The 1,153,433-nt window shown below is 41.0% G+C and overlaps 1 protein-coding gene, 1 non-coding gene and 1 pseudogene across 8 annotated transcripts; 2 read left to right on the top strand and 1 right to left on the bottom strand.

Moving 5' to 3' along the window:
* Nucleotides 1-235,330: 235,330 nt before the first annotated feature.
* On the bottom strand, nucleotides 235,331-721,940 carry LDB2 (LIM domain binding 2). Of its 7 annotated transcripts, none has more exons than XM_010591377.3 (9): nucleotides 721,666-721,940; nucleotides 538,308-538,410; nucleotides 334,062-334,234; nucleotides 327,549-327,671; nucleotides 323,227-323,310; nucleotides 247,008-247,131; nucleotides 242,457-242,608; nucleotides 239,675-239,817; nucleotides 236,530-236,617 (listed from the first exon to the last, which is right to left on the bottom strand). In XM_010591377.3, the coding sequence occupies exons 1-8, from the start codon at nucleotides 721,795-721,797 to the stop codon at nucleotides 239,713-239,715; spliced, it is 996 nt and encodes a 331-aa protein (XP_010589679.1). In that variant the 5' UTR covers nucleotides 721,798-721,940; the 3' UTR covers nucleotides 236,530-236,617; nucleotides 239,675-239,712. The 7 variants fall into 7 exon arrangements, with proteins under 7 accessions (XP_010589674.1, XP_010589676.1, XP_010589675.1 ...); XM_023549741.2 differs by having other exon boundaries at nucleotides 242,463-242,608; XM_010591378.2 differs by having other exon boundaries at nucleotides 242,457-242,605.
* Nucleotides 721,941-935,637: 213,697 nt separating this feature from the next.
* On the top strand, nucleotides 935,638-935,708 carry TRNAG-UCC (transfer RNA glycine (anticodon UCC)). The gene has a single exon. It is a non-coding gene; the product is annotated as a tRNA-Gly (tRNA).
* A 155,265-nt stretch (nucleotides 935,709-1,090,973) lies between these two features.
* On the top strand, nucleotides 1,090,974-1,092,552 carry LOC104846023 (protein dispatched homolog 1-like; annotated as a pseudogene).
* Nucleotides 1,092,553-1,153,433: the final 60,881 nt, after the last annotated feature.

The following is a 1,153,433-nucleotide window of genomic DNA, read 5'->3' as shown; positions in this document are numbered from 1 at the left end:
GAAGGAATACACAGTCACTATACCAGAAAGAATTGGTCTGTTTTCAACCGTTTCAGGAGAAAACATATGATCAGGAACCGATGGTACTGAAGGAAGAAGTCCAAGCTATACTGAAGGAAGAAGTCCAAGCTGCAGTGAAGGCACTGGCAAAAAACAAGGCTCTGAGGATTGACAGAATATCAATTGAGATGTTTCAATAAATGGATGCAGTGCTGGAAATGCCTACTTGTCTATGCCAGAAATTTGAAAGACAGCTACCTGGCCAACTGACTGGAAGAGATCTATATTTATGCCTATTCCCAAGAAGGGTGACCCAACCAAATGCGTAAGTTATCAAACAATATCATTAATATCGCATGCAAGCAAAATTTTGCTGAAGATCTTTTAAAAGCAGCTGTAGCAGTACATCGACAGGAAACTGCCAGAAATTCAAGCTGTAGTTAGACAAGAACATGGAACCAGAGATATTACTGCTGAGGTCAAATGGATCCTGGCTGAAAGCAGAGAATACCAGAAAGATGTTTCCCTGTGTTTGATTGACTATGCTAAGGCACTCGACTGTGTAGATCATAACAAATTATGGATAACACTGCAGAGAATGGGAATTCCAGAACGCTTAAATGCGTTCATGAGAAATGCGTACATGGATCAAGAGGCAATCATTCAAACAGAATAAGGGATACTGTACGGTTTAAAGTCAGGAAAGGTGTGTGCCAGGGTTGTATCCTTTCACCATACCTATTCAATCTGTATGCTGAGCAAATAATCCAAGAAGTTGGACTATATGGAGAACAGAGCATCAGGACTGGAGGAAGAGTCAACAACCTGCATTATGCAGATGACACAACCTTGCTTGCTGAAAGTAAAGAGGACTTGAAGCACTTACTGATGAAGATCAAAAACCACAGCCTTCAGTATGGATTATACCTCAACATAATGGAAACAAAAATCCTCATGACTGGACCAGTAAGCAACATCATGATAAACAGGGAAAAGATTGAGGTTGTCAAGGATTTCATTTTACTGGGATCCACAATCAATACCCATGGAAGCAGCAGTCAAGAAATCAAAAGACACATTGCATTGGGCCAAATGGCTGCAAGAGATCTCTTTGAAGTGTTAAAAAGCAAAGATGTTGCCTTGAGGACTAAGGTGTGGCTGATTCAAGACATGGTGTTTTCAATTGCCTCACATGCATGTGAAAGCTGGACAACGAATAAGGAAGACCAAAGAAGAACTGACGTCTTTGAATTATCGTATTGGCAAAGAATATTGGGTATAGCATCAACTGCCAAAAGAATGAACAAATCTGTCTTGGAAGAAGTACAACCAAAATGCTCCTTGGAAGCAAGGATGGCGAGACTGCGTCTCACATACTTTGGACATGTTATCAGGCGGTATCAGTCCCTGGAGAAGGACATCATGCTTGGTAAAGTAGAGGGTCAGCGAAAAAGAGGAAGACTCTCTATGAGATGGGCTGACTCTGAGGCTGCAACAATGGGCTCAAGCATAGCGACAATTGTGAGGATGGCACAGGGCCGGGCAGTGTTTTTTCTGTTGTGCATAGGGCCGTTATGAGTCAAAACCAACTCGATAGTACCTAACAACAACAACAAGGACTATCACTGATAAATACAAAAAAACATTGCTTTTGAGTCTATTCCGACTCATAGCAACCCTGTGGACAGAGCAGAACTATACCACAGATTTTCCAAGGAGCACCTGGTAGATTCGAACTGCCAACCTTTTGGTTAGCTGCTGAACTCTTAACCACTATGCCCCCAGAGTTTCTGATTAATTTGATTGTCCATGAATCCTTCAAATCAGAGCAGTATTATAGATAGCTAAGATCATGGTCTTTGGAGTCAGAAATGTTTGCAAATCCTGGCTCTGGAACCTTCTGACCACATGACTTTAGGCAAATGCGTTAGCATCTCTGAGTCTCATTTCCCTATGTGTATATATATATATATATATATATAAGGGAGATAATTACCACTTGTCTCATAAAATTGTTGTTAGAATTAAATGACAGAATGCATGTAATTTGCTTAGGAAATATAGAATATTGAACACTTATTGACATTTTCTTTGGGGAAACCTCTATACAATCAGGGTGTCAATAACTAGTGGTTTTCTCTGGAGCAATTTTATTTCTCCAAAAAAGAACCTTCTGATCTCCTGTGTGTATGTGTGTGTGTGTGTGTGTTGGTGGTGGTAGGACGAAGACAGAATATCCCTGAATAATGAGATTTTGGAAGCGAGTTCTTTGCTCCCTTCTGGACCTCCACTAAAATGAAAGTAAAGGAATAAAACAAGAAAGGGAGAAGTGGGAGAGGAGAAATCAGTACATAAGAAATAGCAACACAGTGTTAGCAGATGGAATGTGCTTGGAAGAGTTTAATATCCAGCTAACAGGAATTCCAGAGAGTGAAGAAAAGAAAAATGGGAGGAAGTTATCAAAGAAATAGTACAGAGAAATTTTTCAGAACAAAAAGATATTACCCTTCAGATTGAGGGGGTCCACCCAATAACTCTCACATTAAGTGGAAAAAAAAAAAAAAGACCCATGGAAAGGCACATAATTAAGAAATTTTAGACTACCAGTGAAAATGAAAAGAATGAAAATTTTTAGATGAAAAAGCAAATTGATACAAAGAAGTGAGATACAGAATAGTATTAGAAAATTGAATAGGGACATTATATGCTAGAAGGCAAGAGCAATGGCTTCAAAATCCTGAGGGAAAATTCTTTTTAAGATATGATTCTGTGTTAATTCACCTTTCAATGAAACATGAGTGTAAACTCAAGCCATTTTCAGATGGGAGAGGACTTAAAATTTTTATGTCCCATACATCCATTCTTACAAAACTATTGGAAGATGTACCTCCACCAAAGAAGAGAGTAAACCAAGAAATAGGAATGTATTGGATCCAGAAAGCAGGGAATTCAACAGAGAGGCCATGAAAAGAAGTCCCAGATTACAGCTATAGAACAGGCCTAAAGGTAGAGTGGACTTTCAATCTGTAGGGACAAATGTTACCAGTTCAGTGATCCTAAATGGTTGGCTCATTACCTTGTCATGAGTAAATCCCTTTTCCAAATTTATTTTTGGCATGTTTTTAACCTTTTGTGCTACAGACCAGAAAGTCTAATGGGAAAGTTTTGTTATCTGGAGGCCTGGTTTTCAATAACATTCAATAAATATTGACTGAATGTGTGCTGTGTTGCAGGCATGGTGTGAAGTGCTGGGGACACAGTGATGAATAAGACATAACACTTGCCTTTATGATATTCAAAATCCTGTGGCAGGAGGCTGACAAGGAAACTTGCAATTGCAATACAGCATGACAAGGCTATGATGGAGAAGGAGAAGGTGTTAATGGGAACACATTGGAAGGCATCTCTGCAGAGCTGTAAGCCACAGAAGACTTGCTGGAGGAACTGAGCTGTCCTACTGCACTTGTAAAGAAGCCCTGGTGGTACAATGCTTAAAGCACTTGGCTGCTAACCGAAAAGCTTGAGGTTGGACCCCATCAGCTCTGCTCCTTGAGAAAAAAGACTTGGCAATCTGTTCCTGTAAAGATTACAGCCTAGGAAACTCTATGGGGCAGTTCCACTTTGTCTTACAGGGTCACTGTGAGTTGGAACTGACTCCACGGTGCACAACAATAATGGGACCTGGAAGATGAGCAGAGGTTTACTCAGTGAAGAGCTAGAGGAAGATGATTCCTGGGAGAGGAAAAGGAAAAAGGCCTAGAGATTAAAAAAAAAAAAAAAAAAAAGGTGTCTTTGTGAAATTGCAAATAATTTTGCATGGCTAGAAAGTTTGTGGCTGGACTGATGAGTGATGAGCCTGGGGAGGTTTAGTTTGGACTTTGTCCTGAGGAAAAAGGGAGCCACTACAGGGATTTAGATTGTGACCAAAACTGAAAAACCAAACCCGCTGCCGTCGAGTCGATTCCGACTTATAGAGACCCTATAGGACAGAGTAGAACTGCTCCATAGTGTTTCCAAGGAGCATCTGGCAGATTTGAACTGCCAACCTCTTGGTTAGCAGCTGTAGCACTTACATTTACTTTTTAAAATGATGACTCAGAATCTAGTGTGAGAGTACAAGAGAGGACTATCACAATATAGTCCAGGTGAGATGTGATATGAGCCTGAATTTGGGCAATGGCTCTAAGTATGGAGAGAAATAAGGAGCCCTGGTGGAACAATGGTTAAGTGTTCGACTGCCAACCAAAAGGTCAGCAGCTTGAACCCACCATCAGCTCTGCAGGAGAAAAGACCTGGCAATCTGCTCCTGTAAAGATTCCAAAGCCAAACCCAAACCATTGCCATCAAATAGGACAGACTAGAACTGCTCCATAGGGTTTCCAAGGTTGTAATCTGTAGGGAAGCGCACTTTCTTTCTCCCACATCTTTCTCCCACTGAGTGCCTGGTGGATTCAAAGTGACAACGAGCTTTTAACCAGGAAACCTACGGGGCAGTTCTATTCTGTCCTATAGGGTCTCTATGAGCCGGAATTGACGCAGTGGCACAAAACAACATGGACAGAAATGGACACTTTAAATAGAAATTTAGGAACTGGATTCAACAGAACGGAGTGATTGGTGAATTATGGGGGTCAAGAGAGAGGGAGGAGCCACAGGTTATTTTTTGCTTTAACAACAGGTTGGCAGAGCCTCTGTAACCCCAGCCCTGGATCAATGGAACCAGCTTTCTTCCCTGAATGCCTGTCTGGCTTCTGGGAACTCCTGGGTGAAGTTCCCTACTGGTGTGACTGGTACCTATTTGACCTTCTGCTCTTTGTGCTCTCCTGGGCTTCCATGTTGCCTAGTAACACCTGAGCATTTCTTGAGTCAGCTCTCTTTCCACTTCTCCCGAGTTTTTCAAAACTTTCTCCTTTCCTTAAGTCTCCCACCCAATTATCTCTACCTTTTCAGCTCACAGACTTCCCTCCTGAATTGCTAAAAAAAAAAAAAAAAAAAATCAAAGCCATCCAACTGAATTGATGTTCCTTAGTGCTTTTTGTCCTGTATGCTAATTTATCTTCACAGTTTTGCCTTCTGGCTCAGAGATAGCTACTCAGTTCCTTTGCAAGGTCAGTACCTCTACCTGTACATCAGATCTCCTTCCCTCACTTCCTCAGTCACCTTACTTCATGGTGCCACTAATTATCTCCACCCTCTTCAGCTTTTCTTTCTCCTCTGTCTCTTTCCCATCAGCATCTAAATATGCCCAAGTGTCCACCATCTTGGAAAATCTTTGATTCTTTCCCACTTGCTGTAACACGCTCTTTCCTTTTACAGCTTGCCTCCAAGACCTAGCTACCCTTTCTCTCACCACTTCTGACTTCCTTTTGGTTCCTCAGCCTTATGAGACCACTAATACCTTCTGTGGGCTAAACCCAATGGATATTTTATTAGCCTTTGTCTTACTCTTCATACTGCAATAACATTCTTAACATAGTTGAAGCTTCTGGACACGTTCTTAAAATTCTCTCCTCCTTGCTGTTCTTTCAAGTTGCTTTTGTCCATCGTCTTTCTTTGCTGGAATATAAAAAATGCTCAGGCTAGTTCCTTCACTCTTTAAAAGATTTTTTTTTTTTTAATTTGACTTACACAACCAATGCGTGAATATCTCTTTATAAACTATTCATTGTTTACAGATAAAGCCAATTTCCTCTTAAAAACCATCTTTAGTCCCTCTATGCACTAAAGGGAAACCTGGTGTCATAGTGGTTAAGAGCTATGGCTGCTAACCAAAAGGTCGGCCACCAGGTGCACTTTGGAAACCCCATGGGACAGTTCTACCCGGTCCTATAGGGTCGCTATGAGTCAGATTCAACTCGATGGCAATGGATTTTTTTTTTTTTTTAATCCACTGAAGAGGGGACTGAGATTATCTGTTGGTGAGATGTGGAGATTTACAGCCTAGGAAACCCTATGAGGCAGCTCTACTCTGTCCTATAGGGTTGCTATGAGTCAGAATTGACTTGATGGCACATGACAACAACAGAAATCCACAAATATATAGTTTGGCTTTATGCAAGTGCTTTTCATCTTTCGTAAGTATATTTGCGTAACCTGTTTTTATAAATTAACAGTATGTCTTGAGACTTTTTCCTTGTTAGCACAGATTTTTTTTTTAACATACCACACAGTGCTCCATGTATTATTTTCCTATTGCTACTGTAACAAATTATCACAAATTGAGTGGCTTTAAACAACACAAATTTATTATCTTACAGTTCTGGGAGTCAGAAGTCTAAACTGGGTCTAACTGGCCTAAAATCATGGTGTTGGCAGGGCTGCATTCCTCCTGGAAGCTCTCAGGGAGAATACATTTCTTTGCTTTTCCAGCTTCTAGAGGCTGCCTCTATTTCTTGACTCATGGCCCTTTCCTCCATCTTCAAAGCCAGCAGTGTAGCATCTTCAAATATCTCTCTCACTCTCAGCCTCATGCCACACTCTTCCATTCATAAGTACCCTTGTGATTACATTGGGCCCATCCAGATAATCCAAAATAATTTCCCCATCTCCAGATCCTTAAATTAAACATACCTGCAAAGCCCTGTTTGCGATGAAAGGTAACATATTCACAGGTTCTGGACATTAGGATGTGGAAGTCTTTGAAGGGTCATTTTCTGCTATCATAGAGCCCATAGTCTGTAGTTGTTTTTCTCTTCTCCCTGGTGATCTTTCTCACTGAAAAGATCACATGTACCTACATGTGAATGTCGCCACATTTCTTTCTCCCACTGTTAACCAAACATCTCTCCTGTGATGTCTCATGGACCCTTAAACCCATGCTGTTTCTCATCTTTACATCTTTGCACACTTTGTTGTCTTGGTTTGAACACCCTTCTTTGTTTTCCTCAAGTTACACATTTTATTTATCCTTTAAGACTCAATGCATATATACCCTTCTCTGTTGTTGGTGTTGGGTGTTGTTGAGTCAGTTTTCGACTTATAGCAATCCCATGTGACAGAATAACCCACAGAGTTTTCTTAGCTGTGATCTTTACAGGAACAGTTCACCAGATCTTGCTCCCATGGAGCTGCTAAGTGGTTTCAAACCAACAACCTTTCGGTTAGCAGCTGAGCACTTAAGCCATTGTGCCATCAGGGCTCTTTACATGTTTCCAGAACTATGCCTATAGCAATTTTCATTCTGTATTGTAAATGCCTCTATTTACTGTTCAATTTTTTGGGGTTTGATCATTGCTCTTTGTAATTCCAGGGTCTGACTGATACTGTTACACAGTAGAAACTCAATAAATGTTGAATATATGAAATCAGAGAGAGCAGTCCTAAGAAAAAAAAAAAGGGCTAGCATTTATTTTTAAGCCTGCCCTCAAATCTACAGCTGTCTCTAGGTGTCCAACCCATGAACTTCTGACATTACCTCACTGATGTATTTTAGCAAGAGGTCGTTGCAAGTTCGACTTCATGCCAACTCTCTGGGGGTTACCTAAAGATGTCAACAATGCCAGTAAGATGTCCTTCACCATGTATCGACTCCTTTCATGTTCTGGTGACCTCCCACCCCTTTTGCCTTCAGAAAGATGGGTATACTGCTCCCCACTGTTACTAAGCTCCGGGCCCTGCATTATTCCATTTTGATTCCTCAAATCCTGCCCACCTCTGTGCAAATATTTCCTTTATTATCCTCTCCTCAACTTTCCAACTTGGGCGTGCTCTGTTTCCTGTGAGGAACCTGATTAATAGGAGAAGTGGTCATATCTGATCTGTAAGTGTATCCTTGATATTTAGCCTGTGTCCCAGCACTTGATTAATGTCTATGGAATATACTTTTATGAAATATTACCAAAGTTGTTTACTTTTGTAATGGCATAGGGTACATGGAATGTTATAATTAGACCTGCTCTTAGACAGGGCCAATCATTTTATCTAGGAGGAATTTTAGTGTGACTGTGATAGAGATGAGAGAGAGAAATAGTTGGTAGAGTAAAGACATATAGACTGGGGTTTGGATCCTAGAGGCACCACTTACTGGCATGGTGACTTGGGTATACTCGATTTTGTCAACTGAAAAATGAAGAAAATATTAATTATGTCGCTGGGTTGTAGTGAAGGTTAAATTAGCTGATGTATCTGTATTTCCTGGCATAGAATTTAGCACTTAGCAATTGCCTACAACTATTATTACATAACCTAGATGTCCTGACTTCCAATCCAGGATGTATTCCATCTGCCATTTGACCAGTCAAACTTAGGTGAACATGGGAGAGCTCAGTGGTAAGAATGGTTTGATCTGGCTCAGCTTCCGGGATGAACTTCCTTGCTGTGAGACTGGTCGTAAGAGAAGAAGCTCAATTGTCTCTCAACCAATTCTTTTCTAGACCCTGATTGACATTTGTGGTTTTTTCTCTTTCATCCTGTCCTTACATTTGTATTTGTAACTACAAAATTCTATAGTCAAAATCATACTCATAGGAGGTAGAAACAGAGAAAAAAAAAAATGGTGGTTCAAGGGAACTCGACACAGCTCCCACTGGTTTTCCTAAATAAATTGTCTTTCCTAATCCCAAGATCTCTTCCTGCAAAGGTTCCTCCCAGGTGGGCCCTCAATGAAACAAGCTTCTTATTGGGTGAAGGCACCAGCAAGCTCTTACCCCTTATCTTAAGGGTTATATTTTGTGAATCTGTAATGCTAATCCAGCAAATCTTTTGATACAGCAAACATTTTCTGAAGTGCTATTTCCTTCCCAAGTATTTTGGAGCTTGCAAACTCAGATATAATGAATGGAGCTGTTAGCGTGAACAATCACTCAACAGCATAAGTTATTTTAATGGGCCCATCACTTGAAACTAAACTTCCACCATCTGTTCTATCCTTTAACTGCAAATGCAAAAAGAGCACCATTCCCTATGGCATCATAAAAAGTTAGATATAAGTGACTTAAATGCATGTTTTGGTTCTGTATTCAGTGCAACATACATCTAAAGGAAGGTTTATATTGGATTTTTTTTTTTTTATGGGAAAATAAAAATTCAGAGTGGGAGAGTTTTCCTGTTCACAAAAGAGTGGCTTTTTAGTTGGCATGGAAAATGTTCTATTATGTTATTTATTCATTACCCAGTATTTTTTCCTACAAATATTAATGGAATGCCACCATATGCCTGGCACTGTACTAGACACTGGGGATATAGAAGATAACAGCGATAATTGGCAGGTCCCCTGGAACGACCAAGGAAGATAAAATGAAACATTTCATATAAATACACATAAAAGTCATATAAAAACCAAAACATAAATTGTGTGTTCTGCTTCAGAATGGTAATGTGATGGAGTGGGAAGAAGTTTGCAATCAGTTGGATCTTGGTTTAAAATTCAAATTTGTTTCCTTTGAGTGGATTCCAACTCATGATGACCCCATGTGTTACAGAGCAGAGCTGCTTCAAATGGTTTTCTCGGCTGTAATCTTTTTGTTGTTATTGTTATTGTTGAGAACATACACAGGAAAACATTCACCAATTCAACTGTCTCTACGTGGACGATTCAGTGACATTGATTATATTTTTCGAGTTGTGCAACCATTCTCACCCTCCTTTTCGGAGTTGTCCCTCCCCCTTTAACATAAACTCACTATCCCCGAAGGTTTTCTACCTAATCTTTTGCAGATTGCTTGGCCTTTCTTTCATGGTGCCTCTGGGTGAGTTTGAGCTGCCAACCTTTAGGTTAGTAAAAACTCATTGCTGTTGAGTTAATTTTGACTCACAGCGACCCTATAGAACAGAGTAGAATTGCCCTGTACGGTTTCCAAGGAGCAGCTGGTGGATTTGAACTGCTGACCTTTTGGTTAGCAGCCTCAACTCTTAACCACTGTGCTGCCAGGGCTCCTTTAGATCTTTCCTGAAATACAACACTGTCAGTGATAAGATAATATCCATATGCCTACAAAGAAGACCAGTTAACATGACTATTATTGAAATTTACACACCAACCACTAAGGCCAAAGATGAAGAAATTGAAAAATTTACCAACTTCTGCAGCCTGAAATTGATCCAACATGCAGTTAGGATGCATTGGTAATTACTGGTGATTGGAATGCAAAAGTTGGAAACAAAGAAGAAGGATCAGTAGTTAGAAAATATGACCTTGGTGATAGAAACAATTCCAGGGATCGCATGATAGAATTTTGCAAGACCAGTGACTTCTTCATTGCAAATATCTTTTTATCACCAACATAAACAGCGAGTATACACATGGACATCACTGTATGGAATACACAGGAATCAAATTGACTACATCTGTGGAAAGAGATGATGGGAAAGCTCAATATCATCAATCAGAACAAGGCCAGGGGATGACTACGGAACAGACAATCAACTGCTCATATGCAAGTTCAGGCTGAAGCTGAAGAAAATTAGAACAAGTCCACAAGAGCCAAAGTATGACCTTGAGTATATCCCACTTGAATTTAGAGACCACCTCAAGAATAGATTTGACACGGACACTAATGACCAAAGGCCAGAAAAATTACAGAACGACATCAAGTATATCATACATGAAGAAAGCAAGAGATCATTAAAAAGGCAGAAAAGATAGAAAAAAACAAAATGGATGTCAGAAGAGACTCTGAAACTTGCTCTTGAATGTAGAGTAGCAAAAGAAATAAATGATGAAGTAAAAGAGCCAAACAGAAACTTTCAAATGGCAGCTCGAGAAGACAAAGTATTATTATGACATATGCAAAGACTTGGAGATAGAAATCCAAGAGGGAAGAACACACTCAGTGTTTCAAAAGCTGAAAGAACTGAAGAAAATACTCAAACCTCAAGTTGGAATATTGAAGGATTTAATAGGGAAAATATTAAATGACACAGAGAGCATCAAACGAAGTTGGAAGGAATGTACAGAGCCACTGTATCAAAAAGATTTGGTCAGTGTTCAACCATTTCAGGAGGTAGCATATGATCAGGAATGATGGCTCTGAAAGAAGTCCAAGCTGCACTGAAGGCATTGGTGAAAAACAAGGCTCCAGGAATTGATGGAATATCAGTTGAGATGTTTCAACAAACAGATGCAGCATTGGAGTTGCTCACTTGTCTGTGCTAAGAAATTTGGAGGACAGCTACCTGACCAATTGACTGAAAGAGATCCATGTTTATGCCTATTCCCAAGAAAGGTGATCCAACCGAATGTGGAATTTATCAAACACTATCATTAATATCACACACAAGTAAAATTTTGCTGAAGATCATTCAAAAATGGTTGCAGCAATATATTGATGGGGAACTGCTAGAAATTCAAGCTGGATTCCGAAGAGGATGTGGAAACAGGAATATCATTGCTGATGTCATTTGTATACTGGCTAAAAGCAGACAATACCAAAAAGATGTTTACCTGTGTTTTGTTGACTATGCTAGGGTACTGGACTGTGTGGATCATAGCAAATTATGGATAACATTGCGAAGAATGAAAATTTCAGAACACCTAGTTTTGCTCATGAGGAACTTGTACATAGATCAAGAAGGAGTTGTTGGAATAGAACAAGGGGATGCTATACGGTTTAAAGTCCGGAAAGGTGTGTGTCAGGGTGGTATCCTTTCACCATACTCATTCAATCTGTATGCTGAGCAAGTAATCTGAGAAGCTAGACTATATGAAGAAGAACAGGGCATCAGGATTGGAGGAAGACCTATTAATGACCTGCATTATGCAGATGACACAACCTTGCTTGCTGAGAGTGAAGAGGACTTGAAGCACTTACTTACTGATGAAGATCAAAGACCACAGCCTTCAGTATGGATTACACCTCAACATAAAGAAAACAAAAACCCTCACAACTGGACCAAGAAGCAACATCATGATAAATGGAGAAAAGATTGAGGTTGTCAAGGATTTCATTTTACGGGGATCCACGATCAACACCCCAGAAAGCAGCAGTCAAGAAATCAAAAGACACGTTGTACTGGGCAAATGTGCTGCAAAAGACCTCTCTGAAGCGTGGAAAAACGAAGATTTGACCTTGAAGACTAAGGTGCCTCTGACCCAAGCCCTGGTGTTTTTAATTGCCTCATATGCATGTGCAATTTGGACAATGAATAAGGAAGACCAAAGAAGAATTGATGCCTTTGAATTGTGGTGTTGGCAAAGAATATTGAATATACCTGTTGTTGTTCTTGCTAGGTGCCGTTGAGTCGGTTCTGACTCATAGCGACCCTATGCACAACAGGATGAAACACTGTCCGGTCCTGCGCCATCCTTACAGTCGTTGTTATGCTTGAGCTCATTGTTGAAGCCACTGTGTCAATCCACCTCATTGAGCGTCTTACAGTTTTCTGCTGACCCTGTACTTTGCCAAGCATGATGTCCTTCTCCAGGGACTGATCCCTCCTGACAACATGTCCAAAGTATCTAAGACACAGTCTCGCCATCCTTGCTTCTAAGGCGCATTCTGGTTGAATATACTATGGATTGCCAAAAGAAAGAAAAAATCTGTCTTGGAGGAATTACAACCAGAATGTTCCTTAGAAGCAAGAATGGTGAGAGTACATCTCACATGCTTTGGACGTGTTATCAGGTGGGATCAGTTCCTGGAGAAGGACATCATGCTTGGTAAAGTAGAGGGTCATTGAAAAAGAGAAAAACCCTCAATGAGATGGATTGACACAGTGGCTGCAATAATGAGCTCAAGCATAAAAATGATTGTGAGGACAGCGGAGGATCGTGCAGTTTTTCCTTCTGTGGTACATAGGGTCACTATGAGTTGGAACCAACTCAATGGCATCTAACAACAACAACATGTATCAACTAACCAGTTGCCGTTGAGTTGATTCTGACTCATGGTACATGTGCAGAGAGAGTAGAACTGCTCCACAGGGTTTTCAAGGATGTGACCTTTTGAAAGCAGATCACAAGGCCTTTATTCAAGGTTCCCATGAGTGGGATCAAACTGCCAGTCTTGTGGTTAATAGTCAAGAGCTTAAATGTTTGCACCACCCAGGGACCAAAAAATGAGGCAATAACAAAAGAACAATATTTGTCATGTCTCACTAGTTGTGATAGCGCCGTAGTATCCTTAAGGCATGTATACTAGTCTCTGAAGACATGCTATACACTTAGGATAAAGTTGGTCATTAACATGAATATATCATTCACCTAGGCCAACATTTAAAAAATGTGTTTGAGGAATTTTGAACTGACCACTTGTTAGATCTGATTAGAATATTATTATTTCTCTCTTGTGTTGGACTGACCAAGAGTTCATATCAGGAGGAATGTCAGCTCTGCCATTTTTTTTTCACTTGTATTTGTTTTATGCTCAATGGATGGCTTCTTTGTAGGAGGAATGTTTTTAGCCTCTTTTCCTTTTCATGTTGATTAGTTGGTTAAAACTTGACCAAAAAAATGCACAAGTTTACTCAACCAGGTTCATATTAATATGCTGACAGTGAATGAATGTATAAGGGAACCATTGCCAGCTCTTCCCCGTCACGGCCTTGTGCTTGTGGACACCCTGTAGTCAGTATGTGGCATGTGACCCTCTGTCATAAGGGCCAAGTGACGGTGAAGTACCAATCTGTATATCAAGTACTAAAAAACCTTTTCTTATTTTTTTAAGGATAAATAAATTATTGTTCCATTTTTTTCTCCATCTATCCCAAATCATGATCTTGTTCACCTCCCTCTGGAGACCACTAAATTCATGAAAGAGGAAGGAGTAGAGTCTGAGTCTACTGGTTCCAAATCTAGTGTTTTTTCCTTAAAAAATATAAAGAAGCAATGAATGCATTTTTATTTTATCGTGGTATAACATATCTACAGAAAAGTGTACATATCATAAGTGTGTCTACCGTTAAGTGTACACCATCAGGAGTTTTCCGAGAGTGAACCCACCCACATAACCACCATGCACAGCAAGCACTAGAGCTTCCCAACACCTCAGAGTGTTCTTACGCTTCCTCTTTTCCCTAACTCCTATCCTGACTCCTAAGACCACAGATTAATTTTGCCTGTTTTTGCATTTTACATGTATGGAATCATTATTTTTGGATCTGGCTTTCTTTTGTTTGACATTATCTTTGTGAGATTTATCTGTGTTGGAAAGTGTAGAGTTTATTCATTTTTCTTTGCTATATAATATTTTATTGTCTGAGTGAACTACTACTTATTCATCCAATCTAGAGTTGATGGAAATTTGAGTTGTTTCCAGTTTTGGGCTATTATGAATAATGCTCTAATGAGCATTATTATTCACTTGGTGCATGCTTGGTTTGCATATATATGCCTTTCTGTTGGATATGTAATTCAGGAGATGTATTTAGCACTGGAATTGCTGGATCATAGACTAGATGTAGGTTCAGATTTAGTAGGTATAGCATGTATTAGTCAACTATTGCCATAATATTGTTATGAAATTAACCACATCGGAATGAGTAACAAACAAACTTAGCATTTATTAACCACACATCTGTGGGTTGGCTGGGGTTCTGTTGATATCAGCTGGGCTCAGCTGGGCTTGGCTCCAAGCTGGGAGTTGGGTCCAGGTCTATTTCATGTGTCTTTGAACCTTCTTGGACCAGTGGATCCTTAAGGTATATTTTTCTCATGGTCAAAGGCTAGAACCAAGATGGCATGCCCAACTGCAAAAGCACATTTCAAGCCTCTGCTCGCATTATGTCTATGACCACCCCATTAACCAAAGCAAGTCACAGGGCCAAAATCCAGGGATAAAGGAAATTCACTTTACCCACTATGAGGCCATTCTAGTGTGTGGATACATAACTCTTTTACAGAGAAATGAAGAAAGAGGAACAATAGTTCAACCAATCAGATAGTTTCTGTGACGTACCTATTTACACTGCCACCACCAGTTTCTGAAAGTTCCCGTGACTCCCCATCCTCAACACTTGGCATTTCAGTCTTTGTAATGCTGGTCACCCAATGTTGTGGTTTCAATTTGTATCTCCCTTATGGTGACTGAGTTTGAGCATCTTTTCATATGTTTATTGGTCTTTTCTAAAGTGCCTGCTCAAGTCTTTTACCCATTAAAAAAATTAGGTTGCCAGTCTTTTCCTTACTGATTCATAAGATTTATTCTGAATATGAATCTTGGATGGTTTTGTCTTCTCCAACTCTGCATCTTGCCTTTTCACTTTCTTAATTGTGTGTTTGCCTCAATAAAGCATTTTTAATTTGAACATAGTCAAATTTATCTACCTCTTCCTTTATTATTAATGAATATTATATTACATTTAAGAAATCTTTACCTACGTCAGGGTGATGAAGTTATTCTCCTATGTTTTCTTCTAAAAGTTTTAGTTGTTCTACTTTTCATGTGTAGGTCTACAATCTCTCTGAAATCGATATTTATGTACTTTACGAGGTAGTGGTCCACATTCATACAGATATCTACTTGACCCAGCACCATTTATTGAAAGATTATCTTTTCCCCACTACACTGCAGTGCCACTCTTATCTATCAATCGTTCATTTACATGTTGTCCAATTCTGGACTGTTTGTTCTATTCCATTGATTTATTGGTCTGTCTTTGTGCCAATACTATACTGTCTTAATTACTGTAGCTTCCTAATAAGTCTCGATGTCTGATAGTGTAAATTCTCAAACTTTTTTCTTCTTCAAGAATGCTTTGACTTTTCCTTAACCTGTGTTTCAATTAACAGCGTTGAAAACAGCTTGCCTAATTTTACAACAATTCTACAGGACTATTGGTTAAAATTACAATAATTAACTTGTGGAGAATTGATTATTACAAAATATTTTCAATCTGTGAACATGATATAGCCCTTCATTTATTTATTTTTAAATGTTTTACTCAGTAGATTTCTGTGTAGAGATCTTGTATCTCTTTTTCTCTTTCTGTTTCTTTCAATATTATTCCTAGGTACTTGATATTTTTTTGATGCTACTGTAAAAGGTCTCTTTTAGAATTTCATTTTCTTACACTTTCTTGTTTTTATATAGTATTTATTTTTATGTAATGCTCTTATCTAGTGACCTTGCTAAATTTGCTTATAAATCTTAATAGCTTATCAGTGTATTTTTTAGATTTTATACATATGAAACATCATCTACAAATAATGACAATTGTTTCTTTTTTTCCAACCCTTATATTTTTTTCTTTATCTTGCATTATTGCTTTAATATATCACCTTTAAATAAGGTATTTTTTGATGTTCTTTTTTTGTAAATGCTCACAATCAAATTTAAGATGTTACTTTCTAGTACTAGTTGGCTAATGTTTTTTTTTTAAATATTTTTATTGTGCATTAAGTGAAAGTTTACAGAGTAAATTAATTCCTCATTCAACAATTTATACACAAATTGTTTTGTGACATTGGTTGAAATCATTGCGATGTGTGGATAATAGTATTTAATGTTGAATTTTATCAAATTTTTGCATCATTAATATGTTTGTATAATTTTATTATTTTACTTCATTAATACTGTGAGTTACATTCACTGATGTTTGGTAGCACATGTTTGTGAGTGAGGCATTGGTGGCTCAGTGGTAGAATTCTCACCTTTCATGTGGGAGGCCCAGGTGTGATCCCTGGCCAGTGTGTTTACATGCTTATTTCCACCTGTCTGTCAGTGGAGGTTTGCGTGTTGCTATGATACTGAAACCCCACACATCTGTCAATTTGTTGTACTGTGGGGTCTTGCACGTTACTATGATGCTGGAAGCTATGCCACTAGTATTCAGATACCAGCAGGGTCACCTATGGTGGACAGGTTTCAGCTGAGCTTCCAGACTAAGACATTCTAGGAGGTAGGACCTGGCAGTCTACATATGAAAAGAATTAGCCAGTGAAAACCTTATGAATAGCAGTGAAACACTGATACAGTGCTGGAAAATGAGCCCCTCACATTGGAAGACACTCAAAATATGACTGAGGAAGAGCTGCCTCCTCCAAGTAGAGTCAACCTTAATGATATGGTTGGAGTCAAACTTTTGGGACCTTCATTTACTGATGTAGCATGACTTAAAATGAGAAGAAACAGCTGTACACATCCATTAATAATCAGAATATAGAATGTACAAAGTATAAATTAAGGTAAGTTGGAAGTTGTGAAAAATGAAATGGAATGCTTGATGATCGATATCTTAGGCATTAGTGAGTTGAAATGGACTGGTATTGGACATTTTGAATCAGACAATCATATGGTCTACTATGCTGTAAATGAAAAATTGAATAGGAATGGCATTGCATTCATCTTCAAAAAGAACATTTTAAGACATATCCTGAAGCACAATGCTGTCAGTGATAGGATAATATCCATATGCCTACAAAGAAGACCAGTTAATATGACTATTATTCAAATTTACACACCAACCACTAACACCAAAGATGAAGAAATTGAAGATTTTTACAAACTTCTGCAGTCTGAAATTGATCCAACATGCAGTCAGGTTGCATTGATAATTACCAGTGATTGGAACGAAAAGTTGGAAACAAAAAAGAAGGCTCAGTAGTTGCGAATTTGGCCTTGGTGATAGAATGATGTCTGAGATCCCCTGAGAGAATTTTCAACGACTTCTTCATTGCAAATACCTTTATACACCAACATAAACGGCGACTATACACGTGGACCTCACTGGATAGAATACACAAGAATCAAATTGACTACATCTATGGAAAGAGACAAAGGAAAAGCTCAACATTGTCAGTCAGAACAAGGCTAGGGGCCAACTGCAGACCAGACCATTGCTTATATGCAAGTTCAAGTTGAAGCTGAAGAAAATTAGAACAAGTCCACAACAGCCAAAGTGTGATGTTGAGTATATCCCACCTGAACTTAGAGGTCATCTCAAGAATAGATTCGACCCACTGAACACTAATGACCGAAGACCAGACAAGTTGTGGAATGACATCAAGGGCATCATACATGAAGAAAGCAAGAGGTCAATAAAAATACAGAAGAGAAAGAAATGACCAAAAAGGATGTCAGAAGAGACTCTGAAACTTGCTCTTGAACATCAAGTAGCTAAAATGAATGGAAGAAATGGTGCAGTTAAAGAGCTAAACAGAAGATTTCAAAGGGCACCTTGAGAAGACAAAGTATTATAATGACATGTGCAAAGACCTGGAGTTAGAAAACCAAAAGGGAAGAACATGCTCAGCGTTTCTCAAGCTGAAAGAACTGAAGAAAAAAATTCAGACCTTAAGTTGCAATGGTGAAAGATTCCGTGGACAAAATACTGAATGATGCAGGAAGCATCAAAAGAAGATGGAAGGAATACAGAGTCACTACACCAAAAAGAACTGGTTGATGTTCAGTCATTTCAGGAGGTAGCACATGATCAAGAAGACTGATGGTACTGAAGGAAGAAGTCTAAGTTGTATCAAAGACATTGGCAAAAAACAAGGCTCCAGGAATTGACAGAATACCAATTGAGATGTTTCAACAAACATATGCAGTGCTGGAAGTGCTCACTAATCTATGCCAGGAAATTTGGAAGACAGCTACCTGGCCACCTAACTGGAAGAGAACCACATTTATGCCTATTCCCAAGAAAGGTGATCCCACCGAATGTGGGAATTATCAAACAATATCACGGATATCACACATAAGTAAAATTTTACTAAAGATCATTCAAAAATGGTTGCAGCAGTACATTGACATGGAACCATCAGAAATTCAAACCAATTCAAAAGAGGATGTGGAACGAGGGATACCATTACTGATGTTACATGGATCCTGACTGAAAGCAGAGAATACGAGAAAGATGTTTACCTGTGTTTTATTGACTATGCTAAGGGGTAACAAATTATGGGTAACATTGCGAAGAATAGGAATACCAAAACACTTAATTGTGCTCATGAGAAATCTGTACATAGATTGAGAGGCGCCGTTCGAACACAACAAGGGGATATTGGGTGGTTTAAAGTCAGGAATAGTGTGCATCAAGATTGTATCCTTTCACTATATTTATTCAATGTGTGTGTTGACCAAATAATCTGAGAAGCTGGACTATATGAAGAACGTGGCTTAAGGATTGAAGGAAGACTCATTAACAACCTGCACTATGCAGATGACACAACCTTGCTTGCTCAAAGTGAAGAGGACTTGAAGCACTTACTGATGAAGATCAATCACTACAGCCTTCAGTATGGTTTACATTTCAACATCAAGAAAATGAAAATCCTCACAACTAGACTAATAAGCAACATCATGATAAATGGAGAAAAGATTGAAGTTGTCAAGGATTTCATTTTCCTTGGATTCACAATCAACATCCATGGAAGCAGCAGTCAAGAAATCAAAAGATGCATTGAATTGGGCAAATCTGCTGCAAAAGACCTCTTTAAAGTGTTAAAAAGCAAAGATGTCACTTTAAGGACTAAGGTGTGTCAGACCCAAGCCATGGTGTTTTCAATTTTCTTATTTAAAAGCTGGGCAATGAATAAGGAAGACTGAAGAAGAATTGATGGCTTTGAATCAAGGTGTTGGCGAAGAATATTGAAAATACCATGGACTGCTAGAAGAAGGAACAAATCTGTCTTGAAAGAAGTATAGCCAGAATGCTGTTTAGAGGCAAAGATGGTGAGGCTTCGACTCACATACTTTGGACATGTTATCAGGAGGGACCAGTCTCTGGAGAAGGACATCATGGTTGGCAAATTAGAGGGTCAGTGAAAAAGAGGAAGGCCAAGGACATGGATTGACACAGTGACTGCAACAATGGGCTCAAGCATAACAATGATTGTGAGGATGGCACAGGACTAGGCAGTGTTTTGTTCTGTTGTACATAGGGTTGCTATGAGTTGAAACCAACCCAAGGGAACCTAATAACATGATACTGAACAGATTTCAGTGGAGCTTCCAGCCTAGCATGGACTAGGAAGAAAGGCCTGGCTACCTACTTCTGAAAATCAGCCAATGAAAGCCCTATGGATCAAATGGTCTGATCCACAACAGATCATGGGGATGGCACAGAACAGAGCAGCATTTTGTTCCATTGTGAGTGAGGTCACCATGAGTTGGGGCTGACTCCAGGGCAGCTAACGACAAGAGCACTTGTGTGCAGCTATTGGAGTTGAATGTTCTATCAGCTGGTTTCTTGCCTGTAGCATTTTGGGAGTTAGATAACCTTCTTTTATTTTGTGTTTTCTCCTTGCCTTTCAGTGCAGGTCGACAGTGTTTCTGCTGGTCTAAAATTCCCAAGAGTCTTTGGGTCCTGTGTATGTCACGGCTATTCATTCCATTTAGACAAGAGACTCCACAGAACTTTCCTGGAGAATCTCATCTCTATTCCTGGCTTCTGCTAAAATGGTTTAGGGAATCCATGAGTAATGCTCCTAATCTCTTCAAAGAACTTTCCATTTACTGAGTATTTTAATCTTTTGATCCTATTAAAGCAGGATTGTTGCTGTTAGCTGTCCTTGAGTTGGACCCCCATGATAGTGACCCCATGTACAACCGAAGGAAGGGTTGCCTGGTTCTGTGCCATCCACATGATTGATTGGAGTTCAGACCATTGTTCTCCATAGGATTTTCACTGACTCATTTTCAGAAGCAGATTTCCAGGCCTTTCTTCCTAGTCCATATTACTCTGAAAGCGCTGCTGAAACCTGTTCAGCATCATTGCAATGCGAAAGCCTCCATTGCCAAAGGGGTGGCTGTGCATGAGGTGCATTGGCCGGGAACCGAACCCAGGTCTCCTTTATGGATGGCGAGAGTTCTACCGCTGAACCACAACTGCTTTGTCCAAAGTGCTAACAAAGGGCTTGTCCAGCCACACCCTTACTCTTGGCTTTTTCTCCAGAGAACATGTTCTGACACTGAATTTCCTAATTTTAGCATCTTCTGCAATTCAGGATAGGCTGAGAATTTCCTGAATCATCTAGCTCTTGTTTCTTTTGCTTAACAATTCTTTGGTCTATTTCCTCTCATATTTTACTAAAAACTGAAAAAAGAAACCAGCTACTCTTTCAACATCTTGACAGCAAAATTTCCTCAGTTAAACATCCAACCTCATTGTTTGGACATTTTGGTTTCCCGGTAACTGCAGGACACAATCCACTAAGCTTTCTGTCACTACATAACAAGGATCTCCTTTCTGTTTTCAATAACACTTTTCTCATTTCCATCTGAGTCCTTACTGACAGTACCTTTGGTGTTCATATTTATACCAATAATCTGTTCATAACGATTTAGGTATTCTCTAATATGACATAGATTTTCTCTACCACACTCCCCACTTTCTTCTAAGTTCTCACTAGCAGAATTGTTAACATTAAAATTTCTACTAATCTGTTCATGGCAATCAATCTTGCTCCTCCATGTTCTTTCAGACTCTGCCCATTGCCGAATTCCACAGCAACTTCTACACTTTTATTTTTTAAATTGTGTTTTAGATGAAGGTTTACGGAGCAAATTAGATTCTCATTGAAAAATTAATACACATATTAGTTGCCAACTACATGACATGTGAACACTCTCCCCTTCTCGACGTTGGGTTCCCCATTACCAGCTTTCCTGTCCTCTCCTGCCTTCTCATCCTTGCCCCTGTGCAGGTGTACACCTGCACCTTTAGCCTTCTCTTATTTTATGTGTCTGTCTAATCTTTGGCTAAAGGGTGAACCTCAGGAGTGACTTCAGTACTGAGTTACAAGGTAGTCTGGGGGACCACACTCAGGGTTTATCTAGTCTCTGTCAGGCCAGTAAGTCTGGTCTTTTTTTGTGTGTGTGTGAGTTAGAATTTTGTTCTACGTTTTTCTCCACCTCTGCCCAGGACCCTCTATCGATCCCTGTCAGAGCAGTCATTGGTGGTAGCTGGGCACCATCTAGCTGTGCTGGACTCAGTCTTGTGGAGGCTGTGGTACTTTTGGTTCATTAGTCCTTTGAACTAATGTTTCACTTATGTCTTTGGTCTTCTTCATTCTCTCTTGTTCCACACGGGGTGAGGCCAGTGGAATATCTTAGATGGCCACTCCCGAGATATTTAGACCCCAGACACTACTCACCAAAGTAGAATGTAGAACATTCTTTTTTTAAACTATGTTATGCCAATTGAGCAAGATGTTCCTAAGACCTGGTCCCCACAGCCCTCAGCCCAGCAATTTGGTCACTCAGGGACTTTGGATGCATCTATAGAGTTTCCGTGACCTTGTCTTGGTCAAGATGTGCTGGCTTCCCCAGTATTGTGTACTGTCTTACCCTTCAGCATGTCTATTTTTTTTTTCTTCACCACCCTTCCCCTCCCTTGTAACCATCAAAGATTGTTTCTTTTTGTGTAAACCTTTTCATGAGTTTTTATAAGAGGGTCTCACATGATATTTGTCCTTTTGTGATTGACTTATTTCACTCAGAATAATGCCTTACAGATTCATCCATGTTGTGAGATATTTCCCAGATTCATCAATGTTCTTTACTGTTGCATAGTATTCCATAGTGTGCGTGTACTATAGTTCATTTATTCATTCATCTTTGGTGGACACTTAGGTTGTTTCTATCTTTTTGCTATAGTGAATAAAGCTGCAATGAATATGGAATATGGGTGTGCATGTCTATTCGTGTGATGGCTCTTATTTCTCTAGGATATATTCCTAGCAGTGAAATTGCTGGATTGTATAGTATTTCATTGTCCAAAATCATTGTATCACTTTACATTCCCACCAGCAGTACATAAGAGTTCCGATCTCTTCGCAGACTCTCCAACATTTGTTATTTCCTGTTTTTTTAATTCTTGTCAGTAACGGCGGGGTGAGATGGTATCTCATTGTGGTTTTGATTTGCATTTCTCTAATGGCTTTTTTTTTTTTAATGGCTAGTGATGGTGAGGATTTCCCCATGTGTCTATTGGCCGCTTGCGTGTCTTCTTTGGTGAAGTGTCTATTCATTTCCTTTGCCCATTTTTTAATTGGATCATTTGTCTTTTTTGTTGCAGAGGTGTTGGATTTTCTTGTAGATTTTAGAGATTAGACCTTTGTCTGATTTGTAATAGCTAAAATTTTTTTCCCAGTCTATGGGTTCTCTTTTTACTCTTTTAGTGAAGTCTTTTGACAAGCATAAATGTTTAATTTTTAGAAGATCCCAGTTATCTAGCTTATCTTCTGGAGTTTGTGTATTCTTGGTTGTGGTTTGTATCCTGTTAATGCCATGTCCTAGGGCCTGTAGCATTGACCCTATTTTTTCTTCTGTGATCTTTATAGCTTTTTGCTTTATATTTAGGTGTTCGATTCATTTTGAATTAGTTTTTGTGTATGGTGTATATGTCCTCTTTCACTTTTTTTACAGATGGACATCCAGTTTTGCCAGAATCTTTTCCCCATTTAATGGACTTTGGGTCTTTGTTGAAGATCAGGTGGCCACAGGTGGATGAATTTACATCTGGGTTCTCAATTCTATTCCATTGGTCAGAGTAACTATCGTTGTACTAGTACAAGGCTGTTTTGACTACCGTAGCTGTATAATAGGTTCTATAATCAGGCAGTATGAGTCCTCCTACTTAATTTTTTTTTCTTCAATAGTGCTTTACTTATTCGGGACTTCTTCCCTTTCCACATAGAGTTAATGATTAGTTTTTCCATCTTGTTAAAGAATTCTGTTGGTATTTGGATCGGGATTGCATTGTATTTGTAGACTGCAAAAAATAAATAAATAAATAAAATTTTTTTTACAAAAAAAATCTTTTTTTTTTGGGTAGAATTGTCATTTTTACAATGTTGAGTCTACCTATCCATGAGCATGGGATGTTTTCCATTTTTGTGGGTCTCTATTGGTTTCTTGCAGTAGTGTTTTGTAGTTTTGTTTGTATAGGTCTCTTATTCCTAAGTATTTGATTTTATTTTTTAGGAGCTATTATAAATGGTATTGTTTTCCTGATTTCCTTTTCATCATTCTCTCTATTGGTGTATAGGAATCCAACTGATTTTTGTATGTTTATCTTGTATCCTGCAACTCTGCTGAATCTGTTAGTTCCACTAGTTGTCTTTTGGAGTCTTTTGGGTTTTCTTTTTATGCACGGTATCATATCATCTGCAAATAGGGACAGTTTAACTTCTTCATTACCAGTTTGGATGCCCTTTATTTCTTTTTCTTGCCTTATTGCTCTAGCTAGGACTTCCAGCACAATGTTAAATAGGAGTGGTGATAAAGGCATCCTTGTCTTGTTCTTATTCTCAAGGGGAATATTTTCAGGCTCTTTCCAATAAGAATGACGTCGACTGTTGGTTTTGCATAGACACCCTTTGTTATGTTGAGGAATTTCCCTTCTATACCTATTTTATTGAGAATTTTTATCAGGAATGGATTTTGGACTTTGTCAAATGCCTTTTCTGTTTTGATTGAGATGATCATGTGATTCTTTTATTTATGTGGTGGGTTATGTTAGTTTATTTTCTAATATTGAACCATCCTTGCTTAGCTGGTATGAACCCCTCTTGGTCATGGTGTATTATTTTTCTGATATGATGCTGAATTCTATTGGCTAGAATTTTGTTGAGAATTTTTGAATCTATATGCATGAGAGATATTGGTCTGCAATTTTCTTTTTTTGTGATGTCTTTGCCTGGTTTTGATGTTAGGGTTACACCAGCTTCATAGAATGAATCCCGAAGTATCCCTTCCTTTTCTGTGTTCTGAAATAGTTTGAGTAGTAATGGTGTAAGATTTTCTCCGAATGTTTGTTTGAATTCCCCAGTGACGCCATCTGGGCCAGGGCTTTTTTTTGTTGGGAGTTTTTTTTTTTTTTTTAATTACCTTTTCAATCTCTTCTCTTATTATGGGCCTGTTCAAATTTTCAACTTCAGTTAGTGTTAGTTTGGGTAGGTAGTGTGTTTTAAGAAATTTGTTTATTTCTCCTAGGTTTTCAAATTTGTTGGAGTATAGTTTTTCCTAGTACTCTGTTATGATTCTTTTTATTTTAGTCGAGTCTGTTGTAATGTTCCTTGTTTCATTTCTTATTTGGGTTATATGGATCCTCTCCTGTTTTTCTTTCGTCAGTTTGGCCAGTGGTTTGTTGATTTTGTTGTTTCTTTCTGGAGCCAACTTATGGTTTTGTTGATTCTATTGTTTTTTTATTCTCTATTTCATTTATTTCTGCTTTGATCTTTATTATTCCCTTTCTTCTGATGGCTGTGGGCTTTTTTTTTTTTGTTGTTCTCTTTCTATATTTTCAAGTTGTGTAGCTAATGTTTTGATTTAGTCCCTTTCTTCTTTTTTGATGCGTGCATCTGTTGCTGTAAATTGATCTCTGGGGCCTGCTTTTGCTGTGTCCAAAGGTTTTGGCATGATGTGTTTTCATTCTTTTTTATTCTAAGAATTTTTTGATTCCATCTCTGATTTCTGCTATTACTCAGTGGTGGTTTTTAAGCAGGGTATTATTCAGTTTCCATGTAATTGATTTTTTTCCTTGTTCTTCCTGTTATTAATTTCTACTTCCATGGCACTGAAATCAGAGAATATAAATTTCTTTGTGGTTACCTTGATATTTACCCCTATATCCCTAAGTCTGAACCAGCCTTTCATTGCTTGATATCACCTTGATTTTCCCTTCATTTGAAAGTTCTATACCTACACTGTTTATTCCCTCTTTTATTGTTCTGATGTTGTTGTCATTTAGAGATTAACCTATCTGGTTCCCTGCTGTAATTTTTTTAGTTTTGTTTTATCCCTGAGAGTTCATTACCTAGGTTGGTATGTGGCTGATGTGGTCTTGCACCCTAGATTCAGTGTGATATATGATGTTGTTGGTGCTCTTATTGAAGGACTTCCTTTCATGATTCTTCTAAGTTTGATTTGATTTTTACATATTCCTTTAAATTCTGTTTATCTGGAATGTCCTAAATTTGCCATCATATTTGAGTGGGAGTTTTGTGGGGCATATTATTCTTGTTTGGCAATTTTTTTTCTTTCAAGGTTTTATATATGTCATCCCATTGCTTTCTTGTCTACATGATTTCTACCAAGTAATCAGAACTTAGTTTTATTGTTTCTCCTCTGTATGTGACTTTCAGTTTTTCTCAAGCTGCTCTCAGGATTCTTTGTCTTTGGTTTTAGCTAGTGTGATTATGTCTTCGTAATTTTTTGGGGGGGTCTATTGTATATGGGGTTCATGGAGCTTCTTGGGTGGTCAGCTTTTCATCTTTCATGATATTAGGGAAGTTTCCTTTCAGCAAATCTTCAGTGATCCTCTCTGTGTTTTCTGTTTTCTCCCCCTGTTCTAGAACTCTGAACACTTGCAAATTTTTGCTTTTGATTGTATCCCAGATCATTCTCAGGGCTTTTTCATTTTTCTTCATTCTTTTCTCTGGTTGTTCCTCAAACAAGCATTTGTCTTCAATTTCACTGATCCTGTCTTCTACTGTTTCACATTTGCTCCTAAAACCTTCTATGGGACTGTCCTATTTCTGAAATCTCCTTACTAATCTTATAGATTTCTAATTGCTGTTTTTGTATGATTTCTAGTGCTTATTTTGACATTTTGTTCCTGTATTCTTTTCTTGAATTGTTCCATTGTTCTGTCTTTTCGATAATTTCTTTTGTATTTTCCATGATGTTGTCTATTTTTTCCTTATTTTTGTACCATCCTGTCTTTTTTCTTTTTTTTAAATATATGTTTTGATATTGTCTGCTGTCTTTGGGATGTTCAGGAGTTATTTTCTTTGTTTATTGATTGTAGATTTTTTTGTTTCATCCTGCTTTTTTGTTTAATTTGGTTATGTCCGTGCTGGAGGGCTGGGCGTTCTTTGTAGTTTGCTCAACTGTGGGTGTGATACTTCTCTCCACCTTGTTCAGGTGGGCAGGGTTGATCGCTCAGGTGTGCTTCAGCATGGCAAGTTCAGTGGTGGGGGAGGGATGGATGGGTCATTTGTGGCACATACTGGGGCTTACATGGAAGGCTGAGGGGTGGCGCATGGTGGGGTCTGGTGGTCCATGCCTGTGCTACTTGGGGTTGCAGCACTCAGCACACAGTGCAATTAGGAAGGAGGGAAGGGACAGTATGTGATGTGTGGAGCTAAGTGGGTGTGGAAGAGAAGAGAGAAAGAGAAGCCAAAAACAAAAACACTAACAGCAAAACAAAACAATAGAAAAAGCAAACAAACAAAAAATAATGCTGAGGGAGCCTGCTGGTTGAGTGGTGAGGACCCAAGGAAGCCATGTGCTTCTGGCTTCTTAGCTGAGCAGTGTGGCACAGCCCATGAAGAAGGGACAGAAATGTCACAAGTGGCTAGGTGGGCAAAGGAAAGGAAGGAAGGCAGAGAGAGATAAGAACCTGAAAGAAGAAGAAGAAGGGGAAGAAGAACAAGGAGAAGAAGAAGAGGAGGAGGAGGAGGAAGAGGAGAAGAAGAAGAAAGGCACACATGGTCAAGTGTTTGGGAGAAAGGAAAGGAAGGAATGTAGAGATAGATAAGAAACCAAGGGAAAAAAAGTTCCCCAAGGGAGCCCACCAGCATGGTGTCACAGACTGGGGAAGCTGTGTGCTGGTAGTTCCCTAGCCAAGCGGTGTGACTCAGCCTGTCAAAAAGTTGTAGAGATGGCACCTGGAGAAAGGAAAGGAAGTAAGGTAGAGAGGGTCAAGTAACTGAGAAAAAAAAAAAATGTCCAGAGGCAGCCCACCAGTGTGGCAATGCAGACTGGGGAAGCAGTTCCCCAGTTGAGTGGTGCAGCACAGCCCTTCAAGAAGGAGTGGACATGGCATACTGTACCAATTAGGTGGGAGAAAAGAAAGGAAAGAGGTGAGAGAGAGAGAAAAAAGAAAAAGAAGCTAAAAAAAAAAATAACGCCATAAAAATGGCACTGAAGGAACTGGTCAGTGGAGGTGGCAGCAAGGAGCCAGTGTCTCTCTGACCAAGCAACCACAGCGCACTGGAAAGCAAGAGAGGCCAAGTAGAGCAAAGAATGGTGAGGGCTGGGAAAGTGTGTATTCCTGGTTACCAGGTTCTCTCTCTCCTGCTGGGAACTCCACGAAATTGCCTTCCTGTACTCCCTATCTGCTGTTCTTGGTGGCTGAGGGGCCCGAGACGGTGTGTCCATGCCATGTTAGCTGGTAGGGGATCCTCACTCCATAGCTGTCCTTGTTCTCTGTTCTCTGTGAACTTCTTATTCCATTCGGTGCTTGGTTGAGTTCTTTATCCCTTCATTTGATGCTTAAGTTTCCAGGATTGATGACTGTATTTGTTTTGCTTCGTTTTTCAGGTCTTTGCTGTAGAGGGACGGCATGGTGCTTCTGTGTATAGCACCATGTTGGCTCTGCCTCCCTTACGCTTCCACATTTTTAGGTATTTGTTATATCAATATCCAACTTCCAAGCACAACATCTGCATTAGCTTCCTAATGCTCCTGTAACAAGTACCACAAACTTCATGGCTTAAAACAACACAAATTGATTATCTTATACTTTTGGAGGTCAGAAACCCAAAATGGGTCTCACTGGGGTAAAATCAAGGTGCTGGTAGGGCTGCAATTCTGGAGCCTCAAGATTAGAATTCATTTTCTTGTCCTTTCCAGCCTGTAGCACTTGCCCACATTTCTTGGCTCATGGCTCCCTTTCACCATCAAGCCAGCAATGGCTGGTTGAGTCTTTCTCACATCCTATCACTCTAACTATAACTCTTGCCTCACTGTACCACATTTAAGGAATTATGGTGGCACAGTGGTTAAAGCATTCAGCTGCTAACCAAAAAGGTCAGTGGTTTGAACCCACAGCAGTTCCATGGGAGAAATAAGTAGCAGTCTGTTTCCACAAAGATTATAGCCTTAGAAACCCTATGGGGTAATTCTAATCTGTCCTGTAAGGTTGCTGCGAACCAAATTAACTAGATGGCAAAGGGCATCCGCATTTAAGAACCATCATGATTACATTTGGCTCACCCAGATAATCTAGGATAATCTCTTTATTTTAAGATCATCTGCTTAGCAGCCTTAATTCCCCTTTGCCATGTAACATAACTTATTCTGTAGATTAAGATTTTAGGGATTAAGACATGGGCATATTTAATAACCAAACCAAACCGGTTGCCATTGATTTGATTCCACCTTATGGTGACCCCATGTGTTACAGAGAAGAACTGCTCCATTGGGTTTTCTAGGCTGTAAAGTTTATGGAAGCGCATTACCTGGCCTTTCTTCTGCAGCACTGCCGTGGGGGTTCAGGCTGCCAACCTTTAGGTTTGTGGTCAAGGGCAAATGGTTTGCTCCACCCAGGGACCTTGTGGGCATATGGGGGGGGAGCATTATTATGCCAGCCACTGGTGACACAGTGGTTAATCATTCATCTACTAACCAAAAGGTTGGCAGTTCAAACTTACCCAGCATCTCCACCAGAGAAAGTCCTGGTGATCTGTTCCTATGAACAAACTGAGTTCCTTGAGGGCAGAAAATGAAAATAATAGTAACAGCTGACACTTTCTATGATGTATAATATATGCAGGTAATATTTCAAGGCTGTTGAGTCCCTGGGTGGTGCTAATGGTTTGTGCTTGGCTCCTAACCAAAAGCTTAGCAGTTCAAACACACCCAGGGGCACCATGGAAGAAAGGCCTGGCAACCCACTTTCAAAAGATCATAGCCAAGAAAACCCTATGGGGCAGTTCTACTCTGTCACATGGGTCACTATGAGTTGAAAATTGACTGGAAGGCACTAACAAAAAACAACTCATTTTCTATAGACTGTTGTGAATGTCTTTTAACAAATAGACTTTTATAAATATCTTTTATCAAATAAGGAAGTAACACCGAAATTTCAGGAAAGACAGCTACATATTCATTTACTCACTCATTCATTTGTTCTGAAAATATTTTCGAATACCAGTGTTTTGGGTATTCTGGTGGACATTATTAAAGTGGAAACTGTCTCTGACAGGCAGTAGAGCGTTAAACTCACAGATTCTAGAGCCTAACTGCCTGGGTTTGAATCCACTGCTTGAGCAGTGACAGTACATATGATTCTGTGATCCTGGGATATTTACTTATCCCTCTATGCCTTGGTTTCCTTATCTACCTCTCTAAACTATTGTGAGGATTATTGCTGTTAGCTGCCATTAGTAGATTCTGACTCATGGTGACCTGATATACGCAGAATAGAGCTGCCCCATAGGGTGTTCAAGGCTGTGACCTTTTAGAAGCAGATCACCAGGACTTTCTTCCATGGCACCCCTAGGTGGGTTTGAACTGCCAACCTTTTGGTTAGTGTTGTTGTTAGGTGCTGTTGAGTTGGTTCTGACTCAAAGACACCCTGTACAACAGAATGAAACACTGCCCAGTACTGCACCATTCTCACAATTCTTGTTATGCTTTAGTCCATTGTTGCAAGCACTGTGCCAACACATCTTGTTGAGGGTCTTCCTCTATTTCGCTGACCCTCTACTTTACCAAGCATGATGTCCTTCTTCAGGGACTGATTCCTCCTGATAACATGTCTAAAATATGTGAGACATAGTTGCCATCCTTGCTTCTAAGGAGCATTCTAATTGTACTTCTTCCAAGGCAGATTTGTTTGTTCTTCTGGCAGTCCATGGTATACTCAATATTCTTCACCAACACAATTCAAATCATCAGTTTTTCTTTGGTCTTCATCATTCATCGTCCAGGTTTTCCATGCATATGAGGCTTAGGTCAGGTTCACCTTAGTCTTCAAGGTGACATCTTTGCTTTTGAACACTTTAAAGAGGTCTTTTGCAGCATATCTGCCCAATGCAATGTGTCATTTGATTTCTTGACTGCTGCTTCCATGGGTGTTGATTGTGGATTCAGGTAAAACAAAATCCTTGACAACATCAATCTTTTCTCCGTTTATCATGATGTTGCTTATTGGTCCAGTTTTGACGATTTTTGTTTTCTTTACGTTGAGGTGTAATCCATACTGAAGGCTGTGGTCTTTTGATCTTCATTAGTAAGAGCTTCAAGTCCTCTTCACTTTCAGCAAGCAAAGTTGTGTCATCTGCATATCGCAGGTTGTTCATGAGTCTTCCTCCAATCCTGATGCCCTGTTCTTCTTCATATAGTCTGGCTTCTTGGATTACTTGCTCAGTAAAGTAGCTGAATGCAAACCGTTAACACCACCTTGGGACTCAACAGACTTGAAATAGTACCTGCATATATTAAACATCATAGAAGTGTCAGCTCGTGCTATTATTTCATTTACTGCCCTCAAGGAGCTCAGGATTTTTTTTTGTGAATTCAGAGAAGTAAACGAAGTATGATCATTTCTATGATTGAGGCACATTTTAGATACAATGAGGCTAAATTAATTCTGATTACACTATGAATTCAATTTATCTGAAATTAAATGAATTATTTTCTCCTCCTCACATTTAATTTGTTCTTTCTCTTGTGTCCCCTCAGGGAAGGTTACCATTCTTTAGCATTCATACATGCTAGAAACCTCAGACCTTTCCTGCTCTTCCAAGTCCTTCATCCCTTACGTCTAATCGGTATCTGAGTTCCATCAATTCTACTCCTTAGTATCTAACTTTTCTATTCCCTACTTTTCATTCCTCTTGCTATCTCTTCTTTCAGGCTTTTATCACCACAAACCTTAACTACCACCACCCATGTGTCAGTTTGTTGTACTGTGGTGGTTTGCATGTTGCTGTGATGCTAGAAATTTTGCCACCAGTATTTCAAATATTGGCAGGGTCACCAGAGTGGACAGGTTTCAGTGACAGACTAGGAAGAAAGGCTTACCTATCGACTTGTGAAAATTAAACTATGAAAATCCTATGGATCACAGCAGAATATTTTCCAATACAGTGCTTGAAGGTGAGCCCCTTAGGTTGGAAGGCAATCAAAACATGCAGTGGCTGCAGACAATGGACTTAACATGCCAACAGTCGTGAAGACTGCATAGGACTAGGTAATGTTTCATTGTGTTGTATATGGGATTGCCAAGAGCTGGGGTTGATTTGATGGCAGCTAACAGCAACAAACCTTGACTATTATACCAGCCTATCCGTTGGGCTTCTTGCCTCTTTCATCTCATTCTTTATTCTATCCTTCATAAACTTTTCAGGATGATTTTTCCATAATAAAGATTTTTCCCTCTGTTCAAAACATTTTGTTGCCTGTGGAAAAAATATCTGAACTTTTTAGCATGACATAGTCATCAATTAATATGCTTTTGTCCACAAGTAACATAAAATCTAATGAGTAATAACTGGTATGTGAGCAATAAGTACTTCTTATATAATAAGAAGTCTGAAATCAAATGATGGTGGTATTGGTTCAAAGCCTCAGTATTGCCGTTAAGGACTCAGGGTTTGTCTATGTTTATGCTCTGTTATCTTTAGCATGCTCATTTTTAACTCTCGTGTGTATCAACTCATGAGCATAGGATGGCTGCCACTGCTCCAGGCATGACATCCATGTTTAAGGTAGGAAGAAAAATAAGAGGCAAAAGACTTTACATCTTACTGGCCAGAACTGAATACATATCTACTCCTCGACCAATCGTTGGAGGCGGAGGGGGGGATGGTATTACCTGACTGGTTTAAACCAATCATCATTCACTCCATAGGTTGAGTTGGGGAACTGTCTGCCTTTCCTGAGATCAAGAGATTTCTGTCCTGTCTAAATCATGTTCTCTTAGGGGGGAAGAATTGGCTGTTGGTGTTGGGTCAGCCACAGGCGGGGTCTGCCATAGGTACCATTCCTGATCTGGCCTCTATGTAGCTCTCCAAACTCATTTCTAACCATTGCTGCACTGTCGATTTCTCCCCATCCTCACCAGGGCTCCTCACCCACAACCTAGCTCCAGTTAGAAGTAATTTTTCAAAGTGCTGTTGTTGCATCGTGCTTCTGTGCCTTCCCCTACTCTTGCCTCTGGCTGGTGACCCTCTCTGTCTTGTCTGCCTGGAAAACATGTTCTCACCTTTCAAGAAAAGTAGAGTATCAGTCCCTTTATGAAGCCTGTTTGTGCTCCCACTACAACCTGTAAACATGTCTATCCCAGCTGTTATAGATTGAATTGTGTCCCCTACAAGACATGTGGAAACCCTGGTGGTATAGTGGTTAAGTGCTACAGCTGCTAACCAAAAGGTTGGCAGTCTGAATCCACCAGGTGCTCCTTGGAAACTATGGGGCAGTTCTACTCTGTTCTATTGGGTTGCTGTGAGTCGGAATCGACTTGATGGCAATGGGTACAAAATATGTTGAATTCTTTTTTTTTTAATTGTACTTTAGATGAAGGTTTACAGAATAAACTATTCTCATTAAACAGTTAGTACACATATCATTTTACGACATTGGTTAACAACCCCACATGTCAACACTCTCTCTTCTCGACCTTGGGTTCCTTATTACCAGCTTTCCTGTCCCTCCTGCCTTTTAATCCTTGCCCCTGGCCTGTGGTGCTCCTTTAGTCTCATTTTGTTTTATGGGCCTGTCTAATCTTTGGCTGAAGGGTGAACTTTGGGGGTGACTTCATTACTGAGCTAAAATGGTGTCCAGGGGCCATACCCTTGGGGTTTCTCCAGTGTCTGTCAGGCCAGTAAGTCTGGTCTTTTTTTTTTTGAGTTAGAATTTTGTTCTGCGTTTTTCTCCAGCTCTATCCGGGACCCTCTATTGTGATCCCTGTCAGAGCAGTCAGTGGTGGTAGCTGAACACCATATGGCTGTACTGAACTAGGTCTGGTGGAGGACATGGTAGATGAGGAGCATTAGTCCTTTGGACTAATCTTTCCCTTGTATCTTAAGTTTTCTTCATTCTTCCTTACTCCCAAAGGGGTGAGATGAGTGGAGTATCCTAGATGACCGGTCACAGGCTTTTAAGACCCCAGACGCTACTCACCAAAGCAGAACGTAGAACATTTCCTTTATAAACAATGTTATGCTAATTGAGCTAGATGTTCCCTGAGACCATGGTCCCCACAGCCCTCAGCCCAGCAATTCAGCTCTTCAGGGGGTTTGGATGTGTCTATGGAGTTTCCATGACCTTGCCTTGCACAGTTGTACCAGTTTCCCCAGTGTTGTGTACTGTCTTACCCTTTACCATTGTTACCACTTACCTGTTGTCTATTTAGTGTATTTCCATCTCCATCCATTCCTTCCTTCGTAACCATCAAAGATTGTTTCTTTTTGTGCAGTCTCATACAATATTTGTCCTTTGTGATTGACTTATTTCACTCAGCATAATGGTCTCCAGGTTCCTTCATGTTATGAGATGCTTCGCAGATTCATCATCGTTCTTTATCATTGTGTAATACTCCATTGTGCATATGTACCATAGTTTGTTTATCCGTTCATCTATTGATGGGCATCTAGGTTGTTTCCATCTTTTTGGTGTAGTGAACAATGTTGCAACGAACATGGGTGTGTATATGTTATTTCTGTGACCATTCTTATTTCTCTAGGATATATTCCTAGGAGTGGGATTGCTGGATCATATGGTATTTCTATTTCTAGCTTTCTAAGGAAGTGCCATATTGTTTTCCAAAATGGTTGTATCATTTTGCAGTCCCACCAGCAGTTCATAAGAGTCCCAATCTCCCCGAAGCCTCTCCAACATTCGTTATTTCCTGTTTTTTTGTTTGTGCAAGTAGCGTTAGGGTGAGATGGTATTTCATTGTGCTTTTGGTTTGCATTTCTCTAAAGGCTAGTGATTATGCGCATTTCTTCATGTGTCTGTTGGCCGCCTGAATGTATTCTTTGGTGAAGTGTCTGTTCATAGCCTTTGTTCATTTTTTAATTGGATTTTGTTTTTGTTGTAGAGGTGTTGGATTTTCTTGTAGATTTTAGAGATTAGACCTTTGTCTGATTTGTAATGGCCAAAAAATTTTTTTCCCATGTCTGTAGGTTCTCTTTTCACTCTTTGGTGAATTCTTTCAATGAGCATAGATGTTTAATTTTTAGAAGATTCCAGTTATCTAGCTTATCTTCTGGAGTTTGTATGTTGTTGGTTATGGTTTCTATGCTGTTAATGCCCTGTATTTGGGTCTCTAGTGTTGATCCCACTTTTTCTTCTATGAACTTTATAATTGTTGGCTTTATATTTAGGTGTTTGATACATTTTGAATTAGTTTTTGTATATGGTGTGAGATATGGGTCCTGTTTCATTTTTTTGCTTATGAATATCCAGCTTTGCCAGCACCATTTGTTAAAAAGACTATCTTTTCCCCACTCGTTGGACTTTTAGGCCCTTGTCAAAGATCAGGCGTCTGTAGGTTGATGGATTTACATCTGGGTTCTTGATTCTGTTCCATTGGTCAATGTATCTGTCATTGTACCAGTATGAGGCTGTTTTGACTAACTTAGCTATATAGTAGGTTCTGACGTCAGGTAGTGTGAGTCCTCCTACTTTATTCCTCTTCTTCAATACTGCTTTACTTATCAGAAGCTCCTTCCTTTTCCGTATAAAGTTAATGATTACTTTTTTTTGTTGGTATTTGGATCGGGATTGCATCGTATTTGTAAACTGTTCTGGGTAGAATTGTCACTTTCACAATGTTGAGTCTACCTATCCATGACCATAGTATGTTCTTCCATTCATGTAGATCTCTTTTGGTTTCTTGTGGCACAGTTTTGGAGTTTTCTTTGTATAGGTCTTTCGTATCCCTGGTTAGATTTATTCCTAAGTTTTTTTTTTTTTTTTTTTAGGGGCTATTATAAATGGTATTGTTTTCCTAATTTCCTTTTCATCGTCCTCTTTATTGGTGTATTGGAATCCAACTGATTTTTGTATGTTTGTCTTGTATTATGCAACTCTGCTGAATCTTTCTATTAGCTCCAGTAGTTGTCCTCACAGAGTCTTTTGTGTTTTCTATGTATAGTAGCATATCATCTGCAAAGAGGCACAGTTTAACTTCCTCATTACCTAGTTGGATGCCCTTTATTTCTTTTTCTTGCCTTATTGCTCTAGCTAGGACTTCAAGCACGATGTTAAATAAGAGTGGTGATAAAGGGCATCTTTGTCCTATTCCTGTTCTCAAGGGGAATGTTTTCAGCCTCTCTCCATTAAGAATGATGTTGGCTGTTGGTTTTGCATATAGATGCCCTTTATTATGTTGAGAAATTTCCTTTTGACACCTATTTTATTCAGAGTTTTTATCAGGAATGGATGTTGGACTTCATCAAATCTCAGAGTGTCTATTGAGATTCTTTTCTTTCCTTTTATTTATGTGGTGGAATATGCTGATTGATCTTCTAATGTTGAAGTATCCTTGCATACCTGGTATGACTCCTACTTGGTCGTTGTGTATTATTTTTTTGATATGGTGCTGAATTCTTTTGGGTAGAATTGTGTTGAGAATTTTTGCAGCTGTATTCATGAGAGATAGTGGTCTATAATTTTCTTTTTTTTTTTGTGGTGTCTTTGCCTGGTTTTTGTATCAAGGCTATGTTGGCTTCATAGAATGAATTCAAAAGTTCACTTCCTTTTCTATGTTCGGAAATAATTTGAATAGTACTGGTGTAAACTTTTCTCTGAAAGTGTGGTAGAATTCTTCAGTGAAGCCATCTGCGTCAGTGTTTTCTTTGTTGTTGTTGTTGGAAGTTCTTTTTTTTTTTTTAATTGTCTTTTCAATGTCTTCTCTTGCTATGGGTCTTCAGATTTTCAACATCATTTTGTGTTAGTTTGGGTAGGTAGTGTGTTTTTAGAAATTTGCCCATTTCCTCTGGGTTTTCAAATTTGCTGGAGTGGTTTTTCATAATACTTTGTTATGATCCTTTTTATTTCAGTTGGGTCTGTTATAATGTCCCCTATTTCTTTACTTATTTGGGTTATTTGCATCCTCTTCTGTTTTTCTTTTGTTAATTTGTGCAGTGTGTTGATTTTGTTGATCCTTTCAAAGAACCAACTTTTGGTTTTGTTGATTCTTTCTATTGTTTTTCTAACCTCTATTTCATTCTTTTCTGCTCTGATCTTTATTATTTCCTTTATTCTGGTGGCTGTGGGCTTTTTTGCTGTTCTCTTTCTATCTGTTCTAGTTGTGTAGCTAATGTTTTGTTTTTGTCCCTTTTTTCTTTATTGATGTGTGTGTTTATTGCTATAAATTGACCTTTGAGGATTTCCTTTGCTGTGTTCCAAAGGTTTTGGTATTATGTGGTATTATGTGTTCTCATTCTCATTTGATTCTAGGAATCTTTTGATTCCATCCTGGATTTCTTCTATTTCCCAATGGTTTTTAAGCAAGGTGTTATTCAGTTTCCATGTAATCCTTTTTTTTTCCTTGCTCTCCCTGTTGTTAATTTCTACCTTGATGGCATTGCTATCAGAGGAGACACTTTCCATTAGGTCAATGTTTTGGATATTGTTGTCAGTTGCTCTGTGGCCTAAGATGTGATCTATTCTGGAGACTGTTCCATATGCCTTGGAAAAGAATGTGTACTTTGCAGCTGTTGGGTGGAGTGTTCTGTATATGTCTATGAGGTCAAGTTGGCTGATTGTGCCCTTTAGCTCTTCTGTATCTTTGTTGAGTTTCTTTCTGGATGTTCTGTCCTTTATCGAGTGTGGTATGTTGAAGTCTCCTGCCATTATTGTAGAGTTGTCAATTTCTCTTTTAGTGACGTTACAGTTTGTTTTATGTGTTTTGGAGCCCTCTCATTGGGTGAGTAGATGTTTATTGTGGTTGTGTCTTCATGATGGATTATCCCTTTAATCATTATATACTGCCCCTCTTTTTCTTTTATGGTAGATTTTGTTTTAACATCTTTTTTATCTGAGATTAGTATAGCCACTCCTGCTCTTTTTTGGTAGCTGTTTGCTTGATATATTTTTTCCATCCTTTGATTTTTAGTAAATTTACATCTTTGTTTCTAAGGTGTGTCTCTTGTAGACAGCTTATTGGTGAATCCTGTTTTTTTTTTTTTTTTTTAATCCATTCTGTCACTCTGTGTCTGTTTATGGGTGCATTTAGGCCATTTACATTCTACGTAATTATCGATAGGTGTGAGCTGATTGCTGTCATTTTGTAGTTCTTTTGTGTGTGTGTGTGTTGCTGATGTTTTCTTTTTTCCTCTTACTCTCCTGTGTTGAATTCCTTTTGTTTGTGGATTTTTTTTGTTTTTACTGAAACTTTATGTTTTTCTTCTTTATTTTGACGAGTAGCTTTGTCAACTTTCTTTATAGTTACCTTGAAATTTACCCTTATCTTCCTAGGTTTGAACCAGTCTGTTATTACTTGGTATTGCCTTGCCTTTCTCTCCATCAGAAAGTTCTATACCTACACTATTTTTTCCCTTTTTTATTGTTCTGACATTGTTGTCATTTACAGATTATCCTCTCTGGTTCCCTATTGTAATTCTTTTGGTTTTGGATAGTCTCCGAGAGTTCATTTCCTAGGTTGGTATCTGGTTAGTATGATTTTGTGTCCTAGATTCAGGCTATGATCTGATGTTGTTTGTTCTCAGACCAATGGACTCCCTTTAATAATTCTTGTAAGTTTGATTTGTTTTTTGTGATGGTTAAGATTGTGTGTCAACTTGGCTGGGCCATGATTTTCAGTGTTTTGGCAGTTATATAATGTTGTGATCAGTTCCCCGTTGAAATTTGATATGTAATCACCCCCATGATGGAATCTGCTGAGTGGTGCCGGCAGGGGTGGAGCCTGTGGTGGCTCACTGCCCCCTGAGCCTTCATCTCTCTCCCTTCCGCCACCTACTTCTTTTCTGCTTGCCTTGCAAAAGTTTTTGGCTGGTTCTGGATCCAGCAGCTGTCTCTTGTCTGACCTTTGGTTCTTGGGACTTGAGCTAGCCGGCTTACCTCTCCATCTTGGAATTTGCTGATCTTCATGGCCTGTGAGCAAGAGTCTTTCTCCCCGACCTGCCTATCTTGGGTTCGCCAGCCTCTGCAGCTACGTGACTCAGGAGAAACTTTGCAGTTTTACCTGCAGACCTCAGGGATTCCACAACTGTCACAGCCTATGAGCAGGTGCCCTGCTCCCTGACCTGCTCATCTCGTGTTCACCAGCTTCTGTGGCTGTGTGAATTGGAAGAGGCCTCTATCCTGATGCAAGGACTTGAGATGTTCCAAGCCCTAAAATTGCATGAGCTGTTTCCTTGATATAAATCTCTTTATGTATATTTATACACATTAATGGTTTTGCTTCTCTAGAGAACCCAGCCTAAGACAGTCTTTACATAACCCCTTGATTTCTGTTTATCTGGAAATGTCCTAATTTCACCATCATATTTGAGTGAGAGTTTTGCTGGATGTATTAGTCTTGGTTGGCAATTTTTCCTTTCAAGGTTTTATATATTTCATCCCATTGCGTTCTTGCCTGCATGGTTTCTGCCAAATAATCAGAGCTTAGTCTTATTATTGCTTTTCTGTATCTAACTTCATTTTTCTCAAACTGCTTTCAGGATTCTTTCTTTGTCTTTGGTTTTAGCAAGTGTGTTTGTGATATGCCTTGGTGATTCTTTTGGGGTCCATCCTATATGGGATTTGTTGAACTTCTTGGATGGTCAGCTTTTCATCTTTCATAATATTAGGAAGTTTTCGGTTAGCAATTCTTCAATGATCTCTGTGTATTTTGTTTCCCCCCCCTTTCTGTAACTCTGATCACTTGCACATTTTTTCGTTTTGATTGTACCCACATAATTCTCAGGGTTTCTTCATTCTTTTTTTGATTTTTCCTCAAACATAGTTGTACCCAAGTGTTTTCTTCAATTTTGCTGATACTATCTTCCATCATTTCAAACCTGCTCTTCAGACCTTCTATGTCCATTTCGGAAATCTTGTTGTTTATCTTTTGGATGATTTTTGGATGATTTCTAGTGGTGAATCTATTTTGGCATTTTGTTTCTGTGTTATTTTCCTGAATTCTTCCATTTTTTTGTCTGTATTTTCTATGAATTTGTCTGCGTTTTCCATGAATTTGTTTATTTTTTTCTCATTTTTGTCTGCTTATTTCTTCAACTCTTGGATAGCTCTGAATGCTAGAGACTTGAATTCCCTGTTGGGTCATTCTAGTGCCTTTTCTTCTACCAGAAAGTCATCTGGTGTTTCATTTTGGACACCTACTAGAACGGTCCTGCCCTTTTTTAAAAAAAAAAAAATATGTTTTGATATTGTCTGGTGTCTTTGGGACACTCAGTAGTTATTTTCTTTATTTATTGATTGTAGGTTTGTTTGTTTCACCCTGCTTTTTTGTTTTATTTGGTTATGTCTGAGCAGGCTGGCTGTGCATTCTTTGTTGTTTGCTAGTCTGTGGGCATGATATTTTTTACTTCCTTGTCCAATGAGCATGTCCAGTTGCTCAGATATGGTGCAGCAGGGCAGGTCCAGGTGAAGGGGAGGGGCTTGGATGGGTTCTTTGTGGCACATACTAGGGCTGAAATGCCAGGCCAGGAATCAGTGCAGGGCAGGTTTTGGTAGGCCATTCCTGTGCTGCTCAGTGGTGTGATGTTCAGTGCAGAGTGCAGGTAGGCAAGAAAGAGGGGGGAGGTTGTGATGTGTGGAGCTAAGATCTGTATGGGAAAGACCAGAGAAAGGAGAAACAGGAGCCAAAAACAAACAAACAAAACAAAGTGCTAAGGGAGCTTGCCATTGGAGTAGAGAGTTAAGAAACAAAGGAATGGAGAAAAACAAAAAAGAAAAAAAATTAAAAGGGGAAAAAAAAGAATTAGAAAAAGAAAAGTCCCTAGGAATTTCACCAGTGTTGCTGTGAAGACCAGGGAAGTGGCTCCGAGGCCACGCAGTACAGCCTGCCTAGAAGAGGTAGCAGTTTTGCACAGTGCCAGGTGTTCAGGAGACAGGAAAAGGAGGTAGTTGTAGAGAGACAAGAAACTGAGAAATGAAGAAAGACAAAATGGAAAAAAGAAAAAAAGAAATGCCTCCAGGGATCCCACCAGCATGCCTATGCAGATCAGGGAAGTGGTCTCAGTGCTGCTCAAAGCAGCCCGTCTAGAAAGGACTCCCAAGCTGCGAAAAGAAAAAGAAAACAAACAAACAGAACAAAACAAAAAACAACCCAAAAAGCCCCCCAAAGTAACCCCCAGGGATCCCACCAGCATGGTGGTGCTGCCCAGAGAAGCAGTTCCCCAGTTGAGTGCTGCTTCACAGCCTTTCAAGAAGAAGCAAAGGTGGCGCACAGAGCCAGGTGTTCGAGAGAAAGAGGGGGAGGTGGTGAGAGGCTAAGAAGAAGCCAAAAAAGTGGAAAAAAGCAACACCAGCAACAAACAAAAGGCACTCAGGGATCTGGCCAGTGTAGGCAGGGCAAATCCAAATGGCAGGGTACCGAAGCCAGTGCCTCCCACCCAAGAGACTGTGGCCAGTGGGAAGCAGAGAAGGCCAAGTGGGGAGGGGCAGGGAAGAAGGGTGGGAGGTGGGAAAACATATATCGCTGGTTACCGGATGCTCTGTTTCCTGCTGGGAGCTCAGTGAAGCTGCTTTCCTGTTCTCCCTGTCCACCGATCTCTGATTTGGGTGGGGTGAATCCAAGTGGCTCAGGTCCTGCACTTCCTGGCTGACCAAGGTACTGTAGCCAGCTAGGAAGTGGTAGAGGTAGAGCAGTGGGGGAGAAAAATGGGGATGGGAAAGCATACATCGCTGGATACCAGGTACTCTGTGTCCTGCTGGGAGCTCTGTGAGGCTGCCTTCTCATGCTCCTTGTAAGCCAATCTGCGATGAGAGTCCAAGATGGTGAATCCATGCTGCATTAGCTGCTAGGGGACCTCTACACATATCTCTTCTTGCTCTCTGTTCTCTGTCAGTTTCTTATTCCATTCTGTGCTTGGCTCAGTTCTTTGTCTCTTCATTTGATGCTTAGGGTTCCAGGATTGACATTTTCTTTGTTTTACTTAGTTTTTCGGGTCTTTGCTGTGGAGGGATGGCATCGTGCTTCCACCTATAGTGCCATGTTGGCTCTGCCTCCTCAGTATGTTGAATTATTAAGTCCTCCACCCCACCCTGTACCTGTGAATGTGACTTTGTTTGGAAATAGGGTTTTTCTTTTGTTATCAGTTAAATGAGGTCATACTGGAGTAGGGTGGGCCCTAATCCTAATTTATCCTGTTGTTTTTAATTGCAGTCAGGTTGATTCTTACTCATGGCATCCCCACATGTGCAGAGTAAAACTGCTCCTTAGGGTTTTCAAGGCTGTGATCTTTTGGAAGCAAATCATCAGTCCTGTCCTTTGAGGTGTCTCTGGGTGGGTTTGAATTGTCAATCTTTAGCTAGAAGTTAAGCACTTAATCGTTTATGCCACCCAGGTGGTGTCTTACAAGGGAGAGGCATGCAGGGGGAAGAGATGCCATGTGATGATGAAGGCAAATGTACCTATAATCAACAAAGGAAGGCCAAAGATTGCCAGTAGTCTCCATAAATTAAAGGAGAGTACTGGAACAGTTTCTCTCTCAAAGCCCTCAGAAGGAATCAACATGGCCGATACCCTGATTTAGGCTTCTAGCTTCTAGAACTGTGAAAAAAAATGAATTTTCTTTAAAGCCACCCACTGTATGCTATCTTGTTATGGAAACACTAGGTGACTAAGACACCAGCACATATTGAATTTGTTTGTTATGTGCCCCTTGCCTCACTAGATAGTAAAGTCCTTGAAGTTGGATCAATGTCTTACTGTCTTTGTATCCTCAGAATCCTGCATAGTGCCCATCACAAAGCTGCTCATTGACCACATTCAGCCTTTTGGAAAGTTTCTTAGGGGAGGAGATACATGAGCTGAATTTTGAAGGATGAAGAGGCTTGGCCAAGAGGTTGTAAAAACGGGTGTTCAAGGAAGAGGAAATAGTTTTGCTTATGTTTCCTAAGTGAGCTTTAAGTGCTACGTTAAAAGTCACACACATGGTAGTTTTTCATTAACGCTGAATTCTAAATACACACACACACACACACACACACACACACACACATGCACAGGCACACAAGGGCAACCACTGCCATCAGAAGGAAATCCAGACTCCTTTCCCCATCCTATTGGGCAGACATGACCTGCTGAAACATGATCTTGTTCCTGTCTCTCTCTGACCCAACCTCTAACCTTGCTCCTTTTCCCTTATGAGACTCCTCCCTTAGTGTGGGTTTCTTCCTGCAGGACTCCTCGAAGCACCTGGCAAAAGCCTCTTGGGCTTACCCCACTTGCCCTCCAGGTGGCCCCTAATATTTCTGCATTTGCAGCCAGCACTCAGCTATGTTTTTCTCTAGGGTCCCCAGTCTAATGCATGCTTCAAGCTCCTCCTCAAATCCATTTCTGTACTTTCAGTCATTTCACATGCTACCTAGCACCTGTCTCCAGCCCCCTCTGCCCTTCCCCTGCTCCTTATACAACCTCCATGCCAAGGGAGTTTAGTGCCATGCTGTTTGGTTACAAAGGGAATTTTAGGGGCATTATCAATAATGTTAACATACTGCCCTAGCCTTCTTGTTTCTCTGTGTCCTCTCTACATGGATTATAATCAATAACTCACATTGACAGGGTACACAATTCCAATTTTTATTTTTAAAAAAATATTATTACTTTACTTCTGGGCAAGCCCCTAACTTGGGAGGTAGACAACTAAATCATTGTGATTTTACATTCTTACAGAGAGATAAAATGATATAATGTGATAATAATTAAAAAGCTATTATGCCAGTTAATTATAATTTAATACAATTTATTGTTTTGAAGAAATAATAAATAGATGGGAATATAGAGAAATTATGGCACACTACACAAATATTTCCTTGGTAGCCACTCAGTAAAACAAAACTCATTGCCATCCAGTCATTTCGGACTTAACAGTGACCCTACAGGACAGAGTAGAACTACCCCATAGGGTTTCCAAGGCTGAAATCTTTACAGAAGCAGACTGCCACATCTATCTCCAGCAGAGCAGCTGATGGGTTTGAACTGTTGACCTTTTGGTTAGCGGTCCAGAGCTTAACCATTGTGCCACCAGGGCTCCTTCTTTGATAGCGATTATGTGTAAATACAATCCTTCTAAAAATAAGATTTTGCATACACTTGGAATTTCACTCCTGGTCCCAGCTTAATAATGATAGAAAAATATTCCTTTGCTTTTAACACGTTGCTGTGACACAGAGCTTGTTTATCGTTTTGGAATGCTTAGGGCCAAACTGGAATGGTGAGAGCATTAAACCAGTTCTTAAAATACATAAATAAAACTGGGATAAAATAATTAAGTACCCTTTGCCTTCTAATGTGCTGGCATGCAACTGTATCCAATTTCCCGTCTGCTTTTCCTCTGATATCTGTAAGCTCTCCACTGGTCAAACCTCTTCTGTTTGAATTGCACTAATTTATAATTCGGCACCTTCCATCTAGGGACACAGATTTGTGCAGACCCGTTCCACATTGGGCAGAATTTCCTCAGCACCTGGCTGAACATATTGGTTTCGGCATATTTACCCAAATTGTTAGTAAAACATCAGAAACATTCAGCTCTGGCGCATGAAATCGCAAGCAGCATCCCTGTCACTTAACGTTAATGAATTTGGACTTGAACTTCGCTCACAGAAGCACCTCGTTTCCATTCAGATCATGACAGTTCCTGGAACCCCAGATGTGACATTTAAAAAATCCATGGAAATAGGGGACTTGAGGGAGGTAGTTCAGCTAGTTTCAGCCTCATGTTTTGTACCTATTCAGAGGATAATTTCTAGACTCTTCCTTTTCATCTTGTTTTAACTTCCCCAAGTCCTTTGGCTGGAACTGTGTCCAGAAAAAAAAAAAAATCTCATTTCCTGTGGACCTATCGAATCCAGTGTTTTTAGCTTCTTCTGTTAGGTTGAGGGATTAGAGTTTCTCAGCCTTAAAGTGAGTTTTGGAATGCAGGTTAAGGGTCAATGAGGAAGAAACTGTTTGCCCCTTCCAGTTTTGCCTTTACATGTCTGGAAACCAACAAAAGCCTTCTTATTGTTCTCGTAGCTGGAAAACGCCCCGTTCTAGCCCAGTCCTTTGTAGCAAAGAGCTCCTTCCCTGCTCCTGCCTTTGCTGTAGAATTCATTATTGCAATGCCTTGTTTGCTTACATTTCTATCTCCTGGTAATAGGCTTTTCAGCCTTTAGGATTCAAGGTCCCTACCCTCAGAGGGAGCCCTGATAATGCAGTGCTTAAAGTATTCAACTGCTAACCAAAATGTCGATGGTTCAAACCTTCCAGTCACTCCACAGGAGAAGGATGTGGCAGTCTGCCTCCATAAGGATTTATAGCCTTGGAAACCCTATGAGGCAGTTCTGCTCTGTCATATAGGGTCACTGTGAATCAAAATTTACTTAATGGCAGTGGCAGTGGGTAGCCTCACAGGGGGAGTGAGAAAAACAGAAAACAATGGGAGGGGAAAGGATTTAGCTCTGGGAGTAGCTTCTCTGTGTTGATTCTAAACACGTCATTAACCCTTTGTGTTTGCCCTCTCCCCCTTACGAAAATCAGTTTTTGTGAGTGAACTACCTATTCTAGTTCTGTATCTGGCCGGTGTCCCAGAGTTGTGGATGAAGTATTATAGTTGTTGTTAGATGCCCTCTGGGCGACTGACTCATGGTGATCTTATGTTTAATAGAAGGAAGCGTTGTCCTGTTTTGTGCCAACTTTGTGATCATTGGTATGTTTGAGCCCATTGTCGTGCCTATCGAGTCAATCCATCCTCATGGAGGGTTTCCCTCATTTTTACTGACCCTCTCCTTTACCAAACATGATGTCCTTTTCTGCTGATTGACCTTTCCTGATAATGCTTCCAAAGTAAGCAAATCAAAGTCTTGCCATCCTCACTTTTAAGGAGCGTTCTGGTTGTATTTCTTCTAAGACTGATTCGTTTATTCTTCTGGCAGTTCATGGAATATTCAATATTCTTCACCAACTCCATCATTTAGATACATAATTTTTTCTTCTTTTTCATTGCCCAACATTTGCATGCATATGCAATGATTGAAAAGAATGTGGCTTGGGTCAGGGGCACCCTAGTCATCGAACTGACATATTTCTTCACTTTTGAAAAATTTAAAGAGGGCTTTTATAGCCGATTTACCCAATGCAATACATCATGTGATTTCCTGACCACTGCTTCCCTCAGTGTTGATTGCTGAACCAAGAAGAATGAAACTGACAACTTCAATTTCTTCTTCACTTATCATGGTGTTGTATATCAGTCCAGTTTATCGAATTTTCATTTACTTTGAGTTCAAGCATAATCCATACTGAAAGCTGTAGCCTTTTTCTTTCGTCAGTAAGCATTTCGAGTCCTCTTCACTTTTGGCAAGCAAAGTTATGTTATCTACATATCACAGGTTATTCATGAGTCTTCCTTCAATCCTGATGCCCTGCTCTTCTTCAAAATAGCCCAGTTTCCCAGAATATTTGTTCAGCATACAGTTTGAATAAGTAAGGTGAAAGGATACAATCATGCTGCTCAGACTTGCTAGTCCTTCTAAGAGGAGTGTCACAAGATGGAGAGTTGCTACTTGGTGCTGCTGTAGGAGGGAGCTCTTCAGCTGACCCTGATTCTTCATAGCAGAAAGGAGACCCTTTTCTCATTACGTTCAGGAATAAAGTACAGCCCACTCCTTTTGCCCCACTTTCTGCCAGATCCAGCACCCTTAAGCTAAGTGAGCAATATAAATGGAGTAATGAAGACAGGGGAAAACAGGGTAACCAAGACAGGCATCAATATATCCTTTGGGGAACACAATTCAACTCATAACAATAGTGACGAAGATGGAGAGATGTCAGAGCTAGTGTTTTGGCAAGTGCCTTAGATTCGGCTAATCAGATATATATGCTTTGGACTTTGGATGATATCTTGGTTATTCAGTGCTGCTGTAACACATGTGCCACAAATGGATGGCTTTAAAGAACAGAAATTCATTTTCCCACAATTCTGGAGGCTATAAGTCCAAATCAGGGTCTCAGCCGTATCTAGTCCTTCCTTGTTGGTAGCTCCAGGCATTCCTTGGTTTATAGACGATCCTCCCACGACATCTGCCTACCCCCCATATATGTGTCTCTATGTCTTTTCTGGCTTTTTATAACTTAGAAATGATTAGGTTTAGGACTCACCCTATACAGGTATGACCTCATTAACATTAAAAAAAGGAAAGCTCTAGTTCCTTATAGAGTCATAGGGTCATATTTACAGGTGTAAGTGTCAGGAATTCAACACATATTTTGGGGAGACACAATTCAATCCATAACAGATGGTCAGTTATTGACGTAAAGAACAGAGACAGTAGAGAAACCATTCCGAGTCAAGTGGCAACAACTATGACAGCAACATCCAACTTCCAGAGTCCAGCGCCAGTGGTGCCCATGGTACACACTGGCACACCTCAGCTCAGGCAAGGCAGCAATGTTGTCCTCCTTGGAAGGGTTCTGCAGTTTGATTTTCAGCATTTTCTTCTGGAAGCATAGCCTAAAAATTTTGTTTTCTCACCTTGCTTTGTCTCTGAACTCCTCAGTATTCTTCCAGTAGATCAGTTTTTTTTTTTTTTGTTTTTGCTAACTTAATCAAGATTTTTTTTTGGTTGTGATATTTTGTTGCTCAAGTTTTAATTCTCTTTGAAGAAGACACATCCAAGTTCATGAGTCCATCCCAAATTATATTTTTCATCTTATTCTATTTTTTACCTAAACTTTTTGTTTAAAAAAAAAAGGGAAAGTTGCAAGACTATTATTCTGAATGTACTCTTCACCTTGATTCATCCACTGTTAATATTTTTGCCATGCTTTTGCTTTTCTTTTCTCTCTTTCTATACACAGGTGTATGCACACATTCTTATTCTTTTCCCCATTATTAGTATTATTTTGCTGCGTCATTTGCAGAGATCTGACACCTCACCCCTAAATACATACGTCAGTGTGGCTCTCCTAAAAACAGCGTTATTCTCTTATATAACCTCAGTGCAATTTTCAAACTCAAGAATTTTAAATTGAATACAAACTGTTATTCAATGGAAGGTCCTTGGGTGCTGTAAATGGTTTGCACTGCATTACTAACCAAAAGGTTGGTGGTTTGAACCCACCCAGCAGCACTGTGAAAGAAGGGCCTGGTTACCTGCTTCCATAAGAATGACAGCCAAGAGAACCCTATGGAGCACAGTTCTGCTCTGTAACACATGAGGTAACCATGAGTTGCAATCAACTCAATGGCATCAGGTATTATTCAATGGAGTCCCTGGATGGTGCAAACAGTAAAAGTGTTTACTGCTAACTGAAAGATTGGAAGTTTGGATCCACCTAGAAGTGCTTCAGAAGATAGGCCTGGTGATCTACTTCCAAGATATCAGCCATTGAAAACCCTATGGAGCACAGTTTTATTCTGACATACATAAGATTGCCATAAATTAGAATTGACTCAACAGCAACTTTTTTTTTTTATCTAATATGCAGCACATATTCAAATTTTGTTAGTTGTCCCAATACTGTTCTTTATGGTACCATATTCCTCCTCAATCTAGGATCCAATCCAAGGACATGTATTACATTCAGTTATGTCTATTTGGTCTTTCTTGTGTGTCTGTCTTCTAATATTGAAATTTTTTTAGGAGCACAAGTCTATCGTTTTGAGATATGTCTCTAATTTGAGCTTTTCTGATTGTTTCCTTATAATTTGGATTAGGTTGTGCAGTCCCAAATCTTTGACCAATTCCTTGAACTTTAACTATGGTCTTCAATCTCTGACAACCTTGAATGTACAAGAAGAGTTGCTGTAGTAGGCCTGTGATGACAATTCTGTTTTCAGTTGGATAAGAGACCTTGCAGCCCTAAAGATGTAAAACAGAATTTTATAGATGATGAAAAAATAAATTTAGTATTTAAACCATGCAAATTGTGATTAAGCTGAGCCCTGGTAGTGCAATGGTTAACCACTTAGGTGCTAACCAAAATGTTAGCAATTTGAACCCACTCAGCAACTCCATGGGATAAAGACCTGGTGATCTGCTCCTGTAAAGATTGCAGTTTAGAGAAGCCTCTGGGGCAGTTCTACTCTGCCACGTTGGCTCCCTAGGAGTCAAAATTGACTCAACGGCACCTAACAACGACAATGTATTGTGATTATACAAACGTAATAATAGTTTTTTATTCATTGTGCTGTTTGGGTATACTTGGATCTTTGAAACATTTAAAAGAATTGGACTTTGTAGAGAATCTAGATGAGATTTTAATTGAATTTGTTAGGAGGTTTTGTCTAACTGATTTGCTTAAAAGCTTAAGAGAATCTAAGTTACTAAATTTATACATTGCTTTTGAAGATGTTGAAATGCTTAACAGTATCTCATCTACTAGTTTTATGAATTCATATTTATTAGAGTTAGAAGTGTTGGTTGAACACTTAGGGAGATTTTTGTTAGGCTTGTAAGTCTGCCTTGCTGGGTGTTTGAGAAAATAAAATACATTTAATTTGTGATCATAATTTGAAATATTTAAAGTAATTTAATCAATCAAGTTTTAGATAGCATGGGAGATTTTAGTTTGTTAAGTTTATAAGTTTTTTGTGACTAATTTGATATATTTGAGAAAATTTGATGAACTTTGAAAATAATTTTCAAATCCTTAGGGAAAATTAATCTGTGAAATTTATGAGTTAAATTAGCAGAAATCAAAGAACAGAAAAAATGAGAATGCTTTTAATTTTCACACAAAATTTACTAAATTTATAAGCAGATATACTGGATTTGAAAGTTGAATTTAAAGGTTGAAGGAAAACTAGATTCTAAATGAAAATTTTTGAGAAATATCTGTCAACTAAAATGCAAGCCATGGTAAATATTCCTTTTCAAAAACAAATTCTCCCTTGGACGTTAAAAAATTCAATTGACTGTCTCTGGCTTATAGGAGAGACAGACCCTTGGTAGAAAATGCTAGGTACAATAGAAAATGCTGGCACGTTACAGAAGGGCACATCAGGTCTCAGGGTGGAGTACGGGCAGGGAATGCTACGAAGAAGGTGAGGCCAGGACTAAGTCTTAAATGGTAAACAGGACTTAGCCAGTCAAAGACGAGAGGAATGGCTTTCCCAACATGAACAGGAGCATGGAGGATGGAAACAGACTGGCGGATAGGGAGAACTATAGGCAGTTCTGAGTTGTTGGGATATAATAGATACTGTGCATAACAAGACCTCAGCAGGTCTCTCTCATTTCGTAAGGCTCTAAGAGATTACTTCAGGTTATTCATTTATTTATTGACTGCTTACTGAAAGATCTCTGCCACCCATCTGTCAGTGTGTCATACTGTGAGGGCTTCCTTGTTGCTATGATGTTGGAAAGTATGCCACTAAGTATTTTAAATACCAGTAGACTTATTCATGATGGGTAGGTTTCAGCCGAGATTACAGACTAATACACACTAGGAAGAAATGCTTGAGGATGGACTTCTGAAAATTAGCCGATGAAAGCCTTATGGATTATAACAGAATACTGTCCAATATAATCCTGGAAGATGAGCCATCTATGTCGGAAGGCACTATGCAATAGCTATAACCATCGACTCAATATACCAGCAATCATAAAGATGGTGCAGGACCAGGCAGTATTTTGTTCCGTTATACACAAGGCTGTTATGAGTAGGAGCTGACTTGGTGGCAACTGACGACAACAAGTGGAAGATCTAGGCTTCTCTGTAACCTAACACTTATTGCATTGTGCTCCAGTCAGTTGGTTTATTGACATGCCTACTTGAAAGGCTGAGAGTGTCTTCAAGACAGGGATATTACTTATATTTTTCTGTATTTCCAACACTTAGCATAGGGCTTAGAACAGAGGGGTCATTGGGTAAAGGCCTGTTAAACAAATAAAATGAATTACCAAATGAATAAAAGGATGGCAAGTAAGCTCAGCATGACAATTCTTAAGGATTATACATCTATTCAACAAGTATCATCTAAGTGCTTATTGTGCCCTATGTATTTTTCTAGGCACTTTGATACGCAGTGAGAGGAACTGACAAAAATCCCTGTGTCTTAGATAAGATTCCCTAGAAGCAGAGCCTAAAACAGACATCCTTGTTCAAGTGATTTATTGGTGAAGTCCTAATAGGAGAAGTGGAATGAGAGAATCAGGATAAAAACCAAACTGAACCGATTTCCACTGAGTTGATTCCAACTCATTGTGACACCAAAGGACAGAGTAGAACTGCCCCATAGAGTTTCCTAGGCTGTAATCTTGATGAATTTTGAGCCCTGGTGGAGTAGTGGTTAAAACACTGAACTGCTAACTGAAAAGTCGGCAGTTTGAAACTACCAGTGGCTCTGCAGGAATAAGATGTGGCAGTCTGCTTCTGTATAGATTTACAGCCTTGCAAACCCTATGGGGATGCTACAAGTTGAAATTGACTCCACAGCAGTGGGTTTGGGTTTTTTAAGAATCAGACTGCCATATCTTTCTCTCATGGAGCCTCTGGTAGGTTCAATCGCCGACCTCTTGGTTAGCAACCAAGTGCTTAACCACTGCTCCACCAGGGCTCCTTGAGAAGCAGGATACCAAAAAACCCATTGCCATCAAGTCGATCCCGACTCATAGGGTTTCCAAGGCTGTAAATTATTATGGATGCGGAATGCCACATCTTTCTCCAGCAGAGCGGCTGGTGGGTTGGAACTGCTGACAATTGGTTAGTAGCTGAGAGCTTAACCACTGCAGCACCACGGCTTTTTGAGAAGCAGGATAGAGAGGGAAAAAAGGTAAGCCAGAATATAGTCTCAACTGGACACTACCACTAAACAAAAAAAACTAACTCATTGCTGTCAAGCTGATTCCAACTCATGGCAACCCCATGTGTTACAGAGTATGCCTGCTCCATATGGTTTTCTTGGCTGTAACCTTAATGGAAGTAGATTACCAGGCCTTTTTTCCATGGTGCTGCTAGGTGAGTCAAATCAACAACTTTTAGGTTAGTAGTCAAGCGTAAACTGTACCACCCAGAGCCCTTGGCACAAGGAACAAAAATGTCCTAAGTGGGTTGCCTGTACTTCTATCCCTTAGTTCTCTGACCTGTGTGTTCTACCTTTTGGAGACACATCATCATATAATGGCCATTGTTTTAAAGTGTATACCACATCATAAAAAATTGCACCCTGTCTTCATAGGATGTCATCTTCAAGCTAACCCTTAAGTATGGCTTCGAAAAGTTCTTCCATCACTCTACCAGGCCGATTGCTTCTGTATGGTGTGCTATGTGATAGGACCAATGGATCCCACAGTCATGTGCCCACTAATATCTTCAGGATGTTCAGATGGTCAGGATCCTTTTGGACTATATTTACATAACCCTGTAATGTAACGGGAAAATTTATATAGCCCTGTAGCAAGACTGTGATTGTAAACTATTGTTCATACCATGAGAACATAAACTGCTTCTGATCTTCCTCTTTGATAAGTATGGAAAAGAACACATTCTTTAGATCAACAAACATATACTATGTAACTCAGGCTGTTAATCTCCTCTAATAAAGACACCATATCTGGCACAGCAACCGCAATTGAGATTACCACTTGATTAAGTTTGTGATAGTCTACTAACATCTATTATGATCCATCCAGTTTTTGCAAGCACTAAAGTAGGGAAGTAAATAGGGATATGATAGAGTCTATTACTCTTGCCTTCTTTGAGTATTTGAAGGTGGCACTAATATCTGCTATATCTTCTGGTGTTATGGATTGAATTATGTCCCCCTTGTGCCCCCTCCCCAAAAGATATATATCTATGAATTTGACCTTGTTTGGTAATAGGGTATTTGAAGATGTTATCTTTTAGCATGAGGTCATACTGAAGTAAGTTGGGTCCTAATCCTGTAGAAGTGATGTCCTTATAATAGAGGAGAAGATACGTAGAGATAGAAGAAGGATACCATGTGATGCTGCAGTTGCAAGCCAAGGAATGGGAGGAGCTACCAGAGCAAGGAGAGAAGTATGGAACAGATTTTTCCATAAAGTCTCAGAAGAAATCAACGTGGCCAACACTCTGATCTTGGTCTCCCAGTATCCAGAACTGTGAGACAAATTTCTGTTTTATAAGCCATCCAGTTTGTGGTATTTTGTTACTGCAATCTTAGAGAAATAATACACCCAGGATGAGACATTGTTTTTGATTTACTATTTTGGAGGGAGAAAGTTTCAGGGGCTTCCGCTTGGCCTTTCATACTGTCATAGCTCTTACTCTGCAAGCCAATGGGAGGAGTCTGCCAACTGCTAAGTTTGTCCATTTCAATAATACATCCAGGAATCAGGGTAATGACAGTGGGTGAGTAGTGAATTCAGTGGACCCACTGTGAGGTGTTCCTGACCAGGACTCCACTTCTTTCTATGATTTCTATTGTTCCTACTACAACAGGGTACAATAATGGTACTATGGGTCCCTGGATATTATTGCCTGGGAACTGCCAGAAATTCAGGCCAGTTTCAGAAGAGGACGTGGAACCAGGGATGTCATTGCTGATGTCAAATGCATCCTGGCTGAAAGCAGAGAATACCAGAAGGGTGTTTCCCTGTGTTTTATTGACTATGCAAAGGCATTCGACTGTGTGGATCATAATAAATTATGGATAACATTGCGAAGAATGGGAATTCCAGAACACTTAGTTGCGCTCCTGAGGAACCTTTACATAGATCAAGAGGCAGTTATTCGGACAGAACAAGGGGATACTGATTGGTTTGAAGTCAGGAAATGTGTGTGTCAGGGTTATATTCTCTCATCATACCTATTCAATCTGTATGCTGAGCAAATAATATGAGAAGCTGGACTATATGAAGAAGAACAGGGAATCAGGATTGGAGGAAGACTCATTAACAACCTGCGTTATGCAGATGACAAAACCTTGCTTGCTGAAAGTGAAGAGGACTTGAAGCACTTACTAATGAAGATCAAAGACCACAGCCTTCAGTATGGACTGCACTTCAACATAAAGAAAACAAAAATCCTCACAACTGGACCAATGAGCAACATCATGATAAACAGAGAAAAGATTGAAGTTGTCAAGGATTTCGTTTTACTTGGATCCATAGTCACCGCCCATGGAAGCAGCAGTCAAGAAATCAAAAGATGCATTGGATTGGGTAAATCTGCTGCAAAGGACCTCTTTCAAGTGTTGAAGAGCAAAGATGTCACCTTGAAAACTAAGGTGCGCCTGACCCAAGCCATGTTATTTTCAATCGCATCATATGCATGTGAAAGCTGGACAATGAATAAGGAAGACCGAAGAAGAATTGATGCCTTTGAATTGTGGTGTTGGCAAAGAATATTGAATACGCCATGGACTGCCAAAAGAACGAACAAATCTGTCTTAGAAGAAGTGCAAACAGAATGCTCCTTAGAAGCAAGGATGGTGAGACTGCATCTTACATATTTTGGACATGTTGTCAGGAGGGATCAGTCCCTGGAGAAGGACATCGTGCTTGGCAGAGTACAGGGTCAGCAGAAAAGAAGACCCTCAACAAGGTGGATTGACACAGTGGCTGCAACAATGAGCTCAAGCATAACGATTGTGAGGATGACTCAGGACCGGGCAGTGTTTCGTTCTGTTGTGCGTAGGGTAGCTATGAGTCAGAACCGACGTGAAGGCACCTAACAACAACAACAACTCAGCCCTTGTATCTGATGAGTACACGTAATCGCCCCAGTGTACAATTATTTGAGTAAATGGACTTAATTCTTTCGTTGTTGCTGCTGTTTGCTTATTTTTGAGGAAAGATTGGGAAAACCACTACTGTGTTAACTTGCTATGGTGTTACAAGGTGTTTTTTTTCATGGTGATCTGGTATTTCCTTCAGTGGGCTCTGGCTCAGAACTCCTCAGGTCTGTAAACTGATCAGTAATGAATTTCCACTGGGACATCTGACCTCAGCCGTCTGATCATCCCTTCTAGATATTTTTTGATTTTGTATTTTAAGCAGTACACTTGCTGGTTATCTGTTTACTTTGCCCATAAGAATACCATGTTCTATGAGCCATTTCCAAAATCCCTGTGGGCCAGGCCTTCTGGCTGCTTCCAACCTTGCTGTTTGTCATGGATTGAATTGTGTCACCCAAAAATGTATATCAACTTGGCTGGCCATGATTCCCAGTATTGTGTGGTTGTCCTCCATTTTGTGATTGTAATTTTATGTTGAGAGGATTGGGGGGGATTGTAACTCCACCCTCACTCAGGTCTCCTCCCTGATCCAAGGTAAAGGGAGTTTCCCTGGGGTGTGGCCTGCACCACCTTTTATTTCTCAAGAGAAAAAAGGAAAGGGAAGCAAGCAGAGAGTTGGGGACCTCATACCACCAAGAAAGCAACACCAGGAGCAGAGTGTGTCCTTTGGACCTGGAGTCCCTACGCCTGATAAGCTCCCCAACCAGGTGAAGATTGAAGACAAGGACCTTGCTCCAGAGCCAACAGAGAAAGAAAGCCTTCCCCTGGAGCTGACACCCTAAATTTGGACTTGTAACCTACCAGACTATGAGAGAATAAATTTCTCTTTGTTAATAAATCCACTTGTGGTATTTCTGTTATGGCAGCACTAGATGACTAACAAACTTGGGAAAGTAGAAGGTCAGTGAAAATGAGGGAAACCTTCAATGAGATGGATTGACACAATAGCCACACAATGGACTCAAACATATCAAAGATCGTGAAGATAGTGTAGAATTGGGCAATGTTTTGTTCTGTCACACATATCATGAGTTGGAGCTAACTCGCCCGCAGCTAACATTTCATGTATGAATTTTGCATTTCTTCACTTGTGTTTAGTTGGTTGTATCATTTTCCCTCTGCCTTTCAGTGTCTGCCTTGGTGGGTGCATTCTCTGGTGGCCAATGCCATATCTGCATCATGTTCTGTAATCTTGGACTTAACAACACCCTACCTGGTCACCTATTATATCCAGAGAACCAAAGTAATTGGGAGGAAAATGTTGATGATGATGTTAATGATGGTGAGACTGAGAGTCTGTGGGACAAAGAATTAGGTTTCAACATTTGTCTCCGGTTTCTGAAAATAGTCAGAGCAATTAAGGTGCTTTTCATTTTATAAAACAGTGAAAAAAAGGCAGCACTTAAACATACATGAAGGAATTAGGAGCACCCAACTCATCACCTTGGCAACAGGCTTCAGGAAGGGGGGTGGGGACATGATGTGACCTTGGAAAAAATCAATGCCCCCAACCACCAGATCTGATGTTTGTCCATGTAGCATGTCATATAGGGTGTAAAAAAAAAAAAAAGCGATATAAAAATAGCCAGGCAGGGGACCTTGGGGTCTCCTCAGTTATAGTGCTAGTGGGAAGTACATGTAGCAAAAACTCTCAGTCCATCTAACTAAGCCTACCTGGCAAGCAGGGGGACCTAGCAGAAGGCAGGCCACCTTTTAAGTCCCTCACCTATGGCACAAAATGGGGTACATGTGGAAGAGTCATCACCTCTGCCTGGACAGCCTTCTCAAGTCAATGGGACACATTTTTTTTTCTGGTGTGCTGTCTGCTTCTTGTTGTAATAAAAACTACTTTGCATGTGCTAACGCTCTGGGAGCACCTAATGTGTTCAGGCTCTGATCAGAAAGATGTAATATCCATGGAGGAATTGCTATTAGCAATTGGTCCCATATTTCTAATGGCCTACTGGTTATTTAGAAATCTGGGACAAAATATGAGTATCTTGCAGGGTCATTGTGTGTGTTCTTAAAGCCTACAACAGTGTTCAGATAATTTGCTGGTTGCATGGATGAATGAAAGGATGGATAGACGGATGAAGGGTGAATGCATGAATTAATGGGTAACATTAAACTAGACTCAACTACTGTACTCCTGACCTGGATACGCTTTTTTATATGTGGTAGAACCAAGATGACACTGACTGGTATTCATTCAAGAGTGAATGTCAATCTATTAGTCAGCTGTTGTTAGTCAAGTTTTTCTTTGTCTTTCTTTACAGGTAATTATGTTGTCAAGGGCTAAATTTACTGTCCCTGTTAGGAGAAGCATTGTGGAGTGGAAAGAATATGGATTTAGAATTTTAGCACCAGTGTTAAAGCATAATTCAGTTACTTCTTAGCTATGCTATCTTGGGCAAGTCACTTAACCGTTCTCGGTCTTTCTCCACATCTGTGAAAAGCAGAAGAATAACATATCCTATTGCACAGGATCACATGAGATAATGCATTGGAAATGTCTTTGTGTGCTAAAAGCAACACAGAAATGGGAGCTATTCTCTTCTTTGATGCAGGCAGTATCAGCTAGCCTCTCTTCATGAATTAATGGGAGCTTAGATTTTCAGATATGTTATCTTTTCATTTCTTCCTACAAAAGATAATGTAAAGGCCACTCATCTACAGGGAAATAAGCAGAATAACGGCAACCCTTCACCTTTGTAGAAACTTAACAGCTCGCATAGCGCATTCTTACACACTCTTGCATTTAGTCCTCATAACAGGCCCAGGCAGTTCAAGTTTGAGTGTCCTCATAACTGCAGTGGGGCTGTGCCCCTGACTGCCTTTCCCTCTAGAGGGGAGGGCACTGAGGGAGCAGAGAGAACCCTGAAGCTGAATTTCCTGTGCAGAAGGTGGAACAGAGAACGAATTCCCAGCTGCTGGGGTGTGAGTTACAATGGCAAAGAGGCTATAGTCTACTGTTCTACTGTCTGGGTGATGCTTGACCCCCGAAGAGGCAAATCATATACTGGAGACAATTTCTTAAAAAAGAATATCCTCAAGTAGTTCTGTTTTTGACAACATGGAAGACTAGATGTTAAGTTAAAATCCTCCCAGTATGTTAGGTGCCCTCGAGCTGATTCTGACTCATAGTGACCCCATGTGATAGAGTAGAACTGCCCCATAGGGTTTTCTAGACTGTAATTCTTACGGGAGCAGATCACCAGGTCTTTCTCAATGGGCGAGCAGTTAGCAGCAAAATGCTTAATTGTTGTGCCAACAGAGCTCCTCCTCCCAGTATAGCACACATAAAAATATTATTTTAAAGTATTTTTAAATAAACTTTATTTTTAAAAGAGTTTCAGATTTATAGAAAAATTGCAAAGATAGCACAGAGTGTTCCCATATACCTTGCACCCAGTTTCCTCTATTATTAACCACTTACGCTAGTATAGTGCATTTGTTACAGCTAGTGAAATAATTCTGATATATTCTTGTTAAGTAAAGCCCATAATTTATTCAGACTACCTTAGTTTTTACCTAATGTCGTTTTTTCTTTCAGGAACCTGTAGTGGGCTAAATGGTGACTCTGCAAAAGATATGCTCACATCCTAATTCCTGGAATTTATGAGCATTGATTTACATGGCCTTATGGATTAGACTGTGTCCCACAAAATATGTGTTGGAATGCTAAAACCCATGTGTCTGTGAAAAGGAGCCCTGGTGCACAGTGGTTAAGTGCTCAGCTACTAACTGAAATGTTGGTGGTTTGAATCCACCAGTGGCTCCATGGGAGAAAGATGTGGCAGTCTGCTTCCATAAAGATTATAGCCTTGGAAACCTTATAGTTCTACTCTGTCCTATAGGGTTCCTATGGGTTGAAATAGATTCATTGGCATACAACAACATATCTGTGGATACGGCTGCTGGCCAAAAGGTCGGCAGTTTGAATCCACCAGGTGCTCCTTGGAAACCCTATGGGGCAGCTCTGCTCTGTCCTATAGGGTCTCTATGAGTTGGAATTACTTGACGGCGATGGTTTTTTTGTTGTTGTTGTTAATGTAACATAATCACTTTCCAAAATGCAATCTAATGTAGTTTAATCAATCCATCAGTTGAGGTCATACCAGCCTAGGGTTGATCCTAAACCTAGTCAGTTCTTAGTTATGTAAAGAGCAGCATAGACACAGAGATAAAAACACAAACTGGGGACAACACATGCCATGTGAGGATCCTCTACAAGCTAAAGGACCAGGAAATCTGCGAGTCTACTTGCAAGGAAGGAATTGACATGGCCAAGACCCCGATTTGGACTTTCGGTCTCCAGAACTGTGAAAAAATAATTCCTGCTCTTGAAAGCCACCCACTTGTGGTACTTCTGTTACAGCAGCACGAGATAACTAAGACATTTGTCAAAAAAGTAAATATTACCTCATGTGGCAGAAGGTGTGATTAAGTTAAGGTTCTTGAGAAGAGGAGCTTATTCTGGAATATCCGGGTGGGCCTAAAGACCATCACAACTGTCCTTATAAGAAAGAGGCAGTGAGAAATTAGACACATACAGACAAATGGAGGAGAAGACACAGCAAAGAGGAGGAGGCAATGTGACCACAAAGGGCAAGAGTAGGGCGATGTGGGCAAAAGTTGAGGAATACCTGCAGCTAGCAGAAGCTGGAAGAAGCTAGGAGTGGATTCTCCCCTAAAGCCTCTGAAAGGAGCATGGCCCTGTTGGCACCTTGATTTTGAACTTCTGGCCTCCAGACTGTGGAAGAATAAAGTTCTATTGTTTTAAGCCACTCAGATGCAGTAATTTTCCATAGAAGGGAACTGCCTTAAACTGGTAAAATCAATCTATAAAAAACTGAAAACAAACATCATCAAAAAAAAAAAAAAACCAAAAAACAAACCTGTTGCCGTAGAGTCAATTCTGACTCACAGTGAATGGTAAAACATTCTCTTTAACATGAAGAACAAGACCAGAATGCTTCTTGTAACCTTTCTTATTCAACGCTCTACTTGAAGTCATAGTTCATGCAATAAAACAAGAATTACAAATGAGTTTCAAGGATTAGAAAGGAAGAAACACAGCTATCACATTTCACGGGTAATACTGTCTACTAAGAAATTCTAAATGATCGTATGGACAAATAATAAGATTTAATAAGAGTGTTTAGTGAGGCTTCTGGATCTAAGATACAAAAGTTAAGACATTTCTTTACATTAGCAACGAACAGTTCAAAAAGTCAAAAAAGAACATTTAAACATATCTTTATAGTCCCAGACAAAATTACAAAGTACAAAGAAACATATTTTTCACAAAAATACACAAATTATTTTTGCAACAAATTGAAAGCTTTGTCGAAATACATTAATGAGACCTAAATAAGTAGACATAGTATGTTTATGTATAAAAAGAATTCATAACATGAAGGTGTTAATTCTCCCCAAAACTGAACAAGAGTTTTAATGCAATTCCAATCTATATTCCAGGTTTTTCTGGTAAAACACATGATAATTCTAAAATGTGCATGGGTAGGTTCATTAGTTGATGTCTTAGTTAGCTAGTGGTGCTGTAACAGAAATACCACAAATGGGTGACTTTAAAGAACAGGAATTTATTTTCTCACACTCCAGGAGACTAGAAGTCCAAATTCAGGGTGTGGCTTAGGGACAGGTCTTTTTTTTGCCTCTTCTCAGATTCTAGTAGTCAGCAATTCTTGGGGCTCCTGGGCTTGTAGATGCATCTGCCATGTGTGTCTGTCTTCATATGGCCTCTTTCCCCTGTATATGTCTCTGTGTCTATTCTGTTCTTTTTACAACTCAAAAGTTATTAGGTTTAGTACTCAGCCTACATTCGTATGACCTCATTAATACAAAAAGAAGAAATACCTCAGGGTTATATTTACAGACATAAGGGTTAGGATTTATGGGGGAGACATAATTCAATCCACAAAAGTTGGGTTCTCTGGGGAGCAGACGCTAAGATAGAGGCGCAGGAAACTTATTGAGTGTAATACCTATAAAAGATAAAGGGAAAACGAAGCAGGAGTGGCAGGTAAAGCCTTCAGACCATTATGTTGGTCTGACACCTGTGAAAGGAGAGGAAGAAGAGGATTAGGCAGAAAAATCCTCAGTTTGTGGTTTAGCTATGAGAAGTCTCTGCTAGTCCAATGGGAGTTTTGTGAAATGATTGCACATAGAGGAGTCCCACTCTGGTCATAGGTGCCCTCATTATACCTTCATTGTGCTTAGTCACCAGCTGGAAACTGTGAAGCTCATGGCCTCAGGCTCAAAGCTGAAGCTGATTCTCAAGGCACTTCAGCTGGAGAATGACAGCTGACTGCATTCACCACGGCAGATCCTCTCTTGATAGGGAATCTAAAAAGTGTACTTCTATGGCTGCCACAAGTGGCAAAATGCCAAGATCAGTTAAGACACTTTCGATGAAGATGTCTCTGCTCATGTGGCATGGGGACTTACTATAAAGCTATAGTTAAGGGACTCCCTGGGTGGTGCAAATGGTTAGTATGCTTGGCTGCTAACCAGAAGGTCAGAAATTGGAGTCTACCTGGAGACACCTTAGAATTAAGGCCTGGTAATCTAATTTCAAAAAACCAGCCATTGGAAACTCTGTGGAGCACAGTTCTACTCTCACACACAGGGAGTTACCCTGAATTGGAGTAGACTTGATGGCAACTAGTGGTGGTGGTACAGTTATTAAGATACTATGAGTTTGATACAGGAATATTTGGGCAAATCCATAGAACAAAACACTGAGCCCATTCTCAGATCTACACATACAGGGAAATATGTTAGATCACTGAGCTTGCCCTGCAGATCAGTGGAAAAAGGATGGAGAATTCTGTTAATGGCCCTAAGACAATTTATTATCCAAATGGTAAGAAATGAAAATGGATCCTTACTCTATCTCAGACACAAAAATCAGTTGCAGGTGGATTGAGTACTTAATGAAAGTGACAAAACTTTAAGAATAAAATATAGAAGAATGTCTTTATGGTCTTGAGATGTGAAGACCTTTTTAAGACAGAAAAAGCACAAACCATAAAGAAAAATATTGGTAAATTCAACTACTTAAAAATAGAAAAATTCTGTTCATTAAATTATATCATAAACAGACTGAAAATGTAAGCCACAAACCAGGAGAAGATGATTTTAATGCATACAATTGACAAAATACTAGTGTACACAATATGTTAAAAAAACAAGACAAAAGTTCTTGAGGTCCAACAATTAAAAAGCCAAATGACCTCAAGGGAAAAATGAATAAAATATGTGAGTGGGAACTTCACAGAAGGGGAAATATAAATGGCCAATAAACATGGAAAAAAAAATGCTCAATCTCATTAGAAATGCTAACTGAAATAAAACTTTTCACCACAGTTACACTGGCAAACAAAAAGTTTGACAATACCAATTCTTGACAAGAATGTAGAGTAACGGGAATACTTAAACAATGCAGATGGGAGTATAAATTGGTATAACCATTGGGGAAGCAGTTTTCTAATATCTACTGAAGTTGATGGGGCAGTGGTCATTCACTGGGTGAATTCTCACCTTTCCTGTGGGGAGTCCTGGGTTTGATGCCAGGCCAATGCATCTCATGCTCAATCACCACCTGTTTGTCAGTGCCGGCTTGTGTGTTGTTATGATGCTGAACAAGTTTCAGTGGAGGCTCCAGACTAAGATGGACTGGGAAGAAAGGCCTGGTGGTCTACTTCCAAAAATCAGCCAATGAAAACCCTGTGGATCACAATACTCCGATCCACAACCTATCACGGAGATTGCCCAGGAACGGGCTGCATTTTGTTCCATTGTGCATGGGGTCACCATGAGTCGAGAGCTGACTTGTGGGCAGCTAATAATAACCAGTGAGGTTGAATATGCACAAGTCTGGTGGATCTCCATTCTAAGAATACAGTTTTTTGGCAGCAGTCTTCAAACTGGAGTTCATCTATCCCCTGGGACTACTTGAAGATTTTCCAGGGGGATCTAAAGGCAGAGATGGTTTTAAGTGAATTAAATTCTAGCCCCTCAATTTCTATATATATTCTTTTCTTAAAATTGTTCTGATAACATGTTTAAGACAAAGACATCTTGCAGGTTCTCCTTTCTGCAAGCCCCCAATCCCCTTTTCATAATCACCCTTATCGTTAACATGGATGGAGTAAAGCTTTCTAAACCTTCATTTGCTGATGTGGCATGACTCAAAATGAGAAGAAACAGCTGGAAACGTATTAATAATCGCAGTATGGAATGTACAAAGTATGAACCTAGGAAATTTGGAAGTCATAAAAATGAAAAGAAATGCATAAAGATCAATAACCTAGGTATTGTTGCCATTGAGCCAATTCTGACTCATAACGACCATATGTACAACAGAACAAAACACTGCCCGGTCCTGAGCCATCCTCACAACAATTGTTATGCTTGAGCCCATTGTTGCAGCCACTGCATCAATTCACTTTTTTGAGGGTCTTTCTCTTTTTCACTTACCTTCTACTTTACCAAACATAATATTCTTATCCAGGGAAGGATTCCTCCTGATAACATGTCCAAAGTATGTGAGATGTAGTCTTGTTATTCTTGCTTCGAGAGAGCATTTTGGCTGTACTACTTCTAAGACAGATCTGTTCCTTCTTTTGGCAGTTCATAGTATATTCAGTGTTGTTCCCCAACACCATAATTCAAAGGTGTCAATTCTTCTTCGGTCTTTTTATTTATTGTCCAACTTTCCCATGCATACGAGGCAATCATATGCACCTTAGTCTTCAAGGTGACATCTTTGCTTTTTAAAACTTTAAAATGGTCTTTTCCAGCAGATTTGCACAATGCAATGTGTTGTTTTATTTCTTGACTGCTGCTTCCATGAGTGTTGATTGTGGATTAAAGTAAAATGAAATCCTTGAAAACTTTAATCTTTTGTCCATTTATCACACCTTTCTTGACTTTAAACCATGCAGTATCCCTTGTTTTGTTCCAGTGACTGCCTCTTGGTCTATGTATAGGTTCTTCATGAGCGCAATTAAGCATTCTGTAATTCCTATTCTTCTCAGTGTTATCCATAATTTCCTATGACCCACACAGTCAAACGCCTTTGCATAGTCAATAAAATGCAGGTAAACAGCTTTCTGATATTCTCTGATCTCAGCGATGATATCCCACTTTCCACATCTTCTTCTGAATCCAACTTGAATTTCTGGTAGTTCTTTGTCGATGTACTATTGCACCCGCTTTTGAATGATCATAGGCAAAATTTTACTTGTATGTAATATTAATGATATCATTCAATAATTTCTGCATTCTGTTGCATCACCTTTCTTTGGAATAGGCATAAACATGAATCTCTTTCAGTCAGTTGGCCAGGTAGCTGTCCTCCAAATTTTTGGGCATAGACAAGTGAGCATTAGGCATTAGTGAGCTGAAATGGACTGGTATTGAATTGGACAATCATATGGTTTACTATGCCAGGAATGATAAATTGAAGAGGTATGGAATTGCATTCATTCTCAAAAAAGAAAATTTCAAGATCTATTTGGAAATATAACACTGTTATTGATAGGATAATATCCATATGCCTACAAGGAAGATCAGCTAATATGATTATTATTCAAATTTAAGATTTTTGCTAACTTTTAGAGTCTAAAATTGATTAAACATGCAATCAAGGTGCATAGATAATTACTGGTGATTAAAATGTGAAAGAAACAAAGATGAAGAATTTGTAGTTGGAAAATATGGCCTTGGTGGTAGAAATGATGCCAGAGAATGCATGATAGAATTTTGTAAAACCAATGACTTCTTCATTGCAAATACCTTTTTACAACAGCATAAAGAGCTACTATACACTTGGACCTCACTAGATGGATACACAGGAATTGAATCAACTACATCTGTGGAAAGAGATATTGGAGAAGCTCAATATTATCAGTTAGAACAAGGCCAGGGACCAACTGCAGAACGGACCATCAATTGCTCCTATGCAAGTTCAAGTTGAAGATGAAGAAAATAAGAACAAGTCTGTGAGAGCCAAAATTCAACCTTGAGTATATCCACCCTGAATTTAGAAACCATCTCAAGAATAGATTTGACACTTTGAACACTAATGACCAAAGGCCAGACAAGTTGTGGAATGATGTCAAGGACATCATACATGAAGAAAACAAGAGGTCATTAAAAAGACAGGAAAGAAAGAAAAGACCAAAATGGATGATAGAAGAGACTCTGAAACTCTGCTCTCGAATGCAGATTAGCTAATGCAAATGAAAGTAATTATGAAGTAAAAGAGCTGAACAGAAGATTTCAAAGGGCAGCTCAAATAGACAAAGTAAAGTATTATAATGAAATGTGCAAAGACATGGAGTTAGAAAATCAAAGGGAAGAATACACTCAGCATTCCTCAAGCTATAAGAACCAAAGAAAAAATTCAAGCCTAGAGTTGCATTATTGAAGGATTCTGCAGCCAAAATATTGAAATATGCAGGAACCATCAAAACAAGATGGAAGGAATACACAGAGTCACTGTACCAAAAAGAATTTGTCAACATTTAACCATTTCAGGAGGTAGCATATGATCAAGAACTGATGGTAGTGAAGGAAGAAGTCCAAGCTGCACTGAAGGCAGTGGCAAAAAACAAGGCTCCAGAAATTGATGGAATATTAATCGAGGTGTTTCAACAAAGGCATGTTGTGCTGGAAGTGTTCGCTCATCTATGCCAAGAGATTTCGAGTACAGCTACCTGGCCAACCGACTGGGAGAGATTCATATTCTTGTCCATTTCAAAGAAAAACAATCCAACAAAATGTGGAAGTTATTGAACAATATCATTAATATCACATGCTAGTAAAATTTTGCTGAAGATCATTCAAAGATGGTTGCAGCAGTACATCTACAGGGAACTGAGAAATCCAAGCCAGATTCAGAAGAGGACATGGAAGGAGGGATAGCATTGCTGATGTCAGATAGATCTTGACTGAAAGCAGAGCATATCAAAAGGTGTTTAGCTGTGTTTTTTGGACTATGCAAAAGCATTCGACTGTGTAGATCGTAGGAAATTATAGATAACATTGTGAAGAATGGGAATTCCAGAACACTTAATTGTTCTCATGCAGAACCTGTACATAGACCAAGAGGCAGTTATTCAAACTGAAAAAAAAAAAGGGCATGCTGTGTGTTTTAAATCAGAAAATGAGTGCCTCAGGGTTGTATTCTTTCACCATACCTATTCAATCTGTAGACTGGGCAAATAACCCCAGAAACTGGACTATATGAAGAAGAACAGGGCATCAGGATTGGAGGAAGACTCATTAACAACCTGCATTATGCAGATGACACAACCTTGCTTGCTGAAGGTGAAGTGGACTTGAAGCACTTACTGATGAAGATCAAAGGCCACAGCCTTCAGTATGGATTACACCTTAACATAAAGAAAACAAAAATCCTCATAACTGGACCAATAAGCAACATTATGATAAACGAAGAAAAGACTGAAGTTATCAAGGGTTTCATTTTACCTAGATTCACAAGTAACACCAGTGGAAGTAGCATTCAAAAAATCAAGTGATGTATTAAAAAAAAGAGGCAAATCTGTTGCAAATGACCTCTTCAAAGTATTAAAAAGCAAAGATGTCACTTTGAGGACTAAGGTGTGCCTGACCCAAGTCATAGTATTTTCAATCACCTCATGTGCATGTGAAAGCTGGACAATGAATAAGGAAGACCGAAGAAGAATTGATGCCTTTAAATTATGGTATTAGTGAAGAATATTGAATATACCATGGACTGCCAGAGTAACAAAAAAATCTATCTTGGAAGAAGTACAGCTAGAATACTCCTTAGAAGCAAGCATGGCAAGACTTTGTCTCACATACTTTGAATATGTTATCAGGAGGTACCATTCCCTGGAAAAGAACATCATGCTAGGTAAAGTAGAGGGTCAGTGAAAAAGAGGAAGACCCTCAACAAGGTGGGTTGACACAGTGGCTGCAACAATGAATTCAAAGATAGCAATGATTATGATGATGGCACTGGACCTGGCAATATTTTGCTCTGTTGTACATACATAGGGTCACTATGAGTTGGAACTGACTTGAAGGTACCTAACAACAAGAACAACAAGTGTTCTGTTGTTATAAAAGAAAGCCAGACCTCTCATCCACCTTCTTTTACTCTGGTGCATTGCTTTTGTTGTAAATATTTTTGGGGATACCAAACAGAGGCAATTTTAGATATCATTGCTCTGAAGCCTCCTTCAATCAAATTCCTCCCAAATACATGGTAGGGCTTTATGATTTTCCTGTTCTTAAACATTTTTTTGTCAAAAGCAAATCATTCTGGTATAAAGGAAATATTTTGCTTCACTTTAGAATGTTCTGAATTTAGCAGGATAATTTTCATTTAACAAGCTTACCTCTTGAAATCATTGACTGCTATCCAAAATGCATCACTCCTGTGAACTTTATAGGTGGCAGTGCCATATTTCTTCCAGGTACCAAATTCTGGGCAAGGCTATATATCTATGATCTATCTTTCTCTCCATCTCCCCTTTTGCAGCCATTGTGTCAATTCATTTGATTGAGGGTTTCCTTTGCCTTAGCTGGCCCTCCACTTTACCAAGCACGATGCCTTCTTCAGCCATTGGCACTTTCTGATGATGCATCTGAGCAAGCAAAGTCAATGTTTTGGACAATATTCTGTGATTCATAGGATTTTCATTGACTAATTTTTTGAAAATAGTTCACCAGACCTTTCTTCCCTGTCTGTCTTAGTCTGGAAGCTCTGTGGAAACCTGTCCACCATGGTGACCCTGCTGGTGTTTGAAATATCAGTGACATGGCTTCCAGCATCATAACACACAAGCCACCACAGTATGGCAAGTTGACTGACGGGTGGTGGACATATGCAATGTTGTTGTTAGGGGCCATGTAGTCAGTTCTGACTCATAGTGACCCTGTGTACAACAGAATGAAACACTGCCCAGTCTTGCACCATCCTCATAGTCGTTATGCTTGAGCCCATTGTTGCAGCCACTGTGTCAATCCATTTTGTTGAGGGTTTACCTCTTTTTCTCTGACCCTCTACCAATCATGACATATGCAATAGGAATCATGTATGAGAATATTTTTTGTTCATAATAGCAAAATGGTCAAAATAATCAGATGTCCATTTATGATAGAATTGATAAATATGTACGTTACATTAAAAGAATGGAATACCATTCAGTAGTTAAATTTGAGAATCAACAGTTATATTTATCATTATGATTCTCAAAGTTGTGTGAAAAAAGAAATTATAAGAGAATACATACTTTATGATTTCTCTTATCCAAAGTTCAAAAACAATATAAACTATAAACATTATATTGTTTGCATATAACCATGGAAAAATCATTAAAAAAAGCAAGAGGTTGATTAATGTAAGTTTCAGGAGAGCAGTTTGTATGGAGGAAGGTTATAAGGATAATGCTATCCATTAGACACACACATGGGGTTTCACAGGCCCTGGCAACATTCTATTTGTTAAACTTCACAGTGGATAATTTTTTTTTAAATCTTATTATTTTAATTATAAATATGCCTTATATCTTATGCAGGCAGTCCCCCACTTATGTGGGGGGTTCCTTTTCAACAACTCCATCATAAGTCAGTTCTGATATAAGTCAAAAACCTCATTTTTTTTTCAGTCTTTTCATTATTATTATCTTTTATTATCAGTATCTTTATAAATCTGATCTTTATTTTCTTTGGGGGTTGGGAACATTATATATAAAGTTACAGATACATTTTAATACATGCATAGAAAATACACAGTTCATAAAAATTTACTTCAATGATGAAGAAAAGTTGGATGACGCTGACATTTTGTCAGTTGTGGTAATAACTGACTTTTGAAAGGTTTTGGATCATCTGAATTACCCCTGGGAATGGGAACAGGGCTTCTAGTCAGAAAATTAGTGACAGTTGTCAATATGGTCCTTTTCTTCATATATTTTGTGGTAGCATCTCACTGCTCCCTGAATCTATTGGCTTTAGCAAAGACATCAGTGTTTGGATCCACGTTTTCAAGCAACTGAAGCCCCTGAAGTTTAGAAAAAATTTCAGCTAATCCTTTCACTGTAAAATTTTTTAACTTCTTTCTTCTTCATCATTCCTTCTTCAAAACCCATTAAGCCTGAGTTATCAATTTCCCTTCTTTATGATTGTGATCATTAAGGTTGTCTGTCAGATTGGCTGGGTCATGATTCTCAGTGGTTTGACAGTTATGATGTAGTTTGGCAGTTGTATAATAATGTGATCACTTCTATAATGAGATTTGTTATAATGTGATCACCTCCATGATAGGATCTGCTGTGAGTAGCCAATCAGTTGAAGAGGACTTTCTTTGGGGGTGTAGCTTTCATCCAATATAGGTGGATTTTCTGGCAAGGCTAATGGGCTTTTGCTTGTTCTGAATTCTGTAGCTGGCCCTTGTTCATCTGACTGCCTCTTCTTGGGACTTGAGCTAGCAGCTTGCCTACAGTTTTGCCTGCTGATCTTGGGATTTGCTGGTCTTCATAACCTGGGAACCAGATCCTGATGTCTGACTTACTGATCTTGGGTTCACCAGCCCCTGTGGCTATGTGAATCAGGAGAAGCCTCCAGCCTGACCCATGCACTTGGGACATTCCAGCCTTTACAACTGTGTGAGCTATTTCCTTGATATAAATTTCTCTCTCTCTCTCTATATATTTATACACTTTTCTATTTTGCTTCTTGGAGTACCCAGCCTAAAACAGTGATCTATGAGTACCACATCACAATATAAAAATATATGCTGCAAAATTGCATGTAGTATGTATTACTAACAATAAAACAAAAAACAAAAAACCAAACCCAGTGCCGTTGAGTTGGTTCCAACTCATAGTGACGCTGTAGGTTTGGTTTACTAACAATAAGATGTAAAAAAAACAAAAACCAAAAATGGATGCTTGTAAGTGTAGTTCATTGTAATTCAAACATGTTGTAAGAAGACTACCTGTATAAGTAAACTACTCTCCAGTAGGTATAATATTTTATAAGTATTTTTAAAATGAAAAGGAAGTGAAACAGTTGTTGTCATTAATTCTGTTGTTTCCATTGCTGTCAAGTCAATTCTGACTCGTAGTAACCCTACAGAACAGAATAGAACTGCTCCAGAGGGTTTCTGGGGCTGTAATCTTTATGAAAGCAGATTGCCACTTCTTTTCCACCAGAGCGGCTGGTGGGTGGAATCTTCAAACTGGCCCCTGACTCATGGCAACCCCGTGCACTACAGAACAAAATGCTGTCTTTTGCTGCACCATCCACATGATCAGTTGAGGATCAGACCACTGTCATTCACAGCATTTTCGCTGACTGATTTTCAGAAGTTGATCACTAGGTCTTTCTTCCTAGTTGGGCTTAGCCTGGAAACCCTGTTAAAACCTGTTTAGCATCATAATGTGTGAGAACATTAAAGCTGAGGCACTTCACATCTAACTTAACTGGTATAACATAGTTTATTAAAAAAATGTTCTACTTCCTACTTTGGTGAGTAGCATCTGGGATTTTAAAAGCTTGTGGGGGGCCATCTAAGATACTCCCCTGGTCCCACCTCATCTGGAGCAAGGGAGAAGAAAACAAAAGACATGAGGGAAATATTAGTCCAAAGGACTAATGGACCACAGCTGCCACAGCCTCTACCAGACTGAGTCTAGTACAACTAGATAGTTCTTAGCTACCACCACTGACTGCCCTGACAGGGATCACAATACAGGGACCTGGACAATTAACGCAGAATAAGATTTAACTCACAAGGAAAGACCAGATTTACTGGCCTGATAGAGACTGAAGAAACCCTGAGAGTACGGCCCTCAAAACACACTTTTAACTCAGTATCTTCAGCCAAAGATTAGACAGGCCCATAAAAAAAAAAAAAAAGAGAGAGAGACTAAATGGGCACACCAACCCAGGGGCAAGGGCGAGAAGGCAGGAGGGGGCAGGAAAGATGGTAATGGAGAATCCAAGGTTGAAAGGGGAGAGTGTTGGCACATCATGCGTTTGGCAAACAATGTCACAAAACAATATGAGTATTGGTTGTTTAATGAGAAACTAATTTGTTCTGTAAACCTTCTAAAGCACAATTAAAAAAAAAAAACTTAGGCACTTGACAAAACTAAATTGCTAGCCCAAATTTGAGTTCAGACTCCATCCTACACAGACCTGTCACTTCTGCTTGTAGCTTAGTAATTTTTAACCTTTGTACAGACAATCATGCCTCTAAGGAAATGTTTTTCTTAGTCAAGGATTTAAAAACAATGTTTCTGAAGAAAGACCTTGGGGCTGACCCTTATCTAAGTCTACGTAAATACCCACAGGAAAGATTTTGCGTTAGCAGGCTGTTTCTAAGGAAAGGATGTCCTGTAATTGTCTTTAGACCACCTTGTAACCCTCCTTCAGTCACATACTTTTGCCATGATCATGCTGTAACCAATCTAAGAAGGACACACATGTACTTTAAACCATTCCTTTCAACTCCCCGCTTCAAGTAATCTGCCTTATGATGATATGGTTGTAACACTCAATTAAAAATAGGATACCTTAAGTTCTTTGTTCTTGTTCTATAAGTATGCCTTTGTAACTGCAGTACTAGAAGGAGTGTTTGGTTTCATTCTGTCGACCTTGTGTTTTCCCCAGTTGAAACCTATTTGAATCTTCAATAAATCTCTTTGTTTTTGCTTTAATGGAATACAAACTCATACTCTTTGACATTTCTTGGTGTCAGAAATGTGAGATTCAAAGGAACACTATCACTGATAGCCCTGGAATATTGAGGACCTGGAAGGCTTCGGCACCAGCACAGGCCCCTTGAGTCATTTCTGTCTCCATGGAATGCTGGGAGTCATCCCAGGTAAAAAGTCCTCTAGAGTTGAGACCCCACTTTCTTGCTTTGAGGCTTCTCTAGAGTTATTGCTGAATTTTCTTTTCTTTTGTACTTTCATTTTCTGTTCTCACGCTGAACGTTTTGCAGTTTGTTGCCAAATTTGGTTTGACAAGACTGATATCTATTGGCAAAGCCTTGGTAAAACTCCAGTCTAATGTAGGGAAAGCCAGGTGTTTTAGCCATTAAGTTTGAACTTGCTTTGTTTTCTTAAGTGCAATTTCAGGTTTCAGTGTGCATTTAAGTTCAGTGTACATTAAGAGTTTTAGTGCACGTTCAAGTTTTACTAATATGTATAGTTTACTGGCTTAGTGGAAATGGGATATGCCGGCTCTAAAGATTCATTAGGGCTGCCTTCAGGCACACCGGCTGCTCATGTGAACAAACATTTCGGCTTCTGTACCTGCCTGTTTCTGGAACGCTGGCATGATTTCTGTAAGGACAGTTTACAATATCAATGGCCCACATGGGGTTCTTTTGACCTAGGTAAGTTAGTTTTTCTGTGCAGTACTTTAGAAGAAAAGGCTCTCACATTCAGCAAACACAATGAGACTCTTTTTTTGATTGGTTCATAAAAGCTTCCAAAAGGCACCAGGAAAGCAGGCTAACTTCTATGCAAGATACAATCTCCAAATTGACTAAAAGGCTAAAAGAACTGGAATGTCAGGCTCCTGATCCACTCCTTAGTAAGTCCTGGAGATGCTCAGCTGTGGTTAGAATATGCCAAATGGAAAGACCCTCAGGCCAGGCTTGCTTTAGATACTAGCAAAATGGCTGAAGATATGCTCTGGGAGTCTTGAAAAAAAAAGGAGAAGGGATTTCTTGATGTCCTTAACAAAGATTTCCCTCTGGTAGTTGATTGGACACAGATTCATTCCTATTCTCAAAAGAAAGATGAGAGCATTTATGGCTATTGATATAGATTATCTCTGAAATTTGTTGTCCATTCAGGGTTAGACCTGATGACTCCAGGAACCTCAGGTGCTTTTAATGCAGCATTTATATCTGATCTTAATCCTGAACTTTCAGTCTTAGTGAAAAGGCATTGGCTTGATTGGAAGTAGCTCCTATTGCTGCTCAATATGGAGATTAAACAGACTGCTAAATGAAATAAGTTGATGGCATGATTACAACAGCTGAAGTTCACTCATTATAATAAATTTGAAACCTATTCGGGGGGCACTAAACCAGGGTTTTATCATTATTGCAAGAAACCACCACATTTCAAGAAGAATTATATAAAGTTAAAGAATAAATTGGGCAATTTATCCTCAGACACCAGTCAGGTAAAAAGAATCAAGGGGCTCCAGGTACAAAGTTGGGGCTCTTTCAATAATGGCCTCAGACTCACAGGGACCCAGTGCTGTCGAGTTGATTCCAACTCATAGTGACCCAGAAACTATAATTCAGGTTAATGGAAAACCTAGTAAGTTTTTAATAGACACAGCTGTCATCATTTCAGGCATTAACCCCTTGCCCTGGAGTACCAAAACCTCTGAAATTATGAGGGTTTTTAATCAAGAAAAAAGATTTAACCCGTTATAAACCTATTCCAATATCTCTATAGTAGATTTATATTCCGTTTTACTTAGTAACGATACATATCAGAAGGATACGTATCAGAAGAAGCCATTTGTTATTTACAGGCCTTAAGTCTACCATTAATGTAAGACAATGACTCTGTTTACAGTATTTCTTTAGACAATCTCTCATTTGTGCCCACAACTTTTTGGCCACAGCTTCCATAGATGTTGGTCAAGTACTGTCAGCAGACCCAACTAATATCCAAATTGACACCTCCAAACATCTACCCCAACTTTCCAAATATCCTTTAAAACAAGAAGCCAAAGAGGGGCTTGCATCAATAATTCAAGATTTTCTTACTAAAGATTTGATTATACCCTGCACCTACCCCTGCAACATCCCTATTTTGATGGTTAAAACGTACGTGCTATTAACTGCATTGTAATTCCTAGGTTCCCTGTGGTTCCTAATCCACAAACAGAAACTATGTTTGAACCTAAGCTTCAATTAAACTTTTGGGGTACAAAATTTCAGTCAAAGGGGTCTTCATCAATCCCAAATGGGAAAAAAAAAAGCTCTTATAGCCTTCCTTGTCCCCACTACAAAAAAAACAGCTAAGGGGATTTTTGGGAATTTATGAATACTGCCAAACCTGGATGTTAAATTTTTCTCTGCTGGCACAACCATTATATCAATACCTCAAGACTTCAGAACCTGATCATTTTCAGTTCTCAGAGAATGGCAAAGAAGTCATATTAAAACTAAAAGAATCACTCATCAACACACCAGCCTTAGGTTTCCAAGGTTATAATTTAGACTTTTCACTTTCGTTCATGAGATACTGGGGAATACCTTAGGGGTACTCACTCAAAAACGCAGAGGACAATAGAAACCAGTTGGCTACTATAGCCTCCAACTAGATTCAGTTGCCAAGGGTTATCCTCTTTGCCTTGGAGCAATCACTACCACTGCCTGATTAATAGAAGCAATGGCAGATATAATTTTACAAAACTCTCTTAATGTTTATGTTCCTCAGGCACTAGCTGCTATTTTAAACTCCACTTTAACACAACATCTGTCAGCTAGAGTGATGGCCTCTTATAAGATCCTCCTCCTGGCTGCCTCTAATATTCAGCTACGTACTGTAGCCTGTTTAGATCTCGCCACTCTTTTCCTCCTCCCTAATGATGATGATAAACATTACTCTCATGGCTGTTTAGATTTAACAGAACAAATTTTGTCCCCCAGGAGGGATTACACAAAACTCCTCTTATTAACCCAGACCTTTTTATTCTTCTTTGTAGATGGATCATATTTAAGACCTGACCCTAAAAAAAAAAAACAAAACACTGCCATCAAGTCAATTCTGACTCATAACAACCCTATAGGACAGAGTAGAACTGCTCCATAGAGTTTCTAAGGAGCACCTGGTGGATTCAAACTGCCAACCTTATGGTTAGCAGCCATAGCACTTTAGCCACTATGCCACCAGGGTTTCCAAGACCCTAGTAATTCTAATTACCAGGGAGGATATGCTGTTACTACCTCCACTGAAATCCTTGAGAGTGACATCCTCCCTGAAGTCACTTTGACTCAACAAGCACAACTGATCACACTCATGAAGGCTTGAAAATTGGCTTTGGGACCAGAAAACCAAACCAAAATCATTGCTGTTGAGTCAATTCTGACTCATAGTGACCCTATAAGACAGAGTAGAGCTGCCCCATAGGGTTTCTAAGAAGCAGCTGGTGGATTTAAACTGCTGACCTTTTGGTTTGCAGCTGTAGCTCTTAACCACTACACCACCAGGGTTTTGGGACAGTCAGTAAATATTTACATGGATTTGATGTATGGATTCAGTGTTACCCATGACTTTGGCATGTTATGGAAATAGAGGGGGTTCCTAACCTCTTCCTGGACCTGGATTAAGAATGGTCCTTTACTGGAAGACCTCTTAGAAGTGGTCTTGCTCCCTTCTAAGGTTACAGTCGTCAAGATACCAGGCTACCAACTTAAATGAATACCCCAGACAGAAGAAATTAAAGGAAATAATTTGGCAGATAGCACAGCCAAACAGACTGCTTCCTGATGACTCCTTACCTTAAAGGTGCCCAACAATGTCTCCATCCATGATTGTGATAATTCTGTTCTCAATCATGATGACAAGGAGGGACATAATTCAGGTAATTCCCCAAACATGGTTGGATACAATCATGACATTCATGCTACTTTTTAGGCACCAGCAAATAGCCTATATATATATATATATTTTAAATAGCCCATAAGGATGAAATTAAGATTTGGGAAAAACCTAGTTTCTATCAACACCCAATAACTAGGCTATGGGTGGGAACTGACAGTACTATTGTCCTACCAAAATTTTTAGTTTCCCATGGTTCAAAACTTGCATGAACATGGACCTTCAGGGCATGATGAAATGATTACTATATTACAAAAGTGTTGCTGGGAAGATTTTTCTGGAGCCATAGAGCATGCTGTTTCACATTTTCCTACCTTCTCTCAACATAAAATTCTGGTTCCTATAATTTAGGTAATTTTGAACCAAGATCACGATGACAGTCCGTATTATCCTTCTAACTTAGAAATTGAGGACTGTTCCCTTGGTGGGGTATCTTCTGAGGACCTCTTTGAACATCAAAGAATGGTTCCAACTAATGAAATAGTCATGTGGAAAAAGCATGACTTCTCCCAGGAATCTACTTCAGGAATATGCATGGGACCCAGTCATATGCCCGTCCTCCCAAAGTCTCTCCAAATCCCCATGATGAGGGCTTTACACATGAATTCCCACTTATGGAGAGAAAAATGATGGATATTCTAAGAAAATATTGTTGCAGTCATTTCTTTGATGCAGCTATGTTACCTCACACTGTTCTATCTGTTCTCATTTTAACTCAGGCAAACTTATAAAGTTCCACCTGGGAGATACCCCAGCATTCAGGTCCTATGCTTGAATGGCAAATGTATTTTATTCAACTTCCACCCTTCAATAGCTATACATTTATATTAGTATAATATTTATTATATTTATATTAGTAATGATTTTCAGATTCTTCTCATGGGGTGGAAGTTTTTCCAAGCCTCCAAGCTACTGACACTTTTGTAGCCAAAAATTTTTAGAAAATGTTATATCCCCACCTGGTATGCCCCAAAGACTCTGGATTGATTGAGACACTCATTTTACTTGCCAAGTGATGAAAGAGTTCTGTAAAATTTTTCCTAATTTTCAAAGACTTCACTTCCCTCACCACACACATTAGTCCTTGGTGGAAAGGACTAATAGAATTATAAAAACAAAGTTGGCCAAGCTTACTGCCTCACTGCATTTATTGTGTGTTCAAGAGCTTCCGCTTGTTTTATAAAACTTAAGATCATTAACTCCACATGAAATTATTACTGGGTGGTCCATGGCCCTGCCTTTTTGGTCAGCTTGGACTGACTCCAATTTAACTCAAACTAAAAAAAACTAGTTTACTCAAATATTCTCAGTTCTTGACTGAGTATTCCTAGGAATACTCCTTGCAAGCAAAAGCAGGCTTTGATAATCAGAAATCACCTTTATCCCAATTGCCTCCCATTTGAGCTGGAGATTATGTTTATTGGAGAATATATCAATTAAAAGACTCCCTGGAGCCTTGATGGAAAGGGCTATATATAGTCCTTCTCACTACAGTATTTTAAAACAAATAATGCACGCCTTCTACTTTTGTTTGCCAACTACTCCTCCCCCTCTCAAAGTATTTTCATAAGTGCCACTATACCATTTTTTTTTTTTACATGTTGCTGTAAAAAATCAGCATGGTGAGCCTCCAAAAAATGTCTCACTGGGGGAAGGAGTGGTTGGCAAACAAACATAGAAGGCATGCACTATTTGCATAAAAATATGGGGATCTTTGTCCCACTAAATTGCAGGGAGTTAAAACTTGGATCCATCTGTCCTAACTAAAGAAAGCCAAAGCTGCCTCTACCTGGACTACTCAGCTTACTGAAGGACTGGTATTGAAGCTCAACCACTTTCGTGGCCTGAAGCAGATGATTCCAGAAGTAGGCAGTTCTCTCCAAGATCATGGAACAAGACATCTTACAGACTCTTGAAATAGTTGGACTTTGCCCAATATTTGTTGCTTTTGAAATTGCCCTGTTTTACCAATTGAGTTTCATTGATTGGTAAAGTATAATTGCCACTGTTTCTCCTACTAATGGTATTTTTTCTTACCTTAGTAATTCTTATTACTGTTGTATTCTTAGTAATCCTGTTGTCTTGTTATGACTAAATTCTCATGCCTCTTTAGGCTGAAATCCTTGGAGTTATAATGTTTGCCACTGTTTTCCTAATTTCTGTGTTACGTCATTTTAGCATCATCCCTTATTTTGATATTCTATTTTTTCCATGCAAATAAACGTAGGAGAAATTTGCTTTATCATAATTGTTATTTTTATGATATTTGCTTTACTATATTATTTTTGGTTGGTGTTCTTACCTGGTGAAGCTTTTCTTAAGTATTCTCTTACTGCATCTGGTAACCTTTAGTAACCTTTGGGAAGAAGATGCTTTTATTAGATTAGCTTGGCCAGTAGCTAGTGCCAGTAATTTGAACGATTGCTGGATCCATCAAATTCCAAAAGCTGGACACAATAATTCTGATCCATTAGCTTTACCCACTTTTAACTGCAGTTTCATACTGCTGTTATAAACACCAGTGTTATTGCTAAACAAGTCATTTGTGTTAGACTAAGGCATCCATCTAATTCTCTTGTTTACCCTTTAGTGCCCTGCTTTTATCTCTCCTGTGTTTGGACATAACCTAAAATCACTTATGCTGATGCACACCCAATTTTTTTTATTGATAATAACCAGTTTTATAGAACATCGGCAAACTTTTGTAATACTAACAACCAACAGGCTTCAATCTGCCCTCATCTTAGAGGAAAACAACCAGAATTAGGGGGACAATCCATTTGCAACAAGAAAGGTGGCTTGAAGAAACAAATCAGACTAGCCCTTTCCCTAATAATCAGACTGGAGCAGGAGTTATTTGAGAAGCACTTGGTTATGTTATGCATTTTTATGTGCAAGATCAGAATATCTGAGGGTAAGCACCAATGATGAGCTCTTTACTTGGGCTTTGGCCCCTAGAAGGTTGGAGCACGGATGGCCAATGCACCCTGGGAACTCCTGAATTCCTCTGAATCTCCATGCCTGTGATGAAAGTACACATTTGACCAATGATTTGAAAATTCTTGCTAGATACAAAAAAGAACCTGTAAAATCTAATGCTGACCCTATATTAGTCAGATCAGGAGATAGATGGGCATTCCTCTGAGGTCTTTTCCCCCTTGTTGGTATGCTTGAACTTGAGAAATCCCTTAACAATTTATCTGCCACTACAATAGAAATAACTAATGAACTTGCTGATAGTATGAAGTCCAACAAAATCCTTAATTAAACTCTCTTGTCAAAGTGGTATTAGATGATAGAATTGCTCTCAATTTTATGTTAGCCCAGCAAGGGGGACTATGTGCAGTTGCCAATACTTCTTGTTGTACTTGGGTGAATACACTGGGAGAAAAGGAATAAGACATCAGACATGTCCTCCAAAAGGCTGCCCAGCTTCAAATACCTCCTATGCATAGTTTCCCCTTCCAAGATATTTTTAGTTGGCTGCATTCTGGAAAAGGATCCTGAATTAGATCTACATTACTAACAGGATTGCTGATACTTATTATTGTTGTAATTGTTGTTGGAACAATCAAATGTTGTCTGAAAATCAGGAAACCAACCTAATGCCAATGAGAAGAATTATGTTCATAGATAAAAGCTATCTATCTGATGACCTCGACTTCACACTTTAGACCAGCATTCTCAGTTGTTAAGTAGTTCCTCTGGTGTGATCCCACACCACACCATCCTCATAGTTGATCACTGAAACAAAATGCTCAGCTATGGCATGATGAAGATACCAAATACTGCCCCACTAATTGAACAGTAGCGTCTGGGGTCTTAAAGGCTTACCATAGAAAGTGGCAGTTTGTCCAGATAGTGCCCAGCCACTTAAGCTGTCAGATCCAGGGTCTTAAAAGCTTACTTAAGTGGACATTTGAAATAATAATCATCAATAAAGCTCATGAAGGAAAAAAGCATTCTTTTAAGAGTGATCAAAGAATTTCTACCAGAATCCTTGATCAAAAGGGGGAAAATGTGTGAGAGCATTAAAACTGAGGTACTTGACAAAAGTAAAATGGCTGCCCTGAATTTGAGTTCAGACTCCATCCTACACAGACCTCTCATTTCTGCTTGTAGCCTAGCAACTGTTAACCTTTGTATAGACTTGATCATCCATCTAAGTAAATGTTTTTCTAAGTTTAAGGATGTAGAAACAATATTTCTGAAGGAAGATCTTGGCACCAGCCCTTATCCAAATCTACACAAACACCCACAGGAAAGATTTTGCTTAAGCAAGCAGTTTCTAAGGAAAGAATGCCCTGTAAATATCTTGTGACCACCTTGTAACCCTCCTTCAGCCATGTACTTTTGCCATTATCACACTGTAACCAATCTAAGAAGGACATGTATATACTCTCCACTTTGAGTAGTCCTGCCTTACACTGATCTAAGTTTGTAACATTCAATTAAAATAGTCTACCTTAAGTTCTTTGTTTTTGCTCTGTAAATATGCCTTTGTAACTGCAGCACCAGGGGGAGGATTTAGTTTTATTCTGTGGACCTTATGTTTTCCACAGTTCGAACTGCTTTGAATCCAATAAATCTCTTTGTTTTCATTAAATCTTTTTGTTTTCCTTTAACAGACTACACGCTCATACTTTTTCGAAGTAGCAAAATGCATGAGGTGCACTGGCCCGGAATTAAGTCAGGTTTCCTGCATAGAAGGCAATAATTCTATCAATGAACCACCATTGCTCCATAAGGGAAACATGAAAAAAAAAAAAAAACTAGTTGTGTCAAGTTGATTCTGACTCATAATGATCCCATGCGTTACAGAGTAAAACTGCTCTATAGGGTTTTATTGGCTGTAATCTTTACAGAAGCAGATCACTATGCCTTCTGTGGCATCACTGGGTGGGTTTAAACCACCAAACTTTATATAAGTAGTTGAGCTCAAACCATTTGTGGGACCTAAGGGAAACATGGGACTGCCTTAATTCAGTCCCAAATATTACTGCCAGGGAACAAATATGGAAGGTGAGATGAGCAAGAATCAGCTGAAAACTCAGAGACTATTTTACTTTTATTTTTTTAATTGAACTTTAGATGAAGGTTTACAGAACAGACTAGTTTCTTATCAAACAATTAGTACACATGTTGTTTTATGACATTGGTAAACAACCCCATGACATGTCAACACTCTCCCTTCTCAACCGTGAGTTCCCTATTACCAGCTTTCCTGATCCCTCCTGCCTTCCAGTCCCTGCCCCAGGGCTGGTGTGCCCCTTTAGTATTGTTTTTTTTCCCATGGGCCTGTTCAATCTTTGGCTAAAGGGTGAACCTCGGGAGTGACCTCATTACTGAGCTGAAAGGGTGTCTGGGGGCCCTACTCTGAGTTTCTCCAGTCTCAGAGAGACTCTTGCAGGTTGTATCTTGGTTTTCTTGATGGGGTCTTTTCCTCCCCACCACTTTCTGGAACCTCTATCCAGCAGGCATGCTGAAATCAGGAAAGGAGGCAATATTCTTGGTTTTGTTTTGCATAATCTTTCTATTTTGACATAGGACTTTTTCTGTAGCTGAGGCAGAAGCAAAGTCTTGATTAATAAGAGGGCCTGGCTGAAAGGAGGCACGTTGTGAGCCTCTGGTCTTGGGGGTGGGGGGGGGCGGGAATGAAGTCCTTCTCAGGAGCCAACTGGATATTAAGGCAGTGAGTGAGAGGGGAAGCTTCTGTTCAGTGGGCTTGCAGGGGCAAAGGACTCATGGCAGACTCATTGGCTTCCACAGCTACGATAGCAAGAGCAATTCCAGACTCCACCAACCTGAGTCTGGGCTTCCTGGCATCACTAAAGTGGTGTGGTGGGTTCAGACCACACCCCCCAACACTGTCAGAGGGGGTGACACTAAAATGACCCCAGGGTCTGCACAGCTTTGTGGTGGCAGTGGGTGGGCTGGTGCTGTCAGGGAGGGACCGCCAAGATAGTGGCATCACTAGGGTTGATGTCACCCATCACTCAGTATGGTAAATTGTCATCAACCCTCCAAATCCTCACCCCCATCACTCACCAGTCAGTCACTATGTCCCCCAGGTCCACTCTCAGCCATTGGGTGGAGAGGACGGTCTCTGCTTTGACCAGAAGGAAAGGGGAGGGGCTGTGGGGAGCCCTGGGTGGTGGGGCCGGGAGGGGTGGGGCTGGGAAGGGTGGGGGCCTTGCTGCACGACACTCAGCCCTGGATGGGAGCAGGGTGGGGTGCCCCCCCCAGGGGATGACACCATGAGTTATGATACTGGGTGACAGCCAACCCTGGGCCACTGGCTTCCCCATATACTTTCTGCTTGTTTAGAAGCACCTCTGGGTCTTGGCTCTCAGCTTGCTCCCTGGGCTTTTGAAGCGGGCTGACTCCCTCATTCACTATGGTCCATTCTCAGCAATTCCTTGAACCCATGCCCTTTCTCCCAGAATTCCTTTTATTCTTGTCCCTTATTTATCTTTAGTGGCCATATGGGTTAGGAATTAGATTTTTCTCCTGTTTCTCCTTCTTGGAGTTGCTATCTGATGCCTGCATTAGACACCTAAGTTTAACCTTGGCCCTGCCTAAAGATGGGGCTTATAACATCACTCCAGTTCTTCCTCTATTTAGGAGTTCCAACTGAGAGCCGAAGGCTAGAATCAACTTTCTGCAGTGTCCTGAAAGGTCACTCCATGCTGGGTGTTGACAGTCACTGAGGAATCAGTGGCAATAAGTCCACATTGTGTAGCATTTTTCTTGCAATACCAAAAGCGTTTACTGCGAAGAGAGTTGAGGGCTTTGCTGGAGACTGAACTGAAAGCATTGACTTGAGTCATGTTCAATGAGAAAGGAAAGAAGGGCTAAAATATTTTATCAAGTATTCCCCCAAGGAATTTCTTTCTTGGAATATCAATCTTTCCAGTATACCATGAAAATAGAGTGCTGAACTCTGAACATCCAATCCCCTACTTGGAAAGTCACAATGCAGAGTTAATTTTTAAAGGCTCTGAGAAGTCTTTTAGTAAGCTTTGTTTAATTCTCTCTTAGTAGTGGGTAAGAAGGGAAGCTTCTATTCAGTGAGTTTGCACGGGGAAAAAGGCTTACTGCAGACTGATTGGCTTCCAGGACTAAGATAGGGAGAGCAATTCCAGACTCATGGGTCATGGAAGGACCATGGAAGTTTCTTTTTTCCTCTTCTTCCTTTCCCTCTCTCTCTTTCCTTTCCTCTTTCTCACTTCTCTCTCTTTTTCCCTCTCTCTCTTTCTCTCTGTCTCCCTCTCTTTCCTTCCTTTATTTCTTCATTTCTCTTAACATCCCATAGAACCAGACTTCTTTAGAAATACTTTGTTTAATGTGGCTGTAGTGACAAGACTCAGTCCACAATCACGCATCAGAGGTGAGCCTCATGGCTATTGTGTGCTGATCAGCCAGCTGACCTTGACCCCTGGCACACTAGAGGAGGCACAAATCAACAAGCTCTGTGACATTACTGAAAAGAGCACTTTGGAAGGTCACCCTGACAGATGTTCCACATTTACTAGTTGAGTTGAATGAACTCATTATGCCTAATGAGAATGAATGGATGCCATCTTATTGACATAAATTTTCCAGTAAAAATATAGATCTAAATAATAGAATGGTCCCTTTGCACATAGTTCTAGAATCTTTCAACTTGTTTCTATGATAAATTATTTAATTGGCACCTTCTGTCATTTTGGTGACATTTTGTCTACTGATCATATAACTAGTTCTTGATTACTGATGCTCTACAACTGAATCATAAGGAAGACATTCCAAAACATTGTACCGTGTTTAAATCATTTATATGTCACCTTGGAGCATATTCATTCCTTCTATAAATATTAAGAACATACTAAGGCCATTGTTCCATGTTAAGTCAGAGAAATAAAGGAGGGAAAAAACCAATTTCATTTCCTCAACAGAAATTTTTAAAAGTGTGAGTCACCTGCTAGTAAAGTGTTGTGATGTGCTTTTTCTCATTCCTTTGAGCATTCATTCTAGAAGTATTATTATCTCCATTTTGCAAATGAGAAACCTGAGACTTAGAGACATTAAATTTTTCCAGGTCATTTATGCTGTGTGATTAGGTTTTGGGTTCAAAAGAAAAATCCAAGATACTTGATACAGGCTATACATTTAAGCAAGGAGATGTTAAGCTTCTTAAATTACCAAACCTTACAAATATTGGTCATGCCAAATGGCGAGGTTTATGAATCACTGACAATTTCCTTCTCAGAAGTTCTATGATTTGAGGCTTCTATGATCTTGGTCAAATACTCTTTGTAGCCAAATTTGGTCTTTTGTGGGAAGTCCAGGGCAGTGGTTTTATTTTATTTTATTGTGATGAAATTTATGCAAGATAAAATATGCTATATTAACCACTTTCAAGTGTACAATTCAGTGGCATTAATCATATTCACTATGTTATGCAATCATCAGTGCTATTTGTTTCCAGAGCTTTTTCATCACCCCAAATAGAAACTAAATCAGTTAAGAAACAATTCCCCATTCTCCTCAGCCCATGGAAACTACTACTTTACTTTTTGTCTCTATGTATTTGTCTATTCTAGATATCTCATATAAATGGGATCATGTAATGTTTATCCTTTTGTGTCTAGCTTATTTCACTTAGCATAATGTTTTCAAGGTTCATCTGTGCTGTAGCATGTACAAGAAGGTCATTACTCTTTAAGGAGGAATAACATTTCATCGCATATATATATCACCTTTCGTTTATCTATTCATCTGTTGACGGACACTTGGGTTGTTCCCACCTTTTGGCTATCGTGAATAAATGCTGCAATGAACACTGTCGTTGTTGTTAAACCAAACCCATTGCTGTTGAGTCAATTCTGACTCATAGAGACCCTATAGGACAGAGTAGAACTGCCCCATAGGGTTTCCAAGGAGTGCCTGGTGGATTTGAATAGCTGTAGCTCTTAACCACTACACCACCAGTGTTTCCATTGTTGTCGTTAGGTGCCATCAAACTGGCTCCAACTCACAATATCCTTATGGTACACCAGAAGGAAAAGTTTCCTTGTCCTTCACCATCTTAGTGATTGTTGGTCTGTCTGAGTCTATAGTTTTAGTGATCGTGTCAGCCCATCTCATTGAGGGTTTCCCTCATTTTTGCTGATCTTCTGCTTAACCAAACATGATGTCCTTTTCTAGCGATTGATCTTTCCTGATGACGTGTCCAAAGTAAGTGAGTTGAAGCGTCACCATCCTTGCTTCTAAGGATCACCCTGGTTCAATTTCTTCTAAGACTGATTTGTTCATTCTTCTAGCAGTCCACGATACAGTCAATATTTTTCTGCAGCACGTACCATCTTTTTTAAAAGCAGTACTTGAACCTTTTCTTCATATGAAGTAATGCACAGAGCCTAATACATAAACAGCTATAGAAGGGCCCTCCAAGTCCCTTCTTTTTAGTTCTTCTTGCCCTTGCCAGCATCGGTTCCAGAGTTTCCTTGTGAGAGATTAGGGCATTAATCTGATTAAAAAGAGGGGTCAGAAGCCTCACTTTAAACTATAATTGAATAACAACATCTGGTTTTTATTAGATTATAGATTATTTGGGGGTACTTGCATCTGGGAGGCCTGGCGATCCAGTGGTTAAGCGTTCAGCTGCTATCCAAAATATCAGCAGTTTGAATCCACCAGCCACTCCTTGGAAACCCTATGGTGTAATTCTACTTTGTCCTATAGGGTCACCATGAGTTGAAATCAACTGAATGGCAATGGGTTTTGCATCTGGGGAGGAGTCTCTGGATGGTACAAACAGTTAATGCGGTTGGCTGCTAACTGAAAGCTTGGAGGTTCAAGCCCACAGAACTGCCTATAAAGGAAGGACTAGTGATCTGCTCCAAAAAATCAGCCATTAAAAATCCTTTGGAGCACAGTTCTACTCTGATACACATGGAGTCACCATGAGTCAGAGGTTACTCAGTGGCAAATGGTTTGACTTGATTTGGTGTCTGGAGTAAATGGTTGGGAATATGGTTGGATTAATGTTCCCTCCACCAAGGAACTACTTAGAACCACCACCACTCCCTGAGCCCCTCTGCAGAACCTTTGAACCTTTTGCAGTCTGATAGGCAGTTTGAAAAGTGCTGGTCTAAGGCTGGAGCCTGGGTGTCAGCATTTGGAAAACAGACATCATGTGACCTGCCAAGATAATTCTCTCCCTGGACACAGTATCCCCAGGCATAGAGGATTTATCGCCTTGCCCCCAACCATCTTCAGGATTTTCTGAAGATTAATGAAATCAAGTCCACAAGCCTTAGCTACTCCTCAGGAAGCAGGTAGATGAGGGGAAGAGAAGAAGAAAGATGTTAAACGATCAGGCCTAGCCACTCCAGGTCAGCATTCCTGAATCTGACCTGTCCTATTTGAGGTATCTGTTCACTTATTACAGATGGACTTATAGCCCCCAGCCCCCCACAACATTTTCCTGCATCAAGAATTTGAAAGTGACAGTTTTGCCTTCCTTCTGGCAGCTTGTATATTCTCCATCTGCACTAAACCCAACTGAGCTCCTTTGTCAGATGGGAAAAATGGAGGCAAAAGAGGTGGACTCATGAGACCCACAGTTAAACACTCATTCTTGACACAGGCTTAGGCAGTGATCCGGTCTGAGACCAGGATTGGTGAGTGACTGCAAAGAGAAAACCTCCTCTAAATGCTCTTGTGGTGGAACTCAAGAATTTGACTATGGGCACTTCTGGAATCTTCTCCTCCTTGTTCTCAACTAACCATTGACATGACAAGGTGCATTCCAGGGAGAGGAGGTCCTCATTCTGCTACAACCAGAGAAAATAGAAAGAGATATTAGGGGTTGTCCTAAAATTTTGCTTGATTGATTTATTGACTCATTCATTCTTGTGTCAGGCATTGTGCAAAGCAATGGAGATACAGAGATTAAAAAAAAGCACAATCAGCATAATAATTCCTCAGTGGTCCTTTACCTGGGCTTTAGAGGTCTGTAAACAAAAACTGGGAGCCCTGGCGGTGCAGTGGTTAAGCATTCAGCTGCTAACCAAAAGGATTCCAAGAATCCACCAGCTGCTCCTTGGAAAGTCTATGAAGCATTTCTACCTCTGTCCTATAGGATCGCTATGAGTCCGGATGGATTCAATGGTAATGGGTAACCAAAAACTGAGTCCCTGGGTGGTGCAAATTGTTAAGACAGGCCTGGTGATTTGCTTCTGAAAGGTCACTGCCTTGAAAACCATATGGAGCAGTTTTACTCTGCGTATGTGGGGTTACCATGATTTGCAATTGACTCAACGGCAGGTAACAACAAGAACCACCCAAAACCAAACCAAACTTGCTGCCATCAAGCTGATTCCAACTCATGGCAACCCCATGTATTACAGAGTAGAACTACTCTGTAGGTTTTTCTTGGCTGTAATATTTATGGACGCAGATCACCAAGCCTTTCTTCTGTGGCATTGGTGAGTGGGTTCAAACTGACAGCCTTCAGGTTAGTAGCGCAGTGCAAACTGTTTGTGCCACCCACGGACTTTTTAGAGGTCTATGGACCCCTGAAATTATAAGCAAAAAACGTTTGTAAGCTTAAGTGCATTTTTCTAGAGAAAGGATGCATAACTTTGATCAGATTCTCAGAAGTTTAGGAGAAGCTAGTGAGTGGGAGAGCTCTGTTGTAAGAGCCTTTGTGGTAAAATGTGGGAAATATTCATTAAACTGAGTGGGACAAGGTAGTAGTGGGATGTGTTTGTGAAAATGTGAGTTTCTGAGGATGGCTGGAGATGACCAAATGTGACAGCAGCTGGCCTCACGAAGCAGCATTTTTCTCCTGGTGTGTGTTTACCCATTTTGGGGGATGAAAGAATGACAACCCTGTGGAGAGAGAAGGCTAAAAGGATATTATACATCTTGAAGGTTTCGATTGGTGGTTCAGTGGTAGAATTCTTGCCTTCCATGCAGGAGACCATGCACCTCATGCGCGACCACCACCTGTCTGTCAACCAAGGCTTGTCTGCTGCCATGATGTTGAACAGGTTTTAGTGGAGCTTCCAAGCTAAGATGAACCAGAACGGACGGTGTGATGATCTATTTTTGAAAATCAGCCAGTGAAAACCCTATGAATCACAACAGTTTGATCTGCAACCGATCATGGGGATGGTTCAGGACTGGATAGCATTTTGTTCTGTTGTACATGGGGTTGCCATGAGTTGGGGGCTAACTCAATGGCAGCTAACAACAGCAACGAAGGTTCTGAGGAGTCTGCAAATGTTCTGAAAAGACAGAGCAAATGTTCTCTCTCCCTACATCACTCCTTCATTAGCAGAGAAAATCATAGTATTCTTTTATGAAGGTACTTCATAAAGCCTTGACTCAGGGCTGAATTAGGTGCCCAAATTAATTTAACATTTAGAAATTGTCTACTAATGCATTTATTGTCTCCTTAACTTGAGCTCCTTGAGGAGAACTATGTCTTATTCGCCAGTACATTCCCAGGACCCTAAAGGCTGCTTGGATGTCATAGGCCCTTATCTAACAATCCCGATGAATGAAGCTTCCCTACACTCCACCTTCATCTACCACTGAGAGATGGTGAATATTTTTTCACTTCTTGAATGTGGTCTCTCTTTGTGACTTGTTTTTACCAACAGAATGAGGTGGAAGGGTGAATGTGCAAGTATTAGAGTTTAGGTCTTGCAGCTTCTGCCTTCACTGCTTGGAACAGTGTCCAGGCTAACCTACTGGAGCAACCACACATAGAGCCAGAGCCCAGAGAGAGAGGGAAGGTGGGAGAGAGTCCCAGACAGATTCCAGCCTTTCCAGCACCCGAGCCGAGGCACCAGGCATGGTTGTGAAGTGATCTTGTATCATCTAGACCTGGATAAGCTTGAGCTGCCTCAGCCAACACCATGTGGGACAGACACCAGCTGTCCTCCCCAAGTCCCATCCACATTGTAGAACAGTCATCAAATAAATGCTTGGTGTTTTAAGCCTCTAATTTTTTTGTCTGATTTTCAGTCTTCTAAGATTTGTTATAAAGTAATAGATGATGACTATGGAGGCACATGAAATTCATTAAATATATATTGATGAAAAAAATGAATGAACCTGGTCTTTCAACTAAAGAGGACAGATAATCTGTTGGGGATGCAAGGTCAGTCAGTGTGTACTTGGTAACTTCCCATCTGAGTATACCAGGCTAACATAAACACTTACATCGACCTATACAATGCTAACCGTTTTTATGTCAGTGCTGGTAAATGTCAGGAAAATTTGAAAATAAACACACAATTGAGGGAGTGGCGGTTCATTGGTAAAATTCTCACCTTCTGTGCAGGAGACCTGGGTTTGGTTCCTGGTCAATGTACCTCATGTGCAGCCACCACCTATCCATCAGTGGAAGCTTGCATGTTGCTATGATGCTGAACAGGTTTCAGTTGACCTTCCAGACTAAGATGGACTAAGAAGAAAATCCTAGTGATCTACTTCTGAAAATCAGCCAGTGAAAACCTAATGGATCACAGCAGTCTGATTCTGTTGAGCATGAACTGGCCATGAGTCGGGGCTGACTCAACAGTAGCTGTCAGTGGAGGCTTGCATGTTCCTATGATGCTGAACAGGTTTCAGCAGAGCTTCCACAGGAGAGCTAACAACAACAACAAACACAGAGTTATGGGGAAATGAAGGAAGTTCTATGGACAAAGGCTGAACAGGGCTCCCAGGAGGGGGAAGATATATAGCATGGTCAAGGAGGACTTCACAGAGAGTGTGACTTCTCTCTGTGCCTATTCCAAAGAAAAGTGACTTCAACAGAATGTGGAAATTATTGAACAATATCATTAACATCACACACAAATAAAATTTTGCTGAAGATCATTCAAAAGCAGTTGCAGCTGTACATCAACAGGGAACTGCCAGAAATTCAAGCCGGATTCGGAAGAGGACGCCGGACCAGGTATATCTTAGCTGATGTCAGATGAATCCTGGCTGGAAGCAGAGAATACCAGAAAGATGTTTACCTGTATTTTATTGACTATGCAAAGGCATTCTACTGTGTGGATCAAGACAAACTATGGATAACATTGCAAAGAATGGGAATTCTAGAACACTTAATTATGCTCATGAGGAGCCTGTTCATAGATCAAGAGGCAGTCATATGAACAGAACAAAGGGATATTGCGTGGTTTAAGGTCAGAAAAGGTGTGCATCAAGGTTGTATCCTTTCATTATACCTATTCAATTTGTATGCTCAGCAAATAATCCAAGGAGCTGGAGTATACAAAGAAGAACAGATTGGAGGAAGACTCATTAACAACCTGTATTATGCAGATGACACAACCTTGCTTGGTGAAAGTGAAGAGGACATGGAGCACTTACTGAGGAAGATCAAAGACCACAGCCTTCAGTATGAATTACACTTCAACATAAAGAAACAAAAATCCTCACAACTGAACAAATAAGCAACATCATGATAAATGGAGAAAAATTGAGGTTGTCAAGGATTTCATTTTACTTTGATCCACAATCAACACCCATGGAAGCAGCAGTCAAGAAATCAAAAGACACATTGCATTGGGCAAATCTGCTGCAAAAGACCTCTTCAAGGTGTTGAAAAGGAAAGATGTCACCTTGAAGCCTAAGGTGTGCTTAACCTAAGCCATGATGTTTTCAATTGCCTCATATGCATGTGAAAACTGGACAATGAATAAGGAAGACAGAAGAATTGACACCTTTGAGTTGTAGTGTTTGCAAAGAATATTGAATGTACCATGGACTGCCAAAAGAATGAACAAATCTGTCTCAGAAGGAGTACAACCAGAATGCTCCTTGGAAGCAAGGATGGTAAGACTTCTCACATAATTTGGCAATGTTATCAGGAGCGATCAGTCCCTGGAGAAGGACATCATGCTTGGTATAGTAGAGGGTCAGGAAAAAAGAGCAAGACCCTCAACAACATGGATTGACACAGTGGCTGCAACAATCGGCTCAAGCATAACAACAATTATGACGATGGCACCGGTGTGGTGTGTTTTGTTCTGTTGTACATAGGGTCACTATGAGTCAGAACCAACTCGACGGCACTTAACAACAACAATAACAATTTGACTTCTGAGATGAGGGGCATTTCCTCCCCCACCAGGAGAGCCAGAGAGAGCCTTCCAAGCAGCAGAAACAAAATGTGCAAAGACATGTAAACTGGAGAGGTTTGGCAGAATGCAGAGAACCTTGAGTAGCTTTGGGGACTGTTTTCTTTCACTAAACTTGACTCATCATTCTGAGATTTCATGTGTATGGGAGGAGAATATGGCTGGGGTGTGGTGAAGGGAAATGATGCTGGGGGGAGGGGCAGGTAGGGACCTGAGCATGGATAATCTTGGTCGTCAGTAGAAGCAGGACATTGCCCTAAGTACACAGGAAGCCATTGTAAGCAGAGTTTGACATGACTTGACCTGTAAGGACGGTATGCAGGTTTTGAGGCTTCTAAGGACAAGTCGTTGTGCTCAACTACTAACCAAGGGGTTGGTGGTTTGAACCCACTCAGTGGCACCATGGAAGAAACACCTGGAAACCTGCTTTCATGAATATTACAGCCAAGAAAACCCTTTGGAGCAGTTCTACTTGTAACACATGGGGTCCTCATGAGCTGGAATCAACTTGGCAGTAACAGGCTTGGTGTTTTGGTTTTTAAGGACCAGTTTAGCTTTCAAAGTCTCTGGCCCTGACCCTGTGTACCAGGCTCTGTTTCTATTTGATGGATGACTTGCATAAAAAAAAAAAGAAAAAGAATAGAAGATCATTCCTCAGAGACTACCACTTGTCCTCAGTCCATCCTTTTTTCATCAAGCTTAAAAATCTTCAAAGTTTGTGCCAAGATTAGGACAACTGCTGGTTCATGAATTCATTAACTTGTTCTTCAGGCGTTGAGGTGGATAACAAACTCCTGGGATAGCATTTTCCTCATAAGATTAGGAAAAAACAAAACAAAAACTATAGTGCCTTGAGTCTCTGTAAATACCTGCTTACATTGATACTGAAGACAAAAAATAGAGTCTTAAGAACGTGTTTTCAGAAATCATTTGGAAAACATTTCTGAATTAGGAAGTTGTGATTTTCTGTGATAAGTTTCTGAGGTCTTGCAACAAAATTTTAGGGGACTTTGATGAGTGGGGTAGATGTTGTTCTGGAATGTATTAAACTTCAGAAGCTTAAGAAAGTCTGGTTATCCCTCCAATCCCTAAGATTTATGACATTCTTAATCAGGAAGAAGTATCTGCAAGAATTCTTCCAATTTCAAATGAAGGCAAAATTTATGTGTGGTTAGGTGAAATGACCTTCTCTTTCTAGAGATCGTTTCATTTCCAGCCTCATTTAGAGGTTGAGAATGATTTATCCCCTTGGGTAAGTGCCACACAGTTGGACCTTAACAAAGGTGCGTGTGAGATGTTTGTAAGGCTGTAATACAAGCATGATGCTTCTTCCTCACCCATGGTGCTCCATCGTCCAGTCTACTCACGCCACTGCTGGGCTGCAGAGTTGGATTTAAGGAAACACTAGCCCCAAATCCAAGACAAAGTGCAAAGCAATTTAAATCTCTACAAGAGTCTCTCCAAGAACTCCAAAGAGGATCTCCATCTCATTCCCAGGAAAACTTTTTACAAATCTACTTTCTCCACCTTTTTTGATACAGATTTTGTGGGCATAGTCTATCCTCAACTTCTGCTTCTCTCCAAACTCCTCATAAAACTCTCTCCAAATGGGAGCACATCAGGCTCTAAGTCTTTTGCCTTTTTCCCCTTTTCTTTCTCAGCTCATCTCTTTATCATGTCAACAAAATTGTCCCACCCCTTATTATCTTAATTTAGCCAGAAAAAATGTCAGAAGTGAACCCAGCTAGAATTTTCCCTCCTTATACAAGCAGGGGAGACCCTGGGTGGTATAAAGTGTTAATGTGTTTGACTGCTAACCAAAATGATGGAGTTTGGAGTCCACTCAGAGGTTTCTTGGAAGAAAGGCCTGGTGATCTATTTCTGGAAAAATAAATAAATAAAACCAGCCATTGGACACCCTATGGGGCATAGTTCTCCTCTGACACACATAGAGTCACCACTCGACCTCATCTGGTTTTTAAACAAGAGGGTGAGGGTTGGGTCAGGAGGAATTCTGAGTTCTGAGCCCAGGCCTCATGCTTCTGCACTCTCTGAGAACTCATCACTGACAAGTCTGCTGGAGAATGAGAGACCATGTGAAGCAGAGAGAAGCCATCTCAGCTGAGATCATCCTAGATCAGCCAGACCCCAGCCAACACACAAGCTGACCACAGATGCATAAGCAAGCCCAGGAAAGATCAGCCCAGACCAATGCAGAACAGCAGAACTATCCAGCTGTCCCACAGACTCCTGAGAATTGGCTATGTATAGTCCCTGTGTGGTGCAAATGATTTGCACTTTACTTTTACTAACCTAAAGGTTTGCAATTTGAAACCATGCAGTGGCACCATGGAAGAAAGATTATAAAGATTATAGCCAAGAAAGCCCTATGAAGCAATTCTGCTCCATAACACATGGGGTCCCAATGAGTTGGAATTGACTGCACCACAATGGGTTTTATTATTTTAAACTACTGAATTTTGGGGTGTTTTTTTTTTGTTACACAGTGTTATTGGGGCAATACAAAACCAAACCAAACCCATTGCCATCAAGTCAGTTCTGACTCATAGCAACCCTATAGGACAGAGTAGAATTGCCCCATAGGGTTTCCAAAGGGTTGCTGATGGATTCAAACTGCCAACCTTTTGGTTAGCAGCTGAGCTCTTAACCACTCTGCCACCAGGACTCCATTGGGGAAATATATAGCCAATGACAACCCTGAGTGAAGTAAACAGTTAACCACTCAGCTACTAACCAAAAGGTTGGTGATTTGAATCCACCCAGAGGTGACTTGGAAGAAAGGCCTGGTGATCTACTTCCAAAAGATCATAGCCATTAAAAACCCTGTAGAGCACAGTTCTACTCTGAAACACATGGCGTCACCATAAGTCAGAGCCAGTTTGAGGGCAATTTTTTTTTTTTTTTTTTAATTATCTTAAATCCACCATGATTCAGGTCAAGGGCTAACTTCAATTTCAGGTCGTCCCAAGGAGATATCTTGACTACTCCATTCTACCATGATTTTCCTCTCAGCTGAATTTCTTTGCAATCAGTCTTAGTTTTGTCTTGTGATTTTCCCATTTTTCCCTTGTACATAAGAGGGTCACTGTGTTGTCGCTTCATCTTATCCCCACCAAAACAATGTCCCACCGTCATGTCTCACTCAGTGTCATCAGAGTGGTCCTCAAGAAAAAAGGACTTCTTAACAGTCTGCATAAAATCAAGATATCAGTTGTTAAGCCTAATTCATGCAGTTTGTTCTATGACAATGTGAAGTTGTCCTTTTTTTTTTCATCAAGAGAGAAAGAAAAAAGTTGAACATTACCCGGGAGGATTAACTAATCCCTCTCTCCTTGCCCCACATACATCGTCAGCCTCTGCCTCTGAGAAATCTGCCTTCTCTACTACATTGCAAGCTTTCTGAGGTCAGCACCCATATCCTTTCTTTCTTCTGCGCCCCTCCCAAGACCTTATCAAATACCAAGAACCCAAAGCCAAAACAAAACCCATGGCCGTCGAGTCAATTCCAACTCATAGCGACCCTTTAGGACAGAGTAGAACTGCTCCATAGGATTTCTAAGGAGCAGCTGGTGGATTTGAAATACCGACCTTTCCGGTTGGCAGTCGAACTTTTAACCACTGCGCCTCCAGGGCTCCACCAAGAAGAACTCAGGCAACCGTAAATAACTACTGATGAATTGAATAGCTGACGGATCCTTTAAAAGGGGTAGAAGTAACCAGTTAGTGCCCGCATCCTTCCTAATCAATGGATATTTTGCCATCATTGCTTGCTCTCTTCCCCTCATTTCTCCTCGATTACTGCCAGGAAAGATTTCTCAATCCCAACCCCAGGGAGTCTATTTCATTTCCTAATTACTTTCCCTGCTGAGAACATTCTTGTCTTGTTGTATCTAAACCAAATTTCTCCTTCTGTAGCTTCAGGCCATTGCTCCTTAGTTTAAATCTTTTGATAGGAAGAATAATTCCCTTAATTAATTTATATTGTAATCTCAAAGCTGTTTATACATCATGGTTTCTACTGCCCCTGGAGTCTCTTTTTGCTAGATTAGGGGAATAAAATTTTTCTCACCATTTCTCTGGACCTAAATTTTTGGTTCACAAATCTGTAGTTAGTTATTTTTCTTCCTGGGCTGATGTATAATAATTGCTTGCTTTTATTGAATATTTACTCTGTGTACCAGGCACTGGGTTAAGCGTTTTACACATATTATTTTACTTGACTCTCAGAATGTGGTGAGTACTGCTAATAACCCTATTTAATAAAGGAAGAAACTGAACCCTAAAGAGGTTAAGGAATGTCCACAAGCTCACATAGCCAGTTAGTGGCAGAATTGGGGCTTGAAGTCCAGTCATTCAACTCTGAGTGTGAGTCTTCAACTGTTGCCCTATACTCTCTCCAAATAAGGCCATTGCACATGGTTTTTGCAATGATTCTCATCAGGCCATCTAAATAACGCTATGTTGTCCTCTTGGTTATTTTGTTTTGACATGCTTAGAGAAATATGTGCTTTTCAAGAGTCAAAGGGTATAGGTTTTAGTATCAGTTTGAGTACACATTGGCTCTGTGACCTAGGTTATTTTCCAATCTGTGAAATGGGAGGATAATCATGCTTCTTGCACCATTCAGATGAGATAATGTACGTGAAGGTTCAGCGTAAACCACGCATCACTGCATCCATAAGAAGAAACAACTTGTCTTAGCACTCTGAATGGCTTATTTTCATTAATATTAATTGCTTATTTTTATTATAATCATCACTAATTTTGAGAGCGAGAAATTGAGGAGTGGGGAGCTTGACAAATTCAAGACTAAAAAATAGCCTATTGTTTATTTTATTTTATTTTTATTATAGGCTGCAGCAGCCTAGTCTGGACTTGGAATTTCATCCTTGAGTTTTCTGTCTCTTACATGAGCTTGGGCCAAACACTGATGGTGGTATGGTCACTGATTGACTTCTTGGTGTTACGCCCTAATCTGTCTTCATTGTTGGTGAAGGGGTGTGGTGAAATGAGTTTCTTTATGTGTCTTTTGCCTTGGTTCTGTATAAAAAGTTTTTCTCCATAAGCCCTGAGGAGTTGTCACAGTGACCTTGTTACAGTAGCTCTAGTTCTTTGGAGAAGCTTGTTACTTTTGCCCACGGAAGAAGCCAGTCCCTTCCTGCAGAAAATGTCAGTTATTATTCAAATAGATGGAGCCATTTGGAGTCCAGAGAGGAGGATGGTTAGTTTAGTTTAGTGAGGCGATTGGTCCATTATTGTTCAAATAGTGGCTTGAAAACCCACCCAATAGGATTGATCCACTTGCCTACATAAGAAACCAACACCACAAAGATGGTCAGAGGCAAGAAGAGGCAAGGAAAGAAGAGAAGAGAAGAGAGAGAGAGAGAGAGAGAGCTGAGCACCTTTGGCCAGAAGGCATGCCAGTGGAGCTAAAAGTGCTGTAACACGGATCAAGGGCTGGAACACTGAAGATGGCTAGAGGCCACAGAGAGGGAAAGAGAGCCCAGTGGTGTGCACTGCTGAGAGGGGACATGCACAGCCAAGAGAGGGTTTGCAGAGTAGGCTGAGAGAAAGCTGAGAGCTGTCCTACACTGAAGAAGGGAAAGATGAGCTTTTTACTCTAGAGGAGCCTTCCAGACCTTGCCTGTGTGCTTCCTGATGCCGATCCTGAGTTGTAGCCTGTTACTTCCAGATTGATCCTGTTCCTGTTATTCCCAAGTTGATCCTGATCCCAAGCTGTAGTCGGTTACTTTCCTAATAAACCTTATAACTGTAAGTACAATTTGTGAGTTTTGTATGATGTTATAGCAAATTACTGAACCCAAAAGACAGAAGGGAACTGAGGGGAGGGAGATTGGTCGATGTCAGAGATGATGGAGTGGTACAGCAGCTTGGGGAAGTTGGATATGTTTAATCTTCATCTCATAGGAACCAACTTTGTGCTGATTCTTTTTTTTTTTTTAAATAATTTTTATTGTGCTTTAAGTGAAAGTTTACAAATCAAATCAGTCTGTCACATATAAGCTTATATACACCTTACTCCATACTCCCACTTACTCTCCTCCTAATGAGTCAGCCCACTCCCTCCTTCCAGTCTCTCCTTTCGTCACGGTTTTGCCAGTTTCTAACCCTCTCTACCCTCCCATCTCCCCTCCAGACAGGAGATGCCAACATAGTCTCAAGTGTCCACCTGATACAAGTAGCTCACTCTTCATCAGCATCTCTCTCCAAACCAAAGTCCAGTCCCTTCCATGTCTGATGAGTTGTCTTCGGGAATGCTTCCTATTCTGGGCCAACAGAAGGTTTGGGGGCCATGACCGCCGGGATTCCTCTAGTCTCAGTCAGACCATTAAGTCTGGTCTTTTTATGAGAATTTGGGGTCTGCATCCCACTGTTCTCCTGCTCCCTCAGGGGTTCTCTGTTGTGCACCCTGTCAGGGCAGTCATCGGTTGTGGCCGGGCACCAACTAGTTCTTCTGGTCTCAGGATGATGTAAGTCACAGGTTCATGTGGCCCTTTCTGTCTCTTGGGCTCATGGTTATTGCGTGACCTTGGTGATCTTCATTCTCCTTTGATCCAGGTGGGTTGAGACCAATTGATGCATCTTAGTTGGCCACTTGTTAGCATTAAAGACCCCAGACGCCACACTTCAAAGTGGGATGCAGAATGTTTTCATAATAGAATTATTTTGCCAACTGACTTAGAAGTCCCCTTAAGCCATAGTCCCCAAACCCCCCGCCCTTGCTCCACCGACCTTTGAAGCATTCAGTTTATCCCGGAAACTTCTTTGCTTTTGGTCCAGTCCAGTTGAGCTGACCTTCCGTGTATTGAGTATTGTCCTTCCCTTCACCTAAAGTAGTTCTTATCTACTATCTAATCAGTAAATAACCCTCCCCCACCCTCCCTGCCTCCCCTCCCATAACCACAAAAGTGTGTGTTCTTCTCAGTTTATACTATTTCTCAAGATCTTATAATAGTGGTCTTATACAATATTTGTCCTTTTGCCTCTGACTCATTTCGCTCAGCATAATGCCTTCCAGGCTCCTCCATGTTATGAAATGTCTCACAGATTCGTCACTGTTCTTCATCGATGTGCAGTATGATTCTTAGTAACGAACTAATATGTTTAAGGGGTAAACTCCATTTGCAGAGGATGTTTCTCTGGTTTTCAAGTTTTCCCTTTGCAAGCGAGAACAGTGGTGAAATCACCTTGATTGAGTCACCTCTGGAATGACCATCTCTCAAAACAAATTCTCCCTTCAGAGTGCAGGGCCACCTCCAGCCTACCGTCCCCATAGGGTGATTCTCTGCCTTCCGTCAATCTTGGAGGATCAGGTTACTTTTGTTGTTTCTTTCTTTCTTTTTTTTTTTTCATTTTAGGACAGTCAGTGAGTTTGTTTAAAGCACTGCAGTTCTCTCATCTTTCAGGTAACAATAAAATTACATACCTGTTTCTTAAGTCCTGGGTGGTACAAATGGTCAATGTGTTTGACGGCTAACAGAAAGGTTGGAGTCTTGAGTTCACCCGGAGTTGCCTTGGAAGAAAACCCTGGCAATGTACTTCAGAAAAATCCATCATTGAAAACTATGTGGAGCATAGTTCTACTGTAGCATACACGGGGTCACCATGAGTTGGAATCAGCCCAATGGCAACTGGTTTACCTATTTCTCAGGCATGATAATATAAATGACTGAGTATTGTACTAGCTGTGCTGACCCTTTATATGCCTGTTTTCTTCTTCCGTAAAAACAGATCACTGGACTAGATGAGAGGTTGGTGACTCAAATGCCTGTGACAGCTGCACGGATACCATCAATGATTGCAGCAGGCTGGGTCTGAGGTCTTAGGCTAAGTGAACTGGAGTCCATATGCCCCATCTAAGGAGTAGTTGCTGCTCACCTCCATCCAATTGTTGCCATGTGGTAGAATACACACACACCTGGGTAGTCTTGACATCTTAACTATATTAAGCCTTCCATTCCATGAACAAAACTGTCCTTTCGTTTATTGAGGTCATCTTTAATTTCTTTTAGTAATGCTTTATAGTTTTGTGTGTGCAAGTCTTACATCTCCCTGGTTAAACTTACTCCTAGGTATTTTATCCTTTTAGATGCTATTGTGAATTGTAATGTTTCCTTAATTTCCTTTTCCCACTTGCTCATTGCTGATGTTTAGAAACCTGACTGATATTTGTGTGTTGACCCTGTGTCCTGCCACTTCGTTGAATTCATTTCTTAGTTCTAATAGCTCTTTCTTGTGGAATTGTCGGAGTTTTCTATGCACAGGATCATGTCATCTGTGAAAAGGGGTTATTTTATTTACTCCTTCCCGATTTCTGATTTGGATACTTTTTTTTCCCCCTAGCCTAATCTATCTGGCCAGTACTTCCAGAATGATGTTGTGCAGCAATGGTGAGAAAAGAATGGGCATTCCTGTCTTGCTCCTGATCTTAATGGGCAAGTTCTCAGTCTTTCTTCAGTATGATGTTAGCTGTGGGTTCTTCATGAGTGACCTTTATTTAGAGGAATTTGCCTTCTTTTCCTATCTTGTTGAGTGTTGTTTTCATAAAAGGTGTTGATCTTGTGGTTCCTTTCCTTGATGTTGGAATTCTTAAACCTCACTAGGTCAACCTACACCAGATTTCATCTTAAAGTCTGTATGCTATCAACCTTGACCTCTGTCCCTCTTTTCTGTCTTTCTGCATCACACCCCTAACACATTAGCTTTCTAAATTTCCTCTTGTCATTAAGTAATTATAGCCTTACCCGGTGATTTGGATGCTTGCTATTTGCAGGATATTGCAAATGACACATACTGACATAAGATTTATGAGTCCATTCTGACTCATAGCGATCCCATAGGACAGAGTAGTATTGCCCCATAGGGTTTCCAAGTTTGTAATCTTTTTGGAAGCAGGCAGTGGAGTGGTTGATGGGTTCAAACTGCCTACATTTTGGTTAGCAACTAAGTGCTTAACCACTGTACCACCAGGGGTCCCTGATATAAGAGCGTCCCAGAATTTTCCAGAATGTTTGCATGGGGGTCTTCATAAGATGCTAAGAGTCCATGAGAAGATATGAACTCACTAGATGAAAACTCTGAAATCTGTGAATAGGAGATAAGGGTCACAATTTCAGCCTCAAGTTTTTGGGCTCTCCTGATAATGGTCCCATAATGTGGGCTATTCAGTGATAGGAGGCAGAGAATTACTTATTGTTCCATTTAATAAATACTTATTTTTTGTCTACTCTGTGCCAGGCAGTATTTTCAGGGACTTGAGATTTCACAGTGAGCGAGGCAAAATTACCTGCTCTAAGGAATCTACACTCCAATGAGAAAAACATGTAAGGCACTAGTAACCAACCAAATAAATAATATCGTGTCAGGCAGTAATAAGTGCTGTGAGGAAAAAATTATCAGGGTTAGGATGTAAAGACAGCTGGGAGAGTGGTGGGGCTATTTTAGACAGAGTGGTCAGAGCAGGTGTCTCTCAGGGGTGACATTTGAGCAGAAACATGACTGATGCAAAGGAGGGTGCCATGGAACTTTCTGGGGGAAGAGCATTCTGAGCAGGGGGAATAGCTAGTGCTGAGCTCCTAAAGTGGGAATAACCTTGGAGTATCCAAGAAGCAGCAGAAGGCCAGTGTAGCTGAAATGAAGGTAACAAGGAGTGAAGTGGCAGAAGATGAAATCAGAAAGGGAGGCAGGGACTACTCAGAGCCTTGCAGAGTTCGAGAAGGTTGGGTTCTGTTCTGAGTGTGATGGGAGGACATGGGGAGGGCTTTGAGCAGGTGATGTATCAGCTCTGATTTGTGCTTTTTATGAGATACCATGGTGCTGTGTGAGGACTGGAAGAGGGCTAGGAAAGAACTCACCAGGTGGTGCACATCAAAGTGGGGATGTCTCAGTTCATTCTCTCAAGGTGGCCAAGAGTTGGCTGTGAAACCAGACAGGACTGGATTGGAGCCTTGGCTCTGCCACACAGTTACTCTAATCTTTTGTTACTTCATTTATAATAGAAGGAATAATAATGGCAATAGACAATAATAATGATAGATAATAATGTAATACCAAAACCAAAACCCATTGAGTTGATTCCGACTCATAGTGACCCTATAGGACAGAGTAGAACTGCCCCATAAGGTTTCCAAGGCTATAAATCTTTATAGACGCAGACTGATACATTTTTCTCCTGAGGAGCTGCTGCTGGGTTCAAACTGCCAGATGAGCACTTAACCACTGCACCACCAGGGCTCCTTAATAGTGTAATAGGAGGGATAATAATAATAGGCAGTGGTGGTTCAGTGGTAAAATTCTTGTCTTCTTTGCTGGAGACCTGGGTTCTATTCCCAGTCAATGCACTTCATGTATATCCATCACCCATCTGTTGGTAGAGGCTTGAGTGTTGCTATCATGCTGAACGAGTTCAGTGGAGCTTCCAAAGACAGCTTAGGAAGAAAGGCCTGGCAGTCTACTTCCAAATATCAACCAGTGAAAATCCTATGGATCACAATGGCCCTATCTGCAATAAATCACGGGGATGGTCCAAAACTGGGCAGCATTTAGTTCTGTTGTCTGTGGGGTCACCAAGGATAGTATGGTCCTGTGTGTCACAAGTGGTTTGTAATTGACTGCTAACCTAAAGTTCGGCAGTTCAAACACACCCTGCAGTGTCATGAAAGAAAGGTCTGGTGATCTACTTCCATAAAGATTTCAGCAAGAATATCCTATGGAGCAGTTCTATTCTGTAACATATCCAGTCTCCATAAGTCAGAATCAACTCAATGCCAACAGGTTTGGGTTTTTTGGTCGAGCATATAATAAGTACTCAATAAATATTACCTGTTATGGTGGCAATGGTGATGACGATAATTTATATTCTCATTGTACTGGATGATGATAATTTATATTCTCATTGTGCTGGAAGGAATTTCCAGGTAAACAAAATCTCGCAAGGATCTGTAAGTCAGTCTGCAAAGTATTATTGTAAATAAAGCTTTATTGGCATATAGACATGCTGATTTATTTACATATTGTCTATGCTCCTTTTGAACTACAAAGGTAGGTGCTTGGCTTGTTGTGAGAGACTGTGGTCCACAAAGCCCTCTTTGCCAGTCCATCCTCTACATGGGCACCAGAGGGAGCTGCCTAAAATGCAAGTCTGATGATGGCAGCCCTGTCTCACCTCTATCAGTGGCTCTCCACCATCTACAGGTTATATCCAAGCTTCTATTCATGCTATCCAAATTCTTTGTGATCTGGCTCCCACCAAACTCTCCAACCTCACCTTCTGCTTTCTACCATAGAGTGCACGATTCAAGTATGTTGACCCTCATACTGTTTCCCATCCCCAGGGGTTTTTGTCTGACTGTTTTATCTATCTGAAATAGTCTCCTTCCCTAGCCCCTACCCTCATCTAGTTGTCGCCTTCTCATCCTTTAAGGCTCAGCTTGGACATCACTTCCCCAAGAGCACTCCCTGACCTGCCCACTGCCACCTCTGCCCCTACTGGGATGTATTAGTGCCCCTCTTCAGTTATCCTTTAATACCTTCTGCATATATTTAACAATAAGCTCATTTGTCTGTCTTAATTGGAATGAGACCAACTCAGGCTTGCTTAAGTAATGAGGAGATACATAGGCTCTTGCCCTTGGGAATGCAGGGGCAGATTGGGCTTCAGGGCTGGTCTTACCTGGAAGCATCTGCCCAATTTCTCTGTGATTCTCTTGGCTCTGTTGACTTCCATGTGCTGGCTTCATCCTCAAGTTGAATGTGAGATGGCTGTAATGCTTTCCCTATGTCCATGAATAATAATGTCCAGAGAAAACCAGCAAACTTTCCTTCTTTTCTCATTGACCTCTTTGAGGTTATGTGTCTGCTTCTGAATCAGTTCTGTTAATGGGGAAGGCCATGGGCTGACTGACTTAGGCATGGATTCCTGCACTAATCACTTCCTGGCAAGGTTAAGGGGAGAACCATCATGCCCGGCCCTTGAGCCAGGAATGAGGTCAGCTTGTCCAGTGGCCCGTGGGTGGAATGAAACAGATAACTAAATAATAGTGGGTTTCTGTTAAGAAGAAGGAAGGGGCTGCTGATGCTAAATAAGCGCTCAACAACGTCTTCTGCTATGCTTGCATTTCTCATTAGATGGGACTCCTTGAGGACGGCGATGTTGTCTATTTTATCCTCCTACGCCCAGAACTTGACATTCTCGTATAGTAGGCATTTAGCAAAAATCTGTTGAATGACTGAATTATGATGACATTCAAATATAATTTAATTAGCAAGAAAATGACCTTCAATGAAAAGCCACATTTTGGTCAAATGCAGAAAGTCAATGTATACCTGCTACCACTTTGTTTACTACCTTCATAGCCAGCCTTGCACTTTTGTTATTCCAGATGATTTATATCCTTAATTATAGAAATTCCATTGACAAAAAATAAAATTAAGTAGGTATCTAGTTGAAAAAGGTTAAAGAACAATGGGTACCACTGAAAAATGCAGACTGATGGGCAGCTAACGAAGAACATATGAAGCTGTGGCCTCCACCTTTTGGTGGGTGCTGCTGAGGGCAATGGATCTACTTAAATTCTGAAGGCAGAAATTCAATGAACTAAATTAATGTCTGAATGTTCTGAAGTTGTTGAGTGAATGATTCCTAGGAACTTTAATCACCGTATTCAAAGTCCCTCAGGGGACAAAAGCATTTAGACTTAATTAGCATGACTTTCGACACTCGACATCACTCCCTGGGCCTGCAAGATCCTGGTGGAAAGCTGTGCTGACCTCTTCTAGTCACAACCTTTGGTTTCAAGGGACTTGAACCCAACTGGAACCAGCTTAGGATTTTGGAGTTGCTCTCAGAGTCAAAGGAGGAACTGAATCCAGGCCTTGAGACCAGTTACCATTGAGTCAACTCTGATTCATGGCAACCTCGTGTGTGTTGCAAATGGTTAACATGCTTGCCTGCTCACCAAAACGTTGATGGTTGAGTCCACCTACAGGCACCTCAGAAGAAAGGTCTGGTGGCCTACTTCTGAAAGATTAGCTGTTAAAAACCCTGTGGAACACAGTTCTACTTTTAAATATATGGGTCTCCAAGACCTAGGAAGGGCAAATCTGGCCCTTCAGGATCCTGACTAAGGGCTCTGCACTCCACCAGGCTTCACTCCTTTTCCCTCTCATTTTTATTCTCTTTGCATTTGGCCATCATTCTCGCCTACTGTTTTCTGTACAAGGCTGACATTAATGCATCAGCAACTCTTTGCTTCGTCTCAGCTTGGTCTCTGGAGGGGCAAAAACTTACATGGAAGATTCTGATTGGCTCAAACTTGTCTGACATCCATGAAATCTAGACAAATTAGTGGCCATGAGCTGAAGTCTACTTATTGGGCCAGCTTGGGTTAGAGATCTAACCTCAGACCAATTTCTGTGTCTAGTATGTTAAGTTTATGCACCTCCCATTTGGAATATCTGTTAGAGAGGCCATGTGGCACAGGGATTAAGACTACAGACCCTGGAGTCACTTATTTTATGTATGATCTTGAGCAAGTTATTTAGCTCTTTGTGTCCAAGGTTGCTGTTGTTATTCTTGCTGTTAGCTACTATCGAGTTGGCCCCAACACATGGTAACCCCATGCACAATGGAATGAGACCCTTCCCAGGCCTGTACCATCTCCATTATTGGTTGTGGACCAGGTTCCCTCACTCCTGGGCCACTATGCCTCTGTCCTAATTGCATTGGGGACCAGGTACCCAACAAGTAGGGGCAGTGTCTATGTCCAATGAGCCTACAGAATTATTTAAAATACTCAGTCCCCAGGAAGCCCATGAAATGTAGCTAATCCCACCCTACTTGCCATACATAAGCTCTGTCCTACAATTCCACCTTGTTGTTACCTTGTTGAGGAGCCCTGGTGGCATAGTGGTTAAACACTTGGCTGCTAACCAAAAGGTCAGTAGTTCGAACCCACCAGCTGCTCCGCAGGAGAAAGATGTAGCAATCTTCTTTTGTAAAGATTTATAGCCTTGGAAACCCTGTGGGGTGGTTCTGCTCTGTCCTATAGAGTTGCTACAAGTCAGAATCAACTTGACAGTAATGGGTATGGTTTTGCTTTGTTAACTTGTCCCTGAGTGCAACCTACTGTGTGGCCCTGGGTGATACTGTGCTGTGCCTTTCTGTTTCTGGGAACTGTGAGCATAATAAACTTTGTTATTATTTGCTACTTTTTTATGGACTCCCTGCCTTCTCTCTCCAGTATCACACCTGATTTACCTTCCCAGGTAGGTACTTATTAGAACACCTTGCGAGTGAGCCATCAGGCTCCACGATGTAATTTTTAAAATCCTACATGGGAATGTGGCAACTCCTGAGGTTACAAAAGCTTCAGCGGTTCCCACTGCTCTTAGAATAAAATTTGTGGTCCTTTCAGGGCTTATAATGCTCCTTATCTCACCGTCCAGTATGGTAGCCACTAACCACTTGTGGCTATTAAATTCAGATTTAATCAACACTAAATAAAATTAAAAATGTAGTTCCCTAGTCATACTAGCCTTGTATTAAGTTCTGAGTAGCCACATCTGTATTGAACAGCACAGATACAGAACATTAACCATCATTCCAGAAAGTTCTATTGGACAGAGCTGCTGTACATAATCTGGCCCTGCCTACTTCACAGCCTTGTCATGGGACACTTTCCTTTTCCTTCCCACATATCAGGCCAACTTTTATTTTCTCCAGTGCACCCAACTCTTTCCCAATTTCATTCCCACTTCTCTACTCTCTCCCTCTCTACCTCCTCAGGTTTCAGCCATCAGATTTCAGGTTAAATGTCACTCACCTGCAATCTAAATTATATAAATACCAGTTGTTGAGTGGAACTTAAAGACTCCATGTAGGTCAAAATAGAAGTGTGCTCCCTAGAATTTTCAACGGCTGATTTTTCAGAAGTAGATCACCAGGGCTTTCTTCCGAGGCATCTCTGGGTGTACTCAAACCACCAACCTTTCAATTAGCAGACCAGCATGCTAACCATCTGTACCAACGAGAGATTCCAATCCAAGTTATGTTCCCTGCAAATTCTTCCCATAGCAGCCTGCCCTTTCCTTTCATAGTACTTAGATTTACGCAGTTATTTAGGTATTTTTATGCATAATGTCTGAACTCCCCTTTAAGCAGTAAGCTCATGAAGGCAGTCATCTGTCACTACTTTGACTCTAGTGTACAACAAACAGTAGGTGCTCAATAAATATTTGTTGAATGAATGTATGGTTGAATGAGTTCTTCCATGTCCCACCTCTGTATGACACAGCCTTTTAGTTTCTGGATGACACAAAGACTTTAATTTTTCTCTTCTCATATCCACCTGCTTCTACCCCTGCCTATGAAAAGGGCCACTGTCTTAGTTTGTTAGTGCTGCTGTAACAAAAGTACCACAAGTGGGTGGCTTTAATAAATAGAAATTTATTTTCTCACAGCTTAGGAGCCTAGAAGTCCTAATTCAGGGCACCCATGCTAGAGGAGGCTCTCTTTCTCTGTGTTGGCTCTAGGGGAAGGTCCCTGTCTCTTCTCAGCTTCTGTTCTTTGGTTCCTTGGTGATCCTCATGTAACCTGGCGTCTATCTTCCCCCATCTGTTCTTTCTAGCTTCTGTGCTTAATCTACTCTTCTATATCTTAAAAGTGATTGGCTTAAGAGATACCCTACACTGGTATGGCCTCGTTGACATAAAAAGAAAAACTATTCCTAAATGGGACTACATCCACAGTTGTTGTTGTTGTTAGGTGCTGTCGAGTTGGTTCTGACTCCCAGTGACCCTATGTACAACAGAACAAAACACTGCCTGGTCCTGTGCCTTGCTCACAATTGTTGTTATGCTTGAGCCCATTGTTACAGCCACTGTGTCAATCCATCTCGTTGAGGGTCTTCCTTTTTTCTGCTGACCCTGTACTTTACCAAGCATGATGTCCTTCTCCAGGGGAGACTCCCTCCTGACCACATATCCAAAGTATGGGAGACACAGGCTCTCCAACCTTGCTTTTAAGGAGCATTCTGGTTGTACTTCTTCCAAGGCAGATTTGTTCGTTCTTTTAGCAGTCCATGGTATATTCAATATTCTTCGCCAACACCACAATTCAAAGGTGTCAATTCTTCTTCAGTCTGTCTTATTCATTGTCCAGCTTTCCAATGCATGTGATGTGATTGAAAATACCATGGCTTAGATCAAGAGCATCTTAGTCTTCAAGGTGACATCGTTGCTTTTCAACACTTTAAAGAGGTCCTTTGCAGCAGATTTGCCCAATGCAGTGTGTCTGTTGATTTCTTGACTGTTGCTTCCATGAGGGTTGATTGTGGATCCAAGTAAAACGAAATCCTTGACAACTTCAATCTTTTCTCCGTTTATCACTATGTGGCTTACTGGTCCAGTTGTGAGAGTTTTTGTTTTCTTTATGCTGAGGTGTAATCCATACTGAAGGCTGTGGTCTTTTGATCTTCATTTGTAAGTGCTTCCTTTTTACTTTCAGCAAGCAAGGATGTGTCATCTGCGTATCTCAGGTTGTTAATGAGTCTTCCTCCAGTCCTGATGCCCCATTCTTCTTCATATAGTCTAGCTTCTCAGATTATTTGCTCAGCATAGAGATTGAATAGGTATGGTGAAAGGGTACAACCTTGACGAACACCTTTCCTGACTTTAAACCATGCGGTATCCCCTTGTTCTCTCTGAACAACTGCCTCTTGATCTGTGCACAGCTTCCTCATGATCACAATCAAGTGTTCTGGAATTCTCATTCTTCGCATCTCAAGAATAGATTAGACCCATTGAACACTAATGATGGAAGACCAGACGAGTTGTGGAATGACATCAAGGACATCATACGTCCACAGTTATGTTATTTTTGTATGCTGTCAAATCATAGCCACTGTGTGGGATAGAGTAGAACTGCCCCATAGGGTTTTATTGGCTGTAATCTTTATGGGAAGAGATTGCCCAGTCTTTTCTCCTGAGGAACCACTGGGTGAGTTTGAACTGATAACCTTTTGGTTAGCAGCAAGCAATTAACCATTGTGCCACAAGGGCTCCTTATCCACAGATATAGGGGTTAGTATTCCAACACACAATCTGGGAGGACACAATTCAATCAATAACAGCCACTTCTGGTTTTCTTTGGGATTTGCTCTTCCAAGCCAGCCTGTCTCAGGTCTGTCTCTGTGATATGCATGTGCATAACAACATTTTGGGATTGTGCGGTTTCCCTGGGAAGTGTAAATGTAAGTTGGTACAGAGTAAGCTAACTTCCGTGTCTATGGCCTGTGGTTTGTTTATTTTTCATAACAATAATTGGCAGGGTAAAATATTTTAATTTTATCTATGTAATTAATGTGTCCACATTAGAAATCAATTATCCTTGATAATTACCATAGGTGCTATGGCTCATAAACTGAACACCAATCTTGCTAACGAACTGAATGAGACATAATTTCTTGTTGTTCAAAGAGATGATCAACTGTAATCAGCAGCAAATTCAATCAGAACTTACTGACATCAATTGAAATCATATTAGAGTTTGTAAAAAATAGGATAATTATGTTCATCTTGTAAGTTGCAGGTATTGTAACAACTGTAAAATGTGGGCCCATTTGAATAAATGCTTATGTCTGATGGTGGCATGCTAGTGGGTGCAGAACATATAATCTGCATGAATAAATTAGTAGCTTTTTTTTTTTTTTTGCTCATAGGTCTTTAGTTCTGTGGGATTCAATCAATTCAACTTAAAAAAAAAGCACTCGGGGTAGCAGGCTGAGCAGGTGCTAGTGTTTGGGGCCACAGAGGCAGGGTAGCCCATGCAGCAGAGTTGTCACTTAGTTATTTTTTCCTCTTTCCTTCTTCAAAGATAATTTAACAGTGGTTAAGATAATGGACTCACCACCCATCTGTCACTTTGTCATACTGTGGTGGACCCAAGCCATGGTATTTTCAATCACCTTATGTGCATGTGAAAGTTAGACAATGAATAAGGAAGGCGGAAGAAGAGTTGGTGGATTTGAATTACATTGTTAGCAAAGAATATTGAATATACCATGGACTGCCAGAAGAATGAACAAATCTGTTTTGTAAGAAGTATAACCATAATGCTCCTTAGAAACTAGCATAGTGAGACTTCATTTTACTTACTTTTGACATGTTGTCAGGAGGCACCAGTCCCTGGAGAAGGACATCATGGTTGGTAAGGTAGAGAGTCAGGGAAAAAGAGGAACACCTTCAACAAGATGAATTGACACAAGGGCTGCAACAATGGGCTCAAACATAGCAACGATGGTGAGGATAGCACAGGACTGGGTAATATTTCATTCTGTTGTGCATGGGGTGGCTGTGAGTAGGAACCGACTTGACAGCACCTAACAACATAATGCTGGAAGCTGTGCCAACGGTATTTCAAATGCCAGCAAGGTCACCCATGGTGGACAGACATCAGTAGAACTTCCATACTAAGACAGGTTAGCAAGAAAGGCCTGATGACCTACTTCCAAAAATTGGCTAACACAACCTTATGGATCACAATAGAATATTGCCCAATGTAGTAGTAGAAAATGAGGCCAAACACATCAACAATCATGGACATGGTGCAGGACTGGGCAACATTTCATTCTGTTATGCAGAAGGTTGCCATGAGTTGAAGACAACTGAACAGCAACTACCAATAACAACCTAATGTGCCCTGGACCCAAACTGTTTGGATTCAAATCTTGATTGTACTAGTCAGAGCTGGGTGTCCTGGATGAGTGTAGGGCGACTGTTGGCTCTCTGCCCTCATCCCCTGGACTCCCTGTGTTGTGGGTGGCCTGGGGTGACCTTTAACTGAAGGCTACAGAGTATAGATGTGTGGAAACCTCAGCTGTCTTGTCTTGGCTTGGGACAAATCTGAGCCAACTTTCACTCTAGACCTCCTCTGTGGGATTAGGCTGAAGCTATTCTCTGCAGGACTTTGCCTCATTTTTTACCTTTTGCTTCTCTTCCTCCCCTTCCCTGGCCTACTTTCCCCACACGTGTTCTGGCTTTCTCAGAGGCATTTCCTTAATAAATCGCTTGCACGTGAATCCTCATCACAGGGTCTGCTGTTGGGGAGCCTGGCTGAAAATGTTTCTTAAACTTCTGTGCTTCAGTTTCTTCTTCTGTCAAATGGGGATAATAATAGAGTCTTCTCCATTAGTTTGGCGTGAAGATCACATGAGTTAATTTGTATGAAGTACATAAAACTGTGCCTGCCTGGCAGGTAGTAAGTCCTATATAGAAGCTAGGTGTTTTGACAGTAAGATAGTAGGATTACAGCTTTATGATATAATGATAATGTTCAGTGCTGTTTAGTGAAGTCATGGGCTTGGATTTAAGTTTTGGCTTAAATTGTCCGAGAATAGACTTTCTTTACCCTCTCTGAACCTCTATTTCCTCATCTGTAAATGTAATGTGTATACCTAAGTTGGTGGTTGTGAGGTATACATACTGTCAACTGCCAAAAGAACAAACAGATCAGTCTTAGAAGAAATTCCGCTAAAATGTCCTTTAGAAGCAAGATCAGTGAGACTTCAACTTGTGTATTTTGGACATGCCATCAGAAAAGACCAGTCACTTTAAAAAGACATAATGTTTATAAAGAAGAAGGCCAATGAAAACAAGAGAAACCCTCAATGAGATGGATTGACACAACAGCCACAACAATGGACTCAAACTTGCCACCAACGATCATGAAGATGACACAAGACTGGGGGACATTTCATTCTGTTATACATCAGGTCGCCATGAGTCACAGCCGGCTAGATGACAGCTAACAACAACAAGGCACTGTTAACTCTCATTTTTATTAACATGCCTTTTAAAACAACTTTCTTCAGATTGAGCTAACATTTATTCCTAAGAATAATATACTAGGAATATTTGCCAACACTTCCTCTTCATTATGATGCATGCGGGGACCTTCTGAATATCGATATGGTAGGCATCACTGTGCTAATTTGACAGATAAGACAACTAAAGCTCAGAGTGAGTTAGAGTTGCAGGAGAATTAAAACAGCTTATGTGAGGCAAAAATAGAACAAAACCAAATGTTTAGTCCACGTTTCTCTTCTGTGCTATACCATGCTTCCCTGTGCTCAAAAGAAATGTGGAAATTTATAGGGGAGGAGGGAGTGAGCATACGAAGCCATGCCCAGATATCTGAAGGTGAGAGGCAGTGTGTCATAGTGGTTACAACTGGGGCTTTGGGGGCCAGATTGACTGGCTTTGAATCTAGCTCCACTACTTACAATGTGACTTGGGTCAGGAAACAACCTCTCTGTGCTCTATTTCTTCACCTGTAAAATGAGGGCATGAACAGAACTTTCCACATAGGAGTTATTGAGAAGATTAGATAGGGATGAATGTGTTTGAAGCAGGGCTGACTTACCCATTACACACAGAAGGCATATGCCTACAGCCCACAATAATTTTAGAGTCCCAGAAAAATGTTTTAATTTCTTTTAAAATCAGAAGGGAAAAAAAGAACTTTTAGGTTGAAGAAACATTCTAGAGGGTCAGAGAAAATGAAGGAAAGCCTCAATGGGATGGACTGACACAGAAGCCACAACAATGGACTGAAACATATCATAAAACATATCACAACGATGGACTGAAACTGATCATAAAGATGATGCAGGACCGAGCAACATTTCATTCTGTTATATATGGGGTCACCATGAGTCAGAGCCAACTCAATAGCAATTAACAGCAACAACAACATTAATATTTTTGTCTTTACACCAATGCAGTCATAAAATACGGTTTTTAATTCTTTCTCCACAATTTGTCTGTCAGTTTGTTGTACTGCGATGGCTTGTGTGTTTCTGTGATGCAGAAAGCTATTCCACCCATGGTGGACAGGTTTCAGGAGACCTTCCAGACTAAGACAGAGTGGGAAGAAGATCTTGGCAAACTACTTTTGAAAAAAAATGGCCAGTGAAAACTTCATGAATAACAGTGGAACATTGTGCGATATAGGGCCAGAAGATGAGCCCCTCGGGTTGGAAGACACTCAAAACATGACTGAGGAAGAGCTGCCTCCTCAAAGTAGAGTCAACCTTAATGATGTGGTGGATGGAATAAAGCTTTTGGGACACTCATTCGCTGGTGTGGAAGGACTTAAAATGAGAAGAAACAGCTGCAGTCATCCATTAGTAATTGGAACATGGAATGCACCAAGCGTGAATCTAGGAAAACTGGAAGTTGTCAAAAATGAAATGAAATGCCCAAGGATGCAGTAGGCAAGAAATGAAACGATGCATTGCATTGGATAAATCTGCTGCAAAAGACCTCTTTAAAGTGTTAAAAGGAAAGATGTCACTTTGAGGATTAAGGAGCACCTGACCCAAGGCATGGCATTCTCAAACACCTCACATGCATGTGAAAGCTGGACAGTGAATAAATAAGACAGAAAAAGAACTGATACCTTTGAATTATGGTGTTGGTAAAGAATATTGAATTTACCATGGACTGCAAGAAGAATAAACGTATCTGTCTTGGAAGAAGTAAAGCTAGAATGCTCCTTAGAAGTGATGATGGTGAGACTTTGTCTCACATAGTTTGGACATGTTATCAGGAGGGACCAGCCTCTGGAGAAAGACATCATGCTTGGTGAAGTACAGGGTCAGTGAAAAAGAGGAAGACCCTCAAGGAGATGGATTGACACAGTGGCTGCAACAATGAGCTCAAGCATAACAACAATTGTGAGGATAGAGCCAGGCAGGGCAGCGTTTTGTTCTGTTGTACATAGGGTCGCTATGAGTCATAACTGATATGATGGCACCTAACAACAACAATTCTTAATTTCTTTCTTTCTCCCTCTCTCTCCTTCTTTCTTTTATTCCTTCAGTCTTACCTTCCTTCCTTTTTTCTTTTTTGTGAGGGAAAGGGCTCATGAAAGCAAATTGTCTAAAGTCCATGAAAATCATAATGTAGCCCTGGTTTGAAACACTTAGACCAGAGTCTGGCACCACACAGAGTACGTATTAACCATTACTCTATTGAACAGGAAATCTTCATATGGTCTCTTTGCCCTGCATGTGTCTCTGTCTATTCCGCTCTTTTTATAACCTGGAAGTGATTAGTTTTAGTACCCATCCTACTCAGGTATGGCCTAATTAACATAACAAAAAATCCTATTTCCAAAAAGGATCACATTCACAGGTATAGGGGCCGAGACTTCAATACAGATTTTGGATGGACATAATTCAATCCATAACATTCTTAATCTCCTCTTTCATTTTACAGATGAGGCACTGAGGCCTATAGAGGGCAAGCGACTTACCTCAAGTCACACACCGTGCATTACAAGAGGGAGAGTACCTTGCCACTACCCCAGAAAATCTACTCGCATCTTACAATGGCCAGAGAAAGCAGCAAGGAGAGTCAGAGAGGAAATAAGGTGCCCACTGGAAGGGGTGACCACACAACCCTGACTTTGGAAGGTGCTTCTGGGGTGACTGCAGTGGGTTTTATGGTGAATGTTTTCAGTTCAATGCCCCTTCTCCCTCATTTTGAATTCTTCTAACTTATATTTTTCTTGGTCCTTCATTTTCAGTTCTTATTTATATAGAAGCTATTTAGGTGGTAGAAACTTTTATTTTAATTAATTAATTAATATATGTGTATATATATATGTATTTACCACAAGCTGCTTCCAATCCCTTATAAAACAAGGTGGCATGCAAACAAACAAAACACAAATCACAATACTTTCTGTGGTGTCACCTTGCCTGATGAAGGAGCTCCAAAGGAAGAAGGCTGAGGAGGGCTTCGGCTTCTCACACAGCACAAGCTGGGTATCGCTGGGAGAGTGATCTTCCTCAAGAGAGTGGATACATTTCATTTAATAAAACACAGACTAGCCTCAGGTGGAAAGGTTGTGAGAGCCCTCAGTAGGGCTGGAGACATGTTGAAAGACAGAGGATCAAGTTAAATTCCCTCCCAGCTCCCATTATAACTTCAGTTTCTTCCCCTGTCTCCCACTCCTTAGGGAATAGGGCTGCTTATCTGTACGAGAAACTCTAGAAGATGAGGATTGTGTTTCTTGTTGGAGTTTCATGAGGTCTTGGGCCCAATTTTACCCTTGCCCTTATCTGCAAGCAGCAACAATAGAGATTTTGCATGCAGCCCAGGATTTCTTTTCTAATCGTGGTAGAAATTCATGAAAGCTCCAGCTTGTTTAACTACTTCCTCACCACCTCAGTACAGGGAGAATGAGAAGAGTCCTGAGGTTCAAAGACCTACTCACTTGGGATCTCTCACATAGAGAACTCCATAATGGAATAGTTTGTTTTGAGGGACTTGGTTTTTACTGTATCAGCCCCTTCATTAGAACACATCTTTAAGGAGATTTTTTCAGAAACAACAGGTTGAATGTGTTCATTGAAAGACAGATTAATGATCTAATAGGACTCAGTTATCTTTTAAAAGGTCATAGCAACATAGCGGTGGCTGCCATCTTTTTTTTTTTTAGTACCTACTTTGTGCCAGGACCTGGGCTAAGCTCTTGACATACATTATCTCATGGAATCCTCATGGTACCCTGTGGATTGGCAGTATTGTTCTCATTTCAAAAATGAGGAACTAAGGCTCAAGGAGGTGATGACTTGCCTCAGGTCACATGGCTAACGGTGGGAGCATAAGTTCCAAACCAGGCCTACCCGTCTCCAAAGTCAGATTAGGACAGAGAGTTGGACCAGATGCTTGCTGAGTCACCATCCAGTTATAAAATCAAGGCCACTGTTTATGGGTGTTTGCAACTGTTTCTTCTGTTTTCCTAGTTTAATTCTGCTAACATTTTAATATTGGGTAAACTAGTAATCTGACTTTAAAAGATTTTTAAGGAGAGCAGTTCTTTACTTGCACTGGCTTGATTTGAAGCATTCAGGCTGTTATTGGCCTTTAAACTTCTAGATACCTTTGTCAAGGTCCTGGTTAAGAAATTGGAATCAATAATCTCATCCCTAGCTTTCAAAGCTATAGATACCAGAGAAATAGCTGGCACGCCACTGACAGAATAGCCTAAAACTTGTGCCTGAACCATGTTTCTTAGAGTCGGTTACATTAAAATCTTATCTTTTTAAAGCCAGTAAGCAGGCTTTTCCATTCCTGGTGTGTGATATGCCCGACAACTGTCAGCGAGAAAGAATACAAAACTTTCCAGAAGTGTGATGGAGTTTCAGAAAGCACTGGTGGACTCTCAGCTTCTGCTTCCCGAGTACTGAGCTGATAACAGCTTTCTCGAACCACCGGAGAGAATGCATGTTCACCCCGTCTGGCTGTACCCCGCTGGGGATAGATGGAGGAACTTTCTAGATACTTTAGAGCTAAGACCTGTGCATGGACAAAGACAGCCTATTCCTGCTTGATTTGCTTTTAGAAACCCTGGCCACCATGTGTTCTTTTGTCAGGGTCAGTGAATCATCTGATAACATCTGAGCCTGGTTCTACTCCTAACTGACTGTGTGACTGGGCATAAGTCTCTTTCCATTTACAGATATCAAATTTTCATCTTCAAAATAAGGTTGTTGAAAGGAAAAACATGAGCCTCTAAAAACTAAAAAAAGAAAATAATCTTATGATACTTTCCTTCTCTTGCCAATGTATGTGGAATGCATGAAGTATGAATTCAGGGAATGTATGAAGTATGAATCTTAGAAAATTAGAAGTTGTCAAAAATGAAATGGAATACTTGAAGCTAGGTATCCAAGCCATTAGCAAGCTGAAATGGACTGGTATTGGCCATTCTGAATCAGACAATCATATGACCTACTATGCCAGGAATCACAAATTGAAGAGGAATCGTGTCACATTCATCATCAAAAAGGATATTTCCAGGTCTGTCCTGAAGTACAACACTGTCAGTGATAGGATAATATCCATATCCCTACAAGGAATATCTGTTAATGTGACTATTATTCAAATTTACGCCCCAACTGCTAATGCCAAAGTTGAAGAAATTGAAGATTTTTACCGACTTCTGCAGTCTGAAATGTATCAAATGTGCAATCAAGGTGCATTGATAATTACTGGTGATAAGAATGTGAAATTTGGAAATAAAGAAGAAGGATCCATAGTTGGAAAATATGGTCTTGGTGATAGAAATTATGCCAGAAATCTCATGATAGAATTTTGCAAGACCAATGACTTGATCATTGCAAATGGCTTTTACAAACATGAATGGTGACTATACATGTGGACCTCGCTGGATAGAATATACAGTAATCAAATTGACTACATCTGTGGAAAGAGACGATAGAGAAGCTCAATATCATCTGTCAGAACAAGGTCAGGGGCTTACTGCAGAACAGACCATCAACTGCTCATATGTAAGTTCAAGTTGAAGCTGAAGAAAATTAAAACAAGTCTATGAGAGCCAAAGTAAAACCTTGAGCATATCCCACCTGAATTTAGAGACCATCTCAAGAATAGATTAGACACATTGAACACTAATGACTGAAAACCAGATGAGCTACGGGATGACATCAAGGACATCACACAGGAAGAAAGCAAAAGGTCATTAAAAAGATGGGGGGAAAAAAAAAAGACCAAAATGTATGTCAGAAGAGGCTCTGAAACTTGCATTTGAACATAGGGTAGCTAAAGCAAGCAGAAGAAATGATGAAGTCAAAGAGCTGAACAGAAGATTTCAAAGAGCAGCTGCAGAAGACAAAGTAAAGTATTATTACAAAATGTGCAAAGACCTGGAGTTAGAAAACCAAAAGGGAAGAACATGCTCAGGATTTCTCAAGCTGAAAGAACTAAAGAAAAAATTCAAGCCTGGAGTTGCAATATTGAAGACTTTTACTGAGAAAATATTGAATGATGCAGGAAGCATCAAAAGAAGATGGGAGGATAGATCAATTGGCATAACATAGTTTATAAAGAAAACATTTTACATTCTACTTTAGTGAGCAGTGTCTGGGGTCTTAAAAGGCTGTGAGCAGCCAACTAGGATACTCCACTGGTCTCACTCCTTCCGGAGCAAGGAAGAATGAAGCAAACTAAAGATACAAGGGAAAGATTAGCCCAAAGGACTAATGGATCACACCTACCACGGCCTCCACCAGACCAAGTCCAGTATAACTAGAGGGTGCCCAGCTGCCACCACTGACTGCCCTGACAGGGAACATAATAGATGGTCCCGGACCAAGCTGGAGAAAAATGTAGAACAAAATTCTAACTGAAAAAGAAAGACCAGACTTGCTGGCTTGACAGAGACTGGAGAAACCCTGAGAGTATGGCCCCAGGACACTCTTTCAGCTCAGTAATGAAGATCATTCCTGAGGTTCATCCTTCAGCTGAAGATTGAACAGGCCCGTAAAACAAAAGGAGACAGTCATGGATTGAATTATGTCCCCCCAAAAATGTGTGTATCAATTGGACTGAGCCATGATTCCCAGTATTGTGTGACTTTTGTATATGTTGTAAATTGTGCCTCTATGATGTTAATGAGGGAGGATGGGTGGCAGTTGTGTTAGTGAGGCAGGACTCAACCTACAAAATTGGTTTGTGTCTTGAGGCAGTCTCTTGAGCTACAAAGGAAAGAACCGTGCAGAGAGACAGGGGGACCTCATACCACCAAGAAAGCAGCACCAGGAGCAGAGTGCACCCTTTGGACCCAGGGTCCCTGGGCCTGAGAAGCTCATCAACCACAGAAAGATTGAGGACAAGGACCTTCCTCCAGAGCCCACAGAGAGAGAAAGTTTTCCCCTGGAGCTGATGCCTTGAGTTTGGACTTTTAGCCTACTTTTTTTTTTTTTTTTTACAGTGAAGAAATAAATTTCTCTTCGTTAAAGCCATCCATTTGTAGTATTACTGTTATAGCAGCACTAGATGACTAAGACAGAGACTAAAGGGGCACCCCAGCCCTAGGGTAAGGACTAGAAGGCAGGAGGGGACAAGAAAGCTAGTAATAGGTAACCCAAGTTTGAGAAGGGGAGAGTGTTGACACGTTTTGGAGTTGTTATCTAATGTCATAAAACAATACGTGTACTAACTGTTTAATGAGAAACTAGTTTGTTCTGTAAATCTTCATCTAGGGTACAATAAAAAAAGAAAAAAGATGGAAGGAATACACAGAGTCATTGTGCCAAAAAGAATTGGTCAATGTTCAGCCATTTCAGGAGGCAGCATACGATCAAGAACTGATGGTACTGAAGGACGAAGTTTCAGCTGCACAGAAGCATTGCAACAAACAAGTTTCCAAGAATTGACAGAATACCAATTGAAATGTTTCAACAAACAGATGCAACGCTGGAAATGCTTATTTGTCTATGCCAAGAAATTTGGAAGAGAGCTAAATGGCTAACCTGCTGGAAGAGGTCCATATTGGCACCCATTTCAAAGAAAGGTGATCCAACAGAATGCAGAAATTATTGAACAATATCATTAACATCACACCCAAGAAAATCTTTGCTGAAGATAATTAAAAAACAGTGGCAGAGTACATCAACAGAAAACTGCCTGAAATTCAAGCCAGATTCAGAAGAGGGCATTGGACAAGGGATATCACTGCTGATGTCAGGTGGATCTTGGCTGAAACAGAGGATACCAGAAGATATTTACCTGTGTTTTATTGACTACGCAAAGACATTCGACTGTGTGGATAATAACAAATTATGGATAACATTGTGAAAAGTGGCAATTCCAGAACTGGTAATTGTGCTCATGAGCAACCTGTCCTTAGACCAAGAGGCAGTCATTCGAACAGAACAAGGGAATACTGCATAGTTTAAAGTCAGGAAAGGTGTGCGTCAGTATTTCATCCTTTCACCATACTTATTCAATCTGTATACTGAGCAAATAATTCAAGAACCTGGACTGTTTGAAGAAGAATGGGGCTCAGGATTGCAAGAAAGTGTCATTAACAACCTGTGATATTCAGCTGATATAACTTTGCTTGCTGAAAGTGAAGGTGGCTTGAAGCATTTATTGATGAAAATTGCAGCCTTCAGTGTGGATTACACCTCAACATAAAGAAAACAAAAATCCTCACAATTGGACCAATAAGCAACATCATGACAAATGGAGAAAATATTGAAGTTGTCAAGAATTTCATTTTACTTGGATCCATAATCAGCGCTCATGGAAGCAGCAGTCATTGAAATCCAAAACGTATTGCATTGGTCAAATCTACTACAGAAAAAAAAGACCTCTTTAAAGTGTTAAAAAGCAAAGATGTCACTTTGAGGACTAAGGTGTGCCTGACCCAAATCATGGTATTTTAAATCATGTCATATGCATTTGAAAGCCTGACAATGAATAAAGAAGACTGAAGAAGAATTGACACCTCTGAATTGCGGTGTTGGTGAAGAATATTGAATATACCATGGACTGCCAGAAGAATGAACGCATATGTCTTGGAAGAAGTACAGCCAGAATGCTTCTTAGAAGGATGGCAAGACTTCATTTCATGTACTTTGGACATGTTATCAGGAGGAACCAGTCCCTGAAGAAAGTCATCATGCTTGGTAAAGCAGAGGGTCAGCAAAAGAGCAGAAGACCCTGAACAAGATGGATTGACACAGTGGCTGCGACCAATGGACTCAAGCATAACAATTGTTGTGAGAATGGCACAGGACCAGACAGTGTTTCATTCTTTTGTACACAGTGTCACTATGAGTCGGAACTGACTGGAGGGCACCTAACAACATCAAAAGTGGCAAGGAGTGGTGTGAGAAGAGTGGAGTCAATAAGCATCTCAGAATGGGGTAAAGTAAGCATTCGAAATTTCCATGATGCTGAAATGAAGGATATTTTGAAAACAAAAATGTTTTAATGTTCAGTTTAAAGTTGTTTGTTTTTTCTACAGTGTAAACCCATTCTCCGTATTTCCCTAGCTCCCCTCCAAATATTCAAAAAAATTTACTATTTTTATGCGCTCATAAATATTTTGTGAGAGCTGTTTTGTTGGTGTTGTTATCACAGTTGTTGAAATTGAGGAAGGGCTCGAATTTTCCATCTGAGTTAGGATGATGCAGAGCACTCTTAGCAGAAGCAAAAACTTAGAGCTGACCATGGAATGGAATTGTCCTCCAATTTTTGAAAAGGGAAAGCTTTGGATTTTTATAGGTCATGAAACAAAGATTTCAATCTTATCAAGATTTCAAGAGCCTGGGAGACTCTAACAAATATTTTTTGGTGGCATGCTATTGGATTTCCTTCCTCCTTTCCTTTCTTCTTCCCCTTCTTCCCTTCCCCGCTTTCTCCTTTCCTCCCTCCCTTCCTCCCTTCCTTCCTTCATTACTTTCTTCTTTCCTTTCTCCTTTCCTCCCTTTCTCTCTCTCTGTCTTTCTTTTACGTTAAGCCTGTATACAGGAATCCACATGTAAAGGGATAGGCGGGTTAAGAAAGATTTTTAAAGACCCCCCCCTCCCCGGGATTGCTGCCTGCCAAGAAAATGATAGGGGATAGGGGAGAAGTGGGGAGTATGCACCCTGTTGGTTCCTTTCATGAGGAAAATCCTCTTGCATTTTCTATTATGTCCTCTATTTAGGGCAGGAAAACTTGATATGAGATATAGTGTCATATAAATTAATAGGTATAAGGCCTGCAGTTTGAATCTGCCAAGCACTCCTTGGAAACTCTATAGGGCAGTTCTACTCTGTTCTTTAGGGTCACTATGGGTCGGAATCGACTCAGCGGCAGTGGGTTTGGTTTGGGTGTATGAAATATACATACAATTATGGAGCAATTCTACTCTGTAACACATGGGGTCGCCATGAGTTGGGATCAACTCAAAGGCAATGAGTTTGATTTTTTAAAAAATTTTATCTTAATTTGCAAAAAAAAAAAAAAAATCACTCTTAGACTGTGGCCAGCAAGTATTTGAATATTATACTTCAGCTCAGGATAAGTCATATAAATCTTCCAACAAATCCTTCTATCATATCTCATGCCAAGGATTAGTCAGTGTCTTTTACTGCTGATACAAATTGTCTTTACCAATATTTTCCTTCAATTCAGCTCTGTTAACCCCTGGGTGCCTATAGCATTCTGCTGTGTTCAAGCTTTTGGAAATACGCAATTATCTTTATGGCCAAGTTCATATCTAATCTAGCCGTATATATTCCAGGCTTTCCTAGCTGTGTTTGAGTGATCTGGGGTCTACCAGAAGCTTCCTGAGAAAATACTGCCTTGTCCAGCATAGTAGGCTTACAGTTTACTTTTTAAACAACTCACTTGAAATTTAATGGGAAGTTTTAAAACCAGATCTGATTTAAGCCTTTTAGATATAGTTTTTAAGGATACTCTTGGCACACTAACCTTGGGGTTTGTTGAACTGTGGAGAGGAAATAAAAACCCACCCTTGTATTGTTGCCTTATTCACTATATAGATAAAAACAAAAACAAGCAAAAAAAAAGAAAAGACTCAGAACTGGGGAGAGCCTGTTAACAAGCCAATCGACACCTAATAAACAACTGGAGAAAATAAAAAATTGGGGACAAAATCTTTCTCTTTACAGATGAAGTGTTGGAATGGCACTCTAAGCAAGAGAAGAGAAAGAATAAGCAAATCCTTTAAGATACTAGTTTATTGTAGTCAGCGGTTTGAAAAATCAAAGAAATCACAGGATCAATGATAGTTATTTTCTAACCCCTGGTGTAAAAGAACAACAAATAAAGCTTCAGTTTTTCTTTTTCTGCAAATCTGAACAATCTTGAGGAGGGAAAAGAAAAGGGCTAAACAATTCTTAACCCTCCCGAGTAAATCCCTGAGCAAGAAGCCTTCACAGACGTTCCCTCTTTTATGTTTCAAAACAATCCTGTAAGGAAGGTATTAGTAATCCCGTATTGTTGTTGTAGTTAGGTGCTATCAAGTTGACTCCGACTCATAGCGACCCTACGTGACAGAAGAGAACTGCCACTCAAGGTTTTCTAGTCTATAATCTTTATGGGAGCAGATTGCCAGGTCTTTCTCCTGCAGGGTCACGGGGTGGATTCGAACCACCAATCTTTTGGTTAGCAGCCAAACACTTAACCATTACACCACTAGGACTCCCATTTTACAGATGGCAAAATTGAGGATCAGGAGGCACAAGTAGAACATATTACAATACACCTAAATCTCTCTGGTTCTCAAACTTGTCCTCTTGCCACTCTGCCAGGCTCCCTGTGAACTTTCCTGGTACTTACTGCTCAACCTTTGTAGGCTTTTCTGGACACCCCTTGAAAATTCAGGGCACACCCAAGCAATAGTTTTCTCAATACAGTAGCGCATTCGCATTCTTATCTCATTAAGTAGCCTTTGATCCCTGATTTAAAAAAACAAACCCATTGCTGTCGAGTCGATTCTGACTCATAGCGACCCTATAGGACAGGATAGAACTGCCACATAGGGTTTCCAAGGAGCAGCTGGTGGATTCCAACTGTTGACCTTTTGGTTAGCAGCCAAATGCTTAACCACTGTACCACCAGGGCTCCTTGATCCCTGATTAGGGCTTGCCAACTGCTTGTCTTAAGACACAAAGAATAACTATCTCCTCTTCAGTCTTCTCTACAGAACAGGATTTGTTTTCTGCCCATCGTTGATTTCATAGCAATTCCTTAAGTCCTTCTGGCTGTTCACATAATTCTTCCTACTGCTTTTCTCTTTGTTTCCTTCCACGGAGAAAGGCCTTGCTTTTAGAAACCCAGACCCAGTGCTGTTGAGTCGATTCCGACTCATAGCGACCATAGAGCTTTTAGAGATATAGGAAAAATACTCCCTAGTCTAGTATCACCTTAATTTTAAAATAAGAGGACTAATTAGCAAGTCTTATGCTAGTGAGCTTGGAGAGGGACAATCCTCTCACGCTCTGCTTGTGGGTATGTTTACTTTTGGAAAGTAATTGTGAAGGACCTTTGGAATTTGCCATTAATCATACTTCCAGAAATCTGTCTTAAAAACACCAGTCTCAAAGGTAAAAAGAACTTCATGCACAAAGAGATTTCCTACTGTGTGTTTTTAGTGGTTGTTATGGATTGTATTGTATCCTCCCAAAATATGTGTTGGAGTCCTAACCCCTATACCTGTGGTTGAGAGCTCAGCTATTCTGTCCTATAGCTTCACTATGAGTTAGAATTGATTCAAAGGCAACAGGTTTCAGATTTGGTATACCTGTGGATGTAATCCCATTTAGGAATAGGATTTCGTGTTATGTTAATGAGGCCATAGCAGAGTGGGGTGTGTCTTAAGCCTAATCGCTTTAGAGATACAAAAAGACCAGTTGAGGCACAGAAGCAAGCACAAAAGGGGGAAAGATAGATGCCATGTGGAGATCTCCAAGGAACGGAGAGACACCAGGGCTAGAGAAGTTGAGACAAGGGTTGTCCCTGTGAGTCAACACAGAGAGAGCCATCCCCTAGAGTCAGTGCCCTGAATTCAGATTTCTAGCCTCTTAAACCGTGAGAAAATACCACATGCCACCCACTCGTGGTATTGCTGGTACAGCAGCACCAGCAAACTAAGACAGTGGTGAAATATGGGCAGCCATTTAACTGTCCAGCAATTGGGGAATGATTAAGTAAACATAATATCTACTGATGAATATGTGGAATGATTAAAAAAATGACATTTATGGGGGTTTCAACATTAATGTGATAAATCAAACACATGTGTTTACGTTGTTTCTTCCCTAAATCTCACTAAGTGACAGTAAAGGGATTAAAAAAAAGGCATAAAACCATAGTGTCCAGAAGGATGCAAGAGGAGACTAAAGCACATGAGAGCTGAAAAGCATTTACTGCTGGTAACTGAGTTATGTGGCCTGAGAGAGCTGAACCAAGTGCCCATTGGGGTGGGAGGGGAAAATAAGAAGAAAGTCAATTCCTATCACAGACCCCCCCAGCATGGCTCAGGGACTGAAGACCAGCGCCTGTCACCAAAGGCAGAGAATGCATGGGGCTGAAAGCAAGAAGGGTGATTCAAAGTTCATACAGAAACAGAACTCTAGATCTTTTTCCCAACTAGACAACTCTTTTGCCCCATCTCTGAGAATGAGTGGAGGTTTATTTTGGAGAGTTTTAAGCAGACAGAGTCTGGGCTCTGGGACCTTAGACAGAAGATAGGCAAAGGTTGCTGCTGTTGTCATAAATTGCCATCAAGTGGGCCTCTGACTCAGGCAACCCCATGCACGATGGAACAAAATACTGCACAGTTCCATGCCATCGCCCTGTGTAAATCAGCCCCTTGTGATGCATAGGGTTTTAGTGGCTGATTTTTGGAAGAAGATTGCCACGCTTTTCTTCCTAGTCTGTCTGAGTCTGGAAGCCCTCCTGAAAGAAACCTATTTGACATCATAGTAACATGCAAGCTTCCACTGACAAACCGATGGTGGCTGCACATGAGGTGCATTGGCTGGGAATCAAACTTGGGTCTCCCACATGGAAGGTGGGAATTCTACCATTGAACCACCAATGACCTCAGAGGCAAAGACAGGAGGGCCATAATAATAATAATAATAATAATAATGATAATAATAACAATAACAAAAAAAAAAAAAGGAAGAGTAAGAGTTTACATATTAAACTGTGAAATTCCCAGCCTCCTTTTTACAGCTGTATTAAGAATGGTAGCTGCCAGGCTTATGGCCCTTGACGTATGGAAGGATTTTTTTTTTTGTTTTTTTCTGGGTAGGAACTGTTGCTATTAGGTGCTGTTGAGTTGTTTCTGATTCATAGCGACCCTATGTACAAAAGAACAAAACACCGCACAGTCCTGTGCCATCCTCACAATGGTTGAGATGTTTAAGGCCATTGCAGTAGTCACTGTGTCAACCCATCTCTCCGAGGGTCTTCCTCTTGAAGCCTAAAATAAAATTCTGCAGATATGGATAGTCGGTGGAGGGGTCCCCTATAATGGTCAGGTCTAAGTCCCATCCCTCCATGGTGAAGCCCATTGCTTGGTAAGCCCTGTCTATGCACAGGGGTCCTAGGCAATTTCGAATGCCTCATTGTCAAATGAGAACAGATGTCCAACAGTCACCTGTCATTGGCAGAAAGCATCTAACATGAAAGACAGGCACCAAAATAAGCCCTCAACAAAAGGAAACACAGAGAAAACCAAAACAATCAAGTTGTAGTTGTTAGGTGCTGTCGAGTAGGTTCTGACTCATTGCGACCCTATGCACAACAGAATGAAACACTGCTTGGTCCTGTGCCATCCTTAAAATCGTTGTTATGCTCGAGCCCACTGTTGCAGTCATTGTGTCAATCCACCTTGCTGAGGGTCTTACTCTTTCCTGGTGACCCTGTACTTTACCAAGCATGATGTCCTTCTCCAGGGACTGATCCCTTTTGACAACATGTCCAAAGTACGTAAGATGCAGTCTTGACATCCTTGCTTCCAAGGAGCATTCTGGCTGTATTTTTTCCAAGACAGATTTGTTCGTTCTTTTGGCACTCCATGGTATATTCAATATTCTTCGCCAACACCACAATTCAAAGGTGTTGATTCTTCCTTGGTCTTCGGTATTCATTGTCCAGCTTTCACATGCATATGATGTGGTTGGAAATACCATGGCTGGGGGTAGGTGCACCTTAGTCTTCAAGGTGACATCTTTGCTTTTCAACACTTTGCAGCAGATTTGCCCAATGCAATGCATCCTTTGATTTCTTGACTGCTGCTTCCGTGGGTGTTGATTGTGGATCCAAATAAAACGAAATCCTTGACAACTTCAATATTTTCCCCACTCATCATGATGTTGCTTATTGGTCCAGTTGTGCAGATTTTTGTTTTCTTTATGTTGAGGTGTAATCCACACTGAAGGCTGTGGTCTTTGATCTGCATCAGCAAGTGCTTCAAGTCTTCTTCACTTTCAGCAAGCAAAAGTTGTATCATCTGCATAATGCCGGTTGTTAATCAGTCTTCCTCCAATCCTGATGCCCCATTCTTCTTCATATAGTCCAGCTTCTTTGGTTATTTTCTCTGTGTTTTATTGCCTATGCAAAGGCATTCGACTGTGTGGATCATAACAAATTGTGGATAACATTGCTAAGAGTGGGAATTCCCGAACACTTAATTGTGCTCATGAGGAATCTGTACATAGATCAAGAGGCAGCTGTTTGGACAGAACAAGGGGATACTGAGTGGTTTAAAGTCAGGAAAGGTGTGCATCAGGGTTGTATCCTTTCATCATACCTATTCAATCTGTATACTGAGCAAATAAAAAACAATGTAAGGGTTAGACGAAAATTAACAGCAACCATAATAAGTGCTTATAATGGTAAAGCAGGATATTACATCCATGAAATGAATTCTAAATGATAATTCAGAAAATTGAAAAAAGAATTCCTGAGGAAAAAAAAATATGAAAGTCAAGGTGTTAAAAATTCAATAGAACAGTCAGAAGCCAAAAAAATTTTCCAGAACAAAGAAGTTGAAAAACCAGACATAAGGCAAGACACAAGAAAATCACTCCAGGAGGTTCAGCATCTAAGTGAGGCAAGTTTCAGAAAGAGGGAACAGAGAAGAAAGAGGGGAGGAAATAATAGAAATAAAGTAAGGACATTTCCCATATTTTAAAGGGCCAATATGAAGAATAACCCCCCACATGTCTGTCAGTTTGTTGTACTGTGGGGGCTTGCGTGTTGCTGTGATGCTGGAAGCTATGCCACCAGTATTCAAATACCAGCAGGGTCACCCATGGTGGACAGGTTTCAGCTGAACTTCCAGACTAAGACAGACTAGGAAGAAGGACCTGGCAGTGTACTTCTGAAAAGAATTAGCCAGTGAAAACCTTATGAATAGCAGTGCAACTTTGTTTGATACAATGCCAGAAGCTGAGCCCCTCAGGTTGGAAGGCACTCAAAAGATGACTGGGAAAGAGCTGCCTCCTCAAAGTAGAGTTGACCTTAATGGAGTGGATGGAGTCAAGCTTTCAGGACCTACATTTGCTGATGTGGCATGACTCAAAATGAAAAGAAACAGCTGCAAACATCCATTAATAACCGGAATGTAGAATATACGAAGTATGAATCTAGGAAAATTGGAAGTCATCAAAGTGAAGTGGAAAGCATAAATATTAATATCCTAGGCATTAGTGAGCTGAAATCGACTGCTATTGGCCATTTTGAATAAGACAATCATATGGTCTGCTATGCCTGGAATGACAAGTTGAAGACGATTGGTGTCACATTCATCATCAAAAAGAACATTTCAAGATCTATCCTGAAGTAAAATGCTGTAAGTGATAGGATAATATCCATATGCCTACAAGGAAAAAAAAAAAAAAAAACAAACCCAGTGCCGTCGAATCGATTCCGACTCATAGCGACCCTATAGGACAGAGTAGAACTGCCCCATAGAGTTTCCAAGGAGTACATGGCAGATTTGAACTGCTGACCCTTTGGTTAGCAGCAGTAGCACTTAACCACTACACCACCAGGATTTCTGTCTACAAGAAAGACAAGTTAATATGACTATTATTCAAATTTACCCACCACTAAGGACAAGGATGAAGAATTTGAAGATTTTTACCAACTTCTGCAGTCTGAAACTGATCAAACTTGCAACCAGGATGCATTGATAATTACTGGGGATTGGCATGCGAAAGTTGGAAATAAAGAAGAGGAATTGGTAGTTGGAAAACATGGCCTTGGTGATAGAAATGATGCCGGAGATCACGTAATAGAATTTCCCAAGACCAATGACTTCTTCATTGCAAATACCTTTTTTTGCCAAAATAAAAGTTGACTATACAGGTGAACCTCACCAGATGGAAACACAGGAATCAAATTGACTACATCTGTGGGAAGAGACAGTGGAAAAGCTCAATATTATCAGTCAGAACAAGGTCGGGGCCAACAGTGAAATAGTTCATCAATTGCTCATATGCAAGTTCAAGTTGAAACTGAAGAAATTAGAACAAGCCGACAAGAGCCAAAGTATGACCTTGAGTATATCCCACCCAAATTTAGAGAACATCTCAAGAATAGATATGACGCGTTGAACACGAATGATCAAATACCAGACAAGTTGTGGGATGACATTATACATCAAGAAAGCAAGAGGTCATTACAGACAAAAGAAACTAAAGACCAAATAGATGTCGGAAGAGACTCTGAAGCTTGCTGTTGAACATTGAGTAGGTAAAGCAAAAGGAAGAAATTATGAAGTAAAAGAGTTGAGCCGAAGATTTCAAAGGGCAGCTCGAGAAGACAAAGTAAAGTATTACAATGAAATGTGCAAAGACCTGGATATGGAAAACCAAAAGGGAAGAAAACACTCAGCATTTCTTGAGCCGAAAGAACTGAAGAAAAATTCAAGCCTCAAGTTGCAATAGTGAAGGATTCTATGGGGAAAGTATTAAACAACGCAGGAAGCATCAAAAGAAGATGGAAGGACTATACAAGTCACTACAGCAAAAAAAATTGGTTGACATTCGACAATTTCAGGAGGTACCATATGACCAGGAACCAATGGTACCAAAGGAAGAAGTTCAAGCTGCACTGAAGGCATTGGCGAAAAACAAGGCTCCAGAAATTGATGGAATACCAATTGAGATGTTTAAACAAATGGATGCAGCACTGGGATTACTCACTCATCTATGCCAAGAAATTTGGAAGACAGCTACCTGGAAAACTGACTGGAAGAGATCTATATTTATTCTTATTCCCAAGAAAGGTGATCCAACCTAATGTGGAAATTATCTAACAATATTGTTAATATCACACACAAGTAAAATTTTGCTGAAGCTCATTCAAAAGCAACTGTAGCAATATATCAACAGGGAAATGCCAGAAATTCAAGCCCGATTCAGAAGTGGTTGCAGAACCAGGGATATCATTGCTGATGTCAAATGGATCCTGGCTGAAAGCAGAGAATACCAGAAAGATGTTTATCTGCGTTTTATTAACTATGCAAAGGCACTTGACTGTGTGGATCATAACAAATTGTGGATAACATTCTGAAGGATGGCATTCCAGAACAGTTAACTGTTTTCATGAGGAACCTGTACATAGATCAAGAGGCAGTCATTTGAACAGAACAAGGGGGTATTGTGTGGTTTAAAGTCAGGAAAGTTGTGTGTCAGGGTTGTATCCTTTCAACCTATTCAATCTGCGTGCTGAGCAAATAATCTGAGAAACTGGACTATATGAAGAAGAAAGGACATCAGGAATGGCCGAAGACTCAATAACAACCTGCATTATGCAGATGACACAACCTTGCTTGCTGACAGTGAAGAGGACTTGAAGTGCTTGCTAATGAAGATCAAAGACCATAGCCTTCAGTATGAATTACACCTAAACAAAAAAAAAAAAAAAAAAATTCTCACAAATGGACCAATAAGCAACATCACGAAAAACAGGGAAAAGATTGAGGTTGTCAAGGATTGCATTTTACTTGGATCCACAATCAACACCCATGGAAGCAGCAGTCAAGAAATCAAAAGACTGATTGCATTGGGCAAATCTGCTACAAAAGATCTCTTTAAAGTGTTGAAAAGCAAGAACGTCACCTTGAAGACTAAGGTGAGCCTGAACCAAACCATGGTGTTTTCAATCGCATATGCACGTGAGAGTTGGACAATGAATAAAGAAGACAAAAGAGGAATTGACACCTTTGAATTGTGGTGTTGGAAAAGAATTTTGAATACACCGTGGACTGCATAAAGAATGAACAAATCTTTCTTGGAAGAAGTACAACCAGAATGCTCCTTGAAAGCAAGGATGGCGAGACTGTGTCTCACATACTTTGGACAGGTTGTCAGGAGGAATCAGTCCCTGGAGAAGGACATCATGCTTGGTAAAGTGGAGGGTCAGTGAAAAAGAGGAAGACCCTCAATGAGATGGATTGACACAGTGGCTGCAACGATGGGTTTAAGCATAACAATGATTGTGAGGATGCCACAGGACTAGGCAGTGTTTCGTTCTGTTGTACACAGGGTCGCTATGAATTGGAACTGACTCTACGGCACCTCACAAGAACAACATGAAGAGTAAAAAATTGAAAAAGACCCTTATCAAAGCATGTCACAATGAAATTTCATAATACTGGAGATAAAGAGAGGTGCTTAAGATCTTCCAAGGGCGGGGGGAGGGGGTGGGGGCAGAAACAGTACACACACAGAGGAATAGGAATCAGAGCAGTATGGGGCTTCTGAACAGCTATACTAGAAGCTGGGTGACAAAAGTACCACTTTATAATGTGGAGGCAAAATTATTTCTACTACAGAATTCTATATGCAGCAGATGATTAATCAAATGTGGCACAAGAATAAAGATACTGGAATGCAATCAAGGTCTTAAATATCTTACTTCCCATGCACCTTTTCTCAGAAGGATGTGGTTCACAACAACAATGGAATAAGAGGTCTTGAAAGGAAGACTTGACAATGGCTCAAACTCAGTGGAAGTCCAAGGTCGACAGCAGTGGGCAAAGACTCAGCCAACGCCTCTGGCAGGGCCTCGTCTTCGGAGAGCGTCAGAGCCAAGAGTGTGAAACTGTCTCTGCATCCTCTCAGTGAATGAGCAGAAATCCGGATTTTAAATATGGACTCCTCACCTTGGCTTCACATGGTAAGGGGTAGCGTGCTGTCAAAGCCTAGTATGTTCTCTCTTCAGAGTTGGTGATTAGCCGAATATGCCATCTTTTCTTTAAGGTTAGAGATTAGGGAGGTTGTTTAGATTTATGTCTCAAGGCTAGTTCACAAAGATTAACTATGTTGTGTTCTCTTTTGTCACAGCGTGCCAGGGGCAAGGTCAAGTTCAAGGCTGTTTACCTGCTTCACATAAGTCACACACTTCCATTTTTCTATGTCTAAGTTCAGAAATTTTCTACTTCTAAGTTGCACTATAAGTATTTTATGGATGTGTGGCTTAAGATCATTACAGAAGGAACAATGCCTTATACATATCACAGAATCATATACGGTTTTAGAGATTTACTGAATCATATGTGACCTGAGAACGTTAAAAAAGTACAGATAGCATTCATCTACTTGCTTTGGGTTTGTTTTGCTCTTCTTTTTCTAAGTTTTTAAGGTGGGAGCTCAGGCACACATATGTACTCCACTGACTCTGTGGGAGGAGGCATCATTACTGCCAAGCAGAGATGAAAGTTCATTTCCCTATTTAGCCTTCTCTGACACCAGCCTGGTGGTGGTGATGGCTGGGAGGGGGGGCGCTGAGATATCCCATTACGTGCTGGTGAAGGTAGAAGTCTAGGTTCCATCTCAACCTTTGCTGGCATGAGCGGCACCATAGATTTTTCTGTGGTGTTTGGCTGGAGTAGAGCGGTTATTACTTAAATGATTTCTGTCTTGCTAGGCTGCTTCTTTCCTGGTCCTTTGGGTAGAGGGAGAGGTAGTTATAGGGATCAAGCTTTGTTGGAGATTTTTTTTCTTTCTTCTTTTTTTTTTTGCATGAAACTGTTGGCATTTTTTTGTGTTTCTGTCTTCTTTAGATGATTCCCTGGGTGACTCCAACAGTTAACATGCTCAGTTGCTAACTGAAAGGTTGGAAATTCAAGTTCCCCAAAAGGTACCTCAGAATAGAGTCCTGGTGAACTACTTCTGAAAAATCAGCCATTGAAAACTATATGGAGCACAGTACTATTCCGACACACATGCGGTCGCCATGAGTCAGAATCAACTTGATAGCAATTTTTTAAAAATCTTTAGCATGCAGTCTGGGATATAAATCCAAAACAAAACCCACTTCCGTTGAGTCCATTTCAACTCATAGTTACCCTGTAAGACAGAGTAGAACTGCCCCACGGGGTTTCCAAGGCTGTGATCTTTATGGAATCAGACTGTCACATCTTTCTCCTGTGGAGCTGCTGGTGGGTTCCAGCCATCAACCTTTTGGTTAGCAGCTGAGCACTTAACAACTTTACCACCAGCGCTTCTTGTCTGGGATATATAAGGAAAAATGAAAACCCAAGAACTCACCACTGTACCATTCCTTGGATTCTGAGGTCCCTAGAAAGTCTACCTTCTCTCCAACTTTTCTGTATCTTTTTATCTTTGTTTTATATACAATGCTGGGGGTTTTAGTTGAACTTAGGAGGAAGAACAGGGAATAGTATGTCTACCACCTCTTCCAGGAACTGAAAGTTCCTTGTGAGTTATTTTTAAAAGTTCTATTGTTTGAAGTACTAAATTTTCATTTATCCAGAAACTTGACTATCCAGGTTGGCTTGTCAAGGGCATCTGTAAAAAATTTGTTTCACCCCTGATTGTATGCTATTGGACCATAGTATTTTCCTCAAAGAGAGACACTTACTCTGCTTTGTTGTTGTTGCAGTTAGGTACTATAGAGTTGACTCTATGCACAATAGAAAGAGACAGTGCCTGGTGATCCACCATCCTCACAATTGTTGCTATGCTTGAGCCCTTTTTGCAGCCAATGTGTCAGTTGATTTCCTTGAGGATCTTCCTTTTTCCCTGACCCTCTACCAAGCATGATGTTCTTCTTTAGGGACTGATTCCTCCTGACGTGTCCAAATTATGTGGGACGTAGTCTCGCCATCCTTGCTTCTAAGGAGCATTCTGGTTGTACTTCTTCCAAGACATTTGCTCATTCTTTTTGGCAGTCCATGGTATAGTCAATATTCTTCACCAACACCACAACTCAAAGGTGTCAATTCTTCTTCAGTCTTCTGTACTCACTGTCCAGCTTTCACATGCTTATGAGGCCATTGAAAACATGATGGCTTGGGTCAAGCCTACCTTAGTCTTCAAGGTGACATCTTTGCTTTTGAAAACTTTAAAGAGATCTCTTGCAGTTGATTTGCCCAATGCAGTGCGTCTTTTGATTTCTTGACTGCTGCTTCCATGGCTGTTGATCGTGGATAAAAGTAAGATGCGATCCTTGACAACCTCAATCTTTTCTCCATTTATCATGAAGTGGCTTATTGGTCTAATTGTGAGGATTTTTGTTTTCTTTATGTTGACATGTAATCCACACTGAAGGCTGTGGTCTTTGATCTTCATCAGTAAGTGCTTTAAGTTCTCTGCACTTTCAGCAAGCAAGGTTGTGTCATCTGCATAACACAGGTTATTAATGAGTCTTCCTCCAATTCTGATGCCACATCCTTCATATAGTTCAGCTTCTCGAAATATTTGCTCAGCACACAGATTGCATAGGTATGGTGAAATGATACAACCCTGACACACACTGTTTCTGACTTTAAACCAGTCAGTACCCTCGTGTTCTCTTAGAACTACTGCCTCTTGGTCCATGTAGAGATTCCTCATGAGCACAATTAAGTTTTCCAGAATTCTCCTTCTCTGCAATGTTATCCATAATTTGCTATAATCCACACAGTCCAAAGCCTTAGCATAGTCAATAAAGCACAGGTAAATATCTTTCCAGTGTTCTCTGCTTTTAGCCAGGATCTATATGACATTAGCAATGATATTCCTCATTGCACGTCCTCTTCTAAATCCAGCTTGAATTTCTGGCAGTTCCCTGTCAATATACTGCTGCAGCTGCTTTTGAATGATCTCCAGCAAAATTTTGCTTGTGTGTGATATTAAAGATATTGATAGATAATTTCTGCATATGGTTGGATCACCTTTGTTTGGAATGGGCACAAATATGGATCTCTTCCAGTTGGTTGGCCAGGTAGCTGTCTTCCAAATTTCTTGGCATAGATGAGTGAGCCCTTCCAGCGCTGCATTCCTTTGCTGAAACATCTCAATTGATATTCTGTCAATTCCCAAAGCCTTGTTTTTCACCAATGCCTTCAGTGCAGCCTGGACTTCCTCCTTCAGTACCATCAGTTCCCGATTATATATTGCCTCCTGAAATGGTTGAACATCTACCAATTCTTTTTGGTGTAGTGACTCTGTGTATTCCTTCCATCTTCTTTTGAGGGTTCCTGTGTCCTTTTTTTATTTCCCCCATAGAATCCTTCAATATTGCAACTTGAGCATTGATTTTTCCTTCAGTTCTTTCAGCTTGAGAAATGCCATGTGTGTTCTTCCATTTTAGTTTTCTATCTCCAGGTCTTTGCACATTTCTTTGTAATACTTTACTTTGTCTTCTTGAGCTACACTTTGAAATCTTCTGTTCAGCTCTTTTACTTCATCATGTCTTCCTTTCCCTTTAGCTACTCTACGTTCAAGAGCAATTTTCAGAGTCTCTTCTGACATCCGCTTAGTTCTTTTCTTTCTTTCCTGTCTTTTAATACCCTCTTGCTTTCTTCATGTATGATATCCTTGATGTAATTCCACAACTCATCTGGTCTTTTGTCATTAGTGTTCAAAGCATCAAATCTATTCTTGAGATGGTCTCTAAATTCAGGTAGGATATACTCAAGGTCTTACTTTGGCTCTGGTCAGCTTGTTCTAATTTTCTTCACTTTCAACTTGAACTTGCATGTGAGTAATTGGCCTTGTTCTGACTAATGATATTGAGCTTCTCCATCATCTTTTTCCACAGATGTAGCTGATTTGATTCCTAGGTATTCCATCTGGTAAGGTCCATGTGTATAGTTGCAGTTTATGTTGGTGAAAAAAGGTACTTGCAATGAAGAAGTTGTTGGTCTTGCAAAATTCAATTATGTAATCTCCGACATAGTTTCTATTACCAAGGCCATGTTTTCCAACTAACAATCCTTCTTCTTTGTTACCAACTTTCACATTCCAATCACCAGTAGTTATTAGTGCATCCTGATTACCACCACAACCACACATTTGATCAATTTCAGACTGCAGAAGTTGGTAAAAATCTTCAATTTCTTCGTCCTTCTTCTTAGTGGTTGGTGCGTAAATTTGAGTAATAGTCATATTAAGTGGTCTTCCTTGTAGGCGTGTGGATATTATCCTGTCACTGACTGGTTGTACTTCAGTATAGATCTCGAAATGTTCTTTTCAATGAAAAATGCAACGGCATTCCTCTTCAAGTTGTCATTCCCAACATAGTAGACCATATGATTGTCTGATTCAAAATGGTCATTACCAGTCCATTTCAGCTCACTAATGCCTAGGGTATCCATGTTTATGCATTCCGTTTCATTTTTGATGATTTCCAATTTTCCTAGATTTATACTTCATACATTCCATGTTCCAATTATTAATGGATGTTTGTAGCTATTTCTTCTCATTTTGAGCCATGCCACATCAGCAAATGAAGGTCCAGAAAGTTTTACTCCGTCCATGTCATTAAGATCAACTACTTTGAGGAGGCAGCTCCTTCCCAGTTATCTTTTGAGTGTCTTCCAACCTGAGGGACTATTCTTCCAGCACTATATCAAACAATGTTCTGCTGCTGTTCATAAGGTTTTCGCTGGCTAGATGTTTTCAGAAGTAGACTGCCAGATCCTTCTTCCTGGTCTGTCTTAGTCTGGAAGTTCAGCTGAAGCTTGTCCACCACAGGCGACCCTGTGGGTATTTGAATACTGGTGGCATAGCTTCCAGCATCACAGCAATACATAAGCCCCCACAGTGCAACAAACTGACAGACATGTGGGAGTTACTTCGCTTAGCATCCTGTTATAAATAACAGATACGGAAGGCTATTAGATTACCTGTTTACCATAGCCATAGGGGTTGAAACAACTAATGAGGTATAAAACCGAATGATCTTAGTCCTGTAGCCGAGGGGTAACTACAGGTCTATGAAGCAGGAGAGAAAATGGAAATTGTTAAATCCACATGTCTGGTTCCTTGCATCTGCTGAGGATGGATATCTGAATTAGCAAAGCAACAGTATGGAGTAGTGTTTGAAGGTGTAGGCTTTGGTATAAAGTAGGATGAGTTTGATTTATACTCTTGTTTTCACAAACTGTATGGCTTTAGGCAAGTTACTTGACTTTTTTATGCCTCAGTTTTGTTGGTGGTAAAATGAGCATTAGAGTTGTACTTATTTCAGGGGTTTGCTGTGGGTTAAATAAGTTAATATATATGAAACACCGATAACCGTTTTTGGCAATACAATAACCATTTAATAAATATTACCTATCATTATTACTAAGGAGCCCTGGTGGTGCGGTGGTTAAGGGCTCATCGGCTAACAGAAAGTTTGACAGTTTGAACCCACCAGCTGCTCTGTGAGAGAAAGATGTGGCAGTCAGCTTCTGTAAAGATTATAACCTTGGAAACCATATGGGGCACTTCTACTCTGTCCTATAAGGTCGATATGAGTTGGAATCGATTTGAGGGCAATGGACAATGGGGTACCGTTATCACTCATATGTTGTGATTTAGAGACAAAGGGAAAGCCCCTGTTATGGATTGAATTGTATCTCCCGCAAAGTATGTATTGAACTCCTGACCACTATACCTGTAAATGTGACCCTGTTTGGAAATAGGGCTTTTCTTTTGTTGTGTTAAATAGGTCATGCCAGAGTAGGGTGCGTCCAAAACCTAATCACTTTTAAGTTATTTTTTAAAAAAGCAGAACAGACACAGAGACGCACACAGGAGGAAGACAATTGTTATGTGAGAACCCATCTGCAAGCAAAGGAATGCTAAGGATTGCCCATAGAAACAGAGAGGCCTACAGAAGGAATCCACATGGCTGAAACCCTGATTTGGACTTTGAGCCTCCAGAACTGTGAGAAATACTAGGAAACTAAAACTGCCTCTTTTCACATACTCCCCTACGCATTCTTTATAGGTGGTTGTACTCAATCATTGAATAATTGGTTGGGTTAAGGTATTAAAAAAAAAAACAAAAACCTATTGCCATCGAGTCAATTCCAACACATAAGAATCCTATAGGATGGAGTAGAACTGCCCCATAGGGTTTTCAAGGAGCTGCTGTTGAATTCAAACTGCCAACTTTTGTGTTAGCAGCCGAACTCTTAACCACTGTGCCACCAGGGCTCCAGGGTTAAGATATGTTGTTGTTAGGTGCAGTCAAGTTGATTCTAAATCATAGCAACCCTATGTACAACAGAACGAAACACTGCCTGGTCCTCCACCACACTCAAAATCATTGTAATGCTTGAGCATGTTGTTGAAGCCACTGTGTCAACCCCTCTCGTTGAAGGTCTTCCTCTTTTTTTGCTGAACCTCTGCTTTACCAAGCATGATGTCCTTCTCCAGAAACGGGTCCCTCCTGAAGACATGCCCAAAGTATGTAAGACAAAGTCTTGCCATCCTCCCTTCCAAGGAGCAGTCTGGCTGTACTTCTTCCAAGACAAATTTGTTTGTTCATCTGGCAGTCCATGGCGTATTCAATATTCTTCTCCAACACCATAATTCAAAGGCATCATTCTTCTTCAGTCTTCCTTAATCATTGTCCAACTTTCATATGCATAGGAGGCAATTGAAAATATCATGGCTTGGGTCAGGTGTAACTTAGTTCTCAGAGTGAGTATAAGCTCATCTAAAAATCTGCTACTATGAAAGGAGAGTTTGCGCTTCACTATAAAAAATTTTTTTTTTTTATAATGTGGATCAGTGTATGTCCTACTATCTAACTTAAGAGCTGTGAGGAATCCTCCTTATTCAAGCCCTCTACACTTCCCTTAGATATCTTAGGCATTAGTGAGCTGAAATGGACTGGTATTGGCCATTTTGAATCAGACAATCATATCCTCTACTATGCTGAGAATGACAAATTGAAGAGGAATGGTGTCTCATTCATCATCAAAAAGAACGTCAGCGATAGAATAGTAACCATACACCTACAAAGACGATCAGTTATTCAAATTTACACACTAAGCACTAAGGCCAAAGATGAAGAAATTAAAGATTTTTAACAACTTCTGCAGTCCAAAATTGATCAAACATGCAATCAAGACACATTGCTAATTACTGGCGATTGGAATGTGAAAGTTGGAAACAGAGAAGAAGGATTGGTAGCTGGAGATTATGGTCTTGGTGAAGGAAATGATGCCAGAGATTGCATGATAGAATCTTGCAAGACCAATGACTTCTTCATTGCAAATACCTTCTTTCACCAACGTAAACAGCAGCTATAAATGTGAATCTCACCAGATGGAATACACAGGAATCAAATCAACTACGTCTGTGGAAAGAGATGATAGAAAAGCTCAATATCATCAGTCAGAACAAGGCCACGGGTCGACTGTAGAACAGACCATCAATTGCTCATATGCAAGTCCAAACTGAAGCTGAAGAAAATTAGAACAAGTCATGAGAGCCCAAGTACAACCTTGAGTATATCCCACCTGAATTTAGAGGCCATCTCAAGAACAGATTTTACACATTGAACACTAATGATCGAAGACCAGACAAGTTGTGGAATTGCATCAAGGACATCATGCATGAAGAAAGCAAGAGGTCATTAAAAGACAGGAAAGAAAAGACCTAAGTGGATGTCAGAAGAGACTCTGAAAGTTGCTCTTTAACGTAGAGTAGCTGAAGGGAAAGGAAGACATGATGAAGTAAAAGAGCTGAACAGAAGATTTCAAAGTGCAGCTCAAAAAGACAAAGTAAAGTATTACAATGAAATGTGCAAAGACCTGGAGACAGAAAATCAAAAGGGAATAACACACACAGCATTTCTTAAGCTGAAAGAACTGAAGAAAAAATTCAAGCCTCGAGTTGCAATATTGAAGGATTCTATGGGGAAAATAGTAAAGGACGCAGGAAGCATCAAAAGAAGATGGAAGGAGGGGGGCCAAGATGGCGGACTAGGTGGACGCTCCCGCGGATCCCTCTTGCAACAAAGACTGGGAAAAACAAGGGAATCGATCACATACATAACAATCTATGAACTCTGAACAACAAGCACAGACTTAGAGACGGAGGACGAACAAATACGGGCAGACAGCGACTGTTTTCAGAACTAGGAGCCAGCGCACCAGGCAGGTGACCTTCGGAGCTCGATCTGGGGCAGAGCCCAGGGGGGCAGACGGCACAGAAAGGGGGCCCACCCCTTCCCCCCCGAACCCATCCCGGGAGGAAGCCTAGCAGGTTGGCGCGGGCGGCGTAGGGGCGCAGCCGGAGGGAGAAACACCCGGGAGGCAGTGACTGATCTGAGAGGGGGGAGAACAGCGTCCCAGCTGGGGTGCCGTGCCGTCCGCCGGGAGTTAGGCGAGAAGCCGACGGGGCGCGCGCGGGGGGGGGGCAGCTGTGTTTCCCTGGAGTGACCCCAGGGCGGGGCCCACGCGTTCGTGCGGGAGGACGCGGACCCAGTCCGCGCGTGTGGCACGGCACACCAGAGGGAGAAATCCCCGGAGGTGTCTGGTCTCAAAACAGGGAAAGCAGCATCCCAGACGGGGAGCCATTCCGCTGCGATCTGGGCACGCGCGCGCGCGCGCGCGCGGGCGGGGCATGAGCGCGGGGTCCATTTTTATTACCCTGAATTGACCCAGAGGGCGGGAACACCTGGTCGTGCAAGTGACGCCCTCCCAGTTTGCGCGAGAGGTGCGGCACACTGGAAGGAGAAGTCCCCGGGAGGAACTGATTGGTCCCAAAGCGCAGAAAGTAGCGTCCCAGACAGAGTGCCGCCCTGCTGGGGCTTGGGCGCGCGCACGAGCGGGCCGTGAGCGCGGAGTCCATTTTTATTGCCCTGAATTGACCCAGGGGGCGGGCCCACCTGGCCGTGCGGAGGAACTGATTGGTCCCGAAGCGCAGAAAGTAGCGTCCCAGATGGGGTTCCGTCCTGCTGGGGCTTGGGCGCGCGCACGAGCGGGGCGTGAGCATGGAGTCCATTTTTATTGCCCTGAATTGACCCAGGGGGCGGGCCCACCTGGCCGTGCAGGTGACGCCAACCCAGTTCGCGCGAGAGGTGTGGCGCTCCGGAAGGAGAAGTCCCGGGGAGGAAGTGACTGGTTCCTGAACAGGGAAAGCAGCGTCTCAACCCGGAAGTCATCCCGCTGGGATTTGGGCGCGCGCACAGGCGGGGCGTGACCGCGGGATCTAATTATAATCGCCTGAATAGACCCTGGGGGCGGGCCCACCCGTTCGTGCGGGAAACGCCCACCCAGTGCCCACGAGCGGTGCCGCGCACCGGAGGAAGTCCCCAGGAGGAAGGGACTGGTTTCCGAGCAAGGAAAGCAGTGTCCTAGCCAGGGACCCGTCCAGCCCGGATTTTGGCGAACGGGGGCGGAGCGTGAACGTGGTGTTCAGCTCTATATTCTGTGGTGCTACACTCCTAGCTCTCAGATCCCTCCCCCACCCTCCCCAGGCGACCCCATTAACATCCGAATACCCGGAGCCAGAGAGAGAATTCAGATAGGGATCTGACTGCATTTTTTTTAGCTGACTACTTGGAAAATCTAGTTTCCCAGTGATGGCTCGGAGACAGCAGTCCATATCAAACCACATAAAGAAACAGACCATGACAGCTTCTCCAACCCCCCAAACAAAAGAATCAAAATCTTTCCCAAATGAAGATACAATCCTGGAATTATCAGATACAGAATATAAAAAACTAATTTACAGAATGCTTAAAGATATCACGAATGAAATTAGGATAAATGCAGAAAAAGCCAAGGAACACACTGATAAAACTGTTGAAGAACTCAAAAAGATTATTCAAGAACATAGTGGAAAAATTAACAAGTTGCAAGAATCCATAGAGAGACAGCATGTAGAAATCCAAAAGATTAACAATAAAATTACAGAATTTGACAACGCAATAGAAAGTCAGAGGAGCAGACTCGAGCAATTAGAATGTAGACTGGGACTTCTGGAGGACCAGGGAAACAACACCAACATAGCTGGAAAAAAATCAGATAAAAGAATTAAAAAAAATGAAGAAACCCTAAGAATCATGTGGGACTCTATCAAGAAGGATAACTTGCGAGTGATTGGAGTCCCAGAACAGGGAGGGGGGACAGAAAACACAGAGAAAATAGTTGAAGAACTCCTGACACAAAACTTCCCTGACATCATGAAAGAAGAAAGGATATCTATCCAAGATGCTCATCGAACCCCATTTAAGATTGATCCAAAAAGAAAAACACCAAGACATATCATCATCAAACTTGCCAAAACCAAAGACAAACAGAAAATTTTAAAAGCAGCCAGGGAGAAAAGAAAGGTTTCCTTCAAGGGAGAATCAATAAGAATAAGTTCAGACTACTCAGCAGAAACCATGCAGGCAAGAAGGGAATGGGACGACATATACAGAGCACTAAACGAGAAAAACTGCCAACCAAGGATCATATATCCAGCAAAACTCTCTCTGAAATATGAAGGAGAAATTAAGATATTTACAGATAAACACAAGTTTAGAGAATTTGCAAAAACTAAACCAAGACTGCAAGAAATGCCAAAGGAGATTGTTTGGCCTGATGACCAATAATATCAGGTACCAGCACAATACACGGTCACAAAACAGAACGTCCTGATATCAACGCAACTCAAACAGGGAAAGCACAAAAACAAACAAATTAAGACTAATTCTAAAAAATAAATAAATAAACAAAATAATACACACAACAGGAAATCATGGAAATCAATAGCTAAACGATCAAAATAATCAAAAAGAGGGACTAAATATAGGAGGCATTGAACTGCCAGATGGAGAGTGATACAAGGCGAAATAGAAGGATACAAGTTAGGGTTTTACTTAGAAAAATAGGGGTAAATAAAAAGGTAACCACAAAAAGGAATATCAATTCCATAACTCAAGAAAAAAGCCAAGAAAAACGTAACGACTCAATAAACACAAAGTTAAACATTATGAAAATGAGGATCTCACAAGCTACTAAGAAAAACGTCTCAGCACAAAAAAGCATGTGGAAAAATGAAATGGCCAACAACACACATAAAAAGGCATCAAAATGACAGCACTAAAAACTTACTTATCTATAATTACGCTGAATGTAAATGGACTAAATGCACCAATAAAGAGACAGAGAGTCACGGACTGGATAAAAAAACACGATCCATCTATATGCTGCCTACAAGAGACACACCTTAGACTTAGAGACACAAACAAACTAAAACTCAAAGGATGGAAAAAAGTATATCAAGCAAACAATAAGCAAAAAAGAAGAGGAGTAGCAATATTAATTTCTGACAAAATAGACTTTAGACTTAAATCCGCCACAAAGGATAAAGAAGGACACTATATAATGATAAAAGGGACAATTGATCAGGAAGACATAACCATATTAAATATTTACGCACCTAATGACAGGGCTGCAAGATACATAAATCAAATTTTAACAGAATTGAAAAGTGAGATAGACACCTCCACATATATAGTAGGAGACTTCAACACACCACTTTCGGAGAAGGACAGGACATCCAGTAAGAAGCTCAACAGAGACACGGAAGACCTACTTACAACAATCAACCAACTTGACCTCATTGACTTATACAGAACTCTCCACCCAACTGCTGCAAAATATACTTTTTTTTCTAGCGCACATGGAACATTCTCTAGAATAGACCACATATTAGGGCATAAAACAAATCTTTGCAGAATCCAAAACATCGAAATATTACAAAGCATCTTCTCAGACCACAAGGCAATGAAGCTAGAAATCAATAACAGAAAAACTAGGGAAAAGAAATCAAATACTTGGAAAATGAACAATACCCTCCTGAAAAAAGACTGGGTTATAGAAGACATCAAGGAGGGAATAAGGAAATTCTTAGAAAGCAACGAGAATGAAAATACTTCCTATCAAAACCTCTGGGACACAGCAAAAGCAGTGCTCAGAGGCCAATTTATATCGATAAATGCACACATACAAAAAGAAGAAAGAGACAAAATCAGAGAACTGTCCCGACAACTTGAGCAAATAGAAAGTGAGCAACAAAAGAATCCATCAGGCACCCGAAGAAAACAAATAATAAAAATTAGAGCTGAACTAAATGAATTAGAGAACAGAAAAACAATTGAAAGAATTAACAAAGCCAAAAGCTGGTTCTTTGAAAAAATTAACAAAATTGATAAACCATTGGCTAGACTGACTAAAGAAAAACAGGAAAGGAAACAAATAACCCGAATAAGAAACGAGAAGGACCACATCACAACAGAACCAAATGAAATCAAAAGAATCATATCAGATTACTACATAAAATTGTACTCTAACAAATTTGAAAACCTAGAAGAAATGGATAAATTCTTGGAACAACACTACTTACCTAAACTAACACATACAGAAGTAGAACAACTAAATAGACCCATAACAAAAAAAGAGATTGAAATGGTAATCAAAAAACTCCCAACAAAAAAAAGTCCTGGCCCAGATGGCTTCACTGCAGAGTTCTACCAAACCTTCAGAGAAGACTTAACACCATTACTATTGAAGGTATTTCAAAGTATAGAAAAAGACGGAATACTACCCAACTCATTCTATGAAGCCACCATCTCCCTGATACCAAAACCAGGTAAAGACATTACAAAAAAAGAAAATTTTAGACCTATATCCCTCATGAACATAGATGCAAAAATCCTTAATAAAATTCTAGCCAATAGAATCCAACAACACATCAAAAAAATAATTCACCCTGACCAAGTGGGATTTATACCAGGTATGCAAGGCTGGTTTAATATCAGAAAAACCATTAATGTAATCCATCACATAAATAAAACAAAAGACAAAAACCACATGATCTTATCAATTGATGCAGAAAAGGCATTTGACAAAGTCCAACACCCATTTATGATAAAAACTCTCACCAAAATAGGAATTGAAGGAAAATTCCTCAACATAATAAAGGGCATATATGCAAAGCCAACGGCCAATATCACTCTAAATGGAGAGAACCTGAAAGCATTTCCCTTGAGAACGGGAACCAGACAAGGATGCCCTTTATCACCGCTCTTATTCAACATCGTACTTGAAGTCCTAGCCAGGGCAATTAGGCTAGACAAAGAAATAAAGGGTATTCAGATTGGTAAGGAGGAAGTAAAGCTATCACTATTTGCAGATGACATGATCGTATACATGGAAAACCCTAAGAAATCCTCCAGAAAACTACTGAAACTAATAGAAGAGTTTGGAAGAGTCTCAGGATATAAAATAAACATACAAAAATCACTTGGATTCCTCTACATCAACAAAAAGAACACCGAAGAGGAAATAACCAAATCAATACCATTCACAGTAGCCCCCAAGAAGATAAAATACTTAGGAATAAATCTTACCAAGGATGTAAAAGACCTATACAAAGAAAACTATAAAACTCTGCTACAAGAAATTCAAAAGGACACGCTTAAATGGAAAAACATACCCTGCTCATGGATAGGAAGACTCAACATAGTAAAAATGTCTATTCTACCAAAAGCCATTTATACATACAACGCACTTCCAATCCAAATACCAATGTCATACTTTAAGGGAATAGAGAAACAAATCACTAATTTCATATGGAAAGGAAAGAATCCCCGGATAAGCAAAACATTACTGAAAAAGAAGAAGAAAGTGGGAGGCCTCACCCTACCTGATTTCAGAACCTATTATATAGCTACAGTAGTCAAAACAGCCTGGTACTGGTACAACAACAGGCACATAGACCAATGGAACAGAATTGAGAATCCAGATATAAATCCATCCACGTATGAGCAGCTGATATTTGACAAAGGACCAGTGTCAGTCAATTGGGGAAATAATAGTCTTTTTAACAAATGGTGCTGGCATACCTGGATATCCATTTGCAAAAAAATGAAACAGGACCCATACCTCACACCATGCACAAAAACTAACTCCAAGTGGATCAAAGACCTAAACATAAAGACTAAAACGATAAAAATCTTGGAAGAAAAAATAGGATCTACCCTAGGAGCCCTAATACAGGGCATAAACAGAATACAAAACATTACCAAAAATGATGAAGAGAAACCCGATAACTGGGAGCTCCTAAAAATCAAACACCTATGCTCATCTAAAGACTTCACCAAAAGAGTAAAAAGACCACCTACAGACTGGGAAAGAATATTCAGCTATGACATCTCAGACCAGCGCCTGATCTCTAAAATCTACATGATTCTGTCAAAACTCAACCACAAAAAGACAAACAACCCAATCAAGAAGTGGGCAAAGGATATGAACACACATTTCACTAAAGAAGATATTCAGGCAGCCAACAGATACATGAGAAAATGCTCTCGATCATTAGTCATTAGAGAAATGCAAATTAAAACTACGATGAGATTCCATCTGACACCAACTAGACTGGCATTAATTCAAAAATCACAAAATAATAAATGTTGGAGAGGCTGCGGAGAGACTGGAACCCTCATACACTGCTGGTGGGATTGTAAAATGGTACAACCACTGTGGAAATCCATCTGGCGTTATCTTAAACAGTTAGAAATAGAACTACCATACAAACCAGAAATCCCACTCCTCGGAATATACCCTAAAAATACAAGACCCTTCACACAAACAGATATATGCACACCCATGTTTATTGCAGCTCTGTTTACAATAGCAAAAAGCTGGAAGCAACCAAGATGTCCATCAACGGACGAATGGGTAAATAAATTGTGGTATATTCACACAATGGAATACTACGCATCGATAAAGAACAGTGACGAATCTCTGAAACATTTCATAACATGGAGGAATCTGGAAGGCATTATGCTGAGCGAAATGAGTCAGTTGCAAAAGGACAAATATTGTATAAGACCACTATTATAAGATCTTGAGGAATAGAAAAAACGGAAAAGAACACATACTTTTGTGGTTACAAAGGGGGGAGGGAGGGAGGGAGGGAGGGAGGGAGAGGGCTTTTTATTGATCAATCTGTAGATGGGAACTGCTTTGGGTGAAGGGAAAGACAACACTCAAAACAAGGAAGGTCAGCCTAATTGGACAGGATTAAAAGTAAAGAGGTTTCCGAGATAAAATGAAAGCTTCAAAGGATAGCGAAGCAGGGGCTGGGGTCTGGGGAACTTGGTTTGAGAGGACTTCTAAATCAATGGGCAAAACAATTCTATTATGAAAACACTCTGCATCCCACTTTGAATTGTGGCACCTGGGGTCCTAAATGCCAACAAGCAGCCATCTAAAATACATTAATTGGTCTCAACCCACCGGGAGCAAAGGCAAAGGAAGAACACCAAGGTCACACGACAACTAAGAACCCAAGAGACAGAAAGGGCCACTTGAACCAGAGACCTACAATATCCTGAGACCAGAAGAACAAGTTGGTGCCCGGCCACAATCGATGTCTGCCCTGTCAGGGAGCACAAGAGACAACTCCTGAGGGAGCAGGAGACCAATGGGATACAGACCCCAAATTCTCATTAAAAGACCACACCTAATGGTATGATTGCGACTAGAGGAATCCCGGAGACAATGCTCCCCAGAACTTCTGATGGCACAGGACAGGAACCAACCCCGAAGACAAATCATCAGGCATGAAAAGGACTGGTCAGTGGGGGGGAGAGAGATACTGATGAAGAGTGAGCTAATTAAATCAGGTGAACACGGGAGAGTGTGTTGGCAACTCTTGACTGGAGGGGGGATGGGAAGACAGAGAGAGAGGGAAGAAGGTAAAATTGGCACGAAACGAGAGACTGTAAGGGCTGACTCAATAGGGGGAGAGCAAGTGGGAGAAGGGAGTAAGATGTATGTAAACCTACATGTGACAGACTGATTGGAATGGTAAATGTTCACTTGAAGCTTAATAAAAATTAAAAAAAAAAAAAAAAGAAGATGGAAGGGATACACAGAGTCACTGTACCAAAAAGAATTGGTCAAAGTTTAACCATTTCAGGAGGTAGCACATGATCAAGAACTGATGGTATTGAAGGAAGAAGTTTAAGCTGCACTGAAGGCATTGGTGAAAACCAAGGCTCCAGGAATTGATGGAATATCGACTGAGATGTTTCAACAAACAAATGCAGCACTGGAAGTGCTCGCTTGTCTACGACAAGAAATTTGGAAGAGAGTTACCTGGCCAACCAACTGGAAGAGATCCATATTTGTGCCCATTCCAAAGAAAGGTGATTCAACAGAATGTGGAAATTATCTAACAAGTAAAGAAAAATTTGTTTGTTTTCCAGCTTCTCTTTCTTTCTTTTTTATTGTGCTTTAGATGAAGGTTTACAGAGAAAATTAGTTTCTCATTAAAAAATTAATACACATATTATTTTGTGACATTGGTTGCCAACCCCATGAGACGTCAACACTCTCCCCTTCCACCTTGGGTTCTCCATTACAAGTTTCCCTGTCCCCTACTGCCTTCTCCTTTCTTGCCTCTGGGTTGGTTTGCCCATTTAGTCTCATTTTGTTTTATGGGCCTGTCTAATGTTTTGCTGAAGGGTGAACCTCAGAAGTGCCTTCAGTAATGAGTTGAAAGGGTGTCTGTGGGCCATATTCTTTGGGTTTTTCTAGTCTTTGTCAGATGAGTAACTCTTTTTTTTTTTTTTTTTGACATACAAATAAAATTTTGCTGAAGATCATTCAAAAGAAGTTGCATCAGTACATCAACAGGGAACTGCCAGAAATTCAAGCCAGACTCAGAAGAGGACATGAAACAAGGGATATCGTTGCTGATGTCAGATGGATTATGGCTGAAAGCAGAGAATGCTAGAGAGATGTTTACCTGAGTTCTATTGACTATGCAAGGGCATTTGACTGTGTGAATCTTAGCAAATTATGAGCAACATTTTGAAGAATGGGAATTCCGGAACACTTAATTGCGCTCCTGAGGAATCTGTACTTAGATTAAGAGGCAGTCATTTCAACAAAACAAGGGAATGATGGGTGGTTTAAAGTCAAGAAAGGTATACATCAAGGTTGTATCCTTTCACCATACTTATTGCATCTGTATGCTGAGCAAATAATCTGAGACACTGGACTATATAAAGAAGAATGGGGCATCAGTATTGGAGGATGACTTATTAACAACCTGCGTTATGCAGATGACACAACCTTGCTTGCTGAAAGTGAAGAGGACTTGAAACACTTACTGATGGAGATCAAAGACCACAGCCTTCAGTATATGGATTATACCTCAATATTAAGAAAACAAAAATCTTCACAGCTGGACTAATAAGCAACATCATGACAAACAGAGAAAAGGTTGAAGTTGTCAAGGATTTCATTTTACTTGGATCCACAATCAATGCCCATGGAAGCAGCAGTCAAGAAATCAAAAGACACATTGCATTAGGCAAATCTGGTGGAAAAGACCTCTTTAAGGTGTTGAAAAACAATGATGTCACTTTGAGGACTGAGGTGGGCCTGACTCAAGCCATGGTGTTTTCAATCACCTCATAGGCTTGTGAAAGCTGGACAATTAGAAAGACTGAAAAAGAATTGGTGCCTTTGAATTGTGTGTAGGCAAAGAATATTGAATATTCTGTGGACTGCCAGGAGAGCTAACAAATCTGTCTTGAAAGTACAGCCAGAATGCTCATGAGAAGCAAGGATGGCAAGACTTTGTCTCACATACTTTGCACATGTTATAAGGAGGAACCAGTTCCTGGAGAAGTGCATCATGCTGGTAGAGTAGTGGGTCAGTGAAAAAGAGGAAGCCCCTCAAGGAGATGGATTGTCACACTGGCTGCAACAACGAGCTCAAGCATAACAATGACTATGAGGATGGCGGTGAACCGGGCAGGGTTTCATTGTGTTGTACATGGGGTTGTTATGAGTCAGAATGGACTCGATGGCACCTAACAACAAAAAACAAAAATCCTTCCCTCATTTTGCCCTCTGATTTGATTCAGTTATAAAGAACCATCCCTGCTGCTCTTGTCAAAATTTAGCTTTATGTGGGCAACAAGGAGAAAAGCCAGTTGTCTCTACCGTAGTGTAAATGCTTGCCTTCTCTATCACTCTGGTGAATAATACCCACCTGGGTTTTGAAACCCTGTGTCGTATTGGCTTTGTGATCTTGGACTAGTAACTTAATCTGTCTAAACCAGTGGTTCTCAGTCAGGGATGATTTTGTCATCCCGGGGCATGTTTGTCAATGTCTGAAGATGTATTTGGTTACCTATTTGGGTAGTAGTGCTCCTGGAATCTAGTAGATAGAAGCCAGGGGTGCTGCTAAACACCCTGCAATGGCGCAGGACAACACCACACAACAAAGAATTATCTAGTCCAAAATGTCAATAGTGCAGAGGTTGAGAAGCCCTGTTCTAAGCTTTAGGTTCTTTCTAGAAAACTGGGACAATGAAGGTACCTGATTCACAGAGTGTAGGCGAGGATTCACTGGGCTAGTGGTTGTAAGGCTTAGCAGAGTGCCTGGTCCGTGGTAGTAGCCAGGCAATCTCTGTCCACAGGGACACTTTATCCTCTCTTTACTTTGCCTGACTTCTCTAGACTTGCCTTCCTGTGATTTTTGAGTACACATGTATTTGGGGAAGGGAAAATGAGAGAAATACAGGAACTGAATTCATTGAGGAACTGGCACATACTAGAATTGTAACGTAAGTCATAACTGATAAAAGCTACACCACTTTTAAAACTTATTAAAAGAAATTAAAACTCTGTCTTAGTTTCCTAAGGCTGCTATAACAAAAACGCTGCAAAGTAGATGGCTTTAAAGACAGAAATTTATTTTCTCGTTGTCCTGGAGGCTAGAAGTCTGAATTCAGGGCATCAGCAGGGCTATGCTCTCTCTTTCTCTCTGTGTCAGCTCTAGGGGAATATCCTTCCTTGTCTTTTAGCTGCTATAGTCCTTGGCATTTCTTGGGGATCCTTGACTTGTATACAAATTTTCACATGATGTCTTCTCCCCATGTGTGACTTTGTTTCCATGTCTGTCCTTTTCTTTTATAAAATACCACTTCAGAAGGATTAGGATTATGAACAACTTTATTCTTGTGCAACCTCCTCAATTTAGCAGGTAACATCTGCAAAGAAAAACCCTATTTCTCCAGACAGGGTCACATTCACTGGTACAGGTTTAGGACTTCAGCATATCTTTTGGTGGGGGACACAATTTAATCCATATTAAGCCCATTCTAATCCAGTGGCATCTTTGGGTTTTCAAGAGAGCTGAAAGAACACTTTCAGAATCCTGGCAATGCTGCTTCTTCTGCAAGAGAGAGGGCTACCACCACATCACCCCACCAAGCCTCTTCCTTGAAGGGGAGGATGTTGGAGGTTGGGGAAGGGATATTACATGAAAGCAATGTAAGTGAAAATTTTTTTTTGGCCTTCCTTATTACTTTTTTAAAGTTATAGAATAGAAAATGCATACTAGGGTGAGAATTCTGTAATTTTTGGAGGCAATATGAGAGGAGAAGCACTATCTAGCTTCTGATCTTTATATGGTACATTGGATCAGAAAGTCTTAATTATCCTCACCAAGGTGACATCCTTTTACAATGAACTATGTATTATATTTTTCTGTGCAAGACAAAGAAGAACATTTATGCAATTAAAAGAGGCTGATTGAAAAAATCCGTGTCAGGCATAAGCTTGGATTTTATACTTTCGGGCTCCCGTGACTGGGGGACATTTAAAAAAAACTGCAGAACTGTGCAAAAGTGGTCTTTTTTTTTAGCAGCACATATTGGGAGCAGGAATGAGGCGCTTGCTTTCCCCCTGTGCTCGGCAGCAGTGCCCCTCCTCATTAGTTCAGTGTGCAGCCAGGGCTGTTCCCTCCGGTCCTCATCAGCTCACTCAAACATGCTGCAAGATTGATCTGACGGCCCATGAAAGGGAGTCTGGAGGCAGAGGAAAGCGCTGGAGAGGGCTAAGCCTTCAGTAACATGGGATTCTGTATTTTCAAGGATATCAGCATGTTTGCCTAACATTAAGGACTGTGATGTTAGCAGACCCTCTGGCTTCTTGGCCACGAAATAGTTGTGACAAGGGCCCTGCAGTGTCTGTCTCTCTGGTTCCTATTCTCGCTCCGTATGTGTGTGTGTGCATGTACAGAGGTGTCTTTTGAGTCCTGAGCTTGAAAATACTTATTTGAAGTTGTTATTTACTTTTGAGTAGGCTCTGACTTGTGGAGACCCATGTACAACAGAACAAAATATTGCCCAGTCCTGCACCTTCTTTACCATCGCTGATATGCTCAGGTCCATTGTTGCTGCCACTGTGTATTTTGAGTGCCTTCCAACCTAGGGGGTTCATCTTCCAGCACTATATAGAACAATATTCTGTTGTAATCCATAGGGTTTCCATTGGCTGATTTTTGGAAGTACACTTGCCAGGCCTTTCATCCTAGCCTGTCTTAGTCTAGAGGCTCTGCTAAAATCCATCCACCAGGTCCCTGCTGGTATTTAAAATATTGGTGGCATAGCTTCCAGCATCGTAGCAACACACAAGCCACCAAAGTAAGTAAAACTGATTGAAGTGCTGGGAAGAAATCTCTCTGACTTAAGCCTGAATCCCTCTGACAAGAAGAGTAAAACAATTAGCATTTGTGGATTGCTTACTAAATGTCAGGCACTTTTTGTTAGCACTATGATCTCATTGTAGAGATTAGGACGAAGAGGCTTGAGAGTAAGAGTGATATTCAAAATGTTTAACAATCAGAAATGTAAAGGTATAGACCATTAAGCAGAGGACAGCAGGTATCCAATGACAGATTTCTCACCTTCCATGTGGGGGCCCAATTTCCATTGCTGGCCAATGTACTCCATGCACAGCCACCACCCATCTGTCAGCAGAGGCTTGCATGTTTCTATGATGCTGAACAGGTTTTAAAGGAGCTTCCAGATTTAGACAGGAAGGGCTAAAGATCTACTTGTGAAAATTTGCCAACGAAAATCCTATGGACAACAATATCTGATCCGTAACAAATGATGGGGATGGCACAGGATTGGGCAGCATTTCCTTCCATTGTAGATGGGGTCACCATGAGTCAGTGACTGACTCCATGACAGCTAACAGGGCCATTTAACAGCTTGCTGGCCGTGGTCCTGAAGTTCCCCAGGAAAGGATTAGGATGGCTGGGACCATGGAGAGATGTATCAAGGAAGCTTGGGATAGTGGTTGTCATGGATTGAATTATGTTCCCCCTAAAATATGTCTATCAGCTTGGTTAGGCCATGATTCCCAGGGTTATGTGGTTGTCATCCATTTTCTGATTGTAGTTTTATGTTAAGAGGATTAGGGTGGGATTGTAATGCCAGCCTTACTCAGGTCACCTCCCTGATCCAATATAAAGGGAGATTCCCTTGGGTGTGGTCTGTACTACCTTTTATCTCTCAAGAGATAAAAAGGAAAGGGAAACAGCAGAGAGTGGGGGACCTCATAGCACCAAGAAAGCAGCACCAGGAGCAGAGTGCATCCTTTGGACCTGGGGTCCCTGTGCCTGAGAATCTTCTCTACCAGGGGAAGATTGAGGACAAGGACCTTCCTCCAGAGCCAACAGAAAGACAGAAAGCCTTCCCCCAGAGCTGATGCCCTGAATTTGGACTTCTAGCCTACTAGACTGTGAGGAAATAAATTTCTCTTTGTTATAGTCTTCCACTTGTGCTACTTCTGTTATGGCAGCACTAGATGACTGAGACAGTGGCTATTTACAAGCAGCACAAATAGTTCATGAACCATCAGAGCATACCAGGTAAATTGGCTCTGTTTGGGAGGAAAGCTAGTTTCCCCAAAGACAAAGAGCTAACAAGTAACTTGGGATTTGCACCCTGTTCTCTTGACTCCAAAGATCACACTCTTTCCAGTGTGCCATACCCCGGCTAACTCTACCCTTTTTATTAGGGAAGAGCCTGCAGAAATTCCTGGAGGAAGAAAAGTTGGCAAAAATTCTTATGAGGCGTAAATGATGCCAGAACTTTTGCTGTGAATAATTTCGTCCAAGGTGGCAGAGGAAGCTTCCAACAGACTCAGGGATGTGTAAGGTGCATCTCAAGGCTGCAGGTAATATTTCAAAACAGAAAAGGCCATTAAAAATCAGAGTTGGATAACTGAAAACAAATATTACCAATGTCCATAATATTTCCCAGAGGTGATGCCCCTGTATGGTGTGGTGAGAATCAAAACCTGACGTAGATACTCGTCTGAAGATAGGTGGGAGTTCTGATGCAAGGCTTTGAGAAAACACCATTTATGATGACAGTGGACGCACTAAGAGTATTTTGAAAACTCCAGTTGAGATTTTGGTATACACACACACACTAGAGTTTGTAGTTTAGCAAATTACTCAAGTTTCCATGGCTTTTTCTTTTTGGCTTGATTCAGGTTGCTCAAACTATAAAAATGGTATCACTCATACACTACGAGCATCATTGCTTTCAGTGGGAAGTCTAAAACTACAAATGAAAATGTTTTATGGGAATTAAAGGAAAATGCCCTCTCTGTTTTGAGAATGGTTGAAACAGAGGGGCATATAAAATCCTCTTTCTTTCTTTCCTTTCTTGCTTCTTTTTTCAAGCTAGGGAAATCCCAATATTCTCTAAACACAAACAGAAATTTACTCACTGGCTCTGAAAACCCTGACCCAGAATGGGCCCGTTTTCCTCTCCAGGGATCAGCTGAGCTCTTTTATCTCTAAAAACCTTTGAATTTATGCCTCCTGCTGTTATCTTGCATTTTCTAATCCCACCTATCTTGCTAGGCTGTTTTTTCTTTACCAAGCTAGTATCACCTCTCCCTTCATTTCTGCAGATTTAAACCTCTTCTGTGATAACCAAAGAACTGTAGCATTGAAAGACAATTTCCAAAGTGTGGCCTGAATATCCTTGGTGGTGAGCAAGATGGTTGTAAGTGGTAGAGAGGCAATTACCTTTTTTCTTAGTCATTTAGTGTTGCCTTAACAGAAATACCACAAGTGGATGGCTTTAACAAAGAGAAATTTATTTCCTCACAGTCTAGTAGGCTAGAAGTCCAAATTCAGGGCATCGGCTCTGGGGGAAGGCTTTCTGTCTTTCTGTTGGTTCTGGAGGAAGGTCCTTGTCCTCAATCTTCCCCTGGTCGAGGCGCTTCTCAGGTGCAGAGACCTCCTGTCCAAAGATGTGCTCTGCTCCTGGTGCTGCTTTCTTGGTGCTATGAGGTCCCCCACTCTCTGCTTGCTTTCCTTTCCTTTTATCTCTTGAGAGACAAAAGGTGGTGCAGGCCACACCCCAGGGAAACTCCCTTTACTTTGGATCTGGGAAGTGACCTGAGTAAGGGTGGTGTTACAATCCCACCCTAATCCTCTTAACATAAAATTACAATCAGAAAATGGAGGACAACCACACAATACTGGGAATCATGGCCTAACCAAGTTGACACATATTTTAGGGGGGACACAATTCAATCCATGACATCTTTTGTTATTTTAACAACAATGTATTTGTTTTAATGTATATCAAAATATAGAATTGAAACCTCAAACTGTGATTATGTGGATATTATTGCCTATGGCAATGCTGAGCTTCAAAAGTGCGTCTACTTATGGCTGGTTAAGATATGTTAAGAAAATAACAGTACAGGTGATATGTGGATATAGCAAAGGACACACGTTAAATGGGTGATAATTCCATCAAGGTCAGAAATAGCATTCTCAAACACCCACTGTCTTGATAAACATCATGGTAAATCGTGAAGGAATTGAAGTTGTCAAGGATTTCATTCTACTTAGATCAACAATCAATGCCCATGGAAGCAGCAGTCAAGAAACCAAATGAGGTATTTCATTGAGAAAGTCTACTGCAAAATATCTCTTTAAAGTGTTAGAAAGTAAAGGTATCACTTCGAGGACTAAGGTGCACTGGACCCAAATCATGGTTTTTTTTCAATCACCTCATATGCATGGGAAAGATGGATAAAAACAACAAAAAAAGACAGAAGAAGGATTGATGCGTTTGAATTGTGGTGTTGATGAAGAATATTGAATATACCATGGACAGCAAGAAGAATGAACAAATCTGTTTTGGAGGAAGTACAGCCAGAATGCTCCTTAGAAGGGAGAATGGCAAGACTTTGTCTTGCTTATTTAGATATGTCAGAGTAAAAACCAGTCGCTAGAAAAGTAATATCATGTTTGGTAAAATACAGGGTCATTGAAAATGAGGGAGACCCCCATGAGGTGGGCTGACACATTAGCAGCAACAATGGATTCAAACATACCGTAACGCTTTTGTGAGGATGGTGCAGGGCCAGGCAGTGTTCTGTTCTTCTATACATAAGGTCCCCTGAGTTGGAGCCAACTCCATGGCAACTAACAACAACTGTATTCTCAGCAGGTGTGCAGGGCCTTCTGCTCATGAGGAGAAGAGGTAACCACAGAAGCACTGTCTGAGGAAGTGAGAGGCAAATAGATCCAGAGTACAAATAGAGAGCATGAGCGTTAGAAGAGCGAACATCTCTTTTCCTTAAATTTGGTCAGCCTGATATGCAGGTCTCAAAGTGAACTCAACAGCCAGCTCCATCTACTGTCCAGCAAAAGCCCAAATCTCAGACAAAGATCCTACCGCTCCAATTTGAGAATGAGCTGCGTTCATCTTGGAGAAGCAACGGAGCACGCAAGAGGCCTAGCAAGACAGGAAGAGCCCTAGAGCAACCCAAGCGAGGGCTTGTGCTAGATCTTTCTGCACTTGGGCATGTCTGGGTGGAAGAGAAGGCCATGAGAGCTGATCTCAGACAGACCAGTGCTACCTGCATGTAGAAGAAGAGGTATGAAGGAGGTACAGGGACAAGAGAAGATGTGGAGCTAGCCATAAATCAGCTGCAGTACTCAATGCTGGGTTTATTAATGTAAATTGGGTGCATCCTTATCTCAACTGTGCCTTTGAGGAAAGGGAGAAGTATTTTTCCTAAGGAGTGAATTTACACTGAACACTAGTGTCATGGATTGAAGTGTGTCTCCCAAAAATATATGCTGAAATCCTAATCCCCATACTTGTGGATGTAATTCCATTTGGAAATAGGGTTCTCTTTGTTATGCTAATGAGGCCTTATCAGTGTAGGGTGTGTCTTAAACCGAATCACTTTTGAGATATAAAAAGGGCATATTAGGCATCTAATTGAGCAAGCACAAATGGGAGAAAGGTAGATGCCAGGTGGAGATCAACAAGGAATGGAAGAACACTGGGGCTAGAGAAGTTGGGACAAGAATTTTTCCTCAGAGCGGACAGAGGGAATGTTCTGCTAGAGCCAGTGCTCTGAATTTGGACTTCTAGCCTCCTAAACTGTGAGAAAACAGACTTTTGTTTGGTAAAGCCATCCACTTGCTGTATTTCTGTTATAGCAGCCCTAAGGAACCAAATGAATACTTAAACTAAACTAATACTTTAACAAGGTATTTTTAAGATTGATTAATTTAGACTTCGAAAAACGTACAGTGGATTATTATGCTTGCTTTGGCTTAACCATGAAGTCTACCCTCAGGGCTAGACAGATAGTGGAGAGGAGGCTGGAATGGATTTATTTAGGTGGACAGAGTCTGGGCTCGGCATATGGCTGATGGGCTGTCTTATTCCCAAGGTTGTGTCTTTGGGAATAAGAGTTGGGTAAGGCATATTAGACATCTAATATTATCTCCTCAATGAATCTTTCCTGATCACATCTTACCCTTCTCTTCCTTCTTTTATTCCTTGTATCACTTTATCTGTACAACTCTTAAAGTAAGCCTGTTGCTAGTTATGTTTTTATCTAATTCCACTTTGGTAGCATGTAAGTGCTGGAGGACAGAGAAATCTTTATGTTTATCTTTGCGCTCTGCACAGGGTCCAACACAGTGCTTTGCATACAATAGTAACTCAAAGAAATAGAAATGGAATTGAAGAAAGAGAAGATGTAGGGAGATGGTGCCAAACTCAGCAGGATGGGACCATGTGGTCACAGAACTGCCCAGGAAACTAATGTGGCCAGCTAGCTTGGAGACATTTGTTGAGCAGTTGGCAGACAATGATTACTGCTGGCTGAGCAGGGAGCGAGAGCCCAATGTGAATTCAGCTGTTCTAGGTCTAAGATTAGAGGAGCCTGGTGACTCAGTGGTTAAGCACTCGACTGCTAACCAAAAGATTGGTGGTTCAAACCCACCAGCTGCTCCACAGGAGAAAGACCTGGTGATCTGCTCTAGTGAAGATCACATCCAAGAAAACCCTATGGGGCAGTTCTACTCTGTCACATGAGGTGGCTATGAGTCAGAATCTACTTGACAGCAATGGGTTTGGTTTCCAGTTTAGGTTTAAGATTGGCCCAGCTCCTCCCTGATGATGATTGTAAGTGCTGATTAGTCTGTGGCCAGTTAAATCAGTTCCAAAGATATGTCCAGCTATACCTTAACTTCCAGGTGTTGACATGTCCTTGTCTCTTTGAAACAGGATCATCGATGATAAGTTTTCATGCTTTGTGGCTTTTGTAAAATCTAGAGAGTTAGTTTACAATGTAATAAATGGTTAAATGAGATAGATGCTCAGGTGTGTGTTTCTTGGGCACTGAGAAAAGAAACAGATGACAAGGTCCTTATAGCTTGTGGCCTGGGGAATTGGATGCAGGTGTGGTGTCGGTCCCATGCTATGAAGCATAATATGCAGTCAACAGAGTGAAGTTCGAATCCTGTCTCTGCACTTAACACCTGGATTGCCTTGGCTCTCCTACACTCAGTGTTTTCCTTTGGAAAATGGATTTTAAAACACTTGGCCCAGTGCTCAATAAATAGTAACCGTTTTTGTCATTAGCCCCAAACCAAAAACCAAACCAAACCCATTGCCACTGAGTCAATTCCAACTTATAGTGACCCTATAGGACAGAGTAGAACTGCCCCATAGGGTTTCCAAGGAGCGGCTGGTGGATTCGAACTGCCGACCTTTTGATTAGCAGCCATAGCTCTTAACCACTGCACCACCAGGGTGCAAAAGGTTAACGTGCTCAACTGTTAGCCAAATGGTAGCAGTTCATGTCCACCCAGGGGTGCCTCAGAAGAAGGGTCTGGCCACTTACGTCCAAAAAATTAGTCATTAAAAATCCTATAGAGCACAGTTCTACTCTGGCACAACTGGATGGCAACTGTTTTTTGTTTGTTATTTTAATGTAAAATTTCATTTAATCCTAAAAGATTTATGAAAGCTGTATTAATATTCCCACTATATAGATGAGGATAACAAGGCAACTAAGGTTCAGAGAGCATATGTAACTGGTTTCTGTTTGTTTGTTATTTTATCATGAAATCTCACTTAATCTTCAAAACTTTATGAGGGCTATATTAATATCCCCATTTTATTGATGAGGAAAGCAAGACAACTCAGGCTCAGAGAGCGTACGTAACTTTTCATGGCCCCTAAGAGGCAGAGGTGAATTTTGAATGCTAGTCCCAAGGCCAGTGACTCATCCCACTAACACTGCTAACTTAAAACTATTGCTTTGGTAAATTATATTCCATAACTAGCTCAAGCATGGAAGACATGCCCATTCGGGAAGTTGCTAGCTTCCATTTTCCTCCAAGATGGTGGAGAGACTTGCAAATTGAATTTAAGATGTATCTCTGTCTTTATTTGTGTTGTTCCATGTTGTTGTTGTTAGGTGCCATCAAGTCAGCTCTGACTCACCATGACCTTATGTGAAACAGAATGAAACATTGCCTAGTCCTGCGCCATCTTCACAACTGTAGCTATGTTTCAACCCACTGTTGCAGCCACTGAGTCAGTTCATCTCATGGAGGGTCTCCCCTCTTTTTCACTAACCCTCTACTTTACCAAGCATGATGTCCTTCTCAAGCAATTGGTCCCTCCTGATAATGTGTGCATGGCAAATGAGACAAAGTCTCTCCATCCTTGCATCACAGGAGCTTTCTGGTTGTACCTCCCCCAAGCCTGATCTGTTCATTTTTGTCCTTCTGGCAGTCCACAGTGTGCCATACTAGGTCAAAACCTGACAACCACTTTAGCAGTTGTCTGGGGCAGACCAATCACTTCTTTTCTCCCTGAGAAATGAGAAAGTTGAACTCTGAAGAACCATTGCCCCCTATGCCAACATTCAATGGAACACAAAGGGCAGAGGTGTTCAGTTGGAAAAAATGCTTTGTTGGGTCAATAAAAACAAGTGACAAAAATGAGAAAACAACAAGAGCTTGATAGATGAGGAAGCCTAAGGTATAATGTGAGTGGGGAGGAAGAGGAAGAGGAAGAAGAAGGCCCAGGTGAGTAGAGAAGATGGGCAAGATCTGCACGTGTTGGGGACCTTATCTAGAAAATTCACCATAATTCTCAGAAAGCTTAAATGATTTTTGAAGGCAGAGGAGTGAAATTATTTGGCTGGGAAGTGTGGAAAGGATACTCCTGGTCTGTGTTTGTGACAGTGTAAGTGGATAGATGAAATTACAAGCAGGAATGAGTCAGAAAGGTATAACTGGTTGTTATAATTGCTAAGAAGCACACGAGTCCATTTTGGTTTTAGGATTCCGGAATACAAATGGGATTTGCTTTTGGGTCCGAGGGTGGGAGTGAGAACTGGTAAGAATATAAGGGGTAGCTTGTGTTTATAGGGCCTGATATGAGTAGTTTAAGCTGTAAAAGCAAGATATAGTCATTCTCATTTTCTGGGCTTCTTCCAGCTGCCCCTAGAGGGAAGAAGCAATGATTGGGAACATCCAATCTAATAAATAAATAAACACACACACATTTTGCAATGATTGCTTTCTGCCAATACTTAATATACCTCCCAAGTTGGGAAAATAGCTTATATTCTCTCACCATGTTACCTGCTCTCTCTCTTCCCTTACCCCTCTCCTCCTCCAGGGCTGAAGGCTCTGTGAGTTGGCTGAGACACTGCTTCCCACATTACACAACTATCTTCTTGTGCTCTGAAGGAGCCTATTCCGATTGTGCTAAGCAGGGCCTCCGCGTTTTGATGGAGACAATTTCTTTTGTTTACATGTTGATAGTCCTGCAGATATTGAAGAATCAGTGAGGTGCTGAGAGGAAGAGTGAGAAAGAGGAACCTTCTTTCCCTATCTACATGAAATTGGGTGGGAAGCTACGAAGAAAGTAAAAAATGAAGAGAACCCCCTAAATTTCTAAAAACTCTCAATTGGAATGAAAGTGGAAGAGTGTCCTTTGTAAAGCATGCAAACACGTTTCTGTTACTATTGAGTGTTTGGATGAAAACAGGGTCTTGGCTTCGATTCCCCCCATCTGCCCTGGGAGAAGTGAACACTCTCATCAGATGCAGAGGGGGAAAATCTGGCAGCTTGCCTAGAATGAAGATTCTACGTTTTATAACAACGATTTAGGAAGGACGTCCTGCAAGAAGCTGTTGATCAGTTAAATGAGTATTTGCTCAAAGCTCACTTTCCCAGCTGAGCCCCAGCCCTTGGTTCCAAACCTTACTGGCTGCTTCTCATTGGCACCCCATAGCCTTGCATAGAACTGTTTCTAGGGGCTCTTACGGTGAAGAGTTTCAAAGTAATTCTGGTATTGCAGGTGGTTCTCTGATTTTATGGACCAGAAGGCATTTGAAATCAGTCCTATAGCACAAGATAAGATTTTAAGTAATAGCTTCAGAAAGACTAACCTTTTTTTTTTTTAAATAACTTACTATATGCCAAACCCATTCTAAGTACTTTATAAATATTAACACATTTAATTCTCACAACAGATAGCCCTTTGAGGTGTGTATATTTATCTTATTATCCTCATTTTATAAATGAGAAGATTCACACACAAAAATATTGAGAAAATTGCCCAAGCCAATACCAAAGCAAACCCATTGCCTTCGAGTCAACTGTGACTCATAGCAACTCTACAGGACAGAGTAAAATAGCCCAAAAGAGTTTTCATGGCTGTAATCTCTGTGGAAGCAGACTACCATATCTTTCTGTTGTGGAGGGGCTGGTGTGCTTGGACCACCAACCTTATGGTTAGCAGCCTAGCGCTTAACCACTGCACTGTCAGGACTCCATTGCCCGAGCACGCATGGCTAATTAATGATGCAGCGAGCATTTAATCCCAAACTGTTTGACTCCTGAACCCTCATTTTTAAGGAAAATACTAAAAAAAAACCTAAACTCTTTGCTGTCAAATCGGACTCATGGTGATTCCATCTGTTATAGAGTAGAATTGCTCCATCGGGTTTTCTTGACTGTAATCTTCACAGTCCTTTCTTCCGAGACACCACTAAGTGAGACTGAACCCACAAGCTTTAGGTTAGTAGTCAGTCACAAATTGTGCCACCCAGGGACCATATAGCACAATGCTGCTTAAAGAATAATACCTACTTCTTAAGAGTCCTTCTGATGGTCACATGGGATAATCAATAGGGTGGTGTTGTTAGGTGCCATCAAGTCGGTTCCAACTCATCATGACACTATGTACAACAGCAAGAAACACTGTCTGGTACTGTACCATCCTTACAATTGTTGTTAACTTTGAGTCTATTGTTACAGCCACTGTGTCAATCCATCTCGTTGAGGGTCTTCCTCTTTTTCACTGATCCTCTACTTTACCAAGCACGATGTCCTTCTCCAGGGACTAGTCCATCCTAATAACATGTCCAAAATATGTGAGATGAAGTCTCACTATCCTCACTTCTAAGGAGCTTTCTGGCTCTACTTCTTCCAAGACAGATTTGTTTGTTCTTCTGACAGTCCAGAGTATATTCAAAATTCCTCACCAACACAATAATTCAAAGGCATCAATTCTTTCTTTATGTAAGTTCACATGCATATGAGGTGATAGAAAATCCCACAGCTTGGGTCAGGCACACCTTAATTCTTAAAGTGACATCTTTGCTTTTTAACACTTTAAAGATGTCTTTTGCAGAAGATTTGCCCAATTCAATGCGTTGTTTGATTTCTTGACTGACTGCTACTTCCATGGGTGTTGATTGTGGATTCAACGGAAATGACATCCTTGACAATTTCAATTTTTTCTCTGTTTATCATGATGTTGCTTATAGGTCCAGTTGTGAGGACTTTTGTTTTCTTTATTCCAAGGTATAATCCATACTGAAGGCTGCGGTCTTTCATGTTCATCAGTTAGTGCTTCAAGTCCTTTTCACTTCCAGCAAGCAAAGTTGTGTCATCTGCATAATGCAGGTTGTTAATGAGTCTTCCTCCAATCCTGATGTCTCATTCTTCTTCAGATAGTTCGGCTTCTCAGATTATTTGCTCGACAAACAGACTGAATAAGTACGGTGAAAGGATACAAACTTTACACACACATCTTTCTGGTAGTCTCTGCTGTCAGCCAAGATCCATATGTTATCAGCAAAGATATCCCTTGTTCCAAGTCCTCTTCTGAATCCAGCTTGAATTTTTGGCTGTTGATATGCTGCTGCAACTGCTTTTGAATAATGTTCAGCAAAATTCTACTTGTCTGTGATACTAATGATATTGTTAAATAATTTCCGCATTCCATTGGATCACTTTGGTTTGGAATGGGCACAAATATGGATCTCCTCCAGTCAGTTGGCTAGGTAGCTGTCTTCCAAATACTTGGCATAGGCTAGTGTGCACTTCCAGCTTTGCATCTGTTTGTTGAAACATCTCAGTTGGTATTCTGTCAATTCCTGGAGTCTTGTTGGTCACCAATGTCTTCAGTGCAGCTTGGGCTTCTTCCTTTAACACCATTGGTCTTAATTATTTGCTATCCCCTGAAATGATTGAACATCCACCAATTCTTTTTGGTACAATGACTATATTTCTTCCATCTTCTTTTGATGCTTCCTGCATTGTTCAGTAGTTTGCCCATACCTTCAATATAGCAACTCGAGGCTTGAATTTTTTCTTCAGTTCTTTCAGCTTGAGAAATGCTGAGCATGTTCTTCCCTTTTGGTTTTCTAACTTCAGGTCTTTGCACATGTCATTATAATACTTTTTTGCCTTCTCAAGCTGCCCTTTGAAATATTCTGTTCAGCTGTTTTATTTCATCATTTCTTCCATTTGCTTTAGCTATTCTACAATTAAGAGTAAGTTTCAGAGTCATTTCTGACATCTGTTTTGGTCTTTTCTTTCTTTTTTGTCTTTTGAATGATTTTTTTCTTTCTTCACGTATGATGTCTTAATGGCATCCCACAATTCATCTGGTCTTCAGTCATTAGTGTTCAGTGTGTCAAATCTATTCTGGAGATGGTCTCTAAATTCAGGTGGGATATACTCAAGGTAGTACTTTGGGTCTTATTTAAAAAAAAAAAAACTAAAAAACTAAACTCATTGCAATCAAGTCAATTCTGGCTCATAGCAACCCTACAGAGCTGAGTAGAACTGTCCCATAAGGTTTCCATGGAGCTGCTGGTGGATTCAAACTGCCAACATTTTGGTAAGCAGCCGAACACTTAGCCACTGCCCCACCAGAGCTCTTTGGTTCTCAAGGACTTGTTTTAGTTCTCTTCAACTTCAGCTTGACCTTGTATATGAGCAATTGATGGTCTGTTCCACAGTCGGCCTCTGGCCTTGTTCTGACTGATGATATTGAGCCTCTCCACAGTCTCTTTCCACAGAGTAGTCGATTTGATTCCTGCATATTCCATCCGGGAAAGTCCAGGTGTATAATCACTATTCATGTTGTTGAAAAACATATTTGCAATTAATAGGTCCTTGGTCTTGCAAAATTCTATCATGCAATCTTTGGCATTGTTTCTATCACTAAGGCCATATTTTCCAACTACCAATCCTTTTCCTTTTTACCAATCACCAATAATTATCAATGCATTTTGATTGTATATCCATTCAATTTCAGAGTGCAGAAGTTGGTAAAAATCTTCAATTTCTCCTTCTTTGGCATTAGTCTGTTGGTTTATCATGCTCTGGTTGCTTGCATGTTGCTGTGATGCTGGAAGATATGCCACCAGTATTTCAAACATCAGCAGGGTCACCTATGGTGGATAGGTTTCAGTGGAGTTCCCAGACTAAGACAGAATAGGAAGCAAGACCTGGCGATCTACTTCTAAAAAAGTTGACCAGTGAAAACCTTATGAATAGCAACAGAACGTTGTCTGACATAGTGCTGGAAGATGAGCCCCCCAGGTTGGAAGGCACTCAAAAGATGACGGGGGAAGAGCTCAAAGTATAGTCAACCTTACTAACATGGATGGAGTCAAGCTTTTGGGACCTTTGCTGATGTAGCATGACTCAAAATGAGAAGAACAGCTGCAAACATCCATTAATAATCATAACATAGAATGTACGAAGTATAAATCAAGGAAAATTGGAAGTTGTCAACAATGAAATGGAATGCTTGAAGATCGATACCCTAGGTATTAGTGGATGAAAATAGACTGGTATTGGCCATTTTGAATTTGACAATCATATGGTCTACTATACCAAAAATGATAAATTGAAGAGGATTTTTTTTTTTTTTTGGCATTATATTCATGGTCAAAAAGAACATTTTAAGATCCATCCTGAAATACAATGCTGGCAGTTACCGGGTAATAGCCATATGCCTACAAGGAATATCAGTTAAATCGACAGGGTTTAACTATAATAATTCAACATAAGAGAACTAGAAATATTAGAGTTGTTCTTCTATTTGTAAGTTGGTACCAAATGTGACAATTACCAGGGTCTTGTATTTCTTCCTCCTTCCTTTCATCCTTCTGTATCTCAAAAGACTTCTCAGTGGGATCAATCATTCAGTCCCCTGTGGTATGCAAAGGAAAATGGAAGGCAGGCAGGAAAGAAGGAGAGCAGGGAGGGAGGAAGGGATTCCCTCCCTCCTGTCATTTCTTCCAGGACAGGAGAGAGGAAAGAAGAGAGGGAAGAAAGGAGGGAAAGAGCAAAAGAAAAGAGTCTTAGACTTGGTTCTTCTAAGAGCAGACTGAGAGGCTTATGGGTGAGAAGTTTATGGAAGCATGAGTTTGGGGACAGAAGCGAGGGAAAACAGGAAAACTTTTCTTCCTGATCCTCTTCTTTTTCTTTTAGTAAAACTGATTGGTTTTTCCAGACAAATGAATACTTTGGTCTTAATGAAGCCTTCTAATTAGAAGACCAAGTTCAAATGTGAGAGCTTTGAGGGAAAGCACCTGTTCGTATTGTGCATTACCATAAGTTTCTAAGGAGCAGTCTGGCTGTACTTCTTCCAACACATTTTTTCATTCTTCTGGCAGTCCATAGTATATTCAGTATTCTTCACCAACACCATGATTCAAAGTTGGCAGTTCTTCTTCGGTCTTCCTTATTCATTGTCCAGCTTTTGCATGCATATGAGGCAATTGAAAACACCTTGGCTTGAGTCAAGCACACCTTAGTCCTTAAAGTAACGTCTTTGCTTTTTAACACTTTAAAGAGATCTTTTGCAGCAGATTTGCCCAATCCCATGCATCATTAAAGTAGAGGACCAGCGAAAAAGAGGAAGACCCTCAACAAGATGGATTGACACAGTGGCTACAACAATGGGCTCAAGCATGACAATGATTATGAGTATGGCACAGGACTGGGTAGTGTATAGTTCTGTTATAGGTAGGGTCGCTATGAGTAGGAACCAGCTTGACTGCACCTAACAATAACAACCCAAATTCATTGTTACTACTGAGATAACCATTAATTCAATGGCAGGGCACAACATTGGTATCACACAAATTGACCACCTAAAAGCCAATCCTGAGATAATGCACAAACTCACTTCAGTATTTGATAAACCAAACACTAGAAAATTCCCTATAGCTCTTCCTTTTATAACTATGATTTAGTTCAATCAGTCACAGAAAGTAGGCTTGTATAATCCCGTGGTTTATAGTCACAATTCAATTGGTTGTTTCCTGATATATCTGTTGATTTAGGCATGTGTTCATTCAATTCTTATTTCTTGAACCCTTACCATATGCCCAATATTGGGTTAGGAGTTTGGTAATACAGCATGACAAGAGAACACAATTTCAGCCTGGAAAGATCCTATGGAAACAGACATTAAACAAACCATGTCACATAACATATGATTACAACTGTGATTAAGTGAGACAAGGTCCTTCTTCCTAGTCTGTCTTAGTCTGGAAGCTCAGCTGAAACCTGTCCACCGTGGGTGACTAGTGGCATTGCTTCCAGCATCACAGCAACACAAAAGCCACCACAGTATGACAAACTGATTGATTAACTGATTATTATTTGTTGAGTGCCTACTATGGGGCAGACACTCTGCCAAGGGCCTTTATGTTTATTATCTCAATTAATTGTAATCGAGAGTTGTGGTCTATGGGCTTCTTAAATGTATAGATGTCTTATTTTTAATTTATATACCTATTTTTTCATTGCCAACCAATCTAAGCATCGTGATTTTAAAGCATTCCCTTCAAACTTTTTAGCTGCCTTTCCATGTCTGAGGATTTTTCTGCATTATTAGTTCATTCCTTCCCAAGGTAGAAGGCAGAAACTCATTTTCCTAACTTCCCTTGCTGGCATCAGAAAACCTGTGTGATTTCTATTCAGAATCTCCTTTCCCTCACATCCAAGGCTATAAGGGGTTGTAGTTGGGTATTTCCCTTCCCCCACATCAAAGGTAAGAAGGAGGTTGGAGATGGGTAATTCCTTTCCCCCACATGGAAGACTAGAGAAGGCTAGAGTTGGGTATCTCCCTCTCTCCGTGTTGATTCACCCATTGCCATTGAGTCAGTGCTGACTCATAGTGACCCTGTAGGATAGAGTAGAACTGCCCCATAAGGTTTACTGGGCTGTAATCTTTACTGAAGCAGACTGCCACATCTTTCTCCCATGGAGTAGCTGGTAGATTCAAATGCCTGGCCTTTAGGTTAGCAGCCGAGCACTTAACCACTGTGCTGCCAGGGTCCTCCCATGTTGATTGCACTCTGATAAAACCTAATTTGGTTCGGCTGTGGTAAAGTAGTTTCCCTTATGGGCAGGCTGTTGTTAAGGAGAACAGAGCACCGTTTCAAAATGGTTACTTTTCCCCTCCCCACCAGACACATGAAGGGATTTTTCTCTAAGGAACTTGATGGGGCTCCTAGAGGTGAAACTCAGGAAAGTGTGGATGCCCCTCTAATGCTGCACCTCCAGGAGTTATCTCTCAAGCTAGTTGATGTTCAGTCTCCAGCAATTAGTCAACTACCCTGTATTTCTTCTCAATGCTGGGCCCAGTAGTGGCAGTTTCTGCTCCCAATGAGTGATGATTCTCTGTGTCAGCCTACCTGTCTCTCCAGTTTTAGGGGTGGTCGTTTGCCCTGTGACCTCAAGTCTCTGGTGGATCTAAGAAGAGTTGTTGATTTTCAGTTTTGTAACTTTCTTCTTATTGTGAGGACATGAGCGATGACTTCCAACATCTTTACATGTTGGACCAGAAACTGGGAGTGATCTGTCATTTACTCCTGCCCCTCCACAATTCTTTTCCCACAATTCTTTCCTCCTTACTGTTGAGGAACAGTTTAACCTCATCTTAAATATGTCATGCAATCTCTGGCATCATTTCTATCATCAAGGTCATATTTTGCAACTACCAATCCTTCTTTGTTTCCAAATTTCAATCACCAGAAATTATCAGTGCATCCTGATTGCATGTTTGATCAATTTCAGACTCCAGAAATTGGTAAAAATCTTCAATTTCTTCATCTTTGGCCTTAGTGGTTGGTGTGTAAATTTGAATAATAGTCATATTAACTGGTATTCCTTGTAGGCATAGGGATATTATGCTATCACTGACAGCGCTGTACTTTAGGATAGATCTCGAAATGTTCTTTTTGATGATGAATGCAATGCCATTCCTCTTCAAGTTGTTTTTCCAGCATAGTAGACCATATGACTGTCTGATGCAAAGTGACCAATACCAGTCCATTTCGGCTAGCTCACTAATACATAGGATATTGATCTTTATGCATTCCATTTCGTTTTCGACAATTTCTAATTTTCCTAGGTTCATACATTCCAGGTTTCAATTTTTAATGGATGTTTGCAGCTGTTTCTTTTCATTTTGAGTTATGCCACATCAGCAAATGAAGGCCCTAAAAGCTTGACTCCATCCACGTCATTAAGGTCAACTCTACTTTGAGGAGGCAGCTCTTCCCCAGTTGTATTTTGAGTGCCTTCCAACCTGAGGGGCTCATCTTCTGGCACTATATCAAACAATGGTCCGCTGCTATTCATAAGGTTTTCATTGGCTAACTATTTTCAGAAGTAGACTTCCAGGTCTTTCTTCCTACTCTGTCTTAGTCCAAAAGCTCAGCTGAAACCTGTCTGCCATTGGTGACCCTGCTGGTATGTGAATACCGGTGGCATAGCTTCTAGCATCACAGCAACATGCAAGCCCCCAGAGTACAACAGACTGACAGATGTGTGGGGTTCCTTGTTAATAGACACCTAATTTTGTTCAGACCCTCCAACTGCATGGCCAAGAGCCTATGGGATACAGCTCCAGTCCCAGTCCTAGTGATAAGTCTTGATTAGCTCAACTAGCCATGATAATTAATTATGAATTCACTTCTGTTAAGGAAAATTGAGGACTCTGGAGAAATGGAAAACATACTGATGCTCCACTGTGCAAATGCAACCACCACTCTTAATATTTTGCTGAAATTCCCTCCAGTCTTTTTCTATGCCCTGTGATATGTTTTAGCAAATTGTATACATGTATTATAATAAATATAATACATATTTATTTTTTTATACATGTATTATATATACTTTCAAAGCCTGCCTGCTTACTTATATTTTAATTCTTTTTCTAGGTTATTACATAGTTTTAATTTATTTTCAATGGCTGAATATTCCACTGAGAAATTTTGTATAGAATCTATGTTTTAATTTTTCACTGTTATGTGTATCACAGATTTAACAACTTCAAGCACAGCTTGTTTTCTCTATCTGGAATTATTTACTTAGGATAGATTCTCAGAAGTGGAGTTACTGGGTTAAAGTATACAAATGAGCATTTTTAAGTTCTTCCACAAATTACTATGCTTCTTTCCAAAACTACCGATTAACATTTTCATTAGTAACATATGAGGGTGTCTGTTTCATCTTACTATTGTTGGTACTGGCTTTTCTAGATTAAAAAAAGAAAGAAAAGTAAAAGGCATTAAAAAAAATAAACAACAACAACAAAATAAACCCATTGCCATCAAGTTGATTCTGACTCATAGTGACCCTATAGGACAGAGTAGAACTGCCCCATAGGGTTCCTGAGATTTGAACTGCCAACACTTTGATTAGCAGCTGAGCTCTTAACCATACTCACACATATAAGGTGGATTGATCAGCAAAAAACAGTATCTCATAATACGCATTGAGGTTGAACATTTTCCTTACTTTATTTGATAATTGCATTTCCTTTTTGGTGACTTTTCTGGTTCTTTCCTTTGCTGATTTATCTAGAGGAGTCTTCATACTGTTATCTGTTTCTCATATTTATTGAATTACTTGTCCTAGTCTGTTGGTGGAAACCCTAGTGGCGTAGTGGGTAAGTGCTATGGCTACTAACCAAAAGGTTGTCAGTTCAAATCTACCAACTGCCCTTGAAGCTCTATGGGGCATTTCTACTCTATCTTATAGGGTCGCTATGAGTTGGAATCAACTCAATGGCAATGGGTTAGTCTGTTGGTTATCATTATTTTTGTTGTTGTTGTTTCTACCCTGAAACAAATTTTCATTGGTATGTAATTGCATGCAAGGGTGATTTTCAAGATGTAAATAACAAGTATATGCAAGCGCTGATCCATCAGAATGAATTAGCTAGGCTACACTAGGCTCAGTCTCTTCACCTTACTCTTCATGAAATCGTTTATCATCCCTATGAATAGAAAGTCTTCCTCCCTCCAAAAGGAAGGAATTAAATGGAATCTTTTCTTTTCCGTTGTTACTTATATACACTATATTCTTAATTTAATCAGAAATGTCTTTTGACATGCAAAATGAGCTATTTAAATGTATTATGTTCCAAATTTTTAGCTGATTGCTCCAACCTCGTTTATTGAATAACTCTGGCTTTTCGGGGAATTGACTTGTGATGAATTCTTTATCACATATTAAAATATGATAAATAATAGGATCATTTTCTCGGTTATTGTCCCTGATGCTATTTTTGCACCAGTGTCACATTATTTAAATTTTTATAGCTTTATAAAATACAGTGTACTTCCCCTTTAAGGATTTCTTCAATACTTTGGTCATTTTTATAGGAGAGAGTGCGCATCTGAAGAGCTAATCAACGTCACTGAATCGTACATGTAGAAATTGTTGAATGGGTATATGCTTTGCTGTGTATGTTTTCAAAAACAGTAAAGAAAGAAAAAAAAACTCAGGTTGGGATTTTTATTAAAAGTGTATCAAGCCATACATGAGTTTGAGAAGAACATACACCTTTGCAATACTCAGCATCACAGTGTGGTGTGCTTGTCTTCCTGTGTGTGATGCTTCTTTGAAATCTCTCCTTCAGATCTTGCAGCTTTCTTTATACAGGTCACACAGTTTTCATTAGAAGTATTTCATGCTATCTTATTTATTTATTTATTATTTTGGCTGCTATTGTAAATAGAAGTTTCAAAATTATTTTATGCATTACTTTTTATAATCTTTATCTTCCATTCAAATGCTTAAATTATATTAAATTTTAATAGTTTCTCCTGCATTTCTTTGCATTTTCTAGATAAATAAGTGTATGATCTATAAATAATATTTTTCCTCTCCCTGATATTTATCTATATTTTTGTTTTATTTATTTTTCCTTTGGCCAGATTTGTAAATAGTGTAAAACGTAATGATAAAAAGCTTACTTGCTTTGTTCTTAATTTTGATATTTTACCTTTAAGTGACTACAAGCTATTACTGTGAAATATATTTTCTTTTCATCTTAAGCAGCCTTTCTTACATTTCTACTCAAATTCTTAAAATAGAAAAGGGTAGTAAATTTTTTAAGATACTTTTGCACTGTTCATTCAAATGATATACTTTTTGTTGCCTTTGACCTATGTATGGTAATAACAGCTTTATTATTTGTAAACCATCTTTGAAGTCTGTATTATATTCTGTATGACCCTAGTCCTGGTGGACTTTAAAAACCATACAGTTGATTTACACTTATTAGTATTTCATTTTAATAATTATTAAAAATAGATTTGCTTATTATTAATTAATTGTAAAGCAGTAGCAACTGTTTGTTATATAAACCAAAAAAAACCCATTGCTGTTAAGTCAATTTGAACTCATAAGAGACTGTATAGGACAGAGTAGAACTGCCCCATAAAGTTTCCAAGGAGTGGCTGGTGGATTCGAACTGCAGACCTTTTGGTTACAGCCAAGCTCTTAACCACTACACCACCAGGACTCCTTTTGCATGGACTTTACAGTAAAAAATAATTTTATGACACAGAGAGTAAGTCTAACACAAGAACCTGAGGCTACCCCATGATGAAGGTATCATTCATTAATTTTTTCATAGTTTGGGCATTCATTTACCCTTTCCATGTAAATTCATAAACATTTCCTGAGCAGCATCTACGCCGAGCAGAAACAGAAGTTCCAAACTCAGACCCTATAGTCAGAAAGACTTGAGTTCACACATCCTAGCTCTGCTGTTTTCTATGTGAATTTGGGCAAGTTACCTAATATCTAATCCCATAGAACCTCAAGTTTCTTCATTTGCAAAACAGGAATAATGAATAGGAATAATAAACAGCTTGTCATTGTTAATCACCACATTAAGTCAGTCCCTGACTCATGCGACCCCATGTGTGCAGAGTAGAACAGCTACATCAGGTTTTCTTGGCTGTAATCTTTATGGAAGCAGTTTGCCAGGCCTTTTCTTCTTCAGAGCCTCCGGGTGGGTTCAGGGGTGGGTTCAGACCGCCAACCTATGAGTTAGCAGCTGGCCACAAATCACTTGCGCTGCCCGGGCTCCTACTGATGTTAGTTGCCATTGAGTTGATTCTGACTCATGGAGACTCCAACTGTGCAGAATAGAACGGCTCCACAGGGTTTTCCAAGGCCGTGGCCTTTTGGAAATAGATTACCAGGCCTCTCTTCCAAGGCCTCTCTGGGTGGGTTGAAATCACCACCTTTTCAGCAAGTAGTTGAATGCTTAACTGTCTGTGCCACCCAGGGACTCTGAAAATAGGGTCTATCTTAACAGTGCCTGCAAACGGAATATTCAAAACATGTCAGTTATTATGATGTTTCTGATGGTTAATTTTGTGTGTCAGCTTGACTAGGCTGAAGCGCCCACTTGTTTGGTCTAACATTAGTCTAGATGCTGTTATGAAGTAGTTACCTATAACTAAATTAGTTGGCTTTTTAGGTAAAGCAGATTACCCTTCATAATGTGGCTTGGTCTCGTTCAGTTAGTTGAAGGCCTAAGGAGCAAAAAAGGAAATTTTTTCTCCAGCCTATAAATAGGCATTTTGCCAGAACTCCTGACTCTTCTTTTGCCTGACTATGGATTTGGGAATCTAAGACTGCAGGCAATATGTCTGACCTACAGATTTGGTGCTTGTCAACACCCACAATCACGTGAGCCAATTCCTTAAAATATTCTCTCTCTCACTCTCTCTCTATACACACACACACACACACACATACATACATACACACACACGTACATATATGTACAGACATAGACACACAGTTCAGTGGTAAAATTCTCACCTTACATGCGGGAGATCTGGGTTTGATTCCTGGCCAGTGCACCACATGCGCAGCCACTATCAGTCTATCAGTGGTGATCTATTTCTGAAAATCAGCCAATGAAAACCCTATGGATCACAATGGTCTTGAGATAGCGAAGGAAAAGGGATTGAGCCCCTAAGCAAGGAACCCTGCAACACCTGCAACTTGCAACTTACTTAGAAAAATTATGTGCTTGCCTAATGACACAAAACCTCCATCCCAGAATGTGCAATAAGGAAAGAACAAACAATGCACTCCTTTGTAAGATGTTTTTCAGAAGGACCCACCCGATCTGGTCCCTGGAGCATGTGCAGACATCCACAAGGTGACCTACGGATGACTTCCGCCTGAAGCAAGTACCTGCGACAGAAATTGAACTGGCACCACAGGAGGGACTGCTCAGGGGTGACACCCCATGATAAGTCCTGTCTCCCTGTCCCAGGACCCTTTGCTACAGGTCCCATCTTGGATTCCATATGCACGTGCAACCTAATTTAGTATGCCCTGCCATTCTGAGAAGTACCTGCCCCTTGTAAGAAACCTATTAAATATACATTACTCTATTATCCTCACCAAACCCATATAAGCCCCAGAAAAACCTTTGTTTGGGGGGACAAAGGCTAGCGTTTCCTGGTCCCTCTCTGTTCTTGGCTCACAAGCCTCTGCTTTCTTTCTGCCAGTAATAGGCCTTTGTTTGCATGGAACCTCTGAGCCTCTCCTGGTCATTCTTTGTCAGTAGAAGGCAAGAACCGAGGCAGGGCTTAGTGCCAAGCTGGAGAGCCTTGGCCTGCAACAGTCTGATTCTGTTGTGTATGGGGTCATCATGAGTTGGGGGCTGACTAGACAGCAACTAATAACTATATATCTATTCTTCTACCTCTACTTATACATATATATATCTCTATATCAGTGGTTCCTTTTCTCTAGAATGCTCTAAGACATTATTATTATTACATCCTGGGATGCAAAGGTAGAGAGGTCCGGACCTTGTACTAGATAGCAGAGGTTGTGTGCTAACTGTCGATCATCCAGTCCTTCCCAGCCTCTACTGGTAGAGGTTTGGGCACTTTCTCAACTTAACTATTCTCAGGATCTCTGGAATTAGGTTCCTTTTCCCTTTCTTATTTCTCAAATCCACACATACGCCCCTCATGGCCCACTCCTCTCCCCCAGCCCCATGTCAAGGCTCCTGGGTAACAACTAGGCTAATTTGAAGATTGTAAATAAAGCATAAACCACATGAAGTCTCTGGGTGGTGCAAACAGTTCATACACTCAGCTGCTAATGAAAGGTTGGTGGTTCGAGTCCACCCAGAGGTGCCTCAGAAGAAAGGCCTGGCAATCTGCTTCCTTAAAAATCAGCCGTTGAAAACCCTATGGAGCACAGTTCTACTCTGACTTGCATGGGGTATCCAGAAGTCAGAATCAACTCAGCGGCAACTGGTTTTTTATAAGCCACATAACCAGGTCATCCTTATATGATAGCTGGTGATCTCTTGGTCAGGAAATTTTGGGGTGAATGTACTTATGGCAGCTTTCTGTTAAGTGCAATGTCAGGTCAGCACCCCAAAAACTTTTACTTCCAAGGGTGGTTTCACCTCACTTTTTGGCATGAATCCGTAGCCACAGTTGCAGCAAAGATTCAGGGCATTGATATCCCTTCCTTCCCCTAGTGCTGTCCTGATGCACAAGCTCAGCTTCAGAGGACTTGACCTTGATGGTCTTTTAACAAGTGCCCTTTGTGTTGGCTGTGCCAAAGGATGGCTGCCTGTTCCTTTGCTGGTGATGGGGATGATTTGTTTTATTTTGCAAAATGAGTTGTTTTCCTGGCCTCCTCACCTCTGAAGAAGCTTAGCTAAGTTGTTGTCTTGTCTCCTTGCCCTCTGCCCTCAACCATTTAAAAGAAGTTGCATCTGAGAAGGCCTCCCCTTATTTCTCCTCCTCTCACATGAGTAATGGGCTTTCTGCAAAGGAAGGCTCTTTAGGTCTCTGCATTGTGTCAGCCTGGGAAAGAAGAGGTTTGCTATGCACATCGTATCAGCTGCTGCGGACATCATTCATTGACCACCCCAGATACAGGATGTCACCAAGTGCCACTTCAATTTACAACCTCCCAGAGCCCTGTTAACAAACAGTCCTGGATGGGAACTGGGGGGTTCTCAAAGGCCTGGGGCCATGTTTTCCAGCCCCTCGGTTCCCCTCCTCCATCCCTCCTCCATCTCCTCCTTTCTTTCTTGGTCACGCTGTGTGCCCACAAGATTTCTGAGGCCAATTAGCAGGTTAGCAACTGTCAAGACATATTGACCTACGAGATCACAGTATTTATTCTCGTCATAATTTCTCTTGATGCTGAAGCTCATACTGGCCCTCTCCAAGGCTTCGTTTAAAGCCTGCTGGCAAGGCAGCCATTTAGATACTGTAATCAGAATTCTTGAGCGGAACCAGTTTTTAATTACGGCTTAGGTAGCGGGAGTTGTGTAGTTTTGGAAAGGAGGCCAGCTGGGAGTGAACATCTCTTTGATCACAAGGCTGAATGATTTGCTTTGATCATGGAGACAATAGTTCATAAAGGAGCCTGGTCTCTTCCTGAAATTTCCAGGTAAACAGAGAGATCATTTGAGCCGATTGTGGAATGAGCAATTTGGATCTCAGACAATGGCCTTCTTTGAACTGGATTTAGGGGCCTATTGATTAACATAGCAAGGGGGATTTGATGGATGGAAAAAGGTGACTTCAGTCCCCAGGCAGGTTCATCAAGGGGTCACCTGCTGGCCTCTGTGGTTGGGCTTGCAGGTCCTGGTTGGACCCTTCTATTGGGCTTGTGTGGTATTTGGGGAAAATCTACACAAAAATGAACATTTCAGGTAACCTGGAAGGGAAGAACTCCTTAAAAGGGAGGCAGTTGGGGTGGCAGGAAACTTGTAGGCTTCGGGGCCAGGGAAACCTTGGATAAATTCTTGCATCTCCATTTATTACGGGGGGGGGGGGGGGGACTTGGGGCTTGCTCCTTTAACTCTTCTGTGCCCAAATTTCTTTATCTGTAAAAATTGGAAATAAATACTTCAAGGCCTATTTTTACAGGTTAACGGTGTGCCATTTGAGAAAGGTGCCCAGCTAGGTGCCAGATGAATTTGGGAAGAAGAAAACATGGGGGTGTCAAAGAGTCATACTGGAGTATCCTTCTGCTGTATTCTACAAAGAGTCTCCCAGGTGGTGCAGATAGTTAAGTGCTCAGCTCCTAAAAAAAGATTAGCTGTGTGAATTTCCTCAGAGGTGCCTTGGAAGAATGACCTATCAATCTACTTCCTAAAGTTCACAGCTACTGAAAACCCTATACAGTAAAGTTCTCCTGTGAAACAACACGTGGGGTCTCTGTGAGTTGGAACTGACTCGACAACAACTGGTTTGGCTTTTTTGGTTCTGTTATCTCTGTACTTCTGAAAGAAAACTTCATAATATTTTCTCTACTTACAGTGATCTCTTCATTAGGATACTTGATTTTCCTGAGCAAATTGTTTTAAGGTGATATTTTAAATTGTGTTCTGATGGGATGGGTTTGAACATTTATCTGTAAGGAGTTCCGTTGGTTTAAATGAAAGTATTTGAGGTTTTGAGAGGCTGTAGGGGGTGCTGCTACATGAGGGAACCATATAGCCACTGGTATTAGGTTTTAGAAATATTAACTGGGCAGGGATTATTTAACTTTTGGAGTATTTAAATTCTGTTAGTTGTGAATCTGAGTGGGTGAATTCAGTTGGTTCCCCATAATTCTACACACTTGCCATCTGGCTGCCATATGAATAAGTCACCGTTGTTAGTTGCTGTTGAGTTGATTCCGACTCATGGTGATCCCGTATGTGCAGAGCAGAATTGCTCCGTAGGGTTTTCAATGGCTATGATCTTTCAGAAGCAGAGAGCCAGGCCTGTCTTCCAAGGTGCATCTGGGTGGACTTGAACCACCAACCTTTCAGCTAGTAGTTGATCACTGACATTGGACATGAGTAATTCAACCAGTCACTTTGAAAAGAAAGGCAAACCCTCAATTTCCCCTATTCCCTGAGACTTGTCAGATACTTGGCAACTAAAGAGGAAGTAAAGGCCCCTGGGTGGCACAAGTGGTTTGTGCTCAGCTACTAGCCTAAAGGTGGGTGGTTCAAACCCACCCAGCAGTGCTGCTGAAGAAAGGCCTGGAGATCTGGCCTTGGACTCCATGGAAGGCGAGAATTCTATCCCTGAACCACCACTGCCTCTACAACTACTGGCAGCTCCACAGTTGGCTGCTTACATTCCTATGCCCTAGCCAAAGCTCTTTCATGGGGTGTCACAGGAGGAAAAGTGGCTAAGTGCGGAGAAGAAACCTAAAAATTTCTGCTACGCCAAAACCAGGTCATTCAGGAGAGTGAGGTGTGAGACCCCAGGCCACTAAGGACACTAGGACTGCAACAGTATTCCATGCCATTTCAATGAGTTGTAATTGAACACCTACTATGTGCCGGGTGCTGTGTTAGCACTTGGGGTACAGTAATGACCAGACCAGTCGCTGCCCTCAAGGACTCAGTCTCGGTCAATCTGTGAGACTGTTTTCTTAAGCTCAGCCTGGTGACTGTTGCGTAACCCACCAGCCACCTTAACTTGATGCCACACTCCAGGGAAACTCCGTTTACATTGGATCAGGGATGTGACCTGAGTGAGGGTGTTACTTCCCACCCTAATCCTTTTTAACATAACCCAATTTTGCCTCATTAACCACAGGCAGAGATTAAGGTTTACAACACATAGGGAAATTGTATCAATCACGAAATGGAGGACAACCACACAATACTGGGAACCAAGTTGACACTTATTTTGGGGGGACACAATTCAATCCATAACACTAAATATTTCTTATCTCTGTCTTCCCCCTTTTTAATCCACCTGCCCTTGTTGTTGCTGTTAGTTGCCATCAGGTTGGCTCTGACTCATGGTGACCTCATGCATAACGGAATGAAACATTGCCCAGTGTTATGCTGTCTTTACAATTGGTATGCTGAGTTCACTGTTGTGGCCACTGTATATTTTGAATGTCTTCTAACTGAGGGGTCCCGTTTCTAGTACTATATCAGATAATGTTCTGTTGTGATCCATAGGGTTTCTATTGGCTGATTTTTAGAAGTAGATCACCAGGCCTTTCTTTCTAGTCTGTCTAAGTCTGGGTGCTCCGCTGAAATCTGTCCACCATGGGTAATCCTGCTGATAATTGGAATACCACTGGCATAGCTTCCAACATCCCAGTAACACACAGGCCACTGTGATATAACCAACTGACAGACAGGTGATGGGCACCTTTCCTAGTCCAGGTTTTATCCTCTACCATCTGGACTAGTAAAAGAGACTCCTAATAGATTTATAGGTTGGCAGCTTTGTCTTCTTACACAGCAGTCGCCTCTGCCTTCCTTTGTTCCTTGGCAACACTCATGCCTTCTTCAGGACTCAGCTCAGTAATCCTCTCCAGGGACCACTTCCTGGCCCTATACTCCCCAGAAATTTTTTGCTTTGTGTTTCCTCTGTAACTCTGCGCCACAGTTTTCTCACCTGCAAAATGGGATGAGAAGAATTATTTTAAGGAATAAGCGAGTTAACGTATAGAAAGCTCATGGAGCGGTGCCTGACACAGAGGACAAGCTCCGTAAGTGTTAGCTGTTCTTTTAGTAACTCTTTCAACTTCCTGAGATGTTGTTTTGAATTGTCTTTCCCTCTCCGTAGACCAGGGTTTCTCAAAACTTGCGTGGTCAGGTGACCACCCACATCAGAGTCAGCACTGGAACTTGGGCACTATCAGGTCTGAGAAGCCCTGCCCTGGGCCATGAAAAGTCTTAGGAGCAGGGACTGTGTCTGAACCACCTGCGAACCCCACACCTACCCTGGCCTGGGGCCCATCCCAAGTGCTCCAAGAATATGTACTACCTCAAAGGATAACTGGAGGTTTCAGGCAGGATTTTGGCGGGAAAGGAGGGAGCTATCACTCAGGGTATGGAATTAAAAATAAGAAGAAAAGAAGATGCTACAATGACTTTATGGGCATTTCCCAAATGAGGAAGCCAAGGAGAATGTCATAAGCTTGGCCGATTTATAGTTTTGAATTTGCGCCCAGAATCTGTTTAGCAGAGAGGGTATTTTTAGAAATGAGAATAAATACAATTAAATTAGAGGGTTGTGTCAAGTATTTTTTCCTTGTTTTAAGACTGTCCTCTGACCATTACAGCATAGGTAATGACAACTCTTTGAATAATGATTCCGTATTTTCTAATTAAGCAATCAAGCCTCTTCCATCATCACATTAGTGAAGATCGGGGTCAAAAGCCTAGAACCTAAAAGGAAGTCAATTTTAATGGACAGAAATGGCATTGAAAATGGAAACATTTTTCTCCTACTCTTTTATTTGATTAACTCTTCATGGTCCGAGTCCGTGTCTCTTCTCACATTTAAAGAGCTCTTTGCCACTTGATGTACAAGTCAGCCAGAAGATAGAGAAAACACTCCTGTTGGAATTAGGCAAGCTTGTGTTTAAATCCTGGCTTAACTTGAAGTGTGGCCTGAATGCAGGTCTCTTAACCTCTCAGAACCTCAGTTTTCTCATCTACAGAATGGGACAGAGGGGCCTTGATGGCAGCTACCCCAAATGGGGGCAGTGGTAGAATTCTTACCTTCCATGTGTAAGACCTGGTTTCAGCTCCCAGCCAATGCACCTCATATGCAGCCACCACCCATCTGTCAGTGGAGGCTTGCACATTGCCATGATGCTGAACAGGTTTCAATGGAGTAGGAAGAAAGGCCTGGCAACTTCCAAAAGTCAGTCAATGAATACTCTATGGATAGCAATGGTCCAATACCCAACAGATCATGGGACATATTACAATGGCTAAAATCATAAACACTGCCAATATCAAATGCTGGCAAGGATGTGGAGCAACAGGAGCTCTCATTCATTGCTGGAGGGTTCTCCTGATTGACGTAGTTGCAGGGGGCTGGTGAACTCAAGACCAGGAAGTCAGACAGAAGGGCTCTAGCTCACAGGCTGCAAAGACTGACAAATCCCAAGATTGGCAGGCAAAACGGCAGGTAAGGTGCTAGCTCTAGTCCCAAGAACAGGAGGTCAGGTGAACAGGAGCCAGCTGCAGGACCCTGAGCAAGCAAAAGCCCACAAGCCTTGCCAGAAAGTCCACCTATACCGCATGCACCCACACCCCCAAGGAAACTCTCTTTCAACTGATTGGCTACTCAGCCTGACCTATGGGCTTAGGATGCTCCAACCTCTACAACCACTTGAGCCATTTCCTTGATATAATTCTCTCTTTATTCATATTCATATGCTTTACTGGTTTTGCTTCTCTAGAGAAACCAACCTACGTCACTTGGAAGCATTGTGGGACAGTTCTACTCTGTTCTATGTGGTCTCTATGAGTCAAAATTGACTCAGAGACAACAGGTTTGGTTTTTATGGATGTACCACAGTTTGTTTATCCAATCACTTATTGAAAAGCATATTAGTTGCTTCCAATTTTGGGGGGTTAGGAATGTAGTTTCTACAAACATTTGTGAATGGCTTTTTGTGTGGACGTAAGTTTTCAAGTGACTTGAGTAAATACTTATGAATGTGATTGCTGAAGTCTATGGTAAGCCGACATTTAACTTTGTAAGAAAGTGCCAAACTGTGTATGATTTTGCATTCCTACCAGCAATGAATCCCAAGATTGGCAGGCAAAACGGCAGGTAAGGTGCTAGCTCTAGTTCCAAGAACAGGAGGCCAGGTGAACAGGAGCCAGCTGCAGGACCCAGAGCAAGCAAAAGCCCACAAGCCTTGCCAAAAAGTCCCCCTGTACTGGATGCACCTACACCCCCAAGGAAACTCTCTTTCAGCTGATTGGCTACTCACAGCAGATCCCATCATGGAGGCGATCACATTATGTCAGATCTCATCATGGAGGTGATCGCATTATATACGATTGCCAAACTACACCATAACTGCCAAAACACTGAGAATAAAGGCCCAGCCAATTTGACATAAAACCTTAATGATCACATCATGGCTGTAAACTTTTGTAGACTAAAGATAATAGACTGCCACATCTTTCTCCCTCAGTGGTTGGTGGGTTCGAACCACTGACTTTGGTTAGCAGCAGAGAGCTTAACCACTGCACCACCAGAGTTCCTCAGTACATCCATAAAATAGAGTATTTTTCTGCAATAAAAAGAAATGAACTATCAAGCTACAAAATAACATGGAGGAAATGTAAATGCGTATTGCTAAGGGAAAGAAGCCAGTCTGAAAAATTTACTTATGGAATGATTCCAACTGTATGACATTCTAGAAATGAAGAACTATACAGACAGTAAAAAGAAAAGTGGCTGCCAGGGGTTGGGGGGCGGGTTGAGTGAGGTAGGAGGAAGAGATGAATAGGTGAAGCACAGAAGTTTCTAAGGGCAGGGAAACGATTCTGCATGATACTGTAATGGTGGATGCATGACATATGAAACCCATGAAACTACAATACAAAGCATGAGCACTAATGTGCCGTTGGACTTTAGTTGATAATAACACATCAATATTGGCTCATCAATTGTAGCAAATGTATCACACTAATGCAAGATCGAGAAGACGAAGTAAAGTGTTACAATGACATGAGCAAAGACCTGGAGATAGAAAACCAAAAGGGAAGAACACGCTCAGCATTTGTCAAGCTGAAAGAACAAAAGAAAAAATTCAAGCCTCGAGTTGCAATAGTGAAGGATTCTATGGAGAAAATAGTAAACGACACAGGAAGCATCAAAAGAAGATGGAAGGAATACACAGTCACTATACCAAAAAGAATTGGTTGATGTTCAGCCATTTCAGGAGGTAGCATATGATCAGGAACCGATGGTGCTGAAGGAAGAAGTCCAAGCTGCACTGAAGGCAATGGTGAAAAACAAGGCTCCAGGAATTGACAGAATACCAATTGAGATGTTTCAAGAAACAGATGCAGCACTGGAAGTGCTCACTCGCCTACGCCAAGAAATTTAGAAGACAGCTACTTGGCCAATGGACTGGAAGAGATCCATATTTATGCCTATTCCCAAGAAAGGTGATCCAACCAAAAGTAAATTATAGAACAATATCATTAATATCACAAGCAAGCAAAATTTTGCTGAAGATCAATCAAAAACAGCTACAGCAATATATCGACAGGGAACTGCCAGAAATTCGGGCCGGTTTCAGAAGAGGACGTGGAACCAGGGATATCATTGCTGATGTCAGATGGATCCTGGCTGAAAGCAGAGAATGCCAGAAAGATGTTTGCCTCTGTTTTCTTGACTATGCAAAGGCATTCGATTGTGTGGATTATAACAAATTACGGGTAACATTGCGATGAATGGGAATTCCAAAACACTTAATTGTGTTCTTGAGGAACCTGTACATAGTTTAAGAGGCAGTCATTCAAACAAATAAAGGGATACTGTGTGGCTTAAACTCAGGAAAGGACTGCATCAGAACTGTATCCTTTCGCCATACCTATTCAAGCTATCTGCTGAGCAAATAATCTGAGAAGCTGGATTATATGAAGAACAGTGCATTGAGATTGAAGGAAGACCCTTTAACAACCTGTGTTATGCAGATGACACAACCTTGCTTGTTGAAAGTGAAGAGGATGTGAAGCACTTACTGATGAAGATCAAAGCCCACAGCCTTCAGTACAGATTACACCTCAACATAAAGAAAACAAAAATCCTCACAACTGGACCAATAAGCAACATCATGGTAAACAGAGAAAAGATTGAAGTTTTCAAAGATTTCATTTTACTTGCATCCACAATCAACACCCATGGAAGTAGCAGTCAAGAAATCAAAAGACACATTGCATTGGGCAAATCTGCTACAAACGACCTACTTAAAGTGTTGAAAAGCAAAGATGTCGCCTTGAAAATTAAGGTGTGTCTGACCCAAGCCATGGTGTTTTCAATTGCTTCTTATACATGGGAAAGCTGGATGATGAATAAGGAAGACCAAAGAAGAATCGATGCCTTTGAATTATTGTGTTGGACTGCCAAAAGAATGAACACATATGTCTTGGAAGAAGTACAACCAGAATGCTTCTTAGAAGTAAGGATGCCGAGACTATGTCTCACATACTTTTCACATGTTATCAGGAGAGATGAGTCCCTGGAGAAGGACATCATACTTGGTAAAGTAGAGGGTCAGCAAAAAAGAGGAAGACCCTCAATGAGATAGATTGACACAGTGGCTGCAACAATGGGCTCAAGCATAACAATGATTGTGAGGATGGTGCAGGACCGGGCAGTGTCTCATTCTGTTGTACCTGGGGTCACTATGAGTCAGGATTGACTTGACGGCATCTAAAAACAACAACGACAATGCGAGATGTTAATAACAGGAGAAATTGTGTGCAGGGGAGAGAGGGGCAGATGGAAATTCTTCTTTTTTGCACGATTTTTCTATAAACCTAAAACTGCTCTGAAAATTAAAGTTTATTAGGAAAGGAAAGAAAAGGAATGCAAATGGCACCTAACACATACTGGAAAAATGTTACTTTCTATCTTAGTCACCTAGTGCTGCTCTAACAGAAATATTGCAAGTGGGTGGTTTTAACGAACAAACGTTTATTTTCTCACAGACTAGCAGGCAAGAAGTCCAAATTCAGGGCAACAGCTCCAGGGGAAGGCTTTCTCTGTTAGCCCTGGAGGAACGTTCTTGTAATCAATCTTCCCTGGGACTAGATGATCTCTGCTCCCGGCACTGCTGTCTTGATGGCATGAGGCCCCCCACTCTCTGATCACTTCCCTTTCCTTTTCTCTCACAAGATAAAAGGTGATGCAAGCCACACCCCAGGGAAACTCCCTTTACATTGGATCAGGGATGTGACCTGGGTAAGGGTGTTACATTCCACCCTAATCCTCTTTAAAGTAACCTAATCTTGCCTCATTAACCACAGGCGGAGATTAGGATTTACAACACATAGGAAAATTACATCTATCACAAAATAGAGGACAACCACACAACACTTGGAATCATGACCTAACCAAGTTGACACGTATTTTAGGGGGACGCAATTCAACCCATGACACTTTCCTTCCCTTCCTCCTCTCCCAAGACTTTACAAGAATTCCCTGAAGGCACCAGTGCGGGCAGAACAGAGCTACACTTAAATGTATAAACCATTCTACTGAACTGGAAAAAAAAAAAAAAAGCTTAAAATTAGTAAAATGATTAAGATTGTTTTGTGAATTAACATGACAACAAAATAGGAACTGGGCAGACTTTTTCATTTTCCAGACAATTATCAGTGTATTTGGTGAACATCAATCTTAAAGGAAGGACTGGGTTATAAGCTTTTCAGCAGACATAACATAACTGCTCCCAGCCCCACCTCCAGCTCTGTAAACTATAGAACATCTTATCTTCGTCAGCCTTTTACAAGCACGTAGTTCTATACATTATTTCATATGAACCTCAGAGAGGCTTTGGGTGAATTAGCTTGGAGAGAGATTATTGTCTGCATTTTGCAAACGGGGAACCCAAGACACAGAACATTTGGGTATAAGAAGAGACACAGCAGAAAGCAGAATTCAAGTGCCAGTCTGGTGCTTTTTCCACTCTGCCATTTTAGCAGGCACTGTTGGTTGACTATCCAATGTCCACGCTCTCTCATCGTCCTGCATGTTGCTGTGTGCCACTGAGTCAATTCCAACTCATAGTGACATATGACAGACTAGAACTGCCACACTGGACTTCCTAGCTGTAATTTTTACGGGAGCAGATCGCCATGTCTTTCTCCTGTGACTGGTGGGCTCAAATCACTAATTTTTTGTTTAGTGGCTGAGCACTTAACAATTGCGCAACCAGGGCTCTTTTTATCCTTCATAACAGTATACACATTTTGTTCACATATATTCATCTTCCTCTACTTGGCCATGTGTTTCCTATCTGGGTCCTGGATCATGAGTTTAGCAAGTGAGAACCTCATATCCCCACACCCAAAGCCAGGTGTGGCAAACTGGGAATGAAAAGGGCAGCTGAGACAAGCTGTGTGAGTGGGGGCTCTTGGAAGCACACAGATGTGATGTTCAGGGGTTCCTGCCCTGTGTCTCACAGCAGCCATGACTCAGAGCCCAAGGGGCTGGTGGAAGGATTGTCTTGGTTTAGGGGGTGGTTCTCAAATTTGAGTGTGCATCAGAATCACCTGGAGGACTTGTTAAAACTCAGCTATCTGAGCCCCATGCCCAGAATTTCTGATTCCATAGACCTAGGGTGGGGCCCAAGAATTTGCATTTCCAACAAGTTCTTAGGTGACATTGGCACTGCTGGTCTGGAAACCACACTTTGAGAACCATTTGTCTTTGGTAGTGGTAACCTTGGCTGCACATGAGGAACACCTGGAGAACTTTCAAAGTGTCCAAAGCTGAGGCTGCATCTGAAATCAGTTTAATCTGAGTCTCTAGGGGTGGGAGGCAGTCTCAAACCAAAAAAACCAAACCTGCTGCCGTTAAGTTGATTCCGACTCATAGCAACCGTATAGGACTGAGTAGAACTGCCCTACGTGGTTTCCAAGGAGCACCTGGTGGATTAGTAGTTTTTAAAACTCCCTGGGTGATTACAATGCACGACCAAATTTGAGACCAACCCTAGGGAGTATAGAGGGCTGGGGTTCAAAGATCACATGTGATTGAGGAGTGACAGTGGATTAAATCAGTGATTCCCAAATGTGTAAGGTGAGGTGTTGTAAGATTATACAGGTCTTTGCAAGCAGACATCAGACTTGCTCTCAACATACTGAATTTTTATACAAATAATGCATGGGTTCTTCAGCAACATGTAAAAAAATCAGCATAGTGCACTTATGACAATACCTGGGTGGGGTGGGGGGAGGGCACAGTTGGCAAAAAACATACAAGGTGTGAGTTACTTGTGTAAAAATATGATAGCTGTAATAATTAGTCCGTTGTGAACTTTCGACAATTAAATAAGGGGGCTTTATGATTCTCCTAAGGGGGGAAAGAGTTAACATAGCAGGCCTGACATTGCTCCTTAGATGGCACTGTTTGTAGGGTTGCCCTTGCCTGGCTTCTGGGAACTTGGGTTTTGGAGTATCCCCGATGCTACCAGCTGATAAGGCTCTTTTATCTGCCTATGGCACTGAATCCTGCTGTACCAGCTTGCCTACACTGTTTGTACAAACTGTGAGAGATGAAAACCTGCTCTCCTTTGGAGAATGACCACATGCCCGTGTGACAAGCACCCCAATTAAAACTCTGGACTCTTAGTCTTCAGTGTGCTTCATCGTGTATGGGTTGTGGCAATTCAGTGCTGGTAGAAGGAGTGTGTTCTGTGTGACCATCCCCTTGGATGGGACAACTTTAGAAGCCCGTGCCTGGGCTCCTCCAAACTCCACCTGATGTGTCTTTTTCCCATGCTGATCCTGCTGCGGATCCTTCCACTGTAATTGTTAATTGCTGCCATGCTGGCTCCAACTCATGGAGGCCTTATGTATAATAGAACGAAATGTTGCCCAACCTTGCACCACGCACCATCTTCAGAATCATTTGCATGCTTGATCCCATTGTTGCAGCTATTGTATCAATGCATTTCATTGAGTGTTTCTCTCATTTTCTCTGACCCTCTGCTTTACCAACCATAATGTCCTTTTCTAGTGACTGGTCTTTCCTGATGACATGTCCAAAGTAAGGGAGCCAGAATCTTGCCATTCTTGTTTCTAAGGAGCATTCCAGTTAGAGATATTCTGCATATAAAACAGAATGCAGGAAATTAATAGGATTAGACAAAAGAGACTATGCAAATTTGACACTCCTAAAACCACAGGCAGAAGAAACAAGATGGAGTCTGGAAGGAGTCTGGGCAGATGCCGGAGAATAACATTATCACCTGCAAGATTCAACGGTGGATGAAATGGCTTTGCTGAAAGCCTGTGAGCTTGTTGCCCACACTGGCATGGCCCTGATCAGGTAAATAAACCAATGCCTCCTGAATCCTCACTGCTGCCTTGCCCTGCTCTTCACTGTCCTGCATCTGAGTGTGATGGGTCGCCAGCCACTAAGGCAGCTGGTCTTTTGATTTTCTCTGACAGCCTCTCATTGTCATCAAAGAGGGACCAACCACCCCCACCCATTCCCCACCAAGAAGGAGTAGAATTGCAGAAGGGGTTGTGAAGAAAGGGATTTAGAAGGTCAAGAATTACTCACCTAGACATTCTCTAAAGATCCTATGACCCCAAGAATCTATGATTTTGAGTCCCAAGCATTCTGAGTCTTTCTCACCTCATCTGTACGATGGCCACAATGTCTGTTGTCCACCTCACATAATTCTTGGGAAGATCAGCAGATTGTTTCAAAGAGCAATAGATCATCAGAACCAGAGGGTGTCACTGACTCCAAACCACCCATTGTACAGAGGAGGAAAAAGGGCAAGAACAGGAGCCATGACATGGCTTCTTCCTTCAGATAAAATCAGAGGCAGGACTGGAATGCAGGTCTCTGAACCCCTTGTCCTTTGTGTGTCCTAGATGCTTTATGCGTATCATCTCATTTACTCCCACAGCAATTAAAGATGAGGATGCTCAGAGACACAAATGAGTTGTCTACAGTCACTAAGTGACAGTCTAGAGTTTTAAACCCAGATTGGTTTCTTACTCCTCCTGTCTCACATACTGTTTATTAAGTAATACTAAGCCCAGGCAAGCAAAACATGCAAGCCCCCACAGTATGACAAACTGACAGACATGTGTTGCTTGCATGTTGCTGTGATGCTGGAAGCTATGCCACCAGTATTCAGAAACCAGCAGGGTTACCCATGGCAGAGAGGCTTCAGCTGAGCTTCCAGGCAAAGACCAGGAAGAAGGACCGGGGAGTCTACTTCTGAAAAGCATTAGCCAGTGAAAACTTTATGAATAGCAGTGGAACATTATCTGATGCAGTGCCGGAAGATGAGCCCCCCAGGCTGGAAGGCACTCAAAAGACGACTGGGGAAGAGCTGCCTCCTCAAACTAGAGTCAACCTTAATGACGTGGATGGAGTCAAGCTTTCAGGACCTTCATCTGCTGATGTGGCACAACTCGAAATGAGAAGAAACAGCTGCAAACATCCATTAATAATTGGAACCTGGAATCTATGAAGTATGAATCTAGGAAAATTGAAAATTGTCAAAAATGAAATAAAACGTGTAAACATCGATATCCTAGGCATTAGTGAACTGAAATGGACTGGTATGGGCCATTTTGAATCAGACAATGATATGGTCTACTCTACCAGGAATGACAACTTGAAGAGGAATAGCGTTGCATTCATCATCAAAAAGAATATTTCAAGAACTAACCTGAAGTACAATGTAGTAAGTGATAGGATAATATCCATATGCCTACAAGGAAGACCACTTAATACAACTGTTATTCAAATTTACACACCAATAACTAAAGCCAAATATGAAGATATTGAAGATTTACATCAACTTCTACAGTCTGAAATTGATCAAACATGCAATCAGGATGCATTGATAATTACCGGTGATTGGAACGCGAAAGCTGGAAATAAAGAAGAAGGATAGGTAGCTGGAAATATGGCCTTGGTGATAGAAACGATGCTGGAGATCACACGAATGAATTTTGCAAGACCAACAACTTCTTCATTACAAATACCTTTTGTCACCAACATAAACGGCAACTATACACATGGAATTTCAAGAGGCAGCATATCATCAGGAACCGATGGTGCTGGAGGAAGAAGTCCAAGCTGAACTGAAGGCACTGGTGAAAAACAAGGCTCCAGAAACTAACAGATTATCAGTTGATATGTTTCAACAAACAGATGCAGCACTGGAAGAGCTCACTCATCTTTGCCAAGAAATTTGGGAAACAGCTACCTGGCCAACCGACTGGAAGAGATGAGTATTTATGCTTATTCCCAAGAAGGGTGATCCAACCGACTGTGGAAATTATCTAACAATATCATTAATATCAGGCACAAGCAAAATTTTGCTGAAGATCGTTCAAAAGTGGCCACAGCAGTATATCGACAGGGAACTGCCAGAAATTCAGGCCAGATTGAGAAGAGGACCTGGAACCAGGGATATCATTGCTGATGTCAGATGGATCCTGGCTGAAAGCAGAGAATACCAGAAGGATGTTTGCCTGTGTTTGATTGACTATGCAAACGCATTCAATTGTGTGAATGATAACAAATTATGGATAAGATTGTGAAGAATGGGAATTCCAGAACATTTGATTGTGCTTATGAGGAAACTGTACATAGATCGAGAGGCAGTTGTTTGGACAGAACAAGAGGATACTGAGTGGTTTAAAGTTAGGAAAAGTGTGTGTCAGGGTTGTATCCTTTCACCGTACTTATTCAACTATATGCTGAGCAAATAATCCAAGAAGCTGGACTACATGAAGAAGAATGGAGCATCAAGATTGCAAGAAGACTCATTAACAACCTGAGTTATGCAGATGACACAGCCTTCCTTGCTGAAAGTGAAGAAGACTTGAAGTACTTACTGATGAAGATCAAAGAACACAGCCTTCGGTATGGATTCCACCTCAACATAAAGAAAACAAAAACCCTCACAACTGGTCCAATAAGCAATATCATGATAAATGCAGAAAAGATTGAAGTTGTCAAGCATTTCATTTTACTTGGATCCATAGTCAACACCCGTGGAAGTAGCAGTCAAGAAATCAAAAGACATATTGCACTGGGCAAGTCTGCGGCAAACGACCTCTTTAAAGTGTTGAAAAGCAAAGATGTTACCTTGGGGACTAAGATGCACCTGACCCAAGCCATGGTATATTCGATCACATCATATGCATGTGAAACTGGACAGTGAATAAGGAAGACGGAAGAAGAATTGACACCTTTGAATTGTGGTGTTGGTGAAGAATACTGAATACACCATGGACTGTCAAAAGAATGAACAAATCTGTCTTGGAAGAAGTACAACCAGAATGCTCCTTAGAATGGTGAGACTGTGTCTTGCATAGTTTGGACATGTTGGATGGATCAGTCCCTGGAGAAGGGCGTTATGCTTGGTAAAGTACAGCATCAGCGGAAAAGAGGAAGACCCTCAACAAGATGGATTGACACAGTGCCTGTAACAATGGGCTCAAATATACAGACCATTGTGTGTACGGGGCAGGACCGGGTTCTGTGGTACTTTAGGCCGCTATGAATTGAAACTGACTCCACGGCACCTAACAACAATAACAACAAGCTCCGACAGCATTTCCTGAGTGCTGACCTTGTGCCAGGAGTCATGCTAATCCCTTTACAGGCATTATTGCATTTAATGATCATAACAATGCCAAGAATGACTCTTGGTTTCAGCATCTAATTTCATCCACTCCTAAAGCAGCAGGGTCTCTATCAAATGAGCACTGAGTATGCAGTAAATTATTAAATCTAAATGCTAGCCCTGGGATTCTGAGACCAGGCCAAAGGCCAGTGATTGAGATTAAAACGTCAATATAGGGCAACATTGAGGCCAAATTCCTTTTCTGATTGGACAGTCAAGTCCTTGTGGACCGAAATCAGCCTCTGCCCTGAACACACTTGGAAATAATCGTTTCCATCTGCCTCCCAAACTGCCAAGCAAACTGCAAAGGTGAAGAGTTTGGTAGTCACATTGGCCTGGACTTGAATCCTAGCACTGATTCCTCCAGGATTCATGACCCTCAGCTTCTTATTTAGTCTCTCTAAGCCAGTTTCCTCATTTCAAAAATGGGGATATATACAATAGAAACTGATCTATTAAATGTTCAAATTATTTAGCGAAGACACCAAAGAACAAATACAGACCCTCCCACAAGTGCCTCCCCCCCCCACCACCCATTTTGTCACTGAATAACTGGATGGGGGAGATGTTAGGGGAAAGGTCTGGGCAATGCTCCCAAATCAGCCTTTCCTCTCCATTTTTGAGTTTCCCCACAGATGGATGTGGCTGTAAACTTTGAGTAAGTAGGGAGTGTTTTGGAGGATGCGACAAAAATGAAAGAAAGTTGGATAGTTGGTGGGAACCCAGGAAACCCAGAAATTGGGAAACTCTTTCCTTAAATAACTAAGGGGAGATTGCAGTTGAAACCACATAACTCCAGGGAGGGGAGGAAACCAACCCTACTAAGTAGCCACTAGATGCCAGGCACATGTTAGAAGGTAGTGGTTAAGTGGCCTGTCTCTGGAGGTAGATGGCCTGGGTGTAATCCTGGCTCCATTATTTACTACGTGTGATCTTGAGAAAGTTTCCTAGCTTCTGTGTGACTTACTTTTCCATCTATAAAATGGATAATGATATTTACCATATTTTGATGTTGTGAGAAATAAATTCATCTGGATTAAGTGCTAAAAACCAAAAAAACAAAACTAAACCCATTGCCATTGAGTCAATTCTGACTCATAACAATTGTATAGTACAGAGTAGAACTGCCCCATAGGGTTTCCAAGGAGTGGCTGGTAGGTTGGAACTGCCAACCTTTTGGTTAGTAGCCAAACTCTTAACCACTGTGCCACCAGGACTCCGCTAAATATCTGGCAAAAATTAAGCACTCAATAAGTGCTGGCTACAAATACCATTGTTATTATTTGTTATGGATTGGATTGTGTCCCCCAAAATTGTGTATCCATTTGGCTAGGCCATGATTCCCAGTATTGTGTGATTGTCCACCATTTTGTCATCTGACGTGATTTTCCTATGTGTTGTAAATCCTACCTCTACGATGTTAATGAGGCAGGGTTAGAGAAAAAAAAAATTTTTTTTTTGGGTTAGAGGGAGTTATGTTAACGAGTCAGGACTCAATCTACAAGATTAGGTTGAGACTTAAATCAATCTTTTTTAAGATATAAGAGAGAGGTGAGCAGAGAACAAGGGGGACCTCATACCACCAAGAAAGCAGCACTGGAAACAGAGTGTGTCCTTTGGATGGGAAGTTCCTGCACTGAGAAGCTCCCAGACCAAGGGAAGACTGATGACAAGGACCTTCCTGCAGAGCCATCAGAGAGAGAAAGTCTTCTCCTGGAACTGACAACCAGAATTTGGACTTGTAGACTACTGGACTGTGAAAGAATAAACTTTTGTTTGTTAAGCCATCCACTTGTGGTATTTCTGTCATAGCAGCACTAAATGACTAAGACAACCTCTTTGTGCTTTCAAGGGTTTCATCCTTGAGTTTTAAAGTGCAGATGTCTCTCATCTGGGTGGATATGTTTGGGCATATGGCCCCATGGTTTAATGTAATTAGCACCGCACAGGAAGTTCAAATCTCAAATCTGCTGCTCACTGGCCAGTCACTAAACTACTCCAAGCCTCAGCTTCATCCCCTTTCAACTGGGTCCACAATGGTGATTGTGAAGATGGAGTGATATTATGTGTCTCCTACTCAGCGCCTAAGGAGCCCTGGTGGCACAATGGTCAAGCATTCGGCTCCTAATCGAAATGTCAGCAGTTTGAATCCACCACCAACTCTGTGGGAGGAAAGACCTGGCAATCTGCTCCCATAAAGTTTACAGCCTAGGAAACGCTATGGGGCAGTTCTACTCTGTCACATTGGGTCACTATGAGTTGAAATCGACCTGAGGGTACACAACAACAACTCAGCATCTATTCGGTGCTGACACTCCTCTGGTCCTTGCCAATGTTAACTTCCTTCCTTCCCCAATTAACAGAAAAAACCAAGGTGGAAACTCAGAACTGGAACAGGAAGGAGAGAGAAGGGGGTGGCAGTCTCTGTGAAAGAGCCAAGTTTCTTTATCCGAATATTTTTTAAGAGGAACAGCCCTGCACTGAGACCTGTCAATGCAAATCACACAGCTTGTAAACTGCTTTGTATTTCTCTTTCTCCTTCTAACTGCTACTCAGCATCAATAAAATCAGCTGAAGTAATTTTTAAAATATATTTTAACATGCTGCACAAGGGTTGGCCTGAGTGATAATCATCCAGGGTATTGCAGAATTCACCCTGACTTTACTCTGGGTATTTGACCTTGGAGAGGAAAACCAGAAAAATGGAATTAACAATGCTCCTCTCACCTGAAGGCAGCAGAGGGGTTAATTCACTAAGCAATGATTTCAAAATACTACCTGAGTTATTTCAGAGCCATTTTCCTAAAGAGCTACTGAAACGACATTCTTAAAAGCTTTTCCAGTCCTCTAACCCCCTTGAGATCATTCAAGGAGAAAGATAAGACTTTACGTGATGAAATGAGAACTGGGAGAGGATATGATAAGTGTTAAATGACTGCATCAAATTGTGCGTTTGATAAACGTCTCTTAAATCCTTTAACAAAAGAGACACCATGGGACTCCATGTAGCCATTCCAGAGAGGGCGCCCAGGCTAGGTTAGATGCCTGCAAAGTTTTGGGGACCACATGTTTAATTAAAGCAGTGCAAGAGAAATGGTATCTCCCAGAAAAGCTATTGCTGGTCCTTCAACGATCTGATAGTTATTCATTCTTCCCTACCTATGCCACAGTGTCTTGATCTATAAAATGGGAGCAATAATAGTATCTACCTCAAAGGGCTGTTATGAGGACTAAATGAAAATATTAATTAAAAGTTCTTAAAATGGTACCTGGCACATAGTATTGTTGTTGTTGTTAGCTGCCATGGAGTTGACTCCAACTAATGGTGGCCTAATGTACAACAGAGGGAAACATTGCCTGGTCCTGAGCCATCCTCCCAATCACCAGCATGTTCGAGTCCATTGTTGCAGTTCTTATGCCAATTTATCTCACCAAGGGACTTCCTCGCCCTCACTGGCCCTCTACTTCACCAAATATGATGTCCTCCACTGGCAACTGATCCTTCCTGATGATGTATCCAAAGCAAGCAAATTTGACAATGTTTTGTTGTCATCCATAAGGCTTTCACTGGCTAATTTTTGGAGGTAGGTTGTCAGGCCCTTTTTCCTAGTCTGTTTTAGTCAGGAAGCTCCACAGAAACCTGTCCACCACAGGTGACCCTGCTGGTATTTGACATACTTGGAGCATAGCTTGCAGCATTACCGCAACATGTAGGCTAACACAGTATGACAAACTGAAGAGGATTGGTGGAGCATATAGCAAGAACTCAATAAATTCTAGCTACTCTTATTCTTGTTAATTACTTTCTTTGAGCAAACCTGGAGCACCCACCAAATGCTAGGCACCTGCGGTAGACACTGGGAATACAACGATGGTTAAGACATAGTGTATCAGTTAAGCTCATAGTTGCAAACAACAGAATCTACTGTAGCCAGTTTAGACAGAAAAGGGATTTATCAGAGTATTTGGTAACTCATAAAATCTCCAGGAGGGCCAGTTATTAGCGAACATTTCCAGCCACCATGTCCACCGTGCCAGTGGACCTTCTGCTGCTGTCACTCGGGACAAGCTCTTCATCCTGCACTGCCACTGCTGAAAGTTAGATGTCTGTCTGTCTTTCTGCAATGCTTTCCTCTTGGATCTCCCCTTCTGTAGGATTGTCGTTGTTGTTGTTAGTTGCTGTGGCGTCAGCTTCCACTCACGGTGACCTTGTGTGTAACAGAATGAAACATTTCTTGGTCCTGTGTTATCTTTGTGGTCATTGCTATGTTGGAATCCATTGTTTCAGCACTGTGTCAACATGTCTAACTGAGGTTTCCCTCATTTTCATTGGCCCCCTGCTTGACCAAACATGATGTCCTTTTCTAGCATTTGGTCTTTCCTGATGATGTGTGTTTTAATAATGATGGTGTTTTCGATCACCTCCTATGCATGTGAAAGCTGGACAATAAAGAAGACTGAAGAATTAATGCCTTTGAATTGTCGTGTTGGAGAAGAATATTGAATATACCATGGACTGCTAAAAGAACGAACAAATCTGTCTTGGAAGAAGTACAACTAGAATGTGCTCTTTAGAAGCAAGGATGGCGAGACTGCATCTTACATACTTTGGACTTGTTGTCAGGAAGGATCAGTCCCTGCTTGGTAAAGTAGAGGGTCAGCGAAAAAGACAAAGACGTTCAACGAGATACATTGACACGCTGGCTGCAACAATGGGCTTAAGCATAATGATTGTGAGGATGGCATGGGACCAAGTAGTGTTTCGTTCTGTTGCACATAGGGTCACAATGAGTCAGAACTGAAGTCATCTTCACTTCTAAAGAGCATTTTGGTTATATTTCTTCTAATCCTAATTCGTTCATTCTTTTGAGAGTCCACAGTAAATATTCTTCGATAACACCACAATTGTTTTTTTAATTGAACTTTAGATGAAGGTTTCCAGAACAAACTAGTTTCTCATCAAACAGTTAGTACACACATTGTTATATGACATTGGCTAACAACCCCATGACATGTCAACACTCTCCCTTCTCAACCCCGGGTTCCCTATTACCAGCTTTCCTATTCCCTCCCGCTTTCCAGTCCCTGCCCCAGGGCTGGTGCGCCCCTTTAGAGTAGTTTTTTCCATTGGCCTGTTCAATCTTTGGCTGAAGGGTGAACCTCAGGTGTGGCCTCATTACAGAGCTGAAAGGGTGTCCAGGGGCTATACTCTCAGGGTTTCTCCAGTCTCTGTCAGGCCAACAAGTCTGGTCTTTCTTTTTGAGTTAGAATTTTGTCCTACATTTTTCTCCAGCTCTGTCCAGGATCCTCTATTGTGATCCCTGTCAGAGCAGTCAGTGGTGATAGCTGAGCACTATCTAGTTGTACTGGACTCAGTCTGGTGGAGGCTGTGGTAGATGTGGTCCGCTAGTCCTTTGAATTAATCTTTCCCTTGGCCAACTCCACAATTTAAAAGTATCAATTCTTCTTCTGTCTTCACTTTTCATTGTCCACCTTTCACATGCATTTCTTTAGGACACTACATCTGAACTGAAGTCCCCATGAATTCATCTGATTGGAGGAGCCTAGGTTACAAGCCTAACTGCCTTAGCTGCAGGTAATCTGGTAACGTGAGCTTCTTCTGGATTTTAACTTGGGGTAGAATTCGCCAAAGGTCATGATAAATGTCCACTACACATGGTTCTTGCCTTTCAAGAGTTCAGTCTACTAACAAAGATGGGGGTATAGAAAAATCATTTCAAAATCAGGAGTATGGAAGATTGTATCATTATTCAGCAAATATTCACTTTTACCCTCCAGTGGAGGGAGCCTACTTGAGTTTACTTGACATTAAGCTTGGCTACATGATTTGCTTTAGTCTACGGAATTATCTAAGGGAGCCCTGGTATAGTGGTTAAAAGCAAAAGTTCAGCAGTTTGAATCCACTGGCCTCTCCTTGGTAACCCTGTGGGGCAGTTCTACTCTGTCCTGTAGGGTCGCTATGAGTCGGAATCAACTCGAGAGGACCTAACAACAACGACATGGAATTATGGATGGTAATGGTGGTTGACCAGAACCAAGCAGAGGTTTTAAGAGGTATTGCAAATTTTCTCCAATTTTTTTCTTGTGTTTCCATCCCTTATCATGAGAACTTCACATACCTGATTGAGGGGTACCTCCTTCAGCCGAGGTATTTGAATGAGAAAACATATGGATCAGACCCAAGCTCAACCACAGCCTCACAGAGCCCCAGCCTTCATCCCACAGCTGCTGACATGTGAAATGAGCAAGAAATAAATATTTGCATTTGTAAGCCTTTGAGACTTGGAGATAGTTTGTTATGCAGCGTTACTGCAGACAAGGCTGACTGATATAAGAAGATAAGGTCAAATACAGACCTATACTAAGTTTTGGAGGCAATGCAGAGAAAGGACTAAGTAGCTGGGAGTCTCAGGGAAGGTATCACAAGGGAGGTGATGTTGGAAAGAGTTTAGAAGGCATTTAGAATTTGTCCACAGAGAAAAGCATTTTGTGTTGTTTTTGTTCAATGCCGTTGAGTTGGTTCCAATGCATAGCGACCCTATGTACAGCAGAAAGAAACACTGCCTGGTCCTGCACCATCCTCACAATCATTGTTATGTTTGAGCCCATTGTTGCAGCCACTGTGTAAACCATCTCATTGAGGGTCTTCATAAGGAAGGGTATTTCAGGAGGAAACATGTATGCAAAGGACAAAAAAGTGACATAGCTGTGCATGTTCTGGGAAATCCGAGGGATTCATTCCAGCATTTCCCAAATTATGGTAATTTAAGTATCATGTGTTATATCTACAAACCACCAGTACGATTGTATTTAACATTTTTATTTAAGTCAATTGATCTTTTTTGACTTTCTGCTTCCCTCAGTATCATTATAAACAAAAATGCATGTAAAATCACAAGCTTAATATACTAGCCATTTTTGTAAGAGGTATTAAAATAAATGCATAACTATTAAGAGCTAAAAGAAAAACAATACTTTTTTATATGCCACGAATATTCTGTGCCCTGTGTTGCATTCAATATTATAGCCTACAAAAATTCCTCAACCCTTATTTATTATTAACAAAATCCCTGTTTTGTTTGAGGCAGCACTGTGCCCAATTGAAAATGCTCACTTCTCCAGACTCCTTTGCAGACATTGCTTGGGTGCCCTTAGGTGCCCATGTGATCCAGTTTTGGCTAAAAAAGTGTTAAGTCCACTAGAAAGTGCTTTGGGAAAAAGGAGCCCTGGTGGCGAAATTGTTAAGAGCTTGGCTGCTCACCGAAAGGTTGGCCGTTTGAACATACCGAGGCGTTCTGTAGGAGAAAGACCAGATGATCTGCTCCCGGAAAGATTGTCTTTGTTGCTGTCGTTAGATGCCATCAACTGCTAGCGACCCTATCTACAACAGAATGAAAACACAGCCTGGTCCTGCACCATCTTACCAATCATTGTTATGCTTGAGCCTGTTGTTGCAGGCACTGTGTCAATCCATCTAATTGAGGGTCTTTCACTTTTTCTCTGACCCTCTACTTTACCAAGCATGATGTCCTTCACCAGGGACTGGTCCCTTCTAATAACATGTCCAAAGTATGTGAGATGAAGTCTCACCATCTTTGTTTCTAAGGCATGTTCTGGCTGTACTTCTTCCAAGCATATGAGGCGACTGAAAACATCCTGGCTTAGATCAGGTGCACCTTAGTCTTCAAGGTGACATCTTTGCTTTTTAACACTTCAAAGAGATCTTTTGCAGCAGATTTACCCAGTGCAATGTGTCTTTTTATTTCTTGACTGCTGCTTCCATGGCTGTTGATTGTGGATCCAAGTAAAATGAAATCCTTGACACCTTCAATCTTTTCGCCGTTTATCATGATGTTGCTCATTGGTCCAGTTGTAAGGGTTTTTGTTTTCTTTATGTTGAGGTGTAATCCATACTGAAGACTGAGGTCTTTGATCTCCATCAGTAAGTGCTTCACATCCTCTTCACTTTCAGCAAGCAAGGTTGCGTCATCTGCATAACGCAGGTTGTTAATGAGTCTTCCTCCAATCCTGATGCCCTGTTCTTCTTCATATAGTCCAGCTTCTCGGATTATTTGCTCAGCATACAGATTGAATAAGTATGGTGAAAGGATACAACCTGACACACACCTTTCCTGACTTTAAACCACACGGCATCCTCTTGTTCTGTTCGAATGACTATCTCTTGATCTATGTAAAGGTTCCTCATGAGCAGAATTAAGTGTTCTGGAATTTCCATTCTTTGCAATGTTATCCATAACTTGTTATAATCCACACAGTCAAATGTCTTTGCATAGTCCATAAAACACAAGGAAACTTCTTTCTGGTATTCTCTGCTTTCAGCCAGGATCCATCTGACATCAGCAATGATATCCCTGGTTCTACATTCCCTTCTGAATCCGGCTGGAATTTCTGGCAGTTCCCTGTGGATGTATTGCTGCAACCCCTTTTGAATGATCTTCAACAAAATTTTACTTGCGTGTGATATTATTTGATAATTTCCACAGTCAGTTGTAAAGATCGCAGTCTAGGATCTTTTCTATGGGGCAGTTCTATTCTGTCACTTGGGGTCGCTATGAGTTAAAATTGACTTGAGAGCACCCAACAATAACAACAACAACAACATTGTTTTCCTGGTAAAAAGAGATAGGTTTAGTTGACAAGTGATTTTTACTTTTTAGTATACTTTTCCTTTTCCCCTTCTTCTTTTCTGGAATGTAGATTCAGTGCCTGGAACCATCGTAGCCATATTGAACTTACGGGGATGAAAGGCACATGATAAGGAGGCAAATCTCCTGCAAAAGACTTCTTTAAATTGTTAAAAAGCAAAGATGTCACTTTGAGGACTAAGATGCGCCTGACCAAAGGCATGGTATTTTCAATCTCCAGCATGCAAGGATGTTGAGACTTCGTCTTATGTGCTTTGAATATGTTATCGAGAGGGACCAGTCCCTAAAGAAGGACATCATGCTTGGTAAAGTAGAGAGTCAGCAAAAATGAGGAAGATCTTCAACAAGATGGGTTGACACAGTGGCTGCAACAATGGGCTCAAACATAGAAATGATTGTGAGGATGGTGCAGGACCAGGCAGTGTTTTGTTCACTTGTGCATAGGGTCACTATGAGTTGGAACTGACTCAACTGAACCTAACAACAACAACAGGGAGAGTGGAGCAGGAAAGAAACCTGGGCACTTGTTGCCTTCCTTTAACAGCTACTCCAACCCTGGCTCTATCTTTGGTTAAGCCATTGTAGATAAATGTCTGTCACATGCAGCCAAACACAATCCTAACTGACTCAGACGTTCTGGAAAACCCTGGGCAAACAGATAAACAGATGCAGGCTTCTCCTCCCATTGCCATAGAACTCATCCAGAAGCTGAAAACTCATTGCCATGAAGTCAATTCTGTGACCCTATAGGGCAGAGTAAAACTGCCCCATTACGTTTCCAAGGAGTGGCTGTTGGATTTGAACTGCTGACTTTTTGGTTAATGGCCAAGCCTTTTTTTTTTTTCATTAAGTAACTTTATTTATTTACATATATATGTTTTTATTGTGCTTTAGGTGGAAGTTTATAGAGCAAATTAGTTTCTCATTAAACTATTAATACACATATTGTTTTGCAACCTTGGTTGCCAACCCCACATTGTGTTAACACTCTCCCCTTCTCTACCTCAGATTCCTCATTTCCATTCGTCCAGTTTTCCTGTCCCTTCCTGCCTCCTCGTCTTTGTTTTTGGGCTGGTGTGCTCATTAAGTCTCAGATATGTCGTTGAACTACATGTGTTATTGTTTGTTTTATAGACCTGTCTAATCTTTGGCTAAAGTGTGAACCTCAGAAGTGAATTCAGTACTGAGTTAAGAGTGTCCGGGGGCTATACTCTCAGGACTTCTCCAGTCTCTGTCAGACCAGTAAGTCTGATCTTTTTTTATGAATTTGAATTTTGTTCTACATTTTTCTCCCCCTCTATCTGGGACCCTCTATTGTGATCCTTGTCAGAGCAGTTGATGGCAGCTGGGCACCATCTAGTTTTTCTGGACTCAGTCTGATGAAGGCTGTGGTAGTTCTGGTTCATTAAGTCCTTTGGACTAATCTTTTCCTTGTGTTTTTGTTCTCTGCATTCTCCTTTGCTCCAGATGGGGTGGGACCAGTAGATATATCTTAGACTGCTACTCGCAAACTTTTAAGACCCTAAGTGCTGCTCACCAAAGTAGAATATAGTATATTTTCTTTATAAACTATGTTATGCCAATTGAGCTAGATGTCTCCAGAGACCATGGTCTCCAGTCCTCAGTCCAGTAACTTGGTCCCTCAGGGAGTATGGATATGTCTATGAAGCTTCTATGACTTTGCCTTGGTCAAGTTGTGCTGACTTCCCCAGTATTGTGTCTTACGCTTCACAAAGTTATCATATATCTATTGTCTACTCAGTGTTTTTTCCTCCTCACCCCTTCTCTCTCGTAACCATCAAAGATTGTTTCTTTCTGTGTATAAACCTTTTCATGAGTTTCTATAGTAATGGTTTTATACAGTATTTGTCCTTTTGTGATCGACTTATTTCACTCAGCATAACGCTCCCTAGATTCATCCACGTTGTGAGATGTTTCTCAGACTCATCATTGGTCTTTATCTTTGCGTAGTATTCCATTGTGTGTATGTACCATGGTTTTTTATCCATTTGTCTGTTGATGGGCCCTTCAGTTGTTTCCATCTTTTTAGCAGCTGAGCTCTTAACCACTGTGCCACCAGAGCTCCATCTAGAAGCTAGAAGCTGGAAGACCTTATTTATAACCATGAGCTAGAAAAATCACAACAGGTCTGAATTTCAGTTTCTTCATCAGCAAAATGCCATAGGTGCCTCATTCACAGAGTTGTTAATGTCACACGTCATGTATTGGCATGAACTAGAAAGCAAGGAGTTGTAAGAGGCTGAAGAATTGTAAGGCATATGTATTGGTATGTTGATAGAAGACAATACAACAACCTGAAGAAGTAGAGTGGGAGAGGATGATCACTGGGCCATGAGTCAAGTCACCGTCACTCTCCACCTGGTGACCCTGGGCAAACCACTTCCTTGCTTTCAGCTCAGTTCCCTTGACCGTCTAATAGAAAACCTTAAAGGGTCCCTCATCTACCTTGTGATGTCATCGGAAGTTTTGGGCTTGCCACCTGAACTTTCATTGAAATCTTTTCTTCCCTAGAGTTTTCTGACCTTTAGAACTGACCTTAGTCAGATGGGCTTTTTCTGAGGTTCTGGCTGGTACAATGGTGGTAATGAAAATAACAAGCTTATAATGACAATAAAGCCAATTGGGCTGTTCTTAAAAAGGTCCAAAATATTATTTGTCTAGCTGATGAGAGGATTAGTTTGAGCTGAGAGGGTTTCTGTAGAGCGTGGCAGTTGATTAACTTGGATGCTGGAGAATCCTCTACGGCATGAACTCTGTTTATTGAGGGAAAATACGTGAGTAAACAAGTGGTGAAAATGCAGGACAAGCAATATCATCCTTTTTCCTGGAAAATGTATCCTATTTCTTGTTCAGCTTCTTTAATTTCTTTATGAGGATGATTTTTTTTTCCCCAGAGTAAAATGTTTTAAGCATTGCCTGGATTTAAAATTGGTTAAGGAGGTCAGCACTGCTTGACTCAGCCTAAATTTCCGAAGTGCCAGTCATGGGTACATTGAGCTGCACAGCTGGCTGCTGGCTTAGGTGGCTGCACAGCGGGGATTTTATTTCCAAGGTGACTGTTTAATTTCAGCCCATTTTACCCACTTTGAGAAGGAGTGAGGGTTTCCTATGAAATTAACCACTCACCATTTCTCATTTCTTCCTTATTTTTCTAAGGACTCAGGTTTATGGCTGCCCTTCCAGCCAGGTTTCACTTCGCACTGGTAGACTCAGTTGTTTGGGAAGTCGAACTTGGGCTTTGGAATCCAACATTCCTGGGTTCAAGTCCAGGTTCTACCACTTACAAGAACTGTGACTTTGAGAAACTTACTTCATTTCTGGGCTTCAGCTGTAAAATGGGGACAATACCTTCATCTTGGGTTGAGGTGGTAATTAAATAAAATAGCAAGTTCAGATTGCCGTGAGGAGTAAATGCCCAATACATTTTTATTTCCATTAGTTTCCATCTACTGAATCTTCCTCCCAGTTCAACCGGCCCAGATGTAGCTGCTGTATTTAGTCATCTATCTGCTTATCTGTCTTTCTGTCCATCTATCCATCTGTCTATTCACCTGTCCATCCATCCACCCTTCCACACGTCCACCCACCCACCCAGCATCCCCCCATCCCCCCACCCATCAATTCATACTTTGGACATTCCTTCTTCCCTTTTTGTATCACTCAAATTTATTCTTCCTGTGTTCTGTCCCATCAGAGGATACCTGGACACCTCAAAGTTATCTAATAAACTGACTCATGGGAATGTTTATAGGATTAGGGAAGGAAACATTTTAAAGCTAAAAAGGACTTTTAGGACTCTAGTCTAAATTTCTTAAACTACTTATGAAGAGAGGGCTAATAATGAACAATACCTTATGATTCAGTGGGAATACCACACTGATTTGTGTATCTAATGAATCTAAATAGATATAATATTTTTTCATACTTGTATTTCACCATAGGGAAAGATAATGATGATTATGATGATGGTGGTGATGATACTGATGGTCATAACCATTTTTTAAGCCCTTACTTGTACCCAGTACTATATTTTATATATTACCTCATTTCATCCTTCAAAAAACCCTTTGAGTCATAAATTGTGATTTTATAAACGAGAAAACTGACATTCAGAGGGTTAAGTAACTTCCCAAGGGTAACACAGCTAAGTGAAAGAGCTAAGGCTCAAAAATTCAAAAACTGCTATGTTTGAATTCAAAATTACGCTCTAAATCTCTACCTTCCTCAGGTGGACTAGTAAGGCCAGAAAGGCCTGAGGGGCCTAGAAGCCAAGGAACCAGGAAGCAGAAGGTGAAGAGACAAGGAACACAAGAAGCAGAGCTGCCTCAGTCTCAAAGGGTAGGGCCACGACCTCTGGGGTCTCAAAGGGTGGAGTCATGGCCTTTTGGGGCTTCAGAGGGTGAAGCCACATCATCCTGGATTTCAAAGAGTTGGATCTTGACCAGCTCGGTTCTGGAGTGTGGGGCTGTCATCCATGAGTGCCAAAGGGATGGGGCCAGACACTTCGCCCAAAACTGAGGGGGCAGAGCTGCCACGCCCAAGGTGTAATTCATACTGAAGGTTGTAGTTTCTTGTCTTCATTAGTAGGTGCTTCAAGTCCTCTTCACTTTCTGCAAGCAAGGTTGTGTCATCTGCACATCACAGGTTTTTAATGAGTCTTCTTCCTCCAGTCCTGATGCTGTGTTCGTCTTAATATAGTCCAGCTTCTTGGACTACTTACTCAGCATACAAATTGAACAAATATAGTGAAATAATACAACCCTGACACACAACTTTCCTGATTTTAAACCATGTAGTATCCCCCTTGTTCTGTTCAAATGACTGCCTCTTGGTCTATGTACAGGTTCTGCATGAGCACAATTAAGTGTTCTGGAATTCCCATTCTTAGAAATGTTATCCATAACCTGTTATGAGTCACGCAGTCGAATGCGTTTGCATAGTCAATAAAACACAGGTAAACATCTTTCTGGTATTCTCTGCATTCAGCCAAGATCCATCTGACATCAGCAATGATAGCCTTCATTCCACATCCTCTTCTGAATCTGGCTTGAATTTCTTGCAGTTCCCTGTCAATGTACTGACAGCCATTTTTTTTTTTTTATTATCTTCAGCATAATTTTACTTGCGCATGATATTAATGATATTGTTTGACAATTTCTGCATTCTATTGGATCACCTTTCTTTGCAATAGGCATGTATATGGACATCTTCCAATAGGCTGGTCAAGTAGCTGTCTTTCAAATTTCTTGGCATAGACGAGTGAGTGCTTCCAGAGTCACATCCATTTGTTGAAACATCTCAGTTGGTGCTCTGTCAATTCTGGAACCCTTGTTTTTCACCAATGCCTTCAGTGCACTTTGGACTTCTTTCAATACCATTGGTTTTTGATCATTTGCTACTTCCTGAAATCATTGAACGTCACCAATTCTTTTTGGTACAGTGATTCTGTGTATTCTTTCCATCTTCATTTGATGACTCCTGCATCATTCTTTATGTTGTCCATACCAAAAAAACCAAACGCATTCCAGTTGAATCAAACTGCTGATCTTTCGTTTAGCAGTCACAGCATTTAACCAGTATGCCACCAGGGCTCCGATATTACAACTCAAGTCTTGAGTTTTTTCTTCAGTTCTTTCAGCTTGAGAAATGTTGAACATGTTCTTCCCTTTTGGTTTTCCAGGTATTTGCACATTTCATTATTATACTTTTCTTTGTCTTCTCGAGCTGCCCTTTGAAATCTGTTCAGCTCTTTTATGTGACCATTTCTTCCTTTTGCTTTAGCTACTTGATGTTCAAAGGCAAGTTTCAGACTCTCTTCTGAGATCCATATTGGTCTTTTTTTTTTTTTTCTGTCTCTTTAATGACATTTTGCTTTCTTCACATATGATCGGTTTCCTTGATGTCATCCCACAGCTTGTCTGGTCTTCCTTTTATTAGTATTCAACGCATCAAATCTATTCTTGAGATGGACTCTAATTTGAGTGGAATATGCTTGAGTTTGTACTTTGCCTTGTGGATTGTTTTAATTTTCTTCGGCTTTAACTTAAAGTTTCATATGAGCAATTGATGGTCTGTTTTGCATTTGGCCCTGGCCTTGTTCTGACTGGTGATACTGAGTTTCTGCATCATCTCTTTCCACACGTATAGTGGATTTGGTTCCTGTGTATTCCATCTGGAGAGGTCCATGTGTATAGTCAGCATTTATTTTGTTGAAAAAGTATTTCCAATGAATATATTTCATTGGTCTTCCAACACTGACACATTATTAACTAAAGTCTACAGCTTACATTAGACTTACGATAGATTCACAATTTGTGTTGTACAGTCCTATGAGTTTTGGTAAATGCATACTGTCGTGTGTCCACCATTACAGTACCGTACGGAACAATGACCTGTATGCCACTTATTCATCCTTCTCTCCTCCAAACTCCTAGCTACCACTAATCTTTTCACCCTCTCTATAATTTTTACTTTTCCTGAAGGTCATATAGATAGAATTATACAGTATATAGTGTTTTCACACTAGCTTCTTTTACTCAACACTATTCTTTTAAGGTTCCACCATGTCGTCTCATCTCTTGGTAGCTTATTTCTTTTTATTGTTCAATAATGCTATGACAAATTGTTTTTCCATTATATCCTCCTATTGAAAGACATCTTGGTTGCTTCCAATTTGGGGCAATTATGAATAAAGCTGCTGTAAATGTTTGTGTGCAAGTTTTTAGGTGGACTTAAGTTATCACCTCCTTTGGATAAATACCTAGGAATGTGGTTGATGAATCTATATGGTATGTCTTCCAAAGTGGGTGTATCATTTTGCATTCCCACCAGCAGTGAATGATCCGTATCCTCACCAGCATGTGTTTTGGATTTTAGTCATAAAAAAAAAAAAAAAAAATTTTTTTTTAAATAGGTGTGTAGTGGTATCTTGTTGTTTTAATTTGCAATTCCCTAATGACATCTGATGTCGAACATCTTTTCATATGCTTATTTGCCATCTGTACATGTTCTTTGGTAGGGTTTCTGTTCAGATATTTTGCCTATTTTGTAATTGGATTGTTTTCTTATTGTTGAGTTTTACGAGTTCTTTGCAGATTTTTTTTATGTGAAAATTTCCTAGTTCTAGATGCTAGCAACTAACTAAATATTTTCCCAAATATTACACAGCCTAAGCAAAATACATCTGCAGGTCACATATGTCTGTGGTCAATAATCTAGGAACCATGGTCTAGACATCCTGGAATTCCTTTCAACTCTGATAGTCTATGGCTTTCTGAGCATTTAATTGTGTGTAACAAATCCCTAGGTGGCACAAATGGCTAAGGATTTGGCTATTAACCAAAAGGCTGGAAGTTCAAATGCATTCGGGGTGCCTTGAAAGAAAGATCTGGCAATCTACTTTAGGAAGATTGTCATACAAAAAAAAAAAAAATGCTATGGAGCACAGTTCTACTCTGAAACACATGGGATCATCATGAGTTGGAATCTATTTTTGTTTTTAATACAGGTAGTTGAGATCCCCTGGGTGAGACCTCTGTGAGTATAGTAGTCCAGAAAGGATTCCTGGAGGAGGGGAGGCCTAAGTTGAGGCCTTGGATATTCTTTCTTGTTAGCAGACCTCATACAATGTCCCCAGTCAATCATTTGCAACTCTTTCATCTGCTTACCCCCTTTTGTCTGTAACTGCTTATCTTAGAGAACTGCTGGTCCTTTATGCGAAAGGGTGGGGTTTATTTACTGTGTCTCAAGCCAAGATCCTGATCCCAAACAAGGAGGCTCATTGACACTCTCACTCAGAATGTCTCAGAGCCAAGCAAGGACTTTCAGACAAGGGAGGAGCGGGGAGTCTTGAAACTGCTCTTCAGGAACAATGGCTCTTTGTTGAGGCTTTTTTGTTGTCCTTCCTATCAAAAGGGATGAATCTCAAAAGTAGGAGTGTTTCTATTTCCAACTGTTCAGTATTTGTTTACTGATAAGGGAGGGATAATATCATGTAATAAATCTCTCAGAAATGAAAATGCTAATGCCAAATCTTAAAAGTTTAATAAGGAGAACCCTTTAAGTATGCTTATGAAAATCTAATACAGAATCATTACTAGCATTTTGAAACCCTGAAAATTACAGCCTGGATTGTAATGTTATCCAGGCCAAGCCTTTCTCTAAGGAAAAACAATGTGCAATCCATTATTTATAAATCAAAAAATATATATTGCTGCTGAGATACTGCCAGATCGATCTACCTCCAACTCTAGCTCTCAGTCTTGGAGGAGTTTTCCCTCCTGGAGCTTCACCCTGTCCAGGCATCTTCCATTGGAGCCCACTTAAGGTGCCAATATAAGGAATCCCTGCAGCCCTGAAGGGCAAGGGGCTTGTCAACCTTCTCTGAGTGTGTGTTTTAATTTCAGCCCTGGGACTGAACAGTTGGTTGGAGGCTACTTCTGTGTTCGGATGGGATGAACTGGTGGTGGAGTCTACAAGACTCTACATTCATAGACCTCACTCAGAAAAGTGCTTCTAGACACTTCTCTTTTGAATAAGCTGCTAAAACTGAGCTTTTGAGGTGAAAACAGGCCAACTGGCAGAGCTCCAACTGTGGACAATGATCAGCATATGACAAAGGTGATTGACCCTAAAGATTGATCGTGGGGTGGCCAGGGTGATTTGGAGTGACCTCTAGCCAACAGAGGGTGCTCCATGCTGCATAGTGGAAACAGCAGTTGACCAATTCTGATATTTGAAGAAATGTAGATTCAAGAAGAATAAAGAGAAGGTACCTCATTCAAGATTTCTTTCTTAAGCCATGATGAGCTGCTTCTCAGATTTCCTGTTGATCCTACCTATTTCCTGACAATTCCAGGGTCAAAGGGGCTGCAACTCAACTGTATGGTTACTTAGTTCTTTCAATCATGTTGTCTTAGGCTGATTTCTCTAGAAAAGCAAAACCAATAAAGAGTATAAATGTATATAGAGATAGATTTATATTAAGGAAATGGCTTACGCAGTTGTGGAGGTTGGAACATGGATCAGGCTGAAGGCTTCTCCTGATTCACATACTGCAGGGGCTGGTAGACCCAAGATCGGCAAGTCAGGCAGTAGGGCTCTGGCCCATAGAGTACAAAGACCGATGAATCCTAAGATAGTCAGGAAAGATGCTAGGTAAGCTGCTAACTCAAGTCCCAAGAACCGGAGATCAGATGAACAGGAGCCAGTTGAAAGATTCAGAGCGAGGAAAAGCTGCTGAGCCTTGCCAGAAAGTCCACTTATATTCATTTCAGGCCTTGCACCCAAGAAAACTCCCTTCCAACTGGTGGCTACTCACAGCAGATTCCATTATGGAGGTGATCACATCATATCAAATCTCATCATGGAAGTGATCACAACATCATCATACAACTGCCAGAGTACATCATACCTGCCAGACCACTGAGAAGCATGGCCCAGCCAAGGTGACATACAACCTTAACGACCACACATGTATTTGTTAAAACACCTAATATGGCACAATCACTCTGCCAGACACTGAGGATACGACCATCCACAAAACAGTCTTTACCTTCAAACAACATACTCACTCTAGTGGGAGAGGAAGACAAGTAAAAAGAAAATTACCTGGTGGCATGATAAGTTCTGGGTTAGAGATAAGTACTGGGTGATATGGAAGCACACAGAAGGGGGAACCAGCAGGTCAGGAGGTAGCAGGGAAGCTGATGGCCGACGACCTCAATTCTATTCAATTCCTGCCCTTGTGTCAAGGCTTAATTCAAAACTCGTCTCTTCTCCAGGCAGAATAAGCATCTCTTTACCCCTGTACTTCCATAGTACATTCTCTGTTCTCCAATATAGTCTGCACTTCTCTGAGGCAGGACCTGTTTTATTTTCAAGGTGTTGCACATAGTAGGATTTCTAAAAAATAATTTTTGAGATGAATCGTTGAGTTGAATTTGACTTAAAACACAGTCACCATCTTCTGAACAAATAACTTGGCTTAAGAGCACTTTTCATGCTTGCTAGTCTTTGGCTGGGAAGGTATCTACAGATGAACAGAATATTGGAGAGAATTTGAAATGTTAAAGGGTTCAACACACAATTCCTCAAAACTCTTCTGGGGACCTACATGCCACTTTGTGGGGTAAAGGACCTAATTTTACCCCAAGTAAAGTGGGCTTTGTCTTTGGATTCAGAGATAAAACCCTTAAAGTAATTGGGGTATGTTGGCCTAGGACTTTCAGGCCATATCTAAGGATTTGTGCTGGCAAGTGGGGCTGGCCAGACCAGAATAGATTTACCTGGGAGGCGGATATCATGCAGCTCCACGCTGAGAACCTTCCCATACTTCCTGCCCCTCTTCCTTATAATGATCCTGATTTATATCCTTTTACTGTAACAAAATAGATAATCGTAAGTAAAATATCTTACGACTTAGGAGTTCTGTGAGTCATTTTAGCAAACTAATGAATCCCAAGATGATGGCTTCTTAACTTGTAAGTTCTGACCTAGCCTCGTGTGGCTGGTGGCAAGATAGACTGCCGTGTGGGTGGCTGGTGTCAGAAATGATGGAGAAGTGGGAAAGTGGGGATATGATTGATCCCTGCCTTCTGGGATTTGGCTTTATGCCGATTCTCATCCACAAAGCTGTCATCGTGCACTTATTGCCAACGACTTGGGCTTTGGGAAGGTTAAACTCTGTTCTGCTCTGTAATGTCTGTCCCCTGATCCAATACTGTACAAAGGGCTACTTTCCTGGGTCAGTGTCTTAGACGTGCTCTTCTAAGAAAAAAAGCCCACTTGCTGTCGAGTCGATTCTGACTCGTGGAAACTCCATGTGCATCACAGTAGAACTGTGTTCCATAGGGCTTACAATGGCTGACTTTTCAGAAGTAGATCACCAAGTATTTCTTTTGAAGTGTCTCAGGGTAGACTCAAACCTCCAATCTTTCAGTTAGCAGCCACTTATATTAACCATTTGTACCACAAGTCTGAAGAATTAGAATATCATAGGTGAGTGCCAAGGGCAGATTACAACATGGCTTTGAGCTTCTCCTTTGCTCCTCCTTTCTATTCCTTCCCGATACCATACACTTCCAACACTTTCACCATTAGTAGCTCATTCCTTTGTAACTCGCATGCTGTGTTATTAGGTACTGTTGAGTCAATTCCAACTGACCGCGACTCCATGTGATAGAGTAGAACATCCCCAAAGGGTTTCTTAGTCTATAATCTTTATGTTCTCCCATGGAGCTGCTGCATGGGTTTAAACCACTGATCTTTCAGTTAGCAGCCAAGCACTTAACTGTTGTGCCACTCAGGGTCCTTTGTAACTAGCAGTGTCCTGTATTTAGAGATATATGCTCTCCCCTGCAGGGAGTAATCGCTCAAATTCTATGAATGAACCTTAGAAATTAGTTTTTTCTTTGGTTAGTATGAGGGCATTGGACTTGAAGGGCATGGATGGGGTACGTTGCTTTGAAAAGGTTAGTTCATATTTTAGCATTAGGAACTCAAGTCTTAGTACTAGGAAAACTGGCTTTCTAAGAAACTAGTTTATTTTTATCTTTGAATCCTAATGGAGGGCGGGGGGTATGGGATGTGTCCTTGCTGAAGGAGATCCACTAGCCTAGCCCTCCTGACCTCTCTCCACACTTCTCTTTGGTCAGTGGGGTGTCTAGCTGGGTTGATGAATTTGGGAAGGGGAACTGGATGCAGTTCTTTTCCCTCCAGCTTCTCTTGCCAAGAGTCTGCCTGCAGAAAGTATACATTCTACTCAACTTGCTGTCACATGGTGAAACTCCAGGGCCACCTCTGACTGGCTGGGTAAGTTTCTCTAACTCAGTTTGGGAAGCCCCCAGGTCTGCAGATATAAGCCACTTTCTCTAATATCAGCATCGTCAATAATAAGGTGATATTTCCATAGCCATATGACTTACCTCACATCTAACTCTAAATCAGTTCAAAACTTGGCCAGGAAAGTGGTTCCTTTTATTGGTTGGGTTTTCTTCATATTGAAATCATCAGTCATGACTTTCCCTTTGCTTTAAGCACCAGGAAATCCAAATCCAGAATGGTGATGTGGTGTACTCAAGTGCAATAATACAAAGCAAAAGGTAAATAAAATACAAAGGGAATTTGGCACGGATTTTCTACTTTTCCTAAATAAAGAACGGTTGCAATCACTTGGCCAGGCTTAAGTAAAAGAACAGTCTTGGTTTTCCCAACTTCCCTTCATTTGCTGCCCACGTTTTGCTTATTCTTGCTAGTTTGTTCTCTCTTATTTTTGTCTTAGGCTAGCCACCAAAATATGTGCTTTTCCTTGACTGTTGATCTTATATGAGATTGCAGGCCAATGTCTTAGTTTCTGCATACTATTGTTCAAACATCAGATCTTAAATAAAGTCACTTTATAAAAAATATTTCTGGAAAGACACTACCCCAGGAATGGATTTCCTTTGCTTTCAACTGGCCCTGTCCATCCCTGGCTCTGTAAATGTCCTGTCTGTTGCTTCTTCATTTTCAGTAGGTTTATATCCCATCCTCTCAGCAATAAGAACAACATTTTGATTAGGTCTGATCTGAAAATGGAGTCAATCTTTGAGCAGAAACTGAGACGCTGTTTCATCACCTGTAAAAGTGATTAAACATGGTTCCCCCTTCCTCAACCACAGCACCTAGAATTCTATTGTTTTACCACTTTGTGCTCACTTTAATGGGGTTTACAGTTTCACCTCCTTGGGCCTCAGATTTTCCATCCATGAGGAATTTAATATAGGTTATTCGTCCTTTGAGTCCCTTATTTCTCTTTATTTCCTTTCTAATGGAATCAAGTATCCATGGAAACAACTGAAGATTAATGCTCAAAATCGACATTCATTTCCCTCTGAACAAAAGGAAAAAATAAAGATTGTTTTAGGAATAACCTAAATTCTTGCAACCAGTTGTGAGGTCCACTGGCAGAATATAGGTGGAAGGGAAGAGGCCATCCCTCTGAACTTTTCCTTGAACATCTAAATGTAAAAGCCACTGAAGGCCAGAGACACGGCATTATCGAACATGGAAACATCATCTTTCATGAACCCTGAATCTTGTCCTTCTGGGCATACCTGCTAGGATGGGTCCTGCTGGACTCCAGCGGAACTAGGGTGCTGTCCATATCACTGAACAGTGGTGACCCAGCTCTCCAAGTCTGTCCTACTGTGACCTGGGCCCCATAGTGAGGCACCTTACCTTGTTTTGCATTTTTCATGGCCCACATCACCATCTTATTTTATCTTATTTTTGTATTTCCTCTGTCTCCAACTAGATTCCCCGGGAATAATATTCCTGATGGTCTATCTGGATCACAAGCCAAGCCCTTGGCTATAGATGAGCAAAACACTTAATTTGTAGTCCCACCAAAAAACCAGAAAACCAAATCCATTGCCATCAAGTCAATTGGGACACATAGGAACTGTATAGGACAGAGTAGAACTACCCCATATGGTTTCCAAGAAGCGGCTGGTGGGTTCAAACTGCAGACATTTTGGTTAGCACCTGAAGGCTTAACCACTGTGCCACCACGGCTCCTTCAGTCCCACCAATATTCCTATAAAGACAGTGTAATTCCTCAAGGAGGCACTGGTGGTTCAGTGGTAGATTTCTAGACCTCCACGTGGAAGACTCGGGTTCTATCTCTGGCCAATGCACCTCATGTGCAGCCACCACCTGTCTGAGGAGGCTCACATGTTGCTATAATACTAACAGGCTCAGCAGAGTCCAGACTAAGACTGACTAGGAAGAAAGGCCTGGAAATCTACTTCCAAAAATCAGCCAACAAAAACCCTACGGATCACAACAGTTCAATCCATTCCGTTTTGGGTCTTCTAAGTTGGGGGCTGACCTGACTGCAGCTAACGACAAAAATCTCCCACAGAAAATAGGCTGTTGCTACTAGAAGAAACAGGAATGAATGCTGTGAGTGTCAGACACTACTTGTCAGCGACAGAGTGAGAGCGAGAGAGAGCAGACGCAGATACAGAAGAGACGGCACTGAACCACAGAACAGGGAGTCAGTGGGTTCATAGAAACAGAGGGAGTGCACTGGAATTCCTCAGGCTCTAAAGCTGGGAGTTTAGCTTAGTGACTGAAGCTGACATCTAAAACACAGGGGGATGGTTGTTGTCAGAATTTATATTTCTTTGCTGCCAGTGGAGTGGACCATTTCTCATTAAATTTACTAATGATCTGTAGTTTTATACATTGTGTCTTTGGGTTCTTTGCCTATTTTTCTCTTGAAGTTTTATGCAATTAATTAAAGCTCTTTATTTTAATAAAGATGGTAATTGTCTGCCTGGTAGATCTGTGATGCTCAGTTTTCCCAGTTAATGATTTCCTGGGTTTAATGATTTCCTTTTCATTTTGATGTTATAAACAAGTTTTACATCTTTACAAAATGAAATCAAATGATTTTTTTTCCCCCATGAAATTCTCTCTATTGCATTTACACGTTGGAAATCATTCCACAATTGGCGATCAGATAGGTAATAAGCCCTATTTTCTTCTTGTTTTAGGCAATTAGCTACTTGTCCTATCTGCAATTTATTTTGTTTGGTGAGTGCTGAGCATTTAAAATTATGTGCTGTTTTTATATTTAGCTACTTGTCTAAACATCACTTAGCAAATAATTCCTTCTCTCTTGTGGGTTTGTGATGCCATTTATATCATGAATGAAATTCTAAAATATACTAGAGTTTGTTTCTAGGCTATCTAGTCTGGATCAACAATTTTTCAGTTGTCATAATATATTTTAAATTATTGATGCTTTATAATGCATTCAAATAGGGGGAAACCCTCCTCATCAATTGCTTTCATTTTTTCAAAAAACTTCTTAGCAATTCGGATAGACTGCATGTCTTAAAGAAATTTAGAGTGATACCTGTCACAAAGATTTCCTTTGGGATTTCAATTGAATGTCTACATTAATATGAGATGAACTTATGTCTTCATAGAAACATAATCTTAATAGTAGCTGGTGTTTACTGAATGTTTTTAATGTACCAAAATCGTATTAATTGCTACATAGATTTTTTTTCTCATTTAATTCTCAAAACAACCTTATGGGATAGGTAGTATTATGGCACTCATTTCACAAATAAGACCTAGAGAAATTATGCGTCTCTTCAAAAGTCACACAGCCGATTGGAGGCAGAGCTAGAATTTAAGCTCTGGTCTGAGTCTAGTATCCTGACTTTCCAATTTGTGTTCCTTTTCTATATCCGAGAGCAACCAAAACCAAACCCAGTGACGTCGAGTCGATTCCAACTTATAGGGACCCTATAGGATGGAGTAAAACTGCTCCAAAGAGTTTCCAAGGAGCACCTGGTGGATTTGAACTGCCGACCCTTTGGTTAGCAGCTGTGGCACTTAACCACTATACCACCAGGGTTTCTGTGTCAGAGTAGAGTTTTATTACTTTGTGCATATAGATATTGTACTTTTAAAATTAAGATTAATCGTAGGTATTTTATATGTATTTTTGCTTTTGTTGATTTTCTTTCTCTTTGGTTATATTTGACATGCATAGAAGGTACTAGTGTTTATATCTGTAGTGTACCTGACCAACTTAGTGACCCTGTTAAAAATTTTCCTTGATTTGCACTACAAAAAAAAAAAAAAAAGATAATTGATAATATTGTTAAGATGACGATATGCCCCAAACTGATCAGCAAAATCAATACAATCCCCATCAAAATTTTATCTGGCTTCATTGCAGAAATTGACAAGCTGATCCTAAAATTCATATGAAAATACAAGGGACTCAGAATAGCCAAAAACAATCTTGAAAAAGAAAAACAAAATTGGAGGACTCACACTTCTCAGTTTCAAAATTTACTACAAAACTATAGTAATCAAGACCGTAGTAATGGCATAAAGACAGACATATAGGATGGAATTAAGAGTCCAGATAGACTTTCACTTTATGGTCAACTGATTTCCAATAAGAATGCCAAGACAATTTCATGAGAAGGAATAGTCTTTTCAACAAAATGGTGCTGGCACAACAGTATATCCATATGTAAGAAAATGAATTGGACCCCTACCTCGCACCGTATACAAAAATAAACTCAAAATGGATCATAGACCTAAATAAAAGAGCTAAAAGTATAAAGCTCTTTGAAGAAATGTAGTTATAAATCTTTGTGATCCTGGATCAGGTAATGACATCTTAGATTCAACAACAAAAGCACAAATGGCCAAAAAAAAAAAAGGCAAATTAGTCTACATCAAAATAAAAAAAAAACTTTTGGGCTCCAAAGGCATTATAAAAAAGTGAAAAGATAACCTATGGTATGAAAGAAAATTTTTACAAATCGTGTGCCTGATAAGAGACGTGTATCTAGAATATACAAATAACTCTTATAATTCGACATAAAAATTCAAACAGCCCAATTAAGAAATGGGCAAGAAATTTGAAGAAGCATTTCTTCAAAAAAGCTATACAAGTGATCAATAAGCACATGAAAAGATGCTCAGTATCATTAGCCATCAGGAAAATGAAAATCAAAACCACAATGAGATGTTAGTTTACAGCCACTGAGATGACTATAATAAAAATGACAGAAAATAACAAGTATTAACAAAGATGTGGAGAATAGGAAACACTCATACAGTGCTGATTGGAATATAAAATGGTGCAGCTGCTTTGGAAAACAGTATGGAAGTTCTGAAAAAGATTAAACATAGAGTTACAATATGACCCATCAATTCTACTCCTAAGTGTACATATACCCAAGAGAAATGAAAACATATACAAAAACTTGTACACAAATGTTCATATCAGCATTATTCATAATAGTAAAAAAGTGGAAACAACCCAAATGTCCAAATAGATTAATAAAATATGGTATATACAGTCAATGGAATATTATTAGCACTAAAAAGGAATGAAATACTGATACATGCTACAGCATGAGTGAACCTTGAGAATATTATACTAAGCAAAAGAAACCAGTCACTAAAGACCACATTGTGTGATTCCATTTATATAAAACGTCCAGAAAAGGCAAATCTACAGAAATAGAGAGTAGATTAGTGGTTGCCTAGTGCTGGAGGTGGGGTGGTAGGGAGAAAAAGGGAGTAACTGCTAATGGGTCCGGATTTTTTTTTGAGGGGGGAGTGATGAAAATGTTCCAAAACTGATTGTGTGGTTGTTGTTAGATGATGTAGAAAGTTGGTCCCAAATCATAGCAATCTTATGAATAACATAACAAAATGTTGGTCAGTCCTGCACCATTAACACAAATGTTTGAGGCCATTGTTGTAGGCTCGCAGCCACTGTGTCAGTTCATCTCAATAACTGTGATTATGCTGCACAAGGAAACCCTGGTGGTATAGTGGTTAAGTGTTATGCTGCTAACCGTAAGGTTGGCAGTTCAAATCCACCAGGGGCTCCTTGGAAACTCTCTGGGGCAGTTCTATTCTGTCCTATAGGGTCACTATGAGTCGAACTTGACAGCAACGGGTGTGTGTTATGTTGCACAATTCTTATCACATTTTGTAAAGATGTAAATGTACTAAAAATCATTGAATTGCACACTTTAAACAGGTACATTGTATAGCATGTGAGTATCTCAGTAAACTGTTATAAAAACTGGTGATTCTGTATACTTTCTAGTAGTTAAACCTCTTACTGGGTTATTTATAAAAAAAAATTTAAACCTTGTTTTTATTAGTCAAAACTTGGTGATTATGATGATGGCTAAATTTATTACATTCTCTGTGCCTCTCTAAGTATTTTCCTTTACTTGTACTAATAAATTTAATTTTCCCCATTTTAATATATATGCAAATAAAGAATATTGTATAAAAATGGTGGGAAAAATAACTATAGTAATGTCGATCCTTGTCAAAAGTTGAGGATCCTGCAAACTCTGTAATTAGATGGAAATTCTTTGTTTCAAATTGCATCATTATTAAGCAACAAAGAATAAAAATTAACAAGCCAAGCTAACCTCAATAAATTCCAAAAAGCACAGCAAAAAAAGATAAGAAAAACAAATAGAAAATACTAAAGATAAAATCAGAAATTAATTTTAAATGAACTTACGTCTTATAATAAAAATTATACTTCAGGTTTGTAAAGTTATACCTGAACTAATTCTTTCTGACATTTCCAGTATTATAACAGCATTTTATAAACTGTTACAGAACCGAGAAAATATTGAACACTTACAAGCTCATTCTGTGCACACAGCATAATTCTGATGGCAGAATAAGACAAAAATAGAAGAAAAGAGGAAAATCATGCCCAGTTCTATTCTGAACAGAGACGTCTGCAGCATAAATAAACTAATAGCAAATATAATGTAATAGTATATTAAGGGAATAATTTACCATGGCCAAGTAGAGTTTAACCTAGCAAAGTTAGGAAAGAAATAAAACATTTCTCGCTAATAGCACAAAAGGGAAAAGTACATTTGATCACCTTCTTAGTTAACAAAATGACATTTACAAAAATCTAAATTTCATTGGTGATTAAATACAAAATATTGTTGCTATTCGATGCCGTTGAGTCAATCCTGACTCAGAGAAACCGTATCTACAACGGAAGGAAACACTACCAGGTCCAGGGCCATCGTCATGATTGTTATACTTGAGCCCATTGTATCAGTCCATCTCATTGAGGGATTTCCTCTTCACTGACCATCTGCTTTACCAAGCATGATGTCCTTTTTCAGGGACTCGTCCCTCCTGACAATATGCCCAAAGTATGTGAGACAATGTCTTGCCATCCTTGCCTCTAAGGAGCAATTTGGTTGTACTTCCTCCAAGGCAGATTTTTTCATTCTTCTGGCAGTCCATGGTATATTCAATATTCTTCACCAACACCGTAATTCAAAGGTGTCAATTCTTCTTTGGTCTTCCTTATCCATTGCCTAGCTTTCACATGCATATAAGGTGATTGAAAACATCCTGGTCAGGCCCGCCTTAATCCTCAAAGTGACATCTTTGCTTTTTAACACTTTTAAGAGGTCTTCTGCAGCAGATTGACCCAATGCAAAGTGTCCTTTGATTTCTTGACTGCTGCTTCCATGGGCGTTGATTGTGGATCCAAGTAAAATGATATCCTTCACAACATCAATCTTTTCTCCATTTATCATAATGTTGCTTATTGGTCCAGTTGTTAGGATTTTTATTCTCTTTATGTAGAGAGGTGGAGTCCATACTAAAGGCTGTAGTCTTTGATCTTCATCAGTAAGTGCTTCAAGTCTTCTTCACTTTCAGCAACCAAGGTTGTGTCATCTGTGTAACACAGGTGGTGAATGAGTCTTGCTCCAATCCTGATGGTGTATTCTTCTTCATATAGTACAGCTTCTTGGATTATTTGCTCAGCCTACAGATTGAATAAGTATGGTGAAAGGATACAACCCTGACGTACACCTTTCCTGACTTTAAGCCACGCAGTATTCACTTGTAGGGTTAGAAGAACTGCCTCTTGGTCTATGTACAGATTCCTTATAAGCAACATTAAGTGTTCTGGAATTCCCATTCTTCGAAATATTACCCATAATTTGTTATGATCCACACGGTCAAATGCCTTTGCTAACCAATGAAACACAGGTAAACATCTTTCTAGCATTCTCTGCTTTCAGCCAGGATCCATTTGACATCAGCAATGATATCTCTCATTTCACGCCCTGTTCTGAATCTGGTTTGAATTTCTGGCAGTTCTCTGTCAGTGAACTGCTACAACTGCTTTTGAGTGATCTTCATCAAAATTTTACTTGTCTGTGATATTAATGATATCATTCAATAATTTACACAATCTGTTGGATCTCCTTTCTTTGGAACAGGCATAAATATGGGTCTCTTTTCCAGTCAGTTGGCCAGGTAGCTGTCTTGCAAATTTCTTGGCATAGATAAGTGAGCACTTCCAGTGCTGCCTCAGTTTGTTGAAACATCTCAGTTGGTATCTTGTCAATTTCTGAAGCCTCATTTTTCACCAATGTCTTCAATACAGCTTGGACTTCTTCCGTCAGTACCATCGATTCTTGATCATATGCTACTTCTTGAAATGACTGAGTGTCAATTGATTCTGTTTGGTACAGTGGCTGCGTATTCTTTCTACCTTCTTTTGATACTTCCTGAGTCGTTCAGCATTTTGCCCATACAAGTCTTGAATTTTTTCTTCAGTTCTTTCCAGCAACAAAAATGCCAAGTGTGTTCTTCCATTTTGATTATTCTAACTCTAGGCTTTTGCGCATGTCGTTATAATACTTTATTATGTCTTCTTGAACCACCCTTTGAAATCTTCTGTTCAACTCTTTTACTTCATCATTTCTTCCATTCACTTTAGCTACTGGATGTTCAAGAGCAAGTTTCAGAGCTCTTCTGACATTCTTTTGGTCTTTCTTTCCTGTCTTTTTAATGACCTCTTGCTTTTTTCATGTATGATGCCCTTCATGTCATTCAACAACTCGTTTGGTCTTCAGTCATTAGTGTCCAATGTGTCAAATCTATTCTTGAGATGGTCTCTAAATTCAGGTGGGATATACTCAAGGTCATACTTTGGCTCTCATGAACTTTTTCTAATTTTCTTCAGCTTCAACTTGAACTTGCATATAAGCAATTGGTGGTTTGTTCTGTAGTCAGCCCCTGGCCTTGTTCTGACTGATGATATTGAACTTTTCCCTTGTCTCTTTTCAGAGATATAGTCAATTTGATTCCTGGTGGTCTACTTCTGAAAAAAATTAGTCAGTAAAAACCTTATGAATAGCAGCAGAATATGTCTGACATAGTTTCAGAAGATGAGCCCCTCAGGTTAGAAGGCAGTCAAAAGACGTTTAGGAAAGAACTGTCCCCTCAAAGTAGAGTCAACCTTAATGATGTGGATGGAGTCAAGTTTTCAGGACCTTCATTTGCTGATGTGGCATGACTCAAAATGAAAAGAAACGGCTGCAAATATTAATAACTGGAATGTGGAACATGCAAAGTATGAATCTAGAAAAATTGGAAAGTGTCAAAAGTGAAATGGAACGCATACACGTAGATATCCTAAGCGTTAACCCATTGCCATTGAATTGATTCCAATTCATATTGACCTTATAGGACAGAGTAGAACTGCCCCATAGAGTTTCTAAGTAGTGCCTGGTAAATTTGAACTGCCAGCCTTTTGTCAGCAGCTGTAGCACTTAATGACTATGCCACCTGGGTTTCATCCTAGGCATTAGGGAGCTGAAATGGACTGGTATTGGCCATTTTGAATCAGACAATCATATGTTCTATGCCGGGAACGACAACTTTAAGAGGATTGGCATTGCATTCATTGTCAAAAAGAACACTTTAATATCTATCCTGAAGTACAATGCTGTCAGTGATAGGATAATATCCATATGCCTAGAAGGAAGACCAGTTAAAACCACTAGTATTCAAATTTATGCACCAACCACTAAAGCTAAAGACAAAGAAATTGAAGATTTTTACCAAGTTCTGCAGTCTGAAATTGATCGAGCATGCAATTAGTATGCACTGATAATTACTGGTGGTTGGAATGTGAAAGTTGGAAACAAAGAAGAAGGATTGGTGGTTGGAAAAAATAGCCTGGGTGATAAAAACAATGCTGGAGATCACACAATAGAATTTTCCAAGACCAAAGACTTCCTTATTGCAAACACCTTTTTTTTTTAACAAGATAAACATGAACTATACAAGTGGATATGGCTGGATGGAATACAAAAGAATCAAATCAACAAAATATTAGAAAATTTTTAAAGATTGCTTTCTTTACATGTAATAGAATTCACAATATCATATTAAATTAATACATTAGAATCAATTTCATTTAAAGCAGGAATAATACAAAGATGTAACTATCAATATTTAATGTAGTTTAAGTTTTAGCCAGTGCATTAAGCCAAGAAATGAATGCAAAGCTGTATCTATTGGAAAGAGAGGGAAAAGCATCAATATTTACAAAGGAGTCATTATGTACTTCACAAAAACACAAGAGAGTGGAATAAAAAACCACTAGAATTAATGAGAAAATTTAGTAAAACTTGTCTGTTTAAGATATCAGTGTACACAAATCAAAACAATAGCCATAGAATAGAATGGGAACACTAATGAACATGCATAGAACACTAATGACCAAAGACCAGATGAGTAGTGGAATGGCACCCAGTACATCATACTTGAAGAAAGCAAGGGGTCATTAAAAAGACAGGAAAGAGAGAAAAGACTAAAATGGATGTCAGAAGAGACTCTTAAACTTGCTCTTGAACATTCAGTAGCTAACGTGAAAGGAAGAAATAATGAAGTAAAAGAGCTGAACAGAAGATTTCAAAGGGTGGCTCAAAGTATTATGACATGTACAAAGACCTAGAGTTAGAAAACCAAAAGGAAAGAACGTACACAGCATTTCTCAAACTGAAAGAACTGAAGAAAAAATTCAAGCCTTAAGTTACAATATTAAAAGATTATATTGGCAAAATACTGAAAAACACAGAATGCATCAAAAGAAGATGGAAGGAATACACAGAGTCACTGTACCAAAAAGAATTGGTTGACATTCAGTCCTTTCAGGAGGTAGCATATGATCAAGAATCAATGGTACCAAACGAAGAAGTCAAAGGCTCCAGAAATTGAAGGGATACCAATTGAGATGTTTAACAAAAGGGCACAGCACTGGAAGTGCTCACTGGTCTATGCAAAGGAATTTGGAAGACAGCTACCTGGCCAACTGACTAGAACAGATCCATATTTATGCCTATTCCCAAGAGAGGTGATCAAACTGAATGCGGAAATAATGAACAATATCATTAACATCACAGGCAAGCAAAATTTTGCAGAAGATCATTCAAAAGTGGCTACAGCAGTATGTCAATAAAGAACTGTCAGAAATTCAAGCCAAATTTAGAAGAGGACGTGGTACCAGGGATATTATTGTTGATGTCAGATGGATCCTGGCTGAAAGCAGAGAATACCAGAAGGATGTTTACCTGTGATTTACTTATTGAATATGCTAAGGCATTCGACTGTGTGGATCATAACAAATTAGGGATAACATTTCTGAGAGTGGGAATTCTGGAACCCTTAATTGTGCTTGTGAGGAATGTGTACATGGATCAAGAGGCAGTTGTTCAAACAGAGCAAGGGGATACTGCATGGTTTAAAGTCAGGAAAGGTGCGTGTCAGGGTTGTATCATTTCACCACACCTATTCAATCTGTATGCTGAGCAAATAATCGGAGAAGCTGGACCATATGAAGAAGAACAGGGCATCAGGATTGGAGGAAGACTCATTAACAACCTGTGTTATGCAGATGACACAACCTTGGTTGCTGAAAGTGAAGAGGACTTGAAGCACTTACTGATGAAGATCAAAGACCACAGCCTTCAGTATGCATTATACCTCAACATAAAGAAAACAAAAATCCTCACAACTGGACCAATAAGCAACATCATGATAAACAGAGAGGAGACCGAGGTTGTCAAGGATTTCATTTTACTTGGATCCACAATCAACAGCCACAGAAGCAGCAGTCAAGAAATAAAAAGACACATTGCACTGGGCAAATCTGCTGCAAAAGATCTCTTTAAAGTGTTGAAAAGCAAAGGTGACACCTTGAGGACTAAGGTGCACCTGATCCAAACTATGGTGTTTTCAATCTCCTCATATGCATGTGAAAGCTGGACAATGAATAAGGGAGACTGAAGAATTGACCCTTTTGAATTATGATGTTGGCAAACAGTAGTGAATATACCATGGACTGCCAAAAGAATGAACAAATCTGTCTTGGAAGAAGTACGACCAGAATGCTCCTTAGAAGCAAGGATGACAAAATCGCATCTCACATACTTTGGACATGTCGTCAGGAGGAGTCAGTCCATGCAGAAGGATATCATGCTTGGTAAATTAGAGGGTCAGTGAAAAAGGAAGACCCTCAACAAGATGGATTGGCACAGGGGCTGCAACGATGGGTTCAAGCATAGCAACAATTGTGAGGATGGCACAGTTCCGGACAGCATTTCGTTTTATTGTGGATAGGGTCGCTATGAGTTAGAACAGACTGGATGGCACCTAACAACAACAACAACCAAAAGAACAAACAAATCTGTCTTGGAAGAAGAATAGGAGAATGTTCCTTAGAAGCAAGGATGGTGAGACTTCTCATGTACTTTGAACATGTTGTCAGGAGGAACCAGTGTCTGGAGAAGGACATCATGCTCGGTAAAGTAGAGGGTCAGCAAAAAAGAGGAAGACCTTCCGTGAGATTGATAAACATAATGGCTGCAAGAATGGACTCAAGCACATGATTGTGAGGATGGCCCAAGATTGGGCGATGTTTCATTCTGTTGTACATAGGCTTGCTGTGAGTTGGAATCGACTGGATGGCACCTAACAACAACGAAATGGGAAAAAAAGATTCCATAGGTTTTATCAGCAGTGTTTTCGTTTTTCTTACTTTATAAATGTTGAGTGTCCTGGGGATGATCCCGACTCGTAGCAACCGTTGTGTGACAGAGTAGAACTGCTCAATAGTGTTTTCTTGACTGTAATCTTTACGGAAGGAGCCCTGGTGGTTCAGCTGTTAGCCACTCTCCTACCAACTGAAACGTCAGTGATGTGAACTTAGCAGGCACTCTGCACGAGAAAGACGTGGCAATCTACTTCTGTAGAGATCACAGCCTTAGAGGCCCTATGGGGCAGATCTGCACTGTCCTGTAGGGTCACTATGAGTCAGAATCAACTTGATGGCAAGGAGTTTTTTAGTCTTTAGAAGAGCAGATTGCCAGGTCTTTTCTTCCACAGAGCCACTGGTGGGTTTGAACTACAGACCTTTTGGTCAGCAGAACAGTGTTTAACCATTGCACCGTCAGGACTTGTACTTTATAAATAGCATGCACATATTATTTTTATTTTTTCTTTGGCCTGATAGTTATATAGGAGAATATTTCAAATATCGAACTGGTTATGAATATTTTGTTTACATTTCTTTAAAATTTTTTTCTTATTATTGCATTGTGATCAAAGTGTGCAGCCTGTAAATTATTGCATTGGGGAAATTTTTCTAGGCTTTTTTTTCAACCTATCATTTGGAACTTTTTGTATATATTACATCAAAATGTGGTATAATTAATCTGTATAAAGATAAACATGTATGCATTATTTTAATCTAATCAATTACATTATGTAATTTCCCACATCCTCATTTTTTTCTTGCTTAATCTGTGAAAGACTAAAAGAATGTGTTACCTTTAACAATTGTGCTTTCGTGAAATTATTTTGCTTCATATTTGGATGCCATATTATTATGGTGGCTTGTGTGTTGCTGTGATGCTGGAAGCTATGCTACATGGATTTTAAATACCAGCAGGATCACCCATGATGGAAAGGTTTCAGTGGAGTTTCCAGACTAGGAACAAAGGCCTGGTAATCTACTTCTGAAAATTAGCCAATGAAAATTGTATGAATTACAACAGAATATCGTCCAGTATAACACTGGAAGAGGAGCCCCCTATCCTGGAAGGCACTACACGTTAGCTGCAACAGTGGACTGAAACATACCAAGATCATGAAGATGGTGCAGGACTGAGCAATGTTTCATTCTATTGTATATAAGTTCACCATGAATTAAAGTCAACTCGATGACAGCTCTCTCTCTTTAGTCAATATAGAATTTAATGGTTTTTTGCCACATATTTTAACTTGTCTGAAATTAATGTTTTTACTCTTGATTAGTTTTATGTGTACCTGATATGTACTCCCATTGTTTTCAGTTTTGATTGTGTGTCATTTTTGTTTCGACATTTTTGATTAGTTGCTGCATTTATTTCTTCTGTCTCAGTCTCCTTTGTGTTTTGTCTTTTAATAAGGGAGTTTAACAGATAAGCTTGTCATAGCTCTTGCTCTTTGACCTTAGTTCTGTTATCTTGTTTTGTGTTTTATATTCTTCAGTTGTTCTTAAGAATTACTTTATATCTTTTGTTACAAATATATTAATATTAATTCCTAATGTTAATTGATTTCCTACTATGTGCCAGATATTTTACATATATATACCACTTTTAAGTTATAATACTATTGACGTGTTCATTTGACCTATAAGGCAATAGAGGCTCAGGAAGGTTAAATAATCTGTCCAAGGCCACACAGCTAGTATGTGCCAAAGTCAGGATATGGAACCAGGTCTGACTCTTTGGAGCTCAAAAGTTTAACCACAATTCCATGTCGTCTTCCAAATATGCCTATTTTTCTGATGGTTTCTGGTCTTGGAGTTTTGCAAAGAAAAATCTTTTTTAGGCCCTAATTCTAATAGTATTTTTCTATTTTCTTAGTGAATTTTGGGTTTAATTTTAATTCATCTGAAAATTTTGAATAAGGGCTAAGGTAAAGATGAAAGGTAATGGCTTTGAAATGTATAGTTGATTGTTTAAACACTATTTCTTTTCATCTTTTCCTCATAAGTGTAGAACATCCTAAATTGAAATGCATATGTAGGTATGTTTCTGGATACTTCCCTTGATTTGTCTATTTCTCTGCCAGTACCGCACCATTTTACTTACTGTAACTTCACACTCTTGTGCGAGAGTTCCAAAAATGAAGTCTTTGACCTTAGTAGAATGGCAAGTTTGGGTCTATGCCCGGACTCCATCTTGATGCCTGCTTAAGTCTCTAACGAACACTAATCTTTGTACAGACTTGAACCTAAAGTTAAGTAAATGTTTTCTTTGTGTTTAAACAAAAGGATGTCTTCACAGCATTCTAATGGAGGTCCTAATGCAGATGGTTTATCAGAAATCTCACCTACAAGCAGCCCTCAGGAAATGTTTTGCCCAAGGAGCTATTTTTAACAGAACATTCTTACCATAGAATGCCTTGTAATCATTTTGGGGCCACACTTTCTACACGCCTTTAGTCACATACTTCTGCAATTTAAGAATATAACCTATCAAAATAGTCTACCTGTGTACTTTACACCAATCCCTATTGATTCCCCTCTTGAAGATGTCCTGCCTCTCGTGTCTACAAAATCACTGAGCACCAATCAGAAATATTGTATTGTTGGTTCCTGAAAGTACCATATAGAGGTACCTGTTTTCCTTCTGGATCTTGGAGCATTTGGTCTTCATTCTGTGAGAATGGGTGTGTCCCCAGTTCGAACTGTTTGAACCTCCAATAATCCCTTTGCTTTTATTTGAACAGAGCACGTATTGATACTCTAAGACATCAAAAATACCTTGGGATCAGGAGCCTCTCGTTATTGTTCATTTTCAAAAATGTTCCGGGCTGTGTCTTTCATGGTTTGTCTTGGTGGGGGCAATGCCGGTAGTTCTTCTCTTACATCTTCTGGCTTTATTTTTAAAATTAATTTGGGAGGGCTGTTTTAGAGGTGGTATCCCCGGTGGTAGAAATGGTTAGCACGTTCTGCTGCTAATTGAAAAGATGGAGGTTTGAGTCTACTTACAGATGCCTCAGAAGAAAAGCCTGGTGATCTACTTCCAAAAAGTCAGAACTACAGGAAGCAGTTCTACTCTGAAGCACATGGGGTTGCCATGAGTCAGAATCTCCTTGTGGCAACTGTTTTTTGCTTGTTATAGGTGAAGCAGTAAAAATGTTTTTTTCTTTAGTGTTTTAATATTAGGGAGAATATATTTTCTCATTTGTTTTAATACAGCTGTATAAGCTGTGATTAATCTCTAGTCCTTGGAAAATGGTGCAGGCTCTGTTCAAAATATAACTGAGCAGCCTGTTCCACTCTTAAGCATAACGAACCCCCTAATACCTTACAACATATTTTCCCTTATTCGAAATAGGCGATGGAGAGCTTGACATGGCTAACGCCATAATGATGCTCTAAGTAATCTCTAAACATTTTTTAATTGCACCGGCTGTACCGGTCTCCTCCGAAGGGGTACGGAGCTATCTCAGCTCCTGTGGCTTTGATGTCTCCTTTCTTTGTTGTCTTGAGAAACGGCCTTCAGCCTGCAAACCGACAAGAAGGTTTGCTTTCTTGCTCCCTATCTCAGCCACAGTGGACTTGGCAAAACAGCCCCACTAGCTGAGAGATTCTTATGAGAGTTTTTCAGCCCGTTATAAATATACTGATTAGAGTCCAGGTGCCTGACATGTTTATCTTTAGTTTAATAAAGAGTTTTTGTAGTTTTTTTGTGATGTATAACACCACCTGTGGACTATGTGCTCAAAACATTAGGTAACTGTAATCTTTTCCGTATAAAACCCTCCCATCAACCCTTTGGGGCAGACAGAATTTGAGAGAAATTTAACCCCCTCTGTCTCTTGAATACCGGTATTCAATAAGGCCTTCTTACTGCTTTCCTCCTCCTGTCTCAGTATTGGCTTTGCGGCAGGCAGCTCGAACCCGCAATTTGTGGTAACAGAGAGAGAGGCAGTAGCTAGAGACCATTTTAAACTGGAGCTTGTCTATCAGTCTCTTAGGAATATGAAACAATAGTTCATCTGGCTATTTAAATTGTGGAGTCAACTTTGAGTATGTATTTGAAAAAAAGAGAGGATTGAGGATGTCCATAGTTTCAACAACTGGCTAGATTAATTTGCTTATCCTGCTTTGAACAAATACTTTTTCCTTCCTTAAAACAAAAAGAACCCCTGCCCCCTACCGGAAACAGTCTTGGGGCTTTATTACCTCATTATCTGAGTTCTGCAGTGAGAAGCAAACACCATTCTGACACTCTTGGGCAGGTGTAGAAGTATGGACCCAGTAGTGGTGGACCTACAGAAGCACCACCCTGGGATTCCTCTCCTCACCCGGGGACAGCAACATTCCTCCTTAATTACTTGGAAAGCGTCTCACAAGGTGCACTTGGCAAACCGCAAACTCCCAGAAACAAATTGCAGAGGCAACTGGACTGAAGTGCAAAGTAGCCACAGATGTTTTTAATTGCTCTCTCTCCTTGAGCAAAACCGCAGGCGAGGCATTAGGACAGGCTGGGTTCGCCTCCATTACCATGGGAAGAAAGGTTTCCACTGGTCCAAATGGAATCATTCTTCGCTGCCTGGGGTATGTTCCTGCCCTTTATCTGGACAGTTTGTATTCATCCAAATTCAATAGTGTGTCGTGATGCTTTTAATCTTTAGCACAAATAAGCTGAGTTTTCCCTTAACTGAAGGAGTGGTGTGGGAGGCAGGTGCCTGCTCACCTGCACAGCCGGAACCCTGCTTCCTCAGGAACTGTTTTAGGACTGATGGTTTCAGAGGCTTGATTGCTCTTCTTTAGCTAACTTTAGATATTGGGTTTAAGAACCTAAACCAGTTGCCGTCAAGTTGGTTCTGACTCAGAATCAAGTGATTCTGACTCATGATACAATCTTAAGTGTGTCAAAGTAGAACTGTGTTTCCCAAGGTTGACACACTTAAGATTTTCTGCAAGGAAACTGCCAGGGCTTTCTTCCCAGGCACCTCTAGGTGGACTCAAACTTCCAACCTCTTGGTTAGCAGCCAAATGCACTGTTTACACTCTCCAGAGACTCCATATTGGACTTAACTTTGTCTTATTTAGAATAAAATTTAAACACCATTGGTGCAGTAGAGAAGCACAGGGATTCAACTAGTAACACCTAGGTTTAGCTCTCAGCTCTGCTACTTACTAGTTGGCAGTCCTTGAGCATCTTAACCTTTGCCTCAGTTCTCTCACCTGTAAAATGACGACATTAGTGCCTTCCCCCAAGCTGGGCCTGAGGATGAAAATAAACGTGTGCAAAGTGCCTTGAATGCAAAAGACCTCAACAAGTAGCAGTGATTATAATTACGCATAAGGCTGTTTTTGCTAATGTCTGAGCAGGTTTGTCTGAGACTAAAGAGTTTCCTGGGACTTTCCGTGATAAAACTGGGACGGTCATGGGCGAACCTGGATGCTAGTCACCGGTCTTGGTTTCCTAGTGCTGCTGTAACAGAAATACCACAGTGGGTGCTTTAAAGAACAGACATTTACTTTTTCACAGTTTGGGACAGTAAAAATCTGAATTCAGGGCACTGGCTCTAAGGCAAGGCTCGCTTTCAGCTCTGGGGACAAAATTGGATTACCCAATAAGCAAGGCACGCAAGGGCTTACTTATGTTTACTTAATAATCTGTAGTGCACAATTTCACATGGGTTTCACTACAGATTAGTAAGTAACACAAGTAAACTCATGTGGACCTTGCTTAATGTGAACCCATGTGTACCTTGCTTACTGGTTAATCTGCCTTCCCACCTCCACCCTCAATGGGTGTTCCTCAGTTCCTTGGAGATCTCCACATGGCATCTAAGCAAAACAAAACAATAAAAATACAAAATGCCGCAGAGTTGATTCTCACTCAGAGTCACCCTGTAGGACAGAGTAGAACTGCCCCAGAGGATTTCCAAGGAGTGGCTGGTGGAGTCAAACTGCTGACCTTTTGGTTAACAGCCGAGCTCTTAACCCTGTGTCACCAGGGCTCCACATTGCATCTGTCTTTCCCCGATTTGTGCTTGCTTCTCTCTGTGTCTAATCTGCTCTTTTTATATCTTGAGTCATTAGGTTTAAGTCACAGATACGGCCTCAATAACATAATAACCCAAAAACCCCAGTGCCATTGAGTCAACTCACAGCAACCCCATATGGCAGAATGGAACTGTCCCGAAGGGTTTCTTAGGCTGTAATTTAAGCATTACACCACCAGGGCTCCTGTCCAAGGTGTAGGGATTAGGATTCCAACATGTGTTTTGGGGAGATACAATTCAATTCATAACATCTTCCTACCATGGGCGTGCGGAAACAACCGAGATGAATCCCATAGGCCTCCGCTTTGAAAACGCCTGTGATTTAGCATGGAGATGGTAAAAGCCACTGCTCTTGGCTCCTTTGCCAATGGCAGGCATTGCTAACACTTCACAGCATTCTTGAGCCAGCTATTACCATGAGCCCAGCTACAGAAGCTTTCCCAGCACAGGCTCCTGTGAAGTCACCACCAGTCAGAGCTGGCGGGGGAAATGAAACATGCAATTGCTCAGCTAGTGCCCAGGTTTCCCAAAATTACCTCTTTCTACAGAACGAACATTTTAATTTTTGCGACAATGGACTGAAGCTAGGCCTCAGGAAGACATTCTATTAAAATAAGTTCACATCCCTTTATGAATTTTTGAGAATCTCTGTTAAGGCATTATCCCTTTCATTAGAACATGAAAGTAGAGTTTGCAAACCCCAAAAGAGTGCGTAAGTACTTTAAACCAATGAAGAATTAGAAGAGAGAGAATGACTCATTATCACTGGACTGATCTAACCCCAGAATCGGGGGCTCAAGGTACAGCATGTCAGCTCTAAAGGAGATACAAAGAACTTCCTTATGAATAGGTTTGCTTAACTCAGGAATGAACATCTCTCCGAAGGCCATTGGAAAATGACATTGGAGCCCTGGTGATGCAGTGGTTAAGAGCTCGGCTACTAACACAAAAGGTCGGCAGTTCGAATCCACCAGCCTTGGAAACCCTATGGTGTAGTTCTACTCTGTCCTATAGGGTCACTATGAGTCAGAGTCGACTCGACGGCAAAGAGGTTGATTTTTTGTTTTTTTGGAATATGACAAACATTCTTTTTGTCAAGGATGGTGAGGTTCTGGAATGAATAACAGAAAAAGTGGAGTTGGGTATAGCCATATCATTGTTTTACCAATTCCCTTTATAGTTTTAATAACCTTTTCATGTCTTTTCCAGCTCAATGGCTTCAAGTTTGAAAAGTCATTATATAAACACCAACATCTCTGAGGTATTAGGTGTTGTTTAAAACTCCTCAGTAGTACCAGTGATTGAAGAAACCTTCTTGACTATGCTGATGGATAAAAGGAGATGATGACAAAGAGAAAATCCAGAGAAGGAACCAGCCACTCAATGTGTGGACATCTCCCAATAGGGTGTCCCCCCCTTTTTCTGTCCTGAAGTTATTCCTGACAACACTGAATCACTGCATTTGCCTTCCCTGGGAAGACTGAATAAGAATTGATGCCTTTGAATTCTGGTATTGACAAAGAATATTCAATATACCATGGAGTGCCAGAAAAATGAACAAATCTGTCTTGGAAGAAGCACAACCAGAATGCTCCTTAGAAGCAAGGATGATGAGGCTTTTGTCTCTTGTGCTCTGGACACGTTATCAGGAGGAATCAGTTGCTGGAGAAAAGACACCATGCTTAATAAAGTAGAGGGTAAGCAAAAAAGAAGACCCTCAACAAGATGGATCTACACAGTAGGTGCAACAATGGGCTCAAACATAGCAACGATTGCGAAGACGGCTCAGAATCAGGTAGTATTTCGTTCTCTTATACATGGGGTTGCTATGAGTTGGGACTGACTTGATGGCATCTAACAATGCAGAAAGAGCAGGCTTTTTTTTTTAGCTGATTAAATTTTGACCTTGCTGTTTTTCTGTGTAACCATGTATTAGTGGTGGTATAGTGGTTAGGTGCTCTGCTTCTAACCGAAAGGTGGAACCCACCAGCCACTCCGTGGGAGAAAGATGTGACAGTCTGCCTTTGTAAAGATCACTGCCTTGGAAACCCTATGGGCAGTTCAACTCTGTCCTATAGTGTGCGTCATTATAAGTCTAGATGGCAATGTGTTTTTTTTTTTTTTTTTTGAGGGAGGGGTAGTAAATCACCCTCTCTGAGCTTCACAAATACAAAACACCTGGACTCTCATGCTGTGAAGATTAAATGAGATACAAAGCACTACACAGTAAGAGCACAATAAATGTGAGATCCAGGCCTTTAGATCCCTAAAGGTTTTGTTCTCTCTGCTTCATTGACACTTTGAGGACATTCAGCCTTCTGCGCTTGGTTAGCATTTCATGCCTTTGCCCTCTATTCAAAGGGAGTTGTAAGCACCTGGAGGGTGTGGAGCAGACTTGACTTTACAGCAGTTCCTTGTGATACTCAGCATGGTGCTGGGTGTTATGAATTGAGTTGTGCCTACCCCCCCCCCCATATGTCCTGAAGTCCTAGCCCTGTACTTGTGAATGCAATTCTGTTTGGAAATAGGGTTTTCATTTAGTTATGTTAATGAGGTCATACCAGAGTAGGGTGGGCCCTAAAACTAATCATGTATGAGTTATTAAAAGAGCAGAATAGAAAGAGACATACACAGGGAGAGGACAGACCCCAAGGAATGTTGAGGAACACAAAGGAACTTCAAAGGACTCCTGAGGCTCCCAAAAAGAAAGGACGCCCCACTAGAGCTGATGCCCTGATTTGGACTTCTAGCATCTAAAACCGTGAGACAATAAATTCCTATTCATTAAAGCCATCCACTTGTGGTATTTGTGTTACAGCAGCAATAGGTTACTAAGACACTGGGTGTCATGGATTGAATAGGGTCCCCAAAAAATATGTGTCAACTTGGTTGGGCCATAATTCCTGCATTGTGTGGTTGTCCTCCATTTTGTGATTTTCCTGCATGTTATAAATCATAATCTCTGCCTGTGGTTAAAGGGAATTAGGGTGCAATGTAACACCTTTGCACCACCTTTTATCTTACAAGAGATGAAAGGAAAGGGAAGCAAGCAGAGTTGAGGACATCATACCACCAAGCAAGAAGCACTGGAAGCAGAGTGTGTCCTTTGGACCCAGGGTTCCTACACTGAGAATCTCCTCTACCAGGGGAAGATTGGTGACAAGGCCCTTCTTCAGAGCCGACTGAGAAAGCCTTCACCCCAGAGCTGATGCCCTGAATTAGGACCTCTAGCCTACTAGACTGTGAGAGAATAAACTTCTGTTTGTTAAAGCCATTCACTCGTGGTATTTGTTATAGCAGCTCTAGATGGCTAAGACACTGGGCATATGGCAAATTCCCAATAAATGAATTTTGATTTAACAATCAACTTTGACCAACTTATTAATGATGAGTAAAATGCTAATGAGATACAAAAAAGGACACTGACCGGCCATAAATAAATGGCCTAATATATCATGGTATATTCTATTAGTGGACCATTATACAAAAATTAAGATCATGTTTTTAAAGAATAGTTAACAAGGTGGCTCATGATATATCGTTAAATGAAAAGGGCAGCTTATATTACTGATGTCATGTAAATGAGCCTAGAAGAATTACTTCACTTTCTTTTTGTTCATGTTTGTTCAAATGATCTACAATAAGCATGTATAACTTGAAAATCCACACACACACACACACACACACACACAAAAAGCCTAGCAATTTTTTCTTATAGAGGATGGAAAGCATATTCCATTATAAAACGAATTTCCCAAGGATGTTGCAAATCCTGCTTTAGGGAAATTGGTCTTGATGGCCATGTTTCCCTCACCCCTCAAGGTTAAACGGAAATGGAGAGGGAAAGAATTGCCCTCAGGGACAGGGCCACTTCTTCTTTTTTTTTTTTTTTTTGATTGTGCTTTAAGTGAAAGTTTACAACTCAAGTCAGTCTGTCATACAAAAACTTACATACACCTTGCTACGTACTCCTAGTTGTTCTCCCCCTTAATGAGGCAGCACACTCCTCCTCTCCACCCTGTATTCCCCTTGTCCATTCAGCCAGCTCCTGTCCCCATTTGCCTTCTCATCTCGCCTCCAGACAGGAGTTTCAGGGCCCCTTCTTTATAAATCCCTTGTCAGCTGCCTTTGGCAATTTTAATATCCTAAACCAGGGCCACCTTGCTGCATTCCATCACCGGGTGAGTTGACAGATCTTGATCTCTGACACCTTCTTGGACAACCCAAAAGAATAAAAGAATAATAGTGAAGGGCAGAAAGGTGGTTACCAGGACCCCACCCAGGCCAGAGAACACCTCCAAACACCCCTGCCTGCAGACTGTGGCCCTGATAGTAAGTCTGGAAAAGTAAGTCAGCATCGGGGTGATTTGTTTTCATTTGTTATCACTGTGATCTTGGGCCAACTGTTTAACTGGTTTGAGTCCCATGTGCAAGATGGGGGATAATAACCATACCTACCCCACAGGGATATTACAATTAGGCAATGCCATTGTTCTTGTAAGGATCTGACACCTAAACCACAGCAAAAGACAAAACAAAGCAAAAAAAAAAAAAAAAACAGTGTCGTTCATTTGATTCCAACTCATGGTGACTCCATGTGTTACAAGGTGGAACTGTGTTCCTTAGGGTTTTCTTGGCTGTAATCTTTACGAAAGCAAATCACCAGGGCTTTCTTTTGAGAGACACCTCTAGATGGAGTCAAACTTCCAATCTTTCTGTTAGTAGTCCAGTGGGTTAACTATTTACACTATTCAGGACCCCTAATCCACAGAGCATGGCTGGTATATCAACTACTGTTAGTCCAATGAGGTCCCTGGGTGGTGTCAATGGTTTGCACTTGACTACCTACCAAAAGATGAGCAGTTCGAACCCACCCAACCATGCTGACAAACAAAAGTCTGGCAATCTGCTTCTGTAAAGATTACAGCCAAGAAAACCCTACAGGGCTCAGTTCTACTCAGTTCTACTTTGTAACACATAGGGTCACCATGGGGTCAACTCCACGGCAAAGGGTGTTAGGTCAATGTGGTTTAGTGGATGAAGCACAGATTTTGGGGTTTGAGGACCCATGTTCAAAGCCCACTTTACCATTTACTAGCTGTGTGACAAAGGATGCCACTTAACTTGCCTTAGCGTCAGTCTTTACATCTGTAAAATGGGCCTCTCAGTGCCTCCAAATATGGATTTAAGGATTAGAGAGCATGTATGTACAGAATATAGTAACCCACAGAAGCCAAGAAGGTAAAGTTAGTGAGTGTAATGGATTGAGTGTGACGAGCTGGAAAGCATCTAAGAGAAGGAGTTGCAACTCAGAGCCTGCCAGCTGTTGCCATCCATGAATTCAGAAGTATGGGTCTATTGTTGCCTGATCTGATATTTTAAGAACATTTAATTTTTATAGAAGATTCATCAGTGTTTAAAAACGTAGGCAAAAAGTTAGAAAATTTTAAGGCAATGTTGTGTGGGCCACCTTGGTAGATTGGATCCCAAATGTTTGCTCACACCTTTTGCCATGCAACTTTGCAGTAGGCAGAGTATATTTTCCCACCCAACTGAGGTTGGGCTTGACCTTGTGACTTGCTTTGGCCAATGGGTGCAATATGAGCTGCTATATATGTGTGATTTGCCCAGCTTCTTCCACTTCTACCATCTGCCAGGAGAGGAGCCTGCTCTGGGTAGCAACTGTCCCAGAATGAGACATAAGGGCAGGGCCAAAGTAGGGTGGTCCCAGCTGACTCACAGTCCCATGAGTGAGGAAAATGAGATGTTGTCAAAGGCCACTGAGATTTTGGTTTCTTTATACAGCAAAACCCAACTCATATGGCATCTTTGGGTCACCAGTTTGAAAACACCAAGATAAAGCACCTATTATGTAAATGTGAAGTAAAACCAGTTGCCATCAAGTTGATTTCACCTCATGGTGACCCCAGTATGTCAGAGTAGAACTGCACTCTATAGGGTTTTCAATGGTTGATTTTTTGGAAGTAGATTGCCAGGCCTTTCTTCTGAGGCATCTCTGGGTGGACTCAAACCTCCAACCTTTCAGTTAGCAGCCTAGTGTGTTAACTCTTTGCAGAATTTATGGAGATAATAAATTAAAATTCCTTGGCACATAATCAATAATCAATGCTAATAGATATCTTTTCTCATCTTCCTCTTTAGTGTGTTGCTGGTAGCTGCTATTGAGTCAGCCCCTGGCTCATGGCGGCCTCATGCACAATGGAACGAAATGCTGCCTGGTCCCACACCATCTCCATGATGGCTTGTGGTTCAGACAATCATGACCCAAAGAGTTTTCATTGATTGATTTGTGGAAGTAGATTGTTAGGCGTTTCGTCTTTGTCTGTTTTAGTCTGGAAGGTCTGCTAAAACCTGTTCAGCATAATAGCAACACTCAGGCCTCCACTGACAGATGGGTGATGGCTGCACTTGAGTTGCACTGGTAGGAAATCAAACCTGAGTCTCTCACGTGGAAGGTGAGAAGTCTACCACTGAACTTCTGCTATCCTCATCCTCATTAGTACAAAGTAGAAAAATATGAGGAAATGTTTTAAATAAAAAAGTCCACAAGTTCCCAGGCTCTTTATATAGCAAATCTCTTAGAAAAAAAGGCAAGTAACCAAGGCGACATTGGTTTCTTAAATGGGATAGCAATGTCTGCTTTGTGTAGCTGTTGTGAGGATTAACTGAAGTCATGTCTGTGAGCATTAAGAAAGTTTAGAGCTGACTGGTGCAGAGGAAGCACTCAGTGAACGGGACCACCCAGTTGCCATGAGTCACCTCCAACTCATGGTGACCCCATGTATGTCAGAGTAGAACTGTGTACCATAGGGTTTTCAATGGCTGAGTTTTTGGAAGTGGATCTCCAAGTCTTTCTTCCAAGGTGCCTCTGGGTGAACTCAACCTCCAACCTCTCAGTTAGCAGCCGAGCACGTTAACCATCTGTACTGCCCATGGGAGCCGCTGTCATTCCTACTGATAGCAAGCTCCAGGAGCACAAAGCCAGTTCCTCCTTTCTCATCATTGTATCCTCAGCCGGCACAGTGCCCGGCACAGAGAATGCGCCCCTATGTCTGCATAGGAACGAAATTGTAGTAAATGGGGAGGGGACCATGTTTTAAAAGAGAAGGCACAGGTTTACCAATTCTTCCCCATTTGGAGTCTGGACCATAAATCCAAGCTCACCCTTTCTCATAATCTGTGGGTAGATTTCTACCCCTGTACTTATAAACAGCCAGGTTCATTTGCTTTTGTTGTTAACACAGTTTATTATTGGCACACTTATCAGGAAAGCATACATAAAATACAGCTGTTTGATAACACACGGAGCCACTGTGTCTTTACATTTGTGGAGGAACATATTAATATGCAAATGGAAAATTAGTTCTCTTATAAAGTTTCACATAAATACACTGGAATTGCCCCAAAAAGAAAAGTCCCCATAAAAGAACCAGCTGAGGGCTTTACAAAGTATTATACAAGAAATGTACTATGAAAAGAAAGAACAGTCAACTCAGATACAATAAAAAAAAAAAGTTTCAGATTTATTAAACTGCCCACGAAATTAATGGATTACATGGCTTGAAAATATTTGGATCAACAGCAATTTTACAAACGCATAAATTCTCCGGGGCCAAGTGTCTTTCTTCACATAAAAATCTGCCTTTGTGTCTTGGACGACAAAAAGACGTTTCTTGTTTCAGCTCTCGGGCTAAATTACTCAAGAACCAATTGACAACAGCTTGACCATAAATCTCCTCACTGGGCCCTTTTAGCTGTTACCCAATGAAAGCAAATGTGAAAGAAAAGAAAGAAAAGTACATGGCAACCCAAAAGTGGATTTTTTTTTTCTTTTCATTTTTTACTGAAACAAGAACCCTTCAGATGCAAGTCAAAAAGCAGAAGATATTTTACAATATTAAAAAGTCATCGGCAGAATGAATGAGATCCTGAGCACTGAGGACTTAGGGACTCTATGGCCGTCGCTGGATGGGTGAAAAGGAAAATCAACACAAACGTGGTATTAAAAACCTGCCAGGAGCTGCGCTAGCGTTTACTGGCTTTAATTACAATCAGTGCCAGTATCTGCAGGACCTGCGAAAGCCTCCAAGGTACGGTCACAGAAGCTTATTTGGAATGATCCTTTCAATTAAAAAAAAAATAGTGGAAGAGAATCAGATCATTGTGGTTTAGAAATAGGTATTTGCGTGGAAAAGTTTGTACATTTCTCCTCTTTTCTCTCCTGTGAGTAAAGACCCGGAACAGTAATTCTGACCCACTGGCCTATTGAGAATGGATGTAGGTGCAGACATTCTTATTGGGAAGCCTGGGGTGGGGGGTTTTCTGATTTGGTCTCTTGAGTGGCAGGCGGTTTACTGCTCCAGGGGCTGTTGTTCCCCAGGGCGGGGGAATTGTTGAAGTCCTCCTCGTCGTCCATGCCGTTGGCCGCATCATACTGCGTGTTTTCTAATCTAGTGATTAGCCTTTCGTCCTCGTCCCCAAACTCTCCTCCCATCAGAGTTGGCTCTCCTACCACCATCACGTCCTGTGAACAGCAGCTGACATTATTACAGGGGAACCTTGGGAGAGAGAAGTGCAGCGTAAAACAATCGTGGGAGGAGTCGGGGAAGCTAGGACAGACACTCGTGTAATGTACAATGGGGTCAAGTGTCCAGGTTGGGGGGCGGGGGGCCGAGACGCGTATCTGATTTCTACAGGAAATAAACATCGCCTCCTGCTGTGTAACAACCGCGCGAGTTTATGTCCTTAGTGTGCAGCCTGACACCGGAGAGGGCAATGCTAGCAATCTGCAGAAATAAAAAAATGGATTTTCCAAAATTAAAAAAAAAAAAAAAAAAAAAGCCACACTTTTAACTGGCTGACCTGGGGGACTTTTTAGCGGGCTGTGTGGAACCTTCTGTGGGGTGCTTTGCCATACCTCCAAAAATCCGCCACTCTTACTTGGGCCTGTGAGTGGCTTTGGAAACTAGTGGCGAACAGAGGCATCTGTGAGCCACCAGTCTTTAATACTCAGGCCACTCTTTCCAAACAGTATTTTCTCTGTCCCGAGGACGGTATACGTTTTAACTGGAGACAGAATCTCTCCTTTCTCTACTCAGCCAGGCCCTTTTATGCAGCCAATATCCTTGACATTCTGCTACTTAATTATGGTAATTAATTTAGGTAAAGTTTTTGATAAAAACAATGTTCACACTGATTTGACAATTTGCATAGCTAATTAAGTCATTAGCAAAAACCTGCTGATTGCCAACAAGCCCTGAATTTACCATCTGTTATTTTACGGTGCCTGTCACCTATCCCCACACAGGCAGCCCTGCCACCAGTCTGGGCAGCAAAGAGGACCAGTGTGTCCAGCTGGTGCCGTAAAAGGAAGATGAAGAGCACTCATTATAATTACACTGATGAAGCTGGTCGTCATCAAAATGGGGAACGTGCAAGAAGAATTCATCTCATCACTCCTTTAAGCACAAATTGTCCTTCCATGCAAACAAGGAAGCCACCTACTGTAGCTGGGAGCATCTTGGAGGCCACGCCTGGAGAGGCACAGGGACGGGGGAGAAAGATGCATACACAGGGCACAGCTCCGGCCTCTTTGTTCAAAGGGGACCAAATGGGGTTGATGGGTGACCTGGGCATGGGACAGGACACCTGTCAGATGGACACTTCTGGGCAGGCTCTGAGCAATATTCCACTTAAAAGTGCAGTGACTCCATGAGAGTGACCAACCGCTAGGAGCCTCCACAGAGGCCAGGAAAAGCAGGGCCACAGCGCTTTTGGAGATGTAATGGTGGGCTTTCTGCTAAGAAGGCAAATTCCATAAAGCACCGTGACAACTGGGCAAAAATGCTCGTCATTGAGGCTTTGTCAAGAGGGCTTTCCTGGGGTAGTAGAATAGAAGACTGCCCATGGTCAGGAGAAGATCCAGGAGGCTCTCAAATCCCCTCTTGAATTTTGAAGGTGCCCATTGAACAAATCCCTCACTTATCACCTGGTCAATTTTGGCATCGACAATGTTGTTTTAGTTGTTCTTTTTTTCCCACCCAGTGGTAGAACTAGAATCTCTAGAATTAGAGAAGATCATCAACAGGTTTTAAAATGTGTTTCTGACTAATCCTTCTTGGGAATTGATCAAAATGACTCAAAACAAATGTCCCAGATAAAGTTAATGCCTAGAGTATGACCTTGGTACACCCAGCCATGAAGGTATTGGTAAACGTACTGGTAGGATATGCCAATGTGTGCACTCAAGAACATCTTTATTATGCAATAAGAACCAAGCATGACACTGACACGTAAGCAGACTCATGAGGCTTCTCGAAGGTGAGATGTAAAATAGGTACAATGCTTCTGAGTGGCAGGAATTCTAATAGGATTTCAGCTGGAACTTGGCCACCATGGAGATGTGAACATTATTGGGTTAGCTGGGGCAGCTGCCATTCTACTCATTGGGGGTGTCTGGTATAAGAAAGTGTCACTTAGTTACAGGCAATTAGAAGACCACACTAATGATGAAGAACAATGCTAAGTGAAAAGACTACGGCAAGTTTGGCCAGAGGATGACATGGAGGGTTAATCTCATTTGATGATTTGTGTGCAGCACACCTTGAAAGGGTTGGAACATTCATGCATAAGGTCTCATGGGGGCAGGAGAAGGATGTTAGAAGCTCCCACATGGATCTGCATTAGTATCATGACTATAAGGTCATTGAGAGAGGCTGGGAGAGCTTGAGAAGGTAAGCATCATTTCAGAGAAGAGGATAGAAACAAGAAGAAGCCATATTAAGCATGGTATTAGAAGGAAAGTTCTCAACCTTCCAGGTGCATTGTATTAGAAAACAATAGTTATTCAAGAAAAGTGCTGTAAAGATAGTGGTTCGAATCACTGCAAGCGAAGCTAATCTACATTTGTACTATGTTGGCTACATCTCTGTGTTATGAACTGCTGTCAAAGATGACCGGGCATAGGTACTTTTAAGCATCCTATATTTCAGATATGCCACATTTGCTTTACTGCTTACAGAAAATATCCTTAGCCAGATACCTAATCCTGTGTGTGTGTTTGTGTGTGTGTGTGTGTGCACTTGACTGAGTGACTGTTAGAAGGTGAGCTACAAGAGACATGTGAGTTTGCACTGAGGACTTCATATGCACCTAGGTACTTGAGACCACTTACGTAAGTATGTTTACACGTCTCTAAGTGGCTCTTCTAAACCTCTAGACCAGGGTAGGTTAGGATAGGCTAGGAGAATACAGTGGTTCTCTGCTCTGGCAGTCTCACATAAAGTATATGGGACACGATACGCATTCCGAACTGCCTCTAGTTACGGGATGTTGTCAGTATCTCCCCCAACCCCGCGTCTTTCAAAAACCCCCCAACGTCGGCAGTGAGAGTACATTGCCTTCCCGTCTCTGCTCTCTAGTGTATCCCACAGGAGGCAATATGGATCCCTTTGCAAGTAGTCCATATGCCCTTGGCTCCCCAGGAGGCAGACCTCTGCTCCTCGGCTGGAGGCCTGGAGCTGCCGCCAGCTCTTGCCCCTATCACATCTTCTTACTAATTCCCCGTGCAAGGACCACCAACCTCTGAGGAGGACTGGAAGTGACTCCTTTCAGGGCCCCTCAATGCTTCTCCTTAAATTGGCCAGAAGGGGTCACTGCTGTTGAATGACACAGGTCTCCATCCCTCCCAGGGTTGAGGCTGCAGTTCGGGATCGCTCCTAGCCCCTGCTCATGGAGTGAGAAGCAGAATCCAAGGATTAAACCCTAGTCCTCACCAGGCGCACACCTTGCTGCCTCGGCAGCTTAGTGGACCACAACTGTGGTCGCAGTTGCTCACTCAATCTGTTCGTGCCTTTGGAGCAGACAGGGAATACCTACAGATGGCATTTCTATTTGAACAGTAAAATATAGTTGGTCATTCAGTAGATAGGGTTAAATGATGTGGTCAGTACAAGCCACCCAAATGCTCATCATTTAAAGCTCGTTCGAATATGGTACACATAAAAATTTTCGTATCTCCTAACCTGGTTGCCTTCCTTGCCGATCTTGGCCAGCTGTACGTTTTACTTAATTAAAATGTTTTTAATTGCTCAGTATGGGGATAGTGTTGAAATTCAACTCTCACTTTCTAACCGTGTCTTGTCTTCAAAAAGTCCAAAGGGTCTTACTCGTTAAAAACCCTCTTGATACAAGTATCTTCCACTAAAATGCAGTTGTTGATTTGGAGGAAAGGAGCATTACGGAGTAGAAAAAAAACATGTGCTCTTAAAGTAAGGAAACCCTAGTGGCATAGTGGTTAAGTGCTACAGCTGCTAACCAAAAGGTCAGCAGTTTGAATCTGCCAGGCGCTCCTTGGAAACCCTGTGGGGCAGCTCTACCCTGTCTTGTAGGGTCGCTATGAGTCAGAATTGACTCGAAGGCAGTGGGTTTGGTTTTTTTTTTTTGGTTTCTTAAAGAAAAATCATTCCAACTAAAACATCTTCTCCATCCATGGCAGACATCACTAATGGATGGCATGGCAGACATCACTAATGGATGGCATGGCAGACATCACTAATGGATGGCACAGCAGACATCACTAACGGATGGCACACCAAACCCAGTCTGGGACCCAGAATCCTCAATACTGTACTCTGTGCAGCTGACACCAGGGATGGAACTGGTAGGAGAGAGGAAACCTCTTTGCCATCCTTAGATTAGACATTGAAGTCTTCAATGACGGGGTCTTTTTTTTTTTTTTTTTTTAAATCTTACTATTGTCAGTGTTCTCTGGAATGCATTTTCTTCATTTGTTAGATGAAACTAACAAATGTTAGTTTCTAAAACTCCAGGATTAGTTGACTAACTGGGTGGCTTGCATGTTCTTTTTCAGAAGTGGGTATAACTTATTGGTACATTCAGAGAGAGACTCAGTTTTTCTCATTTGACAATTTTTTTTTTTTTTTTTCGGCCTGGCTCTCAGGGGTGATATGTGTGAGGCCCAGTTCAGAGAACAGAAGGGACCTTGGAATTGTTTGAGAACTACAATTCCTAATAGTCTTATAATTAAAATGGTGCCTCTCCCAGCAGGCTGGTCACTCTTTCCATGACTCCTTCTTTCTCATTCATACGATGGGAATAGAAACCATATTCCCTGTCCACAGAAGATAGGAGAAGATTCCCAATGGCTCAGGTAATTCTCAGGTTGCCTATGGGGTGGTTTTGGCCAAAGAGAACTGACCAAACGAAAATGGCTAAATGTGGTGGGGGCAGATTTGAAAGGCATATCTGAAAGTAAATTAGAAATCCCTTGTAAAAGCTTCACTCACATGGAGAGATGGGGCAGGATTGGGATGAGAAGGGGAGGCCAACAGACCAACAGAGACAAAAGTGAAAGTAGAGGGAAAGGCTCCAGCTGTACTGGCTGAGAGAAGTAACGAGAAGCAGGGAACACTTCCAAAGGCAGAGTAGCTACAGGATATCCACAAAGCACCAGGAAACAGTCAGGTTTCAAAGGACAGTTAAACGTCTAGTGACAGAGTGAGGTGATCACGGCAGCAAAGAAGGAAAGAAGGTATCGTGGAAGGGAGATGAGAAAACAGATGCTTAAGGAAGCACTAACATTTAAAAGCAATAAACAGTGCAATACTGGGTCCAGGAATGAGTCAGAAGTCATGAAAGAACTAGACAGAAACGGCAGAGTTTGAGAAGAAGTCATAGGAGATGAAGAATAATTACATTGAGGGATGGAAAGTTCTAGCACATTTTGGGGGTTACCCTCGGATGTCAGCTTTGGGGTTCAAAGGTGGCCCATTTGCAGTGGCCAGTTTCCTTTGCCAAGACCCAGAAATAAAAGAAAGGGGTCAAGAGGTCAAGAGAGACCAAATTTTCATGCCCTGGTCTTGATCCTCCCCTGAGCTAATGAAACGGGCAAAGCAAAATCCATTGGGCAGCACTTTTAGTGGCTGTGAGTTAATTACCTGTGTCTTTTAAAATAGGAGGGGACACCCATGTTGGGAAGGCCCAAGTCAAATTATGATACGGAGCCTAAGCTCCCGGAGCTCGTTTCCGGTGGAGCTCAGGGTCTCTGATGAGCATGCTGCTAAGTGATATTTTAATTAAACCTTAAGTGACATATCTCCTGTCTGTGACTCTGACGGCTTTTTAATTCAGGTCCCATTGCAGCATAGACTTTTATTATTTCTTTCTAACTCCCCGTTTGCAGGGGAAGCTTTCCAAGGCAGACTTCCTCCTATCCCAGCCCCTCCCTCACCTCCAACCTGCCCAGAATGGCTCTGCAGCTAAAAGAGACTTTCACATGGGCCCCTTTAATAGGAAAATGGGCAAAGGCGGGAGGTCAGGCCTAAAAGGAAAGTGAGACTTACAGGTACCTGACTGGACAGACTCAGGTTTGCGGCCGGGGTCTTCTTCTTGCTGCCAGTGCTATTGGCGTTGTTCCCGGCGCTGCTGTTGGAAGTGCTGCTGGTGGAGTTTTTTCTTTTTCTCCGTTTAGTGGTCGGTTGCCTTGTGGGTTCTGCTGCAATATGAGGAAGGGAAGAGGGATCAGTTCTAGGCTAAAAGCATTGGGGCAACCAACCACCAGAATCCTGTCCCTTCAATGAAGCTGTGTTAGTAAATTACAAAAGAATAGACTCTTCATTTTTTCCATTTCTTTGAACTTTACACATACACACACAAAAGGAAAAAAAAAAAAAGAGAGAGGAGAAAAATGTTGATTTATTTTTGGCATTAAAATGTGTGGAGCTCTTTTGTACAGAAATAAAATTTTTATCGTTCTTTCTAATTTTATATATCTGACTGCAATCTATTAATATATTTTAGGGGTAGGTGAGCTATGAATAATTCTTGCTGCCAATGCTTTCTTAGTTGAATTAAAAATATTATCACTGTTATAAAACTTTGAAAAAATATATTTTTTACTTGTTCTACCTTCTCCTTCCACCTTCCGTCTGTCGGTTTGTCTTATTGTGATGTCTTTAGTGTTACTATGATGCTAGAAGTTATGCTATTGGTATTTCAAATACTAGCAGGGTTACCCATAGGGGACAGGTTTCAAGAGAACTTTCAGACTAAGGCAGACTAGGAAAAAAGGTCTGGAGATCTACTTCCAAAAATTAGTCAGTGAAAACCCTATGGATCACAACAGAATATTATCTGATACAGTGCTGGAAGAAGATGAGCTTCCTAGGTTGGAAGGTACCTGAAATAGAAAGTGGCCACTACCATGGACTCTGGGATATCAATGATTGTAAAGATGTCACAGGTAATGTTTTGTTCTGTTATACATGGGTTGCCATGAGTTGGAGCTGACAACTAACAACAACTTTTTATTTATAACAAAGGGAGGGCTTCTGGGCTCCCTAGGAAGCCTCTAAGGTACTAAAGAAAGTATAAACTTTGCACAGTGTAATAGCATCTACTGGCTAAGTGTCGTATTGCAACCTAGTTCTATTATACCTTGAAATTCTCAAGTAAAAGGAAGAGGAAGCAGCAGTTCTATTAGCTGTGGATATGGAACTTAGGGATTCCCAAGCTCAGTAGAAATAGCTATGTTCTGACCCAGCAGTTTAAAAATGCCACTAATTTCAAAATCACTGGAAATGATGTATGCTGTAGCCAGCATTATTACTGGAGGAAAGCTAAGCCTATCAAAGGCTTGTTTGGCAGTTGAGACACACATTTTGTATCTGAAGGAAGGAATGAAGCCTTAATGGAAATTCAGAGACCCATGGTAATGTGTTATAAGAGGAATGTTTTGAATTATTTAATATATATGTATTGAGCAAGGCTTACTGTGTGGCAGGCACTATTTTTAACATTTTAAAATGTATTAAATGTTTTATTTTCATAACAATCCTATTAATTGCTTGCTATGACTATAATCTTTATTTTATGACTAAGAAAACTAAGGCACAGAAAAGTTCAGTAACTTGCCAAAATTTATGTACCTAGTAAGTATTGGAGCTCAGATCTATACTACCTCTCATCTCCCTAAGCCTGGCCATAGCTTCAGAAGCCTTGTATACAGCAAGTAAAAGCATCTCTTTCTAATCCTATTCTAGACTCAACCCTGATGGAAAGAAGGTAACCCAGGGCCATAGTGAAACTAAGTGAGAGGACTTGGTAACATTTATTAAAACACCTAGGCTGCCTCTGATGGACAATGAGGGAGCGTCTCCTTTAAGGTTCAGTTCAAAGACCACATAAACCAAAAAAAACAAAAAAAAACAAACCCATTGCCATCGAGTGGCTTCTAACTCATAGCGACCCTATAGGACAGAGCAGAACTGCCCCATAGAGTTTCCAAGGAGTGCCTAGTGGGTTCCAACTGCTGACCTTTTGGTTAGCAGCTGTAGCTCTTAACCACTACGTCACCAGGGTTTCCACTTAGTTTACTAAATTACCTCTGGCTTTTGATGAAAATATGGAGATTATGTTCCTACTTATACACCATTTTTTATTTCATAAACAATTTCTTCCTTTTGTCAGTCTGTCATACTGTGGTGGCTTGCATGTTGCTGTGATGCTGGAAGCTATGCCACCAATATTTCTAATACCAACAGAGTCACCCACAGTGAAGAGGTTTCAGTGGAGCTTCCAGACTAAGAAGACACTAGGAAGAAAGGCCTGGAAATCTACTTTAAAAAATTAGCCAACAAAAACCTTATCTATCACAACAGAATATCGTTGACTTGCTTGCTTTGGTCACATCATCAGGAGAGATTAGTTACTAAAAGAGGACATTATGTTTGGTGAAGTGGAAGGCCAATGAGTGCATAGGAGACCCTTGGTAAGGTGGATTGGAACAATAGCTAAACAAGGCACTCAGACATGCTGGTGACTGTGAGGGTGATGCTGAACCAGGCAACGTTTCCTTCTGTTGTACATAAGGTCGCCATGAGCCAGAGTCGACTTGGCAGCATCTAACAACAGCAACAATGCTCAAAGATTTTTATCAAAGGGTCAACCGTGTCCTTTAATAGAGTTATGGCATTCAATCTGAAGGTAAGGGGGACAGAGCTGGAATTATTTCAGGTCATGAAGCTGGAAGAAGAGTGGCGCTGGACATTCTAAAGACAAGCAAATACTTGTCTGCCCCTGACAAGCATCTTCTTCCTTAAAAACAAAAAAGCCTTTGTTGTCAAGTTGATTTTGACCCATAGCAACCCTACAGGACAGAGTAGAACTGGCCCATAGGGTTTCCAAGGCTGTAAATCTTTACGGAAGTAGACTACTACATCTTTCTCCAGCAGAGTGGAGACCAACCACTGGCCATTCAGTTAGCAGTTTAACTACTATGCCACCAGGGCTCCTCTTCTTTCTTAGATCTAAAAAATGTAAATCTGCTATATATATAGGAATCTGTTCATTATTTACAGAATTTGGGATATATAGAATCAACTTGACAACAATGGGTTTATACTAAACTGCACATTCCTGGATTATTTCCATCAACTGCAGGAAGCTTCAAGAGAAAAGACATGGACTTTGGAGACAAAAAAAAAAAAAAAAAAAAAACCAAAACACCCTGGCTGTTACACATACCTCCTTCATTTACTAGCTATGAGACCAAGCTTGGCAAACTCCTTCTTTAAGCCTCAGGACCCACTACACAAAATGAGGATGATAGTCAATATCTTATAAGGTTGTTGTGAGGATTCAATAAGACGAAAGGGAGCTTCGTGAAGGCTGCCAGTTTGGGCCATTTCATTGTAGCCGCCCCCTGTGGCTAGAACAGGCATCTTTCAGGAGATCAAGAAATAACTGTTGAACAAATGGATGAATTAACAAATAATATATGAACTATATATGTATATATTGGAAAATGTAGGTGCTCAAAGCTTTTGTTGAATGGAGTATTTTTTTCCCCGTAAAGGCTTATTGATATTGAAAGAGAAAACAAGGCCAATTTAAGCACTTTTCACATATTTGAAAAATAATGTTCTAAAAGTCTAAAAATTCCCCTTAAGATAGGGGTGCAACTATTCAATGGAAATAAAGCTCACATTCTCAGCTTTCTAAATACGTACTTGGTTAAATGCTCTATATTCATTTTACATAACACCCCAGGCCAATTACCAGCAGAAGGTGACCATTATATTTTGTGATTCAGAAAGCTATGTGACTCATGTTCATAATTACTCTTTATAAAAATAACTTTTAGCGAATGGATATGTTTTGCTTTTATGATCAACGAGACTCCACACACACCTGGGAGTGAAAATGTATTAGAGAGAAAGACAATTAATGATGACTCGAAGCGGTAATTTCTGAACCCCAGCAGGAGACTACGGTATCTACACTGCATTCTAAGGAAGTGAGAAAAATGGAATCTTTTATGCATTCTTTTCGTGATCAGAGTATCTTCTGATATGAAATATCTTAAAAAGTAGAGCAAAATTTATTTTAGTTTCCTTCGTTCCTTACTTTATTCTTTCTTTCCGCCCTTCCTTTCTTCCTGCCTCCCTCCCTCCCTTCCCTTCATCCTTCCTTTTCTTTTCACCCTCTTTTGCCCCCCCCCCTTCTTTTTCATTATTCCTAACATTTAAAACAAAACAGCTACAACACAACCCAAAACACTAGGCCGTGAGAAGTCCGCTGTCTGGTCTAGTGGACTGGGAAAGAGGAGAACCTGGTTCTGATCTAGGCTTTGTCAACAACCTTCTTGGTAACTTTGAACAAGTCCTTTTACTTCTCTGGGCTTCAGGTCCTGATCAGCAAATGAGGAAACAGTATTAGAGGATCTTTAAGGATGCTTGCTCTTCACAAATTCAATATCTCTAAGTCCAAAATCATGGTCAGAATATCAATAAGCTACTTTTCCTGATAAAATGAATGATCACCTTCTTCTTTTTCATATCATTTTACCCCCCATAGAAGACGCGTTCTAAGGAGGGTGAAGAACGAGAGGGTACCTGGGGGCGCCACCATCCGCTGCCACTTCTGGAACAAGCAGGTCTTCAGGCAGTCGCGTGGACTGAGGTTGTAGGTTTTATGTCTCGACATCAGCTCCTGCATTGGCTCCAGTATTACACACAACTGCAAGGAGTTCAAAGACATTGGTGTTTCACGACTTGATGATATTAATTGCGACAAATACTGTTAACAGCTGGAATCAATTAGAAAGCTGAGGGATACTGTCCTTTTTTCCCCTGGTTTTGATTTGCACTCTACAGGTTTGGAGGAAAAGAAATATTACCAACACTTGAGTATAGCCACTTAATGTAGTATCTTTGTAATGTGGCATTATAACTGATCTATACACACACATGCATGCGCATACACGCACACACACACACGCAAGACACTTTCTGTACAGACGCTTCCTATGGTTCCGTGGAGCATAGCATGTTCTGATTCTGTCCTGGTTTCTGGCTGTCACTCCTGTTTGTAGAGCAACATGCTGGGACTTACAATGCTAGCTTATGCAGATTATCAAACTTTAAAATCTATCTTTTAAACTTTGGAGAACAACTGACAACTACAGGTACTTTTTGATCTTATTTCTTACAAAGACAGATGGTGAACCCTATTTTACTTTTATTCATGTACCCATTTGTGTTTTACACACGATAAAGATGTAAATAACATATGCTGACGTTTGTCCGGTATGGGAGGTTTTTCTGTGTCTCTGCACAGCGTCACCTTGTTCCCTGCTTTGGTTATATTTTTCAGCTTTATTTTGGTCCAAGGCAACTGATGACAAAGACTAATGAGTGAAACAAGAAGGTAAAACCATTTGGTATTGCCTTGGACTTTTCTGAATTCCTTCTCGGTTGGAAGCCTATCAGAATACCACTGCATTGAAAGTACTATATCAAAGAGGATGAAGACCACGATACAGAATAATACATTAACTGCTGTGGCAGTTGTTGCTATTGTGATCTGTCTAGTCAATTCCAACTCATATTGACCCTATAAACCAAAAATCCAAACCTGTTGCCATTAAGTCAATTCTGACTCACAGCGACCCTATAGGACAGAGTAGAACTGTCCCATAGGGTTTCCAAGGAGCTGCTGGTGGATTCGAACTGCCAACCTTTTAGTTAGCTGCCATAGCTCTTAAACACTGTGCCACCAGGGCTTCAGTGACCCTATAGGACAGAATAAAACTGTCCCATAGTGTTTCCAAGGCTGTCATGTTTATGGAAGCAGACTGCCACATCTTTCTCCCACAGAGCAGCTTGTGGGTTCAAATCGCTGACCTTTTGGTTAGCACCCAAGCACTTAACCACTGCACCACCAGGGCTCCTGTGCTGTTGCAATTACAGTGATGCAAATATTGGCAACACACCTTCCCAGGTGAAAAAAAAAAATCATTTTATTATGAAAGAAAGATGTACTATCTTGCTTCCTTGTAACCCCCTTCCCTTCGGCCAGCAATTACCTTGAACACTTCCCAAAAGAGACCACATTGCCTGTGTCCATGGGCTTCCTCTACCTGGAATTCTTCTTACCCTCTTCCTGGCTAAGGCCCACCCATGGTTGACAACCTAGTTCCTTCTTCTGCCAAGGCTCCCTGCCCTGACTGTGTACTTCTCCCCACACAGGATGAGTTGGGGGCCTCTTTTATAGTACGTACTCCCAGAGCGTCCAGCTCTTTCACTCTACAGATGAACTTATATTTGTAACCACTGCTTCCAAGTCTGTCTACTCCACTAGACCATGAACTCTTTGTCTTTTATGTGTGTTCCCAGCCTTGGCTCAGATGAATGGATGCATTGAAGGACTAATTCTTAGAAAGACCTGAGAATCTTTCTGTACCAATGTTCCTCAAAGTGGGGTCTGAGAACACTTCCATCAGGACCAAATGGGTTGCTTATTAAAAATGCAGGCTCCCAGGCTCTGCCCCTTCTGTTTCACTGGGATCTGAAGGCAGGGCCCTGAATCTCCATTTTTAAAAACCATAAACCAAAAAAAAACCCAACTACCATCGAGTTGATTATCACTCATGGTGACCTCACATGTGTCAGAGTAAAACAGTGATTCATAGAGATTTCAGTGGCTGATTTTCCAGTACATAGCCAGGCCTTTATTCTGAGTGCCTCTGGATGGATTTGAATGGCCAAAATTTCAGTTAGTAGCCAAGTGCTTATTCAAAACCATATCATCATGTAATTCTGAGAAATACTACTGAAGTTTGATGCCCACTGCCCTACATATTCTGGATTTTAGGAAGGATAACAGAGACGCAAGGTATGTGCATATTCCCAATGGTTTCCAGCTCTGATCCCACTCCTTCTCACTTTTCCCCACTCTTTTGTGCCCCCTTCCTTCCTTCTCATGTCTAAGCATGATAAGCTTCATTGAGAAAAAATAATACTCAGCCCTTTTTACCTATGACAGGTTTAAATCTTTGCCAAAACCACTAACTCCGTTTAAGGACCAACTGTAATCTCCTTCCATTTGCAGTTTCTGTGGACAGAAAAGGCAAGATTTCTAAGCCTGCACAACACAAGGATGTTGAGTCAAACCCATCCAATACTGTGTGAATGGGGTTGGAAATTAATGAAACCTGGATTAGGTATGCTGGATCTTAAATCTTGTGAATTTTCTTGCCTACTTGGGAGCCCTTTTTGCAATCTAAAATATTTGTAAAGAAAGATCTTTAAAAAAAAGAGTTGGGGGTTGTTTTACAATTAACTCCATATTCCAACACTGTGAAGATCCTATGTGTTCATTCCTGTGTTAAGAATTCATTGCCAGAAATCCAACTCTGTGCAAGCTACAGACAACCTCACTGCCTCCTCCAGCCACTGATGCTCACAAGACTGTTTGGAGTCTACGATCATCTCTACAAATAGAGCTAAGGATGGATTATCCATCAAAGAAGAACCACTGCTAAATTCAGACAGGGTCAGAAGATGTTTGCATCTATTATTAAACCAGGACAGTGGGAATAGCAAATAGCTTTCAGAGAAATTCTAAGGGCTGGGAAACTTTCTTTCTTTCTTTTTTTTTAACTAACAACAACAACAAAAAAAAAGTTAAAAAGATTTTCAAACCATTCCCTTTTGACCCATTTCCCATCCTTGAGAATGAGCTTACGATGATGGAAAACTCATGGGTGGAATGGAACAGGCGTGGACTCAGAAGCCAAAGAGGCCGAGGTATGGATGTGGGCTCTGTCACTGGGTTCATAACCCTGGGGAACCTCTTAATAAATCTGGGTATCAATTTCACCTGTAGGACAATACTCACTTTATACATTGTTGTGAGAATTTTAGATAATATGCCTGATACATAACAGATGCTCAACAAACAGTGAATATGGTGATTATATATTAACAAATACCACCTAGATTGCAAAACAACCTACTTAGGTGCTTAGGTGCTGGGTCACAAAGATGAGGGTGGCACTATCTCTGTCCTTCGAGAATATTCAGCCTCCTTAAAAATGATTTAAGCATATTAAGAAAACCACCCTGTGTTTACTGCTCAAGCATCTCAGGAAATCACGTTTTTCTGAATTAAGTGACAAGTTAGCAGATATGACCTGTTTGGACCTAGGAAGGGCTATCAGTATTGAACACGCTTCAAAATAGGAGGACTGTATTTACTACGGGAACCGATGGGCTCCTTACCTTTTCTTTTCCACGGTGCCTTTCCTGTCTGGGTTTTGGGCAACACTCTTTACAGGTGCTAATCCTCGGAATTTCTCTCTTCCCTTTTAATGCAAAAATATCTCCTCATCACTGTAACCCACCCCAAAGGAGTTTGCATCTCCGAATGCTAATCAGGAGTCCCCAAAGCCATTTTTCTTCCTGTGGAGGGTTTCTGGGCTCTCCCCTTATTCATGTATGCAAATGAGTCTCCCAATGTCTGCAGCAGAGCCTCAGTGTCTTTGCTGGGCTGCATGCTGTAGGTGGCAGAGCTCACTCAGATAAGAGCCTGCCTTCCCGGCATCAAGCCAGTGCATCTTGGCAGCAGCCAAGGCCTGGAGCTTTATGAAATGAAATCAGGAAGAAGGCTGGGGGAGTGGTTTCCCGCAGCAACTAGCTAAATCCTTTTGGAGCCAGGATTCCTGCTTTCCCTGAGGTCTCAGATCTTCTTGAGAATCTGGGGAAAGCTATGCAGTCTGTCTTTTAAATTTTGTTCAAAATTTCTCAATGTTTATGAAGTCTCTAATTAAACCCATTGCCATTGAGTCAATTCCGACTCACAGTGACCCTGTAACAGGACAGAGTAATGCTACCCCCTAGGTTTTCCAAGGCTGACATCTTTATGGAAGCAGACTGTCACATCTTTCTCCTGCGGAGTGGCTGGTGGGTCCAAACCACAGATCTTTCCATTAGCAGCCGAGTGCTTTAACCACTGCGCCACCAGCGCTCCTTATGAAGCCTTGATAGCCCCATCCACTGACAGCAGGTAAAGAGCCCCTTGTCTATGCTAAGTGTGAACCAGGCCACACTGCGCATGCCTTTTCCCCACCCTGCACACACTCACGCAGACACAGACACAAACACCACTCTCAGGCGTACTAACAGAACTGAGCATAACAACACGGGCGCCTTGAAGAGCCGTGTTGTTATATCTGTGAAGTCAGGCCTGCTAGAAAGTTCCCAACGGACCACTTTCTTTGCCTGAAAAGAAAGGCCTCGGCAAGCATGTCAGCCGCATCTGCAGCAGACCGCACACTGGGTTGCAGCTTTGTTTAGTTTCTCCCTGCAGCAGTGCTGGAGGATACCAGGAGGAACTCCAGGACACAGTGGAAGCGGGGCGGCACCCAGCTTGAGAGATTGTTTTGAATATGAAGTCCCTAAAAATGTGGTCCCTGAAAGACCCAGTCAGGTCCCCAATTCTGGAAAAGCTCCAGAGACACCCTTTGTAGATTTATTGGGGGTTTTAGGTAGGGCTTGGTGCAAACAAGTGCTCAGCTACTAACTGGAAGTTGGCAGTTCAAACCTACCCAGAGATGCCTCAAAAGAAAGGCCCAGTCATGTACATCCAAGAGGTCACAGCCACTGAAAACTCTGTGGAGCACCGTTCTACTCTGACATACGTAGGTTTGCCATGAGTTGGAATCAACTCGACAGCGATAGTTTCTGTTTGTTTGTTTTATTTGCTTCCCCAATACTTCTAATGGAGCCCTGATGGCACAGTGGTTAGAAGTTTGGCTGCTAACCAAAAGGTTGGCAGTTCGAATCTACCAGCAGCTCCCTGGAAACCCTATGGGGCAGGTCTACTCTGTCCTATAGGGTTGCCATGAATTGGAATCCACTCAACAGCAACGGGTTTTGTTTTATGCTTCTAACTTCATTTTCTGGGATTCTCGCCCCAGCACTGACTTTTCAGTGTGAAATTCTGTAACCACAAGAGGGATCTAATGAGTAGGTAAATAGATGGATGGAAAGATGGATAACAGAGAGCTTGGCCAGATTCATAGCAAGGAGTTATCTGTTAAAATGACAGACAAACCAGACATTGTCCTGCAGGCTTCAACCAAAACTTAAACCCGTTGTGGTCCAGTCGATTCTGACTCATAGCAACCCTACAGGACAGCAGAACTGTTGCCATCAAGTCGAGTCTGAGTAGATTCAAAGTAGAACTGTCTCACAGGGCTTCCAAGGAGTGGCTGGTGGATTCATACTGCCGACCTTTTGGTTAGCAGCCACTCTCTTAACCATTGTGCTTGCAGGCTTAGAGGTAAAGAATTTGTCCATTTGATAAAAAATGGTCGCGTCCTCTGTGTAGAATTCTTTCTACAGATTCACAGGTGTTCACCCAATTACTGCATGCCCTGTGGTAGGAAGGGAGATCTGAGTTTAGTTCCAGGATTCCTGCCTTTTTCATAATCACAGAGGACCTAGCACATGCAGACAGTATGGTGTTTTTGTTTGTTTTGTTTTGATCTGACAGCTGTCCAGGAGAATTCAAATTCTCCCTAGCTACACACTCAAACTCACTCCTGTGGCTCATCTCATTGGTTGGACCCCAAGAATAGGTAGTGCTTGTCACCTGCCCAAAGCTGATACCTTGTGGTAGGCATTCCGTAATCTCCCAAACCTAGGTTCTATCTAATGCTAACATTTTAGTTCAATCTTTTCTGAATGACATACTCTGAGCCTGAACCATCTACTCTTTATACATAGGTCTGCCAGGATCGCTAGGCCAGCACCTTGCTCAGTTCTTTGCACATGTTTTTCTTGCTTAGAAGACCTTCTCCCCTTTTTTCCCAGTCATCTAAGAAAGGGATTGGCAAACTACAATCTGTGGCTCAAATTTGGCCATGCTTACATATTTTCTTCCTTTACATATTGTCTATAATTGCTTTTGTGCTATAACAGTAGAACCGAGTAGTTACAACAGAGTCTTTATGGCCCAGAAACCTGAAAATATTTACTATCTTGCTCTTTACAGAAGGAGCCCTGGCGGCACACTGGTTAAGTGCTCTGCTTCTAACCTAAAGCTCAGCAGTTTGAAACCATCAGCCACTTGGAGGGAGAAAGACGTGGCAAAGATTTCGGCCTTGGAAATCCTATGAGGCAGTTCTATTCTACCCTACAGGGTCACTGTGAGTTGGAATTGACTTCATAGCCATGGGTTTGGGTTTTGGTTTTTTTGTCCTTTACAGAAAGTTTGGTAAGCCCTGATCTAAACCAGGGCTACTCAAAGGAGGTGGTCTGCAAATTATTTGTTACATAACCATGACAAGATAAGGAGCTTGAGTCAGAATGTAATTTAATGTGCTGCTTCCTTTGTTGAGAAAATCTTGCTTCCAAAAAAAAAAAGATGAAATAAAAAATGTGCCCAGTAATGTAGTTGATTTGCACTCCAAAGTAAGCCCCTTATCTTGTTGTGGTACAGTAAGAGTGTGCAGTCTGGCACTGGTCAGCAGATAACACTTGAGTCACATCAGTCAAAACGATTAAGGTCTTTCAAGGTCCAGCTCAAATCCCACATCTGTCTCTAACCATCCTAGCCCACAGAGGACTCTATCACTTCTGTGGCACTCATTACTAGTATATATATATATATATACATTCCAGTGTTTATATTTGAATTGAGAAATTTCCTTTCTTGTGGACTTGACTCATCTTCTTATCTGTAGCAAGCTGTATTTTACTTTTCTCCCTCCTTTTATTTAGCATAGTATTAAAAACCAAACCCATGCCCATCGAATCAATTCCAATTTGTAGTGATCCTTTAAGACAGAGTAGAGCTATCCCATAGGGTTTCCAAGGAGCAGCTGGTAGATTTGAGCTGCTGGCCTTTTGATTAGCAGTCATAGCTCTTAACCACTGCACCACCAGGGCTCCAGCATAGTATTAGGTATAATGAAATATTCGTTGAATCGTAATAGCTGTGGAGTGCCTACCCTGTGTCTGTCCTAGAGTATGTACTTTACATATATCTTTAATCCTTACCACCTCCCTGTCCACTTTTACAGGTGAGGAAACACAGGTGCAAAACCGTTCAGTCAAGCAGACTTGATATTAAAGAATTCTTATTATATACCCAAGGTAGTACAGCTATTTGAAGAGCCAAAAACAGATTTACAGTCAAGTCCGACTGATCACATCTCTGTGCTCTTAACTTCTAACTGCTGTGTTGTCTGTCTCCCTGAATATGAGTGGGATACATTGCTTTAAGATACCAGGTTCAAGGGATTTCACTGTATTGCTTCCTGCACCCGGTATTGATCTGCGCATAGAAAAGTCGCTGATGCACAAGGGGCTGCGGGCTTGTTAACCGGATTCATTTGAGTTCAATCCCAAGTCTGCAATTTACTAGCTGCATGTTCTTGGCCAATATCTGTCTCTCTGAGTCTCAGTTTCTTCATCTGTAAAATGGGGATGATGAGACCCATCTCTGATGACTTGAAACAATGTATGTAAGCCACTAAACAACATCACAGTAAATGAAGAAGAAACTGAAGTTGTCAACAATTCCGTTCTACTTGGATCAACAGTCAACCTCCACGGAAGCACCAGTCAGGAAATCAAACAGTGCAATGCAGCGGGTGAACCCTCTGCAAGGGAATTCTTTAAAGTTTTAAAAAACAAAAAATGTCACTTTGATGACTAAGGTGGGTCTGATCCAAGTCATATCTTTATTGCCTTATATGCACGTGAAATCTGGACAATGAAAAAGGAAAGTAGAAAAATTGATTTACTCGAATTGTGGTGTTGGCAAAGAATATTGAAAACGCTGTGGGCTATCAAAAGAACTAACAAATTGGTCTTAGAAGTACAACTAGAATCCTTCTTAGAAGCAAAGATAGCAAGGCTTCGGCTCACTTTGGAAACGTCATCAGGAAAGACCAATAGCTAAAAAAAAGACCATGTTAGGTAAAGTAGAGGGTCAATGAAAACAAGGGAAACCGTTCATGAGATGCATTAACACAACAGCCACAACAATGGACTCAAACATACCAACAACCTTGAAGACGGCACAGGACCAGGCAAATTTAGTTGTATTACACATAAGGTGGGCACGAGTCAGAGGTGACTTGACGGTAACTAACAACAGCAACAATCGCAACGACATGTAGACCTTAACGCAATGCTTGGAACAACTGAGAGAAAAAAAAAAAACCCAAACCTGTTGCCATCAAGTTAATTCCAGCTCCTGGCAACCCTACAGGACAGAGCAGAACTGCCCATTGGGTTTCCAAGGCCGTACTCTTTATGGAAGTAGACTGTCACATCTTTCTCTCAAGGAGCAGATGGTAGGTTCTAACCTTGGGGTTAACAGCTGAGTGCTTAGCCACTGCACCACCAGGCTCCTTTTGCCTGTAACAATATCAGTGTTCAAAATATGAAAATTCTTAATATGATCAATACTGTTGCACCAGTGCTCTCTCCCTCCATCCATAATATCAATGTGTGACAAGGATACATTGTAGTGTGTTGGCTACTTTGCAAAATAAATCACATGGTCTCCCCGGGACTTAAGGGGTCGCTAGGGTAGCTATGAGTTGGCACTGGGAAGAGATAGTATGTTGCAAAAGACGGTAATCAGGCCAGTGGTACTTAGCACTGAGTAACTGATGTCTCTGATAATGACCTATTTTTAGAATTCAGTGATAAATCCAAAATGTTCAAATACGCAAACCACAGTCTTCCCCCCGCCCCCCAGTAATTTACTTCTGTAGCTAAATTTGAATTAGAAAGATATCGAAGGGTAGGGGGATAATTAAGAAACAAACTCTTATCTAAGGATGAGTGGATCTCTCCTAATTAAGAAACACATCACAAAAAGAGACGTTATATGAAGACAGTGGAAGAAGATAACATATGAAATCTCAAAGAAAAACAAAAAGCAAACCAAATAAATCCCAGCTAGAAACACAAAAGAATGGATAGCAGGCATCCACATGACTAAAACCCACTCTGTTAGAGGCTGAAAAACAAGAGTGGAAAACCCTGCTTTCCAGTAGAAGCGATGCAAAATCAAAACATCAGATTATGATTGGGTTTATCTCGTGATAGGATTAAAGGTAGATTGGTTGTCAAATTCAAAACATCCTCTTTTTTTATGTGAAGATTCAACCAGGGGAGCCTTTTCCCTTTCTCAATTGTTTTGCAAATTGATTACTCCTGAAAGTTATCTCTTTCCACCTTGGAGACTGGGATTGTAGTTCTGCTCCAGCAGAGGAGGGCTGAGGAGGAGGAGGAGTATAGCGGTAGGGTGGTGAGAGCTGGCCTCACCACTCAGCAGCTGCCACTCTGGTCTTAGAGGGACCATCATTGCCCCAGAGCAAGGGAAGTCACATTTCAATATCTATTCCCTGATCTCAATTTTGCGGTTGCCAAGAAGGACACTGATCAACGGCTACTGAAGGTCACTGGCTGTTTTCTGACCCACCAAAGAGGACGGTGTTTTCCTGAGCTATGGCAGCCCCATCAGAGCAGCCACGTTGACATTTCTGCCTCCACGCATCAGGCCAAAGAAGAGACAACTAAAGGCCCTGCCGTGCATTCTCTTTCTTCCTGACCCTGCAGACATACTTTCTCTGCCAGGTCCCTGGGCACAGCACCCCCTTCTCTGGTGTTCCAGTTTTGCCTGTTTGCTCTCAGAAACGCCCCCTTCCTTCCAGCTCGTTTTGTGCTGCCGGGGACTGACCCCTGCACACTGTTATATCCCAGATGTCCTTGCCAGCTCACTTGAGGTGGAGTTTGCCCCATGGGAGGCATTGGGGGGATTGGAGGGAAGCAGGTTAGGGAATAAGTAAGGGTATTTCTTACTCTTTCTGTGCTTCAGGTGGCCTCTCCATCAAAGGTGGTGTCTCCACTGTATCTCCAGCTGTCACTAGACAGGTGCACCAGGGTCCTGATTCACCAAACGACCCTGTAACACCACCCCTTGCTTTTGTTCCTCTAGCTTAGTGGTCAAAGACGCTCATCCAGGACTGCCTCAGCTTCCTCTGGTTGCTTTTCCAACTCCACCACTTGTTATAACTAATTTGCCAGGTTGTTGTTGTTTCTAGTTGCTGTTGAGTCAACTCCCAGCTCATGGGGACCCCATGCACAGTGGGATGAGATGCTTCCCAGCTCTGCACCATACTCATGATTGACTGGGGATCAAACTGTTGTGATCCGTAGGGTTTTCACTGGATAACAATAGTACCTAACTGAGTTGTTTGAAGAAACAAGAACATCTATTTAAAGTGCTAGTATATAGAAAGGTCCCTAGGTGGCACAAAGAGTTTGTGCATGACTACTGACCTAAAGGTTGGTGGTTCAAACCCACCAAGTGGTACCACAGAAGGTCTGGTGGTCTGTTTTTGTAATGACTAAAGCCAAGAAAACCCTAAGGAGCAGTTCTACTCTGAAACATGAGTCAGAACCTGTTTGACAATAATGTGCTTGTTTGTTCTTTTTTTGGAGCATATAGAGAGTTGTCTATAAATGTTTAGAATGATCAGGGTATAACCAAGCTGGAGGGGAGGGATTTCATGGACGAGATTTTGAAACTTGTCAGGACATATCTGATAAAACTTCATAGAGGTTTCCTGCCCTATGTATACATGGAGATACATGTACACATACACCTGAATGTTAGATCTTGATGATACAATGGACAGCCAAAAAGTTTAATCAAAAAACCTTTCCTACAAATGGTTGTTCTGACCATTGCCTCAGATACCCCATCCGTGGTTTCTACCATCTCCAAGTTCTAGGGCACAGCTGCCAGAATGTTCCCAAAGGAAAGACTCGTTGGTGGAAACATCTGCCTGGAAATACCCAGGATCATTGCCAAGCATCTAGGGAGTCCTGTCTGTTGTCTAGAGGGGCTATGAGCAAATTTCAGGTAAATTAAAAAAATACATATTATTGATCAGTTGTGACTTTGGATGAGCCAGACACTGAACATAAGGGCCAGAGGTCTCAGATGGACTCTAACTAAACCTGCCTTGGGCAGAAACTGTCTCCTTCTCATCTGCTTCCTGCTGCCTAGCCTTAAAGTCACCATGCATTGGAATTGACTTGATGGCAATGGGTTAAAGAAGTGGTGAGCTGGGTTAGGTCTTATTCTTTTTTTTAAAATATTATTCAGTATCAAGCTATGAGTCTAATGTTTGTAGAATGAGTGAGGACTTGAATCCATGAATATGATAGAATGGAAACCAAAAACAAGTAAAGGTATTAGTGTCAGAAAATAGGTCAGATCTTTCTTCGTCTGCTCTTTATTGCAGTGAAAAAAAAAAAAAACTTTATTGCAGTATTGGGGGACGAATTGTGAAAGCATGCAGCACAAACTATTTATCAAGGGTCCCTTATGTGCTCAGAGAGACCACAGCAGATATAGCCTTCTTCCCTTGAAATTTACCATCTAGAAGGGGAAAACCAAAGCCAAACCAGTTGCTGGATTCCAACTCACGGTGATCCTGTGTGTGTGTCAGAGTACAACTGTGCTCCACAGGGTTTTCATGGCCATTACCTTTCAGAAGCAGATTGCCAGGCCTTTCTTCCAAGTTGGCTCTGGATCTGTTCAAACAGCCAACCTTTTTGTTAGTAGCCCAGTGCTTAACTGTTTATGCCACCTAGGACTTCCTAGAGGAGGATGCAGGTGGTAAACGAAAATTCCAAATGGACATCTCTATTATAAACAAGAAGGCAAGGCACATATACAGAGGTTTTAGGAAAGGCTGCCAGAAGTAACTGATAGTTAAGTTGAGATCTAGGAAATAATGAATTAGGAGGGATCTAGATGATATAGAAGATAGCCAGGGAAGACCATTTCAGACCAGAGGTGGCCATTTCAGGCAGAGGGAGTACAGGTGTGAATACCAGAAGGAACATGGGGCTGCAAACCACCACCTAAAGGGATTAGCGAGAGCCAGGGAGGGACCGGCTCCTGTGAGGTACAGGGAGAAGGCAGGTGGGGTCAGATGAGTCAAGGCCCAAGTCCCCACCTCGTGGAAGAACTCTAGGATGCAAAAGATGAGGACAAAAACATTCTGTGCAGGATGCGCCCTCGGCAAATGCCACTAGGAGGAGGACTAAATTCCAATATGGTAAATGTCATACTGTGTTTCTTTTCCATGTTTCCTGAGCATGAGAAAAGCATTAGCGTTTTGATATTCAGGGGTCCATTATCCCAAAAGGCAAACACTAACTGCTTAGGGTCTCCAGCAATGGTTACAGACCCCCAAGTCGAGCACTCTTGATCACAGCAGAGGGGGTGTTTGAGCTCACCCATGCGGTTTCTCATTAGACACAGGTAGCTATTGGAGCATGTTGGTTATTTTCCCTAGGGAACTAGCAGTCTGTATACTTGCAGTGAGGTACGTTTAAAGACTAACATTTATACATGGGCGCTTATAATCTTAATACTGCAAGTAAGAGAATTTGGATGTGGTCTTTGGGAGCCGTCAGGAACAGTTTCTAAGGAAAATGGCTCTCTTGTTCACGCAGTTATAATACCCGCTGAACATTAACTGAGTGTTACATCTTCCTCTTGCCCTGGTGTCAATATCCAGAAGACTGTCACAGATAACAGGACTTTCTGGGGCAGCATCCCTAAGCTGCTGTGTGGGAGGGCTTCTGGGCTGCTGGTCAGTGTGGGAATCAGGTCTTCTTTCTCTTGGAGATTGGCATCCAGAATGTGGCTGCGTTTAGAATGCCTGCCTGTCTGCCTTTTTGAGAGCTTGTGCAAGGCAACAGCCCTCCAGCTCCGCTCTGGCACAAAGGAGAGAAGCGATTTCTCAATAATGTAGCGCTCAGCTGCTCGATTGCTCCCCAGCCGCCCTGATCATTGCGTGCCTGTGGAGTCTCATAGCAGCAGCCATGTACCTCCCAGTGATAATCGTGCAATTGACAAAAGGCAGGATTCCTGTCGGTGATGACAGCATTTTATGAAAAAGGAGTTGGAGGAGACTGGAGTTCATTCATTCATTCATTCATTCAGTGCATATTTATTGAATGCATACTATGTGCCCAGTATTCGTTTTAGGTACTGGGGATACTGTCAACAGAAAAAAAAAAAAATACTGCTCTTATGGAACTAGATTCTAGTGAAAGATACAGAAAACAAATAAATAAGTACAGGTTACACTATTTTAGTTAGCAGTAAGTACCAAGGAGAAAAAGAAAGCAGGGAAGACAGATGTAAAATGTTGGAGTTGACTAACAGACCCCAAGTACCACAGCCTCCACCAGATTAAGTCCAGTACAACTAGATGGTGCCTCCTACCATCACCGACTACTCTGACAAGGATCACAATAAAGGGTCCTGGACAGAACTGAGAAAATGTAGAATAAAATTCTAACTCACAAAAAAGACCAGACTTACTAGTCTGACAGAGACTTGAGAAACAGAGAGAGTTTGGCCTCTGGACACCCTTTTAACTCAGTACTGAAGTCATTCCTGAGATTCACCCTTCAGCCAAAGATTAGACAGGCACATAAAACAAAACAGGACTAAGCAGGCACACCAGCCCAGGGGCAAGGATGAGAAGTCAGGAAGGGGACAGGGAAGGTGGTAATGGGGAACTCAAGGTTGAGAAGGGGAGAGTGTTGACATGCTGTGGGGTTGGCAACCAATGTCACAAAACAATATGTGTGTTAATTGTTTAATGAGAAACTAATTTGCTCTATAAACCTTCATCTAAAGCACACACACACACACAAAAGATTCTATAGAAGAATCCTGATCACAAAGGGGAAAACGCAGAACAGAATTTAAAATTTCCACGGGCGTCAGACTTTCTGGAGCCATGGAGGCCGGATGAACCTCTCAAACTATTGCCCTGAGGTTATGTTTAACCTTAAACTAAAAATATCCTTTGAAGTGTTCTTAAAAACAAACAATAGCTTAGCTTAACTAGTAAAAAAAATGTCTGCTTTGAGTATTATGCCCTTTTAAGAGCTATCTATATGGGATCAAATTGACAACAGTAACTCAGAAGATTAGATAGGGACCGTGGGGGCAGGAGGTATATGTCAATAGGTGAAGAACAACTCAGAAAAAGAGGATGAGAATGGTTGCACAACTTGAACAATGTAATCAATGTCACTGAATTGTACACAGAGAAACTGTGTGTTTTGCTCTGTATATTCTCAACAACAACAATAAAATAATAATAATAAAAAAAGAAAACGTTGGCATTGAGAGAGCTGGGACATAGGCTAAAGTTTTTGTGGCAGGAAGAATAATGGCCCCCAAAGATGTCCATGTTGTATTCCCTGGAATCTGTGAATATATGTGGTTACAGGGCAGAGGGAATTAAGGTTGTTATTCAGCTGACCTTGAGATGGGGAGATCATCCTGGATTTTCCAGGTGCACCCAGTATAACCACAAGGGTCCTTAAAAGTGGAAAAGAGAGAATCAGAAAGATGCAGCCTGAGAAGGACTTGGCTTCCTATTGCTGGCTTTTAAGATGGAGGAAGGCGACCATGAACCAAGGAAAGTGGGTGGCCCCTAGAGGCTGGAAAAGTCAAAGGAAACAGATCCTCTAGAGCCTCCAGAAAGAAATGCAGCCCCCACCAGCATCTTGATCTTACCCCAATGAGATCTGTGCCAGACATCTGATCTACTATAGGATAACGAATTTGTGTTGTTTTAAGCCACTAAGTTTGGGCAATTTGTTACAAGAGTAACGGAAGGCTGATACAGTCACTGAGTACTTGACTTTTGAGTAAAGACCTTTGATAAGGTTGTCATACTTAACAAGTTAAATACGAAATGCCATTACATTTGAATTTATGATAATAATTTTTAGATAGCTTTATTGAGATATAATTCATATGTCATCCAATTCACCCATTTAAAATATACAATTTAATGTTTTCAATATAGTCACAGATATGTGTGACCATCACTACAGTCAATTCGAGAACACTGTCATCACTCCCGTCCTGTGCTTATTTGTTGTTTATCTGAAATTCAAATTTGACTAGGCACCATGGATTTAATCTGGCAATGCTAATCTCAGAGGAGGTTAGGAAGTGAGATATTTGGGGGAAAACATTCCATACATTCTAAAAAGAGGGAACAGGAAGGACAAAGATCTGAGGGCTCTGAGAAATGTCTAAGGGAGTGGTTTGGTGGAATGGAGAGAATCAGACAAACTGTAGTATAAAGATGAATTTAGAGAGGTTGTGAAAAACTGGATCATGAAGGCCATTCTGAGGACTTTGGCTGGGGTGTGAGAGAGATGGGAAGACACTGGCAGATTTGGAGCTGAAGGGTGCCAATGGTTGGGGCCTCCTGAGAAGGGAGAGATGCTGACTGAACAACCCGAGCACAGTGAACTTATCCACTTCTGGATTTCTCTGGACTTACACACACAGCAGGTACCCAACCAGTTTTGTTGAAGAAAGCACACATATGCTGGGAAGGCAGAAGACCTCCTAGTTGGTAGAACTTGTGCTGTGTCATCCTCAAGGAACGTCTGCCCCTCAGAACCAGGAAAGTGCACAGTGGGAGGGGAGGGGATTTGAAGAGGTAAAAAGTGTTCACGTGGAGACATCTGACGGCTGTGAGGTGATTTGTGCAGGGCAGGGGAGAAGAACTTCTGCCTGGCAACATCATGAAGGCAAAGAGATTATTTACAGAGCCAACTTTTACTCTGGAACTCAGGTGTTAGGGAACTTGGGGGAAGTGTCATGACTACTGTCAATGCTGTTAAATTCAGAGCAACAGAGTCTAAACCAAGATCAGAGGAAGCCATATTTCATCTCGTCAAGCACATCCAGGTTTTTGAGAAAAAGTTGCAGTGGGGAAGAAAACAATTGTTAGAAAACCTTTTTAGAACCTTGCTAATAAACCACTCATTACCATTGTTATGGATTGAATTGTGTCCTCCAGAAAGATATGTTGAGGCTCTTGATCCCTGTACCTGTAAATGCGACCCAGTGTGGAAGACGTTACCAGTTAGGTTAATGTGAGGTCCTAGTGGAGCTCAATGGGTCCTAATCCAATATTACTGGTGTCTTTTTGTAAAGGAAGAGACCCAGAGACAGACACAGAGGAAGGGTGCCAAGTGATGCTCAGCTGCAAGCCACAGAACACCTGGAGCTACCAGAAACTGGGAGAGAGCATGGAACAGTTTCTCTCTCAGCGCCCTCGGAAGAAATCACCATGACCAATACCCTGATTTGGACTTGTAGCCTCCAGAACTATAAGACAATAAATTTCTGTTCCTCTAAGCCAGCAGTTTATATTTTATTATGGCAACCCCAGGATGCTAAGACGATCACCAATCATGACTAACACTTGATGAGTGTTTGCTGGGTACTGGGCGCTGGGATTGGTATCTGCTATAGATACAATTGTGTCACCCCAAAATATGTTATCAGGAGGGACCAGGCCCTGGAGAAGGACATCATGCTTGGTAAAGTAGAGGGTTAGCGAAGGAGAGGAAGACCGTCAATGACATGAATTGACACAGTGACTGAAACAGTGAGTTTAGGCATAACAACGATTGTGAGGGTGGTGCAGGATTGGGCAGTGTTTTGTTCTGTTGTACATAGGGTCACTATGAGTTGGAATTGACTGGACTGGGCATCTAGCAACAACAACAACAACAACAATATACGTGTTGTGAATTCTATCCCCTGTACCTGTGGTTTAATTTCATTTGAGAATGGGTTTTCTTTGTTATGTGAATGAAGCCATATCAGTGTAGGGTGTGTCTTAAACCAATCTCTTTTGAGATATAAAAAAGCAGATTAACTCTTTCATAACCCAATTATTTTCCACTTTGAATTTTTTTGTTGATACCCTGTGTTTTCATTAATGGAAGCATGCTGAATCATTGAGTGTGTCTGAATTTTTGGTAGGTAGATTTTTTTTCTTGCCCCCTCCCACTAGCCTACCTTCAGACTTCAGTGGGACATACATTGTCCCAATAATAATACCCCAGAGTCTCTCCCCACAGAGTGCTTTGGAACATACGTGTTCCAAATAAAATTTTTTTCAAAATTCTCATACGATACCGTGTAAAAAGAGTAATTTGCATTACATGCCCCTTCCTTCAGTTTCAAACAGTCATAAAGGCTCCCACCTTGTAGCAGCACTCACTGTAAGTGGGAAAGCAGCTTCCCAAAAAACTTGACAATCCAAAAATGTTTGTGGGAGCATTCTGTCCCAATGTGTATGAAAGTGTTAAGTAAGCAAGCAGAAATGAGGAAGATTCAAGCCATACGATCACCAAGGATCCTAGGAATAGGAGCTGAAAAGAAAGAAGGACCTTCCCCCAGAGCTGGCAGAGAGAGCCTTCTCCTACAGTCAGCACCCTGAATTCGTATTCCTACCCTCCTAACCTGTGAGAAAATAAATTTCTGTGTGTAAAAGCCTCCTACTTGTGGTATTTCTGTTATAGTAGCACTAGATAACTACAACAGTACCTCACATGGGTTTTCTCACTTCATTCTTCAGTGCTATTAACTATACTGATATGTAGGTGAGGAAATGCAGGCCAGAGAGATTGGGTATCTTTTCCAAGGTCACACAGCTTCCAGGGTCTCCATAGCTTAAACCTTCTTGCCCTTAGCCCCCAGGTTGAGTACGTTATCTCCCTCTTAATTTTCATGCCCATGCTTGTGAACATGTCTCTATCACACTGTATTATAATGAGCTGAATATACGTTTGCTTTTCTGGTGAGACTGGGATCCTGGTGGCAAGGAAAATCCACCACCTTTATGTCATCAGAAATCTGCACTTAATAGGCAAGTAAAAAAAAAAAAAAAACTAACAAATGAATGTTGAATGAATGAATGAGGGAAATTCCCTCTCTGAGTCCCAACTGCAGACGTTTTAGCATAAAAGGACTGATGAGGCCAGGCCACAGCTACAGTAGGTCCATGCGCCTGCATCCTCAGTAGAACCCTGCCTTTTTGCGGTTCTTTCTCTGGGGATTACTTGAAAGCTTGAATATGCATCACTTCTAATTTCATCATGCTTTTTTCCCACAGGGAGTATTAAAAGCCTTGAGAGGATCACAGATTGTAGTTATTTTTCATTTTTCCTCCATCCACCTACAGTTACTCATGTTGGCAGCTACCCTTCCTTGTCTTCCCCTCCATTTGCCCCCATTCGTTTTCCTTTAGTTTTCTGTGCTTTGAGAGCATCCCTGGTCCTCATGCCCTTTCCTGGGGATCTGTACATGGTGCTTGGAAATCCGCTCCTGATCTAGTCATTAAACTGACCCAGTATTCTGAGACTTCAAGATACTGGTGTGTGTGTGTACATATAAATGTCATAAGTGTGTGTGTGAGTGTGTATGTGTGGCCACATGTCTGGAGTGTCAAATGAGCGTGTGAGTGTGTGCATATGAGCACATGTGTGTGTGGAGGACTGCATGAGTGTGCGTATGAATGTGCATGTGAGCATATGTGTGAATGTATGTGGTGTGCGAAGGTGTGCTCAAGAGTTTTTATAGTTGACACCTGCATAACCCCGTCTTCTTCTGGCATTGAATCCCTACAAGTGGAAAACAGTGGGTTCCCCAGACTGTCTGGGACCAGCAAAGGGTTAGGGATGAGCATCTTTTGTTGGAGATGGCTGGTCCAGGTGGCAGAAATAACCCAGGTGCCTTCCTGCAACAGAGGCAGGAAAACATAACCACAAAGTCATTCTAAGCTTCTGTATTTGGATGGAGTCTCAGATCCCCAAAATATTTATAAATCAATGAAAAGATATCACAGGACTCCTAAAGTTATAGAAATTTGAAACCTAGAATGCTCTTGCACATTTTCCAACAGTGGAGGCTAAGCTCACGGAGTTTCAGAGACTCGGCATACTTGCACACTGCTGCGTTGGGTCACCCCTGGAAGTGTGGTCTTCTTGTTCCTGGCCCCCAGTCTTTTCCTTTCCATCATATCGTGCCTTTTGATCAGGTTTTCATCTTCCCAAGCTGGACATTCACTTTCAGCTGGGTCCAGTCTCAGTTCTCTTAGGTAATTCTTGGGAACATTTTTGCAACTGGTAAGTTCTATGGCATTCAGGACTTTCTGTATGGCAATGCTGTTATGTGTGGGCAAATCTTAGTTAGCTCCCTAGTAGGAGATATGTAAGGAGCCGTGGTGGCAAACTGGTTAAGTGTTTGGCTGCTAACCAAAAGTTGGGGCCTGGAACCCACCAACCACTCTGCGGGAGAAGAGACCTGGTGATCTGCTCCTGTAAAGACGACAGCCTAGGAAGCCCTATGAGCAGTTCTACTCTGTCCTAGAGGGTTGCTATGAGTCGGAATTAACTCAATGGGAATGGGTTAGAAGGTATGTTCCTCAATAGTCCATCTCCATATCCCTCGTCTTCCAAGGTAGAATCTCCTGCCCTAAATGCTAGCTTAAAACACAGATTGGTATGAACACAGATGAAACTGGGGTCAAAATATAGGCCATTTCCTTGTGAATCCATGGATACACTTTTTTTGCATTATCAAGAATTCCTTTGAAGGCCCAGAGAACCTTCCCAAAATTACAAGTTTCCATGTATCCTTACAGAAATTCTCTTGATATTTGTTCTTTCTTGATTTTATTAATGTAAGCTAACATGAGTAATCATAAAAATGCTATCTCTTATTTTGGGGAGCTACTGTGTCACCCCTTTTAAGCACCACAATAGCTGTATGAGTTAGGCATTTTTTTTTTTTTTTTTCCTGAGGAGCAATCTAAGGCTTAAAAGGATTTAAGTGGTAAACCATTTGCAAATTATCTCATTTTATCTTCACAACAACCTTATAGGTTAGGTGCTATTATCCCCATTTTCAAAGGCTTTAATAAGGTTAAGTGATTTGTCCACAGACCCATAGCTAGAAAGTAATGGAATTTCTGTGTTTTTTTGCTGGCATTACTCCTTTAGACCCCACATCCAGAAAGCTGCTCAGTAAATAGTTGGGGTTGGTGCTGTTAGCTGTCATTGACTCATGGCAACCCCATGCACAATGGAACAAAATGCTGCCTGGTCCTTCACTGTCCCCCAAGACAGGGTTGCAGATTGGACCATTGTGCTCCATAGGGTTTTCATTGGCTGATTTTTGGCAGTAGATTGCCAGGTCTTTTTTCATCGTGCATCTTAGTCTGAAACTGCTGTCGAAAGAATAAATCATTCCAAAGCCCATATTCTTTCCACGGCCCTCTACTATTTCAAAGGAGCTCTGGTGGTACAATGATCAAGCACTCAGCTGATAACAAAATGTCAGAGGTTCAAACACACCAGTGTCTCTGATGGAGAAAGACCTGGTGGTTTGCTCCCGTAAAGATTATAGCCTAAGAAACCCTATGAGGGCAGTTCTACTCTGTCTCATTGGGTCACTATGAGTCAGAATCAACTTGATGGCACATAACAATTACTATTGCAAAATTATCTTTCCCTCTGGCACATAGCTTTGAAATCGAGGGTGATTAGAAAGCATTTGGTCAAACTCTCTTTTTTTCAGGCCAGCTTTGGCTGCCACGGTCCCTCCGTTACCTTCTTATAACCCTTGCTCCCAACAGTAACTTTCAGAAGCTAGGAAGTGACAGCGTCCCCATCTACAATCTCTCTTCGCTAACATGTGTAAAGTTGCAGAATGACATTTCTTCCCTCTTAATTTCTCCAAAAGGCAAACGGCACATTATTCAGGAGTTCTGAGTCAAGTCCTCACACTGGTACATCCGATATGCAAACTGCTCGCTTTTTCTATTCTTGCAGCATTGAGACCTTATCGTGCTCCCTGCTCTTTGTTTCTGTGATGAAATATGCATCCTCTATCGTTCTTCACCTGTATCCTTGGCAGCTCCCTCTGGTTCAGACAGCTTCTCACACACTATTTTTTCTTGCTCGAGTTCTTCTGGGTCCAAAATAAATCAGGGGCTTAGAAAAATGATCACTGTGTCATTCATATGTGAGTGCCAACAGGGCCAAGTAGACAGGCAGACATATTCAAAACTAGGGATGCAGTTTAGGAAAATCTTCCTATTGGAAGCATTTTTACCCAGGAATGTTCTGTCCAAAAGCACCCCAAAGAGTATAATTTTACAAGGCATCATACAAGGAACCGTGCCAACCAACAGTTTTTCCACTAATACTTCGCAGTGCAAACCGGTGGGAGAAAGCCAAATAGCATCTAAGATGAGTGCACCACAGTTTTTATTTTGGACTAAAAAGCCTTCTATTAAAAGGCTGTTTCTGAGGTTTCAATCTAGCTTAGCACGTTCATTTTGTGCACTAAAAATGGAGAGAAATTATGCAGAGATAGGATTTTGCAAAAAAAAAAAGTCACCTCTCTCTTTGCCCTTCTCTCCTCACTTTCCCCTTTAAAAAAAAAAGAACAAGGTTTTCAGAAACATAACAAATAATCGGTTTCAGGCACCTCAATGTTTTCTCCAGGTATACGTGCATACACAGACACACACTCCACATGAACACACACACCCAGGCGCACACACACCCAGGCGCACACACACCGCTCCATGTTTCTGTTCTCTGGCTAAGGCACAAATGCCGTGTTTTTCACAGAACTGGTGCTATTTTTAGACAGGATGGTAAAAAGTCTGCAGCATTAATAAATGGGCAAGAAGCACAGAGCCAGAGCTCACGGTAATATGCCAACGCGAAAGTTAGCTCGGCCTTCAGCCAATGAACTGTGGTTAGACGGTGCAGCGATGAAAGTGAAAACACCACTTGCAAAGAAATGATTAATAAGCTGACAAGCTTCCAGGCATTTATTTCCTATTCTTTAGAGCCAACGATATTCATATTAGCATATTTTCAGCTTTATTAGTAAAATCTCCCAGCCTGGCACTCTAGGTAAGTTCACTGAGGGTTTCTTAAATCAGCTGCCGGTTATCTGGGGAGGCAAGCATTTAGTAAACATTGCATTTTCCCGTCCTGTCGCCCTAGCAGACCACATCTGTTTATTTGTCTTGATGGCACCTTGAAGTGCATAAGAACCAATACATTTCCCAACCCAAGGCTGGAGGAAATCTTCCTGACAGTGGGATTGCCATCTTGTGGTAACTGATTGGTGGGCCATGTAGTGCGACTTCCTGGGTTGTATTTGTTTCCAGGAAGTTTTCTCCCAGCTCCCCCTATGTGTCAGTTTGGCTGTCATTGGATGCCAACCACCTTCTAGGGAGGGAACCAGCCAATAGACTCCAATTCCCTCACTGGGATAAACTCATGATTTTAGTCAACAGGGAAGGTGGAATTATGGGATGGGGCTAGTGGTCAACTTGTCTGATTTGCCTGGGTTTGTCCTAGATTTTAAAACTGGAAATCCCATTTCCTGGGAAACTCCTTATTAAAAAGAAAAACCATTGCCATCAAGTCAATTCCAACTCGTAGCGACCTTATAGGACAGAGTAGAACTGCCCCATAGAGTTTCCAAGGAGCACCTGGTGGATTTGAACAGCTGACATTTTGGTTAGAGGCCGTAGTTCTTAACCACTACGCCACTCCTTAGTGCCATTCAAATGGGAGAGCTGGTCACCCTAGATGGAAAAGTCACCAATTGCAGCCAGAAGGAGATCAGGAAAGGGCCTGGACTTTGGAGTCAGACTCAGGTTCAAATTCCAGCTGAGCCCTGCCAACTATGTGACCCTGTACCTGTTGCCATCGAGTCGATTCCGATTCATAGCGGCCCTATAGGACGGGGTAGTACTGCCCCATAGGGTTTCCAAGAGTGGCTGGTGGATTCAAACTGCCAATCTTTTGATTAGCAACCATAGCTCTTAATTACTGTACCACTGGGGCTCCATGTGATCCTGGATGAGGCTTAAACTCCTCAAGTCTCCATATTATCAAGATCAGGTAGCAATGTCTAGTCTCTGTTGTGAGGTTTAAACAAGAGACAGTATTTAAGTTGTACAACACAGTGCCCCCACCCAACATACCATTTCTGAAGTTAAAAAAGGAATGAATAGGCGAAGCACGGGACATTTTTAGGACAGTGAAAATGTTCTATTTGATATGGTAATGGCAGACACATGGCATAATGTATTTGTCAAAACCTGTAGGACAGTACAACACAAAGAGTGAACCCTAATGTAAACTGCGGGCTTCAATTAATGGGTTGCTATTGGTTTCATCAGTTGTAAGAAATGTGACAATCGTAAGAAATGCAACATGTTAACAGGAGAAATAATGTGCCTGGGGAAGGGGATCTATAGGAACTCTGTATGATTTTCATTTAAGCCTAAATCTAATCTAAAAAAGAAAATCTATTTAAAAAAAAAAAAACTCATATCTGCAAAAATGGGAATAACAACAGCTACCTTATAAATGGGAACCCTAGTGGCATAGTGGTTAAGTGCTATGACTGCTAACCAAAAGGTCAGCAGTTCAAATCTGCCAGGTGCTCCTTGGAAACTCTATGGGGCAGTTCTACCCTGTCCTATAGGGTCGCTATGAGTCGGAATTGACTCGACAGTGTTAGGTGGTAGTAGTAGCACCTTATAGCTCTGAGGACATGAGGCAAAACCACATGCATGAAAGCACTTGCACATCCAAGAAATAGTAAACTTCAAAGCCCTGGCCATCAGGCTCCCAGATGGTTTGAGACGGGTTCTCAGAAGTGAGCTCTGAAAAGATGACAATAAATGACACAATCAAATCATATCCTCTATGGAGTGCAGTGGTGGCTCTGTGGTAGAATTCTTGCCTTCCATGTGGAAGACCCGGGTTTGACTCTCGGCCAATGCATGCCATGTGCAGCCACCAAGTCTGTCACTGGAGACTCTCATGTTGCTGTGATGCTGAACAGGTTTCAACAGAGCTTCCAGACTAAGATGAACTAGGAAGAAAGGCCTGGTGAGCTACTTCCAAAAATCAGACAATGAAAACTCTATGGATCATGTTCGTTCAGTCTCCTTGTGCATGGAGTTGCCATGAGTTGGGGGCTGACTTGGCAGCAGCTAACAACAGCAATATAACGTTCCTCTCCTTTTGACAATGAACATGATTTTATGCCTGTACATAAAGCTGAAACTTTTCCCAGGAGGGGGAAACTCTGATACAGAAGACCAGCCTCTTTCACCATCTCCCTAGTATCACCAGTGCCTTGTCAGAGAGATCATTACCCTGGCTGACCAGATGGGTGCTTAATAAAAGACCTTGCCCTCCGATAAAATTCCATTTTGGGGTTACAAAAAAACAGCAATTACAGAGAAGCTGATGTTTTTAATTAAATATATTTGAAGGAAGTACAGATTAATGCCTCTAAAGCAAGAGAGTGTTTAATGCTTACAGGCAGGCTCATGCCTGCTGGAGCAGAAATCTCAGTGCCAATGAAGCTTTTAAGTATTGATATTTCCTGCATTAATAATACTCTAAACCACATTCATAACAATATAATTAGCAACATAATTCATATCACACAGCACGCAAGGACTCTGCATTATTAATTACGCCAGCTTGGCCTTTGTGTCGAGCGCCATGCTTCATTTTAGCTTCCAAGGTAAAGGATCATAAACTCGGGCACGGCGAAAACTTGCAGAAGTGCTGCACCCTGCACAGTCCCTGTGTCTCTGGTGGTCACTAAACGACAACCAGTGCTTCATCCACTGTGCCTGCAGGGATGACACTGGCTTTAAAGCCCGAGCTTGAGTGAATTTGGTATGCTCCCGAATTTTGTATGTGGCCAAATATGATTAACGTCCTTGAAGCGCCTATTCTACCTTGGTCTCCATCTTAAAACCCATAGGACATCACGATACTTTTATGTTCTGAACTAGTGTGAAGAGGTGTGCCTTAGTTAGTGCCTTAAAACCGAGTTTCAACCCAAAGAGACTTGCCCCATGACTTTCCAGCCCCCTTCCTTGAACACTCCAGCCCGGCTTTGCAGGAATTCTCAGCTCTAGTACTGGAGAGGAAATCTTGGTGGCGTAGTGGTTAAGCGCTACCACTGCTAACCAAAAAGGTCAGCAGTTCAAATCCACCAGGAGCTCCTTGGAAACTCTACTGGGACAGTTCTACTCTGTTCTATAGGGTCACTATGAGTCAGAATCAACTCAAGAGCAGTGGGTTTGGTTTTTGGTTAGTACTGGAGAGGTGATGCAGTGATTAAGCTTTTTGCTGCTAACGAAAAGGTTGGCAGTTCAAATCCACCAGCCACTCCTTGGAAACCCTATGGGACAGTTCTGCACTGTCCTATAGGGTCGCTATGAGTCAGAATTGGCTCTATGGCAATTTTTTTTTAGTACTGGAAAGTGATGGGATAAGGGAAGCACACATTTTCACATTGATGGTTTTCCTAAAGGCCTACAAAGATAGTGAGTAATGTGGGGGAGGGGGGATTGAAACATAGTTGTGCTAATTTATATCCCTCAAGTAGTTTAAAAGGGTTTTCCTGCATTTTTACAAACACTACGTATTATCAACTAAAAAAAAAAAAATAACCGCAAATTTGATAGATGAAAAACGGTATGGAATTGCTATTTTAATTTTCCAGCATGAATTCAGAAGAGCACAATTCAACTGAGATCCCAGCAAGGAGGATGGTAGGGCCCAGAATGGATTAAGACAGACTCAAAAGAACCTTCTATAGGGATGCCTCTTGCTATTCATCTTCCCTCCTAAAGACCTTCCTGAGACTCCCATTTGTCTTGAGATCTCTCAGCTCAGAACACCCGTTACAGTTGCTCTTTACCAGAATCTGCTGATGGTGTGTGCTGTTGAGTTGATTCTAACTCATAGTGACCCTATAGGACACAGTAGAACAGCTTTCCTTGCCTGTAAAGCTTTATGGGAGCAGATTACCGGGTCTTTTCTCCCATGGATCGGCCAGCAAGTTCAAACCTTGGACCTTCTGATTATCAGCTGAACACTTAACCATTGGCCCAGCAGAGCTCTGGTGTTATACAGCTGATCTCTGAGCCTTGGGAAAAATACTTGGGAAGAGGCATGGAAGGAGCGCATGTAAAGGCACGCGAAGCAGAACAACATGAAAACTCCATCCCAAGAATGCTAAGGGAATAAAGAAAGTTGGCAAGAGCACCAGGCTACAAAGCTTTGGTTGCACATTAGTTGCTGTTGTGTGCTGCTGAGTCGATTCGGACTCATAACTACACTACATGACAGAATAGAACCGCCCCATAGGGTTACTAGGCTGTAATCTTTATGCGAGCAGATCACCAAGTCTTTTCTACCGTGGGTGGGTTTGAACCGCCGACCTTCTGGTTAGCAGCCCAGCACCACCAGGGCTCCTTACGTTAGCCCTTAGAGAATAGCATGCTTTCTCCCCAGCTCTGCCTCTGCTTCCTATGACACCAGGAGAAGCGTAGAGGATGTAGAGGGCACCAGTGTGGACTGAATTGTGTTCCCTCCAAATACAGTATGTGTTGGAATCTTCAACCTTATACTCGTGGATGCAATCCCATTTGGGCATAGGGTTTTCTTTGCTACATTAATGGGCCCTATCAGTATAGGGTGTGTCTTAAACCTAATTACTTGTAAGATATAAAAAAAAAAAAAAGCATATTAGGCACAGAGAGTAGCAGGCACAAATAAAATTGGGGAAAGATGGAAGCCATGTGGAGATCACCAAAAACCATGGAACCCCAGAAGAATGCTAGAGAACCTGCGACAAGCGTTCTCCCCCAGAGCCGACAGAGAAATAGCCTTTCCCTAGAGCCAATGGCCTGAATCTAGACTTCTAGCTTCCTGAACTATGAGAAAATGAATATCTGTTCTTTAAAACTATCCATTTGTGGTATTTCTTTTACAGCAGCCCTAGCAAACTAAGACAGATTCTCACGGGTTTTGTTTATGTGTTGCTGGAGGTGTCATCAAGTCGGTTCTGACTCATAGCAACCCAAGTGACAGAGGAGAACTACCTCATAGAGTTTTCTTGGTTATAATGTTTATAGAAGCAGATTGCCAGGTTTTTCTCCCACAGAGCCACTAGGTGGGTTTGAACCTCCAACCTTTCACTTAGCAGGCGATTGCTTAACCTTTGCGTCACCAGGAGCAGAAATAATAAGCATCAGCATTTTCCCTCCCCCACTGGACCTGACCATGTTGATAGAGCTGCTTTAAAGGGCATCTGATGTCTGTGGCTTCCCAAGCTGCCTGTGGTCTACCCAGGCAGGTTGTTTTTCTAGGCTGCCGTCATGTACGTGCTGCTGGTCCAATGCCCAGAGGGCTTTCACCACTGCCGAGAGAAGGCAGTGCTAGTCTCAGGATGTCTATGCTTTGGTGTCTCAGTTTCCCTACAGTTACCTTGACAAAATATCACAATGGGGGTGACTTTAGAGAACAGAAATTTATTTTCTCACAGTTTCGGAGGCTGGAAATTCAAAATTCAGGGTGTTGGTATGTTCTTTCTTTGACCTTTCTAGGGGAAGTTCCTTCCTTGTCTCCTCCAGCTTCTGGTAGCCCTGGATGTTTCTAGGTGTTATGGATTGAATTTTTTCCCCCAAAATGTTGAAGTCCTAACCCCTGTACCTGTACATATGACCCCATTTGGAAATAAGGGTTTTCTTTTGTTCTGTTAATGAGGTCATACCAGAGTAGGGTGGGTCCGAAATCTAATCACTTTTAAGTGGTGTCTTATAAAAAGAGCAGAATTGACACAGAGAAACACACTCATGGGGAAGACAGATACCAAGGAACTTCAAGGAACTTCCAGGGCTATCCACAAGGAAGGACCTTCCCTTGAGCTAATATCCCGATTCGGACTTTTAACCTCCCAAACTATGAGACAATAAATGAGTTTGTTCTTTAAAACCACCCACTCATGGTAGTTTTTGTTATAGTAGACTAGATAGGAGCTCTGATGGCACAGTGATTAAGAGCTCAGTCTGCTAACCAAAAGATTGGCAGCTCAAATCCACCAGCTGTTCCTTGGAAACACTATGGGGCAGTTCTACTCTGTCCTATAGGGTCGCTATGAGTCAAAATTGACTCGATGGCATCTAGCAACAAGGACAACAAGCACTAGGTAACCAAGGTCTTGATATTTCTTGGCTTTTAGCTGTATCTCCACATGGCATCTGTCATCCCCCTCTGTGTGTCTCTGTTTCCTTGTCTGTCTTCCTCTTTATAAGATGCCGGTCATATAGGATTAGGACCTACCCTACTCCAGTATGACCTTGTTAACTTGACTGATAATATCTGTAAAGAAAAAACCCTATTTCTCCAAACAAGGTCACAGTCATAGGTGCAGGATTAGGAGTTCAGCATATCTTTTTAGGGGCACATTCAACCTATAACAGTAGGGTAAGACAACAAATCTGACAGCTGGATGAGAAGAGCGAGCCAGCTATATGAAGATCAGGTATTTGTGATCATTTGAGTTGGTCCAGGTCATTAAGACATTTGCTCTCACTTAACAGGATGTCACAGAGTAAAGTAACCCCAGTCATGTCATTCTTGGGAATCATACCTGAGATGGGTCACGTTATAGAGAATGCCTGGAGAAGGAGGTGGCAGGGCTGTTGAAGGCCTTCCTGGGGATATGACATTTGAGTGGATGGGTAGGAAGGCCTAGAGAGATGAGTGCAGGTTTGAAGTCAAACATGCCAGGTAGTTTACCAGCTACCCCATTTATTGGCTGTGTGGCCTTAGGTCGGTTACCCAGCCTCTCTGTCCCTAAAATAAAGTACTAGAAATCATATTTATCTATTGCATCCTTGGAGATTTTCGAAAAATTATATATCTTGATGGTTAGCATATGCAAGAATGTGTGACTGTGTGTCTACATTCTGTTCTGGAAACAGGGATTTTCTTTATCCTTAGATTCTTCCTTATTCACAGGGAGAGATTGTTTCAAGAACTCAGGTTCTTGAAACACCCAGGTTTTTTTTTTTTTTTTTTTTAACAAAATGACAAAGGAAGAAAACTATGGGCAAGTTTGATAGGAAAAGGGAAAATATAGTTTAGTGTTTCCTAAAAAACAATGAGGTTTCCTTAATCTTCCTTCTTTAAAAGGGAATAAGTTGATTTCTCTAGTTCATTCTTTCTATGTGAGAACCTAGGTACAAATACACTGCTTCCCAGATGTAAGTGTGAAATAATAGGTAATTCAGAGAAAAACACTTTTTTAATCACTAACAGCCTAACTTTTCCATTCTTTCCTTTTCTGAGAATTTAATTTTTGAATAAGAGCACATGGGCCAGGTAAAGCCCAGGGTCAGAAGCTGACACTTCCCTCTTTTAGAGTTTTATGTGGGTACAGAATGTAACGATTTACAAAGAGTTTTCATGGAGGGCAGTTTAGTGCTCCTGGTCTCCTTCTAATTATTTGTGAGGTGAGTCAACAAGGGGACCTCATTCTCCTTTTGTTGTTAGCTGGAATCAAGTCAGACCCCACTCATGGCGACCCCATGCACAATGGAACAAAATGCTGCCTGGTCCTGTGCCATTTTCGTGATCTGTTACAGATGGGACCATTGTGCTCCATAGAATTTTCATTGGCTGATTTTCAGAAGTAGGCCACCAGGCCTTTCTTCCTAGTCTGTCTTAGTCTGGAAGCTCTGCTCGAACCTGTTTAGCATCATACAACATGCAAGCCTCCACTGACAGATGGGTGGTAGCTGCATGTGAGGTGCATTGGCCGGGAATCGAATCTATGTCTTCTGCATGGAAGGTGGGAATTCTACCAACGAACCACCAAAGACTTCTATTCTCCTTTTACAGGCATGGAGACTGTGGTGCTGAGAAGTTCTGGACAATGCTTCAGGCCTCCCAGTTGGTCAATGCTGAAACGGGACCAGTCTTCTTCTGTTTGGCCCTGGCTGCACTGGTTTTCAAAAAGCCCAGTCAGCTTAGTTGCCTATGATATGGGAAGGGCAGTGGACAGTAGAACTTCTTACTGTTGAAGGTAAAGAAGACAGCCAACTAGTCGAGAGTGCAAGCTCTTTTTAATTTATATCACATCACTTTGTCCCATAAAGCATCAGGGCTTAGGCTGAGAGACTTGGATGCAGTTTATCTGGCTTTGAGTGACGAAAGAGCTGGCTTACGAAAGTCACTCTGAGACTTACGGAGGGGATGCCCAGGGTCTCTGACCATCCTTCAGAGTCCAACCCAAACCACGTACTTGTTTGGCTTGTGTAGTGGGACTACCTGAGTCTCCCTTTAATGAAGCAGCAGAGAAAAGGATAATTACTCTCTGATGGGCCTGGGTTGAATTTCTAAACAACAAACACTGGTCTTCTTTCTCCCAGCATTAAGGAGGCATTAAGAATAAAGCCTGACTTTGTGAGCTGGGCTGCTGAGGGTTGGGTATGACCTGTGAAATGAAAAATCCCTGCTTTGTGCCCAGAGGCTTCCCATCCTGCTGCCTGGCTGTTTTCCTTTTATATCTGCTGGAAGGGAACCAGAAAAATCCAACAAGAAAAAATCACAATAGCGAGGATTCAGCAGGAGATGCGAAGGGCCCTCCTGAGGTTTCAACCTGCTGTTTCCCTTCCCATGATTCTGAGCTGGGTTCATCGATCCTGGTGCTTACTGCACCCATTCGCTGAGCACCTGCAGTTAAAGGATGGGCTTCAGACTCAGCCAAACTAGGTCTGAGATGCAGCTTAAGCCAGTAAAAAAAAATGAACAAACCAAAATAACTCCAACAACAACAAAAACTCCCCTAAATTTAGTTTCTTCATCAATGAAATACCCATCTCATGAGATTGAGTCACTTAATCACTCATTCACTCACCAATTCACTCCTTTAGTCATCATATATTTATCGAGCACCTACTACGTGCCTCCTGTGTTATGCAGATGACACAATCTTGTTTGCTGAAAGTGAAGAGGACTTGAAACACAGGTGAAGATCAAAGACTACAGCTTTCAGTATGGGTTACATCTTAACATAAAGGAAACAAAAGTCCTCACAACTGGACCAATAAACCACATCATGATAAACAGAGAAAAGATTAAAGTTATAAATGATTTCATTTTATTTGGATTCACAATCAACACCCATGGAAGCAGCAGTCAAAAAATCAAAAGACACATTGCATTGGGTAAATCTGCTGCAAAGGGCCTCTTTAAAGTGTTGAAAAGCAAAGATGTCACCTTGAAGACTAAGGTGTGCCTGACCCAAGCCATGGTATTTTCAATTGCATCATATGCATGTGAAGGAAGACTGAAGAAGAATTGACGCCTTTGAATTGTGGTGCTGGCAAAGAGTATTGAATACACCACGGACGGACTGCCAAAAGAAAGAACAAAGCTGTTTTGGAAGAAGTATAGCCAGAAGCAAAGATGGCAAGAGTGCGTCTTACATACTTTGGACATGTTGTCAGGAGGGATCAGTCCCTGGAGAAGGACATAATACTGAAGTACAGGGTCAGCAGAAAAGAGGAAGACTGCAACGAGATGGACTGACACAGTGACTGCAACAATGGCCTCAAGCGTAACAACGAGCGTGAGCATGGTGCAGGACCAGGCAGTATTTCGTTTGGTGGTACATAGGGTTGCTATGAGTCTATATGACACCTAACAAGAACAACTCTGTGCCTCCACCATCCGTTATTGTTATCAAACATTGTCATTAATATCACATGGTGGCAAAATTTTGCTGAAAAGAATTAAAAAATGACTGCAGCTATACATGGACAAGGAACTGTCAGAAATTCAAGCTAGGTGTGGAACAATGGATATAATTGCTGATGTCAGATGGATCTCGGCTGAAAGCAGAGAATATCAGAAAGATGTTTACCAGTGTTTTATTGACTATGCAAAGGTATTCAGCTGTGTGGATCATAACAAATTACAGATAACATTGTGAAGAATGGAATTCCAGAACATTTAATTTTGTTCATGAGGAATCTGTACATAGACCAAGAGGCAGTTGTTCGAACAGAACAAGGGGATACGGTGTGGTTTAAAGTCAGGAAAGGTGTGCATCAGGGTCCTATCCTTTTACCATGCTTATTTAATCTGTATGCCCAGCAATTAATCCAAGAAGCTGGACTATATGAAGAAGAATAGGGCATCAGGTTTGGAGGAAGACTTATTAACAACCTGTGATATGCAGATGACACACGACAGCAACGGATTTAATTTTGGTTTTAAAGTAAAGTGGACTTGAAGCACTTACTGGTGAAAATCAAAGACTACAGCCTTCAGTATGGATTACCGAAGGGACAAATTTCTGGATAAGGACATTATGCTTCATAAAGTAGAGGGCCAGTGAAAAAGAGGGAGACCTTCAATGAGATGGATTGACACAGTGCCTGCAACAGTGGGCTCAAGCCTAGCAATGATTGAGAGGATGTCTCAGGACTGGCAACATTTTTTTTATTATACTTAAGTTTCCTATGAGTTGGAGCTGACTTGACGGCACCGAACAGCAACAACTATGTGCTTGGGTGGCACAAACAGCTAAGCACTCAGCTGCTAACCAAAAGGCTGGAGGTTTGATTCCACCCAGAGGCACCTGAGGAGAGAAAGCCTAGTGAGGCACTTCTGGTAATTGAAAACCCTATGGAGCACAGCTCTATTCTGACACACATGGGGTCATCACGAGTCAGAATAATTCGACGACGAATGGTTTGTTTTCTTTTTCTTTTTTTTTCGCTATTTGCCAGGCACTATTTTTTAGCACTCTGCATGTATATTTTATATACTTATCACAATAATCCTGATTATTTTCTTCATGATACAGATGAGGAAATGGAGGCACAAATTGGGGAGCTCATTTTCTAAGGTCACATCACCAGTAAGCAGTTGAGCTGGGGTTAGAATCCAGGCAGTCTCAGTCCAGAGCCTGTGCTGGTGAAACAAATGTAGGACTCAGTTTCTGATCTTAAGATGCTCACAGCCTCATGGAGGAGACAGGTATGTAGGTGATTAAGTGATATGTAGGTGGCATTGCGTAACAGAGATACGTTCATAAGGAGGAACCCCCAACTAAGAGTTGGGGATCAAGGAAGGCTTTCTAGATAGGGTGACGTTGAGTGCTGCCTTGAGGGACACATGCATATTTTCTGGTGGAAGGAAGATAGAGAAGGAGGGGAAAGGTATTCCAAGCAGAGGGAGCAGGCCTACAGATGAGGGAAAAGGGCGAGGAATGTTTGAGAGATGGCCAAGAGCCGAGCAAGCTTGGGAGTACAGCGTACTTGGAGGAAAGAGGGAAGCTCTGACACTAGGGGGGCAAGGAGGGGCTTTAGTTCTCTCTGGCTACATACCCAAACCAAGGCAGTATCCACTCCACCCTCCACTTTGGTAACCACCGTGATGATAACAGTACCGATGATAATAGATTAGATTTGCACAACACCTAGCAGTGTACGAACACATTCACGGACATTGTAGTATTTCATTTGATCCTGCAAAGTAGTCACGATAGGAAGTATTCTTATGCCCAGGCTATACAAAGTAATTTAACTTCCAGTGAGTTATACGCATTTGTGCTAGATTTACTTGACCACTCCAAACTGTGGTAAACTGTGGTCTTTTTATTTGGAGTCTGCTGGTCTTTCATTTAGCCGGTTAAAAAGAAAAAAATCATATTCACTAAAAGCACACCATTACTGTGGCAGAGTTAGCGTTCACCAAATATCCATGTGCTCCCCTGCGTTTCCCAGCATTCCTTGCAGTTAAGTTGGAGCCACGTGACTAGCTCTGGCCAACGGGCTGGTGGGGGGTTGTGGGGGAGTAAGGCATCACTTTCTGGCTAAGGGTAGTTAAGTGCTTTCTCCTGAAAGTTCTTCCCCTGACACAGCGACCTTAGAGGCTGTATGTTCTAGATGGAGGAGGGTAGCCAATCTAAGTTGGACTTTACAAAGCAAGAAAGAGATCCTTATTGGGTTACGGTGTGATTTTGGATCTTATCTTTACTCCAGCCAAAGCCTATCCTTTCTTGACTTCTACAGCTCTCAAAGTCCTGGTGCTTCTTCCTTCCTTCTCTCAGTCTTTATCTCAGGTTGACATGTGCCTGAGAAAGAATAGAGAGAAATACGAATATCCTAGAAAGCACTGCAGAGAACATAGGAACGCTAATGTAATATTTCTGAAGACCAGATGAGATGACTTCTCTTTCTTGTTGAAGAGAATTCATCCCCTCCTTCATCAGATTATATCTGAATGTTTGAGCTTGACATTTCAGGTGGTTAGTGATCCACCTGTCTTTATATTTGATTTCCCACTAACTCTGCCTCTGTATTTTATTACTTCGCCTCATAGGGCCACCTAGAGTTCTCTGGGCATGTCCTTTGAGAGTTATTTATAGACAGTCTCCTCCCTTTTACTTGATTGTAAGTTCCTTGAGGGCAGAGGTGTGACAATCATTTGGCAAAAGTCTGGCACAAAAGAAATGTGCACAGGGTTGAAAAAAGGAACTGTAAGAAAGGATAATTTTGCTTAAGACACTTTTAGATGCCCTAAGGGAGACCTGGCGGTGCAACAGGTAAGAGCTTGTCTGCTAACCAAAATGCTGGCAGTTTGAATCCACCAACTGTTCCTTGAAAATCCTATGGGGCAGTTCCACTCTGTCCTGTATGGTTCCTATGTGTCAGAATGATGGTTTTAAGGCAATTTAGCTGATTTTAGTAATTATGTGTTTTAATGTCAGATGATTTTTTTAACTTCGTTTTTCACTTTGTCAAGTTTTGCGACTTTACCCAAAATTATGAAAGAGCAAAAGTTGACAAAGGAGTGTCTTATCTCTGCTCCACAAGCATCCTATGCTTTACAGGAGAGACTTGGTAAGATACAGAGCAAAAGAGAGTAATGTCCACCAAATCAGTAGCAGGTGGATTAAAATGCTGATGAGCCTTTAAACATTAGAAATGTGCTTACTGGCCAGTAGAACCTAAGTACTTGCATATTTATGTGTGGACCTGGAGGTGTTGAAATAAAACAATTGTCATGATCGAGGTCCTGAACCTTTTCTTCCTCTACTGTGATGGAAATGGTGGATGGCAATCAAATGGGTGACATCCCGTCTGGTTCATCCTGGATAAGGGCTGGGTGGTAGGCAAGAAAGTCTGTGCCTTATTTGCAATTCCTAGAATACCAGTTACCATTTCATCCCTCAGCCCCACAAGAAAGCATATTAGAATCCAATGAAAGAGAAGGATGCTACAAGGGCGACCTTAAATCTCCCCTGATTTATAAGACAAAAGTAAATCAGATGTGAAGTTTGGTAATTTGGCTACCATGCATGGCACCATTCACAACTGCTTGTAATGCACAAGAGTTGGGAACTGTCATGTTGGTGTTAGGTGCCATCAGGTTGGTTCTGACTCACAGTGAGCCTATATACAACAGAAGGAAACACTGCCTGGTGCTGCGCCATCCTCACAGTCGTTGTTATGCTTGAGCCCATTGTTGTAGCCACTGTATCATCCATCTCCTTGAGGGTCTTCTTCTTTTATGCTGACCCTCTAACAAGCATGATGTCCTTCTCCAGTGACTGCTCCCTCCTGATAAAATGTCCAAAGTACATGAGATGATGTCTCACCATCCTCACTTCTAATGAGCATTCTGGTTGTAATTTTTCCAAGACAGATTTGTTCATTTATCTGGCAGTACATGGTATATTCAATATTCTTCGTCAACACCATAATTTGAATGCATCAATTCTTCTTTGGTCTTTGTTTTCATTGTCCAGCTTTCACATGCACATGAGGTAATTGGCTTGGGTCAGGCACGCCTCAGTCCTTAAAGCGACATCTTTGCTTTTTAAAACTTTAGAACTGCTGTGGGAAGCCTCTATTTAAAATGTTTTGTCTAAAGGAATGAAGTTCACCTAGTCAGGTTTGACATGGGTTTTTCCTTTCCAAATTGTTTTATTCCTCAGTTATGCACACTGCCGTGCACATAATAGCCAATCCATAAATATTCTTAATCTGTGATGATATCAAGGGAAGGCAGGAGAACAAAAGGAAGGTTAATTCCCTAGAAGGTAGCCTTGTTTACTCATTCATTGGCCAAATCATTACCGAATGCTTACCATGTGCCAGCCAGAGGTCCAGGCACTTGGCATACAGCAGTCAACTAGACAAATGGAGATGGCCCCTGCCTTCATGAAGGTCATATTATGAATATAAAGGGTGGAGATACCTTCATGAATAGAAAGGGTGGAGATAGATAAGAGTAAATACATAAACAATGACCTTTTAGATACTGATAAATGTCATGAATATAATAAAAGAGGGTTACGTGATAGAAAATGGCTAGAGAAGGGGATAACAGGGTTGGCAAAGGTCTTTCTGAGATGATATTTGAGCTGACAACTGGATAACAGGAAGGAGCCAGCCATACGATAATCTGAGACAAGAGCCTTCCAAGTTGGCTTGAGTTTATTTGATGAAGACTGGGTGTGACTGCGGTAGAGTAAGGAAGGGAAGAGAGGTAGGGGCTAGATGAGGGTAAGCCTCATAGTCTTTGAAAGGAAGTTCGGATCTTACTATAAATGCAAAGAGAAGCCATCTGAGGGTTCCTTTGAACGTCACAGAAACCCTGGTGGCATAGTGGTTAAGTGCTACAGCTGCTGACCAAAAGGTCAGCAGTTCAAATCCACCAGGTGCTCCTTGGAAACTCTATGGGGCAGTTCTACTCTGTTTTATAGGGTTGCTATGAGTCGGAATCGACTCGACGGCAATGAGTTTTTTTTTGTTTGTTTGTTTTGAACATTACAATATTGAAAAAAAAAAAGCCATCCTATTCATTGATCTATACTTGTTACTGAACATTAGCAAGTCTCATGAATAGATTTATTTTTCCCCCCCTCCCTCTCTCTTAATCATTCTCCCTGTTTTCCTCTTATGGATTGTATTGTGTTTCCCCCTAAAATACGTGTTGAAATTCTAACCACTGTATCTGTGGCCATGATCCTGTTTGGAAATTGGGATTTCTTTGTTACATGAATTAGATCACACCCAAGTAGCGTGGGTTCTAAATCTAATCGGTTCTGAGTTATAAAAAGAGCAGATTAGATAGAGAGATATTTGTACACACAAGGGAAGATAGATGCCAGGTGAGGATTCTCAAGGAACCTAGAAATGCCCAGGGCTGCTGGCAAGGAAGGAAATTGACATGGCCAAGACCCTGATTGGGGCTTTCAGCCTCCAGAACTCTGAGAAAATAAATTTTTGTTTTTTAAAGCAATGCTACTTCTGGTATTCCTATTATAGAAGCACTAGGTCACTAGGACACTTTTTCTAATATTGACTCAGCACCCACTCGTATCAGGGCCTGGGCAAGATTTGGAGACGCAGTTACCTACTACCATTGCTGTCCAGTTGATTCTGACTCAGAGCGACCCTGTAGGACAGATTAGAACTGCCCCGTAGGGTTTCCAAGGCTGTAAATCTTTATAGAAGTAAACTGTCACGTCTTTCTCCCACAGAGGGGCTGGTGGGTTCAAACCACCAACTTTTCAGTTAACAGCAGAGTGCTTAACTGCTACTCCACTGGGGCTCCTTCATCCCAATACTAAAACAGGACAAAAAATACAGCATACACATGCACACAATCACACACACACACACACACACCTCTTCAACCAAACTTACCTATGAGCATAAATAGAAAAATCCTAAATAAAATGTCAGCAAATCTAATCTTGTAATGTATTTTTTTATAGTGTTAGGAAAAAATGTCAGGAATGGGCCCATGTTAGAAAATGTATTGACGAAATTCACTATCTTAACAGATAAGAGGAAAAAAAAAAAAAAGATGTATAATCATAGGATAGACACAGCAATGTATGAAAATTACATTTCTGGAGTCATGGATCTTATAATTTAGTAGAGAGATGGATAATAAACAAGCAAATACCTATGTTGGGTAATGTCAAGTGTTACAAAGGACAGATGGAGGAGCGTAATGGGACAGAGTATCAGGTGTGTGTGTAGGTGCATGCATGATATTTTTATAGTTGATCAGGGAAGGCTTCTTTGATGAGGTAACTGAAGGAAGAACTGGAAAGGAGAGAACCATATGTACACCCTGGGAGAAGCAATCAAAGACTTGGGGATTGCAAGTTCAAAGGCCTGTGGCAGGGTTCACACTTGTGGTCTTTGACCTTCATTAGTAAGTGCTTCAAGTCCTCTTCACTTTCAGCAAGCAAGGTTGTGTCATCTGCATAACGCAGGTTGTTAATGAGTCTTCCTCCAATCCCGATGCCCTGTTCTTCTTCATATAGTCCAGCTTCTCGGGTTATATGCTCAGCACACAGACTAAGTATCCTGAAAGGATGCAACCCTGACTTACACTTTTTCTGACTTTAAACCATGCGATATCTCCTTGTTCTGTTTGAACAACTGCCTCTTGATCTATGTATAGGTTCCTCATGAGCACAATTAATCATTCTGGAATTCTCACTCTCTGCAATGTTATCCATAATTTGTTATGATCCACACAGTTGAATGCCTTTGCATAGTCAATCAAGCACAGGTAAACATCTTTCTGGTATTCTCTGCTTTCAGCCAGAATCCATCTGACATCAGCCATGATATCCCTGGTCCTGAGTCCTCTTCTGAATTTGGCTTGAATTTCTGGCAGTTCCCTGCCCTTATACTGCTGCAGCTGCTTTTGAATGATCTTCAGCAATTGCATGTGACTGGAACACCTTTCTTGGGAATAGACATAAATATGGATCTCTACCAGGTGGTTGGCCAGGTAGCTGTCTTCCAAATTTCTTGGCATAGAGGAGTGAACACCTCCAGTGCTGCATCCGTTTGTTGAAACATTTTAACTGGTATTCCGTGAATTCCTGGAGTCTTGTTTTTTGACAATGCCTTCAGTGCAGCTTGGACCTCTTCCTTCAATACCATTGGTTCCTGATCATATGCTACGTCCTGAAATGGTTGAACACCTACGAATTCTTTTTGGTATAGTGACTCTGTGTATTCCTTCCATCTTCTTTTGATGGTTCCCACGTCGTTTAATGTTTTCCCCATAGAATTCTTCAATATTTCAACTTGAGGCTTGAATTTTCTCTTCAGTTCCTTCAGCTTGAAAAATGCTGAGCGTGTTCTTCCCTTTTGGTGTTCTATCTCCAGGTCTTTGCACGTGTCGTAATAATATTTTATTTTGCCTTCTCAAGCCACCCTTTGAAATCTTCTGCTCAGCTCTTTTACTTCATCATTTCTTCCTTTTGCACCAAGAAAGCATGGTGCTCACTAACCAAAAGAAGAAAGGTTTCAAGAAGAAACGTGATTGTGTCAAAGGCAAGGACTACTGGATTTTGCTTTCTTCCCTTCTTTCTTTCCTTCCTGCCCTCCTTCCTTTCCTTTCTCTGTCTCCTATTAGTCTAAAGATTCATCAGGCTGGATATTTCTTGTACTCTTTAGAGACCTAAGGACCCGGTTTCTTCCCTTGGTTTCCTCCTGATACCCTACAATGCATGCAAAGACATAGCAGATAAACAGATAATCATATCTAACTACAAAATGCATCCCTTGCCCTCCATTATTATATTAATAGTACTGCTGAATACTTTCCTTCCAATTTTTACCCAGGGAGAATTGAAAAGACACTCCCAGTGGAGGCTCAGAATCATCGAAATGTGTACATGATCAGCATGAATGTCTTATTCTGGATGAATCCTCTTCAATTATATATTTAATTCAGCTGAGAGTACCCCAGAGATGGGTTATTCTGTATTCACCAGCAAAGGCATTGGAAATACCTCCTGGGGACAATGATTTGCCAAAAATTCATGCAACCTTTTTTATATTAATGCAAAAAAACTTGGAGGTTATTAAGTCCATACTTCTGACAGCCCCTGCAGTTACAAATAAAGTAGCTAATGAGAAGAAAAACTGCCCCTACCACCTTTTTCCCAAAGCCCCAGCCATCTTTACGCAAGAACACTGTGACGAATGATACTTATCACCTTTCTAACATGCCCCTTCTCCAATTACAAATTTAGATGGATAACATGACCACAAGAGTTAGGCCCTGAAGCTGGTGACTGCCTCTGGCACCAGCCATATGCAATTTGGGTGAAATTTCCAAGAGACAAATGAAATAATTGCAACAGGGTAAGTCTAACTCCACAAGTGAATTTATAAAAATTAAAAGGTCTGAGAAGTATTGCTCATAGACCCATTTGTCTCATTTTTTCTCATTAAGATTTCATTGAAATGAACTCTGGCAACTGTAAGAACAGTTACTTCTTACTTTAGACCAGGAGACAAGAGAAGGTAATTTTTTATGCATCCAAATTCTTTTGGGATCAGCTTGATACACTGCTATTTCACAATGGACAAGAGTGCAAACATCCTAGTGAAATTCAAAATATAAGACACGTCATTTCATCCCACACAAATGGAACCAAGTTTTGACATTTAAGGAGGATGAGTATCTATACTTGAAGGTACAATTAAAATAGCTTTCAAACAAGCTTTAAAATGTGAATTGGCCCCCTACCACGTAAAACTAATTTAAAGGAAATGGAAAGTCAAAATATTGTCATCTAAAATAATTACCTTATATAAACAAAGTCATTCATTTATCTGTACTTCGGTACATTGCGCCTGAGAGAATTAATGTAAAACACACTCTTAGGTATGCATAAGAGGACTTGGGGATGTAAGGATATAAGAGTGTCCTCATTTGGGTTTTTCTAGGCCGCTAATGTGTTTATCGGAAACCCTGGTGGCCTAGTGGTTAAGTGATACTGCTGCGGACCAAAGGGTCGGCAGTTTGAATCCACCAGGTGCTCCTTGGAAACTCTATGGGGCAGTTCTACTCTGTCCTATAGGGTAATATGAGTTGGAATCGACTCGAAGGCACTGGGCTTGGGCTTGGAATGTGTTTATCATTTAACAGCTTGCAAATGGCATGACAGCGCTGGCTACCTGGAAATCCTGCTCCTGGCTGTGGTTTTTCTGTTCCCTTTTCCTATCAGGATTGCTAAACTAGAAACACCCATGGCAGCTGGACCACCTCAACACACCTTCCAATCTACTCCTGACAAAGTCGTCAACACCTTCCTCCTTGCTAACCTACTAGATATTTTCAGTACTATTAAGTGGTGCTTGACATTGTCATGCTCCCTCCTATTTATATATAATACTGTTTCCTCCTTCCTAGATTTCCAGGTCTCTCTCCTGGTGACCACATTGTACCTCTTATGTCTTCTTTTTGGCTTCCTCTCAGAGTTCTTAATTTGTCTGTCACACTCTCACCGCCTGTCATGGATTGAATCGTGTCCCCCGAAATATCTGTCAGCTTGGCTAAGTCATGATTCCCAGTATTGTATGATTGTCTACCATTTTGTCATCTGATGTGTTTCCCTATCTATCTTATCATTATGATGTTAATGAGATGAATTAGCAGCAGTTATATTGATGAGATCTACAAGACTAGATAGTGTCTCAAGCCAAACTCTTTTGAGATATAAAAGAGAAATAAGCAGAGAGACAGGGGGATCTATCTAAACCACCAAGAAAACTGTCAGGAGCAACGTGCATCCTTTGGACCCAGGGTTCCTACATGGGGAAGATGCTAGTTCAGGGGGAGATTGATATGAAGGACCTTCCTATTAGATTGTCAGCTCTTTGAAAACAGGAGTTGTGTTTCATTCCTACCTGCACCTCAAACACTTGGAAAGCTGCCTCACATATAGTGAAGATACAGGGAATCTTTGTAAAATGAATAACCATTTGTTAGCAGCTTTTGCTTTCCTCCCAGGCAATGAATGTCAGGGTCAGCCTGAAAAGGGATCGTAGCTACCAAATTATAGCCCGAACATCCTCCCTGTTAACATTTAGCTGAACGAAAGCCTTTGGGAAGTATAATCATCACTGATTATTTGGATTCTGAGAAAGCACAACACCCTACAGTCTGACTGATTATACGTACATTACATTTCACAAAGAAAACAACTATGTTTGCCAGTGGCAGGGATGTGATGCTATGGAGATGAAGGAAAAGGAAGAGGATTTCTAGAAGATTCAGGGCATCAAGAAAGACCCAAAGACATATGCCTGAAAGCAAATGAAGAAAGTAGGAGCATGATATCCTATATGATTAGGGGTATTAGAGTATCGAGGTTTTCTGGGGTGCTGGAATCAACTTTATTCAGTTGTAAGGAATAAACTAGTGATACAGGAACTTGGTATAAACCATTGTCCTGTTCAGAGCTTTCTAAAAATCATGGTGCTAACAAGAAAACACTTTCTAAAAGTATCTTGCAACCTTAATGTCTTTTCAATTTTTTTTTTCTAGTTTCACTTAAATGTCCAGTCCACAGCTTCTAGGGAAGTTCAGTTGTTTCTTGCTGGGAACAAATCAACAGTGCAGGGCAAAGCTAGTGTCTTCAAATAGGAGCGAGTTACCATTAGGAGTTGTACCAGTATTGGGTGTGTCTACTCTTAATAAGACCCACTTCACTGGTCCTTTCAGCAATTTCTTGAGGAATGAGTAGGAAAACAGGAAGGGACTCTCTCTCTCTTACATCCCACATCCAGTCTGCCAGGAAATCCTGTTGATACAACCTTTACAATAGACTCAGGGGAACCATCTCCATTGCTATCACCCTGGTCCAAAGGATCATGCAGAAGGCACAGGACTGGACAACATTTCATTTAGCTGTATATGGGGTCGCCATGAATTGGGGCTGACTGGACCACAGCTAACAATAACAACAACTGTAAGAAAAGGAACCACCGTGGTATGAAGACAGAAGAAAAACAACCATGAGATAGCATTTCATATTTATAAGATCGGAAAAATTCCCATACAATGTACTGACAGGGATCAGCGAGTAAATTGGTATAATCCTTTTAGAAAAAAAAGTTTCAGATGCACAGAGCAGTTTATCCAGAAATTCTGCTCCTGGGTATATGCCCTTGAGAAATTTTGCACACCTAAACAAGGGCACTTATACAGGGATGTTCAAAGCAATGTATTTTGTAATAGCAATAAAATGGGAAACTACCTAAATGTCTACCAACAGGAAATAGATATATAAATTGTAGCATATTCATACAATTCAACTCCTTACAGCAGTTAAAATAAATGAATGAGAACTATACAGATTAACATAAATAAATCTCTGAGTCATACCGCTGAGAGAAAAATAAAGCAAGTTGCAAAAGGATATGTACTGTATGGCATGATACCATTTATATTAAATTTTAAAATGGAAAATCAAGCCATATATTATTTCTGGACATATACATATATAACAGAATATAAAATTCCTGTACCCAGTACCCTGTAATGACAATCATCAAATTCTCGATGGTGGTTGCTCAGCGAGATGGGAAGATTGCCATGGGACCAAGGAAGAGTCTTCTACTGCATCTGTACTGTGGTTATTTTTCAAACAAAAAGACTCAGAGAAAATATGGAAGAATCCTAGAATTTTAAAATATTGTGTGGGAGATATATGATTGTGAATGATATCATCTTAAAATATTTCATACTTTTTTTTTTTTTAAAGAGTTAAGGACAAGTTTATCTTAGCTGTGAAAATCGAATGTCAGCTAACTCTATTTTCACAGCACCTGTATGAGATAGTCTTCTTAAGTTTATTTAGTGTATAAATTCCCTTGGGCAAGTCCCAATATAGACCAGATCCATGCTGAAGTTCTCGGCATCTATTTGTTCTTTCACTTCTACTGCTTAATTTTTTCTTATATTTTTAGTAATGGAAATATTTTTGTGGGGCATGGTACATTTGAGTGTCCTAAAAAAAAAAAAATTTATAAAGTATGTGATTTCCAAATACCCATTCTTCATTCTTGTTATGTAATTATTTCCTTTTTCTACATATTTTTAAGTCTTGTTGTAGTTTGGTCATTCATTCATTCCTCCACCAAGTATTTACAGACCCTTTTCTATATGTAGGCTGTCTTTCAGCTCCTGGAGTGGTGGTGTTTTGTTGTTAGGTGCTATCAAGTCAGCTACGACTCATGGCATCCTCATTTATAACTGAATGAAATGCTGCCTGGTCCTGCACCATCCTCACAATCATTGATACGTTTGAGCCTGTTGTTTTAGCCACTATGTCAGTCTACCTCATTGAGGGTCTCCCTGTTTTTCACCGACCGTTCAACTTACCCAAACATGTCTTTCTTCAGAGATTGGTCTCTCCCGATGACGTGCCGCAAGTAAGTGAGACAATATCTCTCCATCCTAGCTTTTAAGGAGCAGTCTGGTTGTTATTTCTTCTAAAACTCATTTGTTTGTTCTTCTGGCAGTCCACGGTATATTCAATATTCTTCAATGACACCATAATTTGAGTGCATCAACTTTTCTTTGGTCTTTCTCTTTCATTGCCCAGCTTTCATATGCGTATGAGGCAATTGAAAATACTATGGCTTGGATCAGGCATATCTTAGTGCTCAAAGAGACATCTTTCCTTTTAACACTTTAAAGAGGTCTTCTGCCACAGATTTGCCCAAGGCAAATTTAATTTCTTGATGGCTGCTTCAATGGTAATTGATTGTCAAGCCAATAAGAGTGAAATCCTTAAGAACGTCAATCTCTTCAATTTCTTTAGCCATTTACTGGTCTACTATATATATATATATATATATACACACATATACACATATATACATAATATACATATATACATAATATACATATATACATAATATACATATATACATAATATACATAATATACATATATACATATATACATATATATATATATATATATATGCCTCTTCTTTGTCCTGGGGTAGGTTGGTGAAAAAGAGATCTTCCATTTGAATTTGTCTTTGTTCTTACTAGCTAGTATTATGGGCTTCTGTATCTGCTTCAGCAACAGTTGTTCCATGAAGGCAGGGATAGGTAACTTTTCGCTGTTGCTTGTGCCTGACACATAGATGTTGTTAGTTGCCATCAAGTTGACTTTGACTCATGGTGACCTTATGTGTAACAGAACAAAACATTGCCCAGTCTTGCACCATCTTCATGATCATTGGCTTGTTGGAATCCATTGTTGTGCCTATTGTGTTAATCTATCTCATTGAAGGTTTCCCTCATTTTCACTGACCCTATTCTTTACCAAATATGATGTCCTTTTCTAGCAACTGGTCTTTTCTGATGACTTGTGCAAAGCTAAATTCTCACCATTCCTGCTTCTAAGGAATGTTCTGATTGTGTTCTTCTAAGTCGGATTTGTTCATTCTTCTGGCAGACTATGGTATATTCAATATTCTTTGCCAACACCACAATTCAACTGCACCCATTCTTCTTATCTCTTCCTTTTGAGACATAGTAGATGGTTAGTAAACTTATATTAGTTCAGTGCATCGATGAACTAATCAATGTATTTCAGATGATGCCTATTTAGGAGTGCGTTAAGCATTAAAAAAAAAAAAATCCATTCTTTATTTTCCTAATTCCTTCAAATGTTATTTTACTGAGAATTTTCCAACTTCTTAACTAATGCTCTCAATAATTTTAGTAATCAGAGGTTTTTGTTAAAAAAAAAAAAACTAACTTAAAAAAATGTACAAGTTTCCCTTCCTTTTAGCATTCAAACATCCCAACCACTTAGGATTCAACCTTCTTTCCTATCATCTACTTGGACTACCTGTGAAACAAAGGATATCCATTGAATGAAAAATAGTCTGCTTTGAACATGGTTTAAAATGATGGTTGTTGCTCTTCTCCCCTCCTAGCCCCAGCCCTGTTCACCCAAGTATCACAAGTTCTTCTGTTCCAGAGGTGACAATATCCAAAGCACAAAGTTCCCAGCAGCAAACTGCTTTAATACCCAATCCAAGCAATGATTCTTATCTTAGGGAAGGCAAAGTTACCACTCTCAACACTCCTCTGTATCGCAGCTCAACAAACATTGCTTCAAGTGTCTCTTTTTGACACTTTTTGACTTGGATGACTGCGAACAAACAAGCTAAAGCCAAAGGATGGACAGTTACAAGGACAGGCTTTTCCGAGGCAGGTATTCTGTCAGGCTGAGAAGGGACCTGTCCAAATTATCACAGCCTGAGAGATAAGACAAGGCTGGTCGGGGGGGCCAGGAGGTGGAGGGCATCAACTCCACCCTAGGCAGGCTCCATTCACTGGCCCAAAGTGTGCTCAGTCCCCAGACTATCAATCACTCTCACACATCCAGGGACCCCAAAGTGCCAAGCGCTCCGAGAACATGTCAAAGCAGGGATAGTCCTTCTCAGGCAGTAGGTAGACCAAGAGGACTTTTTCTTTGGCAGATTAAGGTCTCTAGGTGGCGCAAACAGCTTGACTTGGCTGGTAACTGAAAAACAGGCAGTTCAAACACACTCAGCGGCACCATGGAAGAAAAGGCCTGGTCATCTGCTTCCTTAAAGATTACAGCCAAGAAAACTCCTTGGGGCTCAGTTCCATTCTGTAACGCATGAGGTCACCATGAGTTGGAATCAACTCAAAGGTACAAGACAACAACAAAAAATCCCAAAAGAAGGTGTTCTTATTATATCCATATTACTGGTGAGGAAACAGAGGCACAGAAGGTTTTTTAAAAAATTTGATATTGACCATGATTGCACAGTCAAAAAGTACTAGTGAACCTAGTGCTTCTGAACCTGAGCTTATAAGAAGCCTCTTTTTCCTAACAGTTGCCGTAGGTTTAGGTTCTTTTTTCTTGAAATATGTCCTGCCCTGCCCTTGCCTTACCTGCAATTAACAGTACAGAGCTGAAGAGGGTATGTCTGATGCCTCAGTTCTGTTTTAAGCCCTTTGCATGGAAAAATTCATTTATTTCTCACAAGACAGGTATTGTTATTATTCCTATTTTATACCTGAGCAAACTGAGGCCTGAGGGACTTAGCAATCTGCCTAAGGTCACCCGACTAGCTAGCAAGCTGGTCAACTAGAGATTCCTATCCAAACCCTTTATCCCTTGGCCACCTGTCTCTAGGCTATGGCACCACCACTAAAAACTGGGAGTCAGTCCTTCATGCTTCCTTCTCCCTCAAATCTAATTGTTGTTGTTATTGCTAGTTGCCTTCTAGTCAACCCCAACTCATGGTGACCTCTGTAAAACAACACAACATTGCCTGGTCCTGTGCCATTTTCATGATCGTTGGTATGTTTGAGTCCATTGTTGTAGCTTTTGAGTCAGTCCATCTCATTGAGGGTTTCCCTCATTTTAGCTGACCCTTTACTTTACCAAACGTGAGATCCTTTTCTAGAGAAATGGTCTTTCAATGATGTGTCCAGAGTAAGCAAGCTGAAGTCTCTCCACCCTCACTTCTAAGAAGCATCCTTGTTGTATTCTTTCTAAGACTGATTTGTTCATTCTCTGGCAGTCCACAAAACATTCAATATTCTTTGTCAACATCATGATACAAATGCATTAATTCTTCTGTCTTTCTTTTCCATTGTCCAGATTATTATTATTATTTTAATTCAATGGTCCAAGTGTCTCTTGAGACCCATCCCCTCCTTTCCATTCCCATCGTTTTGTCCTTCCTCAGGACTTCACCCTTTCTCCCCTGTAGAATTCTCCTGGTCTCCTCCCCGGCTTCTAATCTTCACCATGCAGTTGGAAAGTCTCTCTAAACCACTGCTTCTCAAGGCTGCATACATATTGGAATGACCTGGAAAGCTTTAAAATGTACTGATGTATATGGATCCACCCCAGAAATTCCCATTCAGTTGATCTGGGGTAAGCACCATTAGTTTTAAAAACTCCCCCAGGTGGTTCTAATATATGATAGAATTTGAGAAACATTGTTCTAAATCACACATATAGGCTTAGAACAGGCTCCTTACTTTTTAGAAGACCTTCCATGACAATGGGACAGTCCAAATTCATTAGCATGACAGATGGTGCTGCCTTGCTAAAACCCCAGCCTGGATTTTCAAACTCATCTTTTAACAGTCTTGAACACACACACACACTCTCCACACTCCAGCCACACCTAAGTATTTCATGCTTTCTGAACACACCATGCTTTTTTGTGTTTTCAGGCCTTTGCATATTCTGTTCCCTCTGCCTGGAATGCTGATTCTTTCTTTCTTCACTGCCAAGATTCCACTCATTTTCAAAAACTTGCTTCAATGTCCCTCTGCTGGGAAGCTTTCTCTGAACTCCAGGAGCATCGGTGGTTCTCTAACCCCTGCTCATGAAACACTTGGCATTCAATTTCAATGTACCACTTGTCCCACTGTGTAAGCAGTAGTTTAGATTCTGACCTCCTCCTTTACCCTGAGGTGTTCCCTAAACAGGCCTTCCAAGGTCTCCACCCCTGCCACCTTTCTGATCTAATCTCACGTCACTCTTCCCCTCATTCTATACTCCAACCTTTCCTTTTCCTACCTTGAAGTCTTTGCTGGGATTGCTCCTTGAGGCTACAACTCTCTCTCTCTCTCTTTTTTTTTTTGAACATTTTATTGCGGTTTAGATGAAAATTTACAGAGCAAATTAGTTTTCCAATCAACAATTTATACACAGCTTGTTTCTGGAGTTTTTTTGGTTTGTTTGTTTCATGATATTGATTTCAACTTGAATGCATTAACACTCTCCCCACTTCTTCCTCGGGTCCCCCATGTTCATTTTCCCAGGTTCCCTGCCATTACCTTCCTTTTGAACTTTACTTTTGGACAAATGCTGCCCTTTAGGTCTCCTATATTTGGTTATTCTGAGGTGTACGTTCCTCACTGGTGTCATTGTTCATTTTATAGGATTGTCTATTGTATGGCTATAATGTGTGATCTCTGGGAGTGATTTCAGTTCCAAATTTGAAGGACGTCTAAGGGCCATAGTCTCGGGGGTTCAGTCTATAACTCTTACCCTGCCCTCCCCTACTGTCTTAGGCATCTAGTGCTGCTACAACCGAAATACCACAAGTGGAGCTATAACAGAAATACTACAAGTAGATGGTTTTAACAAAGAGAAGCTTATTTGCTCACAGTCCAATAAGCTAGAAGTCCGAATTCAGGGCACTAGCTCCAAGAGAAGGCTTACTTTTTCTGTTGGCTCTAGAGGAAGGTCCTCGTCAACAGTCTTCCCTTCATCTGGGAGCATCTTAGTGCAGGAATCTCAGGTCCAAAGGAAGCACTCTGCTCCTGGCACTGCGTTTTTGGTGGTATGAGGTGCCCATGTCTCTCTGCTTGCTTCTCTCTTTTATATCTCAAAAGAGTTTGGCTTAAGACACTACTTAATCTTGTAGGCCTCATCAATATAACTGCCACTAATCCTTCTTACTACATTATAGTGATAGGATTTACAATGCATAGGGAAATCACATCAGATGATAAAATGGTAGAAAACCGTACAATCATACAAGGGAATCGTAACCTAGCCAAGTTGACAGATATTTTTCGGGGACACAGTTCAATCCATGACACCTTCTTAAAACCAATTCATCCTTTAAAACTCAGCAAGATAGCCTTCTCAGGGAAGTCTTCTGAGATTTCCCACTAGACTAGAGGTTAGTATCCTTTTTATATTCACTCCCAGAATTATGTTCCTTTCCAAGGTGGTATTGACGTCATTCGAAATTATACACACATTTGTGTGGTGTTATTTGGTCAATGCCTCCCCACTAGACTACAACCATCTGAAAGCAAAACTGATAACTATTTCTGGTCACATTTCCAGCATGGCAGCATCTAGTACAGTGCCTGGAACCTAGTAGAACCAACTGCAGTCAAGTCAACTCATGGCGACCCCAACTCATGGTGATACCACGTGTGTCAAAATGAAACTATGCTCATAAGGTTCTCGATGGTTGATTTTTCAGAAGTAGATCACCAGGCTTTTGCTCAGAGGTGTGTCTAGGTGGACTCAAATCTCCAACCTTTCAGTTAGCAGCCAAGCACATTAACAGTTTGCACCAACCAGGGACTCCTTAGCACCTAGTAGGCATTCTATAAAAACTTATTACATTAATGAATGAATACCCATCATGTAGTAGGGGCTAAATATAATTTTGTTTTTGTTGTTAAGCTTGGTGAGAGCAAGGAATTATTCATAGTTTTTAAAATCCCCGGGCTTTGGCATATAGTAGGAACCTAATTGTTTTGAGTATTATCAAAACTAATGAGTATTCCTTCGACTTCATCTAGTAATCAGCATTTTAAGTATATCAAAAGTATTTTTCTCCTTCATAAAACCATGAACAATAAAGACTGTTTATTCACATAGTCATTGCCACAGTTAGAAATTGCCTAAAGCCACTGGGAAATTAATAAGGAAATAATAGTTTTCAGAGAGGTGAAGACCGCTAATAAGAGAAAACCTGGGTAAACATATGTAGTTAAAAGTTGAATCAATATGTAAATATAGTAAAGGAAAACATGACTATAGCTACTTGTATTTAAACTAGCCAGTCTCCTTGCTCATTATGAGTTGTACATAATAAAGGCAGCCTACCACACACTTTTAAGAAGGAAGAAGTAACATAAGAACACTACTTAGACTCAGATTTTGGGGAAGGCAGATTCTGGAGTTTTTTGGAAAACTCTATGACCAGAAAGCCTAAGTTAACTTTTATTAAAGGGATTTCAAAAAAAAAAGAAAGAAACTCTAGGTGTGAATATTATCATATGCAGAGATGATTCCAGAGAGCCATATTAAAACAGTGGCAACATTTCCCTTCAATAATGAATTTGCGGAATTTTCATAAGCAGACGAATTTCCCTCAGGATTAAAGGCATTGGTCCCTGTATGTGCCTCTGAGCATTAGAACATTTTTTGGTATTAAAAACCTATATGCCATGTTTCAAGAGGCTCTTTGGGTCCATACACCAAATTACAAACCACAATGTTATTAAAAAAAAAAAAAAAGACTTTCATTTAGAGATTCTAAAACAGTATAACAGAAATAGAAGGTGGTCGCATCACCTTAGTCCTGATTCTGGGTACCCTGTGGAGAGATACCCACAGATTCCAAGCTGTACCCAAAATAGGGTTGCTCTTTTGGAGGATTTCCTGGTTGTTCCCTTAGAATCTGTAGAAGACCTGACATCAAAGGATCGCAATGGGGAGCAAAGTAGAATAAACACGGAATCTTAAGGACCATCTGAGGGTGAATGGTAGCTATCGCCAGTCTTGCAGTGTTGTGGCTGGTTCCCAGGCTCTCTTCTCCAACCTCTTCATCCTTTCTTCCTGGGCTTTGACCTTCATAATTATCCTCAAGGGCTTATTTACCAGATACTCATAAGATTTGCAACTCATATCCAACTGCCTTTTTGTCAACTCTACTTGGATGGCAAAAATGCCCTCAAATCCAAAGTATCAAAGACAAACAAACAAAAAAGAAAACCCAGTGTTCCCCACACTCAACTACCCCATGCGCATCTCAGATGAAGTATTCTGTCTTCACCTACTCAGTGAAGGGAACCAGCACCCAGCCTCTTGTACAAGTTAAAATCTAGAGGACGTAGTTGACAGCTCCATCTACCTCACACTCCTTATCCAACCTAAGGACCGTGTGCTAACTTTTCTCTCCTAAATGCATCTACTTCTCTCACTTAGACCTCAGTAGCCTTATAAGTAGTCTTCCCTTCAACAGCTTCCCATTGCTTTAGGATAATCTCTTAACATTGTATGGTACCTGCCCATATCCCCAGGATCAGGGTGAAATTTGCTTCTCAATTAGCTGTATGGGTACCAGTTAAACTAACTGTCTTTTAGATTGCTCAGCATGTAAAGCTCCCTGTCTTCACAGGCTTGCGTTCCTTTCCAGGATGGTTTCCCTTCTATCTCCCTTCACTCTCCTTCACCTAGTTAAGAGCCACTTCCTTTGATCTCTGTGACTATGCCAAATGCCCTTTTATTTTCTTTTATACAACATGTGCCTCTACTTCTTAGCACTTCTTTTGATTATAATTTACATTCATAAGTTTTATTCATTTAATGTATATAAGTTCCATATATGTTAAGCCATATTGAAGGCAGGACCATCTAAATAGGCCAAATGCCTAAAAAAATAAAGTATCAGGAAGGGACGCTCCACAAAACAAACAAACAAACAAACAAACAAGCCCAGGTCCAGTTAGTTTCATGGGGGAATTAAAATTAGTCCTAGTTGGTATCATAGGAGAATTATACAAAACTTTTAAAATGCGGATAACGTCAATGTCATTCAAATTGTTCTGGAAAATGCATAGAAGGGCGATTTCCAAAATGTTCATGAGGCTAGGTTAACATTAATACTCTATACTGACAAGGACATCACAAAAAGGGGAATTTTAGTTGAATTTTTCTTTTGAATATTGATGCAGAAATTATAATAAAGATTAGCAAACAGAATTTGTGGCACATTAAAAAGACAATACATACTGAACAAAAAGGGATTTGTTCTAGGAATGAACTGAAGATTCATTATCAAGTTCACCTTTCAGCCAAAGATTAGGCAGGCCTATAAAATCAACAACACCACAGGTGTATACGTGACCAAACGGGTGCCCAAAAGCAAAGATGAGAAGGCAGGAAGTGACAGGAAAACTGGCTGAATTGAACCTGAGAATCCAGGGAGGAAAGAGAAAGGGGGGAGAGTGCTGACCCAACGCAGGGATTGCAACCAATGTCATAAAACAATTTGCGTATAATTATTTGAATGAGAAACTAATTTCCTCTGTAAATGTTCACCTAAAAAAGAAAAGTAAAAAAAAAAAAAAAAAATGGCATGAATATATTTCTGTAAGTCACAAAATGATGCTGAAACTTTTCAAAATAAAAGTCACCAACATGGAAAAAAAAAAAGATAAATCTATCAAGATGAAACATTTCACAGTGTTTATATGCAAGGATTCGACTTGCATTCAAATCTCGGCTCTGACATTTATTAGTTGTGTGATCTTGTTCAAGTTATTTAATCTCTGTGAATCTGTGTTTTCTTAATTTTGCAGTGAGAATAGTAACAATACCTAGTTCTATAGTTGGGCAAGGATTAAATGAGTTGATACACGTAAAGAACTTAGAACACTGCCTTGGATATCAATTGTACCAAATAAGTTTCAACTATTCTTATTAATATAATTAATCATAATAATATTAATATTAAATAGAAAACATCTCTGCAGATACCAAAATATATTTGATAAAATTCAACATCCACTTTTTTACATTAAACAGCTCTTAATAAAATAAGAATTGATACGTATTACCTTAACATGGGAAATATGTGTCTATATCAAACCATCGGCCATCCTGCTTAATGAAAAAATTGAGATGCGTTTCCATTAAAGTCAGAGACAGTGTAAGGAAGTCTGTGATTTTTGTTCTTATTTATCACTTTTCTGGTGGTACTAGCCAATATAATTAGGCAAAAGAAAGAAACAAGATATAGAAATTGGGAAAGGCGTGGTAAGATCATCGTTATTTGCAGATGGTGTAATAACTTAGCTGGAACCCTCAAGGGGATCAACTAAAAAAAAAAGCTATTATAAATATTAAGAAGATTCTGTAAGGTGACTGGGAAGAAAATTAATATGCCGAAATCGGTAACTTTTATAAATTAAAAAAAAAAAAAAACAATTGCAGTACAATATGGAATAAAATACCATACGTTTTATTGTAAACAACAAAGGTAGATTATCTTGGTGCAAAGGTATCAAGAAATTAAAACACACATACACACGCACATATGTATATACACAAGTACAAAGACAACTTCAAATATTACCAAGAGACACAAAAAGGACCTCAACATTGAAAAGTCTATCCAAGGTTTTGCATTAAAAAAACCCATCATAATGATAGCAATTCCCTCAATATTAATTTGCATATTTAACAGGATTTCAATAAGAGCACCAACAAATTAATTTTTTAATTACATTCCCTAATTTTAAAATTTAGAGGAAAAAATAAACCAAAAAAAAAAAAAAGAACCCATTGCTGCCTGGAAAAAGAGAACTCTAAAAATCTGGAAAATGAAAGTAATGATATAATGCCAACTAAACCAAATATTAGAGTATATTATAAAGCAACAATAAATAAAGAAGTGTGGTTCCGGACTAAGAATATAAATGTAAATTAGCAGAACAGAAATTGGAGTTTAAGAATAGATTAATATACTTGTCAATTTAGATTGCTAAAGATGGCATTTAGCCTGAGACCAGAAGAACTAGATGGTGTCCAGCCACCATCAATGACCGCCCTGACAGGGAACACAACAGCGAATCCCCGATAGGGCAGAAGAAGAGTGGGATGCAGACCTCGAATTCTAATAAAAAGACCAGACATAACGGTATGACTGAGACTGAGACAAAGATTAGATTGGACTATAAGACATAAAATGATACCAGTGAGGAGTGTGCTTCTTAGCTCAAGTAGACACATGAGACTATGTGGGCAGCTCCTGTCTGGAGGCGAGATAAGGCAGGGGGGAAGAGAAGCTGGTTGAAGAGACGCAGGAATACAGGTTAGAGAGGAGGGATGTGCTGTCACACTGTGGGGAGAGCAACTAGGGTCACATAACCATGTGTGTATAAGTTTTTGTATGAGAAACTGACTTGAATTGTAAACTTTCACTTAAAACCACAATTAAAAAATGAAAATCAAAGATGGCATTTAAAATCAGTGAGGACAATATGTCTTAATCAAAAAGTGGTGTTTGAACAATTGAGTAATACCTAAATACACCACAGTTTATATCCCTCACAATTCCAGGTAGATCAAACATTTAAACATAAACAAACTCCTGAAATTTAAAAGCATTATTACAACACAACAACACACAACACCCGCTGCGGTTGCGTTGATTCCAACACATAGCAACCCTGTAGGACAGAGCAGAACTGTCCCATAGAGTATCCAAGCAGTGCCTGGTGGATTCCAACTGCCCACTTTTGGTTAGCAGCCATAGCTCTTAACCACTACGCCTCCAGGGTTTCCTTAGAAATCATAGAATTGTTTTTATTATTATTAGCTGAGAGAGGACCAGGACTAAGTATGAAACAAAAAGAAGACATAAGAGGAGATACTGCCTCATTTAACACAAAAAACAAACAAAAGTTCACCTCCTATTTCCATTTTTGTGATGTCTTTGTTAGTTTTGAGTATTAATGGTAACTTAGCCTCACAAATACTTTAGAAAGGTCCCTTCTATTACTTTTCCAGAACAATTTGAATGACACTGAAATTATCTGCCTTTTAAAAGTTTGTATAATGGATAAAACCTTAAAGTTAAAAACAAAACAAACAAAAAAACCAACCCACAAACTTGTAACATAAGTTCAAAAAATTGTTGCTTTTTTAAATTATAAAGCCCCATCTATAAGAAAGGAGGCCCTGGTGGTACAATGGTTAAGCTCTCAGCTGCTAACTGAAAGGTTGGTAGTTCAAATCCACCCAGTGGCTCTACAAGAGAAAGGCCTGGTGATCTGCTCTCATAAATATTACAGCCTAGAAAGTTCTTTAGGGCAGGTCTACTCTGTCACATGAGGTTGTTATGAAAATTGACTCAATAGCACCCAACAACAATATCTATTAAAAAAAAAAAAACCCAATAGGAAAGTGGGTAAGGTATATGAGCAAATAATTCACAAGAAAGGAAATACAAATGCTTTTAAGGACAATTTTGTTATGTGCCGTTTGAGTCTGTCCTGACTCATAGCAGTCCTATGAACAACAGAACAAAACGCTGCCCAGTCCTGCTCCATTCTTACAGTCCTTCTTTTGTTTGAACCCATTGTTGCAACCACTATGTCAATCCATGTCATCGAGGGTCTTCCTCTTTTTCGATAACCCTCTACTTTACCAAGCATGATATCCTTCTCCAGGGACTGATCCCTCCGGATAACATGTGAGACTTAGTCTCGCCATCCTTGCTTCTAAGGAGCGTTCTGGTGTACTTCTTCCAAGACAGATTTGTTCATTCTTTTGGCAGTTCATGTTGTATTTAATATTCTTCCCCAACACCACAATTCAAAGGCGTCAATTCTTCTTCCACCTTCCCTATTCATCCTCCAGTTCCCGCTTGCATATGAGGCAATTGAAAACACCATGGCTTGGGTCAGGAGCACCTTAGTCTTCAAGGTGACATCTTTCCTTTTCAACACTTGAAAGAGGTCTTTTGCAGCAGATTTGCCCAATGCAATGCGTCTTTTGATTTCTTGACTTCTGCTTCCATGGGTGTTGATTGTGGATCCAAGTAAAATGAAATCCTCGATAACTTCAATCTTTTCTCCATTTATCATGTTGCTTATGGGTCCAGTTGCGAGGGTTTTTATTTTCTTTATGTTGAGGTGTAAGCCATATTGAAGGCTGTGGACTTTGATCTTCATCAGTAAGTGCCTTAAGTCCTCAACTTTCATCAAGCAAGTCTGTGTCATCTGCATAATACAGGTTGTTAATGTGTCTTCCTTCAATCCTGATGCCTTGTTCTTCTTCATATAGTCCAGCTTCTCGAATTATGTGCTCAGCATACAAATTGAATAGGTATGGTGAAAGGATACATCCCCGAGGCACAACTTTGCTGTCTTTAAACCATGCAGTATCCCCTTGTTCTGTTCAAACAACTGCCTCTTGATCTATGTACCTGCTCCTCATGAGCACAATTAAGTGTTCTGGAATCCTCGTTCTTCTCTGTGTTATCTATAATTTGTTATGATCCACACAGTTGAATGATTTTCGTAGTAAATAAAATACAAGTAAACATCTTTCTGGTATTCTCTGCTTTCAGCCAGGATCCATCTGACATCAGCTATGATATCGCTGGTTCTTTGTCCTCTTCTGAATATGGTTTGAATTCCTGACAGTTTCCTGTCAATATAATGCTGCAGTCACTTTGGAATGATCTTCAACAAAATTTTGCTTGCATGTGTTATTAATGGTATTGTTTGATATTTTCTGCATTTAGTTGGATCACCTTTCTTGGGAATAGATGTAAGTGTGGATCTCTTCCCGTTGGTTGGCTAGGTAGCTGTCTTCTAAATTTCTTGGCATAGATGAGTGAGCACTTCCAGAACTGCATCAGTTTGTTGAAACTTCTCAATTGGTATTCCATCAATTCCTGGAGCCTTGTTTTCTGCCAATGCCTTCAGTGCAGCTTGGACTTCTTCCTTCAGTACCGTTGGTTCCTGATCACTTGCTGCCTCCTGAAATGTTTGAATGTTGACCAATTCTCTTTGGCACAGTGCTTCTCTGTGTTTCTTCATCTTCTTTTGATGCTTCTTATGTTGTTTGATATTTGCCATAGAATCCTTCAACACTGCAACTCGAGGCTTGAATTTTTTCTTCATTCTTTCAGCTTGAGAAATGCTAAGCATGTTCTTCTCTTTGGGCTTTCTATTTCCAGGTCTTTGCACATGTCGTTATAATACTTTACTTTGTCTTCTTGAGCTGCCTTTTGAAATCTTCTGTTCTGCTCTTTTACTTCATCATTTCTTCCTTTCACTTTAGCTACCTGACATTCAAGAACAAGTTTCACAGTCTCTTCTGACATCCATTTTGGTCTTTTCTTTCTTTCCTGCCTTTTTAATGACCTCTTGCTTTCTTCATGTATGATGTTCTTGATGTCATTCCGCAACTCATATGCTTTTCAGTCATTGGAGTTCAGCGTGTCAAGTGTCAAATCTATTCTTGACATGGTCTCTAAATTCAGGTGGGATATACTTAAGGTCATACATTGGCTCTCAAGGACTTCTAATTTTCTTTAGCTTCAATTTGAACTTGCATATGAGCAATTTATGGTCTGTTCCACAGTCAGCCCCTGGCCTCATTCTTAACGATGATATTGAGCTTTTCCATTGTCTCTTTCCACAGATGTAGTGGATTTGATTCCCGTGTATTCCATCTGGTGAGATCCACATGTATAGTCACCTTTTATGTTGTTGAAAAAAGGTATTTGCAATGAAGAAGTCTTCGATCTTGCAAAATTCTATCATGCGATCTCCAGCATCGTTTCTATCACTGAGGCCATATATTTCAACTACCAATCCTTCTTCTTTTTTCCAACTTGATGGAACATGGAATTGGGATGCATAAGGACACTAGTCATTGGATTTATGACACACCATAGCCCAGGATGATCTTCTCTTGAGATCCTTATCTTAATTATATCTGCAAAGACCTCTATTCCAAGTAAGGCCAGATTCAGAGTTTCTGCATGGACAAGAATTTTGGGTGGACACTATTCAATTGGTATGTGCTCACATATGCATAGAATATGCCTGAAGGAAACACAAGAAACTGGCAAGAGTTCTGCTCTTAGGCATAATATTGTGCCTGATGATCTTTGACACTATTTAACTATTTCTGAAAGAAGTCGCGCTTTTCTACCTTACTTCACAAAACTTGAAAATTAAGCTCAAAAGGAAGAGAACAGGAATAGCTGCCTTCTTGGGAAGACTTCCAGTCTTAGAGTGCTCTGGCCAAGAGGAAATCTTAACGAGATCATAGGAAACTGTGTGAGATTCTCGTGAGCCTGGAAGTAAGTAGTTTCAAACAGGGACTCTGCTAGCTAGAGACCAGGGTAGACCCAGCCACACCAAAGGTGTTCAATAAATATTTGAGTCCTGCAAACTGGAATAACAAAACCAAAACCAAAAACCATTCCATGCTAGCAGGCAGGAAGACTTGAATTGGTCTTCATCTAGCTGTTGAACCTCTTGCTTTCAGTTTCTTTATTTCCAATGTGGTATTTGTTAATATTTTACTTGTGGTATTTATTAGCATTTCTTTCTATTTTGCATTCCTTCTTTTTGGATTGCTTAAGCTAAAAAGTCCTTAGAGGTCTGTTTATCTCCCTTGTTTTACAGATGAGGGATGTTTGACAACTAAAGTTAATGACATTATGCGGCTACCCTCACAGAAAAGATTGTTTATGAATTGTAAATGAGGATATTATATCCTGGGAAGAAAATGCTGCAGACATTCAGCCTACTACATCAAGGAGGGCTAACAGCTTCACCTAAGTCTACTCAGGTATTCCAAAGCAACACTTGGCTACTAGGTCTTATAAATGGTTTGTTTCAGGTTTTATACATGGTTTGCTCCTTAAAACTTCCAACTTTCAAATTCTTATGGAATCTAGACTTTCTGGAGCCATGGAGGCTGCATGAACCCCCAAAACTATTGCCCTGAAATAATCTTTAACCTTAAACCAAAAATAAAATTAAAATAGTTTAGCTAAATAAGTAAAGAGTGTTTGCCTTGGACATTGTACTCTTTTAAAGACCTATCTATGTGGGATCAAATTGACAACAGCAACTGGAAAGGCTAACTAGGAAGCTTAGGGGGCAGTGAGTCTGTATCAATGGGGGAGGAACAATTTGGCAAAGGAAGGTGAGAATGGCTGCACAACTTGAAGAATATAATCACTGTCAGTAAATTGTGCGTGTAGTTGTTGAATCGGTGTATATTCTGCAGTGTGCATTTTCAACAACAACAAAAATGAAATTAATTATTTTAAAAAAGCAAACAACTTCCAACTTCTCAATCTTGGAAGACTTACAGTTATTGGTCCTCTATTTACTGTGTTACCAGGTGGTGTTTTAGCCACTAGTGAAAAAGAAACAAGATGCCTGCTTTCACAATGTTTACATTTTAGTGACAAACACAGGACACAGAGAAATGAAAAGTAAACATAATTACGTGAGATAAGTCAGCTGATGAAAAGTGCTACAAGGAAAACGAGACGTGCTGAGATGGGTTAGAGAACTGGGGTGGGGGAAGTCACTTCAGATAGGCTGATCAGAAAAGACCTCTTGGAGGAGTTGACATTTGTCCTTAGATCTGAATAACAGGGAGAAAGCCAGGCAAAAATCTGGCCAGGGTGTATCAGGCACTGGGGACAACAATGATGATGAAACCAGGACAAAATCGTTAATAACACTGATAAAATAGTAAGTATTTATTGAGCACTTACTATGTGTTTCTTCTCAGCATTTTACTCGTACTATTCCATCTAACTCTTTTATTAAGTCTTTTGAGGTAAGGGACTATCATTGTCTCCATTTTTATTGATGAGGAAATTGAAGCACAGGAAGGGTAGACCATTGCCCAAGGTTCCATAGGTAGCTAAATGTTCTGATACAGCATGTATGAAGGCCCTGTGGAAATGGATGTGTTGGAAAAGGAAATATCAGGCTGAGTGGACAGAAGTGGAACCAGGTCAGTGGACAGAAGAACGCTATGAGGGGAAGAAGGAGAGGCCAGATGCTGTAAGTACCCGCAAACCTAGCTCAGGAGTTTGGATTTTTATGTGAGGGCAGTGGACAGATTTATAGATGGTTTTAAGGTCCATTCAGAAGAGAGCATGGTCTGATCTATATTTTAAAACAATTATATGGTACAGGAACTAGTGTGAGGATAGTAGTTTGAGTGATGAAGGGTGGCCTTGAGGCCTGAGTTTCTGGAGAAGCTTGAGATAAACAGGGGTGGGGGCATGTCTTAGTTATCTAGTGTTGCTATAATAGAAATGCCACAGGTGGATGGCTTTGACAAAGAGAAAATTTATTCCCTTACAGTCTAGGAGGCTAGAAGTCCAAACTTGGGGTGGCAGCTCCAGGGGAAGACTTTTGCTCTCTGCCAGCTCTGTTGGAAGGTCCTTGTCATCAGTCTTCCCCTAGTCCTGGAGCATCTTAACGCAGGGACCTTGGGTCGAAAGGACGCACTCTGCTCCTGGCACTACTTTCTTGGTGGTATGAAGTTCCCCTGTCTATCTGCTCATTTTCCTCTTTAGTATCTCGAAAGAGACTGACTCAAGACACAATTTAATCTTGTAGATTGAGCCCTGCCTCATTAACACAACAGCCACTAATTCTACCTCATTAAAATCACAGAGGTAGGATTTACAACACATAGGCAAATCATATCAGATGATGAAATGGTGGACAATCACACTGGGAATCATGGCCTAGCCAAATTAATACACATTTTGGGGGGGCGCAATTCAATCCATAATAGGACATCATGGAATTTGTCCAGTCCAGAGCATTCGACCCAAGGTACTTATACTCTGTTCTGCAGTCAGTCCCTGGCTTTGTTCTGACTGATGATATTGAGCTTTTCCACCACCTCTTTTACTACAGATGTCAAAATAGGAATAAATTTCATGTGTTGAACACTAATGACTGAAGACCAGACTAGTTGTTGAGTGAAATCAAGGACATCACAATGAAGAAAGTAAGAGATCATTAAAAAGACACGAAAGAAAGAAAAGACCAAAACAGATGTCAGAAGAGACTCTGAAATTTGCTCTTGAACATTGAGTAGCTAAAGCAAAAGGAAGAAATGATGAAGTAAAAGAGCTGAACAGAAGATTTCAAAGGGCGGCTCGAGAGGACAAAGTATTATCACTACATGTGCAAAGACCTGGAGATAGAAAGCCAAACGGGAAGAACACACTCAGCATTTCTCAAGCTGAAAGAACTGAAGAGAAAATTCAAGCCTCATGGTGAAATATTGAAGGTTTCTATGGGGAAAATATTAAACGATGCAGGAAACATCAAAAGAAAATGGAAGGAATATACAGAGTCACTATACCAAAAAGAATTGGTGGACGTGCAACCATTTCAGGAGGCAGTACATGATCAGGAACCAACGGTGCTGAAGGAAGATGTCCAAGCCACACTGAAGGGATCGGTGGAAAATAGGGCTTCAGGAATTAACAGAATACCAACTGAGATGTTTCAACAAACGGATGCAGTGCTGGAAGCGCTCACTCGTCTATGCCAGGAAATTTGGAAGACAACTACTTTGCCAACTAACTAGAAAAAACTAGAAGAGATCCATATTTATCCTTATTCCAAAGGAAGGTGATCCAACCAAATGCGGAAATTATCACACAATATCATTAATATCACATGTGAGTAAAATTTTGCTGAAAATCATTCAAAAGCAGGGAAACGCCAGAAATTCAAGCCAGGATTGAATTTCTCGAGTCATTATGTCTTGATGCAGTTGTTGACAATTTGGCAAAAAAGCCTGATCATCTCAGTGGAAATAGCTGGCTTTATCTAGTTCTTCAACTCTTATTATTTATTGCCGTCAAATTGCCTTCGACTGATGCAACCTTACGTATAACAGAATAAAGTGCTGTCCTGTCCTGTACTGTCTTTGTGATTGTTGGCATATTTGAGCCCAGTGGTGTGGCTGCTGTGCCAATTCATCTCATTGAGGGATTCCCTTATTTTCTCTGGCCCTCTGCTTTGCCAGACAATGTCCTTTTCTAACGATTGATATTTCCTGATGATATGTCCAAAGGAAGCGAGCAAAAATCTCACCATCCTCACTTCTAAGGAGTGCTGGTTTTGTTTCTTCTAAGACTGATTTGTTTGTTCTTCTGGCAGGCCATGGTATATTCAATATTCTTCACCAGCACCACAATTCAGATGCCTCTACTTTTCTCCTGTCTTCTTTTCTCAGTGTCTTGCTTTCGCATGTATATGAGGCATTTGAAAAGACCATGGTTTCAGTCAGGCACATCTTGGTCATCATTTCTGCACCATGCTCCGCTGGTAAGAGAGTCAGATCAATGTGGGGTGAAATTCCTGCCTGGCTATTTGCCAGCTGAGTGACATCATATGAGCTTCAGTTTCTTCTGTAGAACTGTGGCATTTATATCTCCCAAACTTGATGAGAGTATTAAATAAAATCAAGTTCATGTCTTGCCCCAGTGTCTTGGCACTCAACAATACCAGTTCACTGCCCTCCCTTCCCCTTTGGTAGGTGTATGTTGGACATATTAAATTTTTCTTTTATTTCCTCTTATTTACGGTACACATTTAAAGCTATTCCAAATCTCATTGTTTAGATCAAGACTGGAGACTTTAACCTCATCTGTCCTCCCCCTTTACACATATTTGCTTATTGTCTACCTGTTATGTTTCTCAAAAGGTCTCGGGGTGGCACAAACAGTTCACGTTCAAATACTAACCTAAAGGCTGGCTGTTTGAACTCACCTAGCGGCGCCATGGAAGAAAGGCCTGGTGATCTCCCATAAAGATTACCAAAAAAACCCTTGCCATTGAGTCAATTCTGACTAATAGCTACCCTATTTTTTTTATAGGACAGCGTAGAACTGCTCCATAGGGTTTCTAAGGCTATAATCTTTACAGAAGCAGACTGAAACATCTTTCTCCCGTGGAGTGGCCGGTGAGTTCGACCTGCCGATCTTTTGGTTAGCAGCCAAGTGCTTAACCTCTGTGCCACCAGGATCCTTTTTCATTAAGATTACAGCCAAGAAAACTCTATGGAGTAGTTCTACTCTGTAACACATGGGGTTGTCATGAGTTTGAATCAACTTGAAAGCAGCGGGTTGTTGTTGTTTTTATGTTTCTTAAACTCTGCTACGGACAGGGGATGAGGCCATACAATCCAATAGAAATTGCCATCTCTAAAGAATTTGAATCTTTTTTGTACAGCATGATAGGGCCTGTTCAAAGTTAAAGAGTAGCCAGAAGCCAACTGGGCACAGAGAAAGATTTTGAGTCTCAAAACTAAGCAGTGAAATTACTAGCCCAGTCCTGATTCTGAATTCCAGGCTCATTCCCTGCATACGCTCTTAAATTAAAATAAATTCAAACGGCTCTCCCCTGCACCCTCCTCCTGACCTTCTTTTCCCTCATACACATTTTTTTTTTTTTACCCACTCTAGACAATTAAGAAGGCTATTTCCAAGGAGAATTTAACTCTGGGCTCTATCTTGCCCTTAACTTTGCAATCCCTCAGCTTGTTTCCCACGACGGCCAATTTCCCGCCTCACCATCTCCCTTGATTTTCAGTGTCTTGTTAAACAACCATTTCCTTCTCTTTTTCTGGCGACTGAGACTGGGAAATTACTTTCTTTAATCCAGGCCCTATTTGTACTTTCAAGGCCAAGAATTCTGGAAGCATCCATGGGTCCAAAATTGTTTTCAGTGAGGGCTGCTCTGCTAAAATACTGTTTTTGTTGGTTTGGATATATAAAAAAAGAGTTTATGTCTGGATATATATGTGTATATAAAGCCAGTAGCCAGTTGCTGTTGAGTTCACTCCGACTCATAGGGACCCCACGTGTGACAAGGTCGAGCTGTGCTTCACAGGGTTTCCAATGGTTGGTTTTTCAGAAGTAAGTCATCAGGCCTTTCTTCTGAGGTGACACTGGGTGGGCTCCAGTCTCCAATCTTTTAGTTGGCAAGCAGCCGAGCTGGTTAACTGTTTGTGTGTGTGTGAGTGTGTGTGTATATATATACATATATGTGTGTGTGTGTATACATATATATATGGAAACTCTGGTGACCTAGTACTTAAGAGCTATGGTTGCTAACCAAAAAGGTAGGCAGTTCTAATCCACTAGGCGCTCCTTGGAAACCCTATGGGGCAGTTCTCCTCTGTCCTGTAGGGTCACTGAGTCAGAGTTGACTTGATGGCAATGGGTTTTATATACATATGTGTATGTATATGGAGTCTACTACATATATATGTATTTATATGTATGTCCACTCTGTCCTACAGGGTCCCTATGAGTCACAATCGACTGGATGGCAATGGATTTTGGATTTATCTATGTATATATACTACACACACACACACACACACACACATGCATACATATAAATGCTCTGGTAACCATTCTATCTGGCCTGATTTCTAGGCACTGGATATCTGTAAGGAGCTTTGGTGGCATAGTGGTTAAGCACTTGGCTGCTAACTGAAAGGTCAGTAGTTCGAATCCAACAACAGCTCCATAGGAGAAAAGACTTGGCAATTTGCTTCTGTAAAGGTTTCAGTCCAGGGAACTCTATGTCATTTTACTGTCACGTGGGCTCACTATGAGTTGAAATTGACTCGATGGGAAGAAATTTTTTTTTTTTTTGCAATGACTGTATGTTATGTGAGAACCTTGATGGCATAGTGGTTAAGAGCTATGGATGCTAACCAAGAGGTCAGCAGTTCAAATCTGCCGGCTGCTCCTTGGAAGCCCTATGGGGCAATTCTACTCTGTCCTATAAGGTCGTTATGTGTCGGAATCGACTCGATAGCAACGGGTAGGGATTTACAGGTATGTTCTTTTCCCTTCTTTAATAGTTAACTGCTTTAATTTCCTTATCATGTAGTCATATGTTCTAGTTTTCTATGTCCAAATGCAATTAAAAGCACCCTTCGGGTGTTCTGGTTTTAATCATTCTGTGTGTGAGCATTCCCATGGCTCAGAAGAGCCCTCTGCCTCCTCTCAGATGGGGCCTTTCTCTGAGAAAGAACAGAAAAGCCAGCATGAGCTCTGAGAGCGATCCCCACTTCCTGCAAAGCACCACCCCACTCCCCAGACTTATGCCAAGGAACCAGCTGTCCTCCCAACAGTGGGATGGTGCAGTGGCTTCAGCCACACCTGAGTTAGGGAAAACACTGCTGCCCTGGACTGGCTTTGGGACCTTAGGGACTGACGGATTTTTGTCTGTTAATGGGGATACTGATAACTATCTTATCATTAGGACTGGGAACATATACAGCTTCCTTAAAAAATTAATGGTGTTATGATAATCATTATTCTGGAAAGTTTCCGGAGAAGCCATACGTTCCTTCTGAATCAGATTCCTGCCACAGCGCATTATGCCAGCGCTCTTCCAACTATCTGTGACGAGTGTTCCTCCCACATTTGACTAGGGGGCGGGTCATACCCCATGTAACTCACCATGCCAGTTCCATTACTCCTGAACTGCTCTGTATCACAGTCACAAGGATGTGCTCACTGGTCACACCCTTGGAAGTCCTAGCAATGCCCAATTGCTGTAAAAGTTTTAAAGTTCTTATTCTCATTTTCTGACTTATCACAGACTAGTAGCAAATAGTTTGCAAGCTTGCAATGATCCTCGAGCCACAGTTTAAATAACATACTTTATGCTGTAAGCCTTTTGCGGTCTAGCATGTGCTGGGCACTTGTGAGGCACCGGAGGTTGGCTGATGTACTTTCTGCTTCCCCAGAACATCAGTGCTTAATAAGGATTTGTTAACTGCCTTCCTTTGTGAACTCGTGAAGGGTCTGTCCTGATCCCAGCCCAGCTCACCACAATAACTGTGACCACTGGTTCATCTCGATGGCTGAGTAGGGACTTTTGTTCCACCCTCAGGCTTGACTTGGCATTTAGGTGGGAAAGGGGATTTGATAGGAATCCTTCCTCTTGTCATTAGGCCAAGGAAAATATCTGGGCTGGGAGTCCAAGCCTGACAAAAATCAAAACTAAAAACCTTGGCAGACTTCCAAATGCTGATGCAGCTTCACACTCACTTTGTGTCATTCTGCTGGGGGTCATTTTCTGAAGCTAACTGCCCGATTCTTCCAGGCACTGGACTACGCTCATGTTGTTATCAGTGGAGGCTACATGCAGGGACCAATGTTCTTTAAAGCACAGCAACAACAACAACAAAAATCTCCATTCAGTTGGGAAATTAAAGGTATGGTTTCAAATCCCGTTACTGTGAAACCCAAATGCTTATTTGAAGAGTTAGACATACATAACACAGAAACAAACAAAAGCCTGTAGATAGTATCGAAAATTTGTTTTTATCATTATCTGCCATTGAGTCAGCCCCCAACTCATGGCAACCCCATGAACAAGGAATGATTGATTGCGGATAGGATCCTTGGGATCCACAGGGTTTTCACTGGCTGATTGTCAGAAGTAGACTTCCAGGCCTTTCTTCCTAGTTCATCTTAGCCTGGAAGCTTCTCTGCAACCTGTTCAGTACCACAGCAACACGCAAGCCTCCACTGATAGATGGGTGGTGCTGCACATGAGGTGCGTTGGCTGGGAATCGAACCTGGTTCCCCTGCATAGCCAAAACCAAACCCATTGCTGTAGAGTCGATTCCAACTCATAGCAACGCTATAGGTCAAAGTAGAACTGCCCATAAGGTTTCCAAGGAGCACCTGGTGGATTTGAACCACCAACCTTTAGGTTAGCAGACATAGCTCTTAACCACTATGCCACCAGGGTTCTCCTGCATAGAAGGCAAGGATTCTACCACTGAAGCATCATTGCTTCAGTATTGAAAATATTGGAGGATAATGATTATACATTTGCAGTAACATTTGTGTTCGAGCACAGGTGACAAATTTATACCCAAATTCCCTCCTGTTACTCCTTGACTGACAGTATTAATCAATCATCCCACCTCTTTTCTGATCTTACATATGGCTTCAGAATCTCAGCATAGAATTCAAAGGCACGGCCAGTCTGTGGGAGATGATAAACGGGATGAGAGGTACTTGGCTTCCTGATGTAGTAGAGTTTATAAAGTGCTCTTCACAGGCATTACCATTTTAATCCTCACCTGTGATGTAGTAGCTTCAATTAACAATGCACATAATTATTCACCCAGGAGAAATGGAAGCACTCAGAAATTAAGGCGTTTGTTCAATGTTTAAAAAGTAAGTGGCGGAAGTAGAGGTTGGGCCCTGCTCCACCGCTCTTGCGTGGTCCAGGGGAAGGCAGGATTTATTACGTTCCTTTTTTTTTTTTTTTTTTTTGGTGCACCAGACTCTTAGTAACTGTAGCTCATTGAACCCTCCAGTCAACCTTGTGAGCGGTATTATTATTTCTAATTTTTGGATGAGGACAGTGGGGTTCAGAAGGGCTCATGCTCAAGGCCATAAAGGTAGTAAAGGAAGAGTTAAGATTTGAAGCCTCATTTCTCTGAATCTGAAGCATGTTTCTTTTTCTGCCCATGTGGTCTCCACCTTCCAGCCTTCCATTGGCAGGGAACACTGCTAAGAGTGAGACATGACAAAGGTGTTTGTCATTGTTGTAGCTGCTGTCGAGTCAGCCCCCCACTTGAGGTGGACCCATGCACAACAGCATCAGATGGCTGTGATCCAGGAGATTTTCACTGGCTGATTTTCAAAAGCTGATCGTCAGGCCTTTCTTTCTCGTCTGACTTAGTCTAACAGCTCCACTGAAACCTGTTCTGCATCATAGCAACACTCAAGCCTCCACTGACGGATGGGTGGTGGCTGCACTTAAGGTGCACAGGCTGGAGATGAAGCCGGGGTCTCCCGTGTGGAAGGCGAGAATCCTACCTCTGAACCACCATTGCTGCCACCAAGGTGTTTACCAGAGTATTAAGGACAGTGGAAACTTGAACATGACTTTGATGCTCAACCTTAGAGAAATGATTAAACCTTGTCGTATCGCTGCACTGGAATGAATACTTGCAGCTATTAGAAACGGTTCATATGATGACTATGTAGAAACACGTGAATGTGTTTACCAAATAACATTAAGGACTTGTATGTGTATTGATTACATCTATAGGGAAATTATGCATATGTATGGATGATGAGTAAAAGACAAAGAAAATATCTTTTGGCTGGGATACAGGATGATAAGATGCTTTAAAGTTGTGTTCAACGTAATGATTTAAAAAAGGTTTATGTGTCCCTGCATCAAGAAAATCTGGCTAAAGGAAACAGGTAAAAATAATCGCTGATTAAAAATTTTACCCTTAAGACTTGCAAGAATGCATTTCCGAAATAATGAAAAGGGCTAATGACATTTCGGGTAAAAATTAAATACTGTACTGATTGAAAGCAAGTGGAAGTAGTGGTATTAGAATGAAAATTTGACATTGGAAACTTTGAGTATTTAAGTGGCAGTTTGCATAGTAGAGAGATCTAGAGGCCCACACTGTGTTTTGTTTCATATCCTCCATGCATTCAACTCTTCTGCCTCTTAGATGTCACGGTGAGGTTCTAGGCAGTGACTTTGAAAATGAATCCCACATATATTTTTTTTTTTTCCTGGATGCTGTAGGGCATGTGAATTGATCTTAGCTCTATTTGAGTTCTTTGTCTCATTCAAAAGGTAGTCTTCCATTTAACAAATCTCCAACCACCTCTCCATCCATTCAAGAGACATTTACTGAGTGCTAACCGAAATCCATCAGCCACTCCTTGGAAACCTATGGGGCAGTTCTACTCTGTCTTATAGGGGGTTGCTATGAGTCGGAATCAACTTGATGGCAATGGATTTTATAGTGATCTAGGCCTTGTGAGGGAACACTGGTGGTGTCGTGGTTAGGTGCGATGGCTCCTAACCAAGAGGTCAGCAGTTCGAATCCGCCAGGTGCTCCTCGGAAACTCTGTGGGGCAGTTCTACTCCGTCCTATAGGGTCGCTATGAGTCGGAATCGACTTGACGGCAGTGGGTTGTTAGGCCTTGTGAGGAATCCCTGGTGGCATAGTGGTTAAGAGCTACAGCTGCTAACCAAAAAGTTGTCAGTTTCAGTCCACCAGGTGCTCCTTGGAAACTCTATGGGGGCAGTTCTACTCTGTCCTATAGAGTTGCTATAAGCTGGAGTAGACTTGATGGCAATGGTTTTTATTTTTTTGGTTTTAGGCATTGTGAGGCTTTCAGAATATAAGAAAATGGATCTGTCTTCAGGTTGCTGACAGTCTAGTGCAGGAGAGAGACAAAGTGGAGAGACAACTGTACATAGAGCTGTATTGGTCTCCTAAGGCTGCCATGACAAAATGCTGCGGACTGGGTGGCTTAAAACAACAGCATTTATTCTCCCACAGTTCTGGAGGCTGGAAGTCCGAAATCAAGGTGTCTGCAGGGTCATGGTCTCTCAAAAGGCTCCAGGGAAGGAATCCTTCCTTGTTTCTTCTGGCTTCTGGTGGTTGTCAGCAATCCTTGGCTTATAGATGCATCATTCCCATTTCTGGCTCAGTCTTCACACAGCCTTCCCCCTATGCCTCATCTGTCTTTGCGTCTCTCCTCTTTTTTATAAGGACATCAGACATGTTGGAGTAGGGCCCATCCTACTCTGGTATAACCTCATGTTAACTAACCTCATGTTAACTAATCACACCTGCAAAGACTATTTTACTGGTACTGGGGATTAGTAATTGAACATATCTTTTTTGGGGACACAAAACCCATAACAAGCGTCTATCAAGAGCTAAGCAGGAGACCATGTCTGGAGAGCTCTAAGACCACTGGGCAGTGGCATCTAGCTTCACCAAGAGTCAGAGAAAGCTTTTCAGAGGAGGTGATGAACAAATGAGCCCTGAAGAATGAGAAAAATTTAGCCTTGTAAAATTGGGTGGGGAAGAGAAGGGCACTAATAGTGTTCCAGGCAGTGAGTCGTACTGGGAAAAGGTATGGAGGTAAGAGAGCATGGCCAATTTGGGAAGCTTCAAGTGGTTCGTGTGGCTACAGAACAGGGTGCAAGATGGGAAATGATATATAGAAAATCAGACAGAGGCTAGATCATGAGGGGCCTCGAGTGCCCAGACAAGAAGGCAAGATAAAGCAGAGCGATTGACTAGCATACCAAGTCAAATCAAAGTCACCTGCTGCTGAAACTAAAAAGAATCAGGGCAGCCTCAGAGTATGAGGACAGCAGAGAGAGTCTGGGATGACTTGAGGTCCCCAGCTGAGGGTTATTGTTGTGGGCTGCCATCGAGTCGGCCCCCAACTCGTGGTGATCTCGTGCACGATGAAACAAAATGCTGCCCAGTCTTGGACTATCCCCATGATGGGTTCTTTGCAGATTAAGACTGTTGTAATTTATAGGGTTTTCACTGGTTGGTTTTTGAAAGTACATCATCACCAGGCCTTTCCTCCCGGTCCATCTTAGACTGGAAGTTCTGCTGAAATTCATTGAGCATCAATAGCAACACACAAGCCTCCAATGACAGACGGGTGGTGGCTGTGCATGAGGTACACTGGCTGGGAATTGAACCTGGGTCTTCCGCAAAGAAGGCAAGGATTCTACCACTGAACCACCAGTGCCCCCTGACACATAGTAAGTGCTTGGTAAGTGTTTGTGAGTATTCTGTTTGTCACTGTACCCAGTACAGATTCCTCTCCCAACCCCTACTTGCTTTTCTTTGTCACCTTGAGGGTGGAGACTTGGCACAAAGGAAGGGTGTAATCAATGCTAGTGAAATGAAGTATGAATAAAAGGGGAAGTGAATCTAGTGGGAATTGACAAGGCACCACAGTCAAGTGACATTCAAGTGTCATTGTCTTGGATGACTGAATGCCAGTCAAACCCTGCTTACTGGTGTAGTTTGGCATCATGAAATGCCAGAGAGTCAACAAAGCAGCTGCTTTCCAACACATATGGAAAAGAAGAACACAGTCCTGAATTCCTAGGACCTCCTGCCATTCTAAGTAGCCCTTATGGAGCAATAGATAAGTGCTCGGCTGCTAATCCAAAGGTTGGCAGTTCGAACCCACGCAGCTGCTCTACAGGAGAAAGACCTGGGGGTCCACTCTCGTAAAAGTTACAGCCAAGAAAATCCGATGGGACATTTCTACTCTGTCACATGGGGTCGCTGTGCGTTGGAACCAACTCAATGGCACCTAAGAACGACATAAAAACAACACACCATTCTCAGCCTCTGGCTCCATCACCAGACTGTACCAAGAGTGGGCAGGAAGCACACCATTCTGCACCATAAAACAGCCCCTATAAAACAGCCCCCACGTGTGGTGAAACACGCCACTCAATTTCTGGAAAAGCTTCTTGGTGTTGTTAGTTGCTGTCAAGTTGATTGCGACTCACGGTGATCCCATGGGTGCAGAGCAGAATGGCAACATAGGGTTTTCAAGGCTGTGGCCTTTCAGAAGTAGATCGCCAGGTCTGTCTTCCGAGGTGCCTCTGAGTGTGTTCAAATCACTGATCTTTCAGCTATTAGTTGAGTGCTTAGCCATTTTTGCCACCCAACCATGATGTAATGACTTCCTTGCTCTCTAGGCTTGCTCCAAGCCCAGCCCACATAGCTACAAGCAGCATGACTCAATCAGCAAGCCCTGGTACCCCACAGGTCACTGAGATGGCCGCTGAAGGAAGTGAGATGGCACCTCGTCAGAGCATGATCCTCACTTAGTGACTCCAGCCACACCTCCCCTGGGAAGGGCCAGTCACCCATTATTGTAGTCGGACACATTTTCACCTCTCGGCATAGTGTACCTCCAATCTTGTTATGCCGCAAGGCAGCAGGAGGGAATGCGGGTAATTTGACAAAGCAAGTCAAATGACAACAGCGGTTCTTATCGTCACTTGAAATGCATCGGGTCACAGAGCTTCCGCCAAAGTGCTAGCAGGCAAGCACCCGAGTTGAGCTGCATCCGCTGCATTCGATGATAACATCCAAAGCCCGGCTGGCTGCTGTGTCTCACCTGGTCCTCCCTTCGATGTGGACAGCTGCCTTAGGTCAACTCTGCATATCCTCTGATGACTCAGAATTTCAGGGGAATAAATGAACTCGTTTTGACACTGCTAGATGACTGTAATTGCTTACTTTCTGAATTAATATTTTGCAACAGACCTGTCTGACTTCTTTTCTGGTACTGGGAGTGGTTATGGAAGCTTCTCATGAACTCTATTGGAACAATGCCAAGATGATGACCTTCTGAGGCTCAAGGCAAAGGCTGGCTCCTCAGATGGATGGGGAGCTTCAGGTTAAGGCAATTTTAGTAGTGAACATATCTTGTGATTGCTCAACTGTCATGCAAACACTAGATGACAAGATTCCTGGGGGACTCTGAAATCCCAGCTCTAAACTGAAGGACTCATCTTTGTTGGTTATTTTTAGTGATCACTCATCAGGTGAGGTTGGAGCATGGGAGCCCTTGTGCACTGGCTTGGGGCACTGAGTTTGAGATTCTGCTCAACTATGACCTGTCAAGTGGCCCATGGCTGTCTCAAGGAGCTACTGCTGGGAAGTGTCACTTTTATCCTGACCCCATTACCTGAGTTCCAAGGGTCCTGCCCTAGGCTCTCCTGGGCCTTATGTGTCCCTCCATTTCAGCACACCTCACTGGAATTGCAGCTAACTAGAAACCCTGGTGGTGCTGTGGTTAAGAGCTACGGCTGCTAACCAAAAGGTCTGCAGTTCGAATCCACCAGACGCTCCTTGGAAACTCTATGGAGCAGTTCTACTCTGTCCGGTAGGGTCGCTATGAGTCAGAATCAACTCAATGGCAGTGGGCTTGGTTTTGGTTGGGCACCCCACCTGACATCCCTGGGTGGCACAAACAGTTTGTGCCTGGCTACTAACTTAAAGGTTGGCAGTTTGAACCCATCCAATGATGCAGCAGAAGAATAGCCTGGCAATCTGCTTCCATAAAGATTGTTGTCGTAGGTACTGTCGAGTCAATTTTGACTCGTAGCGACTCCATGTGACTGAGTAGAACTGCCCCATAGGGCTTTCTGGACTGTGATGCTTACTGGTGCAGACCTTCAGGTCTTTTTCCTGTGGTGCCGCTAGGAGGCTGAAACTGCTGACCTTTCGGTTAGGAGCTGAGTGCTTAACAACTGTGCAACCAGGTCTCCTTTGTAAAGACTACAGCCAAGAAAACCCTATGGAGTAGTTCTACCTTAACACACGGGGTCATCATGAGTTCAAATTGACTCAACGGCCATGGATTTAGCTTTTTTTATACCTCACGTGTCTCGAAAACCTGCTTATGAGTGCCACCCTGAGGATGAGGCCTCATCTCCATGAGGAGGGCCCGGCATCTGGCGCATTGCCAGGAATATGATTGTGGCATGGCATAGCACTGATTGCTACTCACGGTGACCCTTTATGACAGAGGAGAACTGCCCCATAAGGTTTCCTAGGCTATAATCTTTACGGAAGCAGATCCCTAGGTCTTTTCTTCTGTGGAACAGCTGGTGGGTTTGAACCGCTGACCTTTCAGTTGATAGCCCAGCGTTTAACCATTTCGCTACCGGGGCTCACATTGCCAGGAGTATAGACTGGGCTCAATTAAAGTGTCATAAACTAGTCAATAGATGAATAAGTGAATGAATGAGTGAACAAAGGAAGAAATGGAGGCAAGAAAGTCAACCTGCTGCTGAACCAGGTTGGGAAATAAAGTAGGGTAGAGCAGACCCAGACTGAAAGAAGAGAACCAAACTCCATCCTGCTCAAAGCGGCACATAGAGCAACAATTGGCACGTAATAGATGTGCAATAAACTATGACAACAAACATTTACTAGGCACTTTCTCTCTCCAGGCACTGTGCTATGCCCCTTACGTGGATTGCCTCATCTAATCTGTGCACTTAAACCCCGCAAGGAGCTGATATTACTTTTGGCAATGCGAATGCAGGAGCCAGTGACTTATACTGACTGCCTAATACATGGCAAGCAGGAACAACGTGACATCTGATGGAAACTTCCTTCTTGCCCTCTTCCTCTGGTTTGCTTTTGTCCATTCCTTAACACTCAATTCAAGCACGTTCTCCTCCACGAAGCCTATTGTCTTAGCTATCTAATTCTGCTGTAACAGAAATACCACAAGTGGGTGGCCTTAATGAACAGCAATTTATTCTCTCACAGTCTAGGAAACTCGAAGTCTAAATTCATGGTGCCTACTCCTGGGGAATGTTTTCTCTGTCAGTTCTGGGGGAAGGTCATTGTCATCAATCTTCTCTTGGTCTAGGAGTCTCAGCACAAGAACCCTGGGTCCGAAGGACTCCTGCCTTGTGCTGCTTTCTTGGTGATATGCGGTCCCTTTCCCCTCCGCCAGCTTCTCTCTTTTTTATCTCAAAAGAAATTGACTCAAGATACAATCTAATCCTGTAGATTGAGTCCTGTCTCATTAACATAACTGCCTCTAATCCTACCTCATTAACATCATAGAGGTTAGAATTTACAACACAAAGGAAAATCACAGCAGATGACAAAATGGTGGGGAGCAATACAATACTAGGAATCATGGCCTAGCCAAGTTGATACACATTGTGGGGGGACACAACATAATCCACAACACCTTCTGTGACTGATTCCTGTGAGGTGTCTCTGTGTTGTTCTCCCATGATTCCTTCTGGAAACCTCTATCATGGTATGCATTATTCTGTATATAATTAGTTCTTTGTGCATCTGCCCCTCATAGGAGGGGGTTTCTTGATGTCAGGTCCTGTGACTGATGTCTTTAAATCCCCAGCGTTCAGTCCAATGCTTTGCACATTGCATCAGCTCAGGATTCACTGTTGAATGATTGAATGACATGGAAGAACCTGCCTGAATCATTCTTAATTCATAAAGAGCAAGCTTGGCTAAAGCAGTTCGGCATTTCAACATGTGCAAAAGGGCTACACATAGAGAACTGTGAATATAAAACAAAATCCACAATCCTGGGCCGCACTAAAGGATAAAGACGCGATAGGATAAACCTTAAGATGGGGAAAAGAGGCCCCGGGGAAGTGAGGTGCCATATACTGAAGGAACTCAGCGTCTCAGAGGCAAAGGAATACGGAATGTGGCCACTGCCTTCTTGTTAATTCTGGGGCGCGATGCTTGCTTTATGAATAAAGCCATGTCCTCCACTTGCATCTCAACTACTGCAATTCCATTCTAAAAACCCATGGGATACACAAGATCCTTTTAGACCAAATACGGAGGCTACGACTATTACATAGGTCGGAAATTTTGCCTAAAACTCTTACTTTTTAAAAATGAAATCTGACTATATCCAAACCAGAAAATTCCATTTTATGCTAACAGAGAGTCCTTAAGGAGCCTTAGCAGTGTTGCAGCTCTGGGGTGGAATTCCTCGAGGAGGCTCTATAGTCATGGCTGTTTCTAGGGGGCACACAAGTTCTCCTCAGGGGTCACAGGTCCCTGGGTGAAGATCCAGAGGCAGTGAAGTCAATAAGGCCAACTTACGAACTTACCGCCACCAGAAAGGAAGTAGTGCCGAAGTATTTTACGAAACAGGGACATTTCTAGCCTTTGAATACTTAATTCTGAGAGTCATATCAATGTAGAGAGAATGCTCAGCCTGACAAAGTCTATGTTTGAAGTTTTGCTAATGAAACTCCATCTTCGTTGAATGTGCATATACACGCACGTGCACACACAGCCACACCCACCCTAGTAGAGTACATACGTATTGTGCTATATCACCCCATTTTAACTTCTTGGTTCAAGAGGCAGAGAAACCACTCAAATATTTTTCCAACTCACCAGGAAAGATAATCATTCAACTTGGTCTTACCCTGAGGTAGTTGAGGGTAAAATTTGTTAGCCCCATCCTGGTGATGTTTTTGGACAGCTGATCCAGGACCTGAGGATCTTGTGCCTAAAGAGAAGGGGAAAAAAAATCACCTATTTACCCCAGTAAGACGGTCCCAAGAAAATCTCAGACTGTGTTCCAGCTGCTGAGAAATGCAATCACATCATTGCCAACTATTGGCCGAGGGCTGGTTGCTTCAGATGAATTAATTTATGTTTTGAAGACACTCATATGTAACACTCGAGGAAATGTTCAAACAATTGTGTAAGGCCCATTGTCCAGAAAAACCAAACTGACTCAGCTGTGGTCTCAGTTCTGGGGAAAAATGGCTTCATTTTCTCTCTCAGATGCTCTGGGACTATGTCTTCAGGGTCATTAAGTCAAACCCAGAGACATTGGGCTCAGATGTCACTCACGAAAGAGGGCAGGAATGTGCTTTAGAGCTGGCTTTGGTTTCCTGTCCTGATGATGTTGTCATTAGGTGCTGCAGAGTCGATTCTGACTCACAGCAACCCTACGCACAACAGAACGAAACTCTGTCCAGTCCTGCACCATCCTCACACCCATTGCTGTGCTTGAGCCCATCGTTGCAGCCACTGTGTCAAGCCATCTCATTGAGAATCTTCCTCTTTTTCAGTGATACTGATAGTACTGTTGTTTTTAACAGCTTGGAGTTGAGGATTGTATTTGAAAACTTTGCAAGTGCTATGAAAATATACGTATAAACCCAACCAAACACATTGCTGTTGAGTCAATTGACTCATAGTGACCCTTCGGGACAGAGTAGAACTGCCCCACAGGGTTTCCAAGAAGTACCTGGTGGATTCGAACTGCCAACCTCTGGTTAGCAGCCATAGCACTTAACCAGTATGCCACCAGGATTTCCATGTATATGTATGTGTATACGTATATGCATATGTATATGTGTGTGTATATATATATACATATATATATACTTTTTGAGAATTCTAACTCTTCTCCCCATTAACTGTGACTAGATATTGATGTCCTTGGTGGTTTTCTCCAGCAGGACAGTAAGGGTAAGCATCACAATTTCCAGAATATCAGCTACATTTAAGAAAGGGGTGCTCAGCTCCATGGACCACCCTAAATGTTCTGTACGGCAAGAAAAAATGAAAACCGTTTCTGGATTCCATTTTAAAATGAGCCTCTTGGTTGATGGTCCTTCTTTCTGTTTCCCTTTCTGTCTTTGTCAGTTGGTGTAAGCAAGTTGGAGTCCCTGGGTGGGGCAAATGGTTAAGAGTTGGACTGCTAACTGAAAGGTTGGTTGTTCAAACCCACCCTGAGGCACCCTGGAAGACAGGCCTCGAGATCTGCTTTTGAAAGGTCACAGCCTTGAAAACCCTATGAAGCAGCTCTGCCCTGCACATGTGGGGTCACCAGGAGTCAGAATTGATGTGATGGCAACTAACAACAACAACAGAGGCAAATTGGTGCTAAATAGAGGGAAACATAAGTAAATATCCCTTTCTCTCCATTTCTGCATTCATGTTCATGAGACTATCTTAGTGATACTAGCACACTTTTATTTATTCTTTTCTATACTTAATTTTTCTCAAGGATCCCTGGTGGCACAGTGGTTAAGTGCTCAGCTGTTAACTGGAAGGTCGGTGGTTCAAACCCACCAGCCGCTTTACGCGAGAAGGATGTGGCAATCTGCTTCTGTAAAGATTTACAGCATAGGAAATCATATGGGACATTTCTACTCTGTCCTACGGGCTTGCTATCAGTGGGAATCAATTCGACAGCAATGGCTTTGATTTTTTTATACTCAGTTTTTCTCACGGTGATACTACCAACTAGCTTTGTGTGTGTACACTTATACGTAACCAAACAAAAACCAAACCCATTGCTGTCGACTCTGACTCATAGAGACTTACACACATACATACGTACAGGCAGTAGTAGCCAGTTGCTTTTGAGTTGATTCTGACTCATGGCAACCCCACGTGTGTCATTGTAAAACTGCTCCATAGGGTTTCAATGGCTGATTTTTCAGAAGCAGATCACCAGGCTTTTCTTCCAAAGTGCCACTGGATGACCTCAATCCTCCAACCTTTTGGTTAGCAACCAAGCATGTTAACCACGTGTACCAGCCAGTATGTATACTTTGAATATACACATACACACATATAATATAGGAGAGAACAGCCATATTGTATCAGTTTTCACGTCAATTTCTTGAAAAGAGGTCTTTGGTGGACATGGAACCAATACTTATTGAACTCCATGTGCCGGGAAGAGTTGGTCCTAGAGAGATTGATCAAGCAGACACGGCTGAGTTCAAGGAGCTTGCATTTCACTTGGAAGATGTGATGATAATAAATAAATAGAAAGACGGTGCTGCTACTGCAGCTGCTGCTGCCCAATAGCTATACCTGCTGAGGGCCTACTATGTGCCAGCCACTTTTCTAAATGCTTTATGTACTTTAACTGCTTTCATTCTCAAACCAATTCTCTGAGGCAGGCTCTATTATCGTGCCCACTTTATAGATGAGGGACTGGAGGCACAGAGATGCCACGTCATTTGCCCAAAGTCACATAGGATCCAGGATACAAATCTAAGCAGTCTTACCCTACTGTCCAAGGCCCCAGCCACTGCCCTCTGCTGCCTCTCAGTCTATTAGGAGTATCATGAGAGTGGATACTCCAGGCCACTCCAAGGAGAGCAGAGGACTTGAACTGAGCTTTGGAAACTGAGAAGGACTTGAGTATGAGTGGTTAGAAACAAGAAAGCAGAATGTATGGGTGCTACAGCAGAAAGCACAAGGTCAATGGTAAGGGTGAAGACTGGGTTAGCTGGTCCAAATGAGAGGGTTGAGGACAAAAGCCTGCCGAGAGAGCCTGGAGTTGGTTAGTTGGGAGGCTGTTGGCTTAATAGCCTGGGTTTTGGAGTCAGGACCAACTGGGTTGAAATCTTGATTCTGCCACTATGAGGCTGGAAAATATTGGGCAACTTAATGAACCTCTCTGACACTCAATTTCCCACCTCTGGAATAATAATAACCTATCTATTTGAGTTACTGTGAAGATTAAATATAATAACGTATATGAAATACGTAGCACCAGGCCTGGCATAGTAAGTGCCCAGTAATTGCTAGTTTTTGTTATTTCAGAGAGTGCTGGCTGCCCATGAGGTGTATTGGCTGGTCTCCCGCATGGAAGGGGAGAATCCTACAACTAAACAACCATGTGCCATATTGTTGTTAGTTGCCATTAAGTCAGCTCCAACTCATGGTGACCTTCTGTATAACAAAACTAAGCATGGCCCAGTCCTGTGCCTTCTTCATGATCACTTGTATGCTTGAGTCCATTTTGGCTATTGTGTGAACCCATCTTATTGAGGGTTTCCCTCCTTTTCATTGGCCCTCTACTTTACCAAACATGTCTTTTTCTAGCAAATGATGATGTGTTCAAAGTTATCGAGTTGAAGTCTTGCCATCCTTGTTTCTAAGGAACATTCTGGTTGTATTTTTTCTAAGGCTGATATGTTCATTCTTTTGGCAGTCCACAGTGTATTCAGTATTCTTTGCCAACACCACAGTTTGAAACATCAGTTCTTCTCTATCTTCCTTTTTCACTATCCAACTTCTGAATGCATATAAGGTGACCAAAAGATCATGGTGTGGTTTAGACACACCTCAGTAAGTCAATGCCTTTTGGCTCTTTCTTCAGGTATTGTACCTCACTGGTTCCTATCAGATCTGACCTTTAAAACATATATCCAAATTGACATCAAATCAGACCTTGTACCTAGCTGGTGTTCAATAAATTTGATGTGATTAATGGCTAAATGAAACCAAGAGAACCCAAAATATTCCACTTAAATTCCAGCCCCAAGGTCAGATCTAAGGTACATAAGTCCCAATTCTCATCAGATGGTTCTAATCAAAACTGGAAACTGTTTTTCTTACTTGTTTTATTTCCTTCCACAGTTATACATAACAGGTTTATTAGCCTAGGCAGAGCAGTACTTGATAATGGCTGAATGGAATTTAAGGAAAGTACAAACTGTTTATTGAGGTAACCTCAATTTTGAGTTTAAAATAATAAAGTATCAAAAAACAGTCTCACAATGCACCAAACTTGAAAACAAATAAAAGCAAAAAAAAAAAAAAGAGCCTGTAGATTAAAATGGTTGAGGGTAAAACTCAGTAATATAGAGTTAATTACCTCAAGCATGAAAACTACTAGAGTTCTTTCACCAAGAGAGAACTGGGCTTTTCCCCTTGAGTAAAACAGGAAAAAAAAAAGAAAAGTGAAATAGAAATTAAATTACTTACATGCATGGCTAGAATGCTTCTTGGGACTAACTCTCTGTATTGTCTAATGGTAAAGTGCCATGTTTTTATTCTCATGAGATCATCAAAGGTGAACTCCAAGATCAGTCTGCCTTCTGTACATACCTGGAAGTGACAAACAACACACTCATTTGTGATCCACACCGTGAACACCACATTTTGCTGTACCTTTGGTTTTTAGGGGTTCATGATAGGCATCTCAGGGGCTCTGCTGGGAGGAAGCTGGGTCTCTACCTGGACTCTGAGCTCCTAAACATTTCCTAAATCCAACCACAGCATACTCAATTTTAAGGAGCCCTGTTGGTGCAGTGGTTAAGCGCTTGGCTGCTAACCCAAAGGTTGGTGGTTCAAACTCATCAGCTGCTTCAGGAGAGAAAGATGTGGCAGTCTGCTTCTGTAAGGCTTACAATCGTGAAAGCCCTATGAGGCAGCTCTACTCTGTCCTATAGGATCTCTGTGAGTCGCAATCAACTGGATGGCAATGGGTTTTGTTTGTTTTTTTGGATCTTCAATTTTATGTTTTAACCTATTGGGCTTCTGGCTAGGCTGTAGTATAAAATTAAGCATACAAAAGTCTGAAAATCACTGCACTGCAAATAAAAAAAATACATAAATGGCAATTAACTAAATTGGAGGATATGCTCATTTCTAAAGATGTGGTTCATCAAGACGATTAACAATATCAAACTTCTATGAAATCTTCCTAACCTTTTTTTTTTTTTTGTAAATTCAATACAAATGTCCACAGTTTTTTTGAGTTCCAACTATGTTCTAGATACTGGTTCAGTGCTTTCTATGTAGTCAATCTAATTTAAGATAATATTTTCTTTAAACAAACCAAAACCAGGAGAAGAGAATTACTAGCAAGGGTGATAAGGTGCTACTCAAGAAAGATGCTGCTAACGTTCCCCATCTTTGCTTTATCAAAGGTCTTAGAAGCACTGTAAGATAATTATTGATAATCTGGGTGAAGACCTCTACCTCTGATCCAATTAACAGAATCTGTGGGTAATCTCAGGCATTTGGACACCTTGCCCCAATACTCCTGGTTGAGTGGTCTTCAGAGTCTTTTTTTTGGCATCTTGGCTATGAGCATTGAGCACACTGAATGGCGGAAGTCTTCAGTGTCAGTGAACCACTCCCTCCAGCACACCCTCATATTGGAATTAATTTACCAAGGTTTTCAAAAGGATTGCATGGAAATTAAGCCACACAGTCCCCCCTGGGGTGTTAGTGTAACAGAAGCCACCTGTGGTGAAGGCTTCCACAAAAGGAGGCAACCACAGCCAGCCGATGACAGTGAAATATCCTGACACTATAGGACAGGGGCGTTTGGATGCTATTATCCTCTTTTTTAAAGAGAGGGAATTATTGGATATTTAAGCAAATATTAGCCCAGTTACATGTCATGCTTCTTTATTATCTAATCTATCTGTTTTGTGTTTATGAACCGCAAACCCAGGGTGGGCGGAATCTCTGGTTTACTTCTCCTGGAGTAGAATTTCGTAATGGGAAGACATGTGTGTAGCCATTCTGTTGAATTACTCCATTGGAGCACCTGTAAGGTCAAGTGAAATTGTGTTCTTTGTTCATTGCAACATTGCAAACCAGTTGGGGACCCTCCTTGTAGTCAAACTGTCACAGCCCTACAAAATATAGAAGCTTGCAACAAATATTGGACTCCTTCTGCAGTCATAACCAAGGACTCAGCTTTATCCAGGGCATATCATGTGCAAGACAGCAATTCTTAGAACTGAATCTGAGTTGACCGTGTTGGATGTTTCCTTTAAGGAAAATAGAATGACTTCCTCGAAAGAATGAATTGAAGAGGATTCTGGTCATGGATGGTCTTCTTCAAGTAATTACTCCTGCAGCCTTCTCCCAAGCCCTATGCAACCTCTCTGCCCCCTTCTGCCCCACCTTGGAAGTTAAAGGAAACCAAAGGCTTTGCAATTTATTTTAGATGTAACAATTAGCAAATGGAATAGAGGTGCATGAGAAAAAAATACATATATTCCTTGTTCTGAAATGGGGGGAAAAATGGGCATAGCCTATAATGTTTTCTCTTTTCAGAAAAATTCTGTGCTTTCCTCTTAATCAATACAATTAATGCTGCTTTATCTAAAGTTTGTCTTTTTTTTTTTTTTTTAAAGCCGCCTTTCACCTGGAATCCAAAATCAAAAGGGTCCCCAATTAAGAAAACATTTTCTGTTGTGCTGAATTCATGTTACCATGCTGTGAGCTCTGACATTTTGTTTCTGTGGTAACCAAAATCAGCTGATTAGTTGGCATGGCAACAGAAAAGATGTAATCCCAGCAGACACACTCTAATCAATGCCCCCAGCACAGATGGTCTCCGGAGGATCAACAAGAAAGAGGCTGGCAGGCATTCAGCGGATCACGTGCTAGCTTGAGACTAGGCCAGGAACAAGAGAACTAAAAAAGAACATTTCTTAAACTAACTGGTTGCTTTTTAACCCTTCTCTTTCTTTGACTAATTGTAAAGAAATATTGACTGTGCAGTTGTAATACATCGACTCTCAACTGGCCTTTATGAAATAAAGCACACTTTGTAAGTGGAGGGTGTTCAATTTCCTTGGTCTTTCTGTTTGGAACAGCATATATGGCACAGTGCTTTTAGATGGACATTTGCATAAAGCTCATTGCATTTTACATATATATACATAAATGCATATATACTGGAGCCCTGGTGGCACAGTGGTTAAGAACTCAGCTGCTAACCCAAATGTTGGCAGTTCAAATTCACCAGCTGCTCCTTGGAAACCCTATGGGGCAGTTCTACTCTGTCTTATAGGGTCACTGTGAGTCAGAATCGACCCAATGGCCATGGTTTTGTTTTGGCTTTTATAAATATACATATATATATATATATATGGGCAATATGATCGCTAATATTATAATTGGCTAGAGCTGGGGTAAGAGCATAAACCCCATGAGTATAACGTGGTATACATGCTAAGGTAAGAGTGAGGAAATAACTGTCAAAGACAGAAATGAGTATTCGTATAGGGAAAGTTCTTGGTGTACGTCCATGGTATTTTTCCATGGTAGTAAATGATTCCATAATAAATAACGGAGCACAGAAAAAACATAACCTATGTTTTTTTATGTTTACAGAGGTGAGAAGAGGGTCTAGTAACAGCTACAACTATTTTTCCAGTTTGTAAAACCAACGAGTACCTCCTATAACCTACCCTGGAGAGTACTTCTCTTAGTATTCTCCAGTGCTCGCACCCCCAAATCTAACTCGGGGGTCTTTGATTCAGAAAACCTTGAAGCATGTGCTACGGATTATGAAGGCTTGTTTTCTATTTGACTCAAAATTGAAAACCCCAAAGAAAGGCTTTCTAATGTGTGTTTTAAAACTCTAATTACATATTTATCCATAATCTATACTGTTCCTGGAATCAGGAAATTGCAAACTGTGAACTATACTCCTGAGGAATATTAAATATTACTGTTGATTAGGACTGCGGCTGATTTTTGATGCACTAGTTGACCAATTTTTCATAAAAGCAACTCAGAACCACTGGGTCAAATGTTACTTGTGGAATTCGGGATTATTGATGGTCTAAATTAGAACAATGGGATGCTGCCTGTACACAACCTGCTAAGTAATGCCGTGTGCTAATAGCAGGCCCCCCTTTAAAAATAAAACATGGTCTTCCGAGCTATCTTTCTTTGTGATACTGATAGGTCATTAGTCTACTCTTTCATACTAAATAGTCATAGTAGTTTGTTACACGGAGATGAGTTATTTTTAATTAATATAAGAACAAAAGAAAAATTTGAAAGATTCTGTGGGTAGTGTAATAACCACTAAGAAGCAAAAAGAAAAAAAAAATGAATCCTTTCAAAGTTTCTAAAAATAAATGTGCATAATTAGCTTCTGGAGTAACTGCACATAACTAAGCTCCATTTCCCAGAAAGTGATATTTTTCATCACGGTATGGAAATAGTCATTACAGGAGTCAGCAGATATATTGCCATGGAGCAGAGTAAGTCTCCAACAATTGAGACTTGGGGCAAAGGATGTTGTGTTCAAGATGGTACTCAGGGCTTCCTGGTGGCCACCCCATATGCCTGAGCAAAACACCTATCTCAGAGAGGTGAGCTTCTGGGATAAGAAAGATTCCAAAAAAAAAAAAAAGCCCAGAAACCCAAACCCGTTACCATTGAGTTGATTCTGTCTCATGGTGACCTCATGTGTTAGAGAGCAGAACTATGCTCCTTAGGGTTTTCTTGGCTGTAAACTTTATGAAAGCATATCACCAGACCGTTCTTCTGAGGTACCACTGGGTGGGTACAAACCACCAACTTCTCAGTTAGTAGTTGAGCACAAGCCATTTCCATCACCCAGGGACCCCTTTAGAAAGGATACAATAGAGGAAAATCTTAGTATCTTGATTTGGATAAAGAAGCATTTTCTCCGTTCATCAGAAAAATGGGATTCTTGTTGATCTGTCCCAAATGGGCAGCACTATATTTCCAGAGCAACTGACTATGCCGAGTTACCTTAATTTATGAAAAAAAAAGTTTCAGTCTGAGAAAGAAGAAATTGAGTAAATACGTAAAGGGCTACTCCCAAAGCATTTTTTTTTTTTGGAAGTAGCTCCTTAATTATGACAAAGCTTTATTTGTTATGGATATTTTTTCTATGAAGCATAAGGAATTGGTGTTTTCCTTGGATTACCTAAAAGTAATGCTAAGCCCAGAGAAAAATAATAATGAAGCTGCAGAGAAGGGCTATGTCTGCAATATTTAGAATTAGTGACGGCACTGGGTTTTTTTTTTTTTTTTTTAGTAAGGGTTGTATCCATCTGATCTATCAGTTTATAGAAATGTTCTGCGTCTCCAAAATGAAGTGAGACAAATTAAAGTCATCCAGGTGATCGCTTCTTTCCATATGGCAAAACTACCTTCCCCCCATGGGCCTTCCTCTGCATTCAATGGGAAGTTCCTTTGTCCTTGACCGACAGAAAAACAAAAACAAAAGCAAAAAACAGGCCAACTGTTTAAATGGGGAAAGAAAAACACTACGCCTGCCTCCTATTTAAAATGTCTATTGATAAAATCAAGATACCGTAATAAAAATGGCATTTGGTGATTTGTGTCTGTGTTTTGTAACTAATACTTTTGCCTTTGGTTTCTTACACCAGCATAGGACACCAGAGAGATTAAGCAGGACCAACAAGATGGATGAATACTTTTTAAAAAGAAGCATGTAATTTTTATTGTTGCAGCAAAACTGTAAATAAGTAACAAACACGTCTTTGGTTTTATAATTTGGGCTTTTGCAATTAACCCTGACAATTCAACTTCTTTTAACCACAAAGAGAGGGTCATCATTTATGTTTTGAACTAAAAGACATAGATAGTTGCTATCATTAATATTCCAAATTAGTTTCATATTGAGTCTTCGCCAAAATGCAATGAACTCATCCTCATTAAAGTAAACTTCCATTTGCCAGAATTTAGGACTGAATATTTGTTCTTATTAATTTTTCTACACTGTCTGTGGACAGTGTAGAAAAATGTGTTTGGATCATAGGTGAAGAATAAATAGAAGGTGGGGTTGAATTTCTAGTTCTTCCCTTTTTCATTTGCCTCCTTCACAGGGCCTTAAATTCTGCCTCAAAAGTTGTATTGCCTGATGCCTGACACCTATCCTCCCCTTCTGTTTTCCTTTTTCCTTGTTTGACAATCAGTATATGCTCCTACTGTGCTCAGTTGGTACAGTGGTTGCTAACCAAAAGGTCGGCAGTTCAAATCCAGCAGCCACTCTTTGGAAACCCTATGGAGCAGTTCTACTCTGTCCTATAGGGTCGCTATAGTGTTGCTATGGGTCAGAATCAACTCTATGGCAACGGTTTAATTGTGTGTGTGTGTGTGTGTGCACGCGTGTGCGTGTATGTACTCACTGAGTTGCTTGTTTGATACTCTAACAAATCACAGAACTTCTTAGAATTTGGGGGACATCATTTAAACTTTGAATTCCCTAACTCTGTTTATATTTTTAGTTCTCAAGTTCCTTAAAGATTATAGCTAGTTGGGTGCTATTTGATTTTTTCTTTGGATGTGAAAATTTGAATTTTGGTTTATTTATTTTTAATTTTACTAATGAAACACAAATACTGACCACACAATAGAAGGATATTGTTTTAATTGTAGAAGCCCTTTTGTATAAAAACTAAAATGTTAACTTAGCAACTGAAGTCTAATAGGCAGATAGACCATTCTTTTGAGGCTCTATCATGTTTTGACCTTCCTGGGCTCCATGTCACATGTACACATCTTAGAAGCACCCACCAAAAAAGTCTAGCTTTGTCACATACAAAAAAGATTATCTCACAGTGCTGGATGTGTCAGAGGTAGGAGAAATCAGCTCAACGTTCCAGAAGAAAACCAGAATTATCATCCTTCAATATACCCACAGAAGGAAAAGCTAGGCATGTTAGTGAGCCTGTCCTGTACCTTGGTAAACATGGGCTTCCCGTGCTGGGTGACCATGGCACACTGGTCGCAGTCCACCGTGATGGACGAGTTGTGGTATGACTCTTTTGAGTGTTTGAGGATGTAATACAGGTCAGTCACCCCTCCTTCAAACACAGTGCTAAAGTAACGGGGGATGAGGGTCCTGCCGATAGCTAGGAGAGAAACACAGAGAAACAAACCATTAACACAGGGATTAGACTCCTCCCACTCACCCCACACCATCGCCAAACCTCCTACATGGCATGCAAGTCTTCTCAAGGAACCACTTGTTGTTTGCCTTACAGTCAGCTCCGGCACAGGGTGACCCCATATGTAACAGAATGAAACACTGCCCAGTCCTGTGCCACCTTCATGAGAGCTGGTATGTTTTTGTCCAGCTGTTGTGTCAATCCATCTCATGGAGGGTTTCCCTCATTTTCGCTGACCTTCTACTTTACCAAACATGATGGCCTTTACTGGGAAGCCAATTTCTCTTGACAAACAGCCATGACCCTTGTGGGTCACGGTAAAATAAAATCCCCAATTTTTCAGGAAAATTTTGTGCATTCATCCTCCCAGATTTTCTCTCCATTGAAAGTCATTAATATTTGGGGAAAAATGCATTAACTATTTGGATCACATCTATACTCTCTAAATGAACATGTTTTCAAGAAAGAAAACACATTAAACCGACTTGAGTTTTTCCATGGATCATTTATAAACCAGCTTATACAATTATGTTTTATTATTATTAGTAGTAGTAGTAATAATAATAATGGTGTTGGTGAAGAATATTGAATATACCGTGGACTTCCAGCAGAACGAACAAATCTGCCTTGTAAGAAGTACAGCTGGAGTGCTCCTTGGTAGCAAGGATAGAGAGACTTTGTCTCACTTACTTTGGACATGTTATCAGGAGGGACCAGTCCCTGGAGAAGAACATCATGCTTGGTAAAGAAGAGAGTCAGCAAAAAAGAGGAAGATCCCCAAAGAGATGGACTAATGCAGTGGCTGCAACAATGGGCTCAAACATAGCAATGACTGTGAAGATAGTGCAGGACCGGGCAGTGTCCCCTTCTGTTGTATATAGGGTCGCTATGAGTTGGAACTGACTCAGTGGCGACTGACAATAACAAGAGAAGTAATAATCTAAGTTTAATAATATAATGCTTTGTAGTGTGCGAAGTATTTTGGCATTCTATTTTTGGATCTTCAGAGCAATCCCAAGAGAGTGACGGACTAGTTTGGGTCTTTTTTGGAGACCCTAAAAAGTAATTACGAAAAAAAAAAGAAAAGGTTATCACAGATGTTTCAAAGTCACTTGACTTAGAAGTAACTGATTGGGGTCTCTGTGAACACCAAAACCTGCTCTTTCCAACACTAGGTCTTAAACTGCTTTAAAGACTGGTTCTCCTTAAAAAAGTGGTCTGAGTCTCCACTTACAAAAAGACCCATACCTATATAACTGCTGATTTTCCTGTCTACCTCTGGATCTGGTAAGAGGTCTCTCCAGAATATACGGCCCATTTTAAGAGAACTCGATACCTTCTACTAGGTCTACACTGGTCCTTTTCGTACCGTGTGTCCTGCCCTGCCCCATTTTAGTTTGAACAATCGCGTAAGTAGCTGGGTCTTTCCAATATATGAAGCTTAGAAACATGTAACAGGCCTTTGCTTCAGCAGTGATTTTAAATCCTCTTACAATGAAAATCCCAATTCATAATATGAGGAATTTTGCTTATGTGCAGATTTGAAGGCAAAGTCCTAAAGTACTCTCAAGCAATTCAAGGTTTTAATAAATCTCTCACATTCACTGTCTAATGCCCCCTGAAAGACAAAAAATAATATTTAAGATAAATAAACTATCCAAGAGAGCTTTAGCTAGGAAAGATCATCCAATCTTCACCTGAATGTTTTATGACATTTAATTTCATCTAAAAAGAATCAGCGTTAATCCGTTCCATATGGATCTATATCTCTTGTACATGGACTTGGAAAAAATGAATATAGGAAGAATACCTTGCCAAACTGTTTTCTGAAGTAGCCTCTAAAGAATCCCGATGTGAATGACTCGTCCCTGCATAATTTATATAGTTGTTATTGATTCACTTTTACTGCAGGTAAAATCGATCAACAAGTGTGTGCGGAATATTCCAGGATATTTGGCAATCTCATCTTAAATAATTTTTACATCTACATTTCCTGAATACTGCCTAATCCACAAAAGTGTAAGTTCATTCACTGAAAATAAAAATTCAAACGAGAGTAATTTGAATCCACCATTCCCTTAAACGTATGCATAGCCAATATTATAAGGACAATTTTGTAATGCTAGAACCCTTATTGTGCTTTGCTAAACAGATAAAATGAATTTAATGTGTTTCAAATGTTTTGTCTTAGAGCTGATTACCATAAATCAGCTCAAGGAATTTGACAATTTGGAATCTGTACTGCCGAACATAAATATAAACCGTAAAAATGTAGACACAGGGTGAAAATATTTCACTATGCTGGCCAGGGAATTTTTGCATTATAAAGGTCCCCACAAATAAACACGACTGGATTAGGTACATTATAGTTATTCATCACTAATTCAACACTATCTAATTCCTTTGTTGCACTGTCTGCTCTATGTTGTCAACATTTTTTGTTCATAGTACAGTAATACCTGTGAAAGCAGGAACCTGGGTAAGGTGGAAACCTGTCAGAGAAGGGAAAGGTAGTCCTGTTGCGTTCTGGCTCTCATAGGTTTCACTGTATAAGAAAAGTTGACTTGGAAAAAGATTTCAGATTTCTTAACTTTAAACCTAAATCTTTAATTACATTTCCAACTCCAGAACATGTACAAACTAGATACTAAATATACTTAGAAGGAAAAGGAGTTTTACCTCTTTAGGAAATGAATGTTCTGGATATTTGAGATTCATTTTCAGTCCTGTTTCCTTTAGGCAACTGCCCCTACCGCTTTCTATGTGGTCCGGTCTGGACCATCATTCACAGAATTTCAACATCCACCTTGGTAGACTGCTACTCAGGTGGCCTCCGATGAACCAAGACAATGGTATCCATTCCTCTCTGTAAGTAGTTTCCTCTTGTTAAATCTGGGTTTGGTCCTGTGATCTGCTTTAATCAATAGAATGTGGCACAAGTGACCTCTGTCAGTTTTGAGTTGTTGCTGTCGTTACGTGCCGTCGAGTCGATTCTGACTCACAGCGACCCTACGCACAACAGAACGAAACACTGCCTGGTCCTGCACCATCCTCACGCCTGTTGTTACATTTGAGCCCATTGTTGCAGCCAGTGTGTCAATCCATCTCGTTGACGGTCTTCTTCCCTTTTGCTACCTTCTATTTTACCACGCATGATGTCCTTCTCCAGAGACCGATCCCTCCTGATAACGTGTCCAAAGTGTGTGAGACGAAGTCTTTTCATCCTTGCTTCTAATGAGGATTCTGGGAATACTTCATCCAAGACGGACTTGTTCATTCTTTTGGCAGTCGGTGGTATATTCAATATACACCTTGTGCTAAACTTCTAAAATCCCTAGAAGCTTTCATTTTTGTGCTCAGGGTGTAATCAGTTACCATGAACCAAATCTACCTACTCTAATACCACCATGCTGTGACTACCCCAGTACAACCGTATGGAGCCCAATACAGCCATATGGATCACATGAAGGAGGACTGAGTCTTCCAGCCAACAGCCCTAGCTGATCTTCCATTCAACAGCCAGCACTAACTTGCCGGTCATGTGAGTGAGGCCAACTTGGAAGTAGATTCACCAATCCTAGCTGAGTTGCCTCAAGCTGGACTTACATGGAGTAGATATGGCATCACCACTAAGCCTTCCCCAAATTGCAGAAACATGAGTAAATACCTTAGTTTCTTAGCACTGCTGTAACAGAAATACCACAAATGGGTGGCTTTAAAGAACAGAAATTTTTTTTTTCAGAAGTTCTTGAGGCTTAAAGTCCAAATAAGTCTCTTAGTAGCCCCAGGTTTTTCTTGGTTCCCTGGCGATGCTCACATGGCATCTGTCTTCCCCTGTGTGTGCATGCCTCTGTGTCTAATCTGCTCTTTTTCTAACTCAGAAGTGATTAGATCTAGAACCCGCCCTACTCCAGTATGATCAATTAACATAAAAAAGAATACTTTCCAAATAGTATTACATCCACAGGTATAGGAATTAGGATTTCAACACATATTTTGGGGGATACAATTTAATCTATAAAAGTAAATAAATGTTTGTATTTTAAGCCAATATGTTCTGGAGTGTCTTTTAATGCAGTAATGGATGACCATAACACCTTTTCAACCTCCTAGATCACAGTCATGTAATACCAGAATCCTTCCTTGAAAGAAAGAGGCAGTTTGCCACTGAAAACCTGTGTCATAGCAATATTGAAGTCCAGAAACAGAGGAAAGCACAGCAAAGAAACAGATTCTTTGTGGACTGACTTGGGCCCATGTGTCAGCTGGGCCTGAAGCCAGTTCCAACCCCTGAAGGTCCCAGGTATGTGAAACGCACCCCTCCCCTCTTCATTTTTGCTTAAGCAAGGTTGGGCTTGGTTTCTGTCATTTTCAAACAGAAGAATCCTGATTAATTCTGTCCTGTTGCACCTTGGAATGGGGCAGTGAACACTGAGGTAGATAAAGAAATGATGACAATAATCAACTGCAACAGATATCCAAATTCCCCTTCGGGCAACACGCTATTAGGAGTTTCAGGAGACAAAAAGGTACATTAGAGACTGTGTTAGTTTCCTGTTGCTGCTGTAACAAATTACTACAAACTTAGTGGCTTCAAACAATAAAAATTCACTGCCTCACAGTTCCAAGAGTCCAACACGGGTCTCACTGGATGAAAATCAAAATGTTCACTAAGCCACATTCCTTTCTAGACATTCTAGGGGGAGAGTCCATTTTCTTGCTTTTTGCAACTTTCAGAGGCTACTCGTACTCCCTGGGTTGTGAGCTCTTCCTCGAGCTTCAAAGCCAACAGTGGGTTGCGCTCCTGTCTAATTGCATCACTCTGACTTTCTCTCCTGCTTCCTTCTTCCGCTTTTAAGGACACTTGTGATTACACTGGACCCACCCAAATAATGTAGCATAACATCCTCATCTGAAAGTCCTTAATCAGATCTCCAAAGTGTCTTTTACCACATAAGGTACCATATTCACAGGTACCAGGGATTAGGTAGTGGACACCACTGGGAGTCAATGCTCTGCCTACTACAGAGACTATCTCTGCCAAAGAACTTCTATTCTGCAAGGGAGAAAAGTTAAAAATGTAACACACACACATACACACTCACACTCATGCAATGTACAATATATAAATAATGTGCAGTGAAAGGGATAGGTAACCAGAGAAAAGTCACATGTAGTTGAAGAAACCATTCTATTGCTCGTTGACTGAGTTCTTCTGCAACGGTTGGAGTAGGCGCGAAGCCCTATAGTAGGTGCCAGAAACACGAAGATAGACTGCTGTGCCTGTCTTTCAAACTCATTTCTAGCAAGAAAGTTAAAAAGCCATCCAAGTATCTGTAAAACAATGTGATCACTGATCACTGATCACTAAAAACATGGATTTGTGATTTTGAACCCTTTGTCCACTTGTTTTGAATTGTAAATTCAAAGTACAATTTTGGCTTTGTACTATTATTGAAGTACTGAAAAGATGAAAATGTCCTTTTAATTTAGTAAACTGTAGCCACAATGCACAGTGTAATATATACGTATATGTATATGTGTGTATATATACATTTATATACACACATATACAAATATACACATATAAATATAAATACTTTGATTCAGTGAACATTTCAGATAGATTTGCTGGCCCCTAATAGAGTTGCTTGGAAACCCTGGTGGCGTAGCGGTTAAGTGCTACAGCTGCTCACCAAAGGGTCAGCAGTTCGAATCCGCCAGGTGCTTCTTGGAAACTCTATGGGGCAGTTCTACTCTGTCCTACGGGGTCGCTATGAGTCGGAATCGACTCGACAGCACTCCAGTTCTGAACCCCTTTGAATTCTATACTGTCACATGTGTATGCTACACTTACACTTGACATTTATACTTTAATTTCCAGAATTAAAATATTTTGCATATTCACTGGGATGGTTAATGTTATATGTCAACTCGGCTAGGCTGTGGTTTTTAGTGGTTTGGCAGTCATCATATAATCGTCCTCCATTCTGTGACCTGATGTGAGTAGCCAAACAGTTGGAAGGGGAGTTTCCTTGGGAGTGTGGCTTGCGTCCAACATACATGTATGTTCTGGCAACGCTTGCACTCTCTCTCGACTCTGTATTCTTCTCATCATCCTCTGATCTTTGGTTCTTGGGATGTGAGAAAATCTCAGCCTGCTGCCTGACCTGCAGATTTTGGGTTTGCCAGCTTCCACAACGCTGTGAGCCATCAGCCTACCACCTGACCTGCAGATTTTGGGTTCATCAGTCCCTGCAGCCACGTGACTCAGGAGAAGTTTCCAGCCTGCTGCTTGAGCCTTGGATTTGGGACTTGCCAGCCTCCACATTTGAGTGAACCATTTCCTTGAAATAAGTCTCTCTCGCTATGTTTAGATATACCCTTCACTGGTTTTCCTTCTCTAGAGAATCCAACCTAAGACACTGACATACATAAATCTACATTATGCTCGCATTAAAAGGATTACAATTTCAAATATTCCTGGACAGAGATTGAGGGTATAGTAGATTATAAAAGAGTATCCACTTTTATAACACATTTAGGTCAAAATCCCCAAAGTTGAGAAGTACAGAGAGTAAGATTGCACAGGAAGATCTTCCGAGATGTGAGGTGACTGGAATACACTATGTATTATTTATCTCTGTAAGTAGAAAGGAAATCACAGATTACATTATTCAGAAGCCTGGATTGTAAATAAAGTATGTTTAAATAATACCCTTTCTTGTACATAAACATTATTAGCCCAGAAGTAGCTAAGAATTTATCCATAGCTAATTCAGATGTTGAGTTCTGCCTTCCAATTCCTTGGAAAGTTCTTTGTTGTCGTCTCGTTGTTTTGTTTTGTCCCTCCCCCGCTCACCCCAAAAGGTCTTGCTCTGAAAGGTGGTAGGCCGATGGTGCTGTGGAAGTAGTGTCTAGTTTCTATCCTTTCGATTAAAAATAATCCCTAACCCTTCAAGATACCAGGTGAAATTTTTCCCCATTCAGAAACCAAATAGCACAAGATATAAACTACTATGCATTTTCCCCAAAGTGGAAAGTGTGTTTTTTAGAGCATCTCATCTCTGTTAATAATTACGAAAGACTTTTCTTATACTTAAGGATGCTTATAGGTAATTAATGTAAGAGAAATTACAATTAGATATTGAAAGTACAATTACATATGGGCAAATGTTCAAACTAGCAATAAAGTGGGAAATTAAAATAATAAAACAATTAAAACGTAAACCCGGTGGGGTTGTGGTGAAACAGGCATGCTCAAATATTTCTAGGGAAATCCACGAAGCAATTACTCTTTATCTTGAGAACCTCTCCTTCTATGATAGTTTATTAGGTGGGAATCTAAGCTCTTGGCAAACACCCTTGCCAAACTATAATTCTAATGTTCACATACATCTTAAGTGCTCTGAAATCCTTCAAGTCCTTAGAGAAATTGCTATCTAACATAAGACCTTTTTATTTGGGGCGATCATTTTCTATTTTAAATCTCTGCAATTGCTACCTTTCAAAGACAATCCACTCTAAAAAAAGATAGAAAGAAAGAGGTTGAGAACCCTAATTAAAATGTTGAATAAGAGGAAGATTGAGAACTAAAAATGTATTGTTTTTGTTGTATGCCATTGAGTTGATTGCAACTCATACCGATCCTATAGGACAGAGTAGAAATGCCCCACAGGGTTTCTTAGGTTGTAATCTTTACAAAAGCAGATCACTAGGTCTTTCTCATAGAGCATCTAGTGAGTTCGAAATGCCAATGTTTTGATTAGCAGGTGAGCACTTATCCATTGCACCACCCAGGCTCCTTGGAACAATGCATTAGTGCTGTTGCTGTTGTGTGCCATGAGGTCGATTAGCACTGTTCAAGTCCCTGAATGATATAAGCAGTTAATATGTTTGGCTGCTAACCAAAAGGTTGGAGGTTCGAGTCCTCCCAGAGACACCACAGAAGAAAGGATTGGAAATCTACTTCCAAAAAATCAGTCATTCAAAACCCCATGGAGCAGTTCTACCTAACACACATGGATGGGGTCGCCATGAGTTGGAATTGACTAGACAACAACTGGTAGCAGTAGTACAGCCTAACACTTGGCAGATGTTTAACTGTTGGTTTTCCAACTCATTGGAAAGCAATAACCACACATTTGTGTGTTTAATTACCCATTGCCATCAAGTAGATTCCGACTCATAGCGACTTTATAGGACAGAGTAGTACTGCCCCACAGAGTTTCCAAGGAGTGCCTGGTGGATTCAAACTGCCGACCTTTTGGTTAGCAGCCGTAGTTCTTAACCATTGTGCCACCAGGGTTTCCGTGTTTTTAACTAGGAGAGTTAATTGTAATAAAATAATTATTATGTTTTTTAAATTGCTCTGGACATGATAACTCATATATCGGTTTTCAAATATGGGCAGTTTTATGCAATTCCGCTAATGCTGCAGTACCTTAGAAATCCAAATGGAAATTCGACTCCCGAGGTACATAATAAACACAGAGATTCATTAAACTCTAGACTTAGCTATATTCGTAAATCAATGAATGCATTATGTTAACCCGTAAATGGAAATGCTCCTACTAGTGAAATAAACAGTACTGATGACTTCACTTATGGTAAATAACCATTTTAAATAGCAAAAACTATGGAAATAAAACATGCTAAACTTTGATAGGGGTGAAATCGGTTGAAGGAAGATTCCTTTGTCTTGGTGAAGGGAAAGCAATTCGAGCTAACTTTACTCATACAAATTGACATCACTGCATTCCTGCATACCTTTTACTTCTTTTCTCAAACAAAACCATTTGACTCTAATATCTTCTCACTGATTAGCTCCCTTGCCATTTCAAAGGTTCATTCACTTCCTATATGCTTATTAAGTCCCTACTGGGGACTAACCAAAAAAGATTGTCAGTCAGAATCTACCAGCCGCTCCTTGGAACCCTTATGGGTCAGTTCCATTCTGTCCTATAGGGTCAGTATGAGTCAGAATTGGCTCGACAGCAATGAGTTTTTTTTTTTTTTTTGTATGGGCTAGACGATGGGAAAAAAAAGATTCAAGAACTGATGCATTCACATTGTGGTGTTGGTGGAGAATATTGAACGTACTCTGGACCATTTGAAGAACAAACAAATCAGTCTTAGAACAAATACAATCAGAATGCTCCCTAGAAGAGAGAGTAGCGAGACTTCACCTTGCTTATTTTGGACATGTTATCAGGAAAGACCAATCACTAGAAAAAGACAACATACTTGGTAAAGTAAAGGGTCATCAAAAATGAGGGAAACCTTCAATGAGATGGATTGGCGCAATACCTGCAAAAATGGGCTCAAACATACCAATGACCACGAGGATGGCGGAGGATCTGGGAATGTTTCATAATGCTATACCTAAGGTTACCATGATTTGGAGCTGACTTGACGGCAACTAACAACAACAACATGGACCATCTGTTGTTCTAGATACTGGGGATATTCTTTTCATTATTGAAATTTATAATGTAGTTTACACCTGGCAGAATTATTTCTGCCATCTGTATTACCTGTTTTATTTCAACATTTTCATAAGCAGGGTCTCCTTTTTAAGATGAACGTTGAGAAAATTTTATCAAATTTTCCCCCCTCCAAAAAAAAAAAAAAAAATTTAGAGAGAGGATGATTAAAATTAGATTAAATTTACTAAGAAGAAATTGACACCTTCAAAATATCCAATCTTTCTGTATAGGAAAACGTCCATTAGCTTAAGTCTTTATTTCCAGTTCCAAAGAATTTTGTAGTTTTCTATATATAGATATCCAACATTTTTGTTAAGAAGATTCTTGAGTATTTTATTTACGCTGGATGGTTAATGTAATTTTTTTCATTGTGTTTTTATTTAGCACCCAGATAACCCAGATACTTAACAATAATTAATTTTGGGAGTTTTTTAGAAGATAATTTTGTTTGTTTTCTAGGTAAAGAAATCAATCATTCTGAAACAGTAATATTTCTGTTACTTTCCTCTTTCCAATATATTTATATAATTTATATAATTTATTTCCGGTCTTATGGAAATAGTTAGAACGGAATTTTCAGAAAAACTTAAATAATGAAGGAAGTAGTAGGTATTCTTTTCTTTTCCCCTGATTTTTATTTTTATTTTTTTAGGGAATGACTCTAAGGGAGGTATTACATGTTGATTGGAGACAATACTACTTGTTATGACAAGAAAAACAGATTATTCTCCTAATCCCTTTTTTTTCCCTCTTTTTTAATTCTGTTGGATATTTGATCAAGTCTTTTGAGTAATTATCGAAGTTAATTTTTGTCTTTAAAAAGTATTAATATATTTTCAATTACTGAACAGTTTTTGTACTCTTAGTATAAACCTTGTACACACACACAATTTTTGTTTAAATTCAACTCATTTCCTTCATTCCTTGAACAGCTGTGGGGGAAGGAATGCAGTCTCCAGTATGAAGGACCATGCTAGGCAGTGTATTAGAGAATGATAGAGCCAGAAAGGATCCCAAGTTTAGTTCAGTGGTTCTCAACAGCATTTTCTAATTCAATGGGTTTATAAAGATTTTGAAATTTACCCCTAGCTAGTTTCATATATATATTTTTTTAAATTGTTAAAAAAAAAAAAAATGTTTAGCAAGGTTTCTCTGATTCAAGTAGGGATGATCTCAACTCATGGAAATTCTGCTTAGCTCTTGATTAGCGATTATGAATGGCACTTAACATATGTGGAAAGAATAAAATATAAAATGCTAACAATTATTTAATAAATGTAATTAGGTTATCCATGATTACATTCCACACCCTCATTTTACAGAAGAACCCGACAGCCAGAGAAGTACAACCGCACAGCTACTTAGAGTTAGGATAGGATAAAAGAAAACTCTTATTATTTCTAAGCAAGTAATATTGGTTTATTTTTATGTCAGAAATTCATTTTATTAATTTTTAATTGGAGCTCTGGTGGCATAGTGGCTAAGACCTAGCCTGCTAACCAAAGGTCGGCAGTTGGAGCCCACCAGTTACTCCTTGGAAACCCTATGGGGGAATTCTACTCTGTCTTATAGGGTTTCTATGAGTCGGAATTGACTCGATGGCTTAATGACATGAGCAATTCTTGTGCAAAATATGAACACATTACTGTGGCAGAGACTTACTGCTGTTCCCCAGTCCTGATTCCTTTCCTTCCCTGGTACAGAGCTAGACCTCACTTCCCAAATTCCCTTTCAGTTGGCACTGCCATGTGACAAAGTTGTAGCCAGTGTCCAATGGCCATGTACAGTGTTTTCCTTTCTCAATTGAATAGACACCAAGAAGGGAAATTCCACTTCCAGACCTGGGAGCAAAATCATTCTATGGGTGATTCTCATGCTTTTCCCACCTCTGACGTCCAGATGTTGAAGACCCAGCAGGGGATTCCGCAACCTAAATGATGGCGGAGCCACAAGGTGGAAGGATCCTGGGTCTTTGAATTACAACCAGGAGGAGAGCTGCCACATATCAGAAAAATCCATTTGGACTTTGGAGCAAAAAATACCTTTCTATTGTGTTAAACACTGAAATATTGAGGTGTGTTTGGTTAAGTAGCTAGGGTTAACATACAATTACTAATAAGTCTAAAGTTTCCCTGCCCACAGGATGGCCACCAACCTCAGGCCTCTACCCCTCCTTAGATCACCTTTGTTATCAGTATGTAGCCTTCTAGAATTCTTTTATTATACATTTATATCCCTATTAATGCCTCCACAAAAAAGTATATCATTTAGTATGAGTGGCTTTTTTTATTTACATATGTTAGCATACTGAATGTACCTATAAGGAAGTTATTTTTTATCACTCAAGAATACATTTTTGAGCTATAAACATGTTAGCAAACATAGGGTTAATTCATTCACTTTAATCACTTCATTATATTCTAGAATATGGCTGGTTCGCAGGTTATTTAGACAGTCCTACTTTTACTTTGAACATGGAAACCCTGGTGGCGTAGTGGTTAAGTGCTACCTGTGGCTGCTAACCAAAACATTGGCAGTTCAAATCTACCAGGCGCTCCTTGGAAACCTGGTGGGGCAGTTCTACTCTGTCCTGTAGGGTTGCTATGAGTCAGAATTGACTCGACTGCAGTGGGTTTTGAGTGACTTTGAACATGTCATCATGAAAGATCAAGTGCGAGAAAAAGGCGTTGTGTTTGGTAAAGTAGAGGGTCAGTGAAAGTGAAAGAAACCCTCAAAAACATGGATTAACATAATAACTTCAACAGTGGACTCAAACACAGCAAGGATCCTGTTGATGGTAAAGGACCGGGCCAACTTTCATTCTGTTATAAATAAGGTCATCATGAGTCAGAGTTGACTCCATGGCAACTATCAACAACAATGGCAGCAATGTTTAAGGACACACAGGTTCTTTTTTAAAACTTTCCCACAGAGTAGGCACTAAGAAAGGGAAATACAGGTTTTGTTTTCCTAGGTAGCAGTAACTTGACTTCCAAGGTGATGTTACCAATTTGATCCCTCATCTGCTCTGATAGTACTTGTTTTACCCACAATTTCACTAACCCTTACTATTGCCAAAATTTTAATTTTTGCCACTTAGATCACAAAGTTTGTCCCTCACAAAGTGGCAGCCCTCAAGGACCTGAAGTTTTGCTACATGCAGATGACAAAATTAAGTAATTAGCTGTAGACATCCAGCCCCTGTGGTTATTGCTTTATGTAAATTATCTACATTTCAGGTGGTTTGCAGTTTTTTACCCAAACCCATTCACTTGGCTAAAGGGAAAAACTACTCCAGACTAGAGAAGTGAGAAAATTTCACTCCTTGATTTTTTAAAGGTGCTGAACTTCCAGAATGCTAATGAAATTATTTCAGTATGATTTATTGGATCTTCTCAAGCTAACCAATGGGGAGGCCGTAACTCATTCAATTTTGTGTTTTAATATCAGCACAATTCAACTGGGTTAGAGACATGCTACCAGAGAAACAGACGTGTGTATGATTTCAAACTTAATCTATACCAGAAATCAATAGCAATGCTGAGTGGTGAAAGAAGAGATAATTTCCGTGGAGACAGGGTCCAGTGCCATCGAGTCGCAGACTTGGGCAAAACTGGACTCTAAGATCCCTCCTTAGAGCTGGGTACTACACAAGATGTTCCCTCTACGGTGTTAAGTGGTCAGTAAAATGTTAACTAGTAAAACACAACCCTTTAAAGTGGTTTTTGAAGTCAAAGAAAAGGGTTTTAAATAAAAATAATAAGCTGACTCTGCCCACCGTCTTTTCCCAACTCCATCTCAATCCCACCCACTTCCTAAGTGGTGCCTGAGCACTGCATTTACTCATGCAGCGTCCTCTGCCTGGAGTGTCCTAGGCCCACCTCTCCTGCTTCTACCCAGCTCTCAGGTATCTTCAAGCTCAGCTACAGCGCCAAGTCCTCTGCTTGATAATCGCCCTTTTCCTTCAGGTTTCCCACTTCTCTCCCCTTTTCTCTTAAGGTGGTATAAAATTGGGTGCTGCAGTGAAACTTGCAGATTCGTATATTGGCTGTGCACTTACTCACTTTGCAACCTTGAGCAAAGGATTTATGCTTTTTAGGCCTCAGTTTCTTTATCTGTCAAATGGGAATAAAATAATAAGTAGTTCAGTGGGCTGTTATAAATATTAAAAAGATCATGCTGGCAAAGTGCTTAGCACAGAGCCTGATGTTGTTAAGCACTTAATATGTATTAGTTCTTATTATTACTTCCATAATAGCACAGTTCTACTCTGACACACAGGGTTTGCCCTGAGTCAGAACGGAACCGATGGCAACTGGTTAGTTAATAAAAAAAAATTAAAAAAAATAAATTTTTTTTTTTTTTTTTTTTATATTCATGGTGGTGTAGTGGCTAAGAGCTATGGCTGCTAGCCCAAAGGTTGACCATTCAAATCTACCAGCTGTTCCTTGCAAACCCTATGGGGCAGTTCTACTGTGTCCTATAGGATCACTATGAGTTGGAATCCACTTGAGAGCGATGGGTTTGGTTTTATTGAAAAAAAAACCAAAAACTCATTCTTGATTCAACATAGGAGTTCTCAAAAACTATGTGCATCACTTAGGGACTTCAAATCAAACTTGTTGCCGTTGAGTGGATTCCAATTCATGGCAACCCCATGTGTTACAGAGTAGGACTGTGCTCCATAGGGTTTTCTTGGCTGCAATCTTTACAGAAACAGATAGCCAGGCTTTCTCTTGCAGTGCTGCTGGGTACACTTAAACTGCCAACCTATAGGTTAGTAGTCAAGGGCAAAGGTTAGCAGTTTGAACCCACTTGGTGGTACTGTGGAAGACAGGTCTGTCAATCCGCTTCCATTAAGATTACAGCCAAGAAAATCCCATGGATCAGTTCTACTCTGTAACACATGGGGTAGCCATAGTTGGAACTGACTTACCAGGAATGAGTTTGGTTTGGTTTTGGTTGTGCAAACAGTTAAGCACTCAGCTACTAACCAAAAGGCTGGTGGTATGAATTTACCCAGGAGTGCCACGGAAGAAAGGCCTGGTGATCTACTTCCAAAAGATCACAGCCATTGAAGACCCTGTGTAGTGCAGTTCTACTCTGAAATACATGGGTCATCATGAGTTGCAACCGACTGTTACATCCACATACTGTGTGATCTACCCTGTTTTATTGTAATCATTCATTTTATTGCATTTCCTTCAGTGACAGTAGTTCCCTGAAGACAGGGAGCATGTCTTGATCACTTCAATGTCACTTGCACAGTCATGATGTAAATAGCTCCTTAAGACATGTTTGGCAAATGGAGGAGTGTGGACTTAGCATGTCTCTTTGGATAGTCTGCCAACCTGGTAAGCACACACATGGGTTTCTAAAGCAGAGGTAAGGCCACTTTCATAGTTGAGGGCCTGACAGCCAAAACCATAAGAAGAAGAAAATAAGATTTTATGGCCCCATGTCTGGAATTTTCATGTCTGAATGTTCTAGTCTAGATAATTATGGATTAGGGACCAATCATTTTAAAAGGCGCATTTTGGGATTAAAGTTAATTTTGAGTTTTGCAAGTAAAAGAAGTCTCTCATCTGAGACTACTTAGTTTAGATGGGCTTTTTCCTTAATGTAGTTATGCGCACAACCCATAAGCATCCAGATTTCATAAGCTAAAGCACACTTTTAAAAAATAAAAATAAAGAGGGTCTCCATTTGCATGCCGAGTCAGCATTCCAAGGGCATTTTAAAGAGAAGAGTCCTTGGAAACGAGAGGCAGTAAAAGGGACCGGATTCACATTCCACACAAGTCCATTGGGGGCTGTGCTTCTGACCCTTAGGTTGTGTCTACAAGAAAAGGAACAACCCATCTGACAGCACATTAAATGTTGCATAGGTTTTGTGGCAGCGTGACTTAACAGCCCCACTGCTTCCACCCAACTTTATAAAAACTGTGTGGGCGTCAGCCTTTGGGCTCTGCCATTTTGTGTGCAGGTTTTCAGCACAACCTAAGGATTTAGATGACAGAAGGCAGCTTCTAGGATTCCAGGGGTTCTGGAATCGTCTCTGATTGGACTGAGCCTTGGCAGCTAGTTACCAGTGCTTGCACACACCCACCCATGTCCTTCATGGGTTTAACAACATGGACAACCACCTGACTTGCTACCACTACTCAACAATCCCTTTCCGGAAGCTATCTTTCTATGATGGGATGGAGCTGTCATTCCCTAAGAGGGTTCCCAAGTGAAATGACACTTCTGGCCTATCTCTACTCCATCACCTCCAGGAGGAGAGGTGACCTACTGATGGGGAGATGGGGTGCACCAGACACGCACTGGTCTACATGAACCTGGAGCAGAGCAGATGCATAGGAATGGGCCCAGCTCTGGCCTCTCTCAGGTTCCAATCTCTCTCTTCTCTTCTTTGTCTGTGCCATGAACTAAATAAGGTCTGGGGACCTCCCTGGACTGCCTCCTTTCAGGCCTCACAAGGCCTGGCCACCTCTCAGGAGTGGGGCATGGGGTTAGTAGGATGGACTCTGGAGCCACCCTGCCTAGACTTGAATTCTATGTAGTTAGTAGCTGTGTGAACTTGGGTAAGTTACTTAATCACTCTGGCCACAGATTTCTCAGCTGTAAAATGGGGATGAGAACAGTACCTACCTCATAGGTATATTGTAAAGATTACATGAACTTATTCATCAAACACTCACACCTCAGGCCAACTCCAATGGTGAGACTATGTCTCACATAATTTGAACATGTAACCAGGAGGGAGCAATCCCAAGAGAAGGTAAAGTACAAAAAAAAAACAAAAAAACAGGGCCAGTGAAAAAAGGAAGGCCCTCAATGAGATGGATTGACACAGCAGTTGCAACAATGGGCTCAATCATAACAACAATTGTGAGGATGGTGCAGGATTGGGCAATTTCCTTCTGTTGTACGTTGGGTCACCATGAGTCAGGGCCAACTAGACAGAACTAAACTCTATCCTCTTACCCTAATTTTTTCATAACATTTATCCCTGGTTATAAGCTGTATTTATATATATGTATGTACAAGTCAGGAGCCCTGATGGCACAATGGTTAAGAGCTAAGGCTGCTAACCAAAATGCTGGCAGCTCAAATCCACCATCTGCCCCTTGGAAGAACTATGGGGTAGTTCTGCTGTGTCCCACAGAGTCTCTATGAGTTGGAATTGACTAGACAGCAAAACGTTTGGGTTTGGATGTAGTCAATCATCATTACTCATGGATCCCATTCATGCAAATTTGTTGACACAGAAAATTTATTTGAAACTCCAAAATCAATACTTTCAGCATTTTTGTGGTCATTTGTTGACGTATACAGAGTGGCAAAGAATTTGAGTCTCTTAATGCCCATGTGCCCAGCAGAGGTGGAATGAGACGACAGTGCCTTCTTGTTTCACCCCTCACACTGTACACAAGCCTCCTTTCGATGGCCTACTTAGTACCATGGTTTTTATGCTTTTTATTGGTCATTTTTTAAATCGTGCTTTAGACGAAGGTTTACAAAGCAAATTAGTTTCTCATTAGACAATTAATACACATATTGTTTTATGGCATTGGTTACCAACCCCACAAATGTCAACATGCACCCCTTCTTGACCTTGGGTTCCCCGTTACCAGCTTTCCTGTCCCCTCCTGCCTTCTCATCCTTGCCTCTGGGCTAGTGTGCCCATTTAGTCTTGTTTTGTTTTATGGGCCTGTCTAATCTTTGGCTGAAGGGTCAACCTCAGTTTTATTGGTTATTTTGCTGTTTAAAATGGTCCCCAGTACAGGACTGAAGTGTTGTCTAGTGTTCCTAAAGCAAAAAGGCCATGTTGTACCTTTTAGAGGAAATATACAAGTTAGATAAACGTCACTCAGGCATGAGTTCGGTGCTGTTGGCCATGAGTTCAGTGTTAATAAATCAGCAGTATATATTAAATAAGGTGTCTTTAAACAGAAACACACATAAAACAAGGTTATGTATTGGTCAGTTGATGAAAATGTTGTGACCAGAGGCTCACAGGAACCTAATTCGGCATTTCCCCTAAAAGTAACGGCTCAGTATTTGTTAATTCAATCTTTGCAGCAGCTTTATAGAACAGAACCACTCCAAAAGACGAGGACTAGCTGCATTTGTATTTGTTTACAAGCTCTCAGAAGGGAGTAACCATGTCATTTTGCTCCTGGCTACACTCAGAACAAAGAGTAGTGTGATGCACATGGTGCCATTGAATAAATATTTGTTGACTGACTGAACTTTGCATTGGTGCATGCTGAGATATTGATAACTGTTACTTATTTTATTATTTTATCATTCATATTACCAGCTTGCCATGAGGGTTAAATAAAAGAGAAACGAATGGCACCCAGTCCATTCTCAGTACATGGTGAATAAGTGCTGTTGTTGTTAGGTGCTGTCGAGTCAGTTCTGACTCATAGCAACCCTATGCACAACAGGACAAAACACTGTCCGGTCCTGCGCCACCCTTGCAATCATTGTTATGCTTGAGCTCATTGTTGCAGCCACTGTGTCAATCCACCTCGTTGAGGGTCTTCCTCTTTTCCACTGACCCTGTACTTTGCCAAGCATAATGTCCTTCTCCAGGGACTGATCCCTCCTGACAACATGTCCAAAGTATGTAAGATGCAGTCTGGCCACCCTTGCTTCTAAGGAGCATTCTGGTTGTACTTCTTCCAAGACAGATTTGTTCGTTCTTTTGGCAGTTCATGGCATATTCAAAATTGTTCGCCAACACCACAATTCAAAGGCATCAAGTCTTCTTCGATCTCCCTTATTCATTGCCCAGCTTTCACATGCATAGGATGTGATTGAAAATACCATGGGTTGGATCAGGCGCACCTTAGTCTTCAAGGTGACATCTTTGCTTTTCACCACTTTACAGAGGTCCTTTGCAGCAGATTTGCCCAATGCAATGTGTCTTTTGATTTCTTGACTGCTGCTTCCATGGGTGTTGATTGTTGATCTAAGTTCAATGAAATCCTTGACAACTTCAAACTTTTCTCTGTTTATCATGATGTTGCTCATTGGTCCAGTTGTGAGGATTTTTGTTTTCTTTATGTTGAAATGCAATCCATACTGAAGGCTGTGATCTTTGACCTTCATTAGAAAGTACTTCAAGTCCTCTTCACTTTCAGCAAACAAGGTTGTGTCATCTGCATAACGCAGGTTGTTAATGAGTCTTCCTCCAATCCTGATGCCCCGTTCTTATTCATATAGTCCAGCTTCTCGTATTATTTGTTCAGTGTACAGATTAAATAGGTATGGTGTCTGTCAGTTTGTCGTACTGTGGGGGCTTGTGTGTTGCTGTGATGATGGAAGCTATCCCACCGGTATTCAGATACCAGCAGGGTCACTCATGGAGGATAGGTTTCAGCTGAGCTTCCAGATTAAGACAGACTAGGAAGAAGGACCCGGCAGTCTAGTTCTGAAAAGCATTAGCCAGTGAAAACCTTATGAGTAAGTGCTAGAAAGAGATAAAAGGAGAGAGAAGGAGAGTACATGGAAGGAAAGAAAGGAAAGAAGGGCAGAGACTTTCACAGGCTGCTGGGAAAAGAATTAGCTTAATGTTCGGGTAGACAGTGGGAAAAAAAGGAGTGGTTAGTGTTACGAGAGGGAGGGGATGGGGCCCAGGCCACACAAAGCCTTGTACAAATGCCACACATCAGTGAAGCTTGCAGCTCAGGCAGACAAGGCCACCAAGAGAGACCGTGTTTGATGTGAGTGACTCAGTGCTACACTGGCGCTGCGTTACTGCTGCTGCCATAGTCATCTGGGGAAATGTCCTGTGTCAGACACCACTCCTTTTGCTATTTCCTAGGGCTAGGGAAATAGGGACACAGACTGTAGCTTCCTGCTCATGTTGGAGTTCCTCAGACCCTCTTATAAAGTGACAGGCTGTGCTGCTCTTCCTTCTTTTCCTCACTCACTAGGTGGTTAGAGAAGAATCTGCCTGAGCTAGTGTAAGAGACACTGGCCATGAAATCAGGCAGGGTGGGGCCAGACTCCTGTTGCTGCTGCTACACAGAGCCATGGTTTAGCACAGTCAGTTACCAGAACGAGCCTATTCTTTCTAGCTGCCGCCTGCCCATATCAACAGGAGTCCCTCAGTGGCACAAATGGTTAAGTGCTGGGTTACTAACTGAAAGGTTGGCAGTTCAGACTCACCCAGAGGCACCTTGGAAGAAAGGCCTGGTAATCTGCTTCTAAAAGGTCACAGCCTTGAAAACTCTATGGAGTATAGTTCCACTCAGCACACATGGGGTTGCCATGAGTCAGAATGGACTTGACAACAACAAACTACAACAACAGTCCATATCAAAACACTTGTATTATGCACTTAGGTGGCTGGCCATAAGCTACTTACATAAGGATGATACACTTTTTTTTTTCCTAGATGCTTGTGAGGATTAATTGAAATGGACACTGTTCCTAGAATGCTTCGCAGAGCTCCCAGGACACAGCAGCGCTCAGCAGACAGCACAGTGAAGAGGCACAGTTAGCACCTGTCTGTCAGTTTCTCATACTTGCTGGAAGCTGTGCAATTGGTATCTCAAATACCAGAAGGGTCACCCATGGTAGGCAGGGTTCAGTGGAGCTTCCAGACGAAGATAGACTAAGAAAAAAGGCTTGGAGATCTACTTCCAAAAATTAGCCAGTGAAAACCCTATGAATCACCACAGAGTGTTGTTCAGTATAATAGTGGAAGATACGCCCCCTAAGTTGGAAGCCACTCAGATACACAGTGGCCACTATGGACTTGAGTCTACCAATGATTTTGAAGATGTTAAGGGACAGGACAATGTTTTGTTCTGTTGTACGTGGGGTCACCATGAGTTGGAGCCAACTTGATGACAACTAAGAACAGCAAAACAAATACAAGTACTGAACAATTACTTACTGAAAGAAAGAACAAAGGTTGAAATACAGAAACCACATCAAGGATTCCACCTTCTACAAAGAAAAACAAGATAATTCTAAGCCTTTTTATAAATGAATTTGCAAAATGGCACTTTAGAGAATTTAGAACAAGCAATGCATGTACCCACCCCATTCTCTCTCTCCTTCCAGCAAACCTGGGACTAGCTTCATTCACTAGTCTGTATTTCCCAACTTATCCAAGATTCCAAAGATTAAAACCATCATGTCAGTGTAATCTAGGTACCTTTCTCCTGCTTGTCTGAGATAACTTCTCACATCTTGGGAAATGATGTTTTCTTTTTGTAGTTTGCATTTGAACGACTGCTGGTATGAGCTTTGCTGTGTTAATAACATCTCTTCAAAATTCCGTTTCTCTCTCTCTTTCCTTCTTCTCTGTCTCACCCTTCTCGTCCCCCAAGGCGTTTTTTACCAGAATTCCTCTCTCTCCTCAGAGAGAAAATTTTAGCAGTATGAGTTTATGGCTACTGTAAAGAAGAAGGCTTGAAAGGCAAAGGCAGAGACGTGATTCCCAGTGTTATAACAAACTCCTGTCAAAACATAACAAACCACAGCCAGACATGAGTCTCTGTGGCAGAATGCAAGACCATAAAGATGATGGAGATCAGACGAGGCAGGTACTTTATAGAAGCAAACACCTTCCTTGCAGACAGATAGGGCTTACGGAACACTGAAAACCCTCACCGTGAAAAAAGAAGAAAAAAAAATGGTCAGAAGAAATAAGGACAAAAACATAAAATTCAAATGACAGCCTAGCCCAAGGAGATAAACCCAAGGCAGACAAAGAATCCAATTTTACTAAATCAAGCTGGCATCCCCTCCTGACTTTAATTGACCTCAGTAAGCTGGATCCTGAACAAACATAATATTAAGAAGAGGGTAAAACTCAGTGGAGAAATGGACCATCAGTATGTAGGTGTTTGAAGTTTCACTCTTTCAGTCCATACTTCATCCTATATGTTGCTGGCAGTTGTCGCTGAGTTAATTCCGATTCATGGGGACCCCACGTACAAAAGAACAAAACAATGCCTGGTTCTAAGCCATCCTCATCGGTGTGCTTGAGTCCAGTCGGACAATATTCTGTTCTGCTCCATAGGCATAAGATAGGCAAAGATTGTTGCTGTTAGCTGCCGTCAACTTGGCCCCTAACTCACGGTGACACCACACACAACGAAATGCTGCCTGGTCCTGTGCCAATCCCAAGATCTGTTATGGGTTGGACCATTGTGAACCACAGGATTTCCACTGGTTAATTTTTGGAAGTAGATCTCTATGCCTGTCTTAGAAGTCTGATTTAGTAAGTTCTGATGAAACATGTTCAGCATCATAGCAACATGTAAGCCACCACAGTATGACAAACTGAGAGATGGATGGTGGTGGTTCTATATAAGAAATGTAAAATCATCTATTTTACTGGTGACAGCAACCAAGAATCCAGGGTACCTGGCATGAGGTTGGGGATTCAGTGATAACAGCCCTGGTGGCACAATGGTAAGTGGTCAGTTGTTAATCAGAAGGTTAGTGGTTTGAACCCACCCAGCAACTCTGTGGGAGAGAAGACCCAGTAGTTTGCTTCCATGATGATTACAGCCTTGGAAACTCTATGGGGCAGTTTTACTCTGTCCTATAGGGTCACTATGCGTCAGAATTGACTCAGTGGCACACAATAATAACAAAAAGAGTTACACGTGGAAGGCTCTAGATTCAAGGTCTAGATCTTGTAAAAAATAGATCCAAAGACCAATTTATTGTCATTGTCATTCAGTATTGTCATCACTGGAAAGAGTAGGCACAGGAAGAGTAAGTGAACTAATGTATACAGTTTATCAGGTTGCCAAGATCTACAGGAAAACGTTTCTGCTCTTGAATTAGAAGAGCTGCCAATGGAGGAAGCACTACATTGGTCTGTATTTGATGAAGCCATTGAGTAACTTAGAGTGGTGTGTTTTCAAAAATCTCACCATAGTCTCTCCTCGTCTGCTGGACACTCTTCCTGAGCCCTCTTTACTCTTTTATTTATCTAGCTAACTCCTTTCTTTCCTTTAGCTCCCAACTTAGGAACTAAGGGATTCTTTCTCTGATTTCCATAGATCAAGTTGGTTAGGTATACCTCCTACAATTCCACTGCCAATCTATAGTTCTCTGGTATAGTACTTGTTACATTACATTAGTTCTCAGACTTAGACTACAGCTGAGGAAGTGTTGATTTCCAAGACTCACTCCCCAAAACACCTGTTCCAGTAGGACTGGGAGGATGCCAAGTTCTGGCATTTTAACGTTCTTTGGATTCAGGTGGTCTCTAGACCACATTCAGACACTTTCTTCCATTTGAATTGTCTCTATGTCCTCTAAGTCTATTGGCCCCATGAGGATAAAAAAGCACCATATATTCCTCCTTCATAGTTGCATCCTGATCAGAGCACGCAACACGTGATAAGAACCATCTCTACGCTCTTTATCTACCTACATCTCTATCCATGTATATGCACATGTATAAGAATATACCTTTCTATATCTACACCTATGTATATACCTATTCCTTTACTTCTATCCCATAGCAACCTATGAGTTGGAATCAACTCGATGGCACACAACTACAACATCTATATCAGGAGCCCCGGGGTGGTGAAAACCGTTAAGCACTCAGCTACTAACCAGAAGAGTGGTGGTTTGCACCCACCCAGAGGAACCTTGAAAGAAAGGCCTTGCGATCTGCTCCCAAAAGGTCAAAGCCATGAAAACCCTATGGAGCACAGTTCTCTGCAACACATGGGGTCACCAAGAGTCAGAATCAACTGGACAGCAATTGGTTTGGTGTTTTTTTTTTTTATATCTATGTCATTGTTGTTAGGTGCAGTCAAGTTGGTTCTGACTCATAGTCACCCTATGTACAACAGAACAAAACACTGCCCAGTCCTGCACTAGCCTCAAAATTGATGCTATGTTTGAGCTCACTGTTACAGGCACCACTGTGTATATCAACATCTATATCTATAAAAAATCCATTTGTCATTGAGTTGGCTATGATTCACGACTCTATGTGTGTCAGAGTAGAACTGTGTTCCACAGGGTTTTTAATGGGTGATTTTTCAGAAGTAGATCACCAGGCCTTTCAAGGCATCTCTGAGTGGACCTGAACCTCAAACCCTTTGGTCAGCGTGCGTTGACTGTTTGCACCATGCAGGGACTCCTACCTATACCTGTAACTACATTTTTTCAATAGATATTCTATATATGCATGTATTCTGTGTCTATACATATATATTCTATATCTATATGGATTCTATCCTTCTCTATCTCTGTCTATCAAAAATGACTGAATTGTGTTTGGTAGGTTAGAGCCTGCTCTGTTCAACAGAGATGAGAATGCAGCTGGTCATGACCCAGAGTCCTGGGGTACAGCATTTGTATACCTTCCAGGTGTCACTATAGATTTACTCCATGATATGTTGCTGAGATGAAATTCTCAGAAAACAAAACAAACAAAACTTCCTACTGTTGCCAACAACTAGGTAGCATGCTGGCTGCCTTTATCCTGCCAGAAGCTCCAGAAAGCTTACCCTGTTGTGTGCTCCAGTGTGCAGTGCTGGATTAGGAGAGCTTGCTACCACCAAACAAGAACCTCTCCTAGTGGCACTTTCTGCTGAAAGGACAAATACGTCCATCTCAAACAACCCAAAGGATGATGGGGCCACTGGTGAGGTAGTTTTGGGTAACAGATTTGAAAGGCGAAGTCTCTTTTCTAGCATTCTCACTGTTATGTTTCTGAGACTACCCACACTCCAGTTAACATGTTAAAATACAATTGAGTACCGAGCTTTACCCAAGGTTCATTATAGTGGGGACTTTGCATGATGAATTCGTGGGAGATGAGGGATTTGCAGCAATCCAAGAAGGTAATTCCCAGAGCCATCAGACCATTGTGAGAGTGTATGAATTGATAACCAGGGTGATCATTTGTGCAATTTCAGACTGTGGAGATATGAACAATATCTCGCTAGTGGATAATATCAGTTGTCAAGCATATGTTTTATAACCCTCAGAACTCCCTCTTGTTTTTGCAAGCTGCTGGTGGTTATCTTTGATTTTTTTTTTTTTCTGGAAGCACAGAACTTTGCTGTTTTATTCTTTTTCTCTTCTTTTGCCAGAGAAGTTAATGGTAGAGAAAATTAAAAAAAAAAAAAAAAAAAGACAGTGGATAAAAACATTAAGGATAACCATTCCAGCTGCTCTTGAAGCACCATTGAAAGGATCCTAAATTCATATTTTAATATCTGTAGACAGTACAGGAAAGCTGTTTTATATGTCAAGTGCACTGCTTTCTCTGCCTGAATAATTATCAGGATTGTGATGTAGTTGTCTGCTACATCTTTCCAGCCCCTGGTTGTCTAAGAGTTCCATGAGAAAAGGACCACATCTATCTTCTTCATCTCTACATCTTGAGTGTGCAAAATAGTGCCTGGCTGAACCAATTTCAACCCAATTCAATTCTACCAATGTTTCTCACACACCTACTAGGTGCACAGCACTGTGCTGGATTTTACAGTGATCACAGCAACAATCAAAACAGATTTCAGGCTAGGGTGCCTATACAATGCTCTAGATTTAAGACAGACGTGCATATCTCTGACGTCATGACAACTGATTCAAAGACAAAAGCCAAATGCTCAGTGATGAGGTTTATATACATAAACTCCTTAGTTGGGCTGGGATTTCTGCAGCCCAAATACATCATGTAATCTGACTTCCTTGAGAATAAGAATTCTGCCTTAGTCTTATCCTTGGATCCAGTGTCTGGAACAAGTGTTAGCCTAGAGCATCATTACTGGATGGTTGGATGGATGGATGGATGGATGGATGGATGGATGGATGGATGGATGGATGGATGGATGGATGGATGGATAATGCTATTTATGAGAAGTGTGTTGAGCAGAAGATAAAAATTAGCTTCAAGTGATAATAATGGCAATTTAGAGACAGAACTCTCCTAACAATTCCACTTTAAATAAATTTTGTCACCTTAGAAAATTTTTTCAAAAATGATACAGTGGGGATTTTTCTTTGATGAAGAACCATACTGCAACATTATAAGATGAGGTGTTTTGAAATACAGACAGTGAGATGATGGCTGCTAGGTCGGCAGATAAGAAACCTACACAGAGGTTACTGACTGTTCTTTCAATAAATGACTTTTGTTCATACAGCCGGTGAGTAATCACAATTTCCTATGTTGTCTACAACAACGGAACCTGCTTTTTAGCAGAAAAGGCCACTTTGATTTTCTAGATGGGTAGGCCAGGTACCAGTTGGAGAACCAGGAGTGAGTGCTTATTTAGATCTGGAGAAGCCACACATTAGATTCTATAATTCGAGAGGAACAAATACAGAGAAAAAAACTTAAAAACTCTAAATGCATGGCATGTAACAGGCATTCAAGAACTATTGGTTGAATGATAAAAATGAACCAGACACATGCTTAAAAAAAGAAAGCCAAGATAGGCACATATCAGAAATCACTAAGATGAGTCATTACTTGGAGCTATGGCCAATGGCTGTGGTAAAATCTACCCCTAAAGTTCCTTCAGCCTTCAGGTTGTCTAGGGGATTAAAAGCAAGATATCAACAAGAAACACAGCTTCTTAGGGAGGTTTTAAATGAAAAGTATATTATAGTTCAGCTTCTACTCTGCAAGCAGTTATAAGTCATTAAATGGGTTTGAGCAAGACAGGAGCAGATTTGGATTTAAATTTTCCCAGTTTTAAATTTCTATGACTTTTTGGTAACAGCCCAGCAATGCTCGGTTTTCTCTGTTAACATTCACATCAAATCACTGTGGAACTAAGAAGGAATTTTATGAATCTGGTATGGGATGAAAGCACTTGTTAATGGGAAAAAACATCCAAATTTCTATAACTATGCAAAAACAGTCATTCATATAATTTTAGACACTCAATCAAACACTCTGCACAATGTCACAAAAAGGCTATTATACTAAGATTTGCAGTCCCATATAATGATGTAAGTTCTTATTAACTTACCACTCTATAAAAAAACCTAGTGCCATCGAGTCGATTCTGACTCATATCACTTTATAGATATCCAGTTTTTCCATGTTTATTTTTCTAGACTGACCTCTAGGTAAGCCAGAACACTTTTAACCACCAACTCCCAAAGATTTCACTGTTTTATCCCAAAGCCAAATCTATCAGTAAGATGTAAGTTCCAAGAGAGAGGGAGGGAGTTCTTGTCTTTTGATTCTCTCCTGTATCTCCAGCATCCAGCCCATTTACTGGCACAGAGCTGACACTCAATAAGTTCTTGTTGAATTAGTAAACGATGGCTGCTATGAATTTAGGAGCCCTGGTGGCGCAGTGGTTAAGCCCTTGGCTGACAACTGAAAGGCTGGTGGTTTCAATCCACTAGACACTCCACTGGAGAAAGATGTAGCCATCTGCTGTCTTAAGGATTACAGTCTTGGAAACCGTCTGGGGCAGATCTATTCTGTTGTACAGGGTCACGATTTGTTGGAATCAACCCGATGGTGATGGGTACTAGGTTGTTAGGTGCCATCAAGTCAGTTCCAATATATAGCGACCCTATGTAAAACAGAGTGAAACACTGCCATCTGCACAATTGTTATGCTTGAACCCATTGTTGCAGCCACTGTGCCAATCCATCTCATTGAGGGTCTTCCTCTTTTTGCTGACCCTCTACTTTACCAAGCATGATGTCCTTCTCCAGGGAACGATCCTTCCTGATAACATGTCCAAACTATGTAAGACGTAGTCTTGCCATCTTTGCTTCTCAGGAGCATTCTGGTTGTACTTCTTCCAAGACACATCTGTTCATTCTTTTGGCAGTCCATGGTATAGTCATTATTCTTCTTCAATACCACAATTCAAAGGTGTCAATTCTTCTTCAGTCTTCCTTATTCATTGTCCAGCTTTTGAATGCATATGAGGTGGTTGAAAACACCATGGCTTGGATCAGGCGCACCTTACTCTTCAAAGTGACATCTTTGCTTCTTGATGCTTTAAAGAGGTCTTTTGCAGGAGGTTTGCCCAGTGCAATAAGTTGTTTGATTTCTTGACTACTGCTTCCATGGGCCTTGACTGTAGATCCAAGTAAAATGAAATCCTTGACAACTTCAATCTTTTCTTCATTTATCATGACGTGGCTTATTGGTCCAGTGGTGAGGATTTTGTTTTTCTTTAGGTTGAGGAGTAATTCATACAGAAGGCTATAGCCTTTGGTATTTACCAGTAAGTGCTTCAAGTCCTCTTTACTTTCAGCAAGCAAGGCTGTGTCATCTACATAACGCAGGTTGTTAATGAGTCGTCAATCCTGATGCCCATCCTTCTTCATATAGTCCAGCTTTTCAGATTATTTGTTCAGCATACAGATTGAATAGGTATGGTGAATGGATGCAACCCTGATGCACATCTTTCCTGACTTTAAACCACGCAGTATCCCCTTATTCTGTTTGAACAACCTCCTATTGATCTATGTACAGGTTCCTCATAAGCACAACTGAGTGTTCTGGAATTTCCATTTTTTGCAATTCTATCCATAATTTGTTATGATCCACACAGTCAAATGCCTTTGCGTAGTGAATAAAACACAGGTAAACATCTTCCTGGTATTCTCTGCTTTCAGCCAAGATTCATATGACATGAGCTATGATAATTCCTAATTCCACATCCTCTTCTGAATTTGGCTTGAATTTCTGGCAGTTTCCTGTTGATATACTGCTGCAGCCTCTTTTAAATGATCTCCAACAAAATTATACTTGCTTGTGATATTAACGATATTGTTGGATAATTTCCGCATTCGGTCGGGTCACCTTTCTTCGGAATAAGCATAAATATGGATCTCTTCCAGTCAGGTGACCAGGTAGCCGTATTCCAAATTTCTCGGCATAGGTGAGTAAGCACTTCAAGTGCTGCATCCATTTGTTGAAATATCTCATTTGGTATTCCATCAATTCCTGGAGCCTTGTTTGTCATCAATGCCTTCAGGGCAGCTTGGACTTCTTTCTTCAGTATCATCAGTTCCTGATCATATGCTACCCTCTTGAAATGGTTGAACATCGACCAATTCTTTTTGGTATAGTGACTCTGTGTGTTCCTTCCTCCTTATTTTGATGCTTTCTGCATCATTTAATCTTTCCCTGTAAAATCCGTCACTACTGCAACTCAAGGCTTGAATTTTTTATTCAGTTCTTTTAGCTTGAGAAATGCTGAGCGTGTTCTTCCCTGTACATACACATTTCCAAGGATTAACACCCCACAACCACCCCACCTATACCACGACCAGACTTTCCATTATTTATTTGTGAAGCAAACGGCTTTTGGTCTCATGAAGAAAAGTGTTTTATGCTAAATCACATTACTATGATAGAATTTGGGGTGTCCAAATACAAGAGACTACTGTAACTCATAATCTGATAGGAACAATCTCTCATTGCTACCACCTCCAAATTCTTTTCTGGAGTTTTGCTTTACAAAAGTACCAATACTATTACTGCTTCTAATAGTAAGAATAATGTGAATAGCTAACTAAATTTAAGTTTTTAAGGTGAGCCAGCCTTTGGACTAAGTTTTATGCCTGTATTATCTCCTCAATAAAGTGTTAAAAAGCAAAGATGTCAGTTTGAGGACTAAGGTGCACCTGATCAAAGACATGATATTTTCAATCACCTCATATGCATGTAAAAGCTGGACAATGGATAAGGAAGACTGAAGAAGAATTGACACCTTTGAGTCACGGTGTTGGAGAAGAATATTGAATATAACATGGACTGCCAAAATAACAAACAAATCTGTCTTGGAAGAAATACAGCCAGAATGCTCCTTAGAGCACTTTGGACATGTTGTCAGGAGGGACCCGTCCCTGGAGAAAGACATCATGCTTGGTAAAGTAGAGGGTCAGGGGAAAAAGGAAGATTCTCAATGAGATGGATTGCCATAGTGGCTCCAACAATGGGCTCACGTGTAGCAATGATTGTGAGGATGACATAGGACCAGGCAGTGTTTCTTTTTGTTGTACACAGGGTCTGTATGAGTCAGAACTGACTCAATGGCACCTAACAACAACAACATCTCCTCATGAATGTCCCTAGATGGAGCAAAGAGTTCGTGCTTGACTTCTAACCTAAACGTCGGCAGTGGGCACCCACTCAGCAGTGCCACGGAAGAACGGCCTGGAGATCTGCTTCCATAAAGGAAACCCCATGGAACAGTTCTATTTTGTAACACACAGAGATGCCATGAGTTGGAATTGACTCGATGGCAACTACCAACAACAATAACATCTCCTTAATACCCTCAATGGCCTTATACAGTAGATGCCATAATTATCATAGATAAACAGGCTGAGATTTAGATGGATAAATTTCACACACCTAGAATGTCTGACTCCAAAATCAATTTGTTAGTCACAGAAATCTTGTGCCGTCTCTTACATTGTGTAGGATCTTTATGTGTCCCTTGCATTTTTATGTCAAGACACTGCTGGATTTCCCTGGGATGCACCCCCATCACCCATTTTTGCTTCTAGACTTATAACTAAAGTCTCAGTGAGCCCCAAGAGGTGAAGTACAAAGTGTGACCCAGAAGGAGGCACGCTATACTCCAAAAGAACTACTTGATTTTTCTAATATATACAAACAGAAACCTGGAGAATATGTGTGGGAATGGCTGTTAAGAGTATGGGATAATGATGCAAGAACATAAAGTTGGATCACTCTAAGTTTATTTATATGGACCTAGTAAGCACAGATTCTTTATTCAACGTTTCAGCTCGAGAGGTTAGAAAAGGGTCTAATAGTTTATTTGATTGGTTCACTGAAGCATGGATTAAGTGGTGACCCATCTTGGTATACTATACAAGAAGGTACTCAAAGGCTTAGAGAAATTGGTATGTTAGAGTAGATTTTTATGCAACATTGAAGCCACCATCATACCCAGCATGGTGTCATCCACATCATAGATGAGCCATGCAAGTTCTGGCAGGTTGAAGCCATTTTATGAATCAAGGCCACAAAAACAGGAATTGATTATTTTTTAATTTGGATAGCATTTCAAAGAGAGTAATATAGTATCTGTCTGGGATGGTTTATACACACAGGGAGCTTAACGATTGTCTAGTCTAACTGTCCATATCTGGCCAAGTTCACTAGTGTTTGAAAATCTTTCAATGGCTCCCCACTGCCTTCAAGATGAATTTCAGATTCTTTAATATGAATCTGAAAGGACCTTTCAAGACCTAGCCCTTGCTCACCTCCTAGGCCCCACTGCTTGCTACCCCTCCGTCCCTCTATGTCTCTTTACCCTCACGTACTCTTTCTCGGTGTCCTTACTACCCACACCACATGACAGCCACTCTTTGCTGTAGCAGCACTGAACTCCTCCCAGCTCCTCGGAGTCCAGTAACTTTCCCTTAACTCTGGTTTTAGCTCACAAGGTCTTCTCTGATCAGAATGCAGTTACCTTCCTCTGGTTAACTTTTCCTTTAAGAACCACCCACAGGGAAACCTGGAGAAAAAGTTCTTCTCTGGAGCTTCTGCTGTTCCTTCTGCCCATTAGTGACAGAGCACATCTCATACTGGATTATAACCATCTACTCATTCATTTTCCCCCTGAGACCGTAAGCACTTTGAAGGTAGGGACTACAATGGTCTGATTTATGGCTATATCCCCACCCAGGGATGGAGGAGGCTGGATATGTATTTGAATGAATGAATTTGACCAGAACTAGGACTTCCCATGCCTACTGAGTACGTACACTTCCATGAATACATCAGCATATTGGCTGATGCAAAAACACAAAAACATTGAAGTCTTTGTGCAGTGCAGTTTTCTGAATACGTGGATGGATTTTGCAAGGGAAGCAGTTTGAGCCACCCTGAAATCTTGGAGTAGCTTAAGCACTGTCCTGAGGTTTGGTAATTTCATGGCTTCTCTTAGTATCAGGAAAGGCTTCTTTGATCCCCATGATAGCATCTTCTATTGTAAAGAATGTCTCCAGGCTTCTCAGGAAAGCAAGTCATCCCTGCCCCCTCCCTCCCCCCACAACATCAATATGGAACCTTCTAGAATCACAGAATGGCCCAATGGGAAGTGTTGCTGGAGGCCATCTTGTCCATCACTCTCATTTGTGGTACAGGAGGAGAAACTGGAATTCTGAAAGGCCACCAGCTAGTGGGAAGCACACGGCATAACTGAACCAAGTTTTCTGTGCATCATCTTATTTCATTGACACCACAACTCTATGAGGTTGGCACTAAGAATGCCTGGAGTGCAGAGCCCAGAGCATGTGTGTTTGTAACCTCATTGCATGCTGCAGGTGGTCAGATAACATTTTTGGAACGAATAAATAAATGGGAAGAGTGGGCATGGGAGACGAATCAACCACCCAGAAGACTGATTGCTTCACCCCTGGAGAGGTGGCCATACAGGGAGCCGAGATGCTCTAGCTCTATTAGTGAATTACTGCACATTCCATGGGTGGGCAAGATGAACTGACTTCTGAGGACTGGCCTGGACACCCAACCACTGCAAACTCTGAGGCTAGCAACTCAAGTAAAACGCACAAGTACAAGCAATTTACAAGTTGAATCCTGCTCCTTCCCACTGTGCACACACCATTAGCAAAACACATCATGATCCCTGTGTGGCTGGGTAATAAAAACTCATAGACGATTAGGAAAGCTTATAAGTGAGCCAGAAAGTCCCTGAGCTTTGGGTTGAACACGGGAAAGGAAAGCTAGGCTCTGTTTCAAATGTTTCAGGATTTAGTGAAATTGGAAAATACATTTTGCCTTGCACCACTTTAGCTTCCAAACCCTCATGAAGTCTACACGAATCAGGAACATATGGGCTGCATTCCTCTGACTCAATTCATCAAAACGCTATTTTGTAAGGATTATGTGAATTCCAGGGAGCCCTTGAGAAATGGTATTTATCTCATGCACCAAAAAAAAAAAAAAAACCCAAACCCATTGCCGTCGAGTTAATTCCGACCCAGAAACCCTGGTGTCGTAGTGGTTAAATGCTACGGCTGCTAACCAAAGGGACGGCAGTTCGAATCCACCAGGAGCTCCTTGGAAACTCTGTGGGGGCAGTTCAACTCTGTCCTATAGGGTCGCTATGAGTCGGAATCGACTCAACGGCACTGGGTTTGGTTTTTGGTTTTGGAGTGACCCTATAGGACAGAGCAGAACTGCCCCATAGGGTTTCCAAGGAGCATCTGGTGGATTCGAACTGCCAACCTTTTGGATAGCAGCCATAGCTCTTAACCACTATGCCACCAGGGTTTCCTATCTCATGCACAAAAAGTCCTGAATAGGATCCCCGCAACACGGCTGGGTATTGTATGATGTAGAAACTCTCCAAGGATGAGGTGCATTGGCTGTGAATCAAATTCAGGTCCCCCACATGGAAGGTGAGAAGCCTACCACTGCCTCCGCTTGTATTAGTATCAATTAAAAGAGTATCAAGATTGATTGTTAATATCTGCTTTGCACACAGGCGGAGGGAGTGATGGAATGTTTGGCATGTATTTGGAGTCCTGGGTTTGTGCTATGACATAGTCATGCCCATAAGAGCTACCAGAAGGGGTGTGGGAATGTGGATGTCTGTGTAACTTTGCATTTCTTTTGAATTCTTGTGTCAGGGAGAAGGAAGAGTGAGGAACGGACCCCTGTGTCTTCCTCTTTGTTACACTCTCGCCTGACTCTTTTGTGTTGGTCATCGTTGGCAGCAACCTCACTTTCTTTTATTTGCTGTTTCTAATACTGCATCAGAGCCCTGGTGCCGCAAGGGTTAAGGGCTTGACTGCTAACCGAAAGGTCGGTGGTTCAAATCCACCAGCCACTCCACATGAAAAAGACATGGCAGTCTGCTTCCATAATGATTACAGCCTTGGAAACCCTACCAGACAGTTCTACTCCATCCTATAGGGTCACTCTGAGTCAGAATGGGTTTGTTTTATGGGTTAATCTTGCATCAGTTAGAAAATGAGGTAGCCAAGCTTGTTGGAAACATGTAAAAAGAGTAAATAAGCTTCCAAGTCCAGGCTAATGGGCTGTGGTACAAGTGGGATACAAGAGCTTTCCATGCATGAGATTTATCATTCCTGTTTGGAGGGTCTGGTCTTCGTTTCTCGTGTCCTAGTTTCTCAGCCATGTCCCAGACAAACACAGATGCTGCCTACGAGTGTCCTCTGCTGACTTGGAAGAAGTATAATCACACAGATGGTTAGTCACCTAGAATTTTTGCAGGGTTTAGAATTGTGATATATGAAGGCATATACAGTAAAATATTACCAAACATTACTAATCCCCAATTGAGTTTCATCATCGCAGGTCAAATGCTGAAAGGACATGATTATGCTATTCCCATTTCATGGATGAAAACACTGAGGTTCAGAGAGCTGACCGGGTCTGCTTAGGGCCACACCACTGTGTCAGTAGCAGAGCCGAGATTCTTGTCTGCCTCGGTCTTCGTGAATGCCACACCCAGCAAAGGGGACTTTAACATCCTCTGCTACCCCGTTAGACACATGCCTGTCTTTCTTGGATCATCAGACCAAAGAAACTGGAGAGTGGAGAGCCAAAGGGAGCACCCTCAACAGGCAGAACCCCGCAGGCGGCATATCTCAATGGCAGTCTGGCGGGGGGGGGGGGGGGTTGGGGATTAAACGTGTTATGTTTCTGCTGGGATTCTGGTTATTTGTGAGATAAGACGATCCCCAGACAGTAAGATTCTGTAATTTATCTGAAGACCCTTCAGGCTGCATGACAACTTACACTTATGTATTTTGTTTTCAACTCAGCACCTTTATTCTTTGAGCCTAATAATAGGAATCATTTTATTAGAGTAAATCCTCTTACACTTGAACTAGGCAACTGGAATTGGGGGGGGGGAGGGGCAGAAGAAACAGTTCGAATCCATAAGAAACCCAAACCGTGCAATGATTTTACAGAGGTGACATGTTTTTAAAATTTCTAATTTATCTGCAGCTAAAACAATAAGAACAAAAAGCTCTGAAGGAGCTTGGAGCATTAAAGCTCGTATACATCAAAGCAGTTCGAATAGGATTTGCAGAAAGGAGCGCTGGGAAGCCATTTTGAAGGAAAAGAGATCTAATTACTCTCAGATTCTAGGACACACTCTCTGTGTTGTATTAAAGTTGACGCTGCAACTTGTGCTCCCTGATAAAGAATTTCCGGACCGGAGTCCTGCAGACCTGTAGTAATGCGTCGATGCTTTAATTGAAATTGGAAGCCCTCTTCTGATCACAAGCGCTTTAGGTGCTGAAATTCCTCGACATCATTTTGTTCTAGGAAAAACAGAAGCCCCTACTGTCTTGTTGACATAATTCCCTGGCTTTGGAAACACTTTATTCAGCTCAGTGCAGCTAAGATATTCACAAATTCTACTACTCATAGAGTCTAAATGAATGAGGTTTTAGCCCCCAAAGCTGAGCTGGTTCTCTCCATCTAACATAAGGAATGACTGTTCACCAAGAGAGATATTGCGATGCCTGATGGATGCCCTCACCTGGGCTGATTTTTCAGCATCCCTTACCCTCCTAGAGAGTGTGGCCTTTTCTCTAAGGAGTGGTTGAAAGAGAGCTACTACTTATGCAGGCAGTTATGTGGGTGCTTAAATAATACAATATGACAACTCTAAAGTCACCAAAACCAAAGCAAAACAACAACAACAACAAGAAAAGCCCTATTTGTTGCAGAGTAGAACTGCACTCCTCTGGGCTTTCAAGGGCTGACCTTTCAGAAGTAGGTTGCCAGGCCTTTCTTCTCAGGCATCCATGGGTAGACTAGAACTTCTACCCTTTCAAGCACTTAACTACTTACACCACCAGGGACTCCTCAATAAAAGTTATCAAGGAATAATTGATCCACCCGCTGTTGTCCCCACCAGGCTTTTGCAAAGGCAGGTCTGACCACATGGAATCCTCTTTCTGGTCCTCAGGCTTCTCTTCATCGCCAGTCCTGACACCCTCCCCCTTAATTAGCACCCACCTCTCTCATTATACTCTCTCAGAGCATCTGAGGCTTCCTTCGATAGTTTTTACCACGATGTATTATTATACACTCATTTGTGTAATTATCCGCTTATTGTCGAGTAGACGTTAAACTCCATGAGAACAGATGAGGACCACTTCTCTGTTATTCACCATTGGTCAACCACATAGTTAGCAAGCACTCGACTTAGAATAAATACTCCATGAGTATTAATGGACTGGAGGAATAGACATCATTGACTTTATAGAGGTCCCTGGGTGGCACCAAATGGCTTCTGCTTGACTACTAACCTAAAGGTTGGCAGTTCAAACACACCTAGGGCCGCAGAAGAAAGGCTTGGCTTTCGTAAAGATCACAGCCATTGAAAATGCTGTGGAGCAGTTCTACTGTGACACACATGGGGCCATCAGGAGTCAGAATCGATTTGAAGGCAGCTGGTTTGGTTTTATCTTCAGTTGTGGAGAGTTATTCCTTTCTTCTATTGAGAATCGGTGAAGGGAAGTCACCACGGCAGATGTTTGAGATACAAAGATGAACAGCTTACATCCTCTGTCATAGGAGAGGGAGCCAAGGATACTGGACTCTGCATCCAGGTGCTGCGTTCAAATTCTGGCTCTACTGCTTACTAGCTAGACAACGTGAACAAGTTTTCCTTCCTTCCTTTTAAAATGTGATGTTAATAGCACCTACCTCGTGTGACTATAGGGTTATACGGATTAAATGGAGTCCCTGGGTGTCACAAATGTTTAATGTGTTTGGCCGCTGACTAAAAGGTTGGAGGTATGAGTTCACCAAAAAGTGCCTCAGAACAAAGGCCTGGCAATCTACTTCTGAAAAACCAGCCCATGAAAACCCTACGAAGCATAGTTCTACTCTGACACACGCGGGGTTGCTATGAGTTGGAACCAATTTGATGGCAACTGGTTTTAAGGGTTAAATGAATTAGTACACTTAGAGTGCTTAGAACAGTTCCCGGTGCATGGGAAGGGTTCGGAGTTTGGGAACAAATTACACAGAGTTTTTAATTCAGAAGGAGGGACAGTTACATAAAGCACTAATGGGGGCAAAGGGCTACATGGCTGAGGGTCATGAGAGTAGAAAGACAAGAACAACGGATTCTGCTAGGAGGGGCTCAACATTGCAGAAACAAATACATTATGCTATGCAGAGAGAGCTCCATTCTTTCACTAACCATCCTCTTGGCTTCTTTTTCCTCATCTGCGTAAGGGGGATGACAACCTCCTCAAACAGCTGTCACTGGGGCATGTTTCCAAAGGAGAATTCTCTGTGAAGTAGCCTGAGGACCGTCTGGAGAAAGCACTCCATAAATGTTCGTTGAATAGTGACAGGAGCCAAGCTCAGGAAGTCACCTCGCCCAACCCAGTGGTTACGGATTGAGTCGTTTCCCCTAAAAAGAAACATTGACGTCCTAACCCTTTTACCTGCGAAAGTGACCTCATTGGGAAACAGGGTCTTTGAAGATGTTATCGATTAGCACGAAGTCACACTGGAGTAGGGTGCGTTCTAATTCCATCTGAGCGGTGTCTTGTAAGAAACGAGAACAGACGTAGGAGAGTTTAGACACAGGAAGGCCAGCCAGGAGGTGACAGAGGCAGATGCAGCTGCAAGCCAACGATTGTTGGAGACACAAGAAGCTAGGAGAGTGGTGTGGAGCAGTTTCTCTCTCAGAGCCCTCAGACTAAATCAACATGGCCGATACCCTGATTTGGACTTCTAGGATCCAGAACTGTGAGGCGTTAAATTTCTGTTCTTTAAAACCACCCATTATGTTGAATTTTGTTAGAGCAGCCCTAGGAAATGAAGACACCAATCAAATCCAGCTCAGACTTTCCCTGAGAGAGCGGGGAATCCCCAAGAGAGAAGGAACTAATATTTTAAGCAAAACTTAAAGAACTTCCTAAATGAAAAGGCTATGAACACAACTTGAATGCTCTCGTATGAGTCAAGCCTTTCCTTTATTTTCAATCTAACTTGAATTGCTCCTGTGTTCTTTTTACCAATGCTTTCCATGCTACCCTTTTAAATCTGTGTCTTCTATCATTTAATCATTCAGTCAGCAAACATTTATCCAGTAAATTACTGCTACCTGCCAGGCACTGTGCTGGGTGTTAGGGTATAAAGGCAGGCACTTCTCGTTTCCTGCATGCTAGAAGCTTATCATCTGGGGCTGGATACAAACAAGAGAACAGATTGCTACAAAGAGACAAGAGAGATGTTCTCTGCGATACAAGTGAACACAGAAATTTGTGGGAACACAGAGAGACAGTCTCCAGTTTGGAATGTGTAAGGTGCTGTTTAAATGCCTTATTTCCTCATGAAGAAGGAAGACAACACTAGAAAACTCAGCCTTAGTGCCTTTGACTTTGGGATAAAGCTTCACAGCAGAGCTTGAGAACTTTGGTAAAGTTTACAGAGTGGAGGAAAATCAGTGAAATACAACGTATGATCCTTATTGGCTTACCTGAATAATTCCAGGCAAATAGTTCTAGGCAAGAGCATGCCTAATGTTGTCTGGCAGAGAAAATGGCTCCCAAATTTCTGTTGCCGTGTGAAATAATTAAAAGGCTAAAAAGCTAATTGTGCTAAATTGAGCCTGTAGAAACCTGGCATGGGCATGACTTGGCTTCAGAGTGAGATATATGAAACAAAACCCAAAGATAGGTGTACCCTTCTAAATATAAACCTGGCAGACAGATATTTTAATGAGAAAGGCTAGTAATTATGATGAAAGAAAATTAACACAGAGGAAGCTGAAAGCAAATGAATTTTTTTTTCAAATATTGAAATTCAGCCTCCATCTTGCATTAAATTAAATTCCTTCCACATACATGTAAAGCAGAAACTAGCTCTGTGCTAGGAGCCATAAGACACCCACTTGTCCATCCATCCATTCATCAATCATTTGTGAAACACCCACTATGTGCCACCCCACTTTATACATTCTGAAGCACCCTGGACTTCTCCTTGATAGTACTTATCTCAATTGTAACTGATTACTACTGGTGGAGTTACCTGTTTAGTGTCTTCTTGTTGTTGCCATTAGTTGCCATCATGTCAATTCCCACTCATAGCAACCCCCTGTGTTACCGAGTAGAACTGCTCCATAGGGTTTTAAAGGCTGTGACATTCTGGAAACAGGCTGTGAGGCATGTCTTCCGAGGAGCCTCTGGGTGAGTCTGAACTGGAAACCTTTCAGTTAATAGTCCAGCACTTAGCCTTTTGTTCTACCCAGGAAGTTCACTGTTTTTTATACTATAAGGAACAAGAGGGCAAATATTCTATCTTATAGGTGTGCAAAAAACAAACAAACAAAAAGTATATATATAGAATACACAAATGGATGAATTTATAGTCTAGTGGGGAAACAATACCAAACCAAACCCATTGCCACTGGAGTTGATTCCAACTCATAGCGACGCTATAGGACAGAGTAGAACTGCCCTGTAGGGTTTCCAAGGAGCAGCTTGTGGGTTCGAACTGCTAACCTTTTGGTTAGCAGCCATAGCTCTTAACCACTTGCCACCAGGGCTCCCAGGTGGGGAAAGAGATGGATAAAGAACTCAAATATAGCCTGATAAGTGCAATAATGGAAAATTTTTAAATGGTTATGGGGTATAAATGGTTAAATGTGATATAAAGAAGCTCCTAAGTGTGCTGAGCTGGCAGAAAGGCTTCATAAAGCAAGGGTCCTGACTCTTCAGGAGAAGGAATAAGCCATGAGGACAATATAGGGGTGTGTGCTCTTCCTTATCCAAATTGATTCTCAGATTCATGAGATAAAGGGTAATAATAACAGCTAACACGTTTTGGTCATTTGCTACATACCAGACACTGTTAAAACCACTAGCTAAATATAAACTGGAGTCCCTGGGTGGTATAAACGGTTAACGTACTCACTGCTAACCAAAAGGTTGGAGGTTCAAGTCCTCCCAGAAGCACCTCGGAAAAAGGGCCTGGCAGTTTTCTTCCAAAATACCAGCCACTGAAAACCCTATAGAACACATGGGGTCACCATGTATTGGATTTGACTTGACATCAAAAAAAATTTTTAAATAATATTTTATTGTGTTTTTGGTAAAAATTTACATAGCAAATTCGGTTCACATTTAACAATTTCTATACAAATTGGGTTATACAAATTGTTCAACAACATTGTGTTGTTCACAATGTGTCAATACTCTCTTTAATTACCTCTGGTTGTTCCATTTCTAGTATTCTAGTTTCCCTGCCCCCTTACCGTCTCATCTTTGCTTTAGAGTAAGACAGCAGCTGGTTTTTAAATATTAACCAATTTAACCCTTTCTGCAGGGTCTATAGAGTGTCTATTACTATTATCTCATTATCTCCAAACCACACACAAGGAAGCTGACCTGTAGTGATAAAGTAACTTGTCCAAGGTCTTATAGCTGGCAAGTGAGTGACAGATTCAGCATTCAAACTCTGATAACCTGGCTGCAATTTCTTCTCTGGAAAGAGTAGGCTATATTCCAGAGATCCCCTGGTGCACTGTTAATCTAGCATCTTATAAAGTATAAGATTCATATTGGACCTGGTCCTTATTAGGAAATGTTATCATTTTTAGTTCAAACTCCACAATGATTTCTAGATAACAATTTTATTGTCTTTTAAGTTGCTAGGAAACAAGAATAAGTTGAATCCATTTTCACTTTAGGCTCAGAAGCCTTATTTCCATGTGCAATCAAGCAAGCTAGGGTCTCGCTGCTCCCCTGGCTGATAGAACCCAGCTTCAGTTCTCAATACAATACCAGGAGGTTAATGGTGAATGCAGAGTACGTTCCACACTACTGGCATAATGTGTGTCCGTGTGTGTTTGTGCTCATGTGCACACACACGCTGAGGTTACTTCCCATTCTGAGATTACACATTGAAGACAGAATAGTAGTTTCAAATGATGGTGGGAAGTTGAAAATTGTAAGAAAAAGAAAAATAAAGCTGAGGAGATGGGACTAGGCAAGAATTTGAATTTAGGTTTGACACGGGCTTTGGTGGTAGAGAAGAGGGAGGTGGTGTTTCTCTGATGAGTGGACAGTATTTTAAGAGAAAGAACCAGAAGGGTATTGTCAAAGAAGACATCATTTCAGGAAGTGGCAGATGGAAAATGGGAAGTTGGTATCTGAGAACTATCTTGAACAGCCAAAAGCTTTTGAATAAAAGCTATTGACTTGGAATTGAACCTGAGTCTCCTGCATGGAAGGTGAGAATTCTACCACTGAACCACCAATGTCTGATGGAAAATACTTAGGAACCTTCCAAAAAAAACCCAAGTCATTAAGTGCATTTCTCAAGTGAAATATTAGGAAGAAACTTGGCACATGGTTTCATTTATTGACTTTTTCTCACAGTTCGGAAACGCACTCTGAAAAACAATTTTTTGGTGAAATGGCAAAACTGGCACCTAAACCTACCCTTGCTCCGTTTCTTTGGTATCTTTTTAAACAACAAACAATCCTTCCAAGTGCTGCTTCTTTAGTAATTGCTTTTTGTCAATGTTTGGTCGACTTGTCAATTGCTCTCACACAGTTTATGAACACTCTGATAGCTCAGCTGTCTCTGGTCTGGTGGGGAAACTCATCCCTTTGGAATGTCATTAAATATGGCATTGAATAAAGGGTATTATCTTTCAGTATCTATGAAAGGAGCAGGAAGTGAGCCAATGTAGAAGAAAACGTGGACGATATGAAAGAAAGAAATGGCAAGGTGTGCAGTGTGAGAGCTCAAGACCATGGGTGACTGGACTGGGAAACAGGTAATTTAGGAGCAGGAAGGACAGATGGTCACCCAGAAAGAAAAGGTAGAGCGAAGGGCCCAGGAAACAGGGTCCATGCCTTCATGTTGCATTACTTTACCAAAGAAAAGTAACAGCAGAAAAAGAGAGAAAAAAATAAATAAATAAATAAAATAACTAACAGCCAGCCAAGGAAGCTGTGTGACTCGATGTAATAAATTTAAGAACTGGTGGCCAAGGAAAGAAAGAGAAAATTCTGAAGTGGAATAGAGAGTTGCAAAGCAGCACCATTTGCAAACCTGGCCTCATCTGACAGAAACCAAATAGCTTCAGAAAAAGGAATCGCCTGGTGCCCAAATTATAGCCATCCCAGATAACATGGGAGAGAGCAAAGAGATCATCCCTACTACATCAGGAAAGGTTTGAACCTTCTGGCATGATTAATATGACAGTGAACTACATAGTAACTATGAGGACGTACTACCGGAAAAGAAAGGAAAGAAAAAAGGGAAAGGTTAAGAAAAGAACATAGTGAGCAAAAGATAGAACAAAAAGTTCCTGGATGGTACCAACAATTAACACACTAGGCTGCTAACTAAAAGGTTGGAGGTTTGAGTCCAACCCAAAGGCACCTTGGAAGAAAGGCCTGATGACCTACTGAAACACAGCCATTAAAAACCCTATGGAGCACAGTTCTACTCTGACACACGTGAGGTCACCATGAGTGGGAATCGACTTGGTAGCAACTGGTTTGATAAGGAAAAAAACAGTGAAAAAACAAAAAGAGATGTCACATAAAAGCTTCATAATAAAGAACAACTTGATAAGATCATGAAATCAGTAAACGAAGAGCTCAGAGACAAGAGGATAAAATACAAGAATGAGATAAATTGGAAAAAAGAAAAACAAATAAAATACATTTAAATAATACAAATAAAAACAAATTAACATTATTTCAGAACCAACAGTAATCCCTCGTGACTTTTGCCTGTGAACCCAGATTCCGGGTCCATTTCCCCTCACTTCAATGACCCTTCTCCAGGTGGCCGTGAACAATCACTTGGAGGGGGCTCTTGCCAGGAAACCCATGGCCCTTTGTTCCGTATGAAAACAACATGTCCCATTTAGAGGGTGAGCTTCTGGAAGGCTGACATTCTGTTACTAGTCTTTGAATCCCCAGGTTGAGCACAAATACTTAATAGATGGTCAGAGAATAAACGTGGAATAAAGAGACAGACAGTTGGCATGAAGGTCAATGCCGTGCATCATTCAGGCTTAAGTTTGAGTAAAAAAGGGAACATTCAAAAGGGAACATTCAAGTGGGGATGGGCAGGGAACTTACTCTTCTGTATTTTTCTTACAAAACAGAATGTTGTCCTACCTGCACTGGGTAGTTAACTGGAGCCAGGACTCCTGCTTATGGTGCCTGGCAGAGCCACCTCTAAGGAGACATCATTTATGTCATGGATATCAGAGATTTGTATATTTTGTTTTTTTTTTTTTTTTTTAGTTGCCATCAAGTGGGTTCCGACTCCTGACGACCTTATGTATAACAAAAAGAAAACTTTCCTTGTCCTGTGCCATCTTCATGATCGTTGGTACATTTAGTACAACAATTTTCCGATAGATGGCAGTAAGCTGTCTTGGTCTACACAATCAGTTTAGCACAACTTTCTAACAGATGGAGATAAAAGTATCTTGAGGGAGGGGCATCTTTTCCTAATTTCCATAAAGGCTGCATACAGGCTTCTTGCAGCATCCTGGGTGTGGAGCCAGACGTATGTATGTTCAAATCCTGATTCCACTAGTTACAACCTGTATGATCTCGGAAAAGGAAAGTCATCTCTCCAAGGCTCAGATTCCTTATCTGTAACAAAGGGCTGATAATAGTTCCTCTCTTATAGAGGGTTATAGAGGGGCATCAAGAAGTTATGAAGACAATGCAAAAAGACCGTTTGGTGTGGCTGATTGACACAACATGAGACCTAAGTTTTCTTGCCCTACTCTTGGTTAAATGGTGTTAAAACACAAATTTCTTTCCATTTTTCACATCAAGAAAGTGAATTATTCTCAAGATAAGAGTATGCACGTCATGCTTGAGAATAATTACTTGAACCTTATAAGATACATTCTATATTTTAAACACTTGTCTATTCCAAGTATTTGCCATAAACCTCTTAAACAACTGCTACATTTTGGTCTCTGGTGGGGAATACTTTATTGTGGTTAGGTGCCAGAGAGTAGACCCCCGACTCATGGTGACTCCATGCACAACAAAATGAAATGCTGCCCAGTCGTGTACCATCCTCATGGCCTGTCACAGATCTGATCTTTGAGATCCATAAGGTTTTCACTGGTTGATTATCAGAAATAGATCACCAGGCCTTTCTTCCTGGTCTTAGTCTGGAAGCTCCGCTGAAACCTGCTCAGTGTCATAGCACCACACAAACCTCCACTGACAGGTGAGCGGTAGCTGTGCTTGAGGTGCGTTGACTAGGAATTGACCCTGAGCCTCCTGTGTGGGAAGTGAGAATTTGACCACTGAACCACCAATGTCCAATGGAATATACTTAGGAAACTTAAAAAAAAAAAAGCCAAGTCAATAAGTGCGTTTTCAAATGAAGTATTACGAAGAAACTTAGCACATGGTTTCATTTACTGATTTTTTTTCTTACAGTTCTGAGATGCACTCTGAAACATAATTTTTTAGTGAAATGGCAAAACTAGCACCTAAACCTACCCTTGCTCCGTTTCTTTGGTATCTTTTAAACAACAAACAATCCTTCCAAGTGCTGCTTCTTTAGTAATTGCTTTTTGTCAATGTTTGGTCGACTTGTCAATTGCTCGCACACAGTTTATGAACACTCTGATAGCCCAGCTGTCTCTGGTCTGGTGGGGAAACTCATCCCTTTGGAACGTCATTAAATATGGCAGACCCATTCGAGTAAGCTGTTTACACCTAGGAACAGAGTACAGTGCATGGGGGATTTACTATCACCACTTTGGTGAATTCTGATTTTCGCAGAACTTATTCAAAGGTGGAGTGCTGACCAGCATAGGGACACTAATGAGTGGTACCTGACTTCAATATTGTATTCCAAGCTGCAGGTGTTTCCCTAAAGAAGGGTGGATATAATGCCATTAGCTCCCACCTTCAGTAAGTTGCCCGTTTCGTTACTACCAACCTCGCTATCAGGTCTTTCACACCAACTAGTTTTTGTCTTCACCACTTGCCTGTCAGTTTGTCGTACTATGGTGGTTTGTGTGTTGCTGTGATGCTGGAAGCTATGCCATTGGTATTTCAAATACCAGTAGGGTCACCCACGTGGACAGGTTTCAGTGGAGGTCTACTACAGAAAAAAATTAGCCAGCAAAAACCTTATGAATAGCGGCAGAACATTATCTGATACAGTGATGGAAGACGAGCCCCTCAGGTTGGAAGGCATTCAAAATATGACAGGGGAAGAACTGATTCCTCAAAGTAAAGTTGACCTTAATGGCATGGATAGAGTAAAGCTTTGGGAACCTTCATTTGCTGATGTGACACGACTCAAAATGGGAAGTTCATATTGACCATGGTATACTGGATCATTCTTCCCAACTCATTGTTCGCTTCTTATAGTAGGGTTATATAATACACACTTTACCACGTAACTCTGCAGAACCTCCCAGAAAAATAGGTAAACTTCCCACACTATTCACTTTGGCCTTAGCCATATGACCTGCTTTGGCCAAAGGAAAGCCAATGTTTTGATGAGTATTGCACTCCTCATCTGTCAGTCTGTTGTACTGTGGTTGCTTGCATGTTGATACAATGCTTTCAGGCTTTGCCACCGGTATTTCAAATACCAGCAGAGTCACCTATGTGGGCAGGTTTCAGCAGAGCCCCCAGAGCAAGACAGACTAGGAAGAAAAGCCTGGCAACCTACTTCTGAAAATTAGGTTTTTAGAAGTGAAAACTCTAAGGGTTACAACAGAATATTGTCTGATATAGTGATGGAAGATGAGTCCCCTAGGTTGGAAGGGACTCAAAATACACAGTGGCGGCAACAATGGACTTGAGCATATCAATGATAATGAACATGGCGGAGGACTGGGTAACATTTCCTTCTGTTGTGCCTGGGGTCGCCATGATGAGTAGGACTTGACTTGATGGCAACTAACAACAACAGTTACCCTTCTGAAGGAAGAAGAGTGCATCTAATTTTAGCTTATTTGTGGCCAAAGTTAGTATACCTTACAGGCTTCATCAGCTTTATTCTGCGTTACCTTCCTATACTCCACGGCAGGTAGCAGATATTCATTATGTCTGTGTGTAATTAAAGCAGCTGATCTCAATGGCTCTCCACAGCAATCTCTAATAAGTAGATGGTCACATTTTATACACCACAAAATCAGATATCAGAGAGGGTAGGCAACTTGCTGTGGTTCCATGGCTAGTAAGAGCTACAACTGAGACTTAAGCTCAGGGTTCCAACCTCAAATCCCAGCACCTTTCCATTCCATCGTCAGAAGCGAGGCCATCTTCAACTAGATCTGCTGAGAAACGCAATGATAGATGAGAATGCTTTCTAGCTATTCATGCTGCAGACTTTTCTGGAAGAAAAACAGAGTAAGGTATGGCCCTCGGACAAGTAGGTACTGTTCATTTGAATCTGTTCCTCACTGTCTCATCCTTCTCAGCTCTCCAGCATGGTGAACCTCCTTGCCAATTAGGACCAGGGAGGAACGCTATAACCCTTTATGTGGCAGTCCCTCCCATTGAGTCATGCCCACAGCTTCCTTTCACGTATATGGCTGTAGGTGAGAAAGATACTCCGGAGTCTATAAACACTATTCAATTCTTTTCACCTTGGCAGTGGAGCTTATAAGCTGATTTGCAGAGTTTTAGGAATAAAGTATGTAAACAACAAAAACCCAACATTTTAATGCAAAAGGACAATGTTACATTTAATCGCTTCTCTCAACTTAACTCCCTCCCTCCTCCCCTTAAAATCTCTCTTTTTTTTTTTAACTGAAAACTTCAAATCTCTCTAGTTTTTTTTTTGAACTCAATCATGGCTGGAGCAATTTCATTTATATTTATGGTTAAATTCCAACTGCATATACTCTGCACATGATTAATTCACAGATGAAGGTTCTGAAGCTGGAATGTTCTATGTACAAAGTGGGGCAGAGTTTAAAAATGGTAGCTGAAGCCAATAATTTGAACTTTTGAAAAAAAAAAATCAGAAATCACAGACAGTCACCAGTTTAAAAATTTATGATCCCTTAGAAAACTACTCTTTTTTATGTAGGAAAGGAAAATATTAATCCTGTGTTAACTAGACAGTGGCCAAAAGACAAACCTCAGCTTCCAACTTTATTGCTTTATATTTTCTCTTGGCAGAGCTCTAGTGGGAAAGTTACCCAGAATTCTCTTCCATCCAGAGATGACCACAATAATTGGCCTTCAGAGTAATGTGATGTAAGAATTCCAGGTCTAGCTAGCTTTACACTGGGAAGGAAATGCTCCCATTCCTGATGGTGAAGTGTAAGTTTGCCCAAAAGTTTCCCTGTAAAATACTGACCAAAGTCTTATTGGCCATTGTTACAGATTAAATTGTGTCTCCCCCAGAATAGGTGTTGGGGCCCTGACCCTGAGGCCCATGTATGTAATCTCATTTGATAATAGAGTTTTCTTTGTTATGTTAATTAAGACCATCAGCGTAGGGTGTGCCTTAAACCTAATCTCTGCTGAGTGATAAAAGGAGAAGCATACACTCAGAATCAGGAGCCCTGGTGGTGCAATAGTTAAGCATTCAGCTGTCAACCAAAAGGTTAACAGTTCAAACCCACCCAGTGACTCCAATGGAGAAAGACCTGGTGATCTGCAAAGATTTCAGCCTAGAAAACCCTATGGAACAGTTCAACTCTGTCGTACGGGGTCACAGTTAGTCAAAACCGACTCGATGGCACCCAACAGCAACAGAAACAAGCTAGCACAAGCTGGGGAAGACAGGAAAGATCACCAAGAATCTGACGAACACTGAGGCTACTGAGGCTGAGACAAGTATCTTCCTCCAGAGATGACACAGAGGGAGCCTTCTAGCTTCCTGAACTGAGAGAAGATGAATTTCTGTTCTTTAAAGCCACCCGCTTGTGGTATCTCTGTTAAAGCAACACTAGGAAACTCAGACATTGCCCTAATGTGTTATAAATGTTTCACTTTTCTCAGGTTTCTGAACACACAGACATGTTCGCAAAAAAAGAAAAGAAGGAATCAACATGTTTAACAGATTTTTCTTACCCAAAGAGCATCAAACTGATAATATACCTCCTATGCTTTCGTCAAACAAGTCATTCTCAAGGGTGAATTCTTTTACTCACTCTTTCTTCATTATCTGTGCACCAAGACCTGCCAGGACTTGTGCTAGTAGCTGAGGATCCAGCAAGGGACCTGTAGTCAGTGTAGACTGTAAAGACAGGTTGAGTGGATCCCAGCTCCACCACCTACTAGCTCTGTGAACCTGAACAAGTTAATTATCTTTTCTGTTCTTCAGTTTTCACATCTGTAAAATGGAGATGCCAATAATTGTGCCTGCAGCATAAGCCTATGTAAAGTGTTTAGAACAGTGCCTGGAATATAGAAAGCAACCACTCACTATTAACACTTCTTCTATTACTACTAGGAAAGCTTAGAAATGAGCACAGGAGACTGACAATTAAGCTAATAATTAAGGCCATACAGTCAAAGTACTTAAAGTTCCTGGGTAATGCAAGTGGTTTGCAATCAGCTACTAACCTCAAGGTTGCCAATTTAAACCTACACAGTGGTTCTGTAGAAAAATGGTCTGTAAAGATTACAGTCAAAAAAAACCTCTGTAACATATTGGTCACCATTGAGTTGGAATAACTCAAAGGCAACGGGTTTGGGTTTTTGTTGTTGTTGTTTTTTATCAAGGTACCTCAGAGGTAGCAGATCAGAGCTATTTGGAAGAGTATTTTAAGGAATTTATAGGACTGGTCTCATTTGTCCGTTTGTCGTAGTGTGGTGGCTTGCGTGTTGCTGTGATACAACCTTGCCTGCTGAAAGCAAAGAGGACTTGAAGCATTTACTGTTGAAGAACAAAGATTACAGCCTTCAGTATGGATTACACCTCAATATAAAGATAACAAAAATCCTCATAACTGGACCAATAAGCAACACCGTGATAAACAGACAAAAAAATGAAGTTATCAAGGTTGTCATTTTACTTAGATCTGCAATCGATGACCATAGAGCAGCAGTCAAGAAGTCAAACAACTTATTGCATTGGGCAAATCTGCTGCAAAAACATACAAAAAAACCAAACCCAATGCTGTCAAGTAGATTCCAACTCATAGCCACCCTATAGGGCAGAGTCGGAACTGCCCCACAGAGTTTCTAAGAAGCAGATGGTGGATTCAAACTTTTGGTTAGCAGCTGGGCTCTTAACCATTCTTTAAAGTGTTAAAAAGCAAAGATGTCATTTTGAGGACTAAGGTGCACCTGACTCAACCCATGGTATTTTCAGTTGCCTCCTATGCATGGGAAAGCTGGACAATGAACAAGGAAGCCTGAAAAAGAACTGATGCCTTTGAATTATGGGGTTGGCAAAGAATATTGAATATACCATGACTACCAGAAGAATGAGTAAATCTGTCTTGGAAGAAGTACAGTCAGAGTGCTCCTTAGAAGCAAGGAAGCTAAGACTTTCTCCTATGTACTTTGGACTTGTTATCAGGAGGGATAAGTCCCTGGAAAAGGACATCATGCTTGGTGAAGCAGAGGGTCAGCAAAAAAGGGGAAGATCCTCAAAGAGATAGATTGATACAGTGGCTGCAACAATGGGTTCCAATGTACTAAAGATTGTGAAGACGGCACAGATTTGGACAGTTTTTCTTTCTGTTGTACATAGGGCCACTATGAGTCAGAACTGATTCAACAGTGTCTAACGACAACATAGGGCCGGTGGCTGGAACTGAGGAAATATCTGGGTGTTTGTTTACAGTTGTAAAAATATAGAGAATGTAACATTTACCAATTCGACATTTTTCATGTATACAATTCAATAAAACGAATTACATCAATTATGTTGTTCAACCATCACCTTATCTGTTGCCAAAACTTTCACCCCCATAAACAAATATCCTGTGCTACCTAAACAACGATTCTCCCCTTTACCTGTTCTTCCCACCCCAAGTAACCACTATTAAATTCTAATCCCTATACATTTGCCTATTCTAGGTATTTCATATTAGTGAAATCATACCACATTCGTCCTTTCGTGATTGACTGATTTCACTCAGCATAAGGTTTTCAAGGTTTGTCCATGTTATGGCACCTGAAATACCTATTTAAAGAAACATTTACCTCTTTCCTCTAGCCTATAGATGCTTAATGGGTGAACTATGTCTCTCTCTGACCCCAGTTCTGTCCCCAAAAGTGGCCCAAGTCCTGCATCTTTCTGAGATGGCTACTTAGAAGAGGAGAAAGCACTCTACCCCTGACAGAAAAAATTTTCTGCTGTTTAATCAAAACAAGAAGTGGTTAGAAAAACAGTATCTAGAACTAACGTGCCTAATTTTCAACCTTGGCACCACCACCACCAAGCTATGTGACTTTGAGCAAGTTTCTTAACCTCTCTGTACCAGGTCTCCACATCTGTCAAATGGAGATAACGACAGAACTTACCCGATGGAGCTGTATGAGGGCTCAATTAATTAATGTATACAAAGTAATTAGAACAGGGCTTGAAATGTAGTAGATTCTCAATAGCACATTTCTTCTTATTGTCCACATTCTCAATGTCTTCCCTTTTGTTCAGTGTAATTCTTTCATTTGACCAATAAACATGCACTGAGGGTTGACTCTGTGTTGGGGCCCATGCTAACTATCAAGGTTACAAAGAATCTGAATTCAAGACATCTCAGTCTCTCTAAAATGTATGTTCAAGGGGAGAACAAATATTCTAATTCTCTCCTGTAGTCACTGATACGATTTAAAAACAACTATGTTCTGGAGCTGTACTTAAAACATTCCCGTGACTAAACAGATTTGCATTTATGCTGTGAAAGATTAAACCTGCAATGTATAGCAACAGTTGACATCTTCCTTACAGCATTGGATTGCCACGTTTCTCTGCAGTGGACACATTGACACACACCCCCAAGACCCTCAGAGCCATCTTCAGTGTGGCTGCTCCTGATATTTTAACTCATATGTTTCTCCAGTATTGTCATATAAACACCCTCCTGTCTCCCTCTCAAATCAAGTGTCTACTTCCCAAATCCAAATGTATAAGCCTTGCCAACATGGTAGTTTCTTCATTCTTTGTATTCATGGGTTAGCTCATTTGTTGGCAATTCAGCAATTGGTGCACATTTTGCTGAGTCTCCTCGCACTTTCCCCTCAATCTATTATAGCCATAGCCACCACCTTCCAAAGTGTCATATATTCACTTTGTCCACTAAATTGAAATAAAATAAAATTTTACTTGGACACTTTGGGAGAGATTTTTATATCTGTGTAGTTACATAGCTCTGAGAAGGACTACGGTATTAGGTTTGAGGAGGTGTTACAGATTGAAATGTGCCCCCCAAATATATACTGAAGTCCTAACTCCTGGCCCTGTGAATGTCATACATTTTGGGTTTTCTATTGTTATGTGATTGGGGTCATACTGGGGTAGGGTGAGTCCTCAATCTATTCCCCTCCGAGTGATGTTTTGTAAAGGGGAATACTGACACAGAGAAACACATAGTGGGAAGATGCCATATGAAGACAGAAGCAGATGAAGCTACAAACCCAGGAACACCAAGGATCGCTGATACTTCTAGAAACTGAAAAAGACAAAGAAGGACCTTCCCCTACAGCTGATGCCCTAAATTTGGACTTCTAGCCTCTAGAAAGGAACCCTGGTGCACAATGTTTAAGCACTAGGCTGCTGGCCAAAAGGTCAGTGGTTCGAACCCACCAGCCCTCCGGAGGAGAAAGCTGTGGCAGTCTGCCTCTATAAACAGTACAGCCTTGGAAACCCTATGGACAGTTCTACTTCATCCTGTAGGGCCGCTATGAGTCAGAATCGACTCAACGGCACACAGCAACAACAAGCTCCAGAACTGTGAGAGTTCTTTAAAGACACTCACTTTGAGTACGTTGTTACAGCAGTCCTAGAAAACTAATACAGGAGGACACGTTCTTTTTAATTCCCACCAGAAGTCATTCATTCACTCAGTCACATAAGTTTTTAGCATCCTAAAGGTTGGTAGTTCGAATCCACCAGCCACTCCTTGGAAACCCTATGGGACAGTTCTGCTCTGTCCTCTGGGGTTGCTATGACTCAGAAATGACTCTAAAGGAATAGGTTTGGCTTTTCAGTTATGTGTCGAGTGCCTCTCTGGGCACTTGTCTTGTGGTGTTGTAGCAGGTAAAGTTATTGTTAGATGTGATAGCGCCAAATATAGCTATCAACTTTATTAGGGGATTGCTGCTGCTCCAAAGTCTAGGCTAATCAGGTGCTTATTTTCAGCATAATTCTTTCTTTTTACTTAAGTCGCTAGTGCCCATGAATAAGTTACAGTGTTTTAGACTTTCCGCAGGAATCTGTGGGTGGCGGAAACAGTTAAGCAGTAGACTACTAAGCGAAAGGTTGGCAGTTCAAAACCTCCCAAGGGTGCCTCGGAAGACAAGGCTGGTGAACTGCTTCTAAAAGGTCGCAGCCTTGAAAACCCTATGCAGCAGTTCTACTCTGCACACGTGGGGTTGCCGTGAGTTGGAATTAACTCAACAGCAACCAACAACAACAGCAGCAGCAGAGTCTCAAATATTTTCACATGCCCTTCCAAGAAAGTTATTCTAGTCAATTTTTCCATCTGTGAACAATCATTTTGTCTGTTGCACTTTTTCTTTTGGAAGCGTTGCTTTTGTTTGTTTGTTTTTTGGAAGTTAGTATAGAAACACTCAGACTGAGCTGCCTCACTCCCCCAGTGATCTTCTAGAAGCAAGGGTTTATTTTCATCCCCTTGAACCCACCCAGCAGTATCATGGAAGAAAAGGCCTGGTGATCCATTAAGACCACAGCCATAAAAACCCTAAGGAGTGCAGTTTTACTGTGTAACACATGAGGTCACTATAAGTCAGAATCCACGCTATAATAACTAACAACAACAACACTGCTTGCACTAAAATGTGGAAGCCACAGATACTTGCTACAAATAGGGGAATTTGGGATAAGGATGTAGGCTTCTCTGGACCTTCTCATGATAGGATCTAACCATAACCTTGTTTTTTCTCTCTTGGAAAAGGGATCAACATCATTCCCCCCAAAGGACTTAGTCACTCAATCTTGACCAAAGGATATCAGTAAACCACACGGTTTTACTGGGTTAGGAGGTGGCACACCAGCCAAGAAGGTGTCATTTGGACACTTGTCCCTTTAGAAACCTCACTGGCCACTATATCCAAAGGATGTTGTACAAGATGTACTTTTTTAAAAAAAAAAAATGTGTAAAGAGTTATCTGTTTTGCATGTTAGTAATATGCGCCCAAGGCATCTGAAACTAACAGACTTTTAAGGAAAAAAACACACTCTTCAAAACTTAAAAGCTACATAAATAGATTGGTTTTCTCCAGGATTAAGAACGAGAACATCAGGTCTGAACCCAAAGACAACACTTCGTGGCTGAGTAAGAAACCCTGGGCAATTCTGAATTTATCATGACCAGGCTCATAGATTTTTAACCTGAGTCGTAATGGGAGTCCTGGGTGGTGCAAACAGTTAAGCACTCACTGACTAACGAAAAGGTTGCAGATCTACCCAGTGCCTCAGAAGAAAGACCTGGTGAGCTACTTCCGAAAAATCAGCCATTGAAAACCCTATGGAGCACAGTTCTACTCTGACACACACGGGGTCACCAGAGTCAGGACTGACTTGATGGCAACTGATAACTGGTTTGGGTCCTAATGGGCCACACCACCTGGTGTGGAAGGAAGTGTGGACCCAGCACATGAGCAGACAGAGCTTGGGAAGGGGATGCTGAGATCCTGGATCATCTTCCAGCTTAGGTGCCTCTTCAGGAGCACCCCCAAAGCACTGACTCTCTGTGGGCTTTGGGAAAGAAGAAGCAACTTTAATGAAGCCACCTCCAAAATACACCAGGTGTGAGGCGGGAAGCTTCAGTAACTCCCACTTTTTAAGGGAAGGGGGTTACTAGGTGGCACCTAGTTATACTCAGTGGTTCCCGCGGCTCCCCGAGGACATGGGTTTTATTTTTTGAGAAGCCTCCATTTGCTGACTGTCGTGAAGGAAACACTCAGGAGGAGCTATTAGTAGTCAGTTGTTTCAGTAAACATTGAATGTAACATATGCCTCTCAAGTAATGTGTATCCAAACATACAATTTACAAATAATTAACATCATGTTAATTAGTCACATTAATTTATGCCACTTTGTGGAATTATTTCCTCGGAGTGTTTAGGAACGCTGCCAGGAGCTTGAGCCAAACAGTGTAAAAATGTGCTTGAAGTTAACTGTTGTGAGTGGCTGTGAAGCACAGCTTGAGCAAGTTGTGGGGCTACGTTTGCAGCTGCTTAGAAAGCGCCCTGCTTCCGACTGCCCTGCCAGGCACAACCTCAGCCACGTCGGGGCTGGACCACCTTTCCTGACTCGCGCCTGCTTTTTCATTTGTAAGTTTCTGTGGGTTGTTGATGAGCACCCTGCTCCCCACGGGAGGCAGGCATGAGCCGGTGGTGGCCAGCAGGCAAACCAGTGAAGAGTTTTACAGGCAGCAGGATTGGACTGACAGCCAGGCTTTTAGCAATTAAAAATTAAAAATAAAAACCCTGGGAATTATTTCTTATAAATGAAGCTCTGAGGCTACGAATTGGTAAAAGTAAGTGTGACTGTCTCCATATAAAAGGGGCTCTGCAGAAAGACTTCATCTGCCTTTGGAACATCAGTACCTTCGTGAAGATTGAAACTCGCTTTTCCCCAATGTGCTTCAAATCAGGAGTACAGGAGGGCTAAGTCCAGCCAAAGAATTGAGGAATAAAAGCAAAAGGAGAAATCCGGAGCAAACGGAATTTGTGGAATGCGCAGACTGGAGTCCCCAGGCGGTACAAAGCGTTGATTGCATTTGGTTGCTAACTGAAAGCTTGCACGTTCAGTGAAAGCTTGTACATTCGAGTTCACGCACAGGTGGAAGAAAGGCCTGGTAATCTTCTTCTGAACAGTCAGTGACTGAAAACCCTCTGGAGCACAGTTGTACTCTGGCATATATGAGGTTGCCATGAATCAGAATCAACTTGACCTCAAATGGTAAAAAAAAAAAAAAAAAAGACAATGTAGAAATGATAGGAGAAACAAAGAAAATACTAAACAACAAAATAAAGTGAGACTAATAGTGCCAAACATAGGTGGCAGGAATTAGTCCCAGGGCCATCTCAGTGGTCAAGTCCCAGTGGGAGCAGGACAGTCCCTTAATATAGTTGGTGGGCCACAATTTAAGAGTCTGTGAAATATGCCATGATTGCTGGTACCCGTGACATCTTCTGAGATCCAGTCACTGTTATCAATGCACCAAAACAAACAAATAAAACCCAAAGCAGTTGCCATGGAGTCGATTCTGACTCATAGTGACCCTATGCATGTCAGATAGAATTGTGCTCCATAGAGTTTTCAATGGCTGACTTTTTGGAAGTACATTGCCAGGCCTTTCTTCAAAAGCACCTTGGGTGGATTTGATCTGCCATCCTTTTGGTCTTGGAAGCAGTATAGCTAGGAACACTCCTTAGAAGCAAGGATGGCAAGACTTCGTCTCACATGCTTTGGACATGTTATCAAGAGGGAGGGACCAGTTTCTTGAGAAGGACATCATGCTTGGTAAAGCAGAGGGTCAGCAAAAAAAAAAAGGAGGACCCCCAACGAGATGGATTGACACAGTGGCTTCAACAATGGGTTCAAGCACACCCACAATTGTGGGGATGGTGAAGGACAGGGCAGTGTTTCGTTCTGTTGCACATGGGGTCGCTACGAATTGGACTAGACAGCACTTAACAACAACAACCTTTTGGTTAGTAGCTGAGCACTTAACTCTCTGAACCACCTAGGGACTCTGGTCTGCAAAGTCCTGGAAATTCTGTATTCTTCATATGTCTTCTTTTGTTTTTATTCCTGAACCGTTTGGCTGGATTTAGCCTTCCTGTACTCCTCACTGAGCCCAGAGGTAATTAAATCTAAAGTTTATTTTACTGCGGGAACTACTTTGATAGAAAGCAACCCTGGAAATGCAGAACTCTTCTCTGAATGTCAGTGTGTAAAGTCTGGAAAGCCCCAGACAAGCCGTGGAACCCTGTCACCACTCTATTCTGGGTAATGCATGGCAAATGGGTTCATGATTCTAAATTCATAATTGATGTCAAGACTTAAAGACAACAATCAAGTTACACTCTCAAGGTCCAAATGTTAGTGCAAAGTACTTGCAGACAAGCGTTTGAGAGTAAGAATATTAACTAATACAAGAAAGCATGAGGATGATAGAGGAAACGGTAACCCTGGAATATCTCTCAGACTGTTTCTACATTCGCAAAAACAAGAAGACCGAAGTTGATTGTCAACATGATTCCCTTACTGAAAATCATGGTTTATCCATCTACTTGCAGAATAGGTCATGGCAAGCTGCCCTTACCCTATTTAAATCATGGGAAAATTTAGATTAAGTCGAGAGACACAATGACAGAGAGTCTGGAGGGGAGCGGGGCTAGGCACTGTGAGACACTAACACCCATTGCCATCCCTGTCCTCAGGAAGTTTAAAAACCTGGTGGAGAGAAAGGCATGTGCATGAAAAAACAAGATAAAATGTGACATAAATGCCCCTAAAGTATAACACCTTGGTGGCACAGCAGTTAAGTGCTCCACTGCTAACCAAAAGTTTGACAGTTGTAACCCACCCAGGTGCTCTGTGGGAGAAAGACCTGGTCATCTGCTTCCATAGAGGTTACAGCCAAGAAAACTCTGTGGGGCAGTTCTGCTCTGTCGCCTGGGGTCTCTATACATCAGAACCAGCTTGATAGCCCAACAATAATGAAGCATAATATAAATGACAATAATGTATGACATAAATGCCAGAAATTAGACCCAAAAATGTGTTACGGGACCCAAAGGAAGCGGCAATGATCCACTCAGAAAGTGATGGGAATTTAGCCCAAAGAAACTCCTTTTCTCCTGTCTGTTCCTAGCTATCTCAGAATACTGATATCCACGTGGACAAACTGACACACATGTAAGAAGAGAGACCTTTTCCCCATAAGAAACCCTTGGTCCCTTGATATGAGAATCATGTTTAGTCCATAACTTCCCCAAAAGTCTTGGTTAATAACAATATATTTGAAGTGTTGCTTTTTACATTTTATTTAGGGCCTATTTGATTCACTTTAACTTTGATTCAATTTGGCTCTCTTTAATATTTATCCAACAATGTTTCAGAATCCCAAAGACGTGAATACATGAAAGCTCTCCCCTAATGCCCAGCAAATCACTGAGGATATAAAAGCAGCCAAAAAGAAAAAAAAAAAAGATCATCCTAGGGTTTAAGGACATTCTGAAACGTCAAAGAGATTCAAAAGAAACCTGCCCCTATTTTGCCCAATCTGAAATTGCACTCAGCAGGAAAAGGACCTCTTCCTGAGCAGAAATCTGAAAATGCATGTGGAAAAAAAGAGACCCATGTTTTAATTAAAAGGGGCCATTCTGCGCCCAGCGTGTGGACGCGTGGCGTTCATATTTGTGACACTAGCCGTGGGGGACAGGGGGGCAACAAGGGTTTGCGTCAGCAGCGGGAAGTCAAGATTGATCGTCCTGGAAATCCAGGTTCTCACAGACATGAAGGGGTCTGTTCTTGCTTCAAAGCACTCCGTGTTGGGGAGGCTGCGGAGGAATCAGGAGAGTGCTTTCGCTGAACGAAAACGCTTGTGGAAGTTGACGTGTGTGAGTGTGTGTGACAGCCAGAGATGACTCCACCTGTCACACAAAGACGCTAATTGAACGTCAATCCAAGGGACACAAAATTTAAAATGAGTCTAATTTGCTCAGCAGAGTTTGGAAAGGGTTATGGCCCACTGCCTATCTATGGCATCTAAAATTGCCATGGTTTGTTGGCCGGACCACACAGCAGCCCGACAGCCCCACACTTGGCATTTAACAAAAATGAACACAGGAAGACAACCTGCGATGGTGGTCCCTCGATGGCATAATGTCAGCGCCAGGCACAGTGGGTGGCAGGCTGTCCACTATTACCAAATCAGTTGTGGTAGTAGAGTCCACTCTGACTCCCGGTGACTCCGTGCGTGTCAGAGTAAAATTGTACTCCGTGGGTTTTTTTGGTGGCTGACTTATAGGAAGTAGATAACCAGGCCTTTCTTCTGTGGCACCTCTGGGTGGATCGGAACTGCCAACCTTTTGGTGAGGAACTAAGCGTGTTAATCCTTTGCACTACCCAGAGATTCCAATATCCTCAGTATTTCTGGATTCATAGACGGGTAAATGCAAAATGTAACAACTTAAGGAAAAAATCACATTTGTGTGCCTGAATCAAATTTTTTTGTGTCAAATGGATTATTTCCTTTTCTTAAGAAAATGTTGGCTAGTCTGTGTAGGAAACATCTAAAAAATGTAATCTGGTTTCTAAGGGCTTTGATTTCATATTGCCTTCACTTGTTTGTTAATTGATGGCTACTATCGCCCCCTGATATTTATACTTTGCATAGCACAGGATGGAAAAGCAGGGTAAAAGCAGGAGAGTTGTTATGGACTGAATTGTGTCCCCCAAACACATGTGTTGTAAATCCTAGCCCCTGTGTTGTTGTTGTTAGGTGGCATGAAGTTGGTTCCAACTCACAGTGACCGTATGTACAACCTGTCCTGTTATAACTCCATTTGAGAATGGGTTGTCTTTGTTATGTTAATGAGACAGGATTAGTGTAGGGTATGTCTTAAGTCAATCTTTTGTGAGATATAAAAGAGAAGAAACAGCAAGTGAGAAGCAAAGGTGGGGAAGAGAGATGCGAAGCCACAGGAAGATTACCCAAGAGCTGCAAAGAGACAAGGACTTCCTCCAGAGCCAACAGAGAGAAAGCCTTCCCCTAGAGCCAGCACCCTGAAGTCGGACTTTTCGGTTCCTAAACTGTGAGAAATCAACTTCTGTTTGTTAAAGCCATCTACTCGTGGTACTTCTGTCCCAGCAGTACTAGATAACTGAGACAAGAGTACAGTGTTTAGAGCTCCTCTCTCTACGCCCATCTCTGACCAGCGAGAACGCACCAGGAGAGGCAACGGCAGGGCTGCTGCTCAGATTTGAAGTTCGCCCTAGCTGTAGCCACCAGCTACAGGGGGGATCTGAGCACCCGAAACTTGGCTAGTATGACTGAGGCACTGAATCACACACTTTATTTAATTTAAATGATTTAAAGTCAAATTGTAAACTGAAGCAATGTAAAATACTTTTCCATCAAACTCGGCTTTATTGTGTTTGTTGGGCTATATTTCAGTTTAACTATCGCATCACTTAAGAAATTGTTCTTTTGTAGTGAGCACGTCATGTACCTGTGTGGCTTCTGGTATTTCACATAAACACACCCGCAACTCAGTCCCTGCCAACGGATGAATTCAGCTTGAGTGATCTTTTCTTTGCACCATCATAACGTTATCATGTCTTTATTTGGATATTCTTTGCAGATATCGTAAGTACAGAGATACTATGTAAATTATAATAGGTAATGGAATTGAAGTAATTATTATTTTAATTATAATAGTATTAAATTACCTTTCTAGTTAAAACAAGTAAGCCTGGACAAATTTTAAAAAATTGTAAATATTACTGATGTAAAATCAAATGGAGAATAGCCAGCTAGTTTCACAATTAAAAAAATTTAAAAGAAAAAGAGGTTAGAAGAATGAATGTCACAAATTTCAGGATTAATGGCGACTGCAATTGCCTGCAAAAGAGCAAAATGAAGCTGTTGGTTGTACTGAAAAATTAAAAGTAATACAGTGGACAATACTGTCTCAGTTATCTGGTGCTGCTGTAGCAGAAATACCACGAGTGGGTGGCTTTAACGAGCAGAAATGTATTTTCTCACACTTTAGGAGGATAGACGTCTGCATTCAGGGCACTGGCTCTTGGGGAAGGCTTTCTCTCCCTGTTGGCTCTGAAGGAAGATCCTTGTCTCTTTCGAGTTTCTGCTCCTGGGCCATCTTCCTGTGGCTTGGCATGTGCCTTCCTCCATCTCTGTGTCTCTCCCTTGCCTGTTTTATCTCTTTTATGTCTCTAAAGAGATTGACTCAAGATGTACCCAACACTAATCTATTAACCACATAGCAAAGACAACCTATTCCCAAATGGGATTATAACCACCAGTATAGGGGTGAGGATTTACAAGTATTTTTGGGGACCACACTTCAATCCATAACAAATACGAAGATGTATTTCAGCAAATACACAGTAACTTTGAAACCAAGATTTTTTTTTCACGAAGATGTTGCAACTAGAAAATGCACCCCCTAAAATATATGTCTACTAGAAGTTGTAAACTGTACATGTGGCTGGCAATGTATTTCTATTGAACAGAGTCACCGTGTCAACAGATGCTCGATTTTCAAAATCTGGTCCCACGGCCATCATTGCCCTGTAGTTATCCCCCATCACCTCTTATGTGCGCTACTTCCGTCACGTTACTTCCACTCTTGCCCCTTGGTAATCCAATCTCTACACAGAGGCCAATGTGGTCATTCAAAATGGAATCAGATCTTCTCATCCCCACTGCACTTAGATACCCTGCAAAGCCTGGGTCAAGGCTACAAGGCCTTCCGTGATCTGCTGCCTGTCTTCACCTCTGGTCTTTTTTCTCACCCTTTCCTCCCAGCTCCCTGGCCTTCCTTCTGCTTCTTAGGAACCAACACATCAGGTTGGTTCCTACCTCAGGGCCTTTGGACTCACTGTGTCTCAGTGCCTGTAACACTTGTTGTCCAGTTTGGTACATATTGCTAATTGAATGAATGAATGAATATGGTGGGGAGTGACTTGAATTAGATGTTTGAGTTCCATCCAACGTTTATCAAGCCATTTATTTTTGTGAACAAACATTCCTTAGTCCCTACTATTTGCCGTAATAGATGAACTGACTCAATAGCAACAACAATGGACTCAAACACACCAGTGATCATAAAGATAGCCCAGGACCAGGCAATGTTTCTGTTGTATATAAAGTAGCCATAAGTCAGAGTCAACTCGATGGCAAATAACGACAACAACTATTTACCTGGTAGTGCAGTGGTTAAGTGCTTGGCTGTTAACCGAGAGGTGGGTGGTTTGAACCCACCAGTCGCTCAGGAGAAGAAAGATGTGGCAGTTTGTTTTTGTGAAGGTTACGGCCTTGGACACTTTATGAGGCAGTTCTATTCTGTCTTGTATGGTCACTATGAGTCAGAATCAACTTGATGGCAATGGATTTGGGTTATGCAAGGTGTATGGAGCCCTGGTGGCATAGTAGTTTTAAGTGCTCTACTGCTAACCAAAAGGTTGGCAGTTTGAACCCACCAGCCACTTTGTGGGAGAAAAGACCTGGCAATCTGCTCTCATAAAGATGGTGGTTTTTAGATATAGTCGAGTCGATTCTGGCTCATAGAGACTTCATGTGACAGAAAGAACTTTATCATAAAATTTTCTAGGCTGTAATTTTTACAGGAGCACATCAGCAAGTCTTTCTCCTGCAAAGCCACTGGATGGGTTCAAACCACCAACCTTTTGGTTAGCAGCCAAGCACTTAACTTTTTTTGTCACCATGCTCCTTTCCATAAAGATTACAGCCTAGGAAACCCTATGGGGCAGTTCCACTCTGTCCCATAGGGTTGTTATGAGTTGGAATCAACTGGATGGCACCCAACAACATGTTAAGTGTTGGAAAGCTAGATATTTTAAAACTTTCTTTCTACAGGAAATAAAAGGGGAAATGGTTTTAGTCCACATTTTCCATTCCCCTGAATTTTACATCCATTAAACAGTATCAGTAGCTAAGTCATTAAAGCAACTTTATCTTATCAGTATATTAAAAACAAAGCTAGAGAGCTCAACTAGCTGATGTCATAAGCAGAATATTAAAAGCCGCTGGTATTACGGATCTCAACCTAATACAGAAAATACGGGAACTCCAGTCTAATCAGTGGATTGAAGGGGTCAGCAGGACAGGCTCCTCTGGGGCAGGGGCCATATCTTATTAAGTTTTGAATCTTCCATTCCAGGCTGGCAGTAAGAATTCAATACATCCCTGCTAAATTGAGATCATCACTTACAATAAGCCTCTAATAAGACGGAATCCCTTGAAGGCAGGGTGTCTCTCTGTAGGTCTCTGCATCCTTGTGGCCTCTCATATACCAGAGTCTCCATAGTCTTTGATTCACCACTTCGCTAAAGCATTAAGTCCGAAAAGTACCAGGCAAGTAACATAAATCAGAGATACAGGCCCGGTGCGAGACATCAGGAGGTGTGGGGATTGGGGAGCAAGGGGAGATGCTCTATCTACAGGACTCAGTGTTGTCAGATCTTCTGATTTTTCAGAAAAGCCTGAAATGTAGGTTTTTACTTGAAATCCCCTGAATTTAAATATTGTCGATTAATTCAGAATGCTTGAAAAGACTCAACAGGACAAACACATAGGCTGGGTGGTTGGATTATGACGTTGGTGTTCAGACGTGAACAGGAGTAAATGCTTGTTTTTATCTGTCTCTTATTTATGTTCTCCCAGCTTCCCTGAGTAGCCTATTAGCCTGTTTATAGAGGAGAAAAATAGTAGTTTGTCCAAGGTCAAACAACAAGCAAGTTAAGTTGGTAAGGTAGGGGCTGAAAGTCAAAGTCAATGATCTTTCCAGTGTACTGTGTTGCCTTCAATTACATTGTTGTTATGTGCCACGGAGTCGTTTCTGCCTCATACTAAGCCTATGTATAACAGAATGAAACACTGCCTGTCTTGCACCAGCCTCACAATCGTCGTTGTGTTCGAGTCCATTGTTGCAGCACTGTGTCAATCCATTTTGCTGAGGGTCTTCTTCTTTTTCGTTGACCCTCTACTTTACCAAGCCTGATGTACTTCTCCAGGAACGGGTCTCTCCTGATAACATATTCAAAGTACGTGAGACAAAGTCTTGCCACCCTCGCTTCTAAGGATCACTCCGGATACACTTCTTCCAGGACAGATTTGCTCATTCTCCTGGCAGTCCACGGCATATTCAATATTCTTCTTCAACACCATAATTCAAATGCATCACCCAGGGACTCCTGAAGAGGAGCACTGCGTGAGAAATGTCCTCCACGGAGAGACATATTCTTCTATGTCAAGGTTCTGCTATACTTTCCTCAAGCATAGAGAGGCCAAGGTTGTCCTTAAAAATGAAATATGTGTGCATAGAAAAGGTCTGAAATACAGTTGGCAGTTCAATCTTTCTGTCTTTGGCTTGCAAAGGCACATTTTGCAGACATATGTTTTTGCTTAAAAACTCACAGAGGTGGATAAATCAGTGGACTGGCGTCCCTGGAGCTGGCTCCATTAACTTTCCTGGCATGGTCTCACCACTTAAGTCAACACAGCTTAAGAGTTTATACAACATTTTATTAGGCTTTAATTCCATACTCTTCCTGAATTTTAATGTTCATCTGTCGGGTAGAAAATAAATGTTGTACAGGACTCAAAGACCAAAGTTTTCTAACTTTAATTTGTTTTTAATTAACTTATTTGGCTAATTTTTATTTTAAGTAGGCAGGAGGGAGGGTTCTGAACAATTCTGGAAGAAAAATACAATTTTTCATATATATATTCCACTGTAATTAGCCTTCTGAGAGCATCAAGCAGACAGAAGTTCAAGATAATAAAGAAAATAGAATCTTCTCATCACAATTATGAGTCATGTGACTCTGGTGATTACATATGCCTGGTATGATCTTCTAAACTTCTGTCTCCTGGCTTCTTGCTTTGCAGTCTTTACCAGACTTTTCAGTAACTATGGAGCCTAGTGTTCCCATTAAAAAAAAAAATTATAAAATAATACAACACAAATCAGTTCATTAAAATTTTACTGTTTGGAAAAAATATTCAGACCAATGGCTCTCAACTGGGGTTGATTTTTCTCTCAGAGGACACTTGGCAATGTCTGGAGATACTTTTGATTGTCATGAATTAGTTTGGGGCAGGGTTCTAGCAGCTACTGGGTGCATGAATCCTACAACACACAGGAAAGCCCCCCACAGCAAAGAATTACCAGGTCCAAGATGCCAACGATGCTGAGGTTCAGAAACCCTGCTCTACATGTGTTGTTGTTGGCTACCACCAGGTTGGGCCCCACCTCATGGCGATCCTATGCATAATGGAACATAAAGCGTCCAGGTTTTGCACCATCCCCATATGACCGGTTGTGGCTTGAACTCTTGTGATCCATAAGGTTTTCAGTGACTGATTTTCAGAAGTAGGTGCAGGCTTTTCTTCCTAGCTTGTATTAGTCCAAAAGCCCCACTGATATCTGTTCAACATCATAGCAACACACAAGCCTGCACTGATGGACAGGTGATAACTGTGCATGAGGTACACTGGCCAGAAATTAAACCTGGTCTCTTGCATGGAAAGCAAGAATTCTACTACTTACTGAACCACCAGGGTGCTGCTTAAGAGCTCAGATGCTAACCAAAAGCTTGGCAGTCCAAATCCACCAGCTGTTCCTTAGAAACCCTATGGAGCAGTTCTACTCTGTCCCATAGGGTCACTATGAGTTGGAATTGACTTGTTGGAACAAATACTGAACTACCACTATCTCTCTGTTCTAGACTATCAAAGAAACCATACCAAACCCGTAGCCACTGAGTCAATTCAGACTCATAGTGACCCTAGAGGACAGAATAGAACTGTCCCACAGGGTTTCCAAGGAGAGGCTGGTGAATTCAAACTGCCTACCCTTTGGTTAGCAGCCATAGCTCTTAACCACTGTGCCAGCAGGGCTCCCTGTTCTAGACTTTTTGTTGTTAGGTGCTGTTGAGTCAGTTCTGACTCATAGTGACCCTATGAACAACAGAATGAAGCATTGCCCAGTCCTGTATCATCCTCACAATTGTTATGCTTGAGCCCATTGTTGCAGCCACTGTGTCAATCCATCTCGCTAAGGGTCTTCCTCTTTTTTGCTGACCCTACCAAGCATGATGTCCTTCTCCAGGGACTGACCCCTCCTGATAACACGTCCAAAATATGTGAGTCAAGTCTCACCATCCTTGCTTCTAAGGAGCATTTTGGCTGTACTTCTTCCAAGACAATAAAATGAATCAATTTTCAATGATTTCTGTTATGTCCTGTGTCTATAATCTAAAAAATCGTGAACATTTATCTTCTAGACTAGAGTTCACTAAATTCATTCCCATTTTATCCTTTCTCACTTTCATTGCTGAGCAAGACTTCACCGAGGAGATTAAGCACGTGCAGAGCATTTTCAGATTGCAGGATCTAGGGCAGTGGTTTGGGATTAAATTCTTATCACAACACAAGTCGTAAGAATCCTTCTCTTTGGCAACTTCATTATACTTGCTCTTGTTTGACTTCCTGGGGAATCTAGTCAGTTTCTGCTCAGTCAAAAGACCTGTGGGTGGGTTTATCTTTTTTCCTCTGGTAGCTTGTTTTTAGATCATTTCACTATTCATTAGAACCTACACCAGAGGGCAAGTGGAGACAAAGAGAGGAAGGGAGAGGGATCAATACTATGCACCCACAGAAGCAAGACATCCTTTCTCATCTGCTTCTTCTTTCTATGGCCTTCCATATAAAAAGAAGAGCCATAGGAAGTGACCGTGCACTTACAGATCTTATATTTTAATTCCTGTATGATACTGATACTATGAATAAAAGTACATTGTCCATATACTTACTTCTCTGCTGAAATAATTTTTTGGGAGATTGTCTTCTTTAAAATTGTCTTCATAGATAGATTTGCAAGCTAGGCAAGAAAGTTAACCATATTTCTTTCAATCCATGCCCTGTTTTCACAGAATGTTTTACAGTTCAGGTTAATCACTAACCTTACTCATAAAGCATCATTCTAAAGATATTTGCATGTATTTTAAGGAATAAAATGAGTCAATTTTCAAAGATTTGTTATATCCTGTAACCATTTAATCTAAAAATCATGAACATCTATCGTCAAAATATATCCAGAATCCAGTCACTTCCCATATCACCATCACCCTGGTCTAAGCTGCCATTATCAGTCTCCCGGATTAATGGAATAGCCTCCAAACAGGGTGTCCTGCTTCAGCTGTTGCTTCTTGATCATCTGTGTTCAATTCAGATATTTTTAAAACTCAGACCATAACACTTCTCGGATAAACCCCTCCTCCTTGTGACTTCCTAATTCACTCAGAATAAACCCAAAGTCCTTAAAATTCCTAAAAATATACTATGTGACCTGTCTGGAATATATCTGACCTCAGCTCACTTCCTACTACTTTCCCCATGTTTGCTCTCTGTCGACCACATATGCCTTCTTCCTCAAATAGGCCAGGCTACTCTTATTTCAGGGCCTTTGCCCTTATTTCCTCTGACTGTATCTGTCTTCATTCTTACCTATGCATCGTACACTCCCTAACTTCCTTCAGGACTGGGCTCAAATATCATCTTCTTCATGAAGTCTTCCCAGACTACCCATTTCATATCTGCAAGCACCTTTCAAACTCTCACAGTCTTCCAAACTCCCTTCACTTTATTTTTCTTCCACAGAATTTATCATCACATGACATACTATATATTTATTTGTCCACTGTTTCTTCTCCACCAACCAACACACCTAGAATGTAGGATTGTTGAGGGCAGATGTTCGCCTTTTGTGATCATTGCTAGGTCATCAGCACCAAAAATGCCTCGCACATAGTATGTGCTCAGTAAATATTTAGCAAATGAATAAATGAAGAGAAGATTCCACAACACTAAAAGTACTCATTCCATGGGTTCTAAAAATAATCGGAAAAAAAAAAAAAAAGGATTCCAAAAATGTGTTAAAAATGGGTAGTGCCATTGGAAAAAGCACCCAGCTTCCCAAGGTAGTTATTTGGAAGGGGCTGTGATCAACTGGAGGTATAAATTCTGTTGAAAAATTAATGATATTACTTTATAGCCAAACTTTCTCCATTCTGAGGCTAGAGAGAGACTGTCTGCATGATATGAGAGATGTTCTAAAGATAAAGAGATTATTTGGGCATCTATTGTCTCAGAGGAAAAAGTAGGTACATATTTCTCCTGTTTCCCTAATGCTGTGTCTTATCTCTCATGCAGTTGTATATTTTAATGCTTTCCACAGTTGTGGTGAGATGGAGTAAAGAAGGCATAAAGTTTGGGAGGACTGAGCCCAAGATTGATATTATGCATAGGATGCTATGCAGTCTAAGGCAAGGTCCTTAAGCTCACTCAGACTCAACTTTCTTACTTCTAAATGGGGATGATGATGATGATGACACCTGCGTATCTAACCTCACAAGCTATTGAGAAAACCAAATAGGATAATAACTTCAAAGGTGCACACCAATATCGATCATCATGATCCAAGAGAACAGAAAATGCCAATGTGGAAGTAACATGGTTTCATTTTTTCTTTCATTCATTCATTTCTTTAGCAAACATTTGCCTTACATACTTTATGCCAAAACAATATACTTGGCATTTCTCAAGCTGAAAGAACTGAAAAAATTCAAGCCCTGACTTGTAATAGTGAAGGATTCTATGGTGAAAATATCAAATGACCTGGGAAGCTATCCAAAGATGATGGAAAGAATACACAGAGTCACTATACCAAAAAGAATTGGCCGACGTTAAAACAAGTCAGGAGGTAGCATATGATCAGGAACTGATGGTACTTAAGAAAGAGGTACGAGCTGTAATGAAGGAACTGATGAAAAACAAGCCTTCAGGAACTGACAGAATATCATTGAGGTATTTCAACAAACAGGTGCAGTGCTGGAGGCACTCACTTGTCTATGCCAAGGAATTTGGAAGACAGCTACCCAGTCAACCAACCAGAAGAGATCCATGTGTACGCCTGTTCCCAAGATAGGTGATCCAACTGAATGCAGAAATTATCTAACAGTATCATTCATATCACACACAAGTAAAATTTTGCTGAAGATCATTCAAAAGCGGCTGTAGCAGTACATCAACAGAGAACTGCCAGAAATTCAAATCGGATTTAGAGGGGGACATAGAATGAGGGATATCATTGCTGATGTCAGATGGATCCTGGCTGAAAGCAGAGAATACCTGATGTTTACCTGCATTTTATTGACTATGCAAAGGTGTTTGACTGCATGGATCATAACACATTATAGATAATGTTTTGAAGAACGGAAATTCCAGGACACTTAATTGTGTTCATGAAAAGCTTGTACATATATCAAGGGGCAGTCATTTGAACAAAATAAGGAGATACTGGGTGGTTCAAAGTCAGGAAAAGTGTGTGTCATGGTTGTATCATTTCACCATGCTTATTCTATCTGTATGCTGAACAAATAATGCAAGAAGCTGGACTATATAGAAGAAGAACATGGCATTATGATTGGAGGGAGACTCTAACAACCCACAATATACATATGTCAAAACTTTGCTTGCTGAAGGTGAAGAGGACTTGAAGCACTTACTGAGGAAGATCAAAGACCACAGACTTTAGTATGGATTATACTTCAACATAAAGAAAACAAAAATCCTCCCAACTAGGACAAGAAGCAACATCATGATAAAAGAAGAAAAGGTTGAAGTTGTCAAGAATTTCATTTTACTTGGATCCACAATCAACACCCATGGAAACAGTAGTGAAGAAATCAAAAGGCACGTTGCATTGGGCAAATTGGCTGCAAAAGACATCTTTAAAGTGTTGAAAAGCAAAGCTGTCACCTCGAAGACTAAGGTGTGCCTGACCCAAAACATGGTATTTTCAATCACCTCATATGCATGCAAAAGCTAGGCGATTAATAGGAAACAGCAAAGAATTGACACCTTTGAATTGTAGTGTCGGTGAAGAGTACTGAATATACCATAGACTGCCAAAAGAAGGAACAAAACTGTTTTGGAAGAAGTACAGCCAGAATGTTCCTTAGGAGCAAGGATGGCAAGACTTTATCTTACATACTTTGGACATGTTATCATGAGGGATCAGTCCCTGGAGAAGGACATCAGGTTTGGTAAAGTAGAGGGTCAGAGAAAAAGAGGAAGACCCCCAAAGAGATGGATTGACACAGTAGCTACAACAATGGGCTCAAACATAAAAACAATTGTGAAGATGACACAGGACCAGGCAATGTTTTGTTCTGTTGTATACAGGGTTGCTAAAAGTCGGAATTGGCTTGACGGCACTTAACAACAACAACAACTTTATGCCAGCCATCGTGTTAGGCTCTGGGGTTATAAACATAAGCAAGATATCAAGACCATATCCTCCTACTACATCAATTCCTACTCTCTATGATCCTTGCTATAATAACTGAATAGAACAAAAGAGACAGATTTGGGGATAGATGGCATAGAAACCCTTGGACATCTGTGCACCTTTGGTAACCAGGGAATCCAGAGAAGAAAGACACAAGGTGTGATTAGGAATGGTTGAGCACATGGTTTGGGCTGGGCTAGGAAACAGATTGCTTAAGTTAGTTAGGGTTTGGCCAGTTTAATCCTCTCCAGGCTCACTCCCTTCAAGAAGCACCAAGAATAGAGCCATTGTTCTACACAGGCTTATAGGGGCATTTTCACAGGATAGCAAGGTTCCCAGAGATTGAAACTTAATGTCCTTGAGGACTTGTAGATAGACTCCTGTTTTGAAGCCAAATTATACCCTCTCCCTTCCAACCTTTTTTCCAATATCCCTGGAAGAATTACTTTCCTGTATTGCCCAACACACACACACACCCCTCATAGCAATTTGTACATGACTCATCGCATTGTCCGTGGTGTGTGTGTGTGTGTTTGCATGTGTGTTTTAATGTATCTGTTCCCACTGCTAGACAATTAAATCAAGAAAAGAAAGGATAGGAAAGAGTTCTGGATAGCCTACTATATGCCAAGTACTATCACTTATACCAATGGCTTTCAATTTCAGAAATACATCAGAATCTGAGGTGCTTTACAGAAATATAGAGGCTGTATAACATACTGGTTAAGAAACAGACTAAATGGGGTTAAATCTTAGATCTGTCACTCGATTTGGGCAAGTTACTTAACCTATCCATGCCTTGATGTCCTCATCTTTGATGGGATCATAAAAGTGTCTGCATCATGAGTTTGTTGTGAGAATTCAATAAGGTAATTTATGCAAGACACTTAGAACAGACCCTGGTATCTAATTAGTGTTTATCATAGCTCTGATTACTATTGCTTCTACTAATTTTATCATTGCCATCATCACCACTGTTATCATTATAAAGGCCCTTGGCTCCATCCCAAATGCGTTCCATCAATTGCATGGGGTTGGGGCTAAAAAAAAAAAATTTTTTTTTTTTTTTAGGAATCAGTATTTCCTTAAAACGCTCTACAAGGCTGAGAACCACTGATTCCGCATAAAACAGGCACTTCTACGTGTCTGTCAGTTTGTCTTACTGTTAGGGCTTGTGTGTTGCTGTGATGCTGGAAGCTGGTATTCAAACACCAGCAGGGTTACCCATGGACGACAGGTTTCAGCTGAGCTTCTCGACTAAGACAGACTAGGAAAACGGTTCTGGCAGTCTACTTCTGAAAAGAATTAGCCAGTGAAAACTTCACGAAAAGCAGTGGAACACTGCCTGATATAGTGTCAGAAGATGAGCCCCTCCGGTTGGAAGGCACTCAAAATACAACTAGGAGACAGCTGCCTCCTCAAAGTAGAGTCGACCTCAATGGCGTGGATGGAATCTAGCTTTCAGAACCTTCGTTTGCTAATGTGGCATGACTCAAAATGAGAAGAAACAGCTGCAAACGTCCATTAATAATCGGAACCTGGAGTGTACCAAGTATGAATCTAGGAAAATTGGAGATCATCAAAAATCAAATAGAACCCATAAACATCGATATCCTAGGCATTAGTGAGCTGAAATGGACTGGCATTGGTCATTTTGAATTGGACAGTCGTCCTATGCCAGGAATGACAACTTGAAGAGGAATGGCGTTGCATTAACCATCAGAAAGAACACTTCAAGATCTGTTCTGAAGTAAATGTTGTTATTGATAAGATGATATCCATATGCTTACAAGGAGGACAATATGACAATATGACTGTTACTCAAATTTATGCACCAACCACTAAGGCCAAAGATGAAGAAATTGAGGATTTTTACCAACTTCTGCAGTCTGAAATTGATCAAACATGCCATCAGGATGCACTGATAATTACTGGTGATTGGAACAGAGAAGTTGAATTGTATTGGAATGGGGAAGGTGGATTGGTAATTGGAAAATATGGCCTTGGGGACAGAAATGATGCCAGAGATCACATGACAGAATTTTGCAAGATCAACAACTTCTTCATTGCAAATACCTTTTTTCACCAGCATAAACAGTGACTATACACATGGACCTCGCCAGATGGAATACACAGGAATCAAATCAACTACATCTGTGGGAAGAGACAATGGAAAAGCTCAATATCATCAGTCAGAATAAGGCCAGGGGCCAACTGTGGATCAGATTATCCATTACTCATATGCAAATTCAAGTTGAAACTGAAGAAAATTAGAAGAAGTCAAAGAGAACCAAAGTATGATCTTAGGTATATCCCATTTGAATTTAGAGACTATCTCAAAAATAGATTTGACACGTTGAACACTTGTGACTGAAGACCAGAGGAGTTGTGAAATGACATCAAGGACATCATACATGAAGAAAGCAAGAGGTCATTAAAAAGAAAGGACAGAAAGAAAAGACCTAAATGGATGTCAGAAGAGACTCTGAAACTTGCTCTTGAACATCAAGTAGCTAAAGCAAAAGGAAAAAATGATGATGTAAAAGAGCTGAACAGAAGATTTCAAGAAGACAAATTAAAGTATTATGACTACATGTGCAAAGACCTGAAGTTAGAAAATAAAAAGGGAAGAGACGCTCAGCATTTCTCAGGCTGAAAGAACTGAAAAAGAAATTCAAGCCTCAAGTTGCAATACTGAAGAATTCTAGGCGGAAATATTAAACGACACAGGAAGCATCAAAAGAAGATGGAAGGAGTACACAGAGACACTATATCAAAAAGAATCTGCAGACATTCAGCCATTCCAGGAGGTAACACAGGATCAGGAACTGATGGTACTGCAGGAAGAAGTCCAAGCTACACTAAAAGCACTGGAGAAAAACAAGGCTCCAGGAATAGATGGAATACGAATTGAGATGCTTCTACAAATAGATGCAGTGCTGGAAGTGCTCACTTGTCTACGCCAAGAAATTTGGAAGACAGTTATCTGGCCAATCGACTGGAAGCGATCCGTATTTGCACCCATTCAAAAGAAAGATGATCCAACCGAATGTCGAAATTATTGAACCATACCATTAATATCACGTGCAAGCAAAATTTTGCTGAAGATCACTCAAAAGCAGCTGCAGCAGAATATCAACAGGGAACTGTCAGAAATTCAAGCCAGGTTCAGAAGAGGACGTGGAACCGGGGATATCGTTGTTGATGTCAGATGGATCCTGGCTGAAAGCAGAGAACACCAGAAGGATGTTTATTTGTGTTCTATTGACTATGTAAAGGCATTCAACTGTGTGGATTATAACAAATTATGGATAACATTACAAAGAATAGGAATTCCGGAACACTTATTTGTGCTTAGAAAGAATCTGTACATGGATCAAGAAGCGGTCGTTTGAACAGGACAAGGGGATACTGCGTGGTTTGAAGTCAGGAATGGTGTGGGTCAGGGCTGTATCCTTTCACCATACCTATTCAATCTGCATGCTGAGCAAATAATCCGAGAAGCTGGGCTATATGAAAAAGAATGGGGCATGAGGATTGGAGGAACACTCTTTAACAAACTGTGTTATGCAGATGACACAACTTTGCTTACTGAAATTGAAGGGGACTTGAAGCACTTCCTGATGAAGATCTAAGACCACAGCCTTCAGTATGGATTATGCCTCAACATAAAGAAAACAAAAATCCTCACAACTGGACCAAGAAGCAACATCATGATAAATGGAGAAAAGAGTGAAGTTGTCAAGGATTTCATTTTACTTGGATCCAACATCAATACTCATGGACGCAGCAGCCAAGAAATCAAAAAATGCATTGCCTTGGGCAAATTGGCTGCAAAAGACATCTTTAAAGTGTTGAAAAGCAAAGATGTGGCCTTAAAGACTCAGGTGCGTCTGACCCAAGCCATGGTGTTTTCAATCACCTCATATGCATTGGAAAGCTGGACAATGGACAAGGAAGACTGAAGAAGAATTGACGCCTTTGAATTGTGGTGCTGGCGAAGAATATTGAATATGCCATGGGCTGCCAAAAGAACGAAAAAATCTGTCTTGGAAGAAGTACAGCCAGAATGCTCTTTAGAAGCAAGGATGGTGAGACTAGTCTCACATACTTTGGACATATTATGAGTAGGGATCAGTCCCTGGAAAAGAACATCATGCTTGGTAGAGGGTAAGAGAAAAAGAGGAAGACCCTCAGTGAGATGGATTGACACAGTGGCTGAAACAATGGGCTCAAGCATAGCAACAATCGTCAGGATGGTGCAGGACCGGGCAGTGTTTCGTTCTATGGTACATAGGGTCACTATGACTCAGAACCAACTCGATGGCACCTAACAACAACAACAACAACAACAACAAGTGATTGAAAAATAAATGAGTGATTGAATGAAGTGAAGACCACACACAACAGAAGAGATACAAAACAGAAAGGGAGTCAAGAAAGAATGAGAGCCAGAGAAATTTAGTTAAACTCTAGGAAATCTTTGCCAACGAGTATAGTCAGACTCTGCAAGACATTAGCAGAAGAGCTCATGGAATCTTCTTCTCCGGGGATTTTAATTAATAGGGCAGGTAATGTTCATTCTTGGAAGGCTTCAACAAACATTCTAGCCTTGGGTCAAAGGAAGTTCTTGATGAATTCTTGATTCCTTTCCAGTCTTTCAATTATTTATTTTTCTTCCTATAGGGCACAATTAGAAGAGGAGGGTGTGACTGCCAGAAAACGCTGGATTGATTCTATGCAGATTTTCTTGGTAAATATTTTTTCTGTTCGCATTTTACCCTGGATCAACTTGGTTGCTACCGCAGGCAGGCCGTAGCTCATCACTGTGACCATTCACTGAGGAAACACTCATTGGACCCTAACCCTTTACCACCTTGCACATTAGCCAGCTCCTTCTTGTAGTTCGCCGCTCAGCTCATATGCCCTTTCCCTGGGAGGCCTTGTTCATCCCTCAGCTGACCACACAGTGATCAATCAATGTGCATGTCTGTCTCTGTGATTGGAAACCCTGATGGCATAGTGGGTAAGTGCTATGGCTACTAAACAAAAGGCCAGCAGTTCCAGTCCACCAGGCGTTCCTTGGAAACTCTATGAGGCAGTTCTACTCTGTCCTATAGGGTCGCTATAAGTCGGAATCAACTTGACGGCAGTGGGTTTGGTTTTGGTTTTGGTCTCTGTGATCAGATTGTATCTGAGAATGTCTTATGAATTTTTGCCCCACACCTAGCACAGGAGGTGCTTAGTAATCATTTGTTAAAATATGAAAATAGTCCAAATAAAGCCTCCTAAAGAAATCAGTTTAAAAATCAACTGTACATCAATGTGCACCGCAGCATTTTCACAAGAGCTAAAAGGCGGAAACAACCGAAATGTCCATCAACAGATGATTGGGTAAACAAAATGTGGTACGTACATACGATGGAATACTACTCTGCCATAAAGAAAAATAAAGCATGCCATCACACAGATGAGCCTTGAAAACATTATGCTGAGCAAAATAAATCAGTTGCAGAAAAAAATAAAAAAGTCAGTTACAAAAGGGCAAATACTGTATGATCTAACTTATATAAAATAAGCAAATACATGGAAACCAGAAACTATTAGTGGTTACTAGGGGTGAGAGGTAGGCAGAAAGGAGGAGTTTCTGCTTAGGGACATTGAGTTTATGTTAGTGGTGGTGAAATAACTTGGAAAAAGGATAGCGAGAATGGCCACACTACTTGAGAAATAAATGTAATTAATATCGCTGAATTATGCATGTAGAAATAGTTGGAAAAAAAATTAGACATAAACTTCTGAACTCCTTTCGTAAAGCCCACCATCCCACACACAATGTCTTATATCATGTTATGCCCAATTATTATTTGGCAAAACTATATCATCCAATCACCAAACTATGAGGAATATTTAAAATTATACTTTGTTACATAGTTTTATTTCACTTGGATAAAAACAGCATTTCAAACATAATAACAAAGAAAAAGAGGACCCATCCTTCCAGTTTCTGCTACTGACTGTTGCTGGACCCTGGAGGAGTCATGGAACCTCTCCAAGCATTTGTTTCCTGGAGTCAAAGAATAAAGAAAATAAAGTTTTGCTTCTACAGAGCTCAAAGCACTTCTTTTTAAATACTTTCTTTGGTTCTCACAGCTTCCATTTAAAACATGTGTGATTCTTCTCGCTGAAGCACAGAGATGATGCTAAAAGCACAGAGATGTGAATTACAAGTCAAAATGAAAGTCAGGAGAAGAAAGCAGTGTCTTGACTTTGGTGGTATGCCGCTCAATGGTTAACTAGTGGATCTCTGGAAATGACAATGCTTACCAATGTCTATGGTGTAAATGTTCCCCCTGTGGCTGATTTCATGGTAAACCAAAGTTAAGTTTGGATAATGAGGGACAGAGAAAATGGGAACTGGAAAAACTGTGGCACATAAAGTAGGAGCAGGGGCCCAGCGGCGGGAGTAGTGAAACGTTTGAAGGAGTCAGGGACATAGAAATGAAGACCTGGGTGGGAATCGAGAACCTCATTGTTGACCTGGTCTATGAAAGAGCTCTCGAGTTTCCATTTCATTGGTTACAATGATGATGAAAGACCACCCGGCACCTCAACACTTTCACAATGTGATATTTAAAGTTCCTGCCATTCAACCAGCATTCCTGTGGTGACGGTCCTTTACACCAGGCATAAAACAATAGGCCATATTGAATTCTCCTCTACCTTTACCCCACCCTTCAGTGACCTGCTCAATAACAGACAGAATAGACTCATACTCTCTGCATGAACCTGGCTTCTTTGCAGATGCTCCCAATCTACCAGGGTCCCCTTACTGTCTCTGTTGTTGCTGTTAGCTGCCATCCAGTTGATTCCAACTCATGGCGACTCCATATGCGCAGAGTAGAGTTGCTCCATAGGGTTCTCTTGGCTCTAATCTTTAAGGAAGCAGATTGCCAGGCCTTTCTTCAGCGGCACTGCTGCGTGGGTTCGAACTGCCAACCTTTCGATTAGTGATCGAGGCCAAATTGTTTGCGCCACTCAGGGACTTTCATGTCCCTTTAGCTGTCCTCAAAACTGCATCCCCACAATGGTTGCGACTCTTCCCTGATGCTCCTCTTCCTGCTTCTGAAAGAAATCAGTCGCTGGATGTTCAGATAAAATACAAGGAAGGCTGCTTCCACCCATCAAAATGAGTTACTTCTTTGCTGACTCTTTGGATGTTGCTTCATGTTAAAACAGAATCAAGTTTCCACCAGGCTCCTACTGCGTGGAAGTCCACAGAAGCCTGGGTTTCATGCTATTTGTGGCTTTGCCCCAGTTCCTGCTGTAAGTAAACGTTTAATGGAGATGGGCTTGTGGAAAGAAAACACACAGTATTTTGTAAAATATAAGAAATGGAAAGACTTGAGGGTATTTGAATGGCAACAACTTGGATATGTTCCAGTCCAAAAGCAGCACCATGATTTCTCCCCCTTCACTCGATCTTGACAGAACAAACTGCCGCTGTTTTCTGACAGAGCTTCATTGTGTTTAAAAAAAAAAGGGGGGGGGGAGGGAGGGAGGGGTCAAATAAAAGGACCTTATTCCGTCCATATTGGTTAGCTCAGGGAATTTCCTTTAGAATCCAGGGCGGGGAGGTAGAGGCGAGGGTGGGATATGCAGAAGGTAGCTACTTAATGCCATGAACAGACAGTATGTCTATCTGTTAGATTAAGATCATAACTCTAGAACGTCCGGGAATGCTAAGGAACACCCAACTCCATTGATATATGTGCCCTTGAGTTGGTTCCAAGTCATAGACATCCTATGTACAACCAAACAAAACACTGCTAGGTCCTGCACCATCTCCACAATCATAGCTATGTTTGAGCCGATTGTTGCAACTACTTTGTCAGTCCACCTCATCGAGGGTCTTCCTCTTCTTTGATGACCCTCTACTAAGCAAGATGTCCTGCTCCAGGGACTGGTCCCTTCTGATAACAGATCTAAAGTACCTGAGGCAAAGTCTTGCCATCTTCACTTCTAAGGAGCATTCTGGCTGTACTTCTTTCAAGATAGATTCATTTGTTCTTTTGGAAGATCATGGCATATTCAATATTCTGCACCAACACCATAATTCAAAGACATCGATTCTTCTTCGGTCTTCCTTACTTATTGTCCAGCTTTCACATGCATATGAGGTGACATAAAACACCATGGCTTGGGTCAGGCAAACCTTAGTCCTCAAAGTGACATTTTTTTGCTTTTTAACACTTTGGAGAGGACTTTTGCAGCAGATTTGCCTAATGCGTTAAAATATATCATTTGATTTCTTGACCGCTGCTTCCATGGTGTTGATTGTGGATCCAAGTAAAATGAAATCCTTGACAACTTCAATAGTTTCTCCTTTATCATGATATTGCTTATTAGTCCAGTTCTGAGCATTTTCTTTCTTTTTTTTTTTTATGTGAAGGCGTAATCCATAGTAAAGCTGTGGTCTTTGATCTTAATCGGTAAGTGCTTTAAGTTGTCTTCACTTTCAGTAAGCACAGTTGTGTCATTTGCACATTGCAGGTTGTTATTGAGTCATCTTCCAATCCTGATGCTGCATTCTTCTTCTTTTGGTCCAGCTTCTTGGATTATTTGCTCAGCATACAGATTGAATAAGTATGGTGAAAGGATACAACTGTGATGCATACCTTTCCTGACTTTAAACCACCCAGTATCCCCTTGTTCTGTTGGAACGACTGTCTCTTAGTCTATGTACAGGTTCCTCATGAGCACAACTAAGTGTTTTGGAATTCAAATTCTTTGCAAAGGTATCCATAATGTATTATCCATACAGTCAATTGCCCTTACATAGTCAATAATACACAGATATTCTCTGTTTTCAGCCAGGATCCATCCGGCATCAGCAATGAATCTGAAGACCAGACAGGTTGTAGGAATACATCAAGGACATCAAATATGAAGAAGGTAAAAGGCCATTAAAAAGACAAGGAAGAAAGAAAAGACCAAAATGATGTCAGAAGAGACTCTGAAACTTGCTGTAGAATGTCAATGGAAGAAATGATGAAGTAAAAGAGCTGAACAGACGATTTCAAATGACAGCTTGAGAAGACAAAGTATTATGATGAAATGTTCAAAGACCTGGAGTTGGAAAACCAAAAGCGAAGAACACACTCTGCATTTCTCAAGCTGAAGGAACTGAAGAAAACATTAAAGGCTTGAGTTGCAATATTGGAGTATCCTATGGGCAAAAAATTGAATAACACAGGAAGCATCAAAAGAAGATGGAAGGAATACACAGAGTCACTGTACCAAAAAAAAAAATTGGTTGATGTTTAAGAATTTCAGAAGGTAGCGTATCATGAAGAACTGATGGTATTGAAGGAAAAAGTCGAAGCTACACTGAAAGCATTGATGAAGAACAAGGCTCTCAGAATTGATGGCATACCAGTTGAGACGTCTCAACAAACAGAGGCAGCTCTGGAGTTCCTCACTCCTGTATGCCAAGAAATTTGGAAGACAGCTACCTGGCCAAGCAACTAGAAGAGATCCATATTTTTGCCCATGCCAAAGAAAGGTGATCCAACAGAATGTGGAAATTATCAAACAATATCATTAATATCACATGAAAGAATTAATAACACAATACATATATATACATACGTGCATGCACATACATATATACATACACAAAACCAAACCAAATCCACTGCCATCAAGTCAATTCCGACTCATAGTGACTCTGCAGGACAGAGTACTACTGCTCAGTAGGATTTCCAAGGCTATAAATCCTTACAGAAGCAGACTGCCACATGTTTCTCCCATGGAGTAGCTAGTGAGTTCAAACTGCCGACCTTTTGGTTCACAGCCGAGTGCTTAACTACTGTACCACCAGGGCTCCATACACACACACACGCACACACACACACACACACACATATATATTTCCCCCCAGAGGAGTAAAGGGAAACACAGAGAGGATGAGTGACTGTCAAGTGACACACAGAGACATAGGAAGAACTGGTATCACAGCTCAGAACTCTTCCAGCTCTCAGACTGGCCCTTCTGAATATTCTTAGAGTGACCTTGAACTAGTATCTTACAGCACTAAAAAAAAAAAAAGGCATTTCCATCATATCATGGGGTCTCCTGATTGTGGCTGAGCCATAGGCAGTGAGAGGTGGAAGGACAATAGCAGTGTCTACTGAGTCTTTAAGAAGCCCTGGTGGTATAATGGTTACGTGCTCAGCTGCCAAGTAAAAGGTTGGTGGTTTAAACCCACCCAACAGATGCATGGGAGAAAAACTTGATAATTTGCTTCCATAAAGGTTACAACCTAGAAAATTCTAAAGGGCAGTTAAACTTTGTCACATGGGGTAGCTATGAATTGGAATTAACTCAGCAGCTAACAACAACTGAACCTTTAGAGGCCATGGGTAATTCAGTGATAGAATTCTGGCCTTCCACACAGGAAACCCTGGTTTGATTCCCTGCCAATTTATCTCATGTGCAGCACCACCCGTCTATCATGGAGGCTTGTATGTTGTTATGATGGTTAACAGGTTTCAGTGGAGCTTTCAGACAAGGACAGACTAGGAAGAAAGGTCTGGCAATCTACTGAAAATCTGCTAATGAAAATCCTATGAATCACAATAGTCCAATTTGAAACCAATCACGGCGATCATGCAGGACTGACTCGGAGGCCTACTTAACAACAGCTAATAACAACAACACCACTGAGCCTTGCAGTGTGCCAAGCCCTGGGTTACATTCTTTACCAGGATATCCCAGGAGGTCCTCCTGACAAGCCCACTGGCAACACATCTTCATTCTAGAGCTGAAGAAACTGACCTCTGGAGACATGGAACGATTTGGTTAATTTCCAGCAGGTGTGGGATCTTCTGATTCTTCCTTTGGGGCTCTTTCTGTGGCATCTACCCCCTTTCACCCTGCAGGGTGGGTAAAAGGCAGGGGTGGAAGAATCAACAAGGGCTTTGCAATCAGGCAGAGGTGGGTTTCAGGCTGGACTCTGACCTTGGAAAACTCACAGAGGCCCACTTTTCCTCACCTGTGAGGCCATTTCATGGATGGCAAATAAATTCCTTCCCCGGGAATAGCTGCCTAGAGAGAGGGCTTGAGAAGGGATTCTGAGGCCAGGTTCCAGTCTCAAGGGGAGGATGTTGGGTTCCATTAGAAACGTCTGTCTGGACAAGCATTGAGGGATGGAGGTGCCTGTTTCTCTGGACTGGCCTCTGAGGTGTTGCATTCTTTGTGTACTTTTATATCATGGAAGCACATTTTTTCAGGTCATGGGATGACTTGCAAAGCTGATCAGCTTCTCTGCCCACCCTTTAGACCATCTGGCCCTCACAGAAGATTATAACCCAGGGAGCTGGAAAACAGTCATTTAACTCATCACCAAGGGCTCATCCATTCATACATTCAGGAAGATAACCATCATGGTAGCCCACTATTCTTCTAAAAGAGCCTGGGACTCCAGTAAGTTGGAATCTCACCATTCCCTGACTTCTTGCCTTTTTTTTTTTTTTTACTCTATTTCTCTCCAGCTCTTTTTTACCCATCTGTGATGGTTAATTTTATGTGTCAACTTGGCTAGGGTATGCTTTCAAGTGGTTTAGCCAAATACTAGTTGCTGTCACAAAGTAGTTATACAGGATTAAATCAGTTGACCTTCAGTAGAGCACATTACTTTCTATAATGTGATGTAATATAATCACCATCCATAATGTAATCTAATGTGATATAATAAATTGATCAGTTGAGGTCATACCAGTGTAGGGTGGATCCTAAACCTAATCATTTCTGAGTTCTAAAAATACCAAAATAGACTCAGAGACATACAAGGTAGAATAACAGATGCCATGTGAGGATCGTCTACAAACTAAGGGACACCAAATCATGAAGGAACCAAGGGACATCTAGCACTATCAACAAGGAAGGAATTGACACAGCTGAGGCCCTGATTTGGACATTGAGCCTCCAGAAGAGTGTCTTAGTAATCTAGTGCTACTATAATACAAATACCACAGGTGGGTGGCTTTAACACACAAAAATGGATTTTCTCACAGTTTAGGAGACTAGAAGTCCAAATTCCGGGTCCTGGCTCTAGGAGAAGGCTTTCTCTCTTTGTTGGCTTTAGAGGAAGGTCTTTGTCTTTTCTGAACTTCTGCTCCTGGGTGATTTCCATGTGGCATGGCATCTCTCTTCCCCCTATCTCTGCTTGCTCATTTTCTTGTTTAATCTCTTTTTTACCTCAAAAGAGATTGATTCAAGATAAATCCTACACTAATCCTGTCTCATTAGTATAGAAATTGGATTAAAACCACAGACATAGAGGTTAGGATTTACAACACATATTTGTGGGGGACACAATTCAATCCCTAAGAGTGAGAAAATAAATTTCTGCTCTTTAAAGCCACCCACTTGTGGTATTTCTGTTACGGCAGCACTCAGTAACTAAGACACCATCCATAAAGCTGTCTTGTGTTCTCCCCCTGCCCACCTGCCCTTTTGTGAGCCCTTTCAAGATCATTTTGATAATACTCTTCTCTGAAAGGACTGGCCTATTATTTGGATCTGTTAATCCTATACTACCATATGATATTTCTTGTGTTTGTGGTTATTTCAGGCTTCCTCCATATGGGTTTATGCAAATAAGGTAACAGAAGAAACTTTGTACTCAGAAAGATTTGCATATGTATCTTCCCTTCTTTACTTATAAGCTCAGGAACTCGGGGTGTGTTTCCTAACCTCTGTGAGCCTTGGTTTCCTCACCGGTAAACTGGGTGAGAATATACACCATTCTAGGTTTTGCAGATGATTAAATAAAATTATAGGTGCAAAGAGCCTTGTATATTGTCGGGCACTGAGTAAGTGTTCAAAAATATTATTCATTAGCAATGTAGCTGTATTACACAGTGATTTTGCAAAACTTTAAAACTGCAACAACAGCAAACGAACAAAGAACAAAACCACTGTCATGAAGAGCATTGCAGGGCCAGATTCACACGAGGCATCAGCAGAAGACGGAACTATTCAGAGTAAAAAAGATCAGGCTCAGCCAGCGTGCTCGTGAGGTCGTAAAGCCTGTGAAGTTCCATCAGGTGATAGGCTGGAAAGTGCATAGAGTTCAGCGTCAGCAAACCTGGGTCCTGGATCTGGGACTTTGAGACAAGACTCGCAAGATGTTATTTTATTTATCCTTGGTCTCAATGCCTGGAAAATAGAGATCATAACACCAACCTCAGAGAGGTTTGAAGTAATTAAGTGATGTAATACATGTTTAGCATCTCAAATAGAGTAAAGCGTTCAGTAAACTAAAGCTGCCTTTGGCACTAAGTTTTTCGTGCTCTTCGCTAGATGGTTTACCGTGCTAGCTAAGACTCAGTTTTCTCTTCTTTAAAATGATAATAATATTTTTCCTGTATAATTCAAATGATGCATTTTGACATGTAAGTCCTTAGCAGAAATCAAATTCTGGACAAATTTTAGTTAGGGGCATGGGATGTCTTCTTTTCCATCTGGTTTAATGTAAATGCCTCTTCTCATAGCAGAACAGCAAGTGGAATATAGCAAGAGACTGACCAGTAGGTGTTCGGCGAACGCTAAGTGAACAATCCTGAGAGCTACTACTGAGGAAGATTCTACTAGAAGCCCAGCAGTATGAATACCTACTTTCATTTAATCCCTTGATAACCTGTGTAACCTATGTGGTGGATACTATTTTTTATACCCATTTTGTCGCTGAAGAAAGGATGATAGCAGCTAACATGGATCCTGCACTCACTATAGGCAATAAAAAAAAAAAATGTTCTGTGCTAAATACTTTATAAATATTATTTCACTCTAGAGAGAGTCTGTTATGGTGAGTCATGTGCCTGGGCTGAGGTCGCTTTGTAAGAACACGAGATAAGAGGGATTACAACCTGCCTCTGTTGGACCCGACACCGATGCCCTTTGGAGTCATGTTGGTTGTTTCTTAAGCTGGAATTTGGGGGAGCGTTCTTGGGTTTTCTGAATTTTCTTTGAGACACTTTACATGTCATATATTGTGTCTATGATAATCTAAAATCATGACTAGCATTTTCTGAGACATCTGGATGACCTTTGCATGACTAGGTAATGACCTGTGGCTTCAGGATCCAGGTGTGCTTGAGGGTTATTATAACAATCATATGGGTTATGTCTGTGTAACATACTTAAAATATTGTCTGGCTCATAGAAATACTCAAGGGATGTTGATTACAAGGGAGCTAGGTTCCAAGGGAGGGTCTATTTGACAGTGTTTAACTTTGAATATGGTTTCCCTGGGTGGTGCAAATGGTTAATGTGCTTGGCAGCTAACCAAAACGTTGGAGGTTTGAGTCCTCCCAGAGGCACCTCAGAAGAAAGTCTTGATGAGCTATTTCCAAAAAGTTAGCCACTGAAAACCCTGTGGAGCACAGTTCTACTCTGACACACATGGGTTCACCACGAGTCAGAGTCAACGGTACAGCAACTGATATATGGTAACTTTGAATGCAGAGTTTCTCAGACTAGATCAGGAGGGCTCACATTTGAAAAACATGGAAGGAAGGACCTTACAATGGCTATGGGCTGTGGAACCAAAGCAAATCCTGCAGGGTGCGGGCTCTCTTGGCGCTGCTGGCCTAGCCCTCTGTGCTCTGGCCAGGGATGGATCTGAACCCCAGCTCCAGCCACACCCTGCCTCGAACCATATACGCCCCATAGATAGACTTGGAGAAATGCTTTCCTTTTCCCAATAACTGAACTGGAATCCTGATTGCACTTGCTTATGATTGAAGAACAAAGCCATTATCGGAAATCAACGTTCCTTGAGTATTTTCTATGAGCCAGATACCATTTTAAGTTATTTTATAAGTAAGTAACCCATTTAACTGTTATAATTATCGTAAGGCTTGGGAACTTATATTATCATGTTCATTTTGGAGTTGAGATAATTGAGGCACAGAGAGATGAAGCAATTTGCTTTAGGTCATGCAGAGAAGACAGACGTTGAACACAGGTATATGTTTTTCTCCTTAAAGTGGGGAGATCTGGTTTAAAGTGCTGTGTTTGGAACACGGCAGGTTTTGGTAAATGTTCATTAGTAGAAAAAATTAATGGATGAGAGAGCAGTTGGTAGTGTAGAAAGAAAATGGACTGGGGTGCTAGACCTGGGTTCAGGTCTTACATCACCACATTCTAGCTGTGTGACTTTGGACAAGTTGTTTAACCTCCCTGAGTCTCAGTTTCCTCAACTGCAAAATGTGAACAGTGATGAAGATGAAATGATATGTAACACACAGAATACAGTAGGCACTTAAATCCGAAAACCAAACCCACTGCTGACGAGTCGATTCCGACTCACAGCAACCCTATAGCAAATATTATTATTTCAAACAATAAGAATTAGAACTCTCATCCCTTTAAGTTCACAGTTTCCCCATTTGTAAGGAACTGAACTCCTTGAAGGGGTTGGTGTTGACGAAGAGGCTTTTAGAGCCATGGTGTCAGAAATTGGGTTCTGTCTTAGGAATGAGCGTGCGCTTGCTTCAATCATTCCTCTCTCAAGTAAACAGCAAAGTGGAAGGAAAAAGCCCCATGGGATAGTAGAATGAGAACACTTGCTGGGAATGAGGAGACCTGAAGGAGGACTCAGTTTCCTCAGTTTCATTTTGCAAGAAGCTTAATGGTTGGAAAGATTCTTAGCATGTCGTCTCGTCTTAGCTTCTCTGTTTGACAAAGGAGAACACATTGAGGCTCAGAAAGGGTGGCTTGTTCAAGGTTAATGCAGCATTTCAGCGTGAGGGCCAGGACCGAGATCGAGTTCACAGGGCAACTCCTCCTTCATGGCCCCCTGATTTGCTGTTGGGCACACTCTTTGCAGCCCCACTGTTCTCTGGAGTGAATGAGCGCAAAGCTGTGCATCTACATCTATGTCCTCCCTTCTTTCCTGACCGTCGTTGCAAGATACAGCTATTGCTGTATCTTAAGAAAAAACTGTGTGCAAAAGGACAGAGGGATTTAGTGGAGGTAGTTCTCACGGGTGGTTAAAACGTAAAGCCAGTTGTCATCAAGTTGATTCCGATTCATGGAGACCCATGTGTGCCAGAGTAGCACTGTGCTCCACAGGGTTTTCAACGGCTGATTTCTCAAAAGTAGATCACCAGGACTCTCTTTTGATATGCTTGTGGGTGGATTCAAACCTCCAAACATTTGGTTAGCAGCAATATGTATTATCTTCCCTGTTAAGAGTTTGCACAAAGAAGCAAATGATACATAAAACAGGATGAAAGAAGTTTGAAAAATGCTCTTTATTTGTAAAGAACTTAGAACAGACCCTGGCACATAGTAAGTTACCAGCGTAAAATTAATAATAATAATAACAACAACAATCATCATCATCAACATCACCATCATCATTGGAAGCTCTCAACCCAGACAAACCAAACCCAAACCAAACCCAGTGCCATCGGGTCGATTCCAACTCATAATAGAACTGCCCCATAGAGTTTCCAAGGAGCACCTGGCGGATTCAAACTGCTGACCCTTTGGTTAGCAGCCGTAGCACTTAACCACACCACGACCAGGGTTTCCCAACCCAGACAAGAGAGTATCCTATATAAGAGTGTTTTTTAAAATAGCAGGTTAGAGTCCATTGTTGTTGTTGGGTGCCATCAAGTCGACTCCAATGCATGGTGAACTTATAGGTCAGAGTAGAACTGTCCCATAGGGCTTTCTTGGCTGTAATCTTTACAGGAGCAGATCGCCAGGTTTTTCTCCAGTGGAGCCGCTGGGTGGATTCAAACTGCCAACCTTTTGGTTAGCAGTCAAGAGCTTAACCATTGTGCCACCCGGGCTCCAAAAATCAAATTACTAGATCAAGACTAGTATTTTAGAAAACAAAACGAAATAGAATAAATAAAAGAAAACAGTAGAACCGAAATTTTCAAAATGCACTTCATATGGTAGAAAGATAGTTTTGTGAAATTTTTTTTTATTCATCCATCTGTATTATGTATAAATTATACTATTATACTGTACTAACTCACATGTAAAATGGTTTATTAATGTGGCCCATGGTCTGAGATGTTTGAAAAACACTGACCAGGTGTTGCTGATGGGAAGACCCAAGTGCTGGAAGGACACAGCTACACCTCTGAAAGTAGTTCTGCTTCTTGTTGAGGGCTCTCCAGAAAGAAACTCCTTCCCTTATTCAGCCAGAGCTCAGCCCTCTGGAGCAACACAAACAAGGCTAATCCCTCTTTCCCATAATAGACCTCCATACTCTGCTAATCTTTTTCTCTCCCAAGCTAATCATCTTCCCTGCTTTCACAAAACCCCACTCTAAGGAAATTTCTAGACCATCACTTTCCCATTCACATGCCACCAGAACCACTACAGTTTTTTAATATCGCTCCAGCATTTTTTACAGAGTGCTTTCACAAATAAGAAGCGTAGATACTGTTGTGGATTAAATTGTGTTCCCTCCCCCAAAATATGTGTTGGAATCCTATCTCCTATACCTGTGGATGTGATCCTGTTTGGAAATAGAGTTTTCTTTGCTACGTTAATTAGGTCATACCTGAGTAGGGTGGGTTCTAAAACTAATTGCTTCTGAATTATAAAAAAGGCAGATTAGACACAGAGAGAAGAACACACAAATGGCAGAAGACAGAGGCCATGTGAGGATCGTCTACAAGCCAAGGAACCAAGGAATGCCGGGGGGCTACCAGCAAAGAAGGAGTCCACATGGTTGAAACTCTCATTTGGACTTTCAGCCTCCAGAACTGTGAGAAAATAAATTTCTGTTCTTTAAAACCACCCACTTGTGGTATTTGTGTTATAGTAGCACTAGGTAACTAAGACAGATACTACCTATAATACTGAGCCCTTCTACATGTGAGGCACTGTACTAGTTGCTTCACGTGTTCTATTAGTCCAGAGTCTTTTACTGCAAGTAACTGATATACAAATCAGAACAGTTTAAGCGAAGAAAAACGTATTTGCTCATGTAACTGAAAACTCCAGGGAGTCAGGCACAGCTAGATCTAAATAATGTCATTTCAACTCTTTTAACTTTGTTCCATGTTTTGCCTCTGCTTTCCTTTACATTCACCTCTTTCCCAGGCAGCTTCTTTCCATAGGATGTTCCCAGCCTCTCAAGATCTACATCCTTGTTTGGGCAGAAAAAGAGCTTCTCTTCCCCGGTAGTTCAGTTTAAGTCTTGAGTACGACTTTCACTGGTCGTGCATGGGTCACATGCTCATTCCTACTCCAGGAAATGGGTCAAACTCCACTGAACATCATAGACTGGATGGTGCTCAGGAGGAGGAGTCATTACCAGAAAAGGGACAATGGAAGTTGAAGAAACTAGAGCCAGAGACACCTACATGGTCCTCACAATTCTGTCAGCAAGATGTTATTCTTGGATGAGGAACTAACGGTCAGAATGGCTATGTACTTTGACTAAGCTCACAGGTGACAGACTGGGGCTCCAATCCAGAACTCCAAGTTCTTGTCCTTTGCCATCTACCATGCTTCTTTTTCTGCACTGACCTCCTGGATCCAGGTTGGTCTGTCCTGGAGACTACCAGTCCCCTTCATCTCGGCCCCATACTCCTGTTAATGCAGACAGAAGTCACAGCTGCCTTTGGAGGAATCAAGACCCAGGGCTGCCTCATTCTGTTTCAGTCAGCTGATAATCTGGGCCGTTTTTCAATTCTTTCCAGACTTGTTGGTTATTTTCTAAAAGATCCTTTTGTAATTAAAAATTTTTGACATATATTGACACATATAGTGACATGTATGATCTTTCCAACGGACCACAGAAAACTCCTCCTAAATGAACAAACCAAAAAACTCAGTGACTCATAGTGACCCTATAGGACAGAGTAGAACTACCCAGTAGGGTTTCCGAGGCTGTAAAGATTCAAAGCCTTGGAAGCCCTATGGGGCAGGGATAGTTCTACTCTATTCTACAGGGTCACTACGAATTGGAATCAACTGAATGGCAATGAGTAATCTTTACTGAAGCAAACTGCCACATCTTTCTCCCGTGGAACAGCTGGTGGGTTCGAACCATGAACCTTTTGGTTAGCAGCCAAGTGCTTAACCACTGTACCACCACGGCTCCTTATGAGTCACAGAGGAAAATTAAATATTCTTTATTTTATAGATGATACAAAGAGATTCAGAAAGGTTAAGTGACTTGTCTAAGGCCACAGACCTAGCTGGTGACAGAGCCAGAATTCCAATCCAGCTGTTCACAGAGTTTCTAATACTTAAAAATTACCTTTTTTTTTTTTGGTCCATCGAGATCCTGAGGTACTATCACTTTTCTCATCCGCACTTCAGCTAGCCCTCTTTCCCACCTTTTAGTCATTACCAGTGCACTAGCCCTGGTGTCTGTGGCTTGATCTAAGTCAGAGGTCCTCAAACTGTGGTCTGCTGACCAAATCTGTCCCACTGTCTGGTTTTGTAAAGTTTTATTGGAACACAGCCACCTATTCATTTAAGTATTGCCAATGACTATTTTCATGATACAATGTCAGAGTTGAATAAAAAAAAAAAAAAAATAGTTGGGATAAATTGGGATAGAGACAATGTATTCTGAAAAATCCAAAATATTTACTATCTGACCCTTTACAGGTTTGCCAACTCCTGACCTAAGACATTGATAAAGAAGCTAGACTGGTTGTAGCCAAAGACTGAGGCCCTATTACCTACCACTAGAAACCTTTGCTGTGTGGCCATTAATCAGCACTCCTTGTATTCAGTCCTTGTCCACAGCCAGTATGCAAGGACAGTTTACTGATACAAGCCAACCCAGGCAAAATAACAACCCCAGGCAACACAACCAAGCTGGTTCATTCAACAATGGCATTCTCCACCAGTATAAGCCAGGCAGCTGAATAGGACTTACAAGTGTCTACCACCTTCTTTTGCTTTGGGAGATATTTCTTGCCTCATTTCTGCAAACCTCCCATCAGGGAGGTTGACTGCCATGCTTACTCACACAACGAATATTAGTTACTTCCCCACCTGTGCTCTGTGTTGGGCAATATTCAGATCAGTAGCTCTCAATGGTGATGCCACAGCACCTTGATCCCACAGTAATCTGTAGGGCATTCAGAATTAACTTGCTAATAACAACAGTTCAAGTCCTGAGATTTGTTGTTAGGTGTGTATAACACAAGGACACCTTGCCTGGTCTCGCACTATCTTCACCATTATGAATATATTTGAGTCCATTGTTGAGGGTTTCTCTTGTTTTCGCTGACCTTATGATTTACCAAAAAGAGGCCTAGTGGTGCAATGAATAAGCGCTCAGCTGCCAACCGAAAGGTTAGTGGTTCGAACCCATCCAGTGGCTCTGTGAGAAAAAAGACCTAGCAATCTGCTCCCATAAAGATTACAGCCTAGGAAACGCTATGAGGCAGTTCTACTCTGTCCTATAGGGTCCCTATGAGTCAGAAGTGACTCAACGGCACACAACAACAACATACTTTGTCAAACATAATGTCCTTTGCTAGCGATTGCCCTTTCCTGAAGTTTAACTCAGACCCAGTGCCATCGAGTTGATTCCTGAAGTTTAGGAGTAACTTAATAGTAAATAAAAATCAGAGCCAATTCAATCAAGTTCAAAGTAAACCATAACATAATTCATAGAAACAGTTGACTGAAGATTCTGGATTAATCAAGCCTACCTTAGTTTAAAGACAACTTCACCATTTGCTACCTGCGTGACATTGGGTAAATTATTTAGCTACCTGTGCCTCCACACCCTCACTTGTAAAATGAGAATAAGAATAGTACTTATCTGAAAAAGTTTTTTGGGGAGATTAAACTGATTAAAATATGTTACACCTGTAAGGGAGTGCTTGGCCTGTAGCAAGGGAGATCTATGGATTAGCAATTGCTATTTGGAGTCACCGTGTGGTGCAAATTGTTGACACACCGGGCTGCTAACTGAAAGGCTGGAGGTACGAGTCCATGCAGAGGTGCCTTGGGAGAAAGGCCTGGTGATCTACTTCTGAGAAATCAGCCACCGAAAACCTTATGGAGCACAGTTCTACTCTGACACTTACGGGGTCGGCTCAACATCAACCGCTGTTGGTATTGCTATTTATTGAGTTTTTATAATATGCAATTGTATTCTAAGAGTTTTGCATGGATTATCTTAAACCTGTAACCCTGCCACTCTCATCTGATTTATGTTATGCTTCCATATGGGCAAGAAAGAAATAGTTATAGCTGGTGTGTGGGGAACTGTACAGAACCTACGGTCTGTCTTCTCTATGCCATATTCAGAAACAGATCTTTAACTAGATGATATCATTACTCAAATGCTTAACAAAATTCTCTTTTAAATGGCATCTATACAGAAATAAGACCTTGAGCACAATTTGTTTAAATTTCTATTAAAATTTGGGTGAGGGTTTCTAAAGTCTGGGGATAACCTTGACCTTGAGAGTATATCAAACATATGAACATCATCTGCTGAGTGTATCTTGGCAGAAAAATTTTAGCAAATCTCTATTGTGGGTTACTTGAAATCACATGTCCCTGCCTGTCCATCTCAGTTTCTTCATCTGCAAAAAGCCAGCCTCCAGGTTTGTGTGAGGGGGAAATAAGATACTCTATAAAAAATGCCTCATACAGTCCACTGGCTATCGTCACCGCTGGAAACCACACTTCATTGCCACGGCCCCTGTTAGGTTGGATTTCCTTGGCAGTCAGAGACCAAGCACTCTGCCACCTAGCTGCTCAGTCGATGCTTCATAAAGGGTAACTAACCGACCATTAGAAACCTGGTTTAAGGCGGGCAAACGGATGAGCATCCCGTGCCAATATTATCTGGGAACTTGGTTGGCCAGAATTCCAGAACCTAAGAGTCAGAAGGAGCTTGGATGAGGGTGTTCGGAGTTCAACCTTTCCCTCGCTGTAAACTGGGGGCCAGGCCACTGAGAAGGAAGAGCCCAGAGGACCCTGCAAAGCACACCACGTCCCCACATCCCACAAACAACCCTAAGCAAGCTCCTGTATAAGCAATTGGGTGATTGGGACTACAGCTAGATTACATGGGCCAGGTTCAAGAAATAACAGCACAGGACAAAAGTGGGCTGCTGCAGGCTTGGCTTCTTTTTACTGAGTCACCAGTTTCTTAGTCTCAGTGGGGGAAATATTGCCTGGAGTCCTCTGGGCTGCAAATTCCAGGGCTGTCTCATGGCTGCTGGCTCCCTGGCATAGAGAAGCCCAAAATACCAAAGGCAGAACCCACTCAATAGTACTAACAACAGCAACCATGGCTGTTTGCTGAGCATTTGCTAACCCATTGCTGTCGAATCGATTCTGACTCATAGCAACCTTACAGGACAGAACAGAACTGCCTCATAGAGTTTCCAAGGAGAGGTTGGTAGATTTGAACTGCTGAGGTTTTGGTTAGTAGCCATAGCTCTTAACCACTGCGCCACCAGGGCCTGAGCACTTACTAGGTGCCTTTAAGATGTCATCTCATGTATTACTCAAAGCAACCAAAATGAGAGAGGTACCATTATCATCCACATCTTTCCAGTTGAAAAAACCAAGCATCAGAGGTGTTAGTCAGCTAGCGTGATGTCACACAGCTTGTGAGTGGCAGAAACTTATTAGAAAGAAACCAATTCGTTTGGGCTTCACAGCCCACACACTTAACCCCTAACTCTACTGACTCCCAGGAAGAAGGGGTCTCCATTACTGATTTTCTGTAGTGGCCAGGTTCAAGGAAGAGGAGGAGAGCAGAAGAAAAGAAAGGCTGGGTAGGGCTACGGAAACTCAGTGGCAATTTTTGAGCCCAGGATGCATCCAGGAGAGGGAGCCTGAGGTTTACTAACAGAGAGGCAAGAGTTAAGGGGATAATAGAATCTATGCCCTTGTTTACTTGTGTTCTAGTTTCTTTTTTAAACTATACTACTGGGAAGGACTACAAGACTTGCCTGCTCCTTATTAAAAACAGAAAATCTGTGTAGGCAGCAGCTACGGCACAAAGGCAGATAGATATATTATAGGCAAAAAGGAGATGAGCTACAAGCCAGCCAACATGGAGAGAGGCAGGGCTCAGAGCCCTCCTGTCCACAGGCCAGTGAATCTCTAATTAAACATGGAGGCTCTCTCAGGGCCAGGGAAATAAGAAACAAAAGGATTCCTCTTTCCACACTGTAATAGAGAGAATATTTTCTTCAAGGGGAAAAAGAACTGCCTCCTTCCTTCCTTTCTTCCATCCTCCCTCCTTTTCTGTCTTCTTCTCTCCTTCCCTCCTGCCCTTTGTTCTTGCTTCCCTTACTCTCCCCCTCCCCCAGTCTCTCCCTCCTTCCCTCCTTTCCATCCTCCCATCTTCTCTGCTTGCCTCTCTCTCTTCTTTCTTTCCCCACTGCCTCCCTCCCTTCCTTTCTTCTTTCCTTTCCCAGCTTATTATAAAAATTCTGGTTTATGACCCAGGGCTTTGTGCTTCTGAGGGAGGGTGGTAATTACCATGCTTTTCCTTTTCAGAGAAAAGATATGAATCTGCTCCACAGGAAATACCTTTGCTTAAAATCTATAGGTACAAAGTTTTCATTTGATGGATCTGCCTGTAACACTAGCCTGACTTCTTACCTTTGGGGGTTCCCCGGCCTTCAGAGCACCAGCCTGGCCATAATCCACGAGGAGATCATGTTGAAAACACTTTGTGGATGCCTGATTGTTGAATGAATTAATGAATTTTACAACTAAGAAAACTCCAAAGTCAAGGTCACCCCTGCTGCCTGTGTTTGATCTTGGGGCCAGGACTGTGTGTCACTTTTAAAGTGGGTAGCAACAGGAAAAGGCTTGGGTCTTCTCACTGTGTTTCACTTAGGCCCTGTATTTAAATAGACATTTTGGCTAGCTCTGAAAATTGTTTTGTTAATTTTAAAAAACTGTCAGGTTTTTGCAGAAGATTTGGGATTTCTTTTCATCTTGCTGAGTGTGTGCTTTCTCTTTGCTGTTTTCATAATAAGTAAGTCCTGGGGTAATTTTTGGAGTCCCTGGGTGACACAGATGGTTAAGTGTTTGTCCCCACAAGATTGGGGGGTTGAACACACCCGAAGGCACCTCAGAAGACAGGTCTGGTGATCATCTTCTGGAAGGTCACAGCCTTAAAAACCCTATGGAGCAGTTCTACTCTGACATACATGTGGTCACCATGAGTCAAAATCACCTTGATGGCAACTGGTTTGGTTTTGGGGTGATTTTTGCTTCCTGCCCCAGACATTTGGCAAAGTCTGGAGATATTTTTGGTAGTCACAATTGGTGGGGTGCTCCTAGCATACAGTGGGTAGAGGCCAGGGATGCTGCTAAACATTCTACAATGCACAGGACAGCCCCTCCTCACCAACAAAAAATTACCCAGCCCCAAAAGTCAACAGTGCCGAGGTTGAGAAACTGGGTCACCCTGACAAGAGAAGTTCTTGCTTAAAGAGAAGGGCAATGTGAATATCAAAATTAGAACATTCTTCCTTTTTGGCATTTCTTTCTGACTTTCACCAGGCACTTTCCATTCCGTGGGATATCTGTGCCCATAGTGCAGAGAGAGTCGGAGGGAAATGAGAGCAAAGATCGAGAATAATAACAACAGTGACGACTCACATTTGTATATCACTTTACTGTTTGCTAAGCGCCCTCTCTTGTACATTAGCTTAGCTGGACCTATGTTGGGGATGAAAGTTGGAGAGATTTCCCTAAGAATATTTCCCATTTTATGGGTTTCCAGAATTAACAGTTTAAAGCAAATTAGAAATAGATTAAATGAGGTACCTTTGGTCAAACAGAAAACCAATTACATGATAGGAAATTGTAATAATCCATCACAGGCAGCTGGTTCCGAATCCCAAAGCTGGCTGCAGTGGAGCCAGCATCTCCCCCTGCCTGTGCACAAGGACAGAAAGAGACTGCTCTTCCTCTTTTAGATGCCGAGATAAGAGAAGTCACCACGGAGGTGTTGATAGGCGACCAGCCCAAGTTTCCCAGCAATAACTCAGGACCACCTATCACTTCTTGAGTGCCCACGTTTTGGGCTGTAGCTGGCCTTGGGGTGGATGCTTACATAGCATAATTCATTTCTGAGAGCGTACCTGGACAAGGTAGGGATTGTTACTCCTACCTCTTTGATGGATAAAGAAACGAAGAAGTTACACAATCCTTGGACCACACAGGTAAGGACAGCTGGTGAGCCAAGATTTGAACTGTAGGCTTTCTGTGCCCTAACACACCCCTTTTTATTACATTTGTTGAGATCTATGTACCTACATAAAGAAGATTCTGAACAAACACTTGCTATTCTCATCATTTCCCAGGAGAAATTAAAACCTCATCTGCTTACAGACACACACAAATCTCTCTTCTTTGGTGAACTGCCTGTCAATGCTAAGCAAGTAGGACATGGTTTCTATAGGTCCTTGGGTGGCACAGGTGGTTTGCAATTGGTTACTAACCTAAAGGTTGGCAGTTCAAACTCACCCAGTGGCAAAGCGGGAGAAAGGCCTGGTGTTCTGTTTCTGTAAAGATAAAAGCCAAGAAAACCCCGTGGAGGAGTTCTACTCTGTCACACATGCGGTGGCCATGTGTCAGAATCGATTTGTTGGCAATGGGTTTTTTTTTTTTTCTTGTTGTTTACATGGCTTCTGTTCTTATTCAGCACTATGACACCAAAATATTTCTAAGGTATAAGCCAGGAACCCCCAAAATGAATTTCTTATTTGCTGTCATATATGGAAGCTCTATGAACAATGGGTTATTCAAACTTTTTATCTTGTGTGTACAAATCTAAATATTCTCACTGAGCCTTCTCTGTATCTCTGATGACTCACTTTATATACTTAAGACTTTATTTTGAGAAAGCTGTAGATTCACATGTGATTGTAAGAAATAACACAGAGCGATCCCACTGCCCTTCACCCAGTTTTCCCCCAGTGGTAACATCTTGCGTAATCATAATACAAAATGGCAACTAGGGATTTGACACCGACATTGACACAATCCACCTACCTTATTCAAATTTCACTGGTTTTACATGTACTCGTGTGTGTGTGTGTGTGTGTGTGTGTGTGTAGTTTTATGCAATTTTATCACATGCACACTTATTTTATGGTATGGTAAGTACTCTGCGCCACTTCAGCATAAATTGAATAATACAAAACAGTAACCAGGCACATTTCTAATGTAGATACAGTTTAGTTGATTCATTGAGAGTCTTTGTGCCAAGCACTTTTGTAAGAAAAAAAGAAAAGAAAAGACTCAAAGAGGAGAAAAACACGGCCCCTGCACTCATGGAATTTGTAGTCTCATATGAAAGGCAGAAGTGTAGATAATTACAGGACCATGTGCTTGCAAAATGAAACAAGCCTTTCAATTAGTTGCAAAAATAATCAAGGTGAATAAAATTATACATTTTGGTGGCCTTGACCCTTTAACATCATACATCTTAACGTACTAATAGTGCTAATGTAACATATGTTTAACTGTTTAAAATATTAGCTCTGATGATCTATCAATATGGTGTCTGTGTATCTTTTCCTATTACAACCGTTTAACTCAATGTGTTAAACATAAAAATCTTTCAACTCCAGATTTGATCTATTCATGCATAAACTGTCTCATTTCTTTATCGCAAGATTATGTAAAATTCCATATATATATATATATCTCTGTCAGCACTTGATTAAACAAAAATGCTTGTCAGATGAAGGGGGAATATCTGGCACGTTGACAGATGCTTTTTAACTTTTTTTAAATAATAAGGACAACAGCATTTCACACTCACATAAGAGTTTCTATTCAGAAAAGCCAGAGGAAAAGTATTTCATAACTGAGTGGTATCGTGTCTGCATGGCTGACATACTCAGTTTTTTTCTTTCTTTTTTTTTTTCTCCCAGTGGGGAGAGGTTTGTGGGTGTGTGGGTATGTGTGTATGTGTGCGAAATCACCATACCTGCAACTGAACCAAAATGCATTTTTCCTTTGTAGCTAAATTTAGCCCACATCCTGGAGTGCAATCCCAACTCAGTGTTGAAGAGCCATGTGAAATTTCTGGAAGATGTTGATATAAGAAGAATAAGACAAGCTTGCAGAGCATTTTCTTTCTGTCTTTACGCCATCCCTATCATTGCTAGAGAGAAGAGAGCTACCCAGTCGTGTTTTCACTGTGAAGACTCTGAGGTACATGAAGGGAAGCCCTTGGCCGACCACAGCACAGGCTGGTGACCTCGCCTGGATTAGAGCATCGGTTATTGCATTCCTGCTTTCTGTAGGGCACAGTGTCAGTGCTGTGGGGAAATGCACAGAAGAGGAAAAATCTATCAACCGCTAAGTGTTATTCACCACCTACTACGTTCTAGAGATACAAACTGCTCTAAGAAATCATCCCCACACTGAAGAAGTTTACAGTCCAAATGAGAAGTCATGACTTAGAAGCATATTGAGGGTGATATAAGAATGGCATAATACTTGATTGAAAAAAAAAATGTAGTCTAAGCTATAACCACTGTCATTGTTAGCTGCTGTTGACTTGGCTGTCAACTCAGGGTGACTTCGTGTACAATGGAGGAAAACACAGACAGATCGGACCGCTGTGATCCACAGGGTTTTCATTGACTGATTTTTGGAAGCAGATCACCAGATCTTTCTTCCTAGTTTATCTTAGTCTGGAAGCTCCATGGAAACCTGCTCAACACCACAGCAAAACTTGCCCCCTCATAATGACCAGAAAAAAATTAACTGACAAAGGTACAGCTCTCTCCTAATCTCTTCAAGGGTGTATACCTGAGTCCTTGTCTTCCCTTCAGTCAATGTTCAAGCCAACTTCACCATCAACATGTTTCTCCAGCTCTTCCCAAGGGTCCTGCAGATTCCATGTCAAATTGAAACCGACCACTCTCGGATCAAAACACCCTGTGAGGTGTCTTCCCTTCTTACCCTCTCATGTGGTTTAACAGCTGGGCTCTGAAATAATGGTTTTATACCTATCTGTTATGGATTGAATTGTGTCCCCCCAAAATGTGTGCCAACTTGGCTAGGCCATGATCCCTAATATTGTGTGATTGTCCACCATTTTGTCATCTGATGTGATTCTCTGAGGTGTTGCAAATCCTACTTCTATGATGTTAATGAGGCAGGATTAGAGGCAGTTATGTTAATGCGAGGTTAGGTTGTGTTTTCAGTCAATCTCTTTTGAGATAGAAAAGAGAGAATGGAGCAGAGAGACAGGGGGACCTCATATAACCAAGAAAGCAGTGCTGGGAGCAGAGAGCATCCTTTGGACCTGGAGTCCTTGTTCTGAGAAGCTTCTAGACCCAGGGAAAGATGGATGACAAGGACCTTCCTCCAGAGCTGACAGAGAGAGAAAGACTTCCCCTGGAGCTAGAGACCTGAATTTGGACTTGTAGCCTACTAAATTGTAAGAGAATTAATTTCTTTTTGTTAAAGCCATCCACTTGAGGTATTTCTGTTATAGCAGCACTAGATGACTAAGACACCATCCCTAGTTACCTAAGCCAGGCAAGGAAAAAATCCAACTATGATTTTCTGGTATTCTTATTCTCACTTGGTCATCAAGTGTCCAGTCAATGTGTTCCCAATCACGTGGTATATGAAGTATAATGTTGGGCGTGGTGGGTGTTGCAGGGATGCAGGGGGCACCTTGCCCTGAGCTTCAGGTTTCCAAGTGGAGGGAGCTTCACTAGAGTAACACGCTTGTCCCTTCTTGGTCTCTTATTCTCTGTATCTCAGGAAATGTGAAATGAACTATTGGTAAATTCTAGAGGAATTCCTGAGAAAATCCAGCTCGGCTTATCCTCTCTTCTGTGGGATAGCCCTGCTTGCAGAAAGAATCTACTCTCTATTCCACTTTGCCATAAGGTTCAAGGGCAGGCTCTAGAAGCAAGAGGCAGGATTTATTAGCACTGCCCATGGTGGGGTATGTCTATGCTGGGGCCTCATGCAGGAAGGTCCACTGGATTCACAGGCCTAGAGCCCCATTTTCTAACCTGGCCATTATCCTTATAGAGATAATCTTTGATGCCTATCTAACTGAATTCTCCATTATTTTCAAATAAACATAGGGAAAAAGGATGATATTTATTAGGTTTTCTCAAATTTCAATAGAAAAGGGCCTAAGAAATATAAAACGCAGTCTGCATGTATTATTACTTAGTCATGGGGGCAAAATGTATGTACACAAATTAAGTGGAAAAAAAGTGAAATATAAATTTGTATCTTCTAAATGCCTTGTAATAATATAAATGGCACAAATGTGATTTTTTATAACCTTCAATTTTCATCCTTTTCATTCATATGGTCAAGGACTGAAAAACAATGCCTAAAATAAAAACAATTTTAGTGGGCTGACTGTAGATGAATGTTCTTTTTAATTTTTGATGTGATAACATGGTATAGTGAAGAATGGGAATGACAAAGAGTGAGGGAAGGAAGGAAAGAAGGAAGCAAGCAAGGAAGAAAGAAGGAGGTAGGGAAGAAGAAAGGAGGGAAGGAAGGGAGAGAGGAAGGAAAGAAGGGCAGAAGGAAGGACAAAAGAAAGGAGAGAAAGAAGGGAGGAAGGAAGTAGAAAAGGAAGGATGGAGAGAGGGAGGAAGGAAGGAGAACTTTTCTAGGTTGTCACTAAAATAATAAATGATGAGTGTTAATGTTTGTCAAGCATTTACTATGAGCCAAGTCCTAAGTGCTTTACCTATATTAACTCATTTGATGCTCAGAACAACCCTAAGGGATAGACACAATTTTTTCATTCCCATTTCATAGATAAGGACAACGAAGTTAAGTGGCTTGTTCACAATCAGATGACTTGTACAGAGGGGACAGGGACAGGATTTGAACATCAGTGGGCTGACCATGCATCTGATAACAGATCACTGAGAGCTGGTGGTCAGGGAAGGCTTTAAGGAGGAAGTGAGGAGATGACAGGTAGAGGAGGGGCATGAAGGTGTTCCAGAAGGAGGAGCTGATGTGAATAAAGGGTCAGAGGTGGAGCAGCCAAAGGTCCTCCTCAGAAGCACCCAGCCATCAGTCAGCTTGACCTTGGCAAGCCCTCCTTCTATCCTTTACCTTTGTGCAGGCTGAGTTATTCCTTCAGATTAGATCCCCTCAATTAAAGCTAATTTCAGCTTTCACCCTCCTTTTGACTAAATGAAATGGAAGGAGGGAAATATCAGCTGCTCCAGTCTTATCTTTCTTTTACCAATTGCATTTGAAGACCACTTCTGGGGATGGGTACTTGTACATATCTTCTTAAAACTTACCATGTGGGCTATTAAAATAACAGCCATTTACAGGTTCCTTACAATAGCCCTGCTGGTACAGTGGTTAAGAGTTTGACTACTAACCGATAAAGGTTGGCAGTTCAAATCCACTAGCCGCTCCTTGGAAATCCTATGGGGGCAGTTCTACTCTGTCCTATAGGGTCACTATGAGTCAGAATTGACTTGACAGCAATGGGTTTGGTTTTTTTGGTTTTACAATAGCAGGAAACAGCACTTCAAATTTATTAATGTAGTTTACTGATCACAGAGATCGCCTAGAAAGGCATTGCTGTAATTTAGAGACAAGGCAATTGTGGCTCAGAAAGCCTAAGCAGCATGCTCAGTGTCACACAGCAAGTAAGCGTAGACTCCTGGATCTGAACTCTGGTTTATCTTATTCCAAAGCCATACTCGTAAGCTTTTCTCCAATTTTTCAACAATGGATTGATGTTATAGAACTGGCAAAGGCTAAAGGCAAGCAAAAACAAAGGAAACCTCATCGGATCTGACATAACCTGCACCCTCGCATTTTACTATTCAGAATCAACAGTCCCTGATTATCATACAATCAAAGAAAATCAGAAACACCCACATACAATTCAATTAAACAGCAAATTTAGGAGTCTACTGCTAAGAGGAAAAGTCACAAGAAGAATTGCGGTAGGCAGAATTCTAAGATGGCATCTGAGGCTACCAGTCCCTCAAGCAAAAGAGTCTTGCAGATGTAATCCAAGTCCCAAATGGGCTGATCTTAAACTATGGAGATTATCCAAGTGGGCCTAACCCAATCACATTAGTGTTTTAAAAGCAGGGCTTTTCTCTAGCTTGTTTGAGATTCTAAGTGTGAGAGGAATTTGACACAAGGTGGTTTTCCATTACTGAGGAACTGTTTATTAACACTTTTACTCTGTAACACATGGGGTGCCATCAACTTGATGACAATGGAGGCTTTTTCTTTTTTCTTTTGTATACAAAGCCCCTAAGTTTGTGGTAATTTGTTACATAGCCATAAAAAACTAATGCAGGAATTTCACAGAGATTAATGTGAGTTGTTGAAATGTACTCTATTCTTCATTCTAATAAAAAATAAGACGTATGAATTCCAGTTCTGTAAACTTGAGAGCTGGGAAAATGTCATCTGCTTTTAGTAACATTAATTTAAGCCACCCAGAGACATAGGAGATGTGCGCCCGTTTATAAATGAAGCTTTACGATAATATGCAGAACTAACTGATTTTCCAGGCAAGAGTGTATCTTTAAAAAAAAAAAATTCAAATGACATTTTAAACATTGCTCATCAATATGTTTATTTTATGTAGACAGAGAAAAGACAATTATGTAAGGTAGTTGATGGGATTTGTGTCTTATATAAGTAAAAAAAAAAAAGGTGCGTTTTCACGTAGTAATTGTTATAATCTGTCAGGAAAAAAAGTAAAGCTTTAGAAATAAGTCAAAAAGCCACTAGTCAGAAGAAAAAGGCCCTCATTTTATTGGATTTTGCCAGCCCTGAAAATCAGTCTATTTCATCTCTCTGAGGATGAATTACAAGAAGGGGAAATAAATACAATACTGCCTATAGGAAAAAGAAGGAAAGTTTCAGGCACCACCAGGCAACTCCTCCCTTATTTACCAACTGGAAGCTGTGCCTCCTTATTGGCCATTGAGCCTCCTCACAAGATGGCTATGAGGATGGGAAGTGTTATTTCATAAAGCATGTAGAATAATGATAAATATTGGTGAATATCAAGTAAACATAAATTCTTGTCCTTCCAAACTACCCACCTGCTAGTTGGAAGAGCTGCTTCACCTTCCTATTCTTTCTCTTCTATGACAGGAGTTCAGTTAATTCAAGATCCCTGGCCCCTTGTTGTCCCTTTGTTCACTCTACCCTGAGGTAGAAAAAGAGGGTTGTGTCCGATTGATAAACTTGAGGGGACTAATTTAGCATGCTCAGCTAAGCTCCTCCCTTCTCCCTCCTCCATGAAGACATGGAGGAAGCTTGGCTCAGCCCAGCTTTGCCTGCCCCCGGTTCTAGGGTTGAGAATGAGGAGCTCATTGGCAAAAAGACCTGATGCCAAGTCCTCCAACCTGGCCTCTCAATAGTGAGGGTAACATTTCAGCCTAATCTTTAATGCAGTCATCTGGTTTTATACTTGTTCAGAACGAAGATGGGTATGTTTATTGGGTCTCCAATTCGGAGTCACCAACAATATCCTCAAGAAACTATAACTTTTCCAGTTTCATTTATTGTAAATGATTGAGCTATCAAAACAGACCCTCTGACCCTAGGACATGTCCTTTGATGGACGTCTTTTTTTTTTTTATTACTCTTTATAAGTCTCTCTGTAAAGTTACATTAATGCAGTTTTTCAGCCTGACAAACTCATTCAACCTGGAAGTTCTCTCACCTGGAGATAAATGCTTACAGGGCCCAGAAGATAATACTATGGCACTCTAAATCACCCATTAAAAATAAAAGGCAGCAACTGTATTTGTCTCCAAATATACTCTTCTTTGGAAAATTGAACTTGTAGATAACCACACAGCTAGAACGTCACATAGGTCTATTTCCTGCCTTAATACTAATACTGTCTTTCCCCTAATCCCAAGAGCTAACATCATTTCAGGTATAACCTAACATAATCTAAAAGTGTACATGATAGTAAAATTTAAAAACAAAACAAAAACCTTAAAACATTGGAAATCAGCACACCTGAGATCAACAGCTAGCGCTACCACTGAGTAGCAATGGGAACTTGGTCAACTCTCTTGATGTCATTTCTAAATCTGTTTCTTTAGCTGTAAAAGGAGTTCTTGAACTGCAATCTCTGAAGTCCCTTCAGGTTCTAAAACTGTGTCTTTCTAAGGAAGGGCCAATTAACAAAGAACACAGGGAGTAAAATTAATCAGAAATGTGCAGAAGAAACACCCACCCAGAAGAAGGCCAACTTCGGTGGGTGAGTGCCATCGCCACCGGAAATTGTTCACATTACGGAAGTATCATGACAGAAAAAAAATTAAAATTATGGATTAGCATGTCAATTAATTTTAGCTGCTGTAACAGCTAAACCCCAGACTCTCAGTGGTTTAGTGCAACAGAAGTTTGTTTCTTATTCTTTGACTCTTAGATGTAAACGTTCAATTTTGCAGTGATTTAAGGACTTTGGCTCCTCCTATCTTGTGACTCTACCACCCCCCAGGGCCTCTAGTCCTTGGATTTCATCCAGCTAAAAACAGAAAGTAGAGAAGGCACACTTACTTCTTAACTAATTTAGCACAAAGCAACTCACATAACATCCCTCCAAATTCTATTGATAGTAATTACTTATTAGAATTTGCCTAGATGCACGGGGATAAGAAAAAGGATTGTTATTGGTATCTTTAGCTGCTATTGAGTTGGTCCCTAAGTTATAGCAATCCCATGCGTAATGGAATCAGGACGTTGTGATCCATAGGGTCTTCGCTGGCTAACTTTTGGAAGTAGATTACCAGGCTTTTCTTCCTAGTCCATCTTAGTATGGAAGCTCTGCTGAAACTTGTTGAGTATCATAGCATCACGCAAGCCTCTACCGACAGACCAATGGTGGCTGGGCATGAGGCGCAATAGCTGAGATATTGAACACAGTTCTCCCAGATGGAAAGCAAGAATTCCACTGAACTATTTAAGTGCCTTGAAATCATAGTTCCTTCCTGGCTGGACAGCCATTTCTCAGCAGTAACTTTCCTCTATGGAAAACGGGAATCAATCTTTGGAGTACAATTGCCATGTCTACCACAATTAGTGCCGTCTGTTCCTTTCATATAAACTTTGTATTTTCTAAGGATACACGTACATTAGTAACTAATTTTTGCTCTGTCTGGTTTTAATTATGTGAAGCCAATATGCCAAATAAAACAGCACCCATTGTGACTAAACTCTAGCTAAATTCAGCTGAAATCTAGTATGGGTTTGCTTTGTGTACCTTTTTGTTCTCATTGTATGCAAGAAGAAATACAAGCCAGACGACTGTAAGAGAAGAAAACGTGACTGCAGTCATCTCTGCCCAATTTTAACAAGAACTAAAACATGAAGAATGGCTGGATTCAGGAAGAATTGAAATCATCAAGAATATTCTATAAAATATGTATATATATTCCTTGATTGCTCATTCATCATATTTTGGCTTATTGAGCTGCTGACAGGGTTATATTTCTTATTTTGTGGGGAAAAAGCACTTTGAAAAGGTGGCATGTTATTATCTAGATAAAAAAAAAAATCTAGATAGCTGAACCTTATTTTAAAGTTGCTATCCAATTTTTTATCCAAGGAGAACAATCCAGGTTTAGTAAATTCAGGATTGAGCCCAGTTAGAAATATCTGGACATTTGGATTTGGGATCGGACAATGTCTGCACCGTACATTACCATCTATGTGGGGAGGGAAAAAATAAAAAATAAAGATTCAGAACTCTAGGCAAACGTTGTTGTTAGTTGCTGTCAAGTCGATTCCAAATCATGGTGACCCCATGTGTGCACAGTAGAATTGCTCCATGGGGTTTTCAAGGCTGCAAACATTTGGAAGCAGATCACCAAGCTATCTTCCAAAGCATCTCCGGGTGGGTCTGAACCACCAACCTTTCAGTTAGTGGTCAAATGCTTAACCGTTCGCACCACCCAGGTGGTGCATGTTATTATCTAGATATCTAAACCTTATTTTAAATTTCTCCAGGACTCCAGGATGATAACAAGTATAGAGTAAAATGAAGTCATATGTCGTTGAGTAGACCCTGACTCATGGCGACCCCTTGTGTGTCAGAGCAGAACTGTGCTCCCTAAGATTTTCAATGACTGATTTAACCAGAAGTAGATTGCCATGCCATTCTTCTGAGACACTTCCAACCTTTTGGTTAGCAGCTGAGCACTTTACTCATTTGCACCACTCAGGGAATTCTCAACTAAAGCAGGGGTTGGGAAACTTTTTCTGTAAAAGGCCGAATAGTAAATCTGTTAGACTTTGTGGTCCACAGAGTCTCTGTTCCAACTACTCAGCTCTGTCTTTGTAGCATAAAAGCAGTCATAGACAATACTTAAACAAAAGTACATGACCGTGTTCTAATACAACAGGCAGCAAGCTGGATTTGGTCCACAGCCTGTAGTTTACCAATGCCTGAACTAGAGACAAAAAGAAAACCCAAAGCAGAAAACTTCCTCACATGTTGTGAGGAGAAGGCCTCAGTTTCCCCTTTGATTTTGGAGCTAGATCACCCAGGTTTTTTGGAACTTGCTGTATAAAATAAATAACATTTTCATTATAAACAGGTGACAAGGGGAATGGATATGTTCCAGCTGCTAAGGCACAGAGTTTGAGACCCAGGAGACCAGGTTCTAATTCTGGCTCTGTCGGGGTGGAGGATGTGATATCCCTTGCCTCATTTAACTTCGATAGGCCTTTGTTTCAGCCTCCCTAAAATCAGAATGTTAGGTTACCTCGAATATCCTTTACATCGCTCAGGTTATATTTAGTCTGGGAAGCCAAGAAGTGCTGGAAAAACCTTTAGATAGACATGGACTGAAAAGACATAGCCTACAACTTGTTAAGTGTGTCATCTTGGATAAGTTAGTTAAGCTCTCTAAGCTTTAATTTCCTCATCCGTAAAGCGGACCTAATACAATTTACCCGAAAGGAATAAATGAAATTATGTATGTGAAGGTAACGAGCAGCAGCAGACTTGGTGTTCCAATGGCAGTCAAACCCGAAGGTGATTTCATGTCTAATTTCAAGACAATGTCTTCACTCCATTTATTCAAATGTCATAAGCAAACCTGCCGTTATAGTTGGTTTGTGTCAAAAGAGTTTGACTTATGGTGACCTTATATAAAACAGGCTGAAACATTGCTAGATCCAGTGATATCTTCATGATCATTGGTATGTTTCCATTTCTTGTGTCAGTCCATCTCACTGAGGGTTTCCCTTATTTGTGCTGATCCTCTTCCAACCATGATGCCTGTTTCTAGTGACTGGTCTTTCCTGGTGATGTGTGAGTCAAAGTAAGCAAGCCAAGATGTCACCATCCTCACTTCTAAGGAGCGTTCATGTTGTACTAAACTGCCATTTCTGCTTTAGAGGCTGGAAGCATTCTCTAGCAAATAATCATCAGAAATTAGATAAAATTAAGTCAAAATATATAATCGTGGCAAATAAATCCAGGATAATTACAATGTACCAATAATTCTGTTCTCACAGGACAAAAAGCTCCAAGCATGCAGTGGCCATGAATAGGGATTCTGCCCACCTCCTTCACTAGATTCTCACAGGGAACGACAGCCCAATGTCTCCCTTCCTTGTGCCTGTTCCTTGATCACACACTAAGCCAAGAACCCAATTCCTAAGATATGGCTGCAGGATGCCCAATTCGGAGAAAGGGGGAGGGCTCATCACCTTCATTGTGCCAGCCGCCGTGATGGCATCTTAGCACATCTCTTCTCACTGAACTTTTACAGCCTTGCTGTGTGGCTGCCATTAGCAATCTCATTCTTAAAGATCAGAGACTGAGGCTCCAATGGCTTAAGCAACTTGTCCAAAGACAAAACATTTCGGGAGGGTTATGTGCCTCTACAGATTGTACTCTTGTTCTCTTGCATGAATCTCAAGAGGAGATAAGAACCGCTGGGCCAAAATGGTGACAACTGAGGCAGGGAATCTGCAACCAACCTTCCCTGTGAATCTGAAAATCAGAGACTGCTATCCCCAAACCACTGGGCTATCAGAGGTGGATAATGCAGGGAGGTAATCAGAATACAAGCCAGGAATGCCAGATTGTTCTTGACATTGGAGCAGAGTCTAGAGCAAGCAGGCAGGCTCTGAATGTTTTGAATGAATGAATGAATGAACGAATGAATGGATGGATGGATAAACGAATGAAGGAAGGATTAGCTCATATTCATGTTGTCAGTGCCACACCGGCCTATGGGCAAAAGTGTCTGTGGTTCATTTTGTTGTTTCTTCTTTTTAAAAAAGTTTGTTCTTATTCCTGCTAATCACATTTTTGCCTTTATTCATCAGTTTTCACCCTTTCAAAGACCGACCTCCTATTTTCATTCCTATTCTCTGGTTCTTGCCTCGTAGCCCTCCTCCAATTTTATACCGAAGGCCTTCATAAAGAAATCTTATTTTATTATTTTTTGACCAGAGGAATGTGGGGTAAAGGGGAGCATTTCTTGTTTTTATGCACATTTAGATTGACTGATTTTCCTCTACGAACTTGAAAAAAAAAAAAAAAACTTTAATCTGGATTCGTTAATATAATGCCATGTGTTTACTGTTAGGAATCCTATTTACAATGACGGAAATGATAATAAAGATGACAGTGATTTAAGGAATAAACAAATTAAGTTTGGACTTCTTTAGTTCAAAGGATATTGAGAGATTTATCTACCCATGTGTTATGGTTTGAATTGTGTCCCCCCAAAATATGTGTTGTAAATTCTAACCCCTATACCTGCAGCTAAAATCCCATTTGGGAATGGGTTTTCTTTGATATGTTAATGAAACGGTGTCAGTGTAGCGTGTGTCTTAAATCAATCTTTTCTGAGATTATAAAAAGGATTAAAAAAGCTAACCAGCAAGCAGAGATGGGGGAAGAGAGATGCCATGCCATATAAAGATCACCAAGGATCAAAAGAACAAGGCCATTTCACAGAGCCTACAAAGAGAGAAAGCCTTCCCCTAGAATCAGCACCCTGAACTTGGACTTCTAGCCTTCCAAACTGTGAGAAAATCAATTTCTGTTTCTTAAAACCATCCATTTGTGGTATTTCTGTTACAGCAGCACTGGATAACTAAGACACCATGCCACCTCATCCATTTTGGGAACTTTTTAAATTTTTTCATTATTTCCTTTGTGCAGGGCCTGGATCAAAAAGGAGTCCAGAAGAAAAGTTAAAGTATAAGAACATAGAATTTTAGGGACTGTCTCATGAATTCTCAGGATATAGAAGTTCACATGCCATGGAATTGGAATTATCTTTGTTCAGAGCTTCAGAATTGTGGGGGAGTAACTAACAGAGAAAGACTCCTTATCCAATTCAGCACACATTGCCTATATTAACACTAGAAAGTAGTATCACTGGTTCAGCACCTAATAGGTACAAGGCCAATGTTTTATGGTAAACATAAGCAGATAAAGGAAATGATGTGTAAAGACAAAAGTGAATTATTTCAAGTTGCACAGCCGTGGAAGTGTATGAATGGGGATTTGAATTCGCGTCTGTTGGACTCTGAATTCCTTAGTGCTTTCCTAACTGCTCTGCACAGGTAAATGTCTATGTGCAGTAGAAATGGAATAGTTTGACAGAGGTAGAAGCAGGACTGTGTTAGGAAGACAAAGAGAAGGGCCATAAAATAAATGATTTTTTAATAAAGTCCCTTGATTTCCTAGAGCTGCCATAACAAAATACCACAAAACGTGTGGCTTCGAAGAACAGAAATTGATTGTCTCACAGTTCTGGAGGCTAGAGGTATGAATTCAGGGCAACAGCAGGGCAACCAACTCTTTTTGTTCTGGGGAAGATCCTTTCTTGTCTCTTTCAGCTTCTGGTAGCCCTGGGCATTTCTTGGCATTCCTTGGCTTTTAGATGTATCTTCACACAACATCTCCTCCTTTGTGACTCTGTCTCCCTGTCTGTCCTCCACTTTTATAAGAGCCCTGGTGGTACAGTGGTTAAGAGCTACGGCTGCTAATCAAAATGTTGGCAGTTTGAATCCATCAGCCACCCCTTAGGAGCCCTATGGGGCAGTTCTACTCTGTCCTATAGAGTTTCTATGAGTAGGAATTGACTCAACAGCACTGGGTTTAGGGACCATCCTACTCTGTTATGACCTTGTTAACTGATAACATATTCAAAGAAAGACTCTATATATCCAAACAGGATCATGTTCACCAGTATTAACCACTAAACCCACTGCCGTCGAGTTGATTCCAACTCATAGCTACCCTACAGGACAGAGCAGAACTGCCCCATAGAGTTTCCAAGGAATGCCTGGTGAATTCAAACTGCTGACACTCTGGTTAGCAGCCATAGCACTTAACCACTACGCCACCAGGGTTTCCACTCACCAGCATAGGTGTGACATATCTTTCTGGAGACACAATTCAATCTATAACAGGGGATATTGTTTCAGAAATCCCTCATCCCACTGAAACTCGGGCAGAAGAGGCAGGTTCCAGGGGCTGACAGGCAGCTGCCTGGTCTTCTTGCAGCATGACGAGTCAGCGGCAGCACTCCAATCATGGAACAGCAAGAATGACCTAACTGGCTGGAGGCGTGGCATACTCCGTGACACACACATATTAGTAACAGCAGCTCCCACTTAGTAAGGGCTTACTGTGTGCCAGTCACGCTAAGCACTTTGCATATGTGATTCCATTTAGCCTGGAAAATCCTTTGAGGAGGTTATTTTCATTTATGTTTTTAATAAATGAGGAAACTGACGCTTAAGAGAATAACTTTTCCATGACTTGGTTGGTAGAACTAGAATTCGAGTCTGGCTTTGACTGATGCTAAATCTGTACTCTTCATCTTTGCTCTCTCTGTTCATAAAACAATTGCATTTACTGAAATCTGGTAACTACGTGCAATTCACAGATCAGCCCAGATACTTGCAAATGGTTTACAGGACATCAGCAAGCAGGAGTCACTGTGGTATGTGAACAAGGAGACAATGCAGAAGGGAACCCACAGAGGAGAGAACAACCGGGTGCCAAACAGTACACAGATGAACCTGAAAAGATGCTCTAGCAATTTTTTGGTAAGAAATGATTGATCATTAATGCCCATGTGACTTTGGTCATGTATTCTTATGTTTTCTTTGCACTCTGCGCACACACACACACTCACACGGTACGGCTACATAGATACAGTCCTTCTTTACTGACCCTTCTTGTTTCTGTAAAGTTCTAAGTTAAACAGACTCCTACAGGTATTGCCAAGGAGATGTACCGGAACTGGTGCAGACAGCTGGCAATTGCTGTTGTGTTTATCACAGTAAAGAAAAGCAAGCAGGAATGTCACACTCCAGGATGTTTGATAGGGCTCATTTTAGAGTCCTTTGGGGAACCTTCTAAAATGATGCAGGTCTCTCACTACCTTCCATTTTGACTCCACTGGCCGAGATCTGGATTAATCCAGTGTGTGGGTGTTTCTGTGGGAGAAGGCAGAGAAGCAGTCAAGAGGAGAAAACCTTGTAAGAGATGGGCTCTTACTGCCTTCTGCAGAAGTTGGGAAAAAAGGAGAAGCCCTCTGGTTAGCTTCCCAAAGAGGAAATCAAGCCCGGCCTAGTCCTTTCTGAGCAGGTGCAGAGAGATGCTTCCCCATCACCCGCAGAGAGGGTGGGAAGTTGCCGTAAGAACGGTACAATTGAGGAGAATCCACTTGTATGCCAGAGTCACTTGAGTGTTCAAAGCCACTTAATTGGCAGAGAGTGACAGAGGCCACAGGAGCTGTCGCCACTGCCCACGCACCAGACAGATATGAAATTATAGATTCTTGCGTTCCCTTTCATTTCTTTTTCTTAAAAAAAGCACAGAATGGCATTTTTCTCTATAGCTGTAATTACGGTTACAGCATTAGATTTTAACATGGGATCTGGTAATAATAATAAATATATATATACATATATGTATATGTATATGTATATGTATATAAAATCTAGCTTTGCTTTTCTCCTATGAGTCTCGAATGACCTGTCCGGGAGGCCTAGTTTTGGGCTTTTTCAATTCAGCTGCATCCAAAACAGAGAACGGGCTGAATCTCAATGAGGTGTTCACACTACGTAAAGTTTCCCACACCAAATCCGCAGCTCCATGCCAATCAAAAACAAACAAGATCTCGCAGCCTAAATTCAGAATCTCTGCCTTCTATTCTTTCCCCTAGCAGCCTTCCTTCTCTAATGCATATGTTCAGATCTTGATGGGGTTTTTTTTTTTTAATGCAGATTTAAAAATACAAAAGTGTATCAGTTTTATATTTTCAGATTCTGCATTAGCCAGTGTCTAGTCAAACAGACAAAAAGCTCTCTAGGTATTTCAAGCAGAGAGCATACAATACAGGGAATTGGACATACAGATCATGGCAGAGGGGATACAATACAGGGAATTGGATATATAGATCATGGAAGTGCTAACGATGCAAGTAAGTGGCAGTGGGCACACTAGAAATTGTCAATAATAGGAAGTTACTGGAGCCCTGGTGGTGCCGTGGTTAAGAGCGTGGCTGCTAACTGAAAAGTCAGCAGTTTGATTCCACCAGCTGTTCCATGGAAATGGTAAGGGGCAGTATTACTCTGTCCTTACAGGGTTGCTGTTAGTTGGAATTGACTCGACAGTAACAGGTTTGGTTTTTTGGTTGGAAGTTACTAGGAATTCTGCAGCTGGACAGATAAAGAGAGGAGCTATCTGGTGGAAGCTGGGAGCCATCATGAGATGGAATAAGGAGGGGAGAATGTCCACTGAGAGCTGGGACTATAGAGGAGATGCAACTATTGCTGAAGCCAATACCCCCAAAATGGGTGGGAAGGTATATTAACTTCTGGCCTCCTTCTGCTCTTCAGTTTTATGCCAGTGTCTACCCTTAGCTGAACCTGCCGGGTACCAGAGGGCAAACGAAACTAAGAAATGTAGTTTCCTGTGAGAAAGTGCAGTGGAGCTTGGGAATAATAAGGAATGGATCCTGTAGAATGCACAATCACACAATTCTCAATTGAAGCACATACAGAGGTATTAGAAATTAAGAAATATCGTTGTGCATCAGCAGCAAGCTTCATAATTTAAATATTCAGCATGCTACATTGCTTGAATGAGTGTTAAGGAGTCTGCTAAGAGATTGGACGGAGCTGTAGGTTTGTACATTTGATATTTGTTCAACAAACAGGTCCCGAACACTCATTCTGTGCCAGGTACTGCTCTAGGCACTGGAGGTCCAGAGATGTTCCTTCTGTAGTTTACTGTTTCTGAGAGATGGTTCATCTCTTGCCCAACTCATACTGACTCAAGGTCTGGCTCCCACACTACTTCCTCCTTAAACACTTCCCTTTCGACTCCTAAATTCCTTCGCATAAACTTTCTTATGATACCACACTCAGCCATACATTATAGTTATACATGTATGACAACCGGTGAGCTCCCCAAAGATAGGCACTATGGAGAAGTCTTCACAGTATTCCCAAGTCTTAGATATAATAGATAAAAATCGATAGACCTGGGCTCAAATCCTACTTCTCCCAATAACAAGGTACTGACCTTTGTTAAATTACTTAATCTGCCTCAGTTTTCTCATCTATATTATTCGGGAAATAAACTAATCCATTTAGGGCCACTGTGAGGATTAAGTATGATAATGCCTAGTATCCTGTGCTGAATAAAGAGTAGCTGTTTATTGTAATGAAGTCTTAGCTGATTGCAAGTGAATTATGATAGACTTGGAGAATTAATGGCCTTTTTATGTTCCTCTCTCTATATCACTCACTATGTACTATACAGCCTAATGCAATTGACTCTTTCTGGACATAAAGTTGTAAAAATAGGTAGGCATTGAAGCTGTAAATGAGAAAATCTACTTGCAGATCTTAGCCTTCCTTGGTGCTATCTGCAATGAGAAAATCACAGTAGATAATTGCTTCAGAAGGTGAGACCCATCTGTGTACTCAGTCAAATTCAGTAAGCTAATCAAATAACTAAAGATGGTTGGGTTAAACTTCACTGGTCATGATGCTCTTAAAAAAAGTTTATTGTCCTCACTCTCTAACTCACAGGGAAGTTTATCACAAGGATGTGTAATACAAACACCACCACACCAACTACTGCCAAGTTTTCCCAATAAATTACCATAAGTAATTGGAAGATCCACGCTTTTTACACCTGTTACGATCATCTTATTGCTTTGGGCAAATCTACTGCAAAAGACCTCCTTGAAGTTCTAAAAAGCCATGACATCATTTTGATGACTAAGGTGGGTCTGACCCAAGCCATAGCCTTTTCAATTGACTCATAGCATGTGAAAGCTGAACAAAGACAAAAGAAGATAGAAGAAGAGTTGCTGCATTTGAATTGTGATGTTCACAAAGAATATTGAATATGCCGTGGACTGCCAGAAAAACAAACAAACCTGTCTTAGAAGCAATACAACCAGAATGCTCCTTAGAAGCAAGAAGCGAGGGTGGTGAAATTATTTCTTGCCTACTTTGGACATGTCATCAGAAGAGACCAATTGCTAGCAAAAGACATTCTGGTTAGAAAAGTAGAGGGTCAGGAAAGACAAAGGACATCCTCAATGAGATGGATTGACACAATAGTCACAAAACGGGGCTCAGGCATGTCAAAGATCATGAAGGTGGTCCAGGACTGGGGAACATTTTTTTCTGTCACACATGGGGTTGCCATGAGGTAGAGCTGACAAGACAGCAACTAACAACAACAACAACAATGATCGTCTTGGGAGCTTGGACTGTTGTGTAAACCAAGAGATAGCCCTAAGGCTTGAGGGAAACAAGACAAACAGAAATATAAATCCTATCAGCTAAATTTTATTAGACCCTTCAAATGACTTGAGAGTTGACACACGAGAAACTTGTGAAGGTGAGAGACAAAGCTATGCTTTTCAGTAATTTCAGTTATATTGGGGTAAACGTCCCAAAGCTGAAAATAAATGCCATCATTGATGGCATTCTGGAAATGCTTTAGATGTAGTTGAAAATTATTCTGCAATTGTCAAGAAAGAAAATAAGTTTAAGTCCAATGAACAGTTCGCCCAGGTTTTAAGAAAGACCTCTCAAATTTTATCTCGTATTTCTTAAAGATAAGCTGCATGCCATTCTTCATTAATCACTTGTTGTATACCAGACAATTTACTTTCATTAATTGTTTCTAAGTCTCGCTGTATGACTGTGATATATGCACCATCACCCAAATGTTAGAGATGAAGAAACTGAGATGAGAAAAGTTAAGTAGGTCATCCAAGGTCAAACAGCTTCTAGGTGTCAGGGCCATGATTCCAAACAATGTCTGCCTGCCTCTAAAACTCTGAGGTCTTTCCTTTTTCTTGTGTGAGAGAGCACTACTTACCTATTCATTCATTCATCCATTCAACAAATAGTTAATGCAGGCTTACCTTGTGCATGGAACTACACTAAGTAATAGGGCTATAACAATAAATACGACTCAGAGCACCTTTGTAAATAAGAATATTCACAGGTAACTGCATAATTCTCTGCCCTGAAAGGAAACAGGCTATTCTGTAAATAACGACCGTATGCTCTAGTAAGAGGCATTTATAAGATGCTACACACTGGTTGGAGTCCCTGGGTGGGGCAAAGAGTAAAAGCAGTTGGCTTAACTGAAAGATTGGAAGTTTGAATTCACCTACGAGAAAGACCTGGGGATCTCCATCCAAAAAATCAACCACTGAGAAACTCTGTGGAGCAAAGCTCCACTCTGACACTCAGTGCGTCACCCTGAGTTGGAATCCACTTGATGGCAACTGGTAGTGGTATTTACTGGTAAGAGGCATTGGTGGTTTGTTGGTAGAATTCTCACCTTCCATGAGGAAGAGTATCTTAATTATCTAGTGTTGCTGTAACAGAAATACCACAAGCAGATGGCTTTCAGCAAACAGAAATTTATTTTCTCACAGTTTAGGAGGCTAAAAGTCAGAATTCAGAAAGCTGGCTCTTAGGGAAAGTCTGTCTGGTAGCTCTGGAGGAATGTCTTTGTCTCTTCAGCTTCTGCTTCTTGGTTCCCTGGAGATCACCACGTGTCTCGGCATTTATCTTACCCCATCTCTCCTCTGCTGGCTTGTTTCATCTCTTTTATATCTCAAAAGAGATTGACTCAAGATATACTTTACTCTAATCTTTCCTCATTAACATAGCAAAGGCAACCTATCCCCAAATGGGATTATAATCACAGGTCTAGGGTTAGGATTTACAACACATACTTTTGGGAGACATAATTCAGTCCATAACAGAAACCTAGGTTCCATTCCCAGCCAATCCACGTCATTCACAGTCACTACCTGTCTGTCAGTGAAGGCTTGCGTGATGCTATGATGCTGCACAGGTTGCAGCAGAGTTTCCAGACTAAGACAGACTAGGAAGAAAGAGCTGACAATATACTTCCAAATGCCAGCCAATGAAAAGCCTGTGGAATCGCAACAGTCCAATCCGCAAACAATCACAGGATGGCAAAGAACTGAGCATCATGTAGTTCACATGCAGTCATCATGCATTGGAAGTCAACTTTATGGCAGCTAACAACAACAACCCACTGGGCAAAGGTCTAGGAGAGCAGAAGGAGATTTCTTGACTAGAGGGCAAGAACACAGGACAGAAGAAAGAGATGGAACCAGGAATACAAGAGCAAGAACCATTGTTTCTTGGATGTAGGAACAATGTGAAATTTAATTTCGAGAATGAGAATTCTGGCCAGCATGTCTGAGATCAATCCCAACTTGGCCAATGAGTTTTGGCAACTCTTGTCCCAACTAGAGGCAGTTTGGCATCTTTTAAACTCTCATTCCACCATTTTCTGCCTCTAAAATGAAGGGAGAAGTCAGTCATTTTCTTCTTGAGATAATGAGTGCCAAAAAGACTTCAGGTGTCTGACACACACGGGTTTTCATTCTTTCTGTCAGTGACACCCATCTCTGCTCAAATTTAAGATCCTTCCAGAAGTTCTTCCTGTCCTGGACTTTATTGGCACCCTTTCTCTGCCTGCTAATTACCGAGGCTGTTTGTGGTTATACAAAGTTGAGGGCCTGATGTTTCCTCTTTGATATTCCAGTGACTTCATTGTGCTGAATCTATGCATTCCTGACACCCTGAGAACCACAGTATCAAAGTATCACAAACATGACATGAAAGTAACACCATTCACTTCATCAGAAGACCAAAAACAGGCACTTGGAAGGAATAATCCTATATGGACAGGAATGTCATTGTGAGTATGAAAACATCAAAATATAGATGCATATAAACTTATGTGATTGTACATCATAACTTGATGAAATGGTGTTTAAATGTAAATGTATTTAATCATGCCTGGAGGATATAAAGCAAAAATGATCCTTAATTAATTGCTGGCCGAGACTTTGAAAATAAGCATATTTACTGGTTTCAAGTCAAGCCTGTTGATAAAATACACAAATAGCCAAAAAGTTAGGTGCAACCTGGTCCTTGGAGGTGTATGAAGTCTAAAATCCAACAGCAATAGACAAAGGGTTACTTCCATCCTAGCCTCGGAACGTGGGGGTATACAGGTGCTGGTGCCCTGAACATGTAATATTTATAACAGTCATACAACTTTAATTTTTTTCTTCTTTGCTGTGCAAAGAATACATTTTTTTTTTTTTTTCTTTTTTGGTAAAGCTCAGAACTGCAAGGGGAAGAAAAAAAAGAAGCTCTTCGGGTTGGAATTTTTCACCCCTCCTGATCAGTCTAACTAGGCCAGCAGAGCAGGGGATTCAGAACCAGGAAGAAATGCGGGTGAGATTATTTATTTATTTATTTTTGGTGAGTTTAGAAATGCTTCATCATCCATGAGGCTGATTTAACCTGAGCTAAAACCAAACCTGCTACCGTCAAGTTCATTCTGACTCACAGTGATCCTACAGCTAAGGTAGCACTAATGCCTGATTCACTTTTGTGTTCCTTATGAAGGTGTGGAGTGGCCCATATGGATGTAGACACACAAAGCACATGACCGATGTCCCCTAGAGAAACCCAAGGCAGTTTGCTCCTCAGCAATGAGTACTTGTGTTAATTCTTGTCTGTCTTGGAGCAGAAATCACGATAATAGTATTTACTCCCCAAATTTTCCTTCTCCTCCCCAGTCCCCAGATATTTTCAAAGTGAGAATTAAGCAATTATCTGGCCCACACCCCCGTCATCCTCATAAAAAGCCACCAAATAAAACAAGATGCAGGGGCCTTGGTTTGGCTTCGTGTGGAATGTTGGCAGAGAGGACTCCATGTTAGGAGACATGTAGTAACGACTTCTGAAGACAGGATACAAAGCGAATCAAAAGTGCTCGTATTTCTGTTTATGCTGATGAAATATTTGGTAATGGATACTGGCGATCATTGCACAATGTGGTTGATTGTAATTGTCACTGAATCCTACTCATGAAAAATGTTGAATCGGCAAATGTTTCGCTATATATTTTTACGACAATAGAACACAATTAGTAAAAATTTTGACCCAATGACCAACAATGGAATGGCTAAAGAAACTGAGGTTTATCCGTAGATAGGCTGTTACATGCTCAATAAAATGTTGTCTACGAAGAATATATAATACAATGTAAAACACTTGTGACATATGGTTAAATGAAAAAAAAATCCAAAATTATATGTAAACATGATTACGTATCGAAGAAAAAGAGAAAACTCTATAAAAATAATTCTAAAATTACTCCAAATATTTTTTTTTAAAATTCATACTTATGACTCACAATTTTATTTGAGCCTCAGGAATTTTGGTACCACAGAACCTTTCAGGAGAAGAGCCAGGCAGCCGTGGCAGCCCCAGAATCTTCTGACAGGGCTGTGCTCATGCCATGGGGGTATTTTGCTCCCTAGCACAATGGTTCTGATGCTTTTTTGCAGCCTGTAACCCTCTGAGGACCTGATAAAATCTGTAGACACTGTCTTCAGAAAAAGGCACAAACACCTGGGCATATTCAAAAATTGTATACACTGTCAGGTTACTGACTGACCCTGAAAGTCTTCCTCCTTTTGGGTTCCTTGGAAATCAAGTTATAAATCCATGCTAGAGAACTCTATGAAATAATCAGACTCTCTAATAGCCACAACTTGCAAAAAAATTAAAATTAAAGCAGGTAACCCCTGAGACTATGACCCTTCTGACCTGGAACTGAAGCCATTCCCAGAAGACACCTTTCAGCCAAACCATACATAGACAAGCCCATAAAATAAACAGTAATACCTGAGAGGAATGTGCTCCTTAGAGCAATCAATTATGCAAGATCAAAAGGGAAATATTTGCACAAAAGCAAAATTTAGGAGGCAAGAAGGGGTAGAAAATCAGGATGAAAGGAAACGGGGAAACTAGGAGAGAAATGGCGAGAGTGCTGTCACACTGTGGGGAAAGAAACCAATGTCATGGAACACTTTATGTATAAACTGTCAAATGGGAAATGAATTTGCTCTGTAAACTTTGACCCAATAAAACATTTAAGAAGGTAGGGAGAGAAGGAAGGGTAAGTACAGAGATGCCTGAACAAGGTGCTCTTGTGCCCGTATCCAAATTGGTGTCAACAAGCCATGGATCTCCAACACTGATAAAAACAAGAGTTAGTATCATTGAATACTTAGGTATACATCTGGCACTGTCCTAAGTGTGTTGCCTGTATCTGCTCTTTAAATCCACACAACTCTGGAGAGTAGCTACTTGCTACCCATTTCTCAAATGAGGAAGCTGAAGCATCAAGAGAGTAAATCTCTGAGTCCGGGCCATATGAATCTAGACCCGCCATGATGAGTAACGATGCGACTGGCTCTCAAGAGGATTTTGTCTTCATGGGAGAGGTTGTAACCATACCCTAGAAAAACCCCAGTTGCCACTGAGTGAAATCCTTCTTATGACGACCCCATGTGTGTCAGAGTACAACAGTGCTCCATAGGGTTTTCAATGGCTGTGATCTTTCAGAAGTAAATTACCAGGTCTTTCTTCTGAGGTGCCTATGGGTGGATTTGAACCTCCAACTTTTTGGTCAGCAGCCAAGCATTTTAGCCATTTGTACCACCCGGGGACTCCAACCATACATCATAGAAGTTTCAACTAAGATGTGCCCTGTCTAGATTGGGATGGCAGAGTTGCCTTCCAGGAGACAGTTCATGGCCAACTTGATAGACTCTCCCCCATGAGGATAAGTCAGATGCCTAGTTTGGTCCATTTTGCTTTGTTGATAGAAAAATCCTTCATGAAAGTAAGCATGAACTACGAAGATACCTTCTATTTCACACAGCGTGTATTCCAGCAGCCATATGTTCTGGGACCAGCTCTGATCAGTCAGTGTTCTTAAAATAGAGGGGGAAAAGCACCTAGGGGAGGCAGTGTAGAGAAAGCTTCTTTTCTGAATTTCTTTTCAAAATTAGAAAAAAGTGTGAACACACAAGTAAATATGGCAACATGTTTATAAAGCGCTGCTTTCCTACACAACTCTCGGGGTCAGGGATCCATTAAAATCCTTCTAGTAAGTTATCCCAAATGTGTGGCCGAATCCCAACTGCAGAAGCTTCCTCACAGTGCGGGCGTTCAACTAAACTCTGCGGCTTTGGTAAGGCGGAATAAGATAACACCAGCCACAAATTACGTTGGCAGGCCCAGAAACGGTGCATTGGAGCTGTGGCTCTCTTCTTTTGCTCTGACTCTGTGGGATGATGTGATCAGCAGAGGGGCAACAACAGGTAACTTGCATCATCCAAAGTCTGAATGATTTTTTTTTTGTGTATATATATATATATATGTACATATGCATATAAAAAAAAATATATATATATATAGAAGTAGGGTAGCTATGAGTCAGAATTGACTCGACGGCAAAGGGTTTGGTTTTTTTGGTTTTATATATTGAAGTGGACTAAGGTTACCCCCATAAATTTGCATTTCAGTTTGCTTGCTTGAGAGAGACAGAAAAGGATGGAGTTGCTGCTGCCATCAGGTCAAACCCTGACCGTGGCGACTCCATGCACACGAGCACAAAATGCTGCCTGGTTCTGCTCCATCCCCATGGTTGCTTACAGATCAGACCGTTGTGAAACAGAGAGTTTTCATTGGTTGATTTCTCACAAATAGATAACCAGGCCTTTCTTCCTAGTCTGTCTCAGTCTGGAAGTTTCAGCGGAACCTGTTCAGCATCACGGCAACACCAAAGTCTCCACTGAAAGGCAAGTGTTGGCTGCCCACGAGGTGCATTGGTCAGGAGTTGAACCCAGGTTTTCTGTATGGAAGGTGAGAATTCTACCACTGAGCCACCACTGCCCCAGGGTGTCAGGATGCCCTCTGTAACTGTACTTCACTCCGGTTAGGTGTCAGGACGGGAACATGTGCCACAACAGAAAGAATCATGTATTTACGGCAACTGCTGTGTGAATTGAATATATTGTGGTATGGTGATTCTCTGCCTCAGTTTCACCTTGTGCCTCTCCAATTTCTCCGTGGTAATCAAGGGTTGTCACAGACATAGCAACATGCCACAAAAGATGATCAGGTTTAACAAGAAAAAGGTTAGTAAAGCCTTTAAAGCATAGAAAGCATTATAAAACATTGCGAAACTATACACAAAAAATTGTAAAGCTTTTCAATTTATGTAAGTATTTTCTAGCATGACCCCCATAGGATCAGAATGAACTAAACCAGGAATCAGTAAACTTCTTCTGAAAAGGGTCAATTAGTAAACGTTTTAGTCTTTGCTGGTCATAAGGTCTCTGTCAGGCTCAAACTGCCAAACTTTCAGTTAGCAGTCAAGCATGTTAACTGTTTGTACCATCCAGAGACTCCTTGGTCCTAAAAGGAAAAGTAAAGGAATTTTGAGCACCATCATCCAGGCCTCAGCAGGGCTGTGAGTGACTCTGATAAAGAATGGGGTCTATATTTGATGGGCTGCCTTTATAGAGATGTGCAGAGCCTAGGAGCAGAGTTGGTTGTACACTGTTAGCATAGGGCAGCTCAAACCCCGCAGGTAGCCAATGTCTGGATTTAGGATTACTCCATTTCCCAAAATTAAACAAAAATGTCATGCCAGTTAACACATACATTTAGAAACTTTTTTAGGAGTTAATGCATATGCAAAAGTTGGACAATGGAAAAAGAAGACAGAAGAAAAATTGATGTATTTGAGTGGTGTTGATGAAGATGATTGAATGAATATACCAGGGACTTCAGAAGAACGAACAAGAACAAATCAGCCTCAGAAGAAATACAACCACAATGCTCCTTAGAAGAGAGGATGACGAGACTACAATTTGCTCATATTGGACACATTGTCAGGAAAGACCAATCACTAGACAAGGACATTATGTTTGGTAAAGTAGATGAAAACAAAGAAAGCCCTCAATGAGATGGATTGGCAAAATAGCCTCAACAATGGGCTCAGCTGTATCAACAATCATGGGAATGATGCAGGAGCGGGCAACGTTTTCGTCTATTATGTGTGGGGTCTCCGTGCGTAGGACCTGACTCGATGGCAACTAACTACAACGACAATATATAAGTCATCCCCAAGAGTTTAGTACCAATTGCCTCCCCACCGCCTGATTTTGGCCCAGGGCTATCAATCCAGGGTGAGGAGGAGCTGAGCCTAGGAGTGGTCAAAGACCTTTGATCCCACCAGCATGACACTGGACCCCATTTACCAAGGGGCCTGTTTTTTGTCTCTTCTCTATTGCAAATTGGTCACAGAAGGCATGTTACCTGTTTCTGAACATAGGGTGTCATTTTGTGCAATCTGTGGTTGTGGGAAAGAGCTTTTCTTAGAGGAACTATCAAATTCATTCCAGTATGGGTCTAAGTGACTATTATCACCATCCTGCCGATGGAAGTTTGCCCAAGCCTAGGCATCTATATTCCACTCACTTACAGAGCTTTTAAAAATACAGATTCCCAGGGTTCACCCAGATTGCCTCTGATTCAGTAGGTCTGGGTGGTGCCAGGGGCTCTGTATTAAAAAAAAAAAAAAAAAGAAAGAAAAAAACACCCAGATCATTCTAATATCAGCTAGAGTTGGAGCTCAATTCTCTAGTTATCTGGGTTAGCTACTTGGGAGGGACAGAGTAGCTTAAAATCTCCAAGGGAAACAGAGTGGCCAAGCACAGAATGAACCTTAAGGACCTCCAGTGCACTGTTTCTGTTTTTGGTAATACTGGGTTACAAGTTCTTTGGCAATCCTGTATTTTCTTAAATCCACCACACCATGTATCTGCCATAGTGGTAGAACTAAGGAGCTGTTAGTTGCTGACAAGTTGGCTTAGACTCATGGCGACCTTATGTGTAACACAATGAAACTTTGCCTGGTCCACACCATCTTCCTGATTATTGGTATGTTTGGATTCATTGTTGCAGGTATGGTGTCAATCCATCATATTGCTTATACTGGCCCTCTATTATACCAAGTACCATGTCCCTTTTTAGCAACTGTTCTTTTCCTTTCAATTCTGCTACCAAAAAGCATTTATTGAGCATAAACTATATGTACCACCCATTACCTGTGGCCTTCTCTTATAAGCTTATCTGCCACTCCTTTCATTCATAATCTTATGTTGCCAAGAAGTTCCTAATTACATAGTGATGCTTTACATCTCAAGGCTAGAGACATACAGGTGCCTTCGCACGGATCAATTAGCTCCTCCTCCAGCTGCGAGTAACTAGCCACTGGTGCAAACAGTTAAAGATCTTGGATACTAACTGAAAGGCTTGAGGTTTGAGTCCATCCAGAGGTGCCTTAGAAGAAAGGCCTGGTGATCTGTTTCTGAAAAGTTAGCCATTGAGAACTTATGGAACACAGTTCTACTCTGATACACATGGGGTCTCCATGAATCAGAATCGAGTAGACGGCAAGTGGATCTGTCCGAATCAGCTAAATTATTACATCCTCTGGGAAGCTCTCCCTGCTGACTAGCATCTCTGTCTTGACCCTGCAATAGCCTCTTCCTGCTCTCCCTGCTTCCTTAAGTGTGTTCTTCACACAGAAGCTGGAGGGGACTTGGAAAACTATAAATCAATCAAGTCACTCCCCTGTTAAAAAGCCTCCTATAGATCTCTATTAAACTTAAAGGATGAAGCCAATTTTTCCTAAGTCTTTTAAGACTCCTGGGATGTGGCTTCTACCCACTTCTCTGGCATATAACCCAAGTTGTTGCATGTATTAAGAATTTTTTTTTGAAGGAGTTAATATATATGACTAGCATTGGTGGTTCAAAGGGAGAATTCTCGCCTTCCTTCCATGTGGGAGACTTGGGTTCATCTCCCAGCCAGTGCACCTCAGTGCACCACCGCTCATCTATCAGTGGAGGCTCGTGTGTGGCTATGAAGCTGAATAAGGTTTCAGGGGAGCTTCCAGACTAAGATGGACTAAAGAGAAAGGCTTGCTGATCCACTTCGGAAAATCAGCCAGTGAAATCCCTTTGTATCACAACAGTCAAATGCCATTGTGCACGAGGTCATCATGAGTCCAGGGCTGACTTGACAGCAGCTAACAACAACAAACATATATGAGAGAAAAGCCATCCTCAAGAATTCAGTATCAACTATCTCTCCATAGCCTGGTTTTGGGCCTTTTGGAGCAAGGCTATAAATCCAAAGTGAGGAGCAGCTGAGACTGTGTGTCCACCAACCTTGTTCCTGCCTTTGGGATTTTGCATTTGCTTTCCGTTTACCTGAAACCATCTTCTCTCTGACCCTGATGTGGCTGGTTCATATCTTCGTGCTGATCACTGATCCTATGTTACCTCCACAGGGAGATTTCCTCAATTCCCTACCCTTCTGTGGGGGGTGGGATCTGTGGTGGTGCAATGGTTAAGAGCTGGGCTGCTAACCAAAAGGCTGCCAGTTCAAATCCACCAGCTGCTCCTTGGAAACCCTACGGAGCAGTTCTACTCTGTCCTATAGGGTCGCTATGAGTTGGAACTGACTCCACAGCACATAACCCTAACAACAACAGCATTGGGGTTAGAGTGTTGGACAAGACTTACGAAATCCCTGCTGTGATTAACCTGACCCCTAGTAGGAGAAGACCAACAAAAAAACAAGAAATGCATAAGCAAGATTGATTTGGGCAGTGGTAAGTGCTGTAAAGAAATTTAAAACAAGACAATGTGATCGAAATTTGCTCACCATTGTAGTATCAACACATTTAGAAATGCTTCCAACGTTCTAGGAATTGTATGCAGACTAGTAAAAGAAAAACAAAAAGCATTCCCCTTTGTGTGTCTCCTTTCTTGGTATTTAAAAAAATGGAGCATAATTTATGCTCTCTTCTACGTTCTACCTTTTCATTTACTAATGTATCTTAAAGAGTTTGCACCTAAGCCCAGGCAGAGCTACCCTATTATTTATTGGTTTCATCAAATTAAATTGCACACATAGTTATTTTTATTTACGCAGTTTTCTGTTAATAAATTGTTTGCAGTTTTTTTTTTAATTATAAACAACACTGAACATTTTTGAACACATATCCTGATACCACATCAGCGGAGAAATGTCCTGGCAATACAATTATCTGGTCAAAAGAATATGAACAGAGGCGGGGCCAAGATGGCGGACTAGGTGGACGTTTCTGTTAATAAATTGTTTGCAGTTTTTTTTTTTTTTTAATTATAAACAACACTGAACATTTTTGAACATATATCCTGATACCACATCAGCGGAGAAATGTCCTGGCAATAGAATTATCTGGTCAAAAGAATATGAACAGAGGCGGGGCCAAGATGGCGGACTAGGTGGACGCTACCGCGGATCCCTCTTGCAGCAAAGACTCAGAAAAACAAGGGAATCGATCACATACATAACAATCTACGAACTCTGAACAAGCACAGACTTAGAGATGGAAAACGAACAAATACGGGCAGACAGCGACCGTTTTCAGAACTAGGAGCCAGCGTACCAGGCAGGTGACCTTTGGAGCCCGATCTGGGGCAGAGCCCAGGGGGGCAGACGGCACAGAAGGGGGGCCCAGCCCTTCCCCCCCGAACCCATCCCGGGAGGAAGTCTAGCTGGTTGGCACGGACGGCGTAGCGGCGCAGCCGGAGGGAGAAGCACCCGGGAGGCAGTGACTGATCTGGGAGTGGGGAGAACAGCGTCCTAGCTGGGGAGCCGTCCCCCTGGGAGTTCGGAGGGAAGCGGGCGGGGTGCGGGGGGGGGGTCAGCTGTATTTCCCTAAAGCGACCCCAGGGCGGGGCCTACACGTTCATGCAGGGGCACGCACACCCAGTCCGTGCGTGTGGCGTGGCGCACCGGAGGGAGAAGTCCCCGGGAGGAAGTGACTGGTCTTGGAGCGGGGAAAGCAGCGTCCCAGCCGGAGTGCTGTCCTGCTGGGATTTGGGCACACGCGCGGGTGGGGCGTGAGCGCGGGGTCCAATTTTATTACCCTGAATTGACCCAGGGGGCGGGCCCACCTGGTCGTGCGGGTGACGCCCACCCAGTTCACATGAGAGGTGTGGCGCACCGGAAGGAGAAGTCCCCTGGAGGAAGTGACTGGTCTCGGAGCGTGGAAATCAGCGCCCCAGACGGGGAACCGTCCCGCTGGGATTTGGGTGCGCGCACAGGCGGGGCGTGAGTGAGGGGTCCAATTATATTCCCCTGAATTGACCCAGGGGGCGGGCCCACCCAGTTCGCGCGAGCAGTGCCGCGCACCAGAGGGAGAAGTCCCCGGGAGGAAGTGACTCGTCTCGGAGCAGGGAAAGCAGCGTCCCAGCCGGGGACCCATCCCGCCCGGATTTTGGCAGACGGGGGCAGAGCGTGAACGCGGTGTTCAGCTCTATATTCTGTGGTGCTACACTCCTAGCTCTCTGATCCCTCCCCCACCCTCCCCAGGCAGCCCCATTAACATCCGAATACCCGGAGCCAGAGGGAGAATTCAGATAGGGATCTGACTGCATTTTTTTTAGCTGATTACCTGGAAAATCTAGCTTCCCAGTGATGGCTCGGAGACAGCAGTCCATATCAAACCACATAAAGAAACAGACCATGACAGCTTCTCCAACCCCCCAAACAAAAGAATCAAAATCTTTCCCAAATGAAGATACAATCCTGGAATTATCAGATACAGAATATAAAAAACTAATGTATAGAATGCTTAAAGATATCACAAATGAAATTAGGATAAATGCAGAAAAAGCCAAGGAACACACTGATAAAACTGTTGAAGAACTCAAAAAGATTATTCAAGAACATAGTGGAAAAATTAACAAGTTGCAAGAATCCATAGAGAGACAGCATGCAGAAATCCAAAAGATTAACAATAAAATTACAGAATTTGACAACGCAATAGAAAGTCAGAGGAGCAGACTCAAGCAATTAGAATGTAGACTGGGACTTCTGGAGGACCAGGCAAACAACACCAACATAGCTGGAAAAAAATCAGATAAAAGAATTAAAAAAAATGAAGAAACCCTAAGAATCATGTGGGACTCTATCAAGAAGGATAACTTGCGAGTGATTGGAGTCCCAGAACAGGGAGGGGGGACAGAAAACACAGAGAAAATAGTTGAAGAACTCCTGACAGAAAACTTCCCTGACATCATGAAAGACGAAAGGATATCTATCCAAGATGCTCATCGAACCCCATTTAAGATTGATCCAAAAAGAAAAACACCAAGACATATTATCATCAAACTTACCAAAACCAAAGACAAACAGAAAATTTTAAAAGCAGCCAGGGAGAAAAGAAAGGTTTCCTTCAAGGGAGAATCAATAAGAATAAGTTCAGACTACTCAGCAGAAATCATGCAGGCAAGAAGGGAATGGGACGACGTATACAGAGCACTGAAGGAGAAAAACTGCCAACCAAGGATCATATATCCAGCAAAACTCTCTCTGAAATATGAAGGAGAAATTAAGATATTTACAGATAAACACAAGTTTAGAGAATTTGCAAAAACTAAACCAAGACTGCAAGAAATGCTAAAGGAGATTGTTTGGCCGGATGACCAATAATATCAGGTACCAGCACAATACAAGGTCACAAAACAGAACGTCCTGATATCAACGCAACTCAAATAGGGAAAGCACAAAAAGAAACAAATTAAGACTAATTCTAAAAAATAAATAAATAAACAAAATAATACACATAACAGGAAATCATGGAAATCAATAGATAAACGATCACAATAATCAAAAAGAGGGACTAAATATAGGAGGCATTGAACTGCCAGATGGAGAGTGATACAAGGCGATATAGAACGATACAAGTTAGGTTTTTACTTAGAAAAATAGGGGTAAATAATAAGGTAACCACAAAAAGGAATATCAATCCCATAACTCAAGAAAAAAGCCAAGAAAAACGTAACGACTCAACAAACACAAAGTTAAACATTATGAAAATGAGGATCTCACAAGCTACTAAGAAAAACGTCTCGGCACAAAAAAGCATGTGGAAAAATGAAATGGCCAACAACACACATGAAAAGGCATCAAAATGACAGCACTAAAAACTTATTTATCTATAATTACGCAGAATGTAAATGGACTAAATGCACCAATAAAGAGACAGAGAGTCACGGACTGGATAAAGAAACACGATCCATCTATATGCTGCCTACAAGAGACACACCTTAGACTTAGAGACACAAACAAACTAAAACTCAAAGGATGGAAAAAAATATATCAAGCAAACAATAAGCAAAAAAGAAGAGGAGTAGCAATATTAATTTCTGACAAAATAGACTTTAGACTTAAATCCACCACAAAGGATAAAGAAGGACACTATATAATGATAAAAGGGACAGTTGATCAGGAAGACATAACCATATTAAATATTTATGCACCTAATGACAGGGCTGCAAGATACATAAATCAAATTTTAACAGAATTGAAAAGTGAGATAGACACCTCCACATTTATGGTAGGAGACTTCAACACACCACTTTCGGAGAAGGACAGGACATCCAGTAAGAAGCTCAATAGAGACACCGAAGACCTACTTACAACAATCAACCAACTTGACCTCATTGACTTATACAGAACTCTCCACCCAACTGCTGCAAAATATACTTTTTTTTCTAGTGCACATGGAACATTCTCTAGAATAGACCACATATTAGTTCATAAAACAAATCTTTGCAGAATCCAAAACATCGAAATAGTACAAAGCATCTTCTCAGACCACAAGGCAATGAAGCTAGAAATCAATAACAGAAAAACTAGGGAAAAGAAATCAAATACTTGGAAAATGAACAACACCCTCCTGAAAAAAGACTGGGTTATAGAAGACATCAAGGAGGGAATAAGGAAATTCTTAGAAAGCAACGAGAATGAAAATACTTCCTATCAAAACCTCTGGGACACAGCAAAAGCAGTGCTCAGAGGCCAATTTATATCGATAAATGTACACATACAAAAAGAAGAAAGAGCCAAAATCAGAGAACTGTCCCAACAACTTGAACAAATAGAAAGTGAGCAACAAAAGAACCCATCAGGCACCAGAAGAAAACAAATAATAAAAATTAGAGCTGAACTAAATGAATTAGAGAACAGAAAAACAATCGAAAGAATTAACAAAGCCAAAAGCTGGTTCTTTGAAAAAACGAACAAAATTGATAAACCATTGGCTAGACTGACTAAAGAAAAACAGGAAAGGAAACAAATAACCCGAATAAGAAACGAGAAGGACCACATCACAACAGAACCAAATGAAATTAAAAGAATCATTTCAGATTACTACGTAAAATTGTACTCTAACAAATTTGAAAACCTAGAAGAAATGGATAAATTCTTGGAACAATACTACCTACCTAAACTAACACATTCAGAAGTAGAACAACTAAATAGACCCATAACAAAAAAAGAGATTGAAACGGTAATCAAAAAACTTCCAACAAAAAAAGTCCTGGCCCAGACGGCTTCACTGCACAGTTCTACCAAACCTTCAGAGAAGACTTAACACCATTACTATTGAAGGTATTTCAAAGCATAGAAAAAGACGGAATACTACCCAACTCATTCTATGAAGCTACCATCTCCCTGATACCAAAACCAGGTAAAGACATTACAAAAAAAGAAAATTTTAGACCTATATCCCTCATGAACATTGATGCAAAAATCCTCAACAAAATTCTAGCCAATAGAATCCAACAACACATCAAAAAAATAATTCACCCTGATCAAGTGGGATTTATACCAGGTATGCAAGGCTGGTTTAATATCAGAAAAACCATTAATGTAATCCATCACATAAATAAAACAAAAGATAAAAACCACATGATCTTATCAATAGATGCAGAAGAGGCATTTGACAAAGTTCAACACCCATTTATGATAAAAACTCTTACCAAAATAGGAATTGAAGGAAAATTCCTCAACATAATAAAGGGCATCTATGAAATTTTTTTTTTTTTTTTTTTATGCAAAGCCAACAGCCAATATCACTCTAAATGGAGAGAACCTGAAAGCATTTCCCTTGAGAACGGGAACCAGACAAGGATGCCCTTTATCACCGCTCTTATTCAACATCGTACTTGAAGTCCTAGCCAGGGCAATTAAGCTAGACAAAGAAATAAAGGGTATCCAGATTGGTAAGGAGGAAGTAAAGCTATCACTATTTGCAGATGACATGATCGTATACATGGAAAACCCTAAGGAATCCTCCAGAAAACTACTGAAACTAATAGAAGAGTTTGGAAGAGTCTCAGGTTATAAAATAAACATACAAAAATCACTTGGATTCCTCTACATCAACAAAAAGAACACCGAAGAGGAAATAACCAAATCAATACCATTCACAGTAGCCCCCAAGAAGATAAAATACTTAGGAATAAATCTTACCAAGGATGTAAAAGACCTATACAAAGAAAACTATAAAACTCTGCTACAAGAAATTCAAAAGGACATACTTAAGTGGAAAAACATACCCTGCTCATGGATAGGAAGACTTAACATAGTAAAAATGTCTATTCTACCAAAAGCCATTTATACATATAACGCACTTGCAATCCAAATACCAATGTCATACTTTAAGGGGATAGAGAAACAAATCACTAATTTCATATGGAAGGGAAAGAACTCCTGGATAAGCAAAACATTACTGAAAAAGAAGAAGAAAGTGGGAGGCCTCACTCTACCTGATTTCAGAACCTATTATATAGCTACAGTAGTCAAAACAGCCTGGTACTGGTACAACAACAGGCACATAGACCAATGGAACAGAATTGAGAACCCAGATATAAATCCATCCACGTATGAGCAGCTGATATTTGACAAAGGACCAGTGTCAGTCAATTGGGGAAATAATAGTCTTTTTAACAAATGGTGCTGGCATACCTGGATATCCATTTGCAAAAGAATGAAACAGGACCCATACCTCACACCATGCACAAAAACTAACTCCAAGTGGATCAAAGACCTAAACATAAAGACTAAAACGATAAAGATCATGGAAGAAAAAATAGGATCAACCTAGGAGCCCTAATACAGGGCATAAACAGAATACAAAACATTACCAAAAATGATGAAGAGAAACCAGATAACTGGGAGCTCCTAAAAATCAAACACCTATGCTCATCTAAAGACTTCACCAAAAGAGTAAAAACACCACCTACAGACTGGGAAAGAATTTTCAGCTATGACATCTCAGACCAGCGCCTGATCTCTAAAATCTACATGATTCTGTCAAAACTCAACCACAAAAAGACAAACAACCCAATCAAGAAGTGGGCAAAGGATATGAACACACATTTCACTAAGGAAGATATTCAGGCAGCCAACAGATACATGAGAAAATGCTCCCGATCATTAGCCATTAGAGAAATGCAAATTAAAACTACGATGAGATTCCATCTCACACCAACTAGACTGGCATTAATCCAAAAAACACAAAATAATAAATGTTGGAGAGGCTGCGGAGAGATTGGAACTCTCATACACTGCTGGTGGGATTGTAAAATGGTACAACCACTTTGGAAATCCATCTGGCGTTATCTTAAACAGTTAGAAATAGAACTACCATACAACCCAGAAATCCCACTCCTCGGAATATACCCTAGAGATACAAGAGCCTTCACACAAACAGATATATGCACACCCATGTTTATTGCAGCTCTGTTTACAATAGCAAAAAGCTGGAAGCAACCAAGATGTCCGTCAACGGACGAATGGGTAAATAAATTGTGGTATATTCACACAATGGAATACTACGCATCGATAAAGAACAGTGAAGAATCTCTGAAACATTTCATAACATGGAGGAATCTGGAAGGCATTACGCTGAGCGAAATGAGTCAGTTGCAAAAGGACAAATATTGTATAAGACCACTATTATAAGATCTTGAGAAATAGAAAAAACGGTGAAGAACACATACTTATGTGGTTACAAAGGGGGGAGGGAGGGAGGGAAGGAGAGGGCTTTTTATTGATCAATCTGTAGATAAGAACTGCTTTGGGTGAAGGGAAAGACAACACTCAATACAAGGAAGGTCAGCCCAATTGGACTGGATTAAAAACAAAGAGGTTTCCAGGATAAAATGAAAGCTTCAAAGGTCAGCGGAGCAGGGGCTGGGGTCTGGGGAACTTGGTTTGAGGGGACTTCTAAGTCAACGGGCAAAATAATTCTATTATGAAAACACTCTGCATCCCACTTTGAATTGGGGCGCCTGGGGTCCTAAATGCCAACAAGCGGCCATCTAAGATACATCAATTGGTCTCAACCCACCTGGAGCAAAGGCAAAGGAAGAACACCAAGATCACACGACAACTAAGAACCCAAGAGACAGAAAGGGCCACATGAACCAGAGACCTACATTATCCTGAGACCAGAAGAACTAGTTGGTGCCCGGCCACAATCGATGTCTGCCCTGACAGGGAGCACAACAGACAATTCCTGAGGGAACAGGAGACCAACGGGATACAGACCCCAAATTCTCATGAAAAGACCATACCTAATGGTATGATTGCGACTAGAGGAATCCCAGAGACAATGCTCCCCAGAACTTCTGATGGCACAGGACAGGAACCATCCCCGAAGACAAATCATCAGGCATGAAAAGGACTGGTTAGTTGGGGGGGAGAGAGATGCTGATGAAGAGTGAGCTAATTAAATCAGGTGGACACTGAAGAGTGTGTTGGCAACTCTTGACTGGAGGGGGGATGGGAAGATAGAGAGAGAGGGAAGATGGCAAAATTGGCATGAAACGAGAGACTGTAAGGGCTGACTCAATAGGGGGAGAGCAAGTGGGAGAAGGGAGTAAGATGTATGTAAACCCACATGTGACAGACTGATTGGAATGGTAAATGTTCACTTGAAGCTTAATAAAAATTAAAAAAAAAAAAAAGAAAACCCTATGGAGCATAGGGTCACCATGAGTTGGAATTGACTTGAAGCCAACTAACTACAACAACAACAACAACAAAAAAGAGTAAAGATTGTCACCCTTGAATATTGGGTTTAAAAAAAAATTATCTATAAAACAGGTCAACTGCTATTTTAAAGCATTGATGAGAAGGTTGGGGCAGGGAGTTTAAGTAAATGGAAATGAAAGAACTGGAACAGAAATAACAAAAATGTTAACAGAATGTGAAGAATATAACCAATGTCACTGATCATTGTCTAGAAACTGTGGAGTGGGAATGGGTTTTGCTGTGTATATCTTCACCAAAAATAAAATTAAGCATTAAAAAAAAAAAAAAAAGAATATGAACAAAACAATTTTGGTAGATATTGCAAATTATCCTTAAACACAATGCACCTATTTGTACTCTCACCAGTAGTGTGTGATAATGGTGTTTCCATGTACCCCTCAGCCCCTGAGTATTTGAAAACTTTTAATTTGTCAATCTGACACATTCCTCCTTGTTATGTTTGACTTGCATTTCTTTAATTACGAATGAAGTTGAATATCTTTTCATATGTTTATTAGCTATTTGTATTTCTTTCTCAACTGGCTTTTCATATCCTTTGCTCTTTATTCTATTGGATTGTTCATCTTTTCTCGTATTCTTTTCTGTAAGTTCTTTATAAACGAAGGAAATTTGCTTTATGATTCATATTGCAAATATTTCTTCCCGCTTTGTCATTTTTCTTTTCATTTTATTTGCCAAACAGGGAGGATTTTAATTTGTATAAATTCAAACTTATTAATGTTTTCCTTTATAGTTCCTAGGCAATAATTTATTTTTCATGTAATAAGCATCTTAATGGTCTCAACATAACGGGAGTTATTCAGAATACAGAATTCCTAGAGCCCTGGCAAAAAAACGGCTCTTAAAACGAACACCAAGAGAACTTTCCAGACAATGACAGAATCTCTTCCATGATATTGTTGATAGTTGATCAGCCAGCTTCTCCTTCAGCCTCCCAAGGAGTTGAGTTTCCTGTTTTAAGAATCAGCCCTCTATATTGCTAAAAAACTATTCATTTGTTTAATAAGTTGTGTGTCAGAGTAGAACTGTGCTCCATGGAGTTTTCAATAGCTATTTTTCAAAAGTAGATTGCCAGGCCATTCTTCCAAGGCAACTATGAATGGACTCAAAACTCTAAACTACTTGGCTGCTAGCAGAAAGGTTAGTGATTTGAGTCCACCCAGAGTCACCTTGGAAGAAATACCTGATGATCTACTTCTAAAAAACAGCCATCGAAATTTCTATGTAGCACAGTTCTACTCTGACACCCATGGCGTCACCATGAGTCGGTGTCAACTAGACCACAAGTATTTATTTTTGTTTGTTTTAGGCTAAGAAGAAGAGGGACTATGTTCCAGGCGGGGACCACTACAAACGGAGATCAAAAGCTGAAGATGAGGGCATTTTTCAGAGGGTTGAACATTCTTTACCTTTAACTGGGAAATTGTTCCTCCTAATTCAGGGACAAAAATTGCCCTAGCATTTTCTCATGACTTTGCAATAAGTGAACACATTTGAAATAAAAGATTCCACCAGCCTATCTGATCCGTGCTACAAAAACCCAACTAATACTGCGTGATAAGGATCATCACTAACTAATTGTGTAGTAAATCCTGCCACAGATTTTACACCCTGGTGATATTATCAAGCAATAAGTCTTTTCTTCTTCAGTTCATGAGGATAGGATGTGCTTCTACAAGTTTGCCTGTACAATGAGTTCTGTATATCAATACCATTTTCCACTGACTTTCATTATATGATTAGGTATACGATGGGCTGTATAAACATCCGTTATGTAAATAGAGATATGTTCCCATAGAGAGTATTTGAGATGAAATATATAGAGTATCTAGAAATGTAAAGAAGCTGCACTAAGAACTGCAAGAGAAATAGGCAATAACTCCAACCTTTAAAAATAAAAACTATAGAGAAGAGGAGCAAGGAAGGCCAAAGATAGATTTACAGCTCCAAATGATCATTACTCCAAAGACAAGTGTTTGCCTTTCTCACTACGAGGGGAATAGAGAGAAGAGCCTGAGAGAAAGGCTAGAATTCCCGCGATGCATTCTGTTTTCAAGATGGCTGATGGTACATCCACTTAGAACACAGGGATGATGGGGTTGCCAGATTCAGCAAATAAAAATATAGAACATCCAGCTAAATTTGAATTTCAGATAATAAGTAATTTTTACATCCCTAATATTGCATGGATGGCCTATATTTTATCAGGCAAGCTTAATGAATGGTCAACTTACTTTCCCTTTGGAAATTCAAAACTTCATGAAGGTGACCCTTGAGGCAACACAAAACCTATAAGCTCTTTATGTTATGTGTTAAAGACACTAGGTTGCCATATAAGAAGACACTCTTGCCCCGAGAAGTTCCAAACATCTTAGAGAAAAATCCAGCCACATAATTCAGTTATAAATAAGCACATTTAACTTGTGAAACAATAACCATTTGCTTTCCTACTGGAAACTTCCAGTGGGTTCTATTTCGAGGGGCAATTCCTATCCAATCACATCATACCTGCAAAGAAAGCCTTTCAATGGAGCCAGACAAGCTATGCTGCGCAGAAGCCAGACTGTGTGATGAGAAGTCCATAGGACCGGCTTACTACCAGTGTCCCCTTGTACACATTCAAAATGAGAGGACTTGAGGTGAGAACAAATTCTCATTGGACTGTTAGTGAGAGCTATTGCCTCTGACACCTCTTGCACCGGTTTGAATTGGAAAAAAATAAAGTCATATAATGACTTTACAAAGAAAGTTAAAACCCTCTACTAAATAGGTAAATGTTCTCTGTTTCTTTTTGGTATCAGGGTTATATTTGCTTCATAGACTTAATTAGAGAATACTCCCTGCTTCTCTATCTTTTAGAAGAGTTTAAGCAGGATTGATGTCAATTTTTCACTGTTTGGTAGAATTCCCCTGTGAAGCCATCGAGTCCAGGACTTTTTTGGGGAGGTTTTTAACCATTGATTCTATCTCTTCACTTTTTATGAGTCTGCTGAGATTTTCTATTTCCTCTTAAGTCAGTTTGGGTAGGTTGTGTGTTTCAAGAATTTGTCCATTTCATCTAGGTTAATTATAAAGAATGTCTTCTATGAGCATTGTGCTCTTTTAAAGAACTATCAATAGAGGATCAAACTGACAATGGCAACTTGAAAGTTTACATAGGATGCTTAGGGGACAGTGAGTTTACGTTAGTGAGAATGAACAGTTTGGAAAAGGAGGGTGAAATTGGTTACACAACTTGAAGAATGTAATCAATATCACTGAATTATACGTGTGAAGGTTATTGTATATTCTGCTGTGTTTTCAACAATGATAAAAAAATAAATTATTTAAAAAATGTTCTCATCAGCTAAGGCAAGTGAAGGAACAAATGAGTGAGGAAAATCACAGCCTATATTGAAAACTAATAATATAAACAGCTTGCACTTTGTGTGCTTTACATATACTAACTCATTCGTCACTCGGAACAGCCCTGTGATGCTCCATTTTACTGCTGAGAAGCTAGAAGCACAGAGGGGTTAAATAATGACCAAAGATTGTACTGCTAGGAAGAGGCTGAGATGGAAATTCAAACTAAGGCAGGAAACTTGATGTTTCCTTTCTAAGATGCCACTTTCCCCATCAGAGTATCTGATAAGCAACAGGAGAAAGAAAGTTGTCTTAATAACCACGTGGAGCAGATTCGGTGGTCTTTCCAGAGGGCTCGTTCTGATTCTATTGAGCAGCCCCAGCCTCCAAAAGTCCTAATTCTAGATATATACCCTTTGGGCTGACATGCAGGCTCTGGATCAATTGACCAGCCTCGTTGCCCATTTTGCTCCCAGAAGTAGAGCCAAAGCAGATGGCTAAAGGGTAGGGTGAGCCGAGTGTTTGAGATCTGCCTGGTGGTCATGTGGCTTTGAATAGGTCATGGGTGTCAACGTTGTAGTAGTTTCCTCATCAAAATAGATAATGATAAAATGATGCTAGTAATCATCCTAGAAGGAGCCCTGGTGGTGCAGTGGTTAAATGCTTGGCTGATAACCAAAAGGTTGGCAGTTCGGACTCATTAGCTGCTCTGCAGGACAAAGATGTGGCAGTCTCCTTTCGAAAAGACTACAGCTTGAAAACCATATGGAGCAGTTCTACTCTGTCCTATAGGTCACTATGAGTTGGAATCGACTAGATGGCAACGGGTTTTTGGTTTTTAACCTTCCTATTGTGAGCCTCTATACCGTATTAGGTAGAGAGCTTGGCACTTGACGTATATAACACCAAGAACACTGTCATCATTACTGCCATTGCTACCCCTTTAATAAATGCCCCAAAACAAAAGCTCAAACCCGTTGGTGTCAAGTCAATTCCTGCTCACAGGGACCCTATCAGACAGAGTAGAACTGTCCCATACGGTTTACCAGGCTGTAATCTTTCAGGAAGCAGACTGTCACATCTTCCTTTTGAGGAACAGCTGGTGGGTTTGAACCACCAATTTTTTGGTTAGCAGCCAAGTGTTTAACCCACTGCACCACCAGGCTCTTTAAGGAAATTGAGACTCAAAGGAATAAAATACCACTCCAGAAGTCACTCAGCTAATAAGCAGCAAAGCCAGGAGTTGCACCAGATCAGTTTAACTTTCTGGGATCAGGGTTTTTTCGATGTGTGATGTTGTGCAAGTTATTAGCTTCTCTGTGCCTTGTTTTTCTTATCTTTAAGTTGAGGGTAATAACAGTAGAGCTTCTGTTAGAATTAAAGAAGACAATACATGTGAAGTGTCTAGAATATTGCCTGGCACAGAATAAGCACTAACAAATGATGACTGTTACCATTTCTACGGCTATTATTATTACTGTATTATTATTATTACTAACATTATTCGTGTCCTTCCTAATTCAGCATATTGTCTCTGCATTACAGAAGGAACTGTTCACAGCTCCAAAGGTTTGTAATTCTTGAAATGAGAGGGTGAAAAAGAAAATGAAACAAAGACCAAACTCCCTTCAGGAGAAAATAAGTCCTTGTGAAGAGCTACTGGGAAAAGAGCAAAAGAAGAAAAGATCTGAAATGTTCAGTCCTTTAAGTTCAAATGTTTTATTGTCCTTTGGTTTGTAATATTCGAGTGCTGACAATTTGCATGATCTTGGAAAGTTCTCTCCTTGGTTATCAATATGTCTCTTATGAAGGATCATGAAATAAAAAATCCCAGCATCAGGTCATGCTTCCACCCAAAGCCCCCACACACTGCCTGCCCTCCACACCACCCTGATTCGCCTGAACATACATGATTTTAAGTCATCACCTGTGCCTCCTACTCACTGCCCCTCTCTTCCAGGGTGAGTTTCAAGAAGTGGGGAAGGAAAAAAGGAATTGAAGACGGAAGAAGCTCTACTGGGCTTTAGGCTTTGTTGGAGTTTAATTTCCTTTCCCGAGTGTCTCTTCCCTGCAAACCCTGTGATATGGGTAAATGTCTTTCTCCTTTATCTAAACAATTCAAGGCAAGGTGGAGATAATGGCTGATAAGGCCTATGTGTTTTCTCAGTCTGGATGGAGAAGAGAAGTGAGGCCCAGGCCCAACAGAGCTTGCACAGGATATGCCTATGTAGGAAGTCTGGCATTACAGCTAAACATCCATCCCTTAACATGACTTACGTCCATCCGTTAATGACCTGCCCTTGGTGGCCTTTCATGCCCTATCCCTGCCCACTCAGTCCCTTGCTTTAGTCACATTGAATTGCTCCATGCCCTTGAATGCTCGATCTGCCCTGATCCATGACCTGTAAACAATTCCCTTGTATGGAAAATTCCCTTCCCTCCCTTCTCCACCTCTGTTGTTGTTGTTACTTGCTGTCAGTTGAGCTCATGGCAACCTTATGTAAAGCAGGACAAAGCATTGCCTGATCCTATGCCATTTTCATGATCATTGGTATGTTTGATTCCATTGTTTTGGCTCTTCTGTCAATCCATATCATTGAGGGTTTCCCTCCTTTTCACCGACGCTCTACATTTACCAAGCATGATACTCTTCTAGGGATTAGTCTTTCCTGATGACGTGTTCATAGTAAGTGAGACGAAGTCTCACCACTCTTGTTTCTAAGGGGCATTCTTGTGTTTTTTCTAAGACAGATTTCTTCCTGTTTTTTGGCAGTCCATGGTATATTCAGCATTCTTTGCCAACACCACAAGCCTCACCGTTTCCCCAGCCAAGTGACCCAAAGTGGATACTTCTTCCCTGGAATCTGAATCTTGAATAGAGTCAACAAGACGGAAAAAACATGCTAGCCATTCATTTTAGCAATGATGCCTTAGCAATTCTCTTCCTGTATAAGATGATTGTTGCAGTTTCTCTTTCCTATACTCTCTGTTATTAATTGTGAAATAAAAGTTCTACTATCCTTTCATAAAAATTATATAAATACCACGTATAGTTTACAAAGCACTCGGAAAGACTAAAGATAGTCTCTAAACTATAAAAACCCAGGAAAGAGAAATATAGGAACCCTGGTGGCACAGTGGTTAAGAGCTCAGGCTGCTAACAAAAAAAAAAAAAAGATTAGCAGTTCAAACGCACCAGCCTTTCCTTGGAAACACTATGGGGCCATTTTACTCTGTCCTACAGGGTCACTATGAGTTGGAATTGGCTTGAAGGCAATGGGTTTTTATAGTCTCTAGAACTGCAAAAATCCCCGTTACTTTTAAAGTCCTGTTCTCCTTTTCCTATCAATTCTAGAAGTTCCTGATAGCCTTAAATTAGCTTAAATTAGCCAGAGCTTTTTTTGCCTGTAACCAAAATCTGGATAAATCCAGACAGATACATTATTATTAATAGATAAGGTGGTTTAACTATCGTTATTACTGCTATGGTGGGGGAAGAGTATAAAATGTCCAGCAATTACTTGCTTATAATGGGAGTCGATAATAAAATCGAAAGCAAATCACATAAACCTCTGCTCATTTTCACATTTACACCCACACCTGCTACTTATACATATCTATTCACATAACTTATAGGATTTGTAGTTAAAGACTAAATCCTGCTGGAAGTTGAAAGCAAGAAAAAAAAATTACAAACGATGGTCTGGGCTGCTGGCTTAATGTCTGTTCTCCAGGTTAATGACATAGTCACACAAAGAAAACCTCTGATCAAATATTAGTAGAGAATGGTGCTTGCTGGGCCAAGCTCTCTGTGGGGAGGACCAGGACATAGATTCAAAATTCATAGATGCTACTTAACTTCCCAACAGGTGGAAGCCACAGACAGCTCTCTCACAAATGGCTCTAATGACACACAAAGGGAGGTAGGTGGAAAGTAAAGATGAACAGATTACATTCCTGCAGACCTCATGGTGACTTGGATGTTTCCTCAGGGCCTGTGCCTATGTGCTTCTATCCATGATTTGATTAATTTTTTTTTTCAGTACATAAAGATGGAAGACTTAAGAGAAAATTTTAACTCCTTGCAATATAATCATTAACTTAAGTTCCCCATCTCTATAATGGGAAGAAAACTATTTCTGTCACTAATTGTGAAATAAAAGTTATACAATCCTTTCATGTTGTTGTTGTTAGGTGCCCCCGAGTCAGTTCCGACTCATAGTGACCCTATGCACAACAGAACAAACCACCACCCAGTTCTGCACCACCCTTACAATTGTTGTTATGCTGCATCCCATTGTTGCAGCCACTGTGTCAATACACCTCACTGAAGGTCTTCCTCTTTGCTGCTGACCGTCTACTTTATCAAGCGTGATGTCCTTCTCCAGGGACTGATCCCCCTGACAACATGTCCAAAGTGTGGAAGACAGTCTCGCCATCCTCGCTTCTAAGGAGTATTCTGGTTGTACTTCTTCCAGGACAGATTTGTTCCTTTCATAGATTATATAAATACCACATATAGTTTACAAAGTTCTTGGAAAGACTAAAGATAGTTATGTGCCTCTCCTACCTCACTGCAGTAGATTGGATCAGTGTCCATACTTTTTCTCTCCCACCTTGAATTAGAATTACTTTGATTTATCTCCCATTAGAGTAGGTGGGATATATATTCCCACTCATCAAAGTTGGGCTTGGCCACGTGACATCCTTTGGCAAGGGAAAGTGGGTACAAGGGACAGTTTCCTGGTCTGAGCTGAGGTCTCAGGAAGCAAGTTTTCCATTCTATCCTTTTCCTCTAGGGATTCATTATAAGAACAACATGACCCACAGCTGCTGTCCTAGGGAGAATGAGGTATACTAAAACCAACTTGGACCTGGAGACAAGCCCAGCTAATCTGCAGCTTGATGCAGATAGAGGGGCCCTAGCTGACCACAAACCCATTAAGAAAAATAAATAGGTAACTAAATGCTTGTTTTAAGCCACTCATTTTTGCTGTTATGCAGCAATGCTGTGACACGAGATGACAAACATACTAACCTTATCACAAAATATATAGTTGTTTCCACTCCCTGGTACATTTCTTCCACTACATGTCTGTCAGTGTGTCGTACTGTGGTGGCTTGCATGTTGCTGGAAGCTATGCTACTGGTATTTCAAATATCGGCAGAGTCATCCATGGTGGACAGGTTTGAGCACTGCCCCCAGATTAAGAAAAGCTAGTAAAAAAGGCCTGGTGATCTACTTCTGAAAATTAGTCAATGAACACCCTACAGATTACTGTACAATATTGGCCGATATATTGCTAGAAGGTGAGTCCTCTAGGTTTGAAGTCACTTAAAATACACAGTGGCCATAATAATGAACTTGACCATACCAGTCATTGCAAAGATGGTGCAGGACCAGGCAACATTTCATTCTGTTGTACATGGGGTTGCCATGAGTTGGAGTCAACTGGATGACAACTAATAACAACAATAGTACAGTTCTTAGTACAGAATATTCAGAGGTCCATGTATCCACTATGAGTAGAACTGCCCCACAGAGTTTCCAACAAGCAGCTGGTGGATTGTAACTGCCCACGTTGGGATTAGCAGCTATAGTTTGCCGTGGCCCTTAACCACTGTGCCACCAGGGCTCTGTCTCACCATTAGGGAATAGTAGCTTATTATTGCTAAGCTTAGCATATGAGCACAGTGTTTATTTTGTCTGCTTTTACTTATCATAGTTCTGTCCCCTTAATTTCACTAGGTGGCGCAAACAGTTAAGTGCTCAGATACTAACCGGAAAACCAAAAAAAAAAAAAAAACAAACAAACCCGTTGCTGTCAAGTCAATTCCAACTCACAGAAACCCTAGTGCCAAAGTAGTTAAGAGCTACAGCTGCTAACCAAAAGGTCAGCAGTTGGAGTCCACCAAGTGCTCCTTGGAAACTATATGGGGCAGTTGTCTATCTTATAGGGTCGCTATGACTAACCAAAAGGCTGGTTCAAATCCACCTAGAGGAGCCTTGGAAGACAGACCTAGCAATCTACTTCCAAAAAATCACAGCTATCAAAAACCCTATGGAATGTAGTTCTACTCTGAAACACACGGGGTCTCCATGAATACGAATCAACTTGATGGCAACTACTTTAGAATTTTTTTTTCTTTTTTTGGTCCCCTTAACATCACTTGATTCTCGAGGCAAATGATTAATTTCCACTTTGCCAAATAATCCAAACCAAAACCAAACCACTCCTGTTGCCTGAGTCGACTTGGACTCACAGTGACCGGATACGACAGAGTAGAACCGCCCCATAGAGTCTCCAAGGAGCACGTGGTAGATTTGAACTGCTGACCTTTTAGTTAGCATACATAGCACTTGACCATTACGCCACCAGAGTTTCCTGCCAAATAACCCAGGATAAGAGAAAGTCAGCTGCGATGGTTTTACACAAAATAGTCACCATTTCATTTTATTCAACCTTCATAATAAAATTAACAATAACCTTATTGTTTTTAATTTGGCAGAAGCTGTATATGGAAGTCTATGAAATAATTCTATAAAATTTGGTAACTTGTGAATTATTGCACAACCCAAAAGACAATATTTTTGGGTCATTTTATGTCAGTGAGGGAGTCACTTAAATACTGGTGACATATAACAAAACTACTATCTTTCTATTATATATATACATATTGGCAAATAACTGACCATAATAATGAAAAACAATTCTAATATTGTGCTCTAACCTTTCAAATAAGGAAAGCCCTATAATTAAAATATTATACAAAATGACCAAATGGATGTGGGGGTACTGTAAATTAAATTCCAGAATTTAATCAGGTTTTTAATCATCCCTAGTTAAGACAATTGGTTGGGCCTGTTATTTTCAGTAGCAAGCTCAAATCATTTCATGTGATAATTTCTAGGGTTAATCGTTCCAGTTTATTCAATGCAATCTTCTCTACTGGCTTTATTTTTATCTGCCAGTACACTATGATTAAAAATGATTAGCATAAATTAAACTAAATGAGTTCTGTGGGGTACTAAATTATTTTACGTCATCCCCCCCCCCCCAAATATTTAAAGGTTAAAGTTAGGGATGGGCAAATGGTTTGACGGCAAATTCCAACACCCAGCTGCTCAGCCTCAGTTCAAAAAAAAAAAAAAGCTTAAAAACTGGGTGATTGATTTCCAGAAATCTTGGGTAGAAAAATGTCATCACAAGAGATGTTTTATCATTATACACTGACCTTTTACAAAGGCCCGCATGACTCTCGGCTTGGAAGCAAGAAACTCGACATGCAAACTCAGAAAATGCCAAATAAGAAAGATTTGCGTGTGCACCTCAAATGAATGATATCCACGCTGTTCAAACGGACACCTGGTGACCTTGGATTGCTTCACTAACATTTGTTCTTAACAAGGTGAGTTTTGCCTAATTTAGATACTCAGTGCTTTTAACCCAGCTTTATTGCTGGTAACTCATCTTTCGCTGAAAAGTTCACATGAGTCCTTGACTTACTTACAACCAACTTTGGAAAGAACAGCACTTAGAGAACAGTCAGCCCACCCCAAGACTTGCCTCCTGTCTACCTTTCTTGCCACCCAGGACACTTCCTCCTCCTAATCACCTTCACTCTCTTGGGACACCTCCCCTTCTTACCCACCTACATGCTGCCTCCCAGCCTACCCCACAAGTCTTCTTCCTACCCATCCACACTCTTTCCTCTTCCTTGATACCTCAGCCCTGTGGAAATTCACCTATCACTTCCCTGTTTTGTCCCCTTCTTCAAATACGGCCCCAGAGAAATTTTCCTTCCTCAGCCAACAACAGTTTCTGTGTACCTATTATGTGTCAAGGTCCCTGGATGGTGCACTCGACTACTAATCTAACTAACTCTTCAAAGGCATTCAACTGTGTGGGTCATAACAAATTATGGATAACATTCCAAAGAACAGGAATTCCAAAACACTTATTTGTGCTCATGAGGAACCTTTACATAGATCAAGAGGCAGTTGTTTGGACAGAACAAGGGGATATTGAATGGTTTAAAGTCAGGAAAGGTGTGCATCAGGGTTGTATCCTTTCACCATGCCTATTCAATCTGTATGCTGAGCAAATAATCCAAGAAGTTGGACTATATGAAGAAGAACGGGGCATCAGGATTGGAGGAAGACTCATTAACAACCTGTGTTATGCAGATAACACACTTTTGCTTGCTGAAAGTGAAGAGGACTTGAAGCACTTCCTGATGAAGATCAAAGACCACAGCCTTCAGTATGGATTGCACCTCAACATAAAGAAAACAAAGATCCTCACAACTGGACCAATAAGCAACATCATGACAAATAGAGAAAAGATTGAAGTTGTCAAGGATTTTTTTTTTTTACTTGGATTCACAACCAACACCCATGGAAGCAGCCGTGAGGAAATCAAAAGAACCATTGCATTGGGCAAATCTGCTGTAAAGGGCCTCTTTAAAGTGTTGAATAGCAAAGACATTACCTTGAAGACTAAGGTGTGCCTGACTGAAGCCATGGTATGTTCAGTTACATCATATGCATGTGAAAGCTGGACAATGAATAAGGAAGACCAAAGAAGAACTGACACCTTTGAACAGTGCTGTTGGCAAAGAATATTGAATACAGCATGGACTGCCAAAAGAGGGAACAAATCTGTCTTGGAAAAAGTACAACCAGAATGCTCTTTAGGAGCAAGGATGGTGAGACTGTGTCTTACATATTTTGGACATGCTGTCGGGAGGGATCAGTCCCTGGAGAAGTACATCATGCTTGGCAGAGTACAGGGTCAGAGGAAAAGAGGAAGACCCTCAATGATGTGGATTGACACAGTGGCTGCAACAATGGGCTCAAGCATAACAATGATGGTAAGGATAGCGCAGTACCAGGCAGTGTTTCGTTATGTGGTACATAGGGTCACTATGAGTCGGAACCGACTCGATGGCACCTAACAACAACACTAGGGGCAAATCTATTAGGACAGATCTGTCTTGGAAGAAGTACAGCCAGAATGCTCCTTAGAAGCAAGGATGGTGAAACTATGTCTCTCATACTTTGGACATATTATGAGGAGGGATCAGTCCCTGCAGAGGGCATCATACTTGATAAAGTAGAGGGTCAGCAAAAAAGAGTAGGACCTTTGACGAGATGGACTGATACTGTGACTGCAACAATGGGTTTAAGCGTAACAATTGTGAGGTTGGCACTGGACTGGGCAGTATTTCGTTCTTTTGTACATGGTGTTGCATGAGTTGGAACCGACTCAAGGGCATCTAACACCACCACCACCACTAGGGCAGTAGAAGATACAAATAATAATAATAACGTAAAGCACAATTCCTTCCCTTAGAGTTACAATAGTATATTGGTTTCCTGGGGCTTCCGTAACACATTAAGGCAAACCACCCAAAAACCCAACCAAGGTGAACCAGGCGGCTTAAAACAACAGAAATTTATTCTCTCACAGTTGAGGAAGCCAGAAGTCTGAGATCAAGGTGTAGGCAGGGCCACTCTCTCTAGAGGCTCTAGGGGAGAATCCTTCCTGCTTTTCCCCTAGCTTCTGGTGGCTGCTGGCAATCATTGGAGTTCCTTCGTTTACAGATGAATTACTCTGATCTCTGTTTCCATCTTCACATGTCCTTCTCCTCTGGGTCTGTGTGTCTCCAGTCTTCCTCTCCTTTCTCTTATAAGGGCACAGTCATTGAATTTAAGGCCCAGCCTAAATGCAGGGTGATCTCATCTTGAGATCCATAACTTAATACATCCGCAAAGACCCTATTTCCAAATAAGTTCCCACTCACAGGCACCCAGAGTTAGGACTAGGCCATCTATTTTGGGGGGACACAATTCAACCCATTGCCATTATTGTTGTCAGTTGCTATGGAGTCAATTCCGACTTACAGCAACCCCACGTGTGCGGGGTAGAACTGTTTCCTAAGGATTTCAAGGCTGTGACATCTCAGAAGCAAACTGTCAGGTCTGTCTTCCGATGTGCCCCTGGATGGCTTCTAACCAACAATCTTATTCATTTGCACCGCCCAGTTACGTCTCAACAAACCACTAACATTTGTTGTTGTTAGTTGCCATCAAGTCGATTCTGATCTTTAATATGTACCTGGCACGGTTCTCGGTGCTTCACGTGTATTATCACATTTAACTTATGAAACAACCCTATATGGCAAATACTTTTATTGTACATGTTCTATAAATGAGGAAACCGAGTCACACAGAGATTAACTCTCTAGCCCACGGTACCCAGCTGTTAAGTCAGGCAGGCAGAATACTTCTGGAGTGCACACACAAACAAGGTATAGGCTGCCTGCTGTACAGGTACAAGAGTGCCAATTTAGCAAAGATCACAGGTTCTATGAGAGTCATTCATTCGTTCATTAACAAACAACACAATAGGAATCCAATGCATATTTGTTGAATGAATAAGTGTCCGCAATGCTGCAGGCACCATACTGGACCTTGGCATAAAGAAATGAACGTGATTCAAACAGCCTTGGCCAAAATCAGAAATAACTCTTGTCCAAGTTAGACCTCACTTGGGAGTGTGATTAAAACAAGTAATAAGGCAGAAATTGAAGACAAGAGGCAGAGATGTATGACCACACAGTGGGTTATTTTCCCATCCATTTCTTCCTCTATAAATAAATTAAACCTAAAACATAAATATATTATTTAAATGTTAAATATTTTAAGATGATATTGTGTTTTAGAAATTAATAATAAATGTAAAACGTGAAATACAAAAGTGAACATATTAGATTGTAAGCCCGTTTCCAATATTTTTGTCAACCAATCAAGACATAACCTTGTTTTATGTATGTTTCTGTTTAAAGGCACCAGGAGCCCTGGTGGCGAAATGGTTAAGCATTTGGCTGCTAACTGAAAGATCAGCAGTTTGAAACCACCCAGCAGTCTGTGGGAGAAAAGACCTGGTAATGATCTGCTCCCCTAAAGATTACAGCCTAGGAAACCCTATGAGGCAATTCTACTCTGTGATGTAGGGTCTCTAGGAGTTGGAATCCCCTCAAAAGCACACAACAACAGCAGCGTATTTAATAATAGTATTGATTCATTAACATTATATGGCTTATACACATGACCACATGGGATTCAGACCTCTACTTGTGAAAGCTTTCTCTTTCTCATTTTTTCTCTTGCCCTCACTCTCTGTCTTGCTCTTTTTTCTCCCTCATATTAGGTGAACTTCCCGCATGTTAGATGAGCTTCCTCAACTTTATATTTTTGGGAAGTTGGGGAAATACTAAGGTTTAACCCACAGCAGGAATAGCCATAAAGAATGAGTGGGCATGGAAAAGAGGTGGGTAGGGAGGTGTTCTAGACATTTTTTATAACCTAACCTGGGCAGAATGATTGGCAGGTATGGCCACCAATCACAACTCCCTTAGTTCATTTCAGCAGAGTTAATGGCTAGTCCCCTCTTATTCCTTAGCAGTAGCATTCAACAGCAAACTGGTGCAATTTTTGAAGACAAGTTTTGCCCAGGTACTTCTCAAGCAAAGCATGTTTCATTTTTTGGAGGACTGCACAATTTATATTTTTCAGAATGGTTCACACAGATGTTGGTGTGACATCCTTGAGAGCAATAGTTAGCAATCAAGCTTTTTTTTTTTTTTCCTATCTTTTTTTCCCAATAGAGAGAAGGAATAAACCTATTTAATGTGCATCAAATGTCTGGGATTTCAAGCCCACAAAGAGGAATCTGGGCCAGGGTGTCCTGCAATAAAGGTCCACGGAAGGTCCTATGAGCAGGAGTGGTCAGCCCTGGCTTCTTCGCTAGGGTGGGCCTTCAGAAACCTTTAAGGGATGGTGGCTTCAGAGAGCTGGAGAGGAGGAAATGAGGGAATTACCAATACTGACCAAAGAAGCAAATAACAGAACACAGTTTATTCTCATTACCTGTGGTAGTTATTCTATAAAGTTGCTATGAACCCTGAATTAGGGAATATTGAAAGGCTACTTCTAGGGAAATACAGGGTTAGGGTCTTGGGAGCTTCTGTCCATAATATTTTCATCAACTGATCAATATATAACTTTGCTTTATGTGTGGTTCTGTTTAAAGACACCTTACTTAATATACGTTGCTGATTCATAAACACTGAATTCATGGCCAACAGCACTATAACACACTCTTGAATTAAGATTACCTAACACACGTATGGAAACCATGATGGCTTAGTGGTTAAGAGCTATGGCTGCTAACCAAAAGGTCAGCAGTTCAAATCCACCAGGTGCTCCTTGGAAACCCTATGGGGAAGTTATGCTCTGAGTCGGAATCGACTTGATGGCAAGGGGTTTGGCTGAACACACATAATTTCTCCACAGGGCACATCACAGCCTTCTTGAGCTTAAGAACACTAGACAGTATGTCAACATTATTGTTGGGGCCATATGAAACAGTGAAATCACCAACAAAAAGCACAAAAATGAAAAAAGTGTGGCACTCCATAAACCAAGAAAAGGATGCTCATTTATTGTATGAGAGCTGAAACAAGAAGGCAGAGTGGGCTTTCCCCACTTCAGCTGGGGTGTGCACGCTGGGCCGCTCACATTTTTCCACTTCTTCCCTGAGCATGTCTGTGAGTGAGCATAAAAGCACCACAAGCACTGATTTTGGGGGTTCTTTGGGGGGTCACAAATTTTAGTGAGGAGGTGAATTTGCAAATATGGAATCCACGAATAATGAGGACCAACTGTATTTCCGACAGAGTAGAGGGTTTATCTGGAGAAATGTGCATTTTAAGCCAGGAAAGAGAGGTTGTCGAAGGCTCTGAATGTTAGGCTGTGGTATTGGAGCTATTATAAAATGAGGAATTCGTGACATCAGAAGTAGTAATGGGTCAATATGTAAATTCTAAGAGAATAAAAACAACTTCTCACCAAAGATCAGTGATTTTTGTTTATTTTACTTTTATTATTGTGCTTTAGAAGAAGGTTTACAGAGCAAATTACTTTCTCACTGAACAGTTAATACACATACTGTTTTGTGACACTTGTTGCCAACCCCACAACATGTCAGCACTGCCCCCTTCTCAAACTTGGGCTCCCCATTACCAGCTTTCCAGTCCCCTCCGGCCTTCTTGTCCTTAGCCCCTGAGCTAGTGTGCCCATTCAGTCTTATTTTGTTTTATGGGCCTGTCTAATCTTTGGCAGAAGGGTGAACCTCAGGAATGGCTTTAGTACTGAGTTAAAAGGATGTCCAGGGTGGCCATATTCTCAGGGTTTCTTCAGTCTCTGTCAGACCAGTAAGTCTTGTCTTTTTTTTTTTTTGCGATTTATAATTTTGTTCTATATTTTTCTCCAGCTCTGTCTGAGACTTTCTATTGTGATCCCTGTCAGAGCAGTAGGTGGTGGTTGCCAGGGACCGTCTAGTTGTACGGGTCTTACTCTAGTGGAGGCTGTGGTGCTTATGGTCATTAGTCCTTTGGACTAAACTTTCCCTTGTGTCTTTGGTTTTCTTTATCCTACCTTGCTGTAGACAGGGTGGGACCAGATCAGTGGTTTTTAAATTTAAAATTTGGGGGTTAACATTGGAACCCTTTTTTACTCAAATTAAATCTTATGTTGAGCTCCAAATTACAAAGCAGGAAAACCTGGGCTGAAGTTAAAGCAGAAATCCACTTGGCCTTCTGAAAAGACCCTTCCCTACTCCACCCCAGACTCTAGGGTTTCTCAGAACATGGAGTGAAAATCCTTTTTCTACAAAACCAGGGTTTTCCAAAGTTTGGTACTTGTATTATTAGGATATTTGACATGATTTAGAAAGGTTACAGAAAAATAGTTACATTAAATTTCAATATTCGTGTATCTATTTTAATGTATGTGGGAATTCCAGAACACTTAATTGTGCTCATGTGGAACCTGTACATAGACCAAGAAGCAGTCGTTCAACAGAACAAGGGGATGTTGTGTGCTTTATGATCATGAAAGGTGTTCATTAGGGCTGGATCCTTTCACCACACTTATTCAATTTGTATGCTGAGCAAATAAGCCAGGAAGCTGGACTATATGAAGAAGAACGAGACATCAGGATTGGAGGAAGACTAATTAACAACCTGCAATGGGCAGGTGACACAATCTTGCTCGCTGAAAGTGAAGAGGAGTTGAAGCACTTACTAATGAAGATCAAAGACCACAGCCTTCAGCACAGATTGCACCTTAACATAAAGAAAACGGAAATCCTCACAACTGGACCAATAAGCAACATCATGATAAATGGAGAAAATACTGAAGTTGTCAAGGGTTTTATTTTACTTGGACCTACAATCAACACCCATGGATGCAGAAATCAAGAAATCAGACAACATATTGCATTGAGAAAATTTGCTGCAAAAAACCTCTTTAAACTGTTAGAAAGCAAAAATGTCACTTTGAGGACAAAAGCTGGACAATAAATAAGGAAGACCAAAGAAGAATTTATGCCTTTGAAGTATGGTGCTGGGGAAGAATATTGAATATACCCATGGACTGCCGGAAGAACATACAAATCTGTTTTAGAAGAAGTACAGCCAAAATTCTTCTTAAAAGCAAGGATGGTGAGATTTTGTCTCATGTACTTTGGATGTGTTATCAGGAGGGACCAGTCCCTGGAGAAGGACATCATGCTTAGAAAGGAGAGGGTCAGTGAAAAAGAGGAAGCCCCTCAACAACATGGATTGACAGAGTGTCTGCAACAATGGATTCAAACAGCAACGATTATGAGGATGGTGCAGGACCGGGTTGTGTTTTTTTCTGTTGTACATAAGGTCACTATGAGTCAGAATCAACTCAACATCATCTAACAACAACCAACATTACGCCATCAAAGCCATGATTTCGTGGACAAGATGGTTCACAATGATGTTAAACTTTAAAAGAGATTTAATTTAAAATTAATTTGAAGAAAAAATATTAAATAACAATACAGGTAAAGTTTTTAATTAGACAATCCTCAATTATTCAAAGTGATGACAGGTTAGGTTAGCACGTGTCTTAGGCTGGGTTCCTTACAGAAGCAAAATCAGAGAAGCATACATATATAAATATACAGAAAGAGAGTTTTATTTCAAGGAAATGGCTCATGCAGTTGTAGAGGCTCGCAAGTGCCAAATCTTTGAATCAGATGTCAGGCTGGAGGCTTCTCCTGACTCTCATGCTTGCAGGGGCTGCTGAACCAAAAATCAGCAGGTCAGGCGGCAGGCTGCTGGCTCACATCCCAAGAACCAGAGGTCAGAGGATGAGGAGTCGGATGCAGCAACCAGACGGAATGAGCTTTGTCAGAACATCCATATATATTGTAAACAGGTCACACACCCCTTTGAACTGATTGGCTGCTCACAACAGCTCACGTCATGGATAGTGATTACATCATATCTGCTGAACCACTGAGAATCATGGCCTAGCCAAGCTGACACACAATCTTAACCATCACAGCTTGGGGGGGGTGGGGGGAAAGAAATCTAAAAGTAAGACCAAACCATAGTTGATAACTTTAGTTTCTTCCCTTCTTGTCAAAGCTGAGGCAAATAATAGTCATGATGCTGAAGATGACAATGATGATGATGACAAAGATGATGACAACTAGATTAATTTTGACCTTTCCTTATTCTCTTTCTATCGGAACTAGCAGAAAAACTACTAGAACTAGCAGAAGGAATAGCTCTGGTTATTCTACAAGCCAGAAAATGCAGGCCTGGTAAATTGGGTGTTAGCTGGAAAAGAGTAGAATTGTTACCTTGAATAGAAAGCATAACTTGACCCCCTGGCACACTAGCTGCATTCCAGAGAACTCTTGGGTAATGCAAAGAGCTGCATATTAAGTCATTATTCATCAGCTTTGCTTACATTGGCAGGGAAGTTCTCCCAAAGGAAGAAGAATGATTCCAAACTATGATTAAAACTCACACTTTAAGAATCTTAAAAATCACATCAAGAAGTTTTCTGTATCTGTCAGTACGTGGGCATTTAGCTACCCCACAGAAGCCCTGCTAAACATGGGCCAAGAGAACAATGAATCCATATGATCACTTTACATTCATTTACAACTCTGTTTCTGTTATACCCCAAATCTCTTATTTGACAAACACTTCTCTTGGCTGGACTGATGGTTTCAGTTGGTATTTTGCACAAATTATCACATCAGCAATTCCCCAGCCTCGTTTTCCCAATGTATGGCTGTCCAGATTAACTACCATATCAAGTTGCTTTACTTTAGGCAGCAATTTTACACAACTCAGTGTGATTAAAAAAAAAAAAAAAACAAAACAGTACTTATTTCCAAAATCAGAAGCTGTATCACAATTAGCAAGCAATAGGGAAACAATGTGTTATGCAATAAATGCAGTTTGGTAGAAGACAAAAATCTCATGAAACGTGGGGCCCCCAGGGGAATCAATAAAAGATAACCTTGAAGGATTAAAAAAAGACAAATAAATAAGAACTATAGTTCCATCTGAAAAATGCTGATAGAGGTGAATTTACTTGGAGATGTTTAATTCTGTTTATTTACTTGATTATTTGGGGAAGGGGTTTTTGGTACTGGAACATATTCATTTGCCCATCAAAAAATTATGTATTCATGTTCTCCTAGATGTTAGGCATTGTACCGGGTACTAGGGAAACTGAGGCAAATAAGACATGAGCCTTGTACTCAAGGAATTGCCAACTTAGAAATGATCACTGAGTTGGGATCAACTTGACGGCAATGGGTTTGGTTGGTTTTATAGCGCCATCAGGGCTCCATACATACATACATACATATACATATATATGTTGTTGTTAGGTGCCATCAAGTCGGTTCCGACTCATAGCGACCTTATGCACAACAGAACAAAACACTGCCCAGTCCTGCACCATCCTCACAATCGTTGTTATGCTTGAGCCCATTGTTACAGCCACTGTGTCAATCCATCTTATTGCGCTGACCCTCTACTTTACCAATCATGATGTCCTTCTCCAGGGATAGATTCCTCCTGGAAACGTGTTCCAAGTATGTGAGAGGTAGTCTCATCATCTTTGCTTCTAAGGAGTACTCTGGTTGCATTTCTTCTAAGACAGATTTGTTAATTCTTTTGGCAGTCCACGGTATATTCAATATTCTTCACCAACACCACAATTCAAGGGTGTCAGTTCTTCTTTGGTCTTCCTTTTTCATTGTCCAGCTTTCACATGCATATGAGGCAATTGAAAACACCATGGCTTGGGTCAGGTACACCTTAGTCCTCAAGGTGCCTTTGCTTTTCAACACTTTAAAGAGATCTTTTGCAGCAGATTTGCCCAGTGCAATGGGTCTTTTGATATCCTCACTGCTGCTTCCATGGGTATTGATTGTGGATCCAAGTAGAATGAAATCCTTGACAACTTCAATCTTTTCTCCATTTATCATGATGTGGCTTGTTGGTCCAGTTGTGAGGATTTTGGTTTTCTTTATGTTTAGATGTAATCCATACTGAAGGCTGTGGTCTTTGATCTTCATCAGTAAGTGCTTCAAATTCTCTTCACTTTCAGCAAGCAAGGTTGTGTTATCTGTCTGCATAATGCAGGTTGTTAATGAGTCTTCCTCCAATCCTGATGCCCGGTTCTTCTTCATATAGTCCAGCTTCTAAGGTTATTTGCTCAGCATACAGATTGAACAGCTATGGTGAAAGGATATATACAATTGACATTGAGTCAATTCTAATTCATGGCGACCTCATGTGTCAGAGTAGAGCCATGCTCCACAGGGTTTTCAATGGCTGTGATCTTTTGTAAGCAGATTACCAGGCCTTTCTTCCGAGATGCCTCTGGGTGGATTTCATCTGCCAGCCTTTTATTTGGCAGCTGAGAACTTAACCATTTGCACCACTTAGAGACTTATATACATACACTCTCTCTCTGCCTCTCTCACTCTCTAATATATATAATTATATATGTGTATAATTTTTTATATATATATATATACGTACATATATGCATACATATATATTCTTCAATCCACTTAATATGCTGAATCTAATGTAATGAAAAAGAAAATTTAAAAAAAGCTTAAAAGAATTTACAAACTGAGACTGAGCCTATGAGTTTTTTAATGACTTTAAACAAAATACTCTTCTGACAACTTTTACTGCTGCATTTAGATATAAGACAGATGGATAGAAATTGAGATTTGCACATTTAAGGAAGCCAGTTGACTCGAAGGCAATGGGTTGGATTTTAGTCTACATATATACGTAGTCATCGACCTAATGACTGTGCTGTCATTTCTCAACATATATTCGGAAAATCACCATCCCTTGAGATATTCCTTCAAAAATCACAAGGTGTGGGGTTTGAGCAACTTAATTTGGAAGCTGCTGGATACTGTTACTCTGTCTTAGAGATCCATGACAAAACTTCACATATCAAAGGCTACATGAGGTATTACATCAAAAAATCTAGTTTAATTTATGAAAACCAGTCTTTCCTAAACTAACTTGATCATGGGTGGATATTCTGTGTAGCACCTCTTGACATCCATGGAACAAATGCTCTGCAGGACCTTCTCTTGGCAATGTTTTCTTGGCAAACATGTACCTATTGCTCTTAAAAGAATATTTGCAGACCACTTGTACTACTGACCTCAGTGACACGTTATAGAGCTTAAATTCCCATGTCCTAATGTGCACATTTCCAGAATCTAATGCTTATACTGAATATTGAATAAACCATGGTCTGCCATGGACTGCCAAAAGAATGAACAAATCTGTCTTAGAAGAAGTACAACCAGAATGCTCCTTAGAAGCAAGGATGGCAAGACTGCGTCTTACATACTTCGGACATGTTGTCAGGAGGGGTCAATCCTTGGAGAAGGACACCATGCTTGGCAGAGTACAGGGTCAGCGGAAAAGAGGAAGACCCTAAAAGAGGTTGATTGACACAGTGGCTGCAACAATGAGCTCAAGCATAACAACAATTGCTCAGGACCGGGCAGTGTTTCGTTCTGTTGTGCATAGGGTTGCTATGAGTCGGAACCGACTCTATGACACCTAACAACAACAGCAATGCTTCTATGGAAGCCTGGTGGCAAAGTGGTTAGGAACTTGGCTACTAACTGAAAGGTTAGCAGTCCATATAATTGCCTCATAAGAATGCAAAAGCTGAATATAAACGTTTTTAAAAAGTAAGATTGAAAAAGAATTGATGAATTCAAATCGTTGTGTTGACAAAGAATTTTGAATATACCATGGACTGTCAGAGAAATGAACAAATCAGTCTGGAGGAAGTACAGCCAGAATGCTCCTTAGGAGCAAGGATGGCAAGGCTTTGTCTTATTTACTTTGGACATGTCATCAGGAGGGATCAATCGCTGGAGAAGGACATCATGTTTGATAAAGTAGATGGTCAGGAGAAAAGGAGACCCTCAAAGAGATGGATTGACACAGTGGCTGCAACAATGGGTTGAAATATACTAATGATTGTGAGGATGGCACAGGACCAGGCAATATTTCACACTATTACACATAAAGTCACTGAGTTGGATCCTACTCGATGACAACTAACAACAACAACAAGCAGTTATATAATAAAGCGAACTATGCAAATTGAAACTCAAAAGAAATAGGCATGTAAGAAGGAGTAACCTATAATATGAAAGGTTATGGGCAAATGCAAAAGAATAAAAGGTTTGACACAGAGCAGCCAATTTGCTATTAAACAACTTTCATGAATTGCTTGATTTTCTGTATTTTTGTTTTTCTTGATGTAAATGTGATTCAACTGGTTGAAAAAACTTTTACATGATTACTTTTTTAGCTTCAGGTTATGGATCACTCCTTCAGGGCAGGCTAAAAAGTTCAACAGAAAACATGGCCGGGCAAAGGGAGTTATGTTCTTTTGTTGTAAAGAAAGTTCCTACAAAGAACCATGGGAAACTCATTAGCTTGATAGAATATATTCATAAGATCTGTGGAGTAAGTCAAAATAATTTTATTTCCTTTATGTCAGTTCCACAGAGAATGAGCATCCCTCTGACCCTTTGTTCTTTGATAAAGCCTTCCATGACATCAAAAATCACTTAAAAATACACCTCATTCTCCAATGTCCATCGTGTTGGTCCCTTCGGAGATGTTCAAGACTCTTAGAAGCCCACTGTTCTCTCTCCTGGCCCACACAGGTTTTAAATAAATTCTTTATATTTACATTTTTCATTAATGTAGCTATATGGAAGCCCTGGTGAAACGTGGTTAAGCACTCAGCTGCTAACTGAAAGATCAAGAGTTCGAAACAGATGGATATTATCCATTAGGAAAGCTAAGCACTCTGCTTACCCTGCTTACCAGATCATCTGTAGTGAACAATTCCACATTTTTTTTTCCCCACATCAAAGATTCTGCTTCTAGGCATGGCTGGCATCTGTCCCTCTCCCAATTCCACAACACCTTCCCACAGAATCAAAGCCTCTTTCCAAATTTACAGTTCCTGTTGGAGATGGGTTACCCAGTCATCGAGGTAAGCACGGGCTTACTTACTAATCTGTAGTGAACAATTTCACCTGTTTATCACCACGTCATACAGTGAAACCCATGTGAAATTGTTCACAATAGATTACTAACTAAGCACAAGTAAGCCTGTGCTTACCTTGTCTGTTGGATAATCTGCCCCAGTTCAAACTCCTTAGCCGCTTCACTGGCGAAAAGATGTGGCAGTCTGTTTCCACGACGATTACAGCCTTGAAAATCCCATAGGGTAGTTTTACCCTATCCTATACGGTTGCTGTGAATCCGAATCCACTTCATGGTAATGGGGAACGTAGCTATGAGTATCATTTATTGTAGCTCTTAAATAAGTTAATAAATAACCAGTTACCAAGCTGTGTCCCATACGGTTTTCAGTGGAGGCTTCTCAGAATTAGATTGCCAGGCCAACTCTTGGTGGACTCGAACGTCCAACCTTTTAGTTACTAGCCGAATGCTTTATTTGTTTGCACCGTCCAGGGACTCCAAATGAGTTCACATAGGTAAAATATCTATAATAGCATCGGACACACAGTAAATATTTCCTAAGTATTGATTGTTATTATAATTTGCCAGTAATTTTAAATTCAATATCTACTTCACTCCTCACACAATGCCACATGTTGTTGTTGATGTTGTTAGTTGCTTTCCAGTGGATTCTGACCCACAAGGACTCCAAGTATGCAGAATAGAGCTGTTCCATAGGGTTCTCAAGGCTGTGATCTTTTGGAAGCAGATCGCCAGGCCTGTCTTTCGAGGAGCCTTTGGGTGGGTTTGAACCACCAACTGTTTGGACAGTAGTTGAGTGCTTAGCTGTTTGTACCACCCAGGAACTCCTACACAAAGCCACTATTGGGAAGATATTCTTCTCCTCATTTGACAGATGAGGAGACTAAAGTTCCGTGACACTAAACAACTTGAAGGAAAAACCAACCAGATACCAATGATGGGAATCACTTTACAGTCAAAAGCCAATTATACATTTATTTTCTTGTAATTCATTAAACTCCAATAATTATAATCCCTGTTTCACAGGTGAGAAAAATTAAGCACAGTTTAGTGAATTAAATTCAGTATCTTGGATTGATACAGTGGCCACAACAATGGACACAAGCATAACAACAATGGCGTAGGACCAGGCAGTGTTCCAGTCTACGCCTAACAGGGCGGTATTCCATTTGGCACCTAACAACAACAACAGTTCAGTAGCTTACTAAAGATCATATGGGGTCAATGGTAGAGCCTGGTATGATGTATAATTTTATGTTTCAGTGTGGCCAGGCTCTAGCATCCAGCTATTCAATCAATCATTCATTCATTTCAGTATTGTTGTGAACATATTGTATAGATGTGATTAAAATCCATAATAAAATGACTTTAAGTAAGGACGACTATTCTAGAAAATCTGGGTGGGCCTGACTCAATCAGTCCAAAGAGGTTAAGAACGTAGCAGAAACTTCCCTGAAAAAGAACTTTCATACGTGGACTATAGCTTCAGCTCATGCCTGAGAGTTCCAGAATGCCCTTCCTGATGGCCTGCTCTACAGATTTTGGACTTGCCTAGCCAAGCCCTATGATTGTGTAAGATTGCAGTAAACTGATAACTTATATTTCTTGCTGGTTCTGTTTCTCTAGTTGAACCCTGACCGATACATCTGGATTCAAATTCAAATATCTGTGTCCAAGACAGGATCCAGGTACCACAGTGACCACCAGTACCCTGGTCAAATGGATCTTGGCTTTGTCGGACCCCCATGGGCTCAATCAATGCAACTTATAACACTATGTACCTTCAATAAACTATCCAGATGTTTTCCTATTTATCTAACACCGTCTTCCTTCCACTAGTTCTAAGCCAATAATAAACAATGCAAATAGTAAAAGAAATTTACTGAGGAAACACTGTTTCAGGAAAGAACCAAAAGCTTGGAATTCATTATGTTGCTTAATAGGTATAAGCCATAAAGTGGAAAGATTCTGATCAACGCATGGAAGAATTTCCTAAGCATGAGAGAAGTCTAGAATAGACTGGGCTAATACAAGAGATGGAAAGGTCTCCACCTGTGGTGGTATCCAAGCCCAAGATCAAGAATCATTTGACAAGGAGACTGAAGAGGAAACCCAGCATCGGATGGCAGCTGAAGTTGACAAATGCTACGCTCCTTAATTCCAAAACTCTGTCCTCTGGGAACTCACATATTTAGTCTCCATCATATCATTTTAAACTGCTGATAAAACTGTCCTCAAATGACTAAGTACATGCATGCTCAGACATTTTGCAAAATTTGGAATAAATCAATGAATTTTATCTTTTCTTGTATGTCTTCCCAGAAGGGTGACTACAAAGTTCTATAAACAGACACTCAAAAAATGCAAGTTAGAGTCAGTTCACAGTCATCTACATTGGTGGTTGCAGCAAATGGACAGATAACCCAAAACAACAGATAACAGCCAAAAAAAGAAAAATTTTATTTGGCTTTTAAAGTCTGCACCCCATCTTCTCCATGATGAGGAGGAGATTGTGGCTGAAAAATATAAAATGACTGTAGGCAAGTGTTTCCCTAGTACTTGGATGAACAAACTTAAATTATGAAGCTAATTGCTTTATTACAGATGAAAAAGTTCTTGGCTTCATAATGGAGCGCCCATCAAACTTACCCACGGTGGAATAATGTGCCTTGTCTTAACTTGCCCCAACCTTACTGGACTGTCAATAAGTTTGGGCTGTGGGACAGTTAGCTCCTAGATGATCTGAGCCAAGAGCCCAGAGAGTGAAAGGACAATGAGCTCTGTAGGTAAGCTTCAAAGAATTTTAGAGAAGTAAAGTTTGAACAACTGTACTCATTGCCTAAGCTATGAACCACTGCTCAGAAAAGTGAGAAAAGACTTCAACTTCATTTTTTGTTTTTTTTAAGTAAAAAAAAAAAAAAGTTACTGTAAAGTAATTCAAGATGGAATACAATTCTGTGTTCAGGAGAGATTGCAGGGCTGGGAAGTTGAAGATCTGGGTTCTAGATCCAGGTCTCTTAATAACTATCGGTGAACTGGTGGCAAATTACTTAACCTCTCTAGGCCCCACTACATTGATAGTTGCAGCCTTCAGTATGGATTGCATCTCAGCATAAAGAAAACAAAAATCCTTACAACTAGACCAATAAGCAACATCATGATAAACGGAGAAAATATTGAACTTGTCAAGGATTTCATCTAACTTGGATCCATGATCAACATCCATGGACGCAGCCGTCAAGAAATCAAAAGACGCGTTGCATTGGGTAAATCTGCCTCAAAGGACCTCTTTAAAGTGTTGAAGAGCAAAGATGTCACCTTGAAGACTAAGGTGCACCTGACCCAAGCCATGGTCTTTTCAATCGCATCATATGCATGTGAAAGCTGGGCAATGAATAAGGAAGACCGAAGAAGAATTGACACCTTTGAATTGTGGTGTTGGCGAAGAATATTGAATATACCACGGACTGCCAAAAGAACGAACAAATCTGTCTCAGAAGAAGTACAACCAGAATGCTCCTTAGAAGCAGGGATGGTGAGACTGCGTCTTATGTACTTTGGACATGTCATCAGGAGGGATCAGTCTCTGGAGAAGGACATCATGCTTGTCAGAGTACAGGGTCAGTGGAAAAGAGGAAGACTTTCAATGAGGTGGATTGACACAGTGGCTGCAACAATGAACTCAAGCATAACAACGATTGTAAGGATGGCTCAGGACCGGGGAGTGTTTCGTTCTGTTGTGCATAGGGTGGCTATGAGTTGGAACCAACTCGATGGCACCTAACAACAACAACAGACCCCACTTTCCTTATCATAAAAGATAGATGGGTAGGTAGGTAGGTACATAGATAGATAGATAGACAGACAGACAGGCAGACAGATACATAGCTGCCTTTGTGTCTACTCCAATTCATGGCAATCTTATGTACAAAAGAACAAAACTTTGCCTGCTCTGGATCATCCTCACCATCACCAGCATGTTAGAGTCCATCATTACAGCTGTTGTGCCAAATCCACCTCACCAAGGATCTCCCTCATCCTCTCTGTCCTTTCACTTCTTCAAACATGATGTGCGTCTTCAGCGATTACCCCTCCTGATGACGTGTTCAAAACAAGCAAGTTGGACAGTACTCTGTTGTGATCCATAAACTTTTCATTGGCTAATTTTCAGAAGTGTATCTCCAAGCCTTTCTTCTAAGCTGTCTTAGTCTGGAAGCTCTGCTGAAATCTGTCCACCGTGGGTGACCCTGCTGGCATTTGGAATACCAGTGGCATATCTACCAGGATCACAGCAACATGCAGGCCACTACAGTATGACACGCTACTTTAAAGCTTTCTTACCAAGTCTTGGTTACTGTTCCAAAAGCACTTTCACATTTCAACTCATCAAGTCCTTCCAACAACCTGAGAAGCTAGGTACCATTAGTAATCCCATTTTACAGTTGGCAGAAATGAGGCACAGAAAGTAACTTGCCGAGGGCAGGGCCCTTGAATGGGGTCAAATAAGATTCCAATCCATACTCTTAACCACCATGCTATACTGCCTCTCAGCTAGAAAATATGAGAGTTGAATGAGATGTTCTCTCAGGCACCTGTAGCTCCTATGTTCTGTGAGTCTACAATATAGCAAAATGTCTAATAGAAAATTTAAAGGGCTAGCCTCAGAAGGAGCATCTACTTGAAGAATTATTCCTCCTTCAAGACCCAGATAAAATGCCCCTCCTGTATGCCCTGGGTCTAAGAAAGACGAGCACTGTTTTAAATTCTGGCTTTTAAAACTTATCACATCGTTAGGGGCTATGCTTAGCTTGTCTTTCTCATTTGATTGCTAACTCTCCCAAGTCAAGACCATGGCTTGGTCATCTTCGTGTGCCCCCATAAGCTATAATATGATAGGTGTTCATTTAAATAGGACTGTGTTAACTAGCATATATATGTACTGACACTTCCAACTTTTGACAAGTTTTCTTTTTTTGAAAGAATATGGAAGAATATATATTAAAATAACCTGGTCCCCTTTCTCCAACATCCATGAACTCTCCTTATCCTACCCCCCCAAACTTCTTTCTCTTGGCTTTCATTTTGTCTCTTGCCACTGTTCCCTGGAGCCACGCTGGCCTTCTTACTGTTTGTCATCACGCCAGCAGACCCACCCTCAGGACCTCGAAGGTAAATCCCACTTGCCTGAAATTCCCTTCACTCAGATACACACAGCTCATTTCCTCACTTCCTTTAGATCTCTGCTAAAATGTCATTGTACCAGAGAATCCTTCACTGAGCTCTGCTTCCCACTTCCTGATCCCTTGCCCCCAAACCTGGCTACCGCTTCTTCTCTGTGGCATTTTCTATTGCCTAAAATAATGCAGAGACATTTGGACTTACCCGTTTTCCTTCCATTCAGGTGAAAGCACCATGAAGTCAGGAAGCTTTGCCAATTTGGTTATTGCTATATCCTTATCTCACTACTCCACTGTCAATTTGTTGTACTGCGATGGTTGTGTGTTGTTGGGACACTGGAAGCTATGCCACTGGTATTTCAAATACTAGAAGGGTCACCCATGGTGAACAGGTTTCAGTGGAGCTTCCAGACTGGGAGGAAAGACCTGGAGATCTACTTCTGAAATTTAGCCAATGGAAACCCTGTAAGTCACAACAGAACATTATCTGGCTCCTTTGCTTTGGACACATAAACAGGAAGGATCAATCACTAGAGGGTGATATCACACTTGGTGAAGCAGAGGGCCAGCAAGGGAAAGGGAGACCCTTGGTGAGATGGATTGGCACAACCTGAACATGCTGGCAATAATGAGAGTGACTCTGGACCTGGCGACATTTTGTCCTGCTGTATATAAGGTCACCGAGAATTGGAGTTGACCCGATGGCAGCTAGCTATCTCCATCTATTGATATCCTCAACACCCTGAATACTGCCTAGCACGTACTAGCCCATTAAACACTGTGTTGAATAATAAATGAAAAAATAAAATAAATTTCATCATATAAATATTGAAAATGCTTTTAAAAGGATGTGTTTGTTTTACACCTAAGGATTATGATAGCGGCAAATTTAAATGTGAAACTTTAGGTGAATAACCCGAAGTCCATCTCTGGTCTGTGGCTTATAATATTTGTTAAAAAAAACAACCAAGAGGATGTGAAGCTCATTTGTTTGCAGTGAGGTTTGGGTACATAGGTTCCACCACTAAGGGGTCGGATGAGTAATACAGGTGCATTGGACACAGGGGAACTTGTGGGCACGTGGATGGGGTGATGCATCTTAGTGCTGGGAACTGGACGGTTTTGTAATTGAACAAGTGCTTTCTGTACACTCCTCAAGGTCACAAATCCTGCCTTGTTCATCTGTCTCTTCAGTGATGGTACCAGGTAGGAAGAGGAGTGCTTTCATGCTTGTGGAGTGAATGAAGCCAGTACTAAACTCAGAAGCTTCCCCCCACCCTGCTTCAAGTTTTCTCTACCTGGAGTGCACACTTAATTCAGCCATGGTAAAGCTAGAATGCCAAGTACTGCTGCTCTGGAAGACTCTGTTCCCAAAAGCATGTTTACCATCTACATCTCTGAGCACTTTTTAGAGACTCTCTAACCCATTGCTTAGAAAATCCCAAGTTGAGATGAAGAAGGACTGAGTTCAACTATGAGTCTATCTTGGAGGAATTACAACCAGAATACTCCTTAGAAGCGAGGAGGCTAGACTTTGCCTCTCTTACTTCACCAGAAAAGACCAATCGTTAGAAAAAGATATCATGTTTGGTAAAGTAGAGGGTCAGGAAAAATGAAGGAGACATCCCATGAGATGAATTGCTACAATGGCTGCAACAATGGCCTCAAATAGAGCAAGACCGTGAGAATAGGGTAGGACCAGGCAAGGTTGTATTCTGTTATATGTAAGGCTGCAAAGACTTGGAGCTGACTCTACAGCAACTAACAACAACCATCCTGTGCAAAATCTGGCTTTGAATTGAGACGCGGTAAATGTTAAATAAATGAATAATTAAAGAATCCAGAGAGAACCTCTCTCAAGAAGAGTGTGAGCACTTAGGAAGTATGCCAAGTACATTTATAAATTGTTCTTGTCCCTTAATTAACTGATAGGTACCAAAATTTTTATTTTACAGGTATGGCGAGGAAAGTCTAGAAAGAGAAAATGCTTTGCAGATAGTGACACCACATGTCACTGGTGGAACCAAGAGAAATTTGAAGTCTCTTTAGGTTATATACTACTCTGCTTCAAGAATCAGAAACTGATTTTAATAAAGACCTGTCCAGATCTCTCTTTTGCAACTGTTTGACCACATATGGTCGAAGCAGAATGGCTTCCTTGGATAATTATACTAAGGTCACCCATTTACAGGTATGCATGTGAATTATTACTAATGGTAAGCCATTAAAAAAAAAAAGCCATTAGTATACAAATTATCTACCTAGTCCTCCATTCACCCATCTATCTACCCATCCATCCATCTACCCATCCGTCTACCCATCCATCCCTCCCTCCCTCCCTCCACCCATCCATCTATTGTTCTAGCATTATACTACGTTTAATCATTTGCTGTATCACCTTTGTAACTTTTTCTAAGTCCATGTTGATAGAGATTAATTACTGCTTAATATTTTTCTTCAAGTTATATTTCCTTTAAGTTCTTTAAGTATTGCTTTAAAATGAATTTTAACCCTTCTATCTGAAACAGAAAAATGCTATTTTTCTAGAACACACTAAACATCTAGTAAATTAAATCTATCCATTCAGTTACCACTTAAAAACATATTACTACCAGTAGTATGTGTAGCTTAGTTAGGCAAATGCTGAGTTTAGGAGCCAAATAAACTTGAATTCAGCTCTGCTCCCACCTGCTGTGTGACCTAGGACCAGTGACTTAAGCTCTCTAAGTCTTGGGTCATTTCCTGACAAATGCAGATGTTGTTTCCAACTTTAGAGGGTTATGGTGAAGATGAAATTCAACGGTAATGAGGAATGCACCAGACTCAGGCAGGTCAATTAATACATTTATATTTTTAACAAATGCAAAATATAAGGAGGCAAGAAAGGACGAGGAAAACAAAACAAAAACAACCAACTGCAACAAGATTCCAGTCCCCTGATTTTTTTCCACATCCAAATGAGTGTCTGGAGTCCACCATTTGTCAACTATACTGCAGTCAGAAAGTTTCCTTCTGTATTAGGTAAAGTACAGACAATGAAAAGCTATTTAAACCATCTTAGCGAAATCACAAGACCTTATCTACAAGGAAGGCTTTAAAGGGGAGGGAGGGCCAGCCTGTAGCCATTTACAACCATAGAGGATAATTAGAGATTCCATGTGTCCAATGGCTCTTTAGGGGGTCTTTGAATGTTGGTCAGATTTAAAGCTGAGAAAGAGAAAAATGATTCAGCAGATGACAAAACAGTCCCAAATCCATCTTCATGCATTTTCCAGAAAACCCTGGATCTCTTTCAAAAGCTTTAAATAGACAGTAACAATAAAAAATCTGGAGCTCGGACATTACATATATACGTTGTGTGTGTGTGTGTGTTATTTTTTTACGATGTTTGCACTAACTTGGATCAGGTTACTTTAGAAAAATAGCATAATTAAAGTGGCTTGATGGCAAGGTATTTCATAAATACCTTCACAGCTTAGTAAGCCAACTGAAAGGTATTAAATAATGGGTGAGAAGGATCTGTCTCCTCCAGAGGCATCTTAGCTGCAGAACCAGTAAATGACATAGATGACCCCAGAACCACAGATTCCTTATTAATTAACCCAAACCCAACCCCATTGCTGTCAAGTTGATTCCAACTCATATTAACCTAAAAAAGAAGTTGTAAAATCCTAGGCCACCAGAAGACTGAGGAGAAAATGCGTTTTTATCAGGCTGTCCACCAACAGAGAGCAGCGGAGGTTCTAGTCTGAGAAAGAACGGACCCACCTTGGAGATTTCCAAACTAAAAGGCAAATAACTAGGCTCCAACAAATGATGATCTTATGTATAACAAAACGAAATGTTTCCTGGCCCTTTGCCATCTTCTCGATCATTGGTATGTTTGAGCCCAGTGTTGTAGCAACCGTGTCAATCCATTGAGTGTTTTCCTAGTTTTCACCGACCCTCTGCTTAACCAACCATGATGCACTTTTCTAGAGATTGGTCTTTCCTGACATAAGTCGAAATCTCACCACCCTCACTTCTAAGGTACACTTGGTTATATTTCTTCTAAGACTGATTTATTCGTTCTTCTAGCACAGTATATTCAAGTATGCTGTTGCTGGGTGCCTTTAAGTTGATTCTGACTCATAGTAACCCGAAGTGACAGAGTAGAGCTGCCCCGTAGGGTTTTCTTGGCTACAATCTTTACAGAAACAGATCATCAGGTCTTCCTCCTGTGGAGCTGCTGGATGGGTTCGAACCACCAACCTTTCAGTTAGCAGCCAAGTGCTTAACCTTTGCACCACCAGATATCTCTATATTCAAGTATACCAGGGTAACATTAAGCCAGGACAGCAGCTCACTCCTTCCAAGGGCATGTGCATGTCTAAGAGAGCTCCATACGCCCTTTTTGGGGAGGAGGAACATCAGGGTATAGAAAAAGCAGTTGCAAAGTGGTTCAGACAGCTTTTCCAAGGCTCATCTGACTCCTCTCTTCCCATACTCAAATGCAGAGATAACATTTTGTTCTTAAGGAGAGATATAGCCACTTAGAAAATATTTGTTTTGCCCTATCAATAACTAGCATGTATTTTCTTCTGTCTCCCTATAGCTAATTTTTATCCAGGGGCCCACTCTTCCTGTCATAATGTTGTTGTCGTTAGCTGCCTAGGACTTCTGGCAACCCCATGCACAACAAGAGGAAACACTGCTTGATCTGGTGTGATTCCCATGATCAGCTGGAGATAGGACCATTGTGATCCATAGAGTTTTCATTGGCTGATTTTTGTAAGTAGATAGACAGGTCTTAGCTGTTGTGCTATCTGTCTTAGCCTGTCTTAGTCTTAATCTATCTTAGTCTAGAAGCTCAGCTGAAACCTGTTCAGCATCATAGCAGCACACATGAGATGGCTGCCCATGAGATGCACTGGCCAGGCAATGAAACTGGATCTCCTGCACAGAAGGCAAGAATTCTACCATGGAAACACTACTGCCCCCATGTCATAGCATTAAACCGCCTAATTTCTAAAGTTTGGTTAAGTCTTATTTTTTGTTTCTTTGTTTTGCTTTTTAAGGTAGAAGTAGATTTTACTTAATTAAATGATGGACACATAATCATAGAATGCTAATTTAGACAAGAGCCTTGGTCATTATCTAGCCTAGGTTTACGGATGAATATATTGAGACCTAGGAAGGTTTACTTTCTCAACATTCATCAAGGCCACAGGACCAGCCATTGACAGACTGAGCCAAGGTCATTTGACTCTCAGTCTAGTGCTCCTCTGGGGAGCAGAGCAAGAATTTATTGTCAGGGCGTGGGCGGTAGGAGGGGAGCAATTGAGTTCTCCATGGAGGGGAATTAATTAAAAGAATAAAGAGATAAGAGGGGAAGAGAGAAGAAATAAAATAAAATAAAATTCCTTTGAATGGAAGTATTAGGAAATCTAGGGGTTGAGACAAAGCAAATTTTTCATGTAACAAGAAGGCCTATCAGACATGAAATCTTCCCTCAAAAGTCTTAAAGAAGTTAGCTTACCCAGAAACATTGCTTTTTAGTAAATCAAAGTGGAGAGAGAGAGACAGAGTCAGAAAGAACCATTGAGAAATTTTATTAAGCAGTACAGTATCAGGCATCAGGAAAAACATTAATATTAACTAATTTTAATATTAATTAAAATATTTTTAAATACTCAAAAGCTAGCAAATAAGGAACTATATAAGTACAGCCAGAATAGAATGCTCCTTAGAAGGGAGGATGGTGAGGCTTCATCTTAAGTACTTTGGACATGTTATCAGGAAGGACCAGTCCCTGGTGAAGGTAAAGTAGAGGGTCAGTGAAAAAGAGGAAGACCCTCAATGAGATGGATTGACACAGTGGCATAACAACAATTGTGAGGATGTCACAGGACTGAACAGTATTTTGTTCTGTTGTAGATAGGGTCACTACGAGTTGGAATCGACTCGAAGACACCTAAGAACAAATATATATGTATATATATATATATATATCAGGTTAATTACAGCCGTAGTCAGTGAAATAGTTATTATCTGAGCTTCATTATCACACAGCACAATAACTAATATAATGCATCCATCTATTTAGTCTTTAAAAAGTGTTAAAAAGTAAAGATGTCACTTTGAGGTCTAAGGTGAGCCTGGTATTTTGAATCGCTTCATATGCATGTGAAAGCTGGACAATGAATAAGGAAGACAGAAGAAGGGTTGATGTATCTGAATTATGGTGTTGGTGAAGAATACTGACTATACCGTGGACTGCCAGAAGAATGAAGAAATCTGTCTTGGAAGAAGTACAGCCAGAATGGTCCTTAGAAGGGAGGATGGCAAGAGTTTGTCTTACGTACTTTGGACATGTTATCAGGAGGGACCAGTCATATCTGGCAAACTAGAGGGTCAGCCAAAAAGAGGAAGACCCTGAACGAGATGGACTGACGCAGTGGCTGCAAAAATGGGCTCAAGCACAGCAATGACTGTGAGGATGGCAAAGGACTGGACAGTGTTTTGTTCTGTTGTACATAGGATCACTATGAGTCAGAACTGACTTGACAGCACCGAACAACAAAATAACAACAATTCTTAAATTGTAGGTAGTGAAAGTTCAGTAGAATTTCACCCTCCATGCAGAGTTCGATTCCTGCCCAAGGCACCTCATGTGCAGCCATCACGCATCTGTCAGTGGAGGCTTGCATGGTGCTCTGATGCTGAATAGGTTTCGGCTGAGCTTCCAGACTAGGCTGGACTAGGAAAAAAGGCTTAGTGATCTACTTCCAAAAGTCAGCCAGTGAAAACCCTATGGATCCAATGCTCCAATTCCGTTGTATATGAAGTCATCACGAGTTGGGTGCCGACTTAAAGGCAGCTAACAATAACAGTAATTCTTAAAGTAATTTAAGTGCTAGTTGACCACACATGAAAATATTCTGGTAAATCAGGCTCCATAGGATCCTAACAGATTGTCGTCTTTTGGATGACAGGCGCCACATCACGTATACCTTTGCATCTCTCAGCAGGTATACGTTTTGTATGAAATGAGGGCACAATAAATATTTGTTGAATGGCCAAATGAAAGAAACTAATGATCTCACCAACAAATGGAGAGAATGAAAACAGTTCTAAAATGAGGCTTCACAGGACTTTTGGCCCCAGCAGCTTGCATGCAAATAAAGAGCTAAATCCCATCAATAAATTAAAATCGCATTTAAAAATCAAATGAGATCCCTTTTTTATTGGGTGGACTTGGGTATGGATCTCTGGCCTGGTAATGCATGGAATATAGTCCATGTCATTTTCAGTCAAATCCTGAAAATATAGATGACAAGCTCCAAAATTACACAGAAAACCCAAACATTTCCCCTTTGGTTATTATATTTCATATTATTTCGGGTTTCAAAGCAAATAACTTTTCCATTAAAAAAAACACACCCAAACCTTCTAGGCCTTTCTTCTTATGCTGCAAATTATGTTTGTTACACGAAAACAGGGTTTGTAAATTCAGCCTTTATTTCTTTATTTGTTGTACTATTTATCACAATGCTGCACTATTTAAATGTAAGATGTTTTGCTTAGAGAGAATTGGCCACGGGAATGGAACAGAGTTACGTGAAATTCAGTTGGAAATTCTAGTTTAAAACTTATACTTCCCTCTTTGATGGTAACTGAAAGGGAAAAAGAAAAAAAAATACAGAACACAGCCCAGTCAGAGAGGAGTGGAGGGAGGAGGGGAATTACCAAATCTTTGAAAAAATAAAGCTGTATAATCTGCTATATTTCAGGCTGCCTTTATCCTCACAATCCCCCATCTTTGTTTAAGCCACAAACGACCTCTACAAAAATCAGCTCACTGGCCTCCCTCTATTATACAGCTCCCTGAACAAATCCAATGACGCTTAGGCTGAAAAGCTGATTTAAAAAAAAAAAAAAAATACACCACCCAACACATGTGCAAACTGATGTATTTAAAAAGTGGTTATCATTTCTAATCCTTTTCTCTCTCTCCAGGTAAGAGATGATCTTTCTAAGGAGTCCACAAAACTCTGTCACCGAGCACACTTCACCTCGTGCATTTGCTTTGATTGGGGATTTTCTAAAATAACCTTCCCACAAAGTGTCTCATCATTAGCATTGATTTTTAACACGTTGGGAGAGGAGCGGATGGCTGTAGTGTAACTGTTTAATGTCAGAGAATCGCCGAGACCACCTCCTACTTATTGCTCTCATGATCCAGTTTTCTTCTGGAGAAACAAATTTTCTTATCCTGCAAACAACTCAGGCTCTGCATTATCCGGGTACTTTAGGTCTTTTCTGTTTCATTGTGTTTTCGTATTTTTTGATTGTAATGAATTCTAGATTCTGGCCAGCATTCTCAGAAAGAAACACATCTTTCTTGGCTTTTTGGTGCTGGCTTTGCTCCTGATGGCTAGCATAATAGAAAAAAAAAAAAAAACCAATCCCACTGCCGTCGAGTCAATTCTGACCCATAGCGACCCTATAAAACAGAGTAGAACTGCTCCATAGAGTTTCCAAGGAGCATCTGGTGGATTTGAACTGCCGAACCTTTTGTTTAGCAACCATAGCACTTAACCACTACGCCACCAGGGTTTCCAGCGTAACAGGGACACCCTTAAATGTCCAGAATCCATCTCTCTTCTCTCTGTGCTTTACAGGCCCTCCAACCCAAATTCAAGTTCCTTCTATATGGCCCCATAGCATCAGGAACCTGGTTTCCCAGTCTTTGATTAATGCCTGTGTTACCTTTGACAGGATGAGGTATTTCATGTGAGCTGGTTCAATGGTAGGACTCTCTCCACCTGTGCAGGAAACCCTATCCTATCCTGTCTGTCAGTGGAGGCTTGTATGTTGCTATGAAGCTGAGCAAATTTTAGTGGGGCTTCCAGACTAAGATGGACTAGGAAGAAAGCCCTGGAGATCTACTTCTAAAAATCAGCCAATGAAAAACCTGTGGATTATAAGGAAACACTATTTGATCTGCAGCCAATCATGAGGATGGTGCAGGATCAAGCAGAATTCCCTTCCATTGGGTAAGGGGTCACCATGAGTCAGGGCCAACTCAGTGACATTAACAATAGCATCAACACTGCTGACATTACACATGCCATGAGGGCAGAGATTGCTATTAATCTTTGTATCTTCCGTACCCAGCCCAGTGAGCTTGGTCATGATAAAGGTTCAATAATTGGACCACTTACCACATTCTAGGTATATTTTTTGTAATAATAATACTAGCTAAGATTTATAGAGTATATGTTACACACCAAGCACTTCACGCACATTATCTCATTTATTCCCCCTCCAAACTCTACAAGGTTAAGAAATTTGCCCAGTCATTAAAGCACATGATAGAATTAAGGTTGACTTCAGAACGTAAGGGCTGACTTACCAGTCTCATCTCTCATAGCTGCCTCCCACACTGGGCCAAGAAATCATCAGGATAAGAGCACCATGTCTCATTTATCATCATAATACCAGGATCCATGTATTAAAGCCCTACATCCTTGTTCTGAGACATTTTGCCTAATATTTGCCAACAACTCCATTCCATTAAATATTATTGTTATTATCCCTACAACTGTCAAGAAAACTGAGACGTAAAAAGTTTAAGTGACTTCCCTGAGACCTATGGCAAGTAAGAGGCCATGTTAGATTCAAACTCAGGTCTGCTGAACAAAGCCTGATACCTTCCCAGTGCTTCCCCCAAGGAAATTGGAATTGGAGAGAGGGAATAAAAGAAGGAAAGAAGAAAATGCTCTTAGGCACCAAAAGTGACAAGATAAACCAAAACACCAAACACACTGCTATCAAGTCAATTCCAACTCATAGGGACCCCACAGGACAGAGCAGTGTTTCCAAGGCCCTAAATCTTTACAGGAGCAGACTGCCACATTTTTCTTCCCTGGAGCGACTGGTGAGTTCGAAACGCCAACCTTTTAGATAGCAGCTGAGTGCTTTAACCACTGCACAACCAGGGCTACTCCAGTAACAAAATAGGAGTAGGAAAAGATGGGCACAAGGAAAAGAAGATTGAAGCAAAGAGAACAATATACTGGGTACACAGGTGGGACTCAAGATACATTTATTGGAATGGAGTGGAATAGAGTCTTATGGAGTGGAGTGCGATGGAAAGAAATGTAATAAACTGGAATGGAATTGATAGAAAGGAATGGGAAGGGATAGAATGGAACGGAATAGAATAAACTGGAGAGGAGAGGAATGGACTGGAGTGGAATGGAATGGAATGAAATGAAATGAAGCGTAATGGTATAGAATGGAGTGGAGTGGAATGTAATAAAATGGAATAAACTGGAGTGGAATGGAGTGGAAATGGATGGAATGGAGTGGAATGAAGAGAAGAAGAAAGGAATGGACTGGAGTGGAATGGAATGGAATGAAATGGAGTCGGATGGAATGGGATGGAATAAACTGGAGTGGAATGGAGTGGAAATTGATGGAATTGGGTGGAACGAACTGGAGAGGAAAGGAATGGACTGGAGCGGAATGGAATGGGATGGAATGAAATGAACTGGAGTGAAATAGAATGGAATGGAATTAAAACACATGATCGACTCCCCACTTCACATAAGGTTATTCCATTTCCTGGCATGTGTGTTTACTTCTACATTTCTATAAGGTCTTGGGGACCTCCTCAGCCTACTTCATTTGACCAAGGCTTCAACCAGTAACATTCTTGGAGAATGGTATTTGCCCATCTGGTTTTGCCTACTTTCGTTCTAAAGCAGTTACTTCAGGAAAGCAAACCAGTACAATTCCTCTGCTATTTGAGTCAAATCCAGCTTCTTTTTCAAAGCCCACCCAGTTGGACTTTCATGCTGTGAGTGAAATCCTAAGAAATGTCCCAACAGGAATTCAGTGGCCTTGCCTTGAAAAGTAGATCCATTCCTTCAAAGCAATTTTGTTCAAACAATTTAACCTATCAATCGTAAGTTGCTCAGATACCGACCTGTCTTATTACGGATTTGAGCCTGCTGCACAGGAAAAAAATAAGGCTCCCTCCCTAATGAACTGTTGTTTCAAGAGACCCAATTTTATGATTTTCGCCCCCCAGCCTCGTCTTTTCAAAGAGGCTTGGGACTTAGTTGGAGCCTTCTTTTATAAATGCAAATCTGATTATTAGTTATGCATTTCAATACATTCTCAAACAGTAAAGGACGATACCATAGCACTCACAGTAACAGTACATGCCTCTTTCTCCCCTGCAGAGTTGCAGAGATTACTGTATTAGGGTGGATTTCATCACAATGCTCGTTGCCACCACAGCTCCTATTCTGGAGCCCAAGGAAGCTGGAATGCTGTATAATGTATGACTATCAACCTACATCAGGCAGTTCACAGTGGCTCAGTATACTGGTTTTCCTACTAATTCAATCCCTCATTAATAACCTTAATTATTATGTAGGAAAAGAACAGGACTTACATAGTATAGATAGCTTGAAATTGCCATGATGAATTCATTACCATCCACAGCTCTAGTTCTATATAGAAGTCAAACTGGAAAATATGAGAAACTGCCCAATACAGGAAGTTTTATTTGGATGGGAGAGAACTGAGATGGTTTCTCCTCTGTTTGGACAAACAGGTATGTCTGAAGTATCAGCTCTTAGAAGCCAGAATGAGGAAAAATAAATAAATAAATAAAACAAAATAAAAGGATGCATTCTTCCCTGGAAACAGTTCAGCAATAAAGCAAAACCAATGTAAGTTAAAAATGAGCAGTCTGCACTTAGAAAACCAAATTATGCAAATCCACCCACTTGCTACCTAGCTCTTGTTTGTCTGCCTTGGATGGCCTGTAAGGCACAGAGAAATGCGTGGGGGTGTTCACAATCCCTGGGGTAGCTGTGGAGGTCATTAAACAGAAATGCAGATGGATGACTGCTGGAAACTAGCCTTGACTGGAACTGGACACACATTTTTAAAAACTGCCAGAAGAAAAAGAATGAAACCGTGAACTATGACAAGTACCGTCCTCGAGTCCCTTCTTAGATGGAGCAGTCCAATTCCACAAAAGATAGAGTCCAAAATCAAATGCTACCTAAATGTTGCATATTTTCCCACCTCTAATAATACAAATAAACAGGAGTCTAATCTAGCCACTCATGATATAGGAGTGGTATAAAACTTAAGCCTGAGGAAGATGCTGTGAACAGCATAATTCATATGAATTTTAACAGATATCCAACAATTGGGAATTTGAAAAAAGGGATGTCTAAGGCTAGGAATCCCTGGGTGGCGCAAATGGTTAAGCACTTGACTACTTGCCAAAAGTTTGGCAGTTTGAACCCACCTAGAGGTGCCTCAGAAGTACGGCCTGGGGATTTGCTTCTGAAAGGTTACAGCCACAGAAACCCTATGGGCTCATGGAGTTGCGATAAGTTGGAATCCATTCAAGGTCATCTAACAATAACATCAATAAGGCTAGTATCCAACTGGAATAGCCAACTTGGTGTCTGATTTCTGAGCAGGTCTGAAAGTTTTAGACAACTACAATGCACACATAATATAGTCTAAGAACTAAGAACTGGGCTGGATATCAAGACTTTTACTGTTGATGGAACAGAAATACGACTTTGGATTATAAAACCAAACATCTACAACTCAGGGATTAATACATCTGCCTCAAAGGAAAGCTATAGGGAAAACATACAAGAAAAAGCCCTCTGGAAATAGCAGCGTGTAAAACTTACTTGCGTGGTACCAGAGAATCCAGGGTTTGCTCATTATTCCTGCAATCCACTAATGGGATGAAAATGCCCTTGGGATATGGCAGGCATGCAGAATGGAAACACTGCCTTCTAATATGATGCTTGAAGCTGTCAACTATGGTACACAAACCACGCTAGTCATCAAGGCAATAATTAGCTTCATTTTGATGTTCCCTAATTACCATGTTTACTTCTTACACTATCATCACATAGTGGCTTATTTTTTAAAAATATTGTTATTAGTGGTAACAGATATAATGAATAAAATCTTGATACTTCTTGGGAGAGATGACGCTGCAGAAGATAATGTAGTTTTTTAGGGAGGCAGCCTGACATAGGGAAAAAAGAACAGGCTTTAGTATCAGGAGAAAAAAAATCTGGGTTCAAATTTTGACTTGGCAACTTATTAACCAGGTAAGCACTGGTGATTTTTGAAATTCTATTAGTCTAGTTTTCTCAGCTGATAAATGAAAATAATAATGTCCACCTAATTAGGATCCTGGTGGAGTAGTGGTTAAGAGCTTGGTTGCTAACCAAAAGGTCGGCAGTTCAAATCTACCAGCTGCTCCTTGGAAACCCTATGGAACAGTTCTACTCTGTCCTATAAGGTTGCTATGAATCTAAATTGACTCAACAGCAATGGGTTTGGTTTTGGGTATTAGAGTCCACCTATTAAAGGAAGACCAGAGAAGAATGGATGCATTTGAATTATGGTGTTGGCAAAGAATATTGAATATACCATGGACTTCCAGAAGAATAAACAAATCTGTCTTGGAAGAAGTACAGCCAGAATGTTCCTTAGAACTATGGATGGGAAGACTTCGTCTTCCTTACTTGGGACATGTTATCAGGAGGGACCAGTCCCCAGAGAAGGACATCATGCTTGGTATAGTAGAGGGTCAGCAAAAGAGAGGAAGACCATCAACAAGATGGACTGACACAGTGGCTGCAACAATGGGCTCAAGCATAACAATGATTGTGAGGATGACACAAAACTAGGCAGTGATTCATTCTGTTGTACACAGCGTCACCATGAGTTGGAATCGACTCGACGGTACACAACATTCGGGTCACTGGATGGAGTAGATGAGATGCTTTATGTGGCACATGGCACATGCTAGGTTCCTGTTAAATCGCATTCGTAATGATAATGATGATGATGACTAATAAAAACTCCTAGTTATGTCAGATCTTTGAAGTAAGATGTTAGAAAGTCTTTCCACTGAGGTCATTCATCCAACAACTATATAGACAATCCCACTAATTAAGTACAAATGAGTCAACGCGAGAATGAATGAATGAAAGAAAATGATTTAAGGAACATGCCAACTTTACCATGGGCAAGAACATAATCACTAAAATTTACAGAAGTAGTGTTCTTTATCCCTAGAACAAAGCTTCGTGCTCAGAATTGTAGTGAATAAAATAAAACTTCATAAAAAACAAAAATTCTCAAATGATCATTGTTGTACTGGTGGTTACCACTTCCGGGCCCTTTGCTTTAACTTCCCCCACATGGAGATGTTCATCTGCATGACGTCCTTTTCTGACCAATCCTCTTCGCTCCCTGTAGCCATCACAGGTTTCCACCTGCTCACCCCTTCTTCCCTTCTGGTTGCTGTTCACATCAGGAATGCCCTGTCTTTCTTGTCATTTCTCATCAAAGACCTTCTGAGGACTCAGGCTGTGAAGTGACCCGCTGTAACTTGGGTACAAAGGAGAACAGTCATCATTCTGCAAAGATGGGGGTTGCTCATGTACCTATGTGGACGTCAAAATACAAACGTGGCTTCCCATCACGGCCTCATGTATTTCGTGGGCCAGGTCACCATCCTGTTACTTGCACCACTGACAGTCTGTTGATCTGGTGGGAGATGGGAGGGGGGATTAAAGGGCTCTGGTGGTGCAGTGGCTAAAGCACTTGGCTGCTAACCGAAAGGCTGGCAGATTGAATTTACCAGCTGTTCCCCTGGAGAAAGATATGGAAGTCTGCTCCCATACGATTACAGTCTTGGAAACACTATGGGGCAGTTGGACTCTGTCCTACAGGGTTGCTATGAATTGGAATTGACTTGACGGCAATGGGTTTGGTTTTGTTTTTTAGAGGGTCTGTAAGAAGATAGTCTCAAACAGACTCCCCTGGTGAAGCAGCTGTTCTCGCCTTTGGGGGGCTGGCTCAGTTTTTTTCCCCTTCCCTGTATCCCTTTTTATCCCTCTAAGAGAAGAGCAGTTGGTCAATGAGCTAGACAGGTAGGCGGGCAGGGACTGGCCATAGCCTTCTGGGCAGCAGCCTGTGTGTCCAGCAACATCAGGTATTGCAGACTGAGGCTGGCTCCAACCTCTTCTTCTGCTCCTTCCAACCTTGAGGTCTCTGAAGCCCCTGCAGCTCTGTTCTGGGCACAAGGGATCCTCTCTACCCCCTGCTCTCTCTGCTTCCGGTGGCTCTCAGTACAGGAATTCCCCTACTCCCACTCACCTGCCTGCATTTTTTAACTCTCTGACCCTCTCCGAAGACTACCAAAAAAAAAAAAGAAAAATTTTCCTAAATAGAAAAATTAGTATTCACCACACAGTGTTCCTGAATTTTTAAAAAACAAAAGTCCAATATCCACAATGTCCGGCTATACTGTTTACAGGCTCGCCCCGCCGCCACTTGGAGTTGCCCCTCATTCTCTTACACCTAATCTAGCATATCATTTCTACAGCGTTTGAGTTGTATAAATATGGCATTGAACAGGGGGCCTCGTTTGTTAATACTTATGGTTTTTGCTATTGTTGGGTGCCATGGAGTCGATTCTGACACATAGCTACCCCAGAGTAGAACTGCCCCTTAGGATTTTTTAGGCTATAATCTTTAAGGGAGCAAATTGCCAGGTCTTCCTCCCATGGAGCCTCTGGGTGGGTTCAAACTGCCAACCTTTCAGTTAGCAGCCAAGGGCTGAACCGTTGTTAACAGAAAAACAACATAGAAAGCTAAGTATAAGGGAGCCTGAGTTCAAATCCCGCCTTGGCCACTAACTGTGCGTGCGGGCAAATGACAGAATTTTCTTGAACACATAATATCAAAGTATACATATTTGGAAATGCAATCTATACTATTTCTTCTAATTTTGAAGTACTGACAATCCATTCTTCAGTCTGTTTAAGGAAAAAAAAAAAAAAAAAACTCCAGGAACTTGGCTCCTTTGTTTTTAGGAGGTAGGATAAAATGTGGCAGAAATTCATATCAACAGAATCCTCGACCTCAGAAAGATTTGGCCTCAAATATTTTACTTAAATACATATATATTGGTATATATATATATATTTTGTAACTTATATATATATAAATAATAAATACATGTAACACAAAAATATTGAGTTTTTGCTGAAGCATTAATTTTTGTTTAATCATCCAAAATGTGCATAAGGAAAATACTTGGTAATAAGCTTATTTAGGCATAGGGTTAGCTTTAAATATAAACATTAGCAAATAAGATTATTTCTTATACATGTAAATATAGAATGAGTGGGAAGAATACAAACTCAAAACGTATTGTTAGTGTCATTAGTTGGCCTCCAGTTGATTCCAACTCATGGTGACCTCGAGGATGCATAGTAGAACTGCACTCTATAGGGTATTCAAGGCCATGACCTTTCAGAAGCAGATGGCATGGCCTTACTCACCAGATTTCTTCCTGGTGGATCTGAGCCACCAATTTTTCCGTTAGTAGTCCAGTGCTTAACTATTCGTTACCCAGGAATGCCTTTATTTTAATACAATTAATTAATTGAACCCCTATGTGTCTGTCAGTTTGTCATACTGTGGGGCTTGCATGTTGCTGTGATTCTGGAAGCTATGCCACTGGTATTCAGATACGAGACGGATTGACACAATGGCCGCAACAATGGGCTCAAGCATAACGAAGATTGTGAGCATGGTGCAGGACCAGGCAGTGTCTCATTCTGCGGTACATTGGGTCTTTGTGAGTCAGAACCACCTCGGCAGCACCTGACAACAACAATTAATTGAAGCTGGATTACATTATGGAGATTTCCAAGTAATTTTTAAGGCAGCAAAGTCTGTGAAACTATGAATGCATATATGACTGCAGGGTTGAATAAGGCATCAGGGTAGAACAATTGTGTCACTTAATATAGAGGAAAAATGCATATCCACATACAATAAAAAGTCATTCAGAACATTCACAAAATAGAATATTACACAGGCATTAAAAAGGATGACACAAAAAATTTTTGACAGAAAGATGCTTATTAGATATTAAGCAAAGATAAGAACAGTTTGCAAAAGAGTGCACACTGTTTGGCTCCAATTAAACTAAATTAAAAAAAGGAGGAGGGGCACTTAATGAGGAGACATATCTGGAGCTTTGAACTCTGGAAATTATTTTCACACAGCTTTTATATGAGGCAGAGCCATTGCAGGAGACCAGAAACAACTTTTCAGAATTTATTACTTATGATGTTTATCCCTGCAGTACATAAAAGTAATTTGGTTTTTTGCTGTACAAAATCCAGATTTGCTTATGTCACATGTATGGTAGAGACACTTTTGTTTTTGCACCGTGTATGCAGACGTCTGTCTTCCAGAGGCCTGCACAGAGGGAAGTGGAGATCTGGTACACGTATATAAAGCAGAAGGATAGGACAGCCGGCCCATCAATGAACAAGTGTTAGGAGCGTTTAGTGTAGAATGAACGAATAAGAGAACGGATGGCTAAACATCCACAGTCCCATAGTGAATTAAATTCTTATGAATTATTAGGCTCTTTCTTGGTAGAAAACTTCTAAAATCAGAAGGTTGATATTTCTAGTGATTTGGGGTTCTTTCAATGAGTTGTTGTTAGGTGTTATGGAGCAGATTTTTGACTCACGGCGACCTCATGTGGCACAGCAGAACTATCTCATACAATTTTCTAGGCTGTAATCCCTGGTGGCGTAGTTGTTAAGAGCTCGGCTGCTAACCCAAAGGTCGGCAGATCGAATCCACCAGGAGCTCCTTGAAAACCCTATGGGGCAGTTCTACTCTGTCCTGTAGGGTTGCTGTGAGTGAGAATTGACCTAACAGCAATGGGTTTGGGTTTTTTCTTTTCTCTTTTTTTGGTAGAATCTTAGGGGCAGGTCACCAGGTCTCTCTCCTGAGGACCCACTGGGTGGGTTTAACTGTCAACTTTAGGCTGGCAGCCGAAAGCTTAATCATTGCACCACTAGGGCTCCTTCCTTTTGATGAGGGGGACAGTGAAAAATTCTAGGCAAATTCTCCTGATTTGGGATAATCCCTGTCATTCCGGAATGCCTGTCCCAAAATCTTTGAGATGGAAGAAGAAAATAAAAATCAACTGGAACAGAAAAATGTGTAGAGAACAAAGTTTATTAGTGGTTACCAGGAGTGGGAGGGAGAGGGAAAGAGGGAGTCATTGCATAGGGGCACTGAGTTTCCATTAATGGTGGTGGAATAGCTCAGGAAATGATAGTGGCGACAGCTGTGCAACATGGCACGCTCAATATCACTGAATTATACATGTAAACATAGTTGAATTGGAAAATGTTTTGTTATATATATATATATATATACACATATGCATGTATGTATATATAAAAAACCCATTGCCATCGAGTAGATTCCGACTCATAGCAACCCTATACGACAGAGTGGAACTGCCTCACAGGGTTTCTAAGAAGTGGCTGGTGGATTAGAACTGCTGATCTTTTGGTTAGAAGCCAGGGCTCTTAACTGTTGCACAATCAGGACGCCATATATATATACATACTTTTTTTTTTTTGGTCACCACAATTAAAAAAAAAAACAAGAGAGAGAAACTGAGACAGAAATCGAAAGGGAGACCCCTTCCAATCCTTCCAAATGAAACTTCCAATTGGACTTCACTTAAACCAGTCTCAGGTTGTGAGTTCAAACTCATCCAACTGATTCATGGGAGGAAGACCTGAAGCTCTGCTCCTGTAAGGACTGCAGCCTGGAAAACCCTCTCAGGCAGTTCTACTTAGTCACAGGAGGTCGCTGTGAGTTGAAAAGCAACTCGATGGTACCCAACGGCAACGAGGCACTTCCAGAATAAACTTCTTTCAGCAACTTGACCACCCTGACAGTTTCTTAAACTCCTTTTGGTGAGATAAATATTTCCATTTCCTTTTGCAGAGAATTTTTGGCGACAGAGTGGATGGCAAGTATGAAAGAGAAAAAAGAAGGGTAAGCTGTTACAGTTTTAAAATATATGAAATCAACTTATTTTTTTAATGAAACAGATTGCATTATGTATCTGAATTCAAATTTTTATACTTTTAAAGTTGCAATTAAAATGCATTATAAAAGCCTATGTCCATTTGTTGGATTAAAACGAAGTTTCCTTGAACGTGGAATAAAGGAACCATGTGATAACATGGCCTAGCGGTATGATTAATGGGAAGAAAGAAATGAAACATTTTAAACTTGGACTTGGAGATGGGAAAGTGTTACTTGCGACGTTGTGGTGAGACATCAGTAAATATTTCTCAGTTTTGTTTTATTAGCACTCAACTCGGATATCTTCTATTTGAAAGAAATCAGCTTTGTTTTTGATTCTCTAAGAGATGCTTTCCATCATTTCTTCTTCTGGCAGACACCCAACTGTTTAAATTCTTCTTTCATCCTGTTGCATTTTGTTCTATTCCCGACGTTCACTGCCCTAAACATGCCACTCATGGGCCTGGGGGGGTTATAGGTGTCTGTCACAATTCATTCTTTGGTAACAGTTGCTTAGCTACAACTCACATCTTTTGTTCTTTGTCCACGGATCAATCCCACCAGGCCTCCAATAGCGCGAGCTGTGCTTTTGATTGGCCTTCCACATCCTTTGCCCTTCCCGCTGCTAAAATCAGCACGCTAAGTGCTAACTCCTGAACTTTCTGGGTTGGTTTCATTTCTGTCTCATGCTAATGGAATGCTTGGCTAATATAACTTCTGGATTCTGGGACATACCCACTCCTTAGGCTCCTTTCTCCCATTGGAGGACAGTGTTCTGGATGAGTTTTTATTCATTGTCATGAATATGCATTTTCTTCCATACTAAGTGACACAGTTAATCTATTGTGATGCGTTACTCTATATTACAGGCATATTTTCATTCATAGTTGGACAAACTTTTCACCCCTAACAATGACTTGGAACATCTCCTTAATGGAAGAAACGTATTTTATTTATGCTAAAAAAAAAAAAAATCGTATCCTCTGTCATAGTTTCCTAGTACTGCCTTTACAGAAATACCACAAATGGATGGTTTTAAGGAGGAGACATTTATTTTCCCACAGTTTATTTTCCCAAGTTCAGGATACCAACTATATGGGAAGGCTCTCTGTATGTCAACTCCGGGGGAAGATTTTGTCTCTTTCAGCTTCTGTTCCTCAGTACCTTGGTGATCTCCATGTGGTATCTGTCTTCCACGTTTGTGCTTGCTTACTTGTCTAGTTGTCTGGTGTTGTTGTGTGCTGTGGAGTCAATGCAGACTCATAGTGACCCTATAGAACAAAGTAGAACTGCCCCATACGGTTTCCTACGCTGTAATCCTTATTGAGGAAACCCTGGTAGCACAGTGGTTAGGTGCTACAGCTGCTAAGAGGTCGGCAGTTCAAATCCACCAGGCGCTCCTTGGAAACTCTATCGGGCAGTTCTACTCTGTCCTATAGGGTCGCTATGAGTCGGAATTGACTCAATGGCAGTTGGTTTGGTTTCTTTTGGTTTAATCCTTATTGGATCAGATCACTAGGTCTCTTCTCCCATGGAGCCACTAGTAGGTTCGAACCCCCAACCTTTCAGTTAGCAGCCGAGCACTTCGCCATTGTGCCACCAAGTCTCCTCTAGTTGTGTAGGCTGCACTTTATATCACTTTGTATCACATACTCTACACTGATAAGGCCTCATTAACATAAGAAAGAAAACCCTATTTCCAAACAGGATTACATCCACAAGCACAGTGATCAGGACTCCAGCACATATTTTGGGGGCACTCGATTCAATCCATAACAACCTCCATATCATAAATGTCACATTCAATAACGAGACCAAAAGGTAGAGAGCACAACCCAGAAATATATGGCCATGACATACTTTCCCATGCAATAATTCTCCACCTGAGCATAAATCAAGCTCTTTAAAAAATGTATTAGCTTTCACATGTAATCAGGGCAACAGATATAATTTGATAATTGTTTTAATCAAAGGTTCAAATTCAGTTTCACTCCTGATTCGTATACGCTGAATTATGGGACTTTTGTCCGCTCTGGGGATGGTGAGCTCTTTTCATTCTGAGGCCGATCGTTCCAGTTTGGAAAACTCTGACTTTCTGAAAGTGCCTTCTCTGAAAGCACTGTAGCCGACCAACTTGCTACTTCCATCACGTCCAAATAACAAACCCAAACCAGTTGCCATTGAGTTGATTCTGACTCATTGCAGCCCCACATGTTCCAGAGTAGACATGTGCTCCATAGAGTTCTCAATGGCTGTGACCTTTCAGAAATAGATCACGAGGCCTTTCTTCTGAGGCACTTCTGGATGGATTTGAACCTCCATCGTTTTTATCAGTAACAAGTGCTTAACCATTTGCACAACCCAGGGACTAGTTTATTCACTCAACAAACATTATTCAGTGACAACTGTAGTTCCAGACAAAGTATTAGGTATTGGAGATAAAGAGAAGATTGATGACAAGGGCCTTTCCCCAGAGTCGGCAGAGAAAGAAAGACTTCCCCTGGAGCCACATCCTGAATTTGGACTTCCAGCCTATTTGACTGTGAGGAAAAAAAAATTTTTTTCTCTTTGTTAAAGCCATCCACTCATGGTATTTCTGTTACAGCAGTACTAAATGACTAAGACACATCCCATATTTTGTTCATTAGCACTTATCACAACTAAAATTAATGAATAATTAGTGTGGTCTTTGTTTCATTAAATCTCTATTCCTCAAGAATCTGTAGTTTACATTTTTTTTTTAGAATTATCTAGAATCTGGATTGTAAACCCATGAGGGCAAGGGCTGTGACTGTCTTGTTCCCTGTATCTCCAGAGCAACATTGGATTGAATGGCACAGTAGGAACACAAAGCACATTGGTTGAATGAATGTATGAATGACTAATGCATCATTTCTTAAACAACATGGTTTTGAGTTCTTTTACCTAAAATCAGCTCCAACTGGTTTGATGTGTAGCTTATAGAATTAAACCTATGTTTCCAGACTTCTCTACCCTACTTCTCTACTCCCTACTCCCTGGTGGTCTACGGGAGAGAGGCCTCTAGAGAAAAAAAAAAAAACCCATTGCCATCGAGTTGATCCTAACTCATAGCGACCCTATAGGACAGAGTAGAGCTGCCCCATACAGCTTCCAAGGAGTGCCTGGTGGAAAAGCAGGCCAAACTCTCCCTTGCCTAACAGTCTCAGCACATTAAAAGGCAAGGATGATCACAGACTAAGGGGCCTCCAAGGGAGTTCTCATTACATTTTCTGGTTTCCTACCCTCAAAACAACAATCTCTTAAAAACCACAGAGCAGTTTCTTAATGCCAAGTTCTAGACAAACAAAACCATTAGCCATTTTCCCAAAATATGTTTCCTCTCTGGGATATGCCTCTTTCACCTATTTTGTACCCATTGCCCCCATTCACTTCCATTTCTGTCTCCTAATGCCTTCATGATGCCTTCCAACCCTCACAGCAGAATATAACCTATCTTCTCTGGCTTCACAGAGCTCTTTACACTTGATTTGTGACACTTGACAGGATGTCTTATATTATACTTATGTTCCTGTCTCATGCCCCTGTGGTAAGGAGAATTCTAATATGACCCCCAAGATTCAGACTCCCGGGTATCCGTGCCCTATATAATCTCCTCTTCTTAAGTGTGAATGGGACTTGTGACTACGATGAGATATCATTTCCATGATTATGGTACATATTATGGCAGGAGGATTTTGCAGATGTAATTAAGGTCTCTAATCAGATGACTTTGCATTCATCAAATGGAAGATGATCCTGGGGGGGCCTGACATAATCAGGTGAGCCATTAATGTCAGGTTTGAAAGGAAAAGAGGTTCCCTGCTGGCCGAGAAGGAGCAAGTTGCCATATTGTAAGGGCGGCAGACCACTGTAAGAGCTGAGAACAGCTCCTGGTCAATAGCCAATAAGAAAGTGGGAACTTCAGTCCTACATTTGCAAGGAATTGAACTCTGTCAACAATGCTGAGCTTCGTATGAGATCACAGCCTCAATGGACACTTTGATTTCAGCCCTGTGAGACTCTGAGCAGAGGTCCTAGCTGACCTGAGCCAGGACTCTTGACCTATGGAAATACGAGATAATAAATGTGTGTTGTTTTGAGCCACTAAGTTTGTACTAATTTGATATGCAGCAATAGAAAACTAAATCACCCACCAAATAGAAGTTCTCTAATTTTTGTGTACATGTAGTCCCCTAAAAAAAAAACTACTTGCGATATATTTGAGTTACTACTAATTGTACTTACGACTGTCCATTTTTTTCTGTTTGTTTGTTTTTTGTATATCTTATCCTTAGTGCATCTTTCTGGGAGGAAGTTATGGGAAATGCATGCAGACAATACAAGAAAACTTGCTGAATTATGGGAACACGCTCCAAGCATTTGATCAAAATAATATGATGGAAGAGATCGATGAAAAAAATCATCTGTATGGCAAGAATGCTGAATTTAGAACTTGGTATCTCCAATGTGGAACAGCTCATAGATCATGAAGAAGGAGAATTGACAGGTCAGGCCTTAATGGATTTTTGAAGAGGAAAGAATTGCTGAAGAGGAAAGAAAGAATGAGGAAGAAGAAGAAGTCAAACAAATTTTACAGTAAGAGGATTAGTTGGAGTTTTTTTCTAAACTAAATCAGGGGCTTCAGTTGCTTGAAAACATGAACCCAAATGTAGATTGCTTTGCTAACATCAATAGGCAGATTCGGGAAGCAGTGAGATGTTACCTCAAAGTCTATGAAGAGAAAAAGAGAAGGACCTTACAGACAACTCTCACTAATTTTCTGAGTAGAAACACCATCCCCATTTCAGGGGTAATCCAGAAGATCCAGAACCTTCCACAGGTGGAGTTACTACCACAACTAAAAAAAAATGCCAGTGTTGTCCAACTCTTCTTTATCGTTGGAGTAAATTTTTACGATTTGTGTATTTTTTATGTATATTCATGTACTAAAATATATCTGTAAGTATATATGGAGCCCTAGTGTTGCAGTTTTTAAGAGTTTGGCTGCTAACCAAAAGGTCAGCAGTTTGAATTCACCAGCTGCTCCTAGGAAACCTTAGGGGGCAGTTCTGTTCTGTCCTAGAGGGTTGCTATGTGTTGGAATTGACTCAACGGCAATGGATTTGGTTTGTTTGGTTTTTTTTTTTTTTTTTTTTGGTAATATGTAATGTTTGGTAATATGTAATGTTTCCAACATCCAAGGCAAATAAAGATCAGATTTATAAAGATACTGATAATAAAAGGAAACAACAATGAAAAGTAAAAAAAAAAAAATGAGGTATTCAACTTAATGCCAGAACCAGCTTATGACAGAGTTGTGCGGGACTACCTGTATTGTTGGATTCAAAGATGCAGTGACACCTGTTATTGAACTTGGTACACTCAAAGATTTTTGTGATGATCAAAATTAAATAATGTATGATATACACACAATACAGTGAAATCTGTGAGAGCCAGAGCTCAACAGGACTACCTTGTTTTTTTTTTTACTCTTGCAAGTTTTCCACCATTGAAAGGATGGAGCTTACCACTTTTCTATCACTCGTTTTAGTGGAAAATATTTGAGTTTTGACAGGCTCCTGTCTTATGCAGTTTCTACCTTTTGTAGATTTTACCACATATATATTATAACTTGCACATTATAAATTACATATGTTATAACATACATTATAAATTTAACATGTGTTATAACATATATTATAAACTGTTGTAACATGTATTATAAATTATATTAATAATGTATAACAAGAAAAAAATTAAATAATATACTTAAGAAAACCCAAACCCATTGCCATCGAGTAGATTCTAACTCATGGCAACCCCATGTGTTACAGAGTAGAACTGCTCCAGGGGGTTTTCTTGGCTGTCATCTTTACAGAAGCAGATTGCCAGGGCTTTCCTCTGCAGCACTGCTAGGTGAGTTCTAATAGCCAACCTTTCAGCAAATAGCAGAGTGTAAACTGTTTGCATCACCCAGGAACCATGTTTCTTCTGGACTATTTTCAATAAAAAAAGAATACAGCACTTTTAGCTAGTCACTAATGAGTAGTCTTGTGTTTTATAAAGACTCCAGAGACATGAAATCAAATCCTGGCTCTATCACTAGCTGGATGAGTTGCCTTGAACAAGTCAAAGCCGATTTACTTGTTGGTATAGTATTTATAAATAATCATTATAATAACTACCGCTATGTGTCAGGGACCATATGTATATTACCTGCAAAATCCACTAGATAAAACCCATTAACAAACACCAGATAGACATTATTTTCATTTTGCAGATGAAAATAGTGAGACTCAGAGGGATTAGGTATAACCCCCAAGGTCATGCGGTTTCTGTGTGACAACACCATGATTGGAAGCCAGGATTGTCCAACTGGCTGCCCTGGGCTTTGTCTTTAAAGTGAAACCCACTAAAAACCCACTGCTGTCAAGTCGATTCTGACTCATAGCGACCCTATAGACAGAGTAGAACTGCACCACAGAGTTTCCAAGGAGCGCCTGGCGGATTCGAACTGCCGACCTCTTGGTTAGCAGCTGTAGCACTTAACCACTAGGCCACCAGGGTTTCCCTTTAAACCGAAGGGTTACTTTAAAATCCCCTTTAACCCGACATCCTGGAAATGCAGACTTAACGTGCAGTTTCCAAGGCAGGGAGAGGACCCTCCTCCCTTGCAGTGGGTGACATCTGAGCTCCCGGCAGTCCGAGCGTGTCCAAGCTGAGGCTATGATGGCAACCCAGGCAGGAAGATTCCACGGCTTGAAAAATTCATTTATCGAGACCACTGGAAAGGAAGTCAGGCGCGAGCTTTCTGAGCTTCAAAGATATTCTCAGAGCGCGTTTGGGAATAAGCATAAATCTTCAAATTTATTCAAAGTTTAGCAAATTCACAATGACAAATGTAACAGTTCCTCTAAATTGAAGCTCATCTCTTGGCAGTGTTGGAGGCTGGGAAAAAATGCCAACAACCAGGACTTGGAAGGAAATAAGTCTTTAGATTCCCCGAAAACATGGGGAGTTATTGTGGAAGACATATGGAGGATCCCATACTGCGTTGAAAAAGGAAATTTATAAATGTCAGCTTTGCAGCAGCAGTGTTGGAAGGATACAAGCAATCCTTACTTAACTTTGATGAAAAAATGTGCTGGAGGTATGTGTTTGCCATTCAGAACTATATTCTTAACCTGCGTTGTATCTGGGAAGGGTGGGTGAGGAGATAAGTTTCCAGAATCCAAAGCAAGAGATCAGATTTTTTTCATCCAAACAGGTAGCATTTAAAAATTCTTCATTCTTCAAAACGCCTCTAAGAAACAGCGTGGTAAAGAGGGCCACAATATGGGCATCCGAGGCAGAAGAGTTGAGTTCTGAGTCTCTCAGGCCTCACTTTCTTCGTCTACACAGTACAAGTCGGAGCGGTGGTGGTTCAGTGATAGAACTTTCACTTTCCATACAGGAGACCTGGGTTCGAGTCCCAGCTGCTGCACCTCAGGCACATCCACCACGCATTTGTCAGGGGGGCTTGTGGCTTGCATGTTGCTCTGATGCTGAACAGGTTTCAGAGGATCTTCTGGACCAAGATGGACTAGGAAGAAAGGCCTGGTGATCTCCTTATAAAAACAAGACAGTGAAAACCCTATGGATCACAAAAGTCTGGCATCACCATGAGTTGGGAAGAGTGGAGTCCCTGGATGGTGAAAACAATTAACATGCTTGTAATCAAAAGGTTGGCAATTTGACTCCATCCAGAGGTAACCTGGAAGAAAGGCCTGGCAATCTATTTCTGAAAAGATAGTCATTGACAACCCTATGGATCACAACAGTCTGATCCGCAGCTGAGCATGGGGATGGTACAGGACCAAGCAGTACTTCATTCTGTTGTGCTTGGGGTCACCATGAGTTGGGGCTGATTCAATGGCAGCTAAAAATAACATACAATACAAAGGATCATTGTAAGCCCTGTTCCTGAGGGTCATGAGGCTGGAATGAGGATACTTCCATCCAGTCCTGTTCAGCCAATATTAACTATGGACCTCCTTCAATCACTCCCATTGGCAGGCACAGAGCCTGCAAGATAAATAAGACCCAGCCCTCATCCTCAGTGAGCTTACAGATGGCCCTGATTTATGAAAGAATTGTATAAACCGCAAAGCATGATAAGAATGTTTGTCGTTTTAACTCATTAAGCAATCCAGGAGGTTATTGTTGGACACATTTGAAAAATGCCAAGACAAGAATCCACTAGTGTCTTACTCATGTATATATTTTTTGACAAATTAAAATATCAAAGAAAGAATTACTTATTTTGGACTAGAAATTGTATTCAATCACTGTGTCTCTTTTAGACAAAACCACAGTTAATATTGGAGGGTCTTGAATTTTTCTTTTTCTTGCTTTTTATGGGGACACAAGTAATAAAATTCCAATTCAAAAATGAGGAATGTAGGAAGGGAAATAGGATCATAGGCATTCTTATTTCCCCGGAGCTGGGTCATCTTCCTTTCTCCTGAAGGCTCTGAATGGAGAAAGTGCCAATTAAAACAGTGTGCTGGTTGGTAACAAAGCCTAGAGCTAAGAATGGAATGAACGGAATGGAAACACCAATTGTCAAGAGAGGCAATAGGACCTCGGGAAAGATGTGGCAAACATCTGATGAGAAGTCTAACACGTCTTAGAACTTCCGTAAGTAATGCTGATGAGGCAATGCTGAAGATGGGCCTGGATTTAATAAATCTTTTAATTTTCCACAGCTGGGCCTGCTGGCACGGGGCTGGTGGACCATTTTCTTAAATAAGGCATGGCGCTGGTCTGACATTAGTTTAACATTAGATAATTTAAGGTAATTATCAAGTGAAAAATAGCTCCCGCACTGCTGTGAACCTGAATAATAACTCTCGTAATTACTGATTTTGGGCCCATCTTTTAAAAAAATAATAGGGCTGTAAGTACTAAAGCATTTTATAGGAAACGCAGGCGGGTACTGTGTCTAGAAATGTGGAGAACTATTAAGGTGATAATGAGAGGTTTATTTACATAATCAGTCAAACACTGTTTACCCTTTCTCTTATGGTCCTTTTGAAGACAAGCAAATAAGCAAGACAATGTTATTCTGTGCAGACCACCTTTAAAAAGTTGATTTTTTTTTTTAAGCTTGAAATTTGAACTTCCCTAAATGCCTCAATAGAAAACTGAGTAAGTGTAGTTGACTCTATAAAATGATAGTACTATTTTTCATGTATGAACCTTTTCAGGAGAAATTTGTGGGTACAGACATCTCTCAGGCAGCATTACGTAACTTCAATTTTTGGAATATTTTGGAATATTTTCAAAGGTTGCATTAGTTCTGAATACACAAGCAGTCATCCTTTATCAGAGAAGCATCTCAGGTGGTTGCTTTTCCTTTGGAATCCAAGAGCAACATAGAAACACCTAGTGTGTCTGTCGGGAAATAAACACCTAACCATTACTAACTGGGCTTGCCTCATAATTAGGTTCTGAAAGAATGCTTGTATTTTTTCATTGCCCTCACTGTAACTAACCCATTCCGACATAGCAGATGATGCATTTTCCAAGGTAAAACAAAGATAAACAATGAAATTGCAAATACCCATTGCCATTGAGTCAATTCTGACTCACGGCAACCCTATCGGACAGAGTAGAGCTGCCCCATAGGGTTTCCATGGCTGTAATCTTTACAGAAGCAGACTACCACATCTTTTACCCACAGAGGCTCTGGTGGGTTCAAACAACAATTTTGCAATTAGCAGCCAAGTGCTTAATCACTGTGCCGAAAGATTATTCAAGCATTGTCGTTAACTGCCTTTGAGTTGGCCCCATCATCTGACCTTTGCGATCATAGGGTTTTCATTGGCTGACTTGCAGAAGTAGATCACCAGGGTTTACTTCCTAGTCTGTCTTAGTCTAGAACTTCTGCTGAAAACTGTTGAGCAACGTTCAAACCACCACTGAGAGCTGGTTGGCTATGCATGAGGCACATTGGCAAGAAATCGAACCCGGGTCTCCCTCATGGAAGGCAATAATCCTACCACTGAACCACCAAAGTCCCTTATTCAAAGGCAGGAATAAGTAAGCCATAATTTTTGGAAAGGTCTGTGAAAATCCAATGCTCTTTTTGCTGTAGATAATATGGAGAACGTGTCCCAATGTATAAGTGGGGAATTGTGCTGTCTCATAAAAAGGGAGTGGCTTTATTACCAAGCTCCCAGGTGACCTTGCTTCTTCCTTCTACAGGTCTGCAGAATGACTACTAGTGTTAATCGCTATCAATTTCAAGTCCTGACTTGTTGAAAAGCTGAAGATACAGGTTGTACCAGGGCAGCAGTTGCCATCAAAGAGTATGTTAAAGATAGTAGCATTGGAAAGGACCAATGTCAGGAAAAATAAACAAGCACGAGATAATGGTTGTGTGAAGCTGATTCTCCTGGAATGAATAATAAAAGCAGAATATACGAAGGCACCAAGTTCTGTAAGCTCCTGCATTCAAATACTCCAATATGACTACCTTGATTAAACAATAAATAATGAAACATACCCTGATGGGTAATTTTGTTATGCAGTCTCTATGTTCTTAATGAAATTCCCGTGAATATTGCTTAATATAGTTGTAGAAGAATGCTAATTCAACCCGACTTCAACAAATGCTTTATTTTATTCCACCTGCATAAATAAGGCGTGTTCACCACCTACAAACACAACATGAATGTGAAGATGAAGTTATACATTGGCTTGCGGGAAGGATGCCTCAAATCAGCCCACCCCACAAAACAAGGGTACTGTTGGACTTTGATCACACATGGACTGAAAACTAATTCAAAGCCACAAAATATCATCACAAACCAGTATTAAACAAAGGGAATGCTGCATGCATCTCAGCTTAATACTGATTTTTCCAAAGTCTTTATATTCAAAAATGGTACCAATGCTACGTTTGGATATTGAGTCTAAAATCACGTTAAGCTTGATGAAGAACAAATGCTTAGACAGGGTGAGCATCTATACAAAAATACATGGCTAAGATGTTAATAGTCAAGATTTTAGGAATATTTCACTAGACTTGTAGCTTTTACCAAGGCAAGAGATTTTGCTTATTCACCTTCTTATCCTCAGAGCACAGAAAGCCAACTAGCATATGGAAAGCACTCAAGAAAGGTTACATAAATACACTGAAATTACAGCCAGTGGAAACCCTGGTGGTGCAGTGGTTAAGTGCTATGACTGCTAACTAAAAGGTTGGCAATTCGAATCCGCCAGGAGCTCCTTGGAGACTCTATGGGGCCGTTCTACTCTGTCCTATAGGGTCGCTTTGAGTTGAATGGACTTGACAACAATGAGTTTGGTTTTTTTTAAGATCCATTCAATAGAAAGATTCAACTACCTAGTTAGCCATTGCTGAGGACTACTTATTTTATGGAATTTAATGACACAGTTGAATTTACCAGTACATTAACAGACTAACTATGTAGGAAAAATACTCCACCAACCCATGGTCCAAAAAATACTCCACCAACCCGTGGCCCAAAAGAGAAAAGCTCAGTCCTAGTACTGAAGGGTTGGGCAGATGTGATTTTAATTTGGCATTTAGATTGTGAGTGCCAAGCCCAGGTTCTAACTGTGGACAAATATCCAAATTGCTCTATGATATTTTGTTATTCTTATAATACAAAACAAGGTGCTAAACCTTGAGATTGGATATTGGAAACTTATTAAAACATGGGAAAAACCATAGATGGAATATTTTGCCTGTGGGGTAGATAATCAGATTCTTTGGGTCGTATTTGTACTATGTCCCAGCACTATATCACTTATTCAATACACAAATATTTACAGAAAGCTTTCTATTTGCAAGGTGTTGTGATAGAATGTTTTCTGTTATGCGATTAGGAAACCAAGGTTTTTAGAAGGATAGGAAGTCTTTGCCAGCCTGAGCCTTCTTTTGCCGAAAGCAGATTTCATCACACCTTCCTTAATGCTCCATAGCACTTTGCTGGCCTTACTCTTACAGTATTGATGATATTGCTTTAGAGTTAATTGTTTGTGTTTTTCTTCCTTATTAAACTGTAAGCTCCTTGAAAGCAGACAGTATATCATAGTTACCTGTGTGTGCTCAGCACCTGCCCAAATGCCAGATATAGTCAACAAGGGAAGGCCTACAATAAGGATATTAGATTTGAATTCAAGCAGGCTTCAGCCCCACCACCAAGTCCAAGACATTTGTTTCTCTAGGTGGGGCTTATGAGTACACTGATTGGACATAAACAGAGGCAGTATTTCTTTGAATAAAAGGAGCAGGTAAATTGTTCAGAGTCTTTTTCATGTAATGTGTTGTGCTCACATTCCACTGTAGCTGTTCTGAAGTGACCAAGATTTCATATTTGAGCAGCATGATCTGGGGTCCTTTAAGTAGGGCTGCCAGATTAGCAGAGAAAAATGCAGACTTCCTGGTTAAATTTTAATTTCAGATGAACAACAAATAATTTTCTAGTCTATGTCCAAAGTGTTGCATTGTATACTTATGTTTTATCTGGCCACCCTACCTTCAAGATAATTAGTAAGTTGGAGGTCAGGCAGGCCAGGTGAGGTGTTTCTTAACAATTTTTTATTGTGCAGAATAGTCATTCCTTTTGACAATCAAAAACTTCCCCACACTTCTCTTGTTATCCACTACAGGGCAGTGCCATCTTGGCTTAAGAATCAAAGGAAGGATGCAGGAGTAGGAACGTGCTCCATGAAGCAAAGAGTCAGGAACTGTATGTGCCAGGACCCCAAAGATATCATAGTCTTGCAGAGTCTCAAAAATAATCCATAGTACAGACTTCCTGGTTAGTATCTCACTCAGACTCCCCAGATAAAGTCTTGAGGACAATGAGGGATCTTACTTGCTCAAGCCTGTACTTTGACAATGAATTTCAACCCTATGTGGAAAGATCCAACAACCACTCAAGATTTCTTGACAGCTTGACATATAACTTAAATAAGGGAAAAGTAAAAATTCACCAATAAACATCTAAACATGTTTACAGGTGTTTTATTGACTAAGCAAAGACATTCAACTGTGTGGATCATAAGTTTATAGATAACATTGTGAAGAATGGTAATTCCACAGCACTTAACTGTACTCATGTAGAACCTGTACATAGACCAAGAGGCAGTTGTTTGAACAGAACAAGGGATTACTGTGTGGTTTAAAATCAGAAAAGGTGTGCATCAGTATTGAATCCTTTCACCATAACTATTCAATCTGTATGCTAACCAAGTAATTCAAGAAGCTGGACTATATGAAGAGGAATATGGCATTGGGATAAGAGGAAGCCTGATTAACAGCCTGTCATATGCAGATGACACTACGTTGCTAAAAGAGAAGAGGAGTTGACTCACTTACTGATGAAGAACAAAGACTACACCCTTCACTATGGATTACACTTCAAAATAAAGAAAACAAAAACCCTCACAAACGGACCAATAACACAGTAAGTATTGAGGTTGTCAAGGATTTCATTTTACTTGGGTCCACAATCAATGCCCATGGAAACAGCAGTCATGAAATCAAACGACATATTACATTGAGCAAATTTTGTGAAAAGGACTTCTTTAAAGTGTTGAAAAGCAAAAATGTCACTCTGAAGACTAAGGTGTGCCTGGTTCAAGCCATGGTCTTTTTAATCACCTCATATGCATGTGACAGCTGGACAATGAATAAGGAAGATTGAAGAAGAATTGATGCATTTGAATTACGGCGTTGGTGAAGAATATTGAATATACCAAGGACTACCAAAAGAATGAACAAGTCTGTCTTGGAAGAAGCACAACCAGAATGCTCTTTAGAAGTAAAGACGGTGAGACTTCATCTCAAGTATTTTGGACATATTGTCATGGGGGACTAGTTCCTGGAGAAGGATATCATGCTTGGTAAAGTAGAGGACCAGTGAAGAGAGGACGACTCTCAATGAGACGGATTTACACTGCAACTGCAACAATGGGCTCAAACACAGCAACAATTGTGAGGACGGCACAGGACAGGGTAGTGTTTCATTCTGTTGTACATAGGGTCACTCTGAGTCAGAATCAATTTGACAGCACCTAACAACAAAAATTCACCAAAATCCTGAAAGTCAATTAAAATATGATGATAATTATACCTTCAGCTTTTACACCACTTTAAGTTCATTCAAAACACTTTTTAGTCCATTATCTCTTGTGGTCATTGGTGTGGTATTTATTAGCAATGGGAGAATGGAATGTCTGCTCAATCTATTGTGAAGGCCAATTTGTGACTCTTGATACCATCAATTTGAAACCACAAATGGGAAGCGATTCAGTCTCCTTTTTCCCCATCAGAAGTCTGTCAGTTGGCCTATCAGTTGTGGGCTTTCTCTCAAGTCTTCTTTATAACCAGTCCTAGACTTCTTTATAACAGTCCATAAATGTTACAAGAATATTCTCTTTCTGAGCAGCTTAGTTGATTATGCTAATTTCAGGTAAGAGTTTTAAATGAAATGAAATCAGAAGTAAATGAAAAAAAAAATTGTGATGAACTACCTTCCTCCCAAGAACTGTCTGCCCCATTAAGACAACATTTGGCAAATAGCAAAAGCTCAGTGAGTTCTGAGTGAATAAAACAATGAATAAGTGAATGAAAAAAATGAACTTCAAATGAAGTCTGCTTTGGTCCTAACTTAATTTACTCCATATCTTGTCATCCCAGTGAGGACTGCTGTTGAAAAGAGTCACTCACTAAAATCACAGCGTCGGCCACCCAGGAACCATTTAGTGTAGTTCCATGCTTTAAGGAAAGCGTTTCCCAGAGTCATCTGAGAGAATGGTATCTATGTTATTATGCAAAAAAGATGCTGCAGACAAGAATCCATTCCAGTAAGTAACCATCATGGACTGCAATGAGGAAGTGCATTCTTTAAGATACATTTTTGAATGCAATCGAAGTCCATTTCCTTTCATCTGGTCCTTAGTAAACAAGATTGCTTTTGTTGTTGTTAGTTGCCTTCAAGTCCATTCTGACTCATGGCAACCCCATGCAGAGTAGAACTGCTCTGTAGGGTTTTCAAGGCTGTGACCTTTACAAAGCAGATCTCCAGGACTGTCTTCTGAGGTGCCCCTGGGTAGGTTCGAAATGCCAGCCTTTTGGCTCACAGTCAAGTAGGTAACCATTTGCAGCACCCAGCTGCCTCAGTTAAAAAAAGGTATGGAGCCCAAAGTTGCCTCTGTACTGTGATGGCTTGCGTCATCGGTATTTCAAATACCAGCAGGGCCACCCATGGTGGATGGGTTTCACCAGAGCTTCTAGACTGAGACTAGGAAGAAAGGCCTAGCAATCATCTTTTGAAAATTAGCCAATGAAAACCTTATGGATCAGAGAATATTGTCCAAGAGTTCAGCTCACTTATTTTGAATGCATCATCAGGAGGGACTGATGGCTGGAGAAGGACATCATGTTTGGAAATGTGGAGGGTCAGCAAAGATGAGGGAAACCCTCAATAAGATGGGTTGACACAATGACCACAAAAATGGACTCAAACATAGCAATGATCATGAAGATGGCACAGGGCTGAGCAACGTTTTGTTCTATTATACATGAGGTGGCCATGAGTCAGCACTGACTCAAAGGCAACTAACAGCTACAACAACAAAGGTGCCAAGTGCAGTGCCTGACACTTGATAAGTGCTCAACAGCAAACTGGAGGATGGAAGTCTCACCCTCTGTTGGACCCGTGTCATCATTGTAATAGTTTGGGACTTGTTTGCTTCAACAACCACCTTTTATTAACATCAGTCTTTATTCCAATTGGTGACTCAATTCTTAGGGTTTTCACATGGAAAGAAAACAGGTTTGATCTGGCTCTGCCCAGAGCCACAGTTTTTCCTGTTCTGTGTTAATTCACTCATCTATTCAGTCACTCTCCATCCATTCATTCATTCATGCAGTAAGTACTTATTGTGTGCTTTCCATGGGCAACGCAAAGCTACAGTCACACACATACATTTCCTTTGTACCCTACTAAAAAAAAAAAAAAATTTTTTTTTTTTTTATGACGGCATCACTATGACCTTGACTTTACAGATGAAGAAACTAAAATTAAGAAAGTTTAAGCAACATGCATATCGTCACCCTGCTGTGGTGAAGAAAAGACACAAAAAAAGAATCTAAGTGGATCTAAAGTCCATGATTTTAATCTTCATCCATATGAATGGGGTAAAAAAAAAAGAATGAGAAATGTTTAGAGAAACAAAGTTGCTTTACTCTTACTTAGAGACCCTACCTGAACTACACTTTTTTCATAATAAAATAGATTAATAGGCAGTGCTTGGAATAAGTCAGCATTTTAGTACTTAAAATCATTTCCACCCCCCCCCAATTTCCAAAGCAATGTCAACCTCAACCCAAAAAAACCAAAGCAAACCCAGTCCCGTCGAGTCGATTCCGACTCATAGCGACCCTATAGCTAGAAATAGTTTAATCAAGTTCTGGAGTCATGGACCAAATCCCCAAGACCTGTGAGGAGACTGAGGAACGTTGAGCAGAAGCCACTGAATCTGTGCCTTTTCAGGTACCAGGCGTACACTGTAGATGCTTTATTCACAGAAAAGACACACGCACAATTTCTCAGCTTGTAAATCCCTTTTTCCCATGTGCTGCAGTGTACTCTCTTCACGTGTAATCTTTTTAAATGGCCATATTCATGCCACCAAAACCCATTGCCGTCAAGTCAATTCCAACTCTTAGCCACCCTATGGGACAGAGTGGAGCTGTCCCATAGAGTTCCCAAGGGGTGCCTGGTGGATTCGAACTGCTGACCTTTTGGTTGGCAGCCATAGCTCTTAACCATTACACCACCAGGGTTTCCAATATTCATGTCACAGTAGTTATTATGTGGTGTCAAAATGCCTTATGCATATTATCACGGAGTGATTTTCCCAGAAATATTTTTTTCATTGTGTAATAGGATATTAGAGAGAAGGAGAGAAAATGAAGGGAAATGCTCTCAGAATTCCTACATAGAAAGCACAATAAAACTTAGCTGAGTGAGGAGAGCCAATAAAAAGCAGGAGAAAAACAGTACTCAGAGACAGTGAAGCTTCTTGGGCCTTGTAGAATTTTTCTACCTTAGGGGAATATGTCCAAATGCACAACATATAAAAACACATACTATAGGCAAAATTGAAGAACTTAGTCAATTTTGCAGTGCTATCTGAGTTTTTAGAAAAGTGGGAGGTGGGGAAGAGAATGAAAAGGGAAACAGCTAGTGTAAAATGGCCCCACAGAGGGGCCAATTTGTGATTCTTCCAATCATCTAATGAGACTTGATGACTGAGGAAGAAAATAACAGCAAGGGGTGTGATGACATTTCCTAAAACAACTTCTCTTTTTCTGAAGAATAGAATGTTCCCTCAGTGGCCACAGAGGAAAAAATGAACAGTTTTGGGCTATGTGACTAGGAAAGTGTGATCCTGTTGGAAATCCTTATTCCAGATGAAATGACAAGTATATGATAACTACTAGGATCCACCAACTCAAAATTACAATCAGTAACTAAAGGAAAGACGTCAGTTTGATGAGTGAGGGGGCCTGACCCAAGCCATGGTCTTCTGAATAGCTTTATATGTATACAAAAACCAGACAATGAAAAAGGAAGACAAAAGAAGAATTGATTCATTGTAATTGTGATGGCAAAGGATATCGAATATACCATGGACTGCCAGAAGAACTAACAAATCAGTCTTAGAAGAAATACAACCAGGATGCTCATTAGAAGTGAGGGTGGTGACAAATTCCCTGACAGACTGAATTACTGGGCTGAGGGCTGGGGACTATGGTCTTGGGGAACATCTAGCTCAATTGGTATAACATAGTCCATAAAGAAAATGTTTTACATTGTACTTAGGTGAGTATCGTCTGGGGTCTTAAAAGTTTGTGAGAGGCCATCTAAAATACTCTACTTGTTTCACCCTGTCTGGAGCAAGGGAGAATGAAGAAAACCAAAGACACAAGGGAAAGATTAGTCCAAAGGACTAATGGATCACAAGTACCACAGTCTCCACCAGGCTGAGTCCAGTACAACTAAATGGTGCCCAGCTACCACCACTGACTGCTCTGACAGGGATCACAATAGAAGGTCCTTGACAGAGCTGGAGAAAAATGTAGAACAAAATTTTAACTAAAAAAAAAAGACCAGACTTAGAGGTATGACAGAGCCTGGAGAAAACGCTGGGAGTATAGCTTCAGGACACCCTTTTACCTCAGTACTGAAGTCAATCCTGAGGTTCACCCTTCAGCCAAAGATTAGACAGGCCCATAAAACAAAACGAGACTAAATGGGCACACAGTCCAGGAGCAGGGACAAGAAGGCAAGAGGAGACAGGGAAACTGGTAATGGAGAACCCAAGATCAAGAAGGGGAGAGTGTTGACGTATTGTAGGGTTGGCAACCAATGTTATAAAACAATATGTGTATTAATTGTTTAATGAGAAACTAATTTGTTCTATAAACCTTCACCTAAAGTACAATTGAAAAAAAAAATGAAGTCAGGATGGCAAGACTTTGGCTCACTTACTTTGGACACGTCATCAGGAAAGATAGCTAGAAAAGAATATCACGGTTGGTAAACGGAGGGTCAGTGAAGGTGAGGGAGATGGACTGACACAGTGGCCAAATCAATGGACTCAAACAGCAAAAATCATAAAGATGGTGCAGGACCTGGCAACATTTTCTTCTGTTGTACGAAAGGTTTCTATGAGCTGGAGCTGACTCAGTGGCAACTAACAACAACAGCAGGTAAAGGATTAACAAAATTTTTATGAATTGTCCTGGGCCTCAACACAGAGGCAGCAATGTGCTCATGGGAAGTCAATCAAATAACAACAGCTAATATTTATTTATTGAGTATTTTCAAGATACTGGAAACCCTGTTAGCTACTTTACATGCATCAGCTCATCAAACCCTCAAAACAACCCCATGAGCCGGTCTATGTGTTGCCCCATTTTACAGATGAGGCTGCTCACACTTAGAAAGTGACTTAGCCCCAATTATACAGGTAGTAAGAAACAGAGCTGGGTTTGAACCCAGGCCATCAGACTTGAATCATTTGCCTTGACTACATTCCTTTCCCCCAAAAAATAGGACAATAGGAAGTGACTTGAAGCAAGATGGCATTTTTATAGCTGCAATCATTTCCCCCCTAATTTCCAAGGGCTAAGTCAGCCTAAACCAGTAACCATTTGTTATCTAGTCAATTCTGACCTATGGCAAACCATATGTGTCAGAGTAGAGCTACGCTCCATGGAGTTTTCAAAGGCTGATTTTTTGGAAGTAGATCTCCAGGCCTTACTTTTGAGGAGGTTGTCTTGAAACTACAATCCCTGGGTTAGCAGCTGAGCATATTAAACATTCCCAGGGCTTCCAATGTTAACTTAGGTATAGTTTAATCAAGTGTTCTGGTGTTTTAAGCCACCAAAAGTACAGAGCCCGAGGCACACTCAATTGCGCCTCCCTATTTCCCTCTGAGTGTGCACCAATTACTTACTAGAGGGTTTCCTGCTACAATGCATAGAAGCTATCACGACATACAGGCTGTGCATGGCATGAATAGTGGTTAATACCGTCTACTATATGCTACAGGGTCAACAGAAAAGAGGAAGATCCTCAATGAGATGGATTGGCACAGCGGCTGCAACAATGGGCTCAAGCATAATAACGATTGTGAGCATGGTGAAGAAACAGGCAGTGTTTCGTTCTGTGGTACGTGGAGTTGCTATGAGTCGGAACTGACTTGACAGCACCTAACAGCATATGCCTCAAGTAGTCCTAGGCTCTTTGATTCTATTATCTCATTTAATTTCTGCCATAAGCCAGTGATGGCAATATTTTACCCATTTTACAGAAGAGAAAATGGAGGTTTTGATTAGTGAGCAAAGAACAAATTACAACTCAAAAATGTCCACATTGAACTCTACCTCCCAGTTTCTGCACCATGTACCTGGTATGGGCCTCAAGAGATCTTTCTTCTGATCTCTCCTAGAAAGGAGCTAATTCCTAAATGAATTGGGAGCCACATATTTCCTATAGATGAAAAATGTGGCCAGTGTGGATCTGGACACAGTCTAGGTCTCTTGGTGGGTTTACGAGTAGCTTGTTACCTAAATGATGGGTGTTACGGTCAGGATGGGAGGGACTAGTGTGGGGGCATAGTTCTGCTACGTGCCCAAAAATGAGCCACGGAAATCAGTATTTTGTGTGAAATCAACACTGAATGATCATCCTAACCTCAGAATTGCTGTTGTTAGCTGCTGTTGAGTCAGCCCCTGACTCATGGTGACTCTACATGCAATGGAATCAAACCCTGCCTAGTCCTGCTCCATCTCCAAGACTGATTGCAGAACGTACCTATGTGATCTGTAGGAGTTTCATGGAAGCTGATTTTCAAATGTAGATCAGCAGGCCTTCCTTTCTAGTCCATCTTAGTCTGGAAGCTATGCTGATGCTTGCTCGGCATCATGGCAACATGTAAACCTCCACTGACAGATGGGTAATAAATAAAAAAGGCTGCAAATTAAGTGTATTGGCTAGGAATCGAACCTGGGACCTCCCACATGGAAGGTGAGAATTCTACTACTGAACCACCATTGGGCTGCAACCTAAGAATGGTCCCTCCTATATAAGACAGGGAAGGGAAATAACAACACACCATGCACTGGTCTTAGAATTGCAAAGCAGGTGTGCAGAGAACTTTGAGAACCATGTACCCCTGCTTCCCTTGCCTTCTGTGTCAAATAAAAGCATAGTACTTGTTTGTGACTCTTACTTATGTTACTGAAAATAAATAAATGAATTGACAAAGCCATTTCTTTCCCCTTGGCTACGGGACAAAGTAGGGGTAGGACGTCGTGAGGAGGTACACTACTTGGGACTCAGCAAAGCTGAGGCTCAGTGACTCACTAGTTGGGGGTCTATCTAAGTTCCCATTTTCTGAAAAGACCTCTCCGGCTCTAATGGTCTTTATTCTACTGATCCCCTGACAAAGAGGGATTTGTCCAATCCTCAGGCTCTGCCTCTCCTGAGATTCCACCTAACCCAAGAGGAGTACTGGTTTCCTGGGACTGCCTACTTATCTACCGGAAAACACATTCCTGATGCTCTCCAAGGCAGGCCCAGGCAAGTGGCCCAAGGGACGCCAGCTCTGTTTCTAACACAGTCCCATCACCTTGTCCATCCCAGCACCTCTCCATACTAACCACACCCCTAGTCTTCTAGGAAGACTGCAGGAGACCTCATCTGACACAACAGTTTCTCTGCCTCCCCAATCATATCCCACCTGGGGGTCCCACCCCTATCAGGGGACTGAAGAGCTTTGGGGCTGGGATGGGTGGAGGACTGCATCAACAGAGGAGGGTTAATGTATCTCCCATAGCATGATTTTTTCCTGTGTTATACTGCTAGGATTTTTTTTTTTTTTTTTTCTCTTAAAGCAGATTAGAGCACACCCTAGAGCTTATCTGAAAACTCCAGCAGAGCGCTATGTCGGCACACTGGTCTTGCATGGAAGGAATGGGGATCAAGTTCCTCCACTAGAAAAAAGTCTGAAGATCTTGGTAAAGGGATTGATTTGTCAACATTCTGCTTGGTGATATAAGATTTTTCCCCCAAATGTCCATCTATCCATCCATCCATCCATCCGTCCACTCATCCAGCCATCCACCTCTACCCATCCATCCATCCATGCATCCATGCATCCACCTATCTACCTATCCACCCATCCGCCCATCTGCCCATCCGTCCATCCATCCATCCATCCATGTGTCCACCTACCCATCCATCCATCCATCCAACAAATATTGAGCACTTATTATGTGCTAGTGTGTTAATATGGGAATTCAGCAATAAACAAAACTAAGCCCCTGTTCACGTGGAATTAACATTCTAATAGGGGGAACCAGACAGCAAATAAATAAGCAAACAAACAAACATATTATAGGGTTCATAGTAGCTTAGAGACATGCTATCTTGGAACCAGAGAGACACTCTAAAAACACAAAGATGGAGAAAAGAAACAGGATTTTTTTTTTTTTTTTTTCTCTCTCTCTCTCTAATAAGGACTGAAGAAACCTCATGTGAGATATTTATTTCCTAGCATGGATGTAATTAGGGGAAATTTTTTTTACAAATACAAATATAATCACCAATCGTTATTTTCCTCCTCCAAAACACACAGCTCACAGCTCCCGGGGAGGTGCCAAGGAAGAGCTGCATCTTGCAGCCCAGGGGCTGCGTGATATCTTCCCAGCCTGGCACACTGCGCCCGGACCGCGAATGGGTTAAGGTGGCAGCGCCTGTGCTCGGAGCGCTGCATAAACAGCGCGTCAGGCGCTCTACGCGTGCTTCATCTTCCCTGTCTCCCAGCCCTGCGCTGTCAATCAGCTGTCACCCGCCCGCACATCAGCAGCATGCGCACATCACCAGGCTGTCAGCCAGGCAGCTGATGAGACTCAGCTCAGTGCTGTCAATCATCTCTGTTTCCCTTCTCTGCTCGGGGAAATATTTTGGCTCTGAGAAACAAAGAAACCCCGGGCAACAATGGCTAGTCATCAGGATAGAAGATCTCAAACAAGCGCTGATTGTGCCTCACCCCTAAATGGTGTTGGGATGGGGTGGACTGAGGGAAGAGGGAGAATCCGTTTATTAGCAGAGGTTTAAAATTAATTCTTGTACCATGAGCAGCCCCTGATGGATTCTCGAACCAACAAAACGCAGGCACATAAAATAATGATGACTTGAAGGTATCTGAGCTTATGTCTCAGAAAAAAAATAGAAAGCCTTCGAGGACTGATCGCTGCTTGGTTCAAAATTATTCACCATTGATCAGTCAGACTTTTGGGGAAGGAGTGATTGTTGGAAAGCTGAGTTCATTTATCTCCCTGGGACTTCTAGAACAGTGGTGTCTGAGCCCATCTCTCCTCCTTTCTGGGACACAAGGCTGCAGATGGGAGCCCATGCATAGGAGTGCAAGTTCACTCATCAGGACACTCATGATGTGGGCTTAACAGTGCTTGCAATGGAGTCATTATGATGAACATAAAGATGCTCCAAAATAGCTTTTACCTGGCACAGTCGCTGCCACTCTCGCCCACAATATTTATTAAAAATGCTCCCCAAACCAATAACTAAATCCATTGCTCTCGAGTTGATTCCAGCTCAGGGCGACCCCATGTGTTAACAGAGTAGAACTGCTCCATAGGGTTTTCTTGGCTGTAATGTAAATCGAAACAGGTCACCAGGCCTTTCTTCCGCAATGCCTTTGGGTGGATTCGAACCCGCCAACCTTTAGGTTAGTAGTTGAGTGCAAACAATTTGCACCACCCAGGGACCTGAAAAATGATCCCAACTCCTTGAAAGTCAGCAATACAAAAATCTAAAGAGATGTTAATGAGGAGCCCTGGTGACGTGGTGGTTAAAGTACTCGGCTGCTAACCAAAAGGTCAGTGGTTCAAACTCACCAGCCACTCTGCAAGAGAAAGATGTGATAGTCTGGTTCTGTAAAGATTTACAGCCTTGGAAACCCTATGGGGCAGTTCTACCCTGTCCTATAGGGTCCTTATGAATCGACTTGATGGCAGTGGGTTTGGGTTTAAAGAGATGTTTCTGGCATCAGCATCTACACTGTCCTGCTCCCCCCAGGTTGCCACTATGGCAAAATCACCATGTGCACATATTAGCATACTTAACCAACTAAAATCATGCAACAGATCCGGAGAGTACTAAGTTGTCTAAGTTTCCCAAAATAAAAATCAAACAAACCAAAACCAAACCCATTGCCATCGAGTCAATTCCTACTCATATCAACACCACCACCACCAACAAAAACAAAAAACAAACAACTTGTACCCTGGTGGGTCTGAAATAAATGTAGCCACAGTCAGATCTGTTAACCGTGTTCATCAAGGGCCTCACTCTCAGTTGCCAAACGTCTAGATTGACTCGCTCATCCTGTGGCTGGTTCAGTCTTCGTCTCTGTGTGTGTGACGGTTGGGCTGTTTTACCCTCTGACAGTTCCTTTCATACATGCAACACTGCTTTCTGAAAGCACAGCTCTCTCTGATCTAACCAGGCATTAATTGCTTTTGTGCTGATATATCTCTGTCTCTTGAGCCGATAGCACATCCAGCAAATCTGATCTCTGACAAGGTGGCTGAACCTAATCAGGACAGATCAGCTGTTACCCAAGGTGCCACAGGCTGTAATTTGAGGATCTTTACAGAGTTATCATTTGCCTGAAAGACAAGAAACTGTAATTCTGTCAACACTAATCCCAAACTGTATGTTCAAAGCAGCTGTGGACAGCCCCTCCCTAAGCAAGCCAACACTTGTCAAATAAACACCTGAGATAATTGATAAAAGGGAATTAGAAGGATGTGACTGACACAGTGACTGCAAGGAATATTTTTTAAAGGAGCCTTCAGACACAGAACATTGGGTGTAAAGAGTGTGCCGTCAAGGAGAAAGGGGTTCACAGGCAAGGGATGGACGGACACCCTGTGCAATTCCCTGATCCCACTTATCATCGGGCAACCTGGTTCATATTTCTCTCACTCCGTAAACAGGCAAGTGTCCAAAAAGTCCAAGCCCCGGAGGAAATCTTTCAGAGCAGACTTCGGCTGCCACCCGTTGACAATGCTGTGATGGGAAACGAGAGCACTGTCAAGAGTGAAGTACTATTGTCAGGCTGTCAGCACCGCGAAATTCTCACGAGACCCCCGTGGTTCTCTTCCTGGCGCAGAAAGAGGGAATATTAGAAAAATAAACTTCTCTCTTACTGTATCGCTTTGGTCCGTCTTCCAAACAAAATGAAAGGGTTAATGTGGCGTCGTCTTCGAAAAACTCAGTGGCAAACGCGTCCCACCAGAGGTTGTCACTATCCTGCAAAGAGACAGAATGCTTATTTAACAGGCACAAGCTGGAAAAGACCTCAGAGGGGACAAGAAAACAGAAAGAAAGACCCTTAGCCTGTGTGTGTGTGTGTGGGCGGAGGGGGGGTCTAGAAGGGGAGGGGCCGTGCGGTCACCCTTCAAATTAATTGCCTCAAATTGGGACTGAATTCCAATTCAGTTTTAATGCACACTGAATGAAAATTAATTCTCCAGGACATATTTGGGGAGATTTAATAAACGCACTATGGAACACAATGTCACATGTTTTAACAGAAGGGTTTGCATTTAGTATAAAATACATTCAGCTTTTCTCCCTCTCTCCCTCTCTTTGCTCTTTTAAGAGTCTGTTTTTACAAACAGAAACCACACTATTATAACCAGCTTAAGGAGGGTAATTTTTTTTTTTTTTAATAAAAAAAGAATTTATTTAGAAAAGAATTTATGTGAGTGGTAGCTCTATGTGGCTGACTATCCCTTGCTAACTTGGGACAAATCATCAGGAAACACCATTTCTTAGACAAGGACATCGTGTTTGGTAAAGTGGAGGCTCCTGGTAAAGTGGAGGGTCAGTGAAAACGAGGGAAATCCTCCAGGAGATGGATTGACGCAGTACTCATGACAATAGGTTCAAACATACCTACAACTGTGAGGACGGCATGGGCCTGGGCAATGTTTCATTCTGTTATATATAAGGTCACCATGAGACACAGCTGAACCGAAGGCGATCCTATAAACCAAAAAACCAAACCCGTCGCCGATGAGTCTATATATATACATAGAAGGAGAGAGGGAGAGAGGAGCCCCTGAGTGGAGCTAGCTGTTAAACGCTCGACTACTAGCTGAAAGGCTGGCAGTTCAAACCCACCCAGAGGCACCTCAGGAGACAGGCCTGGCAATCTGGTCCTGAACGAGTACGGCCTTGAAAACCCTATGAAGCAGCTCTACTCTGCGTACGTGAGGTTGCCATGGATCGGAATCAACTCTATGACAACTAACAAACAAAACGAATACACATGTATGTACAGGTGTATATGTGTGTGTGTGCGTGCATGCGTGCGTGCATGTGTAGTTGTTGTTAGGTGCTATCCAGTTGATTCAAACTCATAGCAAACCTATATGACAGAGTAGAATTAACTGCCCATAGGGTTTCCTAGGCTGTAATATTTACAGGAAGGAGCCCTGGTGAGGCAGTGCTTAAGCATTCAGCCGCTAACCAAAAGGTTGGTGGTTCAAACCCACCAGAGGCTCCATGGAAGAAAGATGTGGCAGTCTGCTCCCCCAAAGATTTATAGCCTTGACAACCCTATGGGGCAATTCTGCTCTGTCCGGTATGGTTGAATACACTCAATGGCAATGGGTAATCTTTGTAGGAGCAGATCACCAGGTCTTTTCTTCTACGGAGCCCCTGGGTGGATTGGAACAGCCAACCTTTCAGTTTGCAGCCTAGTACTTTAACCGTTGAGCCACTAGAGTCCTTTTTTATGTATGTGAATATATATAGATGTGATTACACCAAGCACCCATCACATCTGGAATGTCCCTAAGGATTGTGGAGATTATAGGCAACCACTAACTTGTTACTAAAAGTTATTAAAAATAGAGCATTTCAGCAGAATGCAGGCCATCCACATGAAGTCTGTTTGTTTGCCTTGGGTTGAGTTTTTCTCTTGCTCATCCAGAAAACACTTTGGAATTGGTTCAGTTTAAAGCAGTTACAGTCACTGCTAATCTCCTAGAGGAGAGGGGGCCGCCTAGAACAGCGGATTAGCAAGCTTTTGCAGAATGTCGTATTTAAAGCAGGAACCATACCAGGCTGTCACTCTCCGTCTAGGGCCTGATTTACCCCCAAATTCTTAAGCACAATCTTTTTCCGGAATGTGTTGGTCCATGCCAGATTTCAGGGAAAGATGCTTCCCAGATGCTGGTGCAATGGGGGAACAGAAAGAAGCCGGCTGCTCCCACTCAAGAGCCTGCACTGCTCTGGCCCTGGCGGGGACATCAGAAGCCTCCCTTCTTCCCATTAAGTTGTCCTGCATATGACAACATTAAGTTGTTGTCTCTGGCAGCCATCAGGAATGAGCCTTCAGTCCCAGCAATAATAATTAAGGGGCCACTAAAGATTGATGGCCTCCTCTCCTTCAGAAAAGAAACAGCTCAGACGAATGATTTTTTTTTTTTTTTTTTTGGTCTCTCTTTCTCTGGCATCTTCCCAATCAGCGCACCAAAGGCCAATACTTTTCTCATTAAGACACATTAAATGTAAAACCACCCAGGGGCAATTCATGGATCCACATACAAATTACACTGAGAGATAGATAGCTGCCCTGGAATCATGGTGACCTCACGCACAATGGAACAAAATACTGCCCAGACCTGCACCATCCCCATGACTCAAGGGTTGACTTTCAGAAATAGATCGCCAGGCCTCTCTTCCTAGTTCACCTAAATCTGTGAGCTCCACTGAAACCTGCTCAGCATCATAACAACACGCAAGCCTCTGCTGACATACGGGTGGTGGCTACACATGGGGTACATTGGCTGGAAATCGAACCTGGGTCTTGCACATGGAAGACAAGAATTCTACCACTGACTCACCAAGGCTGCTGTATCTCCCAACAGTGAGAACAGCATCTAGCCCACGGCATTACTCAGGAAAAGCTGTTCCATGAATGAATGAACGAAGCAGCTCATATTATTGTCCCCATTTGACAACTACAGAAACCGAAGCTTAGGTGGTAACTTGCCCAAGCGTTGTTGCCAGTTGCTGTCAAGTCAGCTCTAACGCGTGGCGACCTTGTCTATAACAGAACAAAATGTGGTCCAGCCCTCCCTGCACCATCTTCATGATCCTTGGTATGTTTTAGTCCATTGTTGCAGCTACTGTGTCAGTCCATCTCACTGACGGTTTCCTCGTTTCTCTGACCCTCTCCTTTACCAAACAGAATGTCCTTTTCTGGCAATTGGTCTTTCCTGATGATGTGTCTGAAGTAACCGAAGTCTCCCCTGCCAAAGATGAAGGAGCTGGGATTTAAACTCAGACAGTCTGACGTTGGGAGAACCGGCCTTAATCTCTGCTCTGCACAGCACTCACTCATTTCTCCAGTCTTTAGAAAGTCAATGGTTAGGATTCAGAAAGAAAGGTAGGAAGAGTCAGTAGGTAATCGTTTGCCTCAGGTTAAAAAGAAGGAGCTTGCTTTCTTCTTGGAGCTGTACTATACAACCCCATTTCCAGGACTCACACCCAGGAGGGTTCCTGGAGCTGCGCAGCAATTGGTTCCACATCACTGGTGGGGTTCACTCCTGTGGGCAACCCTCCTCTTCGCTCTCAGCAGTCAGTACCACAGGATTGGTGGGATTCGTTCCGGTGGGCAAACCTCCCCTCAGCTCTCATTCCAGCACTGCCTCTTACCAGCTGTGCGAGCCTGGGCAACTTATTTAACTCCCTGATGCTCTTCCCTTACTTGGAATGTGAGGTTAATAATAATAATAATAATGGCAACAATAATAGTAACAACAACTACTACTACTACTTCACAGGTCAGATGTTAGGATCAAATAAGTTAGTGGGTGCAAAGCGCCCAGCAGAGTGTCCAGAACCCAGGGTAGATCAATAAAATACCTATTTCCTTTCTCTGTCTACCATCTTGAATATCATTTCTAGGGGATGAAACATCCCATGCTCCAAAGAACTTCATCAAAACTCAACTAACTCTATGAGGCATCCTCTTTACAAATCAAGAGCTTTTCCCTGTCACTTCAAATGTTCACAGCACAATCACCTGCCAACGGCATTTGTCTCTAACACAGTTAAAAACCTAAACAGAAATATATAAATTCTCTTTGACCTTAATTATTCAGAGGCCCCATGCCTGGGTCAGGTGCTCCACCTCTATTTTCCTGAGATCTAACTTTTGGTCTCTGGCACTTCTAGAAAGGAGACCAGTGAAGGGAGAGCAAAAGCCATGACAGAACCCAGGCTGGTCTGAGGATGCGGGGAGAAAGAAGGATTCAGGCTAAAATGAGGTATGAGAATTATCTAGAAACAACCGTATGAGCTCCACAGGGCGTAGATAAGTGAGTTTCAGTAGATGTTGAAAAGGCATAATGATCGAAGAAGGTGCAACATTCCAAAAACCCACTGCCATCGAGTCGATTACAACTCATAGCAACCCTATAGGGCAGAGTAGAACTGCCCCGTAGAGTTTCCAAGGAGCACCTGGTGGATTTGAACTCCCAGCCTCTTGGTTAGCAGCCGTAACACTTAACCACTACGCCACCACGGTTTCCAGTGCAACATTACTTCGTTCAAATTAACAGCGATGAACATGTGGGGAGTGACTGTCTCAGAAGTTTCAGGAAAGGTTTGCTAGGATAAGTTACCATCAGGTAACTACACAAAAAATCAACTGTCTTTGTCCACAAATCTTGGAAGAACATTCCAAAAATAAAAATGTAACAAGTAAGCTCATAGTGCCAGACACACAGTAGACACATAAGAAGGCATGATTTTGACTAATCAAGTGAATGAATGAATGAATGGTATTTCTTATTGTACCATCACAAACCCAACTTAGGAAAGTCACTTTAAGGATTTCCCAAGAGGTTTTGGTTGTTGACCCCACTTTGTCTCTTGGCCAATATTTTTTTAACTGGCATATGTGTTTTTAAATATATATATATCTAAATTGTAGTTGTCACCAGCCCCCCACCCCACACATATATATGAAACTTAAATTAGTCCTTAGTTATGAGGGGACAAATGATCATGTAGGAAAGAGAACAGAAGGAATAGAGCTTTCAGAAAAGGTTCCTAAATGCCCAGTAGTTTCCAGGGAAAGGTTGGCTGTATATGAAGGCATCAGGCCACAGTGGAAAGAAGAGATGTTGTGGGGGCCCCAGGGTTAATGACAGGGCCCACAACAAGGTGTTTTATAAGTTCTTTACTTGTACTGAGCCATCTTTATTCACAACTGCCCTAAATACCAAGGGGCAGAGCAAAGTTTTGAACCATAGAAAATGTATGCCCTTAGCCTCTGTGTTATTTCGCCTTGAAAATATAAACTCAGCCTCTTAGTACCTGGATGCCCTCAGTCAAGTCATCTAACTTCTTTGAGCCCATTTTCTCATTAGTAAAGTGGGAATAATAACCTCAGTGGACTGTGATGGCTGAAGAGAAACTGTCCAGTACACAGCAGCTGCTCAATAAATAAAAATAGTCACCATGAAGTTGACTTTGACTCATGTGTGTCAGAGCGTTGTGCTCCGTAGGATTTTCATGGGATGCTATGACCCTTAGAAAGTAGATCATTAAGCCTTTCTCCCAAGGTGCCTCTGAATGGAATTAAACCTCCAACCTTTCAGTTAGCAGCCAAGGGCATTAACCCCTTCGCCCCATCCAGGGACTCCTGCTCAATAAATAACAGCTATTTTTATTCACTATTATCTCATTTGACCCTTACTGTACGTATAAATAGAGAATATGGGTTTCAAAAAGGTGAAGCTATTCCATAAAGATCAGAGAGCCAGAAAGCCTAAAGGATAAACCATGAGCCTGAGGTCTTGTTCCCAGTATGCAGGGTGGGAATGCCTATCTACTACTGGCAGATAGACTAGACACAGACAGCGTATATATGGTAAAAGAGGTACCCGGAAAAAACATTCTAACCTCACTAGAAGGGTATGGGTCCAGTGGAGTCAGGATTGTAGAGTATTCCTTCCAGGTCTTCCTGTGTGTAGGCAGGGACCTCTAGCAAGTCAACTTTCAGGGCCAAGGACTCCTTGCTAACCATTTCCTCTCCACCTGCCTTTCCAGACACTGTTCCTTTGGCCTGGAACATTCAGTAAATGTCCAGTCCCAGTTTTCACATGCCTTCTTCAGTCTTCCCTACACTAGAAAACCTCAATAACTGTACCCCCATTAGCATGTTTATCACACTGTAATTGAATCACAACCTTATAATGCGCATTTATCAAACACTGGACACAGTGCTTCTCTGCATCTTCAGCCTCCTAGACTCAGTAAAAGAGTAGAAAAATGGAAACAGAGCAGATGGAGAGAGGCCATGCCCCCACAATGAGTAAGATTCTTTCTCAGACTTGAAGGAATCTTACGAGTCTAAGCTCAGCGGTGATGGGGGCTTGGACATATTTTGAGCCAAGTGTTCTCTCTGTCACACTTCTGAGGCCTCACTTGCTGTCACGGTATGTGATGTGCCAGATACGCCCATGAAAAGTGCATATGGAGACAGGGATGTTAAAACTGATCTCACATTCACACTGCCATTCTACTGAGCCACGGGTGGGGGGTTTCTGCTGTTCTTTTTAGTGCACTGTTGGTTTATATTCCTTATAGCATATGTTAGGGATTGAATCACGGCCCCCATGATCTGGCCCTTGTACCTGTGGATGTGGCCATGTTTGGAGATAGGAGTTTCCTTTTGTCATGTTGGTGAGGATGTTCCAGAGTAGAATGGATCCTAAACTTAATCACCTCTGAACTATAAAAGACCAGGAAAGACACAGAGACACACATGGGGGAAGGCAGACACTACACAAGGATCTTCTACAAGCCAAGGAACGCCAAGGTAGCCCACGGCTACCGACAAGGAGAAATTCGGCACAGCCAAGACCCTGACTGGGGCTTCCAGCCTCCAGAACTGTGAGAAAATAAAGACAGCTCATGTACACACGTTGTTGTGGTTATCAGGTGCTGTCGAGTCCGTTCCGACTCATAGCGACCCCGTGCACAACAGGACAAAACACTGCCCGGTCCTGTGCCATCCTTATAATTGTTGTTACGCTTGAGCTCAATTTGATTTCTGTGTGTTCCATCTGGCGAGGTCCATGTGTATAGTCACCATTTGTGTTGGTGAAAGAAGGTATTTGCAATGAAGAAGTCATTGGTCTTGCAAAATTCTATCATTTGATCTCTGGCATTGTTTCTATCACCAAGGTCATGTTTTCCAACTACTGATCCTTCTTCTTTGTTTCCACACATTGTAGATTGTAATTTAAACAAGCCAGGAGTTATTTTATTATTTTAAAAACAAAGAAGAGTACACAGGATGGCAAAGGTCCTTGGCCTCACCACTCAGAATTAACAATTATTATATTTTTAATTTAATTTTAAATAATATTTTGTTGTGCTTAAGGTGAAAGTTTACACAGCAAATTAGGTTCTCATTTGATAACTTCTGCACAAATTATTAGTCACAGTGGTTATAACTTTCACTATGTGCCGTCATTCTCATACATTCTATTCTGACTGTACCATTTCTCGTACTCTAGTCTCCCTGCCCCCTTACCTTCTCATCTTTGCTTTAAAGCAGTCTTTGACTGTTTGGTCTCATATAGATGATTTTCTTATAGAAGCTCATTACTCCCAGAATTAACAATTATTACCATGATACTTTATCTGCTTTTTTTTTTAAGAAAGTAAAACTTGAAGATAAAATTAAATGTCCTGGGTCTCCCATATCCTGTTCTATTTTTCACTCCCTTCTCCATGCTCCCCATAAGTAATGATTTCACATATTTCTTATGAATCTTCCTGTCCCACTTTTTATATTTCTATGCATATATGATTCCATTTGTATATGGTCCAATTTTATGTTTTCAATATTTTATCTAAATGGTATCATGTATTATGTTTGCATTTTTAAACCTTTTTTTTCCATCTGACATTGTATTTTAGAGAAGTATCCATATTATATATTTGGGCCTTTTCTTTCCTTATATGAACTACATAGTAATGCACTGAATGAACACAATACATTGTATTTATTTTACTACTAATGGTCACTATGTAGTTTCTAGGTTTTTTTTCTGTTGTTGTTGTGTTTTGTTTTTTTTGTGCCATCACAAGCAATTGTACATGTCTGTGCGTACTTGTAAAAATGTCTCTAGGGCATATACCTACAGTGGCTGTGCTTAGGCACAGGGTGTGTACTTGTTTATATTTTGGTTCTTCCATTAGGAAGCCCTTGTACTTCCACATTAAAGAAGTCTGGTCTGACTGATATATGGGTAGGGATGAAACGAAGTATTTCTAAATGATGTATCTCTAAGTGGGAATGTAGTACCAGGATCAACATAATTATGGAACAGAGTCCAGTTCTGCAAGGAGATGGATAAGCATTAAGAAGCCCAAAGAAGATGCAATAATGTAAATTAAAAAAAAAAAAAAGTTCGCTTATTCGTTCTTGTAAAACAGGAGTATATCCTGTTCTTACTGGTTGACATCGCTGCGACCTTTCAGGAGCAGATCTCCTGGCCTATCTTCCGAGGTGCCTTTGGGTGGTCTGAAACCGCACTTTGAAGTTAGAAGTTGAGCGTAAACCATTTGTTCCATTCAGTCACCTAGAGGCTACATTATCCCAAAGGAGGGCTATTTCTTGGCACTAACACAAGAAAGAAAGCATAGATTCTTCCTGGTCACCCAAACTGGCTCATGGAGCAGGATGACTGAGCATCAACTGCCACAGGCAGGGCCAGGGGCAGGGAGGGGTGAACCAGTCTGTACAGCCCGCCACAAGCCTTCTCATGGTGGACACGCCTTTTCCCAACAGACAGGCGCTGCCCGATTCTGGCCGTTGTTTATACCTGTAAGTGCGTGACTAGTGTTTAGTGAATATTAATCAGTAAAAAACTGGATTCTTTTCCCCAAAGTTGGACAATCACAATAGCATAAAGCAACCTCCAGGTAAATAAGGATGAAATTAACTCAGCCTGAACACAGGCAGGGGAAGTGGTACTGACAATTCTCCTGTATTTTAATTAAGAAAAAATAACCGCAGAAGCACCTCCATTCTGAATAAGCCCTTCTATGCATTTCCGCAATTAAAATCCTGGTCCTTTTTTTCCTGTCTCACAGGAGAGACCAAGTGCCACTGGCAGCCACATCACATATAAGGATGGAAGACACTCATGCCACATAGCAGAAGAGAGTTTTAATTATTTAATTAAAAATCTACAAAAGCAGTTGCTTCTCTCTCAGAGTCTCTCCTATTCCCATTCCTGTCCTTCTCCACCAAAAGCAGGATCCTGGTGCCAGGGCTGCCCCCAGCATCCTTAACTTGAGCACTGACAGGTTACGTGGGATTTTGCCTGAGTAATTATTTTTCAATTCAACAATAATGAGAAATTACCATGGCAACCACTTTGTCATGTGGTATACATACACCCCCACTAAAGAATGAACCATAACATAAAGCATCTAATCCTTGAAAACACATTTTTTTTTTAATGAAATAAACTTAAGCAGGTCAAAGTGGAGAGGATGGATGGAAGGGTCTGAAAGCAGGGAGATGGGAAAGGCACTGACTTTTATCAGTATCTTGTGTTTCTAGAAAACAGAGATTTCTCGTCTTCTAAACCCCACCTTCTTGTACACACACATTGACAGCACTCTATTAATTTCTGTTTTTTTTTTTTTCTACCATTTTGGTCACTCCCATTTTACACATGTCAGTTAACCTCTCTCAGAAGATACTGAAGAAAGAATGCACGTGCCTCGGAGGAACTGAGGCAAAAGACACTGGACCATCCGATTTCCCTGAATTTTCTTTGCCTGCCACACCCATGTGGAGTGCCAGGAAACCATGAACAACCCAAATCTTGGGCCTTTTACCTTGCCTTTGGCAGAGGCCCCCTCACACTCACAGGAGTGCAGTCATTCATTTTCCGTAACTAATAAAAGCCTTTTTGCAACTTAATCACTAGCCACCATTTCTCAAAACGTGGGGGGCAAAGGGGGTTTTATATCAAACCATGTTTATCACAAATTAAGCCACATGTAACAATAACAGCCAACAGTGACATAGCTCTTACTAGGTGCCAGGCGCCATTCTAAACACATCGCCTGTGTAACCGCATTGAAACCTCAGCACAACCTTATGGAATAAGTCCTACCACTAACCCCACTTTGCAGATGAGGAAACTGAGGCTTGGAGAAGCTAAATAATCATTTTAAGAATATATAGCTATCAATTTTTCGGAGAGATGATTCAAATAAAGTGATTCTGGCTTTTGAGTTCAAGCTCTTAGAACCACTCCACCATGATGGTCTTTTCTCCAGGACGACATTCATCAGAATGCCTTCTGTCTTAGTCGTTTGGGCATCCAGTTCAAAGGTAAAGACACTGAATGTCTGGAGCTCCCCCTCCTGAATGGCCATCCCAAAGCAAGGCTTTCCAGCACATCTATGGAATTCTATATCGAGACCCAGACATGAAAGTAATAAGGTTAGGATCATTTGCTTTTCCCAGCTGACAATTCCAGGGACTGTAGAATGCACACAAGGAGAGAATACCAAATTCCCCCCTTTCATGGGATTTTTTTTTTTTTTAATTTTTATTAAGCTTCAAGTGAACATTTACCATTCCAATCAGTCTGTCACATGTAGGTTTACATACATCTTACTCCCTTCTCCCACTTGCTCTCCCCCTATTGAGTCAGCCCTTACAGTCTCCCGTTTCGTGCCAATTTTGCCATCTTCCCTCTCTCTCTATCTTCCCATCCCCCCTCCAGTCAAGAGTTGCCAACACACTCTCCCATGTCCACCTGATTTAATTAGCTCACTCTTCATCAGCATCTCTCTCCCCCCCACTGACCAGTCCTTTTCATGCCTGATGATTTGTCTTCGGGGATGGTTCCTGTCCTGTGCCATCAGAAGTTCTGGGGAGCATTGTCTCTGGCTTTCCTCTAGTCGCAATCATACCATTAGGTGTGGTCTTTTAATGAGAATTTCGGGTCTGTACCCCATTGGTCTCCTGCTCCCTCAGGAGTTGTCTGTTGTGCTCCCTGACAGGGCAGACATCGATTGTGGCTGGGCACCAACTAGTTCTTCTGGTCTCAGGATAATGTAGGTGTTTTTCTGGTTCATGTGGCCCTTTCTGTCTCTTGGGATCTTAGTTGTCGTGTGACCTTGGTGTTCTTCCTTTGCCTTTTCTCCAGGTGGGTTGAGACCAATTGATGTATCTTAGATGGCCGCTTGTTGGCATTTAGGACCCCAGGCGCCACAATTCAAAGTGGGATGCAGAGTGTTTTCATAATAGAATTATTTTGCCCATTGACTTAGAAGTCCCCTCAAACCAAGTTCCCCAGACCCCAGCCCCTGCTCCGCTGACCTTTGAAGCTTTCATTTTATCCCGGAAACCTCTTTGCTTTTAATCCAGTCCAATTGGGCTGACCTTCCTTGTATTGAGTGTTGTCTTTCCCTTCACCCAAAGCAGTTCTTATCTACAGATTGATCAATAAAAACCCTCTCCCTCCCTCCCTCCCTCCCCCCTTTGTAACCACATAAGTATGTGTTCTTCACCGTTTTTTCTATTTCTCAAGATCTTATAATAGTGGTCTTATACAATATTTGTCCTTTTGCAACTGACTCATTTCGCTCAGCATAATGCCTTCCAGATTCCTCCATGTTATGAAATGTTTCAGAGATTCTTCACTGTTCTTTATCGATGCGTAGTATTCCGTTGTGTGAATATACCACAATTTATTTACCCATTCATCCGTCGACGGACATCTTGGTTGCTTTCAGCTTTTTGCTATTGTAAACAGAGCTGCAATAAACATGGGTGTGCATATATCTGTTTGTGTGAAGGCTCTTGTATCTTTAGGGTATATTCCGAGGAGTGGGATTTCTGGGTTGTATGGTAGTTCTATTTCTAACTGTTTAAGATAACGCCAGATGGATTTCCACAGTGGTTGTACCATTTTACAATCCCACCAGCAGTGTATGAGAGTTCCAATCTCTCCGCAGCCTCTCCAACATTTATTATTTTGTGTTTTTTGGATTAATGCCGGTCTAGTTGGTGTGAGATGGAATCTCATCGTAGTTTTAATTTGCATTTCTCTAATCGCTAATGATCGAGAGCATTTTCTCATGTATCTGTTGGCTGCCTGAATATCTTCCTTAGTGAAATGTGTGTTCATATCCTTTGCCCACTTCTTGATTGGGTTGTTTGTCTTTTTGTGGTTGAGTTTTGACAGAATCATGTAGATTTTAGAGATCAGGCGCTGGTCGGAGATGTCATAGCTGAAAATTCTTTCCCAATCTGTAGGTGGTCTTTTTACTCTTTTGGTGAAGTCTTTAGATGAGCATAGGTGTTTGATTTTTAGGAGCTCCCAGTTATCGGGTTTCTCTTCATCATTTTTGGTAATGTTTTGTATTCTGTTTATACCTTGTATTAGGGCTCCTAGGGTTGTCCCAATTTTTTCTTCCATGATCTTTATCGTTTTAGTCTTTATGTTTAGGTCTTTGATCCACTTGGAGTTAGTTTTTGTGCATGGTGTGAGGTATGGGTCCTGTTTCATTTTTTTGCAAATGGATATCCAGTTATGCCAGCACCATTTGTTAAAAAGGCTATCTTTTCCCCAGTTAATTGACACTGGTCCTTTGTCAAATATCAGCTGCTCATACGTGGATGGATCTAGGTCTGGGTTCTCAATTCTGTTCCATTGGTCTATGTGTCTGTTGTTGTACCAATACCAGGCTGTTTTGACTACTGTGGCTGTATAATAGGTTCTGAAGTCAGGTAAGGTGAGGCCTCCCACTTTCTTCTTCTTTTTCAGTAGTGCTTTGCTTATCCGGGGCTTCTTTCCCTTCCATATGAAATTGATGATTTGTTTCTCTATCCCCTTAAAATATGACATTGGAATTTGGATCGGAAGTGTGTTAAATGTATAGATGGCTTTTGGTAGAATAGACATTTTTACTATGTTAAGTCTTCCTATCCATGAGCAAGGTATGTTTTTCCACTTAAGTATGTCCTTTTGAATTTCTTGTAGTAGAGCTTTGTAGTTTTCTTTGTATAGGTCTTTTACATCTTTGGTAAGATTTATTCCTAAGTATCTTATCTTCTTGGGGGCTACTGTGAATGGTATTGATTTGGTTATTTCCTCTTCGGTGTTCTTTTTGTTGATGTAGAGGAATCCAAGTGATTTTTGTATGTTTATTTTGTAACCTGAGACTCTGCCAAACTCTTCTATTAGTTTCAGTAGTTTTCTGGAGGATTCCTTAGGGTTTTCTGTGTATATAATCATGTCATCTGCAAATAGTGATAACTTTACTTCTTCCTTGCCAATCCGGATACCTTTTATTTCTTTGTCTAGCCTAATTGCCCTGGCTAAGACTTCCAACACGATGTTGAATAAGAGCGGTGATAAAGGGCATCCTTGTCTGGTTCCCGTTCTTAAGGGAAACGCTTTCAGGTTCTCTCCATTTAGAGTGATATTGGCTGTTGGCTTTGCATAGATGCCCTTTATTATGTTGAGGAATTTTCCTTCAATTCCTATTTTGGTAAGAGTTTTTATCATGAATGGGTGTTGGACTTTGTCAAATGCCTTTTCTGCATCAATTGATAAGATATGTGGTTTTTGTCTTTTGTTTTATTTATGTGATGGATTACATTAATGGTTTTTCTGATATTGAACCAGCCTTGCATACCTGGTATAAATCCCACTTGATCAGGGTGAATTATTTTTTTGATGTGTTGTTGGATTCTATTGGCTAGAATTTTGTTGAGGATTTTTGCATCAATGTTCATGAGGGATATAGGTCTATAATTTTCTTTTTTTGTAATGTCTTTACCTGGTTTTGGTATCAGGGAGATGGTGGCTTCATAGAATGAGTTGGGTAGTATTCCGTCATTTTCTATGCTTTGGAATACCTTTAGTAGTAGTGGTGTTAACTCTTCTCTGAAAGTTTGGTAGAACTCTGCAGTGAAGCCATCCGGGCCAGGGCTTTTTTTCGTTGGGAGTTTTTTGATTACCGTTTCAATCTCTTTTTTTGTTATGGGTCTATTTAGTTGTTCTACTTCTGAATGTGTTAGTTTAGGTAGGTAGTGTTTTTCCAGGAATTCATCCATTTCTTCTAGGTTTTCAAATTTGTTAGAGTACAATTTTTCATAATAATCTGAAATGATTCTTTTAATTTCATTTGGTTCTGTTGTGATGTGGTCCTTCTCATTTCTTATTCTGGTTATTTGTTTCCTTTCCTGTATTTCTTTAGTCAGTCTAGCCAATGGTTTATCAATTTTGTTAATTTTTTCAAAGAACCAGCTTTTGGCTTTGTTAATTCTTTCGATTGTTTTTCTGTTCTCTAATTCATTTAGTTCAGCTCTAATTTTTATTATTTGTTTTCTTCTGGTGCCTGATGGATTCTTTTGTTGCTCACTTTCTATTTGTTCAAGTTGTCGGGACAGTTCTCTGCTTTTGGCTCTTTCTTCTTTTTGTATGTGTGCATTTATTGATATAAATTGGCCTCTGAGCACTGCTTTTGCTGTGTCCCAGAGGTTTTGATAGGAAGTATTTTCATTCTCGTTGCATTCTATGAATTTCCTTATTCCCTCCTTGATGTCTTCTATAACCCAGTCTTTTTTCAGGAGGGTATTGTTCATTTTCCAAGTATTTGATTTCTTTTCCCTCGTTTTTCTGTTATTGATCTCTAGTTTTATTGCCTTGTGGTCTGAGAAGATGCTTTGTAATATTTCGATGTTTTGGACTCTGTAAAGGTTTGTTTTATGACCTAATATGTGGTCTATTCTAGAGAATGTTCCATGTGCGCTAGAAAAAAAAGTATATTTTGCAGCAGTTGGGTGGAGAGTTCTGTATAAGTCAATGAGGTCAAGTTGGTTGATTGTTGTAATTAGATCTTCCGTGTCTCTGTTGAGCTTCTTACTGGATGTCCTGTCCTTCTCCGAAAGTGGTGTGTTGAAGTCTCCTACTATAATTGTGGAGGTATCTACCTCGCTTTTCAATTCTGTTAAAATTTGATTTATGTATCTTGCAGCCCTGTCGTTGGGTGCATAAATATTTAATATGGTTATGTCTTCCTGATCAATTGTCCCTTTTATCATTATATAGTGTCCTTCTTTATCCTTTGTGGTGGATTTAAGTCTAAAGTCTATTTTGTCAGAAATTAATATTGCTACTCCTCTTCTTTTTTGCTTATTGTTTGCTTGATATACTTTTTTCCATCCTTTGAGTTTTAGTTTGTTTGTGTCTCTAAGTCTAAGGTGTGTCTCTTGTAGGCAGCATATAGATGGATCGTGTTTCTTTATCCAGTCTGTGACTCTCTGTCTCTTTATTGGTGCATTTAGTCCATTTACATTCAGGGTAATTATAGATAAATAAGTTTTTAGTGCTGTCATTTTGATGCCTTTTTATGTGTGTTGTTGACAATTTCATTTTTCCACATACTTTTTTGTGCTGAGGCGTTTTTCTTAGTAAATTGTGAGATCCTCATTTTCATAGTGCTTGACTGTATGTTAGTTGAGTCGTTACGTTTTTCTTGGTTTTTATCTTGAGTTATAGAGTTGTTATACCTTTTTGTGGTTACCTTATTATTTACCCCTATTTTTCTAAGTAAAAACCTAACTTGTATTGTTCTATATCGCCTTGTATCACTCTCCATATGACAGTTCAATGTCTCCTGTATTTAGTCCCTCTTTTTGATTATTGTGATCTTTTACCTATTGACTTCCATGATTCCCTGTTATGTGTATTTTTATTTATTTTTTTTAATTAATCTTAATTTGTTTGTTTTTGTGATTTCCCTATTTGAGTTGATATCAGGACGTTCTGTTTTGTGACCTTGTGTTGTGCTGATATCTGATATTATTGGTTCTCTGACCAAACAATATCCTTTAGTATTTCTTGTAGCTTTGGTTTGGTTTTTGCAAATTCTCTAAACTTGTGTTTGTCTGTAAATATCTTAATTTCGCCTTCATATTTCAGAGAGAGTTTTGCTGGATATATAATCCTTGGCTGGCAGTTTTTCTCCTTCAGTGTTCTGTATATGTCGTCCCATTCCCTTCTTGCCTGCATGGTTTCTGCTGAGTAGTCAGAACATATTCTTATTGATTCTCCCTTGAAGGAAACCTTTCTTTTCTCCCTGGCTGCTTTTAAAATTTTCTGTTTATCTTTGGTTTTGGTGAGTTTGATGATAATATGTCTTGGTGTTTTTCTTTTTGGATCAATCTTAAATGGGGTTCGATGAGCATCTTGGATAGCTATCCTTTCGTCTTTCATGATGTCAGGGAAGTTTTCTGTCAGGAGTTCTTCAACTATTTTCTCTGTGTTTTCTGTCCCCCCTCCCTGTTCTGGGACTCCAATCACCCGCAGGTTATCCTTCTTGATAGAGTCCCACATAATTCTTAGGGTTTCTTCATTTTTTTTAATTCTTTTATCCGATTTTTTTTCAGCTATTTTGGTGTTGATTCCCTGGTCCTCCCGATGTCCCAGTCTGCATTCTAATTGCTCGAGTCTGCTCCTCTGACTTCCTAGTGCGTTGTCTAATTCTGTTATTTTATTGTTAGTCTTTTGGATTTCTACATGTTGTCTCTCTATGGATTCTTGCAACTTATTAATTTTTCCAGTATGTTCTTGAATAATCTTTTTGAGTTCTTCAACAGTTTTATCAGTGTGTTCCTTGGCTTTTTCTGCAGATATCCTAATTTCATTTGTGATATCATTAAGCATTCTGTAAATTAGTTTTTTATATTCTGTATCTGATAATTCCAAGATTGTATCTTCATTTGGGAAAGGTTTTGATTCTTTTGTTTGGGGGGTTGGAGAAGCTGTCACGGTCTGCTTCTTTAAGTGGTTTAATATGGATTGTTGTCTCCGAGCCATCACTGGGAAACTAGTTTTTCCAGAAAATCCGCTAAAAAAAAATGCAGTCAGATCCCTATCAGAGTTCTCCCTCTGGCTCAGGCTATTCAGATGTTAATGAAGCCGCCTGCGTCCAGTCCAAATCCCTGCGGGACGGTTCCCCGGCTCGGATGCTGCTCTTTCTGCTCCAAGACCAGTCACTGCCTCCCGGGGACTTCTCCTACCAGCTGCGTCCCACGCCGCCCGTGGAACCGGCTGGTCCCCCTCCCGGGGTTAGTTCAGGAGGGTGGAGCAGGTCTCTGTGCTTGTGCCGTACCTGACTGGTACGCTGGCTCCAGGCTCTGGAAACAATCGCTGCTTCCCCATATTAGTTCGTTCTCCGTCTCTAAATCTGTGTTTGTTGTTCAGGGTTCGTAGATTGTTATGTATGTGACCGATTCACTTGTTTTTCCGTGTCTTTGTTGTAAGAGGGATCCGAGGTAGCGTCTGCCTAGTCCGCCATCTTGGCTCCGCCCCTTGGATCCTATTTTTTCTTCCATGATTTTTATCGTTTTAGTCTTTATGTTTAGGTCTTTGATCCACTTGGAGTTAGTTTTTGTGCATGGTGTGAGGTATGGGTCCTGTTTCATTCTTTTGCAAATGGATATCCAGGTATGCCAGCACCATTTGTTAAAAAGACTATTATTTCCCCAATTGACTGACACTGGTCCTTTGTCAAATATCAGCTGCTCATACGTGGATGGATTTATATCTGGGTTCTCAATTCTGTTCCATTGGTCTATGTGCCTGTTGTTGTACCAGTACCAGGCTGTTTTGACTACTGTAGCTATATAATAGGTTCTGAAATCAGGTAGGGTGAGGCCTCCCACTTTCTTCTTCTTTTTCAGTAATGTTTTGCTTATCCGGGGGTTCTTTCCCTTCCATATGAAATTAGTGATTTGTTTCTCTATCCCCTTAAAGTATGACATTGGTATTTGGATTGCAAGTGCGTTATATGTATAAATGGCTTTTGGTAGAATAGACATTTTTACTATGTTAAGTCTTCCTATCCATGAGCAGGGTATGTTTTTCCACTTAAGTATGTCCTTTTAAATTTCTTGTAGCAGAGTTTTATAGTTTTCTTTGTATAGGTCTTTTACATCCTTGGTAAGATTTATTCCTAAGTATTTTATCTTCTTGGGGGCTACTGTGAATGGTATTGATTTGGTTATTTCCTCTTCGGTGTTCTTTTTGTTGATGTAGAGGAATCCAAGTGATTTTTGTATGTTTATTTTATATCCTGAGACTCTTCCAAACTCTTCTATTAGTTTCAGTAGTTTTCTGGAGGATTCCTTAGGGTTTTCCATGTATACGATCATGTCATCTGCAAATAGTGAGAGCTTTACTTACCAATCTGGATACCCTTTATTTCTTTGTCTAGCCTAATTGCCCTGGCTAGGACTTCAAGTACGATGTTGAATAAGAGCGGTGATAAAGGGCATCCTTGTCTGATTCCTGTTCTCAAGGGAAATGCTTTCAGGTTCTCTCCATTTAGAGTGATATTGGCTGTTGGCTTTGCATAAAAAAAAAAAAAAGTTGGCTTTGCATAGATGCCCTTTATTATGTTGAGGAATTTTCCTTCAATTCCTATTTTGGTAAGAGTTTTTATCACAAATGGGTGTTGAACTTTGTCAAATGCCTTTTCTGCATCTATTGATAAGATCATGTGGTTTTTATCTTTTGTTTTATTTATGTGATGGATTACATTAATGGTTTTTCTGATATTAAACCAGCCTTGCATACCTGGTATAAATCCCACTTGATCAGGGTGTATTATTTTTTTGATGTGTTGTTGGATTCTATTGGCTAGAATTTTGTTGAGGATTTTTGCATCAATGTTCATGAGGGATATAGGTCTAAAATTTTCTTTTTTTGTAATGTCTTTACCTGGTTTTGGTATCAGGGAGATGGTAGCTTCATAGAATGAGTTGGGTAGTATTCCGTCTTTTTCTATACTTTGAAATACCTTCAATAGTAATGGTGTTAAGTCTTCTCTGAAGGTTTGGTAGAACTCTGCAGTGAAGCCGTCTGGGCCAGGACTTTTTTTTGTTGGAAGTTTTTTGATTACCGTTTCAATCTCTTTTTTTGTTATGGGTCTATTTAGTTGTTCTACTTCTGAATGTGTTAGTTTAGGTAGGTAGTATTGTTCCAAGAATTTATCCATTTCTTCTAGGTTTTCAAATTTGTTAGAGTACAATTTTATGTAGTAATCTGATACGATTCTTTTGATTTCATTTGGTTCTGTTGTGATGTGGTCCTTCTCGTTTCTTATTCGGGTTATTTGTTTCCTTTCCTGTTTTTCTTTAGTCAGTCTAGCCAATGGTTTATCAATTTTGTTCATTTTTTCAAAGAACCAGCTTTTGGCTTTGTTAATTCTTTCGATTGTTTTTCTGTTCTCTAATTCATTTAGTTCAGCTCTAATTTTTATTATTTGTTTTCTTCTGGTGCCTGATGGGTTCTTTTGTTGCTCACTTTCTATTTGTTCAAGTTGTCGGGACAGTTCTCTGCTTTTGGCTCTTTCTTCTTTTTGTATGTGTGCATTTATCGATATAAATTGGCCTCTGAGCACTGCTTTTGCTGTGTCCCAGAGGTTTTGATAGGAAGTATTTTCATTCTCGTTGCTTTCTAAGAATTTCCTTATTTCCTCCTTGATGTCTTCTATAACCCAGTCTTTTTTCAGGAGGGTATTGTTCATTTTCCAAGTATTTGATTTCTTTTCCCTAGTTTTTCTGTTATTGATTTCTACTTTTATTGCCTTGTGGTCTGAGAAGATGCTTTGTAATATTTCCATGTTTTGGATTCTGGAAAGATTTGTTTTATGACCTAATATGTGGTCTATTCTAGAGAATGTTCCATGTGCGCTAGAAAAAAAAGTATATTTTGCAGCAGTTGGGTGGAGAGTTCTGTATAAGTCAATGAGGTCAAGTTGGTTGATTGTTGTAAGTAGGTCTTCCGTGTCTCTATTGAGCTTCTTACTGGATGTCCTGTCCTTCTCCGAAAGTGGTGTGTTGAAGTCTCCTACCATAAATGTGGAGGTGTCTATCTCACTTTTCAATTCTGTTAAAATTTGATTTATGTATCTTGCAGCCCTGTCATTAGGTGTGTAAATATTTAATATGGTTATGTCTTCCTGATCAACTGTCCCTTTTATCATTATATAGTGTCCTTCTTTATCCTTTGTGGCGGATTTAAGTCTAAAGTCTATTTTGTCAGAAATTAATATTGCTACTCCTCTTCTTTTTTGCTTATTGTTTGCTTGATATATTTTTTCCATCCTTTGAGTTTTAGTTTGTTTGTGTCTCTAAGTCTAAGGTGTGTCTCTTGTAGGCAGCATATAGATGGATCGTGTTTCTTTATCCAGTCTGTGACTCTCTGTCTCTTTATTGGTGCATTTAGTCCATTTACATTCAGGGTAATTATAGATAAGTAAGTTTTTAGTGCTGTCATTTTGATGCCTTTTCATGTGTGTTGTTGGCCATTTCATTTTTCCACATGCTTTTTTGTGCTGAGACGTTTTTCTTAGTAGCTTGTGAGATCCTCATTTTCATAATGTTTAACTTTGTGTTTATTGAGTCGTTACGTTTTTCTTGGTTTTTTTCTTGAGTTATGGAATTGATATTCCTTTTTGTGGTTACCTTTTTATTTACCCCTATTTTTCTAAGTAGAAACCTAACTTGTATCCTTCTATATCGCCTTGTATCACTCTCCATCTGGCAGTTCAATGCCTCCTATATTTAGTCCCTCTTTTTGATTATTGTGATCGTTTATCTATTGATTTCCATGATTTCCTGTTATGTGTATTATTTTGTTTATTTATTTATTTTTTAGAATTAGTCTTAATTTGTTTGTTTTTGTGCTTTCCCTATTTGAGTTGTTCTACTCTGTCCTATAGGGTTGCTATGAGTAGAAATCAACATGACGGCAGTGGGGTTTTGTAGTCAAACATCATGCACTCTAACATATCAAAAATAAATACACTGGGAACCCTACAAAAAAGCCACTCTGAAAATGACGTAGCAAGACATTCCTTCAGAAGCACAGATCTCACTGATGGCCGGCCTGAAGCAGTGAACACTATACCTCATATTACATCACGCCCTCTAGGAGTGAGAGGTCCTGAGAGGCAGGATAACTAGGATAACGTGATGAGGCAGCAACTCGTCTATCTTGAAAAAAGAAAACTCATCATAAAAGCAGGCACGACATAAACACAACAGACAAGAGAACATTTCTGGAAAAGCTTGCACACGCAAAAAATGTTTCTGTGACCCACCCAACTGCATCCAAGCAATTGAGGAAATAACAGGAATAATTCTTAGAGTTATCCCTAAAATTTGGAGGATTATGTCAGGACATAGGCATGAAGAAAACTCTAGACAAGAGCAGTTGAATTTTTCCCTCTCTCTTCCTGAAAAAATGAAGAAAAAGTTTTCTGTTCACAAAGGTAAATATAAGAAACCCAGCAGAAGCTCAAAACCCTGAAGGAAAACAACAGGTTTGTCTGGATAGTAATCGTACTCCTCTCTTCTCTTCTCTGTGTACACATCTGTTTGCCAGGGAGCTTAAATTCTCTCTTACATGTCAGTGGGAGTCCCAGGGTTGGACGAACCGTCAAGCAGTTCAGTACAAACTGAAGGACTGGTAATTTAAACCTATCTAGAGGTGCTGCAGAAGACAGGCCTGGTGATCTGCTTCTGAAAGGTCACGGCCTCACACGCCCTATGCAGCAGTTCTGCTCTATACACATGTGGTGGCCATGAGTTGGAATCGACTTGACAGCAATGGGTTTGAGTTTTTGTTTTGTTTTGTTTTACTATGCCCCAAAAACCCATTGCCTTCGCGTTGAAGCCTAATCGTAGTAACCCTATAGGACAGAGCAGAACTGTCCCATAGGGTTTCCTAGACTGTAATCTCAAAGAAGGCAGACTGCCACATCTTTCTCCCATAGAGCGGCTGGTGGGTTCAGGTGGCTGACCTTTTGGTTAGCAGCCAAGTGCTTAACCATTGTACCACCAGGGCTCCTTTTAATATGTCAGTGATACCCAAATTTGCATCACAACCTGCCAATTCTCTCTGGAATTCCAGAACTGTAGTTCCTCCTGCCTCACAGACATTTCTACTTGTTTATCAAAGAGGCATCTCAGACTTAAGATGGCCAAAGCCAGACCCCCAATTTCCACCTATTCTCCCCAGTCTTCTCCATCTCTGTAATGTCATTCTAGTCTCCCTGTTGCTTAGGTCAGCATTTTAGGGCATATCCTTGATTCCCCACTTTCCCTGACCCGGTATCTCTCAACTCATAGCGACCCCATGTGACACAGCAGAACTGCCCCACAGCGTTTTCTAGGCTGTAATCTTTATGGGAGCAGATTGTCAGCTTTTTCTCCCACAGAGCCTCCGGGTGGGTTCAAACTGACAACGTTTTGGTTAGCTGCTGAGTGCTTAACCATTTTGCCACAGGGCTCCTTTCATTCATTTGTAAATGTGTGAATTCTACCTTCAAGGCATAACCTAAATCCACCAAGACTTCTCTCCCTCCAGCACCATGCCCTGCCTGGACCTCCTGTAGCTCCAGCCTGAACAACTGGGGTTGCTTCCTAAATTAACCCTTCTCTCTGCCAGTACTCATGCTCCCCTGTAATCTGTTCTCCATAGAGGACCCTGAATGACCTTTTAATGCATTATTTCCTATTAAAACTCTTCCTGGCTCCCACTGCTGCACGCTGCCATGGACCACACTGTCTTACTTGGTCAGTACTTTGTCTTCCCCTTTTTTTTAGCTTCAATTCACTTCCCTCTTAGTACAGCACCCACATCTAGGATCCAATCACAGGGACCTTCCTTGTGCTTCTGATCCACACCTCGTTCCTCAGGGACCTTAGCACTAGCTGTTCCACCACTGGGGGAGAGGAGATGTCTTTCTCCTACTTGATATGACTTCCTCTCTCCTCCTTGTCTTTCAAATCTCAGCTTCCATGCCCCCTTTTGACCATCCAATCTACAGAAGTCAGCTTGCTGTCACATCAGTCTATGTTTATCTTCCAAGAAGCATTTAGCACTAGTTTTTTTTTGTTGTTGTTGTTTACAATCTTCCTACCTACCACCACCCATCTGTTGGTTTGTTGTACTGTGGTGGCTTGCTTGCTGCTACGATGCTGAAAGCTATGCCACTGATATTTCAAAAACCAGCAGGGTCACTCATGGTGGAGTTTTCAGCAGCGCTTCCAGACTAAGATAGACTAGGGAGAAAGGTCTGGTGATCTACTTCTGAAAATTAACCAATGAAAACCTTATGGCTCACAACAGAATATTGCCCGAAATGGTACTGGAAGATGAGCCCCCTGTGCTAGAAGGTACTCAAAATACACAGTAGCCACAACAATGAACTTGAGCTTACCAACGATCACAAAGATAGTGCAGGACCAGGCAACATTTTGTTCTGTTGTACATGGAGTCACCATGAGTCAGAGCTCACTGGATGGCAATCAACAACAATAACACCTACTACAAAATGTAAAGTCATTGAGAGCACAGGGTCCTGCCATCTTGCTGACTGTGGTGCCTGGCACGTAATGTTGTTGTTGTTAGGTGCCATCAAGTTGGTTCCAACTCAGAGTGACGCTATGTACCACAGGACAAAACACTGCCTGGTCCTGCGCCACACTCACAATCATTGTTATGCTTGTACGCATTGTTCCAGCCACTGTGTCAATCCATCCTGTTGAGGGTCTTCCTCTTTTCTCACTGACCCTCTACTTTACCGAGCATGATGTCCTTCTCCAAGTGCTGATCCTTGCTGACAACTGGTACAGAATAGGAGCTTAATAAACACCTGCCTGGATAAACGAATAAACAACAACAACAAAAAAAGTTAAACATACAAGGAAAAAGGAAACATAAGGGGACCACACTGATGGCTCTCTTGAACTTGCACAGAGCAGCCTTTCCCAGCTCCAGTTTTGGCGCAACCCAGTTCAGTCCAACTACATAATAGAGTACCAGGAACTTATCAGAATCTTTATTCAATTTAATTTTTTAAAATAAATGTATGCCATGAATTAAAAGCATTAAAAATATTCATGTCCTTTGACTCAGTAATTTTATTTCTGGGCATCCATCCAAAGGACATAATCCAAAAATATGGAAATGCTTTATACGCAAAAATATTCACCCCAGGAGCTTTTATAACAGTAAAGAAACTAGGAAAAATGTGCTTGCCCCACAATACAGAAAATACGATATGTTCACTAGAAAGAAAATAGGAATCTTTAAAAACAATGTTTACACATGGTTTCTAATAACACTGAACATTCTTATGTTATAATATAAGAGAAAAAAGCAAGATGGACAGGCAAACAGAGCAGGGGGACAGAATGAGAATTTGAGAAACAGACAGAAATACCCATGGAAACTAACTATAGGATAGAGATGGTGCTACTCTTCAATGGGGAGAGGATAGACTACCTGATAAGGAGTATTGGGGCCATTGTCTTTTCACAAGGAAAATGAAATAAATTAGAATATATCATATGTGAGCCAACATAAGTGTTAGATGGATTAAGCATCTAAAGGAAGAAAAAAAAAAAGATCCAATTATTAGCAGAAAAGATAGGAGAATAAGTTTATGACCTCAGAAGAGGTGAGCGTTTTGTAAACAACACAGTAAAAGAACAAGTTATATAAGAAACAAATTATCCATTTGGAGACATCAAAATATATACGTTTTATATGACAAAGAACATCATAAACAATGTTACAATGTAAGTGACAGGCTGGGAGATTAGTAAATTGAACATATAACAAACTGTTACGTATAAAAAAATCAATATAATTTTTTTAAAAAACAAGCATGTAAATACATCATTGGCAGAAAATAAACCAAAATGGTCAATAAAACTATGAAAAGATGCCCTATTTCACTCGTAGTCAAGAAAAGGGAAATTAAAACCAGGGCATTGCATACCCATCTGATTTCCAAAAATCCAAGAGTTGCTGGAGATGGAGAAAAACAGGAACTCTGATACTGACTGCAGCTCTCCTGCTGGGCAGGCCCTCAGGGTGGCGGGTAAAACGTGGCCAGGCTGCAGCCTAGCTGCCCACTCTTTCGGATTGTAGTACATTGTTGTTTTGTTTTATTTTTTACATTTTGCAGTTAGTGGTTTTCAGAAGTAGAATTCTCACCTTCCATGAGGAAGACCCGAATTTGATTCCTTTCCAATGTACCTTATAAGCAGTCACCACTTTCTGTCAGTGGAGTCTTGCCTGCTGAACAGGTTTTAGTAGAGGCTCCAGATTAAGACGGGCTAAGGGGAAAAGCTATTCATAAGGTTTTCACCGGATAACTCTTTTCAGAAGTAGACTGCCAGGTCCTCCCTCCTAGTCTGTCTTCAGTATGGATTACAGACCTCGATATGGATACAGCCTTCAGTATGGATTACACCTCAACATAAAGAAGACAAAAATTCTCACAGCTGGACCAATTAGCAACATCATGATAAATGGAGAAAAAACTGAAGTTGTCAAGGATTTCATTTTACTTAAATCCACAATGAACACCCATAGAAAAAGCAGTCAAGAAATCAAGAGATGCGTTGCGCTGGGCAAATCTGCTGCGGAAGACCTCTTAAAAGTGTTGAAAAAGCAAAGATGTCACCTCGAAGATGTGCCTGACCCAAGCCATGGTATTTTCAATTGCATCTTATGCACGCAAAAGCTGGACAATGAGTAAGGAAGACTGAAAAAGAATTGATGCCTTTGAATGGTGGTGTCGGCGAAGAATATTAAATATGCCACGGACTGCCAAAAGAATGAACAAACCTGTCTTGGAAGAAGTACAACGAGAACGCTCCTTAGAAGCAAGGACGGCGAGAGTGGGTCTCACATACTTTGGACATGTTATCAGGAGGGATCAGTCCACGGAAAAGGACGTTATGCTTGGTAGACAGAGGGTCAGAAGAAAAGAGGAAGACCCTCAAGGAGATGGACTGGCACAGTGGCTGCAACAATGGGCTTAAGCATAACTGCAATTATAAGCATGGCAAAGGACCAGGCAGCGTTTTGTTCCGCTAGTATATAGCGTTGTCATGAGTTGGAACCAACTCGATGGCACCTAACAACAACAACGAGGAGAAAATCCCGGCTGGTGATCTACTTTCAAAATCAGCTAGTAAAAACCCTGTGGATCACAACAGTCCAATCTGCAACCAATCATGGGGGTGGTACAGGACTGGGCATGGGGTCTTATGGGCATGAGTGGTGCCGTTGTGCGTAGGATCGCCAGGAGTCAGAGGCTGATGTTGTTAGCTATGTCACCAAAAACAATGGTGATTACTCCTTTGTTCATGTTAGTTGCCATCAAGTTAGCTCCGACTCACAGTGACCTTATGTTTAACAGAATGAAAGATTGCTTGGTCCTGCACCATAATATGTTACTGTATTGTTATTTTATTTTACATTATGCCTAGTTATTAGTTTTTAAAGTCTTAGTAACTAGACTCTAAACTCCAAGCAGGGGGCTATTATCTTATCCTTATTTGGGTGGTGTAGGTAGTAAGTCCTGCTGGACTTTAAAGGAAGGAACTCCCACATAGGCTAGACTGGTTATTGAATGCATTTCAGGATAGGGATGTAAGACAGGCCTTTAAGAGTTAAAATTTGGACAGGACAGATAAAGAAGGCACTCTAGAAGCAACTGGGCATTTAAAGCTTAGAGCAGTGAACTCAAACATGGAAATCCATTTATAACTTGAATCACTCCTGATTAAGAAAATACCCATGACTTCAGTGACGCTTTAGAATAAATTCACATCTTACAAAGGACACTATCCACGTTGAAAAACAGAAGTGTATACATGTGTACGATGTTTTATATATTCCACCTATAAACAAAGCCGGGGGCACTGGTTCTGTAAGTACCTGGTAAAAACTCCAAATTCCTGTCTCCCATCTCCATCCTCCCACCATCCTTCCCTCCCCCCAAAAAACCCACGGTTCAGCATCCCAAAATTTGGGAACTGCTAGTTTAGAATACTCATAAGAACTATCCACGTGGCACTTTCTCCATGATGCCAGTAGACAACAGGGTTCTTTGGTCTACAGCAGTTGGCAATTACTAGGTTAAAATTCAATAGACTTCTTTACTGCAGACCTTCTCAGAGCCTTTAAAGAGGCTAATGTGCTCTGTGAATTTCCAGGAAGGGATACCATATGCAATATTACCTCAGATCTTTTGATAATAAAATTGTGTTGTTTTTTGGTTTTTTTCAAAGTACAACTATTGGTATCTTGCAGAACACTGGTGTTTCACAGAACACAGGCTGAGAAGTGGTGCACTAAGCAATTATCCAAGGATTAAATCGGATGCATCCCTGAGCTGTAAAGTAGCCTGGGAAGTTACTGATCAGCAGGCAGGTCAGTGTGGCCACAGAACGGGGTGTAGATAGGCAAAGCCTCTCAATCTCCTTCAATTCTTCCTTGGGATAACTGAGGACAAACCCTTCTCTCCATCAGAAACCCTTCTTTGGGAAGACCCCATGTCAGTGTCTTCTACCATTGCAGCCACTGGGACTGGGCACGATGCCTTCTCTCCTGCTTATCGTTCAATTCATTTAATACAGTCACAGTGATGAGCCTAAGGCATGCGGACATCTGGACTAGGAGTCACTTGGCTCTGCAAGACCCTGAGGAGTCTGCAAGTAGAGGAAAATCTCTTTATTAACAAATCATTTTTGATCCTACCAGGCCTAGGTGAGGACTGGTCCTCACTGCTGTATGCAACATTCTCCTCCCACAGTGATGCTCAAGGTAGGATGGAAAAACCATAGCAAGTGCTTAGAAGGAGAAATTTAAAAATAAATAAATAAAAGGAATGTTCTTCTCAAATTTGAGTATTCAACTTTCTACATTATTGAGTTATTTCCTATAAAGTTAGTATTATTTCCTTGGAGGCCTTGACTGTAGCTGCTGTGTTTGCAAGTTTCTAATGAGTTCCCCTGGCACCCACATCCCACAAGTAGTGCACTCTCCATCTGCCACCAGTACTCTAAAGGAGATAGGATGGACATAGGAAAAGCAGAGGCCTCTGGGCACTTGGTTTCTAGTTTGAGCAGCTGTCCTTGACCACTGGGTATCCTTGCCTACATTTTTCACTGCTGTGGCTCTCAGCTTCCTCTTCTGCAAAGAGTGGGTTAGATTCCTTACGGTGTGCCTCTTCTGAGAAGATTGCATGAAGTGACCCAGTTACTTCTCACAACAACCCTCTGAGGTAGGTTCTGATATTATCCCCATTTTACAGATGGAGAAACCAAAGCGTGAAAAAGTGAAATGATGTCCTCAGGACACACAGCTATTAAGTCAGTGACTCAGTGGGATTCAGGAGCCCACATACTCTCCCATCCATGCCAGAGTCCACTCTGGGCCTCAGTTTATGAGGCAGTGGTAGAAAAAAATCACGCTTGCCTCTGAGGCTGTTGTGAGAATAAAATACATATAACTGGCCTGGTGGGAATTTGAATTGCCCATGCTGTAAGGTAATATGGTAACTCAGTACGTCTGTGAGCTGTAATATGGTAGCCGCCTAGTCTAGTGGCTAAAAGCACGGGCAGACTGATCTGGGTTCAAATTCTGGCTCTGCCATTTACAAGCTATGTGCTTGCAGGCAAGTTGCTTAAGCTCTCTGTGCCTCTGTTTCATCGTGTCTAAAATGCTTGTAATAATAAAATACATTGCAGTGAAGTCAATTCTGACTCATTCTGACCCTATAAGAGAGAGTAGAACTGCCCCCTAGGGTTTCCAAGGAGCAGCTGGTGGATTCAAACTGCCTACCTTTTGGTTAGTAGCCGAGCTCTTAACCACTGTACCACCAGGGCTGCACTGGATATAATAATGTCTCATCTTTAATTACAAGAATTAAATTATTTAATATATGGACCAGTGTCTAGAAGAGAAAGCATCCAGTAAAGTAGTGGAGAAGGTCTCAATGCCAAAGTTGCTGTAGATAATAAATAATATATATTAGTAATGAAGGAGTCCCCTGGTGGTGCAAAGAGTTAAGCACACAACCACAAACCCAAAGGTTGGTGGTTTGAACCCACTCAGAGGGTCCTTGGAAGAAAGACCTGGTGACCTGCTTCCGAAAGTTCACAGGTATGAAAATCCTATCAAATGCAGCTCTACTGTACACACCCAGGGTCTTCTTGAGTCACAATCAACTCAAAGGCAACAAGTTTCGTTTTGTTTGTTTGTTAATAGCAGACCTTACATTACAGTTGGCACAGTTTGCAATCAGAACAGCCTGGGTCTGGATTCCAGGGCCACCACTTCCTTGTTTTGGAACTCTGGGTAGGTCACTCAAGCTCAGTTGCCTTCGCTGCACAATCAGGAATAACAGTGGCTACCTTGTAGTGCTGCTATGAAGAAGCGCAGATGGTGAAGCACTCCACTACTAGCTCAAAGGCTGGTGGTTTGAACACACCCAGAAGTGTCTCGGAAGACAGACCTAGTGATCTGCTTCCAAAAGACCACAGCCTTGAACACCCTATGGAGCACAGTTCTACTCTGCCCACTTGGGGTCACCATGAGTCGGAATCCACTCAATGGCAACTAAGAACAACAGAGACGTGCAACGTGCTTAGAGCCACGGCGGGCACAGAGGAAGTACTCAATAATTTTTATCCATCATTATTGCTGCTAACACACTGTTAGATGCCCTAAACAACATGAAAGACAGAGTCTCCTATTTTCGGAAAATTTATAAACCAATTGGTTAAATACCAACTGGTACACTGCCAGCTCCACTGGATTGAAAACAAGGTGCTCTCCTGTGTCTCCCTCACTAGACTGAAAACCCCTAGAGGGCAGGAGCAGTGATTTATTCTTCAGAGCATCCCCTGCTTCCGAAAGGTCACAGCCTTGAAAACCCTATGGAGTAGTTCTACGGTGCACACATGGGGAGGCCATGAGTTGAAATCGACTCCATTGCAACTAACCACAATATGTTTTCAGGGTTCCCTGGGTGGTGCAAATGGTTGAGCCCTGGGCTACTAACTGAAAGGTTGCTGGTTCAAATTCCAAAACCACCTCAGAAGAAACCAATCTGCACCCGCAAGATCATAGCCATTGCAAACCCTGTACAGTACAGTTCTACTCTGACATGCATGGGGTCACCATGAGTTGGAATCAACTCTGCAGCAAGAGGTTTGGGCTTTTATTTGGGTTTACAATGTGCTTGCCACTGTTAGGCACTAATGATAAAGTAGTGAACAAAAGAACACAAATTCCTGTCCTCAGAGAACTTACACACCGATAATGGCAAACAATAAACAAGATAAATACAATATACGGTATGATTGATTAGATAGTGACAGCTACACAGGACAAAAAGAATAAAGCAGGAAATGGGGGCATGAAGTGGGTAGGGGAAATGAACTTTTAGACAGGGAGATCACAAAAGGCCTTGCTGGGAATGTCGCCTTATATCGGGGTTTCTCAACCTCAGCACTGCTGATATTTTCAGCCAGATAATTCTTTGTTGTGGGGGGTTATCCTGTGCATGGCTGTCCTGTGCATGCTTAGCATCATCCCTGCCCTCTACCCACTAGGTGACAACAGAAACCCAACTGTGACAAGCAAAAGTACTGGTAAGTATGCCCTTGGGGGTAAAAGTTCTCCAGCTGAGAGGCAGTGATGAAGAGTACAACCCTGAAGAACGGAGGGAAGGAACCACGCAGAGATCAAGAAGGTTCCGTGCAGGCACCAAAGGCGGTGGAGTGGACAAGGCTGGCCTGGCCCCTCCTCTCAGGCGACTTATGTCTAACAATTACCTTCTCAAGCAATCATCAAAGGATAGTTTGGATGGGTGCTGGGAAGGAGGAAGATAAGGTGCTGTGAGAGAGATGATGGAGGGGGGAACCCATGTTATCTGGGAGAGGAGAAGTGGCTTCCTGGAGAAAGTGACCTTTAAACTGAAAGTTGGGAGTCTCTGGGTGGTGCAAACAATTAATGTGCTTGGCTGCTAAGGACAGGTTGGCAGTTTGAGTCCACCCAGGAGGCACCTCAGAAGAAAGACCTGGTCATCTACTTCTGAAAACTCACCCACTGAAAACTCTGTGGAGCGCTGCTCTACTCTGACACACAAGGAATCGCTGTGAGTTGGAGTCGACTCCATAGAAATGGTTTAAACTGAGAGCGGAGGAAAGAGAGGGCTTGGTCACCGGAGGTGAGTATAACAGCCCCAAGGTTAAAAAATCTCGATGCATTTAAGGGTGAATCTGATCCTAGTATCAGGAGCCAGGGGCAAGAGGCTGAAGGTGCGTGTGATGAAGCACTGAGTGGTCCAAACCCACAGGACCTGGAAGAGACTAGTTAGGAGGGAAAACTCTTCCTCCAGGCAAAGAGACAGCATAGAAGTTTTAAGCAGGGAAGCGTTCTATGTACTGGGACCTTCTGTGACAAGCCTAAGTAACTTCTACCTCTTAATAACTGTGTGACCTTGGATAAATTCCTTCACCACTCTGAGCCATGCTTTTCTCACCTGTAAAATTGGAGATGGGAACAGCAATGGAAGCTACTTCATGGGTTTGTTGTAAGGATTAAATGAGGTAATATGTGAAAAGACCTTAGAACTATATCTGGAACACAGAGCACACTCACTAACTCTTAGTTGCACTTAATATCATTATTCGGAAATAACTGGTCACTCTTCTTTCCTTTCTCTTGGAGACTTACGAATGGCTAGCGGTTAATTATTGTTTTGGTTTGGCTCTTATGCCCACCCTCTCTGTCCCTGCCCTGCCTTCCGGTTCCCATCCCCACCCCAAGGACAAGCCATGCCTTTGCTTTCAGGGCCTGCATATCCACTTCTATTGCACCACCCAGTTGCCAGCTCCTCTACACACCTGAACTTTGTATCTCCTACTATTATGGGTTGAATTGTATTACCCAAAAAGACATGTTGAAATCTTACCACTGTACCTGGAAATATGACACTGTTTGGAAATAGGGCTTTTCTTTTGCTATGTTAATGAGAACATACAGGAGTAAGGTGGGGCCTTAACCTAATCTCTTCTGAGTGGCATCTTATAGAAAGAGTAAAAGAGACACAGTGACACGCACAGGAGGAGGTGACATTTGACCAGGAAGGTAGATGCATCAATGCAAAGCAACACCAGGGACACCGGCAGACACCAGAAACTAGGAGAGAGGCTCGTAAAATGTGGCACAGTGGTTAGGAGCACAGCTGCTAACCATAAGGTCAGCAATTCAAATCCACCAGCTGCTCCTTTGAAACCGTATAGGGCAGTTCTGTTCTGTCCTACAGGGTTGCTGAGAGTCAAAATCAACACCACAGCAAGAGGTTTCTGGTATAAGAAAATAAATTTCCAGAAAATAAACTTCTCTTCTTTAAGGTCACAAATTTCATGGTATTTTTGTTACAGCAGACTAGAAAATTAAGACACCTATCTATAGTCCTTACCTGGGCAAATATTTCCACTTTAAAGCCAGAATCAAGAAAGCTTCTATACTCTTAAATACTCTGTTGTTGTTAGGTGCCATCGAGTCAGCTCTGACTAATAACAACCCTACGTACAACAGAACGAAACACTGCCTGGTCCTGCACCATCCTCACAATCATTGTTACTCTTGAGCCCATTGTTGCAGCCACTGTGTCAATCCATCTCATTGAGGGTCTTCCTTTTTTTGTTGGCCCTCTACTTTACCGAGCATGATGTCGTTCTCCAGGGACTGACCCCTCCTGATAAAATGTGCAAAGAATGTGAGACGTAGTCCTGCCATCCTTGCTTCTAAGAAGCACTCTGGTTGTACTTCTTCCAAGACTGATTTGTTCGTTTTTTTAGCAGTCCATGGTATATTCAATATCCTTGGCCAACATCACAATTCAAAGGCATCAATTCCTCTCCCATCTTCCTTATTCATTGTCCATCTCTTGTATGTATATAAGGTGATTGAAAACACCATGGCTTAGGTCAGGCGCACTTTGGTCTTCAAGGCGACATCTTTGCTTTTCAACACTTTAAAGAGGTCTTTTGGTGCAGATTTGTCCAGTGCAAGCAGTCTTTTGATTTCTTGACTGCTGCTTTCTTGGGTGTTGCTTGTGGATCCAAGTAAAATGAAATCCTTTATAAATTCAATCTTTTCTCCCTTTATCATGATGTTGCTTATTGGTCTAGTTGTGAGGATTTTTGCTTTGTTTGCATTGAGGTGTAATCTATACTGAAGGCTGTGGCCTTTGATCTTCATCGGTAAGTGCTTCAAGTCCTCTTCATTTTCAGCAAGCAAAGTTGTGTTATCTACATAATGCAGGCTGTTCATGAGTCTTCCTCCAATCCTGATGCCCCGTTCTTCTTCATATAGTCCAGTTTCTCAAATTATTTGTTCAGCATACAGATTAAACAGGTATGGTGAAAGGGTACAACCCTGATGCACATCCTTCCTGACTTTAAACCATGCAGTATCCCCTTCTTCTGTTCGAACGACTGCTTCTTCATCTATGTACAGTCTCCTCAAGGGCAAAATTAAGTGTCCTAGAATTCCTATTCAATGTTATCTGTAATTTATTATGATCCACACAGTTGAATGCCTTTGTATAATCAATAAAACACAGTTAATCATCTTTCTGGTATTCTCTGCATTCAGCCAGGATCTGACATCAGCAATGACATCCCTGGGTCCACGTCCTTTTCTGAATCTGGCCTGAATTTCTGGCTGTCCCCTGTTGATGTACTGCTGCACTCACATTTGAATGATCTTCAGCAAAATTTTACTTGCATGTGATATTAATGATATTGTTCAATAATTCCCACATTCAGTTGGATCACCTTTCTTGGGAATAGGCATAAATATGGATCTCTTCCAGTTGGCTGGCCAGGTAACTGTCTTCCAGATTTCTTGGCACGGACAAGTGAGCACTTCCAGCACTGCATCTGTTTGTTGAAACTTTTCAATTGGTATTCTATCAATTTCTGGAGCCCTGTTTTTCGCTAATGCCTTTAGCGCAGCTTGGACTTCTTCCTTCAGTACCATTGGTTCCTGATCATGTGCTTCCTCCTGAAATGGTTGAACATCTACCAATTTTTTCTGGTATAGTGACTGTGTATTCCTTCCATCTTCTTTTGACGCTTCCTGTGTCTTTTAATATTTTCCCTGTAGAATCCTGCAATATTGTAACTGGAGTCTTCAATTTTTTTTTTAGTTCTTTCAGCTTGAGAAATGCTGAGTGTGTTCTTCCCTTTTGATTTTATACCTCCGGGTCTTTGCACACATGTCATTATGCCTTGATGTCATTCCACAACTCCTCTGGTCTTCCGTCACTAGTGTTCAACACATCAAATCTATTCTTAACATGGTCTCTAAATTTGTGTGGGATATACTCAATTTTGTACTTTGGCTCTTGTGGACTTGTTCTAATTTTCTTCAGTTTCAACTTGAACTTGCAAAGGGACAGTTGATGGTCTGGTCCACAGCTGGCCCCTGGCCTTGCTCTGACTGATGACATTGAGCTTTTCCATTGTCTCTTTCCACAAATGTAGTCGATTTGATTCCTCTGTGTGTTTCATCTGGTGAGATCCACGTGTATGGTTGCTGTTGATGTTGGTGAAAAAAGGTATTCATGACAAAGAAGCTGTTGGTCTTACAAAATTCTATCATGCAATCTCCAGCATAGTTTCTATCACCAAGGCCATACTTTCCAACTGCCAATCCTTCTTCTTTGTCTCCAACTTTCGCATTCCAATCACTGGTACTTATCAACGCATCCTGATTGCAAGTTTGATCAGTTTCTGACTGCAGAAGTTGGTAAAAATCTTTAAGTTTTTCATCTTTGGCCTTAGCGGTTGGTGTGTAAATTTGAATAATAGTCATATTAACTTGTCTTCCTTGTAAGCATATGGATATTATCTTATCACTGACACCACTGTACTTCAGGATAGATCTTGAAAAGCTCATCTTGACCATGAATGCAATACTAAAAAAAATAATCAATTTGTCATTCCCAGCATAGTAGACCATATGATTGTCTGATTCAAAATGGCCAATACCTGTCCATTTCAGCTCACTGATGCCTAGGATATCGATGTTTATGTGTCCCACTTCATTTTTGATGATTTCCAATTTTCCTAGATTCATACTTTGTTAGTTCCACTTTCCGATTATTAATGGATATTTGCAGCTGTTTCTTCTCATTTTGCGTCTCATCACATCAGCAAATGGAGGTCCTGAAAGCTTCACTCCATCCATATCATTAAGGTCGGCTCTATTTTGAGGAGTCAGCACCTCCCTAATCATATTTTGAGTGCCTCCCAACCTGAGGGGCTCATCTTCCAGCACTATATCAGACAACGTTCTGCTATTAATAAGGTTTTTACTGGCGAATTCTTTTCAGAAGTAGACCACCGTGTCCTTCTTAGTCTGGAAGCTCAGCTGAAACCTGTTCTCCATGGGTGACGCTGCTGGTATTTGAATACTGATGGCATAGCTTCCAGCATCATAGCAACACGTAAGCCCCCACAGTCCCACAAACTGACAGATGCGTTAAATACTCTGGGGACCCACAGATGATTGTCCTAGAAACCATTCCTAAGACAGGCCTCAGAGTTAACATACAAACATGGGTCCCTAGAGTATTTACATTTGTATGTTAACTCTGAGGCCTGTTTTAGAAATGGTTACTATAACAATCATATGTCACCCTTGAGGGCCACCAAACCACCCCCCACCCACCTAAGACACACTCACATACACACATACACATATAAGTACACACCTGGGTGGCAATATACTATCTTTATGAGCTATATAATGTGACAGGGTAGAGCTGCCTCATAGAGTTTCTAAGCTATAATCTTTACAGAAGCAGATTGCCAGGCCTTTCTCCCTCATAGTCTTGGGTGGGTTGAAACCACCAATCTTTTGGTTAGCAGTCAAGTGCTTAACCATTGTACCACCAGGACTGCTTAATGTGCTAATAGTAACAATGATAAAGAATTCACAATTATTAGGCCTTTACTCTGGGCCAGACCATGTGCTAAGCCCTTCATAAAATTGTCTTAGTTAACTCTTGAAACATTCATTTGAGGTAGATAGTATTATTTTCAGTTTATAGATAAAGAAAGTAAGACTCAGAGAGGCTAAGTAGTTTGACCAAAGTCACTTAACTAGAAAATAACAAAGGCAAGGTTCAATCTAGACGGCATTCTCCTAAGTCTCAGTACATTACCTTATAAAAAAAAAGCAAAACCAAATCCATTGCTGTTAAGTCAATTCTGATTCACAGCGATCCTACAGTAACGACAGAACTTCTCCTACTCCAGATATAGAGAAGGCATTATCAATAGTGTACAGCAAGGGGCTCACCAAAACATTGCACTAGACATCATCTGCTCTATTTCAAAGTCTCAGGAGCACTTTTTTTCCTTATTTTCTCATATTTTAGAAAACTAAATTTTTTTTAATACTACAGATCCACTATCCATCTGCCACTTATTTTCTCATATTTTAGAAAACTATACTACAGATCCACTATCCATCTGCCACTTTGTTGCACTGTGGTGGCCTGCATGTTGCCATGAGGCAGGAAGCTATACCACCATGGTGGACAGGCTTCTGGGGAGCTTCCAGACTAAGACAGGCTAGGAAGAAAGGCCTGGCAATCTACATCTGAAAATTAGCCAGTGAAAACCCCATGGATCACAGCAGAATACTGCCCAGCTAGTGCTGGGAAGATGAGCCCTGAAGGTAGAAAGGCACTCCAAACACACAGTGGCTGCAACAATGGACTCAGGTATACCATCGGTCCTGAAGATGGCATAGAACCAGGCAACATTTCATTTTGTTATACATGGGAGGTGTCATGAGTCGGAGCTCACTCAACGGCAACTACCAACAACAACAAATACTACAGATGGGGGTGAGAGGGGCAGCTTTGGGTTTCCAGGAACTTGACTGACATTGTAGCTCTGACACCCGTATGAATGGCCTTAGATGAGTCATTTTACCTCTTTGGGGAAGAGAGTCCATTCCCTCATCTGTAAAATGCAGATTGGTCATATCTATGTGCCCAAAGTTGCTATGAGGCTTCGATGAGATCAGGTATTGATTATCTTTTTTATTTGATCTTTGCCAAAACCACAAAAACTTAGCAAGCAAGGGGACTGTGCTGGCTTTGGGAGCAACACACCATGCAAAATAGATACTGATTTTATTTCAACCGATTCTGTCCAGTCATCCTAACTGAAGGCTAAAAATGATTCTGCAGTAATAAAGGGAATTATAATACATGAACGTAGAAGCTTGGAGAGTAATTCCAGCACAGAAGCAAGTGATTATGCATTGTAACAAATTAAAAAAAGAAAAGAAAGGAAAAGAAACCATTCAAATCCCTTGAGAAATACTATTTAATAAAACAAACTCCATTTTCTACAGAATTCCAATCAACAGGCATTTTGGGCGCGCAGAAGCAATTAGAGACAGCTATGATTTAATGAAAATGCAAAAACCAAGGACAAACAAAACAACTGCATCACAAGAGGCCACTTCCCATATCCCTGCCACCAAACTGCAGGATACACACAACTGAAAAGCTTGTAACAGTGACACACGGCTAATGTCACCCAGAGACAGGGTCCTTAAAAGTCAGGTCTGCCTTGCCTTTTGGCCAGAACACAAAGGAAACAAAGCTTTTAACAAAGAGAAAGCCAGGCATAAAACACACCAAGTCAAGACAACCACCATGGGTGGCCATTCAGACCTCCTGTGATCTAATGGGGAGAAAATGCAAGGTCTGGCTTCCCTCTTTCTGGCCTCCACAAGAATGTAGCACCATTGCTTATGTAGGACGTGATGATCCATAGGGCTCCCCTTCCTGCACATAAACATCAAAAGTGATTTTAAGCAGCTTTTCTCATAGAAGAAACATGAAAGTTACTCTCCTATGAACTGGAACTCTTCCGGCTTCAGAAGTCAAACCAGACAAACTTGTCCCTCCGACATCATCCCAGGCCCCTCTGTCCTTCCCGCCTTCCTCGCCACCAGCCACCTTTCTTCCTCTTCTCCGAACACCCTGGATTAACTTCTACTTCCGGGTCAGGGCACTTGCAGTTTTCTCCGTGTGTAAAGCTTGTCCTCCACGTCTCCCAAGACTTGAATTCTTATTATTTAAGTCTGAGCTCAAATGTCACCTCCCATAGACAGGCCTTGCCTCAGTACCCCCCTAACTGAAGTAACTCCAGTACTCTATCCATTATTCTCTTTTATTCTGAACACTTTCACCATCCAAAGTTACCTACACTATTAATACATCTGTGTACTTGTTTGCTAGCTTAACCTGCTCCCTTCCACAGTCCCGCCTCCAGATAATAAGCTCTGACAGAGCAGAGATCTTGTCTTTTTATTTCTTTACCACTGTGTTCCCAACTCCTAGAGTCCCTGGGTGGTGCAAATGGTTAACATGTTTGGCTGCTAACTGAAAGGTTGGAGGTTCAAGTCCATCCAGAGATGCCTTGGAAGAAAGGCCTGGCAATCTACTTCTGAAAAATCAGCCATTGAAAACCCTGTGGAGCACAGTTGTATCCTGACACACATGGGGTTGTCATAAGTTGAAAACACCTTGACGACAGCTGATTTTTCCAACTCCTCACAGAGTTACTGGCACAAAGTAGGCACTTAATAATATCAACAGAATGGATAAATAAAAAAGTGGATAGCTTGGGTTTCTGAGTCTGGAAAGACTGTTTTAGCCAGAAGTACTGATTTTACTTGTTCATTCCTGCAACATTTGTTGAGAGCCAAGTATGTTCCAGGAGCTGGGGATGCAGAGATTCAGTTAAATCAGGTCTCGTTCCACAAGGAACTTTGAGGAGAGATGGAGAGAAAAAGAAGGAAGTGGCCCAGTGCAGTATGACGTAAGACAAAGAACGTATAAGGCTTAGTGAGGATGCCAGGTAGTGATCAGTACCAGACAGTGAGTAATGGCACCTGTCTGAGGCTTGGACCATGGCATGGAATTTCAGATATCCGCACTGCTAGTCAGGCAGGCAGCAGTGGTGCAGTGGTAGGACTCTCACCTTCCTTGCTGGAAACCTGAGTTTGATTCCTGGCTGGTGCGCCACACGTGCAGCCACCACTACAATGGAGGCTTGGGTGCTTCTGTGGTGCTGAACAGGTTTCGCTGGAGCTTCCAGATTAAGACAGACTAGGAAGAAAGACCTGGAAATCTACTTTGAAAATCAGCCAATGGGAACCCAATGAATCACAGTGGTTCCATCCGCAGCCTGTCATGGTGATGGTGCAGGGCCAGGCAGCACGTGGTTCCACTGTACACAAGGTTGCCATGAGTTGGGGCTGACTCAGTGGTAGCTAACAACAACCCCAACACTGTTAAGCCAACTGGCTACAACTTACTCTTTGATTCTATAAATGACATTCCCTGTCATGAGCTCCAGTTGTCCGATGACTTTAGTATGACAGAATTTGCCCTCAGCTGAGCCTGTGGGTGTGCCGAAGCATGAGGAGTGACCCACAGACTTCTTCCCCCCGGTCTAGTCAATCTACCAAGGGGAAGACAAGCAAAGTAGGTCAGTAGCTGGCTGCCCACTCGCCTCTCTTCCTCTGCCCTTTTCCCTTCAGCCTCCCTCAGTTTAGGACTAGCACTCTCGAGGCTTGGCATTTATTCTTTAACTCAGTAATCTCTTTTCTGTCCAACCAAGGCAGCAGCATAAATCCAGTCAAGTGCTCATTCGTGGAGAGACTCCGTCTTCTGACTTATTCTGAAGTGCTCAGGACATCTAAAAAAACTGCCACAGATGATGACTCCTTCCACTTCTCTGTGGCCCTCAGAGGCCTGGGCTTGCTCGCTGGGCTGCTAACTCTCCTTCTTCTGCCTTGTTCCTGATCTACCAGTTGTCATCGAGTCAACTCCAACTCGTGGAGCCCGTGTGTGTCAGAGTAGAATTGTGCTCCATAGGGTGTTCGGTGGCTGATTTTTCAGAAGAAGATCACCAGGCTTTTCTTCTGTGGCACCTCTGGGTGGGCTTTAACCTGCAAACTTTTGCTTAACAGCCAAGCATGTTAACTATTTGCAACACCCAACAGCTCCACTTCTGATCTATTGCATCCCTCTTCCTGCTCCATTTTCCTGGCTTCCTTCCAAATCGTGGTCAGGCCACAGTCTGGACTACTCTCAGTGATGGGAACCAATGTCCTTGAACCCCACATAGAGGGCCAGAGTCATAAAGAGGGCTAACTCATTCCTTCAGTGGAGAGGGTCTCAGCCACCTCCAGGCACTCAAGAACCCCAGGGGTCTCCTGGAGGATCTACAAAGTGGGATTCCGTGGAGGGACACTGGACGTAGGAATCAAAATCCTATGTCTAACCCTTATTAGGCTTCTCGCTGTAGGTCAGTTGCTTAAGCTGTAAGTGCCTATTACCTCATCAATGTCAATTCCTACCATACTGGGTTAACACATACACTGAATTTAAAAATATAAAGAATCTAGAAATCTTGCTTGCTGAAAGTGAAGAGGACTTGAAGCACTTACTAATGAAGATCAAAGACCACAGCCTTCAGTATGGATTATACCTCAACATAAAGAAAACAAAAATCCTCACAACTGGACCAATAAGCAATGTCATGATAAACGGAGAAAAGACTGAAGTTGTCAAGGATTTCATTTTACTTGGATCCACAATCAACAGCCATGGAAGCAGCAGTCAAGAAATCAAAAGACACACTGCATTGGGTAAATCTGCTGCAAAGGACCTCTTTAAAGTGTTGAAGAGCAAAGATTTCACCTTGAAAACTAAGGTGCGCCTGACACAGGCCATGGTATTTTCAATCGCATCATATGCATGTGAAAGCTGGACAATGAATAAAGGAGACCGAAGAAGAACTGAATTTTTGAATTGTGGTGTTGGCAAAGAATATTGAATGTACCACGGGCTACCAGAAGAACGAACAAATCTGTCTTAGAAGGAGTACAACCAGAATGCTCCTTGGAAGCGAGGATGGCGAGACTGTGTCTTACATACTTTGGACATGTTGCCAGGAAGGATCAGTCCCTGGAGAACGACATCGTGCTTGGCAGAGTACAAGGTCAACGGAAAAGAGGAAGACCCTCAACGCAGTGGATTGACACAGTGGCTGCAACAACGGGCTCAAGCATAACAACGATTGTAAGGATGGCGCAGGACCGGGCCGTGTTTCTTTCTGTTGTGCATAGGGTCACTACGAGTCAGAACCGACTCGATGGCACCTAACAACTACAACAGCAGAGTTCAAGGTACATGGAATGTGTTCAATTTATTTTTTTAATTGCACTAAGAAAATTGAAATACACAAAGCAGAACTAGTAAAGCTGTGAGAAGGGGAGGCGATATGTTGGACTAGGGTCTAGAGACAAATATTTTTCTTGATACACAAATAGTCAGTGATTTCCCCCTGGCTTGCACTTTCTCATTCCTCAGGTAATTTAAATGTCACTTTCTCAGAGAGGCCTTCCTGGCCACCTTCATCTAAAGGTGGGTATCTTTCCTTTGTTTCATCCTCATACCACTCATCAATTCTCAGAATTTTTTTTTTTTGCAAATTTATTTGTTTATTGTCTGTCTCCTGCTCTAGAATGTGAGCTGCATGGAAGTAGTGACTGTTGTCACTGTTCTAACCCCAGTGCCTGGCACAGATCTATACCAACTGCCATCAAGTCGATTCCAACTCATGGTGACCCCATGTGTTACAGAATACAACTGCACTCCATAGGGTTTTCTTGGCTGTGATCTTTACCAAAGCATATCATCAGGCCTTTTATCCATGGTGCCACTGAGTAGGTTTCAGCCACCAACCTTTCAGTTAGTTGTCGAACACAAACCATTTGTACCACCCAGGGACATATATTCAGTCAACATTTGTCAAATGAATGAATGGATAAGTAAATAAATTCCTACAGAGCAAATGAAGCCACCCATTTGCTCTAAATCCTCATAGAGCAAATTCTCACAGAGCATCTTTTCATCATTTTAAACTGATTCAAAGAAAGGAAGAGGACAGCGCATTTAGGAGATAAAAATAAAAGAAGTCAAAATCATGCCAAGCTTAATTTCTATAAATGGGATAATCATAGCAAGTCAAGAAGAATGGGGCTCTCGCGTATTATCTAGAACGAGCATCCAACTGATGCTTAAAACCTTTGGACAGCTTTCCTGGCCATTCTGTTCATTCAATATGCACACACTTCTGGAGGACAATGAGTGGGGAATTCCCTTACCCCACCCTCCCAGTTTCCTTGACTCTTCAGAATAAGAGCTGAATTGCCACCCGAGGGGCCTGAAGGTTAAAGATACAGTTGCTGCTAGTGGCCACCCAGTCAGTTCCCACTCATGGTGACCCCACATATAACCGAAGAAAAGGCTGCCTGGTCCTGTGCCATCTTTATGATTGTTGGTATGTTTGAGTTCATCGTTGTGGTTATTGTGTCAATGCATCTCACCGGGGGTTTCCTTCATTTTCATTGGCCTTCCACGTCACCAACATGATGTGCTTTCCTAGCTATCGGTCTTTCCTGATGATGTATCCAAAGTAAGCAAGTTCAAGTCTTGTCATCCTCATTTCTAAGGAACGCTCTGGTCATATTTCTTCTCAGACTGATTTGTCTGTCAATTTGTTTGTCACACCGTGGTGGTTTGCATGTTGCTATGATGCTGGAAGCTATGCCCTCAGTACTTCAAATACCAGCATGTTAACCCACGGTAGACAGGTTTCAGCAGAGCTTCTAGACTAAGGCAGACCAGGAGGAAAGGCCTGGCAATCTACTCCCAAAAATTAGCCAATGAGAACTCTATGGATCACAACAGAAAGATTAAAGGTAGATTTCCTTTAATAAAAGGCATTCAGTATTTCAGGATTCAGTCATGGTCCCCTAGGCCTTTCTCTTCTCCAGGCTAATCACCCTTGGATCTTTCAACTCCTTCTCCAAGGAGAGGGTTTCATGACCTCTCATCATTCAAGATGGTGGGGCCAGAGTCAAAAAGATGCTTAACTTGCTACCCAGCCTCATTCCTATGGGGTTTACTGAGCAGGAGGGGAAAAGACAAGCATATAAACTCAGCCCATTCATGCTTAGAAAATCCCTTTAGATTTCCATAAAGCCATAAAAGGTTTCAGATGATACGTTTGCTTCAGAAAAGACAAGAGTCTTAAGTATGAGCGATTTTAAGAAGATTGGTGTCCGGTGGTGCACTTAGGAAGGGGAAGCAAATTACATAAGCATTGCTCATCTGAGCACCAGAAGGAATTCTGCCAACCGAGGCATAATTTCAAATCCCAGACCCCTAAGCCAAGTTCTGCAAAGAGGCTCCCCTCCAGCTCACCACCCTCTACAGCAAGACAGCCAGGCTAACTCGTTCATTACATCACGTCTCTCTGAAAAAGGAATGCAGGGAGGGAACGAAATGAACTTTGTGAAAACCATGCATTTGTCCTAAACTTACACTCGTCTGACTTACAGGAAGGCAGTGAGACAGAGAGGAAAGAGCATTGGACTGGGACTCAGGGCTAATTCTAGAATTGAAAGGGCCCTTCGGCATGAGCTAGTCCAGCTCTTGAATTTTCCACCCAGGTACATTGAAACTTAAGCTAATTTCATTATGTGTTTATCTATGTGATCATGGGCAAGTTGTTAAGCATTGCTGACCTCAGTTTCCTATTCTGTGAAATGGGGATGATGATAATATTATCCACTTTTAAATAGTTATGGTGATTAAATTACATGAGTTAATCCATGGAATATACCTCGCAGGGAGGGAACCAATCATAATTGCTAACTGTTACTATTTTTCATTCAACACATTACAACTGGGCTTCTACTGTCTGCCAAACACTGCTTCAAGTATCAAGGATACAGCATTATGAGATCAACACTCACCCATCTCCCCTGAAAGCTCTAGAGAAATATAGACAGTAAGTCACAAATTTACAAATTGTCTTTTGATTACAGCTGTGGTTAAGTGCTAGTGCTCAAGATCACACAGCTAGTTGGTGGTGAACTGGAATTCAGGTCAACCAGCTTAATCTTCATGAGCCCTTGTCTTCTCACCCTTTCGTCCTCCTCTGTGCCATGACCATGATGGAGCTCAGTGGCGTGTAGCGATGATTGCATTAGCACACGTTCCCCCTACTCTACATTGATGAGACTGCTACTAGAGCCCTAAGTCAGTCTAGAGCTCTTCCTATAAATGAGATGTGGACCATTTGGAAGCAAGTCTGTAGATCAGGATGGCAAAACAACAGCAGATGAGGAAGCCTTAGGAGATGAGAAAGAAAAAGTGTAATGGTTTCAGAATCAAACCAGTAGCCAATGGCCATCATAGGGATTTCGACTCATAGCAACCCCACATGTTGCAGAGTAGGACTGTATGCTATGAAGTTTCTGATGGCTGATCTTTTGGAAGTAGACCAGTAGGCCTTTCTTTTGAGGCACCTCTGGGTGGACTCAAACCTCCAGCCTTACATTTAGTAGTTGAGCACATTAATCGCTTGTACTACCCATGCACTCCTCAAAATCAAACAACCCTGGGTTAAAACTTAATTATACCTTTTACAAGCCATGGGGCCCTCCACCAATTATTGAACCTCTCTAAGCCTCAGTTTCCAAATCTGTAAAATTGGGGTTGGTAAGTCCCAGCTTGTAATTTTGATTTAAGAATTAAAGTATATGAAAAGCACTTAGCACAGTGATGCATGCCATAAACGTCCAGTGAAGGGTAGCTATTATTAGGAAGTACGGAGGAGTGTTAAAACACAGGGGTTCAAAACAGGTCATGTCACTTCTCAACAGGTCCCCAACCAATGTAGAGTGAAAGGCACCGACTTTAGAATAGCCTACAGGCCCTCAGCCATTCACCTGCTCACCATCCCATGTCTGTCTTCACCTCCTCATACTCCATCCTGTGCTCACTCCACCCCGGTCATACCAGCCTAGTTATGCCTTGAGCATGCCAATTGCAGGCCACCTTAGTGCCTTTGAACTTGCCATCCCTCATGTAGAAGACTCCAAGGTCAAACCCCTGGGTTAGAATTCTAATTTTGCTACTTATTTGGTGTTTGATTTGTGCAAGTTACTTAACCTCTGTGATTTCATTTCCTAATCTGTAAAATGGGCATACTAAGCATGCTACTTATCTCACAGAACTTAACCTCTCTGGGAAGGCAAGAAAGAAATAAGAACAAATGCAAATTATTGAGCACTTACTAGCTGCTTGGCTGACTAGCTGGCATACGGTACCAACACTCTGTGCAGCTCATGTCTAACTGAACCGATTGCCGTTGAATTGATTTTGACTCACGGTAACTCCATGTGTGTCAGGGTAGAATGGTGATCCATAGAGTTTTCAATGGCCGATTTTTCAGAAGTAGATAACCAGGCACTTGTGGGTCGACTTGAACCGCCAGCCTTTTCGTTAGCAGCTGAGTGCTTTAGTCATTTATGTATCCAGGGACTACTTCATATCTAACCCCCAGAAAAACTGTGAGAGTAGCTATTACCAGTCCCATTTTATAGATAAGGGAACTGAGGCTCACATGTGAGCTAGAAAGGCCCCTTCCTTACATGTACTACCAAGGCCAGGTAGGCTGACCCCACCCGGAGAGAAATAGAGCTTGGCCCCTCTAGGACATATGTTTCTTTGTGGCTATCTCTTAAGCAAGTGGGGTGGAGCCCTGGAAACACCTTTCCTGGATCAACCCCCTTTTCAGATCAGCTGATTAAGTTCCCCCAACATTTATCCAGACCCAACCTCACTAGATTGTTACATGGATAAAGGAGCTCAATTCTGTAAAGAACTCAGTCTGGTGCCTGACCGTGTTAGATATTATTACTGTTTTTAATTTCTTCTCTGTCCAAGTGTCTGTCACCTCCACGCCCTCTAATCCAGGCAGAAATGAGGAAAGCCAGGGGAAGTCCATGTGCACAGGTGTGTAAATTGCTGACAAAGCGCTGTTCGGGGAGGGCTGTGTGAGATACAGGGCACTGGGGCTGTGCTTATGGGTAATCTTCAGGTAGTTGTCTGTTATGACCCACAGGGGTGACCAGTGAGAACAACAGGAGAAGATACAGATATGCTCAGAGTCAGAGCTGGGACATGGGGCCACTAGACCAGCCCCTGTCCTAATTCTACTTGGAACATAGCCAGACACAAAGAGTTTCTCTAGCTGGAGACAAAAGAAATCTGTAGGCTAAGTACACTACTATATCAAAGAGACAAGTTCAGGAAAAAAATACTTCTTCATAACACAATCACTGAATGCCCTCACAGTCATCGACACGAAACCGAACTCCGTTAAAAAAGAAAAAACTCCATCTTCAAGGGCCTTGTGATCTAAACAGTTAATTAGGTGAGTTACTAGCAGGCAGGGTAACGTGGCTCAGTGGTAGAATTCTTGAATTCCATTCGGAAGACTGGGGTTTGGTTCCCAGTCAATGCACCCCCATGCATAGCCACCACCCTCATCCTTCAGCAGGGGCTAGGGTGTTGCTATGATGCTGAACAGGTCTCAGCAGAGCTTCTAGACTAAAACAGACTAGGAAGAAAGGCCTGGCAATCAACTTCCAAAAATCAGCCAGTGAAATCCCTATGGATCACAACAGTTTAATCTTCTTGTGCATGGAGTCACCAGAATTTGGAGGCTGACTCAGTGGCAGCTAACAACAACATAACTTTATATGTATATGTATGTGTGTGTATATGCATATTTAATAATCCCAATTTTGTAAAATTAAGTTCATTTTTTAAAAGCCTGGAAGAAATTATCCAGGTGGTTGAATTAAAGGTAAAGCAAAGAAAATGTTTGTTGGCATGATAAACAAGGTTCTATTCAAGAGTCTTCAACAACCTAGGCCACAGTCCAGTGCAGGAACCAAAGCAAATCCAAATCCAAACCCATTGCCACTGAGTCCGTTCTGGCTCATAGTGACCCTATATGACAGAGTAAAACTGTCCCCCAGGGTTTTCAAGGCTGCCATCTTTTTGGAGGCAGACTGCCACATCTTTCTCCCCTGGAGAGGCTGGTGGGTTTGAACCACCAACCTTTCAGTTAGCAGCCAAGCACTTAGCAAGTGACATTTTCCCAGTCACTTCTGGGGTCCCAGTTCTGCTGTAGGTCAGGGCAGGGGGCTAAGAGGACAGCAGAGGATGGGGTTTGCCCCACCCCCATCCTCCCATGCAGCCCCATGCTCTGTTGAGAGTCATAAGGGCTTTGTGGCGGAGGTGAACGCATCACCATCATGAACATTGCAAATGCCCATTCTGGCTCAGCAAACACCTCGAAATGTAATGGGGAAGCATTGCCTGCTGTGGCTTCAGTGGCCGGGCAGCTGCAGTCAAGCATGGGAAGTGATTCCTGAGAAACCTGCCACACTCTGTTGCTGCCTTGCCCCCCGCCTCCGCTCCCCGCCCCCCCCCCCCCCCCCCCCCCCGTCTCCCTTCACACCAGCGTCAGGCTGAGAGAATGACCTCAGCTTCCTACTGGGAAGACTTAGCTCCTCTCTCGTTTCTAGAGAAATCCACATCCCAGCCTCTGTTCCTGGAACCACATTAGATACTTGCAGTTATCCAGAAAGGTTAAAAACTCTGACCCCCAAACTGAGCCATTTTTCTCCTCAAGTTTTGAAAGCAAAACTCAAGGGACTTTCTCCCCGAAGTGAATTATGCAGAAGATATGATGAGACTCCACCTGCTGCTTAGGGACTCGCCTTCAAAAATGCAATCAGATATTCATTTCCTGATATTAACAAGCGCTAAAAGGGAGCTCTGATTTCTGGAACAAATACCTTAAGAAGAAACTTTAGACATATATTTTTTAATTGAATTTCTTTCCAGCTGGAATGTAATTGACAGAATCCCAAATCCATCATGAGCCACAGGCCTTTGTAACTTATAAGTCGGCGTACCCACCATTATGACTTTTCTGGTTTCTTCGTCTTCTTATCAACCACTCAGGTTTCCAGGGAGACCCATTAGCAGAGCTTGCAAGTTCCATAGTCGGCATCGTTACCAACCACAAAAGTTTCTGAGCATCTGATCTCTTCTATACGCTGATTTGTTTACTGTCTGTCTTCCCCCGACTAGCAGGTAAGCTGCACAAGGCAGAAGTTTTTGTCTTCTGTGCTTACTGCTATAGCCCTGGACCTAGTACCACTGCCCAGTGACATCACTGACTACAAATCTCTCCCAACACCCATCCGACAGTTTGTCATACCATGGTAGTGCTTGCTCTGTCTGTCCACCTGCATTGTGTATGCAGACAGGCTGTGCCTTGAACTTCCAGGCAGCCAGGAATGAGGCATGTACACCCACTGGCATTGGCCATGCCATAGGGACTACATGGGCACACGAGACACTTGCACAGTATTGACAAAGTGAACCCCTCCCAAAAAACAAAGTGAAAGTCATTATTATTATCTATAGAAACCAAACTGTAAACAATAACAACAGATTCTCAAAGAGGAAACTCTTACCTTTCCCCAAATTACCCATGTCCATTTTTATGTGGTTGGGCAAGCACCCTTTGGTTCAGATCAGATGCTCTGTTCAAATCACCGCTGCCTCTGGCTAGCACCACACTAGTCAGGGGGCCTGCATGCCACTCAGAGGGCCTCTGTTCTGCTGCTGGCCCTCACTGGCCTCTGCCACCGGCTCCCATCATGCTACTCGGGCCTCCAGGGCTCTCTTGCTACCTAGGCCCATGCTGTCCAAGTGGGGGAGGTGTGCATCTCCTGTACGGGGCACATCCCCTGGCCCTGCACAAGCAAGTGTTACAGCTCTTTCACCTCTACTGGCAAGCCTCCTGCCCGAGGGCCTCCGGCTCTGCCTTGCTACAGGAAGATCCCCGCACGGGATCCCCCGAGACAACCCCTGCAATGGGCACACTAAGGTCTCTGCCCTGCACACGCAAGCTTTCTGCCCCAGGCACTCAGCTCTCACTGTGCTGGCTAGCAAACCCAGTGCAGCTGCCTCACACCATGGGCTAGCAAACCCACTGCAGCCACCACGCTCGTTGTCAATGGCCATCTTGCACCATTTCAGTGCTACAGCTTTTTCTTCCAGGTTGAGGAGGTTCTCGGGGCAGGAAACCCTGGTCCTTGGCCCAAAGTATGCGCTCCGCTCTAGACTTTTCTTCATAGTAGTGAGGTGAGGTCCCCTGACACCCTGTGGGATTGGCCCTTACCATAAGCAAACACATGGTCAATTTCACGACATGGCCCTCCCATTGGGACCACAAACTGACCAATCCCCTTAGTGGACTGCAAGTCACTCAGCTTGCATAGTAAACTGACAATCCCTTGCAAGATTGTGGCCCAGCCAAGCATTTTGGGAAAGTTAGAACACCATGGGTAAAAAGGCCATATAAAATAAATTCACTGCACCATGGGTAGTTTGCGTGTTGTAATGATGCTGGATGCTATCCTATCAGTATCTTAAATACCAGCAGGGTCACCCATAGTGGACGGGTTTCAGCGGAGCTTTCAGACTAAGACAGACTAGAAAGAAAGACCTGGTGATCTACCTCCAAAAATTGACCAATGAAAACCCTGTGGAGCACAGAATAGCGTCTGACAGTCCAGCTTGCATACTTTGGATACGTCATTAGGAGGGGTTGATCGCTGCAGAAGGACATCATATCTGGTAAAGTGGAAGGGCAGTGAAAGTGAGGGAAACCTTCAGTGTGATGGATTTCATAACATTCCCAACAACGGATGCAAACATACCAATGATCGTGAAACACATATACAAAGGGCCTAGGCAAGTACACCATTCCCTGCAGGCTCTCAATGTATTGCTAATATCATCAGAAAGGGAAATGTCAGGACTCTAATTAATTCAGATTTGCTTCCCAATAGTTAGGTGTGAGGAGTCCCTGAGTGGTACAAACAGTTAATTTGCTCGATTGCTAACTGAAAGGTTGGAGGTTCAAGTCAACCTGGAGGAGCCTCGGAAGAAAAGCCTGGTGACCTACTTTTGAAAAAAATCAGCCATTGAGATCCCTATGGAGCAAAGTTCTACTCTGACACATGTGAAGTTGCCCTGAGTCAGAATCAACTTGAAGGCAACTAGTTTACTTTGGTTTGCATGAAACAGCTTGATGTTTTAATCTTCTAGGGCTGCCATTAAAAAAAAGAAACAAACAAGTGCCATAAACTGTTTGGCTTTAACAAACAAAAAATTTTTTTCTCACAGTTCTGGAGGCTTGAAGTCCAAATCAGAATTTTTGCCACGTGGATTCCTTTTGAGAGCTTTGGGAGAAGAACTGTTGTATGCTTCTCTCCTAGTTTCTGGTAGCTGCCATCAACCCTTGTCATTCCTTTGCTGCTTGTAGATTGTCAGATGGTGTCAGTTTCTCTCTTTTTATAAGAGGCTACTCAGAAGGGATTAGGACTCACTCCGCTCCCCGTATGATTTTGTTATCTGATAATATCTGCAAAAATAAATTCTATTTTCCCAAACAAGGCCACGTTCACAGGTGCAGGAGTTAGGGCTTCAACATATCTTTTTAGGGCACTCAATTCAATCCATGGAGCCATGGTGGTGTAGAGGTGAAGAGCTTGGCTGCTAACCAAAAGGTCGGCAGTTGGAATCCACCAAGTGCTCCTTGGAAACCCTGTGGGGCAGTTCTCTCCGTACTATAGGGTTGCTATGAGTTGGAATTGACTCAAGGGCAACGAGTTTGGTGTTTTTTCTGTTACTCAACCCATAACACTTGAGATTCATATATCTTGTCATTCTCTTTCTTCCCAGTTACAGAGCCCTTTCCACTTTTTACACCTGATGAGTGGTTCCTAGATAATATTGACATTTGGGGATTAGGTTGGGAGTTAGACACCAAAGCCCAGAATGACATGTAATATCTGGCTTCAGGAAAGTCTCAATAGCTTTCAATCAGTGGTAAGAGTAGCCAAGAATCTCTATGCCATTCTATTAACACAGTACTGTAATTCCCATGAGGGCAGAGTGTATTCTGCTCACAACCAGTGCACATGCCAAGGGACAGTTAAAGCAGGACTTCGGGGTGGTGATGAGAAGAGGGGAGCTCCGCATGTTCCACAGAGACCCCCCCCACCTCGAATAACCCAAATAAATGTAAAATCGAAGCTAAAGAGACAGGGTTGCTTTGCTAATTCTTCAAATGCCTCAGCCTTTGCGCCCCTGAGAAATACATGGGGTGGGATCTGTCTAGACATCTAACGAAGAGAAACCAAGAACATCCTAGACCTGAGACTAAAATCAGGTGCCATCCAGCCAACTCTGACTTATGACGACCCCATGTGTGTCAGGCAGAGAAGAACTACGCTCTATAGGGTTTTCAGTGGCTAGTTTTTTAGAAGTAGATCACCAGGCCTTTCTTACAAGGAACATCTGGGTGGACTCAAACCTTTAACCTTTTGACTGGACTAGCTTCTAGGCTAGTCTTCCAAAAACAGGAGGCCCTAAGCTAACCCTGGAAACCCTGGTGGCATAGTGGTTAAGTGCTAAGGCTGCTAACCAAGAGGTCAGCAGTTCAAATCTGCCAGGTGCTCCTTGGAAACTCTATGGGGCAGTTCTACTGTCCTACAGGGTCGCTATGAGTCAGAATCTACTCAATGGCAGTGGGTTTGGTTTTTCTTTGGCTTAAGCTAACCACTTTCAATGGAGACTCCTCTGCTCTCTGACGTAATACTAATACTCAGCACAGTGCCTGCTACAAGCTGGACAGCATTGGTAGATGAACCTACAAATGAACAAATGAATGAATGAACAAGAGAACTAATGAACAAATGATCAAAGGAAATAAGCAGCTCAGAATTTGGAAATGCTTTGGGTGAAATGTCACTAACCTCGAACCTCTGAGAACAGACAGGTTAAAAAACAAAAGAGTTGTCATCTAGTCAATCCCATGGAGCAGTATAACAGTGGGTGTTAGCCCTGCCTCCTGACCCAATGAGGTAGTAAAATGGTACCACAGTGCAATGAACTCTTTCCTATCCAGGCTGGTGGGAAGGCAGGCAGCCCACAACTGCAGTGATTGCCCTAACACCAGGGGGTCCAAGAAGCCATAAGACTGGATTTCATTTTGGAATGTACTCTATGTTTTTTGTTTTTTTTTTTTTCTGCTGCTCCAGCACCAGCAGCGCCAGCAGAAGCAGCAGCAAGGCAGATTTACTCTCGTAATTATGTTTGGCTTTGGTTAAATTAGTTTGCATTCCCTGAGCACACATTGGATGGGGGAGGGGGAGCAGGCAGAGGGAGGAGGTGGCCTGAGAAGATGCCAAGGGGTGGGGAGAGTGTTTTCAGAGAATGAGGCTTAAAGCAGAAGAATCAATCAGGCACTGGGCTGATGCAGGGCAGCTGACTCCCCAGTGGTCTAGGGATGCGAAAGGGATGGAGAAAGTGGTGGTCTGCCTAAAGGCTGAATTCATTCATTCACTCATTCTACTAATATTCATTGAGTGCCTACCATGCATCAGTCACTGAGCTAGGAGATTGCCGTGAACCAGACAAACAAGGCCCCCTGACCTCATGAATTTATATACTAGAAGCCAAAAGAGACAAGAAGCAAGTAAATAAATATGCAAACACTTCTGTAGTAGTAAGTGCTATGACACCAATATAACAGCATAAAATGATAGGGACCATGTAGGGAAAGTCCTTTATTTAGTTATTTGTAGTAACAGTCTCAACCAGCAACCACAAAGATAACATAACTACCACTTATCCACTTACCCAGGGCTTACTACATTCTAGACACTTGCCAAACATTTCTTTTAATCTTCACAAAAACCCTATGAGATGGGTGTGGTTATTTCTGCTTTACAGATGAGGAAACTGAGGTTCAGAGTTTTTATTATCTGCTTGAAGACACAAAGCAGGAGACCTTTAATGAAATGCTGTCTTTTACATCCTTTCTAAAGTTCGACAATTAATAACAGCAAAGAGTGATTAAAATCAAACCAAACCTGCGGTTATCTAGTCACTTCCAACTCATAGTGACCCCACGTGTGTCAGAGCAGAACTGTGCTCCACAGAATTTTCAGTGGGTGATTTTTCAGGAGAAGAGCTACAGGACCTTCTTCAGAGAGGCCTCTGGGTGGACTGGAACTTCCAACCTTCTGGTTAGCAGTCCTTCAGTTTGGACATTTGCACCACTCAGGAACAAGTCTTTATTGGCCATATTTTATAAACTGAGACTCGGAGAGACCTGACAAAGTTATGAAGGGACGAGAGCAGGATTCAAACTCAGGTCTGGATGACTCTGCAATCTCATTGCCACCCCAGGGCACAGTACAAAGCTGTCCTAATGGAACTAATTTTCTTTTTTTTTTTCCCTGTGTTGACTGAAATGGAGAGTTTCAGATGTTACAACTTCATGCACTTAATGGGTAAAAACACAGAAAATGCTGGTCCCCTGAGCATGCTGGCTGTTTTTCCAGGTAAACTTCAACTAAGCTTAACACTCTACAAAGTCACTTCTGGGAATGAAGCAAAGCAATACACTAACAGGGAAAGGGACTCTGGTTAAGCCGTGGTCCTCGGTAGACATAAAGAGGTAATCCAGGCTTTGCGCTGTGAGTGGACGGGCATTTCTTGGCATCCTTCCTGCTCCGTGGGCTTCTACCTTCCCGGAAAACCCAAATGTCTAGCTTCTGAAGTCTTTTTACACAATTACCTGTCGTTATCTTGACTGATAACCCAATCAATATCTCAAGCCACTGCAACAGTTAAGGGTCTTTCAGAATTTCCAGGATAAAACCTGTTCTTTGGGCTTTACTACCTTGCCTGTTTTTTACATTTGTCTTGAATTCCAATCAAAAAAGGAGATTGTCAGAAGAAGCTTTTTTTTTTTTTTAAAAAAAAAAACAAAATGCCATTACAAATAGAAGCAGCTGCTTTCAACGTATAAACACTGTAATCTTCCCCAGGCCTTAGGTTTTTTTTTTTTTTTTTTGACACCCCAGATCAGAACCAATTTAATTTTGAATGATAGGTAATCAAGTAATTTGTTGTACCACCTCTCTTGCTTGCTCTGTTGCAAAAGGGGGGTGGGGAATCTCCTACAGAACAACCAGCACTTTATTGAAGATTACAAATTGACCCTTCAGGTATTATAAAGTGTTTACCTCTAATCCCCAGGAACACGATAACAGCTATACATTCATTTCAACAACCAACTTGAGCCCTTCATAAAGCCGGGTGGAATGATATACATTTACGTGGATAAAACTTGAAGGTCCAAACATTTTTTATACGCAATAATTCTTTCTGAATGTTATGGATTTTTTTTTTTTATAGACATACTTATAGAAGAATGAACAAACGAGTCTTAGAAGAAGTACAACTAGAACGCGCCTTAGAAGCAAAGATGGCGAAACTTCAGCTCACTGACTCTGGATATGTCATCAGGAAAGACCAGTCGCTAGAAAAGGACATCATATTTGATACAGTAGAGTCAGCAACAACAAGGGAAACCCTCAGTGAAATAGACTGACACAGTGGCCACAACAGTAGATTCAAAGAAACCAGTGATCGCAAAGACGGCAGAGGACCAGGCACTGTTTCGTTCTGTTATACATCAGGTCACCAGGATTCTCAGCCAACTTGACAGTAACTAACAACAAGAACAACGGATGGATTTCCAATTCTGGAGGTTAGGAGCTGGACAATCTCCTGGGCTTGGTTTCAGAATTTTTTATACCCCCAACCTCTTAACATGTACAACTTAATGAGAAGCAAAATGGGCACACATTTGAACATTTCACATATTTTTAGATTACAAAGAAAAAAAAGATCCATCACCATCAAGTCGATTCTGACTCATAGTGACAATATTGGACAGGGTAGATCTGCCCCATAGGGTTTCCAAGGACGGCCTGGTGGATTCGAACTGCCAACCTCGTGATTAGCAGCCATAGCTCTTAACCACCACACCACCAGGGTTTCCTGGTGAGATGATAGTTACTCTGAATTTTTCATCTGCTACATGTTTATTGAGCATTCACTATGTGCCACGAATAGTGTTACCCTTGGAACTCATGTCCCAGTAGACGGGCACCAGGGCCACCCACTGAATTTTAGTTAGCTGGTACTTATATTCCTACTATGTGTCAGGTTTTATAAATATAAGCTTATTTAATCTTCGTATGAGGTAGGTACTGATTCTGCCCCTTAATTTCCAGGTCTTTATATTTGCTCTTTCCTGAGCCCTAAGCAGAAGGCTCATATTTCTCTCTACTTTGCAGGAAAGAAATGTTCATCATATCATGCAGGATCATATTTTAAGGCCTATTTCACCTTCTAATGCAGAAGAAAGGTGTCATGGAGTTGAAGCCTGTTCTTGGTCTAGTGAGTCCCCTTCTCCAGAATCAATTCTCTAACTGCCCATTCTAAAAAAATGGCTCATTTCCTTTTAAAAGATGCATCATGGTCCTGAGGAAAGTACCAAGCCCGTAGACATCACCCTCCATCCTGGGCAGATCAGTGTGCAAACATTGCATCCTCCCAGTTACCCATGTCTCTCTCCCTTCCCCTTTATTCAGGTCATCTCTGCAATTAAACAGCACAGTTTCCTCGGGGACTTGCAGGCAGGAATAATGAAAACTCTTGCATCAAGCTTTAACAGGACAAAGGGGAAAAATAATATTATGACACATTCTAGAAATGCATTTTTGAAAGTGTTTTCAGCATAAAGCCAAACTTACTGCCGACAAGTAGACTCTGACTCGTAGCGACTTCGTAAAGACAGAGTGGAACTGCCCCATAGAACTTCTAAGACTGTATGTAATCTTCACAGAAGCAGACTGCCACATCTTTCTCCTATGCAGCAGCTGGCGGGTTCAAACCACTGACCTTTCAGTTAGCAGCTGAGCGCTTAACCACTGTGCCACCAGGACTCTGTTTTCAGCACACTGTGGTAGAAATAAATGTGGCACAAACTGTTAAACCCTCAGCTACTAATCAAAAGATTGGAAGCTCAAATCCACTGCAAGGTACCTCAAAAGAAAGGCCTGGTGACCTACTCCTGAAAGATCATAGCCACTGAAAACCCTAGAGAGCCTAATTCTACTCTGACACACACGGGGTCACCATGAATTGGAACCAACCTGATGGTAACCAAAGATGACTGGTGGTTGGGGCTTCAAATTCCTGTTCTGCTACATCCTTGCTGTGTGACTTCTAGCAAGTTAATTAACTTCTCTGAACTGTTGTCCTGTCTGTAGAAAACTTACTTCCTCTTACCTCAGGGATTTTTATGAAAAGCAGGTAAAATTAAATTATGTGATACAGCATAATCATAATGGCCCATAGTGGTCACTTCATAAACCTTGGATACTTCACTTCTTCCCTCTTCCACGTACAGATGGCTATGTGCTGCTTAATGTCCAGGACACATTCTGTGAGACAGGATGCTACGTGATTTGGACGCTGTGAGAACACCATGTTATATACAGGAGAGAGGCATGCAGGACGGTCACCAGGCAGGCCTGGGACCTGTGCCATTGCTGCCCTGCCAAGGAACTACACTGAAACTTTGGCTCCACTACCGCCATTCCTGCGTGGTCACTGCCCGGTCTCTGAAAGCCGAGCCTGGCCCCTGCTGCCTGCCCGAGCAGTGCACTTGCTGTCCAGCAGGCCACCTCCTGACCCACCTGCCACTGACTACCTTCCTTCCCGTCCTCCCTGCCTGCCTTCCCCACCCCCACCTAATGGGCTCTCATCTGTTCCAGCCCTGCCTGCCCCTCCTCCGCCTTCTTCTCTGCCTCCTCCTCGACCACCTTTCCTGCTCCTCCTCCCCACGATGTCACAGCCCGGACCATATGATGGCCGCCAGCAGGGGAGGAACCACGACCTCAGGCCCAGGAGTCATGTGCAGGGCGCCCTGGCTGAATGGGGCAGCGGCACCACAGGGATTTCCTTTGGCTCCAGCAGTATCTGCATTGTCCCTGCCTGAGGTGAAGGTGGTGGGACAGGCAGCTGTGGATGGACGCCAGGAGTCCCTCCCCCTGCTTTTCCATGGCTGGGGTAGACTAGGACCCTGAGAGCTAGTGAGGGACAGATTGCATCTCCATATTTAGCAAAGTATGCCCACTACATCCCGTTCTCCAATTGGGATTTCTGAACTCTTTTATAACCTTATGGGACCAGGGACGCATATATGGTGGGATGTTGCCCACATGGACGTTAAGCAATGCATACCTGTATATTAACTCATCTTGCCCTCCCAGAACAACCTGCTACAGTAACTAAAAAAAAAAAAAAAATTTTTTTTTACATAATAACCTATAAATGTTGTTATTGTTGTTTTTAAAGACCCCCACCACATACACACACACACATGCACAAACCTCTGAGCAGCTCTGTGAGCGACATATTTAGGTGCCATCCAGTCAATTCAGACTCATAGCGACCTTCACATGGGTAGAACTGCCTATAAGATATTCTTAACTGTAATCTTTATGGAAGCAGATCACCAGGTTTTTCTCCCAAGGAGCTACTGGTGGGTTTGGTTAGCAGGCAAGCGCTTAACCGTTGGCTATCAGGGCTCCGTGAGGGACAAACTATTGCCCCTATTTTATAGACTTGCCCAGCTAGGCTGATTTCCACTCAGCACCCCTATTCTGCTCCATCTTACTGCTTCTAAAGAAAGCTAGTATTCACTTCCTCATACCCTTGCAAAAAAAACCCTTGCAAGGCAGGAGAATATTTCCCTCACCCATAGGAGGAAAAAGCAAGGTTTCTTCCTTGCTCCAGTCTGAGAACTCTTCATTTTACCACTCGGGATGGCAGGTTTGACAATCCCAAGCCTTCCTCATACTCAAAAGAAGTCAGGGCCCAGAAGACACAGGCCCCCTTGGTTGAAGCACTGTCATAGAATTTCAGTTCATGTAAGTCAAGGTTGAAGGTGGCTATTTTCTTTGCACAGCTCGAACATTTGATGTTCCAAACCAGGAAACGTCATTTCCAAACATGCTAAATAGAATCTATAGGTTTCCTTTGGCCGGTAAAAGGAAAGCAGCTGAAAATTGGCACGCGTGTCACCTTTAATTCAAGCTTTTGTGAGCTTTATCCTGGTCCTTATGATTTATGAGGTTACACCCAGCTCCTGACCCCCGGGCAGAGAGCGGTATCAAAGCACCTTCTAACCAGAGAAGGATGAGCCTGGTGACCTTAGAGCTTTAATTCGGAATTTTCTGGCTTTGGTGGATTTATATCAAATCTTCCGTGTTCCTTCAGGTGGTATTTTGCACTTAATTATACTTAAAAGTGCGGTAGGTGAAATTCCATTTGAAGCCCAAATGACCAAGCCATCGATTCCTGGAGTTGTCATTTCAAGTGTCTTATTTCTAATCACTTTGGTCTTTATCTAAGATGTGTTTTTAGCCAAATTAAAGGAATTTTTTCTCTTATGAGCAATCATTTATATATACAAAGAGCAGAGTGTTTTTATTCACGGAAATAAAAACATTTGAATAGACCTATATCCTTCATGTAAGTCATTCACAAATTATTACCAAGGGCTTTGTAAGAATTCCTGTTTGTAAACCTTTGTAGTGTAAACCACTCCACCGGGGCAGGATATACAAAATCCCAAATGTTTTTGGACCAAGGCTGTGAGGAGCAATCATGAGAAGCATGTATACGATGAGAAACACCCGGATAGACTGAAGATTCAAAGGAGCCAGAACTAATCGAAGCAAGCTGGCCATATTCCCATTTTACAGATGTCCATGTTAACTGAGGAGTCCTGGTGGCACAGTGGTCAAGTGTTAGGCTGCCACCCAAAAGTCGGTGGTTCAAATCCACCAGCCGCTCCTCGGAAACCCTACAGGGCAGTTCTACTCTGTCCTACAGGGTTGCTATGAGTCGGAATTAACCTGACAGCAATGGGTTTTTTAGTATGCTGAGGTCTTTGAAAGCTACACAGAATCATTAAATCAAAAAACCAAACCCACTGTCGTTGAGTCAATTTCAACTCATGGTGAACCCATGTGTTACAGAGTGAGAACTGCTCCTTAGGGTTTTCTTGGCTGTAATCTCTACTGAAGCACATCACCAGGCCATTCTTCTGTGGCACCTCTGGGTGGGTGGGTTTGAACCACCAACCTTTAGGTTAGCAGATGGGTGCAAACCATCTGCACCACCCAGGGACCACACAGGGTCATTAGAACAATTGCGGAACTTCTCTGGGAAACGGACTCTTCTCCCAGGCTCTCTCCTTAGATTTAACAGCTAAAGTTCACTAAGCCACCCTGCCTCTTTCCGTTAGCATTATCACATCCAAAACCCACTTGCATACTTTCAGAAGGGCTTTGGTGAAATGAGAAAGCAGTCCTATCTCTTGTCAGAAGAGGGCCCTTTTGGAACTCACTGAAGACCGGAAAGCCCACAGTACAAAAGCACAAATGCATGGTCTCCAGCCGGGTTAGACAGTGTGCAGCTGAAAGCCTGGGGCAGAGCTGGGGCGATTTGGCTTTGTTGTTGTTAGCTGCCATTCCATCACACTGAGGGTTTCCCTGGTTTTCGCTGATCTCCCACTTTACCAAACACCATGGGCTTTTCTAGTGATTGGTCTTTCCTGACGTCACATCCAGAGTAAGCAAACCAGCCTCGCCATCCTTGCTTCTGAGGTGCATTCTGGTTATATGTCTTCTAAGACTTGTTTGCTTGTTCTTCTGGCAGTCCATGGAATATTCAGTATTCTTTGCCAACACCACAGTAACATCACAGTTCAAATGCATCTTGATATTGGTTCTTTAATCGTGATAAATGTATCATAAAAAAAAAAATGTATCATACAAGATCTTAATAACTAACGAAAGTTGGTACAGGGTATTCGGAAACTCTTCTCACTATCTTAGCAATGTTTAGGTAAATCTAACACTATTATAAAATAAAAGGTCTATTAAAAAAATTAGATGGTGTCTTTACTATGGGACTTCTGCTAAGATACACTGTGAACCTTCTCAAATTAATATGACTAAGGAATTGAATAACAATTATAACTATTATATTCCCTTGGGCACTAGTGTTCTCCAGAATAGCTGGAAATAATAACAACAACAATAATAATACCTAACATTTATTAGAAAGACTCTGAGCATCATGGTTAATAACGTAGTCCCTGGAGACAGACCACCTCTTCACATATCAGCATCACCACTTAAAAACTGTGCAATCTTGGGCCCATTATTTAATTTAATTGTGCCCTGGTCTCCTCATGGAGTGGAGCCCTGGTGGCGCCGTGGTTAAGAGTTTGGCTGCTAACCAAAAGGTCGGCAATTCAATCCATCAGCCACTCCTAGACGGCAATGGGTTTGTTTTGTTTGTTTGTTTCCTTAGCTGTGGAATGGGATTAACGATTCTACCTATCTCACAGAGTTATTGTGAGGATGCCATGTGTTTATACACATGGCTGTGTGACACATAGTAAATTGCTCAGTATATCTCACCCTCATTGTGATCTCGAAAGGACTTTCTACATGTCATTTGCTCTAAGTAGCGAATGTCATCACATGGGCTAGTTACTGGCTAGCCTACCATTTTACAGGAAAGGAAAGAAATATGAGTAACTGGCTACAGGTCACATGGCTAGAGAAGGATGGAATCAGGTCCATCTGGGGAGAAAAAAAGCCACAGCTAAAGGATTAGACTTTGGTTCTTGGAAAGAGGTGGTAGGACCCTGGGTATCAAGAGTTGGGGAGAGGGGGAAAGTTGCAGGGCTAAGAGAGTGAAACTAAAAACGTGTGCACACAGCATCAAAAATAATCTCAGCCTACTTTGCAAATTTGCAGACACCTTCCTGGTTAATGAATAGGACCTCCCCAACAGTCCTGGCGGACTACCCACCTCTGGAAAAAGCTGGAAGTGCCCCTACCTTCCCCCTTCCCACGTCTCCTGGGGCCAATGCCTACTACATCTTTCTCTGTCGAACATTCTCTGTAAGAACAGAGTTGGCTCCTGAAATCTTCAATTCTCCCTTAAAACATGGACGTTTCCTTGCACACTTTTCTTCCTTTGTGTCTGTCCCAGGAAGCTGGGCCCTTTGCAATATGCAGTCAAATCAAATGACAGAAGTTCTGCCATGCTTACACATTACTAGGCTGTACTTTCCATCAGTCAGCCAACTGCTCAATTAGGAAAAAAGAAAAGGCAAAGCCAGACAATATGAATGATTAAATCCACAAAATCGGGAGAGTAGAAATGGGTCCCCCAACTCACAGTGTGCTGTGGAGCCCTAAACACTGAAGAAGATGCCTGAAGAGACTGCTGGCCTCAGGCAGGTACATGTCAAATTAAGATACTTGGATAAATTGGGTGTTAAGTCAGAGATGGGACCGTTCTCTAAGGTCAGAGACGAGCTCCCACGTGAAGTAATTCCCAGGCCTGCAGTGTCTTCTCTCAGTAACATAAGCAAATACTTGTGGGAGCCCATCCCCTATAAACATCAGGTGGGAGGGAGAGAATGGAATGGAAAAATTCTCTCCATCGTCTGCCTACCTTCTTCCTTTCTTTTTTCTCTTTTTCTTTTCCTTCTGGAACTTAGTTTGCCCTTAATCTATAGCCTACGCCTCAGTTTCCCATCGAACTTGATTTCTCCACTTATAACTAAAGAAGATCGATAGATTAAACCAAACAAAAGCAAAAACTTGGGAAATGGAGTCCCAGGCTTCCTGAGTCCTCTTGAATTGATGTCTTTCTCTGTAGACTCTTATAATACTTACAGTCTGCACTGTATGCTTAACACTCAGCATATAGTTAGGGTTGCCAGATAAAATATAAAATTCCCAGTTAAATTTGAATTCCAGAAAAACTGAAAATACTTCTTTTAGAGTAAGTATGTCTCATGCAGCGCTTTTCTAGTATGATTATGTCCCAAATATTGAATGGGATATACTTATACTAAAAAAGTATTGCATGGAACACACTTAGACTAAAAACATAGTACTTGGGACATACTTGTATTAAAAATGCTTTTGTAAATAATGTAGTTTATCTGAAATTCAAATTTAACTACTCATTCTCTATTTTTAGTTGCTGAATTTGGCAACCCTTTTTTACACACAGTACAAACATTTTTTTCAGTAGATTATTTTGCTCAAATGGAATCTCACACAGATGCCCAGTGTGTGAATGAATTCAAGTGAAAAGACTGAGGCCCAGGAGGGGAACTGACTTGTCCAAGTCAGAGTGGCAGAGCTGGGAGCTAAGTGCAAGCTTCTAGGATTTTCAGGCTTGCAGAGCTTTCTTCTAGAACTGAGACACATGTTTCTTTACCTACTGGCAGGGAAAAATGTTACAGATTTTGAGAAGGGCAAACAAGTTTCATGGGTGTCCTGGCCATCCGGGTTGTCTCCAGCTTATATTGTCTTTGAGCTATTATTTTACAACTCTGTACGTTGCAAAACTAAGCTGTAAACTGATAATAATGCAAATGACCGTGGTCCACAGATATGTAAATTAGTTGTGTCCAGTGGAATGCAACTGATTATTGTCCAATGGACAGGCCAGTTTCCGAATCTATTTATGAATTTATTTCAGCATTTCCTTACAGCATCTGAACACTCTCCACTGAACCAGTTGTAACATCTTACCAGTCTCCTTCCTCCTTAATGAACGAGTTAAATAAAATCTTTGACCTGTGTTTATTTTATAGTTTTATGAGAGTCATCACTTTACCTTATATTAAAAAAAAAAAAAATTTGCTTTGACTGTTTGTTATTCCTCTCTGCACAGTGAGCCTGAAAAGAAATCTAAGACAGCAATTGTGTGCCATCACCATGAGGCCCCCGACGGACCTTACTCAGAGCTGAGCCATTGTGGAGCTGCAAGAGAGTTATTGGAGAATGAAAAAAGGAAGACAGAAGAACTGATTCGTTTGAACCGCGGTGTTAGGGAAGACGATCCACTATACCATGGACTGCTAAAAGAATGAGCAAATCGGTCTTGGAAGAAACACAACCAGAATGCTCCTTAGAAGTGAGGATGGCAAGGCTTTCCCTCAACTGTTTTGGACACATCATCAGGAAAGACCAATTGCTAGAAAAGAACATCACGCTTGGTAAAGTAGAGGGTCCGTGAAAACTAGGGACACCATCCATGAGATGGGCTGACACAGGAGCTGCAACAATGGACTCAAACATACCAGACATTGTGAAGACGGTACAGGACCAAGTAATGTTTCGCTCTGACATACGTAAGGTCTCCGTGACTCAGAGATGAATCGAAGCCAACTAGCAGCAACCAGAGAGTCATACAATGCAAAGGACTGATGGAAGGAGCAGACGAGAACTCATTTCTACAGTATAAATGCTATAATGTCACTCCCCATTGAACACCCTCCCTGGGCCTCCAATGCACAGCCCCTGAGGATGACATCGAAACTCCCCACCTTGGCTCACAAGCCCCCGCGTGACCCGCCTGGGCAATGCTCCTTCTCCTCCCAGGCCCTTCACATCCAGGAACTCTCTTCCATCCCTTACTTGAGTGCTAACTTCAACTCCCCCTTTAGGTTGCAATCTGGTTCAGACGGAAGTCCATCCTGTGGGCTCCCATGAGCCCCATAGTCTTCATCAGCCATAGCACTTTTCTCGTTGTGTTGGAATTACTGCTTAATTGTCTATCTCTGTACTTTGTGAGGGCAGACCCCCAAACTTACTTTGGTTTGTTTACTGGTGCATTCCAAACCCCAAGTAGAGGGTGCGGCTCACAGTGGGGCTGGGCAAATTTTGTTGATTGAATAAATGATATTGGAAGGATAAGACGATCGCTTACACACAAAGGAGAAGAAAGCTAACAAAATAAGAAATACCCGGAGGACTTCTTTATGTTTACCATCTCATTTATGTCCCAACAACACTCTGAAGCCGGTTCATACCAGCTGTATTTTCTTAGAAATACATCTTGGGGGACAAGTCACCAAGCCATTGAGCCTCCCTCAGGCACAAATTCACTATCACCCAGTGATTTCCCTACATCTATCACAGGGCGCTAATTATTTTATTATTCAACCACTGCATAGTAATTTTCATCACTCTTCATAGGAAACTGAATTATAAAATTGAAGTGGTCCACCAAAAATCTCATGGTGTTTTATAGTCTTTCTTTAAAAAAAAAAAAAAAGAAAGAAAAAATTTCCCATTGAAAAGAAAGAAAAAAAAAGAAAACATATTTTTGAACCCCACCTCTGCACCACCTGGAGAAAAGCCAATCAATTATGTAAAGGTGCTTCCAGGAAAGAGGCAAACTCTCAAACCCTTTTCTAATGTCTGGCCCCATCTCTACCTTCAATTACCATTTAAAAGCTACCACAGAATTCCAGGTTCTTCTAGCTCCTCTGGAATCCCAAGAGGCAGCCTGATTTCCAGCTCTCTCCTCCCAAAGCATGCTGACTTCAAGCCTGTGGTTTCCATCTGTAAAGCTGTTTCCTCTATAGCAGCCGCACAGGTGAATTACTGAGATGGTGCTTACTGGAGAGATCCGAGCAGCATCAAGCATTAAGGATGGAGGCTAAAGCCCACTCAGCCGCCCCCGCCACCAACCTCCAGTCTCCACTGTGGGTACAAGCCAATCCCTCTTTGTGGAGAAAGTGAGATGAGAAAAAGCCCTGAAGGTTGCATCCCTCCTATCCTTCTGACAAGACCTAGCCAGCCTCCTAGGACCAGCAGCCATCAGGGAGTGCCTATTGTTCTTTTGTAGTTTAACAGCTATTGTTTCCTGTCTTTCATATAAATGAATAAAACCTGCCAGCAAAAGGAATGCCCAAAAAAGAGGCAAAGGTCAGGCTGGAGGCAGGATGTGGGTTTGATCTTTCCTGAGGAAGAAATCTTGACAGTGAGTCAAGCAGGGTGCCAGAGCTCCGTGGGTGCCCTGGATAAAGCTGGGTGCATGATCCAAGGACATATCTTGCGGAAGACCTGCACCCATCCCTGTTGGCTCTAACACTCACCTTTCAGGAATCAACTTAGGCCTGTTTGAGACACATTTGGGTATTAAAATAATTAAATACCCAAAATAATAAAAAGGAATAATGATAAGGAATTGTTGTTGTTGTTAGCTGCCTTCAGGTGACCCCTAAGTCATGGTGACCCCACGCACAACAGGATAGGACCATTGTGATCCAAAGGGTTTTCAGCAGCTGATTTTTTTGAAAGTAGATCGCCAGACCTTTCTTTCTAGCCCATCTTGGTCTGGAAGCTCCACTGTTCAAGCAACACTGTTAGGTGCCTTCAAATTGGTTCCAACTCATAAGGACCGTATGTACAACAAAACGAAATACTGCAGGGTCCTGTGTCATTCTCATAATCATTGTTATGCTTCAGCCCATTGTTGCAACCACTGTGTCAATCCATCTTGTTGAGTGCCTTCCTCTTTTTTACTGACCCTCTACTTTACCAAGCATGATGTCCTTCTCTAGGGACTGCTTCCTCCTGATAACATGTCCAAAGTATATGAGACGAAGTCTTGTCATCCTCCCTTCTAAGAAGCATTCTGTTTCTACTTCCAAAACAGGCTTTTTCGTTCTTCTGGTAGTCCATGGTATATTCGATATTCTTTGCCAACACCATCATTCGAAGGCATCAATTTTTCTTCGGTCTTCCTTATTCACTGTCCAGCTTTAGCATGCATCACAGCAGCATGCAGGGCTCCACTGATACTTGGGTGGTGGCTGTGCTGAGGTGCCTTGGCAGGGACTTGAACCCAGGTCTCCTGTAGGGAAGGCACTAAACCACCATTGCCCTTATAAAGTCTTAAAGAATTAAAAGAATAATAAAAAATAACAAAAATTAAAATATGTCAGAAGTCCCTAGGTGGCACAAATAGCTAACACACTAGGCTGCTAACCAAAATGTTGGAGGTTTGAATCTACCCAGAAGTGCCTAGAAAGAGAGGCCTGGCAATGTACTTCTGAAAACTCAGCCATTAAAAACCCTATGGAGCACAGTTCTACTCTGATGCTCATGGGGTCGCCATGAGTCTAAGTTGACTCCAAGCCAATGCATTTAAATTATGCCAAGGGCTTACCATGTACCAAGCACTCTGCTAAAAACTTTATACACATGCTGTCATTTACTCCTCACAACAGCCCTGTGTGGTAATAAACATTCCCATTCTTATCTGAGGCATGAAGAAAATTACACTCGAAGATGTTATGTAGCCTCCCTAAGGTCATATAACAAGATGGCAGCAGCAATAGAATTAAAACCCAAACCAAGCATCAGGACACAAACTCAGCAACACTCAGATGCATTTGTTTGGAAATTAGGTGTTAGGGTTTTTACTTCTGCCATCTAATTTCTCTCCCAACGACACTCTGAAGTATTCAAGTTCCTCGCAAAGCATAAGTAACTTTCCCCAGGCCACACAGTTAGGAAATGATGGGGCAGTTTTTAAGCATCGTGTGGCTGGGCTGGGCTGCCTATGGAAGTGAATGGGCATGGGGAGGACGTTAGAATTTACGTAAGAGGCCCTAAGTGCTGGTATTAGTTCCTGGCCATCACTCCACTCCATGAGCATAAATCTGGGCCAAGGTTTTAAGACGAAACCCTCTAGGCTGGGAGAGCATGAACTAGGACCCGTCACTGCTTGCTTCTCTGAGATTTGAGCTGAGTCTTAGAACATCCAAGGGAACAGTTGCCCAGAACTCCCCTTCACCACAGGATTTGAGCATAAACACATTCTGCTTCATGTTACTTGGAGGAAAGGCTTGATGGGACTGGCATCCTAGGGAGATGAATCGAAGCAGTTAATCCACTCTAAGCACCCTCCCTATTGGACTACATTTATGCAATGAGCAAATACCACTTTGTTTGGATTCAGAAATCACTGATGCCAGTTCGTTCCTTCCTTCCATTGTTGACGCATCTCCTGTCATCTTTTCATTTTAAAAGTCCTGTTTTTTTTTGTTGTTGTTGTTATGTATTGAGTTTTGTCCTCCCCCCCAAAATGTGTATCAATTTGGCTAGGCCGTGATTCCCAGTATTGTATGGGTGTTCTCCATTTTGCGATCCTATGTAATTACCCTTTTATGTTGTAAATCCTAACCTGTATGACATTAATGAGGCAGGATTGGAAGCAGTTATGTTAAAGAGATAGGATTCAGGTTATAGGATTAGGTTGTATTTTGAGTCAATCTTTTCTGAGATATAAAAGAGAAAAGCAAACAGAGAGGAGAGGGACCTCATACCACCAAGAAAAGAGCCAGGAGCAGAGCACGTCCTTTGAGCCCAGGATCCCTGAGCTGACAAGCTCCTAGATCAGGGGAAGATTGATGACAAGAACCTTCCCCCAGAGCCAACAGAAAGAGAGAGAAACCCTTCCCCTGAAGCTGGCACTCTGAATTTGAACTCCTAAACTGTGAGAGAATAAATTTCCATTTATAAAAGCCATTCACTTGTGGTATTTCTGTTAAAGCAACACTAGATAACTAAGACAGTCCCCAAGCCTATATCAAGTCCCCAACTCAAATTATTAGATTTATCAAATTTCTTGTGAATCAGACAGGAAAATATGCTGCTTTTAATAACTTAGAAGGAAGGTAAATTCCTAAGAGAGTCACAACTTTATAAAAACTTTGTGGGAGTATTTGCTTGGGAGTGGAAAGATAACAAGTATAAATTTATATCATTTAAAAAAAATGGTTCAGAATTCTAATTACAAAGGAGAATTGACCTTAGGGCACAGTCCTTCTTATTTTTAGATTAAATCACACACTTCGTTAGATGTGTGGGCATCAGATGTTAACAACTGATGAAGAAGAAAAATGCATCTCTTCCAAGCTTAATATACAACCAATAATTTTTCCATCTATGTAATGATGAGAAATAGGACAAAATGGAATAAACATCAAGCTAGGAGAAGAAAACCTGGCTTTGAACTCTGTGCTTATTCCTTATTGTTACTTAACCTCTTTGAGTCTTGGTCCCCTCATCTGCAAAATGGAAATAATCATACTCAGTTTAGGTTTGTTCCAGAGCCAAGAGCGGTCAAGAGGATAATTAACCTAGCACAGTGCCAAGCAGATGATAATTATTTATATAACGCTTATTGTTATTATTTTCATTTTTCGTATTCAGTAAACTGGATCAGACTTAGCTTCTGAATCAGTCAAGCTTTGAGAATAATGGGTATTCAGGCTTCCACCCCTAAGGATTGTTGAGGTTACTGTAGGATTCAAACAACAGAGGGCTGTGAATTGATTTCGTCACTTGATTGAGTATTCCCGGAATATAAACATTCGTTGTGTTTTAGAGAAAGTTCCCAATTTCTTTGAATTGATCCATGTAAATGTGTAAGGTGAGAAGATGAATATATACTTATATATACATAATTGATCCATGCAAATGTGTAAGGTGAGAAGATGAATATATACATATTTCTATGCAATTATATTTTATACAAATAAAAATATATATACATGGAGACATATGAGAGAAAGAGATAAACAGAGATTTCAGATTTTCAAGGCTGGAAAGCCCTATACCCAGCATTGAAGGGAACCCCCAAATAGCAGCTAACACCTCTTAGCTGCCATCTGCACCTTACTGTTGACATAGATTTATTGAGGTTGATTAAGGATACACACATGCGACTTTATTGAGTCTGATCTACCCAATATAAGCACTGCTTGGCCTTCAACTGAGGTGTGTTCACTACAAAGAAAATGACGCATTTGAGATAAACAGTTCATTAGAAAGCTCAAATGACTGCAGTTATTTTGCAAGTAAAGTACAGACACAGCCTGCCACGTGTAGCAGAGGGAGGCAATTGGAATCAGTGAGGTCTGCGGCAAACTGGAAGCCCAGGATGAAGTGAGACAGCCTCTACTCAGCTCCAGGCAATTGTTGCCTTGTTGTAAGGGGATCTCAATATTTGCTGAGTTTTTTATTTTAGTTTGTTTGTTTGTTTGTTTACTTGATTTTCTTTCTTTCTTACTTTTTTTTTTTTTCTACTTTGGTTAGGAAGGAGTCCTGGTGCCACAGTGGTTAAGAGCTTGGCTGCTAACCAGAAAAGCACCAGACACTCCTTGGAAACCCTATGGAGCAGTTCTACTCTAACTTACAAGGGTTGCTATGCATCGCCATGCCATCTGTCAGTTTGTTATACTGTGGGGGCTTGTGTGTTACCATGATGCTGGAAGCTATGCCACCAGTATCCAAATACCAGCAGGGTCACCCATGGAGGGCAGATTTCAGCTAAGCTTCCAGACTAAGACAGACTAGGAAGAAGGACCCAGAAGTCTATTTCTGAAAAGAATTAGCCAGTGAAAACCTTATGAATAACAATGGAACATTGTCTGATACAGTGTTGGAAGATGAGCCCCTCAGGTTGGAAGACCCTCAAAATATGACTAGGGAAGAACTGCCTCCTCAAAGTAGAGTCTACCTTAATAACGTGGATGCAGTCAAGCTTTTGGGACCTTCATTTGCTGTTGTGACACAATTCAAAACGAGAAGAAAGAAAGAGCTGCAAACATTCATTAATAATTAGAACCTGGAATGTACAAAGTATGTTTCTAAGAAAACTGGAGGTCATCATAAATGAAATGGAACACATAAACATCAGTATCCTAGGCATTAGTGAGCTGAAATGGATTGGTATTGGCCATTTTGAATTGGACAGTCATTATGGTCTACTATGCCAGGAATGACAACTTGAAGAGGAATGGTGTTGTGTTCATTGTCAAAAAGAACATGTCAAGATCTCTCCTGAAGTACAACACTGTCAGTGATAGGATAATGTCCATATGCCTACAAGGAAGACCAATAGTCATATTAATGACTATTAGTCAAATTTATGCACCAACCACTAAGGCCAAAGATGAAGAAATTGAAGATTTTTACTAGCTTCTGCAGTCTGAAATGGGTCGAACGTGCAATCAGGATGCATTGATAATTACTGGTGATTGGAATGTGAAAGTTGGAGACAAAGAAATAGGATTGGTAGTTGGAAAATACGGCCTTGGTGATGGAAACTATGCCGGAGATCTCATGACAAATTTTGCAAGACCAAAGACTTCTTCATTGCAAATACCTTTTTCACCAACATAAATGGTGACCATACTAGTGGACCTCACCAGATGATATACACAGAAGTCAAATCGACTACATCATATCACCGAGAAAGTAGTACCAGGAGCAGAGAGCGTCCTTTGGACTCGGGTTCCCTGCACAGAGAAGCTCCTAGTCTGGGGAAAGATTGATGAGAAGGCTGACAGAGAGAAAAAGCCTTCCCCTGGAGCTGACACCCCAAATTTGGACTTTAACCTACTTTCCTGTGAGAAAATAAGCTTCTCTTTGTTAAAGCCATCCACTTGTGGTATTTTTGTTATAGCAGCACTAGATAACTAAGACCAATCAACACCCATGGAAGTAGCAGTCAAGAAATCAAAAGATGCATTGCATTGGGCAAATCTTGATGGCACCTAACAAAAACATGTGTCAGAATTGGCTCGACAGCAACAGGTATGGTTTGGTTTTGCTTTTTTTGTTAGAAACTATGAAAGCAGGCTTAACAATTGTTAAAAACACTGGGTATGCTAACAAAACTTGTCTTTATATCAGCAGGCGTTTATCTGGCTTAAAGTCATTGGTTTGTGTCAGATAAATTCTACCTACCATCCTTTGCCACATTCTATCACTTTAAAGTCAACACACACACACACACACACCAGAAATTCTGTGAAATGCTTACGCAGGGGCCCATCCTCTCCTGGGGAGGGAGGGGGGGAAATAATACACAGACTCTTGACCAGCTTCCTTGATTGGAGTGGAGAGAAAAGCAAGGGCATAGTCAGAGATGAGAAGAAACTGCTGGGTATGAGGGAGGGCTAGAAGTCAGTGATCCATTTGAATCCAACTGATTCAAGAGGCAATTGGGAACCACTGCCTAGTTCTCGGGTGGGAAAATGCCATGATAGCAATTACGGCAATGAAAGATGATTCCTCTGGCTGTGTAGAATCAACTAGAGTAGGAAAAGCTTGCAGAGGGAAAACACAGGCATAGCCTGTTGCCAGATAATAGACTGAGGACTGTGCTACCGGGAGAAATTACTCTGTGCCTTCATGTATGCTGATTTCTGACATGAGACTCTTCCTTCTCTCACCATCTCTCTCTTCTCTACTTGATAACCTGTTTCAAGGCCACAGCAACGTCATCAAGTGTCGCAGTCTCTGCAAAGCTTTCCTGATGGCTATTTTTATGATTGTTTTTAGCTGTCAAGTCAGCCCCGACTCATGGAGACCCTATGCACAACAGGACGAAGTGCTGCACCATCCCTATAATCATCATGGCGACCCCCATGTGTCAGAGTAGAACTGTGCTCCCTAGAGTTTTCGAGAGCTGATTTTTCAGAAGTAGATCACCAGGCCTTTCTTCCAAGGTGTTCCTTGATGGACTTGAACCTCCAAACTTTTGGTTAGTAGCTGAGCACCTTAACTGTTTGCACTATCCAGCTACTCCCAAGCACTTATTATACATCTTATAATTGCCTGATTCCACATCTGTCTCAGCCTTTAGACTGTGAACTTGAGGACAAAGACCAGGGCTTCTTCATCTTTGTGTCCTCCATATGCTTAGCTCAATGCCTGGCACCTGGTGAGCACTCAATGCGCAATTTGATGCTCATCAGTCTGGTCTGAGTGGTGTGCACCAAGAGGGACAACTGCACATGGCAATCTGAAATGCTCGACATAGATAGCTCTGCTTTCAAGTGTGAGGCTAGCCACAGAAGAACTGCTTCATGGGGGATTCTGGTTTCCATGTATTTGACAACTCTTTCTGCTAGGGTTCACCAGGATGTGGGAGAGAAGACTTGTTCGGTCTTGAATTTGAACTCTGAATCCTCAAGGCCATGGAGCACCTTCAAGAATGTTGCACACATTTTGGAAATTACAGCTGTTTGGAGTTGAGAGGAAGTGTTGTGTGAAGGTTAAGAACATGTATTCAGCTTTCAAACTGCCTGGACATATGTTATATTGTATGCTATATTCCCAGCTCCACCTCTTACCAGTTGCTTCATTAAAGGCCAGCTACTTAATCTCTCTTATCTCCATTTTCCATCTATAAAATAGTGATAATAACAAGGCCTATCTCATGGTCTTGCTTTGAAGATTAAACGAGTTAACACACGAAAAGAACTTAGCAAAAGCACTTAGCAATGTATGGTCTATTATCGGTAATTGGTATTTTTATATTTCAAATCTCTTTGGTAGAAAGAGTCAGGGATTGGGAGTTAAAACTGTTTCGTGGCCTGAATCCTAATCTGTTAAAAAAAACCTGTTGCTGTAGAGTGGATTCCAACTCATAGAGACCCTACAGGACGGGTAGAACTGCCCCATAGAGTTTCCAAGGAGTGCCTGGCGGATTTGAACTGCCAATCTTTAGGTTAGCAGCCGTAGCACTTTACCACTACACAACTAGGGTTTCCTGAATCCTAACACTCACACTAAATCCCATCCTAGCACTACAATGACAAGTCCCTCTTGCATCTGGTTGTGGCCCTGTTTTAACATGCTTGCCACCGGAATGTAAGCCTATAAAATGTATGCCATTTCACCAATCCATCAGTAGAATGGGTGGTAAATTCCTGCCCTGAGTGCTTTGCAAGGCTACAGCTGCTGAATGTGATCCATGCCTTGAAAAACATAAGCCACTATGGTCTTATTATTATTATATTCACAAGTAGAATATTTCAAGAGCCATATGTCCTTCATTAATCTTGGATAATTACCAAAGCCATCCATCTAACTAGGAATAATACTGGATGCTAAACATAGCCTATATACAAGGCCAGGATGCAATGAAAGGCAGAAACAGAAGTCTATCCTCGGAGAGGATCCGAAGCAGCCGTTCACCCATTCTTCCCTGGTTTTACATGTCCCCTTTCTTCTTGCTTTCTAACTGTTCCAGTCTGGCCTGGCATAAATTTCCCCAAGGAACAGCAGCTACTGGTGAATCACAAAAGATTATTGGCTGCTTACAGCTAATGAGCTCTTTCATTTGCTACCCTGCAGAAAACTCACCAGATCTTTCATTCCGATTCTCGGCCAGTTGCGCTTTGGAGAAACACAAGCCCTCCCTATGCTGATGTACTCCTAAAATGTGGTATTTGCAGCAACTGTGATGGTTAGAAAGTAGGACACAGAGAACAGCTTCCTCTTCCCCCATACTCAGTCTTAGTTTACCTGTGACCTTCTAAATAGTCACTCATCTGTCAACACCAGTGCAGGAGAAATTGCCAAAGGTTTCTAAACTCATCAAAAAAGTAAAAAGAGTGTGTCTTCTCAGTGGGGCATTTTTAACCAGAATTTAAATATTTAAGTTCACCTACAAAAGGTGAACTTGGGCTTTCTCCAAAGCATTTTTTCCTCCAAATTCCATATCAAAACAATATGTGTGTACACAAAATCTCATATATATATATGTATATGCATATGTGTATATATGAGATTAGATGCCTTAAACATTCAATATAGTTTGTAGCGATGTTAAATAGGAAGGAAGGAAAGAAGAAAGAGAGTGAGGGAGAGAGGGAGGGAGGGAGGAAGGAAGGACGGAAGGGAGGGAGGGAGGAAGGAAAAGAGGAAAATTTTTTACACGAATAAAAAAGATAAAAGAAAACACAAACTCAACAATCCTAAAGTTGGAGGACATTTCTTTCTTCAGATGTGCCCCTCTGGAAAACTCAGAGATACTTAATTACAGCAAAGGGCTAGCAGTAACTTCTCTTTGTGTTTGGAACTCAAAAGCAGCTCTAGACAGGGCTCCCCAAGAGAGTAATAGGTATAATTTTATTAGTTTCAGAGAAACACAGACATGGCTGTTCAGCAAAGACTTTTATAAAGGCCAGAGAGAAGGCAGACACCTAGAAAATTCTGAGACAAATGGAGCTGAAAGCAGATTTTATTAATGATCGGTTGGAACCCGGAACTCTGGAAGTTTAGTCCAGTTGTCTCCTTTGAGGCTATAGTAAAAAACAAAAAAACCCAGAAAATGTGAGATAATGATGAATTCCTTATCTCTCAGTATCCCTTAAATCTGCTTAACCGTTGTTGATAACAAAACATTCAGAAAGGAGACTTAAGGGAGGGTTTTGATTTACCAACTTTTACGCCAAAAGCAGAGAGTTCCCAAAAGCCCAGATAAGAAAACTTACCAGCGGTGTTTCGGTGGTTTTAGCATGGAGATTAGCACCAAAAAGAAAGCCCACGTAAGTTCTGCTAGTTTAGAGCAGACTGGCTATCTTCCTCACTTGTCAGCTAACTTCGTGAAGTATTAGAACAGTGCAGTGTCCATATCTGTATTGTAGCATATCCTAGTATATATTTATGGCTAGCTCTCCACCAAAAACAGAGCCCACAATGGTTAGCACAATGGTTAAGTGCTTGGCTGTTAATCAAAAGGTTGGCGGTGTGAACTGATTCAGCAACTCCGAGGGAGAAAGACCTGGCGACTTGCTCCCATAAAGATTACAGCCTAGAAAACCCTATGGGGTAGCTCTACTCTGTTATTTGGGGCCACTCCAAGTCAGAATCGACTTGAAGGCACCCAACCACAGCAACTCCACCAAAAACTTGGGCACCTCCTTATATAGCATGGAGCTGTCATGGGAGGTGGCTGCCCAGCGTGGGACTACCCTATGATTATGCAAATAACATGTGCCTTCTACATTTGTTTGCCAACCTCACCCTCCCCCTTCAAGGTATTTTCATAGGCGCAGAGCTTACAAAAATACCTCACCTGGAGGTGGGCTGGGTGGGGGAAGGATGCGGTTCCCATTGAAAGTAGGTTTGCATTATTTTCGTAAAAAATACAGCACATTGACGAGTCTCTTTTGCATCTTCTTGGGGTCCTGTTTTAAGTTCTTGCCAATGGAACATAAGCCTAAGAGACGTGTGTCACTTCCAGATCAGGATCTTCAAAAGCGGGTGTTTCTGTTTTTCTCAGCTTTTCCCACTTCCTCCGACTGCAAGTCTAAGATCACTGAGACCCTAGGGGGTGGTTAAGCCATAAGGTGGAAGGAGCTGGGGTCCCTGAATCAGCATGTGGAGGAGAGTCAGTGCTATCCAGAAACAGCTACACTGACTGGTTGTTGTTGCCGTTGCTAGCTGCCCTTGAGTTAGCTCTGACTTACGGCAACCTTATGCATAACAGAACAAAATGTTGCCAAACAAAATCACTGCTGTTTGAGCCCATTTTTGTGGCTATTGTGTCAGTCTATCTCACTGAGGATTTCCCTTGTTTTCACTGACTCACTACTTACACCAGAAATGATGACCACCACCCATCTGTCGGTTTGTCATACTATGGTGGCTTGTGTGTTGCTGTGAGGCTGGAAGCTACATCACAGGTATTTCACATACCAGCAGGGTCATTCTTGGTGGTGGACAGTGGAGAGTCCAGACTAAGACAAACTAGGAAGGAAAACCTAGTGATCTACTTCCAAAACTTAGCTAATGAAAACCCTGTATGTATTGAACTGTTACATGGCAGATATTGACATTTTGAGGTTTGTTTGTTGTAGCAGCTAACCTTATCCTAACTAATACTGTATGTCATTTTAGTATATGATCTTGAATTAAGGGTATTTTAGTTAGTATGGGCATTTACTTGAGCTCATATACTAAAAAAATGTAACCCAATCCTGTTCAACAAATAAGTACTGAGTGCCAGTGCTAAAGGCTATCCAAGGAATAAGAGTGGATATGCGCTGATAAGGTCTTGAACTTTCTTTGGGCTAGAGAGGAGTTGGAGATTGGGCAGGCATGCACACAGAGGACTATGCACTGAGACCCTTAACTCCCCACTTCACTTTTGAAGGTGGCTGCAGTCATTATGGAGTCTCTGGATCGGGCAAATGCTTAAGTGCCCAGCTGCCAGCCAAAAGGTTGAGGATTCAGCTCCACCCAGAGGCACCTTGGAAGAAAGACCTGGTGATCCTCTTCTGAAAAATCAGCCACTGAAAACCCTACGGAGCACAGTTCTACTCTGACACACATGGAGTCACTATGAGTTCAGACTCATCTGCAACTGGTTTGTTTTCTTGCAGCCATCACCAAATGTCAGTGGAGTAGGTCTCTTTCCCTTGTATGGGATTTACAAAGAGTCTTGGAAGAAAGGATTTTAATCAAGGTCAGTGCCTCTAGGCACAATGGCTATAAGCCCTGTGCCTAAACTATGTCAGTCCCCTTGCTTTGGTAAATGATCTTAAACCTCTGCTGGCCTGTTGAAAAAAGAAGAAGAAGAAAAAAAAGACTTCATGGGAATCGCTGATAAACTGGTATTGATTTTCACAGATCACCCTTGCCAAAAGGATTTATTGATGTGTCAATGCGTGTTGTCGAGAGGATCATAGCAGGATGGCTTTGAAGGGTTTATAAGAAACCTACAGGCTTTAACACACTCGGTGGTAAATAACTAACAAGTACTGCACGAATCGATTCTTGTCATGTGGTCAATGCAATCTTTAGCCCACTAATTGTCAGTATTGACAAACAGTTCATGATCTAAATGAGCAGCTGGACATCCGCTCTGAGCGGAACGTTTCCAAATGGCATTTTCCAGGCCGTTCTCAGTCTAACGTTTGTGAAGCAACCTGGAAGGTAATAGGCTCTGGGCGGAGGGAAACGTGTGGTAATTAGTTCTTCATTGCTGTCAAATGTCCCTATAAAGGGAGAGGGGAGGGAGGGTGAGTCCCGTAGCTGTGCACAAGGCTGGAACCTGGTTCCATGACGCATGTACAGCTATATCCTTCAAGGCCCATCTCCAGTGCTTCTTCCTGGGAGAAACCTTTCCAAATCATGCCAACCAGTGGGATTTCTACCCACCCAAACCTTATGCTGCTCCTTGGCAATTAACCGTGCCTTATCTATGTTGAACTCTCATTTATCTATTGTATTATGAGTAAATCTGTTTGTCAATTGTACAAGAGCTTCTTAAATTCAGAGGGAAGATAAGGGGGCGTAGTGGTGGGTTCCATTGCGAATAGGGTGAAAATTACTAACATTCTCACTAGAAAGATTTACAGGCAACATATTTGAAAAAAGCTCTCAGGGGGTTCATACTAGGTCTAGGGGATCAATAGACCCCCAAAATAGGAATTTAGATGCAATCAAACCCAGTTTGAAATTGTAGTTCCATTACCTCTCCTCTGTCTAACCTCAAGTAAGTTACTTAAACCTCTCAGTTCCTCATCATTAACATTCAAATAATCAATCACATTCCAGGTTTGTTGTAAGGATTACGTGAACTGGTGCAGGGATCGTGTTTGCACATGGTATCCGCTCCAGAAAATCACTGGTCTCTTTCAGGATTTCTGAGCTCAGATCTCCCTTCATTTCAGATTTACTGAGCGCTAGGAGCCCTGGTGTCCTATAAGGACGTTATGAGTCAGAATTGACTCAATGGCAGTGCGGTAGTCATGACAGAGTAGAACTGCCGCGTAGGGTTTCTTAGGCCATAATATCTACCAGAAGGAGCCCTGGTTGCACAGTAGTTAAGCTCTCAGCTGCTAATGGAAAGGTCGGTGGCTCAAACCCACCATCTTCTCCGTGGGAGAAAGATGTGGCAGTCTGCTTCCATAAAGATTACAGCCTTGGAAACCCTGTGGGACAGTTGTACCCTGTCCTATTCCACCCTGTCGCTATGAGTGGGAAACGGCTCCATAGCACAAAACAACGGTCATGAAGGAGCCCTGGTGGTACAATGGTGAAGCACTCCGCTCACTCGGATGCTAACCAAAACATGGCTGTTTCAAACCCACAGCTGCCCCGTGGGCGGAAAGACCTGGCCATCTGCTCTCATAAAGATTTACAGCCTTGGAAATCCTATGGTGCAGTTCTGCTCTGAGCTATAGTGTCACTATGCGTTGGAATGAACTCTACAGCACACAACAGCAAGTCATGAGTCAGGTATAGGCCCATAGCTATGTCCCACAGATGATCCATCAACACTACCAAACACAGTGCCTTGCTTACCATTGTTGCTCAGCTAATGCTTTTCAATAGATTGATTAAGATCCTCAGCCCTGGCTAAAACAGACTTTAAATCGTTCTATTGTATTATTTTTAATCGAGCACCTAAATATTACTCATAACTAAACTTTTTTAGTATATTATATACCCCTCAAGCATAGCAATGATTGTGAGGATGGTGCAGGACTGGGCAATGTTTCATTCTGTTATACAGAAAGTCGCTATGAGGCAGAACCGACTTTATGGCACCTATCAACAATTGTATGCATTAAACATAATAACTCCCGTTGCCAACAGGTCAATTCTGACTCACAGCAAAACTGTAGGACAAAGTAGAACTGTCTCATAGGGTTTCCTAGGCTGTAATCCTTACAGAAGCAGACTACCACATCTTTCTCCCAAGGAGCAGCTGGTGGGTTCAAACTGCTGGCCTTTCGGTTGACAGCCGAGTGCTTAACCACTGTGCCACCAGAGCTCCTACTAAACACAGTATTAAATTAGAAGTTAATCTTAATAAATTTTTCAGGGAAAGGGCATTTATCAGACCAGATTTTCCTGATTCAAGTGGTTAACTGCTCGGCTGCTAACAGAAAGTTTGGTGGTTTGAACCCACCAGCTGCTTTGCAGGAGAACAATGTGGCAGTCTGCTTCCGTAAGGATTACAGCCTTGGAATCCTTACGGAATGGGGGGCTGTTCTACTCTGTCCTGTAGGGTCACTATCAGTCAGAATCGACTCAATGGCAATGGGTAAACACATAAATTGAATTTAACGGAATAACCCTCTCGTTCATATTATAATATAGAAACATATATAACCAGTTGCCGTCCAGTCAGCTCCAACTCATGGTGACCCCATGTGTGTCGGAGAAGAACGGCATTCCATAGGGCTTTCAAGGGCGGATTTTTCAGAAGTAGATTTCTAGGGCCCTTCTTCTGAGGTACCTCTGGGTAGACTGAAACTTCCAACATTTTGGTTACAGCAAAGCATGTTAACACTGCACTACCCAGGGATTCCAGCTTATATCCAGGTATGCTTTAAAACATTTTCCCCCACTGGGGAGGAGTGCTCTGAAAATGCAATTAGTAAATGCAGATAAAAAGAGTAAAGCCAGGATATACACACGTATAGTTGATCGTTGAAGGTTTTTTAACCTTGGAAAACTGATTCTCCAGAAACAAAGAATAGTATATTGTTCTAATTAACAAAATCATCATAGCTCATTCATAGACTTATGGAAATTTTTCCAATTATTGTGATCGGTTATTTTTCCTCTAGACCCCCAATCTCGCCCCAACACATCTTCATCTTTATTCTGCTACTGGGAAAACTCGGGATTATCACAAATAATCCTAGACTCTATCACCTCAAATGTAGCCTTCAGAAATTTAATTTCACATTGCAAGCAGCCCTTGTCCCATCTTTTATAATTTCTCACTGTATTTTCTGATAATTGAGGTTTAGTACATTGACACTAGCAAGGCATCGAGCCTCTATGCCTAGAGACAGTGACTGACACTCTATTGTCAGAGATGTAGCTTCTTAAGGAAGTAACATCCTGTCAGATCTTACAAATGTCTCCAATGTCCAATTATCACCAGCCATTTGGATGACTGACAAGATATCAAGGAAAAATTCTTTCCAGATCACTTTCTCTTCTTCTCTCATTCCTTTTTCTCTTAACACAGAAAGGGGTCCTTTATGATCTAAGAAACATGGTATAAACTGTATAGTAATAGTTAAATTTTTAACGTAGGATTTCTTATTCTGTTCCCCCAAATCCAAATTCAATCATCATCCCACCAGCAGAACTACCATTCTTCTTTGACCCATGGTTTAATCTCTTGTAGCCAGACAGCTCTGACACACAGGGAAAACCAGGGCAAAAACAAAAAAATTCTTGAGACAGAAACCAATGAATGACATATATATATAATAAAAAAAAATTTCTTAAATACTTATGAAAGATTACTATTCTGAAGTCTTTGGCTTTTGAAAATAAGCTGATAGTGAGCCAGGATTGGAAAGATTAATTAAAGAGAACAAGAGTATAAAAATAGTATGATATTTAATTATTATGAAAATGCACTGCAACAATAATTGTATTCACCAGAAGCTTTCTTCCAAGGAACTCTAAATATTATGCCAACATTCCCTCATTAATCTTTCTTATAATCTTGCAAGATGTTTACCAAGCAAGCTTTAGCATTCAAGCTTCACCAATGGAAAATACACAGTCAATACAGTCATTCTTACTCTTCTGTGTGCCTCAGTTTACTTATTTGTATGATAAGAATATTCATAGTGCCTAACTGTCTTCGTTACCTAGTGCTGCTATAACAGAAATGCCAAAAGTGGGTGGTTTAACAAACAGAAATTTATTCTCTCACAGTCTAGGAGGCTAGAAGTCCAAAATCAGGGCGCCAGCTCCAGGGGAAGTCTTTCTCTTTCTGTCAGCTCTGGGGAAAGGTCTTTGATATCTATCTTCTCCTGGTCTGGGAGCTTCTCAGCACAGGGATCCCAGGTCCAAAGGATGTGCTCTTCTTCTGTTTCTTCATTCTTGGTAGTAGGAGGTCTCCCTATCTCTCTGCTTGTTTCTCTCTTTTATATCTCAAAAGAGATTGACTCAAGATACAACCTAATCTTGTAGATTGAGTCCTGTCTCATTAACACAACTGCCTCTAACTCGGCCTCATTAACAGGTAGGAAAATCACCTCAGATGACAAAATGTTGGACAAGCACACAGTACTGGGAATCATAGCCTAGCCAAATTGCTACACTTTTTTAGGGGACACGATTGAATCCATAACACTAACTCATAGGTTTATTGTGTGGATTAAATGAGTTAATACACAGAAAGATTTAGAAGAGTCTCTGGGAAACAGTGAACACTAAGTAAATGTGAGCCAACATCATTATCATTGTCATTACTATCATTCTAATTATTAGAATACACAATATGAGTGAGGGAAAATCACCTTCACGTTTCCTTTTTGAAGCTTCAACACTCGAGAGAAATAAACCTCTTGATTCCATTCAGCAAGCACCTACTGCACATTGATTCTATACAATATACCAAGAATAGACAAAAAGATAATTCTGTATTTATTAGCTTCTGTCATTTACAAAGTGCTTGTAGAGATGTTATGTCCTGTGACTTTTAAAAAGGAGCAATGGTGGCGCAGCGGTTAAACATTTGGCAGCTAATCGAAAGGTTAGTGGTTCAATCCCACCCAGCAGCTCCACAGGAGAAAGGCCTGACAATCTGCTCCCTTAAAGATGACAGCCTAGGAAACCCTATGGTACAGTTCTACTCTGTCACATGGGGTCGCTATGAGTCAAAATTGATTTGATAGCACCTAACAAAATTCTGTGAGACAAAGTCAATGTAATTAATTTTAATAAGAGAAAAAGTGAAGGACCATAAAGGATAAATGGCACACCCAAGGTCACCAGCCAGTGAGAGGCCAAGATAAATTCACAACCAAGTTCCTTACTGTTGAATTATTTCTACCCATAATGGATTTTTTTTTTTTATAATGGATATCTGTGTGTTTTTGTTTGTTTAGGCCTCCCCTGTCCCCATTGTGGCTATCCATATTGATCCCCTCTTCCTAACAGCACTTTGATTTCCTTCTGGGAATTACTTTTAGTTGATGGGTGCAGGCCTGATGGGAGTATAACTCAAGGCATCTATGGAAGCCCAGGAAGTCCTGAAGGCTACTTTTCCAAGTCTTTCCTCTTCCTGTTCCAGTGCAGCCATGTGTCAATAGATTTAAACAGCTGGATTCTCACTCCTATGACTTGGGATCTTAAATAGTGAAACATACCATTGGAAGAAATGAGTGGTTTCAATCCAGTGATTGCAACTGAATTAGAATCTAAAGCTGTTTCTGCTGCTACTGGCTCCCAACTTCCCCAAGTCTGATGCTTCATCCAACCTGCCCATCCTCTGAGCAACTCCTCTAATCCTCCAATAAATTGTCTTCTTCCTTAAGTTAGTAAGAGTCAGGTTCTGTTGTCTGCAACTCAAGAGCCCAAGCTGAAGCAACACTACTTTCCTTTCTTTCTCTTATTCCTTCCATCAACAGACATACATTCAGAGCCCGCCAAATGCCAGGCGTCATGCTAGTAGGAATTGTGGTTTGGAATATAATCAGAGTGAAAAAAAAATGTAAGCTTCTAAGAGAGTTAAAAAGAGAGAGAGAGTGATGACAAAGTGCCACAATCAGGAGTACAAAGTGCCATGTCCCAGAAAGCAGACAGACGAGCGCTATCTGGAAAGACAATGAAAGCTTCCTGCAGAAGGAGGAACTTCATCTGGGTCCTGAAAAACTGAGGAGCAGGATTTGCAACCCAACTTTTTCAAAAGTGCAGAGCCTAATACCGGGAAATAAAAAAAGAAAAAGAAAAACATGTATGTTCCATTCAAAAACAAATGTATTTCCGTCTAAGAAGCAATGCCTGATTCATGGAGAAGAACATTTAGGGAAATGTTATTCTGTATATTAATATCATTCACATGCATTACTTAGCATTTGTTCACATCAACCCTGAAAATTAAGCAGGAGAGTATGAACTTCAATACAAATTTTAATTACAAGTCCAAGGCAAAGGTATCGTGTTTTCCGTTGCATTCATCAGATTTATCACCTAGATGACATTGTGAAATCCTGCTGGGTTTAGAACCAGGTTTTATGGCTGAGAGCTGCAAGAATATTATGTTAGTGCATACACTAACCAGACCAATACTTTAGATAAAATACCGCATCTAAACTATCCCTTAGAATGAAAAAATCTGTCTTGGAAGAAGTACAACCAGAATGCTCCTTAGAAGCAAGGATGGTGAGACTACGTTTCACATACTTTGGATGTGTTATCAGAAGGGATCAGTCGCTGGAGAGGACATCATGCTTGGTAAAGCAGAGGGTCAGTGAAGAAGAGGAAGACCCTCAAGAAGGTGGCACAGGGGCTGCAACAATGGGCTCAAGCATAATGATTGTGAGGATGACACAAGACCGGGTAGTGTTTCGTTCTGTTGTATATAGGGTTGCTATGAGTCAGAACCAACTTGAGGGTACATAACAACAAAAACAAAGCAAAGCTATCCCTTATAGTAGTGATATCTAGTGGAGGAGTGTTGGAGATCAGGACACACAGAAGTCTCTGAATTGTGTCTCCTGGCTTCAAAAGGGCTTTCGTAGTATTAACAAGATTTCACTGGAATATTAAAGTCCCCTGAATGTTCACTGAGGCCAAATAGAACAAATCCAAAACATTTATATCTAAGTTTGTCCAGTTGATTCTGATTCATAGCGACCCCATGTGACAAAATAGAACTGTCCAATAGGGTTTCCTTGTCTGTAATCTTTACAGAAGTAGATCGCCAGGTCTTTTTCTCCACGAGCCACTGGATGGGTTCGAACCACTCATATTTAGTTTAGCAGCTGAGCACGTGTTGTTGTTGTTGTTAGGTGCCATTGAGTCGGTTCCAGCTCATAGCAACCCTATGCACAACAGAATGTAACACTGCCCAGTCCTGCGCCATCCTCACAATCATTGTTACACTTAAGCTCATTGTTGAAGCCATTGTGTCAATCCACCTTGTTGAGGGTCTTCCTCTTTTCCGCTGACCCTGTACTCTGTCAAGGACGATGTCCTTCTCCAGAGACTGATCCCTCCTGACAACATGTCCAAAGTATGTAAGACGCAGTCTCGCCACCCTTGCCTCTAAGGAGCATTCTGGCTGTACTTCTAAGACAGATTTGTTCGTTCTTTTGGCAGTCCATGGTATATTCAATATTCTTCGCCAACACCACAATTCAAAGGCGTCATTTCGTCTTTGGTCTGAGCGCTTACCGGTTCCCAAAGGCTTTTTTTATAAGGCCTTCCTACCACAGGGCCTTTATGCAAGCTGTTACCTCTGCATAAACTGCCTTCCCCATCTTTTATAACCCATCCTTTAAACCTCAACTCAGGCATCACCTCTTCAGGGACGCCGGTGCCCTCAATACCTGATCCTGGTTATTTCTCTCATAGCTCGCTCCACTTCTCCCGCATAACAGGACCCAGTTTGAGTACACACTGGCATAGTTATTTGGTTAATGATTCTCCCACAAGTGGACTGTGAGTTCAGGAAGAGCCATGGCCTTATTGAAGAAATGAATGAATAAGTGAATAAATGTAGTGTTCCAATATATTTAGCTTTGAAGCCTATTATATACAAAGACTATTCATATGCCCTCAATGGGGCATCAATGAAATTTGTTTTCATTTATTCAACATACTTTGCCCCAAGTTGAAAACTTTTCTTCAGTTATATCTTGATTTTTTTTTTTTTTTAACTCCCATTCTTTTGGATGATAGCTTGTAAGTAATCCTGTTTTCTTTTAGGTCCTCAGCAACAACAAAGCCAAAACTGACTCTCAAATACACAAACTATTATAAGATTTCTATATTCTCTGTCTTCACATAAAAAAAAAAAAAAAAAAGGTTGCCAAGACAGATTTTTTCGTTCTAAGGGATAGTTTAGATGCAGTATTTTGTGTATGCGCTAACATAACGTGTGTCAGGGTAGAACTGTGCACCACAGGGTTTTCAATGGCTGGTTTTTTGGAAGCAGATCACCAGGCTTTTCTTCCAAGGGGCCTCTGGGTGAGTTCAAACTGCCACGCTTTTGGTTAGTAGCCAAGCACTTAATAGTTTGTACTACTCAGGAGCTCTTCATATGTGTGCTCTCAATTCCTTATTTCAGTCTGTCATTTCTTAATCTTATTACTTGCATGCCCACTGTCGTACATACAGTCCCAAGTAGGAACATTCATTCAATCCTCTGCATGACATCTGCAGCCTGTTCTTGCCCCATCATACCATCCCATCTTTATTGGTTCCATCTGTATTGCCTACTAGACTGTGAGCCCCTTTATAGGGAGGGACAGGCCTTGTATGCCTAGAGTTGGGACTACAACACCTGTATATAACATACCCTCAATTAGGATTTGTTCCCATTATGCTGTAAGGAGCCCCAATGGTGCAACAGTAAAGCACTCAGCTGCTAACCAAAAGGTTGGTGGTTCAAACCTACCCAGCAGCTCGTAAAGATTACAGCCTAGAAAACCCTATGGGGCAGTTCTACTTGGGCACGTTGAGACATTATGAGTCGAAAATTGACTCATCTACACCTAACAACAATTTCGCCATCTCTTTTTTGGAGAGAAGTGGTATATTGACAGACCCGATTCAAAACTCTGAACTTGACTGCAGTGATGCTTCCTCTTTCATTTTCTCCCTAGCCCGCCTTCCCACTCCCTCTTGGTATAAAGATGTAATCTGTGTCTTCTCTTGTCTTCTACATGATTTGATGTCACAAATATGATTAATGTGCTACTCAACCTCTTGCCCACATCAGTAATGGCAATCTTTAAGAAGAGTGGACCTGTTGCTAAATGCCATCTCCAAATGTCATCTGCCCGGTCCCTTTGCTGCCCTTTGTTTACAATCCTTTACCTCTTTTAGGTCCCAAGGGACATTCATTTCTAAACCAATTTGAATTAATTTTGCAAGTCAGATTTCATGAGACTGGAAGTCCTGCTCACAATCATAAAGCAACAGAGCTCAGTCTTCTGTGCTGCAATCTAAGCTAATGTTCCAAAGTATATTTCCTTATGCTGAAATAATAACACACATTTACATAATGCTTTCTGTATGCAAGGCCCTGTTCTAAGAATCTTATAGGTATTAATTTTTTTTAGTTTTCAAATTAACCATATGAAGTGGATACAATTATTATTCCCATTTTACAGATGAGAAAACTGAAGCACAAAGAGATTAAGTAACTAGCCCAAAGAGGAGAGAGCCTTGCTCCCAAATGTGGGTGATGCAAATGGTTAACGCACTCACTGTTAACCCAAAGGTTGGTGACCTGAGTCCACCCAGGGGTGCCTTGGAAGAAAGTCCTGATCTACTTCTGGAAAAATCAGCCATTGACAACCCTGTGGAGCACAGTTCTACTCTGACACACATGGGGTCACCATGAGTCGGAATTGACTGTGAGGCAATTTGTTTTGTTTTGTTTTTTTCCTTTTTCTTTTTTTATACTGTTTTTAGGAAACTGCTTACCTGAACTATTTGCAGCAACTCAAGTGCTATGGCTATCCATTGCTGCATGAAAAACTACCCCAAAACTTGGTGACTTACGATAACACCATTTTATTAAATCTCATGATTTTGCTGACAACCACCCATGGTTGGGAGGTTCCTCTGCTTCCCATACCATCAAATGGGGTCAAATCGAAAGGAGACCAGGCTGGTCTGAAAGGACCCTGAGGCTTCACCACGTGTCTGCTCCCTTGGTGGGGACGACTGGAAGGCTAGTTTCTTCTGAGCCCCTCTCCCTCCCTGGGAAATCTCAAGGCCTCACTGCATGGCTGCTAGGCAGGATAGTCACTCCTTTCATGATGCCTCAGGGACCAAAGCAGGATTTGTGAGTCCGCATCAAGACTGGGCCTGGAACTGGTGCCATGTCCCTTCTGCAGTACATTCTTGGTCAATGCAGTGACAGACCAGCCTGAATTCAAGGAGATAGGAAGCAGTCTCCAACTCTCAATGGGAGCTGCCAATGAATCTAGGGCCATCTTAGTCTGCCACATGAAGTATTATAGAGACATTTGTCTTTCAGGCAGTTGAGTAACAACACAATATTGTGTATTTTATTTTATTTTTTCTAATTTTTCTTTCTTCCTTCTTATCTTTCTTTCTAAACAGTAGAAAACCAGGGACAAGGAATTCTGTCAGGCATTTTCATTCCAAGCCCAAGCTCATGGATTCTGTATTTGAATATTTCAAGCAATATTTTTAAAATGAAATTTTACTACCTCAAAAGTATTAGGACCATCTTTGCAACTTGAGATATAACATGCATAATTTAATTTTTGTTACATATAATGACATCCAGAAATTAAACTCCAAGAGAACATTTTAAAACACAAGTGTGAGCAGTATCACACTGATGCAAAATTAATTCCGAGAATACAATCTGATAAAGAAGTGATTCGGGAATTCAAGTGTTGGATTTGGGGACTGGATGAGGTGAATTGTAGCTTTCCTTTTATACTGAACTTTCATGATCCAACAGTTCTACAAATGTTGACCTGCACATAGTCAGAAATATTGAGTCAACACGAATTGAGGATGCCCTTGTTTCTCTGATCTCCTGGATTCTGTTGGCCAGAAAGTGAGACCAAGACAGTTTTTTCTCCCAAATATAAATGCAGGCTCGTCCTTGTGTATGCAGCCAACAAGCAGGACATATTTTTACTAGAAATGCAGAGGCACTTTATTTAGCAAAATTGATTGCCTAAACTTTTAAATATTGGCATTCAATTAAGTAAACAGTACATGAGCACTAGGGTTCCAATGAATCTTTGGAAAAATAAATATCTGATACTGTTTGCTCAAAAAATTGAGAAATGGACATGGCCAGCTATCATCTGAGATTTTTTTTTTCCCTGATTTTAATTTTCACAACGTAGTATCTTATATTTATGGGGCACTTTACTATTTTTAAGGCACTTTTTTCATTCACTTATTCAAAAATATTTATTGGGTACCTACTTTTCCGTCTGCAGTCCCTAGGTAGTGGAAACAATTAACACTCCTGGCTGATAACCGAGATATTGGAGGTTTGAGTCCACTCAGAGGCACCTGGGAGGAAAGGCCTGGAGGTCTACTTCTGACAAATCAGCCATTGAAAACTGTATGGAACACAGTTCTACTCTGTCACATGTGAGGTCACCATGAGTCAGAATCAACTGGACGGCAGCTGGTTTACCTACTTTGTGTCAGCACTGCTCTAGGCAGTGGTGCTCAAGACAATGTCCCCTGGAGCTTACAGCTTAGCTGGGAGGGAGCGGGGCTGGAGGACCTGGAAGAAGTAAACAAAGGAACTAGATCACTGCAGATTGTGATAAGTGCTATGAAGGGGAAAAAACAGCTTGTGATGGCCAGTGTTGACTTCAGATGTGCAGGACAAGGGAATCTCGAAGGAAATGACATTTGAGCTGAGATCTGAATGGCAGGAAGGAGCCAGCCCCATGCAAAGCCCAGGGCAGAACCATCCTGGCAGTGAACGTGCTGGGGCAAAGACCCTGCAGAGGAAATGCACTTCGCACATTCTCCAGAAGCCATGGGAAGACGTGATGGAGAGGATCTTAGTTGCCCAACACTTTCTCTCCCCATGAATATGCTGCATTTAAGGGGTTTGTTCCATATCCTTCAAACCTCAATCCCTCATTTGTTCCAAATTTTGAAGAAAAAGAATTTTGAGGAAAAACATAATAATTTTTTCTATACAGTACACACTCAAAATAGCCTAATAATTTTTAAATCTTATTTTTAAAGTCATTCTAGGACAAAGATAAGAAAGATAATGATTCATTGCATTTTTTCCATTGGATTTTTAAAAATTTTTCCCCTTGAGCTGGATTTTTGTAAATGCCAAGTTTCCATTAGCAGTGGTCTTGCTTGTCACCTTCTAAGTATTTACAGGTTTTTTGTTGTTTTTTTTTACTTCTTAATCATTACTTGATCATTTAAAAATGGGCTGACTAATCACCAAATGCTTTATAATTGCAAACAAACATACCAAAAACAACAATTTTTGTCAATAGCGAATGTGCAAAGTTGGAGTCGATTTTCTCCAAAACACTTCGCCCCGTTGGCACATTCTTGTGTGTGAGATTTTTTTCTCCCTTCTGGCTTCATCATGACTCCCACTCACTCTAAGCACAGCGAGGCACTGGAAGAAGTTGGCAGAAAGATGCTCTCCGAGGCCTGAGGAGGCATCGATTTCGCTAGCCTGAGAATTGCAGGGCCATGTTGGGATATCAAGAGTGCCGTTTCCGTTTCAGCTTCCATTTTCCAAAAAGCTTGAAAATAGACCCCGCTTTAAAGTCACTTCAAAGCCACGTTTTACATGAAATTTTTGAAAGAATTCTATCCTTGGGACCTGGAATGGAAAACATTCCAATATTTTTAAAAAGGTGGGAAGGAATTTGTAAATAAAAATCCCTGGGCAAATCACTTAATTTCTCTGAGCCTCATTTTCTGTAGCGACACCCGTGACCCCTATTAGTGAGTAACTGACAGGGCTGGAGGGAAGAAATCCTAGCACTCATCTCTGTCTCGAAGCTTTGGGCATGCGGTTCTCTCTTTCTAGAATGCTCTTACTCATATTTTGTTTCACCAGAAAAACACCTAAAGAGCTTTCAGATGAGATGGCTTTGGCACTAAAGACGCTTAGACTCAAACCCCAGCTATACTACTTAATGGTTTACCACTTTGGGCCTCACTTGTAATATGGGCATAAAAAAAAGGGGGGCTTACAAGGATTGCATAGAGGGTTAAATGAGATAATCCGTGGACAAGTTAGCCCAGGGTCTACCCCATGAATATTAACAATTATTTTTATAGTAGAGGCCCTTTGATATGAGAAGGCCTGGCCTGGGTGGCTCAAAGGGTTTATGCTGGACTACGAACACAAAGGTTGATGGTTGGAACCCACTCAGTGGTGCCATGTTTTAAAGGCCTGGCGATCTGCTCCCAAAAAGATTACAGCCAAAAAAACCTTATGGAGCTCAGTTCTACTCTGTAAAACTTGGGGTTGCCGTAAATCGAATTGACTAGACAGCAATGGGTTTGGGTTTTTTGTAGTTGTTGGCAGTTGGAAGATTAATAGAATGTTCTTTAAAGAAGAGGTAGGAGTTCATTGACTGTCCGTAGGTGGAGCAAAGGTTAATGTGCTTGGATGCATGGGAAGGAAGGCCTAGGGATCTACTTCTGAAAAATCAGACAATGAACACACTCTGGAGCACAGCTCTACCCTGCTATATATGGGGTCATCATGAGCCAGGCTCGATTCTACAGCCAATGATTTGTTGGTTGGTTAGTTCGTGTTTTCCCCAAGATCATGCAGATAGCAATGTCAGTGACTGGCTGCAACCCCCGGCAGTGTAGCTCAAGAGTTTGTACAGGTAAGTAGTACACAGTTCTGCTAGTGCCTCACACCATGCATTTTTCTTGTCAGGTCTTAGCACACCTGATCCACACCCATTAGTCTGTCTTCCCAGGGAGCTGAGCTCCATGGGACGGTAATCACATTAGTGTTGACACCATTGAATAATCAGTGTCTGATACATAATCAGTACCCAGTACAACTGGGGACAGACTATTTCTGAACTCTCATTTTAGAGGCCAGAGGTAGAAGTCAATGGAGACTTAGGGACCTTTCTGATGGGCAAAGCTGATATTAGAATGCAGGTTTCCTTATCCCAAGTCTACTTTCTTTCTATTTTGTCAAGCTTGTTGTGGTTAGCTGGCCTCGAGCAGGCTCCAGCTCATGGACACTTCATGTACAACAGAATGAAACACTGCTTATCTTCACCGTCCTTGCTAGGTTCAAGTCCATTGTTGTTGAGTCCATTGTGTATTTGGAGTGCCTTCCAACTTAGGGAGCTCAACTTTCAGCTCTATATCACAGAATATTCTGTTGTGAAAGTCCATAGGGCTTTCCTTGACTGATTTTGAGAAGAAGATTGCCAGGCCTTTCTTCCTAGTCTTAATCTGCTACTTCTTGTGTTAGTTTCCCAGCTCAACATCATCTTACTCCTTAGATATCTTGTTGCTAAAATCACAGCCCTCCATTCCATCCCTGGCCAAGTTTTAAATTCAGGTTTCCTGAACCTGAACCTAATGTAAGCCTGTGATACAGTGAAGGTTTTCAGCAGACCCTCTCTCCAAAAGGCATGAAATCCTAAAACACCCAGATAAAAAAGTACAACACAGAAGCGCAGGCCCAGTGAGCTGCTATCTGTGCTGGCAAGAATGCCTGCACCTACAGTACCAGGCTTCATAATTACCGCTCTGGCTGAGGTTCTGCAAAGCCATGCCTTTGAACTCAGAAAGAAAAACAAATAAGCAAATAACTAGCTCTGCTGATTAGCCAGGTATTGCAGCTGCAGGAAAAATCTCACACATCTAGCTGACTGTAGCATCATCATCTCCGATGTGTGGTTCTTCTTCCAACCAAGATGAAGAGACAACTAAATTGTACTTCTAGTGTCCAATCGTACCTAATTATGCCAGCTGATCACTGAAAAGTAATGTTTGCACACAGACCGGGAAGACGCTTACAAGAACCAGCTGGTTGATAAAGACTATAAGGGAGGATCTGATTCCTTTTCAAAGAAGTGTTAGCTATTTACATCTCTTTTTAAACAACACATCACAACACAAGTTACTGCGCGGTACTGTAAAATGATGCTGTACTCAGGTTCTCGAGGTGCTGGGAAGATGACGGATAAAAGGACTCCTCACCGTGTAAAAAGGATACCACTAGCAGCCGCTGCTTTAGGGTAACCATTTAAGGGAAGGAGAGGCTACTTTCTTTTGATCTTTAGGCACCGATGAACCATTAAGAGTTACTAAGGGAGAGATCGTGTGTATATACAGTAAAACCTGCAAAAACCGGAACCTGTGTAAGGTGGACACCTCTTGGTTAGCAGCCGTAGCACTTAACCACTATACCACCAGGGTTTCTGAGACATCCCTAGGTGGACTCAAACCTCCCACTTTTTGGTTAGTAGCCGAGCACTTAACTGTTTGCACCATCAGGGCTAACCACATGATAGCCAAAACCACCCATAAGACCTTGGGGATAAAGAAGAAAAGTGCTCCTTGCTAAAGGAGTAGAGAATGACACATGAGGTGAGCTCTGATCCTGCTCCTGAGCTGAGATGGGGGCATCAGCACTCATTGCAAGTGGGCGGGGTGGCCACTCTGCCCCCTTCCTGCATCTGTGCAGACATCACTGTGGGGTCACTTGCTCTCTCTGGAATGCCAGTTCTCAAGGGCAGGGAAGCATTCTATTCACTCATAGATATTTCCCCAGCACCCAGAACCCTGAGCAATAAATGAGGACTGAAGGAATTGATCACTACCCTCTGACCACTGAGCCCAGGGTCACGATGTTTTCAGCAGCCACACCACTGAATAGGAATGTTCTTGAGAGATGAAACTGTTGGCCTTGCTAGTGAAACAAACACCCTGAGACCAGCCCTGCAACTGACTTCTGTGGCTTGGTTTCCTCACATCTGCTTCACAGAGTTGTTATGAAAATTAAGTAATATATGACATGCAATATATGGGAAAAACCTTCCCTATAAAAAAGAAAAAAAATTTTTTTTTTCTTGGTGATGAATAAATAGCAATTTTTTTCCCCTAGGTGCATTTAATATAATAGTAATCAACAGTTACCATATAGTTGATTCCAACTCATGACGACCCCATGTGTGCAGAGTAGAACTGTGCTCCATAGGGTTTTCAAAGGCTGATTTTCTGGGAAGTGGATCACCAGGCCTTTCATCTGAGGAGCCTCTAGACAGACTCAAACCTCCAGCCTTTCTGTTAACAGCCCAGCGTATTAACTGTTTGTACCACCCAGGGGCTCCCTTAATACAATTAAAGATCTAAAGCACCCCAAACTCAGTTATTAATCACCCATGAAGCTCATCATACACACATGCACGTACATATATAAAATACACTTGTATATTCATTACGCACATAATTGTCATATATAAATACCAGGTATATACATAAATCATTAATATCAGTCAGGGTATGGTTTTAGTCCTGCTGTTGTATTTCTGGACCCATCCTATTTCTAGATTATAGATAGCTATAGATTTTTTTTTTTTTATAGGTATAGCGATATAGAGATGGATGGATGGACGGACGGACAGACGGATGGATGGATGGATATAACACTAAGACTAAAACAATGTTTATACCGTATTAGGACAGTCCGACTTTCAATCACACGTCATATAATCAAATACTCATCAGTGCACATCTAGTCCCAATAGTTCATTATCTGTAGCCCACCGGGCTATCTTCATTTCATTGTAAACAAAAGCAGAAAGACAAAGCTGAGACTCAGTTGCTGTGACCCTGCCCATTTAAAACAAAGAATATTACATTTATGGGTACTGAACTGTATTTCCTATTTTCACAAATTTGTGAATGTTAGAATTTCTATCCCTAGGATATGAATACCCACCCACTGCCATGGGGTCATTCCGACTCATAGTGAGCCTGTAAGACAGAGTAGAACTGCCCCACAGGGTTTCCAAGGCTGTAATCTTTATGGGAGCAAACTGTCACCTCTCTCCCGCGGAGCGACTGGTGGGTTCACACAGCTGACCTTTTGGTTAGCAGAGAAGCGCTTTAACCACTTCGCAACCAGGGCTCCTTAGAACATGAATATTTACTTGAAAATTTCTGAATTAAATTATTATGCAAGAGACGTTGTCTCTTTGATGCATTGAAATTCCCTTTCCCTCCCTCTAGTGAGCAAGGCTTCTCCCTCAGAGGGTTTTATAAGACAGAGTTCTTCCAAGAGCGTTTCCAGCAACTGCCAACCCTCAGCTCTAATGTACACTGTGAAAAAGGGAAAACCCACATCCTAAGCCCATTTGTGATTTATTCACTTAATCATTTGAGAGCAAATGCTTGAGGTAAATCTGCTCTTCTCAATAAGCTTGTAAATTTTGGGAAGGGCCAAGATAAAATATATAGAGAGAGAGAAAAGAAAAAAAGAACAGGAAAGGTAAGTTAAATGCAAGGAGCTTAGTACAGTGTCAAGACTGACATTTGATCTGCAACAAGTCATTGGGTAATTCAAGATGGATGAAACACTGAACTCAGCTTGACTGGTGTAGAGGTTCAATCATAATCAGGATTCTGAGACAGGAACATATAGGAAGATTCCCCTGTGAGAACCTCAAGCCTGAAGAAAGCAAGAAACCAGTTCCCCTCAAAAGGCATTTCGAGAACTCTCATTTGCTATTTATCTTTACACTTTGCCATACTTAATGCAGCTCTCATAAAATGAAAACATCCCCAAACACCAGGAAACAGGAATCCAGATCAGAAGCTGGGCTTTCTGGATATCCGTGGAAGGTCCTGCCAATCTCCCTCTCAGCCCACGGGGCCGTGCCATTCCAGGGCAGCCTTACAGACACAGCTGGTAAACAGTTTCAAATACAAGGCAATTTGGAGGGTAGGATGCTGTTTAGAGCCTTGGGTGGTGCAAACAGTTTACATCCAACTGCTAACCAAAGGGTTGGTAAAGAGAGTCTACCCAGAGGCACCTCAGAAGAAAGGCCTGGCAATCTATTTCCAAAAAGTCAGGCACTGAAAATCCTATGGAGCACAGTTCTACTCTGTCACACATGGGGTCACCATGAGTCAGAATTGGCTCAACTATGGCAATACATTTTATTTTTGGATGCAGGTTGATATTTTCAAATGAAATTTGAAGCTATGAGATAAAAGAAATCAGTTCCAAGATGCATCTAATAGATGCCATTTTTTTTTTTTTTTTGCTCTTAAACATATTCAAATTTTTCCTATCATACTTTGAAAGAAAGGAGAGAAAAAAACAGGACGAGACTAAGGATAAACGGTTAAGAAAAGTCTACAATTCTAACGACCCTGGCAAAAAAGGCTTCCCAAAGCTGTCCATTTAGTTCATCAGATTTGCTAAGTAGATTAATGCTGAAAAGTCCTTATTTTTGAAAACAATTTAAAAAAAAAAGTAATCTGCAATGTGAATATATCATGAAAATTTTCTTGTCTGCCTACAGTTCAATATTCACATTTTGCCTGAACTGGAAAATCAACATTATCTCGTTTTTCTTATTCCAAAATTCTGCAGAAAAGTCTGCTTTGAAAAGTGGAGGAGGGGAAAAATAGGGAGCCAGAGTCACAACATTCATAGAAAAGCCCCAGGGTTATCAGCATCTGTCAGGGTAGCTGTCCATGTGACACACCCTTGTTGGGCAGGACCTCAATGTCCTGCAGTGATTTTCCAGCCCAGCTCAGCACATGCCTCTTAACTCCTAACTTACACACTCCTCGCATTAGGCAGAAAAGCGCCATTGGTTTTCTCTTCTTTGACTCTTGCTTGTTGCCACTTTGGCACTTCTTTTCTCTTCCTGAAATCTCTCTCTTACCGCACACCTTCACTTCCACCAAACCGTTCCCTTTCCTTCCCATCCCAAACTCTCACTTCCTCCCTTTTTCCAGATTCTTCCATCCACTCTCCCTGCTCTCCCATCCTGCCTTTTAGGAGTCCCACCTCAGTTCTTATAGTTGCGATTTATACCACCTGTTGGTTGTTGTTGTTGTTAGCTGCCATCCAGTCAGCCCCCAACTCATGGTGGCCCCATGCACAACAGAACAAAATATTGCCCAGTCTTGCTTCATCCCCTTGATCAGTGGCAGATCGCACCTTTGTGAGGCATAAGATGTTTATCAGTTGATTTTCCAAAGTAGATTGCCAGGCCTTTCTTCCTAGTCTTAGTTTGGAAGCTCCACTGAAACCTACTCAGTGTCACAGCTACATGCAATCCACCACCAACAGACTGCTGCTGGCTGTGCACGAGGTGCACTGGCCAGGAACACTCTAAATGGTAAGTCATCATTTTATGTCCAAAATAATTTCAAACTTCTAATTAAACATTCAAGACCCACTTCCACCTGACCCCAAGGAGGATTTGTGTATTAATGTTTCTTTTCTTGAATTCCTTTCCTCAAACAAGGCTACTTGGCTCACTGTTTTTCTCTGCCCCTGTATTTCTCTGGTCTAGGACTTTGTTCATGTTGTTTCCTTTGTCTAAAATATACTTCCCTTCCTTGAGTGTGTCCTTCTGGGTCTCTCCTTCCAGCCCTTAATCTGTAACCTCTGCTCTTGGATTCATGACTGTGTACCTGTGTTAGAGATGGGGGTCGCCATTAATGGGAATTGACTTGAGGGCAACTAACAACATCATTAGAGATACAGAGTCTGTGTGCATAATTTCATTATTGCTAGATTAGAATCCCTGGGTGGCACAAATGGTTAGACACTCAGCTACTAACTGAAAGTTTGGTTGTTTGATTCCACACAGAGACACCTCAGAAGAAAGGCTTGGCAATCTAGTTCTGGAAGATAACAGCCATTGAAAATCCTATGGTATGCAGTTCTACTCTGAAACATGTGAGGTCACCATGAGTCAGAACCAACTGGACAGCAACAAGTTTGGTTTTTTATCGTTGTTGTCTTTTGATAAGACATTTGAGAGCAGAATCCACTATGGGTTTTTCTTGTATCTCTCCTGTAGTGTGAACAGTGCCCTGCATGTATAGATACTGGGAAGCAGAGTAGTTACAGCTGAATGAGCAAACCTAGAAACTAATGTTTTAGAATTGTGGCAGGATCACCTGCATCTATCTTTTTATTCTATCTTATTTTTATATCCCACCTAAAATTACAAGGAAGGAAGACAAAAGGTGTGCAATTTAAGGGGTTAAAGGGAATGAAAGGGATGAAATGGATGATGAGTGGTTTTAATAATTTTTGGAAAATGCAAATTAAATGGAGAAGTAGTAGAGTCTTTATTAAAAGTAGAGAAATCTAGAATATATCAGCCTGCAGGAAAAAGATACAAAAGTGAAGTGGGTAAGTACCCTACCCACTGTCACAGAGTTGATTCCAACTCCTTACGACCCTAGAGGACAGAATAGACCTGCCCCATAGAGTTTCTAAGGAGCGAATGGTGGATTCAAGCTGCTGACATTTTGGTACCCTACAGGTACCCTACAGAGCCTCTGAGAGACTCAGAATTTGAAGTCATAGCTGAAGAAGGTGAATGAAGAATGGCCTGGGAAACAGATGCTGTGTTTGCAGAGCACTTACACACACAGACCCCTGTTCTACTCTCTTCCTACCTTCCTAGAACTATAGGTAGTCCCTGGCTTATGACGGGGTTCCATTCCAACCTCTCCATCATAAGTTGGTTCTGATGTCAGTCAAATATATTTTTTTTTTTTTAGTTTTCATTATTATTGCCTTTTATTGTCAGTATCTTTATAAATCCAGTCTTTACTAGTCTTTCGTGGTTGGAAACATTACGTGTAGATAACTGAGAGTGAAGAACTGAAAATGATAATATCAGCAAATTATACACTGCAACATTGTATGGAGTGTATATTACTAATGGTAAGATGTACGACAATAACAACAACAAAAATAGATGGTCATAACTGCGGTTCATCATAACTTGAATACATTGTAAGTCAGGGACCACCTGTACTAACTGCTTCCTAACAACAGCAGGGCTCACACAGAGTACAGAGTTGGAGATTCTTGTCTGGAGAAACAAAAACAAAAAAATCCAGAAAAAAGAATCTAGAAACTGTTATGTGAGTCACACCAGTGAAAACACTACCTGATCACTCAATCTCCCATTGGTGAAGCCCACCAGGCAAAATGTCTCATTCAAGCACTCAGAGCTTGTAATTACCTTCTTAGTATCACAGACAACCAAAGGACAACCAAGTACCTCCAGACTTAAACGAAGTCCCCAACATGAAATAGGGAGACCAACACAAATTAAAAAAAGAATAAAAAGAACCAAACAGGAAAGAGACAATGCAGGAAGCAGAAGAAAACAACAACAACAAAAAAGTTTTAAAAATGCTTCTTGATTTTTAGAACTATACAGATGCTGCTTTGATAAAATAAATGTCAATATATTTTGGGAGTATAACAGATTTGGGTTTGAAACATGATTCCTGTGCTTAAAATGTATGTGTGATATTGACAAATAATTTAATCTCTGTGAGCATCAGTTTTTGGATCTAAGAAATTATCATAGTAATATACTAATTTATGGGGTTGTTATGGGGTTTTAAAAGGGTAATGTAAAATAGTGTCTATGTTCTATGCTAAATAAATGATACCCATCTGTGGAAATTTTATTGCCAGTATTTCTCAACATTTTTTTGGAGTGTCAGAACCCTGGGAGAACTTGATAAAGTCTATGCATCCTCTCACTAGAAAAACAAATACATGTATATACATACAGACAAGATTTTACACATAATTTCAAAGGAATCCCAAACTCCCTGAAGCTGAACTGAAAACCCCAGGTTAAATAACGATCTAAATGAAGAAATCCTTAAGGGCAAGGATATTCCTTTTCATTTCTTTTAAATCAACTGCAACCCTCAGCAAAAAAGACAACTCATTGAGTGGGCTAAGAACTGTATCTAATTCTGCCTGTGCCAAATGGAGATGATTCTGCAAGAATAACAGCAGGAAAGTCAACTGACCTGAGGAGGTACAACCTTAACTCTCAAGGAGTATCAACCCACTTGGTCCATGAAAGGAAGGTGGCTGATCCAATTAGCCAGTGCTGACCTTGGGCCTGATGATGCTTGTAACTTTCTATGGCTCCAAGGTTTAGAGTAGGAGCTCCTGATAGGTTCCAATAGAGATAGAACCGAGAAGACGTTGTTTTCCTGCAAAAGGACACATAGGGCTCATAGAAATGCTGAGCAGCCTTTTCTCATAATGGACTGACTGCCCCCATGGACTCTATTATTGAGCAATCAAGTATTCATAAAGCATTTAGGCGATGGGGTTGAATAAAAATATATGGAACTTGTAGTCAGACTGACCTGGATTTGTATCTTGGCTCCATTACTTCTAAGCTGCATGACCTTGAGCAACTTACTGAGCCTCTCTGAGCTTGTTTTTCTATCTCAAATGCAAATACCTCAAGGGAAGACTGTACTTGGTGTGTTTAAAGAGCAGCAAGGAGATTGATGGGGATAGAGTATAGAGAGAAGGAGAGTTATAGAGATGAAGTTGGAGTAATAGTTTGGACAGGTCATATAGATCTTATAGGGCATGGTAAAACTTGGAATTTTCTTCTGAGTCAAAAGAGAAGGCATTGGAGGTTTTGGAAGAGAAGCATGATATGATCTGACCTACATTTTCAAAAGCTTTCTCTGGCTGTTGTGTGGAAAAGTCTGTGGAAACAGAAGCAGGAAATCCCATTGGTGGCTGCTGCAATAACCCAGAGACAGGTGGTAGTGGCTTGGATGAGTAGTGAGCAGTAGTGGTGATGGGGTTGGTGGTAAGAAGAGCTAGGTTCAGAACATCCAAGGCATAGTCCCAAAGGTTCTAAGGTAGAAGAAAGTAGCTGAGGACAACCGCATAAAAGAAGGTGGCTTACACTATAAAGAATGTGCCGACAAAGGCAGTATCCCTTTCTTTCTCGGTAAATGGACCCCTGGATTTTAGCTAAGCACAGGGCTGGAGGGCTGGGAGGAATTTGTCTGTATATCCCAGTCTCCATGGCAACTAAACGTGATCATGTGACCAAGTTCTTGCCAGTGGGAAGTCAGTAGAAGTAGTGTGTGCCTCTACTGGGAGGTGTCACTAAAGGAAGGAAGCACACCTTTGCTCTTTTCTTCCTTTCTGTTTCCTCGTACAGACAGAGCTGCTCACCAGGGCTAGAGCAGCTCTCTTGGAATCTGGAGTGGAGCCCATGTGTTAAGGTTGACAGTAATCCAGAAAGAAGCCATTGTCCCTGCCGATCATGGTGTGTCCACACCAACCCTGGATGGCCAACATTCATGCAGAGATAACTAAACAGCCAACTTGCTCAAAACACAGTGATGTGGGGTGTTCTGTCACCCACAGCTGAACTTAATCCTAACTGAATCAGAGGGTAATAAAAGTAATAAACTATTACTATTAATTAGCTACAATTAATGAATAAACTATTAATGCATTAATACATTTATTAAATGCTAACATGTTCCTTGCACCTCTATATACCTCAAGTGTAGCTGCCACCCATCTGTCACTGTTGGCTTGCATGTTGCTATGATGCTGAACAGGTTTCTAGTGGAGATTCCAGACTGAGATGGACTAGGAAGAAAGGCCTGGTGATCTGAAAATCAGCCAATGAAAACTTTATGGATCACGACGGTCTGATCATGGGGATGGCACAGGACTGGGCAGAGTTTAATTCCATTGTACACGGGATTGCCATGAGCTGGGGCCAACTCATTGGCAGCTAACAATAACAACATGTTCTATGGAAATACTTTACATATATAATTTTCTTTAACCTTCACGACCCCAAGATGGAGGGACTTTTATTACCACTATTTTACAGATAACAAAGCCGGTACCATGAGAAGTTAAGTAATTTACCTGAGATCACTTGCCCAGTTTATAATTAGCAGTGCTCGGGTGGCTAGGATTTGACTAACAGGAGAAAGCAGAGGGGACATACTGATGGAATCATAGGAAAAGAAGAATGAATACCTTTGGTATTTTACCTGATGGCCTTACATCTTGCCATTTTATGGTGATATTAAAACATAAAAGAATTCATGTTATACAAAATGGTTCCTTAAATTGGATTAAGTTCTTCAAGCATGAGGTTCTTTAAAGAGAATGTTTACAGTTTTGCTATTTGCTAAGCACATTGACACTAACCTTACTTTTTACATTATAACTTAAAATTTCACAGTGAAAGGAAATTATGCAGTATAAGTCTTAAAATTCACTAGGATAGAGATCAGTAATGGACTCTTTATTTTTGAGCAGCATTTTGGCAATACACCCAGAAAGCTACTTCCTAGATTCAGGTCTTCAGACACAAGGTGCCCATGCAAGTGTCATCAGCACTACTGAAATTTGGGAAATGAAATGGTATAGAAATTAGTCAGGCGTGAAATCAAAAACCTCTCACTTTCCTAGGAAGCAAAATTTCAAGGTCTTTGGAACAATTTGGAAAAAGTTGTAAATTAAGGGACATGGGAAAATTTAATATTTGCTGAGCACCTACTATGTGATTCTACAAGTTGATTTCAATATTCTCATTTTACTCATAAGGAAACTGAAAAGACTATAAAAGACCAGATCTGAACCAAAATGGGTCTGTCTGCAAGGCCCGTGATCTCTCTAATACTCAGCTGTTGGACAACAATACATATTTGTTCATTCAAAAACACACATTTACCTCAATGTCTGATCATAACCAAATCTGAAGAAAAGGAATCAAATACACCCAATTAATCATAATGAAAATGGTTAGCTTTGCCTAATGGTCAGGCAAATGAGTGAATCTAGGAGGTTCACTGGGATCCATGAAAAGCAGACCTCCCAATCAGTCATAAAGGAGTTTAAGATGAGAATTTTCTTCCAGCTTGTTTTCAGCAGACATTTCTCAATGTTGGTGCAATTGAGAAATACTTAGAAATATGATATCAAGACTCAAAAGAAAGAATAAAGAAACAATAGTTCCTTAAATATTTTTTTTAATCCGTTCTGTGCATCATTATTGACATCTGTTAGTTGTCTGGTACCTTGACTTACGACATCTCCTTTAACACCAGCAATAGAGCCTGGTCCTGCCAACCTCACTTTCTACCACTCTTCCTCATTTTCTATCACTCAGTCTATTCCAGCTACACGGGTTCCTTTGCTGTTTCTTCTAATACATTCTTGCCCCAGGGACTTTACCCTTGTTCTTCTCATATCCTGTAAGCTTCTTTCCTCAGATATCCACATGACTCACTCTCTCACTTCATTCAGGTCTCTCTGCCCAGTTGTTGCCATTCTGAAGAGGTCTTTCTTGCCCATTTTCTCTAAAAGAGCAGCCGTTTAACATCACATATTCCCCATCGTGTCACTTATTTCTTCCTGCCATTCTACTACATATTTGTTTATTTACCAATATTCTGTCACCTCTACGAGAGTAGGGCCAGCTGTCTATTTTGCTCACTGTTTTTCAGTGCCTGGATCAATGCCTGGCCTACGTTAAAACCTAACCAAACCCACTGCCATTGAGTGGATTACAACTCATGGCAACGCTATAGGACAGAGTAGAACTGCCCCATAGGGTTTTCAAGGCTGTAATCTTTATGGAAGCAGATTGCCACATCTTTCTCCTGTGGAACAGCTAGTGGGTTACAATGACTGACCTTTCAGTTAGCAGCTGAGGGTTTTAGCCACTGTACCACCTGGGTTCCTTTGGTCTATGTTCAAAATACCAAAAACCAAAGCCGTTGCTGTCCAGTCGATTCCAACTCATAGCGACCACATAGGACAGAGTATACATGCCCTACAGGGTTTCCAAGGAGCAGCCGGTGGATCTGAACTGCCAACTTTTTGGTTAGCAGCCGAGCTCTTAACCAGTGTGCAACCTGGACTCCTTAGGGGCTTATAAATGATTGTATGAATGAGTACATTTTTGAAAGAGGTCACACCTAAGTGTTTGGCCTATGACATGTCTTGGAAATGCATTGTCAACCTTTGACAATCAGGATTTCCAGATTCTCTAGAAAAATCAGATCTGCCTTGGCTGATCCATCACGCCGTCCTGACACGGTTTAGCCAGAGTGGAGTAGGGTCGCCCTGTTTACATAGGCCATATGTTCTGCAGTTTGTGGCAGAGCCTTATCAGTCCACTCAGTGTTCTAACCCACGTGGGCACTTGTGTTTCAGAGCCTAGATTTGGAGGGTAGGATCCACGAGGCAAGAAAGGGTCTGTGTTGTTCATTGTCCTATCCCCAGCATCTACACAGTAGCTGGCACAGGGAAGGTGATAATTTTGATTGAAAGAATAAATGAATAAATTATCTCCATCTTTTAGATACCACCACCGTCTTTCAGTTGGTTGTACTGTGGTGGTAACTTGTGTGTTGCTAAGATGCTGGAAGCTATCCACTGGTATTTCAAATACCAGCAAGGTCACCTATAGGACAGGTTTAGTGGAGCTTCAAGACTATGGCAGACTAGGAAAAAAGGTATGGTGTTCAACTTCCAAATATTAGTCAGTGAAAACCTTATAGATTATAAGAGAATATTTTGCAATATAGTCTTGGAAGATGAGCCTCCTGGGTGGGAAGAAACTTCACAATAGCCGCAAAAATGGACTTAAACATAGCAACAATCCTAAAGATGGCACAAGATTGGAAAACATTTTGTTCTGTTATACATTAGATCTCCATGAGTCAGAGATGAACCAATGGCAACTAACAACAACAAAATATTTCAGATGAGGAAACTGAAATTCAGAGATGAGAAGTAGCTTGTCCAAAATCGCAGAGCTGATACACAGTGCAGGAGGGATTTAAAGGCCAGGCTGTCCAACTCCAATTGCTTGGTTAGTATATCAGAAAAACCATGAAGGTAGGATTTGCTTCTGGCATCTTCTACATTCAGGAATATGGGCCCTGAGTTTTTACATTGAGGTATATTTACATGCAGTAAATTGCACAGATCCCAAATGTATATACCCATGTAACCACAATTCTCATCAAAACATAAAACAATCCTATCACTCTAGAACATTCTCTCTGGCTCCTGGCCAGTCAATCCCACCACTACCTCCCACAGGTAACCAATGTTTTGACTTATGCCAATAGACTCGCCTGTTCATTGAAGTTCATATAAATGGACTCTTCAGCATATACTTTTTGTTCTAGCTTTTGCCATGTAACAGCTTTTTCACTGTGGTAAATATATATACCAAAACGTTTGCCATTTCAACAATCTACACATGCACATGGTGAACATAATTAATTTCACTGAAATGTACATGTAACATAATATTTTTAAGATTTTTCCGTGTTGTTGCATATATCAGAAATTCATTTTTTTCTCTTTTTTTGCTGAGTAGGTGGCACAAATCTTTAAGCATTTGACTACTAACCGGAAGTTTAGTGGTTCAAACTGACCCAGAGGTGTCTCAGAAGAAAGGCCTGGCAATCTGCTTCCAAAAAGTCATAGCCTTGAAAACCTTATGGAGTGCAGTTCTACTCTGCACGCACATGGGGTCGCCATGAGTCCAAATTGACTCAATGGTAACTGGTTAGTTAATTAGTTGATTTCATTGTATGAACAAGCCCAAATTATTTATTCATCTATTTTTCTGAATTGGGTTTCTGGTCATTACTAAAACATGTGTGTGTGTGATAAACATTCTTGTCCATAAGTTTTCACTTCTCTTGGACAAATAGCTAAGAATGGAATGCTAGGACACAGGGAAACGTGTAAATATCAGTCTATAAGGAATTGCCAAAGAGTTTTCCAAAGTGGCTGCACCATTTTATACTCCAATCAGTAGCATATAAGTCTCAGCTTGCTCTACAATCTCACCAACATTTGGTGCTGTCAGTCTCTATCACTTAGCCATTCTGTAAGTGTGATGTTTTGTTTGAAGATGACTCAAAAGATACACCCATTTTTGAAACATAGGAATTCTCCTAGCTCCACCAGATAGTTGATCACCTGTGCTAGAGTGATGCACTGTTTACTGTTGAACAACTGGCTTTTCATGTGGCATGGGGTGGGGAGCCATGGTTTGTAGTACTTGCCAATTTCCATGGTGTAAATGCTTCCACTAAGGGTGATTTCAAACTACCAACACTCAATACCGAGATAGGAAGAAATGTACACACTGGACCCTTTGAGCCTGCTCTAGTGTATTGCAAACAGATGGAGAAGAATTCCATTTTCCAATGACAATGACTATATAAATAAGCACACTCATAATGTGGACCAAGGGTTATCAGTCGTTAACAATGAAGAGAGAAGGGACTTTCCACTCTACTATTGGCCTCATTCCCAACATCTAAAGAAACTGAAGTTACTGAGCCCATGGGGACTCAAATCTAAAACTTCATTTGCACTGATTACAAAGCTGGGCTAGAAGATAACTTGGATAATGAGGAGCCCACTGGGCTATGAGTTCAAAATCCACCTGCACATCTTAGTTACTCCCAGGTCCCAAGGCAGTCCACAGGTCCATTTTCCAACTTGGCAAATTTACCTCTTCTGCCAGGACTTCAAGGCCCTCCAAATTTGGGCTTTGTCTTGCCTAGCCATTGCTACCTTCTATTTATCTCTGCTATAAACTGACAGCTCTCCCAGCTTAAACAGAGGTCAAGGTCATCTCTGCTTTCTTATCCCTCCCCCCTTCCAGCAGTGCTCTCCTTTTCTAAAATACTCTCTCTTTTTATCTCTTCAAACTCATTTGTACTTGCTATTTATTGATTTCCATCCAGGTACCAGGACTTTGAGGAAACCCTGGTGGCGTAGTGGTTAAGAGTCATGGCTGCTAAGCAAAAGGCTGGCAGTTCTAATCCACCATGGACTCCTTGGAAACCATATGGAGCAGTTCTACCCTGTCCTATAGGGTCGCTATGAATCAGAATCGACTCGATGGCAGTGGGTTTGGTTTTGGTTTTGTGACCAAGGCTTTGAGTCAGAATTGACTCAACAGCAATGGGTTTGGTATGGTTATCAAGGCTGTACTCAGAATTTTAAATTCATTTAATCATCAGAGCAGTATCACCATTTTAAAGATGGAATCACCCAGGCTCACAATTTTTAAACAACCACACTCTAAAAGTAGAAGAGCCAGATTTTGAGCCTTGCTCTTGTTGTAATCAAAACACAGGTGTTTTCCATTTTGTTGTTGTCGTTCGCTGTTGGGACAAATCCAAGTGTAGGAAAGTCCAGTTACAAACCTTACAACTCACTGAATAGAATCCTGAGTTATTAGCCCTCATAGTTGATCAACATTTTACACACGATTGAGCTGCTACAGAGGTCCCTGTGTGATGCAAATGGTTTGTGTTTGGCTACTAACAGAAAGGTTGGCAGATTGAGCCCACCAAGAGGTGTCTTGGAAGAAAGTCCTGGCAATGTGCTTTCATAAAGATTATAGCCCAGAAAACACTGTTGTACTCTGCAACACATGGGGTCACTGTGGGTAGGAATCAACTTGAAGGCAATGGGTTTGTTTACTTGAATATGTTTTTTTCTTTCTCTCTCTCTTTTTTTTTTTTTTTGAGCAGCTACACAACACTTATCTGCCTCACACAATCCCATGTCTAATCTTTTGTTTCTCAAACAGTTGCTTGTTCAGGCCTGTGTGGACTGGTGTAACAAGAGAGAGACAGAAATTGGTCCATGCAGTTATTCTGTCCAGTGTTCAAATCCTGGCAATTTACTATCTGCGTGACCATAGACAAATTAACTAGCCTCAGGAAATTTGTAATAATAATATTACCTTGAAGAATTATCATCTATATTTAATAAAATAAAGTACTTGAAACCTCACACCCTATACCTGGCACATAGCATGGTATCTCTTATTATTTAAGTCAGGGCCTGTGGTTGATGTTACAGTAAAGGCCCCGAATGAATCATTCCTCTTGCATCCATGTCTTGGCACAGTTCCTTCCCAACTTGACTCTGGGCTTGGTCGTATGACTTGCTTTGGTCTATGGAACATTAGGCAACTGGACGAAAGTAGTGACTTGACAATCACTTGTATGCTGGGATTGTTTTCTTGGAATGCTGCCCCACATGGAAAAGCCTGGGCTAGCCTGCTGGAAAGGAGCCTTGGTGGCGCAGTGGTTAAGCACTTGGCTGCTAACCAAAAGGTCAACAATTCGAACCACCAGCTGATTCACTGGAGAAAGACGTGACTGTCTGACGCCTGCTGGAATCATATGGCCCAGCCAACAACCAACACTAACTTCCAGACACTTGCCTGAGGCCATCTTAGATCATCCAGCCCCAATCAAGCTGCCAGATGACTGCCTTCATATGAGTGATCCCAGGTGAGACCACTAGAAGGACTACCCAACTTAGTGTAGCCAAAATTGTCAACCCCAGTATTGTGAATGCATAGAATGGTTGTTTCAAACCACTGAATTTGAGGTGGCATGTTAAGCAGGAATGAGTAATTCCTGTTTGAACCTTCCAGCATTTAGCCTCCCAGTTTATGCGTGGTAGGCACTTGATGCATACTCAGTGACTTCTGTAAAATAGAAAGCTGGTCCACGAGATTGTGAGATCTCTGAAGGCAGAGGCTATGCTTTCTACTTGGATGGCATCACACATGGCAAAGCCTTTGCAATAGCTGAAGCTAGGCCTCATTTGCATTTGAAGAAAATCAAAGCTCTGTTAATGTAAACAGCCAAGAAACTTCAGCGTCTTCTTGAGCAATGAGCTCCCACGACACGGAGTTTTTGGACACGGAAGTGTGTGAATTAACCATTTTATCCAAAGGCACATTCCAGTGCATGAGCCAGGGAAGGCTGATCCTCCCCTTAACCAGGAGAAATTAGAAATGGGTTCAGCAAGCAACAGATGCACAGACTCGAACTAACCTGCATTTCATTCCTGCAGCTCCCCCCCTGCCCCCCGCCCAATGCCCTTGGCATGTGAGCACGCAGGCACCTTCCTCCGGATTGCCACGGACAATCCAGTGGTCCCACATCTGGAAAAGCAACTTTTAAACCTTATTTCACAAGCACGCTTGTGGCTCCCTTTTGGCCTTTCAAGACACAAGATACAAGTCTGTGAACCCTACAGCTAAGAGCTTTGCACCAAGGGTTACGAAGTACTACTACTGAAATGTTAAGGGGCAGGGGTGGTTCAGTGGTAGAATTCTCGCCTTCCATGTGGGTGACTGGGGTTCAATACCCGGCCAACGCACCTCAACTGTAGCCACTGCCCATCAGTCAGTGGAGGCTTGTGAGTTACTAAGATGCTGAACAGGTTTCAGTGGAGCTTCCAGACTAAGGTAGACTCGGAAGAAAGGCTAGGAGATCTACTTCCAAAATTCAGTCCTTGAAAACTCTGTGGCTTGTAACAGTCCAAACCCATTGAGCATAAGGTCACCATGAGTTGGCCAACTGCAGAGCAGTTAATGGCAATGACATTGAGATGTTAAGGAGTTCCTGGGTGATTAAAGGGGTAAAGTGCTTGTCTAACTGAAATGCTGGAGGTTTGAGTCCACCGAGAGGCATCTCAGAAGAAGGCCTGGCAATCCACTTCCAAAACAGTCAGTCATTGAAAATGCTATGGAGCACAGTTCTACTCTGACACACGTGGAGTGGCTGTGAGTTGAAATCGACTTGACGGCAACTGTTGTTGTTGTTTTTTAATCGAGCTGTCAGTTTACTTCTCTGTGTTGTGTATTTACAGAAGGGCACTGAGAGCGGAATGTCACCCACCAGAGAATGCACTGGGGGAGCCATCTTGACAAGGAGCTCCCAACACACACTGCGGGCACAAACGCAGCCCAAGCGTTTCTCCACCTGGCAAAGCAGGCGATTAGCAGCGTGAGGGTAAGGGCGTTAATCTGTTTTTTATTAAAACTCATAAATGATTCAGCCTTCCATGCACTGAATGAGGACTCAAAGACAAAAGCATGCTTCCGTGTGTTTTGGAAGAACTTACTCTGAAGCATTTGATAGTCATAGTCATATCAGTGACTCAACCTTGGGGAGGCTTTCTTTGCCTTTGTTTTTTTAACCATCCTTCGCTGGGGTCAAATAAAGAGTTGACGTTTTGCTTGGTATTAGTGAGAAAGTCCCACAAGAGAGTAGGAGCAGCTTTCTCAAGTGTGTCTTAAAGGCAGGACTACAATATGCCAACTCCAAAAGAGGAAGAGCAGAGAAGGGTACCGATTTTTTTTTTTTTTTAGCTTCTTGTGTTCCACTCACTTAAAACACATTTCTATTTAAGTCTAACTGTACCCAGTATGAAAACCCTGGTGGCGTAGTGGTTAAGTGCTACAGCTGTTAACCAAGAAGTCGGCAGTTCAAGTCCGCCAGGTGCTCCTTGGAAACTCTGTGGGGCAGTTCTACTCTGTCCTATAGTGTCGCTGTGAGTCGGAATCTACTCGACAGCAGTGGGTTTTGGTTTTTGGTACCCAGTATGGTAGGAAACATCTTCATTATACGTAAGAGGAAGCTGAGTCAGAGACCCCTAAGTAATTTGCCCAAGTCACATTATTTGTCATGAATACTTAGCTAATTAATGGTAGAACTAAGATTCAAAACTAATCCGGTCTATGTTCTATATGAAATCTTAAATTGAAAAAGATGCTATTATTGAGAGTTATCTACATGCCAGGCACTGTGCTATAAGCTTTACACACACTTTCTTATTTAAACTATGAAGGATATTATTATTCTCAACTTGTAGATAAGAAAACCATTCTATCTGAACCTGATTCCAGCTTCCCTGCCCAAGTTTTTTTTACAAACAGGTCCATTGATCATGCTTAAACACGCACGCATATGCACATGTGCACACATGCGTATACTTTGAGGTCTTTCTAATGTGGTCAACATTTTCATGGAGCTCATGAAGTCTTTCAGTTAAAAGTGACTTCAATGGTTTCCTAAATCATTGTGTGGTAGTAGTAGATACCTTCTATTTCTATAGCCATGAATTGGAATCGACTCAATGGCAACCCGGTTTTGTATTTTTTATTTCTATAGCCTTCCTCAGTTTATAAAGCACTTGCATAATCATCTCTTTTGACGCTCCCAGCAGCCCTATCAGAAACGAATTATTATAATCACGTCATAGATGAGGAGCTAAGGAATTGAGAGTCTGAGTGAATTGCTCCAAGTCCATCAGCCAAGAATGGCAAAGGTGGGCACTGAACCCAAGGCTATTTAGCTCCCATGATAAACTTGACACCTATGTTGAAACAGAAAAGTTGATATGAAATGACTTTATATGACCAAGTATAACATTTGGTTGTCCATGAGCTATGATCGAAACTCTGTAAATAAATATACACCTGACAATCTTTTACAAACGGGCCTGATTACAAACAGATGCAGAAATGCATACCAACTTTTCCTATTGCATCCTTCCCAGCCACAGTGCAGTTTTCTGGGAATCCATGAGGGGGAAGTTCACAACACTGGGGAAGAGGAACAGGTGAAAGAGGGAAGGCATGTCTACCACATGGTTTTAGTAACACAGCTGCCATGCAGAGGCAGTTTTGGATTACATGAGTGACCGTGCACACAGTGGTTAGAGCAGGGCTCTGAGAACAAACAGACAAAACCAGAAAACCAAACACATTGCTTAGCACATGGAAGAATTTCCCACCTTCGGAAACATCTACAATAGGTGGGCATACTATTAACCCTCATCCACTTGGACAGGAGTTTAGCAGAAGCTGCAGAGCCACACGCTTGAACACAGGAGAAGCAATCCTTCCGTCCAAGCTTTCTCCCACCTCCATCTGAGTAACCCACATCTCAATAAATGATACCAATATCCACATAGTTGCTGAAGACAGATATTTGAATCTTCTCTTTCCTTTACCACTCACATCCAGCCCATCAGCAAAAAACAAACCAAACCAGTTGCTGTTGAGTTGATACGGACTCATAGTCAACCTATAGAAGAGAGTAGAACCGCCCCAAAGGGTTTCCAAGGCTGTAAATCTTTATAGAAGCAGGCTGCCACAACCCACAGAGTGACTGGTGTATTCGAACTGCCGACCTTTCAGTTAGCAGCCTAGAGCTTTAACCACTCCGCCACCAAACAGACCCAGGTTCAAATCCTGGCTCAGCCCCTTGCTAATTTTGTGACCTTTGAGCAACTTATTTAGCATCTCTCTGTCTCAGACAAAGATGCCCAACTCAAAAAAACTATTAAATGTACTATAGCACCGGTATGTATGACACACACAAAGTGTTCAGAGAACAACAGCTCTTAATAGGATAAATCCCTCCTTTTCTTGTCTAAGAGTAAACAAAGACTTCCTTCTCCTCTGCCTTCAACAACAGGGGCAATGCCCCATTCTCAGTGCCTAGGACCATACAAGGAAGGAGTTGCCACTAGGGATACAGACCAGATTGAAAGCATCAAAGGGTATTTGCTTGGCTGAAGTAGTGTCTCCCCGTTTCTGCATGCACACCCAAACCCAGGTTCCGTGAGATAGACCATATCACATGCAAACTCATAACCTGTGAAATTGTGTTTTGATTGGGTACACCACATATGCCCGGCCTTATCTATCCAAGTCCCTAAGGAAAATTATAGAATAGCTTTTTTTTTTTTTTTACTTAGCCCCTGTAGTAAAAAATCCAGTTATTACATTTTTTAAAATTCAGGGCAGGCATAACCATAGCTAGCCCTGACATTTCTGAACAGACCAGAGTTTGCAGGAAAAGCATACCAAACACAACCGGTGTGCTAAGGTCTATGTCAGAACACAGAAAATGTGAGCGAATTCACATTATTCCAGAAAAGTCAATATTTTCCCTCGAATATCGGAAGCAGATGAACCAAATATTTAAATTAGATGATGGGGTGGTTTATTCAAATTTTCCCACCTGGTGAAACCACCTTTTGAATGGCATTATACATCATGCATGCAGTGACTTTACAGGTGCCTCATAATCCTTTAAAAGGCATCGCGTGTGAATAAGACTCTAATTCTCACACAGTTACCTATGAATGAGAACGTTACTTTCCATTTTAAAAGTACCCAACACAGAGACACATAACAGGCGTGTTGTACATTACATATTCTAAGCTGGATTTGATGGGGACATTCGTCCGCTTTTACTCATCCATAAGACAGGATGGAGGATGTGAAAAAATGTTTGGTGAACTCTTGAAGACCTACGCAAATATCAGTTGTTGTGCTGGAAAATAAACTTTTCATTTATTTTAGAATCAAAACAACTCCCCAAGCTGGAGGAGTTGGGAGGAAACCAGGAGGTCGCCAAGTCCAACCTTCCATTTTCAAGTAGGCCTTTCCAAATGAAAACCAGATGACATTTTAAACAGATCACTTTCAGATTAAATGTCAACTGCATGTGATGTAACCGAAAACACCATCAACTCTTAGAACACGGAGCTCCTCCCCACTTCCCCAAGCGCCTATCGAGTCCCACATAGCACTCACATATTCGTTCCAGAAGTCTATAACTGTGTGTTGCTGGGCACTTCTCGGGGGCTCATCTATTTTCACGGCTTTAGTGAGCACACTTTAAGGTTATTATCTTTCCATATACTTTTAAGAGTTACCTTTGTAATTCTACTCCACATATTATTTTTTTTTTATTCATAGTCAACAAATATGAAATGTAATAAAGCCACTTAAGCCCTGACTTCCAATTGCTGGTTGGGAATTTAATTCTTTGGATGCCAAATACCTCTAAAGTACAAAGTATAGTGGTTTCCTAACCTTGAAGGGGCTTAGTCCAGCAAAATGGAAAAGGCAAGAAAATTCACACAGTGGATGAGACTGAGAACATCAGAGACAGAAAGGGAAAAAGAACACAGAGAAGCAGACCCAGTAGAAGAAAATAATTTACAAAATAGGCCTTAATCAACAAAGCCTTCTCATCATTTAACAGAAAAAAAAAAGATATTCTAAAGTTATTTAATATATATAAACTAAATTTTTTTTTTTTTAGTTAATTTACACCTGTATATTTCAAGGGAAAGTGCTTAAAATGATTTAATATACACATTTAGTAAGGCACTCAAATATATTTTGAATATACACCGTAATTGACCTTTCATTGGAAGTTTGCAATGTACCCAAAACTTCCAAAAACAGCATCTCATTTGATGTTTTCAGCAACAGCTTTTGGGCAGTTGTTAGCTGCCATCAATTCTCCTGGTTGCTCCTGGCAACCACACACACAAAAGAATGAAATGTCAGCTACAGATCAGACTGTGGTAATCCGTAGGGCTTTCACTGGTTAATTTTTGGAAATACAACACCAGGACTTTCTCCCTAGGCCATTTTAGTTTGAAAACTTCGCTGAAACCTGTTCAGCATCTTAGCAACAGTGTTGTTGTTAGCTGTGGTGGCGTCGCTTCTGACTCCTAGAGACCCCTATGCACAACAGAAAGAAACACTGCCCAGTCCTGTGCCATCCTCACAATCTTTGTTATGCTTGAATCCATTGTTGAAGCTACTGTGTCAATCCGTCTCGTTGAGGGTCTTCCTCTTTTTCGCTGACCCTCTAATTTACCAAGCATGATGTCCTTCTTCAGGGACCTATCCCTCCTGATAACAGGTCCAAAGTATGTGAGAAGAAGTCTCGCCATCCTCGCTTCTAAGGAGTGTTCTGGTTGTACTTCTTCCAAGACAGATTTGTTTCTTCTTCTGACAGTCCATGGTATAGTCTGTATTCTTTGCCCACACCACAATTCAAAGGCATCAATTCTTCTTCAATCTTCCTTATTCATGGTCTAGCTTTCACATGCAAATGAGGAGACTGAAAATACCCTGGCTTGGGTCAGGGGCGCCTTAGGCCCCAAGGTGACATCTTTGCTTTTTAACACTTTAAGGGGGTCTTTCGCAGCAGATTTTCCCAAATGCAACACTTCGTTTGATGTCTTGACTACTGCTTCCATGGACATCGATTGTGGATCCAAGTAAAATGAAATCTTTGGCAACTTCGATCTTTTTATGTTTCTCATGAGGAGGCATATTGGTCCAGATGTGAGGATTTTTGTTTTCCTTTATGGTAAGGTATTTTTATTTTTTATAACCCATACTGGATATTATTAAGATTTATATTTTACACAAGGCATAAGAAGAGCTTGAGGTCTGGAGACCTCTGCTTAGATTCCCATTTTTAAAACCAGACCATCTGTCTCTCTAAAAGAACAATTTGATATAAAAGTCAAGTCCTGGAAACCAAACTCTTGTGTTTGAATCCAAGCTCTACAACGCTCAGTGCCTGTTTCCTGACCTATAAGTAATACAGCACTCTACCATCTGTCTGTCAGTTTGTCATAAAGTGGTGGCTTTTCTCTGGTATGATGCTGGAAGCTATGCCACAGGTATTTCAAATACTAGCAGGGTCACCCACAGTGGGCAGGTTTCAGAGGACCTTCCAGACTAAGACAGACTGGGAAAAAAGACCTGGCAATCTACTTCCAAAAATTAGAAAATGAAAATCCTGTGGATCAAAATAATTCTGTCTAATATAGCCCTGGAAGATGAGATTCCTACACTGGAAAAAAAAAAAAAAAAACCCACTGCCGTCGAGTCGATTTTGACTCATAGCGACCCTATAGGACAGAGTAGAACTGCCCCATAGAGTTTCCAAGGAGCTCCTGGTGGATTCAAACTGCCGACCTCTTCGTTAAGAGCCGTAGCCCTTAACCACTACGCCACCAGGGTTTCCCCTATGTTGAAAGACATTCAAAATACATAATGGCTGCAACAAGGGACTTGAGCCTACCAACAATCGTGAAGATGGTGCAGGACTGGGCGATGTTTCGTTCTGTTGTTCATGAAGTTGCCATGAGTCAGCACCAATTCAAAGACAACTAACAAGAACAACAATATAGAGTTATTGTGAAGATTCAAGGAGCTAATATGTATAGAACTGGCAAAGCTTAACACATAGGGAGTTTCCAGTAAGGGAAACTGTTATCACTATACTTAAACAAAAAATAAATACCACAGAGGGTAAAAGAAAATCCACCATAATCTCAACACCCAACCGTTTTGTGTGTGTGTGTGTGTGTGTGTGTGTGTGGCTATACTTTTTCCTATCTTCATTTTTAGCATACTTGCCATCACTCAGTATATACAAATCTGCACTGTGTCATGTTTACTTAATATAGCATAAACACTTTCCTCACAAACATCAAGTTGAATGTGTACATCCAGTAAATTTATAAGTAATCATTTCCTTAGTTTTTAAACAGGGAGGTTGCTTCCAATGTTAATGTTATAAGTAATGCTGTGATAAATAACTTTGTGAATTTCACATTCTCCACATATTGGATTATTTCCTAAGAATGCATTTTTCGCATGTTCTTAAGGACTTCTACTGTATTCCGGAGATGACCACAGAGTCTGGCTCAATGAATATTTGATGAATGAATGAGTGAATGAATCACTTCAACAGCTTCTCATATGTTAAATATTGGTATAAATGTATAGTTCATTAAAATGTAAATGACAAGTGTCAAACAGGAGCTATTCTCATCCTATGCCTTATTGAAAACTTGGGTAATTGGTATAAAAATGGTGCCTCATTATTAATTTTTTAATGTGTATTTTCTAAAAAATTTAGGGGTTGATCTTCCCTACAAGGAAGTGGTCAATGGTGGGTAGCAAGCAACAGGTATAGAGGTAAAATCTAAATACCTTGTGGTTTGCTGTCTTTGAGTGGGCTCAACTCATGGCAACCCTATGCACAATGCGACAAAACATGGACCAGTCTGGGCCATCCATCAATCGATTTCTCTTTGGACCTTTGTGATTCATAGGGTTTTCAATGGCTGTTTTTCAGAAGTAGATCGCCAACCCTTTCTTCCTGGTCTGTCTTAGTCTGGAAGCTCCATTGAAACCTATTCAGCATCAGGTCAACATCCAAGCCTCCACTGACAGATGGGGGTTAGCTGCGGATGAGGGGCACTGGCTGGGGATGGAACCCTGGTCTGCCACATGGAAGGCAGAAATTCTACCACTGACCCACTACTGCCCCCTTTAAAAAAGAAAAAAGCAAAAACCAGTTACCACGGAGCCACTTCCAACTTGTGGAGGCCCCATGTGTGTCAGAGTAGAACAGTGCCCCACAGGTTTTTCAATGGCTGCTTTTTCTGAAGTAGATTGCCAAGCCTTCCTTCTCAGTCTCCTCTGGACGGCCTCAAACCTCCAACCTTTCAGTTAGCAGCTGAGCATGTTAGCAGTTTGCACCACCCAGGGATGCCAATGCCTCGTTACTCTTCCTCTTTCTCTGGGTGCCCCACTTCAAATTTCTTGGCCCATAGCTTGGGGAATATCTTTCACTAGCACTTCATTTAATTTCTGTAGTTCTACATCTGCGGAAGGAAATATTCAGGTTTATTTCACAAGAGCTCTTGTGGCTCTCTCATAGCCTTTTTACAGTAACAATACTAACCCAGTAAAAAAAACTGTAAAAACAGTAAAAAAAAGATACTAAGGCATTGTTATTTTGTATTCTTTCTAATTCAGCTTTCGGTGGTTTAATCAGAATATGGTTTTAATTTTAAAGATATCAAGTTGGTTGACTCTTTGCATTGAAGAAAGTATTCCCCACACCTTTTCTCACCTTGAATCTTTTGTTTATGATTTCTGAATACACTGGTACAAAGTGCCACTCCCCTGATCTTACCCTGAGTTTCTTTTTTTAGTGCACTTTTGAGAACCTCTAAAGGTATCTTTTTTCCCTGGCCTATTCTGGCTAATGTTTCCTTCCATCTCCATCTGCTTGAGTCCAGGCTTGATACTCTATTAAACATTCAAAGCAAATGGAATGTGGTCTGTGCTTAAAAGGTATGAGAGGAAAAGCTATGTCATGTCATGTTTCTGCTAATGGTAGGTCAAGAGTAAACACCCATAAGCAGACATAAGCAGCAGCGTCTACCGCCCACTGATGGTGGTGGGGGAGTCATTCTGGCACTTTAAGAGTCAATGGTGTAGACACATGGAGTGAATGGTTCATGGGCTGCAGTCATGAGATGTGTGAGTTAGGTGACTTCTTTAGATTTGGGCCCTCGGTTTCACCATGCTAGACCTGGGGACGAGGTTTATACAACGCCAGTGGTCTTCATTCTGTTGTCCTTGAAGATTTAGGGGGCCTCCACATTAAAAAGCAGCCCTGGTAACCATACCATCACCATCCCCAGCAATTGCTATATATTCAATTAGGATTAGGGGTGACCTCATCTCTGTCACAAGACAGAGATTAAAAAAAGAAAAAAAAATTTTTTTCATCTCCGTCAGAGTACAACTGTGCCACAGATGACTGTTTGTTGGAAATCGATTCCCAGGCCTTTTTTCCAAGGTGCCTCTGGGTGAACTCCAACCTCCAACCTTTTAGTTAGCAGCCAAGTGTGTTAATCATCATAGCCTCAAAATCACTGTGCTGCGTGCCTTTGAGTTTCTGTCTCATTTCTGCCATATAAAGATTCTATGGCCACACCTGTTCTCTTGGAACATCATTGTTTTAGTCTTCTGTTACAGCTTTCTCTATCAAAGGAGTCTCGGAAGCAATGGTTAGGACTCACCTTTCTCCCTTGTCTTCCTTTAGCAGGTACTAGGAGCTGGTACATGCTAAGTGCTCAATAAATATTTGTTAAAATTGCTAATTAGTCATAGTATGGGCTAGTCATAGGCATCCCTGGGTAGCTTGGCTGTTACCCTGATGATTGGCAGTTCAAGTTCACCCAGTGATACCTTGGAAGAAAGACCTTGCAATCTACTTCCACAAAAAATCAACCAATGAAAACTCTATGGAGTGTCAGTTCTACTCTGACACACTTGGGGTCAACATGAGTTGGAATCAAGTTGATGGGAACCAGTTTGGTAAGGGATTTTGGCTACTTACAAAATACAAGGTTAACTATTATCCTACATCTACTGTTTCTTCTTCCAGCAATGTTCTATGCCTACTATGCGCAAGGCACTCTCTTGGGTTTTATATACATACACACACACACACACACACACACACAAACACACACACCCCTATATGTATGTATACTGTCATATACTCTCATTCAAGCCTCAATTTTCAGGCTTGGTAGATATTATTAGTCCTAATTTACATACGGGGGCAATTGTGGTTCAGTGATAGAAATCTTGCCTTCCATGAGGATAAACCAAGAAACCAAACTCATTGCCTTTGAGTTGATTCCAACTCATAATGACCCTAAAGGACAGAGTAGAAACTTCCCCATAAGATTTCCAAGGACCGGCTGATGGACTCAAACTGCCATCCTTTTGGTTAGCAGCTCAGCTCTTAACCACTGTGCCAAAGGGGCTGTACTCCATGAGGACAGCAGAGTTCAATTCCCAACAATATACCTCATACACAACCACAACCCCTGTTAGTGAAGGCTTGTATTTTGCTATGATGCTGAACAGGTTTCAGCGGAGCTTCCAGACTAAGATGGACTAGAAAAGGAAAGGCCTGGTGATCTACTTTCAAAAATCAGCCAATGAAAACACTATGAATCACAGCAGTCCAGTCCTCAATGGGTCATGGGGATAGTTCATGATAGGGCAGTGCTTTGTTCCTTTGTGCAAGGCTGCGTTTGAGTTGGGCTGGTGACACCATGGCAGCCAACAACGATAATTTACATATGGGGACACTGAGTGCCGCGGAAGTCAAATAACAACAACAAAAAGCCGTAGCAGTCAAGTCGATTCCGACTCAATTGCTGACCCCCAAAAAGTGACCTAGTAAGTAGTGAGGCTGGATTTTAACACCAGGTCTGTCTGATCTCAACTCTTTTACTTTTCCTAGACATCATACTATTTCTTTATATTGCCTAATACACTTGGTTTGTCCACCAGTTTTAGTTATTAAATGAAGAGCCTCACCTATAACATATAAACTCACCAAGACGGCCACCTACGCTTTAATAATTTCCAACAACTAATGGCTCCATAGGGCAGGTTTTATAAATAGAAGGCAAAGTGTGTTCTTCCTTGTCTTCCTCCAGTGCTTTTGATAAGCGGAAGATCGAACTCTCTAACAAAACAAGTTGCATTTTAACTTATTGGAAGTAGGACTGAAAATTCTATCCATATATTTTTTTATGGCCTAAATGCATGGAAATCAGACTTTTGAAGGCTGTTTTGTACCTTCTGTGGTGGTTGGGGAGAGTATTTCTAGAGCTATAAAAGCACTGAATATGTAAATTTTGGAAACATTTATATGTTAAAAATACTGAAACTCAACCATGTGTAAGCATTGCTAAAAGCAGGTAGAAGAAGCTGCCACATTTGCAGTTCTTAGCCTCCCCAGAGCTCTTTATTAATTCTTCCACGTCATTTACATGAAAATGGAGCCTTCCTTTGTATTAAGACGCTAAAGCCAAATCACATGGACAATGCAAATGAGTCAGCAAAGAGTGCTTTGTCGTAAAAATATATAATTTATTTCAACGGTTTCTGCAGATCTTTGATATCAAAGTCTCTTTATGACACTGACAGTCATCAAGCGGATGTTTGTCAAAGTACATTCCCCAGATGTCTAAATAAAACAGGTTTTGCTTTGATGAGTTATACACGGAGAGCTAGAAAAGGACTATACTCTGTTTGAATGTCTCTACTTTTAGAGAATGTATCTTACCTTTCTTTCAATTTGGACTGTTGAGGTTCTAGTTAGTTGGGATCAGTTCACGCAGAATCTTCTATAAATGTTTTTATAACAAGATAAAGGAGGGAATAATGATGTGAATGGCAGCGATGTGTCTTAAAAATAACAGATACTCAACTAATAAGTGGGCAAAAGCAAAAACAGACAATTCAGAAACAAGAAAATTTAACGTGGAAGAAGCACGTAGAAAAATACTCATTCTCACTAGTGAGAAACCATTTTACTTCTCCCAGAATCCAGATTTCTGGGGTCCAGGGAGGTGGGGTAACCCTCCAAGACCATCACCCATTAGATGTCCTTTTGAATCTTGAGCCTTGAAGAAATTGGTTTCTAAAAACTCACCTTTGAGTCAAAGGATGGTCTAGCCCATTGCCATCCAGTCAATTTCAACTGATAGCGACCCTGTAGGACAGAGTAGAACTGCCCCAAAGAGTTTCCAAGGAGCTCCTGGTAGATTCAAACCGCTGACCTTTTGGTTAGCAGACACAGCTCTTAACCACTACACCACCAGGGTTTCCACATATTGGGGGGCAAATAAGTAATTATTTGAATTGTTCTTCAAGACAATGCTGTACAAAATCCTTCCTGAAAACAAGTTGTTTATCTGTTCTGTTACCCTTTTTCCATGGTGATGCCAACAAGATGGAGTGTGACGTCTTTAGAGGTTCTCTCATTTCAGAACATTTTTAAAATATTTCCCCAACTTGCAAATTGTATGTTAAATAAATTTCAATTAATTTCTATTATTGGCTTAACACGATTTTTGTTTTAACACTCTTAAGCTACAAATGAGAACAGCAACACAAAGCTGTTTTTGGCTATCAAATCAATGTTCCTTGTAAGGATATCATTTAGGAAAGGCCAGGGTGTGGTCGAATAGTCACTCACAGCCATGCTAATAGCAGGATGCACTACACAATCTATTGGAAATGCATTGGCACTTTGCATGAGAAACATCAGTAATGTCCACACACTTGTGCTGTCATCCCTTATGGATGCGGCCCAAATTATGGAAAAAGCCTTACCATCAAATATTGTCCCAATAGTGGTATTGATAAGAAGAATTATTAAAAACAACTAAAACTCTAGCAATAAATTAAGTCATCTTATTGACTGAAAGAAATACTTGACTAATGCTATGAAAAATATTCTTCGAATAACTTTTGAAGTAATATTTGTAAAACATTAGTTGTAATGCAGATGAAAAAAGTAAAATATAAATGCATAGTAGAAATACTAGCCCTTGTTTTAAAACAGAAAGAAAAGGTAAAATGAAAGAAAAAATACTGAAAAAGAATAATCCAAATACTTAACCCTTGAGGTCTTTGGGTGATGAGGTTCTAGGTATTATTTATTTTTTAATCTACCCGCTTTCCTCGATTTTTCATATGTTCTACAATAACTGTGTATTGAAACTGAGATGAAGGGGAATTACTGATAAAAAATATGAATTATGTCATGGGCCCTGGTGACAAGACATCATTAAAGACTTAGCACTTTATTCAAACCCAAAGCCACATAATATGGTTCCACAGAGTTTACACTCAATCTGGAGAGGCCCATGTATACACATTATAATCCAATTAATTACATTTTTTCTCAAACTAATTGGAAATCTTAGTTTCTTAAAACAATGTCAAAAATCTAGGAATTCCAATACTTGGCAAAACTTCCTAAGACAGCGGAGTATTTATTACATGTGTTTCCAGAAAAACAAGAAAGTATACATGGATGGAAGGGACGAGAAGGCAAATTTTAGCTTAGCAAGTGGAAGAATTTTCCACCTTTGGAAACATCCAACAATGGGTGGGCATACTATTAACCCTCATCCACTTGGACAGGAGTTTAGCGGAAGCTGCAGGTCCACACGCTTGAATGTAGGAGAAGCAATCCCTCCCCCCAAGCTTTCTCCCACCTCCATCTGAGTAACCCTGATCTCAGTAAATGGCATCAATATCCACTCAGTTGCTGAAGACAGATATTTGAATCTTCTCTTTCCTTCACCACTCACATCCAGCCCATCAAAAAAAAAAAAAGCAAATCCATTACCATCAAGTTGATTCTGACTCATAGTCACCCTATAGGACAGAGTAGAACTACCCATAGGGTTTCCAAGGCTGTAAATCTTTTCAGAAGGAGACTGCCACATCTTTCTGCCACTGAGCAGCTGATGGGTTTGAACCATCTACCTTTTGGTTAATGGCGAAACACTTAATTTCTGTGCCACCATGCTCCTTTCATCAGCAAAGCATACCTCAAATCCATCAGCTTATCTCCATCTCCACCACTGCCACCTTGGTACAAGCTAGCATCACATTTTCCATGGATCACTAGAGGAATTTTCTCACCAGTCTACACTCTTTCCCGGCCAAATGATGTGTTTACAGCATAAACCAGATCACACCACTCTCCTGCTGATAGACTTCCCAAAGCACCAAAATGAAATCCCAAATCAAAACCCATTTCCCTGGTGGACATGAACTGATGAAACCTGGGCTAGATACATTATCATCTATCTATCTGTCTGTCTGTCTATCTACCGATATATCTATCTATCTTGCTCTATCTATCTCTATGCTTGCCATTAGCTTCTGCCTGGAATGTTCTCCTCCAAGATCTTGGCAACACTGGCTTCTTCTCACATATAAGGCTTTGCTTAAATATCAGCTCCCCAGAAGGCCTTTCCTGACCTTCCTGCCGAACTAAAGCAGCCTCCAAGCATATTCTGACTCATCATCTTCTTTTATTTTTTCTTAGCACTTAGATCACTATTCGATATTTTCTTTTTTAATTGTTCATGCAATGCAAGTTCCATGAGAGAAGAATTTTGTCAATCTAGTTCACTGTTTCATTCCAAAATGCCTGGCATAAATCAAGTATTTAATTAATAAAGATGGAATGAATGAATGTTAGATATGCCTAATCATAATCAAATTCAACACTGGGAAAACCCAAAGACCCTATCTAATGAGCCTGGTGACCCTTGGGGAGACTTTTTTGGGAGCCATGTTACCTCCTTCAAATTCCTCTGGCCCAATTGAAGTATAACTCTTTGGGAGTCATTGAACAACACAATGATTACTGGTTTCTCAAACTGACACTTCATGATGTGACTGTTTCCTGTTTACCAAAAAAATAACACGTGTTGAAGGATAAACCAAAAACCAAACTCATTGTTGTCGAGTCGATTCCAACTCATAGCAACCCTATAGGACAGGGTAGAAATGCCCCGTAGAGTTTTCAAGAAGCACCTGGTGGATTGAACTACTGAACTTATGGTTAACAGCTGTAGCAATGGGAAAATATCTATCAAGAACACATGGGTACTCCTACGTTCACTCTTATCACTCTGAACATTTCATGAGTGGCAGTCTGTCTCTACTGGCAAGTCAGCACCTCCACTCGTATGGTAGATGACAATAAAGTTTTGGATGTGGGAGAATATGAAGACAGCACTAGAAAGATTTAGGACCTTTGACACCAGCTCTCAATCTCACATCTGGCCCCTCCTAGCGCATGAAACAGAGTCCTTGGGTGAAGCAAATGGTTAAGCATTTGACTATTAACCAAAAGTTTGGCAATACAAACCCATCCAGAGGCACTTCGGAAAACAGACCTGGAGATCTGCTTCCAAAAGGTCATAGCCTTGAAAATCATATGGAGCGGTTCTACCCTGCACATATATGATCTCCATGAGTTGGAATTGACTCCACAGTGACTAGTAACAACAGCAGTGCATTAGACAGGCACACAGTAGGCGTCTGTATCCTAGTGAGTGACTTTCATAAAGAACTTTTTGGAAATCATTCCTTAAACAATGTTCTCCAAGAAGGTTAAGTCCTTTTAGCCTAAAAACTCAAAATAAATAAATAATGAACTTTGCATCCATTCAGGTATTTCAGTAGTTAATATGCTAAATATGTCCCTTTGAGGGCAAACAAGAGGGGCATTGGTAGATGAGTGGAAGAATTCTCACCTTCCATCCAGGAGACCCAGGTTTAATTCCCGGCTTGCGCAGCCACCACCCGTCTGTCAGTGCAGTCTCCCGTGTTGCTATGATGCTAAACAGGTTTCAGGGGAGCTTCCAGACTAAGATGGACTAGGAAGATAGCCTTGGTGATCTACTTCCAAAAATTAGCCAATGAAAACCCTAAGGATCACAATATCCCATCTGCAACTGATCAATGGATAGCACATGACTGGGTATCATTTTGTTCATAGGGTCACCATGAGTTAGGAGCCAACTCAATGGTAAACAACAACAACAAAAAAAACCAAACCCAGTGCCGTCGAGTCAATTCCGACTCATATGGTAGATGACAATAAAGTTTTGGATGTGGGAGAATATGAAGGCAGCACTAGAAAGATTTAGGACCTTTGAATCCTGCATGGGGTGAGGATGGGAGGTTCTTCCTGTGACTCTGTTATCAAAGCTGCCAAAGAGTAACTAGTTTCGCCACAAATGGGCACACCTAGCAGCATGTGACCAGAAGCAGCATGGGGTAATGGAAAGGTCACAGACTTCAAAGTCCAATATGCCTATCCAAATCCTAGTTCTACCACCTACTAACTGTGCTTTCTTGGATAAGTCATTTACTTTAGCTGAGGCTCAATTTCCATCATGAGTAAAAATTTGATAGCAATTTCTAGGTCATAAAAACATTCAGAAGATTAAGTAAACTTGTATATATAAACCTATAGCCGTGGAGTTGATTCTGACTCATAGGAACTCTATAGAACAGAGCAGAACTGCCCCATCAGGTTTCCAACGCTGTAATCTTTACAAAAGCAGACTGCCACATCTTTCTCCCGTGGAAAGGCAGGTGGGTTTGAAGTACTGACCTTCCGGTTAGTAGCCAAGAGCTTAACCACTACCCCACCAGGGTTTTTTTCTTAGCACCAGAAGTTTAATTTACGTGAGCTTATTTCCTCCCTTTCCTGATTTCGGCAGTTCGAATCAGCCAGGCACTCCTTGGAAACTCTATGGGGCAGTTCTACTCTGTCCTACAGGGTCGCTATGAGTCAGAATCGACTGGGTGGCACTGGGTTTTCCTGATTTCAGAGGAAAATGCTGCAAAAGATTCACAGGACTTAAGATTGTCAGGCTTCCCACGTTGCAGAAATTAAAAAAGTCTAAGGATCAAAAAGAAAGCCACACCATCCCCTAAAATCACCACTTCCCTCATGAACAGGCCTCTGAAACCATAATCCCTTTTAACAAAGTCCTCTTGGGTCCAGCATGGCTGAGGAGAGGGGAGTCACACCAAATTGCTAGATTGGATAGAAGGCAATAGTGAAGCCATTAATAAAAATAGGGGACATAGGAGAAGAGCAAGACAATGAGTTTACGTTTGCTGGTGAACTTAAGATGCCTGTTCAAAATCCAAATGAGAATTTTCAGGAGATGTTTGGAAATATAGGTCAGAAACTCTGGAGTGAGTTTAAGCCTGGAGATAGATATTTAGGTGTGATGGTACAGGTGAAAGTTAAAACCAGAAAGGGGTGTGCGTATGTGCGTGTGTGTGTGTGTGTGTGTTGGGGTTAGATACCACCCAGAGAAAATGTCAAGTGAGGGAAAACTTGTTTAGAATCACTACCCTAGGGAACACCACATTTATGGGGGTTAGAAGCAGTGGGGTGCTGGTGAATGTTTGACAGTCAGCTCTCAGTGTTGGGAGTGGGCTAATTTTTAACATTTGCCAGTTTCTACAGTGGAAACACACCCTGGAGGCTCAAGAACACCACAGGGTGGCAGAAAGAGAAGGATAAAAGGACAGAACAACAACAACAACAAATGGTCAGGAAATAGAAGCAAAAAACTAGGAGAATAGTATAAAAACCAAGGGACTTGAATTACTCAGTAGAGATTTTGACAATCACAACAAAAGGGCCCAAGAAATAAACACACAAAAAATATCATTTGGACTTGCCAACACAACAAATCTGCCTTGGGGAGGCAGATTTAGGGAAGGAAGTCAAACTGCAATGCCTTAAGAGGGAAGGAAGGGAGAAGAGATGGAGACAAGTTTAGACAATCCTTTCAAGATGCTGGCGTAGGGAAGGCAGGAGAGAAATAAAGCCATGCTTGCAGTGGGATGCACAGTCAAAGTAGAATTTGAGCATTATCTAAGAGCCATGAACCACTAGATGGGGACGAGAGTAGCAGCCAAAAGACTGTGGAGAACAAGGGCCATCTATATCACCAAGACAAGAACCAGATCGGGGGTAAGGCGCATGACAGGAGGAAAAAGAAACTTCTGGTCAACTGCCCTTTGCCTATTCCGTTATTACTGTCTCTAGTATGAAAAACAACGTTCTGTGCTAGCCACACAATTGTGTGATATGCAGATGATACAACCTTGCTTGCTGAAAATGAATTGAAGCACTCATTGATGAAGGTCAAAGACTATATGGGCTTCAGTATGGATACATCTGAAAGTGAAGAAAACAAAAATCCTCACAACTGGACCAATAAACATCGTAAGAAATGGCAAAGAAATTGAAGTTGTCAAGGAATTCATTCTACTTGGAACAACAGTCAACGAGCGCAGAAGCAGCAGAAAGAAATGAAACAAGTTGCATTGGGAAATACATGGCAAAAGACCTCTCTAAAATCTTAAGAATGTTCTGGGCTGACTCTAAGCCATGGTATTTTCAATCACCTCATAAGCATGTGAAAAATGGACAATTGGAAAAAAAAAAAAAAGACAGAAGAAGAATTAATGCATTCGAATTGCAGTGTTTGCAAAGAATATTGAATATACTGTGCCCTTCCAGAAGAAAAAACAAATCATTCGCAGAAGAAATACAACCAAAATGTTCCTTAGAAATGATGGTGGCTCACTTACTTTGGACACATCATCAGGGAACACCAGTTACTAGAAAAGAACATCATGTTTGGTAGAGGATCATCAATGAGGTGGATTGACCAATAGCCATGATAGTGGACTCGAACATACCAGCGATTATAAAGATGGCACAGGACTAAGCAACATTTCCTTTGGTTATACATAAGGTCACCATGAGTTGGAGCTGACTTGACTGAAACTAACTTCAACAACAGCATGAAAGAAATAATGGTACCTAGTTGACAAAAAATAGTTGACAGTTGGGATTAATTCTGGTTCTGTCACATCTAGCTTTGTGATCTCAAGCAAGACTCATTCCCTCTGTGGTAATGGAGATAGCAAAAGAATTGACACCTTTGAATTATGGTGTTGACGAAGAACATTGAAAATACCATGAACTGCCAGAAGAATGAACAAATCTGTCTTGGAAGAAGTACAACCAGAATGCTCCTTAGAAGCAAGGATGGCAAAACCTCATCTCACATACTTTGGACATGTTATCAGGAGGGACCAGTTCCTGGAGGAGGACATTGTGCTTAGTAAGGTAGAGGGTCAGCGAAAAAGAGGAAGACCCTCAGTGAGATGGATTGATATAGTGGCTGCAACAATGGGCTCAAACATAGCAACAACTGTGAGGATGGCACATGACTGGGCAATGTTTTGGTCTGTTGTACATGGGGTCACTGTGAATAGGAACTGACGTGACAGCATCTAACAACAACAACAATGGAGAGAGTAATGATGTCAGTATAACGTCACCTCGCTGGGTTTTTATGAAAATGCAATGATCTAAAAGAAAGAAAAAGCACCTCTCAGAGTGTCTGGCATACAGTAGACCCTCGGGACATTTTAGTTTCTTGATTCCATCCCTTAGCAAGAACATTAAGGCATATAAATGAAAATTACAAAGGTATCCTGTACTCTACCCAGGACAGGGGAGGAAGGAAATGTTCCTTCTGCTGTCTGTGTAAGTCATACAGCTCCAGGCGCACGAGGGGGCAAACAGGATGGATCTTTCTTCCCCTGTCACACGCATCTATAGCACAATAAAGTGGTGAACTTTCCTACACGTGGGCTGAGCAAGGTACTGCCACGTGTAGGGGAATCCATGCATGAAGCACGAGGAAAATCATCTGGACAAAAGATGTTAATGAATAGCTATGATCATTACCGATTACGTGTTCCATTGGTATGAAGCATGGAAAGATACAGTATGTATCATTTCAGAAGATAATACTTAGGAAATTCACTTGCTCCAGCTTTTCCTAATTTGACATTAGCTATTTTTAGGATCCCATGAGCTCATTTCTTATATGAACTCAATACAAGAGTAACGTTTGTTCTAAATCCCTTAATGATTCCTTTGGGGCTCAAAACTTAACATTGTTTATTTTCCTATGGTAACTATAAGAAAGTTAGGCAATTATAAAGGTGTAAAAACCTGCCACTAATATTTAAATCAAACAAACTGATATGACGATTTTAAGTAACAGTGGTTACAGTACCCTGAATTTTGTATAAATATTGAATTATGTTTATTTATATTAGTTGGTCAGAATTTGGGTAATGGAAAAAGAAAAGGTCACTTGAAGTTTAGTGAAACCTTTGGCCCACATCTCCAAAACAGGAGAAGCCATCACTTCTCAGCAGGGAGCAACCAAAAGAAAGTTCTCTAGCTTCCAGAAAACACTATTGGTTTTTTCCAACAGGCAATACTGCTAATTTCCCTTTCACAAACGCAATAGAAAGGTTTCTTCACATTTTATTATCTATAAGGATTAAGAAGCCATGTTTCTATAATTTAAAAAAAAAAAGTGATAATTTTAGTGAAATTTAGAAATATATTCTTCTTGTGAAAAATCGAAGTAGCACCTATGGGTCAAAAGTCACAATTAATGTAACTCCCCTACCTTTACTCAAAATAACAATTGTTCTCATTTTGGTGTCTATCTTTCCAGATGTTTTTCTGACCACTTAAATATATATACTATATACATGTTCCGAACCCGGCCCTTTCTTTTTACACTGAACAAGATATCCTGTGGGCCTTTCTACGTTAGGGAATTCTGCAAAGCTCTGTACAATGTGACATTTCACCATGTATGGATGCACATATCTACGGTTAGCCTCTGTCCTATTCCTGGAGAAAGAACGGCAATAGATACTTCCAAGATCACTATTCTTAAAATGTATACATAACTTCTAGAAAGCCACAAGGAAAAGACAAAGAATCCAATGGAAAAATGTGCAAAGGATATGAACAGCCAATTTGCAGGGCAAAACCACACACACACACACACACACATATCTGTCCGACCTCAGTGTTCCCTAGGGCAGCAGTTCTCAAATGGTCTCCAAGTCCATTTCAGAGGATACATGAGATTAAAATCATTTTCATAATAGATTCTAAGATGTTACTTGCCCTCTTTCTCTGCATTGGCATTTGCAAAAACAATGTTAGGAAACGTGGGGTCCTTGGTATAAATCAAAGTAGCAGTGCCAAACCACGTAGGACTCATTGTATTCTTTATGGCCATGCGCTTGCAGTTAAAAAATGTTCTTCATGAAGCAGTAAAAATGTGAACTTTTAGTAAACATTTACCATTGAATACAGGGATTTTTTTAAATTGTTGTTGAAAATATACACAGCAAAACATACACCAGTTCCACTATTTCAATAGACACAATTCAGTAACAACGATTACATTCTTCAAGTTGTGCAACAATTCTCTCTCCTTTCCTGAATTGTTCCTCCCCTATTAACGTTTTTTTATTATTATTATTAATGTAAACTCACTGCATCCTAAGCTTCCTACCTAACCTTTTGTGTTCTTATTGTCAATTGGGTCCCATAGAGATATATTTAAAAGGGCACAATGCTGAAGGCATTGTGCAAAGGATATGAATACTCTTTACCAATTAAGCTAAACTATTGTTTGATTTACAGAAGATCTAAGGAGATATTTTTGGTTTAAGGTTTAAAGATTGTTTCTGGACAATAGTTTCAGGGGTTCACCCAGCCTCAATAACTCCAGAAAGTCTGGGTTTCACGAGGATTTTGAAATTCTGTTCTACATTATCACCCTTTTGATTAGGATTCTTCTATAGAATCTTTGATCGAAACACTGAGTAATGGTAGCCGAGGACCATTCAGTTCTGGTCTCATGGCAAAAGAAGAAATTGTTCATGAAAGCAATTAGCCACGCATTCCCTTTCCTCCTCCTATTCCTGACTCTCCTCCTTCCTCTGTGGCTGCAGGCGAATAGAGATCGTTTTTAGCATTCCGTGTGACAATATGAAAAGTATGCATAAAATAATTCTGCTGCGTACAGGAGTATAAAGGCTACTTCCCTCATGGGGCACCATTTTTACTTGAAAAAACACCTGGCAAACTATAGTTATGTGGAGTTGTGTGTTTGGTAGACATTTTCTCAAAAACGAACAAAGCGAGCCAATCACTTCAAGGAAAACAACTGACATTATTTGTTGCCAATGATAAACCTGGTGCTTTCAAGCAAAATTAAATGATGAAACACTTGTGTCTGCCACGGTGAGCTTGACAGCTTCACGATACTTAAAGGTTTTCTGATGAGGTTGATGGTGATATTCACAAATGTGGTTTTTGATATTGAATAATGGAATGTGTCAAATTTGGAAGATGTGCAAAACTCAGTGAACCAATATATTCCAGACAACCAATGCATGATATTACATATTCATGAGTGGGCGAAAGATCCAGTCAAAGTGCAATTCAGAGTAATGGGTTTTAATATTACAATGTATGAAAAGTTCATTGATAGGATTTCAGATCCCACAGTAAAACTAGCATTTAAGAAACAACAACTTGAGTTTTGGTATTGGATCAAAGAAGAATATCTACACTTATCTCAAAAGGCTATTAAAATACTCCTCCCTTTTTCAATCACAAAGCTGCGTGAGACCGATTTTCTTCAACCAAAAGGATGTAACAGTGGATTGAGCACAGAAGCAAATATGAGAATCCAGTTATCTTTTATTAAGCAAACATTAAAGAGATATACAAACATGTTAGAGTAATGCCAATCTTCTCCATTTCTAATTTGTTCTGGGAAATACGGTTTAAAAAAAAAAAACCACGTTATTATGTTAACATGTTATGGATTTATTATTGCTATTTTACATGAGTAGTAATTTTTTTTTTAAGTTTCCAGTTTTATTTTCTAATATGGTAAATTTCATTAGCTTTATAACCCCTAGAAATTAAGATCTTTAGGGTGTTCAAAATTTTATAAGTGTCAGGGGTCCTGAGACCCAAATCTTTGAAAATTGTTGGTCAAGGAAATACAAGTTAAATTTAGATACCATTCTTAATCTATCAATTGGGCTAAAATTTTCAAAATTAATAATATCAAGGATTGACGAGGGTACCAGGGAATGGGTATTCGGGTTGCTGGAGGGAATATTAAGACCAGATGGGTGGTAAACATCTTAAGTATTATAGGCCATACAGACACTGTTACAACTACCATTGAAGTACAAAACAGCCATAAATCTGACCTGTTGCCGTTGTGTCCATCCTGATTCATAACGACCTTATAGGACAGAGCAGAACTGCCCCACAGGATTTCCAAGGCTGTAAATCTTCACGGAAGTGGACTGCCACATCTTTCTCCTGTGGAGCAGCTGGTGGGTTCAAACTGCTGACCTTTTGGTTAGTGGCCAAGCTCTTAATCACTGAGCCACAGGTCTAGTTGTGTTCCAATAAAACCTTATTTATATTTAAAAATGTGCATACTGTATAACTCAGTAATTCTGCTCCTAAGTACCTACTCTACAGAAATGCTCACACATAACGATAACAGCAACACCTATATAGCGTTTAATATACACCTTGTAGTGTTCTAATCCCTTTGCGCATACTAACTCATTTAATCATCACAACAGTGCTAAGAGGTAAATACTTTTAGTTTTTCCACTTTATAGATAAAGAAACTAAGGACCAGAGTGGTTAAGTAACTGGCTTAAAGTCACACAGCTAATGTACCAATGTTCACTACAGCATTATTGTGACTGCAAAATTCTAGAAATAACCTAAATGTTTAGAGGCTTTTTTGTTTGTTTGTTTTAGAGACATTAAAGATTATGTTTGTTCTGGCTGGTGTTTTTCTTTACACAAAAACCAAAAAACCATTACTGTCAATGTCGATTCTGATTCATAGCAACCCTACAGGACAGAATAGAACTGTCCCATAAGGTCTCCAAGGAGCAGCTGGGGGATTCAAAATTATGTGTGTTCCTGGCTTTGTTTCTCTGTCTATTCGATTCTTCCAAAGTACATTTGAAGCCCCATGTTTTCCTTAAAGCTTTTGTCAATCATTCCAGCCATGATGACCTCTGTTTGCCTTAATTCCCATAGACCACTGTCTCTGGTGTTTATGTCCTCAATGACCATATGTTGGAAGAGGGGAATGTATTTCCCTGGCTGGTCTTCAATCCCCTGGTAGATCTCAGTTCTTCAAGGGTTAGGAATGGATCTTCTGCTCCCTTTTATCCTTCACGGTCTGTTGCCACCTCCACCACCTCCCTGGCTACCACCCTGTTACCCTGTCCAAGCCACCACCGTCATTGCTTACCCAGACTGAAACAGTCTCCAGACGGAGCTCCTGCTCCCCTTCTTGCCTACCTAATGGCATATTGTTGGGTTTATTTTTTAGACTACCACATCACAGACCAAAACACCAAAGCAGCTGCCATCAGGTCCATTCTGGCTTATGGCTGCCCCATGTGTTTGAGAGTAGAACTGCACTCCATAGGGTTTTCAATGGCTGATTGGCCTTTCGAAAGTAGATCGCCATAGCACTAGGCCTTTCTTCTGAGGCAGCTCTGGGTGGATTTGAACCACCAACCTTTTGGTTAGTAGCTGAGGGCTTAACTATTTGCACCACCCAAGCTAAAAAAAAAATACACACATATTCTTGTCGAGTTGATTCCAAGTCAAAGCGAACCTCCAAGTACAACTGAGTAAGGTCAGAGTAGAATTGCGCCGTAGGGTTTTCCTAGGCTGTAATCTTTACAACACCAAATCACCAGTTCTTTTCTCCTGTGGGGCAGCTGGTGGATTCAAACCACCAACCTTTCAGTTAGTAGTCCAGCACTTAACCATCGTGCAAACTCCAAGATCCCTAGCCATCAAATTGATTCTTATTCATGGAAACCCCATGTGTGTCAGAGTAGAACGGAATTCATAGGATTTTCAAATGCTGTGATCTTATGGAAGTGGTTAGGCAGGCCTTTCGTCTGTGGCTTTGCTGGATGGATCTGAACGGCCAACTTTTTAGATAGTAGCCAAGTGCAAACAATTTGCAATACCCAGAGTGAGCTTTACACACGGTTTAATTCAGACCAATTCACTCCTCAGACACACCCCCATTGGCTTCCCAGGCCACATTGTATAAAATCACAAGTCTTCACTACAACCTCTGCTCCAACCACACAGGTGTCCTTGCCATTCCCCAGGGCAGGCCAAGACACTGCTGCCACAGAGCCTTTGCATTGGCTGTTCCTTCTGCCTGGATGTTGGCCAGGCTCCTTGTTTCACTGACGGACTCTGCTCAATTGTGCCCTTATCAGGGAGGCCCTCATGGCCATCATATCTAAAAAAAGAAAACCACTTTCCCCAGCTCCTTTATCCTCTCTTCCCTTACTCAGCTTTGCCTTTTTCACATCACTCCTCCATGGGGTTTCCAAGGAGTGGCTGGTGGATTTGAACTGCCAATCTTTTGGTTAGAAGCCATAACTCACCATAGCTCTTAACCACTGCGCTGCCAGGGCTCCATTTTTTGCTTATGTTTTGATGCTGCATCATGCATTTGTTCATTTTCTTAGGGTCCCACTCCCCTCAGCCCAACATAAAATCGTGCCTGCAACATGGCCGCTCAGTAAATATTTGTTGAATGAATGGGCCTCAGTACCGCCACTTATAAAACAGAGCTAACAAAAGGTTGGTAGTTCAAGTCCACCCAAAAGTGCCTTGGAAGAACATCCTGGTGATCTACTTCTGAAAAAACCAGCCATTGAAAACCCTATGGAGCACAGTTCTACTCTGACACACACGAGTAGGAAGTCAACCACAACTTCACTGTAAAGTTTCTCAGCTTTACAGATGAGGAAAGTGAGGTATAGATGGGATGAGTAATTTGCCCAAGTTCACAGCTATGCGGTAAGTCATGCAGGTAGGAGCTAAATGGAATAAAGAGCGGACAAGCACGCTGAAAGCACAGGGCTCTTTATAAACGCCAGGAATTCCTATTTACATTCCAGCTCACAGTGAGGGCTCCGTGCCAGACGCAATAATCATCCTGGAGATGCACCCATGTTCCTGGGTTTCTGCTCCAGGAAGAGCGAGCCTCAGAGAGTCCATGCGATCAGGGAGAGGGCTCAGGTGAAAAGAGAACTTTTTTTTCCATCACGGACTTTTCTTAAACACTGCTTGGGAAGGGTGTTTGCTAAGTCCATTTTCTGATCAGAGAACAATTTGACACCTATTCTTCTATTTTCAGCTGGCACCAAACCTGGGTCCGCGACGTTATCGCTCACCCGTTATCTGTGTCGCCTGGAAGGAACTCCGAGTAAGGTACAGGAAAAAGGTGGGGGTATTGTTGGAGCTTCCTGCTGGCCAGCATGCTGGCGTATTGTTGGGTTTATTTTTTTAGACTATCACATCACAACTATTCTGGCAACATCCTTTTTCCATCCTGGACCTGATACAATATTTATTGAACTATACAAACTGCGTCAATACATGATTCTTTCTGTATTGTTGCCCAAGTTCTTTAGGTATCCTTATTTTTTGTTTTTGTTGTTTTAATCCATTAAAGGATTTTGTTAATGGCCATGTGATCAGACAACTGCTCAAATGTGAAATAATTTTTTTCAACAAAATAGACCTCAGATAGAACCTTGCTCTTATGGATTGAATTGTGTCCCCCCAAAAAATATGTATCAACTTGGCTAGGCCATGATTCCCAGTACTACGTGGTCATTTACCATTTTGTGATCTGATGTGATTATCCTATATGTTGTAAATTCTAACTTCTATATTGTTATTCGGGGCTCTCCTGCACAGTAGTTAAGCATTTGGCTGCTAACCAAAAGGTCAGTAGTTCAAATCCACCAGCCACTCCTTGGAAACCCTATGAGGCGATTCTACTCTGTCTTATAGGGTTGCTGTGAGTCACAATCAACTCAAAAGCAACAGGTATGGTATGGTGTGATGTTAATCAGGCAGGATTGGAGGCCATTACGGTAATGAGGTAGGACTCAATCTACAGGATTAGGCTGGATCTTGAGTCAATCTCTTTCAAGATGTAAAACACAGAGTTGAGCAGAAAGGAGACAGACCTCATACCACCAAGAAAGAAGCACTGGGAGCACAGCACATCCTTTGGACCTGGAGTCCCTGCACTGAGAAGCTCCTAGGCCAGGGGAAGACTGATACAAAGACCTTCACCCAGAGCCAACAGAGAGAAAACGTCTTCCCCTGAAGCTGGCACCCTGAATTTGGACTTCTAGTCTCCTAAACTGTGAGAGAATAAATTTCTCTTTGTTAAAGCCACCCATTGGTTGGCTTTTTCTGTTATAGCAGCACTCGATAACTAAGATACTTGCTCAACCACTACATTTTTTAAAACAGATACCAACAAAATAGCGTTTCCTGAGATTAGGGCTGTGTGCCTGGCACTGTACTGTGCTTTGCCTCATTAAAGTACTACCACACCCCCACAACTGTTAATATTCTCATTTTACAGATAAGGAAACTGAGCTCAGAAAAATTGCCTAATCACACTCCCAGTAAGTCACAGATTAGGAAGGAAGGCCTGATGATCTACTTCCGAAAATCAGCCAATGAAAACCCTGCGGATCACAACGGACCAATCCACAACTGATCACAGGAATGGCAAAAGACCAGGCAGCAGTTCACTCTGTTGTGACAGGGTCACCATGAGTCAAGAACGGACTCGACAGTAGCTAACGACAAATCGCAGACGCATCCTGGGATCCCTGAAGTCCTGCTCCAGAGCCAGGAGATGCACGCAGATAAGTGAAAGGACTTGTCCTCGAAACACGTTGTTCCTTTATCTAGCGTTCAGCTGAGTCCCATGAGAGACGTCTACACAGCCAGGATCCCGTTCCTGTTGTCAGAGTTGGTTTTCTGGGCTGGAGGATCATCCCTGTGCCACTTCAGAAAAGCCATCTGACTCAATACTCAACTGCATTCTGAAAGCCATAAGCAATAGGGCAATACAGACGTTGCCACAATGCCTCATTCCTATTTTCCCAAAAACAAAAAAAATAATAAAAAAATAAATTTTATTTTTTTTTAATTGTTTCTATTTGATTATGGGAGCAAGCCTTCAAAACCACATCAACGTCGTGAGAAATGCTCTTTGCATCTTCAATAGGTCTGTATTTCTTTTCCCCTCATCGCTGTCACTGTGGACTCTTTAATAGTAGTGTGACCAGAATCACGGAATCAGAGACTCGTTATGGAGAACTTACAGGGCTGAGAGGGGCCCATTTTCATTTTATTAAAGGAAGCTGAGGCCCCTAGAGGAGGGTGTAGTTTATCTAGGCAGCACAATCACTTAGTGGCAGGGGCATTACTGTATTTTTAGGCAAATAACGCTGGCCTTATGCATTCGTTTGCTGGCCGTGCCCCCCAAACCCCCGATATTAAGAGCAGTGTGCTAATATTTTTTTATAACAACTCCTGGAAAAGGGTTGACATAGTGGTGCTTGTGAGGGTGCCTCCCAGTGGGAGGGTGCAGAGAGCAGGCAAACAAAGGCAGAAGGTGCTCCTTATTTGCATAAAATATGGTGCTCAAAAGGAAAAAGGAGAAGTAATGGTTGTGGAAAACCCACTATGTGCCAGGTGCAGTTAATATTGAAATAATAATAATAAATTACGTATATTGCGCTCTTAATATTTCTCATGCACTCTGCAAAAAGTTGTTGTTTTACCTGCTATTGAGTCATGTCTCACTCATGGCAATCCTGTAGATAAGAGAACAATACGTTGCCTGGTCCTGTGCCATCTTCACGATCACTGACATGTTTGAGTCCAGTTTGACAATACAATATTCTGTCATGATTCAGAGGGTTTTCATTAGTTAACTTCTGGAAGTAGATCACCAGGCCTTTCTTCCTTGTCTCTCTCAGTCTGGAATCTCCACTGAAAGCTGTCCGCCACGGGTGATGCTGATGATATTTGAAATACCAGTGGCATAGTTTCCAGTATCACAGCAACGTGCAAGCCACCACAGTATGACAAACTGACAAAATGATTAATGTGAATTTTGAAAAAAAAACTAATCTTCACCACCTTTGAGGCAAGTAATGTCATTATTCCCATTTGGCAGAGGAAGACACCTTTCAAGAGAGGTAAGTCAGTCATGGAGAGAGGATTCAAAGACCCAGACTTCTTCAGCCAATGGCCCTTGCATTACTTCGAACGTGGGAAAATGCACGCAGAATTCATTTCTCTAATGCCTGAACCTGACCAAAAAGTATCTTCGTAACTATGGATTTCTGCTGAGGCAAACACTGAAAAAAATTGCCGGATGTTGGTAGCCTGTGAGGTAACATTATCTGCCAGCCCCACAAGCCCTTTCCTTGCCCTGCACTTTCCTTTGTTGTACTTTATCTGCATGTTCCTGTACCATTTAAATACTAATAGGACTTACAAGAAATCATCAAAACAGCATCTTCAGCCCAATTCAGTCTCAAACCTTCAGGCTCAGGGAGTCCCACCCTCACAAAGAAAACAGAGTATTCTCCAGGTGTGAGCAGATAGATACACATTCCTTTCAGTTCAATGCAAACATTCTGTTAAACCCAGAGGTCTCTACCTAACTGATCTACCACTGCTCAAAACGGAAGAAAATGGTACCTGGTCGTCTATGAATACAGAATGCCAGCGTGGCACCAGTGGTGTGTTCTTGGGTACCTGTTGTTGTTGGGTGCTGTCCACTTGATCCCAACTCATACTGTCCAATGCAAAACAGCCCATAGCGTTTTCTAGGCTGTCATGAACGAACCTATCTTAGAGGAAGCACAACCAGAATGCTCCTTACAAGTAAGGATGGTGAGACTACATCTTACATACTTCGGACTTGTTATCAGGAGGGACCAGCCTCTGGAGGACATCATGCTTCATAAAGTAGATGGTCCACGAAAAAGAGAAGATGGACTGACACAGTGGCTGCACCAGTGGGCTCAAGCATAACAATGATTGTGAAAATGGTGCCGGAGTGGCCAGCATTTCATTCTGTTGTACATAGGGTTGCTATGAGTCAAAACTGACTCAACGGCACTTAACAACAACAATCTTTATGGGAACAGATTTCCAGGTCATTCTCCAGCAGAGCCACTGGTCGGGTTTGAACTACCAACCTTTCAGTTAGTAGCTACATGTTTAACCATTGCACCACCAGAGCTCTTCTTAGATGTCTACTCCCTTCTAAACAGGGTCTGTATGCTGCTACCCATCAGCTGTGTGATCTCAGGCAAGTCACACAACCTCTCTCGTCCCCAGCTTCTTAATCTGTAAAAGCAGAAGCTCGACTGAACAAACTCAGTGGTCCCCTCCATGCAAGTGTTCTGCAGCTCCTTGAGAGGGTGTTCTAACATGACCTCATTCAATGAACACATGTTTCACAACCGGCCTCTTCAATGGAAGACTCTCCAACGCTGCAGCAGTACTGTCAGTGACCCCTGGCTGGCCTAAGTCACGGTTGACTAATTTATTTCATATTCGGTGATACAGGGACCTTGGCAACATTGGCGTCTTTACGACAAGGATCCATCTCTGCCCAGGAGGGGGGAAATAAAAAGCTAGACACTTCAAGGGCATTACTAAAGCTAAAAAAAAAAATCAATCTAAGATCACTTGCCAGGAAGGCAGGCATTAGTACCATTTCTCCAGCAGGATAAAGAGGAATTCTGTAGCTTTAATGTAACAGATGTGGTAAGTGAAAGGACCTCCACTAAAGCAGTTTACTTCATTAGAGTATGAAGGACTTATCCCTTGCTTGCCTATAAACCTATAAAGACTATGTGAGTATATACACATATATATATACACACACATATACATACATATATACACATATATATACACACACATATATATACATATATAAGAAAAAAAAACACTGCCGTCAAGTCGATTCTGACTCATAGCGACCCTATAGGACAGAGTAGAACTGCCTGATAGTTTCCAAGGAGCACCTGGTGGATTCGAACTGCCAACCTCTTGGTTAGCAGCTGTAGCACTTAACCACTATGTCACCAGGGTTTCCATGTATACACATATGTATATAATATTGAATATACTATAAAAAAAAAAAATTTATCTTTTTTTTTTTATGGAGTGCTAGAAGAATGAACAAATCTGTCTTAGAGGAAGTACAGCCAGAAGCAAGGATGGTGAAACTTTGTCTCACATACTTTCAGCATGTTATCAGAAGGGACCAGTCTCTGGAGGAAGACATCAAACTTGGCAAAGTAGAAGGTCAGCAAAAGAGAGGAAGACCCTGGATGACATGGACTGACACAGTGGCTGCCACAATGGGCTCAAAACATAGCAACGATTGTGAGGATAGGGCAAGACTGGACAGTGTTTTGTTCTGTTGTAAACAGGGTTGCTACAAGTCAGAACCAACCAGAGGACACCTAACAACAACATATTAAAAATAATCATCAGAAAATTCATAAAATATTCTTGCCCTATCTCTAAATTCTTTGTATTATTTTCTTATACGTAATTTCCTCCCATCTGTCTGTTGGTTTGTCTCACTGTGGCATGCATGTTGCTGTGATACTGAAAACTATGCCACCAGTATTTCAAATGCCAGCAGGGTCACCCACAATGGACAGGTTTCAGCAGAGCATTCAGATTAAGACAGACTCGGAAGAAAGGCCTGGTGAGGTACTTCTAAAAATTAAGCAGTGAAAACCCTGCCGATCACAACAGAGTATTGTCCAGTATAGTGCTGGAAGATGAGTTCTATAGACTGGAAGGCACTCAGAATACACAGTGGCTTCAACAATGGACTCCAGCATACCAACAACTGTGACAATGGCACAGAACCAGGCAATGTTTCATTCTGTTGTGCTTGGGTTTGGAACCAGCTTAGCGGTAACTAACAACTACACATAATTTACAGATAAAGAAATTCAAGCACAGACTCACGAAGCAAATGAAAAGAAGTGGAAAGAGTTGCGGATTCTGATTTTCTTTCAGGACCCAGCCAGTTTTATCATGAATCACTATAGATCAGGGTTCCTCAACCTTGCACCGTTGACATACTGGGCCAATTTTTTGTTATGGGGGGCTGCCCTCAGCATTTTAGGATAGTTAGCAGCACCTCTGACCTCTACCATCTAGATGCCCAGCATTACTTCCCCTCCCACCCAAATTATGACAACAAAAAATGTCTCCAGATGCTGCCAACTGTTCCCTGAGGCAAAATTGCCCCCAGTTAAGAGGCAATGCTGCAGATTTTCCAAGAATAGGGGATGGATACTAACTTTCCAACTCCCCTAGGACTGAGGCCAGGCCTGGCTTAGCTCCTCCTCCCATCCCCCAGATGACTCCATTCTCTTACGTCCTCCTCACCAGGATACCAGCCCTCCTTGTAAGTGACAGCATCGTCTTGCTGTTCTCATGCTTTAAGCCTTTTCCCCACTGGCTGCAGCTTTGTATGGCTGACAAGGCCACTGGCAACATGACATGGAGCCACAAATTCAACCACAGGGCAACAGCAGACATTTCCCAGACCCGCTACGTGTTTCTACGCCTCCTTTGCACATACTGTTCCCTCTACTTGCAATGCCATTCCTGCCATTCCAGTTAGTTGTTAGGTATCATCGAGCCAATTCCGACTCATAGAGACTCTATAGGACAGAGTAGAACTGCCCCATAGGGTTTCCTAGGCTGTAATCTTAAAGAGAGCAGATCACCAAGTCTTTCTCCCTTAGAGCGGCTGGGTGGGTTGGAACCGCCAACCTTTAGGTTAGTAGCTGAGCACTAATTCACCTTCCTGCCCCCATACTCATGCTGTGAACACCCCATAGGTGCTCTAGGACTGTTAGTAGAACCAAATTGACTCCTTGCTCAGTAGCCCCAGCACCTATCCTCAGTCAAGTTACCCGTTACCTTAGACCTCAGTGTCCTCATCTGTAAGACGGGTACAATGAAACCTTCCTCACAAGGTCATTATGAGAAATAAAGAACTCTACTACCTGCTACGTAGCAGGTTCTCAGTGAAAAGTTCTTTCATCTTTCTGTTCTCACCATCAAAAAAAAAAACCCCAAATCCACCGTCCTTGGGTTGATTCCAACTCACAGCGACTCCGTGTGTCATAGAGTAGGACTGAGCTCCAAAGGGTTTTCTTGGGTGTAATCTTTATGGGAGCAGATAACCAGGCCTTTCTTCCACTGTGCTGCTGGTAGGTTTGAAACACTAAGCTCTGGTTAGTAGCTGAGTGCAAGCCACTGTTGCCACCCAGAGGCTTCAATTATCAATCCATGGAAACTGTTTTACAAGAATAAACTCGGTCCATGGCCTGTAACATCTACACATGTTTGGTACACAGAAATAGAACTAAAAATCTTAATTCTCTTTCTTTAGAATCCTGAGTAATAGTCCATTTTAAGTGTTTAGATTTTACTCCTAAATATTTGAAGAGGGAACTACAAGTTTGATACCAAGGTAACTATAGAAACAGCCATATCATGTGTGAATCAAAGAGCCCTCCAGCGCTGGCCCTGGGTGAGTTCTCTCCAAACAGTGCTATCTGCAACCCACACTCTTTGCAATCGTCAGTAGTTTTTAAAAGGCTTCCAGTTTCCCACGGGAATATAAGGAAATTGGAATTATTAAACGGAATGATAAGAGCAGCAGGAACAAAGCCACAGTCCTCCGCCCCTGAAGTCCAGCAAATTTGAAATCCTTTGTGTAACGTTTACAAAGATGCCAAGCCCCTCAGGGATTGGTCACCAGGAAGAGGACGAGGAAAAGGAAGAGGATACAGAGGGTCACAGCCAGCTGAACACAGGGGCCATCTATCAGCAGCCTTCCTGGGCAGCCCACACGTTTCCAGACACCGCGGGCACCAGTGCTGGCGAGCCAAGGATAAGAGGGACAAAACAACGTTGGCTTTGCTTTATTAGTTAAGTGAACGGACTCCTTAAGAGTATTGAAGTGTTGACTAATGATTCTGACATCCAGCGTGCTGAGTGCTTACATGCTTAAAGGACAAGAGTTACAAATCCACAAGTTATTAATTTAGTTTCTCTTTAGTTTGGAAAGGTGCCAAAGGTAGGGAAAGGAGAAGGAGGGGAGCATTTCTCATGTTTAATATAATTTCACTCACTACTTTCTTTCTGTTTATTTTGCTTTTTAAATTTTTTTTTAACATTTATTGTGCTTTAAGTGAAAGTTTACATAGCCAATTAGTTTTCCCATCAGCGATTTTAATACTAATTGTTCCGTAACATTGGTTGCAATCCCCGCAATGTGTCATCACGCTCCCCATTTCCTCTCTGGGTTCCCCATTTACATTAGTCTCATTTCCCTGTCCCTTCCTGCCTTCTCATCTTTGGTCCTGGGCCAGTGTTGCCTTTTTGGTGTTGTATAGTTGATTGGTCTAAAGAGCACATTCTTCACAGGCGTTAACTGTTTATTTCATAGCCCTCTCTATTATGTGGCTGGAAAGTAGCCTCCATGACTGTTTTCAGTTTCAAGTTAGAAGGTTTTCTTAGTGCAGTAGTTTCGGGAGTTCCTCCAGTCTCTTTCAGACCTGTAAGTCTGTTTTTTTTTTTTTTAATTTTGTTCTGTATTTTTTATCCATTCTAATTGGGACCTTCTATTGGAAACACTGGTGGCATAGTGGTTAAGTGCTACGGTTGCTAACTAAGAGGTCGGCAGTTTGAATCCACCAGGCGCTTCTTGGAAACTTTATGGGACAGTTCTACCCTGTCCTATAGGGTCACTATGAGTCAGAATCGACTCGACAGCACTGGGTTTGGTTTGGTGGTTTATTGTGATCCTGGTCAAACTGGTAGGTAGTGGTAGCTGGGCACCATCTAATTCTTCTGGTCTCAGGTTAGAGGAGACTGTGTTTCATGTGGGCCTTTAGTCCTTTGGATTAATTGCTTCCTTGAGCCTTCACACCTGCTATTTTCTTAGCTAATGAATCTTAAACATCAGTGTGTTCAAAGAATATGCTGGAAAGCCTATTAAAATGCAAATGTCTGAGCCCCACATTCTGATATTCTGGTTCATTAGGTCTTGGTTTGGGCCTGGCCATGTTCATTCTTACTAATTACGTCCAAAACCACGTGGTCATGTTGCAGTGAGGCAGCAGGAACCAGTCTGACTTGCCAACTGCTCCTGGGCTGTATTTCCCACCCTCCCTCACATGGAGCTGGTGACTCCGTGTGTGTCAGAACTATGCTCCACAGAGATTTCAGTGGCCTGGCCAGGACTTTCTTTCAAGGCACCTCCGAGTAGACTGAAACCACCAACCTTTCAGTTATCAGCCAAGCATGCACCATGATTCAGAATCCACAGGACAGAGACTGGTTTTTCCATGGAGCTGGAGCCCTGTGACCAGGCTCTGTCCAACGGCTCCTGAGACTGGCTCACCATCCCCTGCACTCTCCCTTCGGCAGTTGGTGGGCTGGACACAAAGGATCCAAGAGGACCTCTGGGCAGGAAGGAAGCAGAGCTGATACATGAGGAAGTCTCTGAATGGCTAAATGGAGAGAACCCCACCCCTACCCCATCAAACTGTATTGCACTGTGACAAGAGTACTGAGATTTGTGGCTTTTTTTTTTTTTTCTTCTTCTTCTTTCTGATAGCAACTAGCCTAACCTGATGAACACACATTCCGTTACCACCACCAGTAGCCACCAAGTTGACTCTGATTCATGGCAACCCCACGGGAGTCAAAGTGGAAGTACACTCCATAGGGTTGTAACGGCTGTGACCTCTTGGAAGCATATTGCCAGGCCTTTCTTCTAAGGCATCTCTGAGTGGGTTCAAACCACCAACCTTTCAGTTAGTAGCCAAGCACTTAACAGTTTGTGTCACCCAAGGACTCTGTAATTTTGGTTAAATTCTCATTCTAAAGGTCCAGGGTAAAGACTTAAAGGGTAGAACTGGGGGTCAAACAAGGAGGAAAGTTGAAGAGTAGCTCGTCACATCAAGGTCCAATCCTGCCCTAGATAAGGGAATGAAAATTCTGTGGATTATTACGAGTCTTCCAGACTTTCTTGGCGCTTCCAAGGTTATGCCTTAGATCTCTACCCAACTTGGTGCAAATTTACACAGTAAGTGTTAGACTCAAGTAAAATTTAATGTAAAGGCCAAAGATGGAAGTAGGTCAGTTATCCCCAAGGTGTTACCTCAGAGACAAGACCTGGGGAACCATAACCATCTCTTAGGAAATGGTTTGTGCCTAGAGCTTACTTGTTCATCTAGAGATATTTTGAACATCACTGACCCATATTCAGAAAACACTGCCCTCAGCCCCATTGAATTATCAGGGGAAGATTATCCAATAAGCAAGGTAGGCATGGGATTACTTGTGCTTACTTACTAATCTGCAGTGAACAATTTCACATTTTTTCACCACATCAAAATTCTTCTTCTAGGTATGGCTGGCACCTATCTCTCTCCCAACCTCACAGTACCTTCCTACAGAATCAAAGCCTCTTTTCAAATATACAATCCCTGACAGGGGCTGATGACCCAGTAAGCAAGGTAAGCATGGGCTTGCTTGTACTTACTACTTTGCAGTGAACAACTTCACATGGGTTTCACTTTGATGTGGTGTGGCGAAACCCATGTGAAATTGTCCACTACAGATTAGTAGGTAAGTGCAAGTAAGCCCGTGTATTCTTCACGGGAATGCAAAATGAGCTTGGAACTCTCTGTGATGAGCCTGACTGATAGGCACTCAGGACTGGTCTGGCAGCAGGCTCTGCTCCTGCAATGCTCTGCCATCGTGAGTGCTGGAGTCTGCTCGGATCAGCTCTCTAAACTTTCGAGCACTGTCCAAGCCATTTGTTAACTTACAATTAAACAAATTATATTAAAACCAAAGATAATAAATACCCAAAATTCAATACCTTCTAATTACTTAAGTATATTTTGCTATTATCTATGCTCTTGATATTATTTACGTCTATTACATCTCTATGGTAGAAATACTATATAGTGGTGTGCATATCTTCCCAATACGTGGTTCAGTGAGGGCATACTGGTAGCTTGAAATTGGCCATGGTGGGAATATTCACAAGACAGCAACTGGCAATTGCTACACACCAGGACTTGGTTTATTGTTTTGTTGACTGTCTAGATTTAAGAAAGAGATGGAGAAAATGTGAATAATGCAGATCAAGCATAAAAGTTTGTTGTATGTGTAGAGTTACATTGTAAATAGGGCCAAAAAAAATTTAAATATGAGGACATGATTTTCCAGTATTCAAAAACTATTATCCAATTCAGCAAAGAAGTAGCTCATGCCGTTGACGAATAAGTCAAGTTCTCACATTTATCTCTGGTGTTTCACACTCTTCTCACTCAATGTTAAAGGAAATATCACCAACAATCAGGTTGGAGCTACACTTGTTCATGAATTAAAACCATAGTTTGCCTACTGTGATAGGCTTCATAATGACCCCCAAAGGTACCCCTGGAACCTGAGAATGTTATTTTCCAGGGGAAAAAGAAAAGGATTTGCAGATGTGATTAAGTTAAGGATGCTGAGATGGGGGGATCATCCTGGATCATCTGAGTAGGCCCTAAATGCAATCATGTGTATCCTTAAGGCTGTAAGCGGAAGAGAAGAAGACTGTAAGCAGAAGAGAGAAAGACGGCAATGTGATGAATTCAGAGAAGAGAGAGAGAAAGAGACATGTAAAAATGCTACACTATGGGTTTTAAAGGTTGAGGGAGGGGCCCTGAGCCAAGGACTGCCAGGAATGTAGCTCCAAGAGCTAGAAAAGGCAGTGGAATGACTTCTTCCCTTAGAGTCTTTGGAGAAAGCGCCGCCCTTCCAAAGCCTTGGCTTCAGCACAGTGAAAACTGATTTTGAACTTGTGGGTTCCAGAAGTGTAAGAGAAAAATGTGTGTTGTTTTATGCCACCCAATTTGGGGTAACTTGTTACAGGAGCCATAGGAAATTAACAGTTAAAAACATAAAAGTTTGAAAGCATTTTGTGAGGATTAATTAGCTAGATAGGCTTCATAATAAAAAGTATTAGATATTTTATCATTAGTCATAAATTGTGTACCATTTATCATTTTTATCAGTAAAATTTCTAATAGATATATGCATGTATACACATTCTTTTTTCTTTTTGAAGGATAGTTGTGGAGCTTTTTCCAGAACACCCATCTGGTCTCACTCCTGCACTTTATCTGGGTCTCTGCTAAAAAGTCATCTCTCCAGAGAGGCCGTCTCACAATGCTGTTGTTGTTAGGTGCTGTGGGGTTGGTTTTGACTCAGAGCGACCCTATGTATCACAGAACGAAGCACTGCCCGGTCCTGCTCAGTCTTCATAATCATTGTTACGCTTGAGCTCATTGTTGCAGCCACTGTGTCAGTCCATCTCATTGAGGCTCTTCCTCTTTTTCGCTGACCCTCTACTTTACTAAGCATGATGTCCTTCTCCAGGGATTGTTCCCTTCTGATGACATTCACAAAGTATGTGAGACATAGTCTTGCCATCCTTACTTCTAAGGAGCATTCTGGTTATACTTCCTCCAAGACAGAGTTGTTCCTTCTTTTGGCAGTCCATGGTATATTTAATATTCTTTGCCAACACCACAATTCAAAGGCATGAATTCTTCTTCTATTTTCCCTATTCATTTACAGCTTTCACATGCATATGAGGCGATTGAGAACACCATGGCTTGGGTCAGGTGCACCTTAGTCTTCAAAGTGTGTCTTTGCTGCAGCAGATTTGCCCAATGCAATGTGTCTTTTGATTCCTTGACTAGACTACTGCTTCTGTGGGTGTTGATTGTGGATCCAAGTAAAATGAAATCCTTGACAACTTCAATCTTTTCTCCATTTATCATGATGTTGCTCATTGGTCCAATTGTGAGGATTTTTGTTTTCTTTATGTTGAGGTGTAATCCATACTGAAGGCTGTGGTCTTTGATCTTCAATAGTAAGTGCTTCAAGTCCTCTTCAATTTCAACAAGCAAATTGAGTTATCTGCATAACGCAGGTTAAGCATCCCCGTAATGCTCTATCCCTGACTCCACTTTTTCTTCATAGTATTTTATCACTATTTAATGTTATGTTCTGCATCTGTTTATTTGTTTGTTTTTTTGGGGGTGGGTATCTCTTTCCTCCACTTGACTGCACATTCTATGAGGACTGAAGAAAAGTTTTGCTCACTGCTTTTTCCCTAAAACTGAGAATGGATACCTGGCACGTAGCAGGTGCTTAGCAAATATTTCTGAGTAAGTAAATAGAATTAAGTCCTTGCATATCATGCTTGGAGCCCTGGTGGTGAAGTGGTTAAGAGCTCGGCTGCTAACTAAAAGGTCAGCAGTTCGAATCCACCAGGCGCTCCTTGGAAACCCTATAGGGCTATTCTACTCTATATTATGGGGTCACTGTGAGTCAGAATAGACTGGACAGCAATAGGTTTGGTTTAGATTAGTTACGCCTTGCTTGCTGTAAGCCCCTTTGTACCTTGCTTACTGGTTAATCCACCCCTGGCAATCAGGTAAGGTAAATGCTCACTGTCTAGAGGGGATGGAGTCAGATAGGCCAAGAGGCAGGTTGGTGAAAATGCTGTGAAGAAGGAGGGCATGTAAGAAGTCCCTGCAGCTCCAACGGAACAAAGGAGACCCTGAGAACTGTAGTCCAGGAATGAGAAGAGCTAGAACCACAGGATAACTGGTTCCCAATCACTGGAGAGTAGAGGGATAGCTTAAAGAAGAGGGTGAACTTGTTTTGTCCAAGTCCAAAGCTCAGGAAAAGATCCCTGATTGAAAGGGGCTAGACAGGTTTGAAGGAGCCCTGGTGGTGCAGTGGTTATTTGCTGCTAACTGTAAGGTTCCAACCCCTGAGCTGCTCCATGAGAGAAAGACCTGGCAGTCTGCTTCCATAAAGGTTTACAGCCCTGGAAACCCTACAGGGCAGTTCTGCTCTGTCCTATAGGGTCACTATGAGTCAGGATCGACTCAATGACAATTGGTTTGGATTTTTGGTTTAGACAGACTTGAGTTTAATTTTTTAACAACTGGAACTCTAAGGTAATAGAATAGATTGCATTAAAAGAGGTGGGCTGCCCACACTGAAAGTGTTGGAGCAGAGGACAGCAATGGGCTAGGGGTGGCAGAAAAGAGAATCTGGCATTGGACTTGTGGCTAACCTGGGTGACTCTACTGGTCTCAATTTACTTGGAAGTCTTATGACAAAAAGTAATTTTTGTCTCTATGCTTCTTCTACACTTCTATTCTATGACTTAAACAAACAAACAAATGAACAGGCAACACACAGCTGGAATTCTGTAAGAGTTTTTTACCACAAAGAATAATCAAAAAAAAGAAAACAAACCGACTGCCGTCGAGTCAAATTTCAACTCACAGCAACCCTATGGGACAGAGTACAACTGCCCCGTAGAGTTTTCAAGAATGTAAATCTTTTCAGAAGCAGACTACCACATCTTTCTCCTTCAGAGCAGCTGGTGGGTTCAAATTGCCCACTTTTCAGTTAGCAGCCAAGCCTTAACCACTTTGCCACCAGAATTCCTTTTCGACGCAAAAAAATACTGGTAGCATATTTTTAGTCTTGAAACTTAGTATTTGGGCAATACAGCCATGGTAGCAGCATGGTTTTATTTTCCTTAACAATTTTTTTAAAGTTTTTATTGAGGTAGGTATAATTTAACACCATGTTTCAGAATTTCAAATTCACATGGAATCCAGATTTTCTGGAGCCACTGAGGTTGGATGACCCCTCTAAACTACTGCCCTGAGATAATACTTAAACCTTGAACCAAAACTATTCCCTGAAGTCATCTTTGCTCCAAACAATAATTTACCTTAACTAGAAAAGAAGGTCTAATGTAAGCACTGTGCTTTTTTTAAAGAATTACCTATATGTGATCAAATTTGCAACAGCAACCCAAAAGCTTAGATGAGAAGCTTACGGGGCAGTGACTTTATCTTATGGTGGTGGAATAATTTGAAAAAATGTAGTGAGAATCGTTGCACAACTTGAAAAATTTAACCAACGTCACTGAATTGTACATGTAGAAATATTTTGCTGGGTATATTTTCACCAAATAAAAAAGAAGAAAAGGAAACAAAATGGTCTTTTTTAAATGTGCAATTCAATAATTCTTAATAAATTTCCCAAATTGTGCAACCCTCACCACAATCTAATTTCAACACATTCCCACCACCCCACTAACATTCTTCCTGCCCATTTGTACTCACTTCCATTCCCAAGCCTAGTCACAGGCAACCACTAACTTACTTTCTGTCTCTACAGATTTGCTGCCATTCCTGGACATTTCATATAAATGCAATCATATGCTGTGTAGCCATTTGTGACTGGTTCTTTCACTGAGCATAACGCTATTGAGTTTCATCCATGCCGTAGCACGTATCAGAATTCATTCTTTTTTTATGAGTAAATAGTAGCCCATTTATGGATATGCTACATTTTGTATATCCATTCTCCAATTAATGGACATTTGGAATGTCCCTGCTTTTTGACTGTTATGAATAATGAGAGCATCATTGTTTTAATCTCTCCAACTCCCCAAATAAAATAAAGAGGTACAGAACCAAACTCTGAAAAACATTTACCACAAAATTTAGGTAACAAGATAAAGAAGAGATTGATCATATACATCAAGGTAATACATAGACTGGAAAATATACCCAAAAAATATAAAATACCTTAAAATCCAGCTTTATATGATATTTAACGACAAAAATGTTTAGAACAGGTTTTAAAGTAACAATGCAGGTCATAAAACAATAACCTGTAATTTCATTAATTCTAAGATGACAATTTTTTTTTTTTGCAATATCAATGGTTCTGGGCCCTGAGGTCTCCATGTGTGTTTCACAATGAGATTATGATTTACCTTCTCTATTGTCCAGGTAACAGTCAAGTCATCCTTTTTATTGCATATGTGTGAATAATAGAACTAGAAAGAGAAGCCCCATAATTTGCACACTAATTTCCCATTAGTGTGGAAGACTTAGAAGGAAATCAGAGGCCAAAGGAAATCATTCTTTAACTCTTCAGAATCAAATGACTGAGAATAAGAGTCAGGGAGATTATACATATCCAGTAAATTTAGCTACATTCTTGAAAATGAATGTAATTCACTATCTTAGTCATCTAGCGCAGCTATAACAGATATTCCTCAAGTGGATGGCTTTAACAAAGAGAAACTTATTCTCTCACAGTCTAGTAGGCTATAAGTTCAAACGCAGAGCATCAGCTCCAGGGGAAGGCTTTCTCTTCCTGTTTGCTGTCTAGGAAGGTCCTTGTCATCAATCCTCCCCTGGTAGAGGAGCTTCTGGGGGTGCAGGCACCCTGGGTTCAAAGGACTCGCTCTGTTCCCGGTGCCACTTTCTTAGTCGTATGAGGTCCCCAACTCTCTGCTCGCTTCCCTTTCCTTTTATCTCTTGTGAGATAAAAGGTGGTGCAGGCCACACCACAGGGAAACTCACTTTACTTTGGATCAAGGATGTGACCTGAGCAAGGGTGTTACATCCCACCCTAATTCTCTTCAACATAATCCAATCTTGCCTCATTAGCCACAGGCAGAGATTAGGATTCACAACATATAGGAAAATTATATCAACCACAAAATGGAGGACAACTACACAATACTGGGAATCATGGCCTAACCAAGTTAACATATATTTTGGGGGGATACTATTCTATCCATGACATTCACTATTAGGCAAGTTCTAGATAATGCAAAGCCTGCTTCAGAGTCCAGCACTGATTGCTTTTGTTCGTTTTTTATGGGTTAATTTGAGGAATGCTGTCTCATTGATGTTTTTGATGGCATAGAGGGTATTATTGTTGTTGATTGCCATCACTTCAGCTTCAATGCATGGCAACCCCATGTACAACAGAACAAAACATTGCCTGGTCCTGTGCCATCTTCACTATTTTTGGTATGCTCAAGTCCATTGTTGTAGCTACTGTATATTTTGAGTGACTTCCAACTTAGGGGGCTCACTTTCCACCACTGTATAGAACAATATTCTGTAATCCTTGGGGTTTTCATTATCTAATTTTTGGAAGTAGGTCACCAGGCTTTTATTCCTAAACTGTCTTAGTCTGGGAACTCCACTGAAAATCTTCCATCATGGGTGATTCTGCTGGTATTTGAAATAGTAACACGTATTTGAAATAGCAACAGTATGATATCAACACGCAAGCCACCACAGTATGACAAACTGACAGAAAGGGTATAATACATGGAAAATCATGACAGCTACAAGTCAAAGAACAATTCTGAAAAGTTAGATCTTGAAAAATTAGAGGTTTGTGGTTTTATACCTTCAAGGATGGCGAGACTTTCTCTCACATACTTTGGACATGTTACCAGAAGGGATCAGTCCCTGGAGAAGGACATCATGTTTGGTAAAGCAGAAGGTCAGGGAAAAAGGGGAAGATCCTCAAGGAGATGGATTGACATAGTGACTGCAACAATGGGCTCAAGCATAACAACGATCTTGAGGATGGCGCCGGGCCAGGCAGTGTTTCATTCTGTTGTACATAGGGCTGTTATGAGTAGGAAGTGACTTGATGACACCTAAAAACAACATTTCTTTACCATCACTTTAAGGAGCCCTGGTGGTACAATGGTTAAGCACCTGGCCGCTCATTGAAAGATCAGCTGTTGGAGCCCACCAGCGGCTCCATGGGGGAAAAGACCTGGCTATCTACTCCCGTAAAGAGTACACCTGAGGAAACCCTAGGCAGGCAGTTCGACACTTTCATATAGGGTCACTGTGAGTCAGAACTGAATTAACTGTACACAACAACAACAACAACCATCACTTTCCTGTGAAAACCTAAAAGGAAAAGTGTTCAATTCAGGATATTTAACCAGAAAAACAGTCCCCTCTATAGCTTTCTTTTGCCAAGTGCTTCCCAATCTCAAAATAAAAAAAAAAAAATGTATACACCCTTTTGTCTGTTTAGTGTTTGGAGGTTTATATCTCAGTTTTTAATCTGTTTTATCTATTGGGGTTATCTATAAGGTTCTATTGAGGGGAAAAATGAGCTCTGTGCCTAAAAAAAAAAAAAACTTGTAAGCATTGACTTCAAATCTTCCATTGCTGGCCTGATTATGAAGAATCTTAGTAATATCTAACCAAATTATTTCACTTTTATTCCTGGTTATGTATGCACAAGAGTGATCTCTATAAACAAAAAAAATGTCTAAGAGAGCACGTTCAGTAAGAATAAAATAAAATAAAAAGTCTATGTGATGAAAGAAGGTGACATGAACCCCAAATACAAGCAGGTGGGAAGAAATCACCAACAGACACCAGGTCTGCATGTTACCAGCATCTGTGCAGAAAGAAGCAGAAGGAAACTATGGCACATCTGATGGACCAGAAAATAAGTTAACCAAAAAAAGGCAACTGGCATTCACTTGAAAGGGAGACAGGCCAATTTGAAACTGGGAGGAAGAATACAAAGAAGCGAATATCAAAAAGTCCATTACCAGCACAACTTGTCCAAGGCAAGGTCATGGAAGCTCCATAGATACATCCAAACTCCCTGAGGGACTAAACTGCTGGGCTGAGGTTCTCTGGGGACCATGGTCTTGGGGAACATCTAGCTCAACTGGCATAACATAGTTTATAAAGAAAATGTTCTACATTTTACTTTGGTCTTAAAAGCCTGTGAGCAGCCATCTAAGATACTCCACTGATCTCACCCCGTCTGGAGCAAGGGAGAATGGAGAAAACCAAAGACACAAGGGAAAGATTAGTCCAAAGCACTAATGGACCACAATTGCCACAACCTCCACTAGACTGAATCCAGCACAACTCGGTGGTGCCTGGCTACTACCACTGACTGCTCTGACAGGGATCACAATAGAGGGTCCTGGACAGAGCTGGAGAAAAATGTACAGTGAAATTCTAACTCACAAAAAAAAGCCCAGATTTACTGGCCTGAGAGAGACTGGAGAAACCTTAAGAGTATGGCCCCAGGGCACACTTTTAGCTCAGTGATGAAGTCACTCCCAAGGTTCAGCCTTCAGCCAAAGATGAGACAGGCCCATAAAACAAAACAAGAATAAAGGGGCACAACAACCCAGAAGCAAGGACTAGAAGATAGGAGGGGACAGGGGAACTGGTAATAGGGAACCCACAGTAGAGAAGGGAGAGTGTTGACATGTCCTGGGGTTGTTAACCAATGTCATAAAATAATATGTTACTGTTTAAAGAGAAACTAATTTGTTCTGTAAACCTTCATCCAAAGTACAATTTAAAAAAAAAAAAAAGTTAATGCCATACAAGAAAAGGGGACTGGGCTTCTTGGACGGTGGGCAAAATTCTGATGTGGGTGGTAGCCAGAAGGGTGTTCACCTCATTCTAAAGCCTTACCAAAACACCAGACCAGTTGCCGTCAAGTTGACTCTGCCTCCTGGCTACCCTACGTGTGTCAGAGTAGAGCTGTGCTCCGTAGGCTTTGCGATGACTGATTTTTTGGGAAGTAAGTCGTCAAGCCTTTCTTCTGAGGCACCTCTGGGTGGACTCCAACTTCAACCATGTAGTTGGCCGCTGAGCATGTTGACCATGTGTACCACCCAGGGACTCCCTAACTCGTTGTTGTTGTTGTTGTTAGGTGCTAACTCATAGAGACCCTATGCACAACAGAAAGAAACACTGCCCAGTTCTGCACCATCCTCACAATGGTTGTTATGCTTGAGGCTATTGTTGCAGCCACTGTGTCAATCTGTATTGTTGAGGGTCTTCCTCCTTTTCACTGACTGTCTACTTTACCAAGCATGATGTTTGCAGCTGTTTCTTCTCATTTTGAGTCATGCCACATCAGCAAATGAAGGTCCCGAAAGCTTAACTCCATCCACGTCATTAAGGTCGACTCTACTTTGAGGAGGCAGCTCCCCGCAGTCGTATTTTGAGTGCCTTCCAACCTGGGGGGCTCATCTCCCAGCACTATATCAGACAATGTTCCACTGCTATTCATAAGGTTTTCACTGGCTAATGTTTTTCAGAAGTAGACTGCCGGGTCCTTCTTCCTAGTCTGTCTTAGTCTGGAAGTTCTGCTGAAACTTGTCCACCATGGGTGACCCTGCTGATATCTGAATACTGGTGGCATAGCTTCCAGCATCACAGCAACACACAACCCCCCACAGTACAACAAACTGACAGACGTGTGGGGGCCCTAACTTTTTAAGCCATACAAAGTTAATTGTCTCATTGATTCATTTAAAAATACATTTTATAAAATGACCATGGTTACTTGATATAGTGCAGATCCTTTGCCCCACTCCAACCTACTGAATCAGAGAGCTTGAGAGTGAACCCAAGGAATACTAAAGAACGTTAAGGTTTACAGAGGGGGGGAAAAAACAACTAATGATTGATCGATGTTACTTAAAATTATTTTTAAAAATCAACTGCATTTTAGAGTGAATCATAAGTTTAGTCACTATCACAATGTCTTCCAATTTTGTAAAAGAAAATCTGGTGCAATAAAAGAGTCTCTATCTAGAGCCATCTCCTGATCTAGGCTGACATGGAGGAGGCATACCAGTATGTTCAGCGATGACTCAGAGGGCTGAGAGGACCTTCAGAGAGAGGCGACATCCTGTTATGTAAGCAGACAGCCAAGGATAGGCCCTTTCCAGGGAAGACAAGTCAAAGGCACAGTCTAACTTTTGGGGATGACACTCGCCTTATGAAAGCAGCTTACATAATAGCAGTGCCATCATCCATACAGAGAGCATTAAAGTCTACAAAACACCACACGTTCTCCTTACAGGATGAAGGCCAGATGCAAAGAAGGGGTGGGCCTGGGGCTGTGACCCAGTTCTCTGGCTCCAGTCCCTCTGCCCTCCAGTAGGACTTTCCATGGCCACCTCAAAGCCACAAAATCACCTTGCATCACTATGTTTTAGAGGCACTGACCACCACCCCTCCGTCAGTTTGCCATACTGTGGTGGCTTGCATGTTGTTTTGATGCTGTAAGCTACGCCACCTGTATTTCAAATACCAGCAGGGTTCACCTGTGGTGGGCAGGTTTCAGCAGAGCTTCCAGACTATGACAGACTAGGAGGAAAGGCCTGGTGATCTACTTCTGAAAATTGGCCAATGAAAACCTTATGGATCACAACAGAACATTGTCCAATTTGCTTGATTTGGACACATCATCAGGAAGGCTGAATTGCTAGAGGAGGACAGCTTGTTTGGTGAAGTAGAGAGCCAGTTTGGGTGAGGGAGACCCTCTGAGAGATGGACTGGCACAACAGCTGCAATGATGGACTCGAACATGCTGGAGATTGTGAGGATGATGCTAGAAAGAATAATGTTTCGTTCCTTTGTATGTAGGACCACCCCAAGTATCTGTCAGTTTGTCATAGTGTGGGGGCTTGTGTGCCGCTGTGACACTGGGAGCTATGCCACCAGTATTCAGATACTAACAGGGTCACCCACGGCTGACAGGTTTCAGCTGAGTTTCCAGACTAAGACAGACTAGGAAGACGCACCAGGCAGTTTACTTCTGAAAAGAATTAGCCAGTGAAAACCTTATGAATAGCGGCAGAGCATTGTCTGATTATAAGCAACATCATGATTAACAGAGAAGAGATGGAGGTTGTCAAGGATTTCATTTTACTTGGATCCACAATCAACACCCAAGAAAGCAACAGTCAAAAAATCAAAGACGCATTACATTGCGTTAATCGGCTGCAAAAGATCTCTTTAAAGTGTTGAAAAGCAAGGCTGTCACCTTGAGGACTAAGGTGCCCCTGACCAAAGCCATGGTGCTTTCAGTAGCCTCATGTGCATGCAGAAGGCGGACAATGAATTAGGAAGACTGAAGAAGAATTAATTGACACCTTCGAATTGTAGTGCTGGAGAAGAGTATTGAGTATACATACCATGGACTGTCAAAAGAACGAACAAACCTGTCTTGGAAGAAGTGCAACCAGAATGCTCCTGAGAAGCAAAGATGGCAAGACTACGTCTCACATACTTTGGACACGTTATCAGGAGGGATCAGTCCCTGGAGAAGGGCATCATGCTTGGTAAAGTAGAGGGTCAGCAAAAAAAAGGAAGGCCATCAATGAGATGGACTGACACAGTGGCTGCAACAATGGACTCAAGCACAGCCAGGATTGTGAGAATGAGTGGGAACCGACTCGATGGCACCTAACAACAACAACATGAGTTGGAGTCAACTCAACAGCAGCTATCTATCTGTCTATCTATCTATCTGTCTATCCGTCTATCCGTCTATCCGTTCATCCGTCTATCCATCTATCCGTCCACCCGTCCACCCGTCCACCCGCCCGCCGTCCACCCGTCCACCCGTCCTCCCGTCCACCCGTCCACCCGTCCATCCATTTATCTATCCTTCCATCTATCTGTCTAGAGGTAGAGACAACAAACGTTCAGAGAAACTGACTCTGCTAGACAGAAAGTCTTCTTAAGTACCCTACGTGCAACAATTTCATAAACATTTAGTATTCTGGGTCTATTTCTTTCTCTGAAACACCTACCGAGTTGATTGATAATTTATGCAAGGGTGATGTTCTGATGCATTTATATGTAGGGGTGCATATCTCTGCCCCAGTGCTACTCTAATTTTTTCCTACTTCATTTTTCTTAAAGGAGTCAAAACTTGGTAGATACGAAATAGTTACAACACCTAAAGTCTGACGTTTAAAAGACAAAGAGTTGCTAGGGTCACCCTAAGGTGTTCATATCGCACCTGTTCTGTGCAGGGTTTTTCTCCGCTAACTAGACGATTCAATGTAAATACTAATGTACATTCCATTTTACGTGCAATATGGGTTAGTTACTGTTGCTATGGAAACCTTCACTTTTGCATTTACTGATTTTAATTCTGTGACATTTGCTGACTTTAGTACAATGTAAAGTTTATAAATATAACATACGGGTTTGTGGATTTTTTTTAAGTATTCAATTTGCATCGTTAATTCCATCACAAATCTCTTAGGTGCATTAGGGGGAAAAAATCATTAAACTGATGCCGACTAACAGTAATCAGCAAACAACAGGCTATTTCCAGAAATAACTATTTCCATCAATCCTCAAAACCTCCTACCACTAACCAGATGCTCCATCCATCGTAGGACCATTCTGACCATTGATTCAGTGATAATTTTGCAATGTGGAATTTGTACAGTGCTGTTATTTTTTAAAACACTTTCAAAACTGTTACCTCATTTCATCGTTTACATTAATCTGGAGAGAAAGGCAGGGCAGATAAGGTTTGAATAGAGAGTGACCTCTCTTAACCGCTTGCCATCGAGTTGACTTCTACTCATGGCAGCCTCATGACGTGTGTCAGAGCAGAACTGTGCTCCACAAGGTTTTCAATGGCTGGTTTTTCAGCAGATCACCATGTCTTTCTTCCAAGGCATCTACGGATGAGCTCCAAATGCCAATCTTTCATTTAGCAGCCAAGCTCCTTAATCATTTGTACCACACAAGGCCTCACTTGAGAGGCTACTTTCAATCTGGGGCAACTGACCCTTTGACTTTCACCTGGAGCTTCAAAGGACTCGTTCCAACAAATCATTCTCTTTCCTTTTTTACTTCCAGCCGTCTTTGCATCTCTGCTCTCTAGCACAGTTCCCATGCGTGGAATGAATGCATGCGCTTTCAATGTCCCGAAAACCGTCTGAATCTCCAATTGCCATTTAACAGAAAATAGACACTGAGACCCAGAGACATTATGCAAACCATTTAGTGTCACATAGCAACTAAACAGATAAGTAAATGCATCAGTGAAAATTTATTGAACCAATTATTAGGTACAAGGGCAGCGATGGTTCAAGATGTAGAATTCTTGCCTCGCATGCAAGAGACCAGGGTTTAACTTTCGGCCAATACATCTCATGACTAGCACTTGTCTGTCAGTGGAGTTTTGCATGTTGCTATGAAGCTGAACAGATTTGAGCAAAGCCTCCAGACTAAGACAGACTAGGATGAAAGGCCTGGCAATTTACTTTCAAAAATCAGCCAGTGAAAACCCTGTGGATCACAACAGTCCAATCCACAGCCAATCAGCTACGAGAAACCTCCAGGACCAGGTAGTGTTTTGTTCTGTTGTGCACGGGGTCATCATGGGTTGGGGCTGACCTGATGGCAGCTAAAGACAACGATAGCATTATTATGTACTGACACACATTTATGATGAGCGCCCAATACTTCTGAGGGTATTCCCACAGGCATATTTCTCACTATTATAGAGTCAGAAAGAAATTATTTTGTGAGTCTCCCCAGGGAAAACCTGGATTCAGATAGCCAGACACATACATACACAGATATAAAAAAGGGCATGTACAAGAAGCATTTTAAGTGTTCCCATCAAAGTCTGCACAGTCAATAAAAGGAACACATTTAACCAATAATTTATCGAGCCTCCACATTGTGTCGGACCCTGCTCAGCAAACTGGGAGCAGCAACATTTTACAGTTGTATGTGAAGAAGAGGAAAGAGGATGAAAGAAAACTCTAGCTCCATGCTTAAGGCTTAGAGGAAAAAGAGAGACAGGCCAACAAAATGGGCTTAAGAGACTCAGAAGAGCTTTTCAAAGACAAAAGGCAGTTGGAAGAAAATAGGACCACTAATAACCGACAAGAAACAGAAATCATGAAGACTCAAAAATGAGGGAGAGGGTGAAGTCTTCATCAATTGTCGCTTAAAAAAATATATAGAGGATGTTGAACAAACTGGTATATAATGAAGATGTCGTAAAGGTAGAAGCTAATCAAAAGCTGGTGGTGGAAGTGGCTTGGGAAGTACACAACTCGGGGGGGAGGTGGTGGGAGAGGCTAGGGAGGGGACTGACAGAACCAAGGGACCCACAGGACGTGCTGTTACTGCGATTTCAAATGGACTCTGAGAAGCAGGGAGAGTAAACGTTGTTGAATTGTATACTGATTTGGGGTTTGATGACACAGGTACATGCTGTTGACAAAAATGGCTATAGATGAAGCCTGGGAGAGTTCTTACTCTCTATTCCAGTAACTCTGGGGTTATCCTGGAGTCCTCTCCTACCCAACATCCTCCGTGGCCAGTCCATCTCCAAGAACGGTCCATTTTGTCTCCTTTAGTACTCGCCTACCCATACTCCTCTGTCCCCTCTCTGTGCCTCCATGTTGACCCAAAACTCCATCACCTTTTGCCTGGTACACTGTATCCTTCCCTCACTTGTTTTCTGTATCTTCTATTGAATCTTTCCAAACCATGTTCCACTCAGCAGCCTGAGTGACCTTTTCAAAAAATTCATCCCAATCATGCATCATGTTTTAAATGAAACAAACAAACACACTTCCTATTGCTCTTGGGATAAAAACCAAAATCTTTTATATGGTCTACCCAGGGTCAAACATGTTTGGACCCCAACCTGTATCTTCAGTGCCAGCCTGCGTCTTGCCTCTCCTCCTTTCTCAATTCACTCTAGACAACATGGCCCCATCCTACCACAGGCCCTTTGCACTTGCCGTTCTTTTAGAATGCTGTCTTGGCACTCTACCTCTCGTTTTTCTAGTTAAATTCCATTCATCCTTTAAATATAAACTAAAATGTCACTTCCTCAAAGAAGCCTTCCCTAACCACTGCTTCCTACTAGTGTAAGACAGATCCCTGTATTTAATGCTCTCATAGAAACATGCTTGAATCCGCCAGTACGCTTATCAAACCATGTTATATCATGTGCATTTTTTCTGTTATAACTATACACTAATTAGTGTGATTACTTAATTGCTCTATTTCCTCCTTACTTGATTTTAAGTTTCTGGAAGAAAGGCCATATCTGCTTTTATGCAGAATTTTGGCAGGGGAAAGAATGGAGGAGTGGACTCCCCCAGAAACAGGAAAGCAATTTAACAACTCCATGAAGCTCCATTCACACTGCGTTCTATAAACTTGATTCCTGTCATGGATTGAACTATATCCCTCCAAAAAATGGGTGTATCAACTTGGTTAGGCCATGATTCCCAGTATTGTGTGGTTGTCCTCCATTTGGGGATTGTAATTTTATGTTGAGAGGATTAGGGTGGGATTGTAACACCATCCTTACTCAGGTCACCTCCCTGATCCAAGGTAAATGGTGTTCCCCTGGGGTGTGGCCTGCACTACCTTTTATCTCTCAAGAGATAACTCTCAAGAGATAAAAGGAAAGGGAAACAAGCAGAGAGTTGGGGACCTCATACCACCAAGAAAGCTGCACCAGGAACAGAGTGCATCCTTTGGACCCAGGGTCCCTGTGCCTGAGAAGCCCCTCGACAATGGGAAGATTGAGGACAAGGACCTTCTTCCAGAGCCAGCAGAAACAGAAGGCCTTCCTCTGGAGCTGACACCTTAAATTTAGACTTTTAGCCCACTTTACTGTGAAGAAATAAATTTGTTAAAGCCATCCACTTGTGGTATTTCTGTTATGGCAGCACTGGATAACCAAAACGACTGCCATGGAATACAATGAGGATGGAACCCCCTTCAGGTGTGCGACTGTTTTCACACCTGCAGAGACTACCCTGCTCAGAAGTCAGCCAACCACATCCTATTCCTGCCCTGGAACGTGGTTTGCTTTGTGGCATCTCAGGCCTTTGTTTCCTCTAGCTGGACGCCCTTCTTTCCTAACAAATTCAAATCCTATAATCCTTTATAGGACCAATTCCATTCCAAACTTCTCCATGACGTACGACCCCAACCCCCTCCTGTGTTCACTGCATTCTAATGGCAGAGGATAATTCAGCAACCTCTTTAAAAGTCTTCATTTATTCAATCAATACGGAGTGACCATCGATTAGATTCCAGGCCCTGGGTGAATACATTAAATAAGAACAGCCTTCCTCATACAGTTGTGCAGTTTCTGTACTGCAAAAAGGCAGCTGGCCAAGGGGGTAGGAGGAAAGAGCTTAAACCTAGAACACTTTTCCAAGTCCTTTGCCAAGGGCAAGTGTTTGCCAGAAGAACTAGGAAGATTTTTGTGTATACAAAAGAGCCGTAGAGTCCTCCAGAGGGAACTCCTTTTTTTTTTTTTTTTTTTAATTCTCATAAACACGTCCTATCACTTACCCTGCCTGGAAAAGACAGACACTGTCCTTAACTATGTGGCACTTAAAATAACTTGTCTCCCTAACTGTTTTTAAACCTCAGGGCATGCTATTTCTCTCATATTCTTTATTCAACCAAAAAGGACTCTCAAGTCTCTTCTGTCCCTGGCCTTGTGTTCTGTGCCGCTGGTACAAAGACGTGCCAGACAAGGTCCCTGAGCTCAAGAAGGCCACAGTCATGTTGACACCCACATTTACGAGACATCCACAGTGGATACTCAGTGTACACATGCTTGCCGCACCATTGAACATGGTGGCTTCTGAGGAACGAAAGACTAAGGAGTCAACCCACGGTAAGTTGTAGTTGTGGTTTTATCCTTGCCTCATGGTATAACCCAAGACCTATGCATAACTGGGCCTCAGTTTCTTCATCTATAAAGCGTGTGCTGTCTGGAGAGGCAGTGGAGTCAGGGAACAAAGAGCATCAGCTCTGGATGCACCTGAATTCAAGTCATGGTGTGCCATTTACTCACTGTGAAACCCTGGGCTAACTACTTAGCCTCACTCAGCTTCAGTTTTTTCTTATAAAAAATGCAAGTAATAATACAACTCACCACACAAATATTTGGTTTAATTGAGACAATGATGTAAAGCACTTAGCTGTGGGCCTGGCATACAGCAAGCTCTCAATAAATGTTCACCATAGCTGTGAGTCGGAATTGACTCGATGCAAAGGTTTTTTGTTTTTTTTTTATAGTTATCATTATTCTTACTTGGAGATTTTTGAGATACCGTTTTCCTCTCATCCAATACCCTGCCTTCAGTTTTACGAATTCCTAACCATTCAAGACTTATGTGATTTTTCCCCCTACAGTACTCTCAATATTGTCTAGCCATGGTGGAGTCCCTGAGTGGTGCAAACAGTTAATGCATTTGTCTGCTAACTGAAAGGTTGGAGGTTTGAATACATCCAGAGGTGCCTTGGAAGAAAGGCCTGGTCATCTACTTCTGAAAAATCATTAATTGAAAACCCCATGGGGCATAGTTCTTCTCTGACAAGCATGGAGTCATCATAAGTTGGAAACTGACTCAATAAAAACCAAACCCACTGCCATCGAGTCGATTCCAACTCATAGCGACCCTATAGGACAGAGTAGAACTGCCCCATAGAGTTTCCAAGGAGCGCCTGGTGGATTTGAACTGCGAACCTCTTGGTTAGCAGCTGTAGCACTTAACCACTATGCCACCAGGGTTTCCACTGACTCAGTAGTAACTGATATATAGATATATATAGAGAGACAGAAAGAGAGAGAATCTATAGCTAGAGAGGTTTTTTTTGTTTGTTTTTCTGGTTTATTATTATTATTATTTTAAAGATTCACTAAGTAACAACCTAGAAGTTTCGCAAAAATTACTAATATCAACTCCTTGGTAAAGATGAAATTTCCACCCTATACTCAGACAATTTTTCATGGTCTGGCGGAAAAAGATTATTTTTTGCCACATCTTTGGTTTTTAAGTGAACTTAAGAGAAGCTGCATTTTCTTTCTTTCTTTTTTTTTTTTTTTTTCCTCTATCTCTCTCTCACTCAAGGTTTAGAGTCCAAGAGGTTATGGGACCTGGATGCAGCAGTCATTGGGGCGTTTATGCTTCATGGTTTTAACCCCCTGGTTTTGGGTATTTCAGCAGCTTAATTCCTCACCAGATACGCTGTGTTGTCAAAAAGTTAACGGGGCCCTAGATTAAAAATATGAATTTTTGGGTCACAATATACTACATGAAGGAGCACAGTGGTTAAACTGCTTGGCTGGTAACCAAAAAGCTGGTGGTTCGAAACCACCAGCCATTCCGCAGGAGAAAGGTTTGGCAGTCTGCTTCCACAAAGATTTACAGCCTTTGTCATCTGGGGTCTTAAAAGCTGGTAAGTGGCCTTCTAAGATGTACCAATTGGTCTCAACACACTTGGAGCAAAGGAGAATGAAGAGCACCAAAGACACAAGGAAAATAAGAGCCCAAGAGATAGAAAGGGTCACATAAACCACAGACTCCATTAGTCTGAGACCGGAAAAACTAGATGGTGTCCGGCTACCACCAATGACTGCCCTGACAGGGAACACAACAGAGAATCCCTGGTGGAGCAGGAGGACAGTGAGATGCAGAACTCAAACTCTAGTAAAAAGACCAGACTTAATGGTCTGACTGAGACTGGAGGGACCCCAGAAGACATGGCCCCCAGACTCTCTGTTAGCCTAAAACTAAAAGCATTCCTGAAGCCAACTCTTCAGACAAAGATTAGACTGGACTATAAGATATAAATGATACTGGTGGGGAGTACACTTCTTGGCTCAAGTAGACACATGAGATTATGTGGGCAGCGCCTGTCTGGAGGTGAGATGAGAAGGCAGAGGGGGACAGGAGCTGGCTGAATAGACACAGGAAATACAGGGTGGAGAGGAGGAGTATGCTGTCACATTATAGCGAGAGCAATTAGGGTCATATAACAACGTGTGTATAAGCTTTTGTATGAGAAACTGACTTGAATTGTAAACTTTTACTTAAAGCACGATTTCAAAAAGGGGCGGGGGGAGATTTACAGGCTTTGAAACCCTATGGGGCAGCCTTCTTCTGTCCTACAGAGTTGCCATAAGTTGGAGTGTACTCGACGGCAATGGGTTTGGGTATTTTGGGTTTATATTGCGTGACAGCAGTGGTGGTTCGGTGGTAAAATTCTCACCTTCCATGTAGGAAACCCAAATTTAATTCCCTGACAATGTACTTCAAGTACAGTCACCAGCCACCTGTCAGCGAAGACTTGCATGTTGCTATGATGCCGAACAGATCTCAGCACAGCTTTCAGACTCAGACAAACTAGGAAGAAAGGCCTGGTGATCTACTTCAGAAAACTATCCAATGAAACCTCTGTGAATCACAGTGGCCTCATCTGCGACTAATCGTGGGGATGGCACAGGACTGGGCAGCATTTAATTCAGTTGTGCGTGGGATTGCCATGCATCAGAGACAGACTCCATGGCAGCTGACAACAGCATACTACATAACAGAAACAACTAGAGTGTGAGTGTGAGTGTGCACACGTGTGCATGTTTGCAGGGGTGCCTCAATACCACCAACTCAGCTGGGATCAATTCTGTTTTTGGTGCTCTCAACAGCCCATCTGTTGCCATTCTTCTGCCCTTCACACTTGTCACCTCCATGGACCATAACTCGATGTTTGGTTGGATCTTCCCCACTGGGCTGTGAACACCCTGACGGCAGGGCTTTCTTTTAGACCTACCTGACCGAGCGCACAATAAAAACACGGTAACTTTTTGAGGAATGAATGAATCAATGAAGCCCTATCATAACCACCATGGGGTGCCACCGTGAATGCTACTTCTTAAATAGTCTTAAAGTCAAAGTCATAACAAAAGTAACAGCAGTGCTCTTTCTTCTCTGTTTCCCAGCCCCCATTAAAAAAAAAAATCACAGGAAATATAGAATTAGGACTGGAAACCATTCCCCATCCGCTCCCTGCCTCACCTCCCCCATTCTCTCGTTATACCAAGAGTATCTGGTATCACTTCCAGGAGGCCTCCGGAGACCTGGTAATATTATATATGGTCGAGCTCCTTGGAAATACAATGGAGTGAATTAAGCCTCAGATTTCAGTTTCTAACTAGATATGTCTTGACATATTTTCCTTTCAAACACCTGGAAATATAATAAGCTATGTTTTAATGTTTATTTCTTTCAAATGCAGTTTTTTTTTTTTTTAACAGACAAATACAAAGTTGTGAGTCCTGAAAAAAATAGGTTTAAATCGCCATCCTAGCAAGCCATTTTTAAAGTAGCACACACAAGTGGTTATTTCAAAGCTGTTTAATGCACTTAGCCAACAGGCGTTAACAGTCTCTTCGGAACAGCCTAACACCTTAAGCTTATTTTCTCGTCTTGGTTCAGATGGATTTTAACCTTTCTAAAAAACTGTTTGCATAGGGTCCCCCTGAACTCTGTACTTTTAGGGCATCCTGTATTTGCATTTTGAGGTTCTGTTACGACAGCAGGAAGAAACCACCTCTGTGCCTTCTTTTCTGGGTAGGTTTTAAGACAATGGTGCAAGGAGCGTTCCTAGGTGGAACGTGGTTCTCCAGCTCCAGGCTGTTTGGATGGAAAAACAGGGCATTATGACTTGGCAGGATCTCCTCACCAAGAAAGTGGGAGAAAAGTGCAGACTGAGGGGCAGAAGAGAGTCAATACCACGTCATACTCCTTGATTTTATTTTAATGTGGCTGGTGAGCAACAGAAACGTAAAAACCTACCTAACTGGAATCAGAGACTCTTGGGGCAGACAAAAGAACCTGGGATTTGATACCTAGTCAACTCCAGAGCTGTCACGAAAGGACATAGGTTCAACAAAGGGAAAGATTTACTGAAAGCCCCAGGCTCAAGTTTAGGGAAGGAGGAACGTACCAAAAGCTCGAGAAACACAACTATAAAATGAACAAAAGTCAATGGACCTGCAATATGACATGAAGTACTTACTATCAGGGAAGGAAACTAAACCAAAACCAAAAAAAAAAAAAAAACATTGCCGTTGAGTTGACTCCGACTCATAGCAACCCTACAGGACAGAGTAGAACTGCCCCACAGGGTTTCCAAGGAGCGCCTGGTGGATTTGAACTGCCGGCCTTCTAGTTACAAGCCGTAGCTCTTAACCACTGTGCCACCAGGGTTTCCAAACCCAAACCAGTTGCTGTCGAGTCGGCTCTGACTCGTGGCAACCCCCTGTGTGTCAGAGCAGAACTGTGAGCCACAGGGTTTTCAGTGGCTGATTTTTCCCAATGAGATTGCCAGGTCTTTCTTCCAAGTCATCTCTGGGTGGACTCAAACCTCCAGTCTTGCAGTTAGTAGCCAAGCACATTAACATTTTGCACCAGGCAGGAACTCCAGGGAAGAAAAGTGCCACTACCAAATACCCACCTATTTAACAACATCGCATTTAGTCCTCAAGATATTCTTCTACTCAAAATCAACAGCAAGAAATAAAATTATATAAAATTTTTAAAAAGTTCTTCTGATGTTGGTATGTCTTTGTTCCCATTCTACCAATACAGAGACTTAGTTTCATGTCTTGGATGGGGTAGGAGGTCAACCCTGTCTTTTTCTCTGGATGGTTAATGTACTGGGCTGCTAACAAAAAGGTTGAAGGCTCGAGTCCACACAGAGGTGCCTCAGAAAAAAAGGCCTGGCAATCTACATGGAAAAAATCAGCTATTGATGTTGGTGGGCACGTAAAATGGTACAATCACTATGGAAAACGATATGGCACCTCCTTAAAAAGCTAGAAATAGCAACACCATGTGATCCAGCAATCCCGCTCCTAGGAATATATCCTAGAGAAATAAGAGCCATCACAGGAATAGACATACGCACATCTACGTTCATTGCAGCATTATTCACAATAGCAAAAAGATCGAAACAACCTAAGTGCCTATCAACAAGTGAGTGGATAAACAAGTTGTGATACATATACAGAATGAAATACTATGCAACCGTATAGAACAATGATGAATACCTGAAGAATCTCACAACATGGATGAATATTGAGGACATTATGCTGAGTGAAATAAGTCAATCACAAAAGGACAAATATTGTATAAGACCATTATTATAAAAACCCGAGAAAAGGTTTATACACTGAAAAACACAATCTTTTGATAATTTCAAGGGAGGGGAGTGGAGGGATGGGGAAATCACTAACTAGATAGTAGATAAGTGTTAACTTTGGTGAAGGAAAAGACAATACACAATATAGGGGAAGTCAGCACAACTTGGCCAAGACAAAGTCATAGAAGCTTCCTAGACACACCAAACACTTTGAGGGACAAAGTTACTGGGGCTTAGGACTGAGGACCATGGTCTCAGGAGCCATCTTGGTTAATTGGTATAACATAATTCATAAGGAAAATGTTCTACCTTCTACTTTGGTGATTAGTGCCTGGGGTCTTAAAAGCTTGCAAGCAGTCATCTAAAATACATCTATTAGTCCCGTCACATTCGGAGCAAAAGAGAATGAAGAAAACCCCAGACACAGAGATTATTAGTACGAAGGACGAATTAAGCACATGAACCACAGCCTCACACCAACCTGAGCCCAGAAGAACTAGATGGTGCTCAGCTACCACCACTGACTGCTCTGACAGGGATCACAATAGAGGGTCCTCGACAAAGCAGGAGAAAAATGAAGAATAAAATTCAAATTCACAAAAAAAAAAAAACACCAGACTTACTGGTCTGACAGAGACTGGAGGAACCCCTGAGACTATGGCCCCTGGACACCCTGGTAACTCAGAACTGAAGCCACTCCTGAAGGCTACCTTTTACACAAAGATCAGGCAGGCCTGTAAACAAACAATAATACACCTGAGAAACGTGTTTCTTAGTTCAATCAAGTATATGAGACCAAATGGGCAACACCTGCCCATAAGAAAAGGTGAGAAGGCAGGAAGGGACAGGAAAACCAGAAGAATGGACACAGAGAACCCAGGGTGGAAAGGGAATGGGGGAAAGTGCTAACACATTTCAAGGATTGTAACCAACGTCACAAAACAATTTGTGTATAAATTGTTGAATGAGAAACTAATTTGCACTGTAAACTTTGACCTAAAAAAAAAAAAAAAACTTTGACCTAAAGCATAGTAAAATAAAATAAAAATAGATCAGCTACTGAAGACCTTATAGAGCACAGTTCTACTCTGATACACGCGGGACAGCCAGGAGCCAGTCAACTCAATGACTGGTTTGGTTTTGTTTGCCCTTTTTCTCAGTTCTGATCAACCTTCTCACTTGACTTACTGCCACACCGGTTTGGGGTCTTGTACCAGGCTGGCTGCAAACTAAGGAAGTTTTTCCAGAAGCCCCTGCTCGCCACCTCTGGTTTCCCGTACGCTTCCTGATTCTCTCAAGCTAGGAAGAAAACTCAGGGCTAGAGACCCTGGAAGCTACCCTCTAAGCTCTGCCAAAGATACTGTGGACTGCACCGTGAGCGTTCCTGCTGGGCAAATAAGCTGTGATTGGGCAGGTTACATAACCTTGGTTTACGGTAATTTTGCTTCTTTAAAAAAATGCCATGAAAATCCATCCTTCACTTCAGACATGCTAGGCTAAAAATAGTTCACTCCGCCAGTAAGTGTGTGTAATTTTTCCTTTTGTGCCTCCCCCCATCCACTGATTCCTTCCTCTCGGCAGACAAAAATGCTCCAAGACAGACCACCCGTCTACCCTCCGCAAAGCGACCCAGTGTTCTTGCTAAAAGGCACATCTGATTGTTTCACTCCCCAGGCAAACAACTACCTTTTTATCAGCTCCCTTGGCCCAGGAGCAGGAGCTGATGTGGACTGAATCTACTGTGCCCCCCAGCACTGGTCCAAGAGCTTTCGGGCCTTATCTCAGTAAATTCCTTAGAGCAACCTTATGAAGTGGGAGCTACTGTTGTCCCACTTTCCAGATGAAAAAATCAAGGCACAGGAAACAGGCCACAGTCTGGTCTGCAATCACTAAAGGCTAAAGACCACCTGGCTTGGCATAGCAAAGTCTTCACAATTTGGCCCCCACTTTCCCATTTCCTCTCCAGCTTTATCCCCTACCACCTCCACCAACCCCCATCCTATATACACATACATACACGCATGCATGCATACACCCCAGACCCTGAGCTCTGGCCATGCCAAAATTCTCACCTTTCCCTAAACATAACATTGCCTCTCAAGGCTCAATTTCTTTGCATACGCCATTTCTTCCCCCTAAAACACCTTTCCTACCACGTTTCTCAAATTGGCAAATCCCCATTCATCCCGCAAGATCTTCATTTTCTAAATCCTTACTGCATCCTCACTAAGGTCTTTCAAGATAGAGATCATGCTTTGTTTGTCTCTAGATCAGCAATGCCACACAAGGCTGGTGCTGAATATCCCTTAAATAAATAAGCCATAATAATAATAAGCAGGCAGTATGCTAAGCACTCTATAAGAATTAGCTTGTTTCTCATAAAAACCCCAAAAGGTAAACACTTTTACCATCCCCCACATTACCAAGGAGAGCAACCCGGGCACAGAGAGGTAAATTAACTCACTCAAGGTCACACAGCCAGACCATAAGTAGAGAAATAAATTTTTGGGACTCCAAGAGTTAAGCACTTCATGCATATACTTTGTGGTCAGAAACAAAGTCTTATTGAACACCACTGACTTATAATAGGGACATATGTGTAAGAGGTTGATTTATAAAAGGGGTGTTATCCACATACAAACAGCAATAACCCAGAAACAAGTTTCACAATGGCTACCTCTGTGGCATGTGCATTTAAAAAAAGACTGCTGTAATCACAGAGAATGTCAATTGTCATGAAGGATACAAACATGGATAAGATAGTACCTGAGCTCAAGGATCTCTTTGATCTGGTGAGGAAAATAAGATAACATTGCATACAACTCATGCTGTAGGCCGCTTTTTGAAACATCACACTTATCTGCTTGACCCAAAGATAGGTGCTTCAAATGGGGTCGTGAATTAACACATTTGTATCCCCACCTATTGTTTCTAGATCAACACTAACTTTTACAATTAATTCAAGTTCCCTCTTCCCAGTATGAATGCTGCAAAAATCTTTTGAGTTACAGACAGAACTTATACAAGGTTGCACGCAAGCTATCTCGTCAAAAATAATACAGAGAAAGAAAAAAAAAAAAGAAAGGATTCATTCTCAAATAGGAGGAAAAAATCTCCTTTCCTAAAAGAAGACCGAGAGCCCCGGATCTAGGATTTCTGAACAGTGTTAAATGCTAATGGTAATCATACTAGTCCCCATAGCTAACGCTATCGTACCAGCAGCCCTCTGTCTTACTGGGGAATAAGATTGATTTTTAAGAATACTGAGCTCCTTGAGTTCAAATCATGGTGCAAAGGGACTAAATAACTTATATATGTATATACACGCACACATCTACATGTATACGTATACCTATAAAACGCAAACAGATGTATGAATAAATCAGAGCTCAAAATTATATTTTAAGAGCATTTAAGGATACGGTGAAATACTCAAAATATAATCTGAGTTAAAAGATCTGGGTTCAAAAGCATGCTTCAACATGCTCCTAAGCATATAAATGTGTGTATGTGTGTATGCATGAAGACTATATACTAAAATGTGAATAGCATTTTTTTGCATTGTAAAATTAAAGACAAATTTGATTTATCTCTGCACATTGCTGTATGTTACAAATGCTGTACACTGATAACCTACTCTATTTTTTAAATTAGAAAAATATACGTCTATTTTATGCAACTTTATTTTAAATACATTGGCCAAGTGAAGAACAATCATAAATTCGAAAACAATGAAGGTTAGTTATGTGCTATTCAATACCAATGCCATGGCACTAAAGATCATTTTCATTTTAAGATAATTGGGAAACTGAAAAAGGAGAGAGAAACTTAACTTAGAACATAAAAGCTTTTGCAGGGTTGAGGTACAAATAAGCAGCCAGGTAAGATTTGGCGAGTCTCTGGTTATTACGTAGGCGACAGGTTAGCGCTATGGCTTAGAAAACCTGAGATCACTTCTCAATCCGAGTCCAGGTAAGCCCCAGCAGCGTCTGCACTTTGGTTCCTACGCTTTCCAAAATAAGTGTGGACTAGACGATCCCTAGTGTAGCGTTTGTTTCAGTCCTGAAATTGTAGGATTCGACTAATTTGGAAGCCATGAGCTTCACCAAATCAGAACCTCTCGAAGGCACGTAATGTGCACCAACTGCTTAATTTCAAGTTCAACTAAGAAATTTCAGCCAACTGCAGGGTAATCATGTTTAAAATTATAAGGCATAATAAGAAGGGCTGCTTTCTACATGTACTTCCAACTGGTAAACCTTGCTGATTGGTTAAGCTTTTGCTTGTCTACACAAATTTTCAAGATAAAACCCTCCTGAGTCTTAAAAAATAACCTACATTGGGAGGTAAACTTTAACAAGCATTCACATAGTCCGTCTCCCCCACAAAAATCTGCCAACAATTTAATGTTTGTGCTATGCAAAATATTTCTCTAGAAAGGCTGATTAAAAAAAAATTATTATTAATGTGAAATTCTAAATAAAATCACAGGTGTCCTAGTCAATGAAACAAAGAGTAAAAGAGGTACATGTGATTTAAAGATTTCAGTAGGAAAAATTAAGAAGGCTCTACACTGATATTAGTGGAACAAAATCAGTACAGTCTAACTCCTAGTTGTATCTGTAGGAAAGGTAGAGACAGGTGGCTTTACTACCCTTCAGCCTGATTCCTCTGGCCAGAAAGACACCGCTCAGTGCCTTTCAGCAGATTACCAGTTCTACCCACGTGTGGGTTTTCACTGTATAAAGGAGTGAGCCACAAGGTGTCACAGTGAACCAACTGGCAGGGCTGTTGGTTATCAGTCCAGACACACAGGTGGAGCTTCAGGCTTCTGACCAGTGCTGACACAGCTCCCTTGGAGAAGTCGATGCTGGGCTGCAAATTGACAAGTATACCTCTCTAGAAGAAATGGCCGGTCAAGGCCAGTGGGTATGTATTTGTGCTCACACGCCCTTCCCAGGGGCCATCTAAATGGCCTGCAAAGTCTCTGGCAAAGTAGAGAATTTCCATATCCTGTTGTCTCCACTGAGTACTTAGACGGAACAAACCCTGATCACAGCTTTTGCCCAACAGAATGGAGCGCACATGGTCCTGTACACTGGTCAACTCCTTACTTAACCATAGGCATGCCTAAGGGATAATCACAATCTGAAATTTGGGGAAGAGTGCAGGCATTCGGCCAAGCCATTACTCTCCCAGAACAAGGTATAAGATAATTATGTCATCACTACTATATATATACCCTGGTGGCACAGTGGTTAAGAGGCCAGCTGCTAATCAAAAAGTTGGTGGTTCAAACCCAACAGTAACTCCACGGGAGAAAGCCCTGGCAATTTGTTCCTGTAAAATGACAGCCTAGGAAAGTCTATGGGGCAGTTCTACTCTGTCCTATGGGGCTGCTATGAGTCAGAACTGACTCAACAGCACACAGCAAGAACAACAACGACATAACAGCGTATACCCTCGTGGTATTACCAAATATGATAAAAGCACCAAACCAAAGTTCTAGTACATTTTGTTGCAATTTTATTCATTAAATGGAGATATGCTAGTGTGAACCAGAGAAAAAAGATTTTTAAAAATGTTTTAAGAACTCTGGCGGCTCAGTGATTAAAACTTGGCTGCTAGCCAAAAGGTCAGCAGTTTGAATCCACCAGCTGCTCCTTGGAAACTCTACAGGCAGTTCTACTCTGTTCTGTAGGGTCGCTATGAGTCAGAATCGAGTCCACGGCAACGGGTTTGGTTTTGTATGTGTGTGTATGAATAATAGAAAAAAGATTTTTTAAAATGCTTTTAAGAAATGAAGAAAAGTTCTGCTTTACATACACTACTTAAGTACTGACAGAATAGGGATCAGGGGAGCATCACCAGGCTGGTCATCAGAGCTTCCATTTATGGAGTCCCTATAACATAACATAACAGGCATTTTACACATAGTAGCTCCACATCTCACAGCGTAAAACACAGGCTAAGAAAACCACGGCTCAGAAAAGTTAAGACATTTTCCTAAGATCACACAGCAATAGGAGACAGAGCCAGGGTGTGGGACTCAAACCTGTCTTACTATAAGCCAAACCCAGGTTCAGGACTTTTTATTCTTTTTCCTCTAGAAGAAAAAACCCTGGTGGAACAAACGCAGTGCATATTCCCTAATGAGAAGATGCCTGGGCATACACAACCTGATTTGTGCAAGCATACCTGTCTCTCTCTTTCTTTCTCTCTCTCTCTCACACACACACTATGCAATTAGCAAACATAAAGTTATTATATACCACAGTGTCATATACTAATATAACTGCCATATTTTCTGCTGTGTGAATCACTTCAAATAAGCTAATTAATGGCCCTGAAATCACTTACCTAAGCTGTCAAGCACTCCAGGAAATGTAAGGTATTATCACAATTCATATCATAAGTCATAGCTGTGGGCCCCCAGGTAGATCCAAAGAGAGAGAAGTGCTGGAAGTATCATATGAGAAGAAAAACACTGCAGAAGTATAAATATTTTTAATCAGAAGTAGGGAGATTCCCAACAGATTCACACTACCTGGAAGGCAAAATTCTCAGGTCAACGATTCCTTCACAGAAGAAATTCTCGTTTCTCCCAGCTTCTTTTTCCTGTAGGTCTGTTCGAGTGTTCTATCAGTGAATGCTCACCAGGCAACTAGGCTCATAGATTCTTCTCCAGCTGGAACTGTAGGCAAATGCTTGCAAGGTTCGGGGAAAATTCTGATGTCAGTCAGGACACCTTAGACCAGTGCTGGCCCAACTTACTTACCTTTATTCAACAGATAAGGAGCCCTGGTGGCACGATGGTTAAGCACTCCGCTGCTAACCAAAAGGTTGGTGGTTCAAACACACCCAGTTTCTCCATGGTCCAGCAATCTGCTTCCATAAAGATTACAGCCTAGAAAACCCTATGGGGCACTTCTTTGTCAACTGGGGTCACTCCGAGTCAAAAATGGACTCGACATCACCCAACAACAACATTCAACAGATAAATTTTAAATATCGCCTGTGTTGTATCGGGGTAGCAGTCCATGGGTGGTACAAATGGCTAACATGCTTGGCTTCTAACTCAAAGGCTGGAGGCTCGAGTTCACCCAGAGGTGCCTCAGAAGAAAGGCCTGGCAATCTAGTTCCCAAAAAATCAGCCATTGAAAACCACACGGAGCTTAGTTCTACTCTGACACACAGGGGTTGCCCTGACTGGGAACTGATTCAATGGCAAATTTTCGATCTTTTCCCTTTTTGGTGGCACAGTGGTTAAGAGCTCGGCTGCTAACCTAAAGGTCAGCAGTTTGAATCCAGCAGCTGCTCCTTAGAAATCTTATGAGGCAGTTCTATTCTGTCCTGTAGGGTCACTATGAGTTAGAATTGACTCAAAGGCAACCGGTTTTTGGTTTGGTATGGGAATACAACTGTGAACGATACAAATTAGGTCCCTGCCCTCATGGGGCTTATAGTCTATTGAGGATAAATTGACTTTAAGAAATAAACAAGGACTAAAATCTACAAGATACTGCAAAACCTCAACAACAAAAAGATAAATAACCCAATTAAAAAAATGGGCACAGGATATGAACAGGCATCTCACCAAAGAAGACATTCAGGCAGTTAACAGATAACATAAGGAAATGCTCACAATAGTTAGTTATTAGAGAAATGCAAATCAAAACTACAATGAGATGCCATCTCACCCCAACAAGGTTACCATTAATCCAAAAAACACAACATAGTAAATGTTGGAGAGGTTGTGGACAGACCAGAACACTTATAGGCTGTTGGTGGGAATGTAAAATGGTACAACGACCTTGGAAATCGATTTGGCGCTTCCTTAAAAAGCTAGAAATAGAACTACCATAAGATCCCGCAGTCCCACTCCTTGGAATATGTCCTAGAAAATTAAGAGCCCTCACATGAATAGATATATGTATACCTGTGTTCATTGCAGCACTGTTCACAATAACAAAAAGATGGAAACAACCAAGGTGCCCATCAACAGATGAATGGATAATCAAATTTTGGTATGTTCACACAGTGGAATACTACACAACAATTAAGAACAATGATGAATCTGAGAAACATTTCATAACATGGATGAATCTGAAAAGCATTATGCTGAGTGAAATCAGTCAGTCAAAAAAGGACAAATATAGTATGAGACCAACATTATAAGAACTCAAGAAAAGGTCTAAATGCAGCACAAAACATTCTTTGATGTTTACAAGGGTGGTGAGGGAGGGAAAGGAGAATTTACTAATTAGATAGTTTTTTTTTTTTTTTTTCCTAGTAGACAAGAATTATTTCAGGTAAATGGTAGGTCAACACACAATACAGGGGACAGAGTAGCAGGAGCAGAGCTCTGGGAACCATGGTTTCAGGTAACATCTAGGTCAATTGGCATAACAAAGTTTATTAAGAAAGCATTCTGCATCCCACTTTGGTGAGTGGTGTCTTGTCTTGGGTCTTAAACGCTAGCAAGTGGCCAACCAAGATGCATCAATTGGTCTCGACCCACATGGAGCAAAGGAGAATGAAGAACACCAAAGACACAAGGAGGTGAGATAAGAAGGCAGAGGGGTACAGGAGCTGGTTGAATGGACACAGGAAATACAGGATGGAGAGGAGGTGTGTGCTGTCACATTACAGGGAGAGCAACTAGGGTCACATAGCAATGCGTGTATAGGTTTCTGTATGAGAAACTGATGGGAATTGTAAACTTTCACTTAAAGCACAATAAAAAAAAAGATAGAAATAAACAAAGAAAAATCAGCTGCAATAAGTTCTATGAAGAAAATGAACAGGGTGTATGATAGAAAGTGAGTGGGGGGTGGGTAATGTTAAGTTAGTGTCAAGTTAAGTGATAAAGGAAGGCCTCTCTGAGAAGTAAACATTTAAGCTGATCGGTAGAGGTCCTTCTGGGTGCTGAGACTATTTTCCTTCATTGTCATTGCTGTCTTTGAGATATCTAATTAATAGCTTGTGAGTATAGCCAACACCATGCCAACTTCTAATTCAAATTAGATCACCTAATACTTATATGGAGCCCTGGTGGCACTGTGGTTAAGAGCTCAGCTGCTAACCAAAAGGTCAGCAGTTCGAATCCACCAGCTGCTCCTTGGAAACCGTATGGGGCAGTTCTACTCTGTCCTACATGGTTGCTGTGAGTCGGAATCCACTCGGCAACAGGTTTGGTTTGTTTGTTTGTTTGAATACTTATATGAGTTGTTGTGGAGGAGTCAGGGGTCTCTGGGCGGTGCAAATGGCTAATGTACTTAACTGCTAACTGGTTCTCATCCATTTAGAAATGCCTAAGAGGAAAGCCCTGCAGATTTACTGCTGAAAAACCATCCATTGAAAACCCTATGGAGTACAGTTCTACTCTGACACACGTAAGGTCACGTGAGTCAGAATCAAGGAATCTACTCGATGGTAACTGTTTTGTTTGTTTGTTTATTTGTTTTTTAATGGAGGTAGCCATATACCCATTCTACTACTGAGGGCAAAGGTCCAGAGATTGGAGGAAGCTTGTAAGTTAAAGCATCCAAGAGAAGACCCTGGTGGTTTGAGCCTAGTAAGCATGTGGTAGGAGAGGAGGTAAGGCCATTGGGACAGAGCAGATCAACAGAGCCTTAAAGCAGAGCAAGGAATTTGGAGCTTATTGCAGGCCTGAGGGGCAGCTGGAGGGTGACAGGATCTCATTTATGCTTCGCAAGTATCACCTTGGTTGTTTACGGAGAACGGGCTGTAGGGTAGAAAGAGGGAGCAGGAAGAGCAGTTGGGAAGCCTCTCTATGCCAAAGAGAGATAATAAATCAGCTGCCATTGAGTTGACTCCAGCTCATGACGACCCATAGGTAGAACTGTGCTCCACAGGGCTTTCAATGGCTGATGTTTTGGAAGTAAATCGTCAGGCCTTCCTTCCACAGCATCTCTGGGTGGATTCAGACATCCAGCTTTTTTTGTTAACAGCTGAGCACATTAATAGTCTGCACCACCCAGAGACCCCGAAGAAAGATAGTGAAAACCGAACTCATTGCCATCAAGTCGATTCCGATTCAAGGCCAATTCACAGTGACTCTGGAAGACAGAGTAGAACCGCTCCATCGGGTTTTCAAGGCTGTAAACCTTTACAGAAGAAGATTGCCACACTTTCTGTCTCAGAGGGTCTAGTGGGTTCAAAACACTGAGCAGCCAAGTGCCTAACCACTGCACCACCAGGGCTCCTTAAACAGAAAGAACAGAGGCCTAGAATTTCCACCAGAACAGGGAAGACCTCTCTTCTTCAGAGTTGCCTGCCAAATCTTTAATGCTAAGCCTTATGTTTTAAATTGGTAGACCAAAATGCCAAATTATGCTGGTCAATAGGGATACAAAGGCCCGAGCAGGGTGCAGTTGTCATGGCCTCCGATACAGAAGAGGCAGAGGTAATATTGTCTCACCAGCATGCCTCAGGAAAGAACTCCAAATGGGGGAGTTAGAATGTCCCAACCTGGGAATGCTCATACATAGACTCATGTCCCTGAGCCTCAGTTTCCTTATTTGTTAAAGGAGAACCAGAAATGTGTGCCTCTCAGGCTACTGGGATTTATCAAATGAGCTCCGTTTTACCTCCAATAATTGGTAATCATTTACTACACAGACAACGGCCTTGCAAGTAGCTACAAGTTGGCTGGAAGGGTAGGAGAGAACCATCGTCTCCTACACCACGAGGAACTTTTGCAGAGTCTGAAGATCCCTGAGGAGTGGGTCAAACTAGAATACAGAGAAGACAAGCCTGCTGGGAGCTCTTTACCCTCCATGTCTTTATTTTCTCCAAGATTATTAATTGCTTACTTGCAAAGGAAGCCCATACTATGCCCAATTCAAATTCTAACGTACCGTTCTACTACTTACATTGGTCATTATTGGGAAGGGATTGGCATCTCCAAAAATAGGACTGATTTTATTCTCATCCCACTACTGTTTAAAACAATCATCCAAACACCACCTCTTGCTCTTCCAGCAAAGAAGAGGCCAGCATTGCATGGAAATCTAAATATTTTAAGTAAAAAAATAAAATCAGAATGATTACGCATACCATTCTATAATAATGCCAGTGACTCTTCAGATAAAGTAAGCATACTAAGTTATCTCCGTAAAACCAAAAACAACCAAACCCGTTGCTGTCGAGTCGATTCCAACTCATTGTGGAAGTGTAATTTAGGTTATTTTTCCAATACCAGAGTATGTTTTCTATCACTGGCTCCATCCCTTAGGAGTTCACAAGGCCCTATTTAAAAGTAAGTCAGGTATTTCAGAAAAAAGCATTAGAACCAAGTTAGGTAGATAGGGTCAACTTCCCAGTCATCTCCAAGTCAACCCGTGCTGGGAAAAATAAATGTGTCCACATAAGAGATACATACAGGTGAAACTGGGATCCTGGCAGGTACTTATTTCAAGGAAGGTGTTATGGCAAAGTAGTTAAGAGCACAAACTCCAGGGCTCAACTATTAACTGTGTGACGTTGAAAAATTCACTTAACTCCTCTGTTCCCAGTTTTCTCATCAGAAAATAAATACAGATGCTAGTAGTACCTACCTCACAGGGTGATAATGAGAGCTACATGAACTGACCTACAGAAAACACCTAGCACCGTACCCACCAGGTAGTGAAGACTCCATAAACACTAGCCATTATCATCATTATTGCATTTCAATACACATGTATGCCCATAACACACATGGTGCCTTAGTGGAAGAGTTGGTTTCCATGTCTCCCTTACCTACCAAATTATAAGTTTCCTGAGAACAGAAAATAATCATCACCGTATTTCTAGATTCTAACATAGTGATTGCCTGAAGTATGAAAACTTTCAGAGGAATAACTGAATTTTAAGTATTAAGTGTTGCCTATGTTCAAATGCGTGCAGCCATTATATAAATAATAAAAATTAAAAAAAAAAAAACTAGGTTCAAAATGATAAAAACAAAACAATGTCCCAGTCAGAAAAAGGCCAAAGGTATAAACAGTATCTACACACTTTTTTAAATGTTCTCTTCTCTGACAATTCAAAAGGAGATTGTTTTCCCAGATCAACTATTTTTTTTAAACGTGCCAACCAAACTCAAATTAGTAATTTTATGAATCACGTTCTTGACAACGTATAAAGTTGGATGTTTGGGGTTGTTTTGTTTGTTCGGAAAGGGGGTGCTCTGGGTTCCCCAGGAAAACTGAGTTGATGTGGACAGCTCTAATAAAAGGGGATTTATAGCCCTGTTCTCCATACAATTTAAATTCATTTCTTTCTAAAACCCCAACAAAAAGCAAGAGGCTTACAAAATGCGTACTGTTTAAATCTTGTGTCATAATTTGCACACCAAAGAGGGAGAAATTCAAACTTGCATGGATTTTAGCCTGATAAGAATCTATGTTCAAAGCCAGTTGAGAACCTTCCCCGCCCCCCCCCCCACCTTGGCTTCCTATGAAGAGTTAGTTTGCAGCAATTTTTAATTAAAAACAGTTCCATAGCAAAAAAAAAAAAAAAGAAAAAAAGACTTCAGGAAAATAAAATCAGTACAAAAATCCTGCAATGTGTTCTCTGAGACCGTGTAGAGATCTTGAAAAATAAGTGAGTTTGGAAGTTCTCAGTTTTAAAACTGCACTTTTGGTTTCATTTAACATTTTCAAAATAGCTTTCCTTACCACTACCAGTGCCCTCCCCCCTACTCCTCAGCAGCCCCCTGCGGAAAAACTTGGAGTTTTGTGTTTAACACTGAAAATCATTCATATACCTCAGAGCAATGGCAACATTTGTTCTTTCTAAACTTCCAGGAAACAAACAAAAAAAGTTATCACAGGGCATTTTTTTTTCCCCCACCTTTCCAAAACACCTAATCTCATTTTAACTAGATCCCAACTGAACATCAATGATACCAAGCTAGTCTATGAATAAACATGAGGTTACAACTTGAAACGCCGGGTGACTGAAGTATTTAAAAATGTAGCTGAAAGAAAAGAGGACTCAGAGTCCTCCACCCCTTCCCACCCCCACCCCAGGGAGATTTAGGGTTGAGCTGAGGAGGGTTGAAAAGTCCCCGATGGAAATTTCAAGGTCTTCACACATTTTTAATATTCATGTTAAGTCCTCTAAAACCCAAAACTGTATTAAGGCTAATAAAATCCTCGTGTGCGTGGCTTTCCACTGTAATCACAGTTTTCACTTTTGGAGTGGGATGTGTAACGTTGATAAAAGAAAAAAGAAACCTCAAAACAGAAGAAATGCATAAGGGAATATCGATGGTAATTTATGAAGGGATTGAGAAACATTTTCATCTGAGTGGAGACAGTTGTGGTCATTGGAGTGAGGGAACAAGGTAGAGAAAAGTAAACGACAACAAAGATTTTTCTAACTTTATGTAATAAACTTTCTTCCATTCTATACTAAACTTTTAAATCCCATCTCTTAAAATAACGGTCATTATGACGGTCATGTATTTTCCTGGTATTTTTATCCATAGCACAGACCTCAGGAAATGAAGACAAAATAGTTGTGCTTGTTAGTATTGAAGCTTTTTACGGAACAAATACTGACATCTTCAACACAGATTTCCACATCCTATCTGCCTGCACTCTCTTGTGCAACGTTAAACTCTATAATCGTGCAGTTGTGTTCTTCCAAAATACATTTGGGACAGATAGCAAGACCATTCGAACACGTGAATTTTGGAAGTGATCAGGATCAACTCATGCTACCACTCGCAATGGAAAACATAGCCCCCCTTTCAACAAACTAGGAAGTACAGTGAAACTTCCAACAAGCTGGGAATTACAGTCAACAACAGTGATGACGCAAAGCTCCAAGAGTTTCTCTTAATTTCATTTTAAAGAGGGGAAGGATGCCCACGCGTTTCTTTATGCAGTTCCGCTGAGATTCGAGGTTGTGAAGTAATTGTGTTTTCTAGAACATTGGCAGCAGCATTTCAACCCTACTTTTTGTTGTTGTTGGCTTTTTAATGCATTCCCAGTTCTTTCAAGAAGGCCAAGTCCTATGATCCCTTAGGCACTGGTTTCCATTTGGCACAAAGATTAGATATCTAAATAATATCAGGTGATAAAATAAATGTGAAGATGAACACTTTAAGAGGAGTGGGAAGCAGATGCCAGAAGCCGCTTCAGCTCGACAGGAGGGACTAACACCCCAAAAGGCACCAGAGCTATGTTTCCCTGAGAAGGTGCCAAATTCAGTCACAAGGTTGCCCCGGTGCTCTTCCTCTTTTACCTACTGATTAACTGATGGGTTCCTCAACTCCTGTCTCTTGAGTAGCTACTTTGTCCCAGGAACTGTCCTAAGCACTAGCTTTAAACAAGACTGACCCCGCCTTCAAGTTGTCCCCACTGTTTGCTGCTTATTTCAGTTTCACTTGGTACCTGGTGGCACAGTGGTTAAGAGCTCGGCTGCTAACCAAAAGGTCAGCAGTTTGAATCCACCAGTCGTTCCTTGGAAACCCTACGGGGCAGTTCTACTCTGTCCTATAGGGTCGCCATGAGTCAGAATCGACTCCGCGGCAAGGGGTTTTTTTTGGATTTTGTGAATTTGAACTGAGTATTGTGAGCAAAGAAATCCTATCTCTGCCCTTTCTTCTAGTTCAAAATGCTTTCCGGTAGTAAAGAATACCGAAGCTTTTGCAGAAACTGAATTTTATTTGAAAGGGGCACTGCTGGTAATTTGCTGGCAAGGAGGCAAGATCCATCCCAGCTAGTTAGTGAGCGACACAGATAAGTTAGAAACAGGTTAGCTCCCAATCCAGTGCTCTTTAAACTAAAACTACCCAGCTTCTGAAGGGCTTGGGTTTGATTTAATTGGGATAAATGCATTAATCCCCTTGAGAGAAGGCCCTGAATGTCAAGTACAGAGAAGGAGGGTGTATAGTCTACCATACAGGTAAACTTTGTGGGTTTTTTTTCCACTTTCTTCTCAAGAGAAGGAAGTTTCTAGAAAATTTCTCCAAACTCGATCCAGTATTGATTCATCATAAACGGATTTGCTGCAAGTCCTTTTTACCAAGTTTATATCCACAGAACCAAAAAAGAATGGAGAGTAGAGAGTGTTACAGAGGTGTGTGTGTGTGCACGCGTCCACCCATGTGCATGAGTGTGTGCTTTTAGGGTGCAAGAAATGATACTATGCCTTATGGAAGTGGGTACCAGAAGAGAGACAGAGAGAAGAATGGTTGGGTCATCCTCACCAATGGTTGGATGCACTGGTTAAATTAAAAAAGTAATTGTTACTCAACAATTTGATTTTGTATGTGAATAAACTAGTAACTGTTGCTGGATTCCATTGTATTTTATTCCAACCAACCCCTCTATGGGGCTTAGAACAGCATTATCAAAAATAGTAATTGTTGGTAAAGGCAGAGTGTAACTTTTCCATGAAAAGTTACTTTTTCCGAGTGTTGTCCAATTATACATCATGTTCAGTGTTTAACACTGAATGCTAATATTTCAGTATCGTAGGAGCAATGATTTCATTCTCTCCTTTTTTTATAAGAAATAAAAACAAATATATGGCATTGGGTTTATAACATCATTTACTGCTTGGCAAAAAAAAAAAAAAAAAGAGGAAGGTGTCAGGACAATCACTGAGGTAATGATAAAAAGTAATCTGATTAAGGGGCGAAATGTTGGGATTTTTAGGCTCAGGGTTGGCTCTAGAACACACCAGGACATTGTTCGTGGTGGCTTATTGTCACAGAGAGGCTTAAAAAAAATCTCTAAGATACAGTCATAGCAAGCTTCCTTCTTCCAGTTCTTGAGTTATGAAACGGTGTTTTCTATTCAGAGAAAAACCTTTCAACATAATACCCCATAACCCAAAAGTTAAGCGTTCCTAACTTTAGCCTTCACAAAAGACAACATGTCATGGTGAAAACACATATTATGAAAGGGAAGCTTTTCAAAGATCCTTTCTCAAATGTGAAACAAATGTAGAGATCTTATTCTACTATGTGGATTTTTATGAGTGGCAGGGCAGGGAAGTCTCCCAGATAAGTCTCCAGTGTCAGAACTGGCCAAATAGTAAGAGAGGAGCACAAGGAACAGACACCAGAGAAATCTTCCTGAGTTCATAACTACAAGAGGATAGAAGAACCTCTTTCCAGAACTCCTCAAAAACTTTCTAAAATGTCAGGTGGACACAGGTTATTTTTTAATTCTGTTGCTGGTCAAGAATTGAGGCAGAATGGCCTCTAAACTTTTTTTTTTTAAACCAGTCATATTTTAAACAGCGTTTTTTAAACTGTATTGCAATTGATGTATGTCTGAACTAGAAGACATTTTTCACCCTCCTAATTCTGAAAACAGGCTGCTTCAACCAATAGCTTCTTCAGGGATTTAAGATTCCAACATACGGTGGCAAAGATCTGAATGAAACAAGCATACACGCCCACGCACACACACACACACACACACACACACACACAAATATCATTTAATGCCAACAGCTCACCACCCTAAGCAAAACAGTTAACACTTTCATAGAAGCTGCTGGCTTCTAGGGAGAGCGGTAGTATCAATTACTGTTAACATCCCTGATGTATTAACATGTAAAGAAAATAACAGTGATAAAAACAGCTCAGTTATAAAAAAAAAAAAAGTCCTTCTCTAGAAGTCAGCCAATCAGAAAGCAGGTCACATCTTGTTAGCTGGATTAAATCCATTAAACATCATGAATTCTCCATGGCTTGGCTGACAATTTCGGCATGTGTGTTTTATTTGATAAAACAACCTTAACTGAGTCCTTTTTTTCAGTCAGGAGTCAATGATCAATCTGAAATTCCACCTCAGCTATTCCCTAAAAACTCTTTGTCATAAATGCTCTGGGCATTTGCGGTCTGCTGAAAAGACTAAATTCCCAGCGAGTTCCACTTCCTAAAGTGACTTGAGTACACCCACAACAAACTCCTCGTAATTTAGTAAGAACACTTCAACACAAAGCCCCAACTTACAGGCACCTGGAAACCCAGCAGCAAGACCCACCAGCTAAGTTAGCAGTACAACAAAGTCAACCGGCATTAAATATTTAAATTGCAGGAGGCAACTCTGAAGTTTTGCATTTAGAAACTTCTGAAAGTCCAGTTCGCCTCCTGCTCCCAGAGTTGCTCTCAGAGGGGGCTGAGTTCCCTCTGGGGTAGAAGGTCACAAGTGTGCAAAACCTGGAGCGCACGCCACCCAAGCGCTGATCTAGCTCCGGGAGGCAGGTAGGACTCCCTAAGAGGCACTCCCCCAACTAGAGGAGAAAGTCATGACCCCCTCCCTGGTCCAATACAACTGATTTCTGAATTTAACAGTGAAATACACAAACATGGGTCCCTCCAGGGCTAGTTCTGAAAGTATACAAGGTTCCTCTCCTCTCCCTTCACCTCGACTTTGATGACTTTGAAAAGCAACCGCAGGTCACTGCTGACTTCCTCCGGGATTTGCTAAAAATATATATACATATATATTTTCCACAGGCAAATGATCACAAAATCCCTTGCAATTGTATCTGAACAAACACTAACCAGCGGGACTCAGAGCCTGCAAACCCGAGTCCTGGGAGAGCAGTGTTTCTGGAGACCCGGCTAGAGAAGCAAGTGCTGGGTTGTCTATTTAAAGATTCCGGCAGAAACTGTCCCCTGCTCCAAGAGTTGCTGTGCCTGGAAGCCTGAGCGTTCAAGCTAGTGGCTCCATCCTAGAGCTCCTTCCCACGTATGTGGTAGTATCCAGTGGGACACTTCCCTCCAAATTCATCCTGAAACCCTAGGAAAACCCCATGCACAGCTGGAAAAAAAAAAAAAAAAAAACACTTACACACAAACACACGCCCAGGGCTGAAGTACTTACCTCTGTGCGAGACTGCAGCCTCTTGTTCATCTCATAGATTCGGTACTCTGGCTGCACCATGTAGGGTGTATGTCTCCTATAAAATGGGCCGAAAGGAGAAGAATAGAAGGGGTCATGTGGAGTGCTGGACATCTTGCCTGCTTGTCGAGAATCAAGCTCAAGAGAGTAGCAGGAACGTCCATGCAGAGCACATGGGCTGTGTTCTTCGCAGTACAAAGTAGACACACGCTCACACACACACACACACACACAGAGCAGGCAGGCAGGCAGGCACGCAGCCTGAGCACACTGGCTGGGAACTGCTGTGGGGGCCCTCTATAGCCAGGGAGAGAGAGAGAGAGAGGGAGGGAGAGCGGGAGAGGAGGGAGGGAGGAGGGAGAGAGAGCACGGGAGAGGAGGGAGGGAGCGCAGAGGCTCCTGAGAGGGAGGGAGGTCGGGAGGGAGGAAGGGAGGGGAGGAAGGAGGGAGAGAGGCACTGGATAGCTGTAGGCACCACTGCTTGTTTTAAAAGAAGCGGTTTGTGGAGAGGTCATTTCCTGTCCACACTGGAGCCTAGTTCACAAATATAATTCTGCTCACCGTCAGCCAGAGGTCTCAGGTTTGGATTTCATTTTTTTCTTCCCCCTCCAGCCAGGACCCTACACAACCTGATTGCTAAGCTTGTTAGCATTGAGGTGGTTTAACCGCTGCCTGAGCCTCTCACCCGGACAGCTACACGGTTGTCATGTATCAGAAATGTGATCACTACAAAACACAGAAGCACATCTGAGCCCGTGACTCACTCCCAGGCAAAGCTCCCCCTCTCTCTGCACTAATCCCCCTCTGGAGTTTTGGATTTACTTGCTGTAGTTCCAGGAGCTTATTATATTCTTTCCACTTGGACCCCTTCTCACCACGTCCCCAGCCCTGCCCCATCACCAGGTCCCCTCCTCCTCGCTCTTCTCTCAGACTTCACTCAAGTCCTCTGAGTCAGATGCTAGCCACTGGACTGCAATGGGTATTTAGAGGCAGTTTAAGGGGGCCTGGAAACCCTGGTGGCGTAGTGGTTAAGTGCTATGGATGCAACTCTATGGGGCAGTTCTACTTCGTCCTGTATGGTTGCTATGAGTCAGAATCGACTTGACAGCAGTGGGTTTGGTTTGGGTTGGATTTAGGTTACCTATATTCAGGTAACAGCAATCTTTTGAAAAGTGAAATGCCTAAAATAAATGCAAAGGGTAGTGTCTTTTTTTACTAGGAGGAAAGAATTCCAAAAGCAGACCTCCCAATAAGATAGGAAAAGCAAAGAAAGAGAAAACTTCCACAAATACGGCCATGGAAAATTCAGTTGAGTAGGAAATTGCAGATAATTGAATGGATCATCCCCAGATAACATGTCCAAGTTGGCTGGAAGCAAGGTCTTTATTTTTGAAGACTGGTAAAGTATATAAATCTTTTCCCCACTGTGGTATATGAGAACTGGAAATAAACCTAAACAGCCCATGGAACAGCAAGGAATCTCTACAGAGAATTAGATCTCTGTAACAATCGGGAGTCCCTGGGTGGAGCAAACTGTTAAGTGCTCAGCTACTTACCAAAAGATTGGTGGTTCAAATCCACCCACAGGTGCCGCAGAAGGGAGTCCTGGCAATCTACTTCTGAAAGATTGTAGCCATCGAAAATCCTGTGGAATACAGTTCTACCCTGCAACACATGGGTCACCATGAGCCGGAATTGACTTGCCGCTCAGCAACTAGCGCTGGTAAATATGACAATCAGATTCTGTTGGAACCAATGGTACCCGGGTACATGCCCCTTGAGCAAAACCCAACCCACCGAAAGTTTCAATGTATTGAGCTAACACCTAGCTAGGGCAATGGTACAAAGGAATGAAAGCAGATCACTGAAAAGCACAATGAATGTAAGATCTGAAAGTAAATGCATACAAATGAGACATTTCTTCTTTTTAATAAGTGGATTAATTAACTTTGTGCCCCAAACATGACTTGGGGTATCTCCAAGTCACTCACCAATACTAATTCTGCGATTTACACTCTTAAGAACACTCAGGTGCAGGAATGCCTCCAAATTGCTGGCTGGGTCCGTTCCTTTCTACAATTACATGAAATGCTTGCAGAGTCTAGCCCAAACTAGCGCAGCCCAGCACACAATGTCGCTTGCCAGCATGAGATTAGAGGAGGTATTGTGCTAAGGTTGCTTGGAAATTTTGCAAGAAGACCCCAAGGCAGGCCAGCATGCTTGGTTTCAGGTTTCATAATAAATCCAAAAGCTGGACCAAATTTGCTGTAAGGTTTGTCAAAACATGCAACCTTCTAAAGACAGGATTTCAAACAAATTTGGCCTGATTTATGTTTTGGTATGGTGGCCACTGCAAAACGTAATGGTCCGTCATGTTTAAATTCCAAAACTAAAGACAGTTCAAGAGTTTGTGTTGATCTGGCTATTTCAACACAAGAGTCAAAATAACACCTAGCAAGTGTGAGCAGCCCGATATTGATCAAAAAATGGAAAAGTGCAAAAAATCTAGTTAGGCCATCACTTTGTGAATAAGGTTAAGTTTTGCTCTCATTATTTTTTGCAGGCTGTTCCTAGTTATAATTGGAAATATTTCTTTCTGGTACTACTTAAAGACTCCAGATTCAGAAATACCTGGAACTTGGTCCACATCGTTTGTCATTCCCACAACTTCAACGGTCTCCAGATTGGTCTCCCTGCTCTCAGCCCCACACTTTTCTTGTACGTTGTCAGAATGTGGGCTGTAGAAAAGTGAAACTCATCATGCCTCCTGCTTTTCCCTCCTGCCCATAGGAAACTGTCTAAGCTTCTTAGTGTGGCCCAAGGGCTCATTAAGACTAGCCTCCTCCCAGCCTCTCCAGCCCAGGGGCCCCTCCCTTATGAACTGTTTTGATTACTAATCCATTTACTCAACAGATACTCAGCTCACAGTGGACAGGAGCACAGGCTATATAGCCCCAGCCAGACGATGCTGCAGCCGTGGCTCTACCACTTATTCACGGTGCAAACTTTAGCAAGTGCCTCAACCTCTGTTCCTCAGTCATCTCATTTATAAAATGAGGATAATAGTAGTCACTAGTACATAAGATTGTTGCAAAGGATCAACTGAGATAATACATTTGAATATATAACACACCGAATATATATATATATATGTTCAAAATATGTTAGTTATTAGTAGTCCCTGGAGGCACAAACAGTTAAGCACCCAGCTGCTAACTAACCTGGGTTAGCAGTTCAAATGCACTTAGAAGCTCCTCTGAAAAAGGAGTCTACTCCTGAAAGATCACAGCTACTGAAAACCCTGGAGGGCAGTTCTACTCTGAAACACATGAGGCCTCCATGAGTTGGAACTGACACAAAGGCAATTTGTTTGGTTTTTTTAAATATATGCTTAGAATTCCTGGGTGATGCAAATGGTTAGCTTAGCTGCTAACCAAAAGATTGGAGGTTAGGGTCCATTCAGATGTGCCTCAGAAGAAAGGCCTGGCCATCTACTTCAGGCGAAAAAAAATCAACCCTTGAATACCCTACAGAGCACAATTCTACTCTGATACCCATGAGGTCACCATGGGTTGGGGTCAACTCAAAGGCAACTGGCTGGATGGTTGATTGGTAATATATACTTAGACACTAGAGGATCAAACACTACAGCCTTCAGTATGAATTACATCTCAACATAAAGAAAACAGAAATCCTCACAACTGGACCGATAAGCAACGTCATGATAAATGGAGAAAATACTGAAGTTGTCAAGGATTTCATTTTACTTGGATTCACAATCAACCCCCATGGAAGCAGCAGTCAAGAAATTTGCATTGGGCAAATCTGCTGCAAAAGACCTCTTTAAAGTGTTAAAAAACAAAGACAACACTTTGAGGACTAAGGTGTGCCTGACCCAAGCCATGGTATTTTCAATCGTCTCATATGCACACAAAAGCTTGACAATGAATATGAATAAGGAAGACAGAAGAAGAATTGATGCCTTTGAATTATGGTGTTGGTGAAGACTATTGAATATACGATGGACTGCCGGAAGAATGAACAAATCTGTCTTGGAAGAAGTACAGTCAGAATGCTCATTAGGAGTAAGAATGGTGAGACTCTGTCACATACTTTGGACATGACATCAGGAGGGACCAGCCCCTGGAGAAGGACATCATGCTTGGTAAAGTTGTCAGCAAAAAAGAGGAAGACCCTCAGTCAGATGGATTGCTACAGTGGCTGCAACCAGGGGCTCAAGCGTAACAATGATTGTGAGGATGGCTCAGGACCGGACAATGTTTCATTCTGTTGTACATAGCATTGCTATGGTTCACAACCAACTCGAAGGCACCTAACAACAATAACTACACTAGAGGACATTGGGAAGGCAAAATGGACACAGTATAGAGGCTCCCTGCCCTACTGCCCCTTGCAATCTTGTGGGAGAAGTGGGGAGATAACACAGAATAACAAGTAAACATTTAGAAATATAATTTCAAATTGAAGCATGTACTATGAAGGAAAAAAATCAAAGGAAGGGATAGAAAATAATTTCCCCTTCTGAGTGAGCGGTATGCCTTCTATATTTGTTTACTAAAGCGCTTATATAGAAAATTCACAATTGTTGTCATTTTTAAGCACTCACTATATACCAGACACTGTGCTGAATGTCTTACCCACATGTTGTTGTCAGGTGCTGTCAAGTCGGCTCCAACTCATAGCGACAACAAAAGGAAACACTGCCCAGTCCTGTGCCATCCTCACAGTCGTTGCCATGTTTGAGCCTATTATTGCAGCCATTGTGTTAATCCATTACACAAATTCTCTTAGTTAATTTCACATTAAACCTATGCGATTGATTCAATCAGTATTATCACTTTACATATACAGAAACTGGAATTTCAAGAGGCTAAGAAAGTTCTCCACAGTCATGCAACTAATAAGTGACACATACAGAACTCAGACTCAGGCAGCTTGACTGCCTGGGCCTTAAGCATTTTGCAGCTGGGAGCCCAGTCATCTCTGTTCCTTGTGCCTGGTGGCCAGCTTGTTGCTGAGCCCATGGTAGGTGCTCAAAACATACGAACCTCAATAAATGCAAGAAGAGGCAAGAGGATGAGGTGATTCCCCTCACCTGGTGTTCATTCTTTTTCCTGCCAAATTTCAGGCCTCCATTGGCTCCTTCTGTCCACTCCTGCCTTTTTCCCTGAAGCCTTGCAGAACCACTCCCACCTTTCTTGTCCTCCAAAATCTCATAGCACTTATTCCTGGAGCCACACCATTAGGTGTTTAATCTTTTTCCCATCAGGTTACCTGGTTGATTTTGTTATTTGTCTGCCTGTCCTCTTTCCCTTGCTTCTTGTCTTCTTCTGGACCAGAGTTGAGCCTGAAAAGTGAAGGGAAGGAAGTACTCATTTTAAGACTGCCAGTCAGTCTTACAAATATAATACCTGTACACCATAAAAGAATGAACCAGCCTAATCGGCAGTGTGGAAGCTCTGCTACCCCCCAAAATTGAGCCATGCTAACTCACGGACTATGTCGAATATTGTATATGCTCTACAATTCATGGTGCCCTAAAACCTGGCCTGGCCTTTAAGCTGGGGACCCCATTTAGCTGAATTCACCTTAGATCCTCCCCACAATGCTTATTTTACCTTCGATTTGAACTAGTTGCCAATAATTAAGGATTTCACTTAAGGTTTGGATTTTCATCTTCTGTTGAAACATCAGAAGATCTGGCAACAGTTGACCCCATCCACCCCATCTGTGTGGCCACGCTCAAAGATCTGCATGTTAATGCTTGTGAGTTCACCCTGGTCACCACCCCTCTCTATTGCCTTCATCAGTGGTCTGGATTTCCATTTACCTGCCTGACTTCTCTGGATCTTAACTCATTGTCCCTTTTCTTAATCCATCCATTTGCACCCCCTTCCAATTCCTCCCACCAACCTGTTTCCTTCAGAACCCTAGATTTCTTACCATTCCTCTTTTTCTCCACTCTGTTCTTCTTACCTATTTCTGTGTCCTACGTTTTTCTCTCTGCCTCTTCATTCAATAAGTATTTAACTACCATGGCGCAAATGGCTAATGCACTTGGCTTCTAACCAAAAGGTTGGCAGTTCGAGTCTACCCAGAGGATCCAAGGAAGAAAGGCCTGGTGATCTTTACTTCCAGAGCCCAGTTCTACTTTTGACACACACAGGGTCACCATGGGTCGAAATCAACTCAACAGCAACTGGTTTTGTTTTTTGGTTTATGTGCAAGGGACAGGTGGGTTGGGGGGAGGTAAAGATAAAGACATATAAGACATGGTCTCTGCCTTCAAATGATTTACAGACATGTGATACATGCTCTCTTCATTGATTAGTGTACCAAGTGCTGTGCCAGGGGCTGGAATACAGCCACAGGAAGAAAACAAAACTAAACCCTGGAACAACCCCCAATCTCATGATCTTTACAGTAGAGAGGCAGTATAAGATAATGTTTTAGACAATGGATGTTGGAACTCACTGACTTAGCTTGAGTCTCAACTCCTGTGTTTAACTGTGTGACCTCAGGAAATTAACTTCTTTGTGAGTCAGTTTTCTTATCTTTAAAATAGGGATAATAATGACCCTAGGATTCTTAGGAGGATTAAATAAGTTAGTACATGTAAACGGCCCTCAGTTAATGCAATAGAATTGTTCCTGGCATTTACTAAGTGCTGGTAATTGTTACCATTATTACTAAAGAGTGACGGGGGCTAACCAATCTGAGAACTAGAAGGCAAGTAACAGGGTCAAGTGTAGAGAGCAGCCTGTGACAGAGTGTAAGCATCATCAGTAGGCATGGGGCAGGAAAGACGTTAAGGCATTAATACAGTAGGCACTTTCAAGTTTACAAATGAAACACGAATTTACAAAGCACCTTAAAGAAAGCGGAAATTCATTCAAACTGTAGTAAAGTGAGGGAGGCTTTACAGAGGAGTTGGTATTTGCCTTTATCCTAGAAGGATGAGTGAAAAAGGCAAGCCTGAAAGTCTGAGCAAGAAATGCCAAGCAGAGGGGACACCATGAATGCGTTTGGCATCAATTTAGACCAAGTAACTTTGTTAAAGTTGATTCTGACTCATGGAGACCCCTTGTGTGCAGAGCAGAACTGTGCTCCATAGCATTTGCAAGGTTGCGACCTTTTGGGAGTAGATTGCCAGGCCTGTCTTCTGAGGTGCCTCTAGGTGGATTAGAACAGTCAACCTTTCAGCTAGTAGTCAAGCGCTTAACTGTTTACACTACCCAGGAACTCTTTTGTGAAAGCAGAAACAGTTTAAAAAAACAATGTTGAAGATTAATTCTAGATAATTTGTGTGCCGTTTTAAGGAATTTGCATGGGCACTGGGCATTCAGAAAATGACCAGATAAGTGTTTTGTTCAAGGGAGCTGACATGCAAATACGAGGAAGTTGAATCGAATGCAGACAGTTTCAAGAACTGAACTATGCTTTGAGTTAGATTGAGAAGTTGCTATCAGTCAACAGAATCCTAGCATACATCTGTCCAGAGATTCTCTCTTGGAACATACGAAGAAGACTCAAATTCAAAGCAGAAAAAGCTCTCTCATTGCTCTTGGCTACCACCTAGAATCAAAATGTTTAATGACTTTCTGGAATTCTTAAAGGTCATCTCTACAGCATCAATAGTCATTGTTCAGATATTTAAAACGTACAAATCGAGCCCATGGTTGACGAGAACATTACTGAGTACATCAAAGGGTCTAAAAATGTGTCTCCGCCCTGCAGTTTTGGAGGGGCCATGCACTTCCTTTCTGGTGGCGTTTACTTCTATTCTGTGATGGCCTCTTGTCTAAACCAAATATAACAGTCGATTGGAATAACTAAGGAAACCATAGTCTATGAGACCGGCTTGTTTCTCGAGTAACCACAGTGAAATTCAACTCCCTAACTTGGACCATTCAACATTCATTTAATCACACCCTCTTCTGTCAGACTTCTCATGAGCTGGTCCTTGCCTACCTCTTCAGCCACACATGGTGCCTCTCTTCCCCTCTTCATAGAATCCTTTCCATTTCATTCCTGGGACACACCTAACTCTTTGCTCTCGATTCTAGAACCCCCTTTCTGTGTCTGGCACGGCTGACCCCTTCTTAGCCTGCAGTCTCAAGGCGTGTTATCCAAATATCCTCTCCAGACTCCACCACTGTCCACCGTTGGATTGTGTTTGTTAGGCCATTAATACTGATCACAATCTGTAGCCATGTCACTCTTGGCCTTTTTACTTGTCTATCATCTGTGTCCACTATGAGAATGTAAATTCCACAAGCGCTGGTGACATGTTGGTTTTATTCACCAATGTACACTCAGAGTTTAACATGATCCTGGCACGTGGTGGGTGCTCAGTATATTTTTGTAAAATAAAGGGGTGAAAGCTCAGTAGGATGAGTCCCAGAAGCTGTCCTAGTCATGTGTATCCCCTAATTCCAGGCCAGACTATCCCTATAACAGGGATGTATAACAGTCATTATCCATCCATTCATTTATTAATTCAGAAAGCATTTATTGGGTACTTACTACAAGTCAAGTGCCATGATAGGTACCGGCAAGAAAAAAGGCAGGGAGGGAGTTTGATAACTTAAGAGAGTTCCTTTCCAGGGTCCACTTCTCCAAAAGACTCTTTGTCATCATGATTTGTTTAATATCCAAAAGATCTCAGAGTTGCCATGGAGGCTTCTGAATCTACTCCTGACCTCAGGAGATCATGTGGATGAGTACCCATGACGTTGCAGCCTGGACCCTCTTGTCACATCCTCACTGTGTAATCTGCGCAAGCAAAGTCACTGAAGTGAGCTTTGGTTCTTTGTTTGTAAAGAGGAGATAATAGCACTAATCTCTTAGGGTCATATTGGGAATTAAGGAAGAAATTGTCTGCTTAATAGTAATAACTACCATATTTTAACAACCATGTTTAACCACGATTGTGAGGATGGCACAGGACCAGTCTGTGTTTTGTCCTGTTGTACATAGGGTCACTGTGAATTGGAACTGACTCAGTGGCACCTAACAACAACAAAAACAACTATACTTTTACAAAAAAAAAAAGTGTGTGTTATACATTTTTCTGCCGGCTGAGCCCTTTCCTACCCCAGGCATTTTTGTAAGCACGCTATGCTAATTTTTTTTTCTTTTTTTTTTTTTACAGCAAGTAAAAAAGTCACATAGCATGCTTACCAAATACCTGGAGTGGAGCACTTATATAGCTGTTATGAAGTATCAGGCACTGTTCCAAATGCTTTCGAAATATTAACTCATTTAATGCTGGTAACAGCCACCTAAGACAAGGACTGTAACTGTTTCTATATTAAAGACCAGGAAACACAGCACTGAGAGGCTAACTTGCCTAAGCTTGCTGTTAGTTGCCTTCGAGTTGGCTCCAACTCACGGAGACCTTCTGTATAAACAGAAAGAAATGTCACCCAGTCCCGTGCCATGGTCATGATCATTGGTATGTTTGAGCCCATTGTTGTACCCATTGTGTCAATCCATTTCACTGAGGGTATCCCTCATTTTTGCTGATCCTCTACCAAACATGATGCCCCTTTCTAGCAGTTGGTCTTTCCTGATAACATGCCCAAAGTAGACAAGATGATGTCTCTCCATCCTTGCTTCTAAGGAACATTCTGGTTGTATTTTTTTCTAAGACTAATTTGTTCATTCTTCTGGTAATCTATGGTTTATTCAATATTCTTTGCCAATACCACAGTTTGAATGCATCGATTCTTCTTCTGTCTTCTTTAAGCGTACCCAGTAATAGTAATAGGTGGAACCCAGATGAGCCCAGGTAGTCTGGCTTCTCCCTGTTGATGCTCTACAACAATATGGTCCACAGCCTCTTTTTACCTGTCCATCTCCACAGTGGTTTGTGAATTGCTTGAGAGCAAGCCTCTTCTAGTATATGGTCTCATAGACAAGCAACACATTTTTAACTGAAGGAATAAAAATATAAATGAGAGGGCCAGTATAGCACAATACAATAAAATTCGAAACCCTTTGGCTTATAAGCAATAGAAAGCTCACTCTAAATGTCTGAAACAAAAAGGAAAAGAAGTGAATTTATTGGTTTATGCCACTAGAAAAGTCAGAATATTCTGAATTCAGGTTCACTGGGATCCAGGGGTTCAACTTATGTCGTCTGGACTTGGACTCTGTCATTGCCCCTACAGGCTTTGTTCTCAAGGAAGTTTGTCCCTGTGGTGGCTGAGGGCTGGGCTTATATTCTCCCAAATTAACCCAGCAAAAAGTGAGGTCTCCTTTGCAAAAGTTCCAACAAAACTGCTGGCCTTAAACCTAATGCCTGATTTGGACATAAATGCTTATATCTAAGTCAATCACTGCAGCTACGGGGTGGCCAGCCCTGGGTCATGTGTCTACCTTTTCACCCTGGGCCAGAGTGAGGCAGGGTCCTGTTATTAGAAGGAAGGGAAATGGATCAAGCATGCAAAACCACCATATCCAACCTCAAAGAGCCTGGACTATCTCACAACAGTGTGAGTTGGAAGAGAATAAGGTGACCCAGCCTGTTGTCCTTCCTGTACACATATGAGTAATACTAACAAATTAGGGCATCATTTACTGATTGTCTAGTAATTGCCATGAAGATGTAAAGCCTGGTGCTTTATATAAAATTCTATCTTTCGGGTCTCACAACATCTCTCCTTGCCTGAAGGAGCTATTCTGGTGGAATATGGTCCTATTTAAGTTACCTGTAAGATCTCTGAGGACAGGTTCTGTACGGACGAATTTTTATACAACACCCTCCCCTCAAAACACAGACACACCATGCTATACTGCTAAACCACCCTTGTCCCCAATAAAATGGGTGGCAAAGATTTCACAAATAAGTAAATGACAGCTTGTATTAGCTCAGTCACTGACTATTACAACTTTTTTCTGTGGTACTAAAAATACATTTTACCCCCTGTGCTGTTTTACCAAGCCTTTCTTCTAGCCACCTCCCAATCTGCCAGAGGAGTCACTGAGTGATACAAATGATTAACACATCTCAGCTACTAACTGAAAGGTTGGCAGCTCCGTTTCACCCAAAGGTACCTCGGAAGAAAGGCCTGGCCATCTATTTCCAAAAAATCAGTCATCTAAAACCCTATGGAGCACAGTTCTCCTCTGACACACTTGGGGTCGCCATGAGTCAGAACTGACTCGGTAGCATCTGGTTTTAATCTACCAGAACTAGCCTCGCCCCTCCTGATTTTGGCTACCTGCCTCCCTTCCAGCTTCTCGGGAGAGGAGCAGCTTACTGCTGATGCCAGGATTCTGACAGACACCCTGAAGGCGGGAGGAGAGACAGTGTTGCTGCACCAAGTCTCCCCGCGGCTGCAAAGGACAAACGTTCTTCTTCGAGAGACTTGGACCTACACAATCACTCAGGAACAAAGGAGCCCGGTGCCCTCGCCTGCTTGGAATTGACTTTTTCCTCCCTTTATTACTGGGACTGACATCTGAAGCATGTGTGTACTTTTCTTTCATAAAAGCCAGACCCTAATCCTAGATCAACTTATTCTGGAAAATAACTGCACACAATGGTATGTTTTCCAGAACCAGCTAGGTTTCCCCCTTCATCTGCCCGCCATCTTTGAAGTATTTAATAACCGACATAACTTGGAAAAATTACTGTGTCCCTCAACACCGCACCTACTGTCCCTGCCTTTTGCTGGGGACTTGTCATTTGGCCACTGCCTTTATCACTCCTCTTTGCTTTTATCTGCTTTGCTTCCCAAGTCAATCGTCATTATACAGTTTTCTACACATCATTTTTAAGGGACGTGGAGAATTTCTGTATATGAATGAACCATAACCGATCTAACTGTCATCTATGGTTGGTATTTGCGTTATTTCCATTTTTTCACTCATATAGCCATTCTTGGGTGAATATTTTTACTTTTTTGGTACACCCAACACTATTTCCTGAGAACAAAAAAAGTGAAATTGTTTTATGGGAAGGGGTATGTACCTCTGTAAACCTTTTGCTAGGTATTGCCAAATTGCCTTATGAATGAGTTTTACAGAAAGAGTATCATCAGCAGTTTTTAAGATGGTTTTTATTTTTATGTTGGTAAGCATGATGGAGTCCCCGGGTTGTACAAACTGTCAATGTGCTCAATTGCTAATCCAAAAGGTTGGAGGTTCAAGCCCATCCCTAGGCACCTAGGAGGAAAGACCTGGCAATCAACTTCAAAAAAATCAGTCGTTGAATCAATTCAATGGCAATGGTTTTTTTTTTTTCCTCTTTTTGCTGAAAACCCTAGGGAACACAGTTCTACTCTAACACACATAGGGTCACCATGAGTCAGCTGATTCAATGGCAACCAGTGTTAAGCCTGATACATACTCATGAAGCAAATTCACGCAATCCTTCAAAAGAGAAAAGCATGAAACACATTTGAATTTCTCCACTGCACACTTTGTGCAGTGTGATGGGCATTTCGTTTCTCTGAGGACATGTGTGAGCCCTCCAGTTGCCACACCCCCACTGGGAGCTGGGGGAAGAGTCTCCACTGTGTGGCCAGCCATGTGTACTGTACCTAACAAATCTCTGATTGTTCTCTAATTTTTCACTATCAAAAACAACCGGGCAATGAACTCTTGACATTCATCCTTCAGGTCTGGGGGAAATGCCACTTCTTCCTTAGGATGCCTTCCCTGACTCCCCAGTCAATATTTCCAGTTATTCTCTCTCTAGCCCCCTGTTTTTTTCTTTCCTTGTATTCATTATTATTATGCAAGTATGCATTTAGTCTCACATATGGTTTAATGTCTATGTCTGTTTCTCTCAATAGACTCTAAGAGAAAGTCACGCTTAAAAAACTACCGAATACACAGACCAATACCTGAAATGTTGTAGTTAGTTGCCATCAAGTTATCTCCCAACTCCTGGAGACCTCAGGCACAACAGAGTGAGATGTTGCCTGGTCTTGTGTCATCCCTGTAATCAGACCAGACCATCGTGATCCATAGGATTTTGACTCGCTCATTTTCAGAAGTAATTGCCAGGCCTTTCTTCCTAGTCTGTCTTAGTCTGGAAGCTCTGTTGAAACCTGTTTAGCATCATAACAACGATCATGCATGCCTACGCTGACTGACAAGTGATAGCTGTACTTAAGGTGCATTGACTGGCATTCCATCCTGGCCTCCTGCCTGGAAGGTGAGAATTCTACCACTGAATAACCAATGCCTCTCCTGGAGCATAAAAATAAATAAATAAATACATACATAGTTCTCAAGTTAACACACCTTTGCAAACATTCAAACTATCTGCTTTGAGTATGTTTGCAAAACTAATAATAATAATAAATGACTTAAAAGATATTTAAATACTTAATTTACTGTATTATCAAATTCCTCATTTGCCCCTTTGATTTTCCTCTCTCTGTCAGAATACCTTTTATCATTGGTCTGTAAGAGCTATTTGTATGTTAAGAATGTTAATCTCCACTCCAAGATTATGTAAATATTTATCCACGAGTTTTGTCATTTTAATTCCATTTTTTATATTTAAATTTATAACCCGTCTGCAATTTAATTTCCTATCATATACAAATTAATGATGAAAATTTATTGTGTTTCCAAATGATTCTTCAGGAGGAGTCATCTCATTTATTGAGCAATGATAGCATATCCGCATTGCCCTTACTGTTGTTGTTAGGTACCGTCTAGGACATTCTGACTCATAAAGAACTTACGGACAACACATTGAAACACTACCCATACCTGTGCCATACTTACAACTGTTGCTCTTTGAGCCCATAGTTACAGCCAATGTATTAATACATCTTTTTGAGGGTCGTCTTCTTTTTCTCTGACCCTCTACTTTTCCAAGCATGATGTCCTTCTCCAGGGACTGGTCTCTTCTGATAACATGTCCAAACTACAGGAGGCAAAGTCTTGCCAGCCTCCCTTCTTAGGAGCATTCTGGCTGTAATTCTTCCAAGACAGATGTGTTCATTCTTCTGGCAGTCTATGGTATATTCAATATTCTTTGCCAACACTATAAATTCAAAGCCATCAAATCTTGCACCGTCCTTATTCATTGTCCAGCTTTCATATGCATATGAGCTGATTGAAAACACCACAGCTTGGGTCAGGAGGACTTTAGTCCTCAAAGTGATGTCTTTGCTTTTTAACACTTTGAAGAGATCCTTTGCAGCAGATTTACCCAATGCCGTATGTCATTTGCTTTTTTGACTGCTGCTTCCATGGGGGTTGATTGCGGATCCAAGTAGAATGAAATCCTTTCAATATTTTCTCCATTTATCATGACGTTACTTATTGGTCCATTTGGGAGGGCTTTTGTTTTCTTTATGTTGAGGCGTAAACCATACTGAAGGCTGTAGTCTCTGATCTTCTTCAGTAAGTGCTTCAAGTCCTCTTCACTTTCAGCAAACAAGGTTGTGTCATCTACATAACGCAGGTTGTTAATGAGTCTTCCTCTAGTCCTGATGCTGTGTTCCTCTTCCTATAGTCCATCTTCTCAGATTATTTGCTCAGCACACAGATACAATAAGTATGGTGAAAGGACACAACCCTGACGCACGCCTTTCCTGACTTTAAACTACGCAACATTCCCTTGTTCTTGGTCAATGACAGGTTCCGCATGAGCACTATTAAGTGTTCTGGAATTCCCATTCTGTGAAATTTTATCCCTAATTTGTTACGATCCACACAGTCGAATGCCTTTGTATAGTCAATATAACACAGGTAAACCTCTTTCTTGTATTTTTACTTTCAGCCAAGGTCCATTTGATATCAGCAATAATGTTCCTCCTTCCAGGTCCTCTTCTAGACTGCGCTTGAACTTCTGGTAGTTCCTGTCAATGTACTGCTGCAACTGTTTTTGAATGATCTTCAGTAAAATTTTACTTGCATGTGGTATTAATGATATTGTCCAGTAATTTCCATATTCCATCGGATGACCTGTCTTTTGAATGGACACGTATATGGATCTTTTCTAGTCGGCTGGCAGGTAGCTGTCTTCTAAATTTCTTGGCATAGATATGTGTGTGATTCCGGCGTTGCATCTATTTGTTGAAACATCTCATTAGGGTGTATCTGCATTATATATATCTTATTTAATCCTTACAACAGTCCTGTGGTGTGAAAATTAATATAGATTAGCTTCCAATTTTTACTCAAAGAAGTTAAAATAACACAGTAACCAGCTGAAATGGGATTTGAACTCAGGGTAGTCTGACTCTGCAGCCTACATTATTACTCACAATATCATATGGACTTATAAAACACTAATTTCTTTCGTATTCTTGGTTTAGTTTCTGAACTTTCTATTCCGTTCCACTGATGTGACTCTATCTTGCACTAGTGTAATGCTATTTTATTAAATCTCTTTTGATGTACTTTAGTAAATTTTTATCATTTTCATAAGTTTTATAAATTTCTTGTTGAATTTATCCCTCTATTTATTCTATTGTGAATTGTTTCCCATTGTGTTTTCTGATTATTTCTTTTTTTTTAAGAAGGTGATTAATTTTTTTGGCATATTATTGTAACCTTAAGCTCCATGAATCAACTTTGTTTTTAAGGCTTCTCAGTTGACTTTCTTGAGCATTTGAAATAGGCAATTTTACCACTTGCGAATAGTGATTATTTTGTTTCCTTCTATGCGGTATTTATACATTTTATTTGACTTTCATGTTTCATTGCTTTGGCTACAACTTCCAGAATATTGCTAAATTTATTGTGGCCATGCAGACGGCAGATATCATTTTCTTATTCCTGAATATAAGAAAATTGCCTGTAAGAATTTACCATGACATAAGATTTTACTGTTGGTCATCTCATGGGTTACCAGTGGAGAGGCCAATGGCAGGGAGGCTGAAGGCAGAGGCCTGTCCTGAGGTGGCCGAGAGAGGCCTGTCCTGAGGTGGCCGAGAGAGGCCTGTCCTGAGGGGGCCAAGAGGAGGCCTGCCCTGAGGGGGCCAAGGGGAGGCCTGCCCTGAGGGGGCCGAGAGGAGGCCTCTCCTGAGGGTGCTGCCAGGAGGCCTGCACAGCCAAGAGGGGGCCTGCATGGCAGAGATAAGAGCCTGCTTGCTTGCAGGGTGGAGAGGAGCTGAGAGACTCGTCCTGCACTGAAGAAGTGAAGAATGTGCTCTCCACTTCGGGGGAGCCTTTCAGACTTTGCCTACATGCTCCCTGACCCTGATCCTGAGTTATAGCCTGTTGACCCTGATCCCAAGTTTGTAACCTGTTACTTCCCTAATAAACTATACAATTGCCAGTATGGTCTATGAGTTCTCTGTGGCCACTGCAATGGATTATCGAACCCAGTAGAGAAGTAGAGTCCCATGGGAGGGCCAGCTGGTGTCAGAATCAGTAGAAAGCTTCAAGGGTGGAGGTATGTCTGACCTTCCCCTCACAGGAATCCGGGCTGATCGTGATCCGTAAGGAATCTAGATAATTTCTGATGCTTCTCCTACCATTTTACAATACCACACTCTTTATTGACTAGTTTTTCCACTAAAATGCCAACTGTCTTTCACTAAGCGGGTAATACACGTACTAGTTACAAAAAGAAATTAAGTCAGAGATTACTGAAATCTTAGAGAATAAAAGAGAAATCCCATCAGCATAGCTTGTACTTTGTATATTATATTTACATGAAACTGAAGGAGTATTTTCTATTTTTATGTTTGTGTATTAGTTTATCCATTTATAGTAATAATCACTATAGAAGACTATGAGTTTGAGTACACAGTGTCGCTGAGTCAGAATTGATTCGACGGCACCTAACAACAAAACAACGTATGTATAGATACATATACACACAAATATACACGCATATACACATATAGCCCTGGTGGTGCAATGGTTAAATACTCAGCTGCTAACCAGAAGGTCAGTGGTTTGAACCTACCAGCTGCTCCTCTGGAGAAAGGACCTGGAGATCTGCTCCCATAAAGATTACAGCCTAGTAAACCCTATGGGGCAGGTCTACCCTATCCTATATGGCTGCTGTGAGTTAGAATGGAGGACTTGAAGCAACCAATAACAACAATGCATACATATACGTACATACATATACTATTCATCTTCCATTAACCCAAGTTTAAAACAATAAGCCATTATTAATATAATAGATATCCACTAAATAATTGTAAAATTCACAAGTTAATGAAACAATTCTGCATCATCGCCCTATCCTGTAGAATCTACGAGATTGAGGCCTGAGGCCTTCTCTCTCCTCTCAGAGGCCCCTTTCATGGTTGGATTCTCGATACTTCTTATCAGGATCTTTGCAATGGTCAACTGGTCATTCTCCCCACTTCTCCGTGTCCCAGCTGCTAACAAAAATGTTGGCAGTTCAAACTCACCAGCCGCTCCTTGGGAATCCTATTGGGCAGTTGTACTTTGTCCTATAGGGTCACTATGAGCCAGAATTGACTCAGCAGCAACGGGGTTCTTATACTTCACTGCCAGAATAATTTTATTAAAACATAATTCTGACCAATACACGCCCCTCTCAGAAACTTTCTAAGGGCCACTGAAATATAAGCTATCAACATGGAATTTACACAGTGTGGTCCTAGCTCAGGCTCCCAGACATCCCTTATTATTGAGGTACTGAAAGAAACTATCCAGTGCACAGCAAAATGAAAAGGATACTGAAATAGCTTTTAAGTAAAACTAAGTGCATTCAATTTAAAGGACTGTATGTTATTTTAAGATTATGTCCCACGTGCCTTTTTAGTAGTGAAATGTTCTTTCTTTTAGAAAATGATAGTAGTAACATATATTTTCCCCCCAGTGGAAAAAATAAAAAGTTGGCAACTGGAAGTATTTTTGAAAACATAGTAATTCATGAAAAATGGACTCCAACATCTTTTAATCATGCCCTTATTAACCCATTGCTGTCTAGTCGATTCTGACTCATAGTGACCCTATGGGACAGAGTAGAATTGACCCAAAGGGTTTCCAAGGAGCTCCTGGTGGATTTGTACTGCCAACCTTTTGGAGAGCAGTCATAGCCCTTAACCATTATGCTACCAGGGTTGTACAAGTGCTCACAAAGTGTATATATGTATATATATATATATTTTTCACTTTGAGGGCTAAGGTGCATCTGACCCAAGCCATGATATTTTCAATCCCTTGATATGCATATGAAAGCTGGACAATGAATAAGGAAGACCAAAGAAAAATCGATGCCTTTGAATTACGGCGTTGGCAAAGAATATACCATGGATTGCCAGAAGAATGAAAAAATCTGTCTTGGAATAAGTACAGCCAGAATGTTCCTTATAAGCAAGGATGGCAAGACTTTGTCTCACGTGCTTTAGTCATGTTAGCAGGAGGGATTAGTCCCTGGAGAAGGACATTACACTTGGTAAAGTAGAGGGTCAGTGAAAAAGAGGAAGATCCTTAACAGGATGGATTGACACGGTGGCTGGAAAGATGGGCTCAAGCATAACAAGGATTGAGAGGGTGGCGCAGGACTGGGCAGTGTTTTGTTCTGTTGTACATAGAGTCGCTGTGAGTAAGAGCCAACTGAACAGCACTTAACAACACAACAACAGAGCATTAAATATTCCCAATATTGGAATTTTAAAGAATTGTTGAAGATGAAACAAATAACATTATTTTATTTCTTAATGGAAGGTCTCTACTTTAGGGAGGTCTTAGTAAAATTATTATAAATGAATGTTTAATGAGAATAATGTGTTTGAACATTCTGTATCATTTTGGCAAATCATGATTTAACACAGGGATATGATAATTTGAAAATCAGGTTTTAAGTTCAATGTATTTCAATACTTGATTTTCATAGTTGTCATGGCTGAAAAATTACCTCAGAAAAGCACACATCATGCAATATCTACCGAGGAAGAAGTTTATGGTTACTGATACAGGATATATAAATTCATATTTAAAATAGCATTCTTGATAATGTCAAATTTGGAGTTGGGTAGATCAGTAGATTTATTAAAAAAGAAAAAAACATATCTAACTATCTTGATATGGGGACCCTGCAGGCACCAGTATAAACCCAATTAAATATTAGTGAAATAAACTTTGCTTTTATCTTTTGGTAAGTAATATCAGTATCAGAAAATAACCATTACACAAATACCACGGTGATAAATTGTTGCAAAGAAAGAACCACTGACGGATGCTAAAACTAGTGAGCAAAATTATGGTGATAACAGGCTATTTGCATAGCCTCAAAATTTCTCCCCAAGATAAACTTTTTAATCACTGAAGGAAAAATAGTAACTTTTCGTTGGACCTGGCAGACACCACCTTAAGCACGTGATCAGCGTTAGCAATACCAGTCATAAGATGTATTGACACCATGCATCATCTAATATGATGTACCAACAAGGGGCCAACATCACCTCTGTGATACTCTTGTCAATCTGATGACCTCAGTCTAATAATGAGAACATATCAGACAAACTCAAATTGAGGAACATCCTACAAAGGAACTGACCACTACAGGGTTGCTACCAGTCAGAATCGACTCGAAAGCAATGGGATTGATTTTTTTTTTTTTTTCTCGAAAGTGAAAATCAAGGAATTATTACAGCCTGAGGATGATGACAAAAACATGACAACTAAATCTATGTGGGATCCTGAATCAAATTCAAGACCAGAAACAGGACATTAATAAGAAAACTGGCAAAATTTGAACTGCTTCTGTAAATTATATACTAGTATTGAATCCATGTTCATTTCCTGGTTTAGCTATTTGTACTCTGATTATGTAAAATGGTACCATTAGGGGAAGCTGAGTGAGGGGTATATGGGAACTGTACTATTTTCACCATTTTTCTGAAAGTCTAAAATTGTTTCAAAATACAAATTAAAACAAAAACATACTAATAGAAGTTATAGGAGCCTTGGTAGTGGAATGTTTAGAGCACTCAGCTGCTAACCAAAAGGTACACTGTTTGAACCCTCCTGTGGCTGCTGGGGAGAAAAGACCCAGTGATCTGTTCCCTTAAAGATTTATATCCTAGATAACCCCTTGGGGCAGTTCTACCGTGTCCTATAGGGTCGCTCTGTCAGAATTGACTTGAAGCACACAACAACAGTGACAAAAGCTGTAATGTTCTCTTTTCTTGTCTGATGGATCCTCTTGGCTAGCCTGTTTTAGAGACCCAGCCCTAAGACTCCCCAACCTGTGCCTTGTGTTCCAAACTGTGCTTCTCACTGTCCCTGTCCCTAGGCTTTTGCTGGAGCTATTCCCACCATCAGGAATGCACTCCACAATCGTTCGAGTGCCTACTGTGTGTAAAGGCTGCAATTGTTCAATTGAATGCTATCATTACCAACCTACCTATCATTATGTTGTTTTTGTTGTTAGTTGCCTGGTCCTGCACCATCTTCACAATCGCTCGTATGCTAAAGGGCATTGTTGTCTCCACTGCATATTTTGAGTGCCTCCCAACCTAGGGGCTTATCTTCCAGCACTGTATCAGGCAATATTCTGTTGTGATCTACAGGGTTTTCATTGGCTAATTTTCAGACTTAAATCACCAGACCTTTCTTCCTAGTATGTATTAGTCTAGAAGCTCTGCTGAAACCTGTCTACCCTGGGTGACCCTGCTGGTATTTGAAATGTCAGTGACAGCTTCCAGTGTCACAGCAACATGTAAGGTACCACAGTAGGACAAACCGACAGACGGTAGTGGACCTATCATTATAGGTTGCTGGACATCCTCCTAAAATGCCTTCTTAGACGTACAATGATTCCAAAGTGATCTTGCCAACAACTCAGAGAAGGGCAGGTACTATATTCTTTTGTTCCTTTTACAGTTGAAGAAACAAGTTCCAAGGCATCAAATGATTTGCGCACCCTCAATAAGTGGACTCAAAAAGGTCTGAGGCAGAATAAAAGGAATATTTACTCTTTTCCCTCTCTGTAATCACATCCGTAAATTTTGTAATGACAAAGGGTCTTTCTGGGATGATCAATATGAGTTGTTTGTCTCAGCATCAATGCTGAAGAATCAGAGTATATGGAGTCACAACTCCTGCCCAAAAGCAAGATGAGAAAGCCTGGAGGGACAGGAACTGGAAGAACAGACACAGGGAACTCAGTGTGGAAAGGGGGAGGATGTGGTCAGAGTGTAGGGATCACAACCAATGTCACAAAACTATATGTGTATGAGAAATTAACTTGAGCTGTAAACTTAAAAAAGCACGATAAAATTAAAAAAATAAAAACCTATATTCAAAATTAAAAAAAAATAATAAATGTATGGAGTCTGCGGGGAAGACCAGGGTGAATGCGTTCTTACAAAGACATTCTCTAGAAGTAGGTTGTCCTGTGTGTTCCTGATGACAATGTGTCCTCTTATCATTTGCCTCTTCCTCCCCAGGGTCATCTGGCAGAGAGGTGGAAGGGTAACCCAGTCAAGGTACCTTCTAAGTCTGATTATAATTGTTTTGCAATACTAATACATGCTCTGTTGATTAACTTTGAAGCTCCCTTCTTGAAAATGTAAAATATATTTCAACATGCAATGAAAGGACTCAAATATTCAGTATACATACTTACCAGTTGCCTTCCAGTAGACTCTGACTCCTGGAAACCCATGTGTGTCAAAGTAGAACTGTGCTTCATAGGGTTTTCAATGGCTGATGTTTTGAGAGTAGATCTCCAGGCTTTTCTTCTGAGGCACAACAGTGGGTAAACCTGAATCTTCAATCTTTCAGTTAGCTGTCAGATGTTTAAGTGTTTGCACCACACAGAGACTCAAAATATTCACTAAAGTACTTTATATACAAATTCCTCCTGCCATATCAGAAATGCATAGGCTATACACTTATGTTTGACATAAACATTGCTGGCAATTTTTAACAGAGAAATGCTAAGTTGCCTGCTTTATTTAAAAAGAAAACTTGTGGTCGTCATTTACTTTTCCAGTTCAAAATGTAGGTGAGTCATCACCTTTCTCCCATCACTGAGGGACATTGATTTTGCCTATAGAGTATTATAGCAGTGCATTTCCTAAGACAAGGAAAGAACTTCTGGATTCCCTTTTAATTCACCACGTAAACGGCAACGGCATTGTCTTAGAATTCCAAGACGTGTCAAGCTTCAGTAGTCAATGTGGTCAGTGACCCAGATCTTAGATTGCGTTCCCTGACAGGAAGATATTCTTCTAAGCCTCAAATGCTGAAGACATTTCCCTTCTGCTTTTGAGGTCTTCATACCGGCTTCTTTGTTTCAGCCCCTGATACGCCAAACTCTGATATAATCCAATTTTGCTGTATATGAATTTTGAGGCATCAGTTTCAGTAGTTCCAAAAATAAGCTCACCATCTACTAGAACCTGGTTTGATTGCCCAGTTTTCTTTCCAGTGTGTTTACAAGGATTTGAGCCATACATCATTGTTTCTTATAGAGCCCTGCTTAAGGTAGTTGTGAAACCTGAACAATCACCCAGATCTGTGTGTTGGGGGCTTTAGAAGTGGTACATGCAGTGGCAAGGGGGTTCCTGCTTAGGAAATCAGTTAATAAATCAAGATGAGACTAACAGTGGCCCTGAGGTTTGGTGTGGTCCGCATGTGATAAACAGGAAGTGACCCACCCACCTCCATGTCCAGAACACAACTGCACATTTTGAATTAAACAAGACAAGTAACAAACAAAATCAAACAGATTAGTTGAGCACATGTAAGGAAAGACTGTCAATCAAAAAGAGGGGTGTTGACCACAGGATGAACAATTCTCATTCGGCTGTATTTGCCCTGTGCCTGAGCTGTGTTAAGCATTGTTCCTGTTACCTTACTTAGATCTTACCACAAGCTTAGGAATGTTGTTGTTGTTAGGTACCTTCTAGTCACTTCTGACTCATAGAAACTCTACGTACAACAGAACAAAATGCTAACTGATTCAGCGCCATCCTCATAATCATTGCTATATTTAAACCCATTGTTGCAGTCACCATGTCAATCCATCTCATTGAGGGTCTTCCTCTTTTTCGTTGACCCTCTACTTTACCAAGCATGATGTCTTAGGCTGGATTACCTAGAGAAGAAAACCAGTGAAGTGTGTGTATATGTGTGTATTTAGAGAGACAGAGAGATTTATCTCAATGAAATGGCTCATGCGGTTGTAGAGGCTGGCAAGTCCCAAGTCTATGGGTCAGGCGTCAGGCTGGAGGCTTCCCCTGACTCACGCAGCCGCAGGGGTTGCTGAACCCAAGATCAACAGGTCAGATGGCAGGCTGCTGGCTCACAGGCTGCACAAGATGAAAAATCTCAAGATTGGCAGGCAATACAGCAGGCAGCTGGCTCAAGTCACAGGAACCACAGGACAAATGATGGTGAATCAAATGCAGGATCCAGAGCAAGTAAGCCAAAGTGAGCTTTGCCAGAATGTCCATATATATGTTGAAGGCAGACCACAAACCTGAGGAACCTCCCCTTACAACTGACTGTCTGATCACATCCTGGAGGATGAATACATCATTACGTAACTGACAAATTACATCATTACATAACTGTGAAACTACATTATTACATAGCTGCCAAACCACTGAGAACCACAGCCCAGCCAAGCTGACACACAATCTTAACCATCATACACGATGCCCTTCTCCGGGGACTGCTCCCTTCTGATCACATGTCTAAAGTAAGTGAGGTGAAGTCTCGCCATCCTTGCTTCTAAGGAGCACTCTGGCTGTACTCCTTCTAAGACAGATTTGTTTATTCTTCTGGCAGTCCATGGTGTGTATTCAATATCCTTCACCAACACCCTAATTCAAAGGCATCAATCCTTCTTCAGTCTTCCTTATTCATTGGCCAGCTTTTGCATACATACGAGGTGATTAAAAATACCATGGCTTGGGTCAGGCTCCCCTTAGTCTCTAAAGTGACATCTTTGATTTCTAATATTTTAAAGAAGTCTTTTGTAGCAGATTTTCCCAATGCAATATGTCGTATGATTTCTTGACTGCCGTTTCCATGGAAATTGATTGTGGATCCAAGTAAAATGAAATCCTTGACAACTTCAATATTTTCTCTGTTTATAATGATGGTGCTTATTGGTCCAGTTGTAAGGATTTTGTTTTCTTTATGTTGAGGTGCAATCCATACTGGAGGCTGTTGTCTTTGATCTTCATCAGTAAGTGCTTCAAGTCCTCTTCACTTTCAGCAAGCAAGGTTGTGTCATCTGCACATCACAGGTTGTTAATGAGTCTTCCTCCCATCCTGATGTCATATTCTTCTTCATACAGTCCAGGTTCTCGGATTATTTGCTCAGCACACAAACTGAATATTACAATGAAAGGACACAATTCTGAAGCACATATTTTCTGATTTTAAACCATGCAGTGTCCCCTCATTCTGTTCAAACTACTGCCTCTTGGTCTATGTACAGGTTTCACATGAGCACAATTCAGTGTTCTGGAATTTCCATTCTTCACAGTGTCATCCATAATTTGTTATGATCCACATAGTCAAATGCCTTTGCATAGTCAATAAAACACAAGCAAACGTCTTTCTGGTATTCTCTGCCTTCAGCCAAGATCCACCCAACATCAGCAACGATACCCCTCATTGCATGTTCTCTTCTGAATCTGACTTGAATTCCTGGCAGTTCCCAGTCAATGAACTGCTGAAATCATATTTGAATTACCTTCAGAAAAATTTTACTTGTGTGTGATATTAATGATACCGCCCCAAAATTTCCACATTCCGTTGGATCACCTTTCTTTGGAACAGGCGTGTTTATCAATCTCTTCCAGTCAGTTGGCCAGGAAGCTATCTTCCATATTTTTTGGTAGAGTCAAGGAAGCACTTGTAGCATTTCACTCATTTGTTGAAACACCTCACTTGGTATTCCATCAATTCCTAGAGCCGTGTTTTCGTTGCCAGCGCCTTCAGTGTAGCTTGGATTTCTTCCTTCACTGCTATCGGTTCTTGATCATATGCTTCCTCCTGAAATGGCTGAACATCAACCAATTCCTTTTGAAACAGTGACTCTGTATTCTTTCCATTTTCTTTTAATCATTCCTGCATCATTCAATCTTTGCCCATAGAATCCTCCAATGTTGCAACATGAGGCTTGAACTTCTTTTTCAGTTCTTTCAGCTTGAGAAATGTCCAGTGAGCTCTTCCTTTTTGGTTTTCTAACTCCAGGTCTTTACACGTGTCATTATAATACTTTGCTTTGTCTTCTCAAGCCACTCTTTGAAATCTTAAGTTTAGTTCTTTTAGTTCATCATAGAATAGCTTTAGCTATTCTATGATCAAGAGCAAGTTTCAGAGTCTCTTCTGACATCCATTTGGATCTTTTCTTTCTTTCCTGTCTTTTAACGAGCTTTTGCTTTCTTCATGTACGATGTCTTTGATGTCATCCCACAACTCATCTGGTCTTCAGTCATTAGCGTTCAATGTGTCAAATCTCTTTTGAGATGCTCTGTAAATTCTGGTAGGAAATATTCAAGGTCATACTTTGGCTCTTGTGGACTTGTTTTAATTTTCTTCAGCTTCAACTTGAACTTGTATTGTGAGCAATTGATGGTCTGTTCCACAGTTGGTTGCTGGTCTTATTCTGACTGATGATTTTGAGATTTTCCATTGTCTTTTTCCACAGATGTAGTTTTGATTCCCATATATTCCCTCCAGTGAAATCCACATGTATAGTTGTCATTTATGTTTTTGAAAAAAGGTATTTCCATTGAATAGCTAGGTCATTGGTCTTGCAAAATTCTATCCTGTGATTCCTGGCATCATTTCTATCACCGAGGCCATATTTTCCAACTAGTGACCCTTTTTGTTTCCAAATTTTGCATTCTAATCACCAATAATTATCAATGCATCTTGATTGGGTATTTGATCAATTTCAGGCTGCAGAAATTGGTGAAAATCTTCAATATCCTCATCTTTGGCATGAATGATTGGTGTATAAATTTAAATAATAATTGTATTAACTGGTCTTCCTTGTAGGCATATGGATATCATCCTAACACTGGCAGTGTTGTGCTTTAGGATAGATCTTAAAATGTTCTTTTTGACAATGAAAGAGACACCATTGCTCTTTAATTTGTCATTCCCAGTAGGGTAGACAGTATTTATCCCATTCAAAACGGCCAGCATCAGTCCATTTCAGATCACTAATGCCTAAGATATTGATCTTTAGGCATTCCATTTCATTTTTGACAACTTCCAGTTTTCCTTGATTCATACTTCATGCATTCCATGTTTCGATTACTAATGGATGTTTGCAGCTGTTTCTTCTCATTTTAAGTGCTTCCTCTTCAGCAAACGGAGGTTCCAAAAGCTTTACTCCAACCACGTCGTTAAGATTGACTCTCCTTTGAGGAGACAGTTCTTCCCCAGTAGTATTTTGAGTGCTTTCCTACCTGAGGGGCTCATCTTCCTGCACCTGATCAGACAACATTCAGCTGCAGTCCATAAGGTTGTCACTGGCCGATCTTTTTCAGAAGTAGACCTCTCGGTCCTTTTTCTAGTCTATCTTAGTCTGGAAGCTCTGGTGAAACCTGTCCACCACGGGTAGCCCTGCTGGTATTTGAAATACTGATGGCATAGCTTCCGGCATCACAACAACATGTGAGCCACCTCAGTACGACGAACTGACAGACAGGTGGTGGGCTTAGGAAGGAGGTGCTGTTATTCCCATTGTTCTTTTTTGGAGATGAGGAATGAAATACTCTGATAGGTTAAGTTGCTTGCCTAAGGTCATAGAGTTAGCAAGTGTTTGAGCCACAATTTGAGCTCACTTGTCTAATTCCAGGTCCCTGGTTTGCACAAACAATTTGCACTGGGCTACACACACACACACACACACACATTAACCTAGAGGCTACCTGTTTGAAACTACTCAGTAGTGCTGCAGAAAAAAGTACTGGTCACCTGCTTCTGTAAAGATTATAGTTAAGAAAACCCTGTGAAGCAGCTCTATTCTCTAACACATAGGGTCACCATGAGGTGGAATTGACTGGACAGCAACAGGTTTTTTCTTACTCTAATACCTGCGCCCTTAAGCAGTGCTACGTGGGAGTCCTTAGGTGGTGTATACAGTTAACGTGCTCAGCTGCTAATCCAAAGGTTGGAGGCTCAAGTCCACCCGGAGGAGCCTTGGAAGAAAAGCCTGGTGGTTCACTTCCAAAAAATCAGCCATTACAAGTCCTACAGAAAAAAAAAAAAAGCACAGTTTTATTCTGACACACATACATGGGGTTGCCAGGAGGTGGAATCAACTCAATGGCAACTTTTTTTTTTTAAGTGCCACCTGAAACCAAGAGAATCACCACGGCAAACAGTGAGTATGCCCATCCAGTCACTGCCAACTGAGAGGGACCCCTGCCATTCCTTTTCACCTGAAAGCTATCTCAGCTATAGAAACCAAAGTCTGATATCAGGAAGCATTTTCAATTCTCACCTCTCACTTCCATTTTTCTTATGCTTTGCCCACCAAGCATAAGGCTGGCAGTGATTTGACTTCCCGTTTTAGAGGAAAGATGCATGAGGACATCTGCCTGTCTGTCAGATAGGGTTCTTGCTGTGACTTCGTACCTAGCTGACTTGGCTTGTAGATGGGTATCCGTCTCTTCTTAGGTGGCTAGTGTGGGTCAGACTCTCTTATATCATTACCTTGAGAACTCTAATGTTGCTGTTAGGTGGCATCAGGTCAATTTTTGACTTATAGAGACCCTATAGGACAGAGTAGAACTGCCCTTAGGGTTTTCTAGGCTATCAACCTTACAGGACCAGATAGCCAGGTCTTTTTCCCATGGAGCCACTGGGTGAATTTGAACTGCCCACCTTTCCATTACTAGCCAATTGCTTAACCACTGGGCAACGAGGGTCCAGTAAAAGGGCCAAATTCTGGATTCGCTAGGCTTTGGCGTCTCGCCCATAAAGCTCTGCTCTTGGAGAATTCACCAAAGTCCCCATTTCTTTGTGAGGTTTGAATGGACTCATGGAAGCCAGTCAGTCAGTCAGTCTTAATGACTTGGTGGTCTGATGCTATCTTTCTTCCAAAATGCTTTAGTTGCTACCAGAAAAAATAATCTCAGAAATTTATCTACCAAAATCACTTTGAGTTTTTTTTTTTTTTTTAATTAGACGAATTTCCTGGCCTCTTTCCTTAATCAGACATGGTCTATTCCCCTTCTGGCCTTTTCCTGCCCTCCTTAAGCCTGAATTGAACCTGATTTATCACAGGTAAGAATGTTAACTGCGGAGTTTGCTATGTGACTGCCCCGTCGTCTCCTGCCTCCCTCTAGTGGCAACTTCAGGGATGGCAGGTACAGAATGTAAATTGTAAGTCATACCACCGGGTGCCGTAGTTTAAAATTCTCTGATGTTTCCCCATCACTTAGGATAAAACCCAACTGTTGTTGTTGTTAGGTGCCTTCAAGTCAGTTCCTACCCACAGCAACCCTATGCACAACAGAACGAAAGACTGCTGATTCTGTGCCGCGTTCACAACTGTTGCTATATTTGACCCCATTGTTGTAGCCACTGCCTCAATTCATCTCCTTGAGGGTCTTCCTCCCCATCAATGACCCTCTACTTTACCAAGCATGGTGTCCTTCTCCAGGAACTCCTCCCTGCTAATAACATGTCCAAAGTACGTGAGATGAAATCTTACGTTCCTCGTTTCTAAGGAGCATTATAGCTGCACTTCTTCCGTGACAGATTTGTTCGTTCTTCTGGAATTCCATGGTATATTCAATATTCTTCGCTGACACCATAATTCAAATGTACCAATTCTTCTTCAGTCTTCCTTTTTTTTTTTTTAATAATTTTTATTGTGCTTTAAGTGAAAGTTTACAAATCAAGTCAGTCTGTCACATGTAAGCTTATATACACCTTACTACATACTCCCACTTACTCTCCCCCTAATGAGTCAGCCCACTCCCTCGTTCCAGTCTCTCCTTTCGTGACGATTTTGCCAGTTTCTAACCCTCTCTATCCTCCTTTCTCCCCTCCAGACAGGAGATGCCAACACAGTCTCAAGTGTCCACCTGACACAAGTAGCTCACTCTTCGTCAGCATCTCTCTCCAACCCATTGTCCAGTCCCTTCCATGTCTGATGAGTTGTCTTTGGGAATGGTTCCTGTCCTGGGCCAACAGAAGGTTTGGGGACCATGACCGCCGGGATTCCTCTAGTCTCAGTCAGACCATTAAGTCTGGTCTTTTTTTCAGTCTTCCTTTTTCATAGTCCATCTTTCACATGCATATGAGGCAACTGAAAATACGACCTCAGAGGCATATTGTCACTTTTCAACATTTTAAAGAGGTCTTTTGCAGCAGATTGGCCCAATGCAATACATCCTTTGATTTCTTCACTGGTTTTTCCATGGGTGTTGATTGTGGATCCAAGAAAACTAACACAATTAAGTGTTCTGGAATTCCCATTCTTTGCAATGTTATCCATAATTTGTTATGACCCACAGTTGAATGCCTTTGCATAGTCAGTAAAACCCAGGTGAACATCCTTCTGGTGTTCTCTGCTTTCAGCCATGTTTCATCTGACATCAGCGATGACATCCCTGGTTCCACATCCCCCTCTGAATCTGGCTTGAATTTCTGGCTGTTCCTTGTGTACATGCTGCTGCAGCTGCATTTGAAAGATCTTCAGCAAGATTTTACTTACATGTGATATTGATATCGTTCTATAATTTCCAAATTCTGTTGGATCACCTTTCTGTGGAATGTGTGCAAGTGTAGATCTCTTCCAGTTGCTTGGCCAGGTAGCTGTCTTTCAAATTTCTTGGCATAAGCAAGTGAGCATATCCAGAACAGCATCCATTTGTTGAAACATCCCAAATGGTATTCCGTCAAGTCCTGGAGCCTTGTTTTTTGCCAATGCTTTCAGTGCAGCTTGGATTTCTTCCTTCAAGCCCATGGATTCTCAGTCAAATGCTACCTCCGGAAATGATTGAATGTCGACCGACCCTTTTCAGTACAGTGGATCTGTGTATTTCTTACATCTTTTGATGCTTCCTGTGTCGTTTAATATTTTCCCCACAGAATCCTTCAATATTACAGCTTGAATTTTTTTCTTCAGTTCTTTCAGCTTGAGAAATGCCAAGTGTGTTCTTCCCTTTTGGTTTTCTAACTCTAGGTCTTTGCACATTTCATTACAGTGCTTCACTTTGCCTTCTCGAGCTGCCTTTTGAAATCTTCTGTTTAACTCTTTTACTTCATCATTTCTTCCTTTTGTTTTATCTACTCGACGTTCAAGAGCAACTTTCAGAGTCTCTATTGACATCCATTTTGGTCTTTTCTTTCTTTCCTGCCTTTGGAATGACCTCTTGCTTTCTTCATGTACTGTGTCCTTGACGTCATTCCATAACTCATCTGGTCTTCTATCAATAGTGTTCAGTGTATCAAATCTATTTCAGCTCCACTGAAATCTGTCCACCAAGGATGATCTTACTGGTATTTAAAATACTGGTGGCAAGGTTTCCAGTATCACAGCAACACACAAGCCACGACAGTATGACAAACTGACAGACATGTGGTAGATATATATACCAAAAAAAAGCCAAAAGTACTGCCATTGAGTTGATTCCAACTCATAGTGACCCTATAGGACAGAGTAGAACTGCCTCATAGGGTTTCCAAGCAGAGCCTGGAGGATTTGAACTACCGACCCTTTGGTTAGCAGCCGTAGCACTTAACCACCATACCACCAGGGTTTCTGTATATATATATATATACACACACATACACACATACACATGTTCATATAAGCATATTGATATGAATAAATTTGGACAGAAAAAAAACCCTGTAAGGATGCATTCAAAACATTTTCTCAGATGATGGAATTCCAGATAATTTTTGTCTGATTTTTAAAATTTTTGTTTTCTAAATTTTCTGCTACTAATGTATACTACAGGAGCATAGACAGTCCCTGGGTTATAAACCTCCAACTTACGTACAACCCGTAGTTATGAACCAACCACCATACAGGCTTTTATATTAAAAATTCGAGGGATGTACAATGGTCCATGATGACAAATGGGTGTTACTTTGCAAAGCACATGTAAACATTGTTACTGTATTATTCTGTTAAAGATTTGTTAGTGTATCTGGAACTGTTTCTTTAATGTTTTTTAGCCATAGAAATGTACACTATATAGCAAACATTTGACTAAATGACATTAGGTATGAATCATACCTAACTGCTCCAATTTAAGTACAAATTTCACTTAAAGACGGACTTAGGAACAGAACTTGTTTGTAATCAGGGAATTACCTCTAGTCATAAAACAAAAAAGAAAGAAAAGGAAATTCTGTGCAATAGTTAAAAGCAGCAGTTAAAAGTAAGCTCTGTAGCCAATGGCCTAAGTTCCTTTCAGTCTCTGACGCTTCCTAACCAACCTGAGTTTGAAAGTTACTTTAAAAAAAAAAAAAAGTTAACTACTTTAAGCCTTAGTTTCATTTTTGTTTGTTTTGTTTCACCTGAAAATAATGATAATGAGCAGTAACTATCCCCACAGCATCTTTGTATGGATTAAATGGTATTAATAAGAAAAGCCCTTAGCACAGAGCCTGACGGTAAATACTCTCAGTAGTATTTCATTTCTGACTTCTTCTTCCACTACTACTTCTTCCTCTTCCTCTACTTCTTCTTTTTCAACTTCTATTTCTTCTCCTCCTCTGCCTTCTCCTCTTCCTCTTTGTTTGTTTCTACTACTTCTCGCAAACGGTTAAAGTCAAATGTACATTAGAGAGTCTATAAAGTTCACAACAATACACCTAGATGTTGCCAGGTTAGGCACAGTGTCAAATATTTTAACCCATTGCCAAACCGTGTACACTAATTTTAGATTTAAATTCATGATTGTCATCAGACTCACGTCCCTTTTGTCACTTGATCATAATATCTAACATTTTTGAGCATTTGTATGAGCTATCCAACCTTCTCAAAAAAAAAAAAAAAAAAAAAACTCTGAAAGACAGCCAAACAGTTGTCTGAAGCTTCAAAGCATCACACAAACCTATCCTCTTATACAAAGTCCCCAGTAAACTAGGATGTTATCTGACATCCTTAATGGATAAATAATCTTTGTTAATTGAATGGTACATACGCTTCTCAATGAGTATTTTTCATGTTATCATTTAATATTAAGAAATAAATATATGCAAGTAAGGAAAATTTCCAAACATATTTTAGGAAGAAAATATAACATTGATATGAAAACTTGACCAAAATTGCACTATTAAAGAAAACTATAGACCAATCACATTTATAAATATTGATCTTCAATAAAATATTAGGATACAAAATCCAGCAGCACATTTTAAAATATACATTCTAACCAATCATGCTGTACTTGAGGAAGGCAAAGGTAGTTCAATACTAGGAGTTGTACTTGTGTAAATCCATCATATGAATAGGCCTGAAGAGAAAAATTATGTGATTGTCTCCACAGATGCAGAAAATACGTTGGGCAAAATCCAAAACACAGTCCTGTAAAAAAAATACTTAATAAAATAAGAATCGATAGATGTTTCCTCCTGAACATAGAGATGGATTGACACAGTGGCTGCAACAATGGGCATAAGCAGAGCAAAGATTGTTAGGATGTCTCAGGAAAGGGCAGTGTTTCACTCTGTTATATATAGGATCCCTATGAGTCAGAACTCATTCAGTGGTACCTAACACAACACACACACACACACACACACACACACACACACCTATATAGCTTGTCAGTTTGTCCTACTGTGGTGGCTTTCATGTTTCTGTCATGCTGGAAGCTATGCCACTAGTAATTTAAACACCAGCAGGGTCACCGTGGTGGACAGGTTTCAGTGGAGATTCTAAACTAAGACAGGCTGGGAAGAAAGACCTGGCAGTCTACTTCTGAAAAAATTTACCAGTGAAAACCTTACAAATCAAAGTGGACATTGTTTGGCATAGTGCCAGAAGATGAGCCCCTCAGGTTGGAAGGCACTCAAAAGACAACTGTGGAAGAGCTGCCTACTAAAAGTAGAGTCAACTTTAATGATGTGGATGATGTGAAGTTTTGGGGACCTTCATTTGTTGATGTGGCACGACTCAAAATGAGAAGAAACACCTGCAAATATCCATTAATAATCAGAACATGGGATGTAAGAATTATGAAACTAGGGAAGTTGGGAGTTGTCAAAAATGAAACGGAACACATAAAGATCAATATCCTAGGCATTAGTGAACTAAAATGGACTGGTATTGGCCATTTTGAATTAGACAATCATATGATTTCCTATACCTGAAATGACAAATTGAAGAGGAATGGCATCATGTTCATCATCTAAGGGAACATCTCAAGATCTATCCTGAAGTACAATGGTGTCGGTGATAGGATAATATCTATATGTTTACAAGGATGGCCAGTTAAAGCAACTATTATTCAAATTTACGCACCGACCTCTTATATCAAAGATGAGGAAAATGAAGATTTTTACCATGTTCTGCAGTCTGAAAATTATCAAACCTGCAATCAAAATGCATTGATAATTACTTGTGATAAGAATGCAAAAGTTGGAAACAACGGAGGATAGGTAGTTGGAAAATATGGCCTTGGTGACAGAAAAGATGCTACAGATCCCATGATAGAATTTTACAAGACCAAAGACTTCCTCAATGCAAAAACCTTTTTCAACAACATAAACAGCGACTATACACATGGACCTCACAGGATGGAAAGAACAGGGATCATCTTGACTACGTCTGTGGAAAGACACCAGAGAAAATCCCAATATCATCAATCAGAACAAGGCCAGAGGCCAACTGTGAACAGAGGCCAACTGTGGAACTACTCATACGCAGTTGAAGTTGAAGCTGAAGAAACTTAGAACAAGACCATAAGAGCCAAAGTACAACTTTGAGCATATCCCACATGAATTTAGAGACCATCTCAAGAACAGATTTGACTCATTGAACATTAATGACCGAAGACCAGATGAGTTGCAGAATGACATCAAGGACATCATACATGAAGAAAGCAAAAGGTCATTACAAAGACAGAGAAAGAAAAGACCAAAAGAGATGTCAGAAGAGACTCTAAAACTTGCTGTTGCACGTTAAGCAGCTAAAGCAAACAGAAGAAATGACGAAGTAAAAGAGCTGAACGGAAGATTTCAAAGGGCTGCTTAAGAAGGCAAAGTATTATAATGACATGTGCAAAGACCTGGAGATAGAAAACCGAAAAGGAAGAACACGCTTGGCATTTCTTAAGCTGAAATAACTGAAGAAAAACTTCAAGCTTCGAGTTGCATTATTGAAGGATTCTACAGGGAAAATATTAAATGACACAGGAAGCATCAAAAGAAGGTGGAGGGTAAGTAGACACATGAAACTTTGTTGGCATCTCCTGTCTGGAGGGAAATGAGAGGGCGGAGGGAGTCAGAAGCTGGCCGAATGGACATGAAAATAGAGAGTGGAGGGAGGGATTCTGCTGTCTCATTAGAGAGAGAGCAATTAGGAGTATACAGCAAGGTGTATACAAATTTTTGTATGAGAGACTGAGTTGATCTGTAAACTTTCACTTAAAGCACAAGAAAAATTTAAAAATAAATAAATAAAGTACTGAGGATACAAGGACAGAGTTGAGAACCTGAGAGGAAGACAAGCACCAGTTCACACACCAGGCTTTCAATAGGAATATTTGGAGAGCTATGAACTAGGAAAAAAGATAAACTAGAAGGATACTGAGTCTTAGTAAAACTTCGGTCAGTCTCAAATAAAATTAAACCGCAATTGGATTAAGGTAAAGACCCCCAAGTGTGATAGATACCACAGGATATCTGTCTAGCAAAAGGAAGAAATTAGGATAGACAAGTGCTTAGACAACAAAGTTTATTAGTGGTTACCAGGAGCAGGCAGGAGGGAGGGGAAAAGAGGAACTCACTGCTTGGGTGATACTGAGCTTCTATTAAGACTGATGGGAACATTTGGAAACAGATAATGCTGATGTTTGAATAATATGATAAGCATAATTAATGTCACTGAATTGTACATATGAAGAATGTTGAAATGGCAAATGTTTTGTTACATATGTATTTACCACAATTAAAAAAAAAAAGAATTTTCTGTGGAAAATTAAAAAAAAAAGATGGAAGGAATACACGGAGTCACTGTATCAAAAAGAACTGGTCAACATTCAACCATTTCAGGAGGTAGCGTATGATCAGGAACCAATGGTACTGAAGAAAGAAGTCCAAGCTGCACTGAAGGCACTGGCGAAAAACAAGGCTCCAGGGTTTGATGAAATACCAATCGTGATGTTTCAACAAAAGGGTGCAGTTCTGGAAGTATTTGTCTATGCCAAGACATTTGGAAGACCTGACCAATCTACTAGAAAAGATCCACATTATGCCTATTCCAAAGAAAGGTGATCCAACAGAATTCGGAAACTATTGGACAATATTAATATCACAACCGAATAAAATTCTGCTGAAGATCATCCAAATGTGGCTGCAGCAGGATATCGACAGGGAACTGCCAGAAGGTCACACCGGATTCAGAAGAGGACGTGGAACCAGGGATATCACTGCTGATGTCAGATGGATCCTGGCTGAAAGCAGAGAATACCAGAAGGATGCTTACTTGTGTTTTATTGACTATGCGAAGACATTCAACTGTGTGGATCGTAACAAATTATGGACAACATCGTGAAGAATAGGAATTCCAGAGCACTTCACTGTGCTCATAAGGAACCTGTACATACATCAAGAGGCAGTCATTCGAACAGAACAAGGGTTTAAAGTAAGGAAAGGTGTGTATCAGGGTTGTATCCTTTTACCACACGTATTCAATCTGTCTGGTGTGCAAATAATACGAGAAGCTGGACTATGTGAAGAAGAATGGGGCATCAGAAATGGAGGAAGACTTATTAACAACCTTCATTATGCAGACGACACAACCTTGCTTCCTGAAAGTGAAGAGGACTTGAAGCAGTTACTAAGGAAGATCAAAGACCATAGCCTTCAGTAAGGATTACACTTCCACATAAAGAGAGTAAAAACCTTCACAAACGCACCAATAAACAACATCATGATAAACGGAGAAAAGTTTGAAGTTGTCAAGGATTTCGTTTTTCTTGGATCCACAATCAACACTCATGAAAGCCAAAACCACTGCCTTCAAATCGGTTCCGACTTATAGTGACCCTATAGGACAAAAAAGCAGAACTGCCCCATAGAGTTTCCAAGGAGCACTAGGTGGATTCAAACTGCCATCCGCATGGTTAGCAGCTGTAGCACTTAACTACTATGCCACCGGGGTTTCCCTCATGAAAGCAGCAGTCAAGAAATCAAAGGATATACTGTATTGGCAAATCTGCTGCAAAAAGACCTCTTTAAAGGGTTAAAAAGCAAAAATATCACTTTAAGGACTAAGGTGCACCTGACCCAAGTCACGGTGTTTTCAACTGTCTCATGTGCACTAAAAGCTGGGCAATGAGTAAGGAAGACCAAAGAAGAATTGACACTTGAGTTATGATGTTGGTGAAGGACATTGAATATACCATGGACTGCCAAAAGAATGAACAAGTCTGTCTTGGAAGAAGCACAGCCAGAATGCTTCTTAGACACGATGATAGGGAGACTTCATTTTCATACTTTGAACATGTTTTCAGGAGGGACTAGTCCCTGGAGAAGGACATCGTGCTTGGTAAAGTAGAGTGTCAGCAAAAAGTGGAAGTCTCTCAAAGAGATGGATTGACTTGGTGGCTGTAACAAAGGGCTCAAGCATAACAAGGATCATGAGGATGGTGCAGGACTAGGGAGTGTTTCCTTCTGTTGTACATGGGGTCGCTATGAGTTGGAACTGACTCAACAGCACCTAAGGACAACAACAACAACACAAGTATATGTTGTGTTAAATAACACATTTAACCTTTGACTCAGAAATCCCACTTTTAGAAATGTATCCCAGAGACACACTGGCAAAATAAAATTTTTTAAAAAAAAGAGAAGGAAAGGAAAGAATTACACTATAATCTCAATACTATTTATTATTACTTATTTAATAACAGTAAAGGAAACCCTGGTGGAGTAGTGATTAAGTGCTATGGCCGCTAACCAAAAGGTCGGCAGTTTGAATCTGTCAGGCTCTCCTTGGAAACTCTATGGGGCAGTTCTACTCTGTCCTATAGGGTCACTATGAGTTGAAATCAACTCAAGGGCACTGGGTTTGGTTTTTTTTTTTTTTTTTTGGTTATTACAGTAAAGGCATCAGAATGACACAAATGTGTGTCAGTAGGGGATTGATTGGTCAATTAAATCATGGTATGTTTACACAATGCAGTTACCAGTCACCTTTACGAAAGAATAAGGAATAGCTCTATCTACATACTCAGGGAGTGATCCAAAAATCCATTGTTGTCAAATGGATTTCAACTTATAGCAACACTTTAGGACAGAGTAGAACTGCCCCATAGGGTTTCCAAGGCTGTAAATCTTTATGGAAGCCATTCTGTGGAATGGCTGGTAGTTTCAAACTGCTGACTTTTCAGTTAGCAGCCGAGTGCTTTAACCTCTGTACCACCAGGACTCCATTAGAGAGTGACACCTAGGATACATTGTTATATAAAAAAAATTAAGGTAAGAAAATTGTGGCTAGTGTGCTATTTCTAGCATAGGGCATATGAATATATGCATATATCTGCTTATATTAATTTAAAAAATGTGGGAAGGATAAATCATAAAATTAAAAGAAAATGATTACCTATAAGGGAGTTTGTTTTATAGATTCACCTTTTGAACCATGTAAATAATTTACATAATTTTAAAACAAAATTAAATTTTACAAAATCAAGTACAAATAATAGTAAAATGAAAGAGATGAACTTCACTGTATATCTAGTTTGTGGCAAATCCACAGAAAGGAATAACTTCAAATAATTGTAAAACAAGGTAATTTGTTTATCTCCAATGGTACATATTGTAAACATCAAAGGAGCTGACCCCCCCAAAAAAAATATTTTCCATAATTGTATTATTTTTGATAATGTTGGTATTGTTACTCTGAAACTATTGTGTCTGTGCTGAGAAGTAATACAATAATATAAATGGTACTTAAACAATGTGAAATGTAAACTCTATCACTCCTGATAACATTGAGCATGGGAATTCTCAGTGGGAAGAAAGGAGTTATGGATACAGAAGAGATTAAGTAAAAATCCGGTAGATCTGAAATTGAACTGCAAATATCCTATCTTAAAAAAAGTAATCACCAGCTCGGTCCTCTGAATATGTCCAGAAACTAAGACCATTGACAATGGCATTTATAATGAGCATTCCTAGAACTCAGCTTGTGGCCTTCAAATACTATTTTCCACAAAGATAGAATCAGGGATCCATGAAGAAAAAATGGATTCCAAGATTAGGATAAGAAATGAAAAAAATGAACCCAGACCATTTTATCTTAGAGGATGGCAAGAAGTCTATCAAAGACTACTAGGATCATGTCAAAAGGACTCAGAAAACCCACCTGAAGAGGCTCTCACCAGCAAAAAAGACGAGTAATTTGAGCACCGAAAAGGTCAATAGCTGCAATGGAATGAAAAATATATATATGTTTAAATTTATAAGTTTATCATGGTACTCTGAAAAAAATCAAATAGGTCATCTTTGCAAGATGCTAGTTAATCTACTCACTAAATGAGTTAAGGGAGAGAATCAAGCATTTATCCAACCTTTGTTATTCAAATATTGTCACTGGGTTACCAAACAACTGTTAGGTGCAGCCCAGTTGCTTCCAACTCATAGTGACCCTGTGTACAACAGAACAAAACACTGCCCAGTCCTGTGCCATCCTCACAATCGTTGTTATGCTTGGCCCATGTATCAGCCACTGTGTCAGCCCATCCCATTGAGTATCTTCCTCTTCCTCACTGAGCTGCTACTTTACCAACCACGATGTCCTTTTCCAGGGACTGATCCCTGCTGATAACATGTCCAAAGCATGTGAGACATAGTGTCACCATGCTCACTTCTAAGGAGCATTCTGGCTGCACTTCTTCCAAGACAGATTTGTTTGTTCTTCTGGCGGTCCATGGTATATTCAATATTCTTCACCAACACCATAATTGAAAGACATCAATTCTTCTTCAGTTTTCCTTATTCATCACCTAGCTTTCCAATGCCTATGAAGCAACTGAAAACACCGTGGCTTGGGTCACCATACTTGAATAAGTATGGTGAGAGGATACAATCCTGAAGTACACCTTTTCTTACTTTAAACCACACAGTATTCCCCTGTTCTGTTAAAACAACTGCCTCTTAACCTATGTACAGGTTTCTCAGGAGCACAATGAAGTGTTCTGGAATTCTCATTCTTTGTAATGTTATTGGTAATTTGTTGTGATTCACACAGTCGGTGAGAGAATTTTCTACATAAAAAAAAATCCTAGCTAATAAATAAAGGAATGATAAAGTTAGAATTTCACAATTTTGAAATCTTTAATGAAGTATGGATCTAGGCATTGATATTAACAACTGCTAAGACATGTTCGAGGAATAAGGTTTGCCTAACCCAAGTGATGGTATTTTCATTCAACTCATACGCATGTGAATACTGGACAATAAAGAAAGAAGACCAAAGAAGATGAATTTATGAATTTAAATTATGGTGTTGGTGAAGAATATTGAATATACCGTGGTCTGCCAGAAGAATGAACAAATTTGTCTTGGAAGAAGTACAGCCAGAAAGTTCCATGGATGCAAGAAGAGCAAGGCTTTCTCTCACATACTTTGGACATGTTATCAGGAGGGACTGGTTGCACAGGGGTTAAGAACTTGACTGCTAACTGAAAGGCTGGCAGTTCAAATTCACCAGCTGCTCCTTGGAAATCATATGGGGCAGTTCTACTCTGTCCTATAGGGCCACTATGAGTCGGAATTGAACTGACAGCAACGAGTTTGGTTTGACTTTTGGTACTAAGCATGATATCCTGGAGAAGGACATAATTCTTGGTAAAGTAGCCCAAGAAAACTCATTGCTGTCGAGTCGATTCCAACTCATAAAAAAGAGAGGACTCTCAAAGAGCTGGATTGACACAGTGGCTGAAACAATAGACTCAATAACCGCAACAGTTGTGAGGATGTCACAGGACTGCACAGTGTTTCATTCAGTTGTGCATAGGGTCACTGTGAGTCAGAACTGACTCAATGACACGTAACAACAACAACAAATGGAAAAAAGAGAGATTAACAAACATCATATGCCTCCTCCTGAAATGTTAGAACACTACCATGAAGTAATCTGGTTAAAAAAACTGAACCCAAATCTGATCAAGCCTGCATATCCAATTACCAATTTACAGAAAATATAAGAGGGAAAAGAAACATGTTAAATAACACCATGGGGGTGTAATCAATGAAATCCGAACTGTGGATCAAAAGATCCATTTTCTTCAATAAACAAATTGCAGGAGAGAGAGAGAGGGAACATACAGATAAAAATAAACTTAAAACACCTAGCAAAAAACCTGAATTATATGGACCTTATTTGAATTCTGACCCAAATGATAAGTTTTTTTTTAAAGGTGATATTTATGAAATGATTGGAAATGGATAATTGAAATAAGACTGAATATTTGAAGATATTGAGAATTTATTGTTCATTTGTTAATACATAGTTATGTAGTTGGAGTTATATTTTAAAAAGATTTCTTACCTTTTTTACATGCATATTGAAGTATTTATGATTGAAATGTTATGATAATAAGGGTTAGCTTCATAAGAATAAGAAAGGGGGGAGAGGGTGTGAGTATAGATGAAACAAGATTGATATTAGTTGATAATCATTGGATCTGAATGATGGGTATACGATGGGTTCATTATATTATTTATTTTTGCATATGGTTGAAACTTTCTAAAATAAAATTTTTAAAAAGTCAACATTATTTTATAGAAATGAACAAAAAATGTTAAAATTTGACATATTTATAGTAAAATATAAGATTTACAAGATAAAACTAAAATCCTAAGGAAGAACTAGGCTTTGTGAATCTGTAACCTTAATAAACCGAAAGTTGTTGTTGTTAGCTCCCGTTGAGCCAACTCTGACTCATGGCGACCTTATGAACAACAGAACAGAACCTTGCTGGGTCTTGCATCATCCTCATAATTGCCAGCATATTCCAGTCCATTGTTGAGGCTATTGTGTCAATCCATCTCACTAAGGATCTGTTTTTTCCTCATTAGCCCTCTACTTCACCAAACATGATGTCATGTCCTCCTCTAGCGATTAATCTCTCCAAATGATGTGTCCAAAGCAAACAAGTAAAAGAATGTTCTGTTGTGATCTGTAAGATTTTCTCTGGCTAATATTTGGAAGTAGATTGCCAGGCCTTTTTTCCTAGTCTATCTTAGTCTAGAAGTACCACTGAAACCTATCCACCATGGGTGACCCTGCTTGTATTTGAGTTTTAGTTTGTTTGTGTCTCCAAGTCTAAGGTGTGTCTCTTGTAGGCAGCATATAGATAGATCTTGTTTTTTAATCCATTCTGCCACTCTCTGTCTCTTTATTGGTGCATTTAGTCCATTTACATTCAGCGTAATTATGGATAGGTATCAATTTAGTGCTATCATTTTGATATCTTTTTTTGTGTGTTGTTGACAGTTTCTTTTTCCCACTTAATCTTTTGTGCTGAGTAGATTATCTTTATATATTGTCCTTTCCTCATATTCGTTGTTGTTGATTTTGTTTCTGCTGAGTCTCTATTTTTTTCTTGTATTTTATTTTGATGAGTAGGACAGTTTGTCTCCTTTGTGGTTACCTTATTATTTACCCCCCCTATTTTTCTAAATTTAAACCTAACTTTTATTTCTTTCCAATCACCGTATCTTCCTCTCCATATGGAAGATCTATGATTACATTTCTTAGCCCCTCTTTATTGTTTTAATGTTGTCTTCTTGTATATAATAACATCGCTGTTACCCTGTTTTGAGCTTTTTTTAAATAACCTTGCTTTGTTTTTTTAATTTCCCTGTCTGGGTTGACTTCTAATTGCTCTGCCCAGTGTTCTGGTCTTGGGTCGATACCTGATATTATTGATTTTCTAAACAAAGAACTCCCTTTAGTATCTCTTGTAGTTTTGGTTTGGTTTTTACAAATTCCCTAAACTTCTGTTTATCTGGAAATGTCCTAATTTCACCTTCATATTTAAGAGACAGTTTTGCTGGATATGTGATTCTTGCCCATGATTCCCAGTATTATATGGTTGTTCTCCATTTTGTGATTTTCCTATCTGTTATAAATCATAATCTCTGCCTGTGGTTAAAAAGGATTAGGGGGGATGTAACACCCTTGCTCAGGCCACATCCCTGATCCAGTGTAAAGGGAGTTTCCCTGGGGTGTGACCTGTACCACCTTTTATCTTACAACAGATAAAAGGAAAGGAAAGCAAGCTGAGAGTGTGGACCTCATACCACTGAGAAAGCAACACTGGGAGCAGAGCACGTCCTCTGGACTGAGGTTCCTGTGCAGAGAATCTCCTCAACCAGGGGAAGATTGATGACAAGGGTCTTCCTCCAGAGCCGACAGAGAAAGACAGCCTCCCCCTGGAGCTGACGCCCTGAATTTGGACTTGTAGCCTACTAGACTGTGAGAGAATAAATTTCTCTTTGCTAAAGCCATCCACCTGTGGTATTTCTGTTACAGCGATACTAGATGACTAAGACAGCGGTCCAAGCACTTAACTGTTGCACCACCAGGGCTCCTTATTTTCTGTTTATCTTCCAGAAAGTCCTCGGTGTTGCCGATCTGCTGAGGAAACTGCTCCTGGATTTCCAACACTGCTTTGCAATTCTCATTTTTCTATTTCCTCTGTTATTTCAGTAAGATTAGGAGATGGGGGGAAAGTTGTCATGCATACTTAGTCAACCATTTTAAACTTGTGTCTAATAGTAAATGTGTGTTTATTGTAGATAATGATTTAAGTACAAATAAAGAAATGTAATAGTAACTGTTATTAGCCACCTGGGTATTCTTAGATCCTCTGGCTTGCTGAGGTCACCCTCCCAAGAGATGCTATCTTAATTAATCAAATTCTGAATGGAAGGTTTATCTTTCAGTTCACCACTTCTTGAACTGAGGTTTCCTGTTTCTGCAGAACTTTAATCTGTCTTGCATCTCACTTCTTTTTGATGCCCATCTCTCCCTACCCTATGACACCTAAGTGAAACGTGGGCCCTTTTGGCTTCCCCTAAACTCAGACATCTAGTGTTCCCAACTGCGTCAGGTGGTTTTGTGTAGTTATCAGCGGACAGTTACTAGATGCAAAATTAATGTTGTAGGTGATGGGAGGGGTGATTGACTGCATTGTAGCACAGCCAGTAACACAGAAAACACCCTATAGTATCATAATAGGCATCCCTGTTCTTTAAAACCCAATAGTAACTCTTGCCACAGACCACCTCTTCCCCTTGAGTCCCAGCTTCTTGGCATTGTTAGGCCCTATATTAGTTTGTTAGGGTGGCCGTAACAAAGTACCACAAAGTGGGTGGTTTATAAGAACAGAAATTTATTGTCTTACACTTCTGGGGACTGGGAGTCCGAGATCAGGGTGTTGGCTGTGTTGAATCCTTCTGAGGGCTCTGAATGAGGATCTGTTTCATGTCTCTTTCTTAGTTTTTGGTGGCTTTCCAAATCTTTAGCATTCCTTGGCTTACAGTTATGCCTCCTACAAACTCTCCTTCTGTCTTCACGTGGCTGTCTTCATGCTCTGTGTTTTTTCTCTTTTCTAAAGACACCATTCATAGTGGATTGGGACTTCCCTATACCTGTATGACATTGTGTTAACTGATAACATCTTCAAAGGCCCTATTTCCAAACAAGGTTGCAATCACGGGTACCCAGTACCAGGGATTATTAGGATTTAAACATAACTTTTTGAGGGACACAATTCAATTCATTAACAGACCCCTCTCCCTTTTTCAATCATCATTCTGATTCTGTTTCAGAGGTTCCCTCAGCTGCAATGTCCCTGGTTGCTTGGGGATACTCTGAGTTCCTGCCCTCCTACTTGGAAGAACTATTTAGTTCCAAGGTCTCACTCTTAGTCCATCCCTAATCCCTGGCAACTGCTCCATTGTTTCCCATCACTGTAGTCTTGTCTCTTCAAGAATGTCGTATGAATGGAATCACATAAAATAACCTTTAAGTCTAGCTTCCTTCACTCAGTATAATGCCTTTGAGATTCACCCAATTTGTTACATGTATCAGTAGGTTGTTCCTTTTTACCGCTGAATAGTATTCCACCTGTGTGGATATACCACAATTCGTTTATCCATTGGCATGTTGAAGGGCAAATGAGTTGTTTCCAGTTTGGGCCATTTATGGACTGAGCTACTATGAACATTTGTGTGCCAGTTTTTGTGTGAACATAAATTTTCATCTTTCTAGGGTAAAATTCTAGGAGTGAGATTGCAGTGTGATATGGTTAGGTTGTTGTTAGGTGCCATTGAGTCAGTTCCAACTCATAGCAACCCCACGTACAACAGAATGAAACACTGCCCAGTCCTGTGCCATCCTCACAAATGTTGTTATGCTTGAGCCTCATTGTTGCATCACTGTGTCAATCTATCTCATTGAGGGTCTTCTTCTTTTTTCTGACCCTCTGCTTTATGAAGCATGATGTCTGTCTCCAGGGACTGATCCCTCCTGACAACATGTCCAAAGCATGTGAGATGCAGTCTCGCCATCCTTGCTTCTAAGGATCACCCTGGCTGTACTTCTTCCAAGACAGATTTGTTTGTTCTTTTGGCAGTATATTTGGTATTCTTCTCCAACTCTACAATTCAAAGGCATCAATTCTTCTTCCATCCCCTTTACTCATTATCTAGCTTTCAAGTGCTGAGGAGATGAGTGAAAGCACCATGGCTTGGGTCAGGTGCCCCTTAGTCTTCGAGGTGACATCTATGCTTTTCAACACTTTAAAGAGGTCCCTTGCAGCAGATTTGTCCCGTGCAATGCATCTTTTTATTTCTTGACTGCTGCTTCCATGGATGTTGATTGTGAATCCAATTAAAATGAAATCTTTGGTAACTTCAAACTTTTCCCTGTTTATCATGCTGTTGCTTATTGGTCCAGTTGCGAGGATTTTTGTTTTCTTTATGTTTACACTGAAGGCTGTGGTCTTTGACCTTCATCAGTAAGTGAAGTCCTCTTTACTTTCAGCAAGCAAGATTGTGGTATCTGCATAAGATTCTTAATGGGTCTTCCTCCAATCCTGATGCCCCATTTTTCTTCATATAGTCCAGCTTCTAGGATTATTTGCTTAGCATACAAATTGAATAGGTATGGTGAAAGGATACAACCCTAATGCACACCTTTCCTGACTTGAAACTATGCAGTATCCCCTTGTTCTGTTTGAATGTCCCCCTCTTGATCTATGTACAGGTTCCTCATGAGCACAATTAAGTGTTCTGGACTTCCCATCACAACAACATGCAAGCCGCCACAGTAGGACAAAACAGACACATGGGAGTCCAGTAGCATGGCAACACAAAAGTCACCACAGTATGACAAACTGACAGATGGTGGATACATTGAATACTAATTGTTTAAGTCAAAATAAAACTTCTGAATAGTGTTTTCTACATTCAAAAGACAATTCCAGGGACATTTAAAAACAAACTTTAGCAATAAAGAGGTTGGGCTCTGGAATTAGACAGCCTGGATTCAAATTCCCTCTAACACAAACTCACATTAATGAATTTCAAGTATTCAGAAGAGTGTCTGGCATATAGGTACTATTCAGTCAAGTTCAGCAGTCATGGACAGTGGAGAGAGAATGAATCCAGTTTTAAATCTTAGACCTTCCACTGAAGAACTGGGGACAAGTTATTTGTTTCAGTTTAGCAAATATGCATGAAAGCACCTTCTATATGCTAGGGTCGCTTCTCTTGGGAGGTTATAACCTATAGTCTAAAGCAAATCTGTGTCCCCAGTTCTAAAATTGTTACCCTAATAATCACAGATCACATCTTTAGAGTTGGCTTGCAAGGAGTAAAATGGGTTCCAATGATCAAAACAGGAAAATTCTCAATGTGAGAAAAAATCTGCTGTTTGCAGCAGACAACTAGATGAAAGTAGCCTCAGTGATCGTTGGCCTGTTTTGCTCTCTTCTTTGATCACCACACTGACTGCTGAGGTTGATTTGCTCTCTGAAACAATCTACCCACTTCCCTATACTCAACTGAACCTTGGTGTTGCCTCTTAATACAGAAAGGCTTGCATTGCAAATTCATAGGTTAGACCTTGGACTTATAAATTAGGAATTACAACATGAATTGATCCCCAGGAACCCAGCACCCATTTACTTTTCATTCATTCAATAAGTATTTTTGAGTGTCTACTCTGTGCAAAAATACCTAATAAATAAATTAAAGGTAAGTGGGTACTGGGTTCCCGGAAATCAGTTCATGTTAACAAAATGGGCTAGGGCAGTGGTGCAGATGGTTTGTGCTTGGCTACTTACCAAATGTTTGGCAGTTCGAATACACCCAGGGATGCCACAGAAGAAAGGCAACCTAATCCCATAAGATTACAAACATTGAAAACTCCATGGAGTTTTCTACTGTGACATACATAGTGTCGCCGTAAGTAAGAATCGACTTTATGGCAACAGATTGGGTTCAGCTGGTTTGGGTTTGGTACTATGTGCAAGTCATTGAGCTAGGACTTGGTATATTGACTAAACAAATTCTAGCAAGGTGAGAAAGACAATGAACTTTATGTATATAATTCACAAGTAAAATATATAGCATATTAGAGGGTGAAATGTACTATAAAAAAAGAGCAGAGGTGTGTAAATTAGGAGTTTAGTAGTATTTGCTGACTGATTTTTTTTGTAATTTTCAGTATCTACACCTCCTGATACTTCACACATTTTATTTATCCATAAACAAAGAGGTTTTGGGCTTATGGGTGTGCTAGTAGTTCTGTAAGAAGAGATTGGGGGCAGGAGCGGGTGGAGGTTCCACCACCTTCACTTCTAAGGAGCATTCTGGCTGTACTTCTTCCAAGACAGATTTGTTCTTTCTTCTGTCAGTCTACAGCATATTCAATATTCTTCGCCAGCATTATAATTCAAAGGCATCAATTCCTCAGTCTTCCTTATTCATTATCCAGCATTTACATGCGTATAAGGTGATTGAGAATACCATGACTTGGGTCAGGCACGCCTTAGTCCTCAGAGTGACATCTTTGCTTTTTAACATTTTAAAGAAATCTATTGCAGCAAATTTGTCCAATGCAATATGTCTCAATGTAATCCTCCCATATTACACTTGATAAATATTTCTTCACAGAGTGCCCCAAAACCCCAGTGAATTCCAACTTGGGTTTTGTTTTGTTTTAATGATTGTTTTTCACAGAAAGCATGCACTGTTTGTTACCTGCTAAAATTTCTAAACAAGCTCTGAATATACAACCAGAGACCCCCACTGTGGGGTACCAAGACAGTTGGTACCAGAGAGCTCAGAGGTGTGGTTTCTATGCCTCTTCTCTGTTGTTGTTAGGTGTCATTGAATCTATTTTCAACTTACAGTCACCCTATGTGACAGAGTAGAACTGCCTAATAGGATTTTCTTGGCCGTAACCTTTATGGAAGCAGATCGCCAGGTTTTTCTCCAATGGAGCCGCTTGGTAGATTCCAACTGCCAACTTTTCAGTTATCAGCTGAGTACTTAACCATTGAGCCACCGGGGCTCCTTTGTTTCCTCTCTAACTAGATACTATTGGACCCTCAGTTTGTCCATCTATCTAGCCTGAAGGCTAATGCCAGACAACACTGCGCAGTAAGCCTGATTGACTTTGTCAACCCCCTTTGCTGTACAGGGTCTTTTTACCGTCATGGCAGTTATACCCGGGTATTCATGTATCATCCAACAAGAGGAACATTGAAAAGGGGCCACTTCTTACCAGACTGTTAAGAAGTTTAGCTCATGGTCATAGCATTTAGCTCTTCCACTCCGTGCTTGGCCATCTAGGTTTACTTTTCCTTTGTTTGGGTTAGTTCAGTTGTTTGCAAATCCAACTGCATTAGATATACCTGGGAATTTTGGAAAAAATGTTGTCTAAGTCCCACCCTGATAGAATTGGGCATGGAATTATTGCTATTGTTAGGCGCCGTCTAGTTGATTTACGACTCATAGTGACCCCATGGAACAGAGTAGAACTGCCTGGTGTAGTACTGAAAATCAGTATGTCGTCTGTTCTATCATTCGGCATCTGCCTCAATGGGCAGCAAAGAGTGAACCAGAAACCATGACTTTTTCATAGGATGACATGTGATTGTTTAGTCCCTGTCTCCAGCACTTCCAACCAGTTTCCTTACTTGGGTCACTTTTACAGGTTTCCAGGTCTAAGGGCTTCCCATTTATTCATTCATTCTTCTGAACATGTGACACGATGACTCCTTTAATCATTAGCAAGAAAAAGGGACTGAGGAAGTCAGTTATTGGCTAGGCATCAGGCAGTTGGGACTATCTGGTTGGTTGCTGCTGCTATAACCTCTGAGTATCTCTGAGCCCACAGAAGAGGAAGTTAATATTATCTGCATAGTCCACAGAACAATAAATCTCTGTTCTTTTTCTTCTGTTAGACTGAGAACCTGAACTGTTTCCCTTATAAAAGCCACTTAATGGGGCAAAGGGCAAAGTAAGCATGACATCTAAAATGCCCTGTGTCAAGCTTTTGTCTGGGGTCTCATGCTTAGTGTGAGACATTGGTGGTTCAGTGGTAGAATTTTTGCCTTCCCAGTAGGAGCCCCAGGTTCAACACACCTCATATGAAGACACCACCCATCTGTCAATGGGGGCTTAAATGTTGCTGTGATGCCGAGCAGGTTTTAGCAGAGCTTTTTTTAAGGTTAGGATGGACTCGGAAGAAAGCCCTGGCGATCTAAGGAAAAGCTTAGGGATGACAAAGGTTCTGTCTGCAACCAATCATGGGAACGGGAGATGTTTTTTCCATTGTGCAAGGGTCACCACAAGTCTGGGGTGATTGGTGGCAGCTAACAACAGCAACGTGTGCTAAGTAATTGAAATAGGACTTGTGGACTCCACCTTAGGTTGGGAGAACAATTCTTGGTAAATCTATTCACATTTCCAGAATGGTAAATCCATAAGGTGTTAAGAACTACAGGTAAGTCTGAAAGTCTTCTCCAGTTAAAACCCTTCCCAGGCTTGCCAGTGCTCATAGATTAATTTCTAAATCTTTGATTTGGTGTATAAGGTCCTGCACAACCTCTTCTAGTATATTTCTCTCCTTCTTTAAACATACAAGTCCTTGGCTTAGCATACCCTCTCTCACTCTCTCTTCTTTGACTGGCCAACCCTACTTTTCTCTCCAGAGCAAAGTAATTTATCACCTCCTCCCACAGCCTCGATGCCCCTATCAGAATTTATAACCCCACCCAAATCCTCCACGGCACTTGCACTAGTAAATTGATTGGTTTACATGCCTTTCTCCCCTACTAAACTGTAAGCTCTTGAACAGCAAGACTATGACATATGGCATTTACCTTTGTAACTCCCAGGACCAAAAACATGGTAGACACTCAAAAAAATGCTTTTCAAAATAAATGACACCACCTGTGAAGCATTCTTGCTTTAAAAAATGTTGAACATGAAACTAAGCCTTCTTGTTTAAAAAAAATACAGAGATGGAAGAACAAGTAAAATGATACTATAAGGAAAGAATCAGGAAGATTCATGATGTGTGTTATACATGCAGTCAACTTGATTTCTTCAATATGTCGGTGGCATAGGAAAGAAGGGAGGGAGGAAAATGGGGGGATCTTCTAGAATAAAAGAGATAAAAATATGTTACAACCAAATGCGATGTGTAAACCAATTGTAAAGACATATTTGAGATAATAGGGAAATTTGAGTCTGCAGAGGGTATTAGATGATATTAAGTTATTATCATTTGTTAGGTATGAAAATAGTATTTTGATTATGTATGAAAGGTCCTATTGAAGAGTAAAATTCTGTAAAGAATTTTCTTTAAAATACTACAGCAAAATAAATAAATGAAGATATAAATAAGTAGATAAAAATATAAATAAGATATAGGTGGATTAATTATGGTGAAATGTTGATAATGATTGCATCTTTGGGGTAGATACTTGGGGGTTCATTCCACTCTTTTTTCTACTTTTCTGTATGTTTCAAAACTTTATTAATAAAAAACTAAAAAAAAAGAAAAGAAATCACTCTTCCCAGATCTCTTTACCTATTCAAAGAGAATATTTGCAAACTTTAGCCATCCTAGCATCTCCATGAGAGAAAGACCTGGTAATCTGTTGCAAAGATTACAGCCTAAAAAATCCCATGGGGCAGTTCTATTCTGTCACATGGTGTTGCTACCAGTCAGAATCAACTTGACAGCACCTAACAATAACAATGGAATATATCTGTATTGCATAGTAATTTTAATTTGCAGTTCTTTGGTGACTAGTCATGTTGAACGTCTTTACATGTATTTATTGGCCATTTGTATATCTTTTTTTTTGAAAAATGTCATCCCAAGAAGTTTTCCCAAAGGAAATGAAAGCACTTGTCTGCAAAAAGACTTTGCAAGAAGGTTCATGGCAGTTTGATGCAAAGTAACAACAAAAAAAAATTAAATTAAAAAAAAAAACCCAAATGTCTATCAAAATAGAATTGTCTGGGAAAATAAAACAATTGTGATACATTATGCAATAAAATAAATAAATAAATATATATTTTTTTGTTTATGCAATGGAATATTACTCAACATCAAAAAAGGACTACCGTTCAATTATGCATTATGCAACAACGTAAGTGAACCTTAAAAACATTATGTTGAATAAGACAAGGCAGACACAGTATTGTATGACTTTATTTATGAGAATTTCAAGATCAAGGAAGCCTAATCTGTGGGAATAGAAAAGAAAACAATGGTTGTTGGGGAAGATGACTAGAAAAGAGCCAGAGTAAACTTCCTAGGTTGACAGAAATATTCTATATCTGGAGTAGGGTGTTGGTTACGCAGGTGTATACATTTGCCAAAACTTGACAAATTCTATACTTAAGATCTGCAGGTTTCACTGTGTATAATTATATCTCATCTAAAAAGTGAAAGAGAAAATACTTAACACAAAGATATATGTTGTTAGTAGTAGAATTTTAGACAACTATTTCACCATCATTAACCTAAACTCACTGCCCCCCTACTTCTCATCTAACCTATCAAGTTGCTGTTGACAATTTGATCACATGTAGATAATTCTTTAAAAGAGTCCAATGCTTAATGCAGACATTCTTCTCTAATTATTTGGTTCAGAATGCTCCTTAGAAGCGAGGATAGTGAGACTTCATCTGAAACACTTTGGACATGGTATCAGGAGAAGGTCATCATGCTTGGTAGAGAGTCAGCGAAAGAGAGGAAGACCCTCAGTGAGGTAGACTGACACAGTGGCTGCAACAATGGGCTCAAGCGTAACAACGATCGTGAGCATGGCGCAGGACTGGGCAGTGTTTCGTTCTGTTATACACAGGGTCACTATGAGTTGAAACCCACTCAATGGCACCTAACAACAACAAAAACAGTTGTTCGGTTCAGAGATGACTTCAGGTGATCATTTAGGTTCAAGGTTTCAAGATTTCCTCAGGGTAATAGTTTCAGGGGTCATCTGGCCTCAGTGGCTCCAGAAAGTCTGGATTCCATGAGAATTTGAAATTCTTTCTGCATTTTAGCAAGGGGGACATTTTCAGGAGGGAAGATATGCCTTACTTTCTGCCAGGTGTGAGCCTGTGGTTTTGGATGCTCTGTGATCACCCGAGAAATCTGAATTTCCCGTTGCTTAGGCATCCATACAGAGCAGCCGGCTCACCCGGAGATCTGAACTCCTCTTGCTGCAGTCGCTGTTCCAGTATTCTTAGTGTGACTCCATGGAAACGGTGCTCGCTTTCTCTAGAGGCCACATAAGTGACCCTGCTACTGACATCCTCCTTGGATGAAGAAGCAGAAATATTATTAGTGATAAGTGGGCTGCATCTGACTGCAAGGAACACAATGACTAGGCGTATGCTGCTTCTCGATTCTAAGAGCTTACCCCATGGAGTTCAAGGCTGTCACAGTTCACACAACTCGCCTGTTGGACTTCTCCGTGAGCGTGTTCAGTGGCTTAGTAACAAGAAGGGCTAGGCAGAAAGCGAAGCTGCTTTTTACATGTTGGGATTGTTATTTAGTTTGGATGTGTATGCATTAGAAACATATTATTGTTGTTGTTAGGTGATGTTGCACCAATTTTTGACTCATGGCAACTCCCTGTGGCAAAGTAAAACTGCCCCGTAGGATTTTCTAGGCTATAGTCTAATCCTGAAGCAGACTGCCAGATCCGTCTCCCTCAAAGCTGCTGGGTGGGTTTGAACCACCAACCTTTTGCTTCATAGCCAAGCACTGCACTGCTTAACCATTGTACCACTAGGGCTCCTAGAAACATATTGCATTGTTAATATTTGTTTGGATCACAGTAAAGTATGTTAATCCCTCCCAGGACCTGGAGGAAAATGTTTGGTCCCCATTTTGCTGGTAAGGAAAATGAGCCTCAAAAAAAAAACTAAGAGACTTAGCCAAGGTAGTTTAGCTGATAAATGGTGAAGACGGGTATGGCCTCACCACTTTAGTGCACTCTGGCTGACCTGCCAGTGTCTGAACCTCATTCATGAGGGGCTTCCTCTGAAGCTTGGAAGGCTACTTGGAAGACAGTCAGACACTTTTCCTGTGGCTCCTTTTCTCCAGATGAGATGAGTCCAGCTCTCCTCTTACTACGGTCCCTTAGTGGCACAAATGGTTTGCACTCGACTATTAACAGAAAGGTTGGCGGTTCAAATACTCACAACCACACTGTGTAAGAAAGCCCTGGTGACCTGCTTCCATAAAGATTACACCCAAGAAAACTCTACTGAGCTCAGTTCAACTCTGTAAAACATGGAGTTGCCTTGAGCTGGATTGCTTGGTGATAGTGCTTCAATGGTAAACGGAAGAGCGAAACCTGGAGAGAATGTGGAGATGAAAAGTTTCAGGACATTTGAAAGAGCATGGGAACACAAACCTTGTATTGGAAATTGTGCTTAGAAACTATACATGAAGGAAGTTACATCTTGTATACGTCTAGGATCAGCAGCTTTCCAGGTTAATATAATGATGGCTCATCTTAATATTTGGGCAATACTTTATTTTATAGAATACTTACCATATGCCTTAAGTTATTTAATCTGCCCTAGCTTGTTCTAAGCCCTATAGTGGTGAAAGTAGTAGTCATTCCCAGGTCTTCTGGCTACAAAGCTGTGCTCATTTCATGGCACCTACTTTCCTCTAAACTCCCCCCCCAAAAAAAAAAAAACCCAAACACACTACCGTCAAGTCGATTCCGATTCATTGAGACCCTATAGGACAGAGTACAACTGCCACATAGAGTTTCCAAGGAGTGCCTGCTGGATTGAACCCCAGCCTTTTGGTTAGCAGCCATAGCACTTAACCACTACACCACCAGGGTTTACTTTAAAAGGTGCCCTCATTCAGACCCTCCATCATTGTGTTTGCTCTTAGGCAACAGCTTCTGTCACACAATGCCTTATATTTAAAGCTCTCAAATACATCAATTTGGGGAGACCCATTTTCCTTAGTTGAAAAGATCATCCAACCTCTTTCAAGCAGAAGGCCATAAGAATACGTGGATTTAAATTCTCTGTCTTCAGCATCATATAATACTATTTTTCTAGAGAAAAGGGGGCAATACACTTTTGAAAGCAACTTGTTACCTTAGGTTATAAAGTGCAATGTGAGAATAAGAAAATTATTGCAAAAGCACACTAAGCAAATGTTCAAACCTAAAAATGGAATTCCAAATGTTCCCTTTAAAATTTTAACCAAAATCAATTAAAATAACATATATATCTCCAAAACTTTAAAGGGAGGTAGCTTTGCATTTATAACACCTAAATGTTTTCACAACAATAAACAGACCTTTTCAGGTTACTTAATCCATTTTCTTCTTCCAGGACCAGCTATATTTAATTCAAGTCTTCACAAAGCTTATTCCATAGATGTCAATAAATATTACCTAAAAAGAGGAGCTGATGATGGGAAACCCTAGATGAAGTTATGTGGATTTGCTTATCTCGAAATTCCTCAGAGCCTTTGATATGCAAACATGTGTACTGAATCTCTGAAAAGAGAAATGATATTAATGAGTATTTCCTAAATTTATTTGATCTTAAAACTCTTTTATCGCATGAGATCTAGAAGACCTGCAAATGGTAGAATATACTTTGGAAAACAATCTCTTTTGTAATCTGAATGGATGAACATTCATTTAATTTTGAGAATAAACAGAATCAGAGATTTCTGAGTTTCTCTCAGTATCTTACTTCTATTGTCGACATTTTTGTTCATTTGGGGCTTACATTTCAGCCCTACAATGTAAACTACATTCAGTCAACAAATATTTATTGAGAACTTACTGTGTGTTGGGTACAACTCAAAAGATATATAAAGCAGGGAATCTGTCCTTAATGGAATTTGTTCCTAATAGTGAAGTCTTCTGATCACACATCCTTCTGAATTCCACATTCAAGAAGTGCAATTGTTGTGTGTCTGGTTACCTCCATTAACAGCTGCTTCCTTTGCCAGGATACCAGAACTGCATGGTTTCTACCTACCATTACTGATCATTTTGATCGAAGAGTCTATAAAAGACTCCTGACCAAAAGGAAGAGGAATGTAGAGCAGAATTTCAAGGTCTCAGTGGAATTCAGACTTTCTGGAGCCATGGAGGCTGGATGAACCCCTGAACCTATTACCCTGGGATAATTTTTAAACTTTAAACCAAAACTATCTTCTAAAGTATGTCTGCCTTGAGCATTGTACTCTTTTAAAGAATTATCTGTGTGAGATCAAATTGACAACAGAAACTCAAAAAGTTAGATGAGAAGTTTAGAGGGCAGTGACTTTATGTCAATAATGGTGGAAAATTTGGAGAAGAATGGCAAGAATGTTTGCACAATTCAAAGAATATCATCAATGTCACTGAGTTGTGCACACATGTAGAGATTGTTGAAATGATGTATGATTCTGTATGTTTTCACTGAAAAAAAAAAACAGAATTGTAATTTTTTTTTTCTCCTTGTAGAATTAATTTTGAACCTTCTTTTCAATGTATTTTCCATCTGGCAAAGATTTGAGAGTTTCTCAGAGCTGTTTCCTCATTTTGTAAATGACAAGGGTGAGACTCAGAGAGAAATAACAGGTCCCAAATTATGCAATTTTTAAAGGTGGTAGTTGTCGTTGTTGGGTGCTGTCAAGTTAATTTTCGTCTCATAGCAAGCCCATGTGACAGAGTAGAACTGTCCCACAAGGCTTCTAGGCTGTAATCTTTATGGGAAGAGATTGCCAGGTCTTCCTCCTACGGAGTCACTGGCTGGGTTTGAACCTCCAACCTTATGGTTAGCAGCTGAGTGCTTAACTATTGAATCACCAGGGCTCCTTGATTAAAGACGGAGGTGAGATAAAACTTATGACCAATCAGTTATGTTCCTTTGCTACATCAGCTCCCCTTCCTTTGCTCAATTATGAGCCTTCAGTGAGTTCTTCAAATCCTTCTTAGGTTATAGAATCCACACACTTAAAGCAAGAGCTTGACTGATTCTTGAAGCAATTCAAGAAACCGCTTCCAGTCCCAAAAGTCAAAACTTTTATCCATGGAGGGTAAAACAGTACACAATACTGGGGAAGCCAGCACAGCCTGTACAAGGCAGGGCCATGGTAGCCCCATAGACACACCCAAACTCCCTGAAGGACTGAATTGCTGGGCTGAGGGCTGTGGGGACCATGGTCTCAGGGAACATCTAGATCAATTGGCATAACAGAGTTTATAAAGAAAATGTTCTACATTCTACTTTGGTGAGTAGCATCTGGGGTCTTAAAAGTCTGTGAGCAGCCATTTAGGACACTCCACTGGACTCACCCCTTCAGGAGCAAGGAAGAACGAAGACAACTAAAGACACAAGGGAAAGATTAGTCCAAAAGACTAATGGACCACATCTACCACGACCTCCACCAGACTGAGTCCAGTACAATGTGATGGTGCCCGGCTACCACCACTGACTGCTCTGACAGGAATCTTAATAGAGGGTCCTGGACAGAGCTGGAGAAAAATACAGAACAAAATTCTAACTCAGAAAGAAAGACCAGGCTTGCGGGCCTGACAGAGACTGGAGAAACCCTGAGAGTATGGACCCCAGACACACTTTCAGCTCAGTAATGAGGTCACTCCTGAGGTTCACCCTTCAGTCAAAGATTGAACAGGCCCACGGAACAAAACAAGACTAAAGGGTGCACCAGCCCTGGGATGGGGGCTGGAAAGTAGGAAGGAACAGGAAAGCTGGTAATAGGCAACCCGGGGTTGAGAAGTGAGAGTGTTGACACGTTGTAGGGATGTTAACCAATGTCATACAACAATGCGAGTACTGTTTGAGGAGAAACTAGTTTGTTCTGTAAACCTTCATCTAAAGTTCAATTCAAAAAAATAAAAAAATAAAAATTTTTATCCATGGAAAGTAGCTGAGATGAAGAAGACATGGATTTAAATACTATCACTGCCACAAAGCAGCAGTGAGAACTGGGACAAGTTTCTTACACTCTTTGGGCCTTAGGATCCTCATTTCTTAAATGGGAGTAACACTAACTACAATTATTGCTACAACAATAATTAGATTGCAGAAATGGAATGCCCGACCTTAAAGCAGTGCTCAATACTGTTGATATAGATATTAAATAAACATCGACAAGATTGTGCAAAGATCCCTCTAGGTTTAATGTCAATGCACGTGACGTACGTCTTAGTCATCTAATGCTGCTATAAGAGAAATACCACAAGTGGATGGCTTTAACAAAGAGACATTTATTCTCTCACAGTCTAGTAGGTTACAAGTCCAAATTCAGGGTGTCAGCTCCAGGGGAAGGCTTCCTCTGTCAGCTCCGGAGGAAAATTCTTTGTCCTCAATCTTCCCCTGGTCAAGGAGCTTCTCAGGCTCAGGAACCCCAGGTCCAAGGACGTGCTTTGCTCCCAGTGGTGCTTTCTTGGTGGTATGAGGTCCCCAACCTCTGCTTGATTCCCTTCCCTTTTATCTCTTTAGAGAGAAAATGTGGTTCAGGCCACACCCCAGGGAAACTCCCTTTACTTTGGCCCAGGGATATGACCTGGGTAAGGGTGCTGTTACAATCCCACCCTAAACCTCTTTAACATAAAATTACAGTCACATAATGGAGGGAATCATGGCCTAATCGAGTAGATATACACATTTTTGGGGGGACATAATTCAATCCATGACAACATATATGATCTAAGACAGGATTGAACAATAGATGGTCTGCATGATACTTCTGACTCTTCAAAAGAACCTCAACCCTGAGTAATCCTCTAGGAAAAGGGTGAATATAATGAAAGCTAAACACAAATTAACACTTCAGCAAGTTATCCCATTACACACACATCACATATTGCTTCATCGAGTAACTGTGTGTTGTTGTTATTAGCTGCTGGGTCAACCCTGGACTCATGGTGACCCCCTGCACAGTGGAACAACGGAACTGCCTTGCCCTGCACCATCCCCATCATCAGTTTCAAAATGGACCATTGTGATCCACAGGGTTTTCTTTAGCTGATTTGCAAAAGTAGATTTCCAGGCCTTTCTTCCTCCTCCATTTTAGTCTAGAAGAGCCACTGAAACCTAGCATCATAGCAACATGCAAGCCTCCACTGACAGACAGATGGTGGCTGTGCATGAGGTGCATTGGCCGGGAATCGAACCCAGATCTCCTGCACGGATGGCAGGAATTCTATCACTGAATGTCTCTATACCTATCTATGTGTCTTATGCTTAAGCCTTTTGAGAAGAGGGAAATATGTTTTATTTTTACATCATCTAAACACGTAACATAAAGCAGTTCTTAATATAGAGCCTCAGTATCAGTGAGTCACATACATTAAGCACCTAATATCTACATTCTGGAAGAAGGAATAAATAGATAATGAGTCAGTGCTATTTCCAGTCCTGTAGCCCTGCCCATTTCTCCTAAGTATTCTGCCTGTGGTCCCTTACAAACCTAGAGCTGTCCCCAGCCTTTCCATTTCCATCTGCTTCCAACTTGTTTGTCTCCTGGAATCAAACTACCGCTGTTGAATCAACACTTGCAACAAAACAATCCAGCCAAGTGACACTTGCACAAAGAATTGCCTACAGTGTCTTAGCAGATCCCAGCTAAGTAAAGCATATCAAATATTTGACAAAAAAGTGAGAGTATGACTATCTCCAGTCAGAGTGAGTAGCAGGGTTTTGAGATATGATGAAGGGGGGTAAAAAAAAAAAAAAAAAAAAGCTGTTGACACACTGCAGACCATTAGGCCAGAAACTAGAAAATGAGAGTAATCCGTTAGTGTGGTATTTGACACGCCAGAAGTGCCTGCTGTCAATGAAACATCCATTTTCAGATCAAACTAGAAGTCTATGGGGCAGGCTGCCAACCTCTGCCTTCTGAATCGAATCCTGCATCTTCGTCTCATCACTGACACCTGGGTGCTGCTTTCTCTATAGTTTATGACAAAGTCTCCAATAAAAAGCCTCAGGGAGCCCAGGCTCGGAAGACACAAGCCTGTTATTTCTCCTGCCATCTTACGGTAAGGCAAGATGAGGTGTGGCCACTGCCAGTTGAACTGAAGTAGGGGAGTCCTTCAGAGAGATGCTTCAAGGACAGGCATCAGTGCTTACAGACTGGCTGGCAGCATAGTCCAAGAACAAGGCCCTTCTTCACAGAATTTTCTCACCTCACTCCGTCCTGTTAAGATCAGTCACCTGGCACATTTACACACTTGTTCTATATCAGACCATCACACATTTGTTTTACAATCCTCTGGTAATTTTCTGGCTGTTCTGTATCCTCCCACCCATCCATCAGCTTGTCATACTGTGGTGGCTTCCATATTGCCACTAGTATTACAAAAACCAACAGGGTTACACATAGTAGACGGTTTCAGCAGAGTTTTCAGACTAAGACAGACCAGGAAGAAATATCTGGAGATCTACTTTCAAAAATTAGCCAGTGAAAACTTTACAGGTCACAAGGGGACATCGTTCCACTTGTTTGCTTTGGACATCTCATCAGGAGGGATAAATTTCTGAAGGAAGATATCGTGTTTGATGATGTAGAGAACGAGCAAAGGTGATGAAGAACTTCTGTGAGATGGATTGGCTCAGTAGCCACAACCACGGGCTTGAACATGCTGGCGATCGTGAGGATGATACAGGACCATACAATGTTTCATGCTGTTGTAAGGTCACTATGTTTCGTAGTCAACTTGACAGAAGCTATCTGCCTGTCATCCATCTATCTACCTATCTACCTATCTACCTATCTACCTATCTGTCTATCTATCTATCTATCTATCTATCTATCTATCTATCTATCTATCTATCTATCTATCTATCTATCATCTATCTATCAATCATCTATCTATCTAATCTATCATCTATCTGTCTATCTAATCTCTCTCTATCTCTCTATCATCTCTCTCTCTTTCTATCATCTATCAATCTATCAATCTATCTATCTATCTATCAATCTATCTATCTATCTATCTATCTATCTATCTATCTATCTATCTATCTATCTATCTATCTATCTATCTATCTATCATCTGTATAGGGTTTCCAAGGAATAGCTGGTGGATTGTTGCTGCTGACCTTTTGGTTAGCGGCAGAGCTCTTAACCACTGCACAACCAGGGCTTCCATGTTTATAGTGTAGACCCAGCAAACCCCACCTCTGCCATCAAGCCTTACTCCTTAGCTGCCTGAAATATTGGCCAAGGTGACCCCTGAGTTGCCTCACAAATGTGAGGTAGTGCCTTAGGAGTCAGGAGGATCTGAATTAAAAGCCCAGGTCCAACATGAGCCATACGATCCTGGATAACCTTTGGAATCTTACTGGACATCTCTCTCAGTACCGGTGGTGGATGACAATCACGCCCAGATGAAATAATTGGTCACGTAAGGGAATGAATGAAAACAAACCAAATGTCTCATAAAAACTAGTTGCTGTCAAGTTGATTCCAATTCATAGTGGTCCATGTGTGCAGAGTAGGACTGCCTGTGCTCTACAGGGTTTTCAAGGCTGCGACCTTTTGGAAGCAGATCACCAGACCTTTCTTATGAGACATGACTTGGTGGGTTCAAACCACCAGCCTTTGGCAGTCCAGTGCTTAACCATTTGCATCACCCAGGGACTCCAAATGCCCCGTTAAAAACAAACAAACAAAAAAACCCATTGTCGTACAGTCGATTCTGACCCATAGCGACCCTATAAAACAGAGCTGCCCCATAGGGTTTCCAAGGAGTGACTGGTAGATCCCAACTGCTGACATTTTAACCACTGCACCAACAGGGCACCAAATGTCCCATAGAGGCTGATTATATAAACATGGCACATCCTTACCTTGGGGAGTTTCTTTCCTATTTCTGATGTTTTCTTCGGGTAAGGAGAGCTCTGCTAGCATAACCTCTATTCCATCCTACCCTTCTCTCACTCCTCTGTGGGAGAGGAGGTGTGATTTTTGTAACTGTTGAGTGTGGGAAGAATAGACTGGACATATTTAGCCAGACCTTATCCCTCTGGAGTCATTGTTCTGTATGGGACAGGACTTGCCTATCCAGCGCTACCTGGGCTGGTAGGCGAGTTTAACTCTGGGGTTCAACCAATCTTCATCTGTTAGGGTTATGTTATGTCTAATATCAGCTTCTTGAGGGGTGAAGGGAATATTTATGTCTCAAATGATTCAGAACTCAGGTAAGAAAGGCGGTGGCTATTTTGAGGTTTCTCTCAAATTCTTAAGGAGTTCTGGTGGCACATTGGTTAAGCACTCAGTTGCTAACCAAAATGTCAGCAGTTTGAACCCACTGGTGACTCCACAGGAGAAAAGACCTGATGGTCTGCTCCCACAAAGATTACAGCCTAGGAAGCCGTATGGGGGCGGGGATTTTACTCTGCCCTATAGGGTCACTATGAGTCAGAATGACTCAACGGCACAAAACAAAACAACTCAAATTCTCAACCCGATACCATGAAATACCACACCGCAAGTTAAAAAAATATAATAATAATAATAGTTATATACTTACTGTCATAGAATATTGTTCATTATATACTGTTAGGACAAAAAAGATTATAAAATAGAACATATGCTATGATTCTGTTTTTCTTTAAAATACATAAATATTTCATTATATATCACCATAGGAAAAATGTCTGAAATGGAAGCATGAACATTTAACAGGCTCAAGCATAGCAACGATTGTGAGGATTGGGCAAGACTGGATGGCGTTTCCTTCGCTGGATGAGTTGGAACCAACTCGACGGCACCAAATAACAACAACCTCTGGGCTGTAGGATGATAGGAATCATTTATATTATTTTAGATTACATGCATTTTTAAAGTATACAATCAATGTATATTCCTGATTTACTTATTAAAAAATAGCAAAGTTATTTATTTGCTAGAAGTTAAAGTCATTTTTTACATTGTCAAAATCACAAATATCTCACAATTACCTTTTCATGAGTTCATTGCTTGGTTTGTTTGCTCAAGTCAGAAGTAATTACATATTTGGTCGGGGACCATCTGGTGTCACTAACTTTAAATAGACAGGCTTCCGTGGGCTATAAATCACCTTGGAATTTCAGAATAGCAAGGAGAAAAAAAGCTCCTTCGCAATCTGAATATTGCTACATGTTTGGTGTATGTCAAATAAAAGGGAAGAAATAGGGTGATTAATAGATTGAATGAAAATGTTCACCTGTCTAGCTTTCAAGAACCTTAGTGGTGTGCTAGCCTAGTTCATAGGGATTACACCTGAACATGAAGAAAATGAAAATCCTCACAACTGGACCTATGAGCAACATTATGATAAACAGTGAGGAAATTGAAGATGTCAAGGATTTTCTTCTACGTGGATCAACAGTCAACACCCATGGAAGCAGCAGTCAAGAAATCAAACAACACAGAATTGAGAATCTAGACTTAAATTCATCCACATATGAGCAGTTGATATTTGATAAAGGCCCCTAATCAGTTAAATGGGGAAAAGACAGTCTTTTTAACAAATGGTGGTGGCATAACTAGATATCCATCTGCAAAAAAATGAAACAAGACTCATATCTCACACCATGCACAAAAATGAACTCAAAATGGATCAATGACCTAAATATAAAATCTAAAACAACAAAGATCATGGAAGAAAAAATAGGCATAACGTTAGGAGCCCTAATACATGGCACAAACAGTATACAAAACATTACTAACAATGCAGAAGACAAACTAGATAACTGGGAGCTACTAAAAATCAAACACCTGTGCTCATTCAAAGACTTCACCAAAAGAGTAAAAAGATTGCCTACAGACTGGGAAAAAGTTTTTAGCTATGACATTTCTGATCAGCACCTGATCTCTAAAATCTATATGATACTGCAAAAACTCAACTACAAAAAGACAAATAACCCAATTAAAAAATGGGCAAAAGGTATGAACAGACACTTTACTAAAGAAGACATTCAGGTAGCTAAACAGATACATGAGGAAACGCTCACGATCATTAGAGAAATGCAAATCAAAACTACAACGAGATTCCATCTCACTCCAACAAGACTGGCATTAATCCAAAAAACACAAAATAATAAATGTTGGAGAGGTTGTGGAGAGACTGGAACACTTCTATACTGCTGGTGGGAATGTCAAATGGTACAACCACTTTGGAAATTGATTTGACGCTTCCTTCAAAAGCTAGAAATAGAACTGCCATACGATTCAGCAATCCCACTCCTTGGAATATATCCTAGAGAAATAAAAGCCTTTACACGAACACATATATGCACACCCATGTTTATTGCAGCACTGTTTACAGTAGCAAAAAGATGGAAGCAACCAAGGTGCCCATCAACGGATGAATGGATAAATAAATTATGATATATTCACACAATGGAATACTACGCATCGATAAAGAACAGTGAGGAATCTGTGAAACATTTCATAACATGGAGGAATCTGGAAGGCATTATGCTGAGTGAAATTAGTCAGTTGCAAAACGACAAATATTGTATAAGACCACTATTATAAGAACTCATGAAATAGCTTAAACAGAGAAGAAAATATTCTTTGATGGTTACGGGGCAGGGGTTAACTAATTTAGATAGTAGATACGAACTACTTTAGGTGAAGGGAAAGACAACATACAATACAGGCGAGGTCAGCACAACTGGACTAAACCAAAAGCAAAGAAGTTTCCTGAATAAACTAAACGCTTTGAAGGCCAGTGTAGCAGGGGCGGGGGTTTGGGGACCATGGTCTCAGGGGACATCTAAGTCAATTGGCATAATAAAATCTATTAAGAAAATATTCTGCATCCCACTTTGAAGAGTGGTGTCTGGGGTCTTAAACACTAGCAAGCAGCCATCTAAAATGCATCAATTGGTCTCAACCCACCTGGAGCAAAGGAGAATGAAGAGCACCAAGGACACAAGGTAATTATGAGCCCAAGAGACAGAAAGGGCCACATAAACCAGAGGCTACATCATCCTGAGACCAGAAGAACTAGATGGTGCCGGGCTACAACCAATGACAGCCCTGTCATGGATCACAACAGAGAACCCCTGAGGGAGCAGGAGAGCAGTGGGATGCAGACCCTAAATTCTTGTAAAAAGACCAGACTTAATGGTATGACTGAGACTAGAAGGATCCTGGTGGTCATGGCCCCCAGACCTCCTGTTAGCTCAGGATAGGAACCATTCCCAAAGCCAACTCTTCAGACAGGGATTGGATGGGACAATGGGATAGAAAAAGATGCTGCTGAAGAATAAGCTTCTTGGATCAAGTAGACACTTGAGACTATATTGGCATCTCCTATCTGGAGGGGAGATGAGAGGGAAGGGGGGTTAGAAGCTGGTGAAATGGACACGAAAAGAGAGACTGGAGGGGAGGAGTGGGCTGTCTCATTAGGGGGAGGGCAATTAGGAGTATATAGGCAGGTGTAGATAAATTTTTGTATGAGAGACTGACTTGATTTGTAAACTTTCACTTAAAGCACAATAAAAATTTAAAAAAAAGAGCAAAAATAAAGAAAGAAAGAAATCAAACAACATACTACGTACGTTGGGCAAATCTGCAGCCAAAGACCTCTTTAAAATCCTAGAAAGCAAAGATGTCACTTTGATGACTAAGGCGTGCCTGAGCCAAGCTGTGGGCATTTCAATTGCCTCATATGCATGCAAAAGCTGGACAAAGAAAATTCAAAGAATTGATGCACTCTGTGGTGACACGGGTTCCTTTATGACGCATTTTGCCTTGGTTCTTTGGAAAAATAGCTTGAGAGATTTTCCCCCAAAACCCTGAGAAGTTACCTTTGCCTTAGTTTCCTGTTCCAGAGGGTTTGTTACTTTTGTCCAGGTTGACTGACATTTCCTGAGAAAGCTGTAAACAACTCAGTTTTAATACTTTTCGTCTGGTCCTTGGCTGCACAGCGCCCTGTGACTGGTATGTACTTTGCAGGGATTGGTCTATAGACTACTATGCAAATGAAGTGTCTGTGACTTATTGAGAGGGGATTGGTCAGTTTATGGCCCTCTGCTGGAAGGACTCCTGTCTTCAAATTGACAAGGAGTTATGTAGATAAGCAGCCAACCTCACAGAGGTTTTTTAGAGATAGAAAGAAGCAGGAAGACAGGAAGCAGAAAGGAGAAAAGGCGAGAGAGGAAGTAGAGAAAAAGGAGGCAAGGAACCTTCTAAAAGAGCTGTAACCCAGGTTAAGGGCTGTGACACCGAAGGCAGTTATAGTCCCAAAAGGGGCCCTGGGGCACGGTTGGTGGTGACAGACCTCAAGGCCAAAAGAAGGCCTGTCATCAGGGGCCGTAGAGGAGCCTGTCTTGAGGGGACTAAGAGGAGGCCTGCATGGCTGACAGGAGCGGAGAGAGCTGTCCTGCACTGAAGAAGAGATACTTTGTCTACAGGCTTCCTGATCCTGATCCTGAATTGTAGCCTGTTATTCCTGATCCTGGGTTGTACCCTGTTACTTCCTTAATAAACCACTTAACTCTAAGTATGCTCTGTGAGTTTTATGTGGCCATTGCAATGGATTATCAAGCCCAGAAGAGAAGTAGACAGTGCCATGGGAGGGGAGGCTGGTGTCAGAATTGGTAAAAAGTTTGGAGGGTAAGAGGTGTGTCTGACTTCCACCTCATGGGAATCAGCTTTGTGCTGATCCTGGCCATTGTTCCTCCTAAAATTAGACAGGTTCTGATGCTACTACTACTACCGCCATTAAACACACTCAAATTGTGGTGTTGGCGAAGACTATTGAATATACTGTGGACTCCCTGAAGAAGGAATAAATCAGTCTTGGGGGAACTACAGTCAGAATGCTCCTTAGAAGCAATCACTGGAGAAGGACATCATTCTTGGTAAAGCAGAGGGTCAGCAAAAAAGAGGGCTACCCTAAACAAGATGGGTTGACACAGTGGCTTCAACAATGAGCTCAAATACAGCAATGATTGTGAAGACTGAACAATGTTTCTTTCTGTCTGACATGAGAGGCTAACTTGACAGCTAACAACAACATCCACTAACTTATTTCTTATCCTTTATAAACTAAGAAAATTTTTATTCATTCACTTTTGGAGGTGTAGTAACTCAACATTTGCTTGAATTATTTAGTTAAAATTACTCTTCAGAATATTCTTATTATCATAGAATTTCTAGGAATATACCATCATAAAGTTTTAAAGCTTTACAGGTGTTGAAAATGTAATATAAATAAGGTTTGATAACAAAAGAGAAAATGTGAGGAAATCCAAAGGTAAGACAATTTTAATATACAATGGACTTCTATAAATCAATAAGAAACAGAGGTTCAATAAAAAAACATGCACATTGTGAATGAAGAAATAAAAAAGACAATGGTCAGAAAAAGAGCTTAATCTCAGTGTTAATCAATTAAATGAAAATTAAAAGAATGAGTTTTTTTTAATCTAATCAGATTTTCGAGGATTAAAAATTGCCTAGCGTTGTTGATGGAGCCTTGGTGGTGCAGTGGTTGAAAGCTATGGCTGCTAATCAAAAGGGTTGGCAGTTCAAATCCACCAGCCGCTCCTTGGAAACCCTATAAGGCAGTTCTACTTAGACCTATAAGGTCACTATGAGTCCGAATCTATTCGACAGCAATGGGTTGGGTTTTAGTGTTGTCAATGGTGTACAATTTTACATACACAGTCTTATATAGAGAGAAACACAATTTTACATACAGGAGGGAGATTTGGCAAAATGTTAAATGTGCTAACTCGGTAATTCCACTCTGAGAAATTATCTAAATGAATTGGGAAGAACATATTTAAAGATGTTTAGTAGCAATAGTAAAAATAATAATGAAACAATAGCTAATATTTACCCAACTACCTACCAGTTACTTAAATACGCATTTTACATTGATTATCTGGTTTAGTTCCTAACACAGTTCTTTGAGCGATATACTATGGTTTCCCCATTTTACAGTTGAGAAAACTGTTTCTCAGAAAAGTTAAGTAATTTAGCAAATTCTTGGAGGACTATGAAAGAAAGCTCGTTGTACCATAGTTTATAGTAGTAAAAATGTGAGCACAGTCTAACTGACTAGGTACTTGATTAAATAACTAAAGGTTTATTTACACATTGGGATGCCTTATTGAAAAGAATAAGGTAGATCTATATGGAATAACCTGAAGATAATCCCATGATATCTCATGGAGTGAAAAAAAGCAGCTGTGTTTATGTTTAATACTATGTATAAGGAGCCCTGATGGTTCGGTGGTTAAAGCACTCATTTGCCAACTGAAAGGTCAGCGGCTCAAACCCGACAGCCACTCCATGGGAGAAAGATATGGCAGCCTGCTTCCATAAAGATTTACAGCCTTGGAAACCCTATGAGGCAGTTCTACTCTGTCCTACAGGGTTGCTATGAAGCAGAATCGACTTGATGGCAGTGGGTTTTTGGGTTTAATACTGAGTATATAATGGTTTAAATATATGCATTTCAATGATGTACATCAAAGTTTCCAGGGCAAGTGTCTGTGCGGTTATGAGGTCTACTTTATGAAGTGCATATTATTTTCCTTTTAATGATAAGCATGTAATACTATTGGGATTCTCCTAGGAAGGCTCCCTGGGTCCTAAACCAGTTGTGAAATATGACTACACAGTAATGCAAACAGGGCCCCAAATGGCATCATTATTACTAGTGAAGTGGATATAGGAGAATATCAGCAGGCGAGTGGGTCCCATTCTCCCCCAGCCCCAGCCTTGGGACACAGCCTTTAACGCCAAGGTTGCTGCATGGGAGGACCTGAGACAATAACCCCTCTTTCTCCTTTCATACTCCCCAATCAAATTAAGTCACTTTTTGTCCTCAACTGGGGTAGAGGGAGAGAGGCAGCAGAGTGAAATTGGAGCAATACAGCAAGGAAGGTCAGTTGGGGAAGAAGCATCCCCAGCCAGCGATTACTCACTTACAATCTGTGGTAGGCTTAATAATCCGCCGCCACCAGCTGCTGTTAAGTCAGCTCTAAGTCATGGCGACCCCGTGAATATCAGAGGAGAACTGAGCTCCACAGAAAGAACCGTCAGAGGCTGATTTTTCAGAAGGAGATCGCCAGGCTTTTCTTCCAAGTCATCTATGAGTGGGCTCAAACCACTAACCTTTCAGTTAGTAGCCAGGTGTGTTAGCTGTCTGCACCACCCTGAGACTCTGTCTACTGATATCTTACTTACCTGGCAAAGTGGATCATGGCAAATGCGTACCAGTAAATTATCCAAATATTGCAACATTTCTCAAGTGCCAAAAACTTTAATATTTTATGATTTTTTTCTGTAAGCGTTTCTTAAATTAATTGTATTCTTCTAGTCTTCTTAAATACCTCAGCCTGAGCAGATTTGAGCCTTCTTTTTTTGTAACTGAGGGTCATATATATGACATAAAATAGGACCTGTGTGCTCAAATATCCTTAAGGTACTGAGGTGTAATATAAAGCTTTTAAAACTTCCATTTCGAATGTCCCCAGAGTTACCGTGGTGTCTGAATGCATTGGTCAGGTTATTGTAATAGTCCTGTCTCCTTCCTTGCCTTCTGGATGCCAGGTGTACTCCCATGCTGCTGCTGCTTTGCCACATTTAGCAGACTCTTCAGTGGTGGTTCGGTGGTGGGATTCTTGCCTTCCATGAAGAGGACCTAGGTTCAATTCCCAGCCAATGCTCTTCACGTACGGCCACCACACATCCATCTGTGGAGGCTTGAGTGTTGCTGTGACGATGAATAGGTTTCACTGGAACTTCCAGAATAAGATTAGGAAGAAAGGCCTGATGATCTACTTGTGAAAATTAGCCAATGAAAACTCTAGTTATCACAAGGGTCCAATCTACATGGTGCAGGATAGGGAGCTGTTGGGTGGGTTTGAACTGCCAACCTTTCATTTGGCAACCGAGCTCTTAACCATTGCTCCACCAGGGCTCCTTACACAACCTCATTTAATACAGATGCCAAACACACACACACACAAACACACTCACACATGCACTCAAGAGATAGTTTTTCCACTCATCATTTTACAGAAATGGAAACTGAGATCAATAGCTGCAGTAACTTGCCCAGGGCTGATCAGGAAATTATACCAGGTGTGTCTGATACCAGAGCCTTGTTCTGCACACCTGGCTGCCTCAGCACTAAACACTTTGTATGCCTTGTGACTAATCCGATTCCTGGTACTTACTAGGTGGTTGGCACATACCTACCCACCTACCCATTGCCCTCAAGTCGATTCCGACTCATAGAGACCCTATAGGACAGAGTAGAACTGCCCCATAGGATTTCCAAGGAGCGCCTGGTGGATTTGAACTACTGACCTGTTGGTTAGCAGCCTGTAGCTCTTAGCCACTAGGCCACCAGAGTTTTCACTTAGCACATGGTGTTGATGAAATGAACATGTTCCACCCTCCTCCCCAGCTCCACCCTGCCTGCAATTCCTTGGAGTGCCTGTCACATGATATCCAACTACAGTAAATTGTTTGTGAAACGCAGGACTTGAATCACGCCTGTCACTGTTTGCATCTCCCTCAAACAGTGCAATGAAAGGCCAGGACATTCTTCACCGATTCCCAGAAACAGAAACCGCCAACAAATGTATCTTGTTAGTCGGCTGTCAGGAGCAAGATTTTTATCAGGAATGTTGTATTTCTGAAGACACCGGCATAATTTCCTCCTAATAAATTTCCATCTTTTTGAGAGAAGCTGCTTTCCTGCCAGGAGCGCGGAGCCTCCGGGGGGGTAGGACCCAAGCAGCGTGTACTGCGGCATCAGATGTGTGCGCACGTCTCCGGGAGCCCGGGACGCTCCCTGCCCGTCAAGGCGCATCGGGGCATTTCCAAGGGCGCAGTGGCGCCCGCAGTGTGGGTGTGGGCTCCAAGCGCCTTTTTAAAAGGACCTTAAAAGTGGTGTTAATGGACTTTCTTCCCCTCTAAGTCAGAGGAGGAAGTATTTTGCGTGCTCGTTGTCTTTGCAAACAGGAAAGGAAATATTTTCCTACATCCGTTTGAAATTTGGGTCATGAAAGTTTGCAAGGCTGCTAATGTTCCATGTTTGTTTTTTCCTTCATTTTGGGTTTTCTCAGAAATTCTCCGTTTGCATTATTGCCCACCCCACCTGTGTCAAGAATACACACCCAAAAGGGAAATACCTGAAGGCCAAAATAGATTCACTCTGCAGAGGTAACAAAATAGGTTTAATTGTTGAAATGTGCACAGCATTTCTTTAAATAGACAGCAGGTTGGTGGTTTCCCTTCTTTCCCCTGATCACAGCCTCTCCCCAACTTTTTGATCAATCAGAGAGTCTTGGGCTCCTTTTCCTCTCTTTTACTGAACCCAAACTCCATTTAAAACTCCAATTCTTTTCTCCCTCAGTCCCCCTCCCAGGATCACCAGGGAGGCTTCTCTGAACCACTAATGGAAGGAAATGTGTGGATTTCTCTGTCTCTTTCCTTTATTTATTAATTTTTGCCCAAAGAATACCATGCCAGCCTGCAAACTAATTCCATTTGTGATTTAGAGAGACATGGCACCTTTCCCCCAGAACTTCCCTAGGGAAGAGATGAATGGCCATCTCAAGGTTGTGTAAAATTTAGTATCAGGTCACAAATTACTGGGCCCTATTAGGGATTTCTCTTAAGTAAATTAAAGTTGTATATCACAGTCTTCCAAAAGGTTTGGGTGCTTTGAATCCTCCAAATTAAGAGAACATTCAAGATTTCCTGAAATCTAATTGTATTTATGGGTAGAAGATAGGGCTTGATTCTTGGAAGCAGAGTTTCTCCTTTCCAGCAGCCTAGCTTTAAAGAAATCATAGAAACGAGATGATGGATCTTGTAACTGAAGGATTTTCAGCTAAAGCAAGGGATCATGTTGTTAGCACATCATACATGAGGAGCCATCACCGATGTTCTAATCGATCAGGTCACCAGGAAATTCAGGAGGAGATGCTGCTGTGTGTGTGTGTCTTAAGACACACAAGGACAGGTAATGTTTCCTCGAGTGAGACATATCTGTGTTTATGTTTTGTGTCTTTATTTCTGCTGTAATCAGGTCAAAGCTGAATGTCGTTGTGTTTTCTGTGTCTTTCAGGTAGCAAGTTGATATTAAGCTCCAGCGTTCATGCAATATTGAGGAGGTCTAAATACGTGACTGCCCAGCCTGGTGATTGGACATTTTACTTTGCGTCTTAATAAAGATTTTCACCACATCTAGGTGGAAAAGCTGTTTTCTCTGGGCAAGTGCCTACCTTGTAGATGTCCTATCACACCCTCCTCAATGACTCCTTCCCAGGATTCTGGAATCATCTTTGCGCCATCCCCTTGCATCCCGGTCACTCAACTTCTGTTGAAATGGTCACCCAGGAACATGGCCCCATGTTTATGGTTCAAGCTACAGATTATTAAGAAAAAAAAAAAAAAAAATCCCTACATGGGAGTTGTTCATGCCTTGCAAATAGTTTTTTTATTTTAATTTATTTTGTTGTTGTTGTTGAGAATATACACAGCAAAACATACACCAATCCAACAGTTTCTGCACGTAAAAGTCAGTGACACTGATTACATTCTCCGAGTTGTGCAGCCATTCTCACCCTCCTTTTCGGAGTTGTTCCTCCCCCAGCAACATAAACTCACTTTCATATCTAATCTTTCTAGTTGCTGTTGTCAATTTGATCTCACATAGATAGTTCTTACAAAGAGCACAATGCTCAAGACAGACATTCTTTGCAGTTAAGCTAACTAAGTTATGGTTTGATTTTAAGAACACTTCAGGGATATTTCTGGTTTAAGGTTTAAAGATGATCTCAGAGCAATAGTTTCAGGGGTTTACCCAGCCTCCATAGTTCCAGAATGCCTGGATTCCATAAGAATTTGAAATTCTGTTCTGCATTATCCCCAGGAGAGAATGTAACTGAGTTGCTCTAGCCCTGTCTTTGCCCCTTTCTTACCACCTTGCTATCTCAAAAGACCACCCCTCACATGCTGGCCACCCCACCTCAATCCTCCCTGGATGGTGTCAGGGGAAGAGCATTGGACTGGGAATAAAGAAACCTGAGTCCTACTTCCAGTTTTGCCACCAACAAGCAGAATTGAACTCACTGGGACTTCAGTAGCAGCTATGCACAATGCTGAGTTCTCAACATATTACCTCATTTAGTCCTTACAATACCCCATGAAGTGTAAATACTTCAAATCAGGAAACTAAGACTCAGAGAAGTTAAATGACTTCCCAATGAAGCAGCTGAGATTTCACCCTGGGTCTGGGGACTCCGGTGTGGGTCCCTGCTGACTTGGAATGATTCCTACTACCTGCCACAATTTCTCTACCTAGTAAGTTAAAGGGTTGAATGGATTTCTATATTGCCTTTCGGCTCTAACATTTTATGGTATTCTCTGTCTCTCTCTAGCTTCTATTGTCAAGTTTTAAAGACAAAGCCAAAGACCTTATCATCCTTCAGAGAATGCAGCCCCACACTGAGAGTCTTCCGGGTAGCTTTCAGTGGTGGAACATATATTCTTAAGCACGAGAAGTTAATGAAAATCCTAAACAAAAGGTAGGATTAAAAAAAGAAAAAAAACAGCACCAACACTTTACCCCCAATTGCAAAATATTAGTGGTCTTACAATAGATGTTTTATTGTTCTTAATTTATGCCTGCCTGCCTGCCTGTGGAAAATATATACCAGTTCTATAAAATCTTATGTTTCTTAAAGTTCTCCATCACAAACCTATGTGTAGTATTAATCCATTTTGCAAAAAAAAAAAAAATCGTGCACACATAGAAAAGTTAGAATCTGGACAAATATATACCAAGCTGTTGGCATTATCTCGGGTAGGCCAAGGTTGGAAATCCTTTTTGTCATTGCTGTTTTTGTACCTGAGTTTACCTGTGAATTTGCCTGGATTTTATTAAGAGGAGACTAAAGAACAATAAATTTAAAAAACAAACAAAAACACTCACTCCCCCTTCTCCAACCTAAAATCCCCACCATTTCAAATTGAGGAAGGCAACACAGGGATACAAAAGTGTGGGGAATGGGAGTTTCACTGAGATGGAATATAAAGTGCACAGATTTCCAAGGTGCTTAATTGACAAGCATAGAGATGGAGAGAGAGAGAGTCTTGGAGATTTCTCTCCAGAGAGTTTTTTCTCCCAGCCAGCTGATGGCCTAAAGATGAGATGATAGGGCCTGTAGCTTTTTTATAATGCTCCTTAGAAGCCCTGATGGCCTTTGACTCTCTTACTTTGGACACCTCATCAGGAAAGACCAATTGCTGGAAAAGGACATCATGTAGATATAGAGGGTCGGCAAAATGAGGGGACCCCTCCATGAGATGGATTGATACAATGGACTCAAACATACCAAGGACTATGTAGATGGGGCAGGACCAGGCAACGTTGTTTTCTGTTATATGTAAGGCTGCCATGAGTCGTCATCGACAGTAGCTGACAACAACCTTCTTTTAATTTTGCATATAGCTCCTCAATCCCTTTTCCATAATTCTAAAATCCAAAAATGCTCCGAAAATTGAAAGCTTTCTTCAAAACTCATTTGGCCGCAAAACTTAACTTCTACTGACAGTCTTTATCCTATTTAGCATAATTAGCAACAGATTTTCCTGGGGAAATAGTAACGCTTGATTGCAAGTTGCCTCCCCACAGCCCCTGCTACAGTATCATATAATATATCCAGTCTTTTTTTATATATATATATATATATCCAGTTACCTTTTGGAAATTTGAACGATTCTGAATTCCAAAACCCTTGTAGCCCTGCAAGTTTTGGCTGAGCCATCAGTGACTTGTCCTAACTCAAGATGTGGTGCTATTGGACTCTTACAAGGGAACCTAGCTCAATCATGGACATGCAAGGACTTCCCAGTTAAGAGAAGATGCATCCTCTGGATTTGTTGAAAGCGTGCAGAGTACAATCTTGGGAGGGTGAAACTGGGGTAAACCTTTGTGGACAGAGCAAATTTTTAAGACAAACTGAAAAGTGATTGCCAAATGCACAAACCACCTTCTTCTCTATCTGCCAGAAAGTAGTTCTGCATGTCAAATTAACACTGACCTTGCATGTTCTTATTTTATACCTGTTTCTCTCTTATAGGTGATATTTTAAATAGGTAGGCTACACATATAAGATGACAAAGTTAGGCATATTTTCACAGGTAGGTACTGTAACCTTCCAGAGCAGCCTAGGTGATTATGTCCACTAGAATGCCAGAAAGCATATCAAGAAGAGAAATCACTTTGACATTCTAACTTGGGCAAATGAATGCCTTCTGTCAAATACTTATTTTTTCACCTTGCAACACAAGTAACGTAGGAGGAGAAAGATGTTTATTAGGTGGTAGCAATGTAGGACTGGCTGTTCAAGGAGAGGCAGGCAGTCAATCACCTTGTAGTCAAAACTCTTAACTAAATTGAGCCACCCAGTGCTCGGGTATTTTGTTCTATCAGCTCACAAACCCATGAGAACCAATTTCAATCCAAGGCACAGCTCCAGCCTCAAGTCTCCTGCCTACCTTGATAGCTCACTCTTTTCGGGGATCAGGACAGATTTCTTTCAGCAGTAGGCAATGATCTAATTTAAATAATCAAAATCAGCTAAAGGGACCATACCTTCTGAAAAAGAATCACAAATTAACCCTTTCACAGAGCAAAATTTAGCAATGTGATTTCTTGAGTGTTAATTGCCTTGTTCTTGTCTTCTATACTAAAGTCTAAGATCTGGCAAGGTAAGAACAGAGAACCAAGCAAACGTTACCTCTTAGCTCCACTGCTAGACTCCAGGTTGCTTTACGTTTCCTTTCGACTCAGAATCTGTGAGCTTCAGAGCTTAGTTTAAAATGCAAAGGATCAGTTTACAGCTCAAGGAGCAGCTGGGCAACGGCCAAATTGTAGAGGGGAAATTATGCAGGAGCAAAGACAAGACAACTGAGGCATTTTAGGAGAAGGAGTATCTAAGGAGAGAAAGGGCAGTGACGTTGAAGTCAGGAAGATCCAGAATGAACCCAGGTTCTGAGGTATGAAAACCATGTGTCCCAGAGCTGGTTTTTCAAACACTCTGAGGAATTTTCTCTTATTTAAAGTGATGGCAATTCGATTTGTGCTGTTGATGTGAGGATTAAGTAGGGTCGTGTATGTAAAGAGTGGAGTACCTGGGTGGGACAAATGGTTAACACGCTCAGCTGCTAACAGAAAGGTTGGCGGTTGGAGTCTACCCAGAGGCACCTTGGAAGACAGCCCTGGTGATCTACTTCCAAAGAATCAGCCACTGAAAACTCTGTGGAACACAGTTCTGCTCTGACACACATCAGGTCACCATGAGTTCGAACGGACTCACTGGCAGCCAGTTTGTAAAGAGTTCAGCAAAATGTCAGGCATGTAAATAGGAATTCAATAAATTATAGTTTCATTATTCCCCCTAATATCTTAATCTTACCTACTCCTCCCATTCTGCTTTACACTTTTCAGATTAAAGAGATGACCTATCCTTGTTCCAGGTCTACATTTGAGGATAAGCAAAACTATCTTTCCAGCATTTTTGCAGAAATCCTGAAGATGAAAAACTAAAATAATACGTGCTCTCTTCTGATTTTATTTTAACCAGCCCACAATTTTTTTTTTTTTTTAATCCGTCTTTGCTTTTCAGAAACCCTGCAGCTGAAGGCAGGGAAGTCAGACGAGCAGCCTTTAGATGTCTCAGATTCTTGAATTTTCCACTGCTCATTAAAATTCTGTCTCACCCATAGCCTGATCCCACAGGCCCCTGACTGCACAGCCTGCAGAGCAGAGCCTGTTCCTTTTTATTCATTTATTCATCAAACATTTATTGAGCATCTTCTACATGTCGAGCACTGCGCTAGGCTCTGGAATGGCTCGATGAGTAAGATCACATTTCTATTCTTGGAGAGCTCACAGTCTAAAGGGAAGTCAGACACACACAAAAAATAATTACAACATAGTGTAGAAAATGCAGCGATAGAGGTTTACCAGAAGCAGAAAGGAGAGGACTCATAGCCCCTCAAGAGCGTCAGGGAGGGCCAGTGGGAAAGAAAGTTGCAAGACAGAGCTTACCTCTCATATGGCTGGAAGACTTTCCAAAAGACAGTTGTTTCAGGTACTGAGAAGTCAGTACTGAGGCATCCCCTGAGAGTACTGTGGTAGGCAGCTTTCTGAAATGGGCTCCAATGACTCCCATTTCCTGGTATTCACATCCTGTGGAACCCCTTCCTCTTGAGCATGGGTTAGACCTGGTGACTGGATTCTAAGCAATAGAATATGGCAGAGTGATGAGATGTCACTCCAGAGATTAGATTGCAGAAGACTATGACTTCTCTCTTTCTCTATTCCTCTCTCTCCCTCTCTCATTACTTGCTTGCTCTGAGGAAGCAAGCTGCATGTTGTGAGCTGCCCTGTGGAGAGGTCCAAGTGGCAAGGAACTGAGTTGCTTTGAACCATGTGGAATAGAGTTCAGGTGGAGAGAGTATTAGCAGGGGTGAGAGGCAATCCTTGGACAAGTTACAAAGGTCATTATATGCTAAGCTAAGGAGTTTGGCTTGAGGAGAACTGTGGAAGGTGTACAAATAGAAAATGTACCTCAATTCACAGCTTTACCAAAAAGCAATTGCTCTAGAGACCAGGAGTAAGAAGTCTTGGAGTCTGGTCCTAGTTGTGACTCCAAACCATTTGACCTTGTACCACATGGTTCCAGGTTTCCATTTCTCATCTCTCAAGGATGATAGGCAATTGCTGTGGATTGTATTGTGTCCTTAAAAAATATGTGTTGAAACTCTAACCCCTATACCTATAAATATGCCCTTATTTAGAAAGATTTTCATTACGTTAATGAGGTCATACCAGAGGAGGGTGGGTCCTAAACCTAATCACTTCTGAGTTTTAAAAAGAACAGATAGACACAGAGACTACAGAGGAACACCAAGGATCACTGGCTGACACCAGAAACTAGGAAGAGGCTCACAGAAGGAAAAGCCACAGCAGAGACACCGATCAGGACATTTAGCCTTCAGAACTATGAGAAAATAAACTTCTGTTCTTTAAAGCCACTCACTTGTGAATATGTTTGTTATGGCAGCTAGATAACTAAGATAGTGGTGTTGCTCTGAGCTTTATAAAAGTCCTTCTAGCCTTAGTGGAAGGAGCCCTGGTGGTGCAACGGTTAAGTGCTCAGTTAAGTGCTCAACCAAACCCAGCCAAATCCATCCAGTAGCTCCATGAGAGAAAAGACCTGGCTACTCGACGGCACCTAAGAATTACAAAAGCCTTAATGGACCCTGGGACAGCCCTCACTGGAGGCAGAATTCATTTACTCAATGCTTGGAAAGATAGAGTTATAATATGTAACACACACACACAAACATAAATCTATAGTGGACTTTTTTTTTTATTACAAAGTTTGTTTCTTCCACTAGTTTTGTGTCCTTGGGCAAGTTACTTCACCCCTTTTCTGACTTTTCACACCTGTAATATAAAGATAATAATCATTACTTCTCAGACGACAGTTATATATAGACAATCTACCTGATACCTCATGTGGCACATACAAAAAAACAAACCCATTGCTGTCGAGTCTATTCTAACTCATGGCGACCCCATCAGACAGAGTAGAACTGCCCCATAGGGTTTCCAAGGAGCACCTGGTGGATACAGAATGCTGACCTTTGGGCTAGCAGCTGTAGCTCTTAACCTCTGCACCACCAGGGTTTCCCATGTGGCACATCACCCCAAAACCCACTGCCATCGAATCGATTCCGACTCATAGCGAACCTACAGGACAGAGTAGAACTGCCCCATAGAGTTTCCAAGGAGCACCTGGAGGATTTGAACTGCTGACCTGTTGGTTAGCAGCCGTGGCACTTAACCACTGCACTACCAATAGTCTTCGCAAAATGTTAGCTACAACTATTACCACTGTTACTTGTTAAAAATCAAATCTCAACTTGGCCTGTAACTTCCCACTACATTAATTTTCCCTAATCTATTTCCCTCCTCCCAAATTCTTCTTCCTTTTTGTTTTTTCTTTCTCCTTCCATTCTCTAATATAAAGCAATGTAGCTCTCTCTTTTGTCTTCTCCTGCTAATCCATGCCCTCCGGGTTTCACTCTCAAGAGGCTAATCCAAGGATTTTCCTAAAGAAAGACAGTCCCCCCACGGGGAGTTCTAGCGCCAGCTGGTAAAATAATGCCTTTGTCGACCCTGCTACAGAAGCATTTTTATAACTGCTATTGTTGTTCCCTGCACATCTCTGCTGTTACATACCGTTTTGCTTCAGTTTTTCCTCTCAGAGGAATAGTAAACCTCTTAATCTCAGGGAGCCGATTTAAATCACTCTCTCCATTTTTGGAAATGCAGAGGGAAGCGCCCAGCCCTTCTAGTTGACCGAGCCCAAATGAGCCACAGAGCAGCTGCCAGGCACAGTGACGTGGGAAAGGAGATGTGATGCCACAGCAGTGCCGGGTGTGGAGGTGTGAAAGCAACAGCCACCCTCTGTGAACAGTGTCCCTGGATATTTGCATTTTAAGGGGGCTTCTAAGGGAGATTTCACTTTCTACAAAGTGAGGACCACTAAAGATGAGGTGGCCGCATCTTCGGGGGAGACCTTTAGTAGAAGAGCTGGCACAGGACTCTAGAAATCACACCACCAAGCTGCTAAGACTCAGCCCCGTTTCTTCCAATGGAGCAGGGTAAAGATTGAATAGACAGGAAAATGTCTACAGCCGACAAGGAAAACATTCACTTGGACTACCCATTATCTGTTGCCATCAAGTCAATTCCAACACATAGTGGCCCTACAGGAGAGAGTAGAACTACCCCATAGGGTTTCCAAGGCTGTAAGCAGCCTGTCACATCTTTCTCCTGTGGAGCGGTGGGTTCAAACCGCTGACCTTTCAGTTAGCAGCCAAGCGCTTAACCACTGCACCAGGGCTCCTTACTTGGACCACATAGTAGAATAAATCTTTCTGTAACCTCAGTCCAGCAGTTTGCTGTTCTTTTACATTTTTTGTCTGTATTTATAGATATTTTTTTCTTTCTTTCAGAGTTGGAAAGAACCTTAAAAGTCTAAGCCACTCATTATACTTAGAGAAGGAAATAACCCCAAAGAGGTAAAGTGACTTACCCAAGGCCACACAGCCAGAAAGGGACAGGGCAAGGACCGGGGTGTCCTGACTTCATCCAGGACTCTCAGGGATTGGTAATGTGAAAGTCCATCTTCTCAGAAGGAGCTGCCTCCTTCCTGGAGTAATTATAAATTCAAATAAATATTGATTGAATTGTGTCCCTCAAAAATATGTATTGAAAGCCTGGCCGTGATACCTGAAACTGGAATCCCTGAGTGGTACAAACCGTTAACATGCTCAGCTGTTAACCAAAAGGTTGGAAGCTTGTGTCTACCCCCAGGTGCCTCAGAAGAAAGGCCTGGTGATCAGTGCCTGAAAAATCAGCCATTAAAAACCCTGTGGAGCACAGTTCTAGTCTGACCAGCATGGGGTTGCCCTGAGTCAGAATCAACTAGGTGGCAACTGTTCTTATCTGTAAATATGATCCTGTTTGGAAATAAGGTTGTTTTTATGTTAAGTAGGTCATATTTGAGTAGGGTGGATTCCAAATCTAATCACTTCTCAGTTACAAAAACAGCAGAATGGACACAGAAACACACACAGGGAGGAGAGGAAGACAGGTAAAGGGGACAGATGCGTCTACAAGCCCAGGAACGCCAAGGATTGCCGGCAGCTGCTAGAAGCTGAAATAAGCAAGGAAGGACCTCCCTCCACAGCCACGACTTGAATTTGAACTTCTAGCCTCCTGAGCTGTGAGACAATAAATCTCTATTATTTAAAGCCACCCACTAGTGGTATTTCTGTTACAGTGCTAGGAAACTAAGACCATACCCTATCCTCAAGTTTAAAAGATTCTTTGTCCTTTGATTCCCATGCCAATTTTAGAAGAAATTCTCACCTTTACTCACAGAAGGATAGACAGGAGACTCAGAGAGTTCAGAGAGTCCTGAACCACAGATAGGATGAGTGAAGTAACCTAGCTAAACCCAGAACAACCCACTCCAAACCTCAAGTTGAAGTCATCATGTGATCTGTGTCCAGGAAAGTTCCCTTGCTGGATATTATTCCCCTTGTCCTGCTCTGCCCTGAGATCTGATTACCCTGCAGTGGCCTTGGGATCCTTCTTTTAGCTACTTTGGGTCTTTTGTTACTGGCACTTGCAGGACCCTGAAAATGAGCACCTCCATAAAATTTGCACATTGGGCTCCTCACTTGCCTCCTACTTCTTGCCTGGTTGCCTCATGCCTTTAAACCCCCTGTCCACTCTAAGTCAGGATGATCTTTCCAAAATTGATATTGGCGTCACTGCCCCTACTTATACCCCATCACATGTCCCCTGTGCCCCAGGATAGAGTCTGGATCCTCAGTGCAGCATATGAGGCCATTTAGGATCCAGAACAAAGATCTCAAATGACAGAATCCAACTCAGAGATGAATTTTGTTCAGCCCAGAATGTTGTAATAATTTGAGCATTTCAACTTAAAGGTAAAGATTTCCAGCTTCTCTTGTGAAGAAAGAAGTTACTCTTCTTGTCTATAATGGCTAATTGTATGCATCAACTTGGCTAGGCTATGGTGTCCAATGGTTCAGACAAACACTAGTCTACTTGCTGTTCTGTAATGTAAACTGTTATGTAATGTAATCACTTTCCAAAATGTAATAGAATGTAATGTAACCAAGCAATCAGTTGAAAAGGGAGTTTACTTAGGGTATGTGCTGCCTCTAGACTATAAATAGATGTTTTCACAGAACTCGTTGTCTCTCTTCACTTATAGTCTTGCCATTCCTGAGCTAAGATTTTGAGACAATAGACCTGTAGAAGTCTCCAGCCTGCCTCCTGACCTGCAGATTTTGGATGCCTGCAATCATGCGAGCCAACTTCTTGAAGTAAATCTCTTTGTGTGTGTGTGTGGTGTGTATTATCATTGGTTCTGTTTCTCCTGAGAGCCCTGACTAAGACAATGCCTTAATTTTCTCAGTAATAAAATGGAGGTGATAACATAAGAAATAAATGAAATAGTGTTTGACCATAAGTGCTCAGTGAATGTCACCATTAGTATTATGTCAGCCTAAGCTGGCATGGCCCAAATAGCTGAACTTGAGAAGAGATGCCCCATTTAGAAAGGGTATGAACTCACCTATGCACCACAGTCTTTACCTCTTCCTACTGCATTTCGTCATCTCCATTATCTGTCTGGTCTTACCAGGCGTTTGAGTTTGTGATGCCTGATGGAGTTCTTATCTATCTCCAATGTCTGTTCTCTCCGCTTCCCACCTTACATTTTTGAACTGTACCAAATTGTTTAGGATTTCCTCCATATGTGCCTTCAGCCAGAACCTGAGCTTGGCCCATGGACAGCAACTGGAGCACGTACATTCTCTGCTGACCCCACCGAAGAGTAAGCCCACTCCCCACCCGAGCATAGATAATGCCTTAGTCGTTTCTGTAGCAACAGCACCTGGCCCAGTGAGAAGCACATAATAAAGCTCAATAAATGTTTTTTATAAATAAACTAAATGGAAAGGAATAACACTGCTAACACATTTATACATTTATATGTTATCTCTTGGCTTCTGAAAAGCCTGCACATTCAACCACGAGCGCTAACCTGTCTCCAGGTCAGAAAAGAGCTAGAGTTTGGTCTTTAATAGAGTTGAGTTCAAACCTCAGCCTTGTCACTTATTTGCAATCTTGGGCTACTTACATAATCTCTCTGAGCCATAGTTTTCTCATCCTTCAAAAGGTCATGACCCAGTCGTTCGGCTCCTAAACATCAGGAAAACATATGTCCATACAGTGCCTTGCATATGCATGTTCATAGCAGCTTCATTCACAGTAGTCAAATACTGGGAAACATGTCCATCAGCAGAGGAATGGACAAACCAACTGTGGTGTCATCCACGCAATGGGATACTACTTGGCGACAAAAAGGAACACACCACTGATACACCAACAACAGAAATGAATCTCAAATCATTACGCTGAATGGAAGAAGCCAGAGGCACGCACGATTCCATTTATGTAAATGGAAACAAATCCACTGGGACAAAAAGCAGCTCAGTGGTTGCTTGGGGTTAAGGTCAGAGGGAGGAATGAACTCTAAGGGGCTTGAGGAATCTTTTGGGGCTCATGGAAATGGTCTGAGTCATGAGTCTAATGTTTGCTTCATGGGTGTGTGCAACTGTCAAAACCCTGAACTGTACACTTCCAATGAATGTAGTTTATTGTGCAAACATTATTCCTCAATAAATTTGAAAAAAAATATTAAAATTGCAACCCCTGTGATGTCTACAGCATTTAATGGTAATGGATGAGATTCCTCTGCTTTTTGTGCAGTGATTCTTATCCTAAATGTATAAGAGAATTAATATTAAGATCCATTGCATTAAGAAAAAACTGTATAACCTAATTTTTCATGGCAGCTTGACATTTCTCAAGGCAATCTTGACAAAGGCCAGTGTAATGCTAAACTTAGTACAACAGGTTTTGTGCACATACACTTAAGCTATGTATACGTAGGCATGGTCCCTGGGTGGCACAAACAATTTGCACTAGACTAACCACATGAAACCAAACCCATGGCCATCCAGTCGATTCCAACTCATAGCAACTCTATAGGACAGAGCAGAACTGCCCCATGGAGTTTCCAAGGAGCACGTGGTGGATTCAAACTGCCAATCTTTCGGTTAGCAGCCGTAGCACTTAAAGTGGTTTGAACTCACAGAGCAGCACAATGGATAAAAGCCCTGGGGATCTGCTTCCATAAAGATTACATCCTAGAAAATCCTATGGGGCAGATCTAATCTGAAAAACTTGGAGTTGGCATAAGCCAGAATCAGTTCAATGGCAACAGGTTTCATTATTATGTAGTCATATTATAAAAATATTTAATAGATGCTTTAGTTCATGACCAAAAAAAAGAAAAGAAAGGCATACACCAGCACCCACCTCACTTGTGTGGCATAAGTGTCCACAGTACATTAGAGAGGGGATTGTTGTTGTTGGGTGCCATCTGGATGCTATCGAGTTGACTTTTGACTCATAGCAACTCCATGTGAAAGAGTAGAACTGCCCTATAGGGTTTCCTTGGGTACAATCTTTATGAAAGCAGATCACCAGGCCTTTCTCCCACAAGCCACTGGGCGGGTTTGAACATCCAACATTTGAGTGAGCAGCCGAATGATTAACCATTGTGCCAACAAGGCTACTTCTTGAGAAGGGCAGGCCTTCATGAAAGCAGCTCAGCTTTACCAACTTGTGGCTCCTGGCCTGGATCCCAGGAATCCTGTTCCCCAGCTCTTCTCTCTGTTTCTGTTCCTCACACCTGCATGGACCTGAAGTGAACCCTTCCTTTCCATTTACCCAGCAAACACCAGCATCACTGTTTCCTTCTCAGGTTTTAATTTTTACTCCAGGTATCTAGTAGACAGGTTTCCCTAACAAGGACAATGAGAAAAGACCTCATACTAAGAGACAAATGGGAAAGTGAGGGGAAGGTGGGAGTGAGCAGCATCTTTTATCTTCCCAAATGCCTGTCTCCCACAGTCCATTCTTGACCTTGAACAGCAATTTCATTCAGCTTCCCGATCATTATCTTAATAGACATCCACTCACCATTTACCAAAATGCAGTAAGTGGGGTGATGGTTTTTCGAAAGATAAAAATGACATCTCTATTCTCTTTCTCTCTCCCTCTTAAACTGATGCTTGTCCATTATTTCAACTCTAGCTCTTTTCAGATCACTGAGACCAGTTCAGTGCTCTTGCTCTGTCTTTTCTGTAAAGTTTGAGAAGATGAAGAGTGAAATTATCAAATTTGATCACTGCAAACCTAGACTCCAGGTAGTTCAGTGCAAATGAAAATGGCAGGTTTCTTTTAGCCTTAATTATCTATATAATTAGCTTATCACAGAGGAACTCAGGCTCAGAATCTGAAGAAAGGTTGATTGTTTTTTCCTCAATTCATCACTGTCATCGTCAGCAATATTTCTTGTGTGCCAATTGTATGAAGCAACTCTGCATTACATATTGAGAGGTATACAAAAGACATAAATGCTACTCACAAACCTCTCAATAACCTAACTGTGGAAGCAAGACCATTGGGATACTTGATGTGTACCAAGTATTAGAAAAACTACAACTGAAATGCTCCTTTGAAATGTGGATGGCAAAACTTTGACTTACTTACTTTGGACAGGGCATCAGGAAGGACCAGTCACTAGAAATGGACATCATATTTGGCAAAGTAGAGGGTCAGAAAAATGGGGGAAACTCTCAATGAGATGGATTGACACAATAGCCAAACAATGGACTCAAACATATCAATGATCATGAAGATGGCACAGGACCAGGAAAAGTTTCCTTCTGTTATGCATGATGTCACTATGAGTCAGAGCTTACTCTATAGCGACTAACAACAACAGCAATACTAGGCATTACACCAGCAGCAGGAAAACAAAGACATAACATGGACGTAAGAAATCTATAGTCCCTTGTTGGGTACCATAGAGTTATTTTCAACTCATCATAACCCCATGTGACAGAGTAGAACTGCCTGTAGGATTTCCTAGGCTCTAATCTTTTAATCTTCGTAAGAGAAGAGGGACAGATCTTTCTCCCTTGGAGCCATTGTGTAGATTCGAACTGCCAACCTTTCGGTTGACGGTCAAGTGCTTAATCATTGCACAATCAGGGCTCCTTATATATAGTCTGGTAGGTGAGAATAGGCAAGCACCTTCCCTACTCCCTAAACGAAGTGTCTATGTAAGTGCTCATTTTTGTGATGCCAAGTTATAAATATAGTAGAAAGGAGCTCAGGGAAGGTATCCTCAAGTTGTAGAAGCTGTTAGTTACCAAATATTTAATGGACACTTACTATATGCCAAGAATTTTCTCACAGATTTGTGCCCACCAATCATCATGAATGTTTACAAGCTCAAATGCCACATCTTCCACAAAACCTGCCTTGCTCAATGATCCCAGAGCATGTAGCTATTTGGCATTTATAACATTCTGTCCTATATGGAAATTAGTTGTTTTCAAGTCTATTTTGACCACTAAATCTTCTGTGAGGTTTAGAAGGCTTGTCTTACTTATGTGTTTATTCTCAAGAACATTCATCACCAAGACTTGTACAGAGGTATTTTAATATTTCCCTGCAGAAAAAGGGAGTGACCCAAGGGAACATCTAGGAAAACACCATAGCTACTTTCCAAGGAGCCTCCAAGGACCAGAAGACATTACCTTGATGAATTTAAGCAGGCCCTTCAGGTTCAAAAATTTAATCTTGGTGGAACAGAAGGAATAATTCCATATCCAAAGAGGAAAGTCCTACTAACAAAGTTCACAATATTAAGGCGTAAAACCAGACTCTTGTATGTTTTTGTTGTTACTTGTCATTGAATCAGTTTCAGCTCATGGAGACCCACGTGCGCAGAGTGCGACTGATCCACAGAGTTTTCAAGGCTGTGCCCTTTCGAAAGTAGATCTCCAGGCTTTCTTCTGAGGCAGCTCCGGGTAGGTTTGAACCACCAACCTTTTAGTTAATAGTCCAGTGTTTAGCCATTTGTGCCACCTAGAGACTCCAGACTCTTATATGCTATTTCCAGTTATGGAAAAATTCTCTCTTATTTTGATTCTTTTAATCTCAAATAGAAGGAAATTTGCTAAAAACAAGGGACAAAACAAAGGAACACAAAAGGTTTTACTTTATTCAGAGACGTTGTTCATTTTCACACCAAACAATGCCAAGCTGAACTGAGATGCCTCAGGCCCAGCTTCTAGCCCTATGTCTGAGGGAGACTCTTTAATTGTGCAAATGATTCTTCATCCTGAACTGGAAACTAATCATTTCATGATTTGCAGGCACACAAGAAAAGAGGTATCCATCCATCGTAGTCAAGTCTTTGCAGGCCAGGCGGGTGATCCTTCTCTAAGTTTTTGATCCTTTCTATTGTTCACTTTTCACTTTTAGAGAAGAAACTGATGGGGGTCATGTTGAGTTTTAGTCGTAATTCTCTTTCCTTCTATAGGACACTGAGGGAAAATTTCCTTATAGTTTTATAACAGAAGCAGAGAAAGCAAGCCAGAAGAAACTATAAATAAAAAAAAGTTTTGGGAAAAATATTTTGTTAGGTTACGTTTTTCTCTATCTCTGATATGGTCTACCTTCTAGAAAGGTGAACACCAACTTTTTTTGTACCAGTGTCACAGTCTGCTAATCCCATTTGCTGCCTGTGAAAAGGAAGAAAGAGCACATGCTGATATTTTAGATCTTAGACGTCTAGGGGACTTTTCCCCAAAAGTATTTCTGTTACACAGACACCAATGTATTAATTCGCACTGAGAAACTAAGCTGTCTATTGGGCCATGTGGTGTCAGAGGAGGACAAGTGGTCAGGCAGGACTTTTGCCATTGTTCAGCGAGAATAGGTTCACCCCAAACACAGTGTCAGTGGAGATAGCATGGGAAACCTGAACTTTCATCCCACGCAGCAGTAATGCAGAGTCCCTGTCTTCAGTATCAATTAAGACTGAGCAAAGAACCTAGATTTCTTCTTCCACTGGCAATATTGAGGCAGTTCTCTTTTTTCCTCTGTCAGAATGATGTCACAAAAAGTCAGCTGAAACTGAAGGTTTGAATAAAATCTGGAGTCTCATAATAACAAAATACTCAGGTTTCAAGTGAAAATCACTCATACCAAGAACCAGAAAGATATCAAACAGAATGAAAAAGACAATCAATTGATGCCAACACAAAGATAACAGAGAGGTTGGAATGACCTCACAATGATTTTAAAGCAACTATGATAAAAATGTGTCAATGAACACACTTGAACAAACGAAAAAATAGAAGGTCATAGCAAAGAAATAGAAGATATAAAGGAAAACCAAATTTTAGAACTGAAAAAATATAATAACCAAAATTAAAATCTCACAAATGGGTTCAACGCCATAACGGAGAGGAGAGAGAAAAATTATTGGATTGGAAGATAGAACAAAAAAATTACACAAGTGGAGCAACAGAAAGAAGTGAAGAGAGTCTCAGAGATCTGTGGGGTTATAGCAAAAGATCTAACATTTATGTCACCTGAGGCATAGAAGGAAAGGAGAGGGAGGCAGAGCTGAAAAATTACAAGAAGAAATAATGGCTAAAAACTTCCTAAATGTGGTGAAGGGTATAAACCTGAAGATTCAAGAAGCAGAGCAAATCCCAAACAGAATAAACCTACAGAAATCCATACCAGCATGGATCATGATTAAACTTCTGAAAATTAAAGACAAAAAAAAATATTTGATGCAGCCATAAAAAATATGACATCTTACTTACAGGGGAAAAGCAGTTACAATGACAATGGTTTTTTTCGTCAGAAACCTTGGAGACCAGAAGGAAATACACAATATTTTTCAAGTGCTAAAAGGAAGAACTGTTAATCCAAAATCATATATTCAGCAATAATATTCTTCAGGAATAAATGGGAGATCAAGACAATCTCAGATGAAGGAAAACTGATAGAATCTGCCGCCAACAAACTACCCTAAAAGAATGGTTGGTGGAAGTTCTCTAAACAGAAAGGAAATGATAAAAGAAGGAACTTTGAAACATCAGGAAAGATGAAAAAAGATATGGATAAATACGACAAATTTTCTTTCTACTCAAGTTTTCTAAATTGTATGTGATAGTTGAATCAAAATTATAATGCTGCCTGATGTGGTTCTAAATTTTTGTAGAGGCCATATTTAAGACAATTACATTATAAATGGGGAGGACATACAGACATAAAGGAAGGCAAGATTTCTCTACTTCACTCAAACTTATACAATGATAACACCAGGCAACTGTGATAATTTATGTACATGTAACTACAGCAAGCACTTAAAAAAGCTATATAATGAGATGCACTCAAAAAACACTACAGATAAATCAAATGAAATTCTAAAAAATGTTCAAATATCCCATATCAAGGTGGAAAAAATGAAACAGAGGAACAAAAAAGATAAAGGAAAAGAGAGAGAGAACAAGGAGAAAACAAAAACTAAAATGACAGACTTAAACCCTAAATTATCATAAATTACATTAAATGTAAACAATCTAAACTCATGACTTAAAAGACGGATATTGACAGAGTGGATTAAAAACATGATCCAACTATATACTGCCCACAAGAAAATCAATCCAAATAAAACCATGAAGGCAGCTTGAAATACAAAAGAATGAAAAATGCTATATCATGTAAACATTAGTCAAAGGAAAGCAAGAGTGACTAGATTAATATAAGATAAAGCAGACTTAAGAATAAAAATATTGCCAGGGACAGGAAGGGAGGTTATATAATGATAAATTGTACCATTTTTATCAATTCACCAAGAAGACAAAGCAATTCTAAGTATGCATGTACCAGACAATAGAACTGCAAAATACGCGAAGCAAAAACTGATGTATCTGAAAGGGGAAATAGACAAATCCCTCAACAACTGATAGAACTAGACAAAAATCAGCAAAGATTTAGAACTCAGTAACACTATTAAACAATAGAATCTAATCGACATTTATAAAATATTTTACCCAACAACAGTAGAAAACTAGTTTTTTCCAGGTACCCACAGAACAACGCCAACAATCACCATATTCTCTACCATAAAACAAACCTCAACAAATTTAAAATGGTTGAAATCATAATGTGTTCTCCTACCAAAATGTAATTGAAAGAGAAATAAATAACAGAAAGAAAACATGCAAATCTCCAAAAAGTTGGAAACTAAACAACATGTTTCTAAATAAATCAAGACATAAATTGCCAAATATAAAAAATGAAACATAGTTATCACTACAGACCCTTTGCAAAGAACGGGAAAATAAGTATTTTAGAATTCCCGTTCTTTGCAAAGGGTCTGTAGTGATAACTATGATGTTTCATACCATTGGTTAACTATCAACTTAATCTAAATCTGTTTGGAATTGTTAACAAATAATTGTTTTTTGGTTTTTTTTGTCAGATCGTCTCAACAATTGCAATTTTATGTTTTCCTTCTCACATTCTTTTCAGAGCTGATTAAATTGTCATCATTTTATGGATGGAAAAGGGGTATCTCTGCTGTCTTGGTGTTCTTTTATGCTTGTTTTTGTATTGTCTTCAATATACCATTGCTTTCTTTACAGGAACCTTTCCCAGTCTATTTTGTGAAACTTAGTTTGGATAAAATTAGTGAAAATAGCCATAATACAAGTGGGCACAGAAAAGCCTCCTTAAGACACAATATGCTAAAAGTGAACTAATAAATAAGGGCTTCATCAAGCTCTCCACTTTGTGGAACCCTCCATCTCCAATCAATCAGGATGCCTTGCTACTTGTTAGTGACAGCATAGACACAACTGAGGACTCCAGTTTTTGTTGTTAGCTGCCATCAAGTCAGCCCCCGACTCATGGAGACCCCATGCATAATGGAAGAAATCTTGCACAGTCTTGCTCCATCCCTATGATCAGTTTTGAATCAGACCATTATGATCCATAGGGTTTTCATTGGCTAATGATCAGAAGTAGATTGCCAACATTTCTTCCCAGTCTGTCATAGTCTGGAAGCTCCGCTGGAATCTGTTCAGCATCATAGCACCATTCAGACGAATGGTGGCTGTGCATGGGGTGCTTTGGCTGGCAATTGAATCCAGCTTTCCTACATGGATGAAAAGAATTCAACCACTACGCTTCGGGAGCAAGGGAGATTGAAGAAATCTAAAGACACAAGGGAAAGATTAGTCCAAAGGACTAATGGACCACAATTACCATGGCCTCCACCACACTGAGTCCAGTAAAACTAGATGGTGCCCAGTTAACACCACTGGCAATTAAAAAAAAAAAAAGTATTGTGATAGATACAAAGGAGGAAGTTTGAACAAGATCATTCTACCTGCCGTATGAGAATAGACTGCAGACAGCAAGGTGGGAGCAGGGAGAACAGTTAGGGGGCTGTAGCAATAACCCAAGTGAGAGATGAGGGTAGCTTGAACGAGAGTGGAAGCAGTGAAGGTGCTGAGAAGTGGTGGTTTATAATACATTTGGAAGGCAGCCAATAGGATTTTCCGAAAGACTCTCAGCTGACTGATATCCTCTGGTCCCTGCCACATTCTAGGAACTAAACTATGACCAGTGTGGATGGAGTGTAAAGAATGAGGGAGAATGTCCTGAGGTGAGTTTGAAGTGAAGGCAGGAGCCAGGTCATGCAGGGCCTCTTAATCCATGCTAAGGAGTTTGGATTTTCTCCTAAATACCGGAATGATAGAATTTTGCAAGACCAATGACTTCTTCACTGCAAATACCTTCTTTCACCAACATAAGTGGCAACTATACTTTTTTTTTTATACACATGGACCTCGCCAGATGGAAAACACAGAAATCAAATTGACTACAGCTGTGGAAAGAGACGATGGAAAAGCTCAATATCATCAGTCAGAAAAAGGCCAGGGGCTGACTGTGGAACAGACCATCAATTGCTCATATGCAAGTTCAAGCTGAAACTGAAGAAAATAAGAGCAAGTCCACGAGAGCCAAAATATGACCTTGAGTGTATCCCACCTGAATTTAGAGACTATCTCAAGGATAGATTTGACACATTGAACACTAATGATCGAAGACCAGACGAGTTGTGGAATTACATCAAGTACATCATCCATGAAGAAAGCAAGAGGTCACTGAAAAGACTGGAAAGAAAGAAAAGACCAAGATGGATGTCAGAGGAGACTCTGAAACTTGCTCTTGAGCATCGAGCAGCTAAAGCAAAAGGAAGAATTGATGAAGTAAAAGAACTGAACAGAAGATTTCAAAGGGCCTCTTGAGCAGACAAAGTAAAGTATTATAATGACATGTGCAAAGAGCTGGAGATGGAAAACCAAAAGGTAAGAACACGCTCGGCGTAGAAGATGGAAGGAATACACAGAGTCATTATACCAAAAAAGAATTAGTCAATATTCAACCATTTTAAGAGGTGGCATATGATCAGGAACCAATGGTACTAAAGGAAGAAATCCAAGCTGCTCTGAAAAAAAAAAAATTTGATGAAATATCAATTGAGATATTTCAACAAACAGATGCAGTGCTGGAGGTGCTCACTTGTCTATGCCAAGAAATACGGAAGACAGCTTCCTGGCCAACTGACTGGAAGAGATCCATATTTATGTCTATTCCCAAGAAAGGAGATCCAACCGAATGTGGAAATTATAGAACAATATCATTAATATCACACACAAGCAAAATTTTGCAGAAGATCATTCAAAAACAGCTGCAGCAGTATATCAACAGGGAACAGCCAGAAATTCGGGCTGGTTTCAGAAGAGGACATGGAACCAGGGATATCATTGCTGATGTCAGATGGATCCTGGCTGAAAGCAGAGAATACCAGAAGGATGTTTACCTGTGTTTTATTGACCGTGTAAAGGCATTCGACTGTGTGGATCATAACAAACTATGGATAACACTGTGAAGAATGGGAATTCCGGAACACTTAGTTGTTCTCATAAGGAACCTTTACATAGATCAAGAGGCAGTTGTTTGGACAGAACAAGGGGATGCTGATTGGTTTAAAGTCAGGAAAGGCGTGCATTGTGGTTGTATTCTTTCACCATACCTGATTAAATAAAAAAAATAAAAATAAATTTTTTTTTTATTTAATCTGTATGCTGAACAAATAATACGAGAAACTGGACTATATGAAGAAGAACGGGTCATCAGAATTAGAGGGAGACTCATTAACAACCTGCGTTATGCAAATGACACAACCTTGCTTGCTGGAAGTGAAGAGGACTTGAAGCACTTACTAATGAAGATCAAAGACCACAGCCTTCAGTATGGATTACACCTCAACATAAAGAAAACAAAAATCCTCACAACTGGACCAATGAGCGGCATCATGATAAATGGAGAAAAGATTGAAGTTGTCAAGGATTTCATATTACTTGGATCCACAATCAACAGCCATGGAAGCAGCAGTCAAGAAATCAAAAGACGCATTGCATTGGGCAAATCTGCTGCAAAGGACCTCTTCAAAGTGTTGAAGAGCAAAGATGTCACCCTGAAGACTAAGGTGCTCCTGACCCAAGCCATGGTATTTTCAATCACATCTGCATGTGAAAGCTGGACAATGAATAAGGAAAACCGAAGAAGAGTTGACGCCTTTGAATTGTGGCATTGGCGAAGAATACTGAATATACCATGGGCTGCCAAAAGAACAAACAAATCTGTCTTGGAAGAAGTGTGGCCGGAATGCTCCTTAGAGGCAAGGATGGTGAGACTGCGTCTTACATACTTTGGACATGTTGTCAGGAGGGATCAGTCCCTGGAGAAGGACATCATGCTTGGCAGAATACAGGGTCAGAGGAAAAGAGGAAGACTCTCAACAAGGTGGATTGACACAGTGGCTGCAACAATGAGCTCAAGCATAACAACGGTTATAAGGATGGCGCAGGATCGGGCAGTGTTTTGTTCTGTTGTGCATAGGGTCACTATGAGCTGAAACCAACTTGACAGCACCTAACAACACCACCACCTTGGAAGCTTCTGGAAGGTTTTTAGTAGTCTACGATCAAGAAGCCCTGGTGGTGCCATGTTAAAGAGCTCAGCTGCTATCTGAAAGGTCAATGGTTCAAACCCACCAGTGGTTCCGAGGAAGAAAAGACCTGGTGATCTGCTGCTGTAAAGATTCCAAAACCCTAAACCCACTGCCGTCGAGTGGATTCCAACTCATAGCAACCCTATAGGACAGAGTAGAACTGCCCCATAGAATTTCCAAGGAGCGCCTGGTGGATTTGAACCACCGACCTTTTGGCTAACAACCGTAACACTTAACCATTACACCACCGGGGTTTCTGCTGTAAAGATTACAGCCTAGGAAACCCTATGGGGCAGTTCTATTCTGTCCTATAGGGTTACAAATCCGAACAGACTCAACAGTACACAACAACAACATGGCATAATCTGGCTTATGTTTTTTGATGATCAATCTTGCTGAGGGAGCAAGGGAAGAAACAGAGTGAGAAAGGGACAGGTTCAAGATAATTCTCAGAGTTAGAATCCACTATTTGATGTGAGGGATACCAGGGATGAGGAAGAGGAGGAATCCTGGCTTCCTGTTTTCAGGAATCCGTGTGTGTAGGTGCCATTTGGTGAGATGAGAAAGCCTGGGCAAGGAGCAGGTCAGGTAGTGGATGCTAGGTCAAGAGTTTATATTTGACAAGGTAAGTAAGAATTGCTCAATATATAATGGTACCTCCATTTTTAATTTAAGAACACTCAGGCTCAGACAGCATAATTTACTTGTGTTCTGCTCCTTTGCAGTGTGACCTTGCAACACCTTTGCAAAATCAAGATGAGGAGTTTATTTCTCCTCCCCTTGATTCTGGCCTTAGAAGTGTGACTTGTTTTGGTCAAATAGGACTTTAGCACATGAGACACAAACAGAAGTTTAGAGACTTTCCCTGGCAACCCCTATGGAAAAAGCTTGGCCAGCCTGTTATCGTAGTTATCTAGAGCTGCTGTGACAGAAACATAATAAGTGGGTGGCTTTAAAGGATAGAAATCCATGTTCTCACAGTAAAGGAGGCTAAAGTCTGAATTCAGGGTTATGGCTCCAGCAGAAAGTCTTTCCTTGTCTATTCCACCTTCTAGTAACCAGCAACCCTTGGAGTTCCTGGGCTTGTAGATTCGTCCGTGTCAATTGTCTTCAGATAGTGTCTGTCTTCAGTGTCTGTCTCTTCTGTGTCTAATCTGCTTCTTTATAACTCAGAAATGATTAGTTAGGACACTCGCTCCACTGATATGTCCTCATTAACTTAAAAAAGAAAGTTCTTTTTCTTAATGTGATTACAACCATAGCTATAAACTCATTGCCATCGAGTTGATTCAGACTCATAGTGACCCTATAGGTCAGAGTATAACTAACTGCCCCATAGGGTTTCCAAGGAGCAGCTGGTGGACTCAAACTGCCAACTTTTTGGTTAGCAGCCAAGCTCTTAACCACTATGCCACCAGGGCTCCACATTCACAACTGTAGGGGGTAGGATTTCAATACATATTTGTGGGGGACACAATTCAGTCCATAACACCTATTGAATGACAAGAGACATGCAGCCAAGTCACCCCAGTGGACATTATGAAAACTAACAAACATATGAGTGAGGCTATCTTAAACTGTTCAATCCTAGCAGAGCCAGCCCAGACTAGATGTGACACATTAAATTAAAAAATTTGTTTAAGTCACTAAATCATTTAAGCGAAACCTAACTAATTATACTTGCCCTAGATCCAAAGTTGGTGAGTGGCTAAATCAGGAATTGTGGCTTCCTTCTCTAAGCTCACTGTCTACCCATTATTCCAAGACTGTTGTTGGGTGCTGTTAAGTTGATTCTGACATATAGCAACCGCATGTGACAGAGTAGAACTGCCCCGTAGGGTTTTCTTGGCTGTAATCTTTACAGAAGCATATTTCCAGCTCTCTGTCACGCTCAGAGCTTCTGAGGAGGTTTAAACCACCAACCTTTCAGTTAGTAGCTGACTTCTTAACTGTTTGCACTACCAGGACTCCTTATTTCAAGACTACCCATTGCCATGGAGTCGATTACAACTCATAGCAGCCCTACAGGACAGAATAGAACTGCCCCATAGGGTTTCCAAGGCTGTAATCTTTACGGAAGCGGACTGTCACATCTTCCTCCTGCACTACAAAACTAGTCCCTTTGTATAGTAGTTCATAGAATCAGGACCAGAAGCACTCTCAGGCCATATCCTCCCTGCTACTGTCTTAAAGCAAATATGCATAAAAACCTCTTCCATTTTGCTTATATGCAATTTTTCTCTCTTCACCTCTCTCCTTGATGAGACAATGTTGCTGTAAAAGCAACCAAAGAAACCCAATTCGATCTCTAGGGAAATTAAAGGAAAAAAAAAAAACCCTGCTCCGCCAGTGCTTTTTCCAGGCAATATGAAACATATGGACCTCAGAAGAGGCATCTATCAAAATACACCCATGCCTCACTTATCGACATGATTAGCTTTCAAAGACTAGGTCATTATACAAAAATCAGTGTTATGTGAAAATGGAGGATAACCACACCAGATCACAAAATGGAGGATGACTACATCATTATATAACTGCCAAATTACATCCTTATATAACTGTCAAATCACTGAGAATCATGGCTCAGCCAAGTTGACACATAACCTTAACCATCACAGCCAGCATTACTCTCACTTAGCACCTGAGCATTTGTTACTGCCAGACATAGGTTGTGAATACACAAAATAGCTGAATGGTAGATTTTTTATTATTGTCATGAATGCAAAATGTCAGATGATGAGATAATAGATAAGTGAGGGAGAAGTGTATATTGCATTGGAAAGCAGGAATTGGCATTTCCTCCAACTTCTCAAAGCACAGTTAAGAGCAAAATAAATGTAAAGGCACAAGATCGAAGTTACTGCTGCCATGCAGTCTCTTTCAAATCATTCTAGTGGTTTAAGAAAAGACAAACCAACAAAAAATCGAGGCCCCCAAGTGTAGCTGACAGTCAGTCCCAGAGCCTCTGAACTGAAACTAGAACTTAGAAAATATTCAAATTGTAAATAGATTCCCTCCACTGCAGCCCAGACAAAAATACAGATTCTGAAGGACAGCATTCTGGGCATAAAACTACCCATGCTGGCTTTAAAAAATGAGGGGTCTGGTGCTCTGTTATTGTTAGGTGGCATTGAGTCAGTTCTGACTCATAGCAACCCTGTGTATAACAGAACAAAATGCTGCCTGGTCCTGTGCCATCCCCACAGTAATAGGTATGGTTGAGTCCATTGTTGTAACCACTGTGCCAGTCCATCTCATTGAGGGTCTTCCTCTTTTTTGCTAACCCTCTACTTTACTAAGCCTGATGTCCTTCTCCAGAGATTGGTCCTTCTGATAGCATGTCCAAAGGAAGCAAGATGAAGTCTTGCCATCCTCTCTTCTATAAGGAGCATTTTGTCTGTACTCCTTCCAAGACAGATTTGTTTGGTCTTCTGACAGTCCATGGTATGTTTAATATTCTTCAGAATATTGTGTGGAAGCAGAAGTCAAGAAATCAAATAGAGTATTACAGTGGGTGAATCTACTGCAAAAGACCTCTTTAAAGTGTTGAAAAGCAAAGATGTTACTTTAAGGTCTAAGGTGCCCCTGACCCAACCCATGGTATTTGCAATAGCCTCATATGTACTTGAAAGGGGGACAATGAAAACGGAAGACCGGAAAATAATCAACACATTTGAAATATGGTGTTGGCAAAGAATGTTGAATATACTGGGGCTGCTACATTACTGCATGACTTTGTAGGAGGTACATTATGGCTACAAAGAGATGACCCACTAAGCCATCATTAACCATGACCATTTTACCACAGGACTCATTGTTTGGAAGTAGGCATGGGCAGAGAGCAGTGTCCTAAGATAAGGGAACACAGGACTGGTAAGTTTTCATATGATGAGGTGAAAGATATGGCTGTTGTTATGTATTGAGTTGTGTCCCACCAAAGCATGTGTTGAAATCCTAACCATTGTACATATAGATGTGCCCCTATTTGGAAATAGGGGTTTTCTTTTTTTATGTTAATGAGGTTATACCATTGTAGAATGGGTCCTAAACCTAATCACTTCTGATTTGTAAAAAGAGCAGAATAGACACAGAGACATACAGGGAAAAGGGGAAGACAGACAACAGATACAGATGATACAGATGCATCTATAAGCCCAGGAGCTCCAAGGACTGCTGGCAGTTACAGTGGAAGCTGAAGTAGACCAGGAAGGACCTCACCTAGAGTCACAACCTGAATTCTGGCTTCTAACCTCTTGAACTGTGAGAAAATAAATTTCTGTTCTATAAAGCCACCCATTTGTGGTATTTGTGTTATAGCAGCACTAGGTACCTAAGACGTCTCCTTGGTCACTGAAAACAGAAAAAACCAGAGTATCCCTAATTAGCTAGGGAACAAAGGGCGTTTCCTGGGAACAACATTGGGTGCTTGAAGTTTAGATGCTGACAGAGAGGAGAAGGGCTGTGGGATATGGAGAGGAGCCTTACTGCAGGCTGAACCATTTGACAGTAGGTGATCTTGTTAGATTTACATCCATGATGTCAGGTGGCTTTATGTACCTTGTTTTAATTAAACCTGACCACAACACTAGGGAAAGGAAGTGAGTGTTATTACCCCTTCTTTGCCAGTGAGGAAACTCAGACAGAGATGTAATATGACTTGCCACAATCCTACAGCTAGTAAGTAACGGAGCTTTGATTTAAACTCAGTTCTGTCTCTAAATCCCATATTTTTATTATTTTAATATTCTTGAAACTGAAACTTAAAAAATAATGCCTATAAATAATGCCTATAAATACATTCTAAAGTAACATGAAAGGATAACATGGCACTCTTTGGCAGAAAATAAATGGTAGTTATATTGGATTGAATTGTGTTCCCCAAAAAGATACATTGAACTCCTAGTCCTGGTAGATATGAGGTTGGCCTTGTTTGGAAATATGGTCTTAGAAGAGGTTATCAGTTAATATGAAGTCATACTGGAGAGGGCCCTAATCCAATCTGAGTGGTGTCGTTATAAAAGAGAAGAACAGACACAGACGTACAGAAAGAGGAAGGCAACCATGTGAAGGTGGAAGCTGAGATTGGCCTGATACATCTACAAGCCAAGGAACACCACGGTTCGCCATCCATCACCAGAAGCTATGACAGAGCCATGGAACAGTTTCTTCCTCAGAGCCCTCAAAGGGAAGCAACATGGAGTGGAAGAACAGTGGAATGAAGACCTCAAATTCTCTTAAAAAGACCAAGACTTAATGATCTGACTGAAACTGGAGGGACCCCGGAGGTCATGGCCCCCGGACCCTCTGTAAGCCCAAGGCTGGGACCATTCCCAAAGAGACAGAGATTGGACTGGACTATAAGACAGAAAATGATACTGGTGAGGAGTGAGCTTCTTGGCTCAAGCAGACATGAGACTATATGGGCAGCTCCTGTCTGGAGGCGAGATGAAAAGGCAGAGGGGGACAACAGCTGGTTGAATGGACATGGGGAATACAGGGTAGAGAGAGGGAGTGTGCTGTCACATTACAGGGAGAGCAGCTAGGGTTACAAAGCAAGATGTGTACAAGTTTTTGTATGAGGGACTGACTTGATTTGTAAACTTTCACTTATAAGAAAAAGAATAATAAATTAAAAAAAAAAAAAAAAGGGATTAACATGGCCAATATCCTGATTTTGGACTTCTAACCTCTAGAACTGTGAGCAAATAAACTTTTGTTCTTATAAGTTACCCAAGTTGAGATACTTTGTAGCACAGACTCAGGAAATTAAGACAGTTGTGAATTAATACAGCACAGTTTTGAGTGATGAAAAGGATCCTTCCTCTTTGTCACTTCAGTGGACCTCACACAGGTTCTCTTTCCTCCCTTATTCCTGTTATTCAGAGTGAGAGAGTCAAAATAGTAGTCTTTGGGAGTGCAGAGTCCCAGCATGGTAGGAACTTGCTTGGCCATTGGTTATAACCATCTCAACAACACATTAGCACATCACCTTACTGGCCTCCTGGCAACCTGAAAGATCAATCCTTAGGCCTTTATAACACAAGAGATAAAAAAAGAAAAGAAGCTGAGAAAACTCTCTGGGAATTAATTTTAAAGAAGAGCCAGCTCCTGGTGTTTCCATCACTACCAAAGCTACATTCCTAAACATTTAATTAATATTTGGAAATAGATGACTTAATTCCACTCAGGTGTGTGTTTTAAGTGCCTCAAATTAAATTAAAATCAACAGATACATAACTTGAAATAGAAAGGTTACAAATCTAAAAGTTTTTCCAATCATAGCTATTCAATTTGTAACCCCTGGTGGCACACACATACCCAGAATAACCACTAGGATAAAAACCATGTGATGGTAACTAGAGGCCAATCAGAACACACAGATGCAGCCCCTACTAGACGTTAGGCATCATATTAGATGCTGGGAAGATGCAGAGGGACAAAATGGACACGAGATAAAAAATGAATTGCCTGCCAGGGGTTTCTAGAAAACATAAGTATACAAATATCACACAAGGCTAGAGTCTTAACTAAGAAAAGTGTGATGGCTAATTTTATGTGTCAACTTGGCTAGGCTATGGTGTCCAGATGTTTGGTCAAACACTAGTCTAAATTCAGATATGAAGTAGTTATATGTGATTAAATCAGTCCGCCTTAAGTAAAGTAGATTATGCTACACAACTTGAGTAGGGCTCATCCAATCAATTGAAGGCTTTAAGAGCAGCTACAGAGTTTTCCCTACAGTGCGGTCTGCCTCCAGACTATAAATGGACATTTTGCCAGAATTTACTATTGCCTGACCTATGGATTTGGGGACAGAAGACTACGGGAATCTCTATCCTATCACGTGACGCGCGGATTTTGGACTTCTCAGCCCTGTACAACCGTGTGATCTAATTCCTTAAAATATTTCTCTCTATATAGATAGATAGAGTCTCTGAGTGGTGCAAACAGTTAAGGTGCTCAGCTGCTAACTAAAACATTGGGGGTTCAAGTCCACCCAGAGTTGCCTCAGAAGAAGACCTGGTGATCCATTTCCAAAAGCTTAGCTATTGAAAACCTTACAGAGCACAGTTCTACTCTGACAAAAATAGGTTCACCATGAGTCAGAGTTAACTTGATTGCAATTGGTTTTTAGGTAGATAGACAGATATAAGTTTACACACACACACACATATATGATAAAAAGCTTTTCTAGAGGACTCAGGAGAGGGAGAAACACAGTGAATTCCAGCTTCACCACTTACCGGATCTGTGACTTCAGGCAACTTAACCACCCTGAGCTTCAGTTTCCTCTTTTGGACAATGAGGATAAAGATTTCTCACTTGGCAGAGGAGTAGAAGAACAAGTGAGATAATGATGTTTCCAAACTCACCTCTTCACAACCATCAACTGGAGGATCCTCCAAATATAGATGCTCGGACTCCTTTCCTGAGGTGTCTGGGGCCTGGGACTCTGTGCTTTCACCGAGTGTGCCAGCTGTGGCACAACCAGAAGAAGGGACAGGGACTTTGTCCTAATTTCCTTCCCCCTTCTACCCTAACCCAAACTCATTGCTACCCAGTCAATTCCAATTCATACCAACGCTACAGGACTGAGTAGAACTGCCCCATAGGGTTCCAAGGAGCAGCTGGTGGATTTGAACTGCCAACCTTTTGGTTAGCAGCCGAGCTCTTAACCACTGCTCCACCAGGGATCCCTTCTACCATAGTCACTCCAAACCCATGTACGTTATTTTATTTACCCTCATTTATAAGTCTTCACTTTGAAATAATTTCAGGCTTACAAAAAAGTTGCAAAAATAGTACAATGAATTTCTTTATACTATTGGCTTCCGCAAATATTGACATCTTATGTAACCATAATGCAATTATCAAAATCAGTACATTAATGTCAATACAATGGTATTGGCTAATTCACAGACCTTATTTACATTTTGACAGTTGTCCCACTAATTTACTTTTTCTGGTTCAGGATCCAGTCCAAGCACATGCAAATGTATTAAAAATGGCATGCTTGTTAGGCAAATGCCTCATCTAGACAAGTCCCAACTGTCATTCTAAACAGATGGGTGCCCCAGCCCCTTTTTATATGGACATTCTAGTACTGCCGTTGTATCTTAAGGTGATCCTTAGGATCAGAAGATTTGGATACATATTGAGATAACTTTAATTCTCTCAGCACGTGGTAGTATGATAAGTAGAAGCTAATCCCAAACAAAAATATTTACTGTCAAACGAAAGGAATCGAGAAAAGAATGATGAAAGGCAGGCAGATGCTTTAGTACAGGTGAGCTCAAGCAGAAGCCTCTGGCCCTTGTCCTTGCTCTTGCCCTTGAGCAATGTCATCCCCAGCCATAACCACCAGGGACAACTCCGCCTATCGGTCAAGGTCCATTAAATGAGATGATGCATGTAAAGACTTAGCTCCGTGAACACATAGGGAGGGCTCCATGAATGTCGGTTATAATTTGTTGTTACTCTTTTTAAAGCCACTCTCTTCTTGCAGCTTCTCCTGATTCAATCTACAAAGTGTGACAGTCCCATTTTCTAACCCCTCTCCTGTTCTACGAGTCTCTTCTATGGCTTGGAACACATCCTGATTTATATTGTGGTTATCTTTTTGCTTCTTTATCTTATCATCCCTACTAGATTGTAAATTCTGTTAGTTTTATCCCTTGCGAAGCCTTCCAGGGTTTCATGCAGATTTTACTGTGAATATTGCCCTCTCCCCATGTACTGGGACATCCACCCTTCAGATCCTCTGATTTAATTTATCACCAAATACTCTAGCATTAACTCATTTCAACCACCCCCATATAAAGCCATTGTTGTACTCAATAGAAGGAAACACCTGTTCAAAATCAGGACTCTTAAGAAAGCTAGGTTCTTTCTCCCTATTCAGGAAAAAAGAAAATGTCCCTTATTCAGGTGGACCACTTATTGATAATGAGGACTTTGGGGCAAGGTCTGTATTTTGGGTGCCTCATCATGGGTAGACAAGTTGCCCTGAAGTAAAAGAGAGACAAAGAAAGTTTAACGAGGTTGATGATGCTTCCTGGCATTTTGGTTCTTCAAAGCACTTTACACAAATCAACTAATGAACACTTCATCAAACAGCACGGGGTCTCCCTGTGGAATTCTAGGCTTCAGTCCTGCAGCCAGGACTTAAAAAGAGGCTGGGGGATTTGTGGTTAACAATTGCACTTATGATTGCGCTTCCAAAAAAAGGGAGGTAATCAAATCACGTGCCTTTCCCTGAGCATGTCTTGTTGTACGTTTGTTGACTGAATCAAACTGATGTCAGATCATTCAATGGGGCCCTTTCTCTGACCTCCACTCTCCCCAGGTCTAATCAATAAGGCATAGGCCAAGTTCATTCTGGGAAGTTCATGTCAATGATATGGTTAGGCCATTTACTGTAAAACATGTTAAGGGTGTGTTTCCCTAACAAAATCTGATGAGAACTATGGCGCCTGTCCCTAGAAAAATGCTAAGTATACAAGTACGTGCTGCAAATATTTGCATGACTTTTCCGAGTCCCCTTTGGACACTAATTTAAGACTCTGCTATAGCTATTGTTTGGAGGCAGCATGATTAAAACGGATCACCTATGCCCATGAAGACAAAATAAAGTATTAAATGAAATATGAAAAGAATGGAGTTAGATAACCAAAAGGAAAGAACATGCTCAGCATTTTTCAAGCTGAAATAACTGAAGAAAAAAATTCAAGTCTCCAGTTGCAATACTGAAGGATTCTATGAGCGAAATTTGAATGACGCAGGAAGCATCAAAACAATGGAAGGAATATACAGAGTTACTGTACCAAAAAGAATTGGTTGACATTTAACCATTTCAGAAGGCAGCATAAGATCAAGAACCAATTGTACTGAAGGAAGAAGTCCAAGCTTTGCTGAAGGCACTGATGAAAAACAAAGCTTCAGGAACTGACAGAATACCAATCGAGATGTTTCAACAAATGGATGCAGCTCTGGCAGAGAAACCACACTCCCATCTCCCTTGTTTCCTGTGTTAGTATTCCTGCTAACCACAGCTTGTTTTGAGCAATATTTTCCAGGAAATCGTGACTGTGGCTAACTGTACCCACTGAAACAGTTCAAGCCAGATCCTGGCCCCTGCACAGACTGACCCCAGACTTAGTCATCACTAGAAGGGAAGATATTCTTCAGCCCACTACACAGATAGCCTATGGAGAATGAATCAGCATTCAGTGCAGACTGATCTCAGACCCAATCACCACTGGAAGGAAAGATATTCTTCAGCCTACAGTTTCACCCGCGCCCCTTTAAGAAGAAAGGAGTCCTACAACACAGACATCCTATAGAGGATGAATCAGCATTCGGACCTCCAGACTTGGAGATGGGATGGCTCAGGGTGAAGGGTACCGGGTGCCAATCCCTGCCCCCTAGGACTCATGGAAATAAAAAGCTCCCCAACCCCCTCAGATGGGGAGCATGTGGTCTCTCGGTCACTAGGCCCTGCATTGTTCCTTGTCTGCACAGACAATAAAACTTGCCACTTTCTGTTCTTGCAACTGGTGTCCGTCTTATTTTGATTTGCTAATAAGACAGGACAAGGAGAAAGAAGCATGAGGATTAGAGGGAGGCTCATTAACAACCTGCGTTATACAGATGATACAACCTTACTTGATGAAAGTGAAGAAGACTTGAAGGACTTACTGATGAAAATCAAAGACTACAGCCTTCAGGATGGATTACACCTCAACACAGAGAAAACAAAAATCCTCACAACTAGACCAATAAGCAACATCAGATAAATAGAGAAAAGATTTAAGTTGTCAGGGATTTCATTTTACTTGGACCCACAATCAACACCCATGGAAGCAGCAGTCCAGAAATCAAGTGAGATACACATTTAAGCAAATTGACTGCAAAAGACCCCCTTAAAATGTGAACAAGTGAAGATGTTACCTTGAGGACTAAGGTGCACCTGACTCAAGCCATAGTGTTTTCAGTCGCCTCAAATGCATGCGAAAGTTGGACAATGAAAACGGAAAACTGAAGAAATGTTGTCTTTCACTTATGGTACTGGCAAAGAATATTGACTATACCATGGACTTCCAGAAGAATGAACAAATCTGTCTTGGACGAAGTACAACCAGAATGCTCCTTAGAAGCAAGGATGGGGGAATTTGTCGCACATACTTTGGACTTGTTATCTGGAGGGACTAGTCCTTGGACAAAGACATCATGCTGGGTAAAGAACAGGGTCAGTGAAAAAGAGGAAGACCCTCAATGAGATGGATTGACACAGAGGCTGCAACAACAGGTTCGAACATTCTAAAGATTATTAGGATGTCACAGGACCGGGCAGTGTTTCCTCCTGTTGTACTTAGGGTCATTATGAATCAGAGCCGAATTGAGGGCACCTGACGACAATAAATGCCCAGGTTTGAGAGAAATAATTTAGTCTCCCAAGAGTACTCGGGTTTCACTGGCTTAACAGCAAAATTTGGAGGTGCAGTTGCCCTTTTTCGATTAGGTATCAAGAACTTTTTAAAATATTCTATGAATATGTTCCTTTTTAAAAACTTTAAACAAAATAATGCAATTTCTGGTCACAGCCATTTGCAGTGACCTTAGAGACTTGTTTTTCTTTTTATTTGGCTCATTCAATGATATAGTCTCATATTTCGGGAAATAGGAAATGGAATACCTGTCTTCTTGGGGAGTGAATGTGTGACTAGGGAAGACTTTTCTGAAGACTTGTTTGGCAGGACCGACTGCAATGTTAACTAAACTCTTCATAAATACCCCCCAACAGAGCTAAACAAATCACATTAGGAAGTACTGAAAAACCAACACCTAATTTTCAACCTTATTGAAAGTAGTTCGTGGGCAACTAGATGGAAAAGAACCTCTCTTTCTAGGAAAAATTAGAATTTTCAGAATGAGGCTGGGGAAAGAGGAGCAAAGAGATCAAAAGAAAGTTTGAAGCCCATTGGGAATGGCCTTCCAAAAACAATAGCTTGCATTTCAATGGTCAGCCTTGAAATGCAGAAATCTAAGATTCCAAAAAGACCTGTGGTATTCACAACTGCCCAAACCTCAAGGAAGCTTAGACAGGCTTTGTTTACTGTGAACTCAACATCATTAACACTTGCATCAGGATATGGATCTTCATTTCCTAGCAATGCTTTGGGGGGAAAAGAAGGAATTAGCAAATTTGGGGCCAAGGGAGAGGATTCCATGAATAGAAGCCAAGGATAAAAGGGTTTCCACACTTTGCACCAATTGATGTGTAAATTTGTACTTCGACCCTTGAATGACTTAGTGGACCAGCAGTTTCAGATCCAAGGGAAACATAACAGTTCCAGTCCAGATTCCTAGCTAAATTTAGGGTGCAAATAAAAGATAACTGGGATAGCCTGCCTGGAGGAGTTGTCTTCTTCCTGGTTTCCTTGTCAACCACCCTCAACTTCTTTTGGCGTATCACTTCTCTTGGTTGTAAGTTATCTGAAGCAAGTATCTAGCTCTACCTGCTGTTTTCATACCTAAAAGGGCCAAGTGGTGCTCACTAATGTTTGAGCACTTGTCCATCTGCCCAGGGCAGTCTTGAAGACATTCCTTCTCCTGGGCACAGTGAGGCCATGGGCATAGGCCTTCATATTCCTGCATTGTGGCATTGGATTTTGGTTTGGACCCTGGCTCTGCTGCCTCCCAGCTTTGTGAGATTGGCAGCTCACTTAAAGCTTTGATTCTTGGTTATTTCATCTCTAAAAGAGTGCTAATGTGCCCATTACATAGATTTGTGGTGAGGATTAAATGAGACTCTTAAGTATATCTTGGAGTCCTTGAATGGTTCAAGAAGTTAATGCACTCAGCTGCTAACCAAAAGGTTGGAAGCTCAAGTCTATACAGACGCACCTTGGAAGAAAGGTCTGGTGATCTACTTCTGAAAAATCAGCTCCAAAACCCTGTAGAGCACAGTTCTACTCTGACATACATGGGTTGCCATGAGTCACAGTTGATTCTACTGCAACTGGTTAAGTATATCTGGCTTTTTTCCATAAAAGATTTGTAGTGATACACACAGACACACACAACCCACAAAAAAAAATATAGACAGAGGGTCATAGTGACCCTATAGGACTGAGTAGAACTGCCCCGTAGGATTTCCAAGGTGGATTTGAACTGCTGACCTTTTTGGTTAGTAGCTGAGCTCTTAACCAATGCACCACCAGGCCTTCAAATCATATTGTTGTTAGGTGCCATCAAGTCAGTTCTGACTCAGAGTGACACTGTGTATAACAGAACCAAACACTGCCTGGTCCTGTGCCATTCTCACAACTGTTGTTATGTTTGAGCCCATGGTTGCCCATGATGACACATATTCATTTTTTAGCTTGAGGTTCCTGGAATATGTTTATTTTTTTAGAAACTAATTTTTTAAGCTTAAGAAGAAATATACAGAATGTTGAAGAAAACACAAGACATAAGTTTGAGTTTTTCCAGCTTAACATTTCCCTGGACAGGAAGCTGAGGTTGCATTTTTTCTATTTCTACCCTAGGATGCCAGCACTCAGATCAAGATGCCCAAATGGGATGGGGAGGGATTGAAGGAGAGGATGATGCCTACTCAGCATTGCTAATACCAGGTACCTTGCAACTGAGTAGTGCTTTGTAAACCCCTGCAAGTCTCAAGACACAAGAGTTTTTATGTCTGTTGTATAGATGGCTGCCCTGGTGGCACAGTGGTCAGCAGCTGAAACCCACCAGCTGCTCCCTGGAAACACTATGTGGCAGTTCTACTCTGTCCTATAGGGCCTCTGTGAGTCAGAATTGACTCAAAGGCAATGGGTTTGGTTTTGGTTTTTATTGCACAGATGAGGAGAAGTCCCTGGATTGTTCAAACAGCTAATGTACTCAGCTACAAAATGAAAGTCTAGAGATTCGAATCCACCAGGAGGCACCTTGGAAGAATGGCCTGGTGATTTACTTTCAAAAAATCAGCCACTGGAAACCCTGTGAAGCATAGTTCTATTCTGACACACTCAGGGTCACCATGGATTGGAATGCACTCAATGGCAACTGACTTTTTATTAATGAGGAAAAGGGGTCTGGAAGGAAAAAAAAAAAATGAGTTCCTCAAAGCCACACAGCTAATTAATTAGTCGGGTTGCCAGCCCACCGTCCCAGGTCCCTGCTTCAGCGCCTATCTAGCAGCAAGAAACTCTTGAATCTCTACTTTGCAAAATGTCCTTCCTTGCTTCCTATGCAGCTGTGGTTCCATTTGTGGTCCTGCTTCTTATGAATTATATCTTTATCTTAACCAAGGATCAAGATATTAACCTCCCAGAGTGTTCAACCTAGCAACAAGCTGCAGTCGAGATAAGGAAAAACATTGTCATCTATTTCTCACAGCTTAGCTTTCCTTGGTACAGATGGATGGTGGTTTGCGGCTCTTGGAAAGGTCATTTCTAATGATTACTCCCAACATGTGAGCCATGCATTTTGCCCATTAAGCAAAATTCTTGAATTCTGGCATTTTAACATAAACAAAAAGTCGGAAGCAATCCTAATGCTTTCTTTATCTGGGAGAGAAACATTAAAATGCTATGCTCAAAACAGATACTACTACTTCTCTTCTACTGCTGCTGTAACTAGTAGATGACTCTGAACCCTTAACCTGGGCCAAGTGCTGTGCTCAGTGCTTCAAGTACACTCTCTTAGTGAGGATCACATTAGCAATGAGATAAGCACTCTCATCATAGCCACATCACCAGTGGTGAAGCTGGAGTTCCAATAGGTTAAGTCATTGAAAATCATGAAAGTAGCAAGTAGTATAGCTAGGATTCAAATCCAAGAGTTTCTGACACCAGTGCCAGTTTTCTACACCACAACACTCTGCTACTTTTTCTGATCCGTGGAAAGAAATCACTTTATATTCTCAAATAGTCAACTATATTTTGATTTTCACTTGATGGCACATAACAACAACAACAACCATATTGGTTTTCATAATACAAGCTTTGGCTACACTGGCAAAAAGGAATATCCGTTTTGTCCTTCCATTTTGAAAATCAAACAACCAACCACATACACATACACATGCTCCCTCTAAATTTTTATGTTAAGTACCCAGCACCAAGGAAGCCAAAAATCATTAAGATATAATAGCTAAGAGTTCACTGCTTAATAGAGGTGAAAAAAAGCAGAAGATTATACCTTTATATATGAACAAAGACAGAGATACAATCACCTGTCTGCCCCTACATGTCTTGTTAGTTTGTCATACTGTGGTGGCTTGGGTGTTGCTGTGATGCTGGAAGCTATGCCACTGGTATTCAGATTTCAGCAGGGTTACCAATGGCAAACAGGTTTCAGCTAAGCTTCCAGACTAAGACAGACTAGGAAGAAGGACCCGGCAGTCTACTTCTGAAAAGCATTAGCCAGTGAAAACCTTATGAATAGTAGTGGAACCCTGTCTGATATAGTGCTAGAAGATGAGTTCTTCAGGTTGGAAGCTCTAAAAATACAACTGGGGAAGAGCTGTCTCCTCAGAGTAGACTCAACCTTTGTGATGTGGATGGAGCCAAGCTTCAGGGCCTTCATTTGCTGACGTGGCAATGAGAAGAAATGACTCAAAATGAGAAGAAACAGCTGCAAAAATCCATTAATCATCAGGACATGGAATACACAAAGTATGAATCTAGGAAAATTGGAAATAGTAAAAAATGAAATGGAAGGCCTAAAGATCGCTATCCTAGGTGTTAGTGAGCTGAAATGGACTAGTATCGGCCATTTTGAATGGAACAATCATATGGTCTACTATGCTGGGAATGACAACATGGAGAGGAATGGCATTGTATTCGTTGCCAGAAAGAACATTTCAAGATCTGTCCTGAAGTACAGTGAGGTCAGTGATAGGATAATACCCATATGCCTACAAGGAAGACCAGGTAATGCGACTATTAATCAAATTTACACGCCAACCTCTGAGGCCAAAGATGAAGACACTGAAGATTTTTACCAACTTCTGCAGTCTGAAATTGATGGAACACGCAATCAGGATGCATTGATAATTACTGGTGATTGGAATGCAAAAGTTGGAAACAAAGAAGAAGAATCTGTAGTTGGAAAATATGGCCTTGGTGATAGAAATGATGTTGGAGATTGCATGAAGAATTTGGCAAGACCAATGACTTCTTCATTGCAAACACCTTTTTTCACCAACATAAACAGTGACTACACACATGGACCTCACCAGATGAAATACACAGGAATCAAATCAACATCTGTGGAAAAAGACAATGGAAAAGCTCAACATCATCTGTCAGAACAAGGCCAGGGGCTTACTGTGAAACAGATCATCAATTGCTCATATGCAAGTTCAAGTTGAAACTGAAGAAAATTAGAACAAGTCCACGAGAGCCAAAGTATAACCTTGAGTATATTCCACCTGAATTTAGAGACCATCTAAAGAATAGATTTGACACATTGAGCGCTAATGACTGAAGACCAGACTAGTTGTGGAATGACATCAAGGACAACATAAATGAAGAAAGCAAGAGGTCCTTAAGAAGACAGGAGAGAAAGAAAAGACCTAAACAGATGTCAGAAGAGACTCTGAAACTTGCTCTTGAGTGTTGAGTAGCTAAAACAAAAGGAAAGATAATGAAGTAAAAGAGCTGAACAGAAGATTTCAAAGGGTGGCTCAAGAAGACAAAGTAAAGTATTACAGTGACATGGAGATAGAAAATCAAAGACCTGGAGATAGAAAATCAAAAGGGAAGAATACGTTCAGCATTTCTGAAGCTGAAAGGACTGAAGAAAAACTTCAAGCCTCCAGTTGCAATATTAAAGGATTCTACAGGAAAAATATTAAACTACACAAAAAAAAACCAAAAAAACCAAACCCATTGCCGTCAAGTTGATTTCGACTCATAGCGACCCTATAGGACAGAGTAGAACTGCTCCATAGAGTTTCCAAGCAGTGCCTGGTGGATCTGAACTGCTGAACTTTAAGGTTAGCAACCTTAGCACTTAACCACTACACCACCAGGGTTTCCATTGAACTACACAGGAAGCATCAAAAGAAGATGGAAAGAATACACAGAGCCACTATACCAAAAAGAATTGGTCAACTCTCAACCATTTCAGGAGGTAGCATATGATCAGGAACTGATGGTACTGAAGAAAGAAGTCCAAGCTGCACTGAAGGCATTGGTGAAAAACAAGGCTCCAGGAATTGATGGAATACCAACTGAGATGTTTCAACAAACAGGTGCAGTGCTAGAAGTTCTCACTCCTCTATGCCAAGAAATTTGAAAGACAGATACCTGGTCCACTGATTCATATTTATGTCTATTCCCAAAAAAGGTTATCAAACCAAACATGGAAATTATTGAACAGTATTATTAATATCACACACAAGTAAAATTTTGCTGAAGGTCATTCAAAAGCAGCTGCAGTACTGTATAGACGGGGAACTGCCAGATATTCAAGCCATATTCAGAAGAGGATGTCATGTCAGATGGATCCTGGTTAAAAGCAGAGAATACCAGAAAGATGTTTACTTGTGTTTTATTGAGTATGCAAAGGCATTTGACTGCATGGATCATAACAAATCATGGATAAAATTGTGAAGAATGGGAATTCCAGAACACTTAATCGTGCACAGGAGGTATCTGTACACAGATAAAGAGGCAGTCATCTGAACCAAACGAGGGGATACTGGGTGGTTTAAAGTCAAGAAAAGTGTGTGTCAGGGTTGTATCCTTTCACCATATCTATTCAATCTATATGCTGAGAAATAATCCAAAAAGCTGGACTATATGAGGAAGAACATGGCATCTGGATTACAGGAAGACTCATTAACAACCTATGTTACACAGATGACACAACCTTGCTTGCTGAAAGTGAAGGGGACTTGAAGCACCTACTGATGAAGATCAAAGACCACAGCTTGCAGTATAGATTACGCCTCCACATAAAGAAAACAAAAATTCTCACAACTGGACCGATAACAACACCATGATAAACAGAGAAAAGATTGAAGTTGTCAAGGATTTCATTTTACTTGGATCCACAACTAATACTCATGGAAGCAGCAGTCAAGAAATCAAAAGATGCATTGCATTGGGCAATTCTGCTGCAAAAGACCTCTTTAAAGTGTTGAAAAGCCAAGATGTCACCTTGAAGAGTAAGGTGTGCCTGACTCAAGCCATGGTGTTTGCTTTTGCCACGTATTCATGTGAGAGCTGGGCAATGAATAAGGAAGACCAAAGAAGAACTGACACCTTTGAATTGTGGTGTTGGCAAAGAATAGTAAATATACCATGGACTACCAAAGGAATGAACAAATCTGTCTTGGAAGAAGTACAAACGAATGCTCCTTAGAAGAAAGGATGGCGAGACTATGTCTCGCATACTTTGGGCCTGTTACCAGGGGGGATCAGTCCCTGGAGAAGGACACTATGCTTGGTAAAGTGGAAAGTCAGTGAAAAAAAGGAAGATACTCAACGAGGTGGATTGACACAATGCCTGCAACAACAGGCTCAAGCATAACGAGGATTGTGAGTATGACGCAAGACTGGGGAGTGTTTCGTTCTGTTGTACACAGAGTCGGTATGAGTTGAAATCAGCTCGACAGTGCCTAGCAATAACAACAACAACACAATCATATGGTTGAAAGAAGTACATAACTCCAAGGATGTCAGAGAAGGCTCTCTTGAAGAGATATCTTGAACTTGCTTTGAAGAATGACATCCTTCATAAAAATAGCATTTCATGCAGAAGTCTGTGCCAGGGCAAAGACCTACAGCTTTATAAGAGCATGACATGTAAGGCCTGGGGCTGGAGGGTCAGATGCCGGTTGGTTGACCTCAGATTATGAAGGGCATCCATTATGTTGAATTTTTCTTCAATTTCAAATTCAACTTTTTTGCCCTGCCAGACCATATGTCATAAAATGGTGTCCCAATTTTGTCCTCAGAAAATATGGTTGCCAATGTTAAGTAATGTATCTTAATATGCTTTAAAACCAATATCTATATTAATCTACCACACACCAGAAAAGCATTTTAGTATTAATATTTGATTTAGAATTAATTAATTATTTGATTTAGAATTAATATTGGATTCAACAGAAAAGTAGTGAGTGTGGTAGAAAAAATAGTCTTTGGAGTCATCCCACACAGGGCTCAAATCCTGGCTACCTTTTGCCCCTTAGACCCTGGGAAAATGACCTAATGTTTCAGAACCTCTGTTTTCTTAAGCTATGAAATAGGGATGATCAAGAGTGATATTAAAAGATATCCAAGAATGAAGAACACCAAAGACATAAGGTAAAGATGACCCCAAGACACAGACAGGGCCACATAAACTAGAGACTACATCAGACTGAGACTGGAAGAACTAGATGGTGCCTGGCTACCACAGATGACTTCCCTGAAAGGGAACGCAACAGGGAATCCATGATGGAGCAGGAAAACAGTGGGATGTAGATCTCAAATTCTAGTAAAAAGACCAGACTTAATGGTCTGAACGAGACTGGAGGACACTGGAGGTCATGATCCCTGGCCTCTCTGTTAGTCCAAGACTGGGAACCATTCCTGAAGCCAACTCTTCAGACAGGGTTTGGACTGGACTATAAGACAAAAAATGATACTGGTGAAGAGTGAGCTTCTTGGCTCAAGTAGACACATACACTATGTGGACAGCTCCTGTCTGGAGGTGAGATGAGAAGCCAGAGGGTGACAGGAGCTGGTTGAATGGACACAAGGAATACAGGGTGGAGAGGAGGAGTGTGCTGTCTTAGTAGGGGGATAGCAGCTAGGAGAACATAGCAAGGTGTTTATAAGTTTTCGTATGAGAGACTGACTCGATTTGTAAACTTCCACTTAAAGCACAATTAAAAAAAAAAAAAAAATCCAACAACCAATACAACAGGCACCCAGCAATTAAAAGAGAGGCCAGCCATCGAGAGTGTGCCAGTGTGCATTGCCTGTTTGTCTCCACTGGGGTTGATGGCACCAGCCTTACAGGGAAGACGTGAGAATTAACTGGGGCAGAACCTGGCTCACAGAGGTGCTCAACAATGGATAAACTGGTCAGGAGCTCAACTTCCATCTTCTCCTTGTCTTTAGAAGGGATGATGTCTTTGTTTTCTAGTTATGTTTATAACATTTCTCTAATCCATGCACCTTTGCTGCAGTTGAAGGGCAGTTTGTCCCTTGCAATGTATATGGGCTTTAAAGTGTTGCTTTCGTTCTACACAGTCACAGTGCAGTTGGGGTGGGGCCAATTTGGCCATACCAAACCCATTGCCGTCAAGTTACTTTCAACTCATAGCGATCCTATAGGACAGAGTAGAACTGCCAGTGGGGTTTCCAAGGAGTAGCTGGTAGATTCAAACTGTCAGCCTGGTTAGCAGCCAAGCTCTTTAACCACTGTGCCACCCAGGGCTCCAGTTTGGTCATAAACCCAAGCCAAATTTGTTGCCATCTAGTCAATTCTGACTCATAGCAACCTATAGGACAGAGTAGAACTTCCCCATAGAGTTTCCAAGGAGCAGCTGGTGGATTTGAACTGCCAACATTTTGGTTAGTAGCCATAGCTCTTAACCACTGCACCACCAGGTCTCCTAATTTGGCCATACCCATGGCTGTTGAGTCGATTCTGACCCATAGTGACACTACACGACAGAGTAGAACTGCTCCAGAGTGTTTCCAAGCAGCGCCTGGTGGATTCAAGCTACCAAAATTTTGGTTAGCAGCCATAGCTCTTAACCACTACACCACCAGGGTTTCCAATTTGGCCACGGAGATCTTAATTTTACAGAGGCAATGAACAGAGATGTATTGACACCATGGCTGCAACAATGGGCTCAAACATAGCAATGACCTGGCAGTGTTTCATTCTGTTGTACATAGGGTCACTATGAATGGGAACTGACTTGATGGCACCTAACAACAACAACAATGAACACAGAATATCTTTTTGAAGTGTTTTGGAAGGGTATAGTAGAATTAAAAATGCATACTACCTTATATATGAGAGTGTGGCATGTATTTGCCTGTTTGTTAATGGAGGCTAGAAAGCAAAGCATTTCCCAGACTCCCTTGCAGCCAAGGTTTCAAATATAAATTAGCTTCCATCAGTCAGAAGTACTCTATGAGATTTGGAAGGCAAAACGAGGCAGACACTTTGCTCTTGCGGTAGCTGTTGTTATGTGCTTTGTCAAAAATCAGGGGGTAGAGCATACATTTTACAGGTGCAGTGCAGCTACAGTGGCTTTCTGATCATCAGCGATTCCTGATCTTGGTGCTTTCTGATCTTGCCAGTGGTGGTGTTGCTCTAGGAGCTAACGTCTGTAGCGGCAACTCCCTAATCAGCCAGCGGCAACCTAGGGGACCAGTTCAACAGTGGTGTCATTTTGGGAATCAATCCTGGAAGTCCACACTGGAGTCTTTCACTCCCAGAGCAGGTTTGATTCTTTACAACGAAATGTAAGCTGATTATATTCTCAAACTCATCTCTGGGAACTTAAAAAACAAAAACAAAAAACAGTCCCCATTGAATCAATTCTGGCTCATGTGACCCTATGTGTGTCGGGGTAGAACTGTGCTCCACAGGGTTTTCAATGACTGATTTTTCAGATGGAGATCACCAGGCCTTTCTTCCAAGGTGCCTCTAGATGGACTCCAATTTCCAACCTTTTGGTTAGCAGCCAAGCTCATTTACCATTTGCACCACACATGGACTCAACCCACAGGTATACTCACAATTCACGTGTGTGCAAAAACTCATGTAGCATTGCTTTGCATCAGGAAGGAAAGCGCTGGAGATAACCTAAATGTTCGTTAACAGAGAATTGGTAAAATTACGTATGTTGCATCTGCACAATTTTTTAAAAAGAAGAAAATAGATCTAGTTTTGTTGCTATGGAAAGAGGTGTATAATATAATGTTACGTGATATTGGTAAATATTTTCATTTTTGTTGGATATTCGTACCTTTGACATTCAGCCCATGTTCTTGGGAAATAAAAATTTCACCCCTGGTCCTGGAATGGGTACTTGGCTCAGGCTTAAACTAATTCATGTAATCCCATCCCCTGCAAGGGAGACTGTTTCTGACACGGGCATATGGCCCAATTCAGGCCAAGGAGGTGTGAAGAGTCCATGCACACATGGAGTCATCATGAGTCAGAAACAACTCCACGGCAACTAACAAAGATGATGTGTGCTCAGGTGCTAACTGAAAGATGGGAGGTTCGATTCCACCCAGAGTCACTTCAGAAGAAAGGCCTGGTTGAAGAAAGGCCTGGTGATCTACTTCCAAAAAATCAGCCACTGAAAACCCTATGGAGCCCATTTCAACTTTGATACCCATGGGGTCACTATGAGTCAGAATTGACTCAATGGCAGCCGGTACTGGTATGCATAGAAGGTTTCTGGAAGGAGAAACAAAACTGTTAATTATGATTATTTCTGAGTTGTGGGTTGGGAAATCCAGGGGTAAGAGGAAGACTTTGTATGATTTATCCTTTTGTATATGAACTTTTTAATCAATTGCATGTGTTATTTTAATAATTCTACTTTTAAAATGGAACCATCAGTTCTGCCCATACAAAAATATCTCCACAAAGGAATGGATGGGATCTATCTAATAATTGTTTGCACAGGCAAAAGGAAAGGAAAAGAGAGAAGGGGAAGATGTCCCTCTTTGGGGAACAAGACTCTCTTTGGGTGACGTTGTCTCCTTACGGGAGGGGTATGGAGAAGTCATCAAACTTGTACCCACCTTGGCCGAGTGTCAGCTGGCTCCAGGCTTTGGATGTGAGGCTGCTAAGGATGATCTATTGACAGTATGTCATGAGGTTTGGGTGACCTCATGCAGTTCAGCTGTTCCTGCATGGAGCCTGGAGTTTTCTTTATGCAGTTGAAGAACCTTTGCATTTTGTCTCTGAGGCCTCTTGATAGAGGCCAGTTGAGAACGAGGCACCATTTGTGTTTTCTCATCAGCTTCCCCTACAGCAACCACTTTGCAGTAGGCAGCAAGAGCCAACCTGCCTGCCATTTACAAAATGTTCTTCTTCACACCAAATGCCACTTGGTCATCACAAGAAACCTTGTCTAGTTCCCTTACATTTCCCTGTTGCTCCCTCTGCCTTGACACTATTGCACATTGGGTTTCCTGAGAAGAGATTCGTGAGCACGACTTTCTTGAGCGAGAGCGCTCAGCATCAACGTATGTGCTCCATAGTGTTTTCAATGGCTAATTTGTTCAGAAACAGAGCATCAGACATTTTCTTCCAAGGCATCTCTGGATGGACTTGAACCTCCAACCTTTCAGTTAGCAGCAGAGCACATTAATTGTTTGCAGAATCCAGGGATTCCTCACCACTCTAAGTCAAGTCCCTGGAATATAGAAGTTCTAGAGTCACCACTGGCAGACTTATCCCTGTCCCTCTCTCCTGATGGCTCTGGAAGTTGCATTTTACATAGTGGTAAACAAAGACAAAGGTACTAGAACACTGGATGTAGATAGCCCAACTAGTTAGCAGGGGTCTAAACTCCTGTAGTTCTGCCCCATTTCACTGCATCTTGACATTTCTCCCCTCTTTGCCTAGGGGAACATTGAAAAAGTATTGCTATTATTACCTTTTTTTAAATCAGATGAGCTTCTTTGTAAAACTGGAATGTAGAGAATAGACACCTCATTCCATCCTAGTTATAGAGTTAAAGGGACAAAGACAGCGGCACCCACATTTTCTAGTCACTGCACTTGCGTTTTAAAGAAAGAAAAAAAAAAAGATGAAGCCTAAGCGATGCTATTATGGTAGCTAATTAAATTTCTTTTTTGCTGTTACAATGCATGCATTTTTGAGGATCATTACTTTTCTTGTAGCTTCTTTCAAGAGCTTGGTTTAAGGTTTTAAGTTAAGGAAATCGGAAGACAAGCCTTAAAGCCACAGGCCATACTTCCACCCATGGCAATGTGTGTGTTGCCCGGGAACACTCTAGGAAGAGAAAATGATTATGGAGTTGTCATGCCTTTTGAAGTACATGAACTGCAAAGAGAGGGGAACCGTTACTCTTTTTATAGACAGAGATCCAGTGAGTTTACAGATGGGGGTGTGTTTGCATATAGCCTTCAGCAAATATTCAAAATTCATGGAGTTCATCGCCTATTTAATATTTATTTATGCAATAAAAACAGACAAGGATTGCTCTTGTCTTGCCAGGCGCTCTGATGTATACATACACAGGAGTGAGGGTAGAGAGTAGGTAAGGCTCAGAGATGGCTTTGGGGAGAAGGTAACAGGTGAACTGGAAGCAGTAGTGTGGTATGCTGGAGGCTGCATATGGTGCAAAATGATCGTGCACACCTCTTCCCAATTCTACATTTTGCCACATTTTATTCATAGTTTTGAAATTGGTCTTGGTGGTAGAATTTATACCATGAGAACTGGCAAACACTACTGTCTTAGTTAAGAAGCCCTGTTGGTGCAGTAGTTAAGAGTTTGGCTGCTAACCTAAAGATTTATGGTTTGAACCCACCAGTGACTCCATGAGAGAAAGGTATGTTAGTCTGCTTCCGTCAAGATTGCAACCTTGGAAACCTTATGGGACAGTTCTACTGTGTCCTATAGCATTACTTCAAGTTGGAATCAACTCGACAGCATTAAGTTTGTTTGTTTGTTTGTTTTTTATAAACTGTCTTAGTTTGCTAGTGCTGCCATAACAAAAAATTACCAAAGTCCAAAGTGGGTGGCTTTAGAAAGAACTTTTTTTTTTTTTCCTCACTGTGTCTGGAGGCTAAAAGTTCAAATCAAGGTCTTGGTTATGTTGTTTCCTTCTATGGTCCTCTTTTAGTTTCTGGGTTCTGCTGGCAATTCTTGCTGTACCTTCGCTTGTAGGCACATCTTCACATGTTCTTCCACCTATGTGTGTCTCTGTGTCTATTCTGCTCTTTTTATAAGACACCACTCACAGTTGAATTGGCAAAAGTTGTGTGATAGATATATTTACAACAACGACAAAAAAAAAAAAAAGAAAGATTAGCTACTGAGGCTACTTATGTACGACCAAACATCTCATGGGATTTGGTTCCTTGGTTTGGAGGTTGAGGGTCATGATTTCACAGGACATTCCAATTAATTGGTCTAGTAATGTGTTTAGTGCTTCTGTTCTACCTCCTAGTTTGGTGCAGAGTGTCTGGGGTCTTAAAAGCTTGCAAGTGGTCATCCAAGTCACAATTGGTCTCAATTCACCTGGTGCAACTGAGGAAGAAGGAGAGTCAAGGACCGGAAAAGGATATGAATCGTGTGGCTCATTGCCTCCATGAACAACAAACAGCCTCCTTCACCATGAAACCAGAAGTGTTGGATGGTACCTGATTATCATTGCTGAACATTTTGATCGAAGTTTCCAAGGAAGAATCCTGATCGAAAGAGGGAAAATGCAGACCAGAATTTCAAATTCTCATGGACTCCAGACTTTCTGGAATCATGGAGGGTTCATGAGCCCCGGAAACTATTGCCCTGAGGTAATCTTTAAACATTATACCAAAAATACACCCTGAAATCTTAAAACCAAACAATAGTTTAACCTTGAGCATTATACTCTTTAAAGAATTATCTTTATGGAACCAATTGACAACAGCAACTCAAAAGATTAGAAAGGAACCTTAGGGGGCACTCAGTTTATGTTCACGGAGGAGGAGCAACTTAGAAAAAGAGGGTGAGAATGGTTACATAACTCAAAGAATGCATCAATGTCACTAAATTGTACACGTAGAAATGGTTGAATTGGTGTATCTTTTGCTGTGTATATTCTCAGCAACAACAAAATAAAATTTAGAAAAGAAAAAGATACCACTCAGAAGTGATTAGGATTAGGACCCATCCTACTGTGGCATGACCTCATTCATGTATCAGAAAAAAAACCCTATTTCCAGGTGCAGGGGTTAGGCCTTCCACATTTATTCTGGAGGAACATAGTTCAATCCAGAACAGCTACAATTAGGGCTTCTTTGCTTCCTCCTTTAAAGAGCCAGCTCACCAGCACCATATTGGCTGGATCTCATTTTACAGATGAGAAACTGAGGCAGAGAGCAGAAGAACATTTTATTTTTAGTGTTCTTTAGTATAACAACACAGTGTTTGGCACACAATAGGTATTCAATAAATATTTGTCAGCTAACTAAAAAGGGGTCATTAAACTTTCTTTTTCCTCCTCTCTAAGTGGCTGATAAAATGTACGTGAAAGTGCAAAAGATAATGCAACGATATTAAACTAAAATGCCATGGAGGAAACAGACACCTAAACCACAGAAAATGTAACACTGGGCTTTACAGAAAAAAGAATAAATTGCTAACATATTCTACAACAGGGGCTTTGGTTACCTTTTCTTTCTAACCAAATTAGATACTTGGACCTGATCCCTTCCAGATTTTCAAAGAGCAGAGCGAGGAGGCCCAGAAGACCATTTCAGGGTAAGGCTCACCATTTTGAACAGCAAAAGACTTGGTTCACTGCATCATAGTCTTTTCAGATGCTGGACAAAAAGTTAATCCAAAGTGGAACTGATGCCCCGTGTATAGTCCAATATTTAGGTAAAGGCCATTGGTGTGGACCAAGTCCAATTTAAACAGATGATACCTGGAGGTTAAAAAAACAATCTGCTGACATTTGGAAATGTGTGTTAGCTAAAATGAATGATTCCAAAAATATGTTTTTCATTAGAAAATGATAGGAATTGGATAGGAGATTTGAATGATAAGGAGTACCCATATTAAATATCTCATTTTTATTCTTAGTTTTTCAAAGTACCCAGAAGAAAGAAAACATTAGTGATGCAGAGACACAAAACCACAACAACCACTCGCCAGCACTGTATTGCAAATGTCCAATTGGATTCAAATGACAAATAAAACCCAGTCCTGAACCCTCGGTGTAGAACTTGACATTCCTCTGCCTGCCACCCCATCCTGCCACCTCCCCCACCCTCAACTCTTGTAATGATGTGAATGATCAGAAGTCAAGACTGGGTTAAGAGGGGACCAAAAAGAATGTTTTAGATGAAATCAGATGTGACCCTCGGATTCAGGAGCATTGGCTGAGTGAGCATGGTTTTAATTACGGGGGCTCGGTCAGCTTCCCAATACCTAATCTTGCTGCAGCTTCGTGCACCTCTAAAAATGTGCACGGCCTGCCAGCCCGCCAACACGAAGGTTTTATAGCCTCACACGCCATTAAAAAAAATAAATAAATCAGAGACCCTGAGGCAGTCGCATATTTAGAAGCAATGAAATTGCAACGTGTTTACCTCTTCTTAAACATTTAAATTCCCAGGCCAGGCACAGCCTTACAAGCTAAACTAAACCTTAATGTGAAGGAATTAAAATTCTTCTGCTCTGATGCAGCCTGGCTGGTGGCATATGGCCCAGAGCCGAAGCCCAAGGGCTCATCCTGTGTTTTCCAAGGTCTCATAAAATTGTCGAGCCCTAATGGAAGGAAAGAGTTGTGTGTCCTAAAAATGTGAGCACTCCATTACGAGCTCAAGTTCTTTGAGCGGGACAGTTATTTGAACTCTCAGAGCCAGGCCACTTCGAGACGCAAAGGAAATGAAGTCCATAAATATGAGGGTTTGGGTCTAATATCACCGGGAGAAAAATAAACTTCCAAGTCACTGGCAAGAAAAAAATAAGGTTGATGACTGAAAGAAAAGTCGGTAGGCTATGGAGTTGTCATTTAGTTGTTGTTACGTGCCTTGGAGTCAATTCCAAATACAGCAAGCCTGTAGCACAGAGTAGAACTGGCCCATAGGGTTGTCCTAGGCTCTGATGTTTATGGGAGTGGGTTGCCATGTCTATTCCCTCAGCCATGGTGTAGGAGGGGGAATCTGAAAATATTTAGCTTCAAGAGAGAAATGCCCCAACCATCAGACTTCTCGTCTTCAAATTGCTGAAGTGTTGGCATGTGATGAGGAAACAGGAAAGAGAACTCAAGTTTGGCATGAGCATCAAGCACTTACTATGATTTCCAGCCCATCTTCTTAATCCTTTCAACAACCTTGCAAATCATGCAATTTCCCCATTTTTCTGATTAGAAAACTGAGGCTTTGATTTTTTTCCAGAGACACGAAACAAGAAAGTGATCTATCTCCATTTGCACTAAGCCTACACAATTTGGCCCTCCTTCAAGTATTGTTCGGTGTTATTCCATTACTTTTTCATTAAAAAAAAAATTTTTTTTTCTTTTTCTTAGCCATTCTGATAGGTGTATAGTGGTATCTCACTGTAATTTTAATTTTCATTGCCCTGATGACTAATGACATTGAGTACATTTTTATATGCTTATTTTCCATCTCTCTCTGTTTTTTTTTTTTTGTGTGTGTGTGTGTGTGTGTGTGTGAAGTGTCTACTCAAATTTTTTTTTCCTCCTGTTTGGACGAAGGGGCTTTTTTTTTTGAGTGTTAAGATTTCTTTTTTGCTCTGGATACAAGCCCTTTAACAGGTATGTGATTTGCTAATATTTTCTCCCTATATGTGGCTGGTCATTTCATCCTTGGGTGAAGTAGGTAATCTCAAAATCCCACTATTCTGTCTTCAGCTGTGAGGGATATAGCAAATCCCCACATTTTATTTCTCTGTTCAGTTCTGACACCAGCCACCCATGTAGTACTTCTTTCTCTGACCCTAGCCACCCAGAGCTAGGAAGGTAAAAGAACACCATCCTTCAGACTGCCTGACAGGCAAATGCCAGCTACAAGTTTGGGAGTCTACATGACACCCCCACTTTGGACCTGCTGTCTCCCACCACTCCCTGGAAGGACACATAGAACTCATGGAAAGAGCTATACGTACAATTATAGATTTATTACAGCAAAAAGGATACAAATCAGGATTAGCACAAAGAAGAGACGCATAGGTTGAGTTTCCAACTCAAGGCTTCCATGTCTCAAAAAGGGCATGCTACCTACCCATGTGAATCAACGTCTTTCACCAACCAGGAAGATCATGGAGCTTCCATCTCCAGAGCTATTACTGGCTTCGTTATATAGTCATATTGAGGCTTCATTGAATAGGCATAATTGATTGAATCATGCTCCCTTCCCTTCCTGTGGTCATGTGATACCAGGCTATCAGGTGGTCTTTGTGTCCTGGCCAGTTCCCCACTCATTTGCACAAATTATCAGGTGTTATTTAGATAACGAACACACCTCAATTACTCAGAAAATTCCAAGGGTTTATAGTTATTGCTCATGAAACAAGGACAAATAACAAATTACTTGGGGTAAAGTTAAAATCTTTACCCCACAATCCTCTTATCAATGCTTCACAAAGGTTTTAACGCTGATGCAATCTAACTTGTTAATTTTTATTTTATGTATTGTGCTGCAACAATGGGCTCAAGCATAAAAATGATTGCAAAGATGGCACAGAAATGGGCCTTGTTTTGTTCTGTTGTGCATAGGATCACTATGAGTTGGAACTGACTGGACAGCACCTAACAACAACAGCAACAATCTAAGAAATCTTACCTACCCCAAGGTCATAGGTCATGGGACCTTTGCCTATGTTTTCTTCTAGAAGTTTTACAGTTTTTAGTTTTCACCTATAAGACTGATCTATTATTGTATGGATAACCCATAGCAACTCATAGTGTCACTATAGGAAAGAGTAGAACTTCCCCATAGGGTTTGCAGTCTTGGAAGAAGTACAGCCAGTACAACCAGACTGCTCTTGAAAGCAAAGATGGCGAGACTACATCTCACACACTTTGGACATGTTATTAAGAAGGATCAGTCCCTGTGGAGGGACATCATGCTTGGTAAAGTAGAAGGTTAGCAAAAAAGAGGAAGACCCTCAACAAGATGGATTGACACAGTGGCTGCAACAATGGGCTCAAGCATAGCAACAATTGTGAGGATGGCACAGGACCAGGCAGTGCTTCATTCTGTTGTGCCTAGGGTTGCTATGAGTCAGAACTGACTCGACAGCACCTAACAACAACAACAACAACAATCTTTACAGAAGCAGACAGCTTCATCTTTCTCCTGCAGAGCCGCTGGTGGGTTTGAACCGCCAATCTTTCATTTAGCAGCCGAGCACTTAACAACTGCACCACCAGGAATCCTTATTGTGTGAGATACGGATCAAAATTCTTTTTTTTTTTTATTTTTGCATATGGATATCCAATTGTTGAAAAGATTATCCTTTCTCCACTGAACACATTTGTTGAAATAAATATGTGGGTCAATGTTTGGTCTCTCTATTCTGTTCCATATCTATTTGTCTATCATGATGCCAATACCATACTCTCTTTATTGCTGTGGATTTATAAGTCCTGACATCAGGTAGTTTAAGTCCTCTAACTTTGTTCTTTTTCAGAATTATTTTGCTACTCTAAGCCTTTTGCATTTCCTTTTAAATTTTAGAATTACTTTGTCAGTTTCTACCAAAAAAAAAAAAACCTCTCCATTGAATTTCTATTGGAATTGTGTTGAATCTATAGACCAGTTTAGGCAATATTGGAACCTTAATATACAGAGTATTCAGATCCATGAACACAATATATCTCTCAATTTTTTAGGTGTTCTTTAATTTCTCTCCATAATAATGTTTTATAGTTCTCGTACACGGGTCTTGCAAATCTTGTTGTCAGATTTATAGCTAAGTATTTCATATTTTTTTGCTGTTTTTTAATTATAATTTCTAATTATTTGTTTCTAATTTATAGAATATAGCTTTGTCAGACACAGCCCTAAGTACAGTGACATGCCAAGCCATACTGAAGCCTTCGGCAGAAGAAAAAATATGTGACCGTATACAAACTCTTTTAATATTTTAAGAAAATATTATTTTAAGTCAAGTGAAAGAAGTTAATAAAACCTCTACAACAAGAAATCGTGACATATATAAAGTCCCACACTGCCCAACCTATTCATATGTCATTGTTAATCCTCATAAACCCACTCAGTGGGCCCAGGAACCACAGGATGATTGGAAACAAATGTTTCCATTGCACAATAATGAAGGGTCGTAATTTATTCATCATGGATTTTTTCATTAATTTTATTTTTTAAAAATATTACATAATAATCTTATTTATCTTGGCCAGTGAATTTTTGGCACCTCCTTAAATTTTGGTACTAAGGCAAGTGCTTTAAATGATTTATCCTAATTCCAGCCCTGCCAAAATATGTCATCTTTTTTGATGCAATTTTTTTTATTTGAATTTCCAATTATTCATTGCTATGACACAGAAATACAATTGACTTTTATATATTGATCTGGTATTCTACAACCTTGCTAACCTTACTCATTGGTTTTCCTAAAACTTCTATAGATTTCTTCAGGTTTCTTATAAACAATCATTTCATCTGCAGATCAAGACGGTTTTACTGCTTCTCCTCCAATGTGAATGACTTTTCCGTTTTTTCTTTTCCTCATAATACTGCCTACAACATCTAGTGTAACATTGAATAGAAGTAGTGAGAGCAGATATCTTTGTCTCGCTCTTGATCTTAGAGGCAAAGCATTTGGTTTTTCAACATTAATAGGATGTTCAGGTAGATTTTTCTAAGATGTCCTTTATCAGGTTGAAGATGTTTTCTTCTATTCCAAGTTTCTGAGGTTTTTATTAAGAATGAATGGTGAGTTTTTTAAAATGGTCTTTTGACATCTATTTGGATGACCTACTTTACTAGGATAAACACCACTCAGTATTGTCCTTTGACTATATTTCTTTCCTACATTATTTTTCTATATTGTTATGTATTGTTGGATTCAATTTGCTGAACATTTGTTAAAGACTTTTGCACTTATGTTCAGGAGTGATATTGGTCTGTAGCTTCCTTTTCTTATAATGCCTTTGTCTAGTTTTGGTATCAGAGTAATGCTGTCCTTATAGAAATAGAAATGTTCAACCTTTTCAATTTTCTGGAAGAGATGGAGTAGAATTGGTATTATTTCTCCTTTAAATGTTCATAGAATTCACCAGTAAAGCCATCTGGAAGTGAAGTTTTCTGTGTAGAAATGTTTTTAGCTACAAATTCAATTCAATTAATAAATTTTTTTAAACGGAGGTTATCCATATCATTCTCACGAATAGACCAATAAAGAACATCATGATAAATGAAGAAGAAATTGAAGTTGTCAATTATTTCATTCTACTTGAATTAACAATCAATGTCCCTGGAATCAAGGGATTCCAGTAATCAAGAAATAAAATGACAAATTACATTGAACAAATCTGCTGCAAAAGACATCTTTAAACTTTTAAAAAGCAAAGCTGTCACTTTAATGACTAAAGTACTCCTGACCCAAGGCGTGGTTTTTTCATTCACCTCTTAATCATGGGAATGCTGGACAACAAAAATGGAAGATAGAAAAAGACTCAGTGCATTAGAGTTGTGGTGTTGGCAGAGAACATCGACCATACCATGGACTGCCAGAAAAATGAACAAATCCGTCTTAGAAGAGACACAACCAAAATGCTTCTTAGAAGCAAGGATGGAGAGGCTTTGTCCTGCTTACTTTGGTTATGCCATTAGGAAGAATCAGTTTTTAGAAAAGGACATAAGGTTTGGTAAAGAAGAGATCGACAAAAATGAGGGAAACCCTCAATGTGATGGATAAACACAATACCCACAACAATGGACTGAAACATACCAAGGATTTTGATGATGAAGCAGGACTGAAAAAATATTTCTCTCAGTTATACATAAGGATGTCATAAGTCAGATCCAACTCAATGACAACTAACAATAACAACAATCTCTTCTTGAGTGAGTTTTGATCATTCGTATTTTCAAGGAACAGAAAATGGCATAAAGTTATCATAATATTCCCTTATTATCACTTTAATATCTGTAGGATTTGCTGCGATTTCACCTCTCTCATTCCTAATGTTGGTAGTTCCTGTCTCTTCTTTCCCCCCGCCATCTAGAAAAAACAAACAAACCCACAGCTTTTGAATTCATTAATTTCTTTATTTGCTTTTCTGTTTTTGATTTCATTGATATCTATCTACTTTGATCTTTATTATTTCTTTTCTTTCTACTTAGTTTGAATTTTATTTGTTCTCTTCTTCATTTTGTAAGACAGAATTTGAGGTCGATGATTCGAGACCTTTCTTCTTTTAAATTATAGGTTTTTAGTCCTGTAAATTTCCATTTACTGTTTTTTTTACACAAATAATGTGCACCCTCTGCATTTGGCCTGCCCTCCCCATAAAGGCACTCTCACAAGAACTGCCAAGGTGATCCTCTTCCACACGTTGATGTAAAAAAAAGATTAGTGTCATGAACTTACAAAAATACCTCAAAGGAGGAGGGTGCAGCTGGGAAGCAAATGCAGAGGGCACGCGTTATTTGTGTAAAAATATGGTAGGTACTGCTTTAGCTGTACCAAAAAAATTTTAATGCATTGTATTTTCATTTCCATTCAGCTCAAAATACTTTCCAGGTTCCCTTTTGTTTTGTTATTTAACCCATGAATGTTTTATTTGTATCCAGTTATTTTAAAATTTTTCAGATATCGCAGTTTCTGATTTCTAATTTAATATTATGGTCAGAGATGATATTTTACATAAATTTAATTCAGTTTTAAATTTATTGAGACTTTTTTATGGCCCAAAATATAATCCATCTTGGTAAACACTCCATGTACACTTGAAAAGAATGCTAATTTTGCTTTTGTCAGGTAGACTGTTGTGCGTAGGTCAATTAGGTCAAGTTGGTTGTTAGTGTTGTTCAAGTCTCCTATATCTTTATTGATTTTCTGTCTAGTTGTTTCATCAGTTATGGAGAAAGGGGTGTTGAAATCTCCTAGTCTAATTATGAGTTTGTTTACTTCACCTTTCAGTTCTATCAGGCTTTGTTGTTACATGCATGCACTTAAGATACGATGGTATAGTCATTTAAAAAATCGGTTAGAGCATATTGTGGTCCCACCTTGCACAAGCAAACATTGTTGACAATTCTGAGGTCTCGCCCTTCTACTGCATAACTAGGGGTAAATAATATATCTTCCAAAGCAAATTGCTTCAGGAAAATAAAATAAAATAACATTTTAAAAGCAGCATGTTTCCTCTTCTTGCAGTACTTGAAATCTCATTGTAAAAGCAAGAGCATGACACTAGCACACAATACAAGGCCATTTGTATTAACATAATAGCCATATCTGGCTCAGAAAAATTCTGCAGATTCCAAAGGGGCTGGAGTTCAGTTAATACTGGGACTTGCTTGCTTTTGTTATTTCTCTCCTTCCTTCTAATTTATTTGTTCATTCTTTCAATCATTTCATGTTTATTTTGTACCTAATCTGCGGTCATTCTTATGTTAGGAAAGTGATGCAGAGCTCATTCAAACATGGTCCCTGACCTCAAAATATATAAGGGAAGCCAGCATAGAAGAAGTAAGAATTGAGTCAGGCCTTCAAAGACAATAACTGAAGAGTATATTCTGTATGACAAATAGATTTCATACACTTATTATAAAATGAATGATATAGTTGTAAAACTTGAAATTTTTCAAGTCTTCCCTTTGATCCTTATTGATTAAAAAAAAAAAAAAGGGTGTTTCCTTTTTTCCCAACTATTAATGCCATATATGCTTTAGAAATTTTTTGAATACAGGAAGGGGAATAACGATTCCTAATCACACCATCTGTATATCACCAATATTGACATATTGCTATTTTTCTGAATTTTTTTTTTCTTGTGTATTAGATTGCTGCTGTTGTTAGGTGCCATCGAGTTGGTTTCGACTCATAGTGACCCTACGAACAACAGAAAAAAACACTGCTGGTCCTGTGCCATTTTCACGATCATTGCTATGTTTGAGCCCATTGTTGCAGCCATGATGTCAATACATTTAGTTGAGGGTATTCCTCTTTTTCACTAACCCTGTACTTTACCAAACATTATGTTCTTCTCCAGGGACTGGTCCCTCCTGATAACGTGTTCAAAATACTTGATAATATAGATTGATTCAGTAGGTCTGATATGGAGCATGAGATTCTGCATTTCTGACAAGCACCTAGATGATGTAGGTGATGTTCAGAGTATGATTCATGATCAGTCAAAGGATTTGAACCCAGGTGTGGTCTGTCTGCAAAGCCCAAGAATGAACCATTACTCTATGGTCCCTTTTACCGAGGATAAGGCTGTAGTAGCTAAGTAGGATCAATGGACAGAAGCTTTCAAATGTAATCGAAATTTGATTTCATCATCTTAGTCTAATAATATCTTCTTCTGCCAGTCACTAAAAATGCCAAAGTTCTTTCTGAATACACAATTGGTGAAGAGGCTTCAGGAAAATTCACTGATAGAGGAGAGCATCTAGTGACCGTGAAAGTTCTTCCAATCCCAAGGTTAAGATTTTAGAAGTTAATACTGGATATTTTGAATACTTATCTGAACAGTTTCTCAGCCATTTAAGATTCAAGGAACCATTTTCTAATAGAACTTGCATTTCCAGGGAGAAAAACCAGATGAAATTAGTACCTCTATTTTTTTATTTACTAGACTGGGTAAGTTAGAGACCCAGGAGACTGCCAGAGTTGTCACATGAAAGAAAATTCTCTCTCTCTTTGAAAAATAAAACCTCACATTTGTGAAATTTTCAGAAATATAATTTGCATTTGAAGAAAATGTCAGAATTATTTAACACAAGATGGGAAGCAAAACTGAAAATGTAAATGATTGGGGTCTCCTTACAAAAGGAAGATAGTGTCACTTCTTAGTACAGACACATTTCTCTTTACAAGGTTTTCAAATGATAATGTTCTCCTTGAAACATGTTAAATGTCTGTGTCGTGAATTTCAAATTGTCACTGCACGATGAGCTCCAGGATGAGAGAGGAAGAAAGGACTGCTTGTTTTTCACACAACAGACATTTAAATTCCTGAAAATTCCTATTTGAGTTTTTGATTTTACTTAAGTTTTCCAAAATCTGGAGGCCCTGTTTTGTGATATGTAGGTGCATGGGTGACAGAGATGATGCCTAAAAACACCCACCGTGAGTAGCCATGACTGCATCCTGCTTTCAGTGTCCCCAGCTCCTGTTCCCTGCTATCTATCAGAATTCTCCCCGTGGGTTGGACACCTGCTGCTCAGTTTGTCTAAAACCAAGTTCGTTATTCACCTTCCCCTGTCAAACCTGGTCCTCCTCCTGATTCTGAATAAATTCATCTCACGTCACCCATCTCTTCTCAAAAGCACAAATCAGACCTTAAACAAATTCTCTAATACTTCTCCTGTCAAGTTCTGTTGATTCTTCTGCTTCAAATTGTTCAAAAATATGATCCCCACTGCATCGGTTCAAGTTTTTGCAGTCTTGGCCTTATTGCAGTTTAACGTTAATTCTACGCCCTGTCTGTTAGTTTGTTGTACTGTGGTAGCTAGTGTGTTGTTATAATTCTGATAATGCCACTATTACCTCAAATACTAGCAGGGTGACCCAGGGTGGGCAGGTTTCAGCAGAACTTCCAGACTAAGACAAACTAGGGAAAAAGTTCAGCGATCTACTTCCAAAAGTCAGCCAGTGAAAACCTTATGCATCACAACAGAATATTGTCCAACTCACTTGCTTTAGACACGTCGTCAGGAGGGATCAATCGCTAGAGGAGAACATCATGTTTGGTAAAATGTAGAGGGCCAAAAAAGACGTGGGAGACCATCTCCCTTTAGGGGAAAGATGGATGCGTATGCAGAGCCTACAACTAAAGCAAGGGGATGGACAGGAGCACTGAGATGGTCATACCCCCAAGACCCAAGGACATAGTGTGTGCCTAAATTAGAACAACTGAGAATGCCCTCCCAACCCCTGTACACAAGGCAGGCTAATGAGGATCAAGAAACAAGTAGAATACTTCCGGGAGAGTTTCAAGGCATAGAGACAGATCATCTCTGACCCATAGCACAAAGGAAAGACCTGAATTGAGATTAGAGCAGAAGAAAAATCTTCTTGAAAACCATACCCATAATAGCACAAGTATGCCAAGAGGAATTTGAAGCCTGTATGCACTAAAAGTAATCATAGCAACAGCAAGCTTCAATCCTTACCCAACTCCTGACTAGATTAACTCATGGCTCACATTGACAGCCTCACAGGAGAAAAAGTATGCCCATTTCCAGGGATAAAAATTATTTTTGTTGATTTTTACTGTTCTACACAAGATGCCCAGCTTTCTACAAAAAATTATGAGGCTTGCAAAAAGCCAAGAAAATAATAACACAATGTCAAGAAACAAAGCAATCAATAACATCAGACTCAGGTATGGTTTAGATGTTAAAACTAACAGTGAATTTAAAATAACTATAATTAATATGTTAAAGATATTGATGGAAAATTGGACAACAAAAAAGAGCAGAAGAGTAACTTCCACAGGAAGATGGAAACTGTGAAAAAGAATCACATGGAAATTCTAGAAATGGAAAACGCAGTAGCAAAGATGAAGAATGCCTTCAACAGATTCATCAGTAGCCTTAGCATAGCAAAGGAAAGAATGAGTGAACCCAAAGTTAGTTTAATAGAAAGTACCCAAACTCAAACAAGAAGAGAGAAAAAAAAAAAAAGACTGAGAGAAAATGAAACAAAACAAAACAGCATCAAAGAGCTGTGAGACAGTACCCAGTGCTCACTCTAACATACATGTTACTCATGGAATTGCCCATGTAAATGAAATTCTGGAAGAGAAAGTGAATGGAGCATGTTCTCTCTCTCTCCATATATATACATATATAAGTTGGAATCAACTCATCTATATATCAATAAAAGCAGATTCAGATAAACTCCACATCTGACAGTGAATTTAAAATAACTGTAATTAATATGTTAAAGGTGTCAGCAGAGCTGAACTTCCTCCAGAGTCTCTAGGTAAGAATCTGTTCCTTGTCTCTTACAGCTACTGGTACTGCCAGCATTCCTTACCTTGTGGCCACATCACTCAAATCTACGTTCACATTGCCTTTTCATTTTCTTTGTATGCAAATCTCCCTCTACTTTCCTCTAAAAGGGGCATTTATGATTACATTTAGGATAATCCAGGATTTGTTGTTGTTGTTGGGTGCCTTCAAATCAGTTCTGACTCATAGTGACCTTATACACAACAGAACAAAACACTGCCAGTCCTGCCCTGTCTTCACAATCATTGCTATGTTTGAGCCCACCGTTGGCATCCACCGTGTCAGTCCTTCACATTGAGGGTCTTCCTCTTTTTCAGTGATCCTCTACTTTACCAAGCCCAATGTCCTTCTCCAGGAACTGGTTCCTCCCGACAACATGTCCAAAGTACTTAAGACAAACTATCGCCATCCTCCCTTCTAAAGAATGTTCTGGCTGTGCTTCTGCCAAAACAAATATGTTTGTTCTGGTGGTCCATGCTACATTCAATACTCTTTGCCAGCACTAATTTAAATGCATCTATTCTTCAGTCTTCCTTATTTATTGTCCAGGTTTCACATGCATATGAAGCAATTGAAAATATCATGGCTTGAGTCAGGCACATTTTAGTTGTCAAAGTGATAGCTTTGCTTTTTAACACTTTAAAGAGGTCTTTTGCAGCAGATTTGCACAACGCAACACATCTTTTGATTTCTTGACTACTGCTTCCATGGGTGTTGATTGTGGATCCAAGTAAAATGAAATCCTTGACAACGTCAATCTTTTCTCTGTTTATCATGATGCTGCTTATTGGTCCAGTTGTGAGGATTTTTGTTTTCTTTATGTTCAGGTGTAATCCATATTGAAGACTGTAATCTTTGATTTTATTCAGTAAGTGTTTCAAGTCCTCTTCACTTTCAGCAAGCAAGATTGTGTCATCTGCATACTGCAGGTTGTTAATGAGTCTTCCTCGAATCCTGAAGCCCTGTTCTTCTTCATTTAATCTAGTTTCTCAGGTGATTTGCTCAGCATACAGATTGAACAAATATGGTGAAAGGTACAACCCTGATGCACACCTTTCCTGATTTTAAATTACAGAGTATCCCCTTGTTCTCTCTGAAAGATTGCCTCTTGTCCTATGTACAGGTTCTGCAAGAGCACAATTAAGTGTTCTGGAATTTCCATTCTTTGCAAAGTTATCCATAGTTTGTTATGATCCACACAGTCGAATGCATTTGAGTAGTCAATAAAACACACATAAACATCTTTCTGATGTGCTCTGCTTTCAGTAGAAATCTATTTGACATCAGCATTGATATCCTGATTCCACATCCTCTTCTGAATCTGGCTCGGATTTCTGGGAGTTCCCTAACAATGTATTGCTGCAACCATTTTTGAATGATCTTCAGCAAAATTTTACTTGCTTGTAGTATTAATGATGTTGTTGTTGTTGTTAGGTGCTGTCGAGTCAGTTCCAGTTCACAACAACCCCATATACAACAGAACAAAACACTACCTGGTCCTGTACCATCTTCACAATTGTTGTTATTCTTGAACCCACAGTTGCAGCTACTGTGTCAATCCATCTTATCAAGGGTCTTCCTCTTTTTTCCTGACCCTGTACTTTACCAAGCATGATGTCCTTCTCCAGGGACTGATCTCTCCTGATAATATGTTCAAAGTATGTGAGCCGTAGTCTCACCATCCTTGCTTCTAAGGAGCATTCTTGTTGTACTTTTTCCCATATTAATGATATTGTTTGATAATTTCCACATTCTGTTGGATCACCTCTCTTTGGAATGGACACAAATACGAATCTCTTCCAGTTGGTTGGCCAGTTAGCTGTCTTCCAAATCTGTTTGTTGAAACATCTCAATTAGTATTCCATCAATTCCTGGAGCCTTGTTTTCACCAATGTCTTCAGTGCAGCTTGGACTTCTTCCTTCAATATCGTCAGTTCTCGATCATATGTTACCCCCTGAAATGGCTGAACATCGACCAATTCTTTTTGATACAGTGACTCTGTGTATTCCTTCTCTTTTTTTTAATGCTTCCTGTGTCAATCAATATTTTGCCCATAGAATCCTTCAATATTGCAACTCAAGGCTTTAACATTTTCTTCAGTTCTTTCAGCTTGAGAAACTCCAATAGCCAGGATAGGTTAATCACATCTACAATGTCCTTGTGTCCTATAAAGTCACATTCACAGGTTCCAGAGATTAATTAGCACCTGGATATCATTTAGGACATGATTCCACCTTCGATCTGTATCTATCCATATCTATAGCCCATTCACATCCATATCCATATCTATATATCTAATTCAGGAACTTGACCTCAGGCAATTGTAGGACATATAAGGTTTTATGGCAGTCTGTGGAAAGAAAAAAATTACACCCATAATCATATCACTCTAGTACAATCACCCACATTGTCATACAGTTGGAAATCTTTCTTTGCAGACCTTGCACTATTGTTTTTCTTTTATGTTACAGTGATTAGAACATACATGCAATTTTGCAACCTGTTTCTGTCACTTAATATTTTGTTGGTGCGTAGTGCTTACCTATACCATTATTAGATATTCCTACTCAAGATTCTGTGAGGATAGCAAAGAATATTGAATATATTGCCAGAAGAATGAACAAATTAATTATGCTCCATAGAAGCAAGGATGGTGAAACTTCGGCTAGCTAACTTTGGGCAGGTCATCAGGAAATACTAATCACTAGAAAAGGATATCACGTTTGATAAAATACAGGGTCAGTGAAAATGAGGAAAACCCTCAAAGAGATGGATTGACACAATAACCGCAACAATGGATTCAAACATACCAATGATCATGAAGATGGCCCGAGACTTTGCAATGTTTCTGTCTGTTATACATAAGGTCACCATGAGTTGGAGTCAGCTTGATGTCACCTAGTAACAACAACAACACCCAACATTCATGACAGTTGGGTACCACTTCACAGATTTATTTTGCCTTATTTAACCATTCCCATATCATTGGGCATTCAGGCTGTGGCCAATTATTCAAAAGCAAACTCTGCCTCCCTGTGCATTTTGGATGGTTTCCTTATGAGAAATCCCTGGAAGAGGACCTATCTCATCTCCTAAGAGAGGACTCTTCTAAAAGCCGTTTGTGATTGACAACTGCAGAAATGCCATCACCTAGACCCCTTGCTTGCCTCTCACCAGAATTCCTTCCTACAGCAGGGGCTTTGGAGTGGCTACTTATTCCCAAGCAACTTCCAGGACCAGCCTTTCAAATGGAATGGAAACAGAGAGCTTCCAACGCCCAGAAGGAGCTTGGGACCCGGCCAGGAGTCTGCTGGGGAAAAGCTGAGAAACAGGAATAGGATAAGATCTTTCCGGTTACTCCTAAGTGCAACTTAAGGCTAAATGGCCATCAATCGAATTGATATCTGACGCAGAGCCTAGTTTACCGAGGACTTGAGACATCTCCTTATATCCAAGGCTAGAAAGTGGAGACTCCATAATGCACAGGAGGACCCTTGTCTGGTGTGGAAGAGAGTATAATGGAAGGAAGACTGGCCTTGGGTCAGGAGGCCTCATCTCCTCCAGCCAGATACGAGCCTCTGAGAAGGTCTTCCTGACAGAATGGGACTGATAATACCTGCCCTGCCTGGAAGTCTTCAAAGAGAAAATGGTTGCGAAAGTCCATTATAAACCCTATAGTACAGTGTCCTTGTGAGAGATTAAGTCCTTCCATGCTTGGTAAAGGTAAGAAAATAACAAGGTACTCGGCTCATTCCGGAAACCCTGGTAGCGTAGTGGTTAAAAGCTACAGCTGTTAACCAAAAGCTCAGCAGTTCAAATCCACCAGGTGCTCCTTGGAATCCCTATGGGGCAGTTTTGCTCTGTCCTTTAGGGTCACTATGAGTTGGAATAGACTCAACAGTAACGGGTTGTTGCTCATTCCACTCTTGGTGTCTGATGGTGAAAGGGTTGTTTCTTCAGTTATTCCGCACACATTTATTGAGTGCCTGCTATGTGTTAAGAGCCCTGGTGCAGCAGTAGATAAGCGCTTGGCTGCTAACCAAAAGGTTGGCAGTTTGAGTCCACTAGCTGCTTCTTGGGAACCCAAAGGGGCAGTTCCACTCTGTCCTATAGGGTCACTGTGAGTTGGAATTGATTCGATGGCAATGAGTTTGGTTTTGGGGGCTTGTGTCAGATCCGACTTTAGGTTCTTGAGATACAAGAGTGAACAAGACAGACAAAGTCTTTCCTGGAATTTTGCACCCTAGTGGGCAGATTCAAGCAACATAGTCAACAAATTAACAAACAAGATAATTTTGGAAATTGTAAGAGTTAAGACAAGATAAACTAGGGTGATATCACAGAGAATACAGAAGGGAGGGGTGCTATTTTCTCTAGAGTGTGAACAGAGAATCTCTGAGAGGTAACAGTTGAGCTGAGGCCTGGATGGTGAAAAGGAACACACCACCTGAAGACTTAGGGGAAAGTGTTTCAGTGGCAAGAACTTGGAGGTGGGAACAAGTTTGAGACATTCAAAGGTCAGAAAGAAGACCAGAAGAGCTGGAACTTAGTGGGTGTTCACTGGTGTGAATGTTATATGTGGGTAAGGGGCAGACCCTGGCTAAGGTAGCAGAGGGAAGTGGGGGCCATCCCTGCTCCTTCTGCTTGGAATACCTGTTCCTCTCTTGTTCAACTGTGAACTCCTCCATATACACCCTGCACGCGCATCCTGCACTGACCTTATTCAGGTTTCTTTTCATTCTCCTGCTGGCTTTCTAGAATCTGACTTATCCTCCACACTCACTCTTCTTTCTTGCCAGGGGTTGGAGGAGAATGAAAAGCAGCTCTGAGCTTTCTTCACCCCTCAAGACTTCTTCCTTCAGAAGTCACCTGAGGCAGAAGGAAGACGAGGGGAGAAGGTTGCAAGCCCCAGTCATGAGTGGTAGGATGTCTCCAGGGAAGGCCTGGGAGAACAAACACATGGGGAATCCATCTAAAAAAGGGAGGAGATCCCTAAATAGATCATTTTGGCAGAGAGTAATAAGCACTATAATCTAAGTATGAATAATATGCTGATGGAAAGAAAAGGAAAGAGGGAAAGAAGAGCTTCATGGAAGCTGAGCCATGACCTCAGAGGTCCAGAAAATGGAACATAAACATTCCAGACTGAGCATAGACCTTAAGGGGTGAAAATGGGGAACACATTATGGAAGATGTTGAGTTTGTTTAAACTGTAGCTTGGATGTGGAGGGCAGAAGAGGAAAATGCTGGAGATGGACTTATCTGAGGGGAAGTGAAGGCATACAATGGAGCACTGGCTAAGTGTTCAGCTGCCAACTGAAAGGTCAGGGGTTCCAACTCACCAGTTGCTCCATGGAAGAAAGATTTGGCAGTTTGCTCCCATGAAGATTAGAGCTTTGGAAACCCTATGGGGCAGTTCTGCTCTGTCCTATAGAGTCACTCTGAGTCAGAATCAACTCAATGGCAATAGGCTTGGTTTGTTTTTTTGTGGAAGACAAGTTCTAAAAGGAGCCCTGGGGTCAGCAGTTTGAGCACACCAGTGACTCTGCGGGAGAAAGATATGGCAGACTGCTTGTGCAAAGATTTACAGCCTTGGAAACCAAATAGGGCAGTTCTACTCTGTCCTATGTTGTTGTTGTTGTTGGGTGCTGTCCAGTCAGTACCAACCCATAGCACCCCTATGCACAACTGAACAAAACACTGCCTGGTCCTACGCCATCCTCACAATTGTTGCTATGCTTGAGTCCACTGTTGTAGCCACTGTGTCAACCCATCTCGTTGATGATCTTCCTCTTTTTCGCTGACCCTCTACTTTACCAAGCATGATGTCCTTCTCCAGGGACTGATCCCTCCTAATAACATGTCCAAAATACATGAGATATAATCTTTCCATCCTTGCTTCTAAGGAGCATTACTTCTTCCAAGAGAGATTTGTTCTTTCTTTTGGCAGTCCATGATATATTCAATATTCTTCACCAACACCAGAATTCAAAGGCGTCAACTCTTCTTTGGTCTTCTTTATTCATTGTCCAGCTTTCACATGCATATGATGTGATTGAAAACACCACGGCTTGGGTCAGGCGCACATCTTTGCTTTTCAACATTTTAAAGAGGTCTTTTGCAGCAGATTTGCCCGATGCAATGCATCTTTTGATTTCTTGACTGCTGCTCTCAGCTCCTTTCAGCCACGCAGGGCTCCTCTCAGCCTCTTCAGGACAGGCTTCTCTAGGTCCCCTCAGGACAGGCCTCCTCTCTCAGCCCTCGGTTCTTGGCCCTGATCGGACCTGTCCTCTGCCCTCCTCCAGCTGTTGTTACCAAGCTCATTAGCTCCGTTGATAAGTGCTTGGAGGCACCCCACTCCACCTGCAAGCATCCTGCTTGAAGGTTCTCAGCTCTCTCACTCCAAAGGTCAGCATGCACATTGTAGCCACCTTATTCTGTGGGCCCAGAAGCCCACTGTGCTGTCTCATACCTGTCTCCTGGTTCTGCTGCCACTGTTCCTTTGATGCTGCTTCTCGCTGTCTCATGACATCTCTGGTGTTATAGCTCTCTCTGTCTCCTGCATTTAGGAGGTTCTCAGTGCAGGGACCATGGGTCCAAAGGGTGCACCCCACTTGCAGCTCTTCTTTTTTAATGGTAGTGAGGTCCCCCTTCTGCTCTGGGATTGGTTCTCTTTCGAAGCCTGGTGGGATGGCAAAACCGAACAGTCCCCTCATTTTAGACAACCAATGTTTAAACTGCCCAACCCTCCCAAGCCAGCACTCTGAGGAGACAAGTATGTTCCTTCATCCGAAGAATCCTCTGTTCCAGTTGAAACTTTGAGCATCTGCATCCATAAGCAAAGTCAGTCCAGAGCAAGCCATCAAATTGCAGCAATCTACCCACACCAGCTCATGGTGTCAAAATCTCTCTTTCTCTTCTTTATTTGGTGGGGGTCTGGTCAGCTCATCCCTAGCTCCCATGGGCTAGGCCAACAGGTACCAGCCAGAGACTTAGGAGTCCGCATACCTCACTGAGCTTCAGAGCAGCCAGCCCCTTTTTTCTCTCTCTCCCTCATCCCTAGCCCCCATGGACTAGGTCATCCCTAGCCTCCTAGGCTCAGGGGACACGGAAAAGAAGAAAGAGCCAAATTTACAAATTATGGGACACAATTCCAACTTCTGAGAGGCAACTGGCTAAAGGGCTCCAGTACCTCAGAAATAAAAGGAGGTACATCACACACTGACTTCAGTTGCTATGGCAAATCCATTCTCCCCTGCCTTACAACACCTCCCCCAGCCCCTGCCGCCCTTGACCAGAACTATAAATACTTCTATAAATGTCTAGCACATAAAAAACAGGACTGCCCCTAGTCATTCTTATTTACCACCCCTATTTTAGAGACGAATTAATTTGTACAATGTATCAGAGTGAATATGCCCTCCAGTCTGGAAAGCCAGTGAGCTAGAAAGCAAACATTAGACAGTGAGCGCCGTGGAAGGTTCTGCACCTGAGACAAAACTTGAGGCAAAAATGGGCCCAGGAATTTACGATTCTGGTTCTTGTGCTCTGGAGTCAGGTAGACTCAAATCCTAGGCTCCTCACCTGTAAAATGAGGGAGTTGAAAGAATTACCTCAGCCAAGATCCTCTCCCTTTTGAAAATTCTCTGACCAAGTGGCTGGATCTGAGCAGTCAGGAGCTAAGAACTATCTCCTGACTGGCCACAGTCTCGAGGGAGCCACCAGGAGCACTGTTCTTATCTGACCAGATGAGAGGAAAAAGGGCACCAAAGATAATCAATTCCAGAAGGATTTTACAGCAGTATCTACGGCACTCCTCGCATGGCCCAGGTATCTAATTCTACTTTTTTGGTCTATCGTTTGCCAGAAAATAGTAATAGTTGCAGATGATGTTTGTAAGCTCTTATTTGTAATCAAGTGCTATTCTAAGCCCTTTTCACATGTTAATTCACATCATATCATACCAGGTTGTTATTTGTTGGCTGCCATGGAGTTGGCCTTCCACTTTTGGTGACCACAAGCACAATAGAATGAAACACTGTCAGGTCCCATGCCATCCCCATGATCGGTTGCCGATTGGACCATTGTGATCCATAGGGTTTTTAATTGTCTGATTTTAAGAAGTAGATCACCAGGCCTCCCTTCTTAGTTTGTGTTAGTCTCGAAGCTCCGCCGAAATCTTTTATAACATATGAAACCCCCCACTGACAGACGAGTGGTGTCTGCACGTGAGGTGCGTTGGATGGGAACTGAAGCCAGGTCTCCCACATGGAAGGCAAGAATTCTACCACTGAACCACCTAGCGGGTATTATTCTTCCCATTTTACACCAGAGAACACAGGGGTACAATGGGGTTCAAGGGCCCCAAACACTCTTACCCATTATGCTCTGCTGTCTTTCTAAAAATGGATGGATCAAAGGGATCCCATTTAATATCAAGAGATGATTAATCAGGCCTCAAAACACAAGGCCATTTCCTGGAGGACTTCTGAGGAAAAGCCCCTTCATCTTGTACTCTACGACTTTCCCCACCCAGCCTGTAATGGCTACAACAGCGATTTTTCAAGGCACTTGTTATGGATTGAATTGTGTACCTCCAAAAGATATGTTCAGACCCTAACCCATGCACCTGTGAATATGACCTTATTTGGAGAAGTAAGGCTATCAGTTATCAGTCGAATCATACTGGAGTGGCGGAGGGGCTACTTCTAATCCCTTCTGAGCGGTGTTATATAAAAGCGGAGAACGAACTCAGAAATAGGGTCACACATAGGTGGAAGATACCGTGTAAGGATCCAACTACAAGGAGAAAAGGGACACCAAGGATTTTCAGAAGAAACAGCGCCAGGAGGGAGGCGGAAAAGACGTCTAGCATCCAGAACTGTTGTTGGTTGTCGTTAGTTGCTGTTTAGTCAGCTCTGACTCCTAGTGACCTTATATATAACAAAATGAAACATTGACCAGTCCTGTGCCATCTTCGTGATTGTCGGTAGTCTTGAGCCCACTGTTGAAGCTATTGTGTAGTGTCATCCAAACTAGGGGGCTCATTTTTCAGCAATATATTTGGCAATATTTGGGTGTGCTCTCTAAGGTTTTCTTTGGTTATTTTTAGAAATAAATTGTCAGGCCTTTCTTCCTAGTATGGCCTAGTCTGGAAGCTTTGCTGAAACCTGTCCACCATGGGTGACTCTGCTGGTATTTGAGATACTGATGGCATAGCTTCCACTATCAGAGCAACACACAAGCCACCACAATAAGACAAACTGACAAATGGGTGGTCTGAAAGAACTGAAGAGAAAATTCAAGTTTTGAGTTACAATACTGAGAAGATAAACGTGTGTTCATTAAAGCCACCCATGTTGTGGTATTTTATCATGGTAGCCCTAGAAGACGAAGAAAGAACCCCTCAGCCAATCAGCCAAAATCTCACACTCATGCGGTACAAACTCTGTGCTACTGCTGTGCGTTAGGTGTCACGCAGCTTGTCAATGAAAGTAGTGGAGTAACTGCCACTTCCTTTTTCCTCACAGCTGATGTCTTCTAATTTCTGGTCCAAGACTCTTTCCACTGAGCCATGAGAACTTCACAGGACTTTTGGTCATTTGTCTGTGTTGCTGAAGTCAACCGTAAGGGTCTCCAGGAACCGTGCTCTGTTGCCATACTCCCATTATGCAGATAAGGATTGGAGGCCACAAGTGGATGATCTAATTGTCCCAGTGTCTTAGTTATCTAGTGCTGCTATAACAGAAATACCATAAGAAATGTGTTCTCTCACAGTGTAGGAGGCCAGAAGTCCAAATTCAGGACACCAACTCCAGGAGAAGGTTTTCTCGCTCTGTCAGCTTTCAGGGTAGGTCCTTGTCTTTAATCTTCCTCTAGTCTAGGAGCTTCTCAACGCGAGGACCTCAAGTTCAAATGATGCGCTCCACTCCTGGCGCTTCTTGCTTGGTGGTAATAGGGTCCCCCTCCTGTCTGCTTGCTTTTCTCTTCTATATCTCAAAAGAGATTGACTCAAGGTACAACTTAATCCTGTAGACTGTGTCCTACCTCATTAACATAACTATCTCTAACCTTGCTTCATTAACATCATAGAGGTTAGGATTTACAACACATAGAAAAATTACATCAGATCACAAAATGGAGGACAACCATATAATACTGGAAATCATGGCCTACCGAAGTTGACACACATTTTGGGGGCACAAAATTCAATCAATAATGCCCAGTGTCCATAGCCATGATGTGGCAGAGGCCTTTCTGAGTGGTGCCAATGGTTAATGTGCTTGGCTGCTAACTCAAAGTTTGGAGGTTTGAATTTACCCAGAGGCACCTTGGAAAAAAGGCCTGGTGATCTACTTTCGAAAATCAGCCATTGGAAGCCCTGTGGAGCACAGCTCTGTTCCGACACACGTAAGGTCGCCATGAGTCGAAATCCACAGCACCTGGTGTTTTCATGATGCAGCAGAACAGGGTTGTGCCCTGGCGTGATACAATGAGTCCAATGCAGCCAGATACAGCAAAACCAGGATCTAAGGCAGTCATGACTGGGCAGAACCGGGATCTAATACAGCTGTACCTGGTACCACAAGGCCTCTCCTCTGTGTCACTTTGACTTCTCATTTCCAGCCTTGTCAACAATGTAAAGCAGAGGATGTGTGCCCTGCATGTACCCCTTTTTTCTCCACATCCTGGAGACTTGCTCCCACATCTCTGCTGTTCCAGGACAGCTCTAGCCATCCGGACGTCCTTACGTTCTCCAGCCAAAACTTCCATTGTAAGCATGGCGCCTGCTTCATTTAAACCCTGATGGCCATCACAAATTTATCTGATTGATTCATTCCTTCAAACATTCTTTTAGAACCAACTGTGTTAAGAGGGACGAATTCTGAAATTAAAAAAAAAAAAAATTTATTGTGTTTTAGGTGAAAGTTTACATAGTAAATTATGTTCCCATTTAACAATTTTTGTACAATTTGTTTCATGACATTGGTTACATTTTTCACATAGTGTCAACATTCTCATTATTTTCATTATCTTTGTTCTGTTTCCATTCATCTAACTTACCTGTCCCACCTTAGCTTCTAGTCTGTTTTAGGGTAAATGTTCATCATTTGGTCTCATACATCAGTGATTATTTAATGGAACACAAGAGCTGACATTTTTCAAAGAAGAGTTAAGACAGCCCCTTGCTCCTGAGGGCTGCTGGATAATCCCAGATTTCTGGCTAGAAGGAAGCATAATGCATCTTGGGGGTTTTATTAAAATAAGTAGCTTCCTGGATCCCCTTGGAGAGCATGGATTCTGCAGGACTGAGGTAGAAACTAGCTTCCAGGCAATGTCGGGTAACCACAGTTTGGATTCCGCTGCTCTAGGCTATGGTTTCCCGGTCAACAGGTTTAAGTGGTCTTTTTTGAGCAATTAACTCGCCCATTGTCACATAGTCCAGGTCACGCTCTGGCTTTTTGGTAACTTACTCTTGTCCAGGGACAAGGTTCTTCTTTTTAGCAGACATGGAATTTTCTTTTGTTCTCTTCGTCCCTGGCATACATAAGCTTATTTTATAAGAAGAGTGAGTCAGCTCTGACTCATTCTGTCTTCCCTGCCCACTTTTCCACTTCTGAGTTAATTGGGACTCTTTCCATCTCTTCAGCCTACACTGGAAAAAAAAAAGAGGGGTATAACAGAGGATCTTATTGGTGCTTCTACTCCCTAATAGGCTGTGATTTCCCAGAGGGAAAAATCATGTACAACAAAATGCAGTTCTCATTTCTTTTCCCACTTCAGGCACCTAAGTTTAAAACTCAGCCCCTTATATATAATACACATTAATCCATAAAATTTCCTTCTACAAATTAGTGGGATCTTTTTTTTTTTTCAGTTTAGAGGGTGATATTTATGCCCAAAAGTAACTATAATATGTTGAAAGAACCTCCTTACGCCAGGCGCAATGTTTGCAACTTCTCTCAGTGCTTTTCAGGAAGCATAGGATTGGTCCTTCACTGTTGTGGACTGACGGTCCATCGCTGCAAAAGACGGACTTCTCTCACTTCTCAACTTTCTGTCTTTTCCTCTCTTGCATTTATTCTTTCATTTGTAATCCAAAACTGCTGTTGCTTTGGTCCAACACTTTTGGTTATTTTGGCAAACTTAAGATTCAAGTTGAATAGACTAAAGGATCAGGGGCATGCTACCTACAACACATCCTTCTCTCCAACAAAAAAGCGTTCAGAGAGGAGTACCAAGGGCCTAGTAGATACAGACAACAAGAGCTTCCAGAACACATTTTGCATTTCCTTCTTACAAGAACCCACCTAACTACCCTACCCGATGCTGCCTCAATTCAGAGAATTGTTCTGTCTCTTGAGGATGACATCTCCTCATCTATCTTCAGATTGGACCCACTGCCAATGATCCCCTAGCATTTCCAATTCTATTTTTCCCTATGGAACCAACCATCTCTTCCCAGAAACTGACTCCCTTTCCTTCCCTACTTGCTATCTTATAAGATTATTTCCAAAGTCCTTCCTTTTAACCATGCCATGTTCATTCCTAAACACAAATCAACTGGAATAATTTCTTATAGCTCCACCCCTTTTCAATACCCTAGGGTATAAAGCCAGGGACACAGTAAGCCTCAATAAAAATTAAAATGGAAGGAATGTGGTTAAACATAAAGTTATTTGAAAGTATATTTTTTAAAAAAGGCAAATAATTAGTTTAACCTTCATTATCGCTATTGCTTTACCAAAAAATGCTTTAACAATGGCAATACCTGATCTTGATGTACAACCTTCCAAAGTGCTTTCATATACATGGTCTCATTTAATTCTCATCTCAATGGTAGTTTAGGACAAGTTCAGCAGTCAAGAGATCTGAATCTGAGCCCCATCTTTCCCTCTTACTAGTTTATTGAACTTGAACACATGGCATAATCTCTCTGTATTTTTCATGAGGATGATAGGAAGTCACAAGGTACTTAAGATTCTAAAAATTAAACCCTATGTACAAAACACACTTTAAGTTTTTGGCCTCCTCTAAGACTTTACCTTCCTTGAAGTCATCTGGTACAGGTGACATCCTTCTCTACCTTTCTTTCCTTGTGGTCGTACTGTGCATGGTCTTATTTCCCAACAAGTAGTATTTAAATAACCTTGTCTAAATCATATGCTTCTTATTAATCTCTACAGTCTCCGGGTTTAGCACAGTGCAGTTGGTCAATAATTATTTCTTCAAAAAAAGGATGAGTTTTTAGCAAAAGCGGTCATTAAGTTCTTGCTTGTACCTCTATCATCAGTTAAAATTATTCATTTGAATTGAAGTCTCCATCCCTAAATGTGGTTCCACTCTGGTCAAAACAGAAAGAGTGTATTTAAGGACACTCAAAAATCACCCTCACTCATCCTTATAGACTTTTGCCCATTATACAAATAAATATATTTAGAAAAAATATATGTGAAATAATTATTCTCAGAAAAACTTAAGTTGGGGAACTGAATCAGGTTAAGAAATAATGATCCCTTTCTACTGAACTGCAAAGAGCAGGTAGCTAATCTATTTGCAAAGAAGTTGTTCATTGTTGGAGGTTAACCTGAAATTTGATCTCTAGTTATGACACGTGCATGGAAAGATGAAGTGTCAGGTTGTGTGTGTGTGTGTGTGTGTGTGTGTGTGTGTGTGTGTTTGGCATCATATCATTGCAGCTCTGCTTCTCTTTCCAAGAAGCCCTCTAATTCATACACAGGTCCAGCTCCTCTCACTCATTGAAATTTAGTACTTGAGGACCGCCTCCAACCCATAAAACCAACCTGTCACAGTGAAATAACTCACACAGGGCTGAGGGGTAAGGGAGCAATCAATTAAGAAAAAACCCAGTGAGAATGTATGGGGCAAAACTCTCTCATCATTTGCAAAGTCCACAGCACATCTTCACCATCCTCAGTCTGCCTGTTTGGGAATCAGGATGTGAAGATGCTAGATGGCTTGGCTCTGTCCAGCTCCACGGAGCCAAAAGCGTCACTCACAGCAACTCATGCCAGTTGACCTTTTATGGGTTGCAACCCGTGCGCCTGACTAACTGATTTGTTCCAGCTGCAGCTATATTTTCTACCTTCCCTGTTACTTAATTGATCCTGGCTGTGCCTGGTCCTGCAAGAAGGCCTTCTGGACCTTGCAACATATGCTATATATCCTCTATGCACTCCTGTGTCCTGACAAGGAACATAAAAATCAGAGATGGCAGGAGACAAGGGGAGGGAAAAGTCAAATGGAACAATATGAATGCAAATAACTTGGCTTGCCTCTTTGAGTCTCTCGACCCCCTTTCACTGCACCCAGGACAAACTGACTTTCTTCCTATACGTAGCAAATCTCTTGAGACTTAAATTTTCTCTTCAAACTTTAAAAAATTTAATCACCTGCAGATCCCTGAAGACAAAAGAAAACACAAACAAAAAATATGGTTTCCTTCACTCATTCTTTGTTCTTTTCACTATGGTATTAAGCTTCTATTATGTACTTGCCACACTGGGTCATTGGCAGTTCAGTGGTAGAATTCTCGTCTTTCCTGTGGGAGACTTGGGTTTGATTCCCAGCCAACGCACCTCATGTGCAGCCACCACCCATCTATCAGTGAAGGCTTGCGTGCTGCTCTGATGCTAAATAGGTTTCAGCAGGACTTCTAGACTAAGGCAGACTGGGAAGAAAGGCCTGGGGATCTACTTCCAAAAATCAGCCAGTGAAAACCATATGAATCGCAATGGTCTACTTTGCAACCGATTGTGGGGATGGTGAAGGACTAGCAGGCATTTATTTTCCTTGTGTATGGGGTCTCATGAGTCAATGGTGACTCAATGGCAGCAAACAATAACAGTGTAATTGACACAACGCTAGCCTTCAGGGAAACAGAAAGTGAATTAGAGTCCCTGCTCTATTGTAGCTCAGAGTCTTATAGGGGAGACAAACACAAAAACAAATGAATACAGTAGCATGGGTCATATGCTAACCTAGATTGACAGTTCTCAAAGTATGGTGAGGGACCTCTGGACATCCCTGAGACACTTTCAGGGTGTCTGCAAGGTCCAAACTATTTGTAGTGCAATGAATCACTTTTATATGGCCTTTCTAGCCATGGTCTTGTAACTCCCACCCAAGTGATTGGGTGGAACTATGCAAATAAAGTAATTGTGGCCCATCGAGGGGAATAATCAGTTTTACCATTTTACTAGGCTTAAAGTGAGCCATCCTAGAGGTGGAGAGGAGAGGATCTCGCCACCACCAAGGAAAAAGAGCCAGGAGCAGAGTGCATTCTTTGGACCTGAGATCCCTATACTTAGAAGCTCCTGGAACCAGAAGACTGAGAGAGAGAGCGTTGTAACACTGAGGATGGCAAGAAGGGACAGCAGAGAAATGGTGGCAAGGCAGGAGACGGCCTGGCCCAAGGAGCAAGAAAGCTGAGTCTCTTAGGGCAGGAGGCTTGCTAGTTGAGCAGGGTGCCTCAGGGCACCTATCAGCAGAGCTAAAAGAGCTTTGTAATACTTGCCTGAACAAAGCAGAGGCCAAGGGCCTAGAGACAGGTGTGCCTGCAGGCATAGCTGAGAAGAGGCCATCCTTATGGAAGAACTGTATCCTGAGCATTCATGAACCTGAATTTGTCTGTGAGTTCTGTGTGGCCATTGCAATGAATTATTGAACTCAACAGAGAAGTAGAGAGTACCTTACAAGTGATGGCTGGTGTCAGAATTGGTAAAGATGGCAGAGAGAGGGGGCATATCTGACCTCTGCCTCATAGGAATCAGCCTTGGGCTGATGCTGACGGTGATTCTCTCTATCCCTCATGAAGTTAGAGGAGTCAGACGCTGCCCGCATGCAATTTTTCCACTATTCATAATAAAACTAACATGTTATTTGCTTTTTTCAATCTTATTCTTTCATGAATGTACAGTGGAGTTTTGAAGAGACTAGATGACATGTGATATCACAACGGATTGAATACAGAATCCAGCTAACTTCTATTAAACCAGAGGTCAAAAAGATTTGCAAAAATCTAAAATAATGCCACTCTCCTCACCAAGTTTTTTATTTTGGAAAACATAGTTAGTTTTCATACAAATGTATCGTTTATGTTACATTGGTTAATGAATATATTTTTAAAAATGTAAAGGATTCTCAGAATTAATTTCTAATGTGATAAATATTGGTGGATATAACCCATACAAACCGAAGCTCTTTAAGGACTTTTTTAACCCATATAAACGAAAGCTCTTTATGGACCTAATTTTGAAATAGTTTAAGACCCTCAAGAAGTTGCAAAAATTGTATTGAGAGAGCTCATTGACCCTTTGTCCAGCTTCCCCAGAAATAACATCTTATATGCTATTGAAATTGGTTGAATATCATTAACTATAGATCTTCTTCATATTTCACCAGTCTTTACACATACTTTCATGTGTGTGTATAAATTCTATAAAATTTTATCACATGTATAGCTTTGAATAACTATTACCTTCATTAGGATACAAAATTGTTCCATCACCATAAAGAAACTTCCTTGTGTTACCCTTTAGAGCCACATCCTCCCCTCAGTCTTAAACTCTGACGGCCACTAGTCTATTCTTTATAATTATAATTTTGTCACTAGGGGAAGGCTATATAAATGGAATCATACAGTATGTAAACCCTTGATATTGGCTTCTTTTCCCTTCGCATAATGACTTTGAGATCCATCCTAATAGTGTCAATAGTTCATTCATTTTTATTGCTAAGTAGTATTCCTTTCCCTCACTGAAGGACATTGGGGTTGTTTCCAGTGTTTGGCTCTTACGAATAAAGCTGCTCTGAACATTTGTGTACAGGTTTTTATAAGAACATTAAGTTTTAATTTCTCTAGAATAAATACCCAGGTTATAGTTAGTACATATTTAACTGTTTAAGAAATTGCTAAGTTTTTTTAAACTGACTGTACTATTTTTCTTTCCCATCCACCATGTGTGAAAGATTCAATCGGTTCACATTCTCACCAGTACTTTGTATTATCAGGATTTTTTAATTTAGCCATTCTAATAGTTGTGTTTTCGATACATAAACCTGCTGCTGTCGAGTCAATTCCGACTCATAGTGACCTTATGGGACAGAGTAGAACTGCCCCATAGTGTTTCCAAGGAGCACCTGGTAGATTCAAACTGCCAACCTTTTGGTTAGTAGCTATAGCTTTTAACCACTATGCCACCAGAAGTCCTGCTATAACAGAAATACTACAAGCAGATGGCTATAACAAGAAGAAATTTATTCACTCACTGTCTAAGAGGCTAGAAGCCTAAATTCAGAGTGCCAGCTCCAGGGGAAGGAATTCTCTCTCTGTCAGCTTTAGGAGAAGGCCCTTGTCATCTGTCTTCCCATGGATGAGGAGCTTCTCAGCACAGCGACCTCGAGTCCAAAGAATGCCCTATGCTCCCAGTGATTCCTTCTTGGTGGTATGAGGTCCTACTGTCTTTGTGCTTTCTTCTCTCTTTTATATCTCAAAAGAGATAGTCTTAAGACACAACCTAATCTTGTAGATTGAGTCCTGCCTCATTAACATGTTGTTGTTGTTAGGTGCCGTCGAGTAGGTTCCGACTCATAGCAACACCATGTAACACAGAACGAGACACTGCCCAGTCCTGCGCCATCCTTACAATCATTGTTATGCTCGAGCTCATTGTTGCAGCCACTCTGTCAACCCTTCTCATTAAGGGTCTTCCTCTTTTCCACTGACCCTCTACTTTACCAAGCGTGATGTCCTTCTTCAGGGACTGATTCCTCCTGACAACATGTCCAACGTACGTAAGACACAGTCTTGCCATCCTTGCTTCTAAGGAGCATTCTGGTTATACTTCCAAGCCAGATTTGTTTGTCCTTTTGGCAGTCCGTGGTGTATTCAATATTCTTTGCCAACACCACAATTCTCATTAACATAATCACCTGTAATCCTGCCTCATTAACATCATAGAGGTAGGATTTACAACACATAGGAAAATCACATTAGAAGACAAAATGGTGGACAATCACACAATATTGGGAATCATGGACTAGCCAAGTTGACACGCATTTTTGGGGGACGCAATTCAATCCATGACATGTCATTACCCATAAGGTTTTCATTGGATGATTTTTGCCAAGCCTTCCTACTTAATCTGTCTTAGTCTGGAAACTCTACTGAAACTTATGCACCACGGGTGACCCTGATGGTATTTGAAATACCAATGGCATAGTTTCCAGCATCATAGCAACCCACAACCTACTACAGTGGGACAAACTGACAGACAGGTAGTAGATAGGTGAGTTGGCTCAAAATTGGAAAACGTGTGGCAGGGTGGTATTCTCTCACCTTATTATTCAATCTGAATACTGAAAAAATTATCTAAGAAACTGGACTATATGAAGAAGAATGTGGCATCAAGATTGGAGGAAGACTAAACAACAGCCCGCAATATGCAGATGACACAACCTTGCTTGCCGAAAATGAAGACAACATGAAGGACTCAGAAGGACTTAGTGAGGAATGTCGAAGATTACATCCTTCAGTGGGGATTACACCTGAAATTGGAGAAAATGAAAATCTTAACAACTGGACAATAAACAACATTATGATAAATGGAGAAAAAATTGAAATTGTCAACCATTTCATTCTACTTGGATCAACAATGTACATGGAAACAGCAGTTGAGAAATCAAACATATTGCATTGGGAAAATCTCTGCAAAAGACCTCTTTAAAGTTTTAAAAAGGCGAACATGTCACTTAGATGATTTAGGTACACCTGACCCAAATGATCGTCTTTCCAATTCTTCACATGTGTTCGAATGCTGGACAGTGAAAAAGGGAAACAAAAGAAGAATAGATGCAATCAGATTGCAGTGTTGGCAAATAATATTGAACATACCCTTGACTGCCAGAAGAACAAACAAATCAGTCTTAGAAGAAATACAATTGCAATGTTCCTTAGACGTTAGGGTGGTGAGATTTTGGCTCACTTACTTTGGACATGACATCAAGAAAGACCAATCACTAGAAAACAGCATCGTGGTTGTTTAAGTCAGCAAAACTGGAAAACTCTCAATGAGATAAACTGACAGAATAGCCCCCAAAATGCACTCAAACATACCAAAAAAGATGGTGTTGTTGTTAGATGCCGTCAAGTTGGTTCCAACTCACAGCGACCCTATGTACAACAGAGCAAAACACCGCCTGGTCCTGCACCATCTTCACAATCATTGTTATGTTTGAGCCCATTGTTACAGCCACATGTAGGACCAGGTAATTCTTCGTTCTATTTACACAAGGCCTCCACGTGTCTGTCAGTTTGTCATACTGTGGGGGCTTGTGTGTTGTTGCGATGCTGGAAGTTATCCCACTGGTATTCAGATACCAGCAGGGTCACTCATGGAGGACAGGTTTCAGCTGAGCTTCCAGACTAAGACAGACTAGGAAGAAGGAACTGGCAGTCTACTTGTGAAAAGCATTAGCCAGTGAAAACCTTATGAATAGCAGCAGAACATTGTCTGATATAGTGCTATAAGATGAGCCCCCCAGGTTGGAAGGCACTCTAACGATGACTGGGAAAGAGCTGCCTCCTCACAGTAGAGTCGACCTTAATGATATTGATGGAGAAAAGCTTTTGGGACCTTCATTTGCTGATGTGGCACGACTCAAAATGAGAAGAAACAGCTGCAAACATCCATTAATAATTGGAACCTGGAATGTATAAAGTGTGAATCTAGGAAAATTGGAAGTTGTCAAAAATAAGATGGAACGCATAGACATTGATATCCTAGGCATTAGTGAGCTGAAATGGACTGGTATTGGCCATTTTGAATCAGACAATCATATAGTCTACTATGCTGGGAATGGCAACTTGAAGAGGAATGGTGTTGCATTCATCGTCAACAAGAACATTTCAAGATCTATCCTGAAATACAATGCTGTCAGTGATAGGAAAATATCCATATGCCTACAAGGAAGACCAGTTAATACAACTATTATTCAAATTTACACACCAACCACTAGGGCCAAAGATGAAGAAACAGAAGATTTTTATCAGCTGCTCCAGTCTGAAATTGATCGAACATGCAATCAAGATGCATTGATAATTACTGGTGATTGGAATGTGAAAGTTGGAAACAAAGAAGAAGGATCAACAGTTGGAAAATATGGCCTTGGTGATAGAAACAATGCCAGAGATCAAATGATAGAATTTTGCAGACCAATGACTTCCTCATTGCAAATACCTTCTTTCACCAACATAAACAGCGACTATTTTTTTTTTTTTTATAGACATGGACCTCGCCAGATGGAACACACAGAAATCAAATTGACTATATCTGTGGAAAGAGATGATAGAAAAACTCAATATCATCAGTCAGAACAAGGCCAGGGGCCAACTGTCGAACAGACCATCAATTGCTCCTATGCAAGTTCAAGCTGAAACTGAAGAAAATAAGAGCAAGTCCAAGAGAGCCAAAATAGGACCTTGAGTATATCCCACCTGAATTTAGAAACCATCTCAAGAATAGATTTGATGCATTGAACAGTAATGACCAAAGACCAGACGAGTTGTAGAATGACATCAAGGACATCATCCATGAAGAAAGCAAGAGGTCACTGAAAAGACAGGAAAGAAAGAAAAGACCAAGATGGATGTCAGAGGAGACTCTGAAACTTGCTCTTGAGGGTCGAGCAGCTAAAGCAAAAGGAAGAATTGATGAAGTAAAAGAACTGGACAGAAGATTCCAAAGGGCCTCTCGAGAAGACAAAGTATTATAACGACATGTGCAAAGAGCTGGATATGGAAAACCAAAAGGGAAGAACACTCTTGGCATTTCTCAAGCTGAAAGAACTGAAGAAAAAATTCAAGCCTCGAGTTGCAATAGTGAAGGATTCTATGGGGAAAATAGTAAATGATGGAGGGAGCATCAAAAGAAGATGGAAGGAATACACAGAGTCATTATACCAAAAAGAATTAGTCGATATTCAACCATTTCAAGAGGTGGCATATGATCAGGAACCGATGGTACTGAAGGAAGATGTCCAAGCTGCTCTGAAGGCATTGGTGAAAAACAAGGCTCCAGGAACTGATGGAATATCCATTGAGATGTTTCAACAAACAGATGCAGTGCTGGAGGTGCCCACTCGTCTATGCCAAGAAATATGGAAGACAGCTTCCTGGCCAACCGATTGGAAGAGATCCATATTTATGCCTATTCCCAAGAAAGGTGATCCAACCGAATGTGGAAATTATGGAACAATATTAAAAAAAAAAAAAATTTTTTTTTTATCATTAATATCACGCGCAAGCAAAATTCTGCTGAACCCACCACCCACTCATTCAAAAAATGTTGCAGCAGTATATCAACAGGGAACTGCCAGAAATTCATACCGGTTTCAGAAGAGGACCTGGAACCAGGGATGTCATTGCTGATGTCAGGTGGATCCTGGCTGAAAGCAGGGAATACCAGAAGGATGTTTACCTGTGTTTTATTGATTATGCAAAGCCGTTCAACTGTGTGGATCATAACAAAGTATGGATAACACTGCGAAGAATGGGAATTCCAGAACACTTAATTGTGCTCATGAGGAACCTTTACATAGATCAAGAGGCAGTTGTTTGAACAGAACAAGGGGATACTGATTGGTTTAAAGTCAGGAAAAGTGGGCGTCAGGGTTGTATTCTTTTACCATACCTATTTAATCTGTATGCTGAACAAATAATATGAGAAGCTGGACTATATGAAGAAGAACAGGGCACAGGATTGGAGGAAGGCTCATTAACAACCTGCGTTATGCAGGTGACACAACCTTGCTTGCTGGAAGTGAAGAGGACTCGAAGCATTTACTAATGAAGATCAAAGACCACAGCCTTCAGTATGGATTGTACCTCAACATAAAGAAAACAAAGATCCTCACAACTGGACCAATGAGCAACATCATGATAAACGGAGAAAAGATTGAAGTTGTCAAGGATTTCATTTTACTTGGATCCACAATCAACAGCCATGGAAGCAGCAGTCAAGAAATCAAAAGACGCATTGCATTGGGCAAATCTGCTGCAAAGGACCCCTTCAAAGTGTTGAAGAGCAAAGATGTCACCCTGAAGACTAAGGTGCGCCTGACCCAAGCCATGGTATTTTCAATCACATCATATGCATGTGAAAGCTGGACAATGAATAAGGAAGACCGAAGAAGAGTTGTCGCCTTTGAATTGTGGTGTTGGTGAAGAATATTGGATATATCATGGACTGCCAAAAGAACAAACAAATCTGTCTTAGAAGAAGTACAACCAGAATGCTCCTCAGAAGCAAGGATGGCGAGACTGCATCTTACATACTTTGGACATGTTGTCAGAAGGGATCAGTCCCTGAAGAAGGACATCATGCTTGGCAAAGTACAAGGTCAGCAGAAAAAAGGAAGACCCTCAACAAGGTGTGTTGACACAGTGGCTGCAACAATGAGCTCAAGCATAACAACGATTGTACGGATTGCGCGGGACCGGGCAGTGTTTCATTCTGTTGTGCACAGGGTCACTATGAGTCGGAACCGACTCAACGGCACCTAACAACATCATTTACGCAAGGTAGCCATGAGTTGGAACCTACTAAACAGTAACTAACAACAATAGACATGGTATCTCATTTCATCTTTAATTTCTATTTCCTTAATATCTAATAACGCTGTACATCTTTTCATGTACTTATCTGTATATCCTCATTAGTGAACTGTCTCTTCAATTCTTCTGCCTATCTTCTAACTGGATTATTCTGTTACTGTTGAGTTTAGAGATTTCTTTATGTATTTATTTATTCGAACCCTCTGTCAGATACATAATTCGCAAATATTTTCTAGTCTACAGTTTTTATCCTCTTAATGGGGTCTTTTGCAGACCAAGAGTTTTTAATTTTGATGAAGTCTAATTTAGTGATTGTTTATTGTATAGATCATGTCTTTGGTGGCATGTCTAAGAACTCTTTTCCTAAGCCTGGGTCATCAAAATTTTCTTATAAATAATTTCTAAGTGTATGAAGAAAACCAAACCAGAGCCATTTGTGGAGAGTTGATACTGGCTCATAGTGACCCTATAGGACAGAGTAGAACTGCCCCATAGAGTTTCCAAGGAGCTCCTGGTAGATTTGAACTGCGGACCTTTTGATTAGCAGCTGTAGCACTTAACCACTATGCCACCAGGGTTCCCAGCATATGAAGAAGGGTCTTGAAGCCTAAAAGTTTGAGAAGCTCTGGTCTAGATGTGTGAACAATGTTCTCAGAGTGTGGAAAAGGGATCTTTTATTGGGACTTGGTTGTAAGGAAGCGGGAGAATGTGGTAGAGAAGGGAAGCAGATCAAGACTTCACAGAGAAGGTGGACTTTTGCAGCCATGCAGGCTAGATGAACCCTGAAATTATTGCTCTGAGACAATCTTTAAAACTTGAACCAAAAATATTCCCTAAAGTCTCCTTAAAACCAAACAATAATTTAGCTTAACTAGTAAAGAATTTCTGCCTTCAGCATTACGCTCCTTTAAGAACTATCTGTATGGGATCAAAGAACTACCTATATGGGGTCAAAGATCACAGCCTTCAGTATAGATTATACCTCAACATAACGAAAACAAAAATCCTCACAACTGGACCAATAAGCAGGAATGCTGGGGTGTAGTGGTTAAGTGCTACAGCTGCTAACATATAGGTGGTATAGCGGTTAAGCGCTACAGCTGCTAACATAAAGGTCAGCACTTTGAATCCACCAGGTGCTCCTTGGAAACTCTATGGGATAGTTCTACTCCTCCTATAGGGTCTTTATGAGTTGGAATTGACTCGACAGCAACAGGTTCGGTTTTTTGGTCTTGGACCACCGATAACCAACATCACAATTAAAGGAGAAAAGATTGACGTCAAGGATTACGTTTTACGTGGATCCATAATCAACACCCATGGAAGCAGCAGTCAGAAAATCAAAAGACGCATCACATTGGGCAAATCTATTGCAAAAGACCTCTTTAAAGTGTTGTAAAACAAGGATGTCACCTTGAAGACTAAGGTGGTGTTTTCAATTGGCTCATATGCATGTAAAAGCTGGCCAATGAATAAGGAAGTCCGAAGAAGAATTGATGTCTTTGAATTGTGGTGTTGGCCATTGGGATCTGTCCCTGGAGGAGGACGTGATGCTTGGTAAAGCAGACGGTTAGTGATAAAGAGGAAGACCCTTAACCAGCTGGATTGGCACAGAGGCTGCAACAATGGGCTCAAGCATAACAAGGATTGTGAGGATGGCACAAGCCCTGACACTGTTTCTTTCTGCTGTAGATAGTGTCGCTCTGAGTTGGAACCAACTCCGTGCACCTAACGAAAACAACATATGGGATCAAAGTGATAACAACTTTAAAGATTAGATAGGAAACTTAGGGGCAGTGGGTTTATGTTGTTGTTGTTGTTGTTAGGTGCCGTTGAGTCAGTTCCAACTCATAGCGATCCTGTGCACAACAGAACAAAACTCTGCCCAGTCCTGCACCATCCTTACAATTGTTGTTATGCTTGAGCCCGTGGTTGCAGCCACTGTGTCAATTCACCTCCTTGAGGGTCTTCCCCTTTTCCACTGACCTTGTATTTTTCCAATATGATGTCCTTCTCCAGGGACTGATCCCTCTGGACAACATGTCCAAAGTATGTGAGACGCAGTCTCGCCATCCCTGCTTCTAAGGAGCATTCTTGTTGTACTTCCTCCAAGACAGATTTGTTCATTGTTTTGGCAGTGCATGGTATATTCAATATTCTTTGCCAACACCACAATTCAAAAGCATCAATTCTTCTTCGGTCTTCCTTATCCATTGTCCAGCTTTCACATGCATAGGATGCGATTAAAAATATCATGGCTTGGGTCAGGCGCATCTTAGTCTTCAAGGTGACATCTTTGCTTTTCAACACTTTAAAGAGGTCTTTTGCAGCAGATTTGCCCAATGCGATGTGTCTGTTGATTTCTCGACTGCTGCTTCCATGCCTGTTGATTGTGGATACACGTAAAATGAAATCCTTGACTTCAAACTATTCTCCATTTATCATTGTGTTGTTTATTGGTCCAGTTGTCAGGATTTTTATTTTCTTTATGTTGAGGTGTAGTCCATACTAAAGGCTGTGGTCTTTGATGTTCCTTAGTAAGTGCTTCCAGTCCTCCACTTTCAGCAAGCAAGGTTGTGTCATCTGCATAACGCAGGTTGTTAATGAGTCTTCCTCCAATCTTGACGCCCTGTTCTTCTGCATATAGTCCAGCTTCTTGGATTATATGCTCAGCATACAAATTGAATAGGTATGGTGAAAGAATACAACCCTGACACACACCTTTCCTGACTTTAAACCACTCAGTATCCCTTCGTTCTGTCTGAACTGCCTCTTGATCTATGTAAAGGCTCCTCATAAGCACAGTTAAGTGTTCTGGAATTCCCGTTCTTTGCAATGTTGTCCATAATTTGTTATGACCCGCACGGTCGAAAGCCTTTGCATAGTCAATGAAACACAGGTAAACACCCTTCCGGTAGTGTCTGCCTTCAGCCAGGATCCATCTGACATCAGCAGTGATATCCCTGGTTCCGTGTCCTCTTCTGAATCCAGCCTGAATTTCTGGCAGGTCCCTGTCGGTATACTGCTGCAGCTGCTTTTGAATGATCCTCAGCAAAATTTTGGTTTTATAGTTTCTACATTCAGAAATTATTCTAAATTGTTCTGTAATTTCTGCATTTGGTTGAATCGCTCTTCTTCAGAACAGGCATAAATATGGATCTCTTCTAGTCAGTTGGCCAGGTGGCTGTCTTGCATATTTCTTGGCATAGACAAATGAGCACCTCCAGTGCTACATCCGTTTGTTGAAACATCTCAAATGATATTCTGTCAATTCCTGGGGCCTTGTTTTTGCCAAGGCCTTCAGAGCAGCTTGGACCTTTTCCTTCAGTACCATGAGTTTCTGATCATATGCTACCCCTTGAAATGGTGGAACGTCAACTGATTCTTTTTGGTATAATAACCCTGTGTATTCCTTCCATTTTCTTTTGATGCTTCCTGGATCATTTAATATTTTCCCCATAGAATCCTTCATGATTGCAACTTGAGGCTTGAATTTTTTCTTCAGTTCTTTCAGCTTGAGAAACGCTGACCATATTCTTCCCTTTTGGTATTCTATCTCCAGCTCTTTGCACATGTCATTATAATACTTTGTCTTCTTGCGCTGCCATTTGAAATCTTCCATTCAGTTCTTTTACTTCATCATTTCTTCCTTTTGCTGATTGATGTTCAAGATCAAGTCTCAGAGTCTCCTCTGACATCCATCTTGGTCTTTTCTTTCTTTTCCATCTTTTCAATTACTTTTTGCTTTATTCGTGTACGATGTCCTTGATGTCGTTCCACAACTCATCTGGTCTTCGGTCATTAGTGTTCAGCAGCACATCAAATCTATTCTTGAGATGGTCTCTAAATTCAGGTGGGATGTACTCACGTCATATTTCGGCTCTCTTGGACTTGCTCTGATTTTCTTCAGTTTCAGCTTGAACTTGCATAGGAGCAATTGATGATCTATTCCACAGTTGGCCCCTGGCCTTGTTCTGACTGATAATATTGAGCTTTTCCATCGTCTCTTTCCACAGATATAGTCAATTTGATTCCTGTGTATTCCATCTGGTGAGGCCCATGTGTATAGTCACCATTTATGTGGTGAAAAGAGGTATTTGCAATGAAGAAGTCATTGGTCTTGCAAAATTCTATCATTCGATCTCCAGCATTGCTTCTATCTCCAAGGTCATATTTTCCAACTCCCAATCCTTATGTTAATTGGGCAGGAACAACTCAAAAATGGAGGGCGAGAATTGTTATACAGCTCAAAGAATATAATCAATGTCACTGAATTGTACATGTAGAAACAGTTGAATTGGTTTATGTTTTGCTTTTTATATTCTCAACAACAACATCAAGATAAAATTAAAAAGAAAAAAAGACTTCACAAAAAAGATAAATCCCTGTCCAGGTAGTGCAGACCATGGGAATGGAAACTGGATCTTTGGTCTTTCTTTTTCTTTTCACATGCGTATGATGCAATTGAAAATACCATGGCTTGGGTCAGGCACACCTTAGTCTTCAAGGTGACATCTTTACTTTTCAACACTTTAAAGAGGTCTTTTGCAGCAGATTTGCCCAATGTGATGTGTCTTTTGATTTCCTGAGTGCTGCTTCCATGGTGTTGATTTTGGTAATGGTTAAACAATCAATTAATATAATTGAGATCACTAAGCTGTATATATGAAAAAAGTTGAACGTCAGATGTTGTGTTATATATATTTCTACAAAAAAAAAAAAAAAAAGATCTGCTGTTGAGACTTCTTATGTACAACCAAATACCTCATGGTATTTGTTTTCTCAGTTTGGAGGCTTAAGGTTATGATTTTGAGAAACATCCTAAATCAATTGGCCCAATATTGTTTCTCAATACTCCTGTTTCTTCTTGGTTCTTAAGGTCTCATTCTTGGATTTCAGGCAAATCTCCAGGCCAGGAAGCTTCCTGAAAAGCCTGCACATGCCGAGACCTTGGACTGTCACTGACTTTAACTTCTCGTATTTTCTTCTCATTGTTCCTAATCAGGGTCAGTGGTTGAGAATGGAAGGAAGGCCTCAACTGCTTGCAAAGGCATGCTGGTTCTTCAAATCTGACTCCTTGGCACCTTTCCCCTACATGTCCCACCTGACATTCTCACACAGGCTAGAATTCCTGTTCAAAACCCCCGCTGCATTTTTTCATACCCCAGTTCATATCTTTTCTTGCATCGCAGCTACTGTCCCTTGTACCTGTTTCTTTGAAGAGGCTGAGTTCCCCGGAGGTAGGAGCCTTATTCTTCTCCATGTCCGCTTCAGAATCCATTACAATGCCTGGTCAAACCATGGTTTTTTTTTTCCAAATTTTATTTATTTTGTTGTTGTTAATATACACAGCAAAACATACGCCAATTTGACAGTTTCTACATGTACAATTTAGTGACATTGATTACTTTCTTTGAGTTGTGCAACCATTCTTACCCTCCTTTTCTGAGTCGTTCCTCCCTCATTAACATAAACTCACTGCCCTCTAAGGTTCCTGTCCAATCTTTTGAGTTGCTATTGTCAGTTTGATCCCATATAGATAGTTCTTAAAAGAGCATAATGCTCTAGGCAGACCTTTTTTTACTAGTTAAGCTGAACTATTGTTCAGTTTTAAGATGACTTCAGGGCATATTTTTTGTTTAAGTTTTAAAGATTATCTCAGGGCAATAGTTTCAGGGGTTCATCTACCCTCTATGGCTCCAGAAATTCTAGAGTCCATGAGAAGCTGAAATTCTGTTCTGCATTGTCCCCCTTTTGATCAGAATTTGCCTATGGAATCTTTGATTAAAATATTCAGTAATGGTAGCTGGGCACCATCCAGTTCTTCTGGTCTCATGGCAAGGGAGGTAGTTTCAAGCCAGGATTTTTATATGGAACTCCATGGACAGAGTACTGCTCCCTACTTGCCCTATTACCTCTATTTGTCAGCTCTTACACTCCACACTCATCTCCTATTCCCTCTGCAAGGAATGTTCTTCCCCAGATATTTGCATGATGTGCTCCTTTATTTTATCCAGCCTCTATGACATGTGACCTTCTCCATGACCTCGCAATTACAATTACAGACACTTTCTTTTATGCAGAGTTCCTGGGAGTGCAAATTTTGGAATCACCATCCCTCGCAATCCCATAAGCCAAAAGTCGTCTCCAGCCTGTCACCTGATCTTTAGATTTGGGACTTGCCAGACCCCACAATTGCCTGAGCCATTTCCTTGAAGTAAATCTCTCTCTTTATATTTATGTATATACATCTCACTGGTTTTGCTTCTCTAGAGAACCCAATTAAGACACAAGGTAAGGGGGCCAAAGGCGTATCTGTTCTCCTTGCTGCTCACAGCAGTCTCTGAAGGCTCCACACACCAGTGTGGAGTGCTCTAGGTTAGATTATCTTCAAGGCCTTTCTATAGTACTTACTAGTGAAGGCCTCTGCCTCATTTTCCTCACCTTTAAAATGGGAATAATAATGTTATAAACTTCATAGGATTTTGTGAAGATTAAGTGAATAGTAACTGGCACATAATAAGTTCCCAATAGTGTTAGTTATAACTACATTTTGTTTTAATCCTTGCTTTTTAAACCTACCCACAACAAGTCTCTTTTACTTTGAGAGTTGGAAGAGACACAAAATATATTTGGTATTGGTTCCCCATTGTATAGAGATACCCAGAGAAGTTCAGTGACTTGCTCAAGTTTATGCAATTAGTAAGCAGATGAACTGGGGTTCTACTCCAGGCCTGTATGTCTCAGATTCCTGTGTGTACACTCAGCTGTCTTTCTGCTATTTTTTAATCCTCATTTTCCTTCAACAAAGCTAGTTCTTTAGCATCCATCATCTTTTACTCCACTTTCTTTTGACACCCACTAGCATCCCTCACTTATATTTAACAAAAACAGTTCTTCTCAATAGCAACAAAAGGCCTATGCACCGCTGAAACCATTCGGTAGGAGATAATTTATTACTGGAAATGTTAAACTCCCCTTCTGGCTCCCAACACGCACACATACACACACACACTCACATTCACAAGCCCACACTCACAACTCCAGGGGGTCTTGCACCAATCCTCTGTTGGGGAAGAATACCTGTAAATCATTTCTATAAATACCTGAGACTTCTCTGGGGCACTAGAGTCACAGAGACCTGTGTTTTAGAAAACCAAATTTAAAATGAGAATTGTAAAGGGATTTAGCACCTTTCTCCTTGAGATAGAATCATATCCATTTATTCTTTCAGCCATTTATTGGATATTTATTGAATATCTACTAAGTGCCTGTTATTGCAATATGCTCTGGGATTAAAACCATGAACCAGAACGTCTACTCTCAAGGAGTTTCTGTGCAGCAGTGATACAGCGTAATGCATTCACTATGGGAGACAGGCAACGTGTAAAGACTCTCACTGCAATATGCGAAGTGCTGTAGTAAGAAGACTCCACCCATTTCCAAACTTCTTTTGTATTAATACCACATGTGTTGTAATTTTTGTTTCAGTCAATATGGTCATGGGAAGAGCTATGAAAATAAAATACTCTGGGATGATAGACAGGGGGCTGCCTAACCCTATGAATGGGAAGATGGTGATGGCTTTATGGAGGGGGTGATGTTCAGGGTGGGTTTTGAAGGATGAGTTCAAGTTTACAGAGAGAGGTGTCAACATTGTTTCAGATAGAGGTAACAACATCCTCAGAGAGGTAAAGCCAAGCAACGGCCATAAAACTAAACTCATAAGCCAGGTTCTAACTAGTGATTTACAACAGCGGGAGAGGCCACAAGGCAGATTGATTAGTGACCCAGTGCTACAGAGAACACTAAGACATATGTGTGAGTGGGTGTGTGCGTTGGCGGGGGTGGGGTTGTTCCAATCTCAGATGGTCAGAGCCTCATGGAGAAGGTCAGCTTTGAACCCAAGAAAGAAAAAGCTGCAAAGGCTAAACATATCTGAAGTTATTATTATCATTATTTTTAACCCATCAGGATAGAATTCTTTAAATGTGAGTATTAAGAAAGTTGACTTGGAGATATTTGTTATCGTGGAGACTGGACTTCTTGCACTTGTTGGAGAAATGGAAGCCAGCCAACGTGTTATATTTATACCTTTACATCATCTGTGGGAAAGCCCTTAGAAGAAAGACTTGACAGACTCACGGCCTCAGTATCACTGAGACAGTGTCCCAGACTAATGCTTCCTGTTATGCTGTGGAGGATTTACAGAGCTAACCCTTTGGATGGATTTATCATGAGCCACATCTGGGCAGGTGTACGTCAGTTCTGATCATCTCTCCTTCCCTGTGCTCTTAACACAGAGAGAAGGAGAAATAACATTTACGTTCAAATCAAGTATGGCTTCCGAAGTCTGTATTTCGTGTAAGCACAGCAGTAAGCACCTTTTTTGTTGTTGTTGTTCATTTTCACAGCAAAAATTATAAAAAAAAACAGTAGTAATGTATATTTTGGTACAATGAATTTTAAAGCTTTTTTTTCCCCCAAATCGTCACCACTCTTGGCGTTCCCACTCAGCAGGGTTAAGGGTTCCCATGGTATATGCACTGTCAGCACTCTGAAATCTGCTTAAATTGAAGAGCTGAGTGATAACTTTCGAATTCCTTGTGAAATTTTTCCATGGGCAAATCATTTTCACTTAGAGGCAGGTAGGAGAAAGGGCAAGGGAAAGAATGGACATGTTTTATTTTTTCTCTTTATTAACATTTTGGAGGAGTCCTGATGGCACAGTGGTTAAGAGCTCAGCTACTTACCAAAAGGTCAGCAGTTCATACCCACCAGCCTCTCCCTGGAAAAAAAAAAAAAAAAAAAATTTTTTTTTTTCTCCCTGGAAACCTTATGGGGCAGTTCTACTCTGTCCTATAGGGTCACTAGAGTCAGAATTGACTGACGGCACCTAACAACAACAACATTAATATTTCTTTAAAGAAAAACCAGAGCTGAGGTTTGTAACATGGCAGCCAGTGGAAAGCGACACAAAAGGACCCTGGGTGGCTCAGGTGGCTTATGATCAGCGGTTAACCTAAAGGTTGGTGGTCAAACCTACCTAGCAACTCTGTGGAAGAAAGGCCTGATGATCTACTTCCATAAAGATTACAGCCAAGCAAACCCTATGGAGCAGTTCTACTCTGTAACACATGGGGTTGCTGTGAGTTGGGGGCCAATTCTACAGCAGCTAACAAAAACAGAAGGTGATACTTGCGTCATTTCAGGTACTTTGCTCTTTCTGTATGGGTAGAAAATGTGACGGTGTCCATAGATTTTTAGGCAAAAAATACGTTTTCATATCCATCAAGGCCCTCTTTTTGTCTTTCCTGATGTGCCTAAGATAGGCCCCTCGACTGAAGCTGCCAACATAATGACCCCAGTCACCATGGTAGGTGCCAGGGATGTAGTCACATACACGATCCAGTTACTGCCCAGAGACTGCCACGATTACAGCGTGGGAACAAGAGAAGCATACCTGGCCCAGTCTAAGCATATCAGGGAGGGTGTCCTGATGGAGAAGGCAGTCTGGTCTGAGACAAGAGGGACTAGACAAATCACCTGCAGGTGGTGGGCAGGTGTGTGCAGGAAGGAAGATGTTCTATTTTGGAAGTATGTTGTTGTTGTTGTTAGGTGCTGTCGAGTCGGTTCCAACTCGTAGTGACCCCATGCGCAATGGAACGAAACACTGCCCGGTTGTGAGCCATCATTACAATGGTTGCTATGCTTGACCTCATTGTTGCAGCCACTGTGTCAATCCACCTCGTTGAGGGTCTTCATTTTTTCCACTGACCATGTACTCTGCCAAGCATGATGTCCTTCTCCAGGGACTGATCCCTCCTGACAACATGTCCAAAGTATGTAAGATGCAGTCTCGCCATCCTTGCTTCTGAGGAGCATTCTGGTTGTACTTCTTCTAAGACAGATTTGTTTGTTCTTTTGGCAGTCCATGGTATATCCAATATTCTTCACCAACACCACAATTCAAAGGCGACAACTCTTCTTCGGTCTTCCTTATTCATTGTCCAGCTTTCACATGCATATGATGTGATTGAAAATACCATGGCTTGGGTCAGGCGCACCTTAGTCTTCAGGGTGACATCTTTGCTCTTCAACACTTTGAAGGGGTCCTTTGCAGCAGATTTGCCCAATGCAATGCGTCTTTTGATTTCTTGACTGCTGCTTCCATGGCTGTTGATTGTGGATCCAAGTAAAATGAAATCCTTGACAACTTCAATCTTTTCTCCGTTTATCATGATGTTGCTCATTGGTCCAGTTGTGAGGATTTTTGTTTTCTTTATGTTGAGGTGTAATCCATACTGAAGGCTGTGGTCTTTGATCTTCATTAGTAAGTGCTTCAAGTCCTCTTCACTTCCAGCAAGCAAGGTTGTGTCATCTGCATAATGCAGGTTGTTAATGAGTCTTCCTCCAATCTTGATGCCCTGTTCTTCTTCATATAGTCCAGCTTCTCATATTATTTGTTCAGCATAAAGATTAAATAGGTATGGTAAAAGAATACAACCTTGACGCACGTCTTTCCTGACTTTAAACCAATCGGTATCCCCTTGTTCTGTTCAAACAACTGCCTCTTGATCTATGTAAAGGTTCCTCATGAGCACAATTAAGTGTTCTGGAATTCCCATTCTTCGCAGTGCTATCCGTACTTTGTTATGATCCACACAGTCGAACGGCTTTGCATAGTCAATAAAACACAGGTAAACATCCTTCTGGTATTCTCTGCTTTCAGCCAGCATCCATCTGACATCAGCAATGATATCCCTGGTTCCAGGTCCTCTTCTGAAACCGGTATGAATTTCTGGCAGTTCCCTGTTGATATACTGCTGCAACATTTTTTGAATGAGTGGGTGGTGGGTTCAGCAGAATTTTGCTTGCGTGTGATATTACTGATATTGTTCCATAATTTCCACATTCAGTTGGATCATCTTTCTTGGGAATAGGCATAAATATGGATCTCTTCCAATCAGTTGGCCAGGAAGCTGTCTTCCATATTTCTTGGCATAGACAAGTGAGCGCCTCCAGCGCTGCATCTGTTTGTTGAAACATCTCAGTGGATATTCCATCAATTCCTGGAGCCTTGTTTTTCACCAATGCCTTCAAAGCAGCTTGGACTTCTTCCTTGAGTACCATCGGTTCCTGATCATATGCCACCTCTTGAAATGGTTGAATATCGACTAATTCTTTTTGGTATAGTGACTCTGTGTATTCCTTCCATCTTCTTTTGATGCTCCCTGCATCATTTACTATTTTCCCCATAGAATCCTTCACTATTGCAACTCGAGGCTTGAATTTTTTCTTCAGTTCTTTCAGCTTGAGAAACACCAACCTGGAAGTATAGCATGTGCAAAAAAAGGAGCCCTGGTGGTGCAGCGGTTAAGCACTTGGCTGCTAACCAAAAGGCCGGTGATTCAAGCCCACCAGCCACTCCATGGAAGAAAGATGTGTCAGTCTGCTTCTGTAAAGATTACAGCCTTGAAAATCCAAGGGGGCAGTTTTGTTCTTTCCTATAGGGTCACTATGAGTGATCACTATGAACGATCCTATAGGACCGCTGAGTCAACGGCAATAGATTTTTTTGTTTGTTTTGTTTTTAGCATATGCAAAGGTGCAGAAGCAAGGGACAGCATGGTGTTCCTGGGAGGCCATGGGTAGTTGCCCAAGCCTGGAACAGAAAGTGACCCAGTGACAGAGGTGAGAACATCATGAGAAAGGTGGAAGGAAGAATTAGAGGCCAGATGTGCAGAGCCTTCGCACCAGGTGGAGCAAAATGTGCATCAATTAAGACCCTGGCAAGAATAGACAGAAGGGACCACTGGAAGAGCAGGGTCAATGTCACTTACTAGGGATATGGACAGACCTGAGCATTTGCAACAGAAGCCAGTACCACATCCAGGCCTGAGAGAGTGGGATAAGAAAATAGTGAGACCTGGGGCTGTGAAGAGGGGTCACCCACCAGGAGATGTTGTTGTAAAGAGACCCAGCCATGACCAGAACCATGGCCCTGCAGCAGGGAGGGAGTGAGGAAGCCATACCTCCATCCTTTCTCTCCTTCCACCCTCCTGTCTCTACCCAATGCCTCTTATTGGCCAAAGTCAGCCAGAAACCAGAAGGCAAGGGAGACTTGGACGTGCAGGTCAGCTTCCGGGACACAGAGCTGGCAGAGTAGACCTGGGAGTAGAGAACAATGGAGAATAAATCATGTAAGGAGTTTGGGTTTTATCCAAAAGACAATGGGGAGCCCCTGAAGGTTTTTTGGAGTCCCTGGATGGTGCAAAGTATTAATGCACTTGGCTGCTAACCAAAAGGTTGGGGGTTTGAATCCATCAAAAAATCAGCCATTGAAAATTCTACAGAGCACAGTCCTACTCTGACACATACAGTGTCACCACAAATCGAAGTCAACTGGATGGCAACTGTTTTTGTGGGTTTAAAACAGGGAAATGGCACAGTCAAAGGGGCTCTTCAGCAAAGATCACTCTGATCTTTGGAAGTGAAAGGATTAGAAAGGGGCAAGACTGAACCCAGGGAGACCAGGGAGGAAGGTGTTCCTGGAAACCAGGTGGGAACTTAAAATGTGGTGGGAGAGGCAGCCTCCACATTAACAGACAGAGAAACTGTGGTGGTATTATGGGAGGCGTGCTGTAACATCACCAGAGTATGGGCAGGAAAAGCTCCCATCCTGGGAGTCTAGGAAGGCTTCTTGCAGAAGGTAAGGTTTGAGTTTGTTCTTGAAGCAAAGTTAAGACAAACAGCTATAACTGTGTTCCAGTGCAGAGAGTTTACTCAGCAAAGAGCATTGTTTATGGTGCATTGATAATTAAACGTGACCCTCCATTCGCTATGCTCCACTGGCCTCTGGTTGGAAGGACCTAGCATATGTGTGCTGTTATTTTAATGAACAGCATTTCCACACACACCCCCTCCCCGCCATACACACATCCCCCCCAAAAGTCTGTGTGGTTAAGAGTCATTACTGTGGGCGCTGACACTTTCAGCATAAAACCTCCAATGAATGCTTCTCGCAACAACTTTGCTTTCTCATCGAGACTGTTCAAATGTCAGTGGTTTTAACACTGAGCTTAACCTTTACGCATTTTCACCAGTGTTTCAGAAACACAGCCTGTGCTGGCTTTCCCGGGTGGGAATGTTTTATACACATAGTGACAAGTCAAGAATCCTGGCAGCACCATCCAACTGTCTTTGAGACATCATTCCTGTTTGCGTGCTGCAACAAGGCAGTGGTTCTCCATCATGCCCAAATGCCAAGCACATAATAGTCATTTATTTATTCACTCATTCAACACAATATTTAAAAATCGGTTGCTAATTCCATGCGTGTCAGAGTAGAACTATGCTCCATAGGGTTTTCAATGGCTCATTTTTTCAGAAGTAGATCACCAGGCCTTTCTCCTGAGGCATCTCTGGGTGAACTCCAACCTTCAGCCTTTCAGTTAGTAGCCAAGTGTGTTAACCGTTTGCACCACTCAGGGGCTCCAAGAAAATATTTACCAAAGGCCTATTATGGGACACGCAGTCATAGAGACAATGGGGTTACAAGACTGAACAAAATGAAGTGCCCTTCTTCATGGAGTTTATAGTGTAGTGCAAGAGACAGGCCTTACTAAATACACATAAGGTGATGATAAATATTGTATAAGGAGCCCTAGTGGTGCGATGGTTAAGTGCTTAGCTGCTAACCAAAAGGTCAGTGATTCAAACCCACCAGTGACTTTGAGGGAGAAAAGACCTGGCGGTCTGCTCCTGTAAAGATTTCAGCCTTGGAAACCCTGTGGGGCAGTTCTGCTCTGTCCTGTAGGGTCCCGGGGAGTTGGAATCGTCTTAATGGCACATGATAACAAAAACAACTTTCGGTGCTGGATAGAAAGATAAACCAAGGTGAGAAGAATAGAAAGCACTGGAATGGATGGCAGCCTGAGGATGGGGAGATAGCATTTTATATAAGCAGTCAGGGAAGGGTCTCAGTTGTGTTTTTGGCTTCAGAAATACCAAAGGATAATGATCACATTTGCATTTTACATGAATCTCTTTGACTGACGTGTAGAGGAAGCACTGGAGAGGGAGGCTCTTTAGAAGTCTACTGCATTTGTTTAAGTGAGAGGTGATGATGATGTGGACTAGACAGGCGGCAGTGGAGCTGAAGGGAAGTGCAGGGACCCAAGAAATAGGCAAAGAATAAAACACACCAGATTTGGGGATGGATCAGCTCTTGGAGGTGAGAGACGTCAGAGTGCCTGGCTTGTAAGTGGGGTGATGTGGTCCTACTCCAACCCACATCTTCCCCTGCATAAGGCTCCCTGGGGGAGCAACAGAGTTCAGGCAAGGAGGGGAGAGGAGCTTGATTATGACAATATTGAATCTGACCTGTTTTTAAAAATATATATTTATTTTATTTTTGATGAAAATATACAGAGCAAAACATGCACCCTTTCAACAATTTCTGTCAGTACAGTTCAGTGACAGTGGTTACATTTTTCACTTTATGTCAACAGCGTCTCTATTTCTGCTCGAATTGTTTCACCATTTTTAACTTAGATTCACGGCTCCCCTGGTCTTCTCATCAATACCGTAGATTTAGTGTGGTCAGTATGGTCTCATATATATAATCTTTTAAGATGGTACAATATTCAAGGCACATATTCCTTACTAATCGAGCTAAACTGTTGTTTAGTCTAAAGATGGAGGAACCCACAAAATTATTGACCTGAGATATTCTTTAAACCTTTAACCAAAATATCTCCTGACATGTTTTTGAGACATACCAGCTGAGGGTGAATGACTAGTTGGATATATGAGTCCAGGAAAGAAATATCCATTTGCCTTACAAATTCCAGCAGAGCTCTTTAGGTCTTCAGATTTTAAGCCACTCTCTATCATCTGAAGACTTCACACATCATGATGAAGATGAAGATGATGATGGTGATGATGATGATGGACAATGCTCATTGTCAATTACTTTGTTCTAGGCCCCAAGCTTCATTATTTCACTTAATTATTACAAAAACACTGCAAAGTATATTTTATTATTATCTCATTTTATGGTTAAAAAATTGACGGCCAAGATCACGCACCTGATCTGTAGCAGAGATACTATTTAAACTGAGACAATTTGTTTCATAGAATGGGGATAGCAATCATACTTATCTTATAGGGTTGCTGTAAAAATTCAGTTAAAACATTAAGAATAAGTGATAATCTATGAAACATTTATTACATTCCAGACACTGTTCTAAATTCTTTACATGGATTAACTCATTTAATTCTGACAACATTAGGAGATGAATACTACTATTGTTTTCATTTTAGAGATGAGGAAATAGAGGCACAGCAAGCTTAAATAATTTGTTTGTAGCTAGTAAGTGACATAGTCAAGATTAGAACCCAGGAAGTCTGACTCCAGAATCCATGAACTTGACCACTGTATTATACTGTCTTAGATTCATTAAGTGTTTAAGTTACTTCCTGGCACAGGCTAAGCATTCAATGCCACAGTCCAGGAAATTATAACAAATTTATATTAGGTCTTATCCAAGTACAGTGATCATCTGCAAAAGATGAGGTAGCTAAGCCCACACTGGCATTCAAGGCTAAAGTCCGAAATGTAAGAACACCTGCCACAAAGTAGATGCTCAATAAATACGTGTTAAATGACTAGATGAATGAATGAGCCCAAGAAGAGTGTAGTAAACCAATCAGAGCATAAGACCTACTTTGTCACTATCCTGCTATAGAAACCTTGGAACTGTCACTTCTCTTTTTAGGTCTCAGTTCACTCATTTGTAAAACATGTTGGTTGAACTATTAGAAAACCTAATGCCATTGACTTTATTCCAAATCATAGTGACCCTACAGGACAGAGTAGAACTGTCCCATAGAGTTTCCAAGGAGCACCTGGTGGATTTGAACTGCTGACCTTTTGCTAAGCAGATGCAGCTCTTAATCACTAAGCCACCAGGGTTTCCTGAACTATTAGGGAAGGGAGAAAATGGCATACATGCTACATGCTGCCACTCCCTACTCTTGACAGACATTGCTAATCCATCACAGCTTCCACACTGTTTCCCACTAAGCTCAATCCCAATCCCATGACTCAAAGAAGCTTCTCAGCACCGTAAGCTCAGCAATTGAGACCAATCAACCAGGGTTGCCACTCAAGATGCTACCTGAGAGCAGAGCCCGAGCTACAGAGCCTTCCAGTTCTGCCATCTCATCACTCTGAAATAAAGTCCTGTATTCTTGAGAGTGTCTTGTGTACTGATCTGCTGCCTTCTAACGTCTTACCTCATCCCTAATTCCTGAAGGGCCTGCCTTCTCTCCAGGCCCTGAGGGACAATATGAACCACATGCTGAAAAGACTACAATTTGTTTGTGCGTCTGACTGGTAACATTAAGACTGCGGTGGCGACTGGAGGCTGCATGCTGCTGTCAGCAGCATCCTTTATGGGAGTCCTTTCCACGTTTCTGAGACATTTCCAGAGTTCTCAGGAGTAATCAGCTTTTTGTGCAAGAATCCCGCTCTTCCTAAATTTGTTACCTGTCAATCTGTTCACAGCTGCTATCTACCAGTACCCAGCAAACTCAGATGAAAAGGCTATTGCTGACAGCCTCGAACACCCCCAGCAATAACTGCAGAAAAACAGGACTCTCCTATCCTCCTGGGGTTGTCTAACCCTCTCTTGCTTCCCTCTGCTTTCTCTCTGCAGCTGTGCACTGGGAGTTTCGGAAGCACTTTTACACAGCTTTGGAGCTACTTCTCACCATCTGCTTTCAAGTACTGGAACCAACAAAAATGTCTCTGAGCATCATTTTGTACTCACCCCAGCCCTCTCTCAACACTGAATCAAGACCTATCACCAACTATAATTTGGACTAGGTGATATCAATATTTATAGTACGGTTCTATATATGCAGAAAGCAAACAAGCCAAATAGGTAACAAAAATGAGGGAAGCCCCCAATGAAATGGATTGACACAATAGCCTCAACAATAGATTCAAACATGCAAATGATCATGAATATGGCACAAGATTGGGCAAAGTTTTGTTCTATGTAAGGTCGCCATGAATAAGAGCCGACTCAATAGCAACTAACAACCTAGCTGGATGCCCTCCATTAACCAGTCCCTGCCACCCTATTTGTGTTGGCCTTGAGGTGAGGTCTTGGCAGGATGAGGCTGGTCTGGAAGTCAGAGATTCCACCTTGCTGTCTACTCATTCTGAGTGACCATAGGCATGTCTCTTCACTACACTGAGCCTCAGTTTTCTTTTCTGTTAAGTGCGTCCATATAGTCCCTTTCTCCATAACCATAAGCATGAGACTCATGATGCTCTGGAGACAGGAAGCAACTACCAAAAGACATCAAGACAGAGAACAGGGTCCCTAGATCCCCCTGCCTCAGGTGAGTAGACAGCAAGGAGAAATCTCTGACTTCCAGAACTCTGAAGACGGCAGGATAAAACCAAGTTTCTCAAAGGTTCACTCTTCCTGTTAATGAGGCATTGTTATATCGGGGTGGTGAGTGGGGATGGGGTGCTTCCTGTACTCATACAGCAGACAAATGCTAACGCCAGGCTCTTCTGACGAATGAGCCCACAAAGATGACTTGCAAGCACAGAGTGATAAACTGAGGTGTAGTTTCCTGCCACAGGGTCCTCTCATAGGCCATCTCACAACAGGGCAGCACACTTCTTCGAGGCTGGAGGAGAAGGTAGAATCCCTGTTCCACTCTGCTAAGATGGAGTCTTCTATAAGGTAAGGCCATCATGGCTGTGATATTCTACCACCTTTGCCATATTCTTTTGGCTAGGAGCAAGTCACAAGTTCCACCCATACTCAAGAGGAGGGGACTCTACAAGGGCATGACTCAATGGGGGTCACCTTAAAATTCTACCTACTATAAGTACCCCATGATCTCTTCTACACAGAAGCACCCTGACTCCTTAGCAGTCAGCATCACCTCAGTGCAGGGAGCCTGAGGGATTACCAGGTCTCAGAGGTTCTGATCTAACCTGCCTTGCACAATCTATTTGCTGTTGAGAATCAATACATTTCTGCAAACATTTCTTGACAATGAATTATGTACATGTAGTATTGAGAAGTTTTAAATTATAGTAATCATCATAGTAGAAAGGGTTTTGACCTGCCCTCTTATTCGACTGTTAGAGCAATAGGCAGGGAAAGTATTGTTATTCTGTATTTCACATGAGGAAAGTTAAATGACATAGTCAAGATCACATAGCTAGTAAGTGGCAGAATTGAGACCTGAACCCACATCCTAGGCCTTTGTCTCCAGGACTGCATGTCTGGCTGGAAAAGTATAATAGGTTTTTTTGTTTTTTGTTTTAAGACAATGGACTATGGACTTAAAGCCACATGGACAATGTGGTTTAAAAGGATTTTGCAGAAAGTTGGTCTGGCCCACGATGATTTCATAGAAAAGGTGGACATGAGTTAGATCCTGAAGTGCAGGATTCATGTACTTGATGGAGTGGGTGAAAAGATGGGCTTTCCAAGTGGAAGGCACAGAGTGAATAAAGAGGGAAGGTAGAAGTTATGACAGTTTTCAGGGAGCCAGAGGAAACGCACTCAGCTGGAGAAAGACTTCTTATAGGAAAGACGTGGACGAAAAGACTGGAAAGGCATTTGAAATACCAGAAGCCTCTTTGAGGACTTAAAAATTGCCTTGCCAATGAGCCCCGCAGCCTTTCTCTAATCAAACCAGCAGCTTGCAGACCCGATCAAGTCTGAGTCACCTGGGGCAGTATGCTGGTGTAACCCTAGCTCCCCCTTTCCTGTTGACACATGGATACTCAACTGATCTGGAAAGGCAGCAGAGTGGAAAGGGCTGGGCAGACCTGGGTCCACTTACCACTTTCTAGGCAGGTGGCTTTGAGCTCTCTGAGCTTCAGTTTCTACCTCCACAAAATGAAGATAAAAACATCTGCCTTGCAGACTTGTTGAGTAAAAAAAAAGAGAGAGGGAGAGAAAGATAATATATGCAAAGTGGCTAGCTCAGCACATTCACTAAAGAAAGTCTATTGCTATGAAGTTTATCAATCTATCAGTAGTAATGGAGCGAACTGGGTTTCTAGAGTTCCCTCATGAGTAACTCCCTGTGTTCATTTCACATACTCTATAGGTCTTTTTCTCCATCATATACCCCTCGAAATCTGCTCCTTGCTTTCCCTTCATTTAAAAGACAGGTAACTGATATTTTAAAAATTGCCTTCTTTTAACATTTAGTCATTTGAGACAAAAACAAAAATAAGTTCACAAGCAGTTTAGCATAGAAGTTAGTGCCTTAGGGACTGGAGAATAGTTCTCTAGCAGGGGACATCTGTCGAGCCTGGAGACATTTTCAGTTGTACAAGAAACTGGACATTATTGCCATCTAATCAGTACAGAAGGAGCCCTGGTGGTGCAACAGTTAAGCACTCAGCTGCTAACTAAAAGGTTGGAGGTTTGAATCTAACCAACAGCTCCATGGGAGAAAGGCCTGGCGATCTGCTCCCATAAAGATCACAACCTAGAAAATCTTAGGGGGTAGTTCTACTCTGTCACATGGGGGCACTATGAGTCGAAGTCGAGTCGACGGCACCCAACAACAACAGCAACAATCAGTAGAGGTCCGGGATGCTGCTAAAAATCCTACAGTACACAGGGGAGCCCTTCACAGAAGAGAATTATCCAGCTCAAAATGTCGGTAGTGCCAAGTTTGAGAAACCCTAGACGAGAGATTAGGAGACCTCTGTCCGAGTCTCAGCTCTGCCTTGAGTAGACTCTGTAAGTAATCATTTAACTTACCTGGCTTCAGTTTCTTTACGTGTAAAATGAAGAATTTGGCTTAGATCAGCAGAACCCAAACTCCAGTCCTGGACCAGTGGCTGTTCATAACGAGGTTTACATCTGCCTTCAACGCTGTGAAATAAAAAATAAACAAGTTGTAGTAAACTTTTCATAAAGCTAAGTGTATTCACTTTGAAATGCTGTTCTTTATGCCAGTATTACAGCTTGCTTTGTCGAGAAGGAATGTTCAATGCCCTTTCTTTTACAAACCACTGATATAGTTAACTTGGAAAACATAAAAATATTCTTGGCAAAATAAAAATTACAAGTTCCATGTCAGTCCCACAAACTTTTAACATTTTATTTGTCAATTAAATCCAAATTTCTAGGAACTATTAGCATGTATGATCTCAAAGATCTAGCTTCAACAAACTGTGATTCTGTAACAGTGAAAAGAAATTGCTATAAAGTTGCAGCTTCGTAAAGTATTTCTTTGTCCTGAAAATAGACTGTATTAACCAGGGTTCATTTAGGAGAACAGAAGCTACTCTATGTACTCCACATATTGGAATTAGGGGATTATTCAAAAATCAGGATAAGCAGAGACTACAGGACAGAGGGGCCACCACTGAAAGTCATGGGAGCCAGTACTGAAGTCCTCAGCCGGAAGCACCAAAGTAAGTGGTTCTAAAAAATTTGTCAAGGAAGCCTCTGTGAGTTTCACCTTCGTGCACGCATCTCCTACAACTGCCTCCAGAGAATCTGACTTCTCCAGTTCTTCAACCTTCCAAATCTCAAGGGAGTGTTTCTCACTAGCACACTGTAACTCGGAGTCATGTGGGAAAGGCACCACCATTTGCTGCCGAGTCGATTCCAACTCATGGCAACCCCATGCATGTCAGAGTAGAGCTGTGTTCCACAGGGTTTTCAATGGCTGACTTCTCAGAAGTAAATAGCCAGGCCTTTCTTCCAAGGCACGTCTGTGTGGACTCCAACCTCTAGCCTTTTGGTTAGCTGCTGAGGTTGTTAACCATTTGCATCACTCAAGGGTTTCCTGGGGAAGGTGGTTCTGGGATATGTAGTCCCTGGTTTCTCCTCTGTAACGCAATGGAGACCTTAGAAAGTGTAGCAAGGATGTCAGGTTGATCAAAATCCAACACACATAGTGTACAGACCCAGTTACCATCCCATGCCTCCACACACACCCTACTGCCCCATCGCTACCTAGACACTCAGAATAAACCAAGCCAAAACTTGGGTGACTTGCCTCTGAATTACTTCTACTGCAGAGAAGAGGAATTTGAACGAAGGGGGCTACAATGAGTTAAATAAATCAACATTGTTTTCAAAAATGTCTGATTCTTGAAATAACTCCTGGCCTGATTTGCAAAGATTGTTGGGATGCTCTTTGGAGTTTGCAATTTCCCATTAGCATTTTGTAAGCCAACAAGTCTCTGTGATTCAAATCCTGTGACCATAACGCTCAGCTATAAAACATTGTTCTGCTGATGCAGTAATTGCCTGACATGGCTACCTGGTTCGAACTCATGCTTAGTATGCAAATCTGCCTCAAGAATGCATTTGACAATCACTTTTCTGTCCACAGAAAGTGCCCCTTGAAAGAAAATGTATTCCAAAATCGACTTTCTATTTTTTGCTTTTAAAACTAAAGCTTGCAAGTCCAGTGGTAGCTGAGAGCAACAACATATGCTTATAATTATGATTACCATCAGGGAATTCAACCTTACTGAGAGAAAGAAAGGAGGCCTTCCAAGGGGGAGCCAGAAAGCTCTCTGAAAAATAACAGATGAAACAAGACCAACTGGGTTGGCTATTCCTTGGAAATGGGGAAAACTCAGTTGTGGAAAACAGTGCTGGGCTCACTCCAGACTCTAAAAGAAAGATGGCGTGGGCAGAACAAGAAGTGCTGACAAACAGAATCAGGCTTTGAGGACTGGCTTTCTACAGCGGGCTGAAGGAGCCCTCACAAAGGACCAGCCATGTCCCTAGCATCTGCCCCAGTCTGCACCTTTAACCTGACTGACCACTTGCCCCAGCTGCATGTGACCAGTGACCTAGGGCTCTGCTCTTGTGGAGGGTGTCAGGTCCTCTCACTTCTCTCCTACTCTCGTTCCCCATCAGACTCAAGGAGGCTGCTTCCCGCTTGAGTTTGAGTCCCACAACTCTGATGCTATGTGAGCTTAGGCAGGTGCTGCGACTTCCCTGACATTCAGCCTTTAAAACAAGAATGACAGTGTTTACCTCACAGAACCACTGTTGTTAAGTCAGAGCCCTCACTCATGGCAACCCCATGCGCATAGAACAAAACGCTGCCCGGTCTTGCACCATTCCCGTGATGTGTTATGGATCGAACTATTGTAATTCATAGGGTTTTCATTGGCTGATTTTTGGAAGCAGATCACTAGGACTTCCTTCCTAGTCTGTCTTAGTCTGGAAGCTCTGCTGTCAGTGCATCATAGCAACACACAAGCCCCCACTGACAGATGGGTGGTGGCTGCATATGAGATGCATTGACTGGGAATCAAACCCAGGTCTGCCACAGGGAAAGCGAGAATTCTACCACTGAACCACCACCGCCCCGTTACAGGACCATTATATAAGACAATAATGTAAATAAAGTGATACCTTATGCCCACTGGCCGCTCAATAAACAGAGACCACTGTTACTGGTCCTTTCGTAGTTTACTCTTGAACTTCTTGACTTTGTCTACTATTTATGGCTCCATGGTTCTGTTACCTATTTACTGATTAATTTATCTGATATTTATTGGATGCCTACTATGTGCCAGGCACACTGGAGTCACAATGGTACTGAGAACATATATGGTTCCTGTTCTCTTGGAGCTCTCTAGTCTAGTAGGAAAAATAGATGAATTAATAGGAAGTTGCAATAAATGGATGAGGGAGGACAGGACGCTAGAGAAACATCTAAGAGGGACATTTTACCCAGACTTGGAGACTGGGGCAGGGAGGGGTGCTTTTGGAGGAGGTGACTTCTGAGTTACACCTGAATCATGAGTCAGAACAAGACAGACCCAGAGAAGTTTGGAAGGGTAGAGAGAAGAGAGGAGGGATACAGCTTCAGACCACAAGGGGTGGAAAGGCCCCCAGTGAGTGACAGCATGCTGCACTTATCAACTGGAACGTGTTCCCTATGGCTGAGTAGGGCAAAGGAGGCCCAGAGAGGACAGTGGCCAGCTGATGGGTCACGTGACCAACTAATTGACAAATGGGGTTAAGTGTTCCTCCACTTTCCCAAGTCTACATGGCTTCTTACACCCTTTGATTTGTCTAGGTGCCTCTCTTCTTCCTGCTGCTCTGTTTTTGTATTCTTGTCATGAATCTGGCAGAATCTCACTGTGACTTTGGGCAAGTTACTTTATTGTCTGAGTCTACGTTTCTTCGGCTATCAACTACTACCATATTTGTGAAAGTATTCTGAAAAACACAAGGGAGTGACCCCATAGCAAATGGGACCAGAGTCAGTAATGGATGGAGAGAGACAGAGAGGGAGGAAGGATGGAGGCAAAAAATCTTCTGGTCATGGGTAGATGGACCATGGAATCCACTGCCTGGCTGATTATGACCAAAGTTCAAAAAGATTTTCAACTATTACCACAGGCCTTGTCACTGCCCAGAATCACTTCAATTAATTCCTATATTCTGTGAGAGACAGTAGGGTCTAGTGTCTTTTTGACTAGAACAACTGAGGCCGAAACCCCTTCCACGGAAAACCAAGGTCGAGTTACATAACATCTATGACGCTTTCTCATATGTATGAGATGATAGACTTACGTCACTATGTTGTTCAGAAGATTTAAATTAAATGTAATACATATGTAAAATGTTCAACCCATAGTAGACACTATATAAATTTAATTCAATTGTTTTTTGTCCTTACAGCAGGTGAACAAAACAAAATTACTGAACAACATAATGTCATTCTTCATGTCAATTCTAAATTCCGGATTGCCTGGAATTTTCCTGGTTTTAACACTGAAAGCCCTGTTTCCTGGGAAACCCTTCACCCCCAGTATTAAGACAGAAAATTGCCCATTTTAAGAACCATTCAATCGCAGGCAAATCAGGATAGCTGGTCAACCTCTGTAGTCTCAGAGTGGGATTTTCGGCAGAGAGGTGTGGTTGAGGCATGGCCTCCCATATAGTAAGGATCAAGAACTAGATGAAATCCTGACATTGGATAGCCAATCTGTCTCAAATGACCATCCAGCTGCTATGTGGGGTTCAACTGATTTCTATTAAAACAATGCTTAAAATAAATACTCTGGAAACAAACATCTCTCTGAGCTGGCAATTTGGCCGCTTTAACCTTCAAAATTTTTATTATGTTTCAACTTTCTAGGCACATTACCAAAATAGTACCACTTGGACTTAAATATGATATTCTGGCTCAAAGGGAAACGTGTTGATTTAAAGTTATAAAAAATTGAAAGCAGATTTATAGTATAAGGGACTCACAGATACAACCAGGGTTCCCAGCTTGTTAAAAGGGATATGCCAATGTTTTTTGAGGATGGGAGTGGGTGCTGATTGCCAATTATTTTTTTATTAATTTCTTAAAACAACATTTAGTAGGAAAATTTATTGGGCAATCACTACATACCAAGCCCTGTGATAAGTACTCTGTAGTCAGCATTTCATTTAATCTTCATAAATTTACAAGTTTCACTGTTATTTACTGTTGAGGCAAGAAAGGCTTAGAGTAACTAGCCTACAGTTGCATAGAAGTAAAGCTGGAATTAGAATCAAGTTCTGTCTGACCCCAGAGACCAAGTTCTTAACCACTGTACAGTGCAGCTACCAGTTGTCTGGAATTTTTACAAAACTCTAGGCACACAAAGATGAAAAAGCCATGGTCCATATATCCGTCAGGAGCCTGGCAGGAACTAGATGGCCTACTCATACTTGTTAACGAAGAAGAGTTTGAGGAAGGGAGTATTTCTGTAAGTGTAGCAATAGCATAGGGTGGTGTAGTACCCTGGTGTGATAGATAAGGTTGTATGTCAACTTGGCTGGGCCCTGATTCTCAGTGGTTGGCAGTTATGTAGTGGTGTAGTTTGGCATTATGTACTGATATAGTTATCCTCCATTTTGTGATATAATGTAATCACCTCCAAGATGTGACATGATGTGATCAGCCAATCGATTGTAAGGGCAGTTTCCTCAGCGGTGTGGTCTGCAGGTAATATATATGGATGTTCTGACAAAGCACAATGGCTTTTGCTTGCTCTGGATCCTGCATCTGGCTTATCATCATCCAACCTCCAGTTCTTGGTACTTCAGCCAGTGGACTGCCATATTGCCTGCTGACCTTGGAATCTGTTGGCCTCTGTAGCCTGTGAGCCAGCAGCCTACCATCTAACTTGCCAGTCTTGGGTTCATCAGCCCCTATAATTACATGAGTCAGGAGAAACCTCCAGTCTGATGCCTGACCCAAAGACTTGGGAGTTGCCAGCCTCTACAACTGTGTGAGGCATTTCCTTGAGATAAATCTGTCTCTGTCTCTCCCTCTTTCTCTATATATATGTACATACAGATGCTTCACCGGTTTTGCTTCTCTAGAGAACACAGCCTAAGACATTTGGTAACGAGAGTGGTTCTAGAGAAACACAATTGTAAGGATAAGTTTTCTAAATTGGTTCTCAAGTCTGGTTAGTCTTAAAGATGTTGACTCCGCTTCCAGTAGTAAAGAGGGCACTGCTAATCCATGGCGTGAGATGACAATAGAAATATGCAAAATATCACCACCAAAAATCAAATATTGGTGAGAGGTGAGGCTCTGGGTGATTGTCATGGGTTGAATTGTGTCCCCCAGAAATATGTATCAACTTGGTTAGGCCATGATTCCCAGTATTGTGTGGTTGTCCTCCATTTTGTGATTGTAATTTTGTTAAAGGGGATTAGGGTGGGATCGTAACACCCTTACTAAGTTTGCATCCCTGATTCAAAGTAAAGGGAGCTTCCCTGGGGTGTGGTCTGTACCACTTTTTATCTTACAAGAGATGAAAGGAAAGGAAAGGAAAGGAAAGGAAAGGAAAGGAAAGGAAAGGAAAGGAAAGGAAAGGAAAGGAAAGGAAAGGAAAGGAAAGGAAAGGAAAGGAAAGGAAAGGAAAGGAAAGGAAAGGAAAGGAAAGGAAAGGAAAGGAAAGGAAAGGAAAGGAAAGGAAAGGAAAGGAAAGGAAAGGAAAGGAAAGGAAAGGAAAGGAAAGGAAAGGAAAGGAAAGGAAAGGAAAGGAAAGGAAAGGAAAGGAAAGGAAAGGAAAGGAAAGGAAAGGAAAGGAAAGGAAAGGAAAGGAAAGGAAAGGAAAGGAAAGGAAAGGAAAGGAAAGGAAAGGAAAGGAAAGGAAAGGAAAGGAAAGGAAAGCAAGCACAGAGCGGGGACCTCATACCACCATGAAAAAGCACCAGGAGCAGAGCACATCCTTTGGACCCAGGGTTCCTGCACAGAGAAGCTCCTAGTCCAGGGGAAGATTGACCAGAAAGATCCTCCAGAGGTGGCAGAGAGAGGAAGCCTTCCCCTGGAGCTAACGCACTGAATTTGGACTTTTAGCCTACTTTACTGTGAAGAAATAAATTTCTCTTTGTTAAAGCCATCCACTTGTGGTATTTCTGTTATAGCAGCACTAGATGACTAATACAGTGATTGCATGTTTGATACTTTTCTACAATTTTGTCAGTGTGATAAGTATGAGGAGGCTGGTTGATTGGTCCTACTTTTGCTAGACAAAGTGGTAAAAGAAAAAAATGCGCTCAGGGCTTAGGAATCACAGCTCAAGCACTGCATAAAAGACCTCAAAGTCATCATTTTTACCCTTAATGAAAGCCTCGTTTCCTGTAGTAACAGAGCTGATATTGCCAAAAACCAAACCCCGAGTAACCTTATCATAACAGTGGCTAAATGACAACACCAATTGAATTGGCAACACCAAATCGTGTCTGAAGTTAAAGGAAAGACACTGACAAGGAAGAAATAGGATCTTGAAACTTAAGATGGGGACATATGGGCAGATAATCAGGAAGGTGATGACACTGAGCCCATAAATTCAGTTGAATCACTCCTGCCAACAGAATCAGCCCTGTCACTTCCATCTTAAGAGATTGCTCCATCTTTGTCTGCTAGGCCACCCTTACCAGTAAAACAATTAGCCCTTTCACCCACATCTGCTGAGATTAACCCAGCTGTATCTGAAGAGCCATTGTCTGAGGTATCGCCCGAGACAGCATCTGAGTCATTGTTTATGGCATAGTCTGAGGCAAATACCTAATAAGACATTGCTGAATGTTCTCAGAACACATTCCCACCATTCATTTTTGCTTCTAGGCCTGTAACTAGACTTAAGTCCCAGCCAGCTCTAAGAGTGTGACCCAGGAGAAGTTATGCTATACTCCAAAAGAACTGCTTGACTTTTCTAATATGTACAAACAGAAACAAAGGGAATGTATGTGGGAATGACTATGAAGGGTGTAGGATAATTGTGCAAGGAACATAAAGTTGGATCGGTCTGAGTTTATTGATATGAAGCACAGATTCCTCAAGTTTTCTGCTCAAGGGATTAGGAAAGGATTTATTAGTTTATTAGGTTGGGCCACAGAAGCATGGATTACACGGTGGCCTACACAAATCAAGTTGAAGTACCCAGACCTGCCTTGGTATACCATAGGAGAAGGTATTCAGATGCATACAGAAACTGGTATGTTAGCATGGATTTATCAGGTTAGACTCACAGACTTGCTCATGGAGTGCCCAAAGGACACATCTTTTACCACAATGGTGAGGAACAAATTTGTCAAGGGAGCCACAGTATTCTTGATGACTGCTGTGATTGCTATTTTATGCAAGTCCAATTTGACGGTGGGAACTGCCTTAATTGGATTAAGACACCTAACTATGATGAGGCTGATTGGACCCCATGGTGGTAGGGGCCAAGGCCCAAGTGGTGGCACTCAATCAACAACAACAAGGTAGGCACGGTTATCGTAATGGACAGTGGAGTCAAAGCAGTAATCAACATATTTTCTGACTCATATGGACTTATGGCATTGGCTACTTAGTCATGGTGTGAATAGGGGTGAAAGAGATGGGAAATCTCATAAATATTTACTTGATCTGTACAAGTGGAAGAATTCTAGGCCAAGAGAATGGCAGTCTAACTCAAAGCACTAGAATAGAGATCTCAAACAATTCCCTGACTTGAGCCAATTTACAGACCCATAACCCCTTGAATGAAGGAGAGGCTGGGTTCCCTTGAGGAAGGACCCCACTACGCTGCAAAATTTTTTATTGTTGATCTTTCTCCCAGCCTTCCCCAAATGAAAGTACGGCCTTTTAGCAGAGTAACTGTTCACTGCGGAAAAGGAAAAAATCAGACTTTTGGGGGATTACTGGATACTGGCTCTGAACTGATACTAATTCCAGGAGACCTGAAACATCATTGTGGCCCACCAGTCAGAGTGGGGATATATGGAGTTCAGGTTACTAACAGAGTCTCATAGCTCTGATTGGACTCACAGTGGGACCCCGAACCCATCCTTTAGCAATTTCCCCAGTTCCAGAAGGCATAATTGGGATAGATATACCCAACAATTGGCAGAACCCCCACATTGGACTCTTGACAAGTGGACTAAGTGCTATTATGGTAGGAAAAGTCAAGTGCAAGCTATTAGAATCACCTCTACCCAGAAAAATAGTAAAACAAAAGCAATACTGCATTCCTGGAGGGATTTCAGAGAATACTACCACCATCAAGGACTTAAAGGATGCAGGGATGGTGATTCCCACCACATCCCCAGTCAACTAGCTTATTTTGCCTGTGCAAAAACAGATGGATCTTGGAGAATGACAGTAGATTATCATACACTTAATCAGATAGTGGGAAACCCTGGTGGCGTAGTGGTTAAGAGCTATGGCTGCTAACGGAAAGGTTGGCAGTTTGAATCCACCAGGGGCTCCTTGGAAACTCTATGGGGCAGTTCTACTCTGTCCTGTAGGGTTGCTATGAGTCAGAATCTACTTGATGGCAATGGGTTGGGTTTGGTTTTGGTTTCACCAGATAGTGACTCCAATTGCAGCTGCTATTCTAGATATGGTTTCTTTGCTTGAGCAAATTAACGTATCTCCTGATACCTGGTATGCAGATATTGATCTGGTCAATGCCATTCTCCTGATTCCAGTTTCAAAGGAACACCAGAAGCAGTTTTCCCTCAGCTGGTAAGACCATGAATATACCTTCACTGTCCTGCCCCAGAGGTATATCGATTTTCATTTTTATGTAATGATTTAGTCCACAAGGACCTTGATCCTCTTTCCTTCCTCAAGACATCACAGTGGTCCATTACATTGATGACATTATGCTCGTTGGACCCAGTAGGAAGGAAGTGTCAATGATTCTGGGCTTATTGGTAAAATATTGCATGCTACAAAAACCCAGTGCATGCTAGAGGATGGGAAATTAATCCTACAAAAATTCAGCTGCCTTCTACCTCAGTGAAATTTCTAGGGATCCGCTGACGTGGGGTATGTTGAGATATTCTTTCTAAAGTGAAGGATAAATTATTGCATCTAGCCCTTGCCACAACTCAAAAGGAGGCACAATGCCTGGTGAGTCTATTTGGATTTTGGAGGCAACGTATCCCTCATTTAGGTGTGCTACTCTGGCCTATTTATCAAGTGATTCAAAAAGTTGCTTAACGTGTTGCAAGGGAAGGCTCTGCAACACGTTAAGTCCACTATGCAAGCCGCTCTGCCACTTGGGCAATATGATTCAACTGATCCAATGGTATTTGAAGTGTCAGCAGCAGAGAAAGATGCTGCTTGAAGCTTTGACAGGCTCCTACTGGTGAATCACAGTGCAGACCTTAAGGATTTTGGTACAAAGCCCTGCCATCCTTTGCTTATAACTACACTCCTTTTGAGAAACAGCTTTTGTCTTGTTCCAGGGCATTAGTAAAGACTGACTGATAACCATGGACCACCAAGTCACCGTGTACTCTGAGGTGCCCATTATGAACTGGGTGTTGTCTGACACATAGGGCCATAAAGCCAGACGTACGTGGCAGCACTACATCATTAAGTGGAATAGGTATAGACAAAATTGAACCTGAGCAGGACCTGAAGGCATAAGTAGGTTGCATAAGGAAGTGGCCCAAATTCCCATGGTCTCTACTCATGCCACGTTACCTGCCCTCGCCTAGTCTGTACCTATGGCCTCATGGGGAGTTCATTCTGATCAATTGACTGAGGAAGAGAAAACTCCTGCTTGGTTTACAGATACTTCTGTGTGATATGCAGGCACCACTTGAAAGTGGACAGTGTCAGCACTACAACCCTTTTCTGGGACATCATTGAAGGAGAGTGGTGAAAGGAAATCTTCCCAAAGGGCAGAACTTTGAGCAGTGCATCTGGTTGTTCACTAGGCTTGGAAGGAGAAATGACCAGATATGCAATTATATACTAATTCGTGGACTGTGGTCAATGGGTTGGCTGGATGGTCAGGGACTTGGAAGGATCATGGTTGGATAAAGGAGACAAGGAGGTGTGGGGAAGAGGTATTTGGATAGATCTCTCTGAATGGCCAAAGAAGTTAAGATATATGTGTCTCATGTGAATGCTCACCAAAGGGTGGCCTTAGTAGGGGAAGATTTTAATAACCAAGTGGATTAGATGATGCCTTCTGTGGAAACCAGTCATCCTCTTTCCCCAGCCGCTCCAGTCATTGCCCAGTGGGCTCATGAACAAAGTGGCCATGGTGACAGCTATGGAAGTTATGTATAGGCTCAGCAACATGGACTTCTATTCACCAAGGCCGACTTGGGTACAATGACTGCCAACTGCCCAATCTGCCAGCAACAGAGACTAACACTGAGTCCCCAATATGGCACTATTCCTTCAGGTGATCAGCCAGCAACCTGGGGGCAGGTTGATTACATTGGACTGCTTCCTTCATGGAAAGGGCAGCTATTTGTTCTTACTGAAATAGACACTCTGCATATGAATTTACCTTCCCTACATGCAATGCTTTTGCCAAAACTACCATCCGTGGACTCACAGAATGCCTTATCCACTGCCATGGCATCCCACACAACATCACCTCAGATCAAGGGACTCACTTCACAACAAAATAAGTGCAGCAATAGGCCTATGTTCTTGGAATCCACTGTTTTTACCAGGTTCCCTGGAAGTGCTAATGACACAGTTGTTAATAGCCCAGCTGCTAACCAAAAGGTTAGCAGTTCAAATCCACAAGCCACTCCTTGGAAACTCTATGGGGCACTTCTACTCTGCCCTGTAGGGTTTCTATGAGTCAGAACGGGGTCGATGGCAGTGGATTTCATTTGGGTACCATGTTCTCCATCATTCCAAAGCAGCTGGTTTGACAGAATGATGGAATGGCCTTCTAAAGACACAATTATGGCATCAGCTAGGTGGCAATACCTTGCAGGGTTGGGGCAAAGTTCTCCAAGAGGCTGTATATGCTCTAAACCAATATCCAGTATAAAGTGCTATTTCTCTCATAGCCAGGATTCATGGGTCCAGGAATCAAGCAGTGGAAATGGGAGAGGCACCAATCACTATCACCCCTAGTGATCCACTTACAAAATTTTTGCTTCCTGGTCCCACAACCTTATGTTCTGCTGGTCTGGAGGTCTTAGTTCCAAAAGGAGGAATGATCCTACCAGGAGAAACAACAATGATTCCATTGAACTGGAAGTTAAGAATGCCATCTGGTTACTTTGGGCTCCTTATACCTCTGGATCAAAAGGCAAAGAAAAGACTTACAGCATTCGCTGATGTGATTGATCCTGATTATCAAGGGGAAATTGTATTGATTTTACATAGTGGTACATAAGAGTATTATGGAATACAGGAGATCTCTTAGGTCATCTCTTAATACTACCATGCCCTGTGATTAAAGTCAATGGAAAACCACAGCAAACCAATTCCAACATGATTACTAATGGCCCGGAACCTTCAGGAAAGAAAGTTTGGGTCACCCCACCAGGCAAAGAACCATGACCAGTTTTGGTGCTTGCTGAGGGCAAAGGGGATACCGAATGGGTGGTAGAAGAAGGTAGTTCTAAACACCAGTTACAGCCACATGACCAGTTGCAGAAATGAGGACCATAATTATTATGAATATTTCCGCTTTGTATGTATACACCAAATATTTTTGTTTTCTTCACTTATAAAACATAAGAGGTAAATGGAGCTAGTGTGTTTCGGGTGTATGCATGTTAGTTGTATTGTGTTAGGTGCAAGCATGACTTAGTAATTGTCTTTATTTGGAGATTGTGTATGGTTTAAGGAGATGTATACAGGTGCCAAGTTGACAAGGGGTGGACTGTGATGGTTAAGGTTGTGTGTCAACTTGGCTGAGCCGTAATTTTCAGTGGTTTGGCAGTTATATAATGATATAGACTGGCAGTTATATAGAGATGTAGTTTGGGACATCATTAATAATGTAGCCATCCTCCAATCTGTGATGTAATATAATCACCTCCATGATGTGAAACCCATGGAAACCCTGGTGGCATAGTGGTTAAGTGCTACATCTGCTAACCAAAGTGTTGGCAGTTCGAATCCGCCAGGCGCTCCTTGGAAACTCTGTGGGGCAGTTCTACTCTGTCCTATAGGGTCACTATGAGTCAGAATTGACTTGACGGCACTGGGTTGGTTTGTTTGGTTTTGGTTTTTTGATGTGATCTGATGTAATCAGCCAATCAATTGTAAGGGGATGTGATCTGATGTAATCAGCCAATCAATTGTAAGGGGAGTTTCCTCAGGGGTGTGACCTGCATCCAATATATGTGGATATTCTGGCAAATCTCACTGGCCTTTGCTCTCTCTGGATTCTGCACCTGGCTCATCATCACCTGACCTCTTGAGCCAGCGTCCTGCCATCTAACCTGATAATCTTGGGTTCATAAGCTCCTGCAGCTACGTAATTCACAAGAACACTCCAGCCTGAACCACAGACTTGGGACTTACCAACCTCTACCACCACATGAGCCATTTCCTTGAGATAAATTTCTCTCTCGCTCTCTGCCTTTGTACATACACACTTCACTGGTTTTGCTTCTCTAGAGAACCCAGCCCAAGACACCTGGTGTTAGAAAAAAAAGGGAGCTGTTACCACCCTTATGTCTGAATGGACAAAGGGAGACAGTAGCTATAGCTCTTGGGGAGGAGTTGCAGCCTCTGGTAGAGGGATGCTAATAAAGCCAACACACAACCTGATTGCAGGGGAGGGAGAGCTGTGATAATAATGCTGACCTCACCCTTTTCCCTCACTCAGACTTTGCCAAAGTCTCCCATTGGCTGAAACCACCTGTAAGCAAGTAAGTTCACTTTTGCAGCCCATACAGTCAGCCTCCGGAACACAGATCAGAATGAGAAAGTGTGGATTGTAGATCTGGAGGGATGGTAGAGAGTATGATGCATGCTCTGCTCTTCAGAAGCTCATAGTATAAAAGGGCAAATATGTATACATATAATTGCAACCCATAGGTTGTTGTTTGTAGGTGCCATTGAGTCAGTTATGACTCATAGTGACTGTCATGGATTGAATAGTGTCCCCAAAAAATATCTGTCAACTTGGCTAGGTCATGATTCGCTTGTCTACCATTTTATCTTCTGATGTGATTTCCCTGTGTTGTAAATCCTATCACTAAGATGTAATAAGATGGATTAGTGGCAGTTATACTGATGGGATCTACATTAGATAGTAAACCCATTGCCTTTGAGTCAACATAGTGTCTTAAGCCAATCTCTTTTGAGATATAAAAGAGAAAAGCCAGCAGAGAAAAATGGGAGCCTCATACCACCAAGAAAGCAGCACCAGGAGCAAAGCGTGTAGTTTGGACCAGAGGTTCCTGCGCTGAGACGCTCCCAGAGCAAGGGAAGACTGATGCATCACAAGGACCTTCCTTCAGAGCCGACAGAGAGAGAAAGCCTTCCCCTGAAGCAGACACCCTGAATTCAGACTTCTAGCCTACTGGATGGTGAAAGAATAAACTTCTCTTTGTTAAAGCTATCCACTTCTGGTATTTCTGTTATAGCAGCACTAGATGACCAAGACAGTGACCTTATGTACAACAGAACAAAACATCACTCAGTCATGTGCCATCCTCAGAATAGTATATATGTTGAGCCCATTGTTGCAGCCACTGGGTCAATCCATCTCACTGAGGGCCTTACTCTTTTTCACTGATTATCTACTTTACCAAGTCTGATGTCTTCCTCCAGGGATTGGTTCCCCCTGATAACATGTCCAAAGTAGGTGAGACAAAGTCTCACCATCCTTGCTTCTAAGGAGCATTTTGGCTGAACTTCTTCAAAGACAGATTTGCTCAATCTTTTGGTAGTCCATAGCATATTCAATATTCTTCTTCTTCACCATAATTCAAATGAGTTAATTCTTCTTCAGTCTCCCTTATTCATTGTCCAGCTTTCACATGCATATGAGGTGATTGAAAAGGCCATGGCTTGGGTTAGATGCACCCTAGTCATCAAAGTGACATTTTTGCTTTTTAATATTTCAAAGAGTTCTTTTGCAGCAGATTTGCCCAAGGAATGGATACCTTTGTTAACAGGACAAGAGATAAAAAAGAGAGATCAGGTGCAGCAGAAGTATCAAAGGGCTAATCAGCTCAGAGAAACACTTGCATCTTTTCAAGGATGAGTAGATCACTATTTGGGCAAGAGAAAGATGGAAATGCTAAAAGACTTTTCTGAATTGGCAAAGATATGTAGGCATGAAACAGTATAACCAAAACCAAACCCATTGCCGTAGAGTCAATTCCGACTCCTAGTGACCTTATAGACAGCTGTGTATAGCTAATCAGGTTTAGTGCATTCTCCACAGGGAGAAGCAGCTAGTTGTGAAGTTAGGCTAAGGTCAGATCATGGAGAGGTCCTCAGGTGAGTGGCTTAAATAAAGAGCGTTTTGTTCCCCCTAAGGCAATAATTTTACTATAAAAATTTCTATTTAAGAAAACTCCTAACAGTTTGGAAGATAAAAAAAGATAGATTACAGAAATACAAATTAGAGGCAGCAGCTCTGTTAGAAGACTACTGCAATGGTTCAGGCAAGAAGGAAGGAAGATACAGTGTAGGAAGAGAGGGTCTGATAAGACTCACTGATTGCAGAAGAAGGTGCAAAACATGTGAAAATTACTTGCATGAAGTGGAGCCAGGACTACTTAGGAGGTTGATAACATAATTAAAAAGGTGATCACTGCTTAGAGCTTGAGGCGATAGGCAGCACTTAGATATTTCCATATTAGGCATTTGAAAAGAGAAATTTTTTTTCCAAAACATCATCCCAGAAGTTATTCTTTTCATATCTCCCAAGAGAAATGTCTTAAAGAGAGACTCTCTCTCTCTCTCTCTCTTTTTTTTTTTTTTAAGTAATTCAAATGTTTAATAATATTTTGGTGGAGTTAGAAGTTTATGAAATATATTTGTGACCTTGAAAACATCAAAAGAAGATGAAAAAAATACACAGAATCACTGTACCAAAAAGAACTGGTTGGCGTTCAACCATTTTAGGAGGTAGAACTTGATAAGAATCAATGGTATCGAAGGAAGTTCATGGTGCACTGAAGGCATTGCCAAATAACAAGCCTCCAGGAATTGATGGAATAACAATTGAGATACTTCAACAAACAGGTGCAACTCTAGAAGTGCTCACTCATCTGTGTCAAGAAATTTGGAAGAAACCTACCTGGCCATCTGACTGGAGGAGTTACATATTTGTGCCCATTCCAAAGAAAGTTGAGCAAAAGGAATGCAGAAATTATTGAACAATACCATGTGCCTACAAAATTTTGCTGAAGATAATTCAAAACAACTGTAGCCATACATGAACAGAGAACTGCCAGAAGTTCAAGGCAGATTCAGAAGATGAAATGAAATGAGGGATATTATCACTAATGTCAGATGGATCTTGGCCAAAGGAAGAGAATGCCAGAAAGATGTTTACCTGTGTTATTATTGTGAACCCAGCAGGCGCTCCTTGGGAACTCTATGCGGCAGTTCTACTCTGTCCTATAGGGTCACTATGAGTCAGAATTGACTCGATGGCAACCAGTTTGGTTTTTTTGTGTGTGTGTGTTATTATTGACTATGCGAAGACATTAAAAAAAATTTTTTTATTTATTGTGCTTTAAGTACAAGTTTACAAATCAAGTCAGTCTCTCATATAAAAACTTGTACACACCTTGCCATGTACTCCTAGCTGCTCTCCCCCTAATGAGATGGCACACTCCTCCAACATCTCCTGTATTCCCTGTGTCCGTTCAACCAGCGCCTGTCCCCCTCTGCCTTCTCATCTCACCTTCTGACAGGAGTTGCCCACATAGTCTCATGTGCCTTCTTGAGCCAAGAAACTCGCTCCTCACCAGTATCATTTTCTGCCTTATAGTACAGCCCAATCCCTGTCTGAAGAGTTGGCTTCAGGATGGTTCCAGTCTTGGGCTAACAAAGGGTCCAGGGGCCATGACCTCCAGGGTTCCTCTAGTCTCAGTCAGACCATTAAGTCTGGTCTTTTTTACAAGAATTTGAAATCTGCATCCCACTGTTCTCCTGCTCCATCAGGGATATTCTGATGTGTTCCCTATTAGGGCAGTCATCAGTGGTAGCTGGGAAGAACCATCTAGTTCTTTCTGTCTCAGGCTGATGTAGTCCCTGGTTTATGTGGCTCTTTCTTTCTCTTAGGTTCATCTTTACCTTATGTCTTTGGTGTTCTTCATTCTTGTGAAGGAATTTTTTTTTTATTGTGCTTTAAATAAAGGTTTACAGAGTAAATTAGTTTCACTAAACAATTAATATACGCATTGTTTTTTGACACTGGTTGCCAACCCCACGACATGTCAACACTCTTAAAAGGGGGTTCTTATTAGTTGCATGTTGATATTGGTAACTGAAATCTAAATAGCCACAGATTTATAAAATTTTAAGACCAGTAGAAGAAGGGAAAGAGACGAGATGTTGGGTGTCTTAGTTATCTAGTGCTGCTATAATAGATGTTACAAGTGGATGGCTTTAACAAAGAGAAATTTATTCTCTCACAGTCTAGGAGGCTAAAAGTCTGAATTCAGGGTACCAGCTCCAGAGGAAGGCTTTCTTTCTCTGTTGGCTCTGAGGGAAGGTCCCTGTCATCAATCTTCCTCTGGTCAAGGAGCTTCTCAGCAGGTCCAAATGACATGCTCTGCTCCTGTCTTTGCTTTCTTGGTGCTATGAGGTCCCCTGTCCTCTGCCTGCTTCCCTTTCCTTTTACCTCTTGTAAGATAAAAGGTGATGCAGGCCATACCCCTGGGAAACTTCCTTTATATTGGAGCAGGGATGTGACCTGAGTAAGGGTGTAACATCCCACCCTAATCCTCTTTAACATAATCTAAACTTACTTCCTCCCACATGTCTGTCAGTTTGCCATAATGTAGGGGCTTGCGTGTTGCTGTGATGCTGGAAGCTATGCCACCAGTATTCAGAGACCAGCAGGGTCACCCGTGGAGGACAGGTTTCAGCTGAGCTTCTGGACTAAAACAGGCTAGGAAGAAGGACCTGGCAGTCTAATTCTGAAAAGAATTAGCCAATGAAAACCTTTTGAGTAGCAGCAGAACACTGTCTGATATAGTGCTGCAAGATGAGCCCCCAGGTTGAAAGGCACTCAAAATATGACTGGGGAAGAGCTGCCTCCCCAAAGCAGAGTTGACCTAACGATGTGGATGGAGTAAAGCTTTCGGGACCTTCATTTGCTGATGTGGCATGACTCAAAATGAGAAGAAATAGCTGCAAACATCCATTAATAATCAGAACCTGGAATATAGGAAGTATGAATCTAGGAAAATTGGAAAACATCAAAATCCGAGGCATTAGTGAGCTGAAATGGACTGGTATGGCCCATTTTGAATCAGACAATCATACAGTCTACTATGCAGGCAATGACAACTTGAAGAAGCATGGTGTTGCCTTTGTTGTCAAAAAGGACATTTTGAGATCTATCATGAAGTACAGTGCTGTCAGTGACAGGATAATATCCATACACCTACAAGGAAGACCAGTTAATATGACTATTATTCAAATTTACGCACCAACCACTTAGGTTAAAAATGAAGAAATTCAAGATGTTTATCAGCTTCTGCAGGCTGAAATTGATCAAACATGCAAACAGAATGCATTGATGATTGGAATGTGAAAGTTGGAAACAAAGAAGAAGGATCGATAGTTGAAAAAAATATAGCCTTGGTGATAGAAACAAAGCTGGACATCAAGTGATAGAATTTTGCAAGACCAAGAACTTCTTTATTGCAAATACCTTTTTTCACCAACAGAAACGGCGACTGTACACATGGACCTCACCAGGTGGAATACACAGGAACCAAATAGACTATATCTGTGGAAATACATGATGGAAAAGCTCAATATCATCAGTCAGAACAAGGCCAGGGGCCAACTGTGGAATAGACCATCAATTCTCATAGACAAGTTCAAGTTGAAAGTGAAGAAAATCAAAGCAAGTCCACGAGAGCTAAAATATGATGTTGAGTATATCCCACCTGAATTTAGAGACCATCTCAAAAATAGATTGAACACTAATGACTGAAGAAGACCAGACAAGTTGTGCAATGACATCAAGGACATCATACACAAAGAAAGCAAAAAGTCGTTGAAAAGACAGGAAAGAAAGAAAAGAACAAGATGGATGTCAGAGGAAACTCTGAAACTTGCTCTTGAAATTCGAGCAGTAAAAGCAAAAGGAAGAAATGATGAAGTGAAAGAACTGAACAGGAGATTTCAAAGGGCAGCTCAAGAAGACAAAATAAAGTATTATAATGACATGTACAAAGAGCTGGAGATAGAAAACTAAAAGGGAAGAACACACTCAGTGTTTCTCAAGCTGCGAGAGTTCAAGAAAAAATTCAAGCCTTGAGTTGCAATAGTGAAGGATTCTATAGGGAAAATATTAAACGACGCAGGAAGCATCAAAAGAAGATGGAAAGAATACACAGAGCCATTACACCAAACGAAATTAGTCAATGTTCAACCATTTCGAGAGGTAGCATATGATCAGGAACCGATGGTACTGAAGTCCAAGCTGCGCTGAAGGCATTGATGAAAAACAAGGCTCCAGGAATTGATGGAATATCAATTGAGATGTTTCAAGAAATGGATGCAGTGCTGGAAGTGCTCACTCGTCTATGCCAAGAAATTTGGAAGGCAGTTATGTGGCTAATCAAATGGAAGAGATTCAGGTTTATGCCTATTCCCAAGAAAGGTGATCCAACTGAATGTGGAAATTATCGAATAATATCATTACTATCACATACAAGCAAAATTTTGCTGAAGATCATTCAAAAGCAGCTGTAGCAGTATATCTACAAGGAATTTCCAGAAATTCAGGCCTGATTCAGAAGAGAACGTGGAACCAGGGATATCACTGGTGATGTCAAATAAATCCTGGCTGAAAGCAGAGTATACCAGAAGGATGTTTACCTGTGTTTTATTGACTATGCAAAGGCATTCGACTGTGTACATCATAACAAATTATGGATAACATTGTGAAAGAATGGGAATTCCCGAACACTTCATTGTGCTCATGAAGAACCTGTCTATAGATCAAGAGGCAGTTGTTTGGACAGAATAAGGGGATACTGAGTGGTTTAAAGTAAAGAATGGTGTGTGTCAGTGTTGTATCCTTTCACCATACCTATTCAATCTGTATACCGAGCAAATAATCCAAGAAGCTGGACCATATGAAGAAAGTGGCTTCAGGATTGGAGGAAGACTCACTAACAACCTGTGTTATGCAGATGGCACAACCTTGCTTACTGTAAGTGAAGAGGGCTAGAAGCACTAACTGATGAAAATCAAGAACCTCAGCCTTCAGTATGGATTACACCTCAACACAAAGAAAACAAAAATCCTCGCAACAGGACCAATAAGGCACATCATGATAAATGGAGAAAAGACTGAAGTTGTCAAGGATTTCATTTCACTTGGATCACAATCAACACCTATGGAGGCAGTAGTCAAGAAATCAAAAGACACATTGCATTGGGCATTTGCTGTGCAAAGGACATTTAAAGTGTTGAAAATCAAAAAAGTAACCTTGAAGACTAGGGTGCACCTGATCTAAGCCATAGTATTTTCAAACGCATGTGAAAACAGAACAAGGAGTAAGGAAGACCAAAGAAGAACTGATGCCTTTAAACTGTAGTGTTGGTGAAGAATATTGAATTTACCATGGACTGCCAAAAGACAAAACAAATCTGTCTTGGAAGAAGTTCAACCTAAATGCTCCTTAAAAGCAAGGATGGCGAGACTGCATCTTACATACTTTGGACATGTTGTCAGGAGGGATCAGTCCCTGGAGAAGGACATCATGCTTGGTAAAGTACATGGTCTGCAGAAAAAAGGAAGATGTTCAACGAGATGGATTGATACAGTGGCTGCAACCATGGCCTCAAGCATAACAATGATTGTGAGGATGGTGCAGGATAGGGCAGTGTTTTGTCCTGTGGTACATAGATCGCTATGAGTCGGAACTGCTTCAATGGCACCTAACAACAGCAGCAACAATCTTGCCTCATGAGCCACAGGCAGAGATTGGGATTTACAATACATAGGAAAATTATATCAACCACATAATGGAGGACAACCACAAAATACTGGGAATCATGGCCTAACCAAATTGGCACATAATTTGGGAGGACATGATTCAATCCATGACAGTGGGCCAATACATCACCAGCAGTGGATGAACTCTTTGGTGACAGAGAAAACCTTTGTACTATGAAGAGTGGACATAAAGATTTAAGATTTAGGGTTAATTTTTTAAACAAACCCTATCTATCACTTAATATGTGCCAGCCATTGTTCTAAGAACTTTACAAATATTAACTCATCTGATCTTCATAAAAACTTTATGGAATAAATTACCATAATTATAGTAATCCTCACAATATAGCATAAGGATTCTCGTTCCATTTCTCATTTCTATCCAGGCAGAGTTTCTATGTGCTGCAATGTAGTCTATGCATTGCCTAAATATACCTCTCTTAGGGAGTGAGTCAGGCCAGAAACCACACCATGACCCCTAACTCAGGCTGATATCTGCTTAGATGGAGGAGCATGTTTCCTGATTCATCCATCCAGCAAAGTTGGCTTTATCTTAATTCGCATAAAGGGTGATGTTTGGCTCCAATTTGAGGTCCCACTAAGACCAGCCCTGTCCAGGATCCTGTCCACTTTAGTGGACTCTCCAAAGTCTAGCTAATCTTCTCTTGCTAGCTAGGACTCACCACTCCAAAATCCCAAGGGTGGGGCTCTAGGCTACTGACTCCAGGTTGACCTGCTATGAATGGACTGATCATCCCAAATCACCAGCCTAATAGCTTCATATGGCCTCTGGTACCATCTAGGAACATTATGCCATCTTGGGAGGTTCCAACATGCCTTTGCTGCAGTACCTACTAAGCCATGAGTGTCTATATTTGAAGTAGTCTTCTGGCTCTAGGTCTGTGTTAAAAAAACACAAAACAAAAACAAAAACAATGCAACTTACTCTCAAATACCCATAACCTGAGAAGATTTATGGGGGGCGGGCGGAGGGATTGGCGGGGGGAGGGTTAGCAGGTGCTACACAAGTAAAGCCACCAATTATAGCCTTACCTTGCTCCCCCCACTCTTCTTGAGTTTAAAAGCCTTAAGCACAGCAGGTTAGGATTCCTGATCCCAAGAAGCTAAGAAACATACTCATTTTTCACAGAACCTGAAGCTTATCAGTATCACCTTCATGAAGCTCCAACTCAACGCTAGGTCCCAAATCATATTTCTGTAGCCCTACCCAAGCAAGCTGAACATTTTTTGACAAATCCCAAATGCCAGGAAATTCTTTTCTAATGAAAGAAAATCACTCCCTGGTGCTAGTTCTTTTCTCAGATAAATAGGCAAAATCTACATATTGATCTAGGTACATAAGAAATTGGTAGAAGAATGAATAAAATCAAAACAAGATGGGTTTTGAGGTCAGATAGAACTGATTTCAACTCTAGCTTAGCTACTCACAAGCTGTATGGTCTTGAGCAAGTTACTTTACTACTCTGAGTCCTCATTTCAAATTATGTAATACTGAAGGTGTTAATAACTACCTCAAGGGATTGTTGTAAAAATGAAAGTAGAACCTCCTATAAAGAGTGCCTATACTTAGTTCCTGACAAATAATAGGTACTTAATAAGGCACTGCAGGAAAAAAGACCTGGCAATCTGCTTCTGTAAAGATCACAGCCTAGAAAACCCTATGGGGCAGTTCTACTTTGTCCTATAGGATCACTATGAGTCAACTCAAGGGCACACAACAACGACAATAAAGCCTAGCTAGTTTTTTTAGTTTCCATATAAAAAAGGAGCTTTCTCCCAGGTAGCAGTACAGGTGATACTAGAGAAAATTAATTGATGAGTTTTCCCCTGACTTCTCCTATCCAGCATAGGCTGTGAAGAATTAACACTTAGGATTGTATGTGAAGTAGCATTTGCCATCACCATGGACATACGGAACCTCTTGGATACTAATGCTGAATATAGGCTGAATTACTCATCCTTATAGACGAATAAGGGAGTCTCTGGGTGTTACAAACAGTTAACACTCTCAGCTGCTGACTAAAAGATTGGAGGTTCTTGTCCACCCAGAGGTGCCTCAGAAGAAAGGGCTGGCAATTTACTTCTGATTGAAAAACCTATGGAACACAGTTCTAGTCTGATACGTATGAAGTCACCATAAGTTGTAATTGACTCAACAACAACTGGTTTTTAGAAGGGTGGAAACTCACCACAGGTCTTGGAATTAGCACACTTGAGTTCAAAGTCCAGCTCTGCCCCTTACCAGCTATGGGACCTTGGATCAATCCCCTTCCCTCTCCACCCCCACTCAGGTTCGTCTCCTCATAATGGGGCCAGTGATCCCAACAAACAGAGCAGTTGTGAGGAGTAAATGAGATCATGGATGCAGGGCACAGCATAGAGTCCAGGCTGGATACACTGGAATTCCTTTCCTCAAATGAGTGCAAATTAGCATAGCCTTACTTGCAAGCAGTGAGATGACACCAGCCATACCCTTAGACGTTATTTCTAACCCTTTATTCTTCAGCATGTTTTGGGAAATGGACTTGTTGATACTTGGACAAGTTATCAACGTGGTTTTGTTTTATGAGCTGCCAGTACTAAACATTGTCTCTCTGCACTTTCATCGTTTTTTTTATTTGCGCTTTTGCATAAACTTCTCTTTTGTGTTGACTTGACCTTTTCCAACCCACATTCTCTGAGTGTTTGAAGACAGGGTGAGGATGTGTAGAGTGATGAAGCTGAACTCATGGCTTTTTATATTGAAAGGAAAGTGGGTCCAACTCCTATGTCAAAGAAGCCTATTAAAATATTAAATGAGGAGTTAGTGACAGGTTTAAATAGCCTCTTGGGGCAAACCTCCAAATCTTAGCTTAGTAAGGTTGGTTTTGGCTGTAACAAACCAGCTGTCACAAGCTGTACAAGACCATTAATTATATACGAGGTGCACTGATAAATTAATGCCTGATGTCTGGAAAAAATTAGGGGTTCTTATTTGTTTAATGCACCTTCTTCCAGTATCTAAGGGAGTTCCATAAGAAAATGGCCTTGGATTGAGTTTGTGGAGGTGCAAAAGTTGAGTAAAATGAACAGTAATGAATGCATGAGAGAAGATTGTACAGCTAAAGAGTAAAAGCTGGACCAATGTTCCTAACAGGCAATTCTGATAATGGAGCACCTATCTTGGCATTACAGTGCTCTCCTAGGAGACCACTCTTAACGGGTCAGGCGGGCTTATAATGAGGTCCTTTTTGTACTTCACTAACCGAGGAACTTTGGATCTGTTCCAAAATACAGCACCTTATTCTGAATATCTGTACTTTGATGATAACGGCTACCATTTATTGAGCACTTATGAAGTGCCAGGCACTTGTGCAACCTGGAGATTATTTTACTAATTAAAATATGATGTTAATAGGACATAATGAATAAAATAGTACAATGAGGCTAGGAGTCCTATAACCAAGACTTGAAGGACATAGAGGAGGAGGGGGACGATGTTAGGGCATTTCAGTCTTGTGCCCAATGCGCCAGGAGGACAGCTGAGTTTGGGCCAAAACAAGCCGGCACAAAGTTTCCTGAATGGTGAAAGTTCTCAAATAGGGTTAAAGGAAAATCGCTTCTGCTACGTAGTGTCTGACTTATTACTAGCGGTGGCAGCCAGCTTCTGTGGGTGGACACAGGCCTAGTGGAATTTGATTCCATGTTAGTGATTTGGGACTCATAATAGATCAATTGCAATAATGGACTCTTTCCTCATTTTCCCAAGTTTCCATTTCCTTTTCCATGTGACTTTGCGGTTCCTATTTTATTACAAGAGAAGTAAAATCTATTTCCCTATCCCTTGAATCTTGGCTAGACTTCTCACTTCCCTAAGGCCAATACAAAATAGCAGGAATGACTATGTGCCAGTTCTGAACTTGGCCATTTCTGCTCAGTCTTGCATATACGTACCAGCCGTGGGAACATTCCTGGGTTAGCCCACTAAAGGTGAAGACATATGAAGCATAACTGAGTTGCCTCAGTCATCTCAGATGAAGTCATCTAAGATCAGCCAACAGCCAGTCATCTCTGAGTTGAACTGAGCCCAACCACGATCAGCAGAACCATCTTGCTGACTCATAACTGTCTGTGGATACATAAATAAACATGGCCAAGATCAGGTGAACCCTGCACACTTTTGAGCCACATATACATTTATTGTTTTGTCATAGAGAATTTGTAGTTGCTTGTCATGCAACATTATTGTGGCCATGGATAAATTATATAGAGCCTTCTGACCCAAGCCATAGTTTTTTCAATCACCTCATATGCACATGAAAGCTGGACAATGAAAAAGGAAGACAAAAGAATTGATGCATTCAAATTGCGATGTTGGTCAGAATATTGATTATACCTTGGACCTCTAGAAGAATGAACAAATCAGTCTTAGAAGAAATACAACCGGAACTCTCCTTAGAAGCAAGGATAATGAGATTTTGGCTCACTTACTCTGGACACATCATCAGGAAAGACCAACCACTAGAAAAGGATATCATTGTTGGTAAAGAAGAGCATCAGCAAAAACAAAGGAAATCCTCAATAAAATGCACTGACACAAGAGCTAAAACGATAGGCTCAACCATACCAGTGATCGTGAAGATTGTGCGGGACCAGGCAAAATTCTGTTCTGTTATACATAAGGTCACCATGAGTCAAAGCCAGCTTGATGGCAACTAACAACAAAACAATTTACTCTAGATTGCTAAGAATAAATTCATCCATAGGAGTTCCATTTGTAGTTCAGGTCACAGGATTCATATCAGACACTCAAGAGAAGAGATCTTAAAGTTTATCTAGCCTACCTGTCCAGCCTTAAATAAAAGTTCTAGTGCATTCAATGCAGCACGAGGCACTTATATTGGACCTCTGTTATATGTAGAACAACTTGCTAAACACTGTCTGTTGTTTAGAGAGGTGATTCTCCATAGGAATATACACTGGGGAGACAGCGGAATCAGGCTGTGTAAGTCTTCTCCTCTCTCTCTAGACTATAGTTCCTTCACCTTCTCTATTAATAGCTTTGGTTGCTGATGGGAGAAAGCTGTATCCTTCAGGTGTGTTGGGTGGGAAAAATTGAGAATCGTGAATCTGAAGTCATAGCTAACTTTCCGTTGTCAAATATAACCATTGTTTGTTGGAAATGGAAGACTGCTGTGTGTTATTATAGCCAGCTCTGCCAGACAGGTCTATTTGTTTGCCACAGAAGATTTGTAGTTGTTTGTCATGCAACATTATCATGGCCGTGGATAAATTATATACAGCCCTCTGACCCAAGCCATAGTCCTTTCAATTACAAGTCCTTATAATTTCCACTGACAAGTCCCTGTAATTTCCAAGTCTTGTTTTCCACCAGCCTTCCTTACAGTTAATGTTTTCACATCACGAAAATTCTCAGATAGGCGCAAGCTCTTCCTTAACTCGACATATAATTATTCATTCCAAAATAACTAAAAAACAAAAACAAAAAAAAACCATTGCCACCGAGTCGATTCTGACTCATAGCAACCCTACAGAACAGAGTAGAACTGCCCCATATGGTTTCCAAGGAACTCCTGGTGGATTCAAACTGCTGACCTTTTGGTTAGCGGCCATAGCTCTTAACCACTGTGCCACCAGGGACCTCATTAATAAATTTGTTCTTTATTCTGTAACATAAACATAGTGTCAGGTGCTCCTTTATTAAAAGCCATGCTTGAAGTCAAGCCCTGTGATGAAATGCCTGACCTAAGTGTGGATTAGCTAGTGAATAAATATGGATCTTGGGTCTGCACAAGAATATGAGGAGTTGTTGTTGTTAGTTGCTGTCCAGTTGCTTCCAACTCATAGTGACCCTATGTAAAACAGAACAAAACAGTGCCTGATCCTGTGCCATCTTCATAATTGTTGCTATATCTGAGTCCGTTCCTGCAGTCACTGCATCAAATCCATTTTGTTGAGGGTCTTCCTCTTTTTCACTGACCTTGTACTTTACAAACATGAAGTTCTTCTCCAGGGACTGGTCCCTCCTGATAACATGTCCAAAGTATATGGGACAAAGTCTCACCATCCTTGCTTCTGAGGAGCGTTCTGGCTATACTTCTTCCAAGACACTTATGTTCATTCTTCTGGCAGTCCACGGTATAGTCAACATTGTTTGCCAACACCATAATTCAAAGGCATCGATTCTTCTTCCATCTTCCTTCTTCATTGTCCAGCTTTCACATGTATATGAGGTGACTGGAAATACCTGGCCTGAGTCAGGCACAATTTAGTCCTCAAAGTGACATCTCTGCTTTTTAACACTTTAAAGAGGCCTTTTGCAGCAGATTTGCCCAGTGCAATGCATCATTTGATTTCTTGATTGCTGCTTCCATGGGTGTTGATTGTGGATCCAAGTAAAGTGAAATCCTTGACAAATTTAATCTTTACTCTGTTTATCATATTGCTTATTGGTCCAGTTGTGAAGATTTTTGTTTTCTTTATGTTGAGGCGCCATCCATATTGAAGGCTGTCGTCTCTGATCTTCACCAGTAAGTGCTTCATTCAAGTCTTCACCTTCAGCAAGCAAGGTTGTATCGTCTGCATATTGCAGGTTGTTAATAAGTCTTCCTCCAATCTGGATGCCTCATCCTTCTTCATACAGTCCAGCTTCTCCAATTTGCTCAGCATACAGTTCACAACCAGAAAAGCTGGGGAAAGAACTCACTCCTTAAAATTTATAGTATGTATTGTAAAAATCCCTTTAGCTCTTGTGTAGGCCCTCAGTGCTGTACAGAATATTCCATAAGTTTAAACCTCCATCACTCTCACAAAATTAACTTCCAGAGCCCAAAAATGTTTGCCTCGGCCCATTTGCACTCAGTATCTGAACTTGCTCCTGATATATTTGCTTCTAACCAATTTTATGGTTTTAGAATTTGGTTTGAAGTTGGATTTCATACCCTTTGCTATGATCTTTGTAGGAGACACTGTCAGGGGTCTTACAAGTTCCTTTTCAGCTTTACTGTACATTTTCCCCAGGGATTTTGTGGGTTTTTGCTTCTAAAGCTCCACCTCTGAGATCTTTTGAAGGACTTCCCTCAGGTTACTAAAGCCTATGATCCCACAAGCACAGAAAGCCTAGGAGTTCTCATGCTTCTAGCGTGGCTCTTAGCCAACGCCTGGTGTGGGAATGTGAAAGTCCAGCTTCTTTGCCTTAAGTTGGGGCAAACTCTAAGAAGAAATTTATGCCCAGAGGCCCCCTATGGGACTAAACTGAAGCTGAGCCTTTGCCTGAAATAGCGCTCTGCTTGGTTTTGACCTATTTTCTGTCTTGCTTTCCCTGCTTTCTTACCAGTACCTCCTAGGAATGCTTCCTTATCTCAGGGTCTGTTTCCAGCAAACTCAGTCAAAGACAGCCTTTCTATCCTTCTTTGTCTGTGATCTAGATTCCTATCCTAGCTATGTTAGTTTGGGAGAGCCTGGGCGGATTACCTGACTCTAATTCAGCAAACACTCCCATGAGGGCTGAATTTTTTAGTTAGTTTTGGCCATATGAGTAGGATCTAATGAAATAGTAAATACAGAATGCTAAAGCAAAGGTAGAATTTTAGAATGGTACATTTATAGCAACTCAGAAGAAATCCAAGGGTATTTAATCCAAGATCCTATTTACTCATGTGTTCCATATTCAACATTTCTGGAGAGTGGCCACCTAGGTTCTTTTTTAAAATGTTGTTGTTGGATCCAACTCATAGCCACCCTATATACAACAGAACAAAATGTTACCCAGTCCTGCACCTTCTTCACAGTTGTTGGCATTCTCCAGTCCATTTTTGTGGCCACTGTGTATTTTGAGTGCCTTCTAACCCAGGGCACTCATCTTCCAGCTCTTTATAGGGTAATATTTTATTGTGATCCATAGGGTTTTCATTGGCTAATTTTTGGAAGTAGATTTCCGCACCTTTCTTCATAGTCCGTCTTAGTCTAGAAGCTCTGCAGGAGCCTGTCCCCCATGGATGACCCTGCTAATATTTGAAATACTGGTGGCATAGCTTCCAGCATCACAGCAACATGCAAGTCACCACATATGGCAAACATACATGAGTCTTTACTTTTTGAAGCACCCTGTCCTATTGTGGGACAGTTCTCTGTTAGAAAGTTTAATCTTTCATTAAGTCAATCTATCCCTCTATAAACTCTACTCAGGAATCCTGGATTTTCCTTAAGTTCTGTTGTTGCAGGGGAAAAAACCCACATACTCATACTTTAAAACAAGAAGGCTTTGCCATCGCTAAGAACTACATTGCAAGAGGAAAGAGGAGAGTAGTCTCCAGCAGACCAACACAACCCAGTTCCTTAACATAAAACTTTAGAAGTTTTCTATTATACCTGAGTTGAATCCAAGACCTTTCCAGTATTTGCCTCATTTTTTAGCAGGGGAGGAGGGGCCTCAAGACACCCAAGTCAGGAAAATAAGACATTTGATGCCCAGAGCACAAGAGAGACCTGTGGCCATAAGTTAAGCTTCAAAAAGGCTACTTTTAAGGGTTGCTGACACCATATTTAAAAAGTCACAATACTTATCCAATAATGCACCTAAGATCCACAAAAGCATTTACGATATTTGCTTAGACAAATGAAGCATTCAAAATCTACAAAGAGTCACAGTGTTTAACCAGAGGGAGTGAATACAAAGCACCCCTTTGTTACCTAAAAATTTTAGCTTTTAGAAAATAGGAAGACCTATTGATGATATGGGGGCTCATTTCTTTGTGAATACACAAACCAGTTGCCGTCAAGCCTATTCCTACTCATGGTGACCGCATGCGTGTCAGAATAGAACTGTGCTCTATAGGGATTTCGATGGCTAATTTTTCAGAAGTAGATCACAGGTCTTTCTTCCAAGGTGCCCTGGGTGGACTTGAACCTCCAACCTTTCAGTTAGTAGCTGAGCACATTAACTGTTTACACCACGTAGGGACTCCCTGAATATACACACACAGAGAAAAACCAAACTTATTGCTGTCAAGTCCAACTCTTGGTGAATGTATGTGTTACAGAATAAAATTGCTCCATAGGGGTTTTTTTTTTTTTTTTCCACTGTAATCTTTACAAAGGCAGATTGCCAGGACTTTCTTCCACCATGCCACTGGATGTGTTCATACCACTAACTTTTAACTTAGTAGTCGAGCACAAACCATTCTCGCCACCCAGAGATTTTATGAACATGCAAGGTAAATACACAAAGTATATTGTATATACAATATTGTGAGCCTGGTGGCACACTGGCTAAGCACTAGGCCACTAACTGAAAGGTCAGTGGTTTGAACCCACCAGCTGCTCCACAGGAGGAAGATGTGGCGGTCTGCTTCTGTAAAGATTACAGTCTTGGAAATCCTATGGAGAAGTTCTACTCTGTCCTATAGGGTCGCTATGAGTCGGAACCGACTCAATGGCAATGGGTTTGGGTTTTGGTGTATCGTATGTTCACAAAACTCTTTAAACTCATTGCTGTCAAGTCCATTCTGACTCATACTGACCCTACAGGACTCAAAGGAACTGCACCGCAGGCTTTCCAAGGAGTCACTGGTGAATTCGAACTGTCAACTTTTTGGGCAGCAGCCAAGCTTTTAACCACTGTCTAATTCTTCATTCACTGCCCTTTAAATATTTGAGTCCTGGCCTAAGGCTCTCTTTGCCTGACTGACCTTCTTCAGGTCCTTCAATCATTCTTCAAAAGACATAGCTAAGCTCATTATTCTCAGCTCTAGCTTCCCTGTTCTGTGTCTTCTTCTCTCCACAGTGGCTCTTCCTCCCTATTCCTTTCTGGATCCTGGGCTTTCCTGTTATCTGCATCTTGTTCTCTGTCAAAATCTGTTCCTTACCAAGGGCCGAAACTGGAGTGTGGATGACTACCAAATTCAAGGTCCTTATTCTGGTCTATTAGTAGATGTTTGCAACTGTTTCTTCTCATTGTGAGACTTGCAACCTCAGTAAATGAAGGTTCTGAAAGTTTACTCCAGCCATGTCATTGAGGTTGACTCTACTTTGAGGTGGCATCTCCTCCCCACTGGTATTTTGAGTGCCTTCCAACCTGAAGGGCTCATCTTCCAGCACTATACAAGAAGTGTTCCACTGCTGTTCATAAGGTTTTCACTGGCCAAATTTTTCAGAAGTAGACTGCCATGTCCTTCTTCCAAGTCTGTCTTAGTCTGGAAGCTCAGCTGAAACCTGTCCACCATGGGTAACCCTGCTGGTATTTGAAGTAGCGATGGCATAACTTCCAGAATCACAGCAATATGCAAGCCACCACAGTATGGCAAATTAACAGACCAATTGGAATGTTTCAACAAACAGGTAAAATGCTGAACGTACTCACTCATCTAAGTCAAGAAATTTGGAAGACAACTTTCTGGCCAATTGACTGGAAGAGGTCCATATTTGTACCATTCCAAAGAATATGATCCAGCAGAATGAGGAAATTATGGGACAATTTTTTTTTTATTATTAATATCACACACAAGTAAAATTTTGTGGACGATCATGCAAAAGCAATTTCAGCAGTACATTGACAGGGAACTGCCAGAAGTTCAAGCTAGATTCAGAAGAAGATGGGGAATGAGGGGTATCATTGGTGATGTCAGATGGATCCTGGCTGAAAGGAGAAAACAACATAAAGATGTTGACCTGTGTCTTATTCACTATGCAAAGGCATTCGACTGTTCAGATCATGACAAACAATGGAAAACATTACAAAGAATGAGAATTCCAGAACACTTAATTGTGCTCATGAGGAACCTGTACATAGATCAAGAGGCAGTTGTTTTGACAGAACAAGGGGGTACTGAGTAGTTTAAAGTTGGGAAAGGTATGTGTCAGGGTTGTATTCTTTCACTATACCTAATCAATCTGTATGCTAAGCAAATAATCCAAGAAACTGGATTATATAAAGAATGGGGCATCAAGATTAGAGGAAGACTCATTAATACCTAGTGTTATGCAGATGACACAACCTTCCTTGCTGAAGGTGAAGAGGACTTGAAGCACTTACTGAAGATCAAAGACCACAGCCTTCAGAATGGATTGCACCTCAAAGTAAAGAAAACAAAAATCTCTGCAACTGGACCGATTAGCATCATGATAAACAGAGAAAGAATTCATGTTGTCAAGGATTTCATTTTACTTGGATTGACAATCAACGAACCATGGGAGCAGCAGTCAGGAAATAAAATGATGTGTTGCATTGGGCAAATTTGCTGCAAAAGACCTCTTTAAAGTGTGAAAAAGCAAAGTTGTCACTTTGAGGACTATAGTGTGCCTGACTCGGGCCATGATATTCCCACTTGCCTAATATGCATGCTAAAGCCGGACAATGAATAAGGAAGACTGAAAAAGTGATGCCTTTGAATTGTGGTGTTGGTGAAGAATATTGAATATACTACGGACTGTCAGAAGAACAAACATCTGTCTTGGAAGAAGTGCAGCCAGAAAGCTCCTTAGAAGCCAGGATGGTGAGACTTCACCTCGCACACTTTGGACACATTATCAGGAAGGATCAGTCCCTGGAGAAGGACATCATGCTTGGTAAAGTAGAGGGTCATTGACAAGAGGGAGAGCCTCAATGAGATGGACTGACAAAGTGGCTGCAACAATGAGCTCAAGCATAACAATTGTGGGGATGGCACAGGACTAGGTAGTGTTTTTTTCTGTTTTACATGGTGTGGCTACAAGTCGGAACTGACTATAGGGCACCTAATAATGACATCTCAATAAGTATCTATTTAATGAACAAGTAAATTCACTTCTTACCAAGTCTCGTATGTTATTTCTTTATTGCAATATTTTTGCAAAAGTTACAATAGGGGGTCCCTGCATCTCTGTCCCCAGTGACCCAGTTTTCCTCCCTAAAGGCAAGCAATCTAATAAAGATTTTCTTAAGTATTATGCCAGGGCCACTTTTTGTATGCATGAACAAATATATATGAATATATTCTTTTTTATATTTTTACTCAATTGGTTACATACTATCCATACTATTTGCAAACTGAACAATATAACATGGAATTATTCCATACCAATATATATGAAAACACCTCATTAAAATGTATAAGTATACTTTAATAAGATGTTTTCATGTATATATAATCTGCATGTTCTTCTATGAAAGGTCAAGACATGATTTATTTAACTAGTCCTCTATAGGTGGATGTTTAGGTTGTTCCTATTGTATGTTTCCTTTGTACACTCGTTATTTTCATCCTTTTCAAGTTCTGAGTTGTACCATTTAAAATTACAGATGTTCAACCATTTTGGTCTTGCCCAGAAAGCAGTTTCATAATAGAGAATAAAAGTAGAATTCCTGGTTAAAGGAGATGAATATTTGTAAAGTGAATAGATACTGCCAGGTTGCCTTCCAAGGAGGAAGTGCTGAGTACATTCCCTGGATGTGAGGGTTTATATTTCCTCACATACCCTGCTAGTACAACATGTTTTTATTTACCTATTTGACAGGTTGAATATAGGGCTCTTACAGTTTTAATTTGCATTTATTTTGTTATTTGGAGGTCAGATGAACAGGAGCCAGCTGCAGGATCCAGAGTGAGCAAAAGTCCTCAAGCCTTGTCCGAAAGTCCACCTATACTGGATCTCTTTTGAGGTATAAATGAGAGAAGCGAGCAGAGAGACAGGAGGACCTCATCCCACCAAGAAAGCAGTGCCAGGAGCAGAACCTGTCCTTTGGACCTGAGGTTCTTGTGCAGAGATGCTCCTCGACCAAGGGAAGACTGATGACAAGGACCTTCCTCTGGAGCCAGTGCCCTGAATTCAGACTTCTAGCCTACTGGACTGTGAGAGAAGAAACTTCTCTTTGTTAAAGGCATCAACTTGTGGTATTTCTGTTACAGCAGCACTTGATGACTAAGACATCATGTAAATGTTCCATGGTGGGCAATGAAAAGAAGACAGTTTTATAATAGCTCTAATATATATATAAATTTATTATTCTCCTTTAAGCATTCTACATCCTAATTTAATTATCTTAATCTGTTATGTATTAAAAGAGGTTAACTAAAGTCTTCTACTACAAATACGTTTTTATTTGTATTTCTGTTGGTTTTGCTTTATGAATGGCTTATTATTATTTGCTTCAGATACATTTGTATTTGTTACATCTTAGGTGTGGTACTCTTTAAACTTGTAGTGTGTGCTTCTTTGTTCCATTTAATATTTTTTTGCCCTGGCTTCTGCTTTGTCTGAGACTGAGATGAGGATTCATATTTTCTTTTAACTTGTATTTGCTAGATATGCTTTTTTCAATCTTTTTATTTTCAACTTTATTTTAAAGGTGTCTCTTTTCTCAGCATATAATTGGATTTTGCTTTGTTATCCAGATGTATATTTTAAATTATGGCATTTTCCCCATTAACGGTTACTGACATGTCAGAAATATTTAGTTTTAATGTTGACATCATGTTATACTTTCTGTTTTTATAAATTTTCTTTATTTTTTTTTTAAATAGTTTACAGGATAGTCTGCTATTTCTTTGTTATGCTTCTTCTGGTTATTTGGACAGTTTATATATATGTTCTAGATAATTTATTTATATTCATAAAAATATAAAATACTTAATCTCATCTTTCTTTGGATGGTGTCTATTTCTATGATAAGAAATAACAGAGTTGATACATGCCCACATCTTCCCTAACTCATGTCCAATTTTAGTTGATTGTATGATTTTTCTATGAATTATCAACTTTAAATGATATATTTTTACTCCTGATTATAGGATAATGAAAAAAAAATTTTTTATAGCATAATATGTAGAATAATAATATATATTTTTACTCCTTTATAGGATAAAGGAATGAGCATTCTTTCACTACTTTCATTTTTTCTCATCGTTTTCTTCCAACTACTGTAATTTACACATCCATAATGTTTATAACATTTATATTCTATGTTGCAAATAAAATCTTCACTTTTTTTTTCATTTTTATTTAACTTCTAAGTAAGTGTAATGCTGACTTATAGTTGTTTGCTATGGATTCTCCAGTCATCTCCTTGTTGGCTAAAATTCGTATTCCAGTAGTTTCTTCAAGAGGGGCTCACAGGGGCTACACATTCAAAAATGTTTATTTATTTATTTATTAATCTGAGCTAGGTATAAAATTAAAGAATCTTATTATATTTCTTTGAAGAAATTGTCACCCTTAAACTTCTGATGTAATATATAGAGGAAACAAATTTGGGACAATGGAATTCACAGACTCCCCAAAATTAAAACACTAAATTGGTCACTCTGCCCCTAGGTACAGTGGAATTTGATGTTCTTTGGTTTTTCCCCTCTCAGATACGCTGTACTCTGGGTCCAAGCCAAAGAAGTTTCTCTTAACAATTATATCAACTGATTTTGGGTACAAATGTGCGTATTCCATAGCAGTTTTTTTTTTTTAATTGCCTATTTTATTTCTAACTTAATGTTTCCTATGCAAAGGCCTACATAGAATTTGGGTCCACAAGAACTGAAGTGCTCACTCTTTCCGACAATGATGGTGATGTAACTTTGTCATGCTTCTCTTTCTCCAATGGCTTATGAGAAGTCCACTGCCAAATTTAATTTTTATTCCTAGCAACTTTACTAACCTCAGAGGTGTGCTTATTTACTTCTCCATCCTCCCCATGGTGCTGAATTTGATTTGTGGTGTCAAGCTTTGACTATTGGCTCATGTGCAGGGTTCTTCTCTTTCTATTCCCATTCTAGGAGGGCATCCTTTCCACTCCCTTCTCATTGCTAACTCCTAGACATCCTTCAACACTCCACTCACTTCAACCTTGTCCTACAAGCATCACTGGATACCCCCAGAGCCTTCTATTATTATACTCATCACACTGCATTATAATTTTTTTGGTTTATGTGGCTCCTCAACGACACTTTGATCTCCCCTAGGATCTAACACTCAATTTTGGAGTCATGGTGGAGCAATTGTTAAGAAATTGATTGTTAACCCAAGGGTTGATGGTTTGGACCCACCCAGTGGCCTGGTGATCTGCTTGCATAAAGATTACAACATAGAAAACCCTATGTGGCAGGTCTACTCTGTCACAAGGGGTTACTATGAGTCAAAATTGACTCAACAGCACCTAACGACAACATTCAATTCATGTTTATTCAGTGAATAAACAAAGGAATGAATGATCCTTATTCATCTGGTTTTGGTTATAAGCCACATCAAATTTATGTCAACAAGGGCCCTCCTTCCATCTTTCAAGGCTTTTACGTTGTGTATTAAAGCTTATTATTCATCAGTCCCCTACACAGTCCCTCTGACCCAACCAACCTTAAATCTTTGCTCCTACAGATTGCATTCCCTCCTTCACCCCACCTCCAATTTGTCTGTGAAACCAAACACCCCAGCTTCAATCTGGTGGCATTGCCTTTCTCTGACTGCACTTATCCTGCAACCAAAAGACCCAAGTGTATAACTATATACTTATTTAAAGTAGACCCCTGGCAGGAATCTTGTATTCTTTCTCCCTGATGTGTCTGTATTTTGACACCTGCGTTACTCTTTAGGGCTTCTCCAACTGGCTCCTTGGCTTTGTTTTGTTTCCACATCTCTTTTGCTTTCTTTGAGTAGAGAAATGGCTACTTTCTTTTTTTTCCCTGGAAGACGAGAGCTGATTTAATTATTCCATAATGGAATACATTTTCTCTTGTAAAACTGGGTCATTTCTCAGCTACATCTAGAAATGGACAAATAGATATCCCTGGAGTTTAGTCAATTACTGAGTGGACATGTTTCCTAGGTTCCATTCTGAAAGAAAAAAACAAAACACTGAATTTGGAGAAAAATAATCTGGGATTGCTCCTGGCTTCTTCACTCATCCATTATGTTTCCTTGGGATTGTGCAACCTTCTGAGACTCTATTACCTCCTTGTGACTGATTCCTCCCCTGTGCTCCACAGCATTATTGTAGGAATCAAGTGGATCAACAAAGGTGAGAGCTGTTTTATTCCTAGTGGATTGTACAAGCAATAGATGTTTTTATATGGAGATTTCAAATCACTTTTGTAACTCTGATTTGGTCTTTTCTGTTCGACAATGGCTATATCTTTAAAAATATACAATATAAGTAGTATTCTTCCAATAACAAAGTCAGTAAAAGCTGCTATTTAAGGTTCTAATAAATACTGAACTTGATATATTCCAATTTTAGATTGAATTAGTTTTTCGGCATACCCTCCTCCAGTACCAAGTATGATTTAAGGATTGTGATCTGAGCCATAAATTTACATTTCTTACTTCTAAGTGGAAAGACAGAAATTCTAAGCCTACCATTGTCAGCTCACTTCCTCCAGTGTGCATGTAATCATGAGTTTCCTGTGTGTCTGGCCCTGGATCACGTTCTATTCGCTCTTGTCACAGTGGAGTAGGTATGATTTATTTTGTGTTAGTTTCCATCAAGCCCTGATATTGAACTTTGGCTTCTTTGATTCAGTAATGGTCATTCTAATTAATGGTAATGATCACGTTATTTTTAAAGTTTTTTTAGAGGTACATATTTTAAGAAAATAAAACAATTTACAAGTTTTAGATCAGGGGTGAATCATCTATGACCGTACTACCTCTAAGATATACTTGCCTATTTCACTGGTGCCTGTGTTAAAATCAGCAAAGTATTCTTCTTTGCTATATTTTAAATTTTTCTAAAATTTTAGTGATCTCTTTATTGAGTTTCAAAAAGTAAATATTAATTGCATCACTTTAAAAATCCAAAAAAAATAAAGAATATGTTTAATAGTATTTAAAACTTTCCAATTTTTGATAATAAATATTAAAATGTTTGTGTATATTTTTCCAAATAAACTCACATATTTTAATACATTTTATCTTAAGCAGTTTTAGGTTTGCAGAAAAATCGCCCAGAAAGTACAGAGTTCCCATAACCCCTCATCCCCCTGCACATAGTTTCTCCTACTGTTAACATCTTGTATTAATGTATATTTGTTAAAATTGATGAGCCAATATTGTTACATTAACTAAAGTCCACAGTTTACATTAGGGTTCACTCTTTGTTTTGTACAGTTCTACAGGTTTTGATAAATACATAATGCCATGTTCCACCTTTATAATACCATGCAGAATAGTTTCACTTCCCTTAAAATGTCTTGTGCTTCACCTATTTATCCCTCCCCTCTTCCTGCTGGACCCTGGTACTGCAGATTTTTTTTTTGCCATTTCTATAGTTTTGCCTTTTCCAGAATATAATATAGCCAAAATCTATATTCAGCTGGCTTATTTCACTTAGCAATATGCATTTAAGATTCCTTCATGTATTTTTGTGGTTTGATAGTTCTTTTTTTAATCATTGAATAATACTCCATTGTTTTTTCATTCATCTATTGAAGGACATCTTGGTTGCTTCCCATTTTGGGAAATTATGAATAGATTTGTCATGAATATCTTGTGCAGGTTTTTGTGTGATTGTAAATTTCCAAATCATTTGGGTAAATATCTAGGAGCACAATTGCTGCATCATTATGGTAAGTCTGGACCAATAAACAACATCATGATAAATGGAGAAAAAATTAAACTTGTCCATAAATCCATTCTACTTGGATCAACTATCAATGTCCATGGAAGCAGCATTCAAGAAGTCAAATGACATATTACATTGGGCAAATAAGCTGCAAAAGACTTCTTTAAAGTTTTAAAAAGCAAAGACGTCACTCTGATGACTAAGGTGTGCCTGACCCAAACCATGGTCTTTTTAATCATTCATGTGCGTGAGAACGCTGAACAATAAAAAAGAAAGACAGAAGAATTATTGCATTCAAACTGTGGTGTTGGTAAGACATATTGAATACACTCTGGACTGCCAGAAGAACAAACGAATTAGTCTTAGAAAAGTACAACAAGAATGCTCCCAAGAAGCTAGGATGCCAAGATGTCTGCTTGCTTACTTTGGACATGTCATCAGGAAAGACCAATCACTAGAAAAGGGCAACATGTTTGACAAGGTAGACCATCAATGAAAACGGGAGAAGCCCTCAACAAAATGAACTGACACAGTAGTCAAGACAAAGGACTCACACATAACAATGATCACAAAGATGACAGAGGGCCAGGCAACATTTTTTTCTTTTATACATAAGGTCTTCATGAGTTGGATCCAACGCAAAAGCAACTAACAACAACAACGTTTAGCTTTGTAAGGAACTGCCAGTCTGTTTTCCAAAGCAGTTGTACCATTTTGTACTCCTGCTGGAAATTGAATGAGAGTGTTTGGAGTTGTCAGTGTTTTGAGTTTTAGCCGTTCGAATAGGTGTGTAGTGGTATCTGATTGCTGTTTTAAGCTGTAATTCCCTAATGATATATGATGTTGAACACATTTTCATATACTTATTTGCCATCTGTAAATCTTCTTTGGTGAGGTCTGTTCAGATCTTTTACCCATTTTATAACTGAGTTGTTTGTTTACTTTTGTGAGTTATAAAAATTCTTTGTATATTTTGAATACAAGTCCTTTATCAGACACAAGTTTTGCAAATATGTTTTCCCAGTTTGTGGCTTAACTTTTATTCTCTTAACATAGATTTTTAAAGTGAAGAATTCCATATTAAATCATTCATTTGGGACTTTTTAAGAAAAATTTTTCTATTATAAAATAAATGTATATTTATTCGAGAAAGCTTCAGAAGGAATTTAAGATTTTTTTGGCCGTGAAAGACACTTTCAAGAAAGTAAAATGACAAATTACCAACAGGGAGAATTCATTTGCAACACAATTCATTGACATATGACTGAAGTAAAAAACACATGAAGAGCTTCTTTAGATCCACAACAAAAAGACAAAACACCCAAAAGAAACCATGGATTTAAAAGTATGAACAGATATGGCCTAGAAGCAGAAACACAACTGACCAAAAATAATACAAAGAGATGTTCAACATCCGTAGTAATTGGACAAATGCTAATAAAGATAAAAATAAAATATCATTTTATACTCAGTTGATTGGCAAACAATGCGATGGACAAAAATTTAAAAGTTGAACCATGCTGACATTTGGGATGTGAGTTAAAGGGATCTCTTACGTATGGCTCTTAAGAGTAAAATTGAAACAACAACTTATAAGTAACTTGATTTGACAATCTCTTGTAAAGATAAATATTTGCCTATGCCGACACCCAGCAATTTTCCTTCTTGCTATATACACAAAAGAAACTCTTTCACGTATGTACCAAGAGCTGTGTACTAGAAAGTTCTTAGAAATACTGTTCATAATAGAAAAAACTGAAAATTACCCAAATGCCCATTGCCAAGGAAATGGAAAACTGTGGTTTTGTCACGAAACAGATTTACATATGGCAATGAAGCATTTTGCTGTGCGTGTCTATGTTTTTAAATGCCCTTGCTTCAACTTGCCTTTTTCCCATTTCTTTTTCCAGCTACTAGCTCTAGAATGTCTGAGCAGTAGAAGTTACTACCAGTGGGTATTTCCCAGTGGCTATATGCCTTATTGGAGGTAAGTGGTACTTGTCTCCATAGCTCCTAAAATGATTTCTGGAGAAGTTCTCCATTGTTTTTCTTTTAGGAGTTTTGTAGAAACCTGCAATGACAATAGAAACCCTGATGGCATAGCGGTTAAGAGCTGCACCTGCTAACCAAAATGTCAGCAGTTTGAATCTACCAGGCTCTCCTTGGAAACTCTATGGGGCAGTTCTACTCTGTCCTATAGGGTCTATACAAGTTGGAATTGACACAATGGGAACAGGGGGTAATGACAATATCAACAGATACCAAGGTCCTATGGCTGCCTTGATTTTAGGATAGGAAACTGCACTTTTCATATTGAATTAATAAGTTTTGAGCACCTACCGTTTGACACTTGACATGAGTTATCTCATTTAATTCTCCCTTTTTATACCTGAAGAAGAGAAGCTAAGCGATATATTCTCACTAAGCTGATTCCGAATTCCTGATTTCAAATCCAAGTATTTTATAGAGTTCTACAGGAACTCACCCAAGCCATAGTACTTTCAGTTGCCTCGTATGCATCTGAAAGTGGGACAATGAATAAGGAAGATCAAACAAGAATCGATACCTTTCAGTTATGGCGTTGGTGAGGAATATGGAATATGCCATGGACTGCTGGAAGAACGAACAAGTCTGCCTTGGAAGAAGCACAGCCAGGGTGTTCCTTGGAAGCAAGGATGGCTAGACTTCGTCTCATGTATTTTGGACATGTTGTCAGGAGAGGCCAGTCCCCGAAGAAGGACATCATGTTTGGTAGAGGTCAGCAAAAAAGAGAAAGACCCTCAATGTGATGATGTATTGACACAGTGGCTACAATAGCAACATAGCATCTGTTGTGAGGATGGTGCAGGACCGGGCAGTGTTTTGTTCCATTATACAAAGGGAACCAACTCAACGGCATCTCACAACAACAACAGAAACTTGAAAACATTTTGATGTGATGTAAAATTTAGACATTTTACTGTATTTCTCATGTCCTTGTAAAACATGTAACCAGAGATGTCACTTTGACTAAAATAGGGATATTTACATGTATGTGGGGGCAGTGGTAGTTCAGTGGTAGAATTCTCACCTTCCATGCAGGAGACCTGGGTTCAATTCCCAGTCACTGCACCTCATGCACTGCGACCACCCATCCCTCAGTGGAGGCTTGTGTGTTACTATGATACTGAACAGGTTTCAGGGGAGCTTCCAGACAAGATAGACCAAGAAGAAAGTCCAGGTGATCTACTTGCAAAAACCAGCCAATGAAAACCAAGTGGATCACAATGATACATTCAAAACTGAGCATGGGGGCGATGCAGGACCTGGCAGTGTTTTGTTTCTTTTAACCTGGAACTATTTGACCTGGGTCGCCACTAAGACTCAGTGGCAGCTAACAACAGAAGGCAAGTATTGTCCTTGTAGCAGATGCCGTTAGTGCTTCACCCAGATCCCATGGGATTCATTTTCCCAGCTAGGTGCATCAATCCCCCAGCTGTTGCCTGCATTCCTGCTAACAGTTCATACCTGCAATCTTCTCTGGAGGCTTGACCGTGGGTGATTGCAACTGCCTTGGAGTTTGGGTTCCCCGTGGAGCTGCCAGTAGCCAACGACTGATTCATGCAAAGGTACAAAAGCCTAGCTCTCTTGCTTTAAGGCTGGACAAAGCCTGTGATATAAATTACACTCCAGAGCTCTCTCCAGGATAAGGCTGAGGCTAGACTTGGCTGTGCTCAGCCTCTCCGTCTTCCTTATCCTGCTTTCCTTACTCTTTTACAGGCTTCTCCTGAGAGCACCCCGTCAATAAATCACTTGCACTTAAATTTTTCCCTCAAGTTCTGCTGATCTAACACGGTTCTTTTCTAAAAATTGCACTCCTAAAATGCTGAACACCATACTTGTAACGTAATAAAACCTGGTACCATTTTGTTGACTTTAATTGAATTACGGTTTTGTTGAAATGATCTTGGTATATGCGTGTTGAGGAAAGGATAATCTCTTCCATATATATATTTATACATGTATGTATTCAAGAGGACTCTTGATTAATCACAGAAATCCATCTCAGAATAACTTAAGCATAAAAAATAATTTGTTTCACATAGCTAAAATGTCCAAAGGACTAAGTTAAGTGATATTTTCAGGCATGGTTGGATCTAGGGATCGAATGTTGTCATTCTTCCATTTATCCCTCTTCTCTGCTGGTTTCTGCTTCGTTTGCACAGTGGTCTTATTCTTTTCTACTGTAGATGACTTCCTTCATTGGGCACAGAAAGATGGCTGTAGACAGCTTCAAATTACTGTATATTTACTTGTGATCCAGTGGGATCCCAGTGGGAACAAACTCCTTCTTTCTTTGAGTAGCCATATATATAATCTCAAAGAATATTTTGTCAGGTTAAATCCCCACCTCTGAATGAATTACCTCCATGGCCAAGGTGATGTAGGAAGAAAGCCAAGCTCAAGTGGGTACAGGCCCACCACCATGGCCCAGGGAAGAGGGTCAAGGAAGCCAGTTGAGAAGGTGTGCATCTGTTTGAATAAGGAAGTACGGGTACTGGACAAATGAAAGCAACATCTCTCCACCACCACAAGCTCTACTGTACATTTGGGGTTGACCAGATGCTCTAAGGAGTTCTAGAACTCTAGGTTTTCCTGAAGCCGTGTAGCCAGTGCCCAGTTATACGAAAGTGGCTCATAAGTGGATTGTCTCCACTTGCTGGCACAATATTTCTTTCATGTTAAGGTGAGACCTACTCATTTATGACTCTTCCTGCATCAGACAATGGACAAAGAATCTTCACATGTACTGACTGGCCAACAAACAAATGCATAAGTACCTCTTCTCTACCCACTAAATCTTTATCAATACTTACCATACTTACAGGAGCCCATGAATTTTTAAACAAACTCTTTATATAGATAGAAGCCCCACAAAAAAAATATTAGCCTTGTGCCCTGTACACCTTGAAGGAGGTCCTGCCTGCCACATCCTCTGACTCTTCTAAAGAAAATTGCCTCAGCCACATCCCTTGCTAAGGAACGCAACCCTAGACACTTCCTTCATAAAGGGGCCCGTGTTCAGTACCACACAACTACTCCTCAGCCATAACGGTTTAATGAGAAGTGGTCACCTGACCCAGATTCAGATACTTTGGGAGAAAAAAATTGTAGAAAATTCTTTGGCACACTCCCACAGAAGTGGAGGCAGGGGGGCATGCCTTCCCTCCTGTGCTGCATAACCAAAAGAATAGAGTGGAAGTGATGCTCTGCCAGTTTCTACAGCTAAGAGTTATGATGTTGGCAACATCTACTTCCTGTCTCTTGGAACAGCAGTCACTATGCCATGAAGAAGCCCAAGGAGTCATATGGAGAAGCTCATGTGGAAAGAACCCAAGGCCTCTGACCAGGAGCCCCAGCTGAGCTCCTAACCAACAGCTATCATCAAGGTTCCAGGTAGATGAATGAGCTATTTTGGAAATGGATCCTCAAGCCCCAGTTGAGCTGCCCCAACTGATACCATATGAAGCAGAGGTAAGCCAAACCCACTAAGCCCTGATCAAATTGCATACTCATGACCAAGTTTTGGAATGGTTTTTTATACTGCAATAGATAACCAAACTTCTACTCTCTCAGTCTCCTCTGACATTAGGATGTGGGCTGGTGCAAAAATTCTGTGGATGCAGGGGGCTATTTGTCCCATTACACTCTTGCTATTAGGAATGTAAGTTGGGACAGATCAAGAAATAAGTGTTGGCAGTAGACAAAAGAAGTTAAAAGCCCATGAGTTTGGGTAAGAGGCCGTGAAGAAGAGGGTCTATGCGGCAAGAGGTGCCATGAAAAAAATGATGGAGTCCAATTCAATCCCAACCCCTGTATTGTGTATATTTACATTAAACTTCCTACATAGAAGATGAATCTCCTTGTTGTTGTTATCGTTGTTACGTGCTGTCCAGTTGGTTCTGACTCATAGCCACCCTATCCACAGCAGAATGAAACACTGCTCGGTACTGCACCACCCTCAACCATTATGCTTGAGCCTGATGTTGCAGCCACTGTGTCAATCCATCTCTTTGAGGGTCTTCCTCCTTCACTGACTCTCTGCTTTACCAAGGATGATGTCCTCCCCCAGGGACTGATCCCTCCTGACCACATGTTCAAAGTATGTGAGACATAGTCTTGCCATCCTAGCTTCTAAGGAGCATTCTGTTTCTACTTATTCCAAGACAGATTTGTTCATTCTTCTGGCAATCCGTGGTATATTCAAATATTCTTTGCCAACACCACAATTAGAAGGCATCAAATGCTTCAATCTTCCTTGTTCGTTGTCCAGCTTTTGCGTGCATGTGAGGCTATCAAAAACACCTCGGCTTGGGTCAGGTATACCTTAGTCTTCAAGGTGACATCTTTGCTTTTCAACATGGTAAAGAGGTCTTTTGCAGCAGATTTGCCCAACGCAATGCATCTTTTGATTTCTTGACTGCTGCTTCCATAGGTGTTGATTGTGGATGCAAGTAAAATGAAATCCTTGAAGATTTCAATCTTTATTCCGTTTATCACGATGTCGCTTATTGGTCTAGTTGTGAGGATTTCGTTTTCCTTTTGTTGAAGTGTAATGCATGCTGAAGCCTATGGTCTTTAATCTTCATCAGTTAGTGCTTCAAGTCCTCTTCCCTTCAGCAAGCAAGGTTGTGACATCTGCATAATGCAGGCTATTAATGGGTATTTCTCCAATCCTGATACCCCATTCTTCTTCATAGAGTCCAGCTGCTCAGATTATTTGCTCTGCCTACAGATTGATTAGGTATAGTGAAAGGATACAACCCTGACACACACCTTTCCTGACTCAGTATCTCCTTGTTCTGTTCAAACGACTGCCTCTCGATCTGTGTACATGTTCCTCATGAGCACAATTAAGCGTTCAGGAATTCCCATTCTTTGCAATGTTATCCATAATTTATTACTATCTACCCAGTCGAATGCCTTTGCGTAGTCAATAAAACAGAGGTAACTATCTTTCTGGTGTTCTGTGCTTTCAGCCAGGATCCATCTGACATCAGCAATGATATCCCTCGTTCCATGTCCTCTTCTGTATCCAGGTTGAATTTTTGGCAGTTCCCTGCCTATGTACTGCTGCAGCCATTTTGAATGATTGTCAGCAAAATTTTACTTGAGTGTGATATTAATGACATTGATAATTTCTGCATTCAGTTGGATCACCTTTCTTGGGCATAGGCATAAATATGGATCTCTTCCGGTCAGTTGGCCAGGTAGCTGTCTTCCAAATTTCTTGGCATAGATGGGTGAGCTCTTCCAGTGATGCATCCATTTGTTGAAACATCTCAAGTGATACTCCATCAATTCCTGGAGCCTTGTTTTTCACCAGTGCTTTCAGTACAGCTTGGACTTCTTCCTTCAGTACCTTTGGTTCCTAATCATATGCTACCTTCTGACATGGTCGAACACTGACAAATTCTTTTTGGTATAATGACTCTGTGTAGTTCTTCCACCTTCTTTTGAAGCTTCCTGCATCATTTAACATTTTCCCCACTGAATCCTTCACTATTGCAACTCAAGACTTGAATTTTTTCTTCAGTTCTTTCAGCTTGAGAAATGTCGAGCATGTTCTTCCCTTTTCATTTTTTATCTCCAGCTCTTTGTACATGTCATAAGACTTTACTTGCCTTCTTGAGCTGCCCTTTGAAATGTTCTGTTCAGCTCTTCTACTTCATCATTTCTTCCTCTCATGTTAGATATTCAAGGTTCAAGAGCAAGTTTCAGAATCTCTCCTGACATCCGTTTTGGTCTTCTCTTTTTTTCCTGTCTTTTTAATGACCCCTTGCTTTCTTCATGTATGATGTCCTTGATGTCATTCCACAACTGGTCTGGTCTTCTGTCATTAGTGTTCAGGATGTCAAATCTTTTCTTGAGATGGTCTCTAAATTCAGGTGGGATATACTCAAGTTCAGTACTTTGGCTTTCATGAACTTGTTCTAATTTTCTTCCATCTCAACTTGAACTTGCACATGAGCAGTTGATGGTCTGTTCCTTAGTGACAATAATTGCTTCTGCAAAGTCCTTTCACCTTTTCCAAATAACCTAATCATGAGAGTGAAATCCATCATAGTCACAGTTTCACTCACGCTCAAGAGGGGAATTGACTTGATGGCGACAGATTTGGTTTCTGTTTGTTTTTGTGGGAATCTTAGGGGCCATCTTAGAATCCTGCCTACCACAGTAGGGTTGACAGCAAATTAAATTTTAATTTCAGGTAAACGGTATATAATTTTTGGTATGATTATGCCTCAACCCCAGACCTTGGAAAAATTCTAATATCTAAAATCAGTCTTGGAAGCAATACAACCAGAATCCTCTTTAGAAGCAAGGATGGCATGATTTTGGCTTGCTTCCTTTGAATGTGTCATCAGGAAAGACCATTACAAAAGGATATCGCATTTGGTAAAGTAGCAGATCAGCAACAATGAGGGAAACAGTGAGATGGATTGACACAATAGCCACGACAGTGGACTCAAATGTATCAGTGATCATGAAGATGGCACAGGACTGGATGATATTTCATTCTGCTAACAACAACAATAATGTCTGAAACGGGGTCACAGAATTAAATGCTCGCATGGCCAAGCAAGTGATATAAGTGAGCAGAGCAGATCAGGGAGGATCTACGACACACTGGTTAGCTCATGCCCAGGTAAAGGGGCCATGGATTCACAACTCCAGCTGGCTCTTCATGGGAAGGCCAAGTGGTCAGACCTTCTGATTGTTTTTCAGGAGCTAGCATTTCTTCTTGGAATTCTATTTGAATTCTTCCAGTGATAACAGTTAACCCAAACTTTTAAAAAACATTTCATGAGCCATACAAGACATGTTTATGAACTGCATTTTGACCCTTGGAATCCATTTTTTAACCTATATTAACAGGTCTGTAAAAATCGTCAGAGAAAACTGCAAAACCTTCATTTTCCCAAGAAGCAGGCCTATTGGCCCTGTTCATGGCACACTGCCATTGAAAGCCCACAGGATTTGTGTCCCTTTCCTTCCTTCATTTAGCCATAGAGCTTCATCTCTGAAACAAAATTGATTTGCCACATCAGAAAACTGATTTACAAGTCCAACAATCCAAACATAATGCCACCAAATCAAGGGCCAGATTTATAAATGCTCTTTTTTCAAAAATGTACCATAAATGCCAAATAAAAACTTTCAATTTACCAATCTTTATTTGTAGGGAGCATAAATCAGTGGCTGGAACAATGGGCTCAATTATAACAACTATTGTGAGGATAGCACAGGACCGGCAGTGTTTCATTCCATTGTATATAGGGTCACTATGAGTCGGAACCGACTCAATGGCACCTAACAACAACAACAACAACAACATAAATCAGAAATGAAGATGGAATGGCACTGACATTATTACAAGTAAGTTTTGAAATTCTGGGTTTTTTTGTTTATATTCCGTTTCAAATTTGATTTTTTTTTTTTATAAGTGGACTTCTGATTTTAATGACAGTTTAAAAATAATACCCTTCATTGTAGCTTAGACAGGAGACTCAGCTGATGTAAGCTTAAATTAGGTGATAAAGCTCATAGTGTATTTAAGTTTGGTTTAAAATCAGGAAAGGTGTGTGTCAGGGTTGTATCCTTTCACCTTACTTATTCAATTTGTATGCTGAGCAAATAATTTGAGAAGCTGAATGAGGCATCAGGATGGGTAGAAGACTCATTGATAACCTGAGTTATGCAGATAACACAACCTTGCTTGCTGAAAGTGAAGAGGGCTGGAAATGATTACTGATGAAGATCAAAGGCCACAGCCTTCAGTATGGACTGTACCTCAACATAAAGAAAACTAAAATCCTCACAACTGGACCAATAAGCAACATCATGATAAATGGAGTAAAGATTGAAGTTGTCATGGATTTCATTTTACCTGGGTCCACAATCAATATTTATGGATGCAGCAGTCAAGAAATCAAAAGACATATTGCATTGGGCAAATCTGCTGCAAAAGACCTCCTTAATGTGTTGAAAAGCAAAGATGTCACCTTGAAGACTAAGGTGTGCTTGTCCCAAGCCACGGTGTTTTCAGTCCCTTCACATGCATGTGAAAGCTGGACAATGAATAAGGAAGACCGAAGAATTGATGCCTTTGAATTGTGGCAAAGAGTACTGAATATACCATGGACTGCCAAAAGAAAGAACAAATCTGTCTTGGAAGAAGTACAACCAGAATACTTCTTAGAAGCAAGGATGGCAAGACTACATCTTACATACTTTGGACAGATTGCCAGGAGAGATCAGTCCCTGGGGCAGGACATCATGCTTGGTAAAGTAGAGGGTCAGCGAATAGGAGGAAGACCCTCAAGAAGATGGATTGACACAATGGCTGCAACAATGGGCTCAAGGATAACAACGATTGTGGGCATGGCACAGGACTGGGCAGTGTCATTCTGTTGTGCATTTGGTTTCTATGAGTCGGAACCGACTCGATGGCACCTAACTTCAAGAACAACAATGACCCAGCATATTGGTAATTGTTAGAGGCCTGGAGCAGCCTATGATCTTAGTATATATTGTTAAGGGAAAAGAAAATGATAGAAAAAAGAGAAGTGAGGAGCTCAGGACAGGCCTTCTCCACTCCTCTCTGACCTTAGGTACCTCGCAGTTAAAAGTAAATAATCTCGGGGCAAAGCGACCACATCTAGCCCACCTTTTCTCCTCACTTTGGTGTCTCTGAGCCCTCCCTCTTCTGTTGTCAGCATCAACTATAAATAACCATGTGGTAGAGGGAGAAAAAGAGGAGCTTGAGGCTGAGGCTAAGAGAATCGAAGGGATGGCTGAAGCACTGGGATTCTTTGTCAGGAGGGGGGATCAGACAGGGGTACAAATTAGGGAGGCGAGGAACAGACAAAGAAAGAGGGGTGTCTAGAGCAGTGGGCCCCACTCTTTCCACGATGAAAATATCTCCCTTTGTAAGGGGGAGGTTTCTTCTACTTAAAAAAAAAAAAAAAAATTCTTACAGCAATTTTTGTTCATCACAGAAAAATCAGGAAAGTAGACAAGTATAAAAGAAGAAAGGTCCCTGGGTAGCTCAAGTGTTTTTCAATAAGCTGCTGGCCTGAAGTTTGGCAGTTCAAAACCACCCAGTAGTGCCATGGAAGAAAGGCCTCATGATCTGCTTCCATAAAGGTTATAGCCAAGGAAATGATGTGGAATAGTTCTACTCTGTAATACATGGGGTTGTCAGAAGTTGGAATCCACTAGATGGCAACGGGTATGGTATACAAGAAGATAATAAAGTATGCTCATTGTCATGGATTGAATTATGTCCTCTCAAAAATGTGTGTATCAACTTGGTTAGGTTATGATTCCCAGTATTGCATGGTTTTCCTCTATTTTGTGATTGTAATTTTATGTTGAGAGGAGTAGGGTGGGATTGTAACACCACCCTTACTCAGGTCTCCTCCCTGATCCAAAGTAAAGGGAGTTTCCCTGGGGTGTGCCCTGCACCACCTTTTATCTCTCAAGAGATAAAAGGAAAGGGAAGCAAGCAGAGACTTGGGGACCTCATACCACTAAGAAAGTAGCACCAGGAGCAGAGCGTGTCCTTTGGACCCAGGGTCCCTGCATGTGAGAATTCCTCAACCGTGGAAAGATTGAGGACAAGGACCTTCTTCCAGAGCCGACGGAAAGAGAAAGCCTTCCCCTGAAGCTGACACCCTGAATTTGGACTAGTAACGTATTAGTCTGTGAGAAAATAAATTTCTCTTTGTTAAAGCCATCTACTTGTGGTATTTCTGTTATGGTAACACTAGATGACTAAGACATTCATAATCCATCCCACTCAAAGATAATTGCTGTATAGGCCCCCTACTAAAGGGGGCATGTGTACAATCGCCCATGAAAGGAGAGTTGTTTTGTTAGCGTTTATTGATTGTGAAAATTTAAAATGACAAACAGTTACTGTGACATTTGGAATGTAGGACTGCATGTAAGGGCAAAGAAAAAGGAAGACTGAAGAAGAATTGAAGCATTCAGATTGTGGTGTTGGTAAAGAATATTGAATATGCCATGGACTACCAGAAGAATGAATGAATCTGTGTTGGAGAAAGTACAGCTAGAATGCTCCTTAGAAACAAGGATGGTGAGACTGCATTTCACTTATTTTGGGCATGTCATCAGGAAAGACCAATGAAGGACATCAACCTTGGTAAAGCGGAGGATCAACGAAAAAGAGGAAGGACCATGAATGAGCTGGACTGACACAGAGGCTGTAACAATGGGCTCAAACATAACTACTACCGCGAGGATGACACAGGGCTGGGCAATGTTTTGTTCTATTATACATGGAATCACTAGACTTGGAGCCAACTCCATGATACCTAACAACAAGTGTCTGTAAGCAAGTGACTTAGTTACACTGTAAATTACATTCTGCACACATGTTTTCTTACTGTGCAATATCCCCTGCCACCTACGCACACACTCACACTGTCGGTTTTTCTGCTCACACAATCACAGTGCTTTGTCAGAAATACATACACATAATGATTTATTAGAGATATTTGTTATGCATCTACTGTGTTTGAGGACGGTGGCCACAACAATGGGCTGAAGCATAACAACTGTAAGGATGGCGCAGGACGGGGCAGTATTTCGTTGTTGTGCCGAGTCACTATGAGTTGGAACTGGCTCTATGGCACCTAACAACAACAACATGCTTCAGGAAGGAGCCCTAGCGTGCAGTGTATAAGTGCTTAACTTTTAACCAAAAAGCCTGCAGTTCGAACCCACCAGCCTCAATGGGATAAAGATGTGACAGTCTGCTTCTGTAAAAATTACAGCCTTGGAAACCCTATGGAGCAGTTCTACTCTGTCCTTTCGCGTCGCTATGAGTCGGAATTGACAACAGGTTTGGATTTGATATGTTGCAGGCACTGAGTCAGGTGCCTGATGCTGCAGTGCTAAGAAAGGCAGGCATGATCCCTGTTTTCTTAGAGCCTTTATTCCAGTGCGGAAAAGCAGACTCAGATGTGAAATGTTTCACACATGATTTTTACTACAAATCAATTTCAAAAGTGCAAAGAATTCACTTTTTTAAATGAATGAGCTAAAATGTATTCAACTTTATTTCTTTGGTAACATCATTCTCATTATCGCTCAGAATTTGCTCTCTTAGGCATGAGCGATAATAGGATGTAGGGATAGTTGACATGGAGAAACTGTAGATAATTGTTGTTCCAAAGAAAAGTATCACATATCTGAATATTCACTGTCTTTTACAACTGACCAGAAAAAGCAGGAAGCACTGCTTTGTAGAGTTAAGCATAGTGGGAGTAGTTCTGTGGGCAGTGGTGGTGCTCAGGGAATAAGTAGCATAGCCTCTGCAGATATCTCCTGTAAGCAGTTACTTAAAGTTAAATGGATCCCATTGCTCTTGGGGAAGGAGGAAGAGGACAGGTGTGACTGAGTGTGATTGTTACAAGTACAGCTAACCTCCACTGAGGATGACTTCGTGCTGGGCACTCCTATGAGGATAGGAATCAGATTGGGACCCATACCTGGTGGAAGCTCACGGCCAGAAGGAAGTGGAAGAGGTAAAAAGTGGGCAAAGCAATCCACAGGCACAGTGCAATATATGTAGCACACGGGTAGATCAAAGTGTTAGAAGAAGGAATGATAATCACTTTGCAGAGATTCCCCAAGGAGATGAGTGTTACAGGGTAAGGATAGTACCTGAAGCAGGGAACAGAGCAGACAAATGCCATTTCAGGCAGAGGGAACAACATGTGCAGAGGCACAGAGCTCAGAAGGTCAGGACGTGTGTATGTGTGAAGCATTCAGAGAGTCTGGGAAGCCAAGTGGTGGGGGGCAAGGCTAGAAAGGTAAGCCGGGGCCAGATTGAGAAGAATCTGATGCCACATTGTGTTTGGACTTAGTCTGGAGGGCTAGTTTCTCAAGGAGTCCCTGGGTGGTGCATGTGGTTAACAAGCTCTGCTGCTAACTGAAAGGTCGGAGGTTTGAGTCCACCCAGAGGCACCTCGGAAGAAAGGCCTTGAGATCTACTTCTAAAAAATGATCCCTTGAAGACCTTACAGAGCACAGTTTTACTCTGACGCACAGGGCTGCCATGAGTCAGAATCAGCTTGATGGCAACTGCTTTGATTTCCCAAAGAACAGCTTTTGTTAGCATGCTAGATCATTTTAGAAACATTTTTTAAATCATTATTTACTTATTTTAATTTTCCTTCCTGTTTCACAGGAAAACAAAACAAACCTAATTGATCAAAATTGAAATTTAGTGATGATTATTGCTTAGAACAAGGGTAAGCTAAAAAACAAAAAGTGAGTGAGTTTAAAGAAAAACACTAAAAAAAATTGTAAAGATGGTACACAAATATTACAAAAATGATAAAGCTGAAAAAAAAATGATAAAGCTGGGAACTGAGTGATTGAAGTTTGAAAAACACTGTTCTAAAGTTAGATATGGAAGCCACAGAAGTGATATGACTAGCTTTGCAGGGCATCGTTTGTGGTCTCTGCTGGGCTTTCCAGAAACTCATTCAAGCAGCAGAGTGGAGGATGGGCTAAGGCAATGGGAGGACAAGGATGGGATTCTGGTTCGGGAGACCAAATTGTCCAAGAAAGAGACAGTGAAGACTGAAACAAAGTCAAGGACAGAACTGATAGATACTGGGTGGACAGATTCAAACACAAATCCTATGCTTCCTGTCAAAATAGAACACAGCTTGGCAAATGGGCAGGAAATGAGAAGAAGATGGCTTTTTCCCAGGATGGTAACTTCTTTGCTTATTATCATTTATGCCTCCTTTCGCCTTTATTGGTTTTACAATCATAATGTCACCTTAAGTTTTCTTCCAATGCCCGGAAGTTTCAGTTCTAAGTGCTAATAAATATCTTTGGCTATGGATGAGCCAGAGAATATGGAAAAGGACTTTCTGAGTTTATCATTACAGCATCTGGCCTTAACTATCAGCCACTTACAACTGACCACATGCAAAGAAAAGCCACTTTGAAGTTCATTAGGGACATCAAATATAAAAAGGAGGAGTCAATTTATGCCATATGGGCTTTTTTATCCCCTCTCCTTTCAATGGCCCAAATAACATAAGATTCAATAGTTTCAGCAAAGATTGGTGATGGGGGAGGGGAGAAAAGGGAAAATCTTTTCCTCTCCTATCAGTCCTCAAATTTTCCTGGAAGAGGCACTCTTTTTCCACTTTAATCCTTGAGTTTGGATATGGCTAACCCCATCACTTGCCTTCCAGCCTAGCACAAGTCTCTGTTTTGGCCAGAGAGTTGCATCCCCATGGCCCCAGTGACTGATTCAAAAAAAGCACATTATCCAGTTGCAGTCACCACAGAGACTCAGTCCCTGGAAGTTTTGAGGGACCATTTGATAGAGAAACACTCTCCCTGCTGTTTAGATGTAAGCCTGGAGGTGCTGGGGTGACTTCGTGGAGAGAGACAAAATCCCACACAGGTAGAAATGGATCTTAGAGAGAAAAAGAGCTTATACCCTGATGGTGTTGTTTGGGCCTTTGTGTCCAGTTTCTCACAAATATCTCCCCCTTTAAGCAGAGAGGTTGGTGGTTCAAATCCACCCAGCACCACTGTGAAAGAAAGGACTGGGGATCTGGTTCCATAAGATCACAGCCAATGAAAACCCTATGAAGTGTAGTCTACTCTGACACACATGGGGTTGCCACGAGTCAGAATTGGCAGCTAGCTTGGTTTGGTTCTTTAATGTTCTCAGAGTCATTGGAACTCAGTTTCTCTCATCTATGACCAAAGTTCACCACAAAGTCCTTCTGCTCTCAATGTCCTGAAAAGCCCAACTCAGTAAATCCAGCAGCGGTTGGAGTGGTTTGGGGTAGCATGCAGCAGAAATGAGGTTAGCATGGGGAAGAGATAAAAGGGTGTTTAGCTCCCATTTTAATTCAATTTAGCACACATTTACCTAGGGTTTGCTATGTGAAAGCAAGTGTGTTGGGCAAGGTTGAATAGGGGACTAGGGATACAAAGATTTAAGAAAATAGACTGTTCTTATAATGATTATAATCCATTAAGATCAGAGCACAGGTAGGGTAACCTCTTGCCTTTGCCTGTGTACCAAAGCCCTCTCCACTACAACCGACTCTCTCCCTCTCTACACAAGATGCCATTTCTGACAACAATGAGAAAATTGACACCATCAGGAGAAATCTCCCTCAGTGCCCTTGTGTGTCCAATGTCTGGACAAAATTCGTTATTTTTGTTAGATGTCATCCAGTCACTTCTGACTCATAGCAACCCTATGTACAACAGAACAAAACACTGCTCAGTCCTGCACCATCTTCCAGTGGTTGTTATGTTTGAGCCCATTGTTGTAGCCACAGTGTCCATCCATCTTGTTGAGGGTCTTCTGTAGGGACTGGTCCTTCCTGAAAACATGGCCAAAGTATGTGAGATGAAAATTGGAAGTCATCAAAAATGAAACGGAACACATAAAGGTCAATATCCTAGGTATTAGTGAGCTGAAGTGGACTGGTATTGGTCATTTTGAATCAGACAATCATATGGTCTACTATCCTGGGAATGACAACTTCGAGAGGAATGGCGTCACATTCATTGTCAAAAACAACATTTCAAGATCTATCCTGAAGTACAACGCTGTCAGTGATAGAATAATATCCATAGGCCTACAAGGAAGACAAATTAATACCACTATTACTCTAATTTACACACCAACTATAAGGCCAAAGATGAAGAAATTGAAGATTTTTACCAACTTCTGCAGTCTGAAATTAAAGGAAGATGCAGTCAGGATGCATTGATAATTATTGGTGATTGGAATGCAAAAGATGAAAATAAAGAAGAAGGATTAGTAGTTGGAAAATAAGGCCTTGGTCATAGAAACAATGCCTGAAATTGCATGATAGAATTTTGCAAGACCAATGGCTTCTTCATTGCAAATACCTTTACATCCTGGACAAAATTAGCCTCCAGGAAATTATTTTTATAAGTATATTAGAAAAAAACAAAACCAGAAAGATCAACATGCAACTTAAATAATGTACTATAAAGACCTTCCCCACCCATTTTTCTTCTTTTGTGTCGTCTTTACTATTATGTTTATCCATCTGGAAATTGTATTTTACATAAACCAAAAACCCATTGCTGTCCAGTAGATTCTGAATCATAGTGACCCCATAGGACTGAGTAGAACTGCCCCACAGACTTTCCAAGGAGTGCCTGGTAGATTCAAACTTCCGCCCTTTTGTTTAGCAGCCCTAGAACTTAACCGCTATGCCACCAGGTTTTCTGTCTTTTACAAAGATGAGTAAGATTGATTATTGCATGAAATATTTGGAGCCCTAGTGGCACAGTGTTTAAGAGCTACAACGAGCTATGGCTGCTAACCAAAAGGTAGGCAGTTTGAATTTACCTGCTGCTCCTTGGAAACCTTATGGAGAAGTTCTACTCTGTCCTGTAGAGTCACTATGAGTCAGAATCAACTCATGGCAATAGGTAGTATGAAACATTTAGAAGGAAGGAAGAAGGTTGAAGGAGGGAAGAAGGAGAGGACGGAAGAAGGGATGAGAAAAGATGGGATAGAGGACAGTAGGAGAGAGGAAAGGAAGAAAGAAAGGAGGGAAGGAGGGAGGAGGGGAAGAAGAAAAGAGGGGTGGAAGGAAAGAAAGAAGAAAGGGAGAGAGGAAGGGAGGGAGGGAGGAAGGGAGGGAAGGAAGAAAGGAAGAGAGGGAGGGAGAGAGGGAGAGAGGGAGAAAGAATATTTATTGCCTCTTGAGTTTGTTGGCATGGAAACATAACATATCTTGCTCTAAGCAAAGAATTCAATATTATTGCAGTTTCAATTCAACAAAATAACCTCTGGGTCAGGATCTCAAAGCACTCCCAAAGAAATGCAAGTTGAAGGGGAGCCTGGTTTAAGAGGGTGGATATTCCCTGGAAATTCACAGGGAAATATCCGTACTGGAAGTTGAAGTCAGAAGGCCAGTCCCAGCTTGGCAGAGCTCAGGGAGGCTGTGGCAGGCTGCTGTTGCCTTTCTCTCAGCATGCTTTTAGCCAGCAGAAATCAGGTCGTTTGCAGCTCCTGCTGTCCCTCTATCCCGGAATGAGAGCTGTATGGCCATTTGTTATTTCTGCATGTGCTGAGGACTTCTCTCTCTACTGCTTCAGAAATGGAACCACAGTGTCTGTAGGCACAGCAAGAATTCAGCATGCAAAACATCACCGCCATGGATCCCTCCTTGCTTTTATGGCAGTGCACCTCCTTCCCCTCCTGCCTTGGGAGACCTTATCTCTAGCCTTCCTCTCTGGCTGCTGAATTCTTCATGTGTCTTTCCAAACTGAAGGACACCTATTCATGACTCTTTCTCTGGAATGAAAATCCAGGATAGTTAAACCAGATGGGGAAAGGAAGGGTCTTGGACAAGCTGCCAAGTGAGTCAGCAAGCAGTCTGGCTTGAAGTAAATAGTCAGAATGTCTGTTAAAAAATAAACAAACAAACAGAAAATAAAACAATGCTGCTTGTAGTACTCATTAACGTTATGACCACCACAAGAACCCAACATGGGCATCCCAATTTGCAGCAGGGAGGTAGGAATGCGTGTACAGGTGTGTTTCAACAAACAAAAATACACGTTGCCACCTCAAATGCTTTATTAGAAGTAGGAACATACGAGTTGAAAATTAATTTAAACTCAAATTCACTCCTGCAATAAAACTGAAATATGAGCTCAGACAAATGACGTTAATGGATCACCACTGGGGACAATAGGGACAACCACTGGGAATGGGGTGAGTAGTCCCTCATAGGATGCGTCAGAGGACAGAGTCCACAGGACCTAGGAGAATGGTAGCAAAAGCACAGGGCTGGGGAAACACAGGGCCTGTTGGAGAGATGGCTGTTGATTGAGAGACTAGATTAGGAGTGTGAAAGATGAAGAATGGCAGAGAAAACTAAAGAGGGAGTCTTGGGTCAGACAATAATATTTTAGAGAATTATAACTTTATTCACAGGCAATAAGGCATCATGGAATGTTCTAGTCCTGTAATCAGAAGTATGGGTTTTGAAAAGTCACTTTTGAGACAATTTTAGTATGAAAACTGGAGCGAGCTCTAAACTTTTATGGGAAGTTGGCTATCCTGCGTCTGACAGAAGAACTAAGGCACCCTCAGAGAGATGAGTCCCCATTTGCCTCCTGTCATTACACTTCCCCAGCTTGGCAGGGGAGGGAGGTCTTCCATTTTAGACCCACCTTTGGAAGCAACTACAGCTATGCCCTGTAGCCTATCCATTCTCCAACTCCAGGGAAAGCAGTGGGCATATCACAACAGAGGCTCAGACAGCCATTTACAGAGAAACAATACCTTCCTTCCTCTCACAATTCAGACTATAGGTAGGTCAACTAACAGTAGCATGAAAATTTTAAAGGGCTAAAGAAACATTGGCTGCTTTTTGGCACTTTTAGCATAATGACATGATACAGCATTGCTTAGGAAGAGATTCTGGACCTCCCTCACTCTTGGGCTCAGGGCCCTGGTCTTGCACTCAGGGACCTCTAGTTCCTTGACCTCCTCAACAATGAATATCTCCGTCTTTACCTTTTTTACCTTATTGAAGGCACCACTAACATGGTCTCACTTTAGTACTGAAACACAATACTTCTATTGCCTCTGCTCTCCAGGTGATGTTCCCGTCTCAGTTATCTAGTGCTGTTGTAACAGAAATATCACAAATGGATGGCTTTAACAAAGAGAAATTTATTTTTCACTTTAGGAAGCTACAAGTCTAAATTCAGGACATCAGCTCCAGGGCAATGCTTTCTCTCTGTTGGTTCTGTAGAAAGGTCCTTGTCATCAATATTTCCTTGGTCTGGGAGCATCTCAGCACAGGAACCTCAGGTCCAAAGGACGTGCTCTGCTCCTGGCACTGCTTTCTTGGTGGTATGAGGTCCCCATGTTTCTCTGCTCTTTTCTCTCTTTTATATCTCAAAACAGATTGGCTTTAGACACTACCTAATCTTGTAGATCTCATCAGTATAACTGCTGCTAATCCATCTCATTACATCATAGTGATAGGATTTACAACACATAGAGAAATCACATAAAATAGTAGACAATCACACAATACTGAGAATCATGGTCCAGCTAAGTTGACAGATGTTTTTGGGGGACACAACTGAACCCATGACAGTCTCCCATCCCACTTTCAAAAGGTCTTTTACACATTCTCATTTACCCTTGACTACTCATCTACCGTTGACTACCCTTTACTACCCTCAACTATGCTCATCTATTCTCAGCTATTTTTATCTACCCTATTTGCTCACAACTACCTTGTCTACCATCGACTACCTTCATCTACCCTCACCTACCTTTATCCTCAACTACTCTTGACCACCCTCACCTGCTTAGTGAATCCTTAGAATTAATTACCACCGTAATTACTGCTCCCACAATATAGTAACAGTGGCATAGTGGTTAAGAGATATGGCTCATAACCAAAAGGTCAGTGGTTTGAATCCACCAGGTACTCCCTGGGAACCATATGGGGCAGTTCTACTCTGTCCTATAGGGTTGCTATGAGTTGGAATTGACTCAACAGCAATTTTTTTTTTTTCGGTCATAGCTGCTCCCACAATATAGTAACAGTGCTAATAATAACGATGCACTCTCTAACATGTGGTATGTTTTCTGCTCCAGAAATACCTTTGGAATTGTAGATTAATCTAGGAGTAGTAATTCCTTACATTTATTTGCAATTTATATCTTCAAAGTCATTTTACCTCATTTTTATTTAATTCTCATAAGAATCCTGTGAAGAATGTGAAATGTTTCGCCCAAAAGAAGTAATTTCATAGACCATGAAGGTGAAGTTATACCTAAGGGACATACTGCTATTCCTTCTTGCAATAATAGATATCATTCAGTGACACACTGTAGCATGTTCAGCCTTTTACAAGGTACTTGGCACACATGGTGTTTCATATTCTCAGTCTCACACGGAAGGCAACTGTCTTTGTCTCCCAGGGTTTTAACTTAGTCTCCCAGTGCGGCCATAACTGAAATACCACAGGGGGGTGGCTTTAATGAACAGAAATTTACTTTTGTTTACCTAGTACCCAGTGCCCTATTTTTGTTTAGGAGGCTAGAAATCTGAATTCAGGGCACTGACTCTAGGAGAAGGCTTTCTCTCTTGGGTTTGGGGGCAATCCTTGTCTCAGCTTCTCTAACTGACCATCCTTGGAGTTCCTGGGCTTGTAGACCAGTTGGCCTCCATCATCTTCATGTAGTGTAGGTCTTCCCCACCCCTCCCCTTCTGCCTTATTCTGTACCTAATCTGCTCTTTAACATTTCAAAACTGATTGACAAAAGACACACCCTAAAAGATACAGCCTCATTTACATAACAAATAGAACCCTGCTTCCAAATGGAATTACATCATAGGTGTCAAAAACGGCTTAGGTGAGGTGTCTGGCAATGGGGAAGGAGAACCAAGATCAATAGCCCAAGGCTGATTCCTATGAGGTAGAGGTCAGACACACCTCTTCTTTCCACTATCTCTACCAATTCTGACACCAACTGTCCCCTGCACAGCACTCTCTACCAGGTTTAATTTCATTACAATGGCTATGCAGAACTCACAGACCATACTCACAATCATGGGGCTTATTAGGGAACTAAGGGTTACAATTCAGGCTCAGGAACACTCAAGATACAGTTCTTCCATCAGGATATTCTCTTTCCAGCTGTGCTTGCAGGCACACCTTTCCCTGACCCTCAGACTCTGCCCAAATGCACTCACCTTTCTCTTTCCATGAGCAGGGAAACTCATCCTGCCCTGTCCTGCTGCTGGGCCTCTCCTTCCTTGGTGGTGGTGGGCACCTCTCCTCTGCTCTGGAATTGGCTCTCTCTTAAGGCAAAAGTGACCAGTCCCCTTGGATTACCCTATCACACAGTTCCACCCAATCACCTGTGTGGGAGTTACAAGATTATGGCTAGAAAGTCCACACAAAGTAATCAATCAGAAATCAATTACATAGCAACAGGTATAGTGGTTAGGATTCAAGCACATATTATGGGGGGACACAATTCAATCCATAAAACTACCATAACAAGATACCGCAAAGTGGGTGGCATTAAAGAACAAGAATTTATTGCCTCACAGTTCTGGAGGCTAGAAGTTCAAATTCAGGGCATCTGCAGGGCCATGCTTTCTCACAATGTTGGCCCTAGAAGAAGATTCTTGTCTCTTTCAGCTTCTAGCAGTCCTGGTGAAGAAACAGGAACTAAGCCCCTAGGCAAGGAGTCCTGAAACACTTGCAACTTCAATACTCTGTGCTTGGCTAATGACATAAAACTCCCATTCTGGAATGTTGGATAAGGAAAGAACAAACAATGTACAACCTCATAAGATGTTTTTCAGAAGGACCAGCCTGATCTGGTCCCTGGAGCACACGCAGATATTCACAAGGTGACAGACAGATGGCTTCAGCCTGAAGCAAGTACCAGCGACAGGAATTGAAAGGCCACTGCAGGGGGACTGTGCAGGTGCAACAACCCAAAATAAGTGCTGCTACCCAGTCCCAGGAGCCTTTGCTATGGTTTCCCTCTTGGATTCCAGATGCACGTAGCCTAATTTAGTATGCCCTGCCATTCTGAGAAGTACCCGCCCCTTGAAATAAAACCTTTATTACCCTTGCCAAACCCATATAAACCCCAGAAAAACCTTTGTTTGGGGGAACAGAAGCTAGCTTTGCTTGGCCTCTATCTATTCCCTGCTCACGAGCCTTTTTACTCTCTGTCGCTAATAAACCTTTGTTCGTGTGGAACCTCTAAGCCTTTCCTGGTCATTCTTGGTCAGTAGAAGGCAAGAACCTAAGAAGGGCTTAGTCCCAACCTGGGAAGCCTTGTCCTGCAACACTGGGTGTTTCTTGGTGTTGATAATGTTGAATTTTACCTGAACTCTGATTCTGGACACCAGCAATGGTTAAAGAAATCTCCCACACTTTGTGTTAGGAAAGGGGCTCACTGCAAATAACCACCCTTCCCACATGACTTAGATAAGATCCAAGGGTGCCCCCTTGTTTACCTATGACAAGGTCAGACACTGTTTCTCAAACCCCCATTCTGGACTCATGGGGAACTGAATTGCTTGTCCCCACTGATCAAGTAGAAACAAAGGGCTTGTGAACTGAACTTTGGTGAAGCTTCTGTCCTTCCCCCAAGTCCCTGAACTGAACTTCCCCCACTCTCAACCTGAGCCAGCATACTGTCCTTTTTGAAGAACTCCACCTGGAGAATAGGCTGACTGAAGCATAAAATGTTCTGACTTACCATCCCATGATGTCTCCCACTCATCCCACTTTCCCACACCTGGGTTTTTTCTAGCAGATCTTATGGTCAGAGTGTTCTCCTTATTGTAGAATTCTGCCTCCCCCACTATTACAGTAGTCCCTTCCCTTCCCCCCTTTTGTTTCTGAATAAAGCATCTCCCTATCCAGGCTTGGATTTGTTTTTTATTTGACACCATTTCTTGACTTACAAACAGAGCTTCACAAGCTATCTTCTTCCCCTGCGTATCCTCTTCTTCTATAGGACACTAGTCATATAGGATTAGCGCTCACCCTACTCCTAGATGACCTCCTTACTTAACCAATAAATATCTGCAATGCACAGCCCTATTCTCCCCCAAAATGTAACATTCACAGGTACAGAGGTTAGGACTTCAACATATCTTTTTTGGGGGGACACAATTCAATCCATAGCAACACTTCCAAATGAAAAATTGGGTGCTCAGAGAACTCTAGTGACCTGTCCAAAGCCAAATGACAGAACAGGGGCCCAAAACCAAGGTCCTCTGAATCAGAGTATGGCTTTTGTCCCAAAATTAAACTCATTCACAAGGAGGTTATTGAAGCCATGTGTATTTTTTCTTCATGGACATTTACATTTACCAAAAAGTTCACATTCATGATAAAGAAAATATTTTCTTTTGGAGGCATCATCTGCAAAATTGTACTGGAATGACCGAAGTCCCCATGGACCCTCAAGTTATACTTTGTACTTCTAAACTCAGACCTATTTTTAACACCAAGAAGAAAATAGGTCAGATACTGGCTCTATATTCCTTCTATTGACTTTCCCTCTATTTTCTGCCTCTTTCTATGGCAGAGCACATTTAGCTCCCTTGAGTTAAGGCACAAGAAATGTGAGATGCTCTGTAATGCAAATCACCAGTGGAAAGAGAGAACAAAAGCAAAGGTAGAAACTGCTACCATGGAGGTTCTTTAAGGCAAATAGAATGATTATGCAATGACCTAGTCCTACCTTCCAAGCAGAAGGGAGACTGGAGACTCCTAAGGAATGGGGAATCACTAAGAAAGAAAAAAGGGAACTAGTATTTATTGAGAGCAGAATTTCAGTGGATAGGGCACAGGGTTCTGGCCCAGGCTGCCTGGATTCCAATCCCAGCCCCACTTCCTAACTGTGTGTCCAACCTCATTACATGTCTTAGTTTCTCAGTAATAGAAATACCACAAGTGGGTGGCTTTGAAGAACAGAAATTAATTCTCTCATTGTTTAGGAGGCTAAAAAAAAAAAAATTTAGGCTAGAAGTCCTAAATTAGGGGAAGACTCTCTCTCTGTTGGCTCTGGGGGAAGGTCTTTGTCTCCAGACATTTGTCATTTCCTTGGCGATCTTCATGTGACATCTGTCTCCCCACCCCCCACCCCTCATTTGTGCTTACTTGTGTCTATTCTGATCTTTTTATAACTCAGGAGTCATTAGGTTTAGGACACATGCTACACTAACATAGCCTCATCATCATAACAAAGAAAACCCTATCCCTAAATATGGTTACATTCACAGGTATAGGATTCCAACACGTATTTTGGGGGGACATAACTCAGTCCATAACACTACATCTCAGGTTCTTCATCTCTAAAATGATAGAAATAGTACCCACCTTAAATGGAACCCTGGCGGCAGTGGTTAAGCGTATGGCTGCTAACCAAAAAGGTTGGCTGTTTGAATCTACCAGCCACTCCTTGGAAACCCTATGGGGCAGTCCTATGCTGTCCTATAGGGTCACCAGGATTTGGAATTGGCTCGATGGTAGCAGATTTGATTTTGGTCAAATGGGCAGGGGCAGTGGAGGGAGGATTCAAGGAGCTGGCAGGTGCAGCATGTTTCAAACAGAGCCTGGGACGCACATTAAGGGCGGCGTGAGTGATAGGTCACCATGGTTAGTGAGCACCCCCTAGCTAGACATTTCTCCAGCTGGGTAGATCAGGCTGCTCCAGCTGCAAGGCACAGCATCTCGCTCAGGCTACAGCAAGGAAGGCGGTCCATAAGGGGCTTGGGAAATGAGAACCAGCATGGACTAGGTGCTCCAGGAGACCACACTGAGACGAATATTGTGCAGTACATGGGAAGCAATATCTTGTCAACTGAGGACAGCTCGTGACTAAAGGGACACTTGCTGTCCCCAGTCTAGTGCTCTCCTGTTTGGGCCATTAATTGATTCTCTGTAGTTTTTGTTGTTGTTAACTGCCATGGAGTCAGCCCCCACTTATTGGGATCAGATAGTTTTAAACCAATGGATTTTCATTGGCTAATTTTTCAAAGTAGTTTGCCAGGCCTTTCTTCCTAGTCTATCTTAGTCTTAGTCTGGAAGCTCTGCTGAAATCTGTTCAGCATCATAGCAACACGCAAACCTCCACTGACAGACAGTGCCTATGCATGAGGTACATTGGCTAGGGATTGAACCCCAGTTTCTCCCATGGAAGGCAAAAATTCTACCACTGAAACTCCACTGCCTCTCTGTATTGTATTGTACTTAGGGGCTGTCAAATGCCACAGAGAGAGGACCTCATTGATTCAGGGAAGCAGCAAGGTTCTTGGCAGTCAAAGTTCTTACCCCAAGAGACCACTCAGGCTGTTGCCAACCTAGAAGTCAGCTGCCAATAGGCCAAGGGCCCACCCTGATCAACAAACTGAGGTCTGAAGAGTGAGCTCCATGGTCAGCCTTCCTGAGTGGTGACAAGGGCAGGGCAGGCAGGTGGAGCATGGTAGGTTCCTGACCAATGCAAACAGTTATTTCATTTATTTTACACAGCCCTGTGAAGTAGATATTTTTTAGGTCTGTGTTTCAAAATGCAATGATACGGTTTTTTTGAGGATGACACTCAGCCATAGACCTCAACAGCAAAAGACCTAAGGTCAGACATTTTGTTGAATGAATACTTTAGTAGGGTTGGGTTCTTAAGGGACTGGGTGTTTTCATTTCACTAATCTTTAAATATGCAAAGTTATAAATACTTTTGAGAAATGTTTAACACATTTTGATTTTTTACTACGTGTTCTTGATTTTATTGTCAACTTTTCTAATGAAAGATAAACTCACATTCATTTAAGACAGGGAGGTGGAATTCAGGAAAAAGGGAAGGAGGAGGGAAAGCATTTTATAGCTGGGGTTCTCTTAATTAGGTGTACATTAAAATCACCTGGGAAGCTTGTTTTTAAAAACAGTTTTATAGAGGTATAATTTATATACCATAAAATTCACTCATTGTAAGTGACTCAATTCCTTTTAGTGAATTTATACAGTTATGTAATGATCACCACAGTCTGGTTTTAGAACATTTCTGCTGCCTCTCAAATAGCCCTCTTTCCTGAAAAGCTTTTAACTTTGATTTTTATTTTAAATCATTTTATTTATTTTTATTTTAAATCATTACAAAGGAAGCCACTGATAACAACATAGTATACATTTTCCCATTCTTTAACAATCCACTTATGCACTACATACATAAATACAGCTACACATGTCATTTTTTTTAATAAATAGGATCACACCATACATTCTCTTCCATGACCTGCCTTTTTCAATTAAAAGTGTATTTCAGACGTCAGTTCATGTGCATATCTCTTATTCTTTTGTAATGTTTCTTTAGCATTCCCAGGGTATACCAAAAAGCCAAATCGGTCACCATAGAGGCCATTCCAACTAATGACGATGTATGTCAGAGGAGACCTGTCCTCCACGGGGTTTTCAATGAATAATTTTTCAGAAGTAGATTGGCAGACTTCTCTTCTGAGGTGCCTCTATTGTTATTGTTGTTGTTAGGTGCCTTTGAAATGATTCTTACTCATAGTGACACCGTATACAACAGAATGAAACACTGCCATGTCCTGTGCCATGCTCGGGATCTTTGTTATGCTCAAGCTTATTGTTGCAGCCATTGTGGCAATCCATCTCGTTGAGGGTTTTCTCTTTTTTTGGATGACCCTCTACTTTACCAAGCATGATGTCCTTCTTTAGGGACTGATCCCTCCTGATAACATGCCCAAAGTATGTGAGTCAAAGCCTTGCCATTCTTGCTTCTAAAGAGAATTCTGGCTATACTTCTTCCAAGACAGATTTGTTCATTTTCTTGTCAGTCCATTGTATACTCAACATTCTTTGCCAACACTATAACTCAGGTGTCAATTCTTCTTTGGTCTTCCGTATTCATTGCCCAGCTTTTGCACATATATGAGGCGATAGAAAACACCAAGGCTTGGGTGGGGTATACTTTAGGCCTTAAGGTGAAATCTTTGCTTTTCAACATTTTAAAGAGGTCTTTTGCAACAGATTTGCCCAATGCAATGTGTCTTTTGATTTCTTGACTGCTGCTTCCATGGGTGTTGATTGTGGATCCAAGAAAAATGAAATCCTTGACAACTTCAAACTTTACTCCATTTATCATGATGTTGCTTATCGGTCCACTTGTGAAGATTTTTGTTTTCTTTATGTTGAGGTGTAATCCATACTGAAGGCTGCGATCTTTGAGTTTCATCAGTAAGTGCTTCAAGTCCTCTTCACTTTCAGCAAGCAAGGTTGTATCACCTGCATAACGCAGGTTGTTAATGAGTCTTCCTCCAATCCTGACGCCCTGATCTTCTTCATATAGTCCATCTTCTTGGATTATTTGCTCAGCATACAGATTGAGTAGGTATTATGAAAGGATACAACGCTGATGCACACTTTCCCTGACTTTAAACCAGTCAGTATCCCCTTGTTCTGTTTGAATGACTACCTCTTGATCTATGTACAGGTTCCTCATGAACACAATTAATTGTCCCGTAATTCCCATTCTTTGCAACGTTAAACATAATTTGTTATGATCCACACAGTAGAATGCTTTTGCATAGTCAATAAAACACACTTAAACATCTTTCTGGTATTCTCTGCATTCAGCCAAGATCCATTTGACATCAGCAATGATATCCCTTGTCCCATGTCCTCTTCTGTATCCGGCATGAATTTCTCAGAGTTGCCTGTCAATGTATTGCTGCACCTGATTTTCAATGATCTTCAGCAAATTTTACTTGTGTGTGGTATTAATGATATTGCCTTTGGGTGGGTTCAAAGTACCAACCTTTCAGTTAGTAGCTAAGTGCTTAACCCTTTGCACCACCCAGGGTCTCATTTCAGAGCATAAATATATCATAATTCATTTGATGACCGCCCTCTACCTTTGATTAAAAAAGTAGGTTGTTTCTAATTGTTTTCTCTCTTTTTTTTTTTTTGAATATTTTATTGTGTTTTAGGTAAAAGTTTACACAGCTATTTAGACTCCCATTCAACAATTCATACACAAGTTGTACCATGACATTGGTTACAGCCACTGCAATGCATCACCACTCTCCCCATTCCCACCCTGCCTGCCTGCCCCATTTCCACCCATCCAGTTTCCCTGCCCCTCTTTGCCTTCTCATCTTTGCTTTTGGGTAAATATTGAATGTTTGGTCACCTAAAGTTGATTGTTTAAAGAAGCACATTCCTCAAGGTGTTATTGTTTATTTTATAGACTAGTCTATTACTTAGCTGAAAGGTGACCTCTCAGAGTGGCTTCAGTTCCAAGTTAAAAGGGGATCTTAGGTGACAGCCTCAAGGTTTATCTAGTTTCTATCAGACTGTGCATCTGTCAGTTTGTTATATTGTAGGAGCTTGTGTGTTGTTGTGATGCCAGAAGCTATGCCACCAGTATTCAAACACCAGCAGGGTCACCCATGGTGAATAGGTTTCAGCTGAGCTAGCAAACTAAGACAGATTAGGAAGAAGGACCTGGCAGTCTACTTCTGAAAAGAATTAGCCAGTGAAAACCTTAGGAATAGCAGCAAAACATTGTCTGATATAGTGCCAGAAGATGAGCCCCTCCAGTTGGTAAGGCATTCAAAAGATGACTGGGGAAGAGCTGCCCCCTCAAAGTATAGTTAACCTGAATGACGTGGATGGAGTCAACCTTTTGAGACCTTCCTTTGCTGATGTGGCATGACTGAAAATGAGAAGACACAGCTGCAAACATTCATTAATAATCTGAACATAAAATGAAAGACGTATAAATCTAGGAAAATTGGAAATTGTCAAAAATGAAATGGAACACATAAATATCAACATCCTAGGCATTAGTGAGCGGAAATGGACTGGTATTGGCCATTTTGAATCATATGGTCCACTATGCTTGCAATGACAATTTGAAGAGGAATGGCATTGCATTCGTCTTCAAAAAGAACATTTCAAGATCTATCCTGAAGTACAGCAATGTCAGTGATAAGACCATATCCATATGCCTACAAGGAAGACCAGTTAATAAGACTATTATTTAAATTTACCCACCAATCACACAAAAGTCAAAAATGAAGAAATTGAAGATTTTTACCAACTTCTGCAGTCTGAAATTTGATCAAACATGCAATCAGGATGTATTGATAATTACTGGTTATTGGAATGATAAAGTTGGAAACAAAGAAGAAGGATTGGCACTTGGTGATAGAAACTATACCACAGATCACAGGATAGAAGTTTGCAAGACAAACAACTTCTTCAATACATTTCTTCAACAACATAAATGGTAACTACATACCTGGACTTCACCAGATGGCATACACAGGAATCAAATCAACTACATCTGTAGAAAACAGACGGTTGGAAAAGCTCAATATCATCTGTCAGAACAAGGCCAGGGGCCGACTGTGAAACAGACCATCAATTACTCATGCAAGTTCAAGTTGAAACTGAAGAAAATTAGAACAAGTCCAAGAGAGCCAAAGTACGACCTTGAGTATATCCCACCTGAATTCAGAGACCATTTCAAGAACAGATTTGATGTGTTGAACACAAATGACAGAAGACCAGAACAGTTGTGGAATAACATCAAGGATCATACATGAAGAAAGCAAGAGGTCATTAAGAAGACAGGAAAAAAACAGACCAAAATGGATGTCAGAAGAGACTCTGAAACTCACTCTTGAACATTGAATAGCTAAAGCGAAAGGAAGAAATGATGAAGTCAAAGAGCTGAACAGAAGATCTCAAAGGGTTGCTCAAGAAGACAAAGTAAGGTACTAAAATGACATGTGAAGAGACCTGGAGACAGAAAACAAAAAAAGGAGGGATATGCTCAGCATTTCTCAAGCTGAAAGAACTGAAGAAAAAATTCAAGCTTCGAGTTGCAGTATTGACGGATTCTACGTTTTTACGGGGAAAATACTAAATGATACAAGAAGCATCAAAAGAAGATGGAAGGAATACACAGTCACTATACCAGAAAAAATTCGTTGACATTCATCCATTTCAGGAGGTAACATATGATCAGGAACTAATGGTACTGAAGGAAGAAGTCCAAGTTGCACTGAAGGCATTGTCGAAAAACAAGGCTCCAGGAATTAACAGAATGCCAATTGAGATGTTTCCACAAAAGGATGGAGTGTGGGAAAATGCTCACTCATCTATTGCAAGGAATTTGGAAGACAGCTACCTGGCCAATAGACTGAAAGAGATCCATATTTGTGCTTGTTCCTAAGAAAAGTGATTCGACTGAATGTGGAAATTATCAAACAATAACATTAATATCACATGCAAGCAAAATTTTGCTGAAGATCATTCAAAAGTGGTTGCACCAGTACATAGACAGGGAACTGCCAGAAATTCAAGCCAGATTCAGAAGAGGATATGAAACCAGGGATATCATTGCTGATGCCAGATGGATCCTGGCTGAAAACAAAGAATACCAGAAAGATGTTTACCTATGTTTTATTGACTATGAATCTTAACAAATTATGGATAACATTGCAAAGAATTGAAATTACAGAACACTTAATTGTGCTCATGAGGAACCTGTATATAGATCAAGAGGCAGTAGTTGGAAAAGAACAAGGGGATACTGCATGGTTTAAAGTCAGGAGAGGTGTGCATCAAGGTTGTATCCTTTCACCATACCTATTCAATCTGTATGCTGAGCAAATAATCCAAGAAACTGGGCTGTTTGAAGAAGAATGGGGCATCAGGATTGGAGGAAGACTCATTAATAACCAGCATTATGCAGCTGACAAAGCCTTGCTTGCTGAAAGTGAAGAGGACTTGAAGCACTTCCTGGTGAAGATCAAAGTCCACAGCCTTCAGTATGGATTACACCTCAACGTAAAGAAAACAAAAATCCTTACAACTGGACCAATAAGCAACATCATGATAAATGGAGAAACGATTGAAGTTGTCAAGGATTTCATTTTACTTGGATCCACAATCAATGCCCATGGAAGCAGCAGTCAAGAAATCAAATGATGCATTGCATTAGGAAATCTGCTGCAAAAGACCCTTTTAAAGTGTTAAAAAACAAAGATGTCGCCTTGAAAACTAAGGTGCACCTGACCCAATCCATAGTGTTTTCAATCGCATCATATGCACGCAAAAGTTGGACAATGAATAAGGATAACCAAAGAAGAATTGACACCTTTGAATTGTGGTGTTGGCAAAGAATATTGAATACACCATGGATTGTCAAAAGAATGAACAAATCCATCTTGGAAGAAATACAACCAGAGTGCTCCTTAGAAGCAAGGATGGTGAAACTAAGTGTTATATTCTGGACATGTTATCAGCAGGGATCAGTCCTTGAAGAAGGACATGATGCTTGGTAGAGTAGAAGGTCAGTGAAAAAGAGGAAGACCCTCAACAAGTTGCATTGACACAGTGGCTGCAACAGTGGGCGTAAGCATAACAACGATTGTGAAGATGGCACAGGACTGGGTGGTATTTCATTCTGCTGTAAGTAGGGTCGCTATGTGTTGGAACTGACTAGATGGCACCTGACAACAACAATAACATCAGTCCAGTAAGTTGTTTTTTTTTTTTTAATGAATTCAAATTTTGCTCTACATTTTCTCCCATTCTAACTGGGCCTTCTATTGTGTTCCTGGTTAGAAAGATCAGCAGTGGTAGCTGGGCACCATCTAGTTCTTCTGGACTCAGGCTAGAAGAGGCTGTGATTCGTGTAGGCCATCAGTACCATGGACTAGTTTCCTCCTTGAATCTTTGGTTTTGTTTGCTCTCCTTTGCTCCAGATGAGAAGAGACCAATCATTGTATCTCAGGTGGCCACTCACAAGCTTTTAAGCCCCCAAATGCTACTCGCCACACCAGGATGTAGCACATTTTCTTTATGAACTAAGTTATGCCAATTGACCAAGTTGTCCCTGGAGACTATTGATTGTCTTGAGCCTTCAAACCCAGTAAATCAATCCTATGAGGTGTTTGGATATGTCTAGGAAGTATCCATAACTATGCCCCCTCTGTGCTTTATTGTATATGTGAACATATGCACTGCACGTACAAACATGTATATACATACGCCCACAAATATACCTGTATATGTATGTGCTTTTACTCCCATATGCCTTCCCACACGCATATAGCACGTGATCTACCTGTGTAACTGCTCACATTTTTGCTTGTTATTACTCTTTTGGGGAAATTGTGCATGTTGTAGCATTTACTATACCTGTTGCTGTCGAGTTGATTCTGACTCATAGCAACCTTTTAGGACAGAGTGGAATTGCCCCATAGGATTTCCAAGGAGTGCCTGGTGAATTTGAACTGCCAACCTTTTGGTTAGCAGCCACCAGCATTTACTACAGTTGACCTTTTTTCTCAGTGTCTTCATTTATCTTGGTCAAGTTGTGCTGACTTCCCTAATATTGTGTATTGACCTTTTCATCATCAGAATTAACATGTGTGCACTCTCTGGTAAGCGATTCCACCTCCCTCCCCCTCCCATTCCTGGTAACCATCAAAGAATATTGCTTTCTATGTTTATACCTATTCTTGACCTTTTTGTAAAAGCAGCATCCTGCAACATTCGACCTTTTGTGTTTGACTTATTTCACTCAGCATAAGGCCCTCCAGATTCATATATGCTATGTTTTGTGGACTCATCGTTATGCTTTATCATTGCGTACTATTCCATTTTTGTATGTACCACATTTTGTTTACCCATTCATCCATTGATGGGAATTTAGGTTGTTTCCATCTTTTTGCTCTTGTGAATAATGCTGCCATGAACATAGGCATGCATATGTGTATTCATGTCACTGTTCTTATATCTCTAAAATATATACCTAGGAGTGAGATTGCTGAATCATAAGGTATTTCTATTTCTAGCTTTTTGAGGATGCATTATACTGTTTTCCGTAGTTGTACCATTTTATAATCCCACCAACAGTGCATAACTCTTTCAGGATCCACAGAACGTACAGTTGCCCACCTACTTTTTCCATCCCTCAGGTGTTTAGGAAGCCACTTTCCCAATGGCAGCACATGCTGCCACCAAGCAGGGGCCTTTGTGACTGTTTGAAACCTAAAATATGGACATGTGCCACAAATTACTGTTTCTACAGGGTATTGTATGAGGTTGTGCATTTTTGTCAGGAAAAACAGAAAGTTTTTATGTAGGAACACATATGCCCCAGTGGACTCTGGTGGAACTCTGTGATTTTTAGGGTTCAAATTAGTCTGACAATGTATCATCCCATCTTGGAGGGTAGGCTTGTGGGAGGGAGCAAGAAAAAAAAAATCCATACTAAATACCAAAAATTTAGACACACTCAATGATTCAGCATGTTACCATTAATAAAAACACATAGTATAAACAAAAAAATTAAAGGAGAAATTAATAGGGTCTTGAAAGGTATAAGTTTTCCAGTTATCCCCAACCTCACCAGCATTTGTTGTTTTCTGTTTTTTTTTTTTTTTTTTTTGATCAGTGCCATTTTTGCAGGAGTGACATGGTATCTCATTGTAGTTTTGATTTGCATCTCTCTAATAGCTAATGATCGTGAACATCTCTTCCTGTGTTTGTTAGCTGCCTGAATGTCCTCTTTGGTGACGTGTCTGTTCATGTTCTTTGCCCTTTTTTATGATTGAATTGTTTGTCATTTTGTTGTTAAAGTGTTGAAGTTTTCTATATATTTTAGAGATTAGGCTCTTGTCAGATATGCTGTAACCAAAAAATTTTTCCCAGTCTGTAGGTTCTCTTTTTACTTTTTTGGTAAAGTTTTTGACGAATGCAAGTATTTAATTTTTAGAAGGTCCCATTTACCTAATTTACCTTCTGTTGTTCATGCATTTTTACTTGTGTTTGTTATTGTGTTTATGCCAAAAATTAGGACCCTTAGATTTGTCCCTATGTTATTTTCCAGGAACTTTATAGTTTTAGCTTTAACATTTAGGTCTTCGATCCATTTTTAGTTAATTTTTTGTGTATGGTGTGAGGTATAGATCCTGTTTCATTTTTCTGTAAATGTATATCCATTTTTGCCAGCACCATTTTTTAAAGAAACTGTCTCTTCCCCACTGAATGGAGTTAGATGCTTTGTTGAAGATCAGCTCTCCATACATGGATGGATTTACTTTTGAGGTATCAATTCTGTTCTATTGGTCTACGTGTCTTTTACTGTACCAGTACCAGGCTGTTTTGATTATTGTGGCTATATAGTAAATTCTGAGATGCCAGAAATACTCCAATCCTGATGTCACAATCTTTGTCACCTAAACCATCTTCTTGGATTATTTGCTCAGCATACAGATTGAATAAAATGGTGAAAACATGCAACCCTGATGTACACCTTTCTTGACTTTAAACCATACAATGTCCTCTGTTATGAACCACACAGTTGAATGACTTTGCATAGTCAATAAAACATAGGTAAACATATTTCTGGTATTCCCTGCTTTCGACCAGGATCCATCTGACATCAGCAATGATATACCTGGTTTCACGTCCTCTTCTGAATTTGGCTTCATGGCTGCAACTGCTTTGAAAGATCTTCAGCAAACTTTTACTTTCCTGATATATTAATGATATTGTTCAATAATTTCCACACTTGGATGGACCACCTTTCTTTGAAATGGGTGTAAATATAGATCTCTTCCAGTCAGCTGGCCACATGACTCTCATCCACATATCCCTGGCATTAGTTGGCTGAAATGGACAGGTACTGGGCACTTTGAATCAGACAACCATAGAGTATACTATGCCAGTAATGATAGCTTGAAGATGAATGGTGTTGCGTTCATCCTCAAAAAGAACATTTCAAGATCAGTCCTGAAGTACACCACTGTCTGTGACAGGATAATATTTATATGTCTGCAAAGATGGCTGGTTAACATGACTATTTTTCAAATTTATGCACCAATCATTAAGGCCAAAGATGAAGAAATTGGAGATTTTTGCCAGCTTCTGCAGTCTAAAATTGATCAAACATACAATCAAGATGTGTTGATAATTACTGGTGATTGGAATGCAAAAGTTGGAAACAAAGAAGGATAGGTACTTGGAAAATACGTCCTTGATGACAGAATGGATGCCAGAGATCTCATGATAGAATTTTGCAAGACCAAAGACTTCTTCATTTCAAATACTTTTTCAACAACATGAGTGGTGACTATACACACGGACCTCACCAGATGGAATACACAGGAATCAAATCAACTACATCTGTGGAAAGAGATGATGGAAAAGCTCAATATCTTCAGTCAGAAGAAGGCCAGGGGCTGACTGCAGAACAGGCCATCAATTACTCATATGCAAGTTCAAGTTGAAGCTGAAGGAAACTAGAACAAGTCCACAGTAGCCAAAATACAACCTTGTGTATATCCCACCTGAATTTAGAGACAATCTAAGGAATAGAGTTGATGCATTCAACACTAAGACCAAAGACCAGACCGGTTGTGGAATGACATCGAGGACATCATATATGAAGAAAGCAAGAGGTCATTAAAAGACAAGAAAGAAAAGACCTAAATGGATATCAGAAGAGACTCTGAAACTTGCTCTTGAACTTCGAATAGCTAAAGCAAAAGGAAGAAATGACGAAATAAAAGAGCTGAACAGAAGAGCTCAAAGGGCTGCTCAAGAAGACAAAGTAATGTATTATAATGAAATGCGCAAGACCTGAAGTTAGAACACCAAAACGGAAGAACATGCTCAGCAATTCTTAAGTTGAATCAAAGAAAAAAATTCAAGCATTGAGTTGAAATTTTTAAGGATTCTATGGGAAAAATATTGAATGGCACAGGAAATGTCAAAAGAAAATGGAAGGAATACACAGAGTTTTTTGACATTCAGCCATTTCCAGAGGTAGCATAGGATCAAGAACCGATGGTACTGAAGGAGGAAGTCCAAGGTGCACTGAAATCATTGCTGAAAACCCAGGCTTCAGAAATTAATGTAATACCAGTTGAAATGTTTCCACAAACAAAAAAGTACTCTAGCACTCATAGATTTTCATAAGGATTAAATGAGAATATGCATGCTAAGCTTTGATGGCATTTAATAAATGCTAGATTTTCCCCATGTGTTACCTCATATGATTATTGTAATGATCAACTGAAGTGGACAAGAGGTAATCAATTGGCCCTATTCATAAGTTAGAAGATGAAGTTTGAAGGTTAGGTACCTTATCAGGGTCACTCAGTTATTGAGTAGAAAAGGCAGAACTTGAATGCAGAGTTTCTGACTAAAATGCTCTTATTCTTAGGCACACATTACTTATAATACACACCACGGGCATAAAGAAAACACATACACACACTAAAGTTTATGTAGATCGATGAATAAAAATTGTGTATTGCAGCAGTTTCTAGATTATAACCTCTTGCCGTCAAGTAGATTCTGACTCATAGCCTCCCTATAAGACAGAGTAGAACTGCTCCATAGGGTTTCCAAGGAGTGGCTGGTAGACTGGAACTGCCAACCCTTGGGTTAGCAGCTGAGCTCTTAACCGCTTCACCACCAAGTGTCCTTCTGGATCATGCCAGATGAATAATAAGTGTGGATTGCATTATTCAACAAAAAGGGAACATCAATCAACAGTTCTTGGTCTTGCTGAATTTCTCTTCAAAATTTTGAGCAGATTAGCAATTACTCCAAATGCCCCAATAATTTGAAGGTCCAGCAAAAATTCCTTCAACTATAGGGTCACTCCAGTTCCAGATAGCATGGATCTGCAGGCCATTCTTTTATGAAACTCTTAACTAGTTTCCCGCTGCCCCTGCCTCTAGCCCCATTTCCATGCCTCCATTCTTCATCTTTCTTCATCATTTTCTCTAGCATCAGAAGTATCTCCCTGAAACTCAAATCTCATCACAACCTTTACCTGCTTATTAGCAATTTAAGCTCCCTCCCTTAACAGAGCTCAGTTGCTAACCAAAAGGTCAGCGATTTGAATCCACCAGCTGCTCCTTGGAAATCTATCAGGCAGTTCTACTCTGTCCTATAGGGTCGCTATGAGTTGGAATCAACTCCACAGCAACAGGTTTGGTTTGGTTTCCCTAACATCCATAGGTTAAAGCCTACTTCCCTCCACAAAGCTTATAAGGCCATTCCTCAGTCATTCAATCAACAACTATTTATTGAGACAATTCTCTGCTCCTATAGGGGACACCTGGGTTCAATTCTGGCCAGTGCACCTCATGTACAACCACTACCTATCCGTCAGTGATTGCTTTCCTGTTGCTATAATGCTGAACAGGTTTCAGTGGAGCTTCCAGACTGAGATGGACTAGAACGAAAGGCCAGGTCATCTACTTCTAAAAATCAGCCAATAAAAACTCTATAGAGCACAATGGTTAGATCTGCAACTGGCCATGGTAGTGTTTTTTTCCATTGCGCAGGGCCAACTCGATGGCAACTAATAGTAACAACTGCGTGCTGAACAAGGTTGTACATGCTGGGGAAGTCAAAGTAGTTATGTGCTTGTATCTATCCTATTACACTTAAAATTTCTGCTAAGACCATGTTTTTATTTGTTCCTTCTTTTTTTGGTAGAGGGTAACTAGAAAGGAGGTATTGTATATTGATTTAAAAACTTTCTGAATTATTTACCCAACCCCTGACCCAAGCTATGCAATGTGACTCAGCAGCCCCTACCATGAAGAGGTAGAGTCAATTTCCTTACTCCTTGAATCTGGACTGGTCTTATACTTGCTTTGGCCCATAGAATGTGGCAGAAGAGATGGAGTTCTTTTTCACTTCTGCTCCCTTGGACCCCTGACTCTGCCATGAGAACAAGCATGGGTTAGCTGGCTGGAGGATCAAAGATCACATGGTGCTGAGTCAACTTAGCCTACAGTCCCAGTCAAGGCTCAGGGCTGGAGCAGCAACACCGCCTAGGTGACCCGCAGCTGATCCAGGGCATGTGAGTGAGCCCTGCTAAGGCCACCTCAAATCAGTAAAGCCACCCGGCTAACCCTTGGGTTTGCAAGCAAAACTAAATGTTTATTGCTCTAAGGTTTTGTGATTGCCTATTAGCCAGCATTATTGTAGCACTAGAACACTGATATAGAATCACTGGAGAGTAGAGACGGTTAACATGCTCAGCTGCAGACAGAAAGGTTGAAGGTGCGAGTCCACCCAGAGGTGTCTTAGAGGAAACTCCCGGCAATCTACTTCTAAAAAATCAGCCTTTGAAAACCCTATGGACCACAGTTCTACTCTGACACACATGGAGTCACCATGCGTCCGAGTTGAGTTGACAGCGACTGTTTTTTTTTTTTAGAACACTGATGCAAATATTTTAGGAAATCATAAAATGTTATTGTTCTTTATATCTGCCACATCATTGGTATTATTTCACTTATTCATTTCTCTGTTTTTCAAGCAAGTCTCTATTCTATGTGCCATGCACTGTACTAGATATGTGGGCTTAAAGATTAGTATGATACGTTATATTTTCTGCCCTCTCAACATAGGCAGTCCCCGGGTTAAGAAAGTCCAACTTACACACGAGCCTTAGTTAGGAACCAGCCCATGCAAAGTCTATGATATCGAAAATCTGAGGTACAGACAATTATCTGTAATAATAAATGAACACTACTTTGGGATGCTCATCAAAACATTATTATTGTTATTACCGTATTATTATGTTAAAGATATTTTAGTGTATCTGGAAGTGTTTATTTAATGTTTTTATGCATAGAGAAGTACACTACATACCATATACTAAGACCAACATTTGACTCACTGACATTGGATATGAGCCATATCTAACTGTTCCAATTTACATACAAATTCGACTTAAAGACAGACTTAGAAACAAAATTTGTTCCTAATCCAGGGACTCCCTGTAAATATCAATGAACAATGTCATTCTCCTTAAACATTTCTAGAAAAAGAATTTCCCTAACTACTCCAAATAACCAATTCCTATTTCTAATCTCCCAGTTGGTTAAGAAGTTCTTCTTCTTGTCCAGCCCCAAATTCTCCAGCTTTAATCTGAGCTCCTGTCTTCTTGCTCAGCTGCCCATGAACCTGGGGAATAAAGCTCAGCATCCTCCTTATAAAAACCCTTCATAAATTTAAATTTAGTCATTAAGTCAAGGAAACAGTTAAGCCACTTTACATGTGCTGAAGATTTTATTTTGGGATATCTCCGTGGGAAGGGATGTTTGGGATTAATTGAGCTTTCTGGATATCTGCACATGAGCACCGGAGTTTTATATATAGAATGAGAACATCTGATCACAGCACCTGCAAGGAGGAATTACTCATTTAACCTCTCCAACTCCAATCAGAGAGAGCAGGGTATTAAGGCTCTGATGGAGGCCCCTGGGACGGGGGGTCTCAGGTCCCTGGGTTAGGATACAGGGGAGATGCCTTCCGAAAAGTTCATCCTGGTGTTCTTCTTTTTCTTCTGCTCCCTTTTTCTTCCTGATCACTCGTGATCACATTCTTAGGCCATATTCTTAATCATTCACTTAGTCATGTACGTCCTCTCCAATTGTTCCATTTATTCTCTTCTATATCATCTTAAGGGTTTGGTTTTATAGAATTTTCTAAATACTAGAAAGGCAACTCTTTTTGTTTTCTCTGCCACCATAGAGTCTAGAAAATTATCACCTTTGTAGAGGCTTGATAAATATTCATTTTTATCTTTCTGAAATTTTAAAAATGCAAATAACTCTATTGAAGTCCTTGCTCCAAATCTCACATTATTGGAGAAGACTTCCCTGACCAGGCTATATAAATTCACATACACACTCCCCTTACTCTTGTGTCTTGGTCTCAGTTCCCTAGAGATTTAAAATCAGTGAAGTGCAGATATATAGAAAGAGAAATTTGCTTCAAGGAAATAGCTCACACAACTGTGAGGAAATGGCTCATGCGATAGTGGGAGGTGGCAAATCTTAAATTTGTGGTCAGGCAACAGGCCGAAGACCTTTGCTGGCTCTCGTGGTTGCAGGGGCTGATGAATCCAAAATCTGCAAATCAGGTGGCAGGCCAAGACTTCTTCCGGTTTACATCCCAAGAACCAGAGGGCAGGCAACAAGAAGAGTGCAGGCTTGAGAGAGTGAGCTTTGCTAGAACATCCATTTAGACAACAGAGGTAGACCACACCCCCAAGGAAACTCCCCTTTCAACTGATTGGCTTCTCACATCGTTGAAAGTGAAGACACAGCGTCTGCCAAACCACTGAAAATCATAGCCTAGCCAAGCTGACACACGCCATTAAGCATCATATCTTGATACCCTTTTGCTTCCATATTTTTCTTCATAGTCCTTAGCAACAATTGACCCCTGTTTACTTGTGTTTTTGAGTGTTTTCCCAGAAAAGCTGGGAATTTTTGTTTTGTTTTTTGACTATTTTCTCTCTCTCTTTTTTTATAATGTGTAATTTACATAAGTAACATTTACTTCTTTTAGTGTGCAGCTGTATATTACATTCTATGAGTGTTGCCACCACAATCAAGGTATGAAACAATTACTTCATACCCCCAGAATTCCCTGGGCTCCTTTGTAACCATCTCCTCCCCCACTCCAGTGCCTGGCAATCACCAGTTGGTTTTCTTTATCTCTAGTTCTGTCCTTTCCAAATTATCATAAAAAATGAAGTCATATAGTACGTAGTCTTTTGAATACGGCTTCTTTCACTTTACACAATGCATTTGAGATTCATCTGTGCTATTGTAAGTATCAGTCAGTAATCAGCCCCTTTTTAATGCTAAGAAGCATTCCTTTGTCTGCATCATATCACAGTTTATCTAGTCATCAGTTGAAGGACATTTGGGTTGTTTTCAATCTGGGGCTATTACAAATAAAGCTGTTATTACATACACAGTTTTTATTAACATAACTTTTCATTTCTCTTGGTTAATACCTAGGAGTGGAGTTGCTAAATCATACAATAAATGTATGATTCACCCTATAAGAAATTGCCAAGCTATGTTCCAAAATTGCTGTGTTAGTTTGTATTCTACCAGCAGTGTATGAGAGGTCCAGTTGCTCCTCATCCTTGTCAGCACTTACTACTGTCAGTTGTTTGTTTTTGTTTTGTTTTGCCATTCCAATAAGCGTGCAGTGGTATCTTGTTATGGTTTTTATTTTCTTTTCCCTAATGAAAAATTATGTTGAGCATATTTTTATGTGCCTAGTTGGAATCCATTTCTCTTCTTTAATGAAATGTCTGTTCAAAACTTTTGTGAATATTTTGTGATGTGTTTACAATGAGTTTATAAGTTTTGACAGTTCTTTAGATATTCTGGATGCAAGTCCTTTAACAGGTACATGATTTGCAAACATTTTCTCCTAGTATCCTAGTCCCAGCTTGAATTTTCGTTCTTTTAACAGTGTCTTTCAAAGAGCTGTTGTTGTTGTTAGATGCCGTCAAGTCAGTTCCGACTCATAGTGACCCTATGCACAACGGAATGAAACACTGCACCTTAGTCTTCAAGGTGACATCTTTGCTTTTCAACACTTTAAAGAGATCTCTTGCAGTGGATTTGTCCAATGCAACACGTCTTTTGATTTCTTGACTGCTGCTTCTGTGAGTATTGATTGTGTACCCAAGTAAAACGAAATCTTCAACAACCTCAAACTTTTCTCCATTTATCATGATGTTGCTTATCGGTCCAGTTGTGAGGGTTTTTCTTTTCTTTATGTTGAGGCGTGATCCATACTGAAGGCTGTGGTCTTTGATCTTCATTGGTAAGTGCTCTGAGTCCTCTTCACTTTCAGCAAGCAAGGTTGTGTCATCTGCATAATGCAGGTTGTCAATGAATTTTCCTCTAATCCTGATGCCCCGTTCTTCTTCATATAGTCCAGCTTCTCAGATTATTTGCTCAGCATACAGATTGAATAGGTATGGGGAAAGGATACAACCCTGACACACACCTTTCCTGACTCTAAACCATGCAGTATCCACTTGTTCTGTTTGAACTACTGCCTCTTGTTCTGTGTACAGATTCCTCATGAGCACAATTAAGTGTTCCAGAATTCCCATTCTCCAAAGTGTTATCCATAGTTTGTTATGATCCACAGAGTTGAGTGCCTTTGCATAGTCAATACAACACAGGTAAACATCTGTCTGGTATTCTATGCTTTCAGCCAGGATCCATCTGACATCAGCAATGACGTCCCTGGTTTCATATCTTCTTCTGAATCCAGCTTGGATTTCTGGCCGTTCCCTGTTGATATACTGCTGCAGTTGCTTTTGAATGATCTTCAGCAAAATTTTGCTTGCTTGTGATAATAATGATATTGTTCGATAATTTCCACATTCGGTTGGGTCACTTTTCTCGGGAATAGGCATAAATATGGATTTCTTCCAGTTGGTTGGCCAGGTAGATCTCTTCCAAATTTCTTGGCCTAGATGAGTGAGCATTTCCAGTGGTGCATCTATTTGTTGAAACATCTCAGTTAGTATTCTGCCAGTTCCTGAAGCCTGGTTTTTTGCCAATGCCTTCAGTGCAGCTTGGAGTTCTTCCTTCAGTATCATCGAATCCTAATCATACGTTACCTCCTGAAATGGTTGAATGTCGACCTTTTTTTTTTTTTTTTGGTATAGTGACTGTGTATTTCTTCCATCTTCTTTTGATGCTTCCTGCATCCTTTAATATTGTCCCATAGAATCCTTCACTATTGCAACTTGAAGTTTGAATGTTTTTGTCAGTTCTTTCAGCTTGAGAAATGTACAATGTGTCCTTCCCTTTTGGTTTTTTATCTCCAGGTCTTTGCACATGTCATATAATACTTTACTTTGTCTTCTCGAGCCACCCTATGAAACCTTCTGTTCAGTTCTTTTACTTCATCACTTCTTCCTTTTGCTTTAGCTACTCAATGTTCAAGGGCAAGTCTCAGAGTCTCTTCTGACATCCACTTAGGTCTTTCCTTTCTCTTCTGTCTTTTTAATGACCTCTTGCTCTCTTCACGTATGATGTCCTCGATGTCATTGCACAGCTCATGTGGTCCTCTGTCATTAGTGTTCAAGCCCTTAAATCTATCCTTGAGATGGTCTCTAAGTTCACGTAGCATATACACAAGTTTGTACTTTGGCTCTCGTCAACTTGTTCTAATTTTCTTCTGTTTCAACGTGAACTTTCATATGAGTAATTGATGGTCTGATCCGCAGTCGGCCCGTGGCCTTGTTCTGATTGATGATATTGAGCTTTTCCTTCCTCTCTTTCCACAAATGTAGTCGATTTTATTCCTGTGTATTCTGTCTGGCGAGGTCCATGTGTATAGTTGCCGTTTATGTTGGTGAAAAAAGGTATTTGCAACGAAGAAGTCGTTGGTGTTGCAAAATTCAATCATGTGATCTCTGGGATTGTTTCTATTACTAAGGCCATATTTTCCAACTATCTATCCTTCTTTGTTTCCAACTTTCACATTCCAACCACCAGTAATTATCAGTGCATCCCAAAAATTCAGTTTCAGACTACAGAAGTAGGTAAATCTTCAATTTCATCTTTGGCCTTAGTGGCTGGTGCATAAATTTTAATAATAGTCATATTAACTGGTCTCCCTTGTACATGTGTAGATATTATCCTATCACCGACAGCAATGTACTTCAGGATAATCTTCAAATGTTCTTTTTGACAATGAGTGCAATGCCATTCCTCTTCAAGTTGTCATTCCTAACACAGTAAACCATACGATTGTCCGATTCAAAATGACCAGCACCAGTCTGTTCAGCTCACTGATGCCTAGGATATCTATCTTTCTGCATTCCATTTCATTTTTGACACTTTTCATTTTTCCTAGGTTCATACTTCATACATTCTAGGTTCCGATTATTAACGGATGTTTGCAGCTGTTTCTTCTCATTTTGAGTCATGCCACGTCAGCAAATGAAGGTCCTGATGGCTTGACTCCATTCATGTTATTAAGGTTGACTCCACTTTGGGGAGGCATCTCTTCCCCACTGGTATTTTGAGTGCCTTCCAACCTGAAGGGCTCGTCTTCTGGCACTATATCAGATAGTGTTCTGCTGCTATTCAAAAGGTTTTCACTGGCTAATTCTTTTCAGAAGTAGGCCGCCAGTTACCCCACATGTCTGTCAGTCCACTCGTCTGTCAGTTTGTCATACTGTGGGGCTTGTGTGTTACTGTGATGCTAGGAGCTATGCCACCAGTATTCAAATACCAACAGGGTCACCCATGGCAGACAGGTTTCAGCTGAGTTTCCAGATTAAGACAGACTAGGAAACAGATTGTAGCAAGCATCGCAGGAAATATTTGATGAATGAATGAATCTAATGAATGTGATTTTTAAAAATGTAACTCTTTAATTCATCTAGAAAATGTTTTGCTATGCTGTGAGAAAAGCAAATTTAAATGGATTTATTTGCCAAATTATTTCTGTTATGCCAAAATTATGTATTGATTTAGAAAATGTTCTTCTATTGAAATAGAAATTACTTAATCGAATTCTTTCATTCAGCATGTATTTATTAAGGAAAAACCGAACCAGGCACTGAGTTACACACTAAGACAGAATTTCCTTTATTACTCTGGTGAAGCTTATGGCTCCCTTTCTCAGAATACCCCACCCATTGCCGTGGAGTCGATTCCAACTCATAGCAACCCTATAAGACAGAGTAGAACTTCCCCATAGGATTTCCAAGGAGTGCCTGGGGGATTCGAATCGCCGACCTTTTGGTTAGCAGCCGTAGGTCTTAACCACTACACCACCAGGACATATTTAAATGCATAAAATACAAATATAGGATTACAAAGGAAATAATTACATTGCAATACAGTTTTCAAAAAAAAAACTTTTTTAGTTGGTACATGGTAATATATGTGTTTATTTATACATCATAACATAGTTTCAGAGTAGTGATAAGCACTGGACATTTTGAGATGTTTGCAAGAACCATAATGTGATACAAAAGTATCTTGGGATTTCTACTGGTGCCAAGTCCCAGGTATTCCTGATTTTGTTGTGGATTGTTGTGTGCATTCATGATTAAAGGACATACTAAATTTGGGTTAAGAATTAGTGAAAATAAAGATATATTCTTTTCTTTCTATTCAAATTCCCAGTCCCATGAATTACAACCCTCATTAAGAACTCCGGAGCTGGAGAGCTGCACACATGATTAAGTGTTGTCCCCCCAACACCCCCCCAAAAAAAAATTATATTCCAGCATGAGGTAAAAGATGTATGAACAGGAGATTCTATGAAATGCCAAGTTCTGTTGAATGGGCTGAGAGAATACAGTAAAGCATTTACAAAGATGGAAATAGTCTAAGCCAGTCCTAGAGGAATATATTAAATCCTGTGGTCACATAGGAAAGAATGATTAAATCTGAGTAGTAGGGGGCAGAGGGGAAGAGGAAAACATGAGAACCTCAGTGGTCAGTATAATCTTTCCTTCTACCTTCAGCACTAAATATTCAGAAGTAGTTTGTGTTCGGAAAAAAAAAAAACTTGGCCATTGTTAAAAATAATGGGAAAATAAGGGACTGTTGTCTGGGATAGGTGGTGAACATGACAAATTTTTTCCAGGTTTCAGTAAACTCTTTTCTTCTAAAAAGATGGAATTATATCCTGAAGTCCTAGACTAAACTCTGGGCCCAATTCCATTAATGGGACCTAAGCTGATGAGAAAGGCCACATTGTGTAATGGGAAAATAGAGACTGCATCCTAAAGACCTGAACCTGAGCTAGCCACTTACCTATGCATTTTGGGCAAGTGATGCAAGCTGAGCCACTCTTCGCTAAGAAGAATGGTTTCTATCCTGCTGCATTAATTTTCATAGAGGAGAAGGGAGTGAAAGACTGGGGTTGGGGACAGTATTAGTAAGATAACCCACCAGTGGAGCAGTGAAGTAACTGATCTATGGTGTTCTCAAAAGAGAAGTGGGCATGGGTAGTTCAGTTTCTTCTTGGCTCCCTCTTCTCCTCTTTCAGATAAGGGAGAAATCTACCCCTACACACGCATTCTCCTTCCTATGTGTGGAAAGCTATCTGGAATAGGCCCCAGAAAATGGTGTGTGTGGGACGGGGGTTGTGGGGTCCTGCAGTTGCCTATCCGCTCTGCCTGGTGTGTGTGTGTGTGTGTGTGTGTGTGTGTGTGTGTGTGTGTATGTCTTAAAGTGCATTCAGGGGACAGAAACGACCCCAGTTATTTAAAAAGAGAAAATTTAATATAAAGAATTGTTAACTAGGTATAAGTGGTTACCAAGGTAACCGAACGGATAAAAGGGAACTCAGGAGTATCACAGAGACAGTAACTGTGGGAAGCAGCTACCACCCATAGGGCCGTGGGGCCAGGAGGAAGAAGTTGGAATTATTAAAACTTTGAAGCTTGAAGGAGGGCACATGAAGCTGGGACCCGGACCTCTGAGGAGGGGGTGTCCTTCAGCTGGTGGGGCTGGTGTGATGGGGGGAGGATGTGTAATTACGCTGTTCCTGCAAATGTTGAAAAAGCTGCAAACTTGATTCAGCTGCTGCGATAGAAAGGGAATGCCACTGCCAGGGTAAAGAAAGGAGGCTAGGTGATGCTCACAGGAACAGGAAGAGGACAGGAAGCCAACAGAAAGGCCCCTCCTTTCTCCTCCAGCCTTGTATTCTCTAGTGCCTTCTATTGGCCAATCCCAGTGGGATGCAGCTGGAGAAGGAGAAATGTGGTTTGTAAAGTCCCAGCCCCAGCATCACCACCATCACCATATGCCACCAAGTCAATTCCAACTCATGGCAACACCATGTGTGTCACAACAGAATTGTGTTCCACAGGGTTTTAATGGCTTATTTTTTTTCAGAAGTAGATCACCAGATGCCTCTGGGTGGACTTGACCTGCTAACCTTTCAGTTAGCAGCTGAAAACATTAACTGTTTGCACAGCACCACATAGCTGAGTATAAAAAGGTGGGTTTGGAACCGAGATACAATCGCTTAATAACTGGCACAAAGTGGTGTGTATTTGACTGTGTGTCTGTCTGTGTGGTGCTGGTAGACAGTGTGTGCATGAAGTAGGGGTGAGAGACAGGATGTTGACCTTGTTCTCTAGTGCGATTTTACCATTATTAAGACTGTTTGATTCTTACGTGACTTCTGTGTTTATTTCTCAAATGGTTAAAACCTTGAAAGAAAGAACAGTGTGATTCATTACCCCGTCATAAACTCCAAGATGTTCCTTACCTAAAAAAAGTGTCTGCTCTGAGACTAAAACAAAAAATGTGAGTATAATGCCTAATACAGTTTATTATGCGTAGCAGGAAATCAAAAAAGGCAAATTGTCTTTTTCTTCTTTGCCCTCAGTGAAACTGATACACTGGGTAGAAAGAAATTTCAGGAAATGAAATAATTATAAAAATTAAGCACCTGATAGAGATTTAATGTTTACAAAAGATTTTCATATTTATTCCATTTAACCCTCACAACAATTCTACAGACAGAATATTTATTCCCATTTTATAGGCAAGAAATCTGTAGCTCAGAGAAGTTGATAAACTCGTCCAAGGTCAACCAACTGAACACTGAAGAAGAAAGGACTCCAAATTCCATGTACTAACCCTACACCTAAGGAAACTCATTGCTGTTGAGTCCATTCTGACTCATAGTGACTCTGTAGGACAGAGCAGAACTACCCCATAGTGTTTCCAAGGGATGGCTGGTGGATTCAAATTGCTGACTTTTTGGTTAGCAACCAAGTTCTCAACCACTGTGCCACCAGAGCTCCTCACTCTACACCAGTATTTCTACAGTGTGTTTTTTTGACTAGACCACCTAACCTGGAAATGCTCTGGTGCTGATCAAAATGCCTATTTCTGGATCTCATCCTAAATCTATGGATTCTGCATCTCTGAGATTCTCCAGGAGTTTATATTTTTCACATGTTCTTCACATAACTGTGATGCACAGTGAAGCTTGAGACTTATTACCTTACACCATATGTCTCTCTAATTGGTAATAAAAATGTATCCTAGCAAAGGCTGTTTAATTGATTCCCTAAGAGTTAAGATACTACTTCTGACATGATTCTTCACGATTTCAATATCCTTGTACATCAGTAACTTTCAAAGTGTGCCTAGGAAACTCAACGGCAGCTAAAAACAATTTGACCACCCCTCATGACCCCAAAGCACTTTAGCATTGTGACCAAGAAAAAGGGCTGTGGAGCTCTGCTGAACAAGTTCAAATCCTGCCTTGCCCTCTTATAGCTCGTTGACCCACTTATGTTGTTGTTGTTAGGTGTCCTAGAGTCACTTTTGACTCATAGCAACACTACATACAACAGAACAAAACACTGCCTGGTCCTGCGCCATCCTCACAATCTTTGTTATGCTTGAGCGCATTGCTGTAGCCACTGTGACAACCCATCTTGTCAAGGGTCTGCCTCTTTTTCACTGACTCTCTACAAAGCATGACATCCTTCTCCAGGGACTGGACCATCCTGATAACATGTCCAAAGTATGTGAGACAAAGTTTTGCCATCCTTGTTTCTAAGGAGCACTCTGGCTGTACTTCTTCCAAGACATATTTGTTCATTCTTCTGGCAGTCCATGGTATATTCAATATTCTTTGTCAACACTATACTTCAAAGGTGTCAATTTTTCTTCCTTATTCACTGCCCAGCTTTCATATGCATATGAGGTGATTGAAAATACCATGGCTTGGGTCAGGCACACCTTAGTCCCCAAAGTTACAGCTTTGCTTTTGACCGCTTTAAAGAGGTCTTTTGCAGCAGATTTGCCCAATGTAATATGTTGTTAGATTTCTTGACTGCTGTTTCTGTGGGCATTGACTTTGGATCCAAGCAAAATGAAATCCTTGACAACTTCAGTCTTTTCTCTGTTTATCGTGATGTTGCTTACTGGTCCATCTGTGAGGATTTTTCTCTATGTTGGGGTGCAAACCCATCATAGAATCAAGGAATTTTGGAGTTGGTAATGATAACATTTTCATGTTTTACTGTTGAGGAAAAGAAGAGTAGAGAATCAGCCTATGCCTGGTCCCCTGCACCTCACTTTCATTCCACTCTGGTCCATAGAACCAACCCGGACCTTTAAAAGGGGGGCTTTAAAAAACTTCATCTAGGGTTCTAGGACCCTGGTATCCCACTGCAGTGGAGGGTCCCATTGCAACTGGATTTATCCATGGGCACTTATCATTCTCATCTCATGAGATGTGACCTTGAGATGAGATTTGCTTACAATTACAGAGCTTAGCTTTGTGAAAATGCATTACTCTTTGCTCACATTGGCCAGTATAATGAAAGAAGAAAACTAATCAAGTGCTATCAATGGAATAGATATGGTGCGATGGTTCCAGTCTTGTCTTACTGTTCCCAGAAAGAAGTCAGGCCATGATCTGGTAGAGCAATGATCTTGTTGTTGTTAGATGCCATCAAGGTGGTTCCGACTCATAGCAATCCTATGTACAACAAAACAAAACACTGCCGGGCCCTGCGCCATCCTCCCAATCATTGTCATGCTTGAGCCTATTGTTGCAGCCACTGTGTCAATCCAACTCATTGACAGTCTTCCTCTTTTTCACTGATCCCCTACTTTACAAAGCATGATGTCCTTCTCCAGGGACTGGTCCCTCCTGATAACAAGCCCAAAGTATGTGAGACATAGTCTTGCCATCCTTGCTTCTAAGAAGCATTCTGGCTGTACTTGTTTCAAGACAGATTTGTTCATTCTTTTGGCAGTTCACAGTATATTCAGTATTATTTGCCAACAGCATAATTTAAAGGCATCAAGTCTTCTCTGGTCTTCCTTAATCATTGTCCAGCTTTCATATGCATATGACCCAGTGTCGCGGAGTCTATTCCAACTGATAACGACCCTATAGGACAGAGTAGAACTACCCCATAGAGCTTCCAAGGACATGATTGAAAATACCATGGCTTGGGTCAGGTGCACCTTAGTCTTCAAGAGCAATGATACTTAGTGCATATTAGAATTACCTAGAAGGCTTTCTAAAAACTCTCATGGCTAAGCTTCACCCTAGACCAAATGAAACAGAATACGTACAAGGTTGAAGCCCCTCATGACTACTTTTTATAGCTCCCAGATGATTCTAATATGCAGCCAGGTTGAGAACCATCGCGGTAGACCTCGTACACATTGCTGTCAACTTGATTCTAACTCATAGCGACCCTACTGGACAGAGTAGAACTGTCCCATTGTGTTGCCAAAGCTGTAATCTTTACAGAAGGAGACTGCCACATCTTTCTCATGCAGTCGCTGGTGGATTCGAACCGCCAACTTTTCAGTTACCAATTGAATTCTTAACCACTGTACCACCAGGGCTCCAAATTAAACAATAGGGGCCAGTAAAAGACTGAGGAAAGAAGTAAATGATGAGCAAGGTTATCTACATGTAAACCCTTACAATCAGCACAATTGTTTATTGAGCGTCTGCTCAGGATCCTAGCAACCTCACGTACTTTTTCTATTTAAACTTCCCAACTATACTGAAGCATTAATACTCCCATTTCACAGATGACAAAGTCAAGTGTGCATCTATCTAGACAGCACTGTTTTGAACTGTGTTAGAATCAGACTCTAGTCCTGGTTAAGAAATCACTCTTAGGAACCTTGAACAAGTCACTTCTTTCTGGGTCTCAATTTTGCTATTTATTAAATGAGTTTGTCTGATTAATCCAATGGTTTTTTGACCCATGCCTAGAGGCCATGGAATTAGTCTAAGAAGTCAACAAATATATCCATATACCAAGCATTGTCTGAGTATTTATACTATATGCAGTATTATTTTTCAAATGTATGTAGAGGGTGCAATACTATTTTCTCCAAATGCTGTCTTGACCTAGTTTTGAGGCCCTTATCTGGAGGTCAGTTCATTCCCCTTCTGGAGCAATTGATCAAGTCCACTTTCCAACCACTTTCCTTATCAAATTCTCACACTCCTAGGTCACTATGCACCATTCTAATCACTCTGGGGCCAGGTACCCAACAACTAGGGCAGTCCCTAAACCCCCTGAGCCTGGAGAATTATTCAAAATGCCTAATCCCAAGATAGCCCTGGAGGCTCAGTGGTTAAGAGCTACAACCACTAACCAAAAGGTCAGAAGTTCGAATCCACCAGCTGCTCTTTAGAAACTCTAAGGGGCAGTTCTACTCTGTTCTATAGGATTGCTATGAGTCAATATCAACTCGACGGCAACTGGTTTTTTTTATTTTGTATTTTGTAATCCCCAAGAAATCTGCAAAACCTAGCACATCCTACCTTGCTTGCCATGCATAAGGACTCACCTACAATTCCACCATGTTGTTACCTTGTCCCAATGAACAACTCCCTGTGTTGCACTGAGTCATAGTGTGCTGTGCCTCCCTGTCTCTGGAAACTGAGAGTGATAAGCCTAGTTACTTTTCATGGCTTCTCTGGCTCCTCTTTCCTGCATCCCACAAATTTGTTAGGGTGGGGGTGTCATGACTCATTCCTTCCTTCAGCAAAGACTTACTAAATGTCTACTCTAGGGCAGATCCTCTGTTAAGCGCTTGGTACACAGTGCAGAGCAACCCAGTCATGGTCCCTGCCTTCAAGGACTTCCCATGGAAGACAAACATGAACACATAGGTAAATGTAGAAATAAAAATGGTAGAAAGTGCTGCAAAGAATGCCATGTCTCTGTGAGTCATACTAAGGGGAGGAGGCTACTTTATTAGATTGGTGGTCAGAAAAGGCTTCTCTGAGGTAGTAATGATTAAACTGAAACCTGAAAGATGAAAAGGAGCCAGCCAGCTGTGTGGGAGGAATGTTTCCAGCAGGGAAAATAGTGCAAACGCTCAGAAGCTGTTGAATTTAAACTTGTTTATTCTTAAACACTAAAAATAAAACTACTATTTTTTGAGGATCAGGGATAATTTTGGAAGATAAAAAGAGGTTCCTACATATATTGTTCAAGGAAAGTAATGCTAGTTCCTGGAATAAACTAGCTCCCAATCTCAGTGGTTTAACATGAAGTTTATTTCTCACTTGTATCACAGTCCAATGTGAGTCCATAAGGGGACTCGATCCAAGGAGTCACTCAGGGACCCAGGTTCATTCCAGCATACAGCTCTGCCACATTCTGGGGCACACTTGCTCTTAAACACCTCAGCCTATAAGCAGTACTGTTTTCTCCACTCACATTCAATTAGCAGGTAACAGACTTGTTTGCTAACCGAAAGGTCAGTGGGTTCGAACCCATCAGACCCTCCAAGGGAGAAAGGTATGGCAATCTGCTTCCATATAGATTATAGCCTTGGAAACCCTATGGGGCAGTTCTACTCTGTTCCATGGGGTCGCTATGAATCAGAATTGACGGCAGTGAGTTTGGTTTTCAGTTTTTTTTTTTTAAATAATTTTTATTGTGCTTTAAGTGAAAGTTTACAAATCAAGTCAGTCTGTCACATATAAGCTTATATACACCTTACTACATACTCCCATTTACTCTCCCCCTAATGAGTCAGCTGGCTCTCTCCTTTCATGACGGATTTGCCAGTTTCTAACCCTCTCTACCCTCCTATCTCCCCTCCAGACAGGAGATGCCAACACAGTCTCAAGTGTCCACCTGATACAAGTAGCTCACTCTTCATCAGCATCTCTCTCCAACCTATTGTCCAGTCCCTTCCATGTCTGATGAGTTGTCTTTGGGAATGGTTCCTGTCCTGGGCCAACAGAAGGTTTGGGGACCATGACCGCCGGGATTCTTCTAGTCTCCGTCAGACCATTAAGTCTGGTCTTTTTATGAGAACTTGGAGTCTGCATCCCTCTGCTCTCCTGCTCCCTCAGGGGCTCTCTGTTGTGCTCCCTGTCAGGGCAGTCGTCAGTTGCGGCCGGGCACCATCTAGTTCTTCTGGTCTCAGGATGATGTAAGTCTCTGGTTCATGTGGCCCTTTCTGTCTCTTGGGCTCATGGTTTTTAGTTTTGAGATAAGCAAAACATCCAGAAAATGTAGTCTAAGGCACTACTTAGAGTAGAACTGCCCCATAGAATTTTCTAGGCTGGAATCTTCGCAGGAACAGATCACCAAGTCTTTCTCCTGAGGAGCCGCTGGGTAGGTTTGAACCACCAACATTTCGGTTAGCAGTCAAGTGTTTAACTGTTGCACCACTAGGGCTCCTAGAAATGTCTAATCTGGGTGTAAGGGAGCAAGCACCAGCGCTCTCCTCCTGAACCTGTGCGTGATCTGGCAATTCACAAAAGAAATACAAATGTTCAATAAGTATATGAAAAATGTTTATTGAAATTAGAAATTGGGGAAATGTAATACAGTTAGAAGTAACATACATTTTCTCATTTATGGAATTGGTAAAAAGAAAAAATTTCATGTTAGAAATAGTGACTTTATGGAAGCCAAATGTCCATTAATAAGGAATAGTTCGAAGAGATGATGGCACATCCATCCTGTAGAAGGCTTTGTAACTTTTCAAAAGACTATGATAGGTCATCTTGTTAAAAGGAAAATGAATTTTTCTGAGTTTATTGGAACACAACAATGATTCATGAATTGGACAGTGGCTGAGAGCTGGGAAGGAAGGAGGAGCGGGATTAGTGGAGAAAGACTTTCACAGAATAAACGAGGAAGTGGAGCAAGCTTTAGACTTGATTGGTTGGAACTGAGTGCTTTAACTCTATTTGGGTCAGGGAGCTTGATTCTGTGAGTTTTAGCTGAATTGCCAATCCCTGATTGGCCATTAATAGCTTTTGTTTTGCTTACTTAAGATGACAGGCTCCTGAGTTCTGCCTTCCTTATGGCTTCTTTGAATGTCTTTGTAAATCTGAACATAATTGTGATGTATGCTTTTATTTTAATGTACCCATTGCCTTCGAGTTGATACCCCCTCATAGTGACCCTATAGCATAGGGTAGAACTGCCCCATAGGGTTTCCAAGGAGTGGCTGGTGGATTCAAACTGCCAGCCTTTTGGTTAGCAGTCGAGCCCTTAACCACTGTGCCACCAGGGGTCTTTGTTTTAATGTAGTGGTCCCAAATCACATATGTGTGAAACATGTAATGTGCGACTTGAACATTGACGCTAAGTTGTAAACAAAACTGACAACTTCTCTGTCATAAACAGCTTCTAATAGTATAAGCAACTATCTGGTTGTAAACAACTGCTTTACTGTGATATGGTGTGACATAGTCCTTAGTTTATCCATGTTAGACACCCCAAATGTGTACCCGATTATGAACCTGTGACATAAGTTACCCTGATGGAATGTGAGCTGGACACCTCTTGACAGACCCTTCACGTGCAAGACTAGAGGGACTAAACCACATAAACACCATGGGGTTTTGCTCTTCCAATGAGAGCAAGGAAGAGGTGCAGTGAGTTGATAGAGTCTCTGACCCTCTCTAAAGACTGAGACTCTGCCAGAGGCTCTACAGAGACTCTGTGAGCTGCCATCTGAGACCCCATCCATGAAGGACTTCAGCCAAGGCTGAACCTTGGTCAAATCTTTCTCCCGAGACCACTCTTAAAGGCAAATGCCTGAAGGTTGAAGATTTGGACTTTATCTATTGGACTAACTTTACCCTATCCTGATTCTACAGGTCTAAATGAATGTCTTAGGGTCTTACCTGTGTGCTGTGCCATGACAATCTTACAGTAAACTAAATGAGTTTATTCCTAACAAACCAGAATATTTCTCCACTTAATTTATAATAAAATCCCAACAAGATGTTGTTGTTGTTGTTGTTAGTTGCTATTGGGTCAATTCTGACTCATGGTGACCCCACATATGCACATTAGAACTGTTCCATAGGGTTTTCTTGGCTGTGACATTTGGGAAGCAGATTGCCAGGCCTTACTTACAAGGTGCCTCTGGGTAGGTTTGAACCACCAACCTTTTGATTAGTAGTCCAGGGCTTAACCATTTGTACCACCCAAGGACTCCAAAGCAAGACAATGCCATCATGGAAAGATGTTTGAGATAGATTGTTAGGTTAAAAAAAAAGGAGAAGCAAGGAATGGAGCATATATGTAGTCTGACTTCATTTCCGATCAAGCACACACAATGTTGATGCATTCCAGCATGTCCTGGAAGGATGGTCTCCAGGTGTTAACAGAGGTCCCTCTTGGTAGGGACATTGGATGGTGGTAGTGAGGGGGTCTGGTCAGGAGAGGAGATGTAGAAAATATGTAGAAAAAATTTGTGTGCTCTTTAATTTTGTACTATCACTTAAAAATATATATATATGCATGTATTACTTTTTTATTTAAAGAAAAGGAAGAAACAGAGAGAAGGAAAGAAGAAAAAGAAAGAAAGGAAGGAGGAAAATCGAAGCTGAGAACAGTAGGGAAATTGCCCCTATCCTACACGACTGGTGAAAATACAAATTGGCACAATCTTTCTGGAGGCAAGTTTGGGAATATGTATCAAAGGCTTTAAAAACATGCGTGCCACTTCTGGGATTCCAATCTGAGGAAATATTATGCAAGCACATACAACATAGCCCCCTAAATGTTAAGCTCACTGTTGTGTTAACAGCAGAAAATTGGAAATAACTGCAATATCCAGCAATAACCTAGTGATACAATAAAATACTATTCTATCATTTAAAGTAATGCTGTAGGAGATTTTCTAATGACGTTAGTTGTTTGTTGTTAGTTGCCACGGAATCCATTCTGATTCATGGTGATCTTATACATAACAATGAAACGTTGCGTGGTCCTATGCCATCTTCATGATCATGGGTACATTTGAGTTCATTGATTTGGCTATTCCATCAATCCGTACAATTGAGGATTCCCCTCAATTTCACTGACCCTCTACTTCATCAAACACGAAGTCCTTTTTTTAGTGACTGATCCTCCCTATGATATGCCCAAAGTAAATGATCCGAAGTCGTGACATCCTTGCTTCTAAGGAACATTCTTGTTGCATTTCTCCTAAGACTGATTTGTTCGTTCTTCGGGCAGCCTACAATATATTCAATATTCTTGGCCAACAGTACAGCTTGAAAGCATCAATTCTTCTTCTTTCTTCCTTATTCATTGTCCAGCTTTCACATGTGTATGACGTAATTGAAAATACCATGGCTTGGGTCAGGCAAACCTTAGTCCCCAAAGTGACATCTCTGCTTTCTAATACTTTAAAGAAGTCTTTTGCAGCAGATTTGTCCAATGCAATGCATTATTTGATTTCTTGAATGCTGTTTCCATGGACATTGATTGTTGATACGAGAAGAATGAAATCATTGACAACTTCAATTTCTTCTTCATTTATCATGATGTTGTTTGTTGGTCCAGTTGTGAGGATTTTCTTTTTCTTCATGTTCAGGTGTAATACATACTGAAGGCTGTTGTCTTTGACCTTCATCAGTAAGTGCTTCAAGTCATTTTCATTTTCTGTAAGCAAGGTTATATCATTGGCATATCTCAGGTTGTTAATGAGCCTTCCTTCAAACTTGATGCTGCATTCTTCTTGAATTATTTGTTCAGTATACAGATTGAGTAAGTAAGGTGAAAGGATAAAGGATACAATCCTGCAGTCTGCCTTTTCCAATTTTTAAACTAGTGAAAAAATAGTTTACATTAATTAAGAAGGTTTTAGATTAAAAATATGTATATTTTTGTAAATACAGCGGTAGACTTCCAGTTTCTGCTCTAACACATAAGGAGCTTGAAAGTCATCACTCTCATCTTCACAATAAGAACAAAAAGATGAAAAACTGCAAATCAACAACGTTCCTGAGACCCTTCAGATAATCGAGGTTATAAAGCAAACCACTACTCTGAAAACTGAAGACACAGGCAAAAAACACCAGTTGCCATCAGGTTGATTCTGACTCATGGCGACCCCATGGGGTGTTAGAGCAGAACTGTGTTCCATAGTGTTTTCAGTGGCCAACTTTTCAGAAGTAGATCACCAGGCATTTCCTCCACATTTTTTCTTCAGTGTCTCTGGGTGGTCTCAAAATTTTAGTCTTTCAGTTAGCAGCTGAGCTAATTAACCGTTTGTGTCACTCAGGGAGATACACAGAGATGTAGAAAATCCCAGTTTACCAGGAGCAGAAACCACCGCTGGTTCCAAAGTCAGGGTAGGAATACTTGGGTAATTGAGTAATTGCTGGAGACTAAGGTGAACTGGTGGCACAGTGGTTAAGAGCTAGGCTGCTAACCAAACGGTCAGAGTTCAAATCCACCAGCTGTTCCTTGGAAACCCTATGGGGCAGTTCTACTCTGTCCCATAGGGTTGCCATGAGTCAGAATTGACTCGACAGCAACAGGTTTGTTTTTTTGTTTTGTTTTTTAAGGTGCAGTAGCTCAAGGGATTAAAATTCCTTGAGGCCTAATCTTCAAGACACCCCAACATACTTCCCTGAGATTTTACCTCCAAGAGCCCCAACAGTTTCTCAGTCGGAAGATCCCATTGTACTTCAGGCAGGGGGAAGAAAAAAGTAAACATTTTGAAATATATACAGAGTGTTCTACTCTCCTTAAATACAGCAGCATAGAATATGCATTTAGGATACACTTAATATGGATATATATTTCATATGCTCTCCACTATGAGCTATGAGTCAGGACCAACTCAACGGCACCTAAAAACAACATGTTGTACACTGACACGAGTAGACTCATGTGTACATAGAAAAAAGATTGGAAGACAGAGATCAACATGGAGAGTGGTCAGCCACAGACAGTGAACTTGGCAATGATCACTTCACCTAAAACCAACTTTCCTAAGGACCAGTTCTTTGTATATCTAGATGCTTCTCATTACTTGTAAAGCACTGCAAATTTGATAAATCCTAATTAGACATACAAAGTAAGTTGGAATTGCCCTGAAGCATTTTTTTGGTCTAAAAAACCCCCCAAACCAAAGCCATTGCCATGGAGTTGATTACAACTTATAGCGGCCCTATAGGACAGAATAGAACTGCCCCCACAGAGTTTCTAAGAAGCACCTGGTGGGTTCAAATTGTTGGCCTTTTGGTTAGCAGCCATAGCTCTTAACCACTGTGCCACCAGGGTTTCCTTTTTGGTTTAAGAATACTTAAATGCCAAAGAAAGGTGGTTGGAAATAGTACTATCCGAAAAGATACAAAACAAGATTGAATTTTAGACAAATGTGAATTGGCAAATGGCTCATGTACAAATTTGTTTAAGCCAAACCAGCTTTAGGCCAATTGATATAGATACATTAAGCCTATAGGTGATTCCTCCGGTTTTTTTTTCCTCTCCCCTACTTGTTTCTTTCTTTGTTCTTTTATTTCCTTCTTTGTTCCGCCTTGCTTTTTTTTTTTTTTTTTTCCTTACATTTGCACTGCCTGATGAATGAAAAAATTAGTCAGAAGAAATACAACCAGAATGTTCCTTAGAAGTGAGGACGGCAAGACTTTGGCTCACTTAGTTTGGACACGTCATCAGGAAAGACCAATCACTCGAAAAGGATAAAGCAGAGGGTCAGCAGAAATCAGAGAAACCCTCAATGAAATGGATTGACACAAGAGCCACAGCAATGGCCTCAGACACACCAGCGATCATGAAGATGGCGCAGGACTGGCAGCATTTCATTCTGCTACGTTTAAGGTCACCATGAGTCAGAGCCGACTTAATGGCCACTAACAACACCATCGGCAATGTATTTTCTCATTTTTTATGCAGAGATACAACTTTTTATAATAATTTTTTTAAGTTATTTTTTAAACCATAACAGGAGGTTCTTATACTCATAAAAGTCGGGCATCTTTGCACTTAAGATCCATTCTACTTAGACATCCTTTTATGAACTTAACAAGTAAGCTCCATCCCGTACCTAACGTGTGCTAACTTTTGAGGCCAAGTATCATCTGAGCATGTCCTCTTTGCCATGAGCCTAAGAGTGAGCAGCACAAGTGTGGCAAATCCCCCGCCCATTCAAGAACTGAAGTCCTGGCTTGGTGGCCAGCCCAAGAGAGTGCTAACTTAGCCCAGAGCATCCGTTCAGTTGACAGCGTGCTGACTTCTACAGCGTCTAGTAGGAATCTGGGAGTCATTACACACCCCTCATTAGCATTGTAAAACCATCTGGTGGTCATTAGAAAGCAAACATTACATAAAATACATTAGGCCCTAAAAACAATTTAATTAACATCAAGGTCTAGTCAAAATCCTCCAAATAAAGGGGATTCCCAGAGAAGGGGCAACGTTGTTTTTCACTTTATTCCTTCAGTAGATGAGGAATTATGTCAGACTGCAGTCCTGCCGGCTCCAGGCCCTGCCTTGTGCAGATTTGATCTGCTCAATTCAGTGGTGGGGGCCATTTCTTTCAGGATTCTGTGAAGGGTTTTTTGTTTTTTTTTTGATAGTTCTGTTTGAGAGTGGAACGAAGCATTTCCTGGACACCCAGAAAATGCCTCAATGGGGACAAAATTGTTCAATCCCCAGGCTGGCACGTGGTGGCTTTGTACTCTGGGGTTCTGGGGGTTGCAATTGAAAGAGACCTAAATTAAAACCAAAAATCAAACCCAGTGCTGTCAAGTCGATTCCGACTGATAGCAACCCTATAGGGCAGATTAGAACTGCCACAAAGAGTTTTCAAGGAGCGCCTGGCAGATTTGAACTGCCAACCCTTTGGTTAGCAGCAGTAGCACTTAACCACTACACCACCAGGGTTTCCAGCCCTAAATTAGGAATCAGGCAATGGTACCCAGCTCTATGCAGCTTATTCTTAGTTTGATCTTAGACAAGTTGCTTAACTTCTTGGAGCCTTCTCCCTCCTTTGTTGAATAAGGCCGTCTTGCAGGGGACTTCATGGAGTCAACATGATATAAATCATTAAAACAATGTGAGGATTTATTAACAGGCCAGTTTGGAATAACAGTCAAAACAGCTCAGGCTCCCCTTAGCTTCCGCAAAGCAGTGTCTAAGAGTGTCTGGGCTGGTTTTGAGAACACAGCTTGCACTCCAGCGTTTTTAATAACATGATCTCAGGGAAATTTTCCAGCATACATTTTTCCAGGATATTTGAATAAAATTACCTCCGTCCATCTCCAACCTGTGTGCCCTTCTCTTCTCTGATCTCTTTATCCAGTGACCTTATTCTCGGTATAAGTGAATGTGAGGAACACAGGGCAGACATCAGGCTGGACTCAAGATTCCCCACCCCAGCCAACCACAAATGTCTTTTGTTATCTGGAATCATGCCAATTCTGGCTGGCCTTGGGCTCCCCTTAAGGAATTTTTACTCTGTATTCATCCAAAGAAGGACCACTGGTGGTACAGTGGTTAATCATTCAGCTGCTAATCAAAAGGCTGGTGGTTCGAACTCATCAGCCACTCTGTGGGAGAAAGATGTGGCAGTCTGCTTCCATAAAGACTACAGCCTTGAAAACCCTGTGGGGCACTTCTACTCTGTCATGCAGGCAACGAGTTTGTTTTTTTTTTAATTCATCCAAAAGGAGTTCCTAAGTGGTACAAATGGTTAGGCACTCAACTATTAGCCAAAAGGTTGGTGGTTTGAAACTACCAAGAGGCACCCTGGAAGACAGGCCTGGAGATCTGCTTCTGAAAAGTCACAGCCTTGAAAACCCTTTAGAGCAGTTCTAGTCTGCATACATGGGGTCACCATGAGTCAGAATCAACTCAACGGCAACTAACAGCAATTCATCCTAAAGGAGTCCCTGGATGGTGGAAAGGGTTACAGTATTCAGCTGCTAACTCAAAGGTTGGAGGTTTGAGTCCACCCAGAGGGACCTCAGAAGAAAGACCTGGTGATCTGCTTCTGAAAAATCAGCCTTTGAAAGCCCTATGGAACAGAGTTCTACTCCGACACACATGAGGTCTCCATTAGTCAGAGCCAACTTGACAACACAGACCCAGGGCCATCGAGTTGATTCCAACTCATAGCGACCCCATAGGACAATAACTTGATAGTAACTGGCTTTTCTCATCCAAAAAAATCAATGGAGCATCTACTTTGTTCTGGGCACCCTGCTACATTGAGTCAAAACTTGTCTCCCAGTAGCTGGTCAAGGGAAAGTAGGGTTAGAACACTCCAAGCCTGCTGAATTAATCCTTTTCTGCACGTGGGGATAATGACCTTTACTTTGCAAGAGATAGGTACTTGTATTCTAGTGTATAATAAGCAAAGAATATAAGGACACTTTCATTACTACCTGAATAAGAAATACTTGTGGTCAAGCCTTTCCTATACGGTCCCACGACTTCATAGACTTTTTCCTTTACCTTGGGCCCATCCACATCTTTCCAACTAGTAAAGGCCGTGTTCAAGTTCCACTCTTCTAAAAAGCCTTCTCCACCTACCCACCCAACCGTGATTCCTTTTTCACTCATGTGACAGCCACTCACAAGGCATCTTCCATCAGCTTTATTGTTTTTTAGAAATATGGTTGTATTTCTACATCCGTGGTTGTAAAAATAATTTATGCTCATTATGAATTCATGCAAGACAGAAAAGTACAAAAGACATTAAAACAATCGCCTCAAATCATCCCACCCTCACACTAATCATCATTATTTTTAGGTGACTATTGTTCCAGATGTTTTTGTATATATAAATACATACTGCTGATAGATGGATAGAGATGTTTCTAAAAATAGAATCTATAAGCACTACTTTTAATTAAGTGTGCTTAATTTTATTTGTGTTTTATTGACTATGCAAAGGCATTTGACTGTGTGGATCATAACAAATTATGGATAGCATTGCAAAGAATGGGAAATCCAAAACACTTAATTGTGTTCATGAGGAACCTGTACATAGACCAAGAGGCAGTTTTTCAAAAAGAACAAGAGGATACTGCGTGGCTTAAAATCAAGAAAGGTGTGCATTAGGGTTGTATTCTTTCACCATACATATTTGATCTGTATGCTGAGCAAATAATCCGAGAAGCTGGACTATATGAAGAAGAATGAGGCATTACGACTGAAGAAAGACTCATTAACAACTTGAGATATGAAGATGATATAACCTTGAAATCGAAGAGGATTTCAAGCACTTACTGATGGAGATCAAAGACCCCAGTCTTCAGTATGGATTACACCCCAACAGAAAGAAAACGAAAATCCTCACAGCTGGACCAATAAGCAACATAATGATAAATTGGGAAAATATTGATGTTATTAAAGATTTCATTTTACTTAGATCCACAATCAATGCTCATGGAACCAGCAATCAAGAAATCAAACGACAAACAACATGCTTCAGTGGACAAATCTGCTACAAAAGACCCCTTTAAAATGTTGAAAAGCAAAAATATCACTTTGAGACTGAGGTGCACCTGACCCAAGTTATGGTATTTTCAATGATTTCATACGAATGCAAAAGCTAGACAATGAATAAAGAAGACGGAAGAAGAATTGATCCTTTTGAATTATGGTGTTGGCGAAGAATGTTGAATTTATCACAGACTGCCAGAAGAATGAAAAAGTCTGTCTTGGGAAGAATTACAGCCAGAGTGCTCCTTGGAAGCAAGGATGGCAAGACTTCGTGTCACGTACTTTGGACATATTGTCAGGAGAGACCAGTCCCTGGAGAGAAACATCAAGCTAGGTAAGATAGAGTTTCAGTGAAAAAGAAGAAGACCTTCAGTGAGATGGACTGACACAGTGACTACAACAATGAGCTCAAGCATAACAACGATTGTACATAGATAGGGTGGCTATGAGCCAACTGCCAAAAGAATGAACAATTATGTCTTGGAAGAAGTACAACTAGAATGCTCCTTAAAAATAAGGATGGTGAGCCTACTTCTCACACACTTTGGACATGGTATCAGGAGGGATCAGTCCCTGGAGAAGGACATCATGCTTGGTAGAGGGTCATCGAAAAAGAGAAACACCCTCGATGTGATGCATTGACACAGTGGCTCAACACTGGGCTCAAGCATAACAAAGATTGTGAGAATGGCTCAAGACCAGGTGGTGTTTCATCCTGTTGTACATAGATAGGGTAGCTATGAGTCGACTGCACCTAACAACAGTAACAATTTTATCTGAATTCACAAAAAAGGAATTTAAGTGAAACTGAAGGAATTGCCTGAAATATTTCTTTACCATAATAGATAGTTAAAAATACTTCTGATGTTAAAAAACAAAATTACAAAAATCATCATTAGTTAGTTGCATTAGGTGTTTTTAAATGTTTCAGTTGTGTGCAGTACTGACTGCCTCGCTCCCATGAACAATGAAGCCATTAAGACTCTCCCACTTTCTCCCACCAACCCTCCCACCATCTCCTGATTTTTGTTTTTTATACCCTCTTTTTTTTTTTACACTGTCAAGGTTTTTGCACAGTAGCATTTCCATTCTGCTGTGTAAAACTAACCCCCATGATTATTTAATATTAGGTCTGTGTTTAAACTGATTCAATGCTCACTTTTACCACAACTCCTCTACTCCTGAGTACTATGATTTGATTCATCTTTTAATTGATTTGATTTCATTTTCAAGTCTTTTTTTACCCAGTCAGAGCTCAAGGATACAGTATTCCCTGAGTTCTGTGACTTATTTAAAAATATCTACCCATTGTCCAGGGAGGCAGTGATGGTTCAGTGATAGACTTTTTGCCTTCCATGCTCAACTCCCAGCCAACAGCAGAGCTTCCATACTAAGGTGGACTAGGAAGAAAGGCCTGGTGATCTACATCCAAATATCAGGCAGTGAAAACCCTAGAAATCACCACAGCTCAGACCCCAATTGATCGTGGGGATGAATGAGACCAGGCAGCCTTTCCCTCCATTGTGCCTGTTATCACCATGAGACAACAGCTAACAACCGCTTGTTGCCCTGTTTTTGAAAAACATCTTGGTTGTATCCAATGTGCTTGGATCACACTTTTCTCCAAAAGGTCATTACCTTCTTCTATTGAATAGTGCTATGTGAAATTCTGAGGTCAGCCTTCTTGTCTCCTCTGTGACTGACTTCTTCCTGAATACCTTCTGCAGTATCTAAACCAGGACATGTCTCTGTGTTCCACACTCTTCCAATTAGGTGCTCTGCATCACATTGTCTGGAGGCACAGCAAGTTTTCTGGATCTGCAGAGTCATGCCTTTTTTTATTTCATTACGTTTTTCAATAATTTTTCTGGGATAACTTGTGTTCAGTACCTCAGACACTTCAATTATGCCCTGATAACTCACAGATCTACATTTTTAAGCCAGACTTCTCAAAATTCCAGAATTGTACATCCAGCTGATTGTTTGGCACCTCCATTTAAATGAAGAGTCAAAGTTAACACATTCAAAACTAGACTGGTTCCCACCACAAACCTGCTCCTACCATAGTCTTCCCAATCTCAGAAATGGAGACTTTATCCTCCCAGACATGTAGGCCACAAACCTTAGTACTATCATTTATTTCTCTCTTGATTCCATACCCCATATCTGATGCTTCTGTAAATCCTATCATCTCTTCCTTTAATGTCTACCCATACCAAATCCTCTTCTACCCTGGTGACCCACCATCATCTTGTTACCCAAAGCAGGTCCTGCTCAGTGCAGCTTCTCATCAATAAAGACACACTGAGGTGAGGAGGAAGGAAGAGAATTTATTGCAAGCACGCAGGCAAGGAGCAAAGAGATGTATACCTCAAATCAAGCTCCCTGAACAAAGGGAGGCAGAACCTTTTATACCACCTCTCACAAGGAAGTACATAAGAACATGGATTACATAGCTTATCATGGCGCACAGGCACAGTAAGACAAATTGCGTTTTTTCTTTGGCACGTAGGTAGTAAACTGAGTTTGTCTGACTTAAGCCACACCCAACGCTTTGAGGACAATGGACAGGAGGGGGAAGGTTCTGCTTGGTCTGAGCAGCTCCCAACTGAGCCACACCCATCGCTAACACTTAAGGCTTTGTTTGCTAATAGAGAGGAGGAGCAGGTAAGCGGCTTCTGGCTGTGCCGGCTATCAGTCTCCTGTTTAAATTACTGCAATAGCCTCTGAAGTGGTCTCCCAGCTTCTGCCCTCACTTCACTATGGTCTATCCTCAACACTTAAAATTGTCCCTCCTTTGCTTAAAATAGAAACCCTGGTGGCATAGCGGTTAAGAGCTACAGCTGTTAACTAAATAGTTAGCAGTTCAAATCTACCAGGAGCTCCTTGGAAACTCTGTTGGGCAGTTCTACTCTGTCACATAGGGTCACTATGAGTCGGAATCAACTCGATGGCAACAGGTTTTGCTCAAAATATTCTATTCATTTCTCTTTTTATGTTAAATAAATATTAAAATCCCATGATGGCCTATGAGATGCACATCTGGCTTCTACCACTTCTCTGGCTTCATCTCCTGGCACCCTTCCCATTGCTGGCTCCATTCCAGTTACATTGGCCCCCTTGCAAATCCCTAAACACATCAGCTGTGCTCTCGCCCTAGGGCCTTTACACTTGCCATTTCTATTTCCTGACTCTGGATTAACTTTGGACAGAATTTCTCTTCCCGGAACTCCTTTCCTCTAAATATCCTTGAAGCTGACTCCCTCTCTTCATTCAGGTTTCCACTCCAGAGTTACCCTATCAGAGCAGTCTTCTCCGGCCATAACATAGCAACACCTTCACTCCCACATTCACCACCGCTTTTGTTGTTGTTGTTGTTGTTAGGTGCCCTCAAGTTGGTTCTGACTCATAGTGACCCCATTTGCAACAGAACAAAATGTTGCCGGTCCTGAGCCATCCTCACAATCATTGCTCAAACAATGTTTGAGCCCATTGTTGCGCCCAGTGTGTCAATCCATCTGGTTGAGGGTCTTCCTCTTTTTCACTGACCCTCTACTTTCCTAATCGTGATGTCCTTCTTCAGGGACTGATCCCTTCTGGTAAAATATCCAAATTACATGAGACAAAGTCTTGCCATTCTCGCTTCCAAGGAGCTTTCTGGCTATACTTCTTCCAAGACAGATTTTTTTGTTCTTCTGGAAGTCCATGGTGTATTCAATATTCTTTGCCAAAACCATAACTCAAAAGCATCAATTCTTCTTTGGTCTTCCTTATTCACCGTCCAGCTTTTGCAAGCATATGAGGCAATTGAAAACATCATGGGTTGGGACCTTAGTCCTCAAAGTGACGTCTTTGCTTTTGAACACTTTAAAGGGTCTTTTGCAGTGGGAATTGCCCAGTGCAATATGTCCTTCGATTTCTTGACTACTGCTTGCACGGGCATTGATTGTGGATCCAAAGAAAATGAAATCTTTGACAACTTCAGTCTTTTCCCTGTTTATCATGATCCTGCTTATTGGCACAGTTGGAAGGATTTTTGTGTTTTTTTTTCTGTATGTTGAGGTGTAATCCATACTGAAGGCCACAGTTTTTGATCTTCATCAGTAAGTGCTTCAAGTCCTCTTCACTTTCAGCAAGCAATATTGTATCATCTGCATATTGCAGATTGTTTATGAATTTTCCTCCAATCCTGATGCAGTGTTCTCTTCATATAGTCCAAAAAACCCATTGCTGTTGAGTCGATTCCAACTCACAACGAACCTATAGGACAAAGTAGAACAGCCCCACAGAGTTTCCGAGGAATGCCTGGTGGATTCGAACTGCTGACTTTTTGGTTAGCAGCCATAGCATTTAATTACTACACCACCAGGGTTTCCTCATATAATCCAGTTTCTTAAATTATTTGCTTAGCATATAGATTAAGTATGGGAAAGGATACAACCCCAACACACACCTTTTTCTGATTTTAAACCATGCAGTATCCCCTTGCTCTGTTTGAACAACTTCCTGTTGGTCTATGTACAGGTTTCACATGAGTACAATTAAGGGCCCTGGAATACTCATCCTTCACAATGTTATCCATAATTTATTATGATCCACACAGTTGAATGCCTTTGCATAGTCAATAAAACACAGGTAAACATCTTTCCGGTATTCTGTGCTTTCAGCCAAGATCCATCCTACAGCAGCAATGAGATCCCTTGTTCCATGTCCTCTTCTGAATTCTGCTTGAATTTCTGGCAGCTTCTTGAGGTACTGCTGCAAGCATTTTTAAATTACCTTCAGCAAAAGTTTACTTGAGTACTGTTTGATAATTTCTGTATTTTGTTGGATCACCTTTCTTTGGAATGGGCATGTGTATTGCCTTGCTTTATTTTTTTCCTACGAGTCTCTGAGTGGCACAAATGGTTAAGCACTCAGCAGATAACAGAAAAGTTGGTTCAACCCACACAGAGGAGCCTCAGAAGAAAGGCCTGGTGATCTACTTCTGAAAAGTCACAGCCGTGAAATCCCCACGGAGTACAGTTCCACTCTGCATACATGTGGCCGCCGTAAATCGGAGTCTACGTGGTGGCAGCAGGTTCGGTTTGGGTTTATTTTTCTCCTTCGCCTGTATCACCATCTGACTGATTGACTTGTTTGTTTGTTATCTGTAAACTCAAAGAAGACGGTCTTTTTCCATATAGATGGTGCTCGGTAATTTTTGTGAAATGAACTGAATGGATGTTAGATGTATCTTTTTCTGTCTTCCCTATCTATTAACATCTACCTGATTACTTTCTCTTCCCTTCTTAATCTGCCTTCACAGTATTATTTTCAAGCCTTTTCTCATTTTCAGTAATTGAATTTTTAGCGATGTCTATTCCCTTCCTTACTTTTTTAATTTTATTTTTTAGTTCCGTAATGAAACTATTTTATTCTAACATTTTTCTTCCTTAGGGCTGCAATCTCTCTTTTCATGGTGTTCTATTGTTTTATTATCTTATCTTTGAGCATTTTTTTTCATTGAGTTCACACTCTTATTAGGTCGTTCAATAACTAGAAATACTTGTGGGAAATTGCCTTCTGTTCCTTGGGTTATGTTTTCTTCTAGACTGGGTTCTCTGTCTACGTTTTGCATGCATTTTTCTTTTTATTTTTTCTGTAGTTTATTTTTGTAGTTGCCACACTTTTACATACGTATATATATATAGCTTATATATGTGTGTATATATATCCCAACCCAGAGCCGTCGATATATAACATATATATATACACACATATATATACTGTTGTTGGGTTGTTGTTAGGTGCCGTTGAGTCGGTTCCAACCCAGAGTGACCCTATGCACAACAAAATGAAACAGTGCCCGGTCCTGAGCCATCCTTACAATCGTTGTTATGCTTCAGCTCGTTGTTGCAGCCACTGTGTCAATCCACCTTGTTGAGGGTCTTCCTCTTTTCCGCTGACCCTGTACTCTGCCAAGCATGATGTCCTTCTCCAGGGACTGATCCCTCTTGACAACATGTCCAAAGTATATAAGACACAGTCTCGCCATCCGTGCCTCTAAGGAGCATTCTGGCTGTACTTCTTCCAAGACAGATTTGTTCATTCTTCGGGCACTCCACGGTATATTCAATATTCTTCGCCAAAGCCACAATTCAAAGGCATCAATTCTTCTTCGGTCTTCCTTATTCACCGTCCAGCTTTCACATGCATATGATGTGATTGAAAATACCATGGCTTGGGTCAGGCGCACCTTAGTCTTCAGGGTGACATCTTTGCTCTTCAACACTTTGAAGAGGTCCTTTGCAGCAGATTTGCCCAATGAAGTGCGTCTTTTGATTTCTTGACTGCTGCCTCCATGGCTGTTGATTGTGGATCCAAGTAAAATGATATCCTTGACAACTTCAATCTTTTCTCTGTTTATCATGATGTTGCTCATTGGTCCAGTTGTGAGGATTTTTGTTTTCTTTATGCTGAGGTGCAATCCATACTGAAGGCTGTGGTCTTTGATCTTCATTAGTAAGTGCTTCAAGTCCTCTTCACTTTCAGCAAGCAAAGTTGTGTCATCTGCATAATGCATTTTGTTAATAAGTCTTCCTCCAATCCTGATGCCCCGTTCTTCTTCATATAGTCCAGCTTCTCAGATTATTTGCTCAGCATACAGATTGAATAGGTATGATGAAAGAATACAATCTTGACGCACACCTTTCCGAACTTTAAACCAATCAGTGTCCCTTGTTCTGTCCGAACAACCACCTCTTGAGCTATGTAAAGGTTCCTCATGAGCATAATTCTTTGCAAATACATATATACATATTTATGTGTATACATATAACTTCCTTTTACTGACTCTGGACAGAGGTCGTTTTTGCTCTGATATTTTACTAGTGACTTTTAAGACTAGATTATTATTTTTTTTCTCAAAGGCATCTTTGAGAGTAGCTATTGTGCGTTCTTGTAGTTTTCAGGAGCCTGAGGTCTTGGGTGGTGATGGGCAGGTAGAAGGGATGGGTAGAGAATGAGGGAGCTCAGCTGATAGAAGTGCAAGCTTCTATTAGATCCAACGCTATTAGAATTCCTGGTGGGTGCTTTTACTTCTGAGATTTTGTTAAATCCTGTCTTCTGGTATTTACTTGGTGATACCTGGGTGGTGCATGCAGTTTGGGCTCTTGACTACTAACTGAAAGGTTGATGGTTCAAATCCACCCAGTGGCACCAGAGAAGATTCTTGGCTGTAATCATCCAAAAAGATTGTTGCTGGTTGTTGTTGTTGTGTACCGTGGAGTTGATTCCTACTCACATCGACCATACAGGACAGAGTAGATGTGCCCCATGGGGTTTCTTACGCTGTAATCCTTATGGTGCAGATCTCTAGGTCTTTCTTCTGTGGAACCACTGGTGGCTTTGAATCACTGGCCTTTTCAGTAGCAGCTGTGTGCTTAACTAACCATTATACCACAAGTGTTTGGCCAAGAAAACCCTATGCAGCAGTTCTACTCCATAACACATAAGGTTACCACAAGTCTGAATCCACTGGAAAGCAACAGGTTTTGGTCTTGGTTTCAGTGTTTACTTGTTTGGAATTGGGGTGTTGGTAAACTATTCCAGGGGGGAGGAGTGTACTTCTGGCTTTATTCCTCTGACTCACCACAGAGCCCTGGAGTCTGCACTTTATCAGAGCTAATCCCTCTTTCTGTCTCCTTTAATACCCCTGTCTCACCAGCTGTTTAGCTGTCTAGAAGATGTTTCCACTCATTTCCAGTTGGAAGAGGAAAAGGATAAATTTCAGTTTGCTTCTCCTCAGGTGTGGAAGATCTGTCTTAGAATTCTTGAGATTGTGTTGCCTTCCTGGTGACAGCTCTTGGGGTGGGAGCCCAATTAGGAGCCTCACCGTGGTGCTTCTCCCACTCGGCTGCTGTCTTAAGCTGGTTTCTCTCCTGGGTCGTTGGGCATTTTCCAGTCCCATGGTTGCAGCTGTGGTTGACTTGCTTTGACTCTTTGTTTATTTTGTAGGAATTGATGGCGGGAGGAGAGGGAGATGGGGCATTGTGGGTTCTGATTCAACAGAGATGCGTCTTCTGCTACAAACCTTTGTTGAGCATCCCGTAAGGACCAGGCACTGTGCTGTTGCTCTAGGTGCTGGTCTATAGCTAGCAGAAAGGCAGCAGAGTCTTTCTTACCTCTCTTACCTGCATTCTCTGTCTGTACCTTCTCTCCCCAAAGTGATCATGACCTATTAGGTGGAAATTTCCACATCTTCCTTCCTCTTCTCTGCCTCAGTGCCTAGCCCAGTTCTTTACCTAAAGCTGTGGGTGTTCAGTAAAAGTTACTTAGTAAAAGAAATGAATATGAAAACTCTAAAAGGCACTGGAACGATGTTGTTTGTTCTCAGCCTGAAAGAAAAAACCTGCCCAATTTTCCTCAGATTTCAGAGGAGGATAAAGAAAGAAAGACTCACATCTGGCCAAGTTTAAGCTCTGAACGCTTTGCATAATCAGTTAGGAACCCTTTGTTAGCAGGCCAGATGGCTGTTGTACCCCAAAGGGCAATTAAGTATGTAGGCAGAGGCAGTAGAAGGAAGGAATTAGGAATTCCTTTCTAAAGACAAAGGGCTTCATCTGGAGCTGCCCTGTAGGTGTGGTTAATAGTGGCCATTGGTTTCCTAGCAACCAAGCCCTCTCCGTTTCAGAAGCATTTCAGCTCTTGGTCTTTCAATTGTCTCCAGGGACATGGGAGGACTCACCAAACACCATGCTTTTCAGAGGAACTAGGAAGCTCCACACCAGTGAGGATGGGAGAAGTCCTGCCCTCTGAGCCTAGTTTACCTGGTGTCACTGATAGCCCCACTCCTGATGATCCTGTCTCCCACCACCACCGCTCACTTTTGTCTTTGAGTCCTGGCCTGGCAGGCTATGGAAACTAAGACTCAGGACCCTGAAATTACTCTTGGCACATCAAGGTTTCTAAGCCAAATCCAGGATACTTTTTTTGCCAGTCATTCATAAAAAAAATTAATCACACATTTGTTCAGCCTTCAACATACTTCTTCTGGATTACCGCAAAAAAAAAAAAAAAAGTTTTTTTTTTTTTTTTCCAAAACCACCTCCTAAATGATCTTCAACCCCAGTCTTTCCCTTTTCCAGACCATTCTACTCACTGTAGCCTGCATCATCTTTATGGAAGAAAATTCTAACATGTCTGTCTATGTCCATCTATTCATGTCTGCTCCTACCTCCTAACCTTAGCCCTAATCCTAACACCACTTGCAATTAAAAACTCATCAATGTCCCTCCTGTAGCTTTCAGAATAAAGTTCAGCTCCTTGTAATGGCCTGCAAGGTCTTTGGTGCTCTGGTTCTTGCTTAACTCTTCAGCTCATTTCCTGCCATTCATTCTTCCATGCACACCCTTTCCTTTGGACACACCATACTATTTGCAGCTCCGTGTACACACCAGCCTATTTCACACCTCTGTGCCGCAGGACATGCTTTTCCTTCTGCAGTTACACACTGACCTCACTTCTAAAATTACTTAGTTCCTCTTTACCTCTCAAGATTCAGCTCACGTGTAGCCTCCTCTGGGAAGCCTTTCCTAACCCCCTTTCCATCTTTACAGCTGCTTCACATGCTCCATATGCCCCTGCTCTCTGCTGACTGGACTCTGGGCTTACATCTGTCTTGGCACCAAGAAAAATGTGCTCTAATTATTGATTTACTTATCTGTGTCCCCACCTAGATGTAAATTCTTTAAGGCTAAGGAGCTGTATTTTACTTGTTCCCATATTGTCCACACCCAGAGCAGGGTCTAGTACAAAATAGATTCTAGATAATTATATATTGAATGAATAAGTAAACTGAAACAGTGGTGAGGCTTGGCTTCTGCCACAGGTTTCCTATATCTGTTTCCAGTTCCTTTCTAGACTGGAGTTCTTTTTTTATGAGATGTCAGCCAAATAATAAGAAAATTAGTACACTCAATTGCTTAAAGATTCAGACAACTCCACACAGATATCCATATTCTAAACCTTCCTGGATCTGTGATCTGGAAGGAATTCATCAGTAGGGCAATGACCAGCAATTTCTAGAATCTGAGATTGTTCAAGAAACCTATGATACATTTGAAAAAAATCTCTCTTCTAGTGGAAGAGTGGGTTCTTTTAACCTGATTGCAGAGATGTGTTTAAATACCTTCCACAACCATGAGCAAAGGACCTGTGTGCATGGAACCTATTCCAGCGTTGAGCATGCCTAAGTAAAATCTGAGTCTTAGACCTTAATTTTAAACTCTAGTCAATTCATGTGTGCTAACTATAGCTCCTTGCAGGTAAGCGGCTTATCTCCTTACCCACTGGCTAAAACCTATTTCTGTATGTTTTCTACGTATTGGTTTGGACTGTGTCCTTTGTATCAGCCCAGACAAAGAACATTCTTTCTTTTATATTGCTTTTTAGAAAGTAGAAGACCACTGGCATGTCCCTAGCCTTTTGTTCTCTAGGTTGACCTCTTTGGGTCCTTTCAACTGTTCTTCATGAGATGTGGTTTCAGATACTTTATCATACTGATCACCAGCCTTTGTATTTTTTATCTTCTGTTAGGTACCATCAAGTTGGTTCCTGCTCATAGCAACCCTGTCCACAACAAAACAAAACACTGCCCAGTCCTGCACCATATTCACAATTGTTGTTATGCTTGGGCCTATTGTTGTGGCCACCATGTCAATCTATCTCCAATTTTATCATCTAGATCCAGGCTAATCAACAAGAATGTACCAAATGCCTACGGTAAAGATTGTAATGGTCTGAGATTTTACACTACTTGCCAGCCAACAAGTTAGTCTGCCCCAGTTTCATGGACACATGCATAAGACATGAGACTCTTGGGTCAGAAAATAGGAACGGCAACAGCAATAATGGGTATCAGCATTTTCTTTCAATAGTTCTCTGGGCCTCAACTCCCACAGAGAGATGTGAAGAGGACTAAGTAACACCTGCACACAGTGGGTTGCATTAAAGAAGAGGAACCATGAGCTTGGGAAAACTCACCTATTGTATTGGGTATCATGGATTGAAATGTGTCCCCCCAAAATACCTGTCAACTTGGCTAGGTCATGATTGTATGATTGTCTACTACTGTTCATCTGATGTGATTTCCCATGTGTTATAAATCTTGTCGCTACGATGTAATGAGATGGATTAGTGGCAGTTATATTGATGAGATCTACAAGATTAGATAGTGTCTTAAGCCAATATCTTCTGAGATATAAAAGAGGGAAGCAAGCAGATTGACATGGGGACCTCACATCACCAAGAAGCAGTGCCGGGAGCAGAGTGTGTCCTTTGGACCTGATGTTCCTTCGTGGAGAAGCCCCTAGACAAAGGGAAGTTTGGTGACACGAACCTTCCTCCAGAGCCAACAGAGAAAGCCTTCCCCAGAAGCTGATGCCCTGAATCTGTACTTGTAGCCTACTAGAATGTGAGAGAATAAATTTCTCTTTGTTAAAGGCATCCACTTGTGGTATGTCTGTTAGAGCGGTACTAGATAACTAAGACAAGGGGTTGCAAGCAAACTTGCTCAACCTTTGCTTCGAAGGGAAACATTATCTTCATATTCCAAGACTGTTCAAAATACAACTTGCTTGAAAACATTGTCAAGAACAGAAGATTTTCAGTGTCTGTGCTTTCAAAATGTGCAGAAATGCAAGAAATTCCTGGAGAATTGCCTTCCAACATCTACTTTGGGGACCAGCATTCAGGAAATGAAATAGTTCTATGGCTGTAGGTAGACCATGCAAACAAGAAAAACTGCAGTTGACTCCGGTCTCTGGAAACAACAGCATTAGCATCATCTTCAGGTACACAAAGCAGTAGAAACTGCCCCTCAGAAAATTCTTGACCTTGAATTACGGAGGACAGGGGCCGGTGTACACACACCTACTCATTGACTTTTTATGAGCACTTTCCTTTTTACATTTAAGTGTGTATTTAATGAAGCAAGGATCAGAACTCATGGAAATGCCTTTGGCATGAATTCTTGATCCTGTTTGGTTAGTGGCATTTTTATTGATTGCTTTAATTATGCTTATTGTAACCAGCCCACAAGACCAAGCAAAGGGGATGTGTCCCTGAAAAATGGGTTTATTATGGAAATTGCTGGTAACTTTCTGTGACATAACAGTGTACAGTCAGCTTAATCCTAGGAAAAATAGTCATGAAATGATGACAACTCCTTTTCCCAGAATTCTTAGGTCTAATCAGTGGATTCCACATTTCTGGGCTTGAGAAGAACTTGGGTTTTATTCATTTATTCATTCAACAAATAGATACTGAACTGTGTCAGGCACTGTTATAAGTTCTGAAGATAGAGTAATGAAAAAGACAAAGTCTCTGTCCACAGGGAGTTTACATCCTAGCACAGAAGACAAAAAACAAAAAGGTAAATTTACTGATAGATAATTTCAGGTAGTGACAAGTACAGTGAAGAAAATGAAACAAGACAAAGAAATAGAAAGTGAGGGAAGACAGGTGCTAATTAAGTCACAGTGGTCAGGGAAGAATATTCCAATGAGGAAGAATAACTCGTGCAAAGGCTTTCATGTAATAATGAAATTGGTGTGTTTGAGAAAAGCCAAGATCAATGTGGCTAGATTGGAAGGAGCAAGATGTTGGAAATGGAGTCCTGTCTTTCTTCAGGTAAAATATCTTATATAGCATTGGAGCTCCTCCCAATGTGAGGAGAGAGGACTTTATGCCTTTGTCACCATATGTATCCTTACTAATAAACTTAAATCATAAAAAACCATCATACTTTAGATGGAGATAGTTTCATAAAACTCTATATTATTCCCATGCTTAAGACTTTTCATTGGTTTGCCATTGATTTCCACATAAATATGAACCCCCTATGGCTCATGCAAAACCATATGGCTAATTCTTCAACCTCATCTTTCACCTGTGCCATTATATTTTATGCTTATACCATAGGATCCAAACATAATAAACTTCTTACAGGTCTTCTAAAAAACTGCTCTCCAGGCTTTCCCTCTTCCTGAAGTGTCCTTTCCCTCCTTCTCCCTTTTATCTCCCACAGATCCTTCAGGCCAGAGCTTGAACCTCTCTGCTCTGAGAAACCCTACCTAAGTCCCCAGTCTGGTTACGTTTCCCTCTTCTGTCTTTAACCGGTTGCCATAGAGTCAACTTCGACTCATGGTGACTCCATGTGAGTCAGAGTGGAACTGTATTCCATAAGGTTTTCAACAGACAATTTTTCAGAAGTAGATCACCAGGCCTTTCTTCCAAGATGCCTCTGGATGGACTTGAACCTCCAACCTTTTGGTTAGCAGCTGAGCATGTTTAGCCGTTGCACCAACCAGAGACTTCCTTCTGTCTTTACTTTTCCCTTGTTTCTTTCCATTCTGAACTGTAATTGCTTATTTATTGCATATCTCACATTTGACATTGAGCTCCTTGAGGGGAGGAAATCTTGAATTTTATCTCTGTATTTGCAATTCTTAACACAATGTGCTTCTTATAGTAGGTGCTCAATAATGTTTTTGACAGAACAAATAAATGAATGAGTGCATGAACACATTACATTTGAAGACTTTTTCTATTAGTGGGAAATATTCAAATATATTTATCTGGACCACCGAGCAGCTGTGCTAATCATGTGAAACACAGTTACTTTCAGGCTGCTCAGAATATAATTCAATAAATTGTTTTAAATCTACAATGCATTAATCAACCACATTTCAAAAAGCTCACACTGTTCCTATCTTCTAAAAATCTCAGTGTCATTAGAAATAATCTTCTTGGTTTCCTTTTTCTCTTAAGAATTAAGCCCAATATTTTTTATTCCAGGAATGATTGCGTATTTCATGGCCTGAGAGACTCATTTAGGAGGGGTGAGAAGACCCTGAAACCCCTAGTGGAACACAACCTTTCCTTAGGTAGAATTCTTCACTTAAATCTTTGATGTCTTTAGAAGTTTTTTAAGGTGAAACTCAAAGCCTTTGGCCAGAATAGCTTAACATAGAGCTTTTGTGACATGGCTAGATGGAAATACCCATGAGTTGCTGCTGTCCAATCAATGTATAGTGCAATTATCACGGTTAATTTGAGTCCTCTCAGAAGAAGACCCTGAGACCAGTATTTGAGTGTGAAAGTTTATTTGGAAAGTGCTGGAGACTTCTGATGGATCCCTGGTGGCACAGCAGTTAAGTGTTCAGCTGCTAACTGAAAGGTCAGCCATTCAAACCTACCATCTATTCCACAGGAGAAAGATGGGGAGGTCTACTTTCGTAAAGATTACAGCTTTGGAAAACCTATGAGGCAGTTCTACTCTCACCTATAGGGTCGCCAGGAGTCAGAATTGACTCAACAGCAATGGGTTTGGCTTTTTGTTTTGGAGATTTCAGTAGGGAATGAGGATGAGTAATACAGGGAAGAGAAGGCAATCAATAAAGAGTGTGCTATTAAACCCCCTATGTTGGTGGATGACTGAAGCTTCATCTTGGGGGAAACTCTGGGAAATGATGCAAACACACACCTCACAATTATTCCACTCAAGAAGTGCGGGAGCTGGGGTATTTATAAACCCACACAAGAGAGTCATTGATTGAGGGGATGTTAATTTCTGAGTGTTTCATGCCTGCCTTTCACTCCAACAGCACAGCTATCTGAACTTGGGAGAAGAAGGGAAAATATCTCAGGCACAGAAATACAAATACTGGAAGGTAAGTTAATGGATATGAGTGAGGCACTAACAATATCTGCTACCTTGCTATTGCTCAGTAGGTATCTTTCCTGTCTCTGAACGATATGCTGGTCTGTTCTCAGCTCACACGTCAATGATCTCTTCTACCCAACAAATGAGAATACATGCCCACGTCCATCAGCCTCACATGACAGTGAGCTCAGATAGGACTCAGCACTCGGTTTATGGAGAGGGCATCAGGACAAACCAAACAAACAAAAGTCATCCCCAGAGTTGGCATAAACAGCAGGCACCTAGCACCTTGCACGGCATCTCAACGCCAAGCAAAACTGTCATAAAAATATGTTGATAAACACCGTGCTCAAAGTGAACAGAGGGCAAATGGCTTTGAATAAAACCAGTGGGACAAGATGGTACAAGACACATACCTGGAGATCAGCTCTGTAGAGGAAAAAGCAGAAATAGACCAGGCCTGGACAAAAGGATGCTTTCTTGGTAAAACTGGCTCACAGTTATCTCTAGTTCCTTGGGAAGGAGGACCTGGACATTGATATCAGAAACTCATTGTAATTATGGCTGTTGTAAGAATTCTGTCTAATCACCTGCATTTGCTTCTCTTTCCACAGTAAGGGATTATGCTTGCTCAACTAATTCTTTCACCATCTGTATAAAATTCTGAAGTAAAGAACCTATCCAAGTATTGTATTCAGATAACAGGCCTGGGAGGACACAACATAATTTTTGCAGTCCTGAGTCTAGTACCCAGAAAGTGTAACCCATGAAAGCACTCTACACGCATACGCGCATACACACACACACACACACACACACACACATGGATTTTTGGTGGGTATGTTTGCTCTGGCTGCACATCAGAAAATGTCTCTTGAACAGCAGGAACTTTAATTAAGTCAGGAGAATCTAATTTGGCCTAAATTGGCTTTCAACAAAAGGTGTTAAGAGTAACAGAAATTGTTCTGCAATATGGATGTTTGTGGAAGGAACTGACTTGACCCATTGACAACTGTAATGAAAAGTGACGTTGAAAATATGAAACCTACTGAGGAATCTAGAAAGCCTGAAAATGTTCATCTGTGATATTCTGATTACAGAAAGAAATTTATTATGAACATTCACTCCTGAAAGTGATTATATCTGAAGACACAGCAAATATTGGACAGTGATCCATGAGGGCCTTTGAAGGCAAACAGTGGGGGAAGATGAGGAAGGAAGGAAAAATGTGTAAACCACTATTACTCAATACACTGGAAAAGAAAGTAGGCGAATATTCTAGTTTGGACAAACAGAATGATAAACATCATCTTTCTTCTTTCTTCCAAGCAGTAGAATTTACTAGACTGAGAAGAGGGCCTTTACTAGCAGGAATGAAAGAATCATAGAGTAAAACTGGACAGGCCTAGCAAAAAGATAACAAGGTAAGAAATTTGAGAAGGCCAACAGTGGAGCTGTTGAAGTTGTGCACCAAGGCACCATGAGATCTAGACTAGAGAGATAAGAAAGTGAGGCACTGGAAGGGGTGGGAGGATTGGGGATGGCCAAGGGGTAAAGGGAAGGTTGGGAGTGTAGCGGTCTTAACACATTAAGAAAATCAGAAGCACTGTAAGAAACAGATTAAGCTGGAAGAAAGGAAATTTATGTCACTGAGGAATAAAAAAATTAAATTCTCAATGGTGGAGAATTCCTGGTAATAATCCTGGGTGTTGGTGGTTGAAGGGGAGTTAGGATCAGGATTGTGGGGAGTTACAGAGAAAAAGGAGCTTGGAGATCTGGTTGTTGGGTAGTTCATCTGCAAAGATGCTGCCCATGATAATTCAAGGAATTGAAGTGGAGAGGAAAATAGCTGTTCAATCGCCAAAGTCTTCAAAGAAGGAGGGGAAGAGGTTAGGAGGTCAGCAAATAAAGGGAATGAGAAAAAGTAAAGAGTAGTATGGTTGAATGTAATTAGGCTCAAAGGAAGAGGACTTTTATTTCCATAGGATGAAAGAGTAACTATTTGGAAGCAGCTAGGAGAACTTCCCCTATGCCTGTGTCCCAGTGAGATGTGACGTATGGGAGAAAACTCGGCCTTCAGCCAAAGGGTACATAAGTGTCTTTTCAGCTCCAGCTGCTATTTCGGTAAAGTGGTGTTCCCCGAATGTGTTCTGCACAACAGATGCTAGAGATGCATGACCAGATGATGAAAACTCCAGTATTTCATGATCAAATAACTTTGAGATAGACTGCATGATATGCCTTCCTGTAGGAAATTCCCAGGGGACCTTAGCTAACTAAAAACTTGGAGAAATTCCGTGGAGTAGAAACATGTTTTACTCTAAATTTTTCATGTTTATTCATATGTACCTAGTAACATCTCACAAAATAGGTGTTCTATGGAGAGATGGGAAAGCTGAGCTAAGGTTAGAAGGTTGCAAGAGGCCTCAGTGAAGGTAAAGAGATTGAAGATATTGGGGTGTAGTGTAGAATTTAAAGTCAACCTGCCTGGTTTTGAATTCCAGCTCAGGCACGTCCCAGCTCTATAACCTTGGGCAAACTACTCAACCTCTGTAGGTGACAGTGGGCTCTTGGAAAACTTGGTGGTGTAGTGGATAAGAGCTACATCTGCTAACTAAGAGGTTGGCAGTTTGAATCCACCAGCCGCTCCTTGGAAACTCTGTGGGGCAGTTCTACTCTGTCCTTTAGGGTCACTATGAGTTGGAATCAACTCCACAGCAAAGGGTGGGTGGTGGTGTCAGTTTACTAAGAAGAAAGAGGAAGAGGAGGTAAGCAGGAGGAGGAAGAAAAATGAGATGGCGAGGGGAAAGGAGCAAGGGAAGGAGGAGACCTATATCATAGGGTCATGATGAAGCTTAAATTAATTAATACACAAGTGCTTACAAAAATACCTGGTAGGTGATATGTACCCCCAAAGAGTATTATTGCAGAGTTTATTTGCAGTGGAGGAGAGTTTTAAGGGACATGTTGTTTTTCATGCAGTGGGAGTTGCTAGAGAAGAACAACCCCAAATTCAAAGAAAGAGAATAGGTGAGGTCACTTTCAGCTGGACCTGAATTGGGTAAGATGTAGATCCCAGGATATTTCTTCAGAAACATTTTTAAATATCCTACCTGCCTACTCAACTTTGGAGCACGTCGTTTAGCTATTTCCATTTCATACCGAATGCTGTGTGGTCTACATAAGATCAGATAAACATTTTCTGGTGTCTTTATTATTAAAATTTCCTCTGCTGTGAATTTTTCTTTCATTTCCTTTGTCCACTTAAATATTAAGGTCTTAAATAATTTTTCACCCATATGTGAATGTAGGTAGTTCTCTCCACCCTCCTTCTCTGCCCCTTCCTCACTTGGTGACCTTGAGAAAAACACAGCTGATTCCACTAATACAAGTCATGTCAATGACCTTCCCATTGAGAACATTAAGAGGCATCATCAACTCTTTTTTTAATAAGGATAATGGGTGAGAACCGTAGAGGCCGCGCTGGTCTGTCTCTAGGCCTTGTAACTATTTTCCTCCCTTCTCACTCAATATCTTTTCAAATAACTAACCCAAGACTTCAGCCATCTCTTTTTAGCTGACGGTTTTGAATCAGGAATATTGTACCGTGTCCACGTCTCTGAAATCTAATAAGATAGAACATGATTTTCCTGCTCTGGGAGAGCGAAGGAAAGCAAGAGGAGAAGCATGCTCTAGGCTACCAGCAAGGGGCCCTGCCCCTTTTCAGACGTCCCCCCGGGGGGAGATGGCTGGGATATTCAGGTCCCAGGCTGAAAAAACAAGGTGAACTGGATGGAATAATACGAAAGGTAAATTCATACTTTACAAAAGATTCCCTGCTGTTGCCTTACCCCTTTACAGAACTTCACTATTTGCCTTTTACAAAACCCTTTCATCTTCCCATTGGTTGCTCCCAACCACCCAGCCCCCAATGGGCAATTATATGCCAGTGACATAACAATTATTTTTGGAATTTCTGTACAACAGGATAGTATAAAGCACCAAAAATACCGGTATTTTTGTTGGTGTAGTACCATTATTCTGGTATAGTAAAACATCTAAAATGGAATCATTTACACTTTGAGAAATATTCAGAGAATTATATGTTTTTTTTTTGTTTTTGTTTAAGAAAAACAAAATAATTTATTTGAATCCATCTTTCCTTGAACAAAAGCTAAAATAAGACTAAGAAGTCATTCCCTTCAGTGTTTTACAAGTCTTTTCAAAAACACCATCGTTAATTGACATTCTAGGAGAAGGCACAGGCTTTCTTTTGTGGCAACCATTCTTATTATTTTATGGTACAAATAATAAGAAAGAAGTTTGGAGTAAAATTTTTTCAAATACAGAATTCTTTTAAAAGAATATTTTACTGTGTTTCAAGTGAAAGTTTACACATCGAATTAGGTTTCCATTTGACAATTTCTACACAAATTTTTCACTGATATTAGTTACATTTTTCACAATGCGTCAACATTCTCTTTGTCTTCTGGTTGTCCCATTTTCAGTATTCCAGTTTCTCTACCCTGCAATTATATGTTGATAAATGTAAATAACCTTATGAATAAGTAGAGGGACATTGTCTTTGAAGCACTTACTGATGAAGACCAAAGACTACAGCTTTCAGTACGGATTACACCTCAACATAAAGGAAACAAAAATTCTCACCACTGGACCAATAAGCAACATCATGATAAATGGAGAAAATATTGAAGTTGTCAAGGATTTCATCTTACTTGGATTCACAATCAATGCCCGTAGAAGCAGTAGTCAAGAAATCAAACTATGCATTGCATTGGGAAAATCTGATGTAAAGGACCTCTTTAAAGTGTTAAAAAGCAAAGAGGTCACTTTGAGGACTAAAGTGACCCAAGCCATGAAAGCTGCATATAACAATTGATGCCTTTGAATTATGGTGTTGGCAAAGAATATTAAATATACCATGGGCTGCCAAAAGAACAAAGAAATCTGTCTTGGAAGACATACAGCCAGAATGCTCCTTAGAAGTGAGTATGGTGAGACTTTGTCTCACATACTGTGGACATGCTATCAGGAGGGACCAGGCCCTGGAGAAGGACATTATGCTTGGTAAAGTAGGGGGTCAGCGAAAAAGAGGAAGACCCTCAATGAGATGGATTGACAGTGGTTGCAACAATGGACTGAAGCATAACAACAATTGTGAGGATGGCACAGGACTGGGCAGTGTTTCGTTCTGTTGTACATAGAGTCGTTATCGGTTAGAACTGACTGGATGGCACCTAACAACAACAAATGTAAGTAATTGACTTAGATTGAAAGAAAGACAGGCACAGACATTGCTTGGGTAAACCAAATAGGGATTTTTCTATTTTAAAGATTCAGAAGAAAGTCAGTGATGTCAGAATTCACAGCAGCTGTCTCCAGCAGAGACAGAGATGCAAGCTTCTGGACTCTCAAGTCCTTCTGTATCTCAAAATCTGGAGAAAGTGAGGATCACATGAGAATTTGTGGAAGCTCAGTTATCACTTCCAAAGACTCAGCTTTGTCCACATAAGCAGTCCTGTGTATAGACCGGCCTGGCTGTGTGCCAGAGACCTCTCATCTGCGGCAGATTCAACTCATTAATCTCAACATTACACAATAGGCACCCAGCATACAGAATGCAATGCAGCTCTGTAAGCTCAGGGTCATGGTGAAGCAGCTTCTGAAGGGTGCCCTGTGCAGCGGCAGTCACAGGCTTCTGGAAGTCAAGTGGGACCTTCACCTCTACCAACAGACACAATGCTAAGGAGCAAGAACGAAGGAGGAAACAGGGTTACATTTCAAACTTCAAAATTCTTTGCAAAATAAAATGGGGTCAGGTGCAATGATATTCAAGATGCATGAAGTTGTTCTTTTTTCTTTTCATAGGAACACTTGCAGACAAGAATAAAAGAGAAAAGGTCATATCTTAAATCTTTTTTAGTGAAAATTGCTCACATGGCATCAGAATACACTTAACTCCATCTGTCTTTTCATGGTGTCTCCCTTGAGAGGAGTAATGCTATTCTAATCCTAATTCAATAACACAAATTGAGCACCATCTTATCAGACTAGGACAAAAATTAAAGACCATCATCCTCAATCAGAAGTTTAAGGACAATTTCTTTTGCTTAAGAACCTGAGCAAAATAGTGCAGAAAGAGATAGGAAGAGTCAAAGATGGCACAAGGTAAGCTTTAAAGAACTTTACTTTCTTAAAAGATGCACGAGAGGAGGCGGAGCCAAGATGGCAGAACAGACAGACGCTTCCAGTGAGCCCTCTTTACAACAAAGACCCAAAAAAAGAAGTGAAACGAATATATTTCTGACAAGCTGGGAGCCCTAAGCTTCATAGGCAAGCTTAGAAAATGAACTGAGGGGCAGGGGGAGGAAGAGACCATTCAGAAGTGGAGAGGAGTTACCAGACCTGAACCGTGGGGAGCCCTCAGGCACCATTCCTGGAGTGGCGGCCGCGGTGGGCTGGAGCTAGCGTTTGGCCGCAGTTTCCTCAGGGAGAAGAAGCCAGCCACACTGCCTACTCATACCTCCTGAACCAGAGAAAAATGGTGCTCTCGGCAAAAGCTAAGTACTTGCATATATTTTAATGTGCTCCCCCACCCCCAAGCCAGCTTCAGCGGCTGAGCTCACTGGGTCTGAGACAGGCACTGTTGAGCACCTAGAGCCATCTTCCCGGCCTTGGGGAAGGAAAAAAATTGCAATTGGGAAAAAATTGCAACTGGGGGAAAAGATAATTTGCTAGCTCCACTAACCAGGGGAGCTCAGGACAGAAGGGGCTCCTATCCAGGCATAAAGGGTCCATGGACTTTGAGCACCTTTCCCCTCTGCATGGACCTGTGTGGGCCTATTTCGGGAGAATAGGCCCTTGTTGGCAGACTCCAATCATTTCAGCTGTGCAGTGGAGAGGTGGGTGTTTGATGTTTGACATTGCTTTGCCTATTAAACAAGGTCCTCACCAACCCAAATCAGGGACCTAAGGACTGGTAGCTCCACTCAGGTCACCCAGCCACCCACGACAGGGGTCCAAGGATAACTGGTACCTCCCAGTCCTTACAACCAAAAACTTTGGGTGCTCATGGTCCATTTGCAGAACTCACCCACCTTCATGCTCTAGGGAACAGGGATGTGCTTTCATCAGAGACACTCAGGGGTCGGTTCTGAGCTCCCTGCCTTGTCCAGATCATGACCCTCTGCTGCAATCAGATACAGGTATATAAACCAATCACCCCTGCCCCTCTAAGACTGTAGGACAGAGCTTGTACCACACACTTGATGATTAGCTACCTGGGAAACTGAGCTGAATTCATACAAGAAAAGTGAATGGACTCCTAGACTGATATACCTGAAAACAGCTCTAGCCATCTGGGGACAAGACATCAGAGCTCCAAAGGTGAAAATAATCAAGCTAGCTCACACAACCAACCCATTTGGGTATAACAAAACAAACCAAGAAGCTATGACACAGTAAGCAAGCATAAACTAATAAAATAACTTATAGATGACTCAGACACAACAGTCAATATCAAGTCACATAAAGAAACATACCATGATCACTTCAACAGGCTCTCAAAACAAAGAATCCGGGGATCTTCTAGATGAAAGTGCATTCCTGGAATTACCAGAGCCAGAGTACAAAAGTTTAATATACAGACCTCCCTTTTTTTTTTTTTCAAGACATCAGGAAGGAAATGAGGCAATACGCAGAACAAGCCCAAGGAACATACAGATAAAGCAAATGAAGAAATTAGAAAGATTATTCAGGAACATAATGAAAAGTTTAATAAGCTGGAAAAATCCAGAGACAGACAGCAATCACAAATTTAGAAGATTACCAATAAAATTACAGAAGTAGACGACTCAATAGAAAGTCAGAGGAGCAGAATTGAGCAAGTAGAAGCTAGAATTTCTGAACTCAAAGATAAATCACTTGGCACTAATATATTTGAAGAAAAATCAGATAAAAAATTTAAAAAAATGAAGAAATCTTAAGAGTCATGTGGGACTCTATGAAGAGAAATAACCTACAAGTGACTGGAGTACCAGAACAGGGAGGGATAAGAGAAAATACAGAGAGAATTGTAGAAGATTTGTTGGCAGAAAACTTCCCTGATATTGTGAAAGATGAGAAGATATGTGTCCAAGATGCTCATCAAACTCCACATAAGGTAGATCTTAAAAGAAAGTCACTAAGACATATTATAATCAAACTTGTCAAAACCAAAGATAAAGAGACAATTATAAGAGCAGCGAGGGATAAACGAAAAGTCACCTACAAAAGAGCCAATGAGAATAAGCTTGGACTACTTGGCAGAAACCATGCAGGCAAAAAGGCAACGGGATGACATATTTTAAAAACTGAAGGGAAAAAATTGCCTGCCAATAATCATATATCCAGCAAAACTGTCTCTTAAATAGGAAGGTGAAATTAAGACATTTCCAGATAAACACAAGTTTAGGGAATTTGTAAAAACCAAACCAAAACTATAAGAAATACTAAAGGGAGTTCCTTGGTTAGAAAATCAATAATATCAGCTATCAACCCAGGACTAGAACAATGGGCAGAGCAACCAGAAGTCAACCCAGACAGGGAAATCCAAAAATACAAAGCAAGATTATATAAAAAAAAAAAAAAAGCTCAAAACAGGGTAACAGCGATGTTATTATATAAAAGAGGACGACGTTAAAATAATAAAGAGGGGCTAAGAAATGTAATCATACACCTTTCATATGGAGAGGAAGATACAGCAATACAAAGAAATAAAAGTTAGGTTTAAATTTAGAAAAAAAGGGGTAAATATTAAGGTAACCACAAAGGAGACAAACTATCCTACTCATCAAAATAAAATACAAGAAATAAATAGAGACTCAGCAGAATCAAAATCAACAACAACATATATGAGGAAAGGACAATATATAAAGATAATCTACTCAGCACATAAAATCAAGTGGGAAAAAGAAACTGTCAACAACACACACAAAAAAAGACATCAAAATGATAGCACTAAATTCATAAACCTATCCATAATTACCCTGAATGTAAATGGACTAAATGCACCAATAAAGAGACAGAGAGTGGCAGAATGGATTAAAAAACAAGATCCATCTATATGCTGCCTACAAGAGACACACCTTAGACTTAGAGACACAAACAAACTAAAACTCAAAGGATGGAAAAAAATATATCAAGTAAACAACAATCAAAAAAGAGCAGGAGTGGCAATATTAATTTCTGACAAAATAGATTTTAAAGTTAAATCCATCAGAAAGGATAAGGAAGAACACTATATAATGATTAAAGGGACAATACACCAAGAAGATATAACCATATTAAATATTTATACACCCAATGATAGGGCTGCAAGATACATAAAACAAACTCTATCATCACTGGAAAGTGAGATAGATCGCTCCACAATAATAGTAGACTTCAACACATCGCTTTTGGTGAATGTCGGGACATCCAGAAAGAAGCTCAATAAAGACACGGAAGATCTAAATGCCACAATCAACCAACTTGACCTCATAGACATATACAGAACACTCCACCCAACAGCAGCCAAGTATACTTTCTTTTCTAGGGCACGTGGAACATTCTCTAGAAAAAAAAGAATAGACCACATATTAGGTCATAAAACAATCCTTAGCAGAATCCAAAACATTGAAATATTTACAAAGCATCTTCTCTGACCACAAGGCCATAAAAGTGGAAATCAATAACAGGAAAAGCAGGGAAAGGAAATCAAACACTTGGAAACTGAACAATACCCTGCTCAAAAAAGACTGGATTATAGAAGACATTAAGAATGGAATAAAGAATTTCAGAGAATCCAATGAGAATGAAAACACTTCCTATCAGAACCTTTGGGACACAGCAAAAGTGGTGCTCAGAGGCCAATTTATATCAATAAATGCACACAACCAAAAAGAAGAAAGGGCCAAAATCAGAAAATTATCCCTACAACTTGAACAAACAGAAAGAGAGCAACAAAAGAAACCCACAGGCACCAGAACAAATAATAAAAATTAGAGCAGAAATAAATGAAATAGAAAACAGAAAAACAATTGAAAGAATTAACAAGACCAAAAGCTGGTTCTGTGAAAAAATCAACAAAATTGATAAAACATTGATCAAACTGACAAAAGAAAAACAGGAGAGGAAGCACATAACCTGAATAAGAAATGAGATGGGCGATATTACAACAGACCCAACTGAAATTAAAAGAATCACATCAGATTACTATGAAAAATTGTACTCTAACAAATTTGAAAACCTAGAAGAAATGGATGAATTCCTAGAAACACGCTACCTACCTAAACTAACACAAACAGAGCTAGAACAACTAAATAGACCCATAACAAAAGAAGAGATTGAAAAGGTAATCGAAAAACTCCCAACAAAAAAAAGCCCTGATCCGGATGGCTTCACTGCAGAGCTCTACCAAACTTTCGAAGAAGAGTTAACACCACTACTCCTAAAGGTATTTGGAGCATAGAAAAGGATGGAATACTACCAAACTCATTCTGTGAAGCCACCATATCCCTGACACCAAAACTCGGTAAAGATACCATAAAAAAAGAAAATTATAGACCTATGTCCCTCATGAATGTAGATGCAAAAATCCTCAACAAAATTCTAGCCAATAGAATTCAACAACATATCTAAAAAATAATTCACCATGACCAAGTGGGATTCATACAAGGTATGCAGGGATGGATCAACATTAGAAAAACAATTAATGTAATCCACCACATAAATAAAACAAAAGATAAGAATCAAATGATTTTATCAATTGATGCAGAAAAGGCATTTGACGAAGTTCAACACCCATTCATGATAAAAACTCTCAGCAAAAAGAATAGAAGGAAAATTCCTCAGCACAATAAAGGGCATTTACACAAAGCCACAGCAAACATCACCCTAAATGGATAGAGCCTAAAAGCATTCCCACTGAGATCGGGAACCAGACAAGGATGACCTTTATCACCGCTCTTATTGAACATTGTGCTGGAAGTCTTAGCCAGAGCAATTAGGCTAGGTAAAGTAATAAAGGGCATGCAGATTGGCAAGAAAGAAGTAAAATTATCTCTATTTGTAGATGACATGATCTTATATGCAGAAAACCCTAAGAAATCCTCAAGAAAACTACTGAAACTAATAGAAGAGTTCAGCACAGTATCAGGATACAAAGATAAACATACAAAAATCAGTTGGATTTCTCTACACCAACAGAAAGAACATCGAAGAGGAAATGACCAAATCAATGCCATTTACAGTAGCCCCCAAGAAGATAAAATACTTAGGAATAAATCTTACCAGAGACTTATAAAAAAACTACAAAACACTTCTGTAAAAAACCAAAAGAGACCTACATAAGTGGAAAAACATACCTTGCTCATGGATAGGAAGACTTAACATTATAAAAATGTCTATTCTACCAAAAGTGATCCATACATTTAATGCAATTCCAATCCAAATCCCAACGACATTCTTTAATGAGATGGAGAAACAAATCACCAGCTTCATATGGAAGGGGAAGAGGCCCTGGATAAATAAGGCATTACTGAAAAAGAAGAACAAAGTGGGAGGCCTTGCTTTACCAGATTTTAGAACCTATTATACCTCCACAGTAGTCAAAACAGCCTGGTTCTGGTACAACAACAGATACATAGATCAATGGAACAGAATTGAGAATCCAGACATAAATCCATCCACATATGAGCAGCTGATATTTGACAAAGGCCCCAAAACAGTTAAATGGGGAAAAGACAGTCTTTTTTAACAAATGGTGCTGGCATAACTGGATATCCACCTGCAAAAAAATGAAACAAGACCATACCTCACTCCATGCACAAAAATGAGCTCAAAATGGATCAAAGACTGATATATAAAATCTAAAACGATAAAGATCATGGAAGAAAAAATAGGGACAAACGTTAGGAGCGCTAATACATGGCATAAACAGTATACAAAACATTATAAAGAATGCACAAGAAAAACTGGATAACTGGGAGCTCCTAAAAATCAAACACCTATGCTCATCCAAAGACTTCACCAAAAGAGTAAAAAGACCACCTACAGACTGGGAAAAAGTTTTTAGCTATGACATTTCCAATCAGTGCTTGATCTCTAAAATCTACATGATACGGCAAAAACTCAACTACAAAAAGACAAATAACCCAATTAAAAAATGGGCAAAAGATATGAACAGACACTTCACTAAAGAAGACATTCAGGTAGCTAACAGATATATGAGGAAATGCTCACGATCATTAGCCAGTAGAGAAATGTAAATCAAAACTACAATGAGATTTCATCTCTCTCCAACAAGGCTGGCATTAATCCAAAAAAATAAATAAATAAATGTTGGAGAGGCTGTGGAGAGATTGGAACACTTATACACTGCTGGTGGGAATGTCAAATGGTACAACCACTTTGGAAATTGATTTGGCACTTCCTTAAAAAGCTAGAAATAGAACTACCATACGATTCAGCAATCCCACTCCTAGGAATATATCCTAGAGGAATAAGAGCCTTTACACGAACAGATATATGCACACCCATGTTTATTACAGCACTGTTTACAATAGCAAAAACATGGAAGCAACCGAGGTGTCCATCAAGGGATGAATGGATAAATAAATTATGATATATTCACACAATGGAATACTACGCATCGATAAAGAACAGTGAGGAATCTGTGAAGCATTTCATAACATGGAGGAATCTGGAAGGCATTATGCTGAGTGAAATTAGTCAGTTGCAAAAGGACAAATATTGTATAAGACCACTATTATAAGAACTTGAGAAATAGTTTAAACTGAGAAGAAAACATTCTTTTGTGGTTACGAGAAGGGGGAAGGAGGGAGAGTGGGAGGGGGTACTCACTAATTAGACAGTAGATGAGAACTACTTTAGGTGAAGGGATAGACAACACACAATACAGGGTAGGTCAGCACAAATGGACTAAACCAAAAGCAAAGAAGTTTCCTGAATAAACTGAATGCTTCGAAGGCCAGCATAGCAGGGGCAGGGGTTTGGGGACCATGGTTTCAGGGGACATCTAATTCAGTTGGCCTTATAAAATCTAATAAGAAAATATTCTGCATTCCACTTTGAAGAGTGGCGTCAGGGGTCTTAAAAGCTAGCAAGCAGCCATCTAAGATGCATCAATTGGTCTCAACCCACCTAAATCAAAGGAGAATGAAGAACACCAAGGACACAGGCAATTACAAGCCCAACAGACAGAAAGGGCCACATGAAGCAGAGACTACATCATCCTGAGGCCAGAAGAACTAGATGGTGCCCGGCTACAACCAATGACTGCCCTGACAGGGAACAGAACGGCGAACCCCTTAGGGAGCAGGACTGCAGTGGGCTGCAGACCCCAAATTCTCATAAAAAGACCAGACTTAATGATCTGACTGAGACTAGAAGGACCCCAGTGGTCATGGCCCCCAGACCTTCTGTTGGCCCCAGACAGGAGCCATTCCCGAAGCCAACTCTTCAGACATGGATTGGACTGGACAATGCATTGGAGAGGGATGCTGGTGAGCAGTGAGCTTCTTGGATCAGGTGGACACTTGAGACCATGATGGTATCTCCTGCCTGGAGGGGAGATAAGAGGGTAGAGGGGATTAGAAGCTGGCGAAATGGATACGAAAAGAGAGAGTGGAGGGAGGGAGCGGGCTGTATCACTAGGGGGAGAGTAATTGGGAGTATGTAGTAAGGTGTATATAAATTTTTGTGTGAACAACTGACTTAATTTGTAAACTTTCACTTAAAGCACAACAAAAATTATTTTAAAAAAAGATGCGCAAAGTTTGGACTTCCAACAGGTATAGACACTTTATGTATATTTTGCATTCAAACTATAGAGTGGGTAAAGAATATTGAATATACTGTGGACTTCCAGAAGAATGAACAAATCAGTCTCCGAAGAAACACAACCAGAATGTCCTTTAGAAGACAGGATGTTGAGACTTTGCCTTGCTTACTTTGGACACATCATCAGAAAAGAACATTCCATAGAAAAGAATATCATGTCTGGTAGAGGGGCAGGGAAAATGAGGGAACCCCTCAATGAGATGGCCTGACACAATACCCTCAACCACCCCAAGAGTGGTGAAGATGGCACAGGACCAGGTAATGTTTTGTTCTTTTGTTCATAAGGTCTTCATGAGTCAGAGTCGACTTGACAGTACCTAACAACAAAAACAACAACATATGTATTTACCTAGGAAAACAAAATATTCTGGAGATTTATTTGTTGCTATTTCCAAAGTTATCATTGGATTTGTTATTATAATAACATGTTCTCATTGTAGAAAACACAGATAAGAAAAAAGCAGAAAATAAAAGGTGTCCATAGTCTTGCCCTGCTGAGATTTTCTCTGTTGACTCTATAGATTCACTTATGCATTTTTTATGGGTACACACACATACACATATAATTTTTACATATTGTATTGTCACTTTAAACTCTCAACAATAAGTCTTCATGGTAAGCAATGCCACTATTCATCAACATTGGTTTCTCCTCTACCTCCAGGCCTACAAGATAATTATACTTACCTGTCCTTTGTGGTTGAATGTGGCCATCGGGTTTGGCAATTAAAATGTGAACTAAAGTGACATATGTCTCTTTAGGTTGGAAGCATTTAATCTCTAGTAGTGACTCTCTGATCTGCTCTCTCCCTGCTGTGACATGGAGTTGCCATAAGATGGAAATATCCTGAAATGCTCAGACAGAGGAGTGCTGCCCATGACAGTCATCCAGCTCTATGTGGGTCTTTATGTAAGACGCTGAGAATTCAGTGGCTGTTTGTTGCCACAGCGTAATCTAGCTTATGTTGACCAACAAAATTTTTGACATTGTTCTGACATTAAATATTACTCTACAAAATCATTTTAAATGTATAAATTATATTTATTATGTGGGTGTACCATAATTTAGTCAGCTGATCTTTTATTGTTGAATAGTTGTTTCTAATTTATATTTATAAGCTCCTATAAATGATATTATAATGATATGTTTGCTTATATTTGTGGTTATTTCCTTCAGGTACAATCAAAGGAGGGAAAGTTATAGTTCAAAAGGTATATAAAACCATAAGTTTTTAATATATAGGGCCAAATCATCCTCCAAAAAGATTGTTGACTCTATCGTCAATGGCATAAGGAATAGATGATTTCCTTATTTGATATAAATATCCTCTCTCTCTCTTTCTGTATATATGTATATATATATAAAAAAAAACATATATATATGTTTTACTTTAATTTTGCCAATTTTATAGGTGAAAATAGTTCCTTATGATTTTTATCATAATCATATCATATATCAAGTTCTTAAAAGCACACAAGACTGGATTTCTATTCTACCCTACTGACCAATCTATCTATGAATGAACTGATGCCAAACTGTTTTCATTATTGTGTCTTTACACTCTGCAATATCTCGTATCATATATTGCTATTTTTTTGACATTTTTTGTCTATTTTTTTTTTTTTTTTCAAGTGGAACTTTAAATAATTTTACTGGAGTTTTCCTCTTTTCCAGGAACATTATTCAAGTATTATTTAATGTCCTTTCTTTTATTAATTCATTCAATAAATATTTATTGAACACTCACTATGTGCCAGAAGTCACGCTAGGCACTGGAGATACAAACAAAATTCCTTGCCTTCATGGAGTTTATATTCTAAAGAGAAAAAAGAAAGACTATAAACAGGACAAATAAATACAATAGAGTATGTTATTAAATAGAAAAAAAAAAAGTAGGGAAGGGGGATATGAAATATCAGTGTTGTTGTTGCAAGTCAGCTCTGACTCATGGAGACTTTATGTACAACAGAACAAAACGTTGCCTGACCTCGCACCATCTTCGTGATTCTCGGTATGTTTGAGTCCACTGTTACAGCTATTGCGCAGTGCCATCCAACGTAGGGGGCTCATCCTCCGGCATTCATTGGACAATATTCTGTTGTTATCCATAGGTTTTCACTGGCTAATTTTCAGAAGTAGATCACCAGGCCTTTCTTCCTAATCTTTCTTAGTCTGGAAGCTCCACTGAAGCCTGACCACCTTGGGTTGACCCTGCTGGTATCTGAAATACTGTGGTGGCACAAGTTCCAGCATCATAACAACAACAAAAACAAACCCGTTGCCACCGAGTTGATTCTGACTCATAGTGACTCTATAGGACAGAGTAGAACTGACCCACAGGGTTTCCAAGGAGCGCCTGGTAGATTTGAACTGCCGAACTTTTGGTTAGCAGCTGTGGCTTTTCACCACTACACCTCTAGGGTTTTATTCCTCCTCTTACCTGTGATTATATCTTTTATCAACCCTAGTGTCTGCAGCTGTGTTTTCACTTGTTCTTTTACTTCATTAGACTTCCAGGGGGTTTTCTTTATTTACGGGTCTTCATAAAAATCCAGCTCTTGAAAGTATCGTCACTTCTGCATTTTTCTCTTTTCTAATTTATTAATTTCTGTTTTTATCTTAGGCATTCCTTGATTTATTTGCTCCTGAATTTATGTTTCACAGGCTTTTAAATGAGAAAAAAATGAGATCTATGTGTACTTTTATAATTACCACCAGTCTAGTCCTGTCTCTAATCATAATCATCTCACAGGACAGGCGGCACGGGGTCATGGCCAAGGTGAAGACTCAGGTCTGGTGCCAACTGACTGGATTCATACCCCAGCTCTGCCTTTCTCAGCTGCATTACTGTGGACAAGCAATTTTCAGATCTATAAAATGAGACCTATCAGTATAATAACAAACAAAAAAAACCAAACCCATTGCTGTCGAGTTCATTCCAACTCATAGCAACCGTATAGGACAGAGTATAACTGCCCCAGAGGACTTCCAAGAAGGAGCTGGTGGATTCCAACTGCCGACCTTGGGGTTACCAGCCAAGTTCTTAACCACTGAGCCACCAGGGCTTCTTTATTACAATCATAGGTCCCCAAAACTTATCTCATAGGGATAATGCGAAGATTACATGAGCTAAGATTTGTAAAGCTTTTGGAACAGGGCTTGACACACAGTAACTATAATGTAATAAATTACTTTTATGCAGTACTTCACAAAGCATATTCACATTAATTTTCTCCTTTAGTTATCACAACGATCCCACACACGTAAAAAGTTCTCATCCCTATGTTACAGCAAAATTTTGTAACATTTTGCTGAAGATAATTCAAAAGTGGTTGCAGCTTCATATTGACAGGAAACTGCCAGTAATTCAAGCTGGACACAGAATAGGACATGGAATGGGGATATCATTGCTGATGTCTGGTGGATCTTGGCTGAAAGGAAAGATATTTACCTGTATTTTACTGACTATGCAAAGGCAGTCAGCTGTGTGGATCACGACACATTATGGATCACATTGCAGTGAATGGAAATTTCACTACACTTAATTGTGCTCATGCAGAACCTATATACAGGCCGAGGAGCAGTCGCTCAAACAGAAAAAGGGGATACTACATGGTTTAAAATCAGGAAATGGGTGGGTCAGGGTTCTATCTTTTCGCCATACTTATTCAATCTACATTCTGTGCAAATAATCCAAGTAGCAATGGCTACATGAAGAACATGGCATCAGGTTTGGGGGAAAACTCATTAGCAACCTGTGATATGCCGATGACACAACCTTGCTTGCTGAAAATGAAGAGGACATGAAGCACTTACTGATGAAGATGAAGACCAAAGACTACAGCCTTCAGTATGGATTACACTTCAACATAAAGAAAACAAAAATCCTCACAATGGGACCAATGACCAACATCATGACAGATGGAGAAAAGACTAAAATTGTCAAAGATTTCATTTTACTTGGATCTACCATCAACACCCATGGAAGCAGCAGTCAAGAAATCAAAAGACACATTGCACTGGGCAAATCTGCTGCACGAGACCTCTTTAAAGTGTTCAAAAGCAAACATGTCACCTTGAGGACTAAGGTGCACCTGACCCAAGCCATGGTATTTTCAATCGCCTCCTATGCACATGAAAGCTGGACAATGAATATGGAAGACCAAAGAATTGATGCCTTTGAATTATGGAGGGTCTGGGATGGGAGCTTAGTCAACTGTTAAGAAGAATTTTGGGGCTTCCAAACCCCTAGACGAGTGCAGCCAGCCACAGCGCGAAGAGTAGAACAAGACCTGGTCTGGGCACAGGAGATATGGGTTCTAATTCTGGTCCTGACTCATCTTACTCAGTGAGCATGAACAAGATCTTTGCCCTACTGCATTTCATTTTTCTCAAATACAAAATTGGGAAAATAGTATCTGCCCAGCTTGCTTCACAAGGCCACCGTGGGATTCAAAACATGCTGACAGTAGCAAAACATTTTGGAAGCTTATAAAGTTTCCCACATATGCAAGATACCATGTGTGTTAAAGAGACCTACCCTACCACTTTCTTTACAACAGAGAAACGAATAGCAGATGTGAAACCATCTCCCAGATGTTGTGCCTGCCTCCTCACACTCACGCCAAGAGCATCATTGTCTTCACACAGGAATGAAAACAAACTCTATACATATCCCCGAATAGAAACCTAATTCCCAACTTGTTTCTCCTGGACTGTGAACTGTAGGTAATACTACACAACAGAATTTTCCATGGGCACTGCTTTCCGTGGCACACCCAAAGCCAAGCAGGAAAGAGAGAGAACCAAAGACTTCCCCAGGCATTTAGCTCTTCATTATGTTGTAAGACCCTAAACCACCTGGGGGAAATAATCAAATTTAGGAGGAATAGAGACTAATCCAGTTCTGATGAACATTACCAGAACTGCTTTTATAAATATCTGTTTCTCCAGTTTCTAGAAACTGGCTGCCGAAATCTTTCAGCGTTTTTAATTTGTTGTATTTAGGTTAGTTTTTGCCAATAATAACTTAATCTGCTTGTTAAGTACTCAGTCTTTTCTTGATGAATAGCTACTTTTTATTTTCCTAAAGTTTGGGGCATGGGAATTGGAAGGAAATGTGCAAATTACAGCTAAAAACAGTCAGGTGAATGTGGAAGGCTACTCCCTCTATTTGTTTCAAGTTATTGTTGTTGCTGTTAGTTGCTATCCAGTTGTCTTCAACTCATGGTGATGTCATGTACTACAAAATAAAATGTTGCCCCATTTTGTGCCATCTTCACAATCATCGCTTTTCCCTAATCCATTGCTGTGACTACAGTGTATTTGAGTGCCTTTCAGCCTAGGGGGTTCAACTTCCAGCAGTATGCTGGACAATATTCTATTGTAGTCTACAGGGTTTTCATTGGTTGATTTTCAAAAGTAACTAACCAGGCCTTTCTTACTAGTCTGTCTTTTTCTGGAAGTTCTGTTAAAACATATATGCCACAGGTGACCCTCTGGTATTTGAAATACTAGTGGCATATCTTCCAGCATCATAGCAACACACAAGCCACCACAGTACCACAAACTGACAGATAAGTAGTGGTCTGTTTCAAGTACAATCCCCTAAAAGCTCAAGGAGTATATCTGTCAGTTTGAAGGTCAACTGGCTAACGATTCAAGATTGACCAACAAATCTTGATCAGCCATTTTCTCAAATGCTGACTGATGTTATAAATTCATTAATTAAAGGGCTTGTTTATCTATGTGAGAAATTTGGAAGGCAGTTAACCAGCCAACCAACTGGAAGAGATTTACATTCATGACCATTCCAAAGAAAGATGATCCAACAGAATATGGGAATTATTGAAAAATATTTTATCATTAATATCACATGCAAGCAAAATTTTGCTGAAGACAATTCAAAAATGGCTGTACCCATACATCAACAGGAAACTGCCAGATATAAGCTGGATTCAGAAGAGGACTTGGAAAGAGGGATATCATTGCTGATATCAGATGGATCTTGGCTGGAAGAAAATACCAGAAAGATATTTACCTGTGTTTTATTGACTGTGCAAAAGCATCCAACTGTGTGTATCATAATAAATTATGGATAACATTTCAAAGAATGGAAATTTCACAACACTTGATTTTGCTCATGAGGAACCTGTACATAGACCAAGAGGCAGTCATTCAAACAGAACAAGGTGACATTGCATGGTTTAAAATCAGATATGGTGTGTAGCAGGGTTGTATCATTTCACCATACTTATTCAATCTGTATGCTGAGCAAATAACCTGAGAAGTTGGACTATATGAAGAAGAATGGGGCATCAAGATTGGAGGAAGATTCATTAACAACCTATGATATGCAGATCACAACCTTGCTTGCTAAAAGTGATGAGGACTTGAAGCACTTACTGATAAAGAGCAAATGCCACAATCTTCAGTATGGATTACACCTCAACATAAAGAAAACAAAACCCCTTACAACTGGACTAATAAGCGACATAATGATAAACGGAGAGAATACTGAAGTTGTCAAGAATTTCATTCTTCTTAGATCCATAGTCAATGCCCATGGAAGCAATAGTCAAGAAATCAAAAGACCTCTTTAAAATATTTAAAAGCAAAGATGTCTTTTGGATGACTATGGTACACCTGACCCAAGCCATGGTATTTTTAATCACTTCGTATGGTTGGGAAAGCTGAACAATAAAAAAAAAAAAAAAAAAACCATTGCTGTCGAGACGATTTGGAAGACTGGAAAAGAATTGATGCATTTGAATTATGGTGTTGCTGAAGAATACTGAATATACCACGGACTGCCAGAAGAATGAATAGGTCTGCCTTGGAGGAAGTACAGTCAGAATTCTCCTTGGAAGTGAGGATGGCAGATTTTCTCTCACTTACATTAAACACATCACCAGGAGGGACCAATTGCTAGAGAAAGATATCATGCTTGGTAAAGTACAGCATCAGCAAAAAAGAGGGGAGATTGACATAGTGGCTGCAACAGGAGGCTCATACATAGCAATGATTGTGAGGATGGTGCAGGACAGGGCAACATTTCATTCTGTTATACATAGGGTTGCTGTGAGTGGTAGTCAACTAGATAGAACCTAACAACAATATATGCTAGGTGAAAAATGTCCAATATAGTGCTGGTAGATAAGCCCCCAAGGTTAGAAGGAATTACGCAATGGCCACAAAAATGGACTCAATCATATCAACGATCATAAATATGGTGCATTTTATGTACTCGGGAAATTTGGTCAATGTTTCATTTTATTGTACTCAGGATCGCTGTGAGTTGGAGCCAACTCAATGGCAAATAACAACATATCCTAGGAACCACCTAAGTGTTTGTCAAAGGAGCAGTGTGACCTTGGGGTCAAGCAACATTTTCTACTACCCAAGGGTAACTTCGTGAATAGGCCTCCTTGCTTCACTAGCACCCTGCCCTGTCTTGTTCTTGGTATCTTCAGAATAACATACTTCTTCTATAGTCACTGGAAAAGAGTCACCTAGGAACAGAGGTAAAGAGTAAGATAAATTTCTTCATCTACGCTATGAAACCAGATACCAGGGCTCATCTGTCTGTCTACAAAACTCTGGTTGTAATCTGAGAATTTCGTTTGGTACCATTCCTTGAAGACAACTAGTTTTTTTTTAGCTTTTCGTGGATTGAATTGTGTCTGCTAACATTTATTTGAGGTCTTAAATCCTGGTATCTGTGAATGTGACCTGGTTTGGAAATAGGGTTTTTGAAGATGTTACCAGTTAACAAGAGTTCATACTATAGTAGGGCGGGTCCTGATCCAATCTGTATGAAAAAAAAAAAAAAAATAGTGTCCTAAAAAAAGGAGAATAGAAAAAGAGAGAGAAGATGGCCAGTGATGATGAAGTTATTCTGAAGCTGTAAACCAAGGGATGCCTGGGGCTACTAGAGTGGAAAGAGACAAGAAAGGATCTTCCCCTAGAGCCCTCAGAATGAAGATGCCCTGGCTAACACTCTGAATTTGGATTACTAACTCCAGAATTGTGAGACAATAAATTTCTATTGTTTAAAGCCACCGACTTCGTAGTATTTTGTTATGGCAGCCCTACGACACTAATACAGAATCATTCCTCTTGCAAATGCGAGAGAGAGAACTTTGGTTTTTGGCAGCTGGTAGGCTTTATCCTTCAAAAAGGTATTTCAGTCTTTGCTTGCTATGTGAGGTGGCAGGAGGAGGAGAGTGGGCAAGATTTAAAACAAACATGTTTGATTAATTTGTGGGAAAGCACTGATGGACTCACCTTTTGAGGAGACAGCAGCAATAGTCCGTGGCCACCCCTGGATGCCAGAGATACCCCACTCAAACCAGGAAAAGATCCCCAGAGCAAAAGAATTGTACCCACAAAAGCTCTTGCAAATTTAGGCTGCTCTTTTTTTTTTTAATCTCTAATTATTAAATGTGTCCTTTATGAGGAAGGTATTTTTTTTTTTTATAGTCTCTGGCGGTACTAACGGTTAATGTTTTTGGCTGTAATCCAAAAGGGTGATGGTTCAAGTTCACCCAGAGGCTCCTTGCAAGAAAGCCCTGGGGATCTGCTTCCGAAAAATCAGCCATTGAAAACACTATGGCACACAGGCGATACACTCGTTGGCAACCAGCTACTGATTTAATAAGAAAGGTTATTGTCAGACCTAGCTGCTTTGTGTTCTTCAGACAACATTAGAAAAATGTGTAAAGTTGAGGACCAGCAAGGGGTGGAAGTGAACTAATGACTATTTGGTATCTACACTTGTTTAGGGACACACAGACAGATAAAATTTCTTTTAACCCTTTAGAAAGTTAGTTCCATGAAGGCAGAAGGTTTTCCTGTTTTGTTTTTTTTTTTTTTTCCTCACTGCTCTGTCTTCAGTGGCTTGACACATGGCAGGAGCTCAAGAAATTTGTGAAATGAATTAATGAATGAATGAATTAACAACTCTATGGGGTGGAATAATTATCAATCTTGTTTTAAGATGACAAATGTATTTCATAGATGTCAAGTACATTGTTTAAAGTCCCACCACCATACAGTAGATGAGCTGAGATTCAAACCCAGGTGTCTTAACTCCAAATCAATGCCTTTCAATACATTATGCTGTCCCAGCACAACAAACTGGAATGTACCCAGAGGAAAATGTGGACATAGAGCTTGAAATCATGTCCTAGGAAAAATTATTCAGAGAACTAAAGCATTTTTCCAAGGAAAGGAACATCTGAAGTTAACAAGATATGAAGCCCCTCTTCCCCTTTCTGGGCTCCTATTCTTTATACTGCATGGTTTAACATTAGGAGGGGTGTGTGTTAGGCTTGTATCTTTTCACCATACTTATTCAATCTATATGCTGAACAAATAATCTGAGAAACTAGACTATATGAAGAACACGGCATCAGAATTGGAGGAAGACTCATTAACAACCTGTAAATTGCTGATGAAACAACCTTGTTTGCTGAAAGTGAAGAGGACCTGAAGTACTTACTAAAGAAGATCAAAGACCACAGCCTTCAGTATGGATTACACCTCAACATAAAGAAAACAAAAATCCTTACAACTGGACCAACAAGCAACATCATGACGAATGGAGAAAGATTAAATTTATCAAAGATTTCATTTTACTTGAATCTATAATCAACACCCATGGAAGCAACAGTCAAGAAATCAAACAAGTCATTGCATTGGGCAAATGTGCTGCAAAAGACCTCTTTAAAGTGTTAAAAAGTCAAGATGTCACTTTGAGGACTAAGGTATACCTGACCCAAGCCATGGTATTTTTAATCACCTCATAAGTATGTGAAACCTGGATAATGAATAAGGAATACTGAAGAATTGTTGCCTTTGAGTTGTCGTGTTGGTGAAGACTATTGAATACACCACAAACTACCAAAAGAATGAACAAATCTGTCCTGGAACAAGCACAGCCAGAATACTCCATGGAAGCGCAGATGTACTTTGGACATGTTATCAGCGAGGGACCAGTCCCTGGAGAAGGACATCATGCTTGGTTGAGGGTCAGTGAAAAAGAGGAAGACCCTCAATGAGATGGATAGACACAGTGGCTGCAACAATGGGCTCAAACATAGCAATGATTGTGAAGATGGTGCAGGACCAGGCAGTGTTTCGTTCTGTTGTATATAGGGTCGCTATCATTTGGAATCAACTCAACGGCACCTAACAGCAGCAACAACAAGCTAGATATTTCAATGTCCCTTAAATTTGTTTTTGTACACAAAATCATCGTTTCTATCTCCTCCTGTATACTGTTTAATTTAGCACAATAAGACATCATGAGCAGCGAAAACCTCATATCTTCCTGGGGAGCAGTAGCATAAAAACCGGGAAGACTTTGAGCCCCTTAGTTTATCCTTATAAAGCCCTCTTTTTTTTTTTAGGCATTCAAAAATAAAAAGTTAATTTTTTTGGACAATTTATTGTGCTTTCGGTGAAAGTTTATACAGCAAATTAGTTTTACATTTAATAATTCTTACACATATTGTTTTTGTGACATTTTTTTACAATCCCCGCAATGTTTCAGCACTCTCCCCATTTTCACCCTGGGTTCCCCACCTCCATTCACCCAGTTTCCCTGCCCCCCTTGCCTTCTCATCATTGCTTTTGGGCAAACGTTGCCCTTTTTGTCTAGTCCTAGTAGATGGTTCTTTGGAGCACATTGCTCATGTTATTGTTTATTTTATAGGCAAATCTATTATTTGACTGAAAGGTGGCCCCCAGGATTGGCTTCAGTTCCAAGTTTGAAGGGTGTCTTAGGGCAATAGCACAATGTCTTAGAGTTTCTCCAGTCTCTATCAGACCAGTAAGTCTGGTCTTTTCTACGAATTTGGATTTTGTTCTACACTTTTCACCCATTCTAATCAGGACCTTATATTGTGTTTCTGGTCAGAGCAGTAAATAGTGGTAGCCAGGTACTATATCGTTCTTCCAGTCTCAGGCTGAGGAGGCATGGTTTCTGAGGGCCATTAGTCCTTTGGATTAATCGCTTTCTTGAGTTTTTGAGGTTTTCTTCACTCTCCTTTGCTCCAGACAGGAAGAGACCAAGTTGTATCTTAGATAGCCACTCAAGCTTTTAAGACCCCAGATGCTACTCACCAACCTAGAAAGTAAAATGTTTTCTTTACGTACAATGTTATGCTAACTGATCACAGGTGTCCCCTGATACTATGGTCCTTAGCCTTTAAACCTAGTAGCTCAGTCCCTTGAGGTGTTTGGATATGTTTAAGAAGTTTCCATAACTGTGCCTCCATGTGCTCTATTATATACATATACATGAATAAACATGCAGTGCATACAAATATGAATGTAGAAATCCACAACCATACCTATATAGGCACATAGGTGCATATATAGTGGTCTCGTACAATATTTGTGCTTTTGTGATTGACTTATTCCATTCAGCATAATGTCCTCCAGATTCATCCATGTTATGTGATGTTCTTCAGATCCATCATTATTCTTTATCCTTGTATAGTATTCTATTGGGCGTATGTAGCACATTGTTTATCCATTCATCCACTGATGGACATTTCGGCTGTTTCAGGTTTTTGCTATTGTGAATCATGCTGCAACGAACCTGGATGTGCCTATGTCTATTTTTGTCACAGCTCTTATTTCTCTAGGATATATACCTAGGATTGGAATTGCTGGATCATACGGAATTTCTCTTTCAAGCTTTTTAAAGAAGCAACATATCATTTTCCACAGTGGCTGTATCATTTTACAGTGCCACCAGCAGTGTATAAGAGTTCCAATATCCTCAAAACCTGGCCAGCATTTGTTGTTTTCTGCTTTTTTGATCAGTGCTATTACTGCTGAACTGAGATGGTATCTCGTCATAGTTTTGACTTGCATGTGTCTAGTGGCTAATGCCCCCCCTCCCCCACATCTGTTAGTTTCTCTTACTTTAGATTTGACCAGCTGAATACTAACAACTGAAGACCAGATGAGTTGTGGAATGACATCAAGGACATCATACATGAAGAAAACAAGAGGTCATTAAAAAGACAGGAAAGAAAGAACAGACCAAAATGGATGTCAGAAGAGACTCTGAAACTGGATCTTGAACATTGAGTAGCTAAAGCAAACGGAAGAAATGAGGAAGTAAAAAAACTGAACAGAAGATTTCAAAGGGCAGCTCAAGAAGACAAAGTAAAGTATTATAATAACATGTGCAAAGACCTGGAGTTAGAAAACCAAAAGGGAAGAACATGCTTGGCATTTCTCAAGCTGAAAGAACTGAAGAAAAAATTCAAGCTTTGAGTTGCAATATTTAAAGATTCTATTGGGAAAATATTAAACGAAGCAGGAAGCATCAAAAGAAGATGCAAGGACTATACAGAGTCACTATACCAAAAAGAATTGATCTATGTTCAACCATTTCAGGAGGTTGCATATGATCAAGAATCGACGGTACTAAAGGAAGAGGTCCAAGCTTCTCTAAAGGCATGGGCTATAAACAAGGCTCCAGGAATTGACAGAATGCCAAATAAGATGTTTCAACAAACGGATGCATCAGTGGAGTTCTCACTCGTCTGTGCCAAGAAATTTCGAAGACAGCTACCTGGCCAGCCAACTGGAAGAGATCCATATTTATTCCTACTCCAAAGAAAGGTGATCCAACCAAAAGCGGAAATTATAGAACAGTGTCATTAATATCACAGGCAAGTAAAATTTTGCTGAAGATCATTCAAAAGTGGCTGCAGCAGTACATCGACAGGGAACTGCCAGAAATTCAAGCCCGATTCAGAAGAGGATGTGGAACAAGGGGTATCATTGCTGATGTCAGATGGATCCTGGCTGAAAGCAGAGAATACCGGAAAGATGTTTACCTGTGTTTTTATTGGCTATGCAAAGGCATTTGACTGTGTGGATCATAATAAATTACAGATAACATTGCAAACAAAGAATGGGAATTCCAGAACACTTAATTGTGCTTATGGGGAACCTGTAAGTAGATCAAGAAGCAGTCATTCGAACAGGACAAGGCGATACTGAGTGGTTTAAAGTCAGGAAGTGTGTGTCAAGTTGTATTCTTTACCGTATCTATTCCACTTATACACTGAGCAAATAATCTTAGAAGCTGGACTATACGGCATCAGGATTGGAGGAAGACTCATTAACAATCTGCGATATGCAGATGACACAACCTTGCTTCCTGAAAGTGAAGAGGTCTTGAAGCATTTACTAATAAAGATCAAAGACCACAGCCTTCAGTATAGATTACACCTAAACATAAAGCAATCAAAAATCTTTACAACTGGACCAATAAGCAACATCATGATAAATGGAGAAAAGATTGAAGTTGTCGAGGATTTCATTTTACTCTATCCACAGTCAATACCCATGGAAGCAGCAGTCGAGAAACCAAATGACGCATTGCATTGGGCAAATCTGCTGCAAAAGACCTCCTTAAAGTCTTAAAAAGCAAAGATGTCACCTTGAAGACTCAGGTGCACCTGACCCAAGCTATGGTGTTTTCAGTAGCCTCATATTCATCGGAAACCTGGACAATGAATAAGGAAGACACAAGAAGAATTCAAGCCTTTGAATTTCTGTGTTGGTGAACAATATTGAATATACCATGGACTGCCAAAAGAGTGAATAAAACTGTCTTGGAAGAAGTACAATCTGAATGCTCCTTAGAAGCAAGGATAGTGAGACTATGTCTTGCATACTTTGGACATGTTATAAGGAAGGATCAGCTTCTTGAGAAGGGCATCATGCATGGTAAATTAGAGGGTCAGAGAAAAAGAGCAAAACACTCAAGAAGATGGATTGACACAGTGACTGCAACAATGGGCTTAAGCATAACGATGATTGTGAAGATGGTGAAGGACCAGGCAGTGTTTCGTTCTGTTGTGCATGGGGTCACTATGAGTCAGAACCAACTCAAGGGCACCTAACAACAACAACAATGGCTAATGATTGTGAGCATGTCCTCATGTGTTAGCCACCTAAATGTCTTCTTTGGCGGAGTGTATGTTTATGTCTTTGCTCATTTTTTTATTGGATTATTTTTCTTTTTGTTGTTACACTGTTGAAGTTTTCTATATATTTTAGAGATTAGATCCTTGTCAGATGTCATTGCCAAATTTTTTTTCCCAGTCTGTAGGTTTTCTTTTTGCTCTTTTGGTTAAGTCCTTTTTTTTTTTTTTTTAATAGTTTTTATTGTGCTTTAAGTGAAAGTTTACAAATCAAGTCAGTCTCTCACACAAAAACCCATATACACCTTGTACACACTCCCAATTACTCTCCCCCTAATGAGACAGCCTGCTCTCTCCCTCCACTCTCTCTTTTCGTACCCATTTCGCCAGCTTCTAACCCCCTCCACCCTCTCATCTCCCCTCCAGGCAGGAGATGCCAACATAGTCTCAAGTGTCCACCTGATCCAAGAAGCTCACTCCTCACCAGCATCCCTCTCCAACCCATTGTCCGGTCCAATCCATGTCTGAAGAGTTGGCTTCGGAAATGGTTCCTGTCCTGGGCCAACAGAAGGTCTGGGGGCCATGACCACTGGGGTCCTTCTAGTCTCAGTCAGACCACTAAGTCTGGTCTTATGAGAATTTAGAATCTGCATCCCACTGCTCTCCTGCTCCCTCAGGGGTTCTCTGTTGTGTTCCCTGTCAGGGCAGTCATCGGTTGTAGCCGGGCACCATCTAGTTCTTCTGGTCTCAGGATGATGTAGTCTCTGGTTCATGTGGTCCTTTCTGTCTCTTGGGCTCATAATCATCTTGTGTCCTCGGTGTTCTTCATTCTTGGTGAAGTCTTTTGATGAGCATAAGTATTTAATTTTTAGGAGGTCCCAGCTACCTAGTTTATCTTCAGCTCCTTGTACATTTTTATGCATGTTTGATAGTCTATTCATGCCAAAAATTAGGGACCTTTACTTTATTCTTATGTTTTCTTCCTTAAACTTTATAGTTGTAGGTTTGACAATTAGATCTTTGATCTTTTTTTGAATTAGCTATTGCATATGGTGTGAGGTATGGATTCTGTTTCATTTTTCTACAAATGGACATCCCGTTTTCCCAGCACCATTTGTTAAAGACACTATCTCTTCCCCATTTAATGGACTCAGATCCTTTTCAGAAGATGAGTTGTCCATAGGTGCATGGATTTATTTCTGGATTCTCAATTCTGTTCCATTCATCTTTGTGTCTATTGTTGTACCAGTACCAGGCTTTTTGACTACCAGAGCTATATAACGGGTTCTGAGATTGGGAAATGCCAGGCCTCCTACTTTTTCCTTCTTCTTCAATAACGTTTTAGCTATCTGGGGCCTCTTTCCTTTCCGTATAAAATTAGGGATTAGCTTTTCCATGTCATTAAAAAAAGTTATTAGAATTTGGATCGGGTGTGCAATATATCTATCTGTAGATCACTTGGGGTCTTTTTGACATTGTCACAATGTTAAGGTTGCCTATCCATGAGCATGATACGCTTTTCCATTTATATAGGTCTCTTTTGGTTTCTTGAAGAAGTGTTTTGTAGTTTTCTTTGTATAAATCTTTTACATCCTTGTATTTATTCCTAAACATTTTATCCTTTGGGGGCTATTGTAAATGATATTTTTTCCCTCATTTCCTTTTTGGAGTTGTCTTTGCTAGTGTAGAGGAATCCAACTGATTTTTATATGCTGACCTTGTACCCTGCCACTTTGCTGAACCCGTCGATTAGTTCCAGTAACTTTCTCGTGGAGTATCTGGGATTTTGTATAGGATCATGTCATCAGTGCATAGGGATAGTTTTACTTCTTCATTTTCAATTTGGATACCCTTTATTTCCCTTTCTTGCCTCATTGTTCCATTTAGGACTTCCAGTACAATATTGAATAAGAGTGGTAATAAAGGCTATCCTTGTCTGGTTCCAGTTCTCAAGGGAATGCTTTCAGGCTCTGTTGAAAATAACGCTGGCTGTTGGTTTTGTATATATGCCCTGAATTATGTTGAGGAATTTCTCTTCTACTCCTATTTTGCTGAGAGTTTTTATCAGGAAAGCGTGTTAGATTTATCAAATGCCTTCTCCGCATTGGTCAAGTGATTCTTTTCAATTGTTTTATTTATGTGATGAATAAACCTGATGCCCTCGAGCCAATTCCAAATCATAGCAACCCTATCAGATAGAGTAGAACTGCTGCATAGGGTTTCCAAGGAGTGGCTGGTGGATTCGAACTGCTGCCCTTTTGGTTAGCAGCCAGGCTCTTAACCAGTGCACAACCAAGTTTCCCTGTGGTGAATGGAGTTCTCTTTTGAACCTACACTCCAGAGAAGAAAGAAAAAAAAAATGTTTTAACCGCAAATCATCTAAGTGTTATTCATAAAACTATCCTTTTTCTAGGACTAAGACAAAACTTGTAACTAAGACTGCACCAGAAGCAAACCAAAGTAAAAAGTTGGGACAGATTTTAAGTTTAGAGTATTCGTCTCATAGATTGGCTTGTAGTCAACATTTTCTTGAGTTACACATACAGTGGAATGAAATACACAAACATACCATGAAATAAGATGACACATTGAAAATGGCATTATCTAAGCAGTATCACCTCTGGATTTTAGCCAAGCTCGAGGAATATAAAATACGGTTATTTTTATGTCAGCCAAACAGCTGGTTGTCTGGCTTTCAACAGTTTAGGAAGAGAGGAATTCTTACTGATTTTCTTTTAATAACACAAATAACCTTCAATAGCTCATAAGGTATTCAACCAGTATCATAAAATATGAAACTTAAATTTTTATTTAAAAATGCTAACATTTGTTGTTCTACTCAGAGACACACAACAGATATCTACTCTGGTTGATTTAAATAGAAAAAGAATACATAGGAGGGTGTTGGGAAGCTCACTAAATGAATCCGAAAGACTGGAGAACACGACTGAGGTAATCCTAAAGAAGGCCGGTACAATCAAAAGCCTATCCCATCATCACTGTCCACATGTCCTCAGGCACTAACCTTTATACCAACAGACTCTTAGGTCCAGCACAGTTGCCATGATCTAACCAGCCCTGTCTCTTTGCATCATTTCTTCATGATTCAAAGTCCTAAACCAAAACCAAAAACCAAACCCGCTGCCATCGAGTCCATTCCGACTCATAGCGACCCTATAGGTCAGAGTAGAACTGCCCCCATAGAGTTTCCAAGGTGCGCCTGGTAGATTCAAACTGCCGATCTCTTGGTTAGCAGCCATAGCACTTAACCATTATGCCACCAGGGTTTCCAAGTCCTAAACAGAAGCTTCTAATTTGTCACACTCAGGTTGTGGTCCAGTGTCCAGCTTTTAGGGAATGAAGATAGAAGACACCTGCTCCCTCCTTGGGCTTCTATTCTATTAGGAAATTATTCAGGTGTTTGGCAACCAAAATGACTAAAGCCCACGACATCTGTTAAAATAAAATACCTAAGTGAATCCCAAGAGAATTTTATGTCATTGAATAAAAAATGTTGTAGTGGTGGTTGTTATTGGTGCTGGTAGTAGTTGTAGTTACTGTTGTTAGTTGCCATCGAGTTGATTCCAATTCATGGCAATCCCATGCGTGCAGAGCAGAACCATGCTACGGAAGATTTTCAAGGCTGTAACATTTCAGAAGCAGATAGCTAGGCCTGTCTTCTGAGGTGTCTCTGAGTGGGGTCAAGCCATCAACTCTTTGGCTGCTGGTCAAGAACTTAACCATCTGTACCACCCAGGGATTCTGTTGTTATTGTTAGCCATCATCAATTTAGCTCCAATTCATGTTCTGAATAACAGAACAAAACATTGCCCAATCCTGTGCCATCTTCATGATAATTGGTGTGTTTGAGCCCATTGCTGAGGATACTGTATCAGTACCTCATTTAGGGATTCTCTCATTTTCTTTTTCATTTATTTTTATTAGTGTAATTTAGATGAAGGTTTACAGAACAAACTAGCTTCTCATGAAACAATTAGTATACATATTGTTTGTGACATTGGTTACCAACCCCATGACACATCAACACTCTCCCTTCTCTACATTGGGTTCCCTATTACCAGCTTTCCCATCCCCTTCTGCCTCCCAGTCCTTGCCACTGGGCTGGTATGCCCCTTTAGTCTCGTTTTGTTTTATGGGCCTGTCTAATCTTTGGATGAAGAGTGAACCTCAGGAGTGACCTCATTACTGGGCTAAAAGGGTGTTGAGGGACCATGCCCTCAGGGTTTCTCCAGTCTCTGTCAGACCAGTAAGTTTGGTCATTTGTTGTGAGTTAGAATTTTGTTCCACAATTTTCTCCGGCTCTGTCTAGGACCCTCTATTTTGATCCCTATCAGAGCAGTCAGTGGTGGTAGCTAAGCACCATCTAGTTGTACTGGACTCAGTCTGATGGAGGCTGTGGTAGTTGTGCTTCCATTAGTCCTTTGGACTAATCTTTCCCTTGTGTCTTTAGTTTTCTTCACTATCTCTTGCTCCCAATGGAGTGAGACCAGTGGATTATCTTAGATGGCCGCTCATAAGCTTTTAAGACCCCAGACACTACTCACCAAAGCAGAATGTAGAACATTTTCTCTATAAACTATGTTATGCCAATTGAGCTAGATGTTTCCCTGAGACCATGGCCCCCAGAGGCCTCAGCCCAGTAATTCAACGCCTCAGGGAGTTTGAATGTGTCTGTGGAGTTTCCATGACCTTGCCTTGGACAAGTTGTGCTGGCTTGCCCAGTATTGTGTACTGGCTTACCCTTCACCAAAGTTACCACTTATCTATTGTCTATTTAGTGTTCTTCCATTCCCACCTTTCCCCTCCCTTTTCTCATGGAGTCTTTTGGGTTTCCTATGTATAGACTCATATCATCTGCAAATAGGGACAGTTTTACTTCTCCGTTATCAGTTTGGATGCCCTTTTTTTCTTTTCTTGCCTTGTTGCTCTAGCTAGGACTTCCATCACAATGTTAAATAGGAGTGGTGATAAAGGGCATCCTTGTTCCTGTTCTCAAGGGGAATGTTTTCAGCCTCTCTCCATTAAAAATCATGTTGGCTGTTGATTTTTTATAGATGCCCTTCATCGTGTTGAGGGAGGTTCCCTCATTTTCATCGGCCCTCTACCAAATATGATGTTCTTTTTTAGTGATTGGTCTTTCCAGGTGACATGTTCAAAGGAAGTGAGCAAAAGTCTTGCCATCTTCCATTCTTAGGATCATTTTACTATAATCATTGAGTAGCCACTTTCTTCTAGGCTGGGGTACTGTATGTAATCTCTTTTATTTAATCTCTCATAACAACTTTAGCTGGTGTATAACCATTCCCGTTTTATGGGTAAGCAAAGAGTAACTTGCCCAGGAAAACACAGCTAGTAAACATTTGAGTCAGAGCTAAGAATGGCCTGTCTGAAGCCAAAGCTAGTGTCCCTGACCACTAAACAACACTGCCTCTTTATGAACATTGCTACTGTGGCCTGGATCAGGGTTTATACTTACAAAGTATGTGATGAATGTTTGTTTTGGTGTTTCCCATCAGTTGTTGCCAAGTAGATTCTGACTCATGGCAATCTTATATGTGTCACAGTAAAACTGTGCTCCCTAGGGTTTTCAATGGCTGATTTTTCAGACATAGATCACAAGCCTTTTTTCCAAGGCACATCTGGGTGGACTCAAACCACCAATCTTTCAGGTGGCAGTGGAGCACTTAACTGTTTGCACCATGCTAGGACTTCTAGTGAGTACCCACTGCATATAAACCACTACACTAGGCATCCTTGGTCTGGTTAAGAAAAATGGGTAAAACATATATATATCGCTAACTACAATATGGAGGATAATGAAATACATGCTGAAGAAATATAAGATACCCTGAAAATTCCTTGAGCTCAAGGATTGTATCTTTCTTGCTCATCCCATATCCTCAGGGCTTACCACAGTTCCTGGCCCATAGCAGCCTCTCAGTAACTATTTACTGAAGGAATAAAAATAACTAATATTTATTAAACACTTGCCTTGAGCCAAGCACTCTGCCAAACCTAGGAGGTTGGTCGTTGTTGTTAGGTGCTGTCGAGTAGGCAACCCGATGTACACCAGAAGGAAACACTGTCTGGTCCTGCATCATCCTCACAATCATTGTTATGTTTGAGCCCATTGTTGCAGCCCTTGTGTCAGTCCATCTTGTGGAGGGTCTTCCTCTTTTTTCCTGAGCCTCTACTTTATCAAATACGATGTCCTTCTCCAGGGATTGATCCCTCCTTGTAACATGTCCAAAGTATGTGAGAAGTAGTGTCACCATCCTTTCTTTTAAGGAGCATTCTGGGTGTATTTTTCCAAGATAGATTTGTTCATTCTTTTGGCAGTAAGTACCATTATTATCTCCTTTGTGCACACTGTGGCTTAGAGAGCTCAGCACCTTGCCTAGGGTTGCATATTAAGATACAAACCAATACAGGCTACATCTTACTTGGTATCAAATAAAAAACAAATCTGGACTTAGTGAAGAGAGACTGTATTCACAAGGATTACTGCAAGGGAGGCAAAGGGACTATTGAAATAGCAGGAGCAGGACCACTGCAGTACGGAGAACACTCTGACCATGGGATCAGCAAACATCTCAAGAGTTAGGCAAAATGGGTTTTTTTCTTTTACAGAGGAGTGAGCAAGGCTAGAAAGAAATAGGTGCGTGAAAGTAGGATAAAAGAGTAGCAGGATCAGATAGTCGATCAGAGAATGTCTTACCCTACATCCAACCTATTCTCTGTCAGGTGCCCTTAAGGAGGGGTTGTATGCTAGCTCAGGCTGAGGGCAGGCCACTGTTCAGGGACTTGGAGGAAACAAAGAAGTTTAACCAAAGTTTGGTTAACAAGTGTTTTATTCTGACTGATCAGCGGGGCCATGCATTTGAGCTAGTCATTTATGAGAGAGAGAATGGGAATTTGGAGGGTCTATGTCTAAAAAAAAAATTTTTTTTTATGTCTAGTCACAAATAAACAAGAGGTCACCCTTGAGTCTTACTTAAGTCATTTGGAGAAGGAAGGGGGTTATGCAGTAAGGCGGTTTCCTGCGCACAAAGAATGGGGGTATTTCCTAACCATTACTGCCTTCCAGAATCACAGAATTCAGATAAAATTCAACATTGTCGTTAGGTGAGGGTTTCATCTTGAGGTTGGCTCTGCTCCAGAGAGCCTGCTGGTATAGCATTCTGGGCTTTAAATTTGTACCCCACAACTTCTGGAGGATCTGAGGGCATCATTCTGTGTGGCTGTCTTAAGGGAGAAGAAAGCTCTTTCCCAGAATTCTGCTATAGACCTCCCTTTGCATCTAATTAGCAGAACTGGTAACATGCCCATTCCTGAACTGATGCCTATAGCCAAAGGGAAACTGTGAGCTGACTGATGTTAGGTCAAAGTCTATAGGGAACATTAAGACGAGGTGGACTACGTTAGTGGTCCAGTGGCAGAATTCTTGCCTCCCATGCAGGAGAAAACCCGTTGTGTTGAGTAGATTAAGGCTCATAATGACCCTACAGGACAGAATAGGACTGCCCCCACGTGGTTTCCAAGGAGCATCTGGTGGATTTGAACTGCCGACCTTTTGGTTAGCAGCCGAGCTCTTAACCATTGCGCTGGCTCCCCCATGCAGGAGACCAATGTTCAGTTCCCGCCATTGCACCTCATGTGCAACCATCACCCACTTGTCGTGTTGCTATGATGCCTAACAGATTTCAGCAGGGCTTCCAGGCTAAGACAGGTTAAAAGAAAGGCCTAAAGATCTGCTTCCAAAAATCAGCCAATGAAAAGCCTATGGATCACAAAGGTCTGAGACACAACCCATAGTGGGGATGGTGCAGGACTAGGCAGCATTTTGTTCCATTGTACGTGGGGTCACCATGTGTGGGGGCTGACTGAGGGTAGCTGACAACCTCAACAATAAGAGGGAGTAGGGATTACACTTAATAGCATCAAGACCTAAAAGTGGAGGGGAGTTTCCCTTTTCCTGGAGTGCATAATCTATTGAGAAGATTACATGGGTAGATATTTGGGGAAAAATATTTGAGGTATACTTGAGAAGGCAGAAGAAATAGGTAGGATGGGTGTCTTCAACGTTTGCCTTGAACTTTCTTTTCCAGGCCCAGCTGCCGCCACTACATGTGCCATGCCCTCGTCAGCCAGACTATTAACTCTTCTCTAAAACACCATGACTCTTCCCCTCCCTTGCCTTCGCCCAGGCCATCCTGTGCTGGGAAGCTTTGCAACACTCAGTGAAAATGGCAGCTCCAGTAGAAACCCTTCTCTCAGCACCACGGTTGAATTGCTGAGGGACCTGTCCCAGCACCCCTTTCACGGGTCTAAGGGGACCCCTGTGGGGCTGTCTGCATGGGTCTGCCCTCTCTTGAAGCTGCAGCAGCACCGTCTCTGTCCTCCATCCTCAGGGTCAGGCAGCAAAATCAGTTGCCATTGAGTAGACTGCGACTCGTGGCAACCCCACATGCGTCAGAGCAGAACTGTGCTCTGCAGGGTTTTCAATGGCTGATTTTTCAGAAGTAGATCACCAGGACTTTCTTCCTAGGTGCCTGTGCATGAACCTGAATCTCCAACCTTTCATTTAGCAGCCAAGTGTGTTATCATTTGCACCACCCAGAGACTCCAGAGTCAGGCATACAAGCAACACAGCAAGTCTTTGAATTAAAGAAGAAAACAAGGGGTGAATGAATCCTGATATGATATAGTCTCCCAATTTCCTGAGCCTCTTTTTCCCAACCTTTATCATACTTGAAATTACATAATCACTAGTGTAATGTTTAATGTTTATTTCCCCCGGAAAAAAAATAAATAAATAAGCTCTGTAGGAGCAGGGACTACGTCTCTCTTGCTGACTCTGGCATTTTCCTGCCATAGTGTCTGCACATTTCAAGCGTTTAACCAGTATCTGTTGAATGAATGTAACACCCAGGATTTGTAGTTGTTGTCCTTAGCTACCATGGAGTTGACTCATGGTGACCTCATGCACAATAGACCAAAATGCTGCCTGGTCCTGGGCCCTCTCTGTGATTAAATCAGAATGTTGTGATCCATTGGGTTTTCTTTGGTTGACTTTTCAGTAGATGATCAGGCCTTTCTTCCTAGCCCACCTTAGACTGGAAGCTGCACTGAAGGCTGTCCAGAATCATAGCAACACGCAAGCCTCCACAGGCGGGTGGTGACGACACACGAGGCGCACTGGCCGAGAATGGAGCCCAGGTCTCCAGCCTAGAAGGTGAGAATTGTACCACTGAACCACCACCACCCCCATATTCAGTGTTTAAAGCTGCCTAGAAACTGCACTACTATTTTTTCCATGATATCTAATTTCCCTCATCAAGGAAATAATATCGCTCATAGGAACGGAGAAGAAACATAAGCTTTATTCCCGACATCCTCTCACAGTCCGTCTGTGGCTAGAAAAAGGCAAAACCGCACGTCACATGATTTTGTATTTAGAATATTAATTTTCCCTAGGTCATACAGAAGCAGTGATACTTTCCTCAACGAAATGCTCTTGTACTAATTTCTATTTGTATGCAGAAGACGTCGTGGGTTTAACACACTGAGACGGTCTCCCCCACCGCCCACTCCTATCTGCAGAGCAGAAGAGGGGGAAGGCTTCTGATTTATGATACCTAAACAAAATGAATAAGATAACATTTTATTAGTTAGCAACCATTATAAAAAAACAGCAATAAAATGAGGCCATACAAGTGAAAGATGCCCTTATCAATAAATCCTCGGAAGTTTAAGACCCGGGTGCACGCTGTAATAATAAAAAAGATAATTAAAGGGATAGAATTGTAGAACTGTATCATTCTATCAAAAAGCAGCCTTCTGACAACAAGAAACATCAGGGCAGTGATGGTCCCTGAATTTCTCACCTCTCTGAAAAAGAAAGGTGTTGGAGATCTAAGGCGTTTTGGCCAATGTGAGAAGAATCCATTTTTACGTTTCCTCACAAGGAAACACGCAAATTCTGGCAAGAATTGACTTTTCTTGGAAATCAGTATTTTTTTTTTAAGTGTTTGGTGCTGAGCATTCACTGGCTTTATTAAATGAGCCACGTCCATCCTATAAATTAAAGCTGATATTATAATTTCACAACCGTAGGTGGGAAAGGCAGTTTTGCTACTTTTTCCACAAGAGATTGCTGCTTTTATTTCCCTTGACTAAGAATCTTCATTTCATCCTAGAAAATCCTTAGGACGCGTTGCAAAGACTTCGGCTACAAAGGCCTCACAGAAAAACACAGAGACTTCAGAGGTTTTTCATTTCCCAGAGAGCCCTGGTAAGTTTTTAGAAAGTCAACTGCGTCCTCTCCCCTCCCACCCAGGTCAGGGTTTCCCCTCCCCCAGCCGGGTCACTTTAGTCTGAGTCACTGCCTCAGCTCTGTCATATGGAATAACATTTTCTCATGGGAGCTGGTTCATGCAAAACACTGCCCGCTGAGAGAGTGGAAATTTACCCATAAGACATTCTTCCAGCAGCAAGACTCCAGAGGAAACCTGATCGGAATGTTTAAAGAGGTGACTGCATCTTTCTCCCTAACTCCTCCAAAATTTCTCAGAGGAAAAAAGCTAAGAATAACCAACTACATGTTGAAGGCTCATAACACCTGGTGACAACAGGCACAATGACAGATACGGTCTCAGAAAGAAAATGGAAAACGAGTAGATTATTTCTGATATTGCTTCTGCTGCTGTATCTTCTAGACGACTACTGTTCCCTCTCTTCTTCCTCACCATGTTAGCTTACAGTCATTAGGCAGTATTCGAACGATTAATGCATCAACTTTTTTCGCTTTTTTTAAACAACTGCCACATACTCAATAAGTTACATTAAGCCAAGTAGCTATTATTTTGCAACATTTTTATAAACTCAGATGTATTCTCAGCAGTGCAAGTGACATTGATTTACCACCAAAATAATACATGTGTTCAGAAATGGCATAAATCACAAGAAAGTGTAGTTGTGACTTCTTTACGCAAAGTCTTAAAACAAGCTTACAGTCCATCTTTGTAATAATTTTTTTTTTTTAAGGCATATCGCTAATAATTATGGACGACATGCCAAAGGTAGCCTAGCCCAAGGCTGGTCCTTCTCCCTTATCAATATTTACTAAATAGCGATGCAAAACTTGGAAGAGAGAGAATGTTTCACTCAAAGGGAGTGGAGTCCCTGGCTGATGCAAATAGCACACTTCTTTAACCCAAAGACTTGCAGTGCTGCCTGTGTTCCGGACACTGTACCTGACCTTGGAGTCCATGGGTAGTGCGAACAGTCAACACACTCAGCTACTAACTGAAAACTTGGAAGTTCGACTCCACCCAGAGGCACCTCAGAAGAAAGGCCTGGTGATCCACTTATGAAAAATCCGCCATTGAAAACCCTGTGGAGCACAGTTCTACTCTGAAACAGACGGGGTCACCATGAGTCAGGGTCAACCCAATGGCAACTGCTTTCTCAAGGCAGCCTCCATCTCGGAGAAAGCCTAGACAGAGCTGGCAAGGACCAGCTGACTTAGAACATCAAGGGAGGAAGTTATCTGCTTGATGGCCAAGAAGCAGTGGCCTTACGGCCCCTGGGCTATTCAGTTTTATCATCTTTTCTCCTTATTGAGGGCACTGTTATCTAGGTTTTTAAAAGTGCACTTACGATAATATACTTTACTAAATAGTATGCAGAGTGGCACAATGTATGTCCATATAAAAACTCTGTTAAAAATTTCAAAGTTTGCAAACTGGAAGAATAAGTGAGTGGCTGATTTAATTTATTTTAATCAGTTATATCAGGAAAATGCAATTCTGTTGAAGGGAAACCTTTGCAGAAGCAGAGAGCAATTATGTTTTGCGCACAGAGTACTTTTTTTAAAAAGAGACCATGTGTGCTGCATAAAAAAAAAGCTTAGTAACGTCAATCATCTTGATTTCAAATTCCTTCAGTGCAGTCCTTAAACAGTGCAAAAACTGTAAAAAGCGAGCACTATTTCTCTCAAGATTCTATGCAGCTGTTTTCTGCCATTCTCGAACATTCTTGACATAAATGTATTTCAGAAGGTGTTCATTTTTAGGAAGTAAAAATTACTCCAGTAGCACTCTTAAGCTTATTTTAAATAGATATTCTAACATATCTTAGAGAGAATAACTTGCCGAAGAGGCCACCTGAGTGATTCAAATTTTCGCTAAATTTAAGTTATGATTTACTCCCCACTCATTAACCTCACATTATGCAAAAAGCAGTGTAAAAGTTTCGAAGTCAGTAGCAAATGTGCAGAATGGCTGTCTATTGTAATGGAATTTGATAAATTGTTTAAATTATTTGTGAGAACCAAAAAAACCAAACCCACTGCTGTCAATTCCAACTCATAGCAACCCTACAGGGCAGAGTAAAACTACCCCATAGGGCTTCCAAGGAGCGCCTGGTGGATTTGAACTGCCGGCCTTTTAGTTAGCCATAGCTTTTACCCATTACGCCACCAGGGTTTCCTACTGGTGAGAGGGAGATAGAAAAATTTTGCAAAACATATGATACTCCCGGGGTAGCAAATCAGGATGAAAGGGAACGGGTTACCTAGGACGGAAATGGGGAGAGCGCTGACATATTGCGGGGAATGAAACCAATGTCATGGACCACTTTATGTACAAGCTATCGAATGGGAAACTAATTTGCTTTATAAACTTTCACCTAACGCACAATAAAAATTTAAAAAAAAAAAAAGGATGACACTTCCAAAGACAGATCTAAAATGTCGTCACCAGAGAGAGCTGGCATCTCTGCTTTCAAATTTGGGGAAGGTTTAAAATTAAATAAATGCATTTTGCAAGCAAAAACAATCATGTTTCCTTTCCACCTAATGTAAGTAAATCCACTTTGAGCTCAACATTGAGCTGAAATCTCTTAAGGTATAGTGGCTTATAACCTGTCCAGATATGATTAACAAAGACCTTTGATTAAAAATGGGAATGGAGATGGCTGTTGACAGGTAAGTCCCTTGAGTTAGTTGTACGAGTTTTCATTGTTTCATATATTCTTAGATTTGGGTCATTTCCTGGTCTGTAACATGGGAACTTGTGTAAATTTCATTATTATTAGAAATTCAACCAGCAGGCTGAAACTTTGAACAAATATTTTAAGCCTCCTGGAAGAAATGAATAACCTAAAAGCACAGTGTTGGTCCCGTAACACAGGCAGCCTCTTGCTTAGAAATGGACTGCTTGCCAAAAATTCATGTCTATGTCTAAGTATTCAGAATGCATTTTCTGATAGAAACAGTTTTATACGTTGTGGCTGGTTTCCTAAGTTAGCCAATGACGCCTACTAAACTCGTAATGAACCACAAGTCAGTGTTAATACTAAAATTCCATTATTTTTAATATATCTTCCCACCACTTATGGTCCTGTATTGTTGTTATTGTTAGCTTCCGTAGAATCAGTTCCCAACTTAGGGTGACTCCATGCAGAATGGGATCAAACCATTGTGATCCATAGAGTTTTCACTGGCTGATTTTTCAAAAGTAGCTTGCCAGGTCTTTCTTTCTCTGGTACTGTAATTGGAGGGAAATATAATTTCTAAGGCAGACTGCTGAGAATAGATATCCCCACCCTGCTTCTGTAAAGTAGTAATAAATTACCGAGCATCAGAAAGGCACAGCAAATATGCCTCGATATACAAGAATTTGTTAACTCTGGACAACTCTACCACTGCAGAAGGAAAGGCAGTTTTTCCAGTGTTTTTCATTGCCCATTTATTGTGAATCAGATAATAAAATGATATATATCTGACCACTCATTAGTTATGTGACCTTGGGAAAATCTATTTATTCTATCCATATCTCAGAGGGTTGTTGTAAAAATAAATGAAATAATTTTATGCAGTAGAGATTTGCCCTTTGCCTCTACCAGCTTCCATTTCTTCTCTTCAAGTCACGCCCCCAGTTTTCACTGGAGGATTCTCTTCCCACCCAACCCTCAACCACATGGTATGGGTGGGACTCTATCCCCAGCCCTAGGGTATAGCACATGGCCTGAGCCTGCCAATCATCAGACCTGGCCATGGTGGCTACTTCCAGATTGGGCCACTGACTCGAGCAGATTCAATTAGAGTGAATCTCTGAAGGATTTTCCCTGGGAATGCTGGGACAGAGAGACTTTTCTCGCTGGTTTTGAATCTGGAATGGCCTGGCTCCAGGAGTGCCTGACAGCCATTTTCATCTAACCCAGTGATTGTCAATGGAGTGTGGGAGTGGAGAATTTTGCTCCCCCATAGGGGACATTTGGTAATGTCCAGAGACATAGTTGTTTGTCACAACTGGGGGTAGGGGGTGTGCTCCTGGCATCTAAATGCATACAGACCAGGAATACTGCTAAACATCTTAGAATGTACAGGACAGTCATCCCCCCTCTCCCGCCCCAACAACAAAAATTATTTGACCCCAAATGACGCTAGTGCCCAGGTTACATCTAAAGACAGCAAAGCAACAGAGGTGGAGAATGGAGAAAAACTGTTTCCTGGAGATGTTGTTTGAATCCTGGGTTGATTCACAACTTGTTTGATTTTCTGTCAGTTACACCCATAAGAATCTTAACTGATAAAATCAGTGAGTAGATATCATAATCCCTGACACACAGTACCAAAACCAAACCAAACCTGTTACCATCAAGTTGATTCCAACTCATAGCAACTCTATAGGACAGAGTAGAACTGCCCCATAGACTTTCCAAGGAGCCTGGTGGATTCAAACTGCCAAACTTTTGATTAGTAGCTGTAGCTCTTAACCACTACACCATCAGGGTTTCCTGACACACAGTAGGCACCCACTAAAGGGTGGCTGTTTTCAGTCAAGGTTATGACTTACATGAGAACCAGAATCAAGGGACTCCAGACTCACAATCCGTTTGTAATCAAATGCTCTTGGATCAGATGCTATACAAGCATTGAAGTTTTTTAGCTTCTAAAAGACAGAATATCTTTGCTTGTCTCTACAGTGCATACCTATGCCCTCTCCTGTGCTCTCAAAGTGTTCCGTATTTCTGGTTTGTACACAGAAAGCACATGAACCCAAACAATGATGCCATCTCTGTCCACAATTTGCAATTTGCTCTACCTATTATGGGGAGGTCCATGCATCTGGTCAGACACCAAAACTTGCAAAGAAAAGAGAAAGTTCTGCAAGGTTTGTACAAAATCAGTAACTCTTTCTTTTAAAAGTACTAGCATTCTACCTATGTAAACAAGAATGACAATTTAAAAGTTGCTTCATAAAATAAGATCTAGGAGTAAAAAATACCTCATTTATATTCCATACTTTCAGCTCTTGTATCTTTAGAATATATCGTGAATGGGGACTGAGTAATATTGTATCCTAAACCTATTGACAAAAAATGTTAAAATCTTTTTCCTTTGTTTTTGATGTTTCCCTCTGCTAAGGTGTTAAAACATATTGTGTGTGTGTATGCCTTTTGACCAACTCAAAATAATTATATCACATATATGTAAATATATATCTAGAGGGAGAAAGTGAGCCCCAATGGCACAACTGTTAAGTCCTGGGCTACTAACGGAAAGGTTGGCAGCTCAAACTCACCCAGCGATTCCATGGGAGAAAGACCTGGCAATCTCCTCCTGTAAAGAGTAAAAAAAAAAAAGAAAATTTTTTTCCTAGGAAACCCTATGAGGCCATTTTTCTCTGTTGTACTGACCTGCTATGAGTTGGAATTAACTCGATGGCACACAACAACATATATATATATATTTTTTATATATATATATACACACACACACATATATACATACACTCAATTATGACCAATTCAAAATAATTATATCACATTTCTTGATTTCTCAGTCTTATAGCTTTAAGGGCATAAGTTTCACGGTATTTTCACTCCCTTAACAGTTTGCGCATTTTCATCCCTCTGTGAGATACGAATATATTATACTAAGAGATATTACATAAATGAGACCATTATTCAAAATGAGAACCTTCTCTACTAACAGCATCACTATTTGTAGCATATAAGACTAAATAAATGGCTCCCGTGAGTGACTAAATGCAAAATAAAAAGTAACCACTCAACTTTAATAGTTTAAAAAATGCTATTAAACATAATGGCTTTTTGACATTCAAGTAGCACTATGTCTTAAGCCATCTTCATTTTTTAAGAACAACTTTATTTTCATTTTCAATATTGATGGTAAATCAGGTTCTCCAGAGCGAGGAACCAGAGCAGAAGGCTCTCCTAAGAAAATGAATTTCCATGGATTCTGGAGTTCCAACCCCCTATTTCTTTTTTTTTAATTTTGTTTTTGGTTTGTTTTGTTTTTGTTTTCTCCTGAGGCTGTGTAATAATACCATATAAATGAACACGTTGAAAATCTGCCAGAACAATCTTATTTCTCAAGGTTTTCTTCAATCCCTCTGGCATGTACTTTTGACCGCATACCTTCCTTCCTCACTTTAACCTTAAGGGGGAGCACCAATCGATATCAAGGACACATGAAGAACAAAATGGCCCAAATGGGCCACCACAGAATAAAGCCCACAGGAAAGGGATGAGGCAGACAGAGGAGGGAGGAGTGGCGCCACCAGTGCGCCTCAAAGGGAGTAGTGAGCCTTTACCTTCTTACTTCTCTGCAGATAACACCTCTGGAGTTCAGTTCTAAGGGAAAAGAAAGCAAAGCAGGTGGGGGTCGCCCAGGCCTGATTTTAGCCTAGAATTTCATGAAAGGAGTCTTTGCGGTCTGCGTCTCCTCCTACCCCAGCTCATCAAGTTAAAAGAGTCTGGCTAGGAATGGTGTATTTATAGCTGGCATTCCCTTTACCATATCTCAAGAACATGGCCGTAAGTGGCCAGGCAAAGACTCTGGATGAGGACAGACATGTGGATAGCTTCAAAATGAGTAACGTATTCAGTTGATTACAGGTTGAAACTAGAACAAAGATCCTAGTCTCTGCCTGCTAGACTGTAAGCTCTCTGAGGTTCAGACGATGCCTGGAACATAGCAGATACTCAAACAGTCGACCATGACACAAGAAAAAAGAATGCAATTGATACTTTAAAGGCTTTAATAAGTCATCTAGCCTTCCTGGATTTAAGTTTCCTTACTAAATGTAAGGGTCGTACCCCAATATTCAAGGCAGCACTATTCATAATAGCCAAGAAGTAGAAACCACCTAAATGACCATCAATAAATAAATGGATCAACAAAACGTGGTACATCTACACAATGGAATATTACTCTGCCACAAAGAGAAATGAAGTCCTGATACACACCACAACTTGGATGAACCTCGAAAACATTATGCTGAGTGAAATAAGTCAGTTGAAAAAGGACAAATATTGTATGGTCTCACTAATGTGAAATACCTAGAATAGACAAATATATAGAGCTCGGAGGTTTATGATTACCAGGGGCAGAAGGAAGGGGAAATGGGGAATCACCGAGTTTCTGTTTATTAAAAAAAAAGTTATAGTGATGGAAAATTAGCCAACAGATGTTGGTGATGGTTGCACAATAAGATTGATACAATTGGTGTGGCTGAACTGTATACGTGAAAAACATTGACTTGGCAAATGTTGTGTTCTCTACATTTTTACAACAATAAAAGAGAAACAACTAAAAAATATATAAGGGTTGAAAGTAATGATAACTCTGATTGCCCATGACCCTGTGAATCTATAAAACACGCACCCTAAGATTTAAGCATAGCAATCACAAAATTTACAGATGTCTGTCCAGCGTTAAGTCAATCAACCATCTGTTCCTTATGTACTTCACTTATGTCACAGTTGGGGAAACTCAAAAATATGCAGATATTTGTCACATTAAGTATGTTGTCGTATTCAAGGCAAGTGCCAAAGCCCACTCCACACCCTCTCTAAAGAGAGCTCTATTCTGGCTGCCGTCCGCCTGGGGATATTTTCATCTTGTTGTGGTCGCCAACTGTCCTAGACTATCAGAGATTTCATTCTCAGCTCATTCAGCAGCCACATTTGATTTTACATACCAAGAAAAAATTACCAAACCATAGAAGTCACCGCCAAAAAACAAGTCTCTATTGAGTGGCATCACAGTACAGCTGTCACGAGCACAGGTTTTGGAGTCAGAGCTTCAAGGGTCTGAACTCAAAGAGGATGCTTGACCTCATGGAGCTGCAAGCTCCTCTGTAATGTGGTAGTAATATTCCTGCCTCATTGAGTTGTGAGGATAAAGCAAAATAATGCATGTGAAATGCTTCAAGGGGCCAGGCCCATAGTTAACACTCAACAAGTAATAGCAACCGTTACTGTTTCAGGCCCTTTCACTTCCTCTGACCCAGAAAGAAACGACTCAAGAATGAAATGTGGATAATGGGCTCTCTTTGGAAGATGGGAAATGGAAAGACCTGAGAAAGAGACTAAAGTGTGAGCAAATCTTGAATTACTTGCCTACTTCTAGGATGTATGATCTTGGGCAAAGTCACTCTTTCTCGTGGAGCTTCCTTTTCCGGAAAACAAGATTAATTATGGGCCCCTGGAAAACACTCTTTAAATTCACTTGAGGGATGGGGGTACAGCTGATCAGGTTCTGTTAACCCGATTCAACCCAACATCCTTCATCAAGCACAACAGACACAGAGCCAGGGGGATTGGGGCACTTGCTCCTGGTGCATGTCCAAGGGGATGCCAGACGAGGCGCAGAATGACATCCTAGGAGCTAGGAATATGAAAGGCGCATGACTGAGGCGGTTGGACAAGAGGGGGGAAGGCGTTTCTGCTGATGCATTGTTCTATCAATGTCTATCCATCCTGAAATTAGGCGGGGGAAGAGGGGAACCACAATTCAGAGATTGCCCCTGGGTGCTGAATTGGTGGAGGGGGGCACAGTTTAGAGATTGCCTCTGTCTCTGGGTGCTCTTTACCCTTGCTAAGCCCTGGCTGGGACACAATTTCAGTGCTTGCCACAGGCACAATTTTCTTATATACACCTCTCAGTGTGGAGCACTTCTCCTCTCTGAAGTCACTGAGTTGGAATGGACTAGACTGCAATGGGTTTCGGTAGCTTCCTCCAGCAGCAGGGGCAGCCCCACTGAGATGGGCTGGAGAAAATGTAACTTATTTGCATTGCACTATATTAAAAATTATGTCTTTAGATGCAATCCTCACCATCTTTGACTTGAAAAGAAGTTCCTTCTATGATTCCAAGAGCATTTAAATCCATGCACATAGTGGAAGACAGGAGAACAAAGCTCTGGTAGGAGAGAAATTCATTGTGAGCACCTTTAAACCATCACAATGACATGTGGGACTAGGAAAGCAAGCGCCTGTGTATACACTGTGCATATCAAAGGCCACCTCTGGAGATTAGTGAGGAACCTGTCTTCCTCTCCAAAAAACCAAACGCACAACCGTTGAGTCGATTAAGACTCATAGCAACCCTATAAGACAGAGTAGAACTGCCCCATAGGGTTTCCAAGGAGCAACTGGTATATTCAAACTGCCGACCTTTTGGTTAGCAGCTGAACGCTTAACCACTGTGCCACCAGGGCTCCTCGGAGGTGTCAATATTGTCATAAAGTTTCCAAGAATCCACATATCACTATTCACAAACCAATTCCCATCAGCATTAACAAATACTACTATACCTTAGCAAACCAGAGTGAGACCCGGGGTATTTTGAGAGGATGAATGACAAGTTGGATGGAGTTGATAGTCCACTTGAGGGGCAGTAAACAGCCACTAAGCCTAGCCAGTCATTAATTTCCAGGAAATGCCCAGCGTCAAGGTCATTCTTGCTGTTATAAACTAAAAATGAAAAAAAAAAAAAAAGCATGTAGCTCTTTTTACGGGTGAGGCAGCTTCAGTTGGCACATATTGAGTATTTCTAGAGATTTAATTAAGCAATCAGATTGCTTGAGTGGTCTCAATATTCAGTGCCTTTTATAGAGTTCTTTAATGACTGTGCATAGAATTATTCTGGATACTTTATGGACCATAGCAAGTGAAGTTTTATGTCTTCCCAAGAATACAGTGAGCCTTTCCACAGCTACTCTAGCTTAAACAAAGAGTTTTGCTGCTGTTTTTGGGGAGTGGAGGATGTTTTGGATTAGTGTCTAGAAAAGTGTAGCCAAAAGAATTAGAGTGAAGATAATTTACTTAAAGCAAAACAGACTTGACTTTGCATCTTCATGATCCATTCCAATGAAATACAGTTTCAGCATTTGTTAAAATAGGGAGAGACAACACATTGAATACTGTATTCATTCATTCATTCATTTTCTAGGTCATAAAGATACAGACAATATCTTTAGGACCAAGTCTATAGCGGTGAATAGAATCAATAAGCTCTGTGCTTACATATTCTAGAAGCAGCATTGCACAATGATTAAGAGGACTGATCTTTCAGCCAACTGCCTGTGTTCAAATCTTCATATAATCACTTACTACGTGTGAGACCTTGGGAAAATTCCTTAATCACTCTGGGCCTCAGTTTCTCTATTATATGGGGTTAAAATATTCCTTTTCTCGTTGGCTGTTGATCAAGAGGGTAAATATATATGAAAGAAGTTAGAACAATGCTCAGCATGTAATAAGAGGTACATAAGTATTGACTATCATTATAACATTTTTATGGACAGAAACAAACAATATGCAAGGAAACTCATTCATAAGCAAGATGCTTGTAAGCACAACTGGACTAAACCAAAAGCTAAGAAGTTTCCTGAGTACAACAAAACACTTCAAGAGACAGAGTAGCAGGGGCAGAGGTCTGGAGACCATGGTTTCAGGGGACATCTAGGTCAATTGGCATAACGAAGTTTATTAAGAAAATGTTCTGCATCTCACTTTGGTGAGTGGAGTCTTGGGTCTTAAAAGCTAGTGAGTGGCCATCTAAGATGCATCAATTGGTCCCAACCCACCTGGAGCAAAAGAGAATGAAGAACACCAAAAACACAAGGAAAACAAGGGCCCAAGAGACAGAAAGGGCCACATAAACCAGAGACTCCATCAGCCTGAGACCAGAAGAACTAGATGGTGCCCAGCTACCACAAATGACTGCCCTGGCAGGGAATATAACAGACAGTCCTTGATGGAGCAGGGGTAAAGTGGGGGGCAGAACTCAAATTCTAATAAAAAGACCAGACTTAATGGTCTGACTGAGACTGGAGGAACCCCTGAAGACATGGCTCCTGACTCTCTGCTAACCCATAACAAAATCCGTTCCCGAAGCCAACTCTTCAGATAAAGATTAGACTGGACTATAAGACATAAAATGATACTCATGAAGAGCGTGCTTTTTAATTCAAGTAGATACACGACACTAAATGGGCAGCTTCTGTTGAGAGGTGAGATGAGAAGGCAGAAAGGGACAGAAGCTCAATGAATGGACATGGGAAATCCAGGGTAGAAAGGAGGAGTGTGTTGTCCCATTATAGAGAGAGTAACTAGGGTCACATAACAATGTGTGTATAAATTTTTGTATGAGAAACTAATTTAAGCTGTAGAGCTTCACTTAAAGCAAAATAAAATAAAATAAAAAGATGTCTGTAAATAGTTGTTATGGATTGAATTGTGTCCCTCAAAAATGTTCGTCAACTTGGCTAGGCCATAATTCCTAGTATTGTGTGGTTGTCCACCATTTTGTGATCTGATCAGATTATCTTACGTGTTGTAAATCCTACCTCTATAATGTTAATGAGGCAGAATTGGAGGCAGTTATGTTAATGAGGCAGGACAGGACTTAATCTACAAGATTAGGGTATATCTTGAGTCAATCTCTTTTGAGATATAAAAGACGGAAGCAAGCAGAGAGGCGGGGGGACTCCATACTACCAAGCAAGAAGTTCCAAGAGCAGAGCATGTCCTTTGGACCCAGGGTCCCTGTGCTGAGAAGCTCCTAGACCAAGAGAAGACTGAAGACAAGGACCTTCCCCCAGAGCAGACAGAGAATGAGAGCCTTCCCCTGAAGCTAGCACCCTGAATTTGGATTTTTAGTTTCCCAGATTGTGAGGGAATAAATTTCTCTTTGTTAAAGCCATCCACTTGTATTTCTGTTATAGCAGCACCAGATAACTAAAACAGTAGTAATAAGTGATAATAAGAAATAAAACAGTGTAATTTGATTGGAATGGGGGTGAATTCATCTGGAAATTCTTCTCTGAGAAGTGGCATTTGAACTTAGCCCTAAATTATTTAAAGGGTCTTTCATGCTAAGATCTGAGGGAACAGCATTACAGGCAGAGGGAAGAGAAAATACAAAGGGCCATAAAGTGGGATCAAGTTTGGTTTGTTTGGAATCACGTATGATTCCCAGGAGCTTCATATTTTACTGGAAATAAAACTCACAACATCCCCAGAGAAATTTCATCACATGTAAAATTACATCTGTAATCTCCACTTGATATGAGCCTTAACGAATATGCATGTACCACTGTGCGACTGAGGTTTAAATACGAACATTCCTATCTTAGAAAGACTGCTGCCACATTTAGAAAGAAGGTAAATATGTTTACAGGCTCATATGTAATTACAAAGTGCTCTAGTCTTCTGGGCAATCAAGCTGAGAAATCATGAATGAACAATGCTTTGTTGGGCACCTCCTTTGTGAAAGTACAGCCTATCCTCAGTATTTACAAATTCCATGTTTGTAAATTTGCCTAGGTGGTAAGATTTATCTGCTAACCCCCAAATCAATACTCATGGCACTTTCACCATCATTTGCTGACATGCACGGAGGAGCGCGAAATTTCAGTTGCCCAAAGCACATTTCCAACTGAGGTTAAACAAGGCGATTCTCTGCCTTCTTGTTCCAGTTCTCATACTGTACACAAGGAGTCCTCTTCATGGTCTATTTAGTGCTGTACTTTTTTCAGTTTTGTACTTTTTGTTGGTGGTTTGACTCTTTGAAATGACCCCCAAGAGTAGTGTTGAAGTGTTGTCTAGTGTTCTTAAGTGCAAGAAGGCTGTGATATTCCTTACGGAGAAAACACATGTATTAGATGAGCTTTCTTCAGGCATGAGTTATAGAGCTATTGGCCGTGATTTCAATGTTAATTAATCAGCAATATATAATCAGTAAGGTGTTTCTAAACAGAAACAGAAAAAACAAGGTTATATATTGATCAGTTGACAAAAACGTTGTGACCAGAGGCTCACAGGAACCTAACACCAGGAATAATTTCCCCTAGGAGTAATGGCTCAATATTTGCTATTTCAGAGTTCACGGTGACTTTAATGAAGATTGTTGTTGTTGTCGTGTGCCCTGGAGTGGATTCCAACTCATATTGATCATATAGGATAGAGTAGAATTGCCCTATAAGTTTTTCTAGACTGTAATCTTTATGGGAACAGATCAGTAAGTCTTTTCTCCCACCGAGCTGCTATGTGAGTTTGAGCCACCAACCCTTCAGTTAACAGTGGAGTGCTTAACCGTTTTCCTACCCAAACCAAAACGAAACCAAACCCATTGCCATCGAGTAGATTCCGACTCATAGCAACCCTAAAGGACAGAGTAGAACTGCCCCATGGGGTTTCCAACGAACACCTGGTGGATTCGAACTGTCAACCTTTGGTTAGCAGGCGTAGTTCATTAAGGCTCCTTTTTATAGAACATTACCACTGAGAATAATGAGAACCAACTACACTTGGCTCAGTGTCTTGCACACGTGGACACTCAGCACGTATTTGTTAACGGTAAAATAATTAACCACTTTTTCTTCTTTACTTCCACAGAGGTTTGCTTGAATCCCTATTAAATGATTTTCCATTTTGCCTGGTAATAAAATGTGTTGTCCTCATGTGTTTCATACGCCCTAGGATTCTTGAGGAACAAGGGCTATGCCTAAATAACCTTTGCTCCTTCATAGCACCTTGCAGCCCAATCGGTTTGGGGAAAGGCCTCCTCCTTTAATAAAATTGAGGTTGGCTCTCTGGGGTGATCCCTGGAATTATGTGGGGCAGCTGGGTCCCTGGGAGAGACCACAGTCTGCATCGAATGTTGGGTCCTTTCAGTCAGCCGTCTCCCTGTGTCTGAAAAAAGCTGATGAATGGGTCTGAGGCCTCAGAAAAGGCCTAGAGCTTGGGATTGCTGTTCACCAAACCTCCATATTTGCTGTTCTTGAGTGGAATGTAGGGGAAAGGGGGGAAAGGAGAGTGAGTTTTGTTGCCATGATTCAGCTAACCAACCAGTGCTGTCACGTTGATTCCGACCCAAGGCGACCCCATATGCACCAGAATACAACTGTGCTCCATAGGTTTTTTAATGGCTGATTTTTCAAAAGTAGATCGCCAGGCCTTTCTTCTGAAGTACCTCTGGGTGGACTTGAACTGCCAATCTTTTGGTTAGCAGATGAGCACATTAACCATTTGCACCACCCAGGAATCCCATGGCCATTATTACTGGGTATCTTTTGCCACATCAGAAGCAGCTGTGGTTCAATCAGAGAGTTTCCAGGTCCAGTTTTACTCTGAGGACACCAGTGGAATCCAGAGATGACATGACACAGTTTGGAATCAGAAGACTCTTTTGTTCTAGTTATTCTAATAGTGACCTTGAGAAAGTCATCTGGTTTGTGCTTCTCTAAAATGAGGGGATTGATCTCAGTCAGAGGTTTTCAAACTTCTCCTTGAGCAACAGAACCCTGGACATATGCCACTGACACTAGTGGAGCTTCTCAGGTTGAATTGGCCCCAACCATCCCTCCCTCACTTTGTTCACTTTCTTACCCCCTTCACCACTCCTGCTCCAAGATAATCCCTAAGCATCTAGGGTTCCAAGGAAGTGAGTTGACTCCCCAGAACCACAGAAATTCCAACATGCCTTCGGGCCCGCTAATAATAAGCCACTTGTTTGTATTTTTTTTTTGTTTGTATAGCTGCACACACTTTTGCACAAACCCCCTTTCGCCCAGTCTAACATTCAACCATTTTAAGTAAGAGATCCAAAGTGAGAAATAATCGCGCTTCCAGCTTCTAATGCATGGAGTGTGGACAGTACAGAAGGTTTGGCAGCCAACATCTTCTGAAAGTTGAGGTGAGTTCCAGAATCCTTCAAGCCAGCCTGGGTGCCGACATTTTATAAGTGCTCAAATAAATCTACTTGTCTGCTCTTGTTTCATATTGTGTAAGAACAAATGCTATTTTTTAACATTGCTATGCAAATTAAATCAGAGATCAATATGCCTAGATAAATATAGTAGTAGCAGCTACTATACATCATCCAGAAAAGTTAACTCTATGAGATCCTGTTTTCCCATATTTTAAAGTAACTTTCTTTTAGTATGTAAGTAATATATGTTCATGAAAGGCTAAATATAAAAATATTACTCATAATCATACCACCCAGAAATAATTATTATTATCAGGCCAATGCACATATTGCTGCCTTTTTAATAAATATTTTATATTGTGCTGTTAGCTGTCATTGAGTCAATTCTGATTCATGGCAACATCCTGCATCACCCTCAGAATCAATAGCAGGTTTGAGTTCACCCTTGTGGCTGCTGGGCCACTGAGGGTCTCCCTCACCCTTGCTGGCCCTCTACCTCACCCAACATGATGTCCTCGTCCAGTAATTGATCCCTCCTGTTGACGTGTCCAAAGCAAGTGAGTCAGACAATGTTCTGTTGCGATCCGTAAGTTTTCATTGGCTGATTTTTGGAATCAGATCATCCAGCCTTTCTTCCCAGTCCGTCTTAGTCTGGAAGCTCCACTGAACCCTGTCCACCACGGGCGACCCTGCTGGTATTTGAAATACCAATGCCATCGCTTCAAGGATCATAGCAACATGCAAGCTACCACAATGCAAAAAGCTGGCAGACAGGTGATGGATGTGACGTTACGTTACGTTACGTTATGTTACAGTACGTTATGCTGTGCTATGCTACGTTATGCTATTTTATATTGTATTATACTATATAATATTATATCTAATATTGATATAATATGTAATATATGGTTGTTATGAGTTAGAATCAACTGGATGGCAACGGGTCTAGTTTTTGGTTTTTATATGGATACAAGAGGAATAATAGATAGTTTCTGCCCTAAAAAGGTTCACAACCAAGTCAGGTTTCTCAAAGTGTTCTTCAGGGCACACCAGAACTATTTAATATGTTTTATACTTATATGTTGCGTAACACTCTGTAGTTTATAAAACGCATTTACCACATCATTTGATCCTCACAATTGCTCACTGGAAAAGGACTGATACTATTATATTCATTATATGATGAAACTGAAATTCGAAAAATATTCATAATAATAATGGTAACAGCCATAACAACATAATAACTATCTTGCCTAAGGTCGTGGGGCTCTAAGTGTCAGAGATACTGGGTAGGCCCCAGACCATCTGCATTTTGATCTAGTGTTCTGCCTTCTACACTATCTGTTCTTTTTTCTCTGCTGTTGGCTTTCTGTGTCACATTTCTCTAATAACGCATCTACAGTCTCACAGAGTTTTCTAGAAATAATGTGTTAACCAACAGGAGGAAAAAAAAAAAAAAAAAAACACCAGAGTGGGAATGTGGGCCCTGGCTATATATATATTTTTGGGCAGGCAGACCTGTCAAAACCGATCGAATCACACATCTGCCTTACAAAGGACCAACCCAGAGTAAAACCCACGGGTACACTTTGTCGAAAGTAGCAGATTAAAGCACTTCCAAATCAGGAAATGCCAAGCTAGGCTTTTCTGTGGTGTTAACTTACTGGTCCAAAGTAGACCAAATAGTAATTTACCTACAGCCTAGCTTGTTACCCAGAATCCTCCACTGAACCTTTGTCAGTGTTGCCAAGGCAACCCCAACTCTTCCCACGTGAATAATTTTCAGTTTCAATCACAAACTTCTTGTCGAGTTGGCTGAAAGTCTGATATAGCAAAACTTTCACTCACTGGAATTCTGGAGGAATAAGTGTTCTTATTCCTCAAGAGTAAGAGACTTCAGTCCTTTAAAAATGTTTTGGATGGAAATTTCTCTAAAATTCTTCTCTTGTGTCTACGTCTTCCTCACACAATCAATGGAACATAATTCAATTAAACCTCTTCCAGGTGACTCAGGTGCCAGAGTGGTCTTTCCGAAACATAAACTAGACTCCAAGATAGAGTCCAAACTCTTCTAGCTTGGGAAGGTGGCTTTCACTGTTCACTCTGACCTACTTTTGCAATCTCATATGCTCTCAGTCTCTCCATAAACATACACTCCAGGCACACTGAATTAATCACTATTTTTGGAACATACAAAGAACACACATGCTATTTCATATCTGTATGTGTAGAACATTTACACACAGATGACTCTTCTAAGCTGTTCGTCCTCCTCTTCTCTGCTTGGAACATTCTTGCTCAGCCTTGACTATCTAGCTAGATCACCACCTCCCGCATGAAAAACCAAAACCAGTTGCCATCAGGTTGACTCCAAGTCGTGGCAACCCCATATGTGTCACAGTAGAACTGTGCTCCATAGAGTTTTCAATGACCAGCTTTTAGGAAGTAGATTGCCAGGACTTTCTTCTGTGGTGCCTCTGCCTGGACTCAAACCACCACCCTTTCAGTGAGTAGCCAATGCTCAACCATTTGCTCCCCCAGGCAGCCTTCCTACGTGAAACCTACTCAAAGCTTCAAAACTTCCTCCCTAACTTGATCCCAGAGCACTTTGTACATACCACTTTATTAACAATATTATTGTGCCTGACTCCCTCACCACCTGGACAGCATCCTCAGGGAAATCTTTATACTACAAAGTCTAGTTAGCACCAAATCTAAAACTCATTGCCGTTGAGTTGATTCCAACTCATAGCGACTCTGTAGGACAGGGTAGAACTGCCCCATAAGGTTTCCAAGGAGCAGCTGGTGGATTCAAACTGCCAAGCTTTAGGTTAGCAGACAAAACACTTAACCACTACACCACCACAATCCTGGCTTAATGTAGGTGCTGTTGTTGTTGTTAGTTGCCGTCAAGTCCATTCTGACTCATAATGACCCTTTGTGTTACAGTGCAGAAGTGCTTCATAGGGTTTTCTTGCCTGTAACCTTCAATTTTTAAGGAGCCCTGGTTGCACAGTGGTTAAGAATGCAGCCTGAATCCACCAGACTGGAAACCCTATGGAGCAGTTCTGCTCTGTACTACAGGGTCTCTATGAGTCAGAATTGACTCAACCGCAACAGGTTTGATTTCTTCTTCTTCTTTTTTTGATTTTTTTTAAATCTTTATGGAAGCAGATCACCAGGCCTTTTCTTCCATGGAGCTGCTGTGTGGTTTCGAATCACCAACCTTTGCATTAACACCCAGTGGCAAACCAATTGCACTATCCAAGCTCCTTGCGTAGGAGCTAAACACATAGTTATCATTATCACCAATTAAACAAGTACTAAGCTCTTGTTCATATATACCACTTACTTGGTGTTTACTATGTTTGTGCCAGACACTGTAATAGGGGGTTTCTACATATTTTCTCATGTAATTTTTGCCATAACCCAGGGTCACAAAGCTGGTCACTCAGTTCAGAAACTGAGATCAAACTGAGCTTCACATTCTCCAAACCCCAGGCTTTTCTTGTATACTACATGGCACAGCACATTTTGAACAAATCATTGTAGCACACTAAGAGCAGAACAGTTTCTAATGAATTGAAGAGTGAGTGAGTGATTTGGGGAACTGATGCTAAGCAGCACTTAGATAACAAAGGAGTACAGTGAGCTGAAGAAGACCAGGCATGAGGGTTTGGATAGGCAGGAGAGGTTGAGCAGAACCAGGGGTCAGAAGGCAGTATGGAGAATGAAAGGAGGAGCTGCAGCTGAAAAAGTTAAATCTAAAAAATCCAGAGTCTAGAGAAGATGAGGATTCTCAGGGAGGCACAAACAGTTAAGCTCTCAGCTACTAACAGAAAGGTTGCAAGTTCAAATCCACCCAGAGCCTCCTTGTAAGAAAGTCCTGGTGATTTCCTTTCGAAAGGCCACAGACACTGAAAACCCTATGGAGCGCAGTTCTGCTCTGAAACACATGGAGCCGCCATGAGTCAGGATCAACTTTATGGCATCTGGTAACTGGTAGAGAAAAGGTTGCTTATTCAAATATTTATAGGATTACAGAAGCCACCTAGAAGATAAAACCAAGCCAGATCACTTCCACCAAGAAATCCTCTCTTCTTCATTCCTATTGAAGCACACAGCTCCCTGGGTCTAACTTTCATTTGACCATTTTTGATAGACATATGTACCAGAAGTGTTTTACATTCACTTATCTCCACTACAGCAAAAACAATCATTCATGCATGTTGAAAAATGGCAGCTGACACTGGACATCCACATGGTGACACCCATAAGGAATGGTGGAGACCTCAACAGGCTTGATTCCGGAGAGAAATTGAAGCCCAATATTTCCAGCTGATATAAATGTTTAAGAGATGCTGGAAAACTGTATTACTATGTAAAATCTTCTAATTTTTAAAATTTGGTGCCTGGCTTAGGCTGGATTCTCTAGAGAAGCAAAACCAGTACAGTGTATACATACATATATAGGGAGAGATTTATATCAAGGAAAGGGATGGCTCTAGCAGTTGTGAAGGCTGGAACACCCCAAGTCTGTAAGTCAGGATAGAGGCTTTTCCTGATTCACATAGCTGCAGGGGCTGGCAAACCTAAGATCGGCAGGTCAGAGAGCCAGGGCTCTTGCTCACAGGCTGCAAAGATCAATGAATCCCAACATGGGCAGGCAAGAGCACAGGTAAGTTGCTAGCTCAAGTCCCAAGAGCCAGAGATCAGATGAACAGGAGCCAGCTGCAGGATTCAGCTTGAGCAAAAAGTCCAGGAGCTTTGCCAGACTGTCTGCTTACACATGATGCAAGCCACATGCCCAAGGAAACTCCCTTTCAAATGATTGTCTGCTTATAGCAGAAGCCATCATGGGGGTGATCACAACATCATATGACTGCCAAACTAGTGAGAATCACAGCCTAGCCAAGCTGACACACAATCTTAACCATCACAGGGCCTTATGCAAAAATGTTTAAAATATGTGAGGTCCAGCTAAATCTCAAACTCTATGGGGCCTAAGCATCAACTGGAGAACTTGTTAAAACACTATTGCTAGACTCCACTCCAAGAGATTTTGATTCAATAGATCTGGTAGAGCCTGGGATGTGCAGTTTTCACAAGTTTCCAGGTGAATTGATGCTTCCAGCCCAGGGACCACCCTTGGAATAGCACTAGGGTAGACGCCAACTTACAGAAAAAATTGAAGTTTTCAACAATTTAATTCTACTTGGGTCAATAATCAACATCCATGGAAGCGCAGTCAAGAAATCAAATGACATATTGCGTTTGGGCAAATCTGCAGCAAAAAGACCTCTTTAAAGTTTTAAAAAGCAAAGACGTCAGTTTGATGACAAAGGTGCATCTGACCCAAGCCACAGTCTTCTAAGTCACATGCATGCAAAAGTTGAATAGTAAAAAAAAAAAAAAAAAGAATTCATACATTCTAACTGTGATGTTATTTAAAGAATATTGAATATACAGTGGACTTCCAGAAGAATGAACAAACTAGTCTTAGAAGAAATACAACTAGAATGGCCCATAGAAGCAAGGATGACAAGAGTTCAACTTGCTTACTTTGGACACATCTTAAGGAAAGACCAATCATTAGAAGAAGATATCATGTTTGGTGGAGGGTAAGGGAAAACCCCAGTGAGATGGATTGACACAACAGCCACAACAATGGCCTCAAATATGACAATGATCATGAAGACAGTGCAGGGCCGGGTGAAGTTTCACTCTGTTGTACATAAGGCCACTATGAGTCTGAGCCAACTCAAAAGCAATCAACAACAACAAAGGCACCAACAGGGCCAGCTTTGGCATTCAGGCAGCATATTTGGCACCCTAGTCAAGAGATTTAGAGAAGGCAGCTGGGAGCCAGTGACAGCAAAGCAAACCCTGGGCCCAGGGCAGAGTCTCACTTACTCTTTAGGGCTTCTGTTAGAGTTTTTGTTCGTAAATGAGACGAGGGCAAGAAATCAGACCACCAGAGAAGTTCTTCCACCTGATATGAGACTGAGCAGAATTAGAGAAACTAAAACGTACCTGTAGAACTTGTAGGAAATTAGAGAGTCATAAAGATAATTAGGAAATGGGATGAAAGAGGAGAAAGCTAAGAAGCTGACATAATTTTGTTTCAAGAAGTAAAATCCAAGTGGTGATTCACTAGCAATCTACGAGCACAAGGGTATGTGCAGGAAGATGGTGAACAGCTGTTCTCCATTTCCTTGCAGGCCTGGCTAATACAACCTAAGCCTCTAGAACAACAGGAAGGGTTGAAGTAGAAAAGGAACTCCTGTGCCTGACAGCTGTGAAGGATAGGCGTTGATTACACGGGGCCCCGAGGAACCCCTTCTTTTCATGTCTTTAAAATCAGATAAATGATGGACTCATATAGCACTGAGACCCATCTTCTTTCCAGCATTCTCCAAAGTGCAAAAATCAGACCTCTGCTGGGAAGAAAGGTATTTGAGTGCTACAAAGACACAGGATTAAGCTACTTCGGATTGCAAATTGGGAAAGGTAGCCTCTCTACAACAGGAGCCCTGGTAGTGCAATTGTTAAGCTGTTGAGTGCTAAGCAAAAGGTCTGTGGTTCAAACCACCAGTGGCACCCTGGAAGGAAATAGCTGGCGATCTGCTCCCATAAAGATTACAGCCTAGAAAGCCCTATGGGACAGTTCTACTCTGTCCTACAGGGTTGCTGTGAGTCAGAATTAACAGCGCACAACAACAATTCTCTTTTCAATCCCCTGTCATTGCTTCCTTGGGTAAAGAAGAAAGTCTCCCTGAGATGCTGTCTTTAAAACTCTCCAACACTTGCCAATCTCCCCTTTTAACAAGAAGAAAGTAGGCCTCAGTTGCAGAGTATTAAGTAGGTAACAGCCTGTGTCAGAACTTATTTCACTGTCTTGTGTCATAATTTTTTTTTCCTGTGGTGAGGATGCTGTTTTGTATTCAAGGTAGTGATAGAAAATTTCCTTTACATTAAAATAAATACGTATAAGAGACAACTTCAGTTGAACTACAGAGCAATATCAAGCAAAGGTATATTGATGGATGATGGCTGTAATCGTTCGGATTGTGTGTCAACTTGGCTGGGCCATGATTCTCAGTGGTTTGGCAGCTATGATGTTTTTTGGCAGCTGTATAATGATGTAACCACTTCTATGATGAGATCTGATATAATGTGATCACGTCCATGACAGAATCTGCTGTAAGCAGCCAAACAGTTAAAAGGCAGTTTCCTTGCAGGTGCGGTCTGTATCCAATATAGGTGGACTTTCTGACAATGCTCGTGGGCTTTGCTTGCTCTGGATCCTGCAGCTGGTCTGTTCATCTGACATCGGTTCTCGGGACTTTAGCTAGCAGCTTACCTGCTGATCTTGGAATTTGTCAGCCTCAACAGTGTGTGAGCCAGTGGCCTGCCAGTTTACCTGCCAATCTTAGAATTTGTTGGCATCCACAGCCTGGTAGCCAGAGGCCTGTTGTTGGACCTGCCAATCTTGGGTTCATGAAGCTTTGAAGCTACATGAATCAGGAGAAGCCTCTGAAGCCACATGAATCAGGAGAAGTCTCCAGCCTGACCCCACAGACTTGGGACTTTCCAGCCTCTACAACCTCATGAACCATTTCCTTGATATAAATCTCTCTCTCTCTATGTATATATATATAGACACTTCACTGGTTTTTCTTCTCTACAGAACCCAGCTTAAGACATTTGGTACCAAGAATGGGGTTATTAGAAGCTTATAGGAGGGAACTCCTCAGAGCTGAACTTTGTATCTCTGAAAAGGAGGTGCTGTTTGCTGATGTTGATGTATCTGAAAGACTGCAATGAGGCTGACCTGTGAATATGGAAAAATCAAACCTGGCAACTGGAACCTACTGTCACTATTGAGACTTCACTGAGACAATGTTAATAGGAATAGGAAGGGGTAAGTCTTTTCTCCCTTCGTCTACCTCTGGCCTCCCACTAGTTTCTCTAGTGGCAGAGCCTGAAAGAGAACCAGTTGGTAAATGAGAAACATGTTTTGCATCATCACAAAAGAGTATAGAAGGATGGGTTACAGTTATTAAAAATAGCTTAGAATCAGCATAGTGATCATACATCCTAGTTTTTCTGAGATTCCAATTTATTCATATTTAGAGTCCCTTTTACTCTCAAAAAATGTCCTGGTTTGGAGGACAAATTATATGGGGGTCCTACAGATAAAGCAATTTATCCAAACTGAATCAAATAAAGCCTTTGTAGTAAATAGGTTTCAAAGATGGCCACTATCAATTCCTTTTCTTATATTTGCACAGTCTGTTTCTCATATAAAGGTGGAAGCCTAAGTCCACTTACCTTGAACCTGGACTGATCTTATTTACTTGCCTGTGCAAAAGAATGTGGCAATAGTGATATTCTGTGAGCTCTGAGATTAGGTCATAGGAAGCTTTGCAGCATTTGCCCAGGTCTCTTAAAACGGTCTTCTTGGGACACATCCTCTCAGAACCCAGCCACCATACTGTGAGAACTCCAAGTAACATAAAAAAGACATGTGCAAATGCTACAATGGACAGCCCAACTAAAACTCCTAGCTAAGAACTGGCATCAAGTACCACACAGTAACCCTCTCGGGCATACGGATAGTAGAGTCTTCAGATGACATTAGCCCCAGCTGACATTCAATTGCCATAGTGTTCTCGTGTTCTGTATACAACATTTTCAGCCAGACCTAGTTAACCCATAGTGTTAAAGATAATAATAAATTTCATTTTTAAGCCACTAACTTAGTTATTCATAAATGGATAATAATAACAGCTTATCTGTCTAGTTTTTCAAGACCTTTAATAACATTTGGACCATCAAATAACCACCTCTATCCTCATCCAACTAATACTGGATTAGTCAATTACTATGATTTCCTCCCTGATTTTCCTCTTACCTCTCCAAGTAAATTATAAGTAATTCAAAGGATAGGATCCTGTCTTATTTTTCTTCTGTATCTCTGATTTGATTAATGATTTTTAATTAGTTGTAAGATTGTTTTAGTCAGTTACTGCTGCATAACTATTGTCAAATCAGACTTACATAAACTAGCAATCACAGCAGTCTTCAAGGATGCTGGGGCTCCTTTCACAAATTTGTTCCTCACCATGGTGGTAAAAGGTGTATCCTCTGGGCACTCCATGTGTGCATCTGTGGGTCTAACCTGATAAATCTACTCTAAAATGCCAATTTTCTTAAACCTTTTGATATCTTCTTCTGCAGTATACCAAGGCAGATCTGGTACTTCAACTTGATTTAGTGTCGGCAACCATGTAATCCATGCTTCAGCAACACAACCAAATAAACTATTAGCTCCTTTTCTAACCTCTTATCTTAGTTATCTAGTGCTGCTATAACAGAAATGCCACAAGCGTATGGCTTTAACAAACAGAAATTTATTCTCTCACAGTCTGGGAGGCTAGAAGTACAAATTCAGAGTACCAGCTCTAAGGGAAATCTTTTTCTCTCTGTTGGCTCTGGAGGAATGTCCTTGTCATCAAGCTTCCCCTCGTCTAGGAGCTTCTCAGCACAGGGAACCCCAGTCCAAAGGCTTCAGTGTGCTCCCAGTGCTCCTTTCTTGGTGGTATGATGTCCCCATATCTTTCTGCTCACTTCTTTTATATCTCAAAACAGATTGGTTTAAGACACTATCTAATCTTGTAGATCTCATCAACAAAACTGCCACTAATCCATCTCATTAACATCATAACCCGTTAAAACCCATTGCTGTCAAGTCGACTCTGACTCACAACAACCCTATAGGACAGAGTAGAACTACCCCATAGGGTTTCCAAGGATCATATGGTAGATTCAAACTGCCAATCTTTTGGTTAGCAGCTGAACACTTAACCACTAAGCCACTAAGGTTCCTTTAACATCATAGTGGTAAGATTTACAACACATAAGAAAATCACATCAGATGACAAAATGGTGGACAATCACATGATACTGGGAATCATGACCTAGTCAAGTTAACAGATATTTTGGGAGACACAATTCAATCCATGACACCTCTCAAGCTGAAACATTGAGTGAAGAATCTGTGGGCCCATATCAATAAACTCAGACTGATCCATTTTTATATTCCTTGCACCATTATCCCACACCCTTATTAGCCATTCTCACACATACTCCCCAAGTCAGTTTGTACATATTAGAAAGCCACGCGGTTCTTTTGGAGTCACCTTGGTCACCCTTTGTATTTCACCTTTTGGGGCTTGCTAGAACTTAAGCCTAGAAGCCAAAATGGGTGGTGGGAATATGTTTTGAAAACATTCAGCATTGTCTTGTAAGGCATATGTCTCAGGTGATGTCCCAGGTAATGACTCAGACAAAGGATCTTCAGACATAGCTGGGTTAATCTTATCACATGATGGTAGAGGGGATAATGGTTTTTCTGGGGAGCGTGTCTTAGCAGACAAGGATGGAAAAATCTCTTCAGATGGGAGTGAGAGGGCCAGTACTATTGGCAGGAGAGATATAATGGAATTTAGGGGTGCAGTGTTCCCAGCTTTCTGATTATCCGTCCATCTGTCAACCACTTGAATGAACGGAAGGCCAGGTTTCCTTGAGGAAGGACCTCACTACACTGCCAAAAATTTATTCTGTTAATCTTTCTCCCAGACTTTCCCAAAGGAATCTACGGCCTTTTACGAGAGTTATTGGTCATTGGGGAAAAGGAAACAATCAAACTTCTCAGGGATTACTGGATACTGGCTCTAAATTAACACTAACTCCAGGGAGACCCAAAATATCACTCTGGCCCATGACTCAGAGTGGGGGAATATGTAGATCAGGTTATTAATGAAGTCTTAGCCCATGTCCATCTCACAGTAGATCCAGTGGATCCCCAAACCCATTATGCAGTGATTTGTCAAGTTCTGTAATATATAATTGGAATGGACATACTCAGAAACTGGCAGAAATCCTACACTGGATCCATGACAATTGGAGTAAGGTATATTATGGTAGGAAAGGCCAAGTGGAAGCCATTACAACTTTTATTTCTTAGGAAAATAGTAAACCAAAAGCAATGTTGAATTCTCAAAGGATTGCTGAGATTACTGCCACCATCAAGGACTTGAAGGATGCAAGGGTGGTGATTTCCACCACATCCCTATTCAATTCACCTATTTGATCTCACTGTCCACTGCAGGTAACTACTCTCCTTTTGCAAAAAAAACATGGATCTTGGAGGATGACAGTGGATTATCAAAAACTTAACCAGGTGCTGACTCCAATTGCATCTGCTGTTCCAAATATCGTTTCATTGCTTGAGCAAATTAATACATCTCCTGGTACCTAGTATGCAGTTATTGATCTGGCTAATGCCTTTTTCTCTGCACCTGTTTCAAAGGACCATCAGAAGCAGTTTACCTTCAGCTGGCAAGGCCAGCAATACGCCTTCACTTACCTACCTCAGAGCTACATCAACCCTCCAGCCCTATGTCATAATTTAGTCCAAAGGGAACTTGATCACCTTTCCCTTCCACAAGCTGTCACACTGGTCCATTACATGGATGACATTATGCTGATTGGACCTAGTAAGGAATAAGCGTCAATGACTCTGGATTTATTGTTAAATTGTGTGCTCCGAAACCAAACCAAACCCAGTGCTGTCGTGTCGATTCCAACTCACAGCGACTCCATGAGTTTGTGCACTAGAAGGTGGGAAATTAATCCGACAATAGTGCAAGTACCTTCCACCGCAGTGAAATCTCTAGGGATCCAGTGGTATGGGGCATGTTGAGATATTCCTTCTAAAGTGAAGGATAAGTTATTGTATCTGGCTGCTCCCACAACTAAAAAGGAGGCACGATGCCCAGTGGGCCTCTTTGGATTTTGGAGGCAACATATTCCCTATCTGAGAGTGCTACTCTGGCCTATTTATCACGTGACTCAAAAAGCTGCTAGTTTTGAGTGGAGCCCAGAACCAAAGAAGGGCCTGCAACAGTTTCAGGCTGCTGTGCAAGCCGCTCTGCCATTTGGGCCATACGATCCAGCTGATCCAATGGTGCTTGAAGTATCAGTGGCAGGTAGAGATGCTGTTTGGAGTCTTCGGCAGGTCTCTATTGGTGAATCATAGTGCAGACCCTTAGAATTTTGGAGTAAAGCCCTGCCATCCACTGCAGTTAACTACTCCCCTTTTTGAGAAACAGCTTTTTGCTTGTTACTGGGCCTTAGTGGAGACTGAATGCTTAACTATGGAATACCAAGTCACCATGTGGTGCCCATCATGAGCTGGATGTTGTCTGACCCACAGAGTCATAAAGCTGGACGTGCACAGCAGCACTCCGTCATTAAATGGAAGTGGTATATACGAGTTCAGGGTCCAGGAGGACCTGAAGGCACAAATAAGTTGCATGAAGAAGTGGCCCAAATGCCATGGCCTCCACTCCTGTCACATTACTTTCTGTCTCCCAGTCTGCACCTATGCCCTCATGGGGAGTTCCTTATGATCAGTTGACCGAAGAAGAGAAAACTCTTTCCTAGTTTACAGGTGGTTCTGCACAATATGCAGGTACCAGTCTGAAGTGGACAACAGCAGCACTACAGCCCCTTTCTGGGACCACCCTGAAGGACAGTGGTGAAGGGAAATCCTCCTAATGGGCAGAACTTCAAGCAGTGCACCTGGCTGTTCACTTTGCTTGGAAGGGGAAATGGCCAGATGTGTGACTGTATACTGATTCATGGGCTGTGACCAATGGTTTGGCTAGATGTCAAGGCCTTGGAAGAAACATGCTTGGACAATTAGAGACAAGGAGGTATGGGGAAGAGGTATGTAGATAGACCTCTCTGAATGGGCCAAAGAAGTGAAAATATTTGTGTCCCATGTGAATGCTCTCTAAAAGTTGACCTCAGCAGAGGAGGATTTTAACAATCAAGTGGATAGGATGATGCATTCTGTAGAAACCAGTCATCCTCTTTCCCCAGCCACTCCTGTCATTGCAGAACAGGCTTATGAAAAAAGTGGCCATGGTGACAGAGATGGAGGTTATGCATGGGCTCAGCAACATGGACTTCCACTCACCAAAGCTGACTTGGCTACAACCACTGCTGAGTGCTCACTCTGCCAGCAGCAGAGACCAATACTGAGTCCACAATAGCGCACGATTCCTCAAGTTGGTCAGTCAGCAACCTGGTAGCTGCTTGATTACATTTGGAACACTTCCACATGGAAAGGGCAGTGCTTTTTTCTTACTGGCATAGACACTTACTCTAGATACAGATTTGCCTTCCCCGTGTACAATGCTTCTGCCGGAACTACCATCCGTGGACTTACCTTATCCACCATCATGGTATCCCACACAGGATCAAGGGACTCACTTCACAGTAAATGAAATGCAGCAATGGGCGCATGCTCATGAAATTCACTGGTCTTATCATGTTCCACATCATCCTCAACCAGCTGGCTTGATGGAATGATGGAATGACCTTTCAAAGTCAGAATTACGGTGCCAGCTAGATGGCAATACTTTGCAGGCTTGGGATAATGTTCCCCAGGAGGCTGTATATGCTCTAAACCAGCATCAAATATATGTTGCTGTTTTCCCATAGCCAGGATTCATGAGTCCAGGAATCTCAAGGGCTGGAAATGGGAATGGCATCACTCACCATTACCCTTAATGGCCCACTCACAAATTTTTTGGAGCCTGTCTCCCTGACTCTATGTTCTGTGGGTCTAGAGGTCTTAGTTCCAAAAGGAAGAATGCTCTCACCTAGAGACACATCACTGGTTCCATTGAACTGGAAGTTAAGAATGCCACCTGGACACTCTGGGCTCCTTATGCCTCTGGATCAACAGGCAAAGCATGAAGTTACCCTATTGGCTGGTGTGATTGATCCTGATTACCAAGAAGAAATCAGATTGATATTACATAATTGCAGTGAGGAAGAGTATGTTTGGAATGCTTGGGATCCTTTAGGGTGTCTCTTAATACTACCATTCCCTATGATTAAAGGCAGTGGAAACCTACAGTAACCCAATTCTGACATGACTACTAATGGCCCAGACACATCGGGAATGAAGGTTTGGGTCACCCCACCAGGCAGAGAACCACGACCAGCTGTGGTGCTTGCTGAGGGCAAAAGGAATACAGCATAGGTAGTGGAAGAAGGTAATTCTAAATACCAGTTATGACCATATGACCAGTTGCAAAAATGAGGCCTGTAGTTGTTACATTTCTTCCTTGTGTGTGCGCATCAAATATTTTTGTTTACTTCACTTATAAACATAAGATGTGTATATAGTGTGTTTTCATTTGTACTTGTGTTAGTTGTATCATGTTGTGCACAAGTATGACTTTAGAATTGTCTTTATTCTGAGATTATGTATGGTTTAAAGAGATGTGTACAGGTGCCAACTTGACAAGGGGTGGACTGTGAATTGTGCAGATGGATGAATGATGTTTTGGAAACACTGACCTAATCTAAGCCTCTGCTCTATGAATGAGAAAACTGAAGCTCAGAATGGTTAAGAGATTTCTTGGGTTTCATACAGAATATACAAGCAGAGCTGAAACTAAAGCAGATTTTGGTCAGAGACGAGGAAGGATGAGAGGCTGGGGACTTGTTTTAGTTACCTAGTGCTGCCACAGCAGAGGTATTACAAGTGCGTGGCTTTAAAAAACAGGAATGTATTTTCTCACTGTTCTGGAGGCTAAAAGTCAAAAACAGGGTCTTGTCAATGTGAATTACTTGGATTAGCCTCTCTCTTAGTTTCTGATGTCTGCTGGTGATCCTTGCTGTTCCTTTGCTTGCAGACAGATCCTCATGTGTCTCGTGTCTGTCTATTTTCTCTCTTTGTAATTCAAAAGTGACTAGGTTTAGGATCCACTATCCACTGACAATCTGTTTAAATCACAGATTCCATCAGAGGGTAAGTGATATAATCACAGGATTAAATCATAGCAGAACATGGACAATGTTCTACTGCTATTCGTAAGTTTTTCACTGGCCAATATTTTCAGAAGTAGATTGTCAAATCCTTTGTCTAAGTCTGTTTCATTTAGGAAGCACCATTGAAATATGTTCACCATGGGTGATCTGCTGGCATTTGAAATGCTGGAGGTATAGCTTCCAGCATTACAGCAACATGCAAGCTGCCACAGTATGACAAACTGATAGATGAACGGTGGTCCACATTTGGGGAAACCTCAGGCGTCAGAACACCCAGAGTGCAATAGGTGAGCCTCACAATGGGAAAACCACCTTCTTGATCATGGTATCTCCCTCAGTTTGGAAGATACTAAAAATATGACTGGGAAGGCCTGCCTCCTCAAAGTAGAGTCAACCTTAATGACATGGCCCTTCATTTGCAGATGTGGCACAACTCAAAATGAGAATAAACAGTTGCAAGCATAAATTAGTAGTTGGAACATGGAATGTACTCAGTATGAATCTAGGATAATTGGAAATTGTCAAAAATGAAATAGAGTACTTGAAGATCCATATCCTAGGCATTAGCTAGCTAAAATGGACTGTATTGGCCTTTTTAAATTAGACAATCATAAGGTCTACTACACCAGGAATGATAAATTGAAGTGGGATGGCATCATCATTCATTGTCAAAGAGGAAATTTCAATATCTATCCTGAAGTATAGTGCTGTCAGAGATAGGATAATACCCATACACCTATAAGAAAGACCAGTTAATACACCTATTATTCAAATTTACTCACCAAACACTAATGCCAAAGATGAGGAAATTAAAGTTTTATCAACTTCTGCAGTCTGAAATTGATCAAACATGCAATCAAGATGCATTGATAATTACTCGCTATTAGAACGCACAAGTTGGAAACGAAGGATCAGTAGTTGGAAAACATGACCGTGGTGATAGAAACAATGCTGGACATTGCATAATAGAATTCTTCAAGACCAATGACTTCCTCATTACAAATACCTTTTTTCACGAACATAAACGATGACTATACACATGGACCTCACCAAATGGAATACATGGGAATCAAATCAACTATATCTGTGCAAATAGAGACAACGGAGAAACAGTATCATCAGTCAGAACAAGGCCAGGGGCCAACTGTGGAACTGACCATCAGTTGTTCGTATGCAAGTTCAAATTGAAGCTGAAGAAAATTAACATAGGTCCAAGATAGCCAAAGTATGGTATTGAGTATAACCCATTCATATTTAGAGATCATCTCAAGAATAGATTTGACACATTGAACACTAATGACCACAGACCAGATGAGTTGTTGGATGACATCAAGGACATCACACATTAAGAAAGCAAGAGGCCATTAAAAAGACAGGAAAGAAAGAAAAGACCAAAATGGATGTTAGAAGAGACTCCGAAACTTGCTTTTCAATGTACAGTAGCTAAGCGAATGAAAGAAATAATGAAGTAAAAGAGCTGAACAGAGATTTCAAATGGCAATTCAAGATGACAAAGTATTACATTGACTATGCAAAGACCTAGAGTTAGAAAACCAAAAAGGAAGAACAAACTCATCATTTCTCAAGTTAAAAGAACTGAAGAAAGAATCCAGCCCTCGAGTTGCAATATTAAAGGATTCTATGGGCAAAAATTTTGAATGATGCAGGAAGCATCAAGATGGAAGGAATACACAAAGGCACTCTATCAGACAGAATTGGTCAACATTCAACCATTTCAGGAGGTAGTATATGAAGGATATTGAAGGAAGCATATTGAAGGAAGCAGTCCAAGCTACACTGAAGGTATTGACAAAAAAGAGACTCCAGGAATTGACGGAACAACAATTATGTTTCATCAAGCAGATGCAGTGGCAGACACGTTCATTTATCTATGCCAAGAAATTTGGAAGACAACCACCTGGCTAAGTGACTGGAAGAATTCCATATTTGTGCCCATTCCAAAGAAAGGTGATTCAACAGAATGCTGACATTATCAAACAATATCATTAATATCACACACAAGTAAAATTTTGCTTAAGATAATTCAAAAACATTTTCAGCAGCACATGGACAGAGAACTGCCAGGAAGTCAAACTGGATTCAGAAGAGGACACACAACAAGGGATATCATTGCTGAGGTCAGATGGATCTTACCTGAAAGCAGAGATACCAGAAAAAAAAAAAAAAATTTTTTTTAGAAAGATCTTTATTTGTGTTTTATTGACTCTGCAAAGGCATTCGACTGTGTGTATCATAACAAATTATGGATAACATTGAGAAGAATGGGAATTCCAGAACACTTAATTGTGCTCAAGAGGCAGTCATTCGAACAGAACAAGGGGATATCACATGGTTTAAAATCAGAAAAGGTCTGCATGAGGGTTACATCCTTTCACCATACTTACTCAATCTGTATGCTGAGAAAATAACCTAAGAAGCTAAACAATATGAAGAAGAAGGTGGCATCAGAATTGAAGGAAGACTCATAAACAACCTTTGAAATTCAGATTACCCAACCTTGCTTGCTGAAAGTGAAGAGGACTTGAAGCACTTACTGATGAAGTTCAAAGACTACAGCCTTCTGTATGGATTACACCTCAACATAAAACAAAAATCTTTACAACTGGACCAATAAGTAACATCATGATAAATGGGGGAGAGATTGACATTTTCAAGGATTTCATTTCACTTGGATCCACAGTCAACATCCATGGAAGCAGCAGTCAAGAAATCAAACGATGTGTTGCATTGGGCAAATCTGCTGCAAAAACCTCTACAAATTGTTAAAAAAGCAAAATATCACATTGAGGACTAAGGTGCACTTCACCGAAGCCTGGTATTTTCAACCACCTCATACGCAGGGGAAAGCTGGACAATGAAAAAGGAAGATTGAAGAAGAATTGATGCATTTGGGTTATGGTATTGGCAAAGAATATTCAACATACCATGGGCTTCTAGAACAACAAGCATATGTGTCTTGGAAGAAGTACAGACAGCATGCTCCTGAGAAGTAAGAATCTTGAGACTTAGTCTCACCTACTTTGGGTATGTTATCAGAAGGGACTGGTCCCTGGAGAAGGACATCGTGCTTGGCAAAGAGTTAGCAAAAAGAGAAGACCTTCAAGGAGATGGATTGACACAGTGGCTCCAACAATGAGCTCAAACATAACAGCAATTATGACGATGGCACACTATCATCACCGTTTTGTTCTGTTGTACCTAGGGTTGCTGCGAGTCAGGACCAACACAATGGCACATAATAACAACAACTGCAGCACATGGCTAGCATGATGCCACGTAACTTAACCATAACAGCAGCTAGACTAACATTTGGCCAAACAACTAAGCACCATAGCTTAGCCAAGTTGACACATAAAATTAATCATCACGTGGCTACACTGCGTGCATCTGGAGTATCTCCTGCCTAGCACGGTGGCAGGTCCACACCAGGCGTGTGTAATTCTGAATGAAAAGGGCTAATTTTCCCCCCAGGACTGTGGCAATCTCTCTGTGTTATTCACCAGTATGAGCCTCTTTCCTCATCTATAAAATGGGAACATAATTCAGGATGTCACTTGAGGACGAAATGCAGTACTACTATGAACATGTAGTAACATACCTTGGACACGTTGTCAGGAGGGATCAGTCCCTGGAAAAGGACATCGTGCTTGGTAGAGGGTCAGCAAAAAAGAAGACCCTTAATGAAATGGATCGACATTGTGGCTGCAACAATGGGCTCAAGCGTAACAACAACTGTGACAATGGTGCTGGACCGGGAAGTGTTTTGTTCTGTTGTATACAGGGTTGCTGTGAGTCAGAACTGACTTGACTACACCTAACAACAACAACAACAATGCATAAACATATTTCATTAAACTCCAAAATTTCTCAAACTGACAAGTATGAAAGACAGAAAAACATACCTTTACTGCTGCTTCTCAAGATTCCCCGATATTCATATTTTAGTGGCTGAAAAGCTATATCGATTTTCTTATTGACCTTATCCTAAGTTGAATAAAAAGGAAAAAAAATTCAACATAGCTCTGAACATTTTTTTTCATGAATTGAACCTCATACCTAAACTCTTGTTTAGCAGTGATCAAAATTATATGATATTTTTATAGAAATGTAGGTTTATTTATTTCAAGCATATTAAGGCTTTCTTCGTTAAAAGGGTAAGAATGCTTCATAATTGTTAGCTCCCATCTAGTCAGCACCAACTCATGGCAATCCCTTATACAAAAGAAGAAAACATTGCCAGCTCTGAGCCATCTTCATAATTGTCGGTATGCTAGCATCTATCGTTGTGGCCACTCTGTATTTTGCTTGCCTTCCAACCTAGGGACCTCATCTTTCAGCATTATATTGAATAATATTCTATGATCCATGGGATTTTCACTGGCTAATTTTTTAAAGTAAATAGCCAGATGTTTCTTCCTAGTCTGTCTTAGTGTGGACTCTTCACCGGAATCTGTCCATAATGAGTGATCCTGCTGATATTTGCAAGACTGGTGACATAGCTTCCAGCATCTCAGCACCATCCAAGCCACCACAGTGCAACAAACTAACAGACAACTGGTAGGCTTCATAACCCATTGGTTCTGACTCATAGTGACCCCATAGGGTAGAACAGAACTGCCCTAAAAGGTTTCCAAGGCTGTAAATCTTTACAAAACCAAACTGCCGTATCCTTCTCCCATGGAGCAGCTGGGGGGCTCGAAGTGCCGACCCTGTGGTTAGCAGTCGGGCACTAACCACTGCACCACCCAAATACCAGCTCCCCCAGAGATACCTTTTGATGACATTGTTTGTAGGTAAATGCATACTTCTAAGGATTTAAGAGTAGGCAATGTGCTTTAGTAGATGTACATTCTCCTTGAAATTGGGGCCAAACCATTTTGTGGTTTAATAATCCACCTTTCCAAGATCACGGAAGGATGAACTTCAACCCAGATTTTCTCCAAATAACCAAAGATACCTAATAAATATGGGCAAACTAACAAGCTTGTGCTACAAATATATTCAGTGAGATGTAAATTCAGTATTTTTAAAAATTGATGTTATTAACAACCTTCGAGTTCAGTTCAATAAACAACAACAACAAGAAAAAATGCATTTGCAGTCTCCCTGCCAAGAGATATTACAGAAATGAGCGACCTTGGGCAACACAACCCTGTAGCGTCCATTGTATTGCACAGATAGATTGTTCCAAAAGGTAGAGAGGTTGCTTCCAGAAATAAGAGCTGTATAAAGGTGTTCCATTCCCCAGTAAATTAAAGACACCGCCTCACTCCCGCTTGACACGCTGAAGAGAACACTGGAGGAGTCTATTAATAGCATCGTTAGTTTCCAGGAGGCAGCTAACATGGAATTTGGATCTTAATGTACAGAAATAGATACTCATCTACCATCCAAGAAATGCAACATTCTTAATGCAATAATCTTAGCAAAATGAAAAACTCTGCCCTAATGAAAGTCCCCTTTTCCACTGAAATAGAGACGAGAGACCACAAAGTCAAGGCTGTTCATTTTCATGAATGATCTCAGAGCCTCCACAGAAATGTATATTTAAGCCCGGGATTATTTGTTGGAAATTTTCATGTTATACGACCAGCAGAATTCATTTGGCTGTAGATAGTACAAGCCAAAAGACATTAAAAAAAATTTTTTTTTCTGGCAATGGCACTTACAAATATTTATTTTAAAGGGTCAACAGTGTAAGTTTTCTGTTGCCTAAGCAAGTTTAATACTGCCATGGAAAATAGCTGAAATTAAAGAGAATCAGCGTAGTTAAACCTGTCATATGTTAGGATTGTTCGCTGAATTTTAGAACAGCAGACTGTGTTTTTATGTCTCCAAAGTTAATTTTATAGTAACCAAGCTTCCCATGGGTTCAGTGTGTGTATGTGTGTGTGGTGAACAGATAGCTCTTTTCAAGTATCTGAAGGACATCTTAAGAAAAAACGGTGTGTCTTGTTCCTTATGGAACACCTACTGTATGAATTATGCCCCCTGGAGTTGTGTAATATGCAAACTGTACAACTAACTGTAGTGACCCTGGTCCAAGAAAAGGAGAGAATAAAGGCTTGGTGCTTCCAAAGATCGAAACTGACCACCCCTTCCTGTACCCATGCATCACTGGAATGAGACTTTGAAGATTTTTCCACCTCAGTCTTTGACTCTGGATTGGCCTTGTGGCTAGTTTTGACCAATAGGAAGTTGCAGAGTGAGGTAGTGCCAGTTCCAAGCCTGAGCCTCAAGAGCCCTGGCACCTTCCACTCTGGCTCCTGGAACTCTCCTGCCATGATGGCAACAAGCCCGTTGGAAGATGAGGGACCACAGACAGGAGAGCCAAGCCATTCCAGCTGAGGCTACTCTAGACCAGCCAACCCCCAGCTGATCTGCTTGCCAGCTGCCCACAGATACATGAGTGAACCCAGCTGAGATCAGCCTACGCTGGCCTGCTTGAGAAGCAGCATCAAGCTGACTTGACTCATGAGCAATAATTAATGGTTAAAGTTTTAAGCCACTAAGACTTGGAGTGGTTAGTTATGCAGCAAAAACTGTTACATCCCATGAGGAATTCTGAAGCTATAAAGAGTATCACTGTTTGAGTTTCACATTGAGAAATGGATTGATTTGGAGTACAGAACCTCAAAAGATCAGGGATATGTCTGAAAGGGTGAAGTGTAGCACTGAGTAAGCAAAGATGCTTTCCTTCAGAAGGATTTGCTGGCTTGTGCTGGTAACTGGGCAGATGAGATATAGGAGTAGCCTGTGAGAAAGAGACTTCGCTCCAAGGTGGTCCAGCAGAATTTGGTAGGACAGGGAAGGGGCTGTACTAACTGCACAGCTGTGACAAGAAGCAGCAGAGGAGGTATAGATGGAAGGGCTCTCCTTGCCTGCAAGTCAAAGCGCAGGAAAGCTGTTGAGTCTCCAGACATTCCCAGGTAATCAAGGGAATGGGGGATCCCAATCCTTTAAGGGAGCTTACTAGTGGTCTTGCCAATCAGATGGATCAGATAAAGGCAAATTTGCACGTAATCTGGATAAATAAAAATGCCCACACCCCCAACTATTGTAGAGCAGATCAAATCTGCTACATCAAAATAAAGGATCACTCTGTGTATTATTTAACACTGTTGGTTTAGAATCTACTTTGAGTGGGATTAATATTGTCAATCTGCCTTTCTTTTGGAGTCTCTGGGGGGTTCAAATGCTTAATGCACTTGGCTACTAACTGAAAGGTTGGCGTTTCGAGACCACCCAGCAGCTCGGAAGAAAGACCTAGCAATCTGCTTCCAAAATATCAGCCGTTGGAAATCGCATGGAGCAAAGTTCTACTCTGACACACACGGGGTCGCCATGAGTCAGAGTGGACTCGATGGCAACTGGTTCCTGCCTTTCTTTTTGTTAACATTTGCCTGATATAAATGTGTTCATCTTCTTTGCAAATCATGTAATGTAACATGTATTTGAAAATAAGTGATAACCAGGCACCTCTGCCAAAGATTTTGTTGGCCTGAGCATCAGCATGTTTTAAAGCTCCCCACATAATGCTAATGTCCAGCCAGGGCTGAGAACCACTCTTGTAGACCTCAACCCCACCTACCCAACAGAAAAAAATCTTTAGCACAAATTTACTTCTCCTCTGCATCACTGTATCCCCAAGGTTTCATCGAAAACACCTGGAATCTTACAGCTTCCAAAATTGTTCTTTTTTTTTTTTTTTAACATTAGGCTTCTTATGCTCTGCGAATCCTTTCCATTTAATTTCAGCCTCATTAAGAGCAATTATTTAGGTTTAATTATGAGTTCAGCTGGTTCCCTTGCTCATCCATTTGTTTTGTATTCGGCCTTCCCTTCTGTGGAGCTCAGGTGTCAACAAAGGTGCTTTCAGCCACCAGTAACAGGAAATCCCACTAGCAGTGGTTTGAACAGTGGGGCCATTTAGCGTCTCATAACTAGAAGCTTATTGTACATAGAATCACTATGAGTCAGAACTGACTCGACAGCTCCTAACAACAACTAGAAGCTTGGACATAGACATGTTCACAGTTAGTTAATTTGGCAGCTCCACCATGTCAATAAGATGCCAGGTGCTCTCCACCTTTCTGTTCTGCCAGGCTCAGCATACCAATGTGTCCCCTTAGAGTTTTAAAATGATCAAAGCATTTCTCAGTGTCATTTGCAGATAAATAACATCTGGAAAGGAAAGAATATGTCTCCTATCATAGGGTTCAAGGAAAACTTTTCCCACAGCATCCCAAACAATTCCCCTCTGCAATCATTGGCAAGGTGTGTGGGACTACTACAGTTGGCATACCCTAACCACGTGTCATCCTTTGTGGCTGAGGAGGAGCCAGCCTCCCCTATGCAGATGTCCACCTGGTTTTGGGACAAAGTTTGAGTACTCACAGCAAGAAAGAAGGGGCAATGGCTGTTTAATGAATGATGTTCACATTTTAATTTTATTTTCTTTTGTGTTTTCTCAGAAAGGATGCAGAGGTGGTAAACTTATTACTTTTTAAAAAAAAAATTATTTCAGAAAACATCTTAATTCTTAAACTCGAATGATAGCTTAAATAGGTATGTGATTCTAGGTTATAAATCCTTTCTCACAATATTTTTTATGGGAAATTGGGCATAGATTAAGGGTAATGGTTGTACCACCAAATAATGTAATTGAGACCACTAAGCTCCACACTTGAAAAACGTTGAATTGGCAAGTATCATGTTATATATATTTTTACAAAAAGAAAAAGAGATAGAGATAGAAAAGAGCAGATGCTGATGTTGCTTGTGTACAATAAACACCTCACAGGGTTTGTTTTCTTGGTTTGGAGGTTTAGGGTCATGATTTCAAGGGACATCCCATTCCATTGGCCTAATATTGTTTCTTAGTTCTTCTGTCGAAAAAAATTTGAATTTCTCGGTGGAATCCAGACTTTCTGGAGCCAATGAAGCTGGATGAACCCCTGAAACAATTGCTCTGAGATAATTTTTGTAAAAATGGCTTGGAGGAGGTATCTGACTTCTTCTAACTTTACAAGGGTGAAGGAGACTCAAGATCAACAGCCCAAGGCTGATTCTTATGAAGCGGCATTCAGTCATGCCTCCACTCTCTGCCATCTTTACTGATTGTGACACCCACCATCCCTTCCACAAGACTCTCTACTTCTTTGCTGGGTTCGATAATTCATTATAATAGCCACACAGAACTCAAAGACCATACTCACAATTACAGGGTTTATTATAAAGGAAATAACCGTTACAATTCAGGCTCAGGAACTCTCAGTATACAGTTCTTTCATCAGTGCAGCCACTTCCCAGCCATGCTTTCAGGCACGCCTCTCGCTGGCCCTAGACCTTTCCCCAAAGGCAATCAGCTCTCTTTCTCCATGGGCCAAGAATTCCAACTCGCCGTCTCCTGCTGCCCGGTCTCTGTTGCCACGGCTTCTTACCATCTCAGGGGTTACAGCTTGCTTTCTGTCTCTCGCTCTCTCTTTCTGTCTCAGTCCCCTGCTTCCAGTAGCTTCTCAGCACAGGGATCCTGGGTTCAAAGAACGAGCTCTCCACTCCTGACTATTCTTCCTTGGTGGTGGTAGGATCCCCTCTTTCCCACCTCTGGGGTGGCTCGTTTCAAACCCGGAAGGATGGCAAAACTGACCAATTCATGATGGGCCACAATTACCCTATCACACAGTCCTTCCCAATCACCTGGGTGGAAGTTATAAGACCATGGCTAGAAAGACCACACAAAAGCGATCCATCACACCACAATCTTTTAAACCTTAAACCTCAAACTAAAAATATCCCCTGAATTCTCCTTTGAACCAAACAATTGTTTGGCTTAATTAATAAAGTATGTCTGCCTTGAATATTTTCCTCTTTTAAAAAATTATCTATGTGGGATCAAATTGACAACAGCAACTTTAAGGATTAGAGGAGAAACTTGGGGGCAGCAAGATTACGTCAATGGTGGTAGAATAATTTGGAAAACGATTTGAAGAATGTAATCAATGTCACTGAATTGTACTTGTAGAAATTGTTGGAATGGTGTTATCTTTACCTGTACACATTTTCACCAAAAAATAAGTTAAAAAAAAAAAATTTAAACTAGGCTAAAAACAAAGATAAACCAATATATTTTTAGTTATTGATCCAATGTAGCCAACATCTTTAAATGAGAAGTCCACATAAAAACAAGAATATGTGTGGAATAAAAACATCATAAACAACATAAGAAATCAATGACAAAGTGGGGAGAAAAGTTGCAACCTATATCAGAAATGAAGAACTAATATTCTGAATATATAAAGAACTTTTGAGAAATTAGAGAAAAAAAATTACCATTAACATGGACCAAGATTTCCTGGAGAAATACCCAAGTCCCATTCTGAGATGGAAAGGTAAAGGATAAGCCTGAAACATCTTGTCAAATGAGAAAGCAAAAAAGGAAATTAAAACTACTAAAGGGCATATCGACAATGCTGGAGATTGCATGAAAGAATTTTGAAAGACCAATGACTTCATTGCAAATACCTTTTTTCAACAACATAAATGGCGACTATACACATGGGCCTTGCCAGTGGAATACAGAGGAATCAAATTGACTGCATCTGTGGGAAGAGACACTGGGAAAGTTCAATATTATCAGTCAGAACAAGGCCAGGGGCCAACTGTGGAACAGACCATCAATTGTTCATATGCAAGTTCAAGTTGAAACTGAAGGAAATTACAACCAGTCCACAAGAGCCAAAGCGTGACCCTGAGTATGTCCCACATGAATTTAGAGATCATCTCAAGAATAGATTTGACTCATTAAACAGTAATGAACAAACACCAGACAAGTTGTGGAATGACATCAAGGACATCATAGATGAATAAAGCAAGAGGTCATTGAAAAGACAGGAAAGAAAGAAAAGAGCAAAATGGATGTCAGAAGAGACAATGAAAGTTGCTTTTGAATGTACAGCAGCTGAAATGAAAGGAAGATATGATGAAGTAAAAGAGCTGAACAGATTTCAAAGTACAGCTTGAGAAGACAGGGTAAAGTATTATAATGACATGGGCAAGGACCTGGAGTTAGAAAATGAAAAGGGAAGAATATACTTGGCATTTCTCAAGCTGAAAGAACTGAAGAGAAAATTCAAGCCTCGAGTTGCAATAGTGAAGGATTCTACAGGGAAAATATTAAACAACTCAGAAAGCATCAAAAGAAGATAGAATGAATACACAGAATCACTGTACCAAAAAGAATTGGTTGACATTCAACCATTTCAGGAGGTGGCATATGATCAAGAATCAATGGTACTGAATGAAGAAGTCTAAGCTGCACTGGAGACATTGTCAAAAATCAAGGCTCCAAGAATTGACAGAATACCAACTGAGATGTTTCAGCAAACTTATGCAGCAAAGGAAGCACTCACTCATCTATGCCAAGAAATTTGTAAAACAGCTACCTGGCCAACCAACTGGAAGAGATCCATATTTTTGCCTATTCCAAAGAAAGGTGATCCAACAGAATGTGGAAATTAACAACCAATATCATCAATACCATGCACAAATGAAATTTTGCTGAAAATCATTTAAAAGCAGTTGCAGACGTATGTTGACAGGGAACCTCCAGAAATTTAAGCCAGATTCAGAAGAGGATGTGGAACCAGGGATATCATCACTGATGTCAGCTGGATCTTTCAGCAAAGCAGAGAATACCAGAAGGATGTTTACCTGTGTTTTATTGACTATACAGAGGCATTCTACTGTGTGGATCATAACAAATCATGGATAACATTGAGAATTATGGGTGTTCCAGAACACTAAGTGAGGAACCTGTACATAGATCAAGAAGCAATCATTCAAACTGAACAGGGAATACCACGTGGTTTAAAGTCAAGAAAGGTGTGCATCAAGGTTATATCCTTTCCCCATACTTGTTCAATCTGTTGTTGTTAGGTGCTGTTGAGTCGGTTCTAACTCATAACGACCCATGTACAATAGAACGAAACACTGCCCAGTCCTGCACAGTCCTCACAATTATTGTTATGCTCGAGCCCATTGTTGCAGCCACAATGTCCATCCATCTCATTGAAGGTCTTCCTCTTCTTCGCTGACTGTTTACTTTACCAAGAATGATGTCCTTCTCCAGGGACTGATCCCCCCTAATAACATATCCAAGGTATGCGAGATGTAGTCTCAACATCCTTGCTTCCAAGGAGCATTCTGGTTGTATTCAATTGGATCATCTTTCTTAGGAATGGGCATAAACACGGATCTCTTCCAGTTGGTTGGCCAAGAGGCTGTCTTCCAAATTTTTTGGCATAGATGAGTGAGTACATCCAGTGCTGCATCCGTTTGTTGAAACATCTCAATTGGTATTCTGTCAATTCCTAGAGACTTTTTTTTCACCAATGCCTTCAGTGCAGCTTGGACTTCTTCCTTCAGCACCATTGGTTCCTGATCATATGCTACCTCATGAAATGTTTTAACACCCACCAGTTCTTTTTAGTATAATGACAGTGTGTATTCCTTTCATATGCTTTTGATGCTTCCTGTGTCATTTAATATTTTCCCTGTAGAATCCTTCAATAGTGCTTCTCAAGGCTTAAATTTTTTCTTCAGTTCTTTCAACTTGAGAAATGCCAAGATTATTCTTCCTTTTTGGTTTTCTATCTCCAAGTCTGTATGTTGAGCAAATAATCCAAGAACCTGGACTATGTGAAGAAGAACTCGGCATCATGATAGGAGGAAAACTCATGAACAACCTGCAATATGCAGATGACACAGCCTTGTTTGCCAAAAGTGGAGAAGACTTGAAGACTTACTAATTAAGATCAAAGACTACACCCTTCAGTATGGATTACACCTTAACATAAAGAAAACAGAAATCCTCACACTGGTCCAATAAGCAACATCATGAAAAATGGAGAAAAGCTCTTTGATATATTTTTTCCAAAAAAAAAAAAGCTTCTACAATATCCTTTCCAATAACCCTTCTTTCCCTCTAATCTGAGACACCTATGCTGATGATGATGCTTTAAGATAACCTCTAAAATATCCAGCAACATGGTAGCCATGACGATGCCCTCCACAGTGCTGGCTTACACCCAGCTGGGCACCTTCATGACCATGTCCATCAGCTGGGCTTTTGCCACCTTCTTTTTCCAGTGTATATGCTGGTACCTTGGGCCACAAGGGACCTGTGGCCAGGTTCCATTACCTAAAAACTACAAGGCAGGGCCTTTGCCCATGCCTTGTCTGCAAGTCCTGGTGACAAGAGACAAAGCAAAACACATACCGTGAACGAGTGTCATTTAGATCCCAGAAGCCAAAAATCTGAAGTGGAACATGAGTCGTATGAATTAGAACCTCTGGCATCCCACAGCTGTAATGCTTCTGAGAAGACTGCTTACAAAGAAATCCACATCTATTCTGAATTCTTCAACAGCCAAGCAAAGAATTTAGCAAGGCCCATGCACGCAGCTAACAAAGGTGAGCTCAGCAAAAGCACCCAAAACGAAACAAGCTCTGCCTTGTTACAGCCCCCTCCTGAGCAGTGTAACATGTGTCAGTTCTTCTCTCTGAATCGAGGATGTAGTAGCCCCAGTACCTACAAACATTTGAACTGTAGTCTGCATTCCTGCCAGCAGCTGGGTGGCTACTTGTGCCACCAGTGTGCCCCTATTGATAGGAGCTTTGTCCAGATCCAGAAAGGCATAGCACCACTGAAGGCAGTGCACCAGACCCCCATGGCTTTGGGTACCCCATCCCGCACATCCACCACTGTCCCTGCCTGCAGGGAAGAGTGAAGCCACCTGGTGTGCAGAACTCCCCAGTGAGAGACTTTTTTCCTTCACCCAGTGCAGCAGATCCAGAAAATATTGGGAAGACCAATGTATACAGTCTTCAGAGCATAGAAGATTATCTTCCACAGATGGCAAAGCCACTGTCATTTGCTTGCAGAAGCACTGGATCTTTAATGAAAGTCTGTGGTGATGCTGAGACTAGCCAAAGGAGACTCTAAAAATAGAGACATTGGGAATACAGAGGGCAGCGGAAGGACAGAAAACAAGGATTCTAGTTTAGTGCATCAAATTGACGAAACAGAAAGGAAGGTTGGGTTGAGCTTGTCACAAAATGACGTCATTGTAAACTCAGAACACATAAATCAGAATGAACCAAAATTTACATTTAACAATTTCATGGGGGAGGCTGATTATGTTTCCTGCCCAAACAATCCACAAAGTTGTGGCAGAATTGTGAAAGTGAAGTGCAATTTTGTGGACTGTCAAATGCCAAACATTGATGCCAATGAGCCTGCTGTATTGACACACTTGGAACTTTCTGTGAAAGTTTATTAGTAAAAACACTTTAATAAATATAGCTTTAAACTCAGAAAGGAAAAAAAAGCATTTCATTTTACTTGGATTCACAATCAATGCCCACGGAAGAAGCAGTCAAGAAATCAAACAACACATTGCATTTGGCAAATCTGCAGCAAAAGACCTCTTTAAAGTGTTGAAAAGGAAAGATGTCACCTTGAAGACTAAGGTGCACCTGACCCAAGCCATGATATTTCAATCACTTCATATGCACATGAAAGCTGGACAATGAATAAAGAAGAACAAAGAAGAATTGATGCCTTTAAATTGCAGTGTTGGCAAGGAATATTGTATATACCATAAACTGCCAAAAGAACGAATAAATCTGTCTTGGAAGAAGTACAACCAGAATGCTCCTTAGAAGCAAGGATAGTGAGACTATGTCTTACATACTTTCAACATGTTGTCAGGAGAGATCAGTCCCTGAAGAAGGACATCACGCTTGGTAAGGTACAGAGGAGTCAACGAAAAAGAGGACTACCCTCAGTGAGACGGCTTGACAGTGGCTGCAACAATGGGCTCAAGCATAACAACCATTGTGGGCAAGGCGCAGGACCGGGCAGTGTTTCGTTCTGTTGTACATAGGGTCGCTGTGAGTCAGAACCGACTGGACGGCACCTAACAACAAGGCTATCAAGGAAATTTGAACAATGATTATGTATTGAATTATATTAAAGAGTTATTGTTGATTTTTAAAGGTAGAAATGTATCTTTTAAAATGTATTTTTATCTTTTCAAGATATATGATGAAATATTTACAGACGAAATGATGTGATGTCTGGAATATGCTCCAAAATAATCTGATAATAGGAAGAAAGAGAGGAAGGATTCGATGAAATGAGGTTGGTGATAATTGTTTAAAGAGACAAGTGTTTGAGGGTTAAGTATCCTCTTTCATCAACCTTTATTATTCATGGTTAAAATTCTCCTTAAAAAACAAAAATAATTCTAATTACAGTTTGATTCTAATTCGTGTTTGATTCTAATTCCTGATAAGTAGTCTTTATTTTCATTTCAGAATCTTATAACACTTTTCCTCTTCCTTGGCATTCCCAAATTTCACCACGATTAGCCTAGGGCAGGTAATTTTTTTGAAGAAGTCCCTTTTCATCAAAGATGGACATCTCTTTTAAGTACAGGAAGTTTTTCCTTTGTGATTCCCTTGCTCTGCTTCCCTATTCTCTCCTCTTGGATAGCTATCGGGTCTCTTGACTCTATCCCACACATTTCTTAACTTTAACCTTAAAAATTTATATCACTGTCCTTTTCCACCATTAAGCCCATCTATTGAATTCTTTTGCTCCTGTAAAGATTACAGCCTAGGAAATGAAACCCTGTGGGGCATTGCTACTCTGTCATATACAATCTTATGAGTCAGAATCTACTCAATGACACACAACAATATCAAGTCTTTTATCTCAGCAGTCACACTTTGAATTTCTAAAATCTACTTCAAATTCAGGTTCTGCTACTTACAACCTCTGTGACCTTGGGAAAGTTATTTAACCTCTCTGTGCCTTAGTTTCTTTATCTGTAAAGTGGGGCTAATGATGGTACTGATTCCAAAAAGTTGTTGGAGAATTAAATAACTTAATACATGGAATGAATAAAGAAGATCAAGGAAGAACTGAAGCCTTTGAATTGTGGTGTTGGTGAAGAATGTTGATTATACCAGGGGCTGCCTGAAGAACCAGAAGCTCAGCAGTTTCAATCTACCAGGCTTTCCTCGGAGACCCTATGGAGCAGTTCCACTCTGTCCTCCAGAATCCCTGTAAGTCAGAATCAACTCAACAGCAATGGGTGTGGTTTTGATTTCCCAGAAGAACAAACAAGTCTGTCTTGGAGAAGCACAGCCAGAGCTCTCTTGAAAGTGAGTATGGCAAGACATTGTCTTACGTCCTTTGGATATGTTATGAGGAAGGTCCAGTCCCTGGAAAAGGACATCATGCTTGGCAAGATAGAGGGTAGCAAAAAAGAGAAAGACCCTTGATAAGGTGGAACGACACAGGGGCTGCCATGATGGGCTCAAACATAGCAATGACTATGAGGATGGCACAGGACTGCGTAGTGTTTCATTCTGTTGTATGTAGCGTAGTGTTGCTATGAATCAGAACCAACTCAACAGCATCTAATAACAAAAATTATACTTGGGAAAGTACATGGAATATGCATTGCCATTGAGTCGATTCTGACTCATAGTGACCATGTAGGACAGAGTAGAACTGCCCCACAGGGTTTCCAAGGCTGTAATCCTTGCAGAAACAGATAGCCAGGTTTTTTCTCCCTCGGAGTGGCTGGTGGTTTTGAAATGCCCACGTTTTGTTTAGCAGCTGAGTACTTAACCACTGCACCACCAGGGCTCCTTAGTACATGGAAAGGGATTAAAATGTAAATGCCCCATAATTACAGCTTTCAGAGAATCCTCTTTTTATTTTTTTATATGTGAAATGCTCTCAAACCTTTTTGAAAATACTAATTAGAATTTTCAAAATCTTATATTCTTTTCCTTCATTAAATGTTTCCTGGGAATTTTTTCCTTTATATTTTTTATATTGATTTGTTTTTTATGTTATTTGTTTTCATCAAATATTTGATGATTCTTGGCTGCCTGCTTATACTTAGAAAGAGGATCTACAATGATTAATATAGGAGTGGACATGGCAACATCATGACTTGTGGGCCCCTTCCCTTATGAAAATATTAATAATAACATGACTGCCATGGCATAAAGATGTATTTACTTTTTTTTTTAATTCTGAATTTGAAAGGAAATTGGAATATTTTCCTGGATTCCTAAAGTATCTTGGGCCCTAGTTTAATGGAAAATGCATGGTTGGTGCAAACATTAACATGCTTAACTGCTAATTGAAAGGTTGGAGGTTTGAGTCCACCAAGAGGCACCTCAGAAAAAAGGCTTGGGTATCTATTTCTGAAAAGCCAACCATTAAAACCCTGTGGAGCACAGTTGTACTACTCTGACACACATGGGGTCACCGTGAGTCAGAGTCAACTCAACAGTGACCTGTTCGGTTTTAGGCCTAATGGAGAAGTTAGCCCTGGTAGTTGTTGTTGCTGTTAGGCGCCATCAAGTCGGTTCTGACTCACAGTGACCCTGTGCACAACAGAGTAAAACACTGCCCGGTCCTACGTCACCCTCCTGATTGTTGTTATGCTTGAGCCCATTGTTGCAGTCACTGTGTCAATCCATTTTGTTGACAGTCTTTCTCTCTTTTTTTTGTTTGTTTGGTAGTAGGAGGAGATTTTATCCAATACACATGATCGTGCATTTTTCTGTATAATTACAGGAGCCCAGGCAGAGTGAGCAACTTGGGTCTCCTTTCAGGGCTTGCAAGGGCTTTACCTTTGGGGTGCAGAGCTCTGGCTACTTGCCAGCAGCCTGACCTTACCTGAATCATGATCCTGCACCTCTCTCCAACCCTAAGACCCAAGTCAAGAGAACTCTGAGGCAGATCAACCCTTTAACAGAAGTGCGTTCTCCTGGATTTTTGGTGAGAGGAAATTCTAGAGCTAACCACTCTGATCATCCCAGGCAGGATCAGCAATTGGACAACCTTTTAATTAATAACCGCCCCTGGTTTCCCAGGGCCTCTTCCCATTTTCCAACCATTGCCAGATAGTGTGGGTTTTCCTGGGTTATTTTTGGGAAATTTTACTTTTTCAGAAGTTTCTTTTTTAACCTGTATTTTGTTATGGATTCCCCCACAACTTCTTCATCATAGATTTGATCCCATTTTCTGTATGTTCTTGTTTTTTGGTGCAGTCAAGTTGATTTTCACTCATAGGGGCCCCACGTGACAGAGTAGAACTGCCCCATAGGGCTTTCTTGGCTGCAGTTTTTACAGAAGCAGATCACCAGGTCTTCTGTCCACAGAGCTGCTGTGTGGTTTTAAACTGCCAACCTTTTGATTAGCAGTTGTCATGGATTGATTTGTGTCTCCTCAGAAATATGTGTCAACTTGGTTAGGCCATGATTGCCAGTAACGTGTGGTTGTTCTCCATTTTGTGATTTTCCTATCTGTTATAAATCATAATCTCTGCCTGTGGTTAAAGAGGATTAGGGGGGATGTAACACCCTTGCTCAGGCCACATCCCTGATCCAATGTAAAGGGAGTTTCCCTGGGGTGTGACCTGTACCACCTTTTATCTTACAAGAGATAAAAGGAAAGGAAAGGAAAGCAAGGAGAGAGTGTGGACTTCATACCACTGAGAAAGCAACACTGGGAGCAGAGCACGTCCTTTGGACTGAGGTTCCTGTGCAGAGAATCTCCTCAACCAGGGGAAGATTGATGACAAGGATCTCCCTCCAGAGCCGACAGAGAAAGACAGCCTTCCCCTGGAGCTGACGCCCTGAATTTGGACTTGTAGCCTAGTAGACTCTGAGAGAATACATTTCTCTTTGCTAAAGCCATTCACCTGTGGTATTTCTGTTACAGCGATACTAGATGACTAAGACAGCATTCCAAGCACTTAACTGTTGCACCACCAGGGCTCCTTATTTTCTTTTTATCTTCCAGAAAGTCCTCGGTGTTGCCGATCTGCTGAGGAAACTGCTCCTGGATTTCCAACACTGCTTTGGAATTCTCATTTTTCTATTCCCTCTGTTATTTCAGTAAGATTAGGAGATGGGGGGAAAGTTGTCATGCATACTTAGTCAACCATTTTAAACTGGTGTCTAATAGTAAACGTGTGTTTATTGTAGATAATGATTTAAGTACAAATAAAGAAATGTAACAGTAGCTGTTATTAGCCACCTGGGTATCCTCAGATCCTCTGGCTTGCTGAGCTCACCCTCCCAAGAGATGCTATTTTAATTATTCAAATTCCGAATGGAAGGTTTATCTTTCAGTTCACCACTTCTTGAACTGAGGTTTCCTGTTTCTGCAGAACTTTTAATCTGTCTTGCATCTCACTTCTTTCTGATGCCCATCTCTCCCTACCCCATGACACCTAAGTGAAACGTGGGCCCTTTTCGCTTCCCCTAAACTCAGACATCTAGTGTTCCCAACTGCATCAGGTAGTTTTGTGTAGTTATCAGCAGACCGTTACTAGATGCAAAATTAATGTTGTAGGTGATGGGAGGGATGATTGCCTGCATTGTAGCACAGCCAATAACACAGAAAACACCCTATAGTATCATAATAGGCATCCCTGTTCTTTAAAACCCAATAGTAACTCTTGCCACAGACCGCCTCTTCCCCTTGAGTCCCAGCTTCTTGGCATTGTTAGGCCCTACATTAGTTTGTTAGGGCAGCTGTAACAAAGTACCACAAAGTGGGTGGTTTATAAGAACAAAAATTTATTGTCTTACTGTTCTGGGGGCTGGGAGTCCGAGATCAGGGTGTTGGCTGTGTTGAATCCTTCTGAGGGCTCTGAATGAGGATCTGTTTCATGTCTCTTTCCTAGCTTTTGGTGGCTTTCCAAATCTTTACCATTCCTTGGCCTACAGTTCTGCCTCCTACAATCTCTCCTTCTGTCTTCACATGGCTATCTTCATGCTCTGTGTTTTTTTTTCTCTTTTCTAAAGACACCATTCATAGTGGATTGGAACTTCCCTATACCTGTATGACATTGTGTTAACTGATAACGTCTTCAAAGGCCCTATTTCCGAACAAGGTCACAATCACCGGTACCAGGGATTATTGGGACTTAAACATATCTTTTTGAGGGACACAATTCAATTCATTAACAGACCCCTCTCCCTTTTTCAATCATCATTCATCAATGATCTACCCTGTTCCATTCTGATCCTGTTTCGTAGGTTCCCTCAGCTGCCATGTCCCCAGTTGCTTGTGGATGTTCTGAGTTCCTGCCCTCCTACTCAGAAGAGCTATTTAGTTCCAACGTCTCACTTTTAGCCCATCCCTGATCCCTGGCAACAGCTCCATTGTTTCCCATCACTGTAGTCTTGTCTTTTCAAGAATGTCAGATAAATGGAATCACATAAAATAACCTTTAAGTCTAGCTTCCTTCACTCAGGATAATGCCTTTGAGATCATTCAATTTGTTACAAGTATCAGTAGGTTGTTCCTTTTCACCGCTGAATAGTATTCTGCCTGTGTGGATATACCACAATTCATTTATCCATTAGCATGTTGAAGGGCAATTGAGTTGTTTCCAGTTTGGGCCATTTATGAATAGAACTACTATGAACATTTGTGTACCATTTTTTGTGTGAACATAAATTTTCATTTTTCTAGGGTAAAAATCTAAGAGTGAGATTGCAGTGTGATATGGTTAGGTTGTTGTTAGGTGCCTTGAGTTGGTTCCAACTCATAGCAATCCCACATACAATGGAATGAAAGACTGCCCAGTCCTGCACCATCCTCACAATCGTTGTTATGCTTGAGCCTATTGTTGTAGCCACTGTGTCAATCCATCTCATTGAGGGTCTTCCTCTTTTTTGCTGACCCTCTACTTTACCAAGCATGATGTCTGTCTCCAGGGACTGATCCTTCCTCATAACATGTCCAAAGAATGTGAGACATAATCTCACCATCCTTCCTTCTAAGGAATATTCTGGCTGTACTTCTTCCAAGACAGATTTTTTCATTCTTTTGGCAGTCCGTTGTATATTCAATATTCTTCACCAACACCATGATCCAAAACTGTCAATTCTTCTTCCATCTTCCTTATTCATTGCCCAGCTTTTGCATGCATATGAGGCAATTACGAACACCATGGCTTGGGTCACGTGCACCTTAGTCTTCAAGGTGACATCTTTGTGTTTTAACACTGTAAAGAGGTTTTTTGCAGCAAATTTGCCCAATGCAATGAGTCTTTTGATTTCTTGACTGCTCCTTCCATGGGTGTTGGCTGTGGATCCAAGTAAAATGAAATCCTTGACAACTTCAATCTTTTCTCCATTTATCAAGATGTTGCTTGTTGGTCCGGTTGTAAGGATTTTTGTTTTCTTTATGTTGAGGTGTAATCCATACTGAAGAATGTAGTCTTTGATCTTCATCAGTAATTACTTCAAGTCCTCTTCACTTTCAGCAAACAAGGTTATGTCATCTGCATAATGCAGGTCGTTCATGAGCCTTGCACCAATCCTGATGCCCTGTTCTTCATATAGTTCAGCTTCTCAGATTATTTGCTCAGCATACAGATTGAATAAGTATGGTGAAAGCATACACCCCTGAACCATACCTTATACAGTATACTTATTCATAGATCTGTTTTAACTGGGAAATGATTATACCAGTTCAGGTGTTTTGGTCGCAAGTAATATAAATCCTAACTCAAATTAACTTAAACAGTAAAATACATATTTTGGATTACATAAGTGGAAAGTCAAAGATGGTTCAGGTTTCACATGTAGTATGATCTGGGATCTAGATCCACTTTTTATCATGCTCTCCGTACTGCCCAACTCTTTGTGTGCACTTTGCATTCAGGCATATTTTGTTTGAAATGGTGAAACTTCTATACCCTTCAGTATCCATAAGAGCTCTGTGTCCCAGGCCTCACTCAAATTGGGTCAACTTAAGTTATGGACCTTGCTTGGGGCTGCCATCAGAGAGAATCTCCTAGATTTATCTTTCACATAGTGGTAAGTGGGTTCTGCATCCCAACAAATCTATACACATAGTGGGAGATATCCCTCAAGAGGAATAGAGTTTGGATATTGACTAATACCCACCTATAAGGCAGCTCTACTCTGTTCTATAGGGTCACTATGAGTCAGAGTTGAGTTGATGCCAATGGGTTTGGTTTTTTTAATGGGTCCCTATGTGGCGCAAATGGTTTACACTCAACTACTAACCTAAAAGGTGGCAGTTCAAACCCATCCAGTGATCCAACAAAAGAAAGGCCTAGTGATCTGCTTCTGAGAAGATTTCAGCCAAGAAAGCCATAGGGAGCAGTTCTACTCTGTTAACACATGGGGTTATCGTGAGTTAGAATTGGCTTGACAGTAACAGATTTTTACATATATATATACCCACTACACAGATGTAATCCACATCTGGACCTCTGGCACTCTGTGCCAATGAAATACATGTTCTTTCAGTGACTGCTCCCATGTTCAGCCCCTTATTTGTGAGAACTAAGCCCTGGTGGCACAATGGTTAAAGCGAACGACTGCTAACCGAAAGGTCAGTGGCAAAACTGCAAGCAGTCCCTCAGGAGAAAGATGTGGCATTCTTCTTCTGTAGAGACTTACAGCCTTGGAAACCCTATGGGGTTGCTATGGGTCAGAATCAACTCTATGGCCATGGGCTTTCAGGTTTTTTAATCTCTAAAATGTGAATGTGGTTTGCAATTTATCAGACACACATATCCTCTTGTGAAAAATCATGGATATGTTTCTAATTTTTTTTTCCTTAATCCAATTCAATCAGTCTAAGAGCTAGCAGAAATTTCATCCCAGATTCTAACAATAAGCCATATGTTAGGGTCAATTTCAATCTTGTCCTGATTTTTTTAGAAGCTAAACCAGGTACTACCCCATCACCATTTCAACTACAGACGTTTAAATTTAACAAAATGTTTTTATACCCAGCTATCTTATTTATCTATCTAGTTAATTCTGCTTTATATAAATAATCTGAGAAATGTGCTCAATAACATAGTTTAAAATGTCTTTCATGAATGTGAATCAAACTCAGTGTAGATAAAACTATAAGTTAAAAAAAAAAAAAGACTGTATAATACAAAAGCACAAATACTTCAAACCAAAAAAATGGCCAGATCAGTTACCCTTATTGTCGTTGGTGGGATCATTGTGTCTCCTCTAACTGAGGCTTAAATTTGGCTTTGAGCTTCCCAGTAACCAAAGGAAAAGTAGAAACATGGTCAGTTCATTTTTAAATATGAAATACAAGTTGTCCTTAAAAGGAATCAAATCTTTTCATGGCACTAACTATTAAATGAGTTTATAAATTCTGAGCAACATGGTAGAATGTCTTCCTTGTCAACTTCCTTTAGATTATACGATTGGAAGACGCTTATAACTGTTTCTTATAATGCATGTCAATTTACACTGAAATGATTGAAAAATTATTGTTAAACACAATACAGTGAAAGTGATTCTGTGAGGGACCAACTAATATGTTTAAGTATGTGGCCTTCTTATGATTTAATTTGATCCGAGAACAAAGTTTTATATATCTAGATAAGTGTTTCGACTACAGTTATTTTTCATAATCTGTTTATTTCCTCAGTCAGCTTTTGAGAGTCTCTCATGGGGTTTCATTCAATTCTTTGAACAACCTGAGATGCCATTCTTATTCCTTCTAAATTACGTGTGAAGACGTGAAAGCTCAGAGAAGTCAAAGGCCTTGTCAAAGGTTAAACGGCCATTAAGTGACTGAGATTTAACACAGATCTTCTGATTCTAGATTAAAAACCTGCATTTATTAAGCACCTAATGTGTGCTAGACAGTGTGCCAAGGGCTGGGGATAGATACCCGAATAAGATGTAATCCTTGCTTGCAAAGAGCTGGTGGGAAAAACAAATACATAAAGAGATTATTTTATTTCTATAACTTAGCCAATGCTCTTTGCTTTCACAACATTGATTCAATACCCGTATTCATGGAGTAGACAGTTTGGAAATATAAGATTGTTGGATAGGAATAAATATCTCTTGACCTCCCTCCCAGAGGCATTTCTAAATTGCATTATACATATTTTAGCTAAAAATACTGCAAATGTTGAGTGGAAATCAGATAAAAAGATTGGAGGAATGATGCTCTCATGGCATTGCTGAGCCTGTTTTGGAAAAATCAAAAAAGAAGACATTTCATTTACTCCTGGGACAACAATAACCAATTTGTGTAATAGATTCTTGGCCATACTGGGAAAGATCATTTGCTGAAAAAATATGGTTTTGATAAAATATTTTCAAAGGCAGTTGGAAATATCTTGATGCAAATCTTTCAAATACTGAGAATTGAGGAGCAAATCATTTTGGTGGTGGTGGGGTGCTGGTAGTGATTTTACATTAATGGTGTTGCCTTAGTTAGATAGCGCTGCTGTAACAGAACTACCCACAAACAAGTGGATGTTTTTAAAGAACAGAAATTTATTTTCTCACGTTTTAGGAGGCTGTCATTGTTGTTGGGGGCCATCGAGCCTATTTAGACTCATAGCGACCCTGTGTATAACAGAATGAAACACTGCCCAGTCCTGTACCATCCTTACAATTTTTGTTATGCCTGAGCCCATTGTTGCAGCCACTGTGTCAATCCACCTCACCGAGGGTCTTCCTCTTTTTCGCTGACCCTCTACTTTACCAAGCATGATGTCTTTCTCCAGGGACTGGTTCCTCCTAACAACATGTCCAAAGTATGTGAGATGAAGTCTTGCCATACTCACTTTCAAGGAGCATTCGAGCTGTACTTCTTTCAAGACAGACTTGTTCATTCTTCTGGCAGTCCATGGTATATTTAGGAGGCTGCAAGTCCAAATTTAGGGCACCAGTTATAGGGGAAGGTTCTTTCTCTGCAGGCTCTGGAGGAAGACCCTCGTCTCAGCTTTTGTATCCCAGGCATTCCTCAACCCCTAGGCTGTCTTCATGTGGCATCTATCTTTCCCACATTTGTGCTTCTTCTCTCTGTGTCTGTGCTGCTCCTTATAACTCAGAAGTGATTAGGTTTAAGACACTCTCTACACTGATATGACCTCATTAACATAGCAAAGGAAACCCTATTCCCAAATGAGATTACATCTCCAGGTATAGGAGTTAGAATTCCAACATGCATTTTAGGAAGACACAATTCAATTCATTAAATTCCACCCCATGGTTCCCCCCAAAATTCATGTTGTCTCATGTCCAGAACACACTGACGCAATCACAAATATGAAACTAGATGACCGTCTGTGAGGAAGCCCAGTCAGTACGGAAGAATGACCTGACATTAATCATTGTTATTCAAGGTATGTAAACGACAAAATCATTTTTCAAATAAAATTTCATGTGCAACTGAATACATAAAACAGATAAAAAGGGAGCAACTCCTGTTGACTAAATCCAGGGTGGGGGACAGAGTGTTCAACCACGCTGTGTCCCCGTCACCTCTGTACTGACCACACCTCCAGGTGGTCATGAAAATACTATATGAACGATGATGGACTGGACCTGCCAACTCAAAGGGTCGCTGCTCCTAGGGCTCTGCCTTATAATAGCTCATGATCACTTTCCCTCTGATGGCGACCGCAGACGATGCTATTAGCAGCCTTTAGGGAAGTCCTAATTCTTTATGTTTCTGGTTCTTTTCTAGGTGGTCACTTTAGGGTTCCAATGCAGACAAAGCAGACAGATTCTAAGAGCTTCGATTAAAAAGAAAATAAAAAACAGCTCTCAGTCATGACCCCTCCCAAGAAACACCCCAGCAATCTTCCAATACAGTAACAGTAATCCCAAACTCACCACAGCATCTAATTGAAATATTGATTCCTCGGTGAGGTCTCTAACTTAAAATTCCAGAGCAAAGCCCTCCCCACCACCCAGACACTCCCTTTGCAGAATCCCATCCCAGAGCTTGTAGTGCTTCCTTAACATTAAGCTTCCCCAGGCTTTCATTTCAATTCGTCATAAAAAAAAGATCAAGAAAGAAAGTATTGTCGGAAAGATTCCAGTCAGTGTTTTATTGCCTGAAACAGTTCTTGGGGTTAACCATTTCATAGCAGAAAAGGAATTCTGCAGGAAGTACAATGCTTTTTTACTCCAGGTAAGGAGCAAAGGATAAGGGAAAGAAAACAAAATCTACTTTCTTTGAAATAATTTGTCCAACACGCTTGTATTTCACAATCTCTTTTGTGGCATTAATTAAAAAAAAGAAGCACCGAATGTATGCCAAGAAATTATCACAAATCCAACTTTTGCTATCCTTCTATTTTCATTTACTTTGTAAGAGCAACAAAATCCCTCGACATTATTATCGCCTATGAATACTAATTATGCCACTACAACAGTGTGTCTGCTAATCTTCCAGAAATAATGTGAGAATTACTGGGAAGCGATAGGAGTAGAATGGAATTAGAAACACATTTTGTGAATTTGTCAAAACCACCAGCTTTCGAAGAATGGTAGAAGGGCACATCAAAAAATTCTTTCATAAAAGGACAAATTACCACCATGGAGATAAACGATGACTCTTAATACCACACTTTGAGGACGGACCCGTTGCTACAGCAAGGCGGGCTTTCTGCAGGTTCTTTTATCCTGAAAAGACATTTAGTTCACGGGACTTGGGATTTTCATCTCAGAACACCAGCCTCACTTCCAGATAAGACCTGTTTTTAATCATGCTTAATGGGCCTGGTTCCTATGAGAATAAGAATGGAGTTTGAAAGTCTCCTCTCCAGCAGAGAGGAGAATAAATTCATTCTCGGGACCAAGACCTGATCTGCTCTCGGAAGGCACGAGAATGTTTACTGTAGCATGGTGCCTGCTGTCTAAAAAAAAAAAAAAAAATTTTTTTTTTTTTTAGCTGGTCTCAAATACTGGCTGAATGTGTGAATGAAGGTATCATTGTCCTCTGCTCATCTGAGGCTGAATGGAAGAACATCATGAACTGTTCTGCTTGTAGGAAACTTTACAGTCATCTCCTTCAGCTGCCATATTTTGCAGATGAGGAAATCGAAGGCGACCAGGTGGATGGCTTTACCAAAGACATACATGTGGCCACAAAGTTCAGAGCCTAATAGAATTTATACTTATTTCCTGAATCTCTGCCTAGCCTCTTTCCTCTACTGTGAATTACACAATCCTACATCATTTTCAAGATCAAGTCCCAGGTGTTTCTCAAAGTCATCTCCTTCACCCACCCTGGGTCTGCTGCAGTGGTCCAGGCACTCTTCACCTCCCTTTGAACCTCCACCACAGGCTCCTGCTGGTCTTTGTGATTTCCGTCTTGCCCACTCTGATCTCTCCATGCTTCTCTCAGCTTCTTCAACCACACTCACAAGGCCTTTTTCTCTGTTGTGTCACTGACACATAATCTCACGTTTTCCCTCTACAGTACTGCTGAACTGCTCAGTGTAAGGACATGCACACACACACATTCCACGCCAGTTCACCCGTGGATGACTTTATTTATGTCCATTTGGCTAGTTCCATTGCATGCTGTTGTTATTTCTTCATACTGCCTCCCACACCCCACATCCCCTGCCTAGGGTAGGACGCTCTACTCTCAGATCTTACGTTCCCAGGTATCCATCATTATCACTGCACTAAACTCAACTTAACCGCTATCAGTTTGTCACACTGTGGTGGCTTGTTTGTTGCTATGGTGCTGGAAACTATATCACCAGTATGTCCAATACCAGCAAAGTCACTCATGGCAGACAGGTTTCAGCACAGCTTCCAGACTAAGACAGACTAGGAAGAAAGGTCTGCTGATCTACTTCTAAAAATTAGCCAATGAAAACTCTATGGGTCACAAAAGAATATTATCTAATAGAGTGCTGGAAGATAAGCCCCCTACGTTGTAAGTCACTTAAAATACTATGGACTCACACATACCAATGATCATGAAGATGATACAGGACTGGGCACCATTTTGTTCAACTGTGTGTGAAGTCACCAGAAGTTGGAGCTGACTTGAAGGCAACCTACAACAACAAAACTCACATCTGATACATAAAACATTTACATAGGCTTCCCCAGATTTAACTGGGCCTGGTTTTCTCCTAATCTCCTTAACCCATGGATGTGCAGGCATCACGCGAAACCCCATCTGTTAACTTATAAATATTGACACACATAGGTGACGGGTGCTTAGGGAATGTTTATACAATCTTCATGCATTTCTAGGCATCTATGACTCAACTCATTTTTGTATGACTCAACTCATTTTTAACTGCACAAATTATTTTGAATGCAGTATACCGGTACACTTTCCGATCCTCTCACGCAAACAAACCTTTGACAGAATTATCCTACTTTTTAAAACCTGGTATTAGTTATAGACAACTGTGCGTTGTTCTCTCAAGAGTTCTATTGTTGTGCTCATAAAAGGTTGTATTTGAGAGGAATGAGATTCTTAATTGTGTTTGAGATGAAATATATGAATAAATAAATAGAATGCGTTAATATTTTATTAACAACTATGCTACCTTCTAGAATTATGTGTGCTATGCCAAGTGCAGCTGGTTGGATTGTAAGTATCTTTTTATACGTCTGTTTCCTGTGCTTGATTCTAGACTAAGCTCCTGATTCATATTGGGTGGCCAGAGCCCAGCATAATAGTATCTGGCTCATGACAAAAACTCAATACTTTTTGAATGAAACATTTATGTAGCCTTGAACCCTCTGTGACAGCTGGACTAGATGTATATTTCTCCACAAATAACTTCTCTAAGTGCTCTTTAGCAAAAGTCAGTATACAGTCAACCCTCCGTATTCACAGATTCCACATCTGTGGACTCAACCAACCACAGATCAAAATATTTGGGGAAAAAAAAAATTTCCAAAAAAGCAAAACTTGAATTTGCCTCGCGCCAAGCACTACGCTGAATCCACATGAATGAAGTGATATGTAGGCATGCCCTGCTGTAGCCTCCCACCATTTCACAGATCCTCCATCTCTCTCCAGCACTCCTTGTTTGAGCATTGTTCACCTCACATCTTGTGTTTGTTCCCTAACAATACAGTATAACAACTACTTACATAGCGTTTACATTGTATTAGATATTTTAAGTAATCTAGAGATGATTTAAAGTATACAGGAGGATTGGATGCTATGCCATTTTATATGAGGGACTTGAACAACCTTGGATTTTGGTATCCATGGGGTTCCTGGAACGAATTCTCCGTGGATCCCAAGGGATCAATGTACACTTAAATTAAAAAAAAAAAAAAAATTTAGTCATATTATTTTACCCAAAAAGGCTTGCCTTGTGTAATTTCTACTCATTGCCCATATCTGCTGTCTAATACCAAAATGGAATAACTCTCAACTCTCTTCCAGATACTTAAAGAATTTTATTGCTTCCCTGTCAAGTCTGCATTTCTCCAAGCTAACATTTCCCTGTTCTTCAATCGTATACAAACACTATCATCTGGGATTAACTCCTCTGGACACACCCTCCAGGTGGCCAGTCACCCACCTAACACGTGTCACTCAGGACCACCCACAGTATTGCCTGGGATATCTGGCAAGATCACAATTCAAGGAGGTTGTCACCTCTTTTGATATTGATGCTATACTTCTGTTAATGAGACCCAAGTGCATTAGCGTTTCTACTAGCAACTAAACTGTAGCTGGGCTATATGAAGAAGAACACAGCATCAGGATTGGAGGAAAACTAATTAACAACCTTCAATATGCAGATGACACAAGCTTACTTGCTGAAAGTGAAGAATACTTGAAGCAGTTACTGATGAAGGTCAAAGACCACAGCCTTCAGTATGCATTACACATCAACACAAAGAAAACAAAAATGCTCACAATTGGACCAATAAGTAAAATCGTGATAAATGGAGTAAAGTTTGAAATTGTCAAGGATTTCGTTTTACTTGGATCCACAATCCATGCCCATGGAAGCTGCAGTCAAGAAACCAAACGATGTATTACACAGGGCAAATCTGCTGCAAAAAATCTCTTTCAAGTGTTAAAAAGCAAAGATCTCATTTTGAGGACTAAGGTGCTCCTGATCCAAGCCATGGTATTTTCAATCACCTCATATGCATGCGAAAGCTAGACAATGAACAAGAAAAATGGAAGAAGAATTGATGCATTTGAATTATGGTGTTGGCAAAGAATATTAAATATACCGTGAACTACCAGAAGAACAAACAAATCTGTCTTGGAAGAACAGCTGGAATGCTCTTTAGAAATGAGAATGGGGAGACTTCGTCTCATGTACTTTGGACATGTTGCCAGGAGGGACCAATCCTTGGGAAAGGACTTCACGCTTAGTAGAGCAGAGGGTCGGCAAAGCAGAGGAAGACCCTCAACCAGATAGATTGACACAGTGGCTGCAGCAATGGGCTCAAACATAGCAATGATAGTGAGGATGACACAAGACCAGACAACGTTTAGTTCTGTTGTATATAGGATGGCTATGAGTCAAAACCAAATCAATCACACCTAACAACAACTAAACAGTAATTGTGATGCCTCCATACCCATTTCTTCTCTAGCTCCTGTTTTAAGAAGAAGCATTCCTCCTAATACCCTCCTGCATTTCTTCTGCATCTCTCCTCTTGGAATCCTAAAGCCATGTCATTCTGCTTTTCCAAGGACCCTACACGGTTAAACACAACCTCTCTTATTTTCTATGCAACCTCTTCCTGTCTACAATCTCATCTCTGGAGTATAAAACATGCTCATGTTTCTTCCATCTTAAAAATTTACCTTCAATATTATGTCCCCCTGCATTATTCCTCTCCTTTCCTTCATAATCAAGCTTCTGGAAAGAATTCTCTATCTTCATCATTTTTATTTCCTCTCCTCTACTCATTGCAGTTCAGTTACCACCCTAACCACTTCTTTCAAATTCCCTCACCAAGGTCAGCAATGACTTTAGTTTTATTAAATCCAAAGGATAATATCCAGACTTCAGATCTGACTTCCTTGGCACTATTGACAACTACTCCTTCTTAAAATACTCCTTTTCCTTAGCTTCCATGATATTTCTCTTGCTAGTGTTCCATCTACCTTTGGCCGCTCCTTCCCATTCTCTTTTGTAGCTCCTCTTTCTCAACTTGTTCTTTGAATGGCCATCGTCCTCAGGCCTTCAGCCTTTTCACTTCTTATCCTGTCTCACTCTGTCATCATCTCTCATCATTTCTATTACCATCTAAAATCTGAAGTCTCCCATCTAAGATACAACTATTGGTCTCTAACTGTCTGGAGCAAAAGAGAAAGAAAGAAACTGAAGACTCAAAGAAGAAACTAGCCTACAGGGCTAATTACCTACAGGAACCACTGCCTTATCTATCTTGAGACCAGAAAAGCTATATGGAGCCCGGCTGCCACTACGAACCGTTCTACCCAGGGACACAATAGATGGTCCCAGATAGAATGAGAGAAAGTTGTAGAACAGAGCTCAAATTTTTAAAAAAACAGATTTCCTGAACCAGTAGGGACTAGAGGAGCTCCTGATACTATCGCCCTGATATACTCTTTAAACTTTGAACTGAAACCACTCCCAGAGGTCACCTTTCAGCTAAGTAATAGATTGACTCATAAAACAAACAATATCCATGAGTAGGGTGCTTCTTTAAAAAAAAAAAAAAAAATCTATTTGAGGCCAAATGGTCGACATTTACCCTAAAGCAAAGATGAGGAAGTCAGGAGGGACAGGCAAGCTAGATTAATGGAAATGGAACAACCAGAATAGAAATAATGGGAATATTGACTCAATGTGGAAAATGTAACCAATGTCACTGAGCAATAGGTACCTAAAAAAAAAAAAAAATCCCAAACCAAATCCATTGCCGTCGAGTCAATTCTGACTCCCAGTAACCCTATAGGACAGAGTAGAACTGCCCCATAGAGTTTCTAAGAAGTGCCTGGCAGATTCGAACTGCTGACCCTTTGGTTAGCAGCCATAGTACTGAACCACTACACCACCAGGGTTTCCAATAAATCAATAAAGTAAAATCTAATGTCTCTCAAACCTTTATTTCTATTCCAGATCTTTCTCCGAAGCATAAAACTTATAAGAAAAAGTCAAAGTATACTCCCTACTCAACATTTCCACATGGATATTCCACGACTAACTCAAATTGAACACCGGCAAACTGAACTCAACTTTGTTTATAAATTAATATTCTTTTTAACATACCCATATATTAACTGAACGTGTATTAAAACACTTGGCATAAAGGAAAAAACATACCTAAATAATGGTTTTTAGATAATGTGCTATTTTATAAATATTACACAAGCTTGCTTTCTACCCTCTCTTTCATGGTTAAAGTAAAGAAAGATTCAGCATCACAGCTTGAAAATAATAAGGAAGTCAGTAGCATTTCCTAAAGAGTAAATTCCTATTGTTCCAATAGTCTTTAGCTAGTAGAATACAAATGAAAGTTGCACAATAATTAACCCAAAATAACAATAACTAAGCTATTGTATAGCACAGGCATCATTGACTAAGAATGAAATAGCTGCTCAAGCTCATAAAGGGTTTAAAAAAAGACCGAGTTTCAAAGTCTAACCTAGAATCTAAACTGTCATTTATTTGGCATCTTGCCAAGCATCATAAAGAAAAAAATACAAAAGAAATCACCAAACAGTGCCTTCAAGTTGTCCTTCAAAAGAAGAGACACAGCCCATGTACACACCAAACTCTTGGAATGCTGTCAGTCACCAAAACTGTGGTGCTGAGGAAAGACCCTAGACTAGGATCAAGGAGAGCTGGGTTCTAGAACCAACGGTGATGCCAACTTGCTCTGACATACCCTTCTTTTGGCCTCTGCTTCCTCATCTGCAAATGAACTATTACATCTCATGTTGTTGTTGTTAGCTGTTGTCAGGTTGGCCCCCAATTCATGGTGACCTCATGCGCATCAGAACAAAACACTGACCGGTCCTGAGCCATCCCCATGATCAGTTGTGGATCCGATTATTGTGATCCATAGGGTTTTTCAAAGGCTGAGTTTTGGAAGTAGATCACCAACCCTTTCTTCCTAGTCCATCTGAGTCTGGAAGCACTGCTGAAACCTGTTCTGCATCATAGCAACACGCAAGCCTCCACTGACAAACAGGTGGTAGCTGTACTTGAGGTGCATTGACCAGGAATTGAACCCAAGTCTTCCACATGGAAGGCAAGAATTCTACCACTGAACCACCAATGTCTCCCTTACACCTCTTTGTTGTTGTTATTAGTTGCCACCAAGTAGATTTCAATTCATGGCAGCCCCGTTTGTACAGAGTAGAACTGCTCCATAGACTTAGTTCTGACAACTAAGGAAAGATGATTGGTAGTTTGAAAGAGAAGTATGGAAGCTGAGGGAAAAAGACAGGGGCTTCTCAATATAAGCAGAGAAATTCTCCTGGGAAAATGGAATTTAAGATGAATGAAAACTAATTCTCCCAGGAAGGATGACCAGGCACATGAGTGGTGAACCAACAAAGAGTGCCAGGTACAAAGGCTTGTTTAAGGAGGAGGAATCTGGAAGGAGAGCACCAGGAAGTGATAAAAGCAAGTGTTGAAAGGAAGTTAGAAGAACTTAAGTCTCAAGGCAAACATTCTTTACTAGTCAAGCTAAACTATTGTTGGATTTTAGGCAGACTTCTGGGGATATTTTTGGTTTAAGGTTTAAAGATTATCTCAGGGCATTTATATGGGATCAAATGGACAACAGTGACTCAAAAGATTAGAAAGGAACCTTAGTGGTCAGTGAGTTTACATTAATGGGGCAGGAACAGTTAGGAAAAGGAGGATGAGAATGGTTGCACAACTTGAAGACTGCAATCAAGTCCCTGAATTGTACACGTAGACGTTGTTGAATTGGCGTATGTTCTGCTGTGTATATTCTCAACAACAAAATTATATTAAAAAAAGGAAGTTAAAAGGAAGGAATAGGGTCAGAGGAGAGTTCAGAGGGAGAGTCGAAAATCCCTTGGCCATCTAATTCATTCTTTGCAAAGGCTCCAAATCCATTATTACACCACCCAATTAAGATTATCTGATTTCCCTGTGTAGAATCTCTAATGCCCACCTACTGGCCTCAGTATTAAGTAAAAAACAAAGCCTACGATCCCACAAATCCTTACCCTAAATTTCAGAATTCAACAAGCTCTGAAATCCAGAGTTTCTTCCTATGCATTTGGCAGCAAAGCATGATCTAAACTGACACAGGTCTGTGTCATTTTTCTTCCCCTTGGCATAACTATTCCATGTCTATTGCAGAAATATTAATGGTATTACTATAAAGTGCTGGCCGTGCCCCACTGGGGATATTATAAGATATATATAGCACAATCACCTTTCTAAAATTTGAAAAAAAAAATTCTAACTCCAAAATCACATTTGGTAACAAGTTTCCGGATCGGTTGATCTGTACCTTCTTATCAAGCCAACCACGGTCCCCTGTGGCCAAGCCTTGCCTACTTATTCCTCTGCTTCCTCACATCCATCTCTCTCTACCACGTGGTAACCCAGACATATTGAACCCTCATCATCACCCTCTACCACAGCTTGCACCCTGTCATGGCTTTGCAGAAGCTGTCCCCACTGCATAGTATATGTCTAACCCTCCTCTCCACCTGAAAAATATTCTGAACCTTTCGTAGCTCATTCCAAAGGCTGTTTTCTCTATAAAGCCATCCCCAGCTTTCTTCTGTCCCTAGCCCTGTAGTGTGCTCTGGACAAAGCTGGCTCCCCTGTGCAATGTGCCACATTTATGGTAACTGTCTGTTTACAGCTCAGTGTCTCTCCTCTGGTCTGTAGGCTTCTGATGGGGAGGACCTGCCTTCCTGGTCTCTGATCTCAGCATTTGCAGAGCACATGGCACCAGTGAATGCCAGACCATGGTAAAAAAAAAAAAAAAACCCGGGGTCACCGAGTCAATTCTGACTCATAGCGATCCTATAGGACAGAGTAGAACTGCCCCATAGAGTTTCCAAAAAGCACCTGGCAGGTTCGAACTGCTGACCCTTTGGTTAGCAGCTGTAGCACTTAACCACTACACCACTCAGAAAATAGAAATCCACCAATTCATCACTCTAAGAGGAGATGAACTAACAATCTGCATCAAGGTCAGACCCAAGACAAAGGAGAAGCAGAGGCAGAGCTCTCCAACCTTCTTCCCAGGGCATGGGCATCACCATTCTCCCCTACATGTGCTCCAGCCCTGCACCATCTCCCTCTCCATCTTCACCAACAGCAACAGCTCCAGGACACAGGGTATTCTATCACATCTTCCCAGAGCTGCAGAGCTCAAATGTTTCTTCTCCTCTCTACATCCTCCAAAATGAGGACATAGACCAGGTCGTCCTTCTACCAACGTGGCTGAATGTGTAAACAAGACAGTTCATCAGGAAATATGGATAGGAAAAAATTCACCACCCTTCAGGGCCACAATTCTAGGGTTCAAATACAGATGAGTTACCAATAGTAATCAGAATAACAGTGATATTTGCATAGAGCTTGCAGGGTTTGTAAAGCACTTTTACTTTCTCATTGAATTAAATTCTCACAACCATCATGCATAACACATTGCTATTATGTCCAATTAACAGACAGAAATTGAGGCTTAGCGAGAGTTAAGTGTTAGCAGAAAAGGCTCAAAGATTAGTAAAAAGGAGCTGGGATTAAAAGTAGATTAATAAGGACACCGCTCAGATTTGTAAGGAGAGAGTATTAGCCAAGCCATAGGCAAAAGAGAGGACAAAGATTTGTCAGAAAAGGCTGGTCTACTAATGGCAGGAATGACAGACAAGGAGGTTATGGCTCCACTGTAGAAGTGTTCAGAGCTTTGATTTCAGAAAAGAGAAAGGTATGACTACATGACTACTATTGTTAGTGGCCATCAAGTCAACCCCTGACTCATGGTGACCCAGGTACAAGGGGATCAGATTGTTGTTATCCATAGGGTTTTCATAGGCTGGTTTTCAGAAGTAGATTGTCAGGCCTTTATTTCTGCTCTTTCTTAGCCTGGAAGCTCCCTGAAACCTGTTCGGCATCATAACAGCAAGCCTCCACTGACAGATGAATGGTGGCTGCACAAGAGGTGGATTGGTCAGGAGTTAAAGCCAAGTCTCCCTCATGAAAGGTGAGAACTCTATCACTGAACTAACACTGTCCTTGCGTGACAGCTAGCACTGGCAAAAAAAAAAACACTGGATGACTGCTCAAATAGTACCACGTGGCTTAAGTTGGTAGAACTTGGGATCTATTTCAGAAATACTATATATTAAAAACAATACATGATTATTACAGAGAACTTAGGAAAAAATAGAAAAACTGGAAGATGAAACTCAAGAAGATTTTTAAAACCATCTTGAAGTCCCAACATACAAAGTTAGCCTTCCAATCTTTTTCTATAACGTTTTTATTTTAAGGAATTTTTTAAGCATGGATATTATTATATTATTTATCTTACCTGTTAACTTTTAATTAGTGGATAAAAATTTTTACTATATCTTCATCAACATTATGTATTATTTCATTTTAAATATCAGATAATTCGATGGTGAAATGCTGAAACGAGAAAATAGCTCATTTCTATTGTTTTAATTTACATTTATTTGGTTACTTAGCAAGTGTGATGATTGTGTGTCAACCTGACTCGGCCAAGATTTTCAGTGGCTTGGCAGTTATGATGTAATTTGGCAGTTATGTAATGATGTAATCAATTCCATGATGAGATCTGCTATGAGCAGCTAATTAGTTGAAAGGAAACTTCCTTGCGGGGGGTGAGGAGTGTAGAGAGGGGTGGCCTCCCTCCAGTATATAATAGATGTTCCAGCAAGGCTCGCCCTCTGAGTCATGCATCTGACTTGTCATATCTGACCTCCAGTTCTTGGGACTTGAGCTAGCAGCTTACCTACCAATCTTGGGATTTGTCAGCCCTCCACAGCCTGTGAGCCAGAGGCCTGCCACCTGACCCGCCAATTCTGGGTTTGTCAGCCCATGCAGCTACATGAGTCAGGAGAAGCCTTCAGACTGACAACTGACCCACAGACTTGGGATTGCCAGCATCTACAACCATGTGACCCATTTCCTTGAGATAAATCTCTCTCTCTCTATATATATATATACATATATACATATACATGGAGCCCTGGTGGCACAGTGGTTAAGAGCTATGGCTGCTAACCAAAAGTTGGTGGTTTAAATCCACCAGTCGCTCCTTGAAAACCCTATAGGGAAGCTCTACTCTGTCCTATAGGGTTGCTATGAGTTGGAAGCAACTTGATACTTCCCTGGCTTTGCTTCTCTTGAGAACCCCGCCTAAGACATTTATTTGGTACTGAGAGTGGGGTAATCAGCAAGGTTAATATTTTTTCCACAGGTGTTTACCAGTATATTTCATGCTTGTCTTTTGCCTATATATGTCCTTTATTCATTTATTTATTGGGGTCCTAGTATTTTTATTATTGAATTTTATATGAGTTTTATATTTATTAAAAAGGATTACCTTTTGTTGGCTTCCTACGACATTAGCTCCAGTTTTGTTGATTGCTTTTTATTCTTGATTTTTGTTTGTTTTGTTTTTTGACATGTAAAAGTTTTAAAATTTTCTGGGGCTGAGGGCTGGGAACCATAGCCCCAGGGGAACTAGGTCAATTAGCATAACCTAGTTCATAAAGAAAATGTTCTACATCCTACTTTAGTGAGTAGCATCTGGGGTCTTAAAAGCTTGCAAGCAGTCATCTAAGATATATCTATTGGCCCCATCGCATCTGGAGCAAAGGAGAATGAAGAAAACTAAAGGCACAAAGAATATATTAGTCCAAAGGACTAAAGGACCACTTGAACCAGAGTCTCTACCAGCCTGAGCCCAGAACTAGTTTGTGTCTAGCTACCACCACTGACGACTCTGTCAGGGATCAAAATAGAGGGTCCCAGACAGACTAGGAGGAAAATGTGTAACAAAATTCAAATTCACAAATAAAGACCAGACTTACTGGTCTGACAGAGTCTAAAGGAACCCCTGAGACTGTGGCCCCAGACAATCTGCTAACTCAGAACTGAAACCACTCCTGAAGCCCACTTGTCAGACAAAGATTAGACAGGCCTATAAAACCAACTGTAAGAAACGCGAGGAACTTGTTTTTTAGTTCAATCAAATATAGAAGACCAAATGGGCAATTCCTGCACAAAAGCAAGACAAGAAGGCAGGAAAGGACAGGAAAACTGGACACATGGACACAAGGAACCCAGGGTGGAAAGAGGGAGAATGCTGTCATATTGTGGGAATTGCAACCAATATCACAAAACAATATGTGTATACATTTTTGAACGAGAAACTAACTTGAGCTGTAAACTTTCACCGGAAGCACAATTTTGAAAAAAAATTTTTTTTTAATTTTATGTAGTCAGCTCTATCAATCACATCTTTACTGATTTACTCCATCAATTCTAAGCTTAGGAAACCTCCTCCTTAGGTTTGATATTCATTTCTATTTCTTCTAGGTTTTTTTTTAAAACAATTTTCATTTTTAAATATTTAACTCTTTAATCCATCTGGAATTTATTTGGATGTTCCTAGTGAGGAAAGAAATGTTAAAAATTCTTTAAGAAAAATAATAAAACACTGAACGTCTCATGCACTTAGCAGATATTAGCGTAAATCTCAAAGGCCAAGTGGCAACCCATCAAAGTACAAATTTCTTAATAGGGTTTAGTATTCCACCCGTAATCGTACAGGGTACAAAATGCATATACTTGCCAGTCACTGCTCCAACTGAGTTATCAGCAAGCCACACACCTAACGTATGGTCTCTCTTTCATTATTAAGAAAAGTGAGTAATAAGTAAGAACCAGGGCTTCCACGAATCATTAGAAAATCCCCCAAAGAAAATCAGGCACATATTGGGGTCTTGTCCCTAGCGGACTTGTCCAATTTCTTTGACTGAATGATTTAACCAAAGAAAACTTCCCTCCCTTCCAATCACGGCCTGTCGTTAAAATACATGGTGACTCATTCCAAAGAGGACATGTAAAAGAAACCAGAATGTGTGCTTTTGACTTCTCTCCACATTGGAGAAACACTCCCACCTCTTCCTGCCTTCCAGCCCAAAGGCGGCCACGTCTAGTGGCACACTGAAAAAGATTTGCAGATTATGTAATGGAATGGCTCTGTGCTATGTCCTAGAAAGCCAGGCCGACAAGGCGTGGTGCTATTGACAGCTCACATTATAACAGAGAAATATTAGCGGGATATTGCAATAGCTTCCTGGAGGAGAAAACAGTTTTTTTTCCTGGAGGAGAAAACAGTAGCTATAAGAATGCCAGACAGACTGCTTCCAAGGAGACATTAAAAAAAAATTAAAAAATTGGAAAGGAGGTGAAAATGCTTCTACTCAGAGAATATATATTTATTCAGAGCCTACTTGAAGCCTGGCTCTCTGGAGAAGGATAGTAATGATCTCATGTACGTGAACTCCACTGTTACAGCATTAATTTAAACAACACTGTAGACCACAGGTAGAACCACACAGGAGCTAAATCACAGATAAATCTAGGCTAGTTTCACTTTGAATAGAAGCACTAATGTTCTACAGGGAGCCCTGGTGGTGCAATGGTTAAGCACTAGGCTGCTGCTTGAAAGGTTGTCACTTCAAACCCACTCAGCGGCTCTGCAGGAAAAAGACCTGGCAATCAGCTCCTGTAAAGATTATAACCTAGAAAACCCTTTGGGCCAGTTCCTCTCTGTCACATGGGGTTGCTATGAGTCAAAATGGACTTGATAACGCCTAACAACAGCAACAGTGTTCTGTATTACACACACTCAAGGAAAGACTGGTGGATTTTTAACCAGTTTGTTTAAAGAACAATAGTAAACATGCATTTGATGCAGGACTTGTCAATTTTATACACACACACGTACACATATACATGTATATATTTTTAATTAAAGTACTGCCCAGCAGTCAATTCAGCAGAGAAGTAGAATGATGGTGATTTAGCCAATAAACCACTCCATTTTCCTTAAAGAAGCAAGTAGGGAGAGTGGAAGCAGGAGACTGAATGAGTCCCTCCTATGGAGCCTCCATTAGCAATGTGCAAAGGCCGGCACAGACACTTGAGACAAAGATAAAATCCATCGTCATGGTCACTTGGAATAGTCAGAAATGGCAATTGAACCAAAGTGTAAAAAGTTATCCCCGTAATTTCACTTCTAAGAATTCATTCTAAGTAAATAATTATGAATGCATGCAAAGAGTGCTACAAAGATGTTCATCATAGCATTGTTTATACTGGCAAAAATTTACAATCTACCTGTCTTCTTCACCTAATATTTTACTATGAACAAATCTTCATGCCTACAGATATATTTTGTAGACCCTCACGTTGAATAGACTACAGAGTATTCCATTGAATTATGTCTTAATCTGGGTTCTCTAGAGGTGCAAAACCAGTGAAGCATATATAGATGTATATAGAGAGAAATTCACTTCAAAGAAATGGCTCACGCAATTGTAGGTGCTGGCAAGTCCCAAATCCGTGGGTCAGGTGATAGTCTGGAAGACTCTGCTGGCTCACGGGGTTGCAGGGTCTGACAAACCCAAAACCTGCATGTTACGCAACAGGCTGGAGGCCTCCGCTGGCTTCCATCCCCAGAACTGGAGGTCAGACACCAAGAATATTGTTGCTGAGCAGATGGCAGGACCGAGAGAGGGAGCTTTGCCAGAACACCTATTTATGTACTAGAGGCAGGCCACGCCCCCAAGGTAACTCCCCTTCCAGCTGATCATCTGCTCACATCAGGTTACAAAATGGAAGCCAATTACATAATGTTTGCCAAACCACTGAGAATCATAGCCCAGCCAAGTTGACACTTAACATCATCCATCATGAATTTTATATCATAATTTAATTTACATACACAAGGATTTAAGAATTGTAATACATAAGTCCTTTATTATGTTCGCTAAACTGAAAAGAAGATACTAAGTAGACACCATATATACTGTACAATTCATTTTTATTTCTTCCTTGCTAGAAACCTTTCAGGAGCACCCTCTAGAGAAGTTTCAACGAGATTTTTATAAATGTACTTGTTTCATCACCAATAAACTCCCTAATCATGAGGCATTTTGATTGTATCTAGTCTGCCATCTAAGTAACCTCATTTTACCAGGCTATCTAGTTTACCTTCCTGAGTAACCCACATATGGAATATATGCCCAAGGTACTATTCTCAAGTTCTTGGAAACTGTATACAGAACTAATGCTGTGTAGAGTATGCTAGAATTGCATCTAAGGAGAATTTAAGTGTGTCTGTTATCTGTTGGAAACCCTGGTGACATAGTGGTTAAGAGCTACAGCTGCTAACCAAAAGGTTGGCAGTTCGACTCCACCAGGCGCTCCTTGGAAACCCTATGGGGCAGTTCTACTCTGTCCTTTATGGTCACTATGAGTCGGAATCGACTCGACAGCAGAGGGTTTTGTTTGGGCTTTTGGTTATCTATTGCTGCGTAACAAATTACACTAACATTTAGTGTTTAAAACAACAAGCACTTATTATCTCACAGGTTCTGTAGGTCAGGATACCAGTCATGACTCAGCTGGGTCTTCTAGCTCTGATCTCTTGCAAGGTTACAACCAAGATCTTGGCCAAGGTAGCAGTCATTTTAAAGATAAAAAACAAACCAAAAAAAACACCCAAATCAGTTACCGTCAGGTCAGTTCTGACTCTGTCAGAGTAGAACTGTGCTCCATAGGGCTTTCAATGGCTGATTATTGAGAATTAGATTGCCAGGCCTTTCTTCTGAGATTCCTCAAGGAGGACTCAGATCTCCAAACTTTTGATTAAGCAATCATGTGCTTACTTGTGTGTGCAACCCAGGGACTTCTTCAAGCTCAACTGAGGGTTAATCCAATTTAAACTTTCAAGAATACTTATTGACAAGAGTCAGTTCTTCATGAGTTGTTGGACTGAGATGTCCCTTGTTCGTTGTTGGATTCCTCCAGAGGTCAGCTCACAACATGACATTTGGCTTCACCAGAGTGAGAAAGTGAGAGGGCAAGAGAAAGAGTATAAAAACATGTGTCATAGTCTTTAAAAAGCTTTGTTTGTTATTGTTGTTGATTCTGACGCACAGTGACCCCATGTGAAAGTGTAGAACTGTGCCATAGGGTTTTCTTGGCTGCTATCTCTATGGTAGAGTTACCATATTTGCAAATAAAAATACAGGCCACCCAGTTAAATTTGAATTTCAGATAAACAATGAATTATTTTCTAGCATATGTATGTCCCAAATATTGCATGGAACATATTTATACTATAAAGCATACATTCTTTATCTGAAATTCAAATTTAATTGGAAATCCTGTATTTTATCTGGCTTCCCTACTTACAACCCAGTCACAGAACCAAAATTTCATCACTCTGCTGACTTCCGTTCATCAGAAGCGAGTCACTAGTCTGGTCCATACTCTAAGGCAGAAATTACACAAGGACATGAATACCAGGAGGCAGGTATAATTGAGAACATTTTAGAAGTTGCTTATCACAGACAAAAAGGGATGAGTGAATTTTTTTAATGTTTACATTTCTTGTCTCCCCAATGAGTTTGCAAGCCTCTTGAAGGTCTACCACAGGTAGGGTGGCCATGAAATACGTCATCTAAACCAGAACACTTTTGAGATAATGAAATGGGGAGTGTTATATATAACTATTCTGGGGTAATAAGTATAAAAAATAATGTCGCTGGCAAACCCAGATGCATGGTCATCCCAGTCAAAGGTCATATTTCTGGGTGTGTTCTTCACAGTGGAAACAAACAGCAAGTATTTAATATATATCTGTTTATGGAACCGCTAAATGATTCCAGATGACACAAAGGTATTTGGGTAATCTGCGGCTCTCAAGCATTTTTCATCATAGACTAGTTTTTGTTGTTGTTAGTTTCTATCCAGTCAGCGCCAACTCCTGGTGACCCTATGCACAACGGAATGAAACACTGCCTGTTCCTGAACCATCTTCACAATCATTGATATGTTGGAGTCCACTGTTGTGATCACTGTGTATTTTCACTACCTTCTAACCTAGGGGCTCATCTCCTAGCATTATACTGTACAATAAATAATCTGCTGTGATCCATAGGGTTTCCTTGGCTAATTTTCAAAAGCAGACTGCAAGGCCTTTCTTCCTATTCTGCTTTGTCTGGAACCTCTGATGAAACCTGTCCACCATGGGTGACCTTGAAATATTGGTGGCATAGTTTTCACTATTGCATGTAAGCCACCACAGTAGGACAAACTGACAAGTGGTGGGTTGTCTAATTGTTGTTGTTATTGTTAGGTGCTATCAAGTCAGTTCGAACTTACAGTGACTCCATATCCAAGAAAACAAAATGTTGCCCAATCTTGTGTCATCCTCACAATTGTTGCTATATTTAAGCCCATTGTTGCAGCCGCTGTGTCAATCCATCTCATTGAGGGTCTTCCTCTTTTTGCTGACCCTCTACTTTACCAAGTATGATATTCTCTCCAGGGACTGATCCCTCCCGATAACATGTCCAAAGTACGTGAGAAGAAGTCTCGCCATCCTAGCTTCTAAGGATCATTCTGGCTGTACTTCTTGCAAGACAGATTTGTTCATTCTTCTGGCAGCACATGGTATATTCAATATTTTTTGCAAACACCATAATTCAAATGCATCAATTCTTCTTTGGTCTTCCTTATTCATTGCCCAGATTTCACACATATGTGAGGCTAAAAAATCCTCCTATCATATCTAATCCTACTTTTTAATAAAAAAAATGAATCTATAACTACAGTGAGATTTCACAGTAGGAATAAATTCGAGCAGAAGGATGAGTTGTATTACACAGTCATTGGCTTTAGCATTTGATCTCATAAATCCTAGGCCATGTAGTATAATGGTGATGAGTAGGGATGCTGGCATCAGAGATTCATGGACTCCAGTCCTGGATCTGAGACTCACTAGACAGGTAACTGTGAGAAAACAACTCAACCCCTCCAAACCTTAGCTTGCTCATTTATAAATGGTATTTGATTAAATGACACATGATTCATAAAGCACATGGCACGTTTATTCAACAAAGCAATGAATATTTGAGCATTGACTATTTTGGTGATACATAGTTCCTGGAAAGTTAGATCCCAAGAATAGTCTCGTTAGAAATGCATGTCATTATACAATCTGGGGTTTACCAAAGAATCTACAAAAAAACTAAATTAGAATCCCTAGCCTTACAATCCACAGCTCATCTGCAGTTTGTCATATTGTGGTAGCTTATGTGTTACTGTGATATAGGAAACTATGCCTCCAGTATATGAAATACTAGCAGTGTCACCCATAGTAGACAAGTTTCAGAGGAGCTTCCAGACTAAGAAAGACTAGGCAGAAGGAACTAGTTGTCTACTTTTGAAAAAGAGAGGCCAGTGAAAACCTTATGAATAGCAACAGTACATTTTCTGATACAGTACTGAAAGATAAGACCTCAGGTTGGAATACACTCAAAATGTGACTGGGGAAGAGGTGCCTACTCAAAGTAGAGTCAACTTTAATGACATGGATGAAGTAAAGCTTTTGAGACCTTCATTTGCTGATACGGCTTGACTTAAAATGAGAAGAACAGCTGCAAACATCCATTAATAATTGGAATGTGGAACGTACAAAGTATGACTCTAGAAAAATTGGAGCCTGTCAAAAGACACCTTATAAAGCATAAAGACCGATATCCTAGGCATTAGTGAGCCGAAATGGACTGGTATTGGCCATTTTGAATCAGGCAATCTTATAGTCTACTAGGAGAGGATTGACAAATTGAAGAGGAATGACATCACATTCATCATTAAAAAGAACATTTCAAGATTTATCCTGAAGTACAACTCTGTTGGTGATAGGATAATATCCATACACCTACAAGAAAGACCAGTTAATACTACTATTATTCAAATTTACACACCAATCACTAAGGTCAAAGATGAAGAAATTGAAGATTTTTACCAACTTCTGCAATCTGAAATTGATCAAATACACAATCGAGATGCATTGGTAGTTACTGGTGATTGTACTGTGAAAGTCGAAAACAAAAAAGATGGATCAATGTTTGGAAAATATGGCCTTGGTGATAGAAATGATGCCAGAGTTTCCATGATAGAATTCTGCATGACCAATGACTTATTCATTGTAAATATCTTTTTTAAACAACATAAACAGTGAACATATGTATGGACCTTGCTAGATGAAATACACAGGAATCAAATCGACTACATCTGTTGAAAGAGTCTCTGGAAAAACTCAACATCATTAATCAGAACAACGCCAGGGGATGACTGCAGACAGACCATCAATTGCTCATATGCAAGTTCAAGTCGAAGTTGAATAAAATAAAAACAAGTCCTCAAAAGCCAAACTACAAGCTTGAGTATACCTCACCGGAATTTAGAGACCATGTGTTATGGATTGAATTGTGTCCACCCCAATAAAAATGTGTGTCAGTTTGGCTAGTCTGTGACTACCAGTACTCTGTGATTGTCCACCATTTTGTCATCTGATGTGATTTTCCTATGCATTGTAAATCCTACCTCTATGATATTAATGAGGTGGGATTAGCAGCAGTTATATTAATGAGGCAGGACTCAATCTACAAGATTAGGTTGTATCTTAAGTCAATCTCTTCCTAGATATAGAAGAGAGAAGTGAACCTCATACGACCAAGGAGCAAGAGCCAGGAAAATAGCACATCTTTTGGAGCCAGGGTCTCTGCATTGAGAATCTCCTTGACTAGGGAAGAATGATGACAAGGACTTTCCCCCAGAGCCAACAGAGAGGGAAAGCCTTCCTCTGGAGCTAGCACCCTGAATCTGGACTTCTAGGCTCCTAGACTATGAGAGAATAAATCTCTGTTAAAGCCACCCACTTCTGGTATTTCTGTTATAGCAGCACTAGATAACTAAGACATCATCTCAAGAATAGATTTGACACATTGAACACTAATGACCAAAGAGAAGAGAAGTGGTAGGATGACATCAAGGACATCATACATGAAGAAATCAAAAGGCCATTAAAAAGACAGGAAAGAAAGAAAAGACCAAAATGGATGTCAGAAGAGACTCTGAAACTTGCTCTTGAACATAGAGTAGCTTAAGCAAATGGAAAAAGTGATAAAGTAAACAGCTGAACAAAGATATCAAAGGGCAGATAGAGAAGACAAAGTAAAGTACTACAGGGAAATGTACAAAGACCTGAAAGAACCGAAGAAGAAATTGAAGTCTGAAGTTGCGATATTGAAAAATTCTATGTGTAGAAGACTGAATGACATAGGGAACATAAAAAGATAGAAAGAATACAGAGTCATGCACCAAAAAGAATTGGTCACCTTTCAACCATTTCAGGAGATGGCATATGGTCAAGAACCAATGGTACTGAAGGAAGAAGTCCAAGTTGCACTGAAGGCCCCGGCAAAAAAGAAAAAAAAGAAACCAAGGCTCTAGGAATTGGTGGAACACCAACTGAGATGCTTCAACAAAGGAATGCAACGCTAGAAGTGTTCACTTATCTGTGCCAAGAAATTTGGAAGACAGTTACCTGACCAACTGACTGGAAGAGATCCATATTTGTACCCATTCCAGAGAAAGGCAATCCAGCTTAATGCAGAAAATTATCCAACAATATCATTAATATCACACGCAAGTAAAAATTTGCTGAAGATGCCAAAATGGTTGCAGCAGTGCATTGACAGGGAACTGCCAGAAATTCAAGCAAGATTCAGAAAGGAACATGGAACTAGATATTAGATGGATCTTGGCTAAAAATAGAGAATATACCAGGAAGATGTTGATGTTTAGTTGTGTTTTATTGACTGTGCAATGGCATTCGACTGTGTGGATCGTAAGAAATCATGAATAACTGTAAAGAATGGGAATTCCAGAACACTTAATTGTGCTCATGAGGAACCTGTACAAAGATCAAGAGGCAGTTGTTTGAACACGAGTGAATTCTGCATGACAGAAAATCAGAAAAGGTGTGCATTAGGGTTGTATCCTTTCACTATACTTACTTAATCTGTATGCTGAGCAAATAATCGAGAAGCTGGCCTATATGAAGAAGAAAGGGGCATCAGGATTGGAGGAAGACTCATTACAACCTGCAGATGACACAACTTTGCTTGCTGAAAGCGAAGAGGACTTGAATCACTTACTGATGAAGCTCAAAGACTACAGCCTTCAGTCTGGATTACATCTCAACACAAAAAAAGAAAACAAAAATCCTCAGAACTGGACCAATAAGAAACATTATGAAAAATGGAGAAAAGATTGAAGTTGTCAAGGATTTCATTTCACTTGGATCCACAATCAAAGTCCATGGAAGCCAAACCCCTGACCCCACTGCCATGGAGTCTATTCTGACTCACAGCAACCCCACAGGGTTTCCTAAACTATAAATCTCTATGGAACCAGGCTGCCTCATCTTCCTCCTGAGGAGCTGCTGGTGGTTTTGAACCACCAACTTTTCAGTTAGCAAATCGATCACTTTAACTACTGTACCACCAGGGCTCCCAAAACTCATTGCCACTGAGACGATTCCAACTCATGGAAACAGATGTCAAGAAATCAAACAACATATTGCATTGGGCAAATCTGCTGCAAAAGACCCCTTTAAAGTGTTCAAAAGCAAAGATGTCACTTTGATGACTAAGGTGTATCTGGCCCAAGCATTGTATTTTCAATCATGTCATATGCATATGAAAGTTGGACAATGAATAAGGAAGACTGAAAAAGAATTGTTTCACTTAAATTATGGTGTTGGTGAAGAATACTGACTATACCATGGACTGCCAAAAGAACGAACAAATATGTCTAGGAAGCATTAAAGCAGGATGGTCTTTAGAAGAGAAGATAGCGAAACTTGGTCTCATGTAGTTTAGACACGGTGTTAGGAGGGACCAGTCCCTGGAGAAGGACATCATGCTTGGTAAAGTAGAGGGTCAGTTTAAAAGATGAAGACTGCAACAATGGTCTTACACATAACAACAATTGTAAAGATGGTGCAAGACAAGGCAGTGTTTTGTTCTGTTGTACATAGGTCACTAAGAGTCAGAACCCACTTGATGGCATGCAACAACAGCAGCAACCTTACAATGATTTATCATTATAACAGACAATTACAGCAGCAATTGAAATTCATGACCAACATATGACAATACTGATACTCCACTGATGATGAAGGTTGGTTCTTCCAAATGGCAGGAATTTCAATTATTTTAATTAGTTCTTCTATTGAAAGAACTTTAAATTCAGTACCCAGACTACATAGTAGAATAATGAGTTTAGTTTTCAGTAAACTAAAAAATTTTCTATTTTTAATTTATAAAAAGCAAAGTTTTTATAACCTGTCATAACTTATGTTGGTGTTGTTAGTTGCTGTCGAGTTCCCTCCAACTCGTGGTGACTTGTGCATAACAAACCAAACCGTTGCTGGTTCTGTGCTATCTCTGGAACTTTCGACATGTTTGAGCCCAGTGTTGAGGCTATTGTGTCAATACATCTCATGTGTGTTTCTCTCATTTTTGCTGGCCCTCTGCTTTACTAAACAATTGATCTTTCCCAATAACTGGTCCAAAGTAAGCAAGCCAAAGTCTTACCATCCTTGCTTCTAAGGTACATTCTGGTCGTATTTCTCCTAAGACTAATTTGTTCCTTCTTCTGGCAGTCCGCGGTATATTCACTATCCTTCACTAACACCACAGCTTAAAAGCACCAGTCCTTCTGTCTTCCTTATTCATTGTCCAGCTTTCACATGCACATGACGTGATTGAAAAGCTCATGGCTTGGGTCAGGCGCAATATATATGTGCACTCAGAACAGCTTTGGGCATAGGGGTGGGCGAGAGGGTTTCAAGGAGACTCTCCTCCTGTTTGGCATGCTTGAATAGCCAAACAGCATCATCAGGGAATCCTGAAATGTTGGTGATGTAAGAAGCCACTGACATCATGAAGCCCACTTCCCCTCATTTCACAGAGGAGACCTGGAACGCCAGAGTGTCAAGGTGACGTTCCCCAAATCACATAGCTAGCAGATAGATGGCCTAGGAGCAGGGATTCCTTTTTCTGACTGCATGTCTAGTCCCCTTTCCCCCATCCTTTGTAGCCCTGTAGCCTTGGAGCTTTGGGTAGAAGGAGAGAGCAGAGCTAGGTCTGTAGAAGCTTTCATTATTGCCAGGGATCCAAGGTCAGTGGCCAGGAAATGTTTATCCCTCAGCCTCACTCAGACTTGCTGGTTCAAGGTCGGGGGCTGGGGCTCAAGCATTTGCCAAGACAGTGGTTAATAGCACAAAAGGAAACACACAACCTGTTAGAATACAAGCTTGGAGGAGGAAAAACTACTCTGAAAGCCCCCTTTGGATTTCTTTTTCCTGATTAGAAAGCAGAAAGGGACAGGCTTTGGGAGGTCAGATAGAAATTCAGTCCCTGTTCTACCACTTACAAGCTGAGAGTCAACTGTCTTACTTGATTCCCAGTTTTCTCATCTGTAAATAGTAGGAGTCCCTGGGTGGCGCCAACGGTTAAGCAGTCAACTACTAGCCAAAAAATTGACAGTTTGAAGCCACCCAGAGGCACCCCGGGAGACAGGCCTGGCAATCTTCTTCGGAAAAGCAACAACCTTGCCAACCCTATGGATCAGTGCTACTGTGCATACACGGGGTCACCATGAGTCAAAATCAACTCGATGGCAAATAGCAACAAAATGGAAAGAGTAATGCAAGAAGGGACCTGTGAAAAATCAACTGCCCATACAAAGGATGGCACATCAGAAAAAAAAAAAAAAAAAACTCTTTGCCATCGAGTCGATTCCAACTCAGAGCAAACCAACAGGACAGAATAGAACTGCCCCATAAATTTCTCAAGGAGCAGCTGGTGAATTCGAACAGCCGAACGCTTAACCACTGCGCCAGCAGGGCTCATAAAAAAAATGTTAAATAAATGCCATTTCTGTCTCTTTGCCTTCTCCTTAACCAAATGCCGATGATCGACTTAATGCAAAAAGGCTCGGAGCATGGCATTGTCTACAGGGTGACCGTTTAATGACGTCAGCACTGCAGCTGTGAGAGTTGGTGCGGATTATCTCCCATTTTCTGTGCCTAGAGAAACATTTGGTTATCAAAATATGTACCTCATGTTACCTTCGGAAACCCCCCCCACCAAAAAAGGGGGAAAAAGGCAAGATCTTCACTCTGTTGCTGCAATAAAGGTTTCCTTCTCGAACGATAATCAGCCCCACATAATTAAAACTGCTCAGGCTGCTGAACTAATTTTCAGACTGGAGGCTTCTTCCTGTAGCAACACTTACAAGCGAAGTTTCTACTGTGAATGACTTTAATCGTGAGCCTAATTATAATTTTAATGAATATCTCCAGCCCTGCATGTAAACTTGCACTCCGAGGCTCTGCTATCTGTGAGAGTATTTTAAGGTCTTTTCATTTTTTAATATAAAGAAATGTGTTGGCAAAAATGAACAGGCAGTAAAGAAATATTCTTTCTGGCTGGGTTTGGTTTCGAAGCTCAAGCAATGAAATGTAAAATGTCTGCTATTCTAAACGGCTTTTTCATTTTTGAGCATTTCACCTTTAACTTTTGTGTTCTGTCTTCTTCCCTAACTTGCATTCCTTTTGTGACCTGCGAGTATTGTCCGGTTTTAGGAATATCCAGGACATCAGGGTTCCGGTTTGCCTCAGAGCTCAATCTATTCTGGAAATTCAAGAACATTTGATAACAAGGCAGAGAGAAGGGAATGAAAAAATTCCTTCCTTCAAAATGTATTTAAAAGGAAAAAAGCTCAGAATTAAAAAGCAGCTAAACTAAAGCACTCAAGCAATCAAAGCTATCTTTCTAAGAAAATAAATAAACAAACTCTACTTGATGAATGCCAATGCTTTTTATAATAAAGGAAAACTGGAAACAATCTGATGAAATAAATTGTCCAGTGTTTGAAGACTAATGACATCATATTTTTCTCTTTTTCAATTTTTATTACATAAATAATACATGTTCATTTAAGGAAAATCAGCAAATAGAGGTAATTATAAAGATTTTTTTTAACTGTTACTTGTTATCTCACAACTGAGAATTAAGTATTGTTAAAACTGACGCATCCGCCTCCAGATTTCTCTGTGTGTATGTATATTTTATGTATGAGACATATATATGCATATGGATACGTATATTTTATATATATATACATAGAAAGCCAGTTGCCATGGAGTCGACTCCAACTCATGGCGATCCCGTGTGTGTCAGAGTAGAAATGTGCTCTACAGGGTTTTCAATGGCTAATTTTTTGGAAGTAAATTGCCAGGTTTTTCCAAGGGGCCTCTGAGGGGACTCGAACCTCCAACCTTTCAGTTAGCTGCCAAGCTCGTTAATCATTTGCACTATATATATTTGCACATACATATATCCAAGCTTTCTGGGCCAACTGAGTACATTCCCATTTCTCCCAGCCAAATGGTGGAGCCCTATTCTTTGCTCTTGCAGTTCCCTCTGTCCAGAAGCCCCTTCCCCTGCCCTTTTACCCCCATTCTTTAAAAAAAAAAAAAAAATTTTTTTTATTCTTTAGGCTGGGTACAATGTCTCCCTTTTGTGTTACCACGGGGCGCTGGTGGCACATTGGCTAAGGGCTATGGCATGCTATGGCTGCTAACCAAAAGGTTGACAGTTCAAATCCCCCAGCCTCTGCTTGGAAACCCTATGAAGCAGTTCTACTCTGTCCCATGGGTTGCTATGAGCCAGAATCACCTGGACGGCAATGGGTTTGGTTTGGTTTTGTGTTGCCGTAGAACTGGGGACTTAGATCTGGTAGAATCTTGTCCAGTTAGTTCAGCACCCTGGATTTAATGGGATGACTAGTACATGATCCTGGAGAGAGAAATGAAGCAGAGACTGTGGGGAAAGGAAGGAAGAAAACTACATTCACCATAGTAGGACAGACCATGTGCTAGTGTTTTCACGTCATCATCATTTAATTCCCACAGCAATTCTATGAGCTTGGTATTAGCAGCCCCATTTTTAGGGATATGTCATATGTGTAAAGGCAACACAGCCAGGAATAATCTTAACTTGTCTTGTAAAATTGATTCAGTGAAGACACTGTTGTTGCTGCCACTGAGAGAAAAAATACTAATGCATAAGGCAGACCCCTGCCCTGGACACCACCTGAGGACTTGTGTACCCACAGATCGTCGGTACGTTCATGTCACCCTCAGAGCGCTGATCATTGTGAACCCACCTTCCTGGTATCACTGGCTTCTCATGGACAGTGTGGCTTTGGAAGACTTATTGATAGATTCTTATGTACCCAAGCTGCAAGAAAGGCAGGAAAAGTGAGTTTGTGGATTCTACCATCATCATGCACAGTAAACAGGTTTCAGTGGAGCTTTCAGACCAAGACAGACTAGGAAGAAAGGCCTTGCAGCCTATATCCAAACATTAGCCAATGAAAACCTTGTGGATCACAACAGAAAGCTGTCTGACTCACTTGCTTTGGACACATCAGTAAGAGGGATCAATTGCTGGAGAAGGACATCACGTTTACTGAAGTAGTGGGCCAGTCAGGGAGAAGGAGACCCTTGGTGAGATGGAGTGGCACAATAGCTGCAACTATGGACACAAACATGCCAGTGACACAGGGTGATGCAGGACGAGGCAACATTTCATTCTGTTCTACATAAGGCCATGTGAGTCAGAGCTGACTCAACCACAGAAATCTATCTACCCACCCTGGAAGAAAAAGACTCTATGGAGAGGAATTCCCTAGATATATGGAAAGTGTTCAAAGGTGCTATATGTCCAAAAAATAGCTAATATCTATCATTCAAAAAAATATCCTAAATAGCTCATCTTCCAGAAACGACTGCTTTGTGTTTTCAAGACAGGTGCCAATTCATTAGTTACGACTGAGGATAAGTGAACTTCAAATAGTTTAGGCTTTCTGAGCTGCCTAAGTCGTTAAGATTTGGGGGAGCTTTATTCTGGAAATTTAAGGCTTTTAACATTAAGCTCTCACTACCTCTCTACCTCTCTTCTAGACTTGAGCTTACTGCAAGCCTGCTCATTTCCTTCTTTGAAAAGCTTGATTAGTGCTGTTGTGAGACATAATCTTTTCCAAATCTACCCACTCCTTCCTCCTGTTTATCTTGACCCTGGCCCTCCCTTACCACTCCCTAACATACCCACGTGTGAAGGATTACTCTAGTACATGAGTAAAGAGTGTAGGTCATGCTAAATCATGCAAAAGGGATGAGAAATGTCTTTCTAGAAAGATTTGTCCTTCTAGGAGCCAAAAATGCACAAGATAAAAAAAAAAAGAAAGAAAGAAAAGGATCTGGGCATTCAAATACAGGTCTACAGGGCTTCGCGCTATACTTTGAGAAGGAAATAACCTATTTCCATCTTGGACAATGGAAGTGAAAATGGACAATGGAAAAAAAAAAACCTCTGAAAAAGGATCTCTGGTTATTAAATTAGTTTCTTACTCTCCCAAAGCCATAAATTCTGGGAAGAAGTTAACAAATTGTTTTTGGGTGAAATCTTGATTCTTTATGGGATATATAAGAGCCTACACAAAATGGAGAAAGTTAAGCTTTTTAAGTCTAGGAAGGCTGAAGAAAGCAAGTAATATAGCAAAGTGTAGAATGATTTGACCCCCGCTTTAACAGTGTAGAGTGAATTAGACAGAATTAAGACGTATATATCAAAACAAAAGTGGCAAGCATTACTCAAGTTTCAAATTCCCTACTAATTATAACTGATCCAAGCTAATAATCTGGACAGCAAGAGAAGCCCAGTAATTTATTTCAGCTGTGGCTAACAGGAGGCAAGGAGCTTCCTGGAGAAATGTAACAGAGACCAATCAGGAGATACAGATGGCATAAATCCTTGGGTCTTAAAGGAATTAGATAATGAACTTATTGAGTCCTTGCCATTATTTTTATAAGTCAAATATCAGAAGAGTCCCTAAATGCTTTCTATTTAAATAGTTCTCTCTCTCTCATCTTTCATTACAGGTTGAATCACGTTCTGAGGAAAAATTCCACCCGAATGAAATACAGCACTTGCCAATAACCAGCATCAATCTGAGACCCAGATCCAGAAAAATTATACAACTTAAAATGCAGTCAGGGTAAAGCTTTGAGAAGTGATAATGAGATTCCTCCAAGTTGGACCAGTTTCCAAGTTCTCATAGATGGCTGCTTTTCCAGGCAGTGTCCTCTTGGATCACACCGGCTCCTGTGCACACGACAACAGTGCTTGGGTGGGAGAGACTGGGCTTGACATCAGCAGAGCTGGGTCAGTCACCCCTCCACATCATGAACTGGATGACCTTAGGCAAGTAATTTGACCCTTTCTGAGCCTCATAGCCCTGAACTGAGAAGCTGGGAGAATGAGGCCTCTTCTGCCACGCTTGTCAAATTTGAAAACTATAACATGCTGTCAAAATATAAGCTAATGTCATTGTTTTTACTATTGCTATCCTGAGAAAACTCCTAAAGATTCTGAGAGTGGCCTGTGTGGATCATTAAAAACAATTTTTAGCTCATGCCAGGCAATCTGAAACTTGTGCTGGAAAAATATTATGAAATTATAAAAGGCCACACAAATTGCACTTACAGTAAATTTCAGACATCAGGGTGGGAGAAACTACGACTGACAGAGTTGACTGTGAACCTGACCACGTACTAGGGCTTTATGTACATGACCTGAGTTTTGCTCCAGTGAAGTTGGGTGTTAACCACAGCCCCGTTCTTCCAATGGGGTGGCTCAGGTTCAAATAAAACTCAAACCAGTTGCTGTCAAATCAGTTCCAACTCATGGTGACCCCATGTGTTGCAGAGAACTGTGCTCCATAGGATTTACCTTTCAGAAGCAGATCACCAGGCCTCTCTTCTGAGGCACCTCCGGATGGGTTCCAACTGCCAACCTTTTGGTTAGTAGTCAAGTGCTTAACTGTTTGCACCACCCAGAACTCCAACTTAGGCTCAAAGAGATTGAATTGCATATCCAAGGTCTCACCAGTGGATGGTAGAAGAGCAAGAATCCAACTCAGGCAGTCTGAATCCAGAAGCTGACCACTTCACCAACATTAGGCTGTACGGCAGAAGACAGAAAGATAAACAAGTAAAGTCAGCAGAAGGAGACAATGGCACTAAAAACCCTCTATGCAACATCATCAAGACCAGTGATGATCAAGTACATGGAAAGTCAGTTAAGGCAGAGAATCATAAATGCAATACATGTAAACTTTAAACATTTTACCTCAATTTGAAATATATAAATATTCATTTACTTAATAAAACCATTATTTGAAAGTTGTTTATTTAAAAAAACACACACACAAAGCAACAAAGCATGCCCTTTTTCTATATATATCGTAACATAGTTGGCTCCTGATTCAATAGAACAAAACCCCTCCCTGGGTAACTTCGGCTTCTGAATGAGAAGACTTGAACCCCAGTCTTCATGCCACCCTTCCCCTGCCCCCTTGTCTTTATTTTATGGTTTATCTGTTTCTGTCATGGTATGTATGATTTCTTCTCTGAACCTAAATGTGTATTCCAATAAATAGAAATCATTAGTTCATGGTTATATATCATCTTCCTGGAAATTACTGGAACTTACAACTTGTCACTTGGATCAGTTACGAAACTACGTTATTATTTTCTTGTAGTTGAGAATTTTTCCAATGTTGTCAACTTCAAGCAACATTTTTTTTCTCTCTCTCTCTCTCCCAGGTTTAGTAAATGTCAACCTAGGAATTTCACTCCCCACTAAATGCTGTATTATAGAAAAAAAAAACTATTTATGTTGATGACTTTTCATGATTGTAGGGGATCTATATATCCTTGTCTTGTATTTTTCCTAAAATTAAACTCCAAAACATTTGCCTGTATTATTTTTTAAACATTCTAGAGCTCCTTGATCCATAGCTTGGAACAAGGAAGTTGCATTGTTATAAAACCTGGCATTTATTTAAATCACTTTATTTAAATTCTTCATAACTAGATTACAAAAGAACATTATTTTAGATCAAAGGCCTTCAACATTCTGCCAGAAATACAAGGCAAGGGAAATTTTACATCACAGATACACACATGCCACACACACACACATATAATAAAACAGATTTTCATGAAATACTTACCCTCCCAACATGCGATGCACACTGATGTTTTCTCTTCTGTTTTATTCTGTTTTACTTTTTTTTCTTAAAATCCTTTTTCCCAACTCAGTCAATTTATTTCTTGACCCACCAAGAGTCACAACCCACAATTAGAAAAACATTGATAAAGAAGGCACAGGCTCTTCGGATGTCTATTTTCTTCAAGTGTTTCTTCAGCGTATGTGTAAATTCATGGGAAAAAATCAATTTCTAGAATAATTCAGAGGCTGCTCATGTTGGATTGTGGGAAGAAGGCTAATCTTGTCAGAACAAACAATTTATAATCTCTTAAATCTTGAAGATTTTTTCTTTTGCCAGTAACATAAAGTCAGAATTTGGAATCCCACCTGTATTGCTACAGGCACGGCTGAGAATCTTGGGTTTTGTGTGTGTACTGGGGGCACTTGTTTTGTCTTGCAGCGTGGTTTTCTGGGTAACATCTTATAATTTAGAACTGTTGCTTTTTTGGAGAGCAGTTCTCTAATCAAATTTTCCCTATCGATAAGTTGCTTTCATTCCTCTGTAAACTGGGAAGTAGCAGATTGATCGGCAGATAATTTCTCCTCTCCAGCGCTGAATACCTGGGTACCATGACTTTTCCTACCTTTCAGCCATCCATCAATTGCTGCAAAGCTTTCAGTGCTGCCAAGCTTTTTGATGTAGGGTCAAGGCCTGTTTTGTAACTATTGGTCCACTGATTGGTGTGCTACATAGTCTTTTTTGCATAAACCAAACCACATCAATAATACATCAACCATGATCATTAGTTTCAGTTTCTTTAAAGTAGAGCGAGAATTTAAAGACAATTTGGAAAGCCATGTGATTACAGAACGCTTCTAGATGACTCATTTTCCCCAAAAACTTTTACCACACCCGATTTGACTTTATTTTTTATCAGTATTCCCTTAAATCAAATATGTTTTCCAAGAAAGTCTTATTTATTTTTGCATCCATATATTATTGGTTTATGTAACACTTTATTACATTATGTAATTATAATAACAAGTACAAATTGAGTAAACAAAACTGTAAAAAATATAACCAACTCTTGATACGCATACAGCCCAGGTGTAAGCATAAGTGAACGTGAGATTAGAGCAAGGAGTCTGCTGGCTATGAGCATTGAGAGTGTGGTTTACAGAAGAAATGGAGAGCCCTGGATAGTCCCAAGAATAGGTTAAGAGGAAAAGGTGAAGAGAGCTTCTGCTGTTCCGTAGTAGAGGTTATGGACAAAGTCCAGTGGGAGGCAGTCAAGAAGGTATCATAGCCCAGGACCTCTAGAAAGCAGAGTTCAAGGAAAGAATAAAATTGCTGACTCTTTATTTATGAGTCACAAGCCCAGGGTGGTGACGGAGGGTTAAGGGAAGTGAGGTAAGGAAAGCTACTAAGCGGTACAAGGTAATACAGAAATTACCACTTCACAATGAGCAACAAGAGGCATAACTGATTACTCAAGAGGCATGTTTACACAGCACACAAGCCTTCTCTGGAAAATTTGTCTAAGGGAAAATGTCATCCAATCCAAGACACGGCAAAAGGAGTTGGGATTTAAGGGCATGTCTCCCTCCCACTTCCTAATTCCCACTGGTCAAGGGTCACCCACAGTGAGTTGATCCCCCTACACTTAATGTTGCATCTTCCGATCAAGGACCAGATAACCTGGCCCACAAAGAGACTTTTAGGTCCCAGTCTTATAAGTCTGGAAGAGGAGTGGCTCAGCAAGTGAGGCATAATAACCATGCAGGTTTGCGGCTTCAATTTGAACACCAGCCAGCTCAGAGAATTCATAAAGGTGCCAGCAAAAGAGACAATGGTGTGGTCCAGAAGGCAAGCAGCAGCATTAGAAAGAAGGAGGCGATTGAGCAAATCTGAGAAGGCATACAAGGTTTATATCCAACACAGAAGACTTAACAGAGGAAGCTTTGGGTCTTAAAGGACAAGCATATTCAAAGACAGACAAGTGAAGTAAGGACATTCCAAGATGAAGGAATGGCACATTTATAGAAACTCAAGTGAGGAAGTAGGGCGGATTTTAATATCACCAGATAACTCATGGCTCGCATGTGGGAATAATAGAAAAACTTAAACAAAATCAACCTGTTGCCATCGAGTTGATTCCAACTCATAGTGACCCTATAGGACAGAGTAGAACCACCCCATAGGGTTCCATGGATTCAAACTGCTAAGGCTCCTTAAACATAATAGAAAAACTTAAACTGTTCTTGTCTCCCAAATAACGTAACCTCCACATGTCATAGAATTAATGTTGACAGGAGAGGAAACATCACATTTAATTATGCTGGAAGCCCCACCACACTACTGATTCATAAAAAGCTTATAATTAATATTATGATAAATGAAGAAAGAATTGAAATTGTCAAGGATTTCATTCTACTTGTATCAGCAATCAATGCCCATGGAAGCAGCAGTCAAGAAATGAAACGAAGTATTGTATTAAACAAATCAGCTGCAAAAGACTGCTTTAATGTTCTACAAAGCAAAGGTGTCACTTTGATGACTAAGATAGCCTGACTCAAGCCATAGTCTTTTCAATTGCTTCATATCCATGTGCAAACTGGGCAATGAACAAAGAAGACTGAAGAGGAACTGATGCATTTGAATTGTGCTGTTGGTGAACAATATTGAATATACCATGGACTTCCAGAAGAATGAACAAACCTGTCTTAAAACACATAAAACCAGACTGTTCCTTAGAAGTGATGATAGTGAGACTTTATCTCACTTACTTTGGACCTGTTATTAGGACGGATCAATCCCTGGAGAAGGACATCCTGCTTGGTAAAGTAGAGGGTCAGCGGAAAAGAGGAAGACCTTCAACTAGCTGGATAGACCCAGTGGCTACAACGGTAGACTCAAACATACTTACTATTGTGAGGATGGTGCAGCACCAGGCAACATTTCATTTTGTTATACACAGGGCTGCTATGAGTCAGAACTGACTTGACTGCACCTACCAACATCAGTGACAAAGTAGAGGGCCAATGAAAATGAGGGAAACCTTCAATGAGATGGATTGACACAATAGCCATGACAATGGGCCCAGACATACCTGAGTTCATAAAGATGGCACAGGACTGGGCAGTGTTTTGTTCTGTGGTACGTAAGATCACCATGATGTTAGAGCCAACTAGATAGCACCTAACATCAACCACCTTATTTTATTTCTCATATATCCAGATCGGCATAGGACCCAGGTATCCTGATTCTTAGTTTTTATCCACAACACAACACTGCCCACTCCAGAGTATCCTCATGAGATCAGGGCTTAAAGAAGATGAAATACAGGTAAGGTTTATGGGAACTAAAACTGCCCATTTCTCCCAAATAATGCAGCCTACATATTTCATAGAATTAATGTTGACAGAATTCACAGAGTTTAGGGAAAAACAAGAGCCAGAGCTCACGTGACTTATTCCAGCCATTTCAAAGCTTGCAATTCCTCTGCCGTTGGTAGCCTACCATGGAGAATTCATTTCATGCCTGTCTACTCTGGTAAAACCTTGAAATAAATTGAATTGTTACAAAAAAGGTGAAAATTAGAAACGCCAAGAGTCATTTTATGCAGCTAATTAAGAGTCATCATCTCAGCAGTTTTGCACGTGCTCTTGACTTCCTTTATCTATAAACTTATTTTCTGAAGTTGTGCCTGATAAAAGAAGTGTGAGAAACCTTCCTTGACTGTTGTCAAGGAGAAGGTCTTATCTTTTTATACTAAAGCATTGGTGAAAAATATTAACTTCCAAATGGTCTTTCTATTATTGGAATCTTTTTAACCAAACTAAAAACATCTGACGTAGAATTTTGTTGAACTATGTTCTGGGTGTAGAGTCCTTGGTGGTCCACCTGTTAACCAAAAGGTTAGAAGCTCGAGTCCACTTAGAGGCACCTCAGAAGAAAGTCCTGACAATCTAATTCCAAAAGAGCAGCCATTGAAAACCTCTCGGAGCCCAGTTCTACCCTAACACGTATGGGGTCACTGTGAGTTGGAATAGAGTCCACAGCAACTGCTATATGCTAGGTGTAAGGCACCAGAAAATGAAATGGTCCTGCCCCTCTAGTGGCTTCTACTGCATTTAGATTAATATCCGAACTCCTTGCCTGGCTTAGCATTGTCCTACCTCTCTAACCTCATCTTCATTTATGTTCCCATCATTCACCACCATAGTGAGATGCGCTGTTTTCCTCAAGCACACCGCATTTGCTACCACCTCCGTATTTGCTATTCCCACTTCCTGAAATGCTATCCTACCGCCCAGCTCTCTACATAGCTTTGCTCTGTCTTGCGTTCATATATCAGCTTGAAAGTTACCTTCCCAGTAAATGCTTCTGTAACCCACATGCCACAGTTAGGATGCTTTCAGCAACAAGTAAAAAAGAAGACCCAAAAAGAAGTAGCTTAAACTAGCCTTTAGTAACTGACACAGCATGCGAAGCAGAAGTGTAGTTTTGAGGTTAGGTAATTCAGCAACATTAGGACTTCATCAAAGACCCAGGTCCTTTCTAGCTTTCCACTCTGCCATCCTCAGCAGATTAGCAATGTCCCTTTCATGGTCACAGAGTGACTCCCACTGTTTCAGACACCACATGGGGACACAATGACGGTCAGTGAAGAAGACAAACATTTCCTTCCATGCAGTTCTTTTCATTAGAAAAATAAACCTTTCCCAGAATTTCCTCAACTGGCAACCCTCTGATTGCATTGGTCAGTACTGGGTCACCTGCTGTACCTACACTGATCATTGGCAAGAAGAGACCACTCTGGTTATCACCGGGGATGAGTCTGGGAAAGGGTCAACAGTTGGAAGGAGATTGCCTAAACTAACTAGAGGGTAAACACTCAAAGAAAACTGAGGCTCTGCTAGAAAGTGGGAGGGAAAAGGCAAAGGTTGGGGAAAGAACAGCTATTAATAGATAAACAGAAGAAGCAGGACCATAACATCAATCCGAAATAGTCACTGTGAACCTTTTAATCTCTGCATGAAACTGATTAGAGTCTCATATTTTTCTTGTTTGTTTGTTTGCTTATTGTTGTTGTTCATTGTTTTCTAGTTGATTCTGATTCATGATGACCCCATGTACGCAGAGTAGAACTTCTCCGTACAGTTTTCAAGGCTGTGACCTTTCAGAAGCAGATCACCAGGTGTCTTCCAAGGTGCTTCTAGGTAGGTTTGAACCACCAACCTTTTGGCTAGTAGTCGAGCACTTAACCATTCATGCCACACACTCAAATGTAATCTCCATGAGGGCAGGGACCTTGTCTGTTGCTTCATCAGCGTGTTCCCCAGCATCAGGAGAGTGCCTGGCACTCAGTGACTATTTGTGAATGAACGTATGCATGAATGTGCCAACATGCATGACCATTCTCCCTCTGCACTCTTTGTGGTAGTCTGACGTTCAACTTGATAAGCAGGAAAATCCACCAAGACTAAACCATTACCATCTCAATGACCATAACCTTGGAGGATTTCCGTTGAACTCACAGAACATCACTTGCATGATTTCAGTAAACCTTTACTGGGAACTCACAATGGAATGCAACACTTTTCTTCCAAACTGGCTCCTTTTCAAGTGTTTTTCCGACTCTGTGAATGATACCACCACCTAAACAGCTGCCTAAGACAGAACTCCAGGTTGGATATCATCCCCACTCCTCCTGGTCCCTTATCCACTCCCCATACCCAACAGTCAAGTCCTGAAGAGCTTGCAAATTCATCTCCTCCTCTCAATTCTCAATGTGTCTGTCTGAGATTGTGTTAAATAAACTCTAATATCCTTCTGTGTAAACTCCAACATTCTGTGATACTGTGACTCATATATATATTTTTTTCTAGAACCCAGGATCATGACACAGCTATCAGAAAAGGACTGAGTTCGTATTATTTCGTATTACCATCATATCAAGAAGTATGTCATTGCTGTTTTCCCTTACTCGATAAGGTTACATTTGAGAGGTAAGAGAAGAAGAAAGGAGAGTTTAACCTGTTACTTTACACGATCATTTTTTAAGAAGAGAAGAAGATGGAGAATAACTAAGGGTTTTTAGCTTGTTTTTGAATCCATCGATATATAAAAATAAATGAAACAAAGATAGTCCAGCATCTTTTATGACTCTGGGATGTTAGCCATAGAGAACTTTTTGCTTTCAAGTGCATATCATAACTGTTGAGATGATGTTAAAGAAAATTGATAGACAATATGTGATGCCTTCCTTTATCCACCAAGTATCATATAAAATACTCTTTTCTGAATACCCAGAGTATTTTATATGATACATTTATTCTCATACTGTATAGCATGTGTTAAGTTATTTCTGACCTTACTAGATCTCCCCTACTCACTTGTGATCTTATTGACAGCAACACCTAAAGGAGTCTTAACGCATTGGAGTTATAAACATGAAACAATCATTTTTGTCTTCCAGTCTCTGCTTTCAACCACATTCTGTGGAATCCTTCTTTTCCATCCCTTGATGACACTTGGCATAATATATAAATTCATGGTTCTGTTCAGTTATTAAAAGTTCATTTCTACTTTAAAACTTGAATTTTGTCTCTAATACAAAGTTAACTTACTCCAATTTGTGGGTTGGATGTACAGATTGAGACAGCTTGAGTGGGCAGGTAGGAGGGTGGTGTTTGGTCTGATTTTTCACTCCCTTTCTCCCTCTATACAGGCTCTTGGCTATGCAATAGCTGGGAACAGAGAGGGGAAATGAAAGGTAGCAGGCAGTGGATGAAGGTCAGTTTACTCAACAAGACACAGTTGAACGCTTTCTTTCTAGTTATTGCTTTGACCACTGATGCCCCTACCTGGTGTGCACCTAAATATTAACTCTCTTGATCGGCTTCCTCCAGCCTTTTCTGGTCTCCCCAAAGCACAGTTCTCTTCCTTAGGAAATCCAAACTGACCTCTGCAGTCTCCAATCAGATCACACTGGTTGTTTTGGTCTCCCCTACCCAGTAAGTGGCCTAAATTGATCAACCCCAGTATGTTCTGCAACATCTTTTTAACCTCCAGGGAAATCACAATTTTTGGCAAGCCTAATGATGAGAGCCCTGGTAGTGTAGTGGTTAAGAGCTATGGCTGCTAACCAAAAGGTCAGCAGTTCAAATCCATCAGGCACTCCTTGGAAACCCTATGGGGCAGTTCTACTCCGTCCTACTGGGTCACTATGAGTTGGAATCGACTCGATGGTGACCAGTTTTTTATTGGTTTTTAATGATTAGAGTGTCGATTACCCCATGAGGAACATTTCCTAAGCTCTGTCAACAATCCCCAATTCCTTTTATTTTATTTGAGAGGCAGATCCACCATCCAAGCACATGTATAACTAAGGACTAAGATGATCACCAGCCCTTCTTGTGGTCGACCTCAGTCTTACAAGGAATTCTCTGATAGCCCCTCTTGCCTGAACATTCCCATCAGCAAGATAATCCTAAAAGCTTTATCCCTTCTTCCTCACGGGTCCTCTCCTTTATAGACTGGGATAGGTGGCAAGGAGTGATTATAGCCAGGGGTTCTCCTGCCCCCTTTTGGGGTACTCATTGCCTCTTTTCCCTCTGCTCTGGACTCTAGATGCCTACTCTGCAGCCACAAGAAAAAGCCCCGTTCAACATCTTCTTTCACAGGGTGTTCGTTTTCCATCAATGCCTAACAAATTATCATAAACGTAGCAACTTATTTATTGTCTCGTAGTTTCCATGGGTCAGGAGACCAAGCATGGCTTAGCTTAGTGCTCTGCTCAAGGTCTCACAAGGCTGCAATCAAGGTGTCAGCTGGGCTGCATTCTTATCTGTAGGCTTGAATGGAGAACAGTCTGCTTCCAAGGCCACTCAGGTCCTTGGCAGAATTCATTTCCTTGCAGATGAGTGATTGAGGTCCCTATTTTTTTTTTTTTTTCTCTCAGCCAGGATTACTTTTAGCTTCTTGAGGCCACCCTCAGTTCCTTGCCACATGGTCCCCTCCATACGCTGTTTCACCAGTTGGCAGATTGCTTCTTCAAGGCCAGCAGGACTAGCTCTCACTCCAGTCTGCTAAGACGGAGTCTTATATAATATAATGCAACGATGGGGATGGCTACCCCACCACCATTGCCATAATCTATTGGCTAGAAGTAACGCTCAAGGGAAGGGAATCTAAAGGGGTATGACACATTGAGGAGGAGATGCCTTAGCATGTTTCAGCCACACATAGGCTTCTTACCTTTCTTCCCTTCTTCTTTCCAATTTTAGATGGTCTGACATGTATAAATCACACTGTGTTTAGTGAAACAAAAATGATCAAACAAATCCCTGCCTTTAAGAAGCTCATCTGCTAGTAGAAGAGACAGTCCTGTAGACAGCTAAGTTGTGCTGCACAGTAAGTGCCAGCATATAACTATATACAAAGCACTAGCCAGGGCCAGGATTCCTAATTTTTTTTTTTTTTGATCAAGGCCATTGTATAATGGAGGAGGTGACATTTGCATAAGCTTTTAAAAAAGGAGGAGAAGGAGGGTCACAATATTTGGCAGAGTGCTTTACCCATATCAGGCATTTGGCAAATGTATGCTGGATCAAAAAGATAACGAATATGAACAAAGAACTAATATTCCAAATGAGCAGAGTAAAAACTTCTGACACCACAGCAATTCCAAAATGAAAATTAGTGCAGGGCTGGTGTCGAAGATCTAACTAGACACATATTGCGAGGTTCTTAACTTGAAATGCTTCAGAAATCAGTCTCTTCATCCCATACCTAAGTAGCAGCTTAGCTGACCAGAGAGGACAGGGCAAAAGAATGCCACATCAGAGCCAAGAACAAGGGAATGGAAGGATGGGAGCTTCGGGAAAGGATCTAGAGGAACACCTGTTGGAAGAGGGAAGAGGACAGAGGACACTGGTGTCCTGGGTGTTACACTTAGGCAGTTCTGGACTAGCAGGCAGTCACCCAGTTCCAAAACGTCTACTTTGTGACGACCTATATTTTCAAACACCATGCACGGACACCATTAACTGCCTTCCATATACTCAAAGACAATTTTCCTCTATCAGCTGGCAAATGACAGTTTGAACTCCTTAATAGTTGTTGTTGTCCTTGTTAGTTGCTATCGAGTCACTCCCGACTCATGCTGACTCCAGGCACAGCCGAATGAAATGCCACGCAGTCCTGTGCCAACCCCACGATTGGTTGCATAACAGACTGTTGTGATCCACAAGATTTTCGTTAGCTGATTTTCAGAAGTAAATCACCAGGCCTTTCTTCCTAGTCCTCCTTAGTCTAGAAATTCAGCTGAAACCTATTGAGCATCATAGCAACACACAAGCCTCCACTGCCAGATGAGTGGTGACTGTGTGTGAGGTACATTGGCCAGAACTGAACCTGGGCGTCCCTCATGGAAGATGAGAATTCTACCACTGAACCACCAATGCCTCATTACTTAGTAGCAGTACCCGCCAAGTTCCTTTCTGATGGTGTACCCAAACCCACTGCTGCAGAGCCGATTCCAGTTCATAGCGACCCTATTGGACAGAGTAGAACTGTCTCATAGGGTTTCCAAGGCTGTAAATCTTTATGGAAGCAGACTGCCACATCTTTCTCCCCTGACAATGTACAGTAGTGCTTAATGCATAAATATGAATACAACATTGTAGAGGTCTTTAAACTGGGTTCTGAAGAGCCCAAACAAGTATCTCTCATACCCTTTTGCCCACTCTCCATTTTAATCAAGGCTGTTCCATTTCTATATGTTTTACGGACTAGGATCCTAGGGAAGACTTTACTCGGAAAGCGTACATTTTTTTTTCCATAAATGACTGATTTATTATATTTTGCCCTTATTATTCTATAAAAATGAGGAGATGTTGAAAAAATGAAAGTGTTTACACAAGTGACAGGAAGCATAAGGCTCGTAAACATAATGTAATCATATTAAGATGAAAATCTTTAGACACACCCGAGCCAGCAAAGCTTCGCCTTGATTCTATGTGTATTGAACTTGACGTTGGTCAACCACCCACATGATTGTGAAGGACAAGAAATAAAAGATAAACATATGCAAATATCATTAATATATTGTTGAGAATGGTGACTGAAGATAAATTAGGGATTTTATAGTACTTTTAGTTCTGTGGAATAGAGATAACATGACAACACAGTAACACAAATTATATCTTTTATGCATTTGATGTTAGCACTTATGTGTCTTTAAAAATGTGCATGTACAGAAATAGAGTCTCCAGCTGGTGTAAATGGTTAATGTGTTTGGCTGCTAACTGAAAGGTCAGTGGTTCCAGGACACTCAGAGGTGACTTGGAAGAAAGGCCTGGTGATCTCCTTTCAAAAAATCAGCCATCGAAAACCCTGTGGAGCACAGTTCTACTCTGACACACACAGGGTCACCATGAGTCAAAATTGACTCAAAGGCAACTATTAACTGTTAAGTACAAAAAACAGGAGAATACCTACAGAAACAAAAAAAAAGTTTTCATTACATGAATTCATGTGTTAATGATTATTACCCAATGTCTTAGTCACGTAGTGCTGCTATAACAGAAATACCATAACTAAATGGCTTTAACAAAGAGAAATTTATTTTCTCACAGTCCAGTAGGCTAGAATTCCGAATTCAGGGCATCAGTTCCAGGGGAAGCCTTTCTCTGTCTGTTGTCTCTGGAGGAAGGTCCTTGTGATGTATCAGTCTTCCCTTGGTCTGGGAGCGTCTCAGCACAGAAACCTCAGGTCCAAAGGACGAGCTCTGCTCCTGCCACTGCTCTCTTGGTGATATGAGGTCCCCAACTCTCTGCTTGCTTCCCTTTCCTTTTATCTCTTGAGAGATAAAAGATGGTGCAGGTCACACCCCAGGGAAACTCCCTTTACATTGGATCAGGGAGATAACCTGAGCAAGAGTGTTACATCCCGCCCTACTCCTTTTAACCACAGGCAGAAATTATGATTTATAACACATAGGAAATTCACACCCACACATGGCCCAACTAAGTTAACACATATTTTTGTGGGGACGCAATTCAATCTGTTACACCTAAGGAGTCCATTTTAAGTATTTTATTCTCAGCAAGTACACACAACATACAGTGTATCTTTTCTTTTGGTTTTACCTTTATTTTCAATACCCATACCACCTAGGTTTAGTCTATTTCCACATCCATTTTCTTTTATTCCTAATTCTGGCCTTCACTTTTACAGAAAATTCTAATCATTTTGCTCGTGTTCTATCTAATCAAGAAAAAACCTTAAGAAAATCAAAGCATGAGCCTTAATGGGCACACCAGCCCAGGGGCAAGGATCAGAAGGCAGGAGGGAACAGCAAAGCTGGTAATGGGGAACCCAAGGTCGAGACGGGGAGGAGTGCTGACATGTCAGGAGGTTGGCAACCAACGTCACGAAACAATATGCATATCGTTTAATGAGAAACTAATTTGCTCAGCAAACCTTCATCTAAAGCACAGTAAAAAAGGAAATAAACATAGCTTGAGTGAAGAAATAAAAAGCTCTGTAAATGAAGATGCCCTTGTCCTGCAAAGGTAAGTTTTTACACTGATAATCCGCATTGGACTAAAATGTTTGGCTCAAAGGCAGGGCTCGCTTTTTAAAAATGTTTAACTGTGTGCATTTCCTGGTCAGGGGGTATGTCTTATTTATTTTTGTATTTTTTGTACCTAATGCAATTCTTGGAACACAATTTTAAAAAAAATGAAAATCAAGGCAAATACTCCTTCAACTTGCTTTTTTTTTCCACCTTTCAAACTTTGGACACGTTGTCAGGAGGGATCAGTCCCCGAAGAAGGACATCATGCTTGGCAAAGTACAGGGTCAGCAGAAAAGAAGAAAACCCTCAATGAGGTAGACTGACACAGTGTCTGCAACAATGAGCTTAGGCATAACAACGATTGTAAGGATGACGCAGGACCGGGTAGTGTTTCGTTCTGTTGTGCATAGGGTCCCCGTGAGTTGGAATCAACTCAACGGCACCTAACAACAATAATAAAAATTGTTCATTTCAGATCATTTAAAGTTTGGAGAGTTTCCTGTTACCACAAGAGCAAACCAACTGGTGGTGGTGTTGTTAGGTGCCGTCGAGTCAGTTCCTAATCAGCCACCCTATATACAACAGAACGAAACACTGCCCCATCCTGTGCCATCCTCATGATCATTGATATGCTTGAGCCCACTGTTGCAGCCACTGTGTCAGTCCATCTTGTTGAGGGTCTTCCTATTTTTGGCTGACCCTCTACTCTACTAAGCATGATGTCCTTCTCCAAGGACTGGCCCCTCTTCATAACATATCCAAAGTATGTGAGACAAAGTCTCGCCATCCTCGGTTCTAATGTGCATTCTGGCTGTGCTTCTTCCAAGACAGATTTGTTTGTTCTTCTGTCAGTCCATGGTATGTTCAACTGGTAGGGCCTTGTTATCAGGAAATAAACGCATTGGAGAGGCCACTTCGCTTTGGCAATGAAAGAAAACTAATATTCAAGAAAATAAAATCCCATGCCGAGGGATGGTTTGCCCCTTCCAACACTGCAAGGATGAGAAATTTGAGAAGCAGTTGTAAATACCTTGATGGGCTGCAATTGTAAATTTACTTTTCCAGATTATCACTGTCTTCCTGGCTACTGTCTTTGCTTTCCAAACCTTTTTGGCAGATAATCTTTCTCTCTGAGACTCTTCAGGAATTCAACAAACACTCGCCATGAACAGTTCACTGTCTTAAGTGTTATTGGAGATACAAAATCGAGCTTACCTGTGAGTTAATGGTTCCTGGGTGGCACAAATGGTTTGTGCTCGATTATGAAACAAACGTTGGAGGGTCTAACCTATTTAGCAGTGCTGCAGAAGAAAGGCCTGGTGTTCAGCTTCCATAAAGATTAAAGCCAAGAAAAACCTATATTCTATTTTTTAACACATGGGGTTGCCATGAGGTGGAATCTACTCAATGGCAGCAGGTTTGTTTTCTGTTTTTAGGTTTCGTTTTTATCTGTCGGTTGGTTTTGGGTTTGTGTGTGTGTGTGTGTGTGAGTTAATAGCATAGCAGGTGAGCTAATTCACATATTCTAATAAAAACATAAAATAAGTATATGTCTACAGTGAGAAAAAGATAAGGTTTTGGGGGTAAGGCGGCATTTCAGTTGATCTTGGAGGACTGATAAAACTTAGACGTGTAGAAATAAAGGCAGCCTTAGTAAAGGGAACTCGTGAATAAATGTGCCAAGATAAGAAAGCTTAAAATGGCTCATAAAATAAAGCCTAGAACTTGAGCTTTGGAAACTGAAAAACTTGATTTTGAATCCTAGATGACTGAGCCAATTCAACCATCATCTTCTTGGCAGTCCCAACATACTCCTTTTTCTGGGACGTTGAAGCATGGTGTTGAGATGTAGACATTACTTTGGTGCATTAAGGTAGCACATTTTCCCCATTCTTTTTTCCCCTCTACCACCTCTTCCATGCTTTGTTTATATTCATTTACTAAGATACATAAAGCCACCTGCCCAAGGCCACATACATTTCAGAGCCTGGATGAAAGCTAAATCTCTCTCATTTCAAAGCCCCCATTCTGCCAAGCTCAGCTGCCTACGTTTACTCACCTCCTCCACTAGAATCTGTCTCCTCTAGTTTTAACCATCCTGGGAGCCCAGCAAACATGCGTTTCACCCACCCCTCCCTAGGCAACGAGAAGCATTGGAAAAAAGAAAAAGCACAAGCTTAGTTTACCAAATTGACCTGTGTTCTTATTACTTCGCAGCACCGTTTAGGTAACAAATTAGTTGCCACCATATGCATTGCCTAGATCTGTGCCTATCACATGTGTCAGTTTAGAACACATGGAAAACGCCAAATGAGTGCCCAACATCTTGGGCACATAAAACTAAAGAAAGAAAGACATTTTATATCACAATTATCTATTTTACTATGACATATGAAGAGATTTTCAAGCTTTATTTGGCAAATATCTTCTCAACCATGGCGGGAACTTAGTCCATCTTAGTCTGGAAGCTCCGCTGAAACCTCTTCAGCACTGTAGCAACACACAAGCTTCCACTGACAGACAGGTGGTAGCTGCACATGAGGTATATTAGCCTAGAATCAAACATGAGTCTCTGGCATGGGAGGCAAAAATCCTACCACTGAACTACCACTGCCTGTGGACCCTTCGTAGACATCGTTAACATGGTCTTCATAACTGTCCTGCAAGGAAGGTTTTATTAATCTTGTTTACATAGGAAGCCTCTCAGTTCAAAGAGCTTGGTTGAATAATTTGCCTAAGGACATATCATAAATTAATAATCAAGCAGGAAGCAGAAATTTTAAGCCTGGATCTCTTGGACTCAAAATCCTAACATCTTGCCCCTATATGAAGCTACATCCCAAGCATCAGTCCCTTTAGAATATACCCCATACTGTCTTTCCCATCTGAACACTCCTTTCTAAACTCCACCCTCTTTCAAGCCCTCAATATTTCCCCAAGTTCTCAACCTCTCTTTCCAAACCCTAAACTCTCCTGTATCTATAATATTTATTGAGTACTTACAATGTGCTACACACTGTTCTTAGTGATTTACAAGCATAATCTCATTTAATTTTCATAACAGCCAGATGCAGTGGCAGAACAAGTACTCAGAATGGCCATCCTGATTATTTGCGGATGCCAGCATCCTGATGGGTAAGTGCCATGCCAACCACTTGTTTAATATTTCTAATATCACCCCTGGAAAATACACAACGATTATGGCTGTCTAAGAGATGAGGAAACTGAAGCTTAGAGAGGCAAAGTGACACACCTAAGTCACATGGTTGGGAAGCAGCATTAGCAAATTCAAACCCAGGTTAGCTGGGTGACAAAGCAGATCCCCTCAACCTCACTCCATACTTCTCTGAGGCCTCTGTCTACTGCAAAGCATCCTGGATTAAATAGCTTGCCTGCTGGACATATACCAGCCATGTGAATTTAGGACTAATAGTTAACCTCTACAACAATCGACACACAGACCAATGAAACAGAATCAAGAACATAGACATAAACCCATCCGCCTATGGTCAGCTGTCAATCCCAAGAAATTTGGAAGACAGCTACTTGGCCAACTGACTGGAAGAGATCCATATTTGTATCCATTCCAAAAAAGGTGATCCGACAGAATGCGGAAATTATCAAACAATATCATTAATATCACGCACAAGTAAAATTTTGCTAAAGATCATTAAAAAATGGTTGCAGCAGTACATTGATAGGGAACTGCCAGAAATTCAAGCCAGATATAGAAGACGACGTGGAATGAGGGATGTCACTGCTGATGTCAGATGGATCTTGGCTGAAAGCAGAGAATAACAGAGAGAGATGTTTACTTGTGTTTCATTGGCTATGCAAAGGCATTCAACTGTGTGGGTCAGAACAAGTTATACATAACATTGTGAAGAATGGGAATTCCAGAACACTTAATTGTGCTGATGAGGAAACTGTACATAGAACAACAGGCAGTCATTTGAACAGAATAAGGGGATATTGTTGTCGTTAGGTGCCATTGAGTCACTTCGGAGTCATAGAGACCCTACACACAACAGAATGAAACACTGCCCATTTCTGTGCCATCCTCACAATCATTGCTATGCTTGAGCCCACTGTAGCCACAATATCAATCCATCTCATTGATAGTGTTCCCCTTTTTTGCTGACCCTCTACTTTACCAAGCAAAGAAAGACATACAGGAGGCTAACAGACATATGACAAAATGCTTACAATCCTTAGCCATTACAGAAATATAAATTAAAACTACAATGATATACCATCTCACCCCAAATTACTGGCACTAATCAAAAAAATAAAAAAAATAACAGGAAATAGCAAATGTTAGACAGGTTGCAGGAAGACTGGAACTCTTATGCATTGCTGGTGGGAATGTACAATGGAACAACCACTATGGAAAATGATATGGCACCTCCTTAAAAAGTTAGAAATGAAAATACCGTATGATCCAGCAATCCCGCTCTTGGGTATATATGTAGAGAAATGAGCCGTAACACAAATATACATATGCACACTCATGTTCATTGCAGCATTATTCACAATAGCAAAATGATGAAAACAACCTAAGTGCCCAACAGCAGATGAATGGATAAATAAATTATGGTACATACACACGATGGAATACTATGTAATGATAAAGAACAGTGATGAATCCATGAAAATCTCACAACATGAATGAATCTGGAGGGCATTATGCTGAGTGAAATAAGTCAATCACAAAAGAGCAAATATTGTTTGAGACCACTATTATAAAAACTAAAAAAAAAAAAATGGTTTACACAAGGGAAAAAACAATCTTTGATTTTTTTAGGGAGGGGAATGGTGAGGAGGGGGAATCACTAAGTAGATAGTAGACAAGTGTTAACTTTGGTAAAGGAAAAGACAGCACAGAGCATAGAGGAAGTCAGCACAATTTGACCACAGCGAAGCCACAGAAGTTTCCCAGACACATCCAAACGCCTTGACGGATGAAGTTACTGGGGCCTGGGGCTGGGGGCCCTGATCAGGGGACATCTAGGTCTATTGGCATAACATAGGTACCATAACATAGTTCATAAAGAAAATGCTCCACATTCTACTATGGTGAGTAGCTTCTGGGGTCTTAAAAGCTTTCAAGCAGCCACCTAAGATACATCTATTGGTCTCATCCAGTCTCGGGCAAAGGGCGATGAAGAAAACCAGACACAAAGAAAACATTAGTCCAAAGGGCTAATGGACAACATGAACCACAGAATCTACTAGCCTGAGCCCAAAAGAACTAGACGGTGCCCAGCTACCACCACTAACTGCTCTGACAGGAACCGTAACAGAGGGTCCTGGACAGAGCAAGAGAAAAAAGTAGAACAAAATGCAAATTCATAAAAAAGACCAGACTTACTGGTCTGACAGAGAATAGAGGAACCCCCAAGATGGTAGCTCCCAGACATCATTCCAACTCAGAACTGAAGCCTCTTCCAAAGTTGACCTTTCAGCCAAAGATTAGACAGGCTTATAAAACAAATTCCCCATGTGTCTGTCAGTTTGTCCTACTGTGGGGGCTTGTGTGTTGCTGTGATGCTGGAAGCTATGCCACCAGTATTCAGACACCAACAGGGTCACCTGTGGTGGAGAGGTTTCAGCTGACCTTCCAGACTAAGACACACTAGGAAGAAGGACCCGGCAGTCTACTTCTGAAAAGAATTAGCCAGTGAAAACCTTACAAATAGCAGCCGAACATTGTCTGATGTATTGCCGGAAGGTGAGCCCCCCAGGTTGGAAGCCACTCAAAAGATGACTGCGGAAGAGCTGCCTCCATAAAGTAGAGTTGACCCTAATGACGTAAATGGAATCAAGCTCTTGGGACTTTCTTTTGCTGATGTGGCATGACTCAAAATGAGAAGAAACAGCTGCAAACATCCATTAATAATTGGAACACGGAATGCACAAAGTATGAACCTAGGAAAATTAGAAATCGTCAAAAATGAAATGGAATGAATAAACATCAATATCCTAGGGATTGTTGTTGTTATTAGGTGTCATCAAGTTGGTTCTGACTCATAGCAACACTACATACCACAAAACGAAACACTGCCCAGTCCTGCGCCATCCTTACAATCGTTGTTATGCTTGAGCCCAGTGTTGCAGCCACAGTGTCAATGCATCTCCTTGAGGGTCTTCCTCTTTTCTACAGACCCTGTACTTTATTAAGCATGCATGATGTCCTTCTCCAGGGACTGATCCTTCTTGACAACAGGTCTGTGTTTGTCATCTGGTGCTGCTATAACAGAAATACCACAAGTGGATGGCTTTAACAAAGAGAAATTTATTTTTTCACAGTAAAGTAGGCTAAAAGTCCAAATTCAGGGTGTCAGCTCCAGTGGAAGTCTCTCTCTTTTTGTCAGCCTTCTCATCAATTTTCCCCCATACTAGAATTTTTTTTGCACAGGAGCCCCGGGTCCAAAGAATGTGCTTTGCTCCTGGCACTGCTTTCTTCGTGGTATGAGGTCCCCCTGTCTCTCTGCTTGCTTCTTTCTTTTATAGCTCAAGAGATTGCCACAAGACCCAATCCAATCTTGTAGTTTGAGTCCTGCCTCACTAACACAACTGCTGCCCACCCTCCCTCATTAACATCATACAGGCAGGATTTACAACATATGGGAAAATCACACAATACCAGGAATCATGGCCCAGACCAACTGATACACATATTTTTGGGAGGACATAATTCAATCCATGACATTCCACCCTTTGGCCCCCCCAGAAATCACATCCTTGAACATGCAAAACATATTCACCCCATCATATCATAAAAAAAAAAGTCTTAACTCCAAGTCCAAAATCCAAAAATTCCTCTTCATCTGTGAAATCTAGAATATAAGTTATCTGCTTCCAAGGGTACAATGGCAGAGCAGGTACAAGCTAGACATTTCCATTACAAAAAGGAGAAGCTGGAGGAAAAGAATGGATAACAGGCACCAAGCAAGTCAGCAGAACACATTACATTACCCCTCAAAGCTTTGAAAATAATTCTCTGTTCTCTGAGACAATTTACACAATGGCACCGCCCTCTAGACTCTAGGTATTGGGCACACTCTCCAGATTCTAAGTGGAGGCCCCTCGGCCCTGGGCCTCAGCCCTGGGCCTCAGCACCACCTCCCAGGCCCACTGGGACAGCAACTCTGCTCCCTCAGCTTTAGGTGCACCATTCTCCTAGTCCATCTGAGCAGCAACTCCACCCTTAGAAACACCAGAAGCCATGGCTCCACCCTTTGAAACTCCTGAGGTCATGGCCGTACCTTTTGAGACTGAGGCAGTTCAGCTTCTTATGCTCCTTTTCTCTTCAGCTTCTGTTTCCTGGTTTCTTGGCCTCTCTGCTCCTTGGCCCTCACATCCACATCTGCCCTGCTGGGGCAAGTGTTCCGAAGCTCTGTAGCACCACCGATAAGTACCTGGAGGCACCCCACTCTGCCAGGAAGCCTCCTGCACACAAGCATTCATCTCTCTCACTCCATGGGTCGGTTCCAGGGCTCTCTCGCGCTGGTCTCCTGGTTCTGCTGCTTCCAGTTCTCTGCTGCTGCTGGCCCTCTGTTGCTGCTGCTCCTCTAACCATTCACAGTTTCAAAACCACTTCCACATTTCAGATGTCTGTTAGAGCAGCATCCCACTCCTGGTACCAAATTCTGTGTTAGTCATTTAGTGCTGCTGTAACAGAAATACCCCAAGTGGATGGTTTTAACAAAGAGAAATTTATTTCTTCACAGTAAAGTAGGCTAAAAGTCCAAATTCAGGGTGTCAGCTCCAGGAGAAGGTTTTCTCTTTCTGTTAGTCTTCTCATCAGTCTTTCCCCAT

This window comes from Loxodonta africana, chromosome 5, assembly GCF_030014295.1.
Source record: "Loxodonta africana isolate mLoxAfr1 chromosome 5, mLoxAfr1.hap2, whole genome shotgun sequence".
Classification (NCBI taxonomy): Eukaryota; Metazoa; Chordata; class Mammalia; order Proboscidea; family Elephantidae; genus Loxodonta; species Loxodonta africana.
This window is presented reverse-complemented; position numbering and strand designations above follow the sequence as displayed.

What these genes read in the sequence shown, in the direction of transcription:
- LDB2 (XM_010591372.3), bottom strand. Translation starts at nt 721,797, where the DNA reads ATGTCCAGCACTCCACATGACCCCTTCTATTCTTCTCCTTTCGGCCCA. An exon ending in AGACGGACCAAAGCGATACA is followed by an intron (nt 334,235 to 538,307) that starts GTAAGAGAGAAG and finishes TTTCTCTCCTAG; the next exon opens with CTATCGGCAGGACCCTCATC. An exon ending in TTACCCTCAACTACCTCAGG is followed by an intron (nt 247,132 to 323,226) that starts GTAAGACCAAGT and finishes AACTCCTTGCAG; the next exon opens with TTGTGTGTAATACTGGAGCC.